The sequence below is a fragment of the Diceros bicornis genome, chromosome 27 (genome assembly GCF_020826845.1).
Source record: "Diceros bicornis minor isolate mBicDic1 chromosome 27, mDicBic1.mat.cur, whole genome shotgun sequence".
In the NCBI taxonomy this organism is placed as follows: domain Eukaryota; kingdom Metazoa; phylum Chordata; class Mammalia; order Perissodactyla; family Rhinocerotidae; genus Diceros; species Diceros bicornis.
In genome coordinates, this window is record NC_080766.1 from 14,757,052 (window position 1) to 15,910,484 (window position 1,153,433).

General features: G+C 35.9%; 1 protein-coding gene and 1 long non-coding RNA gene across 9 annotated transcripts; one reads left to right on the top strand and one right to left on the bottom strand.

Annotated features, from left to right (window-relative positions):
- Positions 1-172,475: 172,475 nt before the first annotated feature.
- ROBO2 (roundabout guidance receptor 2) lies at positions 172,476-743,743 on the bottom strand. Of its 8 annotated transcripts, XM_058570691.1 has the most exons (29): positions 742,790-743,743; positions 685,851-686,177; positions 340,577-340,734; positions 337,754-337,874; positions 325,879-326,017; positions 298,486-298,613; positions 293,962-293,973; positions 276,796-276,920; positions 272,137-272,308; positions 266,884-267,089; positions 262,129-262,210; positions 261,526-261,688; positions 259,758-259,924; positions 256,504-256,625; positions 248,831-249,062; positions 246,054-246,178; positions 243,303-243,474; positions 233,534-233,716; positions 225,450-225,492; positions 223,888-224,015; positions 218,757-219,038; positions 212,619-212,775; positions 202,438-202,698; positions 197,729-197,934; positions 188,840-189,022; positions 186,446-186,619; positions 179,943-180,215; positions 177,751-177,951; positions 172,476-175,924 (listed from the first exon to the last, which is right to left on the bottom strand). In XM_058570691.1, coding segments are annotated over exons 1-29 (4,605 nt in total). In that variant the 5' UTR covers positions 742,851-743,743; the 3' UTR covers positions 172,476-175,922. The 8 variants fall into 8 exon arrangements, with proteins under 8 accessions (XP_058426674.1, XP_058426675.1, XP_058426676.1 ...); XM_058570692.1 differs by lacking the exon at positions 293,962-293,973; XM_058570693.1 differs by lacking the exon at positions 188,840-189,022.
- Positions 182,265-195,805, top strand: LOC131423118 (uncharacterized). Its single transcript, XR_009224246.1, has 3 exons — positions 182,265-182,382; positions 192,994-193,093; positions 194,957-195,805. It is a non-coding gene; the product is annotated as an uncharacterized LOC131423118 (long non-coding RNA).
- Positions 743,744-1,153,433: the final 409,690 nt, after the last annotated feature.

Sequence of the window (1,153,433 nt, forward strand, 5' to 3'; positions counted from 1 at the left end):
ATGTGCATCTGGTCTACTTCTGCCCTGGTCACCTTGTCATTTGTTAACATGGTTTCTCGTTCTGCCATGCAGATGTGCAATATACATATATATATGAAATGTCTGGATCGTTAATCACATTTATCCGTACTCATGTATGTATAGATATTCCTTGACAAAAACATATGCATATATAAATTCTATAAACACATAAAATTTTTTCTGAATTTCAATTTATTTCTAGTAACAAGGAAGACTGTGTCCCTGAACCACTTTTCAAATTCAGGACAGAACCATCTTTGGTAACATGTTACAGTGAATGTCCTGATTCTGGAATACATGGGCCCATTCTTTCTGACATCTTATCATATTTTAAGAGACAGCAGCTGCTAAATAAAATTATCACACAATATCCTGCAAAAGTATCACCAAGGCAATCCTTTCTCCCTTCCACCCACATCTCCTTTAAATTGCCTTTCATGTGGCTAGATTTTCTCTCTGAAGCTGTCTTGATTTTACCCAAAGCAATTAAAATGTATTTGAGAGTTTGGAAAATGCAATATATAACTACCCTGGCTTCAGTTCTCTTCACTGATAATAAACTTAAAATTTAGACATATTGTCTCTCAAAGACATTTTTAATATTTATGGCTTTATGCAAATGGGACATCTCAAAAAGGCATTAAAATTTTAATAAATCATATATATTTATATATGCAATGAACCATGTTTTTTAAAGAATATAATTATATTAAATTAAGATTGTTCTAGATAATTCAAAACACACGGTAGTCATGTCTATGGTTGATTAGATGTTCCAATTTCACAGATGGCCATGGACAAGGTCATAGTGATGCGTACCCACACAAAGAAGAAAGTCTGCTACTCTGGGTTTGTGTGTGAGCTTTCTCTTTCACACACTTAACTTCCTTTAACTTTGAAAAATCCACATCCATATGTTTGTGCACATACCCATATGTCCCCAGGACCTAGAAATGGTATTCTTGAAACTGAAGCTGGTTTTTCATAGCTGCAACTCTGAGTAATTGGAAAAATCACCCTGACACAAAATCCCTTAGCCTATGTACGTCAGCAATTATATCCACGGTGACATGACCCAAGAAATAAAAATTCAGGAGATTAAAGACTGAGTGGTCTTGAATCCTGATTCCAGCAGCTAAGAATCATAATTTGATATCTGCCACAGATTTACCTTGTGACCTATGCCAAATGGGTTAATTGTTTTATGCCTCAGTTTCCTTATTTGTGAAATGTAGTATGAAAATAAAGCTGGTCCCATGGGGCAGAGCTGTGGTTGGGTTTACATGATAAAATGTGGTGGACAGGCTGAGCGATTCCTCATTACGTACATTACGGCCCAGTTACACTCATGTTATGTAAAAACTAGCCTGTGTGTAGCTGCTCACAGGTATCCTACTTCCATATAAAAACAAAGGTCAGAAATATTTTTTAATTGTTATTTTTGAGAATGATTAAAGACTAAAACTAAAGTATAGCTTGTAATTTTCTCCCTTTTCCTGGGAATCCTGCTTTTTTAGCCAATAACATGGGATATTAGTTTGACCTTAATTTAATACTAAAATTGGACTAAATTCATCCAATTCTTTCTATTATTTATTGCAGTGCCATTCACATGAATGTATTGATTTTTGTGCCAACCTCTGTTCTTGTCACAATTTTTGTCACGCAAATTAGCTTCTCTAAATGCAGCACACTCAGTACACTGTACAAAATATATTGGCATGATGTTACAATTTGACCTTTATATCTTCTGAGGAACAGGGCCATTTCTGGACTGAAAGACATATTTTGCACTTCATTTTATCCCATTCATTTTCAACTTTTATTGAGCACTCCACGAAGTGAAGCATGCATTCTGCATAAAACTATCTTTGATGTTATGATTGAACAGAAGTAGTTCAAATCAGATTTTATATTTTTGAAGCCTAGCTAAACCATCTTTTAGAGCATGGTAAACTAAGCATATTTATTTAGAATAAAAAATGAGTGAAAGGATGAAAATTGTATTATGAGTGGAATAAAAATTCAGGAAGACATTTGGAAGGTAAAATCATTTGCTAACAATTCAGAGAGGCATTGACATGATTTTACTTAAATTTTTTCAGAAATTCAATATCCATAATCTCTGGAGCAATGTGGAAACTGCAAGTGCATTTCTGAAGTTCAGTCAACTATATTCTGGTTGCCCATATTAGCCCGGGGTTAATAACTAGCTTGCAAGTGCTTGCCTATGACATAGGTGAAGAGGTGCAGTGTCTCAACCACATGGTCCTTCATTCATTTAAAAAATATTCATTGAGCACCTTTTATTTGCTAGGCTCTGCTTATTTGTTTATTTACATTATTATTAGTTTATATTTTTGGGATCTTTATATGTTTAGACATGGGAGATTTTGTTTTTGTTTTAGATTTTAGGTGCAATAATGAAATATTTCTGAGACTTAAGAACAATAATCTTTCTATTGCACCATAGTAGAGATTTAAAATAGAAGATAATTGATAGAAAGAGTACTTTATGGATAATGTTCAACTGGTAGATAATGTAAGGTGGTTGTTTTTAACTTTTCTATCATTTTTTGGAAATGTTATTGCCCCTTCTTTAAAATCAAACTTGGTTTTGCTCAAGAAAACATATTTGAACCAAAGAGAAGTAGAAAAGATGATTAAAATCAGAAGAGTATTTCAGAAAGAAAAACTCCATAGATATTTAAAAAATATATTTGAGTAGGAATTAAAATTATAAGCATCATTAAAATAAAAAATATATATATTTATATTGATGTATGATATGAATTACTGTTATCAGATATGACAACTCATTTTGTTTTATTTTAATTAATGTGTTTATTTATAAACTTCCCTTTGAAGAATTATTTAAGGTCACCTGCAACCTCTGAGTATCCTATCAAGAGAACTTGCCAAGGAAGTTCGACATCCGTAAATCTTTTGTTTCTCAATTTATTTCTGATTTCATTGGAGCTGATATTCAAAGTGATCCTACTCCTGGAGCAGAGTCTAAGGAACAAGAAACGGGATATGGATGGTTCATTGGAGCCTGCATTTTATGGATGCCTTAAAGCTCAATGAAATTAATGAGAAAGTGATGCAGGCAAGTCATTGCTGCAGTCATCCAAGTTCTCTAAATAAAGCAGAACCTAAGGACAGGAGGAACGTAATGAAGAAGAAGGGGAGAGAAACAGAGAGAGATACAGTTGATAATACTGGCTAAGCTGGCATTCAGAATTGTATACACATCACTTTTATTCCCCTTTACCTGAAGTCATCATTAGCCATCCTTGGTTTATAAGGCAAAATTGAAAATTGGAGCTTTTTAAGATTCCCAACACAGTAACTCCTGACCTCTGTGTTCTGTTCTCTCACAACTTAAAGCAAGTGGTAGTGAGCCCTAGAGATTATACTGGTGGGTGCTTCCTAGAAAATTCAAATATATCTTCAATTTGTAACTCTGTGTTAACTATCAATAATAAAATCTCGTTCAAAGAGTATTTTATTCTTGTCATTTTTAAACTTAGGAAATGAAGTACCATAAGCATTCACTTGGTTTAGTTTAGCTTAATGGCAGTTAAGAATTGGAAATTGGATTCAGCCAATGGTAATGGAGATGAGTATTAATAGTAGCTTTGGTGTATAAAGTAGCTCTCTCTCTCTCTGTCTCTCTCTCTCTCACACACACACACAGACACTCACATACACACATGTGCACACACGAGAAGTGAAGAGTTAGGCAGGCTAGGATTGGATTGCTGGACTCAGAAATACATCTAAGTTAGCTCAAGTTTCCACTCCCAAGGTCACAAGATGGCTGCTACCGCACAGCCATCTGTGCAGGAAAGAGTTAACTCAGCAAGGCTAAGTTGCTCTAATTTTGCAAATTTCAATATGGGGTCTGTCTTTGTGACCGAATTGGCCCTTGGCCACTCCTAGGAATTGAGGTCTTTGAATGTTCTAAGTGATAAGAGTGTTTTGCAGGCTTGGGGCCTCTAATAACCATACTATACCAGTTTTTCTAGATAAATTGTGCAAGCAAGTGTGATTTATGGGGAACACCTGCTTACCTTTGGGGATCTGGAGGGACTGTGGTAAGAACTGCAGGCGCTGTACGTGACTGAGCCCCAGTGAAAACCCTGGGCTCCTAGGTTCAGGCACAGGTGAGGTTCCCTGGTAGAAAACACTTTGCACATGTTTCCACACATTGTCGCTAGAGAAATTAAGCACATCTTGTGCAACTCCACTGGGAGCAGAGTCTTGGGACTTCGTGACTAGTTTCCAGACTTTGTCCCATGCACCTTTTCCTTTTGGTGACTTTGTATTACATCATTTTGTTGTACTAAACTGTAACCATGAAAATAAAAACTCCTGGATCCTGTGAGTCTTTCTAGCAAATCAACAAATCTGAAGGTGCTATGGGGACTCCTATCATATTCTTATTTGAGGCATGAGAAAGCAGGATGCACAGAAGGAGGAAAAAAACTTATCTTGAATCTTCACACAACATCTGTTTAAATCTCAGTTTGCTCCCTTATCTTTATCTTCGTCTGGGCACAATGCCCAGGGTTCTATTGACAAGAAAAGGAGAATGAATATTGGTAGGCAAGCAGCTGCATTTTTGCCCACCCAGACATCAACGTGCCATTTTTCCCCATATATGGAAGAAGCACAAACTTCCCTAAAAGGAAACAACACCAATGACTCATAGAACTTCTGCACAGAGGCCAAGCATCAAGATCTCTGAAGTACACAAAGATCTGTGCACATCGTGGTTGCGTGTGACTCCTGTAACCTGTAGATTAAAATGTTATAAGAGGAGAATAGGAAATACATAGTAGCCAAAAGCCACCTAATAGGAATAGCCTTGAGGCCTGGCTCTGGCAGTGGAGTATGTTCCTTGATTGGCCAGTCTGACAGGCCCTGATTCATCTCTTGGATAGGTTATCCCTGTTCATTTTCCTCCAAGGCCCTGGCTTTGACTTCTTGCTTGCTCAATATCTCCTGGCCATATCTGAGGTGAGCATTAAAACTTCTTGGGGGCTATTCAGCATGCAAAGCCACTTCCTACTGTTGCCATTTTAAAGGCCTAGAGATTTATTTGTAATTCAAACTGTTATACTTTATTGAGACAGAGATTTGGGATTTCTTTGGCAATACAGTTGCCTAAGACTTAATATGCGTCTGGTCTATTTGTTTCTAATCATCATGGTGAGGGTTCATGTGGATGGTTTATTTTTGTCATCGTTATTTTATTCCATTCATTATTTATGAAGCCAGTACATAAAGAAAGTCAAAATGTTGTTTATTTCTGCCCTTCAGAAGCCTACAATTTGCTGGCTGACATTATATATCAAAATATAAAGCAGTAATAAAAATAAAAAGCAGCCTATCTTTATACATAAAAAAAAGCAGATCAGGCAATAGGTGCTACAGTACAATTCCATGAATATGGAGAATGTCTGCTGGAGTAATCCTGAAAGGCTTCCTGGAGGAGATGAAAATGTAGTCCTGTGAAGGATATTTAAAACAGCTGGAGGGAGAGGGGAGAGTCCCGCTAAAGAGACAGAATGACACTAGTACAGGATGGCATCGATAATGAATGCAGAGTACTTCCCTAAGGAAAAAGAAAGCATGATGAGATACAGACCTATAGATTCATGTCAAAGATGTCTGAATTTAGAGAGTAAACATAAAATGGGTAAGACTGAAGGTGTACACTATCGCAGATGGAGATTTGGCGACACCTGAACTGCTGTTGTTCAAACGAGAAGAAGCATCCTTGGGGAGTCCTGGGACACTAAGGCAGGACAGTAGCAAGCCGGGTAAGGAGCCTGGACATTTGACACCACAGGTGGTAATGGAGAATAGAAGTGATCCGGTTGGTAACTGGATGCTGTAAGTAAGTAAATAGCATATGACTGAATTTAAAGCCTGCTTTTATCACCAGCGTCAGTTTATGTTAAGAATCTGGAAAGTTTTCGTTGACATTTCTAAAGCTGTTGCACTCTCCATTGCTTCCCCCAGTTTCTTATTTCCTCTTCTTCCATCTCCTCTTCCTCTTCCTTCTAAGCTTTGGGATTCCTCTGCCCCACCCCCACGTCCGTAGGAACTGATTTGTGGAACTCCTTTTATCTAAGGGTAGTTTTTAAAGATTTTTATTTATTTATTTATTTTCCCCCAAAGCCCCAGTAGATAGTTGTATGTCATAGTTGTACATCCTTCTAGTTGCTGTATGTGGGACGCAGCCTCAGCATGGCCGGAGAAGCGGTGCGTTGGTGCGCGCCCAGGAATCGAACCTGGGCCGTCAGTAGCGGAGCGCACATACTCAACGCTAAGCCACCGGGCCGGCCCTAAGAGTAGTTTTTAACCTAAATAAGTTCCTCTTTCATTATTGGCCTCTCTGCTTTGCTTATCTTCCTCTAGTTTAAGTAGAAAGATTTATCAGAGTTTTAGAGGGCTGGAAGAATCTCCAGGAAGTCCAGCAACAATAGAAGTTAAGAAAAGCTCAATCTTAACTCTTTTCTAATGAAAACTCCAGTATTACTCTTCATAGTACCAGGCACTTAGGATGCTAGAAACCGTATAATAGAACCTTCATGAGAGCCGAACACAGCTCGTGCTTTCAGAAAGAGCCAACATCCCTGAGTATTCTTGCTTCCATATATTGCTTCCTTCCTCCTTCTGAGTCCACGTGGTTGTTCCTGCTTCGAAGAATGATAGCTGCATGGAAATCCATTTGCAAGGGAATCTGAAGATACTAATTACCTATCTATCTAATTTATTCATTTATTTTTAGTTTATCAGCTTTTTCATTATAGGAAATTCCATTAGAAGGGAGTTGAAATGGATGTTGACTCTACTCATAGTACTCTCAAAACATCTCATTTACATTTGTTTGAAGTTGTTATTTAATCTTATTAGAAAAAATTATATGAAGAAATATTAAAATTATTTCCAATAGCAAAAGTAACCAAACAATTTGATGAATCCTAATATTCACAAAAGGACCTTAAGCATCCAATCCCGTGTGCCTAGGAGATATTTAATACATTTTTTTATATATACACTAACTGCTTTTAGATGGATTAAATACAGAGAATTTTACAAACACACTTAAATTGTTCAAATCCAGCATTATTCGGAATATTAAAATATATTTCATTTGTCCTGCTAATAATTGCCTAGCTAGCAGTCTAACACTGAGTACAAGGGCTATTTGACCAATTCATACCTCTCCTGGGAAAAGTGTCCTGGAAGACATATAGTGTTTGTTTGCCTTCAATTGTGTTCTTTCTGGACCTTTTCAGGGTGTGGGAGTTACCAAAGTTAGAATAGCACTAACTGAGGGTGAAGAAAAAAGACCACAAATATGAAAAAGTTCATTGTAATTCTGTTTAGTGTAGAATTAAAGATAATAACATGAACCAAAGGGACTTGGCCTGAAACACTAAGATAAAACAAAATTCTGAAAGAATATTATATGAGCCCTAAAGTGATTGATTTACTTTCTCCCATGGAATGCAAAATGTTGCCATTCTTTTACAGTCCTTAAAGCACAGCAGATGAAAATTAAGTGATTTTGAATTCCAAAGAACATATTTACTATGGTGTTTGCTTTTTATATCCCTATCCAGACTAAAATGAAAACATGCCAGGTCATTTTATTCTTAGAATAAACTCCCAAACAGCAGAGTTATAACAAAAGATAAAAATAATTGCTCAATTATCGATGCAAACTACAGTTTCAAGTTCTTACTAAGAAACGAGTATTCAAAATAAACTCCAGAAAGAAAGAAATTGTATGCTATAGACACCCATTTCACTCAAGAGTCCTCACCTCAGAGCCTAGGTGAAGGGGGTTAGGCACAGGTGTGTAAGTCTTTCTATGGCCAGATGGAGCCAACAGAGTTTTGTTTGTTTGTTTTAATATAATTGAAGAAAATAAAGAACCAAGAAAATATATGCTTTCTGTCAAAGGTTTCTTCAGCCCCAGTCTTTAATTCATTATAACATTTTCTTTTTTGACACCTCACAAATTATAACATTATTTTATTTCTCAATCTGGAAATCCAAAGTACAATGATATCTTTGTGTTTCCAGAAATGTGTTATTTGTGTTTGGATGCCAGATAAATAAATATAAATATATATTTATGCCAGTGGCTCTTAAGCTTTTTCACTCCACAGACTCTCCTTTTACTCAACAGGGAAAAAAGAATAAAAGAAGGAGGAGAAGGAGGGGGAGCAGGGGGAGGAGGAGGGGGAGGAGGGAGAGGGGAAGGAGAGGGAGGGGGAGGGGAAGGAGGGGGAGGGGGAGGGGGAGGAGGGGGAGGGGGAGGAGGGGGAGGCCAAGAAGAGCAAGAAGAAAAAGAACAAGATGACCAAGGACAAGGAGAATAGCAGCAGTGTATCAGAAGAGAGGTTTTCTCTTCTCACTCTCTCTCTGTCTCAATCTACACATTGATCTGTGTTTGTATTGATCGTTACCTTCTACCCTCTTTCATTTGCAGGGAAATAAGTCACATTATTCCCAAATCTAATGCTTGGCTATTTTGGTGAGAGGATCTTTTCCCATCTCCATTATCATGCTTCTTGCTTCATGGGTCGCCCCCTATCTCATCCGTGACTCCACATTGCTCACTGTATTGTTTCTTTCCTCTCAGAAAGTAAACGTTTCTGCATTTCCATCATCTCCAAAAACAAACACACATGCAATTTTTACTCGACCTTTATATACACGTAATCTCCTACAGCTACACCATCATTCTCCTTCATAGCCAAGGTTCTAGACACATTGTTTTTCTCTTCCTAGTTCACATTCTAATTCCCGTTTGTTTTTCAGCTCACTGTGGTATGTATGGCTTCCAGTTCAACTATTTCAATGGAAAATGCTCTTAGAAACTTCCAAGTAACCCCACGTGCCAACTCAGGCACACTTTCAAGTTGGGATCTTCTCCCTTTGCTGGCATATAATGCTGTTAAATTGTATTCCATCCCAATTCTTAAAATGCGTTCATCTCTGGCTCCTATGAAACTAGTGTCTCATGAAACAGTATCTCAAGAGTTTTCTTCTATATTTCTGGACATTCTTTCTCACTTTTCTGGGCCCTTCTTCTTCCACATATTATTTATAGTTAGTATTGCATAGCATTCCTTTCTTGGTTCAATTTTCTTCTCACTCTTCAAATTCTCCTTAAGTAATCTTATGCGTGTTCATGTGCTAGTAACTAATGAATGTACATCTATACCCCATACATGAAGGAGTTTTAGACTTGTGTGTGTGTATATATGTGTCTATATGTGCACATATGTCTATATGCGTATGTGTATATGTGCACATATGTATGTGTATGTATATATATGTATGTGTGCATGTGCACGCTAGTCATACACACACACACACATACACAAAATCATTGAGAAGCTCTAACTGAATTTCCTACAGAAAGTTCACACTTAGGATGTCCAAAACTGAACTTAACACCTGCTTTCACTGGCATCATCATTGCCACTCTTAACAGTCTCTATTCTCTCTATTAATAAGATGTCAAACAGTTCATTCAGTATTCCAATCACTGGAAATAATCCCACCTATTTATTCTCCCCTTGTCCTACACATGCCGTCAGTGTTAAACTCATGTTAGCTCCATTTCCAAAAGACCATTCTATCCGTGCCTACTGCCATTTCCTTAGTTGAGACCATCTCCATTTCATGCCTGAGTAACCACAGCAGCCATCAGTCAGGTATTCTTATCTCCAGGCCCAAAATATCTTATCGTTTCCCTACTCTTCTTAAAATATATTGACGCTTAATCACTGTCTTTATTCTTAACCACTAAATACTCTGTCTAGATAGTAAGGGAAAATATGGGACTGGAGTATGGCTGAGGCATCAGGGCTGAACTAAACAGCCCCTGTTGATTAAGTGCTTATAACGTGCCATGCATTTTACTCATATTATGTCATTTTAATCCTCTCAATATCCCAGTGGGCAAGGTATTATGATTTTGCAAATTTTGCAGATAAAGAAATTGAAGTATGAAGACATTAGATTTCCCACCCAAGGTCACATATCTAGTAACTGCAGAGAGCTGTGAATCCAGGAAGTCTGAGTCCAGGACCCAGGTGCCTTGAGACTATGTGCAATCATTGAAACCACCACAAGTGGCACTTTGGGTTTTCCTGGCTGAATATTAAATATCAAAAACTCTAGTACAACAGATTGTGCTTTGAAAGACAACTGTGTTAAGGTAGAGTGAGCGAAAGGAGCAATCAGAGAGGTAGACGGACCAGAATAAAACAACAAATAAATAAAAAAGGGAAAATTTTCTTTAGAAAAAAAGAGATGATCCACAGAGTTAGGGTTCCTAAAATGGTGAATAAGTACAAGCTATTTTTTAAAAAGCTTTCCAAATTCTCTTAAACAATAATTGATTACATTTGGAAGTATAGTTTCATTAGAGTGGGAGTTATTTTTAACAAACTCTGGGTTACATTTTAATATTTTATCACAGTTGATAATTTGCAAAAACAAAATACAAGAATAAGATTCCTCACATTTTCAATATGGCTCTTTATGCTAACAATAAAACACTTTATTTGCTACTAAAATAGTACAAATAAGGAAACCAGAGAAACTGTGTTATTTTAATAACTATTTCAATATGAATAGAATAAAACATAATGAAGAACACATGTTTGCTTGGTGCTAATGACATAACATTTTTCAGTTTTATAGATAAAGCAAAATGCATAATTTGAACCAGATGTTGAAATACTTTAGAATTAGTATCTAAGGACAGATATTTCAGAAAATATGTGGAAAGGTAACCACACATTTGCTACTGGGAGTCCTCCATGCAAGTGTCTTTATATCGCACTTTACTTGGTTTCTCAAAACGAAATTACAATCTGTTCTCAATACTATAGATTTTTTAAATCCCATAGGAGGAGCAGTTCAGTGAAGTGATTAGGAGTTCAGATTCTATAGGCACATTTTTGGCTTTATCATTTTCTAGCTATGGGATCTTGGGAAACTTCACCTCTCTGAGCCTCAGATTCATCGTTTGTAAAATGAGAATGATTGATAGTTAAACTGAACTCATAGGACTATTGTGTTGTTTAGATTAAGATAATACCTATGATGTGCTCTCCCCTGGAACATAGCACTCAATAAAAACTAGTTAGTATTATTATCATCGTTATTACTACTACTTTTTTTCATTATTACTACTAATAAAACACCCTTCAAAAGTATTTACTATTAATCTGAACATCATTTTAGTCTCACTCATTGTCAGTATCTCTGTTTGCATCCTGTGAAGTGTGTCAATTAGGCTCTTTTAAGTTCCTTGGCACAGAACCACCCTCAGTTATCCTCAGGTGATCAGGGCTTATTTTTATAATATATACGAAAGTTTGGAAAAATAGTAAGTGGTCTTAGAAGCCCTAAAATATAATTTCTTACTGTTCCTCATACAACCTTGGCTGTGTTGGTCTGGCTACAGCTGTACTAATTCAGAAGCATGTCTGCTGGTCATTTCCGCAGAAACACGTATTGCTTGGGCTCTGGGAAAATACTCCTGCCTATTCCACACCCAGCTGCTTCTGCTGAGCCTGCTACACCTGAGCTGACTCAGATGTCAGGAGGAGAGTGTCAATTCAAACTCACCCAGAGAGGAGGACCATGAAGAGTTGGCCACCACAATCCAGTGTAGTGTGTCCCTCGGACGTGGGGTTCTCCCCTTGGTCACCATATGGAGTGCTAGGCAGTAATCCTTTGTTAGTCACCTGTGTAGCCAGCGGAGCAGGAACCCAATGCAGCAAGACAATACAGATGTGGCTGTTGTTCTGAGGTTTCTCGAAGGGATCAGTGTAACTGGTAGATGCATTGCCTAGCATTCCGGGACAGGATGAGCGTTAGGAGCACAGCAAGACTCGTGTTTAACTCGTGGGCTTCTCTAGTAAGTCATTTTAGAGTTTCAAAGCATGGTATTTATGTTCATAATGGATTCCTCAGGGGAATCACTTGGCCCCGTCTCTCCGTGCCGCCCTTGTTTGGGGCCTGCTCTTCCTAGTCTACCCCCTCGTGGCAGCGGTCAGTCTGGGCGGCTATTTTGCACGACATGACCCTGTCCTCTCACCAGGCCAGGCAGGACCATCAGATTCTATTCCCCAAAGATGATCATTCCCCAGGCGATTTTTGGCTCAATCCCTAAGAATTCAAAATTGAGACAGAGAAAGAAAAGCCAGCTGCGGGGTGCAGCAGCTCAGCTCCGCGTGCATCAGCAGCCAGGGTTTGTTGCTTTTGGTTTGTTTCATTTTGGTTTTGTTCGTTTTTTACTTTTTTTTTTCCCTGCTATACTAGATTGTCAGGAAAATAAGAATAAGCTCATCTTTGAGAGAAAATTGAAGCAGACCCAAAGAGAGGCATAAAACCTTCCAATTCTTATCCCCAGGCAGTTCCCAAGAACTAAATTTATACCTACTCTTCAGTTCCACGAGATCTCCTTGCGACGTAGTAAATACCCCACGTTGCTTAAGCTGGCGCCTGTGAGTATCTTGTTTGAAACTAAGAGTCCTAATAACCATTACAAAGATAAACTAAATTTTTCCTCCCAAGGAGGTAAATTAGGCACTGAAATGGCATGGATTATATATAAAAATTCCAAAATATATTTTGCAACCATTTTGCCATCATAAAAGAGAGGGAAAAAAAACTTTAATTATTAAGTTCTGGGGATAATATGGTTTCTATGACCTCAGCTACTAACCTTATGCTTAAGTTTTTTTGTTTCATTTTGCTAATAAAAATTTTAGGTCCTAACATACTTTCCTGGTGACATATAGTAAAGAAAATAAACATTTAATTATCTCAGGACCTTCAATTCAAATAAATACTAATTCTCATTGTTAAGAAATCTAGATATAAATGTAGACAATGTAAGAGATGGTGCAAAGTTTGCACTAAATCTAGGATGTGTATTTAAATGTCTGAAAATGAATATGTATTACTAAACCCAAACCCTGATATAAATTTATTTTCTTGTCATTTGCTTTTTTCTTAGAAGTGAATATATATATATATATATATATATAATTTTCTATAATTAGAGTCTTGTCTATATATTTGCATTGCAGGTCAAAGACACAGATCTGGCCAGGTGGATAATATTTATTACGATCAGGCCTCAGTCATCCCCAAATCACAATCCTAAAGCCATTTCAGATTCCCTCTAATAACTGGTTTTAAATACTAGGTGCTTACTTGAAAGTAATCTATCCTGGCTGGTTAGATCCAGGAAAGCCTTAAAGAACTCCTAAAAATTATTTACATTTTTGAGACTTGTCTTCTTTCTTTGTATGACTCATCTGTTGCCCAGACATATTGTTGGAGATTAGGAGAAAGCCTTTTGGTTTCCTCTCATCCACACTTTTTCTCTTCTCTAATTGTTCCAGTCATTATTGCTGCATAACAAACCACCCCTAACTCAGTGGCCTAAAATAACCACCATCTGATATGTTCACAGATTCTGTGGTTCAGGAATTCACATAGGGTCCAGCAAAGATGGCTGGTCTCTGCTCCATGATTCTAGAGCCTCAGCTGAATAGACTCAATGGGTGGAGGTGACTCAGATACTTTGGGGCTACACTATTCTGGAGCCTCTTTCACTCACATATCTCTTGCTTGGGGTAGGAGGACTTAACCCTGGGCCTAGCTGGGTGGTCAACAGTATACTCTCACATGGCCTCCCTAGTTGGTTTGGGTTTCTCCAAACATGGCAACTGGTTCTGAGATACCCAAGAGGAAGCATATGGAGAGTAAGTGTTCAAAGAGAACAAAGTAGAAGGCTCATGGCATTTTTATGATCTAGCCTCGGAAGTCATATAGCATCACTTCCCTACTCAGCTTCTAGGGGAGGGGATACAGACCCCACCTTTCAATGGAAGGTGTGTCAAAGAAATTTGCAAGCATCTTAAATCCAATCAACTGGAAGCAGACATAAGAAGCCAAATGCAAATCTAAGCATACAGTATTGGTAAAACTAGATTGGAAAATACAGCAGGGATATGCTACTTCCCACTCTTATTTGAATTTGTGGACCTAGTTGCAGTTAAAATTTCAAAGCATCAGCCTCTTCCCCATCTCTCCACCCCACTGTAGGGGAGGATAGACCCCAGGATATTTATCACATTGGAAGAGGAAAGAGAGAAGAATTCCCTCTGCTTGAAGGCAGGCAAGGCAGGGAAGAGAGATTTTGTGATATCAACTATTGATATGGACAAATTAGATAGTCCTTCAAGGCCCAACACTCAGTAAAAGAGGAATCTAAAAGAGATTAGTGTAATAGTAAACCTGCCTTCAGTTGAGTCCATTTGCCAAATCAGATGAACTTGAGCTTTAATTTTCAAAGCTCGTGGATGTGACACTTAGAAGGTGACCAGGAGTTTTACAAACTAAAATAACATAGGGTAGATTGTGTATGTAATGCAATAGAATAGAAAATATGAGATTGCATCAAAGGAGAATTATTTTTGGTGTTTTGGGAAAATTTTGTTCACTTGGACACCATGGAAAACAAATTTCTTATTCTGTGTTGTGACCAAACATTTTTAAAAGCCTCTGCCCTACAAAAACTCTTGTATATAACCAGGAGAAAGATATGAGAACGTTCAAACAGCATTGTTCCCATTAGAAAAATAACCAGACATGTTCAAATATCTATAAGCAGAATGCTAAATGAATTGTGGTATATCCAGGTAATGGAATACTATGAGGTAGAGAAAATTGGTGAAGAACAGCTGAAAGGAACAACATGGCTAAATCTTAGAGACAATTAATTATAGAGCATGTTTCTGAAGAATATTTATAGTATGATTTCATTAATATGCATTCAAAAACGTGCAAAAGTAAACAAAATATTAATTAAGTATAGAAACACATGCAGTAAAACTTTAAAAATGTAAGAGAATGACAAAAACAAATTTTACAAGGCTCAAAAGGCTTGCATTTTCTTGGATCTTTGCCTACCAGCAAATAATGTTATGTCTCCTAACACCAGCCACAGCTTCCTAATGTGACCCTGAAAAGCTAAACTCCCTCACAGCTCAGGTTACTGATGCCCTAATCTTAAATTCAACCAATGTGGTTGTAATTTCCATGTATGATTTTTTTCCTAAGTGCCAGTCCTTGTCTGTTTCTTAATATTCCCAGCCAACAAAACAAGTTATAAGGATTTGAAGGGCCCAAAAAATAAAAATCTTTTTTCCCACTTAATGGAACATAATTGTTCCAATAAACACTAGGCGTAAAGGGGAAATCAAAATGAAGAAGTCACATTAAACATGACTCCTTTGCCTTATTGTAAATTCTGGAAAAAGGCAATAATTTTGCAAATGCCATTAACTCTTTAAGATGATTGTAAGCATTGGTGATATTTTTCCCCTCTATTGAGTTTAACTTCACAGATCATGGGCTCTGGACAACCGGCCCTTACCAACGGGCACTTTAGCAAAGGTGAAAATCAAGATTTTCCTTCTCTATCCACCCTCCATCCTACAAATGTTCTCGTGTTCTTTCTCTTTGGCAAATTTCTTGGTTCTAGGCACCAAATTTTGCCTGAATGACTACTCTGTAGTTACACAGTTGCTGCCTGGTAGAGCCAGATCAGAAACCCAGACAGAATCAAGAATGTGGTAATCACTATATCAGAGAGAAATAGATATTTTTAAGGGAAAAAAAAATTTACTTTAAACTCACTCCTTCCTCATATAAGGAAAGAAATAGCACTGATTATGTTTCATAGTACTTTGATGTGATATGGATTTATTAGGCTTAAAATAGCTTTTAAAAGGAAATTATTAACATGATGAGTCAGTTTTAAAAAGTTCAGTGTTTTGGTTGAACTCAGTACAATTACTCACATTTGATAATTCATTATAAATGCCAGCCTCCATATCTCATTTTTCTTCCAACTATTAAAATTTTATGTTCATCCAACAGCTGTATTCAAGGTAAATTTGCCAAATGTGAATCATTTTCTATGCTGCCGCGTACCAGTTGCTAGCAATGATGCTTCATTGTTTCTCTCTTCAATGGCATCATTAAAACTCCAGTCAGTTAATCATAAAAGGAATTACACAAACAACTTTTTCAATTGCACCAAACATAACAAAGCTTGTCAAATTTATTTTTGTACAAAATTTCCATGACAATAATGAAGCCAAGACCACCGTCTGTCAGGCATCACAGTTTCTGCGTCAGTTTTATATTTATTCATCCTAAATTTGTCAAAACATCATGCCCACCCCCAGGCAAATTTATTTGCTTGAGATTTTGTACGTACCTTTGCCAAAATAAGATGTTTAAACAATATGCATATCTACGAATGCTCAAACCTATGTGATAACTAAATGTAAAAGGAAATATAAGTAAGCACTTTTGGCTTTGTGTTAAATCTTTTTAAAAATACTTTTCACATGCATTAATTCCTTAATATAGTCTTATCAATCACCCATTGCTAATTAGATTATGAGATATTTCTCTGATGCTGCCCTTTAAATGGACGCCTAGAAGCATTCCTATGCTGTTAGGAGACAAAGGGGAAAAGGAAGATTAAGTGCCTTTCTTACACCTTTTTTTCCTTCCTTCCAGGCCCCAGCATGTTATCAACATCTAGATAGTCCCAGGGTGAAGGCTAAAACACACACAAAACAGGGATCTGAGGTGGTAGCAAAAGTTCTAAGTATAGACATCTTTCAAGTCTACCTTCTGATTTTGTGACTCTGAGATGAGGGCCCAGGAGGGTATTTGAATATAATAAAGGCCTGTCAACTAATTGGCCCACAGACCAAACAACACTGATTTTGGTAAATTGCTCCCATTTCTCTGTATTTATGCTCCAAAAAATTATTTCTAATTTTTCATTCAAATATAAAGTAACTCTCAGTGTATCGATAGGCTATTTTTAACAGCATGATCTAAAGAAGTTATTTATTTTCTTTTTAATATTCTTAATCTAATGAAATATATTATACTAATAGAGTTTAATATAAAACATATTTTTGTGTTTTCCTCTTACTTGCTCTTGGATCTCATTAAAAATTTAAAATATTGAAAAAATAACTCTTCCTTGAAATAATGAAATTACATTTTCAAATGCATAATAGAGTGGAAAACAATTTCCTCCAAGTTATTCAAAATTGTGTACTAACAAATCCTAATATTAAAACTAATGTGTTGTAATCAAAATAAATCACAAAATAACAGTAATTAAAGAAAAAATGAAATATAGTACCAGAAATTCACAGCAGTATAATTAGCTGCTTCATCCTGCTTTAAGAAGATTTCTAAAATAACTAGCAGCGCAAGTCCTAAAGCTTTAACAATTTGGTTAAATTTGCCACTAGCAAATGCATGATAAACACTAATGTTCAATAATAAATAAATACTAACGTGCTTGTTCTATTTTGATCTTTTTGCTTTAATCTTTTACATTATAATGCACTATTTAATACATAAACAATATTATATGAAAATTATGAAGAATAACATTGAACCCACCACCCTATGCCCAAACTAGACCATTTCCAATAACATGCATCTACCCTGTGCCTTCTCCTATCCCACCCTCACTGTGTCTCCTTTAGAGATAACCACTCTTCTAGACTCGGTGTTCAACATTTCCTACATTTGCTAGTTTAATTATGTGCCGAAAGAGTGTATTCTCAGGTTTTGTTTGTTTTTAAGTCCTATAGTTATGTATAATATATGTCGTCTTCCAGGACTTGCTATTTTGTCCTGATATTTTTCCAAAGATTCATCCCTGTGGTCCTGTTTACTGTAGTTCATTCCTTTTTACTGCTGTACTGTATCCAATTGTATGAATGTATCCCAATTCATTTATTCATTTTCTTGTCAATGTAATTTTGAATTATTTCAAGTTTCAGAAGAGTAAGTCTTTCTTTCTCTCTCTCTCTCTTTTTATTCTCACAAACATTGCTTCTATGTTCTCTAGGGTCTATGTGCAAACTGTTCATTAAATATGTGTTTTCTCTTCATACCAAGCACACAGCTAGACTACATTTCCCAGCTTTCCTTGGCATAGTCATGTGACTGAGTTCTGGCCAATGGAATATGAGACAAAGTATTTTACATCTGGGATACAACTTTCAAGAAGTGTGTTTGCTCTTTCCATGTTCTCTTTTCCCTTCCACCAACTGGTCACAGAAAATAAAAGGCTTTAGAAGATGGTGGAGGCTCTATATGGAAAATACCTGAGTCCCTGTTAGTCTGAAACCTTGGGAGTTCTGCAGGGTGGAATTTGAAACTGGCCCCCATACACAGAGGGCGAGGAGAGATGGAAGAAAGAGATAGACCACTCCAGATTGGCAGGTGGCAGTTTTAATAAGCAAGGGAACTTGCGTACAAGGCTTGTCTTGGATGGCAAAAAAACGAGTAGTTCTTTGCACCCGCCTACCAGAATCTTAAAGGTTTATACAGAGGCCTTAATGGGGTTCAGTCACATTGTTCAGCCCAGAGGGTTTCAACAACACATTACTCTCTCAAGGCTTCATCCTTGAAATGGCTCCTGGTGTGGGAATGATGGGTAAAACACACATTCCAAGGACAGGGGAGGGGGTAAGGAGCCTCCGATCACCTGGGTCCAGCTCATGGCAGTCACGTCTTCTAGATGACCTCCTCCAATAGTCCCTGAATGGTCATGAACAAAAACTCTCTCACAGCAGGTACTACATATTTGACTATTATTTGAGTGAAAAAAAACTTGTATACTGTTGAGCCCATTTCTACATTTTGTAATGTACTTGTTAAAGCTGTTAGTGTTCCTTTAACTCAGTGTTTGACCCAGCAGGATTTTTCCACCCACCTCCAAGGTGGCATTTGACAGTGTCTGTCAGAGCTGGGATCAGAGTAAGGTGAGGTATCACCTGAGAGGGCATTAAATTCTACATCTTAAGCACTTTGTTTTTAAGAGGGTTGCTAAACATCCTACAAAGCACCTTGCTCTTAAGAGGGGCTGCTCAGCATCCTACAATGTAGTCCCCTACAACAAAGAATTGTCCTACCCAAAATGTCAGTAGTGCCAAAATTGAGAAAACCTATTGTTATTAATACCAGCAAATAACGAATAAGAACTTAATAAATGGTTGCTGTTGTTAGTGCCATCAATTCAATTTTGACTCCTAGTGACCCTGTGTACAGCAGAGCAGAACCCTGCCCAGCATTTTTGTGCCATCCTCTCACCTTCTGGTGCTGTATCAGAAAATGCTCCACTGCTATTCATAGGGTTTCATGGCCAGTTTTTTCAGATGTGGGTGGCCAGGTCCTTCTTCCTTGTCTGTCTTAGTCTGGAACCTCTGCTGAAACCTGTCCACCATGGGTGACCCTGCTGGTATTTGAAATATCAGTGGCATAGCTTTCAGCATCACAGCAACACACAACTGCCGCAGTATGACAACTGACAGATGGGGAATGCAGTTCCCTGACCAGGAAACAAACCTGGGCCGTTGCAGTGAGAATGCCGAATCTTAACCACTAGACCACCAGGGCTAGTGACCTGGGCTAGATAAATTGTACAGACCCTAATACAGCTTAAAGTCTACTTTTCAGATTAAATTTCTGTGGTCATCTGATTTCATCCAATGGTTCAACAATTCAAAATCACAACTGCATGCCTATTAAGTAAAGAGTATGCCTTAAATATATGGCTTTCTACTTTTGAAATTATGCAGGTGCTCCTATAAAGTTTAAAATGCAAATGCATAGAAAAATATTACTTTATTTTTATTTGTGTTTTGATATAAACATTTCACCAATCAGCAGATCTAAAAGATAAATACTAATCTTTGGTAATCCATAAAATGTTTTGATGTTAAAAAATATATTGAAAATTATTCGACTAGGAAAATGAAAATGGATGAGGCATGCCATAAAAGGCAAAAACAACCTGCTATCCTAATATGTCCATATCTTGTCATGTGCATCCAACATGTCATTCCAACATGAAATCCTGGGTCAACTAAGCTTCAGGGTTGGTGTCTGCCCAAAAAGTAATCCAATTTATTAATTTTCCTGGCTGACCTAGATGTTTGGCTCAAAATCAAGTTCTCTTCCTAATTTTGTGCATCCGTTGTTCTGCTTGCTTTTCCAGGCAACATTTAATATTTATTATCTTCAAAGAATCCAAAGGGAGGCAGTAGCAAAGTGTTTAGGGGCAGAAACTCTGGATTTCAATGTGATTTTTACCATTTTCTGAAATCAAGACCTTGAACAAGATGGAACGCCCTTGTGACTTATTTTTCTGTCTGTAACATGATGATAATAGGATACCTTGAGGGGTAAAATATGTGAAAAACTTAGAGCAATACCTGTCATGTAGTAAGTACTCAAAAAAAAGAGCCATCTTTATTATAAAGTTCTTTATTGCCTGCCTTGCTCTCATATTTTGAGATTTTCCTGATTGCTGTCTGAATACCTGCTTGATTTATATTTCACTGACTGGTTTGATTTCTAGTTCCTGGCTTTTCTTCTTTTATCTCGTCTTCTATATTACTATCTCTTCCATCTTTTGTTTGCTCTTGTGTTGTACAAATTATTAATTCAACCATTCATTTAACAAAGATCCGTTGGGTACATATTATGTTCTACTCTGGTTATGGCAGTGAAAAAAACAGATGAAAATTCCTGCCTTCATAGAAACTTAAATTCTAGTGATTTTTGCACCCATATCTTGACTCACGTCAAGACCGCTAGTCTCTTGACTACTTCATGGTTGCTGATCTGATTTTCTTACCTGAACTCTTAAATTTAGTGTATTCTTTGGCTATCCTTGCTATGCCTTCTGCCCCTGTCTGCTACAAACAGATGAGAATAGCTGAGCAAGTCTAGACATTGGTTCCAGCACCATGAGTAGCAAAAATCACTGCACAGAAATGGAAACTAAGGAAGTACCGAGAAGCAATTTGCCTGATACATGAGACACATTTACACTACGTCTCACCAGAGTTGGAGCAGATAAAAAGTACTAGAGTAGGAGAGCACATGAAAAGATCAAGAAATATCCAGAGGAAATTTTAGCTTGGGATTCTAAGCACTGTGGGTTACTGGGATCAAAATGAGGACTTTTTTTGCATGCCATTGGACACAGGGTATTTGGAAACCTCTTAGTCATCCGTAGATGTCCTAAAGATATTCCTAGACTTCTGATGTTGTTTTCCTATGCTATTGTTGTCCAGGATCCCAGCACAAATGCCATTCTGGTTTTTTATAATTATATTTTTTGGTAACTATATCAAATGCAAAAATGGGCTAGATAAACTGTGTGTCTGCTAAAATGCACCAATTCTTACATAAGTTTTTATATAATTATATTTTTTGGTGACTATATCAAATGCAAAAATGGGCTAGGCAGCCTGTGTCTGCTAAAATGCACCAATTCTTACATAAGTTATGTTAGTATCACTTCAACTAATGGCAGGTAGAAATCCTTTGTTATTGTACAGCTATATGAGAGTTAAGTTTATTTCCTAGCTTGTGTTTTATGTACTTTAATGTTTTAATTTTGAAAAATAACCTTAGGTAAATTATATAATGGGCTTTAAAAATGAATAATCATGTGTTTTCTACATTATGAATATAGGGCCTCAAAGTTATCTTTGAAGCGAACAGAAGATCTTTACTAATGCCATATGCCTTTTTAGTACACAAGGGAAGGATTAACGACGTGTAGGAACATGTAAACGGAGAAAATCAGTCACAGGTGCTAAGGCATCGTAATGATTGCTTTCCTGTGAAATAATAATCTCGATGTTCTTTAGATAGAAAATGGGGTTCCTCTTGGGAATATAAAATCAAGTTTTGTAATAGTGAAAGGCTATTTTTGTGAAAACATTTTCAAGTGGGTTGATGACAGAAACCTACCAAGTGAAATTTCTGAATTTTGAGCTGTAAATAGTAAGTCAGACAATTCTGGGCAACAGTATTTTTTTGTTTGTTTACTTCTGATGTGAACAATACATGTATTTTCTATCACATCTCTATAATTTTTAAATTAGCTATGTTCATTTATATGTAGAAATTACTTTCTAAATGAATGATAGGGCTCAAAACTAGTAATATTTAATGATATTACATTCTCTGATTAAGGTGCAGTACTTTGTAATCCTGTATATTTGAAATTTATATATGTCGTGGATTAGACTAGTTTGCCTCCCTAGCTCCAACTAGTTCAACAATGGATTTTATTAATTCTCTATGCAGTGAATTAATGCACTACTGGAAGAGTTTAGTCATGTTAGAGTACTTGTCAGCCAAATGACTATCTAAGATGTGACATGGGAATCTCTTTCTCTGTCAATTACATAAATTGTTTTTAAATTATACCATAGACCTGGACACTGTTTTACAAAGAACAGTAAAGACACTTCCTAAACATCAGAGGCCACTATCTATGGATTATGGAATTTAGCTTTTAGTAAAATCAGACACAACAAGGTGGTACATCCAAAGCAGTTTTTTATCTCATACAGAAAACCGTATGAATTTAATCTGGTTTGGGATATTCACGTGAAATTTGAGCAACCTAGATTACTTACAAGCCTATAAATCTATCTTTGAAATAAGAGTCACAATATTTTATTACAAGGAGGTGTGAAATTCTAGAACTTTGTCCATCTAGGGCCTGAATTTGGCTCACTGTCGAAATTTTAAAAGCACCCCATCCAGACTACCCTTGGATGGACAGCCTTCTTCATCCGACTGAAAATTATGGATGCAACATTGAAAAGTGCTTCAGGAACAATCTATGTTTAGTTAGTGTTCCTGTAATTCCTGTAATTTTAAACACTTAAATTTCACATTTTTAAACTAAAAATACACAAATGTAATTTTTTACATAGAATTTCTTTTTCATCATTTTACTAACTTGGCAAAAAAATGTGAGGGAAGAGTTCTTCAGATTCATGAGCTTTCTCTTCCTGAGTGAAAGCTTGACTGGGCATAGGCTACTGTCGATGAAGTGGGAGAGACTGGCTTCATTCAAAAACAGCAGCTGAAGCCAATAAAGTAGTTTAAAAAAGAATAAAACTACTATGCCTGCCTTTCATTGTCTTTGATTTGTCTCAATAAAATTTGTGTTTAAACATGGTAAGATTAGCCTGCTTTGCTACGCTTCATATAAAAAAAACACTTTTTCCACATACAAAGGAAGTTGAAGTTCTTGTCCAACTTGTATTTCCATTAGACTTTATTACTACTGTGTCTGTTGGCATTTTATATAAACATTTAGTAGCTATAGTACAAAAAAGTATGTGTGTGGTCATCCTAAATAAAAGGTAAATATTTGTTTCAAAAACACTAGTTTAATTTGCGTTAAATATTTATCTCTTATATGCAGCAACCAGATATAACCTAGGATTAGTTTCTTCCTGGCATTTAATTTTTAATTAGAATGCTTCCTTCAATGTCTTACTTTCCATAAAAAACAATGCACCTTCCAAATTTAAAATATTAATTTAGGTTACATTCACTGTGTTGCTGATTTACATGAGATATCTTCTACTATTTAAGCCATTTCAAAACAACTATATTGAAATGTCATCACATTGTTTAGATTAAAGAAAATCAGTCTTCGAAATGAGACTAACTCTTTCTAATAAAGAAAACAGTCACTTCTTAGAATTAAAAGTTTTATTAAAGAATTAGTAAGTGTTGGGGCCAGCCCTGTGGCATAGTGGTTAAGTTTGCACTCTCTGCTTCAGCAGCCTGGGGTTCGCAGTTTCGGATCCCGGGTGCAGACCAACACGCTGCTTGTCAAGCCATGCTGTGGCGACATCTCACGTATGAAGTAGAGGAGGATTGGCACAGGTGTTAGCTCAGGGCCAATCTTCCTCACTGAAAAAGAAAAAAGAATTAGTAAATGTCCATGATAGCAATATAGCGCTTTTCTATTAGAAAATTGTCAATGTGTACATAATAAACAAAAGCAGATCAGTACAAGTAGGTTTCATAAGATTGAAGTGTATAATTGTAGGATAACTGGAGAAAGAACGAATATTCCATTTGGTCCTGTATAAGAACTATTTCAATTTTTTTTTTTCCAGAAATGGTACATTATAAATCAATGCAAGGCAAACAGATTAAGGATTACTTGAGTCTCTCCAACAAGAAAGAATTTAGCATCTCTATAGCTGACTCCTTGCTAAACTCTGGTTAGCTGAATCATAATTAGGTCCACAGACTACTTTCCAGGAGAACATGCATATTGGCTGATTCCAGTGATGTAGTTTCCAAGTTTTTTCTGTTTTATTCTTTTCTTTTTTTTTTTTTTTTATTTTCATTTTTTTTTTTAATTTTTTGTTTATTGCAGTAACGTTGGTTTATAACATTGTAAAAATTTCAGGTGTACATCATTATACTTCTATTTCTGTGTAGATTACATCATGTTCACCACTCAAATACTAATTATAACCCCTCACCACACACATGTGCCGAATTATCCCTTTCGCCCTCCTCCCTCCCCCCTTCCCCTCTGGTACCATCAATCCAATCTCTGTCTCTGTGTGTTTGTTTGTTGTTGTTATTACCTACTACTTAATGAAGGAAATCATATGGTATTTGACCTTCTCCCTCTGATTTATTTCACTTCGCATAATACCCTCAATGTCCATCCATGTTGTCACAAATGGCTGGATTTCATCGTTTCTTATGGCTGAGTAGTATTCCATTGCGTATATATACCACAGCTTCTTTACCTATTCGTCCCTTGATGGGCATTTACGTTGCTTCCAAGTCTTGGCTATTGTGAATAATGCTGCGATGAACACAGGGGTGCATGTATCTTTATGCATTGGTGTTTTCAAGTTCTTTGGATAAATACCCAGCAGTGGAATAGCTGGATCATATGGTAGTTCTATCCTTGATTTTTTGAGGAATCTCCATACTGTTTTCCATAGTGACTGTACCAGTTTGCACTCCCACCAGCAGTGTATGAGAGTTCCCTTCTCTCCACAACCTCTCCAACACATGTTGTTTCCTGTCTTGTTAATTATAGCCATTCTGACGGGCGTGAGGTGATATCTCATTGTAAATTTGATTTGCATTTCCCTGATAGTTAATGATTTTGAACATCTTTTCATGTGTCTCTTGGCCATCTGTATATCTTCTTTGGAGAAATGTCTGTTCAGGTCTATTGCCCATTTTTTAATTGGGTTATTAGTTTTTTTGTTGTTGAGATGCATCAGTTCTTTGTATATTTTGGAGATTAAGCCCTTATCAGATGTATGGTTTGCAAATATCTTCTCCCAATTGTTAGGTTGTCTTTTCGTTTTGTTGATGGTTTCTTTTGCTGTGCAGAAGGTTTTTAGTTGGATGTAGTCCCATTTGTTTATTTTTTCTATTGTTTCTCTTGCCCGGTCAGACATGGTGCTTGAAAATATGTTGCTAAGACCGATGTCGAAGAGTGTACTGCCTATGTTTTCTTCTAGAAGTTTCATAGTTTCAGGTCTTACATTCAAGTCTTTAATCCATTTGGAGTTAATTTTTGTGTATGGTGTAAGGTAAGGGTCTACTTTCATTTTTTTGCATGTGGCTGTCCAGTTTTCCCAACACCATTTGTTGAAGAGACTTTCTTTTCTCCATTGTATGTTCTTGGCTCATTTGTCAAAGATTAGCTGTCCATAGATATGTGGGTTTATTTCTGGGCTTTTGATTCTATTCCATTGATCTGTGTGTCTGTTTTTGTGCCAGTACCATGCTGTTTTGGTTACTATAGCTTTGTAGTATATTTTGAAATCAGAGAGTGTGATACCTCCCGCTTTGTTCTTTTTTCTCAGGATTCCTTTACTTATTCGGAGTCTTTTGTTGTTCCAAATAAATTTTAGGATTCTTTGTTCTATTTCTGTGAAAAATGTTGTTGGAACTTTGATAGGGATTGCACTGCATCTATAGATGGCTTTAGGAAGTATGGACATCTTAACTATGTTAATTCTTCCAATCCAAGAGCACGGAATATCTTTCCATTTCTTTGTGTCTTCTTCAATTTCTTTCAGCAATGTTTTATAGTTTTCCGTGTACAGCTCTTTCAACTCTTTGGTTAAGTTTATTCCTAGGTATTTTGTTCTTTTTGTTGCAATTGTAAATGGGATGGTATTCTTAATTTCTCTTTCTGCTACTTCGTTGTTAGTGTATAGAAATGCAACTGATTTTTGTATGTTGATTTTGTATCCTGCAACTTTACCATATTCGTTTATTACTTCTAAAAGTTTTCTGGTGGATTCTTTAGGGTTTTCTATATATAAAATCATGTCATCTGCAAGTAGTGACAGTTTCACTTCTTCCTTTCCAATTTGGATCCCTTTTATTTCTTTCTCTTGCCTGATTGCTCTGGCTAGGACTTCCAGTACTATGTTAAATAGGAGTGGTGACACAGTGGGCATCCTTGTCTGGTTCCTGTACTTAGAGGGATAGCTTTCAGTTTTTCACCATTGAGGATGATATTAGCTGTGGTTTTCTCATATATGGTCTTTATTATGTTGAGGTACTTTCTTTCTATACCCATTGTATTGAGAGTTTTTATCATAAATGGATGCTGTATCTTGTCAAATGCTTTCTCTGCATCTATTGAGATGATCATGTGATTTTTATTCTTCATTTTATTAATGTGGTGTATCACATTGATTGATTTGCGAATGTTAAACCATCCCTGCATACCTGGAATAAATCCCACTTGATCATGGTGTATAATCTTTTTAACATATTGTTGTATGCGATTTGCTAGTATTTTGTTGAGGATTTTTGCATCGATGTTCATCAGTGATATTGGCCTGTAGTTTTCTTTTTTTCTGTTGTCCTTGTCTGGTTTTGGTATCAGGGTAATGTTGGCTTCATAGAATGAGTTAAGGAGCTTCCGCCCCTCCTCAATTTTTTGGAAGAGTTTGAGAAGGATAGGTATTAAGTCTTCTTTGAATGTTTGGTAGAATTCACCAGGGAAGCCGTCTGGTCCTGGACTTTTATTTTTGGGGAGGTTTTTGATTACTGTTTCAATCTCCTTACCGGTGATTGGTCTATTCAAATTCTCTACTTCTTCTTGATCCAGTTTTGGAAGGTTGTATGATTCTAAGAATTTATCCATGTCTTCCAGATTGTCGAATTGTTTGGCATATAGCTTTTCATAGCATTCTCTTATAATCTTTTGTATTTCTGAGGTGTCTGTTTTAATTTCTCCTCTTTCATTTCTGATTTTACTTATTTGTGCCTTCTCTCTTTTTTTCTTGGTGAGTCTAGCTAAAGGTTTGTCAATTTTTTTTATCTTTTCAAAGAACCAGCTCTTGGTTTTATTAATTTTTTCTTTTTTTTTTTTTTTTTTGGTCTCTATTTCATTTATTTCTGCTCTGATTTTTATTATTTCCCTTCTTCTACTGATTTTGGGCTTGGTTTGTTCTTTTTCCAGTTCCTTTAGGTGCATTGTTAGATTGTTTATTTGAGATTTTTCTTATTTGTTGAGATAGGCCTGTATTGCTATAAACATCCCTCTTAGAACCACTTTTGCTGTATCCCGTAAATTCTGGCATGTAATATTTTCATTTTCATTTGTCTCCAGGTATTTTTTGATTTCTTCTTTGATTTCTTCGTTGACCCAGTCATTGTTCAGTAGCATTTTGTTTAATCTCCACGTATTTGTGGCTTTTCTGATTTTCTTCCTATAGTTGATTTCTAGTTTCATACCGTTGTGGTCAGAAAAGATGCTTGATATTATTTCAATCTTCTTAAATTTATGGAGACTTGTTTTGTGGCCTAATATGTGATCAATCCTGGAGAATGTTCCTTGTGCATTTGAAAAGAACATGTATTCTTCGGTTTTTGACTGGAATGCTTGTATATATCTACCAGGTCCATCTGTTCTAGTGTATCGTTTAAGGCCAATGTTTCCTTATTGATCTTCTGTTTGGATGATCTATCCGTTGGTGTAAGTGGAGTGTTAAAGTCCCCAACTATTATTGTGTTACTGTCTATTTCTGTTTTTATGTATGAAGTCGGCTCAGTTGCCAGGCTGCAGAGAATCCAGTCACCAATCTATGCAGGCCCACAAGTTGCCTGAGGGCTTGTTGTTGGGTGGGGCCAGTCTCTAGGGTGGGCTGCCTGCCCTGACTGAGCTGGATTAAATCCGTGCTCTAGCGGGTGGGGCAGACCCTGGGCTAGCAGGCCCCAGGGAGAACTCCAATGGCGTCTGTGTCAGCATGCCCACACCAGGCCACAACAATGGCTGCCGCCACTGTCCCAGTCCCTGGAGAGGTCTCACCCCTCACCGAGATGCACACAGGGCCTATTAGGTGAGTCTCTTTTCACCAAAGCGCTATGCACCTTTCTTTCTGGTGATTTTAGGTTGCTTTCTGAAACGGGTGAGTTTGTGCATGAGCCCTTTAAGAGCCGGTTTTAATTTCTTTGTGAACCAGCTTTTCTAGGGGTACTCCCCAATGTTTTAGTAGCAGGCAAAGTCAGATATTATGCCACTCGTCTCGATTGTGCTGGGTCCACAAAATGCCCACAGCAGGGGCACTCCCTGGCTCGGGGCCCCGCTCCTCCAGGGAGGCTGCGTACCTGTGGGCTGCTCCCGGGCAGCCATGAGACGCTGCGGCTCGGCGTTTTTCCTCTCCAGAAGGGAGTCTCTGCCTCTTCTACCTCAGTTAGGATTGTCCGTTGTTGCAGGAGTTCCTCTTATCCAGTTTTCGGTTCTGTCTCAGGGGTCATTTTTCCACGAGTAGTTGTAAATTGGCTGTGTCCGTGGGAGGAGGTGAGTTCAGAGTCTGCCTACCCCGCCATCTTGACTTCTCCAGAACTATTTCAATTTTAAGGTTAAATGATTATCTTTAATTTCAGTTTTCTCTAATAATATTTGGGAAGTAATTCATTTTTTTCTTGAAATTACCTAACCATATTTTCCTATATTTTGAATGTTAAACTGATTCTAAATTCACTAGAATAAAATAAAGACTTATGTAAATTACATGAAGCAAAATGGCAAGTTTTCAGCCATTAATTGACACTTCCACTTGCAGAAGAGGAGCGATGAGAAAATAGGAGAAGAAGAGCTTATCTAATTTGACTCTACATGACTGAAATTTGCTACGATAATTGACAACTTTCCCTTTGTAGTGCCCAGACTGGATCTAGAATCAGTTAGTCTAAATCCTCCCACATGGTGAAGTTTATCCATTTATAACACACTTAAATCTGGGAAATCCGCAGCAACATGGCATTAACAGCAGGTCACCAGAACATCGCATCTGAAATTCAAACTAAACAAGAAAAAGACCAGTCAATCTTAGGCTTGTTAAGTGCATTTTTATTGATTGTATTTTCTTCCTTTAGCATGAATCCAAAGGACAAAAATTGGTCCTGTGGCTTTTCCTCTTTCATGATCCCAAACAGGAACAGAAGGAGGGTGTAGAGAACAGGAACACAAAGTAGCTGTTTCTGCAAAAATGATCACCTTCCTCATAGCTTCATAATTTACTCCCAGTCCATCAGGTCCTCAGTTCCAGTGACTGGGATGATGGATGACTCCACTTCAGCTACACCCGGCAAAGACGCTGCAATGTATCATTCTGCAGGATGTGCAATAGAACAAACGAACCAGCAGGATGGAATGGCAGGCAGGGGCGCCAGGGGAGTTCTCTTCGGTGGAAGAGTAGATAGTCATTCCCTGGAATTATGTAAAATACAGCTTGTAAATATTGCTCCCATTGTGGACACGTGCACGCGTAGCTTGACAGAAAAGGGCAACACTGGCATTAGAAGAATGCAAAAATATTTTCCACTTCACTGCCCATATTTTTCACATGGCCAGATTTTGCATTAAACAAAGCTCTAGCTCTATGCCCAGTGAATTGTTGAGAATGTGAATATATATATTTAAGGACAGAGGGAAACCACTTATGGTTTTATCATTGAGATTTGGTTTACTCTGAAGCTTGTAATTCAGGACTAAGGTAATGCTAAATTGTTTGGTAATATTTGCTCGAATCACATTTCTAAGATCACTCCATATCTCTTTGTAAGTCAATATTAAATTTAAACTGAAAAAAATTAGGATGTGAAACAATACCCAGCAAATTTTAGCTTCTCTGTCCATTCTGCCTTTGGTTAAAAAAAGGTGCATTGAATTTCCAGACTACTCAGGCAGATATATTCACTCCTATCCCTGCCCTGTGCAGCTTGCATAGGAAAGAAAAATTCTAACTAACCATGCTTTACATATTCTAACATAATCAAATAGAAATCTGTCCTGTACAGGGCCGGCCCCATGGCGTAGCGTTAGGTGCGCTCGCTCCGCTGCTGGCGGCCCAGGTTCGGACCCTGGGCGCGCACTGATGCACCGTTTGTCAGGCCATGCTGTGGCAGTGTTCTGTATAAAGTGGAGGAAGATGGGCATGGATGTTAGCCCAGGGCCAGTATTCCTCAGCAAAAAGAGGAGGATTGGCATGGATGTTAGCTCAGGGCTGATCTTCCTCGCAAAAAAAAAAAAAGAAGAAAAGAAATCTGTCCTGTACAGAATAAGGCTAAAGCTTATGTCCCGTTAGAACCTTAGTAGCTAAGGCCTTATATCAGCAAGGAAAACAGTGGTTGTTAGCAATTCCTCTGAGTTACTAGCAACCAGCAAGAACAGCTCCTTGGCCAGCTCTTCTGGACAATTTACAGATCCTTTTTGCCAAGTTCTTCTTTATCTTTTTCACTTGAAAACTTCTGTTCCACAAGGGGCTCTCTTTTGGGGTTTGTTTGTTTGTTTTTAACTTTTATGCAGGAAACCCGCTCTTCTATTTCCATACGAACAGGGACAGGGGCAAAAAATGAAGGAAAACTCAAAAGAAGTAGCCTGACAAAATTCCAGGTGCTCAGCTCCATACCATCATGCCACATTTAATTTATACAGCCATAAAACAGACTATCTGTGTGTGTATGTGTGTGTGTGTGTGTGTAAGGGATGGTGGATGATCATAATCTTACTTAAAGTGGTTGGCCCTCATGACAGCTGCAGTGACATTTATAAGTGAAGGAAACCAAGATGTGGGTTTCACCTTTTACCTGTTGAAGTAGCCACATTTAATGATTTTTTTCTTAATCTTTGTAGGTTTATAATTTTTTTATTTTTGGCTCAAAAAAGGAAAAGTGAAAGTGAAAGAGAGATGTCAAGCATAAAATGATGCTTTGTATATCCTGTATTCTCAGGAAACAGACTTGAAACCATACTTCTACTTGAGAATGGGTAATAGAACTCTGCCTCCTCTTAGAATATAAGCTACACCATACATCAGTGTTTCCCATTGTGTTCTGTAAAATGCTGTTATTTGTAAAAAAAAAAAAAAAAGGATTCCATGGTCAAATAAGTTTGGGAAACACCTGGTAAAACTAATTAAATAAATATCTTTATTATATACCTTGCAGAGCCTGTCAGATGCTCCTATGCATTGTAAATATCAAGAAAGATATTGTATGCGTTTTTCTCAAGTATATTTGCATTTGAAAACTTTTGTTTTCACTTAAAACCTATTAATATCCTGAGGAACTTACATTATGCAACGCATATTTTGAAAAATGCTGCTTCAATGTTGAATCCATAAGTACAACCAAGAATCTTTGATTGTATATTTTAAGCAATATTGTTGGTACTCTGACACAATGCAATGCTACAACCTGTGCAAATTTCTCTGTTTATGTGTTCTATTTTTTCTCCTTCTGCTGCTTTACAGAGTTAGAACCTTGTCTAAGTAATCTATTTCTTTATCCAAAAACTTTTAAAGAGGTTGATGACCTTTGGTGACTAAAATGACACATGTTGGAGGAACTAACTCCTGCATATTTGTAACTGTGTGGACTACGCTTTGTAATCTAGAAATCCCACTTTCTAAGAGGCATGCATCCCATCACAAATTGTAAAAGTATATGCAGTTTTGAGCTTTAATTTAGACTGATAGTTACTAAAACTCCCCTTCTGCTTTTCAGGTGATATTCAGAGACTCCAAGTCAGTGAAGAAAGGTGGCATATTGTAGTGGAAATAGTACCAGACTGAGAATCAGGGGAACCGAGTTTAATCACTAATGCCAGTATAACTCTGGGCAAGTCACTTTCAGGGTCTCAGTTTCTCCTACGTGAGGCGAAGGTGTGTGATTCACGTATTAGAATATTTCACTCTGAGCATGGAATGGGAAATCACGACTTCAGAAGCATTAAGTTACAGTGGCTATTCCTTTCTTACACATATGAGCCATTGCAATTGGAAGTCATTGAAGACTAAAATTGTATTTATTTTCTTTTTCCTTTTTATTAAAAATATATAAACAGAAATAGACTATGATGTTCTAAGTCTGTTTAGTAAAACCTTGTACAATTAAGGCAACATTTCTGCCCTACCTTCATAGTCAAATTATTATAGGTAAAAATATATGTTTTTTACTACAAATTGGGCAAGAAGATCAGAGACTTTTGCTTTTAGCATGACTATTAGTCTATAGAGTTTTTCTCAAAAACCGTCTTTAATAGATTCAGAATTGAGTTGCATATATTTCAACACATCAGTCTACCAACACAAAGCTTTTTTAGTGTCTTTCTTTTTAAAGAATGTGTACCTACTTGTTAGAAATCTTGGCACCATCTCTCTTCTGTATGTAGAAGATATAATAGCTTGACATTAAAAGAAATTATCTTCAACAAAATATACCCATTAAGTATCACAGCCAATTCTTCTTGGCAAAGAAAAAAAGGTGTGATAAAAGAAAAGTGTGAGTTCGTGAGAAGAACACAAATTAAGCCTTTTAAAATTCCTTTGGTTTAACAACCTACATTTCATCCATTGTTCAGTAAAAGACATTCATTACAAATTTTTTATGATTCATTGCTATAAATTTTTTTTATTTTTAAATGTGTCAATTTTACCCTTCTAACATACGTGTGAAATGCTTTATCATTAAAATATTCTAAGGGAAAACCTGACCTTGAATGTTTTTGAAACTGTACTTCAAAATTTGTGCTTAAAAATATATTAAGACAAAAAAAGATGAAAGTGTTTGCAACTTCCATGGATGAAGGAAGGCTTAGAGCAAATCTAAACATAAAAACAAACATATTTCCTCTGGAAAAAGGTAGAAGAATATTTTGCTTAACTTGCTGGGTGAAAACAAATATCTTTCATTTTGAAAACAGGAAAAAGGTTTTACTTAATTTGTTGGGGCGCTGTGTTGTGGATCTGTACAGGTTCTTGTTTATCATTTTGCTTCTACATTGCTGAGGCACAGTTACCAGGAGTAGAGGCTACAGGAGCCTGCTGAAGATGCTAGGTATTTAGTTATGGCTTTAGGGCACAGAGATGGACTCCCCAGAGCCCTGAGACACTGAGCCTTGTTCTACCTGCAGCCACCAAAGCAGGTGTGTGCCGCTGATGGGGCTGTGCCAAATGGAACATACCACAGGTGATGCTAATTAAGGAAGCTCCGGGACTATGAAGGAGCACAGCACTCATTGCTGATGGTGGAGTGCCAAAGGTGAGTGAAAAGCAGGATTGTCTGCTGGCCCAGGGAAGATAAGAACACAAAGGCTACAGACACAGATTTGAATATGGGCACTTAACAGTGTGCCTTTTAAACTACACACATAATGCTGCATATAATGGTGTGCTTTTAGCAGTAAAATCGGGAGTCCTTGTATGAATGCACTAATTTATTAACATCAATTTGTGTCACCATTTAAGTAGTTACTCTCATCTTTCTTGTCTTGAAGAAGGAGCATCAAGAAAACATTAGACCAACCTCAAATAAGCTGTGATTAAAATGAAAATCAGATGTATCATGCCATTATAAATAGTTTCACATAGTACAAATTTACCCCCACGTTAAGAAAAATTCTTTTAATTTCAGTAACATATGAATAAATAAATCTCCATCTTTTCCTGATTTATTAGTTATTTAAAAAATACATTTATTTAGAGAGTGAACACTACATTCCACAGAACAATGTAATTGCATTTTTACTGGCATGATGTTCAAATGACTAATTCTGATAATAATAAACTAGAATTAATTTCTGTTAAATTTATTGTAGATAATTTAAAATTTTATCTATGCTACTTTATTATTAGTTATATTTCATTTTGAATTAATGATATTAACCAGCAAGAAATATTGCCTGAAGAACAATGACTGTTTAAATTGAGAAAGACATATAGCGTGACTATTACAGATTTCAGCAGGTTTTACCATATAGCAGCTAGTTGATGATAAGCTGGGTATAGTCACCTAAAGTGTAGATTGAGGTATAATTGATCATTTGGAAATTTTACTAGGGTAAAATTTATCTTTGTTATCTTTTGTTGCTCAAGAAACTACCCTAATGTTTTAGTGGCTTAAAATCAGAACCGTTTTATTTGCTCAAAATTCTGTGAGTCAGGAATTCAGCAGGCCAGTGTGCCTGAGTGGGCATTTCTTCAGTTTCATATGGCATTTCCTGGGGTTACTCATTTGGCTGCGTTCAGCAGGGTTATCAGCTAGAGACTGGGTGAGTTAGGAGGTTGAGCTAGCAGGAGCTGGAATGCCTGAGATGAATTCATTCGCCTGTATGGTGTCTCAGTTCGAATGGCTGGTACAGCTAGGGGCTGCCTGGGCGTCTCTCTCTTTCCCTCTCCATGTCATCTTTCCAATAGCTGGATCTTTTTGCCTGGCTGCTAAGGACTCCAAGAAAGACGAATTGGAAGCTGCACATTAGGCTAGGTTTCAAAGGTTACACTGTAATTTCCACTGAATTCTATTGGTCAGACCCAGGTCACCAGTCGGCTTAGATTTGAGGAGAAGAGAAAATAGATTCTAAAACTTGATGTGGGTGTAGAATGAGAGATATTATTGTAGACATCTTTAGAAACAAAATCTAAATCATTTTAGTATCTTTTGGTTTGCTATCCAAAAACACCATATAGTTTATAGAATTAACATTTATAATTATATTAGACCTTACAGACGTTATCTCTGAAAGACAAGTCAGAAATATCTTGAAATGATTCCTTGCTAAATATATAAATTTGAAGTTATTCTGAAAAAATAGTTCAATAGGAAAACAGAATCTGCACCCTCATTGCCCTGAAGCAGCGCAGAGAGAGCTGTTTCAACAAGCAGCACATGTTCGTCATTACAACACCAAACTTCAATGCACCCAGCCCCTCAAAGAAATCTAAGCTGGAATGAATGCGATAAACTGTTATGCGTGAGAATTTTCACCCCACTTAAAAATTGCTTTTATTTAGAAACAAACTATGGACTTCTTGCGAGGCCATACTGTGGCCTTGCTCACACACTTGAGAGTGATCATTTCAGGGATTTTTTTGGCAAGGTACCTTTGAAATCATGGTGACACCAATTTCCTAAAAGGCCTAAAACAGTGACTTCTACAACAAAGAGGTGAAAAAGATTTTTGTCTTAAGAAGGGATTTTTGCAACGAATGGAACTGAAGCAATGAACTTTAATTGAAATCAAATGCTCTTTCCTTTAAAATATCCATTCTTAGTTCTGAAAGGCAACAAAAGAAAATTTATTGCAAGAAAAGAATTTGATGTTCATTTATTTCAACACTCTCATTTCGTTGGTTAAAACAGTAAAGCATTCAGAGTTGGCATCTTGCTTAGAATCAAAGAACTAACAAGTTGTCAAGCCAGGATAGGAATCCAGGTACTTGATAGACTGCTTTCCACCTCCCGTTGCACCGTATTGACTCACATGACTTGTCTCTGTTACTCGAGGTCAGGGATCAGCAAACTGTTGCCTGAGAGCCAAGTCCCACTCTCTGTTTTTGTACAGTCCATAGCAAGAATATTTCCTTTAATTTTTAAATGGTTGAAAAAAATGAAAAGAAGAAAAATAGGGCCGGACCAGTGGTGTAGTAATTAAGTTCATCCTGCTCTGCTTCAGCGGCCCAGGTTGGTGGGTTCTGATTCAGGGCATGGACCTACGCCACTCATGAAGCCATGCTGCGGCAGTGATTCACATACAAAATAGATGAAAGATTGGCACAGATGTTAGCTCAGGGCCAATCTCCCTCACACACACACACAAAAAAGAAGAGAAATATTTTGACATGTCTTGTGACATACAAAATTTAAACATTAGTGTTTATAAATAAAGTCATATTAGAAAAATTGCTACACTCCTTCATTTATGTACTTCCTGTGCCTGCTTTCACACTATAAGAGCACAGCTGAGTAGTTGTGACAGAGCTCCCTTTTGGCCTGTAAAACCTGAAATATTTACCATATGCCCTTTAGAGAAAGTCACCCAACCTCTGCCCTGGGATTTTTCTTCCATTTGATTTATTATCTACTCGTGCTTCTCTTCCCTGTCCTATCTTTTCTCTCTCTTTCCCAATCTCTCTCTCACTTCTTTTCTTTTTTTCTTTCATTTCTTTCTTTTGTTCCTCTCAGTCATTCCTTTTTTTATGATACCAACCCTCTCCCCAACTTTTCCTTTGACTTTTGCATATCTTTATGCTTCACACAGGATTCTTTACATACATTATACCCAAATAAAGACGTTGTCCAACTGTTCTTTTTTCAAACTGCCATTTAGCCCCATAAAGCAGAAGTTTGTTTTCTTGTTATATATACACGGAGAAATTCAATCAATGGTCTCTTGCAACACTGCAAAATTGACATAAACTGGAAATTGGTAAACCACACCATGTTAACTAAACCAGAATATTACTTAAACTTGTATATGAGCCCCAAGTGTGCCTGGCACAGTTCTTCACCTACTTCAAGTGTTTGCTTGAATGTCTACCTTTCAGCAATGTCTTCCCTGACCACTCCATTTAAAGTTGCACAGGCCCCCACTATTCCCTTCCTCCTTCCCTGTTTGAATTTTCTCCACTGAGCACACATCTGAAACGCATAATGTAATTTACTTATATGTTTATTACCTTACCTACTAGAATATGAGCTTCATGAGGTCAGAGATTTGCATCAATTTTGCTTACTGCTATATTCCCAGTGCTGGCAAGAAAATAAGGAGTCAATCAATATTTTTTGATTGAATAAAAGAATGAATTTTGGGCTTTTATTCCCATATAATAATGTCTTATTTAAATAACAAACTTAATTAGTTGACCAAAATTGAAACTAATAATTTTTAAATTTTAGGGTAAAAGAAAGTCATTTCTAAAACTAAAGAACTAAATTGTGAGGATTTAGCCCAAAAGGGCTCTATATATTCTAACTAAAATTATATTTTCATTTTCTCTAATAAAATAGATCAGAGTAAAAAGAACTGAATTGTTTTACTATATCTTAAAATATTTAATATGTTTAAGTAACAAGACAATGTTTTAAAATCCACTGACCCACTTTAGATGCCAAGAAATAGTGAAACAAATGACAACCGTGAATGAGAAGAGAAACTTATATAATCTGAAGCTTACAGAAAAATTGAACGTACAGTAGAAAGAACATTATTTTTCTTAATCCACAGTCCTAAAAATGTCTTTATACCAAAAAGATCCATTTGAGAATCAGGCATTGAATTTAGTTGTCATGCCTTGTTTTCCTTCAGTTTGGAACAACTCCTCCATTTTTCATTGGTTTCTTGACCTTGAAACCTTTGAAGTTTACAGTCCAGTTATTTTGTAGAATGTCTTCTTTTGGTTTTGTCTAATGTTTCTTCATAATGAGAATCAGGTTATATATCCTTGGCAGGAATATCATGGAAGTAATGCTATTTTCTTCTCATTGCATTCCATCCACATGATTTCGATTTGTCCCATTGTTGTTGATGATAAACTTTGATCCCTTATTTAAGGTGACATCTGCCAGCTTCTCCACTGTAAAATTACATGTCTTCCCTTTCTGAATGGTGAGAACTGGGGGGAGGAGAGTGGGGGGAGGTACTGTGAAACTATGTATATATCATATTCACATTCCTCATCAAAGTTTCAATTAGTTCATTTATTTACTCTATCAGTATGGATTTATGGTTTCCTAATGTATTCATTGGGATGTAATGTATTACTATCATTATTTACTTTGATACTCATTGTGTCCCCTACTTGTTCAGTGGGAGCCCTTTGAGTTGGCTTTTGTGAGCTTTTGATGTTCCTATCATTCTTCGAGTATGTCATTGCTTTCTAGTAGAATAGCATATTCCAGGTTCATCTTGTACTTTCCTGTCCCTGCCCTGGTATCATTTCCAAATTTCCAAATTGGGTTATTACTGTTTCCAGGTCCTCTCAGTGAACCGTGCTAGGGAATATACGTATGTGCATCATGGCTTTTTTTTCCCACGTGAGCCTCTGCATGCCCACCAAACCTATGTTACTCTATAATTGGGTAGCAATTTGTTCTCTTAAAGCATTCACAAAAGCAATTAGTCACTTGCTCTTTCAGTAAAAGAGGTGAGTGGCCAATTTCACCTGCAATTAACCAATTACCTCATGGTTTCATTTGCCATGCTTGAGCCCCTGTGTTTTTAAACAGTATTTGTACTGAATCCAGAAAATCCAGAGGAAGGTCAAGGACAATTTTTCAAACCCTGGATTAATGCGGTTGAGGCAGCGCATAGTTTCTCTACAATAGGGACTGTGAAATGAGAAATGGAAATAACACAATCAGATTTTTCTTGTTATTATGAAACACAGAATCCTCACATAGTAAAGTGCAGAATTGCAGAGTGGAATATCAACATCAGAGCTGTAAAGCTCATTGGCTTGTGCAAGGACTCTCATTTCATAGATCATTTGCAGTATGTCCACTGAGTCAGCAGATTTTAAGAAATGAATAACAGTGCTCTTTTTTTCTTTTTTATGTTTAAGGTAAATATAGAGATAGATGATAGATAGATAGATAGATAGATAGATAGATAGATAGATAAAATTGAAAGGGATGGCTGCTAGTTTTTCGATATTTTTTTCTAGATGCATTTCACCTGCAACAAAGATATTTCACTTTCAGTGAGAATTCCACCTTAACTCTACAATTAAAACATTTTATTTCAAATTTAAGATAGGAAGAGAATAATTGCCTCTGCATTTCTCTTCGGTCCCCACCTCTGTGTCCACCATGATCTAACTTAATCTCCACCCCTTATCTCTAACCCCTCTCAGTTACGAGGTTTAAATTCTCCTATTCCAGTAACTTGTGTAATAAATGTGAGGGAATGACTGTCTATAAGTGGTTGATTATGCCAAATAACTCTGGGAAATTGCTGTCTTTCAGGTTAAAGAGTCACCTCGGCCATTTACCATGTGATGGATCTTCCTTTACCTGAGAAAAATGGGATTTGATCAACTGTTCTAGGAAAGCATGTGAGTACATGGCTTGGGATAGTCCATTCCCCGGAGATAACTTTTTAAACATTACAGCAATGGAAAGAAGGAAAGCATGAGATACTTTTAAAAGTCTTCATCTTTAGCTCTATAACATGAGAATTTGAAAACATTAAGATTTTGGTTGAAAGTCTTCAAAACCATTTAATGACTTTTTAAAAGCTTATTCTTACCTCACATTTCATAAAGTACTGGCCATTCATTCTCTAACCGCAAAGGGTAGAAGAGTTTTCAGAACTCGCCCGACTGGGTCTCCTGTTTTAAACAAATAGTGGAAGTTCTGCTGCTGCTAGTTCAGCTCATGCAAGAGAACGTGTTGTGCACAGACTCACGGACTCACTGCACTCCTCTATATCCTGTTTGGAGAAGCCCCATCTTTCCATTGATTTAAGTATACCTACAGAATGAAACATAGTTACTAACCTCAGGAAATCCAAAAATCAAACGAGAGAGGCAGGCACATGCTCTGCTTTGCTATAATTTAGCAAAGCAGATTGTGATTAGTGATGATAAAGTAATTAAACACACAAAAATTAACAAAATAAGTGTAAAGGAATATGACCAATTTCATGGTGGTAGTACATAAGACGTTGGCAGGTAAAGTTGGTAGAAAGGCATTCCCTGAAGGATTAAGAGAGATATAAAGTCATCCGCTTAAGGACAAATAGAGGAGCAGAGGCACGAGGATGTAGGAAATGCAACAAATATTTGGAGATGTTAAATAATAATTTAGTCAACAATTTTCAAGTACCTCTGTCACAGAATAAAGATGGGTACAAAATCTTTGATGCTCCTTCCCTTGAATCTAGCAAGGCTCTGCTTTGATTAATAGAATATAGCAGAAATTATATTATGCTAGTTTCTGGGCCTAAGCCTTAAGAGACTGGCAGCTTCTACTTCCTGTCTCTTGGAATACTTGTTCTTGGGACCCAGCTCCCGTGTTGTAAGGCCCAACCAACGATGAGAAGTGACCCACATGGAGCAGAATCAAGGCACAACAACTCCAGCTGAGCTCCAAGCTGATGGCCAGCACCCATTACAAGCTGTATGAGTAAGCCATCTTTGACGTGGATGCTCCAGCCCCAGTCAGTGCATCAGCTGATGCCACACAGAGCAGAGACAAGCCAACCCCACCAACTCATAATCTGCTCATAATGCAGATTCATGAGCAAAATAAAATATTGTTTTTGTTTTTAAGCCACTAAATTTTGCGGTAATACGTTGTAAGATCGATAGATAACAGAATAACTGCTGGTATACCAGGACTGTACCAAGCCCACTGTACTTAGGAAAGAAATGGACAAATTTAAGTCTTGTGTTCATGGAGCTTACAGACTTATGCAGTGCGGCTGGGAATGATGTGCAGGTATGGAAGACATTGGGATGTCGTAGAACATGAGTTGAGACAAATAAGTTTATTAGTGATTATAATGAGAATGCAGGGGACTTTAAAATGTAGTATAAGAATTTATAAAAATTTTTAGATGTAAATGTAAACAACTGAAGTTATTTTTCAGTGGAGAGTCTTGCTTTAGGACAGTGAATGTGATGTTGGTATTTGGGTTGAATTGGAGAAGGTGGCACTGAAAATAGAATTACCGCTTAGGAGACCAAAGAAGCCCAGATAAAGGTAAGGAGATCCCGAGCCAGAAAAAAGGGGATGGAAAAGAAAAATTAGGTTTGAGTGATACTCTCCCATCTCCATGAAGGCAGACTTGATCTGTTTGGTTAACTCATATATCCAATTTCCTAGAACACTATCTAGTATGTAATAGGTGCTCAATATCTATTTGCAGAGTAAATACATTTTAAAGTATAAATAAATGTGACAGAAGCCAAGATATCTTTTAGGAAATTTATACCTCCATTTGGCTCAATCCACCTCATCTCAACCCCAACAGAAATCTAAGATAGCCTACTGCACTCCATGACTCTCCTCCAAAGGCAGATCCACGTATTGCTTTAAAAAAGAACTAGTAAATACATCACTTGACCACATCTCTATCCAAAGTGAGTTCATCTAAAAGCACTACTTTGGCATCCTTGTACAGTATATAGTTTAACCTGCACCACATTTAATTTCTCACCCTCTCAATCACCTATTTGTATCTCGTTTTTGTGTGTTGGTTTATTTTTGTTTCCTTAATATATACCAGGTGGTCATGTAGGAGAAGATACGATGAGTAAATGTGAAGAATAATCTTTTATTCACACTCTCCCAAGAGGAAAGGGCAAAAAGATGTAGCAATAACCAAAATAAGAGTGTATAGAAGGGCCACATACCTGACACTATGCAATAATGTATTTTCTTATAGAGTTCTCCTTCTTAGGGTAAAGTATTACTTTCATCATCAGACTTACCTGACAGTATATTTGATGCTGGATAAGTGAAACACAATAATTTCCCAAACATACATATGAGTATTACTATGGGATCTATAGTCAATGGCCTCTAAAAATTCAACATAATTAAAATGATGAAAAAGAAATGTACAGAAAAGAATTAGGAAAATAATCACAAATGTATTTGGCCATACTTATCTATTAGTCTAGGTAGTGAAAATGGAAGAAGCAAACAAAGACTAAAAAGATAGGAAAATGGTGTGTTCATTTCTGAATCTAATTCAAAATCCATTATAACTAATTTTAATAGACGATCAAATGCGTGTGTGGAAGTTCATTGAATATCATTTGATGTTTGGGAATTATTGGCACACTCATATTTTATTTGTAGTGCTGTTTGATTTTTTTTGCACCTGTATATTCAAATTCATCTAACACAAAAATAAGAACAAAATATATTTTATCCATTATTTAGATAAACAGTTGGTAACTGCCCACATATAGCTTATTATTAAAAATTTAATTAAAATATAACTAACTTCTTATTCTTAAAATAATGTTTCAAATAACTGACAAAAATTAATGTCCTTATACTTTTTTAAAAGTGAATATACACATGTATTTAGTTTTTAGATGTTATGAGGGAAACTTCACTGTATCTGGAAGCCATATGCCAAAAAATGTTGTTATTATCAATTTATCTATGTATAAGGCATTGAAAATGATATTTCATGTCATAATTCATCTAAATGTTCATTATCTTGGAACATTGTTTTCCACAGATAGTAACAGAACTTGGAACAAAATAAAATAGCAATATTATACACATTTTCTATTTCTGCATTTTTCCACTTCTGGAAATGGTCATAGGATCATTTTGTGACAGATTAATATCATCCATGATCCTAAATCACTAAGAATAAAAGTATTAGATTCTTTAGGTAAAGTTTCCATAAGGACCAAATTTATTTTTTAACCAGTTCCCTGGAGTATCACTGATTTTTAGTTTTACAGCATATGTATCACATCTCTAGCTATTTTGCCCCAATTCTAGTTCTTTCTATCCTTCAATAGGAGGATGAGAAGACCTGGATGCATATGGATATGGTTGATTTGGAAACTGCTTTTTAAACATTTGGAAGTTCTTCAAAACCAAAAACATATTTTCCAAGTGATCTTTTTCTCCTACATTTTAAACCCATGTGCAACTTAAAAGAAACTTAGTCCATATGCTAGCTCAGATTCACTTATATTAAAATCATGAAAATCATGTTTAATGGCTATTTGACACACAAGCGGCTTTTAAATTAAGCTTCTCTAAATTTTACATCTTTCAAAACACACTCTGTTCCCTATCCACCCTCACCACTCTCCAAGAAACGATCAGCTCTAATTCAGGAGCTGTAACTTAGATGCATTCAGTCTATCAACAATGATTAAGTAACAAAGAAAAATGTATTCAATTTTTTTCCTTTTTCTATAGTTTTTTGTCTAATTATCTCCATGCAAGTTCTGAATGGCTTGACTTGTATCAGGATCAATAATCTGAGGAATAAAATAAAAGTTTGCCTTTGTGATTTTGTACTTCCTTTATAGTACATTAAACACACAAGCTTTTTAGTACTTTTTGGTGTTCAATTACAAATAATGTGTGAGCTTTGTATCAGTACGAATAATGTAAAGTTGTATAATGTGAAAATGTATGAAGTTGTATAAAGAAAACAATAGGGCCGGCCCCATGGCTTAGCAGTTAAGTGCACACGCTCCACTACTGGCGGCCCGGGTCCGGATCCAGGGCTCGCACCAACGCACCACTTCTCTGGCTATGCTGAGGCCACGTCCCACATACAGCAACTAGAAGGATGTGCAACTATGACATACAACTATCTACTGGGGCTTTGGGGCAAAAAAGGAGGAGGATTGGCAATAGATGTTAGCTCAGAGCCAGTCTTCCTCAGCAAAGAAAAAAGAGGAGGATTAGCATGGATGTTAGCTCAGGGCTGATCTTCCTCAAAAAAAAAAAAAAGAGAACAATAATCTCCTTTTCCTCATAGTCTCATCTTCTGCCTCCTCCAATCTCTCCTGCATTAAGGTAATCAACATTAATGGTTCTGTATCTATCCCTCCACACCTTTTTTTTTTCTTTTTTTTTTTTTGATGAGGAAGATTCACCCTGAGCTAACATCTGTGCCAGTCTTCCTCTATTGTATATGTGGGTCACCGCCACAGCATGGCCACCAACAAGTGTGTAGGTCTGCACCTGGAAACCAAACGCAGGCGGCCGAAACGGAGTGTGCCTAACTTAACCGCTAAGCCACCAGGGCTGGCCCTCGACACCTTTAATAAATGAATTTATGTGGTACAATTCTTTTTCAGGGAAGGGGAAATGAGAAGTTAAGTACACATAAACCAATGGTAGAATGGGGTATAGAAAGGAGTCTCCTCCCTATGTGACATCTGAAGTCCTGACCACTTAGTTACTGCATATTTACATGAAATACAGACTAGACAAGTGTTTCGAACATCGTAAAGTATGAATGAAGGCTGACCATGTACTTGTAACTATATACCATTTTATTCTTTAGTTTTCCCAAAGATGTGTAAATCAAAGTGATACTATAAGTTATTCATGTCCATTATCGAAATATGCATGAGTTTATAAATTAGATAAAATTCTGACTTTTTCCGAGGAAGGTTCACCCTGAGCTAAGATCTGTGGCAATCTTCCTCTACTTTATATGTGGGTCGCGGCCACAGTGTGGCCAGTGAGTGATGTAGGTCTACTCCCAGGATCCAAACCCGTGAATGCAGGCCACTGAAGCCATGGGGCCAGCACCCAAACTTCTGACTTTTTTAATGCCCTACAAATAATAATTAGGTCCATGTGGTGCTCACCACTCCTGGAATTCTTTCTGATGTTCAATAATTCATACTGGTTTCCAGTGATAGTAGTAATTTAACATTGTGTATCTGAGATTTGTGGATATTGATTGATTTTGGGGTATTCTGGGGAGAAGGTGGTGGAAGAGATTTGTGTTGGTTTGTGAAAGACAATGTTCTGAGGAATCTTGGACAAAAAAGGGATAGACACATAAGGAAAGAACAGACATCATACTACAGTTTAATCAGAGCACCCTCATTTCTGTTTACAAAAAGTCTACTCTGTGCTATCAAAAAAATCAACTTATATAAAGTCAACTTACAGGCTAGAAAAATTCAGATTTGTAACAACAAAAGAGGTTTTTTTAACAAAAATTTTAGTTTTTTCTTTTATAGCTATAAATGTATAGTTATAAAATCTAAGTAAAAATAAGCCCATCCAATGTTTGATTAGATTATATTTTGCTTAAAAATAATGGTCTTTCTTTTGCTCTTACCAGTCACATTATCATTAGCACAGTGCTCCGTGCACATTCTTATTATTTCCATCACTCGTTGTTATGATTGACAAAGCACAAAGCCAGGCTCAAACAGGATCTATGCATACAGAGCAGCACTTATCCTAGGGTGGATTGCGTATTGGATTTCTTAATTTATAAATCTTTATTTCCAATGCACAATTTGTAAATCTTGCTATTGGAAAGTAACTGAATGGCTATTAAATCCCTGCCTAACATCCTCCCCCAACACACACACCAATTTTTTTGGCTCATTGTTACAACTGTAGCTATTCTTTAATTTTTGATGGCTTGAAATTAATCCACATTTGCATCTTTCAATTGGATAATATTGTCAAAACTCTACCCTTCAAAACTCTTGCTGGGGCTTATTTTTGTCTCATTTTTCCTTTTACATTTCCTCAAAGAAAGGTAGTCTTGTTTTTTTGTGTGTATGTATGAGGAAGATTAGCCCTGAGCTAACATCCGATGCTAATCCTCCTCTTTTTGCTGAGGAGGATTGGCCCTGGGCTAACATCCGTGCCCATCTTCCTCTACTTTACATGGGACGCCGCCACAGCATGGCTTGACAAGCAGTGCATCGGTGCACGCCCGGGATCCGAACCTGGGAACCCCAGGCCGCAGAAGTGGAGGGTGTGCACTTAACCACTGTGCCACCAGGCCAGCCCCAGAAAGGTAGTTTTTAAAAATCAAATCTTTGTTTGAGGCTTTATGGTGCAAATCTGAGGACATTAGGAAGTTTAGGGACTTTTCACTCATGTTAGATTTTGGGAATGCCCAGAACATATTTTGTTCTATGCACAATGCAAAGTAGTTGCCGTCACAAAGTACCTACTGGAAAAAAAAAAAAAAAAAGAATTCTTTCCACATTTTATCAGAATTTTAAGTTTTTATTCCACGATAATCCCCAGATGTTTTGGAAATGATAAAACAAAACTTTGAAGATCAAAACATCACTGTTATTTGACTAAAAATGAAGAATTCAGCCACAAGTATAGCCAGACCAAGTGGACCAGTTTTCCCTTTCTCATTTCATTTTCACTGCTGGATACCTGATGGGGGTATTCGGTAGATCAGGTGTCTGCTCTGGCAAACTTACCTGGAGATGAGGCGAATGTGAGTTGTGTGAACATACTAATCAGTCTGAAGCAACGCAAACATTCTGTCATTCTGAACACTCTCGGGCTACTTGCTCCCCAGACTTCAAATGTAGTAATAATGGTGAAAAATAGCCAACATTTATTGAGTACATTTATTGAGAGTTTGCTATGTTCTAGACACTGCATTGAGAACTGTACCTGCAACATTTAAGTGAAAACTTACCACTGCTCTATGAGAGAGGCATTATTGTTTTATCCACATTTACTTAGGGATTAAGACTGAGAGAAGCAAAGTAACTCGACTAAGATCACATAGCTAATGAATTTAGGAAAACGCCATGGTTTAGCACTGTGAACTTCAAAGTTTCAGCTGAGACAGAAGGGTCTCTCATCCCTCCTTCCTGTCTATGTTTTTTTTTTTTTTTTGAAGGTGCTCAACCTATAGATATATACCATAAAATTTTTCTCTTATCAAAATGATTCCATGATATTCAGTGAAAACTGAAAAAAGTCTATTTGAATAAAGTAGACTTTAGTTAATATAATGTATCGATATTGGTTCCTTAGTTGTGACAAAGTACCTTACCAATAGCAGATGTTAACAAGAGAGAAAATTGGATGTGGGGTATATGGGAATTCTCTGTGCTATATTTGCAACTTTTCTGTAAATCTAAAACTATTCTAAAATAAAAATGTTATCTGAAAAACGGCTCACTATACATACCTAATCAGTGTTTAAAACAATCCATCCTACCACCAACAGACATCTTACATTGCAATTTGATTATATTTTTGCTAAAGAGGGACATAATAATCTACTCAGAAATGAAAAGAGCTGGTTTCATTAAATCCATTTTTCTTAATGTCAGAAGCCCCTATTTCATCTCTAAAAATATGTGATATTGCATAGATCATAAAAAAAATATGAAAGCAAATTAAAGTAGTCAAACGGGAAGTGTTTACAAAAATGTTGTTGATGAAACAATCCAACTAAACAAATGTGAACATATTTTAATAAACTTGGATATGGCAAGAATTGTTGTAATGTAAAAAGAGATTTACATGTACATAAGCTGAGGGAAAAAGTTTCAGCTTCAAGCATTAAGGTCTTAGTTCATAAATCTGAAGGAAAATAGGTAGAAAATAAAGGCATTAGAAGAAGATATAAAAAAATGTAAAAGAATAAATGTCTCCTTCATGAATCTTTGGGGATATATGGCAACACACAAGCTATGGAAAACCAGTTTACTGTTTGAAAGATGAATGTGAGTTCAGAAGTATGAGTACGGTATTTTCAAGTCAATGGAAAATAAACTTATATTATTTATACAATAATTTATAGTATCCTGGTTGAATTAAAAGGGATTCTAGAACATAACTTTCCCTACTGAAACACATTTTGCTGCATTAAATATGCAAGATGTTTTGAGAATGGATTAGAAAGATTAACAGGGCCGGCCCCGTGGCTTAGTGGTTAAGTGCGTGCAATCCGCTGCTGGTGGCCCGGGTTTGGATCCTGGGTGCGCACCGACGCACCGCTTCTCTGGCCATGCTGAGGCTGTGTCCCACATACAGCAACTAGAAAGATGTGCAACTATGACATACAACTGTCTACTGGGGCTTTGGGGGAAAAATTAATTACTTAAAAAAAAAAAGAAAGATTAACAAATACATACTAATAAATCACACTTATCCAAATAATCAAATTAAAACCTATTCTTACAGGGTTTATTAAAAAGTATTTGTTCTTTTGCTCTAAATGTTATGTGCTGACTAAAATTTAAAGCATATTGATCTTAAAATGTGCTTTGGATATAAACTAAATTTACTATATACAAAGTTCTTATTTTCCTATTCAATTTAATAGGAATTCCAAAAGACCAATTTCTTTTCAGAGAGAAACTTGTTGAAATAATTACCTATTGAGGACAAGAAATCCCAAGGGATTAGTTATGGGGACAGAGCTTTCAAGTTTCTAGGTCAGTGAATGGAATCGGAAACCAAGCCCACAGGGACTAAAGGACATTATCAGGGAAGGCTGTTAAATGACCTTTCTCATCTGTTCTCAGTGAGAGACAGGTGTCCACTGTTGCTGACCATCTGGGTTAAGAAGCAAAACATAAAAGGGTATGATTGCCCCTAAATATGATCTCCAGAGATTTGGTTTAGGCAAAATATTGAGGGTGGACAAGTCTACGGCACAAGTTAACATAATCTTTCTCTTTCTCTCTTTCTCTATAAACACACACACACACACACACACACACACACATTCTGCATGAGGTTTTTGAAAAGGTATTTACTATGAAGATGATTCAGGGAAATGGGAAATTGTTACTTTGCCTTGGAAAGGAAAAAACTAAGTTTTCTGAAGTGGTATTAAGGTTTGGATAAATACATAGAAAAGGGTGATACATCAAAGACTTGCATATAAGAAAAGGAAAAGGTGTATGTGTGAATTATACAGGTTTTGAAATTATGAAGACAAGTGCAAAACTTATTACAAAATAGTTTCAAGTTGCACAGTTTCATAAGTTGATTTTCCTCTGGTTTGGGAAATTTTGAGCCATTGTCAAAATATGTCTTTAAAAGATTTGGTGAGTAGAGAAGAAGGTTATATAATGTGGGATTGGAGAGCTTGAATAGAATAGAGGGCCAAGTGCGAAATGAAGGATGAAATTGAATCAAATGCATTTAATTTGTTACTGAAAAAATTGTTTTTGTAATCAGAAATGAAATTGAATCTGTATGTTTATTATCGAGTATGAATATTGATGGGATTCATATAGTAATATTGGGGAGTGGGGTAGTGGTTATAACTCTCCCCATCTCACCAGGAGAAAGAGCAAATCCAATGCACAGTCTCTGTTACTTATTTTGGCCACAGTCAGTATGGAGACTTGTGTCTGGTATTCAAATCATCTTTCTACGTAGCATACTAATTTTAGCTAAGCTCCTTCTTTGAAAAATGTGCTTAAAAAAAATTAGAGCTGCTATACAAAGACTCGAGAGTGAGATGGAGAAAAAGAGCCTGTGGTTGATGAAATGCAAATGAGGCTTGGCTCAGACAGCTGGCTGCTTTGGGATGACATGGGTGATAAATGGTTCTTAAAACATGAGCAGGCATCAAGTTCCCGATTCAGTGTCAGACTGGCAAAAACAGCAGTATTGCTAGATGCTTCCTTTAATTAATGCAACACTACTACATTAGTCCGGACACTGCCGATAAATGGGAAAGAACTGATATCAGAGGTAATATCAGAAATCTTTCAACCTTGAAGCTGGGATGTGCTGGCCAAAAGCCGCAGTATCGTAAGAGGTTTAATTGTATTTGTGATGTACCAATGCACCATGACAAAAATGGGGAGATAGTGCAGTCAGGACCAGGAGAGGCTGTGATAAATGAGAGAGAATGAGTGATTACACAGCCAGGAGGACTGTGGAAACAGACAAAGGACAGGCAAACAGAAAGGGAGAATTTAGCTATTGCTATAATTTGAACAGTAAGAACTCAGGAACTTTGAAGTGCACAGAGGTGTAGTGTTTGGTCCTTCAGGATTTGTCAGGGCTGAAGGATGCACATAACAAATAAACAGCCCAGAGTGTCCTTAAATATGGTCAGACAGCTTATATCTTATAATAATCTATATACTTTAACCTGGATCCAAACATATGTATTATTGGAACAATGTCTGAGAAATATCTTTAAAATACACACACACACACACACATACACAAACACAGGAGATATCTTAAAGAAAATATATCTGGACCTGGCGACCTTTTAAAAGGTACCTCTTGCTCTTTGCTGAAATTTCCACCTATAAACTGTCTGGGAAGAGAGAGAATCCCCCTCCGCCCTTTCCCTTAAGGTTCTTATGGTGGGCCAAATAATTAAAAGACAGCTTAGCAGGAGAAAATAATACCAAGTTTAATAGCATGTATACATGGGAGAAACCAGGGAAACTGAGTTTCTCAACACAATAGCGGTGATTCTCATCTTAAATACCATCTTCAGCTAAAGACAAAGGAGTATGTTGGGAGTGGTAGCAGTTTGGGATTTCAGAGGGGAAGAAGACAAATCACATGGAGAGGGAAATGTAAATGTTTGTCAGACAATTCTTTACAGGGGCCACCTGTAGAGAATGTGGCTGGAGAGACAGAAATCATAGTAATCAAGAGTATGTAGATTTAAGTCTTCTCCTTCTGTACTGATAAGAGTTACCAGAAATAAGCCCATCCCCCGCTCTTCCCAATACAGAGAGGGAGATACCTTTACAAATGTAAATGTTTTGGTAAACAGAACTTTGGAAAGAATGGGCTCAGCAAGAACCCTCCCAGTCTGTGACTTTTATGTGGCATAAATTTGGGGGAAGGTTAAAGTTTCTTTCAGAGAAAATAATCAAGGTAAACAGATATATTTCAGGGTGGCCAATTTTGATCTCCCACAAAGTCAAATAAAATCTTTCAGATGGCACTAATATTGTAAATATGCTGCATCAAAGTAAGGTTTTTTAAAGAAAGTAAGCCAGTAAATAATTTTCTGCAACAAGCAAATGACAGAAAAATTGGTCTCAAATCTCACAATGGACCCCAGAGGGAATTCCCTGAAATCATATCTCCCTTCCCATTTGTTAACTACAGTCACTACAACCACAACCACACATACAGACTGCCCTGTCTCTACACCTTCAGCTGTACTTGCCTACTCTGGTCTGACATCTTCCATCCATGACCTCCTACAGCATAGGAGGATCCTTTAGATCAAGGATAGCAAACTTTTTGTTGAAATGAGCCAGATAGTAAGTGTCTTCAGTTTTGTGGGCCATAAGGTCTATCTCAACTACTCAACTGTGCTATTGTAGAGCAAAAGCAGCAATAGACAATATGTAGTGAATGGATATGTCTGCATTCCAATAAAACTTTGTTTATAAAATCAGGCAGTGGGTGAAATTTGGCCCACAGGCTATAGTTTGCTAATCCCTGATGGAACACATGTCCAAACTCTCCGTGCACTTCAAGTACAAACGTGAGTCTGGCCAATAATTATACCTCTCCCAGCAGTGCTTGCAAAGAGAACGTAAGAGCCAGTCAGGAATACCTCCTCTTGACATGTGTAGACTCAGGAGCATACTGGGGAGTCACTACCTTGAGGAGTGGGATAGTACCCTTTCTTCCTTTTGGTTCTCATCTTTGCCCTAGGCTAAGAGGTCACCAAGAACTATTTTCAGATGGAAAAATTAATGTCACCTAAACTCGGTTCTTCCTGCCTCTTTTTCTGTCTTTATTGAGGTATAATTGACAAGTAAAATTGTAAGATATTTAAAGTGTACAGCATGATGATTTGTTATACGTATACGTTGTAAAAGGATTCCCACCATCGAGTTAATTAACACATGCATGTCTTCACCTATTTGCCTTTTTTTTTTTTTGATGAGAACACTTAAGTTTTCCTCTCTTAGCAAATTTCTATTGTACAATATGGTATTATCAACTACAGTCACCATGTTATACATTAAATACTCAGAAGTTATTCATTTTATAACTGAAAGCGTTACTGAATCAGAAGTGGGTTCACCTACTGTCGAGTTAAAATCAGACTCTCGACCAGATGTAGTTGTTACACAAAGTAGAACTTATTTGCAGCAAATAGGAGGCCACGCAGAATCATTTCCAAAGTCCTGGCTGTCTCTGAGCACAGGATAGCAGGGGCCTTTTATTTTGAATGGAGAACGAATATTCAAAAGGGAGAGGCGGACATTCGCTTGCGCTTGGGCAGGCTCAGTTGGAAAACATGCTTCTGGATACACTACAGGTTACAGTAGTAAGGCGGAAGCCCCTCCCAGAGAGAAGATCCTAGCATCAAAAATGAGGCAAAGGTCATAGGCCTGGCTCATGCAGTGGGGCTTAGTGTGGTTCAGGGTGTTAGTGATTGCATCTCTCAAACAGTTAAATGCTTCCTAAGCCCCTTGAGTTCCTCCGGGCGATTAGTTGGTGACAAACGTTTGTACCCTTTAACCAGCCTCTCCTTTTTTCCTCCACCCCCATCCCCATGGCAAGTAACGTTCTACCATTCTACTCTCCAGTTCCATGAGTTTGACTGTTTACTTTTTTAGATCCTGCATATAAGTGATAATGTGCAGTATTTGTCTTTCTCTGTCTGGCTTATTTCACTTAGCATAATGCCCTCCAGGTTCATCCACATAGTTGCAAATGGAAGGATTTCCTTCTTTTTTTAGTGTTGAACAATATATCTCATTGTGTGTATATACCACAACTTCTTTATCCATTCACTAGTCATTGGGTGCTTAGGTTGCTTCCACGTCTTGGCTATTGTGAATAATTCTGCTATGAACATGCGACTGCACATATCTTTTTGAGATAGTGATTGCATTTCTTTTGAATATCTACTTGGAAGTGGGATTGCTAGATCATAGGGTAGCTCTATTTTTAATTCTTGAGGAACTCCCATACTGTTTTCCATAGTGGCTGCACCAATTTACATTCCCATCAACAGTGTGCAAAGATTCCCTGTCTCCACATCCTTGCCAGCATTTGTTATCTCTTGTATTTTTGATAATAGCCATTCTAAGGTGTGAGATGATCTCATTTTGGTTTTGATTTGCATTTCTCTAATGATTGATTTTGTTGAGCAATGTATGTGTTGGTCATTTGTATGTCTTCTTTGGAAAAATGTCTAGTTAGGTCATTTGCCCATTTTTTAATAGGTTATTTGTTTTCTGCTATTGAGTTGTACGAGTTCCTTGTATATTTTGGAGGTTAATTGCTTATCAGATACGTGTTTGAAAACATTTTCTCCCATTTCATAGGTTGCTTTTTCATTTTATCAATGATTTCCTTTGCTGTGCAGAAGCTATTTAGTTTGATGTAGTACCACTTGTTTATTTTTTGTTTTTGTTGCCTTTGCTTTTGGTGTCAAATCCAAAAAATCATTGCCGAGAGCAATGTCAAGGAGCTTACCCCCTATGTTTTCTTCTAGGAGTTTTATGGTTTCAGGTCTTATGTTCAAGTCTTTAATCTATTTTGAGTCAACTTTTGTGTGTTGTGTAAGATGGGGGTCCAGTTTCATTCTTTTGCATGTGGCTATCAAATTTTCTCAACACCATTTATTGAAGAGACTATCCTTTCTCCATTATATATTCTTGATTTCTTTGTCATAAATTAGTTGACCATATATGACGGATTTATTTCTGGACTCTCTTTTCTATTCCATCAATCTATGTGTCTGTTTTTCTGCCAACACCATACTGTTTTGATAACTATACCTTGTGATATACTTTGAAATCAGGAATTGTGATTCCACTAGCATTGTTTCTCTTTTTCAAGATTGCTTTGACTATTCAGGGTCTTTTGTGATTCTACACAAATTTTAGGATTGCTTTTTCTATTTTCGTAAAAAATGCCTTTGGAATTTTAATAGGGATTGCATTGAACCTGCAGATCACCTTGGGTACTATGAACATTTTAACCATATTTGTTCTTCCAATCCATGGACATAGAGTATCTTTACATTTATTTGTGTCTTCTTCAATTTCTTTCATCAATGTCTTTTAGATTTCACTATACAGATCTTTCCTCTTCTTGGTTAAATTTATTCCTAAACATTTTATCCTTTTTGATGTTACTGTAACGTGGTATTGTTTTCTTAATTTCTTTTTCTGATGGTTCATTGTTAGCGTATAGAAATCCAACTGACTTTTGTACATTGATTTTGTATCCTGCAACTGTACTGAATTTGTTTTATTAGTTCTAACAGTTTTTTGATGGCATCTTTAGGGTTTTCTGTGTATAATAACATGTCATCTGTGAATACAGACAGTTTTACATCTTCCTTTTCAATTTGGATGCCTTTTATTTCTTTTTCTTGCCTAATTGCTCTGGCTAGGACTTCCAGTACTATGTTGAAGAGAAGTGGCAAAAGTGGGCATCCTTGTCTTTTCCTGATCTTAGAGGAAAAGCATTTAGCTTTTCACTGTTCAGTATGATGTTAGCAGTAGGCTTGTTATATATGGCCTTTATTACGTTGAGAAATATTCTGTCTATACCCAGCTTGCTGAGAGTTTTTATCACGAAAGGCTATTGCATTTTATCAAATGCTTTTTCTACATCTATTGAGATGATTATATGATTTTTATCTTTGTTTTGTTAATGTGGTGTATCGTATTGGCTGATTTGCCTATGTTGAATCATCTTTGCATCCCAGGGATAAATCTGACTTGATCATGGTATATGATCTCTTTAATGTAATATTGAATTCAATTTGCTAATATTTTGTTGAGGATTTTTGCATCTATATAATCTGAGATGTTTGCCTGTCATTTTCTTTTCTTGCAGTGTCCTTGTCTGTCTTTCATATCAGGATACTGCTGGCCTCTTAAAATGATGTTGGAAGTGTTCCCTTCTCTTCTATGTTTTGAAAAAGTTTGAGAAGTATTGACTGTCACTCTTCTTTAAATGTTTGGTAAATTTACCAGTGAAGCCATCTGGTGCTGGACATTTCCTTGCTGAGAGGTTTTTTATTACTGATTCAATCTCTTTGCTAGTAATCAGTCTATTTAGACTTTCTATTTCTTCATGATCCAGTCTTGGTAGGTTGTATGTTTCTAGGAATTTATCCATTTCTTCTATGTTGTCCAATTTGTGGGTGTATAATTGTTCATAGTAGTCTCTTATGATCCTTAGTATTTCTGTGTTATCAGTTGTTATATCTCCTCTTCCACTTTTCATTTTATTTATTTGAATCTTCTCTCTCTCTGTTTTTTTTAAGTTAGTCTAGCTAAGGGTTTGTCAATTTTATTTATCTTTAAAAAAAAACAGCTCTTAGTTTCATTAATCTTTCCTATTGTACTTTTAGTCTCTTTTTAGTCTCTATTTAGTCTCTATTTATTCCCACTCTGATCTTTGTTATTTCCTTCCTTTTACTAAATTTGGGCTTAGTTTATTCATCTTTTCTGAGTTCAGTGAGGTGTAAAACTAGGTTGTTTATTTCAATCTTTATTTTTATTAATGTAGGTGTTTATTGCTATAAACTTCCCTCTTAGAACTGCATTTCCTTCGTTTCATAACCTTTTGTGTGTTGTGTTTGCATTTTCATTTGTCTGAAGATATTTTTTTATTTCCCTATTGATTTCTTTTTTGACCCATTGGTTGTCTGGAGGCTTATTATTTAATTTCCACATATTTGTGACTTTTCCAATTTTCTTCTTGTAATTGATTTCTAGTTTCATATCATTGTGGACAGATAAGATGTTTGATATGATTTTAATCTTCTTAAATTTATTGACTTATTTTTTGACCTAATATATGATCTATCCTGGTGAATGTTCCATGTGCTCTTGAGAAGACTATGTATTCTGTTGTAGGGTGGGATGTTCTATATATATCTGTTAAGTCCATCTGGTCTAACATGTAGTTTAAGTCCAATATTTTCTTGTTGATTTTCTGTCTGGATGATCTATCCATTGTTCAAAGTGAGGTACTGAAGTCTATTACTGTTATTGCATTGCCCCGTATTTTGCCCTTTAAACGTGTTAATTAATATTTGCTCCACATATTTAGTGGCTCCTATATTGGATGCATACATATTTACAATTGTTATAGCCTGTTGATGAATTAACCCCTTTTTCATTATATAATAAACTTCTTTGTCTCTTGTTATTTTTGGCTTAATGTCTGTTTTGTCTAATATACAAGTGTAGCTATTCCGGCTTTCTTTTGTTTCCATTTGCATGGAATATCTTTTTCATTCCTTCACTTTCAGTCTATATGTGTCCTTAAAGCTGAACTGAGTCTCTTGTACACAGCATATAGTTCAGTCTTGTTTTTCTAATTTGTTTAGCCACTCTATGTCTTTTGATTGGAGAATTTTTTCCATTTACATTTAAAATAATTGTTGATAGGTATGAACTTACTATTGCCTTTTTTTTTTTTTTGGTGAGGAAGATTGGCCCTGAGCTAACATTTGTTGCCAATCTTCTTCTTTTTTTCTTTTTTTGCTTGAGGAAGATTGTGCCTGAGCTATCATCTATGCGAATCTTCCTCTACCTTGTATATGGGATGCCGCCACTGTGTGGCTTGATGAGTAGCGTGTAGGCCTGTGCCTGGGATCCAAACCTGTGAACCCCAGGCTGCTGGAGCAGAGTGCGCAAACCCAACCGCTATGCCACCAGGCCAGCCCCCTATTGCCATTTTTTAAAAATTATTTTATTAGGGTCATATTGGCTGATAACATTGTGTAAATTTCAGATGTACATTATTATATTTCAGTTCCTGTATAGACTGCCTCATGTTTACCCCTAATAGTCTAGTTTTTATCAGTCACCAAACATATGTGCCTGTTTACTCCTTTTGCCCTCTCCCCACTCCCATTCCCTTCTGGTAACCACTAATCTATTCTCCTTATCTATGTGTTTGTTTCTTTATCTTCAATATTTGAGCGAAATCATGTGGTACTTGTCTTTCTCTGTCTGACTTATTTTGCTTAGCATAATACCCTCAAAATCCATCCATGTTGTCGCAAATGGCACAATTTTGTCTTTTTTTATGGCTGAGTAGTATTCCATTCTATATAATCAATGAATACAGTAAAGTTACAGGGTACAAAATCAACATACAAAATCAGTTGCATTTCTATACACTAATAACAAACTAGCAGAAAGAGAATTAAAGAATACAATCCCATTTACAATAGCAACAAAAAGAATAAAATACCTAGGAATAAATTTAACCAAGGAAGAGAAAGACCTATATAATGAAAACTATAAAACATTATTAAAAGAAACAGAAGAAGACATAAAGAAATGGAAAGATATTCCACGCTCATGGACTGGAAGAATAAACATGGTTAAAAACTATTGCCATTTTGTTAATTGTTTTCTGGGGGTTTTGTAATTCCTTTGTTCCTTTCTTCTTTTCTTGCTCTCTTCCTTTGTTATTTGATGATTTTCTGTAGCAGTATGCTTCTATTCCTTTCTCTACCATTTTTGCTTTATGGTTACTGTGAGGCTTACATATTTATTTATTTTTTTCCCCCCAAAGCCCCAATAGATAGTTGTATGTCATAGCTGCACATCCCTCCAGTTGCTGCATGTGGGATGCGGCCCCAGCATGGCCAGAGAAGCGGTGCATCGGTGCGCACCCGGGATCCGAACCCGGGCCGCCAGCAGCGGAGCGCGCGCACTCAACCGCCAAGCCACCAGGCCGGCCCTGTGAGGCTTACATAAAACATCTTATATTTATAATAGTCTATCTTAAGCCAAAACAACTTAATTTCAAACACATACAAAAGCTCCATTTTTACACCTCCCCCCCATATTTTATGTTTTTGATGTCACAATTTACGTCCTTTTATATTGTGTATATGTTAACAAATTATTATATAGTTTTTTATAATATTTTGTCTTTTAACCTTTATGTTATAGTTATAAGTGATTTACCCAGCACCATTACGATATTAGAGTATTCTGAATTTAACTATATATTTACCTTTACCAGTGAGATTTTGTTTTTTGTTTTTTTAAGACTTTATTTATTTTGTGTGTGTGTGAGGACTAGCCCTGAGCTAACATCCGATGCCAATCCTCCTCTTTTTCGCAGAGGAAGACAGGCCCTGGGCTAACATCTGTGCCCATTTTCCTCCACTTCATATGAGACGCCGCCACAGCATGGCTTAAGCAGCACATTGGTGCGCACCTGGGATCTGAACCTGCGAACCCCAGGGCCAACGAAGCGGAGCTCGTGCACTTAACCGCTGCGCCACCGGGCCAGCCCCTACCAGTGAGTTTTATACTTTTATATATTTTCATGTTACTAATTAGCATCTTTTCATTTCAGCTTGAACAACGCCTTTTAACATTTCTTGTAAGGCCAGTCTAATGGTGCTGAACTCCTTCAGCATTTGTTTGTCTGGAAAACTCTATTGCCAGATGTTCACTTAGATGATCATCACCTAGATGAAGGCTGATTAGAAGCCAGACCCTCAGGCAGCAGCTGGGAATGTATGTATTTAAGCCTCTTCCAGGGAGAAAGTAGGAGATGCCTGCTCCCTCTGTGCTCGGCTCAAGTGTGTATCTGTTGGGGGGTTATAAGAACTGCTTCTTTGTTTGCTATAGTCCTGTGGGTCTCGTGGACGCAAGCCCCTTTGGCTTTTCAGACCTAGGTGTTTTGGGGGCCCATCCTTTGGGTGAGAGTCTTAAAAGTTGAGGTGCTAGATGTATAGTCCTCACCCTTTGCTCCTCAGGGAGAAGCTGGGAGTTGGTGGTTTCCTCCTGATTGTATGGCACTGATGGGGTTCAGGGCAGGCTGCCCCAAGATGTGCCACTCTGGTAGGCGGATTATTTAGAGCTGAAGACAATAAAGGCTCGGAAAACTCAGAAAGAAACTTTGACACCCCCCCTCCAAACTGCCTAAAAGAATGTGAGATAGAATGCCAGTCCTCAGGACAGGCCATCACCATAGATAACTCCGGATATGGATAAACTGGGAGGGTCCTTGTTAAGCTCTGAAAACCAAGTTATCCTTTGTAAGAGATATTTACATTTATAAGGGAAATCTCCATTTGTAAAGGTATCTCCCTCTCTGTACCAGGAAGAAGGGAGGATGACCTTATCTCTAGAAACTCTTATCAGTGTAGAAGGCAAGGACTTAAATCTGCATATTAACCTTACTCTTATTTACTGTGCTTTTCTGGTAATCGCCCATAGCTGACTGCTCCCACCTGCAACATCCTCTGTTGTCTTTACCCGAAGATAGTATTTAAGATAAGAACCTCCGCCATTTTGTCGAGTTACCCAGCCTCTCCTGGGTCTCTCCCATGTATACATGTTATAAAGCTTTGTATGATTTTCTCCTGTTATTCTGTCTCGTGTTAATTTAATTTGTAGCCCAGCCAGAAAGGATCCAGAGTGCGTAGAGGATAGTCTTCCTCCCCTTCAGCACTGTGCCAGGGGTAGGGTTTATGGCGAGAGTGTGTCTGAGCCTTTCCTACTTGTTTGGATGTGGGTATTCTCATTCCCCTGATGTGCAGGAGTCACTCTGCTGGTGTGTGGGTTTCTTTCAGAGGGAATTGCTCCATGTGTAGCTGTACATTCAGTGCATCCATGGAAGAGGGAAGTTCAAGAGTGTCCTATGTCACCATCTTGGTCCCTCTTCTCCAGCCTTTTAACATTAGTGTTAAACTTTTGTTATCCAAGGATAGCAAAGCTACTTCAACACTTCTGTAAGTTTCTCTTATCAGTTATTGTATTTCATTTCATCAACTGAAAAATGCAAGGGGAAGAACATACAATTTTGTGTAGATTATCAATTGCAGCATAGCAAACCACTCCAACACTCAAAACAACAATTATTTATTCTTTCAGCTCACACATCTGTAAACACCTCAGAGGCAGTTGGTCTAGGCTGAACTTAGCTGAGTTGACTGGATTTACTTATCTGCAGTTTGCTAGTCTGGGAGAGTTCTGTTATTTACTGGCTTACTTTGGGCAGCTTAACTAAGAAGGTTCTGCTCCTCACAGCTCTCATCTTCTACCTAGAGTCAGGAGACAGGCTGAGATATGTTCTTCTCATGACACAAAAGATAGAGGCACAAAAGATAAAGTCCCATTGTGTAAACTCAATTCACGCCTTTACTTATATCATGCCTGCTGAAATTCCATTGGTCAAAGCAAATTCCGTGGATAAATTCAGGTCACCAAAGAATAGTAGGAGACATTACAAAGAGGATAGATCCAGGAAGGTATGAAGATTTTCAGTCAGACATGCAATCTACCAAAGACTGGGAATTAGGCAAAGCTGGATGTAACTAGCAGCCCATCCAAATTCCAGCTATGTGATCTTGAGTTCAGCTTTTTCAACTGCAGAGCAGGGAAGGCAATGCCTACCAAATATCATTTGTGTGATTATGAGGATTAAATGAGATAATGTGACGTTCCTAACACAAAGTTGATCAGTAAATGTTCTGCATTCTTCTACAAAATATTGGGCTCTAGAACAGATCATTTCTCAGCTTTTAAAAATTATTCTAGTATAATGAAAGCCATAGATATCAACATGCATAAGCAAATAGTGATCTGGAATGCCATGCCATGTAATATCAAATTTACATTAATTTAATCCTCAAGTTAAGAAAATCTGATTTTCTTCAACACACTTAGTTTAGAAGTTCACAACTTGAAAATGTACTCCTTTGAGAAAGATACACACACACAATAACAACTTGGACATCTATTAATACATCTATTAGTCTAAAAGGTGATTCTGTGGTCTTTACAGAAGTAGTAATATACAGTCATGCACCACATAACAATGTTTCCGTGAATGACGGACCGCATATACGACGGTGGTCACATAAGATTAGTACCACAGAGCTTAGATGTGTAGTAGGCTATGCTACCTAGGTTTGTAAGTACACTCTATGATGTTCACACAAGGATGAAATCGCCTAATGAGGCATCTCAGAACATAGCCCCGTTGTTAAGCGACACATGACTGTTATTTAGCCAACAACTGAGTCTTTCCTAACAATTTTTAATTTTTACAGTTAAGCTATGAAGTTCTTTCCCTGTGATTTGAAAGCAAAATATTTGAATTCTTCTATAAATTTCATGTAATTATAAAGCGTTCAATAAAGCCTAGACAAATGATGCATTATCTTTAATTCTTTGTCCTGTAATGACCATGATTAATTAAATATATGAAAAAATGTATTAACTCTCTTTCTACAGACTGAAGACTCACATCTATCTCTTGGATTTTAATCAATAGCACTGATTTTGGAATTGAATGCATTATTCCTGATGTAAAGTCATTAGTCTCTAACTTACAGACTTTTTCACATGGCTTCAGCAAAGATCAAGCAGTCTTTGCTATTTCCTGAGAACTTTCCTGTGTAACTTTAAAACTTATTTCGAAGAGCTGGAGTAACTAAAAACCAAGGATTTTTTTCCTTTAAATGGCTCCTCAGGGAAGATGGATTGGACTGGGGTGGGTTATAATTCTTTTTTCTACAATGTTCATGACATGCACTAATGAAAATGTTCACCTTTATGTTCCTCTTGATTATAACCAAGGAATTTTTGATGCTATATAGGCATAAATTTTTGTTTCTTGATCAGAAAAGGGCAGGTTGGTTGTGGAGTCTAATTGCTAAAAGATAAAATTTGAGAACTGAAGGTCAGTCTGAAGTTATAATTCTTTCCTACATCTTGACAAATAACTAAAATTCCATTTTTTTAAATCTGAGGTTAAACTTTATTTTCTGAGGTTATCTCATGCATTAGCCCTTTCAAAAATAGCTATCTACATGTATAGTGAACCTCAATAGAAAACTCATCTTCTGGTGTAATATAAACATACATGTATAAATTGGCTGAAGAACACCTTTCCGAGGTCTGTAGCAGTAAAGAACTAACCAGAAAAAAAGAAAAAAGAAACCAGCAAGTTTCTTTTGACTCTTCTACTATTGAAAATAATGCATTAATTAACAGAAGACATTAGAGATTGGTTAGAGACTCAGAAAGATGACTGATGACTAACTTGCTTCCCTTGTCCAAAATGTGAGATGTGACATTCGGGTATAGAAGGGGAATCATAAATAACTGCAATCAAGATAGAATCAATTATATAAGAAAAAAAGTTTTATCAACTATATTTTATCAGTTTCTACTGTAACAGAATACATATTCCCTAAGATATTAGAAAGCTTTCAAACTTTCAATTCTGTAAACATCAAATGCTTAAATGAATCTGTTTCTCAATTTATCTATGTGTCTATCTATCTAATGGAATGAAATTTTTCTTCATCTAAGACTTGATAAAAATATAATAATGGCTATTGAATACTCAACTTGCTAGGGAAGGTGATTTAGAAGTTAGTTGCTTCTTCAATCTATAAAAAAGGGAAGAGTAATTCTTCATGTTTCTCATTCACAGGCTTATTCTGAGGATCAAATGAGAAAATGAACAGCAGCAATACTTTGTAAGTTGTGAGATCTCAGATACTATAACATAAAGGAAATATTTTGTGTTTTGATATTTGTAATATAGTGGAAAGACTACAGGCTCTGGAGTTAAATAAATCTCATTGGTTCCTTCATCTATGAAATTGAGAGAAAAATATATTTGGATTTGAAATATTTGGAAAGCATCTAGGACCTTTCCTGGAATATAACACATTCTCAATTAATGATAGCTATTATTATTATTAATACATCAAAAGGGATGAAGATCTGATCTAAATGTGGAGTCATAGTAACAGGCAATTTCTAGGCGTATGCACTACTCAAAATTAGATGGGTTCGCATGACATTGCCAAAACTGTCCATTGAGAAACAGACCAGAGGCAGCAGCTAGGAAGATATGAGGACAAGTATAGCCCCTCAATAGGGAAGAAAGTGGCAAGAGTCAAGGAGTTCAGGGAAAACTTCTTTTTGTAATAAGGGAATTAAAACAAAGCTGAAGACTGTGACAGTGACTGCATAAATATGACTGGGGTGGGGGGAAGGAAATGTTGAGATATCTGTGGGCATATGTATTTCTGTAGTCAGTCTAGGTCCATCACCATCTGGCAAAAACCAAGTTTACTGAATGACAATAGTGTCCATAATTTTACCTAATTACATAAACGTGTGTTTTGGACATTTAACACGTGTATACCCACATGCAATACATTCAAACCTTTATTTCAATTCTTAAAGCCCTTTATATTTCAAAATCCTTTTATCACCACCCTTCATTATTTATTTTTTGCAAGAGTCAGCCTAACTACCTGCTGTCATCTGCATTAATCCAAGCCTTTACTCATGCCGTCCAACTGCATTAAATAACATTTTTTTGCTGTATTTGTTCAATTCTTACCATCTTTTTAAGCCCCGACCAAAAGCTGAGTTCTTCTATGAAACCTCTGAAATCTCCATCACACACTAATCCCCTTGTTCTCTGATCTTCTGTTGAATTTAAGCTGGTAACACTCCATTTAGCACATGTCCCATCTCTAATCTTATCACATTATGTTAATCTCGTCATTCCATTAAGCCTGTAAACCCCTTGTGAGCACAGACTATGGCGAAGAAGGAGAATTGGCTCTCTCAACCTCTATTCTACCTCCCTTAAGTTAAAGAAGTTAGAAAACATTCCTAGACTTCTTGGCCACTAAGATTCCAGAATAGAATCAGGTTCCGCTAGTTAGATGTACTTTGATAAGAACTGGGGGGTAGGAAAAAGGCAGAAGCCATTTTCTTGCACCTCTTTGATTACGCAGATGAGCCATGTTGTAGCGACGTATACTGTTTTTCTGCAGTAACCTTCTTGGGTCCATTCGCCACCTTACCAGACACACATGCATCAGTAGCAGCAGCAATAGTTATGGGGTGGCTTTTTCACCCTGTCTGCCTCATTCAGCTACAGGGAGTGTGTTTTTGAACTTCTAGCAATAATGATGGTCTCAAAATCAGTAGCTCCCAAAAGCTGCGCCTAGACCACGTACTTGAAATTCTCCAATGTATTTCTAATCATCTATTTCCCCCTATTAAAACTCTTCCAGTTAGTAATTCCTACAGTGATTTCTATGTTCAGCATTGAGTCCTGACTGATACAGAGATCGGGCATTATGTTTCATCATTATATCTGACAGCTCCTTTTACAAAGTAGGAGATCTAGTAAGATAGAAATAAACACTTGGATGGTTGTATTAGTTATCTGTTGCTGTGTAACAAACTGCCCCAAAACTTGGCAGCTTAAAACAAGTAACATTTATTTTATCACACTGTTCCTGACAGTCAGGAATCAGCTTGTGGTTTAACTGGATGGTTCTGACTCAGGGGCTCTCAGGAAGTTTTAGTCAAGGTTAGGCTGTAGTCTGCAGAAAGCTTGACTGGGACTAGAGGACCCATTTCCAAGTGCACTCATGTGGCTGTTGATAGTAGCCCTTGGTTTCTCACTAGTGGTTGATCACAGGCCTTAGTTTCTCAACACATGGGTCTCTCTGTCATGCTGCTCACGCCATGAGAGTTGACTTTCCCCAGAACAAGTGACCTGAAGGAAAGAGCAAGAGAGAGAGAAAGACAGACTGAGACCATCATGAAAGACACAGTATCTTTTGTAATCTATGCTCGACGTGCAATACCATTACTTCTAATACATTTGTTAGAGAGCCCAACCCTGTTAGATTATGGGAAAGGACTACAATAGAATCTGAGTTCCAGGACATAAAAGCTATCTTGGAGGCAGTCTGCCTTCTCCACCAATAATTCATGCCTGTCCTACACGCAAAATACTCTCACCCCCTCCCAAGGACCCCAAAGTCTCCTCCCATTCCAGCTTCTGTATTTTATCCAGAATCGCATCATCTAATCAGGTCCAGGTGCAGTCTATTTGTGTGTAATTCCTTAAGGAAAGCTCCTTGAGTCCAGGTCCTCTCAATCTGGTGTCCCAAGAATTAAAGAGACTAGTGACCTGTGCCCCCTCCACACACACACACACACCCAACATACAATGGTGGGACAGGCACAGGAGAACTGCTACAGGAGCTCCTATTCAAAAAAGGAAAACAGGAGACACACACGGACTCACAGCAGTTCTGAAAGCCATCCAGGCATGTGTTGAATGATCCTTGATTAGAACCCAGTTCAACTCCTGCTCGCAAATGGCTTGCCATGGGTCTGGGCTCTACACTCTGGCATCTTGGTTCTGCACGTTATCCTTTCTTTTTCACAAAAGGAAACGTGCATTTGCAGCTGCTTCCTGCTTGCAGAGGTTTGGAAATCCAAAGGCTTTCATTTTCTACTCCCTTTCAGTCAAGCTTACTTACTGTGATTCTTCAAATATACAGTAGCTCCCCCTTATCTATGGTTTCACTTTCTGAGGTTTTAGTTATCTGCAGTCAACCACAGTCTGAAAATTTTTTTATTGTGGTAACATTGGTTTATAACATTATACAAATTTCAGGTGTATGTCATTATATTTCGATTTCTGTATAGATGGCATTATGTTCACCACTCAAACACTAATTACAATCCATCATCACACACATGTGCCTAATCATCCCTTTTGCCCTGCTCCCTCCCTCTTCCTCTATGGTAACCACCAATCCAATCTCTGTTTCTATGTGATTGTTTGTTGTTGTTTTTATCTTCTACTTATGAGTGAGATAATACAGTATTTGACTTTCTCCCTCTGACTTATTTCGCTTAGCATAATACCCTCAATATCCATCCATGTTGGATATTGACACAATAATCACAAATGGCTGGATTTCATCCTTTTTTTATGGCTGAGTAGTATTCCATTGTGTATATATACCACATCTTCTTTATCCATTCGTCCCTTGGTGGCCATCTAGGTTGCTTCCAAGTCTTGGCTATTGTGAATAATGCTGCAATGAACACAGGCGTGCATATATCTTTATGCATTTGTGTTTTCATTTTCTTTGGATAAATAGCCAGCAGTGGAATAGCTGGATTGTATGATTTTATTCTTAATATTTTGAGGAATCTCCATCCTGTTTTCCATAGTGTCTGCACCAGTTCGCACTCCCACCAGCAGTGTGTGAGAGTTCCCTCCTCTCCACATCCTCTCCAAGACTTGTTGTTCCCTGTCTTGTTAATTATAGCCATTCTGACAGGAGTGAGATGATATCTTATTGTAGTTTTGATTTGCATTTCCCTGATAGTTAATGATGTTGAAAATCATTTCATATACCTGTTGGGCATCTGTGTATCTTTTTTGGAGAAATGTCTGTTTAGGTCTTTTGCCCATTTTTTAATTGGGTTGTTAGGTTTTTTGTTGTTGAGATGTATAAGTTCTTTATATATTTTGGCTATTAACCCCTTATCAGATGTATGGTTTGCAAATATCTTCTCCCAATTGTTAGGTTGTCTTTTCATTTTGTTGATGGTTTCCTTTGCTGTGCAGAAGCTTTTTAGTTTGATGTAGTCCCATTTGTTTATTTTTTCTATTGTTTTTCTTGCCCAGTCAGACATGGTACTTGAAAATATGTTGCTAAGACCGATGTCGAAGAGCGTACTGCCTATATTTTCTTCTGGAAGTCTCATGGTTTCAGGTCTTACGTTCAAGTCTTTAATCCATTTTCAGTTAATTTTTGTGTATGGCGTAAGGTAATGGTCTACTTTCATGTTTTTGCATGTGGTTGTCCCGTTTTCCCAACACCATTTATTGAAGAGACTTTCCTTTCTCCATTGTAGGCTCTTAGCTCCCTTGTCAAAAATTAGCTGTCCACAGACATGTGGGTGTATTTCTGTGCTCTTGATTCTGTTCCATTGATCTATGTTTCTGTTTTTGTGCCAGCACCATGCTGTTTTGGTTACTATAGCTTTGCAGTATATTTTGAAATCAGGAAGTGTGATAACTCCAGCTTTGTTCTTTTTTCCCAGGATTCCTTTGGCTATTCAGGATGTTTTGTTGTTCCACATAAATTTTAGGATTCTTTGTTCTATTTTTGTGAAAAATGTTGTTGGAAGTTTGATAGGGATTGTGTTGAATCTATAGATTGCTTTAGGAAGTATGGCTATTTTAACTATGTTAATTCTTCCAATCCAAGAGCACAGATTATCTTTCCATTTCTTTGTGTCTTTAATTTCTTTCAATGAAAATATTAAATGGAAAATTCCAAAAATAAACAATTTCGCCCCACCCAGGATGTGAACCATCCCTTTCTCCAGCATATCCGTGCTGTATACATTACCTAGCCATCAGTCACTTAGTAGCCATCTTGGTTATCAGATTGATCAATAGCAGTATCACAGTGCTTGTGTTCAAGTAACCCTTATTTTACTTTATAATGATCCCAAAGTGCAAGAGCAGTGATGCTGGCAATTCAGATATGCCAAAGAGAAGCCATAAAATGCTTCCTTTAAGTGAAAAGGTGAAAGTTCTCAACTTAATAAGGAAAGAAAAAAAAATCATATGCTGAGGTTGCTAAGATCTATGGTAACTTTTATTACAGTATATTGTCATAATTGTTCTACTTCATTATTAATTATGGTTGTTAATCTCTTACTGTGCCTAATGTATAAATTAAACTTTATCATATGCATGTACGTATCGGAAAAAACATAGCATAGATAGGGTTCAGTACTCTCCACAGTTTTAAGCATAAAACTGAGAGTCTTGGAACATATTCCCCTCAGATAAGGGGGACTACTATAATTTTCTTTGAAAATGTTTTGGTTTCCTTGAATCTACTGAAGTTCACTTCATTAAAAAAAAGCCACAGTCAAAAATCGCTTAGAGATAAGTCCTTCTCTACACTGAACTTCTGTTAAAATAGCTGAGGGCCAACTCTCTTGAACTTCTTAAAAGCCCTGCTGTTTGACCAAAGGGATTTGTGAGTCATATCCTTAACATCTTTAGAGAAGCTTTTGTCTAACTCAGTAGTACTCTGAAATTTCAATTTAGGTCTTTCTAAGGTCTTAACAATGGATTTGATAGGCACACCCTTGACTTCATCTTAAATTTCTTTTTTTTTTTTTTCCCTGACAGTGACTGAATTCGCTCTTTGCTAGGAAGGCATTTCTTAATTTTAGCATTGTTTGAAGTCTGGAAAGGCTGTGAATGTTCAAAACTATCAAGTCTCAGCTCTTTCGTGTTCAGCCCTCTTCCCTTTAGCTTAACCTTTTCTTCTTGCATTTTATTATAACCTCAAGAACGTCTCAGGCAGCACCTTCAACACTCTGGCTGCAGCTCTCCTGATCTTCTGATTACTCAGTTCCTTAGGTACATTTTCTACTTCCTACTTTATTAGAAAGCAACAGTGCTGCTAAACTTTCTGCCACTGTGTAATAAGGATTCCCTTCCACCAGTTTCCAAGAAAATACTCATCTTTCCTGTAAGCCTTCACCGGCAGCCTCTTCAAAGGCCGTGAGACATATTAAATTTTCAATAACGGTCTCTTCAAAGTCCTCCCAGCTTCTGTCCACTTCTCAGCTTCCAAGCCACCCCTACATTTTTAGGTATTTGTTATATAGCAACACATACCTGGTAGAAAAATCTGTATTAGTTATCTGTTGTTGTATAACAACTTACCCCAGAACTCAGCAGCTTAAAACCCAAATATTTGTTATATCACAAATTTTCCGAGGGTCAAGAATTCAGGAGCAGCTTAACTGGATGGTTCAGGATCAGGACCTCTCATGATATTACACTCAAGATTTTCACTTGAGATGCAATCTTCTGAAGCCTTGAATGGGGCTAGAAGATACACTCCTAAGCTTTCCATCATGGCTGTTGACAGGAACCCTAAATTTATCACTGGCTATTGGGCAGAGACCGCAGTTCCTCACCACATGGGTATCCCTAGAGGTCTGCTTACAACTCTCAGAGAAAATGATCTGGGGGAGAGACAGAAAGCAATCAAGATATAAGATTCAGGGTCTTTTATAACTTAATCTCAAAAATAATGTACTATCACGTTTCCTGTATTCTGTTGGTCACACACACTAGCCCTGGTACACAGTGTGAGGAGACTACACAAAGATATGATACCATTCAGAAGATGGGATCAGTGGGATATAATTTGGAGACTGACTACCACAATGGTTGAAAAATTCTCAGACAATGTGTATCATGTGATTCTTGTTGAATGCTGTATCCTAGGAGTTTATTGAGTGCCTATATCTAGTATGAATTTTTAAATGTAAACATATTTAACTAGTCACATATAATATGAGTCATATGTATAAGTCAGGGTTCTCCAGAGAAACAGAATCAATAGAATTAATAGAGAGAGTTTATTTTAAGGAATTGACTCATGTGATTATGGAGGCTGGCAAGTCAAAAGTCTGCAAGATGGGCCAGCTGGCTGGAGACCCAAAGAAGAGCTGATGTTGCAGTTCAAGTCCAAAGGCTGTCTGCTGCAGAATTCCCTCTTGCTTGGTGGAAGTCTGTATTTTGTTTAATTCAGGCCTTCAACTGATTGGGTAAAGCCCACCCGCATTACTGAGGACAATCTGCTTTACTCAAAATGCACTGACTTTAATGTTAATCTTATCCAAAAACACCCTCACAGAAGCATCCAGAATAGTGTTTGACCAAATATTTGGGCACCATAGTCCAGCTAAGTTGACACATAAAATTACCCATCACACCTTTTAAGTACTGTACAGTCATATATATCGCCTAATGATGGGAATACCTTCTGAGAAATGTATTGTTAGGTGATTTTGTTATTGTACAAACATCATAGAATGTACTTACACAAACCGAGATGGTATAGCCTACTACACACCTAGGCCATATGGGACTAATCTTAGGCACTGTTGTACATTTGGTTTGTCATTGACCAAAACGTCATTATGCGGTGCATGACTGTACTCATATCTAAGCAAGGAGCTAAGATATGGCATTTTGGCATGTTGAGTTAGAATATTTCTCCCACAACAATATCTATCTATCTGTATTCAATGATTTGCCATTACACTGAGGCTCACTCTCAGTTCAGAGGTGGTGAGAAGGTAATTTTCAGTCAGCTCTAACCAGAGGATAGAAAGGTAGTTTTTATTCATGTCTGCTATTGAGATCCAGACATTTGTTATGACTATCAGATTGGAGTGAAGTAACAGAAATAATATTTCAAGAAAAGCCAGAAACGGTCCCAGAAGAAAATTATCAGAAGAGAAATAAGAAGCTATACTATCAACTGTCTTACCTACAAGTCCTGGGCATTTAGAAGAGAGTGGTGGATTCATGTACAATGAGGTAGCAGGCACAGTAATCTATTGCAATCTGACCATCAAGGGCATGTGCAAGCCCTGAGGAGAAAAAGAACTTGGTAACTGAATAAAAAGAGCTTTTACTTTGGTGCCCTAGAAATCCTACTGCAAGAACGTCAAAAGAAAGCCCGATAAAGCATTTCCCCTTCTCAAGAGACTGCTATGTTGTGTTGGAATTGGAAGGGGAAAATGGAGGATGACAGCATTGGCTGGACTCTGAATAGAGAAGGACAATAGAGCAATTAAAGCTTGCACCAGTGCCCAAAGGACCAGGGAGAGATTTTGTGACTAGAAGACCATGGTGAGTAGAAGCTTAGACTGGTTCATGACCAATGTGGAGAATCCTAGCAATACTAGTGGGTAACTGTGACAAGGATTAGAATATTAATCCTATCATTGAGATATAGGCTAAAAGGATTAAATGAGATCATATTTGTGAAGGACTTGGGTAGAGAGCTCTACACAAACACAGTAGGGAATGATTATTTGATTGACTAGCTGTCTCCAGTCAAGAGACAAACAAAATTCTGCCCCTCAGTACATGCCTTTAAGTAGAACAATCTGTGGCTGAGTATAAAGATGTGATTTATACATTTAATAATTCCATTAGCACTTATTCTCAACCAGACACTATGATCATCTCTGCTTTTAAGGAGCTACTTGATTTACTTGATGCTAAACGATTCTGCAACCCATCTATTCACATTTAGGCGATGGGCTCTTGTCTTACACAATCCCTAGCCAGCTCTAATGAGGCATCGCTTCAAAGCAAAAAGCATAAAAAGGGCCAGATAGTAAATATTTTAGGCTTTGTGGGCCATATGTCCTTTGTTGCAATGACCCAACTCTGCCATTGTATCAGGAAAGCAGCCATAGACAATATGTTAACAATGGCTATTTTCTAATATACATCATTTACATAAGCAGACATCAGGCAGGATTTAGCCCAGATGTTCAAGTTTGCTGACCCCTGGTTTAAACAACTACTAGATGATACCTTGATGAGTATGTGTCTATAGTCTAAAGATAGCTCTTATTTCTTATTTTAAGATATACTTATTTTACAAGTAAAAAAATCCAAATATATAGATAGATCGTAGATATACAGATAGTTAAAAACTAACCTTGTATCCCCCTTTCCACAATAAAGACCTTTTGTTATTTTATTATTTTCATACTATGTTTCCAGCCTTCAAAAAAGGAGAAGAAATATAAATTACAGATAAAATAAAGCTCATTTGATTACTACCCAAAGTCACATTCTTTTTATACTCTCACTTCTTGAGGAAATCATTGTGATGATTCTGATGGATATATTCTTGGATTTCAAAAATATTTAAAATGCATATTTATATGAATATAAATATATTCAGAATATATTTATAAACAATATATAGATTTTATTTATATATATGGACATCGCCATTTGCCATTTGTATTATCTATAGTGATGTATATACCCCCACCAATAGTGTACAAATATACTTGTTTCCCCACACCTCATAAACACTTGATATCATCACGTTTTTCATCCATTCAATGGATGAAATAAAATTCAATTTTTAATCTTTGCCAATTTGATAGATTCATTCAATCACATCTCATTGTATCAATCTACATATTCTGATTACAAATGAATTTAAACTAATTATCATATATTTATTGGCTATGAAAGGCCAAATAATGTCTCCCTAGCATCCACACTCCAATCCACTTGATGGATGGAACTTGTGAATATGTTACCTCATACGGGAAAAGGAACTTTGCAGATTAAGGTTAAAGACTTCAAGATGGGGAGATCATTCTGGATTATCTAGGTTCTTCCAATCCAATCACATGAGCTCCTAAGCGTAAAAAATGGAAGAAAAGTCAAAGAAGTTGTCTGAGAAGGACCCTATCTACCTTGCTGGCTTTAAAAATAGAGGAAGGGGACCATGAGTCAAGGAATATGACATCCGCTAGAAGCTGGGAATGACTTAGTTTACAACTCGCAAGAAAACAAGGACCTCAGAACTGCAACTGAATTCAGTCAAGAAACTGAATTCTGCCAATAGCCTGAATGCCTAGGAAACAGATTCCCCCATAGAGCCTCCAGAAAGGAACACCACCTGCTGACGACTTGATTTTATTGCATTGAGAACTGTGTCAGACTTCTGACCTTGAGAACTGTAAGATAATACATTTCTGTTGTTTAAGCCACTGAGTTTGCAGTAATTTGTTAGAGCAACGATAGAATTGGACGTTAGTATTTATTCTTTTGTGGCTTACCTGTTCTTATCCTTTTCCCATTTTTCTATCAGATTGCTGAGTTTGCTTATTAATTTGTACTTCTTTGCACATTTTGTTTAAACATCCCTTGTTATAGTCTCTATTACATGAGTTGCAAAAATCTTCTCTAGGTCTGTCACTTGTCTTTTAACTTTGTTTACAGTTGTCTCGGTATACAGATGACTTGAATTTAATATAGTAAAATTTACCAAAATATGTCCATTGAGGTTATGTTTTCGTTGTCTTAAGAAAGCACTCTGTTTTGTTATTAAAAGACGGCCAGAATATGTGCTGATTTGATCAGTAAGGAGATTTCTAGGTTGAACGATGATAATGTAAATTGGCTTGTTTTAGTTGCATGTAATAAGATAACAGAAAATAAGAGAAGAAAAAGAAACACAAAAAGATGAAATTTCAGTTTGTAGTAGTTATCCACTATAACACCTAGTTTTCATTTTATTATCACTTTTTTTTTTTTTTTTTGTGAGGGAGATCAGCCCTGAGCTAACATCCATGCCAATCCTCCTCTTTTTGCTGAAGAAGACCAGCTCTGAGCTAACCTCTATTGCCAATCCTCCTCCTTTTCTTCTTTCCCAAAACCCCAGTAGACAGTTGTATGTCGTAGTTGCACATCCTTCTAGTTGCTGTATGTGGGACGCGGCCTCAGCATGGCCGGAGAAGCGGTGCGTCGGTGCGCGCCCGGATCCGAAACGGGCCTCCAGTAGCGGAGCACGCACACTTAACTGCTAAGCCACCGGGCCAGCCCTCATTTTATTATCTTAAACAATATAAAACTGACATGTTGGGATCCAAACAGTATAATATTGGCAATTTCACGTTTATACTCTGTACCCAATTATCCAGATGACTTGATGGAATCTTATCGAGGTTTATAGTTTTCATGTAGGTCATGAGAAATGCTCATTTTGTTCAGATAACTAGAATTGCCACAGTAGATTTTAACTGTTTTATAGGTAATTATAAAATTTATAAAAAGCTATTGTAAAGTTACCATTAAAGGATACACAGAGAAATATTCACCATTGTCAGGCAAGATGTCTCTGTAGGCATCTACATCTTTCCTTGGCCTCAAGTCCCAGAGCCTTGGAACTAGATTAGACTGGCAGACAGCCAGACTAGCATTTTGCCTAGCCTGACCTTCTTACTTAATCCTACTTATATAGTACTACTATTATGCAATCCAGTAATTTTCTGTAGCAGATTTACCCAGGTTTCCAGTTCATTTTTCAGCATATGCCCTTTTAAATATGTGTTTCTGTCTGCCTTGCAGAAATATAAAAGATCACCAGAGCTGATGATAACATAGCTTTCAGTTGCAACATCTTTGCTTTCTTGCAGAAATGCAAGCTATCATTACTTGAAAACTGGCTTTGAAATGTTTTGTGTCATTGTTATTGTTGCTGTTGTTTCTTTTTAAACAAAATCAGGCAAAGACGAGAGTCAAATCTGAACACTAGCCCTTGTGGGTGCTGGGTAGAGAGGAACCTGAAGTCTGTCTCACACAACATGCTCGGCAACTTGGTGGATTTGATAATGTAAATATAATTTCTGTATCTAGTGCGAGCTTTTATATATTAAACCAGTGGGAGGCAGAGGCTATAGAGAGCTTTCTATATTTAATGAAGCTGTTCATTATCTAGGGATGTGATCCAGGAAATACCTAATGCATTTGCTTCAAAGTCCAAATTTTGTGGTGGCAGATGGGATTAGTGTAAGAATACCCAGAAGCCAGTTCTCTTTCTGAAGAAATAATAATGATGATGAATATTGTTATTACAGTGATTTCTTTCATCAAGGATCTAAGTATTTTATTAACCGGACTTACAGCCTGGTATAATTTCAAGGTAAAAATAGAGCTCTTTTTTTCCTTCCTGCTGACAGACAAAGATTTCTAGGTTAAAATTAAATCACATTTTAGTAATGACCTTCTTCCACAGGTTAGACAAAAGGGAAAGGTTAACCAGAATTTAGATAGAAACCAGTACATGATTCATTTATCTGAGATTGCTTAACATTTTCAGATGAGTTAAATACCATATAGTCTATTCATTAGAGGGTACCAATACATATTGGTAATCTTGAAGACTTAATGGGTGAACTGAGGTACATTCATTTCACTTTTCTTAGGTATGGTCTATGGAATCTTACTTCCTAAGATGTTCTAAGGAGAAAAAAATAGTGAGATGCATTTGAAAACTGGTCCACGTATATAATATATATATTATACTATAATTATATATATTAATATTATATATTATATATGTCTTATATAGGTATGCACAGTCCAAATTAACATTTTAAAGATTCTGAGAAGTACTGCAACAAAGAAATTTCTCTGACTTGTTTAAACCAGTTTTTCCCAAATATATTTGGCCACAGAACTTCTGTCTTGAGTAATACCTGTTGGCACCTTTAAAAATGACCTTTCCAGAGAACACGCATTGTGAAACTCAGATTTATTCATTTATTACACATTGACAAGATCTGGATCCTAAATATTTCAATTCTTCTTTTGGAGGTTTTTAAAATATAGTTTATTTTAAATTCTGGCCATTATCTACATGGAATGAGGATAATATTTTTGCTTCATCCTTTTCCATTCCAAAAAAACATCATTCCAAGATATGAAACTGGCCACATCTGTGACACTGCTCTCAACCACTTTAAGTTGGAGAAGAAAATGACCTTTTACTTTTTTAAAAAGAACACAAATAAGGAAAAGTGCATAATATTCCGCCCCATTTATTTACCAATTAAACATAATGGTGAGTCATTTTTTTTCCATGTGAACAACAGAATTACTAATGCATAAACACAAAATATGTCTGTTTTTAATCAAGAATCTGAACTCTTGGTCAGATTATTCTCAGATATTTTTTTGATTAATGCTATGGCCTGGCTAATGAGGTTAAACTATCACGTAGCTATTTAGCTACCCATTTTTTTAAAATGAGATTTGAAAATCTAGTTGGGCAGATGCCAAACACCAAAAGAGATTTATTATATGCATGACTATCATAATCCATATGTAGAAACTTACCTGTCTGCAAATGAGAGAGAGAATGAGCCCAATTAGGGAGTAAATTATGATTTCAGGCTTTTTCAATGAATGAAGTCATTTTTTTAAAGAGTTCAAAAACATTACACATAAGGAGTCCCTAAAGAAACTTATTTTTTCATTCACTCAAAAAGTACTTATTAAAGCATAGGCATAAGTATAAGGCAATATGCTAAGTATTAGCTGAATGTCTAATTAAGAGAGACAAAGATGGTTAAATCTCAGATTCTTGAAATCATCATGCAACTGTAAAGATACACATAGTTCCCAATGGACATCATTATGTGGAAGACACTTTAGGGATGACAAGATTATTGACCAGGCTTTGGTCTGAAATCTTTTTGTGCTCTCCTTCTCTAACACCTTGGGCTTAACTGTGAGCTTAGTCTCTCCAGAAAGAGAACAGCAACCCCAGTCCCCAAAATAATTCTGATCCTCAAAATTTTATCATTTCAATGAGTAGTAGAGTCAGGCACAGACAAAGAGAAGAAAATAACATTTTTCCCCAAAATTCAAAGAAGACCTAACCTAACCAATCAATCTACTTCCTGCCTCCTTCCATGTGGATCTACTGTAATTCTGCTAGGTCTTTCTTCCAAACGTCTGAACTGGTTGTGGTTTGAAGATCCCCTTCAAAATGGGAGACGATCCCATCTATATTTCCAAGAGTGCCGAAAGAGAAAAGTAACCAAAGAAGTGTTCCAAACAGAAAATAGCTACTTGATGTGGAAAATTTCCTGATTTCTTAATCTAAAAACTCTATAACCTGTCATTATGACCTATTCATGTCCTTGAGGCTAGAGTTATGAATGGAAAAGTGGAAGGTGATTGAGTTCCGCCAAGAGGTTATGTGTGTGTGTGTGTGTATCTTTAGGGAGCTTACATTCTAGGAGTAGTTGTGTCTGTCAAATGAGGCTACACTTCAGACTCAATAAATAAAAATGGGTCCAAGGCCCCTCTCCACATATCCATATTTTTTTATAACACATCTAGGTGATTTCTAAAACTACCATCTTTTCTACAGATAGGCATTGGGTTGCCTCTGATAACTTTAATATAAAACAAACTATAATAACAATCATCACTGGAGTCATCAAACAGAGAATGATCTTTGCTACATGAGTTATACTCAAAAGTCAGGTGGATGAGTTGCCTGTATCAAGGAAATATGTTTACAGGGCAGGGGCCTAGAGCAAAGTCACAGCATCTTTTCAGGTGTGGTGGGAGAGTTTATCAGCACAAACCAAGCAAAGAAGCCATTCTGTGGGTCTAGGGCTAGGGTTCAGAACAAGAACTTACCATTGAACACGGGTTTTTATAATTACTCAAGTGGGTGTATGAAGCAAGGCAAAAAAGAATAAAATTCACTAAATTCAAAAACTGCACTGAGCAAAATTTAAGCTTTCGTTCATAATTAATGGCCTCTGAATCTTCAGTATGAGCATCAATTCTTACTGGTTTCGCAAAGTAGTAGTAAATATTTCAAGAAAGTGAAATTAAAGATACATTTCCATTCCCCGACTTGCCTCTTCTCATAACATACACATGTAACATATGCTTTTATATAACAGAAAACCCAGAGATCTGCATATCTGTGGATGAAAGAGAGTACATGGGGATAACATGAGAGTGTACAACTGACTCATAATTTTAATACATTTTTATTCTCCAATATTTAAAGGAGAAATATTGAACTTCTGAAACATAATTTAAACGTTATATTATGATATATATTGTATATACAGACTTTGTTTGTTTATTTATTTATTTGAATATACAGTACTTTTGAGGCCCCAGAGCAAATGTGTAAGTTTGCTGGGATGTAGTGACACTTCAGGGAAGGAAACGCATCTTCCCTAGGGGACATTTCTTAAACATGGATGTTACTGTAAGTGAATCAATGGAATGCTTCTAAATGAAAACTTTAATACCTTTTGACTCAAATTTAAGTGACAAAATTTTGGGAACATTATGGGCCCATGTATATAACACATGTGACAGTTTTTAATAGGAAAAATAATAGTTCACATAGTTCACCCGGAAAGAAGGTCAACAAGGAGCTGCCATGGGAAACTGCTCCAGCAATGATTCAAAACTGGAGCAAGTTCACAGATGTTTGGTCTCTGATAAGAATGAGGTGCCAGTTATTATTTGCCTGAGGTGACCTTTTAAAACAATGTCAAGTCCCAAAGAACTCCCACCATCTGGATGGTTGCTGGCTCTAAGACATGGATCTAAATTAGGCACAGAAAGTAAACCAGGATTATCTTAAACAATGACAAACTGATCTTAATTTGTAATAGGCCTTTGTTGGCTCCGTGGTTGAGACCATTTCCCTCTCTGTGTGGCTCCTAATTTCCTGGGTAATAACAAGCATTAGTCTTTTCAGTTAACTCTCATCACAAGCCTACTTACACAAAGCACAGGAGAATGAGCCCCTACCCTTTTCTACTCTCAGATTCTTTCTAGACAGAGGTGCGCCCCTAGGATAGGATGCACAATATATGATAGGCAACTATGTGATTAATTGTCTACCTCCACTTCTAGCAAAGTTACTGGGAGAAACAATGGATCTGTACCTGGGAACTCTGTGAAACACGCAGGATCAAAAGAACACTTTTACATTTAATAAATTCTAACCCACAGCACAAAGCTCTTCCCAAATCCTCTCCAGGCGTTCAACAAAGGTAGAGCTAGCTAGATAATATATGACTAAACTATTGATTACTATTTACTTCATTGCTTTTGGTTGTTCTCATTATAATAAAATTTTTATAAAGCCCTGGTCCTCCCATCTCAAAAAACCATGAAGAGTATATGGGTCATGTAACCCTTCCTAAATCTTCAACCCTAATTGGATAAACCCCCATTGTGCTCTTGATTCACATCACTGCTTCAGTCAAAAAAAAAAAAGAAAAACTTCAAAATATTCCATAGTTCTTCCTGCTTTGTCTCCTGTTTCATCTGTTTCCCCACAAATTCTTAGAGATCTATATACTTTTTTCCTGGATGCATTGACAACCTATTTTATCCTTACTAATTACTCAAAATATATTTCCCTCCTCTTATAGTCAATCAATAAGGCCCACTCAACATTATCTGTATTTTTACATTGCTTAATTTTTGGATTTTTTTGTTTGTTTGTTTGTTTGTTTTCCTTGCTGAGGAAGATTAGCCCTGAGCTAACATCTGTTGCCAATCTTCCTTGTTTTTTCTTGAGGAAGATTAGCCCTGAGCTAATATGTGCACCAATCTTCCTCCATTTTTTTTTTTTATTTTTGTGAGGAAGTTCAGCCCTGAGCTAACATCTGCCAATCCTCCTCTTTTTTGCTGAGGAAGATGGGCCCTGGTCTAACATCTCTGCCCATCTTCCTCTAGTTTATGTGCGATGCCGCCACAGCATGGCTTGACAAGCGGTGTGTCGGTGCGCACCCGGGATCTGAACCCCGGGCTGCCGAAGTGGAGCGCGTGCACTTAACTGCTATGCCACCGGGCAGGCCCCAATCTTCCTCTATTTTGTATGTGGGTCGCCACCATAGCGTGGCTGGTAAGTGGTATAGGTCCATGCGCAGGATCTGAACCCATGAACCCAGGCCACTGAAGCAAAATGCACTGAACTTAACCACTACACCACGGGGCAAGACCCAGTGTTGCTTAATTTTGTATTTCAAATTAAATTAGCTATACAAATGTTAGTAATTATTTTTTATTTGTATGCTCTTACATACATACATACACACACAATTAGCTGAAAAATGTGTTAATGTAAGATTTTTTCAGTTATCTCCCCCCAAACTGAATCATACTACTTGATCAAGGCACAACGCCTCATCTGGTTGGCATATATACAATTTGAAAACATAGGATCTAGAAATAAATAGTCAGCCTCTATAGGACTTGCCTACTATAACTAAATTTTGTAGGTGATGGACTTGGCACTAAGATTGTCCTTGTTAATTTTGATCCTTTATTCACATGCCTTTTCATCCTTAGTATACAAATCACTACTCTCTGGCCACATTGTCCTGCAGGGAAAAACAAATTCTCAAGATGTTTATTCACCCAACAAACATTGAATGAAGACCTAAGTGTGCACCAGATACAATATTATGTACTGGGGAGACAGAAATGATTCTTTCCCTAAGGAGCCATTATCTAGTGGGGAGAGAACTAAAAAGAGTGAGGAAAGAGCTAAAAAGAGTGGGGAGATATGCTAAGATAGATATCATCTACAATAGATATGAGCCCAGTGTTTGGGTGATGCCTGAACTATGGTATAGCATAGCAAAGAGTTAAATATGTTTAGGTTCATATCCCAACTCTGCTGCATAAAACGTGACCAAGGAAATGTTATATAACATCTATAGATAAGTTTCCTTATCCAAATGTGGCTCCTTTTTTTTGGTTTTTCATCTTTTTTTAAAATTTTATTCAGGTCATGTTGGCTTATAATGGTTATAAATTTCAGATGTACATTATTGTGAATGTGGCATTCTTAATTCATGACTGGTGTGTCATCAAGGGTAATGATAGTTTATGAAAATTACATGCAACATAGTAGGTACACAAAAGAGGCCATGTGTGATAAATATCAAGAGGAGAAGCCCAGGGAAGAACACTTAATTCTGCCTGAAAATGATTGGGAGAGGAGACTCTAAGAGGAGGTGGCTAATAAATATAGAAAAGAGACAGATCCTGAATCTCTGTATGATGAATGAAGAAGTTTGGGCTTAAATCTGAAGTTACTGAGCAAGATTTTGAGGAAAGGAGTGGCTTGACTGAATTAGAATTTGAGGAATAAATCATTTGGGTCACTTTATAGAACATGGATTAGAGCTGAGCAAGACTGAGGAGGAAAGCTAATTGGGACGCTGTTAAATAGATAAGGGGATCAGTTTCATAAAACTGAATTAGCTTGGTAGCAGTGGATGTAGACAGAACAGAAATTGGTGGTCAATTAGGCGTGATAGGAGGGGATCAGAGTTTGACTGTGAGGATGCTGGTTTCAAAGCTGGCTGTATTGTGTCACCATTCAGTCACCAACATAATTAAGGCATTAGCTTGAACTGGCTATGTGTCTGTGAAGAAATGAAACTGATGCCCTTCGTAGTTTGTGAAACCAGACCCATAACTTTGTGGTTATACAGCATATATGAGAAAATAAGTTTGCTTTGAAGGTAGTGCCAACTGTACATTTCATCTATTTGTTAAAACTTACTTTGAGTTTCCTATAATCTGAAAAAACATAAAACATGTCCTCAAACTTCTCCTTTGTAGATATATAATATGTCTTTTCTCTCAACATAGTCCAAATTTATAAAAAATGAAGCTTGCATACAGAAGGTCTTATCTTTCTTAGCTAAGGTCAATGGTAAACAATGAAGCAATTAACAAAAGCTTTTTGGCCACATCTTTCTTATCCCTTATCTAACAAAATGTGGTGTATTTTGGCAGGTTGTACTTGGAAAAGCAACACAATGAATCATCTTTAACATGATGATTTCACATCTTGACTATCATAGAAACATTTTCTGCATAATCTTAATATCATAACTTCTTTTAACTCTAAATCATCTGTATTGTACAAAATCATATTATATGCATCATTACATTATATTACTAAAAAATAACAAATTTTGCATAAATCATCAGTAATAAACTTATTAAGTTTCTGGACAACTAAAATATAACTACATTTCCGAGTTGACTAAAACCAGAAGGCAAAAATCAATGAGGGATAACATCAAGCTGTGGCAGGCTGAATAATGGTCCCCAAAGATATTGACATTTGAATCCCTGAAACTTGTAAATATGTTACTTTATATAGTAAAGGAGACTTTGTAGATGTGATTAAGTAAGAGATTTTCAGATGGGAAAATTATCCTTGATTATCAGAGGGTGCCCAATGGAATCACAAGTGTTCTTACAAGTGGGAAGCAGAGAGAGATTTGACAAAAGAGGAGAAGGTGATGTGACAACAGAAGCAGAGAAAGGAGTGAGGTGGCTCCAGCAGCTTCTAGAATTTGGAAGAGGCAAGGAATAGATTCTCTCCTAGAGTCTCCAGAAGGAGCTAGCCCTGCTGACTCCGTAATTTTAGCCAAGAAAGACTCATTTTGGACTTCTGACTTTCAGAATTTTAATAAAATAAATTTGTGTTAAGTGACTGTTTGTAGTAATTTATTAGAACAGCAATAGAAAACTAACATAGATTTTGATACCTGAAAGTGGGGTGTTGCTGTAACCAATACCCAAAAGTGTGGAAGAATTGGGTAATGGGAAAAGGCTGGAAAAATTATGGGGAGCATGGTAGAAAAAATGTAAATTGCCTTGAAGAGACTGTTAGTGGAGATATGAATGTTAATCCCTCTGCTAGTGAGAACTGAGAAAGAAGTGAGGAGCATGATCAAGAAAGCCTAGGGGCCGGCCCGGTGGCGCAAGCGGTTAAGTGCACACGCTCCGCTACGGCTGTCCGGGGTTCGCTGGTTCGGGTCCCAGGCGCACACCAACATACCGCTTGTCAAGCCATGCTGTGGTGGTGTCCCATATAAAGTGGAGGAAGATGGGCATGAATGTTAGCCCAGGGCCAGTCTTCCTCAGCAAAAAGAGAAGGATTGGCAGATGTTAACTCAGGGCCGATCTTCCTCAAAAAAAAAAAAAAAAGCCTGTATCAGCTTATAGAATACCTAAATCATCATAAACAGACTGCTGATTGAAATATGGAGGGTAAAGGTGCTGCTTGTGAGATCTCATAAGGAAAAGAGGAACACATTATCAGAAACTGGAGGAAAGGGTATCTTTATTATATACTGGCAGAAAACTGCGCAGAATTGTACAGTTATGTAGAAAATGGAACTTGTAAGTGCTGAACTTGGAAATTTAGCTGAGGAAACTCTCAAGGAATGTGTTGGAGGTATAGCCTGGTTTATTCTTGCTACTTGTAGTGAACTGCAAGTGGAAAGAGATAGTCTGAGGTAATAAGTGTTAAGCAAAAAAGAACTAGCACTTGATGATTGGGGGAATTCTTAGCCTATCCAGATTCCAAAAAACGCTACAATGGAGAGTCGTGGTCAGGAGGCATGCTCTGGAGAGAAAGCCAAGTGTGTGGTTGGCAATATTGCAAGTGCCTCTGAAGGATCAGAAGGTAAATTATTCAGTCACACAGGGCCGTTGAAGAGATTAGGCACGTGACTCATGGATCCCCTCAGCCATCCCAGCGGAAGCCACCTCTAACCTTCCAAGATTCATGTCCATCCCACATGCAAAATACATTCACCCCATCCAAGGTCTTCAAAATTCTCAAACTATTACAACGTTAATTCAAGTCCAAAAATCTCATACAAGTCTCATTAGCTGAAAATTCCCTCATCATCTAAATTAGGGATGAGTGAAGTTCTAGATATAATCCATCCTGGGAAAAAAATCCTCTCCGTCTGTAGACCTGTGGGGACCGTTTTTGGATTTATGACCTTCAGAACTGTAACAAAATAAATACATCTTGTTTTAAGCCACTAATTATGTGGTAATTTGTTACAGCAGCAATAAGAAACTGATAATGAAGCTTTAAAACTTTTTAAAATTTCAGCATTTTTGTTTGGTAGCCTCTCCAAACAATACATAAAAGTAGAAGACCTTGGTTTCAATGGAAATTTGTCAAAAAAGTTGTCAACATTTTCTAGCAGATTTTTTTTTTCTGACAACGAAGTAGAAAAATTTATAGGTTAGTTGAAAGTCAGTAAAGACATTCTGCCTTACATGATATATTTTCATCCTTGTTTGAATGAGAACAAGGACAGATATTCTTTTAAGTCTAACCTCACCATATTCCCATAGGTCAGCCGACTTCGGCAAGTTACCTAACTTTCTGAGGCTCAGATTGCTAATATATAAAGGAAGGAAAGTCATAATACCTAATTTATGAGATAACTATGAGATGAAATGACATCATTTGTAAATTCTAAAATAATAGCAATGTTAATATCTTATTATTTTCTCCTTATTTTATTATTTTAGTATTTGTTAGATCCCTGTTGACCAAGAAAGGAAAAAAAGAAAGATTTTATTTTACTTAGGGATTTGTTTTTAAAGCTACAAATTATAAACTAAAATACTTTTTGAATCATTCAAAATTGCTTCAAATTATAATAAAGCAAATACTTTAAAAGCACAATTTTATTTTGTATATGAACTTGTAACAATTAAGGATAAACTTTCCAGTATTCCTTTTTTGTGTGTGATGAAGATTAGCCCTGAGCTAACATCCAATGCCAATCTCCCTCTTTCTGCTGAGGAAGATTGGTCCTGGGCTAACATCCATGCCCATCCTCCTCTACTTTATATGGGACGCCGCCACAGCATGGCTTGACAACCTGTGTCGGTCCGTGCCAGGATCCAAAACTTCAAACCCCGTGCCGCCAAAGTGGAGTGCACGAACCTAACCACTACGCCACGGGACCAGCCCCCAGTATTCCTTACTTTAAGAAAACCTAGTTCACAACATCTTAGACTTACAGAACAGATTAGGGAATTATTATTTATTTGAAAGGTATCACTTAAAGGCTTCTTTGAAAAGCCACCACAGGAAAGAATTACATAAATAAATGTAAAAATGTCTACAATATAATATTTTTAAATACTTAGGATGAGATTATGGGGCATTCTCCAGAACAAAACTATTTTCTTTCCATGTGTATGTATTTCCTTTAACTTTAGAAGAATGTCCCATCATGTACGCAAGGGCTATTTTTAACTTGTGTATATTCAAAAGAATATGTTATTAATAATCTTAGAGCTGTTTGCTTTTATATTTCTGAATTTTCTCTACACATAGGATTTAAAATTTAAGAAATTTTTTATGTATTTCCTATCTTGAATTAGGAAATGTATGTTTTCAGATAAAATGATTTATCAGTTTAGTTTTAATTAAAAAATATATATATTAAATAGGATAACATATATAACACATACTTACCAAAATCTCTGATACACAACAGGCATTCAAAAAGTAGAAACAGCTTTAGTAAAATAAAAAATTATAACTATATTATATTATCATATCATTATTAATGTTATCAATTTAGAAAGGGCCAAAGTGTTATATGCACGTCTTCACAGAGATGAGAGTAAGACTTTGGCTATGCAAACACACTTGATAAGCGTCTTTAATCCAGCCACAGAGATAAAGTTTTAAAGAAACAAATTAATTGTTTTATGTGATATTTTAATTTAAGTGAACATATTTGGTTTATTTTTTAAACTAGTTACAAATTTTTTTAAAAATTTAAATTATGTAGGGCCGGCCCTGTGGCTTAGCGGTTAAGTGCACACGCTCCACTACTGGCGGCCGGGTTTGGATCCCGTGTGCACACTGACGCACCGCTTCTCCGGCCATGCTGAGGCCGCGTCCCATATACAGCAACTAGAGGGATGTGCAGCTATGACATACAACTATCTACTGGGGCTTTGGGGAAAAAAAAAGGAGGATTGGCAATAGATGTTAGCTCAGAGCCGGTCTTCCTCAGCAAAAAGAGGAGGATTAGCATGGATGTTAGCTCAGGGCTGATCTTCCTCACACAAAAAATAAATAAATAAAAATAAAAATTTAAATTATGTAGATGCTATGATGCATACAAAACTGAAAAAGATTGGCATTTATGTTTTCTTTTCTTAGATAGAATGAGTCTTTCTCCTTCCCACTTTTTTGTGAGATAAGTAATATGCATATACCATCAATGTGTAACATCTGCTTAGATATTGAACTTGAGACGATATTGAGATTTAGCACTATTAGGATCAGAATTAGAAATCAGATCAGAAAATCAAAATCATAAATAAAATCCTTGTCAGAATCAGAAATCAGAAATAATCAGAATAACACTAGAAATTTTATTGTCTAAATTTATTCCCATAATCTTGCTATTAAAAAATTCTTAATCTTGAAAAATAACTAAAAGCGCAAACATATTTTTATAGAATTATAAACTTGGGAGTTTTTCTTATCTTCATTAATTATATGTAATTTCATCACTACTGAATCTTAAGTAATATTAATATTAATATAGTAAAATATCCTATATTTAGTCTCACTATGCCCTCATTTTTATTCATGTTTATAGTAGAACATCTGGTTGACATTTTAAAGGCTCCTGTACTGAAATAGAGCTAACAAATGTTATTTGACACCTCATATAACTAAAAGTAATAAATCTAAAAATGTGCAACAATAAGACAAGGTGATATTTGCATCATTTAAAATAACTACGTAAGTGCTATAAACATAATTCACTTTTAAACATCTTTATGTGACAAGGAAATACTTTCAACCAATCACAGTGCTTAGATATAAAAACGATCCATTCTTAATGTACATAGCAAAAAGTGACTCTAGAAGAAAGTGTATATTACAGTATACAATAAGAATCTGACCCAATAAATAAGGGTTAATAAAGTATATAGAAAAAACACATGGTTTAAATTCCAGCTTTCTATAAGGAGAAGCAATTTGAATACAATCAAAAGCAATGTCATACATTTTTTCAATGCGTATTGCCTATATACACATAGAGAGAATTCTCATGATAACTTTTTGCTTGTCAATATATTTTCATATGCATTTGATTTTCACCTTGTAGCCACAATCTAAGTTAGACAACAGACATTTTGATCTCCATTTTATAGATTAGGTAACTGAAACTCAAAGAGATTGAGTTCCTTAGTTTACCCAATTGTAGTAAAATGAAAGTTGGCGCTTGAATTCAAATTTTCTCAAGCTGAATTCCCAAAGTATTGATTTTGAGATGGATTCTAATATTATTAAATATTAAATGTTATTAAATATTCTAATATTATTAAATACTAGAATCCATATACGCTAATCATAAAGAGGCAACAACACATGTCCTGTTAGAGCTAGCCTTCTGGAATTTTCTGAAGGAAAGATGATGATGAATAATGTTTGGGTTCAAAGATATGTCAAGCAAATATTACCTCTCTTCTCTGCCAAAGTCAGAAACAACTGAGAAGTAAGACAAAAGATTATACAGGTATGGACCAAAATATTACCTTTATTGCTACTAAAGTTGGAATTTGGAGAATGTGGCTTGGACAAGTGGCAATGATGGACTTCCTACTATCCATCCCAGAAAATCAGAAGGACATAACCTCCCAGTCACCCACAGCCCTGGACCAACATGAGCCTTTCCATGGGACAGAACCTTTGCTTTTAAAGTGATCCCATAACCAAGAGCATCTGACTTCCTTAGGAAAGCAGACCCCACAAAGAAGGAAAGAGGAAGAGGCCAAGTTTCCCTTGCCCAATACTGACAGGTGCCTGAGGATGTGGAGAGAGGCGAGAGTGTTAACTAGTGGAGTGCCCCCTACACAGAAAAAACTATCAGGAGTGGGGAAGAAATATTTCTTCTCCCTAGAAGCAGGTGTTAATTAATCAAACAAGAAATATAAGTGAACACTATTTAAATTTTCAAAAAGTCTCCCCAAAATTCATAAAGTGTCAAAGTTTACCACAAAACAATATACAAAAAATTAATATTAATGAAAGAATATAGAAGTCCTACTATCCGGATAAACAAGTATTTTATTCAAATGAGACATAGTGGCATCCCCCTATTTATGCTGGACCTGCAGTCCCCATTGGCATATTTTAAAAATAATCTATAAAGGTGTGGCACATGCTTGATATTTCCTGCAATCTCTCTTAAACTGATGTAAAGAAGGAAGTATGCAGCTTATTAAAACAACTTAGATGAGGCTTACCTCCCAACTACAGACCGCTTTGAGTGGGTTGTGTTCCTCCCAGCCCCCTCCAGGAGGCGGAGACTTATATTGAGGTTCTTTACCTCAGTCTCTAGTTCTGAATTTCTAATATAGCAATAAGTCTTATACCCCAGTCACTCCCTCTTACTGGATTTTTAACTATAAATCAAATTCCCCAACTCTCCATTCATATAACGAAATAGCACAGATTTTTGGCCCCCGATACCAGCTTTTGCTGGTGCTATGACTAGAGATAGTCAAATTCCTTGGTCACCATCCGTATCATTTTGGATGAACTTGTAGCATCAAATAGCCTTGTGTTTAGTTTGTGTCGCTCCCTATTGGGCATCATCCCAGTTCTTTGCTAACCTGTTGCATTCTATGTATGTAATGCCTTGATGACAAGTTTCATGATGTCACAAGAAGCATATAACTAAATTGAAATGTATTTGGCAAACATTAAACACTTCCAGATTTTATGTTAAATTGACACAAATAAATTGCAGTGAGATCCTATGTATTTGTTTTCATAGGAAAATCAATAATTATATGCCAATTTGGAAAAATAGAAAGTCATGATTTGGAGGGTGGGAGGTGGAATGGGGGGAAAAATCCATACTCTACTCAAAGCCTTTTCTTCTGCCACGTAGAAAGGCTCTGACAGTTATTGTACTGATCCATCACTACTCAGAGTGTAGTCTACACACCAGCAACATCACATAGGAATTTTCTAGAAATGCAGAATTTCAGACCTACTTAATTAGCATCTGTATTTTAATAAGACCCCAGGTGGTGCCTATGTACGTTAATATTGAAGAGGCACTGTATTATTCCATGAATACAACTAGTCAAAGAGCATTTGGAGCCCACAGCATGTTGGGATATGAAAAAAAAAGCTTTTAGGAATAAAACAGAATTGTTTTAGTTTCTTGCACTTGTTCAAAACAACGGATGATCCACACCTGGAAAATCTCCTTGATCTGCCTCAAGAAATAATGAAATTGAAGAAAGTCTGGAGAATGACAAAGTTCAGTTATTGAGGGCAAAGAGGAGCTGCCACATGTGGAAGGGCTAAACATGAAAGATGAAGCAACAGTGATCAAAGTTTGTAAAATCATGAGAGGCACAGAGAGTGCGTTCACTGAGATCAGTGTCAGGGAACTGCCTACGCTGGAGAAATACGTCTGTCCTCTACCCCGCATGTGTAGGTTAAGTGTCTGCGCCTCAGACAGCCAAGCAGCTGTTTGTAGTTACCAACAGTTTACTTGCAAGCCAGGTTCAGTCAGGACTGAATCTCAACCAAGTGAGAGAAAGATCAAGACAGTGGAGGCCAAGACAGTGCCCCGGCTCCATGTCAAAATTCTTCTTTGCTTCACTCCTCATCTCCAACCACCTTTCCTCTTCACCATTCCAAAGGGGCGCTCTTCAATTATTTTTGCTGCCTGTCAGTAGTTTCAGAATATTTAGCTGGACTTTGCACACTCTTTCCTCCTCTGCTCACTGGGATGGATGTTCTTGTGATATCTTTTGCTTACCTGATCTCAGACTGACAACTGCTCAGACACCCCAGCTGATCAGCTTCTGACATTCCTTCAGGCCACCTCAGCTCTTTCTGGTAGGTGAATGAGAGTTGTTAGATATAGGGCACTCCTTGGACCTTAACCCAGTGAATTCATTCAAAAAACAGGAAGTATTTCTCTATATAATAGTGAAGCTATCCTGTAAATGGCAGACTATAGAACTACAAATAGATTCAAGAAGGTTTGATATTAAAATCATTAAACCCATGGGAATCCATTAAATCATTAAAATCCACAGGAATATTTAAAGGAAGAAAGAAGATTTAAATGTTCCTTGTTAATATGGTGGAAGACCTCCCATAAAATACGCCTACGTGGGCAAAGACAGGGCACTGAGTGGACGGAACATATTTTCACCCAGTGTGACATCTTTTTATACTCAGTTATAAATTAATAATATTATTTAGTTCTGAACTCTCATTATGGTTGAGGAAACTGAGGAACAAATAGAAATCTCTGGCATATTTAGTACAGTTATTTTATTTTGTTCTCAATTGTTTCTGAATACACAAGATATAATTTTCAAGTTTCCATATTGTCAATATGTTAGCATTCTTTAATGATGTTTACTTATAAACACTATTCTCCTTTCATTTTCATGATATGGGAAGCAGACAGATTGATAAAAATGTACAGAAATCTGCAATATGATGTATTTATACAAGAGGACATTTATAGAATTGAAATTGTGGACTAGAAAAGAATTTAGTTCAGAGAAGGATAAAAAAGAGAGACAAAAATGGGAAATAAAGTGAACTAACATTTTCTGGGTCCCTGTTATGTGCCAGATATGGTACTCATACTTTAAAATATAACCAGATAATAAGACGTTTTCTATAACCTCCGAGTTTCTAGTCAACATCTCTAAGGCCAGAAAAAAATACAATAGGTGCCAGTACGCTTCCAGCTTTAAACTGATTCCTACATCATCTATGCAGGGCTTGCATAATGCTTGCTTCTGCCCGCATTAACCCATCACCCACCTCCAGCCTCTACACATGGGAGACAAGAGTGACAGGGAATTGAGGACAATGGTGGTGAGGGGAGAGAGTGGTAGGTGTGCTCTGCCCACTCCATGGTGCAGGGACAGGAAGGGCTTCTGTTCCTCTCAAGCTAATTGAGGATGGTTTCATGGGGACCGTTGGAGAGCATGGTGTATATTGCCTGGATTTTGATAGACAGAGTCTGATTTCTGATTCACCCATGAAAAATCCAAAGAAAGAAAATCTACAGATCTTTTCCCGCACCAATTTCCCAACCTGAGGTAGGCCCAGCTAGTTGAGGGAAGGAATATTAATTGGTGAAGTTGGGAGTTTTACTATGATACTTGCCCAGATTTTGAATACTAGGAAAAGGAGATTATCCATTATCACTTGATAGCTGGAAAAGCTTTGGGCCTTGAATGACTCTTACATAGAAGGAAACAATAAACAAAGAAATGGGATTATAGCTGCTTTCTGTTGTCCTACTGAGCTCAACTTATTTTAGTAATTAGGTCACACACACACTATCTGTAAGGTAACATTAAAATTCTGTCCATAATCACACAGCCAGTAACTATGTTTTATTTTATTTTGCAAATCTTTTCCTCTTTTCAATAAATCGCATTGTAAATGAATTTACTGCAAATCCACACACCTGCCTTTCTGCCTAATTCCTCCCTATTTCCCCCAAATAAACTTCTAGTCAAATAATAATTATCACCATTTATAAACTTGTTTTGTTTATATTTTACTTTATTATCATTACTTTAAATTTGACCTCCTGTATTTTCTGCCTGTTTTAATGCCATCACATTTATTAAATACACAAGTCATCTAAGCTGAATTTAATCTCTGCTTTAAAGCAATTCCATTTTCGAGTGTCTGTGTGTCAGCCACTGTGGGAGGGATATAAGGTGAAATGATATAACACCATTGATCTTAAGAAGCGAATGGATCTGGTAGGAAAGACATGTACATACACACACACATATGTATATTGTTTTACTAAAATGCAAAGCAACATTTGATAATCGTATGATAGATATAAAGAGTTATGGAAGATCAGAGGAGAGCATCACTAGTTCTGACTAAAGCAGGCACAGCCGAAGGTGGCAAAAATTGGTTCTGGGGTGGGGAGCAAGAAAACTTACTCTTTTTACATATAAAACATTGATATACATACAGTACATAAACCTATACAATCTGTCTGTGGTGTTCAAAATTCATGGGGAGGACAATTAGCAAAAAATGTCTCAAAGGCTCTTGGGTGGTGAGGGAGGTACAATGACAGAAAAAACTTTGAAAAACCCTGGACTAGAGGAATCAGTGAGGACAATCCAGAGAATTTTTTTAAGTTTTTATTTTGAACCAATGTTAGACTTACAAAAAAGTTGTCGAGATAGTACAGAAAGTGTCTGTATATCCCTCACCCAACGTTTCCTCTGACTGCTTTCAGGATTTTTTCTTTATCTTTGATTTTCAATAGCTTGAAAATGATGTGCCTAGATGTAGTGGGGTTTTTTGACATTTTTCCTGCTTGTTGTTCTCTGAGCTTCTTGGAACTGTAGTTTCGTGTTTGACATTACTTTGAGGAAATTCTCAGTCATTATTGTTTCAAGTATTTCTTTAGCTCTTTTCTCTCTTTCTTCTCCTTCTGGTATTGCTATTACGCTTATGTTACACCTTTTGTAGTTGGCCCACGGTCCTTGGATATTCTGTTTTTTTCAGTCTTTGTTCTCTTTTGCTTTTCAGTTTCTGAGGTTTCTATTCATATCTCCTCAGGCTCAGAGACTCTTTCCTCAGCCACTCCAGTCTACTAGTAAGCCCATCAAAGGCATTCTTCATTTCTATGATTGTTTTTTAATTCTAGCATTTCTTCTTGGTTCTTTCTGAGGGTTGCATCTCTCTGTTTACATTGCCTATCCATTCTTGCACGCTGTCTGCTTTATCTATTAGAACCCTTAGCATATTAATCACAGTGTTTAAATACCCAGTCTGAGAATTCCAACATCTCTGCCATGTCTGCTTCTGATGCTTGCTCTATCTCTTCGAATTGTGATGGTTCTTTTTTTAAAGGGGGCAAGTTAACTTTATTACTTTTTTTTTTTTTTCCTGAGGAAGATTCACCCTGAGCTAACATCTGTGCCCATCTTCGTCTATTTGGTATGTGGGATGCCACCACAGCATGGCCGACGAGTGGTGTGTAGGTCTGTGGCCAGGATCAGAATGAGCAAACCCAGGCTGCCAAAGTGGAGTGCACTGAACTTAACCACTACACTATGGGGGCCGGCCCTCAAATTGTGTTTTTTGCCTTTTAGTATGCCTTGTAATTTTTTCTTGATAGCTGGAAATGCTGTAACAGGTAAAAGGAACTGCTGTAAATAGGACTTTACAGGTGGTGGTGAGGTGTGGGGGGAGGTGAAGTGTTCTATAGTCCTATGATTAGGTCTCAGTCTCTTAGGGAGCCTCTGCCTGCCTCTGGGCTGTAAACTTCACAAGTGTTTCTCAGTTTTTTTCCTGCCCTCTTAGGTGGGACAGGATGACTGGAGTGGGCTGGAGTTGGGTATTTCCCTTCCCCCAGATCAGTTGGCTCTGGTAGTACCCCAGCAGTTAGGCTCTGGTTGACTAGTTTCTCCTGAGGGCAGGCCTTGTTAAGAATAGAATGCTCTGGTGTATTTTCTCCTCTCCCCGCGTGAGGGGATTTTTCTCCAATATTTCCTGTGGGACCCTGATCAAGCTCCCAGAGGTGCATCTCACAATATTGTGGGGGCCACCCTATGATTGGGTCCCCCTGGAGATTTTACTCTCAGACTTGTCCACACTGAGGCTCCAGCAATTAGTTAATTACAGTTCAGTTTTCCTACCCGGCGCTTGTTCCCACAGAGCTTTCTGCTTTGAGTCTCTACTCCAGAAAGCCGGGACTCCCTGTATTCGCCTGTCTGCCTCCCCAGTCTTGGGGACAACAGTTTGCCCTGTGTCTTACCCTCAGTTGTGGATCAAGAAGAGTCGTCGATTTTTCACTCTGTTTAGCTTTTTACTTGTTGTTAGGCCAAGTGGCTACTTGCAAGCTCCTTACATGGGGAATCGGAAACCAGAAGTTCCCACTCAAGGTTTCCTAAAGGAACATCTTACATAAACATAGTAAAATGATCAGAACCAGGAAATTAAATTGATACTATACCATTAATTAAAGATCTTATTTGAATTTCACAAGTTTTTCCATAAATTTCTTTTTCTAGGATCCCACATTGCATTTAATCATTTCTCCTTAGTTTCCTTCTTCGCTTGGGGTAAATGTAGCCCCTAGGAAAGATTGGGCCATGTCTGGAGACACATTTGGTTCTTACAGCTGGAAAGGTGCTACTAGCATCTAGTGAGTAGAGACCGGGGATGCTGTTAAACTTCCCGTAATGCAAAGGACAGCCTCCTACAACAAAGAATTATCCAGGCCATAGTGTCAACAGTGTGAGAAATCCTGAATTGAAGGAATAACATGTGCACAAACTTAGTGAAAGTTGTGCAGCACTTCAAAAGAGTAATTAGTTGTCCAGACTGACATTATGGAAGTTGTCTTAGTCAGCTGAGGCTGCTATAACAAAATACCATAGACTGGGTGGCCTAAATAACACACATTTATTTCTCACAGAGCTGAAGTCTGGAAAGTCCAAGATTAAGGTGCTGGCAGATTCGGTTCCTGATGAAGACCCACTTCTTGGCTTGCAGAGAGCTGCCATCTTGCCGTGTGCTCACGAGTGCTCTTCTTTGTGTGCATGGGGAGAGAGAGCCTTGGTCGCTTGCTCTTTGTATAAGGACAGTGATCCCATTAGGGGTGCTCTACTCTCAAGACCTCATCTAAACCTAATTACTTCCCAAAGGACCTACCTCTTAATATCATCTCATTGGGGATTAGGACTTCAACATATGAATTTGGTGGAGAGGTGGGGCACAAATATTCAGTCCATGAAAGACGGGGCATCTCAACAAGCAATTTTTTTTTTTTAAACAGCGTGCTCTGGGTTTTTTTTCCTGTGTTGTTTTGTTTTGTTTGTTTGTTTGCAGGGAAGGATTTGCCCTGAGCTAACATCTGTTGCCAATCTTTCTCTTTTTTTTCCTTCTCTCCAAAGTCCCGAGCATGGTTGTATATCCTAGTTGTAAGTCCTTCTAGTTCTATGTGGGCTTCTACCATAGCATGGCAACTGACAGACAGGTGGTGTAGTTCCATGACTGGGAAACGAACCCAGGCCACCAAAGCAGAGAGCACAGACCTTTAACCACCAGGCCATCAGGACTGGCTCAGCAATTATTTTTGAAATGTAGTTTAAAGTCAGCTTGGGAAATTTGAATGCAATGTTAATAGATTTAGGCCCTCTTATATAAGCAATTGATATTTGTAGTGGTTTTTTTTTTTTTGGTCTTGTTTGGAGTGGCTGTCCAGCATCCAAATTCCCTCCTGATATGGGGCCTCCCCACTGCATGCAGTATGTATGTGATGCAATACCTCTTCCCACACTACAGAAGCTGGAGGGAAACATTCCTCTCCTGCCTAGTGATGAAGGTGACCTGCAGCAGCAATCACAGCACCCTGGCCCAACTGTTCCTGCTAAAATACAGTTATTGCATTTCCAGGAAAGCCCTCCCAACTGACCTTTCCCCCCACACGTTTTTCAGATCTAATCTCCAGCCTCCCATTAATTCTGTTGTTATATTCCATTCTCACTGCTGGAGAGCTAGGATTGGTTTCTGAGCTTGCAGTCACAAGCCCTGACTGAAACAGTGGGTCACCACCTAAGGATTTTCTATAACATTTTCATCATATCTCTGCATTAGGATGTTCACTCTGACTAGTTTGCAGTGTGGATGAAAAACGTGTAGGAGTAGAGATAGTAAGAAGAAATATATTATGGTAGTTTTGACAACACATAGTAGATTGTGAGCTTGCGGTAGAACAGGGGAGGAAAAGAAAAGGAACACAATGTGATAGTGAACATATAATCAGTAAATTGATATGACTTGGTGATTGCAAGGGTGAGGGGAAAGAGTGAAAGGAGAGAGGAGGTCGTTGATGACTTTTGAGATAGTGGTATGAGTAGAACATTGATTCTACTCCAGGAGAACAATATTGTGAGGCAGAATATGAGACACATGACAGTGTTTCAGCATCAAAAGTGAGAATTTGGGGCGGGCCGGCCCTGTGGCTTAGCTGTTGTGTGCACGCGCTCCCCTACTGGCGGCCCAGGTTCGGATCCCTGGCGCGCACCAATGCACCACTTGTCAGGCCATGCTGAGGCCACATTCCACATACAGCAACTAGAAGGATGTGCATCTATGACATACAACTATCTACTGGGGCTTTGGGGGGAAAAAAAAAGGAGGAGGATTGGCAATAGATGTTAGCTCAGAGCCAGTCTTCCTCAGCAAAAAGAGGAGGATTAGCATGGATGTTAGCTCAGGGCTGATCTCCCTCACAAAAAAAAAAAAAGAGAGAGAGAGAGAGAATTTGGGGAAAAATAATTAGATGCCTTCTGGAAATGCTACATTTTAAGTACCAGTAAAACATTTTTTTTTTTAAGCCAATTTTTATTTATTTGTTTGTTTGTTTGTTTGTTTTTGGTCAGGAAGATTGGCCCTGAGCTGACATTTGTTGCCAATCTTCCTCTTTTTGCTGAGGAAGATTGGCCCTGAACAAACATTTGTGTCTGTCTTCCTCTATTTTGTATACAGGATGCCGCCACAGCATGGTTTGATGAGCTGTGTGTAGGTCTGCGCCTGAGATTCAAACCTGCGAACTCCAGGCTGCCAAAGCAGAGCACACAAACTTAACCACTATGCCACCAGGCCAGCCCCAATAAAACACTTCTTAATATGCTGACCACTTATTTTGTGCTTACTCTTTGTGTAATGTTAATTACTGGTTTACAAACATTTCTAACGCACAGCATCGTGCCTTCAACAAACATTTCTAACACACAGCATAGTGCCTTCAACAGTGAAGATATAAAATATTTGCTTTCACTCATATAGCATCACAGCATTTAAAGCAATTATATCAAAAGCTGTGAATATGTATGGAGACAGTTGGCTAAAGAAAACAATCCTAAGCAAAATTTCTGTAAACTTTACTTTATTAGGAATATTTTATCATCATAAATGGTAGGTGAGGTCATATCTCAGCATACTTGAAAATATGCATAAAGTGTAATGCAAACTATAGTATATAATAATTAAAGGAAAACACACAAAAAGATGAAAATGCAAATATTTTTTACTGTTTTTAAACCCCTGGTTTACTCCTTTCTTTTTGATCATATGCTTATGTTTACTAATAATAAGATGCAAACATGATTCGTTCAAGCTAAACCTCTTCTTTTTTATGATACTTCTCACTCATCCCCACACCCCTTACCCAATGATGAGGACATTAATGAACAGCAAAAGAACTGGGAAATAATTCAACCAAAATCAAATATTTGCCAAAATAAAAGAAGAGCTATCATTAGTAATGTCGCTACCCTAGAGAGAAATCAAAACGGATCATCGGATTCAGGCAAGATCACTGTAATGAAAAATTATTTTATGAGAACTTCTGGGAAATTGTTCTTTTTGGTATTGCTTAGACTATCATTCCCAAGAGGCATCAGAAGCTCCAAAATTTGTAGCCAAGAAACATATCTATTTCAGATTACATAAAATATTAGATAATGGATCTCAATGCTTAGCTTGTCTCTGCCTTATTTAATGAAATGGACCTAAATTTATTGATTATCCCCTGGAACTTTAGATGTTAGCGTCAATAATCCAAGTGAAAGATAACTTCTGGGATCAAGAACTCTCTCAATCTTCCAAGATATCTCAATTAACTTTTTCCTTTCTATAAGTTTACACACTCTTTCTCTTACTCCATTGATAAGAATCACTTAGCATATGGAGCCTATAACTTCAATAAACCAGGAGTCAATTACAATAGGCATGGATAACAAAGTCGTGATAGATTTATTTTCTTCCTCTCACCCTGCTTTCCTCTTAGCTGACTTCTGAGTCTAAATAGAAAGGGAGCTTCTATAATGTACGTCAAATTTGAGGAAGAGACAGACACTCTCAGTCTAATAACGTATCTACTATAGTCTAGAAGGAGCTTAATTTTTGAAGTACTAATTGACTAATTTTCTATTAGATTCTCCTAACATCCATAAGCATCTTTCTCCACATTTCTCTTTACCCCTGCCTCCAACGATAATGAAACAGAAAATGCTTGTTTCATTGGATAATTGAATCCAGGGGCCAGGTATTAGGGGAGGTAGGAACTTGTTGAGGGGCATGAATAAAAGGGACAAAAGGACCAAGAAACTACATTGGGAGTGGACAAAGAATAGGGTCCAAAAGGAATGCTCTCTCTTGAGCATGGAGGTATCTACACAGTCTCTTCTGAAATTCTGTAAGTGAGGCCTCCACATCAGTGGACTCAGCCCAAGAACAAATAGAACAGGCTACATCTCCACCATGTTGTGAAACTTACCATTAAAATATTTAGTGTTTATGCTGAAGAAAAGTGGTAATTAATTTTTCTATAATTTCTTGCTTCTAATGAAACTATTTGTTATAGGCTCCCTTACACAGAAGTCTTATAATTTGAGAGTGGCACTGTCTGATATTATGACACAATATTTGGCTGTGCCTTAACCAAATTATGTCATAGAACTAACACTGGCAAGACACTACTATGACCATTCAAGTGTTAATATAAGGTACAAGAAAGCATACCTAGTATTTCCCATGCATTTATATAATAAATATTTATAGAATGCTATTTGTCACAATGCCGTCTCTGAGGAAAAGAGACAGTGAGGAAACTGAACCTGGCCCCCGAAACACAGAATGAGAACACTACTATAAAGATAGCACAATGTCTTATGTGAATTTACTGAGGGTAATTCCCAAGACAGACATCCTAGGAAATGCCAGAAGTCAGGTTCTGTAAAGGTGCATGTAAGACCACATTTTTAACAGAGTTTTGGAAGAAAATTATATTACTTTTAGAGAGAGAGAGCTGATCCATGGCGAGAATTGGTAGGGGAACCCAAGCAGACATCAGCTCATTGGTGGCTACTTTGAGGTCCTAGACCAATGGTTTGGGACTAGTATTAGGCCGGTCAGGGTGGCCTATTTTGGATATGACCATGTACTAAAAATTAAGGGGTTTTGCATTTGCCCTATATCAGAAATTCAGGAAAGAACAAAGCATATGTAGGACATGAAAGGCCCAGCCCTTGGGTTCTGCAATTGTTGAAGTCTTGGAAGACAGCCTCAGTGTAATATACATTGTAGGGCTCAAAGTGAGTATTTTTGGAGAAAAGTGAGAGCAAAGGAAGAAAATCCAATTTCTTAACCACCAGGACAATAATAGTTAACATACTTCTTATATATTTTGTATAACTGATTGAAGACAAGAGCAGCATGGGGTCAGGCATTGCTTAGGCAATTTTTGAAAGGAGATCAATATAACCAGGAGCTAATAGTGTCCCTCAGAGTATAGGATTTGTCTCAAATTCCCTTTTAGTTCTCACTAACAGTGGAGTTAATTTAGGTGACAGAGATGAAAACCAAAGAGATCCAGAGTTACAAAAACTATGGCAGCCTCATCTTATTTCTGAAGTGAGTTGGGCAAACATGTCGTAGAAAACATACCCTCTCAAGGAATTACTTCTTAGTGCTAGAGAGTGTTCACAAGTCTTGTGATTGTTCATGAAAGAGGCCAGAGTCCTAAGCCAGAGCCAGCCAAGTCCCCTTACACAGAATTTTGCCATTTCTCACTGCTCCTCACTGAATAGATACCCAGCACCTCCAGGCCTAGCGCAAATCAATGAGAAGTTTGACAATACAGGTGTAGTTTCAGTAAATGGCCTGTCATACTTGCTGAAACCCCACAATGTCTTTAGGTCTCTAAAATGAGTTGCGCAGGATTTGTGATGAGGGCAATCACATCATGCTTTCTGTTCAACCCTTGTTGGTTATAATAAGCTTCACAAACTTCACAAAAATGCAGCAGAAACTGGCTGTTGTCAAGATCATTGTAGCAGACCCTGGTTAGATGTTCAACCATCCCATTTTCTCTTACTGAGCATGCCAGAAAAAATTTCACAGGCTGTCTTGAGGTTAGCTTAAAGATCCCTGTGATTAGTTTCAGCCGATGCAATGGGCATGGAAGTGATATTTGCTTCCTCCTGACCTGTATGCTAAAATCTCCCAGATTCAACTAGAGTGCTCTCTCCCTTTTGCCCTGAGGACAAATGACAAAGACTCAGACATGATTGAGTCACATGATGAAGAGCCAGAATCCCTTAGTCACAACCATGGAGGAAAACCTTGCCCAGGAGAGACATGTGACTAGCATTAGACCATGATGTGAATGTGTTTGTGTGTGTGTGTGTGTTAAACCACTGAGGAGTTTGGAGGTATTTGCTATAACAATTAGCTTTAATCACCCTGTCTCATACAAACAACTTTTAAACCAGCCTTCCCAGGGTGGTCTAGCAACTTTAGGAATCATGGCTTATCCTCCTCCAAAGTCCTTCAAAACAAATAAAGGGTGAACATTTACATACACAACAACTCCCAGTTGTTGTCTTTACAACTAAACAGCCTAAACCAAGCATACTTGTGCCACCTGGTAGGCCATGTTAATAGCCACAGTATATCCCACTAAGTTTACAAAATCTCCACTTACCAATGACGCAGAAATTTTTTTTTTAGTGTGTGAATTTCCTACTCCATCTGCATTCTGAGCAAGGGAGAAATTTTGAGAGTTGTTAACTATGGAGAAGTGTTTCAACTGACAAGAAGAAAAAGTCCAGGTCAACTCCTTACCCCTTAGAAAACCAAAAATTAGAAAGATCTAATGAAACTCTATTAAAATATGCTGAACACTGTCCTCAATGTGGAAAAGAGAACAGAGCTACCATGAGTGTTATGACTCATGCCCACAAGGCAACTGAAAGTGTCACCCTACTGGTTTTACTCCCCGTGTCTTGAAGTTAAAGTAGGAGCCTTGATTCCTATTTGAATGTCTGTTTAGAGAGAGGAAATTTTATCAGAACTAGGAAGTTAGTTATAATCAAACAAATTGAAAATATGAGCTTTATCTTTTTTTGTGTGTGAGGACATCAGCCCTGTGATCCACCAATCCTCCTCTTTTTTTTGTTGAGGAAGACTGGCCCTGGGCTAACATCTGTGCCCATCTTCCTCCACTTTATATGGGACACTGCTACAGCATGGCTCGCCAAGCAGTGCGTCGGTGCGTGCCTGGGATCCGAACTGGCGAACCCCGGGCTGCTGCAGTGGAGCATGTGCACTTAACAGCTTGCGCCACCAGGCCGACCTGAAAATATGAGCTTTAAATACCATCATATAGCAACTTAAACAGCTAGACATTATTTAATTAACACTTGGCACTTGTGCTGAAGAACTTTTATAATCAAGGAGATATTTTTTCCAATTGAAATGATAAAAACAAAAACAATGAAGATCCTTCATGAGCAGAATATATTACTCAAATGGCTCAAAAATATTTCTTTAAAAAATTCCAGATCCAAATTTTATCAGACAGGGGTTGACATACTTCTATAGGGATGATAACCCGGATACCACATATAGAGAACTAGGCTACATATCAGGCACACATTATATAGGTAGATAGGAAAAATGATTGAGGAATATGATTTAAGTGTACGTTATTGTTTTGTTTTGATTTTTAATAAAGGGGTTGTCTCTTTGGCTTGCCTGTCAGGACGTATTTCTAGGAGGTGTAATTATCTTTGAATCTGCACTTCCTCTACTTTGGGAAAGGCACCAGGAAGGGCCTTTCAGCTGCATATATTTAAGACAAATACCCACCTATCATTCAGGGATAACACTTGAAGTCTTCAAATTGGAATGAAGATATTAATGGATTCTGTATGATTAATGTAAATTGAGTTTATCCACAGCCAGACAATAATCTTACAAATGATGAAATTTTTTTCTTGAAATAGATGAACAAGTTAATTGGAATGTTGATGACTTCTACAATTGGTCATTTGGGAGAAAAAGCAGAGATTTTTGTGAAATTCCCTGCGCACTATAGGTATATCTTGTTTGTTGGATGAATTTCCTGTTTGTTGGATGACAGATTTGAAGCCACACTACATGTTGAAAAAATAGCAAAGGACTAGCAAAGCATGTAGCTGATTTTAAATTCCTCCTGACCTTGCAACCTGAGGAACTATGATAGGGTACAGAGACATGGTCCATAAACACTGAGCCAAACTACTTAGTCTGCCAGGTCTTGACAATAAGCTAATGTGGCAATGGACTCTACTTCAGACTAGTAAGGCTTTCGAATGACAGTAACCAGGATTGATTATACTAGCTCAGAACTAACCCTAGTGGGCTTTGGAGAATATCTCAGGAAGAGAAGCTAAGGAGTAAAATAAGATTTCTTCAATTCATGGGGTGCAGTCTCAAAGCCACAGTGATCTGACTATGAAAAGGCATACAACCTTATATTGAACCTGAAGTAATGAAGCCAGACATATTAGTTATTTGGGCTCCTTTCTCCAAACTCTTTCTTAAATTGCGACAATGTGAGGTCATGAACCCTTTCTCTGATGCTGATTATAGGCTTTCCTTATCCCTAACTTCATCCTGCCTTGCCTGCAGGAGGGAAAGGAAAGTAAAGCTTGAGTGTTCTTTTTAAGGCTTACTTGAACAAACATGGTATTTTCTTCCTTCAAAATGGCATCTAAAGTACATTCGAAACTGGGCCTGACACTTAGGTAATCTCTTAGAAGTTCACCAGGGCTATTATAAAGGAATTCTGCTTTATCAGAAGGAGATATTTTGCCGGAGGGAGGCAGTCTGGCCACTTAGCTTCAAAGCCAACTTACTTCCACTCCACTAGCTCTAATTCTCAGTATATTGTAGCCTTTAGCAAAATAGCTTTAGCAAGAAATAAGGAAATGCAATGAAGAACAAAATCATCAAGGGCAATGAAAATAGCCCTTTGAGCTATCATTTACTTTTCTCTCAGACTAAAAATATAAACTTTATCAGGGTGTTCGCAAATCAATTTGCACTCAGCTAGCTAATGGCATGGAAGAGACACGATGAAGTTCATCTCTACAAAACACTGTGATTTCTTATTTCATGTGTAAGTATTTTTCAGCTTCAGTGTTCAATATATAAAGTGAACAAGTTGACAACGCAAGCCTCATTTGTTGTCATAAACAAAACTAGAGTGTATTTTCTCTAGGATCTTGTCACATCATTAACTTAGAGTACAATATGAGAGAGAGGCCTTCCTGTTCAAAATAATGTCATGGCAGTGTTGACTCTTAGGCCAACCAAGATGAAAAGAATTGGTGCTATTTCCCACCTTTCATTAAGAAGAAGGATGGAAAGCTTGAGAGTGAGGTTGTGCAAGTGGAAATTGTTAGGCAGTAGACACAAATCAGTCTTTCTTTCTATTCTATACAAAATTGGACGTTGTCCCTGATTTATATGTGTCAGTTTTTCCACTTTTTAAAAATTAGTTAACTCAAACATTCTATAAATTCAGACAGAAGAGATCAATAGCAGGGCAACCCCACTGTTTCCTACATGGGAAACAGTTCTCCAGTACAGTAGGTCACGTGACACTGAGGACCTTCTATTTAAATAGTTTTACATTATCTGTCAAGTTTGGCTAAACTGTCAGACTAAAATTTTTTTGAAAAGGCAAACATTGTTATTCAGGTGCACTTTTAAGAGAAAAAATGTACTGGGAAGAAGAATTACAGGGAGAAGTGCAGAAATAAAATTTCCTATTTTAGGCAGTTTGATAATAAATTGCTAGAGCGCGGAAATGTGGAATACTTTACATCAACTAGAGAATTGTGGTTATTAAAATGATCTGTCAATAGAAACAAAGCGAAGTTTAGGTGATGAATAGCTAGCAGCTGCACCTTTCCTGCACAGTCAGGAATTTATAATGAGGCTGAGGTACTGTGTTTCTTTTCTTTTCACTTTTTTTGGTAAATAAACAAGGAGGCCTGAAAACATCTTCAAGAGTATACTTTATAGTGGATTACATTCTGTGTTTAAAATGTTGTAGAATATTTATATTTCATAATGAAATTTTGGGAGTGAACCAATGCATCTCTTCTGCTCATACTGTTTTGTAATAACTCTGAACAGTCCATGAAAGCCTGGCTAAGGAAATTTATATCAAGTGATAATGCCCATGGGTCGAGGATAGAATCTTTCACATTAATGATTATAAGCTCTGAACTTTTTTTTTTTTGGGTGAGGAAGATTGGCCCTGAGCTAGCATCTGTGCCCATCTTGCTCTATGTTGTATATTGGATGTCACCACAGTATGGCTTGTCAAACGGTGTATAGGTCCACACCTGGGATCTGAAACTATGAACCCCAGGCCACCGAAGCAGAGCGCATGAACTTAACTACTACACCACCAGCCCAGCCCCTGAAGTTCTTTTATAGAAGAAAACAAAGACAAATTAAAAAACCCATTAATATAGTCTTAGATCTTTGTTGTTGTTGTTTTGGTGAGGAAGATTAGCCCTGAGCTAACATCTGTTACAAATCCTCCTCTTTTTGCTGAGGAAGGTTGGCCCTGAGCTAATATCTGTGCTCATCCTCCCCTATTTTATATGTGGGATGCTGCCACAACGTGGCTTGATAAGCAGTGCGTAGGTCCGTGCCTGGCATCTGAACCTGTGAAGCCTGGGCCGCCGAAGTGGAGCGCACAAACTTAACCACTATGCCACCAGGCCGGCCCCACATCCTAGATCTTTTTAAATATATTTATCACAAAATTGACACTAACATTAAACATTCAAACAAACATAGTAAGTGTCTGACTCTCATACTGTATTACCCAAAAGACCACCTTAATTTCAAGTCTCTGTAATTCTAGGGTAAAAAATAAATTGGGGAATTATGGTGTAATTGATCTTTGGCTATAGTTACCTTCTTGATTTCCTAGCTCTCAATGTTTCTGAACTTTGTAGCTAGGGCCACTTAACTTCATGAATTAGTTCCTCTCAAAGTTCTGGGCCAAAGTCTGACTCTGGTCAGGTTTACCATATGCCAGTTTCATGAAGACAGAAAATCTTATTTACCCAAGCCTGTTCATTGAAAGAACTGATCTCCTTTATTTGTTAAAGCCCATTGATCAAAGATGACTAGGAACACAAACATAGTGCAGCAAAGTGAAGTATATTAGTTTCCTGAAACAAACACATACCAGAGCTATTGTGGGGACAACTTGGAAAAGGGGATGGGGAAGAAGAGGCTCTTTTATAGGGATCTGGCTTGTGCTGGTTGATTCTAAGCAGTGACATGGAAGTGGGGCCCATTTTGAGATGGATGCATTCAAGAAGAGGAAGCTCCTGCAATTGGTTATTTCAGTAATCTTTGTTCAAGAAGTGGGAGAAATGAAACATGGCTGGGGGTGTCATTGGTAAAAACGTAGCAATCACTCTGAAGAAGTGATCATTAGTAATTTTGCAGCTGTGGTGTGACTTCGGGTATGATTTTTTTTAGAAACACTTTTTTGTTAGCCTTGTCCCTCATCCACTGGAAAATGGTTGACGTTCCTTTAGGAACATTACAGTCTTATCGTCAGCAGGATTGATTTTTACTTTCACATCTTGCTCCTGTTCCAAAGAAGTCAGTGCTACAAATCTCAGGTTCTTCTTTTATTCACTGGATCCCACTGTCCTACTTGTTTTGGTTTCCTATTCAATTGCACTCTTCTGTTTCATTTCTAAAGACTAGGCACAGGCCTCTGAATACCATTTGGCTGGGACTGCAGTCATTTTGAACATATCTTCCTCCTGCTAATGACTTTATGGGACTCTGTTGCCAAACTGTGTACCTGCCAGGACATCTGCCTGTTTTAACTGCAAGATATTTTAGTTGCCTAAACTTCCTCCATCACCTGCTTCAGGAACTTTTCCTGATTTTCTGCCTCATCATTTTTGTTCTGTTCAGTCTCTCTTGCCCAACCACCAGCTGGAGTCCGACAGAAAAGAAGAAACACAAAAACAAAAAGTTGAAAATTTGGTCAAAAATACAAATGTTTCCAAATATTTAGGTGTTTGGCGATTGACAATTCATGCCGTGGATAAAGCCAATGAATATTTTATAGCTATTATTATTTGCTTTAAAAAATCAGAACAAAACACATTAAATTAACCCAAAATAATCAGTAATAAAAGGGGACATGTTTCTTCTTTGTTTCAAAACTGAGCCAAGACGGCATGGGTTTGAGCTTTGCTATGCTATTAACATTGTGATACTGAAAAAAATTATTTAACCTCTTTGTGCCTTGATTTCCCTCCTCTGTAAAAACAGATACAATAATAGTCTTACCTCATAAGTTTGTTGATATGTAAACTGCATAATACAGTACATATTACCTTGCCATTGTTATTTTTTTTGTTGTAATAAAAGCAGTTTCTGAAGATGGTGTCATTGAAGGAAAAACATAACTGAGACCAGCTATAAAATTATTATTAGGAATCTTTCCAGAAAACATTGCTTAAAAGTTTTATTCTTAACATTTAAATGGTTTTTAGGCTAATGCCATTAAACAGGAATATATACGATGACAAGAACGGGAATAATTCAATAACGTAATTTCTGACCTAATATACCTAAGGTCTGCTGATATGAGTAACAGTGATGTTGTAGTGTTAATACAATTCTTAAGTGCCATTGTTAGTTATGCCATTGTTTAAATCATTTCAGATTTTGTAATTTACATGTGCCCGGAGGCCTTAAAAGTAAGTGCACATTATAAATCAAAGGGAATAATAATAATGGCCATAGACATTATCAGCAAATAAAATATGACTACTCAATTATCTTAGTAACTTTTAAACTAATACTACATATAATGTGTTATTATTTTGCTCCCCTTAAATACTTGTTTTAACCCAATATTTCAAATTATTCACTTTTGCTTAATGCATTATATAAAAATATTGGAATATTTTACCATCCAATGGAAGAATGATTTAAATTAGACTGTTTCTATCAACCTTACTTTTTTAGTCCAAATATTGCACTGGGTACAAACATGTAAAACATCACGTTCTCAGATGGATACAGCAACAGTTTTCTGTGTCTTGCTTAGCAAGTCCTCAGCACAACTGAACTCCTCCATCCACACCTTAAATTTGTTTACACAATTTCATTTTCTTATCAGCCAATTCAACACAGTCCCTTGGCATCGGAACAGAAGCCGTCAATTGTACTCTTTACCTTTATCGAACTCCAGCAAGCATTCTCCACCTAAACATTCTTGAAAATTAACTTTAAATCTCTGCCTGAGGGAATTTTTTTTTCCGCCTTCCAATTTTCCACTTCCGTGGACTTCTCTTTGCTTCAACATACTCAGAAATGTGTGCAGTTGATAGGAACACATTTGGAAAGGCAGTGCCAAGGTGCGCCCCTTTCCTCTGCTTTTCCGGGTGGCTGCTCTGGTTTCATGTGGTGTGTGGTCTGTTGTGGTGTTGTCTGCCTAATGAGGCAATGGCAGTTATCTAATGTTTCAGGTATCTTAGTGGATTCCAACATCTAGACCCTCCTTTGTTTTTTAACACTGAGACAGATTACCAGGGAAATGAAATTTAAATAACAGTCACAAAAACTCTCCAACATAGATGACATAAAAGGCACTTACTAAAGTAAATCATATCTTGGCAACTTAATGTCTTGCAGTAATGAGAAAATTTGAAGTCATTCCTATGAACAATAGATCATATAGCTCCGTCCTTAACAGGAGCTTAAGATAAAATGGGGGGAGAAAAGCAATAGCCATTAATATAGGAAACAGCTATGAAAATAAAACTTGCAAGAAGATATACTAAATCAAAGATTTGAACATCTTAAAAATAGTGCTGCTAAAAAATGGGAAGCAATTTTAGGCATAGCAAAAAACCTTTAAAAAAAATTACAGTTCAGCAATCTTCAAACCCAACTTCATCTGAGGCAAAGCCTTATGGCACACGGTGAACAAATATATGGTGGCTGAGATATGTGCCACTGAAACTGAAAAATAGAATTTGAACATTGCTTCTTCTGGTTGGCATTTCCCTCTATGAAATGGAGGTGCTTCAATTTATTCATCCCAGTAAATGCTTTAGAAAATAGTTGGTCACATCAAGAGAATTGAGTTTTATCAATTCACAGCGATCAGATTCAGACTTATTTGTACCTAATGAACTCAAAAGAAACTGAATATTAAAGGTGGGTGTCAATGTATTAATTGCACCCAGGCATACGGAGAAGGCAATAATTTTCCACTTATTTTTTCCTCTTATTACCAGTGTAGAAGTTGTTCATGTAGAAATCATGTAGAGAATACAGACAAACAGAAAGAGGAAAATGAAAGTCAACCACAGATGCAACAGCCGGAGGCAAGCATGGCCAGCTTTGTGTAGTACGTCTTCCTAGCCTTTTGATGCATACCTTAATAAATTATTTTCAATAGAAAAAAAGATACCCTATTATACATACTAATTTACAACTTAGAGTTTTTATTTAACATACACAACCATTTTTTATGTAATAAAATTTGTTAGAACAAAATTGTATATAACTCTTTAGTATTCTACTGTGTATGTGATATTTGAAATACAAGGATGTAACAGATTTCAACAACTCACCTTAACCTAACTTGGGAACCTCAACTTTCAGTGATGGCGCAAAATCTTCATCTTATAATTAAAAGAAATGGAATCTCCTTTGGATGAAATCTTCATCACATTTGAGATAAGAACCTCTTTCTGAGACGGGGTCTGCGTATTGGGGGAAAGTTATGCATGGTGGATATAGGGTGCATGAGTAATGGAGGGTGGGAGGTCTGCCACAGCTGAATCCTGCTACCTGTATCCTCCCCCAAGCTAGCCCCTGGTGCCAGCAGAGTCCATTGTTATCTACAGCTTCAACTTAATGCTGTGGACATGATGAGTGGAAGGAAGCTGCCTGAGTTCTAGATTTGACTAGATCTCATGTCACTGATTCCTGCTGCTAGAGTGGTTTTGGCAGGGATGATCTGCAGCCTCTCTCTTTTCGACCTCTGCCAGCATCAAGTGCTGAGCCCCCAGGAGGTCTTATAGCCCGTCACTTGGCTAAGCAACTTCAGCCTCTGGCTCTTCTCTCTCAGGTTCACAAGAGCCTGGCAGGTTATATTCTGAACACTGACATCCAAGGACAACTGGTGGGGAAAAGAGGGAAGGAGTGTGTCTGCCAGCTCTCCTATCTAAACGAAATACACTACATTTCCCCAAGCCCTCCTGAAGAATGTATTTCAGTAAACCCCTGCCTTCAGAAATTTCCAGGAAAGGAGTAGGCACTATTTCTCTATTTTAGAGTTACCCCACCTTTTACAGTTAATTTTAAATGTCAACTTGGCTGGACCACAGTGCCTAGATATTTGGTCAAACATTATTCTGGACATTTCTGTGGAGGTATTTTTTGAATGAGAATAACATTTAAATCAGTAGACTTTGAGCAAAGAGATTACCATAACAGGAGTGAGTCTCATCAATCTGTTGAAAGTCTTAATAGAATAGAAGACTGCCCTCCCCCAAACAAGAGGGAATTCTGCCAGCAGCCCCTTCAGGCAAGGGAAATAACAACAAAAAATAAACACACAGGACTACATCTAATTAAAAAGCTTCTGCACAACAAAGGAAACCATCAACAAAATGAAAGGACAACCTAACAATTGGGTGAATACATTTGCAAATCATAATCTGATAAGGGATTAATATCCAAAATATATAAAGAACTAGTACAACTCAACACATAGACACAAAATAAACCTGATTTAAAAATGGGCAAAGGATCAGAACTGACATTTTCTCCAAAGAAGATATGCAGACAGCTAACATGAAAAGATGTTCAACATCACTAATTATTAGGGAAATGCAAATCAAAACCACAATGAGATATCACCTCACATCTATTAGAATAACTATTACCAAAAAGACAAGAAATAGCAAGTGTTGGAGAGGATGTGGAGAAAAGGGAACCCTCATACATCGCTGGTGGGAGTGTAAACTAGTGCAGACACTATGGAAAACAGTATGGAGGTTCCTAAAAAAATTAAGAATAGAAATCCATATGATCCAGCTATTCCACTTCTGGGTATTTATCCAACGGGCACAAAAACACTAATTTGAAAAGATACATGCACCCCTATGTTCATTGCATTGTTCACAATAGCTAAGACTTGGAAACAACCTAGGTGCTCATCAAGGGACAAATGGATAAAGAAGATGTGGTATATATACACAATGGAATACTACTCAGTCATAAAAAACAGCGAAATCTTGCCATTTGTGACAACATGGATGAACCTTAAGGGGATTATGCTAAACGAAATAAGTCAGATGAAGAGTCAAATACCATATGGTTTCACTCATATGTGGAAGACAAAAAAACAACAACAACAAACAAGCAAACACATAGACACAGAGAATAGATTAGTGGTTACCACAGGGGATGAGGAAGGAGGGAGGGCAAAAAGGGTGAAAGGGTACATTTATACAGTGACAGATTTTTGGCAACTAGACTTTTGGTGGTGAACACGATGTTGTCTATACAGAAGTCAAAATATAATAACGTACACTTGAAATTTATGTAATATTATAAACCAATGTTACCTCAATAAAGAAAAAAATAAAAAATAATAATAATAATAAATAATTTAAAAAAAGAAGGAATTCTGCCGACAGACTGCCTTTGGATTCAGACTGTAACCTTTCCCTGGGTCTCCAGCCTGCTGACCTACCCTGCAGATTTTGGACTTGCTTCTCCACAATCTCATGAGCCAATTCCTTAAAATAAATCTCTCAATAGATGATAGATGATAGATAGATAGATAGATAGATAGATAGATAGATAGATGTCTCTATACACACACACACACACACACACACACACACGCACACATATTCTGTTTGTTCTCTTTCTCTGTAGGACCCTAATACACCAAAAATCAGAGAGATTCTTTGCCCCCACCTCCACCTCTTCCTCTGGGAATGACCCTGGGAAGTAGAAAACTTAATGAACATGGCTTTTACTTCTCTCTCTCTAGTGGATTAAATGGTGACTCTTCCCTACCCCCAAAGATACGCCCACATTCTAATGTCTGGAGCCTATAAATGTTACCTTATTTGGCAAAAGGAAGGATCTTTGCAAATGTAATTAAGGCTCTTGAGATGAAGAGATCATCCTGGATTATCCAGGTGGGCTCTAAATTCAATGATAAGTGTCCTTATAAGAGAAAAGTAGAGGGAAATTTGAGACAGATAGAAAAGAAGGTGACAATGTGACCGCGGAGGCAGAGATAGGAGGAGTAATGTGGCCACAGGTCAAGAAATGCTGAGAACCACTAGATACAGGAAGAAGCAAGGAACAGATTCGGTGTTTCTCAAAGTGTGTTAACAAGAGATATTTGTTCCAAGAAGGTATTAGTGAATAGGCAGTAGGTAGATAAGGGGTTCTGTAGTCATATTTCTTGGTATTTATTATATTGTGGCAGCTCACCATGCTATAGAATATTCTATAGAAAATATAGAAAAAAATCTATGTTTTAGATTCCTTCATGTGACCCCTGCTTCCTCTGTTAAAGTCTAAACTCAATTTCTTAGCCTCCCTTGCAGACAAAATGGTGGCATTTACCTTGGTCCCTCCAATCAGATGTGCTTGTGTAATTGGTTTTAGAAGGGAAAAGAGTGAAATTACACATGATTAACCTTTTGTAGAGTTTAGCTCTGAAGATGACCAGCTCTGGTAGGGCAGATGTGGAGGAATTTCTGACATGCAGTCCTAATTCCCACTGGTCTGAGCTGAGGTGAAGGATTTAAGCAGCAACAATGCTTTTCCTTGAGAGCAGCCCTTGTAATGTACTGCTGAGGATTTTTCTCATTATGGAGTTTACAATCCTGGCTCTCAGGCCCTCTTGGAGAATCAATTAGTTTTGATAAATAAATGAAAAGCAATAGGATATATTGGAGTATATGAAGAAGACTTTTGGTTTAAAACTAATTCAGCCTGACCTTGTTTTTCCAAAAAGGCCTGATGTGGCCTGTCGAGCATGCATTGTACATCTGCCTTAAGTATTTACTTTGTCCCAAGGACAAAAATGATGCCCCTAAAGATAGAGATGTAGTGGCCGGCCCGGTGGTGTAGTGGTTAATTTCACGCACTCTGCTTCTGACTGCCCAGGGTTCCCACGTCCAGATACCGAGTGTAGACCTATGCACCGCTCATCAAGCCACTCTGTGGCAGGTGTCCCACATAAAGTAAAGGACGATGGTCACGAATAGTAGCCCAGGGCCAACCTTCCTGAGCAAAAATGAGGAGGATTGGCAACAGGTGTTAGCTCAGGGCTAATCTTCCTCACAAGAAAAAAAAAGAGAGAGAGGGGTGTAATCTCCCCCATATCAGCATTTCCTTTAGGATAAACATCTCTCCCTAAACTAATTACTGACCTATTGTACTCACCTTGTGACCACTGACCTGCTGACCACCAATCTGTGCCCACTAAGCATCTCATGACAATTGTAAAAGGGACATTCCTATCATATGCTATGTATGCTCTTTGTTCCAAGACCGTATGTAACCACTCTGTACACGCCGCTTCTTCCGTGCCGTCCTTTCTTGGGGAAGGAAGGAAGGCCCTGGGCTAGTCCTCAGATCTGGCTCGTAATAAACTCAGTCCAATTTTGATTTATACATTGAATATGGATTATTTGCATTGACACTTGCTTAATATTTTTTAATAACTATCTTTTTGCTTAAACTCACTGGAGTGGCTTCTCTTTTTTGCACTTAAGAACACTGACCAACAACACATCAAACAAGTTTGGGAAACCCAGGGTTAAATTTATTACACAATTTTCTTTACTAGAGACAACTTTGAATATTTAATGTGCATTGTGAACTTCCAAGGAGATAAAGTATGCAGTTTTTCTTTAAATGTATTTGACTACAATATACTTACTCTGAGGAAAATCATATAAGACCTGTGTTCCATGGAAGACAGTTTGAGAAATTTTTCAGGTTTCTCTAATCTACTTGCCACAAGAAAGACAGAGTAATCTTGCCAATATACAAATCTCACCATGGTCCTCCCCTTCCAAAAATTCTTCAGTGGTTTTCCATTGGTGTACAAGACAAAAGTCTGAACTCTTTGGCCGGACATAAAATAGCGTTTCCACGTTTAACTCCTGGTTCCTGATCCAGCTGCATAGCCCTCCACTACCTTCCCTAGCTACTTTCTCCTACTTTTCATCCCACAATGTTGAACTGCCTATAGCTTCCAGAACAAGCGTTGCTCCCATATAACTTCATAATTTTGTATGCTCTGTTCCCTCTGCCTGGTATCTTCTCTTGGGAATCTAACAACTTTTTACATCTTAAAACTCTCAGCTCAAATGCTATATTCTCTGTGACATTGAACTTGACACCCCCAGGCAGATTTAGGTGCTTCATCTCCCTCTACTGCACTTGGCACACACATCATTAAAGCAATTGTCTTATTTGGTTACAACTGCATACTTGAAGTGTCCCTCCGCAGTAGGCTATAGTTCCTCGAGGGCTTAGGCAGTGTCTTGTTTCTTATATAATGTCGTTAACGTGGGAAGGAGACATGAATACAGTTCTTTAGAGAATCAAGTCCCTTTCTCTGTTAGCCAGTGTATCAAGCACACAGATTCAGGCTGATGTGCAGAGAGGTTCTTTACTTCCGGTGCAAGTTTTCTCCATTCAGACTCCATAGTGAGTGAGGGATGAGAAGAGGCTTATTTATAAGCGATACTCAGCTCACCCACCAGTTCTTTTCTGAATGCGGCAAAACTTCATTCTTTCTTACATTCAACTCTCAGGACACTTGGGAGTCTCTCCTTACTGTAAATTCCTTTTTTTATTCACCTCTCTCCCGTGCATCCCAGAGCCCCTTAAAGAGTTTTGCTCCCTGACTCCTGCCCTAGGGTCCTGCCTCTTTTCCTCAAACGTCATGCTTGGTTGCCAAGTTTCTCTTTGGTCTAATTTTTCTTAAAATAGAATTGAGTAGTTTTGGATCTCTGAGAGTAGAGAAAATATTAAAGGAAAGAATTATTATTTCAGCCTCAATAAGACAATCAGCCATTTACATTGTCCACAGCAATCTTTTCGTAGCATAACTACCGTGTTTTTACGCAGAGAGAATTTCGTGTTCCTTTCTTCCTCTGAGTTATATTTTAAAGACCTGCATTGTTTATTTTACCCTGATTAACATCCAGAAGGGAGAAGATGAATTTTATGCCCAAGAAGGTGGTAGTGACAGATTAGTGAAGAAAACATTCTCTCCTGCCACCTTTACATGGCCAATGTCTAGCAGAGTGCTGAGACATATTACATATATGTATTGTCTTGTAAATGATCAAAAAAGTTAACAAATGAATGATACTCCTAACTAAAGATCTTTAGGTGTATAATAGGGTCAGGAACCTGTTTGAGAAATGATTCTGAGAACTGGAAGTTGCTGAACAGGAACAGAATGGGTAGGCCACTCTTCAAAGCTTTGCTCTGAAAGGAACAGCACAGCATTAGAAAGGGTATGTGGGGTGAGAGGTTCTCTTATTTGCTTGCTTTCATTTTTTTTTTTTTTTTTTTTTGTGAGGAGATCAGCCCTGTGCTAACATCTGCCAATCCTCCTCTTTTTTTGCTGAGGAAGACTGGCCCTGGGCTAACATCCATGCTCATCTTCCTCCACTTTATATGGGATGCCGCCACAGCATGGCTTGCCAAGCGGCGCGTCGGTGCACGCCCGGGATCCGAACCAGCGAACCCCGGGCCGCCGCAGTGGAGCGCCTGCACTTAACCGCTTGTGCCACACGGCCAACCCCTCATTTTTGTTTTTTAAGATGGGAAAGACATAAACATATCAATGTATGAAGGGAAAGGCTCTTTGGAGAGTAAAAAGTTAAAAATCTGAAAAAAGAGCGCAGAAATTTTGAAGCAATGTCCCCAAGAAAGATGAAGGGAATATTATCTTGAACCAACATAGAGGGATTCACTTTGCATAAGAGAGAGGCTTCTGTCTTTAAATTGAGGATGGGGTGGATGTGAAAATGGACACAGAAGCAGTAAAGTTTATCACAGATGATCAGTAATTTAAAGAGATTTGTACCTGAGAGCTTCTATTTAGATATATATAGGTATTTTTATTTTGTTTGCCAAGAGTTGAGTAAATCTTATCAAAACAGATCCATGTAAGTTTCCTCTTTTGTTTTACTTATTCATCAATTTTATCCCTATTTCCACTTTCATTTATCTACTCTGCCCCAGTAGGCACTTATTCAAATGCCTCTGACCTGTGATATTTATCTATCCAACAGCACATTATTCTTAGCACATGCATGTGTAGATGGGTTTGGGGAATATGTCAGAGAACAAAATAGGCAAAAAAAAATTCCTACCCTTGTGGATTTTCCATTCTAATATGAGGAGAGGAAGCAGGAGAAAGAAAAAATAAAATAAATAAGTAAAGCATATAGCTTAGATGCTCATAAGTGCTACCAAGAAAAAAGAAATCAGGGGGGCTGGCCCTGTGGCCTACTGGTTAAGTTTGGTGTGCTCCACCTCGGTGGCCCAGTTTTAGTTCCCAGGCGCGGACCTACGCCACTTGTTGGCAGCCATGCTATGGCGGTGATCCACATACAAAATAGAGGAAGATTGGCAACAGTTGTTAGCTCAGGGTGAATCTTCCTCAGGAGAAAAAATAAATTAAAAAAAAAAAAAAGAAACCAGGAAGTGAGAATAAGGAGTGCCCAGCAAAAGTAAAGCGAGATTGGTGTTCTGATTGGGGTAGTTGGAGTGACATTTGAACAAGTACTTGAAGCCAGATCTTCCCTGCTCAAAACCTTCAAAGAGCTTCCCTCATGACCCAGACCAAAACCCAAGGATCTCTAGAAGACCTACAAAGCCCTGCACCCCTGCCCATCCTCCACCTCTGTGAACGCCTCTCCCACCCCCTCTCTCCCAGGGCCCAGAAACAAGACTCTGTACTGCTCCTCCCAGTCTATGCACTTGCTCCTCCTTCAGCTAGAATCCAATTCCGCCAAACATCCAAACAGCTCACCTCCTCACCTTTTGCTATTCTTTGCTTAATTGTCGCTTTCCCAACAAAGCCTTTCCTGAGCATGCATTTAAAATGAAGCAGCTAGAGGCCCTGCACAAAAATTGGCACTACATCATGCCTGTGCTTATGGTGGATGGGAAGAGGATCCCAAGAGATACAGGGCACCCTTGTACCTCCTTAATGACCCATACTGAGACCACAGCTTCCTGGCTTCCTTTTCAGCTCTCCAGCTACGAGGTCTTGCTACTCTCAGAAAGAAGGAGTTAATAAAGCCATTGAATCATCCAAAAAAATGATAATAAATAAATAAAATGTTAACATATTCTCTACCCCCATGCCTACAGTCTCTATCCCTCTTCTCTGCCTAATTTTACTCCATAAAATGTATCACTTTCTAAAATGCTATACAAATTGCTCATATTTTTTAATGTCTGTCTATCTGGAACTCCCCTCTCCACACCTCCACAGGTGCACACACTCAAAGGTGAGCTCCGGGGGAGGGGCGAGGAATATTTCTTTTCTGTTTTATTCATGGATATGTTCACTGACAACCCACTCCCTCCCTGCAGTACCTAGAAGAGCAGATTTTGAATAAGTATTTGAGAAATTCATGAGCAGAGGGAGCAAACCATGGGATATCTGGAAGGGAACTGGGAGCTGTCCAAAAGGAGAAAACGAGAGGAAGAATGTTTCTGGCTTGTTCGGTAGACAGTAAAGAGGCCACTGTAGCTGGAATAGATGAACTTAGAGAGGAAAGCAGAACAGCAGACAAATCTTGTAGGATTTTGTTAGCTCCCGAAGAATTTTGGCTCTTGCTTTAAGTGTTGTGAGAAACCTTGGAAGAATTTTAGCAAATTGGCTGCAATGGGCCCAGAGCTAAAACTGGAAGACCAGTCAATAGAGCAGTGCAACGAACCGGGATAGCTATGATAGAAGAGGCTTAGTTCTTATAAAATGTTTAGCATCATTCTGTGTTCATGTATTTTTAATTAGCACAAATGTTATTACTGTACTATATATCTTCTTCTCTTTCTTACTTGTCTTTTTTTCACTCAGCAATGTTTTCACGATCTATCCCTGCTGATGGGTGAACAGCTAGTCAACTGCTTCTAATTGCTGAGCATTATTTCATTGCCAGCATCTATACCTTTTTTCCTAATGTGAACTAGAAACAAGGTTAAATCTGGGAAAAGTTTGCTTTTAGGGGAACAACATTAGGAGAATAAAGAGAAGGAACAATTTGTTAAGAAGAACAGGATAGTGTGAGTGAAACAGAAAAGCAATGGGTCAGATTAAACAATGTTGGAACTCGCCAGTTGGGGACAGTGAAGGAAGAATAAGGTTAGAGAACTAAAAGAACTAATAAGAAAATGCCTGAAATGATAAACCAGGGAGCCCATCTGGATATTGATTATAACAATAATAACAATAATACCACCACTGTCATTAAGGCAGTTTTCCCAAATCCTTTCAATATGCAAGACACCAGGCTAGAATTTCACACGCATTAATTGGAAAGGCACTAATATATTTGAAGAACAAAGAGAAATCAAGATATTTGATACCACATGGAGATCAGCAAAGCAATTTAGTGGAAATAACAAAATGAAAGGGTTAGAAGTATAGAATATGATATTCAGAATTACTGAGACTTAATTTTCCAGAAGTGAATACTTTCAAGATCACAGCCAGGTCTTGTGAACGTCTTCACAACTGGATAAAGAGCCAGGATGTTAGAGAATCATATGCATGGATGTTGAAGCTCTCCAAGATGACGGTAGGAGTTAGGGTGGAAAATTCAGATGCTCGGCATGTAATGATGACAGTTGCAGTAGGGAAATGGAACAATGCCATCTCAGCCTTGTGTCCTATCCATATATGGGGCAGGGAGGAATAAGAAGCCCATACGAAGGAGAACCACGAGAGAAGCAAAACCACTGGAGGGGAGCCAGACGCAAGGCAATGCAGAGGAGGAAATACGTGGAGACACTGAGATATAAGGCAGTTTGTTGTCGATGGGACAAGAATTCCAAATGGCACAGTAACAACATCTAAAGGAATACAGTAGGAGAAAATACAGAACCATAGGGTGGTCAGAGGAAGGAAGAAATAGCTGATAAGATGGGCTTGCATTTAGGCAGAGAGATCTCATGGCTCTAAATAAAATAATGACAGAGTTGTCCCAGTTAATTAAATAATTAATTTGGAGTGAAATCTATTCAATTAGACAAGTGCTCTAGCTCTCTGAATACAACCCATGCAGCAGGTGTGCCTTCGTGATGGGGAAAGAAGAGTCAATTTCACCCAGCTCTGCTGCCGTTGTCACCCACCCGCCATGGACACATGCACATATGCAAAATAATATAAAAATAAAAGCTATCGGGGCCAGCCCTCTGGTGTAGTGGTTAAGTTCGTGTGCTCTGGCGGCCTGGGGTTCGTGGGTTCAGATCCCAGGTGCAGATCTACACATCACTCAGCAAGCCATGCTGTGGCAGCACCCCACATACAAAATAGAGGAAGATTGGCATAGATGTTAGCTCAGGGACAATCTTCCTCAAGCAAAAAGAGGAAGACTGGCAACGGGTGTCAGCTCAGGGCTAATCTTCCTCACAAAAAAGTAAATAAATAAATAAAAATAAAAACTATCAAAGTATTGTGTTGACTCTTTGATCAATTGGAAAAAAACATGACAAGATATCATCCCAGTGACTACATTAAATGGCCTCTCATTCTCTTTCACCCTCTTAGAGAAAATAATAAATTAAATAAATCTGCTTTTGGCATTTAATAATTTTAGTTTTTTAAAATTTTCCTAGATGGCCCTTTGGCTGATAATTTTTAAAGTGACCTTTTCTTTTTACCTTTATAATATTGGATATATACACAAACGATTAGCAGGTCTGAATTTTAAACAAATACACAGATGTCATTTTCTCACCTCAATTTTTGCACATCATACTAAAAATAAAATATGACAAACTAGAGCACTTTATATTTTGAGGAATCACAGTGTGTTTATAGTTCAAGTGAAGATTTGTGTTTAAAAGGTAACAAAAAAGTCCACACTGATTATTTGACTTCTAAATATGCCAACTGCTCAGTAACCCTGACCACGTGTGCTAGATGCAGGAGCATAAACCTCTGTCTCTGAGCTTTGTGTCTTTCGTTGTCTCTGCTGACATTCACCAACGTTCACATTCATTTGGACACGAAATTGGACCCAACTTTGTTTCAATGTATGTTATAAATCTCCCACTAGGACTGGTAGTGACTGGATTATGTCCTTAGAGGTTGTAGTCTACAGAGGAAGGTCCCAGTCTCTATTTTTCCAAAGTCCTAGTAGAGAACATGGTCACGGGTAACTTCTTGTAGGGTGTGGAATCATTCGCATAGCCAGAGAACTGCCAGATGGCATAGCTTACTAACGAAAAGGGTTCCACAGCCTAGAGACACAAGCTGAATAGCTGGGCACCAACATAACATTTGTTCTGTCACTTATTAAACAGCACTGTGGGCTAGGTGTAGGGGACAGAGATGAAATGCCCTGGAGGAACTCATAATCCATTGAGGGAGACTGATTCATAAGCAAACACTTTACAATAATTCATAAATGTAACCCCTTAGTTGTGACTGAATTGTCTGGAAGAGCAGGAGAGATTGCCCATTAATAGAAAGAAATTAACCTTATTATTAATCATGTGTGAAGAAAACCAAAGTTAAAGATATGAAACAAAACCTTTCTTTGTTTCTTCTAACCAGGAAAAGTTCAGCCCCTTTAGGATCCTTTTCAGACACCCATCAGACTTCGCTGCTCTCCCTGGCTGTTCTCTGCCCCCTCTTCTCTCTGCCTGCGTATCTCTCAGTCTTTTTTTTTTTTTCAGGATGGGGGGAGGTGGAGGAAGATTTGCCCTGAGCTAGCATCTGTGCCAATCTTCTTCTATTTTGTATATGGGACGCCACCACAGCATGGCTGATGAGTGGTGTAGGTCCGCACCTGGGATCTGAACTCGCGAACCTGGGCCGCTGAAGTGGAGCGCACCAAACTTAACCACTATGCCATGGGGCTGGCCCCACCTCTTGGTCTTTTTAACCTTTCTGGATCTTCCTGCAGAGTCCTGGCTCCAGGCTGGAAAGATGGTGATAGGTCCTTATAGGCCTTCATACCAGGAAGCTGTAGCTCTTTGGATTCTCCAGAATGGAGAAGCTACAACATAAATCTTTCTCTTTTAGCATACTTCCGCACCAACATTTCCTGCAAAGTTTCTTGATACAAAATTGTTCCAGCATTAATGGGCAAAGTCTAGTAGTGTGAAAAAAATGATCAAGCTCATGGATTCTGGAGCCAGACTGCCTGTGTTTGAAACACTGCTCTGATAGTATTTAATGTCTTTCCTTTCCTCATAACATTGGTTGAGGATTAAATTAATTGATAATATATGTAAAGAGCAAGGAGAAATGGGAAGCAAAAAATGTGAGGGGAATCGAAAGCCTCATCCTGCCATAGAAAGGTAAATGAGAGACTCTGGAAACCCAGCGGAGTCAGGCACACCGGCTTTGGCTTAACCCTCTGTTCTGGTGCCATTGCTCCCAGATCCCCTCCTGCTTGGGAGAAATTCCTGCTGTTCTGCTCTCTAAAAGAAATCCCCTCCCTGGAACTGCCATTCCTGTGACCATCCACGTGGAATTTGCCCTAGTGGGTTGATGCAGCCTTCTCCAGTCATATCAAGGCAAGGACTGACTCATCCTCTCCCTCCAACCCTGTTTTCCTCACCAGGTGGGTAGGTTTTTTTTCCCACGATGGAGCTTGACAGTTTCCAAGAGCCCAGGAGCCCAGCCTCTGATCTTTCATCTCTGCACTGTTCTAGAATTCCTTATTGCTTTTCTTGTCTCTCTGACACCAGTAGATGGAGGCTTGGTTTCAATAGTACCATTTTGCCAGCTGAAGTTGAACCAACAAGCTTCTATTTCAGTTCTATGAACCCCAAGGAATAGTCAGTCCTATGTATGCAGCTCCCTCATCCGGGGATACTTAACTGACCCCTCACACTCCTGGCCACGAGACTCTAAGGACATCGTCACTGCTAGTGCAGTGCCAATGGATTTACCCAGTCAATGGGAACACATTTCTACAACCCTACTAAGAGGGAGGTGGTAGGGAAGAGGGAACTGGGCTGTTTGTCCTACCTCCTTTGGCTAGGTGAATGTTTCCATAATCAGGAACCCGTCCTCATTCTTCTGGAAACTTCTATTGTTTTTTTATTCTTTCTTAAGTTTTGGAGCCCTCGTTTGATTATTGCCTCCATAAGGTGAGGCAGTCACAATATAACTTTCAGCTAAGCACATTAAATCCTACAAAGGACTGGGGCTAGGCACTTTTTTTTTTTCCTTACAAAATACAGGAAAAAATCACAAAGAGAGTTTTTTCTACAGAGTAGCATTATGTGCAAGGTCACAAGGAGAGCAGTGGAGAAATTTTTACATCTAGAGAAGAATACTGCTTATGGTCTTAGCAACTGAGATTTTTAAAGAAATCAGTCCCTAATGCCTTCTTGAACAGAATGAATAGCAGCAGAACGTCGCTGAAAGAACTTAGTCTTAAATTAGTAGAAAATGGATTAAAATCTGTCTCTCTCCTTTACTAGCTTCTGGCCTTGAAATGTTTTTCATCTCTGAGTCTTTGTTTCCTCTTATAAAATGAGTATACTAATTTCTATTCCATGTGATTTTTGATATAATAAAATAAGAAAACATATAAAGCAACTAACAAAGTATGGTTATCATCACAATAAACAACAAAAACCCACTTATGTATCACTATGTTGAATTCAACCATATGTCATTTCCAAGATTCAGCGTGGAATTTCCTCCAAGTTAAAAAAAAAAATCAAATTAATTTACCTCTCTGAAATATTTAAATATAGTTCCTCTAAAGGAATCCAATGATTTCTTAAGGAACTATATCTAGAGGAATTAGATGATTTATTTATCATCTTAGCCAAGATTTCTATTTCCCAAAATAAAGAAGCACAAAAGATTATGCTATTCCTGTAGCTGCATAGTTAGTACCCACTGAAAATATTTGCATCATACTCTATAATGAATGTATTATTCTCTTAGTTGCAAAAGACTCTATCTCCAAGAGACTGGATGTTTTTCCAGACCGTGAAAGTGTTGAAGTCAGTAATTGATATTATTCAATATGTTTACTGCTGATGCAGTGACACAGCTGAAATGTGCTTGCTTTTCTATGCTGAAAATTGATGGGATATTGAATCTGATTTCAATTTCAAAGTGGATGTCAGCAAAACTTCAACATGTGAACCAAAGAAAGCAGGAACAGTTGATAAATACCCTTTCTGAATCAGTCTCAGAAATAAGAGCAAATCGAATGCCTCTGGGAACACATGCTACCATTTCAGACACAGTCTGTGCATGGAAGCCGTGAAGAGCTGGTTCAGAGCAGCTTGGGGCCATCCACAGAAGAGGCAAAGCATTGGAGAGCCAGAGGAATTGGCTCTAAGCCTTACCTTCAGACCAGGGTTTGCTTGCGGCTTGGTCCATGCTTGTGGCTGTCTTCCTAGAAGTCACACGTTTTGTTTGTTTTGGCAAGGTGACTTTTTTTTCCACTACACTGGACACACGGTAAAGAGTGTCAGAAAAAAATATTCAGGCATATTGCCTAGAGAAACATCTTTGTAAAATAATGGCCGGAAAAATGAATTATTTTGTGGGACATAATGTAAAATGGATCCTCTTTTTTTTTTTTTAACATATATGATGCACTGTGTCTAAGTGTGCACTATTTAGGCAAAGATTTATAAATTGATATAAAAAGGTGAATTCACCATGGATAAACACAGAGCTTATTCTTTTCCCAAAGAAATAAGCATGTCCAATGTTTCTGCTTTATAATTTTAGGTTGCAATCCTTCCCGTATGTTAAGGTATTTCCACAGAGGGCAAATTTTTACATCCATATTTATAATATCACTAACACTGTAGCAACATAATGTAGTTTCACAAGCTTCATCTTACTTGATCTTTGTAACAACCACATGACCCATGTGGCATGACATTTTAACCCCCATTTTGCATATTAGGACATTAAGACTCAGAGTAGGTAAATGACTTTAGTGTCACAGGGCCAATAAGTATCTCAGTGATGACTCCATCTCATCTATTCTAAGTCTAAGCCAAGTATTTTCTGTTTTTTGCTTTTTTGTCTTAGTTTATCAGAGCACATTTCCTGCCTGCTTTATATCATTTACCAATCCAAATCAAAATGAGAAAAACTACCAAAATTTTCTTTTCTATTATTTCATTCAATAGATATGATTGACATCAAGGATGGTGTTGCTCCTTGAGCTAGAATCACAGAATGTTAGACGTGGAATATGTTAGCAGTGATGGAGTTCAACCCCTAACCCAGGTTGGCCAAATCCTTTTTTCACCTGTACATTCCATAAACTAGGTAGACCTTCTCCATTATTCCTATACTAAGATTATCAACATGTCAATTTCCAACTTCATTTATGAGGTATATTTTCTGGATCTGTTGCAAATGTTTTCAAGTCAGATGTTGAACAAACCAACAGGGTAATTGAGGACATGTCATAAACAGACTAATTACAAAGGTGTAGGCAAGGATAAGAGTGCAATATCTTGGAGTCTTTGTCTCTTCTAGGCCTGAAGGAGCCAGAGGAGGAAGCACATACTGGAACCCAGAGAGAATAGCTGTAGGAGAGGCTGGAGTGGAATCAGCAATGAAGACAGAAAAGCAAAAACACCAAACTCACTTTCTTCTGAACTACCAATATCATGCCATACCTCCCATTGTCTCAAACCAGATGAAACCAGATGATGTCCATGCCAAGAGTATTTTAAACAGAGCCTACGCTCACATGTCCTTCTTTGTTCTTCGGGAGTATGATCCCAGGACGCAGAAGGGTGGGAAAGGGGAGTGAGGCGACAAAGAGTGAACAAAAGTAAGAAAGCGCTTTACTGAACTAGCCACATCTTCACCACTAGCAGATTGCTTGGTTTCACAAAACATACCACAGAGAAGTGGTATGAAGCTGTGATGTCTCTCAAGAGTCTGCACGGTCCCAATGGCTATTCATAATCCTGTGACATGTCGACTCCCCTGATTTTCTGGATTATGTCACGCCTGGGTACTGAGTGGACTCGCGGTGTCTCCCACTCGGCAGCAAGGAGGAAGCTGCAGGCTGCAAGGAAAGAGCTGTGAAGTGTGAGCCAAGGTTCTGTGGGGACATGCTTGTGAACAATCTGAAGGAAAGTGAACCACCAAGACAGAGGCACCCTCGGCCTGAGGCGACAGGAAGAATCTCACTCCCTGATCTTCAGAACAGTGTTAGCCCTTGCTAGGGCTGCACCACCCAGAGAGCAAGTGATGGCGCAGATATGTGGACATCTAAACTGGGCCCAGGACAGAGGGCCAGAGTGTCCATAAAGGTCAGCCTCACAGGGCACAAAGAGGAGGCAGGAATTGGAGGAGAAGAGAGAGAAGTGGGTCTAGAGGGGCAAACGGAAAATATAATATGCATCATGCATGTAAAAAATGGGAAGATGTATCTACAAACTGGTCATGTCTTATTTTGTAACACCATATCTCCAAACCTTATTTTTTTAAGATTCCTGAAGTTAAAGTGGCAAAATAGAGGGCTGTAATGGTGTGGTCTGAAGGCTTCCTGTGTAGTCTTAGAAAATTTTGCTCTGTCCCTGATAGCGCTTCTTTTCATCCACCCCCTGTAAAACTATGTTGTTACTCAGGACTCATCCTTACCATGCTCTCCCTGACTGTCCTAACTCTCCCTTCCTGTCTATGTGTATGAGGTCCTTGTCATCTCTTGCTGGGACCATTGTTATTGCCACATCTAGGACTCATTGCATTCCTCCCCAAGTCATTCTTTATCGTGAAGTAAAATGATCTTTTAAAAGCACAAAACTGATCAAATCATTGTCTTTTTAAAAAAGCCTTTACTATCTTGTATGTAAATTATTTTGTAATTTAGTATTGTGAAATAGCAACTATTTGCCAGTTTTATATAAAATTTTATTTTGGTCTTACAAAAGGGTTCCATTTGGTAGTTTCATATGAAGCAATGTAGTTTTCTTTTTTTAATTTTAGGGAGTTTATTTGAGCAAATATCAATTGGAATCAGACAGCACCAAACAAAAGTGGTTAGGATCGCTCAACTGACGGGAACCAGAGGCAAGGTTTTTATAGAGAAGATGTGGAAGCAAAGCAAAAAATTTATTTGACTGGTTATAGCTTAAGTGGTTGTCTTATTTGGGAAAGCCTAGTTGGCTGTTTTTGTTTTTTCCTTTTTTAAATTTCACTTTCTCAGAATCAAGTGCATTGACTGGCTTAGGTTGTGGTTTGCTTACACAGCCCACCATGGTATTAGAGCCACCACAGCCTAATGGTCTCCTGGCTTAATTACTTCAACAACATGAATCCCATGGTTGTTTTAGTTCTCCTGCATAAGAAAATGTTATCTTCAAATATTTACATCTATTTAAGCCCAAATATTTAATTAAAAAAAAAAACTTAAAAGTTGGAGAAACTGGTATTAGTTATGGGAAAAACAGAAGGGTGACTTTTGGAAATAATTATTGAGAAATTTCTGCAGCATTAACAATTGGGATTTGGTCACAACCAGCATTAGCTTCAGATTGTCCAAAGGAAATAGAAAAGGAGATATTAATTTGCACATTTCATATTACAATTTATTAAGAGTATAAATTAGGCCATTAAAATTTGAAAATCCAGTTTTACGATTTTTATTTTTGATTGCTGATGTAAGAGAATAGACCTCTCTATTAAATGTCTTTGGAAATATTGACAAATTGGTTTTCATTAGTTAAAAGTAAAATCCATGTGTCTACTAAGGAATATACATTTTACAAGCCTCATTTTCCATACATGACAAAAAATATTCAAAACTAGAAAACAAAAACACAGAGTAAAATATCCCATATTTTTCACCTCCTTCAGAGAGTTCTGCGAATAATGATAGAAAGTGTGAAATTATAATATATTTAGAAATTAATGACTCAAGCAAATTACAGGATGTCATCTATATTTGTCTTAAAGGTATTTAAATTTATAAATCATCTCAAAAAATGAGAAATAGAACAAATTAAATGTAAAGAAGGAGAAATTTATATATACACATGAAGTAAATTTTATTCTTTTAAACTAATGCCCAAGGCCTCCACCCTCATTGCCCAAGTCCTGGCCCTCGTGGAGTCCCTGGAACTGAGCCCAGCACTGTGTGTGTCTCTGTCTCCTGGTGAATGGGGAATAGAAATGGAAATTATGTTTTGTGGTCTTCAGTGTGAAATTTCACATTCCCTAGAGGCCAGTGTGGTGTTTCACATTCATTGAATGTGATCCTCAGGCAAAAAAAACACTCTCATTGCAGAAGGAACCACAGGTGGTCCAGATCCAACCACCACCCACATCCACCCCGTGGACACACAGGATACACTCAAAAAAAGGGCTTTTGGCTTAAACCGTTTTTGACTTGTTGAGAAGGAAACATTTCAGCATTCAGTGTAAGTGGCCACACAGCTCTAGCTTTACCTTAAAGTATTTGACTTGGGATGGAAGCAGGCTATTTCCACTGGACAGGAAACACATCATCACGGGTGAAACTGGAAGCTAGAGCAATGTAGTTTTCAATTTCTAATGGATTTGAGCACAATAGGAGGAAATAAATTTCACTAAACAAATTCTCAGTGTGTGTGTGTGTGTATGTGTTTTCTAGGTTATTCCATTGATTGCATTTTCCCACTCACGTTCTTTCTTGATGGAAAGGTTGTCCATTCCTCCTGCTTGCGTAGACCATTTACATACCTCTGTGACGTTCCTTATGACATAGTAGAGTACTTTGTTCTAATTAGCTCTCTTTTTATTTCTTTAATCCCGACAGTGAGTCTTCCTCATTTGGGACTCCAGATAGCCATTACTCAGTGAATGGTTCTGAATGAAACGTAAAATCTAGTGTTTTAATAGTGTAGGGTTTGCTTACAAACCTGTGTGCTTCTTCATTGTATTTGTGTCTATGTGTACAAGTGCATCAATATTTCATTTTGAACATTGATTTAATTTGAAAGCATAGATTTTTAGAAGTAAAAATAAAAAACAAAATAGGGTGCGTGTTTACTATACGATGGCCCATCGTATAATATATATGAGCCATTCAAAGAAGTTATTTTTTTTTCAAAGCTACTTCTCCAGTCTTTTAGGTGTCCCATTCCTAAAAGGCATTATATAGTTTTTGCCACTTAACAGCAGTGTGTCAGTTGGCCAGGCAGTCCACCTCTTCAAGCCTCAGTTTCACAATCTGCAAAATGGGAAGTACAATGTCTCTCTTATAAGAAAGGGGACATAGCATGCCTATCCTAGTTCCCAGAAAATATATTAGTTCCCTCTCCTCTTTCCCATGTTGAAAACTAATTTTTAAATTCTTGTTATACATGAATTTGGCAATAAAATGTAAATACTGGCCAAAAGTTGAAGAGTATTTTCATATGTTTAGAGTGTGATGGAGAATCTATCATCTTCATACCCTCAGGTTCTATATCATCATCTTCAGAAAAGAAAGTTGAGAAATGCTTTATCGACTTATTCATACACTCAACACATATTCATGGGCTTTCAAATTTGCATGACTCCCTGTGCTGGCACTGAAGATTAAAAAAGAGCGTTGGTTCAAGTATGGTCTCTTCCTGCCCCTTAAACAGATATAGTCACCCAAGATCTACTGGCTTTTGGCCAGCATCTACTTACCATTCACCCCAGGGAAGTGAACATTGGGTTTCTAGTCCTCTGCTTCCTGCAGAATTTGCTTCTGCCTCCTCGCTTCAGTCTCCTTCCCAACTTGAAAGTCTTACCAATGTTAGTCAGAGATTTATACATGCATTTTAGTATTCAATTCCTTTTTTACACACTGGATCACCATTGATGTTTAACCCAGTAATTTTTTCTCTTTAATGATTATGATAAATTTCGATTTTAATCACTAGTTAAAGAGAGTATCATTTGCCCTCTTCATTATTGTAGAAACTAACCTGACCTAGAACTGCATTTGCATTTATTAATGTCAAACACCATCTAGTTATCCGTAATTGTGATTGGAACCACAGAAAAAAAAAAAAGGAAAAAAGGACTTGCCTACCTCAGCTGTCTAAATTCAACTGACAATTAATATGTGCAGGTGCTGGGAAACGTACTTAGACAGCGGTTGCTGCCAGGGCACACCTTGATCGACCCTTGAGGCCTGGCATTAGGCCTCCAAGTACACAACTCAGAAAGGAATTGTGCAGGTGCAAAAATAATCCACAGATGAATTGCCAAATGCCTACTTTGGTACTCCTCTGATTCTGAGGACAATGTCATTGGTCTGGTTTGTATTAACTTTTGATAAGATCTAATTAGAAATAAAGACTAGAGGGCCTGCCTGGTGGCTTAGCGGTTAAGTGCGCGCGCTCCGCTGCTGGCAGCCCGGGTTCGGATCCCGGGCGCTCACCGACGCACCGCTTCTCTGGCCATCCTGAGGCCGCGTCCCACATACAGCAACTAGAAGGATGTGCAACTATGACATACAACTATCTACTGGGGCTTTGGGGAAGAAAAAAAAAAAGGAGGAGGATGGGCAATAGATGTTAGCTCAGAGCCGGTCTTCCTCAGCAAAAAGAGGAGAATTAGCACGGATGTTAGCTCCGGGCTGATCTCCCTCACAAAAAAAAAAAAAAAAAGAAATAAGGACTAGAAAAATATTATAGAAACAGGATATTCAAAAAAATCAATAAGGTCTTAGAAAATTATGAATTATTCTAATGTCTTTCCCCCACTCCTAGCCCCACCTTTGCCAAATTGCATACATAAAACCACCTTTGCAAAGATGATACACAAAATTCCATCCATGTGATTAAATCTTCTGCTATAGACAAGAGTAGAGATAGTACACAAATAATGTTTTGCACCAGAATGTTCTTTTTGTTTACATGGGGGAGTGGAGGAGTGCGGAGTGTCTGTAAATGGGGAGTTTTCAGAAGCTTAGTTCCTCCTTGAAATACAGTATGCATGACAATCACTCTGGCAACAACTGTAATAGCTAAATACATAATAATAAGTTCTTCACAGTAAGGAAATAAAATAAGCTATTAGCTCTAGAGCTAATTTTACTTTGGAATAGTTTAAAGAGTATAATTTTGGAAAGGAAGGGCACATTTTTGTAAATTTCTTTCTCTTCTGACATTTAACTTTGAGGTTGGGGGTAGATGGTACAAATTACCAGGATCTGAGCTCTGGAATGGGACCTAAACCCCAAATATGTTGCATGTCATTACCAAGTCCACAGTTTTGTTTCTTTGGCCCTGCCGTACTTTCTGAGGCCTAACTTCCTGATGATTTGTTTTCTTTTGTTTGTTTATTTGTTTATTTCACTAGTACCACAACCTGTTCTTGGTCATGTGCCGTATTGCTAATGTTGACCTACTTCAAATCTATGTAAATAAAAGTGGAGCTTACTTGCGTGTATCTCTACTTGAGCACCGCAGTTTTTCAAAGAGCATTGTGGAATGAAAATTATTATTTTAATAAAAATTTTCTCAATACTACCCTAGTCTAGATTTTTCCCCTTAAACCAGTTAAAAAATAAATAAATAAATAAAATTCCTTTAAAACACAACATTAAAAAATGAGTTGGGTTATACTGCTAGATTGATCCTTGAGGATGAAAACATACTATTTTAGCCTCTCTGTGTTTTTATTGATAAAGAAACTAAGGCTTAGAAATGCTAATTTAATAGGGCTAGAACGCGGTTAGCAAACCAAGAAACTAAGAATGGAATCAACGTCGTTTGCTTCTCAATCCCGTACAGTTTTCACTATTCCATGCTGGTGGATTCTATCTAGATCACACACCTTTCAAACTACAGACCCCAGGTCCCAGCACCACCTGTGATGCTCTTCTCGATATAGCTTCAGGCCCTCCTGAGACTGATTCTGAAGATATGGAACACACTAGCATCTGCATTTTCAACAACAACCCTGGGGATCTGATGCACACTCAAACTTGAGAACAACTGCCAACAGTGTGATGCCTTGGAACACTATATAGGCACTCACTAAATGCTGATTATCAGCTTCCCACACCTTTTTGTTAAATTGTACAAAGTACCTCTAATTCAGATATTGGTACTGAGCCTTTGGCAAAAAAAAATAATAATAACAACGTGTAAGACTTACCCGAGCTAATCTATTTAGTCAGTGATGATAGATGGAATATAGGATTTGGTAACACAAATGAACTACCCTCCTATAAATGGCATGTGCTGAGTCAAAATCAATTGTTGCATGTAACTTCTTCAGAGGAGCTGGCACCTAGCATGAAACGGGATAGAGCAGATGTATTTCTCTCTAGCCAAAAGCTGTACTCAGATGGGTACCATCAGATCCTCAAGGAATATTCAGCTAGCCGCACTTAATTATATCCAGCCCCAAATTCAAAACTGGTGATTTTCTGAAAAAGAATGGTGAGTTCCATTTACCAGCTTAGAAATGACGCTCTTGAGCCTCCATATTAATATTATGATCATTAGGAACATAGCAATACCTATTTATCTATGAAAGTTATGGGGCACTTTTCAACCGACAGTGTTCAACAATAATCAAGACAACATGTTTCATGTCAGTTTTTGATTTTGTTTTTGTTTCGAGAGAGAGAGGGGAGGAGGGAACTAAGGGATACTTCATATTGAGGTTTGATTGCAAACAACCGAGCACCTGCATCAGTCTACCTGCAAGACGAGGCCTCAAGTTTTCTCATTTCAAGCCTGAGCAATTTAGATCATCTGGAAGGCACGTGGGCTGCAAGGCCACAGATTCTGCTCAGTGTCAGTTGCCTTTGTACAGGAGACAATCAAGCAGCGAGGCACACTGTAATTTTTCTTTTATGTTTCAAAGGGTTCTTTAAAAAGATTGTATTCTTGCCTCACATTTTCCTTGCCACAGCTGGTGGCTCCCTCCTAAATGGTATATTAGAGCCCTCAAGCACTTGATGTCTATCTTCTCTTACTTGACTGACACGATGTGTGTCAAAATGTAAATAGTCTAATGCAGAAAGCATGAGTTCAAGGAGAAATTATAAAACTGTTTCTGAAATGTCTGTGATGAGCTGTGCTCTGAGAAATTTCAGCCTGTGACCTTCGAGGCTTCTCTAATTCTTAGCTGGTGGATTTATAAAATTGTGGCTAATGACCATAGTAATCTACAGCTACTAAAAGGACTGGAATGTTCTCTGTCCCCCGCTTGAATACACAGCACACTCTACAGTGGTGTAAAGCAGGTTATTCACAGCTTGCTATATAGCCCTACAATTCCTTAGAGCTAAATTAAATTAAGCCCATTTCAGATTCTTTACTGGTTATTAAGAAGCAGTGCATTTCATTTTTAGCACCTTGCTGTAATGAGAGTTCTGTTGTTAATGAAATCATTATGCTGTCTGCATCTGACCAATATGCAATTGGATATAGTCTTGGAATGTTAGAGATGGCAGGAGGTTAGAGGATTAGGACCATTTAGTTGGGCATCCCTCACCTTATTTTTCAGATGCGGCATTCTCTGTAAGCTGATGTTAAGCAGCCACACATAACAACAGCTAATCCCGCGCTTGCTCCCGTGACGCGTCCTCAGCTGCCTCCCCGTTTTGCCACAGAGCCACGGCCTCAAAGGTGGCGCTGGAGAAGAGTCTTTGTCACGGATCCTGGTAGAGCGATTCCGATTCCCTCAGCAGCTCAAATGCTGGTCTCAGAGTCTGTGATTCTTTCCTTCATCTCACCCGTCTTACTTCCCATGTTTACTGAGTGCCAGATTTTTCCAGGTACCCTGCTAAGGATAGAGATTTGGAGATAAGTAAGAAAATATCTGTCCCCAGTAAACTAACATCTAAATAGCTGCAATGGTGAGTCGGGAACATAATATAAATATTAAAAGAGATATTGTGAGAATGGAAAGATAAGATTTGCTTGCAGGGTGATGAAATGCCCCTGCTTCTCCAGCCAGGTGAAAGAGTACTCCTTCCTCCTCTCTTGCATTCTTTTTTTTTTTTTTTTTTTTTTTTTGTGAGGACAATCAGCCCTGAGCTAACATCTGTGCTAATCCTCCTCTTTTTGCTGAGGAAGACCGGCTCGGAGCTAACATCTATTGCCAATCCTCCTCCTTTTTGTTCCCCCCTTTTTCTCCCCAAAGCCCCGGTAAATAGTTGTATGTCATAGCTGCACATCCTTCTAGTTGCTGTATGTGGGACGCGGCCTCAGCATGGCCGGAGAAGCAGTATGTCGGTGCGCGCCCGGGATCCGAACCCGGGCCGCCAGTAGCGGAGCTCGCGCACTTAATGGCTAAGCCACGGGGCTGGCCCTCTTGCATTCTTGCAATACCTCACAGCTAATGGTCTGGCATGATCAGCATGGTCCCACTCTCCCAAACACACTATGGCATGTCACATCTCTCATCCTTACATCTTTCATTTTTCCAGAGAATCTTATGTAATGTAACGAACAAAATGACTCCTACAAAACGTGTCCCTCCACTGTTTCCCCGCCTCTAGAAACACACATACACACCCCACACACGCTCTCACTGACTCTGTTCTCTGTGGGATCACAGTGTGTACGTTGTAAGGACAATACAGACTAGTCTAGTTTGCAGAAATTTAGATCATTTTTTTACTTCATGATTCATTCTGGATTTTTTTGAGTAAGTGCTGTGATCAGTGATGCCCAGCTCAAATTATATGACTGGTTAGGTTTACCAGATTACCTTGTGTCATTGTGCATTTTACAAAGACATGTTCTTACTATCTAAACTCCTCGTTTCTACATCACATGCCTATAACTTGTGATAAAGGTAATTTGTATATCTACTGAGACCCACAAAATTGAGGCCACCCCAGTGGCCTGGCCCACATCACAAATGAAAACCTAACTCACCTGGCTGTACGGTGAAATTCCTCACTTGCAAGGAAACCTAACATACACCAATGACAACTCTCCAACTCAGCTCTAGCTAACTCACCTTATCCTAGAAGATAGGACCTGCTGGCCTTGTAAGGAAATCCCAAACCTCCTAGCCAATCATGCCCTGTTTCTGCATTGCCTCTTTGTTTTATAAAACTCACTTGCTCTTGCTCAAAATCCCTCAGGAGGGATGCTCCACTGCTGTGAGGCACTGTACTCTCCCAATTCATGGAGTGTCCCCTTGAATAAAGGACATTAAACTTGTTACTAAATTGTTTTGTTTTTGTCATTTGACACGTCTCCTGTTGAAATGTATTTATTCTGAATTTGTTTTATGTATATATTTGCATATAATTGTGTATTTGCTGGTAATTGCATAGGATCAATTACATTAGAGCTTCACTTAGTAAAAAAAAGTTTAATTAATGTATAGCTTCATACAAAATATTGGAATCGTGTCCTTAGATCTTCTAAGTCACTCTTTACTAATTTTTTTTAGGTTGGCTCAATGCTGTTAATGGTTAATTTTAACTGTTACATATTAATTATTTCTAATTTCACTCTAAAAAAGATAATCTCATTTCATAGTTCTGGGGACCTATCCTTGTCAACAAAGATAGAAATCTGGAGGGTAGTGATAGGGCCCAATATTAAGAAGTTGCCTCATCATTTCATAGTGGAATTTTTACATCAATTTATTAGATAATGCATGAATTTCAACGTCAACAGGACGATAACAAAAGTAATTCACATTTGTACAGCATTTTAAATATTAAAACAAACAATTTATTTCATTCTCACAACTCGATGGATAGAGAAATTGTTAATAGATGAATCATTGGTGTTTTTCCCAGTAGCAGAATTGAAGAGACCTCTCATATAAAAACATTCAATTTGCCCCCAAATGAGAATTCCTGGAACGTGAATTAGGTTTGCTTCTTTAGAGCTCTGAAGAAACAGCAGAGCTCAGCCATATCCGATAGAGGGACCAACACTCATGAACTCAATATTGTCATGTATATGTGCAACACCTAATCCTCGCTAGTCAGGAGTGGGGAGTGTGTGTGAGTGATGGAAATCCACAGATAATCAACAAATTCTTTTGCTTTAAGAGTCTGCACTTTATTCCCAAGGAGGCTTTTGCCCTGATCTCTACCTAGAAGGAAAAATTGGCTGCTCTTTCTTCTTCTTCGTGTTCCCTTCCCAGCTTGTGGCCATGAGACTCCCCTCCAGGAGTTTGTGTGGCATCTCCACTGGAGGGCATCTTTTTTTCATCACCATCTGGACGTCTTTCCCCGGGCACTGTAGTTGCTCCTCCGCCTCATTACAATATCCCACTGCTTCAGTTTTGCACTCTCTGCTTCTTAACAGGATCTCTCTTTGGTGTCCCAACACCATAAAGAAGTTAATAATGCATAATGAGCTTGGACATCAATAGTTTGAGCTGCAGTGGACTAAAATTACCCTTATCCTTCACGGTGCCGTGAAGACGGAGTCTGATCATCGGTTCAGTGAATTCCCATGTTGTCAAGACAGACATAGGTGAACGCTTTGTGAAGAACAGGAAGCATATGAGCACAGGCCACAGCAAACGCATCTCTCTCCCTCATCCTATTCATCCAGAAAATGACAGCTTTGCGTGTGTCCTTGAAAAACTGGCAACTAATAGTCTGGAAAAACTACCTTTGTCTGGTAAAATGCACGATATAATCTTTACCATTTCCACATAAATCCAAGTTGTCTTTCATTACCGTTGGTTTCGTGTTTCTTAATAAATTATGATTAGCATGCTTGGCCACACTTTTTACAAATATCTATTTTCTTTAAGTATATAAGAGAGTCATTGCTTAGGTATGTCAAAAGCTTTTAAAATCATATTCCTTTTTTTGTTTTAGTACATTAATAGAAAGGAAAATAGTGGCTATGAATTGATTGCTTGGAAAAATAAAACACACACAAAAGCTCGTATTTGTTAAGTGAATACGTGAACAAACTAATCCTTTAAAACAGCTTGGGTACATGGACAAAACATTTGATTTGGGGAGAGGACAAGAAGTAGGAGGCAATTTGGGATCAGTATTTGCTCCAATGAGTGTAATTATTGTGTAAATTGTGGCTCTTGACAAAAATCTCTGAGTCCTGTTGAGATGTTGTTAACATCCCAGGAAGAAGCCTGCCTTCTCCAGTGTGATTGCTTACAAAGATGCTGCCGCCTCCTTCCTCCTTTTCCCACAGGAGATGGGCAATTTGCCAGTGTGTCATTTTCAAGTGCCATTGTTCACCTAGAGCTTTAGGAAAAGCTCCTACTTTTTTATTGTTAATCCAAGCCTAAATGATGATCATTTTTTTAAGATCCTGTAACATTTTATAACAAATTTATTAGGCACTGACATTAGCCATGATGGCACGAATAGCTCTGTCACTTATTTTTTAACTTAACAAGTAATTTAGTAATTTATGCAGCCTCAGAAGTACTGTATTGGTTTGTAAAATTTCCTTTTATGGGTAACTCATGGTAAAAATTATAAATCTAGAGCTGCTTCTGCAATATCTTTCCAATATCATTCCATTAGTTATGATTGGGACAACAAAGCAACATAATGTTTATTACATGATTTAATATCATATTTTACATTACATATGTACATGACAATGAAGAAGAATAGTCCAATTGTCCTACATTCTAAGGAAATAAGATACATTTATTCATTAGAGAAATTGAAGAATAGGTTAAAGATGTTAATGATCATTGAATGTGAGCTCATGCTGGGACCCTCTGTGAATTAGGTTTGGCAGTCTTGGATTAATTCTTCATATTTAACACACACTACCCACTCAGGGGGTAATTTCCTGTGTTTTATCATCAAGATTGAAGCATGATCAAAATGGATGCCAGAATTTGAAATGGTTCTATGCAAAAATGTAAAGCAGGTAATCTTTGCTTTTATCACCCCTTCCAACAGCCCTTTCAGCATGCTCGTCCTACCCTCACTTGCCATGGCCTGCCCACCTCCAAGCACTTGTGGTCTGTCACTCATCCAAGGCCCCACGGTGACAGCATCCTTATGCTCCCAACCTTTCTCATTCCCCTTCTTCTTAGTTCAAAAATTTCCTTCCAATGTAACATTCTTTGAGAGTCCTGTCTAGTCTAGAGAACAAGAACATTGATTTGTGTTTAGGAGTTAATAGCTAGTAGAAGCTATTAATGTGACACCCTTCCCAGATATAATTTGCATTTAAACAGCTGCTTTTAACTGAAAGAATTGGAAAATGCTGAGGATTTCAGACTCGGAGCCAGGGCCAACTAGAGCTATTTTTTGTCACCAAGCCCTTCCCAGTACCCCTCAAGTGTTTAATCTGCCTATGATCCACTAGGAGGGAGAAAAACAAATAAACAAGGCTTTGATTTGGTTCCCAGCTCTGATGATTACTCGCTGTGTGACCTTGAGCTAGTTCTTCAGTGCTCAACCATAGAATAGGGGCTAATAAGGTTTTATGAGGACTAAATGAGTAGGATAGCTAAAACTCCTAAAAGGTTTAATATAAAAATATCAGTTAAAAATCTTTTAGTTGCTAATGACAGAAATTCAACTCAAACCAGATATTCTGATATAGTAGGAATGGGCAGTTGCCTAGGAATGTGCATTTTTTAGCAGGCAAAACAAAGGATTCTGATATGAGTGGTAATTGGATCATACTTCAAAAACCAAGATTCTAGGGATTCAAGGGATATTCCACAGGCTTAAAAAGTGAGAGGAAGGAGATAATAGAGAATGTCACGGTTTAGATCTAAAATCATCTGAAAGACTGGGATGGTAACCTCAGTAGGCCAAAGAGCACAGACAAGATTGAAACGTCATGCCTAAAGCAAGTAGAATTATTCACTAAATCTCTAAATACTCGAGGATAATCTTTGACAAAGGAGTGAACTAAGTTTAAAAGAAATACAGAAATTACCTGAAATCAGGGAGGATAGTTGGACCACTATTGGTAATCTGATAAAAGGAGCAGAAAATAAAAGAGGTGCCAAAAGCCTGGAGATGAAAAATGCAGTCCCATTTTTCTTTAAAGAGCCAAAAATTGGATTCTTTCAGGTATAGAGCAATGAATCTTGATGTCAATCTCAAGAGAGATTATTAAAAGGAATGTTGAATGAAAGATATCTAAGCACTTAATGAAGAACATGGTACTCACAGACAACCCAGATCAATTTTCTAAGAACAAGTCAGACTCTTTCTACTTTTTATAGAATTACTAGATTGGTAAGTTTTAGATGACTGGGGAAAACTGGACGTCCAGTGTGTCTGTAGTTCAATTGTCTATGACTTTACTACGAAAAAGGAAAAAGGAAACAGATAACTGTCAGGTAGGAAAAACTTTTCCTCTACCCTCTTAGGTTCAGTGGCTGCAGGGTCTGTGAATTTAACAAAAGACAGATTAACAAGAGAAAAGGCATACAATTTTTGTTAATATTTTACATGCACAACATTCAACAGAACAGAAGTGAAACTCAAAGAAGTGGCTAGACTAGGGGGTTTATATACCATTCTACCAAAGGAAATGAAATTTGGGCTTCAAGGGACAATAAATCGTGGGGAAGTGGCTATGAAATATATGAAAGAACTAACGGAAGAGAAGCATTGTTTTTATTTTAATAAGGTCTGTTTACGCAAACTTGCCTTGGTGTTGACTCTCCTCTTCCTGGTACATGGCGGGGGTGGGGATGGTGGGGGGAGGAACAACTTGACAAAAGGAAACGTATGCCGTTCTCTGATTTTAGGCAGATAAGAGGAAGGCAGAGAAGTCTTCCTGCATTGATTTTCAGTTTCTTTCAGTTCAAAATAATCCTTATACCAAAGTGGTATATTTTGGGGTCTCATATTCTGATCCCTTTCATAACCAAATATCCTAAAGAAGTGATTTTCAAACATTTTGGTCTCAGGGTCCTTTATATTGTTAATATCTATTGAGGAGAAATACACCATTTGTTCATATGCGTTACGTTTATCATTACTTACTATATTAGAAATTAAAACTGAGAAAAAACTTCAATGTTAAGTAATTAATTTAAAACAACAATAATAAACCCATTATATGTTAACATATTGTATGAAAACAACTATATTTTCAAAACAAAAAAAATTAGTGAGAAGAGGTGACTTCTTTTACCTTTTTGCAAATTGCTGTATTGTTTAGCTTCATGGAAGATAACCAGATTCTCACATCTGCTTCTGCATTCAATTTGTGGTGACATAGAAAAACATGTGCTTCACCAGAACACTGTGTATTGTCTACACCACATCTGTCCACCTTCTGAGATTCTGATTCTTTGAAAACTATTTTACCACTCTAGCTAGTTGTAGGTAGCCGAAAGATGTGCAAATTCTGTCTTACTAGAAGTCCAAATGTCTTCCCTTAAACTCTTTGGAAAAGAAAGTTTTGACTCTATTTGCAATTCATTCAACATTCCTTTACTCCATGTGAATTTGAGCTTTTTTAACTTTTCCTTTAAAATCTCTCATATGCCTGGTTTTCTCAGTTAACATATCTTAAACATGTGATCATTTTATATCCAAAAGAGAGTCATGATTTTACCTTTTTTAAAAAAAGATTCTTTTGACAGTGAAATCACTTGTTATGTAGGATTGGAAAACTCCACTGTATACTCTTGAGAGAATAAGAGTGAAAAAGGAATAGAATGCCTTAGTACTATTAAGCTGGTAGTTTTAACCTTGCAGACCTCTGAAAAGATCTTAGAGACCCCCAGGGATCCCTGAATCACATTTTGAGAACTACTGCTTCACAATTTTGAGAAGAGCAGTCTCATTTAACATAGATAATATAAAGGATTTTTTAAAAATTAGCGTCACAAAGATGGTGTGGGGAACCCAAATTGTAGTCTGTTAGAAAAGTTTAAAAAAACTGAATAATACATTTAGCAAAGAAATGAGTCAATTTAAGGGAATGTGATATTAATATTCAAATATTTAAAAGGTTTAACATACAAGACTGACATCTCGCATACAACGGTGAAATTTGATTGCCCTACTCTTAATTTCAGTGAAAATTTAGTGAACTACTTCTCAGATTGAGGAAAAAATGACACAATGACTTCCACAGCTAGGTCATACAAGGCGATAAAGCTTCCTCAATCGTCTCTCTGGACAATTATCCTTGGGACCTAGCCATCATTTTGTGAGGAAAGAAGCTCAGGCCATATGGAGAGGCCACATGTGAATGTTCTGGCCACCAGCCCTGGCTAAGATCCAAGACAACAGCCAGCATCAACCACCAGACCTCTGAGTGAACAATATTTCAGCAAACCGTCTTTGGGCTGCCCCAGCTGAAGCCAAGTAGAGCAGAGACAAGCTGATGACTGCCACGCTCTGACCAACTTACAAATTCCCGATCAAAATTTATATTGTTGTTGTTAGCCACCAAGCTTTGCAGTGGTTTGTTCTGAAGCAAGAAATACCCAGAACAAAGAGCAATTACTTCTTGAAGGGTTATCACTAAATTTTTGGTGACAGTTACATGGACATCAATTTTCATTGTCTATATTAAAGACTTTTATAATGAAAATCTATCCAAAAGATGCAAACATAGAATGAGCATGTTTAGTGTTATAGAAGTTATAGAATTGCACCTTAAGGTTACCATGTTCAATTCTTTTATCTTCCAGATGAGGAAATGTCAACTCAGCAAGGTTAAATGATTTGCTCCTCTATTCTTTAACTGCTCAGCCAGAACTAGAACCCATGGAATCTTGAATCTTAATCAACTTCACTTTCCACTACACCATTTTCATTGGGAAGTCTTGGTTTCCCTATCTCCAGAGCTTTTCCAAGAGCATGACTTCCTACTTGTCAGGAGGGTAGTATAAAAGAGTACAAGGATGGATGGCTTTTTGACTAGATGATATATGAAGACCTTTCCAAGACTAAGAGGCTGTAATTCTATGACTTAAAAAGGACATGTGTCTGTAGACTTATGAGAAATATGGGTCTTTCCTATAGCACACTTACTTACACCTCATTATGATCCCTGTCTCCCAGACTAGTAATTCATATTTTTTTTTATAATTTTAAATATTATAGTATTTCAGCTATTATTTATTTCTCAAAGAGACTGAGAGTTGCAGCATGCATTTATGTACTCAGTGATCCACTCTACTGATATTTCTTAAGAGCCCACATGTGCTTTGTATTTAAGGAACTAAGGCTGTTAACTGTATCTCATCCAACCCAAATTCTTCCAAGTGTATTTTTATCTTATTCAATTTTTATACTTATTCTATTTTCCTTTATGCTAATTTTTACGTTTGAGAAAAGTAAGAATTATTTTACTATTTTTACTAAATTATAAATTAATTATTAGAAAACATTGAAAGAAGTAGAATGGTAATATATTGTAATCATAGAATGATGTAGGGATGTTTGTCACAAGATGACATTGGTGAGCTGGAAATATTTAAACTGCCACTAAGTGGAATCTTTGCTTTCTTTTTCCATTATTGTAGCCAAAATATATGAGATGTTGAAGAAAAAAAATCAAAGCAAAAGGCGAATATTTTCCAGAAGGAAGAGCATTCTAATGTTAATTGGTATTTCTACATAAAGTTTTGAGGAAAGCAATACAAGGTAGTGATTGACAGGGCATCTGTAACCAACAGCCTGGGTTCATATCTCGTGAGTCCATTCTTCATTCTTACCTAGGGCAAGTTAACAAACCTCTTTCGACTTTCTTCATTTGTAAAACGGGGATGGTCATAATGGTACCAACTTCATGTGATTGTTACAATGGTTAAAGAGGCTAATATTTGTAACAGTACTTAGAATAGTGCTTTACCACATGGTTTGTCCTATGTAGGCATTTGTTAATTAAAATATGGACATGTAGGGGCTGTCCCCATGGCATAGTGTTTGGGTTTGGCACGTTAAGCTTCAGCAGCCTGGGTTCACGGGTTTGGATCCCAGGCGTGGACCTGCACCACTCATTGGCCACCCTGTGGTGGCGACCCACATATAAAGTAGAGGAAGACTGGCACAGATGTTAGCTCGGGGCTAATCTTTTTGCAGCAAAAAAAAATGTATATAAATATATGGACGTGTAATAATAATTTGACTATTCTCCTCTTCCTGTGATTCATTGCAAAGCTCAGTTTTGTAGATTTATCTGACGTTTTTGTTGGAAATTGAGGAATAAACAGCTTTAGAATTAATTTAGTAATAACAGTAATCTGTCCATTTATTTTTCTTTCTATTTTTAAATCCTCTAAAATTTTGGAACTCAGATGGCTTACTATCATTATAAAACTATGTAAACCTACACTATACTGTGCATTTAATTTTAATCAAGTTAAATTTAATATTCATCTCCAGATTTTTGCTTTAGAGATCTTGTGAAACCCTCATCCACTCCAGGGGTGGAATAGAGATATGCTCCTAAATTTTCATTATATTTACAGAATTACCTTTCACTCATTTTTAATCCACCTGAAATTCAAATTTTTGTGTAGTATAAAATAGGCATCTAGATTTTTATTATCCACATCATTAGCCAGTTTTCAATGCCATATATTAAGCCATCCATATAAGAAAGTGTCCAGGGCCGGCCCGTGGCTTAGTGGTTAAAGTGCGTGCGCTCGCTACTGGCAGCCCGGGTTCGGATCCTGGGTGCGCACTGACGCACGGCTTCTCCGGCCGTGCTGAGGCCGCGTCCCACACACAGCAACTAGAAGGATGTACAACTATGACATACAGCTATCTACTGGGGCTTTGGGGAAAAAAAAAAAAAAGGAGGAGGATTGGCAATAGATATTAGCTCAGAGCTGGTCTTCCTCAGCAAAAAGAGGAGGGTTAGCACGGATGTTAGTTCAGGGCTGATCTTCCTCACAAAAAAAAAAAAAAAGAAGAAAGTGTCCATATTTTTGTCGTATACCCAGTGTCCATATGTTCGTGGGTCTATATCTGGACTCTTGAATGTAATCCATTGATCTATTTCTTTTCGTTTTCCTGTGCCTTGCCATGCTTTTTCCTTTTATAAACATATAGTAATAGCTATTCTTCACTGAGCAATATTTATCACTTAGGATGGTAACTACCAAATTATAGAGTGTAATGAGAAACCAACTTTAAAAAAAACCCAGAAGTAGAAGAAATGCAGTCATTGAAGAGTGAAGCAAGGCAAGAAAACAGCGGATGAACGGAAAAAGCAGGAGTCAGCAAACATTAGTCCTCACGTGAAAAGCTTATTAATTCTCAAAGTGAAACTGTTGTTAGAACTACAAGCCTAATTTCCACGAGACTGATCTTATGTGATATCGAGACAGCTGTTTTAGCCCATTTATAACCTATTTAAGATACAGGCTTAAATTACCAATGCAAAACTTGATCATGAGCAATAAACCCTGAAGAATTAGACATCGTAACCCAGAAATTTTCAATGGGTCCAGGACGCCGTGGTGTCACACTGACAGGTGGAATGTGTAGAGCATGTCATCCTCACCTATCTCAGGCTTGGTTGTAGACCTGAGATAAGAAAGGGTGTGAATGAAGACCTTAACAAAAGGAACTAAATCACTTAAAAAATGTAAATAACCGAAGAGCTGCTTCAAATGCGGCACATTTTCGTCTATGCACTGTTATCTCTAGACAACATTTCAAAAATGTATCCCTTTCTGTCGACTGCTAATAGTGCAATAGTCCTTTATCCTAGATTTTCATAAGAATTCTGGAAGATTTGAGGAAGACCAATTAATCAATGCCAGAGTGGATAATGATTTATGACCAGAGTAAAAATAGGAGCGCGTACGTTTCAATGTGGTCCCTTCTCTCTGTTGACCAGAAATTTTTTTCTTTTTCTTGGAATGACTCCAAACATCTTGCTGGCAAAGAGGGTGTATTTTTTGAGATAGCGAAGTTGTTTATTGAGCCACTGAGTTCAATCAGCATCAGTAACTCCTGCAGTACATGGAAAATTGGAAAGAAAAGGCTTAGTGTAAATCTTCGAATATGGAGTAACCCATTAGCTGGTTCAGCAAGTCACAGAATGGGCATTAGAATGTGAACACATGGTACATGGAATGAGTGTTTGTGTCTTTCTGTTTTAAAATATATGGGATGGTCTCTTCCTATCAAGCATTTTTATCATGCTGCCACATTTGTACCCAGACATTTTGATAGCGTTAGTGGCATAGCACTCGAGCCAAAATAAAAGATCTACAGGTTTCCCTCACTATCCGAAAGTTCGCTTTACGCCATTTGCTTTTAGGAAAGACATTAGTACGTGTTTTCATTAACTGAAAGAAATCCGAAGAGGCTTGTTGCTTTTCTGAAAGAAGGCAAACAGTCAAAAAGTGAAAAGAGCTTTCAGCCTTTGTTTGGCCATGAGCCTCCAGAGCACTGAGGTTGACGCCGCCAAGCTCCTTCCCCGGAACTATACTCAGCATCTCAGCATCAAGCAGCCATAGCTTTGAACTGTGTCTGTGAGCATCTGTGCTTTATCTCGATTTATTCTGAGCATCTGTTAGCAAGATATGTCCTAGGGTATCAGAAAAGCCTAAGAAAGCTCATAACAGTGTTAACGCTTAGTGTAAAATTTGACATAATTAAATGTTTCGATCTTGGTGAACTAAAAGTTTTTGTGTGTTATTTGGTATGATTTGGGTTATACTAAATCATAGGTAATTTACCTAGTATTTGGTTATATGCCAAATCCTACTAGGTTATTTTTTGGGTCTAGGAATGCTCAAAAAATTTTCCCATATTAATTAATAGTAATTGCTTCTTTGCTTTACGCTATTTTGGCTTCTGAAAGGTTTCACAGGAAGGCTCTTCTTTTGGATAGGGGGAGAAACCTGTCCATAATTTTTCCTTGAGTTCTGCTTTTATCCTTCAAGATACCCGGTTCAAATAGTCAGTCAGATTTTATCACCTTCGTTTCCAAATCATAAATTGTTTAACAAATACCACATCATTGATGTGTATCATAGAATAAGATAATATCTTATTTCTTTGATGAGTGATTATGGGATACCACCCTTATGCTGCTGAGATTTATGTTACTCTTTTCAGCAAGAGCTACTGTAAGATGGTGAAATGAACAGTAATAAAGTTGGCAGGCTGAATGCTGCTATGTGTGTCTAATGTCTGAAAAAGGAGTCTGCTTTTATGCAAATACAGATTGGCTGTGAAGCTTGTAGTTCTGGAATCCAAACATGTGTCCTCTGTTTGACCCAATGTGATTTGAAGGACAGAGTGGCAACAACGGGTGGAGAGGGCAAGGACTGAGAAGGAAAATGTTAACGTTATTTGTAGATATTTGTTAAAGGTCATCGCCTATTAAAGAAGGAGACTCAGGAATGGAACTACAGCTAAATTACAATCTTAATAATGAAAAAATAGAGAACTATTATTTTTTCTATAGCAACAATAAGGGTTAATTAATATCCAACACTGCCTTTGGTATTGAGTAAACAGATGATTTCATTTTATCAAGCGTTGTCGTGAATACTAACAGTGCTCTATTTGCGAGAAGGAATAACAAATGACAGGAGGAGAGCTATGTCTGATAGAGCTGACCTGTAGAAAGAGCCGGCTGCAATCTGAGAGTTGGTACCCAAGGACTGTTTTGAACCATATTAAAGAGATTACCAGGGCCCCAGTAACAATTGTTTTAGAACTGAGAACTAACTCTTTACATTTATGTACTGGATAGCTATTGTTTGGTCTGCCCAATACTCTCCCTTGTCTAGAATTCCCTCTGTCTATTAGTGGTTGTCTCAGTAAAGGCCATGTTATCATGACTCCATCTCCTAAGCACCATCAGTGGTCCAAGGGGGAGAACCTGACCAAAGCAGGTACAAACAGAGTTCCCTGATTCCTGGCTAAAGTCATTGGTCCAGGCTTGGGAACTCAACTATACCAGACTAATCAATATAAGTCTGTCTCTGAGATTTGGAACCCTATGATAAAAAACACAGAAGGTGTTAAAAGCTGTGCTTTCAGTCACATAGAGCAAAGCTTTTTAACTTTTTTATATGGAGAAAAATGCCATATATAGACAAACAGCAGCTCAGTTAACACAGAATCCTTCAAGCCCTGTTTCTTTTTTTTTTTTTTTGCTAATGAAGTTTTGCCCTGAGCTAACATCTGTTGCTAATCTTCCTCTCTTTTGTATGTGGGTCACCACCACAGCATGGCTGTTGAGTGGTGTGGGTCCGTGCCTGGGATCCAAAATCGTGAACCTGGGCTGCCAAAGTGGAGCGTGCCAAACTTTAACCACTACACCATAGGGCCGGCCCCAAGCCCCGTTTCTAAGAGTTCACAAGCCTCAGCTGCACCTCTGAGTTTCTTATGTATTGGATGTTCATCTATACTTTATATTTCTTGAGCTAAAATATCCTGTTTTGTCTAATTAATTCAACTTGGGAATTTGTCACTTGCAAGCAAGGGTGCTGACTGATATAATTTCCAAGGTCAATGATTTTCAGGTCTCCTGGAGAGAAGGATTGTTATGCATTAACTATGGTGTATATAAAAAATTATGGTACCAGATTTGTGTCTAGAATTGACCCAAAATTATTTTTTCTTAATAAAATTACGTATATAAACTATATTTCAAGGGTTAAATAATGCTAAAGAGCTTTTAATAGTTCAGTGTGACACAAATTAGCACAGGCATAATTTTAATGCTTTTATAACATCAAATAGAAGATATTAAATCATTACCTTTTTTTTTTTTTTTGTGAGGAAGATTTGCTCTGAGCTCACATCTGTGCCAATCCTCTTCTGTCTCGTATCTGGGTTGCCACAACAGCATGGCTTGATGAGTGGTGTAGGTCTGCGCCCGGGATCCGAACCTGTGAACTGGGGCTGCCGAAGTGGAGTGTGCTGGACTTAACCACTATGCCACAGGGCCAGCCCAAATTATTACTCTTTTTATTCTAGCTCACCAAAAACTTTGTAGATTTTTCTATACACAAGTTAGTGCAAGCTTAGTTAGATGACCACTAGGTAAAAATAAAAACGGAGAGACTCAAATTGCTTCTCTCTTTGCAGAGCAAGTTCTACGGTATTTCTTCTTGCTTTTTGTTCAGATTCATTCATATGGCAGGTCCCATGCAGCAAGCACTGAAGATGAAACTCATAGCCTAGTGGAAAAAAGTAATAGTGAATTCCAAATAGCACGGACAGAGAGGGAGATGAGAGAAGACTACCTAGCTGTCAGGCTATGTCGTAAAAAGGAAAGGAATTCAAATTCAGGAAAATGTCTTAGAAAGAGAAGGTACTAAATGTATTCTAGGTGTAGGTGAAATCTTTCGCCATTCCAGTCACCTTCTTCATGTTTGTGTTGATTTGGAATCTTTATATGCACTGTTGTCCTTTGCTTTCTCTCCTCTATCTTCTTCAGCTCTTTCTAGATGGATCCACTGAGTGCTCATATGCAAATTTAGCATACTCAACTTTCCTGAATTAATCCCAATTGAGCCAGAATATATTCCCACAGCAGCCATACCACCCTCTCCTTAATTCCAACCTTTGAATTGTTATGTTCCTATACTTATCATTAAGAGTCCAGGCATTATTTCTCTCCCAAGTGTCCCTTGCCACTAATTTATAGTAAAAAAGAAATAATGCTGTATATCCCATGGGCCTGCTGTGATGATTAATTTTAAAAACAGAGAGAAAATGCTTAGGCAAATGAATCTAATAGTATATCTATTTTTATTATTTTTATTAGTGATATCTATATTTATTATTTGTATTCTTCTTAACATTACTATTATTAATTATTTGCAGGCATTATCTTCCAGAACCTAATGATGGATGTCTCTGTATTACCCAACCTAATGTTCTGGTGTTTGCACCAGTTTTCAGGATTGATATTCTTTCTATATTCCCCCACCATAGTTCATTAGTTCAACAATTCATTTATTCAGTTAATATTTTTCAAAGTGAAGCAGGAAAAAGGAGGCTTAGGTTAAAGACAAGAAATAAGGCAATGGAGGTAGCGAAGATGACTTAGCCAGTTCAGCCTTGAGAGAGATGGAGGAAAACGGGATGGTCATATCCATGCATAATAATAAAGACATGGGTCTTTATTCCTGAAATGGGGTGAGGAGGACCAAAGGAAAGAGGTCAGAGTATGTTGTTAGATTTTCCAAGCCATGTAATCATGATCCCTGCCCTCAAGAAATATATAATATAGGAAGAAAGACTGACGCATAAACATACAATGTAATACGGGGTCCTAAATGTTACATATGCACGAATAGAACACTAATAGCTAGTATTTATGAACACATACGTAAAGCGTTGTGCCAAATCCAGCGGCGTGCTGGAGCTGACTCTCATATGCATGCGAGAACCGATCTGGCACATATCCATTCAACTCTACTTTCAGTGGCGTCATGATGCTACAAATCAGATCCTTTTTTTTTTTTTTTAAGCTGGAGATCCAGTTGTTAAACACTTACCAGAATACCACAGCCTAAACCATTTAAACCTATCATATTTTCTTATTTCTTACTTAATCCCATGACATAGGTACTATTATTATCTCTTTTTTACAGATGAGTTGTTTTAAAGTTTTTGTGACTTACCCAAGCAAGTTAGCAATTGAGCCAAATTTTGAATTCAATGTAACTCCAGAATATGCAACTCTAAACATGATACAGCCCAAGGAGGATTGGAAATGAGGTGGGACCTTTCCTTAAAAGGCTTCACGAAAGTGGTGGTGAATTTGGTTTGAATAGGAATAGGAAAATGGGCTGTGAAGATATGGGGAAGCATAGAAGCTGGATGTTCTAGCAATGACTTTGCTCTAAATAAGACAAGAAAAGGAGAGAAGAAACATATTAGATCTTTTCACACTGCTAAGATTGACCTGCTTTTAGCTTAACTCCAGTTGCATTATTATACATAAAAAACTCTCTTTCTACCTTCTTCTCACCAACTGGCAATTCCTTTCTTCCAATTACCCTGGCCAATATCTTGGGGTTATTCTTGACATCTTTCTTTCCTTCAGGTGCACATTCAATTAGTCAACATATATGAGCTCTACTTTCAAAATGTATCTACAATCTGACAACTTTTTATAAACCTCCAATGCTATCATCCTCACCCAAACTATCACTGTCTCTTACCTGCAGTGGTCTCCTTGATTCCATTCTTGTCCTGTAGATACTTTGCTTCACAAAATATCCAGTAAAGTGAAATCATGTCTTTCCTCTGCTTAAAACTCTGCAATGGCATTCTGTCTCACTCAGAATAAAGTCCTAAATATTGACCATAGTTGGGTTTCAGCGGAATAATGCCAGTTGAGCTATTTGAGCCTGAACATCACAAGAAGATAGAATTGCTTCCACATGACTAGAGCAGGGTGAAGTATGTCTAAAATTCAAGGGAAGGTATACTGAGAATAGAAGGAGACTAAGCATAGATGTGGTAAGCAAAATCCTACAGACGGTAATCTTAGCTCCATCTCAAAAGGCTAATCTACAGACAGAGTACATCACACCTTAGAGTTGTCTAGATGAAGGTGTAAGTGACTTGAGAATTCATACCTTCATACCATAATTACTCTTTAAGGGCTGTACCTGGAGGGACATAAGTTCTGATGCATTTTCCACTCTATCTGTGTGAGTAGAGTAAGCTCAACATCCTGAGGACAGCCCTAAAAGCAAGAGATGCAGGTTTGGCTGTTGGAATCAGAGTGAATGGAATTGGTAAAATGATCTCAGGGAATGTGTGTGAAGCACAAACAGTGTCTGCTACAACCTACCCATTTCAGTGGCGAAATTCATTCAAACTTCACATTAAATTCACTCTACTGATTCTTCAGGATGGTGCCTGGTAACATTTCTAGAAAAAAAATAAAGATTCAGAAGAAAAATTAGTGGATAAAACCTCCACTTCTGTAGCTGGTCCTGAGGCTTAGGCGACATTTATAATCTGCCTCCTTTCTCTCACCCTTGGGCAACACTTCTCCTGCTCTGGGTTAATTAAGTAGCACCGTGACCCAGATCTTTCTACCTCAAGTGACTGAGCCGTTGGTACTGTGCCTTTGTTTGGCTATGGTATGTTCATCATTAAAACAAAGCTTGAGATCACCAAGGATGCCATAGTATAGCTCCAGAAGTTCAGATACACTACTTGCAGCTCCTTTGTGTAGAAGCAATTCTACCTCCTCACAGCAATCAGAGTCAATTACCACTGCTCATATGGTAACTTTCTTGTCTGCTGGTCTACTGGCATGAGGAGCTCAAAATGGCCAGATAGAAGTCATAATTTTAGAACTCTAGACCTGCCAAATTTAAAATTGCAAGGACAAGAAGCACAAATTCTCTAAGTGGGTCACTGGGAATGATGGTGAGAGGGGTCACTTCTGCTTCTATCCCCTCGTTTCTGCACTCATATACTCTAATTATCAAGGACTCAGGACAAAATGGCCACTGGCTAAAGGTATATACCATATCTGAAAGCAAGTCTCTAAATTAGCAAGTTGTTATTTGCAAGTTGCAAATTCAGCCATACCTTTGAGTGGTCATTGCAGCATCATATCAGGCTGGTGGGCCCTGGATGGTACAGAAAATAGTAGGGTCTCTGATCCTTTGGGCCATGTTCAATGTTATAATCACTTTTCTGTGAAATGTGTCCTTTGGTCAGAAGAAATATTATACAGGATAAAAAGTCAGTAAATCAGACACATTGTAAGCCTTTAAATACTGACCAGGACATTAAGGACAAGGAAGGAAAACACATACCAGCATATCTGTCAATTACTGCCCATTCCAGGGGGGATGGGGTCTGGTGTAATCAACTTGCCACCAAGTGGCTAATTGATCTTGAGAAATGATAACATATCAAGGGCCTAAAATCAAATTCTGTTACTGGCAATTTTTAGCAACAATAGTAGCTATATCAGACTTGTTAGAATAAGCCCGTGCTCTTGGACTCATGTACAGCCACTGTCTTTTTTATCATATCTAGTTCATTTGTGGGTCTTCTATGTGAGCACTGGCATGAGTGGGTACCAGTACCAGAGGGTAGCTGACGTTTACTTGGTGACTCATCTGTCCACCTGCTCATTTAGTGCCTCCTAGGCAAAGCATTTTCTCTGGTTGGCATTAACGTAGGTTACAAGGATCTGCACACATTCTGCCCATGAGTCCATCCATATGCCTCTTCTCTAGACTTTTGCTTCCAATCTTCCTCTTTCCAAGCCACTGATCAACCAGCCAAGCCATTTACCACTGGCCAGGAATCCTTACCACAGGCCACCTCTTTCTCCATGTGAAATACAAGACCAGATGCACTACATGAGCCTGCCTGTGGGAGAATTTTTTCTTGCCACTGTATTTCGGGCCCCCTCATGTGCAGGGCTGTGATGTGGCAGGAATGTCCAGATCATCAAGATCCCCTTGGACTACATCATGACGTAGAACGGGAGAATTAAAATAGCTCTGATCAAGACAGGAATGTATATTAATTACTGTCTGCCCTGTCTGTAAGTATACTCATCCCAATTAAATCTCAGGGGCTAGGAAATGACCACAAGATGGGTCTGTGTTTCCTCTGGAATCAGACAAGGACCCCATTTTTCACCTGGCATTCCCCTTAAATGGGTGACCACAGTGAGATTTTGGGTCCATGGTGTTATGTCAGCTTAGACCTTGTAACCAACAACTTTCAAAAATTCTGGGTATTCCGTCTACCCCAATGTACATAGATCCCTTTGGGGAAGGGATGAGTGAACTCCTGTAGTATTCCAGGGTCCTTACTCAAATGCACCTGTATCTTCTTCAGTCAAGCTCAAGTCTGGAAACTGGATGAGGAATAATGATTTTCCACTGGGGTGGTTAATATCGGTTCATCTGCCTTCAATCTTTTTTGATTATACATATTAAGCTACACCTTTTTGGTTTTCCATTTATCTGGTTCTTGAGAATACCATGGTGTATTCTCATGTACCCTCTGCTTTCCATTCCAACCTTACTATCCATAATGGTAAGTACACTCATTCTGTGTCTGATGTTTAAATGCTACCACCTGGCCTCTGCTATTCTGTAATCCTATCATCCCCATAACAGGGGGTGCAGTTTCACAGCAGCATTTCCTATTATTAATATTAGCCTCCAGTGGATAGCCATCACTCCACCACTGAGCTTCCATATTGCTGGGGATTGCTCTCTTACTAAGTGCTTTTCTTAGTAAAAGGAGAGTCCTCTGGACCCTTCCAGAAAACAAAGCTAACTGGTGGGTTGTTTGGGCTAACATAATAGATCTACTTGCATATCTACCTCTCTGAGTATTTTTGTTCCTTCCTCAACATTCTGGCAAATGTAGTTCTGTCATCTCCAGGTACTTTAATGTGGACCATCATTATTTCCATCCTTCCAGGAGCCATCCTAACAATGCATTAAGACCAAGCCCTTGTTAGGTTGTTGAATCTGAATCATGGGAGAGAGCCCCCATATCATACAATCCTCCCAATCTAGCTTTATATACAACTCACTTTGTCCAGTACCCTCAAATCCACTCCTAGTCAAGTTTTCTTGATTCTAGCTGCTACATACTATCCAGGTCTTATTGTTTCCGTGGTGAATAACCCGTGTCCTCCCTTAGCAGAATCAGTACTTCCCAGTCGGGCCATCCTAAGACTTGACCCTACTTATTGTGTCATAGCCAAAAGGGGTACTCTTCAGGGGAGATTTCAGCATGGTCTCAGGCAAAGAGATGCCTCTACACGGTCTTTAGGAAAGGAGATGTTGCTATCCTTAAACAATAGTTAAGTCCTTCTGCAGACACAGAGGATTCAGTGCAATCTTAAGTTCAATGTATTCAAGCACATTCACCCAAATATCTCCATAGCATGTCATAGGATTTCACTCCCTTCCTGACTTGAACAAAGACTTGCCAAGGTTTAAACTCATCATTCTTCGTAGCTCTGCTAGACTCACCCTTGGCTTCTGGACCTGATCCTCAGTGTGGTTCACTCTTTGGCTACAGATGATGAGAGTCTCTGTTAGTGCTGCCGTGGAAGATTTTTCACTTTCACATCATGCCCTGAGTTGGTTGTTGACAGACCTCAGTTTGTCATTTTCTTTCTTTAGCTCATCAGTGACAACTAGCAAAAAACAATCAATTCCACAGTTCTAAAGATAACCATTCCCATATTACTTGAATGCTAGAAATATTACATAAGCCAATACAGCCTCTTCCACTTTCATCCCATCTCGATTTACATACCATCCCATTCCTACAGAGGAAAGTCTTGGCAATTCTAAGACAGGATTGGGCCAAGATTTACCATTCATCCAATTTTCACCAATAATTGCATCCCTGTTGCCGTCTGGTTGGTAAGTGACCCCACTCCAGGATTCCATTCTGATCATCTATTTTCTAAACCACCTCTTTCAACAACTATGTTAGATTGGATTCCCCAGAATCATATTCTGAGACAAAGTTTGTGTGAAATGAAGTTATTAGAAACAATTCACAGGAGAAAATTGGTACAGAAGTAGGGGAGTAAAACTTGGAAAGATGGAAGTCAAGCAAGGGTGTGGTATCAAGAAAATTCCGTCAGGTACCAAATTAATTTTCTATTGCTGCATAACACATTATCACAACTAGTGACTTAAAACAATGCCCACTTATTAGCTCAAGTTCTATAGGTCAGAAACTCAGGAAGGCTCAGTTGGGTTCTCTGCCTAGGTTTACAAGGCCAAAATCAAAGAGTCAGCCAGGCTGAACTCTCATCTGGAGACTCCTGCTTCAAAGTTCATTCAGGTTGTTGACAGAATATAGTTCCTTATAAGTGTAGAACTGAAGTCCCTGTTTCCCTGTTGGCTGTTGACCAGGGGTCACTCACAGCTCCTAAAGGCTGCTCTATGGCCTTTGCACATGGCCTCCTCTATTTTCAAGGTCAGCACTGACTCCTTGAATCCTTCATGTGCTTCATATTTCTGACTTTCCCTTCTGCTATTAGCCAGAGAAAGTTCTAGGCTCTTAAAAGGCTTGTGTGGGAGCTAGCCCCATGGCATAGTGGTTAAGTTCAGAGTGCTTTGCTTCGGCAGCCCAGGTACACAGGTTCAGATCCTAGGCATGGACCTACACCACTTGTCAGCCATGCTATGGCCGCGACACACATACAAAAAAATGGGGGAAGATTGGCACAGATATTAGCTCAGGGCTAATCTTCCTCAAAGCAAAAAAATGAGGAAGATTAGCAACAGAAGTTAGCCCAGGGCGAATCTTCCTCAGCAAAAAAAATAAATAAATAAAAGTCTTGCGTGATTAGGTTATTTTCACCTATTATATAAGAACACAGTTTCTAGGTGATTTTGAGGCTGATTAAAATAAAGTCTCTCTGTGATGTAGGGTATTTGTCTCTCATTTGGTTTATGAAGCCTTATTATTTATTAGAACACATTCCAGTTCCTTGACCATCTATGATGAATATGTCTATGTATAGTCAAAACTCAAATTAAATCTGATGTAAACACAGAGTAGCTGGAGTTAATAACTCCCTGTAATAAGGTCAACTGATTAGGAAACTTAAATCTGCAAATCCCTTTTGCCAAGTAACATAAAATAATCACAAGAGTAACACTATGAGAGAGAGATCATGGAAGCCATCTTAGAAATCTGTCTACTAGTCTGCCATAGAGATGTCATTGATAAATATTTGAATCAATTAATTTATTTATAAAATGAACATAATAATACCATCTAACTCACTGGATTATTGTAAAGATTAAACAAGAAAATCCGTTTAGAGTAGTGCTTGGTACATAGTGAGCTATAACAATTCAATTAGCCAATGAACTAACAGGATTCTCGTAGCTATTCTCTAAAGATGGACCTCAAAGGACCAAGCCTCCCAATATTCACACCTTGTATAGTTCCATTCCCTTGAATCTGGTCTGACTCTTGTGATTCACTTCTAACAAATAATACGTGACAGAAATAACTCTGTCTGACTTCTGATGCTAGATCATAAGAAGGCTTGCAGTTTCTATGCTTGTCTCTTGGAACACTTGCTCCAGGGAAAGCTAGCTACCTTAGACTGCCATGCTCTGTGGAAGCTCACGCTAGCCATGTGAGGAAGTGGTATGGAGAGAAAGATGCCTGGGCAGCCCTAAGTTGTGTCATCTCCAGCAGATGATACACCTGTTATTGAGGAAGATATCTTGTATGTCCAACTAGTTGAGCCTTCAAAAGAGTCCAGAACCTTCCAACATCTGACTGCAATCTCATGGGAGACTCACAAAACCAGTAAAGGTAATAATAAGTTGTTGCTTAAAACCACTAAGTTTGTCATGGTTTGTTATGCAATAATAGACAACTGGAACAAAGTTCCGAGCAAGTTACCAAATTAAGTTCTCATTGTAGGATTTCCTGATAGTTCCAATTCAAGTTACATCCTTTCCCTGGTTCCTACATGATTTTGAGGCTGGTTGATATAAAAGTTTTCTGTGATGTAGGGTATTTGTCTCTCATTTGGTTTACGTAGCCTTATTTTTCATTGGAACACACTCCGGTTCCTCGACCATCTGTGATGAATGTCTATGTCTATGCACATTTGAAACTCAAATGAAATCTGACATACACACAGAGTGGTTGGAGTTAATTTGTCCTCCCTTGGCTCCCACTTATTACAGAAAGACCTGCCCATTTAAGTGTTTTCAAGAGCTACACATTCTTGTAGTTGAAGTTATTACATGTTAATAGTTATCTTCACTGACATTCACTAGCCTTGATATGCCAAGGAATTTTAAATGGAACTGAGAAACAAAGGCAATACAGTTATGCAGACACTGGAATGTGAAATAACACTCCAGTGACTTAAAGAGATGGAATCAATGTAGCCCTAATAAAATATGAAGGCTTTCCAGTCCCAGATCCTATTATCTCCAGTGATACTCTAGTTGTCTGTCTTTTAAAAGAGCAGATGCAATCCAGTTAGAAAAATGTCACAGCTCTCCTGTAACAACAGCATGCTCTGCACTCACAGTAATAAAGATTTCCTCCATCAATGAACACTGTTGTCTTTAGTCCCTGGCCCTGAGAAGTCTCCCCCCAAATCTCACCATCAGTTTCTTTGACAAGTGGGCTGATCTCAGCCACAACAGCAGCAAATATCTCTTTGACTTTGGTAACTTGTCAAAATTAAATAAAGGAAATGATCCAAGAAGAGCAATAACAACAGAGCCTGGATGCTAGTAGAGTAGCCAGCTTGGCATCCTTGTCCAGCAGTGTGCCTACATGTGCTATTGTCAAGGGCTTATTGATGATAAATGACAGAGAGGTCATTATTTCCCTGAACCCAATTGCAAAACCTCCTCATTCTTATAAGCACAGTCATGCCTGAAAGACATTTAAAGATATTTGTGACTAGGAACATGAAGGCTGCAGCTCTAAGCTTAACAGGCAGAAATGTGCTCTGAAGGAAACAAGAGAATTACCTGAAAACTCAATTTCAAACCTTTTGACAGTGAAATAAGAGAGATTGAATTCATAGAAATGTAGGGCCCCAAACTAAGGGGCTATTGTTTAATAGGTTCCTTTATAGCAAAATCATTAGCTGCACAAAGATTATAAATCTAGCTAGGTTAGAGATCTATATATCTGCTAATAAAGGAAGTTTTTTTGCCTGGATTTTTTTCCCCATTAATTGTCATTCCATCAGTCCTTAAAAAATACAGCCATGGTGTATGCGCATGCTTGGAGGAGCTGAAGGAAAAAAGTCAACAAGTAATCATAGAACTAGAAGGGATTCTAGAATTTTACTAGTTCAATTCTGTTATTTTAGCTTTTCCTCCATGACACCAGCTGAGAAACTGAGTTGAAAAAAGCTTCACAGCTCCTCTGTGACAGTCAAGACTTGAACAGAATTTTCCATCTCTGGCTCCTTTGCTCATCCCACTGCTCCTCCTTGACATGGGGTGGGGTGAGGTGGGGTGGGGGAAGGTGTGATACATCCAAAGCTGAGATCTAGCTGAAGTCATAGGAGAAGGGAGAAAGGGTTCTAGCAAAGTTATATCTTTCCAGGTAAAATAAGATGGCTGGTATGGCCATTTTGTCTTTCCTCTGAAGTATATGTGTGATATCTGGAGCTGCAGCAGGCACCTTGCAACCATGAAGGAAAGGCATAATTGATTCCCTGAACCATATCCTGCAACTACCTATTGTGAGTTTTCTCATTAGGAAATAAAAACAAAGTTTTCTTTGTTTAACCTACTGTCATTGGGTTTTCTATTACTTGTAATGGATGCATTCCTAGTTGATACACTCTCTCAGGGTGCCATTGTTATTTTTCCATGCTTTTTCATATACTGGCCCTTTTGAAATGAATGTCTCTTCTTTTCCTCTATGAAATGTGTTATTCTACCTTTAAGAAAATGATCAACTATAGCCTTTTCTGTTGAACCCTCCCTCAAATCCTCCCTGAGTTATTAATTCCACACCTTTATGTGTCCTCATAGCTATATGTACCCATATTAATTACATACTTCTTATATGTTAATCATAATTTTGTATAACCTGCATGTCCCCATTCACGTTTCATGGACTCTGAGGTTGTAGTAGCATCAATACGTTTTTTCTTCCTCCATTTCCTCTGCGTTCATGATCCTGCAAAGACAGGAAATTCCTGCAAAGACAACCCACCCGCTTCTTAAATATTGTGGACGTCACATGTATGCGAGGATGGGTCCCTATCCTCAGGCCTCTACTGGTGACCTTTTCTATCTGCTGAGCATCTGTTGGATCTGGGTATCTCTGCTCTCTGCTGTACCTGCCACCGAGGCTCCTTCCTCCTGGGAGAATGAGATCCTGCTCTGGGTACAGAAATCTAGGGCAGCCCAAAGCTCCCAAACCACTAAAGTGACAGAATTGCATGATGATGCTCCCAGGTGAAAGCAGCAGCATCCACTTCAGTGTCTCACGCTTCTTCAGGTTGCGGCTCTTATCCAGTCCTGCGGTCATGGGGGAGACCACACGCCAACACAGCCTAGTTTCTCCTCCATGGCCCTCCTCTCTCTTCCATTTTGCCCTGTGACTTGAGCACAAATCTTTCATCCTTCTTTTTTTACTGCTACTAGAGAATGCACATATTTTGGCCACCTGGCATTGTGGTCACTGACCATACATTTTACACGTTGGCAGGCTGTGATTCCCAGGTTGATGGCAGCTGGGACACGCTGACACATTGCTTTTACCTTTGCTCCTTTTACAAGATTTTAAGTTCCTCTGGGACTTGGAGCTTTTAGTTTTTTTTCAGTTTGTTTTGTTTATTTTTCTTTCTCCATCCCCGCACTGCATCTGATGTAGAGTGGGTCCTTGAACAATGTTTAAGGAATCAATGAGGCCAAGAAAAGCTAAATGACAATGTCTAAAGCAGTCCAGCTAGTTAGTGGCAGAACCAGAGCTAGAAGAAGTTTCTTTGACTTCCAAGCCCGCACTTGTTCCTCTGGATACTTTAATGAGAGCTTGGAGCATAACGAAAGCAGAACCAATAACACTGTTAGCAGCTGGTTTGTTTCTTCAAGAAAGAAAATACATCCTTTGTTTGCAGTTAAATCTAGGACTTACAGTTTGACAGACAAAGAGGAACATATCCTTTACTACAGATGATCTGTGCCCTGTCTCACAGTTCTAGCACGCCATGTGCTTTGAAAGCCCATGGATAATCCTAGAAAACACAGTGGAAGCCAGATCAGCTTCTGTTAAAGAATTTACAAGGTCCAAATACAGTTAGTGGTCTACTAGTTGTACAGGGATAAAACCAAATAAACCAACTTGGGTCCGATGAGTGCATGTTAAAAAGTATCTCACTCTCTTAAATACAAATGCACATCCCCACACATACATATCGCTTCCTCTGAACGTATCTCAGCAAACTCAGAAGATAGAGCAAAGGGAACTAAGAGAAGCAAAAAGACAGAAATCAATACTCCAGTTGCCCTGGCAACTGGTAGAGGGAAAGAAAAGCTGCTCCCAAATGATTCATGTGATAACAATAGTCTTCACTGAGAGTCCTACACCATTAGCCATCTGGCTTAAAAAACAGGAGAGAGTAGAGGTGCCAGGGTGTTACATTATTTTATTCATGCTTCACCCTATCCCCCAAATCTAGGCTTCTGACCTAAATTGATATAGATTCACGTTTTTTTTTTAAAGACAAAAGCTACATAGGATGTATTACAGTACAGGAGATGGGAATTTTTTCTCTTTCTATTATCTAAAGTTTAAAATGAGGTGTGTATTAGCCAGTTCAGGCTGCCATAACAAAACACCACAAATTGGGTGGATTAAACAGCAGAAATTTGTTTTCTCACAGTTCTGGAGGCTAGAAGTCCCAGATCAAGGTCTCGGCAGATTTGGTTCCTGGTGAGAGCTCTCTTCCTGACTTGCAGATGGCTGCCTTCTTGCTGCGTCCTCACGCGGCCTTCCCTCTGTGGCATGCTGGGAGACAGAGAGAGAGAGAGAGAGAGAGATCCTTTCCTCTTATTATATGACCAACAATCCTATCGGGTTGGGGCCCCACCGATACGACCTTATTTAACCTTAATTACCTCCTAAAGGCCCTATATCTAAATAGTCACACAGGGGGTTATGACTTCAACACGTGAATTTTGGGTGAGAATTCAGTCCATAGCTTAAAATTCATTTCCTTCTCACATGCAAAATACATTCATTCCACCCCAACAGCCACAAAAGTCTTAACTCATTGCAGCATCAAGTCTAAAGTCTAAAGTCCAAAGTATCATCTAAATGTCATCTGAATCAGGTACAGATGAGACTTAAGGGATGAGTCATCCTGAAGTGAAAGTCCTCTGTAGCTGTGAACCTGTGACATTAGACAAGTTATGTGCTTCATAACCTGGGACAGGCAGAGGATGGATATTGCCATTCCAAAAGGGACAAATTGGAAAGAAAAAAGGGGTGATGGGCCCTAGCCTAGTCCAAAACCTAGCAGGGCAAATTTCATTAGATCTTAAGGCTCAAAAATAATCCTCTGCAGTGACACTGCCCTCTAGGCTCACTGGGGTGGCAGTGTCACTGCTCTGCAGGGCAGCCCCTCTCCTTTGGCTCTGTGGGGTGGCCTCACCCAGGCAGCTCTCTGTGAGGGCCCTGCTCATGCAGATATCTGTGGTGGCCTCCTTGTCCACTGAAAAGTAGGAGGAAGCAGTCTTGCCCCCTGTGCCTGTGGTGAGAGTGGCATCCCTTATGATCTCTGAATTCACTTTGGGGTCATTCTTCCCTTTTCTAGAAGGTTAACACATGTTTGCAGCCTTCCTTCATTCCATCCTATTTTCTCTGTTTTCTTTGGTTCAGTGTTTCTCCTGGTGTAATCCCATCTCTATTCCTGCCTTCTACTGAGGTGACTGTCTAAAACCGTGCTTCATGCTCATACTAACCTCTTTATCAAATGGTTATTCAATCACTGCCTTAGTCTTCTCCTCACAGCAAGCTTTCTCTTTTTTTGCAGTATGGACAGGCTGAGAATTTTCCAAATCTTCAAATTCTGGTTTCTTTTTGCTTAACAATTCCTTCTTTAATTCATCTCTCTCCTCTTGCGTTTTACTATAAGCAGTCAGAATGAACCAAGCCACTCCTTCAACACTTTGCTCAGAAATCTCCTCAGCTAAATATCCAGTTTCATTGCTTCCAATTTCTACTTTCCACAAAACACTTGAACATGCACACAATTCAGCCAAGTTCATTGCCATTTTATAGCAAAGATAGTCTTTTTCTAGTTTCTGATAACCTGTTCCTTCTTTCCATCTAAGATCTCACCAGCATGGTCTTTAAAAATCCATATTTTCACCAAAATTCTGTTCATGATTATTTATGTATTCTCCAAGAAAATGGAAGCTTTCTCTCCAGCTCTCCTCTTCTGTTTCTGAGCTCTCACCAGAATCACATTTAATGTCCATATTTCTGTCAACAGTCCCTTAACTGCAAGCTTGGCTTTGTCTAGCACACACCTCAAACTCTTCCAGTGTCTACTCATTACCCATTTCCAAAGATAATTCCAGATTTTTAGTTATTTGTTATGGTGACACTCCACTTCTCAGTACCAAAATCTCGATTTGTCAGATTTGGCTGCCATAACAAATACCATAGACTGGGGGCTTAAACAATAGGCATTTATTTTCTCATGATTTTGGAGGTAGAAGTCCCAGATCAAGGTCCACCAAGGTAAATTTCTGGTGAGATATCACTTCTTGCTTTGCAGACCGCCCTCTTTGTGCTGTTTCCTCACATGGCCCTCCCTCTGTGGAGTGCCTCTCCCTTACTCTTCTTATAAGATTACCAGTCCTATTAGATTAGGGCCTCACCCTTATGACCTCATTTAACTTTGGTTACCTCCTGAAAGTCCTACCTCCAAAAACAGTCACTTTGGGAGTTAGGGCTCGAACATATGATTTGGGGAGAGGGGCACAACTCAGTTCCTAGCAAGACTATATACAACATACCACTTTTTCTAAAACACGAACTCAATGAAAAGGAAACAAATATTTCTGTGGCTTAGTAAATGGACATGAATAGATAACACGATTTTCTTTTATTTTAATAAATTGTTCCAGGTGGTAACCTAGCCTATTATTCCAGCTAACTAGAGTATTGTAGTTAGGTACCATTATTAGCCACAATGAAGTACAAACCTATGGTTCAACTGGTAGCTGTAATAATTCTTTTTCTAACTATAAAAGAAGTATGACATGGATTTTATTACAGGAGTGAGAAAAATATAAACTAGGTATATTTGCTTCAAATATAATATGTAATAGTAGTTTTCTTCTAACAAGTGTACCTACATTTGTAACATGCCTCCAGACTGTACTTCAGTGGCTTCTCTTAAAAAGTGATAGACAAAGCTGCATAATATATCCCCATGGACCTGGATTGCCTGGCCTCTACGTTGCTGTCGAACCACATCTCAAACCATACTCACTCTTGTGCTCTCTGATACAGGCATCATCACACTGGACCCAAACAAAAACAATATGGCAACACTTACAACAAAATAATTCAATGAGGGCTCAGTAAAGGAACTGTTTATAAATATTTGAATAAAATAGATTGAAACCACAACCAAAATTGCTACCACCCTGAGGACCAAAGGGATTGTGGGCTGGGAGTGATTACGGAACCTAGGAAGAGAGATCCCTTTGGAGAAGACTTGAAAGAAACAGTGGCCTTTAGTGGAAGTACATCACCTGAGGCAACCCCACAGGGAGGGAGCCAGAGAAATGAATGTCTTGACTTCTTTATCCTCCCTTTAGTTTTGTTTGTTTGTTTGTTTGTTTTGGTCAGGACTCCACAGTGGCCAAATCTAACTACAAGCCAAAATTGAAGGAGTCCTTTGTTGTATTCTGTATGGGTCAGCCACTGCGGCAGTTAGCTAGATGGTGAAGAGCATTTTGGAGGGGCAAATAGAAATATCCTGCAAATAGGGTGTCACTATATTGTGTTTGTAAAAATCTTTCTTGACAAAGGGTGTTCGCATATGCCATTCCTTCTCCTCGATGAATCCTTCTCTTCTGTTCACTTGGTAATTCCTATTTAGTCTTTAAATATTAGCTCAGAAAATCACTTCTTTAGTTAAGCCTTCTTCAGCTCTTTATTAATCAGGATATGTCAGGTTATGCTGTGATAATAAATAACACCGAAATCCCCAATAACTTAATATGACAAAGGTGTATTTCTTGCCAACAAGGCCAGCTTCATGGGCATGTGGCATATGTGGTCACACAGGGGCTCAGAAAGGCCAAAGTTTGGTTTAAGCCTGTGCTGTAATCATCTTGATATTCTTAATAAGCTTTTTTTTTTTAAATTGTGGTAAAATATACATAATGTGAATTTTGACATTTTTTCAGTGTACTATTCAATGGCATTCAGTACATTTATATTTGCGTTAGGCCCAGCAAATTATATAGCTGATCCTGCTCACTGATGGCACATGCCCATCACAGGAATCTACTCCCTGAGAAATTCAGCCCTATGGGATCTCCAGACTCTTGTAACTGCCCCCCAGAAACACATGCTTCCTCCATTGTGTTGACAGAATAAGAATCCTCCAAGAGTCAGGCACACCTGCTCTTCTCTACTTTGGCTTGGAAGTGACAAACATCATTTCCGATTCACCAGAATGTGTCATATACCAACTTAACTGTAAGGCAGCTGGGAAACTGAGGAGACTGATGAGTATGTAATTACCATGATGATCTCTACCACACCCCCATGATTATGTCAAATTAGAAACTTCCATAACATCGTATTACTTTCCTTTGTCATTGGTTTGAAACTGATATTTTACCAGTATGTATATTGCATAAGAGCAAGTATAGGTCCTATTTTTTTTTTTTTTTGGTGAGGAAGATTGGCCCTGAGCTAACATCTGTGCCAATCTTCCTCTATTTTTATGTGGGATGCCACTACATCATGGCTTGATGAGCTGTGTGTAGTTCTGCACCTGGGATCCAAACTCATGAACCCTGGGCCTCCGAAGTGGAGTGCACAAACTTAACCAGTATGCCACCAGGCTGACCCCAGTACAGGGTCTATTTTTGCCTTGAGCAGCCAAGTCAGGGCTTGGTACATAATATTACTGTATTAATTGGGGTTCTCCAGAGAAACAGAACCAATAGGGTTTATATATATATATATATGAGATTTATTATGGGAATTGCCTCACATAGTTATATAAGCCAAGGAGTGCCATAATCTGCCATCTGCAAGCTGGAGAAACAAGAATGCCAGTGGTGCAATTCAGTCTGGGTCAGAAGGCCTGAGAATCTGGAGGCCAACGTTATAAGTCCCAGTCTGAGTCCAAAACTCCCAAAACCAGGAGTGCTGATATCCAAGGACAGGAGAAGATGCTGTCTCAGCTCAAGCAGAGAGAAGGAATTCATTCTCCCTCCACCCTTTTGTTCTACTCAAGCCCTCAATGGATTGGACAACACCCACTCACACTGGTGAGGGCAGTCTTCTTTACTCAGTCTACCTATTCAAATGCTAATCTCGTCTAGAAACATCCTCACAGACACACCCAGAAATAATGTTTTACCAACTATCTGGGCATCCCTTAGCCCAGTCAATTGACATATAAAATTAACCTTCACAATTGCACAACAAATATAATTGAATTAATGAATGAACTAGAAACTCCTGCAATGGTTTGTTCCAGTGGCTCTCCATCTTACTGGTCTCAGGATGCTCTACCCCTGTGCTATCCAGTAGATAGCTACTGGCTACATGTGCTATTTACATTGAAATTAAATAAAATAGAAAATTCAGTTTCTCAATCACAGTAACGCAATTTGAGAGCTGAATAGCTACATGTGACTAGTAGCTACCATATTGGACACAACAGATAAAGAACATTTCCATCGTTGCAGAAAATGTTATTGGAAACTGCTGCTTTACACTCTTAAGAGCTTAAAGACCTCAAAGAACTTTTATTTACGTAGCTTATGACTGTGGATATTTCCTGTATTAGAAATTTAACTAAGAAGTTAAAAAATATATTAATATATTTTAAAATAATAATAGGAAACACTTTATATAACATATCTCTGTCTAGCTTAATAGAAGACTGATAGATTTTTATATATATATCTACATTAAATCTGTTGAGATACTTTGTTTTGGTTGAAGTATTTTCTATCTTGTACAGATATGTAGTTTGAAAAGAAAGGAATATTTTAATAGTCTTTTCAGATAATGGTGGATATTCTTCTTTTGACACCATGTAAAACTTGACAAGTAGAATTCCTGAAATTAAGTTGCAAAGTAAAATTTAAAACCACATCAGTGAACTTTCAAAACTCTGTAACATTTAAATCCATTAGCCTATCATGCACTTTAAATAGATCCTTTGTCTATGAAAGATTTTAAATATCATGCATTGGCCATTTGGGAAATATTGACTTATTGAGTTACACAGATCTTCCAATTTTTGGCTCATTTTGTTATGTAATATCAAAAAATCACATATGCCAATATCATTACCAGTCTTACCAGAAAAGCCTTTATGTATTAGGAAGTTGTCAAGTTCATGGTGGTATATCCAAGTTTTCAAAAATTCTGATTTTTGCTTGAAAGCTCAAATTTTATCATTAGTAATACTCTCATGTATTTTGCTTGAAGTGTCAGGCTCACTTCTCTCATTTCTGAAAAAAAAAATCTGTCAAATACTCAAATCTGAATAACTATCATTTGTCTGTTAGTAGTTATTTTAAGTAAATACGTTCTATTAAAAAACTGGCTGGTTCAATCCCACATATGTTTTATCTTGGGACTTCCATTCATATGTTGGTGTGAAGCAGAAATGCTTTATGGGTACTTCTCAACTACTTCATCACATTGAATATTAAAAAGACGTACTCGCGCCGGACCCGTGGCATAGCAGTTAAGTGCACGTGCGCCACTGCTGGCGGCTGGGGTTTGGATCCCGGGCGTGCACCAATGCACTGCTTGTCAGGCCATGCTGTGGCGGCGTCCCATATAAAGTGGAGGAAGATGGGCACAGATGTTAGCCCAGGGCCAGTCTTCCTCAGCAAAAAAGAGGAGGATTGGAATGAATGTTAGCTCAGGGCTGATCTCCCTCACACACACACACAGAAAAAAAGACCTACTCAGGAATCAAAATTTAATCAAGTTAATATTTTTTACTGTTTCATCAGAATATTCTAATTTTTTTAAATAGGGAGTCTGTGATGGCAAATGTTATGGGCTGAATTCTGTCCCCCTAAAATTCATATGGTGAATTTCTAACCCCCAGTACCTCAGAATGTGACTCTATTTGGAGATAGTGTTTTCAAATAGGTAATTAAGTTAAAAATGAGGACTCTCATTTTTAGAGGTGGGCTCTAATCCAATATGACTGGTGTCCTTATAAGAAGAGGGGATTAGGACACAGAAGGAACACCATGTAAAGACCCAAGAAGGAGTCAGCTATCCACAAGTCAAAGAGAGAGAGCTCAGAAGAAACTAACCCTGCTGACACTTTGATCTTGAAGTTCTAGTCTCCAGAAATAAATTTTTGTTTTTTAAGCCTAGTCTGTGGTACTTTGTTATGGTAGCCTTAGCAAACTAATACGATGGATATAGTGAAGAATACACTTACCACTAGTATGGTTTGGTGCTACTAGCTTGATTGGTGCTAAAGGAGTTGCAGTTTGGCCTGTCTCTAATTTTGACCATCATTGCAAATATCAATCCAGTGAGAAAAACAAATAATGTCTTAGTATTATTATGAAAATAGTGTTGACCTCACACTCTCTCTGAAACTATCTTGAGGACACTTAAGGTATTGGAAAGATATTTTGAGAACTACTAGGTTATCCATATTATACACTTTATTTTATTATTATTATTTCTTGCCTCTCCTACCTGGGAGCCAGCCAACTCCATCTCTTCTAAACTATCTGATGGTTCACGTTAGTCTGGAAAGATCTCAAGATATCTATTTTCACTGGAATTTTTCAAAATCTGTGTAAATCACAATTCTTGAAAAATAATTAACAACACAGATTGTCTCCTTTTTCTGACCATATATCTCTAAATGAAAAAACAATTTTAAAACTCTATGCCATTTTTATCTTTAACAAATTTAATTAGAAAGAATGGGTAGGATTTGAGCAAAATTATTCCACAACTAATTACATTTATTTTTTTGCCAACTCATTCCTTGCAACCACTCTGGAACCGTTTACCCATTGGCAGCTTGTTAAATTATATTGTCTGTATTTTTAAATCACTTCCTTTGCAGCATATTCTGTTTCTTGCATCCAAAAGCATTAACTGATACACAGAAGGTATTCTGATGGTATTTTTTTACAAAAATTATATTTTTTCTTTTAATTTACTGCATGTTTTTAATATGATCCTTAATAACTTGGATCAACAATTAGGAAAAAAATTAATACATAATCTCTTACTATAGTAAAGAAGAAAATCAGCACTGAAATGTTAATGAGTGAAATCTGTTGCCTCATTTTTCCTGATAACTGCCACAGAGCAGTCGTTGTACCAAGCAAAACCAGTGTTCATATTGCACATTCATTGACACCTTTATAGAGAACTTTCACTCATTCAACTGATGAGTTATTTCATAAGAGTATATTGAGTGACTTCTGGTGGGCTCAACAGATTGAAGTACGTGTTCCACAGCATAGCTGAGTTTCTTTAGAGAGAAGTTCTTTTGTGGGAGCACATGCAGGAATCATTTTTAGTTCAAGGACAATTTCTTCCATATAACACAGCACTCAGGCATTTGCTAAATGCTTAAGATGATGCAAGGATCTTCTCGCAGGAAAATATTAACTCTATACGCTCCCTAAGTATCTGTTGCTTAAGTGGATTGACCTCTCCAGGTAAAAAGTAGTGGTCTACCACCTACGCTTGAACACCACTAATAAGATGAACTTGGATAAGGTAGTATTTACTGTGACTTCAATCCTCAGCTTTTATAAAGGGTTTGTATTAAAAAATGATCTATTTGAAAAATAGTCCTATGACTTGTGCCAAGCCGCAGTTGAAGATAGTGCTACTGGCTTACCCACTGTTTATACAAAAAATCTCCAGGTAAATTTTTGCTTGCTTGAGATTTTAGCAGAATAAATATGTTTGTCTCTTCAGAGGAATTTCATATTATTCACTTTGACATAAAGAGGTAAAATGATGCATTATAATGTTTTGCTCCTCTTAGGTTGGTTTAAGCCCAAAACTAATTGTTCAACAACTGACTGTCTAGTAGCTTCTATTTTGGTGCCCCCTATTCTATTTCCACTACTAATTAGCTAACTTTGCAATATGTTTAGACTTTAAGCTCTTAGATAGGGTATTTTGTCAAATGGAATGAAGGCCTTTACAAGAAAAGTTACAAAGCCATTCCACTTAATGTGGTAAAATAATTCAATGGGTGCCAGTATGTTCAAATCAATTCAGTATTTAGGCAACCCTTCAATTCACTGTTGGGTCAGAAAGTGGCAGTAGCAAGAGGAATGTGTAAGACATGGTGTTTTCGTGTTGTACATTTTTTAATAATTCACAATCTTTATTTAGAAACCCTCTCTCAAATCTCAAATGGTTGAGAAAATAAATATACATGTCTTCAAGGGGAAAAAATCATTTAGAAAAGCCCTAAATTTAAACATGGAAACCTTGAAATCCCTGATGACATTCTATAACTAGAGAAAGATATCAAATAATGTGTTGAGCAGGTATAGTTTATGCCTGGGGAGCTAATCTAGCTAACTCACATTCAAGAGTATGTTGAATATTGCCCCTAAGTCTCATAGCAAGTTTATTTTGTCAGCAAATAGCTTTGTGTACCAATTGTATGTGTGTGTTTATGAATGTGTGTGGGTGTTACAAAATTAAAGTTCTTGTGTATTTTAAAACCATGGACTCACTTTAGAAGAGACATCTTCGGGGAATGGATGATTAATTATATTTTGCCATTTCATAATTATCCATAGTTAGTCTTACGCTCTAATTATTTTTCATGTTTCTAAGCTTTTCTGTTGTTGGTCTTTAATAGCAGATAATCAACAACTCATTAGGATCCTGGGGGAAGGCAGAATGGGAGGGAGGAAAGACAAGAAGACCAAGATCTGCTTTCAATTCCATTTTTCCTTAAGTTTTATTGTACATCATTATCTTTGTTTTCATTCATCTATTCTTTCCAGGGTAAAGTTTTATTGTTTGTGTTCCATTTGTGGTTGGTCCTTGGGCAGATTATTGTTGCAAGATTTATCAGCACTGTGTATTGTTCTAAATTTTCTCTAATGAAGTTCCTATTTGAGCCCTGGGGTCTGGTTTGGCTCTGCTTCATTCAATCGCACACGTGTAGAAAGTCGCTCTGCCCCATTTGGAATTGTGTTCATCATAATTGGTCTCATTCTGTTTCTGTCTGGTATTTCCTGTTGTTGTTTACATGAAACTGCACAGGTTCTAAGTGGGAATATTTCACACTCTATTATAATTACGATATTTACTTAGTTCGCAGATTTAAGCATATATAGCGTTCTTTATTTGGAAACTTACCACACGCACGGCAAGTTTGAATACATAGAATTTGAAGGTAGAATTGAATTTTCCCATTTACAAAGCTTAAATCCCCTTTGAGGATGGATGTCCTTTCCTCCCCAGAATGGAAATAGAAGCATGGGAAGTGGGTATGCTAGACTCTTCGTCTGTGTTCCTTTAGGTCTTCAGTAAATCTAGACATTCTTAGTCTGCCTCTTTTTATCTCAGTCTCTCTTTATCAACTATATCTTTGTTCTATTTTTGTTTTCTAAACATTCTGTACCACTGACTATTCCATTAACCATTTACTGTTTTGTGTTTACTATGCCGAGCTATCTCAAGGCTCAATGCCTTTGCACAGGAAAAGTGAAGCCCTCATTTAACTCCTTCGTCTAGAAGGAATAGAGACTCTCTCAGGCACTATGCAGTCTGCGATGCCTGGCTTGAGTCCTAGAGTCTGAGTTAGGTGCCCAGCTTCCTTACCCCCCTGTAACACTCTGTGGGTATTTATCATATCTTGGATCCCACCGAATTGGAACTGTTGGTTCAATTCACAGGTTCTCTCATTAAACTGCAGTTTCCTATAGGCTAGAGACGGTATCACGTCTGCTTCCTCTCCTCCAGCTTATCTTCTATCAATTCTTCCCATTCAAGGCCAAACTCAATCCCTTTTATCACTGAAATCTCACCTGACCATATCAACACCCAGTGCTCTCTCCTACCTGTTATCTCCTGAAGTTGAGTTCTGCATTTACAGTCTTATATGGTTTGCTTCACTTTCTACTTCTAATATAATGTTCCCTCTATTATATTAGAGGGAACATTATATCGCCTCAAACTAGTATACTGAGATTGTATTATTTTTCATTGTCAGCCCCCCACTACATTGTGTGAAGCACAATACTATCTATACAACACTTGTTTATTCATCATAAAACAACATCTGGTCATTCAAACAAAATATCCATTCCTTTATATATACGTATTTATATGTATTATATATAATATATGTGATGTCTATGCTACATGTGAATACGTGTGCTTGAGTGTATGTATGCATACATATAAATATAAATGCATATATATAAATGAGTGCCTGTATACATACAAATATAAATGCATATATATAAGTACGCACAAAGGCACAAAAGTGTATGTATATATACATATAAATATAAATACATCTATAATTTGTCTAGGAGAAATAGAGATAATTTGAAGCATCATTCAGTCTGGAATGCCTGTCTTGATCCCTAAAGTCTTTGCTAGGTGTCCGTTTTCCATACTCCATGAGCGTATTCATCATACCTTGGATTCTACTGAATTGAAAATTATGTATATATGTATGTATGTCTCTGTGTGTGTATCTCTACTACATTTACTGGCTGCATAATACACTTAAAGAATTATAATCCTTTTTATTTGGAATGTTATTAGAACAGATCCAAAATATCTTTCTACTTGAGATTCAATAATAAAAACAGTTCTTATCATCATTATGGATTTTAACTTTTATAATAATAACTATTCGAGTGGTTTTAATAGGAGTTAGATGATATTTGACATTTAACATATATATTTCTTTAAATTTATATTTTGTTGTCATATGCATATTGGGTGTTCGTGTTATACATTTTAGGTACAGTTGTAGTATACATACTTTAAATGCCAGGGGAATGTTACAAAAAATTATCATCATAAACATTAATGAAAAGGGGAATTAATCCTCGGTGGATAATTACTTGCACAAGAAATGCTAGCACATTTATTGAAAATGTTTTAATCCCTTTTCTTAAGCTGAATGCTAATCTCCTTGTGTCTTTTTTTCAGGCTGCTTCCATTTGCCTGTTTCATCTTTTTTATTAGAATAACCATTACCCACAAGCAACTCCTCTCAAATTGCCTATGTTGGGGCATTTCAATCTATTGATTGCATTCATCTACCATCATTGAAAATTAATCAAGTAAATTTAAATCCTTACTTCCCCCATTTCACTTTAATTTTCCTTATAATATATCATCTTCTTTTACACTTAATGCCAGTGAAAGGTCAAGTAATGGTAATCCTCAATTTCTCTTTTGTACTTCTATATTTTTCTATTTCTGAGTAAACTGATTTTCATCATTACTAATTAGCTATATTTTGCATTCCACTGGGACTTAGTTCTATATTGTTTTACCAAGAAATTATAAACCCTCTCCCCCTGAATTTTGTGTGATCCGCTATTATTTTTAGCAAAGTTCACGTGAAGAAGAACCTAGTAATAATCAGACAGTATCTTAAAAAATGAATAAACTCCTCTTCTGTGAGAGCTGGGAGCTGAGGATGGAGGAGACAATGAGCATATTTTCATGCTTTAGTTTTAGCCTAGTGATTTGAAGATTTATCAGTACTCAAGAATTGTGGAAACGCTATAGGACATAATGCGTGCTCACCAGTTGCTCAAGTGCTGAGCACTGATCTCAGTTAAGTACTTGAAACTCTGTCAAAAATGGGAAGGATACATGCAATTTATTACTGCACATTTTTCTCCATCATCTCCAAGAATACCTCAGATTCACATGTTTCTTTCTCATGACTTAATATTGACTTAAAAAACCACAATGAGGCATGTCATGCATGCCTTTGGGGCCACTAATGTAGAGCCTAGGGACAGAATGAGGTATGACAGTTTCTAGGAGAGTGTTTCTCAATGTGGGTTACACATAGTACTAGTCTCACAAGATGCCCCAGGACACAGGGTTTTATGTCATATAAGATTTCAACAGATTTGAGAAGGAGTCAAGTAGTAAAGATACCTCTTTGCATATTCAACCATGGAACCTCCACTGCTTTATTTTCTTCTTCTTTATTTTTTAAATGCCTATTAAAATTCCATAGACTGTTTTGAGAAAGACAAGGATATGGATAATGTGATGGGGAGAGGGAGATGTGAATGAAGCTAATGCAGATTTTATTGCTTGTGAATATTTTGAAAGGCTTGCTTATTGCCTCTTTCCCCTTAGCTCAAAAACACTCATCAAAAAGGTACTTTCCTAGAGAGCAGGGCCAGACTTAACAGGAGATACTAATCTACTTACGAAGGCAAAAGTTCTTTCTGTTTTAATCGCTCAGAATGTTTAATTCTTAGCACAATGTCTCAATACTTGCTTGCACAAGGAATAAACAAAAACTGGTTTATCAGAAACAAATTACTCATAAATGTTGTCTAGAAAAATATTATCTAAAATTTGTCAAAAAAATGTTGTCTACTGCCAAGAGCCTGTATCCCTCAAGGCATTTTATAGACAAAGGATACTATGGTGCTATAATCTAAGGGCAGTTATAGTGGTCTGCAAATTCCCTGTCATGGACATTGACCTAAGCCCAAGGTCATTGTATTTGAATCACACAAAAAAGTAAATTTCCTTGATTAATTAACAAGATAACTGAATATATATATTTCTTGTAGCTTGACTGCCGCAAGGAGAAAATATGTTGACTAGAAGATGCTAAAGCATGTCACCTTCATAGTTCTTTATAAATTAAACACAATTTTCTTGCATCTGTCTCTGGGATCCTTGACAGCTCTGCAACACTCTCGTGTACCAAATTCCTTCTCTGGGCTTCAAGAAAATTCCTGCTGAGGCTGAAGGCCAAAACCAAGACAGCACTAAATTCAGCAAGGTGAAAGAGTCCTTGGAACCTTCTGGAGACTGCATATTGTCTTACCTTCCTAGCAAGTCTTTCTCAGTTGTCTTTTTTTTTGAATTCTTACAACTTAGTTTTTTATTAGTGTAGTTTTATTTCACATCTCTGCTATGAAGTGAAATTTAGCATGGACTCCGCCAATCTCCTTTTTGGAAATGATAAAATACGTTTTCACAAATTGAGGACATTATTATTTGTTTAAATGCTTTCTTCTAACATCGATATATCTTTCCTCTAGCTAATGTACAATAATCAAGAGAGCATAGTGTATTATTTTAATAAACTTTTCTGATGTTTTTGCACTTTTGTCATTTGTAGGGTGTTTTCATAATACACCCAGATTCAATAAAGCAATGATTATTTTGTAATTCCTCTACCATTTATCATATTGGTAACTGACATACTTTTTTACTTTTTTTTTGGTGAGGAAAATTTTCCCTGAGCTAACATCGTGCCAATCTTCTTCTATTTTATATATGCGATGCTGCCACAGCATGGCTTGATGAGTGGTGTGTAGCCTGCAAACCCCACACCGCCAAAGCACAGCATGCAAACTTAACCACACACCACCAGGCTGGCCCCTGTCATACTGTTTTTAACCATATATGTTATGTATTGCCAGTGAATTATACTAATGCAACTTTATTTATAATTATTATACTATTATTTTATTTTCATATTGTTAATCTAAATTAAATGAAATTCTGAAATGTATAGTCCATTTACCACGTGTTTTTAAAAATATTTTTTCAACAAATTGTTTCAGAGTTAAACAATTTTCTTCTTTTTCATTTTTACTGTTACTATGATTATTTTAAAGAGTACATAAACTTCTTTTTGTTTTTACAGAGAATCTGATCCTGTAATTGTACTTAGTGAGAAAGAATGAAATATCTATGAAGTACAATAAAATAGGGAATTTTTCTTTTCCACCCAGTCCCTAGGATAACTTTTCAACATCCATCATCTTAAAAAGAATTTTCATTAGCTACTCTAAAGCAATTAAGAAATATCCACTTTCTTCCAATTCTTATACTCACATATCTTAAAAAATTATTTATTAAGTAATTTTGTAGACAAGAAGTTTATATTCTCTCTATCTGAAGATCTTTATGGGGTGGGGAAGGTCAGATCTGGAAAGTAGTGCTGATAGAGTGGAATGTATCATTTCAAATGCTCTTTACATTCTTCATCAGTGTCTTTTAGTCACCCCTTTAAGTCAACCCCAATTTCTATTTATCACTGCCCAACCCGTAACTGAATGAGAAAATGAGATTATGCATTTGGTCACAAAATAAGAATGTAGAGTTCTAAAAGTGACAGGATGGTCTATCTTTGATTTGTCTACAAGAAAGTCTGTTTTACATAAATGGCTGTTTTACAAATTTGAAATGTGAATATATTTTATTTTTTCCCAGTGAGTACACAATACACAATTCTTTGACAATACTATTAATCAATTTTATGCCAATTTTTTTTTCTGATCTAACAACATCAAATGAAACACATTAAGATTTTGGACGCTGTTTGGTGACTTAAACTACAGTCCAAAAAAACCCATCTATAAAACAAAGTATAAAAAGTCTACCCACGGCCACAAAATCCCTTATCTTGCAATACTTTAAAGTCACAATAAATGCTTTTGAAAATTATGCGATAAGAAAAATTAGTAAATTGAACTTCATTTAAAAAAAGTAGGGTGTTTCATTTGAAGTACACATTTCAGAGAAGCAAAACAAAAGTAACTTCACCTCTAAGATAATGTGGAAAGACATGTTGCTTTACACCAATTCTTGTCATGTTTAAGTCTATAAATACAATATACAGAAGCAGATGGACAAATCAGTGAATGTCATGGTTCTGCATATCTTTAATACTGACACACAATCACTTTCCAGAGGAGGAGAAAAACCACAGTTCCGAGCTCATTGGTATTGTTATAATTACATTATCAATGGATAATTACATAAATTTGTTGAATAGAAATTTGGGGGTGTTCTATCAAAGCTTATACAAACTTTCAACTCAAATCCCACTGAAGATATATTTAAATACCCAGAGCATTAAACTATGACATCATAGAACACCATTTAATCTGTTTTGTTACCCCGAGCAAATAAACTTGCAATGTTTTTACATCCCTTTGGTTATATGACACCTTAAATGTTATTCTTGATTTTCCTATAGTCTCCTTTGAAACTGGATTCAAATCCTGTAAAGGAATCAGTTATTTTTAGGCCCCTGTACTATCCCACCTTACTTTAAATATGGCATGGAAAAGATTTGGAGAAGGGGTAGGGCGACTCTGCCTGCATACACTGAAGCATACCTGAGTTGGGGCAATGATTTGGCTATTTCCCCCATGGAGACTTCGCATGTTAAGAATGGAGCTGTGCCTCTGTGGGGCATGGCTGCACAGCAGTGTTGCCTGTGAGTGAAGATAAGATTACATTCTCTCCCACCCAGACTTCCTTCTGACAGCTTAGTCAGGCCTCTGTTTAGACCTGTAGAAGAGTGAGCTCAGTGAATTTCTAATCACATTCATTTCATTGGCTACAAAATGAAAAAATCACGGTACTCTCATACTGGTTTGTATTCTTCTAATGACATTCTGATTTACATTGATTAGAAGCTTTTACATATAGAAAGTTGACGAAGGCTTTTGATTTTTTGATAGTGTTCCTGAATTCATTTGGAGGGCCACAGCATGTTATCTTGCTCTATCTCTATGTGAGGATGATATTTTTGGTGCAAGACTTGACCAACCAATTTATTTAATACTAGATTTAACAGGGAATGTGGACTATTCTAAAAGAACATTCCAAGTAACCGTAGGGTCTGTAGTGACATAATCAAACCAAACAGTTAATTTTTATGCACTGAAGGCAATCAGGAAGGTATGATGCCATGCCCTGCATTATTCCAGAAGTCACCTGCATACACAGACTCTATTTTTGAAGTCTCGGGTAAGTAGTCACATACACCTGACGGTTGCCAGGGGTCAAAGGCTATGTGTAACGTGTGTCATGAATTAAAGTTTTAGACTACATTGGGTTGTAGAGGAGCATAAAGAGGGAACACAAATGCACAAAACATTTTTTGCTTTTAAATAGAAAGAGGGGAAGAAAGGAACTGCATAAATAAAAATTTAAATTCCTCACATCCTACAGTGGTGAATAAGTATGTATTCATTCTTCACAGAAACTTCTCCTTTTCCCCAGTCTCTTTGTCCCAGAGAAATCAGACTGCAATGGCATTCAGGCACTGATGGTAGAAAGTTGATACAGGGATTAATAAGTGGGTCTCAAAATTCTTTTTCTCTTCAGTGAAGAAATGAACTACAGGGCTCCAAGATGTTGGGGCCCATGAAGAGCATTATGTTCCTCTACGCTTGCCTGTGTCGATGTAGTCTCAGGTAATCAAAAAGATGGAAACATTGAATTACATCATCCCCTTGCTATAACAATATGACATACAATTGGTGACTGAGCCGATAATGCACGGAGTATGAATTGTCAATCAAATGGGTCCCATATTTTAGAATTGATCCTAATCATTACATTAAATACTTTTCAAGGTACCAACTACTGAACACATCATAGAAAACATGAGAAAGTTTAACTAGAAATAGAATTTACAATTGTGTGGGCAGCACATGGAAAAATGTCACAAGTGGGAATTGCAAGAAAGTTCTCTTCTGCTTGACTGATTGATTATACATGTACAGTAGTGAGCATATATTTCAAAGTCATACTCATTTTGACCATACATGACTGATGTTTAGGAACTTCTTGTTCTCAAAGTCGTGAAAACAAATGAGGCAGGACACTGTTATTAATGTCCACTTACGAGGTTTGGTTTTATTTAAAAAGTGTATAAACATGCATTTTTCTCCTTTTCAATTTACTCATTCAAAATGGGTGAAACATACTTTAGGTGGTAGCCAATTTCTGAGAATGTCCCATAAAATATGTATTCCAATAAATCTACTTACTGTGAACTGAACATACTCTGAGCACTGCTTTTTAAGCACTTACAATTTGGCTATACATTTGGTGGCATAAACTGCGCTTCTCAATCAAATAGAACACAGAATTGTATATAGAAAATTGCATTATTTTCAAAAAGTCATGAATTTCAGTGATGCAGCTCTATCCTCTAGTGTGTACTGTACATGTATTAGAAAGATGAAACAAGATATTGCAATAGAGTTTTCGTATTTGGAAGCAGCCCGAGTATGTCCTAATAATAAATTGCCTCTTTCACTATTTGCTAGATATGCTAGAGTTCATTTTGTTTGTTTCCTTGGGGAACTTCATATTATATTCTGACTTAATGAGTTGGAGAGATTAATTATGGTAATTCAGAAAATGCTTTTTTTAAAAAACTGTAATATAAATACAGCTCTTGTGAAACACCTTAATTTCTTTTTGCTTGTTTTAATTCTCAAAGGGGTCATTTACAATGACAGGTAAAGCTGATTCTAAACATAATTTTAGTTTCTTTTTTTTTTGTTTTAGCAAGTGTAGTACATCTTTGCTACCTGTATTTTTTTAATGCCTATTCAGTCTTAAGACTTGAACTTCCTTCTTTTGACCCCTGCTTTTGTCGATACTAAAAGCCACCTTTCTGCTTTTTTTTTATTGACTCAGTCCCTGATGTTCAAAGAAGACTTCGCCAACGCCACTGTTCCTTTGCATCTTCCTATTTCAACACCCCAACTGAAAACCATCGGACGTGATCGGTTACAATCGGCATTATCCAACCTAGTTTACAGTACAGAAACTCCCTTCACATTCAGTCTTTTTCTTCATGTCACGAGGAGTAGAGATTTGTGCTTATCACCAAATAAAATTGCAGTGCAAAATTTAAACATAAAAGTTACACAATTAAAAGTTAATATATGGCACCACAGCCTATTAATTCACATATAGTACAACAGACCAATAAGAACAGACAATAATATGAACAGAGCTAAAAAGAGTGAGCTTGCATAGCAATGCACAAAAGAAATTATATACAGAGGAAAATCCTTTTCTTCCTGGAGGGCAAGTTTTGTTTTCTTTCTTTTTTATATACTCCTGACAAGAAAGAGTTAAGGTGGGTGGTGTACTTAAGAGAAGAACACAAGTAAAACATCTGTGGGATATGTGTGGCTGTGTGTCTTTACATTGCATTTACAGTTCTTTTAATAGTACATAAATAAAGAAATTGTTCATTGCACTGTTTAGCGTCATCACTTCCATGAGTTCAGACCTGATGGTCCTTCAGAGCAGCTTTGCATGTCTCCTCTCAGTTACTCTACAAAAAGATTAAAAAAAATAAGAAATGTTTGCATTTAAATTAAGTATTCTTGTATCCTCACCAGCACAACAAAAAGCAAAGCAAATAGATACTAAACAAAGATAACATCATCAAATATATTTTGTGAGTTTGTGAATTTAAGAAATTTTACTTATGGGAAGGGAAAGAAAAAGAAACAATGTAGAATTTGAAGATTTAAAAATCCAAGTCGAACTATTTTTGGGCTTCTTGTGAGTCTATAATTACTCCAAAATAAAAGTTAAAGAAAAATTCAAGTAATCATGAATCAACCAAAAATTATAAACATACCTTAATAATAATCAGATTAGTAACAGACAACAATAGTGATAACTCCCATTAATAAAGAACTAGACTGTTTCGAAACTACTTTTACTTTTCATTATCTCATGGTATCGCCAAGACTGTGATGTGAGCATAATAGCAATGCAATTTTTTAGATAAGGAAATAGATGAGGAAGGTAGTTTATTTTATTTTCTCACACAACCAGTAAGTGGTTGAGAAGACTGGAACCCAGGGTTGTTCCTTAAGCAGTGCTTTCAAACTGAATTCAAAGAAGCAGTTGCAAATATTCAGCAAATATAATTTTGACATCGGATAGTGAAATTGGTAACTTTCATCATGAAATTAACAAAAAGAGTTCAATGGGTTTTACTTGACATACTACAACATCCTATCTTTTTCTATTGCCTAGTATTTTATATTTAGAAAATAGATTAGTTATACTAACTACCAACGCCAGTTCTTTATTCAAAAAGAGAAATTTATTTATAATATACATTTTTATAATCAAAGCACTATAAATTAACTAAAATCAAAGATCAGCGTTTCAAAGTTGACTCCCTAAATTAAAAAAAAAAAATAAATGAAGAGCAAGTAGAGAGTGAGGACCTTCTAACGAGGTTCTTTGAAACTCCTAAAGGGTCGGTATGTTTCTCGTTTTTTATTGTGCTTAGTTAAAAAGGCAAAGAAAACTAAAGTGGACTATATTTAATTAACTTGTAAGTACTAAGACTGGTTGCCTAAATTTATACAACTTTTGTATAGTGTAAATCAGACTTGAAATAGAAGATATGTTTATTTAATTGACTGCTGTAAATAGCAATGTTATAAGTCATGACCAAACCTGCTCAAAATCGTAATTGACTTTTTCTCATAGTAAAGCTAGTTTTCTACTATTCTGAAATTTGTTTACTGTGGCAATGTTATTGATGGGGTTCAGGACATGCTACCCAAAATATGGCACCTTGATATATTGATACCTTATATCAAGGAAGGAATTTGAGAAAATGGCAGAAGCGGGAAGGTCACTCTGACCTGCCCCTCTTCACCATTCTTCCCCAAAACAGGTCATAAAACTCCCAAGTGAAAGGTACACTCCCTGTACCAGGAGGCAGGAAGACATTCTCATTACCAGAGACAGGGAGTTTGAGTTGAGAAATCTGTACAAACAAACTTTGTTAAACTAACCCTTATCTTTCTAGTTACTTCTTCACTGTTTACTACCCTTACCCCCAACCCCTCTGTTTTGTCAATTTTTTACAAGTTTATTGTTTCTTTGTCTAAAAGGTAGAAAAGCTTTCTGCACTGGTCACCTCTTTGGGTCTTTATTCTCTTGTGAAAGCTCCCATGTACATATAAAAATTCAATAAAATTTGTATGCTTTTTTCTTGTTAATCTGTCTTTACCAGTTTAATTCTCAAACCCAGCCAGGGACCCTAAGAGGGTCGAGAGGGTCCCTACATTATTAACCCAATATTCTTTCTGAATCACCATAGCCTTTCAAACGTCCTAAAGCACTTACATAAATCACCTGGAATCTGTCCTTGACTATTTGAGCCCATATATCCTATGTCAAGAAGGTCGCTGGCATTGCGCTGGTGGCTTCCCCTCAACGCCTCGGCTTTCCTAGGTCCAGTGGATCCTTTAGAAGAAGCTGTTCCTGATGAGCTGTGACCTCCTGGCGATGGGAAACTGGGCTTGCTATAGGGCACCAAGGTCTCCTCTGAAAAAAGAAACACAAAGGGCTAAGTTGAACGGCAACAAGGAGACAAAACTAACAACTTTAAATATTAAGCTCAAGATGGGCTATTTTACCATTTCAGTCCTTTGTAAAATTAAAAATAAGAGATTTAATAAGACTCGGATATTAAAGGAATTTCCATGTGAAAGCAACATTTCCTACAACAGGAACTGAAGCGGGATTAAATAAAAAGAGATCTTAAGATAAATATACAATGTTATACATCATTTGCAAAATTTAAAAATTCATTATAAAAGAGAGCCGCATACAATGATCCATATTGTTTAACAAAAGCATTTCTGAGAATAATTCCTGGAGTTCAATGAGACTCCACTTTAATTCCTCCATTAAGACAGGAGGAACATGGTTTTTGTTTTAGTTTAAATTATGGCAACAATTTCTCAATCGATTTAGATAAAGAACTCTAGTACATTACTTAATAAAATAAGCTTTTTAAATTTGTTGTATCTTGGGATAGAAACGCATTGTGTATTACCTTAAAAGAAAAGGACAAATTCACACATTTTAATAAATAATGTGTCAGTATTATTTTCTATGTACCATCTCTCTACAAATAACTCATGATGTATATTACTAAATACTTAATACTTTGAAACCATTTTTTCTTTCTTTCTTCCTCTCTCTCTCTCTGCACGCCCTCTGGTTTTTTCTTTCTTTCTAGGTATGGGCTATATTATTACTGCGATTAGATGACTATTTCTCTCCTAAGATAGTCACTATGAAATGACAAAGATCATTGATTTTTTTGCTTACAGCCTGAATGGTGTAATTTTCCTAAATGTTTCACTAAATCTAGATACTAAAATTGCTATATTTTGGCCTTGCATAAATTACATTTTCTAAAACCTTGAGCACCAAATTGTGACACAATATAATTATTGAAAATGCATGAGGAGAGGATATATCTAGAAAAGATGGAGTCCAAATTAACAAATGAATATGTAAGGAAACTCTTTCAAATGTTGTTGTATGTGTGTTTGTTTGTTTTTTGGTGAGGAAGATTGGCTCTGAGCCAACTTCTGTTGCCAATCTTCCTCTTCTTTTTGCTTGAGGAAGCGTGGCCCTGAGCTAACATCTGTGCCAATCTTCCTCTATTTTGTATGTGGGATGCCACCACAGCATGGCTTGACGAGCAGTGTGTAGGTCCACGCCCGAGATCTGAACCTGTGAATCCCAGGCCGCTAAAGCAGAGCATGCAAACTTAACCACTATGCCACCGGGCTGGCCCCTGTGCATATTTTAATACTCAATGAATCCTGACATGAGGAGAAATGTTGCGGAAAATGCATTTCTGTAACAGGCTCAACAATCTCCCCTTGTACTGCCCCCCACAAAAAATTCCAAACACAAACCATGAAATTTATTTTGTACATTTCCAGGAAACTTGATTTATAAACAAGAACATTTCCCATTGAAGTGTTAACCATCAACTAAATTTAATCAGTTGGAGAAAGTGCAGGCCCAGTTTAACTTTTTCTTAGGATTCTGTGATTGGGCATTTATTTGCAACTTTATTTGGTATTTCAATTAATTCAACTGTTTGACTGAAGTGACTTCTCCTTTCAAAATGACTAGTTACTTCAGTCGTCAAAATGAATAAACTGGTGGAAGGCAGAGATTAAACTGACACTAGATATGAAATTTAATGGTCCTAAAAATACTCAATATAAACATTAAAAGGAAAAAATCAAATTGTTTCCTGAGCACTACAGATGAAGCTTGGAGGTCTCTTGGGATCAAAGACCCTACGCAGAGGTTAAGCTGAGAACAGTCCCCACTGGAATCAGCCTTAAGGCATGTGCCTGTGAGCTCTGCTGAGGAATTCCAACTTCAGTTAGTGATTCAAGGCAAATGTATTTTAGATGCCTTTAACCAACTGCTATTTCTAAAATACCTGGTAGAAAAAAAAATTGGTAAAAGTCCACACTTTCTTGGAACTGTGCAGAACACACCTGGTCCGACACCTTGTTTGTGTAGGGCTTTCCGTATATCTTCTTGGCGTTCTGTGGAGTTTATCCATTCCTGGGTTTGTCGCTGCCACTCTAGGGACGTTCTAGCTGGACAATCCAATGAGCTCTTTGTGTCTTCTAAGGTGGATGCTTGTTGTCTCTCCAGAGAGCTTCCTTTTCTCTCTGTTGAGTTTTCCACGTTACCAGCATGCTGGCTCAGGCCTATTTGCTGCCTTAAACCCTGACCTGGAGGGGGGTCTGGTGGTGGTGGAAGATCTAAAAATTTTGAATAATGTTTAGAATGGACTAAAATTTAATGAAAGATACAGGTTTTAATTCAAGATGAAGAAAAAACCCTTGCCCTCCTAAAGGTATCACCCATGCCAACGAAATTTGGGGGGAAAAGGGTCATTTATATCCAGAAATGCATATTATCGATCTCTTTGCTATCTTTTGATCACAGTGTTTTTGAAATAAAATCAACTAGTTTTATCCAACTATTGTATAGAAAGTGTTTCTAACTATTGGAGTTTTATCCAACTATTATTGGAAAGTGTTTCCAATTGCACATTGAGGCTAATGTTCAAGGTGTAAAGGGCAGTTTATGGTTTCTCCACATTTAATCCACCCCTACCTCTCCAAAATAGAAATACTATGACACAAAATGACTAGAAATTCTAGCAGCTGTGTTAATAAAAGGCCCTGGGAAGAATAAAAGTTGTCCTGCTAATCTCCATAGGAAATGTTGCCCTCGGGAAATTAAGAACTATGTGCCGTATCATATGCAACATATGACTGCCTTTATCCATGTACGAGGCATATTCAGCAATAGTCTAGGAGTTAAGCTAACATTTATTAAACGCAATTAACATTCTGCCTGACAATCAATTCCGGCTGTTGGTTTCATGAGTTAGCTAATGAGTTACAACTAATGTATTATAATCTTCGAACGTATTAATTTTAATAAGTAATAACCAATGTTCAGAGTACAGATAGAATATGCTTTGTGGTGCTAGAGTAGACAACACATCATGAAAATCGGAAATGTAGTGGAATAGATAACTTTTCAGAAAAGCTCTTTAAATTAAATATCATATCAAAGTTCAAATACTCAGCTAATAATTCATTTTTCTTTTATTAGCTCATCAGATCATGACACATTTATATTTTGAATGTTTTCAATTGTGAATTCATAGTCCCTTCTTGCATATTTATTTAAGTATTCTACTAGCTCTATTATATGATTTATACTATTATACTAGTTCTCAAATTACTTTGTTGAAGATTTTGAAATCTTCTAAACATTCTAAACATTGTTTCGTATTATTTTCTTATGATTTTTCTGGCATGCTATTGCAAACTTCTTTGTTCATCCTTAGAGTACCAATAATTATATTATTTGTCCATAAAGACCAAATACCATATATAATATACATAAATATCATTGATAGAGGATATTGTATATAATATAGGTAATTATTTCTCAAGCCATATTTTTGCAATTTTGCTCATTTCTAATAATATTGTTAGTGAAATTAAAAGCAAAAAGTATAAATTTCTTGTGTACAAAAGATAGCTTCCTTAAGGGAGGCTAAGTTGCTCCTTTTAAGGAATTTCTAAGACACTTTATACTCTTTTTAATGATCAAAATGATATTGTCCTCCACTGAACTGACAATGATAATCTCCTCAGCATCTGCTCTGGGAGTTCCCATGTTGGAGCAGCATTCCCAGTTCTTATGCATGTCCTCTTATTAGATTATGAATTACTAATTATTGATGGGAACAGGGTTTCTATCTGGGAGAATAAAGTTACATTTGGAACATTTCTTCCAAAATGAAGAGGTAATCCAATACTGAGATATCTGTTTGTTGAATAATCCACCACTGATTTTGGTGTTTTCTTTGTATTCAATACTGACTTCCTTCAGTATGTATTATTATAAATGCAAATTAATTATTTCATTTCAGTTATTGGACTTAAGGCTGCCAGTGGGAAGGAAATTATTGTATTTGCTTCCAAAATAGCATATCTTGTCATTGATTTTTATTCTCCATCAGAGCAGCTTAATTTTTAAAATGGCCAAAATGGCATCCGCTTATGCTAGCTAGAATTCTGATTACTATTAAATTTAACCTGAAATTATATGGCTAGATAATTAAGTAATATCTTTGAAGTTTGTATATTCTGAGAAGAAAGAACATTGTATGTACATTGAAATAAACAAATTGGAAAAAAGATAGGATTAAGAATGCTGTGGAAAAAATCAAAGTATGTAATAAAATATATTTACTTAAATTAAATTTATTATTCATTTCTATGTTGATTCATTTCAGCTAAATCAATTCACTGAAGAGTCTCTTACCAGCCTACTGAGGATTTGCTATTGTCAGGCACACAACAGTCCAATGATATATGTGCCATTATTATCCTCGTTTTTTAGGTAAGAAAAAGGAGCCACAAAGAAATTAAATACCTGCAGCTTAGATTGCTCCTTCCAAGAACTCCAGACTCATATAACTAAATCCACACCAGAGAGTTCAAGTTAGATGTTTAGAGAGCATCTGAAATGTCACGTATCAAAACTGAGCTCTAGACCTTCCTCTACAAAATATGCTTCCTCTGTAGTGTTCCTCATCTCAATTAGTAGCAATTCCATTCCACAAGTTGGCCAAAACTTTAGAGTACTCTTTACAGCCTGTATAATTTCATTAACAAATCCTGTGGGTTCTACCTCCAAACTATACCCAGAATTCCACCTTTCTCATCGCTTCCACTGATCCCACCTTGGTATGAACCTCTAGCATCTGTTCTTTATATTACTTCTACAATCTCCTATGTGATTTCCATGCTTCCACATAGAAGCACATTCAGTCTATCTTGACATAACAGATAGAGAGACTTTCTTTAATAAAAGCATAAGTAAGATCACATCTTAAACACACACACACATACACACACACGTATGCACACACCTTCAGTGGTTTCCCATTCAAAGTAAGAGCCAATGTGCTTATAGAAGCTTAAAGATCTTACATCACTGGTCCTCGCTTTCTTGTCTGACTTCATATTCTATTTTCTTGCTCTCTCTGCTTCGATCACACTATCTCTTTTTCTTTTCATCAAATAAATTCAGGCTTCCACTTGCTGTTCTCATTTCCTGGAATGACTTTCCCTCAGATATCAGCACTGCTCTTTCCCTTATAACCTTCCAGTCTTTTCTCAAATGTCATCTTCTTAGCAAGGCCTTCCCTGAGCACTCTACTTAAAAAATATCCCCCCACACCTTTATATTTCTCAACTTTCTTCTGATGTTTTTTTCTCCATGATACTTACCACCATCTTACATTCTTTTTGTTTTCACTTATGTATTTATGTTGGTCCTTATGTATCTTGCCCTACTAGAATGGAAGCTCCAGGAGGGCAGGGAATTTTGTCTGTTTGGTTCCCATTGCCTCCCATTTAGTATGTGCTTCATGAATGTTTGAATGAATAGATAAATGAATAAAGAAATTTGCTCAATGGTCAAAACTAGTCTGTAGCAGAGCTGGGAAAGAGCCCCTTCTCTGAATGGGATATGAGGAATGAGGGGAGAATAGGCTGGAAGGAGATGATTTAGGGAAAAAAGGTTGATGGATAGAGATCTACCTGCTCTGCCTTCTTTGTTCAGCATTGGTCAATATATTGGCTTTAAAGGGTATTCTTTGGCTTATGCAAATGAAATAGATCTGGATTGAGCAATGCCTGCTTAGGAGAGAATTTATCCACAGGAGAAGAACACTCCTTAACATGTGGGTGGGTTTTTGCATAGCCTTTGGGACAAAGACTGACGTTTCCCACCATTCCCAATTCCTCTTACTGGACACAGGAAAGATTACTTTCCCACTCCAGAAGTTAGTTTGATGCCACGTGACAGAGTTCTCACCAAGGAAATAAGAGGAGTGATATTTGGCACTTGCAGGCCTGGCCATAGAACTTCCTAAGTGATCACCCATGTTCTGTCTTCCCATCACTCAGAAACCATAAAGGTCCTATCTTGAAAATAATGGTATCCCAATACTGAAGAAGCATACATCCTTATATTACTACCTAGGGGAGAGCCCCTTGACCTTTATAAATCATCGTGTCCATGAAAAACAAACTCTTGCTGTGCTAAGCCACTGAGGGATAGAAGTTGTTTGGTTTAGCAGCTAGCAATAATTACCCTGACTAATATACTCATAAAACAGTATTGTAAAATCTATAATGCAAAAGTTTTAGTGTAAAATGTGTATATACTAGGTGCTACTAAACAGCAAACTTCCCAAAAAGAACAGTTTGATTTTACATACAAATATTATAAAATTATTACTGACTCATGGATTCATACCATATAAATGCTATAATATATACATTTGCTGTAAAATAATATCCTTAAGGATAATCTGTAGAGTGCCATCCAAAATAAATGTCCTTGTATCATAACTAAAATGTCTTTGGATTAAATAATTGGGAAGACATGGGAGCCAAAATTTCCTTTGCAATATCACTACTTCCAAAATGTATCTACTAACAACACACAATTCATAATCCTTTTTGGAAAGGTTGGCAAATTTGGAGAGTTAGGAAACTATTTGTTTTTTAGAAAGATAAGTAGTATATTGATCATGCTTTAAACTAGGAGGCGGCTTGCTTTAACCAGACATTCTGAAAAAGCTTGCAAAAAAAGAGTGTTTTAGGAACAAAGAAAAGAGCTCTCTACTTTGTTGATTTATATTTTATATCTTCCACATATTCTAGATATGATCTTCAAACATTTCGGAAAAGCCACAGAAAAACATATACCAGGTTTTTTTTCTCTTTATATGACATTCACAGCAGGAAAATTATACAAAATTATTAAATCTGAGATTTATAACTAGCATACCTGTGAGAATAGTCCTTTTTATTTAGAGGGAATAAGATCAACACTATAGACTGCTTTAAGTGCTCAACTAATCTTCAGAACATCTGAGGCAGGGAGGCAGTATGAGATTTTTGCTCCCCACAGGAGATCCATTTATGGAGAATCAAAATCTCGATTGTACCCTTGCCCTCATATTCCATAGAAACACTCCCAATGAAAACAAAGTAAGCAGGAAAGATAAGTCAACCTGAAAGATTTTAGAACACATTATATTTGGCTTTTAAAGTCTTCTTTGTGTTATAAAATGACAAAGGAAAGCAGAAGGATGGCTACCAGATACAGACCCTCTCAAAAAAAAAAAAAAAACAATAAAGAACAAATACTTCTTTTCTAACTGTGCTTCATTGTGTCCTATAATGGTAAGTCTGAGAGACTGAGATGAGCGCTAAGGACTCAGTCACAGCTTCTCAAAGCTGACCACACATTAGATTGAGCTTTAAAAATACCCATAACTGGTTTTCACCCTAGAACAATTAAATCAGAATCTCCAGAGTATATTTAAGAGTTCCCTAGATGGTTCTAATGCACAGCTTGGCTAGGTTTATCCTTTTGGGGTTTAGTAGAGCTATCTCAGGACGAAGTTTGTGTGCTTGTAGGGATAGTGCTGAGAAGGGGGAAGAAATTTACGTTTGGGTCTGACACTACACTAGGCGCTTTAAATATATTATCTTACATATTTCTTAGAATAAAACTTCATGATAAATATTTTTATTCCTATTTTTAAATATATGAAAATTAAGTTGACTATATGGGAAATAGGTCCTCCAAGGACACCTTCCAATAATATTGTGTTTCCTGAAACTAGCAGTGTTTATGCAAATACTCAAAGACTGGATGCCACATAAATATAAATAAAAGGATTGAAATAGATCAGCAAACTATGGCCCATGGGCCAAATTCAGCTAGTCTATTTTGTCAATAAAGGTTTATTGGAAATCAGTCACACCCATTCATTTATTTTCTCCTACAGCTGCACTGGCGCTACAACGGCAGTGTTGAGTAGTCGTGACAGAGACTATATGGCTCGCTAAAGCCAAAATTATTTATCTGGACTTTTACAGAAAAAGTTTGTTGACCCACCAACTAGATGATATGTAGCATGCTTTCAGCCCAGAAATTCACAAAACTAAAAAATTACTAAATTACAATTCAGTTCCTGGTCTTTTTCAAAAGTGAAATGTCATCTGAGATATCTTAATTTAATATCAGAAATGTTCTGACAACATTGCAAGTGCGCATGCTCCTTATGTTTTCTTTCCTAAACTTAAAGGAGAATGTTCACTAAAAAGCATTAATGGAAAATGCCAGAATGGTAGAAAAGTCATCATTGAAAAGTGGTATGGCATATATTTCTTGGGGCTTGATAATATAGAAATAATTCCAGATTGTTAAAAAAACAATCTGAGGGTGTTTCATTTAAATGAGACCATATTGCCAGGTTTTCTGCATTGTTATATAATGAGGCAATGCCTAATCTACCATAGCTACTTTAGTCTAAATAAAGGATGGCACAGAGCACATCTCTTCAGTGAGGAGACAAGGGAGGAGGAAGCAAACCTACCATCTGTCATTCCTTCCCTTCGGTGAGACAACGCTGGCTGTTGCTCCATTCGCCTTCCATTTTGTTTTTTAGTGGGCCGAGGCCTCTGACTTTGATTCAGGGCTGCACTGGTGCTACTGTCAGTAGAAAATGGGCTGGTTGGTCGAGGTCTTTGAGAGGAAATAAAGGCTTTGCCTAAAAAGAAAAGAAAGGGGAAGATATATAGAATATTATTATGATACACTGATTCTCTCTGTCTTGTATTTCTGCTTTTACTAAGACTAACCTGCAAACCTGCCTAGAGATGCCGCTTGAAGATATCAAATACTAGTGCATCTCAATAGCAAAAGTATGCCCCGCTGCCTTTATTTTGTCCAATTTTTAATAACCAACACACTACCCATTGAAAAAACTCAAACAAATGTACATAAAATAAATCTACCAACCAAAAACTTGATATTACTTGATTATATTTTTATGTAACCTTGACAATCTTAGTGATATTTTCATAGACATATACAAACTCATGCAGCTTTTACTTCTTAAAACTAAAGAAGCTATTTTTGAAATGAATTATGTACTGTCTTATTTGTTTAATCAAGCTTCACCCTTGGAATCTTACAAACTCTCTTTGGGCACAGAAAAATGTCCTGTGGTAATTACATTTGAAATTTTACATGAAAGGTCTGCTCAGACACATACATTAAATTAACCTTACCACCCATACACATACACCACGAATTCTACCTCTTTTAGCAGAAACTCAATAACATTAGTGTATAGAATAGGATAGATATCAGGTTAAAATCACCTTATCTATCCAAAGTGCAATAGGTGTTTTCTAACGAATATTACTGTATTTGAGCAGACTCCAAATTCTCATTGAGAAAGGAAATGTGCTATGACCTTTCCTTGTGGTTTAGTGTACACGTGCAGGGAACTTTCTTCTGGGAAAAGGTTAGCTAATAAATTTTCAACATCTTATGGTTTTAATATCATGTTTATTATGGTAAGAGAGGGTTGGTTTATGTGCACGTATTTATTCTCTTGTGTATGTTTTCATTTCGTACAAAATTATTGTATGTAGTTACATTTTTTTAAGTCAATGTGACATGATATTGCTTAATGCTTTATTAGCTATTAGCATACATGCAAGAAATGCACTTATGCCTTCTAATTTATTAGTTTCCTTGCACTTTCTCACTGCTCTGCTTACGGTTATGCCACAAAAAGCACTCAGGCAACATAAAGTTTCAAACTTATGCTTTATAAAGCAAGAAAATTCAAATAACCGTTATATTATGACATATTTTAGTTTGGATGCTATATGAAAAATAAACCTCTGCAATGCTTGGAAAATATTTTTTTATTTCTTTTGAAGGTACCTAATGCATGCACCACAGAAATATTGATGGTACAATTCAAAGAAAATTTCCAAGATTCATTTTTATAATCTGAGAGTTTAGTGAAGGGTCAAATTGTTTTTATTTTACTATTTAAATACTATCAGATTTCAAAAACGTACTTAGAGTTTCATTAGTTTGTTTTGTAAGGTAGCTCAGTTTAATTCATATATTATAACCTTGTTATATGTGCATTTAAGGAGTACACATAGTCCTAAGTTATTTTTTTTTCAGGAAAACAAATGATTACAAGTTACCAATATATTATTAGAGTGAATTCCGTATTTATTTTGGGGGGAATGATCAGATACATGAAAAATTACATAATGGGTCTTTTATCTTATTACTTCTTACTCTCAGAAACCAAAATTAGATTACTCTAAGGAGCAGCACATATGTAGTCATTATTTTATTCAACTTGCAAATGCAGTGGGTGTATCTTTCATTAGCATCCTTTAAAACAAAAAAAAATATTATTGGATTAAAATCTTAATAGCCAAACAATTAATAAGACCATCAGCCATTTGAACTGTTAGACTGACAGCCTTAGACCCATTCACCCCATGCTGAGAAAGCCTTCCCAGAAAATGCATTTGCAGAAGGAAATGGGGCAAAGGAAAGCAATGGAGATAAAAGCTGAATAATTTTAATCACTGGGTACATTATTGATTGTGTGAGAATTTTGCAAAGTGTGAGTTATTGAAAATTTAATGGCAATCTTAGTTGCTGCTTTGCTGTAATATAAAAAGGAAGCATATTCCAATTAATCAGCAGAGCCGTGAAGGGAAAGGGAAATAAAGGAGAGAAGGCGGTGAGTAGGCGCCTATTCTTGGCTCTGCGAAACTAGCGTCGGAAGAGAGTTCTGGTAATTGGGCATCCAAACCGTGTTCATGCATATTAAAGAAAGCCCGGCAGTCAGACTCACTGAGGAGAAAGAACAGGAGAGAAAGAGCTCAGTGTCCAAACGACAAGATTCTGTCATGCAAAGAGTGTTGACTCAGGGTCTACCAACCTGTTCTTGTAAGGCTGGTTCCATCCAGCCTAAAACCAGCTTTATCTGCTGCTGCCACCAGTGCTTGTGCAAAACTGCCGCTGGCAAAGATGGAGCCATCTGAGGAGCTACCTACACTAGATCTATGACTAGAAAAGTTACGATCCTCATCAGATGCAGAGCCCCATCCATTTACCATTGAACCTAAAAACAAATGTAGTTGTCTAGTGAGTTGTATATATTGGAGAGTTCATCTGCTTGCACACACTTTACTAATGAACAAGTAGGCTGCCTCAAGGTAAATCTGGTTTCATCATGACTTCTTTAGCCATATGCAAGCATCATCCATGTTTCACACATTCCTAGTGCAGAAGAATGAAGCTCATTTAAAACTTGTATCTATTTGCAGCATATGAACAGAACAGGTTCCATATGGTTCCATTCTTACATTGTTTAAATTATTACATGATCATTTTCCAAAAGAGAATTGCTATGTATATTTTAAGTTCTACAGTTCAGAGAAGAACACTTTTATTAAAATAAATTATAGTATATTTAAAGTAAACTTATCAAAGACTCAGTTGAAGAAATAGTGTGACTATATTTTGAATTTGATACAGACTCCAATGATAATTTGCATGAAATCTACTCTTGTATACTGTAGAAGGGCTAGAATTATTTCAAGATTTTAAAATTAAAATTTAATTACTCAGAAAATAACAACAAACACTCATAAACAAAAAAATGTATAAACAATATCAAAGCAAAGAGACTTAAAACATAAGAAAAAATGTATCTTTCAAAAGTTTTATTTATTTCAGGGCTCAGTATGCTTTCTTTGCTTTAATAAGTTTAAGAACTCCTGTTTTCTATTTAAAACTAATCTTTATTTTAGAAAATTAACCATTATGAAGAACATTAATGGCATTAATATGAATTTTTCTGCAAAATGAAACATGGCAATAGAGGAAAAGAACTGCAGTTGTATGAGCAAAGAGCTACAAGATTTGAAGATACTGAGAGATAACTTGTATTCTTAATTATTCAGCAAATCATTAATAATTCCATATCTTTTTCCTTAGACCAAAGCACAGCCTTAACCTATAACTTAATACAATTAACATTACGAAGTTTAAGTTGACGTACCATTAATTTATGACACAATAAAGTACCAAGTGTTGCTTATCCTAATTTTTTTAAAGAGAGGCAAAAATGTACTTATAAGAAGTTAATTTAAGATTTCTAAATAAACCAAACACATATTCACTTAAAGAGATTAAAGTCAAGTGCCATAGATTTTTCCCCCTTTTCTCCAATATTTAAGAAACAACAGTGTAGTTAGGACAGCTGCTGTGACGAACTATTTGTACTTTTAGTCAAGGTACCAGAATACAATAACACGGGTTCATGCACTTTCAAGACAGAGAAAACAGAAACCCAAGGGGTTGGAAGGATCTGAGAAGTTAAAAGGGTGTTAAGTGTAGCAGAGAAAGATAGAGTTTTGATTCTATTTGCCAAAAGCACAGAGATACACTTTCTGCGTTCCAAACAAATTCCCTTGACACAGGCCACTGCAGGAAGCCAAGATAACACCAGCAACTGAGCCTCCTCCGAGGGAACCATTTCTGAGTTAATAATCACAAGTCAAGGACCAACAGCCCAAAATGAAAGGAGAAATGATGCGACAGGCTTTGCAATCTAACGCTACAGTAGATAAGAAAAAATCAAAGTGATTCAGTCAGTGATCACAAAAGAATATGAAACCCCAGAACTGAGGATAGTTTTGAAACATGTGAAAGAGTAGTCCAGTTCCTTCCATGTACTGTTTTCTATATTTCTAAATGGCTGTTAAACTGTGAATAAATCCATGTCAGCTATCTGAAAGTCACTCTCCAAACATGTATCTCCTTTTCTACATCTCCAATTTCATTCCTCAGCTCCTCCTAACTGAAATCCTTCTAGTCCCTTCTATCTTCCTCAATGTCATCTGAATTATTTTTCTGAAACATGTATCACAGTATTTTGTTCCTCCATTCAAAGTCTTACCTCGCTTGCCAATGCCACATCCAAGCACCGAATTAGGTTTGAGATCCTTCTACTTCTATCCCAGCCCATCTACCTTTCCAGCCCATTCCCTCTCAGCCTGTGCAGTCCTCTTACTTCACCTACATAGCATTATCTCTTGTTCCTTCCACATGCCTATGGGTTGTTACTAACTCTATTAACCACTGCCAAACTTTAAAGTCCAAATCAGTATCATCTCTTTTATCACCCTGATTCCACCTCAACTTCAACCCTCTCTTAGGGAGAATCAAGCTCTCTACCTCCTGTGTTTTTCAAACAGTGTGCATATAGTAGCATATCAGGTCTCTACAAACTACAGTTTGTTGCATGTAAATGTTTGCTCTTCTAGACGGTGGAACTCTGGAGATTAGGAACTATTTCTCGTTCATTTTCATCTCTCTTACACAGGAACACTGCACAGTAGAAATTCAATAAATATCGGGTATATTGAATTAAATGCCTTCAGTGTTTTCATTATTCACCATAAATTCTATATGTGATTCTAGTCTATGTGTAATTTCCTAGCAATGACCTTATTTTAGTTACACAAAGAATGTACTCATAAGAATGCCTAGAAAATTTATTAAATAAGGAATATAATGTTAGTCAACACTTGATTACTTGGACAATGGGGAATCAGTGAGGTTTTTCATTTTGACAAATTTAGTCTTTGAACCTAAGAAACTTAGGAAAAATCCTACACCACAGCAGTGTCACTAAAGAAATGCCATCCTTGGAGATCTCTTAACAGAGAGTTAGCTTGACTTTTTCAAAAACATCCTATTCATCTCCCTATGATAGTCCTTCATAAGAGGATTTCCACATACAAATTTACCAATCCTTAAGCAAATCAACTACTTTCCTGCCTTTGTGTCTTTGCTCTGACTTTATCTCAGTCATCAATGCTCCTTGCTACGCCCTCAGAAATTCCAGTTATTCATGAAGTCTTCCCTGATGCTTTTTCCTTTTCCCTGGGAAGAGAGAGTAGCATATAAGACATGGCTTCAAGTGGGTGTTGGTCAATATGGAGCGAACACCATCCACTATGCAAAATAGTATGGAGATTCCTCAAAAAATTAAGAATAGAACTACCATATGATCCAGCTATTCCACTTCTGGGTATTTTTCCAAAGAACACAAAAACACTAATTCAAAAAGATATGTGCACCCCTATGTTCCCTAAGCATTAATTACAATGGCCAAGACTTGGAAAGAACCTATGTGCCCATCAACAGATAAATGGATAAGGAAGATGTAGTGTATATACATACAATGGAATACTACTCAACCATAAAAAAGATGCAATCTTGCCATTTATGACAACATGGTGGACCTTGAGGGCATTATGCTAAGCAAAATAAGTCAGAGGGAGAAAGCCAAATACCATATGATTTCACTCATATGTGGAAGATAAAAACAACAACAAACACATAGACACAGAGAATAGATTGGTGGTTACCAGAAGGAAAGGAGGGGGCGAAAGGGATAGAAGGGCACACGTGTATAGTGATGGATGGCAATTAGACTCTGGGTGGTGAACGCAATGTAGTCTGCACACAAATCTAAATACAATCATGTACACCTAAAATGTATATAATGTTATATAAACCAATGTTACCTCAATAAAAAATTTTTTCAAACAATTAAAGAAAAGAAAGAAAGAAACATCACCAGCTATTCATTCTGTACTATTCTCTGTAAGAGCAAAGAAACCAGATAGATGACTTCAGAGTTGAAGAGATGTATGCCATAGAGATTTGGCCCTGGTGGGCAACAGAAAACCTCATCACTCCAAGCTAAAGAGAGATAAGCACCCTCGGGTTAGTGTAGTTGAGTTTGCCTTCAAAATGGAGGGCAAAAAGGAAACAAACAGAAGGAAATAAATTTTCTTTCCCTCTTTGTCCCTCTGTCTTTATCTTCAACAGCCCCTGCTTTTGATTTGAATACGATATATGGAATGGTTCCATTTGCGGAGAATATTTTAAAAAATAATTGGGCAACACTGCATGCATAAAAAAGTATGTTCATATATTAAATTTCCTCCCTGTTGTAAAATTGTTAAAATTTATCACTGATTTCACCTCTCTGTGGCTACCATTCTTCCTCTTTAGATTTAAGCATCAACAATGATCTGAAGATTTATGTAAAACTATAACAAAAAAAAGAAGAGAATGTTTTGAAGGAAAAAAAAATTGATTCCTGAATTAAAAAGTAAGCAATTTTTGTAATAATTGACTTCTTTCATAAATGTAAATATAAACATGAAAATTAAGGCGAACACCAGTAAAAATAGTTCGGTTAGAGATTTTTTTACAAATTACAAGCAATCCATACTAATTTGACATGTTATAGTCCCAAACATAATCAATACATATTTAAACATTTAATGAAAAATGAATTTGTGTCACATAGCCAAATTTATTTGTATTTACATTTTCAATCTTTAAAATTTCTCAGGTTTAAAATTGCTGAAAGGCCAAAAAACCCCTCAAATTTATTCAAGCTGTTAAAGAAGAACTGCATAGAGGACATTAAGTTGTTGCTCAAATGTTACTGAGCAGTAAAATATCATGATAAAGCGGCATCTTGCTGTGTCTCTATTACATCTTCAGCACTAAAATTAATTTATGATCAGTCATCAATTCATTTACATGTCATTTTATGCTAAATCCTTCCTTGCTGATAAATGCTTATCCTTAGATCCATTAAGCTAGAGTAAAGTCTGTGCTTTATAATATGACCCTGCTAATTGTTGCATTACCATTTTTATGAGATACAAAAACTGGCTGTCCCCCATTTTTTCAGCCAATATTTAATCCAGGAACTCTTCCTATTAAGTGCAATCTGTCTCTCTCTTAAATAAAATCTTCAACTATAAGTGTCTTTGAACAAATTAATCCATATATTGACCTCTGCCCAGATGTAGAAAAACATGTCTAATCTACAGAAGTCCTTCTTCGAGTCAAACATATTGACTCTTCAACAATTCCACCTACATTCCTCAAAGAGAAAGAAATGTGTAAGGAACATGGAGAGAAAACTAAGCAATTAAAAAAAAAAATCTCTTCTTTGGGACATGTGACACCTGTTAACTTGTTCCACTCATAAAAATTAAACATATGATATTCCTCTTTCATTTGTTAAATTTTGGAGTGTATAGTTAATTTCTTTTTAAATACATCAAAGCTGTTGAGATAATCTAAGAAAATGATTTAATTATTTTTAGCATTACCTCTGGAATTTCCCTAATACTAAAATATTTTCCTTAGATTTTTGCAACAAAAGCAAGATGTCAGGTCACACTTTTAAGTGGCCAATTCTCAGCAAGCTGGTGGGGCTGCCAGGTTTCATTGTTCTCAAAATGATCTGGTTTGGGAGTTTCAGTAAAAACCTCTGAAGGCACAAAATATAGAAAATATAGAAGCGCAATTTCCTTTCAGCAGTGCTATTTATGTGAGGTCCAGCAGGCAAGGAAACTTTTATTCATTTTACTTCACAGCCTTTGCTCTGAGTCTTAGTTTTTGTGATCACCGAGGCAGTTAGCATCTTGGCTCTAGGTTCAGGATATTTTCCTCCTGCCCTCTCTCCTATTGTCTTCTGTTTGTTTTTTCCTGTGGTGGAGTCATTCAATTCAGGAACTACTTATCCTTGACTCCCACCATGGAAGTTATAGAAAGAAGTATTGAAGCCTTCCCCTTCCTTTTACCCAAAGATGATGAGTTTGGCATCTAGGAAGAAATACTACAAGCATATTCCTGAAGACTGAAACAATCCTGTATGTTTACTTTCTAGCCAAAAACAGAGTGTGATGTGCTGTAATCAAAACATGTTTGTACTTTATTACAACCAAACAGGCTTAAATTTGTAATGGAGTATTATGGACTGAATGTTGGTATATCCCTAAAATTCTTAAGTTGAAGCCCTAACCACCGCTGTGATGGTATTTGGAGGTGGGAACTTTGAGAGGTAATAAAGTTTAGATGAGGTCATGAAGATGAGGTCATCATGATGAGATTAGTGACCTCATAAAATGAGACCTGAGATCTTGCTCTCTCTCTCTCTCTGCCATGTGAGGACACAGTGAGAAGATGGCTGTCTGCAAGGCAGAAAGAGGGCTCTCACCAGAAATGGAATCTCCCAGCACCTTTGTCTTGGACTTCCCAGCCTCCAAAACTGTGAGAAACAAACATCTGTTGTTTAAGCTCCCCAATCTATGGTATTTTTTATAAGAGCCCAAGTAGACTAAGACACTGAGATCATGGAACACAGAACTACTGATATTCTCCTTTCCTCTTGGCCTTTTCCCTTCATGAACCATCATTTCAAAATTTAAGAAGTCCCTCACAAATTACTTTGTTGTTATAAAAATATTTGGAATTAATGTGCTTATTTCTTTACAAGATGGACTCTGTACCTTGTTAACTGCTGATACTATTTCTTAATGTGGCAGCCATTGGAATGCAATATATCCAAGTAAAATCCTATATATCCTGCATATCCTTTATATACAGGCTTATTAGCCATCTTGTGCTATCATTGGACTGTCATTCTGGTTGTCTTTAGAGGTTCAGGGAATGGGACATAACGGTTAGTTCTATTTAGTAAAAATGGTCATTAGTTTCATGAAAATGAAAATTTGTATCAGAGAATTTCAAGTGAAAGTAATGACTAATTTATTCACATCACATACAAATTTAGAACCGAAAGTAATTTATGGTTAGATCAGAATCCTCTCTATGGGCACTTACCATCGTAAAAAACATAAAGAGCCAATGGAAATAGTGTCTGTTTTATTGCCCATCTCATTTAGCACCATTAAACTAGCCTTAAGTGTCTGAAGAAAGTATAAACATGTTAGAACGATATTCATTAGCATGTTGGTTTCTACAACATTTTGGTACATACATTCATCTCAGGGCCATCCCCAAGTACACATACACGTGTGCATGTGCACACACTTTTAACTTATATTGACTTTAAAATTACACTTATACCCTAGAAAGCAAATTAAATCTTTGAACATACCTTCCCCTCAGTTATTGTAGAGCAAAAGAAAAGAAAAAGGAGTTTTCGTGCTGCTTTTGTGTAGAGTGCAACTTCTTTTACTAAGAAGACGTATTATTCATAGGATAAATTCATCGTGGACTACCTACCTCAACACCTTGAGGTTTTTTTATATAGCAGTAATTAGGCAGTGAATTCAAGTAGGAAAACGGACTTTGTTTTCTTAGCAATAAAAGCTTCATTTGGAGTGAACACTATACTAGCTACAGGAGAAATGTAGATTGTTTTTAACCGCAGCCACATTAGACAACCTAACATGTTACTAACAGGTGAGCATATAAAAGTGCAAAATGGCATTCTCCTGATTTGTAGACATATTTATCATCTTTGACATTACAATATTTAATAAAAGAACTACACAGGCTATCATTGGCTTTTGCTTTGTATTGTTATTGCAATTCTTTACTGCATTCCTAAAGGAAAAGAGTTCAGTATCACTAGTGAGATATGCAAAAATATGCAGAATTTTACCCTGAAGAAGATTATGCTAGAAATTCAGGCAGAGGGGCTTAACATAACAGTGTACTAGTAAGTTAATTCTCTGCATTCAAAGATTTAAACTTTTGCTCTGCCACCTCCTGTTGGATCTGGATTTCAAATCACAGCAGTGTATCTTTAGTTCTTAAATCTTAATTAGCCTGGCAAGCAGACAGCCCCCAGGTAAGAAGAAAAACTGACAAGAGGGCTCATGCATCACACATTGTGTAATTCAGGAAGGGATACAGAGGAAAATTATAGATACTAATGCTTCTCTATCACTATCATAAAGCAGTTCCCATCAGTGTCTGCTGAACTCAAACACATAGTGCAAAATCTGTGCAGGGTGGGAAACTGTTGGAGTAAAAATGAAATAAGACTGCGGTAAAATACCTCCTTGATGAAGGATATCATCAAGGTAAATACGGAAATGAGTGGTTTTCTGAGAAGACCCAATGACATGCAAAGGCAAGACTTACATTTATAGTAGTTACACCTTTATAGTCACGAAAGAGGAATTTTTTTGTGTGTCAAAGAACGGATACCTAATTGAATAGAAAGATCGAATTTTTACTTTTCCCCATATTCATTGTGTACACATTAGGATTTAAGTTTTTCCAACAAAATTTGATAAATTTCAATCTTTGGAAGTAAGTTGTAGTCCTAGGATCATCCAAGGAGAGTACCAATTGCTGCCTTTCACTCAGTGAACAAGGCCAGAGGAACCTAAAGGCGTCAACAGCAAAAATAACTGTATTTCTTGGGAAAGGAGTAATTATTGGATCTAGCAATATGAAATGCATAAATATGTGGTTTATCTCACTATACATTTCTATGCTTTAAAAATAATACCTTGTGCAACCTTAGAGAGGCTTATTGTGGGGACTTGCTAATTTTCATCAGTGAATGATTTTACATAGTGAACTATCAAGAAGTGTTTTAAGACTGCATTCACTTTGTACGTTGCTCCTGATATACAAAATATATCCTTTCTAAAAGTCGAGGTTTTTTATGTAATAGACTTGGTTCCCCAGTGGAGTGAACTTTTCATGAAAGCCCTGGATATAATTGAGTTTTCTTTCATGTCTTTAAAGCTTTTTAAAATTCATGAATTTTCTTATCATTTTTGCAGCAAAGCAAAAGTATTTCCAAATCCTTTTTGAATTTTGTGTTTAATATTAACATATTTAAAATGTTACAGAAATAGATGGAGTGGAATAAATCTTACATAAGAAAGTATTCGATTTTTGATGCATTTTAACGTCACAAGTAGGTCAGTTAGTCCTATTAAATGAGTTCCGTTACCTGTCACAGAGCTGTTCAGATTGTCCATACTGGATCCGGGTGTCTGCTCTAGTGCTCTCAGGGGCCTGGGGATTTCTAAAGCTTCCTCCTCATCATCAGCATCATCATCTGGAACATCTGTTTCCAAATCAGAAATCAAGGTGCCGGCCATGTAACCTAATGGTGGGACCGGGGGCTGTGGAGGTTGATTATTGCTTTGAATGTGCCTAGAATTCAAATGAAAAAAGACAAAAAAGGAGTTCATTAACATTCCACAAAATTGTAACTAGAATTAGAATTAAACAGCATGCTATGGTAACTAATTTTGTCTTCTTGTTTTCCATTAACTGATTTTGGAACTTACAGTGCATTCTTACATTTCCACAGAGACCATGGATTATGTATACATGACTCATCAAAACAACAGCAAAAATATAGACTATTACACTCTTCCAATGGTATTTATGGCATGATGCACAGAGAAAAAAATACAGACCCAGCATTTTTGTAGAAATAAATTGCAAGGAGAATAGGAATATTTGTCACAAATAACTATTTATAGCTGACTTTTTCTTCTTGTCCAAAAAGAATATTATAATTTTGTTCCCAGTTTAGTGCCAAAGTTCTACTCAGCCTTTGTAAACCATGTGATCTGCTGGCTCTTATGAAGAAAAGATGTCACATGAAGACCTAATACCAATACCCCCTGCCCCAACCATGAGCACATTCCCTGCCCTACAAGGCTTTCCTCCTGCATGATCACCCACAAATCAGGCTGGGTGGTTGCTTCCACTTTAACTGGTTTAGGGTAGGAATGACTACTTTGTGTTCTAGCTAGTTATTTATGCATCTCTCTCACCCACCAAAGTCTTAAACACCTCAAAGGCAGAAAAGATTCATCTCAGCACACACCACATTTAGAACATTAGATGTGCTAAATAAACCCTTTGCAATGAATGAATTACTCCAATCTCAACCTTGTGAAGTAGGTAGAACTTGTATTATCATCTCTCTTTTAGAATTTATTAAAGTGAAGTTCAAATTTAAGTGACTTGTTCCAAATATCGTGACTAACAAAATGTAGAGCTGGACACCGGGGTCCAGTCGGTTCACTTCGTGACTACTGAAGAGTTTCTTCTAAACCATAAAATGCTAAAGGAAAGCAAGTCATTGTTATTTGTTACCGTCATTAAAGAGTGATACCACATGTTGACACATTAAGTCGTTTTTTGGCCTTGATATAAAGTATTTAAAAGACCTCTGCTATTTAAGGGAGATGTAAAACAAGTGGTATGCATTTTTAATGTTAGTTTTTGAATTAAAGATACAAGATTATTTTTCTTTAATATTTGCATTTGGGGGGAAAATATTCATTTTTTCTGGAACTTGTTTAATATTCCTCTCCCAACCACATTCTTGAACTTGTAACCAACTCTAATGCTAACAAGATTTAAGATTTTTCAATGTTAAAAAACCTAAGATGTTAGTTCTGGAAGCTACCTCAATATCATCAGGCCCACATCTTTAATTTAAAAGATCAGGAATTTGAGGACCCAAGTTATTATCTGGCACTCATCACAGCTCATTCACTGAAAAGTCAGGAACTTTCCTAACTACTATTACAGAAAATCTTGAGTGTTGATGACCACATCTTGCTGTAAGTGTTGCTTCAAATTGCGTTCGCGAATCGGGGATGGACTGAGCCAACTCATGAGCAAGAGAATAAAGATGATATTTATATATGTGATTCATTCTCCTCTAATGGTGTGCACTTTGGTCCTAAGAAGGACCAAATAGACTGATACTCTAGTCCTACATCACTGCTGACATCTCTTGATGGAACAAATGTACATTAAGACGTGAAAAATGTACTTCTTGAGTTCAGCAGAATTAGGAGATAAACTAAAATATAGGAAGAGGGTACATAACATTTATAAATATCTTCTAGTGACAGGGTCTGTGCTGTGCACTTCATAGGTCAATATGAACAGAATCTCTGGAAGTGGAGCCTGGGAATTATTATTATTATTATTATTTTTGTGCATGTGAGGAAGATTGGCCCTGAGCTAACATCTGTTGCCAATCTTCCTCTTTTTGCTTGAGGAAGAGTGGCCCTGAGCTAACATCTGTGCCCATCTTCCTCCATTTTGTATGTGGGTCACCACAATAGCATGGCTTGATGAGTGGCGTAGGTTTGCATCTGGGATCCGAACCTGCAAACACTGGGCTACCGAGGCAGAGCATGCCAAACTTAACCACTGTGCCACCGGGCTGGCCCCTGGGAATTATTATTTTTTTAATGTTCCTTCTGTGATGTTGATACGAAGCCCAGATGGAGAGGCACTTCCATTCCAGATGGGCAAGGTCCCATGTGAGTACGTGGAGGCTCATAACTCCTACAAGGGGAGTCAGCAATGACATTCTGGAGGATTGTTGGACTAAATAGAAATGTACTCAGAGAAAGAGGCAGGGTCTGCTCTGTGGGTACTTGGAGTAGGTGGAGATGAACTAGGGAGCACTCACTAAGTGAGGTACTCTTCTAAGAGTGGAAAGACAGCAGGGAACAATTCAGGTGAAAACCCAAGCCCTTCTGATTAATAACAGCTATAGTATAGCTAGATACTTTACTAAGTATTGTACAGGTACAAACTCTCAAAAACTCTGATGTATAATAAAGAATATGACTTTCCCTGAAGAGAAGTTGGGCCTCTGCTCTGCGCTCCTGATAAATAATCTCCAAGTTCTTGAATGTTCTGTCTTTGTTTACCTGGAAGCCTTAGGCTCCTCCAGAAAGTCTAACAATGTGATTTATGGTTGGAACTTTGAGTCACATGGCATCAGCTTGCCTGCTGGAAGGGCTAGAGACTGAGGTCAGCCGGGCAGATAGTCACCATGTCTATGTGACAGAGCCCCAGGAAAGACGCTGAACCTCAAGGCTCATGGAAGTTTCCCCGGTTGGCAATACTCCATGCATATTGTCACACATCTTTGCTGGGAAAGTAACACTTTCCACATCTCTGCTGGGAGAGGACAACTGGAAACTCTGTCTTTGGAACTTTCCTAGACTCTATCTCATGCATCTCTTCTCTTAGCTGATTTTATTCTGTCTCTTTTCACTACAATAAACTGTAACTTTGAGTATAAGAACTTTCAGTGAGTTCTGTGGCTCTTTCTAGTGAATTCACAAACCTGAGTGTGGTCCTGAGGACTCCTGAAACTTGTCCATGGTGTCAGAAGTGAGAGTGGTCTTGGGGACTGCCCTCTCACTTCATATATGAGCTAATTACTATCATCATCACCATTTTACAAATGAGGAACCGAGCACAGAAATGTTAGGCAGCTTGCCCACTGTCATACAGCTAGTAAGTAGTGGCAGTGCCAATGGTCCAAACCTTGGCTGCACCAGTCAAATACCAGACCAAGCAATGAGGATATCTGGAGGTGGGACCTAGGCATCAATAGATTTTAAGGTTATCCAGGTGATTCCAAAATGCAAACAGATTTGAGGGCCCCTCAGCTGGAATCTGTGCTTTAAATAACTAAACTGTAAGGCTTCATGAGTTAACTTGAAGGAAATCCTCTGACTCTTAAAGCAGCTGGCTTCAACTTAAACAGTGGTGTTTTATAAAGCAGCCTGATGCAAAATAATACTATGTGACAGTAGATTGCCTTTGACCTTTGAAAAAACATCTGATAATTGAGAAAAATATTCAAGAACCTCTGGTTCTAAGAAAAGAACCTATGTTTGTAATAAGCTTTAAGTGATATTCCTGGTTTTAGTATTTCTTTGCATAGTTAACTGTATTTTTTTAAATAAGTAGTTCATTAACACTGAGAATAAGACTGACTTACCACATTATCAACTTTTCACAGTAGCCAAACTATCAGAAAAGAAGCAAATACTATTTCATAAAAATTTACTCTAACTTCAAGCACAGGATGTAAATCAACAGAAGATAATCGGAAGTATGTCGCTGAGATTTCATTTTCAAGAGTCAGACTTATAGGTCATTATTTGGGGGAAGAGAGAGCAAATAAGAAAAAAATAACTGTACAAAATTGTGAGAGTTGGTTCTACTTATATTCCTGTTATATTTTCCACAGATACCTAAGTAGATTGCCATCTATACCTTATGAAAGTTTTTGGATTGATTAGAAAAAAAAATTGGGGATGTATTCTATTCTTTTTCTTTTTTGCATTTACTGTGACTAACATTATTGTTTTTTCTGTCTCATTTAATTCAGCCCAAAGAAGGTCTTTGAATAACTGACACTGATCATATGTGATTTGCAGAAGCTTATATTTACATCTTCACAACCACATACAGAACTAATCACAGGCTCTTTGAAGAATCTAAAAGGAGTCTTTTATTATGGCATTGGAAGTGAGTTCAAGGATAAGCTAACCGAAGCTAAACTGTAAATTAGAAAAGATTCTGGTGTAGCCAAAAGCACTTTAGCTTGAAATTCAGCAGATCTGAATTCTTGCTCAGGTTTACTCTTTAACTAGTTATGTGACTTTGGTCAAATTATTTAACATCTCTTTCATCAACTTCCTTATATAGATGATTAAGGAGTTGTATAAAAGTTGTACAGAAGTTGTACAAAAAAAAATTTCTAACCCCAGCTATATAGTTTTGAGAGAATCTCTTGTGAATTTAATGTGAAAGAACATTCCTTCTATCTACAAGTTGAAAGCACGGGTCCCCTGACCTCATGAGGACACTTACCATGTTTGCTTTGCTATATCGAACTGATAAGCCCTCGTCAACTCGTCCAGGTGAGCTTGCAACATGGGTTGCATCTCTTCCCGGGGGGATGGGGTAAGAGTTGCAGTGGACTGCTGTCCAAAGGAAATCGCAGGAGAAGAAGCCACGCCTCTGACAGGAGGCGTTGGGACGCGATCATCGTCTTCTTCCAATTCATCTTCCATACCCTGGTGTAAGTATGTTTGTACCGGTAATGGCGGACACCAGCTATCACTGTCATAGCTGTAATTAAATGAGAAAGAAGAAGCACATTGACACATACATGCATGCATGCACACACACACACACACACATTTATACTGGCAATAAGTAGCAACCACAATAGTAACAATAGTATCTAAAATGTTCTCTCAGTTTATTTCCTCCTGATTTCAAGTGCTGGTGCTAACATCATAAATTACCTGGCTGTTATCTTAATTTCTGATCTTAATTACATCTGGTATCTCAAATAATTCTTAAAAGATCTTATTAGCTAATTGTTACCCCATAGTTACAAAAGGCAATAACTTCCTAACAAAGTTACTCACGTAGAAAAACCAAATTGCTAAAAATTAAAGACAAAGAATTTAGCGCTTACAGACTTAACTACTTTCTTCTCTTGTTCATCCTTGTACACCAACAGAATATGCCAATATTGATCATGTAAGAAGTGTTTGAGAATAACTTTTACTCTTATTCTGGATCTATGCCAACCTTTCTTTCCATATGACATGTTAATCATTAAGACTTTGTGCTACAAAATATATTCAATAGCCCTTTGATTCTCTTAATTTTCTCAGTAGAAACTCCTGCCTCTCTGTATCTTGACATCTAAAATCTATAAAACAGAAATTCAAAACTTAGCGCTATAAAATATATATTAAAAAGAATAATAATTTTTTAAAACAGCATGGTTTTAGGGACGCTGGTTAGGGAATACAGAAAATTAATCCACGAACTTTTGATTGCAACACAAAATCAGTAGCATTTCTATTTACACCTTCTCTCCAGTACTATTATTTTCATAAATCAAATAGATCCTAATATACTTTAAAAAAGGAGACTTAAGGAAAAGATAAGCAATATTATTGGATATAATTGTCCTATAAATTCAACCTCTTAAATATCTCCTGAATCTTTCTCCTACACTTCACCTCTACTTCCGTGATCACAGATCAGTCTCCTGATGTGAACTAGCCTATTTCCTAGTCTCTTGGGATGTCATCCTCATCTCTTCTATCCTGTCTTCCATACGGGCAACAGGATTATATTTCTAAAATTTTCATTCACATCACACCTGTGCTTTAAATTATTCAGTGATTATCATTAATGTAAGAAAAAGTTCAAACTCATTAACAAGGCCTAAAAGACCCATCCCCATCTGATCAGCCTATTTTTCTAGCTTAATTTCCCCAACACAAGCCTACACTATATTTTTTCTAAACTCTGGGTCTGTATATAACTATTTTCAAATTACTGCATGTGAGCTCCTGCTTTTCCTTCAAGGTTCAGTTCAAATGTTATCAGTTTTGTGAAGCGTTCTCTGCACCCACCATATGGAATCAATTACAACTCCATAATACTTACATTGTGGCATTCCTATATTATATTGGGATTATTTGTTTCATGTCTCTTTTTTCCCCACTATTCTGTGAGATCCTTAAACTCAAGACCTCTGTAATTCTCAACTTTGCATTTCCAGCACCTAGTACAGTATCTAGCATATGAAAGATTTTCATTAAAGAAACTGAAAATAGAAGGAATATTACAAATGTATATATCTAGTCTTGGTCTCCCTCACAAATGCTAACTTGTAAATGTCCAGATGATTCTTGAGTATTTTTACTTGAATGTCTTTTCACTAATTCTGTTTAAAACTGAATTTATCAAAAGACCTGCACACAGATGTTTATAGCAGCTTTATTCATAATTGCCAAAACCTGGAAGCAACAAAGATATCTTTCAGTAGGTGAATGGATAAATAAATTGTGGCACATCCAGATAATGGAATATTATTCAGTGCTAAAGAGAAAGGAGCTATCAAACCATGAAAAGACATGGAAGAAAATTAAATGCACATTACTAAGTGAAAGAAGTCAATCTGAAAAGACTGCATACTGTATGATTCCAACAACATGACATTCTGAAAAAGACAAAACTATGGAGACAGTAAAAAGATCAGTGGTTGCCAGAGGTTAAGAAAAGGGAGGGGTGAATAGGCAGAGCACAGAAGATTTTTACAACAGTAGAACTAGTCTGTATGATACTATAATGGATACATGTCATTATACATTTGTCAAAACCCACAGAATGTACAACACCAAGAGTGAATCCTAACGTAAACCATGGACTTTGGGTGATAATGATGTGTCAAAGAAGGTTCATCAATTTAACATATGTACTTCTTTGGTGGGAGATGTTGCTAGTGGAGGAGGCTATGCATGTGTGGGAGTAAGGAGTATATGGGAAATCTCTGTTATTTTGCTGAATTTTGCTGTTAACCTAAAATTGACATAAAAATAAAGTCTATTTAAAAAACCCTGAATTTATCACCCTTTTATTTGACAATCACGCATCAGGTAACTAGATCTATTTACAGAGCATGCAATCCAGTGGAGGAGATTGACATTAGGAAAATAAGCAAGAGTACCGAGTACTACAGGAATAGAAAGGAGGGAGGCTGCAAGTAGTTGTGGGCTTGGGTGAGGCCGTGCTGACCTCTGGAAAAGAAGATATTTTAAGCAACACATGTGGTGGGTCAGAGGAAGAGAAAAGATGAAGTATTTGAAGAACTCAATTAGTTCCCTAACTGGTAAGAGCTGGCAAATAAAGAAGGTTGGCCATAGATGAGGCAGGAGAGGTGAGGATATCCAGATCACAGGGGGCCTCATCAGCCCTGAGAAGGAGTTTGGAATTTTGCCTTTAGGGGATGGATAGTGACTGAGAGGTTTTATACAGAGAATGGTTATCATCTTTGGCTGTTCAATCTTCCTCTCTTGTTGAGGCTTCTTGAATAATCTTCTACCTCATGAGTTGCAAATTGAACACCCTGGATCAGAAGCCTTGTACAGTCTGATAGGACTATCTCTTCTGAAATATCTTTTATATTTAAGATAAACAGGCACACTTTAATGTGTTATAAATAACAATTTTTATATACTAGAAAATACCATTGATTAAACTTGTATTCTCATTAATTGACTATATAAGTACCAATCTGAAATGATACTTATGAAAAAAAATATATTGCTCTAAAATGATGCCATTTTTATCTGTTTTATATGTTGAAATTCAAAGATTTCATTTGAAGAAAAGATTCTGTTGCATAAGAAGTTTGTAACGCACTGTCTCGCTGGGATTTATTGCCTTTAGTTTTTTCCGTCCTCTAGTCAATCCTGCACATCACTTACAAATTGGTCAATGAAAACATCAGAATTGTTTGAATAAAACATTCACTTCTTTTCACTCTATTGTGTCTATTATATATGTCTAAGCCTCAACCTACCTTTACAGATGGCTTTTCCAGTTTCTCAAGAAGAATCTCCTGCTCAAAACAAATTGGTTTGTTTTCTTCTTTCTTTGTACTTTTCCATCCTGGCACATCAGTTTAAAGAATTCAACTTATTTCAAATAAGCTACTCTCCTCCAATTTCTCCTATCTTAATCTTACAAATCTTTCAAGGTACAGGCTAAATCCCATATCTTTTACAAAGATTTCCCTGATGAGGCCAACTAGTGCTGATTTTCTACTCTTCTGAACTTGTACTGACAATATTTTTGCATATTTACTTGAAAATTGATTATATACTGTCTTATGTCATTTCCAATATTGGTTTCTTTAACTGTTGTGTAATTTATTTTAGTATGTAACTTTTCACATGTTAATAGTATCTTTTCCTCAAGTGGATTTAAGCTACATTAAACTTATGACATGGAACTATTCCTATTTGGCCACATCTGACATAATATCTTAAAAATAGTCAGTGATAAGCATATTTATTGATTTGAAATGAAAACACAAAAATTGCTTCATAATTCCACCGCTGGATATTTCTCCAAAGACCCTGAAAACACCAATGTGTAAAGATACATGCACCCCTGTGTTCACTGCAGCATTATTCACAATAGCCGAGACTTGGAAGCAACCTAAGTGCCCGTCAAGGGATGAATGGATAAAGAAGATGTGGTATATATACACAACGGAATACTATTCAGCCATAAGAAACGACGAAATCCAGCCATTTGTGACAACATGGATGGACTTTGAGGGTATTATCCCAAGCGAAATAAGTCAGAGGGAGAGGGTCAAATACCATATAAATTAAAACAACAACAAAGAGATAAGATAAAAACAACAACAAACACATAGAGACAGAGATTGGATTGGTGGTTACCAGAGGAGGAGGGCGAAAGGGATAATTAGGCACATGTGTGTGGTGATGGATTGTAATTAGTATTTGGGTGGTGAACATGAGAACATGATGTAATCCACGCAGAAATAGAAGTATAATGATGTACACCTGAAATTTATATGTGTTATAAACCAATGTTACCGAGATTAAAAAAAAAAATACTTAAATGTCTTTCCTTAAGTTATTTATTTGATTTTAAATGCTATATTAAGTCAAACAAAAATATTTATAAGAAGCCTAATCACAAAAGAACTGCCCATTTTCAGTACAGAATGTGTGTGCTGTTATACTTCATCAATAATTATAATTAAATTTACTCCATAAAACTTGTTACAAAATAGCACAGTTTTTGATCCATAAACTAGTACATGTACTTTCTTTGTTTACACTGGCTTATGATCAGGGATATCATATATTTCAACAAAGAAAGAACATGTTCATATATTCAATCTTTCAAATGGAAGTAGTCAATTTTCTCCTAAAATTTCTCTACTTCATAAATAGTAAACTATTTTTGCTTCCAATAATCTAAAGGGAACATACATGTGGAATGAAAATACACAGAGAACATAAGAGATAGAAGAAACTATGCTATATGTATCATGTGTTAAGGTAACATAGAAAAGATTGTAATTAAATGTCCTCAACTCACTTTTTTATTATTCAAATACCACCACTCAAAGGAGAGCCTAACCATATAAATATTATTTTTGACATTATACAAACGCATTGCATAACGTATTAAAGGACTAAAAAATATTTCAATAGCTATTCCACTTAACTAGAATCGGTGTTCATCACCAATTGTTCCAAGTCTTTTCTACAAAGCTAATCTAGAACAGGAATGAGCAAACTCTCTTCCCCTTTGGAAGATAAGCAAAGCTGAGAAAAGTCCATGGATTTATCTCAGTAGTTTGTCAAGAAGTGGAAAGTAGAGATAGAGGGAACAAAAGAAAGACTAGGAGAAGGACATGTAAGAATAGATGAGAGAAATTTGAGATACAGTGCATATCACTTGATGGGGAGAACTGTTCATCATCTCTGAGGTATTCATGTCTTAATCCATTCCAGAACAACAAATACTGAGGTTCATGCAGTTTCTGAAGAAAGGCAAGAAAGTAACAGATGCGCCTATAAATGTTATGAAAAGCGTAGCTCTGTTTTTTAGTTTCCTTCACATTTACAGACATGTATGTTATTTGAGTGATGGAATTTCAACTTTTTCTTGTAGTAACATAAAAAAATACTGTGAAAATGCTTCTAATGCCAAACCAAAGGTCTTTGGGGCCAGCTTTCCTAGAAAAGCTTTTGTTCTTTGACTTGCTGTCAGTGAAGTATGAGGCATCATATTATCTGTCTCGCCTGGTGAATAATGAGAAAGATGACAACAAATCAATGTCGCATGTGAACTAACTTGTTAGAGGCCAGATACAAATACCAAATTACTAATAAAAATACAATCAAGTTCAGCACCCGCAAAAGATTGCCAATCTCTAATTGCAATAACAAAGCAAAGCCTCAGTTTTCTATTGAATTACTACTGAATTCTTCCTAGTGTTATACGATTATATTAAAAATACATTATATTTCTAGCTAGGAAAGAATACATTTTGACACACTTTTGTCAAGCTGAGAGAGGCATATTGATGAGAGGGAACACTTACCATGGTTGCTACAGTATTGAATTAACAATTAAATACTGTTCTATTTGGACAATGATTTGATAACTTTTGATATTCAGTACTGTGTGGATAAAAATGGCCCGAGAGGCTTGGAAAGAAAATGGATGATATCTGGGCTCTTAGAAACAATATTAAACATTTTAATAAAATACAAGAGACAACCTTTTTAAGACTGTGATTATTCTTGGCTAGGTTTATCTCCCAAATCTATCTCTTTCCCTCCATCCCACTGCCATGGCCGTATTTTATTCCCTGATCATTTTCATGATATTGGCCATTCTGCTGCAATATCCCATACATTATCTACTTACCCCAGCCTCATGTGCTCCAATCCATCATCTAAACCCAAAGATCAGAATCCCTATATGACATACAAGGCCTCACAATCATCCTCAAAACATCTTCTCAGATTATCTCCTACCCTCTGCATATTTCAAACTCAACAAACTTCATACAGCGGCTATCTATTGCTGAAGGATTGAAACAAGCAATTAGATGAGTAATTAGATATTGTGATATGATGAGTACTACAATTGAGGAGTAAACTTAAGGAATAATGAAAAATAAAGGAAAGGCAAGTAACCTTAACTAGAATAGAGTGGGGTTTCCAAGGAAGATTGAGAAGTACTAAGGGAAGACTAAGGCGGTTATTCCTTTTTTTCTCATCTTTTATTTGATTTCTACTTTTTGCCTTTGGCTAGGGAAATTTCTCTCCATCTGTACAGCAAATGGCGACATTAGTTACATTTGGTTGTAGTCCTTGGTTAACAGTTTATTCTGGTGTGGAGGCTACTTTAGATTAGGGACTATTTCTCATTATCTTTGTCCTTTTTGCTTCTGGCTCAGAGCCTGGCACTCAATAGCCACCCAATTCTGGGTACTACTACTTGTGAGTAAATGATTCAAGATTCACCTCAAAACTCAACTTCCCTGGCATACATGACTATCTCCTTCTGTATGCAAATTATTATTTTGTACACATTGCTCATCTAGGGCTTGTCATACAAAATTGTGTCTGAGTGTGTGTGTGTGTGTGTGGTTTCTGGTCTCCACCCCCCACTCCTGGGAACTCCCTAGATCAGGGATCAGATCTTCTTATTAATTGTATTTGTCTCTTTCACCTCTGTTGCTTTTCTTCCTAGCACTGGGCTTAGCACTTCTTACGGACTTAAAAAAAATGTATGTTGAATAATAGAGATTATGATATATTAAAAACAACAAAAACAGGGGGCAGCCCCATGGCTTGGCAGTTAAGTGTGTGTGCTCCACTACTGGTGGCCTGGGTTCGGATCCCGGGCACGCACCGACGCACTGCTTGCCCGGCCATGCTAAGGCAGCGTCCCACATACAGCAACTAGAAGGATGTGCAACTATGACATACAGCTATCTACTGGGGCTTTGCGGAAAAAAAAAAAAAAAAAAGGAGGAGGATTGGCAATAGATGTTAGCTGAGAGCCAGTCTTCCTCAGCAAAAAGAGGAGGATTGGCATGGATGTTAGCTCAGGGCTGATCGTCCTCACAAAACAAAACAAAAACCATATATTACCATAAGAAGTACAACTGCAGAATCCTTGATTGTTAGAAAGAAAAACTATTAAAAACAAAAAGGTAACTTTTAAAGTTTTTGTTGTTTGTATTTCAAGAAAACCTTAAACCTGCATGAGTTTCAACAAGGCATATAAACAATTCTATAGAAATCTTCTGCAAAATATTCAAGGTTAATATCATGAATAGCACAGTATAAATAATCTAGGAAGTGTTCAAAAATCTTTTCTTTTCAGTATTATAAGGTTTTCACATTAGGAAACACAAAAGTATAAAGAATATATCAATAAATTAATAAAATCCTCCCAAATTTCCTAGTTTTAATTTATTCTTGTCATATTGACTTTAAATATGAATTTTCATTATGAACAATTGAAACAAGAACTTTCAAGTATTGACCTTTAAAAAATTGAGTCCAAAGAATAAGGAAATTGAAATGTGTCGTCAGTTTACTGATAGAGTAAGACTTAACTACTATTTTTGTTAAGAGTGATGAAATTTTTTCCAGAAAATACTAGGTACTAAGGCAAATAACTTAAAGGTAAATAAGAACTAAATTACATACCACAAAGACTTTGAATATATATATTCAAAAAAATATATATTTCAAAATATATATTTCTTTACCTATCTAGAATATCCAATGGATTTTTAGAAATCTTTTAGAAAATTAAAATAATTTACATTCCCAAAATAGGTAGAAACAACTTTATATCTTAACGTTCTGAAAATAATTTGTATCAAAAAATAAAAATCTACACTAACGTATTATTTCATTTATCAAATGAATATTTCCAACTCTACTGCTGGGCAACAAAATCAAGTGAGAAGTTTAGCATTTATTTAGAATGAATTACAGTTTTATTTCATTGGGTAATAGACACTATTATAGTCTACGTATTTTTTAAGTAGACTTAGTGGGAAAGGAAAAAAGAAAGATTCCAAATTACTTACAATTTTCATGTGATCTGAGTTCAAGATTTTATGCTTATAAATGTTTAATGGTACTACTTTCTCTTCCCAGTTTACAAGTTCCATTTCCCCATTTTCTGACTACAGCCCTTAAAATGCAGATTTCTAAGCCCTGTAATAATCTTGTCTTGTAGAATACAAATCTCTGGTTTTTCTTTGCCCAGGATCCATGTGACATGACCCGTTTATGTTATTGATATGTATTACATAAGATGATGTGCAGAATTTGATTTTTTTAAAAAGTCATAGAAAGAGGGTGTGTTCTTCATTTCCTATTTCAAATATGAACTTTTTTTCAAAAAGTAAAATAATGATATACATACATACAACTAAAGTCCCACGGAAGCAAATGAAGCCCTTTGGAGGGAAAGATAGAGAGAAAAAATATAGAGGTATGCATATATATATATATGCATATCTATTTATCTGTGTGTTTAATGCATATACAAAGATATATGTATTACATAACCAGAAGAAAAAGCAAATGAGGTCATGTGAAGGAAGCAAACGTAGTGATGTAGAAAGTTCTAATTATGAAAATTAATCTGAAGACCCCAAGACAGTAGTTACATAAAAAGAAAAGAAGATAGAAAAATTTATAAGCATGTACATATGACCTTTATGTGAAACAAGACAGGAAACAAAACCATTATTCAAAGAAACTGAGGTATTTTGATATCTAAATACTTCTAAATAAAGAAAAACTTGGAAAAACTGCCTTTATTCTGTATTTTTCAGTTTCAGTCAAAAGCAATGGTGACCTGGGAACTGTGAGGGAGACAGAGCAGTTAGAATTATTCAAATAGAAAAAGATACTTGCGGATGTTTCTTCCGACTTGCTCTTTTTTTTGGATTAGAGAATAAAAAGTATCAATCTCTTTCTGCTTTAAAATCAATTAACACTTAAACCTAACAGAGGAAAGCAAACTAACCCTTGTGAGATGTTTGGGAAAGAATAAGGAACCTGGTCACATTTAAAGGCCCTCAAAGGAAATTTTAAAATGGTTTTGTTACAGAGTGTGCGTTGGCTTCAACATCTTTTATTGTTCCGGCCCCTAAATTCCCATCACAGCTGATGATTAAAGCTCTACCCACTGGCCAGGTCCCTACAATTACCCCATTGTGATGGAGATCGACAGTGGGCGCCCTGCTATGGCCAGGCATCAAGTCATTAGAGAACGGTGAGGGATGATGAAGAAGGTTATTTTAATTCCCTTTTCAGCCCTCTCAGGAGTGGCTCTTAAGTTCACAGAGCTGTGGGTACTTGCTTTCAAACTAACAAGCAGTATTATAAATGGAGGCTGCATTATCGTGATTGCAGACAATCTAAGGCACTTGACGGCCAAGGATTCCAGGTCCTCAACATGGGCTGTGTTGTATTTATCAGCTAAAAATATACAGATGGTGCAAACAATAAAAGAGGGGGGAAGCAATGAACTGGCTAGGAAGGGGGCAGGACAAACAGTAAGAGAACACAGGATAAAGACAAAAATGCACAACACAGAGAGGAATATAACCCTGGGCACTTTGTTGGTATATAAAATATTTTTACCCATTTTCTTGCTGTTCCACTGCATAGTGTTCCAGCTCTGTGCCAGGAAGGGGCTGGACTGGGGGAGGAGGTAGTGGAACATTGGCCCAGGTCGATCCATTGTTTTTCTGTGGTTTAGAAGAGTTTTTATTTTTCTTCTTTTTTCCACCTTTCCCACCTGAAAGTAATAATGCGTTTATTCAGACAGACTGAATATCAGAAGAAACAGAGTACATCAGATGGGAAGATGTATTTATGTTTTCAAAACACCAGAATCAGTATGTTACAGTTGTTAAAAGCTACGAACAATGAAATGATATAATCACAAAAACATTTTTATAAATCACTCAAAATGATATTGTTTCTTTCCCAATGCATTAACTGTGGAGCTGAATAAACCAAAAACATGGCTGCTGTAGAAAAGCACATTTATTGATTTATTCACGTCTGCTGCCTCCACGTTTTCATTGTTAGATGAAATAATGGGCCATAACAAATTCTTTCAAATGTCAGATTTTAGTGCGTTTATAATGCTCTTTTGCATAATCTCTCTCAGTGGAAAATGCAGTGTCTAAGGATACAGGCTAAACTTTTCCATTAGAATTTACTCAATTTAATTAATCCAGGAGAGTAACAGTCTTCTCTCAAAAGTAACTGATAAAAATCAATCAACTACAATCTGGAGGATGCTTCTAACTCTTTCACAATGATATGTTTCATAGAATTTTTAACTAATGAATGGCACAATTATTTTTGCATATAGTGAGAGTAGTTCCCAGATGTTTTAAGCGTAACATTTTCTAAAATTCCAAAAAGGGGGGAAAATTAATGGAAATACAGTAATCAGTTTCAGTACTGTTGTAATACAAATGAATTCATGCACAAAACAAGCAGAAAGTAACTTGGTAGCATATGAGCCATATCTGGAATTACTGGAGCTTAATGAAATGTAAAAATAAAACATCTTTTGTGTAATGCAGTACTTTTCACTCTTCCTAAATGGACCACAGTTTGATGCAGGAATGAGTACTTCTTGAGCAGAATGACAAAGGATGCTTCAGGGGAACTTAACTTCTGTCACTCCTGCTACAGTATATACCTATATTTCCAAAAAATGTTATTGACCCTTTGGACTTCATCTTTATGAAACTAAAAATTATGAGCATCAAATATTTGTGTAGCAGGACTATCTAGCCATAGAGATATCACTAGAAGTCTACCTCATCTCCTTTCTCCAATAACTAATCTGCATCAGTCAGTTCAGAAAATTATATAATTTAATAACTTATTGGAGTGCCAGAAAGCAATGAAACCATTAAACTGGACATATACACTATTGTTGATTATGGAATTATGTCCGTTTTCTAGGTCGTGTGCACATGCACACACATCTTTTGAAGAGCATCCTTGCCAAAAAAGCGCTTTCACCTTTCCTTTCACTTCTTATCTTTGGCAGAATGAGAGGTATTACGAGAAAGGAGAGCAGATATCTTCTGCTTTGAGGATAAGAATTTGATCTCCGGGTTTGAAGACTAGTTTCTCACTTGCTTGATAAGTTACTCAATAGATATCACCTCAATTTCCACACATGTAAAACAGATGTAAAGTTACTACTTCTTTGAGTCATTTGAGGATTACAAGAGATAATGCATGTAAAGGGCTCAGAATGTACAGAATGCTCAATAAATGCCAGTCATCATTATTCTTTCCCATCTCCTCAATCTCACAGCAAACCTGGTTCTACCTGTCTCTAAAGTCTTGGCGACGCCCAACTTCTCCAACCCCAATGAGTATCCCAGAAATAGCCTGATTCTCAGAATAAGAATAATACACTTGCTTGAATTTGTCTGTAATTTTTGTGTTTAAGTTGGATAAGCCTTATCCTTTGTTTCCTAAGTCACCAAAATCACAAACAAGGATTGTATCTTTTTTTGTAGTATCAGAACTATATTTCCATAATTAAAAGAGGAATGGGTTGGGTCACATGTCCATCACAGACTTTTCCCTAGTTGTGCCTCCTTTATTCCTTATATATTTATATATGTGCAATGCTTTTTTCACTTTTCATGGCACTTTTAGAAATGTTATATGATCACCACCAAAACCGAGCAACGCAAATAGGGACGCTCTTACATCTCCATTTTATAGATGAGAAAATGGGGGTTCTTTCTGAGTGTTATGTGGTTCTTATTCACACAGAAAGAGAACAAAAAATTTAGAATGTGGTAGCTTTACTGGAGATTACTATTTCTGGAACTCTGAACCCAACTCTGCTTAAGTCCTAGCCCAAGATCAAGAAAGCCATTATCAACTTTTCCAAACAACAGACTTAAAAATGTATTGTGGAAATGGAGCTAATTCATACAGGAAATCTGCAAGGACTTTCCATCCAACATTCACTTTTCCCTCTCATTGTGGGCAGTCTTGGTAGGACTGTCAATCAACATGCTTTGTCTTCTCTTAGCAATGAGCTAAGAGGTGGGCTCTTAGAATGGTGGTGGGCATATGACATAAGCTAAGGGCATTAAATTCTCTGTCTGAGATCTAAATCTTGAGCTAAGTGAGCCACAGTCTGTCGGTGTTACTTTCAACCAAAGACCCTCAAACATTTTAAGGTAAGAACTGCCTCCATTATGTTTAGGAGAACATATTTTGATGACTTGCAAACATATTTGACCCATCTCTCTTCAACTCAAAACGTAAATATTTGGATTTATATTTTTTCTTATGCTGAACAAATGACTTCTATGTAAAGAAAATTATGAAAACACCATATTTTCAAATTAAACTTATAGTCTATTTTTTAAAAATACTAGTGTATAAAAAGATTTAGTTATTGCTACTGATATTGTGCTATATATATGTGTGTATATATATGTATATATAGCTAATTATGATTGCAGATACTATTTTGAAAGATCTGAGTTTTGTTTTATATTTTTTAATGGCTGGATTTAACATAAGTGCTCAGACATGTATTGAATAAACTATAAAAGTTTTTCCAAGAGGACGAGAGATTCACTCAAATAATTCAGAAATGTCAAATTTTCTTTATTGCTGTGATTATTTTAAATTGGTTTCATCACTGTGCACAAATTAAGAAAATCTTAGAATATGATATGATTAGATATCCATAGGGCAGTTTGATCTTAAATTTGAGCCTTGGAAACATACCTATGATTATTCAAAGAAAACAAACTCTGTCATATTGAACTCAATTGGACTAAACTAAAAAGGGAATAATCAATTCACTCTCACCTCCTAAAGAATGCTCTGTATCACAGATTTAAGTAATTTTCTATTCAAATGTAGATGAAGTAGTTAATATAATTCTTAGATATATAGAAATGTCACTCAGGAGATTAATGGATTCAAAAAAGCAGAACGCTATTGTGAATCATGTTCTGCTTACCAATTACTCAAACGATAACTTTTAAAACTTAGTGGCAATCAACATACACAGGATATTTAATGAAAGATTCACAGAAGATCTTAGGTAACCCATGGCTTACAGTATATAGATTTTTTTATATATATATTGCTTGAGACTTTATATACCTTGAACAAAATTAGCCTAGAATGAATTACTTTTTAATTATTCAGTACAATTGTGGGACTCATTATAAATAAATGACAGATAAATGACATATAAGGTTATTCAAAAGATTTCCCTATATTATTAAGCCAGTTGAAATTCATAATAGATGTTTAAAATTTTCTGGATTCTATAATGTATCTAAGTCTACCAATAGATAAGAAGAGAAAATGGCTCATTTTGGAGGGAAGAGAGAGCATTAACATTTTCAGACTGAAAGGGTTCTATCTCCTGAGGAAAAGTCATTTAGCAAATGTTACCCTAACGATGTAAAAGAGTTAACTCTTAACGGCCTTGATGCCTAGTACCTTGTAACATATCATAATACACTATAATCCTTTACTAAGAACCTGTAGTTAAAAAAAATTCATATAAACAAACAGCATATCATGAATACAAAAAAAATTTAGAAATGTGAAGATAAAGTCATCAGTCATACAATGTACATGTATGGTTGGAAGTTAGAGTGTGTCGACTACGACCTCCTCATTTTAGAGGTGAGGATCCTTGGGCCTGGAGAATATCACTTATATTCATTATGATCGCTATATATTTCTGTCCAGTAAAATGTGTTTTTTCCCCACATGTGCTATACAATACCTACATTATAGATTGTTAGTTTGGCTGATATATCTCAAATATATATTAAAATTTACAGCATAAAATAATTTTCAATATGAAATATTGCATTTTTTTTGGAAATTAAATGTGAAGAACAATGTCCCATATTAACATTCTTGTTTAGCATAGTTTATCAGCACCTTATTCTAAATAATCTCATTCAATAGATAATAAATCCCATTACAGTCATGTGCCACATAACAACATTTTAGTCAACTATGGATCGCATATACAATGGTGGTCCTGTAAGATTAGTACCAGATAGCCTAGGTGTGTAGTAGCTATACCATCTAGGTTTGTGTAAGTGTTATGGGGAGGAAGAAATTTTTTTCTACTCTTTTAGGTTTTTCTGGCTTTTCTAAGAATTAAATTGACATGAGACAGATTAACAGGGGAAAAACAAAAAAAGTTTAATAACATATATACATGGGAGGAACCCAGGAAAACGGAGTAGCTTGGCAAAATGGCCGCAGTCCTCACCTTAAATACCATCCTCAGCTAAAGACAAAAGATTTTGTGGGTGGGGAGAGTCAGGGACTTCAAAGGGAAGGAAGGCAATTCACAGGTAGGTGAAAAGGAGCAAATGTTTGGAAAACAAGTGTTTGGCCACCTGGAAACAGGAGAACACTGAGGGGAGCCCAACAAACAGGCTTTTCTTGGCTCCTCCCTGTCTACCACCTAGTTCATGGTATGCTAAGGTGACAGCTCCCTTCCTGAGACAGACTTTCTTATCTGAATTCTTTTAGGTAGTTAAGGGGGAGGTAACACAAAAAAACTTTCTGAGTCTTTAGTTTCTTAAAAATAATCAGCCTAAAATAATCCTTACGTTAAACAGACACATTTTGAGGTGGCAAATTTTGTTCCCCTTCAGTACACTCTGTGATATTCACACAACGATGAAATCACCTAACGACGCATTTCTTAGAACATAACCCTGTCATTAAGTGATGCATGACTATACATGACACCTTGGAAAGACTGTCCAAAAATAGGAAGTCAGATCACTGGAATCCTCATATTATGAAAAATCCCTAAAATCATTTGCATTTTAGTTGAATTCATCTTTTCATGTCTGTGCCGTGGAGTTGACTTTTCTGTATGATCTTTTTATTGTAAAGTTTTCTTGACTCTTAAGTAGGGTTCAAGGCAGATAAAACTCATCTGCTCTTTAATGAATAATGTTCAGTAAAATGGCACTATTTTTCAATAAATACATCCTTATACACTTAGTACGTAAATAGTGATAGTAATTTTTATTCCCCTCCCCAAAGCATGATTTTATTAGGATTAATTGTTATTGTCATTTGAAAGATAAATGTCTGACAGTGAGTTGTGATTCAGTATTTCTTCACGGTTGTTAGGAACACAGGTCATATGCTGGTGACAAACAAATATTTCTCCTTACTGTGATGAGACCAACCTGAGAGACTGCCACTCCTCTCTGAGCTGTTGTGAGAGCTGGTGGTGCTGAAATCCTGTGACTGGTTGTGTGGCATTCTATTAGACAATCCCTCAGCCAATCGGTAGTCAGGGATGTAAAGTAAGGCTAAGGGTTAAAGGGCAGAGGTCATAGTGGCATCATGTGATTAGTTCACAGCACAAGCCCATGCAGAACATGCAGTTAGCAACTCAGAAGCAGATGTGTAGGACAGGGGAAGAATGTTTTGTCTATCCTGCCTAATGGAAGTCAAAATGGATTACTGATCACTCTACTGAAAAAGAGCTGAAAGGATGAAACCGATTGGTGTTGGTGTGTGGTGGTAGCGACGGTGGCGGTGGTGGTGGTAGGGATTGTGCAAGGTACTGAATACATGCCGATATATTTTTTTAGTTTAGGTAGTGAACCTGGTAATGAATCACTAAACTGAACAACAAATACTAATTTCTATCTCATGCACAAATGATATGAAAACAACTCCTCAGGAAATAAGAACCTGACTCACCATTGTTACCTTTGTTCTGATCTGGTAGAGAATAACCAAATCCCATCAGATCTGTTTTTTGCTGAATTGAGCTTTTCCATTGTGGATCAGGCAGATCGACAGCCAATTCATGTATGCTATTGGAATGCAAGATCTGTGTCGTGGCATACGGGGTAGCCTGTGTTATTTGGCTGGAACTGTTGTAAGTGGTTTTGGTCGTGAAGTCAATGCTGCTATAAATGGCTCCATCTGAGAGCATCGTTGCTGTTTTATCCCCTTGGCCTGGAACCGGTGGCAGGACATCTGCAGACATAGGGAAATGAAACAATTTAATGGTGCACAGGAAGCCCCAAACTATCAGGATGGAAGATGAAAAATACATGTGTCATGCTGCACGTTTGCATTTCAGCTGAGATGGGCTTCATGAGCCAGTGAAGGGTAGATGATGTACAACCATTGCCAAGCTATCAGCCTCGGTGACAGGCAGGCCTACCGCTCGTCCTTCATGTCTCACTGCTTAACACACTCCATCCCCAACTTTCTTCAACCATGAATAAGAAGTTTGGGACATTGCACTATTGAAAACTCTTTCAGTTGTTCATTCTGTTTTAGAACCAATGACATTGTTAGCTCTTTACAGAAGCAACGATAAGAGTGAATCTACAAATCACAGATGAAAACATCTTTTTCCACTTTATCCCAAAAGACATGGGATACATGCTGAATAGAAGCAAAAAGTTCCAAAATTTTACTATGCAAACTACGAGGTAAATTTTTGTGAAGTTTCAACTTGTCATTAATCTGAGTTGATTTCACAGATCCAGAAATGGAGTGCAATTGATGGTAGCAAATGTGTTGGGGTTTTTTTCTTGGATAACAAAGGAAAATTTTCATGAATAAGTCATTTTCACAATGCAGCAAGATTTAACTATATAAAGAGCAGTCTGAGTGATCAGTGAGCTGAATTTATGCTACTAACTCTTGGAAGTGAAGAATTATAGTTTCAAGTTGTAATACGGCAAGAGTAAAATTAAATTTTAGGAACAACACTGAATCTCAATCAGTCCGTTTATCATTTTGGTGTGCTGAATTATCCTTAGATGACGCTTTATAATTCAGAACTGCCACATCTCTCCTGAGCTCTCATTTTCCCTTTTCAGAAGAAAGATACTAGAATGCGAAAAAAAAATCACTAAATAACTCTATTTTTAATCATGTGGAGTTAAAGTGAACCCAATTATAGTTGTTCCTTAATAATCTATGTTCCAAAAGCCACACTTTATAGGACTCAAAGTCATCAGCTCACTTGATTTCCTCCTTGTAGAAAATTTTCCACTACTTATAGTACTGTAATATTAAGTAATAAACCAAATTATTTCTACCAAAACCAACTTATCATCACAAAGAGGAAGCTGAAGTAGGAACTTAGCCAAAATATCCTAAAACTTTTAGATTCGATGATATCCAACAGTACTTGAAATAAGGATTTTTATAAAAGTATTAATTTTGCTTTGGAATTTTACAAAAGTGAAAAATTGTCTTCTTTAGCAACAATAACAAGACACTTCTAATGTATTTTGTACACTGTATAATTTAGGTCTTTCTGAAGGTTTTGAAGTCTAGAACTCCAACTTGCTTTACAATTAAGTGAAGAAGTACTTTATTGAAGTAAATATTTTAAATGCACATCAGTGAGATTGTTAAATACATTCAAATTTGTAATATTTCACAAAGTTGTATAAGAAAGTAAAATTGATTTTTGATTTCAGAATTTCATAACTACTTTCTTGTCTTTCTTGCTTTTAGCTATAAACTAAGGAGAAAATTTGATGAAGAAGCATTTTTCATTCTCAAGCGTCAGTATAATTTTTATTCTCAAAAACTTTTAATATTCAATAATACATCAAAATTGTGAAAATAGATCCTTCACCCTGGGGAAGTTTCAGAGTTGTGTTTCTGCCACCTCGACCACGTCTTTCACCAATGAATATCAACTGGATGACATGTTTCTCCAACACGGGCCGCAACTTCCCAACGCTTTTAACTTGAGGCTCTCCAAAGCTTTCGATTTACATAGTGAGCCACTTCAACTGCAAGCTTTTGAAACGGTTGTGTGTTCAAATGTCTAAAAATGGAAAAAAGGAGTCCAAGAATCTAATCCTACATAATGTTACTCCGCAACAACTAGAGACATGGCTCTAGAAATGGAATCTCTCTCTCCCTGCTGGATGAAATCAGTGAGTGTTCAAGTCTAAGTGCTTCTATATTGATTTCTGGGCTGCATATTTCCTCCGCATATTATTTGATCACTTCTACAATTTCAAAAAGAAATTGAATTGTATCTCAACATTGAAATACTGGAAGATTATACATGAATATCTGGATGTGGGGGATCATCCTATCACATCATATGGTTTGGAAGGCTGGGCCAGCCTTCCTCCCAACAGCCTGGACCTGAAGAGGTGCTGCTGTCTTTCGGCAGGACCTTCCAGTTTCCATTTCTCACTGGCCACACCGGCCCATCCTTAGTGCTTTAGGTTGTCTGACCGGCACTTGTTAACATTTTAGAGTTTAGTGTAACCTACTAGAAACTGAAAAAAAAAAAAAAAAAAAAACCAAAAGATTTTCTCCATCTTTAGGCATTTATTTCTTGATATAAAGATAGAACGGTGTGCTAGTCCAATACAAATACAACAAGCAAAAGGGGCAGCTATTCCTTGATTCATAAAAGCTTTGGAAACAGCATTTCTTTTGACAACATCAGTCCGGGTGGGGCAGGGAGCAGTGTTCTGCTTTCCTGGTGAGGAGATGCTCAGGTACAGAACCTACCCATGGTAAAGTGATAGCTGAGGAGTCATACAACTTATCTATTCTCTCTTTTACTCCAATGACGCCTTTTGGGCACTGATTGTGTATCAAGCTTTGTATAGTCATCTGTTTAATCCACGTTATACACCTATGAGGTAGGGATGGTTATTTTCTGTATTTTACTTGGAGAATGGGAGGGAGCTCCCCTTCTTATAGTTGGTATTGACAGAATGCAGACTTATGCAATAATTAGTAACTTTATTATTTGAAATATTATTTTAATTATATTCAAACATGCATTGGTACTTAATTTGTGAGGAGAAAATACTAATATCCATGATTATTCTTCTAAGTCAATATGTTTATACACTCATACATGTGAAATCCACCACTGAGGCTTACAATGGACTCAAGAGATAAACTCAGCTCTGGGTCTCCTGCATTAATTCCACCTAGAAGTGTAGAAATCCTCCAGTGGATTCATCCAAACTTTCCTGTATTACAGCACTAGTCTCCTAATTAATCACCCCAATTTTCCACTCAAACTCCATTCTCCACCCAGCAGCAGGCTGGATGACTTAAAACAGGACTTGGATCCTAGTATTCACCTCTTCTAAATCCATCAATGGTTTCTGATTACCCTCTTAGACAAAGTTTAAAGTCTTTATGTAGCTTTGAAGGCCCTCGGTTATCTGTCCCTCTGTATTTCCTTCCTCCTCTGCTGCCTTGCACTTTATACTCAAGTCATTAGGAAATTCTTACATTTCTCAAATAGGCCAATGTCTCTCTTTATTTGTGGAACTTAAAATGTGGTAGTTTCTCCTCCATACATTTTTTTTTTTTTTTTTGGTGAGGGAGATCAGCCCTGAGCTAATATCCGTGCTAATCCTCCTCTTTTTGCTGAGGAAGACCGGCTCTGAGCTAACATCTATTGCCAATCCTCCTCCTTTTTCTCCCCAAAGCCCCAGTAGATAGTTATATGTCATAGTTGCACATCCTTCTAGTTGCTGCATGTGGGACACGGCCTTAGCATGGCCGGAGAAGCAGTGCGTCGGTGCGCGCCCAGGATCCGAACCCAGGCCGCCAGTAGCAGAGCGCGTGCACTTAACCACTAAGCTATGGGGCCGGCCCTCCTCCATACACTTTTGACTAATCCTTACCTCTCCTTCAGATATCTACTTAAATAACACTCCATTCATAGAACTTTCTTACTCCCAATGGGAACTCTTTCGTGTGGGGTACTGTCAAGACAACTTCAGTTCATTTCCTGTCTGCACAACCTTCTGCCAGTGGAAAATATATATCTGACAAACCGAACACTGGGACCAGAGCCGTCTCTAGTCTCATCTTTCTCTAAGCTCATTGCCCTCCTATCGACTGGATGAAAAGGTGGAGGGAAGGAGATGGTAATTATTTATAGTAGGTCCAATTCTGTCTCCTTATGAAGAACTATGGAGAGGACCCTGGCACCAAATTCTGGAGACTTTGGCATGTCAGCTACTTAGCATCCTTTTGTCTTTCATTTGGGGGTACCAGTTATCAATTGCAGAACTACAGGAAAGTTCTCTCAAAACATGTTCTTATATTTATTTGTGTCTACTCCTTATATGATATATTATATGAGGGTAAGGACCATCTCTCTTTATATCAATATTATATTTTTACTGTCTGCCACAGAACACAGGACATGATCAATAAATACATGTCGAATGAGATTTAGAGAAGTGAAATGACAGGGCCGGCCCGGCGGCATAGCGGTTAAGGTCACATGCTCTGCTTGGGTGGCCCAGGGTTCGCCGGTTTGGAGCCTGGGCGCAGACCTACTCACCACTCATCAAGCCACACTGAGGCAGCATCCCATATAGAAGAGCTACAACTCTACAACTATGATACACAGCTATGTGCTGGGGCTTTGGGGAGAAAAAAGAAAAAGAGGAAGATTGGCAACAGATGTTAGCACAGCGCCAATCTTCCTCAAAAAAAAAAAAGTTCAAAAACAGGTATTGCTTCAAAATTCATGCCTCTAAAAAAATAAAGAAGCGAAATGACTAGTCTAAAATCATAAGGCCTAGTTTAGTAACAGTGTACTAATCGTCCTAAAAACTAAAGGTATTATGAATATTTATCTTCTTGGTTAGTAATGACTTCCTTAAAAGCTTAGTTTTACTTAAGGTAATATGGACTCAGTAGTTTTATAATAAAATATTTAGCAAATGTACAGCACACATGCTTCACTAATTTTAATTATGGAAGAAAATAGTCTTTAGCACGTTTTTTTAAAAAAAAATCTAGGAAAGCTGGAAAATAAATAACAAATAACAAAATTTTGAAAAACACAACTTACCTCCACGCCCAAAATTCCCAATCTCATTTGGGCCGCTATTGCTATTGTTTACTGGCAAGCTCGTGGCTGGCCATGAATCAGCAAGCCATGGATAATTGGGATCACCAGCATTTAGAAGACCTGGACGGCTAAAACAGAAATTAAAAGGAAATCAACCCACAGGGCTCAATGAGAGATTTGGACACCTGTCTCATGCACTAAAATGGATTCAAGAATTTAAGGAGATTTTAACTCACTTCAAATTGAAATGTGTAGGCTCTCAAGAATTAAGGAAGTTCAGCAGTTCATTAAGGCTACATATGGATCAACTCTGTCAGTGGAAGCAAAAGCGCCCTGCCCGGGATTCTGCTGACATCCAAACGAATTCAGTCACCTGCACTGAAACTTGTGGGAATCGGTAACATAGCAGGATCCCAAAACAAGGTATGATGATAAATTGGCACCTCGAGGGAACAATTGCTCAGAGTGACTGCTCAGTATCAGCCATTTCCAGGACTTTGGGCTATTGCTTCCTTGATTCCTGCAGCGCCCATATTTATCTGTCCCCTGTAGGCTGTAACCTGTATTATAAGCCCTCATGCTTGATTTAGAGGCAAGCAACTTGAGGGAAATTAATAAACAGTATTTATACTGTTCCATCAATAGCACATTTCCAAGTTCTCCAAATTGCAAAATATTAGGGGTATATTAAATTTTTTTAAGATAATAAAAGATCCACTGTGATCTGATCCAGCACATGCATAGAGTCTACGAGGAAAACTTCCTTTACATCATATTTAATAGAGAATTCCCATCTTTAATATAAAAGATGGGATTCTGATTCCTTTCCAGATTATCAACATATTTACAAAGAAACAGCAACATCTATAATCATCGTACTTTTTTTGATAGACCCTTTCTGGTATAATCCCTATGAGAAACGTGTTTCTATGGAAACTGCAATAAGAAGATCCAAATGCTTTCTTGCTACATCCACTAGCTCTCATTAGACCTAATCTCTTTTTGCTAAAATATTGATTAAATGGGAGATTGGAAGTTATTACCAGAGCCTAATTACAATCTCCATATTGGCAAAGGGAAAATAGATGAGGATATATGGGTTTGTTATCAGCTTTTATCAATTTCAGTTGAGTATCCAAAGTTGTGGAATCTAGTCTTATCAATCTACAGCCTATTCATCATCCATGAATCATTTACTTTGTGATCGATTATGTGTAATTGTTCACTCACGGCAATTTAGGGAGAGCCAATAAGGAGTCTTAAACAACAGCAACTTCATTTGCTAATGTCTAATTAATGCAATAAACATCCTGCTAACAAATGAACACATTCCTTGTGATATTTACTACTAATTTCTTCAGGGGCATCTGGGAGATATGAAACATCTGGACTTGATTCCTCTAAAGTGTACAACAGATAGATCATTAAACATTGTGGTAAGTCATTTAATTCCTCCTAGAATTCTCAGACTTGTAAGTGATCGTTTATTACAATAATAGCCGCTTACTCTAGTTTCCCCAGTCCTGATTAAAAATAATAATAAAAAAAACTCCTTAGCGTACCTTCCATTGCTCATTAGTCCTCCATCTCCTCTTTGAAATGTAACTGTGAAAAAAAGAAAGACATACACACACAAGTAGTCAATATTAATTGCGATTAATAACAACTACATATTGGCCCTTAGTTTAGGACTGATGCCTCTGGGAATTTTAACAAAATATAATTAACATAATTGTACAGAGACTAAGAAGCATTGGTTTGACCCAGGGCAAAGGCATCATATGCTCCAACTTTAATAAGACATTTTAAAATTCTTCAGGCCAAATGTATGGTTAAGTCAAAGGGGCAATTTTTGTTTGGATGTCAAAAATGCTTATAATTGGTGTGTGTGTATATATATATAGAGAGAGAGAGAGAGCGAGAGAGAGAGAAAGAGAAGTATTAGAAGATCCACATGCATTACTGGGAAATTATCAAATCATGACATTGAATCTTAAATAATAGGTGCCCTAATTAGAAGTCATAATGCAAAATGCACATAAAGAAACTGAAACAGAATAGTTCAAACAGATAACACCATCCTTCCAGTAAAACAAGCAAAACAGGTCCTGATTGATGACATATTTCTGACACTCACAGGTATTTTTAGGGGCACTGATAAGCACACTGAGTTGAACAACTACAGTTACAACAGACATGAACTGTAATGAATAGAGAATAACGTATTGAGTACTTTGTTTCATCATCCAACCCTCATGAAAATGAAACCTTCAAATAATTGATACTTAATATGCTCCAATTGTATGTAATGATTACAAAACTCAAGTCCTTTATAAAACTGTGAAACTTATTAATAAGATCAACAACCATCCAGTAGAGCCACAGGCTGGAGAATCCACTCCCTTCAGTCGCTAGATTCCATTCCTCAAAACTAACAACATGAAAGTGAGTTTCAAGGACTGGCCGAAGAAAGTGAGTTTCAAGGACTGGCCGAAGAACGTAAATATCAGTTCATGTCCATCACCCCTTCTCAAAAACCTCTGCAGTAAAACAGATTTGGAATTCAAAATGTTTCAGATCTAAGAAAGGCAATATGGTGCATAATACACAGAGGGTCTGAGGTGGCAACTATGTTCAAAGTTACTTAATATTTTTGCAGTGAAATATGAACATTCATGGTTACTGGGATAAAGTCTATAAACAGTTTCACACTAGTTTGGGTCAAGTTTTGCCACTAAATGACCGAACTAGAAAATCATGGAAAAAAATTTTGTGTTTAGAAGATTATGAATTTCTCAACTGCAAGTATAACCAAAATTAACAGGGATCAGCTAAACCAATCACTGAGCCAACCAATCACTGAAGGAAAAAAATACCATTTCGGAGATGTGAACCCAACATATCCTATCTTTTGAATATATTGATTATATTTCCTATGGTTTCTTTACTTAGTGAGTAAAGGTAAAAATAACTGAAAATTTTATCAACAGATGCATATTTTAAATAAACTGAGGACATATTGCTACTTAAAGTATACATGTAGTAAATACTTTCTTTTTTGTGTGTGTGTGAGGAAGATTAGCCCTGAGCTAACATTCGTTGCCAATCCTCCTCTTTTTGCTGAGGAAGATTGGCCCTGGGCTAACATCTGTGTCCATCTTCCTCTACTTTATATGGGACGCTACCACAGCATAGCTTGACAAGCAGTGTGTTGGTCTGTGCCTGGGATCTGAACCTGCGAACCCCAGGCCACCAAAGTGGAGCACGCAAACTTAACCGCTATGCCACTGGGCCAGCCCCAGTAAATAATCTGATTTTTAATTTGAATAATCTCTCTATAATTCATCTGCCCCTCAAGTTTGCACTGTTAAATATGATCACTCTTTAAATTTTGTAAATTTCCAAATGCAGTTCCCCAGTCCCTTTCCTAAGGTCGTCTAATGATATATCAGTCATGACATGACAATTAGGTGATATGATAATAATTCCAAGGGTCCATCAGGACTTCATGAGGCAATGCTTTTAGGATCATCTTGCTGGCACATGAAGTGTACTGCCTTATCAATTTTTCAGGTAACATCTCAAATGCATTATCAAACAATCTTGCCATAACCTTTGCGTCTGCCCAGGCCAGGCCGGGGACAGTTCCTCAGAGAAAATCAAACAATACTGGTCATTATTCTGCTTCCTGATGGCTCGCTTAAGTGCTGGGAATCAGGAATCAGCAGTGTGTCCACACCACATTGGGTCCCTTTAATAACTGCTTTCAACAACAACAACAAAAAGAATTAATCTGAAACAATTAATGAAAAAAATTGAGCACTGAAGGTATTAAATAAAGGCTTGATTAGGGGAAAAAATCCCCGCAAAATGTGAAAACAGTACAGTTAATTAGCTTTCCATCTGATGTGACTTTCGAGTTATGTGGTTTTGTTAATGGACTACCAAGTGATTGTCTTACTTCGCTAAAAGAGAGTTAAGATAATGTTGTGAATATCATTGTGAATATGCAAATAAGCAGGCGTTGGCAGACTACACCTCCAATTGTGCTGTTTAGGAGGTATGTGGGGAGAAGCTATGTATTTCTCCCTAATTTAGATGCTCTGTTTTCCCCACCCAAACTTTCTGTTACTGACAGAGCAATGCATAATATTAGAAAAAGAACAACTGAAACAGAGGCACAAAAATTGAGTTGTACTTAACTTCTACATCCTAAGCAAGGGTGAATTCCTCATAAAATGTATCTCTGCACACCAAATATACAAAGGCAAAAATACACAGTACATCCTGTAAATACACGACTAACCTAAAATGGCCTATAGACATCATTTGGTATACATGAGAATCTTCCATTTTTTATGTTTCTATCAGAAAAAAACAAAAAGAAAGAAAACACTCTTATCCTAATAAAGTTGCTTAGTTTTCTTTTCAAAGCAAGGAAAAAAGAGGAGACTTTTTAAAATTTCCTTTATATCCCATGCTCTAAAACTTTCAGATTTGCTCCATTTTGAAAGGTAAACCAAAAGTAACTGAGTTCCATTAGCCCATGAGATTAAAAGCAGATGAGAAATAAGGATGAACCATTAAAACTGAAGTGGAAGTCACCTTTGGTGTTTTGATCAGCACTTTTTTTGTGCGGAGAAAAGAAACATAAAAACAAATGCCACAGCCAATTGAAAGCTGTTTTGAAAGAGCTTTTCAACATTTCAAAGAGATGTTGAACTACCTCGAAGCTGAAAGCGAGAGGGTGGGGAGGATAGGTGGTTGGACAATCTTGCTCTAGTCATGATTTTGATAATCCCAGTGTAGTAACTTGGTATTTATCAGAGATAAATTTGAAATTTCTGTGAATCCTTACCAGGAGTTTCTGCTAGCATCAAAAATTAAGAACTTTCAGGGAGTCTTTTTTTTTTTTTGTGAGAAAGATCAGCCCTGAGCTAACATCCATGCCAATCCTCCTCTTTTTGCTGAGGAAGAGCGGCCCTGAGCTAACACTATTGCCAATCCTCCTCCTTTTTTTCCCCAAAGCCCCACTAGATAGTTGTATGTCTTAGCTGCACATCCTTCTAGTTGCTGTATGTGGGACGCGGCCTCAGCATGGCCGGACAAGCAGTGCATCAGTGCACGCCCGGGATCCGAACCCCGGCCACCAGTAACGGAGCGCGCGCACTTAACCACTAAGCCATGGGGCTGGCCCCTGTATAGGAGTTTTCAGCTAAAACTGACTGAATAGTGTTAAGGTTTCCAAAACCACAAACTTCAGTGTTTTCGAATTACATCGAATATTCTGAATTTATTGCGATATTTACAAAGGATGTAAGGTAAAGAGATTTTGCAAGTTTATATCATACACAAAGTACCTCTACTATTATCTGGCAGGATTAATCCTAATCTCATGCATGCTAGAACTGAGAAGGAAAGGAAACATAACTACGTGGTAAATTGACATTTTGAGGTAAGGAAGCTTTCAGAGAGCCTATCTCTATTGGACCACATTTTCCTCCTCCAAATGGAAACTTTAATGTTGCCAGCCAAACCTCATTCCCTTTTCTGATAAGCTATTTTTCAAATATGAATTTAGATTAATCCTCTTTTAATAAGCATTAACTCAGCCCACATAATCATAGTATAAAAATTCCATCAAATCTTAAACTGTCTTTGGATAGTTTTGTCAAATAAATTATATTCACCAACAGTTTTAAAACCTACTTATGAAGTGTTTAGCATTTCATAATTTGCTCACTCATTAAATTGTTTATATTTACTGAGTTTCATAAAATCTATTATTTTCAGAGGTAATATTCATAAATTATAACTCACCACTTTAAAAGTGGAGATATATTTACTTCCATTAAAAAGTGGATGACAAAAATTGTGAAGTTTGAAAAGAGTCATGTAGCCTTCAGGAGAACTATAATATGGAGATATGTATACATAATACAGCTGTATAGAATCTTCATGAGAGCTACATGGTTTTTTTTCAAACGTGTTGTTCATTTTTCTATTCACAAATACTATGATCAAACATTTACTCTAGATTCAAAAATGATCTGATATTTTCCGTATTTTCTGCCCAAATCTCTTTACAATTCTATTTCACCCTATAACAACCCAGGTAGTGAATTCTAGCAGTCATGAACCTCACATGCAGTGACAAGTAGACTGTTAGTGCTCAATGAAGATTGAGATAAATAACAGCGCATGTTGCTCTAGAAAATTATACAATGATTAATGATTTCACGTGGAATATGAGGAATGGGGGTACATTTTTTGTTCCAGTGCCCTTCTTTGTGCCCTGTGCAAACCTGTGGTGCGTGTTCATGTCTGAAGAATTTAAATAAAGGATAAATACGAAAAAATAAAATATGAAGCTAGTGGTAACATTGGCCTGAGGAGATCTCCACTTTCTGCTATGTAAAGAAACAAAACATGTTCAGGACAAATTCTCCTCTCAGATCATCTAAATGCACAAGTTTGCATTTGATTCCTGACAGTTGCTGTTACAATCTAAGGTGTTAATCCACTGGTGTTCCATGATAAATATGTTAAATCCTCTGACACATAAAAACAAGATCAACAAGGGTTTTTTCCCTTCCTTCTAAGCACTCAAATTGAATTTTCTACATGATGGAGAGTCAAAGACTAGCCACAATAAAAGTCAGTGGATTAGATCTTGCCTACATAGGGTGAGTGGAAGATATCTCCCTGAAATTTATATGAGTCCCCACTAGTTAAAATCTTCCTTGTTTTACTTCTAGCTGTTAAGGAGAAACCCTGAATGAAGTAGGAAAAAGGAAATGTTGAAATCAGACTTCATCTGCTTTATAAATCTACTTGGGGTCAATCTAGCTTTATTAAATGCACATCTCCTAATATATGTAAATTGCATCAGACGTTTAAGTATAATCCAAGATCACAATTGGGGTTTGAAACAAATGAAGTATCTTATGTTATAAATTAATTTAAATACTGATCTGAAAGTAGACTTTTTGTTCATTTGGAAAAAAATTATTACTGCTATATGAATTAACAATAAAGTTTTGAGATTATACAGACATTACCATGTAGTGAAAAAGTGGAAATGTTAGGCTTTTCATCTTCTGAGTAAAATTACATTGTTTTACTTTACTGGTTTAGTTTCCATAGTTGTATAATTCATAAGATTCCCAGAGAAATTTTTATGGAAACCAAAATATAAACAGAACTCGCACAAATAGAGCATATTTTCTAGAATTTTTATAACGCATTTCAGAGAAAAATAGCCCCATATGAAATCTCTGTGCTCTTAAAATGGATCATTAGCTCATGCATGAAATATCAGAAATTTAGACATATGAGAAATACACGCTCCATTAATCATTCCTATTTAAAATCTCCATATTCTCTAAGTTGTATAGGGATAAGAATATGAAAACTTTAGAAGGTGGAGGACAGGATATTTATGGAGAGAAATGTGTAGAAATATCACCAAGTCAGATATGCAATGCTAGGAACCTGTGATTTGGGTTTTCATTTGCTTCTTGCCTAGAAGAAGAGAACAGCAGTTGCTGGAAGGCAAATTGTTAGCTGAAGGTGAATCCACTCTGAGAGTCAGCCATCTATCAATTAAGTATAAAGGTTTCGAAAGGCTGTTCTCTGGCTTGGCCTTATTCCAAAATATTTGAAGGGCATAGCACCTTCAGAGTTAGCAGTTCTTCTACAGCAGATGGATATCAATCACCATGAGAAATAATAATAGGAAATGTAGTATTCTTGTCAAGCTCAAAGACCGGCAGACATTTTTAAATTAAATGCACAGGTTTTGCAAAGAACTGCTGTTAAAAAAAAAAGAAGAGGAAAAAAAAAGTCTGTCTGACATACTTTTACTAAAAGCACAAACCTACTAATTACGACAGACCTGTTGTTTACAAGGAGTGAGTGAGCGAAGTACGGAGAGTGACAACGCAACATTCCAAATGTGGGTATCCATCTTAGAACTTTGCACTGAAGTGACTAGCAGAGTCAATCTTTTATTATTTTCACTAAAGTAAAGCAAAGGGATAAACACAAAATAGTCCCTGAATTAAATCAGTTCTTCCTTATGTTTTATATGATTTATATGAGTGTGTCACAGAGATGAAACGTAACATGGTGATTGATTAAACAGATGGGTTGACGGACAATACTTTCAAGGCACATTAAAGTATCATTAATGTTCAGGACTCTGACACTCAGCAGTTATCTCCCAGCATCCCTTTCTGGGAAGAATCAATCCCTCACTGGTGTGATGACATAGCACTCAGATGGCAAAGCATAAGAAAGCAGGCATCAGCAACCAATGAGAAATGAGAATGGCGGAGCAATAGCAAGTCGCAAAGCATGGAAACCCCTTTTCAACAGACACACTCGACCACTTCCTCTACACCTGGGAATTTATTGTAACTAGTACCTAATAAACTTTATTTTCATAAGATATGGACATGAGCCACAATGTTATAATCAAATAATCATATTTAAATGCTGTCAAACAACAAGCAACACAACCAAGTGGGTGCTACTCCTTTCATTTTGCACTATTTAGACATTCTTGGCAGCTTAGAAGCCTACAAGCTACAACAGCTTATAAGCTTAATAAGCAATGAAGCCTCTGTCAAAATCAGTTATTAAGACATTTATGCTTCTTACCAAAGCTAAAATTAGAAACAGAAGGTTGAATAAAATGCCTCAAAAAATTCTTAAGTGTTTATAGGATAAGGTTAAATTAAAATTGTTCCCTTGTGAATTCTATAAAGTGTGAAATATTGTAAGACAATTTCTTTGTGTGATTGCTGTTGTTAGAGAAAATACTTAAAGTGAATTGTAATCAAAATTGTTATTGAACATAGCCTCAGTATTGAGTCCATTCTTTCAATTACTGACTTTATCATTTTCTTTCTTGCTTGCTCTTTCTCTCTTCGTTGGAAATATTTTGAAGGCCACAATTTCGGACATCTTTGAAATTCTGCTTTGGATTCTAAAAAGAAAACATTTTTGTAAACATCTAGGATCTTCTTTCTCTTCTGCTTCTTTTCCTTCTCCTTTTTCTTCCTTCTAAAATGTTGATTGGTCACCTTGAAATAGCCATCTTATTTAAGTGACTATTAAATCACCTTATTCATGCCTCATCAGTCTTATTAATCCTGGTGAAATTTTTTGCTTGTTTGTATTTTCCATCTGGGACATTTCCTATTGTAATCTGCATCTTGAAATACTAAAAACTGTATTTCAAATATTTCTTTTTTTCCCGAGGATTTTAGTAACGCTCTTGACTAAATCCACTTCTCAAACAATGGCTTCATAGCATGCAAAGTCTGTGTGTGTGTGTGTGTGTGCGTGTTTTGAAGAACTAGTTGGGAAAAATGGTTAAGCATTTATCAGTGTGCACTCCTGTTATGCTTTATTGGAGATACAAACAAAAAGATTGCCTTATGGTCATAATGTGATATGGTGAAGAGAAATGCATTAAAGCCTGTTGTTTATAAGTGCATTTTATAGAGCAGGTGTTTAAAACAAGCCAAAAACATTCATTCATTCATTCACTCACTTGTTATTCCATTTCATTCCTTCTCTTTCATTTCAACACATTCCCAAAGATAAGAGGTTTTCTTAGCTGGAAACAGTCTCTTACCAGCATAATTACTGAGTCCCTTTCTCTTCTTTCTTCGCCAATACAACCAGATGCTAAAACCCATCAAAATTACCCAGCAGGCACCACCAATCCCCGCTATAAAGGCTGGTTGCTTCACAACATCAGTGATTTGTTCAGTTATGCTGTTATTGTTTTCAGTAATGACAACTTCATTACGTCCCCCTATGGAAGAAACAGTAGTTTTAGTAAATATTAATACAAAAATAAACACAGGAATACTTACATAGTGCACCAAAGGCACAGAAAATTAGAAAACTCCTTTGAAAGTAGGTAATATTTGTTGTGCCCTGAGCCTGTCACAATTATTGATAAGGATATTTTATAAGTTTCAGAAGAAGAAGAAAATTATGAGTTTGAAATATGATTAAGAACACTGCTCCCTTATGTTTTGGTTGACTATGAATATATTCAGAACTGCTTCTTGATGTATTTCCTTATAAATAAGTACTAAAACAAGTGGTAAGGGTTGAAATGACAGTAACTTTTCTTTAATTAGGTAAAGAGTGTTTTAACATAGCCTCATTAAAAGAAAATCAAGCAACTACAACATTCAGCAAAGGGTATTTGCAAATTGTCTTTCCTCTACAGCAATGTCCAAATTAAAATGTTCATGATTCAAAATATGTAACTTAATACTGCCCTTAATATTCTACCAAGGAACTTATTTTGATCAAACATCCTTTAATTTTCTGGAATGTTTTCAAATTACTATATAAAACAATGACTATTATGTAAACATCCTTTCATAGATATTAGTATCTATAATTAAAATGTCATGAAAGCATAAAACTCATGTATTCACTTAAAGTATTTGAAACTAATTTGAAAATCGACTTTAAAGCTGAATTCAAAAGACAACTTTAAAATTAATTCTAAGGTCTATGTAGCTAACCAGTGCATTTAAATCTGGACTAAGATTATTCTAGAAGTAGTCATGTTTTGACAATTTAGATCTCTCAGAGATAATTAAACAAATCTTAATCCATATTTTTAAATAGGTTTAAAACTCATGGAATCATAATATCACTGAAGAGCAAAGATTTAGGTGTTTATTTAACAGATTAAGAAGTTTGGATACTGGGAATTAAGTGATTTCTAATGTCAATATCATACCTTACTAACAACTAATCGAAGACTTTTTAAAAATAAATTGTACTCGTAATACAAATGGCAAATTTCAGCATATCACATCAAAGGAATGTGTGATTTTCAGTGTTTTAGTTATCATGGCACTGTAATATATTGGAAAGAGCATGGTCTTTGAAGTTACGAGTCTGAATACCATCACTGCCACTTACTAGCTAAGTAAGCAGTAAGCTTATGTGAGGCACTTAATCTTTTTGAGTACCTGTTTCTGTTAGTTGGCAACAGTTTTGTCTATGTCATATATTTGGGAGGATTATTTGAGATGATGTATGTAAAGAGGTTAATAGGAACACAGTAGTTTGTGACTCAAAAATTATGGCCTGTGTATGGCTAAGGGTTACTTTACGAGCCAGCCACTCAGGTAACTTTGGGGATGTAGGTTGTAAATTGTTTAGATGTGAGTCCTGCAAACCAAAGGTTACTTGTTTAGCACAGTTTTCCTTTCTTCCAGGGCAGAAAATTAGATTACATTTCTCAGACTCCCTTGTAGTTGAGTGCAACAAAGTGACTTTGAGTATTGGCGGATAGTACATAGGCACAAGTGATATATATACTTGCGCCTATGTACTGCTGAGACAATACTTAACACTCTCTTTCCTAATGTGTTGGATAGAAACACGGGATCTGGTAGAGGATGCTGACCCCCTAAGAGATAATAGAGCCACTGATAAGAAGGCTCAAAGTTCCCTGAGTAACTGTGTGGTGTAGAAACCTCACCCTCCATTCTGCTAACACATATTAGACTGGACTACGAATAAGAAAGAAACTTATTTTGCTAAGCCAATCAGAATGCAGGCTTGTTTGTTATAACTGGTAGCATTTTCTTGTACATACTTACATTCCATTTCTGAAATATCTTTTGTGTTAAATTCTAGATTTAAAAACCAGATTCACTTCTGTAGTAAACTTGGTTCACCTTCCCAATCTATCTGCCCTTAATTATTACTCATATAAACATAGTCAAAAAAAACGTATTTAAAATGAGCTCATATTTTCAATAGGAGACATACACATATCTGGTGATTTTCCTAACTACTAGTAGCTACTAAAAAGAAAACAAATACTTTATAGAACAAAGAGAAAAGCAAATTTGTCCCTCATTTATGTAAAAGGTCCATAAAATATTATATTTAATGTAGTGTAATATTTATGTTACCCAAGGAGCATTACTAATTCTTACACTGCTGGTATTTTTGAAACAATGGTGTCAGCTGGACTAATTAGAGCATAGACAAGAGATGTGTGTGACCTGTAACACTCCACTGTTCTTGCAGACAAAAAATATAATGAAATATAATGTCTTTCTCCCGTGGAGAGTAATGAAGAACAAAACTAATTTGTTGGACTAAAAATTAATTAGACACATCAGATTCAATTGTAACTATTACTGTGAAAGTTTGCAGCTATTCCACATATTACCAAGCTATGCAAGGTAAGCGTGAAATGGTCAAATGATTAAAAAAAAGATAGCTATATTATTAAGTTACTGAAAATTTTAAGTCACTGTAAATTTGTTATATGGCATACTGTTTGATGCTTATGTATGCAAATGTATTTGGTTGCATTTTTGTATCCATAAGTGCAAAAATATAGAACTATGGATACTTTGATGTGAAAGTCATCTTACCAGTGGAAACTAAAGACAAAAGAACAATATTACTTTTAAGCCTGTATAAGCCTGTATTATTATATTTATATATTATTTTAATTAAAGGTCTCTTAATGGAACTTTCTGGAATGAAAACTAAACTGGGAAGGAATTGATGAAACAGTACACGGTCTGGCACAAGACAAATCTAAAATTATCAGCCATAAATTACATCAAATGCCAATACATGATTTAATTAAAGCAAAGAGGAAATGAGGGAGAGCTTGAGGCACTTCAAGTGCTATTTCCAGGACTGAACAGACAATAGAGAGAGCACAAATTGAAACAGAAAAGGAGATTAGCCATCACTAAATCACCTTTCAACTCAGGAATAACAGTTGTGTAGATAAGGTTATCAGACAAGATGTTAAGGTAGATATTCAGGGGTAATTAAAGAAACAATTAAAGGCTTCTTCAGTACAACAGTAGATATTAAAAAGAAATAAATCTCTCAAGGACAAATAGCTTTTTCTAGGTTGAATTGTGTTTAGGCACACGCACACGAGCATGTATGTGTGTGTGTGTATTCCAAGTGGTACAATTCTATTTGATTACATCTTGAGTATTGCATATTTTAACTACTTGAATAGGAGATAAGAATATCATTTATTAGATTATTTTTTACTTCAGTGAGAAATTTGAAAACAGTTGTATAACACACTAAATAATAAATTAAAAGGCACTCATTATCCAAGAGTCTTTAAAAAGACTCTTAGTCTTTTTAAAAGGATAGAAGAGTTAAGCAAAACTCTCTATGTGATTTAAAATAATCAATTATTATTTTGTTACTATATAATTGTTAATTCTTAATTGTCATGACATGAACTTGGATAAATGGTATTCTTGCAATTTTTTACCTGCTTCCAAGTGTAATAAATCCCCAAAATCTTGTGAGAAAAACCAGTTACTCCAAAAAAAAAAAAAAAAGGAAAAAACAAAATTTTCCCTTGCTTAAGAATTATATTTATTACTAAAGATACAGTAACAGAAAAAGAAACATGAAAGGAAAGCAGATACTTGGCAATCTTATCTTGCAGTTAGAAAAATTACATTCAGTCAATCCACTTCATATATATGCTAGAAAGACAGTAAAAAAAACACCTTTGTTTACTTATCTAGGAGCTCTCATAGAAAACTATACCTTTTAAACTTGTTTCATATTTAGTTTTTTTAAGTGAAAAATTAATGACATTTCTAAATACTATAAATGGAATATATATATACGTGTGTGTCAGTTAAATCCTTTTGGGTGTACCTGTATTTCTTTCTTATTCCAATTTATTTTAGAAAGTCTCAGAAGGGCAAGATTGTAGGTTTCCCTCAGGTTAAGAAATTAATTCAGTCTATATGACTAATTAAGAAAGGGAAGGCAATTTAAAGGAAAGTTAATACTACAACTTTTCCTCTTTAATGCTTTTAATATATAAAAGAAAGAAAACTTGGAGAGTCTAAAATTTTTAACATTATGACTGAAGGTTAAACCTCTTCACATACAATAAATACTTTGTAATAAGAAACAATTTCCCAGAAATTGGCAGTATGTTCTGTGTGCACCATTTTAGAAAATAAACATTAAATAGTGGAACTGGCACATTCACTTGTATCAAACTCTGGACAAGTATTTTTAAAATATATGAACACTGGGAAGAATATTTTTTAAAAAGTAAAAACACTGACAAGCAAATAAAAGCAGAAAGGACTAAAGGGATTTGCCTCTTGAAAGAAGGGAACTGCACCGGGGGAAATCCGCACTTATGAGGCTTTTTTCCTCTTAGAATCTCGATCTATACTGTGTTAGGCAGCTAGAACCCAAGCTGAAAACCCCAATCTTATTGGTATGAAGAGTCAGAGGACAGAGTTCAGAGCTGCCAGAGCGACTGAAAATTGAAGGGGAAACCATGTGAAAGAGTCACGGGAGAGTGATGTTCCCAAATCTGTGTATAAATTCCCCGTCAATCCTAGGGTGAACCCTGAATTGTGCCTGCAGAAAGAAGATTGCAAGTATCTGGGAAAAACCAAAAGCTAGAAGGTTGAAAAGGCTGAGTGGACTTTTCAGTTGATGTCCACTGTAGAGAAGATTGTGTTTGAAGTTTGAATTTCATCAAGGTACAGGGAACAGATAAACATATTAGGCCACCCAGGAGGGCCATGCCGCAGAAGTAATGATCAAACTGAAGTTTTGCCCTGAGAAGGTGGTCAAAACACAAACAGTCCCATACGAACAAAACATATAAAGCAACCCACCACAAGATCAAGATGTAGCCAGTAATGTAACTACCTCTAGAACAAAAACCAGCTCTTCAGAAGACCACAAAACTTTATATGCAATGTCCACTATATAGTAAAAAATTACTAGGCATGCAAAAACAAGCAAAACAATACAAAGAAAAACTAGAAAAAGATGACCCAAGGTCAAGAGAAAAACTAATCAACAGAAGTAGACCTTGAGTGGACACAGATGTTGAAATGAGGAGAAAAGGACTTTAAAGTAGGTATTACAATATGTTCATAGACTAAATTAACAGTCATAAGGAATGAACATATAGGAATTTTCAGAGGGAAATGAAAAATGTAAATGATAACAAATGGAAATTGTAGAACAGAAAAGTGTATTATATGAAATAAATAATTCACTGGATACTTTCACTTCTGGCCATGAAGAAAGAACAGGTGTGGGATATGCAATCCCAACACAAACAAGTAAAAAATTAGACGAAATATGTGAAACAAAAGGGCAGGATTGTGAGGAAAGTGAAATAAACAAGGGGAATCTTACTATTTTCATAGCTTTCTATTTGGATACAATTTCTAAAATGTGATGCAGCAAAGGGGATCCCAAACACAGCTGAATAGCATTCCTGAGTTAAAGAGACAGAGAAAATCAGGGAGACTAAGGGGATTGAATTTATGGAGCAGAATACCAGATAAAGATGAGTAACACAAAATATTTTTTTCCTAGTTTTAATTTATTTGAAAGATAATTTACTGTTTAAAGTAAAAATGATAATAATATTTTAGTTTGCATACTGGTGTTTATTACATACATAGAAGTAAAAGGTATAACAATAGCAAAAAGATTGAAAGGAAGGAAAATGGAATTATATTTCCTAGAGTAACCATTGCAAAAAAAAAGGTATACCTAATAATCCGATAGTGGACATAAAATATAACATAGAAAGTTGTTCAAGTCACCCAAAAGAGAGCAAGACTATAAAAATAGGAACAAAGTCAGATAGAAAATAAATAGCAAGATGGTAATTCTAAGCCCAAACACAGCAATAATTACATTAAAGAGAATTATCTAAACACTCCAATTAAAAGGCAAAGATGGTCATATTGGATAAAAGACAAGACTTAACAACATGTGCTTTAAATAACAGAAACATACATTAAACGTAGAGAAACAGGAGTTATAATAAAGGGATAGAAAAAACACAAATCATGCAAACACATAAGATTATGTAGCTATACTAATATCAGACAAAGTAAATTTCAGGACAAAGATTCTTACTAGGAAATAAAGTAGGGCATTTCATAATAATAAAGGGTAATTCATTAAGAAGGTACAACAATCCTAAAATGTAGGCACTTAGAGTAGCAAAATACATGACCAAAAACGTATAGACAGAGGAGAAACACACAAATCTATATTATAATAGATTTCCTGACTCTCTTCTTATTAATCGAAAGGACAAATAGACAGAAAATTACTAAGGACCTGACAAATACTCCTAACTAATTCGACCTGGCACTTGTAGAACATTCTACCCCAAAACAGAAAAATGCATATACTTTTCAAGTGCACAAGGAACATTCACTAAAACCAACTGCCAGGCCATAAAAATAAGTCTCCATATTTAAAAGGCTAAATTCATACAAAGCACATTCTCTGACCTCAGGGAAATTAAATTAGAAATCAGTAACAGAAAGTTATCTGGAAAATCCCTAAACATTTGGAAATTTAACAATAAACTTTTAAATAATCTCTGCAAAAAACCCAGAAATCCTTAGGAGAAGTAGAAAGTAATTTTAACTTTATGATACAGAAGCCTAACACATAAAAATTTGTAAGATTCAGCTAAAGAAGAGCCTAGAGGAAAATTTATAGCTTTCAATACTTATATTAGAAAAGAAGAAAGGTCCAAATAATTTATAGAAGTTTCTCTCTTAAGAAGAAACATAAAGCAGGTAAAAGAAAAAACAGCAGAAATTGACTAATTAGAAAACAAGTAAATAAAATTAACAAAGGCAAAAGTTTGTACTTTGAAAAGATTAATAAAATTTATAAATTCTTATTAAGACTGATTAAAATGGGAGAGAGAGAACATGAATTCCTAGTATTTAAGAATAAAAGAGGTAACATTACTATACATTCTGCAGACATTACAATGATAATAAGGGGATACTGCAAATAAGCACATGATAATAAACTCAACAACTTAGATGGATTAGAAAAATTCACTGGTAGGTAAAACTCCCAAATCCATTTACCACAACCGACACAGAAGAAATAAAAATTCTGAATAAACATAAATTCATAAAAATTTTTTAAAAAATCCACAAAGAAAACTCGAGGCACAGATATCATTACTGAATTCCAGAAAATGTTTAAGGAAGAAATATTACAAATCCCACAAAAACTCTTACAGAATCTAGAGGAGGAAGAAATACTTCCCAACCCATTTTATAAAGCCAGTCATCCTGACCCCAAAACCTGACAAAGTCATTAGAAGAACAAAAAATTACCATTAATACCCCTCATGAACATAGATGCAAAATTCTTTACCAAATGTTAGAAAATCAGATTCAGCAATATCTGAAAAGTATAGTATATCCTGACCAAGTGGAATTTTTCCCCGGAATGCAAGGTTTATTTACCTTTGAAATCATTCAGTAGAATTTACCATATTAACACCAATTAGGAGAAAAAAAACAGATGATTACTTGAATACTCAGAAAAAAGTATTTCACAACGATTAAAATAAATAATTGAAGTTAGTAAGGTCATAAGATACAAGGGCAATATATAAAATTAAATGTATATATAATATAGAACAGTTGGAAAAGAAAATTTTATAAATCCACTTACAACAGTGTAAAAAAATCAACTATTTAGGCAAAAGTTTAACAAAATGTGCAAGATCATACAGTGAAATCTATAAAATATTGTCAAGAGAAAGAAGACTTAAGCAATGGAGAGGTATATCATGTTCCTGGAGAGAAAGACTCATTATTAAAATGTTTACCAGCCCCAATCTGATGTACAGATTCACTGTGTTTTCAATCACAATTCTAATACAATTTTGTAGAAACTGATAAGCTGATTTGAAAAGTATATGGAAAAGGTGAAAGTCTGGAACAGCCAAAACAATTTTCTAGAAGAAAATAATGGAGTATTCACAGTACTTGATTTCAAGTCCTACTAGAAGCTACAGTAATCAAGGCAGTGTGGCTTGGCATATGGATAGACATACCAAAAAATGGAACAGCATAGAGAATCCAGGAATGGATCCACACATATATGGTTAGCTGGGGAAAGGAACGTCTTTTCAATAAATGATGCCTACACAATTTAATACATATATGGAAATAAATAAGCCTCAATCCTCAAACCACAAGCAATTACTTTAAGATGAATTATAGACCAAAGCATAAAAGCTAAAATTATAAAGCTTCTAGAAGAAAATATAAGAAAATATTTTTGCCATCTAGAGGTAGGACACAATCTCCTAGAAAGCACCAAAAATGAAAGAAAAAATTGATAAATTGTAGTTCACTAAAATTTAAAACTTTTGCTCATCAAAAGACACTATTAAGAAAAGGAATATGGAAGCCATAGGCTAGGAGAAAGTACTAGCAATACAAATATATGACAAAGAACTTGTATTCAGAAGGTATAAATAAGGCCTCCTAATCAGTAAGAAAAGACAAACAACACAACCTGAAAAAGGTAAAGACTTAGAAAATTTATAAAAGAAAATATGTGAATGGCCACGTCATTAGTCATCAGAGAAAACTGAAATTAAAACCACAATGAGGTGCCATTTTATACTCACTAGAGCGGCTAAAATTACAGACTGGCAACATCAAATGCTGGTGACAATGTAGAACTGAAAGCCATTTTCTTTGCTAGTGAGAGTATGAAATTATTCAATTTGAAAAAAAATGTTTAGTAGTTTCTTATCGAGTCAAATTATGTCAATCCTTCTCCAAAAGAAATAAAAATACATGTTCTCAAAAAGACTTACACAAGAACATTCATTCTCTCAAGAGAAAAGCAGAGAAAGAAAATGTGGTGTATTCACACAATTGAATATTTCTCAGAAACAAAACAATGATTTGCATAATACATACATGGATGATCTCAAAAACATTATGTTTAGTGAAAAAAGCCAGATGCAAAACATTATATTCTGTATGATTCCATTTACATGTATTTCAAGAACAAGCAAACATGATCCATAGGGAAAATTTTTCTATAACGATTATAATTGATTTAATAGGGATTTCTTCTTTGGGATAGTAATATTTGGATTACAAAGTTTCTTTTGGCCTGTTTCTGGCCACTTTTTGACATTTTTCTGGCTAAGAGGAAGCATACGGATGGGAAACTTAATACACTTTCTTCAGTAACTGTCTCATGTTCTACTATATGTTAATGCCACCAAAATTGCTAATAAACAACTGATTACAAAAATTTTTTAGACCAACTTTCAGCATTTAAACTCTTGGTGATTATAATTTTAAGAAGTTTGTGAGACTCTTGAGAGCATGAGCAATTGCTAACCATTTTTGTAAGAAACTCTAAGCAGTTAACCCATTTGCCTATATGATGTGTGCACCTTATCACCTATAAGTACTTACCTTTCTGTTAGGATGTAGATTCAAAAAATAATCTACTTTTTTTATCAGCTGACTGATTCTAAAGCACAGACCACAGAGATTGGTACTTACCAATTATTATTGGCTGCGGCTCACTTTTTACTCCAACTCCTGCACTGGTACTAGCTGCAACCTCTACCCGGTACTGAATACCTGGGAACAACCCACCAATGATTACAGATCGAATGGCTGCATCCACAGTTTTGTTGATGTGGAACCGTGTTTCATTTCCCAGACACCAGATCTACAAAAATGTAAAGTGAATAACAAAAGAATATAGAATTATCCTTTCTGGTAATTAGACTATTGTAATTGATTAAATATTTTTTTAAGAGTGACCAATCTATTTTCTAGGTTTATAGAAGCATTTATGAAAGATATTTTCTAAAGCCTAATTTCTACAGTTTATTTACATATGTGTATATTTATATGCATATTTATATGTATATATATGTGCCTGTGTGTGTATTAAAGGAAGAATAATAAGGAAAGCTAATATTATGCTGTGTTCCTTTATATCTTGCAACGAACTTTGAATGATTCCCTTAACATCTCTGGAAAGTGGTCCTTGGTTGCAAACAGCATTTGGGTATGGATTAAATCACACAAATTCCTGTGGTTAATTTACTTATCAAGATTTATTATGCATATAATCTATTAAAAATATGGTGATTATGAGTTGTAATATCCAAGGTATATAGGTACACATCTAAGTAATTTATATTTCATTTAAGAAAATATTAACTTACACAGAAGTAGTTAACAAGATTAATTGACCTAAGTTATAGGTATTGACTGAGATGAAATTAAAGCCAATATTTACATTGACGGTAATAAATCTTAATATTGATCAAAACATATCTACGCACACACACACACACATGAGAACAAAGTGGTGGAAAGTGTTTAAACACTGATGTGAGGGAAGCTGGGCTTTTACTTCAAGTAGGAATCAAATTTTAGGGCACACTTTCTTCTGGGATATGGAAATCTGTTACTATAAAACGTTCTTAAAAGAATTTCACCGTGTATACATATTTGCATTCATATTATATGGTATTTCATAATCTACATGTAGACACATAAATAGAAACACACATGGTTTGTTTTTGATGCAGGTAAGTTCCTGAATCTTTTTCTTTAAAATAATTCCTGTGAAGTGTATATTGCTTTTACTTATACAATGATACCTGTGTTACTAACAGAGGAATGTTTAGCCCTCACGGATACATACACTTTGCTACCAAAATGTGACAATTTCATATGAATGAGAAAGTTTACAACTTATGAAAAAAAGCATCATGTTGTAAAAAATATCAATATTTAGGTAAATGGACATTTAGGATATTTAGTCCCAGGTGATGTAAAATAAAATCCTAACCTCATTAAAACACACATACACATCCGAGTAGATAATTCTTTGCTCTTAAAATAAGGTGTTCTAACACTTGTAAAACTGTAGAATCTATATAATTATGCTATTGCAAAAGCACTTATTCTTCTATTTCTTTGTTGTTTTTTTTTTATAAACTAGGACGGTGGTTTTCTTTTTTAATTACTTTTTCTTTTTAATTTTATTTATTTATCTTTTCCCCGAAAGCTCCAGTAGATAGTTGTATGTCATAGCTCCACATCCTTCTAGTTGCTGTATGTGGGACACGGCTTCAGCATGGCCGGAGAAGCAGTGCCTCGGTTCGCGCCCGGGATCCGAACCAGGGCTGCCAGCAGCGGAGCGCGTGCACCTAACCGCTAAGCCACGGGGTCGGCCCTATTCTTCTATTTCTTACACACCTTTCTTTATAATGTGATGGGAATACTTTTAATATAAATGCTTATGCACATTCTGTCCATTTGCTTAAATTGGCCTTTAATTTAATAAAATTCTATTTAAAATGTATCATTTTTTTTCTTAGAAATAACAAAATTCAATCTGAAGTGTTTTGGGTGAAATTACTCAGCTTAATTTCACATACCAGCTATGAATTTCTGGGGTGAGGTGGGGTGTCTAGTTTTCTGTTCTCATAGATCTATCTAGTATGTTATTGTCAGAATTCTATAAAATTTATTAATAGCAAAAAGTCAGTTTTGAATTTTTACAAGGTTTAGTGAGCCATTTTACTCTCACATGTGGTCTAATCACAGCATAACTAATCAGAATCTTATTTCTCAAGGTTAGACATCTTCTGTCTCTTAAACATCAAATGATCATGAGGAAACAATGGATATATACTGTTTCTAAATAGCAACAAATTCATTAGTTGAAAAATGAGATAGTCAACTGTTTTTTTGTAAGTCAGTTTTTTTCTAATTTGTTTTTTCTGTGATTCCCTTTTCTCAACTGAAATATTTTACAAAATTTCAATAAGTTGATAAAAGAAGAACATAGAGTGGGAGCTGGTGCTGCCCGCCCTCCTATCCACACCTCAACTCTCTAAACCCCGGAAGTATCTTTTCCCCAAGAAGACAGTTTAAAGATGGCTGCCCTAAGGACAGTTACACAGAACTCCAATAACAAGGATAACGGCAGTTTCACTACCTACTCTGTACCCCATCTCTACATCTCTGAGGTTCTGGAGTCACACTATACAGAAAACACCCCACTGTCATGGTTTACTTGTCCAGCTGAGTGTGTATTACCTGTGACCTCGGAGTTAGGTTCTAATCCCCTATGCATTTGTTTCTTTACATGTTGCACAAAGATAAGAAATCGCTTTACACTCAAACTCAACGAGAAGACCACTAGAGACGTGCTTCATCCATGTGACACTGACACTTCTCTGGGAAACTTTGTCTGCGAGCCTTCCTTCCTCACCCAGGCCCTACCTTGTATTCTTGGATAATTCCGTTCTGATCATCTGGAGGAGGAGGATCCCAGGAAACACTAATACTTGTGCTATTGTGGCTTCCGACAGTCAGCACAGTGACAGATTGTGGAGGGGCACTTGGGGCTGCAGAGGAAGTAATTAGAATAAACACAAACTGTAAGTTTTGGTGTGCATTAATGCTGCTTACAGAATATGAACACAAAGACAAGACACATGAGGTTGTGGTTTCCAGCAGTTCCGAACTTGCATATGGTATTCAACAGCAACAGTTTTTAAAAATGTCCTTTAAATATAATGGATAGATTTAAAGCAAATATAATAGCTGTGGTAATATGTACTAAATAAATTTAAGAGCTAACATTTTAATGACTGTTTTCTACACACCCAGAACTAAGCTGTGTGTCAGATTTAATTCTCACAATAACCTCGGGAAGTAAAAACAACTCTTATCTCAGTTATACAGATAAGAAAACAGCTACTGTAAGAGACGTATCTAAATTAAACAACAAGGCAGAATTTGAACCCATGTATGTCTGCTTCTGGAACTCTGATTCTTTTGACTCTAATAGGCTCTCTTTCTGAAAAAATACTGCTATCAAAATATTCTGAGGATATATCCCAAAATTTTATCAAACACTAGCTCTGAGTGGTGGCATTATTGACAATTTTTTTGTTTTGTTTTAGTTTGTGTTTAATAAATAAAAACAGAAACATAGCTATAAATTTCACAAACAGAAAAAAATACTTTTGTCTTCATATTGGGAAAAATAATTGACTGTTATAAATCGACTCATAATTTAAGATTTGAAACTTATTTTATATTGATGGGCAAGGAACTCTGAAGATATAAATGAAAACAGTTCGCGTTGGGTCAAACGTGAAGTGGACAGATTTTAATTCTCTACAGTTCTCTTCCTTTATGGTTTCTCCTATAACTAATTATAATCATACTGAGAAAACACGAATGAGAAAAAATTTCTGATTTTAGTGTGCAGCATCTCCTATCCAGTGTAGCCAAGAGCTAAGAAACAATAATTTTTTAGGAAAACTTATCAATTCTCAATGAATCTCTGACTTTAAATCAAAGAAAAAGCAAAATCAAAGTACCAATAATTAAAACAAAATTCAAAGAATTATGGGGTATTAAATTATTTTTATATAGAAGGATTAATGCTTTCATAACTCTACACAGTTTAGTCCTTCGCAAATATGTATAATTGACTCATAAAAGATATTTTAAAAGCCTGTGATAAAGTCTCCCATATTTGGTAAATTTGTCATGACATATTTCACTGAGGTATGGCCATATTCATTGAGATATAGGATAAACACACAGACATGTGACCACAATTCTGCTCTTTATTTTTCCTCTATGTGATAACATCGCTCCAAAATACGGCACGATGACTTAAATCCAACCAGTTTTGTAGTTATTAAGTAGACTGCACTGAAAAATAACATTTTTGAAAACTGGTTTCTCATTTGCCTTGCTGCTGGCTTGAAGGGACCACCATGCCTGCTTCTTGACAGGTCAATTATTCCAGGGCTCAGCTTCTTTCTACAGATGTGAAAGAACCCAAATCGTCACTCATCCTTCCCAGACACAGCCCAACTGAGTTTCATTTGTTACCTTCAGAAGGCCACAGAAATTGGAGATGAACGTGTACCGAATGGTGACAAATGTCTAATCCAGAGGAAAAGTGTGACTGCAGTGAAATTGATTTTTGGAAGTATGCTTCAAACATAGCATTCTGTGTTACATTTACCCACCCCACTCCTTAGTACTACAAATTGTCAACATAAAGTAAAATTTAATGGTGGTTAAAGATACTATTATTAATTTTTAGTATTTTTTTCTTTACTTTCATAAAAGTAGATTAATGATGCCTTTAAAAACATGCACTTCTGCCCATGTCAGTGTATCACACTATAAATCAACGTGAAGATAACATTTTTACTGTGTTGCTTGTTATAAGATATGTATAACTGAAAAGCTCTTTGGTCAAACATGAACATCTACATGCTAGCATGAGCAACCTATATACATTTTCTTAAGGCTGCTCATATCAATTTATATAAAATATGTTTAGAAAAAAGGCTCTTCATGGGAGCTGTGTATGTAAAATTAGTAGAAAATCAGAAAAGGAGGGAATTCTTATACTTGGCATCTGACTTTTTGTACTTTGATGATACTATTTATTATAAGCCTCTAGTTTAATGAAAGAGACATTAGCAAATGGACTGGTGGAGTCCTACATTAATTTCATGTCCATCACAGATTGACTATAAAGTACCTGTAGCCAAGAAAATTTCCAAAAGAGGGAGGAGGAGGCAACGTCACTAAGAAGAATGCTATTGCAAACACGCAAGTGGCCTTCCAAGTTAGAAATTATGAGTCAGACTGGCAGAGCCCACAGAGAAGGAGGCTTATAAAAGAAAATGTCATGCTTTACTACACCAAAACAAGAGGAGTGACAATGAAGAGCCTGTGTGCTTGGGTTTCCAGTAGCCTGTCCTTTAATGAAGCCAAATGACAAACAAGATTTGGGGAAAATGTATACTTAGGAAATATTCAAATTACTTGAATGTCATTCTTTTTTCAAGTTGTCAGATTCTTTGGAATTCTCAGAATAAAAGGGGAAAATGACACTCCTGGATTCACTTTTAGATTCTCTCTTGCTACTCTTCTGTGGAAGATGATAAACTAGAACTTAAAACAGAAACTGGTCTCATTATGGTTTAGGTTTGGTTTATGTTAGAAATCTGAATACTGACCTTCTTCAGTAGTACGAATTGTTTTAGATTCACTATCCATTCCTTGGAACTCGTTAAAATACGGTCGAACTTTAATTTCATAAGTTACCCCCTTTTTCAGATTGACTAAGACAGCACTTCGCTCAGTCGGGACTTTGGCATCTAAATTCTGCCATGTTGCGGTAGCCTGCAAGCCTGAGGTCTGACGATACATCACTCGGTAGCCTTGAATAAACTGGGGCTGGCGATCAACCTGCAAAACATGGCAAAAAGCTTTTGAAACCTAATGGAAGTATTTAGACATCACAATGGATCCAGCCTCATTTCTCTTGTCCCATTTTGGTCCTCATCAACTAGCATCTGAGTGTTGCCATGGCTTTCTAACTCATCTCCCTGCTTCTAGTATCCTCTTCCAATTCTGAGCTCACATTGCTCCTAAGTTATTATTTCCAAAATGAAGAGTTGGAACAACTCTCTCTCCTGCGTATAATACCTCATAGTACCCAGGATACCTACTTAATTAATTCATATTCCTTGGATTAGCACAAAGGCCTGTCAAGGCCTAGACTTGCCAATTTTTCTAGCTTTATTTCTCATCTGATTGTCCTTTTTCTGTATTCAACAATTTCCATTTTTGTGTTTTTATATACAATGTGCTATTTGTCAGGAATTTCCATTCTAAGCCCTTGTCCATTGACTAATACCTTCACTAGCTCAAAACATCTTTTGAGTTCCTACTAACAAGTGCCAGGAATTCTGCTAAACTCTAGGGACAAAAATGGAGAATGAAAGTAGAGTCAGTCCCCGCCCTCACAGTGCTTAAGTCCAGGTAGAAGGTGGGCATTACCTAATCATCACCCAAACAATGGTCAAGTTACATTCATCACAAATAAACACAAACAAATGTTATCAATGAGACATACAAGGGGCTAAGAAAGCCTAGAGTGGAAGGCAGTTGACTGAATCAGCAAGGGGAGATAAAATTTCTCTGAAGGACGAGTGCTGAGATCTACAAGAAAAGTAGAATTTATCCAGGGGAAGAAGAGTAGGAACAGCACGTATAAAATTTGTGTGGCTGGAGGAAGCATATGAAAGAGACTAAAAGTTGTGGAGCTAGAGCATCTGTTTTCAATGCATATGAAAAGCTTATACCCCTTAACAAATATTAAGTGAAAGACTTTTATTAATTTACCAACTTCTGGCTCCTTCAACAGTCCCACTATTGGCACAATTTGACAGCTTTCTTGATCCCTTCATTCATGTAAGGTACAGAGGATAAGCAGCTGCTCTTTTTGTTTGTTTTTTGGGTTTTTTTGTGAGGAGGACTAGGCCTGAGCTAACATCTGATGCCAATCCTCCCCCTTTTACTTTTCTTCAGGAAGATTGGCCCTGAGCTAACATCCGTGCCCATCTTCCTCTACTTTATATGGGACGCCGCTACAGCCTGGATTCACAAGCGGTGCATTGGTGCACGCCCGGGACCTGAACCTGCGAACCCCGGGTCGCTGAAGCAGAACGCACGCACTTAACGGCTTGCGCCACCAGGCAGGCCCCGGAAGCAGCTGTTTTTAATGAAACCTGAGATTTTGAATCTGAAAACTCATATCAAATAGAAATTTGAAAAAGCTTTTTTGTTCGCTCATAATAATTACACGAAAACTGAATGCATAAAAATGCAAGCTAAAAATGAAATATGTTCCCTTTATGGTTTATTAAACAATCTTTATTGGAGTTTTACCATTGTTTCATTTTCTGAAAGAAAAGGACTTTTAGTTTTTTAAATATTTTTTAATGTCTTGCTGTGTTTCTAGAAATGCTTGATTTAAATATAACTATCACAGTACCTCCTCCAATTAATATTCCACACATTATAGTTTAATAGCCGTATTCTAAGAAGCCTTTAACTTGTCACATTTCACTGTCAAATAACGTGTAAAAATGAATGGAGAAGAGAAGGAAGAACCTCGCTTCAGAAAGGCGGAGTAGAGAGAGGAAATAGAGAAGGTGATGATGGAAATGGTTATTTCAGCTTTTTAAAAATTTCTTTATCCAACTGTTAACACCTTATAAATGAAAGGTATTCTTCCACGTATTAACTTCTAACACTTCTTCTTTATTTGCAGTATTTAAAAAAAATTTTTAAGTGAAGGCAGAAAATTAACAAATACAAAACCTCAATCAAAATACAGTGGAACAAAGGACATTTTTCTATATTTAGAATGTCCAACCTAGAAAAATAATCCATGAATTTGGTGGGCATGAGGATGAGTGTTTCTATGTATAGCTAATTCCAGTTTCACAGATGAGTCTCAACAAGTAAGAATTCCTTCTCAACGAGTAAGAATTGCTTTCTAACCCTCAAAGATTTTCTGGAACTAGTGCTATACTTGGGTAAGGTTATGTCAAGAAACAGTAAGCCCAGCTCTGATGCCAAAGCTCAGGATCTTTGAATCCTCAACCATGTTACCAGTTTGTGTTTGTACCAAGGGACATATTTCTTGAAAAGCAGAAGTTGTTCTGACATTATAAAACAAGGAAACTAAAGAGCAAAAAGTTAAATTTATGAGAGCCAAAGAGAGATGCCTTTCATCAAAACTGTCAATGTTCAAAAAATTCCCTGCAGCATATGTTAAAACAACGTTAAGCCTACATTTTATAAACTTCTCTGCATTTGCTTTAAGTGAATTTATATACTGAAAGAAAGACATAACTCACAATAATAGCTTGTTAATACTGAAAGAAGCAAGCTGTGTTTTTAAGAAGAACATTACGCAGCTGTTTCCAGATGAAGGGAGTCTGTAAATCAGGGTAAATTGGTTTTACCCATGTTTGGTTTTCATTAATTAAGTGTTTTAGGGACTTTATGTAGCTAATGTTTACTACATGGCATTGCCTTGCTCTCTTCAGTGTACACTGCCTCCAACCAATACATTCTAACGGCCTACTTTAATAACTAAATAGGTTAACTTGCTTTTGTGCAGTTGCAATACATTCTTTTCAGAAGGAAATTTGGTGTTACAGGTGGAAGCAAAAATGAAAATGCTGAATGTTAGCTTTAAAAAAAAGGTGGTATTTTTATTGGATATGCATTCTACACCACTGACTTTTGGAGCACATTATGACAGGTGGTCATTTTCAAGTTAAACCATATGCTTGTTACTAGCTTTATTAACATTCTGATTATAAGAAGGAGGATTTTCTTTTAGTGTTGATTATAATTAGAGTCTGGCCACAAATCCATGGGTTTATAGAATTTTAAAAAATTGATATTTTCTGAAACATGAATAAAAAAGAGTTGTCTCAAGGAAAAAGTGAAACGATAAAGACAGCTTCAGTCTTACAGTCATAAGGTCTCAACTGAGTTACAGCTTAGCCTCTTACTTTCTGAGCCTCGTTTTACTTAATTTGTTTAAATAATACCCATATTACAAGGGCACAGAAACAATTAAATGACTAATATAAGTTAGAGATGCACAATGATAAAGCATCATTGTTAAGTAGGGGATATACTAAAAAAAGGGGTTTCATATGTGGCCCTCAAATCAGCACTTTCATTAATATGTTTAAGGGAGATGCTTAATATCTATCATTTCAATTAAAAAAATTCCATCTGAACTGAAAATTCAAAGTGAATTTTCTTTGGTGTGTTTGGCCTGCTAGGTGACTGATCTGGATTTAGCTGAGTTCTGAAATTCTAGTTCGCCGAAGCACTCTTTCAACTCCAGTAGCTGTGATATTAAAGGGGCAAAAGGTCTGTGATTCTTTTGGTCTTTGAACAAAAACAACACAACAAAACCCCCACAAAAACTAGAAAAATCACTTTTAAATAAGAGATTTATTGCTATTCTCTTTGTGAAACAGCTATTTTCTTAACATTTTTCCCTACCCACATTATGAGAGCAGTCATTTACAGGAAGTAGCCTTTGCTAACTATCATTGCTTCAAGATTATCCTTGTGGGGCAGGTGGATGGTCTCTCCAGTACAAATGTCATATGTGTTTGTTAATTGAATCCTGCCAACCGTTGGTAAACCACCTCAGCTGTCCCCATATCTAAGCACATGGGCTGGGTAATATATTTCTCCCCTCAAACCACAGCACATCTGTAACTCAAATACTAACAGTGTGATAATTTATAGAACATATATATGTAGCAAGTTGAAAACATGACATGAAAATAAAATATTTGGTTACAATTTCTTTGGCAACGTACCCCGCCCCTAGTCTGACTTTATTTCACTAAATTTATCTCTCAAATGTACACTTATCTGATCTGTAACTACAAACTCATGGGGAACAATACCTTGTGATATAATTGAACAATTTCTTTTTAAAAATTAAAATTAAAATGTATGAAAACAATTGATTTGATCATTGAACAGACAGTTATTGAAAGGGTATTTCATAAAAGGTGCTCTGCTTTGAAAAAACAGAAACAAAACATGAACTCCAGACTCACAGAAGTCAAGCTCATGAGGGAGAGAGAGATGCAGACTAGGAATGATAAACTTCTTGGGATATAGAGATGAATATGACAAGGTCCTTCTCCTGGAAGAACTCCCAGACTACTGACCTGCAATTGTGATCTAATTTGATTTATTCTTTTAAACTCAGTGACTTTTAAAGTGATTAACTTCATAAACATAATGACTTTGATTTCTACCCAAATAATTCCCACATTTAGAAGCAGCTTAAAAGAAGCCCCTTCAAAACTCCCAAGAGAACAGAGAAGACTTTTTCAATTGAGAATGAGGAAAAATCTATTAAAAATACAGCTGCTTCCTTGGCTTTGTTAGTTTTATATCTAGTCAAAGCTACAAAAAGATAGAAGAGGCATGGCGAATAATACCCCTACTGTGCCATTGGAAGAACGATGAGGTCATTATGTTCCCTTCATGAGAATTGAAGAGTAGAAGCCATTATGTGCTGAAGACAGAACAAGTCTATGTGAAATTATATCAAAAATGGAATTACAAACAATGCAATGCTAAATAATTCTAATTACTCTGAAAATATTTCTTAAACTTAGTCTCATTTTTGTTAAAGTATTCCTCAATTTTGTACTCATAGGACAAAAATCTGATTGATTACGTGGTCTGGTTTAAGAAATAACAAAATATTTCTTAAACATGGCCCCACCCAGGATCCTATGTCAAACTTCCACTGTTAAAAGGTATTCCTTTTGACTAAATATTTGTCTACAGTAAAGTGAAAAACACAAAAAACAGATTTAAAGTAAAGAAATTCTAATCCTATCTTTATAAACAGATGTGGGATATTGGGAACATTGTTCAACCTGTCTGCATTGGTTTCCCTTTATAAAATTATAGACTTGGAATAAACAGCCATAAATGTTATTTTAGGTTCTCCTGTTCTAATTCAATAATGCCTCCATATTTCCCTACATAGATGTAGATTAATGGTGATGCCTTTTCTGGGGCCTGAGGATAGAGTTAATCACTTCCTCTTTGATTGAAACCTCTGTCTATAGGGTACATATATATCTGTTACGGCTCTTATCCCTGTGTATGTCATTGAGAATTTCCAAGTTTCTCTCAAGTAGATTAGTGTCTCATTATATAGTGCTCTCCCACATGTAGCACAAAACTGGCCCTCAAAAAACGCTTGTTGAACTGGATTTGTTCAATGGATTTATTATTGAGAGGACACTGGAACAATTCTCTTCACTGTGTTTTTCACTTCAAACATAATTAAGAACTGATGAAAAACAACCAGTTTTCCTTTCTCAACTTCTTTTGTTGAGGGAGTTGATAGGAATGGGGGAAATAATTATTTCCCTAAAGAAGCCTGGACTCTAAGGGAGGGGGAAATCAAATTTTTTTGATTTACAGTCATTCTTCCATTACAACAACAACAATAGAGACATAATTATAAATACTTTCTAATCAATATTATAATTAAAGTGAAAATTTTTCTAGGTATCCCTAACTCAAATGTCCATTACTTATACAATATACAAGATCTACCACATACACAAAGGGCTTAAAGATGATGTGCTCCTCTATCATCCTGATATATTTCCTCATGGATTGTTAGAGGATATAATAGATAGATCTTGAGCATAAATGAGAAGTTGGCACTAACTATATTAGACACAGGGAAGAACATTATCTGGCTCTTTGCAAAGCACAGACATACATATAGACACAAACATATACATGTGTTAGTATTCTCTAATATGACTAATATCAACATCTTTATGCTATTTGTTGTTTTCACTGCAGTGGCTAACACATGATCAAAATATTTAGCATTTTGAAATAACAGCAGGAAGGTTGACATTTAATAACGCATGGAACTGAACATTCTTGGCATATATTAAAAAAATAAATTTATTTCTTAAAACCCATTGATTTTTTTACTACATACATCAAATTGTTAAAATTATATATATGTTTTAGTGCTGTGGGATGAGATTCAGCTAAAAGAATGTAAAGATGGTTTATATAAATTCAGAAGAAAACTTCATCAAAATTAAAATCTTTCCTGCTTCAAATGATACCATTAAAAAAGTGAAAAACAACCCACAGGCTGAGAGAAAATATTTACAAATCATATATCTGATACAGGATCTGTATCCAATGTATAAAGAACTCTTACAAGACAATAATAAGAAGACAAACAACCCAATTTAAAAATGGGCAAAGAACTTGAACAGACATTATTCTAAAGAAGATATACAAGTGCTCAGAAGCACATGAAAGAAGCAAAACATCTTTAGTCATTAAAGAAATACAAATCAAAACCACAATGATACTTCACTTCACACCCATTAGAATGGCTATCATAAAAAAGACAGGACAACAAGTGTTGGTGAGGACGTGAGAGACTGGCAAGGATGTGGAAGAACTGGAAACCTCGAATATTGCTGATGAGAACATAAAATGGTATGATCACTTTGGAAAACATTTTGGCAGTTCATCCCAATGTTAAACAGAGAGTTATCATATTACTCAACAATTCCTACATATATACCAAGAGAAATGACAACATATGTCAACTTGTACACAAATGTTCATGGCACCATCATCCATAATAGTGAAAAGAGGAAGCAACTCAAAGGTACATTAGCTGATGGATGGATAAACAGATGTATGTGAGTGCTATTCAGTAATAAAAAGGAACAAAGTACTGACGAACCTCAAAAAAATTATGCTGAATGAAAAGAGCAAGATACAAAAGACCAGATATTGCATGATTTCATTCATAGGAAAGGAACAGGCAGATCTATAGAGACAGAGAGTAGATCAGTGGTTGCAAAGGGCTAAAGCAGAGGGAACGGCGGAGTGCCTGCTAACAGGTTCAGAGTTTCATTTGGAGATGATGAAAGGTTCCAAAATCAGATTTTGTTGATGATTGCATGACTCTGTAATTATTCTAAAAAACATTGAGTTGTACACTTTAACTCTGGTATATTAATTATATCTCAATAAAGCTGTTAAAAAATTCAGAAGACAGAAAATGTCATGTTTATATTGCAGTCAATCTATTTTTACTCTATTTACTCTTTATCTCTTGACTATTTTTCTCTTTTGCCATTGATTATACCTTGATTTTAAATGGTGAGGGTTTTTATTACTACTTTTAGGTTTCTTTATTTGCTTTTTTCATTTTTTGGCTTGTTCTCTTAAAGGAATAAAAGGGACTACCATTCCACAGCCTTTGAACACTTACCGTCCACGTAACTTGAACAGTGGTGGGGCTCATCACAACTGGGGTGTGAAGACGGACAATGACGTCACCTAGTTCTTTCTGTACTTGTCGATGGTCCACTCCTTGTGCTGGTGGGCTGATATCTACAGGTAGATAACCATTCCCAATTTTTAAAAATTCATAGTAAAATTCCAACATTTATTATATAAGCCAATATTATGCCATTAGAAATAATTACAGGGACAAAGAGAAAAACCTTTTGTGACAAAAAAAAATTAAAGCATATTTCTATACATAGAACATAATTTGAGAGATGATATTTATCTTCACTAAAATAATATTAATAAAAGAGTGTTGGCAATCCCTAACCCCCATTCAAACACGTTGTTGTGGAAGATCTATTATTTTCTTATTAAAGAATAAAGTATGTGCTGTAAGACTTCTCTAGAAACATCAATTTTATATAGATCTTAGCGTATTGAACGATTGTCCCGCATAGTTAACGGGGCCATATCTGAAAAATGCTGTTTGGGAATTTGTTTAATCCTTTGTCCCAATTAGTAGATAGTGTGTTCTTACTCCTTGACCTGTTCCAGTCTGGCATCTGAGAGAGAAAGTAATCAGGGGGACTGGGGAAGTGAATTATGTCACTAAAGGTAAAGAAAGTGAGGGAAAGAAGGGGAAGAAACCCCCAAATTCACAAAAATAATTTGACTGAAAAAGTCAGAATACATAAAATGTTCTAAAGTAATACATTTTGAGCAGTACTCCAATATCTGACAAAAGGTAACCCAGCTGCTTTTTGGCAATGACAGGAGGTGGGGAGGAGGGAGAAAGAATTGCAATCTGTAGAATGACATACTCAGACATACACTTTTCTGTCCCTTTATTCACCATTCACCTAAATACTACTCTATTGTCTAATATACAATGGTTTATGTTCTATGTAACTATTAAGAAAAAAAATAAATTATAAGCATCCAAGTCCATCAAATTGATCTCAAACACGGAATTTCACACATACTCAAATCCACTTCTTTAACTGGTAGACTGCCATGTTAAGTTGAATTTTTTTCCCTCCGACTACCTTATTTAAGGAAGGAAGTCCAATTTAAAATGATTTATTGTCTTAATCTTGTTTTCTCCTATTTTCTCAGGCCACAATGCCACACTCTTGCAAAAAATATTTTTAAGTGCATATCTCAGCCATAACTTAAATTGGGTGCACTAACTTAAATTAGGACATAAATAATCGGGAACTACACTTTGGTGATTTTTTCCGCAGTTCTACTTTTTTTTATCCTTAACATAAACAGCACAGAGAGTTTTACTGGATTTAGAAAAAGAATTATTATTAATATTGTGTGATAACATTAAACTTTGCTGATATATCTATGGTCTACTGTAATGCTGATGGTACAAGTATTTGCTGCCTTACTAAAGTAAAAGATTTCTAAATTCTATGCTATTCAATATCTTTGAAAAATAAGAGCTCACTCAGTAAAGTGTTCTTTGAAAAGAGATGCTTTGCAGAATGCAAAGCTGCTGAAAGTGTGGTGTCAAAAAATGATCCTGACATTCAGACACAAAACATGAGTTTTCCTATTAAATATCTGTTAACTGAAGATAAGTCTTCTGCTCTATATAGTCTCTCAACTGGAACAAGCGAGATCACAAACAACTTTTCATTAATCTTTTTTGACCTTTTCACTGAGAAGTTGTTTTACAGTCAAGATTTAGTGACTGGCACAGTTATTGAATGATCAAGAAAGTCTGCCAGATTTAATCACACCAAAAGTCTTCCCCATTTCGTTATCTCCCCACCTTCCATTACAGCTACACACAAAACTGACTGTTTCTATCTACACAGGTAAAAATGACCTAGGTACTATAATTTCTTGACTTAAAACCATACACCTCTTCCTTTTCAAGTTCAATAATTTAATTTACTCCTTAAATTCAGACACACTAAAAGTAACTGGATCCAGGCAAGGTAAAATATAACCAGTTTCAGGTCTTCAAATTCCTTGCTGTACTTTTTCTTTCTCTTGAGACAGGTTCTTTACCTACAGGCCCTTTATCATCGTTGAAAATTAATCACATTACTGCTTTGAGAACAATAGCAAAGTGGCATTCCCTCCTCCCTTGACTGTCATCATGTCAGTAACGTTACAAAATCACGTGGGGACTTTATTTCACTTGATTCCTTTAAGGCGCCTTTCTCTGTTATAATAGCACGCTAGTTACTATCACTGAACTACATTGTAATTATAGTTATATTTTATGGCTGTATGGTGCTTTTCATAGCATAAAAATACTACTTTGAATTATATTTTGTTCAAAGCTTTTTACAAATAAGATATAATTAACCCTTTCTCAAGAACCCTGTGGGAAGTAGATTGTAACAAAAAATAAAACCACCATTTCTATTTTTTTTAATTAGTTCCCTCCATCTACTAGGAGGAAAGGAAACTATAATGGAACATCCTATATTAACCCCTAGACTCCAGTAGCCTTCTCAGTTTGAAGAGACGGGCTACAAAAGGTGAGATGAGAAATCTTCCATTTTGATCTTCCTGGTGGGTCTTTTTAATTAGTCAAAAGAATCACATACCTCAGGAACAAAACTTGATTTACTGCTTTCTGAAACAAACTGCTTCTTTAAACGTCTGGTTTAATAAAATACATGTAGCGATGCTTGTTAGACTTGAGCATCAGCATCCCCTGGAGGCCCCTTAACACAGACTGCTGGGCCCCACTCCCAGGGCTTCTGAGCTGGGGCCTGAGAATCTGTATTTCTAACATGGTCCCTGGTGATACAGGTGCTGCTTCTCTGGGAACCACTCCTCGAGACCCACTGTACTATAAAAACAGAATGCATGAACAATAGGAAATAATTTTGATAGCCCTATTTGGGCATCTTATCCATTAAATCACTTTTTGCTATTGTATAATTAATTTCAAAGAAGGAGAAACATTTTTCCTTGCTTTGAAATATAGCAAAGCCCTAACTTCATTAATTCATCCTTACTATGTAGATGTACTCATTTATTTTGTTTGTTTTTTACTAAACAGACCTTCACACCTCCAGAAAGAGGACACACTCACCAAGATGAACAGCCAAGTTTCCTTCTCTTTCACTGGATCAGGTCTAGTGAATCATTGTAACAAGCCATGCAGACACATTTATCTTTCCCCGTGCAATCCTTTTGTTCTTAAAGATCTATTTAATGCCTCCTTCTAGAACCAGTCATGTTTACAGCTGTTGAAATTACCTTGTGTGCGCACAGGATCTGACATTGGACTTGGGTCACTGAGACCTTGGGGGTTGATTGTTCTGACCATGAATAAATAGATTGTATTGGGCCGCAGTCCTCTCACTGTGTAGAGGGTGGTCTTTACATGGTTTGCCACTGTCTGCCAGCTATTGCTCACCGATTGGCTGAAACACGAACAGAAATTTCATTTAAAGAACGGTCATAAAGGTATTGGAAATGGAGTTGGGTATCAATGACAAAGGTTAATGGCTGAAAATTAAACACACACACACACACAACACTTGAAGTGTTCAGCCCAATAAATGAAACATTTGGATGATTTCAGTTTATTCAACAACAAAGCCGAGCCCACCTAACGGAAGTGCCATGCACAACAAAATTAAACTCAGCCCAGGAGATGTGACAGCCCTTTGCTAATGCACAGCAGCCCACTAAATGAATACCTGTAAAAGGAACAGAGGCCAAGATCACAACATCAAGTTTATACAATAAATATGGTCCTCGTAAATGTATATATATACCTTGAAAAGAATTAACCTGTAGAAAGAATAAATGGGCTACAGAGTAAGTTATGCCAATACATTTTCCTTTTACAAGGTGTGTTTTCTTTTGCATCAATTCCACATGCAATATTATAATAGAGCCTTCTAAAACTACATATCTGTAAAAGAAGAAAGGAAGCATGTAATGAATATTTTTCCCTTGGTCACATTTTTTATAAAGTTGTACATTACACAATATTGTGATTTCTTATCTTGGAATGGTGAAATATCTCTGAATCTGCATGTATGGACCCCTTAACAGCCAGCTACCGATGGGATGCTCATTTAGGGCACTTTGTCTAAGGTCAAATGCTGCTTTTGTTCCGAATGAGAAGAAAATGTGATTTTTCCTTTATTTTTCAGAAGTCCTTAGGCACCAGAGCATGAAAATTATAGAAAAACAGTATTTTGAAATTCGAAAACTATGTATTGACCATTACCTTAAATATAATAGGGAAGCTTAAAATGAAAGTAATGATGTGTCCTAATGCTTACAAGGGACAGTGGCTATCACTATTATAATGGTAAATAGAAGCACATTGAAACTGAATACGAAACTACATTTTCCCATTCATATAAGTATTTTATTGAATTCTCATAAGAAAATTTTATAACGACATTTGCTAATTTATAGTCTATAGTATCCTTAAATTGATGACAATTATTTCAAATAACAATTGGACATATCTTTTCCTTTCAGCAACCGGAAGTGGATGGAACCAATTTCTTAATTGTAGTTTTTAATTTTCTCTTAGGCATACCCAATAGATGTATTCAAATATATAGCATAAAAACATTAGAATTATTTTAAGTTCTGCTGTGATTATTAGGAAGCAAAGTTCCAGGGTTCCATGCCTCAGTAAACGTTGCATAACTTAAAAAGTGTCTGTGCCTAATTAAATTATTTTCTGTCCAGTTCTCATGCCAAAATTCTCATCTTAGATCCTTAAAATGCTCAGGGTAAAGAGAGGAGCTAAGTGATTATGTTATGAACTAGATCCTTATAGACTTAGGCATGGATAATGCATATTTAATCTAATAATTAAGTTATAAATGAAAAAAGAAACTAAAGTCTATCCTTGAATAAAGTCAGATATAAAAGATAAATTCTTAAAATGCCTTGATTGAACATGTCCTCAAAATAGCAGGATAGCTCACGTGAGATTTTAGGACATAGGAGCTAAAGCAAAAACCCAATGGAGAAAAAAGAAAGTGTGCCATACCTGAAAGCCTCAATGATATATGCACTTGCTGGAAGGGTTCCAGGGGTACCTGGTTGCCAGGACAAGGTGACACTGTTCTTAGTAACATCAGTGACCTGGGGTTTGGATGGTGGCCCTGGCAGGTCACTTAAATCATAATTTTTACTGATTGTTGCTCCAGATTCTATAGAGGACAAACAGAAAAAGCTTCATTCCTGATTGCATAGGCTAACAACAATGCTTAAAAGAAGGAAAATAGTCTATTAAAGAAGTTGACCTAGACAGTGAGCAATTCATCTTGATGAATCAGAAGTATTGTAAGTGAATCTTGACTTTTCCTACATGTTACTAAATGTTAACTTTACTTTCACGTAGGATCATTAGGACTGCTTGCTCTTTAGAGAGAGAAAATAAAATAAGGTTATCAAGGACAAATGTATCAAATAGCATCAATGCAACGCTATGTGCCAAGTGATGCAGGAATTAAAAAGTGTCCTAAGACTTCGTTTTCACATTCAATGAATTTAAAATCTTGATCTCCCCTTAACTTATTATTTGATAATGAGCTAATCACTAAAATGCGCTCAAGATTTCGTCTGTTGAGATAATTCACAACAAACCCACCTGTCACACCCAGCACAGCACTCCAGGAAGTCTCCCCACTTGAACTTGTAGCTACACAAGTATAAGTGCCAGTATCAGAAATCTAGTGTGTGAAGAAGGGAGAGAAGTAAATTGTTTTAATTAATTTGTAGAATAATTACGCAGTCTCAACAAGGCAATGTATAATTTCTTAAGATATGATGCATCATTTGGCTGTCCCAATTGTACGTCAGAGTCAATCATATGGATACATAAATAAACTCCTACAATGTTATTTGATTCATAATAGTGATTCAAAGGCTTTTTATTTTATTTCCACAACTAAATGTTGTTTTTCTGGTAAACTCTATCTGTCTGTCTTTCTTGCCTCCACAGCAATTCTCTTATTTTTTTCCTCCCCAAAGCCCCAGTACATGGTTGTATATGCTAGTTGTAAGTGGTTCTAGTTATTCTATATGAGACGCCATCACAGCATGGCTACTGACAGACAGGTGATGTGGCTCCGCAATTGGGAAGTGAACCCAGGCCACTGAAGCGGTGAGTGCCGAAATTTAACCACTAGGCCATCAGGGCTGGCTCAGTGCTCTTATTTTTTAATTCTAGCTTTACGTTGGGGCTTCTTTGTGTCAGAATCAGATACGGACAACTCAGGACAGAATTTTTCAGAATCCTATAACCATTCAGAGATCAGTAAAGCAAAGCTGTCATCTCTGTCTCGAACTATATTTCAACAAATAAAATGTACCCAGGATAAAATAAGCACTGAGATAATAGGGGGCCAACCCTTCCTTTTTTTTTTTAAAGACATGGAGAAAAGTGAAGAAAGAAAAATTTTTTTAAAAAAAAGGAAAACTAAATCTTTCCCTTTAAAGAGAACAGTACTCATATTTAAATTGTAGCAGTGTAACAGTGAATGAAATAAGGTTGTATCATTAAAAAACAAACAAACCATGCCTATGGAATCATTGCAATTTAGAGCTGAAGGGAACCATAGAAATAATCTAATACCTAACTCTTTTTTAAGCATACTTAAAAATTGCCATTTCATTGATCACTTCAAATGTTTTTGCTATTCATTGAGTGGCAAAAGACTTTTAGAAATACTTGATAATAGAATCAAAAGTTCTCTTTTAGGGGCGGGCCTGGTGGTGCAGCGGTTAAGTGCACTCGCTCCGCTGCGGTGGCCCGGGATTCTTAGGTTCGGATCCTGGGCGCGCACCACCAGTGCACACCGACGCACTGCTTGTCAAGCCATGCTGTGGCGGCATCCCCTATAAAGTAGAGGAAGATGGGCACAGATGATAGCCCAGGGCCAATCTTCCTCTGCAAAAAGAGGAGGATTGGTAGATGTTAGCTCAGGGCTGGTCTTTCACACACACAACAAAAGTTCTCTTTTACAAATGTAAAAGGCAGAAGAGTCTGTGATTATACCTTGAGAAAAGCCCCAAATCAATAAAAGACATCACTCAAAAATCCTGCCTGTGGTTGATCCCTGTGGGCTTACACTACAAACAATATGCATTCACATTAGTTTAGAGGTGAAGGAAAAGTGAGGTGGGAAGAGAAACTGATGACCAAAGAATAAGGCAAGTCAGAAAATGTGGAATTAAAATTCTGTGATGAACATGGCTCTAATTGTTGATGAAATATGGGAGTTCCTGGAATATAATATCTGCTGGGTTCAAACTGCAAGTGAAAAGATGACTCAACCTTCCACAATTGATTCTCAGGTCAATCATTAGTGCGTGGATGTTACTGCCTTTCCACCATTTTAATTGATTTTAAACATCATTCTGTATTTTAACTTAAGTTTCAAATTGCTCCGGCATGTCATTCTTTGCCATATTATCTGGGTACAATTGTCTTCTATTATACAAAGGGATGACGGGGGATAGCCATTGCAGAAAAAGCCATTCTTTTAAATGTGGCTGTGCACGCATTATAGTCATTAGAAATCTTTGCATTTAAGAAGCATCACTCGCAAACTATATATAATGAGCCCAGGTTGGATTTTAATGGGATGTTCATTTGAATACAGTCTGTGAAAGAGTAAAGAATTTGCATTTTATTATAGCTGTTGAACTAAAATGTAGCACTTGTTATTATGTGCAAATGCTAAAAGAAGAGTATGGAGGTAATGCTTCTTAACTGCATCTCCTTGTCATTGTGTGGAGATACTAGTCTGACGTTAGCTGTGGTAGGTATGTTTTAATGAGTATTGGAATATTCTACTTCTCAAAAGACACAGATTCAGTTACCAATTAGCTGGACTATGAGAACACAGTGTTCATCACACTATTTTTCCCCCTTGCATTAAGTACCAAAAAAGAAAGAGTGAGACACAGAGAAATAGGACCTACAGAAACCCTCTCTTGACTGCACGAGTGAAGCACTGTAAAACATTTTTATATCCCTTTAAAGACAGTCATCTTACAGAAAAAGAACAATCTTTTCATTTTGGAGTTTATCACAAGTGACTTCAAAAGCCTAAACATCATTGCTAAAAGTCACTTTTTCACCATCACCATCACCATCACCACATTCATTTTTATGCCTTTAACTTGAAATAATGTCTTTTCTGATCATAAGTGCTTCCTATCTTTTTCCATCCTTCTTTTCTTCTTAACCAAGCGCTTAAAAAGAGATTAATGTGCTGGCACACTCCATCACCTACTTTTCTCCTTGCGTAGTTGGCTGCAGACAAGCCCCCAGGAGCTTGCCTCTCAGAGAGACTACTCAGAAGTCTGTCAGAGGGCTCCAAGTTTGTTTGACATCATCAAGCACCCACCTTTAATTGCTTCTTTCAAACCCTACTGGGGATCTTGACTATTCAAGCACACCCTTTAATTCAGCAGTACAGTGAAAATGCATTAACCTCCATGGCCCAAGTTTGCCTTTAGCCCAGGGAGGGAGTTTAAAGTGTTTACTCAAGGAGAATTGGCATTAATTTTTTAATAACTCTCATTTTGTTCAAAGAAAGTTAACAATTAATTTATAATCAACAAAAAGATAGGCTAAAAGTCTATATTACTTTATTTTTCTTTTAACTGATTTTGACAGCATTTTTTCTACATAGAGCAATAATTAATGCCTGTCCCAAAATTAAAACTAAAAAATTATATATATTAATTTTATTAATAAATTAAAGATTCGTGTGTGTGCACACAATGCAAAAATAGACCCATTCTTCCTTTTGGTATATGTATTTGTATGATACACAGATAAAAATCACAGATAAGCGTGTGATTGTAAACATATTTCCACTGTAAGAGAAGAACACACCATACTGTGATCATTTGCAAATACGTGTAATAGAAATATTTTTATATTCCTCCTCTGGCTTCTGAATGGCAAAATTCAACACCGTTTTTGTTTTCGGTTTTTTCTTCGTCTTGGTTCCCAAATTCTCCCTAGATACCAGATTCTACTAATTGTTCTTGCACTGAATTATTTTCAATAAATTTTTCTTCAAGCACAATTACATCAACCATCTCAGTTCTGGCTCTCACTCCCAATCTTGTGATTACTATAACATACTCTTGAGCTCCAGCATAGTGCCTGCTACATGGAGGGGAGGCTCTCTATATTTGGTTGAATGAACTGAATATACTCGTGGAGGGCAAACATCCTTCTGGTATTCACACCTCGTGTAAGCCTTCACTTTGAGTGTGTCTGGGACCTGTTGACTTCCTTCTGGCCAATAGAATATGGCAAGGGTGACAGGATGTCATATTCGTGATTGTTACATAGGATTGTAATGCCTATCTTGCCAGGAGACTCTCTTCCTTGTTGACTTTGAGGAAGCAAGCAATCATATTGGGAATATCCATACGGCAAGGAACTAACTAAAGGCAGCCTTCAGTCAAGGGCAAGCAAGAAGTTGAGTTCATCAGTCTGATAGCCATAAAGAACTGAACTCTGCTAACAATTGTGTTGCTTGGAAGCAAATCTATCCCCAGGCAATCTTCAGATGAGACCACAACCCTAAAACCTGATTGTAGCTTTGTGAGCCCCTGAAGCAGAACACCCAGCTAAGTCATGCCCAGGCTCCTAACTCACAGAACTATGAGATAATAAATGTGTAACTTTAGGTCTCTAAGTGTTTGTTATTATTGTCACATAGCAGCAGATAGCTAATATGATTTTCAAAAGTAGACATTTAATTCAATTTGCTCCAGAAGCAAGTCTAACATGTTAAGTCAGCAGGAATTGTCATTCTCTACCACATTATCTTCTGTTAAAAGACCAGCAACGGCTTGTGCTTGTTCACAAGTTTACATCTAAACTCCACAGCAACTTAACCTAAAATGCAAGATTTTCCACCAAATAGCCAAGCTTGTTTCCCATGTACTCAGTCTCATCTCTTTATGTTTTCCACATAACTGTTTGGCCAAGTCAATTTATCCACATTTCCTTACAAACTTCCTTTGTTCATGAAAGTAAATCAGACACATTTGTCACTTCCAAATTATTTTAAATATTCCATCACTATCATTAACTTTATGTGTTCAAGATTTTTAGTTTCATTGATTGCATACATATGGGTTTGGATAAGGAGTAAAAATTTTCTAGGTCTGTTATGAATTTATGATTAACATAAGGACAATGACCTTCCCTCTAATCTCAATTCATCATTTGTAAAATAAGAAATAACATGGTCTATAATAAAATGTACAGCAATTATGCTGGGATGTAAGATTTAAATCACAACAGTATTTCCCTAGGGCAGTACTTATGCTGAGATGAAGATTCAAATACAAGTCAAACATTACTCACCCGTAAATTCTTAATCTGCAATGTTCCTTGTTCTTGCATAGTTGCTCTTGGATCTCTACCCAGAAAAGTAAATCCCTCCTTTAACCAGCTAATTACAGGAAGAGGATCACCAGTAGCTTTACATTTCAGTAATGCTGTACCATCTACTGCCAGTGTTTGGTTCACTGGGCCTTGTAGGATTATGGGTGGAGGTCTATCTGTCAAAACTAAAGGATAAACATATTTTCAGGATATTTTAACGTCTCTGAAATTCAGTAGTCTTAATGTCTTGATATTGAACATAAGGTTAAAGTCCCAAAGTCATATACATTACTTATATTGTGTGTATTCTATACCCATCATATATCTATTATCTATACATACTATAGTGAAGTCATACTATTGTTTATAATTTACTCTGATTTACCTATAATTAAGATGATGATGGGATAAATTCTGACATTAGAAAGGCTTAGTATTATTGAAAGGCTTAATCATATTAAAATTAAAATGAATATACAGAGAGCTTATGACATTCATAAAACGTCCATTTTATCTCATATGCATATGTAAGAAAGCCTGTGGAGTACCATATGGGTAGAATCAATTTTCACTTTTGCTTATATTGTAAATATATGTACAATACATAATTTCACCCTTCATAGCATGAGTCACATGCAGTATTTATATAGACTATAATATTTTTGTTGATGTTAAAATATTAGATTATAAATAATTTATTTCCAAAATTGTGACATTGGGCTTTAGATTATAGCAATATAATTTGGATGATTTAATTAGTCTTTATAATTAAGCAAAGAAAAACAATCTAGTTAGACTATATTTATAGTATGACAAAACAGGGTTTTCATGCAATCAATATTTATATATTTATATCAACTCCTGTGTTCATTTGGGTAAATTTTCCATAATTTCATAGACTTTTAGTTCAGAGTGTTTTTTATCAAATATTTATTTGTAGCAGTATCTTCAGTGCCTTTAGGAGTATTTCATAATGATTTAGGAAATATATCAGAATGTACAGTATTATTTAAATGGTGATGGAAATATGAAGTCAATTGGAGGCAAGCTTTCATTTGTAGCTCATTAGAAGACCACCTTATAATGAAACTGACATGACCAGGTCCAAGGAAGGCTTTCTTGAGAGAAAGTTTTATAAACTTAGCATAGATTTTGGTTAATTATCCAAAATATGCTCTTTATTTTATATATATATATATAAAATTTGCACAGAAAGGAAAAAAATAATGGTGGATATGATTTATTGCTAAGTAATTGTGAAGATAAATGGTGTCTTTTCTCAAGAAGGTATCTTGTATTACAATGTACATAATCAAATAAGTCATTTTGCTTATTAATGGTGTAATCTCCTTTGTCTATCAACTTCTATAAATACCAGTTTATATGATTATCTATTTCTCAATCTATATGCATTTTTATTACTAAAGTGCACAGTCTTGGGCAAAAAAAATCATTAAATTAAGCAGCCCTTTTAGAGCCTACCATGAGAAAGACAACCGATTTTAATTTAAAATAGAAGTTATGACATAGGTCCCCTGCATATCAAGAAACAGTGGACTTCCAATCAACCTAAACCTACTAGATCAAAATGTGTATTAAAATGTGTGTGTGGGGTGCCAGCCTGGGAGCGCAGCAGTTAAGAACACACACTCCACTTTGGTGGCTTGGAGTTTGCATGTTTGGATCTCGGGCGCGCACCGACGCCCTGCTTGTCAAGCCATGCTGTGGCGGCGTCCCATATAAAGTAAAGGAAGATGGGCACGGATGTTAGCCCAGGGCCAACCTTCCTCAGCAAAAAAGAGGAGGATAGGCATCAGATGTTAGCTCAGGGCTGATCTGTCTCGCAAAAAAAAAAAAAAAAGTGTGTGTGCGTATACACGTATGTAGAAAACCTTATAGGGGGCCAGCCCCATGGCACAGTGCTCAGTGTTTGGCGCACTCCGCTTTGGTGGCCCAGGTTCATGGGTTCTGATCCCAGGCACAGACCTACACCACTCGTCAGCCATGCTATGGGGGTGACCCACATACAAAATAGAGGAAGATTGGCACAGATGTTAGCTCAGGGCTAGTTTTCCTCAAGCAAAAAAGGAGGAAGATTGGCAACAGATGTTAGCTCAGCGCAAATTTTCCTCAGCAAAAAAAAAAAAAGAAAAGAAAAGAAAAGAAAACCTTATAAAAACGTAAGGAAAAAATATTGTTTGTGTATTCTTTACAAATAAAAATTAGAACCGTTTATTTCACTGATATTCTTGATCAAATTCTTCATTTGAGAAGTAAATAAAATAATCTTCTAAGAATGTGAAAGTACAATATTATACTAATTCTCACATTTGGCAATAATTGTGCAAATAGATATTCAAATTGAAAGTGTCATGGCATTTATTTTCTTTATGGGTCAAAAATGGAAGGTCAAATCACAAAATAATATGAATAATTTTTGAAGTCAGTGAGAAAAATGGGTCTGTATTACCAGAGTACAAACTATTTGTTTAATTTTAAATAATGTTACTTCTTTGCTTCAAATTAAATATCTATATAGAATTCAGGTAACTTCTTATAACCTGCTTTTATTTTCATACCTTGAAATTACAGATATAGCCAAAGGACATTTAATTAGTTTCCTTCTTTCTTTTTTACTGCCCAAGTGAGCAGCTAATGTTCTTTTAAAGGAATTTGATCAATAAAGTAACAGAAAATCTCCTAGCCAGAGGAATTTTCAGTTTCAAGGATGTTATGGGTGAAAGATGACCACAGGTTTCCATGACACTAAGGTCAAAGGTTAAATGAACATTTAGGGTTTCCAGTGATCTGTGAACAATTCTATGGTTTTCTCTAACTATGCATTATAAATCCCCAATAAACTTTCATATAAGATCATAGTGTTACATTTATTGTCAACACAAGATATAAATACATTTCTTCTCTCTAGTCTTTTTAGATTCTATTGGCTCTATTCATAGAAATCTCATTACAATTTTCTAATTTTCTGAGAGAAAAGGAGCAGAAGAAAAGAAATGAACAGTGCCAATGAATTAATGAGAAGATGTTTTAAAGGGATGTTTTGAAACTCAAGTATATTGGAGCATCTTAGTTCTATCTATAATCAGTAAATTATCACTCAACAGCAACTTTTGTCACCATTAGCAATCTCCCCTACATTAACTCTTGAGTTAAAAATATTTCCAAGAAAGGAGTCTAAGTGCAAAAATGTCAACAACACAAACATTGCCATACATGTTTTCCTTATTTCTCTGAACATGACATATGTTTTCATTCTACACCGGAGTTTCAACTGGCTCTCAATTGCCCTGGATCATGCCAAAAATATATGTTTAAAGTGAAAATGATGGCTCATATATTATTAAATTGGTTAACCAATCTGAAAAATTCAAAACTATGAATAGAAGTTGAAGTCATCAGCCAATGCAGCAAATTAATGTTTAGAGACAGAGAGTTATTTATAATAATAACGTGTGTGTGTATGTTTAGATCTTGAAGTTAGATTTCTTTACTGTAAAAATCAATAGCTCTATAACCTCCATTCAATGTTCCTGCAAAAGAATCTTGACTTTGTGATGGCTTACTTAAGTAAAAATCAATGCAGGAATTAATATTCAAGCCAGTCGTAACAAATGTTCAGAGCCAAGTCAGTCATCAGATTTAAACTCACCACTCTTTTAATTTTGACCTCAGAAACAAAGCTAGAATTACTACTATTTTGTGAGATTATGTCATTAATTAACTAACACCTGTTCTCAAAATAAAAGAAGTTTTCCTTTTCATTACATCAGACATAATTCTGAATATTCACCTGTTTCATGAACTATATCAGTTATATCAATTAGCTCTTCTAATTCATCAATTTTGTTTTCTAAAAATATGGTTTGCCTTTTCCATAACAATTTCTTCATTCAAAAACATTTTAGTGTCTGTCTTTTGTAAAATACTATAAGCAGCTAGATTATAGTAGAGCTCTTAAGCGTTATATTTGGAATGTTTCATAGTAGTATAGAATAAAATTTAGGCTTTGGCTAGAATATCTTGTTTTCCAAGTATATGTACCTGGAACTTTTTGCTAATAGTATAAAAAATAAGAACTTAAAAAAGATTAATAATTATCTTTTATTTCTCTTAAAGAAATATGGAGGTACGAAGGATCAAAGATCTTGCCCATCTACAGGAAGAATCTCTCAGCACTGTTACCCTTGAACCTGACTTCTCTCTGTTCCAGTGTGGTCAAGCTGTGCAGCATCAGCAGGTGTGGCCATTAAAGACTCAATGCCCTCGAAACCAATGTTTGTCTGTCCTATTTATTCTCATTCCTGACATGGCGCTGAATCAGGCAATGCCGTGGACAGACATTAAAAAGTATTGCCTTTCTATTAATTGTAAACGACCTTTTAATCTACATGTAAATTTGAATTGTATGAAAGCACATCAAATTTCACCAGCAGAGAAAGAAGAGACTCAGAGAGGTCACAGACCAAAGCTCTTGTATCTCAGAAGCCAGCATCAGGGGGAAAAAACCCTACAAACCTTACAAATATAGGAGAGCAAGAGAGAATTTTTAATTTTAGGGCTTCAGAAAATATCTAAAACTCTCTACCTGTCAATTGTGACAAATAAGCTCTGGGAAAAAAAATCAGATTATGAAGAGCCCTACATCTTTTTCAATTTTCACTATGAATGCAGGTGCCTCAATTAAGATTCCCAGCACATGTGTGCCAATAAAAATAATAATTTTAGCATCCATCAGTAGTTTGGAAGATATTTAATGAATTTAACTTAGTAAATGTATAATCAAAAAGTCACAGGATGTGATAATGTGATTAGCTAACTGGAAACTCATCTCTATTTCCTCTGATAATATTAAAGATGATCTCTTTCTCCTCTAGTAAAATTATTAATACCCATTAGAAGCAATCACGTCAGCATAAGACTAAATAAAAATATACAGATGACATCTCTATACACTGTGAGTGTGATGTAATTTCTTTAAAATAATGCATCATTTATTTTTAAGAATAAAATAGATTGTCTTGGATGTTCTTTGGGAAAACAAATGATATTAAATCAGAAATTATTTTAAAATGTTATTTTACCTAAATTCGAACTTAAAGATAACCATTAATTTAAATGATTTAACTAACAAATCAGAAAATTTCACATGGTCAATGTGGCTCTTGAGATAAAAATCATTATTTTTATAAGACAAATCTAATAATATCGCACCATCCGTAACTTCCAGTTGGGCTTTTGCTAAAATGCTTCCTGCCACAGTTAGGGCCTGACAGATGTAGTAACCCGCGTCTGAACGCTGAATGTTGGTAATCGTGAGGTCTCCAGTTGGTGATACAGAACATCTACTGTTGGGCTGCTGGGGTTGGTTTGGGAAAAGCAGGTTCTGTGGAAGCAAACACAATCTCATCAATATTCTTTTCTCACTCAGAAGGAAAATGACATTAACAACAGCTATTGCAATTATGGGAATAGAGTTGGAAAAAGAAAACACATAGACTTAAAAAAAATATGGTGTTGAAATGATTACACGCCACACAATGAGTTTCAATGGGAAACTTTTTCCAAATCATGGGAAATAATATGCTCTAAGAAGTGAGCATGCCCTAGTTGAAGGAACAATCATCTAAAACATTTGGATCTTCATCTTAACCATTTACTCTCTCCCTGACTTTCTGCTAGTTACTTAGTATCTTTAAAACAAGTTTTCCTCATCTGCAAAAAGGGCACAATAACTCTTCTCTGACTTAACTCATAAGACACTGTGAGAATCTGGAATGTAACATTATGTACGTGTTTTATAAACTGCACATTACTAAAGAATGTAAAATATACTTTCTACTGATCATTTTGAATACTAGATGTAATTAACCGAATTTCTTCTAAAGGTGGTCAAAAGTGTGTGACTGAGACTGACACAGAGACAGCCAAATCTAAGGTTTCTGCAGGTCGTAACAGCTTTGAAAAGAGCTATATATAAATACTACTGTCTAAGATTAAGCAAATCAACGAAAATAAAAAGAAGATGCAGAATGTTTTGGAAGTGTACATGTGATCTTAAAGAATTTCATAATATTACTTTCTTTTTTTTAATAAAAATTATTCTAGTTTACTATGTATCTCGTATCAAATACAAGCAGCCTAATCACAAAATTTTGAAAATTCTTATATGAGAGCTGTAATACTAACTTGGATGACCTATGTTGCTTTACTGTTATTCAATTAATGAAAACATTTGGGTATAATAAATCATACTGAGATATGTTTCCAAGTTGGATTATAAATAAGGACATATCAATTTTTATGTTGTATTTACTCACAAAAAAGAACATTATAACCCTCTGGGATCTGTTTCTCAATACAGTAATTAATTTTCCAGGTTTGTAATTAAACAGTTTCAATACGTTACAATCAGGAGGTAATAACATTCAATTAAAGGCATAAGACACATTTTCACCTTAAAATGTTTTTACCCTTGAAGTAATACCAATGGAAGAGGATAAAATAGGGTATTAACACTTTTCAATTACGCTAAATGACTTTAATCCTGCCAATGATGTCCCACTTTAATTAGAAGCTCTTCACTTTATTGCAACATGATGGATGTCCACTTTATTAGATGCGAGTGTGACACTATAAGCCCACTTTACATAAACATTACCATATTATTAAACTCTTTTTAAAAGAAGTGATGTTTGCTAGCACGTCAGGAATATAATTTCAAAATGCTATTGCCCTCCTGTAAATTCGTATTACTATATAAGGCAAGACATTTTCAGACATTTGAAGCATAATTTGAGAACAAGCTAATTCTCCTGTGGAAGCTAAATATATTACTGAAATAAACTATCTAAAAGAGAAGGGTCTAAATTTTAAAGCCAGTTGAAAATGATACAATAACTCAAAGTGTGCACTTTCCTACAATTAGCCATTAGAATACTAATTTACATAGCACTAATACATCAGATGGGCTTAATTCTCTCTGGGATCTCTTCCCCTACAATATAATATCAGTCCACCTTCTAAATGATTCATTGACATGGAAAATGGCATATGATTGAGGTTAACCCATCATCTTTATTCCCTGATTGTATGACATAGGCATACAAGCAAAAACCAGGAATTCTACAGAGCTCTTCTTGCCTTGAAGTGCCTGGGTATCCTATTAGTGCTAATTGTCATTATCACCACATATTGAGGAATATGGACCATTAAGTCCAGGCTCTTAACTCTCTCTACTGATGGATAGTCATAGATCACTGTAAATATTGGATACTGGAGACAGTAAGACCAATTTATTTTTCCTAATATCCCAACTCATGATTTGAAAATTTACTATTTGCTTAAGCACTTCTCTTTTGTTCTCATTCACACTTTCTCTCTCCCTCCCTTTCTTTTTTTCTCTCTCTCTGAAGTGAGGGAGACAGGTGAAGGAAAGAAAATCAGACCTAAGATTATAATCAAATCAAATTACCTAATGGGAAATTATTTTCCAGAGATGACTTCTCTGGAATTACATGCCACTTTGTCAATTAACAGAAAAAGAAATATTTTAATGCTATTTGATAATTACCTATTTAAGAACCATTAAAACACAATGTAGCATATTTAAATATCATGTTTATTAGGCCACAGGACCAATATACATTTTATGCTATATCTTATATCAACCCGAAGCTATTTTAGGGCATGTAATTTACACATGATAGAGCTGTATAATAACAAGACATGTTATAATGGGATTTGACTCAATACATGGATTTAAAGCATAAATTTGCAACAATCAAATTGCTTCACATCATTATATTTATATCATTTATAAATAAATAATGTATTTACATCATTGTATTTACTATCAGTGGCTTGAGGGAGTAACTTTGATGGACTCCATAGTCCCCAGGGTGGGTGGAGGGAAGGGACCTACAGGCAAGAGGAGGAATCTTGCAGAGCTACTGGGGCTCTCTGGGCTTTACCTGTCCCAGCCTTCTCAGGCACCGTGTGGGTCTGGGGCAGAGGTGACCAGAGTGGTGCTGAGCCTCTCCTCAGTGCTGCGCATTAGTGTCCAGGCAGAGGGAGACCTCAGGCCCTGGCAGCCCTGGCCTGAGCAGAACCATGAACTTGCCCCTTCAGCCAGAACACAAGGGGAGGCAGGTGCATTCTGCATTTTCGCCTTTCTAACATCTTGTTGACCTTCTAATGGGTAAAGCATTTTTATATAAACTAACTTAACCATGTAATCTTCATAACTTATGTGAAATAAAATATATTATCCTCATCTCTAGCTTCAGTGAAGTTAAATAGTGCCACAAAGATTTTACAATTACAAGAGGGAAAAATGGCTTTAGAATTCTTTCTTTTTCCAGAATGTGTGTGTGTGTGTGTGTGCGTGCACATGTGCATTATAACCATGTCATATTGCTTTACACTCACTTTAGAGTTTGGGCTGTTTTCACCCAAAAGCAATTTTTAAGTGAAGAATCAAGAAACTCTATGAGTATAAATTTATTTTATAGTTATTAACTGATAAAAATGATGGGAATTAAGCCTGGAACAATTCTGATGTGGGGTAAGGCAGTGACCATCACTTTACTTTATCTTCCCATCACTAATTTAATATTCCACAAATCATAGGGGAAATGAATCCAGCCAGCAGCATTGAGGAAAGGAAGACGGACACTTTGGCCATCCATGTTGAGTTGTTAAAACTGCTAGCTTGTGGAGTTACAAGAATATATAAGAACCCACAAGAAATACAGACGATGGCTGAGGGGAACTTTCTGATGCCTCTCTACCCAGAAAATCATACACAAGTTCTAGCAACAGGTTCTCTTAATATAGTCTAAAACACTTCCCATCTCTGGTAAAGTTTTTAGATTTCCTGAGACTTCTAATCATGGTTTCCATTATTCTCCAGGAAATTCTTCCAGAATTTGGACTACCAACAGAGGGTGCGGAGGAGGAGCACCAGTAGGTCTTTTCCTGAGAACTATATGCCTCCTTGGAGATGGTTCTGGAGAGTCTATAACAAAAATATCTCTAGGTCCCTCAAGAATGCACAGATAAATTCTTAGACAAAGAACACAATTTCTGATCTGGTTTAAGCTGGAAATTCTAGTCACTGCCTCAGAACCTAGAGGCTAAGTGCTTGTCCAAGTTTGGACCAAGTCCTAAATGAGAAAAGTAGTGTATGCAATTGACATTTAGCAGAGTCTGAGAGGCCATGCTGCCCAGAGAGTGCTCTGAGAGGACAGACCAGGGCATAGCAAGGAACACACAAGTGTTGGTTCCTTCTGGTATATAACATGTTATTTCCTGTCTAACTCCACTATGAAGAAATCCAGAAGGGATGATGGGAGAAAATATTTCTCCTACTCTTAAATGGAAGCATGCTTAAATTAATGACAAAGAAAAGGTATTTATACTATTTATCTATGAAAGGGTATTGAAACTGGTTTCTAGGCCAATTAATAATGGAAATATTTTTGACTGTTTGGCACGTGCCAGGATGTTCTAAGTGTTTTATATGTACTAACTCACTTAAACATTCCCATGTAGCTAAGTGCAAGAAAGTAAAATTACCTTTCTTTTCAGAGATTTTAAATCAGAGGTTCTGGTCAGACTTTTTAAGATAATTTAGTTACATTGTGTTGTATCTATTCTATGTAAGATACAGAACTTTAGAAAATTAACACTAGAAAACAAAGAATGTTGTATTAGAACATTTGACTCCCACTTATTTTAGAATTAAATGGTCTCTTTTTTAGAAATAAAATAAATTCAACATTGATAACAAGAAAGGCAAAGCAAATTTTGAGAAGCACCAGAGACAGGGATTTCAGAGATTTCAGAAAAGCAGTCAAGGCTCACACTCACCTGGCTGCCTTCTTTTTGCCAAAAAACAGCTGGCTGTGGGTTTCCTTTAGTTTCACAGGGAAATGTCACTGTTCGACCTTGAGCAACAATCTGATCTCTTGGCCTAACCACAAACTGTGGAGGAGCTATAATTTAAAAGGAAAGAAAGTGTGTAAATATATACCATTGACAAAGAAAAAGATATCAGAGGGAAAATCTGGTAGTAGGTGGATTGCTCAGTGCCAGACAGAGGCTACTGTTTTTATTTATTTTTAAGCATTTTTCAAAACACGACAGGGAAAGAAAAGAGCACTTTATCAAATGTGAAGAAAGAAGTAAACTTATTAGCAGACACATTTTAAATGTCATATATTGTAATACCTTAGCCCACATACTTGCATAGGAAAACAGATTTGTAATGATATTCTAATGTTTTTGAGGTAAAACATGGCTTCCCTATTTGGTTTTGTGATTTGAATAAAGATAGAAAAGAATCACTCCATTACTCAAACATCTCCTTCATGTGAAATCAATCTATTGACAAACATTGATTGCTCTTGTAACACTTGCAAGATATTATACTAGGCGCAGGGGTACCAGAAGGCATTAAATATGATCCCTATTCTCAAATGCTTATATTCTATAACAGAAGAGTTGACGTGTTGAAGACATGTAAGAATTGAAGAGACAGGAATTAGATACTATGATAATTAACAATATAAAGAAATGTCTGAAGTGGTTGATTCTATTTAATTCATTTCATTTAGATAAATAAGCATTAGTCAGACAATTAATATGTTCCCCTATTGGGCACTAAAGACACACAGATAAGAAGCATCTAGCATGCAGCCATCAAGGAACTCATAGTCTAAGGAAAAATACAAAACATGATGACGATGACAACAACAACTACAGAAAAACTAAAACAACAATTATCTGAGACTGTGGTTAAGTTCAATGATAGAGGTGCCCTCAGAGCACAGTGGAGGAGCACTTAAGTTATAGCACATAGAAGAAATGTGATAGGACTTCAGGAGAGAGGGATCCCTTTGTGTTATGATAGCTGTGAAAGGCCTTATGCAGGAAGTGAAGATTACGGGGGCTTTGAGGAAAGAGTGACATGTAGATAAGTGGAGAAACAAACACATTTAAAGGAAGGAGCTTACTGAGCAAAGTCAAGAGGCAAGAACACATCTAGTATGCAGTGTGTAGTCTGGTAGGAATGCAGGGTCCCAGCTGAGTAAACATACTTGGCTACAAAAGATAGATTTGGACCCAGTCTAAGAAAGTCTTAAGAAGCCACACTGAGGATTTTATTCTGACTCTTTCTAAGCTGAGGAAGGACAGATACAAAGCAAAATTTCTGGAAGCTTTAGCCCTTTAATGAATATGGTAAAGTTTGTGAAGGAGGCAGATTAGTCAATAAAATGTGGAGTCTGAGGGCCGGCCCCGTGGCTTGGTGGTAAAGTGCTCATGCTCCGCTACTGGCAGCCCAGGTTTGGATCCCGGGCACACACCAACACACCGCTTCTCCGGCCATGCTGAGGCAGCATCCCACATACAGCAACTAGAAGGATGTGCAACTATGACATGCAACTATCTACTGGGGCTTTGGGGAAAAAAAGGAAGAGAATTGGCAATAGATGTTAGCTCAGAGCCGGTCTTCCTCAGCAAAAAGAGGAGGATTGGCGTGGATGTTAGCTCATGGCTGATCTTCCTCACAAAAAAAAAAAAACCTTAAAAAAAAAATGTAGAGTCTGGTTGGAAGACTAGTAAAACGGTGTAGGCAAAGATAATGAGATCCAGACACAGTAATCCCAATAGAAAAGAAAATAAAGGGATGGGAGTAAAAATCCTAAGAAAGTTCAGATTTAAATTGTAGATTAATTGTAAAAAGAAAGAAGAAAATGAAAGACAGGAGATAGACAGTATAACTGGAAGTTTTCACAAGGACATCTTCCTCATACCAAAACCCATTCCTGTTGAGGAGAAAACACCATCTTTATCCCATGACTTTTCTAATCATCTGTTTCCACTTTAACTCGTTGCTTATGATAGAAAACTTAAGATCAAGAAAAAACTTTGAAATCAACTCTAATTTTTAGAACCTGGTGTACATGGCAACAATCCTAAAATCTGAACTCTAAAGAATTCTAACAACAAGCAACATTCAGTAAAGCCCTTTACCCAGAATTCTTTCCATCCTCCAGGAGTATATAAGTGCAGGTCCAAGAATGGAGTAAATGTAGGGTAGCCTCAAACATACAACCAATTACTCATTCTCACAGGAATGCTAGCCTAGAAGCAACAGTAGCATTTTTTCAAAAAATTCACTGAGATTTGTAGTGACTGATTTTTTTGCTGTTCTATTATACTGTCTCCTAATTCAATACATTCAACACAGATCCCAGAGACAGAAGGAATAAATCTACTAAGTGAAATTTTCTTCTATAACTATAGATAACAGAAGACTCAGTTTAACGGGATGTTGAACCAAGATTTATGGATCTATTTGAAGAGAATGTGGTTTATGTTGCCTTGCGTTTTCAGGAGATTACTTGTTTCTTACAATGATCTTGTTATTTCTACTCAATTCCACTGAATGAGTACATACACTGATGTTTGTTCCATGTTTTCTAATAAGAATGATAGTTTAAATCAATGTTATAAAATTACTTTAGAACAACTCTTAAAACATCACAGTGTCCATTTTTTAGTAAAGATGTGAAATCACCAGACAGTTATACCAAAAAGATTTAAGATGGTCTCTATCATCTGCAATATCCAAAAAAATTATATACATTAGGAAAAAATTTAAAATCAATGTATAGTTCTTTACTTCCTAGTAATCCTATAAAGGTTGAGTGCCAATATGGACACTGAGCGAGAAGTATTGAGTAACTTAGCTTGTATCTCATGATCAAAAGTAAAAAGTCAGTTTAGTCAAAATCAGTTAACAGTCTTTGATAAAACTCACATATTCAGCTTATAGTTCATTTGTACTGCTTTGGATCAGAAAAATTTAACTTGGCTCACATAACTGGTTAGTAAAAACCTAGAGCCCCATATGTATTATAAAGTCCTTATTTACATAATTTTTAAAATGTAATAACTGAGAATACACATGATTGAAATAATCAAATAAAATATCAAATGAAAGCAATGAAGACAGGTTTTATATTTTTAAGCATATTATGCTCACTCTGCATCTATCTATTTATCTATTTCAGTAAAAATCATCTGTACTTTAAATATAACTACAGACTTCCTTGAATTTGATTTTTCAAGCTTTCAAAACTTTTTAGTAGATGAGCAGTTTTGCAAAATGCTTTTGGAATCCAGATCCTGCAATTTTAACACAGCTGCTAAAACACAGACCCCAAAATAAGGACTGGCAAATGACCACATCTATCCATCCCTTTTCTGAAAAGATATGATTCGTCCATTTATTCATTCAAAATACATTGATTGACTACAAATTATGACACATTCTGTTTGGTACGGGGAATGGAAAGCCAGATAAAAAATGGTTCATGGCCTATGGCAGAGACTTCCAAGTAAGTAAATAAATAAAAGCAAATATAGCAGAGTCTGATTTGTACAATAATAGAAAAATGCAGAGGGCACTGGGGGAGAAAGCGTGGAAGAACAGCAAACTAGACCAGGCAATGAGGAAAGATGTCAAGAGACGACTACACTGGAGTCGTTTTGAAGAAGACAGTGTTCACTAGATGAAGAGGAATCAGGTCACTTGGGACAGAGAGAGAAGCAGACATAAAGCAGAGATCTGTGGAACTGAATGTGTTAAGTGTAAATGATTTTAAGAATAAAATTAAGGATGTAGAAGTGATATAGGTAGGGCCAAATAATTTTTGCTAAAGGAACTTAAATTTTGCCCTGAAAAATATGCAGATCTATTCAAAGACATTTATGCAAGAAAGATATAAGATTTATGTTTTACAAAGAATGCTCTTTTTGAAAGAGAAAGGGCAGATACAAGGCTGGAAAATCTTAGCAAGTTGGGACAGAAAATCCAGTTGAGAATTACTATACACAGTAGCACCTAAAGAGAACATTTCATCAGAACTTTTAAAGGACAAAAAAATTCTGCAATATCATAATGTAATATTGACCACTGATGATATAATCTAAAAAGACCAAGAAATCAAGATTTCTTGAGTGTTTACCCAACAGTGAATTTTTAAAGACCATTAACAAAATGCTATCAGCATTTCTGTTACTCATGCAAAGAAATATCCTTTCACGTGATGTTTTTTTACATTGTACTTTTATCCTAAGTTATTATAAATACACTGTATTTCTAATATACCAAATATTTCCTTGTCACCAGGACTTGAGTCACACCAATCTCACTGGAACTGGAATCACCTTATCATTTTTAAAGTTGAAAAAAAAAAACTAAAGATTTTAAAGCAGTTAACAAAGCCAAACATTTGGAGTGTTCAAGTCTCTGAAAATATACATCCTTTTCCTATTATCACCTGAAGTTGGACCACCAAAACAATTGGCATCCACCACTTTGACTTTTGCAGACTCTCTTTCTCGGCCCAAGATCTATATTGCAATCTTCTGTGAAGGGATATCAGCAGAAGGAATTTATTTTTGAGGTTTTAAAATGAAAGATTGCATGAGTAATTCTTCTGATAATACTTCACAGTTTCAGTATTTCTGCCAGGTGGCAGTGAAAATGGTTTGAGAAGACAGTACTTGGCTGATGACACCGACGGGAGGGTGTAGGCAGAGGTGGCATTTGATCAACACAGCATAATAGCACAATGTGTGCAATACATAGAACGGATTTACTATGATGGCTCCCATTAAATATAAAAAAACACAATTAGGGCCTCAAGATGATAATTCAAAACACACATTTAAATCCAATGTCAATAAGGAGATTGTGTTATAAACTCCAAAAGAATATGCTAGTTATAGAAAAGCCAATTCTCTTATATATGTCTAAGATGGAAGACTATAAAATACATATTTATATCCTCCCTAAAACTCAAAAGCATTAGACAAATCTTTTGTAACCATGATGTAATAACCCACTTGCTTAATCTTTTAAGTGATTATACCTTACTGCTTCAGCTATAACAAGAAATGGGATGAAAAAAGCAGAGTGGCACAATTCAGTGTTCCATCAACAAAAGTTAAAAACAATAGCTCTATAAGAAAAGTATGCTGTGTGATTTCCAGGGAAGTAGACCCAAATATAAAAAGGTCAATTAAGATTAGAGGTCTGGTACTATTCACTTGAAACTGTGTTTTTGAGAATTTAAATACAATGCACAGTAAATTAGATTTGATTTCTGCTAAATTATGCTTTGCTACTGCATTCAGCCCAAGCTGGCTTCAATCAAAGTCACGCCACAGCTCTGTTATGCTAATGCCCGCTGGTGAGAGTGAGTGGGTGATAGGGAAATCAGGCGCCTGAACATGAGTAGGAAGCATAGGCCACGTATGAGGTAGGCTTGGAGATGAGGGGATGAGGGACCCTAAAGGTTAATCACATCATGTTCAGAGTTGTTTCTACAGGAAAGTATGACTTTCTATGGCAGACATGAACATGGAGACAGTCAGGCAGCAGTCGCATACATTAATATGTGACAGGGTGGTTACTGGCACATTCAACGGCTCTCTTTCTTTGGGTATAATTTTGTGCCTGAGTGAATAAGCTTCTTGATCTGTCATAATAAACATTTTGAACTTTGTATCTTAAACTCAAGTAGAAAATTTTTTTGCTATTTAATATTTTTTGCTTATTAAATTCTGATATATTCTATAAGCATATTTGAAAAGCACACTTTTCCATCATTTGCTTGTATTAAAAATTTGCTGTCACAAATGCTTAATACAACAAGAATTAACATTAATTGAGTGCTTATTAAGTGCCAGGGAGTGTGTTAAACCATCCACAGGCATTATCTCTTCTAATATTCAAAGAGTCCTTTGTCTTAACTACTACCATTCTGATGTAAAGACCAGTAAACTGAATCTTATAAAGGGTACACAGGCTTTTAAAGATTAAAGCAACAGATTGGAGGGCTGGTTTGACTTTCAGGTCCATCTGATGGACCTCTTAAACACTGAGCTGCTGGATTAATTTGGTTTGCTTCAAACCATGATCTGACTCACTGAGAATTTGTCATGTCTAGTCCCAAACAGAAGGATAAGAATTATACAGTATAATTTTCAATACGGTATAATGTTGTTAAAATCGTAACATTATGTTTTTCCTGAATAGGTGCTTTTATTATTAAAGTAGCATAAACATATGATCTTGCTCTTAATGTGTTACCTATGTTATAAGCACAACCTTTCTTAAGTATACTTATTTCAAGTCATTCTTTATCAAAAACCTAGAGTGCTTTTTCTATTGCTTGTCATTGCAATGCTTGCAAGTTATTCTCCTCGGTGTAGCACTGTGGCTTCCATCAACTGGTCCAAGATTTTACCATCCTGACACTCACTTGTCCCCAGACTAGCTCCAGCGTTTCAGCAGACCAGCCTAGTTTCAATCAATCACCTATGTATTTGTTTGTTCTTGTGGTTAACCCATCTTGATATCTATTATCCTTCCATCCGCCTTGTCGACAATGATTAACCTGAACACACTCCAATCTTGTACTTTTCTTGTATTCTTCCCACTTTAAGGTATTTGCCCTTATATTCCTTTGTTTCTCTGTTTTTTTCCCCGCCTATGTATCTTGCTTCCTCAGTTCAGTTGTAAGCTCCTACTGGTATGGAGTGCTGTCTACCATTTTGAAATGATGTCTTTACTTGGCCTGGAAAAACCCCAAATAGTAAACACTAAATGAAATGGAATAGAAAATTAAAAAAAAATAATAATAATTCTTGATCGAAAGCAAATACTCAATGTTTTTTCCATCTTATCATACCTGAAGGATATGACACATTCCTACCAGTGATAGTGACACATTTTTGTAGTAATTTGGGTGGAGGTATGTCAAAGAAAATACGTTGTTTGAAAAAAATCTCGTAACTGATTCTGATATGCCCCTCTGTAGAGAATGCCCCCTACATCAAACTGAAATTTTATGAAACAGAGACCATAAATGAGTAGCTACTATCCCAGAGTGACAAAAACAATGTGGAAAAATATAGGCATTGTGTAACAACCAATTCTAGAAGTTCCTGCAAAAATTTAGTTAATAAGCTTACCCCCACCAACAAGAAACAGATAACAAGAAGTCCCTTCATTAAAATGCAATATAGATCAGGAGTAAGAGATGTATGTTTACTCAGTTTATAATCAGAATAGGTTGGCTTCTAACTGATAAATGGTTCTTTCTTCAACTTATTTAATTCGCTTTTATTATTTTCTATTTAACACTTCACTTGACTTCAAAAGGATTTCTGTTAATAATATTGGAAATGCATAATGTCATAAAAATATTTGATTTGAAGCTTATTAACACATAATTCATCTCAGAGTAAACAATGCATTTACAATGGAAAATATAATTTAGGAATATAGGATTTTAAACAATCATTTTTATAAAGCCTATTTAATCATATTTTACTCATTTGTCACTATTTTCAAGGAATACAAATGATCAAATTGCTAAATTACCTACCTTTTCCAATTAACCATTTTCATACTGATTCCACGGCAATAACTCTTCTAAATGAGTGATATGTTTTCTTTTTCAGCCAGTACCTTACTTCTAGCTAATATTAAAAATTCCTATTCCATGATAAAAACCACTATCTATACCTTTTCTTTCAGCAATAATTTAATAATCTAATATATATCTGCCTTTTCAATGTCGAAATGAAAAAGGAAAAGTACTAAATGGTCTACTGCTTTCATAAATATGGAAAGTAAAGTAAGTGGTCAAAGAGAATGGAATGACTACAATGAATCACAATCCTTAGATTCTTCATCTATTTAGAGTTCGTATACAACTCTCCACCTATGAGAAGTCTCACATATACAAATTGCATTCAATCCTTGTATGAGTAAAGATGTGTTGCAATTATGCAGCTATTACCCTCTACATTTTTTAACCACTCTTATGGAATTTATTGATTGTGGGAAGACTAATTTTTGAAGGTTCATATAAAGTCTAAAACTCTAAAAGTAACTCATGGTTATTCAAAGTCTAATGACTAAATTAGGTCATGGAGTTAGTCAAATGTATTATATAGTGTAACTATAAAACAATATAAGTGGCTTTCTAAATTGACATGTATAGGAACTCTGAAAGCAATTCCAAGGAGGGCAAAAGTACTGAGTTTTGAGGATGTGTGACACACAAAAAAGTATGCATATGTTTTGTGATAGTGGTTAAAACCATTTTCTTCAATTTACAGTCACACATAATATGCTCCTCCCTGAAAATAAAAAATGGAAATGTCAAAATGAAATAATTCTATGATTATCCAGAGTGGATAGAATGCCTTTGAAAAGAGTAAAGTCATTTGGTTCCAATTATCTTGCATTTTTGGATCTCATAGGCAAGCATATAAAAATAGTGTTATAATAAACAGCTATATAAACATAGCCATTTTGTATTTGGCCTTAACTTTTTTTAAGACAACACTTTACTGGAAAACAACACAGTAATAAGTTTGGGCTAGAAATGAATTCAGATGTTAGTTGGCACTTTAGCTCATAATACTATTTAATTATTTTAAGTAAACATTTACAGGTTTTAGCTTGTGTTAGGTTCTAAGGGTACTAAGATCTCTGTCTTCTGGAACTCACCACCTACCAGAGGAAACTCACATGAAAACAATCAAGCATGATACGACACAATGAACCTAAGTATTGTAATACAGGATGTCCCGCCATTATGAGAGTAACTTGACTCTGTCTCCAACAGTTGGGGAAAGCATTGAGAGAGAAAAAGAGAGATTGGGAGATTGACTTGTTCCTTTGAGATTAAGCAGGTAAGGAAGCAAGGGTGGAAAGTTGTTCCTCACAGAGGGAAAAACACATGCATTATGTTGGAGATAGGAGTTTCCCAAACTGCACCAATGCACCAACCCTCACCTGGCTTCATTGCCATCTTCGGCAATCCAGGTCAGTTTGTTAAACTGAAGATTATGTTGGTGGAACCCTGGGTTTTTCCATGTAAATGGTCTTTACTGGCTTTAGCAAGTCCAATTTAATCCTCTAATGGTATTAAATGTTTCTGCATTGCAATAAGTGTAATGGATAACTCATAAAGTAACTAAGTTGGATATGTTTATAGATGATTTTAAATTTTATTATACTTCAGATTACTAAAATAGATCTCATTTCAATTATAGGTAAGTACAGGAAATCATGTAACTATAAGGAAATCATTCTGAGATTCAACATGCAAATTTCATAGAACTTTTGAATTCTGCAAAAGTTATCAATTGAGAACTCTGTAGAAAATCTCTCAACAGTTTAAGCAAATTCTGAATTGTAAATCACATTTTCCCATATTACTCTGTCTTTTATCAATAGTAACTTTGCTTTTTCTACTTGCTTTCCTGACTAAAATGCTGAGAATAAAATAAAATTTTGTTTTCTTTAAGGGATAGTTAATTCTCAAGGAAAATATTATCAATTTAAAAACTAATGAATTGTTAAATAAGGCAATATTTACATTATTTTTTTAAAAATCTCATTTTTCACCAGCAGAAGGAGAATAGTTCAAAGAGTGGTGAAAAAAATCCTCTCCAGATCTTAAATTGGGAAAACTAGACTTCTCATATCGAGGGTAGAAGGGGTTGCAAGTGTAGGAGTGAGGAGGGGAAATCTATAGCTTAAAAAAATGGCTCTTGAAGTCTATGGTGAGACAAGACATCCATTTTCACTCACTTAACCTGTCAAGTTGCCAGAAATGTCATGTCAGCACTCCAGCTAAACCACCAAGGCTGATCACATCCCATTATCTCATTTTTTTTAGAAGAAGATTGCAGGAAGATGCCAATCAGGAAAAAAAGAGGAAAAAAACTTGCAACCAAGGAACAAATGTACTGATGCTGGAGGCCTGCTTAGTTAACGGAATTTTAATATGCAACTGCAATGTTTCTTAATAACATTAATTACACGCTTAGTAAGGCACCATCCTAACTCATTAGTGCCTTCTTTTTGTTGTATTTTATCTCCTACTCGCAGAATGGGGACAATGTGATTGGCCTGTTATCATTAATGTTGCTTAATCTTTTTATAGCACTATTTAAAGCTGCTTGCATAAACATTTTCTAGGCAAGTATTACCTAGGTATGCATATGTGAGTATCAATTAACTGCACCAACACTTGGCATGCCCATACCACATGTAACTGTTATGTTAGACCTAGAGGTAGCAGAAAGATAAATACAATAATGTATTTACTGACAAAGAGCTAATAGTTTTGTAGGGCAGATGAAAATAATACCCCCAATAAATCTGGGAAGCAATGTTTGCCATAGGAGAGATTTAAAAAGGCATTCAGACATATTTTAACTCAAAATTTAATTTAATTTGGTAATTTGTACATTTTTAATGAATCTAATTATGTAGTATTCTCTTGAGTGACATTTAATATGTTTACATAAGTAGTGTAGTAATTCAAATGTCACGCATAATATTTAGGTATAATATACATCATAATATATATTTTACAGTATATATATATGTATCATGATGTCTCTTTCTGTCTACAAATTACTATAACTTATAAAAGTGAAAATTTTGACTTTCTTAGAAGGTGTGACTAAAATGTTAATGCTATTTGCTTCTGGCAACGGCTGGTGAAATCTCTTAATAGTAATCTCATAATACTGTTTTGGGCCACAGTATTTATATTATTCCAATATTTGATATTTATGGTACTTTAATTTTAGCTACTAAGTTAACATACTTGGTGTTTATCTTATTCTTACTTTGATAGATTCCAAAATTAATGAGTATACCAATTTTTTGGTATTTAGGTTAAGATCATGGAGTAGAGGCTTATTGCTCCACTTTCTGCTGTTGAATACAACAAAAGAAATAAGTAATATGGAAAAACTACCATAGCCCCTAACCACAATTGTGAAGTACCTCTGCCAAACAGTCAAGTCTGGAGGAGAATGAGAAAGCATAATGAACACCAACTAGCCTCAATTCACAATCATCTGTCAATACAAATTTCACAAAAATTATCTGTCAACATTGTAAGAGCCCACTCCATGATCCTTTTATGGGAAGAAGGAGATCTAGAGTCAAGAGAGAGACTTGGGAAATATAAGACATGACTTTATAGATAACCAGCTAAAATTCAGAAGTCAGGGGAGAAGGTATTGAAGGAAAGAAAAAGTCAAACCTACTATGGATGGCAAAATTTTAAGGCGGCCCCCATGACCTTCACTTTCTGGAGTTACTCCCATGATTATGTGACAGGAGGGATTTTGCAGATGTAATTAAGGTTACTAATCAGTTGACCTTCATATAGAGAGAGTATTCAGGTGGGCCTAACCTAATCACACGAGACCTGTCAATCTGGGAATTTTCTCTAGCTGGTAGCAGAATGGGGAGCCAGAGAGGTACAAAGCAAAGCATGTGAAGGATTCAACAGAACACTGCCAACTTTGAAGGTTGTGGTGGCCATGTGCAAAGGCTGGCGAGTGAACTGCAAGTGAGCCCTGCTTGGCAGCCAAGAAAGAAATGGACCCTACAGCCACAAAGAACTTAATTCTGCCAACAAACTGAATGAATTTTGAAGTGGATTTTTTCCAGAGAATCTCCAGAGAAGAGCTCAGCCTGGTCCACACCTTGATTTTGGCCTGGGAGATGCTAAGCAGAGGACCCAGTCCAGCCTGTGTGGACTTCTGACCTACAGAATTGTGGCCTAATAAATGCATGCTGTGTAAGTTGCTCAGTTTTGTTACGCAGCAGTAGCAAACTAATACACCTAAAAACCATCTTCATTATGAAGCAGAAAGTATGAAGGAAGATGAAGATGGAGTCTCATATGGAATACAGGGAGCTTGTAACTTAAAGAGGTTTGCTGTGTATCACCAGGGTCTCTAGCATATTGAGAAGAAAATAACATGTTTTTTGATAAAATGTTCAAGACAACAGCCCAAGTATAGGTTACTAAATGACCCTGATATTTCCCACTTTCTCTTCTTCAAACATGCAAACCCTAGTCTCCAGCAGTTAATTAGATGATTAATAATCAGATAGAGACTAAATCAAGATCCAAGTAAAACAAAATAAAACAAAGTATACCTTAATTACTTATATAATTAATGACAGAGAGGAACATAATCAATTAATCAAAGAGAGATAAAGAGTTGATATGTGCCAAGAACTACCCAGGGAACAACAGAAATACTTTAGGATAGTTGTCCATAGGCTAAATGAAATTATGTACAACAGAGCCTCTCTTTAAAAATAGAAACAAACAAAAAAACTCAAAGAGGGGTAAAGGGGCTAAAAGACAAGTGGAAATGAAGAATTTCCTGAGCGAGGAAATGAGCAAAAGAGAAAATTAACTTAAAGGAATAAAATATATTTTAAAAACGAGAAAAAATGATAATTGCAATTAAAAAAGTCGGGGAGATGATAAATTGGCATTAAGAAATCATACAATACGAAATAAAAAGGATGACTTCAAAATTATTGTAAAGAAATTAATAAATATGGAATTCAGACAAAGAAAAGTCAACAAAATTGATGCATTCGAAGATAAGAAGCGAGACAGAAAAAATATTCAAAGATAAAACAGAAGAAAACATTCATGAAATAGAATAAATTAAAGCATGAATCTGCAGATTCAAGGGGCTTGTTGTGTCCCAGGAGTATTAGATACAGGGTGATCAGGACCAAGATATAATCCAGCAAAGTTATGGAAGAAGGAACTGTATTAGTATTTAAATAGTCAAAGGGCATCCCAGCCAAGGATAAAAATATTCTGTAAGCCTCAGACTTCACTACAGTACCATTCAATACCAAGACAATTGAACATTTTCACCAAGGTCTGAGACAGAAAATTTATGACTCAATAATTCTATATCTATCCTCCAAGACAGATATAGATCCTCAAGAGGCAATGAACTGACATTGTCAAACACACAAGGTCCTTCCAAATGAATCAAGTCAGTGACTAAACCCAGCCAAGCATGAGAAGTAACTAGTACTTGTTTTTCACTTTAAAAATTAGCATTAGCTTAAGATATTTTAAACATTTGACGTATGGAAACTCTGTTGGAATATACAAGACAAAATAGAATGTATTTTGTTTTTACCTACTACTTAATCAAAACACGTGGAACAATGAAAAACATGATGCTTAATAAAAATTAAATGGGACTCTGCATAAAGTAGCTAATTAGCTCCAGGTACAGGAAACATTAAGCACTCGTAGGAGGGAGATAATTACCTCAGGTCATGGGGTAACAGTTTGTACAAAGAAGAAAGTCTGCAGGGAATGAAAGTACAGGTTTCCTTCTAAGACACATTCAGGACGCCTTTTGCAGAAAAGCGGCTCTCGACATTAAAGCATTCATACGTAATATCTACATGTTTTCCAATTAAAAAAAAAAACTGGAATACTTCCACTACTAAGTTAAATTATATATAGCACATTAAATTTTCCAGATTTCAAGGTGGGGTGGAGGGTGGTGGTGTTGAAAATATCAGTTAAAGAATCAGTTATTCTTTAAGTAATTAAATAATTCTGCTTTAGAATTTTCCCTGAATGGATTTTTCAATCACTTACTTTTTATTGGATCTCTTGGCAGCCTCAATGCTTCAGAGCAGGCTATAACAAAACTCCACTTCAACTCAAAACAGAACTTTCTAAAATGAGGATATATTTAATTTTTGTGTTTAAACAATTAAAAGACTGAAAAAAATATGTCCCTATAGACTTCTGTTTAGAATAGTGGCTGTTTCTTTAAAAATAACTATTATAAAAGATGAGAATTTGCCAAAAAATATACATCTCTCAATACTTATAAACTCTTGTGTGGCCAATTATATTCTACCATCAAAAGAACTTACGTTTGAGTCAGTAAATTAGGAAGTCTTTAGAAGTTCCATAAAGTTGTGAATTGTCTGTTTGTTTTTGATATTTTAAACAATTTCACCTGATATACTCAGTCGTTAGTTTCCATACTGGAGGCAATCAGCATCTAGCATATGGTCCACAAGATACAAAACGGAGCAGAGCTGAGCTTCACACGCAAGGCAGCTGGTAGATTAGACAGGTCTTTTCCAAATTACTCATCATGTTTTGAGTTGCTGCTAGGAAAAAATGTGTTGCCCATCTCCAAAATAGATGTTCTTTTTTATTTTTAAGCATGGGAAAGACTTCCAATAGAAAATAAGACAGATGGGTATAGGAAGCAAGATATTTATCCCTATTTAGACCATTTTCTTCTGTCAGTTCCCTCATCAGGAGAGTTTTCCAAATAAACAAATGAATATTTCAGCATTCATAGTTAACTGTGTCCTGTTCTTTTGCTTCTCATATAAAGAATGCCTTTGGAACAGTAAAAAGTCTAAACTCCAGGAAGGGCTGGTGGATTTTTAATTATCAAAGTGGCATTTGTCGAGATTTTGTGGTAATCAGCAAATATGGAAGTTGGATTAAAGGGCTCTTTTTGAGATGTTGCAGATGAGTAAGTGAAATCCGGAAAATACTTTCCTCCACTGGCAAGTATGTGATTGATTTCAGTAAAATTTCCCACACTGAGGATCCTCTAAATCAATAGTTGTTCTTACACTCAGAATTACAGGCCAGAAGGTGTTTATTCTGACTGTAAATTGCATAGAGTTGCCAATTCTTTAACTTAAAATGCAGCTCATACGAGTCATCCATTTAAACAAAACTCCCAGTTTGGGGGTTTATAATGATTTCTAACCGGGCTTTCCACACAGACAACCAAGTTTTATCTGGTATGTAATGTAGTGATTGGTTTCTGAATCTATAAATATAACAGAATCGGCATACATTTCTAATTTTCTTTCAAAAACTTTAGATATGATCTACCCCCTGAATTTTCTCTAAATTTTATATCCTTGGTACATATTTCTTCACCTAATTTATACTGAAATTAAAAGCTAGATTTTTCTCCCCTTTTTGTGGCTTCTATTTTGTAGAATACCCTTAATGCTATTGCTAAGAGCTTCACAGTGGAAAAACTTGTGTTTTAGTCCACTAACAAATATTAGTATTTAAGGAGTTTTCTATTATTTGAATATTTAATTCTTGATTTTACTTGATTTGTACCTTCTGAATTACAATAAAAGTTGACATATCTATAGTTCCGGAATCTAAATTGCTGCAAAAAGTTAATGCAAAGAAAAAACAGGCTAATTTCCTCATTATCAACCTCTTCTTCGGTGATCCAATAAAAGCATACCTAACATTCAGTTTCCAAAATTAATAGTAGTCGTCAAGTTTAAAGTATAGTTCTTCATATTTCTGAACATTGTCATAAGTCATTTGTGATAGATTTATGAAATGACAGACTTTCCCAGAATAAAGTACAATGTGTCAAGAAGCTATTCTTTAGTTCCAGTCCAATGGGAATTTAAGAAATCACTTCAAACAAGAATAAAAAACAGAAAAAACTTTTGAAATGCCTTGTAGGTGACAAATACATCTTAATACTCTGTGTTCATCACATTTCTAATCCATGTATTTTTTATGAGATTTAAATATATTTGAAATTATTAACATATTATTCTATATTCTGGGAACTTGTGAAATATAAATCAAGTGGTCATGGTTTATCAGCATAAGATTTCTATATATAAAGATCTATAATTTAAATGTGACCTTTCCTGTTAATTTGCAAAGTTATTATCTTATTCTTTCCCATTCACTTCTTAATTTTAGATGTCATACCATAGATATGTAAAGTTATCAATATGGATTTTTACAAATACAAAAAATGAGGCTTAAAAACTATAAGGTTTATATATGTTGGCATATAAAATGTTTTCATATGTATGATCAGTCTTGAACCCAATTCATTCCTACAACAGCTTTGATAAGTCAGCATTATTCTCTTCATTTTATAGACAAAGTGACTTGAGATTCAGGGATATTAACTGACAAAGACAGTACTGCTGGGAAACAGCAGAGCAGAAATTCAGATTGGGAAACCAAAGTTCTATTTACTGTATTTTGTACACTATCCATGTAAGAATACACTACATAACAATAAAGTTTGTTAATGTTTCAACCAATGGGAAAAAATGTTATGAGTTTGGACCAATATACATCAAATGTCAACAATGTCAAGCCAGTATATTAAGAAAGCTTTTGAAGTTAGATGAACCATTTATAAAGTTGTGTCAAATTGAATAACATATTACCATATCTCTTGGTATACTAAATAAGTAATGCACTAAATTTATTCACTCGTTCACCCATCCATCCATTTATGCATCCATCTATTCACTTACTTATAACACAATTACCATGATTTCTTTTATTTAAACATTTATTGGTAGGTTAAGCTAAACTTTAAAAGACATGCAGAAACGTTAAATCAAGGAATTTAAAAAGATTATATCTTCCAAATGTTTGCAAATATTTACCACTTAAATTACGGCAAGCACAAGGTAACTTCAAGTATGCAAAGCCAAATGAAGGATGAGATACATTAAAACAACAAACTTTTCATGCCAAAGAACACAGCTCATCCCTCCCTTTTCCTCTTAGTGTAAGCATCTACTTACAATAACCTGAAGAATTCTACTAAATTTTGTTTAAATAGGCATGCAGATAATAAGTATGCAGCAGTTAAAAATACCCTTAAAGAGCAAGGACTCCAAGCAGCTTAAAATAAAAAAAGTGCATAAAGTAATAGAATTTCATAATTTAGTTCATAATCCTTTATCTTAAGTAATATCAAACATAACTAATGATTATTTTATATGTATAAGAAAAAAGGAAGTATTTTTTCTCCTTAAGAAAAGTTAATAGTTTATAATATTAAACATTCATATATTCTTTTACATGAAAATTATTACCTATTCATTGTTAAGTATCAAAAGTCACTACAAAATGGTTTATCAATGTGATGAAAAGATTAGGAGCAACTTTTACAGCAGACAGTCCCTCAAATAATATTTTAACACGGTGAATAAATATATTTCATTCCGTCAAATCCTACTATGCATGAGTTATGAAGCATCGTACAAAGCCATGCTAAATGGATAGAAGGATGGCTACTTACCAACAGGGCGAGCTGTAGACATTACAATGGTGTGGTGAGAACATAAAAAAGAAATTAAAAAAAAGAAAGAAAAGAAAATTATCAGAATGCATGATGTGCAATGTTACATTTAAGTATGGACAGTAGAGTGATTTCTAGTTTCATAATTCAAGTATGAACAGGATGTCTGAGTTTGACAAAACTGAAAGTTATGAATATAATTCTAAGAAAATAATTATTTTGCAACCCAGGATTGACTATAAGCAATTTGAGAGATATTTTACGTAAAGTTTTATTATCACTTACTATAATTATTATTTCAAAGATCATTTTAGAATTAAACGGCCTTGTGTTACCCTAAAGTTAAGAACTTGATGAATATAACTATTCTAGTCACGGACTAGCAAATGTCATATCAATAAAAGAAGGCCTCACTGTCTGATTTAAATAGCAATTGGATTTTAAGCATGGTTAGTCAGAACCATTACAAGGGCCACAGAAAAGCCCCTGACGCTGCTTTTCAGCCAGTAATAAGTTAAGATCACATCACTTTTCATCCGTGGACAGAGTGGATGAAAATATAACAAATAGGTGGAAACGTCCTTAGAGATTTCAACTGAGTAGCTCCCTAACTACTGCTAAGCTTTTTTCTTTTTTTGGCAGAAGGCGAGAAACAAGGACTGACAAGTTGATTCTTGTTCACACTAAAAATGGCTTTCAAACTGCTGCTTCAACAAATTATTATTTTTTTATTATACCATAACTTTCAATCACTAAACTCAGTAGTAACAGGCTGCCCCTGTTATTAATGCACAGAAATTGTAAGAGACACACATGGCCTTAATGATACTTTCTTTAAAAAGAAGAATGCCAAATCAATTTAGAGAGCAAACCACTTTATATAAGATCAATGGACAAATATAGGACATATGGTTCCATTACTCAAATAAAGAGGAAATATATTTAGTAGCATCTGAACTTTTTGAAATCTTACATTCAAAATGTAACTTTATTCGACAAACAAGTGTCTCACCCATGTCCCAGCGGATAAAGCGCTAGTGCATACATAACGTGACTCTAGAACTTATGGATAGTTGTCTCATTGGGCATGGTGAGATAGATACAGCCACTGAAGCCATATTTATAGGCATTCATTCACTCAACAAATACACCATGATACTAGCTTTATGCAAGCTCTGAAACAATACTGAAGTTGCCTCTATATGAGATTTGTGGTCTTATAACATTATTCACAATTAAAAGGGGGAGATGAAGACAATTCAAAGAAGAAAAAAGCAATTATAACAGCAGTATGAAAATTCCAACTTAGTGAAACTCCAGTGTGTCTTACAACCTACGGTGGGCTTACTATAGCAAGAGGAAGAGAAAAAAGTTGCCCAGTGTAAGACAATTTCTTTTGTGTGTGTGTGGGGGGGGCACACAAAAAGTAACTACCAAGAACAACACAACAGACTAACATCATAGTTGTGCCTTATTCTAATTGATGAGACTTCTCTTAATTTTGGCAACATCCAGTAGAAAAATAACTTTGTCTTTCATCTTTGAATTTGCATTTTTCAGGTGCGACCTCAAGCTGAATCTCAAATATAATGTTTCCTTTAGAAACAAAAGGGTATTTTCGAGTCTATGATATTAAACAGAGAAAAATAAGAAACCATAGTGAGAAATCATGTTTTAAAGAAATAAACTATATTTCTCTTTCACTTAGTCTAGGATAATTCCAAAAAAAATTAAGGCTCTATTGCCCTAGAAGCAAGATAGTTTTTCCCATGAAGTCTTAATTTATGCAAAGCCAACTTGAGCAATTGAAAAATGGGAAAAAAATTATGTTTACAAATATACAGTTTGTGTTAACTCATTTTGGAACCATGTTGAAAGTTCTATTAGATCATGAATTATTTGATTAGAATATAAATGCTAGGAGGTTTGTTATTGTCTAGCATTATATCTTTCTAATTTTATGTTTGTCGAGTCAGCAAAGGGAGTCACTTGCTGTTAAGTTTAATTTTATAGTCTATTTTCACCGTATTTTTGAAGTGGAAAACAACTGAGTAAATCTCTGTTTCAGATTTTAACTATTAAATTCCTTTTCCTTTTCCCCAATTGGCTAAAGTGAACATCATGATAAAATTTTAGCAGAAACATCACAATAAAACTTCTTATCTTCATTACATAGCAACCATTTCATCCTGAAAAAAAACCAGCAGGTGGATGTTTTCAAAATCAGCAAATTAAACTAAATGGTGTCCCTGCATTAAATGGATGAAAATGAATGTGCCCTCTTGGTTCAGTTGACCCTGTTCTAATAAAACAATCCCGGGCAGGGCTGAACATTTCATTTATGTGCATAGAAAAATGAGCACAGAAAAAAATGTCATAGATAATATGCTTTTTTCCTGTTAATCTCTTAGCATGAAAAATCCCAACTGTCCTTCCTAACAGTAAAAAATATTTTTAAACAATATTTTACCCCACACTCTATTGTATTATGGAGTTTTTTTCTTTAACCATGTTTTTGTGGTGTTAGTCTTAGATGAGTGATAAATACATACCACACAGATTAAACTCTCTAATCCATCTACGGGACACAGATTAGGGGAGACGTCATTTAAGATTTGCTGATTTAAAAAAAAAAAAATCCTATTAAAAACAACTCTTTCTATTAGTTTTCTAAGTTAGCTTCAAACATCCAGGCCATGAAGAGCATGCTTTGGTTAAATGAAATGTTAAACCTGAAACTTGCAACAAATTAAGAAAACAATTAGCTGGGAAAGATCTTAAAGCAAACAGAACACTTCAAGTCTCATGCATCCAAGCATTCAAGTATAAAAAGAACCCGCTGCTTCTACAAACAAACAACTCCTCACATTTCCTCTCCATTTGTTTAGTCAGCAAATATTTTTTGAATGGAACATTTCTTGATTGGTTATTTTTTTTCCATTCACTTCAGAAAAAACAAGCAAACTTTGGGGAAATTTGGTTAGGTGAATTGTTTTTCCAAAGGGCTGCCTATAAAAGCAAACAAATAGAAATATACATAAATGTATAATCACCTACAGAGAATGGAGGTTAAATATAGTAAAAAGGTTTACAAAGGCTATCGGATGTAGATCATATATAATCAGTATGTATATTCGATTGGTATATGATCATAGCTTTTCATGATATGTTAACTAATGAGGAATGAAAATGTTTTTAAGCAACCAGCTTGCCAATTTTGTCAAAATTTGTTTTGAAACTAAGTTCAGGCTAGAATGTATGGATAGGGGAAAAAATGGATTAGGTACAATAGGAATGGAGTGATTGAGAAGTACGGATATCATCAATATTTTTCCAGGCATCCAGAGTGCATGTCTCTTAATAGTTATCTGGAGGAAGATGATTATTTTTATGATTTGATGTCCAAATCATAGATCTGGCAAAAATCATTTTTCTTACCAAATGGAAGACCAATCTGAGAATCCCTGACACATTTCTCACCAGTCCAAATTCCTCCAAACCTTTCTCCTAATCTTAGGGAAACTTCTGGGATCAAAGCTGCACAAGGCTTAAGAGTTATCACTAAGCAGAGTGAGATGTAACTGAGACCTGGATAAAAACATGCAGCCAACCTCCATATCATGAGGGATGAGAGGAGGAGGCATCAGTTAGGGAAGTGGAAGAAAGGTTGAAAGACAGCCGGGGATGCTCTTGCCTGTCTCTGTTTGAGGTCTGGTGAGTGTAAGCGATGCTATGGGTATTGTCTACCTGGCAAGAGTAAGTGTAGCTGTCTACATGGTACTACTTGGTAACTTGGGCTATATAATTTACTCGTGTGGATCAACACGCACCACCAGGTAGACAGTTAGTTTATTCTAGCTCACTGTAGGGTTAAGTAATGCTTTCTTTCACTTATAAGCCATTCCAGGGAGTCTATAAATGAACATTATTCCATGACTGAGAAAGTGTGTGACATCCAGAAACTAAAAGTTATTAGAGAAGCAGCACTGACTATTTCAACTATTTAAGGCCAATGAACTTCACAAATCACTCTTTAAATCAGATTTCCTCAATGTGGGAGCTCCTTTGTATCAATTTTTGACCTTTGGAAGCAGTGTTAGCTTTTTTCTGATTGCTTTTTGAATGCTGAAATAAAAAAGAACTTCAAAACAGTACTTTCCTAGTATAAAGTCACAAGTTAGTAAACAGAAAACAGAGTACCTTTGAAACTAGTGATACGTAAATAGTTCAAAGCAATGGAAATGTAAAAGATTAGTGTAAATCTTGCTATTTTTAAGATTTACTTTTAAACCATATCAGCTATTATTTAATAAATAAAAATTAATCACTTCAAATGATCATTCCTATGAACCCAAATTTGAAAGTAATTTTATTTCAATTAATAATAGAGAGGACACACAATCTAGGCGTTTTAAGATAATAATAAAACAGTGTAAGCTATTGTTTTGATTGTGAGTTCACTTACCAATTTAACAAAATATTAGTCTGCTGGTTCAATTATATTTCACATCTTAAATCTCTTACCTCGGACTGTGAGGGTAGCAGAGGCTTCCACTTTCCCGACCCGATTCTCGGCAATACACATATAGGTGCCTTCATCTGTACTCATGGCCTTTTTAATTCTCAGTGTGTAATCATCTTTGATGTCATACCTGTGTAGAATAGGAATTGGTTTTATTAAATAATAGTGGTTATACTTATTTATTTTAATGAGGTCACATTGGTTTATAACATTATAAAAGTTTCAGGCATACATCATTATATTTCAATTTCTGTGAAGACTACATCATGTTCAACACCCAAAGTCTAATTGCCATCCGTCAGGGCACATACGTACAGTGCTGGATAACCTACATTTAGATAATAACATTAAGTATTCATCTTCATATTTCTCTTTTTATACTGTATTTTATCTAAAACAAAACACACACAATGTTCAGCCATAAAGTGCAATTGTTTAAATTAAAAGTATTGCTAATAAGATCTTTAATTTCCCATCTGATCTTTAGGTGCTTCATTATCAATTACTTATATTTCATATATGTAAACAACTGTTACCACTTCAAAACTATCAAAGGCATTATTAGCACTTTGACATTTTTGGTAGCTCTTAGTAAGAAAACAGTGTATATTTCAGTTTCTTTGTGAGTTATAATCTATCATTTGGTAAGTTACGCTGTAGTCAAATATGTGATTTATTTTTTAGGTGTCTTGAATATAAAAGAGCTGAAATATGTTAAAAAAGAACATTTTTCTCTTATTTGTTGGCAAATAGACAAGATAGACATTGGTTAAAAGAATTAAGAAGGGGTAATGATTTTTTACATTACCAATACTAACCCTTAAAACATCAAAATGCCTTGGAGTGATTTCTGGAAATGCACATCATCAGTTCTTTCACACACATTTATTGTTTCTCATCTATTTTTTTAACAAGTAGATGAACAGACTAGTTCAGAAAAATTCTAAAATTTTCACATGAATATTCTGAAGTACTTGCATAACAATATGCTTGTATTAGATTCTAAGAAACTACAATTACAAACAAAATAATGAAGCTATTATGTTTTCATATCTGCTCTTTCCTCTTGATTTTCACTGGTGGTCTTTGTTATTTCACACACACATTTTTGTAACAGCTTCTGAATGATCACAGCGTCTCCCTTCCTCTCACATACCACACAGTTAAATCTGTATTTCCAAAATATTACTTTAATTGGTTCTATCTGCTCACAACTAGCTGTGACTTTCTATTGCTTTTGGGTCAAAACCAAACTGTTTAGGCTTGCATTGAAGACTACTATCAACAGATTTCTTCTACTTCTGGCTTAAACTAGAGGAATAACAACACAGCTTAACTTTATTGCAGACTAAGACATGGACTAATGATAGTTCTGCTTTATAGAAATTTACATGGCATAAAGCAATGTCTATGAACCAGTCATACCAACTAGACTTAACTATCCATGCTCCTCTGTCCTCCAGTTATGGTGGTTACTTTTCTGTCTGCTTGTTTTGGGTTAAACTTCTGCTGATTTACAATATCGGTAGGAAAGCCTTATTCACTACTCGTGTTTGAAACTATCCATTACTATACCAGAAAACTAGGATTACTCTTTCCTTGAAACTTATTGCTACACCAATCATTCTGCACTTGCACTTTCTATTGTTGTCTATTGTGTTGAAGGCAGAGATCCTGTCTGCTTCACTCACTGGTATATGCACAGCCCACAACACAGAGCTTTCAACATTCAGTAGCATAACCAAGTGGTTAAGAGCGCAGACTCTGGGAGCCAATGGCCAGAGTTTTCATCTTGGGCTCTACCTCCTCCTAGGCTTGTAATGGTGGGCAAGATACTTAATTTCTCTGGGTCTTAATGCCCTCATTAGCTAAATGGTGCTAATAATAACACCTATTTCGTGGAGTGGATGTGAGCTTTAAGGGAGTCATTCAATATAAAGTCCATAAAACTGGCATACAGAAAGCACAATACAGGTTAGCTATTGTTATTACACCTACTAGGAGCTCAAGAAATATTGGTAGAATACATGATGGATATCTTGTTTCTTGCTGATATCAGGATCAACCAAATGTGAATGACAGCAAGGCTGCAAATTTTCCATGTTTATCTCTTAGAGCTTTCTTATGGGCTATATTTACAGCTTAATGCAAGTACTGGGCTGAGATGCATAAAAGAGCCACAGTACACAGAAACGTTCTCGCTTCACTTTGTCAATTAAAAACGAGAGAAATAATGATTTTGATGATGGCTTCAGAAAAGTTGCTGGTGATATATTTAATGTCTAACAAAAATAATCTTCCCTACTGTTAGCCTATGTTCTGCACGCCATGCTTAGCTCTAAGATACAAACATTGAATAAAAATAGTGTATTTTGCAGACATTTCTAATTCATCTCGAGAAACTGAATTCTGGCTACAGTTTTGTCATTGGTTCTTGCTTAACTTTAGGGAAGTCTCTTCATCACTCTCTGAGTTGTCTCAAAAGCTAAAAGAGGGAAGATAAACCTGATGGTCTGTAAAGTCCCCTCTGGATCATCACTCTAAGTTAATAAAAGATACTTACATTGTACATTTTTTCTGATGTGTCATTGAGGAAAAAAATCAGACATTGTATAGTGCCTCACAGTTAAAAAAAAAAGATTCATACACATTAGCACATAGCATCCTCAAAACAATCCTCTGAATCAGAAATTTACATTTTACAGATGAGGAAACTGACCGTTATTCAAGTGAAATGATTCATTTGAAGTCATTTTACCACTAAAGAGAAAAACCAGAATTCAAGCCTCAAACCCTGACTCTCAACCTGGCACTTTTCCCACTCTATGCGTACCGCTTCCTCACAGTGAAATACCTAGTTTAATTTTTAAATGCTAACTTAATACATATAAGCTATATTATCTACATTATTTGGATAAAAATAAAATTTCACATTTAGCAAACATTTAGTTATAACCTAGAAAATTTTACTTCAGATTAGATAAATTCATTATATAGGCAACAACATGGGGATAAATAAAAAGTGAGAGCTGTTTATATCTTACTTTGATAAGAAAAAGTGTTTAATTAAAAATTACAGATTATGTAATATTCAAACCCAAAATAAGTCTGAAATCGGACTTGCTGAGATTTCTTATTTTTTTTAAAAAGCACGAAAGAAAGCTAAAAATAGAAATGGAAACTGCATCATATATTATGTATCATCATATATTATGTATCATCATACACATATATTATGTATCATCATGTATTATATATATGTATGATGCAGTGTTCCCATATACATATATTTTAAGTTGGTTTTTGTTTGCGTACTGAGTTCCTTGATCAAGGATACAAGTAATTGTGCATTCTACTCTATGATTGTAAATTTTGTTTCCATGGGAAAAATAAAAAATGAAATATTGCTTGGGAGGAATAAATTGAATTAATCTTAGCTACTAACAAAAGAGACTACCACTTAAAGATACTATGCCATTACAAGCAAATAGTAAATATATTTTTCTTCTAACTATAGAACAGGATTTCAGATACAGGTTGAAAAACTCTGGATAAAGACAACAGTCTGGTAGTATGGAGATTCTTGTTGGAATACTTAATAGGATTCCAACTAGGTGCAGAGAATACATGTACGCAGGTAATGTGCCCATTTGCAATGAGACAGGTAAGCTTTGGAGTAGAAAGAGGTTTTTGGGTGATAATTTTTAATGCTCTTGCATGTAAAGTGAGTAGCATTGTTCAGAGGAATTAGTAGTGCTCATTTAGCATTGTTTCATGTCAATTTCCCCTTGAAGACCACTGAAATTTGAGATTACAATGATTTAATTATTTTATTTAAGAAATACTTATGACATGTCTCCTACATACCAGGCACTGCATTAAAACTTGGGGATACATGCCTTCATAGGGCTTCGAGCCTAGTGAAATGCTTCTCAGCTGGAAGGGATGAGGTCTGCCTCCACATGAGGGTAGATCAGAACTACCTCTAAGACTTTCTCCAGCTAACACACACATTTCCCCAGTCCCAAGATCTGATATGCACACATTTCTGAGGGCCAAGCTGTCTTTTCCCAATTAGAAGTAACTGCTACAATACGTGAGTCCTGCTAGGTCACAACACACAGGGATGTTGAAATTTAAAAACAAACAAAAACAGACTCAGAGGACTATCAGATATTGGGGTGCTCAGAATCTTTTAAATTCTCATTTTTCACTGCATCTTTGCCTGAAGAAAGACTGTTAATATTTTCAGCATTATGGATTTATATCAAAATATTATAAATATGTATAAAATGATTGACTCTCTTGGTTAAGAGAAACTTGAAAAAGCTCACCTTCTACAACCATCCATCAATACTTAAATCCTGTCTACAACAATCCACCAACCAATATTCCAGCCTATTCCTATGATGAGTAACCTCTTCCATCTCTGAACATCTCTGACTATTAGAAGACCTTCTACATATGATAAAACAAAACATTTCTTGCAGAAGTTTATACTAATGCTACTACTCCTGTGCCAACCAGAAAAGTATACTCTTTCTTCTTCAAGACACCTTTTGAATTTGGGGTTTCCTATGAATTATCTCATTTTTAGGTCAACTATTTCTAACAACAACAAACTCTATAATGTGATAGCAGTTATAAATTTAAGGGTTTTGAGGAGAATGAACACAATCAGAACAAATCCACTGATTGATATACCTAAGTAGGGTTATGTCATTCCACTGTTTGAAACGATCCAATGGCTTCTCATTCGGTTACTTAGAATAAAACTACTTGTGTGGTCTTCAAGGTTTTAGATAATCTGCCCCTTGCCTATCTGCCCAACTTCATGATCACCCTCTTCTAACCACATGGTCCTTCTTTTTCTTGTTTAACATCACTACCTGGTTACCTCTGTGTCTTTGTACTACTGTTGCAACTTCATAGAACGCTCTTCCCCTACATTTTCCATTGCTGATCCTTCTTGACTTTCCAGATAACCCAAACAATCCCTCAAATTTCTCTTTCCTGCCCAAACAATGTTAAGTAGCTTTCTGCCCATCAGTTACTTTCAAATTACTTTTATTTCTTTTTATTCTTTGTTTTCATATTTCTTTTGTTACTTTTCATACTTTTTATTTTCTTTAAAGCACTTAATCTCTATCAAATTTTTGGTTTGCTTGTTTATTGTCTTTCCAAGAGCATGTGTGCTCCATGAAACAAGAACTGGTGCGCTCTTGTTCCAAACTGTATACCCCAAGCCCCACCCAACAGCACCTGAGATCTTGGGTGTACTCAACGAATGCTTACTGAATGAATGATGAACCACCCAACAAATGCTTGAAATTCTTCTGTAATTCTCTAATAGCATGGTTACTAGTAAAATAACTATACACAGAACTGAAAGATTAATTAATTTGAAATATACCACTGTTATATCAAGAAACATAGTAATGCTGTTACGTTTATACACCAGCAGTTAGCTCTGAAATGTAGGTTAAATTGGTATCAACATAATACTGCAAATGTAAGAACTCAGAATACTTAATTTAATAAATGCTACTAGATGGAAATGGAGCTAAAATAAACAAGTTAGCAAATCCTGACCGGCAATCTTAGACATTTGGTTATCATATTGTCATTTGTCATATTATCATTAATAAACTTACCTCTGGAAATTAGAAACATGAAAAAATAATGTCTCTTCTTATACCAGAATAAATGAAATAATTATAACAGAATATCTAAAACAAATGTGAAGACTATGGAAAACAAAGTAAAGCTTTCAAGTATATAATTTCATTATTTTGGTGACTAGAGTGGTTTCTAATCACATATCTTGTGAGAATAAAATAATGACAATAAAAAATACATTTACATAGTGTTCTCAAATATACTCTTTAATTTATACTCATAAAAACTTTGGTAGGTAAGGAGGAAAGACATCATTTCCCCCATTTTAAAAATTAGAAAGCTTAGGCATATAAAGTTTAATCTGAAAGCAAACCATATAGCTTGTTCTTATACTTTCATTAAATATGATATGGCAGAATCTTGGATATTATGTTCAATTTTACTCCCTATTTATCAAGAAAGGAATTACAGACATAACAATTAGAAAGGTGACATACGTGAATGTGAACTTTTCATGTGTACAAATAATAACTTCAAAAGAATATTACTTAAGTCTAGAAAACCATGAAAGAACATGAATCAGTGAGCACGGAAATATTCAGCAAATCCCAAAATATCAATATTAAAGGAGAACACTTGAAGCCTAAATAAAATACCTCTAAGATAAGAGACGGGGGAAAGACTAATAATGTAATTATCAGAAAATACGTGGAAATTGGTTATTCCAAGAAACTAGCAGATTACAAATACTGAGACATAGCAAACAATTGAAAAATTACTCAGCGTAGTCTAATGTCCTAATTTTAAGATGAGAAAAATCGCACTTTGTTATTCAGAGCCCTGGTATTCATTGGTAGCAAAGGTTTAGACCATATTGGAACCTAGAATCTCCTGGCACATTCTTCATCAACTACATTACAGAGGTTGCAACTTTCTACCAAGAGATAGCATAAAGATCCACCTTTTAAGAAAATCATGATGTTTGACTCTCTAAAGGGAAATTAAAGTAAGCAGAGGATATACTACCAAAATGGCAGCTGATCCCAGAAATTTTTCCGTAATGAGTTCAATGAATAAATGGTCAATATCACAAGTAAGCTTTTAGTGGCTGAGTTATTATTAGAATTCAAGCTTCATGGTCTGGGTACAGAAATTTATGCTAGATACTACAAATTAAAAATTGCAATTTGGTCATTTGTGGTCTGAAATCTGCATGAAGGCAAGATGTGCGTGTATGTGTGTGTCTGTGTTTTGGCTCACTAATATTTTTAAATTATTGGAATAATTGACATCATTAAAAATTTTGACATTTGCGCATACAAATTTAGATATTAAAATCAAGGTCTGTCTTATTCCAAAGTACACACTCTTTCTCCTTCCTCACACTACCTACCCAACAAGTCTGATACAAGTACACTGTGCCACTGGAGACACGACCCTTCCTTCCAATGCCACTGAACCACTCTGCTGATTTCTAGCCTGAACTCTGACAGTATCCCGACAAACCCAGGAGACTCGAGCACATCATGGTGTCTTCAGCAATTTTTGCAATAAAATCATCTCAGGTCAGAGAAATGATAGACCTATAATTGGGATAAAATTAGCTCTTACCTGCAAAAGCTTAAGAAATACAAGGACTGATTTTAAAGAAATTGTGTCTAAAACACTTCCAAATCCAGAAAGAAGTAAATATTTGGTTCATTGATAATTTGACATTTAGATAATCTAAGGCAAAACATAATGAAGTTCCTTTCCCAGGGCCACACATCGAGGCAATTATAGTCAGGGGAAAAACTGTCATGAATCTACCACTAGTCTCTGTTTTCACTAACGGGTCATGATTTCTCTGAGACAATAATTTGCTTCCTAAGAAAACTACATATTTCACAAGCAATTAGATGTCAACTATTTCCACAGGTCTAATAAATGGAGCTTCATTTCTTGTATTTCTTTCTGGATAAATTGGTACCTGCCTAATAGTAATCTCATTGACGTTTTATGCTACTACATTGGATAATTGGAGAAATATTCATTTTTCCCTAGAAAGCAAATATTGGCTGAGTAATATACAAAATTATGAATAATAGTGCCTTACATTTAAAGAGACCTTTAGATTTTACAACAGAGTTTAATATATGATTTCACAACAATACATGACTTAGAGAAAATGCCTATATCCAAACAGCATTTTATAGAAGATGCTGATACTGTTGTCTCCAGTTATAAAGGAACTGGAACCAGTGTCCTCTGCAGCAAGTATATTTATTTTTCTAACAGAGAGCAGCATGCTCCTTCCATTTGATGTGTGTTTAACCCTCTGTGTGCGTATGCATTGGGAAGGTGTGTATTTTGGTATCAGTGAGTTTGTGCTCAGAGTTTCAAAAACTCCGGGAAACTAATTTTATCAATGTTTTTCTCAATATTACTTAAAATCAATGGTAACCCTAGAAGGTTCAGAAACGAGCTCACTGATATATACACACTTTAAAATAATTCTTTTATTCAACAATTTAATGTACTTAAATTTTCCCCTGATGTGCTTTTAGCTTTCTTTAAATAGTCTAGAATAAATTTAAAAAAACGAGCTCATATTTTGGTATAAAACAGCTACTTCTAAAACGTGGTATAATATTATATACGATCACCATGTAGGAGGTATCACCTGACTTTAATTAAAAACAAACAGAAAAAGGAACAGATGAAAAAACACTACTGGTGAGGAACTCCTAAGAGAAATTGGGTGATTTCGATGGTGAAATCTGCCAGTTTCAGACTTGTATAAATGCAGTTGTTGCTGCCAGGTTTGATTAATGACAGTTGTACAACCATGTGCTGACATTCCCCACCATAAAGATACGTTTTTTTTCTGATATGAAACACTGCTGAAAAACGCAACCCAATCAGATCTGGCCCCCAGACAACATGTGCTATCATCGCTGTACCGTGAATTGAGATTGATCGGTAACCACCCGTGACAAAGTGGGAAAAGAAGCTCTGGTGTTCGTGTTTTTTTTTTCCCAAAGAAAAAAAAAAAGAAAAGGAAAGTGAATTGTGTCAAAACCATTACCATCTGTTCAACTAAATAATAAACAAAACAAAATAAATTTATTTTAATACTTAAAAACAACAGTTTGCATGCAAGGTTCTGTTTGTGCGTGATCTATTTAATGAATAATCTTATAAGAGTTTCAGAAGAGAAAATATTATTCATTTCTTAAGAAACAAAGTACTATATTCCAAAATCACTTCCAAATTTAAATGAAAAAAACCTATTTTAGTTCTTCCTCCTGAAGAAACTTTCTCTCATAGCGAGTGGGAAGCTGTCCTTTAAATCTAAATTTACTCAGATATCAAAATAAGATTTTTGAAAACTGGTCAAATTGTATACCATAACCACATTTCATACATCTCTCATACTTTGCAATCCCTGATGCTTGCTCAGCTTCTCGGGTAGAAATTTCTCATGATTTTCTGGCTTTTGTGAATATAATTCAGGTAATTTAGGGACCCCTCTGCCCCGCCCCGCCCCAAGCCTTCCACAATGGCTTTACAATTCGGGAGGAGAAAAGAATGAAAGAAAATACACTACAATTTCTATTACAAAGTGGAATTTTACCATGTTCAGCTCACACCTGTCTATCTCATTGCCTTGTTTGAATTATGTGAGGGCTCTGCATAACAGAACTTGTTGAATGGCCATTCTCACCTCAAAAGCACCGCTATTTTTCAAGGAAGGAAATTTATTTTCTGAACATTTTTAGTTTTTGAAGTCACCTACCACTTCTCGATCTAAGAGGTCTGGCTCCAGTTCTAGAACAAGTGTTTTGAATTAGCACTTAAAATTTTATTACATATCTGCTTTATTAATCATTAAGTTGGCCAATAGTAAAAACTATGAATTGAACTGGGAAACATTTAATGTCTGTGCAAGTAAATGTGTTTTTCCTTTTAGAAAGACTTGAAAAGTTTGTTTTCAATTTTCAAAAAATTGCACTCAATCCAAACAGCTGAAGATCACGCTATGACTTTTAGACTCTTTCAGAAAATAAATGTCTGTAATAAAGGGCATTCTATGGTTCTATAATTCAATGAAAATTTAACTATGGAGCTTTTACATGAAAAAGTCACAAAGTCTATTGCCTTGCTTTCAAGAGAAGGACTTTGAGGATAAAAATATTTTAATAATCTTATGGAATCATTGACTGATAATTAAAGACACACCCATCAAATAATCGATGCCACTGTATGGATTACAGTGGACATGGAGATACAGCTGTCTAGAACTCAGTGATGTTTTTCAATTGCTCAAAAAAGTACATTTTAACAACTCCCAACTTCGAATCCAGACACTGTTCTATAAAACATAAACTTTATTGAACAAATTTTAATCTTTTTCTTCTTTCACTTTTGAAAGCTGAAAATAAGAAAAGTTGCTCAATTTTCCTAAGACAATCTTTCTGCTTGTAATTTTTCAAACAAAATCCTTCCACAGACAAAACTTGAAACTGTTATTAAAACTCACGTAAGCACTTCTTGGCCACCTAAATGCCAGGTGATCATTTCTTAATCTTTAATATTTAAGGTGTATCCTGCAAGTCAAGCTCTTAAATCGCAATGGATGTCCGGGACCCGAAAATGAGCACAATAGGCCATTATTTTGCTGGCAAAGGGATACTGAGTCAAATTTTCTATGCTCTATAGCCAAGCTGGGTCACATTCTTCTTTTTATCTACAATTAGAATGCAGGCTAATGTCTACAGTTTGGGTGAAAGAATCTTTACCTATTCTTTCTGGGTTTGGATCACAAGCATTTCTGGGCAGGGCATCTAAGAGTAGCATGAAAGAAGATAACCTTTTAAAAATGAAAATTAAGAGGCCAGCCCAGTGACGTAGTGGTTAAGTTCACAGGCTCGGCTTCAGCAGCCCACGGTTCTCGGGTTCCGATCCCGGGCGTGGACCTACACACCGTTGGTCAAACCATGCTGTGACAGCGGCCCACATACAAAAAAGAGGAAGATTGGCACAGATTTTAGCTCAGGAACATTCTTCCTCAAGCCAAAAAAAAGAGGAAGATTGGCAACAGATGTTAGCTCAGGGCTAATCTTCCTCACTAAAAAAAAAACAAAACAAAAGAAAATTAATGTAACAGTCATTGGAAAAGGAAAGGAAACAAAAATCTTGGGAGATTAAACTTGTAGGGAAACAGTAGGGGGTAAGGTGGTCTCTGAAGAGTACTAGCTGTTCTGTTCTGGAAGCTTCTACTGAAAGCCAAAATTAAACTTGAAATATGGCAGCTTTTTGACTTTGTCTTAAATAACCCAACAATATTTTAGACTTTCTTAGCTTTCCCTAAATGCCATCCTTGTTACCTCCGTCCCGGTCATAGTTGGCTCCCTCCTTGTTAGCCTGACCCATAGAGGGAAAACCCCACCCCTAGTCTCCCTTTAGTACAGCTGAGAGAGCTGGGCATTTCACAACTAAAAAGTTAAGAGAAAACAAACAAGCAAAAACGATGTTTAAAAAAACCCACAATAGGATAACAATAGTTGACTTAATGAAGTGCAGATTTCAGATCACAGGATAAGTAGGACTAAAAGACCACTGCCAGGGATGATGGACACCAAGTGGCTTGGAACTGGAGCCTCTCTCTGGAGTTTGAGCAATTAAACCAAACTGCAGCTGAGCCCTTCCAGAAAGGCCAAAGCATCCTGCTCACCCCATACTAGTAGTGCCTGCACATTTTAATCACTGTAGGCTGTGTCCCTGTCTCTCTCATCTTCTACTCTTATGACAGACACTGGGGACTCCAGGGATTATTTCTCTTGGCAAATTTGTGAACAACTGTGAAGTTCACAGCCTGTTGTCTTTGGTTAGCACCGGTTTCCACCTTCTCCTGTTATTTTATTTGTTCATTTTTTCACCTCCTCTGCCATGAGATTTGTCCCTTCTGATACAACCACTCACAAAATTATTATGGCCATTTCCACAAAGTTTTTCACTGTGCATTCTAAACTACCTGCTTGCTGATTTGTAAAACTTTCTTATCCTCTATCATTCTCAGACTTTTATCCTCACCTTCACATCTTAAAGGAAATCTGGCTCTTTCCTGACAGTTGACATAAGGGTGGAGGAAGAGGGGAGTATCATCCTTGCCATTTCAAACAATTACTCAGTGCCTGCCATGGAGTAGTTAATCAATAAACATTTTTAAAATGAGTTACTTATACTCTCTCATGAAAATAAAACAAAACAAACTCCTATTCCATTGAATAGAAATCTCGTCATCCAGTCTTCAAATGGAACCTTTAGAATGTCTTCCTCTTTAGAAAATTTGACAAATAATAGGAGCTACTTCATAGGACTTTTGTAAGGATTAAATGAGTTAATATATTTAGAGCGTTGACACCTGATCCTGGCATTGACACCTGATTCTGGTAGTAAATGCTCAGTAATCTTCACCTGGGATTTTCCATAGCTGCCCCTCACTTCACTCATACCTCCTCCTCCAGTGATGTCTCCATCTCCCTTTGGCCATCATCTCAGAGCAAGATCCTGGACTTTGTCCTCAACTAGAATGGCTCCACCTTTGAAATCTGAAGTTCAAACGTCAGATCCTGCCATAAGTTGGATGTTTCCTACTCTGTTAATCAGTTTACAAACTGAACTTCTTTCTCCATTTTTCTCTATCAAGCCTTTGCGTCATCACTTCTTTCTCTATCCTTCTTAGATTCTATAGTGCATAAGTTGCTCGCCAATATCCTCACTTTTCTTGTTTCGCTGTCTTTCTGTTGCATTTGCCTGGCAAAACCCCAATCATGTATTAACAGTTTACCATCTTCTTTATATACAAAGAGTAGACTAATAAATGCTTCAATTTACCCTTGACTGGCTCTCTAGAGAGAAGTCCAAACTTCTGAACCTGGCTTCTATGATCCTTCCTGTACTGGTCTCTGCTCGCCTCTCCCGTCCCATCTTGCACCATTGTCTCCCTTACACTCAGGCCCTCAACTATAACTCCAGAATTCTCAGGCTCTCTCCTGCCTCTGTATCTCTGCATATGCTGTGCCCTCACATCTGGACCTTTCTCTGTACCTCCCCAACTCTCTCTCTCTTGAGCCAACTGATTCTGCTCATCCTGACACAAGATTAATTTGTTTAATATCTATTGACTCTTCTAGATTTTAAGCTCCATAAAGGCATGGCCATGTCACTTTTGTTCACAGTTGTATCCTCAGAGCTTAGTACAGTGACTTGAACCGAGTAGGCAGTCAAGATAAAGTTGTTCATGAAGGAATAGACGAAGGCTATATATATGCAGGAAGAGGAAGGGCGTATTCTCTCATCAGTATCAAACATCGCTGATAACAAAATGCCATGTCTGTACAACGGAGAGGCTGTGAACAACACAGGGCACATTTTGAGCACTAAGAATCACTTTATTTTCAGGTCCCTGAACTTTGATTCTGAGTTTGTTTAAATTGTACCTTCTACTCATCATTTTTCATTTCAAAGCATTTCTCTGTGTTCAATTTCCTCTAATCGTTGACTATCACCACAATTAACGCTACATTGCACAAGGCCCCAGAGCAATCTATACTTCAAAGGAGAATATCCTTGCTCATACCTATCCTTGTTCTATGGTTTAACCTGGAAACCACATGTACACCTGTTGCCTGATAAAGAAATTCAAGTTTGACTTACAGTAGTAATAAAAGAGAGAGGTCCAAAAAGTTTAAGATAAAAATTAATTTTAAGATAAAAAGTATATGATAAAAACTATACATATATTTACTGATAAATCCTTCATTAATATCAAACATAACATCAAAGTGCTTAACACTACAATTTTATAATTAGAACTATAGTTTTTTATCATTTACATGATATTCACTACTTGCCTGGCAAATAGTATTTTTTTCTACTATTAAACTGTATTTTTTTTGGTATTATCTACAGATAGGGTACTGACCTATCACTGAAAGTTAAGTTATTGCTTTCAAAACTACAGAGAACTTTTAATTTTACCTCATAGTTATTCTGGTTTTCACTAAATTTAAATCCCTTAGAAGTTTAAAGATTAAATGTGTGTGTGTATAAATAAATCACCTTCTACTTTCATTCACACACATTTAAGATCAAATTCAAACCATTCTGGAGATATTAGGATTTTCCTTTTGTTCACAGTATCAGAAAGGAATATTATTTTTTCATTGTTGTCCTTAATATGCAACCATTCTTGTGGTAATTTTTCCACTAAGCTTTAATAGATTATTCAAATAAAATAATATCTGCAATCCCTTAAATGTATTCCTTTTTAATACTTTTTAAAATATTGCAAGTATTATTTCCCATAAGTTTTTTTTAACTAATTAGGACATGAAAATTTACGGTAAAAAATGCAAATATATCACAATTAAGGAGAGCATGTTGGAACACATGGAGTGGTGGAGGTAGGTTAAATTATCCTTCAGTTTAGAAATAATTATTTTATTGGCTTAAATTCATTTAAGACAATTTGGTTTTACAATAGGACTAGGAATTGCCACATCAGATTTGGAAAAGTGGATATATCTCACAGCTGCATGTTTGGTTAGAAATTAACCTCAATTTTAAGTCCTTTTAGAAAAGGACTTTAGGGATTAAATCCACAAGCATCTACAGACCTCAAAGCTCAGACCAGAAGTTTTTTTTGTTTTCTTTTTATTTGTTTGTTTTGTTTTCTATTTTTTTTTTTTTTTGGTGAGGAAGATTTGCCCTGAGCTACCATCTATTGCCAATCTTCCTCTTTTTGCTTGAGAAAGATTGTCTCTGAGCTAACATCTGTGCCCATCTTCCCCCGTTTTGTATGTGGGATGCTGCCACAGCACGGCTTGATGAGTGGTGTGTAGGTCTGTGCCCAGGATCCAAACCCACGAACCCTGCCCACTGAAGTGGAGCATGCAAACTTAACCACTACCCCACCAGGCTGGCCTCTCAGACCAGAAGTTTTTTGACAGGCAGCTCCCATTCTTCTAGCACCCTTCAGAGTCAGGAATGAACTCTGTGCAATAAGGGACTGCAAGTTTGGGGTAAAATGGATTTTTGAACATGCCATCTACTTAGTGGCCTTGTGGTCTTTGCTGGTCAAACTTCAAGAAGTCTCCTTCACCAGCATTCAAAGTGAGCACTAGTTGAGTTATCAGGGGTGGGGCGGGGGCAGATTCTGCATTATCAGAGGGATGTTCATTCTGGGCTATGCAATGGAAGATTCAAAAGGTTCTCTCCTTTTTCCTTCTTCCCACAGAAACTTCTTCATGAAATGTGCTTAAGGAATAATTTGGAAATTCAACACAGCTGCACAGAGGCACATGTCATCATTAAGTGTGTCACCTAACTTGTGGGTTGGCAGGTCTATGTGAAAATAAAGGTTCAGACACTTCTCTAATTAAGCTACTCTTAACTAGTTTTATCAATTCAGCAACTACTTAATGAACAAGGAATATAAAGAAAAATTCCCTGCCTTATATAGTCTAGAAAATATGCAAAGGATACATTCATCTCAAGTCATCAGTGAACCAAATAGCTTGCTTCTTGTGTTCAATGATGTCAAATCCAATCATGGTACCATTTGTCCGTCTCACTGGTATAAGCTCCACAGCAAAGGCAATAAGGTAACATTATTATCTTTGAAATATGTTTATTTCAATTATATTCTATTCTTTTTGCCTTAATATTAAAAACAAAAATAAAAATCATATAAGATAACATTCAGGTGAGCAACGTCCAGATTCATCTTTTCTACTATATCAAGGTTTCTCAACTTCAGCATGAGTGACATTTGAGGCCAGATTATCTTTCCTGTAGGAGGTGTCCTGTGCATAGCAGGAAGTCTAGTAGCATACTTAGCTTCTACCTGCTAAATGACAGTATCACCTAATCTCCAAAATGTGGCAATGAAAAATCTCCAGACATTGTCAGATGTCCCTTTGGAAATGGGGGAAGCAAAATTGGCCCCAGTTGAGAACCACTGCACTAAATGTATATCTGGTGAGCACCACATGTCAGACACAGGGCTGGATATTTGAGATTGAGGATAAATATGGCAAAGGGAGTCAGGGAGATATAAACAATTACAATAATGATGAGATTAGCACTATTTTCTCTTAGTTACACAGAAATATAAAGAACAAAACAAAAAAACCCAACAGCTGTGGAGTAAAACATGGAATGAAGGGTGCTCCAGGTTCAAAATGGGAAATGAGCACAAGCTTTTGATGTCAGAGAGACCTGAAGCTTGAATCCAGCTCTGCTCCCCACGAGTCCTGTGACCTTCAGCATGTTGCTCATTGTCTCTAGGCTTCAGTTTCCTCTGTGTTAAAAGAGGGGATTCATATTTCAAGGCTGTTGGAAAGACTAATTATAAACTGTGTAAGCACCCAGCATGAAACCACTGGACCCTCAAGAAAATTATACTTCTTGTTAATTTTTAAATATAATTTCCTTTAAAAATGAATTATTTTAGTGTAGTAGTTAAGAGAGTCGACGTGAGGGCTAGTCTGCTTGGATTCAAATCCCTCTCTATCACTTAAATTTGCTGCTTGGATTCATCATTTGTAAAATAAGGATGATAAGAATCCTTGTGTCATGAAGTAATTATGAAGAGTAAGTGAGTTACTTGCACGTACAGCACTTAAACTTTAGCTATTACTTTCATAGTTAATTTTAAGATACACATTTTCTACATTTTAACATCTCTGAAACTAGAAATCATCATCCATAGAGGGCATATCATAGTTGATTTGGCAATTTTTTCTCCTTAACTCAGAGAAAAAGTACCATTGGATCTCACAATCAATTCTAACTTGCATTCAGTGACATACATTATTATATGATTAAAAATAGACTAAACAAATCTTTTGACTTCTCTGTTTATTAAGGGCAACATCTTTCATCCAGGGACCCAACTTAATAAGCTCACTATTACTTTTAACCCTTCTTTTCCCATGAACTCTGACGTACAATTTCCAATTGAAAATAATCTCTTTGTATTACCACTTGCATTAACATCCATGCTTGCATATTCACAGGATATATCCCAAAGGAATCCCCTAACTACCTTTTAAACAACTTCCTACCAGCTATGCCTACTTTCAACCTTTTTCTACTCCAAGCTACCCCATATATAAATATAAGAATCAATTTTCTAAACATAAAGACAACGATGTATTTCTCTTCAATGTGCTCAGTGAATCCCCATTTCATAGTGCACTCAGTACAAACACTTTACGTGGAATTAGAGGCTTTCCTAGTAAAGCCTCAACTACCGTTGTTGGCCTTAAGAGCCACTCCACCCCGCTCCAGGCAAACTGAACCACTCATTGTCAGCCCACGCGTTCCACCACCAAAGCTTTTTCACCCTGCCTCCCTCTCTTGGAATAGTCTTTTTTGCAGCTCCCCTTATAGAAATTCTATTCTCTCTTTCAGACTCATCTCTAATATCAAATGGAAATAGAGTAATTTTTATTTTCTGAAATCCTAAAGAGTCTAATATATCATAGTTTTTATATAGTTTGCCTTATTTAATAATTAATGTTATGCATACCTCATACCTTCTACTAAAATCCTTGAAACAAACTCATCTTGTTTACCTACTGGATTATCAACACATAGAAATATTCAATGAATGTGTTTGATTACTTTTGAAATAATTCTTGAAATATAATATTTTATTAGTCTACATTGGAGATTTTAATTATTCCTTTGAGATAATTGATATTTTACTATAAATTACGTTCAAAATATTTTCTTTCTCTCACTTTATAAAATATCTAAAATAAAGGTAAGAGTCCTGATTGACTTTTTTGTTTCTGTTATTTACGGTGTAAATATTTGGACAAAACTGTTAGAAAATGTAGGTTAATGGAAGAATATTTACAGTTTTCATTGAACATATTTTTTATAAGTGCCATTTGTTGTATAAATTGTAAGGACACAGAATAGTCAACCAGATATTCTTTTATTAAGAATAAAAGGCTCTAAATGCCTATACATTTGATGAAACAAAAAGTATTATAACAACTTTTGTAATTGTAACAGTTATGTACATAAGAATAATTAGCAAAATTACCACACTGAGATCTTATCACAAGGCTATCCCATAGAGATATATGATGAATCACCTTCTCAGAAGAGACTTCCTGTACTTTAATTTCTTGGCAAAGTTTCACGGTGCCCCAATGGCAACTCCCCACCTCTAAATATGCTCTTTTAGAATGAAGCTCCAATGAGTTAATACTGAGTACCAACTAAAATAGATTTCTCCAATAATTGATTCTACTGTAGCGGAGTAGTGTATATTCTTAAAATGCTTTGAGAGTATTTGTTCTCTTATCTCTTATCTTTGGCAATTATATCACCTTCACACACTATCAAACAACGCTCATTCATCATGTCATTGTAACATTGGGTCACAAGTTTTTTTGTTTTTTTTTTTTTGCTTTTCCTTTCAATTCATACCAGTTGATTTGAATAACTGCGTCAAACAGCAGCCTTCCAGAGGGACTATTACAAGAAATAATAATAATAAACAACAAACCACATTTGTAGAAAATATAAAGTCTGGAACTCAGTCCTGCCTGCCAATTCATAACTGTCCATGGAATTGTTAATAATCAAACACGATCAAGAAAATATCAAATACCACTCTCTTAGTAAATTCAAAAGTGGCCTGAGCACTGTTAGGCAATGGAGATGAAAAGATAGGGTAAACTATCAATGCCCTAGAAGAGTTCATAGTTCTAGATTTATATATTCTATTCATACTACTTAATTCTGTCAGCAAACATTTCCTTCACTTCTGATGTGTTTCCAGTGACTTAATTTTTCTTTCCAGATACAAGGTTAAGGAGAAGAACACAAGAATATATTAGGTTAAAATACTCTGTGAGAATGAAGGCAGAATTGTTTTAAATTCTGTTGCAGTGGACAGTGGAAAATAATGTTAATTTTTTTAAAAAGATGCAAACATTTATTTGATATGATAGAATGGATGTATATGTTACTGCTAAGTGTCATTATGATAAAGATTATAAAATCTTTAATACACACTTTATACCACAAGTGTATTTTGTGACTATCTGAAAAAAGCAACACTTCTGGGCAAGCATTTACTAAGCTGTCTTTTCAAGTCTTCAATCCCAAGTGCAGAATGGAAAACATTGTTCCCACCCAACACCACTAGGAAATGGTCAAGAGCGGGGGACTTCGGAGGAGTCAGACATCCTAGATCCCTCATTAGGTGACTGACGTGATCATCCTTATTCCCTTTGAGTCTGAGTTTTCTCATTTGTAATACAGGAATAATAATAGTTTTTACATGATAGGGTTGACCTAACAATAAATGTATTAATGCAAAAGGCCTAGAGTAGGCACTAGGCAAATGTAATTTATTAATGTTATATTTATAGGAAAGGAAAATGCATTAAAAAATCTTTTTGAATCAGTACTAGAGTTTTCCTAGAAAAACCTAAAGAAACACTCAGAGCCGAAAACAATTTTGAATTAAAAAATATGCCCATATACACAGAAATCTGACAAGATATACGTAAAACATAAAAAGTAGTTGTCATTGGCAACGGGTATATGGACAATTTTACCTTTCCTCCTTAGGCCCCCCCTGTTTCAAATTTATGGGGTTTTTTCCTCCCATCAAAAAATGTACTATCCTTCTTTTTAAATTGTTTTGAGTTGTTGCCATTTATAGAATCATACCATTTCAGAATTTAAAGGCACCAAAAAGCCATCCAATCCAACTTACACATTTTGCAGATGGGGACTCTAGTGCTCAGACAGGTTACATACATTGTTTAAAATAATACGATGAATTTTGGCAGAGCTGGGACAAGAACACTGATTACCTACATTCCAGTTTACCTTGCAACCCCACATTACAATTCAACTTATTAAGAATAACAACAAAATTCAATCAGAAATATATCTTAATAAAAATACTTGGGGTGATTAAAAATTATCAAGCAATTCTAACCACAAATTGTCTTCTGAAGGCAAGGATTTCGGTTAATATAGTCAATTAAATAACTTTTTCCTTTTCATATTTTGTTTATAGTCAAGGTAAGAACCTAGGTATGAGAGAGAGTGTCTCTAAAGGCAAATATCCAGTATGTCCCCCTGTGGGATACAGTGTGCTCTGGTGACTATCTCCTGGTAAGCCTTTGGCTGGTCCTATAGTTTGGGCTAAAGTAAAATGTCGCCCTAGTCCTGACTTCAGCCCAGCTGAATGCTCTAACGTGCCACACTTTGATGGAAGAAGCACACCTGCTGCGGCCCCTAGTTGGACAATACCCACACGCCAACGACAGGTGGCACTCAGGCAGATCCTTTTGCTCTGCAAACTGGCACCTGATCTTGGCTCTGCTCACACACAAGAGCTGCCAGTTAATGGACAGCAGAGCATCTCTGACTTCAAGGCATTTCATACGCCAAGTGTGTCCCAGCTTGTTAGTTGACCACTGGCCAGAGCCCAGATTGGATGCCAATTCTTGCATTGTTCCTGAGTTGAGATTCTCAACAGATGGGCCAATGTGGTCACAGGACGAGGCCACTTGCACTCCCCACCCTAGGTGGCAATTAATTTTATAATAACAGCAACTATTAGCACCTATTTGATGAAAACACAGAAAAAAAATATCATTTTGGCATCCCTCTGAAAGTTGCTAATTAATCCTGTTTGTAAACAAAATCTATATCTTCAGCTTCCAAGAAGGTAACGTTGACCTGGTCCAAGTTTAGATTTTCAAAACACCAGGACATTATATGCACAGCCTATGAAATTGGTCTAAAAATTACCCTTAACAGTAATGCTATATAATGTTCCTATAATGTGATTCACAATATAGTGTTTCTAACCAATCATCTATAATTTTACCTAAAATATAAAATTCGGAAGCAGCTCCAGCCCACAAACAATTAATAATCACATAACTATGGAGCCCATTAGTTTAAAATACAGGTTTCCTGTTGAACAGATTCTAAATCAAGTCCTACCCCTAACATATATTAATGCAGACGTAGGAAACTTAGCTTCTTTAAGCTTCTGTTTCCACATCTCTCAAATGGGAATAATATTACACTGGAACACTATTCTTTAAAATAGTTAATGTAGGCAAAAAGCATTTAGAAGATTGCATGGCAAATAGTAAGTCCTTCAAAAACACCTGCTTTTATCATTACATAGTCTTCTTATAAAAGTGGTTTTCTTATTGCTAGCAGATAAATGATACAGTATAATGTGTAAAATTTGAAGGTCCCAACACAGATGTCTTATTGTACTGAGGACAGGGAACAGTATCTGGACCCTGTACCATCCTTCAGAGGTAGAAAAATCGGTGGCCACTTTTAGGGGTGGCAAACCTGTTGGCAAAATTTATAAATAAATTTATATGATTTAAAAGCAAAAGTGATATCTCTGAGAGCAATCATATTTTATATGTTTCTATGGAAATCAATTGGCTAAAGAAAGGAGAATGTGTAATTATTCTATAAAAGTTATTTACTCTATATTTTTCAGCTTTAACTACTTTTTTCTTGTATTTGTCTATATAACTAATAAATGCCACCAATCAGCTAGATTTATAAAACGAGGGCACTTGTTATGTGCAGCCATTGTACAGTGTTTACAGTGTTTTCAATTAGTTATATCATTTTAATAACTCTTTGAGTTAGAATGGATGGCATAATTATTCACCCTATGCAAATGAGCCAAAGCATAGGTTAATCATTAGTCCCACAGCATCGCTGGTCCACATCCTCAGGATGTAAAACGCAAAGAGTTTAAATAGCTTCTTCAAGGTCACACTCTTAGTTAGTGGTAGAGAAATCTGTCGAACATTTCCAGAACATGGGAGTATAACTAAACTGATAAATGATCAAACAGTGTCAGAACAAGCCTGAAATCTAACACCCCTAACGATGGCCTAAATATTCTTTATGCTGTTGGTAGCTGTATTAAAAGACCCGACAGTAATTGTCCGTGCAGTTCTAATTTTTTCAGACAGAAATGGCTAAGATGTCTCTATAGCTGAAAAATCATAGAATATTCATTTACACTTTTCTTTATATTTCTGAGTCTTAGCGACCAATTCACTTTTCAGATGTCACATACAATGTTTTATATACATTGATTGCTTTTCTCCTCCTTTCAGTTTTTTCTTCTTTTTTGAAAACCATTTTAATTGACCAATGTTGACCAGCCAACCTAATCAGCGTGGTTATTTATCAGAAGCCCAAATTACCACATGTCCTTGAAGCACATACTGTATGTGAAGAAGGCCGATCTCCTCAGCAGGGTGGCTGAGCACCTGTTCAGCATCTCTGCATCCCAGAAGCACATGCTGTAAACAATGGTGCTTCCAAACAATTAATATAAGAACATTTTCCAGGGCTAAGTGGAAAGAGCCACTTAGTGGGAAAATACCACAAAAAAAGGGAATTATAAGCGGTTCTATTCAGTTCCTTTTCTCAAGGAATCATGTATTTATGTGAATCTCACATTTCATGGAACTAGGAACTCTAAAATCTCTCTCTTAAGATAAACTTCACTTTAGAAAAACGAATTTGTCAGTGGGTTCAGGAAAACTGATAGATTTTCCACGATACATCTTGAAACTCTTTTTCTCTAGTCCCTATTTTTATGAAATATTCATGAATTATATCCACTATGTGCAAGCCATCAACTGCATTTAGAATTCTCAGGCATACATAAGAATGTAAATGGCATATTTTATTTCTATTTTTCTCTGACAAGCTATTATGAGCCTTCCTTTCTCTACTCTAGATTCTTGTGGAGAAAGTTAGTGTCACTTTAGAGTTAGTTTAGAAAATAAATAAAAATGGAATAAAAAATACCATAGAACTAACTAATGATGATATACAGAAAATTATATGATTGATGAAGGATGTTAAATCTCCTGTTTACAGTCCTTTAAACGACTGCTAATAATTAACTGCAATACAAACCGTACTGACAAACTCAGATTAGAAATCACAATTAGATTAATCACACTACTTCTTATCCAAATTCCGAGAAGGGCTATTTTTATTCTCCACAATAATGTTGGATTGAACAGAACATTGTAGTGTTAGTATATTTCAATTTTATTTTTATTTCTTTGCTTATAAATTATAACATTGTTTCTTTTATATCAAGGCATGATATTTTTCATAAAGCTTCAGCATATATATATAATTTTTTTGGTAGAACAAAAATATACAATATCCCTATGCTTCGATGGAACATACGATGAAGCATGACTCTAGTTATTATAAATACTGGCAACTTCTATCACGTGAAACGCTTTGTCAAAAGATGTGTTGAAGGCATTTGATCATCAAAAGGGTACTAATTAGCAAAACGCATTAGGTTTGCCTGAGAAAAAAAAGGTTTGTAACACTCAAGGAAGAAACTAGGATTACTTCAGTTTTAACTTTCTTTAATGTATTCAGTACGTAAATACTTTCCTACATCACCCAATCTGGCTAACATAAAATAAAAAGTAAAGAATCAATAACAACATATTTACCTTGCTTAAAATGACTTCTTTTTACAGACTAGCAATGAGCATTTCAAATAGAGTAGGCACTTAATAAATGTACGTAAATCCAAAGTGCGTTTTCTACGACTTAAATTATGCTTTAAAAAAATATGCTTTTGAAAAACATAATCATTATGAACTATAAAATGTCTTTCCCCTTATCTCCTCATTTTGTTCCCCCATCCATTTTATTTTCATATTAGTTTGTAAAATCCCTAATAGATGAATTAGTGTTGATTTATTTGAGCACATATATATTGAGACCCTCTGGAAAAAGGCTATTGATACTTGACAGTCACAAAAAAGCAATGAATTTTTTTTCTTCCTGAAATTTTCAATTGTGAAATAATAGTATCTTCAGAAGTGTCTCCATGCAATTAACATTTTGACAGCAGCATGTATAAATGTAGGCTCCTTCCTGTTTTGTCCCTTTATCATATGGAAAATATCCAAGTAAATAACTTTTCCCTGGTTGGGCATCAGGGTGATTGCTAAGCTTGGGATTTGCTACTTTTCCAACCTCACCGAAACATTCATCTAATCAAAAAATGTCTTTAACACAACTTACCAAAGGTATGTTGTAATTACATTAAAGATAGTTACTGACAAAGGGCAGGAGTTTAAGGCAAAATCAAAGAAAGAGGCATTGGGGTACTTAAAAAATATTTTCACGGTAAAGAAAAAAATACTCCCTTAATTCAGCTCTGGTTACTGAAAGACTGGCACAGATATCTTCTTCTGTGCTGAAGGTTTAAATAGCTATTACAGCATTTCATAAATTTAAACTTGAATTGAAAAGCTTTTCTTGTCTCCAAAAGAAAAATAGTCACATATTACTTACATAGTAATTACAGGCTATGCAGCTGCCCTACAAAGCTTTACTATAAATGTGTTAAGCATGAACCACTACACAAACCTTATTCAAACTGCATTAAATGTTAAGCCAAAGAAATGTCATCCTTTACGCCACTCCACACAATTGCTTACACAAGAACAATGGCCATCTCCCTAGTCTGAGACCTAAATAATGTAACAGAATCAATGTTGTGGATTTAGGCTATGGTTGGTTAAAAGTCATTACTGTTATTTCTCACCAAGTAAAGAGGTCTCTTTCCCCCTCATTACGAGTAAGTGAAGCTTATGCTAATGCAGACAAATCTAAGAATGAATAAGCTTCTTTGAAATACCATTTAAAGATTGAGAATTCAAGAAAAAGTACATGGCTTCTACCATGATAAAAATACTGACCTCAATTTCTATATTTCACTGATCCTTGCTTTAAGCCTTTCTAACATACAATTTAAAGCTTACACAGCATTTCCATTTGCTTAATACTTTGAAAATATTTAGCTGGTCACACAAAGCCCTGTAGTAGTATCATGCTGGTAATAGAAGAATTAAAGAGGCCAAACCTATGAAAATATTTTAAGGGAAGTTAGTGGAGGTAAGAGTTCTCAAAATTATAACCTTGTCTTTAAAGACCTTTAATTCATAAAATCTAAACATGTAGTTTCATGCTGTTGTTTGATTTGTATGTATTATTTGAACTTTGAAGCAAATACATTTGGTAAGATTTGGAGAATACTGTAGCAACTAGAGATGTCAGGTTTATGACCTAACACCTAGAGCAATCTGGGAACAAGTCAAACTGGGCTTAAGTTTTCTTCTACCTTAATTCAAAGACATAGGCCCATTGAAATGCAACACACTCTTACCACTTTCTATTTTTGAAATTTTAGTCAACTGGATATTGTTTAATGATTGAAAATGGCAGGATCATCAGGGATGTTATGTGGATACCATGTACTCCCTGATATCATGTGACAAAATGGGCATTCTCTGTGGCTTTCTTCCTAAAATCCCCCCAAACCCAGCCTAATCATGGGAAAACACTAGACAAATCCAAGTTTGGGGAACATTCTATAGGAAATCTGGACAGTACCCCTTAAAACTGTCAAGGTCACAAAAGCAAGGAAAGACTGATAACCTGTCATAGACCAGGGAAGACTGGGACAATACGACAACTAAAAGGAATAACCTATAATATCCAACTAAATAAATATTCTAGGGCCGGCCCCGTGGCTTAGCGGTTAAGTGCGTGCGCTCTGCTACTGGCGGCCTGGGTTTGGATCCCGGGCACGCACCGATGCACGGCTTCTCCGGCCATGCTGAGGCCGCGTCCCACATACAGCAACTAGAAGGATGTGCAACTATGACACACAACTATCTACTGGGGCTTTGGGGGGAAAAAAAAGGAGGAAGATTGGCAGTAGATGTTAGCTCAGAGACGGTCTTCCTCAGCAAAAACAGGAGGATTAGCACGGATATTAGCTCAGGGCTGATCTTCCTCACAAAAAATAAATAAATAAATAAATAAATAAATAAATAAATAAATAAATATTCTAGATTGAACCCTGATGAAGGAAGACATTAATGGAAAAACTGGTGAAATCAAAATAATGTATAAAATTTAATTGTTATGTATCAGCGTTTGTTCTTTAGGAGTGACAAATGTTTCATAGTAATGTAAGGTGTTAACAATAGGGGAAACTGGGTATGGGATATACAGGAATTCTCTGTACTGTCTTTGGAACTTTTCCATAGATCCAAAATCATTCCAAAATGAAAGTTGTTTTTCTTTTTAAATGGACAAGGCTATTTACTTACAGTAATTGAAAATTAATCCTTGTCTACACTAGACTAAATTTTAATGTAATTAATCTCTTAGTCTTACATCAACAGTTTAAAATTATACATTAAGTGCTGTCAAATCTAAGGAAAGTTACTGACTATACATAGAGGATGGACACCAACAGCTCAGTTCCATAAATTCTCCTTGCTTTTTAACCTGCTTCTCCACTGAGAAGGCTTGAGGACCTCACATTCACAAACCTCTCCTGATAACAACATTCCTTTAAAACTAGACGTCTGACCACAAAATGACAAAAGAGACGTAGAGGGAACTTTCCCTATTATTTAGGCTGAAAAATTAACCGAATTAAAATTTTCACTTGTCTTATTCCTATAGATTGCAAAGAACCTCTCACTGACTATTTAAAATGTTTGGTTAATTTGAAGCAAATTATGCTATTGATGATACAACCCTAGACAGTATAGTATTATAAACCTAGGAATATATAAAATTGAGATTTTGAAATGAAGGTATAAATGCAGGAAAGTATTGACAGCAATGCCAGGGAAAGCACATAAAAGGCAATTGACTTCTGTGAAAGCATGTTTAATTTCAGTCAGTTGAATGAAACCTAATTTCTTTTTAGGAAAAAAAAAAGTAGGAAAAAAGCAGGATGTGATATTTCATGGACGATGATTGCAGTAGATGTGATGGCTGTAGTTTCAAAAGGTAGGACTACAAGGAAGGCAAAAGAAATCTTAGCGCTAGACTTGCTCATTATGTAGAAAAAACACTTGAATGATTTATTTGATCATAAAGGGCAAGGGGTTGGGAAAATTTAGACAACAAAAAAGTTAAATTTACTTTAATGAAAGATGACAAGCATTTTTGGACTTACCCTAGAGAATTGAGAGATTGGGTTTGGGGGTTTGGTGATAGGACAAATAAAAAAAGAGATGGAGGAGAAGATCTCCATGAAGAGATGGCAAGTGAGAAAGTGACAGGAGGTCCCTAAGTGACAAATTCCCTATGCAGATAGTGATGTCAACTACTTGCTGCCTTCTCAGTATTGTGTTGAACGAGATCTCTCTTTACTCCAGACCTTAAAGTCAGCTACACTCAGCAGCCTTTTTTTAGTGATGCTCTGGGCAATAAAGGAAGGCAGACAGTATCCAGTGTGGGGTGAAGTATCACGGCAACAGAGCAGGAGTTGAAGGAGGCAATTGGGGATGGTAGTCAAGAGTTCAGCAGGAACAGAATGGCAGATCTAGAATGAGCCACGAGAAAGAAAACACCTCAGGAATCCTTGATACTCGGGGATAATAGATGGAGTGGAGGATCAGGCATTTATGTGAAAATTCAATGAAAGAATGACATCCAAAGCCTGGGGGACTTCACTACATAAAACTTTTTTCCCATTTGTATATGCAAATATCATATTGTGAAAATAATACACCAAGATATAAGAGTGTCTGGTGGTGCAATTGGGAATGTCTTTTTCTTTTCTAACTATTCAACGGTTATCTAACAATTTTCTATCCATATGATGTGCTTACCTTCCTCTGGGCAAGTCTGCATCATCTTTTTTCCACCGCACAGTTGGTTGAGGATCTCCCTGGACCTGACAACGAAATTCTACAGCTTCTTCCTCCAGCACCACCTGGTTAATTGGCCTCCTGAGAAATGTGGGTCGTTCTTAGGGGAAAAAGAAAAACAAACAGTAAAATGAAATGAATGTTGTACATGTTTTAAGTACATTATGGAAAAAGCATAGGAAACAAGTGGTATATTTTTGGTACATAGGTACCTAACTCTGTATCTCAATTATGTCTTGATAAGGCCTTAGGAATCCAAGGTGACTGAAGAAAATAAAATATTTTGAACACAGAAATAGCTATGGTTTCTATATAAAGCCATACAACCTTTTGGAAAAAAGATATCAAATTGATTCTCCAGTGAATTCCTGAGCTAAATCATGTGGATCCTATCTTAAAAATCTGAACACTGAATTCCACAGAAATAAGGAAAGAGATAAAAGTGATTAATCTATGACAATGGCTCAGAGTGGGAAAAATAAAAGTTGAAACTGATAGAAAATATCAAAAAGAAAACAAATATTAATATTCCATCAAGAATGCTAGAGAAAACAAAAAAAGTTGTGCTCTGACACATAAGTGTTATCTAAATTTTCCCACTTAGGCTATCATTTGACAAGGACCCAATATTTCCATGAATGTTTTCATGTTTGGAAAGCTGTCTACCTAATTTTTTTTTTTCTTAAATAAAAAAGCTGTCAATCTGATGTTTTTCTTAAATAAAAAACACTTTTTTAATTATTAATTATTGTAAACTATTTACTGTCATACATAATTTTCTAAGGCGACTTCCAACTATTTTCTCCTAAGTGTTCCAGATACCTGCTCATTTTTTCTTAAATTTTATGTTTCTTTATTTCTCCAGTATTTTGTTTTACTGTTTCCATCCTTTGCTCTTTTGTGGTTAATCTGTACCCAGCACTGTTAAACTGCATTCTAGCCCTCCTCTATATAAAGCTAGGGGAAAATAAATCCCTGTCTATAAGAATTTTACCATCCAAGAGAAATATAAAACAAAAAGTAGTTTTACATATCTCTAAACACTTCAATTCCTTGTCTAGTTTCTTCCCTTTTTGATAACGATCTAATACAGGAAAAATTACCATTTAAATTTTTATTAGCACATGTCTCCAAATCACAGGCAAGTCCAATATTACTACTTATTGAAGTAGAAAGAGAAGTCAAGGAAAAGAAAGATGAAATCCACAGGGAGTTGACACAATTTATCTGGCCATATGGTCATATTTCGGCATTTAAGACTTTAGTTTCAAACCCAATTTAAAGATTTTATTTATTTATTTCTTCCCCCCAAAGCCCCAGTAGATAGTTGTATGTCACAGCTGCACATCCTTCTAGTTGCTGTATGTGGGACTCGGCCTCAGGATGGACGGAGAAGTGGTGCCTCGGTGCGCACCCGGGATCCGAACCCGGGCCGCCAGCATCGGAGCGCGCGCACCTAACCACCAACCCACAGGGCCAGCCCATCAAACCCAATTTAAAAATGTGAATACAGTGGCACAAAAACTGAAACATATTTAGCAGGAAACCTTTAAGGAAAATAAATCACTTCAAATAACATATGTTAAGAGCATAGAATAGAAGTATATGATTTTATTGACTAAAGATCCATATTTGTAAAGCAAATGTATAAGTTGTAAGAGCCATATTTTATTGCAATAAAGTCGACCACCATTGGTATTCAGGAGGAAGACAACTGTATCTCTTTACAGTCAGGCTGACAGTAGGGATCATCAAAATTTTCTTTAATACACAGACCTGCATATGCTAAAGTATCTGTACTACTAGAACCCCAAATTCAGAACCAGAAAATAAGGCAAATAGGATTTTATCATGGAGAGTTGTTTTAATGCAGAATTTAGAAATAATCTATAAAAACCTGGGGAAAAAAGCTTGCTTCTAAAGATTATAGGTAGTCAGAATCAACGAGCAGCTAAGTGTGCCCTCTCTACAACAGAACGAATCTCCATGTTGGATGGAATGATTCGGTGTTATCCTTTTGAGCTCTGAACACTATGTGCTCCAAACTCCTATTTTAGCATTGGCATGGTTGGTACTGAGCTATTGTTTCTGGCAGTAAATAGGCAATAGGATCAGTGTTTCCTTATGAGTGCTCGAAACGTTAATAGTAAAAATGAATCATTAGCATAGAAAGTGGAATTGACTTATTCTTTGCTCTCACTTGGAGATGTTCATCCAATTCATCTAAAAGCTGCAATAACTCAGTGTTAAAAGAGAGCTAAGTCATTGTTGATATCATTTGAGACTGAGAAATGATGTGTCAGGAGACTCTTCCTGCCCTCTCTGATTTTAATGGGGATATCGTACTACGACCTGGCATATGGATGAGCAAGCTGAGAGAAGTCTTTCCCTCATTCACTCATTCACTCAGCACCTGCTAATGAAGGTTCTCCTACACCAGGCTTCCAGCTCGGTAGCTGAGGAACAGCCTGCAGCGTGGTTTCATCAGAAAAGTGCTGGGAGATGAAGCTAGTCAGATAGTGAGTGGTGAGACCTATGAAGGGCCTGGTATGCCATGTCAAGGAATGTGAGTTCTGCCCTGAGGGTGACAGAGAGCAGTTTAAAGACTTTAGTAAGTAAGAAACATTTTTTTTCTTTTTTTTGACGACGATCAGCCCTGAGCTAACATCCATGCTAATCCTCCTCTTTTTGCTGAGGAAGACCGTCTCCGAGCTAACATCTATTGCCAATCCTCCTCCTCTTTTTTTCCCCCCAAAGCCCCAGTAGATAGTTGTATGTCATAGTTGCACATCGTTCTAGTTGCTGTATGTGGGACACGGCCTCAGCATGGCCGGAGAAGCGGTGCATCGGTGTACGCCCAGGATCCGAACCCGGGCCACCAGGAGCGGAGCACGCGCACCCAACCTCTAAGCCACGGAGTCAGCCCCAGAAACATTTTTAATAAGAATATAAAAAGATCATGCTGGCAGATCTGTGAAAGATGAATTAGAAGAGAAACATAAAGCAGTGAATTAGGTCAAACAGTTATTGTAAGAAATTATTTCAGCTTTGATCCAGTTGTTCTGGGGATATGGAAAAGAGGATAGAATGAAGAGATATTGGAACTGAGTGATCAATCAGATGTGGATGGTGAAGAAGAAAAGTCTAGAAAGATTCTCAAGTTTTCCATTTAACAAATTGGAATAGATTGACAGGTAAGTATGGATATGGTATGTGTGTGTAGATCCTTTCACTGCAGAAATGGTACATATGAGAAAAATGAACCTCTTATGCTTAAGCCGTGGTTAGTCAGGTTTCTCTTACTTGAAGCCAAATGCATTCTTAATTAGTAAGATAAAGGAGGCCACTTTTATAATAGAGGGGAAAAGAAAAATAAATATTATCATATCTGTAGATATATAAAAGGTTTTAGATTAAAAATCTAAATAAAGAAGAAATCAAAAGAAACTTCTTAAGCATGAGGAAGATATTTTATCAGAAATTAAATGCAAAAATTATTATTATTATTATGTATTTAGTATACAACACACTATTTTGTATGTAGGTCATCTCCACAGCATGGCTTTGATGAGTGGTGTAGATCTGCGCCCAGGATCTGAACCTGGGCTGCAGAAGTGGAGCACGCCGAACTTAATCACTACACAACCAAGCTGTCCCTGAATCTTCCTCTTTTTGCTTGAGGAAGGTTTGCCCTGAGCTAACATCTGTACCAATCTTCCTCTATTTTGTATGTGGGTCGCTGTCACAGCGTGGCCACTGATGAATGGTATAGGTCCACACCTGGGAACCAAACCTGGGCCACTGAAGCGGAGTGCACAGAACTTAACCACTAGGCCATGGGGCTGGCCCCTGCAAAAATTATTTTTAAAGTAATACACTAAAATCATGCCTATTACAATCAGGAACAAGATGGACATGCCAATATTAGTAGTCAATAAGAAAAAGAAGGAAAGTGTGAGAATTGGAGAAGAACCAAAATAATCATTCCTTGCAGACACTCTGCAAAACAAACAATATAGAACAATAACTTTGATAATTGATAACTGCAACAAAAAATAAGAACTACATAGGATCATTGCAGTAATGCTGGCAGTATTGGAAAATGGAGGATTTTAGGATAAATTGTAGCAAATTCATACATTGAAAAACTAGTATGTCACTGGAATGTTAAAGGTACCTATCTAACCATCTAACATGGAAAATTTTTATGGCATGAGGCTGACCATAAAGTAAATTGCATAACAGTATGTGAGACTAGTTCCGTTAAAACACACATGAATATTTTCAGGCAAGGTTTTTGTATGTTTCCTTTAACCTGCTACCAGTCACGAAATCCCAACATATGAGTATAATTAATTGGAAGGGCAAACTTTACATTAGACTTGTCACAAAACTAAAGTTGTCTTTTGATCTAGGGGACACCATCAGGATCCTTGAGGGATTTTTTGGTTATCATATGTGTTCTAAGCCCCACTGTTTTGTATAGAGACACATGGAAGAAACTGATTTATAATTTCAAGAAGAAGCAAGATATAGAATTCCCTGCTGCTGTTCTGATGAACTCAGCAGGGATGGAGAACTTCGAAATGAGCTTTCTCTATTCCTTTCTGCCCTCAAGCAGAGTCTAGTTGCCTAGCAACTAGATAACCACAGGAGAGTATGTGGTATAGAATTTTTGGAAGCCTAACATTGGTTCATGGTGGAAAATGTAATTCAAGTGATAGAAAAATAATGGACAATGCAAAGAATAACCTAGATCAAAGTCATTTGCATGTACAGGGCACATCAAGATGAGTTTTATACCTGAGTATCTTAGGTTGTGCCTTCCAACAAAGTAACATCAAAATTTACTAATGCATTGCAGCTGGGTCACAACTTTTATACTGTTATTCTGAGAATTTCCACAGCACCCATTCCAGCAACTATCTCTAAATTGTATTATTCATTATTCCAATTGTTTTCTGCTAATTATACTAAACTCATCTTCTACTTTGCAATGATAACTGCCTACAAAAAATTTGTTAAAAACTGTAGGTTTGCCTATCATTTATTTAAATGGAAAGAAATTTTTTGTAAGAATGGTTTTCCAGTTCCCTTAACTAGAGTTCATTTCCAGAAAATCTGAGAATCATAAACGTGAATATTAAAGACTAAAGAAGTTGTATAGGGAGAAAATGTATTGGTGGCTACTGTTATAATAAGCCAAACAGAAAGCCATGCCCCTTTCTGACACAAATTACAAAAATTACAAGGAAATGTCTTGGGATTTACTTTTTTTTGTCAAAATCATCTGCAAAGAAATGTAGAATTAGAAGTATTAGAAAAGTTGATGAGAGAATCACCCAGTAAGTTGCTAAGTGATAACATTTAATACCCATTAATGCCCCATGGAGTTTGTACCCCATGAAGCTCTGCACAATTAAAATAAATATGTATGAAACATCTTGAATTACTGAGTAACCGGCAAACTTAACACGTCAAAATAAGGTCACTGATTTTTCCGTGTTATCACTTTACGTCTGATCACATATTGAAAAACAGGGAGAAATTTCAAGGACTGTTTGCTGACTGTTTATCAATTAGATTAGAGTCCCTCTGAATGGCCTGATCTCTAATTATATAGCCATGAAGTGATGAGAGGCAACATCTCTGCCAATGCAATTAACATTTTTTTTATGTGAGATTAACTGGATTTGAATCACCTTTATAAGTTGCTTACAAGTTTAATCTCTCTTGAGACAGTAGTGTTGTTTGGCAGTGTGGTACTATGTAAAGTACAGCTCTCAAGGAGTCAGGTCACTTTAGTTCCAGACTGGCATTCTGGAAAATCCAACTTTGTATGCTGCTGTAATAAAATCAAATGCCAAGTCTCACTGTAGTTATGTCAATAATATTCAGAGAGCAAAATATTCAATTTAACACAAAATACTTTAAATCTGAAATGTGGTTGCATAATATCTCCTAAGTTTCTTCATAATATCTGAAGTTTCTTCATCCTACAATGATGAAGGAAATTAAGTGCCCAGTGGACAAATTTCTCTTTTCAACTGTATTCAGTCATTGAATATGGCTGTAAAATTGTCAATGGCTATGCCATGACAGCTATTACTAGGATGACCTTAATTTTAAAATAAACTTTGCTTGACATTATAAAAGTAGTGTTATGGCAATAATGACATAGGTGGAGTCCTTTAAGTCCTATGAGACCAAAGCTATTCAATAAAAGGACATTAGAGCTAAACCACTGCTTGTAAAACTTATCTTAACTTCAGCTGACCCAGAAGGACCTGCCTTGCTATAGCGTCTATTAAATGGGAAGTCAGATGGCTGGCCTTGGTATGTCTTCTTTTATTTAACTGGGCATGTATGAGGAGACAGGGTTATGATAGCCATTGAACGTGAATTATTGTGCCCTTCCAAAATAGACTGGATGATAATGATCAGTCTGTCTGAATGTGATTAAATAAATCCTGACTGCGTTAATTTCTTTTCTTGCCAAGAATTTTCTTTGTCTGAGAGAAATCATCCTGCGAAGCAAAGAAAAACAAAGGTAAATGTTCTCAGAGGAAAAAATGCCTCTCTCACCATGTTTTAGAGCCAGTTTCATGTTACCAGCAATAACATGACATGAAAGTCCCGCTGAGAGCAGGGCATCTGTCTATTCATCTCACGACTATATTTAAACCCTTAAATGGGGCTTGCCACATGATAGGTGTTCAAGAGATGTTTGTTAGTGGATGAATAAGAAACGCTTTATTCTTTTAAAGTTTGCAAGTAAATGTTATTTAAGACAACTATATTGCTCCCAACAATCATCTTGATTTTAATAACACCTTATGTATTGAATTCCATTTAAGAATGGAATTCAAGGCTACAAGTTATCAATAAAACTTAGATGTTTCCTAAGGTTTGGTTCTGAGCTATCTTCCCTCATAGCTTTGTCTCTGGGTATCACAACTACACTTAGGCCATCAACTATTATCTCTCATCCAACAACTGAAAATCAACATCACCAGCCCCAACCTCTGTCCTCATCCCCAACAAAATGGCTAGTTCCCAATCAGATTATCCTACCGTGAAAGCATCAGTTGACACAGAGTTTCCAATAGTCTTTTTAGTGAAGAGCTATTAAATATGAGTGAAAAACAATAGATCACCTGCCATTTGAAGAAAGCCTCCAGTGTAGAAGACAAAATGATGTGGGGAAGAGAGGGAAACAAACCCAGAAGAAATAAAAGCAAGGAAGCATCACAAGAAAAGTTTATTTAAAAAAAAAAATGAGTGTTATTAAAATCCTGAGATAGAAGAGAAGTTAAAACATCCATGAAACAAGAACAGGATGCTATAAATAAGGAAGAATTAGAGAAAACAAAGATCTAGGAGGTTTAACATCTAATTAATGAATACATGTTTGACAGAGAAACGGAACAAAAAAAACGGACAGGATATTTCATTGACTTGTTTGAAGAGGGAGTTTTTAGATTGGGATTGCTCACCAAGTGTCCAACCAGTAAAAGAAAAAAGTGCCAAGCCAAGGCAGAGTATTGAAACATTTCAGAACACTGGGATAAAGAGACAGGACTAAAAGTTTGGAAAGAGAAAACAGAAAACTAATCACATAGGGATTAGAAGCACAATAGACTTATCAAGAGCAACAGTGGAAGCTAAATGATATTGGAGTGGTGACTTTAATATTTTGAGCCAAAATATTTTTTAAAACTAGAATTCTATAACCAATCAATGTATCAGTTAAGTTTTGGATAGAAAAGGGCATTTTGGTCTGGAATGTGTTCTAGGCTCCAGTCTAGCAGAAAGCAGGAGAGAGACACTGTTCGAAACATAGGAGTGAACCAAGAAAAGAACAAATACAGGATGCAGAAAACAGGGACTCCAGCATCAGAGAAAAGGGAAGATATACATCAGGATAAAATTTCTGGAGTAGATCTAAACAGCATCCAGCCCAGTCAGATTGGGCAGGAGGTCTGAGGCCTCCAGGAAGGCTGTAGCAAGGCTGGGCTTAATAACTAAATAGCATTTAGAGGACTTTAAACCTTCTGTTAGAGATTTCAAGAGAATTCATGACAGGTGTAGACAAACATACATAAAAGGAAAAATGGGCTTATTTTTAATTTAAGGCAGCACAAATATAGTGCCAGAAAAGAAATGCCATCATACTAGTCAATATTTACATGGTTATAATAACTCAAATTCTGAATATTAATATAACCAATGTTTCTAAAGTCAATATACTGGAAGGATTTAAAACAAAGGGAAAATGAAGGTGAGAAGGTAAGAAAAAAGTTGTAAGTCGGCCAAATAATCATCTTCCAAAATAGGAAATCAAAATAGTGTATAAAATTGCAGAAGTAGCACATATTAAGAAATATGAAAATAAATCCCAGAAGAAAAAGATAGAACAGGCTTGCAGGAATGTTCAAAGATGAGGAATGTGTGTGTGTGTGTGTTGGGAGGAGGGGTGGAGGAAAGATATTTCTGTATTTCATTATAAGTTTTGTAATACTTCTAATGTCTATTAGAAATATAACATATAAAATCCTTTTTCATGTATTACCTCAATAAACATTTAAAAATCATTTGGAAAAAAATTCATGGTATTTTTTTTTTGGTAAGGAAGATTCACTCTGAGCTAACATCTGTTGCCAATCTTCCTCTTTTTTTTGCTTGAGAAAGATTAGCTCTGAGCTAACAACTGTGCCAATCTTTCTCTAGTTTTGTATGTGGGACGTCACCACAGCATGGCTGATGTGTGGTGTAGGTCCATACCCAGGATCTGAACCCGCGAACCCCAGGCTGCCAAAGCGGAGCACACCGAACTTAACCACTACGCAATGGGGCTGGCCCCAATTCATGTTATTTTTGATCTTTTTAATGACAGATGAATTTTGAATAACAGATATTCCAAAGCTACCCACGATTAGAAATTTCATTATGTGATTTAACTTTAGTTTCTCTGTCTTCAGGATCTTTAGAACTTAATGAACTTATGTGAAGTGCTTGAGAGTATTCTTCACGAAGGCGTCTAGGCTATGCCATAGATTTTAGTGTCTATTTACACTATGAGGTTTATTTCTAATGTTTAGATTTGGTATTGCCCACTTCACTAGGATGTTATTTTATGGCCAGCAAATATTAAAGAAAAACAAACAGAATAAATGATTCATGGAATATGGTACAGTAACATTTTGAACATTGAGTTACACTGATCATGTCTTTGTCTAAAGGGCAGATTTTTAAAATATAAGTTGCAATTTTCAAACTAAAAATCTTCCAAGTCCAAGCCCACTTACCAAAACCTCAAAATACTTGCAGATGGCTACTGTATTGGCAAAGACCTTTTATTCCTTTCATTGCTTTTCTTGCCATTTATTAGTGAATTTTTGAACAATTAAATATCATCAGTGACTTTTTCTATATAACATATCTTAAAGTAAATATTGAGTCACAAAGGGCATTTAAAAACTTCCTGGAGCTACAGAGTGGTTATAGCAGCCAGATTTTTTAAAGCAGAATTGCTGCTACATGAAAACGAAATTGAGAGGAAGAAGGGGTAAAATATAACCAGTTTTACTTTTATAAACCTTAGGTCAGAAATGATAATATCTAACAATGATGAAATATAAAGAGATTTATTAGAAAACATGTACTGAATGCAAGAGTACCAAAACAAAATAAAGAAGGCTTCATTATACATAGCACACTTGTTATTTTATTTTCTCTAAGAATTGGGAAATCAAGGTACAGAAGGGGTGTCTCTCATGAAATACTTGTCACATCCTTGATTTGGACCATCACTACTGTTATTATGTTTTATTTCTGGGTTTGGATGTTGTTTTCCTATCAATAATGGAATTTTAGTTTTTCCCTCAACTTAATATTGTATTTATAACCCCCTAGGTCAGTTCTGACTAGTTTACGCCATCAGATAAACGTTTCTCAGCTTCCAAAATCAATTTGTCCAGAGGAACTGCCTCTAGACAAATTCAATCTCTTTGGTTTATAGCTATTTTCAAAATAATTTAGAAGTTCCCCTGTAACTCCTGACATGTTTAGGGATCTCCTGTAGTTCCCATCATGTCTTTAGGAAAAGTAGGGTAAATATTTCATAACACAGTCATATGTTGGTAAGTCTAATTGCTTGGGTAATGACATTAAACCCTTTCAATTTCCTTCTGAAGGCAGTATATACCGCTGTAATGCAACATTTTTCTGTTCCAAAGCTCGAGGCAGTTACAGAAAAAGAGTGATGAGTGTTCCTTCAAATAGAATAGATGTACTTGTGGGTTTTCAACGCTAATTTCAGTGACCACTAATTTCATATCTTACCATGCAAAACTGTATTTTATTCATTACAGGGTGAAGCACATTTTGAGACTCTTATAGATGACTGCATGAAATTTAAGGGCAAACTGATACTTGTCTGAGCTCTGCAGGACAGAAATTCACATGCATATTGTGAACAATTTTATTTTTACTATTCAATTCCTTTAATCAATTACGGGATTTCTCCTTCAGCTTGAAGTCATTTGGGACTTCAAGTTGCTTAGTACCCACAAGGAGTATTGCCAGAGATTACTCAGTACTCAGAGTGATTGAAAAGAGAGGCCTGCACTCTGGGACATATTCATAAAGGACACCTTAATGCTCTAAATGTAATAGAAATCAAAATAAGGCTCTTTCTGCAAATTGCAAAAGAAGCTTCTTTAGGGATGTATGCAGGATTCCGATGCTACCCTTGGGGGTGTTCTGGAGTAATGACCAGTAACAGGATCCTACCATATCACGCATAGAACCAGAAGATTATTTTACTGGCACAAAAAAGTAATTTAAAAATCACAATTATTTCTTGTACTTAAAAAAAAAACTTAATATCTGTAATAGTGAAATCTTTTATTAAGATATGGATAGACATCTCATAAATATGTAGATAGATATATATACATGTGTGTGTAGATGTGTGTGTGTGTATATAATATATGTCTTCATACAGACACTTGAATGGAACTTCATTCCCTTCTAAGGGAATATTTCATTTTCCATTATCTTTAGCATCCTGTTTTCCCAAAGTTTCTGTCATTTTATTTCTCTTTCAATTTTCCACAGCTGCCCCGTAGTACATTCCTTACTTTTGTTACTCTGCCATCTTTATTATCCCAAATTTTCTCCTTCTTAATGTTTTCTCCTATATTTCTGTGATACCGATTTAATTAGATTTTAACTTATTAATTGAACTACTCCAGCCGAAGAGCCCCTTAGTTCTTAAAGTTGAAGAAACACGAATATTATAACAAAATATTTATTTATTTTTTCTAATTTTGATTGTGTGTGTGTATAGCCAGCTAGATACTCTTTTTATCATGAGCTAAAACTGCGAATACCTCAAATTGAAATTTTTAAAAGTAGAAAACAAGTGAAATGTCTTTGCACTGAACCTTCTAATCTTTAAAAAACTTATCTGTGTCTTGCACATAACAGATACTTCATAAATGCAGCACAGTGGAATGAGTGATAAACTTTAGACAGATAAAATATCTCAAATAGATTTTGAGAAACAGCAATTTTTTACATTCTGATGAAAGGCAAAATCTTATAAATATATGAATAAAGTAGGTGAATTAATGTTTCAAAAGTTTTATTTTTCTTCACATCAAAGAGTTCATCTGAAAGACAGAAACAAAACAATTCCAAGCTGTCACTGCTCACCACAAGTCATAAGTAACTATCCAATATGCCCTGGTGTTCAGTATTAACAAATATATTTAAAAGCAAAGGAAAAGTAGATATAAATAGCAAATAATAATTTAAAAAAGAGTTTTACCAAAGACAGTCAGCTCTGCTGGATCACTGTCTCTTTCTCCCACCATATTGGTGCCAACACATGTATACATCCCTGCATCACTTTTCCTGGTATTGGAGATCATCAGTTTTCCACCACGAATCTGTTAAAATTAAAAAACAAAAAAAGGAAAGAAAAGAAACAGGAAAAGTCATTAATAAATAATTTAAAAATTTTAAGCCCCCAATTTTTTTCCTAAAGGAAATAGCAGAGTGCTTAAGAGACAAAACTCTCCCACTATTTTGGCATCTGCTTACGTCCTTTCTTCTCTTAAATTCTCTCTCAATATAAGCTTCCATATTTCCTTTCTAGAGAATGCTCTTTAAGGCAGTCTTCCTCTCTCTCCTGGTCCTATTTGGAGTCTTGTGACTGCCCCTCATTAAATCCCAGTGGTTGGTCTTCACTCTGACATTCTGTTGAATGAACTGCTATTGACATTTGTAGTCAGAAAGGAGCAGGAGATATCTGCTTTGGATAATATAAAGAAATCCCACCGACTCAGAGAGATTCTACAAGTATTTATTGAGTACATGGGCAGTGGGCTGGGCAGTGTTCCAGGCACTTGAGATTCAGTAGCAAAACAAATAATAAAAATCTCTGCCTTTGTGGAGCTTACATTTCAATTGTTAGATTAATTATCTTTATCTCATCTTAATTGTATTCATGAGATAATTTTTGAAGAGGAGGGCAGGTTGGACAAAAACAAATAAAATTTTTTAAATAATGCGAATGAGTTGGTACAAATCGTTGGCTTCTATTAAATGCTCCCTAAATGTTTCTTAAGTTAGAAGCATTTATTGACTGAATAAACAAATGTAATAATGTTAAAAGATGTGTATGTTAAAGAGGGCATTAAAGCAGAATTAAGTTTTCAGTAAGTGTATCATCAACTCACAGCTTCTTTTCCAATTTTGGGGTTTTTTTTGGTATTTATCTAATTCAACAATCTTAACTTTACAATGATTGAGTGTTCTTAAAGAGACATGAGATAAGAACATGCTGGTTTCTTCTGTTAATTTTTAATTTCATGTTTCATAGCCAAACAAAACTCATGTAAGTATGTTCTCATCAGAGATATTTCAGGCTCTAAAACTTGTCATGTCATAAAAAGGGATTTTCAACTTTTTTTTTTAACATGGGAAGAAAAGACCAACAACCTGTTCTCAATTATATGCAGTAGAGCATGATGGACGGTAGGTTATAAAAATGACCCTGGAGGCCATTTCTCCTCCCCCTGATGCTGAGTTTGACAATATGATTTGAGTTGACCAATGGAACTAAAGCAATGTTTCACCGGAAAAAAGGTTCTCACACGTTGGGACTTGCCCTCTCTTGCTGCCGTTGGAACCCTGAGACCACCATGGGAACCAGCCAAAGCTAGCCTGCTGGAAAATTATAGGCCATGAGGGAAAGAAACAAGATGCCCAACTGAGAGTCAGTCAATTGCCAGACACGTGAGGAAGGTAATCCTAGATCATCCAATTGCAAGCACACTTTTAAAGAAGCCACAGAAGCATGAGAAAGCTTAGCAAAGATCAGCCCAGCTGGCCCAGAGTGAAGAACTGTCACCTCACCCACAGAAGAACAGTCTAAATAAAATGGTTATTATAAGGGACTGTATTTTGGGATAGTTTGTTACAAAGCAAAAGCTAAATGATACAAATATGAACTAGAAACCCTTGAACGTTGACTTTAGTCCATCACCAGGAGCACTTTTTCATAATTTTGGTACCCAAGCACAGACCATTGGAAACCAAATTCTGCTTGGCAGTGTAGATCCTCACAGTTCAAGACAGAATTGTATAAATAGGTGTTGTGATCTCTTACATGGCCTATCTGGTTCTGTGTTATGATGTAATCACAACATGTACATAAGAAAAAAATCTTCACTTACAAGATATTTTTAAAGATAATAAACACCCAGACTATATGGACTTTTGATAGAAATGGCACATTTGTTCAGTTAAATGAGGCATTCTTATAAATAAAATATATTCATTCTCAATTATTGTATTGAATATAAAAATTCTACTAAGAATAATGTCAGAAGGTTGAGGCATTATCTACACTTTCAGTGGACTGATTCCCACTTACAAATTTCACATACAAATGTTGAGTGGATCCTCTGAAAAAATAAAATAATCATATGCCATTCCCCTTCTCTATCTCTTTATCATTTTCTGGGTGTTTCATTTTGAATATTAATCACCTGATGAACCTGATCATCAATTTCCCTTAAAAACAGACTATTTTTCTCCAAGAGCTAAACTGCAGAAACAGCCAGTCATTTTTTCTTTGATTTTACTTTATAACTCTTAAACAAATTTGTGTATAAAACTTTAGTTATAAATATTATTAAATTGGAAAAACTGGAAAACGTGCTTGAAATATTCATCACCTCAACTTAGCTCTTCTTATAATTGTGAAAATAGTGCAAAAAGAAATGTTCTAGTTAATATGGTTTATGGCCATCATTTACACTTTAACACTCACATACTGCAAGATCAATAGATGCATTTGGAGATCCTAAAAAGAGCTAAGACATCAACATTATACTGCAAAGATATATTTACATATTCAGATTGGTGCAATTATTAATATATCATGTATGCTTGATTTATATAATTTTTGTCTCTTTGAAGCCTAATTCCAAAGTTTTTGTTTTTGGTTACTCTTTTTCAATCTTTTCAATATAATGTAAATGGTAATTACCATTAAAATACAGTTCTACAATTTTATTAACAATAAGTAAAAGAATAAAATACATCTGATATTCAATCTCTCTAGGCATTCATTTTAACTTACACTTATTCTTTCTTCCTTGTCATCAATTCGAACTTTGTCTTTTTTCCAGTAGATGGTGGGTTCTGGGTGTCCCCGGGGAGGCTGGCATTCTAGGATTGCAGGCTCTCCTGCTGCCACTACAACATCCGTAGGGTTTTGCCGGAAGTCATCTCGTAACACTGAAGAAAAATAATTGTCGTAAAAGAAAATTCAATGACAGTTAACTTTAGCTTTCTCTTGCAAAAGGTAACTTCAAGTCTTACTTACTTTGTTCTAATAAAATTTCCAGGATATTTACTGAGAGCATAGCCATGCCCACCTTAAAATATTCTAGAGTCAACCCAAAGCTCATCAACAGAAAAATGCCTGACAGTATAATCATGCACCTTTGCTACAGAATATGATTTAAAAAATGAGATAAATCTAAGGAAAATAAGATGAGAAATATTCATGGTGTAGTTTTGAGATTTAATAAAAACTCAAGGTACAAAACTTTGTTATGTAGTATGATCCTATTTTCTATAAAGAAAAAGCATATACACATATATATATGAACACATTAAAATAAATTGTCAAGTTATACTTAAACCTGAACCTAGTCATGTGCACATGGTCTACGAACATGTATGTGTGTCACTCTGGGAGGGGAAGAGGGGTGAGAACTCTTTGAGAAAACCCTTTCTATGACGTGAATATGGACAAGATCCACACTGTTTTCATTACACTTCAGAAGAGACACTCATTGTTCACCCTTGCAACGCACTAGCACCCACAAACACAGGGCTACATTTTCATTCTCTCTGCATCTCCACCTGCCAAGCGACATCTGGGCAGCGTGACATTGGGAGCAGAGATATCCCTTATAGCAGTTTTGCCAGTCTGAATTTCCCCTCCTTTCATTAAGAGAACAGCAGGTTGGACCTCCGTTGTAACCTCCAAAAATCTGGCATGCCTGGCTCTCCAAATGTCACCTATCTATCTGTGTGTGCTTTTCTACCCCTGGCAAGAAGAGAAGCCTGGAGAAATGAGTTGGCCCTATCAGACTGCAGAACGCTGAGTTTATTTAGTAAATAAGGACTATGTCTATTTTAGGGTAAACATTCAAAAAAGTAGCTGAGACTAGCTAATATATGATATACCCCAACCTGCTCTGCTTTTCCTAACTGCCTTGACTTTTCTTGTTCTTTGACATTCTGACACTGATAAGTTTGTTTCCTAGGTATACCTAGGGGTAAAACCAACAAAGACACATACACGAATATATGTGTATATCTGTATATGCATGTGTGTGTATGCATGTACATATATACACATACATGCATATACAGATACACCCACATACATATTACATATATGTATATATATAAATTGGTAAAGCTATTTGAAATCAAAATTAGGCAGCTCGTGCTAGCCTCTTATGTAAATCAGCTGCTGCAAATGTGGATTAGCTCACACCAACTGCCTTTGGTGTCCTGTAATGAGATCCACTTCAGCACTCTGCTCTTTTGTTGGGCCAAGTCTCTAGGTTAATTGTCATTCTCCAAATAAATAAAAATCCCTGTTCTGAAAATAGCTCCAGAGAGACAACTGAGTGACTTTTAGGGCTTTTCTTTTCTTGTCTCTTACAACACATCCTTTAACACGGTTTTCCACCTTAATGAAGTCATGGCCCTTTGCGAGATTAGAGAATCTTGTCTCCTATTGAAGGAGCAGTAAGAAAGAATTCAGCACAAATTGCCCACTCTCAGTTTATAAGCTGATTAATTTACTGCTTTCACTGCTAAGGAAATGTGTTCCATTTTAGCACGGTGAATTGCACATTTTTTGGTTCTCTTGTCTGACCGGCAAGAAAGGTGTGATTTTTTTATGCATAAAGATTTGCTTCTGAATGGGCTGAGAGAAGTGTGCATTTAAATGTGACATTCAGGCAGGGGGATGAGAAGGGGTTAACATTGTGGTTCCCTCTTGCAGGTAAATCCTCCGGGGAGAGCAAGCTGGTGACTCATTTATATTCTAAATACAGAACAGCTGCCTATTTATGCAATGTTAAGACGTGCAAAAATATGGTAACAGGGTGGTGAGCACCCCCACAGTATCCGGAACTGGCAACAAATGGTGTTTTGGCAGGCCCTCAATCTGTTCCAAAATGACACATCTGGCCAGTTGAAGGACCTTCTCCAGAACTGATCTCCTAACAAATGACGTGCTGAAAAGCCTCCGCTCTAATGGTACTTAAAACCATTGCAAATCATTCAGGAACACAGCATTACATCAATTTGCAACAAGCCAAATTAAGTAAAAAAAAAGGTCCTTTGACATCGGGGACAAAAAGGAGAAAAATATCATAACAAACTAAGGACTGCTACTCTCAAACAATATAACATGTGTTTATGGCATTCATAAAAAAAGAAAATGACTCCCATTTGCAAATGAAGCCAAGAAATCTAACATCAACCGTAATTTTAGGCTTTCAGACTATTCACCCGGAGAGTAGGGTGAGATAATAGTATAATTGGTACTGTACCCTCTTCAACTTGTAAAATGCTCTTTGGAATTGGTATGGTATTCAGTTAATTTGTTTTTTGCTTAGTGATACCATTTCTTTTACTCTAAGTCTTTGGGGGTAATAAAATGTGCTTCTTCTCTCTCTCAAATAAAACATTCAAAAGAAAAACATCCTTTCAGCAGGTTCTAGCACAGCAGAGAACTTACTCTTAGGAAAAAGTAAAGTCATTTTTACTCTTCTCAAATTGTAAAGGAGGATATATATGTTCTGATATTTGCTTTTATGTTTCTGAGGTTTGTATATCCATTCATAAATGTAAGCAAAGTAAAATGAAATAATATTTATTGTTTCCAATTTTTGTGCTGATTATTCATTTCTGCGTTGGATTTTGCCCTGTGCTTTATCGCAGGTGATAAAGAATCAAAGGTGTTCTCTATAGTAAAGGATTCACATATGTTGAATGAAGGGAACTAAAATGGTCCGGTAAATGTCACAAAGCAAAGTAAGTGTAAATTGAGCTTATATTTTTTTTCTCCTTAAGCCTCTATTCTAGAAAGAACTGAGAGCTATGTTTTCAATGTGGCTTGACAAGTAAGCCAACACAGGGGCATGCAATGACGTGTGTTACCTAAAGCTCCAAACAGGTCTTTAAATAGGGCGAAAAGAAATAAACCTGATGAACTGAAAAGAATCTGCTTAAAATGACAAAAGCTGGGAGGGTGGAGGTAAGTTATACATTAACGAAAAAAGATATAATAGGTATACTTTTGATATAGTACTTGCTTGCAGATCTAAGTTAAGGATATGTACAAAGGTTCAAATCTCCATGGGGGAAAAAGAAAGAAATCTAACTGGGTATAACCCAAATACTCATTTCTGCCTATGAGCTGAAAAGCACAAATGAGAGTTCACCCAGCTAGTCATAACCTGGATTAGGTTTGCATTCTTTTTACATTGACATGTACTGTGACTTAGGAAGTTATTCTGGAAGACCAGAAAATTCTGAATTATTCATGTGTTTGATAAAATGTAGTTCATATTTATGACACGAAGTTTCATAACAAATTAGTTCAACTCTGCAGGAATATATTGAACACTACAATGTACTTGGGACTGTCCTATAAAATGGTTAAGGGACATAAAAAACAAGAATGACATGATGATGTCCGTGGTATGCTTTTTCTCTAATGGCCCCCAATGATCCCTCCCTCCTGGTATGTATCACCTTGTGTAATCCTCTCCCCTTGACTGTGGCCTGGACCTTGTGACTTGCCTTTAATGAAGAGAATATCACAAAATGATGGAATGTCACTTACAAGATTAGGTTATAAAAGATTGTAGCTTTCAACTTTTTGCCTTTCTCTGTCTTTCTGTCTTTCCTCATCTGTTTCCTCTGGGCAGGCAAGACGCCATGTTGCTGGATGGAGAGGCCCATTTGACAACCATCTGAAGGCAGCTTCCAGCCAACAGCAAGCAAGAAACTGAGGTCCTAAGTCCAACAACTCTTAAGGACCTAAATCTTGCCAACAACCACGGAAGCTTGGGAGCAGAAACTTCCCCAATTGAGTCTTCACATGAGACCACAGCCCTGGCCAACACGTTCATTGCAGCTTTGTGAGAGATCCTCCAGCAGAGGACTAAGCTAACTCATATCTGGGTTCCTGACCCCCACACAGTGAGAGAATAAATGTGTGTTATTTTAAGCCACTAAATTTTGTGGTAATTTGTTACACAGCAATGGGTAATTAATATAGTACCCTAAAAGAGCTTTACTTCTAGTTGTGCCCTTACAGCTTACATCTTTGACTCTTGTTTCCTCACATTCCCACATTCTTTCACTCACCAAGTCCTCTCCCTTCTGTCCTAAATCAATAGCTCAAATTTTTTTTTACCTCAGTCAACAAAGGCAAGGCAAATCATTACTCAGACATTTCCATCTTAGTTTATTAACAGAAATTAGCAATGAGATGAGACTGCATAATTAATAGACTTCTGAAAGATACACTTCTGAATCACAGTGTACACATGCTTCCAATTAGTTATTAGAAAGGTGGAGCCTAAAAATATTGTTGATGAAAGTATTCATACACACCATTGGATAAGAAAACCATCCACAACAAACTAAATTGATCATGAGAAAGGTAATCTAAAAAGAAATTGTAATTAACAGCATGATTAGCAGCAGTTGAATCCTAGAGCAACTCAAAGCAACAGTGTACACAAGGCTTCCTTGCCAGCGGGATTTCTCTCTGCAAGTGCACACGAGCTGTCAGAGCTGCACGGCATGAGACTTCTCAGTACAAAACTGACCACTCATCCCAAGTGATCTGGGGCACACTGAGTTTATGAATAGAAAATTTGAGTAAATCTTAATATCTAGGACACTCAGAGGACTTTAGTCATGCACGTTGATAATACATGAAATTCCATGCTGGTTTTCAATAAGATTTTTTTTTTTTAAGAATTTGCTTTTTGGATCAGTTAGCAAGCACACACAATGACATTTTTGATCTCCCTATTTTAAAAGTAATGGCCCTACAGTAATAGCTAATATTTAATGAACACACTATGTGCAAAACCTGGCATCATGGATATGTAATAGGTCATCTGAAATGACTGATTGTAGTAGATAGGCAGAGTTTTAATCCTGTGTGTCTGACACTAGACTCTACACACAGTCATTCTGTTACAGTGATTTGCAATATCGCCTGCTTCTATGTATGTTGTCCTCACTGCCCTAGTTCGGGATGTCCTTATCTCCTCCTTGAATTACTGCAGGAGTATCCTACTTGAACTTTTTCTCTGATTTCTCCTTTAAACTTTCTATTGTAGCTATTACGAGTTTGTTAAAATGCAAATGATCATGTCTATTCCTTTTTCACAACTTTTTAAACAGCTCTTAAGATAAAATTCTCTTAATATGATTTCAAATGTTGTTTAGGATCAGGTGCCTGATTATATCTCCAGGCCCATCACAGACATTTCTGCAACCCTCCTGCCCTAGACATACAGAGGAACACCTAATTATCAATGTATATTAGCATATGATGGTCTTTCTGCTTGAAAATCTCCCCCAGATACCCCTTTGTTCCTTTACTTTTTCCTAATCCTTCCTTTAAACACTACTGTTCCTTCGATGTGAGCCTTGGACTCACTCATCTGAAAAGATTTTCCTTCTATACTACACTGGACTAGGTAACCCTCCAAAGGGCTCTCATTTTGAAGGGCATCAGAAGAGTTCATCAAGTGTTCTTGATGGGTTGATCGAATTGATAAAATCCTCTTCAAGAGGTGTGTTACAGTTTTTTTCCTATTATATAGAATAGACCACAATGTTTTAATTTGATTTTAAAATGTTATTTATGAAGAATAACTTAAGTTGGTTGGATTTAAGAGACAGTGTACTTGACTTGCCTACCTACTAGCTCATATATCTACAAAATAAAAGCCAGCCAGTTTAAGCAGTTCAGAAAACAATCACTCAAACAACAGATTACTGTGCAACTAGTAAAACTGTTAGCACAAATTATAGTATATCACTGTAAATATTACAATGCACTAGAAAAGAAAGTGATAGCCATTCCTACAACTAGTATGCATTACTTCCCTAACCCTACCCCCATGAGCACCACCACCATCTATCACCGTGGGCAATGATTGGCTGTAATCCCAACCAGCCTGAAGCTCAGGCCTTCTACTCTACTTCCGAGGAAAAGATACTGTCTCTTCCTGCTGCGTTGAATGGCTGCTGTTGGCAGCCACGCTGTGACCCCAAGGGGAGCTCCAGCCTCAGAATGAAACTGAGGCTATGCACACCATAAAAAACCTGGGTTCTTGACGACATAACTGGACAAATCAATCCTGAATACTGTGTTAAATTTGTACTTTCTAATTATGTGATCTAAATAAGTTTTCTTTCATATTTAGGCTAGTTTAAATTGAGTTTCCCCTTTCAACTGAAAGCTCCCCACTGATAAGCTATAATAATTCTGTATTTTTCTGAAGTTTCAATGACTGAAAGACCAAATAAATCTCAAGAGGAATCATCAGTCACAACAAACTACTTTATTATATTGGTACAATCAAACAAAATATGGTCAGAATGGACAGGCCAGCCACCAGCTAAATAGACAATAAAATCTGATATTTAGGGAACAAGTCATAAGTGGTTTCTTCTGCACAGAAGGGGAATGGGAAAAAAAATAACTCAGTGGGGAGACATCCTGCTACCGCTGTGCAAGCTGACACTCTGGCATTCTGGCACCTCTGCCGCATGCTGACAATTCCAAAATGAGAAGCTCGCATCCCCCATCTCCACTAAGACTCCCTGTGCAAGCAGACACACTCAGCAAATGATCCAGATAAACCAGTGGTATGAATTGGAGCATGTTGAATAAACAAGGATGCCCTGTGACTTGCTCATTTTCAAGTCATAGCATTTTGTGAAGTCTGATATTCTGCAGGGAGTAAAACACACAAACACACAATTCACGCAAGAGGAATGGCCAGCTCCGAATTTCTTAGCCAAGCCTTTATTCTTGAATCTTTTTTTTCAGCGCTGTTCTGTCCTCACCCGCATATAATTTGAAGTCATGCTAAGAGTGCCAAGTCTTCCTTAATGTTTTCCATTAATGTTTAAAACTTGCTGAAGGATTCTTAGAAATTGCATGGAAACTTCGTGCTCTCTGTAATTTGTCTCTGTAACCTCTGTAATGCATATGTTCTCCTTGGGGACCAAGTGTTGAGATCACTCATAAACTCTCGGATCACATGTGGCACTGCAAACCGGTGACATCTGACTACGGCAGACTCGAGGCTTGTCTCTGGCAATCACTTCCTTTGGTTTGCAGTAAGGAGCCAGCAGTTGGCATACCTTCAACACTTGGAAGTCCTATTTTTGGCAAAGCCTAGTCTCTGATATTTGACAGGGATCTGCATACCCTATCCATTAGCTTAGGAGGAAGTTGTGGATTGAGGCTAATGTTTAATCAGTTCCTCTTTTTCCTTCCTTAAAGTGCCTTTGTCCACAAAATTGTTCATGTGAGACTGATGTCTCCAGAATCACGGAGAGCTCAAAGGAGTGAGGGCAACTTAGACTCTGTACTCAAATACAGTATGTGGGAGGAGGATGGTGTCTAGAACCAAAGGTACTAGCCTAAACGCGTTCAAGGCAATGCCTTCCTCCACTGCAGAACAAACACCTGCTCTCCACACCCCCAGAATGCTCTGCCCTGCTACCCAACCTCATTCCAGCATCTGCCTGTTTAGGGCTAATTCCAATCTTGGTCACAGGGATGCCTATAACTCTGGAAATTGAAAGAAATAATATATTGAATTTACAATTCAGAACTACACAGGCTAGTGTTCAAAAAAAAAGCATTAAATAATGTTTCTCAAGATGGTAACAAGGGAAAACACTAGGTTATTTCAAGCTTGTAATCCAGCCTCCTACTTTCTCTAGATCTGGGTTTGGGTATAAAATAAATAGACAAACAAACAAATAAATAAATAACCACATCATCTTTATAGGATTTACATTTACAGGATGATTATAAAGAACCATCTGTCTGCTTCTAGCTTTTCAACCTGGTTCCTGTCCCTTGAGCTGCAAACCTTCAGCCAAAGCAGTTAGGCTGCTGGGTATCAGGAAGGCTTGTTACAAGTGCTTTGTAAAATGCCTTTTTGCCCCCTACTTCCCATTTTTCTCCCCAACCCCCCTCTTTCTCTATCCCCTCATTTCGCCCACACTATTAGACCAAAGAAAACAAATATTTCAGAGGATCAAATATCATTTATATACATTTGTAAAAGAAAATTGAAATTCAATATATTTATATATTGATTTAAGTGCACGTTTAAATTTAAAATATACCTAATATACTTACTATGTATATATTTACATTCAAATTTCAGGATTCATTACCACCTTAGAGCTACATCTGTCAATTTAAATAAAGGAATAAAGAGTGCTATCAAGTAAATATTAATGTGCTGCTTTATTCTGGATCCCAAAAGATTACTACTCTCCTCCTGCCTTGTTAGTCCTTATCCAAAGGCGTTAGCTTTTCCAGCATTCTGTACAGTTCTTGTGTACAGTGCACAGAGGTACACAGTCTCAGCAGCATCTTCCCGTCGTTCCACCCTGTCCTAGTTTCAGTGGGTTATTGCTCTGATATTTCTTTCCCATGGTGTATTCTGATGTGCATGATCAACATGAATTACAATGCCAAGGAACTGCCAGATGTCATGAGTTATAAACTCAATAGTCTAAGGATTATTACACATTAGGGCACCCTACAGTGCAAGGATGTCCTGGAATTTATGTGTTATTTATTACCTATTGGCAGGGTCTCAAAGTAATCTCACCCCTGCTGATGAAATGAGGGTTGGAAGGAGAAGAAGGTCAAGGTCAACCTTCCTTGTCAAGACTGCCAGTTACTTGGAAACTACTGTCGCTTTATCGTTTTTCCCCTCTACCTGAAACTCCACGACTCTCTGAATAAGGGGGATATATATTATAATGCACCTATGGGCTTTCAACTTAATTCTGCTTATTTCACAATTTCCATCATTTCACCTATTTGAACAACACATTTCATAATCATAATCACTAGAGGTCCGACTTAGAGAGTAACCATGAATCCCACCATAATCCTTGAACTTCAAAATGACCACTTTGAGAGTATATTGCTTATTTTCCTCTTTTACACAGGAACATAGACTAAGCTTAACTGCATGAGACTATATATTTGAATTTTTAATATAACAACGGGAAGATTTTTTAAAAATCATGTCCCACATGGCTGTGGACTCTTCAGTCTTTGCCATCTAATATTAAGGTTTGCATATGCCCACATCACAAATATGGGCATTACTCTAAGCTGTCATGAATTTTGCTGAAATGAATGTAATTTGACATCCCATATTCTTTGGGAAATGTTCTATTTGATTACCACATGGCAAGAAGCTTAAAATGTTTCCTAATCCAGAATACAGCATATTTATTTTTAAATTGGCTGATTAGAAAAACCTCTATCATCTCTCCACACTATCCCAAAGACCCAGTAACCTTCTTTTCTTTTGCTACCAAATGAATTCTGAATGCTGCAGTTAATATTCAGCAATCTCATTACCCATCTACCATAAATCTTCAAAAGTATCACCATGTTTTGACAGCTGAGCAGGGGAAGAGGAAGCAAGGAGCATATCCAAGCACTTTTCATGAATGCAAATGTACTAAAGACCACATTTAAATTATTTCAGAAAACTCATATTCCACCACTGACAACAACCGGAAAACAATGCGCTTGACAATTTTTGTTTATGTATGAGAAGCACCATTTCTTTTATTCCTGATTTCAAGTACCTACTCTCCCCCATCTCACCCATGCAGCATTGCTATATATTCTATGCAAACAAACTGATACCATAGAACAAATAATGCATATCTTTTTTTAGGTGTAAGTAATACTGAGTTCTCATGATGAAAATTTATCCCACATGTGTTTTCCCCAAAAATGTTTTTTTCCTCCACATTTACTTAAAAGGAAGAACTTTGCTTCAGTAAGCTTCTATAGACATGGCTTCAATACATCACAAGGGACGTTGTCAGTTGATAAAAGTGCTGGGTATGGATTTTGGAATAAAAGACTTCTCATTTCCCTGGTAATATCCCAAATAGCTAGGAAAAAAATCTATTCATTCCTTTTGAAATCTAAAATCTTCAACCTTACCTATGAATTGGATAACCATATATTTTATCCTCCATACTAAACACTTTGAAAAGCAAAAGGAAGCACTCTTCATAATTACGCCAGGACAGTTCCAGGAAATCCAGGCGGAATGTTTACTTACCCTCCACTTTAACTCGATGTGGTCTGTCCTCTGAAAATCTCTATTGCCCCGTCTTTGCCTCCTCAATCATAATACTCGACCCACGCTGGCTTTCCTCAGATCCTGGAACATAGCAAGCTCTTTTCCACTTAGGGCCTTCACACAGTTTCCTATTTCTGAAATGCATGCTAGTTCCTCTCCACCACTTTCCCAGTTCCTTTGACAGGACCCGGAGCTTCCATTTAATAAATGTTTATTCGGCAGGGGGGCAAGATGGCATTGTGGGTAAAAGAATGGGCTTAGTCAGAGGCCTGGGTTTGAGTCTCAGCTCTGCTACTTTACTGACTGGATGATCTCACACAAGTCTCTGAGCCATTTGAGACTCAGCTTCCTCCTCTGTAAAATGAGGACAATAAAGCTTACGTCTTTGGATTGTTATGAAGAATAAATAAAGCGATCTTTGTAAAGCACAGTGTGAAATAAGGGAAGCACTTCACAAATGAGAATTATTATCACTGTTAGGAATTAGGAATACTAGTAAACAAGAAGGATGTTGCAATTCTATTTTTGTATCTGATTTTAAATGAGTTTAATGGCTTTCAATTTTTAATTCCTCTGATTGTTAAATAGCTAATAATTTTCAAGAACGCTATGCTGTGTGTAAAATATTTCCTACTTTAAGGTCTTGAGGGTCAGACAGTCAAATACTATGCAATTGCTACTAGACGGTGATAATTATTATAAGTGAGTACCATGGGAGTTGGGATTTAAATATAATAGTATAATCCTAACGTCAAATATATTTAGATGTTATTATTTATGTTGTAAAGTATTACCAAGACAATAAAAGTTCATCAGTTCCTCCCAATCGAAAAGTTTAAGTTTGCCCAGTAAGTTTTACCCAGCTCATTTTTAAAAGGTGATTTTAATATGACATTTAATTTTGCTTTGTTTAACTGAGACCAACTAAATTAGATATTTTTCACTTTTCAATCAGTTCTATTTGTAACTACTTCTTTGGGGTAACAGAAGAGCTTCTTTAATCATTCATTTCTTTTTCATTTATGAAGTATGACAGCATATTTTGTTGGTGCAAGGTGCTGTGTAACACACTTAGGAGTACAGATATTCCAAGCAGAGATCTTGCCCTCAGGGTGCTGAAGAGATTTAGGAAAGTTACCATATATAACTCAACAACAACAAAATCTGAAAGAAAAAAGCATGTGGTATCAGAGAACTGCATTGAGAGGTACATCGAACATGCATTAACATACAAAGGAGGGAAGCATTGTTTTCAACAAGGAAGGCTTTTCTAGAGGAGCCAGCTTCAGAGCTGGGTTTGGAATATGCGTTGTATGCTTTAATTAACTACGAAAAGAAGAGAAACATGCTGGAATGTGCTTGCATGTACATAAAACAATCTCTGGAAGGACACACAAGAAACTAATAATAACAAATGCCTATGCAGAGAAAAACAAAACTGGGACGTGAGGGATGGGAGAGGAAGACTTCACTATATCTATTTTATAATTTTTGATTTTTGAACGCTGTAAAGTAGTAACTACTTAATGTATATATTTAACAAGGTATGAATAAAAAGAATATCGACTAAGAGTGTTTTCAAATTATACTATTTGTCCCAACTGGATTTAACATAAGGGGTTATGAAGAGGGTTTGGAATCCTGGTTTCTCACAGGAGTCACTCAGTGACACAAACTGCAAGTTTATAGAAGAATGGTGCTTTGACATTAGTGACAACATGGATGGACATTGAGGGTATTATGCAAAATGAAATAAGTCAGAGGGAGAAGGTCAAATATCGTATGATTTCCCTCGTTAAGTAGTAGATAATAACAACAACAAACAAACACATAGAGACAGAGATTGGATTGGTGGTTACCAGAGGGGAAGGGGGGAGCGAGGAGGGTGAAAGGGATAATTCGGCACATGTGTGTGGTGATGGGTTGTAATTAGTATTTGGGTGGTGAATCTGATGTAATCCATGCAGAAATAGAAGTATAATGTTGTACACCTGAAATTTATACAATGTTATAAATCAATGTTACTGCAATAAACAAAAAAATTAAAAAAAAAAAAAAGAATGGTGCTTTGAAATATAAACGTCAACAAAATATCTATAGGATGATGATAAGCCTGACCTTAGAGATCAAAATATATAACTTGATTAATTAGTTTTGTTTTGGGGTTTTTTTTGGTAGGGAAGATTGGCCCTGAGCTAACATCTGTTGCCAATCCACCTATCTTTACTTGGGGAAGATTGTCCTTGAGCTAACATCTGGGCCAATCTTCCTCTGTTTAGTATGTGGGATGCCACCACAGCATGGCTTGATGAGCTGTGTGCAGGTCCATGCCTGGGAACCGAACCCACAAACCCCAGGCTGCTGAAGCAGAGCGTGCAAACCCAACCACATATGCCACTGGGCTGTTCCCACGTTATTTTTCAAGATAGAATAAAAACTCAGAAAACTTCAATGTTGAGATGGTCTCTTCTTTTCATTTAAGATTAATTGAAGACCTACTATGAGCTAGGTACAAGAGATATGAAGGTAAGACGACCACCTTCTGATCTAGACCTAGGCTTCTTAAGTGCCTCAGCAGAGGACTCGATAAAGAGCAGGGAGATCATGGAAGAAGGAGCACGTAGTGGTGACTGTGGCCTGTCTCTAGCTGAGAGAGGCTTAAAGCCAGCGTATATGTTTTCTGTCAACACAGTCCATAAAAGCCAGAATATCACTTATTTAGAAAGAGTCCTTCATCTCTCCCAAATTATAAGTTGTGAGTCTGTAAACCCACTTTAAATATGTGAATAACGAAAATTATAAATGATTCCTCCTTTAAACATAAAAACTTATCTCCATTTGAAGATTCTTCTTCATGGAGTTTTCCTTAAAGGAAATGTAAAAAATCTTGCTTAACTTTATAAAAATTTTCGTTTATTTTCTTTGATATATCTCTGCCTTCTATATTCGATATGATTTGAATATATAAAAGTGTCAGTAGTTTTGTATTTTAAAAGTGAGGAAACAGGATGCATGTAAGCACAGGTTAAGTATAATGATGTTATTTAATCCATTAATATAGTTTTTCTCATAGGATGATAGTTGATGGTATATCAAAAAATGAATTCCATTCCGTCTTAAACAATATAATTAACTCTTGAGGAACCTTTCTCTATACCAGTAAATTCAATTTTGTCTAATCTTTGGGTTTATGATAATGTCAGCTCATTAAAATGTTAGTTAAATTCATTCAAATGCATACTGAGTGGTAACAACTTCATTACTATAAAATGATGTAAAGAAAAAGTGAATGCTTTATCATTTAATTGTTTTCAAAACTGAATATATTTGCATAATAAAAAGTTTCACTGTATATTTTCAATAGTCTTCAAAAATTAAGCATCTCAACAATTAAAAATGCATTTTCTAAAAATAATTTTGTTACCGCAGCATCCTGGTTGCTGTTTTTTTTCAATTAGAAAAGTGGCCATATTAGAGATGGTGGTTATTAAAGACAGAAAAGCATTTGAAATAATTTCAATATTTATAATGTTTAGGTAGAAGATGATTTCCACACAACAGTGGACAGCTTAATCAAATATTACAATTAATTGCCTTCACTAGATATTATGTCAGTACCTTGTAAGACAGAAAAAAGTCAGGTGGAAACTATATTGGAAATTAGCTATATCTCCCATGCAGATGTAATTATTTCATGTATCTCTCCCATAGTAGCTTGGCCATAGTAGGTGCTTGATAATATTGCTGAGAGTTAAGATGTGGAAAATTCCTATAGTGACTTTTTTTTTGTATTCTCCCCTAAATCCTACATGATGAAACCATTACCATTAAAGCACCGTATAAAATATATCTAATTTCAGTGTGTATTTCTTACCTTGTGTTCTGGGATACTCTCCTAATTTTCCTCCCGGTAGCCATTACTTTTGCATGTACTTTGCCAGAAACTTCCTGTTTTTAAAACATAGTCAATATCATCTAAAAATGTGTGTCCTCAGACACACATTCTTCATAGTTAACCTCTGCCGGTCCTGCCTCCATGCTGATGACTCTTAAACGGCTGCCTCCAGCCTTGAGCTTCCTGCATCTCCAGACTTGCATCCACCTGCCTTCCTGACATCACCACTTGAGTGTCTAAGAGTATCTTGAATTTAACATGGCCAAAATTGAATTCTTGATTTTTGTCACACAAATCTTCATCTCCCCAATCTTCTGTGTCTTCGTATGTAGTACCATCGTACACAAACTGCTCAAGGATTTATTATTTTTCCTCCATTTCTGTCACCATGGACACATACGCCCCCACAGACACACACAGACACACATATACATCATCTTGCCCATCAGTAAGGCCCAATGACTGTGAAACTCACCCAGAATCGGTCTGTTTTTCTTTACCTCCACTCCTGTCACTTTGTCTGAGTCATTGTCATCTCTCATGGAATACTGCAGCTGACTCTTAACAATCTCACTTTTACTCCTGCCCTTCTTGTCGTCAATTCTCCACACAACAGAGTAACCTCGTTAAAATTATAAAACAAATCTTGCCATACTTCTGCTTAAAATTCTCCAAAGCACTCAACACATTTACAAAAAAATCCAAATCCTGACTGGCCTACAAGGCATCTTGAGCTCTGGCCTCTCATCTCATAGCACTCACACCTCTTGATCCATTTTCCCCCAGCCATGCTGGCCCTTCTCCTCTTCTAGCAAGGTAAATGACTTCTGCAGGTGCTCTTTCTACACTATTCACTGCGAAATAGTCTTCCCCTAAGACTTCCTTTTAGCTCTCCTCTTCTTGTCCATCAAATCTCAGTTTACATGTCAATTCTTCAGGTTCTCCTCTTATGACTATCCAATCTAAAGAAGCAACAAGATTACACATGTCACATCCCTCTGGTATTTTTTCCCCCTGTATATCACATATTATTATGTAAAATTATTCTTGTTTGCTTATTTGTTCCTTATCTATCTGCCTTCAATAGAATGTAAGCTAGCTCCACGAAAGCAGGGACCGAGTTCATTTTGTTTACTGTTTTATCCCCAGAGTCTAGAATGGTATTCTTGGCACATGGCAAGTACAGAGTAAATACTTATTGAATGAATAGATGAGTGAAGAATTTCAATTCTTGTCCTCAACTAAACTGAATATAGTTGATTATTATACATGCATCTTTAGTAGAAAGTTCCCTAGATTGGTTTAATGATTTTACTGAATAAATGCATGGGAAGTTGCTCGTCCTTTGTCTTGGTAAAGAATATAGTAAGCTTTGAGAGCCATTACTGTGGAATGATCTTCCATGTAATGCCAGTAGTTTCTTACTTGCAAAGTTAAAAGCTGACACAAATTTCACATTATTCAGATGATCAGAAAAAAGTCAGAAACTTATACCACTGCTTACCAATTCACGACCTTTTCAAGATCATGTTCTGAACGTTTATTTTAAAATAGCTCAGTTGTCTGGTAGGGTGGGATAAGTCAACGTCTAATAACAGTCAAGATTTCTTGCCTATAAGGTCATCGGAAACCTCACAATGACGCTGTGAGGTAGGGAGGTTTATAAATGAAAACACAGAGGTTCCAAGATGCCAACTTCATCTAGTTAATAAGAGGAGGAGCCAGGATTTGAAAACAGGTCTTTTTTTCTTTTTAATTATAGAACCTGCACTTTAAGATTATTGTAATAGAAACTTAGGCATAACGGACATATTTTATAATTTCTTAACCTAATAATTAAAGTATACTAAAAATAATTTAACTTGGTAACTAAGTTCTTCATCATAATCAGTTATTGTATCATGCTGAGATGGTGATTTTGAACATTAGGCTAAATCTATTTTTAATTCAAAATTTATGATGAAACTTGCCTCTTTGAATAAATCCTTAATATGAGCTTGATTCTGTACAATTGTTTTTTTCATAAAAAACTGGAGAACAAAAGCTAATGGTGAGTGAATTGCTGATCGATATTACACTGCAGTCTGTATAACGAACCACTACAGCTATTCTACGGTATGCTCAAGCCTCCGGGATTGCGGTCTTCTTTTTTTTTTTAATATGTAAGTCAACCTCTTCTTTCAGCAAAAGTAAACTTTCAGTCAGCTTCAATCTTTTCTCTATTCTCCTTTTTTTATCAGAATATTAGAAAATATATGTAACCATCACGGAGACAGTTCGTTTCTCAGAGTGATATAATCATTATGAGGTTATATATTCTGCAATTACAAGTACAGACAGAACCTTGCATCTTCAGCTATTGCTTGCCCTCTGCAGGGTTGGCCCCCGGGTTTGGGTGAATGAAAGCCTTCAGTTTGAGTCCTTCCATTGTTGCTTCTTAGCTATGGGATTTGGGGAAAGTTATTTAACCTCTCTAAGCTCCTGCTTCTTCATCTGTAAAATGGGGATAATGGTGCCCATCATCTAGTGTGGCAATGAGGATTAAGAGAAAGCATTTTTGGCATTTAGCACATACCTGGCAAAGAGGAAGTATTCATTCATTATCATGGTTTTGCATAATCAAATAGGCAGTGATGTTTAAATTTATATATTCTCCCTTATAAAGTATATATCTCCCCATAGTGATAATTTTCCTGATTAAGTACATAAAATATATAACAAAGCTGTAGATAAAACACAATAAAATGGAAATTTCTCCATTACTGAGCTAATTTAATAGTAACATTGAATAATATTTTGCATAAGCAAGATAATATTTATTGGGCCTAAATAATTGAACATTTACATTAATTAGTTTAGATGACAAGTTGTGACACTTTAATTTTGCTTTATATTAATTAAGAAAAAAAGCCAATCATTTACTTTTTGGGTAGTCTTCCTTAGAAAAAATATATAGAACAAGTGGGTCAGGATTATTGGCAAGAGAAAGAATCACAATGTGTAGCAAACAAGTGCAAAGACTGACTCTACTATAATGCCAAGCAACTTTTATGCCTAATTCTTAGTGAACAATCATTTAATTTTCGTTTAAATGTAGATATGTTAACACAAAAATTAGCTCCTTCTTAATACAGATTTCCACCACGCTCAAACTTGTAAGACATTTTCTCTTTGGATATATTTTTAATTGCTGAAAAAACGTTTTCATCATTTACTAGATTGGGTACCTGATCCTCAATATTATATAGCTATTGCTGGCTAAAGATTAAAATACATCATTTATTTCAAGATCACAAAAAGAAAAAAAAAGTTGAATAGTGAGAGGAAAAACACAAAACGAATCAGGGCCTTCGTAGTCCTCGAGAACCAAAAATCACCTGTTCCTGACAGTCCCGTCTTCCACTCTCCAAATGTCTGTGAGTAAAAGAAAAGCAGTCCAGCCCACCTCCTGACATCTTTAATTGACTTCCTAGAGAGTGTTATCAAGAGTTACTCAGGCGGGGCTAATAGCTCCTGCAGATTGCTCACACATGGCAAAGCTGGGTGTGTTGGACTTTCAAAGGGCTGGAAGGAGAGTGTAATCTCTACTCAGTGTGGGAACAAGAACCAAGGGTTATCTGAAAAGCAACAAATAATCCTTCAGCACTCTTGAGACAGAAGGAGGTTGTGAAATGGGGAGCCAGGGAAATTGGTGCCTAAATGCAGACATCCCCGAAGCCCGAAGGTGCCTCTCATCGCCATATTTAGATTGTGACCCTGAGTTGTGTTAGATGATGGGAACTGAATGGCAGAAAAAGACAATGGCCATGCTGAGCCTTCCCTGTGACAATTAACGCTGAGATTTCTGAGAGCATCGTTGACCCGGAAGAGCCATCTTATGTTGAGATGAAGCAAAAAGGATCTGGCAGGATTGACACAGGCTCAGTCATTTCAGTCAAGTTTAAAATGTCTTCCCCCGCAGGGAGGGCGTCACATGTGGTGCCTAAGATCTACTGCCTGGACTGCCGCCTTGGCACATGGGGATGAGAAAAAGTGAGTTTGTTCTTTTTTCATTTCGCCACTGAATTTCTCACTTCTGTACATTAGAACTCAATATTTAATTGGAACAGAACGAAAGTTTTGCACACAAAACTCAGCATGTTATATATCTTTTCGCTTTTATTAAAACATCATATTTTCACATGAATGTTTGTCCATTAGATCCAAGACTGTCCACTGCCTCCTCTCTACCAAGCTAAGATTCTTTCCTTTGAAGCAGGGCCAAGCCTTGGGGTTTCTTCTATCACCAACAAAATGTAAATAATTACATTTCATGTCTATAGGCAGTGACTCCTGTTCACCCTTAGTTATGGATCTTCAATGACTAATTAGTTTACTGTGTTACTTTATTTGTTTACCGTGTCAAACTACAAAAAAGTTCACTGTACAGTAAAAAATATGAAATAGCTTTCAACATTATTGTTTTTTCTGGTTGATATCCAGTTGCATTCTATTTATTTGTACTTCTACATAGAATGTGCTGTGATGGTATGGCATATTTTTACACCAGGGGACTGAATAGTGTGCTCAGAATTCAAGGTGATATAGGAATGCTAATAATATTTTCTGAAAAATTCCTCTATCACTCTACTATAAGAAGACATGCACAGCCTTGATAACATCTTTTTTATGAGAGAAAGAAAACAAAAATTTGCATTGACTTTGTAGATTCCTTCCACATTTAGGGACACTTCATTGACAAAATTCCTTAGTTACCACTTACCTCAAAAGACCTTACTATAAAATGAAACATTATGTGAAAATCACTTTGAAAATTAGATCATGTGTATGATGATGGTATTTGATATTTATTAATGAACGAATTAAAAAGGCACATTGACTATTATCACCAACTTTTTTTTTTTTTTTTTGGTGAGGAAGATCGGCCCTGAGCTAACATCTGCCAATCCTCCTCTTTTTTTGCTGAGGAAGACTGGCCCTGGGCTAACACCCGTGCCCATCTTCCTCTACTTTATATGAGACGCCGCCGCTGCATGGCTTGACAAGCGGTGCGTCGGTGCACGCCCAGGATCCGAACCAGCGAACCCCGGGCCGCCGCAGCAGAGCGCGCACACTTAACCGCTTGCGCCACTGGGCTGGCCCCACCAACATTTTTTAAAAAGGAAGAAAAGAGATTTTTGCCCTTCCTTACATTCAAATTCACCTGTTTTGTCTGAATTAACTATATTTAAAATGTGAGCTATTATAGGAATTTTTTTAGTGTCCTATTTTTTGAATATTTATAGACATTCTTTCCCCTAGTTAGTGTAATTTTAAAAAGTTTTTCATTAATGATTGTAACTGCTCAAACATTTTTTCAAGTTTTATTTAATGATTCATATTGCCTTTTCAAAGGTGTGATAAAAGGTTCTATCACAAATCAAACAACATGCAAGCCTTGCTCCTTACAATAGTAATTCTATTTAATTTAAAGGTAGTTAAATTTCTTGCTTTGGGGTCATCATTACAGTTTCATTTTTCTATTTGTTATCCCATGACAGTTTTACCCTTTGAAGTTACAAGCCATAGAATAAAAAATCTACTTTACATCCGCAACAGTAAACTACTCGCACAATTTCTCTTGCTGTCTCCTAGTTTTGAGCCACTGTCACACACCTGGGAGACGGTAGACTTAGTTACAGGTACAGCCTGGCTGTAGGAATGAGTGCACCACAAGGCAAAGCTGACTTGTCCAAACCATGATGATTCACGCAGTGTCCCAACAAACTGAATTAGCAGCATGTCAACTTCCATCACAAATGAATAGATATAAAAAAATAATATAAATAACTTAAGTAATTAGAAAGAAAAAATAGAATGGACAACTAAACAAAACCAGTTATAATGAAAAACAGTAGTAATTCTAGAAATTTTTAAAACTATAGGATAGCTTCTTAAGAACTTAGAAGAATGTCAGACATATTCAAAGAACACCCTTTCAACATGTCAAGCTGTGAAATGCTATAGGTCAGATATACTATGGATTAATAATAATTTTCTGTACAGATGATACCAGCACAGAGTTAAAGTGATGTCATAGCATAAATTGTTGCTATGTAGAACATAAATATTTCCATCTTTGTGCCTCAAGATGTATTAGTATAAGTAATGACTAAATGAAAATATTCCTGAATATAAAACCTGGTAAGCAATCAGGAGAGTTTTGATTGCAAAGGAATCTAGACTCAGCATAAGTGCATGACTGAAGTGATGACAGTGGTAGTATATAGAGATTGATGAGGCCGACTAGAGACTCGGCTACATTTAGCAAGGCAGGACACCAGAAAATGCAAAAACAGAGAAACTACATTGAATGCTTATCTTTTTTTTCAAACGCAATCATTTTATATGATAAACAACAGAGTAGCAATCAAAATAAATGTCAACATCCTGGACAAGTCTAAAAAAAGAAAAAGAAGGAACTAGCAGATATTTGTGCCATAAATGGACAAACAGTTCAAGAGCATGGGATGAAAGAAAGGCGCAGAGTAAGAAGATTTTGAGGAAGATACCAATCTCAAAAAAGGTTACACACAAGTTCTACTTTTTAAATTCCAATGAGGGTGCCTGGTCAAACCAAGTCTAATCATTGATGAGAAATGATGATTGAGAATGAATGTGCTGACTGAAGAGAGGGAGCCACAGGAAGGCGTGTATTTGGAGACACTTACAACACATCAGAAATCTTCCAATCTCCTATCTTCACTTTTCTTCCTGGAAGCTCACACTATGAAAAGGTCAACTTGTTATTTGCCTTTGATTTGGGCAACTAATTGATGTAAATCAAATGACTGTTAAATTACTACTCCATGCCACTCACTCCAATAGGACCTGGAGAACATAATAATTAATAAGATATATTGGGGGCCAGCCCAGTGATGTAGTGGGTAAGTTCACACACTCTGCTTCAGTGACCCGAGGTTTGCAGGTTCAGATCCCAGATGCAGTCCTACACACCATTCATCAAGCCATGCTGTGGTGGCATCCCACATACAAAACAGAGGAAGATTGGCACAGATGTTAGCTCAGGGCGAATCTTCCTCAAGCAAAAAGAGGAAGATTGGCAACAGATGTTAGCTCAGGGCGACTCTTCCTCAAAAAAAAAAGAATGGAAAAAACGTATTTAAAAAAAAAAATAATAATAAGATATAATTTCTGTCCTCAATGATCTAGAAATCTAATGGAAACAATGGTTAAAAAACAGGAAATGCTTAATATTTTTCAGAAATAATCAGGAATATTAACTAAATTTTACATGCTTAATTAGTATACCTGTTTGACAATGGAAAAATCTCAAATTATTTGAAGCTCAAGTGGCATCTGTAAATTGAGAGATTAGATTATTGCCAATTCCTTTTAGCCCTTACATCCTATAACAAAAATAAAACAATAGTGGACACAAGCTAGTATAGTCAGTGAATGTGAAATTATAACTTCCAGTTAGTGGATATGACTAGAAGTTTAGATTAAAGAAAAAAAAAGCCAGGCTTTAAAATTGTAACATAAAAATCAATCCATGTAGATAAATGTTTGGGGAGAAACCATCCTTTATGAAACTCGGCACTCCCTTGGTAGTCATTGTCTAATACAGTGACCAGAAGTTGTTCAATAAATGTTTACTAAATTAAAAAGATGACATGGAAGATTACTTATGGAGCAGATATAATATTGTTATTTTGTTTTGTGAGTATTTTTCCAAAATTTTGGTGCACTTGAATAGATAAGGTGGTACATTTAGTTTTGGACAAAGAAGAAAATAGAATAAGGTGTCTGTAATATGTCCAGATGGTCATGTTGTGTAGGTTTGGATATGCAAATCTGCGATAGCCAGGCTGTAGATATACATTGGAGACACGTCAGCACCCATGCAGTAACTGAAGACATGAAAGAGACATCGCTCAAGGATATGATGGAGGTCCTGGGAGAGAACTCTAAGCAATACGAAGTTTCTAGAGCAAGTAGCAGAAACGGAAACTGTAGAGACTACTGCAATTTGACTTACATTGGTTTGTATGTGTGCTCTTGATAGTCAAATCTATTTCTGTAAATTGAATTAACTTTTCCATTGATTTCTACAAGTGATTTACGTTTTTATAGAAAAACATATTTTGGTTTTGGGGCACCAAAAAAAATCACATCATCGTATTACTCATTTTAAAACTAATCTTGTTACCCATAAGCTGAATCTAGTAAAAGTAATAGCTAACATGTATTGAGCCCTCACTGTATACTGGTTACTCTTCTAGATGCTTTGCAGGCATTACCTGTTTTAATCATAAAAATAATTTCGAAGATGGATGTTGTTAAATTGCCACAATACAAATGAGAATATCTAGCCAGACAACTATAAATTTGGCAAGTATTTCGCTCACTGTTCCCATGATAGTAACTGGCAGATTGGAATCAGTGTGTGTTTTACCCAAAGGCAGGCTCTCGTATTCACTATATAAGACTGAAACATAAACACATTTAATTTATCTGAATTTAACTACACATACTCACAATGAGAGAAAGAGAGACTATATTCCCACAATGCAGTCAGTTCCAAACTCTATTCCTGTAAAATAGCATTTAAAATCGGAGACTTGCGGGAATAGCTCAGCATTTGACTGTAGAAATCTGTTCTCCTCTCCTGGTCTCCATTTCCACATGGAATATGAACATCACACTATTCTGCTTGGGATGAATGAGGATGATACTTCAACGATGATCTGAGGGATTTTTAAGGATGAATTTTACATTTTTGCCTATGAACTAACTTTTAAAATGATTTCCTACTTAGACTGTAATTTGGTGAGGTGTTTATTGTTTTTCTCAGGAGACAAGATGGAAGGCAGGAAGAGAGAGCAGAAGAAAGAGAGTAAATGTATAAGAGACAAAGGCAGGAAAAAGAGGGGAAGGAATGAGGAGGAAATCAAATAGACTTAGCACATTTTGACTGATAATGGTAGAATACTCAAATTTCAAAGAGTGAGGTCTTGTAATTGTCCTCTCATTTATTCATTTAATAAATATTAAATAAAACCCAACTCTGGGCAAGCCCTGCCCTAGCATCAGGGGATGCAGTGCTGAGCCAAAACACGCATGCACCCCACAGGCTTTCATTGAAACAGCTATACCCTCCCGCCATGAAGACCATAAGCCCAGCGTGTGTGATCTAGTGAAAAATGTAGGAGTTCAGAGAAAAGCACTATGAGATCATAATAATTTAGGAAAGAAGTAGGAATGAGAGGAGATAAGGCTTTTTTTTTTTTTAAGTTTGGAGGATTCTTTTAACATATCAATTCAAAATTTTAGTTTTTATGGACAGAGATGATTTTTAAAACTTCAAAATTCGAAGGAATTAAATGGAGAGAATTGGAAATTATAAATGTTGCTTAGTAAAACTTTTTTACTGAATTTCAAGCTATTGAAGGAAATTTTGATATAACTGGCAATTAAGAATATATAGAAATCCACTTGTAATGAACTATAGAAATGATCCCTCAAAAGATTAGTCTTAGAAATCCGCCAATATAGCACCAGTTATAATTTCCTTTGAGAATCAGAATTGTTCTCAAATGCATTTGGATTTTTGAAATGTAATATAGATGACATTAAAGAATATAATTATTGAAACTGACTGATGAATGTAATAAAATATAAAAGAAAACTATGGGGTTTGGGACGTGCTTTATAACTGTGTAGAATTTCAATGTGCATTCAGCAATTAATACATTTCACTATACTCTGCATTTTAATTATTAAGGGTCAAAAAATAATTTTCTAGTTATTCAACTTGAATGCCATCTATTATCTCAAAAAATGATTCTAAATATATAACATATAACAAAGGTATTTTCCTCCCACTACCTTCAACTTTACCTCGCCTGGACTTATGAATATCACAAGGAAATCTCTAGTTTCTCTAAAAGATAAAGTCTTTAGACTTGTTCTACTTATTCTACCAACTTTGATATTGAAAAACTAAAAACTAAAAACCACATGTATAAATATATACAAATAATATTTAAATTTTTTTTCACATGAACTACTGAGATAAAAGGAATAAAAATAAAAATTTATTAAATATACCATTTCTAATAATAATAATTATCATTCTTGGGTTATCTATTATCTAGTAGGCGCCATATTGGGCATATAACCTCTAAAACTCACACCACTTTTCAAGAGATTATCTTCAGTTCAAGGATGCATGTTTCTGAGTTTCAGAAACTGACTTTCCAAATGTCATGTAGCTTAGAGTTAGAAACTCAGGGCTCTTGATCTCTAAAGCATATACTCTTTTCTTTTCCCTTCCTAGAAAATGGCTTATACTAATTTAAGTTACATGATTAACAATAAGGAGTGAGGTGTCTCATTCAACAACAGTGGAAAAAGTGATTCGCACACTTTAACAACTGGGTCCTCAATTCTAAATAAAAAACAGCTGACTTTACAATGCAATTACTCTAAAATACATCCAGAGAAAAGTGTTTAGAGAGTATCTAAAGACTAGCCACCAGATATTTCTCATATGGAAAAACAAAAGCTTCTGACACACATATTACAAATCTAGAACATTTTTTTTTTCTTAGGAGAATTGCAGATTTCTCTTTTACTAGAGCTGAACTAATAGAAGCTGAAACAGAAAACTACTTTATTAAATGGTGCGATTCATTATTTTTACTTTTGAGTCAGTTAAAAATAAAAAGCCCATTGTGCTCAGCAAGAAGGTTTGTGCCTGAAAAGAGCTAGAACAGCTCACTTGATAATAAAATGCTAGCCAATCCTCTATGGTCTCTTTCAAGGTCTGACTTTGCTCACTTGAGAGACACCATTTTTTTCACTTGAATAATTTTGTATAAATAAACTCAGATTTTGCTAGCTAAGCACGTGGAAGTCATATAAAACACACCTAATCACACAGCTTAAGCATTCAAAATGTAGCATATCGCAAAAACTGCAGTGCTGTTTCTGTCAAAACCTGTCGCCTGATGCATAAAATTGTTGGTTTTATGAGTCATTTTTCAGTGAACTCTAATGGAAACATGGCTGATGGAGATTTTAATGAAAGAGGCAGATTTCTTTCTTCCTTTCTTTGAATAAAACTCAACCAAATACGACCTCTCTGTTGTTAAAATCAACACATTTGTTGGTAACTAGAAAAAATACTCTTTAAACTTTAAAGACGTACAGACTTTACAGCACATATATTATCCCTTCATCTCTCTAAAAATATATTTGCCAGTCTAAGTGCATATCTAACAATCTAAAACTTCATTTACCTCCATATGTGTTTTTTATTTAATTCAAAGATGAAAATAAAAAATATATACCTTTTCTTTCTTCTTATCACTATTTTGTTTTTATAATCTTAACAATCATTTGCTTTTGTCACTAAAAGTGGTTATTTCATGCTATGAACTTCAAGTTCAGATTTTCTTTTGTAAACTTTAATTAATATTGAGTTATAGAATAGAACATTTAATAAATGTTAATTCCAAAGAACGATCAAGCCAGTTGCATTTTTTACGATTATTATTATACTTTCACATTAAATCAATTGACATATCTGACTGAATGTCCAGTATTCTTAGAAACGTTTACCTTTCATTTGATAACCAGTAAAATCACAAAACTTACCTTAGAGAGCTAAGATATTTATAAACAATTTATAGATATCTATAAATATCAATAATTTTGTACTTCAAATAAAACAATGTAATCACAATAAATGAAGTAGATTATAAAAGAATTCTATTCACATTTCCTCAGATAATTTCTTTTCACATAGATTTGCATATAAACATTTTTACCCACGCTCTTATAAGTGATTTTACGAGGAAAAAACTTAATGTTGGTCTCAAGCCCAGAACTCGGTGAGAGGATGGAGGTGACTCCCTCAGGAATAAATGCATAAAGCAATAAAATTTCTGTTACTTAATTCCCCAATGAGGTTGCCACTGTCTTGAAGCAGAGTTTTCTACTTATTTTATTTCATTTGATTGAATACCTTTTCCTTACTCTCTACTGTGTGCCAGGCAGTGTAAGGTACATATAAATCACTAAGACCTGCCCTTTCCCTTAAGAGGGATATACATCAGTTAACTATTGCCATCTCACCACCTCAAAACTTAGTGGCTTGAAAAAAGCCAACTTAATGGCTTACAACAACTATTTCATTGGCTCACACTTGTAAGGGTCAGTGATTAGAGCTGGACTTCACCGAGCGCTTCTTCTGATCTTGTTTAAGGCCACTCATCCATCTACAGTCATCTAGGGGTTTTACTGGGGCTGGATGGTTGAAGATGGCCTCATTCACATTTCCAGGTAGCTGGTGCTGGCTGTGGTCACTGGGATGGCTGTATGGCTGTACAGTTGGGCCATTCTCCCCACTTTGGTCTCAACCTCAAGTAGTCTAGGCCAAGCTACTTCATAGGGTGGCTTCAATGTTCCAAGAAGGCAAATATGGAATCAGCAAGGCCCTCATGAGGTGTAGACTCAGCATATCAATTCTACTGCATTCTATTGGTCAGAGCAAGTCAAAGGCCAACCCATATTCAATCAGTAGAGAAATGGACTCCTCCTCTTGACAGAAGTGACAAAGTCACATTACACAGAGCATAGGTACAGGGATGCAAGGAATTATTGTACCTATCTCTGCAAATGCTCTAACATAACTTAAAAAATTTAGTGTAACACTTCATAATCTTTATGTACAATAAGCAAGAGTTTATATTCAACAGACTATTTCTCACACATACGGATTTAAATAGGTCAACATCACAGGCACTTTTCTTCACTTACAATCTCTCAAGGAATAAACTAAAAAATAATTAAAAACAAGACAACCAAAATATCAAGGTCTAACAAACACGGGTTCTCTCTTTATTGTATTGTGCACTAGAACTTCTCAATTAGTGAAGTTTAATTTTAGAACCAGCAGATGATTTCTCAATTTTACTCAAAGAAAAATGTTCATTAGTTCAAAAGGATACTATTCATGATGTTCCTGGAGGAACATGGATATCAAACGTGAACTCCATCCCAAACAAGGTATGATGCCAATATTTTTTCTGTAATTTGCATGGTCCACATTGCGACCTACTCTTCTCTCTAGAGACGTCCCATGAGCAGACTAAATGTGTTTCTATGGCAGAGTAGGACTAACTGACACCTATTATGATAAGCTTTAGTTTGCTGTATAAAAACTTTAATTTTTAACAGTTTATTTTTCTTTGATGTTCTCATAATTTAACAGATATTAATCCAACAATACTGAAGAAGAACCTCATTATTATTAATGGACAGAAAGAAAAGCACAAATGTTGAAAATTCCAACACATGGCAATCAGAATACCATGTTTCTTAGGACAGTAAGCTTCATCGAAAATATCAACGGTGCCTTCTTCCTGTATATAAAAGAATAGATAGATATTCATGTACTATCTAGCAATACTGTTAAGTTACTTACTTGTCTTGGCTGTTGTTATGAAACATTTCTGGGCATAGTATTTTAAGTTCAATATAATTGAGAGAAACTTCCCTCAAATAGCAATGGGTTATAAGCAGGTTTTCCTTTATCAAAGTCTGATCTTGCTTTTCTTTGAGAAAACTTCTGGCTCTCCAGGAAATTAAATGGCATCTGATTGGCTTGTTTACACTTTCTCATTTCCCCAAACTATTTTGCTTCATTTACTGCATTCTGTTACAGGGAAAGTGATTTGGGGATTTAAAATGGATTCATTCTGCTCAAACAGATGTCAAAGATGAGGTACATTGGTTTTAACAACTATTTAGGGGCCATGAGAGGAATAGCTTTTCCCACGTAGAAGCGTGTCATGATCTTCCAGAGGACTGTTTTCTATTTTCCTCCGCAGCTATATTTCACTAAATTTAGTCAAATCTGTTGAGTAATAGTTTTATGCATCAATGCAGAGAACTGACATGTATCTTTAATTTAAAACACTCTGCTACTGTATTGTAGAAATATAATACATGGAAATAGTTTCATTTTGCTAGAAACCACATACAGCATTTGAACAGTGTAAGAAAAAAATACACGATGTCTATTTTTACATCCATAGAGTAATTCTAAAAGAAAAATAAAATTTGGGCTCTTTATATCATACTTCAAAGGATGTGACAACATAATGAACAAATTTGGACATACGCTTATTTTTGGTTGTACTTTTTTGTGGTAGTGACTCTGGGGTGCAATGAGAAATTAATACTTGCCCAGCAGTTAAATCAGGCATAGCTAAAGCTTAATAATATAGTAGTTTTAATATTGTTTATAATTGTTATTAGTTTCAAATTATGTAATATACATTGCAAACTATTACCATACGAAGTAGAGAAGAAACAGAATATTAACTGACCGTGTTATCATTTTTTGTGTGTTTTATAAGTGTGTGTGTATGTGCGCGCGTGTGGCTTTGATGTCTACAATTTTGTCTTAGTAAGTGATTATTTGACAATTAGATGGTGCTGAAAAGTATTTAGTGACCTGAAGTATGTTGCTATTAACATCAGCTAGAGAGACAGAAAAAATCAATACAAATTTTGCTCACAATTAGCAAATAATTCAATGACTTCTTGCTGGTTCTCTAGAGAGGAGGGTTGTGGAATCTTTGAATTCAAGGGAAGATACTCTGGATTTATTTCTACAGAAAAGCTTATCTCACAAACCTGATGAATAAAGGCATAAGTCAAAATGAGTCAATGCCTCAGGGTAATTGGAGTTACAGACTCGATTACTATATGTCATCCTCAGTAATTATTTCACCTATGCAGTATATTAGACATAGTTTCAGGTATTCCTATGGTTTATATTTCAAAGAATAGCTAGTCTTGTTATTTTAAAATTTGCCAAACACCCTTTTAAATTGGTCTAGTACAATTAATTAAACAAAAGCATATATAGCTTATATATCTTTCTTTTTTCTAAGAAACTATCATGGAAATTCTAGCTTCTACAGTTACCAAGTTAAGTTTATGTCTGTATTTAAACTGTTCTTTTGGGCCGGCCCCGTGGCTTAGCAGTTAAGTGCACACGCTCAGCTACTGGCGGCCCGGGTTCGGATCCCGGGGCGCATTGATGCACCACTTGTCCAGCCATGCTGAGGTGGCATCCCACATACAGCAACTAGCAGGATGTGCAACTATAACATACAACTATCTACTGGGGCTTTGGGGAATAAAAGGAAGAGGATTGGCAATAGATGTTAGCTCAGGGCCGGTCTTCCTCAGCAAAAAGAGGAGGATTGGCACGGATGTTAGCTCAGGGCTGATCTTCCTCACACACGCACACACAAAAAATAAATGAACTGTTCTTTTATTTTGTTAAAAGACTTTGTGGACAAACTTATGAATCCTAACCCTGTTTTACAAAATTATTTACTATTACAAGAGTCATCTTTTCTGAGTTTGGTCAAAACTCACTTTTAGGTAGCATATACGGTCATTTTTGTACGGATATTTAAGGGTGTGAGTACAAAAAAGTATATATAATTATTGAGGGGAGGGGAATCTTTTGTGGGCAGTGAACATGCTCCTATTACACTTATTTGGTGTATTTGGCTTATTTAGTGTAAAAGCTTACTTGGCTTTTTGTTTCTTTTAATTTATATTCAATCAACTTAGAGATATGACAATTATTGAAAGTTATATTTGTTCAAATGGTTGGTAGCCATCCTGAAATGGTCTTAATTTTAATATATTTTTCCTTAAATTGAAAAAAGAATTACAATTTTTAAAATGTATCTTTCCACTGTTAGTGCAGAGCGGCTAACGATGCTGGAGGCCAGGTGCCCATCTTTCTGCTTTCATGTCAGTCATCCTCCTAAGACACTGAATTATTCGAGTCCTTAAAAAGGCTGTATCTAAGGAAGAAACAAAATATGTCAGCGATACAGCAGGAGATGTCACCAAACTGCTGTGGCACATCAATCATTTACTGATTTTTACTCGCCAAAAAAGGGCAATGTGCCATTTACAGGATGAGAACACCAAACCAGCGCAGGTTCTGGAAGTGCAGACATGTGGCTCATCCTGATTCAGTCACAGCCATCAGTGAAGATGCCTCCTGACATTGCAAACAGAGGTGACAATTCTGCTGACAACCCCTAACTGCAGATACTAACTAATCAGATATGAAATCCAGGCAGTTCCTCTATACATCATAGAACTTAAATAAAGGTCTTTCCTAATTCCCAAGGCCCAAGACGAACAGATGTGCTCTTTCCAGTAATTGCCACCCTTTTCCCATACAGGGTTTTATATTTGATCTACTCAGAAACTTCACTGTACAGGCAGCAATTGTTCTTTGTGGAAAAGTCAATGCTGCTAAATTGAAAATTCCCATGAACATCTCACCCTCTCTTTTCCTCTTTAAAACTTCTCGGGGTAGCAAAATGTTAGTTTCAATTAATTGAACATAGCAAAGTATACTGTCCCTGTCAAAGGGCAGACTAATAAACAGCAAGAGGCAGGGACTGATATAAGATGACATTCAGCAGAGTTATTGAGGATGTTTATGTGGAGATATAAGTTAATGTATACAGAACGTCCATGAAAATATGTAAGTTTTATACATATATATCCACCTAATCAGAGCAAGTGCATAATTACATACTCAAATCAACCAAGCACCATAAAAAGTTTATATTTTCTTAAAACCTCATCCACTGTATTAATTAGGTTAGTCTTTCTAATAAAATATATAAAGACATGAACCTAAACTAATTTATGCAAATACATGTGTAGGAAGGGGAGACGTGAATATTAAAATTCTACTCAGTAATATTCTTGAATTTATTTTATGTGAAGTTGAGAGGAAACTGTTGAATAAATAAAAGAGAGCATCTAAAATCAAAGATGAGGGCATGGACAATAATAAGTGAGAAACAAATGCAGAAGTAATCAGAAGAAGAAAAGAAGTGACAATAATGAGGGACATTATCTGCTTAATTTGTAAAATATGCAGCTTGGGATGCTATATACAAATTATTTTAGAAGGCTGTGGAGTTGGTAACAGTGACATAGGGATCAAGAAAAAAAAATTAAGGTTTGGTATGAGGGAGGGCTTCTGCATTAGACAGCTCATGGCATTATCTTGATCCGTAATTTTGTCCAAGATGGCTCCCTTCATGCTGCGTTTGCCTGCTGAGGGCACAGCTACAACTTGCACAGGGAAAAGACAGGCGAACTCTCCAAATAAAGTCGGAGGATCCTGATGGTGTAGTGGTTAAATTCATGCCCTCTGCTTCGGGCAGCCGGGGTTCGCGGGTGTGGATCGCGGGCGTGGAGCTACACACCACTTATCAAGCCATGCTGTGGTGGCGTCCCAGGTACAAAATAGAGGAAGATTGGCACAGGTGTTAGCTCCCTGCCAATCTTCCTCACCAAAAAGAATAAATAAAATAAAATTCTTTTTATTAATATGAGGAGTGATTAAGATGTTAAATTATAAATTACATTAGTATCTAAAAAGGGCATAGTAAAAATATTTTGGAAGAAAAATAGAGAATTATGGTAATTTTTTCTCAAATTGTTCCATGATTTAATAAAATTCAATTTTAGTAGGAGTATCCTGCCTCTAAAACAAAAACTCCAAAAGCACATGCATTTATCCTCCAATATTATTTTGAGATGGTGCTTCATGGTATTGACAAGAGCTTAATAGTTATGAAATTAGGGGGCTGGCCCCGGTGGCTTAGCGGTTAAGTGTGCACGCTCTGCTACTGGCGGCCAGGGGTTTGGATCCCGGGCGCGCACCAACGCTCCGCTTCTCCGGCCTTGCTGAGGCCGTGTCCCACATACAGCAACTGTGGATGTGCAACTATGACATACAACTATCTGCTGGGGATTTGGGGAGAAAAAGGGAAAAAAAGAAGGAAGATTGGCAATAGATGTTAGCTCAGGGCCGGTCTTCCTCAGCAAAAAGAGGAGGATTCGCATGGATGTCATTTCAGGGCTGATCTTCCCCACAAAAAAAAAAAAAATAGTTATGAAATTAAGCGGAACTGCACTGCTTTGAGTCCACAATAAGAGTGAGACTTAGACTATTTTATGGACCAATATATGTAAATAGAGTTGCCACATTCATCCAAGATCTTATTTATAAAGAGGTCCTAGAAATCTAAGGCTTCAAAAAAGGGAGAATCCATGTCAAACTGGGTTTATTTTTCTTCTGAATCTGTTTCCTTTTCCAAAAAAAAATTGATAATAATAATAAGCACCCTATCTTATATATATTACAAGATTGTTTTGAAGATTATTGAACAAAATGTGTGAGAAATGATACTGGAAACTGTTCAGAGCTACACAAATGTTATTATAAGCAAAAATAAGACCTTTGATTTGACATTTATTTTTCTTCTGATTGTATCTAGTATTCCATAAAAGTGTCTAAGGGTTCCAACAATATTAGATTTGAATTTCATTTTAAATTTGATTTTTAAATATATTTAAATATAATAAAAAATAATATGCACTAAGATATATTTCAAATCTACCATTTGAGAACCACCATATGTGCTATCAACTAATTGACTTCAATCAGAGCTTACATTCAAACTCTTCCTGAGCACTGAATGTAAAATGAAAGTGCTGATTATTACTATTATTTGTATAGCATTATAAAGTTTGCAAAACCATTTCAGACTCTTTATATAGGATGTTCACACACCTTACATTATTGTGGATCCTGGCTCAGACGGTTCTGATTTAGCACTAGACTTTATGGTTTTTTTACTTAAAGCTTGTTTGCTTGTAGAAAAAAAGCAAACTTTGTTCACTTGTAAAATGGTACAAATGAGAAGGCTACACATACGAACTCTGGTAGGGCTGGTTGACACTTAGGGACATCTGCTACATGGGATAAAGGCATGTCACAGTGCTAAGTCATTTGACCAATACCAAATGATATAACATGTCGTACCAATGTGAAATTGTACTGCAGACTATTTTAATATTCATCAGTTTTGAATGCTTAGCATCAGACATTTATAATTATGATATCATTATAAAGAATATTTAATTATATTTGATATGTTGGAGTTATGCCTTTGAAGAGTTTTCCATTGGTTGAAAAACAAAATTTGAAAATTACAGTGTTCTCTCTTATATAATAGAATGGTCTTGCATAATGGTCATACTCCATTTTTGAACTGGAAATAGCAGCACGCAACAATTCATGACTGTAAATTTTATATTATTCTTATATTTTAACTAATACTTAGAAATCAATTCTAAAATGTTTTGCATTCAAACCTAAAAAAACAAACTCAAATTTAAAAGGCTTTAAAGCTTTCCTTACCCCATAAAAAAAATTTTGATATACATCAGCAAAAATGATCATTCTAAATTTGTGTTTTCTTTGTATTGTTGAACAGAAGAATAGCTTAAAGTAGCGTTCTTCCAGTATGTTTAAGCTTATTCACCAAAATTGATTTTTAAAGTTTATAAACTAGCAGTTTGTTTTCTACAAGATGCAAAAAAGTCACTTTGAAAACCTCACCAAAGACATTTATCTTGCAATTTTTACTCTGGGTGATCATTTTTCTTCAGTTTGATCCCAAAGGCCTCACTCACACAGATACCCTTTGGAATACTGATTTCTTATGTAGTGCAGCTCATTTTATAAAGGAATTCCTTCCTAATTTAACTTCAGACAGGAAGATACATATTTTCGTACTATCTCTTATTTTTAATCCTTCCAAAATGCTTTTTAAGTACTGTTTTACAGCGTTAAATAAAAAGTCAGTATTTTTAACATAACAATTGTTATCTATTTTTACTATATATTACTTTATGCAATATACATATATGTGTGTGTATATATATGTCACTTTATGTATGTGTGTGTGTATATATGTGTCACATTACATGTTTTGCACAGCAGACTTAAAAACATGTTTCTTGGATTAAATTAAAGAATACGATGCTCAAACTGAAGAGAAATGGAAAAGATCTGCTCTACTGTAAACCCAGTTGGACAACATGGGGTCAAGCCCCAAAATGAAAGAAGAAGTGCTTGGGCCAGCCCCGTGGCTTAGCGGTTAAGTGCGCGCGCTCTGCTGCTGGCGGCCCGGGCCGGGCGCGCACCAACGCACTGCTTCTCCGGCCATGCTGAGGCCGCGTCCCACATACAGCAACTAGAAGGATGTGCAGCTATGACATACAACTATCTACTGGGGCTTTGGGAGAGAAATAAATAAATTAAAAAAATTAAAAAAAAAAAAAGAAAGAAGTGTTCACAAGGAGAGGGTGACATATAGAACAATCCTCTACTCACTGCTCTACACTTCTCACTTATCTCTTCTCCACTGAATACTGACTCTCCAGACTCGGTATGAAATCTTTGCCAAGAAGAATTGCACAGATTTGGGGAAATCTAAAAAGACCTAGGGCAAGAAAAGGGAAAAATGGGGAGGCAAGGAAGATGAGAAGGTAGACTCAGGGCTCTTCCTGGATCTGGGTGCTCAGTGTGAGAGCCCCCACCTCCCATCTCTTTCCTACCCTCAAATATTTCCGGTGAGTACGTTTCCAGACCAGGCCAGTTCACAATTGTGGAACTGCAAAAGGGACCTACCAGAAACTTATCAATAGCAAAGACTGTACACTAGGCTGAGAATATCCTTCTTTCCACGTAACAATCAATTGAGACAAATAAAATTGGACTTTCACACAAGTAATGAGATTTAGGGAGATTTCAAGACATTTTATCCAAGGAGAGAACACAGGAAACTATTACGTTTACTTTACTATAAACACAGTGAATGCTTCTTTTTATTGTTCATATTGCTTCTAATAGAATGAAAAGAAAACTTCCATTTATCATGTCATGACCCAAATACATCGGCTGTGATATTTAATCAGCGCACATTATAACTACTAAAACCATATGCACAGCTCATTATAAAAATAATTCTATTTTACTGTAAATGCAAAATTGTTACATTTATTTGAAAAATAGTCAATAGACATTGCTGCAATTTAACTTTTATTTAGATCAAAAGACTCAGAAGTCATCAATGAATTTTGCCATTCAGTACAAAGAAATATGTAAAATGGCATATGAAAGTAATTATAGGGACAATGTTCTGGATTCAATAAGTACATCATAGCCATTAATATGAAAAATTAGGCTTTTTATTGACCAAATGATATAGAAATGTATCATATGTAAAGACACGGTAAAAAGCATCACAAGAAAGAAAATGGTATTAGTAATGGTTATTTTATTGAACTATCTTCTCTTGTTACAAGAAACGCTTAGTAGGCTAAGATAAAACATAGAAACAACTTGTGCATTTTAGCTACATTTATATTCTTTGTTTCTTAGATTGAACGCATGTATAATAAGCATCTTATGATTTTAAAACTATAGATTAAGTAAAAATTTCATTTCCTTTTGCACATCTTTTTGCCACATCATTTATTCAATAAACACTACCCGACTGCCTGCTGGACCAGTACCAGATCAAAGTGTGTTTAACTTGGTTAAAAGCCATTTAGAATATATCAAGTCATCATGCTGTACACTTTAAATATCTTACAATTTTATTTGTCAATTATATGTCAATAAAGCTGAAAAAAAAAAAGCCATTTAGAGAACAAGTATGATACGTCTGAAGGTGTCTAGAAGAGACCTAAAACATGTTGAAACGTGAAATGTTCTGTTAAAAATGTTTGTCTAGGAAAGAAGAGGAGAGGAAAGAAAATGAGAGGAAAATAGGAGAAGGAAGAAAGGACCAGAAAATGTTGAAGGAAATGGAGTTTTCAAAATAGATTAATATCCTTGCCTTAGAGGGTTGCCTTGCACTCTTGAATGGGGATGGTGAAGATGCTGTCTTCTCTGGAATTGCATTCATGCAACGAACATTTCATGATTAAAGAAGACATTCTTTCTGTGAATCTTGTTCTATTCTACCCTGAATACCATAAGGATTCATTTCAGCATACGCCAAAGGACAGGGGAAGAGAAAAACAGTCCATCTTTTCCAGAGCTAGTTTGGGTATCAAAATTGTTAATTCATATAATAAGATGCCACAAAACCCTGCAGCCTGATAAAATACAGATTCAATGCAATGGAAAAATCATCAGATTATTCCCTTTTACAAATGACATATTCATCATATTTTAACATGTTTCCTTGATCATCATGTTGAAATCCTGAACAAAGCAGATAGAGTGCTGTTTCAATAAAGTGATGAGTCCATATTCTGGAAATTTTAAGATATTAATTGCTTCTTAATGATTTACAACATATCATTCATTTTTTGCTATTAATTTAATGACAAATGGATAATGGTAAATAGACAGTTCTAGTCTATTTCATTATCATTCAGAAAATTGGCTGCCAAAGCTGATGGTGATTGTAAGAATTTAAAACATATAGAATGTTCTTTGGTATTTTGTGTTTTTTGTCCTCCCTAATTATACTGGTTATTTTTCTCATAAAGCCAATACGTTATTCAGTTTCCTATGGTAGTTATATAATAACAGATCCTCCACAAAAGAAATCTCTCTCATTTTGTATGCACTTAAAAATAGTATAGTTTAGCACCAGGGGTCTGCAAGTAACAGCCCATGGGTCAAACTGGTCTGTAGCCCATTTTTTTTGGACTAGTCAGATAAGAATGGTATTTACGTTTTTAAATGGTTACAATTTTAATGGTTAAGTACAAACATAATATCTTTGATTGATATATAATAGACATATCTATTAATGCTAAAGTAATATATTATATATAATATACATAATATCACACGTGTGTGTGTATCTCCTTCCTTTTGGTAAACATTCCTTTTCCGATACACACTTTTCAGCCTAAACAGCCTAAGTGTACTAGCAAAGTAAGGATGTTCTCTCATAGACCATATATGTGTATTCTCTCCATATATATATATAATATACAGATTTAATGTCTGATAAAACTCAGTGTCAGGTCTGAAATGCTAGAAAATCAGTCCAGGTGGGCAGTGATTTGGACAATTGCTAGTCCTGCTTGGCCATCTATATGTCGATGTTGCCATTTGCTCAGCCCCCTCAGAGACCAGCACTGACATATACAGACAGGGGGAGCACGCACTTGCATTTTCCAGACTTAAAGCTTGAGAACGTTTTAAGCTCCTATAAGGCATGAATTTTTATTTCCATACCAGTACATTTTATTTATTTTCCTAGCTTTGCACACTGTAATGGCTGGGCTTCCAAATGATACAAGTTCAGGCATCCAAATACTCAGATCAAGAATGGACGGGCCAGAGGACAGAGTGTGTTCACAGAAGGCTGCCATATTTCACTGTAGACATTTTCAAAGGAGATTTTCTTTGGTTTTCCAGGAGGAATTTTAAGTGACTAGGTAACCACCAAATCAAAAAACTCAGTCATTTTCTACTAGATTGTGAGAACAAAGTCAAATTCTCTCATTTATTTGTAAGGTTGTGATGGATGATATAATTAATAAGGGTTTTTCTAGTTCTATTACACTTGGAAAGTTTAGACATGTTCCAGTTCTGTGCAAATACTTTTTAGTGTAAGTATAAGAAACAAAGAAACAAACTAAAATTAGATGTTTTAATAGGAGGTACTTAAAACTATGTATTTATTTTGCCACCTTATAAAAATAAAGTATTAATTACTATTATGCAGTTTTGTTTATAAGGTAATAATAATCACTACTTCTACTTAAATCCAATAGCTTATCCCTTTGATTACTATTGAAAATCATAAATATATGACCCTAGTCACATTATAATTTCAGTTCTTGAGCACAAGTTTTATAAGAAAAAAGGAAACAGAATGCAGTAACATTTTAAGCTTATTTGAAGTGATATCAAAAAATAATAAACCCTCATATTATGAACAACATTTTAGAAATCACAAATTGGAAAAAATAATTTGCCAGCTATTCAGAGCATTTCAATGCTGACAGGCCAAGTTAATGGCAAACTGGGTTTATGCTATTGTCACAGGGAGGGACCACTTTAGCAGTTAAAAACAAAATCTGTCATCCTTTGTGAATTGTGAATGACAGAAGATTTGGGTTATGCAAAGTACTTGTTTCTTTGCATGAATTACAATTGCAATATATTAATATTTCTTTAGACCTTGAGTCAGAAGGTATGTAAAAGTAGAAATTTATATATATACGTTCGTCTAAGTATTGCTAGTATAAAAGACTCACACTTCTTAATGCTAAAATAAGTTGCATGAACAAAGGGGGTGAACATGCATTATGGGTTACGGCATAGCTACTCAGCTTGACAGTTGACAGATATTTCCTTTGGACATCAGCTATCACAGTTTTTGATTTCTTTATTCCTTAGGTTTTAAATCAAAATAGACATTCAAACTGGCTTTAAAAACAAAGATAACATCTAAATAAAGAAACTCCAAACCGCGTATACTTTTGTGGAGACAACGTTTGGATTATTTTATATATTATTTTATTCTGAAATCCAGTATTTCTACACATAAATTAGTTTCTGTGTTCCTTTTGTATTGTCTCAGAAGGTCACATCTGACCATATTAGAATCCTCAAAAATCCCCAAAGGCATGCTAACTTGAATAATTCATAAAATAGAATATTTTTATTCTTAAGTGGCAACGTTGATACAGGCTGACACTTAGTTTTGATCCTAAAATGTAACAAGTCTCAGAAATAAAAACCACAGAGAGGGGGAAAAAGAAAAAAGAAAGTTTGTGGTAGGCTATTTTTTCCATAGCTATACCATTGCAATTGGGCATCTCTGGTTCTACAATACAGTGGTTAAGACTATGCAAAGAGAACTTTTTGCATATGCATATATTTCATTATAGCATATTAAATTTTATTTCTCAGAGGGAAAGCGGGCAATCTGATGAATTGCTACTTTGCGATTATGCTAGAAAATATTTCTTCCATCTCTCAATCGTTCATCAGTCCAGCATGACATGTCTGATTTTTTAAATCTGAAACTTAAGAAAATCTGAAAGTAATATAAAACATGGATTAGAGACCCTAAGAAGCAACTGTATTACAAATCACACATTCAGCTCTCTAAGACCAAGCATAGCTGCAGGATAAATATTAATTGGAGAATTAACTCCAAAGTCATAATACATGCAAATGCCCAAAATAATAAAGAAAAGATATTTTGAAGAAATAAATCAAGATTCAAAAGTTAAAGGTCTACAAAAAGCTAATCAGATTATGAACTAATCTTGGGAAGGGATCAATCTGATGGTACCAAAATATGAAAGACACAAGAGATATACTAAATAATATGCCATTATATGCTCCACGTTAAATTCTGTTGTCAGGTCGAAAGAATGTATGCTTATTCTAATAAAAACCTGAAGAAGACCAAAAGGTAAACAAGCCCTTTGGTTCGCAGGGGATTTTATAGGTCAACCATTAGGATCTAAAATAAGGCCTAGAGGGAGGAGGTGTCAGAATTCAGGATTTGAGGACATTTGAATTTTACAAGTGTTTGATACAGGGAATTGCAAACAGGTTTTTAACAGAAAAGATTTCACATATGGTGAAATGAGAGCACGACTGAGTCCATATAATGTCTTTGTCTTGCAAATCCACTACAAAGTCATTCTTGATTAAGAAGTGCATCTTAATTTCTTCAAAATGGCTCCTATGATCATAGTATGCGTATTTTAGTCATTAAATATTTATGTTGTGAATTTTTGGCATAGTAAACTTATTGAATTCCTTTATAAACACCTACCAGATGAACTTTAAGATATGTTCATTTCATGGTCTCCAATAATCTAGGATATGCTGTTTCTTTCATGACCTTTGCCCACCTGTTTCATTCTTAACTGGTCTCTGCTACACATACACATTGATCTGTAGACAAAGCATTGTCAGATGGAATCAATAGATCATTCCTTTGGTATTGAGACTGGCTCTTGCTTAGTTTACTTTCATTTTTTTAGCAGATCAATAGGGCTAAACTGATGCATTACAAATTGGGGGTACAATTAGTATCTGTCTTCCAGCTAGTTAACATGGGACTACAGCTTGATAGGTAGGCTTTCGATGGAAAAAATCTTTTAAATCTGTCAAATCCGTATTCAAAATTGCCTCTAAAATATGAATGTTTTAAAAATAAAATTTTAATTTCTTTAAAAAATAGCTACTTTTCACATTTCTTAGTATTTCCTTGGTTTCAAAAGACATTCTCTTATTAGACTAGTTTTTTAATAAAATATGATTTGAAATAAAATATTTTGCATTGATATATCAGGAAATGGAATTCTTTTTGAGTCTATAATCCCTGGTCTAGAAAGAAACAGAGTCATAAAATATTCATTTAACATACTTAAAAAAATTAATTTTAAACAAATTTTTTGAGAAAATTAGCTTTATTTTGTTATCTGTATAAAAATGCACACTTATGAAAATAATTTTTTTAAAAAAGGAATGTTAAGAATTAACTTTTCACACTTATACCATTGCTTTATTGCCTTCTTCACCCACTTCTTAGTTTGTATTGCAGGGTTCATCTCATTGGTGACAAAAGACCATTGAGCCCATGTTCCTTCAATCTCATCAATATATTCATTAGCAGAACTTCATCAATCTCTGTGCACTAAGAAAATATTAAATCTTCCAAGCATATTAAAATTGATTTCATGATTTGGGGATCAAGTATTCATTATTAGGCCATTTCTTCATTTTATGTGTGAGTGCATTAAAAATAATAACACTCAGACTAAGTGGCCTTAAAATAAAAGAGTGATATCCAGTGAAGCCATTATCCATGTAAGAGTAATAAGGTACACAATTTATTCAATTTGACCCTTAACACCAAAAACACTGTTACGTATTGATTTGTTCTTCCTTTACCTAGGATCCAGTAGCTGGATCTCATCAACTTTTCATTATACATGGCAATGGGGAAGAAGGAGGACAGCAAATATACCCTAAATCTTCTTTGCAGGACATTTCAGTGCATGGTTTGAAGGTCTGACAGCCTAGATTTGAAATCTAGTTTTACTTAGTTACCGCGAATGGTGAGAACAATAAATACCTTATAAGATTGTATGAGTTAAAGGAGCTCATTTATTCAACCGGTCAGTAGATTAATTTCTTTCAAGGTTTATAGAGTCGTGTTAGCAGATGGAAACACAGCCCTAAACAAGAGTATATAGCCCTGGCCCTCCTAGAGATTACATTTTAGTGAGGCTGACAAATTTTACATAATTATGTACTAATTTACTTAATTGCCATTGTGATTACATCAGCTTATGGGAAATCTGAGGTACCTCACCCAGTCTGAGCATTCTTGCAAGATTCACATTAGGGATATGACTTAAGTTCTGCTGAGAAATTCTTCCCTTGTCTAATCCAAGAACAGGGAAGTGGGGGGCCTTCTCAGCAGAAAGAACAACATAATCAAAGATAGGAAGAAGAATGGCATGTGGGAAGAAGTGAAAAAGGTTGTACAAGAATCAGGCACGGCCTTGTAGTTAACATTAACAATACTGGACTTTTTCCAAAAAGCAACAGGAGGTCATTGAAAAGTCTCAAGTAGAAAAGCAACATGATTAGGGCTAAGAGTGGCTTCAGGGAGAACAGATAATAAGCTGTTTCATATTCCTGTGGAGAAATGCTGTTGCTTTGACTAGGAAGGTGGCAGTATGAATAGAAAGAAGTAGATGGCTTTGCGATGATATTTAGGAGAGGAAAGACACTGGACTCGGTGATTAGTTACAGGGGAAAGGGAAGGGACAAGATTGATATAGGAATTCCTGGATTGAGACATTTCATAACAGTGGAGACATTCACTAAGACAGGCTATAATGGAAGATAGGATTAAAAAGCCAAGAGCAAGAGCAAGCCTAATAAAAATGTTTCCAAGTAGGCAGTTGGATATCTAGATCTGAAGCTCAGAAGATAGATCCAGGTGAGAGTTATACATTTGAGTTATCAGTTTATAGAAGGCAGTTGAAGCCATGAAGTAGATGTGATTGTCTACAGAAACAACATAGAATGAGAAGTTTAAGCACACACACAACTAAGTCTGGAGGAACTCAATCATTTAAAGATGAGATGATGAGGATTACATCTAAGAAGAAGGAGGAGCAGTTGCCGGAGAGTTTCTTATCTCAAGACCTATCCTAGCAGTGTCTGAGATGCAAAGAGGCTGATGGTGGGAGAAGTGGTAGTGAGAGGGAAGGAAGCAGAAGAGATTCAACCCTGAAGTGACCCCTTCACCCCAACCCCCAATAGACAGCAATGTCCCCAAACCCAGCCATATGTCCTCACTTCTCCAATGGACTCGAAAACACAGAAGAAATAACCTAGCCCCACCCTCTTATGTCTTAGCCTACGTTCTGTTGGAGTCCCCTCCTTAGGACATCAATTCCTGCACATGAAGTTGTACCAATCACCATCCTGTGGGTCAGGAAAATATAACAGGAAGCTACAAGCCACAATAAGCTAGCATGCTGCTCTGGTAGAGGAAGACCCATTTCTGACCTTCAGAATCAAAACTCTGAATGAAATTCCCCATAATTCACTCTTCCTTTTGATGGTAAGGACTAATTAAGGACCACCCAGGTGTAGGCAAACTTTTTCTTTGAGAAGTCTAGCTTTGCAGGCCAGAAGGTCTCTGTTGCAACTACTTAGTTTTGCCACTGTGGCCCTAAAACAGCCATAGACAATATGCTAATGAATGGGCATGGCTGTGTTCCAATAAAATTATATTTACAAAATTAGAAGGTGGATTGGATTTGGCCCACAGACCACAGTTTGCCAATCCTTGGTCTATAATATTATTAGGGCCTTCATAGACTTCAGGTATTGAGCTAAATCAGGTTTTGTAGATTGGTGGGGGTAACTAAAAATTACATCTAATACTGTTTCTATGCAAAACTATCTACCATATTGCAAATGATTTTTTAAAAATGAATTTTGGGAACACGACCAATTCACAGAGGGCATCTTGCATTCCTCATACAGAATTCACTTTATTTATACAGGATTAAAAGAAAAAAAGCTTGTATATAAAATTCCATTCCTCACATTTCTCATAAAATTCTGTAAATGCCACTGCTCTAGCTTGAATATACAAATGATTTTTTTGTTTTATAATCATCTTTTTGCCCTTATTCTTGCTATATGCATTAATAAAAATAAGAATCAAAACAAATCTCAAAGATTTTATTCTAAATTGTTAAAAAAGTAGGAAGTATATCGTATGTACATTGCATGCTGCAGAGGGAATTGTTCTGCCTAGTTCTGCTAAATATTTATAGCTACATGAATATCCAATGAAAGTATCTTAATCCTTATCCTGAGTTCTGGGGTTTGGAATTCAAGGGTGTAGATATGCAATGACTGCTGGATTTTTCACTCTGGAGATAGTGAAACATCTGTGTCAAGCCACATACTTTTGTTACTGAATATTCCCCATAGACTTCCTTATAGATGAACAGACTTTCCTAGGATTTGACAGGAACAAAAAATAGCCTCTCTAGATTTAGCACTGGTCAACGTCTTCTCTGGGCCTGGCTAAGGATTGAAGTCAACTAGTCCGCCGCTTTTCATCATTGACCAGCCTTTCTCTTTTATGGAGCCAATTACAGATTCTTTATTCCTTAACTCAACCCACATTTATTGAACAATATGAGCCAAATACTGAGCTAGATGCTGGGAACACAGGATGAAAGTAAGGCAGATTCTGCTTTGGGAAGGCTCAGAGTCCAGTGAGGGTGCCATTTCAGGAAGAATGTGCAAGTAAGGTCATCACTAAAAGCTGAAAAGAGAAGCTTAATTTAATAGAAATCAATAACTATTTACATCTACTTTTGAACTGTAGGTGACTTCAGCAATTAATTAGAAAATTATCCTGTAAAGCATGGAGAATGCTCAGCTTTTCCTCATTAGTATTTGTTCTTCCATAGCTATTTGCTGAATGAAGGGATTGTTATATAAGTACCATGTGCTAACTGGTTACACAACTGGGGCCCCATGAATGGGTTTTTATATCCCTTCTCTGCTATGATATCATCATAACCCTTCAACCAAGCATAAATTCTTGAAATCTTCTTTAACTCCATCTTGTTCTCATATCCAATCAAATCCCACTGATTATCTTTACAGAATTTCCACATGGAACTTTCCTTTCCATTGACGTTGAGATCATCTTCACCTCTCACACACTAAGCAGTTGTTTGCTGGAGCCAGCTCATCCTGGGTCACAAGAACCAATTGCTAAATTTTCAGGTATTTTGTGAGTCTGTTGTTAAATTATATATATTTACAACGGGTATTGAAGCTGGAAAAGTTCATTTGAAGAATGTAAGTTATATGAGAGTGAGAAACAGTTTAACAGATCACATATCAGATCCAATGACAATAAATTTATTGGGAAAAGAATTAGCAGGTTGGGGTGCAACTCCATTTGGCAAATCGTGGTTGAATTGCAACCACAGATTGGCTACAGGTAAAAGAGTTTGACAAAAATCAGTGAAATCAGAATGATTTCACTCTGAGATAGGAGATTTGTAAGGGATATTAAATATTTTATTATTTGTAAATCGTGTGTTCCATATCCTTTGCATCAGTAAAATTCATAACAAATAAATATTTATACACACATACATACATTTTTATTTTGGAGAGTTGTCTGTTAAACATTTACCAGCACATCTCTGATTAATAGCCACCCCCTGCTAATATACACACATACATACGAAAGCAATAACAACATCAAGCTTCAAAGATGTCCTCACAGATAAGAAAAACCTCATAGTCTATCATCCAAGGCTTTCCAAGCTTCCACAATAACTGCATGTAGACCTTCAGCTCCCCTCACTCTTCTAGTCACCACTCAGCAAAGTTCTCTTACAGGTACCAATCTTTGGCCTTTGTTCTCACCACTCCCCCAGTCTGAATTGATCTCTCTTTCCCCACCGGTCAATTTCTACTCATCCTTCAAGAATCGGTTCAAGTCTTCCTTTCTCCACAGAAATTCTTCTCAACTACTAACCAACCCTGGCTTAGATTTCTAGCTATCATTCTGTGTCTATGCCGTGTTTCCAGGCATAGGAAGTAGGATTATATGAAACATGACTATCGGTTGTCTGTTTCACAAATAGACCCAGTCCATCTAACCTCATGGTCACAGCAGAGTGGACGAGGGCAGGCTCTCACTGATGGGCTCTGCCGTGCTAGTACAGACGCCCTCTCTCTCTGTCTCTCTCTCTCCAGAAACTGTTGGCAGCCATTAGTGGGCATTGGAGCTAAGAGGTCATGAAGTTGCCCATGGATGGGGCCATTTCAAAACACAGGTAAGATACATAAACAGAGAGAGCAAAGAGGCACCAACACACAGAGAGTAAACAGAGCGGGGAGAGAACACTGCGCTTCTTAGAGAAGACTGTAACATTCTTATTCAACTTTGCTACTTTCAGCTTCGCTTTCTGTCCTTGAATTTCACGAAATAGTGGGAACATCTTTGCAATAAACCAGCTTTTTACATGAGCAATTTTGAGCTGCTTTTTGTTACATGCAACCAAAGGATGCATGAACAGAACAAAAGAGTAATGTCCTTGGCTCTCTGTGCTTCCCTGGATTTCCCCTCAGTCACCAGCAGAGTAGGATTTTATTGATTGGTCGATGCATAAAGGAAGAATTTCCCATCAGGTTTGAGGGAGGGGAGAAATACCAGTTCATTACTCTTCATTTCCATTCTGTGCTTTCTGACCAGTTGGGTAGCGGTTGGGCTTAAAAATATGTGGAAAAGCCTAGTGAAACAAGTCAGGTACGTTAATAGGGTGGTAATAAAATGTAGCTTCTGGTCTCTTCTCAGAATCAGTGAATGGAGAAATAAAACAGGAGAGAGATTGCATTTGTGACCTTCCATTCTCCCACATTCAAGAGTAGTGGAGGATACTTTTAAATTCTTGCTTTGAGTTTAAATGACCGATTTGCTTCATGATAGGATATGATTCTAAAATTGGCTCTGTTGTTTTGTCATATACGTCATAAGGCAAAATAAAGCATTTTCATAGATAAAAATTGCTTAGCTCTTTAGATTAGCATTAATTATTTGTCTGAATCCAACCTAAAAATAAGTCAAAAGTTCTACAGTATGATTCTGACTTTCTCTTCTACACATATATGTTTTGACACAAAATGCATTTTTCTTATTATACTGTTAAAATGAAAATGTTTGCATTAAAACTTCTTGATGTCACGCATATATGCATTGTGCAATACAATCCTGGTGTGCAATGAATCAACAGGACTACAAAGTATATGTATTTCTTGTTATACAACTTGGCCCAGCCGTAGCAAAAACATAAAAGTAAATTAAAAGCTATGAAAAACGAGCACTGTTCTTAACACATTCAAGTGGAGTTAACACTAAAATATTGCCTAAGCTTTATGTGAACGCCTGAAATATAAAATACTTCCCTTGTTAGGATTAACAGAGTAGATAACTTTAATACTATATCCCCATTAAATTTCAGTAACAAATAAAATCACACACTTCCTATAATTCTAAGAGGAGAAGAAATCAATCTTCTAAATTAACAGGAATAAGGAGAATGCGTACCAGGGTAAATTGAAAAGGATGAAAATTTCAGTAACAACACTAAAATTGCATGTGCTTCAAAGCTATGCTGCAATGATTTTTATTAAAAAGGTAACATTTGTCTTGTTGTGCTTTCTTGGTAAATCACAATATTTTTCTGTTCCTGGAATGAGATATCACAGTAAGAATTCAGTGATAAGAAAAATGCCAAGTTTTTAATGAAAAACCAGCTCAGTTAACTCTGCCAAAAGAAGTGGCTAATGGTTGCCTGTAAGGTTAAAAATAGAATATAAAATTAATCTTTTTATATCAAGGATCAATGCAAGCTGAATAGTCAGAATGATTTCTCCTTATTAACCATTATCTTTAATGATTTATTGCATTCTTTATTGGTAGTTTAAATTATTCCAGGGAGGTAATCAGCAGGCCTTGCAAACACAATGAAGCTGACTAAGTGATTCAGGTGAGATGAGTCAGCAACGTTCCAGGTGCAGAAACTGCAAACCCTGCAGCTGGGAAAATTATGGTTTATGAATTAACAACTTGCTGTTATTTCCTTCTCTTTCCCTTTTTGCCAGTGGGAGCCAGCAGGCCATCCACTCCAGGAAATAGCCAGCCTTTCTTTCCTCTGGGATTGGAAACTGTTGCCTGCCCGCCCCCCATACACACTCATCCCGATCAACAAATAACATTGATTCATGAGCACGGGAGTTCAAATCCTAGCTCTCCCACTTATGAGCTATGTGAATTTAAGCAAATGGTTTAAGCTCACGTGAATTTCTCCATTTATAAAATAGACATAATGATTGCTCCCATCTCGGGGATGGGGATATTGTGAGACTTAAATGAGATAATATGTCAAGTGCTTACAACACTGCCTAGCACATTATAAATACAATATATAGTAGTTATTTTTATCATTAATTTGGCCCCGTCTTTTCAGTAGGAAACATTCTGTAGTCTGACAGATACAACTTCATGAGCAGTGGCAGGGAGAAGCCACTGGGGCTAATCCCAAATCCAGAGATTTTTAGGGTTAACCTTGTCCCTCTTCCGATGCTTACACAAGCTTAGAAATTGGCCCCACATATTCCACTCATTCTATATGACCTGTCCAGTAATTCAGGTCACTTTCCTTGTAGCAATGGCATTTCTAGAGGTTTTAGCTCATGGTTAAGTTCAAATATGAAGTGCACTGTTAGTAAATTACAAAAGCGGTAAGACTCTTACAGGAGAACAGAGTTCAAATATGTTTGGCCAACTTTCAATGCAAATCCTTTCCCTGTATGAACTTTGGAACTAAGTTAATCTTACTCATATTTTTTATTAGTTTCTTTTTACATTCATATGCAGCTTTGTTGGGGGAAAAATAAACTGAATTAGTAAATTATTTGAATTTTTAGAGTTGATCTGAACACAGCTTTCTTTAGGCAAGCAAAATTCCCCCCCCTCCCTCCCTTATCCCCTTCCTTCCTTTCTTCTTTCCTTCCTTCCTCCCTCCCTCCCTCCCTCCTTCCCTCCCTCTCTTCCTACCTTCCTTCTTTACTTCCTATCCAAATAATATCAACTATTCTTTTTACTCCCTAGGTGTGTGTATGTGTGTGAATATATTTACATTTTATATATACACGTATATTTACATTACACACACATTCAAATCGGGTTTGATTTTTCCCCCTTATGATCAAGAAAAAAAGAAATTTGTAATTTCAATTATCTATATGTTCACATTGTTCAAATCCATATCTGCCATCTAAATCTCACTCCTGATTTCTAAACACTATGAAGTGTCAAGATGACCGACAATCACGTACCTCAGATAAAGCACACAAAGACGAACTCCTCTTCTTACCCCCCAAACATGCTCACCACAATGGTCCCATCTCTGTTGACGGCTCCTCCAACCGTTCTGATCCTGAAGTTAGAAACCCGTAAACTCTCCTGAAGAGCTCTCTTTCCCTTACATCACAAAGCCAGCACTTTGTCAAGTTCTCACAGCTCTATATCCCAAGTATTTCTAGAATCTGCTTACTCCATTCCATTCCCACTGTCATCACCGTAACCCAATCCACCATTATCTCTTGTCTGGACAATCGAACGGCCTGTGAACTGACATTCCTACTTCTCTCTTCCTCCCCTCCAATCCATCTTCAATACAGTAATGGCAGAGCTCTTTTAAAAATATGAACCTTTTCATGCACTTCCCTGCTTAAAACTCCTCCATGGTTTCTTATCATACTAAGAATAACATCTAAATCCTTATCCCAGTCTGCAATATCCCTGCGTGATCTGGCTGCTCCTCACCACCCCATCTTGCTCACATCCAGTCTCCTCCTCCTTCCATCCCTCCTGATGAGTTCCTCTCACTGGTCTACCACAGGTTCCTTTAGCCTACAAAGTTCTCGCCTCAGGTCTAGAACTGATATGTATATGTAGATGGAAACGACATATACGGTTCCATCTCCCTGCTTAGCACTTTCTCCCTGTCATTATATGGATGGCTCCATCTTTCACCCCAGGTCTCAGTTTATATGTCACCTCTCAGAGAGAACATGTCTGGCCACTTTCTCCAAAATAGGACACCGTCCCAGATTACGTTTTACCACACCATCTGTTTACTTCCCTAAAAATACTTTCATTTATTTTTAATCTACGTATTCATTTATTATCTAATTGTTGATTATCTATCTTTCCACTAATTCAAAGCTCATAACAGCAAAGACCATGCCTGTTTCTTCAGCCATCACACCCCTGACAGCTAGCACACTCGCCAAACACATAGTGAGCACTCAGTAAATGGTTAAGCAAATTAAAAAATGACTCAATAGAGGAAATATTTACCAATTTGCCCTTTACTCAAATATTAGCCATAAGTATGAGTTCAGCTGATATATATATAATGTTAAAAAGTAATACTCTTAAACCAGTTGATAAATATATCTTTTGTTCCAATTCACAATAATTGATAGAGGCTACCTGTGGTGTCTTTTCTTAGGAGAATGTTAGAGCCAAGACCAGAGAAAGAAAACTTTCTATTAGCTGTGGATGTCATGCTTGGAAAGGTGGGTACACGGGAGGAGCTGACAAACCCTAAACTGCCTTATCAAGGGGATGTTTCTTTCCAGCAACTCCCCTCAAGACACCCTCTTATGACTTCACACACACAAACATACACACACAGTACTCATATCTATCTCTAAGAAATGTACAAGAGAGACTTAAGCTCTCTATCTAAGACACCTCCTCAGTATTTTGTAAAGTTGATAGAAATAATTTGATGGGGATAAAAAAAAGAAAGAAGGGAAAAAAACCCATTTATATTGCCAAGTGTGGAAGGCCAGTTGTTTTAGTAAACTAGGAATACGTTTATGTGTAAACCAAGTTTGAAAGGCTGAGATTACAATTAATTTTCATCCCTGTTTAACTTTTAAGGTAGAATATTTTTATAAATTGATTTTTTTTCAACCTAGATGGGACAGTCACTAGAATTTCACATATGTATATTACCTTATATCAAAATCAGGAAGTCAGCAAGTACATATCCCATGGCTAAAACCATATACTTTCTAAGGACATGAGAACAATCATTGACTAATTTAATATTCTCTTTACTCACTTTTCACACACTTTAGGCTTTCCTGCCTCAGTGTTCTGCTCATACTATTCTACTCACATTCTCCCAATTCCTGCATGTCTAAATCCTGTCCATCCTTCAAGATTCAATTTAAATCCCAGTTCTTCTACAAAATCTTCACTGATTGCCACTGCCTAGAGTTATCCCAGAGTTACTATTTCTTTGCTTGAATATCTTTGCCAATTATCTCCCAAGTATTGGAGATACTGGTACCTGAAGGAGGAATCAAGTTGGTGTAGAATAAGGGGATTAGTGGGCACAGATATTCAAGTCAAGAAATATATTATAACCATATAATTTTAGACGATTTTTAATTTTTGCCTATGCTATCTCAGCTGTATCTCAATTCTTAAAGAGCAATGACAAGCTATTTTTCTGAGCCTCAGTTTTCTCATCTGTAAAAGGAGGGGCAGAAGTAGAAAATCTACAAGATCTCCCCCAGGTAAAGATATGTTGTTACTAAATTATTAACACATTCACATATTCATACATTCAGCACTTACTTGACTCTTATTAGATGCCAACCATGTTAATAAGCTCTATAGACACAAATATGTTGTGACATCTACCCTTTAGGACACAAATATGCTATGACGCTACCCTGGAGGAAGTACTTTTAAAGAAGGATCAGGATGGGGTAGTATATGAAATCACGCACTACAGGATATATCTACACAGAGAAGTATTTTAAATGTAAAAGGTGTGTAATCAATAATGCAGTGTGTAACATCCTGTGAATTTCAGGAAAGATACTCAGAGCATATAGTGCTCTAGCTGAGCTATACAGACGAAAAGTAGGTGTTCTGTTCAGATAAAGTGGGAAAGGAACTTCCAGGCAGAAAGACCAACAAAGACAGAAGCAATCTTGGGGAAGACTGGGATATTAGGTAAAATTATGATGTTTGTAGTTATATTAGGTCAAGAACAGTTTAAAATGGACAACTTCATGTATTTCAACCTAGTGTAACCTTAACAATTATTAATGTTAAATTTTTAATTACGATATTTGTTGTTTTGTATTTCACATTTATGTCTTGATTCTGCAATTACTTTGAAACTTTGTGGCATGAAAGGTCTGTTTCTTATATAAGAATGTCATTGAATTGGACACAGTAGCTACTCAATAAATATGGAATTAATATGACATGATAATTCATGTAGACTTTAAAAGAAATTTATCTGAATAGCATCATAGAGACTAAATGGTAAGATTAAAGAAATCTTGTTTCATAAACTGGTAAAAATGTAGGGTCCTCATTTAACCATATATTTTGATGATTTTTTGCTTAATAAGTAACAGAAAAAAAGTTATTTACAACAGCATAATATTATATTGCATCCAATCTTAGGAAATCTGCTTTTTTATTCATTTAACTTCTAGACTGTACAATTCTGACTACCACAGAGACTATAACTACACTATGTATGGGATGACTGGGAATTGGTAAATAACGAAAAATAGTAATTTACATAAAAGACCCAATGATTGCCTTCCAGTGGCTTATTGTATCTCTAAAAGTGAGCAGTGTTTTATTCAAAAGGTACTTGAGTATTCATAAAATGAGGGCACATTATTTTCTAAGCTTTCTACGCTTTTATAAAAAGTCACATAATTATATAATCATAGGCTGACACATCCATGAACAATAGGTGCGAATCACTGTAAGGGTCCGAGCAATGCCACATGGTTCAGCAATAAAGATGGAGTAATTGAACATGGGGAGGTCAGAGAAACATAAAGAAACACATTAGCTATGTTTTACAGGAAAAAATTAAGATAAAATTAAGATAATCATTTTGAAATCCATGCTTGAAATGCAGTTTTATTTAAATAATTCTGTGGTCCAATATCATTGAGCTTACTGTAATTTTTGACAGCAGTTTGGGAACAGATTGATTCCAGAGGCATACTTCCATCTTAGGAGGATATGGCAAAGACATTTTTAAAAAGTGGGTGCTGAATGCCCACCATATGCAACAATTTGTGCCAGGAACAGTTTGAGATGCAAAGATAACCACGACATCATCACCTTGTAGAGCAGAAAGGTACATATTAGCTATAAATGCCTTCTTAGCCTCCATGTGTATTCCTGGGGAAAATTTTCTTGACACCAAAAGATTTAGTGGCTATAGGGGGGAAGTGAAAGGTGTAAAATGTCAAACATAAGAACCCGCTAGTCCCGTATCTTCTTCTACACCAACAAATTGATTTCGCCTTCAGGTACCAGTACCATAAAACCACACAGGCTGTTGTGCAGTTAGACTGACACTGCAATTAGGTCAGGCTTCTTGACTCTTGTGACTACAGTCTGCCGATGTTGGCATTTTCTATGGTGCTGTCTCAGCATTTAAAATTGCCAGAAGAGTATAAAGCAAAGTGCCCATTAAATGCAAGAATACAAATCAGCACACGAATCTAATTTTTCATGATATTATTTCTAATTCATTCGAATGAATTTTGATGAACTCCAAATTAGAGGAGTCTAAATTAATGGCATTAATGTATAAAGTAAGATAATTTTAACAGCACATGTTCTTCTTTTAAACTTAGAATTATTTAAGGTTTATATACTTTATTTGATCATTATAATAAAATTTTTACTTGAACTACTGAAAATAAGAGAATCAATGGATTATCGTTAAACTCTACTGATCCACTTTTATTTTTCTATTTTTAGTTGTCATTTTCCACTTCAGTTAACTTATTTCTATAGAGTTTTTAATAGTATTATGCTTACTGAAAATCCTCACTAGTTCAATGCTTTTGATGATTAAAACCTGAGGCCCAATAAAAAAATGCATACATAGAACATTTTCCTGAAATTATTAAGCAAAATTTCGTGGGTTTTTTTTTTTGCTACTTCTTCTTATGATATTGTATGAGCTAATCCTCACAAAGCATTAACCCCATATCATTATGGTAATATTCTTACATATAAATTCATACTGATGCTGCATCATTCTCTGTCAAATGATATTACAGCATAATGTTGCAGACAGCAACAGAAAATATGAGATGCTGTACATGGTCAGATTGGGGTGAAACAAGAGAAAACTTGAAATAAAACTTCTCTGGATGTTTGTCATGATGTAGATATCAATGGGATGGATAATTATATAAAACACAAATGTACTGAAATCAACATAAAATTTTTAAAAAAACAGATAATACTGAATCTTTACATAAAAACAAATGCCCCACGACATTTCCAGACACATCTAATCCATAAAATAACCCTATTTTACATATTACAAAACCAAGGTTTATAGATTACCAAAAAAAAAATTATAGGGGGCAAAAGAGCATGCCCACCAGGCAAACTGTGGGGGAGGCCAGCTCCCACCTCACATCTGTGTGATTGGAAAGCCTGTGATTTTTTTCTTTCTATATTATAGCGTCTTGTCTGTAGACTAGTCTCAGGAATTATAGAGACTGAGGTGGGAAAAGGGGTGAGTTAGAAATTCTAATGGGAGTTTGACATTTAGGGGACATGGGGACACATGTAACCAGATATTAAATTGTCAACAGGAAAAAAAATGTACCTAAATCTGCTTAGAGTAGACTAAAGCAATAATGTAGCTTTGGAGTACAACAATGTAGCATGCAATAATGGAAAATTCTAGAATGCTTCATTTTCCAAACTTATCTCTCCAAAGCATCTCCACTCTTCATTTTAGAAAGGTATCCCCAAATCCATGGACTCTGGTAGGTTGTAAGGAACCTCACACACAAAAGGAGTTAACTAATGGCACATATTTTCTATATGAATATCTCATCAGTTTAATTTCCTTTTAAAAACTGAATCAGAGCGACAGACAACACATTTGGTAAAGCTGCAATCCCGCATGTTTGGCTGAAATCATTAGAGGAGCAGGTGGCTTTCATTCTGCTGGACGTTTCCCAGTTGTACAGCTGCTAAATGGGAAGTAAAGAGAGCAGCCACTCCCAGAAGGATGTGTGCCCAGGAAACTTAGCTCTATTGGTAGAGCCAGTCTCACGAAATGTGAAGGTTCTTTCTGAATAGCAAGAGACAGACCAAAATCTACCTTTTAATTTAATTTAATTTCATTTTTGAGAGACACACCACACATACCATCTACATACATACATTCAGGCTTATTAAAAAGCATTTAAACATAATAACTTTTCAAACATATTGATTTGATTAACAAAAAGGAGCCTGTAAAATATTTACCTTAAATATTTACTTAAAACAACTTCTTTGAACTGGAAATTTATGAAACCACTGGAGACTGAGATGACTATTTTGTGGTCTTCTCTTGCATCCTACTAATGTCATCTTTTTATAAGAGAGTAAATTAAAAATTAAGCAACTAGGTTTTTTAAAAAAATTTTTTGGGGGGGAATATTTTGAATACCCATATTTTACTTAGATCAGTGATTCTTAGATGTTTAATCTTAAAGAATTATCTTGCATACTTGTTTAAAATGCAGATTGCCTCATTCCGTTCCCTGAAACTTAGATTCAGAAGGTATGGAGTTGGGCACAGTAATCTTATTTAACTTTTAACTATTCCTCCAACCCGCATTTTCAGGAAGACCATATGGAGATCAGAAATACCAGTCTGACAAGGCAACTCAAAGACTTCAGTCCTAGCACAGAAGTAAAGTCATTTTAGAGGAGTTCTTGGTTTTATTTCCCGTTTAACAAATATCCATTTATTTATAATGACATTTTATATTAAACTCTACCAGATAAAGCTTTCAATCCTAAACAACAGAGTTTCAAAGCTATGTGCACTATAGCTTTTATTTTTATTGTCATAGTAAACGGCCACATAATATTTTTATATTGTGTAATGGGTTTTGGTGCAGAAGGCAGAAGCAGAAAGTGCTAAAAATTAGGTTGCTTATAATATACAGAGTTCCATTTCCTCTGTCACATACCACACTATCACTAAAATATTTATGCCCATGTATTATTTCTGTTTCTTTTTCAATTTCCATAGTAATATATGTTCTCATGTTCTGTTTATTATTACTCTGCTTATCACATGTAAGTGTTTACAGATACCATCATTAATTAACCTCTTTATGTCTCAGTTTTCTTATCTCTACCAAGAACATTCTAGTACTACCCTTAAGGTAAGGATTAAATGAGATAATACAAGTGAAACACTTAACCTGCGTACAATACATGATACCTTTTATTAATAATATTTATTATTATTCTGTTAGGTCAATGGAGCTCTGTAACCTGACAAAGGTTGATTTAAGCTTTTCTATATGACATTACTGAAACACATGAGTTTACGTCGCCTGTGAAGACCTTTACAATATCTGTCTCTTTCTCTTTCAGAAATAAATGAAAACAATAAATAGTGAGAAACTGTTATCTTTTAAGAGTAAGCAAGACAGTTTCTCCCTGAGAGCCTCCAGAAGGAACCAAACCTTGATTTCAGACTTCTGACCTCCTGTACAAAGAGGAAATAAATTTCTGTTTTAAGCCATCCCGTTTCTGCTAATTTGTTCTGGCAGCCCTAGGAAACAAATACACCCATTTGTTCATTTCTTCCAACCTTCTTTTTTTGACATACAAACAGTTCTTCTTTCTTGCTTCATGGCATATGGGACATGCCACCCTTAGTGAAACTGTCTTGATTCTTTAATCGTTTTTCCTGGTGCTATCACGGCTTATAATTTTTTAAAAATTCTACAACAGAAAGCATTACATTCTATCTTGCTTTGTTGTTTAAATATCTCTCTCCATCATATTACTAGCTCTTGGAAAATGCAGGTTGGGCTTTTCCCTTTTAAATCTCATAACTCCTAGTAAAGTGGTAATTTGCATAGAACTATCAGTCATATAAATGTATGAATCACAATACTCTTCATCATGGCATTTAATGAGATTTTGGGTAAACAATATTTGGAATTGTGAATCTCCAAGAAAAGCAAAAAGATGAGAAAATATAAATGAAAATAATAGAATAAATTGTAAAATTCAGCAGAACTAAATCAATTCTAAAGTATCTTTGGTAAGTTGAGCCAGGACTCATAAAAAATACCTTAGAATTAAAAATGTTACTATCTACAGTAAAAATGTATATTTGCTTTGGGATATGGATGCACCCGATAAGTTGAAAAGTTATAGTTCTTTATGATAAGAACATCGTCCAAAAAATGAGAAGCTGATTATGAAAGCACCACCAGAACTCCTGGCTCAAGGACTATACCCATTCCATGCTAGACAGAGCTGGCATCGCTTCAGAGACACTAGAAGTGCCAAAAAGTCTGTATGACTTATTTTTATATAACTCTCCTCAGGTGAGAAAATCATACAAGGATGTTAGTTTCAGTGGACTACTAACATGATTCAAGGTAAGATTGAAAAAAATTTGAGATAGCAACAGGGCTTGTTAGTTCGGTTTGTATATTCATTCACACTTTCTTTGATCTTTTCTGCTACCAAAAAAAACACCACTAAGCAAATAATAGTCATTTATTTAATAAAATCAATAAACCTAAAAAAACTTTAAAAACATGTAAAGTGAGAAAAATTTAAATAAATTAACACTAAGGGCAATTAATGTATTTGCCATGATTGTGAATTAAATTTAGCTTTAAGTTTCCAGGGAAAAAAGCATTGCATTGAGTATATATTATCTCACAATAAAAAATAATAATAAATTCATGTGATAATGTACCTGTTGGTACCATTTTCTGATTATGAGAATATTATGATAGTATAATTAGAAAACATCATGGCATATCATGGCATTCTTTACTTTGTTAAAGAATGAATTTACTAATTTTTGAAGTTTTACAATATATCAAATCCATAGACTAGAAAGGTTGGAATCAATGAGGTCTTTGTGGATTGGTCAAAAAGGCATTCTCTTCTATCAAGAAATGGTCTTGGTGTCTAATTAATGACTTAGACAATACAATAGGGAGCTTGATGTATTTATTACGTATGTTTTATTGAAGTTCTTGGAAATCTTAAAACTATACCCCAAAGCATTTTCCACTGGACACATAACCTATGAAAGAAAAGGGTATCTTCAAGAAGATTATTCCTTCTCATTACAGTATATTACTGTATCACTTCCTTTCTAATCATCTTTCCAATTTTTTTCTTTTTTTATCAATGGACTGATTTAATGTGAATATATAATAACAAAGAGGAAAGTAAAATATTTCTGGAAAATCTTATAACTTACAAAAAAATACTTCAATCAAGAAAATGTGGGTACCCTGCACTAAAAATATCGGAAATGCTTGATGTTGCTGGGCATATAATGAGTTTGTCCTTTGGCACTGAATGTCTTTAACATCATTTTAATTGCACCTAATTATTGCTAGTTTTTTTCTTCTTTTGTTAAGTTCAAATGATAAATCCAATGTCCACTAAAAAAAAGGAAAAATGTCAAAGAAACAAATCCCAGATTTTCCACCTGCTTGAAATTTTCTAACACTCAATATGCACATAACAAACTCATTATGTTTGCTCACCTCCTGACCAAAACTGCTCATCGTTAGCATTTTATATCTAGACAAATGACATCAAAGTGTAACTTCTACCCCAAACAGAACCTCATAGTCATTGTTATACGTTCTCTTACTTTCCAAATAAGTCTAAAGTCCTATTTTTCTTCCCCTAAAAAAACTTATTAGGATCTACCCCTTTCTTGCAATCTCTACTGCTATTTTCTTTGTCACATCCTTGTTATATTTTGCCTGCACTATTGCAGCGGTCACTTAATGGTTTACAACCTCCAATTTTGGCCAATCTCTGCTCCACATAGCTACTAGATTTATATTTATATAATACAGACATGATTATGTCACCGTTAATGTTTATAGAACAATATCTACACTCCTTAGAAGAAGATCTATTCAATATGACTCTAATTTACCTGTACAGGCTTAACTCCTGCCTCTCCCTGTGTTTCATTAATTTTCAAAGCCTTAATTTTGCTTTCCCACACTTCCCAGGCAAAATGGAGCATTTGTTCTTCTGTTCTCCTATAACACTGTTTATTTCTCTCGTTCAGCACTTACAAACATCTGATACTAATTACAATAATGATGAACATATGCCCTGAATATTCCTGGAGGGCCCTCATGTTAATATTCTCTCCTGTTGTCAGCCCATGGGTGGGGTGATCAGTCCTGGTTTTTATTTAGAAAATATGTCTCTATACCCTGGGGCTTGTCCCACCAGACAGGCAACTCCCTGAAGGCAGGGTGGGGTCTTAGTAATCATGACCACTCAATGCTTCATTGTTTAATTAAACCAAACTGGAAAAGGAATCCTCTATTTATTCAAGCTGACTATAAAAGGAGCCATATGTAACAGATTACTCAAGATCTCAACACTGTCTGGAAATCTGTTCTCTTTCACACAATTTATTGTTTCTCTACAAAACAATGTAAGCCAGCATTCCCATTTTTTTCCAAACATTAATGTGAAAAAATGATTTTGCATCATGTACTGCACCCAAAGAAAATCAAATATATGTGATTATCTACCTCCTTTACCTGTATGACTGCATCCGGGCCCATTATTCACCTTCTTTCACGACAATGGAGGATCTACGTGTCCAGATTAGAGCAACTTCACTTGTGCCGAGTTCCCCTTTCCTTTTGCCTACTCAAAGGCATCGCTTCCGCAATTTCCCCCTCTCTCTTCTGTGTCATCCGTTTTTCCCTCTTTAGTAGATGATTCCCATAAGCATGCAGACATGCTTTTATTTATTTGATTTTAAAAGCAAACAAAAACAAAACTTCTCTACTGTCCCCACTTTTCTCTCCAGATGCTTTCCATCTCTCTCTTCCCTGCACTGCAGGACTCTGGGAGTAACCTTCTTACTTGCTGTACCTAATTTCTCTTTTCCCATTCTCTCTGGAACCTCTTGCAAGAAAGACTCCCCTCCCCCACAAATACTACTCCAGCAACATTGGTCTTGAAATGGTTACCAATGACTTCTACGTTGTCACATCCAATGGCCAGTTCTTGTTGCTCTTCTTCCTTGACCCTCCAGTAGCATCTAACACAGTTGAACATTCTCTCCCTCTTTAAATATTAGGATAACATACACTTTTAATTTTCTTCCTACTGTCTAACAGTTTTTTCTTAGTCTCCTTTGCTAGGTCCTCTTCGTCTTCTCATCCTTTAAAAATAACGTGACCTAAAGCTCAGTCTTGGGATTTCTTCTGCCTCCACCTAATCCATGTCTTACCAAATCTCATGACTTTAATTACTACATGTATACTAATATTTCAAATTTATATGTCCAAGCCAGACCTCTTCCTTGGACTTATATATCCAACTACCAACTTGAAGTCTCCATTTTTAGGTGTCAAATAAACATGTCAAATTTGACTTGCCCATAAAACCTTCACCTCCCAGTCTTTCCACCACAGTAAAGGGCAATTCCATTATTCCGGTTGGGCCAATAACAGTTGAGTCATCTTTGACTCTTGTCCTTCTCTCTTAACTTCACATAAAATGGTCTAATCCTGATGGTTTTAGTTCCAAAATATACCAGCTCCTAATCACTTTGCACCACCTCTGCTGCCTCTACCTGGTTAGAGGGTCATTGTAACTTACCTCCCTGTCTCAGTTCTTGCCCCTATTTGGGAAATTCTCAACTAAATGCCAAGAGCCATCTTCTTAAAACCTAAGACAGACTACGTCTCTTCTTTCTTCAAAACCTTTCAATGGTCTCATTTAGCATAAAAAGCAAGTCCCCAAAGGGACTGCATGACCTGACCTCTGCTCACCACTCACACTCAGCTATCCTGCTCAGCCTACCTTGTCCTCGCTCAGGCTGCTCTATTCATATTAACCTCCTGGCACTTCCTAACTTGGGACCTTTGCAGGTGCTTTCCCCTTTTCCTAGAACACTTCCTGCCCCCAGCCTTCATTCCCACATAGCTAATTTTTCTTTTGTTTTTTAATTTCCCTTAGGACTTCACTCAAAATTCACCTTCTCAGGGAGGCCTTCCCTGGCCACTCGATCTAAAAGTTGCAAACCCCCAGCCACGCCCTACTCTACCACACACACACTTGTTTCCACTTCATGCTTTTTCTCTTGTTATGCAGCTTGATTACCTGAACAACATGTTTTCTTTATTTGCCTTGCTTGTTGTCCACATCCACTTCCAAAAAGAAGCTCCATGGGATATTTCAGTCTCTTTTGTTCCCTTCTAAATCCCCAGTGTCTAGAAAAGGGCTGGGCTCAAACTCATGCTCTGTAGGCATTTTTTTTTAAATAAATGAATACAATTCAGAAAATCTGGTGAACTGACTCATCCCCAAAAGCCAAAAGGCATTAACTAGGGTGGGAAAGAAACAATGGCACTAGCCCAGTGCCCCAGGGCAGAGGCTAGCTCAGTACAAAACAGGAGTGTGGGGCTAGCCCCGGAGTGAGCATGCAGCCCCCAGGAAATGGATTAGGAAAGCTTTTCTGGGATCAGTCCTGGCAGGATGGGGCTTTTAAACCCTTTGTAAAGACTTTCAGATCTTTAACAGAGAACCCTGGGCTTGGTTGTTCAAAGACTGCCGAGGGCTTGGATGTTCCAAGAACAAACACTTTTAATTTGAGATCCCACTCTCACCAGTTTCTGAGATCAGAGAAATGGTAGACGGGGAGATTTAGTTATGGAGCAGCTGTGCTCGAACCAAGGTTTTTCTCTACACAGTCTGATTCAGTAGATCTTGAGTAGGGAGGGAGCTCTGGAGTCTTCATTTTTAGCAAACATTCCAGCATAAAGCAAATGTCGTGTGTTGTGTGTCTTTACAAAACATGTGTCATAACCACAAGTGAAGCTGCTCTGGCTTAAAGCTCAGCAGATTTGTCCTTTCTGTTCGTGGAGTTTCCCTCTCTTGGTTTCCCAACATGCAGTTCCCAGGGAGCCCTCGGGGCATCAATCTCCAGGGAGAAGCTTGCTGTGACTGGTGGCCGCTTTCTCCTCTAGTCAGGGATGTGGATTCCAGCACCTACAGCTGTCTTTGGCTTGCTGGACTCACTTTAATCAAATGATCCTGCACACACTGCCTGGAGTCCTTTTAGAACTGCCTGAAACTTAACCCGTGAGAATTCCATGTGAGTTAATAACACTCTGCTCCTTTTTTTTTTTTTTCTGCTGAGGAAGATTCACCCTGAGCTAATATCCGCTGCCAATCTTTCTCTTTCTGTATGGGAGCCACCACACCATGGATACTGACAGACGAGTGGTGTAGGTCCACACTCGGGAACCGAACCTGGGCCACTGCAGCGGAGCACGAGGCCACTGGGGCTGGCCTTAACTCTCCTCCTCTAAATCAAAACCATCCCTGTGAGGTATGAGGCTATCAGTCAACCACATATTAAATAGGTTGTTTTTCTAATAGCCAGCCAAAATCGACATCACTCAAGTGGGGAAGAGGAAAAACATAATTTGAACATTCGAACTTGACACATCAGGTTGGGAAGGAAACAATAAAAGATGAAATTTTTTCTAAGGTTTTAATAGCATAAAAAATTTTTTAAAGTGTACTGTAAAACATCTTGCTCCCAGCCTTCTCCTTCAGCTTCATCCAGTTCTCCTCCCCATAAGCAAACAATATTATTAATTTCTTGTGTCATTCCAGACATAGTTTATGCATATATGAGCTAAGATGCATAGATATACATGGATATGAGCCTATAGATTCTTTTTTCTCATTTTTAAACAAAAGTTTAAAGTGGAAAAGTGCTATTCAGCCCCTTTATTTTTCCTGCTTAATAAAGTATCTTGGAAGCCTTGCTGTACCAAGTATAGAGACCTTTCTCATTCTTTTTCATGGCTCAAAATAAGATACACCATAACTTATTTAGCAAGTCTTCTGTGGACTTGATCCTATTTAGGTTGATGCCTATCTTTTGCTATTTAAAACAATGCTATAATGCATAAATTTACACATATAATGGTATTAGCACACACAAATTTATCTGAATATACATTTACACAAGCGGAATTGCTGGAGCTAAGATTACTGACAGATTTTAATTTTAATTCATATTGCTAAGTTGCCCTCAATAAAGGTTTTGTTAATTTCTACCTACATCAGCAATGTATGAGAGGGCCTATGGGATGATTTTGGATAAGCAGGCCAACAGACTGAGGGTACTTCTTTCTTGGGGAGACAGATGAAGGGGCAAGATGAGTTAGGATAACCCCAAAAGTAGTACTAAACTGTGTTTATTTCTGCTCTGTGCTTATGAGAAATTATGAATTGCTGAACATTTTTCTATATTGTATGTAATATAGTCATCTCTCTGAGTGAGTCAGCCAATACCAGAACCAATACAAACAAAGAAAATGAGCTATAGATTTTTCTAACACACTTCTAAATGAAATTTTATGAATAATAATAAGAAGAAGAATTTTAGAAATGAAAGCTTTACATTAAGGATAGGAAATTTAAATATTAACACATAGTCTAAAAACTTTGCTATATAGAAACAGATTCCACAGACAGATGTATTAATCCATTTATCTGTCACGTATCAAGAATTTTTGAAGATTTCGGCGTTCAATGTTAATTCAAAACTAATTTGGTACACTAGTAGGTACTTATACTTAAAATCATCAGGCAGCTGCCTTCTAACAGGGCATGTAAATTACTTATCGCATGCAATTTACTGATCACTTAGAAGATAACCCAATTAAGGAAGTGAAGATTAGCAGATATAAATTTAATTACATAAGGAGTAGTTTCTGGTTTACATGTATTTTTATTGTGCTATTCTAAATGTGAACATCTCTAGATTTCAATTTACATCTTTATGCTGAAAAAATATGTCATCAGAATTAATGTGTGTGTGTGTGTGTATTATATATTATTCACTTTGGTCCTTTCCTTGGCCTGATAATTGGAAATACTAGCTGGAGACACATTGCAATTGGGCTCCATATCTTTGTCAGAATCAGTTGAGCTGCCAGAACATTTTTAATGCTATTTGAAACCATTAATGACACAGAGTCATTTGCTTACCCACGATCCAGTCCTTCTCCAGTGAAAATTACTGGTCATGAATCTGGTGAACATTTACAGGAATCTGCAAATGAAACAGCTAAATCCTTGATGACAGGGAGCCTCATAAAGGCAGCTCATTTATTCTCTCAGGGCACTCATCCCTGCCACTGGGATCAATAGAAAATCTCATCTGATATATTCTTAAATGCCATGGTGCAAATGCTGTCTTTGCAATTTTGTGAGAGAAAATGCCCCACTTCCACTTTAAGGGACTGACATCAAATTCACTAAATAAATACAATCTTACCCTGAGTTTCCTTTAGTCTTAAAGCCTGTAGAATAAAAATGATGTTTTTTCTCTCGTTTAAAAAAAAAAGTAAGATTCAGACATTTGGAGGTTTTGAAATTGACTGGTAAATAAGAGTTTATGATTTGGCCAAATATCTAGCAACATAAATACTAACTGCAATAGTCTCACACAGAAGATATGAATTAGCAACTTGTTGCAATACAGCTGTTCTGTAATCTTGACTGGTTTACTCAACAGAAGTGATTTTAATCTCAGTAAAGGACCTCAAAAAATATATATTCAAGATGCTAGCACAAACAATTCTTGTAAAGCACATCTAAAAAGGCAGAATAGGAGAAATCAGTGTAGTCCAAACAGAAGTTAAAACTCTGATAGTGATTGGGAAAACCACAACAACAAAAATGAAATTTATGATAATAGGTTTTTTCAGCCTGGGACCTGATAGGATACCACAAAATATAACAGAAGAGATTTTGGTCCTTCTAGGAGTGCCCTCCTTTGTAAATGCCATGACTGTTCCCTAGCAACTTGCTGTTTAATTAATACAGGGGGTCTGTCAATTCTAAAATCTTAACATCCTAATAAAATGCCTTTTGACAAGATTACAGCTTCTATTATGGTTGATAAATTGGAAGGCTGGGATATCTATAAAGGAGTGTATGTTTTCCTTCCAACTTAGAGAAGCTTAACAAGGATATTAAATCTTTTTATTCTTTCCTTTATTGAAAAAGCAAAAATAACAACAACACACACACACTCACACAAAAACTTATTATGGAACTAACATACTGAACATACAGAGGGTATTTATTCTAAGGAGAAGTCAGTTACTAGCTAGCAGATCTATTTTTTGCATTATAAAGGCCAGAATGTTCCTCAAGGATGAAATACGTGGATGCTGTTCAGAAAGATTTTTGTTTTGTTTTGTTTTTCATTTCTTCCCCACCCCCCATCCAATTACTATTATACATTTATAAATGCAAAATTCATTGACAAATCTGTATAAGGAATATAATTTTAGAGAGAAGGGCATAACTTTTAGGCATAATCAAAGCTAAAGATTTAAACTAGTACAAATTTCATTTAATCTGTTAGCAACATGTAAAGTGAACAAATATAACTCCATCAACCAAGTATGTATTAAGATAAAAGTCTTGTTTTTCTTTTTAAATCAAAACGTAAGAACAGGATCACTTTTACACTTTTTCTGTGTAAAGGCCCTATTTTAAAAAAATAATAATAGCCTTACAGATTAGGAATCGTGTCCAAAAAGAGCATGAGCATCACTTTTACAAAAATCTGCTTTTCTGTCTTAAACTGTGAAAAAGGTTTGGTTTAGCCGATGGCCTAGGAGGCAACAGGCCAGCAGGAGGCCAGGAGGATTAGCACTAATTACCTCATGTTTCACCTTAATTAACTCCTGATACAAAAAGTAAACGCTGCAGGAATGACGGAGAGACAGGCCAGGAGGCAAGAGATCTAAGCTCTCATTGTTTGCACATGATAATCTTTCTTTTGAATTTCCCTTTATTCCTCCAAAAGATCAACTGATGGACACACGTTGCACTGTGATTAGCTGTGCCACAGAGGTATAATGCTATTCCTCATATTGGTTCTTGGCATGGAAACCACATGCTCAACAAGACAATAGAAAAGGGAATTGGCATAGTCCTCTTATTATACTTGTGTTGGTTTATAAGGCCATATCAATAGCTAAAAAGCTCTTCTAAAAGGCTCAGGACAAACTATTCTGAGGTTGATGTAATACTTATTTCAGAAAATATTTGACTAACTCACTAATAACTTTTTCTTTAATCCACCAAAAAGCCATTTTCCAGATGTCCCTGCACCATATCCTCTTTAAGAGCAGGAGGCAATGGGAACCCTTCCTGTTTGCTGATCACTTAGGATGGATAAATAGCTACAAAGGTAAAAGGTGTTATAACAATTAAAAGCAATGAAGCCTTTTCTCTGATCCTTCCTCACAAGGGAGCTCATCACTGAGTCCTCGTAGCACTGCAACCAAAACTCGAAATAAAGTTCAAACATTTGCTAGGTTTAAAATGTGAACTCTGAGAGAGGCAGGACTGTGCATTTTCATCAGAGATCTCTAACTGCTGAAAAGAAGCATAAAGAATCCAAAGAACAAAAATAATGACAAATTGTGACTTGGCTTTAGAAATGGGAAAGCATGGAGTGGGGACAGGGAGTGACATTGAAGCCTGGAACTTAAAAATTGTGCAAAAACTGCGGCTGGCCCAGTGGCCTAGTAGTTAAATTTGGCGTCCTCCACTTCAGCAACTCAGGTTCGGTTCCCAGGCACGGACCCACACCACTTGTTGGCTGCCATGCTGTGGTGGTGTCTCACATACAAAATGAAGGAAGATTGGCATGGATGTTAGCTCAGGGACAATCTTCCTCAAGGGAAAAGAGGAAGATTGGCAACAGATGTTAGCTCAGGGGCAATCTTCCTCACCAAAAAATAAATAAATAAATAAGTTCAAGCCCTGCCAAATATCAATTTTTCCAAGTCTACTAAAGGATTAGAGATGTTTAGGAGTTTAAGAGGAAAGAGGGGGAAAAAACACAAATGTTGTTGGAATGCAAAAAATACAATTTAATGGTGCAGAGGTAAGCATAGGGGAGGAAGACATGTCCTCTACCCTCTCTGGGTCCTTCTGGCTGGGCTGTGAATTAAAATGACATGAGACAGAATAACAGGAGAAAATCAAACAAAGCTTTATAACATGTATACATGGAAGAGAGCCAGGAAAAACTGGGTAACTCGCCAAAATGGTGGGGGCTGTCATCTTAAATAACATTTTCGGCTAAAGACAAAGGAGGATGCTGGGGGTGGGAGGAGTCAGTTATGGGACATTACCAGAAAAGCGCAGTAAACAAGAGTAAGGTTATTATGCAGATTTAAGTCCTTGCCTTCCACACTGATAAAAGTTTCCAGAGATAAGGTCATACCCCCCTTCTTCCTGGTACAGAGAGGGAGATACCTTTACAGATGGAGATTTCCCTTACAAATATAAAAGTCTCTTTCAAAGGGTAAATTCTATTTTTCAGAGCTTCTCCCATGTCTGAAGTTTTTAAAAGTAATAATCCTCGTTAGCCCAAAGTAATCCTCATGGCAAACAAACACATTTTGAGGTGGCCAACTCTGATCCCCCACATCAGCAAATAGGACCCTTGGGCAAAATCCAGCCACACCTAAAGCTGAAAATATTTACTATCTAGCCCTTTACAGAAAATGTTTGCCAAATGGCAAAAATTAGAGGCCTCTATTTATGTTATTCTATGTATTGATTTTTATCTTTCAAATAAAAATTAGAGTTAAAATGACAGAGTCAGAAATTAATGAATCAATTATTTTTCTTGGTTCCTATAGGCGAGGTTTGAGGGAACAGATTTAAATTTTTTATCAACATAGGCTTATATGATTTTTCCATGTTTGATACGAACAGGATGCTGACTGGAAAACAGTTAGGAATAGTAATAATTATTAATTTGATGATTAAGCATAGGTCTTGTCTTATTTATTTTCCATTATTTTAGAATATGTTTGTATATAAGTTGAAAGGCAAAAGTGTGACTGTAAGCAGTTCATTTGGTTTTTTTACACAATTTTTTTTTTTTTTTTTTTTTTGCTGAGGAAGATTCAACTTGAGCTAATATCTGTGGCTAATCCTCCTCTTTTTGCTTGAGGAAGATTCACCCTGAGCTAACATCTGTGTCAATCCTTCTCTATTTTGTATATGGGATGCCAGCACAGCATGGCTTGATGAGTGGTGTGTAGGTCCACGCCTGGGATCCAAACCCGCAAACCCTGGGCTGCCGAAGCTGAAGAGGCAAAATTAACCACTACACCACCGGGCCAGCCCCAGAAGCTTGGACTTTTTATAACTAATATTAATTCTAATCGCAATTCTGACTTCTGCACATTCCCAGTCATTGCCTAATTTTACCTGCATTGTTAACACATTAAGGGGCAGAACACTGCCACACACTCACTTTAAAGGCTTAACTGTTATTTAAGGCTTAATTGTAAAGATAATATAAAGATACGAAAGGTTATTATGATAATCTTAATTTTTTTTGTTAATTAAACCCATCTGCAGTATTGAAATAAATTATATATCTTTTACGAAAAAGTTTTAAAATATTATTTTATTCTTATGAAAAGTACAGTTTCTACATTCTCTAGTGATTAAAATGGAAAATCTTAAACGAAAATAAATAAATACCTGTGCAACATTTATGTGTTAACATATGCCTCATTCATTTATTTTTTCATTGAATTATAAATTCTTATTTATCACTTATTGTGTACTCTCAGCCCTGACCTAGCAGTATATCAAATAAGAAGTATTTGATAGGTCGAAAATAACTAGGGATGTAAAGATGTACTACAAGAGAGGTCACTGCTTTAAGAAACTCATAGTCTGGTAGCACAGATGGGTAAACAAAGAATTCTGTGACGTGTTCTCTCAGAGAAGTATGTGTATGTATGTGGATTGAAAAAATACAAGACTTGGGAGAAATGGTATCTCTTGGGGAGGGACTGAGAAAATTTCAGGGCAGAGATGATGCCATTGCTAAAGCTTTACTCAGCATACATTGAAATCTGTCCTTCCAAATCAGTTTCAAAACCTGAAAATGTCTTTTTCGCCATGCTATTATTTGAACACAATTAATCCCCATTGACTGAAATTACTCTCATCTTATTCTTTTGGATTTTTTAAAATTCTTATAACACATGTCAAGTAATTATAACAAGAAGAGAGAACGAATGTTTCACTTCCATTTTGCCAAATTTCCCATAATTGATTCCAGGTAAGTTCCCCTTCCCCCATTAAGTTCTAAGAACATCCATCTGTCCTTGCAAAATGCTACATTAATCATTTGCAGAGAGTTTTCCTTCTTTCGTATTTCATTTGAACATATGCAAAGACCGACATGCTTTGAACTGCAGCATGCATTTTTTCATACTAGAAGCATGCACCGGGATTCCATGCTTATGCCACGCCATACTGCTGACCTTTATGATCCCTTGTTATTTATGTGTTTATTTCTAGACTGATTACTAAGTTTAATTATGACATCTGTAGGCTCTTAAAATGTCAAAGCTTGTTGTCCAACAACTGTGAGAAGAAATACTGTAAGTGACACACAGAACAAGAAATGTAATCATGAAATTATCTGTTTTATATAAACACAACTAAAAGTCAGTTTTGCCTCCTTACATCTTATACATACACACACAATGTTTATATAGAGGGGCTATGTACATAAACTTACACATGAGATATTACATTTCATAAGGCTTTTCTCTCTTTTAATGATTTCCCCATGCCCAATGTTTATTTTAAAACCAAGGACCCATGAGTAATGATATTCTTTATAGAGACTGTCATATAAAATTTTTACCATCTCAACGTACCGAGAAATTATTATCCCCCAAGTTCTTCTTCCTAGTTGTAAAGGAGCTGTGGTACTGGAGCACCTTTAACTGGATGCACCCATTTGCCAGTGTTGTTTTATTCCAGCGAACGTCAAAGTGAAATGCCAACCAATTTTTAAGCATAGTGCCAAATTGGAACACTTACCTGTTCCAGGCAGCAGAATCAAGTGCCAATTGGAAAACCTTGTTCCCTTGGTCTGATTCAAACTCCACTATTCTCACTTGGATTTATTACTCTATTGAAATGTTTGGTCTATCACTGCTTCCTAATTCCATAGAATATGCCCCTTAAAGCTTTCCTTCTGATATCTCAATGCTCCCTAAACAACACCAAGTTTCGAGTGCATACTGCTTTTTATATGTCCAATAGGTTTAATTCTGCCTCTCCCTGTTTAAAGAGACAGGATAGTCTTCAAAAGGAATTACATTGCAAAATCTAATCCAAGAAGCATTTGACAAAATTTTTGAGTAGTATCCAACATATATATACAAAGCACTATAAAAATACGCAGTCCCCGCTCTGAAGACATTTACAATTTAGCTAGAGATTTGGATTTGTGAAAAGATCCATAACACTGGATGAATAGGTGCTGAATTCTAGAAAGATAAACAAAGTCCTTTTGCCTTTTAAGGATTGGAACCCCCCTCCCTGAATTAAAAAAAAAAAATTACAAACAACTTGAAGTAGCACATGACCAGCATAAATAACATGAAATATAAATTCACAATCCAACCAGCCAGAGCTAGATTTTCAATCAACTGTAGGGGCTCAGAAAGAAGTAGTTTAAACAAATACACAAAATTTCTGGGCAGATTCAGTTCCTTATACAATGTTTTTGGATCTCCCATGTCCATGGCTTGTATAGAGGAAATAACCAAGAATCCAAAGCACAATCTGAAAACTCCACCTAATCCTATATTTTTATTCTTATAGAGACCCTCCCAGGCAAGGTAGAAAAGACCATAAAAATTGTTCATGTAAGTTAAAACTTACTTCAAACGGAATAAAGCATAGGGGTTAACAAAAGAAATTTTTTTTTCTTTTTTGTGAGGAAGATCGGTCCTGAGCTAACATCCCTTGCCAATCTTCCTCTTTTTGCTGAAGAAGATTAGCCCTGAGCTAACATTTGTGCCCATCTTCCTCCATTTTGTATATGGGATGCTGCCACAGCATGGCTTGGTGAGCGGTGTGTAGGTCCGCGCCCGGGATTCGAACCTACCAACCCTGGGCCGCCAAAGCGGAGCTTGTGAACTTAACCTCTATGCCACTGGGTAATGACAGAAATTTTGTAGTCATAAAAAAGTTGAATTGTAATTAGAAATTTACCACTCAGTAGGTGGGGAATTTTGAAAATTCACTTAACTGGGCCCCACCTCATTTACTTCATCTATGAAATGGAGATCTTAATATTGACTTCATAGGGCTGCTGTGAGAATTAAATATTTCTACATTTAGTTCACTCTGGATGTATAATAGGCCATCTACTCACCAGTATAAAACTGTCCTGAACCAATAACAAAGCAATCACAAAACAAGCACAGTTAATCAAAGCAATGTTCCTCAAAAAGTTGATCATGCAGGGCCAGCCCCTACATTATAGACTTACAGCCCACAAAATATAGACTAAATATAGACTACTAGTTTTAATCTCCCTCTCTCTCTGTTTCTGTCTCTTGAAATTTTAAGAACAGAACGATACTGCTGGTAAAGTTAATAAAATTAAAAATAAACTCTTCAGCTTGGCATCAAGACCTCTCACATCTATCTTTTTAGTATGAACACTCGCTTCTCCCCACCCAACATTCTCAACTAACTAAATCCTACACCTTCCCTGAAAATCCTCTATTTTGGTTTCCCTGAGTCCAAAGAGGTTGCAAATGGCTTAGATGTCTCAAGTCCAGTTAAGTGCAGACGGGAAGGTCATATAACTGGCTTAAAAATAACTCTTATTATCCCATTATTGAAGCAAATATTAGTGTATATAATTTATGTGTAAAACATATTACTTATACAATGAAATATTTCTAATGTTCTGTTTAATCTCTCATGCTTAGAAAATATAAAGAAGATTACATACCTAAATGTTAAAGATATTCTTTTGATACTAGGATTTAAAAGTATTTTAAAATTTCTCTCTCTCACTTTCTCTTTCTTTCTATGTCTGTCTGCCTGCCTGTCTGTCTCTCTCTCTCTTCTTCTTCTTGCTTGTTCTTACTGCCTATATTTTCTAAAAATAGCATATATTACTAAAATAAAGTAACCAGAGTTTTGGAGTTGAATTCAGAACCCAATACAAAGCTAGGAAAAGCAACTAGCAGTATTTTCTATTTCAAGACCATTTAGAGTCCTAAAATTTTATGGACTGCATTAAGTAAAAAAAAATTCTTAAATAATAAATGCAATTTATGAACCCCAAGTTATTGCCAATAAACATTTTATGAATGATGGTGAACATTCATAGGCATTTATTTATAGGTAAATATCATACATATATACATTGCCTAAAGGAAGACATATATTTTTGCCAAATGGTGTGGCTACTAAATACACAGGAGTATATGAAGAGGTTTCTTATTCAGGAGTTTTTAGTCAAAGTAACTGATTGTATTCTCACCTACAAAGCTCCATGTCCAATTTGGGTTGTCAGCCAGAAGATGGACAGAGCCTTCTAGGTAAGAGTAGATGTCATGATGGAACTCCTGAAGATGGGATTGTTCTGGAGGATGCATTTCCTCTCCTCTATAGAAACTAATGTCTTGGATTATTACTCTCAGATAGACTAGTTTAAATGCATTTTCACGAAGAGAGTTTCCACTGTGTAGATTTTTATGCAGTATGAATTCACAGAATCTCTTGATAGGTAGGGTGCAACAGATGAAGAGGCCATGATCGATCCCACTGACTAAGCCTTTTGGTCACCTACAAGTTCCCCAATATGCATAAATGGATTTCCTTTTAGATAAAGGGACAAATAATTTTTCTTCAGAAACACAATTTATTTCTACAGTAACACTATGAATATTTTCTTTGAAAAACCAGATACCATAATAATTTGTGTACTCCTCACGCAGTTAGACCTTTTCTGAACTTCAGATATGTCTTACCTTTAAATATCCTTTAAGTATTCATAATCAGAAAATTTTAACATATATTTATTTAATCTAAACTTGCTACAGTTTTCTCAGTGCATTCACTTTTACCATAGATCTCAAAGGATGAATTCTCCATTCCCTCCACAAAGAAAGCTATAAATTGTTCTACTCATAGGTTCACAGTATTATGGAATAACTTGACCAGATAAGTGTGTTCCTTTTCTTTGTTTACCTAATGATATAAAATGAAATTGACAAGATTAAGACAAATAGCACGACGTACTTTTGCTCACTAATTGCAAGATTTGAACTATCCATCCTCACTGGCAGTTGACAGACTTATATAACTGAGACACTCAACAACAGCAATCTAATAATGGTAGAGTCTACTAGGATGATTGTGTCCAGAAGATATTTAGCATTGTGGGGGGACAAAAACTTAATGGGTACCAACACCTGCAAATAGATACAAATGTTTAAGTACAATAAGTTAAAAATCAATGATTTTGAATAATTGTGCTCAGTCTCTAGTGGCCATAGTGATTACAACAGTAATACAGTAATACATAATTTTAAAGATCAAAGTTTCAGGTAGTTACTCTTGTGTCACTACATTGTCATGGGCAGGGATGAGGAGGCTCTTAGTAATCTGATTATTTCAAATATGAAATGACTCAGAAACATAGCAAGGAAGAAGTTTATTTAAAGTGAATAACAGATTGCTTAGCTTGAAACTTTTGACTCATTCCTCTATAATTTTCTTACAAATTATGAATCTTCCTGTTTGAATGATATTTGCGAAAATACTACCTATCATCATCATTTAGGATATAGAAATGCAGAGAGTAACCCAGAAAGTAGATGAGACAAAAGTCTTGAGAATTTTAACTTGGGGATGGATGGATGCAATTGATAATGGGAAAATATTTTCTTTAAAAGTTTCTCAGATGTAATTTTTAAACCTTCTTGCTAGATTTGAAAATATACAATTTTCTTCGGTATTTGGATGTCCAAAGGATTAAGTTATTGCAGAATAATTTCCTAGTAGTTGAAATTCTCAGCATGCTTCCAAAACAAATTGGAGGGGAAAAAAAAGGCTTCTAAATACTAGCAATATTACAGCACTTTCGAAGCTGTGGCTTGTTCACGCCTTAAAGAAGTCTAAAACAATCTATGCAAAACATAATCCAACAGGGCCAGCCCCATGGCTTGGCGGTTGAGTGCGCAGGCTCTGCTGCTGGAGGCCCAGGGTTCGGGTCCCAGGCGCACACCAACGCACCGCTTCTCCGGCCATGCTGGGGCCGAGTCCCACATACAGCAACTAGAAGGATGTACAACTATGACATACAACTACCTACTGGGGTTTTGGGGGGAAAAATAAATAAATAAGTTAAAATATATATATATATATATATATATATATATATATATAATCCAACAAAATTATAGCAAAATAAACCTAACTGGTAGACTAATGTATCATGCAACACATATTAAATTCCTTTAAAAATTCTACTAATAATTAAATAATTTAGTGAACTGTTATTAAAATTAGGCTATCATAAGGGAGGAACTATATTGAATTATACTCTATTACCATTGGACCCTCTACAGAACTTATCCTGATATCATTTTATGGTGAAACTCCAGAAAAACTTGTTAGACTGACTATGATAACAATTAATTAGTATCAGGTTAGACCTTGGGCATTTTATTAGTCCACACATATATAAAATATAATTTAAATTAAATTCTGACAATAAAAAATAAGCAAAGCTTGAATTTACAAGCTGAATGGCAGACCATCTTATATTCTTACTCCTTCTAATTTCACTGCTCTCCTAAAGCATAAATCTCCTTCTACTCCCTCCAAAACACTCAATTTTTAATAAAGTAACATCTGGTTTGGGGATGAGGCTATGCTACCTGCTGTTCCCCACCCCTCCAGGAAAGTAGAAAAGTAAACAGTTCTTCAATATCATTTTTGTTATCCTAGTAACAGCTGTGGTTTTTAAAGCGATAAAGCAGGAGAAATTAAAAATGAGAATACTTGATCATTGTGATATGTATTAAATTACATTAAAATTAACCTATCCTCATGAAAAATTAGACTGTGGCAATCCTACACGAAGGGGGTGGGTAGAAAAGAGCAAGTGTTGGATTATGTGGTAAACTATCTCCATATACTATATAAATAAATTAAAATAGCAAGAGAAATCATTACGCATATTATTTTCTCCATAGTTTGATTTTGCGAGTGTAAGCATCCTGTTAGTACAAGTAGTGGAGAAATTTGGGGCCTATTTATGCCAGCAGGATGTTAAATAAATTCTAACTTGAATAACAGTTATTACAGAAGAATTGGCATTGAATTTTACAGATGGTGTAATATGGTTAGAAGCTTTTAGATACCTTGATATCAACACTGTTGCTGATGTTCATGTCAACAAATAATTTGGTGAGGGAAGATTTTACCTAAGGCTATAAAAGCTATAACAACAATTATTAGAAACATTAACAATCCAGACACTCTTAGTGTCTTTATTGTTACTTTTAAAGACATTTTAATATTTTTTAGTGTTATTCTAAATGTAGAAATGATTACTCAGGTAAAGGAAAACTGAATGACACAAGATAAAATGAGCTAGAGTCGCTTATTCTTTGCATTCTCACTTATTTCTGAAATATTGCAAGAGAAAGAAATGGAGAAGTAAAACTCTCCTGCAAACAAAATAGGAAACTGTGAGACTGACTGGGTTAGCCTCTTAACAATCAGTATAGAAACACGTTTTTGTTGGATTTTTTTTTAATAGTAGTTCAATATTTCAACCTTCTTTTAACTGGTGTTTCTTCTTCCCTTTATTATCCTTAATATATTCCACTGAGAGTTTTCTTTCACTTCAAGAATAGGGAGGCAACCGACCAACGGCGTCTCCCTCCTAGAAGCCATTGCCGTGAAAACCTGCACGCTAATCAGAAGTGGGTCAAATGGTCTTCACATGAAAGCATCTAACAAGGTCCCCAAGGAAGCCCCTCTAAGTGGCAGCAGGGAAAAGCACCATTGCTGTTTTATGGAAGATGGATGCTCGCTTCCATGGACCCATCTTAAAGTACAGATGCTTGCTGCTTTGAAGTTACTATAATCATGGCTGCTTTTGAAAGACTATTATGGTGTCGGAAAGAAATTCCCTGAGATTTGGGATCAGAAGCAGTTATGAAAGCTTGCCATACAGGGAAACACTGCACACATAAAAACATTTTTTTTTCTTTGCCACTGTCAGTCAAATAAACACTTGTAGGCTTCCATTTCTCAGCTTCCTATGGTAAATATTTACATTAACTCTGAGTTTAATAAAGTCTAGTGCATATTTTAATAAATTAGCAGAAATATATATATATAATTAAATTCTATAAGCTTAGTATGTTAAGAGAAGAACTCCAAATTTGGCTGCAAGGAACAATAAAATAATAATTACTAATAACTAAAAGTAAATTAATAATAATAATAATTGGAAATTAATGAATAGTAAATTAATAATATTATGACATTTGGATCAGTAAGGACTATCATAAATTTTTTCCAAATGTGAATATTCTGAACTAAGTTAAGTTGTCGTGGCTAAAGAGCTGTCATCACCGAACATCATTGTTTGAGAAATTAGCCACAGAATATAATAGTTAATTCATTCACAAATTCATTCGTCTATTTGTAAGTAACGTAACTACATGCTAGTTATGGTGTGGTACAATTTTTCTTCCATTCTTGAGAAACAAAAATTGAATATATAGAATGAGATAGATTATTTATGTTTATTTTCTGTTTTCTAGAAGTTTTAGCTCATGCTATAATGTGTTATTGAACAGGGCTTGAAATAAAACTAGAAAAAAAATGGCCTTCCTAACACAGAAAAAACAAAAATGCTCTACTAATAAATGTGCTTCAATTTAAATTAAAAATGGTATTAAAGTCCTCTGAACTTACCATTTTATGAGTATCCATGGAAAAATTTCTAATATCAACACAAAATAATAAGAAAGGTCATATTTCAGTGGCATCACAAACTTGTTTTGTCCAAGATTTACTTTGTATGTATAACATGAGACAGACCAAAGTTCATAATACTTCTGCAAATTCAGAAGGAAAAAGACAAAGGAGTAGCCTCCTTTAGGAATAAAAAAATAGTACTATGTTTAAATCCCACAAAATTAATGTTTAGCTCAAGGATTTGCTGTTCATCTCAGAACCCCTCAAGCCTGAGGCAGGATTAGGTCAGACTCGTGTTCGAACAACTGGAGGAAATCAATGGATTTCACTTTATTAATAATTAAATGGCTAATGCAGACTGGCAAGTGATTAAAAATGTGTAGAACACATATTTATTACTGCAATTTCAAATACCTCCACAATATATAATTTTAAATTGGGCCACACAAGAAAGAAAGAGGTTATGTTACGTTAAGAACAAGTAACAGATAGAAAAAAGAGGCAAGCATTTCTGTGCCCATTGTAGATCTAGCAAAGTTTCTGCCTGTAGAGGGAAAAGCAAAGCTCATAACTAGTTTGGATCCATGACATAATGCTGAGTTACTGTTCCAGCTTATTCTGTCGTCCATAACTAAGTTAATCCCTATGAGGATTTGTCAAGGGTGACAGAAACAAAATTTGCACAATGAAGGACAGTAGAGCTCCTCTGACAGAGTCAAATAGGTAGAATTTTAGCAATTCATAAACAGAGTCTATTAAAGACACACGTTAGACCACACAATACTTCATTTCTAGAATCCACAGTAACTTCATTACTGAAGCCACTAATAGTTTAACCGTGATTTACGAACTTAAAGAATAGATGAATACACTACTAAACTAAATGCCAACCTTCAACTGGACATCAAAGCTTCCTTACATATCGCTGCTTTGACAGTCTTATTTCACTCTGCAATTTCTTCCATAGATGAAAATCTGTTATGCATGGCCTGGCTAAAATTAAGTTTTGAAATAATAAATCCCAAAGGATTAGAAAGGATCTGGACAATAGAGCTTAGAAAGCATAAAAGATGGTCCAAACGTACTAAGGTGTATGTACGTCACACCTTACAAAAAGGAATACTTTTTGTTTTGATATTTCTATATCATATCATAATACATATTCAGGGAATTCTAATGGACACTCAGAGTTGAACAAATACTTGAGATTATGAGCAATTTGCTGGGAAAGTGTTTTGTCTTATACCTCCTTCTTCCTCGACTGCTAGTACAATTCCTGGCACTAAGAATAAATTTATTCATATAAGAGAAAATAATATTCTCCTCTAAACATGCAGACCTCTGGGTCCAAGGGAGGGAAAGATTCTGGAGGGTGGGATTAATGCATTTTGAGAGGACACAGAAAACTCAAAATTATGAGACTCAGAACTCAGGAGGGGTCTATAGTGAAGGCAGACTTGGAATCCAAAGGGACTGAAACACATCCAGAAAGTGTAGGGAAGGGAGGGGAAACTTGTGTTCACTTATCTGCAAGCTGGAAGAGCTTCTAATGAGAGATGAAGATTGGAAAGATGCACTGAATTATTGGGATATTAGGGACTCAGTGGGGCAATCACCCCAATAAGAACTTCTTTGGACACTGTGTATATTAAATATGATGCTGGCAGAAAAAATGAACAATCTGGATTGCCATATGACTTTAAAATGTAAATAGTGCAAGTGTTACTTAAAAATATGGTGTTTACTCTTTTCACATCACATTTTGATTATAGATGTCATAGACTATGGAGAAAACCAACATACTTGACTGGAACTTTTTCTTACACAACAATTTTAGATTTTCCAGGAGGAGATTAACCAGCCTACAGATTACCTATAGGTAGGGTAAAATAGGAAACTTGGAATGCACTCAGAGCTACATTGTTGATGTAGAAGAGGGGCTCAGAGACCGGCCTGAGGATCTGGCTCTTACCATCATCATCCCACTGACCACCACTCCCCTACAGGTGGCCCAGCCCCAAGACAGATATTTGAGAAAGCCCACTTCCCTTGTTCTGGATATAGATCATTGTATTTATTATACACAATCAGGCAAAATCACAATTTTATACTTCTTTTTTAGTTCCTTTCTAGTGAATGTGTTTTACATTATGAAGTATAAGGCAACAGTACAACCCAGTAGGACTTCTGTGGCCTAGAGGAGCACATCTCTGGATTTAGTATCCATGATAGCTGCAGGCGATATCAGAAACACACACCTAAGGGGACACAAAGTGGCTAAGCAAACGTGATCTTGCTGAAATATCAAAAAAAGGTTAATAGCTTAGGTCAAAATTAAAATTATCCAATGAGGGAAATTAAAAGGAACAAAGAAAAGAAGGAAGGAAAGGAGAAAGGAAAAATTTATATATTCTAAATATTAGAATGATTACTCTAATACTCTCTGATTTTCTTGATTAGTTAAATTTCCAACTCTGTTGGGTGGTGCTGTCCAACAGAACTTTCTGTGATGATGGAAATGTTCTACATCTGTGCTGTCTAGAGATAGCCGCCAACCACACGTGGCTATTGAATAGTTAAAGTGGGTAGTGCAAATGAGGAGCTGAATTTTAAATTTTATTTAATGTTAAATAATTTAAATGTAAATAGGCTCATGGAGCTAGTGGCTACTGAATTGGTAGCATATATCTGGAGGGGGGTAGGGACTTTTTAACACGAAGTTAAATTTAAAGAAAGACTTCTGCAGCAAATTCTTGAGTTTGCTGTACATTCTACATTTAAAAATGCTAAATCTTCTTTCCACTTAAAAATTGCTTTTAGATAACACTGCTCTTTAGGACAAATTTTTATAGTTTTTATTGGTGTATTAAAGTTTCTCCCTGATTTATAGTCAATTTACTATGGTGGTAAAAGGCCACAAATTGAAGAGTGTGATAAAGTACTCAAGACACATCACTCCTTCCCAGCACAAACTGGAACTTGGCATTAATTGTGAGAGAAAGAAAGAGGAGGAGGAGGGGGTGGGGTGAGGAAGGGAGGATGATGATGAGGATGGTGGTAGAAGGGAACCCCAAAACATTTTTGTTTATTCAATATAAATTGAGAAGAGAACCCTATATCCTTTTACATTTTAGTAAAATGGTACATTTACAGGAAAATGTGTGTGTGTGTATGAATGTATGAGAACAGAGTTTGGACTGCTTATAGATATTAAGAGAATATAAATTTGCTATAAACATCTGACCACTTGGCAGGGGTAAGCAGTGAAACAGACTATATTCATATCCACCAATAAAGCAAAAAAACTTCAAAATTTGACCTTCAAATTTTTCCCATTTGAGCAAGCAAAACTAACTTACAACAGATAATAATGTAGTTGAAAAAATTAAAACTGTGAGTTTTAACAATTAAGAAACCACGTTTTAATAAAACATCTTGTGACCCTCAAGTGCTACGACAAATGTACCTTATGTAACACTAAAAGAAATGCTGCTACACACACAAATGGTTGTATAACTTAAATTTTTGTAGTCTGAATTGTAATTAAATGTATTAAAGAACTCCCTGTGTGCTTCAGAAAATTATGAGTTCCATGGTATCTTTTTTTTAGGAGGAGACAGCTCTTGGGTAAACATTCACTACTCTTTCAGTTATGAGAAGAAGCTCTGAAGTCAGATAGAATTTGAATCAATTCTAGCTAAGATATTCACTAGCTGCGCAACCTTGGGAAAGTTATTTAACTTTTCTAAGTCCTATTTTTTCCACTTGTAAAATGTGGATGATATTAATTGTCACTTCTGAGGGTTCCTGTAAAGATAAAATAATAAGATGCAAGTAAAATGCTTAGCATGATACACAGTGCTTTGCCATTAGAAAGCACTTGATAGGGGCCAGTCCCAGTGGCCTAGTGGTTAAGTTTGGCATGCTCTGCTTTGGCGGCCCAGGTTTGGTTCCCAGGTGTGGATTTACACGACTTGTCTGTCAATGGCCATGCTGTGGTGGCACCTCGCATACTAAAGGAGGAAGATTGGCAGTGGATGTTAGCTCAGGGATAATCTTCCTCAGGAAAAAAAACAAACCAAAAAAAGCACTTGATAAACATTACCATTAGAATAATGACATCACAAATTGATTTTATAGGACAGTATTTCATATTTTTGTTTCTCTTCATTGTATTATTATTGTTGTTGCTGCTGCTGTTAGATTTTACTTTTAGATGTAAGATTAGAAATGATGTGATAGAAAATCCCTGAACTGAGTGTTAGGATTCCTGAGTTCTAGGCTCTGTTACTCACTTTTTTGAGGGTTTGGGTAAATTATCTAAACTTGGCAGCAAAGTGTCTTAACTGTTACATGAGACAGGAGAACAAAGCAAGGTCCTCCTATGTGGCAAGAACTTCATATAACTGATAGGATTATGAATGGAGGTGTCTTATTTCATTTGAGGGTTCATCTCAAAGACCTCACAGAATGGAAAACTTTCATAACTCAATTTTCCCATAGAAATAGGTGTAAAAGATGTCTGGAGGAGGAGATTCCTCAGAGATATCAAGGTAGATGGCTAGGTTTCTTCATAGCTTTTTATCATTGCTAAACTCTGTTCCAAAGTTATTTATATCCAGATGCATTTTCTAGATCCATGCACTACCACTGAATGGTCACATCGATGACGTTATAATAATGGATATTGAAAAGATTTAAAATGATAATAATTGTGAATGTTAAAACAACAACACAGTGCTACTAAATTCACTCATGGATGATCTGATAAATCTTAAAACCAACAAGCACACAAATTTCATATTTGAAATCACAGAGCCTGGATTCTAACAAAACAAAGTGGGTGTTTGTTTCTATTTATCAGAGAATGGAAACTGTCTCTTAGAAAGAGTTAACAATTCAATGAGCCCAGCAGCTTTGAAATTGTGAAAATTTTTGAAGAGATAGGGATAGAGAGAGGAAGGTTCACATTATTTACAGTTTTGTCCATAAATGAAATCTATAGCCATATTCTATGTTTCAATATTTGAGATTCTCATAACTCAAATTTTAATTGTATCTTATTGATGGTTCAAGACTCTACAAGAAGCATGCAATATATGTTGAGGATTTTTTTTCTCCCTTTTTTTTTTGGTGAGGAAGATTGGCCCTGAGCTAACATCTGCACCCATCTTCCTGTATTTTGTATGTGGGACACTGCTACAGGATGGCTTGATGAGCGTGCATAGGTCTGCGCTTGGGATCGGAACCCGCGAACCCCAAGCTGCTGAAGTGGAACGCACAAACTTAACCACTATGCCACTGGGCTGGCCCCTTCAGGATTTTTTCAAGTTCTATCTTTGTTCATTCATTTATTACTGTATGTATTAAAATGACATTTATTGAGTATCATATTATGTTTCAGGTAAAGCACTGGGTAGAAAGCCATACAGACCAACAAGACACAATCTCTGTCTTCAAGCAGTATATAATCTTCTGAGTAATTAGTGATTACAAAGTTATCATTCAATTGCTTCTACAAGTTGAAGAGAGGAACTTATCTTCCTGTTCAGATAGAGGACCAGTTTATCCATCTGGGAAATGGACCTCAGAAGTACTTTACAGTCTTGGAACTTCTTTTTAGAAAGCAACATTGAATAAAATAAGTAGTGAATCTCCAGAAATTGCAACATCAGAAAATAAATAGATTTGCTGGAAAAATTCTTAGGTTAATAACTTTAGTGTAAGCCATTACATAGTCAGTCACTGAGGACCAAGTATTATCAGAGTATCTGGGATTAATTGATATATTTCAGTTTGGCATAAAAAAGATCCTATTTAAAGAGTTTCAGTTGATATATATATAGATTTTAGCACTCTGGGAAATAATTTAGCACTACTCTCCACCCAAATATCACATAGATTTGTGATGACTGCATGTGTAAAGAGGGTATATGAAAAAGCAGTACCAATTCTGATTTTTTTGCAAATATTTTACAACACTTTATATGTGAAAACACTCAGGAGAATGTATTTTGTTTTTGTGTTTTGGCCAATTCTTTCCAGAATACCTCTCAAATTTTTTATAAAACTCCTTTAGATAAGTGTTCTAAATATAATCTCTTCCCTCCTCAAACACATACAGATAAAGCCCTAGTTTTTTAGTGATTTTATTTGAGCTCATCTACGCAAGTTTACTAGAACTGAGGTGATAAATATCTATAAAACAGATGGATGAAAGACCTCTTCTTCTATTGAAAAGAAGCATGGGTGAAGCAAAGGGAAAAAAAAAATCCCAAATCTTAAATTTCCCATAAGTGACACCTCCTCAATCTCCTTTTCCTCCATGGAAAAATGTAGAAGAGAGTTCCTGAGTTAATAGCTTCTAGATCAACCAACATATTTACTTTTAAGAACCTAAACAAAAAAGTAGCTAACTTTCAGCCCAACTTTGAGTTGTCCGAATAATATGTCTTGAAATTCAATACAGTTCAATGTAGGAAAAACTGTACAAGTGATGATTTATAAAAAGAATCTTAGATTTATAACAGAATGTTAAAATGGGAATGTCAGAAATGTCTAATCTGTCTAATCTGAAACTTTAATTATTTTTTCAAATCCATTTCCAGGTTCAAATCTAGTCATACACAACTTTCTATTCAGTCAGCAGCCTTGCCATTTACTCTTCCACTTAGAAAATAAGATCAAGAACTAAACAATCTTATTTTAATATGTGTTCATTTGTTGGTATGTCCCTACAATATCTGACTCCACCAGGAAGTTTGAGTTTTTTGCAAAGCATCAAGAACAAACTTAGCTTGGGTATTTAATGCATATTATCAAGGGAAAAAATTTTTTTAAATGAAATCTCCTAGACATGTTAAATTTCTCTCTGGAAAAAAATAGATTTCACATCAAAATGGCATCAAGGCATAATCTCCCCCTACACAACAAATCAAAAAATTCCCATGATGAATTTACTAGAGTTTAAAAATAAATAAGTAGAAAGGGACAACCCAAGCAAAACAAAGTAACAGCAAAAATAAAGAAGAATCATGTGGGGAGAAAAAACCTAAGTACTCACATATGTGAGTATACAAAAATGGAATTTTCTAAGATTTTCTATGATTATGTTGACAAATATCCTTGCCTGAAGTCATTTTACTTCTTCAGAACCTAGCCATTCACAAATATCTAAACTTGTGATTATCTAACCATGGGTAGTGTGTGTACTGTAATATATGCCTCAAGGGAACTGCAAATGTCAGGAAGATGCAAAAATAGTGGGAGTGTGAAATCATCAAAGGCACACCAAATGTTTAGAAGCTATCATTTAAAAGGCCCTTCGTGCTGAGTTTCTCTGTTGAAAACGGCCCTGCATTATATTTCTGAAGATCTAAGTTAAGCTCAAGAGACTGGAAATCTGATAACGGTTTTATGGGCTAACAGGGCATCCTGAATACTTTAGACCTTCTATAGATTCCATGGAAACAGGAAATGTAAGAACGCTCTCTTGATTATTCTAAACGTCTACTTTAAGAAGAAATGGGGAGAAATGCCAGTTTCTCTTTCAAGGGGAAAAAGGAAAAGGGACACTCTGATCTTACTCTCTTTGAGTTTGGGGCTGGGGTGGGGATGCAGGAATGGCATAAAAAGATTGGGGTTTATCACACTTGCCATTTGGGATTGTCCTAATCAGTGGAGAGAATGAGAGCAACATTCATCTTCACACAGATTCGCCACTGAAATAATCTGTAACACCTACTGCTCAGAGTTGAAAAAAATAAAGAAAAAAAGAGAGTGAGGGAAAGAGAGAGAAAGAAAAGGGGAACTTTAACCCAAGAACTCTAAGTGTTTATAAGAAAATAAAGCACTAGTAATTCTATTAATTATTGAATTCTAAAAAATCCCCAGTTGTGATTTATCTTCATTACCCTTTATTTTCATTTTTTTCCTTTTGTATTAATTTGTCGTCACATAGTTTGAAACTGTTTAAACATGATGTTACATTTTGGCCCCCTGTCTTTTAACCTTTTCCTCAATCTCTCCATTCTCCTCCTTTCCCACGACAGACAGAGAAAAAAGGTAACGGGCCAGCATTCCATGAAGCACTACATCCAGGTCAACGCTGTCATACTTCCAATAGGAAAGATCATTAAGAAGAAGAAGAAGTTTAAACAGCCCACTTTGCTAGTGTGTTTCAGCTTCTGAAGTAAAATTTGCTTATTTTTATTCCTTACAAAAAAGTAGGATTTTTTGGTTTGTGGCTGATTACAAGAAAAACAATTCAAATTCAGGTGGTTCACTGATGGCGTTTATTTTGGTCATTGTTTCTTGTTTGGTAAATCTAATATTAGTAGCCTCACTTCTCTACTGCTCAGAGGCTGAAAGTAAAAGTGTTGGAGCAGAAACTGACTATCCATTAAGTCCTTCCTGAATGTTACAGGGCAATCCAAGTAACTGCATCTCCCTGGGGACAGAAGGACAGATGATCTGCCTGGCTGAGAGGTGTAGGGTGCAAGCTAACAACTGAGTTGTCACAGAATCGAGATCCTCTCAGGGGACCTAGAAAGGCGAATGGGAGCCTGGAGCTGGCTGTCATTTAGCGGGTGGGTTGGGAGTGGCAAGGCCAGGAAGGGGCTGATGGATAGAACCATGAGAGATCCACAGGAAGCAAAGAACAGACTCCACAGGAGTGAAGGAGTGCATTGAAAAGAGGTAGCAAGTCAAGTAGAGGAATTTCAGAGTGCCAGAGTTTAGAGGCATAATAATAGAGGTGATTCATGTATGGTATGGAAAGATAAAAATCATTTAAGTTATTATTTTAAAAATTTCTGTCCAAATTGAGAATGTACAAACATATTACTCCATATTTTACTTTAGCTAACAATATCACATTTCTTCAAGTTATAAAGCTCATATTCATTACAGTTAAGTAAATATTAAGTTAGACAATTTTGGGACAGTGTTAAGAGTCACCAATTTTTAAATTTTTTTATTGACTGCCTACCAGGGGCCACAAAACATGCTACATGCTTTGGATACAAAAATCAAGTCACCATACTTTATTTAAAGGTATCACAGATTGACAAAAAGACACACACATGTAACCAAATACATACGATAAAGCGTTGGTAAATATCTTAACTAAGCTATACGAAAGGATAAGGAAGAGACACCAAGGATAGATGGTAACCTTGACTGTTTCTGCATGCTGGGTCCAGGGAGGTATGATCAGAGAAGGCTTCACAGAAGTAACAATAATTGAACAGATTTTAAGTACAGATTTTATAGGCATCTATGTGGAAGCAACTACGTAGTTGACCAGGACATGGAATTACAAGACAGTCATAGAATCTATGATTGGCTCAGTGAAGACAAAGGGAAAATTCACTCACCTCAATCCCGTACAACCTACTTCAAATATCTTTACCTGTGTCTATATCTATGCCTATATTTATCCATATCTATATAGCGAATAAGATTATATAGATGTTGGTGTCAGACTTGGGTTCAAACCCTGGCTTTACCACTTAGTAGATACATGGCTTAGAGCTTTTTGAACTAGTTTCCTCATCTGAGAGTCTACGTAAGGTCAGTGGTAAAAAGTAACAGCAGCACTGAAGCCAAATTTCCTATTTGTTGTTATTTTTTAAATTCTGGCTCGACTGTATCCTGGTTCTGTTGTTTTCTGGAGTAAATTCTGAAGTTCTCTGATCCCCAGTTCCCTTGTTCTGTAAAATGGGAATAATAACATTACCTACCTCACAGGGGCTCAAAAAGTTAACGTACGTAAGGCCCTTAAAATAGCACCTGGTAAAGAGACAGTTCTCGATAAATATTAGCTGCATCTTCAAACTGAGGAGAATAATATTTACCTATTGGGTTGCAATAAGATTATAGTAATTTTTTAAAAATGCTACTTCCATTCTAACTTCAAATAAGGAAAGACAAGTTTTATGTATGCTATCTAAAAAAAAACATAAGACATTCATCTTTCCAAAGTCTTGTTGCTAAGAACTAGACATAGTTGGCGCCACCATCTAAAGAATGCAACAGATAAAGATTTCTTCCAGTAAATGTTAGACATGACCTAAATTACTGCAAAGAGGAAACTCCAGAGAGTCAGAGCAAAGAAAATAAAAAGTATCCCTCACCTCTGGCATATACCTGATTGTATCTTTCTGATTAGTTCTGAACTGCTTTGTTTTGCCGCCAGGCTGAAGAACTACGGCCATTAGTCACTGATATTAAGTACTGTTTATGTCCAACCTAATGGCAAAGGGTTAAAGTAAGGTACACAAAGGATTAAACGCCAAAAATCCTGGGTTTTCCTTTTGAAATGGACATACCCAACTAAATCAGATATCTGACTCCAATTACAGTAAGTCAATACCCTTCAGTCACTTTAACAACATGGTACACGGGCCAGACGTACTTGCCATGGATCATGGTCTCATATCTTTCATATGGTCTTGGGGACATGACTTGTGTGTAAATGCCTACTGGATTTGTATTCCATAAATGGAACACAACAAACAAAACTCAGCTTGTATACGACATATAATGCAATGCTTATGCAGCCATAGAAATGAAGGAGGATGCTTGGGGGTACAGATATAGAAGGATCACTGTAATATATTAAATGAAAATTTCAAGGGTCAAAAAGATCATATATAAGATCATATTGACTTTTGTATAACAAAGGAGAGAAACTAATGTACCTTTTATATATGTATTTGCTTGTATATTCAGAAAATATTTTAGGAGGAATAACCAAGAATTCTGGAAAAAGCAACTGGATGGGTTCACAAGGTAATTTTCACTGTTTATTCTTTTATATTTTTGAATTTTGAATCAGATAAATTTATTTTATATTCAAAAATAAAGAAAAACAATATAGACTGAAGATATAATTAAATTTTCTAAAATAAGCTAGGAAATCAGCTTCTGGTCAAGCTCATAAATTGCTACATAAAATTAGGATTTTAGTGAACATGAACTTTTACCCTAAATACATTAAATTTACAAATGAAAAACCTGGCTTAGAAATTCCTGCTTAATGAGAATGAGGGAATAATTTGGGGTGACACTTTCTCATGGACACGGTAAGATTATTTTCAGGAAGGAATCACATTTCATTTTGCTAAGTAGTATCATACTAATTGAATGGTAGAAATGGTAGAATTGGCAAGCAAATGGTCATTGGGCATAATGATAGCCAAAGTCAGTACGCATTTCTAGAGCTTCAGCTCCATGCCCAGCACTATGGTAGCACAGAGTATGTGCCCTTGAGGGACTTACTGTCTAATGGGTGGAGGGGCAGTTAGAGGTGCATAACATATGCAAGGAATTAAAATTCAGCAAGATTAAGGCAAGTTAAGTGTTGGACATTCTGGGCATACACAGCAAGGATATGCAACCAGCCTAAGGAGAAGAAGAAAGGGAAGGTGACTTTAGAATAGGCTTCGAGGGGGCCAGCCTGGTGGTGTGGTAGTTAAGTTTGAGCACTGTGCTTCAGTAGCCCAGGGTTTGCAGGTTCGGATCCTGGGCGAGGACCTACACATCACTCATCAAGCCATACCGTGGTGGCGTCCCTTATATAAAAAGTAGAGGAAGATTGGCACGAATGTTAGCTCAGGGCCAATCTTCCTCACTAAAAAAAAAAAAAAAAAAAAAAAAGAATAGCCTTCAGGAACCACACACTTAGACTTCTTTATGAACTCTTCATTGCTTATGATGTTTTAACCTTAATGTAAAATCAAGAGGAATTGTAGTTTGTGCAAATAAATTTTACAAAATGAAAGTTAAATAATCCCTACTGTAATGCTGATTTGCTCTCTACAGTGGTATCTACAGGATCTGCTACCAGTGACTATCAAGAAATATCTCTAAGGGACTATTTCCTGAACTATGCCTAAATCCCTCAAAATGGATGCCAAGGAGACTTAGGATCTTCAGAGACAAAGACGGCATACTTGAGACAGCCATCTCTTGGTCTGAATTGGGTTCCCAGGCCTTCTTTGATCCCTTCAGGCTGGAAGATGGTAGTGTAATAATGGCTGTTTTCACTGAGCACTTACTAAGGGCTCTTAGCTACTATGGACCACCTCAGTGAGGTTACTCCTATGTGTGCAGAGGGGTGAGGGAGTATGAGCAGCGGGCAGCTGTAGGAAAAGGGTGTGGCTACAGTACAGTCTCTATCAAGTTTCTAGATAAATGCATGGGAATCACTCACAGACAAATGTGCGTTTCTGAAGAAGAGTCGAGAACCTATGTTTTGCATACTATTGAGGCCCATTTAATACGTGATGACTCTTCTTTATAATTAGCTTAGCTTAGGGCTAGCCCAGTGGCATAGTGGTTAAGTTTGCTCACTCCCTGTCGGCCTGGGGTTCACCGGTTCAAATCCTGGATGCGGATCTATGTGCCACTCATCAAGCCATGCTGTGGCAGCCTCCCACGTAGAAAATAGAGGAAGATTTGCACAGATGTTAGCTCGGGGACAACCTTCCTCAAGCAAAAAGAGGAGGATTGGCGATGGATGTTAGCTCAAGGCCAATCTTCCTCACCAAAAAATAAATAAATAAATAAGACATAATTAGCTTAGCTTGAAAGCAAGCATCATATAGTGTGATAGTAAAGAAGGTCTAGATTAAAGAGTTAACCAAAAATCACCAGTCATCACAAGCAAAGTCATCATGTGTGAAGAGAGAAACTTAAAATCGGCTTCGTCATCAGGAAAGCACTAAAGGTGGAGTTCGACTCTATGTTAAAAATGTAACCTTTTAGAATTAAAAAAAAAGTGCCGCTTTTTAGTGTTCAGTCCTTAATTATTTATATGACAGCTGCTTGACATGACAGAAAGTAAAAGAAACAAACAAAAAGAAAAAGAAAAAAGAAGACAGACATCCTGTTGTCACTGGGAACTGAATGGAGGTTAAACACACCTTCTACTCAGTGACAAGAGGCTCCAAGGAAACATTTTAGTTTCATCCAAATATCTTACCATCCTGAAAACAGGGTTGTTTCAAAGGCATTTTTGAAATCTTCTTTTACAGTGAAATACAAGGAATAAAATAAGAAGACAAGAAGTTACTGAGTCAAATATTGTTGCTGAATTATTTTTCGATTACAAAAGAATTCTATAATTAGGATGAAAGCAAAATTTAAAGTTCAAAGTTACTAAGTCAGTACTAATTCAGTCAGTACTTCTCAACTACTCTGTTAGTAAACCGGTAGCAAAGTATATTTAAACCAGTGGAGTAAAATCTACAAGAGCAACAGAAAATAATAGTCAGACTAAACTGAGAATCTGGCCATGCAGAAAACTTCCAGAAAATAGACTCAGAGACTTTAAGGAAGCACAGCGAATATACCAAATGCAGCAGTAATCCATAGAGAGGTTTAAATGACAATATTTTCCATTGAACACAATTCTTTAAGGCTCCAAAAAGGTCTATAGATCCTTAATTAAAAATAAATTGCTGATATGACAATCACACTTATTTTTAATAACTATTTACTTTTTATCCACAATCTATTTCCTAAGAAAAATCTTTCAATTCACAGAATTTATTCTAGTCATTCCAACTTATTATTGCCTTCTTGATTCAAACCCAGATTTCGAAGTTTATAATATTTTTGTTGAAAACACCTAGAGAACTAATAGAATGCACAACTGGCCTCATAATATTGAAGAAGGTATTCAGATTCTATTGGTTTGGTTTCTTTTAGTCCAATTTTTCTTATCTTCTTTGGTGTTACGGCTGGTATAATCATCCGAGAGAGAGAGAATGAGAATGCCAAGCACAAGCCCAGACAAGTACAAGGCAGGGGAGATGACCCTTTCTCCTTCCTTTGGATAAACCCACACTGAATTTTCTTCCTGGAGCGAGGGCTGCTGGCAGCTATAATTTCTCTGATACGCACCATCAAAACATACATTTTTTTCAGTTCTCCTTTTCACCAAGGAGGTAGATGTTCTGGAGAGAAGTAATTCACTTGACCTGATGCCACTCTCTGTACTCACTTTCAATTTTGATATTAATACTACTATTTTTAGGGAGTGTAGTTTCTTTATATGCTGAGAAATGCCTACAATTGATACATAATATTAATAAGTAGAAAATAAAGACCAAGGCTTTTTTTTATGTCAGTAAAACTTAAGCCAATTAGATAGATAGATAGATAGATAGACAGATAGATATAAAGATATAGAGATAAATAAACACACATTTACATACAACCAATAAAAGTTAAAATGAACTCCAGAGGCAATATCATTGGTTTCTAGTTGATTCATCATTAACACATGAATAAATCACTAAGATAGAATAACACTGGAAAAGATATAACTAAATACGGCCTGATAGTCTCTGCAAATTTTTCCCCTAATCAATACTGCCTTGTCCTTCCCAAATTAAAAAAAAAATCTAAAATTATAAGCATGTTTTGCTTTAATTATGACTTTATTATAATAAATTCACTTCTCATCCATGATTTTAACATAACTGATTGGGTCAGTGGGAAAAGTATATGCCACCTTCACTTCACCTAAACAGAGAACTTTAGTAGTTAATACAGTAGCGCATTCACTTCTTGAACTGTCAGCTGTCAAAAAACACCATTAATAAATAAGGAAGTAAATATGATTTATGAAAAAGAGAAGCTGGGCTTATAACTCCTTTAGTAATAAAGGCTTAATCCCTGCCAATCATTCTATCTTAAGAGGAAGGAACTGCATTTAACATAAATCCAATGATAACAGTTTTCACCCAAACTACAAGCAACCAGCAATATTCTCCTCTATGGCTACACCAATTCTCTCTACTGAAAGAGAATTGCATGTTTCCATTCAAAGTGGATAAAAATTCAACTTTAGGGGCCAGGCCGGTGGCTTAGTGGTCAAGTGCGCACGCTCCACTACTGGTGGCCAGGTTTGGATCCCAGGCGTGCACAGATGCACCGCTTCTCTGGCTATGCTGAGGCGGTGTCCCACATACAGCAACTAGAAGGATGTGCAACTATGACATGCAACTATCTACTGTGGCTTTGGGGAAAAAAAAGGAGGAGGATTGGCAATAGATGTTAGCTCAGAGCCGGTCTTCCTCAGCAAAACGAGGATTAGCATGGATGTTAGCTCAGGGCTGATCTTCCTCACAAAAAAAAAAAAAAATTCAATTTGAATTAAACTTGTGTAAGAATAGTATAGTGTTCCTTTGCAAAGTTGGAAGAAACAGTTATTCTATAGTTTTGAGCAACTTAGCTTTATAAATTTACTAGTGACAGTTATGTTTTATGCGCAATGAGATGATGATCTGTAGTCTGAGAGATTAATACTTTTCAGCTTTAGTATGGGGCCCCATCTATTTCCTTCTTGCCTACAAACTATAAATGGTATAGAAATGTAACATTTGTGGAGGAATCTTATCATGAAACTCAGAGATGGAAAAAAATTTGAAGCTTCTTTTAGTAACTCAAAATTGACTGTGCCTTTCTTTTCTGTTTAATATCTTCTTCCTCATGTAGGAATTGACTATGCATAAATCTGACACTTTTTAATAATGCTCTTTTCTTTTCCTTTCTTCTTCTCTCCCGCCATCCATCCGCCCTTCACTCCCTCCCTCCTTCCATCATTCTCTCTTTCTCTTTCTTCCTATCTCCTTTAATATAGTTTGTATGGTCTACATTCTTTCTGTAGCTATGGATATGTACAGAAGGACAATGCAAAACCAGTGACGTGGATTAAGATTTTGTGGTTCATAAAAGGTGGAACGCTCCAGTTATCCACCCAACAAAGATCCTGGAAGAGGAACAGATGAGAAAATATAAATCACCTGTAATTGTTGGCAGTGTAACATTCTGTTATTACAAGTGGTTCCCTGAGCAGTTGGCTGGTTTTGCATTAAACAATTAGTTTAGTTGAGTTGGCTAGTAAGTGATGAACGAAAGTGTTTGCTCATAAATCATGTGTATAAACTATGACCCAAATGACCAGATGTAGGTTTGTTAACTAAAATAGTTACCAAGTCATTCTTACATTTCTACATAAATAGCATATTATGTGGCTATAGAAAATAAATTGTATTTTGAGCTTCTTTTTTCTTCTTTATTAAAGTAGCACTTTTAAAATCATTTTCATCTTGGATTGTTTCTTAAGAAGACTCACATCATGAGAACCAAGGTTTGCCTGTGTTGCCTACACTATGTATATGCTAAGTAGTGTAGATTATCTCATTGAAGATTTCCAAAAAGCCCTAGCAGGTAAATACTATAAATGAGAATACTGTTAAGTAACCTGCTCAATTACACACCTAGAATGAGGCAAAACCAGGATTGAAACTCAAAACTAACTGATTCTGATGTCTATGTTCTTAAAGAACATGCTATATTACTTGTAGCAGATTAGGAAGAGACAAAGAGAGAGAGAAGAGAGAGACTGAGAGAGGACAGATATGGATTTAGAACGTGGGCTTTAACCTATAGTACCTAAAAAAGTAGTTATAGAGAAGACATATTCATTGAAACAGGTAAATAATCATCTAGAAAAGTACATGATTATGTTCTGAGATGACTTTTATGAATGGCTTTGTGCTATCAATAGTTTTCTCATAATGAGATTATGCACATGAAATTGCTAAGCTTGATATCTATAACGTAAGATGTTTTTAAGGGCTATTCAATGAATTTGAATTTAGAAGTTTAATTCTTGATTCACTCTTACCATTATCAATATAGAGCCAAAAAAACATTATCACCTCCTTTATTTCTTTTACTTTCCTCATCATGTCTGCTCTTTTTCCAGGACTCACTGCCAACAAAACTTCAACCCCTGCTGACTGAAATACACTGCAACCTCAAATATGCCAGAACTTTGCTGAATACTCCCAGCCCCTTTCCCTAGACTAGCTAAGGCAGAGACTCACAAACTTTTTCCATAGAGGTCTAGATGGAAAATATTTTAGGATTCATGGGTCATACAGTCTCTGTTATCAACTCTATCTCTGCTCAACTCTGCTGTTTTACCAAAAAAGTATGAAATAAATAAGTCTGGCTGTGTTCCAATAAAACTTTTTTTATAGACACTGACACTTGACTCTCATTGCATTTGTATGTGTCCCAAAACATTATTCTTCTTTTAATTTTTATTCAACTATTTAAAAATATAAAACTATTGTTAGCTCACAGGCCACACAAAAAATGGCAGTGGGCTAGACTTGGCATTTGGCCATTGTTTGCTGACTCTTGATCTAAACCACAGACTTCCATAGGAACCAAGTTGGAACGAGCTCACTGCACAGTCCAATATACCTGACCTGCAAGGTATCAAGCTTCAGTGAGCCCAAGAAGGAAGGGGGCAACAAACAGCTGCAGTAACAGAAACAAAATGAGAGAGAGGGTGGCAACTAAGAAAGGGCTTCAATACCTTGGTAGGTCAAGTTCAGAGGCTTCAGTTTGCATGCACAGCAAGATCTTCCATTGATATGCTGAGAAGTGATCAGGCTCATTCCCGCTACTAAAGAGACTTCAATGTAATGTGAGATACACCAAAACTTTGAACTCAGTTTTCTGAGTAATGCAACATGATGATTCCCTTCTACATACAAAGGCTAGAACTATCTGAAGATGACAAAGCACATATCTAGATCTAGAATCAAAACTCAGTATTTCTTGGATATGCACCAATAATTTTAAATTTTGGCTCTTCTTTTGGTGCTTTTTCAGATCATCACAATTCTGTTATGACAACACAACCATTACTTCAGACATATTACAATAGATTTGAGAGCATTACAGCTCTCTGAGAAATAGCATGGTCTCCTTAATCAGTTTTGCATCACTCTACTTGCATCAACAACAGATTTAAACACAAAGTTTTAGGTGGTTTTGCAGATGGATGAATTCATTCATCAGATGTCAATTATTAATGGTTTCACAATGTGTAGATGACCCTTTTCAAATATCACTGTTGCCAAACACTAAACTCCAATACATTAACCACAGATGCCCATCTTTTCACCTACATACATAGGTCAACGAATAATTCTTTGTAAAAATGTGACTCTTGGGACAAAGTAAACTCTACCCTATCTGATAACTGGACAATCTCATACTTTATTTGGCTCGAGACTGTCTATGGAAACCTGAGTCAGTCCTTCCAATGGACAGTCTAGTATCCTCTTGCAAAGAATCAACATCAAAACTCCAAAAAACTTTGAGAGCTCAAATTATCCCCTTATTTCCCACATGGCTCTGTGGGATCCAGTAGTGATGAACATGAATTTCTCTGTGGCCTTGTAGAACTGAAAGTCTCATGTGAGTTATTCTTGAAACACTGTTCTCTGCTTTTGGCCCCCTGTGCCTTCTGGCAAAGTCTCTTCTTTCTATCTATAAATTGTGCATAGCTAGCCCTAGAAAGGTACCAGAAAAGCACCCACACTTTCAGGAAAGTATGCAACTTGCCTTAAAAGTGCTCAGTTATGGCCTACATCCACATACCTACTAAAATAACTTCAAGTTTTATGTGACTATCTCTTGGATTTCAAGAGACTATCATTCATTTCCAGAACACTTATACTGCCTCTGACTGCAGCTCAGTGACTCAGGATGGGGCAAGCATCTCCCTTGGAACACAATTTGTGAAAATCTGCTGCAGATCAGGACCTGGACTAGAGTGAGAGCAGTGAGGCACGTAAGATGCAAAATTTAAAGAGACACTCATTCTAGGGTCCTGCATGGCACCACATGAGCCTGTGAGTGAGTCCTTCATTAAACTCTACACCCTGGGCCCCTCATTCTTAAGAAGGTGCTCACTCTCAGGGCTGTCCAAGAAGAGGGTCAGCAGTTGGTGACCCAGAGTGTGAATGCCTCCTTAAGACTGCATCCCAGGTACTGCACTACCCTAGCCCTGCTGTCGTCATACTCAGGGGGCCCTGCTCTGACTACTTTCCTGAACGAACATTATGCTCTCTATATCTTTTATACGTTAAGTCGTAATACCACCAGTGTTGGAGGGATTTGTAGCCAGAGTCTATAACCCCAATGCAAGATAACATTTTAACACTCTGTAGGTACGAAATAGGTAGTTTTTGAATTAATAAACTAATGTAAAGTGATTTTACAAGTATTCTCTGACAAAAGATTATACTATAGGTGTATCCATATATATGAATATCATTAACTCTAAGAGAAAAACCTAACTTTGATATTTCTAGTGAGCACCGAAAACCTTTTGTGATATTAATTGATCAATTTGCAAAGAAAAGAAGTATCTTTACATTTCAAATATAAGTAGGTAAATGTATTGAAATTATCACAAAAGATAGAGGACACAAGATATAAAGAAAGCATAAACATGGAAGTATGCACAGACACGTGAAAATGAGTTTGCACCTCAAGTGGGCATATTATCTAGTATTTTGAACATTAGTGTATCCAGCAAAGTATAACATTAAATACAGTATATCCAGAGAAATAACAGGTAATGGGCAAACAATCCCTGGAATTCTGTATAGCTGCTGGCCACTGATGAGCAGATTCAAGGTTCAAATATTTTTCTTTTTGTTCAATTTCATGTCAGAGACAAACTCACTTCAGATTTCCAGAGTTTGTCATAATACAAACAAAGTTTTCAAATATATAGGCACATATTAGGTGTCTATATTACACATACACAGGTATACATAAACATATATGAATGGATAATAAATGTTACCTGTACACTTGGAGGGTTAATTTTGGTTTTCTTTTTAAAAATGACAAAGGCTAAAATGTATTTGACCCTACAAAGGGTTACAATAAGAAACAAAGGAAAATGATGATCGAAATTTAGTATGGACAAAACATAAAGCATCAAGATGTTTGAGTATTATAAGCTATGTTCTTGAAGACTTATAACCAGAATCTGTTTAACAAACACTTGATAAATGCTCCAAGAAAATGTTTACATGAAGAGAAATATTAGACAAGGTAGATAACAATAAAAGCATCACCTTATTCAGAAAATGCACATTTCTTGACTTCTGTAATAGGTTAACATTCTTTGATGGAAGAAAAATTAAGTTTCCATAAAACTGTATTACCATCCAAAAACTCATTTGCCATTTCCACTAAAGACTTTTATAAAATTCTGAAGTTCACTAGTCAAATATTCACATAAATAACCACTAGTGATGTACTGTAGGTATCAGACATTGGTAAATCCTAGCACTCTAAGAGTTAACATGAGAGCAGAATCCCTTTGAGAGGATAAACAGAATAAAGTTCTGGAAGCTAGAGGTAATATTTCAACCACAGAGTTTATTACACACAGTTTCATTGCTAAGCATAGTGTGTCCCACGGAACCACAGAAAATTACTATTGCTGTTCTTGAAGGTTGAGACTCCATCTCCTCCTGATAATTCCTTAGTAAAATGAAGAAAATGTCTCTTGGCATCTTCACAACACCCTTAATTTTTCATGTTGAATGTCGTTTTTTTTATTACTCATCTAACAAAACCATCAAGAGCTCAGTTATTAACCTTACTGAGTTATTATTGTTTCCAAAGTGGAAGAAGATTCTCAGTGTGTGTATTAGAAACCAGCTATCACTTATCGAGTGGGAGGTGGGGGAAGGGGGTAGGGGAAGAGAAGCTACACTCCCAGGATGCTCATAAGGATACAGATACGAAGGAATACACTAGTCATCACCTTAGAAAATGGACACCTGCGACTCACCAACTTTTCACTTTAGTGAAATAAGAATTGTGCACAGATTTCTTTTTGTAGATTTTAGCGTATGTATACACACAGGAACATGATCACACAGTACCTTGGTGTTCTTTGAACTCCAAAATGCAGCGTGTCCACAGAATCAACTGTGGGCAATGAGATTATAACCAGGAAAGTGCTAGGCTTTCAAGGCTGAGCAGAAATTCCCACACCAGACGATTTGTATTTTCTAGAAGACTTGCAAGTTTCTTCCAACTATTTCTTTCTAAAGGTCATGGGTGGATGAGTGAATTTATTGTAATATATACTTCTTTTCAGAAACTCAACAGAAAAAAATCACTTTGTACTCTCATTTGGGTTATCACAACAATAGCAGAATATAATCATTTGGACCGCTCTGTTACCTGATTGTTTTATGCTAAACTGTTCTTTACAAAGAGGTGAAGGAAAAAAAAGAATAATTTTTCTCACTCAAAAGTACTTTTTTAGTCCTTGCAACTCCCTTGCATTGCAGATATTTAAAATTTTGCTGGTCAATACTTTCCTTTCCCCCATAATGAAATACCTTGTCTAATATTTGGTTTAGAAATTCTATTCACATCTCCATGTCCTCAGGTTGGTTAGAATAATTCACTAAAGGCATTTTAATTGAGTCTGGGGCATACCATGAGTGCATTCTCATATTAGCACAAAAATGTGAAAATGATTCACAATTCACTATGAATTTTGTTACTGCCCAGGTGAAAGGTTTGCATGTAACCAGGAAATTTGGAATTCCTTTCCACATCTAACTTGTCCGCTGAATCTCAGAGGTGTTACACAAAGTGAATGTTAAACAAAGCAATGAGTCATTCTAAGAAGATAGGGCAATCCTGTACAGTCTAGTTGTAGGGAGGGGACAACTACTGAGACAAAGGTCTATTATAGCCACTGAAGGGACCAACAACCCATCAAAATGGCACAAAGATTACTTTAAACTGAAACCATCTGAACAAACCACAGCTGCAGAAAGAAACTTTGCCTAAACTTAAGCAGAGCCTCCTGAGAATACGGTGCCCATTAAACTCCCCTCCAAGGGAGTTTCCTGGTTGAGAGAAAACTGACCCTCAGCACTGAGAAAGGTACGAATTCAGCTGCCATAAACCCCCTCTGGAGGAGCTTCCAGCCAGGAAGAAGATTGCCCATTAGCTTCAGGATGAAAATGTCTAACGGAACCTTCCATACGTTCCCACTGAAGCCACAAATCCCTCATTTTTGTTAAGCTGGTATACAAACCCTGACCCTTGGCTATTCAGCTAGTTACTCTCTACTGAGAACTCCCGCATGCATGTCAATTAAAATTTTTCTCCTCTTAATCTATCATCAGTTATTTTGCAGGTCCCCAATCACTTGGAGTTGGGGGATGATGTTTTCCTCCCAGCACCATGCTAGAAATTAAAAGCATTATCTCATTAAATAATCTCAATAAATATGACTAAATTATTATTTTTTCATATTATATTCCCTATTTACTAACCAGTAAATTGAAGCTTAGAGAAACTGTTTGCCCAATGTTATATCAGCTGGTATGTGGTAGAACCAGTATTCTGACCCCAAAATGATCCTCTTTCTCATATTTACTTCCTTATCCACAGAGCCTCTGATATGATTCTTATTGACTCTCTCCTTTATAGTTTATCAGTGTTTTCCAAACTTTTCCAAGTCAAGGCACATATATAAGATGATAATATGCTGTTACTGCCCACACCAAGAGAAATGAAAGAGGCTACTTGTATCTATATGTGAGGACTATGGTCAGGCCACCCAAAGCCCCAACAAACCTCTGTCCCAGCATCCCAGGGCTAACATGTACCTTGTCTGCGAGGTCAGCCACACTCACTGGGAAGCACCAGACTAGATAATATCAAGCATCACAGAGCACATAGTTCAACTAGTGGTGATGGGAAGCAGTGCTGACAGCCACCTTAAGATATACAGATAATAATAATATCAGAAAATACCAAAGAAGTGAAGAAAATACAGGACCTATTCAGAATGGGGAGATATTGGAAAGACTTCAGAAATTAAGTGTAATAGAATAGAAGTCAGCCCCTGCCGGCTTTGTTGGTGCCACTGAGTTAATTGATATTGGCCCAGTCAAAAGTTAGCATAAGGGAAGCCATCTTATAGAAGGAAGCCATGTATGACCCTGACTCACCAGCCCCCTTTAGAGAATACTCTAGTCTGCACGTAGCCTAGATGATTAAGCTCCTGTCTCCAGGAAGATATGCATGCCTTGTTAGTTTTATGGCCCTTGTTTACGCATAGACCTCACTGCTACGACAAGGTGCTAACTTTGTTCTTTAAGTTTCCTCAGGAGTGTAATGACCTCTGGGAAGAAAGTTCTATGCTGGTATCCATCACTGGTGACAGAAGAAAGAGATGATATGGCATCTCAATGTCTGCCACACCAGATGGTCGACATTCCAAGACTCCCCTTTTTAGCCCATTTTCCCAAGTATAAGTCTCTCAAGATTTTGCAGTTGTAAGATGGTTCTCTCAGACATTAGTCCCCCATCTTCCACTTTGCTGGCAAGCTGTAATAAAGCCCTTTCTCTCCTACCACCTTGTCTCTCGACTGTTGGCTTGTCTTGCGGTGAGCTGACAAATCCCACCCACCCGCCCACCCTCCTGCCCCCCTGCTTGGGTGGTTACAGCTTCAATTGCCTGGTATAACCTGGTAATTATCAATTTTCTAGTTCTCCCCGAAATATTTTTTGATGTTATTCAATATTTCCAGATGGATGTTTCAGAGACATGACACAACCCAACATCTCCCAATTCATGCTTTCTCCCTTCAAACAGAAGCCTGTTTCAGGGAATGGCCCTACCATCCATCTCTCCACCTATACAGATCAGAAACAGGAGATCTTTGGACACCTATCTTCCTCAGCGTCCATACTTAAGCCATTAACATTTCTTTTAATTTTCCTTCCAGTATAGCTCTCAGAACCACCCAATTCTCCCCTAGTAACTAGAATATGGAAGATCGCTGTCTGTTTTTGTATAGCCCACCAGATAAAGATGGCTTTTACATCTTGAAATGGTAATTTTTTTTACCATTTTACCAAAAAAAGAATCAAGAGACTACTATATCATGACACAGGTAAATTATATGAAATTCAAATTTTAGTATCAATAAAAAAAGTTTTATTGGAACACAGCCACACTTCTTCATTTACAAATCATCTATGAATGCTTTTGCACTACAAACCAAAGCATTAAGAAGTTGCAACAGAGTACTTGTACGGCGTGCAAATCCAAAAACATTTATAGACGGCCCTTTACAGAAAATTTTGCCAACCTGTTGTAGACTATCATAATCTTTTGGATGGAAGGATATACTGGCCACCCAGGAAATGGTTTCTACACCTTCCAGTCAGCTCTAATTGTCTCTCCTTCAAGTAGCTAGATTCACCCTTTCAAATGTAAATCTTATTACTCTCTTAAAGCCCTGTGAAGTCTTCCCATTGTTTTTTACAATAAAGATCAAAATGGCCTAGGCTGGGTCCGACTTTATCCGGTTACAGACTTCCTCTGCTGCCTTCTTAGTAACACTTTTACTGCTCACTGGATTTCAACCACAGATGCCCTTTTCAATTCCTTTGCTCTTAAGGCTTCCATCTACATGAAATCCACACCCTTTCCTCACCTGCTCTTTGCCCAAATTAGTCTCATTTACCCTTGGGTTTTAGCTCAAATTTCACTGCTTCAGGGAGTTCTTAATGACCCTCTCTCTCCAACACATTAGTTGGGCCCCTGTCCTACGGTATCCTTCTCCTTTACTGTACTTATAATAGTTTACTATATACTTGTGAGTTTATTTGATTAATGTTCTTCTCCATGAGTTGCAAATTTCATGAAGGCAGAGATTGTTTGTTTTGCTCATCCCTTAAGCCTGACATTTTAGCTACTCAGTGAACATTTGGGAAATAAATTAATGAATGAATATTAACAAGATCCTCATTTGTATTTACCCCTTATTTAACATTTTTAAACTAATAACTTTTTCAATACTTCTTTCCTTTAAAGTAGTATGGCCAGATGAAAATAAAGTAAATAAACGAATACATAAAACAGAATGACCTGTGAAATTTGAATTTAAGATGAACAATTTTAATACTTTTGAATATAAGCATGTTCCATGCAAAAAACTTTGTCCCAATACTAAGAAAAAAGCTATTTTTTTGTTTATCTGAAATTCACATTTAACTGGGCATCCTGCATTCAACCTGGCAACCCTACTTTAAAGAGGTCTCTAACGAAAATTAAATTTGGTTTGGTTATTGAGGTTCTCACTAGGCGTTAGCATAAACAGATAAGAAAACTATCAAAGAAGGTTTTCTGATAGAAAGGAAAGAATAGATTAATTAATTAATTAATTAATTAATAATAATTAAACTAATAATGCTTGCCTATGGAATTGACAAGGTATAATCTTAGAAATAAGAAAATCACCAGAATTAAAAACAAGCAAACCACCACCAAACTAATCTAATCAGAAAAACAAAAAGCAAGGATAAGAAAATATGCAGATAAAAAAAATTTAGCAACTAGCTCTGAGTCCCTATGAAAACCTTTGGATCCTATGGAAAATATAAAACATAGTAAGATGAAAGTGCAGAGAATAAGATGGAGAGAAGGTGGGGATGGGACCCAGGCACAGCAATTTGTTTGGCAGGGAGGGGAGACGGGGGCGGTCCTGAAGCTTTGTGAACATAAAAGTCACTTTGCTTCTTAGAATATATGTTTAATTTGAAATTAAAGCTAATAGTAGATCACATGTCACAGTTTTCTGTCTGTAACTCAAAAAAAAAATCAGTGGAAAAAAAAGTCTCCTAGCATGCTCAATGCTTATATAAGGCTTGCACTAAACTATCATAAAGGAGTTTATTGATAAAATACCACTACTTGTCACTATCTGTCCAAGCTCAAGGTAACATTTTTAGCATTTAATAATAACACATGCTGACAAAGTTCATTGATTTTAACTACCTAAACCGATTTATTTTTACCTATTCGCCATACTCCCTCTCCAACCTTCATCTCAAAAAAAGTCAAAATGTGTGATCAATGAGTTTTTGTTTTATACAAATTAATTTTCTACAGGTGTCAAATTCTTGGCTACTTATGGGTAAATTTGGGCTTCTAAATTTTGGTGGGGTTTCAATACATTCTAATTCTTGCAAATTAGTGCATTTGCAACTAGAATATCTAAGCAGCTCCCTCTACACCTCCCATTCCAACACCCAGCTCCCTGCCTTGGATGACTAATGAAGAGTTAGTCAGGCCTTTGGATGCTAGCATTACGGTACGTGCTCCAGTGGAAACTGGGGGATTCCATCCCTAGCAATACTGGGAACTGAGTACTTCAGTTTCTACACTTAGCACCTATGTATCCTCCTATTTCTTTGATCAAAGGACTGAATTAACAAAGCTGTGTTTAAAACGTTTTCTTTTCCTGAGTAATCTATACTTGTCTTCTCCACACTATCTGTTCTGGTGGGCAACCCAACCCATCACACACTGACACTCTCCCAGGTATGGTATTCTTTAGTGATCTTTGATTTCTGAAGGCTCACTGGACAGGGATAATTGATGAGTACTCCGGGGAGGCGCATCTGAGGTCTCTAAATCAGCATAGGTAAATTTTGTTTTTCTAAAACATGCTTTCTGCCCAAAAGGACAGACACACACATTCATCTGCTTTCTACATTTTATTGTTATGCTATAAGGTTCTGAAATAATCTCTCTCTTTTGAATTTCACTTGATCACACTCCAACCACGATGTATAATAGTTCCCAGCCCTCTAAGCTGACAGAGAAATGCATTTTCCATTACTGCTCCCAGCCCTGCCTGCCTAGGCAGATTTTCCCAGGTGCTTCGGCTTTTGCAGTTCAATGAACGTGTCCCTGAGAAGCGAACAAAACTCAGTTGTTTTCTTGTTTCTTTTGCATCTTTTTCCAAGAACATTTGATTCCTATTTAGATACTTGTGCATTGCTTTCTATTCATGATGGGGCAGGAAGTCAGAGCGAGAAAGAGTGCTAATCATTTTCCACGAGAAAAACAATTTTGTTTCTAGTAAGGCTTCCAGCCAGAGAAGAAAACAAAACAAAACAAAATGGAACAACTAAATAAAAACGAACAAAAACATACTAAGTGACAGCTTTTCCTACAATGACTGCATGTCTTGTAGGCCTACTGTAACAATTTACCTCACCAAGAGGTTATTTATGCAATAACTTGTTTGACTTGAATACTATAAACTAATCTGAATAAAGAACTTGAGGAAAGGTAATGCACTTTTATGCCACTGGCTTCTTTACTGGTGATATTTTAAAAATCTCTTTTTCTAAAGAAATTATCTAGATATAAAATCTCAGTACATAGTAATAAATGTCAATGATTTAAATTGTGTGTACTATTCAGAAATAAAGCATAGCATATATAGATGCATATGGATATATATGGTCTAGTTATTTCTATTTTAACATAATTTTAACTTTTTTAATGCTGAATATCTACCAAGCTGAAGAATGAAACCTGAAATTTATAAAGATTGCCTTATTTTGTTTTCCCGTTGTTGTGGGTTGAATTGTCTCCCACAAAAGGGTATGTTGAAGTCCTAACTCCCACTACTTCAGAATGTGACTTTACATGGAAACAGGTTTGTAGCAGAGATAATTAGTTAAGATGAAGTCATACTAGAGTAGAGCGGGCTCTTAATCCAATATGATCAGTATCCTTATAAAAAGATGTGAAGATACGAGGAAAGTTTGCCATGTGAAGATGGAGGCAAGGATTGGAGTTAGACAGCTGCAAGCCAAAGAACGCCAAAGATTGATAGCCACCAGCAGAAGCTGGGAAGAAGCAAGGAAGGAGTCTACCAGAGTCTCAGAGAGAGCATGGCCCTACTGAAACCCTGATTTCAGACTTCTAGATTCCAGAATTTTTGGCAGACAATAAATTTCTGTATTAAGCCAATCAGTTAACTGTACTTTGTTATGACAGTCCTTGAAAACTAATACACCTGTTTATCTCTCAATATTTCTAGTGAGGATAAAATCTTAAATAGGGTCTTTTTGAGAATACATTGGTTCTTTCTTAAGCTTGAAGTAGCAGTTCAAGAGTAGAAATACAAGTACTTCACACCCATCCTAATTAAACCTTTCAAAGGTTTAATTCTCTGGTGATTTTCTTTTCAGAAAGGAAAGTAGTTGTTAGCCTGCACTTCTTCCCTACTTTTCCTCAAATCTTGCTTCCTATTTCCCTACCTCATCTCCTAATAATTCATCTGCTTTAGGGCTAGCACCAGGCTCCTCCACATTTAATTTCCCAACAGAAAAATTGCATTTGGTGACAGAACAGGGAGGTTAAGAGTTGGGGCTTTCGAGGGAGTCGGAATGCTTGGGTTCATATCTTAGTTCTATCATTTGATTACTGGGTGACCTTGGATAAGGTTCTAAACCCATCCAGGTCCATTGGTCCCACCTGTGATTCATAGAGTTGTTGTAAGGATTAAATGATAAAATATACATAAGCATTTGCAAAGTGTTTAACATACAGTAACTTCTCAATAAATGTGACTTATTGTTTGTATTATGATAATTCAAGAGAAATTACACTGGTATCACCTTGTTCCAGACTAAATACTTCTCTCCCCACCCCCAATTTTAAGCAATATTTATCATATTTCCTCAAAGTACTTCCTAATTTCTACTTTAGTCTTCATCTAAGCAAAATATAAAGAACATGTGGTATATATATAAATAGATACACACAATGAGATTTTATTTAGCCATGAAAAAGAAAGAAATATTGCCATTTCTGACAACATGGATGGACCTTGACGGCATTATGCTAAACAAAACAGTCAGACAAAGAAAGATAAATATTCTATGATCTCACTTATATGTGGAATCTAAAAAGAAAAGCTCATAGATACAGAGAACAGATTGATGGTTGCCAAGAGGCAGGGGCTGGGGGGTGGGCAAAATGGATGAAAGTGGTCAAAAGGTACAAACTTTAATCAGTTAAAAAATAAATAAGTCCTGGGGTTGTAATGTATAGCATGGTGACTATATTAATAATACCGTATTGTATATTTGAAAGTTGCTAAGAGAGTAGATCTGAAAAATTCTCATCACAAGGAAAAAAAATTTGTGAGTATTTATCGTGATGGATGTTAACTAGACTTATTGTGGTGATCATCACACAATATAAACAAATATTGAATCATTATGTTATATATCTGAAACTAATATATGTCAATTATATCTCAATTAAGACAAAAACAAACAAAATTCTCTTTGTTTTTAACAATAAAAAAATTTCACACATTCAGAAAATAGAAAATAATGTAACAGGTCCCCATATTTCATTCACCCAGAGTCAGCAAACATTAAACATCGTGTCATATATGCTTTATATTTTTTAAGGAGTCAAATATTTATAGAGACAAAGCCCCAACTTTTATCATTTCCTCCAGAATTAACCACTCCCTTGAGGTTGTATGGTATTGTTCTTGCATATTTTAACCATTTCTTAATATGCGTTTTCCCAAAACAATACATAAAATTGTGTTTTCTTAAAAATGTTCATAAATGGTAGACTGTGAGACTTCTTCAACTTTATCACTCAACATTATGTTTTTTGGTTTTTCCACATTGATGTATGTGTCTCTATTTATGTTAACAGCTGTAAAATATCCATTGTATGACTATTCCAACTGTTTATGCATTTCTTCACTGTCAATATCCAATAAATGAAAATAAGCGTATATCTAAAACTCAACACTTTCACTTTTAGAAAACATCTGAGAGAAATTCTTGATGCATATTTGAAAGAGTAATTGCAAAGATGTTTGTAAGAGAATTATTTTAAATCTTGAAAATAGTCAAGGCTTACAAAATACATGAAGAAAAAAGTGAAAGACTTCTTTATAATCATACCCAATCCTATGTTCTCTGTGGAAGTGAATTGCTGTTAATCTGTTAGCCATTTGGTGTGCATCCAGTTGTTTTTCTTTGTATTAATTCTCTCCCTCTCCTTCTCCTTCTTCCTCTCTTTCTCTCTCTCTCTCTCACAAACACACAATCACAAAAGTTCTTTTAGTCAGCTATCAATGGAATCATGCTGAGCAAACTGTTTTGCTGATTCTTCATTCAACATAGAACTTTCCATGACACTATACAGATCTAGCTCATTCTTTTTAATGGCTGCATAATATTTTATTGTGCCAATCAACCAAAATTTACATATTTATTTCCCTATTGATGCAAAACAATCTATGCCCACATACATAAGTATTACCATGGAATGGAGTCCCAGATGTGGAATTGCTGAATCAAAAAGTAATGAGAATAAATATCTTTTTATATGTATATTGGACACTGTATTTCTTCAGTAAATTTCTTTTTCTGCTTTGCCCATTTTTCTCTTGGATTGTCTCAGAGATTGAAAATGCTCATTATATAGTATGTATATCAATACTTGGTTTATATGCTGTTAATATTTCTCCCTGGCTGGCACTAGTTCTATAACTTTGATTTTGGTTAACAAAAAAGAGAATTCTCCACTTGGGAAAAAAATAATTCTAGATAAATTCAAAAATTTAAATGCAAAAAACAATGAAGGTACTAAAAGATTTCTTAGGAGACATTTAATATAATGCTAGGGTGAAGAACAACTTCCTAAGCAAAACAAAAAATAACAGAACTTAGGCAAAATTTGTAATAAAAAAATAAAAATTTGTATAAGGTGAAAGAAATTAACATAGAAAAATAAGAAAAATAAGAAAAAACCTGCAGTGAGAACAAGATAAAAAAGCTGCAATATTCTGCAGCAATCATAGAGATGTGCCCTAAATTGGTCTGCGTTTTCTATTCCCCAGTATAAACTAGAAAACAACCATTTTTGTAACTCTCAGTGTCCATGAGACCAAGAACCGCTTGCTCAGGAAAGAGAAGACTATTCTTGGTACTGACCCTGGAGATACATTTCTCCTGGTGTTTCTCACCGGGTGTCCACTGGGCAATGCAGAGAACAACATCCTCGACAAAATTATTACAGTAAATAAAGTAATGAGTTTCTCAGGGCTATTTCTTCTAATGATTCTCAATGTGGCCCAAGGGTGTAATTCCAAAATACAATTCAGTAAAAACAATTCAGGCATGGAGTTGCAGGAGAGATGGGTGGTGGTAACAGTGATAAATGTAATTCATTCACACATTTTTCTATACTTACAGTTGAATCCAAGAAGACATTAGATTATGTAGAGCAATATTTTCCAATGTATGTTCTGAGCAATGCTAATAGTTATTGAATTAAAAAAAAGTTTCCACAGTAAATTACCCTATGCAGGAAATAACTATTTTGAAGCATAAGAATTTGATGCCAAACACTCTCCCACTTTGGACATTTTTGTTTCAGCACTGCCAATTTTGATTCAAGTTAAATGGATGGACTTGAACAGAAGTGTACCATACTCTTCCTGGTTCTTAACTATGTCCAGAAATATGCTCTCTTCCCATCATGCTTCACCTAAAATGAGGAACTGTGATAAAGCCACCTTTTCAGAAGCAGCAGTCATTGTTCAAGCCTTTCATGTCATTAACGGAACCCCCGAAAATTTGTGTGTCTCACATTGCTGAACTGTATTATCTGGCTACAGGAATTTCTTTGATGAGAGACTGCAAAGTTATAATATGAACTTGAGCCCAGAGTTCATAAAAGGGGCTTATAAGATAGTCTTTTTCTTTTTAAATAAAAATTAATATTAATAATGGTCTATGAAAAAATCCAAGCCAGTAAGAATGTTTCCTTCCTCACAGAATTCAAAGAAGCAGCTCTGAAAAGAAGCCTGTTAACCTGTAAACCTCGAGATTCAATTAAATGCAGGTGATATATTAATATATCTGTTGAGACAAACAGAAACTATTTTATTTACGAGGATTTTGTGATGGACCATATGAAGTGAGCTGTTTAAATCGAGATACTCTGCATTTTCCTACCTCCCAATCTAGCCATCTTGTCACAGAAAGAAATAGCTTCTAACATCCAAGGTTTATGGGGAATTAACATAAGATCAACTCAGTAAAAAGCCTTCATTCCCACTGATGACTTCTTGGTTACCACATCGATGCTACTGATGTTGAACTCACAAAAAATAAGAGGAGAATAAAATTTAATGATTTGTCCATTTAAAAAAAAAGCAAGAGTTTTGAAATTTTCTGTATTATTCAATCGGTATCACACTTTTCTTCAATTAAAAAAAAATCATGTCCTAACTTCTTCATAACTTATCAAATGAATGAAGAAAGCACATTATGGCCTTGCAATTTCTACCATCAGGATGGCACTGACTTTAGACTCTGGGAAAAATAGCACTGTGTCCTGTAACTGATGTTTCTCCTTTTGGTGACATTGCTGTGCATAAACATATGACATCAGATAGCCTATTTGAGAATATCTTCTACAATATAGCATGATGCAAAAATTAAAATGAAGACCTTGTCATTACCCCTGAGTCAAGAAGTTTGACGATATGTCTATAGTCATGCCTGTTGGTATGTTCAAATCTCAGACCTTCTTTGATAACTAAAAAGCCTAGATCTTTCATTACGCAGCTCTGTAGTGCTTTGGCCTGAGTTTAAAACAAGCTCCTCTAGAAAAATAGTATGAAATGCTGATACCTGCAATTCTTGCAGCTGGAGACCCCAGATTATGTTGTGCTCTTTCTATTCATAATGTTGACATAACATGTCCTTCTTGATTCACTCGCAATAACCTTAGGCTAATGAGAAAACACGGTTAATTATTAGAGCAATCTTCTTTTTTACTTGCAGATGAATGCAGCCTTCTGGATGCCTAACATATCTCACCTCCATTATATTTTGACAGAGATGACTCTGCCACTTTGTTGAGGGAAAATATTCATGGTCTCTAGTGAGGCGCCTTAATAGTCTCAACTACAGAAACTTTATCTCAGTTCGCCCCCCCATTTCTGCTAGTCCTCGTTCCTGGGCCTGGAGATAACCTTCCTTCTCCTCCTCATCAGTCCCTTCATCTGCCACCACAATTCCTTTCATGTCCTCGCCATCAAAATCATGTCACCTTTTTCCTACTCACCTTCCACTACTCATTTTTCACTTCTGTGGTAACTGAACAGTGCCTTGACTTTAAAGTGGAATTTTTAGCGCTGACTAAAATTCAGGTGTTGTTATTTAATCACAATGCCAGTATGTTTTGATATGTTTATGTTGCTCTTTGTTCCCTAAAATTAATTATTTATTCAAGATCTGACAATGGTACAATAGAAATTTGAAGTTGTCATAATAAAAGTCCCTAAGATTTATCTTCTAAGATGAAATAAATTAAAAAGGCAAGTAAGGAGTAAAATAAACAAATAAGAGGAAAGAAGCTTTCTTGCTAGAAATAAAATTGTTTCCCTGAATGCTTTGTTAGCTATTATTCAACACTTTAAAAGGGAGAAAACATGAAAACATAACTTCTTGAAACACATGAACGTATAAATGTAAGCATTAAAAACAATTTGTGACGAACTGTGCTTTGTAAATCAGAAAGTCAGCAAGTGCCTGTGTAGCTCTCAGCCTGGCCGACTTAGAAATTGGTTTTCTTGTATGAGAGATACCAGAAGACTGAGAATTTTCCATTGGGCCTCTCCTGTGTCCTGTTCCCTGTAGCTGTCCTTCCCCAGCCCTCTTGCAGGTGACTTTATTCGCAAACTGTCCTTCCCCATTCCTTTTGGTAAAAGTCCAAACTGCCAAAACAATCCCTCCCTCTTTTGAGAACCAGAACTGTTCCCTACAGTGGCTGAACTTCAGCTGACTCTTCCTGCTAGAGCCCTAAAAAAAGTCCATCCTCCTTCTCTAACTTAGGATTCTCCTTCAGAGTCTTCTCTTGCCTGGCATTTCAACTCCAGGCTGATGCTAAGGAAGCTCTAGTTGGTTTTCTTCCATAGCTGAAATGTTAAGACCATCTCCATATTCAGCAGAAATGGGAGAAGGTGTAGAAGAGACTTACATTCAATTAACCCAGTAAGAGAAATTGATATATAAAATCATAATCTGATTTTCCTGTGTGTATGTGTGAGGAAGATTAGCCCTGAGCTAACATCCGTTGCCAATCTTCCTCTTCTTGCTGAGGAAGATTGGCCCTGAGCTAACATCTGTACCCATCTTCCTCTATTTTATGTGTGGGACGCCTGCCACAGCATGGCTTGATGAGCGGTACATAGGTCCACGCCCAGGATCCGAACCTGCAAACCCCGGGCCACCAAAGTGGAGCACACAAACTTAACCACTATGTCACCAGACCAGCCCCCACAATCTGATTTTTCAAAAATCCTTGGAATATAACTGTCAAATAAATCACAATATGTATGTCAGTAGGATCAGCATGTGTTTTCTCCCAAAAGTAAGCTTTACAGAAGCCAAGTCACAATCAGAAGGCCCATTGATTAACTTTCAATAGGAAATAGTTAACACTGGGACAAGATTGCAGGGAGCACATTTTGACAAGGATTTTTCTTCTGTGGGGAGGCAGAGCTGCATGAAAAATCAATTATTAATCATAAGGTCATTTGGTGATTATGGAATCAGAAAAAAAACAATGAGTTAGGGAGATGAATCAAATGTTCATTGGCATCTGCCAAGAAAGTTTGACACAGAGGTCCTGGAATTCTCATAGTTCACTGGCTGAGTGAGGCTCCTTCCCCTTGGATGTATTTTACTAACTTTTACTTTTGAGTATCCTTTTGCAGTGCCTCTAAGTCTGCCTTTTCTTATTAAAACTTTCTTTAGAAACGTTAAGTCATTTAATCAGTAAGGGTCCCTTTGGTTTAAAAGCAATTCTAGTTCTTTAAGGTAACTGATTCATTATGTGTTGATTTCATAGTGTAACTCTCAGAAGGCAATCTTATTTCTTTATTTCCAGGTTCTTGGGGGACACTGCACTGTAGCTTCCAAGAGCAGACAACACTGTATTTTTAGCACCTATTGTAGTGGGAAGAAAAGCAGGTTAGGAGTCAAGAGAGTTGTGTTTTGGTTTAATCTCCGACACTTAACTAGTTTTGTGGCCTTGGGCAAGACATATAATTGCCTTCATTTGGAAAATAAAGAAAATAATACCTGCTCTATCCACCTCGAAGGGTTGTAGCCAGCACTAAAGTATACTATATCAATGGCCTTGCATATATCTACCCTTTTTTTCCCCACCATTAAACATTTACTGACCACCTACTATATTCCAAGCTCTGCTCTAGGCACTGAGGTGGTGGAAAATGCAGACAAAAATATCTGCCCACACTGAGTTTATAGTCTAGGTTGATGACAGGTAAACGATAAGAAGAAAAAGTAAGACAGGAAAGAGGAATAGGAAATGTCGAGTGGGGTTGGGGGGATTGTAACTTAAAGAGGAGTAACAAGGGAAGGCCTCCCTGAGAAGAAGCTTTTTGAGGAACGACTTGAAGAAAGGGAGAGCTGGCCAAATGAATATCTGTTGGAAAAGCTAAAGAGGCAGAGCCAATAGCTAGTGCGTAGATTCTGGGGTAAAAGCCAGAGTCACTTGCAAGAAAAGGCAAGGAAGTAAATGAGGAGTTGGCAAGGGGGAGACTATTAGGAGAAAAGCTAGAGATGTGGTGTGCACTGATGCTGATGTGAGAATATACCAAATGGGGGTAAGGACAGAATTAGAGAGACTTGTCAGGAGCATTTTGCCATAATTCAGGTGAGAGAGAGTGGTTGCTTGACCTTGGGCAGTGTCAAAGAAGATGAATATAATCTAGATATATTCTGAAAATAGAAGAGAGACGTGTTCACCACGGACCGGATAAGGGATTAGAAAAAGAAAGATGTGCAAGATCAACCAAAGATCTTGGGCCTAAGTAAGTAGAAAATTATGGGTGGAGCAGGTTTTAGGAAGGGAAGTACAAATATTAGGAATTCAGTTTGGAGCATGTTAATTTTGAGACTCCTGTCAGATATTCAAGTGGAATATTGAGTCAATAGTTTCGAAAGTTGAGGGAAGAAATCCAGACTTCAGATTTAACTTTGGTGATTATCAGCATATAGAGAGAGTAGTTAAAGCCATGAAAATTGTTGAGATCATCTAGTAAGTACATTTGAACAGAAAACGAGGAGGTCCAAGAAAAGAGTGGGGCGCTCCAAAATACAGGGTTTGGACAAAGCGGGAACCAGCACATATATCAAAGAAGGAGTGGCTGGGCCAACAGAAGAAAAACAATGCAAGGATGAGATCCTGGAAGCCATCAGGGAAGCAAGTGTATCAAGTGTATCAAGGATGAGGTAGGACTCGTCTGGATCAAATGCTGACCATGGGTCTACTAAGATGAATATTCAGACATGGCCATCAGATTTAGTAATGTGCAAGTGACCATGATTCATGGTAAGAGCAATTTGGGTAGAAAGACTGGAAAAAAATGCTGGATTTTAGAGTGAATTCAAGAAAAAATTGAAAAGAAATTGCAGACAGAAAAGACAAGAAGGAGAGACAAGGAGAGAATTGTGGTTCTCTGTGTTTTGTTTTGTTAATATTTATTTATCTATTTATTTGCTGAGGAAGATTTGCCCTGAGCTAACATCTGCTGCCAATCTTCCTCTTTTTGTACGTGAGCTGCCACTGACAGACTAGTGGTGTAGGTCCATGCTCGGGAACCGAACCTGGACCAATGAAATGGAGTGCACTGAACTTACCCACTAGGCCACTGGGGCTAGCCCTGCTTTGTCTTTTTTAAATGAGAGAAATAAACATAGTCATGCACTGATGAGAACAATCTAGATAAGAGTGAAGGAGAGGGGACAATTGCTACAGCAATGCTTTTAAGAACAAGGAAGGGCAAATTATGATGTTTGCCTATTTATTAATATATAATCAGAAATAATTTAAGGTCTGAAATATAAGAATACTGCAATTGTTTTGGTTTGTGTTGGTGTCTGTTTTTCTTGACAGGCCATAAGATAAGTCAAGTATGAAATGTAAGGCTGTGTGATGTACTTGGAATTAGAGTATTCTCTTCCTGGATTTTCTCTCCGTACCTTTCTAGACTCTTTCTGTTGCTGAGGACCCAACTTAAATGTATCTTTTCCTGAGAGGGCTCACTCAGGCTACATCACTCTAAGATTCTAACCAACTGACAACCCTACAGTAGGCAGAATTCTAAAGATATACAAGGGAGATGCCCTTGCACTGGTTTATCAATCAGGTACTGCTGTGGAGGGACTTTGCAGGTGGAATTAAGATCATCGACTGACTTTAAAATAGGGAAGTTACCCTGGATTATACACGTAGGCCCAATCTAATCACATGGCTTTTAAAAGGAGAAAACCTGCTCTGCCTGAATTCAGAAAAAGCCAGGTAGATGGGGCTTCAGAGAGATTCTACGTTCGAAAAGCACTTAACCTCCTGTTGCTGGCTTTGAAAATGGAGGAAGTGAACCACAAGACAAGGAATGCTGGCAGCCTCTAGATGGTAAGAACCACCTATATACCCACACCCCCAACCCCACTCCCATCATCAACAGTCACCAAGGAAACGGGAAGCTCAGTCATACAACTGCAAGGAACTATATACTGTCATGAATCTGAATGAGCTAAAAAGTAGATTCATCCCTAGAGCCTCCAGAAAGAAATGCAGACTTGCCAACACCTTGATTTTGGCCTTGTGAAACCCGGAGGAGAGAACCAGCTGAGGCTGGACTTCTGACCTACAGCACTGTGAAATAATAAATAGTTGTTGTTTTAAGCCACTAGATTTCTGGTAATTTGTTATGCAGCAATAGAAAATTAATACAAACCCTATTTTCCAAATGCTGCTCACTGGCACTGAAAAATAGCTGATGTTGTAAGAGTGGAATGAGAAGTAATAAAACTAGACCCAAGAAGTGACTTGACATTCCATTCCATTAGTGGTACCATTGAAGGAATAATTATAATCGTATTTATAATCGTAGCACTCATGAAGCTTAAATGTACATTTAACTTAAAATTATGACTTGCATTTGTTGTAAAGGAGATTACACTTTGACCTACAAATATTTAAAATATATTGAGCAATGCAGCCTAACTATATCAAATGCAAGCTAAGACTTAAAGATCATTACCTGTTTAATCATGTAAACTACTCCTAAACACAAAAGTATCTAATGTTTTGTTAAAATCAATATAAGATTGGTGGTTTTGTTTTAAATGACACAGAATATGATGTGCTTCGTACCCAAATTAGCACAATAGTAATGAGGCACATTAATATACAACAGCCAAAGAACCAACCAATAATATGTGCAATTTTAGGATGTACCATGTTAGTCACTCTAGAACAGCATAATTAACATTTAACCTACATTAACAGGCAAATAATGGGGCTAACATTTTGACATAGACCAAATTGACTGTTAATTGGTTGAAAAGATTATTACAGTAATGAATTGAAGAGTATACTGGAAAATAATCACCATCAATTATTCTGGACAACGTCTTAAGAATTTATTCTTGGCATATATTTTCACCTTTTGATTTACAAAGTTATTTAATATCATTATTCTATTAAATAAAGCTAATTTAAGTACCTGATCAGAAGAAAGACATCATTACATAAGTGTGTACTCTGGAAATCAAATATGGATATTGAGGTTCAAAGATAATTATGTCGGCTACTGGTTGAAAAACACAAATTAACTAGGGATTTAATTTTTTTGGCATCAATTCCATGAGCACATATCAAGATTATTTGTTTAAATACTAAAAATACTATGTCTCCCTGTGGTAGCCAGCCTTCAAGATGGCCGCCAATTATCTTCAACTCTTGGTATTCATCCTTATGTAGTCCCCTTCCACACTGAATAGGGCTGGCCTGTGTGAACTATACGATAATGTAGAAGTGAGAGTGTGTGACTTCCAAGGGTAAGTCATAAATGACATTACTGTTTCTACCTGATCTTGGATGGTTCCAGGAGAAGCCAGATACCATATTGTGAGGACACACATGCAGCCCTGTGGATAGGACCCTGTGGGAGAAACTGAGGCCTCCTGCCAACAACCAGCATCAACTTGCCAGTCGTGTAAGTAAACCATCTTGGACACAGATCCTTTACCCAGTCAAGACAGTTTAAATGAAATCAGCACTTACTGACATCTTGACTAAAACTTCATAATAGTTTGTATGTTGTGGGGGGGGGGCGGTTCCCAAGCCAGAACCCCAAATTCTTGACCCATATAAACTGTGAAGGATAATGAATACTTATTGCTTTCTGAAGCCTCTAAGCCCCGGGGTAATGTGTCATGTTGCAACAAGTAACAAATGCACTCGCACTCAAAAATAGATAATCATAATGCTCTTCATGATAGTTTAATGGGTAAAAAAATAATACAAAAAAGAAACCGAATGCTACAGGATAAAGCACTTAAAAAAATGTTTTTGATATGGACGTTTTCAGGTGTATATGAAATTAGAGGGAATCCTATAATGAACTCCTAAATACCTACTACCAATCTTTAAGACCTATACAATTTCTTACTGATCTAGTAGCCCCCATCACACTTATTGATCTTGTTTCTTTTATCCCCCCACTTTTTTCTTGTGTATTTTAAAGCAGGACCCACATATCATACCATATTTTAAGAAAGAATATTTTTGATGTATTTAGAGAACAGTTCCATTTGCCTAGATCTTTACATGGCTGACTCTTGTCATTCCAATTTTAATTCAAACCATCACCTTCTCATCATCTTCTCAGGAGGACCTCTCTGACCGCCCTAGGAGGATCACAATATTCCTATATCAAAGTCATTTTTTATGTTCTTTGCATTTACAACTCTTGATTACTTACTTAATTATTTACTAATTGTCTGCTCCCCCTCGAAAATCAGCTTGAGAACAGAGATTTTATTCTTATTTACCACTCAACACCAACCCACATAACCTGGAACCTGAAACACAGGAGAAGCTCAATAAAAAAAATTAACCTAAGAGCATTTTATTGTATTCGTCTTGCTCAGCACATTGGTTTGCAGACTCTGCAATGATGCTCTCTTATTCACCGAGGTATTAGCTTTATACTTGCCATTCCCTTTGCCTGGTGTTTACTTTCTTTCTTCTTCAACTGCAAACTCACTCTTATGATCAGATGTTACCACCATTGGAAAATCATTGATTTACAAAGGATTGTGGACGATAGTTTATTTTTATTTCAACAGCAAATTACGTTAAGCACTTAACATATTGCTCTGAAACTGTCTTTCTTGCCAACCATGAGATCCTAAAGGGCAGAAATTTGTCAGGTTATTCTTTAGATCCTATGCCCCTTGGTCTGTACTCCTCCTACATATGGTTGGGCACTTCATCAATGGGAAATACATAAATATGTGGATTCACGAATGATGAATGGAATCAGTGTTCGATCTACTGTATTTTTTTAAGATGATAAAAGAAGAGATTACAGATAGAATATAGAATATCCTTTAATATTTGAAATGCATTTTGTAATTTACTAGATTTGATATGAGCATATGATGAAGATTAAGAGAATACTTAACTCATAGATAAGAGAAAGGTGAATTAAGTCTACAAACACCTCTTATGGCCTTATATGAAGAGAAAAAAATCAGTCCTCTCTCTTGCTTACATAACTCAATTTGTGCCAAAGTACTTGTGATGGACTGAACTGTATCCCCCCAAATTCATATGCTGAAGCCCTAACCCCTAATGTGACTGTATCTGAAGATAAAGTCTTTAAGAATTAATTAAGGTTAAATAAGGTCATAAGGGTGGGATCCTCATCTAATAGGACTGTGTGAGGACACAGCAAGAAGGCGCCACCTGCAAACTAGGAAGAGAGGTCTCACTGGAACCTGACCATGCTGGCACCCTGATCTCGGACTCCTAACCTCCAGAATTGTCAGAAAATACATTTCTGTTGTTTAAGCCACCCAGTCTACGGTATTTTGTTATGGCAGCCTGAGCAGACTAATACAGTACTCTAAAGGCTCCTCACTGAATGAGGAACACCAGTGATGGGCTTTGTGTAACAGATATATGATGAAATGGTCTTCAACGTAAAGGGACTTACAAGGAGGGACACAATAACTACACCAATGAGAATAATGTGTGTGTGTGTTTGGGGGGGGTGGTCAACAAAAATGGTCCAACAAAAGGGGCCAAATGGAGAGTCAGGGAGAAACGTTCATCAAGAGTGCAACACCATTAGAACAGTAATAGGGTCTCCAGCTTCTCTGACTCCAAGGAGCCTCCTGGTGCCCTTTAGGGTGCAGCAAAGAGGTATTCAGGTGTGATGATATAGAAAACATGTTCAAGCAGATACATAAGTTTATATTCCTACATGTAACTGTCTAGTTACAAAGGAATAATTCTCTCTACCACAACTAGGGACTATTTTATTTTTTACAATCAACTCTTGAAATTCTAACTAGAGCAGACGGTCTGTTTTTGTTTTATAGTGACCTCACACTGCGCTTTCAATCCAGGTGTTGATAGAACAGAGCTGACACATCCTCCGCTTTCGAGACTTTAATGATGCCCAGAGCTTTCATTTTCTTTTACACACTGACAATGGAAAACATGGTCTCCTTATGTACAACATAAAACCTAATAAAGTATCCAGCTGTTCTTTCCCTGGTGATTCCTCCTGCTTCTAGCTGAGGTACAGTAACGTCAAATTTTCATGAAAAGGGTTAGAAGACATACTGTATAACTGTACAAAACCAGAATATCCATAGTACGTTTGCCTTTTTCTTTGTGCCTGTCTTTATATATCAAACACACGCACAGAAGCTTTATTTCCCAGTGGCCTAAACCTAGAAGATAATGCATATTCTTAATATCCAGCAATTTCTACATTTCTATCGCGTGCAATATTTCAAGAATATTCTTTCTTTGTTCTTTTTTGTTTTTTCTATCTCAAGCATCCATTTCTGAGAAATACAAAGATGAAAAGAACTTGAAATATATTTATAATTATTTTAAGATTGTCTTAATCAGAATAAGCATATAACCACTCATATTCCCCATTGCCTCTGAAAAATTTTGCAAAATCTATTTCACAAAGCACAACCATGCTTACTTATGTTGTTTTAGGTGCTAAGCTAGATTGCAATGATCAATATTACACTTTTCCGACACTGTCATATGTAATTCAGAAGAGCCAGTATCTATAGAATGTCAGTATTCTCTCAGGTGAAACAGATCCTTGAGAAGTGTTTAAAAGTTTAAGGAAATTATTATTCATTTTATGATGTACTGCTGCTTCGCCAGCCACAAAATACCACTTCTCCAGTTCCCATCAGCCACTGGGTTTTGAATGTCTATGGGCAAGCCCAAAGACCCACTGGCAGTAAAAATAAATTTGACGTAATACGCCAAATGTTTTAGGGCTTAAAAGGCACAAGAAATACAGCCGTGTAAAAGGTTGTTTCAGGAAAATTTAAATCTACAATCAAGATTCGCTCCTCCATTTGGTCTGATCTCGTCATTTTAGGTGGAGTAGCTTCCCTCGTGATTGAAAAAAAGGCCAGATATATAAGGATTTCTATTCTTATCAGTATTCCCAAAGCGGGAGGCTTTGGAAATTAACCTCTTGTATGCTGATGATCAAGCAAGGGAGTCAGCAAACTTCTTCTGTCAAGGATCAGATAGTAAATTTTTTAGGATTTGGGGGCCATATGGTTGTAGCAAGAAAGCAGCCATAAACAATACATAAAGTAATGAGTGTGACTGTATTCCACTGAAATCTTATTTTTGGACACCAAAATTTAAATTTCATATAATTTTCACGTTACACATATTATTCTTTTGATTTTTTGTCAATCATAAGAGCATTCTTAACTCGTGGTTGGCCACATTTGGTCCATAAACTGTAGCTTGCTGATCCCAGCTCTAGTACTGAATAAGTGACAATACCTCAGAATCTAAAGCTGAATTTTTTTTTATCCTGGATATCTTTGGGATCATCAAAACGGTTAGCTACGGATTGTATGTCAAACTGTCACTAACTACCGTATAGAATGTATTCTTATAGCTGAGTAACTAGTATTATGATCAGTAACTAGTCTGGTATGACCTGGAACTTTCCAGGCAAGATCTGACAGCTCGTTTAAAAACAAAAGCTAGCCAACAAAAAGGACTTAAATGAATTTGCACATACAGTTTCTGTGAACAGGAACGACCTGAACTGGGTCTTCTTGTTAGTTTGTGTCCTATACCAGCTAATGAAATAGACTTTAAATACGTTTCTGAAAATGGTGATTTGTCTTTTTATGTCTAATTTTTACCTCATTTTACCAGAAAACTCAGCAGTGCAAATTGGCAACAAACAATGATTGAAGAATACAACTATGGACTCCTACAAGTATCAAAGAATCAAAACCACTTACCTAATTGGGAAACAAAGAGCCAAGTCATATGGAATCAATCAGCAATCATAGTTTCCAAATCCATTTTAGAAGACATGAAAGAAAAGGAAACAGAATAATCCATTAAGATATTTTCTTCAGAAAGTGACTTCTGCACAGTCATGTTATTAATTCTATTGCTAATAAACCACCACTGTTTGGAAAATCAACTGGAGACGTTCTTTTATTGTTCTCATTTCCACTCATTACCAAGAAATGATTTTAGAAATATGTGATAAAAACCTGTACAGCACTTGTATAGCTAATATGAATTGAGCAATCTTACCACTTATGATAGCAAGCAACATACGACAGTTTCGAAAATGATTTGAATGAAATCTTTATCTGAATATCAGCAGGCAAAGGGCCAGGGTGGAAATTATACAATGAGAAGGAAATTGAACAATTCGGATATGTTTATGGAAAGCTTGCAACTTGGGGCATCTCATTTACCATCAAATAAAGCTGTGATTCATGATGTACAGCAACAATAAGGAGTAGCTGTCTGGTATAAAAATTTTGCCAGCAGGGCAAATTCAGGCAAATAAGCAGTTTTCAAATAAATGCATTGAAGAGGAAAGAAAAAAATAAACTTATAAAGTGTTTGCATGTTGTTTGCTTGCCTCTCCTCCTCTTTCTTTAATGTATATTATGACGCCTAAAGCCAGCAATTCATGAGTAGGCAATCATTCCCTATAAATATATATTTTTGCTCTATGCAAAGGCCATGATAATAATGGTTTCTTCTTGCAGACCTAAAAATGACATAGATGTTAAAAGACTACCCAAAGATACAAGAAAACTGAGAAGTGTCTTTTCTTGTATTTCAATGGATTACTTTAATGCTATACTGACCAAGATCATTTTTTGCACGTTGAAGCACTGTGATGTTCCCCATAAATGTAGGTTTTGCTAAGATTTCCTCTTCAGAACATCCACACTGTCCCAAAGTTATACTTTTGAGCAGGCAGAGATACAAGTACTTAAAATGTTGTTCCCACATGAGGAAGATGGTGAAACATATCTGGAACTTTCAAGCTCATCACACTTTCCTTCATTATCTGAACAGTTAACATCTTTTTGGTTAAAATTATACACATAACCAAATTTTCTGGATAATGGACTCATGCTCAAATTCTCTCTGTTCATTTCATCACAGTCAACATTTACTAGGTTAACTGCAGATAACTTCTAACTCTAACCTACTCCTGGATGTGCCTCCTTTAATAATATGGACCACACGTAGGTTTTTAAAAAAAGTATGATTTAAAAAAGGGGTTAAGTTTTTTTTTATCATTTGCCAAAAAAAAAAAAAAAAAAAGAAAGAAAACTTGTTTCTGTGTTCCTGTTCCCTCCCAGGAAAAAGTAAATACATTATAAATGATTAAGTAACTAATAAATGATTAAGTAAATACATTATAAAGAATTAAGTAGCCTGCTACTCTTTCTACCAATATATTCCTCTAATATGGAGAATTAAACAAGTATCCTGGGATGGTACTAGAGACTTACCTCTAGAGCTGTTTCTATTATTAGATATGCAATTGCAAAACAAATCAATTGTTTCAATACATTAGCTTTATTATTCCAGCCTCAGTGAAATATGGAATCAAAAAATTCTCTAAACAATTTACTCAATAGAAAAGCAACAGTTCAGGAAAAAATGGATTGCTTTGCTAGTATAAAACACCTAATCCTAGTAATTTTCTTGACCTGTGACTAAATATACCAGTATTTTTTAAAATACTAAATACTCATAATTGCAGATACTTAGTATTTGAAGTATGTTAGGGTCAATATTTTCATTGAAGAGTTATCTCTTGTGGTTCCTTAAAGATCTTTGTCTGCTTTTTTTTTTCCCTTTTCATTTAATAAAGTATAATAAGTTCTTCAAAAATAATCACCACAACATTGCCTCTTGCTCTGCATCAACCATGTTCATGTGTTTTGCTTTTTGCATTTTATCTTTGGAGTCATTTATCTGAAAAACATGAGCTTAGTCTTCATGATATTCATCTGCTTCTTTTTCAACCACACTCTAGTGAGGTCATGATGATCCTGTCTGAGATCTCATGAACAATTCCAGAACAACCAGATGTGGGGGTCTGACCAACACAAGGGAGGAACAGATGGTATCTAAAAAAACGAAGTGCATTTCCATAAAAATATCCCCAATGATGAGAACTAGAAGAAACCCAATGGGAAACTCTGAAGTTAAATACTTCTTTCAAAGAAAGATTTTCTTAATCCCTCTGATCAAAATAAAATATGAGCCTTAGCTTGTTTGAACACTAAAAATAGGTCTATGATCCCCCTTCTCTGATGCCTGTTTTCTAAAACTTAGCTTTAGAATTAGAAATAACCACATTTCCTTTGTTTTACCCAAGCATATTATTACTGACTGTAGTTGTTCGTTGGAAATCTGAAAGTTCAGTGGAATGTTTCAAGGATGTTGGGATTAAACTTCAACCAATACTTACAGATTTATTATTCAGTAAAACAAATTTGATTGCATTGGTTTGTGGAGTCAAATTTGAGTGCTTTCTGGCAAGGAAACATAAACTTGACTAATAAAATTATTTGGGATAATAATGCCTTTTACTGATTATGCGTACATTCAGAAGACTCTACCATTTCGTACTGGAAAGTAATACAAAGATTTTTTTCCCCCTAATTCTTGCATCGTGTTCCTAAAAGAAATGAATTCAGCAGCAAGATTAGTAAATGCTTATGTGATCCCAGAATCAATTTGCTCTGTAATTTCCAATTTAACATTTTGTGTGGACCTAAAGGAATAGCTTATTTGAACAGGATATGCAATTGGCAAGTTAATTATTAGGTTAAAACAGAATGAAGTAACAATACAGGAAACATAACTAATACATAATTCCATCTCATATAAGGTATTTTGTTGTTGTTATAGCATTCTTTTAAGTACTTTTTTAAAAGTACTGAGAACTTAAGTTCAGGTAACATAATATATTTCAACATAAAAATAAATTTTGTGGTTCAAACTCGCAAACTTTTGAACATGAGTAGACTTTAGAAAAAAACTCTCTAATTTCCTTTTTGGTCATAAGCATGAAGAAAATTGGCTGCCTCATTCTTACCTTAATATTTTGGGGGCTAATCTCGGGGAAGAAATGTCATTTTTCTTAAAGCAAAGTTTTTCTTTCCAAGGAAGAAAGTAATGTACCTTCTGGTAATTGTGCCTGCCCTATGGATGGAAAAAGCAAACTGCTCACGTTTGAAAGAAAAAAAGAGACATTTTAAGTCTCCCAAATTTATCTTTGTGACAGTGCCTCTTTAGAAATCGTAGTTGACATTCTAATAGCTAGAAACTGCTGATGTTCATTCTGAAAGCAAACAATTTCTTCCGGACATAAAATCAACCCTTAAATTTTAAAGTTTGTCCCATACAAACTTATGATGAAACCTCATTTCTTGGGGACCATCACTCCTCCTTTCCCTTTTTTCTAGAACTTGTATATCCAAGTATTTGTGGGACAAAGACATCACCTCATCCTGCAGACAAGCTAAACTTAGCAAAACAAAAGTGGAACATGTCTCTCCCTTTTTCCCTCACAAACATTTTCCACATCCTTTCTTTTTGACTTTGGTAAAAAGGCATCACCAACTCATTCAGTATCACAAAATAGATTTGTGCCTTTATTCACTATTACTTTTTGCCAGCAATAAACCTTCACAGACTGCCGATATTGTGTAATACACCAGGCTTAGGGGGGGAAAGAGAGATCTTTCCCTCTCGTTGGTATCCAAGGTTGTAGAGGAAATGTCCCACTTCTCCTATCAGCTACTTCCTTATGGAAGGCCCTCATGAGATTCCTGGTGGACTACTGCTAAAGTTTGTAATTGTTTCACAATACCAACAGTCTCCTCATTCATAGTCCATCCATCACACTGCTGCTAGAAGGGTTATCTTTAAATTAAAAACAAAAGAAAAAAAGGAGGAAAAGGAAGAGGAGAAGGAAAAAAAAGGAAGACAAAATGAAGAAAGGAAATAAGGAAGATTGGGAGAGAAGGACAGAGAGGGAGACACAGAGAAAAAACACTGGCAAACAAGTCTCTCTTGACCTCCTGTTGCTCATAAGATAAAACCTACAATTTTTTGCTTAACTTAAGAGGTCCTTTGTCCTTTGCCATCTGTCTAACTATTCAGTCTCAGTTCCCATAATGCCACACTCTGCACACCCTGCTCCTGACATGTTAGCTCTCTGTTTATCTATAGAACCCACTGGGATCCTTCAAAAAACTCTGCATTTGTGCAAGTAGAATCTCTGCCTACCCCTTTCTTTTTCTTCACCAGGCATATTCCTGCTCATTCATTAACCCATCTCGAATGCTATCACTATGAGGCCATTCTTGTCTTTCCCTAGTGGTCACCAAAACCCCCATGCTTTATATTCCATCCTACTCTTAATAGGGTATTAATAGAGCTTCTCTTTTGCAATTCCACAATACCTTGCATATAGCCCAATTATCACAATTCCCACATTTTTAGTTTATGAGGCTATTTTTCCCATCAAAGCCTGACAGCACTTACAATGTTGCCCTGTCTGTCTTTGGTGTGAGTGTCTCTTCCCTATTGTGGTGGCAGCACTTGAAAGCCAAAGCTTGCCTTATCCCGCATACAGTTAGGCTCAGTAACCATTCAAGAAATGACTGAATTATCTTCCTTGTTTCTTCCGTCTTCTTGGTGTCTACTTTAAGCCACAGAATGACTTAGCACTTAGCATGCTTTATGTCTAATAATCACCTGGTAAGTATGATCACTCTGATCATACGTAGACCCAATTAGGAGGCAGATGAGTTATGAGTGGGCTTGGGGTGTGTAGTGAAGAACTAACCTAAGCAAATGAATAGAGGTAGAAAATGTTTATAATCCAGTATAAAACTAAATACCATCGTGTGTGTTTTGTAATTAAGTTAAAAACATGGATATAGACATAGTTAGAGATAAAGGTAAAGCTAGAGAGATGAAAGGATAGATGGTTTTTTTGGCCTCTATCTTTATAATTTTTCCAGGGATAAAGTATAATCAACTCTCTGCTACATTCAAAAGCATAAAGTAAGTTCATGTTATTCATATGTGTAAACAACCTTTGAGGATAAGACTATATCGTCTCTTCAAGTTTTAACTCCTTTTTTTTTGTGTAATTAGTATCTTTGTGAAGGTCCATCTTTCTCACCTCCTGCCATCAACTTGAAAATGTCAAATGTGATGAAAGAGATAACCTTACAAAATAGAAATGTGTCTTGCTCACATTATCCTACAGGGAATTCTCTTACGGGCTGCGTAGAATTTTCAGGACTACAAGTAAACTTGAGTTATAGGGCCTAATAACTACCACCTTTGCTGCAGGTTTGTGTCTCACTAGGGCATACATCATCAAAGAACAATTCCTGAAAAATAGCTTGTGTCCATTTTTTCCCGCCAGGCTTAAAAGTATCTGTCACTCCTCTGAGCACTACCAAAAAACTATTGCCTCTTCTTCTGCCAGGAAACCTGTTATATCGTAAGGAATATCTAAGAGCTTTAGAAGTGCCTGTGGATGTTAGGGAGTGAGGAAGGGAAGGTGGGAAATGAGCATATTTGTGATGTATGAATGAATAAGGCAGTTAATGCTTCATCATATCCTGGGCCTGGGCCAAATACAAAGATAATCCCTCTTCAGGCCTGAAAAACTATAGCAGACATTTAATGGATTGGATTGTATGAGAAAAAAAAATTAGTGCCTGAAGCTAAGCACAGGCAATCTGGGACAGGTCCGCCAAAGATGTCACTGGAGATGATGTGCAACTTCACATGGGTCAACGGCACCCAAGGCAGAATTACATAGCTGAAGTGCTTCTTTGGCCTTCTCTCACTTTCTGTTCTGTCTCTGTCCTTCCAAGAGCTTCAGTCATACTTCTTTCATCCCTTGATCCCAATGTTCTTATTTTTCTCTTTGGCAGCCTGTAGAATCTAAGTACAATTGAAAGTTCTGAAATTATCACTTCCTACCTGCTGATCAAAACTTTCATTCTTCCAGGGTAATTGAGTGCCTCTAGGCATGAGGAGAAAAGTGCCTATAATTTTTATCAAGATCATTCACCCTAAGTTATAGGTGTGGGCAGGAGAAGGATGTTAGATTCTGCCTTTTTTTAAAAAAGAGCTTACAAAATCTGAATGAATTTAACAGTAGTGTTTGGGACAGACATTCTAATCAGACACTGGCTGGTCCCCTTGCCTATGCTGTATTAATATCCTTTTCACACATATTTTAGAAGAAATGGGCCCCAAAGTATGCCCTTCTGAAAAGCATCCACCTCATCCCAAACTATAGGTAATTACTTTAAAACCTAATGTGATAATTTTCATTACTGAAGCAAGAAAATAGTTATACAAATTGGTCTTTGTTTTGCCTAACATATTTTATTGCAGATGGTTATAACAAGTTAGTGGACACACATTGGTGAAAATTTAGGCATATTGATGGTGAGTCCCAAACACATGAAATAAAACTCCCTGACAGGTTTATTTTCAAGAATCATATGGGCAATGGTTTGTTATTGTTTACTATAACGACAAATACACTTCTCTTCATAAACAGATGCACTAAAATTCAAATCATCATACCTTCATCAAATCATACAAAACATTTGTTAGTTTATAACAAAAATATAGGTATAGATTTTTGTTCATGTAGATCTTTTCACTTAAAAGCTTCTATACTTCAACTCTGTTCATAGTAATCATTCTAATAAAATCTAGGATTCTTTACCTTTTCAATTGCATAGAAACAAACAGCTTTCCTTCAAAGAGTAAAATTAGAAATACAGTGGAAGAAGTGGCTGAGGAAATTTAGGAACAGCCAAGTTTAATTAAGGTGTCTGGGATGCCATCTTAAGAATGCATGATTGACTCAACAAATCTAAAGCTATAACTTCTTCACAGTTAATAAGATGGCTGACACTGGAATATAACCAAGCCTCAACTGAATCTGTTATAATAAACTGGCTTGAACTAGCAGAACTATAATCATGTGCATTATATCCCATCAAATAATTCTGTTTTGGGAAAGAGCGCAGTCTGTACAGACTATGGAAAACAGGAGCCCAGGAGCTAGGATTTAGTAGATTTCACTTAATACCAACCAGACACTGGGAAGAGCAAATCATCAGAGACACATTTCCTGATTAAAGCGAGGAAGTTCTCCATGGCCTGGGTGAAATTTGCATCAAGACTCTCTATCTCCCTCTGTTTTGATCTAGTATTCAGCAAGCACCTTTCTGATGATGAAACTGTATTAACACTAATATTAATAATAGCCCCTAATACAGAGTATAAATTTTGTGCCATCCATGAGAGCTAAGGTATACGCATTGTAGAGACCTTATCTTAGAAGAGATTACAGCTTTAGATTTGTTGATTCAATCATGCATTGTTTCTTGTTATCCTTATAATAATCCAAGAAGGTATGAGTAGGTACTGCTTATATTACAGTTAAGGCCTAGTGAGCGTATATAACTGGGTCAAGAATACACAGCAAGAAATTGATGAGGTTGAATTCAACATTCAATTCAGAACTTTCAACCACATACTCCATAATGCCATCTATGAAAAAGCCACCCACAAAGCTGAGGACCAGACAAGATGATGGAGCCACATCACCACTGGCCAGACTCACTGGCTCGTCATCCACCACATCTTTGTGTCATAGTCCTATAATCTTGACAAGTGCAAGCTGGTCACAAAAATATCAAATGGAAACAAAGGCCAAAGCAAATAAATCAAGTGATTTCTTTTTCATTTTAAAAGTATCAGGCAATAGATATGAATATACATTATGTCTATGAATACAAACTAAAGAGGCTTATTCAATACCAAAGTTGTTATCTGAATAGCAATGACAATTTAATTTCTACTGTAGGAATGTCTCAAGTAATTTCAGAGGATATAAATACAGACAACAAAGAATATCAACAGTTACATTAATACCCGTATCTAACCAGAAAAGCAGCCATTTCAAGCCCGTAAAAACAGTGGTGGTATCCTTTAGCTCAACTGAATAACCAGTAAAATTGGGATTCTTTGCGTCTCAGAAAATCTAGATATCAGATTTGCAATAGTGTTTTTTATCCCTCTGTCTTAAATATTTGAAATTTAGTCGCTAAAAGGGATTTTTTTTTTATTGCTATCAAGTTGAAATTTGATTACTGATAAAATTTGATACAACACTCTGGGGCACATAAACCACATCTAAGAAAATATCCAGCTTTATTGTTTTTCAGTCTACCCAACTGCAACTGTGAGTGTCCTCAAAATGTCATCAACAATAAACTGCAAAAGGCTTCACATCTCCTCATTAAACAGTCTCCCTAAGGCACTAGGCTGTAAACAGAAATTGCCTGGCTCCTAAGATGGCGCTTATGAATTCAGACACACACATTGGCACTTTCACTAAATACAAAAGTTTATATTTTGAATCCTGTTTATGTAGCAATCAGTGCAGGGTACATAGAAGCAAAGAAACACTCTAGATGAGTACCATATTAATGGGTTTAATATTTTTCTGTCCTGCCCCAAACATCTACTGTACATTTTGAAATCTAGATTGGAGAATGTGTATTCCTGATGCCCTGGGGCTCTTTTCTTGTCAGATTCAACGGTTCACCCTCAAATGACAGAAAACACAGCTAACTTTCACATTGAGTGACAAAGTCTACATCATATACAATACTATATGATTTACCTTTTCTTTAAAAAATGGATGAATCAAACGAATCAAATATTGAGAAACAATGTCACCTGGCTACTTATTTCCTGTTGAAATTAGAATTGCTGACCCTTTTTTTTTAAAAAAAACACTAATACTTTATCAAATAAACAAGTAATATTACTGAAGAGGGACAAGACAGTGTTCAGCAAATATACCTCGAAGAACAACAAGCTAGTTTTCAACATGTCCTAAGATCAAAGCCCAGATTTCTTTGGTTGTCTTTCAGGGGCTTGTATGACCTCACACCGAATTTTTCCTTCTTTACACCTGAGCCCCACACTTCAAACTGATCTAATAATCCCCTAAACACACTCTATAAGTGTCCACCTCTGTTCATTTGTCTAGATGTGCTTCTTTACCACAGATCCTGAGCTCAGTCACAACTGACTGCCACTCAAGTCTAAATATAATCCTTAACAACCTACTGAGTGATTATTAGACATAAAGCATGCCCAGTTCCAGGTCATTCTCTGACACAGTATAGACACTGAATCACCAAATAAATCATACCTAGTAATCTGCCTTACATTTGCACTTTGGGATGAAGTGAGGGGACCAATGGTTTAATCTATATAGAGAGGGAAAAAAAATTTGCAGGGGCCAGCCCGGTGGCATAGTGGTTAAGTTCACATGCTCCACTTCGGCAGCCCAGGGTTCGCAGGTTCAGATCCTGGGTGCAGACCTGCGTGCTGCTTGTCAAGCCAGGCTGCAGCGGAGTCCCATATAAAGTAGAGGAAGGTGGGCACAATGTTAGCCCAGCAAATCTTCCTCAGCAAAAAGAGGAGGATTGGGAATGGCTGTTAGCTCAGGGCTAGTCTTCCTTACCAAAAAAAAAAGAAAGAAATTTGCAAAAGTGGCAAAATTACTAAGTGGTGGAGAAGGGACTCAGTTTGAGTTTGTCTAACACTAAAGTTCATGCACTTTAGCCTAACTGAACTTTCGTCTCTATAAATCCTTCCTTCATAATCCTAACTTTTAGAGTTGTGAGAATTAAATAAGATAATATATGTCAAGTGCGATCAACATTACATAAGTATTAGCTACCATTGCTTATGTCATCATGCTTTCCCTCACATGACACTAAAAGTAGAGACAGGCTATAATCAAGTTAACACAGTCAGTGTATATCAACAAATTAGATGGTCTGCTTGACTCCTTAAATTGACTGTACAAATTGGAACACACATCTTTTAAGCGTTGTGGAAAGTGCAGATCCCGTAAAAATCACAGGGCAGTAGAGAATCCAATTAAGGTTAACTATCCTGGAGAAAATGGCTAAAGAACTCACTATAACATGACTTTCACCAGACTGAACTCTTTCTTTTGGAATTGCTTTTTACAGTATATACTGGGAAAAAGCAGCCAGGTGGGTGTTTACGTTTCCTCAAGGATTTGGGATCACACTTAAATGTGAAGGGATCCTAGGTAAACAAGAGTTAAAGTGTTATTCCATTAGTCTGAACATCAGAATGAGTAGCATTTGTTATATCTTGCCATGCAGGTAAGGAGAGAATCTTAAATTCTCAAGGAGTAGAAGGAGAATAAAAATAGAAACAGAAGTTTCCAGAGTTCTGCCTGTTCTCGCCTCAATAGAGTTTTATCCACATGTATTAGTCTAGAAAATCTTACATCTGGTATTGTCCATTCCATTATTCTTCTTTTTCTTAAAAGCTTTGTTTCCAGTATACTCAATGTTAAATTAGCATCAGATTATTTATTTTTATCCTGAGAGACTACATCAATATCAATATTTGATCATTAATTAATGAGGAAAATCCAACTGCCAAACTCTGTTTAGGCACTAACACGTGTGTTTTAGGGAGACTCAGATCAACACATCAGAAAGAAATACAGCACAGGGAAATTCAGTGGGTTTGACAAAAGAATGCAAGAGAAGGAAAAAATAAAGAGCTGAGCTCCGCATTGTTCCTGAGATAACCGCCAAACTATCAGTACAGATTTCAGCAGTTTATAAAAACAGTATTTTGTGTTTTCAAATATGCTCTTAAATTTTTCACAGGATGTATCAGATGGGATGTATTCTTGTCATTTTTGGAAAATGTGGAGAAAACAGTCATGCCAAAGACCAAGAACAGCATGTGGGGATAACACTTTACATGCTATTTTTACGCCACTTTTTTTTTTTTCCAGAGTATAAAGTGTTGTGAAACGTTAGCAGGGGCAATGCAGTGTTAAAAGGTTTTAAACTATATATCTATCTCTTTTATTGCATCGAGGTGCCCTGTTACATTTTTAACATATGCCATTATTATTAATGCCAGCCCATCATCATTACTACAAATGAAATAGCAGATTGATTGCCACATAATAGCATAGCAAAGGGTATGTAGAGAAATGCTGAGATGCTGGCAGATGATTCATAGAAAAAAAGCTAAATTAAAACTTTAGACTTGGTTAGATGCTGTCAGTCAATAAATTCTGGCCTAGCAGTGGGGCCTTATAGGCTATGAGTTGGTATACTGTTGCTCCAGGTTATAAAAATTTACATAGCAAACTGTGTTCCATGTTTTAAAATATCAATTCCCTTCAAAATGTGGCCTAAACTTTACTAATAAACTCAATGGTAGCATGTGGTTAATTACTTAATGCATGAGTTTGGATATTAGCCTCCGATGTGTCTCATCATCATGGCATTATGGGTGCACAGAAAGGAAAAGGCTTATGGCAATTTTGGTGGGCAGGGGAGATGTGGGGGCAGGGGTTGGGTAGGGAGGAAAGAGGGAGAGGCAGAATGAGGTGGGCACAACAGGAACATTTCCAATCTTTTACTTTTTAATACAACATGTAATGGTAGCTACTCAGCACAGTTTCAGAAATTTTGTCCCAGGTACAGCCCAGATGCAGGAACATGCTCTCAGCCTTTGACACATGGGGTCCCCCAATGCACTCTACTCTGCCCTTCCCCAGGCATGGTTCCTGTTCTCAAGGGTGTGGTCTTAATCCGCAAAATGGGGTTACAGCAACGTGAAAGGGGTAAGAAAATAAAGAAAACCTCAACGTATAGATTATCCTCAACCTCATGCTCTCTTTCTCCTATCTCCAGCACGCTACTCCCAGAAGGTACAAACTGCCTGCCTCTCTGATCCTAGGAATGACACATTGTGAATGAAATGAATCTGAGGACATTCCCAAGAAGAGAAGGTATTTTTCCCCTCCAATATTGGATCCACGATGTGGGTGAGAAGTACTCTCACAGAACTGTTATTATGCAAAGAGGTTAGACTTTTATAATACTAGTTACGAGTGTATTCAGCTACATTATGGGTTAAATAGGCATTAGAGGGCTGACCAGGAAACCTAACCTTCTTACAGAACAATGTTTCTACAGTAAATGACATCCCACGTTCCAAATTGTCTATGACTTACCCATGGACTTTAAAAAATATGATTCCATTGAAAATTGGGAACTGTCTGCACTCTGTTCCTTAACTGATATTTTACATATCAGTTAAAGCAAAAGGCCAATTGTTGGTTCTTTGAAAACAGAATGAGTAAACCTTCAAAGCTGAATTCACATTGAGGAGGAATTCGAATAGATCCTGAAAAGGAGGAAAAACAGCAAGTGAGGGGTACGTCTCCAGCACTACCCGGGAGACTCTGCAGGAATTAGCTTGTGTCGTGTTAGTTCTTATCCCTGAAGAAGCACTGCTAAGCCATTTGAAGCTGCTTTCTCAGAGGGATTATCTCCTTCAATCTGTTTTAATCACAACTAAATGCTTTCAATTGCTATATACTGAGCTAGAATTAGAGAATCAGAATTCCCCTAGATCTCTGTGATTTGGTTGAAGAAAAGAACTGCACACACTCACACATACACACATTCTAGAAATTAAATTGTCAGGTTCATCAGGAAATATAAAAGGGTTATATATTTTTAAACAACACAAAACAAGATCAATGCATATACAGAATACTATACGTGAAAATGTCTTAGAGTTTGGAGGGGATTTTCAGAAGCAGACAAATACATTCTTTAGCAAATGGCTACATTTGAAGATCACTATGGTTAAAAACGAGTGATCTGAAAAACAGAACGGCAAACTGAGCTACAATTTCTAGATTAGATAATTATTTATTGCTCACTTTGTCCATTACTGAGATTCTGTATTAACCACAAAAATTCTTACACATTTATTTACTACTCTACAAATTTGCAGTCTTCTCAAAGACACGTTAACCTACATATTGTGATGAGAGAACTGGTCACTGACCAACTCCATTTGTGATTGGACTCATCCCACTAGATACATGATTTCTCCAGAAAAGCTATGAGCACAATAAAAAATCCTAACTTTCTTTCAGCGAGTATTTGTCAGACAATACAAGTTGTTAATTGCTATTTTTCTTCAATAAAAATGAATAATTATTTTCTTGCATTAAAACTAAAGAAAAAAATACCAGTTGAGGCTCAATGAAAGAATTCCATCAATCTAGAGTCTTTAATTCCCTCGGAGAAGCAGTATAACTCAATGTGAAATCACGGCCCCTGGAACCAGAATGAATCCCAGTTCCACTGCCTTCTAGGAGTGTAATCGATCCTGTTAAATGAGGATCAAAATAATACTATTTATCTTGTAAGACTATTGTGAGAATTACATAAGCATGTCGCTTAATGAGTGCAGCCACTGTGTGCCCAGTCATGGTTACAATTCATATTTATGTGGACCAAATTTAAAACAAAAGACTGTATAACAATCAACCAGGTGAATTTTTCTTCTTATTTATACCCACCCCAATTCCAAGACTTTGATGGCTCCTTTATAGACATCAATGGGTTCACATTTTGCCCAAGATGTAGAGCTATCAAATAATTTTATGCTGACATCAGTTGCCTCCTGACAGCTCTAAGATATGAAATAACAAGCAGTCAATGTCAGCGCTCTTAAATCAAGCCCAAGGGCCCCCATGGCACCAGGCAGTGGCAGCTTGTTACTGCTAAGGAAGTGTCAGTCTAGTCAAAGCGTGGCGGAGTTGTCAAATCCCTGGTCGCATCTGCCCTGGTATAACTAACATTCTAGAAGGTAACATCCATAAAGATGCTGTTATGTTGCCAGAAACCCTGCAACAGAACAGCAAAGGTGGCTCTCAGAGTTCAAGAAGTGGTTTGACTTCTTGGATCGCTGGGATTCTTCCCTCCAGTAGACAGGTTCATTTTTCTCTCTGTTTGTAGGCACAACATTTAGGATCAGAGAGCATATTTTCTTCCTGAGGATGTTATAAGAATTTGTATAGAGCCAGACATCAGTATACATGTGATAACTGACTTATAGTTTGCAACGCTTATGAACCATTTCTTATTTACATCTTAAACGCTTTGTTTTTTAGAATTACTTATGTCTGCTCCCTTATATCGTAACTGCACTTTAATTTCCTTCCATTTGGCACTAACTCTGATATCCTGCTATTATCCATTCTCACCCACAGCATCTTTGCCGGGGCAAATATCACTTACTTCTAAGTGGCACATTGGTTGAATCCAAGGGTCTTATTAGAGATTTTCTATTTCCATTTAATTTTAAGAATAGCTTCCAGGTAATACATAGGCTGGTTTAAAAGATTCATTTTTTGCTATCCCTGTAAAATATGGTGGCATTTTGACTATGTTTAACTTTCCCATCAACAAGCCCATTTCTAGGCTCTATGCCACAAAAAATAATAGAATGCGTTGGCTGTTCTCAGTCCTATTTTGCCAGTAAATATCACTGCTCAGAAATACGGTTTTTCATTCAAGTTGGCAAAGACCTTTAGCAGCATTTAAGGGTTTCAATCCCATAGTGCTACACAATCACCAATCAGAGTTCCATCTTTTGAGTCCATGCTAGGAACATACATTCATCAACATACCACAGTACCTGGATCTCATCCTTTGCTGACACTTATAGACAGTCCTCTGTGACTTTTATCATGAAGAGTGTGTTGAGGTTAGAACTATGTTATAGTCTGTGGTCATTAATCTAAAATCTCACTGTGGACTTTCCTATAGAGCAAATTGCAAGTCTCTCTTACCCTCTTCATACGCCAGTGTCAAAGGAAATACTTACATCTGTGCTATAAATCAATTTGAATATATGGTAACAGAAACAAACATATGGGTTAAATTTCCTTGAAATTACACATGGTTACAAAAATTGACCTAAAAAAAAAGTACTTGGAAAAACATGTTTGGGATTTGATCGAACAAAAATATTTTAAAATATCTCAAGCTGTTTGGCAAATCTCCGAAATGCCAAGTGATTTCCAAGCCTACTCACAACATCCTTTGTTTGATACACGAGCTATTTAAAGCAAGAAAATGTGTGTGTGTGATGAAATAACGGGCTTTGTAATCATCTTCTGGAGTTTCATCTACAAAAACAGACTAAAAGATAACATTGCTCAATTATCTAGGAAATTTGTTATCAGTATTGCAAATATTTATCAGGTACAGGTTAAGCTCTGTACACAGGTAGAGTCCAAGATACGCACTTGGCGTGATTAAGTGATGCCCAAGTTACTTGACACTCATTTTCTCAATCAAATGGCACATTTTCTACAGAAAACCTACTTCTTTCAGCTAATTTGGGGAGAAAGCACAGGTTAAAATGCAAATGTGTTAGTCTATTAGCATGGAGTAGCTCCTCAGATCACATACTTGATCTCATCATATACTTGATATCAGGGGCTTGAGATAACAGTTGTAAGAGACAATTAAGTCTAAACTCAGGAGAGCAGATAAGAAAAGTCAAGAGTACAAGAGCGTTACCAAAGAAGGGTTGATGTGTTTGGGGCATGAAGGCCATAGTCCTGGGCATTTGGAAATCCTTGGATATGTGAAGGTGGGGGTAAGCACAGATAGTTTCCAGAACAGAGAATGTGTTTATAAACATAGGGGATAAAACTGTATTTGATGCAAATAATTATACCTGTCTTTATAGCTGTAGTTATTCTATATACATATATGAATGTATATGTACATATGCTATATATACTTCATATACATAATATACATTACACGTGTGTATATATACATACATTATATATAACATATACATATTATACCTTTATACCTGCAATTATACCAGTCTCATAATAAAGATCTTAGAGACTCTGTAATAGTCAAGCTCAAAAATATCTACAGAACATGCATAAAAAATAGCCAATCTAACCAATTAAGGGTATTATCTAAGTAAGTGTTGGTCTATCTCCCGACATCCCTATTTCCTTACTTATGGTTGCCTAGCTCTTGGTCATCCATTTGCTAAATTTGCTTCTGATCTTATCTTGAGTTTTATGTTCCTTCAAATCGATGTGAAGCTTTGCCACTAAAAACTTTCTTAAGCATTATGTTGGGCAAACAACACTTCCAATTAGAACTGATAGCTTCCAACTGACTTCAGAATAAAACCAGAGCTTTTGATTGAAACACTAGGTTAAGAACTCAAACACAAAAACCTCATTTCGTCAGATAATTCGAACTACCCAGCGTTACGGAAACGAATCTATAATTTCGCAAGATTAACTATTCATATTCACGTGCGGATCAAAACCTCATCTCTCATTTAATAACATCACGGTATGAAATATAGTGCCTGCTTCAGGTTTGCTCTAGGATAATTATTAAGCAATGTGTGCCGCTCAGGTCTGCCCAGAGAGGTCCGCCATACTTGAAACCCAGTTCTCCCTGATTGAGCAGAACCACTCCCCAAGCTCCTTCTCCTGAGGTAGCACCTCTGCGCTGTGCCCAGTCTCTTGATCATTTCACCAACTCTTCTGTGCTTAACTATCCTCCCTAGCCCTCTGGAGGGTGGCCACTCTGTCCTTACTGTGCTCCCCTAGGTCATATATCCGTCAGCACTGTCTCATTGCTCAGTCCTCTGTTCACTGGCCTCTCGCAGTGGTATTGTCGTTGTATTGTCCTCCAGTCGTCTGGAGGGTAGCATGTTCTTGGTATTTCTTAAATACTTTTCAATTAATGTGACAAACTCAATTATAATTACAATTCTCAATTCATCTCTAACACCATTTAAATTATAATGCTTAAACTTTGACTATATAGTAACTATACCCTCTCTCTCTCAAATTTTTCTCATTATGAAATATTCCAAATATATACAGAGGTATACCGAATATACTCACGACCCAACTTTATACTTATACTTTTTAATTCCTTCAAATACATCTTATAAATTGAAAAAAAAATCCAGACTCATTTCATTAACTATCTTGTTAGTCCATTAGAATCTTTTCATTTGGAATTGTGTGTTCTGTTTGTGTGGGTTACTGGAGAACAAAATGCACAGCAAAGTGCCTTTGTCTACTTTTTCATACCTAAAAGTATGAGTTTAACAATCGAAAAGATATCTAAGTTTTTTTTAGGGAGCTCAGTTTTAGTTGCAAGCCAGTTCATTAATATATGTAATATATAAATTACACATATCAGATAATGTTTTAAAAAGAGAATGAAAGGAAGTTTTCAAAAAATGTTTGGAGCATAGTCTGTAAGTGAAATATCATTTTGGCCACTAGAGGGAAGCTACCTTCAAACTGGCCCAAGAAGAAAATTTTTTTTTTTTTTTTTTGCCTGTGCTTCAAGAAGTCCCCTTCCTTGTCTAGTCAGGTATTAGGTCAACAGACTAATCAGTGTCCTTCATTACCAATAAATGTAATGACAGTGTTTAATCAAATAAGAGCCCTTTTTTCTAAGATCTAGAAACAAAGAACCACGTAACTGGCAACTGCTATTTGCGTCCCTCTAGAGGCAAAGGGAGATCTATAATTTGCCTTGAGAAAGTGGAAAGAGATCAAGAGGCAAAGACAGAAGCAGCACCAAAGTGGAATCTTATTCCTTTACCATCTGTCACAAACACTGTCATTCCCCAAAGGTCGTGTTTAAAAATGAGACGAGAGAGCTCCTAAGAACTTGAAAAAGGGAAGAGTTCGGAATCATGTTGAATATTAAAACTCAACAATGCCAGCTAGCAACTGCCAGAAATCAAGAAGAAAACTGTCTTCTATTATAAGCTCATAGCGGGGAGAGGGGATTTAAAACAGGTAGGGAAGGAAGAAGAGAATGAGCCCCAAGCAAAACCTTTAGAAATATATTTCATTAAGGGTGGCTGTATGTCTTGAAGTTTACTTACTTAGTCTATTGAATTAAAATGGACAGCCACACTTTCAAGAATTATTATACTGCTATGATGTGAACAGGTGAATTCATATTACACGTAATAAATTTCAAATTGTTCACCTGTTATAGCCCAACAAAAATCAATGAGGCACACAATTGCAGCACTAAGTCACGCCCTGACCATGCTGTTGTCTTTCCAGGTTCTTAGCTCTCTGCCACTTGGGGGCAGACTGGACAGGAACAGAAAAGGGAGGATAAGTGCCACTCTCAACAGATTCTTTAAGTGCTTTTTAAAACATGAATGGGTGAATGGAAGCCACTTAATTTCCATTTGAATCTATCTCATATATAACTGGAGAATGTAGACATTATGACATAGCCAGAGTATAATTTGAATAATTTCATATTGAAATTTTACATGAAAGGAAAGGCATGTTTAATATTGCCATTCACCACTGTCAGTCCCAGGCATTACTGATACTGGAAAAGGGTCCTAGAGAGTCTTTTTTTTTTTTTTCTGTTTTCCTTTACTCTTTAGAGGTTTCAATTAAAGCTATCTTACTGATAGAACAGTCAGTTGTAGTATAAACTTTCCGGCCAGTGGAAAGATCTCAAATGGATAAATCCCAGTGACCCCGACTACATAGATAGTCAATGCTTGTTCTGTCAGTCAGCATGAGCAATTAGGTTATTAGTTTGCAGCAATTCTAAGCAGGTCCTAAACACAAATCCTTTTCTTACTTAAATTAGGAGATTTCTGTAGGTACACCAGATTCAATGACTGAAGTCATAATAAAAAGCCATATTTCCAGGCATAGGAGAAGTTTAAAATATAGAATACAAAAGAATAGTTATTTCTCTACCCATAATTAGACTAATGACTGCATAAAATGTGTCAGGGTTCTGTAGCTTCATCTTTTGCTTTCTTTAGATTCAAAGATAGACTTCTAAACACCCTGGCACGTGAGCAATTAAGGTCATGATGGTCTCGGCCAATGCCCAGATTGTCATTGTGGTAAAACCAGACTGAAATGAAAAATAGAAACATAATTACTTTCCAGGTATTGTAATATTGGGTAAGGAGCACAGGCTAATCAAGATCATTGACTTGCTCATGTCTCTAGAAGATGGATCCACAGATATAAATGGAAAAATATAGAGATTGGTAGATGAATAACAACCACTGTCATCTTAGAGAAGAACCTTAAAGGCACTAAAGCCTGATGACCTAAAGTATAATAATTTGATAAATATTATTACTTTGACACTGATTTTGATAAAACATCAATCATTTTTAATTTCTCAATTATAAAATGTAGAAAAGAACATAGGCTGGTTAGTGGCAGCACCAGCTACCTACAGAGTGATTACTATGTCCTGGGCAATGTGTTTAGGCATTGTACTTTACATGTATAATCTAATTTAGAACTCGACCCTGAGAAGTAGGTGCCATCCTATTTTAAAGAAAACTGAGGTTTAAAGATGTTAAGTAATTTGTGCAAATCATGGTTTGAATCTAAGTCAGCTTCACTTTAGAACCTATCATTTTAATTTACACTGTTTCTTATTAATTATAACTCTGGTTGGCTGAGATTCCAGCCCAGACATAATGGCAAATATAAATAAAGGAAATACTATATTATTGTTATCTATAATGGTAAAATAGGCTTTGTGGCAGAGACCACCACTTCTAACACAATATCTTTATTCCTCTTTTCTTTTTTATTAACAGACCTCTAGTTTGGAGGGGAGGCATAATGTGATCAGTGATACACTGCCCAGTCTTCTTTGCAATGTGGGGTCTTGTGATAAAATGCTGGGCAAAGAGCTATAAACAAAAAAACACTGGCTCTCTGTAATAGGGGACAGACTCACTAGCCACTTCCTCCTTTTAGCCTTCTGTCCTTCTCATTCCATAGGTAAGATGCTGTGCAAACCCTGTAGGCAATTATGAGAGGAAGGTCAAGAAACTTGCAAAAAACTTAGGTGCAGAAATCCATAATTTCTATATGACTTTAACTTTTGGAAATTTTTGACTAGTAGTTGAATAAAATCCCTAACCGACAACAGCCCAGTTTTCTTAAATGTTAAGTGAAGAGATTGGAGAATATAAACTCAAAGTCACTTCTAGCTGTTAAATTTTACGATTTTATTAGATTAAGTATCCCAAAGATAAAGAAAGATGAACAAGTCAACTTCACAAGCATTTATTGTTTGGTCCAACATTGCAAAATTTGATTAAGTTAATATCAGAGTGGTTGGAATTCATCACAGAATGCCATTCACCCTCAGACCTTGTAACTCAAATATGTGAGAGCAGCTTGATCAGATAAAATCAATGTGGTCTGAATAATGAAATTTAATTTTCATTTAAAATTGTGTGCTTGTTTATATACCGTTACACTTACAATGCTTCTATTTATGTAGTTAGGCTAAGACTGTTCTGCAAATAAGACCTTCAGGTAGTTCCAAGTTCACATTATTAGTTTGTAAAGGTCGATTGTATTTTCTCCATTTTACAGAAAAGGAAACTGAGACATTTGGAGACATTAAGTAAACTTCATAAGTCAAAATAATGTGGTCTAGCACTTTTCTCCCTACACCTCATTCTTTTCTTTTCTTTTCTTTTCTTTTCTTTACTTTTCTTTTCTTCTTTTGGTGAGGAAGATTTGCCCCTGAGCTAAGAGCTGGGCCCGTCTTCCTCTATTTTGTATGTGGGATGCCGCCACACCATGGCTTGATGAGCAGTGTGTAGGTCCGCACCTGGGATCCAAACCCACAAACCCCGGGCCACTGAAGCAGAGAGTGCAAACTTAACCACTACGCCACTGGGCTGGCCCCCCACATTCTTTTATTAGTATTATTATTCAGAATATCCATGATCTTACAAAATAATGGTAATGATTTAGCTAGGCAGATAAATATAAAATTTCCCAATAGATTGATTTAAAATTTGTTGTAAAAGAGAAAATATACTACTGAAATTTAGCCAAAAAGAGCAAAAGATGTTTATTTTATTTTATTTTTTTTAATTTTATTTATTTATTTATTTTTCCCCCAAAGCCCCAGTAGATAGTTGTATGTCATAGCTGCACATCCTTCTAGTTGCTGTATGTGGGATGCGGCCTCAGCATGGCTGGAGAAGCGGTGCGTCGGTGCACGCCCGGGATCCAACCCCGGGCCGCCAGTAGCAGAGCGCACGCACTTAACCGCTAGGCCATGGGGCCGGCCCGTGATAAGCTAATTTTTAATATAACAACCTGCAGCCATATTCCCTACGGCAGTGTTATGTGACAGCCTCAATCTCCAATGAACTGAATAATACAACTTCAAGATAAGATTTTTCTCTTTCTGCCCTCCCATTCTAAGTGACCTGGTATATGATGTTTTGTGTACAATCTTGTTGAAATATACAAAATAGATGATATATTTTTAACAACCCCCCATCAGCCCTGTGATGTCAGGATTCTACGATTCAGTCTATTCTTGCTAATACTTGTAAAATGACATGCAAAACACAGAAACTATAGGTTTCAGGGAATCATCAGAAAATCTCCCTGAACTACTGATAGCAGAATCTCCTGTATAAATCTTAATCTTGTTGAATCAACGTCATAATTATTGGGCTTAGCTACTAATGACATATTCGCTAGTGTTTGTTTCAACCTAAGACAAAACACCTTAAAACAAAAACACATCAATAAGTCCTCCCTTATCCGTGATTTCACTTTCCATGGTTTCAGCCCTCTGCGGTCAACCATGGTCCAAAAATATTAAATGGAAAATTCCAGAGATTAACAATTCATAAGTTTCAAATTGTGCCCTGTCCTGAGTAGCATGATGAAATCTAGCGCCGTCTTGCTCCATCTCACCCAGGATGTGAATCATCCCTTTGTCCTAATTTATCCACACTGTGCTGTATAGGAAAAAGCATAGTACATACAGGGTTCTGTGCTATCTGCACTTTCAGGCATCCACTGGGGTCTTGGAACATATCCCTTGTGGATAAGGGGGGACTGCTGTACATAGCAGAGAATTCTGCTGAAGGAAAAAGGGGCCAATGCAAGATGCAGTTTTTAAATGGTTAATACATCAAATATGGAATCAAATCAGCATCTAGACTTAATAAGTTTGATAGCAATGGGTCTATACTGGGGTTAGAGATTTGTAGTAAATATCTGTATAATCATTATCACTGTTTGCCAAATGTTTCTGGTTGTCCCCTCCTTCCAGACACATGACTAGATTGCCTGTGACTTCTTTGTGGTTTTGTGTGACCTGTTGCAGCCTATGAGTTGTGAGAGAATATGGCATGTGTTGCTATGGGCTGAAGCATTTATGCTGATGCAACAGCCTCTGGAAATCTCCTTTACCTCTGCCACTGTCACCAGGGTGTCAACATTCCTTCACCCTGGGTGGTGAAGGAAAGTCAATACCTATGCCAGAGCAAGACCACAGCCAACCCCAATAGCCATGTAGCCCAAGGGAATGATAACACTTTTTTTGCTTTTAAAATCCCTGACATTTTGGGACTGCTTGTTACCACAGAATCCCTAACACATCCTGACTGATACAATAAAAACTGGTACTTCAAGCAATGGATGTACACTTAGGCCTTATCTTGTTCCTTTAATCCTTCCTTGTCAGAGGGTGGAGGAGGCTGCACCATTTTCTCATAATAGGCATTTTCTTTTATTGAAAACAGCTGCTAGGTTCCAATTAGACATTTTTAAAAATGAAGATAAGCTTCATACTGTCAGCTGTGAAATTAAGCATGACTCCAAAAGCCATCAGACAAGACGAATAAAGGTCGCAGATTTATAGATTTGGTGATAAATAAGATTTCTGAATTTTAAGAATGTGTGTGTTGAATCATTTCCATGAGTAACTGACACGCTGAATTCTGAAGTGTAGTTTTCTATTTCACTCTCGTGATAGAGGAAGGGCTCTTTCCTCCCTTTGCTCAGGGTAGAAATTTTCACTCACTAATAATACAAACTGTAATTTTCATTTAAGACTATTAAAGTTTAACATAGTCATCAAATTCTATGAGGAATCTATGACGGGAATCTGTCTTACACTTTAGGACAGAGAACAAAAATGATGAATTATGTGACTTGTCTAGGCACACTCTCTCAAAAATCTTAAAAGTGATACACGTTTCTATTTTACTATCTTAGTACTTCCATAACGGTTATGTGTGAATTGAAAGGTAAGACAAAAAGAACTCATTCGCTTTCTCTTGTGTTCTGGGTTCGATATAGGAATATAAGTTTTTCTACTTCTCCAAAGGCATTTACAAATCTGGCTTCATAAAATGCTTCCAGATAATACAGATAAAGTTCATCATTTGCAAATAATACATGAATGACATGATACACAAGAGGGATCAAAACATCCCTGAAGCCACTGACAAGTTGTTTTAAAAATAACCTAGGTACATAATAACAAAAATATTCAATAAATAAAACATTTCTGTACCTGTTTCCATTTACATAGTATCAAATGTTATAGAAATAATCTGAAAAAAATCTGGAATTCAACTGGCTTTCATATGTATAAGTAACTGTGAAAGGAAGGGAAAAATCTGAAATCTATGCAAGTTTTCTGAATCATTTGTTTTGACAGATGAGGATGAAAAAGTGAGAAAATTGTTTGTAGAGAACAATTGATATATGGAAAAGAATTAGTGATCTAAATTAAAGCATATCCTGCTATCTAATATAGAGCAAGAACCTTGAGAAGTTAAGAAGTAGTTTTGTTTTATTCAAGTGAATCCAGTTGAGTTCCAGCGTGCTGTGGGGAATAGTGGTGGCCATGATGACTGCAGTATGAGGACTTTTATTAAACACTGACTCCTTTTTGTTCCTAATCCTTGACCAGTGGCTTCAAAATATTTTCAGCAATTACATTCTCACCAAAGGTTATGATGAGTTAAGAGGAAAACACTAGAGGTCAATTAAATAGCCATATGTATTTCTAATTGACCATTTCTTATAAAATCCATTTGTGGAAAAATATGGCCCATCTGTGGAATTTGAGAAATCATGTCAAAGATACACTTGATCAGAGGTATTAAAAACACTAGAATATCTCTAGTGTGCATACATACAACTGTACAATATTGTTGGAAATGCTTGTTGTACATAGTTGTTTGGCCTTTGGCAAAAACTGGAAACAAAGTTGCAAAGAACGATTGCACAAATTACAGCCAATCAACTGAGAGGAAGAGAAAAAATTAGAAATGAATACACACCTTGGGGTAAATATCTTATTACCAAAATCGATTTTTTTATTCATCTTAGATTTTATTTTGATTAAATAAATTAAATGAGTCAGAAAATGAATTTAAATCTACCCACAGAAATTCATAATAAAATGTATGGTGGATTACTTCTGCTATGACATTCCAATTCACTCATCAGAAGACATCTGATTACTCATGAGTGCCTATATTACATTAGCCTCTTCACTCATGACAAAAAGGCCTAATCCATTATGGGCTTTTTTTCTTTTCACTTAAAGCTCATCACTACTATCCACATTGAATTCTATATTTAAATGGTAAGATACTGAATTGGTAAGTCTTGGTCATATAATATAGGATTGTTTTAACTTATTGTTTATCTATCAGGATATTGAATAATTGTTCTGATAACAGAGCTTGAGTCTTAAGTGAAACAAGATTATATAAGTCTTTGCAATGCCATTTAATTTTGAGACATCTCAAGTAGAAAGAAAGGCACAGTTTATCTGAAAGACACAATTGCTCTCTCTGGAAATTAATATTTTTACTTTTCTCTAGAACCAGATTTGAATGGAACAGCAAGATGAATAGACACAGACAAAATCTTTTCTTCTCATATATCCTGAAGGGCAGAGATTTGATACTCCAAACAGAATTAGAGCCATTGTCTTGCTCTCTTATCTGCTTTAGTGTTCTCAGGACAAGGAAAAGAAATTCATTTCTCTTGAAATGGTCTCCAAAAATATCTTTCTCAATTTAATTTCTCATAGGTTTTCAACTGGCCGCAGTACTCTCTTTAGAGATGTAGAGAATATAACTTAATTCAAAATTTTTTCAGAGATTATCAGGCTATAAATAGGGACTCAATTTTATTAATGTTTAGATTTAGCTTCCTAAAAAGGCAATTAATTCTGCCATAAATGGGCTATAGATTTGAGTTTATGTGTACTTAAAATCTGGCATGTGATCCATTGAAAGAAATTTAAAATAAGCAAAAAATTTCTTCTCTCAGTCATTGGAGTCATAGGAGAAGCCATCTCACTCTGAATGAAGACTCTCTGGATGGCCATCCTAGATAGTACACAGAAAACGAACTTGAAGTCTTCAAACTTTTTTAACGGAGGAAAGAGCTAATGTCTGATACCACTATTCCCCATTTTCATTTACTATGAATTGTCTAGAGGAAGAGTTTGTATTAAGGAATGAAAGAAACCACTTTTAGCTTTAACTTCCACGCTTTCCCCTTGCTGTTCTTTAAGTGTCACTGCTTTAAATATCAGAGTCATCTCTCTGTGGACCCTTCAACAGAACTGCAGACACAAATGTGATTCTCACTGATATAAACGTGTGGTTCTTCCTGGATGGTCCAGAAGGAGGTTTCAGCTCGGCCACTGTCTCTGGAGATGAAAAAAATGACATTTTGTCTTTTGCAGACAGGGCAGTTGCCTTCACTCAACTAAAAGGAAGCTAAAGACACTGGTCTAGAGATTAATTTGAGAACCAAGCTCTTAGGAGCAGGGTTGGCAGATAGCCACATTTAATACACATATTTTTATTTGCCAAGCCTGACAATCCTGATCACGAGCCTTTCACCTTCACCCAGTGGCTTCTTCCAGCAGAGGATGGATGAAGGAGTCTCCCTGCAGGCATACAGTACTAGGTCCACTGTAGACACTTAGTCGACAGAGGCTTCCTTCACTCTTTCTAGATTCAAACACTGGAATCGAGCAAAACAAACAAACAAACAAAAAAGAAGCGTCTTTCCCACTTTTCCTTCTAATTGACATCCCATTTTGCATTTCTCCTGAATCGTCTAAGTCTGTATTTGGGAAGGACAATTAAGTACAGAAACTCTATTTCCGTGAATGATGTATGTATATATTTATATGTTGTGCATGCATAATATGTGGCTTAATAGCAATCCACATACATTAGAATACATAGGAAAATAAAGTAGGAGGAAAATAAATTTTGGTTTTTAAGATGCTAAACCGGTGGTTTTCAATCCCATCTATAAATTGGAATTATTTGGTATTAAAAATAAAACAGGGACCGGCCTGGTGGCGCAAGCAGTGCTCACGCTCCGCCGCGGCAGCCCGGGGTTCGCTCGTTCGAATCCCGGGCGTGCATGGACACACCGCTTGGCAGGCCGTGCTGTGGTGGCGTCCCATATAAAGTGGAGGAAGATAGGAACGGATGTTAGCTCAGGGCCAGTCTTCCTCAGCCAAAAAAGAGGAGGATTGGCAGATGTTAGTGCAGGGCTGATCTTCCTCCAAAAAAGAAAAAAAACAAACAACTAATGGCCTGATCCCAGCTATCCTGATTTAATTGGGCGTGGGTAGGGAGGGGCATTGGTGTTCTTTAAAAAGATCCCCAGATAATTCTAAGGTGCAGCCAAGGTTAAGAGCTACTATTACAGACTATAATACCCGCCTATGTTTGAGGTATATACCCACAGTCTGCTTTAGTAGAGTCGGAATTAGGATCCAGTGTTTATTTATCCTCCTGATTTATGGTGGGAAAAATACTAAACTCAAAGACCTTGGGTCCAATCCCAAATCAGCCATTTACTGTATGTGTGTCACTATGGCCAGCTATTGTAACTTCTCCAAATTGAGTTACTTAATCTGAGAAGAATACAATATTCCCAAATTACCTACAAATTTTGGACAGGAGGGAGTGAAATGATGCATTTGTATACAAATATAGGAATTTTAAATATTATCAAAATTATAGAATTCCCTCGTGCTATACATTTCACTGAAGTTGACAGGTGTTGATCCTCTTTACTGGTCTGTCATAGCTCCATAAGGTTATGATCCCACAAGGAGGGCCAGAAACAGCACTATTTAAATTCTTCAGCAGATACTCTGGTAGCTACAGCTAGTATCTAGCATCCAGACTTCTCTGTTCCTCTTCCCAAGTCCTCTTCAGTCCAGTCTATTAGGATGTGTCCAGTGCTACTGGCACAACTTTCTTTTTTTTTTTTTTATAATTTTATTTATTATTATTTTTTTCCCCCAAAGCCCCAGTAGATAGTTGTATGTCATAGCTGCACATCCTTCTAGTTGCTGTATGTGGGACGCCGCCTCAGCATGGCCAGAGAAGTGGTGCGTCGGTGCACACCCAGGATCTGAACCTGGGCCGCTAGCAGCGGAGCGCGCGCACTTATTAAGCTAAGCCATGGGGCCGGCCCCTACTAGCACAACTTTCAAAGCCCTAGACCACTTTGAGGTCCTTTCTCTCACCTAGATTAATGCCCAGTCTCCCCTGAACTCCTAACTATGTTCTGGTGTCTATCTTTTACTACACTTTTATTCATGGATCACTAGAAAACTGATAATGGTAGTGTGAATCAGAATCCCAATAAGTCCAGGGAATTTAAATAAGATCTTCCTGCCTACATAGAACATGAAATATTTGGCTTAGAGATAAGAAGTCTAAAGGAATGCTACATTTTATGAAAATTTTCAAATTAATATTTACATTTAACACTCCTTACATAAACATCGAATATGTATTCTTCGTATAAATGCAATTTGGTAGAAAAAAATTGAAATGTTCTTTCATCAAGTTAAAATCTCATCTACCCAACTCACATATAATTAATATTTTTAATTTCACTCAGGTTATTTCTAGGAGAAATTTCATATGCTTTCCAGATTTGACAAAAATATCCCTATTCCAACTTTATTGAAGAGCTTAACTAACGGTATAAAGAGCAGTTAGGCCTTTGTGAAGACGTCAGAAGTGGGAGCCCTGGGTAAGGTTGTCTGCAGTGTGATGAAATAGAATGTGAGTGTCTTTATTCAGAGCAAAGACTGTCCAGTTCACTGCAGTCCACCCACATTAACTTCATTCACTTGGCCCCTGTAAGCTTTTGAGTTTTTGACCCCTTAGCCAAGATGATAAACTCTATTTTGAAATAGTTGGCTTAAATTCTAGAGGATATTTTCTACTCTATGATTTTCCAATATTAAGGAGTGAATTAGTCTTAGGTTATATGGTTCCAACACAACAATTCTATTTGGGCACAGAGGAATCACCAGCTTGGCATCTCCCTATCATCATTTTCATACCACCCACCGACACACACGAACTAGATCTAGTAAGCTGGGGCAAGGCTGGGAGAGTAACTTGATTTCTCATCCAAAGAAGTTGAACTGTCAGAAGCACGAGATGCGCCCTCTTTTCCAGACAGCTATGTTATGTATGTTCAAAGCTGCAATCATTTTGTAAAATAAGACATTTTAAAGTGATAAGGCTTTTGAGGTTGAGGAGGAGTGGCAAGGACACACTACTGGACATTTTTCAAGGATAACTAGAACGAAGAGTGACACTGTATACTATGTTATCAAATGCAGAGATAATGTCTTTCATACACAGTGACTTTGTTCCTGATGGGAGCAAAACAACATCAGCGTGGCATTTGATTTTCAAGCTAGGGTTTCTAAATAAATGTTGTAATGACTTTTGAAAACAAAGTTTCTAGGATAATACATTCCTCTAATTATTGTACTAAACTCTGAGATATCAATTAATAATTTTTATTATTATAGAAGCATAGTGGGAAGATAAATTTCTCCCACATACCAACTGACATAAATAAGTTTTATGTTTGGTGGTTTATGTCTCCATCTTTTTTAAAGAATGATTTATTTTCAAAACTCAATTTGGCTTTTAGAAAATAGTTTACTGGTCTATTAGTGAACTCACCTCTTGAAATAGTGTCACATTGCATTTTTAAAATGTATATTTATTTTAACAGAAGCTAAGATTTTGCTATAGAAGCAACACTTTCGTTGCATTTTACAATTTAATGTGAGATATATTTCTTTATATTAATAATTATACTTTATAACTTTGAGTTTATACATATACTTTGCTTTGCCCAAATAATTGAATGTTTTAAAAAAGTGTACAGGGATTTATATTTTATTAATCATAGGTATTCCATATATACTATCAGAGCTCTCAATAAAAAGAAATCATGTAAGAAATTTGTGAAAAAGAGTTTTTATCCAATTAGAATAGAATAATGTTTTGAAATTTTTAAATAGATTTCTTTTAAAATCCAATACTTACATAAATATATCATTGGTTACTGAATACATGAATACATTATTGTAGTAAATTTACTATTTGAGCAAACCTTCAAAACTGGAATAGAAAATATTTTTGTTTTCATATAATATTTAAATGATTCTTCTTCTATTTCTATTGTTACCATGTGAAAGAAGAGAGAAAAATAGGATTGTCATTATTTCCTAAACTTAAAATATTTCCATATCTTATTAATTTATTTTATAACAATAAAGAAGTTACCTAAAATAAATATTTACTACATGAATTCATCAAATCATTTTTTTTTCCTGAAGAAGAATAAAGGATACACACACACAGATACACACACACACACACACACACACACACACACACATAAATTCTTAGGTAGATATTCAGGTTCACTTTCATTCAAATATTATAAAGTAAATTTCATACTCCATCTGGAGAACTTTGGAAATTTTTTATTTTTTTGGTAGTATTTTCACTCAGAAGTCCAGTAATTTTTCAAAATTCCAAGTAGTTTTATTTTTCTTATTTTGTGACTGTTTTGCACTTATGGCAAATGATAATTTTTAAATAGGTACTGAACTTGGAGCCAAGGTGTTACCCTTCAGGCTGAGAATGCTTCTACTATAGGCTTTAATTTCATTTTGACAATGCCCATGTGAACATGCGTGAATTCACAGATTTTAACTTAATGTTTCAGAGTTGAAGGTAAAGGGAGAAACCCACATAATCTCAACACCAAAGACCATATTCTTCTATGCTTTTTACATCCCACCTGAGAACACCATCCCCTAATGACACTATAAGTGTCAACTTATAGTGCTGATGTATTGCTGTGCCTGGCACTTTCTGGGACATGGATATGTAGGCAACCTTCAGTTTTATAGTCTCACACTCAGAAAAAGCAATCAGGGTTATTTGCTAGGAAACTGAGTGAAAAATTCTTCTACCAGGGCAGTTGAAATCCCTTATTTTAGTTCTTTTATGAATATAGTGTTTAAAAATTCCACATTGACAATTTAATGTTTATCGTATATTTTAACAGCAACACTTGAAGATTATTTATTTTTCAAATGTTGCAAAACAAAAGATAAAATCTCCTTAAAATCAAAGAAAAAAAGCCATCTACTTTTATTGGGCAACTTTTCAAATATAACTGCTTAAATTAACTCATTATTGAGGATAACCAATAGAGTCCTTACTGAGCAAATAAATATTCCCAAAAGGCTCAAAGAACTGGGAAAGTACACTCTTTAAAGATCGGTTATAATAAAACCCAAAGAGAAATAAATAATGCAATACAGACAACTGCATCTGATCATTTTAGTGTGAAATACTGCAGACTTACAAATTCATTTGCCAAAAACTACAGTTTACTTACATATCTTCTCCCTAACTGACACATTACAAGTAAATTTACTCCCTTTGTAAGAACAATCTTCTAAGCACAAGACATAGGCACACATACCAAATTTATCACACCATTATTCAACCAGAAAAGATCAAATTTTCTAATACAAATAAAGTGAAAATGGTTCTTCCATTTCTCCAATTTAAGGTCCATAAAACACTTATTAAAGATAAAAGCAGGCTATTTAGCAACATTGGACTTTGCAAGATGCAGTATGTGCAACAGAATAAAATAGAAATTTCAGTGATGGAAAATCCTCCTCCTTCTCTCTTGATAGCATAATAACCTTTTAAATCATGTTTGACATTTGTAAGTTGAGTGAGCTGGCAGCCCTGTAAAGTCTATGTGGTAATATATGTGGTAAACCCTTTCTGGAGCAGTAATCTCATTGCTGTGTCTAACGGCTCTCACTTCTCGTGGCGACTGGGCCCCAAGAGACTTATTTGACTCTGCCTTTCTCGAGCCACTGGTTGCTAATGTTCCTTATTATGAGGAAAGCAGAAACGTGCCTTCAGGCAATGGCCAGTGGGCTAGAGGTACAACCACAAGCCAACCTTCTGCTGAGCTGTTTTGTTTTAAACTATTAAATATGCACATGCGTTATACAAAGGGGGTTCTTTGTGCTTCAAAAAAAACAATATGAGAACGATATTTACTCTGCTCCAGTTGCTAATCTGACAAGCTCCATCTGGTAAGCAGACCCTTTATCTTCTCATCACCCTAAATCTTTGAAGGAAAGTGGACACTAGTGGCATACGTCCATGGCTGGTCCTTATGCTTAATGAGGTAGAATATTTATAGATTTAAACTTTAAGGACACCTATAAGACGTGTTCCTTGGTGCTGAGAAGGAAAGTTATTCCACTAGAGCTACATCAGTCCATTTTCTGTCACTCTATTTTTCATTTGGAAAGGAAGCCCAGCACTACATCTCCTTATAAAGGTGAAGTTGAGAGTTAATTCTCAAAATATTTAATGATCTTAAAGCGCCACCTCCAATGTCCCCAGAGAAATGTCAGCTTCTCCCTAGCTCTTGCCTCTATATTTTAATTGCCTTCTTATTTATCTTTCTTCCCTATTCAACTGTAAGTACTGTGAAGGCAAGAAATGTAGATTATTTCATATGTCTACATAGTAGATGTTTTCTAATATTAGTTGCATTAATAAATGTATACATTTTCACTCTGTTATAAACAGGAATATTTACATTTCCTATAGGAACAAATATGCTGTCAAAACAATCCTTTTACCTTATCCCCAAATCAAAAGTATGGATTGCTTATTTTTGCCTTCCAGAGTTTTCCAAAGAGCTTCATTTATCTTGTCCCTTGTTACTCATTGAAAATCTCATTCACTGAATGTTCACTCAGTGCAATCTATATTCAAACATGAAAAATATTCTCAGAACTCAAATTTTCAAATTAACATGGTACTCTGTACATACGATTTAACCTATTGTGCTTGTAGCAATACAGAAAGAAGTTGGCATGGAGGGACTGTGTATGTTCATGCCCAGAAACAGATGTATATTTTGAGGGAATTAGCAAGATCTATCTTTGAATTTGGTAGTATATTAAGTCCCATGAATTCCAGCTATGAAGGGATGAAAATTAAAGGTTATTTGTTCATTTTAAGAAAAGAAATATTAGTGCTGTTTTCTATTAGATACTGATGAAAAAAAAAATCTGAACAGGAAAGATAAAACATTCCCTCACTCAATTTGTGTTTTATATACAACCTAAAGCCAACTTTATCCGATGGGGATTTAAAGGCATCTGAGACTTTAGTTTAGAAGGAGGAAATAAATGATGAAATTTCCTCGGCCATTTTCTGGGTCACTTTCTCAATAAAAAGGTCACAGCCAACTGCTATTGCTCCCTTCCAAGTATATATTTCAACTATATTAATGTATTCTATCTGTTTTTATCATTTAGAGGATATTTAGCCTATTTTCCAATAGATACTTGAAATTACAGTTGATTATAAACCTTTTAAAATAATAGAATTTTTAGTATAAAAGAATTTTTAGTCCAAGAATGTACATTAAATATATAGAAATATACACAAGTGCGATTATTGGTGTATTGGTTGTATTTACTTAGCTAGCACAACTCAGAATTATGTAGCAGTGATTGTGGAAGGTGGGGAGGTTAAGTCTAATACTTATGTAGGCCTAAAGAAGAGAAGCAAGACTGTAGTCAGAACAATAGTAGTTAAAACTTAAACTGAGTGCTCACTATGAACAAGGCACTGTTCTAACCAATTTACATGCATTATTTCAGCCAATCTGTAAAGGAATCTGTACCGCCCTATGAAGGAGGTACTGTTTATCCTGGTTTTATTAACGAGAAAAGGTCAAGTAATTTGCCCAAGGACACCAGGTAGTATGTTTCAAAATTGGGCAGTTTAGCTCCAGAATTGTGCATTTAACCACCACATTAACTGTGTCTCTAGTAAGAGGGTCATAATACTTGAAGGCTGGCTTCTAAACTAAATGGAAGATCTCATTTTAACTATTATTAAGAGAACAAAGAGGGCTAGAAAAGGAAATTTTTCAGTCAACTGTTTATGCCTATTTTTCAAATGAATGGTATACAAAAACTTATTTTTGTTTTCGTTCATATGTGGATTTAAAAATCCGAAACTATATGATGAAAGGAATTTATTAAGTATTTGATGAGTGGGTGAATTAATAAATTAATAAATACAAGGATCTCTGTATAAAATATATTCATACTATTCTATCCTTTTGCAGCAACACATGCACCTGCAATCACATAAGCATGAACAGAGGCTGCATTCAAGTCGTTAGGAGCCACTATTAAGTATCATTTCATAAATTGCATTTTGCCAATGCAATTGATTATGTTATCAGCAATGGTAGGAATCTGCTTTACACCTCCCCCAGTCACCGTTAATAATTATCCTGATAATAATATTAGTAATAATCACAATAATATACTGGGAAATTAGACTCTTTAAAAATCCTATGTAAAGTATGAATAAAAGCATCTTTAGAAAACTTCGTTATCCTTTTAAGTCAGTAACATATAATCTAAATTTTTTAAATGCATCTATTATTCCAATGTAGGTTTAAGACAAGTCCTCCAAACTCTCTATTTTAGCCAGATTGTAGCCCCTAAACCTCTCCTATAAAAAAAAATCTTGGAGATACCCATTATCCAAAATGGTGAGGTTTTAATGAAAAAAAACAGGCAGAAAGAAAGAGAGGGAGAGAAAAAGTCAAAGGTCACATGGTTTATTTAAAAAATAAGGAATAGGGCCGGCCCCGTGGCTTAGTGGTTAAGTGTGCGCACTCCGCTGCTGGCGGCCCGGCTTCGGATCCCGGGCGAGCACCCACGCACCGCTTCTCCGCCCATGCTGAGGCCGCGTCCCACACACAGCAACTAGAAGGATGTGCAGCTATGCCATACAACTGTCTACTGGGGTTTTGGGGGAAAAAATAAATAAATAAATAAAATTAAAAAGTAAGGAATATTACCTAAATGGGAAAATGACTAGGTTTAATGTACCACAATTTCTTCTTCCTCTTATCAACAATTTCTTTTTTTTCCTTCAGCCTATTAGCATCAATATTTTTTGTAGCATAGCAAAGACAGAACTAAAAACTCCAAAGATGTGTATAAAATTAGAAGAAAGAACAGATGGGTGGGGCTGCTACCTTCCTGCTCCCTACATTGTACTAAATTGAGTTAGAAGGCATAACCATCTCTCTGGGTCCCTGCCTAAACATCTAGTTAGAGCCTGCATCTTAAGCTACTATTGATTATCTTCAATTCTGAGTGGCTGCTCTATAGACTAAAGTAATTTTCTAAATAACTCTTTCTCAGGACACAGTTTGGAATACGTAAGCCAGCTTTGCAAATCATAAAACTCTAGGCAGAGTCAATAGCTTGAATAAGAGCAACAACAAAAATATGACTTCTCTACTGCAGAATTATATTCTGTATCAATTTCTCTTTGGTTCTGAATCTATGCTAATCTACAAAAAGTGATTAAAGTTACAACATACACATTGGTGTCCACGTTGTGTATCTACAATAGATAATATATAATATGCAAGGCAGATTTATAGGTTTATGGGAGAGTGAATGAGGTATTTTTTCAAAGTATGAGAATATGATGAGTGTTATGGAAATATTTGCATTCCATATTTATTTTCATGACTCTGCCTTCTTACATGTCATCCAGGCTCAAAATCTTGGAAGTAACTTGGAGTCTCCATTTCCCTTCTTTTACTTCCTTCTAGTTGGCAGACATTGCCTGTCATTCCTCTACTATATCTTCCATCTGTCATAATCTTTTTTCTTAAAGCTGCTTCTCTAAGTCCGCCTCTCAATTAGTCTGAACTAAGATTTTGCAATCACGACTTAACACATCTCTAGACTTTCATTCTTTGTTCTCTCCAAATCACCCTCAGTTCTCTCCTAAGTTGCTTTTCCTAAAACACATCCTGAGACCATCTCTGCCATCTCCATCTATTCCAGTGCCCTCCCTCCCCAATTTCAATGTCAATTTAAACATAGCCTAATATTTTAGGTTTGCCTATATCTAACTCCAACTCACTTTCCCAACCCTATTTTCAAAAATGTTTCACCTTCAGTGAAAGTGCACTAATTTTATTCACACGTGCCTGTCTTTTCCCTCTTTCTAAAATGCTTTCTTCCTATTCCTCACCATACGCATCCTACTTATCATTCAATATCTAGTTCAAATTCTACTTTTTTCCATGAAATTTCCTTGACTCTATAATTCTACTCACCCCAACAGATAAAAATAACACCTCCATCTTCTCAGATTCCCTAGCTACTAGTCTATTCTACATGTTATAACACACTTTTCATAATTAGTGTTTTATTGTAATTATGTACATATATGTCTTATCTTCCATACTAACTGTAAGTACCTTAAGGGCATAGTCTATGCACTATCTGCTCCACAGTGCCAAGCACACTGTCATGCACATAGGAGGCACAGATGAATGAATGAATGAATGACTGTCTATAACAGAAAAGAATTTGAACTCAAGTCTCCTGCATCCCCACCAAGGTGTTCTGTTCACTCCTCTGCTGATGGTAACTTGCTATTAGTCAGCTGTGAATGTTATGGTGCACCTACTTCAACACTATACTTTCACAGTGTCAAATAACCCTCATTACAATTCTCCATGACTGATGTAAACCATTCCACTGCAATTCAGATTTTGTCCTGGTCTGAAGGCAGCATAATAGAGAGAGAAGACGAAAGACCTATGAGGGAAGCAGTTTGCACTCCAGGCCTAGCTCTCAAAAATTTCCTAGTTTGGCAAATCACTCAGCCCCAATTTTCTCATTTGTTAGATGAGGGGTTTGGACTGGATGATTTGGGACTTCCTTTCTGGCTCTGAAATTTAGCGGAGGTGAAAGGCATAATCTGCTAACTTTGACCTTTAGAAAATCATTTTACATGCTCAAGTTTCTAAGGATTATTATTAAATGACCCTCTGTTTTCTCTGGTGCTAGTTGGTATGGTTCTAATACTCATTCTAAGCTCTAACTTTCAAACTTTGTTTGACTATTGTTCAATTCATGCTGAGAATTTCCCTACGTCTGTGTCACAGCCCTCAGAATTTCGCTGGAATTCTTCACCCAAAAGGCTTTATTTCCCTATCACTGGATCCTTTGATGGTTCCAAAGCCATTCATTATTTGGTTGAGGAGGCTTTGCTGAATAAACCACAAGCTCAATGCCCTGCCTCCTTGGGTAGCCATCCATTGACAGACCCCTGCATCTGCTGCATGGTGTTTCAACCTTCTTGGCACTTGTCCAGTGACTCTTCTCACTCTTTCTGACCTTCATAATTATGCCTCTTCATGTCAATGTGCCTTCTATCCCAGACATGGGTCTGTTTTTTCCTTTCTACCCAAAGGTCTGTTTCCTTCCCTTTCTATTCTGTACAAACTTCTTTTACTTCTTTTGTTTGCCGATTTCTTTGTCTTCCCTTAAATGTATAGACTCTGAGTGTTAACTGGGGTCTAGAAAAGCAGAGGCTTTGATAAAATTGTGTGGACTTGACATAAATGTGGGAAAATAATCAGAAGCAAATGATAGAAGTACAAATGGTTAAAGTTAGATCCTAAATGACAGACTATTGCAAATACAATATGGTAACTGTGATACAGTCTATGGCAAATTTCCAGAGGAGGCAGGGATTCTGTCATCTCATCACCAAGAGTCTGGAAGCTGTTTTCTTTAACTGGATTTGCCTTGAAAGGACTCATCTCTATTTTGTGAAGACAGTGCATTTAGACAAATACCTCAAGGTGTTCGTTTTAAATGCCTCTCATTTTCAAGAGATTCCAGTTCAGCCTGCAGATCAATGTGCCCAAAGTTTAATTAAATCCAAAGAAATTTATCCAGTAGGTTAGTGGTTACTAACTCTAGTTGAACATTTGAACCATCTACGGAACCTCAAAAATTATGCTTAAATATCACTCCTAAGTTGACTGATTTGGGTCCGGAGATCAGTATTTGTAAAAATTCTCCTCCAGCAATCATGCTCCTCGGTATTTACCTAAAAGAGCTGAAAACTTATATCCAAACAAAAACCTGCACACGGATGTTTATAACAACTTTATTCATAATTGCCAAAACTTGAAGTAACCCAGATGTCTTTCAGTAGGTGAATGAATAAACAAAATGTGGTACATCTAGATAGTGGAATATTATTCAGCATTAAAAAGAAATGAGCTATCAAGCCATAAAAAGATATGGAGGAAGCTTAAATGCATATTACCAGGTGAAAGAAGCCAATCTGGAAAGGCTACATCTTATATGATTCCAACAATATAACATTCTGGAAAAGGCGAAACTATGGAAATAGTAAAAAGACCAATGGTTGCCAGGGGTTGGTGGCTGGGGGTTGTGTGGTAAACAGGCAGAGCACAGAGGAAGGTTAGAGTAGTGAAAATACTCTGTATGATACTGATAGTGATGATTACATGTCATTATACATTTGTCCAAACCAATAGAATGTATAACAAGAGTAAACCGTAATGTAAACTATGGACTCTGGATGATAATGATGTGTCACTGTAGGTTCATCAACTGTAACAAATGTACCACTCTGGTGGAGGATACTAATAATAGGGGAGGTTGTGTGTTTAGGGGTAAGGGGCACACGGGAAATCTCTATACCTTCCTCTTAATTTTTCTGTGAACCTAAAACTGCTCTAAAAAAATAAAGTCTTATATATATGTCTCCCTAGGTGATTGTCATGTGCAACTGAAGTTGAAAACTCACTACAGTATAGTCCAGCTCAGATCCACCTTTGGTGGCTGGGAGAGCAGTAGGGTTGGAGGTTTATCCAATGACTGTTGAAAAAGCATCTTGGTCTCTTACGTATTTTCCAGCTTTGTGATAACTTAAGACTGAAAGAAAAAGAAAAGCTTTCAGTTTCTCCATTGACCATTGATCTCAAAAATTACTCCTGTTCATTTAGAGCTACAAACAGGTCAACAAGTCAAAATCTGAGAGAAAAGCAAAGTTAACCCTGTTCATGTTTTTCCTGGAAAAAAATAGTGGGGGCATCATGGTAACAGGTCTACTAAAAGACTTGAATGGCTCCCCCTTAACATTCAGCAGAGACCTAAATCTGTATGGTGGCTACACAGCCCTGGGTAGCCTGGCCGCTTCTTCGCCAGCTCTTCGGTCTCATGTTGCACGTGCCTCTCCCCAGCTCCCTGCTCTCTTTGCCCTCCAGGAGCAGTGACTGACCTTTCTGCCTTATTAAGATTTTGCCATGCTTCCTCTTACCACAGGCCTTTTCCATCTGCCTAGAATGTCTCCCCAGTGGTTCTCAAACTTTGCTGCACGTTAAAATCACCTGGAGGTTTCTAAAACTCTCAATGCCGAGGTCCTACTCTGAACAATTAAATCAGATTTTCTAGAAATAGGACCCAGGCATCAGTAATTAAAACAAATAATAACAAAAACTCCTCAGATGCTTCTGATGGGGCAGCAAAGTATGTGACCTAGTGTTTTAATTCCCTCAGCTCATCGGCTTAACCTCCAATATGACTTTGGGTCTTTGCTACTTTTCACTTCCTAAGGAAAATTTCCTCAATTCACAATCTGGCCAAATACCTCTATTTACAACCTCACAGCATCAAGCATCTTCCCTCATATCACAATGTTAATTTTATATTTATTAGTTGGGGCTGTAGTCTCTGTCGCAACCTCAACGCTAGACTCGATAATCCACATAGGCAGTGACTGCATCTGATTTTGTTAACCAGAGTATTCCCAGTCCCACAGCAACAAAAACAAACAAAAACAAAATTCGCCAATGTCCAGACTCTTAAACTCATAACATGTACAGGTTTAATAAATTAGCTGGTCATCATAGAGGTCCATATGGTGCTATAAATATATTGACAACTTGGCCTCTAACTTTTAAGGATAACTTTACTAGGTCTGATTTTACTGGTAAAATGATATTCTCCACGATAATAAAATACAGTGTTATTACACTTTTCAGTTCTGGACCCAAGGTATAATCATTTGTATGCATAGGCTTGAACAGTCTCCAGTCTCTTTTGTTTTTTTCCCCAGTACAAATGAATGCAATCCACTAATTGTAGATCTGCTGCAACACATTCTGTTAATGCAGTTGTTCAGGAAGAGTGTGATTACATTTTTGCTTGGGTGTATTTTGTAAAAAATCTGCCACGTTGAAAATTTCCTCAGCTGTTGGTTCACAGAGGGTGTCAGACCTGTGGGCTGTCACCCAGTCAAATAAGGAAAACAGCACAACAGGCATGTTAATTAGTATTGCATAAGCGCCGCCATAATGAAGTCTAATTGCTTTGCAGTTGCAGTTACCATAAGACCCAAAACCCATACCGGCCTTCCTCCTGGGGAAAAAAGTCAGAACAATGAGAACGTTTTTCTTTCAAAAATTTGTATGCTTCTAAGGGTGCTGGATAACCTGTAAAAACTCTACAGAGATGTTCGCCACTTGAATGTTTTTGCTCTACACTGATATCTCTCTACTAGTACCCTTCCCTATCCATTACCATCATCCTTTCCACACACACATTTTTACTAACAACTGTTCATCTGATTCCTGCCATCTAAACTAGCTCCCACAATTTCTAAAAACAATTTCATGCTTGGTCAGTTTTGCAGCCTGTATTTGATCCTAGTGTAAAAAGAGAAAGAACAAAATTCATCACTACACACATAAAATATCCTGTTCTTCAATAAACTCAAAAACTAAGTGGGAAACCTAACAGATTTCATGAACCTAAATTACTGTACACCATGATACCTACTGTTAACCAAATTTAGAGTGACTCAATGAGGGTCTAATAGCCAAATGCCAATTTTATACATAATATTGTCACTGATCCTAAAGGAAAAAATAATGATAAAGTCTGTATGTGGTGATTTGACCAGTTTCATTCATGCTTATGTTAATGTAATTCAAACTTTTCAAGGAACAATGACTGTCAATTACGTTAAATTATACTCCAGGGAAAGGCCTTCTGAACATGTGGATTACAATCTGCAAAAAAAAAAAAACAAGATATCAAAGCACTTCAGTGATCTAAATGGCAGTCAACTTTTAGAACGGCATCTTAAGGAATTCTGAAAGCAGAATCTAGGAATGCCTCCTCTCAAAAATCTAAAATCGTCTAAAAATCCATCTCCCACATACATAGCCATTTGCTGAATGTTTCCTTAAATTTTATTCTGGCAGAATGAACAATTTGGAGTCTGATAGTCTAAAGAGGTGAAAGAAATAATGTGCTTCAAGATTTGAGGAAGGAAAATAAATTCTGAAGTATCTGGGGATGGGGTGTTTCAAAAATAATTCCAGATTTATGTTTTTTCTTTTCAATCAAAAGGAAATGCATCAAAACAGCATTTTGAATTTTAAAAATAAGGGGTTATGGGTTTGAAGGTATAAGAATAATTCCTGCAGCTGGATTCAGAAATCCATTAAAAGATAATGTTAAAACAATGTCTGCCAATTTGAAAAGTATATTGCAATTCCACTCTATAAGATTTCTTGTAAGGGTACAGGTCTCTAGAGGGAGCATGTGTGCATAGAGGGGTTTGTGGGTATTTATGTGTACAAGTGCATGTGTGCTAGTGTGCATATAGCATCTTACTTAAATTCTTGTGGGTTTATTTCAAGAGCGGAAGGGATTGTATGATGAATCAATTCCATAAAAACAATGGCTTATGAAGCCCAGATGTAATGCTTTTGCACTTTGTCTAATAAGCAGAGGGATTTGTCAAAGAAAGCCTTCTTTTCTGAGTCCAAATGAACAGCAACCTCTATTTTTAATCTGTCTAGAATTCCAAGTTGTCTTTCACTTGTACAGAAGAATCAAGAGTGAAACCATTTGCACTTATATCTTAGCAGCATATTACTCAACATCTGGGAGGGTTCAAAGTTCTGAAATAGAATTTAAACAAAACTCCTGGCTAGAATGCAACAAACAAATAAGAAAAAATTAGGAATGTTTCGCATATTTTTCAGAATAGACTTCAATAACAACAGACTAAATATTTATTCAATACACTTATGTGAAGGATAAGGGAAAACCACATGGACAAAGTGGAAAAACAATTTTCAGCATAGTTCAATATGTAAACATCGGTTTTTAAAAAATTCCTCTTAAAGTTACAAAAATGATTATCAGAATAGTCTACACTGATGATGTCAAGAAGGTAATTTTATAATATTTGCAAAGTTATTCAGTTAAAAAAAGACACTGCTCCACCATTTCTTGTTTCTATGCTTCCATAACTTCTTTGGGTATTTTTAATTCACTTTATTTATCAATACGGAAGATCTTCAAGTTACGTGATACACTTAATAGTATAAGAGAATGTCTACAGAAAGCTATCATTTTTGTAAAACACAAAGCTGTACTGTATGCATAGGCACAGGTTATTCACGGATACTAACGGTGGTTTGCATGGGGAAAGCAGCAATATTTATTACTTCTGAGAGGGGAATGGGATGCTTAGGTGTTAGGGTGAGAAAGAGACAAATTTTCCTTCATAACTTTTATACTCTTTGGTTTTGTACTAATAAAGCATTATCTTTTCAAAAATAAAGAAAATTTAATTTTAAAAATATATTTGATTGCCACTAAGCTTAGCTCTTGATTAAGACCTTTTTATGGTGTTGTCTGTGGAACATGTATATAGCTTGGGAGAATGGGTGATATTTACACAAATAAAATAAAATTCAAACAAAAGTTTGGAAAATAGCACAACAATGAGTGTATGATATGGAGCAAACATGATCTAAGTCCCATAAAGGGCATAATGACTTAAATAGTCGAGAAAAGGCTTCAAGTAAAACTGGAGATTGTAGGATTTACAGAGAGACAAAAATAAAAGGGCAATTCTGTCAAAAATCACATACTCAAAGCACCATATGGAGACAAGGTTGGTCAAAGTAGAGTCCCATTTGATTACAGAAGGGTGTGTGTGTGTGTGTGTGTATGTGTGTTCATGTGCCAGTGGACTGTATGGGGCTGTGGAGAGAAATGTGGGTCCAAGTGTGTAAGTGCTGGAATGAGGTGAATACATCAGATGGCAGATGATTTCCTTTTTATGATTCTGAAAGAAGGACAAGTGGTTGTACTTATTTGGTTTTCTCTCTTTCTTCCTCATTTTTTTCTTTCGTTCTTCTGGTAATCATTTTTAAACTCAAGTATAAATACACCTACAGTGAAGTGCACAAATCAGAATTATTCAGGTCAATGAGGATGTACAAAGTGAACACACCCACATACCTATACCTAGATGAAGATCTATAACATTACCAGCCTCCAGAAGTCTTTATCATTAACACCCTCCCCCCAACACACACCCCCTCAAAGGTAACCCATATTCTTTTCTACCACCAAAGATTAGCTTTTCTAGTTGTGGAATTTCAAATTAAGGGGATCATATCATACATGCTCTTCTCAGTCTGGTTTCTTTCTCTCTTTATGTCTATAAGTTCACCCATGTTGATGAATGTGGCTACACTTGACACAAAAGGGTTAATCTCGAGTCTGTTGGCTAAATAATGACACATATTCATTACCCCAAAGTGCAAGGTGAGGTTAATTAGGCATTAGAAACTGATTTGTACTGCACCTTACAATTTACCCTGCTACATTTCTTATTTCGTTTGCCCTTTACAATAATGCAGGCTACTAGGAGATGTGATTATTATTATTTCTATTATTATTATTTTACAGATAAAGAAGGGAGTGTTACAGAGTCTACATTCCTTACTGAAGGTCTTATTTAAACGGCAAGTAAGGGGTTAATTGTCATTCATACCCAGGGCTTCCACCTTCAAAGTCCATGATCATAATATAAAATCATATTATCTACACTATTATTTGAATAAAGTGGGAAAACTGCAATAATATAGTTTAAAACGCATTTTTCAGCTTCCATGGTCTGGCATTATTCCTTAGAAAATGTGATGCTGATGCCGATGCTGATGTGGGGTGACATTTGTATTGTACCTACTATGGGTAAGACCTTTTCCTAAGAGCTTATCTTATCCCATTCATAAAAACCATATGAAGTAGGTATCATAATCCCTGTTTTACAGATGAGGAGACTAATGCCCCAAAGGGTTAAGAAAACTTGCCCCAGGTCACGCAATGTGCTGTATATCTAGGTTGGTAAACTTCTCCTGTAAGGACTAGACAGTAAATATTTTAGGCTTTGTGGGCCATCCTGTCTCTGTTGTTACTACTTAGCTCTACCATCATAGCACAAAAGCAGCCAGAGACAGTAAATAAATTAATGGGCATGGCTGGGTTACAATAAGACCTTATTTCCAAAAACAGGCGCTGGGTCAGATTCAGCCCACTAGATGTCGTTTGCTGACTCTTCTTATATCAATGTTTATAGAATGCTGGAAAATAGTGTAACGGAAATTCTAAATGAAACAATTTTTGGGTGAAGCTGTGGAAACACTTGTTAGATATAAAAATGAAAACACGTTGCAAAAGTAAAGCATAATCTATCTGAACCCAGAAGCACGTGGTTAACCCAATTCCATCTTGACTAGCTATTCCACAGTGGGTGACTTGGACCTATCACTGCAAGTGCAGAGCTCAAGCTAGAATCAAAGACAAGTGAAAATGAGTTTCCTCAACAAAAAATTAACCTTAACCTTTCCTTACTTATTTTACGTGTGGAACAATCTTTATTCAAGAGCTTGAATAATCAGAGTTGTGAAAACTGTTATATCGGGCAAAGGCTGGATTTCATTAATCTAGGAGTTCGTAAAGAAAACCAGGCAGGTAATTCAAAAGCCCCAAATAAATACAACAAAAATAAAACGCATGAACATATCCTCATCTGTAAATTTAAATAGGCAACTTTTATCATTTTAAAGAGTGGTTGGTGTGTATATTTTTATTTTAAAGATAAAAATGTACCGTTACTTCTTATAAAAATGTCCCAGTAATAAAAGCTCTGTCATCTTTGTAAATTGTATGCTTTGCCTGGCCTTGTCTTAGACTTCAGTTTATTTTTAAAACAAACATTCTGAAAATCTTTGATATCGCATTCAGCAATCCATCTGCTCCAATGTAAATTCTTTCAAGTGCAGGTGGCCTGTAATGTTGTGTGAGAGCAATTAATGAAGTTTTGAATCTCTTTTGCTCTTTCACGCTCGGCTGAATGGTAAAAAGGGGTTATCATCTTTAATTCTCCAGCTCCACAGTATACACAATTAGATATTTTCATGCATTTTCATTCCCCTTTTAGAAACATATATTATACATGTTTTTCTGGTTGTTCTGGATACTGACCAAATAAATTTAGCAATGATTTGTGAGATGGATGAAAATATTAAGATAGAATAGAGGTTACATTAATAATGCTTTAAAAAAATTATAAAGGGAATATTTTAATCTGACATTACTGTCATTTAGATTCTCAAGTTTACAATAGCAACGAAAAATTTTTTTTAAAAAAGCAGAAAGCTTTTTACACTATCAGTTGTTTAATGGAAAAGTCCAAATAATTAGGTATTATGCTTCATTTCATATATAAAAGACTTTTTTTCATATGCTAGTAAGGCATTCACTCTAGTTAAATAATAATTTAATAGCAGATTCATAAATTAATTGATTAGAACCCAGATTTTTCTGATTATCATATTATGCTTTGAGCCTAGCAATGACTCAGATCAAATTATGCTATAATAAAATGTATTAGAGTTTAATTTATGACCTTCTCTGTGTAGATATACTTACAGTTTTGTGCTAAGTGCACTGAGAATTCATTTACCTGACAGAAAAGTTAACATTTTATAAGGTAATGGTTGTAGATAGCTTTGCGAAGACCACATTTGTTTCTTTTAACGTTTAAGACAAAGTTTGTATTTCTATTTTACAGGGAGAAATCTGTTCTCAACATTAAGGTCTATTTTCTATTTATGGTAATAATTACGGAAGCACGGAAAATATTAAAGACCCAAGGGTAGAGTCTCTAAAGAAAACAGCCCATAGAATAAATCTTGTTCTGGCCACTTCGTCAAATTTCATCTATAATGCTAGTTAGCTATCACCCAACTATCACATTGTAGTCTATACCTCCTTGTAAGTTACATAAAATAATTATATTTTCATGCTTTAATTCAGTTATTTAAAAATTAAATCCAGCCACAAAAAGAAAAGAAAAAACCACTAGAAATATGAAGAACTCCAATAGTTGATTTTAAGAGCTCATAACATATATGCACTTCTAAGAATATTTCTGGTACTTTTTTTCTCTATTCTTATATTTAATGCAAAGTCAAGTCTTAATATAGAGACTTATAAGAGTTATTGTCTAACTGGTGACTTGCTATACTAAAACCAGAAAAAATATTTGTACTGAAACTGTTTATAAGGAGAACTTTTGCTCTTTTGCTTTTGTGAAAATATAATTTTTTAAAAAGTCAAAGTCTGGGATTTAACAGAAGAAAGGAAGACTGAAAATTTCTCAGGAAATAAAACTAAAGTAAACAGCAAATCTAATCTGGACAACCCAAGCCATGGAGTGCAGGTTTGGGAGTCATCCACTGTCAACTGAGGTCACGCTCATAGGAAAATGAACAGTTGCAAGCATCTTCAGGTAGGGTTGAATTTGCAACCATTGAATGGCTGCTTTTTCTAGTAGGTTACACTGGACAGTGTAAGCACAGCCCATAATATCCTTCCTAACCTGACATCTAATAACCCAGACAGTTTTATATTCCACTTGATTTCTCCAGAGACACTTATTGTTTCATGCCTTTGCATATTCTGTTCCTTATGCCTGGAATCCTTCTCTTCCCTGTGTTCCCATTCTGTTCAGGTATCATTTGCCTAGTCCTTGGAAGTAGTGTTAAGCACACCCTCATTTAGATTCTTAGTTATTTTGCTTTTCCAATGTAGATTTTGATTGGCTTTATATCATCAGTAAACCAAACACTGCTTGGGACTGTGTAGATTATCAATAAACTAAGAGTCACAACTAACTTATAAAGCAAATGAAAGAACTTAAAACACATGGAATCATATTGTTGGCAAGGGTTTCATGAGACTGCTTAAAGATTTTATTTTTCTAGTATAGTGTTATGATGAAACTGGTGTAGAAAAAAATATTTCACATATTTTATGGGTCTATAGGTCTGACCATTTCTTTCGATTACAAGATGATAATAAACTTATAAACTAACAGTTCATTAGAAAGAGGCACCCATCCTTTCAGTGAACCAAGTCAAGCCAAATCTGTCCATAGCTGCTTACTGGATTTTATGGGGTTGACCAAACCAATGAAAGAAGCAATTTCTCTTCTCTAGTTGGAAAGACAAAGCATTCATATATGTATCAACTACAGACGTATATTAGCTATAACTGGTTACACAGCCATTTTGTAGGGAATGTAATAAACCAACTATAAATATTGTATGAATTCAGCAATGGAAAACACCATTGTGTTTGGGTAAGGTTGGGTAAGGTTTTATGGCAGAAGGTCTGTTCATCTAAACATCTGGGTGGTGGCAGAGAAAAGTTCAATGACCATGTATTTATGGGAAGCATAGGAAACAGTATGGAGACCAGATGAGAATGGAACATCAGAGGAGCAGTGAGTAAGAGAGATGCTTTGCAATGGAGAAGAGCCCTCAATGCTAAAGATTTGAGATCATATCTAATAGTTAATCAAGAAATTAGTAGAGTCCCTTAAACAGAGGAAGGGCATGACCTTGATAAAGAAATAGTTGAGAAAATATTCTTTACACTGAAGCAAATATACAGGTTAGTTTAAAAAAAAGTAATCACAGGGTATCTTTCACTCTCCATTAATAATTGAATATTCATGTGTGTGATGCCAAAATCCAAATAACCCCCAAAAGCACAATTTAACATACAAAATAAATTAAGCCCTAACCACAACATTCTAGTACACAGCATATACTTGGTAGGAAAAGACAGATACCAATATTGTTTTTTTATAATGTTGTTATATTCATCCACATTGAAGTCATAATAAATAGAATTTAATTTTGTGTTCTTAATATTTAAGAAAATACTATTTCAAAAAGAGGAGTAAAGAAGACTCCAAATATTAGTACGTGTATTCACGATGCCTTACTTACCATCTTAGTCATTTAACTAAAAAAACAAAAAAACTAGCCAGATCTTCTGGACTAGTCCACTAAGTTTCAACTATTTGCATCTTAAAAAACGCATATGCATGAATTTTGAAATAATCATTATGAACACACCCCACAAGTTAAGCAGAATTTTCCACTATGCATATTCAGAATGTCTTTTTCAAATGCTAATTTGTTAATTACAAACTTTTTCTCAAGCTTAACTAAACTCATAGACTTCATTGCAATCCATTTGCATAATATGTTTCCTGTATAAGCAATGCCATCATTCAGTTACTGAAAATTTTCAAACGAAAAGGTACATTTTATTAAACCAAAAAGAATTAAGTTCCTTGTTGAGGGCCATTATATTCAGAAAATATATAAGGTTCTGAAAATTTACGCATTTAAAAAATAAATGGAGCACTCTACTCATGTTATATTGTGATAACTATGTGTGTAAGACGTTTTCAGTTTGCATGGAGCACTATTTAATTATCTTCACACCTCTCACACCAACAAATAATCAAGAGCATCACTAATAAAATAGTGGGGTCTGCAGTCTAAGGAATATGATTAGCATCTCTGACCTTCTGTCTCCTCCTCAGTAAAATAAAAGTGCCGCTGTGAGGGTGATGATGATTTAGTAAGCAGTTAGCTAACGCCAGCTGTTATCATGATTATGATTATGACAGTTTGTTTCAGAACACCCAATTCTGAGGTTCTGAGCTTGAGTTTAAGTCATGTTTCTTGTTTGTCTTTTTTAATCCTGGTGGCTATTTTGTTTTTGCACTTATTGCTAATATCTCCACAACTGGGAAAGTGGAAAGGCACCATAAAAAACGTAAAACACAAATTAGTCAACTCTTATAATTTCTCATCATAACTATCAATACAATTAGCTATTAGCCAGTATTTAAAATACAGTTTGGATATTATTTTAATTATCTATAAAATAGGGATAATACAAGTATCTACTCTGTAGATTTGCTGTGAGGATAAAATTAGAAAATCTATGTGAAGTTCATAGAACTATACCTGGCTTCTAGTAAGCACTTAACATATGTAATGATAATTCATAAATTCTAATCATTCATGTATCAACAATCTTGCATAAATTAGCCTAATTTGTAAAATTAGTATTGTGTTTTTGCATTATATTTATTTCCTAGTAAAACTATCCACCAGCCCAGGATATAATCCTTGAATACAAATCTAATTATAGAGTTTGGACAGATACCAGTTACAGTGGTAGTAGGAAGGCTAGAGTTGAGGTTGGATGGAGGATACTCATATACTCATAGCCACCATTAACATAGTAGGAGTCTACACGACCTCCTGGAGTTAATAACGACAGACAATCCCAACCCTGTAGTGTGGCCTTTTCCGTAGATTTACATGGCCTTTCATTTGTGGAACAAATATTAACTCTAAATATGTCAGTGTTAAGAAGCAAAATCTAAGCTCTTTGTTTAGAGGAAAAGAGGCCAATTTATTCTCATCTCTTCCCATCCTCCATGTTCTGTCTAAAATGGACAAAGAAAATTGCATTCTTTTGAATGATATAATTATTGAAGTACTTCCATGTGGAGGTCAGGAGAGGTAATACAAAATAGCAAAAGATCTCTATGCATGAGAATGTGTCCTAACTACAGGCGACACCCTAATACTGACACAGCATGCATTCTGAACACGGGCTATACCAATCCCAAGGGGGCAAACAGATTCTCAGGGTGGGGGGAGGCAAAAATCAGTCTTTTTATGTATAACAGCACAGATCTACATACAGTACATAAACAGATATAGAGTTTATCTGTAGTATTAAAATTTTATGGGGATGGCAATTAGGAAAACATGTTGAAAAAACTCCTTTAAGGGGCAATAATGAAAAAAGGTGACAAAAGCTATGCCACAGATACCAGAGAGGTTTTTTAATACAATCTATTAACTATTAACACGGAAGGACATACCTAGAAAATCATGGATACAATTAAAATGTATAGAGAGAGTGGAAGGGAGCATATATAACTTTTATATAGCATGTTTAGGGATTTTTGCAACCTCTCTACAGATTGTGAGATCAATCCAAATTACATAACGCATAACTAGCATGTAGGTATGTTTGCACAACTCACAGAGTGTTTCCATAGCACCATGTATAAGGGGAAAACAATTGACACCATCATTTAGGAAATGCACACTTCAGTTTGCTTTAACAGCTTCATATAGACAAAGCAGCAAGTCCCAAAGAACAAGGGAGATTTAAAGCAGCCTTTCCAAATACCAACTTGATTCTGGTGTTAAATCTAGAACCAAGTTAAGGGAAAATTCTAGAACCAGGTTAAAAGCAAATAATTTTTGGACTTTTTTTTTTTTTTATCATATTGTACACCAAACTGTGGTTCTGGCAAACTCTTGCACAGAATTTTTCTTGCTTGGGAATTTATACTATAAAACTTTATCTATTATTTTGATATATAGCTTGAGAACCATAATTTAAACACTGCAATATAAGGAGAAAAACCTATTATTTAATAAAACAGGAATAAATCTAGGATAAAGAGATGCATGAAAAAACAAACTGAAGCTATTTGCCTTTATACACCAGTTAATTTTCTTTCAAGCTTTCTATTTCTTCACTAGTTGCACATATTACAAGGATAAATTAGAGGTGCAGAGCAACTCTACTGGGGGGAGAAATATCTTTAGCCACAAAAGTAATGGTTATTCAGACAATGTGCTCATTATATTCTGGCAAGTTCTCCTCATGCACTCAAGTTCCTCAGTGATCTGACATTATGAGATGCTAACATTCTACCTAAAGTTTTATCTAAAAAGGTTTTGACATGATAGTTTTGAATGACAGAAAGTTTAGTTTTTACTTCGAGTTTATAAAAATTCTCATCACACATGATGTCTCCTCAAAATCGTATCTAAAAGTTTTGTCTTCACAACAAACCAAGTTTTCAAAGTCAATGACGTATGTTGGTTGGTTGATATGTATGTACCTATGTGTGTATGTTATACGTCTATATATGTATCTATCTATTGAATTACGTGATATATTTTCATGTTTCAAGTAGGAAACTCTAAGATTTCAAAATGTTCCTTATCAAAGTATTCAGTTACTTCTCTAATTGCAATTTGAATCTGAGAGATACCAGTAATTCAGATAGCTAATTGAAAAATATCCATGTCTCAATACAATACGTTTTTTAAATATATAAAAGAATGTAATCCTTTGCTTTTTCAAGTTCTTAGTACCAAATCCTGATGGATAAATACAGATATCCAACTTTTATTTTTAAATCAATCCTTCTTTTTATTCTAGTCTAAAACAGAATATTTTAACTGCCTACTGTTCATAGACTGTGTCACATGTGACTTTAAATTCATCTCTCTGAGTTTATGAATCCACAAAATGATGCTTGAAGACTATCTATTATAAGTACTGATTTTTAAATTGTTCATGGAGGGAAAAAAAGTACTTATTAAGAAGTACATAATAGGGGCCGGCCCTGCGGTGTAGCAGTTGAGTGTGCACGGTCCAATGCTGGCGGCCCGAGGTTCGGATCCCAGGCGGGCAGCAATGTACTGCTTGTCCGGCCATGCTGTGGTGGCATCCCACATAAAGTGATGGAAGATAGGCAAGGATGTTAGCTCAGGGACAGTCTTCTTTGGCAAAAAGAGGAGGATTGGCATGGATGTTAGCTCAGGGCTGATCTTCCTCACACAAAAAAAATAAAAAATAAAGATTCTTCTCTTTAAAAAAAAAAGAAGTATATGATAATGTTTTCCCAAATCTATTTTCCCAAAACAATTTGGAAGAGAGGCTACATCTTGAAATTCATTCTTTCCATTTATTTCAATCCCTAGCCTATGATATTCTTTTATTTTCCAAGACAGAGAGCTTTTAAAAACATCATTAAAATGAACCTGAATCTCAGAATATTCATTAGGTGGCCATCCATGCTGCAACATATTTCAAAGTGGTTGGAAAATGATAGGTATGGCTGTTACTCCACCCTATGACAGATAGGTTTTGCTAGTTTTAAATACCAATTCTAAAAATTTTATTTTCATGAATAAATATAAAACATTCTAACAATATATACAAGTGTAATTTTAATAAGTGGCTAGCACTCCCCATCTGCCTGACAATAAAGCCATTTAAAAGAGTGAAACTAGAAGAATCATGCCAAGTTATTTGGCTTTAGTGCTTCTTAGACAATAAAAAAGAAAAAAAGACCATATGCTTTCTAATTTTCCCACAACACTTTATATGCAAATTTGGATATGAAATGCATGTGTTTTATATGCACTTGCGTGATAAATGTTCCTTGGAAAAAAAGTGTTTACTTGTGGTTAAAAATTTATACTTCAATTTATTCTACCTCAAATGCTTACATAGAAACTAGCAGTAAGGTCAATTCAACCATAGCTAGCACTATATTAGGGCTGTTAATGATTCCAATAATAACTTCTTTAATAAACTCTTAGTATAGCTTTAAATTATGGGAAAAATGAGAAAAAAAATGTCAAATTAACTAGATGACATTTACATCAAAGTGAAATCAGAGTTTTTAAAACTCTTTTTGGATATAATTTTGATGTAATAAAATTAATTTTAATAAAGAATTGGATGGGTCTTGAAATATGTATACAGTCTTGTAATCATCACCACACTCATGATACACCATGATAAAGAACATTTTCATCACATCAAAAAGTTCCCTCTGACCTCACAGTTAATTCTCTTTCCCCATACCCAGCCCCTGAAAACCAGTGATCACCTTTCCATCAATACAGCTTTCCCTCTTCAAAGAGTTTATGTAAATCACCTCTTCAAAGAGTTTATGTAAATCAAACCATAAAGCATATAATTGTTTGAATCTGGCTTCTTTTATTTGGTACAATGTTTTTAAGAGTCACCCATGTTATTGTTCTGTATTAGTAGTTCATTCTTTTTATTGCTATGTAGTATTCCATTTTGTATGGATATACCACAATTTGTTCATTTGTTCACCCATTTATAGATATTTGGGTTATTTCCAGTTTTTTTACTATGATGATTAAAGCTGTTATTATAACATTCACAAACAAGCATTTGTGTAGACATATATTGTCATTTCTCATGGGTAAATATCTAGGAGTGGAAATGTTGGATCATATGGTAAGTGTGTGCTTAACTTCATGAGAAACGCCAAATTTCCAAACTGTGCCATTTCACCTTCCTACCAACAATGTATGAGAGTTCCAGTTGCTCCAAATCCTCAACAACACTTGATATTGTCAGTCCTTTTAATTTTCACTAATCTAGTGAGTGTGTAGAATATCTCATTGTGGTTTCATTTGTATATCCCTAATGACAAATAACAATAAGCACCTTTTCATGTGCTTATTTGCTATTCATCTGTATTCTTTGGTAAAGTGCCTATTCAAATTTTAAAAAATTTTTAAATTGAGTTGCATGTCTTCTTTTTATTGAGATATGAGTTCTTTATATATTCTGTATATGTCTTTTATTAGATATATGTATTAAAAATAGTCCTTTGAACAAAAAAGTGTTTTAATTATGATGAATTCTAACCTATCTTTTTCTTTTTCTACAGCTTACAAGAAATCTTTGTTTACCCCAAGGTCACTTGATTTTCTCCTATCTTTTTTTTAAGCGTTACCATGTTAAGCTCTTTCATTACGCGAGGGTCCACTTTGAATTAATACTTTGTAGGGCACTTGGTAATGGTATTTTTATTTGTTTTTTTAGATTAATTAATGTTTTTATTTGCATGTGGCAGCACTATTTATTGAAAAGACTATCCTTTCCTACATAAGAATTATCTTCTCATGTTTGTTGAAAATCAATTGACCATATGTATTTGGGTCTATTTCTGCATCCTATTCTATTCCATTTGTCTTTATGTCTATCATTATATCAAGATTACACAGTCTTGATTACTGTAGCTTCATAAAAAGACTTGAAAACAGATATGTAAGTCCTCTTTGTTCTTTTCCATAATTAGCTGGGTAAAAAATCCTTTGTTGGCTTTTTTTTCTTTCAGTAATTTTGAAAAGTCATTCCACTGTCACATAGTTTGCATAGTTTCTGGAGAGAATTTACTCTCATTCTTATAGTTGTTCCTTTTTAAGTATTGTGTCTTTGTTTCTTCTAGCTTCAAAATTTTTTCTTTGTCATTGGTTTTCAACAATTTGATTATCATGTGCCTTCACATGATTTTCTCTAGGGTTATTCTCCTTTAGGTTTCTTGTGCTCCCTTCAATTTGTCAGTTCATAGTTTTCATTAAATTAAGAAAATTTCCAGTTATTATTTTCTCAAATATTTGTTCTATCCTTCCTTCCCTTCTCTACTTCTGGAACTCAAGTTACAAATATGCTAGATTGTTTGGTACTGTTCCCCTACCAAATGATGATCTGTTCATTTTCCCCAGTTTTTTTTTCTTTCTCTGCTTAATTCTAAATGGTTTCATTTAACAGGTCTTCGAGTTTGCTGATCTTTTATTTTGCTTTGTGTAATCTGCTTTTAATCCCATTCAATGAATTTTTCATTTTAGGCATCATATTTTTCATCTCTAAAACATGTATCTTTTTATATCTTCCACATCTCTCATTATCATGCTCATGTTTTCTGTACTTTCCAAAACATATAGAATCTGTTTATAACTATTTCAACTTCAGTATCTGCTAGTCCCATTATCTCTGTTATGTCTAAGATTGCTTCTAGTGATTGATTTTTATCTTGGATATGGGTCATTTTTTTCCTGCTATTTTGCATGCCAGGTAATTTTTGATTGAATGATGAACATTGTGAATTTTACATTATTGCTTGCTAGATTTTTGTTGTATTCATGTTGGATTTTGTTGTGGTGCGCAGTTAAGTTACAGGGAATCAGTTGAATCATTTTGAGGTTTGCTTCTAAACTCCGTTAGGGCAAGTCCAGAGTTCAGATAAAATTAGTGTAGGTCTAATTTATCCCCACTACTAAGGTGAAACTCTTCTGAGAATTCTACCCATTGGTGGGAACATAAACTCTTTCCAGCTCTGTATGAGCACCAAGATCTCTGGCATTGGGTTGTTTCCTTTCATTTATGAACTGATCAACACTCAGCCAAAGATTTGAGGGGGACCTCTCTGCAGTTCTCTAAAGCACTCTCACATGCACGTGCTCTCTCTCTCCCTCACCATGTCCCCCTCGTAGCTTCTTCTTCTCCAGTGCTTTACCCTGCAAATTCTAGATATACCAGACTCTGCAAATTGTGATCTCTCTGTTTTCATCTCAGTGAGACTTCCAGCCTCTGTTTGGGCTCCCCTCCTTATACAGTAGACTGCAAAATGTCTCCAAGAAGAAAGCTAGAGCAAATGCAAGACATCTTTTTGTTTCCCCTCTCAGACACCACTGCCTTGAACCACCTGCTATTCAATACTTAACCACTGTTTCCCTCATTTTTATCTGGTTTTCTGTTTGTTTAGGGTGGGAGGATAAATCTAAACCATTACTCCATCATAGCTGGTGAAATTAATTTTTATATAGCACCAATGACAGTGATACCTTGTGTACATTAAATAATTAGATCATTTTATTTACTGGTTTTTCTTCCTATTTTTATAAAGAATTATTATTCTTTCTCAATATTTACAAGTGTATCTCAACTTATAGTTACTATTACTTTCTTTTTTTACAAAAATATGATTTATTTTCCTTCTTATCAAGCATGTATTTAAGTTTTGCCATTATGTTCCTATATATATTTAGGGAAAAAAAACAAATTAAACATCACACCCTACAGAAACTACCTTTGATGGCCATGTTTAAGGTTAAAAAAGAACTGACACACCAAATAACATTAGAAATTAAGGCACAAAAAGATTTAAACATTTGAAATAAGACTTAAATAAGAGTTGATAAAAACAACATCAGGACAGATTAGAAACTAAAAGAAAAGTCTTGATAAGAATAGGAACCATAAAGAGGAAGAGCCTGGCCAACTAGCCAAGAGAAAATTTTATTGCTTGCTGTAATTATATATAATACATTATCTACACTTGGTAACAGCTTTGTAAATTTCTTTTATTTTTCTGTATCTAAGACTCAGATTCATGAATATTCTTCAAGTATAGTTGAAATTATCCAGTCATGATTCTGGTACTTCAGCAAGGATTATCCATGCTCGCGTCTGCCTGACGAGAAAGGACTTCCATCTACAAGAAGGGATTCTAATTAAAAAATTATCAAGCAGCAAGACTTCATTTCATCAGTAACTGTGAAAGATTTGTGGGGGATCAGAATTGGCCATCCCAAGAGGTGTCTCTTTGGCATGAGGATTATTTTGGGCTGGTTACTTTGAAGAAACTGCAGACAGGGGAGAAGCTCAGAAAACCAAGTAGAAGTTACCCTTTGTAAGAGATGTTTACATTTGTAAGGGAAATCTCCATTTGTAAAGATGTCTCCCTCTCTGTACCAGGAAGTGGGGATGACCTTATCTCTAAAGACTCTTACCAATGTGGAAGGCAAGGAGTTAAATCTGCATAATAACCTTACACTTATTTACTGTGCTTTTCTGATAATCTCTCATAAATGACTCTCCCCACCCCCAACATCCTCCTTTGTCTTTAGCTGAAGATGATATTTAAGGTGGCGACCTCAGCCATTCTGGCAAGTTACCCAGTTTTCTTGAGTTTCTCCCATGTGTACATGTTATTAAACTTTGTTTGATTTTCTCCTGTTATTCTGTCTCCTGTCAATTTAATTCGTAGACCAGCCACAAGGACATAGGGCGGGTAGAGGAATTGTCTTCTTCTGCTACAGGTTTCTACAAAGATAAGGCACAATTACAGTAATGAAGCTGTGATAAACTATGATAAAGATAGAGTTGCAATAGGGTAACTAGTGGATAAGCTACCGCTTTTTTATTAACTTGAACCTTACATTTATACATCTTTTCCCATCACTAACAATTTTACAGTTTGATTATAGAAAGCTTGGACTCCTTTTCAAAGGGTCTTTCAAATGAGTGCATCAATTTAAAATATCAATGGCTCGAATTCCCCGTCTCTAGGTTTAAGACAGCAAAACAAGCAGGGTAAGGGGGAAAGAGAAAGAACATTTTCACTCACATGGTGTAAAATTATAGCCACGTCCGCTATGTTTGCAGTGTTACTAACCCAAATGAAAAGCTCAGAATTAAGTACTTCCTTCTACACTCTGCAGGGAAGTGTTTCGTACAGCAGGCAAAGAAGCCACTCTCCACCACTCACAGAGGCCTGCTAAAAATAGCACTCAAACCCTCTTGCTGTACAAACTTGTTCAGAAGATGAAAAGGCTGTTGGTTATCCATAACGAAAAATTCTTGAAATGATGAAATAACACGAAAAAGGTAAAATCAGGCCTCATGGGGGCATCTAATTTTGCTACAAGGCAGTTCTCTCTTAATATGTAATTGAGGGCACCCCAAACCAATAGTCAAAGAACACCAGGGTACATCTGAGTAGTACTTGGATTTTTTTCACTAGTGATTCTGTTTTCTTCTACTTTATTATCTTTATTTAGGGACAGCAAAAAATGTCATTAAAAAATTACTGATGTGATTTTGTAGTGAAAGACTGGCTAAGAAAAGTGCGCTGCAGAGGCTCTAATCACGGTTTACGCTTACTCCCTCACTCAAGGCTGCTTTGCCTTAATCCTTCAGCTGTTACTTCTAAATACTCTTTAGGTTAGTATTTGACAATTTCACTTCTGTCAAACATTAAATATTAAAAAGATGGAATGGTGCCATCTTTTTAAAATATAACATAAAACAAATACAATAAGGCAAATATTTCATCCTCCAACATACATTGCACTTTTCTTTTATAATATACCAGTACATTTCCTTCTGCTTCTAGAAAGCCTCCAATTATAGAAAATATTTTTAGGAATTATTAGAGAGACACTGAAAATATTCAGTAAGTATCATTGTCATTTATATCGCAAGATTTCATAGGCAGAAGAGGTAATCTTGTTCAATGTTATCTTTCCAACACCTAGCACAGAGTCGGTCCTCAATAAATATTTGTTGATTTATTGTATATATTAAATAGAAAATATAAAATAATTGTCATAATGCACACAAAGGGTGTAAAATTTATGAAGACTGAAAATGCAAAAATCTATCCTATGTCTGCACTGATAAAATATTTCTCACATAAAAAAGTACAAAATAAAAATCCTTATCACTTTCCACTATGATATAGAAGAAAAGAAAAACTCTACATTTTCTTTAAATATTTTGCATGCCATTTCAATCATAAGTAACTATCCTTATATCTTTTATATAATTTTTGTCCTATTGGTAAATATATGGCAGCAATCTTCAAACATCAATGATCAGGGATTCTTGTTTACATTATCATAATATTTTGAACAATTGAGTTCAATATTGACAATCAACATTTTCATTAATATGTTCAATGCTATAACTAAAGTAATATCATATAATCATATAATTCTAGGAAGCAAACTATATCTAAGAGTACATACACAGGGAAGAATTGACTCAGTTTTCTTATTGACTATGATAACGTCAGAATGTGGCTGGATGTCGCTCTGGTGATAGTAAGATTAGTTGGTGTTTTGCAGGTCAACATAAAGAAAAAGTCAACAGCCACGTATCTTTTTAATCTGAGCCAAGACAGTTTAAATGAAGAAATGGTATTGATTGGTGCATTCTAGAATGTTCTTAAAGAAAAGGTTAGTCTGTTGGTTGTTTCTAAGGAGTACAAACTTATTACAGCTACATTATTTAACTAAGTGAAGAGCTGGAAAAAAGACAAGTGATATACAACATGAAATAAATTGAAGTAACTATTTTCTTTTTTTTTTTTTTTTTTTGGTGAGGGAGATCAGCCCTGAGCTAACATCCGTGTTAATCCTTCTCTTTTTGCTGAGGAAGACCCGCGCTAAGCTAACATATATTGCCAATCCTCCTCCTTTTTTTTTTTCCTTCCCCAAAGCCCCAATAGATAGTTGTGTGTCATAGTTGCACATCCTTCTAGTTGCTGCATGTGGGACGCGGCCTCAGCATGGCCGGAGAAGTGGTGCGTCGGTGCACGCTGGGGATGTGAACACACGCTGCCAGTAGCTGAGCACGCGCACTTAACCGCTAAGACACGGGGCCGACCTTGAAGTAACTATTTTCTTAATCATCATTCGTACCAACTCTAGTTGGAACACTCAACTTTCTAAAGCTTGACATTCAACTTAAACCATAATTTTGTATTTTGAAAGGTTTCATGTGCCATTTATTGTTATGTTGAAATTTTAATTAGAAGGCTTTTAAAAACTAAAATGAATATAATTTGCAATGTAGTTTTCATTTATTTTTAAAATGCACAATGAATTTTAGCTGCAAATTATAATCAGAGGAGAAATCCCACCAGGCCAGAGAAAAGCTCTTCTGCCGGCACATTTTCTGAAAATGATCAAGACTTTTTCTCACACATGGGAACCAGAATATCAGTGATTCATCCTTGCTTGTTATTCATCTTGGAAATATATATTATGGATGATCATCCCTTGTGCATTGCTACATGTAGGAAAGTTGGCAATTTACACTTTAAAATGTTGGTCCCTTTTATAGGCAGACATATTGACCCTCTATCTTGGAAAACCCCTTGCCAACCATGTTTTCATTAGAATTCCTTAAATTATGGAACAATAACCTCAAAGGAGATTGTTTATTAGAGGTTTCTAGGCACCCTATATACTTGTGACTTACAAATTAATTCTAAATGAATGCCAGAAGTGCCAAAATCCAAAAGAAAAGCCCATGTGGAAAAAAGATGTACCAAAGCCTAAAGGATTTGTGTTTAAATTATTGAAATTCAATTGTGGATGCATGGTTTATTTATGCTGATTTGCTTTCTGGCTGCATTGTATGCTCTAAGCCTACTGAGTTTCGGACAGAAGACAATGACTTCTTTTCTGTATATTTTAATATTTTTTCTACATCACTTGTCCATATTGATAAGACTAGCGACTCAAAAATGAAAAATTTTCATGTAGTGTATGTGTAAGTCAACTTTTTTCTCATCTGTCTTTTAATTGGCTCAGAGCTCTGGATTTTCACTGTAGTATGAGAAAACTATGCATTAATTAGAAGAAGAAAAATTATGAGAACATTCTTTTTATACCAATAAAGGAAAGGAAACCACATCTGGTGAAAATGAAAACATTATATACCTACCTAATATATGATAGAACTATTTTTAAAACATACTGTGCACATTCCATGAACACTGTAGCAGCGAGCTATCTAGAAGATGAATTGTTTTATGGCAAGTCTATTATTACAAACTCATCTCTCACTACTATTTCTATAGATGCGTGATGCTCTGGGGAAACCTAGGGATCCAGCCAAAGATATATGGCTCCTTTCCTTCTTCCTACACACCTCTGGCCTCTCTTCCGTTGTTGCCAAATTTGTCAAGAGCTGTGCCCAAAGGAGGAAAAAGGGAGTGAATATGAAATGATACTTTAGACTCTGGATTAGCAAAGGATGTCTGGCTGTTGCCCGGGAAGACCCTTTCTCCTCCTTTATCCAAGTGATGGGCATGAGCCTGTGTCAACTGACTGACTCTTCTAAAATTAGGCAAATTGTACTGATAAGAATGCCATTGAATAGTATTTCTTCAGTTTTACTCTGTTTTATGGGGAGAAAGTTAAACGAACACGACACATAAGCAGGAACTTTTTCTAGTCTTAGTGTCATCATTTTTTTTCCAGGCAGCATATAGGACTCAGAAAGCCTACATTATGAGAAGATCCCAGTGCTGAGGTTGAGAATACTTTTATGGTGTGAAGCCTTTCTGCTGGAACTGACTCTGATGAAAAATCGGAGTACACTAAGTATTTAAAACATACACTGTACATTTTTCCTGTTATTCCATACAAATGCCCTAATGATTTTTTAAAACTGGCTTCTATGTGGGAATTAAAATATATGCATTTTTCATTGAGCATAGGTTCCATATTTTATTAGACAAAAAAGAATACCCAGACAAAAGAAGCTAATTAAAAAACACTAACTGTTTCTCTAGTGTGGTGTACTAACAGTATTTAAGAATTATGTTATAACAGTAAGCTGTAATTATAACATGGCAGAATAATGATATAATTCAGCAAGCTCAAAGCAATTCTACTACATCCAAATACAGTGAATACCCAGCAGGGAATGGCATTTCACAACCACTTGCTTTCCCATTCTATGTAGGTCATATAATATTTATCTTTTATTTCACTGAGTGTGATCATGATGCAAAATAATGTGCTCTGTTGTGTAGAAAGGGTTAAGTTGTGGCCTTTGTGAGCCATTAGTTGGAGATTTATTGAGGGAGTTAGTAAGTCTATAGTTCAATATGTGGTGATTGAACAAGGACCATAGGTGCAGAGACAGAGAGAGGAAGAGAGCTGAGGCAAATGACGTCCCTAGGGCTTTACAACATATGGCCCATCAGTCAAGGGTCAAGCCCCCTCACAAATTGCATGCACTTTACATAGCCATCTGCATCAATAAATTACTACTCTCCTCTAGCCAGGCACTAATGCATGAGCAAGAGGGATCAGCCCCACTTACAAATAAACTGTTTTATTTATTCTTGTATTGGCCCCATACTGCGACCCATCTTTTCCACACTAGAATTTTCTCTCATGGTCAGGCCAACCCACTAATAAAAACCCTAATTTTTTAAAATATACATTTGTCTTTTCCAGACTGATGGACTATGTCCTATCAAGTAACTAAGGAGCAGGTGAAGCAAGTCAGAATGCCTAGGAGAAACTGAACCTGGAAAGACGAAACATTTCAACACATTAATTTATCTTATTTCTTTCAGCTGAGTTTCTCTGTAATGCCCGGTAGTTGGCTTGCTAACGAAAACTTTCTGTAATATTGTACTCTGTATTTTTAGATGTTGTCCATTTATCAATTAAGATTCTCATCACTAAAGCAACTAGTTTTTTTTGACTACCACTTATATGTAGAGAGAATCTTCAAAACTGGTAGTCATGGGCCATTTGAACCACCATACAAAATAGGTCTCAACTAAGATGCTTTTTGTGTAAATACAGTTGTTAGTTTGACTGCACAATCTCTGAACTTTTATGTTTCACTGCTTTTGCACAAAAAATTAAAGCTTTGTGAGTCTGAGAATATCTTTTATATCTAAAAGATGAAAAAATATATAGTACTTAGCACCCAACAAAAAGTGAACACTTCTGAAAAAGAATAAATATTGGAAAAGTTCATCTGTTTGTAGCCATACGATTGGCTGGTGGTATGCTTAAAAAGCCAACCTTTTTTCACAAAAGTGAGGGAAAAAAATGGAAAAGAAGGTGAAGAGGGAGGAAGGTAATAAAATGTTTCAGTGCCTACTCTGAGCCAAGCATTGTGACCCTTACATTAATCACTTTGTTTAATTCTTGCAAGCATCCTCTGATGTGGGTAATTATCTCTATTTTACAGACGACAAAACTAAAGATTAAGGCAAGATTAAGAGATTTGCCCAAAATCACACAGCGAGAAGAAGAAGGACAGGGATTTATAGACAGCTCTGCCTGGTCCAAAGTTCACTGCCACCCAACCTTCCAAGAAAAGGGAAAGGAAGATGGGGAAGAGCTGTGGGATCAGACCCGTAGTGAGGCTGTGAAGTCGTGGACTCCTAGTGGAGGGAAAGCTCATATGCGTGATCTTGTTCAACCACTTCTTGCTTCTTTGACCTCATGTCTAGCAGGAAGCACTCAGGGGCAGCAGAAATGGGGAGAAGCAGCAGTTCAGTTCAAGGAGAAAAGCAGCAGATAAGAAAAGAAAAGAGGTAACTGGAGATCAGTACAGCTCTGAAGCTTCAGTGTAGCTGGGAACAGACTCAATGATTGTGCAGATCAAGGATAGGGGTCAACTCAGATGCTTCTGGAGTACTGAGCAGGGAAGGATTCTGAGGGAGGCCCAAGATCAGCGGGGAAAAGAGTCAAAGATTGAACAGCTTAGAAGTAAACAGCACGAGGAAAAAGATGAATTTAAAGAAATACCTGTGACTAATGAGATATTCTTCAGCTTATCTGAAAAACTGGTTAAAACCTCAGTTTGTTCTTATGCTTTATAAGGCTGGTTCTGGATATCCTTTTGGAAAATTTCCTGATTCTCCATCTCTTATAGAATATGTAAAATAGCTTTATATGTACAAAAAATTTTAAGAGATACATACCCATGAAGGAATTTTTCTTTTGGCTTGGTATGTATAAAAAGGGCAAACTGGGATTCCCATGAACTCTATGTATTTGTTTAAATACTCCAAAGTAGTCTATCAATGCAAAACTTAATTAATTACCCTTTAAATTGAGAGCAAATAGACACAGGCATGATTTAGTATGGGAAACACAGATGTGTACTTCACATCTGAGATCGGACTCTAGTTCATGAAACATATTAGAGTGGACACAAGACCAAATTCTTTTGATTTAGATGGAAAGTATACAGTAAGATTTGCATTGTAATGGATCCATTGACCCCTGGTCAAGATGGAATTGTCAATAGAAGTGTCTTATGTACGGTATGAATCATATCTAATGGTTCTATTAACATCATATTGAGATTGAAGTCTCAAGGAGCATGACTTAGAATAATGGAAATGGAAAAGGGCCTTATTTATTATTTTCATTTCATTTCTCTAAGTGTATTTTTTCACTTTTATATCATCTCTCATAAAGAAAAGCAAGCAGTGATACACTTATTAAAATTATATCAAAGCACATAAACTTGTGAAAGGCATCCAATCTTAAAACAGATGTCCCCCCCTACCACGAGATCAATTCCCTAATGGCCTACACCTTCAGGAGGAAGGAGGAAGGGACTAATGGAAAGAAGGGTGGATTGGCAGTCAACAAAGCATCTTCTGCTACTCCTGCCTCTGACATGCTATGGAACTGTAGGCAAGTGGCTGTATTTCCCACTCTCAGTTAGAAAATGTGTATAACATGATGCCTGCCTTTCTTTTATGTCATAGGGATGTAAGGATGAATCAGATCACATATATGAAGTTTTTGGAGCACATTAGAAGAAACTGGTTTTTGAGTTCCAATAATTATTTAATGATGTCTTACTCCAGTTCCATCAAGTTAAGTGACCAAATTCCGTATTTAAGTAGTAAAATGGGCAATCATCAATCCAGACAATTTTCTAATTGTTCAAGGTACTTCTGAAGGAACAGGAACAAGAGATTTTTATCCAGTGGTATGCCTGAAGTAATAGCCTGTCTTCTATGCCATTTTAATTTTAAAAATGTTAAATATCTTAACTACTTTCTCCATTTATTTAACAGTTAAATGGGAAGGCAGCTCTCTATTCAGACTTGTCAGAGGTACTACAGTGACTCATAGAATTATCAAAGAAAGAGTGTTAAAGGGACAAAGAGAAAAAAAGCCTTCGTCTTACTATATGTGCAACTATAAACTGGAAATAACCATCGTATAAAGCCGTGATGCTAGAAGATTGTGAATGGTGATGGAAGGTCAGGATAAAAAAAAAAAAAAACATTGAATCCTCTGGAAAGATCAAGTTGAGAAACTGAAGAATACTCTTCCCAGCAGACACAGGCCTTTTTCAAAATGGGGACAAAATCATAAAAAGGTCAAGTTAACATTCCTCTGATGGCTAAGAATAAATCTGAGAAAAGCAGAATAAATCTAGATGAATTGTAACCTTTTTCCAAATGTACACAAGTAGGAAGGAAAAACACTGAGAAGTCCATGTGAAATGGCAGTTGCTACAAAATTGGTTTGGTGTGAAAAGACGCTGAGGAAGGATTTGACCAACAATGACAAATCAAAATCCATGTTGGAGAGTGACTCATAAAGCTGACAATGGAAATTTGTCCCTGGATCTTTTTACTTTCAGTTTAGACCTAGACCAGGATCTATTAATAAACAAACAAACAAATATCTGTTATTATAACTACTTATATAACTTTGGTAAAAAAAAAAATTCTTTTAAAAGAAAATCATGGTTGTACTTTCTATTGGATATAAGCACTGAATTTGAAATTTTAGAAATTCTAATTTTAAAAATGGCAGGTAAATGGCTTAAAACTTACCTTTGCCTCTTCCAATGCACGCCTCTGTTTGGAATGGGGCTTTGTTCTACTTTTATCATAATTCAGAATTTTAAATTTCCATACCTGATCATATGACTATACAAATCATTTTGCAACATGTTGCACTGAGATCCACTACAACAAAGAAAACAGAATCTTCCATTTAGTAACTGTGTGACCTTGGAGAATCTATTTAAGCACTGTGTCTCCGGTTTTTCAGTTGTAAAATGGGGATAATATAGAACTGCTGTGAGGACTAAATGAATTAATAACTAAAGTATTGAGAGTAGCACTGTTTCATAGCAAGATTAGCTATCAACTTCATCACACATTCACCACATTCTTCATCACAGCAGCAGCAACAATAGCATCTGCTCTCTCAAAGATTTAAAGTAATCACTTGCCTATTTATTAATACTCCAACTCCAATTTATGATGCTAAATGACAATGGTTAACATACACACGACTTCCCAAGTAGCTTTTAGAGATTTTTTTTAATACTTTTTCTAGTGAGTTTTTTTGTTATATATTGTTTTGGATTATGTGTGTGTGTGCAAGAGAGGTATGCTTACTCTCCCCTCCCAGGTTCAACTTAAAGCTAGCCCCTTCAGAAGAACCCCCAAGGGTTTCTTCAGTAGTAATCTATTACTTACAAGGATGTATATATAACAAAGGTCCATCCAAAGACTTTTATGGAAAGAATGTTCTCGCTGTGAATGCACAACTCTCAGTGCACCTATCAGCACAAGTACTCTTTTGTGAGTACTTTGCACAAAACCTGGTTCCAGTTGATCATTTAACTCACTACTTTTTCACCTCTTGTACATCTTTAGCAATTTAAGCGCCACAATGTTGCCATTTTTCAATTCGCAACACATAGATTTCAAAGCAAAGACAAAATAGTAGCATCCTCTGATGTGTTTTTCAATCACTGGACCTAATCTACCAGGGATAAACCTGCTGCTTCACTTGAGAATATCTGTTTGTTTGAGCTTCATCTTAAAGATAGCCTCTAGTTGCTGTATGAAACAATGGAGTGGGTGATGTATTTGTTTCCAACCATAATAGTTTTGTGAAATATTTATTTTCCAACAAGAAAAAGAGTGTACAAAATTGAAGCGGTGAAAATTACTAGGTAGGCAGCTTTAAGATACTATTTTTCAGCAGGCCTGAGAATGTGTCGATCAGTGTAAGAATATTTCAGAGTACTGCAAACTTTTCTCCCATTTCATTCACACAAAAGATGAAATCTGAAATGCAATCCTTCTGCAACAAAGCAACCAGAGGTTTTGCCATAGTTGTATTGACTTTCTTCCAACTGGGTAGGTAATAAATCAATTAAAAAATATGCATACGCACAGGCATACATGAACATGGATGTCTGTTATCTTAACATTTCACTGCTGATATATGAATAGTAATGGTGTCATGATTTTTGATTAAAATATATTCTTGTATATAAAAGCAGAGATTCTCCAGAACAAAGGATGAAGCCACCACAAAAGCTCCCTTCTATGCCATTTCCTTAGAGAACTGACAACACAGTATAGCAATATGTCTTGTTCTTTCCAAGACTAAACATCATTTAAAAAGGTGTATTCTCAGTCTACAGAAAAGCTTTAACAGCTCATTCCTATTTAAAGCGTCTTTGGAGAGAATATCATCCTTCCCTTGGATCTAATTGTCACTGTTTTCTTAAGTGGCTACATAACTTGTAGGGCTGTTTCTTGAACCTCCTGTGCGTTCCCTGAGTGCACATCTGCCAGTTTGGTACAGGCGCGCATGAGAGCCCTGTCTGTCTCCCTACTTGGCTTTATTTAAAATGAAGCATCTCGTCTCTACTGCACACATAGAAAGCAGAGGCAGATCTCTGACTAAACTGCTTTCCCACACACTCTCTTCGCACTGAAATATCTCCTGAGATACGTGACAGGCCCATTAGAAGCTGTGAGCCTGGGAGGGTCTCATTTCATCACTGGTTCTGGGTTGGCAACCTCTCAGTGAAGTTCCCGTGAAGCCCATCTCCCAGGAAGGCGTTTCCAAGGAGTCAAAACAAAGGCAGTTTCCTTCATGTTCCCTGTCTTGCTGGGGCCTCGCTCCACGTCCTCTACCCACAAAGCCACCACCAAAAGGTGAGGTTACCCACTGGGGCAGCACAAGTGTCAGAGCAGTGAAAATGAAGGGGACGTTGCACAATGATTAGGTCATTTCATCATTTCAGGAACTTGATTATCATGATTGACTCTCCTGTCAGTCCTACTGTCATCAAATAATTGTACACACTTCACGTTGACTTCCACTTTGGATCTATGGCCTGTGTGACCTTGGGTAAGGCATTTATAAAAACTCCCAGAGCCAATCCCTCTTGCTGGATATAACACAGTGAACTACTGTTTGAGCTGAATCTTCTTTGTGCTGTATTGCTTCCTTTAAAATGATGGGTTTAGGGCCGGCCCGGTGGCTTAGCGGTTAAGTGCGCGCGCTCTGCTACTGGCGGCCTGGGTTCAGATCCCGGGCGCGCACCGATGCACCGCTTCTCCAGCCATGCTGAGGCCGTGTCCCACATACAGCAACTAGAAGGATGTGCAACTATGACATACGACTATCTACTGTGGCTTTTGGGAAGGAAAAAAAAAAAAAAAGGAGGAGGATTGGCAATAGATGTTAAAAAAAACAAAAAAAAAAGATGGGTTTATTGCAATTCAAAACATTGAATCAACTTGGTTCACCTTCAAGAAATTTCTTAAATCACGGTTCTAAGGATCACGAATAGTCATTTTATCCATCCTGAGTTGCAAGTGAATCTTCAAACAACTCAGTCCATTGATTGCTGAGAAATAACTCTTTTTTTTCAATTTCACAGGAATTAAAATGCTGCTTGGTTGTGCTGTGGAGCATTATCACCTCAATTAGAGATCAATATGCTATTTCAATAAGTTGGGTAAAGGGCTGTAATAAGGTATGTCTTCCATTTCAATGACAAACGTGTTAAATAACATATTCAATAAATCAGAAGAGTATTCATATTTTCTCCAAAACCCACAAATGGGAGGCTGAGGATCATGAAAGACATCCTAACCCAGAGCTGTGAAAATAGTCCTCTTTTTTCCAAGTCTCGATGACCACCTGTTTTATTACTTCTGTAGGACATTGAAGATACATTAAGAGGAATAAGTTGATAGCATGTGAGAGTCGTTTAAAGGGAAATTCTAACCAGAACGACAAGAGGCTCTCATAAACGGCCTGACCCTTAGCATGTCCCACAGGTAGTGCCACAGCCCAGCAAAGCTATTAGTGTAAACATTCAAGAGACAATAAAGAAGGCTGGCCAGAGCCCCAGATGGTGCCGCCGTAAAAATACATTCCAAAGCTTGGCATCTGGATTTTGCAGCTGCCATGCATAGCCCATATGTGGCAATAAATATTGGTTCTGAGCTTGGAACAGCTAGAGGTTGGGGTCAAATGGAACCATCTGAACCATCACAATGGAGCAAACAGACAAAGCACGGAAGTGATTGTGAAACGGCATGTAATTTTTCATATCTCTTACTCCTTTTATTATTGTCAGCTGCTGAAATGCTAAGGTAAACTTTCAGAAAATAAGGGCTTATTTGTCAAAGAGCAGCAGCTAGTATGCAATCAGCCTTTTTTGTTTCTGCTCTTTCTTTTGCTCTCTTCCAACATTAAACTACACTTTCTCTCCTCTATCTTTTTTGTCATGATTTAAATTCTTAGTACTTCTATTCAGCTATAATTATCATTTATGACACAACCTCTTAGTATCCAATTGTTTCTTTTTAAAATGCACAATATTTTCATTCATTTATTCATGCAATAGCTATTTTATTGAAGATTTATGATGGACCAGGCACTGTTTCAAGCACCGGAGATACAGGGATATACAAACCTAAGTCCCAACTCTCATGATGCTTCCATTCAACTAATTCATTTCTCTGTTCCCTAACACGTACTGAACACTGACCACATGCCATACGACTCATTGTCCTCTCAAGGAGAGAGGAAATTCTGTGCAAGGAGACAGACAAGAAAACAGGCAATAACAAGAGTGTGAAATACTAACTAGGACCGCAGAAGATAATTTTCTGAGAACACAGAGAAGGGTCATTGGGTTGGATATGAACATGAGGATAGTATCAGAGAGGGGTTTACAAAGGAAGGGAGCCTTCAGCTGAGAACGGAAGGCTTAGAAGGAATTAGCCAAGTGAACACACAGGGAAAGAACAACCCAAGAAACTGAGTGTACAGAGCTCAGCTGATTGTTTGGCAGAGCTAGAATGTAAAATGGGAGGAGAATATGGAAAGAAATAAAGGTAGAGTGGCCAGCAGTGGCCGGTTCTGAAGGGCTTGTGGAAAGCACCCAGGAATTAAAAGAAATTTTGTCCTCAAGGCAACCTGATTGGGGAGATTTATAGGTACATAAATACCTATACATAGATAAAAGGAATAAATTCTCAACTGAGGAAGTTGAGAAATGAAATCTAGCTTATTTACAGCCAGAAGGTCATTGAAGAAGTGCTTATGCTGGACGTTGATGCAGAGGTAGGATTTTAGCGAAGAGAGTCATGGGCAATCCAGCAAAGGAGAGTATTGAAGTATTTGAAACTCTTACTTGAACTTTCAAAATGATCTACTCCCCTGAAGAAAATGAGTATAATTTCTCAACTTCTAAAGTTAAGAAAATTGAGGAAAACATGTGATTAGGTAAAAAGTAACAGACTTAGACTTCCATAGTATTCATGTTCTCCCTGCCCACCAAATTAATAATGGTATATTTTCTAATTATTTTGGTTATAACTTAAACTAATGGTAATCCTGCTTCTAACTTTAGGGCTGACCTAAAATTTCCAGCGACACTTTCACTTGAAATCCATACAAGTGAATTTGAACTATATCTACCTTTCTAATCTCCTGCACATACCTTCCACGGCACATCGGCCTCCCTCCGACTTGCTGGCACATTATTTTAAACTTAGGAAATGTGTCTCATGAATAAGTTATAAAATCATACCTTTTGTCATATACTACTCTCTAGCAGAGTTTAATAAAAGTTATTTTGCCCCAGATTCCACTCAAGACATGTTAGCTAAAGAAACGTTTAAATAACATTATAACAAAGCATTTTATTCATGAGGTAGATTCAAATAACATCTTCTGACATATTATTATCAAAAAAATTTTACGGCATTGTTTCTTATTCATATTACAAATTGTTTTCCCTCAATACATACTATGTGTCTTAACCCATAAAATAATCTGAAAATACTGGTAACAAACATCTTCAGTTATACCACTTATCTCTCATCTCATAAACTGGAATTAGAAAAATCATAAAAGCCCTGAATTCTGTCCAAATAATCAGATTCATTAGGTAGTCAACCCTAGGCTAAGGTAATGTTGCTGAAAACACAAGTTCAACCATTTTTTACCAAGTGTTTTTCACTGTTTACATACAGACTACATTGTCCTTCTTTACTTTTATTGCGAGTTTCCATTTTCTGAAAATTAACACTTTTTATTTCTTTCAGTCAATATATAGTGATTTCCTATTATTTCTAGCAATCATTCCTTTTGCAATACTGCTCTCGTTCCCTACCCAAGTCCAAAATGCATGCCCATTTTCATGGTCTCTGCGTTTGACTACAACAGCTTGCCAATTAAATCCTGCCTGGTCCTATCATCTCAGCATTCAAAAGAGCTTCTAAAATCCCACCTGCTCTGTGAAACTCCTCAGCAATAAAGACCATTCAATGGGCTGTGTTTGTTCTGCCTTGTCCTAACCTTTGGGCTACATCCTGTTTGCTGAAAAGCCAATCTTTCCCCTGATCTGGCTTGCTGAGGGCTCAGTCTGCTTTGTGCACTATGTGTATTTAAATAATAAAACAGAAGCTGGTGATCACAGGGACCCTCATTTCAGATTATCAAGTGTAAATTAGCCAAGTGTTTTGATAGCTCTTAATTATTGACAACAGACAATCTCTTGGAAGAGTTTGCATAAGCCACACGTCTAGGTAACATGAAACCTCGCTCCACTCCTTGACAATTACATCTCCGCTGAGATATGGGGAAGGGAGGGGGACCACCAGGTGTCCACCAAGAAGGATAGAATTTGTGGATTAGCAAAAAAAGTGAGAGCTAATGAGGTTGTATTCTAGGAGGGCTTTCATTAGCAGTGCTGTATTAGTGCATAATTCGGAGACCAATTTCAAAAAGGCTCTAAAAATTGCCTGAGAAATCACTGGCGCACAGTGAAAATTACTGAGGCAAGCTGGCTGGCTTCCTCGGACACTGCCAGGGTTTGTTTGTTTGGGTGTTCCTTGCGAGACTTGGTTTCATACTCTGCTCTTAGCAAAAGGCTCTCTTGGGACGAGCTTATTCCCCTTCACTCCTTTCTCCATCAATATTCTCCACAAATAAAGTACTTTACACCAGTTTTTTTGTACTAATTCTTAGACCTCCTACCGTCTTTAAGTTTAAAAAAAGTGAGATGTCAAGATGTTTACATTGAATAAATAGATAGTTTTTTTGGTTTATTTTTTTCACACACAAACACAGCCACATACACACAGACTCTTACTGAGAAGCATACTAAGAATTTTACGTCTATGACTTCTGTTTATTCTTTACAATGTTGATGTTATCGTCATCAAGCATATAAGGAAAGAGGTTAAATAATTTTCCCAAATCACGTAATTTGTAACTGGTACAGACTTGTTTTTAGTGCAAAAATATATTAAAAACTTCTTAAACATAAAATATACAATAAGTGATAACACTTAAGTTTTGAAGTTTTTTAATATTTCTAAGATGATAAAATAGAAAGAACTTTAGATTTGTCTTTTGTTGTCATCTGTACTGTTTTGACCTATTAATCCCATTTCCACTAGTGGAATTAAAACAGGAAGATCACCGGCAACTAAAGAGAAATTATCTAAAGACAGAAAAAATTTTGATCAACTCTTGACAATTAGGTGGCTTTTCTGGGTTAATGAGCTTATAGACACATTAGCTATCACATACAGAGCTTCAATAATTGATCACTTCAGAATCAAAGATATTTTTTGATGTGATAATTTAATCTCATGCTCAGCACTGACGGCAGAGCTGGTTTGCAATCTGCAGTAACTATTCAGCTTCCAGACAGAAGCACCACTGGTCAGTTCTGTGAATGCAGCTAAACGTGAAGAAGCGACCAGGAGGATTCCATTCTCACACACCAATAGAATTTCCATTGGCAAGACTGCTTTCCCATTGCTTTCTACAGAATAGATTAAAATGTATTTTCCAGATGAAAATTGTGTTGGTGATTAGGCTCTGGTGAAATGTCTGCTTTCACCATGAACATAAAAGAATCTGAAATGAAATTGAGTTCCTCTTCTTGCCCATGATTTTCATCCTGTGATGTCTGTAAAATACTTTGCGCTTCAAATCTACGGGGTTCCTGAATTGCTATAGTAAGAGTTTGGGTGGTAAACTCTAGAAGTATATTGTGTTCCCTCAAACTATTTGGTTCCTGAATTCAGAAACTAAGTTTATCTACCGCCGGATATGTTGTACTTCTCAGCCCTTCGGAGGTTAATTTTCCTCACTGAAGACTCTCTGAAATATACACACAACCACAAGGTGGCAGTAGAGATTTGTGGTCACATGGTTAGAAACTCCAAAGAAGGGGGCTTAAATATATTCATTGGCTATACTACATCTACTCACTAGTTGAATTGTTTTTAAAACATGGAATACTTTACACCGGGCTTATTTTATTAATTCTTACAAATTTTCACTTTGCCAACACTTTTCTTTAAATTTACAGGTGCCTTTAAGAAAGGCTTTCTCTACTTTTAATCTCATATAACAATTCAATTTCAAAACCTCCAAAAAGATTTTGGCTCTCCAAATTCATATTTTACAGAGTAATATCACATTGCTGTGTTTCTTTTATCAAAAGAATATCCAATCTCCCCAGTGTTAATCTAAATTCTACCCTCCCTAGATATTTGGGATCTTAGTCTTACCTTCTGTAGTTCTCCCTTTAACAGGACAGTTTAACTTTGTGTTTCAGTATATTTTTCTCTCTAAGAAAAGATATAGTAGCCTGCCCCTATTATGCACAAAATGGCAGTTGAAGTTTAATAGAAAGGTCATTAGACCTTGGGTCAGATGATCTGGGACCTTGTTCTTATTCTGCCACTTTTTTGCTGGGTGACTTTGAGCAAGACACTTAACCCCTTTGACCCTCAGTTTCCTCTTCTGTCAAATGGAAATGCTGGTTCAATAAGGAAATATTTTTCACTTTAATTTGGCAACAAATAAAAAGATTATTAAGAATAAAAACAACTTATAAGAAAACCAAACTTTACAAGTAGAACAGTTCTCCCCTCTTTTGTAACAGTTCTAAAAAGTTCAACTTCAACAGCACATAAGACTTGAAGTAAGTATCTTTGGTGGTTTAGTGTTCAGATTTTAAGTTCCCAGCTTCGAGAAAGGGACCAAAATTATTATTTCAAAAAGCAGAAAATAAACATTTTAATTACTTACTACATTGTAAGCTATTTCAAAGATTTAGTCCTCTTTTTACTCCCTAGAACATATCTACCACATTAGACAAATTAAGCTTCATATTGATCCAATTAAAATATGAATACATTGACTTAATATAGCAATCACTATTCACTGGAATAGCAGAAAATTATGTCCTTAAAGAAAAAACAAAGCAATATTTTCATTTTCTTCTTAAAATCAAAACTACTTAGCCAGAGTCTCCTTAAACATAGTGACTAAGCAAAGTATAAAAACAGAATATCAAAAGAAAAATTATGTCCAATAAGTGTCTTTTTTATTGTTTTGAACAATATACTTCAAATATTGCAAATAAGAATTTTTTTTTATGTGTCAGCTTATATTCACGGTTCTAGGTCATTTTTTTTTCTCCCCAAAGCCGCAGTACATGGTTGTCTATCCTAGTCATAAGACCTTCTAATTCTTCTATGTGAGCTGCCACCACAGCATGGCAACTGACAGACGGGTGGTGTACTTCCACGACCGGGAAACAAACCCGGGCCACAGAAGTGGCAAGAGCTCCAAATTTTAACCACCAGGCCATCAGGGCTGGCTCTCTAGGTTATTTCTTTACCACTATGTCTAGCTTACCGTATCTGTATCTAGCGCTTAGAATCCACATCTGTGTCTATGAAAACCACAGTCTTCTTATGGAAATAACCCAAATATTTAGAATGAAAGAATATGCCATTGCCTTGCTGCTGACATATGTTGTCATTTCTCAGTGGCAAAAAAAAGAAAAAAAACTCCAATCTTCCATCATTTTAAACTCTTCCAGGCCCATTAATCGCTTTGTATGATTTTCATTGTCCAACTAGATTTTGATTCTTCCTACCTGGGGAAAACTTGATTTCATGTCAGGACACACATCTATCTCATAATACTTTGATAATACTAGATTTAATTTTTAAAAAGACAAAATTTAAGAAGATTATTTTTTTGGAATGGAGCTATTCAATGAATATTAAATTTATTTCTGCAGTTTATGTCACATAGCTCTTTATGTGAATAACTTCTAGAGAAATTATTTTTCTCCACTCAATTTAATTTTAAATACGCTTTCCACACAGGTATATTTAAATACTTAACTTGTAGAAATACTTCCTTGCCTTGTATAAACTTCTACTGCTAATTTCTAAATTCATCTTTTAAAAAAGTCTCCTAGGAACAACAGCTTTCTAACATTCTCATTAAAATCAAAATTTTAGCGTTGAAATTGTGTACTTCAGAGGCAGTCCACTTTTTACAGAATCAACTGTAAGCATCTGTTGGCCATCTGGAGAAACCCAGAGATATAGCAGCTAAGAACTCCTATCCTGTGCTTACTTCTCAGAAATGTGTTTGCAATATTTCCTAGCTGTCTTTAAATTGGATCTTAAAATGCCCCACATACATCTGTAATGCCAACTTCAGTGCACCCCTACATTTTTCAAAACAACACAAATTGAAGGTTAATACAACTAGCCATATAAAATAATTTAATGTTGTTTTGTCAAATAGAGTAATTCACCTTTTCTAAACAGGTAACCAGTTAGAATTCATTTATCACAACTTTCTGTTTATTTCTAATTTAAAAAGAAAACGTAAAATATTTGTTCTTTTGAAAGAATCAAGTGCCTTTAAAATGAATGAAGTGATTCATAAACAAGTTATGGACACATTTGTCACCCTGAGAGACCATACAGAGTACCAGGTATTCTTTTTTTAATTTTGATTTTTTCGTTTGTTTGTTTTTTTTTAAAACAAAGAATGGTCTCTCCTTGCTTATAAATCACAGCTGCAAAAAAGCAAACAGTGAAAGACGTCACCGCTCAGTGGTATTAAGACACAATCCAGGTGTATCACAAAGTAAGTAAAAGGATTGCAAAGTGGACAATATCAAAGAGAGTGCCTGTGCTAGTCAGTGAAGACTTTAATGTTTGATGCTGAAGGAAAAGACTTGTGTCTGCCTCAGATGCTATTTTATGTGCACAGCTCAGTCATGGTGCACAGACTGTACTTTGACCAGTTTGACAAACTTACTTTTACTTTTTTTTTTTATTTTTGTGAGGAAGATCAGCCTTGAGCTAACATCCCTGCCAATCCTCCTCTTTTTGCTGAGGAAGACCGGCTCTGAGCTAACATCTATTGCCAATCCTCCTCCTTTTTTTTTCCCTTTTTCTCCCCAAAGCCCCAGTAGATAGTTTTATGTCGTAGTTGCATATCTTTCTAGTTGCTATACGTGGGACGCCGCCTCAGCATGGCCGGACAAGCGGTGTGTCGGTGCGCGCCTGGGATCCAAACCCGGGCCGCCAGTAGCGGAGCGCACGCACTTAACCACTAAGCCACAGGGCCGGCCCCAACTAACTTACTTTTAAGAAAGAATTTTAAAAAATGTTTAAATCTGGAAAGTAAAACCAACCGTCTGCTAAGGTTATGGTAGATTTCTCTCCGAGATATACTGCGTTTACGCATATGGCACCCAACTCTGCCTTGCAGGAGGCATCAGGGAGACCAGATATTGGAGGGGAAGGGAGAAAGCATTTCCACCTGTAGAATGATAGAGACAGGATGAGAGGAGGCTGAACATTTATTAAAGCCCAATATGGAACAGCCAGTCCAGGCACCTTTGACAATTACCAGACAGAATCCTCAAAGTGGTCTTCCAAGGTAAGCTGAAGGCCTCCATTTTACAGATGAGGAGTCTCAAAATGACCCACGTTAAATAACTTGACCAAGATTACCAAGTGTAGCAATCAAAAGCCAAGGCAGAATTCAGCTCTAGGCCTTTCTACATCTAAAATTAATATGTTACTCTGAATAATAGTGGTTTTGAAGTAGGCTAGTCGTTTTACTTATGACTTTTTTATATAATAGCAATATTTTAGGGCTATAATTCGACTTCCTGCATTTATACTATTAGTGTGCTGTGATATAAGAGTTTTTCTGTGTTTCTATGGAAAAAATTTCTTTGGAATGCTTCCTTAAAAGCAGGATTCCTCAAGTAAAACTCACACGTGGGAAATCAGGAAAAAATACTAAATCTAACATTTAGTAACTTTACAGCCAGCGCTTAGTTTTTTTGTGGTTATAGATATAGGTCCCAGATATTATTATTGTCATCATCATTGTCATCATCATCATCACAATATACAGCAGCTATGCTCAAATTTTATTAGTATAAGAAAAAAATTTTTTAAAAAGAAACACTCTCTCTGACTCCTAATATTAGCAATTATTTGTTTTATATGACAAATATAAATATGAATTCATAAATATAAAATTAGGTTTCATATGTTTACGTCCTTGGGCAACTATAAAATTTTTAAACATAAAACTATGCAATTTCTAAAATTTAGATTAACAGCCTCATTTTAATGTGATGGACTGATATTATTCAGCCAAAACTAAATATCACTTGCAATATGAAGATAAGGCTGACTGTCAGGCACCATATAAAGACCAACCTCTATTCAAATGCCTGCAAAAGCTTTGTTCTTACAGCATGCTTTGTTGTCTTATAGTCTTTGCTAGTCTTTGCTTTTCATTAATGTCTCATATATGTATGAAGCTTTGATTATTTCTCTTTGTATCACAAACATTAAAAAAATATCATCTGGAAAGAAAGCAATCGTAAGAAAAATAATAATAATAGACACAGAAGTCACAGCAAAATACTTTGTCATAAGGTGGTTTCCAGCTAACCCAGCAAAAGCTCCTTTTTTTCAGTTCTCAATGAAATAAAAATCCAAATTAAAAAAAAAAAAATCTGATTATGAACCTTCACACTTATGAGAATAAAATTGGTGGATTCAAGTTCCAGAAACATTTACACTCAAATGATCTCCCAAATTCATTTTATGGAGTGATTTTCTTTCACAAAAATTTAAGGAAGTGTTTTTACTAATTTAACAACGTAATTTTACTTGCTTAGGTTAGTAAGTAGCAGATTTGAGATTCAAATCCAGATCAACTAGATGCTTTGAAATGCTAAAGGAAATGGTGAAAAAAAAATTAAAACCCAAAGGAAAAAGAGAGAGCACATAACATTTGCAAAGTCAGCATGGTGTCTTTACATCTAGGAAGATGGTGTCTTTATGTCTAGAAAGATGATTCTATCACTCAGAATTCTTGGTTGTAGGCACAATTACTCTTCCTGAAGAGAAAAAGAGGAGCCCATGTATTTGTGAGAGAAGAACTGAAGGATGGCAACTGACTTCATATTTGGGATGCGACTATGGAATTACTCTCATCACTATCAACAAACTTCATCGAGCCCCTCGTGTAGATTACTCTGTTAAGCACTCAGACTAATGCCCCTGTAGCACAGCCTAATTCCAAAATTTTACAGAAGAAAGACAGTATCCTCTCACCTAAAACATAAATAGAGTCTGTTGATTTCTCCCGTAGCTCCATGACAACCTACTCTTGCTAGCTCCAGGAATAAAGACTAGACTGCAAGCTTGGGAGCTATTCCAGGTTGCTCATGGGAATAGCATTACACAGCTCCACAGCAATATCATTAGTGATACAACTAAGTTTAAAAAAGCACTTCTAAGCATGGAATCTTTAACTAGAGATGTGGACTAAAGACTTCAATCTGTTCAGAATGATTCATCTCTTGGTGGATAACCGCTAAAATAATAAATGCAATTGTTTATTAAAAGTGAAATATTTCAAAAGTTGCCCCATTTTTTTCCTTCAGGAGAATTTTTCTTAAATCTTTCATTAAATTGAATACAGTCCACCCCACCCTCCATGGACTTTCAGCACCAGTTACCAATGACCAGTTAAGCAGTAAAGTGTTTGGGGAACCAAATAAACATTTAAATCAAACAGCCAATAAATTTTTCTGTTTCTTTGAAAAATTATGCCCCCAAGAGATAGCCTGTGTAAAATAAGATGAAGTCCAGCTATAATCAAGAGGTATAGTCTCTCTAAGGAATGACATTTATTTAAATTCAACTCATTGTTTACCAAAAAAGTGCTAAATTGCTTTCTTGATAGCTTTCAGAATATTTTAGGGAATCTATACAACATTGCCTTGGAGTTCCATCAGGAAGGAAAATAAAACGTTGAGTGCCAACATGTCAAAAGACAGTTGATGTCTCATGATTCATGTTTCCTGGAGAATGCTCAAGTGTGGAGCATCTTTGACATGGGGCAGAGCTCATTTTGCTGCTATCTCCTATTTCGCATTTATTTCTTACCTGGTGGCTCAATAGCTATGGTTTAGACCTGGCCTTACCACTAAATTACCTTCCATACAACTGAGGATTGATCCAACTCATGTAGTTGGGATTAGAGAGGGTGTAGCCACACGATCTCAGGGTTAAATTTTCCTACAGTGGGCCCCTGCCCCCTTACTTACCCACCCAACACACACCTTTATATACTCCATAGTTTGAAGAAAAATTGAATTCTCAGTACTACCTCAGGGGTCTTCTGGTATTCAGGGAAGAGCTCACGAATCTCTCTGTGCCCAAGAAGGAGCAAACTCATTAAAAAGTAGTTCAGGGTTCCGGCCGGGTGGCACAAGCGGTTAAGTGCAAATGCTCCGCTGCGGCGGCCCGGGTTCACTGGTTTGGTCCCAGGCACGCACCAAAGCACTGCTTGGCAAGCCATGCTGTGGCGGTGTCCCATATTAAGTGGAGGAACATGGACATGGATGTTAGCCCAGGGCCAGTCTTCCTCAGCAAAAAAAAACAGGAGGATTGGCAGATGTTAGCATAGGGCTGATCTCCTCACACACACAAAAAAATAGTTCAGATTCGCTATTCCTTTTCCCTTTACCCAAGAAGGAGGAAATTCCAAATAACGAAGCTAGGAAGAGCTGTCTAGCTACAAATCATTGACTTTGTTCACAGTACATATTATTTGACATAGCAGCGCTCTGTTTATATGTTTTAAGTTCACATTATTTAACTATCCCCCGTAGTCACTACTAAAAAATCGACCTAAACTCTGATTTAATTAGCAAAAAAATTGGAAGTGCTTATCCCAGTTATTCCAACAGCATACCTACTGAATGGTACACAGTTATTTTTATGCCTCAGACAGATCCTTCAGCTAACTATGATTTCCAATTTTATAAATAACTCAGCAAGAGCAAGATCATTCTGTGATGCCTGGTCTTACTTAAAATTCTTACTTAAAATATTATGATTCCATTTAAATCCTAACATATTATGGTTCTATTTTCAAAAGTCACATTCTACTAAACATCAACTTGAAAGAAGCAGCAAATGGCACAGTTTTTCCCTCACCCTGGATGAGAATCAAAAACCATACTTGTTTGCCACAGTTTCTCGGAAGTCTCCATTGAATTCACACAGCCTCATCCTATGGAGAGTTGAGCTAAATGAGTCAGTATGTTAATTATGTGCTCTGGGAGCACAAAGAAGAAATAAAAAAGTTATTACCTTCCCAAGTTTCTCAGGTAATGAGACCCACTTCTGGAGATATGTGGCACTGTACCAGAATCTATCATGAGAATGAGCTTTGCAGCGAAATGCACAGAATTAATTTTTTAATGAAAATCCTCTACTGGTTTTCTGAGTCACATCCACCTGACAAATGTCACTGGGCAATGTCATTACCAGTTAACCAGCACAAGGCCTTTAGAACAGATGGTATAGCAATGCCTTTTCAGAAGGGAGGCCAGCTAATTTCAACTACCCCTCCATGAAAAAGAAATAAAATAAAATTGGCTCCATGTCACTCAAACATGACAGTACTTTGGATTTTTCCCCCATGATGTTTTTTAGCCTTGAGGCAGATATGACAGGCGCCTTATTAAATTCCAAAACTAAATGTGGAGCAAGAAAGCAGTGCATTCCAATGACACATCCAACTTCTTAAAATGCAACATGCATAAAACTTGGTTCATTTTATTTTTAGCCATCATCCTCATCATTTTAAATCAAAACGGAAATACAATATTTGTTACCATAAACTAAGTAAAGTTAGTCCAAAGATCTTTTTTTTGATAAAAATTAGCTATTCACTTGGGGCCTGCCCGGTGGCACAAGTGGTTAAGTGTGCGCGCTTGCTGTGGCGGCCCGGGGTTCACCAGTTCGGACCCCAGGGACTCACCGACGCACTGCTTGGCAAGCCATGCTGTGGCAGCGTCCCATATAAAGTAGAGGAAGATGGGCGTGGACGTTAGCCCAGGGCCAGTCTTCCTCAGCAAGAAAAGAGGAGGATTGGCAGATGTTAGCACAGGGCTGATCTTCCTTACCAAAAAAAAAAAAATTTATAAACAAAACAAAAAAATTAGCTATTCACTTGTTCCTATGTACTTAAGTTGGAATTTCCCAAAAAATCTAAGAAAAAAAAAAACTTATGAAAGATTACTCACTCTAAATTTTAGCGTGCCCCATCTATCTGCTAACAGTTCCATAGACAACCCATTGATATTTACGGATCCCTGCCTTTGTGCATGCTGTATATTTTTCTATCTGTGTTTCTGTCTCTCAAGCTATTGTGGTCCTACCTATTTCACCATCTTTTCCTGACATCTACCCTCTTCTCCCACACCATCTTAAGTAATCACTCCTCCTGATTTCTTACAATATGTGTCTTGTTCATCTATTTAACACTTAATTATTTATTCCACCTTATATGTTAATTTCCTCCACTAGAAATATATATTTGTTCGACTAGGTTGTCTTTATTGGGGAAAGGAGCCCTTATTTATCCTTACATAACCTACAGCATCTAGCCTGAGGCCTTGTACATATTAGGGACTCCATAAACGTAAAAAAGAAAAAAAACATGACCAATGACCCATATAATGATACAACCACTATTGTTTCTTCACTCTTACTACTATGGCTCCAAGGAATTTGGATACTTGATACCAAGAGGCAATCCAAATTTGGAGTCCTAATATGTGTATATTCTGTACTATAAAAAACACCACAGAAATTCAGAATCTGGTCGTTATCTTCAAGGAGCTTTCAGCTGGAATGTAGGGACCAGGCTTTGAGGAAAATTCTGGGGAAACCTCTATGACTCATTCCACATAACAATGATCACTGGCATTTACCTTGGGATTAATAGTATCTAAAGTATTTTTAATGTATTATTTAATAAAGGAGGCAATACTAGCCTGGTGTTATAGATCAGAAAACAGAGAATCAGAGAGGTTAAATTACTTGTGCAAGGCCACATGCCTGCCAGTAAGTGACAATGCTGGGGTTCAAGTTCAAGTACGTTAATGACAAAAACCGTGTGCTATGCACCTTCAATGACTCCACAATTTCACAAAGCCCAAATGCATCTCCTAAGAAACCTGGAGGAAATCGGACTAGAAAAGGCATGACACCGTATCCACAATATTCGCTCCATTTTACCCAGATGATTTTCTCTTACAGGCTAAAGTCTGAGGAACTGAAACACCCTCCATGCCCAGCTCTGGGAGCTCTGGTAGAACCCTCTCCCTCCAGACCAGGGTCTTCAGACAGATACTCCTAAGGCTTCCCAAGCCCTAGAAATAATAATCATGTAGGTCTTTAATCAGTATCAGAGCATAGTTAGCAATCATGATTCAAATGATGATTCAAAGAGCTAACATTTAGCTTATTTTATTTTTACCTGGTTCTATCAACCTAAATAATATTTCTCATGCAAGAAGCAAATTAATATTTTGCAGTATGGTCAGATACAATCTGAAATGTGTTATGCAAACCATCATCATTTATGGGAAAAGAAATAAGGTTAACACAAGGTCAAAAAGATGGGAGGGGCTTTGCTATAACTAGAATTCCTTCAGAGAGTGTCTATTGCAACATCTTAGATCAGAAAACTGACTAAGTCGGGTTGGAGCAGGTATTACGTTCTCATATTCTCTCTCTCTTCCATTGTTTGATGTTCTTTCTTGCATTTAATTAATTTCAAACTGGGTCATATCTTGGACTATTAAGGTACACTATAATAGGCCATATATAACCTTCTATGTGGAAGACCGTCTACAATTTGACGATCCTTCATTAGATATGAGAAAGAATAATCTTTTATAAAGCAAACACATAAAGACACCATCAGCTGCTCTCTCCTCTGCCTTAGGTTTTACTCTACACGTTAAAGATTATCTATCTCCTTCTGTTCTTCCTTCTACATTTATTCTCCCTTTTCTGTTGAAGTTCAACAAGAAAGCTGTTTTAAGGAAGAACATTTGCTGTTTATACCACCCTCTTGTAAACAAGTCGTGTCACTGTTGATATGATGTCATATCTAAAGCAAAGCTGAATGCAAAGGAAGTTCCCACACACTGGAGAAATTTTTTCAGTAAAGTGCAAAAGAGGATACATTCTAGATAACAGCAGCATGGAGGGAGTGTTTGCTTTTCTACTAAATACCTCCCATCACCTAAGATTTAAATTGCTTGATCTACATGATTATCTTTTCTTAAGAAGTCAAAGATGTTAAAGTAGTATATATCCCACACACAAAAAAGGAATTTTTGCTTGCCAAAACTTTGGTTAGAAATCTAAGCTTTAGAAAAAAGGAATCTCGACAGGGATGGATGATGCTATGTCTTTCGCCAACTGCCATGATTTTGCCTTTTGGTCACATGTTAAGTTCTTGGTTTCTTTTTTTCTTTTTTCCCTGACACAAATATAAATGTATCCAATCTTACTTGAAATGTGTGAATCTTTAACACTAACAGCTCCTGCCAACTGCAATCCATAAGGTAATACATATTTCAGAGCATGTCTGAGTGCCTTTAGAATAAAAATAAAATCAAAATAAGTTGCTAAGAGAAAGAGCTTATTTTCCACGTGTTAGCAAAATATCTATAAAGTAGTTCACAAATTTGGGCTTGGTAAATGTCTGTGTTTATCATCAACTCTCCTGATAATAATAAAGAAAAGACTGTTCAGTAGTCACTAAAATAGGCAAAGCTTCCGACTTTTGATTCCTTACACACTTGGTATTTTAGATTCTGACCACATAAAGGAAAGACGGATACAAATGGATGATCTTTTCTTGATACTTAGTTTGCTTCCTGGTATTGATTAATCATACTGCAGTTGTGGAAAGCTCTGCATTAGAGGTTAGAAGATTGATGTTTTTATACTAGCTTAGCCACTATTTATTTCCTGTGTGAGCCTGCCAGCTGACTTAACTTGTAGGCACACCAATTTTATCCCCTGTCAATTGGCATCCATAATGATTTACCTCTATTCTTATGGAAGTCAAATGAATAGTACTTATTGTTTATATGTATTAGTACCATTCTTGTCATATAGATGAACTACAGAAAGATACTTAAAATGTAAAGTTTTATTGAAAATAGTGTTATCATTAAGTAGCAAAAACTGAATTTGAATGAAACAAGAAAACTAAATAAAATCTGGCTTTTTTCTTACTATAATTATTTTACTTTTTGATTTGTGCACTTAGTGGTTTGAGTCAAAATTAGAAATAGAAAGATGAGATCATTATTCTGTTAGTACCATTTAAAAAAAGTATAATCTTCACAACAATGTTTCTATTTCACCAGATTTAGAGGGTGTTGCATAGTTAAAATTTGACTTATAAGTACATAGAATGATTTGAATAATTCACCTCATCCAGCCTTTGAGATTTTGCTATTACTTTCTTCGACAACCAGGAATAAGTTTGGTGAATGTATCTGTCTACAAAATACCAGTTGATGCATGAATGATCAAATACGTACAAGGTACAGAGATTCCTGTATAAAAATAGAAGTATTTTATTTACTCACTCATCAAAATGGTTTCTCAAGAGATGCGTACGTGGAGCTCGTGAAATATTTTCATTTGAATTGTTATACCTGCCAATCATCCCTGACCTGTCAGCTAATCATCAGACAAAAAGAAAAATCACATCAAATTAGTGAATAAAGTTGTAGCTGAAATTTAAAATTACTAGAGTCTGGTGTTCATTTTTGGTTGAGCAAGTTTGTTTACAATTTCCTGTGAGGCCGGTCTGCTGTGTAAAGTTATATTGTACACTTTCCCTAAACATGTCTGTTCAGCTCTCATTTTCCCTCTTCACTGCGGTAAAGATTACTAGCCCATCTTCATTAGAAATATCAATACTTCCTAAAGTCAGTAAAGAAATATAAAAATTTAATAAAAAGACATATATTTTTAGGGACACTAGGAAAATTACAGAACTTCTCAGGATATCAGCCACTTCCTCTCTCTGTAGGTAGAAGAGAAAATGGGGTATTCCAGTGTAAAGGTCGATGCCACTAGCATACTTCTGCATTGTACATAGGGGATACCGAACACACACAGGCAAAAAGTACCTGTTGATGATCAAGGTGGCCTGTTTGCCTAAAAAGCTCCAAAACTATACAAATTTTCTTTAGAAGAAATGAAAAGTATGATCCTAATGAGTAACAGAAAAGTAGCTTTAGTCTACTAAATGAAATGTGTCTCTAAAACAGAAAATTGGATAAAAAATATAATTGAAGTTAAAATTAAAAACAAATATTTAGAAATGTAGTAAATATTTCTCACTGAAGTATTTTTTCATTCAAATTTATGTTAATTTTAAAAGAAAACGATTAAGAAATTTTAAAGGCATAAATATTCTTAATAAAATTGGCAAAATGTAAAGTAGTAATAGTGATACGGACTTTGTTTCTAGGGGCAAATGATGTCAAAAAGACATCAAATGCTAATCTCAGATTGCTCTAGCAGAAAGGAGTTTAATTATCCAAATTAATATTTTTGAATCACAGTTTGTTTTTGAAAGAAATCATGAGAGAAATATTTTTAAATAAATATTCTTAAATCTCTGAGACTGTCTGCTTAATAGATCATTGAATTGATTCTTTTGCTGATAAATAATGTCACTATTTTTGGTATTACATTAAAAAAGAATATATATATGTGTCATTGGTTCAAATTCATATTTTGTATTCAGGTAAATTCTGCTCACATCATTAATGCCTTTTTCTTTCATTTAATTGAATTCTTAAGAATTTAGAGCTGGATGAGGACTTTCACGTCATATAATATTTCTTCAGTTTTGTAGATTAAAAAAATTAGTATTTACACTATTCTGTTTTTCATGTCTAGTCATCAGTTTGTGCATGATATTTTTTTCTCCCAAATATATTGCATACTTTAATGAAGCTTATTTAAATATTGTTTATCATAAGAGGTATAAAATCTACCCAAATATGATACAAAGTCATTGTTTTTCTGTTGGTCATTTTTTGGAAGAAGATATAATAACAGCCTCTTCCATTTTGTCTGATTGAGCTATTCTGTCTTTTCCAACTCAAATACTTCAAACACAAAAACGTTTGAATGTTACAGGGAAAAAGATATATCCGCAGTGCTTACACACAAGCAATCATCAGAAGCCCCCAGAATGAAGCAAGGCCATGTGATGCTAACATCATCCACTTGAGCATCAAGGAACCAATCCCAAAAGTCCCCGACCAATAACCATGAAAGCTCTGACACTGAGAAGGTAAGCTCTAAACAGACACTATTTGAACCTCTGTCATTGAATTTTTAATTCTGTTTCTTTTTCAATAAACTCGTCCCACCTGATGACTTGCCCAGAAAGAGTGAATGTTACACAGACAAAGCACTTACATAGGTCAACATGAAAATTACAAAAGGAAAAAGGATCAAGAGATTGCAACACTTAATTGAAAAATATTAATAAAAGTCTTATTCCTTTTAAGTAGTTCCCTTCTCTCCTTGGGGGATAAATGTCCCTTTCATACGCCAGATAACCTTTAAATAGATGCATCTTGCATTTCAAAGAATGCTCTAAAAAGCAGATTGTCTCTGTGATTCACCTAATTGTATTCTCTGTCCACATTCACATTAAATGACTGTGGTATAATTCTTCAAGCCCCAAGAATTCCACCGCCTGAAAAGTAATAACAGATATGATTAGTACTCAGATATTTGACTGCTCTCTCCCAGAACCCTAATCTCACTTCATTTTAACATGAACAACCACCCTCGGGGTTCTGAGATGGGGATGAGGTCAATCCCCCCAGGCAGACGTGGGAGAAGGGAGGGGGGAGGAGTCAGGTTTGATTTCAATAGACAATATGAGTTGTCGCTATTCTATGAATTTTGACATTGCCCTGGAATGAAGGGAGGATCCTGCTCAAAGCCAGCCCAGACAAAGCAATATTAAATATTAAATTTCCAAAGGCGAAAGTCCCAAATCCCCAAGCTCGAGGAAAGCTAATGGTCCTCTCCCTAGTTAGGCTGTAAGGAGCAAATGCCTAACTCAGAACTAATTTGGCTATAAAATACAAGGACTTTCTTCAGGAATACTTATAAATCCCAAGGTTTTATTTTTTTGTTATTACTTTATAAACAGAAACACAAATATAGTGTGCATATTTTTAAATTGTGCAAATATTAACCTATACATGTATTTATATGCTAAGAGAATTCACTAATGTGTGTCTTGTCTTGTATATAGACCTTAAGAGCCAAACGAATTTTAGAATCATATAAGTATTGTTTTTCTTGAGAAAAAAACAAATTGAAGTTAAATAATAATAACTAATTGCTCATATTTTCTTTTCTAAAATTAATATAAACATCTGATTATATATATATAATCATTATATATAATATTATATTTAAAATGTAGATATAAAAATCTATATAAATACTTGTTTAAGATTTGGTTTTAATTCTTAATATTATTTAAAATAGCGATGTGCATATATAGTTCACATGGGACAGTGATGCAAAAGTATTACACTAGTATTATATTAAAATTTGAAATACAGTTAAATCCCCATTAACTTCTGGACCCTAACAGGTCCCTAACATGCACTGGATGATGTCTTTTGCACATAATAACAGGCAAGGTTTCTCTCCTGTAACACAGAAAGCCTACAGAGCAGATGTCGCCTTTGTCCTCTGACACCAGGGCCTAATAGTGTACTCTTATAAGTCACACTGCCTTCACCAACGCATAACCACTTCACATGAGTTACCTATAACATACAGAATTGCTGAAGACAAAAAAAGCAAGGATTATTCTTTTCATATTATTTAAATCACATTCCAAATATAATACAAATAGCCTTCACCTCATTGATATTACTGAACTGTTCATGGTATTATTGACTTGGAATTTTCAGACATATTAATTTATGAGGCAGCAATCAATCAGATTAGCTATGCAGAGATCAAAATTGACAATGAAGATAGGTAAAAGCTAATATATGACCTCATTGTACACATTTTTTCCCTTTTGTTTTACCATATAAGTAGAGGAAATACCTTCTACCTCTTTCTAGTACAAGCACCAGCCTCAAACACAATGGCTTGGATTTAGAAGGTGTAGAATATGTGTCAGATGCAACTGGTGCAGGTAAATAAAAAGTTACTGTTTAAATTAAAGGAAATTATATGCAGTTTTAAAATTATATATTATTCTGGCAGAAATCCAGAAGTACTTCAAAAATGATAAGGTAATTCAAATTGACAAACATTTTTGAGCATTGCACTAGATTCTGGGAAAGGGCATCATAGGCCAAACAAGGAATAATAAATATTCTGAATTTATAATCTACTGATGTAACCGCAGGAGACCATCTCAAACTGGCCCTACTTGGGCATAATAGGATGTCTAGTGGTTTTGCAGATATGGCAGAGCCAAAGTTGCAAGTCATGTAACCTGGGCATATGCAGAGGAAGAAAATCCTAACCTCAGATAATGGTTGGAACCAACATTTCCTCTCCAAGGAACCAAGAAGACAGAGCATGACCAGAACCTGAACGCTGGAACCGTTTCAGAAATGAGGCGTCCATTGTCCACAAAGATCCGGCGCTGAACTCCACCTTTCCCATATCTTACCATAAATGGCCAGGCTTAAAGCCCTCCAATTGAAACCTGCCCTGCTAGCATTTCCACATACCAGACTGTTCTCCCTGAGCACTTAAATTTTGCCTCAAATCTTGATCAGGGAGACAGATTTGAGAGCCTTGCTTCCTGTCTCCTTGCAGATCAATCTTGCAATAAAAGCTTTTTCTTTTCTCAGAATCCTGTGCCATAGTATTGGCTTCTATGTGCATTGGTCAGTGAGCCTTTGCTCAGTAACACTGGAAGTCATAGACGTATATATTATTAACATAAACCAAAAAAAAAAAAAATATTCCAAAGGCAAGAAGGACTGAGTAAATCTGATTGCTGAAGGAAGCTTTTTGCTGGGAAAAGAAGTAGAGAGTGAGCACAAAGACAACGAGACAGATAAGTACAAGCAATAGCCAGAGGAACAATAGAGACTCTGTGTGACCAGACTTACAGTTCAGAAAGAGAAGTAACAGAGAACACGCTGGAAAGGCTGGTTACAGGGAAATTTAAGGAAAGCTATGAATGTCATGTGATGAAACTCTGACTATTTTGTGAGTCCTGAATTTGGGCAATGGCAAAGGAAGACAAAGAAAAGAGCAGATTCCAGAAACTTGTAAACAGTAATATCAATCAAATGTGGCAAGTGACTCAGTGGAAGTGCCTCTGAACTTTCTAGTTTAGGCTGCAGAGGGGATGATGATGTCATTAATTACAGGGATAACCTTCTAAGAAATAGCGGGGAAGAGTGGGGTTGGGTGTGTCAAATAATCATACATTTAGTCTTCATACTGAAGCTGATTAAACAGCTGCAGTATATTTATGTGGGGATATCCAATTGAAAATTTAGATATTTATAAAGAGGTCAAAGGTATGGACACTGGAGGCAAAGAGAGTGATTAAGATGGCCCAGTCAATCAAAATCACTTAATTTAGTCATTGTGCTCATTATTTAGGGTGGTACAATGATAAATATCATATAGGCTCTATCCTCAAGGAACTAATAGAGAAGAAAATATATGTAAATAATCATCTAAAATGCAAGGAAAAAATGCCATGAGGTAAAAACATTCTGAATAAGAATGATGAAATTCTTTCAACTAGGAAGGACCAACATTCGGGGAGAGAAGGGTAAGTGTAGTTAAGAATAGCTTGAACAGAAGCCCAGAGGCAGAAAAGGTGGTACAAGGAAGAGTGAGTGGTTCACGTGTACCTGAAGTTTGTGTGGAAAGAACACAGAGGATCTTAATTGCCAAGCTAGGAAGCCTATGCTTGAGTCTCCAGCTAACTTGAAGTTGGTGGAGCCTTTTGAGTAAGATATCTGGTATTGGGATATAAATGAATCGGAGGCATGAAGACCCGAGGAAGGCATGGCCATTTGCACAACAGTCCAGGCCAGAGGTAATGAAAGCCTGAACCAAAGATGTAGCAGTACTAATAGAAAAAGGAGACAGATGTGACATAAATGACAAAGGCCTTCGCTACTGAGTATTTGTAGGTAACAAAGGAAAGGATTTTGACTGAATATGGAATAAAAGGGAATAAGCAAATATCCTCATAGAGCTTAGATCAGGAATAAGAGAGAATTGTGGTACCACTAATATGAAATAGAATCCACAGGATAGAAAATGTTTGGGAGGGAAGGCAGGATATATACTAACCTAGTAGGACAAGCGTTAACTAAGATGCTGTAGGAGATTGACAAGCATGGGAGTTAGAGAGAGCAGGGAGCCAAGAGCACCTACATTGCAGGAATTTTCTCCTACCATCCCCTCCTGCATCATCAGTGTCTCCCTCAGTCCTGGATCATTCTATCATACTATCCTCATTTTTAAGAAACCTCATATCTCCAATTCTTTTCAGAGTCAAATTTTGGAATGAATTTATACTTATCGTCTCCACGTTTTTATTTCCCACTGCCCCAATCCACTTACCAACACAACTTGGAAACCATTCTCATCAGATTCATCATTCTTGTGTCTTGCTCTTTCCCCTTCCAGGATTACTCCTCCTCTGGTCTTTGTAGGATAGCCTCTCTTCTGGTCTCAGTCCAAATGTCACCCACTAAGAGAGGACATTCCTGACCATGCCAGGTAAATAGCTCTCCCAGATCCAGTGACTCTATACACTGTTGCTTTTTTATACTTTTCCATAGGATTTAACCATCATTTTAAATTCTACTATTTATATGTTTCCTCATTCATTTCCTCTATCTTTCCACCAGCATGCAGCTCCATGATAGCCGGGACACTTTCTTTCTTAGTCACTTCTGTATCCCCAGCCGCTCTCGTGTTGCCTGTCTCATACCAGGCATGTAATAAATAGTGATTGAAAGAAAAATCAATGAATTTGGGGAAAAAGGAACAACATAGGAAAGTTGAAGATAGGAAGAAAACCAAGAGAGTACAATATTACTGAATTCAAGGAAAGAGAAATATTCAAGGAGAATCGAATAGTGAATAATTTGAAAGCTACAGAGAACAAGGACTGGGTAAAGCATTAAAAGACTTTGGAAAGAACGGTTTCAGTAGAGCCAGGAAGATGGAGACTAGACTCTAAGAAGTTAAAGAGAGGGGCCGGCCCCGTGGCTTAGTGGTTAAGTGAGCACGCTCCACTGCTGGCGACCCAGGTTCGGATCCCAGGCTCGCACCGACGCGCTGCTTCTCTGGCCACGCTGAGGCCGCGTCCCACATACAGCAACTAGAAGGATGTGCAGCTATGACACACAACTATCTACTGGGGCTTTGGAGGGAAAAAATAAATAAATAAAATCTTTAAAAAAAAAAAAGAAGTTAAAGAGAGGACTGGGATAATCCACTTCCACTAAGTATATTAAAGAGATAGTGAGTGATGACAAAGAATCAGCGGAGAGAAAACAAATGGAGCCAAGAGAGAGCCACAGGGACAAAATAGGATGAAATAAACACGAGTTCGGGGTTTCAGACTAGGAAAGAGTGGAAGCAGGTCTGTCCTTGAGACTGTAGAGAAAGAAAGAATTTAAGATAACATCTTAAGAACTTATAGGTAAAAAGAGATGAAAGACTCTAGCATGGCCACCTCTATTTTCTTTGTAAAGTAGGAGGTGAGATTTTAAAAACTGCAACTCAAAGTCAGGCATAGCATTAAAACACAGAATAAAGAATAAGAGAACCTGATCAGGGGTCCTAGCATCTGTTTCCCCTCCAATGCCCCCCCCCCACCTTTTTTTAAATTTAAGGCTTTTGTTTTACCCTAAGGCTCTTACTGAGACAGAATAGGGACGGGACTCTGCCCCTCACCCTTAACCATGAGATCCGGTACCTCCCAGCCCAGCTATTTTCTAAGTCAAGATAAGTAACCGTCCAACCACCAACTTCTCCCAACCCCAACTCCCACATGTGCACAAAGCCTCAAGATAACCATTATATGACCTTCCTGGGGTGGCAGTAGTGAGCAAGACCGCCATGTTAGACCCACTAGGCAGGTGCAGGGACTGCAACTCTGACGGGGCACACAGCTGATACTGGCTCAAGACAAGGTTGACATAAGGGAAGCCATATTGTAGAGAAGAAACCTTATTGTAACATTGAATGACCTCTGACTAACTAACCCAGCTGGATATGCACCCTCCAGGAGATCTAACTGCTCCATAGATTTTACAACCCCTGCTTGTGCATGTACCTCCCAGCTGCAATAAGATGATAACTTCGTTCTTTTGAATTCCTTAGGAATGTGATGACTCTCCAACAGAGAAAACTGAAAGATCTGGTGTGGCGACTCCCAGTCTATAACACCCAAGGGTCAACATTCCCAACCCCTTCCACTATAACCCATCAGCCTATATAAGTGCTGTAAGATTTTGTGCCCCCTTAAGATGGTTCTTTCAGACATTAGTCAGCCATCTTCCCTCTTGCTAGCAAGCTGTAACAAAACGCCTTTCTTTTCCACCATCTTGCCTCCTGATGACTGGCTTTTGTCTCGGGCGAGCAGATTGTGCCCTTTATGTGGTAACACAGCCATACCACCAGGAAGAGGGAAGCAGAATGCCTCTGGAGCCGGAGAATCATGATACCAGTCTGCTCCCTCACTCCATCAAAAACTCAGGACGGCTCCCTTCTGGAGCCAGCCAGAGAGCCTATTCTCCTGTGCCGTCTCCCTTGTGCCCGAGCATAAGCCCTAATAAAACCCTGTCTGAGACTTTGGTTGGGCCTCTTGTCAATTTCTATTACACAGCGAGCATAAGAACCTAGGGTTGGTATCATTCCCACCAAAAAATTCTGTGATCCTACTGAACAGGATGATTCCTAACTAGTGAGAAAGGAATTACCAAGTTTAAGTGAAGCAATATTTTTTACCAAACCTTCCAATCACATGTTCAATCACACAAATTATTTTCTTTTAGTAACTGAAAATTAAATTGCATATTAAGTAAATATTTTAGAAACATGCTTAAAATAAAACATGAAATCAAAATCTAGAGAAACTAAACCCTTACCTAAGGTAATGATTTTTACCAAAAAGGTGATAAAAGAATAATTTTGCATTCAAAAAAAGTCTAATTCTAAGGAAAACCAGAAATTGTTGTCTGAAATATTCTTTACCAATCAACTGTTCTGTGTTTTTTCTTGATTTAAAAATGGTCTGTGCTTTAGAGAAATTTAGTTACTCTATAGTTTATGTGGCAACCAACCTTCCAGTTCGTTCATTAAGAGAATTTGAAAAAGAAGCCAGTTTTCAGATAAGTACTTTAAGATTTTCTTGAAGTGTTCTAATAGAAAAGTAAACTGATATAAAATTAATGTACTCTAATAAATAGGTCTCCATTTGATATAGCCACATATATCCAATTCTAGTATTAACAATATTTGTTTAATTTTCTTTTCCCCATTGCCTTTGGCAAACCCTAGTGCTTTCACTTTGCCCTCAAAAAAGTCTAGGTTAACATTACAGTTGTAGAGTGACTTCTGTTTATATTGTTGTTTTTGTTATATTTTAAAAAGCAATCTAACATGGACAATTCAGTAACAATCCTAGAGTTCTCTGCACAACCAAATTTGTACATCCCAACACCAGAGGAAAATCACTTAATAAAGCTCGAGCTTTTTATTCACCAGATAAAGCAATGATTTTACTTTTATGTACACTATCTTATACTTTCACCATTAAACCTAAGACAATCAGGTTAAATGATTTTTATTATTGTACAGTAGCTCTGAAGTAAAAAATTGATCTAACTTTTATCACAGAGAGAATTCTGAATACAGATTGTTAGGAAAAATAATAACCTCCTGATTCCAACAGATTGAAATACACATCACTTAAAAGGAACAATGGTATAGAGCAGGAGGGAAGCATGGCAGTGCCCTGCACGGCAGTGAGCACTGGACTCCTCTGCTTGTTTCGTGACTCATGAGCTGTCCAACTTGGCCCATGCATTTAACTTTCCCAAGTTCCAGTTTACTTTACTGTTCAATAGTTTTAATAACGCTTATGATGCTTACCTCTAGGGATGTTTCTGAAAAGCAAATTAGATAATGTACATAAAACTATCTCAAACTATACGTACAAACTACATAACAGAGATGAGTATTGAATCACACACACATGCACACATACACATCTCCAATACCAATAGATGCATCCATGTCATTGTCTATCATTTGAGAGACGTATGTTACAGGAGCCATGATGAAGGCTTATAAATTAAAATTAGCTCTTAAATGTGAAAACAGCTTCTTAGAGATTAATTTCATTGGTTTAGAAGATATCTCATCAACAAAACATGCCAGATGAACCTAGCCAACCAATTTTGTGTTGAGCCACACAAACTGCATGAGAATTAAAAATGAGTAGTCCAACTATTTTTAAGTTTGTGTCCTATCAGCTAGTTTGTTGAACCGATGAGCTTAACCTGGACTTGCGCATTTCAACAGAGTCATCTCTTCAAGAGATCAGAAATAATCAGGCCTTTCATTGGCTCAGGTCAGTGTTTCTCTCTGGATTTTATTAAGATTTTATTTTTAACCTTGCAAGTAAATTTTTAAAATTAAAATATATATATATATATATATATATAAATAAGTGGGTTTTTATGTGTGTGTGAATCACACTATCTGCTCTCTTACGTATTTAATATAAACACTCAATAAAATTCCTGGAATTATTGCCAGTTTGAATCTAACAATACAGAGAAAATATTGCTGAATGTTTCTGTAAAGAAGCATTTAAGTTGCATGTTTTACCAATTATTTGAGTCTCTGTCAAATAATAAGTCAAATATTAGGAAAACAATGTTGGAGTTCACTTCAGTCTGGTTTCTTTCCTACACACATCTACACCCGTTAACATTCAACACGTGGACTGAATTATTTGTTATTTCTGTGTTTGCAAGGATGAGGTAATAGAGCTCATAAAATAAAGCTCTGCATACATGCAAAACTAGTTTCACTATTTTGACCGACTTGACAGTCAATGACGGAGTAAGGCGGCTAAAAGAACAATCAGGTTATTTGATTGACTTGAGTGGATAGTATAACCTGTTTCCCCTCCCTCGTCTAACCCAATAACCCCCTTTAACTTGTTCCAACCTGTCAGTCAAACTGATCACATACAAACATGTTTGTACATGCAGACATTAGCTCAGGCAGAATTATGGAGCGTCACTCTAAAAGAGAAGAGAACCGTCTTCACAAAAATTCAATTCTCTGTTATATGCTACCCTTAACTTGTCCCTTCCTTAGAAATGGGCTGGCCGGCCAGGTAGCATAGTGGTTGAGTTCAGCACACTCTGTTTCAGCTCCTGGGGTTCATGGGTTTGCATCCCGGGCACGGACCTACACCACTCATCAAGCCATGCTGTGGCAGCAACACACATATAAAATAGAGGAACACTGGCACAGATGTTAGCTCAAGACCAACCTTCTTCAAACGAAAAAGAGGAAGACTGGCAACAGATGCTAGCTCAGCACGAATCTTCCTCGGAGAAAATTAAAAAAAAAAAGAAATTGGCTGTCCTGGAGTTTCTGTCCAATAGCACTGGAAAGGAATCAAATTTATCATTATTTTACCAGAATTCTATTTTAGGAGTCAAAATGTATCATAGTAAAGTTTTTTCAACAATTATCTTTTGAGGGGCTAGCCTGGTGGCATAATGGTTAAGTTCGCACATTCCTTTTTGGCAGCCCGGGGTTCAACAGTTCAGATCCTGGGTGCCAACCTACTCACCGCTCATCAAGCCATGCTGAGGTGGCGTCCCATGTAGAAGAGCTACAATTCTACAACTATGATATACAACTATGTACTGGGGCTTTGGGGAGAAAAAAAAGAGGAAGATTGGAAACAGATGTTAGCACAGGGCCAATCTTCCTAAAAAAAAAATCCTTTGCTCATTAAAAAATAATAATAATAATTACCTTTTGAAAAATCTTGTTCAAAGCCATTTAAGACAGAAAAATAATCTATTTGAAAGTATTTTTCACTGCCCTAAATGGAATCAGAGATATAAGATGGATTGACAGAGTTGTTTGTCTGAATCTTATATTTATATTTTTAAAGACATATTTGTTGTTGTTCTTTTTTTACCTGAGGATTATGACCACCATAAATGTCATTTTTAGTCAATGTTTCTTGATTTTATTTTTTTACTTATATTTTGGGATAGTTAAAATATGTTATTAAGAAAGATTACCTTTGTCCACTACAAAAAAGAAATCCAGAACCTGTTTTCCACTACTATAAAAGGAAAATTATAAGCCTAAAAGCCTTTTAATAAAAAACAAACTTGCTTTTAAGGTGAAACTTTGTTCACTGTATAAAAAGGTCAAGAATTTGTTGAAGAAAATTACATTTACATTGGCATCACAATTCAAACTGTCGAGGAAAAATCAATTTGGTCAGCACCACTCGTTTCTTTTTGTTTTTTTTTGGTGAGGAAGATCAGCCCTGAGCTAACATCCGTGCTAATCCTCCTCTTTTTGCTGAGGAAGACTGGCCCTGAGCTAACATCTATTGCCAATCCTCCTCCTTTTTTCCCCCAAAGCCCCAGTAGATAGTTGTATGTCATAGTTGCACATCCTTCTAGTTGCTGTATGTGGACGAGGCCTCAGCATGGCCGGAGAAGCAGTGCGTCCGTGCAGGCCCGGGATCTGAACCCGGGCTGCCAGTAGCGGAGCACGTCACTTAACCGCTAAGCCAGGGGGCCGGTCCCAGTACCACTCGTTTTTAACTGAGTAATCCTGTCCTTGTCAATCAAGACAATATAAGGAGTCAAAATAGTTGGTGTAGAGGCAGATTTCCCTCAGCTGGTCCTTACTTTGTTCCTCCCATAGACATTTTAGTGCAGGCACCAGAATCTACAAGCAGCTCTGAGCTGCATACGTGTGGTAAAGAGCAGAAAGGAAGAGAAGGAATTAGGGAGGGGTGGTGAGGAAGCAGGAAGTGAGAAAAACTGCCCTCAAATGAAATCCAACACCGAATTCTCATGTAAAAATTAAATAAAATACATGAAACTGGTTAAAAAAAAAAGAAGAAAGAAAATGCTTATTTAGAACAGTCCTAATAGGGTCATCCTGTTTTACTAAGATAGTAATTTCTTGCTGCTTGTTTGTTAACAAAAAATAAATTATATTATTCCAGTCAAGATAGCCTTTACTGAATTTGTTTTTTGCTTGCTTAATGTCATATCTCAATGTTCTGATGAGTATAACATTCCTAAAACCAAAAAGGATTCAGGTTCTATTACTTCTTGCAAATAATGGAGTAGAACTGTATCTCGAAACTGTCATTTCAGTAATTTTCCAGATGATAAAGACAATAGTGATGTGTGACACCACATGCTTAATTGAGTCTCATGATACATTACTCCATTCTAATTAAAATGTTTCTCCCTAAAATCTGAACTTTCCAAGAAATCCTGTCCTAAATTAAACACCATGAACATTGTCCTATGATGAAATCTGCATAGCATAAAACCACATATAGAAATTATATTTCTGGCTGAAAGTGAAGGATTTTGTTTAAATGTTTATAGCTTTTTAAATACTATTATAAGCTTACAAGTGTTAATTCAGTTTCAATGAAAGAGTCATTTTTTTATACTATTAAGTGCATTCTAATACACTACTACACACAATCGCTTGATGTTGAATATGCTCATAATTGATTTAGACGCACAGAGTATTTCCCCCTCTCTACCTCTTTAGTAAATCATTTTTTAAAAATCAGGTTAGTCAAAAATGACCCACACAGAGCTTTATTTAATTTATTATATAATTTGTATTAAAAAAAGGTTGCCTGGTAATGCATGACTGTAAGTATATTAAAGAAACTGCACTTTGAAGAACAAAAGGAAAAAAAATAACAAGACTTCACACAGCCCAAGCACATTGTTGAAGATGAGTTTCCTCTGAGCCACAGACTCCAAGAGCTCTCTGAAAGAATAAAAAGGGGCTTTTTTATGATTACATATTATGCAAAATTTACTGAATTAGAATCCATTAATGAAAGTGAAATAGGAGGAAATATCCTTGGGAAAAAAGTCCATTTTTTATTTTCAATAGAATGAAATAATATGGGCCTAGTAGTCCCAATTATTCTATATCTTCCATTAAAAAAATGCCTACAATAAATTTCATTAATTTTGTAAGAAAAAGTCTATATATATACATTTTGCGAGATGCCTACTGAAATATCTAGTACTAAATGAAATGCTTTAATATACTCCAGAGTGAAGAAAAGGAGGAATAGATAAAAATTGTAGCAAAATATTATAGTAGAATCTAGGTCATGCTTATATGTCAGATCACTATACTATTTTCTCTGATTTTGCATATGTTTGAAAATTGTCATAATACAAAGCCAAAAAAGACCCTATAATGATAAATTAGGCTGTTTATGTGAAATCTGTACCTAAATTTAAACCTTTTCCTTATTTGATGAAAACTCGACCAACCAAATGTTATTTATTAATACTGTACGTCACTATCAGGAATCTTCCCTCGGGAGAAATAAATGTCTAATAATATAAAGTGTACCTTATCTGGAATTCATACATTTAAGAATTCAAATGGATTCTACCGTTTCTTTATCTATGACTCTTTCTACTATTTTTTTTTTTTATTAATTTTATTTATTTATTTTTTACTCCAAAGCCCCAGCAGATAGTTGTAGGTCATAGCTGCACATCCTTCTAGTTGTTGTATGTGGGACGCGGCCTCAGCATGGCCGGAGAAGCGGTGCATCGGTGCGCGCCCGGGATCGAACCCGGGCTGCCAGCAGCGGAGCACGCGCACTTAACCGCTAAGCCACGGGGTCGGCCCTTTCTACTATTTTTGAAGAAAAGTATCTGTAAGTAGTAAATAAACTCATGAGTTGTTCAGCTGTTTGTTTGTTTGTTTTCTGCTGAGGAAGATTCACCCTGAGCTAACATCTGTCGCCAATGTTCGTCCTTTTGTTTGAGGAAGATTTGCCCTGAGCTAACATCTGCGGCCAGTCTTCCTCTACTTTGTATGTAGGTTGCTGTCACAGCATGGCTGATAACTGGCGTAGGTCGGCACCTGGGATCTGAATCCACGAACCTGGGCCACTGAAGCAGAGCACACTAAACTTAATCACTATGCCACCAGGCCAGCCCCGTTGTTTAGTTATTTTTAAAAAAAAACACTTCCCCCAAAATCAGTCAAACAATAAAACAAATTTTAGGATTAGCTCTAGAATTACCATAGATTTAATTCAACAATACAGTAGAACAATGATCATTAATATCCATAGTGATAGCACTGAAGCATTATAAGAGTGTAAGTCTAAAGAACATTAACGTTTTTCTCTGTACTTTATTAATGCATTTTCTGAGGCATAAGGATTTCTTTGCCAATGGATAAGCCAAGAATGCCATTTTGCATAATCTTAAATTAGCCAGATGTCTTTTCCCCAAGCATCCTCTAAATACTGTATTTTACTTAATTAGGCAATCTTTCAGCTCTGGTACTCAAACCTTTGTGGTTTGTGAAAAATCATGCCCACTGTCCTTGGATTTAGACTATATGGTAAGTAAATGCAGAAATTTGGGTCAGGGTTCAAAACTCCTTTCACTTTCCTCTAGTGCAGTGGCTGTCTTCCCACAGGCATCATATTCGTTGAAAACACATTAATAGAGTTAGAGAGTATGGTTTACAATGAGTAGTCAAATAGTGCTACTACTTTTAAGATCATAGGTTAGAAGTACTCTAACTGCAACAGATATCTGAAAACACAGAAGTGGCACAGCCTCATTTATTCAAGTTTAGAAGGACATATCTTGTAAATCAACTCCCATAGCCAAAAATATACATTAACCTCCTTGAAAACATTTGAACAACGAGGGTGCCACGTATGAATATGATATATATGAACATGTTATGGGAAATCCAGCCATTCATAGAACAATAACAAAATAAAATTCCAAGCTAACCAAATCAGTTTGATACAATCACATTAAAGTAAACAAATAAAACTAGATGGAAGACAAAATGAGGCTTTTCTCTTCTCTGGTCTTAAAGTACTATACTGACTTCCAATATGATCTGCATATAAACATAGTCAAAGTCACAGTATCCCTGAGTGATTTCTTTTTAATGTTCAAGGATTAAATATACTTGGGCAACTCAATAGAAACAAGATAGCACAGATATCCTTACTACAAGCTTTGCAGAGAGCGTAACATGCAAATTTCCATCATGAGTCTACAGGAGGGGGCAGAGTAGGTAGCATTTGACTATGTAACCCTCTTGTCATGGAATAGAGAACAGAGCAGATGGATCTGGACAATTAGTATTGTGCAGGACACAATTTTGGGGAATGTGGGTCTAAACCTCAAAGACACAAATTGACACCAAATGTGTATCATCTGAAAAAAAGGTCAGCCCAAATGTCTAGTTTAGTTGTTCCGTTCTCTTAGGAAAGCAAGTTAACAATATTTAATCTCAGTATCCATTGAATATGAATATTATGTACATAGAATTGTTGAGGTAACTTTTCAAAAACTTGAGTCCTTTCCAATATAAAATATCAATGAAGGTAGAGATATTTTGAAATTCTTCTCAAGTTTTTCAAGTTTAAAATTCATTCTTTATAGTTGAACTATTACAAGCTCACAGAACCATCTTTATAAGTAACACAGTATAGCTGTTAATAAAGTAGAGTCACCTAAACTTTCAGCTTCTGTAAGGGTAAGAGCTTTGACGGTGAATAAAACGGAAAGCGAAGGCTTCTTTATAGTGTACACCTCAGTGATCTTGGAAATCATTTTCCCAGGGTAGAAGGAGGAGAGGTCACACATACATTCTATTTGATTCTATTTTGACAGGGTGAAGTGGATTACCAAAACAACAGTTCATACATATTTAAAGAGGAAGGCCAGCACTCTTTGGGAGCTACAGCTTTAAGTGCTTTCTACGCCAGATGTCTGCTTTTTAATGGGTCTTCTGATTTAGGAAATGAGAATGAAATTAGGAGTAGACCACATTTTCCCACAGAACAAATGTGCGTAACGCATGGAGCAAATAGATATATCACCATGCTGTGTCATCATCGGCTTAAAATACAGAAAAAAATGTTTAAGTGGGAACGAAAGGCTTTAAAAGCATAAAGAAAAGTTTTATAGCAAATGCATGTATATAAAGATAAAGTTTTCAAACAGCAGCTGTTTCCAAATGACTTAAAGAGAGTGTGGGGAGAATAAACCAATAAAGATGACCTGAAGGGAAAAAAAGAAGCTACTTTGCAAATTAATTCACTCTTACTTGAAAGTTCTTATATTCCTTTACATTGAAGAATGTTTCCGTTTAAAAAAACACCTTCTAGAAAAATCTCTCATCTCTTTATTACTCAGTGCTTCCCACTTTGAAAATCCTCTGTGACATCAAATCCTTCTGACAGCAGGCTATTGATAATATATAACCCACTGGTGAAACCCATACGCCCAATCGGTGAGATTAAAGGATCTTAGGAAGGTACCATTCTCTATACTTAATTTTTCCTATTGACAAAATTTCTGCACCAGTTTTTCAATGGATATAAAAATATAAATCAATCCATTTATACATATGTGTATATATAATATATATAAGTTCTCTTATAAGTCAATATAAGTACTCTTTTCTACTTAGGGTTTTTGGACAGGAGGGCAAAGTAAGAGAGCGTATTAAGAGTTCACTAGGACATCCATTTTTTAAAACAAATATCTATCACTGATTTCTTGGACAATCGTTGTCTATCTTCACAGGACTTGTTTTGGGATCTCCTATTCTATCATTCCTCTCCAAAGGGCCACGGTTTTACATGTCCCAGTAGACTGGTGCATAACTGAGCACTTGATGGAAACTGGGCAGTGAGTCCTTTTTACTTGAGGGACATTCTGTAGGATGAATCGTAAAAAGATGCATAAGAAGGTCAGTCTAGGGGAAGACAGAGCGAGACAGACAGACAGACACTAGGAGGTAGATACTAGAGATGCAAAAAAGACCGGATAAGGTCTGAATCCAGGTATTAGGCTCACCTTCCTCCCCGAGCACTAGATCAGTGACACCCTACCAGACTTTACAACAAAAGCCCTTTTTAGCTTAAACTGGTTGAAGTTGTATTTCTTTTATATTTAACAAAAGACTACCAAATAACACAAGGTGACTATAAAACTCAACTTTAAAACTCAACTTTCTATCTACCTTGAAACTGGTCTGAGTGACAGGATTTCAGCTTACAGACAATTTACTGCTGAATAGCACCGGAGAGCACGGACAACACTGGCGGAGGGAGCCAAGTCAAGAACGAGCGCGCCCAGAGGCATGAACCAGTAGAACCACGGGAACGCAAAGCTGTGCACCAGTCATGTTTGGGTCTGCAGTGTTCATGTAACTGATGTTTTCCTTGCCCAAAATGTTTAGATCACATAAAACCCGAGGTGCAAAACCTTTATCATCACATACAAAAGGCCAGTGAAAATTGTACTTAATGCTAAATGCTACCATTGACCCCATCATTTGATTATATTTTCTGTAAATCTACTTCACCTATTCATTTTTGTAATAGAAAGCGTGTGATTTCTTCTATTATACAACATAATAATACTTAGGATGCAAGTTAAACAATAATTAATCTTTTTCGAAAAGATGAATGGGTAACTGTGTTGTGTGAGACTGAATGTTCATTAATGTCTAAATGATAAAGAGATACTAATCTCTCTTCATTAGTCAGATGAAGTTAGTTATACCTACCATGAAAGTGTATTCAGTTCTTACATGATTTTAAGTATTCATCACTGGAAGATTCCATGGTTCAACTAGAACATTAAAGAAAATGTCCATTTAATCATCTTGACAGATTCATGCCTTTGTTTTTTTAAAGAATCATTTACAATTTCTACGAAGAATCTAATTGAACTGCATTAAAATAGTAGAGACAATAATATTCTAATATTTTAGATTTATGGAGAAATGACAAATATAAATGAACACTTTTTAATATACGTAAAGCATTGAATTAAGATGAGTAATTCGAATTAATTAAGAGCATTATGGCACATTCTTTTACAGTAAAATTTCTAGGAGAAAGTATACCTATATTTTCAGTTGCAGTCTGAATATAAATTTTATGTGTGTGGAGAAATTGTCAGTGTGTGAAGAAATACAAGCATATTTTCTAAAACCATGTTCTGAACATTTTCTATTGTCATCTATACTCCTGATTGGATATGTCATCATTCCTATATTACTAGAGGATTTTGCCTTAAAGTAATTGAAATCTACAACACTTTACCATCTCATAAATATTTTTAAAGTTAGTTTCAGAATCTAAAAAATTTCTACACATTTTGAATTTTTTATATGATGTGAAATTATAAAAGTCTTTAACATTTATAAAGTATTTTTGAATGCTACATCTAATTTACATCTGTGATTTAATGAAGGCAAGTGCTACTGTTTAACCATTTTATAAATCAGCAAACTGATGCTCACAGAAGCTAAATGACTTCCTCAAGGTCCATGGTCAATGGTAAATCACAGGACCACAATTCAAATCTTTAGCTTCTTACCCAAATCTACTGCCCTCAAAGGAAATCACCCAATGTGATATATATATTTAGGTAGTCAATACAGTTTTCTCAAAATTTTACTTTGAGTTTGTTTATAATCATTTAACCAAATTGGGGGAAGGGGAGGGGAGAAGTTGCAAGATAAATAAAAAGAAGTAACAATGGGCTGGCCTGGTGGTGTAGTGGTTAAGTTTGCTCACTCTGCTTCGGCAGCCCGGGGTTCACCGGTTCAGATCCCAGGCATGGACCTACGCACCTCTTATCCAGCCATGCTGTGGTGGTGTCCCATATAAAGTAGAGGAAGATGGACACCAATGTTAGCCCAGGGCCAATCTTCCTCAGCAAAAAGAGGAGGATTGGCAACAGATATTAGCTCAGGGCTAATCTTCCTCACAAACAAAAAAAATAAAAAAGAAGAATAATGAGCACTGTATCCAAAAAGAAGTTGATAAAACATAATTTAAAGATATTAGAAAGATAAGAACTTCATTTATTCGTGAACATTCAACTCAACACTTTCAAAAAAATTTTTTAAATTTAAAAAAATTTATAAAAAGACACTTTCAATGTGCCATGTTCTATGTTAGATTCTAGATGTAGAGTATTACTTAAAAATGTATAGTTCTTTATGTCATAGACTTTATAATCTAGGGGGAGGTCCAATATTAATCAAACACAAATAAATGTATCACTACGAATTGCAGGAGAATTATAAACGAAAACAATAGAATAATATGATAACTGAGAGAACTTCTTCTGTAAGGAAAGATTTCAGTTGAACTCTGAAAGAGAAGTAGGATTTAGATGTGTAAAGACTGGGGATGCAGAGAATTCCAGGCAGAAGGAAAACTGTGTAACACTTTAGTGTGAGAAGGAGCTTAGCATACTAAAAGAGCAGGGTGAGGGGAGGGTGGTGAAGGTCTGGACCAGAGCAGGAAGGGCCTTGTGTAAAGAACTTGCATTTTAATGCACAATCCTGCGGGAAACCACAGTGGGCAAGGGGATTTAAAACATTCACATCGACAATTGCACCCTACAAAACATCAATTTAAACAGGGATATCTATATGCTGAAATGTGGCTCATAATTTTCTTGGAGTCTGGGAACAATGTATATATTTATTGCAAAATCTCTTTCTTGAGATTCAAAGCTACCTTGGGCATGGATAATCAGGAGCTGACAATGTATCCAAAATGGACAAAAGATAACTAATTTCAAAATAATGAAATATTAACTCATTTAGATAGGAAACTACTCCAGCCTGTACCATTAATTTACTTTTTTGTATTCTATTGTCCTTCTTTATGAAATAAGGGTTAAGCCTAGACCTTGGGTTTCCAGTATGAATCCAAAAGCTGTGAAACTTAATCAAAGGAATAAAAGAAAATTCATCTAGATTGTTAGCTCACGTTAAGGTAATACCCAAAGTCCTACCTCCTACAATTTTTATGGAACTTGTTCCCTACAGGTGTCATGCTAATAAGCTTGGATCAATTAAAAATTGTAATTGAAGCTGAACATAATTAAGCATTTAATTGTGAGCTGTTCAAATATAATTCCATTAAAGTCACATCATGAAACTGGGGCAAAATAAAGAATTATTGACAAAAGATGACTAGGAATGAAAAAGTTCTACCATGCAGTAATACATGGCGTTATCAGGTCAAAATTGACTATTTATTATGTGTATCTTCAAGTACTGAAGAAAAATAAAGGGGCCTAGGCTCATATGACTCTCTGGTTGTGAGCTTTACTACAATAGCTTTTGCTTAATGAGATGACCTTTTATACTGTGATGACATAAGTTACACAGTGTCTCAAAATGGATCTTTAGATTTTTAGGCTAAAAATAAAACGTGCAAGGGGGCCAGCCCAGTGGCGTAGTGGTTAAGTTTGAGTGCTCTGCTTCGACGGCCCAGGGTTCACGGGTTCAGATCCTGGGTGCGGACTTACACACCACACATCAAGCCACGCTGTGGTGGCATCCAACGTACAAAACAGAGGAAGGTTGACAACAGATGCTGGCTCATGTCCAATCTTCCTCACAAAAATAAAAGTAAAAATAAATAAAAAATATAAAAATAAAAAGTGCCTTCATGACACTGGTCTCTCCACATCATCTTACACTCTTGCCATGGGGGACTTTTAAAGTAATACAAAGTAAAAAATAGATATTTTGAAACAAATTATATTGGTCTAAGTAAAACAAAATACAAAATGATCTTTCATAATTCCCTCTCTTTGAGATAGAAATAACTCAGTATTGGAGTATTTTGCATTATAGAGGCTTTTTCTTCCCTTGCATATGTGAGATTTTATTTTAGGTCTTTTGTTTGTTTACAAACATAGGAAAATACCATTTGGTAATTTGCTTCTTTTGCTAAATAATATATAGTGGATATTTTTCCATGTAGAGAAAATAAATATAGTTCTGTAACAGAATTTTTAATCTCTGCAGAGTAGAATATTGTATTGTTATATCAAAATTCTTTTAACCAATTTCTTGTTTTTGGATATCTGTGATGTTTTAAATTAATTTCTACTATAAAAGATGCTGTGAAGAACATCCTTATATAAAATATACATCTTTGAACACAATTTAAGGTCAATTCCTAGAAGAAAACTGCTAAAGCACTTGCAAATTTTAAGGCCATTTTCCAAATTGAAGAGGGAAAGGTGATGTTTTGGATATTTATAAAAATATCAGCACAGGATGTTGCTAGAGTATACAGGGAGTATAAGCTTACTTCCAAAGCCAAAAGTCCTGAGAGCCTGAGCACCAAATCCATAAATGTGGCTTAATTTATATGGCAAAGATTCTTAGAAACAGCTTAGAGAAACACAGAAATTAAAGGTTTTTCTTTTAAAAAGGAGGATCTTTTAAGGAGTCATATATTCCATCTGTTCTAAAATATGGCTACACATCAGAGTCACCTGGGTGCTTTGTAAAAATACCTGTCCCTGAGCTCCATTCGGGCCATAATACATAAGTATTTCTGAGTGTGGAATCTGGGAATCAGCGGTATTTAAAAGTTTCCTGAATGACTCTGAACTGGCCGGTCTGACATTTGTCCTTGGACCAGCGTTTTGGATCTAATTGCCTACTCTAACCCCCTCATTTTGTAGATTAGGACACTGACGCCACACACCTTCTGCTGTTTGCCCAATTCTCTGATTAAAAAGGCAGATAGAGAGCCAGCCCTGATAAAGCTCGGCACGTTCTGATTTGGCAGCCCAGGCCCAGTTCCCAGGCGCAGAACCACACCACTCGTCTGTCAGTAGCCATGCTGTGGCAGTGGCTCATACAGAAGAACTAGAAGGACTTACAACTAGAATTTGCAACTGTGTACTGGGGTTTTGCAGAGGGAAAACAAAAATAAAAAGAAGAAGATTGGCAACAGATCTTAGCTTCAGGGTGAATCTTTCCCACCAAAAAAAACAACAAAAAAAGGCAGATAAGAGACCTCTAAATCTCAAACCAGTGTTCTTTCCATTATATTAATTTGTTTCAATTGTTGTCAATATGGCATACCAATGTGATAATCAGCCCTAATGGTAGTTCTACCATTAAAAGACCAATCAGGAAAGAAATGGATTACTTAATGACATTTATTGCATGATCTCACCAAGTGAAGTTCATGCCTTATGAATTCTGTTTATTGCTATTTTGATCATATTGCTTTTTTTAACCTTGAACTTATTGAAAATTAGATGAAACTACCAAAGTAAAACACTCCTATGCAATCTTGCCTTCAGTTAAAATGTCTTTATGTGACATCAATCCACTAAAATATGAACATTTTGATAATGAGCAAGAGAATGTTTTTTAGATTGTCCAAGGCAAATAAATATGTAATGTTTTTTTATATTAATCATCTGGTCTTAGATTTATAGACCATGAAACAAAAATATTGAGTTCTATTTCCTTCACTACGATTCATATTTGCTGCATAAAACTAACATGACCAAATTATTCCTGGAATAAAGTTGTTAATAAATAATATATTAATATCTTTAAGAAAATCCTTATTAACATTATATGACCATGCCTAATTCTCAAAGAATCAGATGTGAGATCTATATCTTAGAATCTTTCAAAATTTCACCAAAAATGGAGTAGAATTGTTTATAATACGTCACTATAATCGTCTCTCAAAAATATGCAATACAGTATCAGTTTATTATTTGAAGCAGTCTAATGGCTTCTTTTTGCATTAAAAATGAAATCCAAGTGCCTAATTGTACTTTACACAGCCCAGTGCAATCTGAACATGCCTCTCTCTCTGAATTTATCTTCTGCCATTTTTCTCCTTACCTATTATGACCAACCATATTGACCTTCTTTCTCTTCTTCAAGTCTGCCAAGCTCTTCTATCCATTTGGTTCCTGAAACTAGCAGCATCAGCATGCTCTTTCTCCAGAGATCTGCATGATTCTCTCTTCAGAGAGACCTTGCCTGACAGCCATGTCTAAATGAACATCTATTGCAGCAGATTTTAATTCTCAATAACCGTTGTGATTATCTGTTTTTTCTTATTTGTTTGTCTGTGTATCTGTTTCTTTTATTTACCTTGCCTCCCAGAATATAATCACCATGAGAACAGGGGCTATGTCTCTCTTGTTCACAGTTGGTCTTCCATAAATAGGTGTGGAGAAGAACGAATGAATGAATTTGTGAAAGAATAGAGATTGGACAAAGTATTGTAGACAACATTTCATTTTTAAATAATTTTTTCATTATGTGAAATAAAGTTGTTATTTTAATTTGTGACAGTGAGAAATTCAAGATATCTTTATATCTCATGAGATATGAAAATATGATTTTCTTAAACAAAATCTAATCTTCATATTATATAGATAACTCAACGAGTCATTGTGTCAGAAGCCATAAGGCCATAAGCTATCATTCATTTTCAAACAAATATGAGACTGATTTCTCATTTATGGCTGTATAATAATAGTGTCTGCCTATTAGTGTTAACTTTGTCCAGCCTAATAGATTCTTAGGAGCTAAATTTTAACAGGTCAAAAGTCAATGAAAACACATTGACAATTCTAACACTGTTCATTATCAGCCATCAACATGCTGACTGTCATGCCAGCTTGTGAAACTGTATTTATTGGTTTCAAATCAATTCCCATGTTCTTTAAAACAAAAGAAAATATGAATTTATAACAGCAACTGATGAATATATCTGTGGATACAATGTAGAGCTTGATCAATCATATCAAAACAAAATTCTCCCTAAATGCTACATTTCATCCAAAGCAAAATGTAGTTCTATAGGCTAAGAGAGCAATATAGTCACAACTTCTGAATTCTTAGAGAGCTTTGAGCTCCAGGTGAGAGACATTTTTAAAAGATATAAATGAGTGGACAAGGACATAGGATGAATATATTTCCTAATCAGTCTGTTCACACTGGGTAGAACCTTGTCAAATGGTTTAGAATCACAAAAGAGACTAGGAATTAAACTCAGCACCACCTAGTTCTAATGCACAAATCTTACTCTTTACAAAAGAGAGCTCGTGAGAGATTCTTTATCTGAGCCAATTGCTGCCCTCAGATATTCACAGCCAATTCCCACAGTGGGAGAGAATCCATCACAAGCTCCTGTTGTGTATGAAATCAATTCTCAAAAGTAAGAAGACATCTTTAGTGCCCACTCTTTTTGAAAAGCAGCAAGGATCTTCAAATGTCAGCTGCATGGAAGGCATATCATTAACAGACTTCATTCAAAGTATTTAGAGGTTTAAACACAGAGCCAACGAATCTGCAATTGCCCCACGTTAACTGAGGATACTCTTAAAACTGGTACACGCTACAAGCCTAGGACTGTCCCTTTGTAATCACAGGAACTATACCTCTAATTCCATTTGGGAGGTGTACATTCTCCCCACTGGACAGTAGAAATAATTTTGGACTTTATATAGGCACAACATAGAAAAAGCGTCAGATGTGAATTACACTCTCATTTTTTAACTTTCCCTTTATTTAAAAATGAGGTTGAGATCACACTTCGCTAATGTATATTTCTCAACATGTTTTAAAAATAACGTGATGGCTAAGGTGAACAAAAGGGAGAGACACTAGTAAAATAATAAATTAATGAATGAATGTTTTATTTAAATGTCTAAGTATAAAATTCTGATCAAAACTATAATTCTGACTTCTATAACATAAAATTGGAGTGAAAATTAACTCTTAATATGAATAGTGTGACTGCCAGAATGGATTTTATATATTATATAAAGTTTAAATTTTAGAATGATCCTTACTAACTAAAATAGACATAAAGTAATAACTGTCCCATTAAATCTTCTCATACCCCAAAGTTCTTCTAAATCTTTGACTTCTAATGGGAGGGAAGTTGGGAGAAGTAGAACTTAGTAAGTGAGAAAAATGACACATACAATGATATTCTTTATATTCTCTATAACCATAGTTTGTGTTGCCAAATAAATCAATTAAACTGATAAAATGTCCAGATTTAAATAAAATTATTTAAACTGTATTCTGTGTTTGTAGTTTATAGGTACAAAATGTCTATTATGCCAAGGCTAGAGTACCTCAGATCACCAGTCCCTTGATGAAAGGAGAAAAAATAAACAGCAGCCCAACCTGGTGCTGTGCTTCATGTGAGACAAGAATATTGCCGTGTATTTAGAATGTCCATGAAAAAATAAAAAATGCTAAATGGACAACAGAAATATTTTCTTCCAAGAGAGTATCACTTCAGTAATTATTTGCATGCAAAGGCCCAGCACTAGAATTATCTTATTCCAAAAGGTAAATAATAACAAAATTTTTAAAAATCTACATCCTTATCATTATGGGTTGAATTATGTCCCCTAAAAGATGTGTTGAAGTTCTAAACCCCAGAACCTACAAATGTGACCTTATGTGGAATAGTCTTTGCAGATGTAATCAAGTTAAGATGAGGTCATACTGGAGTAGGTGGGCCTTTAATCTAAGATGACTGGTGTCTTTATAAGAAGAGGAGAGAGAGATACACAGGAAGAAGAACACCATGTGGAACATAAACATAGAGGGAAGACAGCCAGGTGAAGACAGAGGTAGAGATCGGAGGTATACAGCCCGAAACCAAGGAATGCCTGGGGCTACCAAAAGCTGGAGGAGACAACCAAGCATCCTCTCCTAGAGGATTCAGAGAGCATGGTCCCTGACTTTAAACTTCTAGTTTCCAGAACTGTAGGAACTAAAGAGAATAAATTTCTGTTGTTTCAAGCCACCCAGTTTGTAGTAGTTTGCTCTGGTAGCCTTAGAAATCTATACTTCTTCCCTGTAACTCCAACCAGAGAAGAACTTTTCTACATAATTTATTTCAATATTTTCCTTCTCATCAGTCAAAGTGAGGTTATTATTCCTTAAAACCCATCTTTGAAATAAAATCAGTAGTAATTTTTTTGCCTATACATTAAAAAAGTGTAATAATTCCTCCAATAGCACAACACATGAAGCTAGTTTAATAAGACTACAGGCAAATGACCTACTGGTGTGAATCGTGACACAGTCCTACCTCCCTACCTAAGATCTGCTTAATTAGACTGGAAATAGACATTTTCTTGAGATAGCAAAATATAATCTGTCCTAGAGCTTTTTTTTTTTTTTACACCTTTACAGGGAGAAAATACTAAATTATAAAAAGTGCTATTAGGTAAACCGTTAGATAGTCAGAATTCACAAAAGAAAAAGAAAATTTCATATTCTAGGAAAAATATGAACATTTTTTCTACTTTTATTAGAATTGAAGGGAAGTCTAGCAGTCTAAAAAGGTTCAAAATACAGATTTAAACATACAGATCTTTTTAAATTATAAATTCCATAATATGGCATTTAAAGCTATAAAGCTATTGTCATGAATACCTTCTAAAAATTATTTCATATATGTGTTGGGGAAAAAATTCCTTCTGAATTCTAAGTTATGTTGTAGTTTACCATCAAAGATCATTTATTTAAAGTAAAAGAGTCTTAAAGTTTGGATAATGTAAAGAAGTAAAGAAGTATTATGCTAACAATAAAGGGGATATTTTTAAATTGCAACCACTGAATGCAATGTTAAGATTAGTGTGGCTCTGGAAAAATCTATCCAATATTCTTTACTGGTTACAAAGCAGGCTCAGAGGCAGAGTAGAGCGTAACTGATGGGTAACCACCAAGTACCCACTGAGCTCGGCTGCCGGTCCCACATCTCCAGACACTCCTTTGGGATCCTTCAAAATTAAGGCAGGCTTGGCTGTGAGCCCTGACTCAAAATAGACCCTCAATATATTTTAAATAATATAGGTAGTAATTTGTTCTTATTTACCTTCTATTATAAAGTAGATTCACCTCCTATTTACATTTTTTGGGGTGAGGTTAAGATCAGGCCGACTTGTGGGTCATATTTTGTCCTAAGAGAGATAGTAGCCAAAAGACAGGAGTTTTACTCTTATTTAAGTTGGGTTTTTTTATGCAGAGGCAGTTTTGCATCGTGGTTAAGAGCACAGAGGAACCTTGTTCCTTCACCTATAAGCTATGTGGCCCTGAAGACATTACTAATTCATTTATACTTTAGTTTGCTCATCTACAAAATAGCAATAATTATAGTTCCTATCTCACAGAGTTTCAGCAAGAACTGAAGGAGGAAATACAAGTAAATCAGTTCCAAGAGTGTCAGTTTCAGCTGCCACTATCAACATAATCATCACCAAAATATCTTGTAGAGAAGCCTCGAAGCCTCTTTCAATAAAAACATGAAGCAGTAAGAGAGGGAAAAATTAAATATATGTAAATAATTAATTGGCATTTGGTTTCTTGAAAAAGATAGACGAGTCTGATTCAGTAACTTTTACACAGCAAGTACATTCAAATACTATGAAGCTGACATTTTAAATGTCAGCACCATCATTGGCTTCTGATGCCTTAGTTACACATCAATCTTACTTACATCAGTTTTCCTCCCGAGGAAATGTGAAACCTGATTTATTTTTGTATTATAAGTGTTCTAGGAAAAAACAGATTCTTAACCTAAGATTATTTGCAAACTCTCAAAATGCCATAAACAGTTGTACTCCACCTCTAAGAACTGAGAGTGATCAATCACTCCCATGATACATTTGCATTAAGAATTACTTAATCCTGTTAACCAATATAATCAGAAAAGTGGGTGAGGTAACCTTCCAGCAAAAAATATTCTACATATTGCTGAAACCCTTCACAACAGCCAGGGTAGCACCTTTACGTGCAATGCTTGTCTTTTAGCATATGTGGATCCAGAGAAACATACTCCTTGCTTTATTTGAATCTTTAGGCACAGTAGGACACAATACTACACCCTGCAATGCCAAGAAAGGGAGGTACGATTTGTCTTCCTCCAAATCCCAACTGACTTTACAGCATGACGGGGCATTCAAAACTCCCTGCTGCCAACCAGTCAGCTGCATTCCTACGAGTGGCTGAGATTCTATATTCCTACATGCTAAAAGGCACTGTGGATGAAAGCATATCTACTGGGGAAGCTCTGAATAAGAGCTCTGCTAAAATCCATCCTTGCTGAGTATCTCCCATCCTAAGGCCTTCAGTTAAATTCAGTCATATGATTCTGAGAAAGTGAGTAATTTGATGTTATGGGGCTGCATAATCACCCAAGAGACACTTGATAGGCACTAAAATAAATATTTGATGAATGCAAGAAAGGAAGAAAGAGAGACAAACAGAAAGAGAGGGAGAGGGAGTGGAGAAGAGGAGTGGGGGGCAAGGGAGAGAGAAAGAGGGGCGAGGGAGAGAGAGAGAGAAAGAAAGCATGAAAGGAAAGAAAGAAGATGGAAAACAAGAAAGGCAGGAAGGAAGGGAAGAAGGAAGGAAGGAGGGAGGGAAGGAAGGAAGGGAGGAAAGAAGGAAGGAAGGGAAGAAGTCAAGTAGTAAGTTGAGGGCTTTCTTACACAATGATTCCATTATTCATGCTAAGGAAAATCAAACTGCCTATGAAGAATAATTTTTAAAGCGATAATGGAGTTAGAAGGATAGGAATGACTACATTTCAGAACAAGCCACACCCAGGTCATTTCCCCAAGGTTTAAAGATAAAGTTGATAGGATAGGCATACATTAAAAACATTAGTGGTTGTTACGATGTCATCCCTTCTGAAATATCATTAATTTGTTTTTCTTCAAACCATTCAGCATTTCTCTATTGCTCTAGAAGACAGACGTATAATCAGATGGAGCAAATCAGAATAAAGTACCATGAGGTAGAAGTGTTGTACACTGTAGAAAATGTGTCTACAGCAGTTTTGAGACATATGGTCAAAACCCAGAGGAAAAGCCCAGCAACTAGTAATTTCACAGTTGGCTAGCTTCTCTCTGATCTTTGATATTTCCTTGACTCTTTCTTTGACTTCTGAGTATGTGCATACCTATCTGGGCATGCCAAACTTAAAGCTATTACTTTAATCAGAATGTATATGAAGTGGGAATCATACACACACTCCAATTAGCTCTAAATAGCTTGTATATGCAATTTGATTAAAACCTAGGAATTTGTGAGTAATCTAGATGTGCAATTTTTAAGTCAGTAAAACCCATTAGACCATCCATAACTTGTCTGTCCTTGAAGATCAATGTACAATCTTAAGACAAACAGTACTTAGGAAGATGGCTGCTAACAGTTACACAACATTGTATCTTAATATAGATTTTAGAATCCAGGTCATTTTGTTTGTTTTTCATGGAAATAATACTGGTGACTTCAAAACCAAGATTCAGGTAATACAAAAATTTTATTTTATTTTGTTATTTATTATAAAAATAGAAATATAGCAGAAATCTTCAGTGAAAATCCAGGAGAAAAATATTTCTTTTCCTTGAATCCTACACGTATTCATGATTTCATGACTAATTTCTGCGTCTACTTGTCCTTCTTTGGTGTGGTTTGCTTTTTTTCTTTTCACGGCCTTCAAGTATTACCCTGTGGTGTGCACCTGTACTATAGTTTTATTACATTCAGAACTGGAACACTCTTCTTATAAGCCAACCATATTCCCTCAAAGTCTGGCCATGTGTCCCCCAGTTACCCCGGATGCTTTTTAAAAATGGAAGTTCCTGATCTCTGCCCCATGCGCCCTAAATCAGAATCTCTGGGGGTGGTTCCATGAATCTGAATTTTTAACAAATTCCTCGGTGAGTCTTATATTCTATTTCAGATATTTCTGCTCTAAGCTCATCAGTCCAGTTATGAGTACAGTCACGTAGGGTCAAAAAAATTTTTTTAGGTGACAAATGTAGTAGATGTTCATGAGCTCAGTTCAATATGAACATGCCAAGACATGCAGAAATAAATACTCTGTTCGTATGCCATGTAGAGGTGAAACAAAGCAAACCAAACTACTCTTATGTAGAATTTAAAGATAGAAAAATTGGGATTATATCCTCAGCTATAAAAGAAATATGAGCTTCAAAATACTTTTATCCTGTTCCTTGATCTATTCAAAGTTCAGTGGTCTTGTTATTAAATCAATTTCAGAGGCACAAAGAGCAACAATAAGTATAACTTTAAAAATAAGAAAAATTAAATTGTCATTGTTATTATATGCTCAAATTTCAAGTTAAGCAAAGATGGTTGCAATGGAGTTTGCTGCTGTTTGGAAGGATTTCTCCTTTACATTATTCTATAATGTTTATAAAACTCCTTAATGATGAAATGGTGAGGTACCGCCTCATCGAACAAAGAAATAGAATATGAAGTTGTAGAAAGAGCACAGAATCCAGAAAGACCCAGACTCAACTCCAGGTTGTTCCATTTTATGAGAGATGTGACCTCGAGCAAGTTACTTAAAATCTCTATAGCTTTGGTTTTCTACACTTTGCCCAACGAGGATAATACTATCTTACTCTTTAAGGTTGTCGTAAAAATAATTAGGTGAGTGATACAGCACTGATAACAACAGACATCTAGTAGGTGCTTCGGAAATGATAACCAGGAGGACAGGAACAAGAACAAAGGCAGTGTGTATAACAATTGCATTCAAATTATACATACTCATTACAGCAAAGAGAGACCTGCGACTGTGCAATTACAGATTGCCTAGACTCTGAGGCCTTGTGGTAGAAGGGTATGCTTGGCCTGCAGTGTCTGGAATAATCCTTGTTTGCCAGTTGGCATGTTATTTAGAGAAAATGTGCTTAAATCACATGTACCCTCCAGTCACTGGTAACTAAAGAGAGGCAGAATATGGCACCCCAAAATACGCTACTTTGGCATAAGAATTATTTTGAGCTAAAGGCACTTGAAAAACAGCAGGTACAAGAAGGACACTCTGACCTCCTCTTTTCTTCCTGAAAGCAGGAGATAAAACTCGCTGTGAGGGATCGCCTCCCTATACCAGGAGGAAAGAAACATTGTTATCACCAGGGACAGGGAGTCCAGGCCACCAGAATTCTGTACAAACAGACCTTGTTAAACTAACTTTTATCTCCCTTTAGTCTTCTCATATGTTTAATTACTTTTCCACAATTGCCTCTCTTTGTTCAACCTAATATGTAAGCACTTAGGTTTTTATACTTCTTTGGGCCTTCATTTCCTTATGAAGGCTGTGTGTGATGTAAAACTTACATTAAATAAATTTGTTTGCTTTTCTCTTGTTAATTTGTCTTTTGTTACAGAGCCCTAGACAAGATCCTAAGATGAGCAGGGAAAAGATTTTTCCTCCCCTACATATCAAAGACACCATGTACATTTTTAGAAAATTAACTGGATCTCAGGGACTTCTGCTTTTAAGAACACTCTTACTGTGACTGTCTTCTTTTTCTTAGTCCACAGTCAGGTTGCAACTAAGAAAGGAGCTGAACTGTAGCTCTTCTGATAAAATCTTAGAATTGAAGGAACATCTGGTCTGCAGACTAGGAGCCTCATTTACACTCCAGATAAACAGACCAATTAATGGGAACCTCAAACAACCCACAGTACAATATAAACACTGTTTCCAGAAAACTTTTACATGAGCAATGAGGGGGTGATACAAATTTAATCTTTCTTTTTTAAGTTGCATTCACTGTGTTGCTCTCTGTGGCTTTGAAATTAATCTAATACCAAGGACAGCTACCAAAAGGAACTATGTCTGGAATCTTTGAAATGTTTTCCATTTTACGCCCTTAGCCTACAGTAATTAGATTATACATAATAGATTATAGGTTGCAGACACAGGCACACACACACAAATTATTGGTATATATTTCATTACTACTATCTTCTTGTAAATCACTGAAATAATATTGTTAAAATGAAAGCGATCCATAACACCATCTAAATGCAATCCCCGTTCCAAGAGTAGATAGCTTTGTAAGTCCTTCATACCATTTCTTACACATACATATACATGTAAAAATATAAAAATGTAAAATTTTTTATGTAAATGAAATCATGTACTTTTTCCACTTATTCTTTACATTCAACCATATGTAATGGGACATTTCCATGTCAGTTCATAAAGCTCTACAAGTACACTATTTATATGTGATGTCAAGAGTGACTGAGACCATCAGAAGAAGAATAGCCTGCATCACTGACTGCCCACTGTGAAGAGATGAACCAGCTGAGGAACAAGAGGTCAATCATTTTGACTACGGAATCACTGACTTGTTAACCTATAATGAAAACAGCTGAACCAGCCTTTGTGATTTTTTTCTGAATACCCTGTGTCTGCTCCTTGTACACCGCCATTTAGAGACCGGTGACTAATTCTGCTTACTCAAACGTTCAGCAAGCTCGTGTGATGTCTCTGGCTCCTTGACTAGTGAACCTCAGTTCTCTACCTCAGTTTCCAAGGGAGATAGGCAAAGTGCTTATGATCAAGCCACCTTAGGAAAAAACTCCAATGCATAAAGAGTTTTGCATAAATAAGAAAATTAAGAGGGAAAACAATTGCATTAAAGAAAGAGTCAAGGAATGAATACAACCACTAGGAGATTAAAACTCAGGATGAAATCCTGCAAGAAATTATAACATATCTTTCACCAGTGGGGCTAACACTGCACTTAATCCACCACCGAATATTACCCTTCTGGGAATCATTATTATTGATTACTCTGTCAGTTATATGTATCACATTGTGTTGTAATCATCTGTTTACACATCTGTCTCCCTGGAGTCTGGGTTCTTTGACAGTAGGGACAATTTAAAGTTTATCATTGAAGACCAAGCACTTGAACATAGAATATATTTTTATGACATACTTGTTGAAATGAAATGCCTTTCTAAGAAATATTTTGGAGCCTGACCTAAAGAAGTCATGTGCGATCTGAACTCTTCACCTTGGTCCTCAAAAGCCCACGTATTCAGGCCACTAGGGCCTTTCCACCCTCCCATTTGATAACTTCTAGCCCTTGTTCACCCCTCTTCAGCCATTGGGTCTTCTTTCTGTTCTTAAGTTAGCCAACTGCTTTTTCAGCTCATTACCTTTTGGCAGGTGGTTCTCTCTCTCCAGAATTCTCTTTCCCTGGCTGTTTATGAGACTCATTCCTTCTCATCCTCAAGTTCCAGCTTAAATGTTTCCCCCTCAGTGCTGCCCACCATGATCAGGCCTCCCTGCTATTCTCCATCATAGTACATTGTTCATTTCTTCCCAACACGGATCCTAACCTCTAACTGTTTTGAAGATGGACTGTTCTTATTTAGTGTCTCCCCCAGCAGAATGCAAGCTCCATGAGGAAATGGACCTTAGTCGCAGGATCATATGAGGCGCATCCAGCTTTGAGGCCTTAACTCAACCTAAGGACAGGATACTAACTCTCCAGATGCGCAATATATATCTTCCTTATTGCATTTGTCTTCCTCTTTCAGCTGGACTTCTGACTACAACAAGATGGCTGATGCTTACAGGTCGCAATCAAAAGGGAATTCTTCTCGACTGGCTTGGGAAAAGCTTATATAGGCTAAAAATAAAGGTCTTTCCCCCAGTGCTTTAATGTACAATAAATATACATTATTTCTAAATAATTAATGTAACTGGGAGATTATGAGATTTCTTTTATGTCTACAGGTTATTAAAATTTGAAAAACCATGTTCTGTAGCACTGATTCATTTGTTCACTAGTTCATTCATTCAATTAAATATTTATTGAGCAACTGCTGTATGTCAGACTCTGTGCTGGGTCCCAGGAATACAACTGTGAACAGGACCAACTGCTGGCCTCTGGGAAGCTTGAATTCTAGCTGAGGAGCTGGAAGATAAACAAATAGAGAAACTTGGCTGGTGGCCCCTCTTGCCATCTTCAAAGCCAGCACTGTTGCATCTCTCTGACTCACCTTCCATAGTCACATCTCCCTCTGAGTATAGTCAGGAAAGATTCTCAGCTCTAAAGGACTCTTGTGGTTAGATTAGCCCCACCTAGATAATGCAGAATACTCTCCCCATCTCGAGGTCCTAATTTAATTACATCTGTAAAATCTCTTTTGCCCTATGAGGTAACATAGTCACAGGTTCTGGGGATTGGGATGTGGACATCTTTGGAGGTCCATTATTTTGCCTACCACAGGAAGCTAAATGAATTGCTTCTCATCTTCCTTTGCATTTGGATATTTGGATGTTTGATTTACTCTTACTACCTTTTTGATGACAGAAATATAGAAGTCAGTGGTGTGCAGATCAATTCACTCCCCCTCCCTTCCTCTCTTTTTTTTGGCTAAGGAAGAGTCACCCTGAGCTAACATCTGTTGCCAATCTTCCTCTATTTTTTTGGATGTGCTTCACCACCACAGCATGGCCACGGATGAGTGGTGTAGGTCCGTGCCCAGGAACCAAACCCAGGCCGCCAAAGCAGAGTACACTGAACTTAACCACTAGGCCATGGGGCTGGCCCCAAATTCCCCCTTTTTCCAGCAATTTCCTGACTAGCCCCACTTGTCTTCACCGGAACCAACAGGCTCCACAATGAAACCTGGTTTTTAAAGAACATAATTATTTAGCCCGTCTCTTTTCAGTTCCTACATGATGCTTAATAACCAGTTGCTTTCTGGCACTATGCTGTGGAGACCCAGTTAAGATGAACTTCAGACTGTGAATATTCATCACAAGGTAGATAAAGTCAGGTCATCTGTTGCTCAGTAATGAAACTTTCCACATGAGTTCAGCCAACACTAGAAGCAGTTGATAACGACTTATACAGTCCTCATTAAAACTTAAGTGTGAAAGGTGTGAAATTTCAGCTTGGGAACTTGGAGGAAATAAGATTTCGAAATGGGATTGATGACCTTCCTCCAGAGAAATCATGTGGAAGCTTTTCTGTCCAGCAGAAATAATTTTTCATGATACCATAAACTATTTTAGGAGATAGCCGATGGTTTCATGTATGAGAACACTGGAACTATTTGAACAGTTGGAGGTTTTGCATTATTCATTTTACTTTGTGTTTTTCTTCTCTTTCCTCCTTTCTACTTTTTTCTTTATAACAAGGAATTTCATTAGTTCTCTCTTTTTTTCTATTTTAATTAAACCAAATTCTGTCCAAATTTTGCCCATTCTTTTTTATTCTATTATATATAGTTATGAGGCTCAGTAGATATGTTACATTTTCCAATGTGTAAACATAATCATTTAAATAAATTTCCTACTTGCTCCTGATTTTGCTTAATCAAGTACAAGCAGGAAATAAAGAACATGTTTTTCTGTGTTTGCCTGAGGCACACAAATTTGCTTAATCATTGCCTTTTGGATCTCTAGTTATGACTTAACCAGAGCCCCTTTCTATATAAATTAAAATAATAAAAGATTTATCCAAAATGAATGCCTATGTATAATGTGTATATATACCCTTGAACTATCACAATGTATTTAAATATATTCTGATAAAACACACACTAAACTGGGCCAGCCCAGTGGCGCAGCTAAGTGAGCGCGTTCCACTTCAGCGGCCCCGGGTTCACCGGTTGGGATCCCGGGTGCACACCACTCATCAAGCCATGCTGTGGCAGTGTCCCATACAGAGCAGAGGAAGATGGGCACAGATGTTAGCTCAGGGCCAATCTTCCTCAGCAAAAAAAGAGGAGGATTGGCATCAGATGTTAGCTCAGGGCTGATCTTCTTCACAAAAAAAGAAAAAAAAATACTAAATTAATTTGTTAGGTAAAAATATATATATATAAAAGTATAAAAGAGCCAAATTTAACTAAGTTTGCTGAATTCTGCAAGGGGAAAAAGAGATCCTCTCCTCCCCATCAAATTTTGCTAATTCAGTAAAATAAATATTAACAGACTTCTCAAACAACCTACTGCAAACTCATAAAAACTATTTAGCAGTCCAAAAGAGATTTGGGTTTGAGAATTCTGATTCTTTGTAACTGAGTTCCTAGATTTTCCAGATACAAGCATGATGTTTCAAAGCTAGATTTTTAATGACACAGTGAAGTATAGATAGTGCTGGGCTCATCCACACACACATTTGTACTGCAATGTATAATAGCTAAAAGTACATCACAGGCTTTCAAGCAGATGTCTCACATTCCACACAAAGCAAGCAGAGCCTTGCACTACCTGTCTGTTGCTCCACTATTAGCTGGCTGCTGCTCTTCAGCAAGGGGCCAGGGAAGGCTCTAAATATATTTGATTAGTTTCAGGCCTTCATTTTTAGCGAGTCATCACCCCCTTAACAGCAGATGATGTCCCTGAGTTCGAATCAATGTGAGTAGCCCTGGCTACAATGGGCTGGATTAATGATGAAAAATGTGTCGTCAGCCTAGAGGTCCTTGGACATTTATCACCCAATGGGTCTGCCAATTGGTGGGCCGCCCCTGGCTCATCAGCACGATGCTTTCCCAGCCTTAAAGAGATGGTGTTCTTTTCAGATTAATTTAATGAGGCCTGGTAGGTGGGGAGAGGGACACAGAAGACGGTTAACTTGACAGTTAACTTGACAGATTAGGTTCCACAGATTTCAGTACTTCTATGACAAGTGTGTTTCCTTCTGAAATTTGCAAGGCAAGTACATGCAATTATTACAAGCTGTATCTGGAAGTCTATAATTGCTGATGTTTTATTTTAAAATTTTTTCTTATGAAATAAACCTAGAATATTTTATCAATATAGAGATGACAGATTTAAAATGTTTGCTGTTAACTATAATATTTCCAGAAACCTTAAATGCCTGATTAATTCTCAAAATGATGTAGATATAATCTTTAAGGTTATTTTATCTTATCTACTCCTTTTTTCTTGAGTTCGTTTACAATTTTATGTCAGCTTAGAACTTTTTTCTTGAACTCGATCATCAGTGTGTTTACTTTCATTTGGAAAATAGAAGAAATTATATGGAAGCAACTTCAATAAATTATCCTCGTTAAAAAGTTTATATTCATTCAGTATTCATAAATGCTTACTTAGCATTTCACTGATCAACTTCCTGTATTTCTCCAGCTCACCAAAGTAATGGACACGTGGAAATTAAAATAAGAAATTGTTCTATGTTTTGCTAACAAGTCAAATATAAAAAGCTGCAATGACAAATTGCTAGTTTGGCAAATGTGACAGGAAAAAAAGAGATACCATGCAAAATTTGTATAGTATCCTGTTTATTTGAATTTAATGAAATTGAAAAAAACATTTAAAAACTTATTAGTCACTGAAAGGAAACAATACACTTATGTCATGGGTTAAGATTTGGGGAGGGGGAGATGGTGAGAAATTTTAATGTCATTTCCAACATGGAAAATCCTAATAACATTGCCCCTTTATTCTGAAATTCTTTCTTCCAAGGGCCATCTGATATTCAATCTCTAAAAAATTATAATGATTACCATGAAAAATGACTTTCTAATATAAATTGAACATTAAAAATCAAGCTTTACTCTATAATTACTCCTTCATCCAATGCCATGTTTCTAATAACCCAATAATGCAGTCTTACTTTTTCAACTTTGGCCTGAAAGATAAAAATCTGTCATTTCACGGAAAGTTCTAAATAATGTAAGTAAAAGACACTATAAGTTAATAATAGCAGTTAACCTAATGTTGATTCCAGAAAATTTGGGAATATTTCTTACAGATTAGTAAAAAAGGTTTGTAAACGTGATTTACCCTATGGACATATAATCTTGGCTGTTAACAAGTTCACAGTAAACACTTACTGAGTTGAATAAATTAACTCAATTTTCTGCAGTCAGCGATAGAAATCTTAAATATAAACCTATTGAACCCAATCAGAAAATATTAATATATGAAGAAGTCTGGAGTGACCAGAGAATATGAAGGGGAGATTAAGTAACATCCTGAGAAAGGAATTCACTAAAGATAACTAATAGCCGTGTTAAGTTCGGTACAAATGAACTTACATGAAGAGTAGCAGGTCCAAGGACGTGGGACAATTAGATACTAGCAGTGAGTGGGGCCAATGACAAGAAGAAAGCTTAAATGGACGGTCCCCCAAAGGATTTGGAGGCGGCTGTAAACTGATCTACTGAATTAATTTTATTTATTTATTTATTTATTTCCCCCCAAAGCCCCAGTAGATAGTTGTATGTCATAGCTGCACGTCCTTCTAGTTACTGTATGTGGGACGCGGCCTCAGCATGGCCAGAGAAGCGGTGCATCGGTGCGCTCCCGGGATCCGAACCCGGGCCGCCAGCAGCGGAGCACGTGCACTTAACCGCTAAGCCACGGGCCCAGCCCTGATCTACTGAATTAAGTTGCCACTGATATTACTATCAATTGGAACTGTAAGAACTAGCTCTAACATTTAGGAATTTTTTCTGGGTTGGATGTGAAGCAATAAAAACAAAATCTTTGAGTCAGTATTCCATGCCCACTGGTGTTTGGCATAAGGTGTCATCTCACAGAACATAAGTTAGTCGCTGCTGTTTTTGCTTTTCATTTTGACAGCTGATTGGAGACAACAAAACAGAATACAAAACTAATCTAATATGTGAAAACGTAGGTTCTTGATTTCCACATTAAAAAAACAGACACATACACATTGGTCAAATAAATAATTCCTAATACAGCTATAATCAACATCCAGAAGTTCAAAAACGGGAAAGGAGTGCTTGACTTTTATTCTTGTATTTTTTCAGTTCTATGCATTTTCACAAATTTTAAGAAATATATGCGGTTTTGCATCACTTAAAACAAGAAATCCTCCAAAGGACTGACTACCAGGGTGATGACATAATTTTATTTACCCTTGCTGATTAGGTCATGACCTATCCTCACCTTCTGCTACTTCTAGGTCAGGGCTAAATTAGCAAAATGAAGGAAATTTGTCTATAAAATTATTTTGTTGACTTGAATACATGAAGATTCCAAAGTCCACACATTCATCCAAACTTCCCTACTGGTCATCTTAGTAAGCTCTCCTGCCACAAAAAATCCCTTCTGTGCAATTTTCTCATAGAACTAGGTAGGACTTTGCCCTGGGAATTGGCATCTTCTTGAAGCCAGGAAGTAACTATAACATCACAAATTGTGTTCTGAGAGCCATTTTCTACTCCTTCTAGCTTTGGTTATCCTACCAGAGTGACAACTCAAACTATTCTGAAAGAATATTTACCTTTTAATGTTGGCATGCCACTTACAGACCAGGCACCTCTGTGAACATATTGTGAAAACATATTCTAATATTTATAAAGCAGAGTACATGTCAAAATGAAAATGTGCTCTTTCGTCAAGAAGGAAAAGATCCTTCAAATTTAATGAGAAACAAGTTAGTTTAGAGCACCACATTTGTTATCTATATGCCCAGTAGAAGATACTTTAAAAAATTACCAGCTAAGAAAAGTTACCCAGTGGTTCAAATGAATTGGCAGATAACTTGAAATGCTAACATCACAATTATGACTAAATCTGAATAGCTGCAGTCAAAATAAAAAGTTACACTTATTCTAAAAGAATTGGTTCTAAGGAATACATATAGTTAACCCACCAACGTAGAGAAATTTGTGGTAGTGCGAACCCACTGACTTGACAAATTGGAGGATTTCCATTTTAAATTCTTAGGAAAATACACTTTTCCTTTTTTTAAAAAAAAAACATGGCGGAATATTAAAACATATTCATAAGGCAAAACATTTTTTTTATAAACTTATGAAGATAGGATAACTGCACTGGGGATGTATTGGCATTTAAAATTTATTTTTGAACTAGCTTGTAAAAAAAATAGTGAAATGAAGTGACACAGCCACCTGATTCACTTTCTCTGCTAGGCATCAAAAAGGGCACACCCAACTTTTCTCAATCACATTAACTTGCTTACTTTTTCAATGCATTGTTGACCACTCTGTGTAGATATTACCACTCACCACGCAATTGCTTGCCCAAACAGAATCGTACTCATTTTATAACCATGCAGTGTACTATCTACAATCATCTTACCTTTAAAGGAAAAGTGCTATTTATAATGTTTATCATTCTTACCAGTACAGTTTTACAAGTCTTTGACACGTCAACCTGAAAAATTTATAGATATACAATAAAGCTTCACTGTAAGGATTTTCAAATAAACTAAGATGCATTCTGTGTTTGTCTAAAAGGCTCAGTAATGAAGCCCTGGGGACTTGTTTATGCAGAATGTTTTCCCAGCAGGAGAACCAATATTGGTCAGTTCTCCGTCCTCAGAGGCCTTTCTCACTAAATGGAACAGCATTAGCTTTGTTCCTCAAGTCTAATTAACAACCAAATCATAAATTGTAGTCTTTGCCCCACTGGATTAAGCTTTCAGCAATATTTGTGTTTAAAAAAAATTCCTACTGCCTTGAATTTTATTGGGTAAAAAGAAAAAACAAGGGCAAAATGGTAAATACCAAAAGCCAGAGAGTGTCCAAGTTTAACGCATTAGCCTCTGATCCCTAGAGATCACGGTTCCTATCTGTCTTAGGTCGCACTTTTAAAGAGTTGAATGATCTAGAGAAATCCCTCATGAGTATTTAGCCCTATCACTGAGTCCCTGAGCAATTAAGACTCTCTGCTCAATTTATGGCTCTCAACTGGACTCGCTGGTGGCACACAAAAATTTAAGGTGCTCATGCTAACTTGTTTACACAGTAAACTTACATTGCCTATTAGGGCTATTTCAGGACTATATGAAATAATATATTCAGAGCACAAAACTTGTCACCCAGTATGTCATTAATACATGGTAGCTCATGTTATATTACTTTCTATTATGTTTTTTTACTTTCTATTACTATTAACTGACCATAATAACTTAGACAAATATCCCAGACATGTAGAATGTGTTTATTTAGCATCAAAGAAGAGTCTATATTGGAAAGGCAAGGTCATTAATTTATTTTTATCCTCCTAAAGCGTCTTCATTTTGATTTTTTTGCATATAATGTTTGAAATATTTCCAGAAGCATCTATACAAAAAGTACTTCTGAGACGCAAACATTTTTTTCTGAGGTTCATATGTATGTATCTTGCCAGTAGGGCCATTCACCTTTAAGATGGGTTCTTCACCTTTGCTTTTTTTTTTTTTTTTTTGGTAAGTAAGCTTGTCCCTGAGCTAACATCTGTGCCAATCTTCCTCTATTTTGTACATGGGACGCCGCCACAGCATCGCTTGACAAGGGGTGTGTAGGTCCATGCCCAGGACCTGAACCCTCGAACCCCAGGCTGCTACAGTGGAGTGCGAAAACTTAACCATTACACCACCAGGCTGGCCCCTACCTTCATATTTTTGTACACCACTATACATCAAATAAAAAACACAGACTTACTAACATCTCAGAAGTTCCTTTAAGTTACATCAATGCAATAATTTTCTGTACAGACTTCAAATTTCTTATAGTTCAAGAGTCTAAACATTGAACGAAACTCTTCAAAATCTAGTATAGAATAGCAGAAACAGATTTTTTTAAGGCATGTTCTTTTTAGAAAGGCTTTAGCCAAGATAAAAGTACCAAGTATGTTCAGCCAAAATACAATGCTTTCTGGCTAGATGCTGCCAGGCAAGATCTTGTGTGTGTTTCATAGATTACTACGTCGCATTTCACTGTTTTCTCTAAAAAGAAGTTATACAGGTTTTGTGTGAAAAGAAAATAGAGTTCATTTCAAATTGGGAGGAATGCTAAAGGAGGCGTTCAGGTCAGGATTTGTTTATAGAGCTTTCAGAGACAATATCTTTTATTTTGAGAAACATCTGGCAGAGCAGTTAAGAATAGAGGTCAGAATTCATGTTTACTATTTTACACGTAGATAATGCCACCCTGAAAAAGTTGCAAATGACGTGAAAACAAGGATATTTTCTAGCACAGCTAGAATTTTCCAATAAGTTTAATTGTCCAGTTTTAATCGTATTCTAGTCTTTCATGAACGTTTGGAATATAATTGGTGTTTAATGGAGATATGGATCTTTGCAAAAATTTCACGCATTCTTCAGAGAAAAGGGTCAAATTTTCCACAGAAAAATATTTCATGACTACAGAACAGATATGTGGTTTCAAATTCAGTGTTAAATCAGCCTAAACTACTCCCTTTTTCATGGAGATATAAAGAACATGGGCAAGAGTGTTAACATCAGTAACTTAACTGATTTTAGTATCAGAAAACTCAACTAACTTGTTTTAAACTAATGCCTTTATATTCTACTTAAGATACAACTACAGATATTGCTGTCCTAACCAAATATCTTCTTTTACTCTAAAATTTACTTTTATATTAAATTGTTATATATTGTGTATGTTCACATCCCTACTTATATGTCTTATAAAATCTCACTGTAAAATAAATGTCATATTTTAAAGATTACGCATTTGTGGGACAGAATATTGAGAATAAAGTCAGTATTCAAGACAAGAAGTAGATTGAACTGTTTTGACATGTTCAAGGTCTGCTACTTTATGTCATGGTGATTGAGTGCTTGTAAGTGATACATTTTCCCATACCCCCGATAAAAGAGGGCACAGATATCTTCTTTAAAAAACAGTTATCATGACATATGAGGTAAATATCATTTATCATCTTTCCATGGTCACTTCTAAGGGGGTTTGTTACAAATGTTATCTTCAGTGCTCTTGTCTCAGTAAACTCGTTAACTTCTTCAGTTTCCATATAATCTTCAACATGTTCCACATTTTAACCGTATCGTATCTACTTACAAGAGTTCATAATTTCAAAGCAAAAGAAATTAGTACAATAAGCATTTATAAAATTTGTCACACCAGGGAAAGGAAATTCTCAGAAATTTCATTAGGAGATCAAATGAACGTGAGAATCCATGAGAAGATTCTAATTTAGCTAGAATAATACAAGTCAATTTTAAGAAAGTATCAATACAATATTTTTACTTAAAGAATGTGTTTTATGAAGAGAAAATTTCTGTATTTTGAAACAGAAAGCCAAGTGCCTCTCTCTCTTTCTCTCACACACACACACAAAGATAACTCAAGTAACCTAGCTTCAAGTTTTAAATACTTTTTCTTGAACTAGAAATGTTATCATTTCCCATCATATATTGCTTGAAAATATATCAAAAAAATCCTTTTCTTCTAGACTGCTTTTTGGTTCTGTCAAGACGATAGATCAAAAAATATATTAGTCAAATATCCTTGTTACAGACTTTTGTAATTTCAGAACTAATATATTTTTTTTAATTCTGATAAATATAAAATGGAAACAGAGGGATGATAGACTATAAAGATACAAAATAAAAATGTTCTCTTTAAGACAAATGCTATTGCCGATTTTATCCTGGAAAGAGTATATTTTGTTTCAACACTACAAATTATACTTATAGTGGTAATTTTTGTGCCTTCAACTAATCAAGGACTCATAGATAAGCATGAAAACGCCACGTAAAAACATATGTATTTGCAAACAAACCCAGTAAGCAATGCAATCACATGTCCAGAAACCCATTTCTTCACCTTTGTTTCTAGGGCATTGAAAAGAGGAGGCAGGAATTTTTTTTCCTAATCCTGACAGGTCATTTTGCATATAAAATGCATCTAGACTTTAATAACCCTGTAGGGTAAAGGTAGCTCTGTTTTGACAAATATTAGTGCTTCTCTCATATTATTGAAACTGTTAGTTGGAAAAAATGTCATATTCACTAATTTCCCCATATGTTTGTAAATCCATTCAGTTGGCTTTTACCCTTCAGAGTAAATCATATATAAATGAATGTCCACTTTATTTCAAATCTCTCTCTCTGTCCCTCTCTCTCTCTCTCTTTTTTTTTTTTTTGGTAACACTGATAATTCAAAGGAAGAATCTACATACTGTCCAAAAACATTGATGTGTAAGCAAAGCATAATCGACCTGAAACTTCTCACGCTTAACTTTATAAAAATTATGCTCTTGGGCCAGCCCTGGTGGCCTAGCTTTTAAGTTCGGAGAGTTCCACTTTGGCAGCCCAAGTTCAGTTCCAGGGCATGGACCTACACCACTCATCAGTTGCCATGCCATGGTGGTTGCTCACATACAAAAAGAGGAAGACTAGCAACACATATTAGCTCAGGGCAAATCTTTCTCAAAGAAACTAAAAAAAAAGGGGTCGGCCCCATGGCTTAGCGGTTAAGTGCGCAAGCTCCGCTACTGGCAGCCCGGGTTCGGATCCTGGATGCGCACCGACACACCGCTTCTCCAGCCATGCTGAGGCTGCGTCCCACATACAGCAACTAGAAGGATGTGCAACTATGACATACAACTATCTACTGGGGCTTTGGGGGAAAAAAAAGGAGGAGGATTGGCAATAGATGTGAGCTCAGAGCCGGTCTTCCTCAGCAAAAAAGAGGAGGATTAACACAGATGTTAGCTCAGGGCTGATCTTCCTCACACACAAAAAAATAATGATAATAAAAAAAAATTATGCTCTTACTCATTTATTCCATTTGAAAATATTATCTCAATATTTTATGGTAATATAGAGGTTGGAAGTCATTTTATTGATAGCAAACATGTGATACAGTCAGTATTCTTGTACAGTCATGTGTCATATAATGACATTTTGGTCAATGATGGACCGCGTTTAAGACAGTTGTCCCATAAGATGAGTACCATATAGGCCTAGGTGTGTAGCAGGCTATACCATCCAGGTCTGTGTAAGTGCACCCTCTGATGTTCGCACGATGAGGAATCACCCAACAATGCATCTCTCAGAGTGTGTCCTTGTTCTTAAGTGATGCATGACTGCAGCTGGATCGGAGCAATGACGTTTAACATTTTTATTGCTTAGCAAATTCATCCCTCACTCCGTTTTAAATGAAGAAGCAAAGTCATGCTCTGATACTTATTTCAATGGTTTATGATAAAAGAAAAATGCATACATACATACCAATTATAAATTTATAAATTAATTTTAAACAAAATACATTGCATTTTTTTCTTCTTGAAACAATTGAGATTTGGAACTTAAAAGAATCACAGAATTGCTTTTCCTATAATTTACTATAAAGGGAGAATTTAAATGCAAAAATAAATAGAATTGGAGAGATTGTCTAGGATTTTTAAAAAGAAAAAAGTACTGGGGGCCAGCCTCGTGGCCTAGTGGTTAAGTTTGGTGTGCTCTGCTTCGGCAGCCCGGGTTCTCAGGTTCAGATCCTGGGCGCGGATCTACACCACTCATCAGCCATGCTGTGGTGGCGACCCACATATAAAATGGAGGAAGATGGCACAGATGTTAGCTCAGAGCTAATCTTCCTCAGCAGAAGAAAAAAAAGGTACTAATACATAAGATTGTTCTCGAAATAGGATTGTGAGGATCTACAGATTCTGCAGCAGGATTGAACTGCTTTATGAATGCAACAGGCCATTACATTCATCTGCCTGTCAAAATAAGACCAAAAACAGCTGGAAAGATAAAAAATCTTCATCATAAATAAAAAGATTTTTTTACTAAATATTTTGAAATTGATTTGACTAGTTTTAAGTATTTGTATTTTAAACTGGCATTCAATAACTTTTGGTGCAATTTGGGTCTTGGATAGATAAATACACCCTTCAGGCACCCATCAGAACTTTAGGATTCCTAAGAATGGCAAAACCAAATCTTATGCATATTACATTTTAAAATGAAAGAATTAGTTTGCACTTTGCTGAATGGCCAAAGTTTCAAGTTAATCTAGATAGACAAGTTAGCTTAACAAGATTAAATACTAATTTTAGATTCTTCTTCTAACCTAGCCACTCCACAGAAGAAATATTTTAATATAGATAGCTTATTTAATCCTAGTTACGGTTTTATTTTTGTTTTTACCATGAAGGATCAGTCTTATTGTCTTCGTGTTCATTTATTTCAGGGAGAATTTTGTAGCAGAAACAATAGTGGTGATTACATGTGTGACAATGATAACAGAAAATGTATAGCTTTTACTTCCTGCCTCCTGAATACTAAAAGTACATGTTTATAATCAGCTGATGTTGATGTGGTTCATATGACATTGCATATACTTAACCATTCAGCAGAGCAGTTTAGTCTGTAAATAACATTGCCTATTTAAAAGAAAATTAAAGCAAATTTTTATTAGCTAGTCTAGAGGTAAAAGCATTAAAAAGCAAAGTAGTCATAATAGGCTGCAAGTTTGAAGCCAGATGGATCAGGGTTAGAATTCTAACTCCGCACAAATAATTGTACGATTTGAGTTACATTTTTTAATCTCATGGAACCACAGTTTCCATGTCTGTAAAATGGAATCACTAATATGTACCTTCAAGAATTATCAGGTTTAAAGAGAAAACCACTGAAAGCAATTCTTCATTACAGGAAAAAAAAATCTCTATCTTTTCCTCAAAGTCTTCTATAGCCCTCTGTGCTCTAGAAAAACTTATTTGCATTTGACTGAGGTCTAGTCTTTACCAGTTGCTTTCTATTAGAATTTAGATTTCTCTCCTGCTTGGGCCCACTCACTCTATCATAAAGGGCCCTTCCTCTCATCCTGCTGGTCCTTCAAATCACTCATTATTTACCCTCTGGCCAGTTAGAATTGAGAGCTATTAATCTATGAAATCTACTCTTTATAAGACCATCAGTGAACCTTTGATCTTCAGAATTTCAGGCCATTCCCCGCCTTGACTTCATTTCAATTTCCCCATGGCATTAAATATTCTTGTCCACTTCTAATCTCCTTAATCTCTGGGATGCTGACATTTTGGTATCCCTTTTGCTCGTCTGGCTACTCCCTTGTTTCCCTCTATGGTTCCATTTCTTCCCTCCTCCAAAAATATTCATTCCTCAAAAACCGCTTCTTAGCATTATCGATGTCTCCCTATAATTTCCTCTTTAGTAATCTGTCTTTAACCACCGTTCTAAACAGATAACCTTGCACTTTATCTACATCTAAATCTTAGATGCCTATTATGTATTTCCAATGGTAGGTCCCCAAATGAACACATTCTCTTCCAACATAAACTTACCCCTGCCCTCACTCTTTTTGATGGGACCTATCGCTATGGCAGCCTTCAACCCACACAAAAACTTGTCAAGGTTTACAGGGTCTGCTTTCAAATATCTCTCCATCCATTATGCTCTATTTCTGTGGCTATTTAGCTATTTCAGGCTGTGACTACAATTAATTCATCAACAAGTTCTGTAAGCTACTGAGTGCCAGCCATTATGATAGAATCTGAGGATGTAAAAATGAGCATTGTATTATCTTAGTCTTATTTGCCCAATTGCAGATCCTGAAATATCCTCCAAAGCTTTTTTCCCCCAATTCATTATATATATCAAAGAAGCAGAATATTTTCATGTGAAACTCATATTCAGAAATAGTAAATTTCTACTTCCTGTACACTAATATAATTTCTTTAGACTGACATTGAAGGATTAGCTAATGTGAAGCAAACTTATTTCAATATTTTCTTTCATTCCCAATAGAAGTATTTTACAGGTACTTAAGAAAATTCATGTGTTTTCTTACCTGTGTTTTCACTCACATTATCCCACCAGCTTGAAATGCCCTCTCTTCCTACTCCTCACTGTGCAAACCCAACCCCCCCCCCCATCCTTTTTACACATGCTACAATTGCCAGCTTTCCATCAATCACTATTTGGTTCCCACAGACAGAAGTGATCCTTTGAACTCTTAACATTCTATCTCTATCACTTCTAGAACACATATTTTTCCACTCTATTGTGGTTCCTTATCTTCACATAATATCCCCTTTATTAGAACATAACAACATTAATGGCCAAGTCTACATCTAATTCACTTTCTCTCTCCCACAGTACCTTATACATAGAGGATGCTTCATAATATTTTTGGTCATCTGAATGGCTGCATTTCTAGTTTTGAATTTCTGTTCAGAAGATCAAATATTTCATAAATCTCAGAACTTAAAAATGAAGCTGATGCAAGATTTATCAGGCTAAAACACACACACTTTATAATTAGTCAAAACTAGCTCTGGAGATTCAGGTTGTGCTGTCCAGCAATAAGGAAATCTCCAGAGCCTTCATTCATTACACCAACCTTATAAACATGCTCCTAATCATTCAGTGAACATATCTATAAATATTTTTATCCTGGAGTTTTGGTTGGTGTTTAATGGGATCTAATGACATCCAGGGCCATAAGGGAATAGATAGCAAACCTCAGATGCAACCTGATGTGAAATACATGATGATTAAAGACAGCAGAAAAATGGACACTGCGTACTAATATGATAAACAGCATAGTACAAAATCAACAATGATAGCAGAGATTTTTATGAAGCATGGCATATTGCTTGAAAATAAGAAAGTTAATCAATTCAACAGAGATTTATTGAGTGTTTATTATGTGAACAGAGATCTGCACCATGTTCTAGAGGTGATCAAGAGGTTCTAGTCTGTATGAAATATCAAGGCAATTGAAGTGACAGTATACACAAACAATACATTTCATCACTATTGTATTAGTTCGTAGGACTGCCATAACAAAATATCACATTGTGGGGGGCTAAACAACAGAAAAGTATTGTCTCACAATTCTGGAGAAGCATTAGATCCAGGTGATGGCAGAGATGGTTCCTTCTCAAGCCTCTCTCCTTGGCTTGTGGATGGTTGTCTTTTCCCTATATCCTCATGTGATCATCCCTCTGTACATGTCTGGGTCCTAATCTCCTCTTTATAAAGACATCAGTCACATTAGATTAAGGCCTACCCTAATGACCTCATTTTAGTTTAATCAACTCTTTAAAGACTCTTTCTCTGGGGCCTGCCCAGTGGCCCAAGCGGTTAAGTGCTCGTGCTCCACTTCGGTGGCCCGGGGTTCGCCGGTTAGGATCCTGGGCGCGCACCGACGCACTGCTTGGCAAGCCCTGCTGTGGCGGCATCCCATATAAAGTGGAGGAAGATGGGTACAGATGTTAGCCCAGGGCCAGTCTTCCTCAGCAAAAAAAGAGGAAGATTGGCGGATGTTAGCTCAGGGCTAATCTCCTCACAAAAAAAATAAATAAATAAAATAAAGACTCTTGCTCCAACTACAGTTACATTCTACAGTTACATATTGGGACTTAGGACATCAACATATGAATTTTTTTTTTTTTTTTTTGTGAGCCCTGAACTAACATCCAATGCCAATTCTCCTCTTTTTCACTGAGGAAGATTGGCCCTGGGCTAACATCTGTCCCCATCTTCCTCTACTTTATATGGGATGCTGCCACAGCACGGCTTGGCTTGACAAGCAGTGCGTCGGTATGCACCCGGGATCCGAACCTGCGAACCCCGGGCCTCCGAAGCAGAGCGTGCATACTTAACCACTGTGTCACCGTGCCGGCCCCCAACATATGAATTTTTGAGGATACATTCATCCCATAACAACTATTATTACCTGATCATGTGTCCAGTTGAAGAAGTAATCCCTATGGTAACACTGAAGACAATGGAAATCTCAGTCTCCTGGAATTTTTAAAGGTTATAGAGGAGGAAATAAAAGGGAGAACATCTAGGGGCCAACCTGGTGGCACAGCGGTTAAGTTCACATGCTCCACTTCAGCGGCCCACAGTTTGCAGGTTCGGATCCCCGGCACAGACCGATGCACCGCTTGTCAAGCCATGCTGTGGCGGCATCCCACATAAAGTAGAGGAAGATGGGCACGGATGTTAGCCCAGGGCCAGTCTTCCTCAGCAAAAAGAGGAGGCTCGGCAGCAGATATTAGCTCAGGGCTAATCTTCCTCACAAAAAAAAGCAAGAACATCCAGCTTTGGAGACTAGAACAAACAAGGTTTTTAGTGTTTGTTTGTTTTTGTTTTTGAGAACACTTAATGGGTTCATAACAATAAAACATGAGTTGACATTAGTGAAATATAGAGTTGCAGAGACAGTCTGAAATCTGATTCGGTAGATGATAATGACTTAGGGGAGAAAGCAAGATCAAAGAAAGTTTTTTTTTTTTAATTTTAAGTTTCATTTTGTTTATTCCTTCTACCCCCTAAGATAGGAAGAATACCTTGCAGAACATTCAGAAATGCTTAAGTAACATTTTCATTCCAAGACAGATTTGGTGACTTGTATTTTATGAAAAGTGCTTGTATTCAGGAGGTCTCAGATAACGTCATTTATAGCTTGGTTACATGCACCTCTAGACAGTCTTTACTAACACCTTTTTTTAAAGTTCCTTCAGCCGTGAGACCACCGCCTCATCTTTATGGAGAGGTTGCACTGCACAGCAACTCATTGTAGTCTCAGGGATAAAGCTACGAATGGCACCAAGCCCTGCTTCTGTCAGCTCACTATTCATTTAGGCCTGCTCAGTCTCAGGTCTGTCTTCTCATCAGCTGATCGATAGGTTGGCAGCTCTCTTTGGCTAAACCACTCAATTTAGGAGGATGGACTGTTGATCTCTCTCATGTATTATTCAAAAGAATGGGCTTGAATTCAATCCCTCCTCTATCCCACCTCAGACAGAATTAATCACTCCCTCCTTCGGAATTACTGTTCTAGCTTGTATGTACCTCTATTACTGTGCTGATCACACTGTACTTTACCGTATTACAATAATTTATTTATATGTCTTTCTCCCCTCCTGGGCTAGGGACTCCTTTAAGATGGGGACTGTGTATATCTTTGTTGTCCCAATCCCAAGCACAAGGCCTGTACTCTGTCAGTCCTCAAACAATGTTTGTTGAATGAATGAATGAATGAATGAATTATCTGGCTTTTCCCACCACTATAAATATAAATTGTTAGTTCTGAATAAGCTACCAATATGAATTGCCCAAGTATTTGGTCTCAGCTGTTGGAAATTCCTTGATAGGCAGTACTTTAATTTCAATTAGCTAAGGATGTTACAAAAATTGCAAATATAAATTGTCTTTTCAAAGGAATAAAATAAATCTCTATGCATGAAATAACCATTTACAGTAGTCGTCGTGTTGTGTTCCGTGTCCACCTCCCCACTCCCCATGCACGGTTTTGCTTTCCGTTACCTGTGGTCAAATTCGGTCTAGCAGCCGATGATCCTCCTTCTGAGGTACCATCATGAAGTCAATAGTAGCCTAACACTACATCACAATGCCTCACTTCGTCTCTTCACATAGGCTTTTTATCCTCTCACATCATCACAAGAAGAAGGGTGAGTACAGTACAATAAGGTATTTTGAGAGAGAGACCATATTCACATAACTTTTATTACAGTATATTGTTATAATTGTTCTATTTTATTATTAGTTATTGTTGTTAATCTCTTACTGTGCCTAATTTATAAATTAAATTTTATCATAGGTATGCATGTATAGGAAAAAACAGAGCATATATAGTGTTTGGTACTATCTGCCATTTCGGGCATCCACTGGGGGTCTTGGAAGGTACCCCCCTCGGATACGGGGGTACTACTGTACAAAGAATCAGAAGGAGGCTGACAGTTTTCATAACAGCAGGATACATAAAGTTAAAACTATACTGATTTTTGTTGCTCATGATGGACTCAAGATTATGTTAACTAAAATCTATCATTGTACCAATAAGAGAAATGTTTATAGTTCTCCCTACTTAAGAAATGCTTGATATAACCAACTTTATTGGGCTTACCATAAAACTATGTTAATCAGTTTACATGTGACTTTGCATTTTTAAATATTTTAGTATAATTAAATATTTGACAATGTATATATACTAAAATAATAAGAACAAACATTATTAATACATTCTAAAAGACACAAAAAGCCAGCATATGTGTGCATCGTTCTTCTTCTTAGTTACAGTACTCAATACTGCATTCTCAATCTAAACATTTTGTTCTTGAGTGATTTGGTGAAGTCACATTCCTTTTCCTCTTTAATTTCTGCAAAGACTTTAGAAAGAGGGATATATTTTACACACCTTAGGGATCTCAGGCATATGTGAGAAAATATTAGATAAATATGACACTTCTCTCTCAATTTTTTTTTCATTTCACATGCTTAGAATTATACACTGAGATAAAATGCTTAATGTGGCAGAATGATCTTACCTTAATAAATTCAGATCTACATTCTCAATCACAGGTGAATTCCTTCCCCAGAATGACACACAGCTTTGGAACATATATGGAAATAAGGGAAGAACCCCCCGTCTACGAGCTTCTCCTGGAAGCATGGGCCATCTCACCCCCCATCCAGTCATTATCTCCACAGCATATCAGATCTTGGTAGGTCATCTAATCAGGCCTAACAGGTGTGTAGCGTGGATTCACTGCAAAACTCTAAGCTGTTGAAACTTCCTGGCACAATCAAAAGGCATGTCAGTTTATCTCTGGCATTTCCTCTATCACAACAGGTGGGCAGCATTACACACAAGTGAGATTGAAATAATCTAGTATTTTAAAATTCTACCCTCATTTAATTAGACACTGAAGGTCACATGTAGCAGATTATTTGAATTTGCAGTACAAAGTATGTGCGAATTTTATAATAGTGTCTGTTGAGTTCTGGCAGCAACTTAAATGCAACTCAGTAGAATCTGGACCAGAAGTAACGCTTTTTCAATAATCATTTTACTTGAGAGCTCTAAAGGTCAGCAATAAAATCCAGGTGCTTTAGTGGTATTTTTATGGGTGGATATTATGGGTCAAAACAAATACCACATATGAAAGTATACATTAATATTTTATCATAGAATTTTTCTCTCTTTCTCTCTTTATATATATATGAATATGAAAATATATATATGTTTATATATATAAATTTATAAATATATAAAGACTATACTTTTTCATGTTACAAGTTTCAAAAATATCTGGGAAGCACTTAAGAAGAATTTGCTTTTAAACAGAACTATGAAATGAGATCTTTAATTATATAGAAATAATACATCCCTAATGTGTTCGTAGAATTTCTTTTTAAATTCATTTTCTTTCACTCAACTAAGATGTTACACAGAAAAATATATAAAGGATTCCTATAGATAGTTTAGAAACATTTTCTACTCTTTATCTCTTCCCAAAAAATCATTTAACACTTTTGTTCTCAATTGATTTTTTTTATTTGTTAAACTTTTCCTTCCACACTTGGTTCGATGATTCAAATGAGGTTTATTTTTCTAGACTTGGGCTGCAGCATAAAGTTCATACAAAATATGCTCCCCTGTTCTATTTCCTCTTTGTGGTGCCATATACCACTTACAAATGTTTTTAGTGGTAAATAGAAGATTAAATGCAAGTGTTAAATATCTTCAACACTAAACATAGGGGAAGAGTGTCTGTGGCTCTTTTCCAGGCGGCAAATTAAAGCATTGCTGAGAGAGGGACTCCCAACAAGCCCCCACGCTTTTATCGACTCCCTCACCATCTTAAACACAGCCCAGCGTTCAGTCAATACTTGTCATTCCGTGGGAGCCACGAACTCACTGTTGCTGTCAGTAGTCTTTATCTAATTACAAATAGGCTCCTGTTCATCAAAGTATCCCTTAACAGAGCATACCCAGGACTACAACTCAAGGGAGAATTTAACAATTAACTTTAGCAGTTATTTAAGATTTCTTGTCAGTCACATATATTTCCTCAATAACAGCAATCTTTTTTTCTGTTTTGTTTATATTTGTTCATTTGTATTTTTATGGAAAGCAACTAAGTTTATGGGAGATTTAAGATTACTATATGTTTACAAACAAGATTAAAAAAAAAGACTGAGTATGGATAGCAACAGAAAAGAGTGTCAACCAATCTTTTTAATGATATTAATTTTTTTTAACCTTGATGCTGCACAAATTTAAAGTGTGACTTTTTTCCTGACTCCTACTTTTGATTAATATTTCCCCTGGTCCTAAGATCTTCACATAAAATATTTACGATTTTTCTAATCTAGCACATTATTTTTTCAAAACATAAATCTTGTTAAATACATATGTATGTCTTTGCACACATTCATACATTATGTGAAAGAATAAAATATATTTGCATGGCAATGTAGGAAAAGTAATTAAAAAGGAGATATGTACATGAGTCTTATACTTAATTTAACTTTTTTCTTTGCAGATTTATTAAGTAAACTAGCCTATAGCAATTCAATCTCCTGAGAAATGAAGAGTTATTAGCAAGTGACCAGGAGTTTTGAAGCCTATTGTTAAGGATGGACAGGACACTGAAAAACTACACCTAAAGGCAGTTACTAAATATTAAAGCTTTCTGAATTTTCATTATGCAAAAGAGTTTTTCATTAAAAAAGCCTTTCATTTTCAGTGGGTCTAAAGAAATGCTGTAGCTAGTGATAATGAGAAGAACTAATTAGAAATAAAGGAATACATATAGTAAGTAGTCACACACTATGTTATGCTAATATGTACCTAAGATACACTAAGGACATCACAATGAATTACTTTGCAAATACTGGCAGATACCCAAGTCATCCGCATTGATGTCAGTATTCAAGGAGGCCTTGCATCACTGTGGTGATTAAACAACAGAAGGAATGAAAGAACAAGAGAAGTATTTCTGTCCAACTCAAACGCAAACTTGACACTTTGAAAAAAAGATTAAATTTGCTCTTACTATGAGTAGTCTTCCTATTTTCAAGATATTTCTCCAAAGTACTAAACAAAAATAGAATAGCTATGTCTTCGAAAGTGCATTTAAGCAAATATTTAAATGCAATTCTGAGCCAAAAAATTCCTGTGTAAATTGGGGGGTGTTATATATACAGGGCAACAAATAATTGTGTATACATTCAGCAGGTTACGAAATTATTTCAAAGAACTAAAATGATACTTACTTGAAGCACTTTTATTAGTGCCTTAGATTTTAAAAATGTTCTCTTTGCTGGTTCTCTTGGCATACATCCGCAACTGTTTAGTACAGTAGGATGTCTTGTCAGTAACCTGAAGCCCTGAAATCAGTTTATGAGTGTACGTTTTGTGTTGAGCAAGTTTTGGAGATTTTACATCAATGCTGTTGAGCATGAGTTCAGGGTAAATTGAAAGACACATTTTTTTCCCCTAAAAATCAAAACCAATCATCTAGGCATCAACACATGGTTCTACATGGCAAAGCTTTGAGGTATTCTGAAATCACATCGTAATCCGTGTGTTGGGAACTCCAGTTCTACAAGACAAAATGACCAATGGAGGGGAAAGATAATTATGGGTTGTACATTATTGAAAAAGGATGCAGCAGATTCTCCCATTGCTGTCTCCATTGATCCTACCTCATATAGTGCCCCACCCCAACAGCACTTTCCATTCCCTTACCTTCCTTTACATTGTCTTTACTCTCCACCTGATGTTAAATTTTATACGTTTATCTTCTGTCTACTTCTTTTACATGGAAGTTCGATAAGGACAAATCTTTGTCTCTATTCTCTACTGCTCTGTCCCTGAGCCTAGAACCACTCCCAGGAACATGGTAGATGCTCAATATGTATTAGCTGAATAAATGAATTAAAATAAATGAATTAGAATAATGAAGTAGAAAAGGAGTTGCAAAAGTATGAGATAGTAAATGCAACATTGCTTTTGCACATATACATACATATTAATGAATGGAAGGGCGATTTGTGTTGATTCACTGGAAAACATGAAGGAAAAAAAATTTACTTATCATCAATTCACCCACGGTCTTTGTAGGGTATGTGATATTTCTCTCCTTCCTACTGGTTACAAATCTAATTTTTTTTTTTTTTGTGAGGAAGATCAGCCCTGAGCTAACATCCATGCTAATCCTCCTCTTTTTGCTGAGGAAGACTGGCTCTGAGCTAACCTTTATTGCCAATCCTCCCGCTTTTTTTTTTCCCCCAAAGCCCCAGTAGATAGTTGTAGGTCATAGTTGCACATCCTTCTAGTTGCTGTATGTGGGACGTGGCCTCAGCATGGCCGGAGAAGCGGTGCGTCAGTGCGCGCCCGGGATCCGAACCCAGGCCGCCAGTAGCGGAGTGCACACACTTAACCGCTAAGCCACGGGGCCGGCCCCACAAATCTAATTTTTAATACATATGATTAATCAAAAAAATGGAAAGCTAGACTGAAAACTACCACCAACAATAAGATAATCTGAAATGATTCATATTATTTATTGAAATATAATATGAGATATGAAAATATGATTTAGTGTTTAAAGCAGATAGGTTCTTAGAACCCAAAGGATAGGATGAAGAGCATGTTTCCTATTTGTCTATCTAGATGAACAAAAAAATATCTTCAGAAGTTTTGGACTTGAAATTTTGTTAAAATGCAAAACTGAATGTATTTTGGCTGCATTTTTATATTTTTCAATTCTAATTAACGAGGTATATCCGAAGTCTTATTAACACAAAGCGTAGTGGAGGTAAACAAATAACCAGTGACTACAATTGACATCCCTTTTGACATCTGTTTAGACCACATATGTGTATTTTCTACATTTTTTTAGCCAAAATCTTAATGAATTCACAAAACAAATCATCTATTGATTATCTAAAAATATGCTTTGTAAATAAGGAGTCTAACATTTTTGTTGTTTTTGTTCTACATGTGGAGAATGTCAAGTTTGTATTTTTGCTTCCTGGTTTTAGTCAGATTTTCAGTTTTGGAGGTTTTACATAATAAAATTAAAGAACAGTTGACCAAAATAAGATGTCACATACTTCTGGGCCAAAATTCATTCTGATCGATGGAACAGATCAGAGTTATATAGTTTTAACATAATGCAGTTTATTCCTAAAAAAATGAAATAACTTATTTTCATTAATGTAAAATCTTTTCTTTAAAGTTTAAGCATGTGTGAATCTAGTAAGATCCAATGTTTTTGCCAGCAAAGATAAAGAAGAATAAATTCATCAAATGGAAAATAAAAGTGCATTGCAGTCTTAATTTGTAATGATATAATGATTCCAGTTTCTGTAATGCTGTGTATAAGATAAATATTGTATACCAAGTCATTTTTACCTATTGACTTTCATTATAATTTTAAAGATATTTGAACACTTAATCAAAAAAATCAATAACAAACCCTAAAATTTACTTTAGAGATTGTGTGTTTATGAACAAATAGTCTAAAGGCATTATTTCTTCCACACAAACCTTGAAAGTACTCAAAAGGACAATCTGTCCACGTAAACATCAGATACGTATGTATTTGTTTAATTGGGCATTTTCACCAGCTCATTCAATTTTAAGCAGACAGTCTACATCTACCATTGTTCAAGGTCCTTAGCAGTGATCACCAACAGACACCTTTCTTTACAGACCTTGGTTGAAGTAAACACCCTTTTCTCAGTTAGCTTTGAAGTATATGAAATTGGACTGCTTCTTGGAACTCTCTTCTCTCTTGTGGTTTATGACTCATCAAATTCATCAGACCTTGTGGAGTTCTTTCCCAGCTCCTCCTCCTGCTCCTGCTACTCGCCACCTATCTGTAAGAGACACTACAGGCCAATTCCTCAGCCTTCTCTCTCTCTCTCAGTTTTTCTGTACTTCATTCTTTAATTATTCTGTCTACTCAAATGGTTTCAGGTTCCTTTAACTAGATGATTCCAAAAATTTTAGTTCTGCCTCTGACTTTTCTCCTTACTTCTAAAATGAGATTTCCAAACCTTTATCTGGATTTCCCATTAATTTATCAAACTTAACACGTACTGAGTCAGTTACTACCCAAATCAAATTTTCCTCCTGATTTTCCATTTTTCATTAATGGCTCCTCTGTCTTGTCAGTCATAGATTTAAAATCTTGGAGTCATCTCTCCGCCCTTGCCTTTGATCCTAAAGTCCATGACTATTCCAGCCTACAAATCCTGTAAATCGGACCTTATCACTCTCACAAATTTATCTCCTTTCCACAGCATAGTCACCTTCCTGGTCGGGCTTCATGGTTTCTCACTCACACTGCTGCAATAGCTTCCAAATCATTATCCATTTTATTAATGTTTCCTGCTTCAATCTATCCTACATTTGCTAACGTGTCGCTCCAATACTGTCACTTCATGTTCAAAACTGTTGACTCCTCATTGCACACTAATTAAGTCAGTCAGAATGCTTCAGTCTACAATTCAAGAACCTCTACAACATAGTTCCAGTCTACCTTTCTGTTCCTATCTCATGCTACTTCCCTTTAGATGACACACAGACAAAGAAACAACTAATTCTGAACATAGATTTGTAAGACTTATAGAGCTAACAGCTTTATAGTTAATATGTGCAAGTGCTGTGTGGAGAGGTAGCAAGCATAGGGTTAGTAACAGACTCTAGAGCCAACTAAGTAAGTGCACACTCTGGCTCTAACAATTACTAGATGTGTGTTCTCAGGCAAGTTATTTAATCTCTTTTTGACTCAGTTTCCACATCTGTAGAATGGGAACGGTAATAGAATTTATCTCACAGGGTTGTGAAAAATATATGAGTTGGAAATTCAAACCATTAAGAAGAATATGTGACCCACTGTATGCCTTAGCTATTAGAGTGAGTTATATTTTAAAAAAAGATTTCATGAAGACAATTAGTAGTATTTATGTTACAACAGGCTTTAAAATATCAGTATTTAAGGATATCTTCTAATGCCACTGCATTTATGAAGCCTTTTTATTTTCCAAAACTAAATGTAATCTTTCTTTTTTTTTTTTTTGTGAGGAAGATCAGCCCTGAGCTAACATCCGTGCTAATCCTCCTCTTTTTGCTGAGGAAGACCAGCTCTGAGCTAACATCTATTGCCAATCCTCCTCTTTTTTTTCCCCCAAAGCCCCAGTAGATGGTTGTATGTCATAGTTGCACATCCTTCTAGTTGCTGTATGTGGGACGCGGCCTCAGCATGGCCGGAGAAGCGGTGCGTCGGTGCACGCCCGGGATCCGAACCTGGGGCCGAACCTGGGAGCGCATGCACTTAACCGCTAAGCCACGGGGCCGGCCCTAAATGTAATCTTTTCTTTATAAAATCCTATAGAATTTTTCTATTCATCTATATTGTTCTGTGTTTATTGTGGAGGAGAGTTGGGTATGTTTCTATTTTAAGGGAAAGTCAATAAAGAATGAAACAGAAAGAGTAGATATTTGTCAAGTATAAAACGAGAGTAAATGAAAACCATAAACCTAACTAGATAGGTTAGTCTTAGACATGAGTATCAGAACAGAACCAAAGAGAAAAGGATGAATGAAGATTTGGAGAAATCTTGAAGTAAACAAGGGGGAAACAGAAATAATTCATATATAATAACTCCATATTTTTTCAGGAAATTCAGGTTACACTTATCCTCTAAGAGTGAAAGACAAAGATGGCATGGGAGGAGGGGAGATCCACAGGAATGAATAAAAATAAAAACAAACAAACAACAAGTAATATTGAAGGCCAAGTTAAAAAGTGTTGGCTTGAATGCTTTTCAATTTAAATCTATTAATGGGGGTTAATATAACAGTTTCTGGATCATATAAAGAAATCCCTTTTTCCTTTGCAAGAGTAATTTATATATTTTAAAATATCAAAACATTTTCATTGTTCTCTATGCTTGAGGCAATGCTAATCAACACTGCAAGTCTTCATTTAAAATTCATGATTAGAAGGATTTTCTTAGTCAAGCAAAACTGTGTGGATAGGACACTCATGACCCAGTTAACATCTTGGTTAAGAGGTGTCATTACTTTATAAACTACCTAGTCTAGCAAACCTAGCTTGGGGATAGAATTCTACTAGAAAAAGGTGAGTGAGTGAGAAATGAAGAGTTAGGAAAGTAGTACTTAGGATTATGGTTATTCCATTTACTTTCATTCTTTCTTATACTTTTGGGTAAATAAATGAATAAAAAACATGAAAAACCCAGGATATATCACATATTTAACTTTTAGGATCTAAGGCATCAAATATCACACTAAGCAGATAGAGTATGCCAGATGGCTGATGTTTGGAATCAAAAGCAATTTTCCTTATGGTCAAGTCTAAGAAAACAAAGGTTGTAGTTTCTAATCTCAAGAGAATTAGGACAGATAATATTGCCTCTTTATAACCACCGGGCCTTTTAAAACCCTTTTAGATATAATATCTTCAGAAATAAAATGTGCATTGCTAACTGATTACAAAAATTGTTTTGAAATGATTAAATACAAATAATGCTTTAGAATAAATTTATACAACATACACATTTCTTCTATGTTAAAAAAATTAACAATACCAGGCCTTGTTAGGTGCTTTATATGTACGTATTGGTTTCATTATCTCATTGTTTATGTAAACTCTTTGGGATGGGCATTATTATCCCTATTTTACAAATGAGAAAATTGAGGGTCATAAAGGTTAAGTAACTTACCCAAGATCACACGATTATTGTGTGGCCAAGCAAAACCTCTCAGATTCCAAATCTGAGTCTCTGCATCATATATGTGAAGGAGCAAGCCCAATTAGGAGAAAAAAAGACCACTAAAATATCAAAGTAATTTCTTAGTTTTAAAACAATATATTTTCCAAACTGTTAATTTGAAAAAAAGAATAATGGCATGAGAACTTTACAAGAAATATGAGCACTTTCTTGGGGCTGAAAAAAAATTATTAGAATACATGAAGGTTTTAAAAATAAATATTTGACAGTCATTTTTCAAATCAAACTTCTAAATGATATATCATTACATTGGAGGCTTAAATATATAAAAATTGTTAATATGCTGTCTATTCTTAAAATCTACCTACACCTTCTACTAAATAGCTTTTCTTCCTTTGTGAAATGTTCTTAACTTCCAAAGTCTTTAAACATATGTCCCAACACTCACTAAATTATGGGTGGCTCTGTCTAGAAATTGATTCTGCTTTGTTGATTTACCTTGTCTATCTACCTGACTTCTCTACTCCATTCAGAGTTCATTGAATGCAAACATTCTTCTGATTAATGGCTAATTTATTATTTGCCTTGCAAATGTTTATCTGCTGGGAAATGGGATAAATACTTCAGTTCTGACAAGTAGGAGGGCTACTAGTCTAGACCTGATGGAATGGTCAGTTGATAGCATCCCAGAGGACCTGGTCCCTGCCTTGGTTTTCTGAGACAATCTTCTGAAAAGCTAAGTATCTATTTTTAATGAGTGCAATGGAGAATCAATTAGCCAATGGTTTATGGGAGGAAATTAATGATAACTTTTGTATGGCATCTTACAAGCCCAATCAGAAATAACTTCTATATGTAATCACTTCACAATATTGTAACCTACTTATTTAAAATAAAAGGACACCACCAAAATCATAGACTTTATATATTTACCAAGCTTGAAAATAGCATCACTGAAAAGACTTAACAGAACACATACACATATAAACATTTAACATCTTAAAACAAAAGCCAAAATGGACAAATATGAAAATGTTAACAATGTTTTCGTCTAAATGGTAGGTGATTTTTATTTCATTATTTGAGCTTTTTAATGTTTGCCAAATTCTGTAATAAAAATATATTCCTTTTAAAATCATATAAATGGTACTTATGAAAATATTTCTTACAAGGAAGAAATACATCTGATGTAAGTCATGAATGCCACATAGATGGTAGAAAACCACGGTCGTATATCCAATCATTTTCATCTCTACAGTGACCAATTCTGTGGAAAGCAACTCTCATGAGACAATTGAGTATAAGCCTAGAAAGTACTCCCAGTCTATCTTACTTGTTGGGAAGCAGATAAAAATCTGTTTAACTACGTATGTACAGAGATTTTTCATTTTGATGTTAAGAAAATCTGGAATAGGGGAAGATGTCTAATTCCTACAAAACAAATACACGTAAGTTTGACTATGTAAAACTACACTCACCATGAATTTTTCCAAACAGTAAAATTCCAGAAGAAGATAGTGAATCTATGAAATGATTAGGCTGAATGGAATTAATTAAATAAATTACATTTATGAATTAACACAAAGAAAAGTCTCTTGCTGAGAAAGAAATACAGCTAAGTGACAATTCTGATGCTGCAGATGGTCTGACTAATTTAGGTGTTAGTTTCTCTACAACTGAAGGTAGGCAGTGGAAATGCTGCTCTTTTTCTTTAAACACATTTGAAATCATTAAACAATAGAACAGAAAGAAATGGAAAACATGAGACTGAGAGAAGAAACTTTATAGAAAATCTGGTAGATCTGCACATGTACTACTCACTTTGCACAGAACATATTCCACAATTTAAGTGATGCATTTCTGCCAAAATGATGGAGTTTAGTGTCTCATTCTGATACCTATTCAATACAATTCATCATCGGGACTTTGGCCTATAATGTGAGCCCAGGAGGAAAAGTCATAAAAGTTACCTTAACTCATGAGAATATATACTATGAATGTAATCATTTCTGTAAAGAATAAAAATGTCTACTTTCAAGCCCATTTGAATTCTCCAAAGTCTGTTTTAATTAGAAAAAGATAAGTAAGAGAAAATATTTGTTCTGATATTAATGCTCCAACAGAAAAAATGCCAACAAATAATGCTATGCCCCTCTAAAATATTCCAAGATTAATTTTCTAAGCAGGATGAAGCAGGCTCCATGTTACAGCAGCGGTAATGGCCACGCACTGTGGCCCTGTTATTCAGACATCATATACGTAACTGGTCCTGACAACTGCTGATTCTATCTTTTTTATAGGAGTGCTTTCCTCTTTTTTTGTTTTCCAGTTTTATCCTCTAGTGTATATGCCAATGCAGGCAATGTCCCATCACTGGTAATTGTCACTGGGCTGTCTGTCAGTGATGAGGAGAAAAGGGTGACAGCCTTGACATCCCACCAATCATCCCTCTGGAAAATTGATATTGTCCTTCCCAGTAAACAACAGCTCAAGAATCGACCAGTCTCACTGGCACATCCCCGAACAATCAGCTTCCATTAGGGGCAGAAGCCACACATTTATCCCACCACAGTCCAATCAATAGGAAACTGACTTTTTCTGTTCCTTTTAAGCATCCTCTACTTGTATTTTGCACTTAATACCCTGCAACTACAAACACCTCGTGGTCCTTGTTTGCTTCACTCAAATTCACAATAAGATTTAAAATATTCACTCAGGAGGGAGTAGAAACCCCCAATATGTATTGGATATTTTATTTTTAATTTCATTAATATGCAAACATTAAAGAGACATAAATTTCTGCTCATGTAGATTTGTGACTTGCCAAATGTTTACAAACATTTTCCGTAATCCCTCTCTAAAAGTTAAGGGCTTCTACTATGTCATTTACATATAAACTATATTAGGACAAAAACCAGATGACAGTACAGTTGATTTAGGTCTGGCTTTCTAGTAAAGTGATGTGTATCACAGAGAAGATACATATGTTTTAATAGAAACACATAAGCAATGGTTACTGGCTTAATGGTGATGGTTACGGTCTGGTGACATTCAAAGCCCTTTTCCCTAACTCACAGATTCTTAAGGATTCTTATCATTTAAAATGCTCTAAAGTAGTAGTTATAATACAACATCATTAAGTGCAATATTTTATCAGTGATTACAAACACATGTAATTAGGTCTGTGTTCATACATTTACATGCTTATTTTCTTTCGCAAAAGAACTGCATTTTAGATTATGTTTTTAGTTGTGAATCCAATGACTATATGGAAGTTTCAAGTTTTTAGGCATAAATAAAAAACTATCTAGTCCATAATGACAATTATTTAATAATATATGGGCAGCCACCCAGATAATACACCTAGGCAGAATATGAGAGTGAATTAAAAAAAGACAGGATTCAGCTACAGTGACAGAGAAGGTACACTCTTTAAAAGGTGACAGGTGTCAGCTCTGGAGGGAAGGCAGTGGCTAAAGGATCATGCCAGAACACTCACTTGCTGATTTATGAAGCTTCCCTGGTGTCAGTCTGGGAGCACGATGTGCTGCTCTATTCCCGGACCAGAGTTAGGTACAAAGGAAGGAACTGGTCAAGGGAAGCCCATCACTGTCAGATCCCATTCCACCCCCAGAGCCTCCGGGAGGGCCGCAGTGGGAAGGCTCTTGCTCAACTCTCGTCCCTTTTGTGGGGAACTGTGTCTGTTTTCATTGCAATCCCCAACCTTTTGGAACCCTTTTAACTCATGAACTACCTTCTTAGAGTGACCTTTATCTTTAGAATAAAAAAAAAGCAAACATCAAGGTGGTTGTCACTAAAGCAGGTTTCTAGTTTAAGCTACTCAGTCATAGATACAGAGAAAAGTTTTCACTAAAACAAGTATGGATAAGTAGGTGCGATTTACAGGTAGCAAAGTAATTTTCAGAAACAATATTCACAAAATTCCAAGTATATGTACTTGAATTCTGTTTAGATATGAAATTTTTATGAATACTAATGCCATTCTTTCTTCTTTCTTCCCTCTTTATTCATTCTTTCCAGGAGTTTAAATCCAATTCTGGTACCTAGTAAGGGCGATTTACAACCAATTTGGCAATTCAGGAGTCTTATGACATTTTTATTTCATTTTAATTTTGAGCTTCTGTCTGGTAGATAATGATAAAGGTTTATTAAAGCTTGAAAAATCTGAATACAAAAAATGAAACAGAGGGCTATTTTGGTCATAGGTATCTAAAACATCCCATTATGAACATTTAGAAAAAAAGTGCAGGTATCTAAGTGAAGTTTTTAAACTAAAAGAATTTTGAATAAACACTTTACCTGTAAATAGCCTAATGACTAGTTCATAAGCTCAAAGAACACAGATATATATATTACATATTTAAATTTTTAGAAGCTAGAATCTGAGTGTTTTACATTTGTATATGTATAGGCAGAATCAGAACATTATATAAACAGAGGGGGGAAAAATCCTTATTCTGTGCTCGTTAGGTCTTCTCCTTTAAACACTGGAAATGGAATCACTGTTGCTCCCCATTTCCTGTTGGCACTTAAGACAAACTAACCTTTGCACAAGAACATAGTTATCTAAACCCGAGAGAAAACATTCTGATAGAGAAGAGAAGGTAAAGACAGGCAAGACTGCCCACTCCAGCAGCAATTCCATCCCTTCCTGAGATGGATTCCAGAGTTCTTCAAGACGACACAGGCAGAACTCCACGAGGCAGGAAGCAAAGGGAGCCCTCTATCAGGGTGAAATTGGACTGGTATGTTCATTCAATCTTTAAAACATTCCCTGATTGAGTAGACTTTTTGTTTGTTTGTTTTAAATTCCCTACTATGGCTTATGCACTTAGTAGGTGGTAGGGCAAAAAATTAAAATTGGATGGTATCTGCTATAAAGACATAACATTCTAATGAGAGGAAAAGCAAGTAAAATTAATTATAACATGATATAAATATATTACTATGAGAGTAAGTGTGAGGAATGTAGCCAGGTCTCATAGCTCCATGGTCTGGGTCTCTAGGGTGAAGGAAATGAGAAAAGGAAGATCAAAATTTCAAGTGAGACTTGATATTTCCTATTCTTCCTGCTAGTTTTTAAAGCTATAATTTCAGAAATGTAACTGAGTAGACAAATACTCCCCATGGAGGCCAGATAACTCCTTAAAGAGAGGGATTACATAGTGACATTCCTTTTAACTGTACACAGCCATGATGTTTTCCTTCTTAATAAGATTTCATAAGACCAAGACTAACACCAAGTTTAAGAACCACACTGGTTACACAGCCATTCTGCCGTGGACTTCATCATGTACTTGGGGGCAGGAGGTATGCTAAGCAAAATGCTTGGAGGTATTGTTGTGGAGGCCCAGGTATAATGACGGAATGCCAAGTCACTGGGGAGTTCACTGCACCCTCAGCTTTACTAAACGGACACAATCAATACCTTAATCAGGATGTTTGGAATCAACCTTATGAGAAACAAATTGGCACATTACAACCCTTTTCCCAGGCTATGCATTAAGTTCATTACTTTTTCTCATTTGAATTACAAATTTTATTTCTCTGATCAAGATGAAGACAAGTCTCTCATGTACAAGCTCAGAGTTTTGCCATGTTGGTGTTTTACAGGGAACAATAAAGTTAATGCAACAGAGAAACATCATGTCACCCCTCTTGGTAGACAATTAGAGAGAAGTTTTCAAATTCCAATAATTCTGATGGAAGTGGCACAGGACCTTTCATAAAAATATGACAAAATTGTGAAGTGAGAAGATCCAAGGGCTAATACATCATATTTTTTAAACATCTATCCACTATTATAACAATGCGAATGTTATAACAATGCTAATGTACTCCACAAGTGAAAATGTTTTTTGCATTTTATCTAACATTACCATACTTTTCTAAGGTCTAAACGTTATACAGAAAATTAGGTGATTTTTTTATTTTTTGGTGAGGAAGATTGTCCCCGAGCTGACATCTATGCCAATCTTCCTCTACTTTGTATGTGGGATGCTGCCACAGCATGGCTTTTTTGATGAGCGGTGTCGCGCTGCACCTGGGATCCGAACCTGCAAACCGTGGGCCACCAAAGCAGACCACATGCACTCAACCACTATGCTACCAGGGCAGCGCCCCACATTAAGTGATTTTGGAAGAGTTTAGAAAAACATTTATGTATTTATTAAGTGAAATACATAGCAAAATAATACACATATAGGTTTAACTGCCACTCTAGTATTCCCTCCTATGCTTGCAATTTAAGGAAAGAAGAAAAGTTTCCAAGTAGGCTGTGAGGGATTCGACAGAGTGTACTTGACGGTGAGGTCAGCCAGCTCTGCAAAAAATGTTTTAACAGCTTAGAAGTTTAAATTAGACAAGTTTTATAGAATTTTTATACTATAATTTCTATCCAGAATGTTCTGAAATTCTTTGGTAACTGTGACTAATTCATAAGATTGTAGGATTAATTGCTACACTACTCAAAGTAGTAAATGATGAAGTATTGATATACTTTTCCCTTCCATGGTAATAAAACTAATTTCAAATATGGTATCATGGTCAAACATAATGTTTAAATAAGAGATAGATAAGTTTAGCAATGGAAGGGAGGCCAATCAATTCATGTTAAAGATGAAGAATTTAAGGTCTAAAGAGGCCAAAAGACTTACCCAAGTTCATGCAGTTTGTGACAGAACTGGGACACAGGTATTTCTACTTGGAAGTCCAATAAACTCATCACCAGATCACCTATGTATTACCTAATATGGGCCAGATGCTAAACTATACTAGAAAAAGAAAGAATTTAAAAAGTGTCATAAATATTAATGAGTCCAAATTTGTAACTTTTTCTGTGAAACATAAGTATGTATAAGACATCTTTCTATAACACGGCTGATCTGGAATCCTTCAAAATTTCTGTGTAATGAAAGACAAAAAAAATCCTGGAAAACTTTCAAAATAAAAAAAGAGAGAGACTGGGGCCGGCCCGGTGGCGCAAGCGGTTAAGTGCGCGCGCTCCGCTGTGGCGGCCCGGGGTTCGCTGGTTCGGATCCCGGGCGCGCACCGACGCACTGCTTGGTAAGCCATGCTGTGGCGGCGTCCCATATAAAGTGGAGGAAGATGGGCACCGATGTTAGCCCAGGGCCGTCTTCCTCAGCAAAAAAAAAGAGGAGGATTGGCGGATGTTAGCTCAGGGCTGATCTCCTCACAAAAAAAAAAAAAAAAAAAAAAGAGAGAGACTATGGGAACATAGCCAAAAGCAATGCATGATCCTGAATTGTATCTCGCACCAAAAACACTATAATCAGAGCAACTGGGGATATTTGGATGCAGACTTTTTATTAAATGATGGAGTTGTATCAATATGAAATTTCTTGAGTGTGAAAATTGTATTGAGATTATATAGGAGATTGTTCTTTTTCCTAGGAGATACATGCTGGAGTACTCATAGGTGAAATGTCACCATCTGCAAGTAGCTTTCAATGGTACGTGTATGTATAGAGAAAGAGATAAAGAGACTTTGGCAAAATATTAAAAAATATTGCATCTAGGTGAAGGTCAAAGATTGCTTCTACACTACTCTTTGAAGTTTCTGTAGATTGAAAATTTTCAAAACAGAAAAATGGGGATAAAAGAAGACTCAATCTATGAAGTGAGAAGTCAGGACAGAGCTTCCTCGGTCTATTTTTTGATCTGGGTACTGGTTACACAGGGATATTCAGTTTGTAAAAATTCATCAGGTTGAATACTTACGAATTACTTCTCTGTACGCATATTATACTTCAATTAAAATTTACAAAAATATAGGAATCAGGCAATATGGAAAACTCATAAATGTATTAACAGATCATCACTGATTTTTTGAGTTTCTCCCAGCCTAGCCCAATTCTTTAAATGTGCAAATTACAGATACAAAATGTCTTCAATTGCCAAAGTAATAATAAAAAGAGTTGTCTTGGGGCCAGCCCGGTGGCATAGTGCTCTGGGTTCATGCACTCCACTTCAGTGGCCCAGGGTTCGTGGGTTCAGATCCTGGGCGCGGACCTATACACCATTCATTAATTCATGCTGTGGTGGCATCCCACATACAAGAATAGAGGAAAACTGGCACAGATGTTAGCTCAGGGACAACCTTCCCCACCAAAAAAAAAAATTGTCCTATTTTTATGAATAAAATAACAAAAATAATAAAATAAAAATAATAATAAAAGAGTTGCCTGATTTTTCATTTTCTACACCTGGTAAAGTTCTTAAATAAATCTCACATACCATTTTTCTATTAAACTTTCTATTTAAAGATAATTGTAGATTCATATACAGTTATAAGAAATAACAGAGAGATGTCATGTACCATATACCTAGTTTCCACCAATGGTCACATCTTGCAAAACTGTAGTTCAACATGGCAACCAGGATATTGACATCCACATACCCTTTTATCTACATATATTTCTGTATTAGAGTGGATCCTCTTTATCAGACTATCTATGCAGTGGGGAATTGATGAAATATCTAGTTGATTCAAATATATTCATCTTAAGAGAACTCTGTGTGCATATGAACATATCTGTATTTACCTCTGTGTCTGTCTGTCTGGCTATCAATCCATCCTTCAAGAGAAACCATTTACGGCTATGCCAGAAATAAATTTAAAACACAATTTTTTTTAACGTAACAGTATGACATTTAGTCAAACTGTTATAAACCATGCAAATTCAACATAATTTTCTTAAGCTCTTACTGTGTGCCCCAGACCACGTCTAAGTATTAGGTGTAAGTTAGTGAAAAAAACAGAACTGTCAGTCAAGTTGAGAAAAACAGACACTAAACAAATGAACATGCAGGTATGATTTCAAATCATGATAAATACTGTAACGTGAAATGACAGGGTGCTATGAAAGAAAATAGCAGGAGGACCCTAAAAAGATGCCAGCAAGTATATAGCTGACTTCTGTGATTAAAGAATTTTAAAATACACAGAACTGTGAAATGAATGGCCTAAAACACAATGTATGTCATTGGATTATTGGACTCTCTGTAAGTTAACAGTTTAATGATTGGCAAGACTACTGGCAGCATCAGCTAGGTCGCTGCCTTACACCAACAATTAACTCTAACTCATAGATAGTTGTGGACAATTTATATAACGTAAAATAACATTTGTAAAATCTATGTATGCGTTCTTTATTCCTATAGCATGTTTAGATGACAAGAAGAATATCTTAATTATATATATTTTCAAAGCTAGTAGACATCGTAGACATCAGGAACTGTAAAAACATTGTATAGATTCAAAGGAAGGAAAATTTGTAACACCAACTTTACCGAAATCTCCAAAGTAATACTCTTAAGTCCTAAACTGGAGGATTTTCAGTGTCTTCCACTTCTAGTGCCCATCCCTCGCCCCACTTCCTGGCCCAATGCTTTAATTTATGTCCTTGCAGATTTATTAGAGGAGGAAAAGGAAATGTACACCATGTATAAAGGATAAGTTACTTAACGCATATAGGAGGGAGATTGTTTTATGTTCTATGCCATATCTCTTTTATTTATTTTTTATTTATTTTTTTTAATTTTTTGTTTATTGCAGTAACATTGGTTTATAACATTGTATAAATATCAGGTGTACATCATTATACTTCTATTTCTGCATAGATTATATCATGTTGACCACCCAAATACTAATTACAACCCATCACCACACACATGTCCCTAATTATCCCTTTTGCCCTCCTCCCTCCCCCCTTCGCCTCTGGTAACCACCAATCCAATCTCTGTCTCTATGTCTTTGTTGTTGTTATTATCTACTACTTAATGAGGGAGATCATATGATATTTGACCTTCTCCCTCTGACTTATTTCACTTTGCATAATACCCTCAATGTCCATCCATGTTGTCACAAATGGCTGGATTCTATCAATTCTTATGGCTGAATAGTATTCCATTGTGTATATATACCACATCTTCTTTATCCATTCGTCTCTTGATGGGCACTTAGGTTGCTTCCAAGTCTTGGCCATTGTGAATAACGCTGCAATGAACACAGGGGTGCATGTATCTTTACCCACTGGTGTTTTCAAGTTCTTTGGATAAATACCCACCAGTGGAATAGCTGGATCATATGGTAGTTCTATCCTTAATTTTTTGAGGAATCTCCATACTGTTTTCCATATGCACCAGTTTGCACTCCCACCAGCAGTGTATGAGAGTTCCCTTCTCTCCACATCCTCTCCAACACTTGATGTTTCCTGTCTTGTTAATTATAGCCATTCTGACAGGCGTGAAGTGATATCTCATTGTAGTTTTGATTTGCATTTCCCTGATAGTTAATGATGTTGAACATCTTTTCATGTGCCTGTTGGCCATCTGTATATCTTCTTTGGAGGAATGTCTGTTCAGGTCTTTTGCCCATTTTTTAATCGGGTTGTTAGTTTTTTCATTGTTCAGATGCATGAGTTATTTATATATTTTGGAGATTAACCCCTTATCAGATGTATGGTTTGCAAATATCTTCTCCTAATTGTTGGGTTGTCTTTTCATTTTGTTGATGGTTTCCTTTGCTGTGCAGAAGCTTTTTAGTTTGATGTAGTCCCATTTGTTTATTTTTTCTATCATTTCTCTTGCCCAGTCAGACATGGTGCTTGAAAATATGTTGCTAAGACCAATGTTGAAGAGCGTACTGCCTATGTTTTCTTCTAGAAGTTTCATAGTTTCAGGTCTTACATTCAAGTCTTTAATCCCTTTTTAGTTAATTTTTGTGTATGGTGTGAGGTAATGGTCTACTTTCATTTTTTTGCATGTGGCTCTCCAGTTTTCCCAACACCATGTGTTGAAGAGACTTTCTTTTCTCCATTGTCTGTTCTTGGCTCCTTTGTTGAAGATTAGCTGTCCATAGATGCGTGGGTTTATTTCTGGGCTTTCAATTCTATTCCATTGATCTGTGTGTCTGTTTTTGTGCCAGTACCATGCTGTTTTGGTTACTATAGCTTTGTAGTATATTTTGAAATCAGGGAGTGTGATACCTCCAGCTTTGTTCTTTTTTCTCAGGATTCCTTTAGCTATTAAGGGTCTGTTGTTGTTCCATACAAATTTTAGGATTCTTTGTTCTATTTCTATGAAAACTGTTGTTGGAACTTTGATAGGGATTGCATTGAATCTATAGATTGCTTTAGGAAGTATGGATGTCGGAACTATGTTAATTCTTCCAATCCAAGACCACGGAACATCTTTCCATTTCTTTCTGTCTTCTTCAATTTCTTTCAGCAATGTTTTTTAGATTTCGGTGTACAGATCGTTCATCTCTTTGGTTAAGTTTATTTCTAGGTATTTTATTCTTTTTGTTGCAATTGTAAATGGGATTGAATTCTTAATTTCTCTTTCTGCTACTTCGTCATTAGTGTATAAAAATGCAACTGATTTTTGTATGTTGATTTTGTATCCTGCAACTTCACCATATTTGTTTATTAATTCTAAAAGTTTTTTGGTGGATTCTTTAGGGTTTTCTATATATAAAATCATGTCATCTGCAAATAGTGACAGTTAGACTTCTTCCTTTCCAATTTGGATCCCTTTTATTTCTTTTTCTTGCCGGATTGCTCTGGCTAGGACTTCCAATACTATGTTAAATGGGAGTGGTGAGAGTGGGCATCCTTGTCTGGTTTCTGTTCTTAGAGGGATAACTTTCAATTCTTCACCATTGAGGATGATATTAGCTGTGGGTTTGTCATATATGGCCTTTATGATGTTGAGGTACTTTCCTTCTATACCCATTTTTTTCAGAGTTTTTATCATAAATGGATGCTGTATCTTGTCAAATGCTTTCTCTGCATCTATTGAGATGATCATGTGATTTTAATTCTTCATTTTATTAATGTGGTGTATTACACTGATTGATTTGCAAATGTTGAACCATATCTGCATACCTGGAATAAATCCCACTTGATCATGGTGTATAATCTTTTTAATGTATTGTTGTATGCGATTTGCTAGTATTTTGTTGAGGGTTTTTGCATCAATGTTCATCAGTGATATTGGCCTGTAATTTTCTTTTTTTGTGTTGTCCTTGTCTGGCTTTGGTATCAGGGTAATGGCGGCTTCGTAGAATGAGTTAGGGTGCTTCCTCCCCTCCTCAATTTTTTGGAAGAGTTTGAGAAGGATAGGCATTAAGTCTTCTTTGAATGTTTGGTAGAATTCACCAGGGAAGCCTTCTAGTCCTGGACTTTTATTTTTGGGGAGGTTTTTGATTACTGTTTCGATCTCCTTACTGGTGATTGGTCTACTCAAATTCTCTACATCTTCTTGATCCAGTTTTGGAAGGTTGTATGATTCTAAGAATTTATCCATTTCCTCCAGATTGTCGAATTGGTTGGCATATAGCTTTTCATAGTATTCTCTTATAATCTTTTGTATTTCTGAGGTGTCTGTTGTAATTTCTCCTCTTTCATTTCTGATTTTACTTATTTGTGCCTTCTCTCTTTTTTCTTGGTGAGTCTAGCTACAGGTTTGTAAATTTTGTTTATCTTTTCAAAGAACCACCTCTCAGTTTTATTAATTTTTTCTATTTTTTTTTTGGTCTCTATTTCATTTATTTCTGCTCTGATTTTTATTATTTCCCTTCTTCTACTGATTTTGGGCTTTGTTTGTTCTTCTTTTTCCAGTTCCTTTAGGTGCATTTTTAGATTGTTTATTTGAGATTTTTCTTGTTTGTTGAGATAGGCCTGTATTGGCATAAACTTCCCTCTTAGAACCGCTTTTGCTGGATCCGATAAATTCTGGCATGTCGTATTTTCATTTTCATTTGTCTCCAGGTATTTTTTGATTTCTCCTTTGATTTCTTCATTGACTCAATCGTTGTTCAGTAGCATTTTGTTTAATCTCCATGTATTTGTGGCCTTTCTGAATTTCTTCCTATAGTTAATTTCTAGTTTCATACTTTTCTGGTCAGAAAAGATGCTTGGTAACATTTCAATCTTCTTAAATTTATGGAGACTTGTTTTGTGGCCTAATATGTGATCAATCCTGGAGAATGTTCCATGTGCATTTGAAAAGAACGTGTATTCTTCGATTTTTGGATGGAATGCTCTGTATATATCTACTAGGTCCATCTGTTCCAGTGTGTCATTTAAGGCCAATGTTTCCTTATTGATCTTCTGTTTGGATGATCTATCCGTTGGTGTAAATGGAATGTTAAAGTCCCCAAACTATTATTGTGTTACTGTCTATTTCTCTTTTTATGTCTGTTAATAATTGCTTTATATATTTAGGTGCACCTACATTGGGTGTGTAGATATTTACAAGTGTTGTATCCTCTTGTTGGATTGTTCCCTTGATCATTGTGTAATGCCCTTCTTTGTCTCTTTTTACAGTTTTTGTTTTAAAGTATATTTTGTCTGATATGAGTATTGCTACCCCAGCTTTCTTTTCATTGCCATTTGTGTGGAGTATCTTTTTCCATCCCTTCACCTTCAGTTTGTGAGTGTCTTTAGGTCTGAAGTGTGTCTCTTGTATGCAGCATATATATGGGTCTCGGTGTTTTATCCAATCAGCCAGCCTATGCCTTTTAATTGGAGCATTTAGTCCAATGACGTTTAAAGTAGCTATTGATAAGTATGTACTTACTGCCATTTTTAAACTTTTTTTTTCTCAGTATTTTAGTAGTCCTTCTGTTTCTTTCTCCTTCAATACAGAATTGATGGTCTCTTTAGTTTGACCTCTGTCTGAAAGCTCTACTCTTTAACTCCCCTCCTCCCTCATTTTATGTTTTTGATATCATATCTAACCTCTTTTTTGTGCATTTCTTTCCATACCCTCTTATCGTGGAAATAGATAATTTCTCCTATTTGTGGTCTTCTTTTTTTCCCTTAAATCAGTTCCTTTAACATTTCTTGTAGCACTGGTTTCTTGGTGACAAACTCTTAATTTTTGCTTGTCTGGGAAATCTTTGATCTCTCCTTCTATTTTGAATGATAACCTTGCTGGGTAGGGTATTCCTGGCTGTAAGTTTTTCCCTTTTAGCACTTTAAATATATTATGCCACTCTCTTCTAGCCTGTAAGGTTTCTGCTGAGAAGTCAGCTGGTAGCCTTGTGGGGTTTCCTTTGTATGTAACTTGTCTTTCTCTTCGCGGCTTTTAGGATTCTCTCTTTATCTTTAATTCTGGACATTTTGATTATGATGTGTCTTGGTGTGGGCCTCTTTGGGTTTATCTTGTTTGGGCTCTCTGTGCTTCCTGTACCTGGATGTCTGTTTCCTTCCTTAGGTTAGGGAAGTTTTCATCTATTACTTCTTGAAATAGATTCTCTGCCCCTTTGTCTCGCTCTTCTCCTTCCAGGACACCTATAACACGGATGTTAGTGTGCTTGATGTTGTCCCAGAGGTCCTTTAGACTGTCCTCACTCTTTTTAATTCTTTTCTCTTTTACCTGTTCAGCTTGGGTAATTTCTTCTAGTCTTTCGTCCAGCTCGCAGATCCGTTCTTCTGTATCTTCTACTCTGCTTTTGAGTCCCTCTAGTGAATTTTTCATTTCCAGTATTGTATTCTTCATTTCTGATTGATTCTTTTTTATACCTTCCATTTCTTTGTTGACATTCTCGCTGAGTTCATCTATTCTTCTCCCCAGATCAGTGAGCATCCTTAACACTCTTTGTTTGAACTCTCTGTCGGGTAGGTTGCTCATTTCTGTTTCACTTAGTTCCTTTTCTGGGGTTTTGTCCTGTTCCCTTACTTGGAATGTATTCCTTTGCCTCCTCATTTTGCCTCTTTCCCTGTGCTTCTGTCTATGTATTAGGTAGGTCAGCAACGTCTCCTGCTCTTGGATAGGTGACCTTACATAAATGATGCCTTATGAGGCCGCAGTGTGCTTCTCTCAGTTCTGAATATTCCTGGAGTAACCCCTATGTGGGCTATGTGTGTCCTGTTGTGGCATGTTTGCTCTCCCTGTAGGTGCCCAGGGAGGCTGAGCTATGCTCCTGGCTAGCTGTTGTAATGCTCAGCTGCTTGTAGTTGTTGTGGGCCCTTCAGTCTCTTTATCAGGTGTGGGGAGCCCCAGCACAGTTGGCTGCAAGTTCTAATACCACATTTGTGTTGCAGTATTTCTTGTAAGTGTGTAGGCCCCCAGCATGGCAGGTTGTTAGGCTCAGGAGCTTACAATTGGTATAAGCCTCCAGCCTTTAGGTCTCTTGTCAGGTCTCTGAGGATTGCAGCTGGGTGGGGCTGGCCTCAGGCATGGGAGCACCCAATTATTTCAGGCTTTGGAAGGTGGGGCAAACCCCCTATGTGGGTCTTTGAGAAGCACAAGTCTTCTGCAGCTGACAAGCCCCGGTGCCCACAGGTCCACACACACAGTCAACACAGTCTTCCCCTGTGTGCGTGCCCCGACCTCCTGAAGTGGATTCAGTCTCTCCACGGGGGGAGCCCCACACACTTCACCACCACCCCACACTCTCCACCCACTCCTTGTGCACACCCTGCCCCAGTGAAGTGGGCCCAGTCACCAGGCTGCAGAGAATCCAGTCACCAATCTATGCAGGCCCACAAGTCGCCTCAGGGCTTGTTTTTGGGTAGGGCCTGTCCCTAAGGTGGGCTTCCTACCCTGGCTGAGCTGGATTAAATCGGTGCTCTAGCGGGTGGGGCAGACCCTGGGCTAGCAGGCCCCAGGGAGAACTCCAATGGCGTCTGCCAGGTCTGTTTCTGCACATCCACACCAGGCCACCACAATGGCCGCCGCCGATGTCCCAGTCCCTGGAGAGTCTCACCTCACTCCGAGATGCACTCAGAGCCTATCAGGTGAGTCTCTTTTCACCAAAGCACTGTGCACCTTTCTTTCTGGTGATTTTAGGTTGCTTTCTGCAGTGGGTGAATTTGTGCATGGGCCCTTTAAGAGCCGGTTTTAGTTTCTTTGTGAACCAGCTTTTCTGGGGGTGCTCCCCAATGTTTTAGTGGCAGGCAAAGTCAGATATTATGCCACTTGTCTCGATTGTGCTGGGTCCACAAAACGCCTACAGCGGGGGCGCTCCCGGCTCAGGGCCCCGCGCCTCCAGGGAGGCTGCGCACCTGTGGGTTGCTCCCAGGCGGCCGTGAGGCGCTGCGGCTTGTGAAGGCGGCGTTTTTTCTCTCCAGAAGGGAGTCTCTGCATCTTCCACCTCAATTAGGATTGTCCGTTGTTGCAGGAGTTCCTCTTATCCAGTTTTCAGTTCTGTCTCAGGGGTAATTTTTCCATGAGTAGTTGTAAATTGGCTGTGTCCACGGGAGGAGGTGAGTTCAGAGTCTGCTTCTGCCGCCATCTTGACTTCGCTGCTGCCATATCGCTTTTAATTAGGCAGAGAGTGACACACAGGCAGGTGTACACTGTTTTCATTAGCAACATTTCAAGAATTCATTAAGACACTAAACTTGGCATCTATAAGATGGTATTTCCAAGGTATTTCTTCCATCTTGCCTATGGAAACACTATTGCTTATCTGCTCGAAAGCTGTTTTAATTAAATGCAGAAGACAATGGGAGATTTTTCCTAACACAATCCTTTTATATGCATTCATTGTATGGAGGATATTTAAATGTGTAAGGTCATATTTGTTAAGCCATGTATTATTTTAATATTCATCTTCCAATCAAAATTATGTATTTAAAGCATCCAACAATTTCAAAACAAACTGTGGAAATAAAAATATAGTACAAATATATATCATGTTGTTATTACTGGTATAGACATAATATTTACTTTTAAGTTGTTTTTCTTTTTTAGCTGTTACATTTCACAGAGTATGCTTTCTGCCATATGTCCTATTTTTGTAACACTGAAAAGCTATGACTTAAGAAAGTTTGCAAATGTCCCTAGTTGAAACTTGGTGAGTTTAACCCTCAAGTTTTTACATGTTAAATTTGAGAAGAGATGAATTATATCTATATCTTCTTTAGAAAGAGATTATTTTTTTAAATGAATTATTGGTACCACTGAATTTGCAATAGAGAAGTTATGTTCTTGCATTATTTTCAGACCATGACTTTGTATATATTTTGGATGAAGTTACTAATTTGACAATTATATGGAATATTCTTGTCCAGAAAGGAAACAATATGTTTCAGTAAAGAAACATGACAGCAAAGAATGAGGCAAGAAAGAAGAGGACGGAGGTAGAACAAAACTGAATCATGGCTGCTTGTTGTGAGAGAGACAAAGAGAAAAATAATATATTTTCAGAAAATATATGGGAGTGAATGAAAGCTAACTTATTAATTTTCAATTTGAACTTTTTATTTTTAAATCTGATTTCTTAAGAGGAGGTAAAAATAGAAGATGTTTGGGCTATATTTCAGAAAATAAAAACAAATTGCTATAGGATCATTATCTAAATACAGTTGAACTACTTTACTTTTGTCATGTTATGCAAAAGAATAAGAAAGTGGTATACTACTCTGAAATGGAAAATAATTTATAATCTATTTATCTTACTTTTAATATCAACTATAGACTGCGTACACACATTTGTCCTTGATAAAGAGTTGAAACATTGCTTGAAGAGTGGTCACTGGGAACATACAGTACCATAGTAAATTAGCAACAGTGGCACCATAGTCAAATGAAGCCTATATTTGAAAAGTCCTGGCTCCATATGCAAATGAAGCATCATAAAAATGGTGCTGAGGTTGCATTTGATGGAAGATGGAACTTTGTGTTGCAGATGCAAAAATCCAATTCCAAATACATAATTATTATTATGGTCATAATGTGTTTTTCTCAACACCTAAACAAACAACTAAAAGCCTCTGGGACCTAGAAGCCCCAGGCAGTCATGCTCCATTGACTCTATCTTTCTGAGAAGTGCAGGCCATGAAGCTTAGGGAGAGGGAGGGTTGTAATTAGCAGCTTCTTCCAACCCACTGGAGTACTCCTTCTTTTACCTCTCTGTGTTACCAGTTAACCATTCAGTCATAAAGGATGCTTTAATAACACTTTGCAAATTCTAATTCCATAGGAAATTGAGGAAGTTATCACAGTGATAAATTATTCTTCAGGAGACCAAACTCACGATATAAGCCGTTAAAAATCAACATACAATTACATTCAAGTTCCACTTTCTAGTTTAAAATTACAGTATAAGTATTTCTCAAGGTCGATATAAACTGTAACTGCTATGTAATTACATGTCAAGAACGCAGTAATTATATGCAGGTAGCTAACTTGAAGTAGCAGTACTAAGAGTGTAGTTCAAATATAATTTTCTGGACCACATGTTGGCAACTGTTCACATCTAAACTGCATGGTTTACACCCCATGCATATTCTGGACAGTTTCATCCTAATTACTGAACTATATTACATATATCAGTTTATAAAATGAAGTAATTCAGGTAAAGAAACAACCTGTCTTCTCTCTTTTTTTTTCACTGTATCAACATCTTCAACTTTTTGGGATATATTAGTAAATAAGTATATTTCAGCAATAAAAGAAATGGCTAAAAGCATCCAGTGAAAATATCTCAAGATCATGTAAACAGAATAGCATAAATACATTTACTCTACAAAAATAGCTTCACAGTTTGTAAGAAAAAAGTATTTTCCAAGACAAGCTTTATAGACGATAACTGTGTCAATTCTTTTTCAAATAAGCATTAAAGTTTTTTAAAACTTTCAGTCTCCTTCATATATAAAATGCTACCATATGTAAAGGGCTTTTCTTAATCACTGAGAAAGCACATCTCTATTTATTTAGGAAATAAATAAGCTTTCTATAAAAGACATTGAAAAGTGTGCCTGGTGTAGTTGCCATCCACAATTACTATTAGTATAAAATCATCAGAGAAAGTATAATTCACGTTCTGTGTTTGAGGTGAACAGACACATATACAAATCTGTTCTCTCTGGTAAATCGACATTTTTCTCTTTATCCGCTCTTTCTCTGTTCTTTTTTCCTTATAGCCAACTCCCAGACTAATGGAAACATGGGAGGATAATTTCAGAAGAGCAAGCAAAGAATCACTATAACATGATATATCATTGGCAATATGTTTACATATTTAATTGCATTGTTGAAGAAACTTAAAATATAAAGGATAGGATTAAGTATGGGAATTTGAAATGTACCCCATCAGTTCTCTCAGTTTTCAGCTGAGCCCGAATAGGAATTCTCCATAGTCCTAGAACATGATTTATTTACCTTATACACTTTTATAATTTCAATATATTTATATGAGCTACTCTGAATTTGACATTCTTGCTAAATTACACAAGTTTGGTCATAGACTACAGAGAAATATTACTATTTATCTTTCAATAGGAGTTTTTATCCTTTGATTTGGACAGTAGACATTTCATTTTTAGTTTCCAGACAACATTAAACAAATCACTTGTTCCACTTCACATGTGACATTGATGACTAAAGAAGGGAAAGTGTTGGATACAAGTTCTCTTAACCAGGCATTCGCCATAGTGAAAATCCACTGTGGAAGAAGTGTGCAAGGACTGCTGCCAGCCTGCATTAGGAAAACCAGGGAACCTACTATAACACCCTCTAGTGAAATAGCTGGGAAATTCATTACTAAAATGTAGTAATCACGGCAAAAGTACCAGCAGATTGCACACATTACCTCCTGCCGATCGAAGTGGGAATAACTAAAAGAAAAAGGGTAATAATGGTGGTGGGGGGGGGGAATTGAATTTTCATGGCACTTATCTTCTGTGTCATTCTATTTGCATGAGAACAATGTTAGCCACAGACATTACAGGACTCTAATGAGAACAGGAGCCTCTCCTGATGGGCAGAAGCCAGGATGGGTGTTGATGAAACCAATCTATCAATGAGATTTTAAAAGGTGAAATAGTCCCCGCCTTGCTCAGAGCCCATGTGGGTGGGCCTTCCATCAAAGGAGAGAAGAAATTAAGAATGATGACTTGAGAGAGTTCAAAGCACACTAACCTTTCTGTCAGCTGGCCCTTAATGATAACGTACTACCGCTTTCCTTAAAGAGCTTCATGTCTTATTCAGGGTAAATGGTGGAAATGTGGCATTTTAGAACCCATGATGTGTTTTTCTATTGATGCTGTCAGTGTGACCAGCAGCTAAAGGAAGAGTTGTTTGTCAGTTCTCATTCTCTTCAGTGATTCATCAAACAATGGCAGTTCATGCATGCAGTATCAGAAGAGGAATAAATAACTTAACAGCTCCGTACTGAACACTCACATATTTTATTAAGCTGCCACCAACCCCAGGGCAATTCAGCATGTCAGAAGACAAACTCTTCTGGGGAGATTCTCTCAACACATACTTTTAGTTACAAGCTAATACCTGCTACAAGTATTTATTACCTAAAATATGAAAACATCTCTTGAGTTGCAAAAGCTAGAGATGCATTCGTATCCCTTGGCCCTATTCTTTATGTCATGAGTAAACAAGTAATGATATTCTTTATTAATGTATTCAATTTATAAACCACTTTTCCTCCAAAGAATTCAACTTGCAGCAGTATCCCCAATTACATATATTAACTTACCTCATATGGTTAGCCGTCTGTTTTTCATACACTGAACTACATGAGTGCCTAAGTGGTAGCTCTCTAAACCATAGCTGGGTAAGGGCAAGTAATAGTCTTTAAATATCAGTAGCAGGGGCCACTCCAATGAAGCCTGGATAGACCAATACTCATTGAGACAGGTTCTACTAACCACTTTTGGTTATCAACAAGCTCTGCCTGATATTGGAACAGGGGATTGACTGGGTCCTGGCATGTGTCCATCTCATATACTACACATTGCCAAGTTAAAGCTCCTTCAAGTTTTTATTGTTAACCTTTTCATCCCTAGGTCAGCCTGCAGGAGAACAACACTTAAGTATGCTTTCAATGACTGTATTTAGGGGGTACGCAACTTGAATGAGATTAATTTCACATGAGAATTTTGAGTTGTAATTCATATGTTTCCCTTTCCTTTTTTTACATCAAACAACTGAATTATGAAGCCTTGGCCAAAGGCAAAGGCAATTAGGGCTACATCTCAGCATTCCCTCTGTGTACTGTTATTGCCTTGCTCCCACAATTCCCATAAGAATTTTAGTAAATATGTACTTACTGAAATTTAACATCTAAGTAGCAATGTTTATTCCCCAGAATCAAATATAGTTAATCTCTAATATAGAAACAAACCGTGTCCCAAAAGTTTGTTTAGAATTGATTTTAGGACGCAGAATGCATTTCCTTATAAGCAATATCTCCCTTCAACCTACAATATAGTGAAGTAAGGATGTTCGAATCAATTCACGATCAGCGTACCAAAAACCAGGGAATGCACTGCTTCTTCACCTGTTACTAATTGCTAACAAGTGCCCACTCCATGGACTCCAACAGCCTTCAGGTTACCGTACCCTTTTCAATGGCAGCAGAGCAGATGTGTAAAAAGAACTGCTCTGCCCCCACACAGAAAGCAAGAGAATTCTCCTTCAAGTATAAACTTGTTGTGAGGTTCTTTCCTTGGCAATGCAACCTGGGAATTAGAGAATCATTACGTTTCCGTAATGAAACAAAACAAAATTTTTAGCACAGGACATTGAAGTTAAATATAGTTTACAACAAGAACATTCAATTGATTTTTAGACACTTGAACGTTTTCAATACATGCTACCCTAAATATAATTGGGGACACTAAGTATTAAGTCTGTTACCTTGTTTAGTAAGTTGGAATAAAACAATGAATTATTTGCTTATTCTGCTTAAGTGGCCAAAAATTAGTGAGTCAAAGAAGAATGAAAAAGATGCTAGGTGCTTATCATAACTATGGATTATGAGAGGTGTAACAACGTGGTTTTCGGTATTTAGTATGCATTGGAATCATCTGGAGGGCTTATTAAACCGTCTACTGGTGGCCTCATCTCAGAGTTTCTGATTAAGTAGGTCTGGGGTTGGGCTCAAGAATTTGCATTTCTAGCAAGTTCCCAAGTGATTTTGATACTGCTGGTGTGGTAGCTCCTCTTTGGGAACCATTGATATTGAAGATAGAGTACAGACATTAGAGACAGAAGCACTCTATTCCAATCCTAGGGTTTTTACTCACTAGCTAGCTTAATCCTTCTCAGTTCTAACGAATCAATAAAAAGCAATACTAAACACCAGCACAAATTCGCGAAGATTAAATGAGGTGCTCTAAAATAAAATGCTTTCAATATTACAGGAGCTTGATAATGTTAAGAATTAATTGCACAAACACTACTGAAATCTTTGAAAAATATATTTGTTACAATTTCTCACATCAACCTGCAACAGACAGGAAAATGTTCTTTCCACTGAATTTCTAACAGTCCATATGTGTGACAACTGATTTAACTAATTAGGGTTTCCTAATGTCATAGGTACATTAGTACCTTGACAACTCAACCAGGCAGTGAATGCAAAACCAGCTGATATTTGGGGTTTAGTTAAATTGGCAACTGACAGCAATTGCCATTAATTAAACTGGTATCAATTTAACTGTGGAAAATATGCAAAATTATTTATATGCATGAAGATGTGATCTTACATTTTTTAACACAATCGAAAATAAAATCAGATCTAACTGCATTTTGACCACATCTTCTAGCCTACAGCAACCCTCCCCCCACTCCTTCCCAAGTGGATCCTACTCCACTTTCTCAATCAATCCAGAAGGACACACAATTTATAAGAATACTGGAGGAAAAAACTAGGAAGAAAAACTTGGAGATTTTCATTCCATATTGTTTACTTTATGTTTTCAAGGTCATGAGTCCTGTTATTTATGGTCTTAAGTAAAAAATGGTGATTGAGACTAAAATTGTGCTAAAATGATATTGAGGAAGGGGTACTTCACTTGATACTAGGGCTACTGAAATATTTTAGCAAACTGAAATAGCACATAGCACTCGTAAGAGTTCTGCCTTGATCTTAAAGGCCATAGAAATTATTAGATAGAGGTGTGACATGGTGAGATTGACAATCTAAAATGGCTCTGGCTAAAATGTGGAAAATAGAATGAACATAGTACAGAGTGGATGCAAATGGGTCATTTAGTAGTCCAGGTAAGAAATGATGATACCTAGATTAGGGTAATAGGTGGAGCAGAAATAAAGAAGACCAATTAGAGATATATACAAAAAAATAACACTAGTAGGCTGTTCTGATGCCTTACATATGAAAGGAGGAGGAGAATGGTGTCATGTGCACAGAAAGTTATAAGTTCAGTTTGGGAGATGTTGAGTTGAAGAACCTTTGAGACAAAGAAAAAGAGATTTAAGTAGGCAATGGGTTTTATGGGTAGAGCTCAGAAGGGAGGTCTGGACTGAAGATAGGAATTTGTGTGCTATCTAGAAAGAGCGGCAATAAAAGCCGTGAACACAGATGAGAGCTCCAAGAACAAGAAGAGGAGAGGGCTCTAAATTTAAATCGATATGGACTGGAATGAGCTGTAAAAGAGATCAAGAAAGAGAGGTTTGGCGGTAAAAAGAAAACAACAAAGTACTAGGTCATGGAAGGCAAGGAAAGCAAGTGTTTTAAAGAGGGAAAAGGGGAACAGTAAACAACGTCCAATGCTTCTGAGAGGTGAAATAAAGTGGAGACTGAAAAATGTGCAAAGGGTTTAACGACAAGGAGGTAATGGGTAACTTTCAAAAGAACTGTGTTAGTAGAGTAATTAGACCTGAATCTAGACCGGAGTAGTATGTCACTTTTCTAGTAAAAGACTAATATCTGTGTTAGTTTCCTACCGCTGCTGTAACAAATTACCACACAGGTACGGACCTAACACAAGTTTATTATCTTAGAGTTCTGCAGGATACAAGTTTGACACGGGTCTCATTGGGCTAAAATAAGGGTGTTAGCAGAATTTCTGGAGGCTCTATGGGAGGATCTCGTCCCTTGTCTTTTCCAGTTTCTAAAGGCCACCTGTATTCCGTGTCTGCAGGTCACTTTCCTCCATCTTCAAAGCCAGCAACAGGGAGTCAAGTCCTTACATCAGATAACAATGATTCCCTCTTCTGCCTCCCTCTTCCAACTTAAGAACTCTTGTGATTACATGGAAGCCACTTGGATAATTCAAGTCAATCTCCCTATTTTAAGATCAGCTGATTAGCAACCTTAATTCTACCTGCAAACTTAATTTCTCCTTGCTGTATAACCTAACATACTCACAGGTTCAGGGGATTAGGACATGGGCATATTCGACGGCCATTATTCTGCCTTCCATACCAAAATCATCCGAAATTTTTTGAGCACTGACCATATGTCCAGTAATCTCCTTTGTTTCCTCAAAAACAAGGCATTTGAAAACAAACTCTTTGAGGAGATATTTTGCCAGGCAAATCTTTTCTATTTTTAAGTTATGCATATTGTTTCAAGAGAAAATTCATTACAGAATTTAAGGTATAGATTACATACTCAGAAATTTTTTTTAGTTTGATCTCATTATATTTCTGTTAGAAAACTACTGAGAAGAAAATGCTTTGGTGCTTTCTGATATCTGAAGGGCTGTCAAGTAGAAGATGAAGTAAATTGTTCTATATTGCTCATGTTGACAGAACCAGAACCAAATGTGCATAGCTTAGGATGTAGTTTTCTGCTTAAAATAAAAAAAGTCCTCCTAAATATTAGACTTGTCTGATAATAGAATGGATTACTTTATGAGAGGTGATCACCTTATTAGTGTAAGTATTCAAACAAAGGGTGAAGGGCTGTCATCCTGTTATAAAATAGAAATTTAAAAGAATCATATTGGGTGGAAAGTTGGATTAAATCATGATCAAGTTTATTCTAATATGTAGAATATAGATTTAACTTAGACGTGATGTATACCATGAAAATGAAAATCTAATCTTTTGTGTGTTCTGATATGCAATTATTTTTTTGGAGAGAAGGGTTACTTACATTCCTTATTTTACTACTGGTACTTTTTTCTGTCTAGTTTTCCCTTATTATTTACATGTTCTGTGCATATTATGGGAGACTAGGAAATCAACTGTGGCTATAGAAAAGATCTTGTTCCATTGTCCACTGCTTGAAAATTCATAAAGATGTATTAAATGTCAGAAACTATACACTTCTCAAGGCTCAGTTTGGTTGTACTGTTACAATGATAACTCCAGGAAATGATATTTATTGCATATTACATGGGTGAGTGGTGAAGGAAAAGTGTTCACTTCTCCAGTTCACTTAATGACCACATTTCATTCATGGAATGGATATGAACATATTTTTATAAAGACACAATTCACTGAACTTGACTCAAGAAGAAATAAAAAATCTGAATAGACATGTAATAAATAAAGAGAATGAATTAATAACTAAAAAAAATTTCCACAAAGAAAAGCCCAGGACCAGATGGCTTCACTGGAAAATTCTACCAAATGTTTAAAGGAGATTTAACATGTATTCTTCACAAATTCTTCCAAAAACTAGAAGAGTGGGGAACATTTCCCAAACTACTTAGAGACCAGTATTACTGTGATACCAAAACCAAAGACATCACAAAAAAAGAATACTGCAGGCCAATATCCCTTGTAAATATAGATGCAAAAATTCTCAACAAAATACTAGCAAACTGAATCCAGCAACATATAAAAAGGGTACACCATGACCAAGTGGAATTTATTCCAAGAACGCAAGGTTGGTTTAACATATGAAAGGCAATCAATATAACAAACCAATTAATAAAATGAAAACAATAACCACATGATCATTACAACAGATACAGAAAAATATTTGACAAATTCCAACACCTTATCATGTTAAAAATACTCAACAAATGAAGAAGAGAAAGAAACATGTTAACCTAATAAACACCATCTAGGAAAATTCCACAGCTAACATCATACTTACCAGTAAGAAACTGAGTACCTGCTCCCTATGATCAGAAACAAGACAAGGATCTCTTGTGTCATCACTTCTATTGAACATTGTAATAGAAGTTCTAGCCTGGCCAATTAGGCAAGACAATTAAATAAAAGGCATACACATTGGAAGAAAGAAGTAAAATTAATTCCCAGATGACATAATCCTGTATATAGAAAATCCTAAGGAATACACACACACACACAGAAGAAACTGTTAGAACTAACAAACGAGTTTAGCAAGATTGCAGGATACAAGTAAAATTGAATAATCAGAAAATAAAATTAAGAAAACTTCCATTTACAATTGCATCAGAAAGAACAAAATGTGTAGGAACAAATTTAGCAAAAAAAAAAGTGTAAGACATACACTGAAAACTACAAAACATCACTGAAAGAAATAAAAGAAGACCTAAATAAATGGACAGATATTCCATATTCATGGAATGCTGGAAGACAAAATTTTAAAGCTGGCAATACTCCCCAAATTGACCTACAGATTCAACACAATTCCTATAAAATTCCCAGCTGCCTTATTTGCAGAAACTGGCAAACTAATCTTAAAATTCATAGGAATCCAGAATAGCCAAAACAATCTTGAAAAAGAAGAACAAAGTTAGAGGACTCAGACTTTCCAATTTCAGAAATTACTACAAGGCTACACTATCAAGTCATTGTGGTCCTGGCATAAGAACAGGCATATGGATCAACGGAATCTAACTGAGAGTCCAGAAATAAACCCTTAGATTTAGGTTTATTTGATACTGGAGAATGGTGCAAAGACAATTTAATGGGAAAAATAATATAATAACCACTGAAATGTAGACTTTAAAAGGGTAAATGTATGGTATGTGAATTATATCTAAATAAAGCTGCTATAAAAAATAATCCTTGGTGGGCTGGCGCAGTGGTGTAGTGGTTAAGTTCATGCGCTCCGCTTTGGCGGCCCAGGATTTGCAGGTTTGGATCCCGGACACAGACCTACACACCACTTATCAAGCCATGCTGTGGCCGGAGTCCCACGTATAAAGTAGAGGAAGATGGGCATGGATGTTAGCCCAGGGCCAATCTTCCTCAGCAAAAAGAGGAGGATTGGCACCAGATATTAGCTCTGGGCTAATCTTCCTCACCAAAAAATAAATAAATAAATAATAATCCATGGTATAGAGAGTACTAATACCAATTTTCTATACGTTTGGGAAACTAGAAGTGTTACATCAATTGTAGAGCAATGCTTTTCGATCTTTAATGTGCATACAATCACCTGAGGATCTTGTTAAAATGAAGATTCTGATCCAGTAGGTCTAGTGGGCCTGATATTCTGCACCTCTAACATACTCACAGGTGATATGGATTCTGCTTATTCAAGTGGGACACTTTGAGTAGCAAGCTCCTAGAGCTGGCACTGTCCTATATGGTGGCCACCAGCCACATGTGGCTATCGAGCACTGAAATATGGCCAGTTTAAATTAAAATGTGTTGCAAATGTAAAGTATGCATTGGATTTCAAAGTCTTAGCATGAAAAAAATTTTAAATCTCCTTAATAACATTTATACTGATTACATATTGATATAAAATTTTAGATATTGGGTTAAATATAATATTAAATAAATTACACCTGTTTCTTTTTAACTTTTTAATATGGCTCCCAGAAAAATTTAAATTACTTATGTTGCTTGCACTATATTTCTCTGAGACATTGCTATTCTAGTGCATTTTCTCAGTATCACCAGCAAACTGTGTTGCTGAAACGTAAAGGACAAGCCATTATCAGTATCAAGAAGCTTCTTGGGCCGGCTCCATGGCTTGACGGTTAAGTGCGCGTGCTCCACTGCTGGCGGCCCGGGTTCGGATCCCGGGCGTGCACGGACGCACCACTTCTCCAGCCATGCTGAGGCCACGTCCCACATACAGCAACTAGAAGGATGTGCAGCTGTGACATACAACTATCTACTGGGGCTTTGGGGGAAAAAAATAAATAAATAAAGTTAAAAAAAAAAAAAGAAGCTTCTTAACTGTCATCAGCTGTAGACAGGTCATAGTTGTAGCACAAATGTACTCCATTGAATGAATACAATGAATAAATAATAGGAATACACCCAAAATATTGTTGCACAGTAATCCTAAGAAGTGCTTTCAAAAGCAGAAAGGCAGAAGGAAACTGTTAAAAATGCAAGTCTTCAAATAATGTGATATAGCTGAGGACTGTGCTGATGTTACGGTAGTAGGAAGTGCATACTAGAACACAGCAAAGGCAATGGACTAAAAAATAATCTAAATGACAGAACTTAAATGGGAGAGATTCCAGAAAACCAAGCGCATATTCATGTCAAAAGGTAAATTTTACATATACGCACTATGGAAAGGTACAATTGCTATTGCTTAATTTCTCCAACTCCATCTAAATATGTCCTTTGCAAATGTGAATTTTAATGCAAGGCATAGAACAAAATATCATTGTTTTGTGCAGAGCTGGGATGGAAAATAAAGTAAATGTATCTTTTTCTCTGATTTAAAGATGTGTTGGATACTTATATCAGCAAATAAGCATAAAATGGAAATACTTAAGCATTGTTGCAAATTTAGTCACAGACAACCTGAACAGCAAATCAAAGCTGTAGTTGGTCAAAATAGTGTATGCTAACTGATAGCTGGCCACATAAAATTATGCTAGAGATCAGAAAGATTCACAAAGCATTCATTCTGGCAAGGTGAATGAGGAAAACCTTGAGGTTGTTAATGATAGTACTCTAGTGAAGGTCAAAATGTGCCAGAAAGAAAAGTGGAAAACCAGGCAAGGATAATAAGGACTTCAATTCATCTCTCATATTTTCTTTGTTTTGTTTTTTCATTTTCTCTAAGGCTTCAGACCATTTTGAAAGGCACTCAGTGAACCAAGTGACACTACTAAATACATAAATATAAAATATTGTTACTGCTAAAGTCAGCACTAAAGTTAACTTTCAGTCTAAAACTGAAAATAATAATTTGTAAGTTTGTGTGCACCTTAACTCAATGATTACACATGTATAAGGTATATTCGCTGATCAATTTTACGGAAAAAATAAATGACCCCTCAAATTACAGGTATATTATATTACCCTGAAACACTTGTTCTAAGGAGCAGGGCAGACATTAAGCAACTAACGCCAGTTATATATGAGCACTTCCCACTATGAGAACTGATAATGAGAGGAAGATGTATGCTGCATTGAGTGGGTATAATAAGGGACTTAATTTAGATTGAGTGGGGGCAGGTTGGCTATGGTCAATGCAGACTTCCCTGGTATGACTTAGAGTTTACATCTGAAAATGAGTAGAGGTTACATAGGTGTGGATGGAATTAAAAAACATTAGAAGAAAAACACCTAACGTGTGCAAAGGCTCTGGGGCAGGAGGAAGCTTGAAAAATTTACAGAACTTAAAATACGAAGCTGAATATAGAGAGAAAGAGAGAAATGAATTACAAAGGAGAAAATAGGTAGGAATCGGCCAACGTACATCCTTTGAAACAATGAGAAGCCACTGAAGGTATTTAATCCAGAATATGATTTGACCAGATTTCCTTTTGATGGATTGTTGAGAAATGTAATACAGGGAAACATGAGTTAGAAAGAAATTGTAGTAGTTCAGGTGAGATATGATGGCTGTTTGATAGAAATGAGAGCAGTGGGATTAAAAGAGAGATTCTAAGGGGTCATCCCAATGGTATAGTGGTTAAGTTCGCGTGCTCCGCTTCGATGGCCTGGGGTTCGAAGGTTCGGATCCCAAGCATGGAACCATGCACCGCTTATCAAGCCATGCTGTGGCGGCATCCCACATATAAAACAGAGGAAGATGGGCACAGATGTTAGCTCAGAGCCAATCTTCCTCAGCAAAAAGAGGAGGATTGGCAATGGATGTTAGCTCAGGGTGAATCTTCCTCACCAAAAGAAAAAAAAAAGCCTCAAATATAGACATGTACTTCGAGATACAGAAAAAATGTTTGACGGGGAAAAAAAAGAGAGATTCTTTTTTTTTTTTTTTTTTTTTTTTTTTTTTTTTTTTTTTAACATTTTTATTGATATTTTAATGGTTTCTAACATTGTGAGATTTTGGGTTGTACATTTTTGTTTGTCCTTCACCCCATATATGACTCCCTTCACCCCTTGTGCCCATCCCCCACCCCCCACCCCCACTTCCCGGGTAACCACAGTCCAGTTTTCTCTGTCCATGTGTTTGTTTATATTCCACATATGAGTGAGATCATACAGTGTTTGTCTTTCTCTTTCTGGCTTATTTCACTTAACATAATACGCTCCAGGCCCATCCATGTTGTTGCAAATGGGACGATTTTGTCTTTTTTTATGGCTGAGTAGTATTCCATTGTATATATATACCACATTTTCTTAATCCAATCGTCAGTCGAGGGACACTTAGGTTGCTTCCACTTCTTGGCTATGGTGAATAATGCTGCAATGAACATAGGGGTGCATAAGCCTCTTTGGATTGTTGATTTCAGGTGCGTTGGATAGATTCCCAGTAGTGGGATGGCTGGATCATAGGGCATCTCTATTTTTAATTCTTTGAGGAATCTCCATACCGTTTTCCATAGAGGCTGCACCAATTTGCATTCCCACCAGCTGTGTATGAGGGTTCCTGTTTCTCCACATCCTCTCCAACATTTGTTGTTTTTTGTCTTGGTGATTATAGCCATTCTAACGGGCGTGAGGTGGTATCTTAGTGTTGTTTTGATTTGCATTTCCCTGATGACTAGTGATGTTGAGCATCTTTTCATGTGCCTATTGGCCATCTGTATATCTTCCTTGGAGAAGTGTCTGTTCATTTCCTCTGCCCATTTTTTGATCGGGTTGTTTGTTTTTTTGTTGTTCAATTGTGTGAGTTCTTTATATATTATGGAGATCAACCCCTTGTCAGATGTATGTTTTGCAAATATTCTCTCCCAGCTGGTTGGTTGTTTGTTCATCTTGATTCTGATTTCATTTGTCTTATAAAAGCTCTTTAGTCTGATAAAGTCCCACTTGTTTATTTTTTCTTTAGTTTCCCTAGTCTGGGTAGGCATGTCATCTGAAAAGATTCCTTTAAACCCAATGTCAAATAGTGTGTTGCCTATATTTTCTTCTATGAGTTTTATAGTTTCAGGTCTCACCTTCAGGTCTTTGATCCATTTTGAGTTAATTTTTGTGTATGGCGATAGCACATGGTCCACTTTCATTCTTTTGCATGTGGATGTCCAGTTTTCCCAACACCATTTATTGAAGAGACTTTCCTTTCTCCATTGCATGTCCTTAGCACCTTTGTCGAAAATTAGCTGTCCGTATATGTGTGGTTTTATTTCTGGGCTTTCAATTCTGTTCCATTGATCTGTGTGTCTGTTTTTGTACCAGTACCATGCTGTTTTGATTACTATTGCTTTGTAGTATGTTTTGAAGTCAGGAATTGTGATGCCTCCTGCTTTGTTCTTTTTCTTTAGGATTTCTTTAGCTATTCGGGGTCTTTTGTTGCCCCATATAAATTTTAGTATTCTTTTTTCTATTTCTGTGAAGAATGTCATTGGGATTCTGATTGGGATTGCATTGAATCTGTAGATTGCTTTAGGTAATATAGACATTTTAACTATGTTTATTCTTCCAATCCACGTGCATGGGATATCTTTCCATTTCTTTATGTCATCGTGGATTTCCCTCAATAATGTCTTGTAGTTCTCATTGTATAGGTCCTTCACCTCCTTGGTAAGATTTATTCCTAGGTATTTTATTCTTTTTGATGCAATTGTAAATGGTATTATCTTTTTGAGCTCTCTTTCTGTTAGTTCATTATTAGCATATAGAAATGCAACTGATTTTTGTAGATTGATTTTGTACCCTGCAACTTTGCTGTAGTTGTTGATTGTTTCTAACAGTTTTCCAACAGATTCTTTAGGGTTTTCTATATATACAATCATGTCATCTGCGAATAGTGAGAGTTTCACTTCTTCGTTACCTATTTGGATTCCTTTTATTCCTTTTTCTTGCCTAATTGCTCTGGCCAAAACCTCCAGTACTATGTTGAACAGGAGTGGTGAGAGTGGGCAGCCCTGCCTCGTTCCTGTTCAAAAAGAGAGATTCTTAAAAGGTGCAATCAGTAGGACTTGATTCTGAGTTGGAAAAGGGGGTTAAGAGAGGAACGAGTCAGGGAGGCATAACTAAATGAATGCCATTCCCGGGGAGAGTAGTACTTGCAGAGGGCCCTTTTGGGCGCTGAGAGACATTAGTTCTGAACTTGAAGTGTCCCTGAGACATTTAAGAAGAGTTGTCAAATACACAGTTGGAAACATGAATCTGTAGCTTAGCAAAATGGGCTGCCTCAGGACACAAATTTGGTAGTAATTGGCATATAGGTTATAATTAAAGCCATGTGTATGGAAGAAATAGTTTAGGAAGCAAATACAGGTTGTGAGGAAGACTTAGAACTGAGTCTTAAGAAATTCAAAAATTTTAATAACCTGGTATACAAGAGCAATCCTACAAAGGAGAAAGAGAAAGACCAGAAATGTAAGAGAAAAACTTATTTCTCTATTTATCTCACCTGGAATAAAAACAATCTTCTTTTGATGGGGGATTCTGATTTATCCCTCAAGGCCCCGATAAATTATCGCTTTATTTTTGTGGCATGTTCTTAAGCCGTTCAGCTTCATTGAATATTTGTCTACATCATTCTACTTTGGCCCAAATAACGTAATAGCTTTTTTATATTTTTATATACTCTTTTGAGGATAATACATTACTAAAGAAAATAACAACAAACTTCTAAACTGGAAATTATATACTTTTTGTCTTGAGACTTAAAATACATCTAGGCTTATTCTTCCATTTTGATAAAAAGAGGGTAAGTTTTAGGTTCACACTTGAGTGTCCCTTTTAAAGCATCCAGTGTCACATCATCTAACAACAAAATTATGGTAATGCAATTTGATTTTAATTGGGAAAATAAACTGTATACTATTAAAAACTCAATTATACTTGCAGCTCTTACTGGTAACCACTATGTCTTGAAAGCATCTGTTCCTAAAGTTAATTAAACTTGACTTTCACATGGTCAAATCCAGCCAAGTGTGGTTTCCAAACAATTTTTATTCCCCATAACATTCTGCCGTAGAATCACAACCATTTTTGTTCTGTTTGCATTGCTTCATAATAAACTATCCTGGGGAAGTGGAAGGATGGGCAGCCAGTATCCTTACAACAACAAAAAAAAACAAGTTCCTCATTTCAGGATTTTATTTATGTAGCCAAATCTGGGTTTATAATTTAAAAGGCTTTTCCAGTCCAGCTTTGAAGTGTGATTATCCACAGACACTTTTCTGTTGTTTCAGAAAAGGAAAAAAAAAAAAAAAAAAAAAAAAATAGGACAATTTGTCTTTCCTGGACACAGACATTTTATTCAACAATCCTCTCTTTTCTGATACATAGACAAAAAAGAAAAGAACCATTGCTTAAGATACAATGTTCCCCCTTAATTTCAGAGGCTTTTTTTTTTTAAGGTAAAAAGATTACAAAAAATGACCTCAAACATGAACGAGCTACTCATCTGTCCTTCTCCACATTTTACTATAAAGAATTTTTCTTTTGTTCTCAATGCAAATGGTCATTGGTTCATTTTCTCTCACCCGGGACGGTTATGTCACATCTCTTGACTAATACACATGCATTTGCCACTAAAAGACATTTTAACTGAGAGCTGTCACATCCGTCATCTCCACTCGGCCTGGTTAAAAATTTTATCTGCCGTCTTGAATTAATTTCAGCTTCCCTGAGCCCAGCAGGGGAGTTTTAGAGTGGTTTAGTTAAATTCTTCATTTTAGAAGAACATTATGGTTCCCTATTTAGAGTTTTCCTCCACATCTAATTTTTGTTTTACATTACTGAAATGATGATATAATTATATATCCACTGAAAAGGAAAAAACAAGGAACAAAAAAAAATAAAGTAATCATCCAATTGTGACATTTTCCAGAGGAGGCATTTTCTTTTGCTTTGCTTTTTTCGCCAATTTTCCTGTTATTTCACAAATTAGCTATAACTCTGCCTAAAGAGCACACAATTAACAAGTAAATATGCAGAATTTAGAGAAAAAGGAAATGAGAACCAGAGCACTAATTGACAGTAAAATCACACAAGCAGAAAAAAAACAAAATAGGAATAAGGCCTAATAACCAAAATATTTAATATAGATTACATCTGGGACAAGACTGAATGGGACCAAGTCAATAATCTGTTCTCCTTAAAGCTGTTCAACAGTTTGCTTTTCAAGCAGCCAACACAGATATTGGTAGGTGAGGAAGTTCAAGCTGAGAGCTGGATGAGAGAGATGTTTGAAGCTGACTAATGCCAACAGAAGTATCTAAATCTTCTATGAGCCACTACTGACTTGTGGGAATATAAACCCCCTGAGACAAGTAGTGAACTCTTGACAGATATGTCGTCTTACAGGTTGCAAGTTGAGTTTTCCGAGCCTGGAGCTAGCTACTAGGAAGGCTTAGTAAGGGGATGCATGGGTACCAATTCCCCCAGCCAGTGTTGCTAGTCCACATTAAATACTACTATCTACATACATATGTTTGCAAGACATCATTAGAATTCACTGTCTCCAAGCTTTCAATTAACGTACTTTGGTTAGTAGTGATCTTAATATTTAATACTTTACATCAAAAGGGAATCAACGGAATCACTGTGTAACTGGAACTCCAACGCCAAACTTTCTCAAGCATTCCATGAAAAAATCTCAGAGGGAGAGGATGCAGCACATGCTTTTACTTTTATTTAATCAGGATCGAGGAAATTGTACCTTTTAATTAAGCTAAATTGGTAGTTTAAAGCTCTATATTAAATTTACCTGTTAATCATAAACTATATTATGAAATAGAGTCAATATTTCGTTTCCTATTTAGTGGTATTTGCATGACATAATTTTATTCAATATTTGTAAGATCTCATCTGATATGAGTTATTTTTGTGTGTGCACTCTTTAGGAAAAATTATGAAAGCTGTAATACCAGTAATCTCTCCTCTTCAAGATTATTCATTGCTGTTTTAAAAATGTGTTCACTAAGGACAGTGACCATGAGAAATGAATACACAGGAGTTCTTTTTGTGTATTATTTTAACTTTGTACAAAGAATAAGAAATAAGAAGTTCAGGTAGTTTTTCTGTTCTGTTAAATGTTCGGTGAGTAGAGACAGAAACAAAATTTTCATGCAGAGATTTATCAGAAGACACAGGGAAATAACCTCCTCATACTGGGCTTTCCCCAGTTCCAATGTAAACGACTGGCAGTGAGTCACAACACATCCTCTGCTAAAACAGGCAAGGCAGTATTGTGTTATTAAAATCCTTTTAATCAATAGGAATGATAAAAGTGGCTAAATCAAAAGTGGTAACAAAAATAGTTGATTGCCATGGGGTGAGGAGTGGGAGGAAGCATTGAAGGAAGCACAGAAGTGTTTTAAACGTATATCCTTTAAAATTTACTAATTCAGCCATCTGGCAAGTTTACTGCTATTATTATAAATTCTTATTTAAATGATAATAAAATCACTTGCTGGCAGGAAATTAGTCATGCAAGGACCTGCAGATGCACTGCCTTCTGCCCAGGCCCTGGAACTCTGCGTGCAAAGTTCAAGGCTGCTCATTTGCTCAAACCACATGGGGTACCGAAATGCTGACAGCTTTAAGTCTTTCAAGGTCTCCCCCAAATTCAACAGATCTTTTATAACTTTTAGGGATGTAAGTTGTTGGGGGGGAGTACATATTTATTAATGTCAGATCTTCTCTCTAAGTTATTTCATCTTTTTTGTCAGACTAAATGTTGAAAACCCAAAGGAAAAAGGATACATCAGTTTGGATAACTTTTACACTAATTTTTGGCACAATAAAACTAGAGTGAAGTATGATATTAGTATTAATATTATATTAAAAATTCCATTTTGATCTTCTAGAATTATTTTTTAAATTATATATGATAGGAAAATACATCATGAAAACATTTTAACATACAAAACTGTGCTTTACCCAGGAAATATTTCCATGGAACTTCTAGTATTATGGTGACAAATTTGTTTTGAAAGTACTTTGTCCTTATAAAGAAAGTTTATTTAGTAATGAAACTGAGTATTTTATCTTATGGTGACAGTGGTTAATCTTATACAACAGCAATATTAATAGCAACACTACCTAATATAACCTATTTATTTAACACATTATGGTTTGAGAAAAACGCTATTATTATGTTGTTAAATTTCCACCCTTTGGAGCTCTCTCAAGTGGGCCCGAGTACTCCCTTTTTACAGATGAAAATATTGAGCCTCAGACAGATTAAATCACAGAACTAAGAAATACCAAAGGCAGTAACTAGTCGCAGGTTTTCTGATTCCAAGACTAGAAGATTGAACGCATGATGCCACAGCTAGTAAACAAGAGTGGAAATCTAAATAAGCCATGGTTTAGCAAACAAGTTGAAAAAGGAAGCCAATAGTATTGTTTCTTGTTAGGTAAATAATTCTTAATATAAACAGGTGTGTATTGCATATAGCATAGATATGAGTCCACAGTATAAGAATTTACTAAAAATTTCACCTGTAGCATGCCTGAATTTCATGTTATTTCTTTTATACACTAGACTAATTACTTTTTATGATGACATCATTTGAGGTTTTTAGGGAAAGGTAACTTTAGAAAAGACCCCAGGTAACCCAATTCATCGTCTTACTTATAATTCTCTACGTAACTGAAGATATCGCTTATTGATAGATAATCAAAATAAGTATTAATCTTGTTTTAACTGCACCCCTCCCCCATTCAACTCTAAAAGGAAGATAAAAATTATTCCCACAGAGAAAGCTTATCTTTTATCAACCAATACTGTCTGATCGTGCCTCCCCATCTCCCTACAAGCTGGTTTGGGCTCTCCTGCATGCAATAAGGAACTGCTTCTGACACAGCTATCGCCCTTCCCCCCATGTGCCGCCCCCTCCCCCGCCCCGCCCCGCCCCCGCCGTGTCTATTTAAATTCAAACATGCACGGCTCATGTATAAGCAAACAGGTGCAGGGATCAGGGGGCTGCCAAACCAGGAGCAGGCAGGAGGTACATGTGTATCTGGCTGATTGTGGCACGCTACTGATAGAAGACGACAAGTCCAGACAATAGGGAGGGTCAGTAGGTGGCTCTTTGATTTCTCTGGCTTCCTGACAGGGCAGCCGGCTGGGAGTTTTCGGCTTGTAGAAGAGCTAATGTTCTCTACCCTATAACATTTAAGAGCGGGAATGAAACTTTTAGATGTCCTGAGCAGCAACAGTCTGTACTTTCTCATCACTGTCTTCAGCAGATACGTGCATGAAGCTGTTACCTTAGAAACTCAAGATACCAAAAGTCCCGAATCACTGCCCTTTCTTCCTGAGAATTTTTAAAGGACAAATAGCAATAATGTCACACTGTACACACAAACAATGTTGTTTATTGTACATGTGGAAGTCATCTTTTCTATCAACACTTTAACAAATTTATGCCATATTTATTTCACGTCGCTCCGTCAATTATCTCGTTCAGTTGATGGGTAGTGGAGGCAGAAAAATGACGTCCTTAAACCCTGGCAAGTGCCATCTTGTTATATTTATTTTAAAAGATCCATCATGGTTCTATAGTTTGCCTATTTTTAGAGCATGTAAGAGTATTTTGACACACATAAAGTTTAAGCAATAGTTTTATTAACATTTTTAAAGTGTCTCTCAACTTTATAAAGCAATTTAGAGCTTTTTATCTCTATGCCATATCAATATATATATCCTAAAACAGTACAGTAAGCCCTTGATATCTGTGGGTTCCACATCCAGGTATTCAATCAACTGTAGATTTAAAGGCCTACAATGGTTGTGTCTATACAGAACGTGTACAGACTTTTTTCCTTGTCATTATTCCCTAAACAATACAGTATAACAACTATTTACACAGCATTTATATTGTATTAGGTATTATAAGTAACCTAGAGATGATCAAAAGTATACAGGAGAATGTGTGTAGGTTATTTGCAAATACTAAGCCTTTTTATAGAACAGACTTGAGCTTCCGTGGATTTTGTTACCCAGTTGGGTTCTGAATCCAATGCCCCACTGATTCCGCGGGATGACTGTACTTCTCTTTTAGAAAATTAGCAACAAGAATCACAATAATATCCTTCAAAGTTTAAACATACATTTTTTTGTACCCATAATTGTTATAGCCAAAATGTTCAATTTCCAAACATGTCTCCCTTGATTCAGTATTCATGTTATTTTATCTTAATACTTTTTAAGAGGTTAAGAGATCATGAACCCCCCTTTACTTAGAACGTCTTTGTTGGACTTCCTTAGCTCCTGGAGAAATGCAGTCTCTACATTATCCATGTAGCCCATGTTCGCCCAGCTAAGCTACACTAGTCACTCCTCAGATAACTATTGTGGAGACTTGGGACTCTAAACTATTAAGGTCAATGAACTTCCTCTATTCATTTTTCATATGAATCAAAGTATCTTCATTATACATGATATTAATATTTAAAAGCAAATGGCAAAATATAAATGTACCAGGACCGCTGACAGTTTCCTATCATGATCTATATTTTTACAGGAAGAGAGACTAAAATAAGACAAAATAAATGCTCAGAGAGGTATCTACTGCCCATTTTTATCATCATGCTCCATTGAGCAAGGCATTAATAAATAATTAATCAAAGGCTCACACTATTTCTGATATTTGAGGCTGACCCTGATTGAGAATCAAATCACATCTAAGTTTATCACAAAAGCATGCTACTTACTTCTGCCTCCTTCCCCTGGTTAGCTTTTTATACTTCCCCCAAAATTAATGGTACAACTTCTGTTAGAACCCAGTGCCAAATATCTTGTCATATTTCATCTGTAGAGTCCACTTGCATATGAATTACTATATTTGATTCAATATTTCATTTGTAGTTTACAAAGTTTAAACAAATTGTTTTAAATCTTTTTTCTTTTCAAAGTGATGTGCATATGTACATGTTTATTTATACATAGTCTAGATAAATAAAAATGTATTGTTTTAAGCAGAACATGCTGCAAAGAACACTGCAGTGGTAGGAATCATACATACAACATGTTCTTGAGAAATTTAAAATTTTTAAAGTCAAAATGTCCACATATGAAACACTTATGAGGAAAAAATATGGGATCATTGATTATCAAGAGTTTTAAATTATGTGAAAAACACTGTAAGTTCAATGGGATTTCAAAGGAGGAAAGGGTCAACACGATCTGAATTTGTGGGAAAGTAAGGCTTGATTAAGGAGCTACTATTTAATTTTCATCTTGCCTCACGTTTAAGAGGGAAAGAAAATGGAGGGTAAACTGGTTCAACAAGTAGGAAAAGCCAGAGAGTCAGAAATAAACATTAACATAAGTGAGAGATTAAGGGGTTTGGTCTATGTAGAGAAAGTATTTCCTGATAGGAATTATGAAATGTAAGAGTTGCATAAATAAGGTGAGATCAGATCACGTAGGGCATTGACGGTCAATCATTGAAGGTTGGTCTTTCTTTTAAACTTAACCTAACAGTCATGGAGAAAGTAAATTTTTTACTTTTTCACCAATTAAACTTTGTAAAAAAAAATTAATCAAATTGTCAGTAAGTTTACAGGGTGGAATGGAGTAGCGAGAAGTCTAGAAAGGGTCTGAATAAATGCTTCTAGGAATGGTCCAAATATCTATCTTAGGAGGGCACCAGAATAGTGAATATGAAAAAATGGACAGGAAATGATGAATGTCAGAGAAACTGTAGAAGAATACCAATATTTAGGTATCCAAAAATTTAGCAGAAATACATCTACTGTCTTTACTTCCTATTTTCTTTATTTATGTTAAAAACAATAGGTTTTCAGTCTATGAGTATTAAACACAGCTGAGGAAGAGGTAGCGTGTTAGACCAATTTTATTATAGGTATAAAAGACAAAGTGGTGTCTGAAACTTTAAATGGATGAATTGTATGGTATGTGAAGTGCATTTCACAAAAGCTGTTTAAAAAATGGTGTCTGAGAGGTGAATTGCAAAACTGTCATAAAGCAATACAGCTAGAAGTTTGCTTTTGTCTGTCTGCTGGCTTGTGTTAAGATACACAGAGCCCAGATTCAAATCTGGTTTTGCCAGGTTTCAATTAACGTAACCCTGGATGAGTTACTTCTTTTCTCCTGGCCTTACTCATTTTGTTTTCCACATACATAGTGACTGCTGGGGGTCAAACCCACCCATGTGCTGAGTGCTGAGAAAATACACTTCTCACCTGTAAAAACAGGGCTAAGAGCAACACCTCCCTGAGTTATGATGAAGCCAGAACACAATTCTACACGTACGTGGACTTAGCATAGCACCTATCCACCTCAGGCCCTTGGAAAATGTAGTTGCCTTCCCTTCCTCCTACGGAGAACTCCATAGGGCTCCCTTTAAAGGCAAATGCAGAATTGATAGGCCCTGTGCTCCTTGAAGGCACTCGAGTGCGAGAAGTGAAGGGACAGAACGCCTCCCTCCAGGAAGCCTGGTAGGAGGCCCAACGACAGACTCGCGTGCTACTTGGACAATTTATTTTGTATTCCATGTGTATAAGCAACAGGCTCCAACAGCAAAGAAGGTAGATGTTACAAAATCACCTGACAAAGCTATGTTTTACCCTTTACTATTTCTCCTTTTTAAAAAGTTAATTCTATTTTATTAACATTTCTATTATAGTAATATATTTAAGATTAGGTTATCATCTATTGGCACTCCAATAGATGGAGGAGTGTCACTTTGGAGGAAAAAAAATCTCAGTCTATCTTTCTCTAAAGATATATGTGTTTGTAGGTAAGTGTAGGTGTTCTTACCCTTTAAATATATAATTAAATATACTTGTCTATACAAGTATATTTCCACTATATATTCAAAGTAGAAGATATATTGAGAGTTTAAGACTTTATCAAATACATAAGAATATTAATTATGTGTTTCCTGATTTGTCTGATTTTCTTTTAGAATCCGTCTTTAATTTTAAATTTAAGTTTAAATCTTTAAAATTGGATAAAGGTGTTCTCAGGATCTGAGTGTGTATATAATATGGATATTTCTAATAGGCTTTACATACAGGTGTGAGAAAGGAAGGAAAGAGAGAGAGAGAGGGAGACAAAGAGAGGGATTTTTCTGAGTTTTGGAAGCTCTCTCCCAAATACTCACTAACTGTTCAATTTATAAGAATGCACAAGTGTACTAACTGGAGTCTGTACTTTTAATTGAGTATGTGGTCCTCCGTCATTTTGAAACTACATTAAGTGAATAATTGGCCAGCTTCTGCATTCAGTAAACAAGTAGTATATACAACACAAGAGTAGGGGATCCAGTAGTGTTAGCACAATCTTTGCAACAGAGTTTTACCCAAGGATGTAGCAGAAACGAAAAATCATTCAGTAAGTCTGTTTGGTCTGCCTCTAATTTATCATGGCTTACATCTCTTGCCTGCCAGCAGAGCTGAATTCATATGTTATTGTCCCAAACCTGTCACTTCCTGGACTGCTTTTTAATCTTCCTCCCTGAATTACATTCAGAAAGGTCACCGCTAACCAATTAGAACCTTATCAAAGATGCACATGCAGTCCGGATTCACGCTTATCGAGAATGGGTCATAAATCCAGAAACTGCATATCACAAAGTGCCATTGCCATAATGAATAACCAAGGAGGGGATAAAAAAAGTGACAAAACACCTGTGTTTTTGCCAGTCTTTGGCTCCATTCTTGGGAGTATCACGAAAGGTGAACAACTGGGATGCAGGCAACAGGGCAGTGAAGAAGGAAGGAAGAGAATCAAAGCAGTGGTCTTCAAGAGTGTCACCAAGAACATATCACTCTGTCTCAAGACATACGTCTAAGGACAATGAGTGATGATAAAACAAGTACACCTATCATGAGAGGCTTATATATTGCACCTTAGAATACAAGGGAAAGGGCGAGTGCTGCTTGCCTAGAACACAGAATTATATACCCACAAATCATTACATTTCTACACAGACTTTTGTTCTTAAGAATCTGATATAAATATTACTTGCTGTAAGGTTAGGTTAGATCTGGTCACTTCAGAAAATGCTTAACACACTCTTTCTTATCCTAAATTATCACATTGGGTCGTAATTTTCTTGGAAAGTAATGGCTTCTTTCATCCTAGGACTGAAAGGCCCATTAACAATTTGTCGTAGTACACCTGTAGGTAACTCACTACATAACACTCATAGAATGCAGTAAATAAAATTTTTGATTTAAACAAGTGAGAAGTGAAGAGGTAATGATTTTTTTTGTTTTGTTGAGATAGAATTGACATACAGCACTGTACGAGTTTAAGGTGTACAGCATAATGACTTGATGGTAAAGATTTACTGTGCAGATGGATTTATCATCTTCTTACAAGATAACGGGTTTCCTTCAAACAGAAAGCCCTTAAAAATATTTAAAATAAAATGACCCAAAGAATTTTAAGAAAACGTTTGATTGTATAAAGGAATGCACACCATGAGTAGATACTAAATTGGGACCCTGGGCTAAATTTTAACCTCACACCATATTCTCTTAAGTCAAAGTGCTGGGACTATTGAAAGTGCGTGATGTTCACATGTTGATAGGAGTGCAGGAATTCTAATACCCAAAGACCACTCAAGCACAAGCTCTCCATTGCTGATGGTTTTGTGATTTGCTCTGTTTATGTTCTCAGGGTCACTTACCAGCAGACTCAACAATGCATATTTCTATGAATGCTGATTCCAGGGAGACTGGGAGGTACTGTATAATTAAATGTAAATGGATCTCTGACATAATCTGAGCAGTGCAAACGTACTATCATATTTCATAATATAAAGAAAATCTCTCTCTCCTTACCCCTTTCGTGTCTAGTGAACTGAGCTGTGTGTCTTTATCCCTATAGTGGTCCTAGCCACGTTTTTAGTTCACTCAGAATGTGATTATAAAAAGAGCATTATTTACCCCCCTCTCAGCTTTAAAACATTTCATCTTCATCTAAAAAACTAAGCTGGGTTCAGAAAAAAATGCCACAATAAAAGTAAAGCCTTTCTGTGTAAGGCATTACAAGGTCATGCTGTTAACAGAAGCATTTGCATTCCGTCAGGGTGCTCATAGTCCACGTTTAACAAGCAGAATGTAATTGTCCATTTGCGGAGCTTAAAATTACAAAAATCTCCCTAGAACTATATATCTGCTGCTGACAAAGGCAGGGCACACAGCCACCTGCCTTCATCCCCTCCTGCCTCCGCTTTTCAGGAGGGTTTTGACTTTCAGCTGGTCCTGAGGAAGTAAAGATCCACTCCTGCTTTTTTGATGTTGACAAGCATGTCATCTATAACTTAGGCTCTGACATGTGGGGTTGTCAGGATTTGCCTTGATGGGAAAGTGATTGACCTTTGCTCATAATTATCAAAACAAGGGGAAGAAAAGTGACTGGAGAGGCAGCTGCTCCTTCGGCTGCTGTCCAACTTCAGAGAAAGTCAGGACGAGAGGTCTTTTTAAAGTCTGAGTGCAGAAGAAACAGCCTACAGGAACACACAGCTTTATTGGAAAGTGTGAAATGGCACTAACACTGATGTACTCTGAAGAGCGTTCTGCTTTGAGGACGTGTCGATCTTTATAGGTAGCTACCGTTAAGTCACTGAACTGGTTTCACATCTGGGTTATACACCACACTTCCAAGTCACTCAAGTGATGCAGGATTCAAAAAAAAACTTTAAGCAGTAAATCATATTTTCATTGCTGAGCTCTTAAAATATTGGTACATATGGTTTTGCAAGGCTGCTTAGTATTAATATACCCTAGGTAAGTTTGGGTTTGAAGGATTGTTCTAAGTACAATTACTGGATTTAAATTTCAATAATTTTTAAATGTGAGCAGAGTATATTAATGTAATAAAATACATGGAAGGATATTTTTTATTTTATTACAATAGTCAGAGATTTTTTTGTCTAATACTACGTTTTCAACATCAGAAAATTATTTGTATGTAACTAAAAATCTTCTATGCATACATTTTTTTGTATTAGGACAGCTTGTCTTCATGCCTTACTCTTGAGAATGATTAGATTAACTCCCAGTAACATTTTATTTTATTTTATTTTATTTTATTTTATTTTATTTGTGAGGAGATCAGCCCTGAGCTAACATCTACCAATCCTCCTCTTTTTCTGAGGAAGACTGGCCCTGGGCTAACATCCATGCCCATCTTCCTCTACTTTATATGGGATGCCGCCACAGCATGGCTTGACAAGCAGTGCGGCGGTGTGTGCCCGGGATCCGAACCAGCGAACCCCGGGCCACCGCAGCAGAGCGCACACTTAACAGCTTGCACCACTGGGCCAGCCCCAACCCAGTAACATTTTAAATGTAGACCTTTAACATTTTCCTCTATTGCTCTTTTTATCTATTCTTTATTCAATCATATTTTCCTATAGCTTCAGAGATGAAAACTGCTCAGACTGCTCCTGACCATTTTCCCTTTAGTAGAATATAATTTTATAATAAATACTTATTACATTTACATATTATTAAGTAATGTATTTATTTATAGAAACTTATTTGTATACATATTATTACGTACATTTACGTAATTATATTACGTATCACAAATACTTTTAAACACAGATCAGCTGCTAATTCATGGTTGAGCATAGAAACTCTTGTGCTTTACAACACAGAGTCTGACCTTTATTTTTCTTTTTTCACAGCCAGACACTTCCGACCTTGTGTTCATGCAGAAGTTCTCTCCACACTAGTGGGAAGCCTGCAATTGGCCTGAAAGCCTCCACAAGTCCTGCAGCTGTTCCTGTTATTCCACATTCTGCTCGCTTGTGGCCACTTTCTGGCATAAAACAGAACACAGAGATAATCATTCCAAGTCTTTCCATCTCTGTTTTCAGTTATACTGTTGACTTAGAACTAAAACGGAACTTTAAACAAGGAGTAACCATGAAAAAAAGAGTTTTAAAAACTCACTCCACATAGTTCATTTAAAAGCTTTTCAACATCAGGTTAGTCCTTTTATCTATTTCTTCCTATAACCATTAGTCTCTCTCTTTTCTGCTAATCATAGTCCACGCAGTATCTCTAACATGAATACATGTTGTCGACTATCGTAAACTAGATACACAAGATATTCTGTGACAGCTGCATTTTTTTATTCAAAAAGAACTTTTCCATTCATAATTCTCTCATCATCTTGAAACTATCATGGTATTTAAGCTATTATTGAGAAGAAATTCCATAAACCAGATTTAAGTCGTTTGGGGAATTAAGAGTATGCAGTAGACACTAGGGTACACTGCACTATCATCGATAGTAGGAGTAATTAACTGTATTTTCACAAAACAGAATCACAATGAAAAGAGATTACGGAAATTTAATAGATTATGTGTGTTTCAGTATAAAAAATGAAGAGCAAATGAACACTAGTAGAGACATTAGAATTGCCTATACTATTCGTCTGAAGAATTGGACAATATCTTCAAATAATCTATACTTATTATAAAAGTTAAGAAACTGTACATTGCAAGGGAAATTTGGGGTGATAAGAAGGAAAGTTCATGCAAGTCTGTCAGATTCAAATGGGTGTCAGAGCCATCTTTGTGTTCCAAGTTTTCCATGATGTGTGAAATATTGTGAAAGCTAAACAATTTTTGTTAAATTTAATTGCTTTTGTTTGGAAGTGCTTTACAGAGACCCTCTGTCAAGGTCACCGTAGATACAGGGGTAGCCCACCTCTATGAGAGAGAATTCTGAATACATTGGGTGTATTTCATTCATTAAATTTCCAGCTTAAGCAGATAGAACTGAGCAAAGTACATGTCCTCCTCCACATTTCCTCACTGAACAGTCGACTCATGGACAGGCAGACATTTGGAGAGTTTCCGTCAAGCACAGACTTGTTTGTGCTCACTGAACTGTACAGTTAGAATCCCCTGGATAACAGGAGGAGAATTTGCCTCCAATTTGGTGGGAAGAGAGCCAGAGTTTTAACAACTTTTAACATCATTTAGTTTGTTATTTTTCAAGTCACAAACAGTTAAATGCAAATAAAAGCAAAATTAAATTTGTTGATATTATATATATCCTATCATTAAATCTCATTGTGATGGCTGTCTTTTCTTGAGAAATGCTAAAAAGTAACATAACAGTAAAGTTACTTTAAAGAGCAGTAGACTCTTCAGTGATGGTATCAAGAATAAAGTGAAACTCACCAGTGCATTTTTCTTTTTTTTTTTAAGATTTTATTTATTTATTTTTTCCCCCCAAAGCCCCAGTAGACAGTTGTATGTCATAGCTGCACATCCTTCTAGTTGCTGTATGTGGGACTCGGCCTCAGCATGGCCAGAGAAGTGGTGCCTCGGTGCGCGCCCGGGACCTGAACCCGGGACACCAGGAGCGGACAGCACGCACTTAACCACCAAGCCACAGGGCCGGCCCCACCAGTGCATTTTTAAAACTAGAAAAAAGCGTATTTTCTCATCCTTTCCTAGGTATATAAAAAGGTGAAAAATATCAAGACATGAATTAAACAGACTAATTTTCCTTAATGCAACTAGAATATATTATTCTCCAATAGAACAATTGAGAAGTAACAATTTACTGTAGCCTAGTAGAAAATAGTACATTGATGTGTAATGATAAAGCTAATTTTTAAAAATCCTAAGTCTGACTCAGCCAAGATAAAATTTTAATCAAAAGAAATAAATCTACTATTTTTATGAAGAGAACTCTGAGGCCTATTTTCAGTGTCTCTTATAATTATTTTACTGCCTCCATAGTTAAGAAAAACATTTCACATCTTTCTGTAATCCCTCATTCTGTAATACCACGTTCTGTGTAGAACACAGAAATAGGAGGTATCTGCTGGAAGCTAACAGTGTACACAAAGTCCCAAACCCAAAATATTTTAAAAGGAGGAAAAGTTGTAAAAAGCACATCTTTATTTCTGTCACTATCTCTGTGTACTGTGCTATATAAAATACCTTTCTGACACCAAGTAAAGAACTTAATGTATTTTTAACTATAGAAATCAACATTCAACACACTATATAGAAAGTTTATATGAAAACTCTCAGCAATTATAACAAATCTGCTCTGATGGAATATTTTCCTTTCCTTTTTTTCTCCCCACTGATGTTAAAAGGGAGTATCAAGGGGCCGGCCCAGTGGCATAGTGGTTAAGTTCGCATGTTCCACATCAGTAGCCTAAGGTTCGCTGGTTCGGATCTCAGTCATGGACCTACACACCGCTCATCAAGCCACGCTGTGGCAGCATCCCACATACAAAATAGAGGAAGGTTGGCACAGATGTTAGCTCAGCAACAATCTTCCTCAAGCAAAAAGAGTAAGATTGGCAACAGATGTTAGCTCAGGGCCAATCTTCCTCACCAAAAAAAGAAAAAAATGGAGTATCAAGAGTTATCATGTGAAGGAAAGAGATGGAGAATCATTCAAAATAAAACCAATTGTTTCAAGATTCTTCATGTGCGTGACAAGAAACGGCAGAAGGGTAGATAAGCCCAAAGTTTCTGCAACCAACATTATTGTTTTAAGATACTGCCTTATCTAGAAATCTAGATTTGATTGCAGACACATAACTAAGATACACCCACAGCAGACTTTAAATAATCTGAGGATCAAGTTAGAACCTTGGCAAAGTACCACATTGCTATTTGGCTCCCACGTAACTTTTCATATTATAAATCTAGAGTTTAAACTCCATCATTCCCAAAAATTCTGTTTTGTTCCCATATTCCCAATTAAAAATCATGACCCAGGAGTTTTGCACGTTGAAGGCTGTCAGTAGTGTTGTCAGGAGTGTGTAATTGCCATGCAAGGCTCTTACGACTGGCTTCCAAGCTGATCTATGGAACCACTCAATTCCACAGCTGTCAAAGCACTGATAGCAACCGCAGTTAATGACACAGCGTCATCCTCTACCTCACTTACCTGCCGCCCTGCAAACAAATGGACACTGGCAGCGAAGGGGGGGAGCGCAGTCAACGGCAGATACCATATTTATCATAATCACTATGATTCACGGTAGAGGAAAATCAATTTCTCTTAATCGAGTAGAGTGACTTATTAAGGGTTATGAGTCCTGGCTGGATAGCTGTACTGATTTGATTATGTTGGGAGGGAAATTAGCAGCGGCCTCCTACACAGTCTTTTCCTTTGTCTTCTGGCTCGGAGTTTGTTATTAAATTATTATCTTATGAAAGCCTTAGTGCGCAGGTCATGCTTTGATCAAGAAGAGACTGAGAAATCGGGTGCTGAAAGCTTTCAGAAGTGTTGACAGGTAGAGATGTGAACATTCACAGCATTCTCACTGCAGAGCTGTTGGTTTACAATTGAAAGGGCGTAGATATAGCATACGCCCATGCCAACATTGGAATCTTCTTGAAAGAACCCCATCATAAGTTAACCTCTGTCCTTCAGTTTCTCCTTCCTGTTTTTGATACAATTGACTCAGACACCTTGAAAGCAAGGTACCTTGTTATGGTGCCTGAGAGGAATAGATCAGTAGGTTAAAAGTTGTACATGTTTTTAATCTTTAAAGAATGCTTTGAGCAAAATCTGTAGTAGAAAAATAAAAAGTAAAATCTGTGCTATTTTTTCAACTCTCCAGGTTTTTAAAAGGTCACAAATCATGGACAAAAAGTGGCAAAGATTCTGTGGAAATAACTTTAAAGTATTTTCTCACAAGAACCACCTTTCCTAGCCTTCCTATGTCTCTGAGGCAACTTCTGGGAAAGAAAACAGAACAAACCAGTTGTTTTCATTTCTGTTCTTCTGAACAGTTTTGCTTGGAATTTTGCCAACATGTGAGCACTATCAGATTTATTTCCCTCTGAATAAAATAAAGAAATAAGAAAATGACGAGATGCCTCTTCCAACATACACAACAGCCAAATATGGCAGATTAGTAAAAATTACTATCCTGTGTAAATAGTTCTGTTTTAGGAATTGTCCATATGGACAACCAACTATGTACAATTTTTCTTAGCAATAGTATTTTTAAATGCCAAGTAAAATTATTAGGTGAATTTTTGTTAGGAGCAAGCATACAAATAAAGGAATTCCAAGACAGAACGCTTTTCAGAGCACCAAAATGCTTTTTCTTTGTCTTTTGCAAATCACACAATCCATCAGATGTACAAAATTCCTTTAATAATCATACATTTGTGTTTTATACATATTAGATTTAAAATATTGACAAATATAATGCCAAAATTCTTTCGATGGTTTCAAATTTCTTAATAGTTATCTGATTTCCCCATGGGGGAAATTTCACTGTTAGTACAATAATTTTAACAAATGAATGACGTAATTCTTAGAAATAGGACAGTCTGGGTTCATAATCTTCTGTTACCTTTAAAATTACACACGTATTCTCAATTCTCTGTCTACAGTGGCCTCATCACTGCCCCCTCAAAAAATTACCTGACACAAAATGTAAAATTTTTATTCTATAATCTTCCTTCACCTTTCATTTCATTTAATGGCTTTTTGCTCTCATTGACCCAGAAAAATTTGAAATTGCACTTATAAACCATAATTGCCACACAATGCCACAATTATGCATGTTACCATATAACTAAATAAGTACACAGGTATAGTGCAAGATTAAAGGAAATAGAATGTTAAAAGTTATTTGTGTGCTTCCATTTTGGTTATTTCATTTGTCCTGTTCTAGAAAGGATTAATAAACATCTCCTACCCATTCATCTCTCTCTTAGCATATATTCATTTTTGTAACTCTGCAACCTAGCACACAGCGTAACATATAGAAAAGATGTTCAAAAGATATTTGCTGAATTAAACTCAATTATACTGTAAACATATCAAACATGGTTTACTTGAATTATTTTCTCTCTTTAGAATTTTCATTCCTGTTAGTAGTCCTAATTTTTCCAGCACTTTCAATTATTGGAGACATTTTCATACTCTAGAGAATAAAGACCGCTGTACTTAAAAAGCCAGTGGTCAAAAGAGATTTAGTAACTGGATGGAAACTTCCATTAGTCTATCAGAAATAATTAAAATTTTCAAAATCTACAGATTCATAGTTCATTTATTTCTTCCAATGTTTACAAAGGTATTTTTGGCTGATCAAGCAGTAATTAAGAGCGACTTTTTCATAAAGACTTTCCCTGTGGTATAAACAATTTTATTTGTGAATATAGTGATAGCTCAGTCAAAATAGCCCTTTCCAAGAGCTGAAACTACTATAGCTAGTTTGATGATAAATTTAAATCTGATAAAATTGACACATTACACCAAAAAGACCATATTAATCAGAGGTAGTTGGAGAAACATTTGCCACTGAGCTCTATGTAGGATCATTTTATTGCTTATCAGTCCATAATCACCAAACACATTCAAGTATTCTGTCTCCTGGCTCCGAGAAATTAAAACTACAATAAATCTTCTGACATACAGTATTACAATATTATTAAACACCATCATTCAAGACTAGGACATTGGATAAAAATCACAACCCTATAATAAATCATATGTATTTTGTAGGTAAAGATTAAAATATACTTATCTTTATTCTCATAATTTGAGGAGTGAGCCATGGAAATATATTAGATCCTATTCTAAAGAAAAATATGCACTCAAATTAATCCATTTTAAATATATCTTAAACGACTGCTTTCGAAAGGATTCACCTAATAATTTAATAATGTATTTTCCCTATCTTTAATGACCAGGTTTTAGAATATTATTCTTTTCAAAAAACTCAGAAACACACAAAAATATACAAATACTTTACCAGAAAGTGGGTAGTAACTGTTTTCCAATTAATTTACTACTTCCTTTACTAAATGGTCAAATCCGATAGGAACTTAAGAAACTAAAGAATTATTCCTAAATTCTTAGTCTTACAGGTAAACTATAATAAAGCATGTGGAAACTATACCACATTCATTCAAAAAATTTTATTGAGCATTTACAATTGTGCTAGGCACTTGGATACATAACATAGATAAAAAAAATTTTAAAGAAATATATAGTTCTGCCATCATTGAGCTTAAAGCTTATCAACAATTTACTTTTCATATTTAGGGATCCCAAAGATTGTATATTTCCCCTTGTGTTATTGATGGTTTTAATAGATCCTGAAGCACCAGACTTTAAATCTCTTGGCCATTGACATTTTTTGTTAGCAGTCTTTAGCCACTAATGCAGTTTTCTTAAACTTACATGCCCACTGAGTCCAGCAAAGTAATCTATATGAGTAAAGCATTCAAGGTGTGGGTAAATCTGGTTTGTAAGGCACATGGAGAACTGGAGAGAACAAGACTCATCTAAAAGCATAAATGCAATTATAACACAACAATAGCAAAACACTGTGAGGGCTAAAAGAGCCTGTCTATATTTAGCCTTTTGGCCACCTGCTCCAAAATATGAAAAATAAAAAAGAAAATTCAGATACTTCCAGCCTACCTCAAGGGGAAAGGTGTGTGTGTGTGGGGGTGGTATACCTTTCATCCAAAGACTCAGTGTAGGTCTAGGGTTCCACCAAACCAATAGAAATGACACCCATGTAGAATACATCTCAGTCTCTTTAATGTCATTTTCTCTTTTTGCTAGCAGTGTCTAAAACTTCTCCAATAATATACATCAAAGGTGAAACCAATTAAGAGACTCTGGTACTCGATAAGAAAAAACAAAAAAATCTAACTCTGTAACCAGTTAACATAAGAAGTTTACACCTAAGCAACGTTATATTAATGTCGTCAATATAATAGATTAGTAAAAGGATGATGGGAAATAATGTATGTATCGAATTTGAAATAATCCCTAGGAAATCATGGAAATTACTTTGATAGTTTTTCTATATAAAAATGGAAAACTTTATGTATGCACACACACACAGGAATGTGAAAAGAGGATGATGCACTTCACATATAACGAGCTCTCCAGTATCGATAAAAAGAGCACTCCATGGGAAAAACACTTAAACAACATGAAGAGGCAATTCACAAAAGGAGAAAAAATAAGCCAAGATTCATATTACAAAAGTGTTAGCCTCAGTAGAAATAAAATGTAAAATTATTATGAGAAACACTTTCATCTATCCTATTGGCAAAGGAAAATGTCCTAAAGGAAAGGTATGAATAAACCTGTACCCTCGGGCATTATTGATGGATGTTTACATTGAAACAGGCTTCCTGAAGAAACTTACAAAACTTTAAAAACTATCTATACCCAATGACTCAGCAATTCTACATAAATGAATCTGAGAGAAATAATCAAGGATGCACACAAGGATTTTCATTATAGCATGTTCTTCGTAGTTCATATATTCATATATAATCCTAAAAAACTGGAAACAACTTAAATATCCAATGATAAAGAATAAGAAAATTAGCATACAACATGGAATGCAATGTGCACCATTAAACACCATGGTGAAGAAGAACATGATATGAGAAAATATTTAAGAAATACAAATAAGCAAGAAAACATAGGCTACAATGGTAATCTGAAAAATATGCAAAACACATGTACACATACAAACATGCAAAAAAATACAGTCATCCACAAATCATTAGCAGTAACCTCTGGGTAATTTTATTTTCATATATTTACATTTAGATATTTTTAAAATTTCTGCACTGAATATTAAGCACTGAGACTAAGCTCCACGAGGTCATGACTTTTTTCTGGTTATTTACTGACATATCCCTAACACCTAAGCTGAACCTGGCACAGAGTAGGCACTCTAAAATCATTTGCTTAATGAATGAAAAGTATGTATAATTTTTGAAACATTTCCAAACTATGACTCATAAATGAATCAATCTTGTATAACTATAAAATTATGTTTATAAGTGTCATAATAACCTTATAAGGTTAGAATCATCATCCAACTTTATAGGTGAAAAAAACTAAGACTAGGAAGATAAGTAATTTGCCTGAGGTCATATACCTACCAGGGAATCTATGGTAAGTGATCTATAACTAGGATTGGAAGGAAGGTCCTTAGTTTCCACTTCACCCTTGGCCTCTCACCTCAATGACACAATCTCAACTGATTGGTGTTCTGGTTAGGATTTCACTATAATATCTATACTTTTAATTCTCTTGCTTGGACAAATCAAAATTTAGCCTTAACTGATGAAACCTCCTAAGAAGAAGCACCATCCTAAACTTTCTTTCTTTTTTTTTTTTTTGTGAGGAAGATCAGCCCTGAGCTAACATCCATGCTAATCCTCCCCTTTTTGCTGAGGAAGACCGGCTCTCAGCCAACACCTATTGCCAATCCTCCTCCTTTTTTTTTTTTTCCCCCAAAGCCCCAGTAGATAGGTGTATGTCATAGTTACACATCCTTCTAGTTGCTGTACGTGGGACGCCGCCTCAGCATGGCCGGAGAAGTGGTGCGGCGGTGCACCTGGGATGCAAACCCGGGCCGCCAGTAGCGGAGCACGTGCACTTAACCGCTAAGCCACGGGGTGGCCCTAAACTTTCTTTTAATTCATTTCTTAGGACAGACAAAATATCAACTTTATGTGGAGACACTACCTTTATGTCCAACTTTATGTGGAGACACTATCTTAAAAAGGACGCCATGTTATATTTATTAGCAAATAAGAGATATCCAACACATATTTAATTGACTTATCCACACAATGAAAATTTTCTTTTCCTAGATGCATTTTTTCAAAAAATTAGGGTCAACCTTAAATCAAGTTTGTAATAGTCTTCTTGTAAAGAGTATTTCTGTCAATACAAGGGCATTTTAGAATCCATGATGAAAGACAAGCTATAACGACAGCCAAGGCGGTGATTGTAAGGAGCACGAGAAAAGGTTCTGGGTGCAGAAGAATAAGAGAAAGTGTAAATGCTGAGATATGAGAGAAGCAAGGACAACTGTGCACGAGATTGTACCAGAAATGAGAAGCGATGAAGTGAAATGGGTTTTATGTGAGAGACATAGCACTGGATTATTACACTTGGAACAAAAAGGACGTCTACGAGTATACTTCTGAATGTAAGAAATTGTAGAGATATATCCAGATATTGTCATAGGAAGATTGTAGGAAAACAGAGCTTTCTTTAGGTTAAAATTTCTACATTATTATTAATTAATCAAGAAAAAGAAGTTTCAAAATCAAATGTACAGGAAATATATCCCACCAAGATTTCAACATCATTCATGAGGGAAAAAAATAATTATTGTGCATCCATATTCCTTTTTTCTCTCAACCACATAACTTTAAAATGTTGATAAAATTCCCTTGAGAACTTGTGCTGAAAGCCTGACGTTAAACTACTAGGAAACATACAAATGAAAAGTGCTGAATAATTTATCACGAACTGGTGATTGTGGGCAGAGATGTCTAAAATAAACTGATCTAGACTTAACGATCAAGAAGAAAACAACTAAAAATATGAACTGGAAATACCAAACCACAAGGGATAATCTTTTTAATCCAGTGTTTGCTACTGAATTTCTCTTACATAAATTGGAATCTGTAAATCTGATTTGTGAATTTTAAGTAGGCCAATTATGGATCAAACAGATGATTACTTCATTGCTTCTATAATAACACTGCTAGGTAACCAAATCAAACTTATATTTAATGGCCGTATATTTTCTTTTAAATCATCTTCTGAATACATTTTGGAAATGGACTGTGACAATGGTTTAAAGCTTTATTCCTCTCTTCAGCTACAAGTCATCACAATTCTGACTGTAATAAGGTTACTCTGCATCTGTCTGTCACAAATAACCTAGTAACAACTAAATGGATTGCCATCAATCTTTCAATTAGAATGTATAACTTTATTAGCACAATATTTTTTGAACTGATTGTATTACTTTGAAAAAGGGCTTTCATTTACTTTGTCATTTAGGGTCAAATGTGTGCAATCACTGGGAGCGGAATAAATAATAATAACCTGTTTTGAATTTGTAGGCTGTAGACTTTGCTAACATGTTTTCCTTTAATTACATAAGCCAAACAACTGGTAGTTCTTCAGAAGCAGAAATGAACTAAAGGTAAGCATATTTTTATCACAGTTCTGTACATTTTATTCTATGATGTTGACTCCCAACAACGGCACTCTGTAAAATCAGCTGTTAAACAATTTACACATCAGGAAAACATCATAAAAACTGTTATATATTAAATAACGGACAAATACATATATTCAGAAAAAGAGTATAGTTATAGGGAAGAAAACTTTTTATATATCCAAAATATTTTTTTCATATTTCCTTGTGACAAAAGGTTAACATTCATTCACATCACACCTTTGATCAATATATTGACATGAGCCTCCATGAGCTGCTTGGACAGTATCTGTTTTCTTTCACTTCTCAAACTTTTCTTTGTTAAGAAGAGATAGTAGTGAATGCCTATAAGCAAAGCAAGTAGTAGAGACCTAGAGCCCCAAATTTAGCAGAATTAATATTCACATATTAAAACAACAGCATCATATCTCGATGAAATGCAAAGTAACTAACAAAACCAACACCAATAGACTATTCAAGTCCCTGGAAAAGTTTAAAGTGATAGTGATTTACGCTTCAAAGGCAAATCTATTCCTTCAGTATCACCATCTGGATTTACCTAAACAGCACTCTGAGAGGTAGAAATCCAGAAATACTCATGTGACCTTGACTGTGAGATTGTGCAGGCAGACCACAGCTGGTATAGTAACATCGTTTTTCCACTAAGTGTGGATATCTGGCCTAAATTTTATTATAGTTCCAGGTTTCATAGCAAATAAAGATTGCATTTAAACACTACCTGGAAAATGATCCAAAGCAGGTACCTGTCATTATTTAAACTACATATTTGAAAAGTGCCTAGATTCTCTCCTTTTCAACCCTGATATTCCCATATCGTGAGGATATAATCTTATTATATTACAGTTTAATATTTATAATAATTAAAAGGCTGGTATCCTGTATGGCAGAAAGAGATACAGATAGAAGAAAAGAAGGAAAAAAGGAAAGAAAGAGAGAATAAAGATAGAAAAAAAGAAGAGAGAAAAGGCGAAGGGAGGGAGGAACGATAAAAGGTAAGTCCTTGGAAGCAATTATAATGAATAAATCAACTTGCTACTTTTAATTGGAACTAAAAATGCTTGCCTAAATAAGATGTCTACTGGGATGAACACTTTATGACTAATAAATGGCACAAAAATATAGATGACTGCATTATTATTCCCAAAGTCAGTATTCCTTTTACCAAAAGTGAACAGAAGAATTGAGCAAACATTTCCAGTTTCTTCTCCTACCTTGATTTTATTTTGCATAGGAACCCACTCCCACAACTGCACCAAATGTTACCTCATATAACACTGATTTCATTGTGTCATGTCCATTTTCAGTGGTGTCCTAAATGTATTCATATTGCCACGTGGATTTTCCAAACAATCTCTGCCTGGCATTGTGGTTCCTGTTAACTTAGGAAACCTCACAAATCCTAGGCCCATCATAAATCAACATTATAAACTTCACTCCTGCCAGGCTGGTCTTCTTAGAGCCCTTCAAAAAACACTGTTCCTTCCTGGCTCAAAGTTTCTGCCTTTGCAACGTTCTTCCCTTCTGATGTGCCTCATTTTCCTCTCTTCCAATTTTTCAGATTTTGTTCAGTTCAAAACACATCTCCCCAACAAAGAAGGCTTCAACTTCTCTAGACCATAGCCTACGTTTGGCTCAGGCCTCCCTCGTATCCTATGAAATGATTTTTAACCATTTGAACTCTGAAGATTCAAGAAAGGAAGGCATAAACAAACTCTGCTTTTATCCAACCTGGACTCTGGACACTGGGATTTCCATGAAGACTTTGTTCCAAGAAAGTGCTTTTTAAAATGTTTCACACACACATATGCGCGCACATACATGTGTTTATATGTATATATATTAAAGCTGCTGTCCTATGGCGTTACTTATGTTTATTACTTTCTTGCCCATTATCTAGAATTGTCAACAGTTTCATATGTGTATGTCTAATTTTTCCAATTAGTATATAGGTAATCAAAAAGCAAGGACCACATCCTATATACACTAACACAGGCTAAATTCATAATAAATTCTAGTAAGTACTTCAGTGATTAAATAAATAAACAAAATATTTGCCAATTTTTCTAAAAATCAACCTCAATTATTTTCCAAACTCTCTAAGTTCTTTTCTTATGTCTTTGTAAAAGCTATGGCCGAACAAATCATCATGAATTATATAGCCAGAGAAGCAAAACTTGATTCCACGGAAAACCTGCAGCAGAGAAAACTTGCCTGGAAGACATTTAAAGTCTTGGTTCCATACACTGCTTATCATCTTCCTTACTGGAACTGTGTAACAGAGCGTAGAACTAAAAAGGCATTCACAGAGTATTTTAAATTTCTACTTTTAGTTTTCTAAATGCTTTTGCTCCATATATGTTTATGAAAATCAACTGGTTAACTTTATTGTGAAAATATTAAATGATAAATCTTTATCAGCTTTTAAGAATTCAGCTCCTGAATTAGCCTTTGCTTTTATTGCTGATTAGTCTCCATTCTTCTCCTTTAATAACAAGGTAATATGGTTTTGGTCAATCCATCCTTTGCAGCCTGAGAAAAGACCCTCACAGGCTGTTCTCAAACTTACTATGGAAGACTATATGTCGGAAGCAGTGAAATAGCACATTGGCTCTAAGGCCATTAGGCGCGAGCTTGAAAAAAAGGCAGGGCATTCACTTTTAATTTTGAATCTATCAGACATGGCTTGTCGACATTATGTCATTGGCCTGTCAGAGTGAAAGAACACAAGACAAAACTGTTTTAATACTTCAATGCTCACAACATTACCACAACGACACATGTGGAATAGATCTGAGAAGGAAGCTTTGAGTGAAGCATCATAGGTTCATTTTTTATGTTGTCATCACCATAAAAAAGGTATTTGACTGGACTTCAGCCTTTGAGTGATCATTCTCTATGAGTTTAGTAATAGTGTAGTAATAATCCAAGTTAAAATTACCTAACTTTGTGGATGTCTACATATTCTCTGAATACGAAAGTTAGTGAAGAATTTACATGTTAACTATTTTAGGCCACACAAAAGGAAAAGGGCAGTGGAAACTAAATTATAACCTCAACTCTTTGCCTAGACAATGCTTACTCCTTTACACATCTGTACGGACGACCACCAATATACATCTGCTACCTTAGGTGGCAAGCCGCACAAGTATGAAATTTAAAATCAGAGTGCCTATGTTTGTGACCACAAAGCAGAGCCCGCACTTGTATAGCTGGAAAGCAGATTAACATTGAATATCCTTTTGCTCCCTCTTCCCACATATAAACACACACACACACACACACACTCACACACACCCCAGTGTTGTGAACAGTCACCCATGTCGTCTGCATAGAACAAAAGCTATACCTCAATAAAACAAGACCCTGAACTCTCATGAAATCAGAACTGCTCGTTACACTTCATACTCACAAAGAGATCAATCCAAAGATTCTGCCTTAGATCAAATAGCCTAGATACTGTTTTAAGTGGAAAGAAATCCAGATCATTGAACTGACACATAGGAATTCCAAAATCCCTTCTGACTAGCTGTACGGCTTTGGGCAGGCTTTCTGTCCAACTTGCCATATAATTCCTCATAAAGGGAAAAAGAACAGAATATCTTAAACATCAGTGGCTTGAAGTGAAGATGAAACGGTGTATGAAAAGTTTCCAGAATATAATTATTATTCAACTTATGTGAAAGAAAGGCTGAATTTTTCACTGTGGAGTACCACAGTATATTTAAGATTTTATTATAAAGAGAACTAATGCTTACAATTATTATCCTGATTAGACCTTAATCACCCAAGAAATTCCAACTAATACATAATGTAAAATAAAATTTTTGAGAACGATTTCCAACACAGCATTGTGGCTTAGGCCAGTCCTGGTGGTCTAGTGGTTAAGATTTGGTGCTCTCACCAACATGGCTGGGGATTCATTTCCCGGTCAGGGAACTACCCCACGCATCTGTCAGTTGTCACATTGTGGTGGCTGCACGTGGCTGTGATGCTGAAAGCTATGCCACCGGTATTTCCAATACCAGCAGGGTCACCCACGGTGGACAGGTTTCAGAAGAGCTTGCAGACTAAGACAGACTAGGAAGAAGGACCTGGCCATCCACTTCTGAAAAAACTGGCCATGAAAACCCTATGAATATAGCGGAGCATTTTCTGATACAGTGCTGGAAGGGGAGAGGGTGGCGCAGAAAGACTGGGCAGGGTTCCACTCTGCTGTCCACAAGGTCACTAGGAGTTGGAATCTACTCCACGGCACTAACAACAACATATTGTAGCCTAAACAAAACCAACCAAAGAAATCTGGTTTAACTGAGTTAGCTGGAAAATATTTAAACCAGAATGTTCCATTTTTACTCAATTTCAACCAATGAAGGACTTACACATATAGACAGTGAAATGGATATTAGTCAACCTCTTGTGCTGACAGAGTATCAAAAAATTTTAAAAGAATTCAAAAACAATACCAAAACCTGAGATATATTCTCGTTGGCATAACAATACTAAACATCTGCATTGTCTCCCCTATTAATCTGTCCAAACACTGATTAATAAGAAATTCTTTAGGGTTCCTAAGTAAGTGTAAGAAGTGTGCCAAACAAGCCGGCTATAGGTAGAATTGATGTGCAAGTGTCAACTTGCCCGTTCAACTCAGCGTAAAAATTGCTCAATTGCTTTTTCTTAGTTATTTTTTTTTTAAGTCTGTATTTAGGCTTAGCTGAAATGTACACTATTCTGAATACAAAGGAGGGCAATATACTTAGCTGGCAAAGTCTGGTTTTTTTCAAAGCCACAATTCTAGCAATGCCATTGAGTTCTATCTTTGTAACTGCAGGAAATCATAATTGTGCCAGCCTAATCTTAAATTCACAGAATAAAGGCAAACTTTTCTTCTATATTTTGTGTAGCTACTCTACATTTAAAATTTTATTATCAACTTACAACCATCAATTTAATATGAACACATCATCAGTTTTTTGAGCAGTAATTATAATATGAATCAACCCAGATCAGAGGCATAATATGATTTAGTTTGAATCCCTTCAGCATACATTTAAGAAGGTTTATAATTTGCCAAATTCCTCCAGTGCCTATATCCTTTTAAGTCCTTTTAGTTCACCAAAGTAAAGTTATTAGATTGCTGTATCAACATCATTGACTTAGTTCTTTTCTGTATCTTCCCAAAATATCCTGCACATTTTTGGAAGAAATGTGTATGCTGGGCACATTAGAATAAATACCAATGCATGTGACAAGTTAAAAATAATCATTCCTTCATCCACTTGTTACCATAATTGTTCATCACAATGCTTAAAAAAATGGAATTTAAATGCAGAAATCAAGGTTGTTGATGATGCAAAGCACTAATCTAATAATATAAAAGAAGTGAAAAAAATCATTGATCCTTAGAGTTTGTGGAAAAAAACAGTCCAGGATGAAAGGTGTTCCAAATTACTGATTCAAATGCTTACAAGGGCAATGCAGAAGGCAGCATTTTAAAACTGTGGTTCTGAGCATCTTCTTGCATTACATTTTAGTACATGAAATTGGCCAATGTTAATGTCCTTGCATGAAAAATCATTACATGTCAATATGAATTCTGTAAAACCATAAGTCTTAGGCTATCGGCAGAGAAGCCTCTAAGAGTGGATCGCTGCATATTCTCTCCCTTACTATCTCTGTTCCGACAAACGCACACAACAAGATAACATACTTCACGTTATTAGAGCTCTTTATAGTTTATAAAGCACTTTCACATGCACTTCTTTGCTTAATTTTTCAGTCTCAGTCTCTACGTGAAAGCACTTAGCAATCTAACATAGGAGTGCTCCTTTATCCAAAGAAACTTTGACACACAACTCATATTAATGAATATTTCAATCTAAGTTGATTCATTTTGATGGAATCACAAGTTTTCATGTAACGAATTGAACTTCGTTCCAAAATAATATGTATCACTTTCCCGTTGTTGCTTGCTCATTTTATATGGAAATATCTGTTGACCTGCTCCTGCCAACCTATATAGAGCTTATATGTCAGAAACTGCAAATGAAAAAATTTATATTATTTCAGGTGGTACAGAATAAAAGGGAAAGGAAAACTTAGGCATTTAACAATTAATCAAAATATGGATCACCTAGTGAGCATCCCCAATTTTAAAAGTACAGTGTAATATAGCTGAAGAAGTATTATGTGGTGGGCATCACATTTAAGGACTTAAAACAAATGACAGATGTGGAATGTTTTGATATTTGGGGGGGTTGGTCTTTAAGGAAAACGTTACAATGGCTTCCCTATGACTGCTCAGAACAATTCTTCAAATCAAATTCTGGCATCCTAATCTGACCTCTCTCATTTTTAACTGTGTTTTATCTGAATAATCATGACAGTTTTTCCAATCCACACATCTAGATTCCAGAAAAGATCCCATAACTAGGATTCATTCAAGAATTTTCAAGCCAACTCAGAGGTCTAAGGAGAAATGGGCTGATTAAATGCTATGGTCAACTACTTCTATAATTTCCACAGAATTATAAAAGAAACCTCACTTAATTTTAAGACAAATCAGGAAGTCTTTAGCAATAAATAATCACCTATTATGACCTGTAATATTGTCAAGTTATCTCACATTGTAAAAAGCTGGACATTCCAAAGGGCCTGTCAATTTTATAGCAAAGAGCTCTGGTGTGGATTTAGTGAATAAATGTAAACTGTAATGTCAATGAGCTCAATCTTTATTTTGTGAACAAAGGTAATATTTCTAAGTTCTTATCAGTTTGGAGATTCAAGAGAATGTGTGAAAATGAGCCCTTTGAAGATTAAAAATCATTTTCAGCTTCACAAATATTTTTATGACAGCACACATAAATATTAAATGTAGGATCACTGTAAACTAGGCCATTAGGCACATGGAATATAAAAATATAAGGATAATCACATGAAATATTTACAAATGAGAGTAAAGGCAAAATAAAAGTTAAAGTGTATTATCTGTCATGATCTATTAATTTCTCCACAAGTGTGGTCAGTTTTTAAAAGACAGGAATATACCTCAAAACCAACTGCTAATATGAATCATACTTGTTTGAAAAACTAATCACAAGCTTATTCTTAAACTTTGTATGGAAGCTTGAAATGGGGATGTGGAAAAGATTGTATTGGAATAAATTTTAGTCAAATGGACAGAGGAGTAGACTATATTTTCAGGTTAGATTAGCATTTGCTACAAAACTCATTCTTCATTATTAGAATTCATTAAGATAAAAGAACCACTCAACAGTAACAATAAACAGAAGAGAGATTTTTACAAATCCTGTTTGAAATCTTGTTTATAATGAAAAAGAACGAGAACAGTAGGTATTTGGGTTGGGGTTTTAGTTTTGTGATTTCACAACTTCAGTAGGTCAAAAACTTAAGAACATTATTTTAATTCATTAAAATTTTTAAATGGAGTATTTTGACACAAGTAATCTTTTTACATGCAATATTGTTTCCAAAGTATTTCCAAATACCTATTTCATCAATTCCAAATGCACTTGTTAGAGAAATTATGAAAACATCACCAAAATCAGCAAAGCATATTTTGAAGTACAAATCAGTTCTCATTCCAGCCTTAAACAGTATAAACCATTGGATGCTTTTAGATATTCATGTGTAGATGGAGAACTCTTCATTTCTGCAACTTCTGTTGTTCTGTTCTGTTGTTATTAATTCTGAACAAAATATTTCCAATATCCAGCTCTGTGATCACACAGGTAGCTGAGCATGTTATTGTCCAAGCAAATGTGTTATGAGTCCTCAGATGATGGACTACAGTGAGGCCAGATGTCAGAGGTGCTGAAATTGATAATCCATCAGTAATTTTCTATGTGTCGCAACAGCTCTGACTCATTGAACTAAATAAATATGTTTAATCACTGACTGGTCAACTTATCAAATAGTGCCCTGGGCTAAGAGGAAAGACTTGTCAAATGTAGAACAGATAAAGCAAGAATCACAGCCATAGGCAAGAGAGTAACTGCATTCTTTATCTCTACTCCTTTCCATCTCACTTAGAGAAAACAGACTTAAGTAGAAATCCTATTAAGAGAGCAACTTTTAGACTAAGAAATAACAGAAAAATGCTTCCTTAAAGTTCTACTGCATTTCTTCTTTTCTTTTCTGTAAAAGCCAAACTGTTCATATGTTTCCATTAGACTGCAGTCATATAAAGACCTCCCAAGTTCAATGACAGGTAACACAGTGAACACCAATATCGGGGAAAGAGTCAAGGAAGAGCTGCATCACATAGTCATTAGGCCACCCAGCAATAACGATTGGTGAATAAGGCCACTCAGCTCCTAAGATAAAGCTCTCCTCTGAAAAGAGAAATACCCTTCACCATTCAAGTAAGCTAAGGGATTCAAAATTGCTGAATAAGAACAGTTACATGACAAGCCCATTCCATACAAACATTAATCATAGTTAATGAGATAAAAGCTTCAGTAACGTGTGACATTGGGTAACTGATAGATCAGCCATCCTTTCATTTAATGTGCCAACAGCTATGTGATTATAAAGGCCAGCCGCCATCACTGTCCAGGAATGGAGCAAACTGAGAAGATTAGATGCACCGCACTGACCACAAACAGTAGTGATTTCCCCAACAGGCTTCATGGAGGTGCACAAACAGCATTCTCAGTATTAAGTTCTCTGTGTCTTACTTTGCTACTGCCATGCACTGGCAGCCATGACAGGAAACTCTTGAACTTGTTTATTCACACTTGTTTAATCCTGATTCTATACACTGACTCAGCCTGTGGGGTTAAGAAGATGGATGAGAGGAGCCAGGGCCACGAAGGGGTCAGGGTCATGATGTCACTAGATCTCATTAACTACATCACTCAAGACACTAGTCACTCCAAAGGTCACTCCAACAGAGGACTCTGGTATAGGTAAAGGAAAACTAGTTGGATGAAATAAACCGATTTTTCTTAGAACTGACATCACATATAAAAACAAAACTGTTCTAAATTTGCTTTCTAGTCCCAAATATGTCTATTATTAAAATAAATAGCTTTAAGAAATGAAGAATAAACTAGCTCTAAACTCCCAAGCAAAAAACAAATAAACATATTTAAAGGGACCCTAAAAGCCTAGTTAGTCCAAGAATTAACAATTACTTTGCTAATTTTTACCATGTAAATTTTGGCCTATTGTATATGTTAGTTGGTTTAAAAAGGTGGAAGAAGGGCTGGTTTCACAAAGGTATCACTGCAACTAGAAAGCTGAATGACAACTTTTTTTGTTGCAGAAAAATTAATGATTTTAACGTATTTTACAGAGGTATGATAAAATATTTGGCAGTAAGACTATTATGTGAAAACTTTCAAGAAACCACAATGTTAGAATTTGGAAGAAGTTATTAAATATGTTTGCACTTTAGATTATTTCTATTTCCTGAGTACATGTGCAAGCCATTATTATGAGATTTCTAAGTAGTCTTTGAAGAAATAAAAACTTAAATTACGTTAGAGCTTATCCAATTTCACCAAATTATACAGCTATTTATTTACATGTGTAGTATTTTTATCTTTTATTTTATTGAAGTAATAAACAAAACTGAATCCATTTCACAGATTGTCTATTATTAAAGTGATAGTGTTGACAGATAAAAACAACAGTGGAAATAACAATGCTCATTCCTGGTAGTAACTTTTTTAAAAATCTTCTATAGTTTCCAACATTTCTAAAGTAAGAATATATGACATATAACCAGAAAAAAGTATAAAAATAATAAGACAAAATGAAGAAAAGGAAAACGGACAAAAACACATACACTTCTTTGGGATAACATGAGCCCGAAGAGAAGAGAAGTGCAATGCTGGTCTAATACATGCCTGCTTATGTGTATAATTATAAATTTGGGTGAAAATATTTTGGTAAATGACAAACATGCCTTTTACCTAATAAAATACTTTACATATTAAGTGTAATTCAAACATATAAGTCAAAAAATTATTTTCTTTATTTTATGTATTTTCTTTAGAAAAACAAGATCAATTTATATACTAGAAATTTATACTTGTTCACATTAAACTTCAACAGACCAGAAATACTGATCCAGAATGCACATAATTTTTCAAAAAAACCATTTACCTTAGACCTAAATGCTTGATTGAAAAAGAAAAATGACTTAATTACATGCTGACAAGGTGACTAGGAATTGTGTAGATGTGGATGCATGATCAGTTAATTTCTCAAAAGACACAGAAGATTAAGGAAAAACCTCATTTTACCAGCAACACTATCAATTACTTGTTGTCAACCAGAATTCACATGAAGAAATGGTAAGAAAAAAAAAAAAAAAAAGACACTATCTGGGATAAGAAAAATGTCTTTTCACAGACTGGGGGAAAGCCAGGTAAAAAGACTGCTGCTAAATTTACTTGAGATCCAAGGTTGGCTTCTCTCAGTTTCTGGAAGCCAAATGTAAATGACATGTTAGAAATACCTTTGTCCCAATGAACTTAGTCCAGTGCTCACACACTGACCCTCTAGACTAGCTGAGTTAGATTTCCTCTTTTCTTGAGGACAAATCTAGTCTAATCCCCTCACCTTCAACTCAGGAAAACAGACCCAGAGAGGTTAAAACGTTTGCCAAAAATCACAGAACTAGTTAACAGCAGAAAAGGGCCAGAGCCTGGTCCTTTCTGAGAAAAAAACATTCCCAGAATTATCTTTTTCCTACATTGCTGTCTGATGAAACCGGCTCCCTCATTCGTCATCTCAAGCCTGCCTCTCATCAGCTGAGGGCTTGGATTAAGTTGGTTCACTTCTCAGGGCCTCAGTTTCTACATCTGAACAAGAAGGAGACTGACCACCTCTAAGGTTCCTCCAACCTGCCAGCTCCTCACGCACGGTTTTATGATGACCTGATTCACCCAAAGGTTGTTTTTTTTTTTTTTTCTGATTTAATCCTACATTCATTTCTTATGAGAAAGCTTCCATTAATGCCCCTGTAATTAACATCAAACCCAAATGGAATGAATGGGAGATTTTCTTATGCACAGGATAAGGACCCTTAAATAAGAATGAATAATGACAATATTTCCCAGAAGACAACTATGGCAGCCCTCAACTATGATTAACTAGACCACTCCTTGTCTCTCTTTCTCCACAGAAATAGAACAGTTCATTTGCATGTCATCTGATATAAAGAGAGATTCTAGCATATAATGGGTTATTACCATTGGGTACTTCATTAGCAAAGCTTTTCCTTATGATGTGACAGAAAAGAAAAAGAAAAAGTAAATTGAGATTCTTACATCTCTATTAATGACATACACATTGAAGATTAGATTCTCTCAGTTTATCCATCAAACAACCAAAACAAGTACTTAGGAAGGATTTTGCAAGTTGACCCCTTCTAGGTAGTCCTGTTTAACAACAGGCTTTTGAGAGAAGCTGCTATTAAAAGAAAATCCTATATGAATATTAAACACAGCATTTTCCCACTTCTTTTAAGAATATTCAAAGCAGATCCAGGAAGAAAACAAAAATAAATCAGCCTTTCCATCAAGCTGCTCTTGAATCTGGACACGTGGGTCCTGGGGAATTATATGTTATAAATGAGGGGTTGGACTACAAAATGCCATTAATGTAATTGCTTATAATCTCAAAGGATTTCAAAATAAGATGTGTAAAACGTATGCACAAATGGGATTTTTCCAAGGACTTTTCATGAAACATGATAATACCAAATTTAAGGAAATTATTTTTACCTTATGGAATTCCTTGTGAATAGGAAAGTGAAGAGAATTATTTTGCAACTGAATAGGTCACCAGTACTAAGTTTTGTCACCTTGCTTCATTATCATTATGTGGAGACTAACTTTTCCTTTAAGGAAAAAACATGAGGCAAAGCTGTACTAAAATATATAGTTGTACGTAATTTTTTAGGTTCTCTTCTGACCACATCATCATTTGGGTTCCGTTTGCCTGTGATTCCTTAAGATCTCAAGAAAGAACACATACACCGTAATCATTGTCCCGCATGCTGAGGCAAAATCTGCAACTTCCATCCACTGGTGGTTTTCTTTCCTCAAAGGTCAATGGAACAAATGCATTCTCTCTCTGTCTTGACAGTTCTTTACGTGCTTGGAGAGAACTACCAGACCTACGGATGTATTCGCTGCTCCTGGCTCAATGATCCCAATTCCTTCTGCTTTCCCTACTCGTGACAGCGTTAAATCCTTCATCTTTTTCTCCTAGTGGTATTCCAGTCTTAACATTGAATTTAAACTGACAATCAGAACTATTAACAATATTCCACACATACTTTTAGCAGCAAAAAATCAAGCTGAATTACATTTCTTAATCTGAATTATTAACGAAGTCTAGAGTAAGAGACTTCTGGGCAGCTATATAATGGACCCTATTCATTAGGTCATGTACTGGGGACTCTTACTTTACTCCCATGAACAACCACTCCCCTCTTACTTTAACCTCCCCTTTCCTTAAAAAAAAAAAAAAAAAAAACTATCATTAAACTCAAAAAACATGATGGAGCAAAAATCAAAAACTGAAAGATAAATTCACAGAACTGTATGTAGAATGTACCACAAGTTGAGTTTATGAATTCCAAACAATGAATTTGTGAATCTGATTAAGTTTAAACAGATAATGGAAATTTAATAAAAATATGAATTCATCAATATTTAAGCAAAACACTTAAATATTCAAAAGTAATGAAATAAATTATTCAGTTCCTAATAAGACTTTTTTATTTATATTTCTAATGTCTACTTCAGATAGTTGGACAGCTCATTTGTTTTAGCTTTTTATGTTACAATAATTATAGATTCATACAAAGTTGTAAAGATAGTACAGAGATGTCCTGTGTATCCTTCACCCAGTTTCCCCCTAATGGTTACATCATACATAATGATAGTACAGTACCAAAACCAGAAATTTGACATTGGTACAATGTGTGTGTGTGGTTCTGTCATTTTACCACATGTGCACATTTGTGTAACCATCATCACAATCAAGATGCACAACTATTTCACCACCATAAAGGTCACCCTCTTGCTCTTCCTTCATAGCTACAGCCATGCCTCTTTCCGCCACCATCCCTAACCCTTGGCAACCACTAATCTGTTTTCCATCACTATAATTTTGTCATTTTGAGAAGGCTATATAAACGGAATCATACAGTATGTGATCTTTTGAAATGGCTTTTTTCACTCAGCATAATGCCCTTGAGATCTATCCAAGTCATTGTGTGTATCAATAATTCATTCCTCTTTAATGCTGAGTAGTATTTCATAGTGTGGATATAGCATGGTTTGTTTAACCATTCATCTATTGAGGGACAATGTAGTTGTTGTTTCCATTATTTTGCTATTACAAATAAAACTGCTATTAAAAATTGTGTACAGGTTTTTGTGCAGATATAAGTTATTATTTCTCTAAGTGCCCAGGAGTGCAATTGTATGGTAAGTGTATATTTAGTATTTTCAGAAGCTGTCAAATCATTTTCCAGAGTGGCTGTACAATTTCACATTCCCATTAACAACATATGAGAGATTCAGTTTCTCCGCATCCTCACCAGTATTTGGTAATGTCACGATTTCTTATTTTGGCTGTTCTAGAAGATATGTAGTGTTATCTCATCACACTCTTAACGTGTATCTCCCTAAGGCTGGTGATGTTTAACATTTCTTCATGTGCTTATCTGCCATCCATATTTTCTTTTTGGTGAAATGTTTCTTCATGTCTTGTGCCCATGTTCTAATTGGATTGTTTCATTTAATCTGAGTTTTGAGAGATCTTTCTACATTCTAGATGTGAGTCTCTTGTCAGATAAGTGTTGTTTGCAAATATATTCTCCTAGTATGTAGTGCTTTTTCTTTATGCTCTTAACAAGATCTTTCAGAGAATAAAAGTTTCTCATTTTAATGAAGCCACATTTATTTATTTTATCTTTTTGGTTTGTGCTTTGGCACCATGTCTAAGAAGTCTTCACCAGGTCCTAGGCACCAAAATGAATTGTCCTATCTTCTAAAAGTTTTATAGTTCTATGTTTTACATTTAAATCTATGATCCATTTGGAATTCATTTTTGTATAATGCATAAGGTTTAAGTCAAGGTTCATTTTTTTTTGCCTATGAATATCCAATTGCTCCAGTATCATTTGTTGAAAAGACGTATCTTTCCCCTTTTAATTCATTCTTAAATTAAAAACAAGTTATCTGAAAGTCAAATTAACCAATGCTAATGACACTACGTACTGAACTTAGAAACTATCAAATCAGCAAATGTCCACAAATAATACATTTTACCATGAGACAATGCATGTAAATGTGTTAATAACTCTCAAAGAACTCTAGGAAGTATTATAAAGGTATCATTGCTATTATCATGCTCTGTTTTCTATAAAACTTAGTCAAGTTATCTTTAGATATTAAATGATAGATGACTCATCTTATAAATTGGATTCTTAATCTCCAAGCTGCTTTGGCCTGCAAACATATCAATAAGAACTGAAAGTGACGAATTTTCCTGATACTGATATTTGACAACTAGGAACTGTACAGAGAAAATCAAATTACTTGAATAAACTAATGAGCTCTCAAACGTCAATATATAACTAAATAAAAAAATAGAAAAGATTACTCTTTCTGTTGTTTCTTTCCTTTAATATCCCATGAATCACAGAATTTTAGCACCAAAATGAAGCTTTCAATTTCATGTAGTCCAACTTCCTCACTGTATACAATTGCATCCTTCCTGATATATACAATTGCATCATTGTTTCTGGGTAAAATACCTAAAACAAATGCTAATGATTTTTTTCTAAGTGTCAAATGATTTTGTTTGTTTAAGTGAATCAATGAGAACTCAGCATAATGGCTAAGAAAGCAGGTTCTAGATGAAGGCTGCCTGAGTTCAAATCCTGATTCTTCCTGCTGTATAAAAAATGGCAAGGTAATTCTTTGGGCCTCAGATATAACAGAGAGAAAATAATAGGGTTGTTTTGAGAACTGAATAAACCGTGAGTATAAAACATGTAGGAGGGCCGGCCTGGTGGCTTAGTGGTTAAGTGCGCGCGCTCCGCTGCTGGCGGCCCGGGGTTTGGATCCCTGGCGTGCACTGACGCACCGCTTCTCTAGCCATCCTGAGGCTGCGTCCCACTTACAGCAACTAGAAGGATGTGCAACTATGACATACAACTATCTAGTGGGGCTTTGGGGGAAAAAAAAAACGAGGAGGATTGGCAACAGATGTTAGCTCAGAGCCGGTCTTCCTCAGCAAAAAGAGGAGGATTAGCACGGATGTTAGCTCAGGGCTTATCTCCCTCACCAAAAAAAAAAAAAAAAATGTAGGAAAGAAGCCTGGTTTAGCAAGCACCAGCAATTACTATTACTCAGTTTCCGCCCAGAGAAATCATTTCACCTGTTCCACAGTTCTCTTGGCAGAATCAATCTCTTCTTCCTCTGAATCCCCACAGAATGTCAGCTGCTCCTCGCACTAGGACTTACCACATTTTGCACCATCCTGTTGAACACTCTTTGATGGCATGAGTCATGCTTTGTTCTATTTTTTGTTTTTAATTGAGGTAAAAAAATAATAATAACATAAAATATACCATCTTATTCATTTTTAACTGTACAGTTCAGTGATGTTAAGTATATTCACACTGTTGTGCAAGAGATCTCCAGGACTTTGTCATCTTGCAACACTGAAACTCTATACCCATTAAACAACTCTTGTTCTGTTCTATGTATCTGTATCCTCAACACCTAGCTGAGTAGCTAGCAGTTAGAAGACAGTATATAAAAATATAGCAAACTAAACTTACATCATCCCTTGAAACACAAATTCATTTCTTAAATTCCTATCAATCTTCCTTTGGAATGCCAACTCTTCTTTTTCTGATATCAACTTAATTCATTAATTTAATTCCACCGGCATCCTACTGTACCTTAACTTGTAGTAGATCTCCCACCTCCACACTCCTCCGTGTTCCACTCCACCTCACACTGTGTTTAACGTATCTCCTTTCATACCATACTTCCAAGTAACACTCCCAAATCAAAAAACACTGAAGGGTTCCCTTAGGTCTTCTAGGATAACAGGCAAGCTCCTTAGTTTGTTTAATCATTACCAATCTCTGCCTCGCTATTTAAATGATCTCCCTCTACTCCCCTGCACATATCCTCCAATTCAACAAATATCCTCATTTTCTCCCAAACTGGCCAAGTACAGCCTCAGGCCTTTGCTTTCACACTTCTCTCTAGTTTTCTAAGGCCACTTTTCATTCCTATTCATCCAGAAGCATTTTGTGCCACTCCTTCTTCTAACTCCTGTGGCATGACCTGTCTGAAGGCCCTTACCCTACACCACAGTGGGAGACTAGCTGTCTCTTGATGAGGCTGCCCGGGCTTCTCACTTATAAGACAAATACCACTGAGGGCACGGACCTCTTAAACAGCTTTTTACTCCTAACGACTAGTAAACCCAATTTTGTTACTGCCGTCAAGTCGATTCTAACTCCTAACAACACTATGTACAGCAGAGCGGAACCCTACCCAGTCCTTTTGCGCCATCCTCTCACCTTCCAGCTCTGTATCAGACAATGCTCTTCTGCTGTTCATAGGGTTTTCATGCTCAATTTTTTCTGAAGTGAGTGGCCATGTCCTTCTTTCTAGTCTTTCTTAGTCTGGAAGCTCCGCTGAAACCTGTCCACCATGGGTGACCCTGCTGGTATTTGAAATCCCAGTGGCATAGTTTTCAGCATCACAGCAACACACAGTCACCACAGTATGACACCGACAGACGGGTGATGTGGTTCCCTGACCAGGAAACAAACCCAGGCTGCAGCAGGAAACTCAGTAAAGACTTTTAAATTGATTTAAGGAAAAACGTCGATTGTCCTCATTCAATGTGAACAAGCAGAGAAAGCAAGAAGGAGGAAAATGAGGCAGGTTGATATATATAAAATGGTCTATATCAAAGATGATGTATTACGGAAATAAATAGTCACATTATGTTTCCATTTACATATATAAACTGTAAAGTTTGTTCCAAAATCTTAGTACAACTTAGATGTTAGATAACCACCTAAAAAATTTAATAATTGCCTTTATAAATACTAACAAGTACTTGTCTAACTGGGAACTGACCTGATTCTCAGAACAAAGTATACTCGATAAAAAAGAGCCCCTTCTCTTCTTAGATGTTAATTTAGGCTCAATTTCCAGGTCCTACTTGTGATGCTACTCAATGGGCCAATGGCAACAGCCAATCAGACTTTTGCTGCCTGAAATCCAGCTTGACAACCTTGCTCGCTGGCTTTTTGAGGATCAGTTTTGTAACTAGTGACCTCAGGCTATTTTGGGTGGTAGACTTTCTGCAAAAATAAAAAAGCAAAACAAAAGAAACATACAAAAAAACCTGTCAGGATTCACCAGGGTCTGGGCTTATATATCTGTCTATCACTTACCGAAGCACCTGCCTCCCTTACAATCCCTGCTTGACTTCTCCCCAAGGGCCAGAGACACTAAACGGTTGCTGTCTGAGCAGCCCCTGGAGGGTGGTGCCAGGGAACTTCAGGGAGTTTACAGAAATCACCCCAAGAAAGGGCCCAATATTGCTTTCCTGGATTACTTTTTGTGAAATATGTACTCAATTGCCAAAAATGTATGAATATCTCCTAATTAAGAAATGGGTGGTTGGGAGTGTTAGTTTTGCTTTCAAAAATCTCCTAAGAGGAAAAAGCAATTCCAATGATAAAGAGTGGAAAGACTATGTCAATACTATGATTGAACCTCATCCTTTAGCAGTTAAGCCACAGACTGTTACAAATTTCTATACAAAAAGAAATTTCCAGAGTTGAACAAAATTTCACCTACAATTTTGACTTCTATACTCCTATAAAGAGCTTACCATGTACGGTGACTCAGGCATGAAGGAAGCACAACTTTCTTTATGTAATTATAGAAACCCTGTGGGGGCTGCTTTGGAACTGAAAGATGTGTATTATAATTATCAGAAACAAATTCAGTCTAAAGAAGGAAAATTGGAGACCTGTCATTCTGCTGAAACACAAATCTTGAGAGAAATCAGACAGGTTACAGCAGAAAATTACCTTTCCTAAGTGTAGTGTCAATCTACATACACTTTCAGTAAAATCAACTTATATTTACACACCAGTTGAAATCTAATAAATTGAAGGTTTTTAGGTGAGAAACTCTCCAAAATCTTGAATATTCTTTTCTTAACTTTATCTAAAAATAGGTTTCTGGGGTTAAAAACAAGAGCTGACCTCAACATGTTTTCTTTTGATACACCTTACTATCACTATGAATATTTTTGCTTGTCATTCCATGGATAGGATTTATATGTTTGCAGAGCTCATGATAATACTGTTTTTGGAAATAATCTTTTGAAAAGTAGAGGACATCAAGATTTCACTTTATTTATGTGCTTTCCCTTTATTTATGTGCTTTCCCTGTAATCAGGTTAATTCAGGCTAATTTAAGTGAATAGCAACTTCAGACTTGTATAAAGAGGGGTTGGATACAGTTAATTCAATCATCTGAAACCTGATATCAAAATACAGCATTATATATATTTAAATAGATCATAAATTCAAAACATGTTCCCAGGAGTAGCACTTTCACACCTTCATTTGTGAAGATTAAAGGAGAGACTGGTTTTTTCAAGAGTTTCACAAAATTAAAAGGTACACACACAAAATAGCCCAAATAACACAGATATGTGCACGTGTACCCACACACACAACCTCTATGGTCGTCTGTTGTCTAATACCAAAACGTTTGCTACTTTGTCCTTTGTTTCTAGTTAAAGATGTTTTAGATTGATTTCTTGATGCCTATATATTCATTATAATACATTCAATTGAGTTTACAGATTTCTTTCAAAACAGCCTCAGACCAACATCGGGGATGTAGGGCAGAACAAAATCTACAGAATGCAAACAATATTTTATTCTCAACATTACTTTCTCCTTAAGACAATCTCTTATTAGGTGTTACTCTTGTTGCAAGATTAAAGGCCTGTATTAATTTGCTGGGGCTGCCATAACAAAATACCACAGGGTGGTATTAACAACAGTGGGTGGCTTAAACAACAGAAATTTATTTTCTCACAGTTCTGGAGGCTGGAAGTTCGAGATCAAGGTGTTAGAGGGTTTAGTTTCTTCTGAGGTCTCCCTCCTTGGCTTGTAGATGGCCACTTTCTCACTGTGTCCTCACAAGGTCTTTCCTTTGCGCACACGCATCCCTGGTGTCTCTTTATGTGTCCAAATTTCCTCTTCTTATAACATCACCAGTCAGATTGGACTAGGGCCCACCCTAATGGCCATGTTTTTTACTTACCACTTTAAAGGCTCTACCTCCAAATATAGTCTCATTCTGAGGTACTAACGGTTAGGGCTTCAACATATCAATTTTGGGGGGAACACAATTCAGCTCAGAACACGGCCCTTGAGCTATGAGTATTTTTCAGTTGTGTATCTTCCTGTCCCTACTAAAAAAATCTCTGAATTCTCTCTTGAAATTTGTAGAAATACAAATAGAGGAATAATGAAAAAGCCAGTTGCTCCTATATTCTGTTTGGTCAAAATCTATGAATATCGGTTCCATTTTGACTCATTGCCTCTCATGCATATAAATGGATAGGTTTGTTTGTATGTTTACTTGTTTTAGGAAAGTCATGGTGTGGTGACAGCAGTTGTCTGTTTTCCCAATCCTAGAATTACTTAACCAATTTCTACTATAATCACTCACTAATTTCTTATTCTAAACCTTCCAAGTAAAGAAAAAAAACTTTGAGACATTTGGAAGGAAAAGTAACCTTAGAATGGTAAAGATAATGTCAGTTATTCTCAAGAAAGGTAATGTCATCTCCTGAGAAGCCAGAATATTGTCTACTTTCAGGACAAATAATAATCTGACAGAAAATGAAGTGAAGACTCAAATAGGAGGATTATCCAACTTAACTGGGGCCAAAGTCAACATGCTCTGGTAGAAGCTCTGCAAGGGGAAGTGATTTCATGATTTATTCCATCAATTCATGCCTTCTTGAATTAAATGACTAGGTCAAAGAAAAAAATAGAAACTTTGTGGCCATTCAATATTTTCATATAGTAAATTATTTTATATTTTTAATTGATTGAATCTTACCTTGAAATATGGACATATGACACAGGTGGTGTTACATGCTAGCCATTCAATAATATTTATCAAATACTGGCAATGTTACACGCCTGTGCTTTGTACTGAGAGAGGAGCTGGATACAGTTAATTCAACAGCACTAATAAATATCGTTTTATCTACACTTAAAAGTAACATATAAGTTCCTCAAAAAGTTAAACAGACTTAAGATATGACTCAGAAATTCTACCCATAAGTATACACCCAAGAGAATACACAAATGAAACCATGTGTCCACACAAAAACTTGCACAGGAATGTTCATAGCAGCATTATTCATAATAGACAAAAAGTAGAAACAATCCAAATATCCATCAACTGATGAGCGGATGGATAAAATGTGGTGTATCATTACAATGGAATATTATTCAGCAATATAAAGGAATGAAGTACTGATACATGCTACAAGAAGGATGATCCTTGAAAATATTATACCAAAGAAAAGAGGCTAGTCTCAAAAGACCATATATTGTATGATTTCACTTATAAGAAATACCTAGAATAGGCAAATGTATAGAGATGGAAAGTAGATTCATGTTTGCTTGGGGCTGGGGCAGGAGGGTTCAAGGGGAATGGGAATCTATTGCTATTGGGTATAGGGATTCCTTTAGGAGCGATATAAATGTTCTAAATTAGATTGTGGTGCTGGGTTGCACAACTCTGTGAATATACTGGAAAACACTGAATTGTACACTTTAAATGGGTAAATTACATGGTATATGAATTATATCTCAATAAAGCATTTTTTTAAAAAGCTCTCTATGGCTCAGCCTTTTTTGAAATTTAATTTATTTTTTGTTTTTATGGAGTATAAAGGCATTTTGCCTGGATAACATTCATTTAAAGCCAAAAGAAAAGGAAGGAAAAAGAAAAAAATTACATATTTATTAACTTGGAAACATCAGGGAAACAATTTACCTTGTGTTCATTTTTAATGCCACCTGTGACCTCTGTTATCAAAGTCAGTCTACTTCTGTAACCTCTCTTCCTTGTACAGATAAAACATCAATTTAGCTTTGGATTTAAAGCAAACAGGATCATTATGTTTGTAGAATGTTCCGTAGCTTTGCTATTCTAGCAATCTGTGACCTATAAATAATGCAAGACATTTTCCTTCTCTAAATGACTTTCTTGAAGCATGAGTCTTGATACATGAGAAAAAAGAAAGAAAGAAAGAAAAGAAAAGGAAGAAATCACCTTGCAGTCATGGAATTCAATTTATTTCTAGTTCCCCAATTGAATTATGAATCACATCCGTTCTCTCTTTTGTAGTTGCATCAAAAGCCAAATTTTAAACACTTAGCCATTTTACTTTATTTCTATGAAAGCAAAGGTAAATCATGGCTAATCTGAAAAGTTCTCATGTCTTGCTTCAGAAGTAAGGAGATCAAAAACAAAGATCGGTTTCTAAGTGACCCCTGACCTTTGAGCCACAGCCTCCTTGCCACTAAAGCGTTCAGCACCTCATTTAATCTCCCCTCTCTGCACTGGCATAGTGCTGAGAAAAGGAAACGGAAAAAATAATCTGGGGACTTCATCAATTTTTCATGAATTTTCATTTAGGCCAGAACCCCCTCTTACCCTGGTCGATAGATCAAGCTGCTGTCATATATTTACCACCTGGGGCTACAGCTGCTATCTCTAGGGGCTGCCACTGACTCAGGCTGCATCGCAGGCAGCCACAGTCTGTGTAAGGACCCCTGTGCTCCTTCTGCTCCAAACACAGGGAACACTGGTATTCAAACTGAAATCCTATCTGCCCCAGCCACGCCTCCGCTCTCTTGGTGGTCCCATTGGAAAATTGCCTATTAACTTCTTCAGTGCCAGGTCCCTTGCTGTGGACTCTGCCATTCTGTTTCCTAAAGACGTAAAAATTGCTTTTTGCCTGAACACCTTTCTTGAGTTCAATTGATTTGAAAAGTACTTTCTGGATTGCTATTTTTTTTCCCAAACCAAGGAAGAAAAAAGAAAAAGCAAATGCGAGGTAAGTGATTTAAATCTCCACTGCAATGACTGGTCCTGAATGCTTTTTTCCTCCACTATATTGTCCCATTACATAAAACTGAAGTATGCATTAAAGGAAAACAAAAAAAGAGAACAAATACCAGTCTGGTAAAGAACAGCCTGATTCTACACAATCAGTCAAGCCAGATGGTTATTAATAAAAGCATGCATTTCATACAACAACAGAAACCAAGATTTTTGAAATCAAAAATGAAAACCAAGGTGAAGCAAAAAGATTCATAAATTTTCCATATTTTTTATCAATAATCATTTCACAATAAATGTTGTAACGAGTTTGTCTGCTACTTATACATACACTCTTAACCACCTAGACACACCTAGATCAGTGGTTCTCAAGTGATTTTGACTCCCCAGGGGACATTTGGCAGTGTCCGGAGACATCTTTGGTTGTCACAACTAGGGTTAGGGGGCTGGTCCTACTGGCATCTCCTGGGCAAAGGCCAGAGATGCTGCTAAACATCCTTCAATGCAGAGCACCACCCCCCCCCAACAACGAATTATCCAAATGGCAATTGTGCAGAGGCTGGGATACCCTGCCACAGCTCTCTCGCATCTCATACACAGCTACGTTCTTGAAAGCACCAGCAACAGTTGCCACTCCAACTCCACCGCCTACTCATTCCTCAGCTGCTGTGCTCTCTTTCCATCCCTAGAGCCCACAGACACTTTTATTTGACCACCATGTGGCATTTGCATTGCCATCCACTTTTACTTTCTTAAAATTATTTCCTTGGTTTTCTTGTCACTTCACTGCCACATTCTATCACTCTGATACCTCCTCTGAACCCTCTGCACTGGCACTTCTTCCCTTTGGCCACCATCTATTAGGATCCCAGGCAATGGGAGGGATCTCAGCCCTTATTAACCAATCCCTGTACACAGCCTGTCTGGGCAACCACATAGACTTCTACCTACTCCCCTGGCTTCAACCACTATCTGGGAAAGATCTCTCTTTTCAATTCCAAAAGCTCTTTTTTTACTGGAACAGGAGATATTTTTACCTTGATATCGCTTTAGTATGTCAAATAATACAGGCAAAGCTGATTGGAGCCTCCTGTTCCCACTACAGTTATTTCTCCTGTATCTGCCATCCCTATGGATGGAAGCAATATATACCCAGTCACACCATCAAAAAAATTCTGGGAATCACCTTCTATCTCCAAATCAACCATAAAGCGATATGATTTATAATTTCTAAATATGATTCAAAGTATTTTCTTCTTTGAATCTCCATTGCTATTTTCAGTTTAAAATCTAATGTCTACTCTTTTCTGAATTATTTGACAGCTTCTTCACTCCTCTCTGACTTCAGTCACCATCCCTTTAACCCAATCTTCAATTCTCTTTCAAAGACTCTCCTTTCACTTAACAAAAAATGTCTAGATTTTGTGATGCAGCACATGCCTACCTCTGCAACTTATGCTACCCACCAACCTCACATCGAGCTACCTACGGTTTTCCAAATACACAGTGTTTTAAGGTTTCCATTCTTTCCTTTAAGGGGTGAAGAAATGGATGTGCCATAATGTAGCATTTATGTTGAGTGTTCTAAGATACGAAGGCCTGTATCATTTTATAAAAATACAACTTGGTTAGCAGTAGTATTGAAAAATCACAATGCTTTGACCCAAATTTCCATATTAATACTTTTTATTAAACACACAAGGAAAGAGAGAAGACTGGTGAGCTAATGCAAAAGAGATGAGCAGCATATAAATAGATATTATTTGATCTTGCATTGCCTCAAATGGCATGAACTGTTGACATGGCATTAGAAGAAAGAATTTTATTCACTAGCTAAATCCAATTTAGCAGCCTTCTTGTTTTCCTCTCTAGGTCAGAAGTATTTTTAGCATTTCTCAAAGCTCATTGATTTAAAGATAAAAAACGCTATTGTCATATTACATGAAAAAAAATCATGGTTTAAAATTTACCTCCTAAAACAGTTTGATTCATTATTAATGACGTAATTAGGAAAGACAGCGATCTTTTAGATTAAATAAAAGTACAAGACGCATGTGTGTTGGGAGCAATTTTAACAAAGCTAAGGCTTATAAAAAAAATAAGTTTATAGCTGTCTAATGATAAAATGACTGGCAAATTTAGATAAACTTTAATATTGAGAAGGAAAGTTAATTAAGGATTAAAAAATAGGTATTTGCTGCTGAGTAGATAAAAGAAAAATTTTTTAAAAGAATTGAAAATTGAAGAATTAATTTTTATTTATGTAAAATAGGCCAGATTTCATTGGTGTGTTTTTCCAAATATGGCACAATTCTCTAAAACTGAAAATTAAAAGAATCAGGATCTGATTTTGAATTCCCCACTAACTTATTGTCTGAGTCTTGGTCACTTAACCATCATGGGTTTCATTTTATCCACAAAAGGGGAGAATAATGTCTGTTATATTTACTATAAAGGGATCTGAAGGGGGAAAAAAATCAATAAAATTTGACATTGAAATATTTTAATATGTTTGAAAAGTTCCAGAAATAAGACATTCAAAATAAAAATGGAACAGTTAGGAATATTTGCATTCTTGAGGTTTTGTGAGTGTATTTCAAATCTCACTAAACTGCATTTAATTTAACTGCTTTTTCAAGTTATAAAAATGAAATTACCTGGTGTCCGGCATCTAATGGCATTGCTAGCTAAGGTTCTAATGTTCATATCTCAAGGTACTTCACAAACAAATTTGGGTCTTGGGATTCTTCTAGTTTTTTCCTATTGAACTTACAGATTTCAAGCATCAGCAGATTCCAGATTTCCTGGTACAACCTATAAATCAAAAGACTGGATGCTTAAGAACAAAAGCTTTCATTGGGATAGCTGAATAAGAAACAGTGTGATTTTGTTTACTAAAAGATGCTTTCATATGCAAAGGAAATGATATATTGTTGAGAATTTTAATACACAAACACAAGTTTTATAATCTAGTGTGATACCATGTAGCATGTGAGCACAAGTATCAGCTTTAATTGGAGACATGAGACCATGAGCTATTATTTAGCACTCCCCTCCCAGTTATATAAATAAGACTCATGTATCCTGAAATTCTTCAATTCTCTTATCTATGAAGACCTACTGGTACAAACAGAAAGTTGAAGAGTACAAATTTTTTTTAGGCCCAATTGTTACCATCTTATTAATTCTACAGAAATTAATTCTACAGAAAATCTTTCCTCAAAATAGATAATATCAAAAATGTAAAACCTCACCTATAAACTGGAAAAGAAAATTTATCATATTTTTTAATTTGTTCTGGAAAACAATCCATAAAATTACGGAATCAATGTTCAAATAGATGCAAAGCATTGATATCTTGATTTACTAGTGACATGGGCTATCTGATTAATAAACATATTTTTTAAATGCCGAAGTCAGGGTAAGTCCTTAGCTATTGCTGATTACAAGATTGAATAAGACCCTCCTATGTATGAACGGTCTGTTCCTACAGAAATCAGATCTCTTCTCTGATGAGTTTTTTGATTAAAAAAATAATAAATAAAGTATAGTTGCTGTTATTGTTGGTGTATTCTCCCCTGCATGCTTAGAGCAATGATTCCTGAATTCAGCCTGGAAGTAAAAGAGTTAATATAGCCTAGAGAGTACATTCTTTTTAAAGTTGCCTGATAAAAGTTAGATTTAGGAAAAAAGATATATAATATACATTTATTATATTATATATTTATAAATATATATTAACAAATAAATATATAATATATATAATAGTTGTATATAAATAGGTAACAGAAATAGGTACAATATTGAATTTATGCCTTGTTTTTGATGCCATGTTACAAAGAAACTTTTCATTTTAACAAGGCCGACTATAATACTTGATTATAACTCTCATTAATAATTCAAATTTTCAATATGACCGGCATCATCACCACCTTACTGTAACATAATAACATAATCACCACATTGCTTTAATATATATAAATCTACTGCAACACTCTGGCTTGACATTGTTTTGACCGGCTTTCTTTGGAGAAGGCAAAGTAAAATTATGCAGTGTGTCATTGTTTTATTCTTTAGATATTAAGCATCTATGGGAACAAATCAAGGCTTACTGAAAATAAATCGAAGTAAATGTGCCTGCCATTTACGAGGTGCATTGTGTTCACTTACATGCCACTTCCAGAGATGCATTTCGACTCACTGCTTCACCAAGATAGTTCCTTGCAACACAAACGTAGCTTCCTTCATCGGGTTTACTTCTGCGCCCGTGCACAATGCGCAGGAAGAATAAGGATCCGCTGGGCAGCAGCATCCTGTGGGACCGGGGATCGTCCTTGTCGGTCTCCACCCGCTCACCATCCTTGTACCACTCAATGGTGGGCGTTGGCCGGCCCTCTGCCTTACAGTTCAAAGTGGTGGGCTCTCCCTTAGAGACAATGACATCGGAAGGGTGCTCCACAATCCGCGGAGGAAAGTCTTCCTGGCGAAGACGAGATCCTACAAAACGCGACAGAATGAAGACAAGCTTTAACATTTCCTCATCTATAGCTTTGTTTCACTTAGGTTCACACTGGTGAAATTAAACTCTTCAATTATTCAAAATGAACTGTCCACCATTTTATGTTTCACTCTTTTGTTCTTTATGCATCTTACAAGTCAACCCAACTTCTTTGTGGAATAAAACAATATAGCAATAAATTAATATGTTAATGAGTTAGGTTTAACATGTTCCACCAATCCCGGCAAGCAAAAGTAAAAAAAAACATGAGATTTTCTTTTGGAACCAACATGTTGGAATGCGTACTAAGATGAGTAAGACTAATTGCCTGTCTTCAAAGGAAAAAGCAAAATGGGCAACTACCTAGGATACACACATAAACACCATTTCTCATACTGGCATTGGGTTATCAGACTTAACATAAAAAAAGACCCACTCATTATGTACAAATATTAACTCAATTTAACAGATGAGGAAGATGCTTAGGTATTGCCAGGAATGTAGGGGCAGAAAGCAGTAGAGGCAGGATTTGAATCCAGGTATGTCTGACCAAGGAACTCAAGTATAAATCACTATGCTAAAATGAAATAAGTATTGCATGGAGGTCCAAGAAATGTATTACGGAAGAAAACAGGAAAAAATGCTAACTCTAACTAGAGCATAATAAGAGGCCTCTCCTCAAAAAGGTGGCGTTCAAATTGAGCTGTAAAGAATGAAAATACATCAACAGAGGGAGAAAGGCATTCAGACTGAAGAAACAACATGAGCAAAAGGAGAGAGTGATGAGAGTCCATGCACGGTATGTTTCCTAATCAGGGAGGAAGTCACTGTGCCAGGTGAGGGTAAAAGGTAGTCTTGGAGGCAGAGACCAAAGGGCTCCAAGAATACCGTGCTAAAGAATGTGACTTTTAGTCTATATGGCTAACAGATTTTGAGGGGACAGTGACATGACTGTCTGTGTATTAGAAAGATACTTTTGGTCTGCAGTGTAAAACATGGATAGCAATGGAGGCCAAAAGACAGATGAGAGTTACTTAAATATCCCAGAGAACAAGAAAAAGAACCCGACCTTGGGAAACGACACCGCGGGTAGAAAAAAGGAGGAAGATATAATGCGTATCATAAAATAAACACTTGACAGAATTCGGTATACCAGCAGATAGTAAGAAGAGTGATAGGCACCAATGACTTCCTTGTGACTGCAATGAAGGTGGGACCAGTAGAGGGTATAAGGAATAGGGAGAGCAGGACCTGTTGGTATTTTAAGATAAAAATTTTGCATAACGTGTTGTTTGAATATTTTTAATTTATAAGATGTCCATGGCCATTATTTACGGAAATGTCCTACCCGCTGCTGCAAATAAATCTAAAGAAGCTGCTAAGAGAAACAACCATGTCTGAGAACAGAATGATAATCTAGATAAGAGCTTTTGAAAGTTTGCTCTTAAAATTTTTCAACCAATCACCTAATATTAGCACATTTCTGCTCAATAGACAGAAGTAATATTTACTCCTTAATGTTATTGCAGTTTACTTTCAATATTAATTTAAAATGCATATTTTATTCTCATAAAAGTAATTTAATTTAGTAGTGAATGAACTTTTTCTTTTCTGAAGAGGATTAACTTTTAAAGGTTGCTGATTACCATTTGTTATCTCATCACATCCAAGAAGAAACTTATTCATCACAAGTGCTAGTACCTGAAGCAAAAGAGTAGTTTACAGTACACTGGTCAGAATTTTTAAAAAAAGAACTGAAGAGATCCAAAGCATTTAAATATGGACAGGTAATCACATTATGCATCACAATAATAAAGAAAGTTACATATTGTAAGTACTGGGTCCTGAAAGCTAATGAGGAATTTGCAGAATATAGAAAGTAAGCATTATTTTTAAAAGTAATAATCAAAAAAGATTAAACAGTATTTAAATATGAATGGCTAAGCACAGTTTGCAAATCAGTAGCATATTTCCAAAGGTCCTGGTCTGGACACTAGCCATAGACTCTGATCCTAAAATGCATCAAGAGTTACATGTCACTTTTCCTGTAACAGGTATATGGTAGCTACAATCATCTTGTTTAGATATCCTCCTTGTTATTCTCTAATCTCCCATATGTAGTCATCTACATTCTCCCTACTGCCAAAGTTGTCCTATTGTTAAAACTAAGCAAGTCAATGCTCCATGTTATTAGAGCACTATTTACTATATCAAATAGTTCCCGACCTTATTAGGCAGTTGGCCTGGATGAGGCCTGAATAGGACTTGAAATACATTAATATACACTTATTAAATAAAATATAGAATAACAAATTTATCAGAGAAAAAGAGGCAAAATATCTAAACTATTTAACAATAAAATTTAGAGTCCAGCATGTGCAATAAGCACTCAGGGAATTTTACTCATTTATCACTATAACATAGGTAAACTATCCTAGTGTTGTCGCATTTGGATATTCTTCCAGTAACGTTATTCCCACTATTATAAAAGAATATCTACAATCTAAATGTAAGAGGTAAAACTATCAAACAAGTAGAAGAAATTATAGGAGCAAGTTTTCATGACCTTGAGTTAGGCAAAACCTTGGATACGACACAAAAAGCACAAGCGACAAATGAAATAACAGATAAATTGGATTTCATCAAATTTTAATATGTTTATGCTTTAAAAAACACATCAAAAATGAAAAAGACAACTCAGAGAATCAGAAAAAAATATTTGGAAATCATATATCTGACGGGGACATATTTAGAATACGTAAAGAACTCTTACAACTAAATAAAAATACAAATAACCAAATTTAATAATGGGCAAAGGATTTGAAGAGACATTTATCCAAAAAAGCTAGACAAACGGCCAGTAAGCACATGGAAAGATGCTCAACATCATTAGCTATTAGGGAAATGCTAACCATTGGAAGTGAAGAGGGACTGGGACATCTTTCAGGTGTGATGACAATATTCTAAAATTGATTATGGTGATGGTTGCACAACTCCATGAAAATAACAAAAACTATTATATTGTACACTTTAAATGGGTGAATTGTGTAGTATATGAATTATATCTCAATAAATCAGTTTTTAAAAAGTCACGAGTAAAGGCACTGTGAACAAATTTAATACAAGGTGTTGTAACAATTCGTGTTCATTTTTACCAATAGTTACAATATTTTCTTCATTTACAATTTTAGCTTCTAAATGTAATCATCAGGCCAGCAATAGCCAACAGGGCATAAAATAAAACTGAAAGGTCTTACCACATAGATAGATGGTAGATAGATAGATAGATAGATAGATAGATAGATAGGGAGATAGGGAGATAGATAGGGAGATAGATAGATAGGGAGATAGATAGGGAGATAGAGACAGAGATATGGAGATATGCAAAAATACCACTACAATCTAAATTTTAAAATGTTATTAAGAGTGAGGGAATTAATTCTGAGCTCCCTTACATTCAGACATTACACAACTATAGCAGTGACCCTTAAGATGGATAAGCTTTAGGTAGGTCCATAAATTCTTTGAAATTGTGTATAAACATGGTTATTTACGTGTGGGCAGGTGGGAGTAGTGGTAAGGAGACCACAGCTTTCATCAAATTTCCAAAATTATGAAGGACCACTAAACTACTAGGTATTCTACATTATTGGACCAAAACAACCCCATTATTTGGTTAAAAAAATAGAAAGCTGTCAGCCAAACTCATTGAGGATTCGAATCTTAACAGTAGAGGGGGCTGTTCATCACATGAAGAGCCATGAAACAGTTTAACTTCAAGAGCTTTGACAGCCAAAGGCATGTTACATATACAAGATCCAGGGCCCAACGCCACATCTACAGAATCCGCATTTTAACAAGATCCCTCAGAGATGTGTATGCACACTAAAGTTTGAGAAGCACTGTTCTAACCAGTTTTTGTATGGCCCTGAGCTAAGAATATTTTTACATTTTTAAATTGTTAGAAGAAGAGGAGGAGGAGGAAGAAGAAAAATAAGTGGAGGAGGAAAGAGATCTTACATGGCCTCCAAAGCTTGAAATATCTGCTATGGGATCCTGTACAGGAAAAGTTGGCCAATCCTACTCTGGAGTATCAGTTAATCACTTTCCATTAATAACTTCAGTTTTTAAATTTATATTTCTTTTATATAGAACCACAAAACTGTTTTCTCCAGATTTCAGATGGAAAATACTTTAACAGCACTTTAATATTGCTCATGGAATGAGAAATATTCAGGATCCCTGTATGATCAAATAGGCTAAGCAATGTATCAGAATTACTATCCGCAATTCTAACTTCATGTACAGCTGATAGCAACTCTGGCCATCTTTTTATATCTCAAATATTAATTAGGCAATCAAATAGTCAAGTTTTAATTAAAAACATTTTATTCAATTCTCCTTAGCTATTATAAAGAAAGATAATGGAAATTAGTCACAGGGTCCTAAAGATGAACATCCAAATGTTTATTTTTACTGCCTAAGAAAGTAAGATATAAAATAGTCAAGCGACTTGTCCATAATTGAACAGCTGGAAGAAGCAGAATTAGAACTCAAGACCTTTAGTCCAAAATGTGCCAGGCTTCTAAAAAAACGGATAGAAGAGTAAGTAAAGAATGTACATTACAACTACGCTAATTCCGAAACCCTCTTCTAAAGCTGATTTCAAAAATATTAGTCAAATGAATGCCGCTAATCATAACCAGAAAACATCTTCCTTGTTTTTCAAAGTGTAATTATCAGACTACTTTCATCAGAATCACCTGAGATATTTCTTTAAAATGCAGATTCTTCGTCTCCATAGTGAACAGGATGCATCAAAAGTTACTGACAGTGGGGCCAGCCCAGTGGCGTAGTGGTTTAAGTTTTAGTGCTCCACTTTGGCAGCCCAGGGTTCAAAGGTTCAGATCCCAGGCCTGGACCTACCCACCACTTATCAAGCCATGCTGTAGCTGGCATCCCACATATAAAGTAGAGGAAGATGGGCACAGATGTTAGCCCAGGGCCAATCTTCCTCAGCAAAAAGAGGAGGACTGGCAACAGATGTTAGCTCAGGGCTAATCTTCTTCACCAAAAAAAAAAAAAAAAAAGAAGTTACCAGCAGAAGGGTTCTCAGACTGCATCTTGAGCATGCCTACCAGGAAGAGGTCATGCACTTAGACCTGGCTAGATGTACACATTACACAGAAACATCAAATTAGCTGAATGCAGATGTGTCTTTGAATAATGTTCTAAGCACTCAAATTTACATAATGGATTATTTCTGCTTCTGGGAGACTCTCAAACAATGATTTTGTGATGATTTTTGGTAAAATATTTAATGAAAAACAAATCGAGTAGTTATCAGCTCTTCAAATTGTAAAGGATTGGAAGTGAAGTATAAAACCATAATTTATAAATATATTTAAATTTAGTTTTACTTAGTCAATAACCCTCATTTGCAGTGACTGCTACAGAAACTTTTATTGTAAGAAGGGATTTCAATTACATAATATGATAAAGCACCTAGAAGAACACTTGTTGATTTCATTTCCTGTGTTTGAAATGCTCCTGCCTCACGATTCAGTTGGAATATAGTTTTTCCTTGAACTAAGTTTTACTCTTCATTCGTATACTAGATAGTCATTTCTAGCGAAGTTAGGCAACACATTTCAAACTTCTCTGAATATTCAAGGGCAGAAGAAATTCTCGCCAAATACACTCCCTCCAGGGAAATTTCTATGCAGTGTCTGTTTTTCTTTTTCTTAAAAATGTACATAATTTTGTGTCCTAGTTCATAATAACTATGTTTGTTTTGAGAAAATATTTTCCCCCAAAAAAATCTCCTAGTAAAACTAAGCCAGGAAGATTCTTGATGATTACTGCAATTCTGAATGTGACCAGATGTACCTCCTAAAGTCTTCCCTCCCCCAGCTGGAGAGGTGCGTAGTGCTACATGAGAAAGTGCAGACTACTGACCCATCATAATAAGCAAGAAGCAGTATGGTTAGGAAGAAAGGACATGGGTTATTAACCAGCAAATATTTATGCCTCATTTATATCAGGTGCATATCGGAACACCAATGTCTCACTAGTCAGTTTAGACGATGAAAAGAAATCATGTACACAGATCACCAGGACATGTAATAAGTATTCAGTATTTCTTATTTTTTCCTTTCCATAAATGATTACAAACATACTTTCCCAAATTTTACCCTTAAAACTCTAATCATATTGACAAGAGGTTTTTTTTCTTTTTCCCCCTTGAGGTCGTTCTTGCATCAATGTTTTTCTGCATGGTAAATTTTATTTCAATCAGGCTGATCTCTTTACACTAGATTTCAAAAGAATTAAATTTGTTATTGCTTTCTATTTTGCCAAAATAAATCCTATTCAAAATTTTCTCCACAGAAAGAAACATATCTCAGTATCACTACTAATGCTGTCCATATTGATTAGTGGGCTAATGTAATTTGCAAAGAAATGGAATTAATTATCACTCCATCAAGTCTGTACTTAAAACTTTTCCATCCCTGAATTCTTCATGATGACTAAATTCCAGTGTACTTCCCTTATGAGGGAGGGGGAACAGAAAAGGGCTATGATGTAACTTTTTCTTTCTAGAGGACCTATGATGTGATAGGATGTGGTGAGAAAGTCAATTGTTTGGAAAACAAAGCCTGTTTTATTCACTTGAACCTTACTGAAACTCTCTCACGAGATTATCTAATTTGGCAATGAAGTGAATAAATTTATAAGATTCTCGTTCCTTCCAGAAGTAAGGCAGTGCTAAAAATAAGTTTAAATTAGAAACAACATCAGAATTAAATTGAGGCCTAAATCAATTAATTTAAATTAATTACTTTAATTAAATTAAAGTAGCCTAATTAATGCTACTTATTTATTACACAATTCCTACAATGTCAATGGCTTTTCAATGTCATAAAACTATAGGGCTGGGGCTGGCCCAGTGGTGGAGCGGTTAACTGCACTCGATCTGCTGCAGCGGACTGGGGTTTGCAGGTTCGGATCCCGGGCGCGCACCAACACACGGCTTGTCAAGCCATGCTGTGGCAGCATCCCATATAAAGTAGAGGAAGATGGGCACAGATGTTAGCCCAGGGCCAATCTTCCTCAGCAAAGAGAGGAGGATTGGCGACAGATATTAGCTCAGGGCTAATCTTCCTCACACACACAAAAAATAAAATAAAAGGGTAAATTAAAAAAAAACAAAAAACTATAGGGCCAAGGGTGTGAAAGGGAATTGACAAACACAAAGGACATCTTGTCAAACTCAACAAGCAGTCTTGATTCTAAAGTTTCAGATCTACATTATGGCATTCAGCAGTGTCCTTATTACTTAGTCTTCTGGGTCCAAGGCAAAAGATTGAGCCACCAGAGACCCTCTTGTCCCAAGCATCCATTTTACAGATGAGAAGAAGAAAAAAATAGAGAACCAAAGAACTGAAATTTTTCCCCAAAACTGAGACTAGAAGAACAAAATTGCTCTAAGCTGTGAATGCAGGCTGTTTTCAGGATGACTTTTCCTTCTCTATTGCCCCTCCTTCTTACCCATGTTTAGGAAGTCTAAAAGAAAGTTCGGCACTAGATTTCAGTTGCTTTTTTGGGTTAATTGGGCCAATGTGTGATTAGGTATAGGACCTGAAGCAAGTTGCCTAAACTTTCTTATGACATTATTTCTTCATCCCCAAATTGAGGCCACCAGAAGAATAAATTGCTACAAGTTCATTGTTTTATAACATGATCACAGTCTTTATGGCTGTCACATCATAATGGACATAACTAAAAGAGAAGATAATAGGTAGCAATTTAAATTTATTACCACAGAGTAAATTTTTCAAGACATACACTATACATTAATGTTCATATTTTTAATATAAGTATAGATTAGAAAGGTTTGCCTTTGAGAGGTCTTGTGTCTACTATCAAAGGCGATGGTTATCAAAATGCTTTCTTACAGAACCTTCAAAAGTTAACAATGATTTAAAAGCTTTTGTTTAAAAAATGGCTTATGTAACACTTGAAATTTATTCTTAAATTTCTATTAAATTTATTCACATCGCCAATGAATACATGGTTCTATAACTCACTTTAACCAAAGAACAAACTGGTAATACGTGGATACTTATCTTAAAAGAAAATCTTTTATCCATTATTTAAAAGACAACTTTAGTCAAAAATATTTAAACTTTCCTTCCTTATTCAGGGTGAGCAGGTTGCCATTTCAGGAGAAGGTAACTAAGGCAGATTTCACAAAACTTTTTCTCTGAATTTCACAATTGTATTTCAGGCCTTTATTTATGCACTCTTTACAGAAATTGCTGAAAATATTAAAAGTGGAATACATTTTTTTCTCCACTACTCCATGTTATTCTGTGCCTTTATTATGTAAGTTTTAATTGCTTTTTATAATACTTCATTTTCTGGCTGCCCACATCCAACACACTGAGCTACTGACTTTGCCTGAGCAGGTGGCCCCAGGTGACAGAGCACCAGCATTCAGGAGGAAGGCAGCACTGGTTCGGGTTAAGTTAGAACCAGTAGCCAAAGGCAATCAAATCCTGGGGTGGACACATGGGAATATCTATATAACCTCGAAGAGAAATTTTGAAACCACAAATCTGAAAGGTTTCCAGTAAGTTTTTAAGAGGGATTTCCTCCTGAGAAATAACAAATTAATTTCCTACTTTATAAACTGATTTTCCAATAATTCAGTGAGGAGCCAATGTATAAACTTGGACATTCATCCAATACTATTTCAAATCAATTTGCTACATCTTCCCGTGGTTGAAGGCATTCTTTAAAGAGTGATTTACCACTTAAATCAGAGGTTTTCGTGGGTTATGCGGTTTTGCCTTACAATGACAAAAACAATCTCTACTCCAGGAAGGCATCTTTGAAATATAGCTTATTGTCATATTTATAATATTTTGATGTGGTTTCAAAATTGCATTTGGCTTTACAAAAGATGATGCAATTAAACAATCTCCAAACTCATTGAACTGTTTAACAATGTTTAATTTTCTAAAAACATCAACATTTATTTGGTGGAGACTATAAACGGGTTTCCAAAAAATGGCATTCTACCTATGTAAAACTAGTAGACTGATAACATTTTGGCCTTATATTCCATTTCCTAAGCAACATATTCTGAAAATTCTGTAGCAGAAGCATTAATTTTAGTAACTGTAGAGGCCAAAGACCCCAGTGTGAGTGTCAGAAAACACCATTCCTACCAGCACTAACATTTTACATATGTGTGCTAAGCCTTCTTAAATATTTAGTTTCTGATAAATTTGCCTAGAGCTCTTGATATATTGTCATCTAACCTAAGACATTTTATTATAAGGTTAAATTAAGATTCAATGACCCTAGTTAAAGTTGAAGTCAAATTTCTTTTACTATAAAGTACATGAAGGATTTTTCTAAAACAGAATTGAAAATGTTAGTATGATCCAGAAAATTTCTTAAGAGAATAATGGCTAAAACATTACCCAAAAGATCATATCTGCCATGAACCAGATACATTAGCTGCATCGTGTCTAAGTAACGCACACAGTGACTGATTTTAGGCTTGTTCACTTCCAATCGACACTCAGATACTTAAGAACTTGGCCTTCCACATGACTCTCATTGTATTACTCCATTATCTCTGTTGGATATGGCTCTTAAGTCATGGATTGGCTTATGTGGAATGAAAGTAAGGGATGACACCTCAGAAATTGGATGCAAAATTTTGTGAGCATATGTGCATGTACCTTTTTAAGAAATGCTAAGGTACACCTTTGGCAGTTAACAGAGATTCTCTGTCAATAAGAGGACTCTGACTTGAAATTGCTCTTGACCAAATGCTGGATAGGAGTGTGAACTCAGGCAAGTTTCTTACCCTTTCCACACCTCGAGTTCCTTATCTATAAAACTCAGCAGTATCAACCCAGTAACATTGCAGTGAAGACTGAATGAGATTTTTCCACGTGCTGAGAACACAGTAAGCACGCGGTAAATGGTCACTACTATTAATGTTATTATAATGTATAATTCTTTAATATAACCTCTATCGTTATATTCAAAGGAATCTGTGACTCTATAAAGACAAAGGATTACCATCTACAAGATACAGTCTTTTTTATGCAATAGTAAGTCATTCAAAATGCAGCTTCTGCTTATCTGTCTACTGTGATTTACTACTACTACCTGTTCTAATCTACCAAATTAAAGGTCATTCTGAATGATACACCTTACCTACACTTCCCTGAAGGCTCTATATTTTCAACAACTCTGCACCTTAGTCAGATTTGCCACTTAACTGTATTAAGTTCTAGAGATGAAAATATCAGGTGCTCAATCAATATATTATATAAATGCATGAATAAATATATCAATTTTATTACTCTGTGAATGGAGCTACAGGTAGCTAGATTTTGATCAAAAACTCTGTAACACTGGGCCGGCCCCATGGCTTAGCGCTTAAGTGCGCGCGCTCCGCTACTGGCGGCCTGGGTTCGGATCCCGGGCGCGCACCAACACACCACTTCTCTGGCCACGCTGAGGCCGCGTCCCACATACAGCAACTAGCAGGATGTGCAACTATGACATACAACTATCTACTGAGGCTTTGGGGAAAAAAGGAGGAGGATTGGCAATAGACGTTAGCTCAGAGCCGGTCTTCCTCAGCAAAAAGAGGAGGATTAGCATGGATGTTAGCTCAGGGCTGATCTTTCTCACACAAAAAAAAAAACAACTCTGTAACAGCTGAAGAATGTTTCTACTGTGATTCATGACAAATTGGATGTGTGGGACTGCAGTACTGGGCATTACTGTCTAGGCATGCTGAAGAAATGATTTGTAAATTGTATTCATTGGAATTTAATCAAATATTGATGGTTAATAATTTTTTGTGTCCCCCTTAAACATTTTATTGAGATAAGATATACCAATACTGGTGATTTTTCTTTATGAAAATCTTGAAACCACTGTGTGACTAATACATGGGAAGCTTCTATTTTTTGGTTGTTTTCCACTGTAAGTTTAAAGAGGATTAAGGAATACTGAAAGGAATTTTTTGATGGCACAATAATGTGACTTAAATGACATGACAGGAATAGGAATATTATCAGAACATTGTCTGAAATTAACTTACTAGTAGTTTAAAGGGATGCTGAAAACAAAATCATATTCTCCCTTTTAAAGCAAAATATTTCTTCCTTGAAATCTCTAAATTAGTTTTATGAAATTGTGTATCTTTAAATTAAGGCTAGATCTCTTGCAATAAAAGACCCAAGTCAAAGATGAGTATTGCGATCCCAAAGATGAAAAGAAAGATTTTCTCTTGAGTGGTGGGAACAGCCACATTATATTCAGTTTATGTTGTACAATGGAATGTTGGAATTCTTTTTCTGAAGGCTGTACCTTGGAGAGTAAAGGAGGTTTAGAAAGGTAGCTGACTACAACTTGTACTTATCTCTTTGTCTTTGACTATCATTCTCATAATGAACCGGCTTTCACAGTTGACCAAACTGAACAGAAGCAACAGCATCATATTTCTGGGAAGGTATTTGCAGGATACACACCTAAATTCACTTTTAAAGTGTTTGCTCCACTTAAAACACTTCGGACAAGATTTTGACCCAGAATAGGTTGAAAAAGAAGCCATGTTTAATCAGCTACAAATAACTCTTAAGCTTGGAGTTAAATCTGTTTTCAAATCTTTAGGATACTGTAGAAAAATTTCAAGTTAGCATTTTGCACCTCACTTCATGCATTGCATTAAAATAAAAAATAAATATAAAATGAAGTTAATCTCTTTAAGAAAGACATTTTATCCAGTTTTATTTGGTAAATCATAATGATTTCGATATGATATCTGTCGTAAGGCTATACAAATGGTTAAATTTAAACTAAAAATCGGAGTTGCTTTAATCTACTAGATAAAGAATATGAGTTACCTTAATTACCAAGATATTTTTCATTTGGGGAATCTCCTTTGTCTTCATTTTTGTCTGTTTACAGTATCTGTTGATAACTTTAAAAAGTGAGTGATTTAATAAAACTTTAAATTTCCTTTCAAAAGATGTCTTCTGTTTCAGAGCAAAATGACCACCAGATAACATCATTGCTGCAACAGAAATACTAAGTGTAGTTTTCAGTTAAAAGATTCTGTGTGCATAGAGGAAAAAGAGCTTGTTTTTCTGCTGAATGGAGAAAAGCAGCAAATGGGAGTGCTATTAATGTTTTAAAATGATCTTTTTTGCTTGAATTATGTTTCACTAAAATATATCAGAAACTCAATTCCTTGAGTCTCTCAGAAAGCATCTGCAGTTTCCAGAAAACTTATGAAAAATGTTATTTTCCACTCAGTTCATTTACTTTGAAGCCTTATCAGATGAGGGATCAAATGAAACCTATCATCCTCAGGTTTTCCCAGGTTATTACTATGCGGACACGGAATTAACCTCCATCCAGCCACTCTCAAAATGCAATGCTTTCTTGTCACACAGCAAAAGGAGTGGAACACAGTGAATTATTCTGGATTATGTTAAAGGGAAAGAAAATGCTGACAGGTGGAGGAATAAAAACGTATAGAATTTTAGCAATTGTGGAAGACAAGAATAATGCTAGCTGAGAATAGGGTGGTATTTTTTAAATACAGGAAGTTGCTTTTACAGTCAAGTACTCAATACATCAAACTCTGAGAAGTTGGATTTTATAAATAAGTAGCAACTGAAAATCTGGAAGAAAATAAAAAGTGTATGAATTTTAAAAGAGTATAAGGATGTTTGCTTAATATTCCATGTAGGTGTAGTACTTTCAAAGGAGCTAATAATAACTGTGTTTTTTAAGAGATATACAAACTGCCATTGACATTAAAAAAAAAAAAGAACCTTGTTATGGGTTACTTTTGTTACAAAATTTCCATCACAAATGGGAGAAAAAAAAATCTTTGAGTTATATGTAAACTACTAAACTAGAAGTTTGAATTGAGTCTAATAACTAATGTCTCAATAGTTAATGCCTCCTAAGGTGTCTGCTTTAGACTTCTGCTCTTCTCTTCAATGTTTTCCACAGGGAACTCACTCCCTTTTACTGTGTCAGGTATCATTTTTATGACAAGAACCAATCTCCAGTTAAAGAAAGTTCTAGACTTGGTTCAAGTGCCCACTTGAATGCTCAATCATAACCTCAAATTCTATACATTGTATCTCAAAATGGATCCCTCACCTCTCTCCTTGCTCCATACCTCATCCCTCTCTCCTTCCCGACATAATTCCACTACTAAAAATCCTACCTGTAGGGTTTAACTCTTCAATTTCTTTCATATCCACTTAGGCATAGATTCCTATGGATTCTTCCTTCTTTCTCTCACTTCATGTCTGCCTCTCAGTTCCATCCCTCTCTAGACTCAATTTCACACTATCGTTATTCCAAAAGCTTCATAGTTTCTCTGTTCCAAGTATATTCTATTCCTCTCCCTCATTACTCCATATATAAAAAAATATATAAGGATTTTAGAGTGCTTGGTGTAACTTTTCTTTAAACAAATAATGAACAAAGTTAGCCAAGGAAATCTTCTCAAACTTTCATGGAGTGTTCTACATTCTTCTCACTCCCTTGGCCAGTAGACATCCATTTATTCAGCCAGCTGAATTACAAATTGCACTTCTCTAAGTCCAGCTTATGCAGCCAGGATTAAGCAAATTGCCTTGTGAGTCAGTCTTATGATGAAGCACAAAACTCTGAACCATCGTGCCAAGGCTCGGCATTTATTTGGACAGCATTTACTCATGCTGCCATGATGTCTCTGCAGCCCTGATTTATAGTCAAAGGTGTCAGAACATCACTTACCATATAAAAACTTGGCCGTGTTTCTCCATTTTCTGAGTTCACTGTGAATTTGAAAAGCTACGCTGACTGCAGGGGAAAAAAATGAGATGCAGAACCCTCCATTTCATTGAGGTAGCTTATACCTCATATATTTATCTAAATTGCCCATACTGAAATCAGGCCTGATGGATAGCTATCTCATATGAATCCTGAAATGATGATGCAGGCATTGATAAAACCTGACTAGTTTTTTCTATTTGGCTTATGAGTACCTTTAAATATAAAATAAAGAAATATTGCCTAGTAAATAGGGGCCTTAAATTAACTTCTGAATATTCCTTGTGAGATGATTAGCGAAAAAATAAAATAAAAGAGTGTATATAGTAGCATCGATGTAGTTAACACACATTCACCGGCCTCAGAATTTATATGTCTAGTATGTGGAATTTGAACTCAAATGTACAAAAACATTGAAACACAATTCCCAGCAAAAATATATCCACTCTCTAAAGTCTATCAACATAGAGGAAGATGGGCATGGATGTTAGCTCAGGGCCAATCTTCCTCAAGAAAAAAGAGGAGGATTGGCATCAGATGTTAGCCCAGGGCTACTCCTCCTCACAAAAAAATAAAATAAAATAAAGTCTATCAACAATCAGGATATGAGGAGATTGCATATCTGTTGTCATTGGTTTATAACCAAGTGATTTCTTTAATTATCCTCATTGGGCTCAACAAGGTATTAAACACCCACTGATCAGTCACAGAAACAAAGGCATGAATTAGAGCACAATGCCTGACTTTGCCAGGCTCAATAAACACCACCTTGATGTACTGATGGTTCTTAATGAAGACAACCACCACAAATTAGACAACTGACAATTAGGCTGAAAACCGAAGCGTCAAAACAGGAACAAGGGACTGACCCCTGAATACTAAATTATTTTTAGGTGGCATTTAATCATTCTCACAACAGCAAAAGACAAATTCTAGGGGTAGCCCTTTACCACAGTGAGGAATTCTGCTTTATACTTTACATTTTGCAGGCTTATATCTGAGCTTTTTTTCTTCTCTAAATTTTGCTGGTATCTAGCTTGACACACTCTTTCATTATGATCAACTTGTGTCAATGAGCAGACAATTAGAATATGGGCCACACACAATGTTTAAACATAGGACTTAAGCTGATGGTGCATAAATTCTGGATTCAGACAGACCTCAGGTTTGATCCTGGCTCCTGGAGGGCAGGTTATTTCTGAAGTAGAAGATGTGGGCATCAGATTCTTTAACCAGTATTAGGAGTGACTACAAAAGCTATCCTAGCTTTGGAATCCAAAGAGGATGTAGGAGAAGCCCCAGGTCAGCCTGTGGGAGGAGTGGCCATTTATATAAATATATCATATATATAGGAGATATATATATCATATCTGTACATATCTTATTCCTACATTAAGAACATTGCCTGAAGAAAAGAGCTCATTGCCCATAGAATTTTCTTCAGTAAACCAAAAATTTTAAAACACTTAATACACTTTTGCACAAGCCACTGACTTCCTCCACATAACAAAAATAGAAATTTTTCCTGCGCGCACACTGGCAGGCAGCCCACGTTTGCCCATACTAGGATTATTTCTGAATGACTTGCCACAACCTTTAATGATATGCTTCTTGCATCACAGGATTCAATGTTCCATTTTTGCCCATCTGATCACTTTAGTCTCCAGAAGTCGTATTTGCCTGATTATTATTAATACTCAGGGGCATTTCTGCATGGCTGTCCTTAGAGTCCACACCCTTGGGCTGCCTTAAGGGTGAGATCACCTTTGGATCTCCACTGGCTCAGTTCTCTTGGATGGGATCCAAGACAGAACAGCCTTATGCTGAATTTCACTGCTGTGGACAATGGTGTAATAATGAGGTTCCCATGTCAATACCCCTTGGGTTTTAAAGGGTCATAGTGCCAACATAAGCACAGGCATTTAAAATGATGTGTTTCTTTTAATTTTGTTTCATTCAACTTTTTCCTTTAACGATCAATTCCAAATACTGTATGCCAAAATGGACAATAGTGTCAGTCACCTGCAACTTTCCATAAACTAGCACATAGACACCACACCCACCCACACACACACACACACACGGGTATAAACACAGTCACAGAATTGTGGGAACAAAATTTTTCTTATTTTTCCTTTCAAGAAGGAATCTGTCACTCAAAATTAATGTCAAATATTTGACTCACTAAACAAAACATATAACTCCTGTGAATATCTTATAAAACCAGAAAGAAGAATATATATTTTATCAGATTAACACAGCCGCTCTTTTTTAGTGGAATTGTGCCTCGTCATTAATGCAAAACTTCAAATAACTATATATTTGTGAAGAGAAATATATGAGCTAAGGTTTTCAAGCTTACTGCACTCTGCCAAAGGCAGCTGTATGCATGAGGAAAAGGACACAGGTCTACCCTCACAGTCAACTGTAGCTAGCTCAGCTGAAGGGAGCTTTCCCACTCTTGGCAGAATAACAAATTCTCAGGCAAAGAGGGGATAGGGGTGAGATTTTTTCTTCTGTAAGTAACTTAATGAATGAAGTACTAATTAACATTATGGCATTGATAAATGGAGAGAGAGATTAGGGATGTACTCGATATTCAGCCCTTCGCAGATGGACTGTCAAAGCCACATTAATTCCTATCTCATTGGAGCATCTGCTTCTCCCATAATCCACTGCCCCTTGGTACGAACAACACAAACTGTTGTGACTCAATTCGATTTATATCAATCTAATTTCTTTTAATCCAATTTGTATTCCAATCTACTACCTTCTAATCACTTAAATCTTCAGTCTCCATCTGGTAAATTTTCTCTCAAAATTAACCGAGCAGATGCCTCTGCGATTGTCTTCCACAGTCAAGCTAATCACACTCACGCAGTGGCCTATAGAATCCGCTGAATAGGTACGTGACTTACGGTGTTGCCCTCCCAGTTACACACTCTGGAGGTAGGAAGACCATTTTATCTATCATTAATTGGTTCATCTGCATAACACTGCTTGGGAAGAAACACTGGACACAAAAGCCAGGAGAAGAAAACTATAGGAAGAGCAAAATCTGCTCATTTGTCAAGTGAGCTTTACAATTTAATCTGTCTTCTGTTAAGGTTAACAAACATGGGTGAGAATATTATTTAATACTGTATGGTCTAAAAAGCTACCCTCTGAATGTTATGGGATTAAAGGAGTTCCGTCTAATCATCACAAAGTCATACTCAGACCTAACTTTAGTTAACAAATATATTCTTAAAATAAGATTCTGAATTTCAGAACTATGCACTAATTTATTCACTGAAGCATATGTAATATAAACAATACAGCCCCTGGCTACCATTGACTTTCAATCCCATGGAAGTTCCACTGTGATCCATAATTAACATCCCAAATTAAATGTTCCCCTATGAGCAGACTAGACAGCACTACCTGTGGAATAAACAACATTCTGGAAATAGAGCAATTAACAAAAACATAAATAAATAAAAGACCCAGGACATATAAAGACAAACACTATACTGAACTACTTTGAGGTGGAATTGATTTTCATGTGACACTTATGAGATTAGTTTCATTAATTTATAACCTTCTTACATTGTGGGTCTTGATAATATTTTTAAATTTTTTTTTTTCAAATTTCAAGGCATCATAAATAGAAATATTACAGTATTCAATGCAGCCACATGAGGAATTGACCTTAGGAAGAATTTTGCTGAAAAAGCTGAAAGATTAGCCAAGAAAAATGATTATATCTAGAAGATAGTCTATCTTGGAGTGAGGAATGCCTAATAAGTCAGTCTCATTAACATTATGAAACAGAACAAAAAGCATAACATAAACAGTTGGATTAAACAATCAAAAGTATAATCTGTTTTTACAATTCTGACTAAAGTTAGATATAGAAAACAGCGCCTCTAGGTGGCTAGGTCAGTGGGTGTCCAAAACAACCAGAGAAACCCAGGTGGAGAAGTCAGAGGGCTATAGCATCAGACGTCCTGGGAAAGGGGTAGAACTGGTGAAGTGGGGGGCAGTGAGGGACCCCGATCCATCTCTCTGTCTCAGCACAGTGAGTGACACACAACCACTCAGTCCAGAAAACCAACCACTTCTGGACCCAGCTCAGTCTCACATTTGCTGCTCTGAGCCTCAGCTGTTTCCTCTGTAGAGTGAATTGAAAATTTTAGCTGCTTCTATATACTGCGTTAAGGATGAAATGAGATCATACGTATAAACTGCACTTTTTGAATTCTAAGGCACCATATAAATACAAGACAGCACAGCAGGGCCATTTAAGAACATGGACTCGGGACTCAAATTTGAGACCCAGACTTAGGAGTTGGGTAACTGCAGGCAAATTACTAACCCTCTCGGTACTTTGGTGTAAAATGGTGATGATAATATCTCCTACCCCATGTAATGAGAAGAAAATGAATTAATATATTTAATGTACCTAGATGAGTGCCGGGACAAAGTGTCCCATGAAAACATAAGCATCAGCTAAAGGATAAAAGCTAAGAAAGTTGTCTTTGCATTTTGTTCTCAAATATGTCTGGAGGTGCATTAATTGTTTAGTGGCTAAAGAGTAGTGTCTGTTTTCTCAATGACATTCTTCTTTTCAATCATAAAGGCAAACTGAGTTGTAAGAATATAATTATTTCAGGTACTGTAATGAGGTCTATCTATAGAGTGGAAAGACAATATGGTTTACAAAGTATTTTTAATTGGCTCTCATATGAAAACAGTAACCTCAATAATATCAGTAATTTTATTAATTGCTGAAACAAACACTTACTGTGTTTGTATACACTGTATACTGTATATACTATGTGCCAGGCATTGTGCTAAAGGGAAGGAGTCTCAACCTCAAGGAGTTCAGAGTCTCGGGCCCTGGCACTCTAATTAAACCCTTTTTCTCCTCTGGGCAGTAAAATATCTGAAGCAGACATGTCACGTGCTCCCCTGAATACCAAGGAGCCTCATATAACTGACTCAGAATCGTAAAAGTATTGATCAAAAGCCCTCTTTCATAATCCTGGCCTCAAGGAGAAAGTCGAGATAGAAAAGGGCAGTTTCTAGAACATCCAGGAATGATTCTGTACTCGGCTGAGCCACCTGTACATTTAAAGACTACCCTATCAGAGGTGTAACACCTTTGATAAAGCAAAGATTGACCCTAAACAAATAAAAATATATATGTGATAGAATATATACACATTATATAAGAATAATCAAGAAAACCAAATGCTACTCTAAAGAAAAAATCCTTGAAAATCTAGAGAGGATTGGAAGGTCCAGTTGATAAAGGACCGCAGCCCCAGCTCCCATCTTACCACAATCCCAGCTAATTCCAATCATTTCTCATCTAACCTTTTACCAATGACCTCTCAGTGCCAAGCCCTACCCCAGCAATCACCCACCTGAAGCAAATTCACAATGACCACGCTCGCCGGTAATCTGCATACAAGAGTACAGGAAGTATTTTATCAATTGTTGTTCTAGTATTTTAGTTATTTATATAGATCTTATTTCTTCTGCAAGATTTAATTTAGTATTTTTGGTGCCTAGCACAGTACCCTGGTACTTGTACATGTTTAACAAATATTAACTCATTTTCAATAACACCAATATTCAATAATAACAATAAAAATGATCAATATAGCTATACTTTGTTGAATTTTTAGGCACTGGGTGCTTTCCAAAGATTATTTTATTTCATTCAAAGTACAACCTTTGTATAATTACCCCTGTTTTACAGATGAGAAATCCACTAATTTAAATAGCTTGTACAGATTCATATCCACAATACTCAAGGCTATCAAAACATAATAGAAAATTTTGTCCTCTATTTTTCAAAAGGCAAAAATATATATTTCAAATGTGCTGTGTCATTGCCTGGTGTTTTTGTCTAAGATTTGAGGAGACAGCACATTTATCAGGAGAGTACTGGTTTAAGCGAGCTGTTCCAGTACCATCTTGATCAGGAGAGTACTGGTTTATGTGAGCTGTTCCAGTACCCATCTTTGAAGGTCCCCATTATCAAATCTCTTCCTTAAAAACTTTAGTGTGGGCCGGCCCCGTGGCTTAGCGGTTAAGTGCACGCGCTCCGCTACTGGCGGCCTGGGTTCGGATCCCGGGCACGCACTGACCCACTGCTTCTCTGGCCATGCTGAGGCCGCGTCCCACATACAGCAACTAGAAGGATGTGCAACTGTGCCATACAACTACCCACTGGGGCTTTGGGGGGAAAAAAAAAGGAGGAGGATTGGCAATAGATGTTAGCTCAGAGCCGGTCTTCCTCAGCAAAAAGAGGAGGATTAGCATGGATGTTAGCTCAGGGCTGATCTTCCTCACACACAAAAAAAACTTTAGCATCATCAGTTTTAAATAATTGGCAGGGTTTAGGACATGCCACTCTAAAATAGGGCACCTTGGCATATTGAATATTTTAAGGTAAAGGATTTTAGAAATGGCAGGTGCAGGAAGGACTTTCTGACCTTGCCCTGAAGCAGGTCCTAAAACCCTCATGTGAGAGGTGCTCTCCTTATACCCGGAGGAAAGGAGCATCCTAATCTCCAAAGGGATCCTTCTCCTAATCTCTCTCCAATCTCTCTCCTAATCCTCTCCAAATCTCCTAAGGGACACAGAGGAATCTGAATGAACCAGCTGTACTAAGCTTCCACCAGTTTACTACACTTACCTCGTACTCTGTCCTATGACATTTTCCCAGGACTTTCACCTAGCATAAAAACACTTAGGCTTAATCCCCTCTTCGGGTCTTCACTTCCTTATGAAGTCTCCCGTGTCATGTAAAACCTACATTAAATCAATGTGTATTCTTTTCTTTTCTTAATCTGTGTTTTGTACAGGAGCTCTAGCCGAGAATTTAGAAGGGTGGAAGGAAAAAATATTTCTCCTCCCCTACACAGTCCATTAAAAAATTTGCACTGATCAATATCAGTTTGCTGAAATCTTTAAGGCAAAACTGAAAGTACATAATTTTGAGTTCTTTTTGGAGAAGAAACACATTCAAAACTCAAAGTTGTCTATAAATGCCAAACCTATAGTTTTAATTAAGGCAAATTATTAATGCTTCATGTAGATTTATCTGTACATGATAGTGAGTTATATATGATGCAAAGTACTTCATTATTTATATTAGAAATTATAATTAACCTTTATTTGAAAAGTTTTATTTAATTTTTAAGGTAATCATTTGAAAAGATTTCATATCATTTCATTTTGAAATAATTTATATGTGGTTGGTGAGATATAGCTTGATAAGAGAAGAAAGACAATCTGTCTTCCCTCTAGTTTTACTTTTCTTTACCTTTTAAAATCTCTATCACTTAGAAAAGCAAACTTTAAGCAAAAAAAAAACCCAAAACACAAATTATTGTTAGATTTTTTTGAACATATATGTTAAACATCTCAATTCCCCCAAATAAGTTTTAAACATTTAAATGAGGTGTTATCTTTAAGAACCAGTCTAATTTAATCCCTAAAAAGTTACAGAATGTTCATAAGCCAAAGCAGGAAGCACAAGAAAGCACAATAAAATGGGTACAATAACCACCATGTAGCAGAAAAGAATACAGAATTTATATATTACATCTTATGAGACAGTCAAAAAAGTAAATTACGAAAAAATAATGAGTCCTTCTAAATAAAACTGCAAGATAGTAAAATGTGCTTAAGCTTTTCAAACTGTTTTCAAACTATTATCATTTCCCAACCTCAGCAAAGAGCAGTAATTTTAAGTCCCATTAGAGTGCCAGAAGAAATAATAGTACATAACCAAAGCATCCCTCCTACAGGAAACATACAGACCACTTTTTGGTGTATATATTACCATAAAATGCGAAAAAAAAAAAAAAGGTACTTTTTCTGTTAGTCATGCTCATCAGGAGATCATTGATAAAAGGAAACAGAGGATGACCCAACTCTGACACAGTGACTGTCTTAGAGCACCCCTCCCCCACGGGCCTCTGAGTCCTTCATAAATACAAGGACAGGAATACCAGACCATGTCACCAGACTGCCCAGCCTTGGTGACAGAGGGAAAACATTACTATTCACTACCGATGTTCCCAATTTCCTTTATTACTGAAATTCATCAGTATGTTCATCTGAAGTATCCTATTTCTATACAGCATTTCACATACTGTACCTTCAGATACAGATATGACCAAATACAAATATTCTCAAGTGAAATTAGGAAGGGAAGGTATGACTGCTGGTAAACCTAGCTGGTCATTCTCTAACGCTAATATAGAGTGCTGACATATCAATAACAATGCTAACAATCAAAGAAAGGCATTTTACGTACGTGTATGTGTATCTATCATTTAACCACATGCAAAGTGACTTCTCCCCTTCTACTTATGATCCATTTTCCATGAGCCAGGTTTTAATGTATTTGACTTTCCAGTTATGAAAAAACATTTTTTTTTTAGCTTATAAACAACAGACATTTATTTCTCACAGTTCTGGAGGCTGCCAGTTATGAAAATTTAAGTGCTATGACAGAAACTAACAACTGAAATCTTTATTTGAAAACAGTGAAAATACAAAGCTTGACATTTTAAGTCTTTCCTCTCAAGACTGGGTAAAGAAAAATATAGCACTTTAAATACTCATGAAGGAATACTTCCTTTGGAGGAAAAGGTTGGGACATCATCATCTCATCCTGTCCTTAGGGACATTTATGTTGTGCTGAAATAACATAATTTCTTCAAGGGATTGCATTCATTCATTCATTCATCCATCATTTATTTATTTATAGGTGATGTTCCAGTGACTGGTATACATCACAGAAAAAACAAAAAACAATTAAGGTGATGCTTTCTCTAGGGAGGGTTACTCTAAAAATTAGAGAGAAATACAATGCCATGAACTTGTCCCGGGCATGACTTTTTTTCTTTTTTTAATTGAACTAGCTGTATTAGTTCTTCTTCCATCCTAAAGGAAACATCTGTCAGCAAACCAGCTGAACTAATAAACACGCCAATGTGTTAGAAAAGAGTATGACTTGATTCGTCCAAAACATAATAGATAAATACAAAGATCCTCTCAGAAATGTAACTAATTGTGTTAGTAGTCATTTGCAAGGGAACAAGACACATAAAAAGTCATCTGTTCCTAACTACTTCTTTTAGGTCCTGGAGTTATTGTACAGGTGGAAAGGGACATATTTTTAAATTGAACCTTGGAGAAAAGGAAGATAAGAGAATGTGAGTTAGGATGATACTGTGACATTTTAAAGGTAGCCTTCACAGTTGTGAAGAACAGAAAATGCACTTACATCACATATTAGTACTTGTAAAAAACGAGAACATATGTTAATAGTTACACTACATCTAAATTTAAATCTGCATTTATAATTCATAAATGTTCAGAGTGTTAGTGATAAAAATGAAATAGTAACATTACCTGTTTAATGAAATGCATTCATTTGTACTACACAGGATTTTCACTTGCAATGTAAATGTACACTTTTATATTTGTATTAAGTAAGATATACCAAAAATGGTTATCAAAATAGCTAGGTTTAAATAAGTTGAAATGTATAATCTAGTTAACAAAGTTCATCTACTCCCTTTCCTGGTGTATATTTTCAGGTCATAATCTCTGACCAGGCATAAAGCTACAGGACTCTGCATAATTTCACATTTAAGGAGAACCCCACGCCCATAGGACAATCCTATCTGTTCACCCTCGGTGTGAGGGTCAAGCTGCATAGCCCTCAGAAAGTAGCATTAAATAAGACAACTTAATAATGCACTAGGGAGGAAATCACTTAATATTCATGTTGACAGAAGAGAAGATTAATCACAGGGACTTCGTGCTCTCAAAGAGGACTCAGGAAGGCCCTAGGTTTCAGTTCCAGGAAAGCTGATTGCTTTAAAGGAGTTCACAAGCAACCCTTTGATGAAACGCTCAGGTTTACTGCAAATTGGCACTGGGTGACAAATGGGAGACCGTCCTTACTTTAACTTCAAATTAATCATATTGTCCCGTGGATCTTGTTTTCTGCAATGTGCTTCTCACAACCTTTTCCCCTCTTCTGTATGGAAAAGCAATCTTTTCAAGGAATTTTAAACAATTATAAAGACTATTTCCTCTCATATTTACTTCACCCTACAGGTGATTACAGAACCAGCATGCTTTTTTCTCTTAGCAAAAAAAAATGGGTTCCGCTCACTCTGCTCATTTTTTATGACAAAGTAAACATTAGAAAAATAAGGGCCGATGTTCACCTGGCATTCAGAATGCAGAGTTAAAAGCACTGAACCTGTTAAAGACTATTCTTAATGATAGTGATTAAATATAATTACCACCCTTTTCCCTTGAGCAATTTATTAACCCCCTTTGGATTAAATACTTGTTTGCTGTAATTTTTAAAGGGCAATTGTTTTCATATCTATTAAGCATTTTCCGCAAAACCTATCTACAAAACCACTCAAAAGTTGCAATATTAGACATAATGAAGGCTTAGCAGATTCATTTCCTATTCATGTTTTTTAAATGATTATCCTTTGACTTCTGGTAATCATTGCATTAAACTAAATCATGATGGCCTAACAGTTCTTCCATAAAAAAATATGAACTTCACTGTGTTATATTTATAGTAAATAAATATAAATGCAATCTTGAATTTAAATAGAAACAGACTAATGTGGGCCACAGCTTCAAAGCACACAAACTTTAGGGACAATGAATGTTTATAATCTCTAGTACATATTAAACATAAAATATACTCATTCACAAATATATATGCTGAGAACTATTACCAGATTGGCACTGGGTATATCTTGGTGAATAAATCAGAGACTCGTGGAGATTACTATCTGGTTGTATATAAGTATATAATATATGTTTAAAAATTGTGATAAATGCTGTAGAGAAGGATGTAACAGGAAGAACTAATTTGGATTATCGGGCAAGAAAATCTTCTTTAAGTAAGAGACTCTTAAGCAGAGTTCTGAAAGATAAATGGAGTTAGCCAAAGTAAGAACTGGAAAAGAACATTCCTGGCAGAACACTCCAACACAGGCAGTCTCTTAAATGGGAAAGAACTTGGTATGTTCTAGAAACTGAAATAAAATCAATGTAGCTAGAGTATAGGGTAAGGAAAGGAGTAGTGGAATAAGGTGTAAAAGGTAGGTAGTTAGGGCCAAGACTATGTAGGAACTTATAAGGCCATGTTAAAAAATACTATCCTATCGTAAGTGCAACAGAAACCACTGAGGTCTTCTAAACACCTCAGGAAGCTAACATTATCTGGTTCACATTTTCAAAAACTGCCCCAGCTACTCTAAGAGTCCTGTGGAAGCACGAACATCAACTAGGAAGCTCTTGCAATAACCCAGATAAGAGATGATGGTGACTTGTGAGGATGGGGAGAAGTGAGTAGACTTGTTATTTATGTGGGAGGCAAAATTAGCAGAACATAGCTCAACTTCACGGTTGTAAGGAAACTTCTTATGTTCAATCCTTTTGCCACAGGAAGCTGATAATTTCCTAATCACTTTTTAAGTGGCCTAGAAAGACGCTGAACTGGGCACAAAGACAGCAGTGGCTCACAAGAGGGAGCATCTACACACACCACCAACCCCAGGCTTCACCTCAAATGGACTCTCTATGCCCCTCGTGCAAGCTGCTTAATGACCATGCTTTCCAAAACACCATCACTCATTTCCAAGGAGTGAGAGGAGAAACAATGGATGAGAGAATCCATTTCATTTTTCATTTATGACTTTTTCAAGTGGGGGAGGAGGTGCTTTTCTCATTTCTAGTCAAAAAGCCCAGACTATGAAGTTTTAGGTAACTTCATAAGTATTCATTAGACAAAAATCCTAAGGGGCATTTATACTAAAACTACTGGTTTCATTTTTATTCCATCTTATTTTATCATTTACTGACATATTTCTAAAAAGTAAGTTCTTCTGGTCTGGAAACTTTCTCATTAACCAGATTTTATGGAGAAAGAATAGCTCTAGTTTGGGGCCGGCCGGGTGGCACAGTGGTTAAGTTCGCGTGCTCCGCTTTGGTGGTTTGCGGGTTCAGATCCCAGGTACAGACCTACACACCGCTCATTAAGCTATTGCGGTGGTGTCCCACATACAAAATAGAGGAAGAGTGGCACAGATGTTAGCTCAGGAACAATCTTCCTCAAGCAAAAAAGAGGAACATTGGTAACAGATGTTAGCTCAGGGCGAATCTTTCTCACCAAAAAAAAAAAGAATAGCTCTAGTTTAGAAGGAGACATATGTCATCTTTGAAAGAGAAAGTTCTACACAGAATATTTCCTCAGAAGGATGTAGAGCAGTGGTTGCTCCTAGAATAGAGATTGGGAGATAGGGCTAGGTGGGAGACTTTCTTTTTACAATACAACCTTCTATAGCTTTCAAAAGATTTACAGTCTGCTAGTATTATTATAAATAAGTAAGCCAACAAACAACTTAATAAGGAAAGCACCCATGATTTCTCTCCACTCTGCAACACACCACTCATGAACATCTTGGCTTATATCTAGTCCATCAGCACGTCTTCCAAACCTGGCCTCACTTCTTCCAATTTGTGCTCAGCACCTGGCACCTTTCTCCACAAGGGCCAAAAAGCTTCCCCTTGTTTCCACTCTTGTCCCATTACAGCCCACTCTCTACACAATAGCCATTTAAAATGCAAATCAAATTACGCTACTTCGGTGCTTCAAATCCTCCAAGGGATTTTCTTTATATTTAGAATAAATCCCAGACTCCTCATCAGGATCCACAATGCCCTGTCTATCTGATCCCTTGTCTTCTCTACTTTTCCTCCACCTGTCCCCGTTGTTGACAACTCTCTGGGCATATCAGCTTTAGTGGCTTGACTAGTGTCCCCTCAAAATTCACGGCCACCAAGAACCCCAAGATGTGACCTTATTTGGAAACAGGATCTTTGCAGAAGTAATTAAGGTAAGGATAGAAATATGGTAACACTGGATTATAGCGGTCTCTACATCCAACGAGAGTATCCTTACAAGAGACTGAGAAAGACACAGAGAGAGACAGAGATTGGAGTTACGCTGCTACAAGCCAAGGAATACCTGCTGCCACCAGAAGGTGGAAGAGGCAAGGAAGGTGTATTGGTTTCCTAGGGTGGTCAGAACAAAGTATCACAAATGGGGTGGCTTAAACAACAGAAATCTACTGTCTTACGGTTCTCGAGGCTAAAAGTCCAAATCTAAGATGTCGGTAGGATTGATTCTTCCTGCAGGCTGTAAAGGAGACTGTTCCAGGCCTCTCTCCTAGCTTCTGGTGGTTTGCTGGCAATCCTTTGACATTCCTTGGATTGTAAATGCATTACTCCAATCTCGGCCTTCATCTTCACCTAGATTCTCCCTGTGTCTCTGTGTCCAAATTTCCCCTTTTTATAGGGACACTAGTCATATTGGATTAGGGCTACCTTAATGACCTCCTTTTAACTGTCTCTGTAAAGACTTTATTTCCCAAAAAGATCACATTCTGAGGGACTGGGAGTAGGATTTCGACAAATCTTTTTAGGAGGGCGCAATTCAATCCCTATCAGAAAGATTCTTCCTACATCTTGATTTTGGATTTCTGGCCTCCAGAACTACGACAGAATAAATTTCTTTTGTTTTTAAGCCAGGATTAATGTGGTTATTTGTAATGGCAGCCCTAGGAAACTAATACACCAGCTTCCTCTCTGCTTCTTGAACACATCAAATTCTTTTCCATTTTAGGGGCTTTCCATGGCCCCTTCCCTCTCCTGGAATGCTTTTCCTGCAGAAGTTTGCAAGCCTAGCCCTTATACAGCTAGGCTTGTATAGCTCAAACATTTCCTCCTATCAAGACTTTTCCTGATGACTCTAAGAAGGCCTGGCGTGCCTGGCACTGTCATAACATTATATTGTACCCTCACTACACTGATTTGTCTTTAAAATTATCTAATGATTGATTTGATTGCTTGTATACTGTCTCTCTCCCAGTCAAGGATTCCAGCAAGTCAGCTCTAGAAGAGCAGGCACTTGGTCTGTACTGCTCACCGCTGTAATCCCAGTGCCTGAAAGAGTGTTTGAAACAAAGGAGGTGCCCAACGCATATTTGCTGAATTAACAAGAAAATAAGAAAGTCATTCAATCTAACCACCTCCAGACATTTTGACCAAGTGTTTAAATAGCCTATGCTTGAATAATTGAAGTATTAGAAATCACTGATGTACAAAAAAATAAGATTCCATTATAATAGCATCATAGTATAATTTTATTAGTACCTTCTTTTTTCCTACATTGAATCAATATATGTTTCAGTAAAATTTCCATCTACTGCTCCAACTTCATCCATTTGTATTAAGTCTAACAAGTCTAATAATTTTCCCACATGATAGCAGATATTTGAAGATTACTGTGATCCCAAGCAACTTCTTTTTCTGGCAAAGCATTATCATTCTTTCAACCATTTCTCATGTTTTACAACTCATCCCAGCCCTCCTCCTTTCTCCTAAGTGATCTCCTTAAGTGAATTCCAGTTTGTCTATTTCTGTCTTAAAATTTAGCACTTTCGTACATGGTCTAACACCACACACTAGAGCACAAGTCTCAGCCCTTTTATTTTAAATCTGAGATCAGCAAACTTTTTTTTATAGAGCAAGACGGTAAATATTTTAGGCTTTGTGAGTCATATCGTGTCTGTCACTGCTACTTACCTCTGCCTTGGTAGCAGGAAAGTAGCCAGAGACTGTGTGTAAATAAATGAACGTTACTGTGTTCCAATAAAACTTTATTTGTAGACAAGAAAATTAGATTGAATAAAATTTTCACATATCATGAAATATTATTCTACTCTTGATTTTTATTCTACTATTTCAAAATGTAAAAAAAATGAAATATTATTATAGTTTGTAGGTCATACAAAAACAGGTAACTGGCCAAATTTGGCCCATAGGCTGCAGTGTGCCCACCTGTTTCAGATAATGTGTTCTATAACAAAGGCTAGGAACACACTAGCATGTGGGAGTGGGTTGTGAATCCTACTGTGGAATTATATTGAACTCAGTGTTCATAAAAACATTGAAGTCTTTATTCACATAGTCTACTTCCAAGTCCACCTTCTCCCACACTGTTTTGATGCTATTCATCCTCTCCCACTAGTGAATAATGTGCTTGAATTATATTTTCAAGATACGTTTCTCTTTAGAGTGAATATTCAACAGATTGTTAAATGACTGGTTGGTAAGAGGCTTTGGATGTTAGCAATGGGAAAAAATGATTATGCTTTATTCTATACAAAGTTCATCTAAACAAAGATTATTCTCAATAGGGTGATTCGTTTATTCTCATTTTAAAAAAAGTCAAAACGAAATGGCTTCTATTGGCTTCCCTTGGGAAATGTTGGCACAACAGAAGGAAACATCTTCGCAAATGCTGTCTCAATTTTCCTCTGTTTCCAACACATAAGACTGACAGCTTTCTTTCATCGTGAAAATATGTTTTCTCATATCAAATTAAGGTTTACACCCTTAACATAAATATCACCAAGAAGCCTGTGCCTTCTCAGTGCTGAGAGAGAAGTAGAATTCCCAAATAGGACAGCCTCTTCCCTCTACTTATGACTTTAAAACAACAACAATGGAAAAGGCTTATGGTGTTGTTTTGGAAAATTTTGCAAATATACACTTATAATTATTTTGAGAACAACTGAAAATGTGCCAAGAACTAAAAAAAAAGGAAAAAAAAAACCAGAGAGAAACACAAATAAAGCAAAAATTTAGACATGATTTAGAATGGAAGAATATATCTTAAAGGGATATAACCTATAAGAAATTAATACATAACGATGATTTTAAAAATCAATATATGAAGTAATCATCAATGAAATGAAAAAGAAAAAATGTTTTGAAGCATCCTCCACATCTTCTTTTCAAAACTGAGATAAGCTGGTAACTGTGAATGAAAACATGACATGTAGGACTAATTCCTGGGAATTTTATACTAACAGCAGTCTTGGTGTTCCCACCTACTTCCTAAGGGTCTATGTTCTCTGAGGCTAAAGATAATATGTCAGCAGAGAAGAGATGACCTTCGTCAAAAAATTTATGAAAAGAAGAAACAAATATTCAATTCAGCACCAAGTCTATGCCAAGCACAGTCCTAGTTGTTTTCATGTGTTATCTTGGTTAACGTGCTCACAAAAATCCTGTGACATCTTCCCCAATCTTTTTACTCTGTTACTCATATCCAACTCAGAAGTGTTTATCTTAGAAACACATAAATCAATTATTTTTCATTTTGTACATATGCATAAAACTCTTCCTTTTTTGTACTCACAGTTGTCTACCTGCTTAACTTTTGCTAAATAATGATGATAATGAAATATTGAGAACAAGCAGCAAAAAAAAAAATTGAGAATGAACAAAACTAAGTCTTGCTGAGTATACCATTCAACTGATGGGACCTCTAGTGCCCACCACACTAGAAATTACCCTATTAGTTGTGTATGTTTGAAGGGTCTCTGACTGCAGGCAGTATGATGTGCAAAGAGAATGATGGCTTTGGTTAATCCAATACTACAACTTTGGTAGTCACTAACAAGGAAGTAGAGACAATTCTTGAAATCTTTGGAAAAGTTGCTAAGGCCTACCGACAACTGCAAGCTGTTTTGTGTCTTTGTTTTGGAGGGTGTGTGTATGTACGTGTGTGTGTGGCTGAGTGTGTGTGTTGAGGGGAGGAGGAAAGAGGTTTTTTTTCTTAAAATGATATTTAAACCAAAAGCAATGAAGAGATAAAAATTTGCTAACCTAAACATGAGAGTTAATTTTATAATTACTGAAAGGATACTAAAGATTTCTTTGGTGGTTTTATTTTGAATAAATAGATGGGGGTAATTGTTGTAAGGTTTTAATATAAGTTTCCAATATACAACACTAAGAAGTCATTCCCTACAAATTCTTTAGATTGCCTGTTTGTACTATCAAAAACTGTTTAAAAACAAAAATAAAAATGATTTCTCCCCCTAAAAAATCTAGATTAACTATATAATTGAAATATTAATATCTTTAACATTAATGTGTATACTTCTGTACATTAACTTATTTTCCCCATTCTTAGTCTTATGATTTTTTGTACACACATTGTTGTCTGATTTAAAGGGTGACAATATATACAAGTACTGTTTTCATATAGTTTTTCTGGCTAAGGAACTTTTCAAATTGACATGTTATTAATACACTTATATAATTTTTGAGAAATTATATAATTATATTCTTTATTAGTAACAGAGGAGCCTATGGAACAAAGAGTTGATTTTGAAACCAATTTTTTCCCACCTTCAGTTAATATTGTCAAAGTTATTATTTTCAAATATTTTTTGATATATAATATCATACCTAAGCATTTAAATGTTAAAGCTTATAATAAATATGAATAACTTCCAATTTATTAGAATTTAAAGGCAATCTTTATTTTTCTCAATATAATTGAGTGAAGGTAGTTATAAAACTACTAGTAAGATCAAGGAGGTGACCTCTTCAAAATTATTCCAACTGTTTATCTTATCATTTCCCATAGGTGCTCCCATCTTAGTAAACGCATTAGATCGTTACTGTGCTATTATCAATTACCAAATTGATTATGATGAGATATAATTCTTCCTTGTCACAAGTGAACAGACATATTCTGGGCCATTTATATACACATTTTAAAAAAATCCATGACCTAGACAAGAATCTTCCTTTGTAGTAAGAAATATCTTCAGCTTCAACGCCAACAAAATCCTAGGAGAATGCCAATTATGCCAATTTTGCAAAAACAGATGTATGGTGATTTTGTGATATGGACTATTTTACACCAGGGACAAAGGCCAAACCATTCATCTCAATTTACTTAGGACCCAAGGCTTAATTTGAACTCTGACCTCAGGGTGGAAAAATCATCTGTTTATTCAATAATAGCACAGGGCACTATTTTCAAAGAGAAACACTTATATTTACCTTCATATTCCATCAATTAATTAATTATGCAAGTAGTAATACTATTTTACTATTTTAATTGTTCCTCAAAATTAACCAATTCTAAGAAATGTTTACAATCTGGGCCATTAGTAAGGTAACAAAGTGTTTAATCAATAGTATGAATGAGGGCCATTGATTGAAACTCCTCATTTAAGGTGCTCTCAATCTTGATCACCGATAGTCAAATGACACCCAACTAAAGATTGCTAAGAATCTTGTTACTCGCTGACTTTAATGGAATTTTGAAAATAGGTCATAGGTATGGCAGGTAATTGGGTTTAGACGAAAATTCAAAGAGAAACAATGAGCTATTTTTCACAATTAATTCTGAAGAAAGTTTTTGTTTGGTCATTCATTTCTGGTAATAAAAAAGAATAAATTTATTTCCGTGAAACCGAGTTGCAACCTTTGTTGACCAACCTGTATGTATTAAGAATACAACTACTCTTAAATATCCTATTTAAAACATCTTCTTTTCAACATGTGATTTATTACCCTACTCCTTCCCAGGGAGCTTCTGAGAATTAATGAGATGATTGCCAAGTGCTTGAAGCTCCTTAGGGAAAGAATGGGATAATATTACTAAACATTATTGTGATTATTATTATTTTATATGCAGTTCCCTTGAATGTTTTTTTCCTAAGCAAATTTAGTGACCTTGATTAATTCAGAGCCACCTTGCTTAAAAAAAAATACTTTGTGATCACCTCTGCCCCCCAAATCTGGGGAGACACACAATTCTAGTCACTTTCCAGAAACCCATTTCTTGCTCTCAGCAGAGCATGCTCATCAGACCTCCATATCCCCCTGGTGGTCATCAACCTTATGGAAAAATTGAGAATGAGAACATCAGGGAATCGTTATCACAAATATTTTGTCACAGAAAATAATTCACTCTTCCTTTTATCTCAAAAAAAAATATTTGACTGAGAAAGCACAAATCACTATTAAGATTGGCTTCTGATTCAAATATTTATCTATCCCAAATTTTTAAATTGTTACAAATTTCTGCATTTTATTCTGCAATGAAATATGTTTTTATTATATTTTGAAATATCACCAGTATTCAACTATTAATTTTATTAAAACATGTATAATATAAAATTGCAATTTATATAAAAATATATTTTCCTACTAATTTTTCATATGCTTGAATTTTGTTTTATAAACTCTTATAAGCTAATCTTTATATCTTCATCTCCTTTCTTTTAAAGAATTAGACAGACATAATGTAATACACTCTCTTTTTAAGGTAACTTTTAAAATAAAGTCAACTCTTTATGACAAGAAATGATAATTAATGAAAACGATGAACTCAAGCACTTTCCTTTCATGACATTACATAATAGAAACCTTAGCAGTAGTAACATAAGCGTATTCATTTTTCTGCAGGCTTTAAAGTTAGCATGAAGAAAACAGGTTTGCTCTCTCATCTAGGTAAGTAAACCAACAATTACAATACAAAGTATATACTATGAATATTCCTAAATGAGAAATTGGATTTAATCACACAAATATAGATAGGAGATAGACCAATCAAATTCAGATAACATAAATTGTGTATACTCAGGAAGTGATGAATAGATCTTTTTAATTTGCACACACTATTGATGAATTCAGCAAAACCAAGAGAAATGAGTAGTTTTTGCTGAGACTAGAACAAGCAAGGACCTAGAAGCGCTGAAGGACATAGAAGAGTGGAAGTAAGTGGACCATTTTAATTTAATTTGAAAAGTATTTACTGAACACTTTTTATGTGTAAGGTTCTTTGCTACCCATGACAAGCAATAACAAGTAAGGAGGAAACAGCTCCTGACATGAAGTAGCCTAATGCAAGTGTGATTCATAAAGCAGGTACATAAATTATCGCAATTCAAGTAAAGTAAAATATCATCCAGGGAGAGGAAGAAAGAGATATAGGAGTTGACGGGATAAGGAGATTCTGTCAATCTTTCATTCGTGTCCCTGATTGCAGCTTATATTTGAAACTTTTCTTTTTTTGCCAGACTTCTAGTTCTTTCTCTGACTCATGCTCTCTTCACCCACTTTGCTCCACAGTCTCACCAACTGACTTCCAGTTCCTTGATGACCTCTTGCCATGTTATTCCTTACCATCTTCTCACTATCAACCCTGGACGCATGTCAAGAATCACATGACAGAGCTTTTGGAAAACAGACGCAGGCTCCCCTCCCAGCCTTTTTAATGTAACTGGTCTGGGCTGGGGGCTGGGCACAGCTTTCAGCTAAATCTTACTCTGGACTCAGCCCAAGGCATCCCTCTCTGAATCCTTTTCTCATCCCTAGAATGGTTGAGGATCCCATCCACTATGCTTTCGTAGCCCCCCGAGGCCACCTCTAAACTAACAGCTGAGCACACTCTATAGTATTCGGATTTACCACTGGACCTCTTCCACCAGCCTGAAAAATTCTCCTAGGAGCATAACAATCCTCCAATGCCTTCTCATTGTCTCAAGAGAACATTTAGAATCCTTAGCTACACAATCTACATCATCCCGCCCAGCCTTCTTAACCTTTCCTTTGCTCAACGTTTGCCCCCCCACCTTTCTTCTAGGTTTTCAAAGGTGTCAGGTTTGCCCCTCCCCACCCCTTCAGGACCTTCTCACAGCCTGGAATGCTCTTCCCAGACTCCTCACATGACCACTATCTCTAATCCCACAGGCCTCGGCATAAATATTACATCCCCAGGGATGCCTCAGACCCAACAAACTAAATTTTGTAGATTTTTAAATCTATTCATGACATTCTGTAATTTTTCTTCATAATACTTAAATTCAATTATAAGTATAAACATATTCAATGTGATTATCATCTATCTTTCCCCCTAAACTGAAGCTCACCACACTATCATGAGCATCCAGCACAATGCAGATGCTCCAGCAATATTTTTTGAAGAAACTAATGAATGAATGTGCATCTGTGCTACCATCTAAACTAATAACAACAGTCATAAACTAGGAAACAGCTAAACAAGATGAGATTTTTTTCTAAATAGCAACTTATCTCTTAGTGGCATATTCTGCACATCTATTTTTTCCTTTACTTTTTCAAGAGTATGAACAATATCACTTGAGGTCTTCACTAACCCTGGGAGGAGTTGCAAACTCATTTTTAGGGATGTTATGGGACATAGGGGCTCACTATACCAGATAGCACACAATAATCTTTTTTTTCTTCTGGGGAAGAGTCGCCCTGAGCTAACATCTGTTGCCAATCTTCCTCTCTTTTTTTTTTCCTCCCCAAAGTCCCAGTACATAGTGGTATATTCTAGTTGTAAGTCTTTCTAGTTGTTCTATGTGAGCTGCTACCACAGCATGGAGACTTACAGACAGCGGTGTGGTTCTGCAACCAGGAAACGAACCTGGGCCACCAAAGTGGAGCGAGCTGAACTTGAGCTGCTAGGCCATCAGGGCTGGCTCTCTCTCTTTTTTTTTTTTTTTTATTACAGTAACAAGACTATTGGGAACACTACTTACATTCGGTTGGAACTTTCCAGGCAACTAAATATTAGAGTTCGGTAGTTTAAATTTCCATGAGTTTTGCCTCAAGGCAACTGAATAAAACTAGTTTCCTATCAAGCCAAAAGCATCTATGCCCAGAGTTTTTTATTCACTGATCCTATTCAGATGATATTTGAAAGCTTAGTAAAAGACACTGAAGACATTTCTTATCCCCAATATTGTAAGAGAATTTTCTTTATAGCAGATTAGGAAGTATAAGTATTCCTTTTTTTTTTTTTATTGCAGTAACATTGGCTTATAACATTGTATAAATTTCAGGTGTACATCATTAGACTTCTATTTCTGCATAGGGTAAAAACAACACACACACACATCTAATGACAAAATTCAATCACAATTCCAGAATCCAAGTACATATATATTTTTTTTAAAAAAAACCTACAAAACCCAAAGCAAAAAAAGGATGGCTTCCATGTTAGTAACTAACTCACAGGAATGCTAAGACAAAAGGCTAGAAGAGCCAAAGCCTTTGAACCTGGCTGTGTAAATTTTTAACTAAATTATAAGCATTTATGTATCTGTATATGCACGCACTTGTGTGTATATGTGTGGGTGCAAATATATGCATGTCTATATATACATGTATCACATCCATATACATTCCTTAATCTATAAAGCATGTTGCATGGATAACTGATTATGATTATGGCCTCAATTCAACCATTTTATGTTTCATGTTAGAAATGTTAAGCAATATACTTGAAAAAAGGAACTAGTTATTTTTATATTATTGTATCTACAAGCCACAACACAATTGCCAAAAAAATTATATGTCTTGTATCTAAATTTTGAGTTATCTGTATATTTAGAGCTGTTAAAATTATACCAAATATACTACATTTTCCCTAAATGCTCAGTTCCCAAGTCTTTAATTTTTTTAAATTGCCTGTATAATTTCAAGAAATGAGAGGTTGCTAGTTTCTCATAATCCAAAATGAAACGTTATACAGTACTCATGTTTTCTTATGAATGAAAGCACATCATGAATTAAGATATTAATAATAAGCAGTAGAATCTTTCATTTACAAATACACGTCTTTATTTTTGTTGCCTAATCCTTGTGAATCTCATCAAACAAAATTAGGTCTTTACAAGTTCTACCGAATTTGCTAAATACCACCTCCCTTGAAAAAGGGCGGGGGGAGAACAAGTCTTTACACAGATGGGTGAGAAAGGATGACTTCATCAAGGAGAGTCTTAGCTACATTACAGAAAAACGCCGGGAAACACAGTAGCAGAGCTTTGCGGCCATCATCGCTCTTTCTTACTCTGAGGCCTTTATCTTGTTGGAACTTGTTTAGACTGAATGTGGCTTCACAAAGTTGTTACTCAAATATTTCAGGCCTTCCTGTGATCTAAAGTTTTCCCAAGGAAGGACACTTTCCTCTTTATGTGAGATAAATACCTACAAAATATGTCCTAAATCCTCTCTGGAAAAACAGTATTAGGATCATGCACTCCTTTATAAGGGCAGTTCAACTACTCTATTTACCTTTTTCATTTAATGCATTCACACTACTTAAAAGGTTGTATTTGTTTATAACAATCACCATTTTGCCAAACCAAGTTCACTTTGTAAACATTCTTTAGGTTAACCTGATTCTACTTTTAAAACTTAAAATTAGAGAGGGCAAAGTAAGAAATGATCTGGCAGTTATATAAATTTACAGAAGTAAATTGACTGGGGTTGGGTGTAATAAAGTTCCCCCAATGGTTTTGATTAGTTTCTCAGGGTACAAAAATGTAGTTTAGTTATATTTATATCACACAAGGTACAGTCCTGTCCAATTTATAGCCATTTATACGTGGATGTATTGTACTTAAATGAGTCCTTCAAATATATATTTTTCTCAAACGCTCTATAACCCTCACATGGAATGGAAATTGAAGGTACTCAAGAATATTGTGATAGGATAATAAGTTAGGAAATTACAAAGTATAGGAAAAAAAGAGAATGAGTCTACTGTATTTTCTTTTGCAGCATCTATATTTCTATTCTAGATTCATGTTGAGTCTTTCTATACTTCCAGTTATTTATATATGCCTCGTCAGCAAACTAGTCCCTCCTGAGTTCACAGACTGTTATGAGAATGAGAGCCACTTCATCAATACAATACGCCATTTACTGGAGGTTTTTTAATTTACCAATAACAAAACCTGGAGAACGAATTTTATGCAGAGACCCCTAACATCAGGGCCATCCTTTTCAATATTATATGCTCTATGTTATAAAACGATGAATATAGGGCCGGCCCCGTGGCTTAGCAGTTAAGTACGCGCACTCTGCTGCTGGCGGCCCGGGTTTGGATCCCGGGCGTTCACCGACGCACCGCATCTCCGGCCATGCTGAGGTTGCGTCCCACATACAGCAACTAGAAGGATGTGCAGCTATGACATACAACTATCTACTGGGGCTTTGGGGGGAAAAAATAAATAAATAAAATCTTAAAAAAAACCAAAACGATGAATATAGATACAAACAGGTTTGATGTTAGTGGCAAGAAGCAATGGACGGTGAATAAAAGAGAAAACAACAACAAAAAAATAAACTATAAAAGTAGCATATAGAAATCATCGAAGGGTGAGTTCCGGGTGAATACAATTAGTATCTGCTATCTCTAAAAAAAGAATGATGCCTTTCTAGTTATTCCTGTACCATAATTCCAAATTTAATGTGTAGGCACTTAATTATTGGGGCTCTTCTTTCATTACTTATATATTACACTCTAAGTATATAACATACACATACATATTGCTGAAATTTTGTAGAGTCAGCCTCCCCTCAATCACTGGTTGCAGTGATGTTATGGCACAATGCCCATAGTCTATCCAATGTTGGCCATGATGTGGCCCCACAGCATGACAGTATCACAAAATTGACAAAATAAAACCAATTAGAAACTCTAGGAATTGGCCTCCATCACCTCACTGTCCATCTTAACTTATTTTTTATTTTCATTTTACTGAGGCTCCATTCTATTTCAATCTATCACTCTCTTACATCAGGAACAACAAACACGGAGAATTCTTAGGACTGGGGAAAGAGGCCAACACATAACTGTACAGCAAGCAGAGAATATCACTTGTACAATCTGCCCTGGACCTTTATCCTCAGGCCAAGGAGCTTATTAACCACCAGGTCAATACAGAGGACATATTTAGTTTGAAGAGCCATTGTGCAGGCCTCCTCCACTCCATGCAACACTTTCTTTTTCTACTGGAAGGAAGCAAGGTCCTTGACTTCAATAGGAAGTTTTACTCTTGAGCATACTTGGGGTCAGATGGCATAAATTGTATTGGCTTCTGCATAAAACACTGTCTATAAAGGACAAATTTAATTCATCCAACCTTAACTGAGCCCTACATTGTGCAATTCAGCAGATGTAAAATGGACCAAGATGTAAACACGGGCCTCTCTGTATACTGTCAGTAGGTAGAGCTTTCTCTTGGAAAGCTTTGTGAGTTTGTTCTTGATTTTGAAGATGCTACATACTCTATACAAAGGGAACTATTTGAACCATTCAATGGAGAGCATGTATCTAGGAGTTGATGTCACACTTTTAAATTAACTGCAGATCTAAAGATGAGTTCGAATTTACACTAACCAAACAAGTAGAGAGAGAAAAAAATCACACCTAGCAAAAGAATTGCCAACATTTTCAACTTTAGAGCAACAGTGAGGAAGGATGTGAAGAAAAATCTTCCCTTGGACAGTCTGAAAGATAATTCAAACAAATACATTTGGGGGTGTCTTAATTCTGACTCACCTTCTCAAATTCCCCATTTAAATTGAAACCTCTAGAAGTATCTTATCCTGTACTTTCTCTCTCCTTTATTCCCCCCACCCAGTCCAATTCTGTCAAATCTACATCCACTACAGTTTTTGAATGAGTCTCTCTCCCTTCACATCTACTGACAATTCGTTTGTTTATGCCCTCACCATTTTATCCCTAAAGGGCTTCCTCTGCCTTTGGTCTTTTCACCTTTAATAAAACTCTCATACAGGTCACATATTGTATTTCTGAATAACATCAACCCACTTTAAAACCTCGAGATGGGTTTTCATTGCCTTCCTTCCATGACTGACCCTATCTCAAGAAATCCTCCAACCCCATTTCCCAGAGAGGAATCTCTTCTCCGTACCTATACTTCAACCACAAACACCATACCTATTCATCTCATGCCTTAAATACCCTTTCTACCCTATCCTCAGCACTACAACCACTTGTCCAAAGGGCAATCACAACATTTCTTCTCCTTAAGACTCTGCTCAAATTACCTGCCAGGTGTGAAGCTTTCTCACAAGGCTCTCCAGGCAGGCTTCTAGGTTCTCAGCGCACAGTACAAGCACAGTACAAATGCATCAACTGCAGCAGTACTTGAGGGCAGTGACCTTATTCAAGTTGGCTTGGGATTTAAAGAGCTCAATCAACTGCACACAGTAGGTGCACTCCGAGGGGTGCTGAAAGAATGGATGGAGAGTGATGAAGCTGGAGAAATCATATTTGGGGTGAGGGAGAATATCCATCTTCTGGCTCCATTGCCTCTTGCTCTATCCCAGCACATTCTTTCTTCTACTCCTCTAATGAAAAAGGGATATTTTATATTCTACAGCAGACTACAACCCTCAGGCCAAATCTAGCCCACCTCTTATTTTGCTATGACCCATGGGTAAGAACTTATTTCCATTTCTAAACCATAGAAAAAACCATAAAAAATAATATTTTGTGATGCAAAAAAATTAAAATCTCTGTGTCCATAAATAAAGTGTGATTGGAACACAGCCCTGTGCATTCATTTACATATTGTCTGTGGCCACTTTCTCTCTACAAAGGCAAAGCTGAGTAGTTGTGACAGAGGAGGCCTTATGGCCAGCAAAGCCAGAAATAGTTACTATCAAGCGCCTAAAGTCCTGAGACACCCAGGCTACAGTATTCTGCTCCCTTTACAGACAACAGAAGTACCAGGAGACCGCAAGAACAGGATGGTGCTGATGAGCGTTGGCATTCAGCTCTGCATTCTTTCTGTTCTCTTGGGCTTATCATTAATGATATAAAATAATCACCAAAGCTCAGGTACTAGCTTGTATGTGATGCCTATCAAACATTTGACAATGTTTTAAACCAAGGAAGGCAATTTTAAAATCCAAGTACAGGATATTTTTCTGCCCCCTACTATTAACTTATTAAAAATAATGAGACCAGAAGAAAAACACAGAAAAGAACTCCAACTTATGTAGCCAGTCTTAGGTATTATTTTCCACTCCTGTTATCATTTTGCAGCTCTGTATAGAACAGAGACTATCAAATTTTTCACATTTCTCTTAAATTGTATATTCCCAAAGGGCACATGTCTACTTAGCCCTCGCTAATTTTGAAAGTAGTAAGAGGATTATGTTCTGGATCCTGTTCAACCAATGTGACTAAGATTACAATTCTTGTCTATTTACATAGTGGACTCATATTGTTGACTATCTTTCCTTTGAAATAAACTGCAACCTTATATTAAGCAGCTCCTATAATTTACGTCAATAATACCTTTAAAATAAGAGTATTTTCCACCTAAACACAACTAATTGCTTTCAAGCTTTTCTGACACAGTCATGAAAAGTGGTTGGTGAAATATTTTAAACATGGTTAGATTTTTTTCCCTCCATATTTGAAAAGGCTTAATAGGGTCCATCTTAATATTGTTTCTCGTCTGTAAAGGCCAGCACATACAGAGACAATACGTGCATCCTTCTCTAGTTTTAAATTGACAGGCATCTTCCAAAAGAATCTGTCTTTGTACTCACTCCTGCTTTTGCCAAAATCTCTTTCTCCCACTCTCATGTCCTGGCAGTGCAGTGCAAAACGAAAGAAGTATTTCAATTGCACTTAAGCCACGTCCACTGAAAGAGAATCTCCCCAGTCAGTGATGCAATACCCCTTAAATGGGCACTATAATCTCGTGACCTTTAAACCGGGACACAACACTCCTAATCTGAATCGCATGCTCTCCTTGCCCCCACTCCCATAGCGATCCCTTGGGTCTCTTCAGTTTTATTGCTTTGCTGGCTTCCCTCTCTAGTTAGATATCTAGATTTCTGATTATTTCCCTGAAGAATTAGTCTACACTTATACACCAAATAAAGCATTAGTTCTTACACTGCTAAGAATTTTTACTGCCTAAATTTTTGTAAATAATTTCCATGTTCATTGAGGGGGAGGGGTTGAGGGGGAGGAAGATTCTGATAGCTTTCTAAAGTTGTTATACGTAATTTCTTTATCATTTTGTTCTCTCCTTTATATCACTAATAAAGATGTTAAATCAGACATCATTGGAAGCTGATCTCTAGACATCAACCACCAAATCGTTACATTTTTATCTCTGATTGCCCTTGGGTATTACCACCTCTTAACAAGATATTTCACTTCCACAGAGTGAAAAACACGTTACAGGAAGCATCGTGCAGAGTCCATTAAATGTTGTTTGTTCTCATATCTAGAGTACACTAAAGACTTTTGAACAAACACGAGTATATATAGAAGGACCAGACGAGGCCCTACATCCAAAATAAATTTAAAATGTAAAATGGACAGCAGAATGAGAATAATTTTTTTTAAAACACTAAGGCTTGGCTTAATTTACCATAAATATTAACAGCCTGGATGACATTAGAGTCATGCTAAAAAAACAACATGGAAAAGTATCATCTTGCATTTCCTAGTTGCCATACACAGGCCACTAAAACCAGAAGCTTTTCTATCTCTGCACCACAGATAATTGACAAGGTTCTCAAGCCTTAAGCAATTTTATTTGAACTATACCATGTAACCAGTGTAATCAAACGATATAAAGAGAGGTAATAGGGATTATAATGATAGCACCTCTAATCCTTTACGCTAAACTAGCCTATAGATATAACCATACATGCATACACATATATATAAAAATAACAACTTTTTTGTAAATCACAGATTGTCCCTTACATCCAAGTGCCCATGGGAAACAAACACCTGCCACCCTTAACACTTTCTCATTAGACGCCTCTCTAAAATCTCAGGAGTATTGTAATTAGTTTCTTTATCAAACAAACATAAATGTGATTTGGATGCTGTGAAATAGAGCAGCTTAGACAACATTTTGAATATAATCGCTAACATCATGTTTTGAACTTGACGGTCCTCACAAACACTGCCAAAATATAAGAATGGCTAACTGATTTTTTTTGTAAGTGTTCATTTGGGATATTTTTTCCATTTCAATCTTATCTGACAGTAGCCACACTGAACAGTTCATGAAACACTATTTTTTTAAAAAGACTATTGCAGGTATTGAAAATTTAGCAACTGCTTTATCAAAAGCTTTGACAATGCATAAGATCTAATTTGCAAAAGAGCCAAAGTAGTATGAAGACCTTTCTTGTCTGCCTTTTCCCCCCCATTAAAAACAGAAGGTATTAATCACTCGATTTCAAAGGCAGCTGACTGAAGCTATTCACCAAGTAGGGCATTCTCACTAATGTGGCCCCATGAATAACTCTCAAGGCTTTTATTATTGCTCTGAGTGGACTCTTAGCAGCACAGTCTCCCTTTAGCAACCCTCATCCCCTCAGGCTCCAAAAGGATTATAGATAGTGACTGAAAGAAAGCATCATTGGTAAAAACAAAAGTTTTTAAAGGGAAAAAAAAATGGGAGCAAAGTGGACATATTGGAGACAAGTCATGATTCATGGCCTGTACTGTGTGCTGCCTCTCTTTCTCTTATTCAATACACTCTTTAGTTTTACTGATGGATAAGAGGGGACCAGACCAGTGCACTTCTCCTAGCAACCAATATCAGTCAGCAAAGAAGGCATGTCATCTGCTCAAAGGGAAAACGGAAGAATTTGAGGTCATACAAAGCCAGACACATGTTCTTTTGCATTTGATCCCAAATTGATTATCAAAAAGGATTCAGTAAATGCTAAATAATTCTGTTTTATGTGAATGTTAACAATCCATAGAACTAAATATCAGCTTGTCCACTTGCAATATAGTAGAGTTTCAAATGCTGGTCCAATTCATTTCATTCAAACGTTCAGTGTTTCACTTTTCCAACATCCCCCCCCCCCCCACACTCCTTATTGTTCATAGAGATTGCTCCTCCCAGGTATATCCTTGCACCTCTGGGACTACTTCAAATGCAAAGATTATGCAGAAACTCTTATAGCACCCCATGTTCTGAAAGCTTAGAATTGCATCCTGAGTGAGAGAGATTATAGAGGCAATTGCCTAGTGGTCTTATTTGCATGCCACGTTTAGCTACTGCTTAGAAAGATAAAAACCACTTTCTGAAAAGAAAAGTTGGACAAACTTGGAATTTAAATTCAACACAATGAGATACACTTACGGAGAGACTCAAAAATCTGGAGAGAGTTTCATAAGATGCAACTGATGAACATCCCAGGTGTTATAGTTTAACAGAAAAGTACAATAATAATTCACAGCCTGGAAAATGTTCTTCTTCAAATAAAAGTTGTCTGTTGGATTGTGAGTAGAGAGCAGGCATCAGACAACTCAGAAGTTTATTCATATCTTATAGCCATGTGTGTATGGGGCGGGGGAAAAGACGTATCTTTGCCCAAAATCTGTACCCACGTTGTACATATTTTTCCCATTCTTTTTTCTTTCATTTTGTATTACAAGTTGACATTATCCAGGCTTGCAAATCACAAAGGCGGATTGAAACACTTAAAAACATATTTAGCTACAAAATCACCTGCATGTTTTCATGATAGCCAGTGAGGAACTCCCTAGTTAAATCTGTTAGCACTTCTTCTCTGGTGAAGTTATTAAACAGCATTTGTGATAAGAAAAGGAGGCTGCAAACCTCAACTGAATGACAGCTTGAAGATTTGTGAATGCATGGCTCAGGTACCGTAGAAATACTTTTTCATTGTTAATTTTGTTTTTTTTGTTTTTTTGTGAGGAAGATCAGCCCTGTGCTAACATCTGCCAATCCTCCTCTTTTTTTTTTTTGCTGAGGAAGACTGGCCCTGGGTAACCTCCATGTCCATCTGCCTCTACTTTATATGGGATGCTGCCACAGCATGGCTTGCCAAGCGGGGCGTCGGTGCGCGCCGGGGATCCAAACCAGCGAACCCCCGGCCTCCGCAGCGGAGCACGCACAGTTAACAGCTTGCGCCACAGGGCTGGCCCCTTCGTTGTTTTTTTTTTATAATTTTATTTATTCATTTATTTTTTCCCCCAAAGTCCCAATAGATAGTTGTATGTCATAGTTGCACATCCTTCTAGTTGCCGTTATGTGGGATGCAGCCTCGGCCTGGCCGGAGAAGCGGTGCGTCGGCGCGCACCCGGGATCCGAACCCGGGCCGCCAGCAGCGGAGCGCATGCACTCAACCACTAAGCCACGGGGCCGGCCTGGCCCCTTCATTGTTAATTTTTAACTCTTGAGATTACCATTGCAGTGAAAAAAGTAGTTTGGAGACCATCAAATCCAACGTTATAACGCCACACAGTCCATTTTCAATGAAAAAAATGCTGAGGAATGTTAAGTTACCTGGCATTTTCTTTTTAAAAGGTTACATTCTTCTTACTCAGTTTCTCCTCCAATCAATGATCAGGTTGGGGAGGGGTTCACAGATTTGACATTTGAGTGATGGCTTCTTGTAGTTGCTGGCATTCAAAGGTATTTTAGAATAGACAAGTTGTTGCATATTTAAGGAGAGGAAAGTGAAATGCTTTTTCTAGATTAATAGATGAACAATGAATTCTGTTTTCAATAACTACACTGTTATTTGACAATACAGTAAAGTTCACTTTAAAATAAAGATATAAAACACAACTTAAAATGCCTGTTGCTGGGGTTATCCTGAATTTCCCTTGATTTAATGTAACCCTGAAAACTATATTCTATAATTATTAGATATTCCTAAACAAATTAATTTAACTGTATTCTAGCATTTGCTAGTATTTAGAAATATATACTGTAAAACTTTAAAGTGTGGCTATAGCCTTGATTTATAAAACTTATAACCCTTTCTTTTTAAAGAAAACCTCTTGATTTAATTTTTTTGAAAGTCAAAAGTTCTCTCTTTTTTGATCATACTTATGAACATTTTAATTGGTTATAACTGTTGCACAGGTTTTGGACAAATCCTTTAAATTCCCAACGTTTTCAACTGGGTGTTCCTTGTTTAAACTTGAAAAGCGGTATGATGAAGTAGTTGAGTTATATTCCATGTTCTCCAGCTCATTTCCAAAAAGGCTTGGGACCAAAAACTAGGGAAAGAGACCTCACATCAATCTTTTTAACAGAAATTAAAAAGTGGCTGTTAACCCCTCTCCTGAGCTAAAACTGCTATGTCGCATATGGTTCTGGTTACAGTGGCCATACACTAAGTACACTGGCCTAAAACTATGGTTTTCTTGGTATTAATTTTTTAAATTCCATTTATTCATAAAGAAATAATAAGTACCAGCAGTCATTAATGAATGAAAATGGTTGTGAATCATAACACTAGTGGATTTTGCCTATTACCTATATTCACGTCATTAAGCCTACACCAAAATACAGAAATATAACCCCTGCAGACTGGACAATAAACCATGATTGTTTTCAAAGATGCATGTTTACGGTTTTGGATAACTTCTTTCCAGGCTCAATTTTCTCCTTCAATTGTACTAAAACATAATAGTAAACAATAGGACATTTAACTAAATTACTTACAATAAAAGAATTTAAGGCTGAATGAGATGCTGGAGATTACACAGCCAGATCTCATCTTTTTTTGGTTAAGGATCTAAAGTCATACAAATAATTAGTAGGAAACCTAAACTAGGGTCCGGAGAGTCTGGCCAGCCAAGGTGTGTCCCTTCCACAATAATAATGATATTGTTTTATGCAGGTTACCCTTTCTGATATACACAACCACTCACTATACAAATCTGATTAATGGATAATGATAAAAATTATTAGAATCAATATCTGTACTAGATGACAGAAAGATAAGTGGGCTATCTAGGGAAAAAATGTGAGTAGAGACTGAATGTTAATTTTTAAAAAAGATTTTCTTTTTTATATCAAAAAGTGCCTAGTAAAAAATATTCTAGGTAAAACATAAATCAGTCAATATGAACCAAATGCAGGGTTATACAAGCATGTTCTATTGGTTAACAAATTCCTATTTGTAGTATATCTCTCTTGTTTATTCCTTTCATTCACAATACCACTCACTTGGGAATCCCACTTATTCCGTAATCAGCACATGATGCAATGGAAACACATGTCATAGCACGTTTGTCAGTTGCATAGGTGTGGCCACAGATGAGTCCCCTTAAGAGGCAATAGAAGTTCTTAGGCAGTCACCTGAAGACTCATACTTGAAAGATTATATCAAAATTATCATGAAATGCATCTCAAACGTAGTGCATAATTAGACTGATAGCCCAAATCCTCTAAAATTTATTTCTAGTCCATACTAGGAAGGAAATAATACAATAAAAATATTACTACTAAAAAAAATAATAATAAATAGGGGCCGGCGCTGTGGCATAGTGGTTAAGTTTGTGCGCTCCGCTTTAGCAGCCTGGGGTTCTCAGGTGTGGATCCTACACACCACTCATCAAGCCATGCTGTGGCAGCGTCCCACATACAAAATAGAGGAAGATGGGCACAGATGTTAGCTCAGGGACAATCTTCCTCAAGCAAAAAAAAGAGGATGCTTGGCAATAGATATTAGCTCAGGGCCAATCTCCCTCACCCAAAAATAATAATAATAAAAAATAATACTAATAAATAACACTTAAATGGTGCTTATTAAGCACCAGGCACTATTCAGAGCATTTTATATATAATTTCTATATATATAACATACACATACACTATATATACACACACACACACTTCCATATATGTATAATATATATACCTATATATTTCCTATATATATTCATTTATTCCTCATATCAACTGAATATGTTAACAATGTGTCTCATAGACACTATCTATGAGATAGACACTATTATCATGGCCATTTTACAAATAAGGACACTGAGGCACAGAAAGGTTAAATTCCTTGCTCAAACTTACTCAGTAGTGTTTGTTGACTGACTGTTTTTCAATAATCGTCATATACTTCTTCCCCTATGGACAAACTATGTTACAATTAAACTAGACTTCGTGCCTTTCCCCTAGCACACATTTGTCATCTCCACACCATTCCTCTTGTTATTCCTTTTGCTTGAATGCAATTTCCAATCTTTCTGCCTACTAAAACCCTACTCTTCCTCTAAGGCCCAGGTTAAGCGACCCATTTGGTGCTGACCTTTCCCAGATTGGACCAGCCAGAAAACATCTATTCCTTCTCTGAGTTTCCAGACTATGTTGTGCGTATGTTCAACCCTCTATTTATCAGATACGACTTTTGTTTTAGTGACTTGAACATTTGTTATCTTCACTACTAAAGAGTGATCTCCTTGAAGGTGGAAACTATTTAACAGGTCATTACATTCCTCACAGTGTCTCCAGAAAGTTATCTTATTTATAAATAGGTGCTCAATAAGCAGGAGTTGAATCAAATGAATAACCTCAAAGTATCTCAAGTTAACTCTCTTGTTAACATATTCAGAAAACAGCTGGTCATCTTTGGTAACAAGAGTCTGGAACAGTTGTTAAGGAATTCCAGGGCTGAGAAGCTGGAAAGAGTCTCTCAAAAGAAGCATGGTATAGATAAAATATCTCTGGAGTTTAGTTTCAGCTCTACCACTAAGTAGCGAGGTGATTTGTGACAACACACGTAAAATCTCTGAGCTCCAATTCTCCACGTGTCCAACCAATGAAGGAGCTGTACCGCATAATTGTAAAAACTTCTTCTAGCTTTGAGATGCTATCATTCTATGATTTATATTTAGTATTGTTGAGGTTCTGCTAAAAGTGACAAGTTCAATTTGGGTTAATTTCGTTTGTAAAAGTTTACAGGGCAACTGAAGAAGATTCATAAAACAATCACTGAAGGGATTAGAAATTAGGATTATTGGAAATTTAAGTTATATTATTATCATATAAAATTATTTCATGACAAAACATCATATCCAACTCATAAAAGCCATCCAATGTTTTCTTTCCAAAGTGAATTAAAAGAATATATTTACCTCGCACATTACCAGTGGGGATGTAAAATGGTACAGCTACCTTGGAAAATAGTCTTGCAGTTCCTCAAAAGGTTAAACGTAGTTACCATATGACCCAGCAATTCTACTCCAGGTATACACCCAAGAGAAATGAAACATATGTGCACACAAAGATTAGTACACGAATGTCCACAGCAGCAATATTTATAATAGCCAAAAAGTAGGAACAACCTAAACATCCATGAACTGATAATTCAAAGGATAAATGATATGGAATACTATTCAGTAATAACAAGGAATAAGGTATTGATACATGCTACAATATGGACGACCCTTGAAAATATTAGACTAAGGGAGAGAAGCTAGTCACAAAAGACCATATATGAAATAGCCAGAATAGACAACTCTACAGAGAGAGAAAGTAGACTAGTGGCTTCCTGGGGCTGGGGGAGGGGTGGTGGATGAGAATCACAATACAGGGTTTCTTTTTTTGGATGATAAAGAAGTTCTAAAATTTGATTGTAGCAATGGTTGCAGAACTCTGTGAATACGCTAAAAAAAATGAAATAGTACACTTTACATGGGTGAATTCTATGGTATGTGAATTACATCTCAATGAAGTTGTTAGGGAAAAAATATTTAAGCAGCAAAATTTAAAGAATACCTATGTTGGCCTTTATCTCAGTTTTAAAAAATAAATTTTACAGTTAAGTTTCCTTCAAGTTATTTTCTTAAAATCAAAAGGTCTATAAAGAGGGTCCTACTTGCCAAATTCCTGAGTTATATCTCAGTTTCGTGTCAGTGACGGGAAACAGGGCACTGGACATGATGATTGAGACAGCAGATAGGGTAGGACAATGCCCACTACTGGGGATATTACTTTTAATCTTCCTCTTCTTTTTCAATTATTAGAGAGCTATACATTTGGAGATTAATTTTAGAAGTAATCTATTTAATTTGATCTCTGAACTAGAGCAATCATTTTTATTTGTTGCTAATGCTTAAATGGAAAGCTGCCCTAGCTGTACAGAAAAGTCTCAATTTCTGGACTAGATAACATCATACCAGTCAACATTCCTTAGCATAGAGGGAGTGTGTATGGTCCTATTAAGGCACATCAGAATCATTTGAAGGAGTGCCCTGTCAAAATATACACACTATTCAACAGTGTGCTAAAAAACACAGCAGTGTTAGTATGGGGATCGGGGGAGAGTGACCATGAAAACCATCATTGTAAAAAAATGGAAAATATTCTTGGTTAAATGGGAAAGAGGCATTTTGAAGCAAATGGTCAATTCTATATCTCCTGCCAGGTGAAAGGCAGAATATTGAATCACCAGAAATCACGACGTCATTTGTGTCAAAATATACATGTTTAATAACTCTCTCTCTCTCTGTGTATATATATATATATACACGCATGCACATGTGTATGCATATATATATATATATATGTATAGCATGCACACACACCCCTAAATAAATAAATAAATAAGCCTAGTTCAAACAGTAAATGTTTCATGTCTTGGGCTAGGGCATGAAAATAAACATCTCAAAGGCACACTCCATAAGCACATTTTCATTTATTCAGCAAATATTCGAAGATCTACTACATGTCATCCAGTGCTATAAGCACTGGAGGAGCACTGGCAAACGTGACAGACAAAGCTAAGTCCCTGCCCTAGGAGCTCAGTGGAAGAGTCAGATAATAAACAAACAAACATCTCTACCTCTCTGTTGTTGGGAGAAAATTCTCTCTGAGTCTCTCATGTTTCTGCACATCTTGCTAGCAGAGGTGCGAACTACTCTTTTATTTCAAACTATCTTTTCAAGGGTATTTATATATAGCAAACAGTCTTCTAAAATAGAGATGGTCTCCCTTGAGAACAGAAGGCAGATTTGCTTACTGCCCAAGATAGTCAAGACAATGTCTTCCTCCAGGGCAAAGGTTAGGCAGGTTTCCTTATTGCCCATTATAAAATATCTGAGTTCCCAAGCTCAGGGTTCCTCAGCTGTGAGGCTAACCCACCACGCGTGCATCACCTCCCTGGGCCCCAACACCTTGCCCCCAACGGACCTCAGGGGCAAGGCAAATTGACACAAACATGAAGTCATGCTGCTTGCTGTGGCATGACTAAAGACCAGCATCTCTGACCCAGGAGTCTCAGGTCTTTTCCCAGCATTCATAAAATTGTGGCAGTCTAACTTCTTAGCTTGCAAGTAGGGTAAGGCGTCAGTCCTTTCACAGTCGTTTATATGCACACACACACACACACACACACACATATACACACACTTCTAGGAGGTGATAAGTGCTGTGAAAAAAATAATTAAGATAGGAAAAGGGGGCAGCCCAATAGTGTTTTAAGGGGAGCAGTTTTAGATAGGGTGGCCCATAGATCTGAAGAAATTTTATTGGACAGGGACTTATTAAATCAATTGAAAGACTTACCCAGGCACAGATCTAGGGAAGCAAATTTCAGGTAGAAGAAAGAAGAAATGCAAAAGCCCTGAGTCAGGAACAGAACATCAAAAAGAAAATTCTAAATCTAGGTTCTAGGTAGGGAGTATGAGAAGAGGAGGTCAAGGAGGTAGCGAGGGACCTGCACTTGAATAGTCTTGTAAACCATTCATTGTAAGGAGTTCTGAGTAGAAGCCATTAGAAGGTTCTGAGCATGAGGTGTCATTATCGTATTTACATGCTTTGAAAAGGTCCCTCTGGCTACTGTGTTGATAACTAACTGGGATGGGGGTAATGTGCAGGGATAGAAGGAGCAGGAATGGAAGCAAGATGATCATTTATCAGGCCATTGACCAGGTTTTGACTAGGATGGTAGTGGTTGAGTCAGGAAGATACATTTGGTATCTAGCTATCTAAAACGCATCAAAACAGTAAGATAAATGAATGGATGCATAGAGGGATGGATAAGCACAAAGACACGTGGTAACCAAGCATAGTAAAATAATGGTAGAATCTAGGTGGGGATACCTGAGTGTTCACTGTACGGTTCTTTCAGCTGTACTACGTGTTTGAAAATGTTTATAATTAAATGTTGGGGAAAAATCACAAACACATATAAAATTATTGGTATCAGGATATATTTCAAAGGGTTTACTAACAAGTTGGATATGGGCTGTGAGAAAAAGTCAAGAATGATTCCCAGTTTTGGGTCATGAAAAACTCTGTGAATACTGATGCCATTTATTGAGCTGAAGATGACTGGAAAGAGGAGCAGATTCTCTCCTGGGCTTGAGTTTGATACATTCTTATTAGATGTCAATCAAAGATGCCAAGTAGTCAGCTGGATATGTCAAGCACTGTTCCAGGCCCTGGAGATACAACAGTATATAGAAGAGCCAAGTTGTATCCTTATGGAACTTATATGCCTCCACACAATGATTAGGTAAATTTAAGAAGTATCAGTATAAAGATAGATTTAAAACTCATGTGACTAGATGAAAGATCTTGAGGATTAGATGCAAATAGAGGAGAAAACACTATGGATTGAGGCCTAGATTACTCCAAAACTGTTCTGAATTAGAGTTAGGTATTTTGGGTGAGTATGCTGCACTTTAGATGCTACACTAGATCTCTATTATGGTATAACACACTGCTGAAGCATTGAAAGAGTTTATGGAAATTTCCCTTAAAAGACTTTATGTAATCATTCATTCACGCTTTATTCAATAATTAAAAAGAAAAGAATATCAATATCAATGTGTTGATTTAGGTTGATAGGTCTATACCTAGAGACACTATAAACAACATAATAATACTTTTCTTTAAAACTAAATCTATAGGGCCGGCCCTGTGGCTTAGCAGTTAAGTGCGCCTGCTCGGCTACTGACGGCCCGGGTTCGGATCCCGGGTGCACACTGACACACCGCTTCTCCGGCCATGCTGAGGCCGCGTCCCACACACAGCAACTAGAAGGATGTGCAACTACGACATACAACTATCTACTGGGGCTTTGGGGAAAAAAACAAGGAGGAGAATTGACAATAGATGTTAGCTCAGAGCCGGTCTTCCTCAGCAAAAAGAGGAGGATTAGCACGGATGTTAGCTCAGGGCTGATTTTCCTCACAAAAAAATAAATAAATAAAAAATAAAATAAAATAAAAAAAAAATAATAAAAAAAACCCTAAATCTATAAAATGGCACCCTATAAGTTTCCATTGTCTGCTTGAACTCAGATCTATAGGTTTCTATTTGCCTAAACTGCAAAAAGACAAGATCTATACAAAATAAGTTTGCATAAAGCTAAATAGTATTGTAAAAGAAAAATGATGATAAGAGTCAAGACCCCAGTTAAAAATATCCAAAGGTAAAACATTATTAACACAGCTCCTTTAAATGCAGATTTTCCAAATTGTTATTCAAGAAACACCCTCACCTATTTTCTTCACTCCCAAATGTTTTTTTAATTCCTTCCTCCAAATCCAAAAAAGGATGAGTAGAAGAAGGAAGAAATGAAGGAGAAAGAGGAAGAAGCAGACAAGTAGGAGGAGAAATGAATAAAGGGAAAATCTTTTTTTCTAATACTCTTCAAAAACCAAACTGCACATGGTAAGCAAATTGATCTCCTATAGGCTGCAGGAACTACTGAAGCAAACATTACTAGGCACACACATCCCACACACATAAGCTCCCTTCATTACTATATATGTGTCCAAATTTATACAGTGTGCTTACATAGCCACGTTTTTATTGTTAAAGATACTATTTTATACAGGCTGCTCAGGGATGAGATGAGCAGAATTGTTCTTTCTGTATAATCATGACTTTTTTTTTCCTTTAAGATATATTTTTTTGATGTTCTAAGAAATCTTTTTGGTTTATGGTCCACATGTTGCCTCGAATCAAAGGTTATTCAAACAAAGCCAATTCAAACGTGATATTACTGCATAGTTGCAAGAACAAATTTCAGGTTACTTATATGCAATTTAAGTTCTGAAATGGACTACATATGGCCACGATAATGAGCCCATTACCGAAAAAAGCACTTTAGCAAAGTGTATAAACCTATGTGAAATTATACATCTGCACTATGCACACATACGATCTTTATCTCCCCAAATATCATATGTGCCATTTTCATTTAAGAATAGATACAGATTAAAGATAAGAAAACTATTCTCATTTTAAAAACAGCTTTTCACAAGTATTGTAAAATTGCTGAATTGACACAATGTGTGGGATACGGATGTAATTAAAAGGTCTTGTGATGGTTCATATTAGTTCCCTGTAAATGATTGGAAAACCCTATTCTCATGTAAAAATAAAGAAAATCTGGAGAACAAAGGCTATTCTCAATACATATTCTCCCATATAATAGTAAAGAAAAATCTGCATTTGGTTAATTAACCTGTATCAAATGAAAAAATCTTTATTTATATCCCAAATAGAAAAGTTTACCTGTAGTTTTCCACTAACTTAATATTTATTCTCTATGGATTCCTACAGACACAAGATACTGAAAAATCGTAAATAATATTAGCACATATCTTCTATGAGGAAGCAAAACTCTGACATTTTTCATATACTCTAAAAATGCACATATAAATAACCCACCAAGAAAATTTCAATGCAAATCTATGTATCATTTGTCACTGAATAAAATTAATTTCTGTGTCTAGCACAAGGATAGTCAGTATATCTTTGAAATGGTACAAGCATCTCTAAATTTGAAATTCATGGGGAGAATAAGCACACATTTCTAAGAAGGATAATAAGTATACAGAAATCAGAGAAGCCCGGAAGAGTAAGAAAGCTTAGAGATCCTACAAACCAAACGCCTCATTATATATGTGAACAGTCAGTCCCACAGTGTTGAAATAGCCTAGAGGGCAGTGTTGTCTACATCCCAAATTTTCAACAATCCCCATGGAGAGGCTGTCATCATTCTGGAGTAATCCAAAGGCAATCCAATGTCAAACGTCTGATTTACATACTAATTCAGTAAGTAACCACAGTTTCCTTTGCTTTTGACCTAGCAGATGCTATAACAAAAACTAGTTTTACATACACAAAAACTTAATGTTACCTTTTCAACTCCTCAACCCTGGGCATTTTTCACTGCATTCCTACATTACTAAGAATTTTGCTGCATAATTGTGGTCTAGACACAAACTTCCCCCTTATCCTATAATATTACAACAGAACAAAGGTCCTAGGTGTGTCTCTGGGGCAGGAGGGGCGAGGATGGGGGAGAAGGAAGGAAGGAAGGGAGAGAGAGAAAGAAAGGAGGGAAGCAAGATAGGAGGCAGGGAAGGAAGGAGAGAAATGATGTCTCGCTACTGATGTTCCAGCAAGCTGGTTAATTGCATTTGTTTCATATATTTCCAAACACCCTGGTACATTAATTACATTCTGTAACACCAAGCTCTCCTGATTCCCTCTGTCACTTCCACTGAGCAATTTAATTGTATTCCTCCTAGCTACACACTGATTCAAAAAAAAAAAAACTTGGCAATAATTCTGTAGTCTAATATATAGTTTATACATGCATTTCTGGTATTGAAATATGTAAGTTCATGGTTTATGAGGATATATTATCCAAAAAGTTATATCAAAGTCTTCTTATTATGATAATCAGACACACTTGGGACAAATGTAAACCTTTTTGTTCTGGTAACATAAATGTATTGATAAGGTAAATGTATTGAAGAAGAAAATGCATGGTGAATAATTGGATATTATTATAGATATTGCCAAAGCATAATTCCCAATAATTAATTCCAAAACATCTACTACTTAGAAGGGGAAAAAAAAGAGAAGCAGTGTGGCCATATGAATGCCTTGCCTACTTTTGCTGGAGGGCAAAGGTACTCATGTAGTCCATGATTGAAAGCAGCCACTTGACAGTAGGTAAACTCATCTGTATCGCCTCATGTTTATAGAAAGGCTTCCTTTTTGAGTCCGATACGCTGGGTTCTGTGCAGCAGCAGCTGCCAGAACAAAGTTTGCTCCTACAGGCGGGCAAAAATAGGCAATGTCCCAAATATGAATTGGTCCACAACACAAATGCTGGAGGAAAGTTTATGTAGCAACAAGCTACTATGATGGCTCAAATATTTGAACCCATACTTCTCAGATTCTTTACAAGTCCAGCAATTAAAAATCTAAAATAATACAAACCATATTTTCATTAAAAAAACATGCTCTAGTCTTCTGTTGAGACCAATTCTTTCCATTGACGTAAAAATTCAAGTCCCTAGAAGGTTAATACCAAATGTTCTTTCGACTTTCTTCTTCTGAACCAACAAAAAAGCATGTTAATGATTACTTCCACTCATCATTCAAAAGAGCTACAAAAAGAGGATTTTGCAATCCTCCCACAAGAAACTGACATCCTGTGAAAATATCCCAGGAAGCCAAACCTGAACAAAAGACAGGAGAATCAGAGGCAGAATGCTGTCTGCAGAACAGACCGACTCAACCTAGAGGGAGACACCTACAGCACCTGTTCAGATCCCCATTGTGTCTGCCACTGGGGACTGAGCCGAGCCCCGCAGCCAGCCCAAAGCTGTTTCCCCTTCCCAGAGCCTCGCCCAGTCTTACTTTTGACAGTTTTCTTCCTATGATCTAAATTCTTCATTCTGATTTCATGCTATGAGAGCACTTATCAGGTGACACACGTTGATCCCAGAGATGCCCTATCTCAAATTCCAAACCCAATGAACCTTCACTGGAGTGTCTATTACTATTTCTCTTCACTTGAATTTCCAAGCCAAAGTTCAGATATAAGAACAAACACCAAATAAAAAGCAGGCACAAGAGTATCAGACTCATTCAAGAGATTTACTTCAGTATTTCTTTTTCTAACAAAACTGAGAGCCCATCATTGATTATCCAACTCCTCACTTAATTAAGTAAATTACAACAATAGGTGACTACCAATACGTCCCACTTGGAGCAGTTTAGAAACAAAAGACTTAAAACCTCTGCCCCCTAAATGCCCCCGTGCCTGGCCAAAAGGGACTAACAGACATAATGTCATTTTACTCATAGCCCACATTCCACTCGGAAAAAAATGTTTCTTGGGGTAAAAAAGTATAAAAGCATTTTTAACTTACCCTCAACCCGAACATATAAAAATCCACAGAGCAGTAGTTGTGTAAACATCAGCCGACTCATTTTGACATATTAAAAAGGATCCAGATTGTTTAAGAAACCAATCCCAGAGAGCAAAAGTACAAAAATAAGTATCAAAAAAGGAGGTAGGTCCAAAGTTTAGACTTTCCTAGATGCTAATTAAAGTCAAGAAGAGCAGATCAGAAGAGCAGATCAGAAGGGGTTAGACAGGTCTTGAATGGGGCACATTTAGATCCATCCAAATTAACAGAGGGCACTCCAAAGACTGCTGTATTTCCACACTCTGGCTTCCTAAATTCCCACAAATTCAGCCCAGCCGGAGGGATTATTCAAGTGTGTCTAACCCTCTCTCCTCAGGCTCCATTGCAATCCAAAGCCAAGTTCTTTCTTCAGAAGTCAGGAAGATGAAGGGGTCGAGAAAGAAGACCTAATTCCTAGAAAGTGTTCCACAAACTCGCCAGCGCGCTGCCGAAAAACCATTGGCCTGCCTACTGGTTGTCTTTCCCCCGGTCTCCTTCTCAGTAGCAGCTCCACGTCCAGAGTTTTTTTACTTAACTTCCATAATAAGGACGTGTCAAAGCAACACTTTGCAGGCGGACCGACTCGGAGGGCCTCTCCTTTGCAGCCTCGTTGCCTCCCTCCACCTCTCTGGTTTCCAAAAGAGAAGCAAAGGGAAATCAAGACGACTCGGGTGGAGAATCCGAACTCTTAGGTGGTGGGGCTGCAGGGAGGGAGGGAAGGAGGAAGGGAGGGAGGGGCAGGGCTGAGGCTGCGGCCACCCCCGCAGGGCCGCCTTAGAGCCTCTGTGAAGCCGGGCGGCTGCGGGCCGGAGCGGAGCGCGGCGAGGGGGCCCGGGAGCCGGGGAGGGGGAGAGAAAGGCAGCGCGCAGTCCGGGCGCCAGGCGCGGTCCAGCCCCCGCCCGGGTCCAGCCGCCAGTCCCCTCGGTCCAGCCGCCGCTGCTCCCGCGGCCCGGCAGCAGAGCGTCCGCCGCCTCCTGCAGCTGCTGCGGGTGGAAGGACTTGGAGGAGGGAAGGCAAGGAGGCGGGAGGCGAGGGGAGGAATGAAAGCTGCTTGGAGTCTGCCCCGGGGAGGGGGGCGGGGGTAATGAGGGGGTGCACTGAGCCCTCCACCTCCACACTTCGCCACCCGTCCGTGCAGGGGGCGCCAGCCGGCTGGGCAGTGGGGTTCGGGGGCGGCTGGACGGCAGAGAGTCCTAGGGGGCCAGAAATTAAATTCGGAGCCGAGGGCACCAGTCAACTCCTTCCCCTTCTCTGCGCCTCCTCGTCCCCCCTCCTTCCCGCCTCGGGAGGGGATAGGTGGGCTCTAGCCTCCTGCTCCTCGCCGCGTCCCGTTTAATGGGCAGGTAATTTTCTCGGTGAGTGATTTCATGGAAGCCTTTCCTAATTATTCATCCCTCCGTCTGCCGGAGATGCACGCTCTTTCTGGAAAAAGATCATCCTCCAGGACCCGGGGCGCAGCCTCATTACCCGTTAAAATCACACAAACACTCACTCTTCACCTTTTAGCAAAATAAAAAGCTGAGCAGGAGGGAGAAAAGGAAAGGAAACAAAATATAACCACCTTTTGGAGCGGAAAGGGGGGTTGTGTGTGTGGGGGGGTGCTTCCTATGTTGTTAAAAAGGCACAAGAAAAAAAGAGGGGGGTGTACAGAAATCTGTAGCCTCTACCAGCTCGTTTTAGCCAAGATCTATGGCCCCCTGAGGAATCCCGGGGAGAGGAGGAGGGGAAGGGGTGGCATCCCGTCTTCTGCTACTCAGTTGCCTTATGACCCCTCAAAGATGAGTTTGACGCGGGATTGGATTGTGGGGTGCAAGGAGTTCAGCAGAAGACGCTTAGGATGGGGAGCGGGGATCAGAGACCTTGGCGGGGGGAGATACCCGAAGCCCTTGCCCTCCAGAGATTAGCTCCTCAGAAAGGAAATTCGGATAACACAGGTTCAGGGAAAGCCAAAAACCTAACTGAGCTAATAGAAGCTCAAAAAGAGCCAGATTCCAGCCCCAAGACGACAAAACCCTGAAAATTAAGGCAAAACCCACCAAGTGAATGCCATTCAGGACGGGGATGATTAAGGAAGGCCACGTTAGATCAAAGGGATGCCAGAGTCTGCGGTGCCGCCGGTGTGGCCGGGCCCACGTGTGATCACAGGCTCGCTGGTAGCTGTTTGATGCTAGTTCGGGTGATTAGAAGGCGGGTTATAGGAACTCACGCTCGTCCCCGAGCCGAGCTAAATGCTGGATGGTGAGACTTTAGTTCCCCCTACTGGAAAATATTAGGAAAGATTCTCTCCGTTTGAGGAAGAGCCTTTTGTTTGGTAGATACATTTTGGTGTTGCCACTTAATTTGGCTCTCCCTTACCTATCATGGACATGATATCGTGCGTCTCCAAAAAATGGTCCGTGACACTCAAGCAATTAGGAGAGTTCCTGTAGCGCCTCAGTATGCTTGAAAATTATGGTAATGAAATAGTCTTGCAAAAGAATAAAACAAGCCACTCTTCTTGTGAAGCATTAAGAGTAATTTCAGCACACTTCTGATCTACGTTCTTTAGTTGTTAAAAAACAAAAGTGCATTAGTGTGCTGAAGTTAAATCACTTGAATTCTCTTAGTAATGATTCTGAATGTATCATTGTTATACCATTCTATGAAAAAAAGGCTAAACAAAATTCAAATGCATTTTTTTTTCCTAAGGGCTAAGTCTAAACTAGATAATACTGTGACCTTGGAAAACCCCCGAATTCATTGGAATAACATCTCTCTCCTCTATCTGTAATACTGGAAAATAATTGAAAATTCTTTAAAACTTTCATTTGAAATGTTGGGACTAGGTTTAAAGTCAGGGATTACAAAGTCTACCTCATTCTTCTAAATAATGTACCACCCCCACCCCAATCTCTAGTTCAGTCAAATTTCCTTATGTGAGTGCAATAAAAAATATTCTGAAAATACAGTCTCCCTAATAAAATAATGCAGAAATTAACAAATCATATAGACTTAAATCCCATTAATTTTAAGATAGATCTCAGAAAGGAAGATATTGGAACATTTCACCCAGAAGAGTTTTCTCATGGCTATTCATCTATGGGGCAAAAGATAGATTTGATTTTATACTTGTTAGACTCACCATCTATAGATGTCTTTCCTTAAGTGATCTATGAAATGGCTCAGAGGTGGAAAGGGTGTGTGTGAGAAGTAGGGATTGGTTGGAAGAGAAAGACCTAACAATTGCTGTTGTCCTCTAGAGTGGAAAAACATTGCCTCCTATCTCACAGAAAGTTGTCCTTGGGAGAGTATGACACATGACCTCATACAGAGGAAAGAAACATCTCTTTGATTATGCTTACTTGACATTTTGGGCCAAGCATCACCATTTTGCATTCATAATTATTTTACCTACTAAAAGTGACAAAGCACACCAGTGATTTCAGTCTGCCGTCATCTCTTTGCCATACATTATCTACATTATGTAATAATGTCTATAACAAAGGAATTTGGGGGTCCATGTTTTCTGCTTTTCTTGATGATAAGTTCATAAATGATGTTTTAAAATAATAGTTTGTCAGTATCTCATTTGATATAAATGTGACGAAGAAAAACTGATGATTTTGTAAGAATCTCATACCAAGTGATGGTTTAAAATTAGGACCAAAACTCTCACACTAAGTCAGCAACAGTAAAGCTAACGGAAAGAGTCGACAGACAGAAATGTAATATGAACAATATTCAGGTCAAGGGGAACAAAGACACCACCTTCTGGGAGATTTGATAAGATCTGTAGTAGAGAAACATTTATCTTTCAATTAAGTTGAACACACTTTTAGTGCGCATTGTCTATGGAAGAAATGGAATTCACACTCTTTTTCTTAAAGGAAAATCTTTAAAACTTGAACGTTCTAGTAAAAGTTGGAAATTCAATTTTAGCAGTTTTAGCTAAAAAACAATTTTTGTTTTAGGTTTTCACAAAGACAAAAAGCCAGAAACGGCTTTACAATGAAGGCCCCACCACCACCAAATCAGAAGGTTTAGGATACGGAAAATGGGCATTTGGCTTCAATATCTTTCCAAATATGAATTGTTTTTTCTTTTCCAAATGAGCAGATGAATAGAGAAATGTACATGGAGATTTAGGCTCCTTTTATGGAATGGTATTATTATGTACTCAAAATGTGCCTGCCAGATAAATATATATTTTAATACATCTAAAGACGACTGTGTGTAAGAGACTATAATTAACCCTAATTTGGGTAAGGTGATCCAATGGCCTTCTTTGTGATCGCACTTCTGAGCTGGCATTTCTGGAGAACCATTAAATACTCATCTGAAGGCAATCTGCACAAATAGGACATAAAATATTAAATATTTCTTTTCCATACCAGATTCCACAAGGATGTGGTACAAACTGAAAAACTTCCGTTTTTTTTACTCCTTCCAACATGCTCTCATTATAATTGCAAAGTGGTATATATAGACAAATCAAAGGTTTGATCCAGGATAGTAATTTTAATATCCACTACCATGTGTTGAGCACCTGCTATGTGTCAGGGATTGTTCTAGTTTTTACAAATTCATTATATCGTTTAATTCCTCTAACAGCCTTACGTGGTTGATATTATTCCCATTGTACAGATGAGAAAACTGAAGGTTAGTACTCTAACCAAAGTTAATAAAAGGTGCAATCTTCCTTTGAATCCAGATCTGACTATAAAAATCTATGCTCCTAAGTGTTAGGCTATGCTTCCTAGGAATTTTTTTTTTTTTTTGGTGAGGAAGTTTAGACCTGAGTTAACATTTGTTGCCAATCCTTCTCTTTTTGCTGAGGAATGTTGGCCCAGAGCTAATATCTGTGTCCATCTTCCTCTATTTTATGTGGGACGCCTGCCACAGCATCGCTTGCTAAGCGATGCATAGCTCCGCCCTGGGGATCCATTCTGCAAATGCCAGGCAGCTGAAGCTGGGTGCGAGAACTTACTCACTACTCCACCCAGCCCCAGGAGTATTTTAAGACTTCTTCCACATTGTAGAAATACTGTAACACTTTAATAAATTGCTTTGATTGATCAACTTAAGAGACCCCTGGAACCCCAAAACATACAGAAATATGTGATCAGTTTTTGTTTTCAAAATTGAAGAATCTTTTCAATTGAAGATTCAAAAGATCACCATTTGTTATCTGTTCAGTTTGAATTTTTCTGTATAAGATTGTCTTACCATACCATACAGAAACACCACATTTACATGAAATGTATGGGTTATTACCTACAGAAGGACATGGGACAATTAAAATAAGCAAAGCATTAAAAGTCCAGATCAGAGAAGGATGACTCATTTGCTCCCAGTTTATTTTTTTTATTACACTCCTCCTTGTTCCAAAAATGATTGAGGCAGCCAAGATAAAATTTACATTGTTCTTCTGAAATATAGTCTAAGTATCTGATTACAATCAATTCCTTTTCAATTATTTACTAATACTTCTCTATATGTAAGGTCTGCCTATCTATGTATCTATCTATGATTAGTACTTTTGGTATATTACATGGAACTATTAAAATATTCCATTTTTAGAGATCTGAGTTTTAAGTTGACTGGAATGTAGCAATATTTCACAAAATAATGTGTTTTCTGCCAAATACCATCAATTGAGGTCAAGAAGGACTTTTCTTTCTATAGAATTAAAATCAATTGGGAAAATCATTTTCTATCTTGATTGAAAAGTTCAGTGATACTTTCAAACTTAACATAGTTTTTGAAAAAATAAAATATTACGGTAAGTAATAAATAATATCAAGGCATAGTTTCCTTAAGTGCGTATACCTTAAAATTTGGAATTTTTTAAAACACGTAAAGGTATCTCAGAGTTCACTGATGAGATTTTATCTTCATAATGTCAGTACTCTTCATTCTGAGGTTGTCCATTCCCTACCCCTACCCCCAACCATCTTAGTATGTGTGAAACCTCAGCCTCTGCCAAGAGTTAAGTAGATCCTTGGTAGCAAAGATGACCTCTCATCTAGATTAGGGAAGTGTTTTCAAAAATAAGCAAGTTGTCAACCTCACAAAAGTACAAATTATCTACAAGTGCAACTCCATCTATGTGGTCTCTAACCATGACAGGCTAGGCTTCGTATGCGTGCAGGGTCTTTTTCTGCTCGATATTTTATCATGTCTATTTAAAGCTCTCTGAGTTCCTATTTTAGTATACAGTCTAATTTCAATGATGTTAAATAATACACTTTTTGCTACTTTTATGCTACAATATCATGAACCCAAGAAAATCTCTTTGATTCTTTGCCAAACTATCCCAAGTCCATCTGCTCCAGTCTGGGCCTTGTATAACTGAATTTTAGCAAGGCATAGCTGTAATCCTAATAGGAAGATTTTTGAAAAATCCAAAACAGAATTTTTGTTGTTCTTAAAAAGAAAGGATTGTCAAAGATTCAGGAAAAGTCTCATCATATTTATAGGTCCCAGATTTTTACAGTTATCTGCTCACTGAGTTGTCTTTTAGACATATTTAATAATGGATTCTTCAAATTAGAAAGAACTTATTTTCCCTTATGATAATCATGGAATTAATCCAAGGGCACATGTAATCCAGATGAGCTGCCTATGGTTCTATCATACAGAAGAACTAATCTGTTTGGGAGCAGATTCTGGTTTTCTTCCAATTTCCAAATTATCTTATTTCTGCCTGAAAAAATAACTTCTGACTGCCTGTTGGAGTACTTGAAGTCCTTTTTACAATGAATATTGGGTTTTCGGATACCAGCAAGCAGTCTAGGTAATATAATTTTGCTTAAAAAAACGAGAGATGTAAATACACATCCTCTTCCTTAAGTGATAAAATGAAATATATGAAGAAATTATCATAGTGCAAGTTTATAGATAAATCTGCAAAGGAAGGAATAATATGGCATATAAAATGCTTCATATCAAAATATTTCAATTTGGATGAAAAGTCTCTCTCTCTTAAGCAGTCTCTACTGATTAATCTTTTGCTTAGCAAAAAGGAGTATAGGAATAAGTGGTTTTTGTTCTCTAAGCAATTTTAACTTTTCTGTTATATACTAAAATACTAATGTAAAGGGACCAAGAGAACAAATAGTTAAGATTGAAAAATGCTAGTGCAGTTTTTGAAAATTTGATACAAATTGTACAGTCCTCCTATCACATTGGCTTGTTTTTATTTTTAATATGCTTTCTTTATTTTCAATGACTAGTTCCTTATATTTAGTAGAAATATGAAATTTAAATGTGTACATTGTATCCAGTGTAAGATATGTTGAGCACCTAAATTAATTTATGGGGGCCGGCCCTGTGGCTTAGCGGTTAAGTGCACGTGCTCCGCTACTGGTGGCCCAGGTTCGGATCCGGGGCATGCACCGATGCACCGCTTGTTGGGCCATGCTGAGGCGGCGTCCCACGTACAGCAACTAGAAAGGATCTGTGACTGTAACATACAACTATCTACTGGGGCTTTGGGGAAAACAAGAAGGAGGAGGATTGGCAACAGATGTTAGCTCAGGGCTGACCTTCCTCACAAAAAAATAAAAAAATAAAAAAATAAAAAAGTAAATTAATTTATGGGTTTGGCAATGAGAGAAAAGTTTCACCAAATCTCTATTTTTTAAATTCTCATTTTCCTAAGACTACTCATCTATGGTCTTTTCCTTCAACAATCTGGCAAACATGAGTGTTTGGGTACTGATTGGTATAGACAGGGTCAATGAAAATTATGTAGCATGATGAGCATTGAGGGATTTCTCTTTTTAGCTTGTCTCTACAACTGGCTGGAGTCCAGGTTATTACTTACCTATATTTTGTCTCTCCCTTCTCCACCTCCCACCCAACACACACATTAAAAAGAAATTATATCACCAAGCTGGGGAAACATCTATAGGGATTCTGGTAGTCTATTTTCCAGTCTTCATTCAGAATCATGTTTAAATTACCAAAAAGAGATGAAAACTTATTTTAAAGACTTCCAGGGATTTTACAGTATTCTTAAGTAAACCATTCACTTGTCATCAGGAAAATTTTAGTCTTCTCTAATCTAATTGTGAAGGAGCATTTCTACTCCAGTGTCTCTACGGGGACAAGGGATAATGAATGCATGCCTAAATGGGGAAACTATCAAACATGCTAAGAATTAGAGCTTTGGATAAGTAGATCTGGATTCTAATCTTGGTTCTACCACCTACAGTGTAATCTTAACAATTGCCTCAACTATAAAACAAAGATAATAATAGGCCTACTCAGAAGGGCGTTTGGATGATGCATTCAAAGGATGTGGCATAGTGTACATTTTAATTGTACATTCTTATTGGTTTCCAATACTTAGAGTCATAGGAATGTACTAATGAATCTCCATCATGGTAGCAGAGACAAGGTTGTATGTTAACCTAGAATCATTTCTTTTCGTTTTTCCACAAAGAAGTTGGCCAAATTTCCCAGCCTCCCTTGCAGTTAGGTTAGATCATGTGACTGAGTTATGGCCAGTGAAATGCAGTCTTTTCTAGGTCTAGCCTCTAAGATACCTCCCACACCATCCTCAGTGCTCTGACTGTTCTGTCATCATTGGATGGCCAAATCCTGTAGAAAACACTGGGCCATCAGATGGAATAAATGAGTCTCAGTATGAGTGCATAGAGCAGACAATCTCACTTTCTCCCAAATACTTTAGACTATGAGTCGAACAATAAATAACTTGTAATATGTTAAATTATTGAAGTTTTAGTATTTTTTGGTTTAGCACTTAGCCTATCCTGCAAATCTAATCAGCTACTTTGAATATTGCCTAAAGTTTAAATGGAAATATTGTAATATATTTCTTCACAGGACTGTAAATCATGATTAATATTGTAACAATTTAATTATAAGAATACCTAATTTTTTAAAAACAATTACTATGAGGCTAGCACTACAATAAATAAAATAATTTGTGTTGTCTTATTTAATTATCACAAAGCATATGAGAGTGGTATTTTTTTTGTGTGTGAGGAAGATTAGCCCTGAGCTAACATTTGTTGCCAATCCTCCTCTTTTTGCTGAGGAAGATTGGCCCTGGGCTAACATCCGTTCCCATCTTCCTCTACTTTATATGGGACTCCACCACAGCATGGCTTGATAAGCGGTGCGTAGGTCCACGCCTGGGATCCGAACCTGCGAACCCTGGGCCACCAAAGCAGAGTGTGGGAACTTAACTACTACACCATTGGGCTGGCCCCAAAGGTGGTGTTATTTTAGCCCTGTAATTCAGAGTAGTTAAGGAAAATTCAAAATGAAGAAATGTGGAAAGTGTCATGATTTGAAGCTGAGACTTATATGCAGTGTCAACAAACCCTATGGCATCACACAGGATAGGCCTAGGTTATTCAACAGTAGTGTTTCCTAACTTTTTTTCAACGCCACTCCCCTAAGGAGCATTTTTAGACATTTAGACATTTTTTTCCTAATCACCTCCCCACGGAATTTTAATACCACAGATATACTGTATATATGTTTATGTACTGTATGTGTATATGTACTTTATATATGAAAAGAATAAATTTTTTTTTAGCCCCCAAGAACCATTTTTGCATCATTCCCATTGAGAATGCATATTCTCTGAATACAAACAATTCCCATATCTCAAGCAACAAGGATTATTTCTTGTTATATTGTGAGTCTGCTGGGGACTCTGCTATACATTATCCTCATTTCAGGACCTAGGTTGCTGGGCCATTCATTTTCTGAGCAAATGGAAAGGCAGAATATGGCTGTTAAATCCTCTTGCTGGAAATAAATTACACCATTTCTTATATTTTGTTGCCAAAGCAAGACACAAGATCCACTCCATTTTTAAATGGCAGAAAGCTGGAAATATTTGTTGACCAGCTCTGTTTACTATCCCACACATCCACCTCTGGCAGACTTTGCTTTTGGAAGGAATTATGTAAATTCATTATGGCAATATGGGTTATTGCAGGCTAAAGAGAAACTCTGATTATTATATATTTCTGTACTGGGCTGAGTAGTGTCCCCCAAATTCATGTTCACTCAGAAAATCAGAATGTGACCTTATTTGGAAATAGGGTCTTTGCAAATGTAATCAAGTTACGATGAATTCATACTAGATTGGGCCATAATCCAATGACTAGTGTCCTTATAAGAAGAGGGAAATTTGGACACAGACAACAGAAGCCACAGCGAGAAGACAGCTATGTGACAACAATGGCAGAGATTGGAGTTATACTGCCTGACTTTAAGGAATGCCTGGAACCACCAGATTCTGGAAGAGGTCAGAAAGGATTCTTCCCTAGAGTCTTCAGAGGGAGCATGGCCCTGCTTACACTTTGATTTTCTGGCCTCCAGGACCATGACAGAATAAATTTCTGTTATTTTAAGCCATCAAGTTTGAGGTACTTAATTATGGCAACCCTAGAAAGTTAATACAGCCCTTTACCTATTTTAATAAATTCAAAATGAGACAGTAACTTTCACTTACTAATAGCCAAGTAGATGAATAAAAAACTAGTAGAAGCTTTGGAAAATAATGGTAATAGGCATTCTAAATCTATTTAAATTAAAAGTTTACCATATATGTACATACACACAAATAGACACATGTATATCTAAATACAAAGAAAAATAAAAGAAAAATTAAAATTTAAAAAGTTTACTTTAAAAGATCCATTTTAGAATTTCAGAACTGAATAGTATCTTTAAGATCATCTATTAAAATCTCATTATATAACTCAAGGATAAGAGGACAATTTAAATTAATAATAGATACCTTATTCAGAAATAGTCTTTTAAAATTTATATTAATTTAACCAGAATGACTTTAGAATTTAGATATTGTCTTTTGTTAATTGTTATTGCAACTGCCAGTGGTTTCTGATTAAAATTTAATTACATACATATTTGTACTTTTTAAATTAGAATCATATCAAAATTTAAAAATAATTCTATACCATGAAAATGTTAAAAGAAATACTATATGACTATTATCTCTATGTGGAAATATTAAATAAAAATATTCAGTCCTAGTTTTATTGATGTTTATTACAGAATGCCTCTTGCAAAATGTAGTAAAGGTTATCACAGAACCAGATTTACACAACTGCCTATGGCAGTAAATAGAAGACTTAAGTCGTTTCCTCTGCTGATTTATTTAATGTAGTCTTAGAGAGGGAGAAGGCTTAACTCTCATCCTTTTACAGCTTCTTGTTTTAAAATAAAGAAAAGAATTAGCCAAATCTCAATTTCTATTTCACTAGTCCATTTCCCCATCAGTTTTCTTCTACTTTCAATTAAAAAAAATCCCAAAAACCAAAATACTCTCTAGACTTAGAAGCTTCCCAAATTACCAAACATATGACCTATCTTGGTAACTTTTTCATATGTACATTAGCTCGAACAGGAGCCAGCCATTCACCATAATCATTAACAAGTAGCCATAAACACACACACACACACACACACACACACGCACAGACACATAAAGATACTGGGCCTCTTAAATCAAGTTGAAGGAAGATAATCTCGTCAGTGTTACTTCTAGCCTAAAGCAACATCCATAATAAAGATTGAAATTACCACAAGCTATGTTTACACAGAGAAACGTATGTGAAATACAGACCAATATCTTGAACCAAATTCATAAATAGGTATGCTAATCAATGATACTTAGCATAGAACTGAGTGCTCCGTGTTACACCAAGACCTCAGTATGAAAAAGAGTTGCTGGAAAGAAGAAAGAAATTATCAATTGTCTTATAGTTACCGAAGTAAGAAAACAGCGAAGGTAAAATACTAGAAGATTTTGAAAAGGTGTAAAACATTCCACAAGTATTCCACCTCATGCATGGTAGCATGAAGCCAGAGTAGGAGGAAAGTGAAAAATCTCATATGCATAGAACTAGGAAAAACGTAGACAAGAGATCTCAGAAGGTTTTATAAAGATTTTGGAGGATTTAAAACAGAGATGGAGAAAAGACCATTTATTACGAACAACAAAAATTTGAGGCTCTGAGAAATTAAGTAACTTCAACAAAAGAGTACAAAAATAAATGAGTGCTGACAGCTGATTGACTTCAGACTCCATTTCATTTCCACTACACCGTATTAGCTAATTTAATGTTAATCATTGTTTTCTGGCTTTACAGGAGGTATGCTGAACATTTTTAACTTGAGAAAAGCGTGGAAAATTAGTGCACTAGGGGATTTTGGGAGCAGTTCCTTGTTTATTTGCCTCAATCAGTTATGAAAAAGAGCTAGGAAATGAAATAGAAGAAAAGGAAAACAAAGGTGGGAGGACAGAAAAGCAGGGGATTAAGGACGTATAGAGGCGTGTTTGGTGAGCTGGTTTTACCAAAACAAAAGCTAGAGAGAGCCATGTGATTGGGTATTCTTTGGGCTTCTCATTTCACTTTGTAGCTCTTACCTAGTATTTGTGATTTCTTTCTACCCACTTCACTTTAGCCTTGTAAAAAAACTGAGATGTAGCCTCATTTGTTCACACCACAGGACCTTTGAGCCAGCTTAGCTGTAATTTTTCCCCCCAATTAACTAAATACACCACATGGATCAGAGAGCAGTACTTGACTAATACCCTTACTAGAGTTGAGTTTGACCCTCATGGGCCTTAAGCTAGTTCTCCATGCTTAGAGGACTAGTCTAACTGCTGCAGGTCAATATAGTACCATGCTGACATAAATGTAGCAAAGATTTCTTTTTAACGGTTCCCAGCGCATGCTATTGAAAGAGTGAAAAGCAACTTAGTGAATGCCAGGTAGCCATTTCCAACTCAGAATTTGGGTTTACATTTATGGTCCAATTTACTTTTGCTGCTATATATGTTCTCTGGAGTGCCCAAATAGTAATGTCTGTGTGTGCTTTTGCATGCACTTTGGAAGCAATGGTTTAGCAGTTCAATACCGGCCCCTCTCACGTGCACAGTGGCAGCTTCCTGGAGATGTCACTTGCTGAGTGTTTGGGCCATCACCCTGACAAGAGAGCTAACTAAGTGGGGGGCGTCAGGGAGATTCTTCCTACCTGTTACCCTCAGACTGAGATTTCTTCTTGTAATAGGATGTTGTCTTCACTGTTGTCATCAGAAAGACATATAAGGGATTATTAATATTATTATTTGTCAGACTTCTATATTAATTTTTCTTGAAATAGTATTGCCTCAACTGAGGAATAGAATTATGTTTTGCCTTGTCTCCAGAAATGCTTTGAAATTAGAATCGATTTTTGAGCTACACGATTTTTCACTGCTGATGTAATTTAGTTTTTTATCTGAATGTTTGATAAGTAGCAGTCTGACTCTATTCTTCTAGTTACAAATCCATTAACTTCCCCCCTAAAAAGCTGTTGCTTTATAACAGCAGCTTTTATGCCAAGACATAACACCAAAATATATTATCTTAGTCAAAATGCTTGCACGTATTTCTGAATAGGTCTCTTAGGCATGAGAAACTTCAGTAGTTGGAAGAAAGAAGATCAGGGGAAAAATGACGAATTCATTCAATTCCCTTAACAAATTTTTATTGAGTGCTGTTACATGCCAGGCTATAACAGGAATAATGTCTGCCTCTAAAAACACACATTGCCTTTCTGGATTTTAGTTCCTTCATCTGTAAAAGGAAAGAGCTGGTCAAGTGACTTCTAAAGACTAGTTCCCCTAAGAACAGACATTCTATTTATTTGGCTCATGTAGAAGATTTTCCAAGGATTTCAGCTCTTGTGTTAATAATTGGGCCTGAACCCTTTGCGGAAGACAAAGCATCATTGCTTCAACTTTCAGATCCTGTGAAATAAAGTTACTTTGACAGCTGTAATATAAAGTGGTGTTTATTTTGATAGTCTTTCATTGGCACATCTTGTCTAATCCATTATGCTTATATTTATGTGAAGCTGCCAGAGTGTTAGTAGTTTTTCTTTGGGGCCAAGTGTAGACTGGAAAGTTGTGGTCATCCCTGGGAGCTGGTTCATCTGTTACATTATATATGAATAATGTACCTGCCTTATTCTAATTTCATACCCCTCTATTAAAATAAAAGAGGATGCTAGCATCCCTGATATAACACAGCTTATAATGATACAGATACGGATCTCAGAAAGGTCAGAATTTATCCCTGGATATTGAGTCGTCTATGGGGATTCCATAGAGTTATATTAAAAACCTGTAGGACTGGGCCGGCCCCTGGCTTAGCGGTTAAGTGCGCGCGCTCCACTGCTGGCGGCCCGGGTTCAGATCCCGGGGGTGCAACGACGCACCGCTTCTCTGGCCATGCTGAGGCCACATCCAACATACAGCAACTAGAAGGATGTGCAGCTATGACGTACAACTATCTACTGGGGCTTTGGGGTAAAAAATAAATAAATAAATTTATTAAAAAAAAAACAAAAAGATTGCCAAGCTTAAAAAAAAAACAAACCTATAGGACTGAAGGAAACTACAATAGGCTCTTATGATTAAAACAAGAAACAGAGACTTAAAACCAAGCATGAGCATATATACTTTTCTGTCATTTGAATATCTTCTTAGGATGAACATTTAGTTTTGGCTATTGATTTGATGGTGGTTGTGGCAATCATGGTGAAGCCAAGTTTTAAAATAAATAAATGGAAACATTGAGGTGCTCATAGCAGAATTGTGTCTGCCTGAAGAAACTGTTGAGGCTGTTTCCTTATCAGGTACCTTTTAAAAAATAAAACTGTGTAAAACGTTGAGCTAAAAGCAACAACAAGGAAAATGCCTCTCAAGGAGTGATGCGAAGATTTATGTGGGCATCTTCAGTAAATGCTCCAGGGATTCCTCCATGTTAATCCCCAACCACCAAGGTTGTAATGCTTTCCATTAGCACCCTCCCTACCAGCCTATTCTAAGACCCCTCAGCACAAATGATACCACCCAGGAGATTTTCCCTAAGAGAGCTGTAAAGATTCTTGAGGTTGTTTGCATTTCAAAAGAAATTCACTTAAATCATGAATCTTTTGTCTAACCTTATGTCATTCCTTTTTATGTTCAGTTGGGAGCAATTTGTCTATTCTTTCAGAAACTTTTGTTAGTTATTATGTTAACTAAATTTCCAAGGCACTGCAGGACATTACTTTGGTTTGGCCCTAGCAATAAATTTATATTTGAATTTGTTACGCCAAGTGAATTGGAACGCTTCCACAAATTTAATTATTAATGTCACTTGAGACTTGTTTGATTATATTTTGTTTTCAAGGTACAACATCATAACAGAACTCTAAATTAAAAAAAACAATCTTGGAGGAGTCTTATGAACCGATGGCAGGTTTAAGCAGTCGTTAGTAAAGACAAGTCCAAAGTAATAAGAGTCAGAATGCAAATGACATTGATTGACCTAAAGCATCTAATAACAAACATTGAAAGAAATAATTTTTTCATCATAGTAAAATATTTTGCGATAGAAGTTTATGGCCACTTCCTTTTGACACGACCATCGCACATTCTAAAGGGAGGAGCTAGCCACCCTGTCTCCTGCCTTTTAAAGAAGGCACACTAAATTAATTTACTGACAAAGGACAGAACTTCTGTCTTTTCAAAAAAGTCCAAGAAAAAAAACAAAACAGGAAAAGGTCGCATTACTGGTCACTTCACTAATGCTTCAATGTCTTCACTTTATGGTATTCATATATTTCAAATCATGTCTTTTCCTCTTCCAATCTGGTATTAAGTCACAAATTCAAAAGAAAGACATGGATTTTTAAAACAACAGTTAACATATGAAAATGCTCCAAAATGGTGATACTAAGATTCATGTTATAAAAGCAGATTTCAAATTTCTTTTCTCTCCTCTTTTGCTTCATTATTATTCAATATACAATCCACAACAACTGGTATATACAGAGTCTCCACATCTCCAACCCTTAGTTATATCTCTCAGAGTAGAGTTCAGAATTTCCATCTTTTAGTTGTTTCTCTCAGTACGCTTAGAGTTTCCAAACTCAATTCTAGCTTCTCCTCTCAGTACACCATTCTCTCTAAACACTGGATCATAGTATCATATATGTTTATGTTAATTGAATACACAGACAATTTCTTTTCATAGCTGAGGTCACTCTCTGTTTTGCTCATCCTTTTCCCTCTGCCTCAGCTACTCAAGCTGCCCGTTTTACTGCCTCACTTTCCACACAGTTTTGCTCAGTGCCAGACCAATTTCTGCACTGAAACTAATATTCAGAACGATAAACATATAGGGCTTAGAGCCTTTCCATCTGATGTCGCTAAGACTAATATTTACCATCCTGTATCCTCTTCTATCTGATCCCCTCTTAAAGATTTCTGGGATAATAATTCTATCTATGCTGAAAGATTCACACAATGTTCTGCCTAACTGAAATTCAGAAATTTAACTGGGCAGGGACATGCTAAGCCAAGCTAGAAGGCAGCATTTGGGGGGCAATGTTGAAAACTTATGACAACTAAGTAAATCCACGTTGCTGTGTGTGTACCCTCTATGGAGAACTGACCTTCTGTGTGTATATTTGTCATAAGTGTACCTGATATACAGGGAGTCTGAACTATTAGACCTGAAGAAAACGCCATCTTAAATACCATGTTTTTGTACTTCAAGCAGTTAAACTGAGGCGGCTAACTGTAACTATAAAACTTACTGGAGATATTCTTCATTTTCAAAAATATAGATATGTCTTTTATTGTGTCATTTCATATATATTTTGTAATTTGAGTATAATAAGAATATTTCTAAACTGCTTTGGCTGTAGATATCCTAGACTAAGAGAATCATTAAAATAAGAAGCCAGTACTTTGTCATGAGAATTTCATTAGTATAGACAGATTTTTTGTGTGTGTGTCTAGTTTTACGTTTGAAAGAAGTGTTTTAAAATAATTCTATGTTGATGAGGTGTAATTAGGTTTCTTTTTATGCTTGTCCCTAAGAGGCTGTATCATTTCAACACAATGTCTAAATTCCTTAGACTCTAAAGATACTAAAACCTTCGACATACAAGTGGTTATTAAAATTGTTGTACATCACTACCTTTTTTTAATCCAATCATAATATATCTCAAGTATTTTACAATCTCTTGTAATCTGTTGGACCTTTTATGATTTTGTTTCCTTATCCACTATTTGGTTTACTTTCTAGTACTTTCCTGGAGAGAAAAAAAGAATGGTTTGCAAAAATATTAATTCTCAAGCCAGTCACAAAAGGACAAACATCGTATGATTCCACTGTGTAAGGTTCCTAGAGTAGTCAAATTCATAGAGAAAGAAAGTACAATGGTGGTTGCCAGAGGCTGAGGGGAGAGGGGAATGAGGAGTTATTATTTAATGGGTACTGAGCTTTGGTTTTGAAAATGCAAAAAGTTCTGGAAATGGATGGTGATGATGGATGAACAACAATATGAATGTACTTAATACACTGAACAGTAAATTTAAAAATGGTTAAAATGGTAAATTTTATGTTATGTTAAAATGATTTAATTTTATTTTGTTATAATTTATTACATTGAAAAAAATATTAATGTGCATGTTGTCTTTAAGTAGCTTTTTCCACTGTTTATTTTTTAAAAATGTTTAAATACTAAAAAGTATAAAGAAAAAATTCATACAACTCAAAATCTCACCTTTCAAGAAATAAACACAATATTTTCATGTATTTCCATTTTTCTCCACATATTGCTTTATAGTTGGAAGTTTAATATTTATGACTCTGCATCCTGCTTTTCTTCTGCTTAATGTTGAAAAATAAAACTTTTCTATGTCATTAAACTTATAAATACCATCTTATATAGTTTGTGATGTTATATAATATGGATATACTACACTAATTTAATGTTCTCTTTTTATTGGACATTTAGGTTATTTCCAGGATTATTCTTTGTTTCCTTTTGTGAACAACACTGACTTGAACATATTTTTCTATAAGCCATTGTGCACATTTTTTATTTCTTCATTAGAATTTAAGTGTTCTCTTAAACAGATTGACTTACTCATTCAAAGGGCATGAACATTTTTAAGGTTTTTAATATGTATTACAAAAACATTTCTGAGAAAAACAGAAAACGTTTATACTCTCACCAGCCGTGAATGAGTGTCTATTTCACTAATGCTTTTATATATAGAAAGTTCTCCCCGTCCAGATATTTGATAAATTATTCAGTTCTCAGTTTTTACTGCTTTGTTTGTGGTTTTATTTTTACATTTAACTATAAAAATCAAAATGTATTTTCTATACCTTAGTTAGAGTGCAGTGAACATCTAAATTATTTTTCCCAAAACCTATTCAATTTTCATTTATTTATGATTCTTTATTTTCTTACTGTTTAAAAACAGCAAGATCCCTTTTAATAGTTCTAACAATATGGTGAAAATGATAATGACCAGAATCAATGATTGTGCTTTATGTTTGCTATGCTAAGCATTTTATGAACATGAACTTGATGATGATCCTTTAGATTCTCATTACCAAGTCTCCATTAACATAAATCCCCTTTACCAAATCAACGCCCTAGAAGTGGTGGAGTTGTGGTTCAAATCCAAATGTGTTTGCATCTAGGATCGAAAGTTGTAACTGCAAAAGGCAATGTAGAACCATCATTTTATACAAACCTACTATTCTCTTTAGTCTTGTTTTTCAAAGTTTTCCACAGAATTTTTGAAACAAAGGATTTCTTAGCAAAGTTACAAATACTTGTAGATGAACGTATCACTCAAAAATCATTTAAAGACAAAGTGATAAAATCCTGAACATGAACAGTCTTTTTCATGCCCATTTTCATTGGGCATTCCTGAATCTGTTTCACCCCATGTAACATTTCCCCTCCTGGAATTCCCTTCTCACCTTTTCTATTTACCTTTTCCCTTTCATTCCCTACAAGGCCCATCTGCTTATGAAGAATTCCCTCATGTCTTCAGGCCACAGAGAACTCTTCCTCCTTTTCAATACTTATTTTCAGGATTATTCATTTGATATTTACCCTAAGCTCTTCGAGGTTCTAGCAGAGGACCATTGCTATGTTAGCTCACTGACAGAAGAAAGATATATTCTATTTTGGAAGGATATCTTTGTTGGCCCATCACCAACATAGGAAAGGATGCCCCTGGATCAGAGACAGGTGGGACGGCTTTTTCTTGGTAATTCGGAATGGCGGAATCAACTGTGACCATCATTAGGTGACAGGAGATGCAGCCAGGTTATCTTTACGTCCTATTGATTTGCATTAAAAAAAAAAACTCTATATTGAGTTTACAGATGTTAGTAATAGAATATATTTAAAATATTGTTCTGAATTGATAAGAGCTTTCCCTTACCATGTATATAATGCTCATAAGATTTTCTATATGAAAGCGATATAGAGGGTTTGGGCTAGACTTTCAAGATTCTGTTAATATAAATAAAAAACAAAAACAAAGTGTTAGAAGATACAGCCTTATGCCCATAGTTTTTTATTATCAATTAGAGAGCAAGTCAAGAATAAATTGAGAAATTATTTTTTTTAAATTGTAGCAATCACAGAATCTATTTAAAAATAGAATTGGGCTCTTCAGATACTTGACACAAAAAATAAAATAAAGTATGCAAAGAATATAGTAAATAACATGAGAATTTTCATGGGTTTAAGTTTCTTCCTGATGTGTCTCATTTTTAATTTTGCCTTTTTTTTTTTCAGTAAATAATTTATATAAGAGGCCAAATAGTCTTTTTTCTAAGGATAGGATAAAATGTGAAAAATTTCTCAATTTGTTTCTGCTTAAACAACTCTTGCATGCTTTTATTGAACTAATACTCTGGAATAATTGTGAAAGAAAACCATGTCCAATCTACTTCAGATACACTTTAATTTCTTGGGTCCTAATAGCCATTTGATGTTATCTCTGATGGGGTCAAATAATCTTTCCATAAATCAGTATTACCTTCCTCCTCTATTTACTTTATCTTCCTTTCACAGTAGAAGGGTTTCTGTTGTGGTTGTTTTGTTTTTAACTCATTTCCTTTGAATTTAAAAGATGAAAGGTCCTAGACACAAAGTCTGATTATTTTTCCACCTAACACTTCCGAAATTAGATACAAATTCCAAGGCAACATTCTCACATTTTAATAGCCTTCTTTTGTTGTTTTTTGGTCTAATATGTTTTTATTTGAGTTCAAAGTTCCAGACAAAATAGAGACCTCCTGGTTTGATAATAACGTGAGGTAAGATGACTGTGCTTATGAGCTAAAGTAAATTACATAAGATTGACAGCTGATGTAGCAGTGGGCTTAGAGATGGCTCAAAAGTCTAGGCAATCTATACTGCTGATATCTCATCACAATTTTAGTAAATATTATTATAATATATGAAGCGTGGCTTAGTTCATAAAAAAATATATTTTATCTGAGATTAATGTTTCCCACATTCACCATCTAAGTTATGCTTTGAACAAACTTGGTCTCTTTATCTTTATACATTTAAATGATCTGAGTGTATAGGGCAGCTTGGAGCAAGAGGAAAGGCATGAGATGTGGAGAGATGTGTATGGCCAAATCCCCACTCTAATACTCCTGGCAGTGTGATCTTGGGCAAAGCTCTTCTCTATGAACCCCAGGTTCCTCACCTAGAGAGCGCAGATAGCGGTTGCATTACAGGGCTATTGGAAGTAGTACAGGTTGTATTAGGTTAAGTCACGTGAACATGTTTTTGTAGATTAAAAAGTTCAAATATTGGGGGCGGCCCGGTGGCCGGTGGCGCAAGCGGTTAAGTGCCCGCGCTCCGCTGCCGCAGCCCGGGGTTTGCCTGCTCGGATCCCAGACGCGCACCCAGGCACTGCTTGGCAAGCCATGGTGTGGCAGCGTCCCATATAAAGTGGAGGAAGATGGCACGGCTGTCAGCCCAGGGCCAGTCTTCCTCAGCAAAAAAAGAGGAGGATTGGCAGATGTTAGCACAGGGCTGATCTCCTCACAAAAAAAAAAAAAAAGTTCAAATATTGGCTATTTCGTATGATTCAATCCAATGTATACAAAAGTACTATCTTGGTTCCATGGTGACTATAGGTATTAACAATACTATTACCAGGAGGTGGACTTACAAAGATAAATATGGTATACTTTTTGGTGGCTAGGAGTCTTATATGCACATGAAGATAGTGAAAAGTGCGCTATTCACAACCAACAGTAAAGCATTTTCAGTTTTTGTTATTTTTTTAAAGAAGAGACATAAATTTATGTGTGGATCCAGTTCACAGTGGCACTATAATCTGAAAAAGGAAATTAATATGAAGTGTAAAACTCTGTTGGTGAAAACAATGTATTAAGACATGGACAGTGAGAGGCAAAATCAATCAATCCATCAATCATAGGATTAATATCAGATATGAATCAAGTTATCTTTCCAATGTGTGAATATGCTGCTAACGCAGACAAGTCATTTAAACACATTAGGTTTCAGTTTCCTGTTATGTTAAGGTAAGAGATCATCGTCTGGTTTTCAAACTGTGGGCCTTGGGCTGGGAGTGGGGAACTGTGATGAAACCCAGTAGACCCAGCTAGATAACCAGACCCTTCAGTCATAGCAGGTACGTTTAAAGCGTTTGTATATATTGGGGTTCTTATAAGAAATAAGCTGTTAAAACTTGTTTGAAAATTAGTGGCCTATATTATTTAGCCCCTTCTAACTCTTAACATCCATCGATTTTTATGATTCTACCCAATATCAACATTGTTAAATGTCATCCTAGAATATAATTTGCATAGAGTTGTTTTAATCGTGGGTGGTTATAGGTTAAGTATTTCTTGATCCTTCAGTGACCTTTAGGAGACATTCCAAGGAGACAGAGTAAAAATAGAGTGTTCGCTTAAAATATCAAAGGCAAGGAAAAGATGTAATCACTAATACCACATTAAATTTCTGTGTTTCCCATAAATCCCTTACGTGTACACAAAGGCCCTTTCATTACAAATTGGTTACACTTTTTAGAAGTGACACCACTAATAACAACCTCTAAATGATATTAATCATGTTTAAAGAAAAGAGAGTTCGCTTTAGTAAAACATTAGCTAACTCTTGTTAAATTGATTTTGGCCTTCTTGGTTAATTGATTTTAAACACTATTTCCTTAGAGCTTTTATGATGAGCTGCAGTGGAGGGAAATGACAGGATTTCTCCTGAAATACTGGCTAGAAATATGTTTCCTTTTTTTCTTAAATGACTTTTTCTTTTTTTTGAGAGACGTTTTTAAGTTGAACTTCTAACACGTAGGAATGACACAATTTAGAAAGCAAATATCTATTTTTCAAGATAAGTTCATTAGAATTCATTAGATATTTATGATTATAATCTGTGATTTTTTTAATAATATAAACGTGATAAATTTAATAATAGAAATATAATTAATAGAATGAAAGGTTCATTATTCAGCAAAAGTCTAAGAAGGCAGGAATGCTAATGTTGAATAAATCTCTGCTGGTTCATTTAGCCTTTCTTTCTGTCTCTTTGTTTTTCCAAAGATGACCAACAACCCACAACTCTTTGCTTCTCTGTGACAACAGCATAAAACTTAGGTGGTCTTTTGACCACCCCCAGTCTCCAGCTGGCCCTGATTGTTCATTCCCTTAACAAAACCAGGTCTTTTCTGATACAGCATCTTGCATTTTAATGGAACTGGCAACTCCACAGTTTAAATAGAGGTGGAGGAGGCTGATGGTGAGGACTTTCAACCCAGTGTCATGTCTCAGGGGTTTTCCATCTTAGAAAGTGAGAGCGAAAACTGCTGGGATCTGCATCACAGGGCCATAGCCCCATTTGGAGTCACACACTCCTATGCAGTTCACCTTGTATCTCCATCAGCTCCCTATTCCAGCACAGCTCTAGCTGGGGAACGACTGAATTCCACTGTCTGCTACTGTGAGTTTAATCAGAGTTTTACCAGGGTCTTTCAGTGGATAAATTACCTAAGTTGCTTGGGAGAGATGAGTGTCAAATGAAAAAGCATTCCATTGAGTGGGTGTATGGGGAATGTTGAATAAGAGACAGTGCCAATTTAGCAGCTATTAAAAGACTTTAATGCATGACAAGTTTAGAGTCTGTCAGACCAAATGTTTCTACTCTCTAAAATTCATGCTCAAAAATAAAGAAAATGAGATTTCACACAACTGTAATTATCCTGAAAGAATTTGAGCTGACCTTACTGAAAGGAAATTAAGCATAGAGAAATTAATTTTTATCAAAATACTAAATCTGGGTAATTGATACTACAAAATGTTCTAGGTAACTGAAAATGCACTAAAAAAATTCAGCTTTCAGAAACTCTGTTCCTAACTTCACCCCCTCAGTCCCCATAGTCTTACATATCACAGTACAAGAAAATAATAGAGGCATCAGTGCTAATTAAAATTGTTATAAGTTTAGGATCTCAAAAAGACCACAGTTAACTAGTGATGCAGAGACACTGTTACCACGCAAAGGGCACAATCTGCTCACTGCAAGACAAAAGCCACTCCATCAAGAGGCAAGATGGTGGCAGAGAAAGGGCATTTTATTAAGTGATGGGCTAGCTGATCGGAAGATGGTGGACTAGTGTCCCAAAGAATCATCTTAAAGGGGTACAGATTCTTGAAGCACTTACATAGGCCAGTGGGTTGTAGGGGAGGAGGTGAGGAAGCTTGACCATCTGGTGTCATAGACTGGGAGTCACTACACCAGATCTTTCAGTTGTCATCAACGATGTATGTCAGCATAGAATCTCTGTCCAGAGGTCATCACATTCCCAGAGAACTTAAAAAAATTATCATCTTATCACAGCTGGGAGGTATATATGCAAGCAGGAACCATAAAATCTACAGAGCATGTATATCTCCTGGAGGGTGCATATCTAGCTGGGTCAGTTAATCAGAGGTCATTCAAAGTTACCATATGGCTTCTTTTCTATAATATGGCTTCCCTTACGTCAACCTTGTGTTAAACTGGTATCAGTACTACATTACCCCAAAAGGAGGGAAGCAAAAACATGCTTTATCTAGTCTCTTTCTCCCTATAGGTTACACACCTTCACTTATGTTTAGAGCCTTAAATGTACAGGGATTGAGGTGCACTATTTCTTAATGTGTTTAAGTATTATTATTTTATCAACATCTATAACTTATATTTAAATACATCATTTTAAAAATAATTGTACTTCAAAGTTATGTTTGCTTTCATTTTTAGCCTCAAGATCACATTCTCCTTTTCACCCCCTCTAAGAATCATGCCTTTGCAATTATAAGCCCAAGTCAATGGGAAAATATAATTTAGTTAATAGAAATTACCTCAACAACCAATCTTTCAGAAACACATTTATCTCATAAATTAAGGTGCACCTATAATCTAATTTATTTTATCATTATTTTTCTACTTTCCTTTAAAAATATTTCAATTCTTATTAGATTAGTGATGTGATGCCTAGTGATTGCAAATTGTATTAAGACACTAATATTGGCTAATGCTTAAAGATAAAAGGATTTTTATAGAAATTTATATTTCTTTTTCTTAAATGAATAAATATATCGTCAGTCAACTATATTTTCTAATTCTTACTGTAACACCCGAGATCAAAATAGAAACACTTCTAAAAAAAAATGGTGCTATTTAAGAAACTGAAATCAGGTAATGAAATGGAATTAGTAACAGAAATCTGCAAATGCAGAGTGGAATTAATAGAAATCTGCCCAAGCAGAGGGAAATAGAGCTGAACTGGATTTAGGAAGATGCTACAGAAAGTAATCCACAGCAGCAGATCATCAGGAGAACCTGGGTTGGTTGAAATAAATATGACCAGGCCAACTCCTAGGCATTTGAATTCAGTATCCTAGGCTCGGGCCTGAGAACCTATATTTTTAAAAGTTTGTTGGATAATCCTGATAATCAGCCAAATTTGGTAATCATTGATGTAAAGTTTCCATAAGACCAATTTGGACAACAAAAGCTTCCCACCCAGCGGTTATCTTATCTTTCTGTCCACTCACAAAACTGAAATTCTCATTATCCAGTGACTTTTCATTTTACAACAAACCATACATACTATTTCCAGGAGACTAAATTCCCATGTGTTATTCAAATTTGTTTGATAGTGCCATAGAATCATTTAACATTTGTTGTTTGTTAACGTGAACTTGTTTATCAGGGGAGATAATCTTTACGCAGGAAGTTTCACAAAGCCTGGACATAGAAAGCCAACAAAAACGGTAAGATTCCAAAGACAAACGTGCAAATTTCCGTTGTTTGGTGTCTCTATGCTCTGAAGTCATATATCTCAAAATGGACCATGAATAATTCTAGGATATGCAGTAGTAGACCAGCAGTACAGAAATCAGTGTAAACTGCTTATTCCTGAAGCATCAAATGTATTTATATTTTATTTATTTATTCATATTATAATGAACACAAATATATTATGGAGTAAAACATTTCATATATTCATATATCCTTCATACAGTCATATATATGAGTGTGTGTGTATATTCATTCTTAGATTAGAGAGGGAGAAGAATACATTTTAAAGAAATTTCAAGCCTACATAAAGCTGCTTTAAGTTGGGTGCTCATATCTCTTTTGTTTTTATAGCATGCCACCAAATGATGAATCATCACTTTTGAAATCTGGGTGAAAAACCTTTTGAATGAAATTTCCAAGTAAAGATCCTAGAAGGAAAAAGATGGCCCATTACAATATTTTGAAGAGAGTTTAATAAAGGGACTATTTATAAAAGTTTATGCAAGGTTCAAGGAACATTACCCTGGGGCTAGTCACGAGGAGGAGCTATTACCACTCCTAGCTCTGAAACAGGTGGCTGTATGGAGACGTTCATCTGACAAGACTATGGCCTTTTGTAGAAGGCTAGAGGGATACAGCCAACTCAGGCAGATACGGCTGGAAGGGAGTCTGGTAAAAAATTCTCAAGGTCACTCTCTCCTTGCCTTACAATCACTTGCAAGTGCCCTCTATTGGCCAAACTCAAGTAGAAGCCAAGCTGTTGATGTTGTCCAAATGGGACAGTCTCCCAGGGACGGAGCAGGGTGAAGGGTGGAGGTGGATCTTGAAGAGCAATCAAGAAGATACCCAACACAGGGAACAAGTCATTTTGATGCTGCTAATACATAGACCTATTTTGGCTTGCATGTAAAAATAGCCGTTCATTCAACTGACAAACGTTTGCCGAGCACCTACTATGGACAAGGCTCTGTGCTAGGCGCTAAATGCACAATAGTGAACAAAACACACAGTATTCTACATTCATAGGGCTTGCATTCTGTATATAAACAGGTAAAGAGAGAAAGAAAAAATTTCAGGTGCTATAAGTTTTGTGAAGAAAATAACTCAGGATGAAGGGTAGAGAGTGACTGGAGCATGGGTTTCAGTGGTGTTGTTTTAGTTAAGAGTTCAAGGAAGGCCTCTGTGAGATAGACAAGAACTAAAATGAGCCAGATTTAGGATAATCTAAAGAAAAGCATCCCAGGAAGAAGAAATAGCAAGTGCAAAGTTCCTGAGACTGGAACAGGCTTGGTGTGTTCAAGAAGAAAACAAAGGGACAAGAGGGAGCCAGCAAGATGGGGAGTCTGATGGGAGTTGAGGTTGGAGTGGCAACGTGTGGCCTGCTCACATAGGGAATTATTGTTTATTATGAAGAGTGTTTCTTTCATTATATAAGTAGAGACGTCTTTGGAGAGTTTTAAGTAGGAGAGTTGTGATTTAATTCGAGTTTTTTGAAAGATGGCTCTGTCTACTCTTTCTTCAAGAGTAGAAGGAGAAAGCAGGTTACAAAGCTGTTGCAATAGTTCAAGCTAAAGATTACGGTGGTGTGGACTAGTGGTAGGTAGAGATACAGTCATGCGTTGCTTAATGACAGGGATACATTCTGAGAAATGCGTCGTTAGGCAATTTTGTCATTGTGTGAACATCACAGAGTGTACTTTCCACAACTAGATGGTATAGCCTACTACACACCTAAAGCTCTGTGGTACTAATCTCATGGGACCACTATCTTATACGTGGTGCTTGGTTGACTGAAGTGTCAGTATCGGTGCGTGACTGTAGTGAGGAGAAACAGATTCCAAGTATGCGTTGACCGTCATTCCTCTATGTGTATTTCAATTCTATTGACGTCAAACCACTAACATAAATTTTTAAGGGTCAAACTCTCCCACCTGCCGTTTCTGAAATCAATCAAACAACTTAGGATCAAACCTAGAAACCAATCCTTTGAGTAAGCTTTCTGATTATGCATACATAAACAGTTTATGACAATTAAATTAATAGAATTATGAATTTATACCAATTAAATTTAAAAGCTGAATATATCTGTCAACCGAGATCTAACTTGGTTATGACGTGATTTTTTTATTAGTAATTGTTTGGTAAAGATGTATAATTTTAGAATAAATCTTTTTTTTTTTTAATTTTTTGTTTATTGCAGTAACATTGGTTTATAACATTGTATAAATTTCAGGTGTACATCATTGTACTTCTATTTCTGCATAGATTACATCATGTTCACCACCCAAATACTAATTACAACCCATCACCATACACGTGCTGAATTATCCGTTTCGCCCTCCTCCCTCCCCACTTCCCCTCTGGTAACCACCAATCCAATCTCTGTCTCTATGTGTTTGTTTATTGTTGTTATTATCTACTACTTAATGAAGAAAATCATACGGTATTTGACTGTCTTCCTCTGACTTATTTCACTTTGCATTATACCCCCAATGTCCATCCATGTTGTCACAAATGGCTGGATTTCATCGTTTCTTATGGCTGAGTAGTATTCCATTGTGTATATATACCACATCTTCTTTATCCATTCGTCCCTTGATGGGCACTTAGGTTGCTTCCAAGTCTTGGCTATTGTGAATAACGCTGCAATGAACACAGGGGTGCACGTATCTTTACGCATTGGTGTTTTCAAGTTCTTTGGGTAAATACCCAACAGTGGAATAGCTGGATCATATGGTAGTTCTATTCTTGATTTTTTGAGGAATCTCCATACTGCTTTCCATAGTGGCTGCACCAGTTTGCACTCCCACCAGCAGTGTATGAGAGTTCCCTTCTCTCCACATCCTCTGGTTTTATCTTTTGGGTGTGTTAAACTAAACAACATACAAAATTGTGAAGACCAGCTGAGACCAAATGTCATTATTATCACACTGTACTTAAACATTGTTTCTGAAACAGCTTGGTATTTTAAATACAATTCTTATGCAGAGAAGAAATGAGAATTATGAAGATTATAAAAAACGTTAGATTAGAGTTTCTATTTTTGATTGTTTAAAAACTGGGTTTGAGTTATTGTTAAAAAATTTACCCTGGGGCCCTCCTGCTGGCGCAAGCAGTTAAGTGTGCGCGCTCCGCTGTGGCGGCCGGTGGTTCGCCAGTTCAGATCCCAGGGGCGCACCTACGCACTGCTTGGCAAGCCATGCTGTGGCGGCGTCCCATATAAAGTGGAGGAAGATGATCACGGATGTTAGCCCAGGGCCAGTCTTCCTCAGCAAAAAAAAAAGAGGAGGATTAGCATGGATGTTAGCTCAGGGCCCATCTTCCTCACACACAAAAAAATTACCCTAACTTTTTTTTGTGTGTGTGAAGAAGATCGGTCCTGTGCTAACATCTGCCAATCCTCCTCTTTTTGCTGAGGAAGACTGGCTCTGAGCTAACATCTATTGCCAATCCTTCTCCTTTTTTTCCCCCCCAAATCCTCAGTAGATAGTTGTATGTCATAGTTGCACCTCCTTCTAGTTGCTGTATGTGGGACGCGGCGTCAGCATGGCCAGCCAAGCCGTGCCTGGGTGTGCGCCCTAGATCTGAACCTGGGCCGCCAGCAGCGGAGCGCGCACACTTAACCGCTAAGCCACGGGGCTGGCCCTACCCTAACTTTTAAATAAGTTAGTCTGGTGAGTAGTGATTTACTCAAAGAGAAAAATCAACTCCAACCCTCAATGAATTTTCTCGGTACTTGAGTAAATTATTGGTGGAATGAGAACAAATATCCACAAACTTTGAATTCTCAGTCCACAGTTTAACATTAATGTTAATAGCAATTGCTCCCATTATTGTGCTTATTACGAATCAGTTACTGGGCTAGGTCTTTGAAAGAGATTATCTCATTTAATGCTACTTTTTTGAAGTAAGTGTTAATTTATCCTCATTGGACAGATGAGGACATTGACCACACAGCAAGTACACTTCAGTGTCCCTACTGCTGACTATATTGCAGTATATAATATTATAATGCACTTATCATCACTTTTTAATGGGTTAACATTCAAAGAAAGGAAAAAAAAGCAAATGAACAATAATTTATACATCTACTCAGCAAATATATATTGAATTTCTACATTTTGTCATACATAACTCCAGGTGCTAGAGATGAAGTAGTAAACAAAACAAGAAAAAGAAATCTCAACTTTTTTGGAGTTTCCTCATTCAGTCCCTTTAATATTTTCTGTTTAGTTTTTGTTTTGTTTTCCTTCTGGATGCTTTCAGTCAAATCTGAAACAAGGCTCTAGTATTCATATCTCGACAGACGTTTTCCAATTTTATATCAAAACCCAAATCTGACAGACCTAAAAATTAAAAGCAACAAGTACTTTTCTGAAACTATGAGCAACTTAACTATGGTTTATGTTGTTTAAGCTATTCTGTTGTCACTACTTTCCAGTATAAGCTTTCGTATGGTTTATATCCTTAGAGATCATGGGTTGAGATTTTATCTGTTTTATTAATTACCATAACTTCAGTGCCTAGAAATGTCCTTGGCTCATCTTTGGTAACAAGTGTTAACAACAGTAGGGGAGCAAAATTTACCACCCCAAAATGTGTCTCTTGGGCATAGGATTAATTTAGGCTGATTATTTTTAAGAAATAGGAGACTCAGCAAGTTTTTCTTCTTACCTCTCCCTTAGCTACCTAAAAGATTTTAGAAAAAGGGCCTGATCCTGGAATAGAGCTATCACCAGAGATATCGACAAAGAATATGGGCTAGGTGTGGTCGGGAGATAAGGCTGGGTCTAGAGCTCAGAGTCCACTCTGTGTCCCATTGTCTCTGCACAGCCCAGTGAGCATTTGTTCACCAAACGTTTGCTTTTCCATCTCTATGTAAATTGTCTTCCTCTTCTTTGAAGTCCTAAACCACTACCGCTTCTCCTTAGCTCAAGACGGCATATCAGCTTTTGCCCAATTTGTCCTTGGGCCTCCTATAGTCTTGTGGAACCCCTGCATGTACAAAATGAAATTGGATTTTCTCGTGTTAATCTGTGACATGTCAATTTAATTTAGACCATCCAGAAGAACCTAGAATGGTAGAGAAAAATTTCTTCCTCCTGACACAACTGTTTCTAGATATCCTCTGTGTTATCTATGTATATGATACATCATCTTATCAGATACAAAGTGGCTAAAGTCTCAATCAAATATGTTCTTTCTCTTTTTTTTTTCATATGTCGATCAATAGAATCACCATTCTTCCAATCACAAAGGAAAGAAATTTGGAGTTAGCATTGACATACATTTCTCTCCCCTTACCTATTTAATTGGTCACAAACTACGTGTATTTTACCATCTTTATCTGTAATCCCTTTGGAATATACATCAGTTACACACATACCTGCAGCCATGAGAGTATCCATACATGGATGCTACAAACGATTTCACTTTTAGAAAGAAAATCAATTTCTATACATGAATACTTGTTCTCAAATGAAAAGATGCTGCTCTCTCTTTCCTATATTTATAGTCTCAGTTGATTTTTTAGTAACATCAATTTTGCAAAGACCATATTTAATTTAATTTGGATTTTGGGTTTGTTTTAGATTACAAGTTCAAGAAACCAAGCTTTCTTACTGTTTTTATTTCTGGAGAAAAAAATTCATAGAGTAATATTCTTAAAACAGAATGATGGTATAATTTTGATACAGTGTGCTTGAAGCACCAGGGACTTGGACCTAATCTTCTTGATAGTTTTCTGATGGGAAAAATGAGCTATGATATGAAAATTTTAAAAATATTTATATATATAAATATATATAATATATTTAATTTTAGCATAAAGCATATATTTTGATAATAATATATATCAGATTGGGTTAAATTATGCATTGTTGAAATCCATTTAAAATAATAATGTTTTGCATAAATCCTTAGCTAGTAAACATTAACATTCTAATGTAAATTAGTAAAGCCTTTTTGGAGAGTAATTTTAGAACTGACTAAAATTATAAAGAAAAAAAGTGTATATACTCAGACCCAGTCATTTCCCTTCTAGGAATGCATCTTACAGAAATGTATCTCACAGAGCTGTTAAAGATATATATACAAAGATGCGGTGGGATTTTTTGCGATAGAGCAAATTGGATCAAACTTAAAATAGAGAGGTACAGAGAAGGTAAATTATGATATATCCATAGTATGGAATACTCTGCAGCTGCTTTGAAAATATAGTAGATTTATGTGTACTAACATGAAAATACTTTGAAGAGACTTTTTTAACATGCAAGTTGCCTAATAATATATTTAGTAAAATCTCAGTTTTGTTTAATAAAATAAACTGTGTAAACGTGTGTGTAAGCAAATGCAGAGAACACAGACAGAAAGGAGACCTTATCAAAATATGGACAGAGTTCGGCTGGCCCCATGGCATAGTGGTTGAGTTTGGCGCACTCCACTTTGACGGCCCAGGTTTGCGAGTTCAGATCCCAGGCGTAGACCTACACCACTCCTCAGCCATGCTGTGGCAGTGACCCACATACAAAAAAGAAGAAGATTGGCACAGATGTTAACTCAGGGAGAATCTTCCTCAGGAAAAAAAAATCTGGACAGAGGTGCAGTCTCTGAGAAGTGTGGTTGGAATGGTGGATGGTATGAAGATGAGTGTTCCTAATTCTCATACTTCATACAAGGAAGATTTGGTGAGAAAAAGTAGAAGAAATAGCATATAATGAAAGTAAAAAAATACATAGATATGTATTGAATTTTTTATGAATTCATAATTATTGTCACCTAAATTTATGTACCATAACATAGTTATATAAAATATTAACAGTTATAAAATCACAGCTGTTAACAAAGGATTTGAATTGCAGTCTGTTTCTTCATCCCAGCTTTTCAAGTATCAGTTGGCAGGCAACAATCCCCACTTTTATCAACATGGCTCTTCTAGCTATTGGCGGTATATTCTGTCCCCTCATAGGGGCCTTCCATGCTGATTAAAGAAGTATGGTTTCTATTTTTGGCTCTTGAATTAATTCATATCTATCTTGCTTGTGATTATTGCTCTAAAGTTTTAATAGCTTAAGGTACAAATTCCCTTCACATTTTCTTAACATCCATATATTTTCCTTACTGCTCCTAAGCAAGTTCTATCATCTTTTCAAACTTTTTTAAACTAATAAATTTCTTAGAGAAATTATTAACTACACTTCATGATATATTTAACACTTAAATTTTGATTTTTATAATTTTTTTCATATTTTTATCACTTATGCCTTTGTCATTATATCAGTTTTATGATATTAGTTGAAACTTCTTTATTTCTCCTTTACAGTTTTTATTCTCTTATGCCTTGGATTTAGACCTAAAAAGTCATTTCTCTAAATTTCATTTTTTCTCTCACTGTAGAGCAATGGTGATAAATATTTTAAGAGTGCTTTATCATTTATAAGGTACATTCTTAGACATTATTCCATAGAATATTTTTACCAGTCCTATCAAATAGCTATTGTTATGCACATTTTACAAAAAGGAAGGTAAGACTTACAGAAATCAAGAGACTTGTCCTTAATTACAGTCAATAGTGGAAAATTCAGCTTATTTGAACCTAAATCACTTTCTTCATTTCTCTTTCTCCCCCATCTCACTGCATGGCCTTCATCTTCCTCATCCTCTGGTCACTTTCACCAGTATTTTTCTAAGATAACTTTAAAAATCTTACTTTGCTACAACGTTTCTCCTACTTCCCTTATCTTGCCTTAGTTTTCCTCACACTTGGATATACATCAGAAATTTTCGGGGAGATTTTTAAATTATACAGCTTTCTTGAATCCATACCCAAACACACACATACTCATACATATTCTATTATTAAATTTCCATCACCAACATTTGGCCAGTGTCTATATCACATGTCTATCTTTGATTTCTACATTCCTATTAATTCTGTACATATCCTGGATGGATAATGCTTGAACCTTAAAGGTATAGTGAATCCTTAACCAACATAACAGTCAGTTGTCTCCACTAATAGTGTCCTATCCATGGCATATCTGAACTCTTCTTAAGATCGCTCTCCTATGAACCATACCTCATGGTGAGTTGTTTTCATCAAAAAAGGAAAAAATCTAAACAAACTCATTTATAAATCACAACTTAATTCTCATAGCAATCTCCTAACCATCCTTTGTTAGCATTTAAGAGGAGCTTCCTAACACCTTTAAGGGAGGGGTCAGACTGACTAATTACGTAAATTAGCCTTCATAATTTACCTTCTTTTGGGTGGGTGGTAGCCATCTTGGAGTTTTTGATGATCTTTCTCTTCTTGAACCAATGTGCTCCCTTACCACCGCTGGACCCAACTGTCTATACCCACCATTGAAATTGTAACGTGATTTGGCGCCTGAGATGCAACAAATGCTTCTCTGAAACCGTGAGGAACTTTCTATGGTTTGCATTATGTAAGCTATTCTGTTGTCATTACTTTTCAGAATAGGCTTTCTTACAGTTTATATCCTTAGAGATCATGGGTAGAGATTTTGTCTCTTTTATTAATTACTATAATTTCAGTGCCTAGAAATGTTCTTGGCTGATCTTTGGTCATAAATGCTAACAACATGCCCAGACTGCTCATGTCTGGATGACTATGGAAGTGACTGTCTTCACTCTTTATATGATAATGATTAACTGATAGTCAAAAGTACTTAAGAAAAATTTGCAAGCAAATATATTTACTGCCCAATTAAAACTGTTCTGATTTTCTTACACAATATATAGTAGAAGTTTATCACTAAATTAGTTCTCCAAGAAAGCACTTAGTCTAATAATCAACTCACTATAAGATAAAAATTCAGAAAACCAATGAATTCTTTGAAAGACAAAGAGGCAGAATATTTGTGGATAGTGCCAAGTTCTGGTGTCAACAGGGTTCCCATTAGAAGAAAAATGACTGTGTCCTTTTTTATAGTGTAGTCTTCTTTAAGAATCTGAGGGTAGGACAGCTACGGAAACCAAATTCACATTCTTGGTCAAATTTCCTCAGAGTCATATACACAAACCACAAATAATCCACTATCAAGATAGAATCAACAACATCAGTCTGCCAATACATTAGTTGCCAGTCTAGTCTTCTTTCAGCCTTTTGCTGTTATTTATGTCATTCTTATTTTGTTTTCTTTACTCTATAAAGGACTTTTTTTTATTAGTTCTCACAGAGGATACGTATGTGTACCAATACCGTCAACAAAGCTCCTTTCCTTTCCGTCCAGCTCATCGTCATTATCAAAATATAAAGTCCATTTTGAACCACAAATGACATTAGTTCATCAGTACTGAATGATACCTGCCTTTATAGCATAAGCCCATTTTACATATAAAATATATTGAATAATAAATGTAAGAAATTATAGGCCAAACAAATAGTACACTACAGGATATAGTGACTATATAAGTGACTATAGTCATTTAACAGGATAATAGAGAGTGTCAAATCTATTCCAGAAACTATGCTTGGTGCTGTCACCACAAATGTAAAGAAGACCTGGGCTCTGCCTTCAAGAAGCTCCTGGAGAGGTTGGAAGCAAACGATGTTATGGGATACTTAAAATGCAGTGCCAGGTACCAAAGAAGGGCAGCCAGCCATGGGAGTCAGGAAAGTCTTCCCAGTGGTGGTGCCATTTGAATGGATAGAGGTTTGACAAGATCTGGGCAATGGGGAGCCGAAAAGCCTATGTAAAAGGAATGGTATTTTGGAGGAATGTTGCCTCTGAAATGTACAAGATGTGGATTGCATGGAAAGAAGGCTGGTAAAGCTGCTAATGTAGATGGAGTCTAACTTTAGAAAAAGAAAAGTTTATGTCATCACCATGATATTACTTTGGATAATCATCTGCAAAATATCTGAGGAAACGAATATCAGCACCAAAACATTTTACTGAAGGCAAAAAGTCTGTAAATGGGGCTTTCTTCTGACTCTGCCACAGTTCTCTCAGTAATCAGTCTGGTCCCAAAAGCATGAATGAGAACTTTGATGATAAGCAGCTTTCAACTGAATTGAGACATTTGGTTTCGATTGCTTCTCTGGATAAGTTAGAAATACCATGGACGTTGTATAGCTCCGGGCAAGTGATTGACCTCACAGAGGTTCCTATTTTCAGAGGGAGTAAAATATGGGAGTAGAAGTGGCTTCAATTACAGTCTCTCCTTCTCCTTTCAGTCCTGAACTATTACTCAACTAGTTGCCAGCAAGGAACAAAGAACTAAAAGCTGAAACCATTGTTGCCTATGGATTTTCTTTATCTCGTTTTCTTTTTTTCTTACCATTGGCAGAATTACAAGCCACAAAGCCTGTTCCCGCATTTGAGAAGCCAACCAAAGGAGCTATGAAGATTTTATTAATATCAATAGCCATTAAATTTTGAGGTTTCTAACAAGTTTAACAGGACAACAAAATAATTCTGTTGTTCATGCACATTTTTAAAGTGCCTGGAGTTTATTATACAGGAATTTATTATACACATACTCAAAATTAATTATCTTTGATTCAGTTAAGAATTTAAATTAAAATTTTCAAAGCTTTTTTTTCCCTTTTTACCGATTTATCAACTGAAACACAAAGAATGAACATGGATTTCTATATATAAATACATTTTTAAGCTTAGCTATATATTCTGAGGCTGCCAAGTTCATAATGAGTGGTCACTGAGCCAGGCAACTAGACAAATTCTAAGCTGAGAGAAAAGATGCCTTTCGCAACTTTTTCAGGAAAGATCCACTAGATTTGATTAAAGAAACTCCATCTCTAGAAAGCCTGCCCTGCAGTGAGTCTAACTGGGTAGAGAAGTGGCTTGAAAAGGAACAAAGAATGATGGTGATAATAATTGTTCTATTTGTTGAGCATTTAGTATGTAGAATGTACTTTTCTAATTGTTTAACAAGTACTGTCTTATTTATCCTCATAGCACTATGAGTTGGGTAACATCATTAAAGTGTTTCCCTGAAAGAAATTTCTCATTTTATTGCCCCTCTGGATCACTTCTGGATGTGGATGTCTCTCGCTCCTATCTTTTCTCCACCTGTAGAGACGGTAATTATCACGTGATCGATGTGCTTCTGGAACTACAGAGTGATGCTCTGATTCTTATTTCATGGGGATTATTGCTTCCAGGCAAGTTAAGGAACTATAAAGGTGCTACAGATCAAAGAACACTGATTAAGCGCCTACATATCCACAGATTTGTAGAGAAAAATATTAGACACTCTCTCTAGGGTGATAAAAAGTAGAGAATAATATAGTCAATATACTCAAAAGATAGTTTGCTTTCTCCTTTTATTTTTTCTTGTGGTAATACAGTAAAATATTCTTAGGGGATATTTCTGTTCACCTACCTTAATTACAGTTTATTTCTGGACATACCGTCAATTGTCAGGATGCTTTGATCCTGTCATTATACATGAATGTTTGAGTAGGTATTTCCCTCCTCCTTTAATATGTACCCTGGACATGTACTAAGTAAATATTATTGTACTATTTCTCTGGCTTTTATGGGTGTGCCAGATCAAAAAGAAAAACAAAAAGGTAACATAAACCACAACTAAATTAATAGTTATTTACAGGTTGGATTTAGAGACTGAGACAAAAAGATATCATTGGAGACTAAAATCCAAATTGAAATCCTTTGCCAGTGTTTAGACAAGACTAGGAACTTCAAAGCTGAAATGAATTCTTGTATTTGTGTGTTAGGTCTTTTTAGTAACTAAAGATGTCCTTTTACAATACTATGTTATAAGTAAAATCATGACTATCTTATTATTCTAGTATTAACTGGACTTTTGAATATTTTTGAGCTACTTTAATAAAGCATAAGTTTTAGAATTTCAAGTCATTATCTGTGATTATAAAATAGGTGATGCCAGAATATGACAAACATTTTAATACAAAATAATGTATTATCAGCATAACTCATGTTGATAACATTAACGCAAGTCTTTAAATAGAGCCAAAGTTCTTAAGATTTGGATTTTGAGGGTATATGTGTTAAGATAAAATTCATTTTAAAAGATAAATTCTTGCATGATAGTTAGTAATACAGGATTCATATATAATTCTATAAATATCTTTACCATCCTCTCTCCAATGATATAATAGATTTGAAAATGCTTTCATTCATTTAAAAAATACTCACTGATGTTCAGTTTTGAGCTAGCCGTTGTGCTAGATGCCTTGTGGAGATCAATTAAGTAGGCAGAATAGACACACAAGAAAGAAGATAGGATTCCTAACATTGAGTAGCTCATGTTCTAAACAGGAAGATGGTCACACACGTGTGCAACAAAATACATTAAGTACAAGTATTTTTGGAGCAAAAAGGTAGGAGTAACTATAGTCCTAAAACTGTTAGCTCATTTAGGATTAGAAAGTTGTTCCTAATGACATTATTGTTTGAGTTTGACGTTGTGAACGCAGCTTTGCCTACACACAAAAAATCTTGGTACCACTAGCCAATTTGGAATTCTGGTCTAGAAGAATCATAGATTTGAAACCGGATGGTGTTTATCATATCGTTACGAAATTGAGAAGTTACAATTTTCACCATTAGAAGACCTTGAAAATCCCCATTCAAAATCCCCTCTCAAAACCCCCTCTGCATGTGTTGGCAGTGCTATTCATCATTGATCATATCTGGAAAGGTCTGCTGCTCTTTGAATAAGAATCATATTTCTACTGTGGTTTGAGATATTTCCATTGTGATGCTCACAACTATTTTTAATATTTATGGAACGGTGCTTCAGTCTGTTGCAAATTCAGAGCATATGTTCACCAGTGACAAGAACCAGAAGAATGCCATACATTTTACGAACTGTTAATAAGTCCGTAAAGTGATTGTTTTGTAGCCAAAACTCTGTTACTACTGGCATTAGCCGACATTCCAATTTGGATTTCTGCTTGAAAATGAGTCTGTTCTAAAGTAATAGCTCTGTTCTTGCCCTGCATTCGTTCAAAGTAATATCAGATTTCATTTATGGAACATAATTTTAGGAGGAAAAACAAGTGGGGCTGTACTGTTGCTTCTTTGTTCTTAGGTGAAGCCGGCACTCTCTGTTTTAGACTTGGTGCTTATTCTAGAAAGTTAGCAGGCACACAAACAATGTGTGTTGGGTAAACTTGTCAAACCTAGTCCTGGCTTTTAAATATATGGTGCTAAATTGGATAGATTAACACTCCTAGCATGTCATGTCAGGTTTTGGAAAGTATCCCTGTGTCTAAAGCAATTCATTATTCAGATATCACAAATGTATATACAAATGAGGTAGTATCAGCGAATATACTTTTAAAATAAAAAATATTTTAGATTTGAATGATATTATTTTATTACTTTATTTTAATATCATTTCGTATACGCAGTTTCCTCTCCCCTCCATTTTCTTACATTCAAGATACTTTTCCCTAAAAGATCAGTATTATTATTAACAAATATTTATCAATTATCTGCTATGTTCCAAGTTCTGTTTTGGAAACTGTGCATGTAAAGACACGTAAGACATGATCCCTGTCCTCAAGGAGATTTTTTTTTTTCCCGTCACCCAAAGTCCATAGCTTATATTAGGGTTCATTCGGTGTTGTATATTCTATGGGATTGATAAATGTATAATGACACATATCCTCCATTATGGTATTATACTGAGTATTTTAACTACCCTAAAAATCCTTTGTACTCAGCCTATTTATTCCTCTCTCTCCCTAAACCCCTGACTCAGGGAATTTTAAGACGTTTGAAGAGGCCATGCATAGGAAGAAAAGTAACTAAAAGTATCAGCTACCCAAAAATAAGTTCCTAATGAATATTTGCAAACATAAATATTGAAAGGGTTCAGAAGAAGGAATGACCACTCTGGCCTGAAATGACCAGTAAATGCTTAGCTAAGGTGGAACTTACCAGGAGAGGTAGGGCCTTGAATACGTAGAGAAATAGATGAAAAGCTGTTCAGACTGAAAGGCTGGCAAAGGGGGAACTCTGGAGGTAGGGTGTGTATATGGTAGGCCCTTGGCATTTAATATTTGCTGTTTTAATAGTTCTTATAGGATCCAAGACCTTCAGTGACCTACCAGGAAAACGTCTGACTCATGTCATGCCCAGTATGAATGAGAGTGAGTCCCCGAGGTTGAGAGAGAGTCTATCCACATCTGACTAGAGTTCATGTGTGAAAGAACTCTTCTTCAGTGGTCTGTTTCTAATGGGAGGGTTCTTAAAGTTCTAGGGTGGTACTTTTGCCCCAAATCAAGGCTTGATTCTTTTTTTTCTTTCTCAGTGGACATTAATTAGGCCATCTGGTCCCAGATAGAAATGTAATATAAAGGAAGAATAAAATGTTTGGAAATGTTGGGAATGATATCCAAAAATTTGCTAGGAAGCATATGTTGAATACCTACCTATCATGTATCGTGCTAGTTGCAGTGGAGGACACAAAACCAGTGAAACTGATATGTATCTTCAGGTTTATCAATTCATAAAGAGAACACACGAAACAGAGAACACAAAGGTATATATGTTTTAATACTAAATTGGAAAGTGCATCCTTAAAATGCAGAAGATCAGGACTGTGAAATAAGGCCTGCATTAGGAGCCTTAACACTGACAGAAAGTGCACAACTCTTAAAAAATGTGTTGTATACAAATCCCAGGGGCTCCTGAAGTATGTTATCAGTCTTGACACACATTTCTTGCTAAAATGTGGGTCTTTTGTGTTTTTAGTCAAGAACTGGGATTCCTGTAATTATTACTAGGGGGAATATCATTAACTAGAATACAGTTTCTCCAGGGGATACAACAAGAATGACATTTCTAAACTATGTAATGTTATTTTAACAAGGAGTCATTCAACAAAACATTTGGCTCTGTTAAGTTGTAAAGACATAAGTTAAAAAAAGGTGTAAGGCCGGCCCCGTGGCTTAGCGGTTAAGTGCGCGCGCTCCGCTGCTGGCGGCCCGGGTTCGGATCCCGGGTGTGCACCGACGCACCGCTTCTCTGGCCGTGCTGAGGCCACGTCCCACGTACAGCGACTAGAAGGATGTGCATCTATGACACACAACTATCTACTGGGGCTTTAGGGGGAAAAATAAATAAATAAAATTAAAAAATGTTTAAAAAAAAGGTGTAAATAACAGTAGACACATTGGACATTTTTTACTTTAAGTTAAAGGGCACTGTTATCTGGGGTGAGGGTCTTATGGGTACCTCAGTTACCTACAAGAGGGTCATTGCCTTTATGTGTGATAACCTCGAATGCACTCTCATACTCACACCTGGTCAGGTTGAGAGCCACTTAGGCTGCAGGCAACAGTGCTAATCTCGAGCCTGAGTGGCGAAACCGGAGTTACATTTCACAACAAATAAATAGATGTTGGGATTGTTACCCATTTTGCGGTAAAAGAACTTTTCCTTTCTAACAGCAGATGATTAAAAACATACTCTATATGGAACATCATCATTATGAACGAGTAGTAAGTCTAACTACAAAACACAGAAAACTTGTGGATTTGGACTAATTTGGAGGAAGGCCAATATGAACTTTAATATAGTTTCATTGATTTTGAATATAAATATTAATATGAGCTAAGAGCTAATTAAATACTTATAAGTTGAAATCTTGCTGGGACTGCTTCAATAAATAGATAAGGTTATTAAGATCTTTTAAAAACAGTTTTATTCAGCAAATAAAAATGTTTCCTACAGTCAGGCTTACACTTTCAATATACTTGGAAAAATCTTTCTGCAGTGTGTGTGTGAAAAAGTGCACTTAATTCAACCCTTCCAGAGAATTGCCAGTATGTTGGCTTCATTAATCACCAAACTCCCCTCGGCGTGGAAATTAGTCATAGGCTAGTCATGCACTCACTTGGGAATACCAAGATGTGACAGGTTTTTATACTCAGTTACCTGTATAACTTTTTCCCTAAAAGGAAATACTGTTATATTTAAAATAACTACTATGCACAGTATGTTACGAGCCTCAGTTTCCATACCTATAAATTGTGAGTGGTATTTGTCCTGCTGGTTATTGTGAGGATTAAATGTATATTATTTTTGTCACGGGAGGCTTAAATATATGTGGAAGTTTCTTTTGAAATTCTATGAAGTGCTGTATATATGTTAAGCATTATTAACATTATCTAAGAGTATGATCTTTGTCTTTGCATTTTCAGCCCAGATTTCTTGAAAAGCACCCTCAATTTCTCTTGCTCTCCCTCTCATCTTGGGTTAATGTTTTATACAGTCTAGCTGAATCAGTCTGTCTCCTTTCTTTCTTCTTTCCTCCCTCCTTCCCCACTCCCTTCCTCCTCCCTCCCTCCCTCCCTTCTTTCTCTCTTTCTTTCTTTCTCTTCCCCCTCATGTCCTCATCTTCATTATCTATGATAACAAATGAACGCAAGCATCAATCAACTTGTCCTCCTAAACTAAGCAACTCTCAACACTCCCTGATACGTACGCCAGTATAGTACAGGTTTACTGTGCCCGATTATAAAACTGACCACAATCCTTTGTGGAATCACCCCTCAAGAGATGGAGTCTCTCCATCCCTTGAATCAGAGCTGTTCTTGTGACTCACTTTGACCAATAGAATGTAGTGGAAGTAATGTTGAACCTCTTCTGAGCCCAGGACTCGAGAGGCCCTACACTCTTCTGTGCTCCCTCTTGGAACCCAGCACCAAAATGTGCATAAGCCCTGGCTAGCCTCCTGGATGATAAGAAACCACATGGGGCAGACATTATTCAATAAGCACTATTCTTTTTTTATTTTTTCCGGTGAGGAAAATTGGCCCTGATCTGACATCTGTTGCCAGTCTTCTTCTTTTATTTTTTGCTTGAGGAAGTTTGTCCCTGAGCTAACATCTCTGCCAATCTTCCTCTATTTTGTATGTGGGATGCCGCCACAGCATGGCTTGATGAGTGGTGTGTAGGTCTGCGCCCAGGAGCCGAACCACAAACTTCAGGCTGCCGAAGCAGAGCGCACGGACTTAACCACTACACTACTGGGCCGGCCCCCAATAAGCACTATTCTTTAACAGGAAAATACAGTAATAGAAGAAATAAAAATTCATAAAAAGGTATAAAGTTATCAATTCTACTATCAATTCAAATATTTCAGGTGCTTTAACATACTCATTCACATATAAATATCCACATTTTAAAGTGAGAGATATATATGAAAAATGTAAATCTGGGTTTTTTGAGCATACTTAAAAACAGTAATAATTTTTCCTATTTTATACTACCAAACAAAACTTTCTGTAAAACATGGAGTAGCATATAAGCAGAGAATTTAAAAAGGCTGAAATTGTTTATGTCCAAAAAAACAGGATGGAAGATTATAATATTTAAATAATATAATATATATTAATAAATGTATTTATATAAAATAAATAACTTGTACACACAAATTATACCTTCATATTGTTTTTACTCATTTTATTGACTTATAAAAAGACAATAAGCATGGGGACGCTATTCATGTGTGGGGGTAGCTGGTATATGGGAAATCTCTGTACCTTCCCCTCAATTTTGCTTTGAACCTAAAATTGCTTTAAAAAAATAAAGTCTTAATTAAAAAAAGACACTAAGGAGATCTGTAATACTGGGCCAGACACTGGCAGTCACATATTAGATCGTGTATCTGATGATAATGATGGTAGGAACTGTCAGTGATGGTTTTCAATCATACAGTCACATCAGGCCAAAAATCATCAAAAGAAATAATTACGCATGATTAGTAGAATAAAATAAGGATTTTATTTAAAGGATTTAAAGGATTAGCTTACTTTGTTAAACTCTCTTTTATAATCCACCATAGTTTCATATGAAAATACTCAATAAAAACCTACTGGATATCAAAGGAAGATCAATCTGAATTAACAACGGATGATTACAAATTGTTTTCAAAGAGATATTTTCAAGTGCATACATCAATTCAGAATGTGGTCAAATATGTCTTATGGATCCTTCTTCAAAGATTGCTGTAAATAATTATCATTTTGATTTCTTATTTTGCTCATTTATTTACATCTGGTGCAAAAGTAAACTTGAGCCTTATGCTCAAATTATTCCTAATTCTAATCAATGAAAACTTTACCAATATTAACATCTGGGATAGATTTGCCAATAACATTTTCACATTAAAAAATGGGACTCATGGATTAACATAAGGTTTGGCTGATTTAGGGATGTTTTTATTATATTCCTCACTATAATACTTCGTTTAGTTGTTGATGAAATGTAGAAATTTCTAGCACAGTTCTATGGTTTATGGGAGGGTGAGGACAAAATACTGACTTAGGTTTCTCCAGGAAAACTGAGGCTATAATTTCATAAGAGTGTAATTTCTCTAAGGGCAGGTATCAATTTGCTTATTTCTTCACATTTTATCTATAAAGCCTCGCATACTATCAGCACATCATATGCCATCGATAAAGATTTACTAAAAGATAGAATAAAGGATTTCTTAGTAGCTATCTTGATTCAGTCATTAATCAGGCTTCAGATTAGAATTCCAAGGGAAGTTATAAGACAAATGTTTTATTATTATTACACTGTTATTATCCTGTTTGCTCACTGCAATCATTTTAGGGTCAATCATTTACAATTAGGGAAGAAAAGAATGACCAATAAAAGCAGTTTCCAACTTACACAACGCATTCAAAAAGCTTAAAGTTTGTGTTTGGGAACTCAGAATGTGCTTTTCCATAGAAACAACATTAGAAATAATTAGGTTCCCAAGCCAGAACCCGCATTTTTATTTGATCATTAACACAGCTATATTGTATTACTAAAAGAACAAGTCTAAATTCCAGTTTCTGATAGTCGATGGGCATACAGCACAGCAAGAAAAAGACTTTTTTCTCCTTTTCTTATGCAGGGTTGCCAATGCTAACATTTCAAAATACATGTTGATTGTCTTTGGGGCTCATTTATTAGCTTTTTTTTTCTCCTCGGGAGCCCTACCCATCACAGTTTGGCAGGTAACTTACCTTTCTTTCCTCTTCCTATTTAAATAGAGCAATTAGGATGAAAACATGTTAATTAAACCAATTCACACTGGGGTACGAATGACTGAAGACCTTTTAACAAGATTCAAGAGAGATATTTGCATTTGTTTTTTAAAGGAGGTTATTAACCAAACTAACCTTCAGTTGAAAGAATTTCAAGCACTAGTTCAAAGTAACGTTAAAAAAAGAAATAGATCATGTGAGTGAAGACAATTTGGGGCAGATAGCTAGACAAAAGAAGGTTTATTTTGAAAGATTTGTATGTGATTTTTAGGATCATTTCCTCTAAGAGATCTGTGAATTTCACAAATTCTTCATTCCTTCTCTTTCAAGACAGAATTGCTAAGAGCTCCAAGTTGTTAATTTTATTACATTTTAAAAATAATGATTCTCATTGAAATGATATTAGATCTTATTAGACGATAGATAGAACAAAAATTGATGAAAAGGAGATTGACCATAAGTCAGAAGTTTCAAAATCAAAGAATGCCTTGATTTTTCTCAAAACTTCTTTTTCTAGCCAAAATAAGCTTTGAGTTCTTATTTTTTAGAATGATCATGGTAGAAAATGATTCTCTTTAAAAACTAAAGACCGGACCTATATTGTGTTTCATTTCTCGTGACTCAGTGCTACTCCTGGCAGGGGAAGACAGACTTTTTTCAGCGACAGGGACATCAGGCCTTGTGTATAGAAAAAAATATTTTTCCCATTTTTAGGAAAAATTTGATGTGATGCCAAGATTTCATATAATCGTCTCTTGTGAAAAAGTGGTCCAAGGACATTGTCTTTTCTCACTATGTGTCTCAGATTGTGTGATCTTCAATAATCCACTGCTATTTTTGCCAGACTGGTGATAATTCTTCCACATGATGTGTCTCAGCAATGGTGATGTTTATGTGTCATTTAGGAGAGCAGAGCTTTAAACTTTTTTTTTTTTTAATAATTTTATTTATTTATTTTTTCCCCCCTAAGCCCCAGTAGATAATTGTATGTCATAGCTGCACATCCTTCTAGTTGCTGTATGTGGGACGTTGCCTCAGCATGACCGGAGAAGCGGTGTGTTGGGTGCGTGCCCGGGATCCAAACCCGGGCCGCCAGCAGCGGAGCGCGGGCACTTAACCGCTAAGCCACGGGGCTGGCCCAGAGCTTTAAACTTGTTTACAATATTTTTTACTAAAGTTAAATTTAAAAAATATATTTACTAATATGTGGATATAGACAGCTTCTTCAGAATGGTTGCTGGGGTATGCAAGAGTATTTGGAGACAATGATCCTAAGAGTGAAAACACAGGAATGCCACTGGTCTCATGCCTTCTCTATCCTATATGTCCCTCATCTGACTTACTTGTAGCACAGAATGAGTAATTCCGTGGAAAGGTAACTCTATTTCTAACAATGGGTTTTGCTTACACTGTAGAGGAGTAAGTTATTTTTCTTGGGATTAGAGGGTCTATGTTTTGGGTGGCATAAATTCCACACTCATAATTAAAACAAGCATCAGCATTGAAGACCTGGAAGTTTTATTTCGTCATGGAAATTTATAAGGGGCAACCTCTTTAAATTTATATAGTTTTCCATATGTACAGCAGAGCGAATATCTGATTAAAAGCTTTTCAAATAACCCTGCTTTTGAGGATATATATCCTCCAAGCTGGGGTCAATAGCCTTACTGGAATGAAAAACACCAATTCAGAGCTTTTTGAACTCTGCCATACTCTATTTTCTCTGATAGTTAAAGCCTTTCTACTCCCACTAACAATCTATTCACTTGGTTTCTTATTGCAAATCAATAAATGTCAGGATATTCACGCTGTGCTTATTAATACACTAAAAGCATTGTATGTTAATCCAACATTAGGGTTTTATCTATATTTTCTATGATAAAGAAAATTCTTTTTCTTTTCCTTGGATTGCCAATCTGTTATCTCTTCAAAATCCTCAAAACTCAATAAATCCCATGAAAAAAAAATTGAACAAAACAGCATTGTGGAACCATGATTTATACAGCTCCCTTGAACAAACAGAGAGATTCTAGCTGATGGTGGTTGTAAAAATATGAGCTACATTTCATTGTAATTGGTATTGATGACTTCAAACCGCACACAGAAAGTGCAAACTAGAAAACAATGCATACTGTGGGATGCTATTGCATTTAGATTAATTACTTATATGATTTAGAATGTTGCAATACAGCATATTACACAACGGTTTGAATTAACTCTTAGCCATCATCTCCCATAGGAAAAAATAACCTTAAGTTTCAATGGCTCTTATTTGGTAATGTTAATAGCATCGAAGTATATGCTGAATATCATGGTTTCTAAAAAACTGTCAACATTGGGTAAAGCTAGTATTTATTAACTTTAATATGTTGATTTACTAAATTGTTACGTTCATGAAAAACTTTAAACATTAAATAACTTTATTTCGAAAGTTCTATGTTTCTATTATTAATGATTTTGCTTATGCAGTCTACCCTTGTACCCATATGTCCTAACTGAAAATGTATAGGTAGAAAACGTACTAGGTTAAGTTGAGTAAAGAAAGCCTTCCGGCTAAGACTTGCAGAATAATAATTTTAAGAGAGATGAAGAAGAGAATAAATCGAGTTGGTGATAGGTGCCCTCAACTTCCTGATTACATTTTTAAATTTTATTTTTTTTCAAATAAGTAGGTGGAGAGTAAAGGAAATTAAAACAAAAATATTTTTCAATAAGTCTCAGAAAGTAAGTTACTAGGGTTGGGAAGAAAAGAAATAGTCTTACCATTCTGAGATCTATTAGATCTCAAAAGATAAAACAGTATAAATTTAAACCACTCGTTAATTTAAATCCATAGGTTTAATGTTAATAATAGGATTCGAGAGGAAGAAAGATGAATAATAAATCTTTTAGATGTAAAATAAACACAAGCGTGTTCTTGGTCACACATGACCACGTGCCTATGTGCATGTGTACACAAATACACACATGCATTACATAAGAAAATTGTATTTCGTCTATCCTTATAACTCCTTGAATGCTCTGTCCCAAACATTCTGCCTGATTTCTCTCCACTTTCTTATATCAGTGTTCTAGTACCAAATGCCAAGTCTTATTGAAGTATTGGGATTGTAGCAAGGTGAAAAGTCAGAGTACATAGGAGGAAACATTCTCCAAACAAGGGATATTTTAAAAATCAATATTTAAATTTAAAAATTTAAATTTTATTTCAATAGCGTGATACTTAATATTTCTATTATCTTTTAAAAAAAATATTAACCTAGAAAAGTATCATGTTAATAACAAACATTTCAGCCCAAAAGCTGCTTAAAATATGGATCAACTTTAAAACAAAATCATTCCCAAACTACTTACAGGGTAATGGGAAATAGAAATTGCATTTTTTAGTCTTATCATATTATATGTTGTTTATATTTATTAGGCCAGAACAGAGGGGTTAAGGGTGGAATCAGCCTGTACAGATTCAAAAGCTACTCTGTTTAACTTGTCAACTTACGTAACTTTTCTGTGCCTCGGTTTTCAAATCCATAAAATGGGTATAATATATCTCATGTAAAATGTTTAAAATATGACAAGTTTACATAAGTCTTCAATAAATATTACCTGTTATTATAACTCTATGCAACTTCTTTTCCTAATATTTCAGCAGTTTCATATTAAATGACTTTCCTTTTTTATTATAGCCATGTGTTGCATAGTGATGTTTTGGTCAGTGATGGACCGCATATACTATGGTGGTCTCATAAGGTTAGAAGCATATAGCCCAGGTGTGTAGTAGGCTATACTGGCTAGCTTTGTGTAAGTGCACTCTATGATGTTCACACAACGTCGAAGTCGCCTAACGATACATTTCTCAGAACGTATCCCCATCATTAAGCGACACATGATTGTATTAACTACCAATTCTTTCGTTGGTCAGTGAACATAAGAATGGAAAAGTATTGATATTCAGCAAGTGTTTAATTATCATGTTAATAAGGACTTTTGGGAAATAATAAATATGAAGAGACAGGACTAACATCTCTTCTCCGAATCCTGAATTATGGCATAATATTTTATGCTATATACATTAATTTTCTAAACAGCACAGTGGAGAAATTTGAAGCTTCTCCGTTGAGTGGGTCTCTAAATGTGCGGCATCAGGGCAGGACTGGGGGAAACCACTTCTTTTCTAGATTAAATCTACTGAAATGCAGTGTGAGGCTTGGTTTCGCTAATGTCTGTTCATTGCTTGATCTCAGAGCACAAAGTGCAGTTCAGAAGAGAAGTTGTCCTAGGCTTTTTCAGAACAAAGAGTCAGAGGCATGAACGTCTTAGTTCTACTGCAACAAAGAAAATTACTCCACTGGGAATAACAGGGCATTGGAAGTAAGGCCAACACAGGCAGAGTAAAGAGGAAAATAAAGACACTTATAAGGATAACTCAAAGGAAAAGAAGGAAGAAAGGAAGGGCGGGAGGAAGGAAGGAAGGAAGGAAAGAAGAAAAGGAGGGAAGAATGGGGGAATGGAGGAAGGGAGGAAGACAGGAAGGGTGGAAAGGAAGAAAGAAGTGAGACAGGAACCAGCCTGATGTGACAGGGCCGTCTGCAAAGCCTCTGGCCTAACCAGATAAGGCCCCTAACCAATCCGCAAGCTAAGAGAATGAGATAGAGGCCACCAAAATCCACACTCCGCAGCCTCCGGACTCTCCTGGGCTTATGCATGCACCCTAGCACCCAGGAGCCCACTGAGGGTGACCCTAGCCCCATTAGCATAGTAAAAATCACACCCAGGGGTGGAGAGCTAGCATGCTAATGATACATGCGTGCTACACGACAGCGCAGGCCAAGCACACCCCGCCTCTACTACCCCATGACAAGGCCCCTCCCCAGCCTTTGCCTAATAAAAGCCCCACAAACCCCCTCCCTAACTAGCCGGTCACCTGCCCCTTCCCTTTCTGCACCAGCTCCTTTGTGCCTCTCCTGTGCACAAGCTAGTCAACTTTTACTTTTCCACTCCCATTTGTTGTCTCTCTTGATTTTCATCCTGGGGGACAAGAACCCAATGTACCGGTAACAGAAGGAGAAAGAGAGTAAGGATATTCTCTTCTAGGTTTTTGACCTTGATTGTGGCTCAAACTCCCACAACACAACGGAGGTAAATTATTGATAGAGTTCTGTGGAAAGTGCTTTTGAGCCTGACTTATTCACGTAATTGACTCAATTCTCAATTTACTACTTCACTTTGGTGGTGGGGACGTGGCCAAAGAGGATTTTTGGCAACCATCCATTCCCCTACTGACCTCTTCCTAATCAGGTTAGCCACAGATGGAAAGACTTGATTTAAACTATATTTTTATTTGGTCCTTAGTGAAACTGGGAAAAACAGGCTTACAGTCTTATCTTTAAATTTGGTACAAATGAGTGCTTCATATGATTATTTCAAAAATCTGCTTTTCTAACAGGAGATAATATGAGCAATGCTGTAATGATCATATCAGTAAATAGGTTGCATAAAATCTTAGTTTGTCTTGTAATTACCTTTCAACCAAATAATGTATAGCCTGTATACATACATTTTTAAAATAAGAAATGTATAATTTTCAATATTAAAAGCATATATGCTGACAAATAATCTTTATAGATTACCTCAATACTGCTTTGTTTTTAATTCTGCATTTTCTATATGAGGCAGAGTTAAACTTTTTAATTATTAATACATACACTTTTAATTCATTAGATGTTTGTCATGCAAAAAAAATTCTTATAAACTAAATGAAATGCATATTCAGAGGAATTCTAATTTGAACTAGTCCCAAGGGGATACCTATTCATGAACAAATTAACCTGGTAATTGGCAGTGATACAAAGAATATATGAGAACGGGTATATCTTTTTTGGGAGTGGGATATAGAAGAGAGGAATTTAGAATTACTTATTTGAACATAAAATAAATCTGGCTTTTTAAAAAAGTGGAAGATCAAGCTAATTTTTTAAAAAGTGCATGAATTCTTGATGGCATAAAACCCCTTGCAGCATCCCAGTAAAATATATTAATGTATCGGGTTTGCCTTATCTTTTGTGACTACTTTTCCCCAAAGAGAAATAGGGCCAAGTAAATACCACTAGAAGGCAAGGAATTCAGCTATAAACGCTGATGAAGATTTCAATCAAAGGCAAGTCACACACAGACTCTAGCAGTGAGAAAGAAAATAACCTTATAGCCTAGGTTCCCTCTCCCCCCTCCATGGCAGTGTATAACTTAAACAAAATGAGTAGTGCAAATAAGTCTGTAAGAGCATGTTCTCTGTAAACGGTCAAGATCTCTAGAGGGCAGTGTATTAAATTGCAGATATTATCTAGCTGAACTCCAAATCATAAAAGCATGAAATTAGTAATTGACTCAATTTGCCTCATTTATTAGTAGCTCAGACCTCTGCTTGAATTAATATCGCCCAATGGAATTTCAAGTAGTGGCGACATGGCGTAGCATGACAGAGATTAGTGCCTGGTTCTATTACTGTACTTCAAACGTCCCACATCCTCCAATTAGGTTAGCTCTAATCTAACACATATGCTTTTGGCACTTTTATTGTCAATAAGATGTGACATCAGTTTTTTATAACATCGTGTTCATTTATGGCAGTGTGGGATTCATTCTGTCTTAATTTGGCACAGTCTTTTCAATTGCTTGGTGTATCTTGTCTCAGCTAGGGGTTTACTTATTATATTCCCTGTTGGTTTCAATAATATATATCAATTAAAGATGGAGGTTAATAATCTACACAAGTGCAATATAAAAATTTCTGATAACATACTGAGTTCCATACTATAATGCAAATAGCATAACCAAGTGCAACTCTACACTTTTTAATATATTTTTCTAGTGGTGATGATTAATATTTTCATACACATCCATGTTAATTTTACAATATTATTTAAATAAGATCTCTTTTAAAAAGAATTGCTAATATTGTTATGTTATTTTAGTAATAAAATAATGTGTTTTTTATTTCTGAGAATTAAAGAGTTTAATTCATGGTAGGACATTTGCACTTTCATGGACATTATGGAAATGAGTTACAGGAAATGAAGACACTGTTTTCTGTTATTAAATAACTAAAAATATATTTTTGGTAGAACTCATGCTTTATGGAACCCAAATAAAGCTAGGAACCAGAACTTCACCACAAACTTGCCCTGTGTCTTGAAAGAAGTAACGTAAATCTTTAAAGTAGTGGCAACTCCTCAGAAATTTAATCTATAGGAAACAGCCCCAAAGATAAATACTCTACATTTTGTAACTTGGATTTTCATAAATTTCATCACTGGCCAATGCATACTATACAGCAAACCATTTAAATAGGTCCTTTGCCTTTAAGTTACTTGGAGCCATTTGATTAATGAGGATACAATACATCTTTGGCACTGTGGTGTTATAAGAAAGAAAACAATGCCCAAATATACATAATACACGAAATATCATAATCTGAATCTGCTTCAAAGGCTTATCATAAAGTCGTTGATATTTTTTTCATAGTCTGTGTGTGATAAAAGAATATCTTCAAAAAATGAAAAGATTAAAAGAGTCCTGCCCAAAAATTGTATTAAGAGAAGGGAAGTAATTGTTACAAATGACCTTGTTGTAAGATATTTCCAACAGAATTAATGACCACATGGAGTTAATGGCCCTAGGACCACAAGCTTTTCCAGTTGATCATTAATCCTCAGGAAATACTGGCATCGATATGTTATTGTTGAAACTATATATAGCCAGCAGTTCCACTCTGTTCCTTCATTGTTGCTTGAGTTATATCCCACCTGTTGAGTTAAAGTTGAAAATGCAATGGAAAAATTTCTGAAGGACATTAGCTATTAGTAGCAATAATTACCAAATTGCTTATGTCCCCCTAGAGAGAAATGAACTGCTCCAATTTCTATGCAAATATAGATTATCTTCATTTTACAATTTTCCTAGCCAACATTTTCCTAAAACAGATATTTTAGTCATTCAGTATAACACTTATATATTTTAGATGATTTTCAATGTTTAATAAAGTTCATATTAATTACAACTACTGATTAAAAGTCTAAAATTGAAAATGCTGAGCCCAATAAATTCAGTGTACTAGGCTTTATGCAAGAGGCTGACTTTGAACAAAAGAGAAATCAAAGCAGTAGAAAGGTATACTCACATCACTCTAGACTGATTAACAATTACATTATTATTATTTAACTCACATCAATTCTATGTTGATTCATAATTCTGAGTGCACTATTTTAGTTTGGGGGTAAATTATACTGATATATATATATTTAGGTTTTATTACAGTAAACTTTTTTCAACATATTCATATGTATTTTTTTACATGAAATGGAAAAATTAGAAATGAAAGAATGTATGCAATTATGTTAAATTTTGTATTAAATTATAGTAGTATAAAATAGTTTTCCTAATTATTGCTCTTTTTTTGGTCCCTTCATTCTACTACTCCATTACTCCACTTCAATTTTCTTTTTTTATTTCTCCTGTGCCATCCTGATTCCAACATAATGTATTCTATGTGAGTAAGAATTTTATCCTTCTTTTCATATTTTATGAATATCATTTGTTGCTATTAGGTCCTGCCCTTCCCACAACATTTCCATGCATTTTTCAAATTTTTTCTAGCAGAATGGTTAACTGAAAGCAGAAGGGTCCAAACCCTCTCTGGATTATGGTAAAACCTTCTATCTTCCCTGGAGCCAAACCACATTCATGATTCTGACAGAATATGGATAGTCTTGTGGTTGGGCCCTTGGAGAACTATAGGCTTAGCACAGGTCATGGATCTGATGTTGCTTCTTTTGTGTTTTTCTAACCTCTCTTAAACTCTGTTTTTAAATGGTTTGATCTGTTATATTGGGTCTTAGAACATGGCTAAGCTCCAATAAGTAGGAAGCCAAAATAGCTGGTGTAAGTTCCAGTTTAGCAGTTCAAGTTAAGAGAAAGGAATTTAGGGAAGAGAGAGACAAGATGCTAAGTGTAAAGAAAATCAGATTTGGAGTCTTATAACCTGAGCTTGAATCCTACTTTATTTATGGTTCTTTAGCTGATCTTGGTCAAGTTACTTAAACTTGTAGGAACTCAGTTTCCTCATTTTAAAAAAGTGAGGGACATACTATTACCATCTGGACAGAGTGGATTAAATATGATCATGAATGTGAAGTCACCTTCTCCATCGTCTACTACATAATAAGTACTCGATAAATATTTTTTAAAAGTCTTTAAATAAGATTTGATTAAATCTATTTAACCAATCAGTATTGTTGTCCAAGTAGGTACTTTGGACATTTCTTCTCGCATAAGATGAGAGTATTATTTGGTGAAAAAAAAGGCATCAAAACATAGATATGGATGTTATCAATTGAATTCATGGATAAATTTTATTAATATGTATAATTTGTCTTTTGAGTTTACTTTATATTTGGTTTAGATAAATATATTTACTAAATTATATGCTGTCTATAAAAATGCAGCATATATCTTTCAAATCCTTAAGAAAATTTGTAAATGGTTGACCCAGTGATTCGTATTGTCTCTTCTAAATATTAAATATGTACATTTAATAATTAAACACTGAATTGAGATAAACAGCAATGTTCAGTTGTCTTTAATTACTTAACAATTATTGAATCCGAATATTTTGTTGCTCAGGTATGAGTTTTTAATTCAAATAAACAAGAAGAATTCTAATAGGCATTGACTTTTAGAGATTCTCCTAATGGAGTATTGTGAAAAGAAACAAAATATAGATTCATTCATTGGTGCTCCTAATATAAAATGCGATTTTTCAATACAATTTCTAATATATTTTAATGTCCCTTAGAACAATTATATCTAAAAATTATATTTGAGATTATTCATATGCAATCAAAAAATGAACAGGTATAAATTAACAAGATATAATCCCTCCTTCACAGTTTCATTTTATTTTATTTTACAGTACATCTTCATGTAATAAAAATGTACTTCAGCAAAAATTGACAAGTTAATCTTAAAATTCATACAAAAATTCAAGGGACCAGAAAAACACCAGATTAAAAAATGTGCAGAAGACTTGAATAGATGTTTTTCCAAAGATGACATACAAATGGCCAACAGGTACATGAAAAGGTGCTCAACATCACTAACCATCAGGGAAATGCAAACCAAAACCACGATGAGATACTGCCTCACACACATTAGAATGACTATTATCAAAAAGACAAGAGATAACAAGTGTAGGTGAGAATGTGGAGAAAAGGGAACTCTTGTGCACTGTTGGTAGGAATGTAAATTGGTACAGCCACTGTGCAAAACAGTATACAGGTTCCTTAAAAACTTAAAAATAGAGCTACCATATGATCCAGCAATCCCACTTCTGGTTATATAGCTGAAGGAAATAAAATTTCTGTCTTTAAGAGATATCTGCACCCCCAATTTCATTGCAGCACTATTCACAATAGCCAAGACATGGAAACAACTTAAAAGTGTCCGTCAATGGATGAATGGATAAGAAAATGTGATATAATATATGTGTATCAAATCATCATATTGTACACCTCAAATTTACACAGTTATGTTCAATTATATCTCAATAAATCCAGAAAAAAAAGAAAAAAGAAAATGTGGTATATATATTAACAGAATGTTATTCAGCCTGAGAAAGAAGGAAATCCTGCCATTTGCAACAACATAGATGGGACTTGAGAACATTATGCTAAGTGAAATAAGTCAGACAGAGAAAGATAAATACTGTATGATATCATGTATATGTAGAATCTAAGAAAGTCAAACTCAGAAACGGAGAGTAGAATGGTGGTTACCAGACTAGCGAGTGGGGAAGATGGAGGGATGTTGGTCAAAGGGTACAAACTTCCAGTTATGAGATGGATAAGTTTTGGGGATCTAATATTTAGCATAATGACTGTAGTTGGGAATAAGCACATGAGTGGGCCGGCCTGATGGTGTAGTGGTTAAGTTGGTGCGCTCTGCTTTGCGGCCCAGGGTTTGCTGATTTGGATCCTGGGCGCAGCCATACTCACTGTTCATCAAGCCACGCTGAGGCAGTGTCCCACATAGAGCAACTAGGAGGATGTACAACTATGGTATACAACTATCTACTGGGGCTTTGGGAAGAAAAAGGGAAAAAAGGAGGAAGATGGGCAACAGATGTTAGCTCAGGGCCAATTTTCCTCAAAAAAAGAAAAAAATGAACAAAAGATTTGACTAGATTTTAAGAACAAAAAATAAGCACATGAAAAGATGTTCAACGTCATAACAATCAGGGAAATGCAAATCAAAATCCCACTTCACACCCATTAGATGGCTATAATAACAAGCCATCATAACAAGTTGTTGAGGATGTGAAGAAATTGGAAATCTCATACACTGCTGGTAGAAATGTAAAATGGTGTAGCCACTTTGGAAACAGTCTGGCAATTCCTCAAAAGATTAAACATAGAATTACTATTTGATCCAGCAATTCCACTTTATAAATAAATGTTCATAGCAGCATTATTCATAATAGCCAAAATGTGAAAACAACCCAAATGTCCATCAATTGGTGAATAGATATTTATACAATGGAATATTATTAGGCAATAAAAAGTAATGAAATATTGATATGTGCTACAGTGTGGATGACTCTTGAAAAATTATGCTAAGTGAAAGAATCCAATCACAAAGGATGACATATTATATGAATGCATTTATATAATATAATATAATATAATTTTTTGCTGCAAAAAAAAAGAAAAAAAAAAGCACCATGACAATGCTAAATCCACTTCCAAATTCCAAAAATGTCTAGTTCAAGTTTGTTTAAATATTGGAGTAACAGGCATTTTATTTTCCACCTATATTGAACAAAAGTTTTTTTCTGTTATTTATGCTATTAAATTAACGGTATTCATTAATAGTAATCACATTAACCGTAATATGGTATTCTACTTTGAAGCTCCTAACATAAAGAGGGAGGACAGGAAAGTTCATCTTCCAGCTTGCTTCTATCTAGCACATCCTTAACATCATACAGTAGCTGATAACTTTTTAAGTTACAAGCTTGGATGACTTTTATAGATGTAGGAAGCCAGCATGGTTTCAGTAGGCTAAGGGGAGAAAGGCAGTGCTATTTCTACCTTTTGATTACACAGGCTCAATGTGATTTAGCCACCAACGGCCAAGGAAAGCCCTTGAGATCAAGGTCTGTCTACATCACGTAGAGCAACTTTGAAAGCCAGAAGGCAGCCAAGAACGAGCAATGGAAAAAACATGCTTCCATTTGCAGAGTTTATGTGTCATCTTTCTTGAGCTTCACCACCTTCTCATGAATCAAAGTCAGTTATCTCTTGGAGTATGGGTCCAGATGTGTGTCCTTCTAGCATCATCTCTAAATACTGCAAAGTTGACTTTCTTTATAACCTCAGGGAACAACTCAGCAGAGATCCATTTTCTACTGGGTCTCGACATCAGGTTTTGGAGCGAGAAGTCCTGTATTTGTTCATGACTATAATTGATTCCTATTTATTCCTTGACCTTATGAAAGTTTCCAAGCCGTATTTTCAGGAACCTCCTCAAGTTGTTATTCAGTGAGTTTTCACTGAATAAAATAGAACAAAGACAATACAAAATACACGGAGAAATGAACAGCTTAAAGTGTGTGTGTGTGAGTGTGTGTGTGTTTGTGTATATAAAAAAAGTAATTGGAGAAAGTTGTTCACTTTGCCAGCACGGTGAAAAAAATCAAAACAAAACAGAAACAGAACAGAGTCCTCAGAACTCTGAAATACTCTTCTAAGCTTTCGCTTGGGCAATTTCCTTTAAAAACCATGAGTGCATATTTGGTGTATTCATGTGTGGAACCTCAGCAGGATGATAATGTACTTTATTTCCCCTATTGATCATAAGGCAGTAGTTGCTCTTCTCAAAACTAGTCAAGCGTCTGGTTACCTATTTTATTTTGCTGAGGCATAGACAACTCATTTTTTTCAGAAGCTTGAAAATATCCTCTATAATGTGGCTTCCATCTTTTTAAGTCCAAGAAGTATTGATTTCTCTGGTGATTCATTTTGATTTTGTGAGCAATAAAGTTTCCACCTGGCGAGAGACCTAAACTGAGCTATTTAGAAGAATCCATAGCATTTATTCATTGTTAAAAGACACTCAAACTCATTCCTATAGATCTCAGGTCATTAAGAGCACTCTTGATATTCTTTGTTCCAAATAAAAAAGATGTCAATATGTATTTTGACAGGAAAATATAGAAAAGAGTGCTTTGCTTCACGTAAGACAAGTATTTTCATTGAGACTGACCATAAGACTGATCCATAAAGTAACCTTTAATATATTGCGGTTGCTTGTTACTCAAGAAAAATGGGCTTATAACGTGAAATGGAAACCTGAATCAGGGTCTTGAACATGTACTCTCATTATCTTCAGCTAGATTTATTTGGGTTTGGATTTTCAACCACTTTACTGGCATCATTAATTTTTAACATAGTTTAAAAAATAACCATGGGTATCACAAAGAATATTTTAAGGGTCATATATAATTCAAACTTGCAAGTTCATACTCAGATGGAAGAATGTCGAGGTCTGGAATCTTGGACTTTGAATGGATGCTCAAATTTCATACATTTTAGAACGTCACCAAAGAATCTGTTAGGATAACTTTGAAATGTAAACATGTCCATGATAAACATATTCATCATTGCACATATATGTATTCTCTGATGAGGATGTTTGTTATCTGAAATTTACAGATAATCTTTACAAAGTACTATCTTTAGAAAGATACTAAATGTGACCCTAGTTCTATGTGACTGTCAAATGCTTTACTTCAAAACAAGGCACGCTAGATATGAATCGATTCAACTGCAGTATTCAGCAATGCAGAAGATACCATCAAATGTTCAGCTGAAATATAGTCAAATGATAGCTTTCCCCTCATTAGAAGTTTAGTAATGAATTAAAAAAATATATGAGGTTAGTTGTCTTGACTTCTTAAGTGAATTAAAGCTTGCTCTTAGCGAGCACTATTTCCATTTCTAAATATTCTCAAAGAATACCTTATAATCCATTACAAAATGTTTCTTTGCATCAGCATCAAGTTTAATATAGTATCCCATAGAACCATTTTCCTATTTACATCTACATATAATGAAAAATACCCTGATTCTCCACAATTTATTGACAACTTGTTTAGACATTATAAAAAACATTGACCATCTACCCTCCCACAAGACTGTTAGAATTTTCAGAAATCATAACAAATGCTCATTATGACTCCTTATTGAATCACTTTCTCCCTGTAACATTTTCATTTAAAATGTTTGTTATAATGCAATCTATAATGGATAGTGAACTTGAAACCAATGGGGAAAGTTAATGTCTGTGTAGCGAGCTGCCAAAATTGTTGAACCACGCAGGGCTTCTTTGTATGAGATTGACTGGGATAGTTTAACTCTTATTAATTCATGCACTGCGTACTCCTCCTTCTGGTATTTGGCTTCATTTTCAAATTTACATGAAAGTATTTACATGGGGATGTCATTTCCAGCATGAATAGCAAATGAAGCTATCAAAATATAAAGCAAAGTCTGGAAAAGAAATTGTGTTGTTCAGTAGCAAATGTTCAGTAGCAAAAGTGAATCATACAATATTAAAATGAACATTGAGTTTATATTCTGATTTAATTATTTGTTATACTTTGGTTTTCAACAATACCATAAGGTGAAGTCACTAATCACTTTTCACTCAGGTTCAACATGATGTTCACATATTTTGCATTGCCTGATATGAAATTCCTCTTAGCAATGGGAATTATAAAACAAAATAAAAATGTTTTGGTTTGTTTTCATGTGTTAACTTTTCTAAACATTCCCCCATGTTCTCAGACGAAATCATTCCTTTAAGTAGCTTGCATGGTGGTGAAGCACATGTGACTCAATGGAAATCAACACAGAGAGCCATTATGTGTCCTGCGTGGGGCCGGCAGCAGGGGGGCAGGGGTGTTCTGTTGTATAGACAAGGTTACTAATTGTTATAAAATGTCACCATTCAAGTCACATGTGAACTTGATTACCAGCCATTCTGTGTAACGTTTTCAGTGGACATACTAAAAACACAATCTAAAGATTAAATAGAAAATACAGTCATGGTAGTATCATTTCATATAATTTAGAGAAAGTTCTACATTTCCCACTACATGGTTAAAACAGAGTAAATAAAACACAAAAATTATGTTAATGGCAGTGTACATCTGTGTGCTTATGTGAAAATGTTATTCAGTCTGAAAAAGGTTATTTTATGTTATTGTAAAATAATAATGACCTAACATTATGGGGTATCCCACATTATGGGGTATTGGGATACAACCTCTAAAATAACATACAGATAGCCCTCTAGTTCAATGTAGTTCTGTGTTTCATCTACCTGGAAAATGTCTGTTCTGCATGTCATCTGTCAAATTGCCTAACTGCATTTTAAAATTTCTATTCCTCTCCTTCAGATGCTATGATATGAGTCTTCAGTTGAGATGTTTAAGACATATTACCAGTTTATATTCTCTATGAACTTCTAACCAAAACACCATAAAAAATAGCACACTTTGACCCTGATAGAGGGTTAAGTTTCTTTTCAAAGAGTAAATTCAGTGGCAGATGGGACTCTATATGCCCGCTTCTAACCTGCCCACTGTAGGAATGTCTATTCCATAATCATGAATTTAGCACATTTGAGTTCTAGGTACTTCTATATCACAGTTAAATCGTGACGTCATTTGCATAATCAATAAATGTATATAATTTAAAGCACGTCTGTAAAGAGAGTTTTGGAGGAAAACAGTTTGGAAACATTAATTTTCTTTTTTAAATGAAAAAGAAAATGTGTTTGGATTTTAAAAACTGTAGGTGTTTGACAAAGTGACAAAATGAATGTGGTTTAAGGGTAGAATTTAAAAATAATATTAATCAGAAGGAACTTTTGTAAGGCAGAGTAATTGTTGCCTCCAAAAGTAAATTAGGAAAGAAAGCTTGGGGAAAATAAAGACAACAACTTCAAATCGTAGTCGCTGTTATACGGAATGTCCAACTGAGACGAGATGATGAAAAGAGGTGGAGTAACAGTGGTCTAAATCAGTCGTTCCCAACCTGTGGTTTGAGGTGCCCTATAGGGTGAATGCTGAGAATTGTTACAAAGGCCCAAGAACACACATGCACAACAAGCAGCGACTGTCAACTAAAGAACAATGTATTTCCCGTGTATATATTACTGTTTTCCACCTATATGTTACATAATAAGATAAGAATTCATAGTAAAGCATGACTGCATTCCTAGCATCTTATTTAGCATCAAGGACTATTACTACAATATGGCGGTTCAGTTTCATTTTTTTTTTTTAATTAAAAAGGAATCCTCATACAGAGTGAGGGTGGACTATTATGGAAGATGGGGCAATGAAGATATGTCTTAGCTGCCTTTAAGCTGTGTGCTACTTTTGCTTTTGTGAATGGTATTATTTAGCCAACTGTAACAAATAATTACCATCCCACAAAGCCCTTGAAGGGCTACCAATAGCTGGGGAAGAGGCCAAAAACATTTCTAAGAATAGATGGTTCCAAAGACTAAGTTAAAAGGCACATTTCAAGCAACAGATTTTGTAGGGATTTAGAAACTAAAATTTACAATGAAGGTCAGAAAAGGCAAATGCAATATCATGAATGTTCCTGGAACACTACAAGAGGACTTGTCAGAGAAGAAATAAGTAAATAAATTACAAAGCCTTTGAGAAACGTGAGCTCAGTAACCAGAGCACCTGAGCTACAATCCTTCAGGCTCCTCCGCTTACTAGGTAATTGACCTTGGGCAAGTGACTTTCCTCATCTGTAAACCCAGGTTAAAAATAATACCTGTTTTGTGAAGACCAAATTAGTTAATTCATAGAAATTTACCAGATTATGACAGCTTCTGGACAGCTGTTCACCGTTTTTCCTTTTCCCAAATAATAGAATAATAAAAAAAAAAAAACCCACAAAAGAAAGAAAAAGAGGTTGAAAGGCTTAAAAAATAGTTCCAAAATCTTTGCCTCCAGTTTAAATGTATATCAAAAGAGGCAGTTCACTACAGTTTTTGTTTTTTCAATATTGCTGTGAATTGCCTTGCAAATAAAAGATTAGATAAAATTTTTCTCTTTCTATATGAATGTGAAAAGGCTAATCTATGCAAGAAAGACTTCTAGAAATGGGAATTGTGTGATTTGTTAACAGAATCATCAAAATTTAAAAGAAAAAAATATTATGGAATGGTATCTGTCGGTTATCTGATCAAGAGAGCCTTAAAACTTCTTGTACTGCCACAGCTCATCCTAAATTCCTCACTCTGGCGTGTTCTTTCTCCTTGGGTTTATCATCTCCACTCCAGCCAGTCTACTCAGAGCTGCAGCTTATCAAATGCAGTGAAAGCCTCATTACAAGATGATATTGTCTATTGCATTTTGAGCTAGACTGGGAGCCCTTTGGGATAGGGTCGGGGTGGGGACAATGTCTAATTCATTGTTTATTATCTTACTTTGTATTCTGAGCACAAGATCACATACATCGTCAGAAGTTAGTAAATGTTCATTAGCACACTGAAATTTGAAATTTAATGTTCAGAAAAAGTCATGCCATGTCTCTTGTCTCTGTAGTTAGTAGATAAGATATTAATTTTCCATAACATGTTGGAATACGGTGTCCATCATACATGAAGACAATATTATTGATAATAAAGTATAAGACGTGGTTATTTTTTTTTTCCTTTACAGTAGAGGTTGTGGCTTTGGGCTATCCATTAATCATTATGTTTAATAATAATGTGAATATTATTATATATAATATTATTTGATTGATTACATTATATAACAATTAACATTGTATAATATCATATATACTGACTTGGATTCTATAATAATTTCTTTTTTCAAAGTATTTTTTAATGCTTCTTTTCCTCTTTCAGGGGGAGGCAAGAGGCAAAAACTTTATAGATAATCACCCGAAGGAGGTAATCAGTAAAGTAATAATTTTCAGTGGACTACTAAAGCATGTTGCCCATTGAGTTGCTGGGACTTGGCCTAAGATTTTGCCACAAGGACTGAGCAGAGTTTAGGTACAAATGGAAAAATAAAGGGAGAAAGGAGGCTCGAGCTTGAAGAGACACAAATTTTAGGCTTTGACACAGTTGAACTTGGGTCTCAGCTTGCCTTCTTGTGAGAGGAGGCAAATAAACTCTGTTCACAGAGGCCTCTTAGGTCCACAGGCCAAGGTTATGTTAGCTGAATATTGTTCTGAAACTTGTGAAATTCAAACACAACTTCTATATTAAATAACTAGATAGCTCTTAATAAAACTTTAATGATAAGAAAAAGTAAAAAAATAGAACAATGAGTTTTCTATCTGACTTGTTAGCAGTTGACAATGTTATTTTGCTATTAGTCCTCCTTAATGTAAGAAACATCACTTATATTTGTGTATATAGTATATACGCATGTATGCACATATGCTCATGAATGTGTACAGAGAAAGACCCTCAGTCATGCTCCTTACTATTAATAAAATATAATTAACACTTTTCTATATATTTGAAAACACTTGGAGAGAAATCAGCAACAACTAACAAACCAGGATATTTTCCAGGTTCTTGAAAAGATTTAAGAAAAAAATTTTTTTCACCAACCAATTCCCATAAAGGAAATCAATCCAGATGAAGATCTTTTTTGAATGGCAGGTAGTGAAATATGGTTCATTTCCAAACACAAAATGCTTTGTAGGAATGGGGTCCAACAAAGCAGGTGAGATTTCCATGGAGACTTGGGAAACTTAGCAGGTTTTTGTTTTACAGCTCATTAATTAAGAAAGAGAGTTTCTTCACCAATTTCCTTTAAAGAATTTGTTCATGTATTAGCCATGATTCTCACAGGGTTCTTGAGCTAACGATGGAAAGGAGAAAAATATAGTCTCCATTAAGGTTGTTTGGGAAACTTAAGTATCAGATGCTAAACAGTGACGTTGTCAGAGCTTGCATTCAGCTATAATCAAAACAGAGTTCAGAGGGCTGGCCCAGGGGTGTGGCCGTTAAGTTTGCACACTCAGCTGCAGCGGCCCGGGGTTCGCAGCTTTGGATCCCGGGTGCGGACCCACGCCCCGCTCATAAAGCTATGCTGTGGCCGTGTCCCATATAAAGTAGAGGAAGATGGGCATGGGTATTAGGCCAGGGCCAATCTTCCTCAGCAAAAAGAGGAGGATTGGCAATGGATGTTAGCTCAGGCTAAACTTCCTCACAAAAAAAAAAAAAAGAGAGTTCAGTAAGTGTATTATTAGAACCAGCTAATCAGCCTTGTGATTGAATTGCTGGGTTAGGTCTTGCTCACCTCTGCACCATCTGCCACACGGGCTTCCTTTGCTGCACAGTCAGCAATTGCTGAAGGCCTGGTACACAACCATTTGTTGAGTTAAATCAAGTCAATAGGTTCTTAACTGAATCTGGCATCTCTTAGTTTTGCTCAAATAATTTGCCTCCAAAATAGAGTTCTTTTGAAATATATACCATATGCAAAAATGTAGATGTTAAATGTATGGTTTTCATTTAAGCTCTCTGAACTACCATGTGTCTATCAATCTAAAGCAAATAACACACATGTGAAGAAACGTTCTTTTGACAACTAAAGACAAATTGATACATTCACAGCATGTGGCCTTCTTATTTTGCTCATTTTTTATAGGAAAAATGGAGATGTTTATTCCTGGCAAATATATGTGTTCATCCTTCATGTTTTATTGCATCTTACCTATAAAACCTAACTTAACGTTAATTCAACTGTGTCCAAATTGATAGCAAACCTGGGTATATAAGTCCAGTTTAGGCAATTGAACCCTTTTCAAATTCAATATATTTAGATCAAAAAATTCTGGCATATTTAGTATATTTTTCTTTTATAGAAGGATTTCTACAATCATCTCTGTATTAATGGAAGCAACACATCCATGTCAATTATAGTTTGACAGGTAGGGATATCCAAGAGAAAAGGGTGGGCAATTAATCATACAAGATTAAATTTGGAATAAAAAAGCACTTTTGCCATTATTTTAAAAGCATAGAAAATATATTCCTCAAATGCAATTTTTTCTTGAGTAGTTTATTACTGTAACTATATACAAATAAGTGAATATACATTAATTCATATATGGATGCCAAAGGCAGAACTTCATAGTGTAATGGGAAAACCATGGATTGAGAATAAAACAGATGAATTCGGGATCATAAATTTATTAAATATGAAATGTCAGCCAAAGTTCCTTAAATCTTTTCTGACTCAGTATTTTTCTTCTCCATAAAATGGAAATAACAGTACCGTATATTTCATAAATTTGCTATGAAAAGTAATGAAATGACATATGTGATATAAAGTGGTTTATGGAAGGGACTCAAAAATAATTAAATCAATTTAAAGAAAAATATAAGGTGTTAATATGTGATGAGCTTCTTTAGAAATTATCTGGCCCTAAATACTCACTTGACATTTGTATACTTTAGTGAAATGTTATTGGTTTATTAAACATTCTAGCTGAGCCATTTAAAATGCTAATACTGAATTCACTACATTGATTCATTGCCTGGGCCAGGCATCAGTCCTCACGCAAACTAACCGGTCTTGTTTCCTGGAAAGACTCGTCTGTCACTTTCCATTTAGCCCTTTCCCAGCTTGTAGATTTAAGCTGGTGAAAATGGAAGCCGACCAAATGCTTGTCACCTAGCCAGGCCACAAGGCTCACTCGTATGAAGACATTAGTTTTTCATCATGTTTAGAAGAGTACTTCTCATCCTCATTTGGCTATGAAGTGAGGTCACCTCTCAAATATGAATTAAATACTGAATTCTGGCTAAAATTATCTCCTGGTAATTTTTTTAAATGATATATTACATTTCTTTTTAAGGAATAAGTTGTGGTCATACAGTGGCATTTTCTTAAAATTTCTTTCCCGAAAGTAAAGGAAATGGTAGAGTTAGGCCCTTGAAAAAGCGACTAATCCCCCGGCCGCAGAAAAGCAGAATGACAACGTGGATAAATACCTTGTCTTTAACACAAGTTTCAAGTGACTGTGGCCAGTCACAGCAGAATGGTAATCAGGGTCTGTGGAGAATGGTTCTTCAGAACAAACCAGCAAAGCATTGGTGGGAATGTAAGAAAATGATAGTGGTCCCGGAGGAATTTCCTTTCTTCCAGGCTTACACTTTGAAGCTTTGAATTCTGAACTTTTGAACTATGTTGGCTTTGTCTTGTCCCTTTGGAGAGATTTGCAAGGTACTCTTATAACACTCGCTATAATTATATTCTTAAAAAATTAATGATACAAAGATTTTCAAAGAAAAATTTTCTGCTTCAAAAAATTCTACAACTAGCGCACACACACACACACACACACACACATAAAGTTCTTCTGATATGATTGGTTCTAACACAGCCTAAGAAAAAGCAGTCCTCTTTGTTATATCTCCAAAGGCCCCAATAATTCATAATAAATCTTGTAAGTCATTATCAGAGGCTGGAATGCTCTCTGTATAACTAGGAAGAAGACATAAAGGGAAATCTAAAACGGTAGAATTCAAGAGAGAAAACCAGCATGGGGCCAGCAGAGGATATACAATTGAGGCTGAATATATTCTTCAAAAGAATTATTTTTAACAAATCCCTTCGCAGTTTGATATATGATTCAGCAAATGCACTGTCTCGGGTTTTGTGGCTCTTTGGTACTTACAGACAGAGCACATCAGATTCTCTAAAATAATAAAATTAGGTTATTGGAACAATTTACTGGAGCTTAGAGAGTCTCTTGCAACAAAGATCAGTCTTTCAAAGACTCTACATGTGCCTTGCCGACCAGTTCAATTTCTGGTTGAGTGTAATGAGAGAAGTCACAGCACACAAAGGGGGCCTGGTATTTCAATTAGTCATTAAACATTAAAGCTTCACTATTTTCCATAAAGAATACTTTAACATTTTTCTATGTTAACATGTTTATATATGAATGCTAAAATCTGCAATAAGTAAGGTCAAATGTCCTAGCCACCTGATTGAATTCTGCTCTTTTCAAAGCTCATTGACTCAGCTGATCGCTCCACCTTACAAACAGTTAAGAAAATGTCTTTCACTTGCTTCAAGTCTTTGTTTAATAAATGTATGTCTCCAAATGCTGTAGTATCAAGATACACATTACCTAGATTAAAACATAAATTAATGAAAAGCTATCCATCCCGGGTAGAATAAAACTGAGACTGATACGCAGTTATGCAGCTGTCACTAAATTAACTTTTAAAAATATTAAATGGGAAATATCAATTCCTAAAAAATGTAAACCACTGAAACAGCCTTCTAAAGCATAACCCTTGTTGTAAAAAGGACAACCTACATAACAACAGAGAATGTCACATATTTAGCTGACAGTATCCATCAATCATTGATGAAATTATAATATTTATGATGGTTTTCTGGCAAACAATACAAACCTGATGAAAACTTAAACATAATAGTATACCATCCTTGACTTTAAAAATTGAAATATTCAAGATTTAACCTTCACTAGAAGCTAGTAGAACAAGAAAGAACAAACTGGAAGACATTTCTAGGAAACATATGAAAAGTTTGAATCATTGCCTTAATCATTGACATTTAACTAGAATATCAGGGATTTTGTTATTCAAGTTTCATGTAAACATATATATGTCACAAACTAATAAGAAACAATAACTTAACTATTGGTTTTATGTTACATTCATATAAATTCCCTAAAAGTAGATATTGATTAGATCTTTATGAGAGTTCCATAATATGTTAGTATATGTTATAGATGTCAACAATATATGTTATTAATACATGTTCTAATTAAACTAAAAAGCTGTGGATGGTTCCTGGAACACTTAGTTACATATAATGAGATTAGAAGTTTCATAAGTATAAGACACATCTATAGGACCAATCTACAAACACTATCCCTTGCATATATTCTAGAGAAATTTACCTTAAATCAATTTGCTGTGGATAGGCTCTTTCTCAATCATTATTGGGTAATTATTAGAAATATTTAAAAATTATTAGAAATATTTTAAAATTTATACATGATGTTTGAGTGCAACAAGAAATTTAGATATTTGAGTTCTGTCAAGCACCTTCTAATTTACTCTAAATATCAGAAAAAATATAAACATGGACAAGCAAATAGCAACGACAAAACAATATGTAAACCTTCCACAGTCAAGACATGGAGGAATCTTGGCCATATGTCTAACACACTAACAATGTAAGACCCTTGTCCACCTCCTGCTGCTAAAATATCAGTGTCTAAAGTGGAAATAAGCAATCTTAACAAGAAGAAAAAAATATTGTGAAGAAAATGTATATTGTAGAGTTAGTCCGCAGTGTTTTTCTAGGTTTTGCTAATGTATTAAGTGTATGTGTGTAATTCTGGACTCGTTGCTTTACCTTTACATCGTTCAGTATCTCCATCTGTAAAATGGGCACAATAGTAGTTATCTCACTAGTTTGATGTGAAGATTAGAGGGTTTGTATACAACGTGCCCAGGAAATGCTCTGGGCTATGATAGATGCTTAGTACATGGTAGATTTAATGTAACATATTCACTCTGCTTGCTTGGTAAATGAGTGTTGGCTGATGTTGTGGAGGCCCTAAACTTAATACAAAGCCTTATTACCAAGGTGTCTCAAGCAAAATTGTGATGTGTAGATGAAATTTTTCCTCTGCATCTTAAACTTCCTCTTTTTGCACCCATAGTAAACATACCCAATATTGTTTGGATACTTACTGTGTACCAGATATTTTATCTCATTTAATCCTCACAAGAATCCCAAGATGGAGGTGCTATTATCTGCCTCATTTTACAGATGAGGGTGCTAAAGGTTGAGGGGAGGTGGAAGGATTCGCTTGAAGTCACATAGCTGGCAAGTCAAAGATTAGGATTTGAACCCAAACAGTCTAACAGCAATGACTAAGCTCTTACTTATTAAACCATAACCTCTTCTGCTTCTTATCTTCCCATTCATCAGTTGTACATCTGCTCATATTCTCTCTTCTCTGCATCCTTACTCTCGTTATTAAGACTCCAATATCAGACACAGAAAGAGGCATTATAGCAGAAAAATTTAAAGCATGCTTTATCTCAAGCTCTGGCTCTGCTGTTTACCAGCTTATGACCTTGGGAAACTTTACATAGCACGCTATAACTCAGTTTCTCATAATAAAATGGGAAAAAATGAAATAACACAGGTGAAACTCTGAGCATAGTACCCGGAACATGTTAGAGGCTCAATAAATATTATATATGTATACTTTATAGCTTTGTGTGAATAAACCATGAGTGTCTGCATTTCAAGTCATTTTTATGAGTCAAATAAAAGATTTGCCTAGTTAAATAAATGTAAAAAAGGGAAAGTAGGAAAAATTTATAGATATGGATAGTCCTTCACCAGTGCCCACAAGAAGAATAGTAATTAACATTAAAATAATAATGTGTGTATCATAAATAATGGTTTAGCAACTACCTTTTGAATAATGACATTGTGGAAGTTTCTTTACAGACATCTCTAATTCTTATAACAACTTAAAGTATTATTTTTCGTTTTTATAGAGGTGAAAGAGCAGACTCAGAGAATTTAATGTCTTGCCTAAGGTTATACAGCTACTAAGTGTTAAAGCAAGGATTTGGATTCTGAAGCCATATATCCTTTCCCTTGCTCCAATCTTTCTCCTTGCACAAGTATAGGTACACGCAATCATCTCCCCTTGGTAGGGAACTGACTCTGCGATATAGCTATGCAATGACTGAGGAGTGAGAGCTGGAATGTTTGCCGATGTCGATGGATCCAACGTGAAAGCCAAGGCAAGGAGAGTCAGGAAGGCTGAGGCTACTGATATCCAAGGTATAGCTTCCCACAACCATGGTCCTGTTTCAGTTCCAGAGGTCAGCTTGCCAGAGCGTGCATCTCTGCCCGTGGCAGGATATCTAGGCTGTCTGGATTTGCCTGGCAGTGAGTCTGAGGGGGACCTCAGCTATAACCCAGAAGATGGGTGGCTTCAGGCTAAGAAGCAGGAGATTCTTCTTTGCATTCCTATTCCATCGTTCTCGTCAAAGCCCACTGTCAGCTCCAGCCCTCTGCTGACCCAGCGATTGTATCTACTTCTTACTCTTGGATCCACTTACTCATGCAACACTTGTGCTGTTAGAGCATAGCAGTAGAAGCTCTTTTGGAAATACCAACAGAAAGGAGCGTAAAGTCCATTTAAGAAATCAAAGACATTCACATGTGATATCTTTATAATAATTAATTACAAAGTGGTCTGTGGAAATGTTTTCCAGGCTTTAACGAGGTATGCTAGTAACTAGTCAATCCCGAGGTTATTATAATGACTATTAATGATGATTTATATCATCAATAATAATAACTATGAACCACTTACTGCCCATGATTTTAGGTTACACGCAGTGTGTTACTTCCTAGAGCACCAAAAAGCTGGAACCAGTGCTATTATACAGAGTAGAAAAAAATACTGTCACTGCAAATGGAATAACAGAATCTGAGATAGAACGACCTATATCGGTCATCCAATCAAACTTTATTATTTTACTTAGATGACAACTAAGGCAATGAAGATGATATATTTGGAGTATATTAAGAGCTGCATGAAATTCAAAAGGTCATCAAACAATTTGATCAATATTTTAAACCTTAATGTGAATTAAATCCAATGTGATGCCAACTCCAGTGCTATCTATTTTTTCCCTTAATGACATGCATAGGATAAGCAATCCTGGATTCTCAAAATTTCCAAAGAACATTCATAACCTTCCGTAATGTCATAATTCACTGTTTAACTTGTTCCTTTATGGGGAAATTCTCTAATCTGATGTTCACCCTTCAAGTTGAACTTTAAACCATATTTTCTTTTCACCCTGAGTGAAGTGACTAGTCCTTTGTCTCTGTATTATAATTAGCCTGGAGTTCAGTCGCTCCTGGAGGTAGAGAGAGAATAAAATAAATGTGACAGAATCTGAAACCCATTCTGACTTTTTGTTTATCTGGCTGTTCTTCATAGATTTTATGCTTAAAAGTTTAATTTTCCAGTTCTTAAATCCACATATCTCTTTATAGCTTTTTGTAGCACTTTTTGATTTGCAGGCTTTCTCATTATGGACTACTTAGAAAAACAAAGAGAAACAAATATGAACAGAAGAAAAGTTATTTGGACAATTTTATTGCTGCCTATTATTGTGTAATCTACTGCTTTATTGTCCATAAAAGTTTAAGTAAGGCTAAGATGGGAATAGAGATTAAAAGTCCAATGATTGAATTTGCCAAATTCTCTATGAAGTATCTGAATAACGACAGATCTTGAGGAGAAGCTTCTATTTCATAGAACTTTTCTTCTTTAGAATCACTCTACATAGTCATGGAGCTTCATCAATGTGAATTCCTTTTGTGGTAAAAGTATGCTTTTAATCATGTGCACAATTGTGATTCTATGTGCTTTCTGAAATTCATTTAAAATTGTTTCTGAATTTATTTTATATAAGACCTCCTTAAAATGGTTAGCTGAAAGTGTAAAACTGATTAAACCAAATATTTTGAAGATGAAATATATAAAGTAAGACAACTGATCCAAATAACCATATTCATATAATGTTCTTTACACATTTTATGATCACATTGCTGAGAATGTAGATTTCAGGGCTAGTTCCAAATAATCTGTATTAAAGGGGCCAGAACATTTTCGTATACAGAATATAATGTTTTACACAATTTTCTTTTTCTTTCCTTTATCCTTGTAGATTAATGTAAAGAAAAACATAGGAATGTGCTTTGTTAATTTGTAAGTTGATAGCTGACAGGATTAGATGTTGATCTCTTCTATCCACGTACTAAAGAGTTTCTGTGACGCATGCGTGAAAAAAATGAAAAATTGTGATATGTGTACCTTTTTAGCTATCATATGTTTGGATTTATTTTACATTTCCCTTTGAGGCCCTAAGAAAATCTAAACTAGTAGTTTTTCTCTGTGGCACATTAGCTTATAAAATATAAATATTTAGAACTATCCGTGGAAATTCTGGTTCAGTAGGGTTTGTGTCGTTTAACAAACTTCAGAGCAGATTTGATGATTTGCTAGGGTTAAAAACTACAGTCCAAAATTATCTGACTGAAAATGGGACCCAACATTGGCCCAAGTTAAAATTTTACTGAATGTTCGCAGATTTGTTAACCATGCCCAGTGCCAATGATATATGCAAGTGTTCAGGTACAATATACCATTGAATGCTCAAATTGCTATCATAGAGAAACTACCGCTTGTTGGACACGTGATATGCCTTTTTTCATGTAGAAGGAGTTTTGATTTTAATAATATGAATGTCTGAAAAAGTTTACAACATTTTGTTTTCTTAGTTACGATCTCTTGCTCCCAGGATTTGATATTATTCAGTATTTTTACAATGTAAATAGTGCTACAGGATTTTTAGGTATTAAAAGGTCATTATAATGAAAGTACTGTAAGTGGATTTCTTAACTTATGGAATTCTGTGATGAAGTATAAACCAACAGAGTTTATATCACTTTTACACCTTAGAGAGCTGTTCACACCTTCTTAATTCACAGGAACTTTATTTAAGGTCGATTTCAGTTAAGTGTGAGGTTTCACCTCCAAGTATATATTTAAACATTTTTTTCTCTTTCTCACTTAAAATAATCTTGACTCTTGAAACTAGAGACTACAAAAATGATACATATTATGGAAATTTTAAATATATTTTAAATTAAGAGAATTATTGAAGGTTATATTTTAAATTTACATGCTTTACACACAAATACACACACATACATTTATAAGGGGATTGAGAGAAGAAAAAAAAAATCAGTGTATTGCTGAAAATCAAGGTGATTAGAAAATGATTAACAACCCACACCAACAAGAATATAGAAAGATACTTCTAAGCTTCTTCTCAATATTAGGTTATGGTCACTGTGTGGGTGTCAATTCTTGTGCTGTCTATGGAATGTATTTTTAAAAATAAGCAAGTCTAGGGGGCTGGCCCCAGGGTCTAGTGGTTAAGTTCGGCACACTCTGTGTCAGCAGCCTGGGTTCAGTTCCCGGGTGTGGACCTGCACCGCTCGTCAGTGGCCATGCTGTGGCAGTGAACCACATACAAAAAAGAGGAACATTGGCACAGATGTAAGCTCAGGGCAAATCTTTCTCAACAACAACAACAAAAATAAGCGAATCTTATGTGGGGTTCTGTAAGTGAATTTCGCATCTTAACCTCGAAGGTTAACGTCTCCTCAGGAATGTCAAATTGATGGGAAAACTTAAGGGCAATTTTTGAGTCATTTTCATCTATGTAGCCAGACAAGTTGTAGTTCATAATTTTGTTTCTCTGAGATACCAGAAAACTATGTCAAATCTCAATTCTAACATTTCCTGAAACAAAGTATAGAAAGCAAATCATTAAGAAATGATTTCTCAAAGAAATATATAAAACAGTCAGTGAAACAAGAAGGATTGATAAATTATGACATATGAGTCACTTTATACTTGCAAAGTAACCACTCCCTTTTGTCTTCTTTACATAAATTCAAATAAAAAATTAAGTTTGAAGAAACAGAAGGAACTATTTTCTTTAGGGAATTTTTTTTTGCTTGAGGAAGATTGTCTCTGAGCTAATATCTGTGCCAATCTTCCTCTATATTGTATATGGGACGCTGCCACAGCACAGCTCGATGAGCAGTGTGTATGTCCGTGCCCGGGGTCTGAACCCCCAAACCCTGGGCCACCAAAGTGGAGTGTGCGAACTTAACCACTATGCCACAAGGCTGGCCCCTGTAGGGATTTTTTTTTTAATGATTTAAATCTACTACTTAAATTCAAGATATGACTAACAGATGTACATATGAGAAGCCTAAATTCACTTGACTGGCTGGGATGCACCTGCATCATTTAATTTCTAATGAGAGAAAATTTCCATCCTTGAATACTCATATTTGTCAATTCCCTGCAATAGAAAACTACCTTAGAAGATTGTCTTTCAACACTATATTTGCTTTGACTTCTCTGTTACTCATGCAAACAGTGTCACTTCAGTACTCAATGAACCAGCCACTAAATTGGTCCTCTACAATGGGTTTGAGATCAATAACTAATTTTGAAAACTGATTAGTTTGCACCAGAGTAGTAGACAGTTCCGAATTTTGCCAGAGGACATAATCAGCCAGTAAATAGAGGCATTAGTGCACTAGTAATAGGTTGGTAATACAGCCCAAATCTACCATAAACTCTTTTCTACAAAGGACGATTTGAGTCTTTATAAACAACTTCATTTGTAAATTAAATTTTTTTTGATGTTGAAATAAGCTTAGTTTTATTACGCTACGTAGCTGGTTAATAAGTGTTGTTTGTAAATGAATTCTAATAAAGCAAGCAAGTTCAGCATTGAGTGACTGTTAAGGAGCCTCAGACATTTTTATATATCTTGGTTGGTTGTGAATTCCAGATGTTTCCAACATGAAAAATGTTATGTTCTAACAGTTAATGTTGTATTGCTAGCCATTCAGAAGATGTATCTTTCTATTAGATGGGAATGTTGCTATGGAGATAACTGTAAAAGTCTGACCTAGGAGAAGAAGCGAGGAGGGAATTGTGTTAAAGGAAGGGAGAATGTCAATTATGCCAATAATCGAAAAGGTAGTGAAAAAGTAACATCTTACCCACAACTCCCTTTGGAAAACATAAGTGAACACATGATGCACAAAAACGAAGTTTTAGCCTTTTGCATTGGCTTTGTAGTTAGCTTCATCAAGTGACCATGTGGATAAAACCTGACTACTTGATTATCATGTGAACTCACACTAAATTGAATACATAGCTTTAAAAATCATTCGGAATGCATAAGCTATAGTTTGGCAATTGCTGGAGGCTTCATATTAGGACTGTGATAAAATGCAACTTCAGAAAATATGCCCTTCTTAAAACTCTGAGACAATTGTGATTCCACAAGCAAAGTCAGTCTACCAACTGGTGATATGAAGCCAGTATAACATGGCGTTCCAGATTGACTAACTACAGCAGAGTTGCATCATTTGGATTGGGATTTTAAATGTGAATACTCAGTGCAACATGATGCCTAAACTTAAGCTGAGAGAGATAAAAAGACAGACAAAAATCACAAACTATATTCTGAACAGAGGTTACTTGTATTAATATGGGGTGGGAGGTAAATACTTAGAAAATAGATTATAATTCACAACCTTAGGCCACCTCCATGCATTCATTCAATGCATAAGAAGGCAAATAAATGAGGCGACTCTCTCAAGACCTTAGTGCACAATGGTGGCAGTGATGGGACAAAGCTCTTAGTCTGGAATATTTAATTCACTGCAATGAAGAAAGTCACATTTATTCTTTTGTTTTTTCGTATTCTAAAGGGCAACATTCTACTTGCGTTTCTTTCACTTTTGAAGGAAAGCTCTGAGAAAGGAAGAAGGAAAGGAGAGAGGGAGGAGAAATGAAAAGGAAAGGGAGCTCCTTCACTTGGGTTTCAATGCTCCTCAGCGGACTTCCATGTGGATAAGCCCCGCTCTTTCTTGTAACCTGTGGTTGTGAACACAAGTTCAGTTCAAGTTCATTCAGAGTTAAATTTTATTACTTTCTTAACTAATATAGTTGATTCTATCAGTGGCAGTGGGTACCTGTATACATTAGCTACTATTGATTCTTTATGATTTAGTTGGAAAAACTCATAGGTAATGTTGATGCAAATATTACAGAATCATTCTAAGTCCTAGAAAAAGACCTAAGAGGTATTATAATGTTTAATTACCTTTAATATTGGAAACATAATGTTGATAAAACTGTGGCACAGCAGGGAATGGGAGTAATAGGAAAAGAATATTCAAGGGAACTAAATTGAGTTTTCTAAATAAGAGAATATTGAAAACAAAATGGACATAATAAGGAAATAATCACAGTACAGGTGGATTATTCTACCATTTATTTAGCAGAAATACATTTTTGTTTCCAATATGGGAAACAAAAACATAGCAATAGACTAAAAATGTCAATATTTTCTTCACGAAAATATCAGTATTTTGCAAGGAGATGATGTATTTAAATTCAGATATTAAACATACAGAAGCTTAAACATGAGATTTGAAATTAAGGCCTAGATTCTATTTTCAGGGCATGATAAGTTAATCTTTTGGAGCCTTGATTTTTAAATCTGTGACACAGGAATTATATAAACTCTAGTTGTTAAAATTAGCTTAAATCAGCACATCACAACCCTCCCTTATTTCCCAAACTTGCCTAGTCATAAGACTCTTCTGTTGTGCTCCTAAAAATGCAAATTATTTCATGTTCTCTTGGAGAATTTTTTTTTTTTTTTTGGTGAGGAAGATTAGCCCTGAGCTAACATCTGTTGCCAATCCTCCTCTTTTTGCCGAGGAAGACTGGCGCTAGGCCAACATCTGTGCCCATCTTCCTCCACTTTATATGGGACGCCACCACAGCATGGCTTGACAAGTGTGCGTCTGGGTCCGCACCTGGGAACTTAACAGCTACGCCACTGGGCCGGCCCCCTGGAGATTTTAATTCAGTGGTTCTGGGTTTGGAGGATGCGGAGTTATTGCTTAACAGGTATAGAGTCTCTGCTTGGGGTGAAGCAAATATTTGGAAACATAGTGATGATGGTTGCACAACATTGTGAATGTAATTAATGCCACTGAATTGTACACTTAAAAATGATTAAAACGGTAAATTTTAAGTTTTGTATATATAAAATTTTTTTTCTGGAATGTGTCCATGGACACATTCTGACCTTTGGACATTCCTGACTTTGATGCAAAAGCTAGGCTTGTAGTTATTTTGTTCATCATGATAATATAATATCACTATATTCTCAGATTTTAAAGGTTATTTGCATAGTATTATTTTTATTGCTTCAATGATGGTAAAATAATACTGAGAACCATCAGAAACTATTTTTTCAATAATATTCTTTAGTTAGCTTATCCATACAACATTGTTACAAGTAGAAACCCCAAGCCTTTATTTGCAACATGTTTTTGTGCTGAGAGATCATTTTTAAGAGTCTGTCTTCTGGTTATGATCATAAGAGGTTTTGAGCTAATCTGGTCCCCAATGTGTAGCTATAGATATGGTGTTAACATGTGATGAGAGAAATATATGCACTTTAGGTGTGGCAATGAACTAGACTAGATCTTGGACTGAAATAGAGTGAGGAAATACACTTGGAGGACTGTTTGCACTGTAAGATTATACAAAATGATTAATAAAGTGTAGTTGCATGTAAGTTATGGTTTACTAGATGCTGGTTCAATAGCACTGTCCTAAAATATTGGCAGAAGTTTTCAAAACAAATTGCTGATGAAAACCTATTGAGACATTTAAATGTGCCCTTCTCTGTAGGGCACATTTGTAGGTAAATTTCCCTACACCTAGGCCTCTGGGTTTGTGTTTTATATATTGAAAGAAAGGTGCTTCCAAACTCGATAAACATTTTCCAATTTAATTTTGCTGCCTAAATATTTACTCTGTTGAATAAACAAACGAATCAGCTGGGACTTGTTAAATGTCAAGTCACTGAATTTTCTCTCACTTCGTTATAAGTCACTCAGCACATATAACTGAATAGATATTTGAGAAGGAAAGACGCTCAAGGTTAAGACTACAGCCAAAGGGCATTTAAAAATTCCCTCTTGCAAAGGAACACTTGAGTATGGACCTACTTTGGTGGAACAGAAGCTGCCAGCCTCTAAATGTGAAATGGTAACACACACCCACACTCACACACAAATTAAGAAAGGAGCATATGGTCTTTTATGTGGACCTACTGAGATTAACATATGAGGGAGCAAAGCGTGTGTATACGTGTGTGTGTATTTGTGTGTGTGTGAAAGAAAGAGAGCCAGAGCCAGAGACAGAGACAGAGATTGTGTACTTCTAAGACAGTGTCTTCTTACAGCTAACCATATTCCCCACCAAACATTTAACAAAACGATGCTTGATGTATCCTGTACCTACTCAACCAGAAATATAGATTGAAAGGACCATTTTGCTGTAAAAGTTCATCTCCAAAGTGAAATTCAACATTCTGTAAGGGGAGAGTGCTTGTTAAATTGGAAGTATATTGAATTATATGAATACCAGCAAGACATTGATGTCCTTGGGTATATAGAATAGATTTGCAGCTTTTTAAGTCTGATCCTTGACGTTCAGGATAAAATTAAGTTTGAATTAAATGTCCTCAAGTCCTGTTTGCTCCCTAAAGGTGCCTACATTCACTACAATAGTATTAGACATATCTTGCCCTTTTCTTGCCATCACTAAACACTCATCCCTTGATTGAGCTGTTACATATATGAGCATCTTAGGGTAATCATTTAGATTACATCAAGTTTCTGTGATGGTAACAATCATATCTGTTTGTTTCAAACCAAAATGCACACTCACCAAAAGTTTTTTTGTGACTTTCAAGATGGGTGGCACTCACAAGCAGCAGACAGCTGAAGTCGGCAGCATCAATCTTCCACAAACTTGTCTATTATCGTAAGTGGTGTTTTTTCAAAGATGAAGAGATGCTAATTCAGAATCAATTTTTAAAATGCTAGATAGAATTTGTATTTAATTTTTTATCTAGAAATTGTTAAAAATTTCAGCATTAGTACATTGTCATGATTTTTGTCAGAATGGTATGGACTGGCAAATTTTTCTACAGGGTTTATGATGAATACTATCAAAAGTCACTGGTGTTTGATCACATTAAAATGTTAGAATTACTAACTACCATTTGGCAGAGGTTTATATAACATGTGCAAATTTTAGTAATTAAATAAAAATTTTGACATCTGTACAAGTTAAAATAGAATCTGAAACTTTAATTAAAATTCTCCCTGTTGAACATGCTGGGAGAGAAGCAAATGTAGTTTACAAATTGTATTATGCATTATTACAAATATAACTACTGAATATTTTATACATAAATATACACATATGCACACATACAAACATATACTAAATATATACAAAAGAAAATTATGCCACATGTGATAATTCCATGACTCTACAAAAGTTGACTTCACGGGTCATATATTAAAGTAGCCTAGGAGGGTTATTTTGCCATGCCCTGATGCAGAAATTGTTTACGTCCATTGACAATCAACTATTGTACCAGCTGACTTACAAAATGTTAGTAGACATGTCAGTCTGAATGTAGGCTGAGTTTTCAATGAACATATCGACTATGTGATGAGAGGCTTACTGAAAGTCATCAATCTCACATGCTATTGATTTACACTGATTCAGAGGGACACATTTCTTGCCAAAATAAACTACCAGATATAATTTACCAAAGTTACGTAATCAAGGGCCATGTGTATTAAAGAATACATTTTACATTTTGCAGAACAAAGTTGCAGAAAGGCTGCCACTGAAAACTTGATGAGATAATTGGAGAACTCAAGAGTTTCCTGGTAACAATGATGATTTATATGTACTATTTGGGCCTTTGGAAATGAGAAAAAGAACTGAAGGTATAGCAATTAGTTATACAAAAAGTGAGAATGGAGACAATTTTTGGATCATGATTTATATTAGTCTAGGCATGGCTCAAGTCTCATGGCAAGGTAGAAGAATATATTTTTTAAGAAGTTACTTGCTAAGAAAATTTTTAATTAACTAAGGAAGGACAAAGAAGACAACAGACAAATAGTATCTTCTTTCTGTTCTGTGGGGAATGTGATGATATGGACACACAAAAAAAATGTCACTGTAAAAATCAAGGAATGAATTAAAAACAGTATTTTTGCCTCTATTCTCTCTCTCCCATCTTCATATAAATGCATACTTAACACACACACATACATACACAGATAGCTTCAGGTTCACTTTTTTTGTACTACCTTTACTTCAGAGTGACATATATACTGCAGAGAAGTAAATATAATTTCAAATCTATCATCAAGATAGTGTTAAATGAACCTAAAAACTGGAATGGGATGATTGAAGTTTGGACCACTTTAAAAGAAATAGAATCTGTTAGGATGCAAGATGAAATAACCAGAGTGCTAGTTCACCAAGAGCACAGTGGAAATGCACTGGAAAGAGAGTACAAGTTGTAGGAATAACTTTAGTCCTTAAAATGGGGAAGGAAATGGTTTATGGAGTTCAGATTCAGATCGCAATAGAGAACTGAGGCCAAGTGTAGTATCGTTGGTGGTTTTAACTTTCTGGATACCTATAGAAGCTGATAAGTTCTTGACTTCCATTACCTTGATGATAATTATACTATGATTAAATGAATCTATGTTCAACTCATATCTTTAAGAATGTGACTATGAAAATAAATAAAGCATATCCTAGAGTTTGTTATAACCTAGGAGGACCAGTTGGGCATGGTCAGATGCATACTCTAGATTGTTACCATTCAAAGTGTGGTCCCTGAACCACTGCCATGATGAGAAGAGTAGAAGAACTGAAAGTAAATGTTTAGAAACCTTCATGGCAATTGAAATGGCTGTGACCTCCTGGTATGAAATCATTTTTCTAACAATTCACTTTTGATATATTTTACAAAATCCACGATGGATCGGAATTAAATAATAATAACAAAACTTCTTTTATCATATAACATCAGAATGAGACTCACTGTCCTAGAAAATGAAGATTTCATGTGTAAGTATATTGCTCACATGAGAATTGAGGTTTACAAAAGACTAAGCAATATAAAGACTAATTTGATTCTGTTAGAGAAAGAAGAACACCAAGGAAAACTTTGGCTTCCTCTTTGAGTAGGAGTTAAAGAATTCTACTGATGGGAAGAACGGAGAATTCCTCAATTACTGTTTTCTTACCTCTGTCAAAGATCACAGTCTTCAAAATGAACACTGTGGAACAAATATTGATATGAGGGATTTTAATCCCCTAAAGTTAGGAAATTGTAAAGAAATCCTCTACTAGTGTAAATTCATTAAATTCACTAGCCTTTGTAAATTGTATCGCAGGGTATGGGAAAGATGATCACCAAACCAATATGAGGGATTTTGGAGAATTCATGACAAAAAGAGATATATTAAAAATGTATGTTTCATTTTAATTTTATAAAGTGGAAGAAAATAGGTTCAACTAATTATACTGAGATTTATGAAGTTACTGAAAAGGCAATGATTTTATGTCCCAATACAATTTACTAAGAAGTGATTTCAGAACAATCTCTTTTCTTTTTTTGCAATGTTTTTAGACAGTTGAGACACAAAACCGGAGAATACTCAGTGCAGTGGAAATCTGTTGATTTTGCTTGCATAGTATGTCTTATTGCAGCAACAGATTCAACTCTTCTTTTGGAAGTCTTCCCTGCCTCTTACTTTTATTTTATTTATTTTATTTTTATTTTTATTTTTTGTGAGGAAGATTATCCCTGAACTAACATCCGTTGCCAATCCTCCTCTTTTTGCTGAGGAAGACTGGCCCTGGGCTAACGTCATGCTCATCTTCCTCCACTTTATATGGGACACCGCCACAGCATGGCTTGACAAGCAGTGTGTTGGGTCCGCCCCTGGGATCCAAAGCTGCAAACCCCAGGCCACCGAAGTGGAGCGCGCGAACTTACCTGCTATGCCACCTGGCCATCCCTATCTTCTTTTTATTTTGATAGAGCCAATCCTATACTCTGGATCTAGGGATTTTATCCAAACAAACGAGAGTGACACATGAGACTTTTTTTTCTGGAACTATTTGAAAAGAGAAGAGGTTACCAAATTTGTGAGTATAAGCTGGTTGTCATTCTGCCACTTCTTAGGGAAGAATGAAACCAATATGAGGAAAGCAGATCTGAGACGTGAAGAGGGTGGTGACATCATTAGGCCACCTGAATTTAGCTATTTTAACTACTGGATTTTTCAAGTACATTACCCATCAAAGTCCCATTTCTGGGTTAAGATAGTTTGATTTGGGATTTTATGATTAAAATCAAAGGAATCCCTATTTTACACCCAGTGAGTCTGAACATCAGTAGTCTGTTTATACTTCATCTGGGGACAAGATGAAGAAATATAGGCTGAATGTAAAGACAATTAAGTGAATTGGAAATTGGTACAATGGCCACAGTTAAGCTTTGTAAGTGTTGTTAAGCAACACAGAGTTCTCAATTAAATGCCATATAACGCTTTGTCTTTATCTTTGTCACAGTAAGCGTGTTTCCAAATGACTTGAGAGAAGTTATGGAAGATAGGGCAGTAATTGGGACTAGAAAAGCTGAAAAACTTTCCCATTACAAAACCTTGGAACTATTTGCTAAAATAATATAATCATGATTTTAAAATGCTTGTAACATAGTAAAGGGAATCCTTAAAGATCAAAAACGAAATAGCAGCAAGGAAGCTGATTAACAATCTCTTCATGGGAGCTACAGCTGCCCTGTGAATGTTTAACAACCTCAGTGCCCTAAAGTGTCATGTTTTAACAACCATCTTGGGCACAAGAGACAACGTGCTGGGCCCCTCAAGGTGAACAAGTTGGTCCCGCTCAAGTTAGGACCCTTGAAGGACTACACTCTCGGTGGAAAGTACATTAGAAGCAAAGTCTAACCACTAACAATTGGAAACAAGTGAAAATCCTGTCAGACTCTGCCCAGCTCTGGATTAAAAAAAAAGCCCTCTGAGAATTCATGATTGCATTCCTGCCTTCCGTCTAGTTTGGAGTTGAAATTTACTCTTCCTGCTTCATCCAGAAAACTTCAAGTCAATAAATTAACCTAAAGTTGTCCTTATGGTTAACACTGGGTGGAGGATGATGTGCGCCTGGAAAAAAAATGGAATTCTCTGGAAAAACTCACCCTCTGTCTAGACCTTGCAGGATTCTGGTAAAACACGACACACTGAATCCAAAATTATAAAACACATGAGGAGACACAAACCAGTAAGAGTAAGAGCTGAGAATTGATCGCCACTAGACTCTAAGGGAAAGAATGTCTAGAAATGTTCTTCAAAAATAAAGGAAAATTATCCTATGAGGAAGTTCTGAGATGTAGTAAGTAATGATGAGCACAGATACTGAAAAACATGTGGGGAAATAAAAACCAACATTGACTATAAAACAAACGTGACAATTTCTAAGCTTGGAAGGTTAAAATCCCCAACAAAACAACAACAAAACAATGACATGACTTGAAGTAAAAAGTATTGTTTTTAGATGAGAATGGTGACAGAGCACAAAATGACATCATATGCAATTGATTAAAGGAATATGGAACTGTTAGCTAAGAGAAGACACAACTTTGGGAAAATAAAATCTATTTTAAATAATTTTAAATGCTGTCATGTATTGGAACATTTATATTTTATTCTGAATCTTACTAGGTAGTAGATCGAGGAACAACGAAGTACAGATTTCACTGAACTATAAAGAAAAGTTTTTGTTCCATCAAGGCTATTCTAAAAGAGAATGGACTTCCTCAGAAAGAAATAATTTTCTGGTCTCTAGAGGTATCATAGATAGGTTGAATGGCTGCTAATACGTGTTCTTATAGAAGGAATTCAAGTACTCAAGAGATGGATGAAATACATTGTAATATTTCTTCTGAACACATACTATTCTGGGACTATGATTCTAAAATAAATATTATTTTTTTCTTGATTTGTGAAAAAGGAGTTAAGTACATCAATGAACCTAGAAAAGATATGGAAATTTTTATCATGTAGTGGTTTTTGAATGGTAAGAATAATAGTTTCCAAATTCTGCTTCAACCCAAAATGGAGTAACAGGAACTGGATATACTCTCCCACCTGAAATAATGAAAACATCACACTAAATATATGAAACAATGATTTTCAAGACATTGGACATCGGGCAAAGAAAGAAATTAATTCCTGAGAGATAGGGGAAAAAATAAAATGATCCCTATGTTTGCCCCCAGCTTACAGCTGGAGAGAAATTGCAGGCTACACACAGGGAGGGGGACCCAGGTGGAACCTAGCAGTCTTCCTAAATTGAGGAGATGGAACCAGGAGTTTGAGGAGGTAGTGGCTAAACTTCACAGGAAAGGGTTCCTGAGAGAAAAGGGCTGCACACAGAGAGGATTTGGGAGATCTGCAGAGAGTTCTCTTCAAGTATTCAGCTGAGCAGTGGTCAGCGCACGTGTGTGAGCAAATTCTCACCACTCGATCAAGTACCATCGAAAAGAATTCAAGGAAAAAATTCTTGAGAATCACAAAGGGCTAGGAGTAGTTATTGATCAGGCCAGCCTGAGTGGAAAATTTCACAGTTCAAGGGACATTTGGTAGAGTACTCGGAAGAGATCTGCTTTGCTAGGGCAATAATTAGCCCTGGACAAAATACTAGTCCTATCTAACAAAGCTTAAAAGCAAGACCAGAAAGGATCAAGTTATTTCCAAGTAACCTAACCACATCTCAGAACATAGCTCAAGAATATTTTAGGAATATAAAAATGTCTAGTACTTAAAAAGGTAAAATTCTCAACATTTGGCATCCAATAAAACATTAGCAGGCACACAAAGAAGCAGGAAAATACAACCCATAATGTGTAAAACAACAACAGCAAAAACAATCAAAACCAACCCAGAAATGACACAGATGGTAGACTGAGATGAAGACAGTAAAGAAGTTGTAATAACTGTATTCCATATGTTTAAAAGCCAGAGGAAAGATTGAATATGTTAAGTATAGACATGAAAGATATAAAACAAGTAGATCAAATTGAACTAGTAGAGGTGAAAACTACAATGTGCGAGATGGGAATAATAGCCAATAAGACATTGCAGAAGAAAAGATTAATGACCTTGAAGACATAAGATTAGAAGTATTCAAAGTGAAACACAGATCGGGGGAGGAGACTAAAAAACAACAAGTAAAAGAGCATCAGTGAGCAGTGGAACAACTTCAAATTGCCTGATACGCATATAATTGGAGTCTCTCAAAAAGGATGTATGTTTGGGGTGGGGCAGAATAGATATTTAAAGGAAAAATGGCCAAAATTTTTCCAAATTTGATGAAAATTGTAAATCCACAGAAGCAAGGAGGTCAATGAATCCCAAGCATATATTCACAGACTAACAAATGTGCCATTGTAATAGGATACTACAGGTTCCAATGCTGATTTTACAAGAAGCATTAGAAAGATGGCAAGCTTGGTCTTCAGTTTTTTAATGAATTTATATGGTGATAACAATATCAATAATAAAATTATTAATTAACATTCATTGAATGCTTATTATATCCAAAATAGTTCTGATTTCTTAAGACCTGGGCCCCCAAACTGGCACATCACTTCCACCATATTCTATTGTCAAAAGCCATCACAAGACTTACCCAGATTCAAGGGGTTACATAGGTGTTTCCTCCTGATGGGAGGAGTGTTAAAGAATATGTGTCCATATTTAATCTGTCCATCTGTTCACACTACCTTCCAATATTCATATCAGCTATTAGGATTTTGCTAATCCTAAATTCAGGAATGGTATACATAGTCAACCACCAGAAAATAATTTCTCCTTTTATTTAGAAATGTCCAACCTTTATCCATGGCCATTCAAAAATATTAGGACCATACCTCTGATTTCACGTTGCCTTAAGAGTATCCTATTTGCTGGGTTTTGACACCAGTATAGGAAAGCGGACAAAAAAACCTATATACCTGCAATTTATATTTTCCTTTTCCTTTTTCAGCTTCTTAAAACATAAAATGTTTTCAATTGATGGTTAAAATCTTTCGGAATTTAATCTAGAACTATGATATCTACAGATTTATAAAATTGCAAATTCCTTTTTTTTGTAAAACCAAGAGAATTGTATGTCATTTGTTCTGTGGGAGTGTGAGATGAGTGTTGTTGGAGAAAAGTTTATTTGAAAAGACCAAATATTTCTCTTTGTTAATTAAGTAAATACAATTTATTTTATTTTGTTTTGAGTATAATTAACCTTATTCATTTGTACATTTAAAATTTGTGATAATTCATTCAGGGTAAGGCTAGTATTTATCTTCTCACCATCTATAAAAATATATTTGCTAAATAAAATAAAAGTATAATAGGACTGCACAGTATATACAAAGTGCTTAGATTATTTTTTCAGTGACTCTCATGGACTGTAGCAGTAACTATTTACAACGAGACAACTGGGAATTTAATATAAACAGACCTTTTTATTGGAAAAGGTCTTTAACTGCTAGGTTATTTCTAATTGTACGTATTTTAAAATTTAAAACTAAGTGTTTAAAAATAATAATTTTGACTTTCTATAAATTCACCAGAGTTTTTCTCCAATTAGTCCACACTACTTTTTAAAGCAAAAAGTAAAAAGCTTTGAATTAGATAACGAAGGCCAGCTGGAATTCTTGTCTCCCGGTTTATTAGCTTTGTTACCATAGCTTCACCTTCCTCCTTGTGTGTCAAGTAGGAGACATACGGCCGGTCCTCCACGATCCTCTGAGGGTTTAACAACACAGCATAATATCACCTAACAGCATTCAGCACACTGTAGGACAATGTGTATTGTAAGGAGGAAAGAAAACTAACCTAAATCTTAGTAAACTTTTCTTACCTCTCAAGGAACCAGGTAGAAAAAAGTACCGATACAAAAGGTGGCTTCTCTCATTTGCTCTATATTTGAACTGTGGATGCGTTTTCTAGTTATCAACATTTATTGTGCAAAACCCTATTATAAAATATGGTCACTATTTTCTAGTTTGGTAATTGACTTCAACTATAAAGAAGCAGTAATTTTAAGTGGTACTTTCCAGTATATTTTACAGAAACTTAGTATGTATTTTTCTGACTTCCTTAAAGATCTAATTCAAAATTTTATTTTGGAGAAGTTTGAGATCACTAAAGCGCAGTTTGGAAATATGAGAAGAACAATTATAGTTGAATGACAACTTTAATAATAAGTAAGAAATGTTTTTAAATGTTCTTGCCGGGTCTGCAGACACAGCTACTAATTCAGATCGCAATGAGTGGTATGTAAAGCTCAAGGTAAAGGGGGTTGGAGGATCATAGAAGGGACTTTCCCAAACACGAATGCCAGGATTCTGAGGTAGCTCTTTCAATAGGTCATGATTCGGATTTCCTAGAAAGGAGCAACTCAAAGTCAGTCTGCTGAAGAAACTCAAAAATAAATTTGAAAGCACATTTTGTTACTAACGTATTAAAATATATCCCCTACCTTTCCACACACAACTGAAATACTCGCATGAGGTTAGGTAAGCATTGAAGGAGGAACATTGCCTTCAAGTTTATGTCTCTACAAAATATTTTTGACAGGTAAGAAGAAAATATTACAAAAATACATACGATAATAAAGATACGTATCTCAGGAGTCTAAATGAACAGGAGTATGACCTAGCTACAGTTTGGTGCCCAACATGAATTAATAAAATAAAACATAGTTTTTCAATAATGTTATTGTTTTTCAGTTAAGAGATGAAAAATTAGAGTAATAGAAAGTGAGAGTTGAAAGACTTCTTAGAATCCATTCAGTCAACTCCAGATTTTATAGATGAGGGGACCGAAATGGAGAATTAAGAGAACTGCCCAGTGTTACAGAGGGAATTAAAGTTGGAATCAGAACACTAGACTTCTGGAGTCCAAGAGACCAATATTTTCTCTGAGCCACACTGATGTGTTTCTATTTTGTCTGTCCCCTAGAGTCGAGGAGATGGGTATGTACAGCCAACGGCACCGAGTGTAGAGAAGCACACCGAGGCACACGGGAGCTTCTGCACCTCCACAAGCAGCTGTCATCGCATGTTGATAAGTGAGGCTGACACTCCTTAAACACCAGTGGTCCTTCCCATGCAAAGAATCAGAAGCAAACTCAGTGGACAGCCTTCCTTTCTTAAACTGGAAAGAATTTCACTTATGTAACACTTTTATCTTATGAGAAATCCTAGTCTGTGGAAACAGGGAGTCAGAACAATAAAGCAGGGCTGGTCGTTAGATTTGCATGTGCTACTTAGCCTGTGATGTTTCACTTGTAAAAGTGAAATGTTGTTTCACTTGTAAAAGTGAGGTGTGCTTTGCAAATGAAAACCAGGCATTCCACTGGGGTGATAAAAATGTCAAACTTTGAGCTGCTGGGTTGAAAGACGAAAAGGAAAACAAATCAATGAGCTTCAACAGAAAAAAGTTTAAAGTAGAAACTACTAAATATTTTAAATCTCCAATTTCTAAATAATTATAAATTTCCTATATAATAACCAAAATAATTCTTTGTATGCATGAATTTTTTTCGTATCACAGTGACTTGGTATAACTTTCAGAAATGAAATAGGTAGCAGGATCTTTCTAGAAAATTGAACTATAACATTTATTATAAATAAGTCAAGGAAATGTTTTCTTTTTGATAACTTTTAGTAATAATATCATTCATTTTATATTTGCTTACTAATCACCTACAGATTATATTCTAAGAGGGACAGTCCCTTTTTTTTAAAGTGGAAGAGATCTTATTCTTTAATTTTAACATATCATGTATTTTTAATTTTACTTATTTCATTTAAATTTTGCTGGTCAGTCAAAAGAAGTTATTAGGCAATTATCATGTATCAGACATCGGGTTATGCTCCAGCAACACAGCAGAGATGAAGTTCTGGTGCTAGAGCAACACCCTCTCCAAAATTACAGACAAGCGAGGAAGAGAGACGTAATAATCACAAAGAAACAAGAGCTATGCAGAAGAAGGTTACTAGGTCTAAGAGACTGTTATTTCTATCGCTACAGATTATAACACAATTCAAAAGTTAGCGAGCTAAAGAGGAAGGAGCCTTCCAAATAAAGCAGCATGTGTGATGACTCAGCTTTAAAAGAACTTGGCTTGGGCAAGCCCCGGTGGCCTAGTGGTTAAGTTTGGCTCAGTCTGTTTTGGCGGCCTGGGTTTGGTTCCCCGGGTAGGGACTTATGCCACTCGTCTGATGGGGGCCATGCAGTGGTGGCAGCTCACACAAGAGGAAAAAAAGAGGCAGATTGGCAACAGATGTTAGCTCAGGGCGAATCATCCTCAGCAAAGAAAAAAAAACAAAAACAAACGAACTTGGCTCAATTAAGGCTTTAAAAGAAGACCAGTGTAGTGAAGTCCTGAGAGTTAGGAAGAAAATGGCATAATATTGTCTTGGAGAGGAGGGCAGAACTCAGATCATGAAGGACCTTGTGCATCTAGTCGAGGAATTTATATTATTTGTCTTTTTTTGTGTGTGTGTGTGTGAGGAAGATCAGCCCTGGGCTAACATCCGTGCCCATCTTCCTCCACTTTATGTGGGACCCACCACAGCAGGGCCTGACAAGCGGCGCATCAGTGCGCGCCCGGGATCCGAACCCCGGCCGCCAGCAGCGGAGTGTGCGCACTTAACCGCTATGTCATGGGGCCAGCTCCGAAGAATTTATATTATTATTGGGTACACTCTAAACATTTAATATAAACTAGTAACATGAAACATTTAAAATGACTTAAAATGCTGGAATGACAATAAATTATTTAAAAATTCTCCGTTTATTGTTTGTGAAGAGAAAGCAGTAAAGGAGGACAAGACTGGAAGCAACGAGGCCAAATAAATCCTACTGCAATGTTGACTTGACAAAAGAGGGTGGCAAAATAGCTTAAGAGGAATGCATTCCGTTGAGACATGGTTTGGAGGAAGAATTGACAGCATTTAGTGACGGGGTGAGGGACATTTTGAAGATGACTCCTAAGCTTTAGACTTTGGGAAAAGCATGGTTGAAGGCATCATGTGCTGAGAAATAAAAGAGATTAAGGATGGAAAATATTTGGGGGGAAAATCAAGGATTCAGTTTGGATATGTTAAATGGGAGATGCCTTGGAGAAATCCCAGTGCAAAAATCAGGCAGGCAGTTGGATATACAAATCTGAAATTCCAAAAAGGAGTTTGGATGAAAGTTGCAAATTTGGGCATCATCAGCCTACAGATGGATTTAAAGCCATTGGAATGGTGGGGTGATCTGAGGGGAGAGTGAAAAAGGAAATAAGAATCTAGTTAGTGAGATCAGCTACATATAAGATCAATCCCTATTTTGTGGATGTTACTGGGGTGTTCAATCTCCTTCCAAACTGAGTAGTTAGAACTCTGCAGATTGATGACTCTTATAGTAATCTTGGGAGGAGTTAAAGTAGAGTCAGTATGAATGACAAAGAAAAGTTATTCTACTAAATTGAATATAATCAAAGAAAAAATCTTTTGGTAAAATATACCCAGTTATTTCAGTGGGTTTTTCTTATAAATGGAGTTTTTGTTTTATTGACAACTATCACAGCTTCCCTGACTTGACCAAATCATTGTTGTATTGAGAAAATGTTTGAGAATAACAATTAGATTAACATGGTAAAAGACATTTAATCCTCCATTTTGCTAAATGGAAGGCCTTTTAAAGTCTATGGTTCTAATATTTGGCAGGCAGAATTTTTTATTGCCCCATCTGTCATCTGCCATCTTTCCCCCCCAAATTAAATGCTGATACACAAACCAGTCTAGAAACTTATACAGTATTAAAATTAGTCCCAATGAACAGATTTCGTCAACTGCAGAACTAGTTGGGGTGCAACTTGTTATGTATAATGATGAGAGAATCGTGATATTGAACACTCTGCTGTGTTCATGAGTCTTTAGTTTTTGGAGGAAAAAAGAAAATTTCATAAGAAAGAAAGAAATATGGCTCATCACTGTTATTGACTTTTCATTTATTAGAACTTTTTACTCATTACAAATTTTACCAAGCTTAAAAACTAGAATTTTGACATGTCATTCCACCAAATCACAGAATAAACATGTCTCTTTTCACATGTTACCACAAAGATTTATCAAGAAGTATTTACATAACATCAAGAAAAGTTAGTGGAAAAACAAACATATTTTGAAAACCTAATTAGTGCTAAGTATAGGGCAATTCCTTTCTCTTCTTCTTTTTCTAATCATAAAATATCTAAAACAGAACCACGTATCTTTAACTCATAATACTAAATCATTGACAGATATCATTTTTCAATTTTCTGCCTTACTCACCTCCCCTTCTGGCTTAAACAGGTCTGTGCATTGCCTTCGACTCAAAGAAAGAATACAAGGCTGTTTTTTTGCGCAGAGATGACCGTTGATTGAACTACATGTGACCAAGAGTTCTAAGAAAGAACCTGAGGATTAGCTGGCCTGCCACCTGGGGTACATGTGGTCTTATTCACATGAGCTGTCCATCTACCAATTTCTAGAAATGTAAAAATTCAAAGATAAGCAGGTCAGCTGAGAGGAACAGAGTGTAGGCTGGTGGTACTTGTAGGGCTGTACTCTAAGAGATCAACTACAGGGATTAGGTATGAAGGAAGCAGGTGGATAAAAGAGTAGAGGGAGGGCCGGCCCTGTGGCTTAGTGGTTAAGTGTGCACGCTCCGCTACTGGTGGCCTGGGTTCGGATCCTGGGCGTGCACCGACGCACCGCTTCTCCGGCCATGCTGAGGCTGCGTCCCACATACAGCAACTAGAAGGATATGCAGCTATGACATACAACTATCTACTGGGGCTTTGGGGGAAAAAAATAAATAAATAATCATAAAAAAAAGAAAAAAAGAGTAGAGGGATACAAAGATCAGGGAGAGTGTGTGGCCTCAAGGAAAGAAAAGTTGCCTTGATTGATAACTAGTTCCCAAGTGCCCGTTTTAGGAGGTCTGTCTGTACTCCCCACCATGGGTTCCATCATAGTTCCTGTATCCTCACGCTGACCAACAGCACCCAGGACCACCTTAACTTTTTGCCTGAGCTAGTTTGAGTTAATTTTTTCAAATAGAACAAGAAACCGTCCTAAGTGAATCTTCCCAAATGTGTCTGGGTGGGTAGAGGGGGGAACAACATAGCCATCCAGTCTTATGCATAATATTGAAGAATTGAAGCCAGTATAAATAAATACTGTTACATATACAAAGCTGAATATTACAAACTCGTTACATATACAGGCATTGAGTTTGAAATAAAGGCTAAAAATGGACAGTTGTGTATTTATTTTGATATGAAATATGTAAAACTGTTTTTCTTTGTTTGATGGGATTATAGTCTATTTTTTTATTTCACTGGCTTTTCTTTATTTTTAAATTATCCAAAATAAGCATGCGTTGTTTCTCTAATCAGAATAATAAATATAAGAAAAAGAAAATATACTTATTATAAATCAAAATAAAAAACAGAATACAAGATTATAATAGACTATGATTGTACCTATGATTAAAAAAAATAGGTAAACAACTAGAAGGACATATTTTGATATGACTCCAGTAAATTTTTATGCTGGCAGATTAGGGAATTTTTTGGTCTTTTCACTGTTTGCATAGCTTTTCTCATATCATTTAAGTTAACAGGTAGCATTATCTACCACAGATCTGGCATATGTACAGTTGACATTTGAATCAGCTATCTGTAATTATATAATGGTAAAATTACCCAGCCCTTATATGGACAGCCATATATCTTAACTGCCACAAACTTGCATTCTGTTATAAAGATCAGCTGGTAAAATACAAAAGAAGCTCACCTCGCTGCTACCTTGCACTTGAGGTATTTACTAACTACAAGCAGGAAAATGGAAGATCAATCAATGTGGGTAGTTTGAGGATAGGGAGCGGTAGGTCGATATGAATACCAGTTATGGAGCCAATGAACACTACATGGGGCTGGCCAGTTAATCCAGATGCTAATCTTCATTTTAACACTCCCTGGCAAACTCAGTAATTATCTTGGAATAATGTTTCAAACAACTAGCTCAGGATCAAATGTGATCCTAGGTGTTACATTAAGAGAAAAAGAACTAAGGTTAAAGGCAGAACATAGGAAAGTAGAGTTAAACACCCAAAATGTAATTGCTATATAGTCTAAAAAGACCCACTGCTGCTGTGATTAAAATAAATTCTTAAACTATTTTTTCAAGAATGATCCCAATTTCATAACTGGCATCATTTGTATTTAACAGACGTGCATGTATAAAGAAAACCTACTAACGTCATCATATTGGTGCTAATTGTAATGTGTTGGCTCCAGTCCCAAATTACTTTATCAGTTCTTGCTTTTAATACTTCATAAATCTTTCAGGTCACACCTTCCCTGATTTGGAGGAGCAATACCATCCGCAGTAACGTTTTCATTTTCTGCCTTGAAGTTGCTGCACATGAAATCCTTAGACATTTAAAATTATTTTCAATTTCAAATGCAATTTATATTTAACTTTGCATCTTCAAAGTTTGCATGCAATTAGAGGCTATCTGGGTATTTTATATATAATAATACAGACACAAATCATGGTCAGAGGGAAGACATATGACAAATTATCCATCTATGATATAGACTTTTGCATTCTTTTGGAAAGCTATGCCGTATCTATGATTCCCTGAACTTAGATTTCTGCCCTGGCCAAGATGTCTGTTTCTTTAATGAGGGCATAAAGTCACTTTTGTGTTTTGTATCTATAGCTTCTACATTTGCCTCCCTTCTCTTTCCGTATGGACATCATGTACCTCATAATATGATGTGATCAGAAGGGCACAAAATCACTTTTGTGATATTCTTGCTGAGATACATTACCTCAATCTAATCATGACAAAATTTCAGACAAACCCAGACATTGGGTTGTTGAGGAATATTCAATAAAATAATTGGCTAGTACTCTTAAAGAGTGACAAGGTTATGAAAGATAAAGACAGATTGAAGAATTGTCCCACACTGGTGGAAATTAAGAAGACATGAGACCTAAATGCAATGTAGATTGGATCTCGGACCAGAAAATGAACATTAGCAGGAGACTTCGAAAAATTTAAATTTGATTTGTTAACAGTATTGCATCATTGTTAATTGTAGGTAATTAGATAAACATAAGAGGAGAGTGGGTGAAGGGCATAAGAGAACACTGGTAGTACTTTTTGCAAAAGCTTTTGTAAATATAAAATTATTTAAAAATAAAGTAAAAAAATAAATTCTACATTCTGAGCCCAAAGGCCTGAATTTTCATTTTATGTTTGTGAAAAAAGACTATTCTGATAATTCCTGCAAATGGTCTTAGCATTACCGAAAATTTAACTAGTGAAGTAATACTTTGTAATCCTTCCCTTACTTCCAAATTGAAGTGAAAGTATCTTCTCCATGAAGCATCTGTCAGTAGGACACTGATTAACATTTTATTCGTGCACTTATATTTGTTTTATTCAAGTGAATCATAAATGCCACAGGAATCTGTAAGAGGATATTCTAAAAATTCATAAACAGTAAAATATAATCATAACGTTTAAAAAGAGACATTTTCTGATTTGAAACCTTTAAAATCTGTAAAATGTTGTTCCATAACTTGTTTTAAAGGTGGTTTAATGTGTGTTTTGTTTCCTACTTTTGATCTCATGCCATACACAGGTCACTTGCTAAGAATATGACAACATGGCAGATGAGGCAGCAATTTATGTTGACTATGAATGAAATTGTCATTATGTTCAATAATCTTTCTCAAAACAAAGTTTCTAGAACACAATACAGCAAAAGCTTTTAAACAGATGAATTGTAATCCTAGATATGCCTTCAAGCAAATTTTATACTACTGAATATTAAACTTCTGAAAATAGTGGATTGACATGGAAATGCTGGCAGCATTCGAACTATTTTTATATAAATAATATTCCTGTAATGAAATAGTTTTTAGCAGAGATAGGATGGTGTCTTTATGATAGAGACACATATAATGATAGCTGATGTCTGGAAGGTATTAGACTGTGGTTATAATAATCACTCTAATTGTAACAGTTCATGCTAGCTCAACTGCACATCTATTCTTCATTTGTCTCTAAACTAATTTGTTCTACATATGAATATATAACCCTCATCAATTTAAAGTGCCATCCCTTGGCTATGTGGGTCATTAAAGGAAATACATAATGTATGAGTTCAACAATCCAAACTTAGAGGGGGAAAGGCTTTTTAGCCAAGTGTGAAATCATTTCTACAAAGCTGACTTCTGAAATTTAATCAAAATCAAGCTATGATCACACATGGCCATAAATCAATTCCAGTGTTACTCATATATTTTGTTTTGAGCAGAGGGTTTCATTCACAATTTTGACTCCACTGTTCATCATTAGAACAGCTGATGTCAGCAAATTATATAGATAACACTATGAAGTTAAAGAAATTTTTCCAGGGCATTGCTTTTCCAAAAGACAATCAAGTCCTAAGAATGTGCTGAAGGCATTGGAACTAGTTTACTCTAGAAACACAACTCAACATCTGGGATGATAGGATAAGTAGTAAGTTTGCTGTGGTAGTACATTGCAATGAGTTAACTGGAACTAAATATTTTTCATCTTAGATTAGTACTTTTGGGATATAGTATATGGAATATGAAGAAATTAATGAGAATTGGGGAAAGATTATAACATACTTGGTGATTATGCAAATATATGACATCATTCTTGACTATTTAACAATTTATATTTTAATAAATATTATTTTATGTTTCACTTCCTATCCACGTCCTCAAACCTGGTTTCAGTTGCAGAGGTTTATCCTTGAGGCTGGCCCGGTGGCAAAGTGGTTAAGTTCACATGCTCTGCTTTGGTGGCCCAGGGTTCACGGGTTCGGATCCCGGGGGCAGACCTACACACCACTCATCAAGCCATGCTATGGTGGCATCCCACATACAAAATAGAGGAAGATTGGCACAGATGTTAGCTCAGGGACAATCTTCCTCAAGTGAAAAGAGGAGGATTGGCAACAGATGTTAGCTCAGGGCCAATCTTCCTCACGTCCCCCCCCCCACCCCCCCAAAAAAAAGAATATCCTCATTCTAGCAAAATAAGTGTATCCTGAAACACTTACAGAATATGTTTGTCCAGGATCACTCAGTTCAGCCTTGAATAGTAAGGATAATAGATTTTTCAGGAGGGTGGTCATTACCTTTACCTAAGTGCCCTCTTTCATGAACATCTGAGAATAGATGAGATTCAGAACTTGGGGGACTTCAAAGATTGCTTTCAGGAATATGCCTAGGTTTCAATTTTATGTTGAAAGTGAAATGTGAAAGGTTAATTTTACCCTGTCTTCTTCACAGTAAAACATATAAATGCTGACTTTATTGAAAGTTTAACAATTTTTGTTTAGGTGATTCTCTTAAGTAAATGAAAAATCTTAGAATGGAAGTCTGTTTTCCTTTGATTGATGTTTTTCATTGGTGTACTTTTGTCCAACAACCAGAAATAAGTGGCTCTTTTTTCGGCTAGAAGATTCTTTGTAGTTCAAGTGAAGAGGAAAAAATAACATGAAGAATGAAGACATTACATAATACCTTGGGGATTACAGTTGCAATATAGACTTGTGACATATTTCTTTTCAGGGGTGTGTATGTGTGTGTTTCTAAACATATGCATACAAACATAGGTTTTGTGGTAATACGATGTTATTTCTATTTATCTTCCACAATTTCTCATGATATAGACTAAATCTTTATTTTAAATCAGTATGAAGATGCTGAGCTATTTATTAAACATATTAAACAAATATAAAAATATTTTTTCAGGCTTTTATTTTTCCTTTATTGTAAAAATTTTATATTCTTTTCCATGTCTTCTAGTAAAATACTAATTCCAAAGCAAGAGTGCTACTAGACTTCATATTTTTTACACAACTATAAATTTTTTATTTGTATTCTATGTTTAGAAGTCCTAAGAAAAGTTGGAAAAACAACTTAGTGTTGAGTGTCGTTACAACCATGTAAACCACTTTAAAGCCTTTGTATGATGATTCTCAATGGAGATCTGGGCATTTATATGTAGCTTAAAATATGTGTTTAACATCCTTGTAAATAGAGCACTATACTAGTAAAAGATATTTGAAAATATTGCTGAGGACACTGACAACATAATAAGCTTAACACTAAATGCTCTTATATGTGTGAGTGTGTGTGCCCGTGTGTATTTTATAAAGCATACAAAGATATGGTGGTACAATATTTTAAAGTGTAATACAAATATTTAAGTAAATTTTGTAAGTTAATAAAAGAATCAAAAGTTTTGTGTGTTTTCTTGGGTGGGAAAGAAGCATACGTTTGACCTGCAGTAAATGTGTGTTGAATGGAAATCAATGAAAACTAATAGCTTTCGCTATTTTACTTTCTGAAGTAAAAGAAAATAAAAATTAAGCTGACAATGTAGCATGTATTTCTTAATATAAAAATGCACATTGGTTTTAGTTCTGCTGATGCATTTCACTAATCTCAAAGTTTTTCCTTACTTGGCTTAAAGTTAATGTTTTTTAAAAAAAACCTTTAACCTGTGAATAAGTAGCCAATGAATTTTAATTTTAAACATCACTTTAGCTTTAAACAAAACAAAAGAACATATACTGGTAGTGGAACTAGAAATCTGTGAGTTCTGTAGGACGGTGACAGAAAGCTCTCCCTCTCTTTGCTCCTTTGTACAGCTCCTCACCGTGTTTTCATTCGTTCTTCTACAAAGCTCCTATCTTTTTGCCAGGCCCTGCTCCCAGTACTAAGGATGCAGCAGTGAAGATAGACAAAATCCCCAACACTCATAGAGCTTACCTTTTAGTGGGAGAAAAAGACTACAAGCTTGATAGTTAAGCAAAATGTGTGGTGTTAGACAATGATAAACAATAATCAAGTAGGGAAGGTGGATGGGAAGTATCCGGGGACAGTGGTTGTAGTTTTGCATATGGTGGTCAGTTAAGACTTCACAATTGATATTTGAGAAAAAGTCTGAAGGAAGTGAGGGAGAGAGCCATGCACAAAGAGAGGTGAGGAATATTCCACGTGGGAATACTCCCTGAGATGGGAGTGTGTCTGACATGTTTAAAGAACAGCAAATAGACCAGTGTAGAGGGAGTAAGGAGAAGAAGAAGAAGAGATGAAGTCAGAAAGCTAAGGAGGATGGAAGAGAGACCACTATAAATGTGTTAGCGTTTTCTCTGAGTGAGACGCAAAGCCGTTGGAGTAGTCACTCAGTGCTTCATATTCCGAGTTACATTTTCAAGGGGTTATCCAGGCAGTTGTTTTGAAGGAGGAAGGAGCAATAGTGGAAATGTGGAGACTAGTTGGGACCAATTACCATGACCTAGGAGAGAGATGATTGTGGCTTAGGACAGGTTGACAGTAGTGGACGTCCTGAGAAGTGGTTGCATTCTGGACATATTTTGAAGATAGTGTTGACTGAAATAAAGAGTCTGGGTAAAGGTTACTTAAAGGAATTTATTTAATAATCAAGGTGAGGAATTCGAATCCTAGGAAACAGTCCAATAGAGTTTTCTGAGGTCACAGATCTGAGTATAATATTTATACTTTATTATTATTATTTTTTTTGCTAAGGAAGATACACCCTGAGCTAACATCTGTGGCAATCTTCTATTTTGTATGTGGGTCACCACCACACCATGGCCACCAACAAGTGGTGTGGGTCAGCACCAGGGAACCAAACCCAGGCTGCCGAAGCAGAGCACACCAAACTTAACCACTGGGCCACAGGGCCGGCCCCTAGTTTATATACTTTTTAACAAGCAGTGTACAAGCAGGAAAGGGCTTACACATCTAACAGTCATCTACTTCAAGGATAACAAGATCTTTTTGGTTATACGTCAAACAAAGCTTGTAATGTTGGTGTTATCTATGCGTGGAGGGAGGCAAGGACCAGGGTCATCGCTTTTCCCCTCAATTTCTAAGAAATGTGGTTGGGAAATGTGAGAGCAAGGTACCCATTATCGCTTCCTGTTGCTGATTCATCCTGCTGGTGTCTTCAGTCAGGAGACGAGGGGTCACAAGGTCACTTAGACACAGGCGTATGAGGCCTGCACAGCTGCTTCACAGAACAGCATGGATTTTTGTTGTACTGACTTTAAGCCTATGCAGCTTGCTTGTTAGATTCGCCTAATAGACCAGGGAGAGGGATCGCAGTTTCCTTCACAATAGTGTCAAAAGGATTTGCTGATAGAACAGGTATAAAGTATATTGTTCATAAGAAAAAGAGAAATAGAGAATAACTCCAAGGTTTTTCGCCTAAACAACTGGAAGAATGGAATTTCTCCTCACTGAGATGGGGATGAGACAAAAATTGGGAGCCCAGTTTTGGATATTTTCTATTTGAGATGCCTGTGGGATATCCATGTGAGGTACTGAGCGGGCTGTTAGCAACGGAGAGCTGTAATTTAGGAAGAAGTCGAGTCTAGAGATGTGCGAATCATTAGAATATTGAACAGATTTAAAACCGATAGACTAGATAGGTTCACCAAAAAGGTAAGAGAAGACGGAAGTACAGGAGATCCAATGACTCCCCGGGGGCGGCCTAGGAGTTGAGGAGAGACTAGCAAAGGAGACTGAGAACAAGTGGCTGATAGAGAGGAAGAAAACCAGCAGCAGTGTCTTGGGAGTCTAGTGAAGGAAGTCTGTGCTGGTAGAATTGTTGAGACCCCTGAGAAATTTAAAAGGAAGGATTCAGACAACAGGAGGAACTGAGTTAATGGGGGCAGAGAAGTTTCCCTTAGACCTTTGCTGAGGAAGAATGTCTAATACAGCAAAATGCTTGGGCAGGAATTGGAAAGCTGTTATGTGAGTATATCGGTTTTCTATTGCTGCTATACAAATAATCACAAATTTAGTCGCTTAAAAACAACACAAATGTATTATCTTATAGTTCTATAGGTCAGAAGTCTGAAACAGGTCTCACTGGGCTAAAAGCAAGGTGTTAACAGGGCTGCATTTCTTTCTGAAGGCTCTGGAGGAGGATCTGTTCTCTTGTTTTTTGTAGTTTCCAGAGGTCACTCACATTCCTTGGCTCATGGCCTCCTATGTCTATCTTCAAAGCCAGCAATATTGCAGTTCTCTATTCTTCCACTGTCACATCTCCCTCTCTCTGCTTTTGTCTTCCACTTTTAAGTACCCTGGGAATTACATTGGGCTCACCTGGATAATCTATGGTAATCTGCCTATTTTAAGGTCAGTTGATAAGCAACCTTAATTCCATCTGTAACTTTAACTCTCCTTTGCCATGTAAACTAATAGATTCATAAATTCTGGGGATTAAACATGGACTTTTTTGGGGATGCTGTTATTTAGCCTATCATGGTGAGACTATGAGTTGCTATTAAGAAATCGTTTTTTCTTAATTGTTTTTCAGTGCATTTATTTTTCTACTAAGCCTAATTATTTTCTGCTAAGCAAACAAACCAAGGCAATATATATATATGTAAAAATTAAATAGATACAAATACACATTATTACTTGACCAATTATGACTATACTCTTAAAATGGAATAGTGAGGTACATGCAACAGATGAAGCATAAAATTCTAAATTTGGCATATGAAAAGAAGTTTAGGATGTAAAACGTTAGTGTACAAAAGTGTATCTATAGAAATGTCGACTGTATGGAAACTGAGAAACATTGTGCAATTGTTCACTTTTTGTTATATATTGGAGAAGTAGAGAAAGAGCCAAAAGCCAGTGGATTGCCTTGAAGGAGATGGTAGAACAAGAGAGAGATTTCGGTTGAAAGTCAGAAGCAAAGTTAGGAAACGTAGTTAGGAGCCGGTATTAGGAAAATCTTATAAGAGGTCAACAAAATCTAATGAGGCAAATATGAGAGACAAAATGTCTATGTCAATCTTGGATCAAAATCAATAAGAACTGGGCCGGCCCTGTGGCTTAGCGGTTAAGTGCGTGCGCTCGGCTGCTGACGGCCCGGGTTCGGATCCCGGGCATGCACTGACGCACCACTACTCCAGCCATGCTGAGGCCGCGTCCCACATACAGCAACTAGAAGGATGTGCAACTATGACATACAACTATCTACTGGGCTTTGGGGGGAAAAAAAAAGTCAATAAGAACTAATATAGAGTAGTCAAGATGTAGAATCTAAGCTTTAGAGATAGGCATCTTGAGTAATTTTGTTGAAGTAGATATGTTCCTTTTTACAGCACTGACAATTTTTCATGTTCTTAACCATTGTTTTGCTCTTCCAATCTCTGCTTGGAACTGTAACCCAACAGAAAGTCTCTTATAAGTAGATCTTAAAAGTTCTCATCACACACACAAAAATTGTAACTATGTGAGATGATGGATGCTAACTAAATTTATTGTGGTAATCGTTTTGCTATCTATATATATATCGAATTATTATGTTGTATACCTTAGACTAACACAATGTTATATTTCAATTATATCTCAATAAAACTGGGAATAAAAGAAAGTCTCTTATGTTCTAATTTCTGTGAAAAAATTCTCTGCCTTCAAATAAAATGAATGTAAACTAAATTCTTGTTATATATAATGTAAGAGGCTAGGTTCTATGGTAATATAAAGATGCTGCTCTTTAGCATTTTACAACATGTGGGTGGATATAACATAAACATATAAAATCTTAAATAGGCAAATTTTGAATAGCAATACATTAACAAAATGTATATGTGATTTCATAAGACCGCAATGTAGGGTTACGTTAGGAAAAATAACTGAAAAAGCAATTTTTTATGTGAGTAGGTAAAAAGTGAGATTAAACCTGAGCGGGAATTCAGTAATATTGAGTCATTATGGGTTTTTAAGAAAAAATGAGGTCATCAAAACATTGTTTGGAAGGAGGTTAGTCCAACATGGTAAATAAAACAGATTATATAAGGAAAAGTTCAGAGTCGAAAAGACCAATTAAGATTTTATTTTAATCATTCAAGATTACAATAATTTAAAGATAGATAGCCACTGTGTTTAGAAGTGGAAATCAAGGGATATATGTGAGAGAAACTGTGAAAAAAACTTAAACAGTGTGAAGTAAAAAAATTAGAGAATTTGACAACAATGGACATAAAAATGATAGAAGACAAAATTTAATGATAACGAACAACCTCAAGACAGTGAGTGCATGGTCATTCAATAACATAAATAGCAAAATTAAATTGAGAAACTGTTTGAGGGTGGTGGTAGGGGGAGATGAAATGTTTGTGTAGGGAGAGGGTGAGGTGTGTAATGAGTTTGTTTCCTTCGAAGTTTCAAAAATAGAAAGAAAATAAAAGTTTATGCAATTTCATAACCCAACAATAATCATTGTAAATTTTTGATATCTTTGCTTCCACATTTTTATGTATTTTTGAAGAAACGTATATTTAAAAAAATAAGCTATCCTCTTTATTTATTGGCAAAGTTGAAGAGTTTCGATGGAAAAATAGCATTCTTATGCACTGTTTATATAAAATGGTATTTCCTTCCTGGACAACAACTTGACAATATGTAGCAAGAACCTTTAAAAATATTTGTAGACTTTGTCTTAGTAATCCCACTTCTAGGAATGTACTGTTAGGAAATAATCAGAGATGTCAATGATTTATGTACAAATGTGTCCATTGCTATGCTGTTTGCAATAGTGAAAAATTGGAAGAAAACTATGTATAGTTTATCCTAGCTTGCATTCTATGGGAATTATCTTAAAAGGGTTTTAGAAGTTTGGAAGAATTTACTGGAAAAAAATTATTTGGGCCAAGGATCTTTTTTTGCTGGGGAGGGGGTAGTTTTCCAACAAATATTATGGCGATGTATTTGATAACGCTAGTTCTGTGGTTATATTAGAGTTCTCCATAAATACTGCTGCATTCTCAGTAATTTCTGAAGTTCAGCAAAAATTTAGTTTAAGGGGTGAGGTTGGGTTATAAGAAATTTTATTACAGTAAATTATGTAGGATAAAAAATAATTACTTTTTCCATTATTTCCTGCTTGGCTTTAAATGCTTGAAGAATAATTCATCTTTGGTTTCAAATGAAATGAATTAGCAAATAGATTACAATCACGTTTCTTTGAGCTTGACTGTCCTCAACAATTGATTATTTGGGATAGTTATTACTGACGGGTTATTTAACTCCTCTCTGAAGATCTTCAGCTCGATTCACACTATTGACAATTTCAAACTAATCAAACTTCCTGTATTTAACCCCATCTCTTGGAGAAACTACCCAGATTCGCTCTCTTCACTTGTGTTGACATTCAGTCATTAGGACTGGTACATACACATCCACTTCAGTGAAGTGAATTACTTATGGATGTGAGATAGGAGAAACCAACCTTTATAAAATGAATATTGAAGCTGCTAGTGACAATGTGCTTCCACAAATACTTCAAATATATTATCCCGATGACTTTTCTGAAGAAAATATCAAGGAAAAGATAAAAATCTCCAAAAGGACCCAAAGAAATCTGTAGATGAGTATTGTGCCTTCTTTCCAGTGACAGATCCTAAGGTGACATTTCCATAATTAGCTCCCAGGATCAGTTTTCTCTGATTCTTTACACACCATTAAAATGCCATCACCCTTTTGTGTTAATCTCTTTGCTTAAATATCCCCATGCTCAACAAGAAGCTAAAATTTTAATACAACCAAAAGAAATTCAAAACAAGGCTCCAAGAAACGCAGCCACATTTGACTGTGAAGTTCATATCATTTAGACATAGTCATACTTCTACAAGACAGTAACTTTGGAACCCGGGAGAGGGAAAAGCAATTTGAATCAAACTGGAAAAACATGAAATTCTCAGATACAAGTTAAAATTCAAGTCACCAGATTTAATTGAGATTGAAATCAAGAGATACTCTCTCACAACCAGTTGGTAGCGTGGCATTTTTTAAGACAATCACTGCAGAAGAGGAATGCATAGCCATTTAAGACAGGCTTGTGCCTTTCATCACTCCACTGACCCCATCTCCAAAGGAGAGTCTACTCTTTGTCCAAAGGAGTATAGGATTTTCTGAACTGGCTTTATCCATATGAGTCTATGGAACTTAATTGACACTCATTTGATTTTTTTTTGAATAAATGAATGATTGTACTATGATCTGGTGACACTTGTTTCAGTCATGAGACCTTTATAATTTCATTAGTTCTCTTGCTAGGTGGCTCCATTTTCTGGGGTTGGATTTGATCCGGCTTAAGGTAGCACTCCCACTGTCTCCCTCCTTATCTGTGTTCCCTCCCATGCATCATGCACGTGACTATGAGGAGTGCATTGTGAATATGAAAACAGTACTCTACTCTTTTTAGTCAATTACAGACACCTCTGCTATGGTAAGTATCTTTCCCAAAAATGCATGTGAGCTAATTTTAATATTTTGGTATGGTTAACATTTTGATATGGAAGATACTTAATATCCTGATGTTTTAGTGAAACTGACTTTTAAAAATATTGATAATTTTACTCAAATTCAAATGTAAAATTTGGAAAAATCTTTTCCAAAGTTTCAACATCCATGATAGGCTATTATTAGGCAAATATATAAAGTAACCCAGGAACAAATGAGAACCTGTAAGGTCTTCATAGTTATTCATTTATGTATCCAACAAGTATTTACTGAGGTTTGGAAGAGGACAAGCAAACTAGATTATTTTTATGTGTCACTGTATTTTGCATTTCACATATACAAACTCACTTTGTCTTTTTCATAATTGTAGATATGACATCATAACACTTTACAGATGAAGAAATGAAGCTCTGAGAGTCTATGTGTCAGGGAGGACACAACTGTCAGGTGGCTGAGTTGGGATTCCAATTTGTGGCATTTTTAATCCAAAATCTGTGATCCACAAGTACAATGATGCCTCAATCTGAATCACTGAGTTTATGCAAAGCACTGGTACATATACATTGTGAGATCCTAAAATAAATCAAATGTGGATTCTGGCTTAAGTAGCTTTTAGTTTGTAAAAGTGATAATAGAAGTAGACAAATAACTCTACAGTAATACAAGGTAGAATGTTATGGGCCGAGAATGGATATAGGTCCATTACAGTTTATATGATAAAATCTTGTTTAGATGAAATTGTCATTTGAAGGTCTGTATACTTTCATATAAATTCTTAAATATTCTATCCATCAAGGGATGGAAAAAGAAGATTGAACCTAAAAACAGCAACAAATGGTTTTCCAAAGTCAAATACAATTATGACATAATATTCTATTGTTTCCAATTTACCTCAGTTTTGATTTCTGAACAATGCATTAAAAAGAAATGGACCACTTCCAGGTCACACAAACTCACGTTCACATTTTTCAGTTCTTCATGCCGAAGTATTTTCTCATTCATCATTTAGATCTGAACTTGGGAGAAGCACAGGAGGACGGGTCAGGCTGCCAGAAACTCTTTCAGCGTGATTCAGTAGCACAACTGCTTAGTTTCAGGCGGTCGGCACAGTAGTAGACAGGACATGATGTTTCTGCAATTAATCTTTCTGAAGTACCAATGATACTTTGCAGAACGGAACGATTAGCAGTAGTTACTTGCTCTTTTCCCTCATTCCTGGCGAATGAGCCCGGCCAGTGAGCCAGAAGAACTCAGATTGAAAACCAAAAAGGGGCTGGAGCTATGAGCATTTTCCTTTTCTCAATATGGTCTTTCCCTTCAGTTCACTCAGTTTGCATGGTGCCTACTTGACGAAAAAGCGACTACATTATTGCTACTAATAATTATATATGTACATAGGTACTCTTATGCCGTTTTAGCTATACTACACTCATAGTTATGTGTCTGTTTACATACATGTGTGTCCTTCTAGAGCAAATCATAGTAAAATTTAAAACACAGAGATTGACTTTGCAAAGTAGAACATTAGGAAGGAACATTATCCTCTATTTTTAGAAAGAATGATAGTGGTGTTCAGAAGCTAAATGGCAGGGAGTCGTTCCCTCTGAGCCTCCAGCAATGATTCATATTTTTGATAGCTCTGAGTGAGCTAAGCTTTGTCTCTGTCATAGCAGCCTCTTTATACCTGGATGAAGATATAAATCCTGGGGGCACCAGAAGGAACGGAGCCCATATACTCTGCCCTTTATGCCAGAAGCAACTGTGCGACAGCCAGAAACAGAAATAAATGTAAACACCTCCACTATGACTGTGTTCTTCAGGAAACAAAGCTTTATTTCATTGAGTTATCTTGACAGGAGATAAAAATGAATTTCTGATCATGAGAAGATTGAAAACATGTTACTTTTGCACTCAGTCCGGAAAGTTGGAAAGCCTAGTTTCAGTGACTAAATGAAACAATAGCAGCTCAATGTATAACATTGACCCCTATGAGGCTTCGATGGAACCAAAAGCTCTTTGTAGTGTGAGGCCCTTACAATGAGTCTTGAGTCTCAGACCCAAAAACCTGTCCACTGAGATCTGGGAGCGGGACAAGTCATAAGGGCTGAGCTCCAGGTTCTTCTTCTCAAATACTGTGAGATGCTGAGACAGGTGGCTACCTCCTGTTCTAGGAAGCTGCGATGGATAAAATAGATTCTCACTTTTCATTCCAAGGGAGGTCTTCCTGGCCCACTGTCCTTCCTTCTGAAATATGGCCAACTCCCATCTCAAAACCACACCGAGATGGTGCCTAAAGCTATGATTATTATTTCCTTTTTGTGTTTTTGAAGCATTTGGGTAGTAGAGGAGTAGATTTTGAACTACCTGAGAGCAGGATTACATGTCTTTCGGCTTAATACTTGCCAATTTCGATCATAGTAGCTTGCACATTACATATTCTGTAGTAGTTGAATAATTTGTTGTGACTCTGTTCTATTTATATTTTTATTTGTCCATAGAAAAGTATTTTGGGCTTTATTTCATTCTGCTTTGTAGCAAACCATGAGCTCTTATGATTCTTCAAGTATGTATGCTCACATCTGCATCCATTTTAAGACGAAAAGAATTGAATAATTACCACAGCTCACATGATTCCAAAAAGTCATTTCTATTAAAATCTTCATCTTTTAGAATGACAGCAGCAATATGACTACCTCATGATGGATTTGTGATCTATTTTTGTTCACTGAATATTTCAAGTGCCAAGAATGGTGGCATATAAACAGCAGTCAATGCTTTTTAAATGATCATTGCAAATATTTGAGGTTGTGTATAGGAAAGTTGGGTACTCATAATGGATATTTCTCATTTACTTTTTTTCCATTTACTTTTTATAATTAAACTAAATTCACAAGAGGAATTCTTGACAGGTCAAACACATATCCCACTGTAATACATCCTAAATCACTGACCATGGAAATCATATAAAGTGATGACATCAATCAATTTATTATGGATCAATTTTCAGCCAAGTGTTCCCCTAAACCTGTCTAATGTTTTGGCAAGATACTTGAAAGGACTCACTAAAAATTTATTAGTGTAGCTTGAAATAAGTTTTTTTTCCATTCTCTGGCTCAACAAAGAGAATACTGTTTGCCCTCTGAACATATAGATTTTGTAGTTGAACGTAGTAGTGGATATGCTTGCCAAGAATCACAGTTTTTAATGAGCCTTTATTAAAACCATTGCAGTGTTTTAGCTTTCATTTTATACACTAAGATGTATACATTTTATACATTTTTATTTAAAATCCATTCTATTTAAATTTGTCTAACTCTTTTGTAATCAAAGCTTGAGTATTGGCTTGGGAATATATTTTCTATCACTTTGCTTCTTCTATTCAAAAGGTTTGAACCTAGGTAGTTCAATTAATTGATAATGATTTTGAACAAATACAATATGTAAACTTTAAAAACAGAATTCCCATTAGTTTTAAAGAGCGTGTTACTTTCGTATATAAGGTTTTTAAATAAGATACAGATTTGAAAGACTGAGTATTTCAGACACTGATTCAAATTTCAAAAGTATTAGCTTGGTGCAGTAGCCATAGTACCAAATGGACAGCTTTGTAGGTTATTATATGTTAGGAATTTAAGATTTTCTGGTTTATAGGAGAAATCAAACAGTAAAATTTCAAACTGAGACCACGGAAAGGTGAACTTTTATATTCTTGTTCTGAAACACTTAGTTGTTTCTATTGACCAAAAAGTGTCAAAAAGTTAACCCAAATTTTCTTCCTAGATAAAATCTGATATAAATGAGGCAGCATATTTATTAATAATATTATTCTAAACTGTCTCCTTTTTAGAATGTTTCATGAATAAGCTAAAGGAAGTGAGTTTTGATTCCTTCAAATGTCACTTTCTAATAAACGTTATTTCTTTTTTTAAAAAACTTTATTGAGGTATAATTGATATATAAAAATTGCACACATTTAATGTATCCACACCTTGATGAGTTTGGAAATATGCATATACCCATGATATCATTATCACAATCAAAGTACTAAACACACTGATTACCTCCGAAAATTTCCTTGTATTCTTTGGTGTGTGTGTGTGTTTTGTGGTAAGGACACATAACATGAGGTCTATTCCCTTAATATATTTTAAAGTGCACAATACCATATTGTTAACTATGAGTACTATGTTGCACAGACAAGATACAGAAACAACCCAAATGTCCGTTGACAGATGAATGGATAAAGAAAATGTGGTATGTACATACAATGGAATATTATTCAGTCTTAAAAAAAGAAGAAAATCCTGCCATTTGCGACTACATGGATGAACCTAGAGGACATTATGCTAAGTGAAATAAGCCAGTCATAGAAGGACAAACATTCCATGATTCCACTTATGAAGTATCTAAAATAGTCTAACTCAGGGCCGGCCCCGTGGCATAGCGGTTAAGTTCACACGCTCCTCTTTGGCAGCTCAGGGTTCACAGGTTTGGATCCCAGGCGTGGACTGACGCACAGCTCGTCAAGCCATGCTGTGGTGGCTTCCCGTATAAAGTCAAGGAAGATGGGCATGGATGTTAGCTCAGGGCCAATCTTCCCCAGCAAAAAGAGGAGGGTTGTCATCAGATGTTAGCTCAGGGCTAATCTTCCTCATAAAAAAAAAATAATAATAAAATAAATAAATAAAATAGTCAAACTCATAAAAGCAGAGAACAAAATGGCAGTTGCCAGGGGCGAGGGGGAGGAGGAAATGGGAAATTGTTACTCAATGGGTATAAAGGGTTTTTTTTTATGTAAGATGAATAAGTTCTAGAGATCTACTATATTTTCTATTACAATACTGAGAATTTAGGCTGTTTTTCTTCTCAAATAAAGAGGAGAGGGCCAGCCCCAATAGCCTAGTGGTTAAGTTCGGCATGCCCCACTTTGGCCGCCCAGGTTTGGTTCTCCATTGCCGGCCTACACCACTCCTCTGTCAGTGGCTATGCTGTGGAGGCAGCTCACATACAAAAAGAGGAAGATTGGCAGCAGATGTTAGCTCAGGGTGAATCTTCCTCCGCAAAAAAAAAAGAGAGAAGAAAAGTTACCTTAATTTATAGAAAAAACGAAATAGTTGAAAGCCAAATAATGCCTTCACTGGCAACAGCTCCCTGAATTTACTGGACTTTGGATTTACTGCATTTCTTTTCCCTGCTCTTTGAACAAGGGCTCCACATTTCCATTTTGCACTGAACTTTACAAATTACGTAGCCATCCCTGATCAAAATATTGTGTGTCCAGTTTTCTTAATTAAAATAAACAGGTAAGTGGAAAGGTTTTTTTTTTTCTGCTTATCTTAATATTTAGAAAAGATAACTGATCAGGCAGTAAACTTTGTCAGTAAACTATTACAAAATAAAAGTATGCAATAAAGCATATCAGGAAGTTATTAGAAGTCTTCAAAGAATTTAGAATCTCTGGTTTTGAAAACTGTTGCAACATTGCAAAGCAAATAGGCATAGGCTTAAAAATATAAATTAAATTTAAAAATTAATGATCACTACAAAAGAATACTATTTTCAATATGAAGTTTTGGATGAACCAATTATTAAGGAAGAAGGCAATTAAAAATTTTTTTCCTTGCAGTTAAAGATATAGTGACAGAATGCATAAACCAGTGCTTTGAATTATATACAAATCATAAAGCCATTTTTGGTTTCTTGTATGACCCCCTACAAGTTACGGGAAATGTCAGAGGAAACATGAAAATGCCATTATATAAATTTACATTTAAAATTAAATTCAGACTAATGTGAAATTGATTTGTATGAGGAGATAAATCTTTTTAGAAAAATTTTCCCATAAGTAGCAACAACTCGATATGTACTAAAACTTACCGTTTGAAATAATTTATCAGAAATTTATCCCAATATTGTCAGTCTATGAAATATTCTTAATAGTTCCAGAACAATTATATCATCAGAATGATACTTTCAAATGAAAAATTATCAAAAATTGTTATCCAACATTTGTCTAGAGTAACTGACATCACTTTTAATAAAGTTGATTGAAAACAAAATTGCTAAAAGTATGAATTTTGATGACTTAAATAAATTCATAAAAAATAAGCCAGAAAAATCTTTTGATCAATCAAGACATCATATTAACAATGTTACTGTATTATTTATATTGTGACACCAAAATATTATTTTTTGCACTTTGTAAGTTATTACTCATGTGTTACCCTTATTGTGTTCTATAAGAATTAAAATACTTTTAAAAAACTGCTTCACATCTTAGTACCTTTAACTGTAATTTTTTTTCTGCTTTTTTACTAAGGGGCTCTACATGCTCATTTTGCACTGGGCTCTATGAATTATATAACCATCCCTGACCAGAGTCTTGTATGTCCAATTTTCTTAATTAAAATAAGTGGGAAGTTTTCATCTTAATATTTAGAAAAGATAACAGCAATATTTTCCTATTATGATTCTTCTCTCCCTCCTTTTCCAGTGCTGTGGTTCTCTTTGATTACATAACTTTCTTCATACCTGCTCACATTGTCCAGAGAGATAAGGAACCAGACTTTTTTCTTAGAGTAAAACTCTGGGTTTAAGATCTAACCCATGGTTTTCCACCTCACCAGATATAATCCATTTACATGACTGTCAGGAGCTAGATTTTAAAAAGAACTTGCTTTCTTCACGCAGAAGGTCCCACCAGCCATCCTTCGCCATATTTGACACAGCTGGTGAATGAGGGAAAGAAACAAATTGTTACAGAATCCCCGAAACAAACCGCACTCCTCTTTCAGCACCACCTGGGGCCTCTTAATGTGTGAAGCAGGAAAAGGAAATATGCAAATGTTGATATTCATTTGCATAGGGCTGATTCCACTACATAGTTTTCCTGGGTTTCCTAATGTTTTCACAGTTTTCTCAGCATATACTTATCAATCATTTTCCTTGTCAGTAAGAAACTCATTTTTTTGTATCCATGTTAAGAGTTGCCTGAAGGTACTGCAATTTCTGAATCCTCTCAAGGTAAGAATTTCCTTGAAAAGTCTATAATTCTCGACAGAAAATAAATCACCATTACTGAAAAAGCAAATAGCAATGATCCCAGTGCATAATAAGCAACAGACGACTAGACTTCGTTCTTTAATGGGACTCTTGATTACCACTCGTAGAACATAAAAATGAAGAAGAAACATTACTGCACTGATGCCAAGCTGTAGCGCTCTTCCCTCTGGGTATGGATACCACCCTGTCCGTGCATCCCAGCCTCAGTTTGTCAGTTATCATTACCAATGCCTGCCTTTAAGAGTCACTAAAATTTAAAGGGCCCTTTTCAAGCTAAGGCATATCTGCTTTTCTAGTCAATACGTTGTATTTGGGAGAGGATGACCAGACAACTAACTAGAAAATTAAGCCAGGATCTCTCTATCTGTCCCTCCAATGGATCAGTATTTTCATTATTATAAACCTCTACTAATTGAAGAAAATGTATATAGTGGCTCATAATAACAGTGAGGGAGGCAAGGCCTCTTGTTCTCATACTCCTGTGTGAACTCAGAGTTCCTTTGGATTTATTCTCTTTCATTTTCCTTTTGAACAACCTTTAGAAGGACATATTATGGTGTTAGATCATTTTTTATTTAATTTCAAATTCCGTATAAAAATCACTCTGGCTACTACCTCACATGCATTTTCTGAAAACATAATAAGGCTTACAAAAATTGCATTTCATGTAGAAAAATGCATCTATCTATAAAGTCTCCTTTATTTTCATTTTCTAAAAATTTTATTTTCTTTTATCAGACTTTGTTAACCAAAGTTAAAATTGCTACAAAAGTATGTCTCATTCAAGCACAAGTATCTGTGTAATTAACATCAAAAGGTCAAGTAACAGATGAGTATGTCAACGCAACCCTGTCTTTATTTAAAAGAACTACTAGTAACCATAACATTTTACAACCTACTCTGTACCTGTTATGGATTGAATGTTTGTGTCTCCCCAATCTTATATGTTGACATCGTAACCCTCAATGTGATGGTATTAGGAGGTATTGGGAGGTAAGTAGGTCGTGAGGGTGGAGCTCTCATGAATGGAATTAGTGCCCCTATAAGAAGAGACATGACAGAGCTTTCCTCTCTCTGCTTTCCACCAGTTGAGGATACAATGAGAAGATGGCTTGCTGCAAACTAGGAAGAGAGTCCCCCTCAGACACTGAATTGTCTAGTGTCTAGTGGGTCTTGGACATCTCAGCCTCCAGAACTGTGAGAAATCAATGCTTATTGTTTAAGCCACTCAGCCTGTGGTATTTTTTTATCGCAGCCCAGACTAAGACAGTACGTTTGCTGTAAGAAGGAAAGGACAAAAAAGGCATAGAGCTAAAGTCATTCTCTTCATTCTTTATGCCCCTGCTCCTAACAGTACTAAGGCTGGAATCATTTCATACTCCGTCCTTAAGTTTTTATAATGGGTTTCTCAGTACACAGGAGACACATCATTCATGTATTTAACACGTCTATTTCAAATTATTTGCTAGACATGGCTAAGCACTGGGAAGAATGTGGTGAATAAACAAGCATCCTCTTGCTGTCGTGGAATCTACAGTCTGGTGGGTGAGAAAAACAATAAATAAATAAAAATAAGGTTACAAATTGTGATGAATATTATGAAAGAATAAAGTGCAACATTAACAGAACTACAAATAGATATTTTAAAAGAGGGGGAGGGAAGGTTTCTCTGAAAAAGTTATGTTGCAGTTTAGAGGGACTAGGTTTCTTTTCCCATTTATAGTTACCTCAGTTTGGCAGTGGTAAAGCCTGACGGATACAAGAGCGCATTCTTCTCAGTGAGAATGTAATGCTGTTCTAGCCTTCCTCTTTTCTTAGAACAGAACTCTCCTGTTTTTCCTCTGTTCAGATTTTTACTCTTTGTTTTCTCTTCTTCCAACACGTACAACCTATCACTTTGTTCTATAACCAAATTGAGAAAGCTTACTAAAATACATGCAATATTATTTTTTCTTCATCTTGATGTAGTCAATTTAATATCAGTATATTGAAATGTATATCAAAAAGCACTGCACAATTGTGTCAATTTGTCCCAATTACTGCCCTCAGCCTCATAGCAACTGTGAAAGAGAAAGATATAATTTTGACCAAAAATTAAGTAAAAAATATACTAGCTACTAAGAAATGACACATATTTTTTTGGCACCAAGATCCAAGAATTATTTCTCTTGTGATTCTTCAGAAAAGTGAGCACTCATGATGTCATGGTAGATATAAGTAACAGTTATGCATGATATATTAAAAAAAAAGACAATATGCTAATTAATGCTAATATACTAAGTAGAAACTGAGTTTTCCTCTTTCTTTGCTACTTTCTTTCATGTATATTCAAGCAGGAAAATTCTGAGATTATGTCCCATCCTTGCATTTTAATTCTAAAAAGTTAGTTAACATGGAAGGATTTTACTCTTCTGGTAAATTCAGGAGGCTCTTAGGAGGGAAATCTGCATCATGCTGATAATCTTGGAGTTGTGTGTGGTGGGTTTAGCCTACGCGGCATACTTCATGCAACTCAGGATACATTTTAGGAATTCCCATGAATATACATGTCTAAGACTAATTGTTACCAATTCCCAACACAAAATGCTTTGGTAAAAGTTTTCCCTTTAAATTATTATTTTAATTCACAAAATTACATCAGAAATCCAATTGGATTTCAATCTGTTTTGCACTTACTAATCTTAAGGGGCGTTATTCACCAATGAGAGGTTGGAATGGCTCTGTAGTGGCCCAAGAAGTGAGTGGCTGAATTGAACTAACTAGAATAAAATAAATCTGTTAAACATATACAATGCACTGATTTATTTATTTACCAGATTTAATTTGTCTTAAAAAATCTTATTAGAGATTTTAACCATCTTTGTAATAAAAAAATTGCTCTTAAGGTGTTCAATCACAGATTTCTTGACTTTGTTGTAGTACTGATAATACACAGAAATAATGTTTAAAGAAGAATTCATACATAAAATATACACACATAATGCTGATAGAAACATGTTCCTAACTGCTGCTAAATAACAGACCCAAATAATTTTTTACTTAAATTAACACCAGTGAGTAACTGATAGCTATGCCCTTAGAATGCCTTGCATGCTTTCATGAGTAGGGAGAGCCTGACTCCTCCAAAATGATGATCTTCAACACAGGTAAAATGACCAGAAAAATGTCTCTTTAAGACCTCTCCCACCACATAAAATACTCTTCATACATCAACTCAGGCAGTTTCATGGGGAGAGGCCCATTTTGAAAGAAGCTCAACGTTTCAGATTATAAAGTCGGAAGGCTCATCATGCTTTGCCTTTTCCTTTGTCCTCCCACTCTATTAATTCAAAAATTTTCACAAGAAGTGGCAGTAATTAGACCTGATCTGGACCACCACCAAGGTTTTCTATCAAATTTCTTTCCTGTTTATGTTTGAGTTACTCAGAAATTATCTGTGTGCCCTTTGGACATGGTGGACCTATTTTTTTAAACTCCCTCTGTACAAAGAATGTAATCTTAGTTGACTGGGCTCTGGATTGTATCATTGTATTTCTCTAGTCCAATTGAGAAATCTCAGAGTAAAGAGCAAAAGCAGTAACTCATCATAATAGTCCCCTCCTCCCAATTCAGAACCCCCTCCCATCACTTTTTGTTTGAAAGGTTTCATTGCCTAAAGTTGAATATATACTGCCTAATCAACTTTAGTTCAGTCGAACAGAAGTTTTATAAATTGTCCCCTTATGAAATGATTATGAGGTTGTTTCTGATATGATAATTTTCACTTCTACTTCTTTTTGAAGTTTTATTTGGGTCATTAATTAGAAAATAGAGCAATTAACTGTTATCGATTGAAACTTATAAGAACAACTAGGAAGTTAATTGGCTACTGATTATCATGTGCTGAAAAAGTGGACAGGTTTGTAAATTATTTTATCTACCAAATGGAATTTTAGCCTTCTAAACTTATGTTTCTTGATAGATATTCTTGGACAATTTATAATGGGTTGTCCCTATAATTTTTATTATTTCAAAAAACCACGAGAAAGAGAATTTACTTCAGAAAGGAAATAAATATAATTTAAAAAATTTACTTGTATCTTATTTCTGAATAAACCTATTGTATCACTAGAACTAAAAACTTCTCCATTGTGATTCGGGAATAGGAGCTGTTATATCATGAGCTCTCTAGTAATTGAAGGGATTTGGGGGCGCATCTAATTCAGTTATTTCCCATCACAGAGAAGAAAGCAAATAAAGAAAAGTAATTTGCTTAAATCACAAAGCTCTTGACTCAATCAGTATAAGAAACTTGGGTCTTAAGGGACATCTAGTGTTCCATATCTTATCCACTATGCTTTCAGAATTGGCTTTTCATTTTATGATCTGAAAATTTACATGACAAATTTTACCTGTGCTTAAAAAACCCTTAGAGATTAATTAGAAGAGTGTTGGGTTCTTTTATTGCCTTTTTGCAAAACTTATAGAATTTTCTGATATATACATTGTGTACGTTGTTGTCAAAATATTTTCTATTTAAATAATTCACTAAATTTAATGAATGAATGAATGAATTCTGAGAATGAAAAAACTTTCAAATTTGGAAACAGTAATAGCCCATATTTTGAGGATCTGGAAGAACTGCAATTTCTAACTAAAGTACATCTATAGTTACAGGCACAGCTGACACATTTCATTGAGTTGCAAAATTAGGTGCAACTCAACGTAAACTTTTACTTTACAAACTGAATTTAAAAAGTAACACATATAAAACAATATGTTTCCTTACCTAGCGTATTATTGTAGCCTTGATTGTTTTTTAATCACTTAATCATCATTTAGATTTGCCTGCCTTAATTCTAACCAATTTCTTATTCCTTGAATAGATTCAACTCTAATTTCCTTTTGTTTCTGGTTTAAACTTCAAATCCACTGCCATGTTTTCCCCATGATGTTAATGGAGTAAAACATATATTCAGGAAAGAGTTTCCAGTTCTCCTTGCAAATATAAGTTGGCAATGAATTTCACATAGACTCAAATACATCATCATGAGATAAAAAGAAAAGGTTACCTCAGATTAATAAGACTTGTGTTAGAAACAAATGTTTTACCACTTGTTGACAGTCATCTCCATTTCCTCAGAAAGGACCTTGTGTGCCACAACTGTGTTTTTGATCTTGAAAATAAAATCACCAGCAAGCACTATACTTTTTCATTTCTTGAAATAAGTTCCTGCTTAGTTGTTAAACTAATCTTTGTCACTTGTTTATCTCAGAAGTGCAGATGGTACGTTCTAGAACCTTTCCAAATGCCCACCAACACATACCCTATTAAAACCATGTATTTTCCTCAGGGTCATGTAGGTGACAATTTTGTGGAGAGTATTTAAGTAGACTACTTAAAGCATTAGAAATCAATGAAAAAAGAACTTATTCTCCAAGGATCTATTTTTGAAATAAGTGCATGTTACTTACCTCTTCTCAAGAGGAAATACCATGAAAAATGTTTCAATGATTAATGTTCTGTGATATATATTCATTTATTGTGAACATTAAATAATATGTGTAGTGACAATGTGTATGATTTCTAAAAGCTCCCTTTTTCATAGCCCATTCAAACCAAAATTTCCCTGCTTTTTCATCATTTCATAAAAGTATAAAGGAAAAAAATAATTTAAATAGCCTGTGTTTATCAAAGTTCAACAGACTCATCTCCAAGTTGTTGAGACTGTATCAGTTTTTTATATTTATTGGTTTTTGTAGCAGCTAATGAGTTAATAAATGCCACAGATTTTTAGAACAGTGTCCCAACTAGATGATTAAAACAGCTTGAATAGGGCACTGAAATAATGCTTTTCTGAGAAGACTGATGAGTACATAAGATGAGGAAAGTTTATAACAACCACTTTGACCTACAGTTACATATATTTTACTACTAATAGCAGTAGTTATGTGTTAGTTTTATACCATTGTTCAATAAACAGAATTCCATATTGACTTTAGGTTTTCACAAAAATAGTAGGAAGAGAGGAAAGCTCAGAGACATTAACAAACTTGCTTAAGTTTACACAACTCTTGAGGGGAGAATCTGGGACCCCCATTTTCTGATTTCAAGTCCAGTGCTCCTTTCCTCACATCATTCTGCCTCTCAAGTAAATTGTATGACAATGAGAGGGAAATGTAAAAACAGATTTTTTCCCCCCTCCTTGAAGCTTCACTTCTGGTCTTTTGGAAAGACCAAATGAGAGATGAAACTTGCCTTAAATTTTGAGTTTAATAATCTAGAATTATGAGACTATAATTTTGAATAAGAAGACCCAAGTATTGAAAGGGTCCCAAAGGATGCTAGGCTGAAATGTCAATTTAAAAAATAATCCACTAAGAATTACTGAAGAGAGAAGGATGTTGCAAGGAGACCAGATTTACCTGAGGTCAGATTCCATTGATCTTTATACCCTCACTTCCATTGTCTCAGTATATTATTGTCATTATGTGTGTGTGTGTGTTAGTAAAGGAAAATCTTGTTGAATTCATTTCTATCTATTTACATAGGGCTACACAATGTCAATATCTCAAAAGTTTGGCGGTCAAAGTAGTCCATTATTGTTCCGAACTCAAAACTTAAAAAATTAAACTAGAAAAAAATTGTAAAGATTAATACGATTGCATATTATCTTAGTTTTATCAAACTGGGAATAAATCAGTTATCTGATATTTTGTTTCAAATCCTTTATTTGAACATTGACTACCTTGGAAGACATAATTCCTGTCCACTTTCCTAGTAAACAGAGTCCTCGTAAACAAGAGTATATGAAACAGGAAGGGTAGAATAACTAATTCTCCTAAGCAGAAATTTTACTTTTCCCTTGTATTTGTGATTTGTTTGGTCTTCTTTTTCCAAAATTAACCTTTCACCTCTAGTAGTGATTTCTCTGTGCCTCTTGAGTAGCAGTTGCTCATAAAAGGATTATCTAAGTAAACTGCTTAATGCTCAGTTTTGGGCGTAATTGCCACAGGAAACAAGACAGTGAGAGGCTATGTTGACAAACTTGGCAGGGCTGTGGTTTCGAGAATCATTCTACTCTGACATTTAGTCAAACCCATCACCTAATTTTTTCAACAAGATGGTGTCATGCCAATGACTGATATACCTGGGTCTCTGCCGAGAATGCTGCTTTGTAGGTGAACTACATTTTATCATTTCAGTCAAGAATTAGTGTTGGAACAGTACCAGAATGTCTGGGCTGCCAAGTTGGAGCTACATATTAAATTTTCAATGCTGATTCTTTCCCGCAAACACTAAAATTCGTCTAAAGGACAGAAAGGAATTAATGTTACAAAGAAACATTTAGAGACATATATATATATTTTTATTTTTAGGGTTGACAATTTATCAATGGATTTTGATTTATTTGAAACATAGTATTAAAGGCCATATACCAGTATCTGTGAGGGTCACTTCCTTTAGCTGTTTAATTAATGACTATGTTCCCCCTTAGACTACTGTCTTATGGTAGGAATTATATAAATTTTTGCTCCTCACTCTAGCTTCAGTATCTAAGGCACTCAATAAATATTATTACATTATTAATGAATCTTCGAGAAGTCAAGAATTTTAATTTTGCTCCTATTGTTTATCCATGGTAGAAAACTGCATTTCTTACTCATTAACTTGGTTAAATATATTTGCTATTGGTGATAAAAGAGAGATTGAAAAAGAGAGAGGAGGGACAAAAGATGAGAAAAGTAAAAAGTACAGAAATTCAACCTCATTATACAGTAACAATCTACAATGCTTACTTCACTGAGGGAAACTCTATCATTTTCATGCAGGAAAGGCATAAAATTAACTTAAATACTAACATTTTTCATAAAAACTAAGTTACTCTGCAGTCTAATGGGATCTTAACCAAATAGACTTACAAATTCAAAATGAATCATTTAATACACTTGTAGTGAAACTGGGAGATGTCAATACAGAGATGAAAGAGGAGATAGTGAAATCCATAGCATAGTGGGGACAAGGGATGAACATTTAAGTCATTATGGTATTAGAGGTTGTGTAGCAACACGGTTAAGCAAACAGATTCTGGAGCTCAGACTGCCAAGGTTCTAATTCCAAAAAGGCCATTTACTCTGTGTCCTGAGCAAGTTACTTAACTTCTCCGTGCCATAGTTTGATGAAGCTGGGTAACCGTCTGGGTAACGTCTACAAACTGGATAACTGGGTAACAATGACAGCACCCATCACCTAGGGTTATTGTGAGGAACCAATAAATTAGTAATTATATTACTATATATATTACTCTATGCCAGGTTTTTAAAAAATATAATAATCATTACTATCAGATGAATTCAATGAATTGTCAGCTGGGTATAGTATATCTGTGCAGTTAAATATTCTAATGTATCAAGAGGTTCTTTTGAAATCTCTGTTGCCTTAACAGTATTTTCATTAAAATTGTTTTTAGTGAAATATATGTAGATATGCCCAACACCTACACATATTGCATTGAATTATGTATAGGTCATATCTTATAAATGCTTATAAAACATACATAAATATTTAAATCAAACTATATAATTTTATGCAAATGTATTATTAAAGGTAAATGTTTATTTCCAGTATTAAGATTTTATTTCTCATAAGAAAAATCTTCTAAGGCAAAAATGAGTTATTTATGTTAGTTTTTGCCATAAGAATTACTGGTAGATCTTATGACAGCTCTTTATAATTATCTGTGAACTACAATAATAAACAGGCCACCACTCTGCATGTTTTTAAAATCTCATATAATCTCATCACATGCTCACTTAGAATTTAAGAGAAGCAGTTCATTTTCTGCCTGACTGCTCCAACAAATGCAAGCCATGGAGAAGAAAAAAATTGCTAGATTTTATTGATAGCTATCAATCTTTCTTTAGACTTGTCTTCAAAACTATGACTTGATGAGAAAAATAAAGATATTAAGAGATGAAAAACTGAATTAACTCCTGGGTCTAAATTTGGGAGATGTGGGTACCAGATTTTTACTGCCTTGATACTGACATATATTTCCATGAGAGCCTAAGGACAACATTCTGGCTTTTCTGAGCTAATAAATGACGGCTGAATGAGGAATATAAACCAAAAACATGTAGGACATTTACAGCAATCAGTGTTTAGAATAAAAAAAAAGATTCCCGAGTTATACCTTGGGTTTGTACTTATGAATTATAATTTTTCGGTGATGGTAGTATCCTGGTGGAAAGGATAACAGACATAGTTTTTAATTGGGCAATCTTCAGCAGAGGTCAGGACAGGGAAAAGGCACTGAAGTGGGAGTCTGGAAATATTGGTTTGGGTCAAGGTTCCTCTTCGAGGTTGGTTATGGTCCTTCTGTGCTTTTGGAGGAAGGTAGGATTTTATTATCTGAACCACTGGGAATCAATCCTACTATTCGCAAGATAACCTGATACTTGAAAATGCAAATGTTAAATCTGCATATTATATTTTCAAGCGTCAGATCATGAAACTTTGCCTAATTCTACACTAGTCTTACCTGACATTTTTCTACTCCCTCTCTTTTGTGTGCCCCCAATACATGGCTGCCTTGCCCTTTCTCTTCTCATTACCCTCACATTATCCCAACCATAATGCCTTCCTTTTCCAGTGTGTAGGGCCTGTGGTGGAGCAAGTAAAGAGAAAAGAGGAAAATCACAGCTCCCTGCTCTGTTGTGCTCCCACACAGCAGCTGGGGTGCAACACTGATCCCCGCAATGCGTTCCCACTCCATTTATCTCACTCAAACCCTTGCAAAGTTTTGTCTAAGATTACCCAAAACTAAATGAAACTCTGAAATTCAGTCTTTCTGTCAGTGATATTCATGTTAAAAAAAAATAAAAAGAAAGAAAACTTTGGGGCTGGTTTGCATATTTTCTAAAAAAATAGTTTTCATTACTTACAGAAGCAATGTTTCAAAACTCTCAAAGAACTACGTACTTTGGAGAAAAGATAAAGAGGTATAAAGGATACTCTGACCAGAGTTAGTCATGGGCAAGAGAAACATGAGGCAGAAATAACAGTTGGTGGCAGCAGGAAGGCAGATAGGAAATTCTGTCATAAACTCACACTGAGCAACGATATACCTTCTGTGGATACAAAACAGGAGAGTTTCTCTGCCCTTGAAGGCTCACCCTCATGGGATAAATGCAGATAGAAGAACAAGCAGATCAAAGACTCAGGACCAAACTAAGATGCATCCTTAGACTAAGTGGACTACAGGAACCAGGTCTTAAATTCTAGCCCCTCTGAGCTAAGGGATGGAGCATTGTCAACATCACTTGCCAGCAGGTGGAGGCAGTGAGAAAAGAGTGGACTTTCCAGTTCCATGACTGAAGAGATATGAGGCTGGTACCCCAACTGGGAAAAAATAGCTTTTATAGAATCATTCCTTTAGATAGATTTTAAGTCTTAAAATAATATTAGGAGAGTAAAATATCTCAATTATATCTTGGTTCAATAGGTTTTGTCAGTTTACCTGTAAATGTAATTGCTATATTTAGCAATATGACTATGAGAAAATTCATTGAAACAACTTTGAAGAACAGCTTTTTCCATAATCCACACATTTTGTTGCAGTCTCTATATGAGGAGAAATTCCTATAATTCCTTTATTGAATCATGTCTTTACCCTAACATAAATATGTATACATCTTTAAGGATATAATAAAGTTTTTTCAGAAAATTCATTTAAAAGTTAATTCTTATAAAAAACATAAAATATAATAAAAATACATGATTCTTCTCTATATACATTGCCATATGTTTTGGGAGAGAAAGACGAATTTTATGGGTGTACATAGGTGCCTGTGGGAGGGAGGAAGGAGGAGGAAAAGAAAGTTTAGGGTTGAACAAAACTAAACAGGAAAAAGGAAAAAAAAAACCTATACTAAAAATTGCATGGAATCAAATATATGCATATATGTAAGTTTCATATATGAACACATTTCTTAAGAAATTAAATTGTATTAAAAAGTGTTTTAAAAGAAAGGAGTCATTTCTCAAGCATCTGGATAAAAACAATAATTAATTAATTAACAAACCTCTTCTTAGAACTCAAAAGTGCCGTTTCTCATCTAGAATGCATCTGGAATAAATATATGTGTTGCATTGTATATTACCTATAAGCTATCATGCCCCCTGCATCATGTTTAAGTAAAGAAAATTAATTCATTATTTCTTTAACAGATATATGTTGAGGGCCTCCTATGAGACAGGGACTTAAAATGGAACAAAACATTTCCAAATCCTTGCCCTTGTGAAGCTTATATTCTAGTGCCAGAGAAAGAATATAAACAAAAATAAAGAGGTAAATATATAATATGTTATTTGGGGATACATTTTATAGATACAAATAAATTAGGGAAAGTGGTAGAGAATACTGGGAACGTTGCAACTTAGTATAGGGTGAAAATGGCAAAATGCATGTTAACCCTCAGACTTGGGACTAGTATCCTTAGGTTGTTGCTCTTGGGCAAGTCAAATTAGCTCAGGATCTCATTACAGGGGGAAGTTTCCCTTGAGTGTATCTTATTTATGTTTGGACTCTGTTTTATTCAGTATTTAATTTATTCCTAAGCAATCATTTGGCTTAGAGCATTCAGTCTAAACAACACAAGACTGTGAGTGTATTTTTTTCTTCATTCTATTTTCCTTTAAGAGTAACTGTGAGCGCAACTGCTGTAAAACACCAGATGGAAAGGAAACAGCTCGACACCATCTTGTCTTCATCTGCATTGCTGGGGCACTCATTTCTCACAGGAACTTGAAAATTCCAGGCCTCAGATGTGGTCGCATGTATCCTCTGCTGACTACCACAGATTTTCCTTCAAATGAACCACAGGAATGTTTACGTCTTAATAATCAACAACAGCTTCTCTTGTAATGTGTTTTGTTTTATATATAGGCTAGTGGCATTGGTCCCAAATTCTAGCCTTATCTGGCAGACTACTTTCCCTATGGGAGTTTTAAGATCAACAATATTAAGTTAATTATTTCTAACTCTTGTCAAGGGCTACGAAAAAAAATCTTCCAGAGTGTTGAGAAAAGTGTGACAATCCAGGATCTATTTATATTGATAATACTTTTAATGATTTGGCCCAGCTTCCTTATTACACACATTGTCACATTATGGCATGACCTGAAGTGATATACCTTCTAGTGAATCGTGATAGGAGGGTCTTCTCCAACTAGTCTAAGCTTAGACTCCAACTTAAAGTTAGTCAAACAAACTTTGGGAAAAGGGTTCTCTTCTGTTCTATGCCAGAGGATCATGGAATCTGCCGTTAATATTGCTCCAGAGGCATAAATCTTCCCTTATGCTTCAAAAATATATACTAATGAATACAATAATTAATCATTAATATTCATCTACTTCTAAATAATTTTGGGTGTGTGACTATGAACTAACAAGATGTGAATTAACCACACCCCAGAGAAAGGAAGAGGATGCAAGCTTGCTGAGGACGGGGGCTTTGTCTAAGGAGTTCACCTTGAAGAACGTCTCACAGTCAAGGGTTGTTTAAGAGATGTTTGATTAATAAATGGAAAAATAGTGCTTTCCCATGTCAAATAAATCTATGTAGGTGTCAAGGTCATACTCTTGTAAATTTACGCATCATCCCTTGTGTGGAAAGAAAATGACTATCAAAAGAACTGAATAATTTAAACAGCATAACTTAAAAATGTTAGCACTTGGGCTGGCCCAGTGGTATAGTGGTCAAGTTCGTGCGTTCCGCTTTGGCAGCCTGGGGTTCGCAGGTTCAAATCTTGGGCGTAGACCTACACACCACTCATCAAGCCACGTGTGGTGGTGTCCCACATACAAAATAGAGGAAGATAGGCACAGATGTTAGCTCAGGGACAATCTTCCTCAGCACAAAAAAAAAAAAAGAAAAAAAAGAAAATGTTAGTGCTACATAGTAAGATTGTCTTAAATGGTTGTGAAATAAGGCATAAATCTAAGAGATAATTTAATTTTCAGATCCTATTTAAATCCAAATACATTTTTTATATTATATTATTATACTATGGCATTTTCCTCATTTACTTAATAATCATCCCCACATATATGAGCTTGCAGGCTTTTGGCATAGGAATTGGATTAGGTTTTTGCTTTATTTCAAGCATGCTAATTTTGTTAAAAAGATAACAATTGAGAAAAAAAATTGTGAACAGATTTTTAAATGCCAGATCAAGAGCTCTATCAAAACTTCTCCCTCCCTCCTTGAAAAAAATCTGGTTTTGTTTATAGTGCTACACTAGATTGGCTATAAGAAAGAGATTTTCCTTTGGAGGAGAGTGGAGGAATGGTTGCATACACCTTGCATCTGGCGCTAGTGATTTTGGAAACACGTGGAACGGGTGTCCAATTACCCTTCTTCCACTTCTTAGGGTTATCACGTGATCCATTCTTCCCTCCTGTCAAACATGTGGAAGAGAACTCTCTGTTCTTTAATGTCCACTCTTCCTGGCATGGAACCACCCTCCCCCAATTGCAATATAATAAATGTTAGCTAGAAATAATCTTTTCCTTTCTATACTGTATATAGCAGAACATATATTTCTAAGAAATATTTATATTACTAAAGAACCTGAGAAGACCCTAAATATACATTACAAGCTAATGTAATAACGATTCTTCCCGCTACTATACATACTGCTGGAGGAAAACTTGCTATACTCAAAACAAATTAAAAGAGAATCACTGAATTGGTTAAGACTAAGTAAAATTCCTCTTTAAACTGAATTTTGGGGGGGTTCTGTCGACTCACATATATATATATATTTTTGTCTAAACTTAAATTGGGAATTGTTAATGTTCCTTAGTAAAAATGACAAAACAAGATTGTGAGTACCACATATAGGATTTTAGCATGTAAACCATCGTTATTTCACAATGTTTTTTGAAAACATAGCAATTGATGTATATATATAATGAATTAGGCTTTATGTGTATTAAAGTTACCACTCTGTATATTACCTATAAATTCCATGTACCTTCTTAAGTATAAGTCCTTTACAATTATAGTTTAGTACTTATTTTTAGATGAATTTATTGAATCAGATCTGTTGGCATTTTTCATTTGTCTTATTTTTCAGGATGACTTATGTGATTTAATTGTGTTAAAACTGTACTAAAAGTACAAAGGCAGTTCAAATTGTAAAATAGCACTTTAAAAATATGGCCTTCTTATAAACAAGACATACATGTAATTGTCATAATATATATTTATTTTACAGAAGTGGTTTATCTTATGTTCTCTCCATGAGATACAATAATTCAAATTAAATAATAAGTAAAGTATAGCAAAAGACCTAGCAATACGTAGTGTTTGCTATTGTTATTTCCGGGGGGAGAGGAACACGCCCTCACGCCCTTTTTGAGAGACAATGCACACATTTCTACTCAGACCCTTTAGTGATCAAGAAGTCATCTCACCTTCAGGAGAGTGCTGATATGAAAACACATCTCAGAAACTCAGATAAAATAACTACAGATGTATAAAAATTATACTGAAAATTTTTATAAATAGTGAGTCAGTTATGAGCAGTTTTTGTTTTCGTCAGTTGTTTAGTTGTTTATCATCAATTGTTTAATTAATTATAGACAAAATATATTACAATATAGTGTCAATATTGGATATCTCCATTGGACATCCAATTGAAGAGCAAGTTTCCACGTTAATTGTTCATTAATTTACTCAACTTATAAACTCTATACTTCAAATCCAGCTCTTAAAAAAAAAAAAATATGGAGGCCACTCTGTCCTCGAAGAACTTTCATTTTAACCAGGTAACTGGGACACACATTCACAAACAGAAAGATACACGTTGATAAGGTCAATTTGATCTTCAAGACTCTAGCTAACTGTTACTCTCATTCTCCAGGCACCTATCTCTTTAGAATCAAGTCATGTAGGTTGGTTTACTGTCTGCACTTTAGATGGACATCTGCACTTGTAACAGGGCATGATTTTTCTATGTGCTTGGTGTTGATGTCAGTATGATACCCTTTGTTTTGTATTTTTAAGAAGTTGAGCCTCCTGTGCCTTAGACATTTTCACGGACAGACTTTCCAGGACTCATACAAATCATCCAAAAATGTGCTGGGATGTTCCAAAGTTTTACAAAACTGCTGAAACTCTCTTTAATGCAAGTTAAAGCCAGCATTTTTGGGGGAAGGCAGCTGTTTCCTGATGTTGTTATGCAGTTACACAAGAATATAATTAGCATTTGTAATGTGTATCTAAATTTCAATCCTATTCCAACTACTGATAGATCCATCATAAATATGAAGTGAAAATGAAAACTGCTTTGCATATTGTTTATGTCCCATATGCAAACTAGGTACTCATATTTTGGACACTTAGTCTATCATATTTTTAGACCCATCTATAACAAAAAGATCTGCAAGGACACTATGGGTAGAATGCTTAGTTATCACATACGCTAGTGACAGCTGTCCACATGTGGACTGAACCCTCAGTGTAATTTAGCACCTCTCTGCCTCACTCATCAGTGATATAGTGATTTACAGCAAGAGAGATCAAGATTTGATTTCTTCATGTTTCAAAATTTAGAGCTTAAGAAATAATACTTTAAAAGTACCCAGAAATTCCCTAAAAGTTTAAAAAGTCCCCTGAATGTTCTCAAGTACTTACCATCAAAATCACTGGGCTCAAGTCCTAGAAAAATTTAAATCTCAACAATTCCTGTCTAATGAAGATTTGATAAATTCCCAGTTAACAATATTATCAGACTAAGAAAATTGTATCAAGTAAGTTATAAAAAACCATAATTTCAACATTTTAATTTAAATTCAAGGACTTGATAAAATTCTAATTACTAATTTTATAAACTGAATAGGACTTATTCTAAGACTTTAAGAATTGAAGATAAAAGCATTTAAATACATGAAGGAGCATCATCATCTACATAAAATCTATTCACCCAAAAGTATTTATTTGAAGTACAAAAATATCTCTTTTATTATTATTTGTCTTATTTTTGGTATATTCTTTGTATTCAATGTGGAATTTAGCCAATCAATATACCCTCACAACTCCAATAAGCAAAAAGTTCTGAGGCTCAAAAGTCAAGGTAGTAAAATAAAGAACTCAAAAGTTGAAGCTTCTTTTACTATTTTGACTGAAAGGATCATTTGTTCAGTTTCACAGGTAGATACAGTAGTTTAATTTCTTATATTTAAAGATAGACTTAATATTAAATGACAGAATTCTCTAAATAGAAATATTGATGTCTTGCCCTTAGATGTTGACAGTATACATAATGATTACAGTAGGGAATAATAGATTCGTATGTAGGTGAAAGGTTAGGAATGGATCTTTCTATCTGCTAGAGATAGAGGAGACAGTCGGCTCTCTAAATACAGCAAATTGGCAGTGACGTTGCAATTAAAGCACTGAGCTCCTGGGGGTGGGTACAGGATTCCAAACAGAGGTGAGGCCTCCTCCCAGTGGTTATGATGGTTTAGAAGGCAAGTCAGTTGTCCCAGGAGCAAAAGGAAAGATTCCTACTGTTCCCAAAGTGTAAAAGGCCAAGTAAGCAAGAAATGCAGTTTTGCCAAAGAGGAATACAGGCGGCAGTCGGGAAAACCAGAGCTGCCAAAATGAAATTACTTAAAAATGTCTTTTTCCAAATCAGAAAACAAGATAACCATAAAATAACCAAGCTCGAGTAAATGAAAACCGTCTTCTTAAAGAGGAACATGAAACCTTTGCTAAGTGCTCTATGATGTAATCATATTTTGAAGTTATTTTAGCTATTCTGATGTTAATATTGCAGACTCCCAAGAAATTAGCTTTGCTACTTATGAATCCAAAGGAAAATGAGGTTTCTTTTTCTGAAGATTCCTACTACTGTTCTCAAAGCTATTTTAAAAACATCATTATTGGGGGATGGCCCTATGGCTTAGTGGTTAAGTTCCCTGTGCTCTGCTTAAGTAGCCTGGGTTCACGGGTTCAGATCCTGAGCACAAACTTACACCACCCATCAGCCATGATGAGGTGGCATCCCACATACAAAATAGAGGAAGGTTGGCACAGATGTTAGCCCAGGGTTAATCTTCCTCACCAAAAAAAAAAAAAAAAATCATTATTATACAAGTATGTTCTTGATCCTATAGATTTTATCCAATAATCACTAAAGAAATTATGTAGCACTGTGCTATAAATATATGCTTTGATAAACATTAATGAATAATGAATACATTATAATTTAATTTTAATAATTGTAAATACAATAGAATATATGTTTACAGCACCAAACATGCAATGCTCTGGCCTCTGAACTGTCACAAATTTCAAATTATGTGAAAATTTATAATGATTTGGGTACAGTGCATTTCAAGTAGGGAAAATATCAAGTGGATATTTTGCATACTACCAATAGCACATATTTATTTTGCTTGAGGGACTTGTTTGATAAATTTATTTTATGTGTTTACTTTTTAAAGCCAGATAGTATTATGGCCAAAACATTAGAAAATTTAATTGCTCACCAAGATACTTCAAGAAGAGTATATAAGGAGCAGAAGGAAGATAAATATGATGATGAAGAGTGGGAAGTTGAAGAAAAGAGCAAAAGGAGAAACAATAAAACATATTTTTCTGTAGCAGGAATCCCACAGTTTGGAGCTAAAAGTCTATTTTTTGCTATTAGAGTTTTAATTTTTACTAACATGCTCACTACGGAAAGAATTAACACAATAATTTTTAATATATTTCTAAAAGGCCAAAAACCACAATTAAGTTCTCTAGAAGAAAACTATCCCAGTTCTTGTGTACAAATATAATTTTGCTTGTTTTGTTTGAACTGAAAAAACTGGGTTTCTCTGAGTTGATACAGTTGGATTAAGTCAAACCTGTCAAATGATTCAGAAAATAATAAAGTGACTGGAGTTAGATGAACGTATTTTCTCCAGGAACTGACTTTGCTGTACAGAGAAAATGTTTTCATATCCATGAGCAAGATTAAAACTAACTGAAAGAAATTTTTAGGAAGCAATTCAGAAGCCTAGAACTATTCAAATGAGAACTGACTGTGATAATTTACTGTGCCTACTTCAGCACAAGTCATAAAATATTTCATTCCAGAGATCTCCTTTACATGACAACACTGCCGATGGCAGGCAAAACATAGTAAATAGATCTGTTTTCAAAGACACTGTGCATCATTCTTTAATAAAAAGAAAATTATATAATAGTTGGAGATTATTTTCCCTACAAAAATACATCAAAACAATGACATTCTTATATATTTTGACATACGAATTTAACATAGTAAGATACACTAAATCACAGGCATCTATGATTTAAACAGGCATTTATCAGTTTTAGAAGACAGCCTGATCTACAGCAATATCAGTTTGATAGGTAATTCAGTTATCCCATTTTTTTATCCACAGAGATGAAATTTTGAAATATCAAAACATACACAAAATCATGTTTGTATACCAAAAGCCTAAGGGAATCTGAAATGCATTGAATTAACAAGTTGTAATGCAAGAAATGGTAAGAGGTTCAGCGAAACAGGAGAAAGGAATTTTTTCCCACAGATAATGGACATTATTACCTAAATAACAAGGTATAGACCAAGGCTTCTAAAAGAAATAGTATTGCTCGAGGGAATTCCTTATTAATCCCTCCTATTGAAAAATTTAACTTTTTCCATACCAGTTAGACAGAACCTTTTATCAACTTGTAGCCTTCACATACTGGGATAATTATTAAGTTTTTGCTTATAAAAATAAATATGAACTAGTTGAAATAGTTCGGTAGCACACAATAAGTATGTTCACTTAGACATTATTATGACTTTGAAGAATTTCTTTTTTCCCATCCCCAGTGTCACCCCTGACTATCCTGCTCGTCTCAAATGATATACAAATGAACTAAACGAATTCAGGCATGCGAGTGTCTGGTCAAAGGGTGAAGAAATTATAATAACAGTGAAAAAATAACTCAAAGGATAGTGTTTATTATATACTTTCAAAAAGGCAGCCAAAAAGTTGAATTTTAATTAATTAATACCTGGGTATGGGATAGGATCCAGTGTTTCAATGGGAGGAGTTGGCCTTAGGCAGAAACCAGAATTGCTGTTTATCTTTTGAGGTAGGAGGTTGGTGGCAGTATACAGGTAGAGAGGGAGGTAGGTGGAAGGGTTGTTGGGTCATATGGAAATTCTCTTTAATTGCTCATATTTTCTCAATGAATTAAAAAACAAAATAGCTTAGAGAAAAAGTGGAGAGGATGTCTCATAGGTTTGAGGAGAGTGGAGAAGGTGTGAAACACTCATCTCGGGAAGAGAGAAAATGAATTAGCTAGAGAAATGAAAGAAGAGTTCCCAGCTTCATTGGAGGTCACTGGTCATGAATCTAAAATGAATCAAGCCAATCTGGCTGTGCGTTTCTTTCCAACTATGCAGGTGAAGAGTATGTGGAGCATTTAAGAAGAGTTGCATTTTTGCCAGATGTGTAGGGCAGGAGCGCATGTATTTGAGGGAGTGATAATTATGTTGGACCAGGAAATTTTAATCAAGTAAGGAGAGAACTGAAAGTAGTATGGGTGTGTCAGACAATGATTCTATGAATTGGAAGTCTGAAAGGATTGGAATTGTTGTTGGCATTTCAGCACGAGATAGGGAGAACAGGACAGATAAGAATGATAGCTAAGAGTGGAATGCTTGATTTGAGATTATGGTAATGACTACAGGCAGAGGGGAGGAGAGGTCAGAACAATGAGAGTCAGAGTCCAAAAAACCAGAATTCTACAGAATTCTACAGATGTATTGTGCTTGTGGATTCATAGTCACAGGAATTTAAAACAATCGTGAATGCTCTTGATGAAGTCGCGTGGGAGTGTAGATCTTTGTGTACTGTTGGCGTTGCTTCCTTGTGTGGTCTCCACACAGGGACTGAGGGACTGAATCAGAGACTGAAGCAGAGCTCTGCATGTTCCGCAAAACATTTCCCACCTCCCCATCTCCTTTAAAAATGTTAGTATTTATAACTTCATTGTCACAGTCTTCCTAAAAATCCATCAGGTCTGATTCCATCAATGTTCTATATTCCTGTTACTTCAGTCTCCATCAGAAGTCCCTGGTCATCAAGTCTCTGGTCATCTCTCAACACAGAGACTTTCATCTTTGTATGTACATTCTCTAAATTCACCTAATCTTTCACCTCTCCTGACCCCTAGACCCTTCTATTGTTCTCTCTGAAACTTGTGCCATCTCATCACCAAAGTCCTCCAGGGTCCTCAGCTTCTACTCCGAATGTTAAGAGAACTGAAACAGCTATTTCTGGTGAGAATATTGCTTCTGCTGATACGCTGTTAGTGGGGGAAATTTTGTCTCCCATGAACTTTTTCCTTGAGGTCAGGGTGATTTAGATGTCTTCCTTCCTCCTCATTGAGATCTAGACCATTATTTCTTCTCCTCTTCACCCAATTTCTTTTAGTTTTATGAAGCTTATGCAATGAAATCCAACCATCTACCAACAATTCTTGTTTTGGTTATCCTAGGACATTTCTGTCATTTTCTTTTGTGTCTTGAAATATTATCAACAGGCTCTTACTCAAAAACTCTCTCTTTCTCTCCAACACCACTCCTGTCAAAATTCTTGCATTTCAATATCCACATCAACTTGAGAAGAAGTGAAAGAACCAACAGACTCACAATCATAGAAAACACTGGAAAAGTAGTTAGTTATCCACTGCTAAAAGACATTAAGTTCTAATGGTTTTACATTTATTTTTATTAAAAATCAAATCTAATAATTCCTAAGTTGTTTAAACTGATCCACAGCATAGAAAAATATACAAATCTCTCCAACTTATTCTACAAGGTAGCATGTTCTCAATACCCAAACTGGATGATATTAGCACAAAGGAAAACTATTGTTCAACATTATGAAGATAATTCATATGAATTATGAAGATAAGTGTAAAATTTTAAACAAAATACTGGCAAATAAAATCCAGAAATATTAAAAAACACATCATGAGAAATATAAGGGGGCTAAATACTAGGAATTATATAAATGTCATCAATCATATTAATGAGTAAAAAGTGAACAAACAAACCATGAGACTGACTGATGTTGAAAAAGTATTTGATTTGATAACATTCAAAACTCATTCCAGACTTTTAAAATTTCTTAGCAAGCCTAGAAAAGAAAGAGTTGTCTTGATTTGATAAAGAGTATCCACCAGAAACCTTCAACAAACATCATACTTAATGATGAAGTATTAGAAATATTGCCACTAAGGTGAGCAATGAAATAAGTATGCTACAATCTCTGACTCATCCAGTGCAATAGGCAAGAAGAAGAATTAAGAATGGCAAGTGGTAACAAGGAAGACACAAAATTGTCATTGTTTAATGGTAGTGTCTGCTTAGATGACACAGATTAATGAAAAAAAGTATTATTTTATCGAAACTGGTGGGAGGGTCCAGAAAGTGGCAGAGTTATAAGGTTAATAAGAAAAAGTAACATTATAAATTATCAATAAAAAATATGATAGGTAAATATTTAATTCATTATAGCAACAAAAATATAATGAGATAACTAGAAATCATCATAAGAAATATTCGAGCCCTATATCAAGACCTTGGGAAAGGCTAGTCTAGAACAGGGGAGGACAAGTCCTTAAGGAGAGACACTTGAGGCGGGGGCAGAACACCTTCGATAGGCCCACTTTAACACAGCTCAGTCTAATAGTGGTTTTCACCTGATTTCAGGCAATAAAGTATAGTGGTGAATCATGTGGACTCTGGAAACAGACAAACTGGGTTCAAGTGCTGACTGTTTAATATGCTACACATGTTTGTTAATTTCACTCTTCTGAGCCTCAATCTCTTATTCTTAATAAAAAAGGATGATAATCATATCTTTATTGGACTGTTGTTAGAATTGTTAGATGTGCTATGTAAATTTCTTCATGCAATGTCTAGCACAGAGTAATAGTTCAGTAACCCACCGTCATATTTCTCATGGATTATTACAATATCTTCCTCACTGGTCTCCCTACTGCTACCCTTAGCTCTCTGTAGCCTGTTCCCAAAGCAGAATGATCCTGTTAAACAGGCAACCGGATGATGATGATCTTTGGCTCAGAATCCTTAAATGACTTCCTATTAATGCAGAGTAAAATCCTTACAATGCCTTAAACAGCCTTTTCTTAGTTGGTCCCATGTTCCCTCTCTTCTCCTACTCCATACCCACTTGTTTCTGAGGGACCTTGAATTTGTATTCCTTCTGCTTGGAGCACTCTGCCCTAAGTTGCCTCCTTACCTCCTTCATCTCTGTGCTCAAACGACACCTTTTTGTAGAGAACTTCCTTAACTGTTCTGTCTAAAATTGAAAAACCAAACCAAAGAAAACCCAAACTCTCACCCTGAGCACTCTGAATTCTCATTTCCTTTAAAAATTATTTTTCCATTATCACTACATAATAGGCATTATATTTTATATAAATATCTGTTATCCAGTAAAGTACAATCTACATAAAGGACAGGGATTTTCATCTGTTCTCTTTTTTCCTTCTCCCCAGTACCTACAACAGTGTCTGGTGCACAGTATATAATCAATAAATATTTGTGGCATGACTATAATTATTATTATTCCAACATTACCACTATGAAATGGAGCTATTGACTTTATTTCCATGTGTTAATATGTTGACTCTTAAATATTAAAAGTTTTCATGTTTTATCAGCGTATTGTTATGGTAATTTTATCATTTTCCTCCCTTTAATTCCTATATAGGAAAGCTACCTTCCAAATGTAATGGTCCTTGATTACCTATGATTTTGTTAATATCTCAAATATTTCTTGATATTTATTTCTTTAAGATCCTATACTTTAACAAGTTACAAATCTTTTTAAAAAAAAATAATGCCTATATTTCAAATCTCTTTCCCATGAGTTAGTTTGAGAATCAAATGCCAAGACTAAAAAATCAGCCTCAGGGCCTCCGCTGAGCAAGTAAGCCAGACCCATCTCAGTCAGCAATTTGGCTCAGTAAAGAGTTTCTCTCTATCACTGCAAATATGAATCAGATTCTCAGCACCTATCATCCATCAAGCCTCAGGGGCAGTGCTAGGATTTGGAGAAGCTCATAGGAAGTTGTGTAGGCCTGGCTCCAACAGAGGAGACACTGTGGTGTATAAATAGAGTGAAGAATGAATAAAAATGATGAAGAACTTTCCCAGAGTTCTGACCAAACAATCTGTTAACTTTTGAGGAGATTACAAGATCCAGGAAAAATTGACTTTTATGTTAAAAGTTATTAGTCCTCAACAGATAATATTTTCTGGAGGAAGTCTGAACTAAAGAGGCTCCATAGAGATTAGAGGATTTTAAACATTACACATGTGTGAACATTCACACCAGAAAATGAGCCAATAAATCAGCTTCCTTAACTCTTGCTGGCATTGATTAAAACCGGGAGCCGGAGTCTTCCAGGGGCCTGAGATAATCAAAGGCATTTTTTAGAGCAGTGTGTAAATGGTGATTTATGAACAGTAAATACTATGATGTCACATGGTAAACAAAACCTAGATAACAATTCTTCCCATATATTGTTTCAGTTATAATCCTGATGGAGTACACATATCAGTGTGGTTGAAGTTTTTATAAAATTCTGATTCATATTCATATTTATTTTAACTGGATTTCCATACCAATTTTCTGATTATATCATGCATGTTAGAAAATAATTATTAACTCTGGTTCTACTGATGTTCATCATCATAATATTTAACTAGAATCATTTAAAAGGCTTCTTTTTGGATCTTACTATCCATTATCAATGATATTTTAATTTGAATGTAGGTAAAGTTACCAAAATATTTCAAATTCTTAGCGTTACATGACAGTAAATCTATAGTTACAGAATTCTAGAGGTAGTTATATGTTAGTAACCCCCACACTCAGGGTTTGTTCTAATCCTTAGGTAATAAACTTTATCCCCCAAACCACTCACAGGTTCCATCTTATGCAGATAATAATCAGAGTGGGGATATGACAAGACTCTTGGCCGGAGATTATATGTCTAATATGGCTTCCTGAGGTTTGACAAATAAATGCACACCATAGAAAGCACGCACTTGAGTTCACCCATAATGTGATTGCTGGACAATATTGGTGCTGGAATCCAGATTTCATTGAATCAGAGAATCTCAGGAAAGATTTTGGAAAGAAACACAGTTAGTGGTCTTAGAAGAAAAACATTTTTTAATGCAGCAATACTAGGAATCTCAATTTAATAACCTAAGTTGCTTTGATTGAAGTGTGGAGATAGGGTGGAGAAGGCAGAAGGTGAAGATTATCCCACTCCCGCTAACCTCATGTGCCGCTGTCCTGTCTTTGACACACCCCCATTGCACATTAGGACTCAGTTGAAGATGCTTTGAAAAGAAGTTCTAAACTCTTTTAAAATTTATTTTTAATTTTATCTATTTTATTTTTTATTATTTATTACCTAGAAGTGTGAAAAAGAAGGCATGGAAGTTTAATGCTCTCATTTAAAAGTTGAAAAAAAACCCCGAGAAGCAATGAAGTCAGGTGACTGCCCTAAAATCACATGGCAAATTTTTGGACTGGAATCTAGACCAGTGCTATTTTCACCACATTGATCCTAAAAAAACGCTTCCTGAAGCAAAGGCAGAGCAACCTCACTAGTAAGCAAAAAAAAGTACATTAAAAAAATAAAATGTCGTATCTTTCCTTTTAAATAGATACTTTAAATAGAAACACTCCTACTTAAGGAGTCAATAAATACTAATGGTAATCCCATAAGAAAACCTTAGTATATCTTCCAAGATCTAGCCTAACACTGCCCAATACAACTTTCTGTGACATTTCTGCACTGTCCAATACGGTGGCTACTAGCCGCATGTGGTTAACGAGCATTTCAAATGTGGCTAATGTGATTGAGAAGTGAAATGTGTAATTTCAGTCAATTTTAGTTAATTTACATTTAAGTAGCCACACTTGGCTAGTGGCCACCATGTCAGACAGCCCAGATCTAGTCCTTTCTCTCCTCTCTAGTCTCATCTCTCACCACTCTCTCATCTATCTCTTTATGGCTTGACCATATTAAATCCAATTTTGTGAATGCAACCACTCTTTCCTGATTCCTACTCTTTCTGTTAGTATCACTCCCCAATTCCTCACTTCCCTTTTCCTTGCCAACTTCTATTCACCTTTTGCATTTTGATTATACGATGCTTTCCTTGAGAAGGTGTCCTAATCCTCTAACCCTCTTCTACCTTAATCTTATATAGACAGCATGGACCTAAGGTAGACAGCACTTAACCTACTCTAATGCAATTATATCTTTATTTATGTCTTTCCATCCATGAGATTGTAAGAGTCTCTATAGAAAAAACTCTGCCAGCCACAGCACATGACTTGCCACCGCATTTTGAACAAACGAGTAAATAAATGAATAAATGAGTGTTTAAAGTGTACTTAATTGAATTAATTATATTTTTGAAAGTTAGAAAAAATGGATGTGATGTAGAGAACTATTGTTATCTCTCAAGTAGAGTAATGACTAGGCTAATTCCACAGTTCAGTCTAACAGTAGTGTGATGAATTTATTAGACGGAATGTTGTTTAGAAACCCATTCTAATAGTCAGCAGCTATGAGGTGATGATGGTCTGGATTAGAGTTATTCAAGTGGTCATGGAAAAGAAGGTGCGAGTCTAAAAGACTTGTTGAGAATTGGGTTGAATAGACCTGAATAGAAACTGAGTAGTCAGAAACAGTTCCAATGTGTCTTTCATAAGAACTACAGAGAATAGTGATTACAAACAAAGATATTATACTTGGGAGCTAAATAAAACTTTGGGTGATGCGTGATAAAAATGATGGAGGAGAGTAAATTCGGAGGAATGTCTAAGTGTGAAATGTCTGAGTGGTGAAGTTGTATAAACAATTGGTAATACATGACTATTGAGAGTGTAATTGAGTAATCAGGCTAAAAGTTATAGATATTAGAGCCATATGATTGGTTGGGATTTCTGATGAAAATCAGTGTAGGCAGAAGAAAATAAATGGGATAGCTAAGTATTTAAACATATCCAAGATTGGAGACAACAAAAGGAAGTAGAAATGCTGGTAGACTATTCAGAAGTATACAAAAAATCACAAGACGAGAGTTTTAAGGAGGCAGCATGGTAACAAGTATTGACTTATGCAGAGAAACTGAATTGGAAAGAAGTGAGAAAAATAAAACCTGGATAGAAACAGTCTTAGTAGGTGACCTTTGAGACAGCTGTCATTCCTACGCTTTGTACAGAAGTGCAAAGAAGAAATACTGACATTGCGTACTTCTCAAGTGGCCAGAGGACTATTCTGTGAACTCAGAGGCTGGGCTTACTCGTCTTAATTGTGTTTGTAACAAGGAAGTTTGTTTGTTTGTTTGTTTTTAAGAGATAGAAGGCTGAGGTCTGCTAAAAGTTTACCCCTTCAATCTTATTACAAATGGTAATTTTTTGTGATAGGTTACTCTCTTAGCCCTTAGGGCATAGAACCTCAAGCAGAAACTTATGTGCTACTACTATGTCAGCAAGTGCTCTTCCAAGGAAGTCACGATGAGGAGAAAGGGAAAGGGGGAGAGCAAAAACATGGAGGCGCGACATCAATCTGCCTCCACTTTGTATCAAGTACAATTTCATCATCTTTAAGAGGCAGCATGAACTACTACATCTCAGTCTACTGTGGGAAAAGGAAAGGAGGGGAATTTGTCTGTCCGTCTCCCATTTCTATTGTCACAGGTTTGCTTCATGAGCTATTAACACGCCTTTCCCCCACCCCAACACATAAAATTCCAGGATGCACGCAAGTAGGCCCTAATGTGTACCATGACATCTCATGTGTCAGAAACAAAAAGAAAACATCAAGAAGCAAGGCAAGGGCCGGTCCCGTGGCTTAGCGGTTAAGTGCGTGCGCTCTGCTGCTGGCTGCCCGGGTTCTGATCCCAGGCGCACAATGACGAGCCGCTTCTCTGGCCATGCTGAGGCCGCGTCCCACATACAGCAACTAGAAGGACGTGCAGCTATGACACACAACTATCTACTGGGAAAAAGATAGTTGGGGGAAAAAAGTAAATAAATTACAAAAAAAAAAAAAGAAGCAAGGCAAAGTGTACCATGTGGACATGAAGCAAGATGAAGACATGTTGGTCCATGTGAAGTTGGTAGTTGCAGTTTCTGAAATGAGACAGTGTCCAACGGCCTCAGGGAGAGATCTTGCTAAGAGGTTCTTAGATGGCACTAACAGGTATCTGATTCAATTCATATGTACCATCACTTTATTCTGTCTCCTCCGACCTTAGCACTCAAGGGTGGTTTGCATAAAGCCTCTAATTTGAGTTCTATTTTTGTGATGGGGTAATTATGGACAGTGAATGTAAAAGTGTGTGAACACTGATATTTTTAGATAATACACATCCTGGGATAGTTTGAGTAGGAATAGTCGTCTGCCTTGCTTATTAACTCTAATATTAATAAATTATGGTGATTCTCATGTCAGCTTTATTTTTGTATAGCTTGATCTTTGAAGTCTTATACTCTCTAGATAAATCTTTTTTATATTTGTTTGATAACATGCATTCCATCAATCTGAAGTGGTCTTTTCCCATTTTCACTCAACAAAATTTCAAGTATCCTCAAGGCTCAATTCAAAAGTCATCTTTTAGCTAAAGATGGTATTGCATAGTTGAATCTTACTCAAGTTTAAGTTCTTAAGTTCCTTGTAGGGCAAAAATTGAGGACAGTTAAAATTACCTATGAAAATAATTTAAATTACCCACTAGAAACCGTATTACATACACACACACACACACATACACATATATAGTTTGTTTATATAAACCTATATAAAATCTTTTAGGTCTTGGCTAGTCAGTATTTTCTGTGTGGCTCCAAGTCTCAAGAAAGCCTTAAAGTCGTTCACACATTTCTCCTGTCACTTTTGCTTTCAGCTTTCAGGCTTACTGGCATCCATTGTTTATTTAATTGAGTTAAAATAGGTGTGTGACTCAACTCTACTGACCCAGACCTTCTCGAAAAGATTAACCATCTCTCCTCTGCCCTTGTATTTCACCCTCTTTATGCTATTGGCAGGCAGTTTATCATACTTATCATTTGTATTTGGGGAGATGTGACAGTGTGGCATTCCCTACAGCCATCTCCCACTTGTTATAATGTTTTGTGTCCTTCAAGAGGCACTAGTATTAGAATTAAAAATAAGGAAGATTGAAGGATTATCTAACAGGAAAGTATTAGGAATAATAACATGAAAAAAACTGAAACAGTCCTAGGCTTCTAGTAACTTGCTAAGTAAAAATCCATTTCCTTAATTTGATCTTTGAGTTGCTGAGAACTGTGTTCCTACATCGCAAAGCTGAGAACTGAAGCTAAGGGTGGTCACGGTCCCAGGGGAAACCCTGTTTGGTGAATCCTGATTGGACATACCAGCCATTCCCCTTGAAAGCCTTCTCTGCTACATTTCTCTACAGCTCTAACAGCATTGTATTTGGTTCTCTCCAGAACCTTCTCCCCTACTAGAAAGTCAGTTCCAAGAGAACAGGGACTGTCTCTCATCTTCATATCCCTGATGTCCAGCACAGTTTACAGGATAATAGGTCCTCAACAAGTGATTGAAGAGATAATGACAAATAATTTTTAAATTATGCATGTTTCCACATAAAATCTTATCAATTATTACAATCCTCTCAAAATATGTTAGATTCGATTAAATTTCTTTAACTGACAATGGGGCTAATTTGTACTTATTTCATATTTGTAATTGTTATATTATAAAATAGAATTATACAGAGTATAAACTTCATTCCTAATAAGAAGGTTATCTATAATAAAAAAAAAAGTGTAAAAAAAAAATGAGGATGTGCCACTTAGATGATTCATAGTACTGTTTATGCCCATACTAAGCAAGAAGAGATAATGAAACCCCCTAGTGTGCTCACACACAGGGTTGATAAATGTTTATTAATTATTATGGATGTGCTATAGATAACAAAAGACAATATATAATGGTTCATTTAAAATCAGCCGGTGTCTAGTTCTAGAATTGAATTTTTCTCATTGCCTTGCTCCATAGCCTGAATATAACTTCAACTTGAATAATTAAATTGAGGACTCTCTTAAGCAAAACTCTCTAATGCAATCTTGAAAAAGAACATTGTTGAACAACAAGTTCCAGCACAAACTCTACACTGAATATTTTTAACAATCTTAGGAAACCATTGGTTTGATAATTGCTACTCCTTGTACATCAGAATTTAATTAGGCAATCTTGTATTGGACACTAGATAAAGTAAATGGATAGTTAGCAACCTTAGATCATATGGCATGAAATAAATCACAATACCAGACTTGTTCCATTTACTGTCTTCTGCAGTGTGATACTAAATTAGTTTGAGATAAATGGTTTCCATCATATGCCTCTGTTGAGGATAAAAACCAGAAAATGACACTATTAATATACTGAAGTCGCCTCATTATTCAGGAAGATTAGAATAAAGAACAGAGATAACAGGTTTGTAGATTGTTTTCCTAGCATATTAGAGGGCTTTGCTAATGACTACAAAGTTTAGGATCATTTATATAAATTGCAAAATGTGAACATGATAGTAGTGTTAAGTGATTAGGAATATGTTCAATAATATTTTAAGATTTCTTACATACTTATCATAATAGTCTTCCTCTTGCAAGCTCATGAAGTAATGAATTTGGTGCTGTAGACTTTCATAATAGATTAAAAGAAACAATATAAAGGAACTTTTCAATGAGGATTTTAATTCAACCATTTATACTTATATGTACTGTGTAGTAAATTATATATAATGGTGATCTTTCATGATTCCAGGCAATTATTTCAGGAAGAGTAATTGTTTCCTTTAATATGGCTGATAAACACTTTATAAAATTTCTAGCAACCCTAAAATAAATAATCTAATGAGTGATGGTAGTATTTTTACTTAGGATCATGTAAGCAAAAGAGGCCATTCTCCTTCCTGTAGGCAGAACTCCAAGTTAATATCCTTTCACAACATGAGTGTCCTTAACATGGACATAACAAGCTGATATTGGAAACGAATTAAGGCTATGAACCCCATACCATTTGAAGTATCATATTTAAGAGTGATGCATCTTCAAAATTCTCCTTTACACACAGAGTAGCTTAGAGCTTCTATGCAAGAGTTGAGTTTCCAGCATAATAAACTTTTAGTTTCCTAGCACAGAAGTACAAGGATAAATTTCTTTCAATTTCATAGATGGGCAGAAAAATTTAACAATGAACAAATGCAGTAAATAATTGTGAATAAATTAATACAAGTAACTTCTTGTCCCAGAAAGTTCTTGATAGATTTTGAAAATCATATAATCATATCCTAATTTTTTTATCTATATCAGAACTGTGTGTTTTTGCTAATTTTATTTTTTGTTACTTGAAGGTATTTTTTCTTAGCATGCTACAGGTAACAGATACTGAAAGTACTGAAAACGCTAAAGCTATTTTCAAAAAAAAAGAAATATAAAGTGTTTTCTAAAGCTATTTTAGGGCTGGCCCTGTGGCTTAGTGGTTTAGTGCGTGCGCTCCGCTACTGGCGGCCCGGTTCGGATCCCGGGCGCGCACTAACGCACCACTTCTCTGGCCATGCTGAGGCCGCGTCCCACATACAGCAACTAGAAGGATGTGCAACTATGACATACAGCTATCTATTGGGGCTTTGGGGAAAAAATAAAGGAGGAGGATTGGCAATAGATGTTAGCTCAGAGCCGGTCTTCCTCAGCAAAAAGGGGAGGATTAGCATGGATGTTAGCTCAGGGCTGATCTTCTTCACCAAAAAAAAAAAAAAAAAGCTATTTTAATACTGTGAAAGTATTGGATGGGTGGGAGGAGTTGAAGGGAAAGGGAGTTATTTATGAGAGAGGAGTGATGACATTGTATTTTCAAATGTACTGAAGATTAATGTTACATCAAGAAGTAAAAGCCAGGCAGACAAATGAGGCTATGTAACATTAAATAATTCTGATTTTGAATGTGACACTAACAGACTGCCAGCACACTGGTTTCACCCCTAGAAGAATTTGTATTGTTAAAATCACCATTCTAACTAACAACAGCAACAACAAAACCCAAACTTACAACCAACAAATCAAAAACAAAACGAATAAATATCACCCACAAAGAAAACCAACCTACCACACAACAAATGCCCTGATGATCCTGCTGAGTCAAACCAAACAGTAATTACAAGGTTGGGTATGGAAACCGGCAGACAGAGTCCGGTTTGATCACACAGCAGGCCTTACCTCCATGCTTTCTGCCATAGCCAGGGCCGTAATCACAGTGCCCCATTTAGATGCCACGTCTGGGTCAAAAGACATATTCAGAGATCCAAATGAGCACTCTGAGAGGGAGAAAACTATTGACATATGAACATCTTTGTTCGCATGTTGATTTTTATTCAACATGTAATTTATTCTGATGTGAAATAGAAGATATAGTTTGTAGCTCTAGAATAATTTTGCAGCAGGAATATGTCCTAATGTTGACATTATACCAATTATTCTGATTTGACATATTTCTGAAATTTTTGAAAATGGCATGCAAAGTGTATGGTCAAAGTGCAACGTAGCAGATGAGGCTCAGAAATAGAAAAGTCTCTTAAGCTGAAGTCTATTGCAAGTATGCCTTTCTCATTTTAAAAAGCAAGAACTAGAGTATTTCTAAGAACCTTGTACACTTTGAGAATCAGTGACTCTACACATTTTTATACATACTTCAGATTTCAGTTTTTAAAATATAGGAATAAATTTATATTCTTGGGTTTGAATATCCTAGAGATTAGGTATGTCTTAGAGCGTAGTCTCTTCAGTTTTAAGGATTAGCTCTTGTATAATTCTATACACTCTGATCCAATTTAATAACAGGGAAAGAGATACAGGGCACTGTGGTTAATTGTAGAAAATGACTGCCAATGACTATTTTCTGAGGTCTGGGAAGCCTTCGGAAAGATCAAACAGTACACAAAACTAGGTACAGTGTATTGTAATTAAGCATCACAGCTAATGGCCCTCAAACAAAACTCTGCTGGAAGACACAGTGATTAGAGGCACCTGCAGGTTAATAATTAGAAGCATCTGAGCACAGAAGCAATTAATACAGGGAAACTGTCCCAGGAGAGAAAAGGCTGAGCAATAAACAAAATAAGATTCATTCCAAAATCCCGTTTGAAAAAGTCTGTGTTAATCAAGTGTCACCAAGTCTAAACTTTTAAGAATGCATTAAAATACTTATATTTAGTTTGTTCTGTAGCATAATCTTTTAAATTCACTGTACTCATAAATATTTTCATTCAGTATAATCAGGAATCTCCATTTACCAAGTGAGTATCAAACAGTTTGGAGCTGCTAAGGATCAGGTACGAGAACCAGAAGTAATGATTTGCCAGGCAAAACAAGGACCACCAACATTGAATTTATGTCTAAATTTCTAGAACTTTTAAAAAGAAAGCCTCCCAAAACCCATTTTTTTCCAAATTAAAAACCATACTAACATGTTGAATGAACTATTTATAAATGAAAATCTTCCCATTTTTGAAGTGTGAAACTGCTTTGGTCTTCATATAGAAACATTTACATCATTTCAGGACAGCAAGCTTTTTTCTCTTCAATAAATACTTTTAGCTACGCACTGAAATATATTTGGCTGGCACACATTCCTCTATTTTGTGCTGATCATCTTTGAATCTTTATTGTGTATATGTATATGCATTTCTCATTTCAGAATTATATCCATTTTAGCCATCTTAAATACATAATATTCGATTAGGTCCCACTGTTCATTTTCTGTTCCAAGCTGATTGCAAAAGTAGATGTTTTGAGGGTATGTAGCAAAGGCTAATGTATTCCTAAGCAAAATGGAAAAATAATAAACCAAGAAAAAGAGAGACATTAAAAGACATTAAAGGACTGCTCTGGCCATGTGACCTAATCATTAAAAAACACTTCCAGGGGAAAAAATCTCAAACATTACAGAAATATGGATTCATGAATTATGTATAGTCATAAAGGCCCTTGGAAAACATGTAAAATTCAAGCCCTAAATCATTACTTTGAGAACTACTTCTATTATTTTTCTTTGTCTTATAATGAATAATTTGCTTCAGAATCCCAATGCATTTATAACCTACGGCAAAATTTACTTGGTAAAATATGAAAGATATCATATCCCATTTCCAATTTACTTTTGCTTTCACCTTTTTAATAGTATAATCTTTTGTTCATAGGGAGAGATGTTGAACAGTTTAGAACACAGTGGTTCAGATTTCTGTTAATTATAATCCAAGTTGACTCTGAATAAACATTGTAGATAGTAAAAGTGTTATAAAATATTAGCCTCACTATTATTATCATATTATAATCAATAATATTATAATATTATTATTAAATGATTGCTTCAGAACGTCTCGCTTTGGATACAGCCCACATCAGGTTTGTTCTGTTACTGTAGCTCTGCCTTCTTCACTGCATTTGTTAGCTTTGATTTTCAAGACTTGAAAGAACCTCAGAGGCCTTTACTGACGTATTCTGTTTGCTGGGTTTATTTCATTGCTATGTCTTTTTATTGTCCTTTAAATTTGATTTGTTTTCCTCTTCTTATTTTTTATAAGGAAGAAGTTACCTTTCCTGGGATTGTTTAGGTTTTCCCCACCATCATCGGTTCTCTAGCGCTTTGATACCCAAAGTGATGTCCCATGGACCTCACCTAGGAGCTTGTTAAAAATGCGGATTCTTAGACCTCTACCCTAGACCTACTGAATCTAAGTTTCACTTTAACAAGATTCCAGGCGATCCAAATGCATATTTAAGTTTTAGAAGCATTGCAGAAGGTACCTAATAGATACTGGTTTAAAAACGAATACATGCTTTTTCCCCTCTCCCCTACACATTTCCTTTGACTGCACTTTTAGTATATAAGGGTCCATTAGAAATGGCGTGGAGGGCCGGCCCCCTGGCTTAGTGGTTAAGTGCTTGCGCTCCGCTGCTGGCGGCTTGGGTTCGGATCCCGGGCATGCACAGACGCACCGCTTCTCCAGCCATGCTGAGGCCTCGTCCCACATACAGCAACTAGAAGGATGTGCAGCTGTGACACACAACTATCTACTGGGGCTTTGGGGGGAAAATAAATAAATAAAATTAAAAAAAAAAAAGAAATGGCGTGGAAATTCAGTTGAGCACTGGAAGTTTACGAAACAGTAGAACTAGAGAAATCACCTGATGGATCTTTTGATGAATAAATCTTGTGGCTTGGTTCAATTGAAATTTACATTTTAAATGATTAGCTTTAAATTTAAGAATATTATTGAATTATTCCTCCCTCACATTTTTATTATTTCAGCTGAATATTTTAATTCTTTTTTTTTTAATTGTAGAATCTGTGACTGTATTAGTACTCTTTGTAAACACCAAAGGAGGATAAAGGAGCATGAAATAGATCATCAGGAGATAAAACAAATATTTACCCCATTCATTTCCCATTATGAACATGCAGCTTAAATTTTCAGTAGTTATGCTGTAAGCCATCAAAGCCTTGTTTCCTTCTCAGCCTCATTTCTATGTTTATAGCGTCTGTGGGTACTTGGATAAGCACCATTGGTGTGCAGAATGAAGTCCTAGACTCCTTTCCCAAGTACAAGAAGCTTCTTCTCCCTGCTGATAAGTGATGAAAGAAAATAGACGTAGTTGGCAAAATTTTAGTTGGTAATCTTGATTTACAATTTTTAATATTGGTCCTAGCTCAGATTTTCTTATTCATTATTATATTCTAGCAATGTTCTGAATGTTATTGAATATAAAACAAAGATCAGATCATATTTATTTTATTTTACACTTATTCCCACAGGAAATGTTTAAAGAGAGCCTAAATCCTTTCCATTGTAAGCCAATTACATACCATTAGAACTAAAAGGATAAATTTAGTGAAACGGATTTTGCTTTTTCTATTTTTTTGAATAGCCATTGATGAAGAGAGAATAATGGATAAATCTCCTTTGTGTCAATTTTGGTTTTTATTTATTTCATTTAAAAGTAGTTGCTTAAGGGACTTTCCAAACTGCAATTTTTAAAAATTCTTTAGTAAAATTACTATCAGCCAGAGTTAAAAAGTTTCTTTCATTTACTTCTATATTCATCTCTCACAAAGTTTCTTGAAGGTTCCCTAAATGAAGAAAAGTATGAAGTGCTCAATGAGTCATGGGGGTGGAATGTGCTGGACTGAATTGTGTCCCCTCAAAATTCATATACAGATTTCCCCACTGTCCAAAAGGTCGCTTTACAACTTCACTTTTACGAAAGACCTACATTAGCACCTGTTTTTGCTAATGGAAAGAAATCCAAAGAGGATTATTGCTTTTACAAAAAAAAGGCAAAAAGTGAAACTAGCATTCAGCATTTGTTTTGCAGAAGCTAAACAGTCAAGCATACTGTCATATTTCAAGACTTCCACGTCAGCCACAGCAGACGATGAACCTCAAGCATTGACACGGAGGCAGGCAGGCAGAGAAGAAGGCGTAGACGTTAGTAACCTGCCTGCCCTAATGGATTCAGAAGACAATGAGATGTTAATAGATGACTTTCTTCCTCTCTCTCCTACACCCCAGTCTCCTGTACCTCCCACCACCCCAGCCTCTGTCAACTCAGCCTAATACACCATCACCACCACCAGCACCTCTCAGCCTTCCATTGTGCTCCCTGTCTTCCCAATTCTGGTAAGTGAAATCACACTGTATGTATATTATTTCTACTTCCTATAGGCTGCGTATTTATCATAACATTTCTGCTACTATATGTTAGTGTTCTTTTAGGATTTATAGCATGATTTGTTAGGTTATTTGGGGGTCTGGGAACACTCAAAAAAATTTCCCATATGAATTAATGGCAATTACTTCTTCACCTTATGCCATTTCAGCTTATGAAGGGTTTCATTGGAACGCTGTACTTTCAGATAGCAGGGGAAACCTATTTTGAAGCCCTAACCCCCAATGTGACTGTATTTGGAGACTGAACTTTTGGGAGGTAATTAAGGTTAAATGAGATCATGAAGGTAGGATCCTAATCTGATAGGATCAGTGGCCTTATAAACAGAAGAAGAGAGAGATCTCTCTCTCTTTACTCACACACACTGAGGAAAGGCTATGTGAACACAGTGAGGTGGTTGTTTTCAAGCTCTCACTAGAATTCAGCCTTGCTGGTACCCTGATCTTCGACTTCCAGCCTCCAGAGGTGTGAGAAAATAAATTTCTGTTGTCGAAGCCACCCAGTCTCTGGTATTTTGATATGGCAGCCTGAACAGACTAAGAACTTGGTATTGAGATGTGAGGTGCTGCTGGAACAGAAACCTAACAGTGTGGAAGCAGCTTTGGAACTGGGTAATGGGTAGGGGCTGGATGAGTTTTGAGGGGCATGCTAGAAATATGGACATTAAGGGCAATTCTGGTGAGATTTCAGGAAGAAATGAGGAACATGCTATTGAAAACTGGAGGAAAGATCATCCTTGTCATAAGATGAGAAAGAAGTTTGCTGAACTGTGTTGTATGTAGTTTATTGTGGAAGATGGAACTTGCAAGCTATGAAATTGGATATTTAGCCAAGGAGATTTCTAAGCAAAGTGTTGAAGGAACAGTTTGGTTCCTCCTGGCTGCTTACAGTAAAATGTGAAAGGAGAGAGATGAATTGAGAAGGAATTATTAAGCAAAAGGACCTAGAACTTGAAGATTTGAAAAACTATCAGTCTACTCATATTGCAATAAAATGAGAAAGCACATTGTGAAGAAAATACCAAGGGTATGGCTGAATAAAGAGCTTGATAAAGAGCTTATGGGGCAGTTCCAAGTCAAGATGGCGGCGTAGGCAGACTCTGAACTCACCTCCTCCCGTGGACACAGCCAATTTACAACTACTCGTGGAAAAATTACCCCTGAGACAGAACTGAAAACTGGACAGGAGGAACCTCTGCAACAAAGGACAATCCTAATTGAGGTGGAAGAGGCAGAAACTCCCTTCTGGAGAGAAAAAACGCCGCCTCCACAAGCCGCCAGCGTCACGGCCGCCGGGAGCAGCGCAGAGGTAGCAGCCCTCCCTGGAGGAGCAGGGCCCTGAGCCGGGAACGCCCCTGCTGTGGGCATTTTGTGGATCCAGCACAATCAAGACCAGCGGCATAATATCTGACTTTGCCTGCTACTAAAACATTGGGGAGTACCCCCAGAAAACCCAGTTCACAAAGAAATTAAAACTGGCTCTTAAAGGGCCCACGCACAAACTCACCTGGTTCAGAAAGCAACCTAAAGTCAGCAGAAAGAAATGTGCACAGTGCTTTGGTGAAAAGAGACTCACCTGATAGGCTCTGAGCGCATTGCAGTGAGAAGTGAGACCTCTCCAGGGACTGGGACATTGGCAGCGGCCATTGTTGTGGCCTGGTGTGGGCGTGCTGACACAGAGGCCATTGGAGTTCTCCCTGGGGCCTGCTAGCCCAGGGTCTGCCCCACCCGCTAGAGCACCGATTTAATCCAGCGCAGTCAGGGCTGGCAGCCCACCCTAGAGACTGGCTCCACCCAACAACAAGCCCTCAGACAACTTGTGGGCCTGCATAGATTGGTGACTGGGTTCTCTGCCGCCTGGCAATTGTGCCCACTTCAGTGGGGCAGGGCATGCACAAGGAGTGGGTGGAGAGTGTGGGGCAGTGGTGGAGTGTGTGGGGCTCCTGCCGTGGAGAGACTGGGTCGACGTCGGGAGGTCAGGGCACGCACACGGGGCAGGACTGTGTTGACTGTGTGTGTGGACCTGTGGGCGGCAGGGCTTGTCAGCTGCAGAAGACTTGTGCTTCTCAAAGACCCACATGGGGGTTTGCCCCACCCTCCAAAGCCTGAAACAATTGGGTGCTCCAGTGCCTGAGGCCGGCCCCACCCAGCTGCAATCCTCAGAGAGCTGACAAGAGACATAAAGGCTGGAGGCTTATAGCAATTGTAAGCCCATGAGCCTAACAACCTGCCATGCAGAGGGCCTACTCACTTAAAAGAAATATTGCAACACAAATGTGGTATTAGAACTTGCAGCCAACTGTGCTGGGGCTCCCCACACCAGATAAAGACACTGAAGGGCCCACAACAACTACAAGCAGCTGAGCATTACAACAGCTGGCCAGGAGCATAACTGGGCCTCCCTGGGTGCCTACAGAGAGAGCAAACAGGCCACAACAGAAGGACACACGTAGCCCACATAGGGGTCACCCCTGGTACATTGACAACTGAGGGAAGCACACTACAGGCCTCCTAAGGCATCACTTATATAAGGTCCCCTATCCAAGAGCAGGAGACGTAGCTGACTTACCTAATACATAGACACAAGCACAGGGAAAGAGGCAAAATGAGGAGGCAAAGGAATACATTCCAAGTAAGGGAACAGGACAAAAGCCCAGAAAAGGAACTAAGTGAAACAGAAATGAGCAACCTACCTGACAGAGAGTTCAAACAAAGAGTGTTAAGGATGCTCACTGATCTGGGGAGAAGAATAGATGAACTCAGTGAGAATGTCAATAAAGAAATGGAAGATATAAAAAAGAACCAATTAGAAATGAAGAATACAATACTGGAAATGAAAAATTCACTAGAGGGACTCAAAAACAGAGTAGAGGATACAGAAGAACGGATCTGCGAGCTGGACGAAAGACTAGAAGAAATTACCCAAGCTGAACAGGTAAAAGAGAAAAGAATTAAAAAGAGTGAGGACAGTCTAAGGGACCTCTGGGACAACATCAAGCACACTAACATCCATGTTATAGGTGTCCCGGAAGGAGAAGAGTGAGACAAAGGGGCAGAGAATCTATTTCAAGAAGTACTAGATGAAAACTTCCCTAACATAAGGAAGGAAACAGACATCCAGGTACAGGAAGCACAGAGAGCCCCAAACAAGATAAACCCAAAGAGGCCCACACCAAGACACATCATAATCAAAATGTCCAGAATTAAAGATAAAAAGAGAATTCTAAAAGCCGCAAAGAGAAAGAGAAGTTACATACAAAGGAAACCCCACAAGGCTATCAGCTGACTTCTCAGCAGAAACCTTACAGGCTAGAAGAGAGTGGCACAATATATTTAAAGTGCTAAAAGAGAAAAACTTACAGCCAGGAATACCCTACCCAGCAAGGTTATCATTCAAAAAGGAAGGAGAGATCAAAAATTTCCCAGACAAGCAAAAATTAAGAGTTTGTCACCAATAAACCAGTGCTACAAGAAATGTTAAAGGGACTGATTTAAAGGAAAAAAAGAAGACCACAAATAGGAAAAATTATCTATTTCCATGATAAGAACGTAATGGATACAAATGCACAAAAAAGAGGTTAGATATGATATCAAAAACATAAAATGAGGGAGGAGGGGACTTAAAGAGTAGAGCTTTCAGACAGAGGTCAAACTAAAGAGACCATCAATTCTGTATAGAAGGAGAAAGAAACAGAGAAGGACTACTAAAACACTGAGAAAAAATAGTTAAAAAATGGCAGTAAGTACATACTTATCAATAGCTACTTTAAACATCAATGGACTAAATGCTCCAATTAAAAGGCATAGGGTGGCTGATTGGATAAAACAACAAGACCCACATATATGCTGCATACAAGAGACACACTTCAGACCTAAAGACACTCACCAACTGGAAGTGAAGGAATGGAAAAAGATACTTCACGCAAATGCCAATGAAAAGAAAGCTGGGGTAGCAATACTCATATCAGACAAAATAGACTTTAAAACAAAAACTGTAAAAAGTGACAAAGAAGGGCATTACATAATGATCAAGGGAACAATCCAACAAGAGGGTATAACATTTGTAAATATCTACGCACCCAATGTAGGTGCACCTAAATATATAAAGCAATTATTAACAGACATAAAAAGAGAAATAGACAGTAATGCAATAATAGTAGGGGACTTTAACACTCCACTTACACCAACGGATAGATCATCCAAAGAGAAGATCAATAAGGAAACATTGGCCTTAAATGACACACTAGAACAGATGGACCTAGTAGATATATACAGAGCATTCCATCCAAAAACTGAAGAATACACGTTCTTTTCAAATGCACATGGAACATTCTCCAGGATTGATCACATATTAGGCCGCAAAACAAGTCTCCATAAATTTAAGAAAATTGAAATAATACCAAGCATCTTTTCTGACCACAATGGTATGAAACTAGAAATCAACTATAGGAAGAAAATCAGAAAAGCCACAAATACGTGGAGATTAAACAAAATGCTACTGAACAACGATTTGGTCAATGAAGAAATCAAAGGAGAAATCAAAATACCTGGAGACAAATGAAAATGAAAATACGACATGCCAGAATTTATGGGATACAGCAAAAGTGGTTCTAAGAGGGAAGTTTATAGCAATACAGGCCTATCTCAACAAACAAGAAAAATCTCAAATAAACAATCTAACAATGCACCTAAAGGAACTGGAAAAAGAAGAACAAACAAAGCCCCAAATCAGTAGAAGAAGGGAAATAATAAAAATCAGAGCAGAAATAAATGAAATAGAGACTAAAAAAACAATAGAAAAAATTAATAAAACCAAGAGCTGGTTCTTTGAAAAGATAAAAAAAAATTGACAAACCTGTAGCTAGACTCACCAAGAAAAAAAGAGAGAAGGCACAAATAAGTAAAATCAGAAATGAAAGAGGAGAAATTACAACAGACACCTCAGAAATACAAAAGATTATAAGAGAATACTATGAAAAGCTATATGCCAACCAATTCGACAATCTGGAAGAAATGGATAAATTCTTAGAATCATACAACCTTCCAAAACTGGATCAAGAAGAAATAGAGAATTTGAATAGACCAATCACCAGTAAGGAGATTGAAAGTGTAATCAAAAACTTCCCCAAAAATAAAAGTCCTGGACCAGACGGCTTCCCTGGTGAATTCTACCAAACATTCAAAGAAGAATTAATGCCTATCCTTCTCAAACTCTTCCAAAAAATTGAAGAGGGGGGGAAGCTCCCTAACTCATTCTACGAAGCTGCCATTACCCTGATACCAAACCAGACAAGGACAACACAAAAAAAGAAAATTACAGGCCAATATCACTGATGAACATTGATGCAAAAATCCTCAACAAAATACTAGCAAATCACATACAACAATACATTAAAAAGAGTATACACCATGATCAAGTGGGATTTATTCCAGGTATGCAGGGATGGTTTAACATTCGCAAATCAATCAGTGTAATACACCACATTAATAAAATGAAGAATAAAAATCACATGATCATCTCAATAGATGCAGAGAAAGCATTTGACAAGATACAGTATCCATTTATGATAAAAACTCTGAATAAAATGGGGATAGAAGAGAAGTATCTCAACATAATAAAGGCCATATATGACAAACCCACAGCTAATATCATTCTCAAGGGTGAAAAGCTGAAAGCTATCCCTCGAAGAACAGGAACCAGACAAGGATGCCCACTGTCACCACTCCTATTTAACATAGTACTGGAAGTCCTAGCCAGAGCAATCAGGCAAGGGAAAGAAATAAAAGGAATCCAAATTGGAAAGGAAGAAGTGAAACTCTCACTATTTGCAGATGACATGATTTTACATATAGAAAACCCTAAGGAATCATCCAAAAAACTTTTAGAAGTAATAAATGAATACGGTAAAGTTGCAGGATACAAAATCAACATACAAAAATCAGTTGCATTTGTATACATTAACAACGAAGCAGCAGAAAGAGAAATTAAGAATACAATCCCATTTACAATTGCAACAAAAAGAATAAAATACCTAGGAATAAACTTAACCAAAGAGGTGAAAGATCTGTACTCTGAAAACTGTAAAATATTGCTGAAAGAAATTGAAGAAGACACAAGAAATGGAAAGATATTCTGTGCTCTTGGATTGGAACAATTAACAGAGTTAAGATGTCCATACTTCCTAAAGCAGTCTATAGATTCAATGCAAACCCTATCAAAGTTCCAACAACATTTTTCACAGAAATAGAACAAAGAATCCTAAAATTTATATGGAACAACAAAAGACCCCGAATAGCTAAAGGAATCCTGAGAAAAAAGAGCAAAGCTGGAGGTATCACACTCCCTGATTTCAAAATATACTACAAAGCTATAGTAACCAAAACAGCATGGTACTGGCACAAAAACAGACACACAGATCAATTGAATAGAATTGAAAGCCCAGAAATAAACTTACACATCTATGGACAGCTAATCTTCAACAAAGGAGCCAAGAACATACAATGGAGAAAAGAAAGTCTCTTCAACAAATGGTGTTGGGAAAACTGGATAGCCACATGCAAAAAAATGAAAGTAGACCCTTACCTTACACCATACAGAAAAGTTAACTCCAAATGGATTAAAGACTTGAATGTAAGACCTGAAACTATGAAACTTGTAGAAGAAAACATAGGCAGTACGCTCTTCGACATCGGTCTTAGCAACATATTTTCAAGCACCATGTCTGACTGGGCAAGAGAAACGATAGAAAAAATAAACAAATGGGACTACACCAAACTAAAAAGCTTCTGCACAGCAAAGGAAACCATCAACAAAACGAAAAGACAACCTAACAATTGGGAGAAGATATTTGCAAACCATACATCTGATAGGGGCTTAATCTCCAAAATATATAAAGAACTCATGCATCTCAACAACAAAAATACTAGCAACCCAATTAAAAAATGGGCAAAAGACCTGAACAGACATTTCTCCAAAGAAGATATACAGATGGCCAACAGGCACATGAAAAGATGTTCAAAATCATTAACTATCAGGGAAATGCAAATCAAAACTACAATGAGATATCACCTCACGCCCGTCAGAATGGTTATAATTAACAAGACAGGAAACAACATGTGTTGGAGAGGATGTGGAGAGAAGGGAACTCTCATACACTGCTGGTGGGAGTGCAAACTGGTGCAGCCACTACGGAAAACAGTATGGAGATGCCTCAAAAAATCAAGGATAGAACTACCATATGATCCAGCTATTCCACTGCTGGGTTTTTATCCAAAGAACTTGAAAACACCAATGCATAAAGATACATGCACCCCTGTGTTCATTGCAGATTTATTCACAATAGCCAAGACTTGGAAGCAACCTAAGTGCCCATCAAGGGACGAATGGATAAAGAAGCTGTGGTATATATACACAATGGAATACTACTCACATAAGAAACGATGAAATCCAGCCATTTGTGACAACATGGGTGGACATTAAGGGTATTATACAAAATGAAATAAGTCAGAGGGAGAAGGTCAAATACCGTATGATTTCCCTCATTAAGTAGTAGATAATAACAACAATAAACAAACACATAGAGACAGAGATTGGATTGGTGGTTACCAGAGGGGAAGGGGGGAGGGAGGAGGGCGAAAGGGATAATTTGGCACATGTGTGTGGTGATGGGTTGTAATTAGTATTTGGATGGTGAACATGATGTAATCTATGCAGAAATAGAAGTATAATGATGTACACCTGACATTTATACAATGTTACAAACCAATGTTACTGCAATAAACAAAAAATTTAAAATAAAATAAATAAATAAATAAATAAATAAATTTGTTACCATCAAAAAAAAAAAGAGCTTATGGGATTATACAAGCAGAAACACCGCCAGTTTGAACCGAAGGGGAAGGAGACAGGAGATGAAGGAAGGCTGTTAGACTTCTTTGATTTGACAGGACAGGACAACAGAGCCATTTGGCTGTGAATGTGCTCTATTTTTAAAGAAGAAGGAAAAATGACCCTGAACGTGATTCAGAGATCATCAGGGCTACCTCCTTGGCTTCTATAGGCCAGATAACCTCTACCTTTGGGCCTGGACCCTGTCCTAGTAGAGCTGCAGGAGCTAGACCTGAATCAGAGCCATGGGGGTAACACTCCATCCCCAATGGGCCTGGAGGATAGAGCATCAAACCAAAGAAGATTATTCTCATAGAGCCTGAAGATCTAATGGAAGTTGCCTTGCTAGTTTTTGGACTTGCTTGGGACTTGTCACCTCTTTCTTCCTTCTGATTTCTCCCTTTTGGACTGAGAATGTCTAATCTGTGCCTGTCTCATTACTATGTTTTGGAAGTAGTAACTTGTCTGGTTTCACAGGTTCACAGCTGGAGAGGAATTTTGCCTCAGGAAGAATCCTGCCTCCAGTCTCATTCATATCTGACTTACATATTTAGATGAGACTTTGGACTTTAGACTTTAGAGCTGATGCTGGAATGAGTTAAGATTTTTGGGATTGTTGGATAGAATGGGTATATTTTGCCTATGAGAAGGACATGAATTTTGAGGGCCAGGGTGGACTACTATGGGTTGAATTCTCACCCAAAATCCATATGTTGAAGCTCTAACCAGTGTGACTGTATTTGGAGATAGGGCTTATGAGAGGAAATTAGGGTTAGATTAGGTCTTTAGGGTAAGGTCTTAATGCAATGGGATCGGTGGCCTTCTAAGATGAGGAAGAGATCTCTCACTCTCCACGTGCACCGCACCAAGGAAAGGCTGTATGAACACACAAGGAAAGACAGCCATCTGCAAGCCAGGAAGACAGCTCTCACCAGGACCCAACCATGCTGACTTCTGGCCTCTAGAATTATGAGAAAATAAATTCTTGTTGTTTAAGCCACCCACTCTATGGTATTTTGTTATGGCAGCTGGAGCTAAGACACCAGATATTTATAGAATATTTACTGTGTGTCATAGAATTTTTGAAGATACAATGTAGAAAAGAGTGGTTAAAATCAAAGCAAACAAAACAAATGTCTTCCAAGTTACTTCATACTAGGAGTAAAAATGCTGTAAAGATTTAGAACCTAGTCAACTACTAGGTTTCCATTAATCACCCTTCCTCACGAGCTCCCCGCCTCCCCCCACCTCATAGTTGTAAAACATTTGTTTTCTTTCCCTCCTGACTGCTTAGTATTCTAGATGTCTACATGGCCTTGGAGCACAGAATACAAAATGAATTAGGCTTGGTTTCTGGCCTAACAGCATATTATACTGAAAGAAAAATGAATTCAGGTGTGTATTGTTTGCATATGATTTAGACTATCATCCTTTGACCAGAACTATAATATTTCTAAGAAAAACCTTCAAGCTAACATTAAACTAGTCTGTGCAGAGAAACTTCATTACCATTTCCTGTTCAGTGCTTCTGCCATTAGAAGCTCTAACTTTCAAATACTAATAAAATAATACTATTTTATGTTACATGTTCATGTATAAAATATTTGTGTAATTTGAGAGTCTTGGAAAACTTGAAAAATGTTTAGTTTCTTAACTTTTATGGAAAATATAAAATATCCTACTACCTAGGATTTAAAAGATTTTTTTCTCCTAAATTTGAATGTCTTAAAAATGATAGTATCTGGTAGGAATCCATTTATTAACATTTTAGGATATCAAATAGCAACGATTTGTACTTCGATTATGCTAAACTTATTATTCTAGAAGAATAATTGCTAGCAATTTTTAATTGCAGTGAAATAGCAAGAGTTTTGTGAATTTTACTTCTTGAATGCAATTATTCTGGTCAGGGTCTTACTCCATTGAACACTGGGACATTTATTTTTGCAATGTTACATAAATCTTGTATTTCTTTTGTACAGAGTCTATGAAATCTTAGAGTAAAATTTTTTAATGTTCTTTATATGGGTCAACGCAACTACAAAGATGAATTATTTATGACCTCTCATTTGTCCATTAATTGGAACAGGTTCACTTTATAACTGATCACATGCTTATAAAATTTCCACTACTTACTCCTAGTGTTTGCAATAATATGGTCAAAATGTTTTTCTGTAATGAGTTGATGTCTGAACAGTAAAAACATGGAGCAAAGCTTTCTTGTCAAATTCATGGTTTAATCTTCTCATCAGTCCTTGGTGGTATACTTGGTGGTAGTGGATAAAATAATAGTCCCTAAAAGATGTCCTTGACCTAGTACTCCAAACCTGTGAATATTTTAAGCTGACATGGCAAAGGGACTTTACAGATGTGATTAAGTTAAGGATCTTGAGATGGGGAGATTATACTGAATTATCCCTATGGGCCCAATGTAATCAAAAATGTCCTCATAAAAGGGAGGCAGGAAGGTTAGAGTCCAAAAAGGAGACATGATCATGGAAGCGAAGTTGAGAAGGAGGTGGCTATAAGCCAAAGAATGCAAGTGGCTTCTAAAAGCTCAAAAAGGCAAGGAATGGATTCCCTGCAATTGCCTCCAGAAGGAATGCAGCTTTGCTAACACCCCAATTTTAGCATGTTAAAACCCATTTTGGACTTCTGACCTCCAGAGCAGTAATATGATGAATTTCTATTGTCTTCAACCAGTAAGTTTGTAGTAATTTGTTAGGGCCACAACAGTAAACTAATACTCTATACATGGCAAGGAAAGGGTTCTCCTGTTAAATCATTGAACAATCAAATCGCAGACAGAATGAATTCTGTTACATATGCAGCACCTCAGTCAAGTGCTCCCATTGGGTCAAGTGATCTGTGTTCTTGTCACCACGCTGTCATTGACTAACTGGGTTACCTTAGGAGGTCATTTTACCTGTGTGGACCATATGCCCTCTTCTTGTATCAACTGTGAAGGAATTCAATAAGATCATCATCTCTCAAATTTTCTTTACTTATTTCATGCCCCCTTTAAAGTTTTTCCCATTCATCTTCTATTTAGATTTTAATGAAATTTAATTTTGCTTGCTTGAATTACGGTAAATTAGATGCATTAAAAATGTTTTTTGGGGGGCCAACCCAGTGGCATGGTGGTAAAGTTCATGCGCTCTGCTTCGGCCGCCCGGGTTCGCAGGTTCAGATCCCAGGCACGGACCTGAGCACCGCTCATCGAGCCATACTGTGGTGGTGTTCCATACACAAAGCGGAGGAAGATTGGCACAGGCGTTAGCTCAGGGGCAACCTTTCTCAAACAAGAAGAGGAAGATTTGCCACAGATGTTAATTCAGGGCCAATCTTCCTCATTAAAAAAATGCTTTTTCAAATGACCCTCATTTCCTCCTCACCCCTGAGCCTTTGCTATGAACTTCTGTGATGGGCTGTGGTGGAAAACGGCAGCATGGTCTCTCCACTGGCTTGAGAATCAAAGTATAAGGACACTCTCGGCTTTGAAAATCTGATTTAAAACCAAACCATGCCAACCCAACCTTTGGAACTTTTTGTGTAGTTTGAGAAGACACCAGGAGCACCCTCAGGATTTCTTAGGAGGATTTCTGGGCAATAATGAACAATTAATCGAAAGGGAAAAAAGAGTCAAGAAACTTGATGGCAGCTTGGAGACTAAATAACTTGTCTCCAGTTTGGCTTTGGAAGATTCTTAATGGGTGAGATGAGGTATAGGCTGACAAAAACAGAGTTAATGGTTCTTGGAAGTCAAAGGCACTTTTTTTTTATTGGTCTGAAAACAAACAACCAACTTTTACACAGAGTGTTTAACCTAAAGCCTTTGTTTAACCTAATGGCACTTAAATTCCTTTTCTCAAATTCCCAGGGTGACTTATCTCGTCAGTCAATCAACTGTGGCTGGCCCACTAACCTGCGCTCCTCTGTAACTTGGGGGTCTCAGGGAAATTGACATTCTTTAGCTTACTTTTGTTATGCCTCTGTTTGGTTCTTTCTCCATTCTATTTATCTTAGCTAGTACCATTCTCTATTTCAAGGCCACCAGGGTCAATAATCAAATTAGGAGACAAAAGCCTTGTCTTTCTGGGTGGTAAACTTCAGAATACCCAGTCTGCCTCTGGCAGTTGGAAAGAAGAAATGGAAAGAGAAAATCTTTCCCTAGTGTTGGCAGATCTTCTGTCAAATGAGCAAATTTTGTGAGAAAGCTTTCAGAGCAAAGTGTGCATTCGAGTGTGTGCTGCTGCTGCTGTTTTTTCAATACTTTCAGTTTCTGCAACGGGCAGTACAAGGCAATCTATGGAAGTGAGAAGTGCCACAACTTTCCAGAAAGCAAATTGGTCAGTTTATTCTATAATTCGAAGCACATTTTAGAAAAGAAATTGTAAATTCAAACAAAAAGTTTTGTTTGCTGATTATAGAAGGAGATTTGCTGTTTCTAGAATGCTGAATGTTCTCGGGAGTCTGTCTCGATTCCAGACACTACATAAAAAATAAAATAATTCCCATGGTTTACAAGTCATTCAATACACCCTTATTCCGGTTCTGAAATAATTAAAATATTTATGAAGCTTTTTCCCTTGCCCTAGAGCACATGAACTTTGCCTCAGAAGAGGCTTAAATATTGACTGATCTATTGTAATGTGACATTTATTAACCTTTGTAATGTTTAATGTGCACTAAAAGTAATCTTGGTTTAACATAATTCTTCTGAAGAATAAGAAGTTTCTGGATATTTTTTAGTCAAGTAAGAGTTAAAAATACAGGACTTTTTTTGTAAAAGGTATTTAAAATTTGAAAATTTATCTGAATTTTGTGAATGAACAAAGCAGAACACCAATTTTATATTACAATCTTGAACTTCGCATGTAAGAATATTTAGGACTTTCATGCTGTTACTGTTCACTTTTATATAATGATTGTGATTTTTTTTTTGCTACCCAGCTACATTGACGACTCTGGCCTACATAAATATATAATACTTGACAGATGCAAAAGAAAGCAACAAAAGAAAGCACGTAGAAGTTTTAATAGTAAATGTATTTATTTTATAGAAGCAGAAATATATGTAATTCCAAACTTTAGATCTACAAGTATGAATAGTTTTAATGCAAACAAACTTGGTGTTAAAGATGCGCTTAGCTCTAATACAAAACTTGTAGCAAACACATGGAAAAATTTCTTGATGCATAGAATTTATTTCTTACCAAAGCTTACACATTGTGGCCTACCTGAATTTAGGTTTCATAAACTCACAAAGAGGTTGACTATTAAATTCTCTTCTTGGAATACAATAAATTATTTGAAAATAGTATAAAAATTTAAAAAGTACCGATCTTGAACAGTTTACTTATCTCTTTTTAATATGCGGAGTTCCTTAATTTCTAAAGGCTAAAATAAAAATAAAAAGTTTTAAATTCATAGATATAACTGTAAAGAAACAAAAATGATTTTTTTCTGAGTGTTACGGTTATAAATAATTTGTAGTTTCATTGCATTTTCTGTATTTTTACAGTTTTTGACAACAAGCTGATTTGCTTTTGTACTTAACTTTTTCAGGTTACTATATAAACATCCTATTTTAGTCATATTTTAAATGTTTCCACTAAGAACACATTGACTTCTGGTCTGTGAGATAAATCAGAAAAAAAAATCATGGAAACATTTCAGTTGGGCAGAGTTTATTGTTCAATTTTTAAATACCATTTTTTGGATTATGGTCCTAAAATTTAAGAGAGAAGATCTTTGCAGAATACAAGAAAATCAAAAGTTGTTATTCTCTGTTGGTGCCTCGATTAACATTTCAGTGACATTTATGACAAATCTCCAGGTGTTACAATTTTCCAAGTTTAGAGCTTTCGTTAAAAAAAGAATGAAAGAAAATTAAAAAAAAAATTTTGAAGACTTACTGCTGAGTTGCAGCCCTGTCATTATTTCCGCCAAGTTTACATCCCTGCAGCCATCTGCAGCCACAGCCCGTCCATGCTAATCACATCCATGGGCAGCTCAATTTTGATGTAACCAAAAGCTGGTCTCTTTCAGATCTGCTGTTGTCACAGTTAGCCAGACACAGACTTTTCATGAAACAAGTTGGCTGCCATTCACAGTCACAAATCTCCAGATAATAGGTAACAATCACAGACATGTTTCTCAGCTCCCAATTTTCTTCATTTCCTTGAAAAATGTGTTTTATCTTCATAGATTCCACTAATCATTTCCCGAAGTGAGTCAGTGATTGCTTGAATTTTTAGCTAAATAGATATTTTTCAAAGACAAAATTCTGCATTAAGTTAGATAAAACTCCATAAAGTACAGAGGAATTAAAAATGAAACTAAACTAAAGCACATAGCTATTTAGAGATTTCAAAATAGTGGGTGAGGACGAAAGATTTTAGAGAAAACATTCCCAATTCCTGAGAAGAGCAGATCACCACATGCCACAGAACGAAAATAGAGTGACTAAGTCATATATGACTTCAAACCCAAAACCTACTGAATAAGCTTAATGCCTTCATCATTGTTGGTTGTCTCTATGAGTATAAGGCTACATAGTTTGATGATGTAAATTCATTATTTAGAAATGTCTATATATTCTGTTCTACTTTAGGAACATTCTCTTAGTTGATTTCATAATCCCATACTTAATAAAATGAAAACTGAGTAACTAAATATAGTTTATAACCCAATTTTATTTTTTCGTGTGGTGGTGGAGGGAGCAATTGGCAAAGTTCCTTTAATGTTTCATCATTTAAATGCCAATGAAAATTTATCTCTTATATTATGTTTCTAAAATAGAACACCATCAATTGATAAGGTAGATGATTGGAGGATGTGACAAGATGTAGGGGAGGAAAGCTGGGTAACAACTTAGCTAAAGATTTTGACTCAGCATATGGACACTTAACATCTTGTGTATCCATGTCATTTTGCCTTATCCTGGAGATAAATGACATTTTGCAAACTAAATAAGATTCATTTCCTGCTACAGAAAGTATTTTACTTATGCATTTCTCTTAATTTGGGGATATGGAGAGAGATAACACTTTACTTAATATAAGAAGTTATGTTGCTTTGTTCATGCATTTAGTTTATTAAACTGATATTTAGTGAATGCGAGAAAGTATCCTGGACCCTGGGTGACAAGGGTGAATGAGACATGCTCTCCAGGTGTTCAGAGACTAGTGAGAAACTGTAGTCTAGTGCAGAGAACTCACCTGAATTTACAACCACAGACTATCTTCAAAGTGAAGCTCATACATTTCATGGAAACTTGGGCTTTCTAGAAAACTGGAAGATCATCTGAACACATGTTCCTAAATAACAATCCATTGATTGGATGTAGGAGAATCATTTGGGAAACTTACAAAAATAGAGATTCCTAAAGCCCATATCATGTCTATTGCATCTGACTCTAGAGGTGGGACGTGCGTGAATTTATAATTTAAAAAAAATGCCCCCAGGTGGTTCTTGAAAGCTAAGTTTGTAAAATGACTGCAAGGCTCAAAATCTTCTTTTGGGGGGGATGTACCCAAAGAGGTCAATCATTTGTGCAAGGCCACACAGCTGTTATTGCTGTTTTCACACAGTTATAATATTACTGATACAGAAAATTATTCTAATGTTATTCAGTGATGCACCAAAGCGAAGAAATACACCCTAACACAAATTATTCCTCTGACAAAGGCTTTTGGAATTCCTGCTACTCTATGTTGCAAAATCATTGTATGATTTTAGATTTTTCATAAGTATAATATGGTATTTAAGGACTACGTTTAGTCTTGTTTTGTTTGTTTCTCTACTGTGTCCTGCTGTGCATCCAAACAGGGAGTTTCATCTCTTGTCTCCTGTCATCTTTCATACTTCAGAGACAAGTTTCTGCATAAACTAGGGTGGGAAAGTGGTGTTTGCCTTTAGTTTACTGACATTATCTATTTCAAATACCGCTCCCTGCTTAGCTTGCATAAACTCTCTGCATTTGCTCAGTTCCAAAGAATTTCAATCAAAAAACCTTGTTAAACTTACCATTTTGTGTCCATTAAAAAAAATACTATCTTCTTTTCTTCATAATTATATTCATTAGTATCTGTCACAACCATCAGTAACACCCTTAAAATCTTTTTTCTCTCTAAATATACATTTATGTACATGTATTTGATAACGTCTTTAAACACATACGTCTCTAAAAAATCATAAACAAATAGAATTTTTTTTGTAGATAGCTTACAGGTACATTTTAGAAACGTTTTTGCCTCTAATCTCTGTGCTAGAAGGCTAAACTCACCTCTCAGTTTGTTTCTGGGAACATTATAACAAGCCAAATAGCTGTTCAACTCACAGCATTGCCAAAGCTGCAGGAATTTGCAAATTCTGGTAGAAACCCACATTGCCTGGGGACATTGGGGGCCATCACACCACATCTCTCTAGCCTGGGGATCAGGGGACCAATATCCTAATCCCAATAGGTCCAAGTTCCTTCCAGTTTTCCCCTAATCCAAAATTTATCCAAGTCTCTCCAAGATTTGTCCTAGGAGATTGGGTGGGTTATGCATTACTGGAGGGATTTTTTTAATGCCTTTGAGAGTTCAATAAATAAGCTAAGAGGAAATCTTAAGTGTGTCATAATTATTTAGCATTGGGCATGAAGACCAACTGGAAGGAACAGAAGAAAAATTGTTAAAAGACACCTCTAAATTAGAACCAACCTAACTGAAACCAATTCATGAAAACTTCATTGCACTTCTTTGCTCCCAGTGTACCGTCCAAAATATAAACAGCCCTAGCAAGTGGCAAATTTGATTATGAAGTGATCTATTTTTTTCAACACGAATAAAGGCAATAGAATAGATTATTTTTAAGGATTCTTCTCTTATATTCTCAGTTTCAGTGGTAAAATTCATGATATTAAAATAATTGGCCAATATCTACTAGTCACACAAAATATTCCCCAAATGCTGTAAACATTTATTTGTTGAAAAAAAAAAAGTTATTTAAGTTAATAGCAATGAGAGTGTGCAGATCTACATCCCCATTAATGGAGAGGCAGTGTACACAATATTTAAGCGTCCCTGGTTTTGAATCCCAATTCTGCCACTTATGTCACTTTCAGCAAGGTACATGAGCTCTTGTGCCTCAGTTTCTCTGTCTATAAAACCAGCACAATGATTTCTATTTCTTAGGGCTTGGAAGGGATTAAATGAGTTAAGGAATGTAAAGCACTGAGGAAGAAAAAAAATTTTGTACAGATAACTGCTTATTAAGTGTTATTATCTCTTTTCTCTGACTTCTTTTTTTGGGACATACCTATCCATCTATCCTGAACTAAAATACTCCGGTTAGAAATTCAAGTTTTCACACAGTCGTAATATTACTGATAGAGATAATTATTCCTTATGTTATTTAGTGATACACCTAAGAGAGGAAATATGCATTAGCACAATACATGCTATTCGTCTGAAAAATGCTTTTTTTAGTTCATACAACTCTATGTTGCAAAAGCAAGGAGTGATTCTAGATGTTTCATAAGCATAATATGACATTTAAAGACTATCTGGATACTTTCCCTTTATGCATGTATTGTCATCATTGTTAACCCATTTACTGTTGTAAAATATAATCTGGTTCCAGTGATTTCTTACTGAGGTTTTTAGCTGAGGTTTTTATATTCGATTTACTTAGTGATTTTAACAACTGCAGAGGCAACTTGGAGTGTCTGGATACAATTTGATGATATGCTAATCAGAAACTTACCAGTGCAATTTTTCTTATTTTAAAAATTGAAAGCTGTGATTTATTGTCTTAAGAGATGACTTTCTCTAAATTTTAATGTATTCATGAACGTAACAAATATGTCCCTGAGAGTGAGAGCCCCATCTCCCAAGAGAGAATCTGTGGCCAGTTCTTGTTCACTAAGGAGCAGTGAATCAAGACAAACATGCTATACAAAAAATGAAGTGGAAGATGAGAGGAAGAGAAAAAATTATTTAGAAGAACATAGTCTTGGGTAGACAGTTTATAAGTTTGTAGTCTGAACTCTGAGAAGAGTTACAGATATTTAGGGGAAGCAAAGATTCAGAAATTAGGGAGGTTGCCAAAAAGAATCCATGGTGAATAAAAAATATAGTTGTAACTTACAAAATTGAAACATGTATGTATTTGTTTTACCATTTCTGAAAATTGGTTATATCTACATTTATATCCACTGACTATAAAAATGTTTACTGTTATAGACATAGGATACTCCTAAAATGGGCTGAATGTATATCGTCTGATGATTTACAATGAAGAAAATTAGTTTGTATGGGGGTAAAGGGGATGATATTGCCAAGCCTCTAATACCGTAAGAAAGCATAAACCTTTGGGTGGTGCCAGGGAAGGCAGAGTGTGTCAAGCAGAGTCCCTGGCATGAAATACGCATCTGATATCTTGATCATTTGGTTCAAGAATTACCAGCAGCCCTGTTGTCGTATCTAAAACTCTGTGAAGAAAACAGTGTTCTCTCTTCTTGGAAGCACTTCTACCTACCCGTTTCTCACGTAATGAGTTAAAATTTCCCCTCAAAATGTAACAGTTTTCGAGGACAGAATCAGGAGGTATTTTTCCCTAAATAAACATTCCTTTGACTTTTAGAATCCTCTTCTAATTTGAAACAGTTTAAGTATGGGACCGAAGCTGCTAATGCATTGCATTGGAAATTGATGCTAACGTATTCTATTAACAGGAAGAAAATGGATACTCAAGTTCATCCTGGATGCCCTTCTGTCCTGTTGAACAGCATGACATCAAAGTGCCCCCAAAATTGAGTTTCAGTAATAGGAGCCTTTTAAAGTTTAAATTTCTACGGGCTAAATTTTTCTTAAATCCAAGCTAAGATTAAAATAGATAAATGAAGGAAAGCAAGCAAAATTAATGCACAGCATCCTACAATGCACATACACCTCTTATAAAATGGCCTCATTTTGAAGACAATCCCTGAGCTTGTATGTCTCAACAGCACAAGACCGAGACTGGTATCCACATAATATATAAATGCCCGCTTAACCTATATTCCTTACTAAAATAAGAAATGGATGCCTTATGACAGCCCAAATGACAAGTTTTTCACTGAACAAGACTTCCCTGGAGAACAAGGTGAAGCTGCTAGTCCATTATATGCCATTTCCTCCTGTCTCACAAAATAACAGTAATCTAGCAATACTCTCTAACGTATAAACACATAATAAATGTCTGTTGAATTGAACCAATGCCCTCCCCCTTTCATTGCTTAAAAGTAAGTGGCGGTCACGCTTTTCAGTTAAAGGGTAGCTACTATCTGGTTGTGAGACAGTTCATTATATATTCCAAGTCACTTAGTGACTCTACCCTGGTAAGTCACCAGAAATGGCTGAACAATTAGCATATAGTTCATTAAATGAGTAAGATCAGACCCTTGAGAAAATTCCAGGGCACTGGGAAGTAGCAGTTGAGATGTGCAGGTGCGTCTACTTATAGCTAGTGTGGCTTATGAAAATTATCCTACTTCTCCGTTATTCAACCTGATTATGTATAAACAATCATCCTCATCTTTCATTTGTTTCTTATTTGCCAAAAATAAAATAAAATATAGTACTAAAATAAAATAAAATAACTGTCAGATGTATAGCAGAAAAGATTTATAGCACAAATGCTGCTTGGAGGTTTTAAACACTTAAAATACTATTTGAGAATTAAATGTAAAGAAGAAATATAGATGAGACACTTAGAATAATTAACTAATAAAGACAGTCGCAAGTATTTCTCTAAACTTGGAGTCTTGAATAGTGCTAAATTTATCATTATTAGTTCCCAAATGGATTAATTTTGTTTTAATGTAAATTAATGAAACTAAATTTTTGGCCTATAATTAAAGTTTGGCAACAATAATATTTTAAAATAGTCATAATAATCTTGGAGTAAAAATAAGTGCAAAATAATATTCAAACAGATTAAGGCTTAAGGCAAAGATGTTATGTCATTGATAATAACAGAATCATGGCAAATATAGGTAGTGCTCTTCCAAATACCATGTTTTATCTTCAAAATATGAAATCACATAACTTTACTGAAAAGCTAAACATTATGTGCACCCTTTTCTTTTTTTCTTTCTTTCCTTCTTTTTTTTTGTTTAAAGCAGTTTAAATTACTCATGCATATGGAATAGTAAAAATACATAGAATATTCTTTACCACTTCAAATCTGGATGTTCTTTGAAAAACTCATGAACTTCTCTCTCTTTGATCAAATTAAACCGAGTGAAACATGCACCCTCAAGGCAGTTTTTAGACAGGAAAAGATCAAATAAAAGCAATTACACTGTAATTTGGCTGGTAAGGCTTAAAATAAGGAGCCTATTGAGAAGCTCTTTCATACTTCAACTCCTTCATAAGTAGCCCGATTTTTATGTTTAAATTAATATAATCATGCTGAAGTACCTACTAAAATACAAGGTAGATATAATTGATCCTAAAATTCTACCTGCAGGAATAAAATACCTCTTAATTCAAAATGTAACATAGCATTTGAACAAGGAATGAATTAGATCAGCCTCGTTTAAGATAATCTTGGTGGGTACAGCAGTGTATTCCTTACAGTTTTTAAAATTTCAATTAATACCTATAATTAAACAAAATTTTATTTACCTACTATGGGCCAGTGTGACCAATATCAGTGACAAAAATATCTGCGACCCCTATTTGATAATATGGAATAATATAGTGAAGTCGTTGTAACAAATCCGGTTATGACCTTGGTGATCTGATCTACACTCTTAAACTAACCTAGATTGTGCTGGAACATAGAAGACTGACTCAGAGTATGTATGCACCAGAGAGTGTGTGTTCTGAACCAGTGATGGCGTAAACCAGTGCTACTCAAAGTGGGTCCATGCACCAGTGCGAGCCCACAATCCGCTTGTTACCAGTCCACGGCACACTAAGTAAGAACTTGAGAGTAAGCACTGATGGCAATTTGACAGCTATTTGGTGCTGTTGATTCTAATAATAATTTTACGAAGTGGTGGTTTTAATTTGTTGACTGTCTTTTTATTTTCCTAGTAATTCATTTTTTATTGTATTATACAAAAACATTGGGCCAAAACAGAAAGCAAAAGAAAAACAAAATCACAAACAATGGTGTAGATATGCTTGCCTATATTTTTGGGTGTATTAAAAAAAAAAGTGCAGGGTGGAAATAGAATATTCTATGAGATGTCCCTCATGAAAATAAACTTCATATTTGACATTTTAAATGACAGCTCCATTGCTCAATAATTTAAATTCTGATTTTCTGCCATTCTAACAGTGCTTTCAATTTAGCTATGCTAAATCTGTTAGTTAGACAAGTATTATATTGTGCATTATTAAAATTTGTCTTGACTTTCAAAAAACTGCAAAGACTAGTTCCACATTGTGTCATTTTCCATTTTTAGTTATTTTAGTAGGAGTCTATTCTTAGGTCATTTTTACAACTCAGATGGAAAATAGTTTTTCTAAAGTTTAGATCATTATAAAGACTGATTTTAGTTGTTTATATTCCCACATATACACACCATGTGATAACCTATTCAACTAATTGTTAGGCAACAAAACATTATTTTTTGGCTGCAGATGTCAAACAAACGCAAATTGTGATCAAGGGATGGATGAACCACTTTTTCTTTATTTATGGCAAATTGATGCTCATACTCTAAGACTTGCGTGTACCTACAGACGTACAGTGCAAGTTTTTTTGATGAATGTCAAAATAAAGGCACAGGCTGGGAGTAAGAAATGCTGTGATGTCAACTTGAGTTTCTGGCAATTTTACCTCAGAGACATAATGGATGAGAAAAAACTGAACATGGGATATGAAATGCAGAGACTAAGAGATCCTCGTGATTAGTTCTGTGATGTCTGTGGAATAATTTTCCTATTCATCAAGATAAGGTGAAGGAAGTTTGGTACCTTAACTGATATTCTGGAAAAAGATGATTGAAGTGAGAAATTATTCAATCTCCTTTCTTTCATATAGTGAGGAATATTTTACTGAAAATATAAATCAAGGAAAATATTCTCAATATTATAAAACAGTGATCAGATTTATAAACTGAAGAAACCACAGATATATAACCATCAAATAAAACATATTGTGAATGACAGAGTCCCCAGATATATCTTAAGCATTTATAATTTTTTTAATCTATGGCCCAGATCCTATTAAATAAGACAGCCCATTCTGGAGAAGGATTTTTTTCAATTCAATAGAATGACATATAGTAGATTACTGCACCAGAGAACTACACCAGGCTCTTTGGAAATACTCACTTACCTGGAAATATGGTACTCTTTTAACTAGAAAAATTTACATTTCATGACAGTAGAATTCCTGGAGCCTCATCATGATTATTTTTATTTAAGGTACAAAAATCTTGTTAAATATCAACAAAAGGCAATTATTTAGTAAAAGGTAATTTAACCATATTCTTCAAGAATAGATTTAAATAAACAGTCTATAAAGTTCAGCGTTTTTATTGTTTGAGACATTGATTGGTGGAGGTAGTTATTGTCCTTACAGTCATAACATGTATTCTTAAAATAATTATTATATATACTAATATAATGAATTTTATATATTTATTAATTCAACAAAACATTATTGAGTACCTACAATTTTGTATCTGTACCACAGATAAACAGATAAGCCCAACATTGTCCTGTGGAATTCATAGTCTAAGAGGGAAGACAGATACATAAAATTTTACCTACAAAACAACAGAATAAGTTCTACACTGGAATGTATGATGTAATAAAGATACTGCATTCTATAGGGGTATGAAGGTGCAAGTGGGCAACTCAAGCTGATTAAAGAAAAATAGGAGAGTAATGTCTGAGCTGGATCTTGAAGGACATACAGATATTCATCAGACTGAAAGGGAAAGGAAAACATTTCATGCAAAGGAAACAGCATGTGCAAACCCACAAAGACAAATAAATGAACAGCAAACTCAAGAGATTGAAAATAATTTGATGTGGCTGGAAGACAAGATACAAAGATTGTTAGGAGCTAAGTTTACATAATCAGGTTGAAATGCATTGAACAGTACAATTTTTGCCCTTTGTAACTAAAAATGCAGATGTTATAGTATGGGAGAGTTAAGGAAGAATTTTGAGCTAAGAGGTTAAATGGTCAGGTGTGTGTTCTAGGAAGTTGACTTTATTAGCAACGTGGAGACCAAGTTTCATAGCATTTGCTTTTTCTGAATGATGATATTGAACTAGGGCAGTGGCAATGGCAACGGAGAAGAGGAAAAAGATAGGAAATGGTTAAAGATATAATTTATAAGGTAATAGATATAAGAGACCACTCATTAAATCACTGAAAAGATAAATATGTGAGGTGATGAATGTGTTAATGAACTAGATGGGGGAAACCTTTCACAATGTATATGTATATCAAATCGCCATGATGTACGCTTTAAATATCTTATAATTTTATATGTCAATTATATTTCCATAAAGCTGAAACTTAAAAAAATGAAAATATTATTCTCTTCTTCTATATTAATTTTTCCATGAGAAAAAGGCCATTCAGAATAAAGACATCATTTCCTGGACTTCTTTGTAGTTATATGTAACCATGTGACTAAGTTCTGGGTAATGGATGTAAAAGTATATTGTGTAGCAACTTTCAGGAACAATTCCTGACTACAAGATGGAGCATGTGCTCCTTTAAAAAAAAATCTCTTCTTTTTTAACTGTTGCTAGTCCTATAGATGTGATTATTGAAGTTCTGTCTGCTCTCTTGATGTCTCCATTTTAGGAAGGAAGAGCAGTGATCTACAAGAGCCTGAGTCTCTGAAGATATAAGTAAAACAAAATAAATGATCATATATAAGCCATTTCTGGTTAAGGTCTTTGTTACTTGTAGTAAAATCTCTTCCTAATGATACAACAATTAGAAGCGGAAGCTGTCTCGACATGAGTACAGCCATGTTTGGCTGTTCCACTGACCTACAGCCACCACCACACAAAGAAATATAAAGCTGCTTTCTGTGTGGTGGGAACTGGCCTTTCTCCCAGGAACTGGCCCTTCTCCCACAGAGATAGTTGCAATTTGTAACATTACAAGGCTCTTTGGGTGTCGTAGCTCAGGACAGACTGGCCATCTGTGCTGGGCTGGGATGGTAACCAGGGAGCACAATGCACGTACACAGCTGCCAGGCTGGGACGATAGCCAGGGGGCTCAGTGCAGATACGCCACTGATAACCATTTGTGCATGGGAACATCAAATGCTTACCCTGCAAACTCTGTAACTGCTTCCTCTGGAAACTAGTGATGCTATATAAACTGCTGGAAACTGAGGCCTGGTGAGAGTCTCACCTGTGGAGGGAACGCCTTGCCCAGGACCTCTGACGATCGGAGTCCCACCTAGCCGTGTCAATTGAAGGAATTCTCCCTGGCAGAGGGGCGTGGATGTTGTGAGTAACTGAGCTGATGTGTTTTCTTTTTGGTCAACCTGGTGTTTCTCTTTCTGGTTGATTTGTGTCATTTCCCTTCAGTAGATCTGGTGTTTCCCTTTTCTATCCATCTGTTGTTTTTCCCTCTTATTATATGACCTATTCGAATCTGCTTCTATCTTGGTCGATCTGGTGTTTCCCTTTCCGATCAATTTGTGTCATTTCCCTTTCATTATTTGACCTATTCAGATCTGTTTGCAGACTATTGCCTTTACTCTCCTCTATATAATAAAATATACCTTCAGTCCATTTGTTTGGGGTGGAAAGTTTCTTTTATGTCTCCAATTGAATCCACTGAACCTCTCAAAACAGAAGCAAGGAAAAAAAACAAATTAAGAATCCTGGCTTGGATGATTACTGATCTTAATAAGAAGTGAATTAAAAATCATGTTTTGAGGGAAGATACTTACATTAGATTTGGAAATTTTGACTTTAAAATACTGGAGGGATATCAAAAAGGAGTGGTCCAGCAGGTGGTTATATATACTGGTCTGGAATTCAGGTGAGTGGTTGGATATAAAGACTGGAGAGGCATAAAAATATATGTGGTGATGTGAAGACTTGACAATAGATGCAATGGCCTTTGAGAGCCCTCAGAGGAGATAAGAGAGCTGAGAACAGAACCGGAGGGAGCATTAATATCTAGACTGTGGGGGAAAGAAAAGACGAGGAGCAAGAGGAAGAGGAGTAATGGTAGTGGCGGGTGGTGATGGGGGCAATAATAGTGGTAACAGAATAATTTACTCACCAAGTAGTATATGCCAGGCATGATCATAAGTGCTTTACATGTATTAATACTTTTAATCCTCAAAACAACCCTATAAGGTAGTTCCTAACAGATAAGGTAAGTACTATTGTTATCCCCATTTTAAAGGAATCAGGCACAAAGAAGTTGAGTAAGTTGCCCAATTTGACACTGTTAGTGGTGGGGGCCAGTGGCCTGGCTCCAGGCCCCTTGCCCTTCACTCCTCTGCCCTACTTCCTCAAAAGAGATGGAGAAGTTCAAAGAGTTATGAAGAAACTCAGAATGTTATCATGGCAGAGAGGGGGTGAGGATTTCAAAATGCTGAAGTTGGCTGTTACTAATGTTGCAGAGAAGGTGGGGGAAGAGGGCCAGATAGCGCTGACTGGATTTGAAATTTTGGAGGTCACCAGTGACTTTGCTGAGAGTCACCTTAGTGGAATGGTGGGTCAAAGTTTGAAACAGATGGGCTGAAGAGAATGTTCCTGCCCTCCTTTTATCACACACACACACATGCACACACACACATACACACAAATGAAATAAGTGCAGTTTAAGAAAAGTGAAGGGTGGGGGCTGGCCCGGTGGCACACGTGGTTAAATGCGCACGCTCCGCTGCAGCGGCCGGGGGTTCGCCAGTTCGGATCCCGGGTGTGCACCAACGCACCGCTTGGCAAGCCATGCTGTGGCGGCGTCCCATATAAAGTGGAGGAAGATGGGCATGGATGTCAGCTCTGGGCCAGTCTTCCTCAGCAAAAAAAAGAGGAGGATTGGCAGATGTTAGCTCAGGGCTGATCTCCTCACAAAAAAAAAAACAATAAAAAAAGGAAAAGTGAAGGGTGGGTGAGGAAATGGAGAGAAAAGGCATACATTCATCTGTGAATTAGAGACTGTGAGAAAAAACTAGAGAAAAAGGAGTTTTTTTTTGTTTTTTCTTAGATTGTAGAGACTTCAATATGATTTATCATATGTAGTGAAGAGATCAGTAGATGGACTGTTTGAAAATGCAGGGGGAAGATGGACAACTAATGGGCCAAGTTGCAAGAAGAGGTGGCAGACAATGGCAACAATAGGTCACATGGCGGCTTTAGCCTGGAGGAGATGAATGTAAATTTCCTCATGTTTTAGTAGAAGTTAGTTCAAAATAAAGAAAACCTGAAAATAATGTACTTTTAAGTATCTTCTGAGAATGAAAAAAAACAAAACCAAAAAGGACCTAAAGGATAGCATCTACCATAAAAATAATATGGGGATAATTATCATGTATTAGCTCTGCCACAAACTCATTGACGGAACTTGTCTTCTTTAGAATTATGATTATCTCAATTTTCCTTCTTGTAAAATGGCCCTACTGAAACAATATTCTCTTGGGGGAAAAATTGAAATAAAAAGCCTTTGAGAAAAAACTGTGCTCCATGAGTTTATCATTATCAGGAGAAACATGAATAAACTGAAAGCCATCAGGTGGTGTAGTGGGAATAGTACGAGCCACGGGTCAACGCTGCCATACCTATGCAGCATCACCTGGTGCAAATCACGCAGTCACGCTGAATCTTGATCCCTTCCTTTGTAAAATGAGGATAATTGTCCTTAGATCAAAGACTTATTTAAGGATAAGACTAAATAATTTATATGAAATCACTTTATAATATAAATCACTGCAAAGGCAAGCAATCATGAAATATCATTTGTAGCTGAAGATAGTAACAGCAACATGAAGTGATGAACAGCATTCATGTCCAAATATCTTAGTGGTGGTGAGAGGTAGACTTGCCCCAGATGTCACATCTGATTTCCTTAGTGTTCCAATGAGTCACACTTCATTTTAACCAGCAAGGTAGTACTGTGGACAAAGGAAGTGGTCTAGGGGATCATGACTCTGCTGGACAGAGAATGGTTAACTGCCATAGGCTATCCAGCAGAATGGCGAGAAGATGTGTGGCCACCACCAGTGGGGTGGAGAAAAGATGTTGTCGGAGGTTGTGGCTGAGGAAGTTTCAGTTCAGTGATGGGAAATCTTTCTGCTTTCCCCGTGCGGTCTCACCACATCCTCACGGACCCCCATGGTGGGGCTCTCCAGAGAGATGTTAAGTAATAGGCAGAGGTAGGAAGGCAGACAGAACAACGGACATGGAATGTGAAGAAGTATCAAGCAAGAGGAAGGGGTTGAGTGAGGAGGGAGGAAGCAGAACTCCCGAGAGGCATGAATCATCAGGGTCTGTGCTGCTGGACATACCCTACTTGGATTGGGATACCTGGGGGTAAGCCCAGAGAACAGCAGAAAAATCATTCAGCACCCCCACCTCCAAAACAACCCATGTGGGCTATTCACAATGGTATTTCACTTTCGCCTGTGTCTACAATTTCAGAATATCTAACATACATGACTAAAAACCTATTGCACACACAGATATAAAGTTCTGGACATTTCCTGTGTTGGTGATATTGATCTTTTCTCTCTTGAAAGTCATACATCCTTTGGTCAGCATCCCTTTTCTCTCTATTCTCTATCACAGGCCTTCACCCTCTGACTTCTCTGTTTGCTCTCTATCAGACAAAGTGGACGTTCAATGCTCTTGGAGTCAACCCCCCAGTTTTATGAAACTGATGCCCATATTCAAAATTTTGGCCTCAGACCCTCATTACACCATGGAGTCATTTTTAATTGCTTACAGATTTTCCTTACTTTCCATTGATCTCTACCTAAACATGATTTTTTCAAAAATCCCATCATCTTCCATGAGACAAATGGCTCTCCTTCTTATCACTCCATTTCCAACAGGACTGCCATCATGCTTTTTATCTTTCAGGGTAGACATCTTGGCATTATCAAGCCCTGCATTCAGCATATCTCTCACTGCTTCACCAACATTAACCCCACACAAATGTGGATCTCCTTTATCTCACATCTGAACTATTGTAACAGCTTGAATACATTCTCTTAATTTTCCTAAATCATTGCTAGCATTATGTCACTTTCCCATTTAAAACACTATACTAGCTCTTTACTAATTAACATGTTAAACATCAAGTTTCTCTGTCTGGTTTAGTAGATCCTCTATAGTTTGGCTTTATATATCCAATCTTACTTCTCATTACTAATGATGTGGTTAGTAAATTGATTTTTTTTTTTTGGTGAGGAAGATTGGCCCTGAGTTAACATCTGTTGCCCATCTTCCCCTTTTTCCTTGAGGAAGATTGTCCCTGAGCTAACGTCTGGTGCCAATCCTCCTTTATTTTGTATGTGGGATGCTGCCACAGCATGGCTTGATGAGCGGTGCATAGGTCTCTGCCCAGGATTTGAACCTGCAAACTGTGGGCCACTGAAGTGGAGCACACAAACTTAACCACTACGCCACCGGGCCAACCCCCTAAATTGATTTTTTTAAAAAGCTATTTACTGAGCTGCTGTTATATGTTGGCACCATGATAAACATAAATATAACTGGCACAGTCCTGTTTTGCAGAACCTTAAGACTTACTGGGGAGACAGATGAACAGTGCAGCTCGTACTATGCTAGAAGTATGCAAGGGGTATAATGGGGATCTTGAAAATAAGGACTTAATAGACATGGGGCCATAAAGGAAAATTTCCAAAAGAAGTGGAAGAATGAACTGAGTCTTAAAAGACAAACAGGAATTGAGCAGAAAAGATAAGGGATAAGACATTTTAGGCACAGGGATCAGTAGCTTGAGAACAATACAACATTTTAAAGGAATCTTAACTTCTTTTTATGGCTGGAGTTAAAGGTTTAGCTATAAATCTAAAGAGGTAGGCTGGGGTCAGATTATGAAGGGCCTGGTGAGCAAAAATGTTCATTTTTTGCTGAAAGCAAGGGGAAGCTGTCAAAAGATTTTAATTAAGATAATGAGTTGCATGATCATATTTGTGTTTGAGAATGATGCCTGGCAGCGAAGTTGAAACTGCTTGGAAGGGAAAGAGAGTGAAGCAGAGAAAACAACTTAGGAAGTTGGGTCTCTCACCAAGTCCTGGGAAAACAGTTACTGCTTAAAAACAACCACGACCGCCACCACCACACAAGAAAAGTTTTGTTCATTGTCAGTGCTGAAACCCGATGGGCCAAAAAAATTGATTTTGGTAGTAAAGATGTATTAAAATAAAAAATATTTCAAGAAAATGTGCCCTCTTCGCAAAACACAGAGATCAGCAGTTCATAAATTGCAAGTAAATATAAATCCTTTGAGTTCAATAACAGACTAGGGAAATGCCCTCTAATTTCCATGGTTTTCTCTTCTAATCTGTTCAGTATTTTTCTCTAGTATTTTATTTATAGATAGCTAAGAATAGAGATGCATTCATTTACGGTTACCTTATATTTAGCTTTTCAATAAAAAAGTGGAGCTGGGAAACACAGATTCTATTTTATAAGAGAATTTTAAAAAAACATAAATTCTTGCTTAGTTTTTAACTTCTTACATAAAATATCTAACATATGCAAACACACTGTGCAGAACCAGGATTAGAGAAAACACTTGCTGTGCTGCATTATTGAATGTGTGTGTTGTTCTGAACCCTCCTCTGCCATATAATTCCTGCAATCTGTCTGCCAATACAGGCTTCTTAACGATTTGCTGCACTATGTTTTCATCTAGGAGACTTGTGTATATTTTATAGAAGACCAATAGATAGCCAGCACTACAAAATACTTAAATATAGCGTGTAGAGCAGCATCATCACTACCTAGGAACTTGTTAGTAATGAAGATTATCAGGCACCACCCTAGATAGACTAATAAGAATCTCCAGGGATATGGCCAGGAACCTGTATTTTAGCAAGCTTTCCAGATGATTCTTATGTATCTTAATCTAAGAAGTATTGTGGTAAAGGATCACTCTAAAGGCATATTTTAAATAATTAAAAAATTAATTTTGGTGCTGTGAATGTCTTCACTTTTGGCAGATAATCACAAATATCCACTAAAATTTTAGCAAGCCTATGTTGGCTCTGGTTGAACCAATTATGTCTTCTTGTTCATATAACAATGATCTATAAAAAATATATCCCATTAAGCTTAAGTTACCTGCTCATGGGGCTCGGCTGTCAACAGGGACGTGATCAGCTCATCCAGCAGGGGATACCAGCACATATCATAGAACACATATTATGATAGGAAGTGAAGGTGCTCAATGCAGATATATATATATTGTTTCACAAATTTCCCAATAAAACACAAAGATATACTGTTTTCAGTGAGCTTGTGAGATTGGTTAGTCACTTTTTTTTTTCTGGATCATATCAAATATTCTTATTTTGTAAATTAGTTGTTTGATACTAACAATTACAATAACTTAACCAGTGGTATAATGTGCAGAAAGCGATTAGAACGCATTATGAATTAAGAAACAAAGCATTTCTTTTTCTTGATGGAAATCCAATAAAAATGTCAAACTGCTGCAATCAGACATCCCAGATATGAATATTCATTGGCAACTGTTCATGGCAGATTTATGAATTCTTTCACCTGCTGTTAAGAGGAAAAAGGAAAACATTAAGTTGCCATATAAAGCCATTAACATAAGCTAAAAGAAAAAAATATATACACAGATGGATGCTGATCTTGGAATTATGCAATCTTATCAAAAGAGACCCATTTCTTTTATATTGTGAAAACATTTGCATTATACATACAGATTGCAAAGGTCTGAGATTTGAACTCAGTATCCACTAGCAGTGCCCTTTCTCGTGGTTTATGGAGGACAGTGAAACCAAACATCTATCATCTTGTCACGGTAGAGCCATGTGTAAAGATAGTCATTAACTATCGAGTCGTACTTAAAACGTCTGCCCCATCCCTTCAGCACAATTTACATCAACATCCACACACAATGGACTATTTTGCCCTAAAGAAAAGATTTTGATTAAATTTGAGGGTATAATTTAAATGGATGATAACAAACTACTTCTATGGATTTGTTTTGAAGGTTTAGTAGTGAGAAACCATACAAAATGTTTGCTTAGGCCTGTTGAGTTACTTATTTAACCACGTGTGAATTTCAGTTAATTTGTGGAATACAGTTTTCATGAGCATTTTTAGTGCTTCCTGATTACTACCAGGGTTGGAATGCTATGAAAACATAACATTTCCTGGAGCAGTGCAGCATTTTCATTTACAGGCAAGGAAAGGACACACAGAAGCAATAAAAGTTACACTTTGAATATTTGATTATTCTCTCAAACACAATTTGGTTCTTGTTTGGTTCAGATATGTTCTGGCTTACCTCTTCGACTCTAAAATGGCTGTAATCTTTGATACAATCTTTTAAATAGGCATAAGAATTTTTTTCTCTTTTAGTTTATAGTTTAAATAAATATATATTTAATACTAATGAAAATTTCTATGTTAATTAATTGAATAAGTCAATAATAATTGAACAGTAATGAAATTATGAGGTCAAGAAGATTTTGGCTTGTATTTTATTAAGTAATCATAAGATTTCAACTAAATATTGGCAAGGCAATCATTGTATTTTCCCACAAGATGAGGCATTTGAAGAGATTTGCAGTGATCTGAAACAGGAAGCCCTCAGTTACTGTTACTCAACTTGTATGCCAACAAGTTAAACAAGAAGATTTATTTAAATGTATCCCCAATCCATTGGGTTTGATTGACAGAACCAAAGTAAATGGTGCTGAGTTCTGTAAACTGTGTATTATTACACTCATTCATGGTTGGTGGAAGTATAAATTTGTGTTGCCTATGAAGGATAATTTGTTAACATTTGCTATGGAGGACAATTCGTCTAACATGTGAAAATTAAATATGCATTCACCATTTAAACCTGCAATTCCATTTCTAGGCATCGAACCCATAAAAGTTTACCACATTCAGCAGCCTCTATGGAAAACAGTATGGAGATTCCTCAAAAAATTAAAAATAGAAATACCCTACGACCCAGCTATCCCACTACTGGGAATCTATCCAACAAACCTGAAATCAACAACCAAAGAGGCTTATGCACCCCTATGTTCATTGCAGCATTATTCACTATAGCCAAGACGTGGAAGCAACCCAGGTGTCCCTCGACTGATGACTGGGTCAAGAAGATGTGGTATATATATACAATGGAATACTACTCAGCCATAAAAAAAGACAAAATCATCCCATTTGCAACAATATGGATGGACCTGGAGGGTATTATGTTAAATGAAATAAGCCAGAAAGAGAAAGACAAACACCATATGATCTCACTCATATGTGGAATATAAACCAACACATGGACAGAGAAAACTGTATTGTGGTTACCAGGGGCAATGGGGGTAGGGGGTAGGACAATGGGTGAAGGGAGACATGTATATAGTGATGGACAAACAAAAATGTACAACCTAAAATTTCGAAATGTTATAAACTATTAAAACATCAATTAAAAAAAAACGTGAAAAAAAAAGTTTACCACATTCAAAAGTATTCATTGCATCATAGTTGTAGTAGCAAATGATGGAAAGCAATCTAGATGTCCATTAATAGGGGACAGGTTAAATAAACCATGGTTCATCCTTACAGTGAATTACTTCTAGCTGTTAAAAGAGTGAGGTAGTTCTATAAGTAGTGATGTGGACTGATCTTTAAAGTGTATTTTTAAATTAAAAATCAAGGCACAAAATTTTGTGTGTAATATTTTGTGCATATATAATACACATAATATATATAATATTTTGCATATAATATTTGTGTATAATTTTAATATGAGAGAGACAGAGACAGAAAAGAGAGAGAGAGTCTATTTCTCTGTTTATTCTCTATATATCTGTCTAGAGGAAATGCAAGAGACTCAAAGCAATGATTTCCTCTCTATAGGTGACCAGGTTGGGAATACATACGCATACTTTTCATTCTAAATCTTTTTGTATTTTTAAGATATTTATCATGTGATTTTACCAGGTAAATAAATTTAAGAAATAAAATTTTTATTGCAAATAATTCATTTCTACAAATATGCCACATTATGAAAAGTATGGGTTAACGTACACATAGAATAAATGACCATATCCTAAATGTTAAAGTGTTGTGTCCTAGCCACAGTTAGGGAATATTCTTCCAGGGGCCTTTGATTATTTGGGTTTTTATCCAATCAGTTACACTTATAATCTTAAAATTTTGTGGCCAATGCTACACCTTTTAAATTTAATTAATGTTATAAGCCCTCTCCTTCCAAAATTGCACACATCCACAAATTTACAATAAATCCAGGGGATTTATTGTTGCATCCACTCCAAGGCCATCCATGGATCCCTAATTCTTCATGAATCTTGGGATAATAACCCCTTATTTGAATAATGACATAAATGTAGATATTAAGTATTGTTCATTCTCAAATTATGTACGAAGGAAGACCTAATAATCACTTTGAACAAGACTTTAAAAATAAATACATGTGTTAGACTGAAATTTGTGATTATAATTTAAGCTCCAGTAACTCTTAAAAAGCAATACATTTAGAGTCCCAAGTAGCCATCTCACCAAATCCTTTTTAGTCATTTTGTAATTTGGCAGCATTTCCATCATTGTGGAAATATTTAAGAAAATATTAGCCTAAGGGAAAAAAAGAAACTAAATATTAAGAAAGTTTTATTATATCCCAAGAGTTAAATAGTAACAATGTGGGGGTTACATGCCTTTTAAAAAAATTACTTGATACAAGTTTCAAGGGTGTGATGAGGCCTGATGCCATTTTCAGATATAAATCTCAATATATATCAATTTAAAAATAAAGAGTATTGCTTAGAAGAGTAGTCACTAAGATACTACCTCTGCACACAATTCCTTAAAAATTACTCTCAGTTGTTTAAGTAACTATGTCTATTTTCCCAGGAAACACTTGATAATGTTCTTACCTAGTCTATAGATTCTCTTTTAGTACTATATTTACAACAATCATGACACAATTTTAAAATAACAGTGAATACAACTCGAACTGCTAAGCACATAGGCAGAATACACGGAAGATGTATTTGCTAATGCAGTTTTTGTAATTACTAAAAAATAATGAAAGAAATTTAATCACCCCATAGATAGGTTATTGTTAGCATGATATCACTGTTCTTTCAGATTGGGGTTGTGTATTTGGAGGTTTCCAACAGTTATTTTTATGGGTTTGTTTGAGCTTCTCATTTTCTCTCTCTTAAAATACTTGAAAAGTACATAACATCCTTTTCCTTTGACCTCTTCTGACAAATTAAATATTCAACAACCCTCAAGCATCCATTACCCTTGAGATGACATTATGATCTCAATAACACTCCTTTCGGCAAGTCAACATAATTACCACACATCTAGAACATACAGAGATCCTTCTTAGACAAAGGTAGCAGTAGAGCCTCTGTTATTAATGGGTCAGAATTTAGGCTTAAATTGCTCAGTCTTAGATTCAGCACTTTATTTAATATCTGGGTAACAAGGATGCTTTCTCTTTAACTAATAAATGCAGAAAGATGAAGCGATGAAATCCATATTCATAGGGTAGGATGGGGAAGAATAGTCTATAACATCTATTTTGGATATCAAAGAATTCACTAAAATACTTTTTTCCAGTTTTTTTAGAGGAAATAAAGCAGCTGACAGGTGAAGTGAAGAGCTTCACTCTAATAAGTGTCCCATTGAAGGGACAAAGGGATTTGTTCTCTCATTATCAATAATAGTTTTACTGGCTCATCTGATTATATAGCTGGAAATCTTAACGTAAGTTTTATTTTTAATGGATCTCAGATACCCAAATGAGTATCTGAAAGCAACAATAGGAAGAATGACAATATTCACAAACTCTTAGAGAATTTACTATGTGCCAGGCATTGTTCTAAGTATTTTTAGACTATTTAGTTCATTTACTCCTTATGGACACCTCATGATGTAGATAATATTATTAACTCATTTACAGATGAGGAATTTGAGGTGAAGAAGGGTTTACTTATCATGCTCAAGGTCATACAGCTGGGTAGAGAATTAGAATCCAAATCAAGGAAATTTACACATTTTAACACTACTAAATTACATTGAACAGAAAGGAGATGGTTTAAATCACCTATAATTTTTTGAAAAGAAAGGTCACCAGAATAGAAGGGGGATTATTATCCATGAATTCATCCAACAGACATTTATTAGTACTGTTAGGCACTGTGGTGGATGCAAATAAGAAATATACGATGATAGACCAAACTTAAGAAACAATGCAAAGGTAAGATTTTTTTTTAAAAGAATTTGTTCTCCTTTACTATTCTAAATAGTTTTCATTTATGTCAGGTAAGAAAATTAAAATATATGAGACAAAAAACTTTCAATTGTTTCTGTAATTCTCATCTATATATTCTTACAACCACTATATTTAGAAGAGCTTTAAGTATTATGGTTGTGAGGATATATTTAAAGAAGCATTATTTGACTATTTTATGATTTTTCTCTTTGTATTTTTTCTTTCTCTCTATTAAGTCTAATCAATGTCCCCAAACAACTTCTCTGACCTAGTTCTATTCAAATGTTTACAATGCCTGTAACAGTCGACTCTTCTGACTAGCCTTCAGATTCTCTAGCTAGTGAAGTCTTCCCTGAAAACTTACAACTAAATGATTTTAAAGTATGTGGTTGAAAATACTCGCTTGATACCAAATCTAACCAATCACAAACTGACATTTTACTGAATTTTTAGGTATTATTTATTGCAGGCTTGTTTGATTTAATTTTTTTTTATCATTCAGAACAGCTCTAGCCAATAGAATTTTCTGCAGTGATGGGACTATTCTATCATTGTGCTGTCCAATGCAATAGACACATATAGCTACTGAGCACTTGAAATGTGGCTGGAGGGAAAGAACAATTGAGTTTTTACTTTCATTTAATTTTAATTAATTCAAATTTAAAGTTAGTCACTTGTGGCTAGTGGCTGTCTATTGGCCAAGGTAGATCTACACTGTTGTATGTAGAGCAGATATTTAATCAATTCTGCTGAATGAATGAATGAGTGACTGCATACAGAAAATTTCTCAGGTTCTTAAGAAATATCTATCTGCATCCAAACTTTCATTTTTGGAAGGTATTATAAATCATTTATGAAGGTAAACATTCTAGGGATTTATAATCTTAGAATCATAAAGTTAGCCTTGGGAGAGACTCTAGACCATGTAACCATCTAAACCTTTATTTAACAAATAAGAAACAACTGAGTCTAGGGAAGACAAGTGTCCTTCTTTCAGAGCTGGTTTGTGAAGAAGCAAAGATTAGAGCTCTAGTGCTTTTATTCTCAGGGTAGTAATTTTGCCATAATATCCTAAAATTTTGTGGGTCATTAAAAAATTTTGTTTTTCTATTCTCTGTGTATGATCTCCCCATGAAATTGTAAGCCTATTTTAGTGTTTCATTTTGGGGTTGCCTGGATTGAGAGGCCAGGAGGAGAATACAGGTAGTTTGTTTGGGAGGTGTGGAAAACACCAGCAGGGGAGGAATACAGGGAAGGTGAGGTGGCAGTGAATAGCATTATCAAGCCAGACAGGTGGGCCTCAGAGCTTAGTTTCATGAGGAAAATTCTGAGATACAATTTAAACATGCATACTTCAGAGTTATCCCAGTTTGAGGGGAGGAGTGGTGTCAAGTGAGAGAGCTGGAATATTTATTTGTCAGCTCTCATAGTTCCCAGGCATGTGGAAGTCAGCAGAGCCCAATGATGGGGCATTGCCAGAAGGCTATTGGTGGGGCTTTTCCAGCTTATGTCCTACTTACTACTTAGCACAGGGTTAAGCTATAGTAGTTGGTCAATTAATATTTGTTGTATTGAACATGTATAATGGGAAGAATGTTATGTAGCCTAAAGAAATAAGGTTAAATATAGCTTTTTTATTTTTTTAGTCATAAAATCTTAATAGACTAAGAGTTTTTAAAGATAGGTAAAGAGACTTATCTTTGCATCCCAAGAGCTAGTGCTGTGCCTAGTACAAAATAAATGGTTTCCAAATTATCGCCATAACTTAATCTTGTCAACACAATAGGCCAAAGAACATAATATTTTCATGCTATACTGTTCCTCCCACTCTTAACAGTAAATACTTAATTGAGTGTCAACTACTTGCTTCTAAATAATTTTTGTACATTAACTCGTTATTTCTCACCATAGTACTGTGCTGCATGTACTATTTATTACCACAAAATCATACTACAACAAAGCATAAAGAGGTTTTTTTGTGTGTTTTTCTTTTGGGAAAACGATATATAAAGTATGATATTCTCAAATTAGCATTTATAATCTAATGTATTATTATTTCTAATTTGGGAGATCTTTTATGTTGGAATTACTTTTGGTTTTGAAGTCAGGGGATGGAAGTCTAAGCACTTGGGCTCCTCTTATGCATCTCTGTGCCTAAAGTCAGCCGCAGAACTAGTTGTGCTCTGAAGCAAGAAGAAAATCAGAGTTCAGGAGACACATAGATTTGGAAAGGAAAATATACTACTTGTCTCCTAAATTTCTTTTCCAAGTAAGAGATTCCAAGACACTTGCTATCAGCACCCACAATACACATGGAGCATCCACTAGGTGAATTAGATATGATGTCTAAGTCAAGCCATTTCCTTGACTTTAGAACAGGTTTCTAAGTTATTTCCCTGCTAGGAAATTAATGTTTGAAGAGCACATCTAAAGTCTACATCATGGTATAATTTTATTATCCAGAAAGTAATAAGTGGTAAATATCTTTATCAAAATTCTACTGCCCTAGGTATAGAGTGGTTTAGGAAACAGGTGGGATGAAACTTGGGTAAACCTGTCATTTAATATAACAATTAAAATAATTTTCTATAATTTTACTTCAATTTATTTACATTGGATTCTTTTCATTCTTTTAAGTCCAGTATCAATGCATGTTACCAAATGGAGAATGTTGACATGCTTCTAATAAAACCACAATAGTGAGATTCATAGGGGCAGGGTTTGCTGAAGCTAGAGCAACTCGGCTTGCTCAGCTGATCTTCTCAATTCCAAGTTCAGTGAAGAGTGGTGACTTGAAATCCTCGATGACTTGAAATCCTCCATAGTGGGAGTAATCACACCATGGAAATAGTAAATGTTACAAGTCAAGTCGTCCTGCCCCCATCCTGCTGTTAAACATTTAGCAGCATCGTTTACCAGTATGCCACCGCATAGCAAAGACCGTGAGGCATCCCAGAACTTGTAACTAATTTAATTCAACATAAGACTTATTTGTAGAAGCACTTCACCTGTACAATATATCATAATTAGGTGACCAAATTGTTTCTGGAACAAAAAAGCATGAATCAAGAGATGAGATATTGCTTTACACAACAGCTGGCTCTATAGAGAGAAAAGAATGGTGTAGACTGGTAGTTTCCAGACTGCGATTTTTATTGCAATTAAAATTATTTTGATGGGACCAGCCCAGTGGTGTAGTGGTTGAGTTTGCACACTCCGCTTCAGCAGCTGGGGTCCGTGGGTCCAGATCCCAGGCATGGACTTATACACTGCTCGTCAGGCCATGCTGTGGCGGTGTCCCACGTACAAAATAGAGGAGGACTGGCACAGATGTTAGCTCAGGGATAATCTTCCCCAAGCAAAAAGAGGAAGATTGGCAACAGATATTAGTTCAGGGCGAATCTTCCTCATACACACACAAAAAAATCATTTCGTTTAATTCTGGAACCATCACATGGTTTCCAATTTTTATTTTGTTAATGAAATCATTAAAAATATATTGCCATCTCTTCTCATCTTAATTTCATGGCTGAAAGAAGATTTAACACTAAAAATTAAAAAAAAAAAGATATAATCTCAGAATAAATCACAATTCTTCCCAGGAAAGAAAAAGTTTCATTCTTCCACAACCATCTTACTATGTATCAGTAAAAGTTTTGTCACAAGCTGGACAGGCACTTTGGAATACGTGCATGATAATTATATTAATTTCTTTTAATGAAGAAGTCATCAAAAGAAGATGGTAGGAATAATACATTGAAAAAAGGTAATATCCAGCTTTGAACAATGTTGAGAGAGTTGAGGTTGCCCAGACAGAGTACCCAGTCATACTGGCAAAGGCCATACAGTATCTGTGGCTCCCTTAGCTGAGGATGACTTTTTGGATTATCTAAATTCCTGGCTTCCTTCTCTATGCTCGCTCAAGTAGATTTCTTACAAGAAAATTTTTTTCAGTATTTCTTTTTTATGGAGAAAATGTGACCTCAAATATGGGGTCTCCTTACCCGCTGTCTCTCAGTAAAATTAATAATCTGTCACTCTGATTTGCCTATTAGTCTCTTGCATATTTCACTGAGTTTGATAATTCCTGGGTATTGATAACATGTAGTTTCAGGATGAGCAGAATGAGGACCCTACCTAGAGACAAGGTACCTGATTCAAGCCTGGCCTGATCAGCTTGTTCTGACAGCTGATCCACACATCCTGGTATCAACACTGCCCCATCCCTTCAAACTATGATAAATATTATTTCAATTTATTTGAAAAATATTCACTTTTCAAAATTTCGAGTGAGATCGGATATCCTTTTTCCTCATGTAATTACTTCTAGAAAGTTTTTGGAATGTATTTAAATGTTACTTGTCTATTTCTGAAAATGTAACAGGAGCAGCGTATGTATTATGTCACCTCTTCTTCCAATCAAAAGATCGATAAATGAGAAAAAGCCAAACTCTTGTACAGTAGCAAATCAAACCAGTAGGCACAACGAAATGTGCATTTGGCATATTTAACAAAGCAGACCGATAGCTCTAAATTAACCTGGAATTTGTTTCTGTAAAGGAGAATTCTTATTGACATTTTCAGCTTGAGGGACCACTGAGAGTGAATAAGTTGATTGTTGTTCAATTATCTAATTAAGTTCCAGGAAAGATATGAATCAAAAGGTCAGCCAGCATCTGAACTGAATTATATAAGCAGACTAGTACTGGTCAAAAAGTAGACTGCAGTGATTACTGAGGGTATGATATAGATTGACTCTCTTTGTCAGCTGATGTGTTGACAAGCAAAAATGGAGAAAACTAATTTTGAACTTTTGAATTAAAATAATTTTAAAAAAAGAATAAGAAACAATGAATAGTTTAGTGAGTTTAAGCATTAAGGCTATTTTGGCTTATGCGATCTCAGAAGAACCAGTAAATAGGTACAAATATAAAGAGGAAAGTTTTTCTAAAACCACTTCTGGCTCAGACAACAGTAATGAGTTTTGAGAATAACAAGGTACCAGCATTAACAGTAAATTGAAGTATTGACTCTTCAAGCTATCATTTAGAGACACAAAAGTGGAAACACTGGAAATCCATTCATCTTTCAGGTTTTTAGATTTCTAAATATGGTAAGATGTTTATCATATACACGTTATGAACATAATTCAGCTAGTACAAACGTCTGCATAGTGAAATTTGGGCAGAACATCACATTTACTGCAATAAGTCATGAACAATCTTTCTAATATATTTCTTTCAGGGCCTAGCATATGTGCAAAGAATAACTATTCTGTTAATTACCAGTGCAGAAGAATAGTTACTTTGTTAATAGCCATAAGGTATATATGTATATCCTTTATGATCAATTGCATCTATGATAGAATTACAATGACCAATTGAGGGAAAGCAATAGATCTAATACAGTTTTATCTCATAAAGCTTTTGGTTTCTGTACCACATGCTAAAAGTCATCAATAAATTAGGATATATTGTCTTGTTTCGACCACCATTAGGTTACAGCACTATAGGATTGACTATAGGATTATAGTCAATATGAGTTGTATTTGATGGGCCATTGCCAAATTCAGGTCACATTAAGTAATGTTCCACAGTGGTTGGTTCCAGACCTATTGTTGAGCATTTTAATCAGTGACTTTGATGATTGATTCGTGAACATGATCATCAATTTTGCAGATAAGTTGTGGAGAGTGACATCTCTAGCACCTCAGAGGAAAAGAATGAGAATATCAAATTTCCTTAGGAAATTCCACAGGTTTTCAGAATTAATTATGATGAAATTCAAGAGGAACAAATAAAGGTTATTATGTTGATTGAAAAAAATTAAGGGACTATAAAAGTGAGGAAATGCTGTCTATGCATAAACATGATTAAAGAAAATCTGAAGCACCATAGAGAAAGGGGTTAAAAAGTCAATTATGGGTACACAGTGTACAGCAAGAATGAAAGGGAACAAGAAACTTAGTACCTGAATGAGGTAATAACAGTATGGTGCTGGGGCCAGAGGATTTGGGAAGGAGACCTGGGATTGAATCCAAGTTCTATCCCTCCTAACTAAGATCTTTGGCTAAATCATGCTATATCTCTGAATCTCGCTTGAAAGGTGGAGAGGTTAGCAGTATCTAGTTCAACTAAATAAAAATAATTGGGATAATTTATGTAAAAATACATAGTGATTTTAAATCACTATACTAATGTTGGTTGTTGAAAATAATTTTTATAGAGGTAATAGCATCTCAAATTACAGGTATTCTATTCACATTTTGTAGACCTTTTTTTTTTTTTGTGAGGAAGATCAGCCCTGAGCTAACATCCATGCCAATCCTCCTCTTTTTGCTGAGGAGGACCGGCCCTGAGCTAACATCTATTGCCGATCTTCCTCCTTTGTTTCCCATTTTCTCCCCAAAGCCCCAGTAGATAGTTGTATGTTGTAGTTGCACATACTGCTAGTTGCTGTATGTGGGACGCCGCCTCAGCATGGCCAGATAAGCGGTGCGTCAGTGTGCACCTGGGATCCGAACCCGATCCGCCAGTAGCAGAGCGTGTGCACTTAACCGCTAAGCCACGGGGCCGGTCTCCCCCACATTTTGTAGACTTTTTGAAGGGTATAAAAAATTTTAAGGACTTAGATAATGTAATCTATTAGAAGACGTTAAATTGCATTTGAATTTTTTAAATATCTTAACCAAAAAGTAATAAGACCAACATTTCTAGAACATAAATGAGAAATAAGCATTTTTAAATTGCTAATTAATCCAAAGTTGTATTTTGTTAACTATAGTATTGGAGATTTAACTCTTGTTTTAATCCAAGGTTATTAGATTCTGGGAGGCTATGAAATCTTTCATTCTGTAATTTTCCAACAACAACAAAAAAAGAAAAGATGACTACATTTTCATCGATCTGAGAATGTTCACATAAGGTCCAAACTAAAAACAGTTTGGATATTGTCTAAAAGATCTTTCAGAGGGCGTTCCTGGTTTGGTCGTTGGTCTTTTCTTGTGTTTTTCAAATTTGCTATCTCCAATTTACTAGCCTGAAGTCACCCTTTGCTGATTTTTCTAATGGAGTAAATAGATCTTTATTTTGCTGATGTATAGAGCCTTAGGGTTTTATTTCTCTTTAGTCTTAGGCAGAAGGAGACACTGGTGGGAAAGACACACTTCTAGATTGAATGCTGAGAAAGGAAAATAGAATCCTATACAAATGGATGGCGACCTCTTCTTTCCGGAGATACAGATAACTTTGGAATTATAAGGTATATGCAGATGAAACCCCCAAATTGTATTTCAGATCAACACTTATGGTATTAATGTTTGATTGGGTCAAGGTAGAAGTGAGGCTCAGAGGAAAACCACTGAGGAAAAGGCAGGAGCTTAAGTATGTAATGTTAAAAATAGATAATTGAAACACTTTTCTTAAAAAATCGATCATGGTTTTCACTTGCTACTGCTCCACGATCTGAAACCCACAGCCTTGATGTGAGAAACCATTTCTCCTGGTTAAGAAGTTTAATTTGCATATGTGGTTTACTACATACATAGATCTTTCTATATATTCTAATTTATTGGCATGAAACTCCCACTGATCCAGAAGAATTTATATTAAGATTGCTTGGTAATGTGAAATCTGTTCAAGAAGATTGAAAAACCATATTATAGTCCCAATAGATTATACTATCATTCATAACAGTTGCATCAAAACCAACTCGTGTTTACTCAGTTGCAAACAATGTTGCATGAAGCATTTTAACCAGAAATAAACATGCTATTTATTCAAATGATCTAAGTGTTGGGGAAACAAAAAAACCAGTGCCAAAGTCCCTTAGCAACAAGGAACCAGAATGTTTCTAAGGAGATTAACATCACTAAGTCAATAAAATAACCTAAACACGTTCAATTTTGAACCCCAAGATCTAATGATGATACAATTCAACAATTCCACTTTATTTTCTGCAGCTGAAAAAATATGAGTTCTTTTTTTCTTCCGTTTCCTCCCACAATCCAACGTTGGATTGTTACAAGATCAGAGTAAGCTAAATCTTCTCCTGTATGTCAAGCATTGTGTGAAAAAGCAATAATCTCATTTAATCCTCATACATGTCCAAAGTTTATACTGAATTTAAGAACAATCAAGTCCAAGTTTACCTAAATTCCTTAGAGTTTATGAACAGCAGAACTTGTATTTCAGCTTAGATTTGTCTAACCTCACAGTTCTTGGTCTTTCTACGATAATGGTGTTCAAAACTGTTCCTCGTGGTTTTGATCTGCGAGATGAGATTAGCAATATGGACCACACACACTTGTTGTGAAAATTAAACCAAACAATGCATATTGAGAAGCCATTACAATGCCTGGCACACTAACTTGCAGCCAGTAGACAGTCTCTGCACACAGTCATGGAAGGGTAATGGAACGACTATTAGGTTTGAGGTGGGCTCTGCTTACAACAGCAACAACCATGGTACAGTTTGCAGTCTTAGGTCTTGGTCATCAGTTTCTACTCTATCCTTTACTACTGTCTGTTCAGTGTTTTCCGTCATGCCATTGACTCTATTTAGCCAGATATAACAGAACATTATCGTGGCAAAATAAGCATTCTGCCTTTTTTGGATTCCTGGCAGAATATTCCAAACACAACATTTCTTTTGCTGATGCTGTTAATTGCACAAATGCTCATGTCATCTTGTTTAGACTGTGGTTTCATCTTGTTTTGACTATCATGTTGCCCTTACACTGGTCTCCCTGTTGACAGACTTCAGCTGGTACCTACTGTGCCTTGGAGTCTGAGAGATACCAGCTGCAGCAAACAGACAACTTCTGCTCCAGCTAGCTGCCAGACACCAATGGGTATTAAATTGTACTTTCAATTCTCCTTAAGAAGATATTTTTAGATTTATGTATGAAAGATGTCCTTCCTTCTTGAGTATTTAGAAATGTCCAATAAAGCCTCCCTTTTCCCATATGTGCTGAGTTAGGTGGCATGGGAAAAACACCAATGGCCCTTCCTGTTATATGTTACTAATAGTGGTACTTTTTATAAAGCTACCATTTATCTTTTATTAGCACTTTTAAGGCTGATGAAATTGAATTTATTACATGTACAGTAAAAAGAGAAGACGGGGATGTCAGAATTGTAGTGATCTCTCTCTCTCTCTCTCAAAAAAAAGAAAAAAGCAATTTCCCAGCCCCAACTCAAACAAATGCTGTGAACACTGGCCAGTTTAGTGCACAGTTTTTCTACAACTTCCATATCTTCCATCTTGCTTCCTCTTTATATTTGTGATTTTAGCTTGTACAAATTACAAAGACCAAATTTTAGGGACGTTGAAAAACGCAGAAGAATTCTGTTCTGGTGAACAGTGAAGTGCTAGAAATCTGTGTATGGAAATTAGGAGCTCTGTCAGTCATCTGGAACCACATGTGTCCTGGAGGCCAGAACGTTATCACCACATGTCTGGGATAGCACAAGTCTGTCCTTGTTTTTGTCTGGTTCATCTCTGATCCAGTGGCTCTTGCACAGTGCTACAAGGTTTTAGTTCTCTAAAATGTTTTTATTATATTGCAGACATTTTCTTTTTTTGGCTACCTGGTGTACACCACCTCTCCTCTTTGCCTAACTGCCCTCCTCTTTCTGTTTGGAGGATTATCTCTGCCTCGCTGTGTGTAGTCTTGCTTCTGTGAAAATCTACATATCTTCCTTTTATTACCACAGCAGAAAGGATCAGAGCCTTCTACTCACCACTCAGATATAGTCAGAGAGTGGACATGTGGCTGATATTTGGTCCATCAGACATTCCTTTCAGGGACTTAGAATCTTGAGGGAGTGTCATAAAGGTAGAAAACATAGTTTGAGTTTGTTTTATTCATTAGAGGGGCCCCAAACAAAAGGAGGGTCCCAACTGGAACCTATTTGTTATGAGTACTCTCCTACATTTCCTACCTCTCCTTTACCTGGGGGTGCCCCAATCCTGCCCCTTTGTCTTCTGACTTCCCTTGGAATATTTGAGCTCTGACTGTATTTACAGTATTTTCTTTTGCTTATTTTAGCAAGACTTTAATCAAAGAACTCTGGATGCTTGCAACTCAGGAACTGTGCCTGATGACATTTCCTACTTTAACGTTTGATTAGTGTGATTGTCTACAGGATGAAGTATCAATCCCTTAGAATCTGGATCCATTCTACTCTTCTACACTGCTAGTTACTTTTACACAAACTAATGCTTTACTTGAGGTGGACTGATATATTCATATGTGCTTATATGTGTGGCTTTGTGTATGTCTGTGTGTGTTTATGTATGTTTATTCCCCTGAATGGAGTACCCAGTACCCATCTCTTCCTAACTTCCTCCTTCCTCCCTCTTATTTGAATCTCACCTATTTTCAAAGCCCAAATCAATTCCCCAAGTGCTCTGTAGAGCCTTTTCTTCAGTACCAAATCCATGATAGCAACTCCTCTGTTCAAATCGGATAACAATTATTGCTATGTAGTGTAAATATTCACTAAGTTTCCTTAGCACTATTAATCCAATAAATTTTCCTGTGTGCCTTATTTCAGAAACTAGACTTTAAACTCTATCATGGATGGGTCCAAGACTTAGATCTCACTGAATTCCTACAGTGCTCAGCATATTGTCTCATGAAATAATTTTATTATTTAATTTGCAATTTAGTTCTCAACACTTAATCCCTGTTTGCTTTTGGAGAATTCTTGCTGTGAGGGTTTTTTTTTCTTTTTCCATTTTAGAAAGTAATAACTTGAGTGACTACTTTCCTATGATCTGCGATTTATGTGTATTAATGATGTCACTTGTCTTTGTCATTTTCTTTTACATTAAGGAAAATATAGGTTGTGTAGATGGTGGCTTCCAGTTTCAGCAAAGCAGGTGTTCAAACATTTAAGAAACGACCTTAGCTTGGTGGTTTTATAAACTAATACCTACCGGTTATTGAGCACATACCAAGTGCCAGTTGGTGCTAAGTGCTTTATATGAACTGGGTGTGAAGTGAATTCTCACAAAGTTCCTATTGGGAGGTACCATTTTTATCCACCATATTTTACAGATCAAGAAACTGAAATTAATGAGTTTGAAAAGCCTATTCAATATTCCCTAGTTGATAAGGGGTAGAGTGAGAGTTAAAAAGAATTCTGCCTCCAGAGCGGTAACAGTGAACCACAATGTCATAAAGGCATTGTTGCAATTTCTGGATACAGATTAACAAAGGACACTAAAAATAATACACACAGATTTAAAGCTACCTCCAATGATTACAAAATAGCTTAGTTTATGTGGTCACTTATACAATGTGATTTTGAGAGGAGCTAACAGGACTGACTGCTCCTTAAGACAGCAGGGCAGGTCTATGGTCAAATGCTCTAAAAGTCTCCCACTAGAACTCCTTCTTTTCAGAACATATTCTAATTACTTAAATGCTAGACTTTTCTCTATTCAAGCAAGTGTGTGGCATTTTTATGCCAAATCTCAAAAAGTGGACTTCAGCTAAGATATTTCTTGACTATTGTAAAGCATAATGAAACATTTCATTAGGTTAAAGAATATTGCCTCTTTGGCTTTAAGAATACTGCATATATAGTCTGAGGAAATGCTCCAAAGTAAAGAACACTAAGAAGACAAGTTGGAAAAAAAAGTCATAAGACATATTATTAGGACAATTGGCAAAACTTGGATATGGACTGTATTAGAGAGTATGGCATAAAAATTAAATATCCTGAATTTGATAATTACACTGTGGCTATGAAGCAGATTGTACTTGTTCTTAGGAGATAAACATTGAATTATTTAGAGTAAGGGGATATACTGTCTGCAATTTGCTGTCAAATGAGTCAACAATAATAATTATATTAATAATGCACATAAATAGAGGATGGCAAAACAAGCATGGTAAAATATTAATTTGTGAGTCCAGGTAAAAGTTGTATGTGAGCCAATTGCACTATTGCAAATTTTCTGTAAGTTTGGGACTTTAGAAAAACATAAAAAGTTAAGAAATAATTGTATAAAATGGTAGGAACACTGTTTAAATTTGTTTAACTCTTCAGGTATAATAGATATTCTAAAAAGTTTGAACTCCTTTAATACAAATACCTTCATTTATATGAATCAAATACCTGCATAGGTAGATGATGATTCTTTTTTTTTTTTTTTGTGAGGAAGATCAGCCCTGAGCTAACATCCATGCCAATCCTCCTCTTTTTGCTGAGGAAGACTGGCCCTGGGCTAACATCTGTGCCCATCTTCCTCCACTTTTTATATGGGACACCGCCACAGCATGGCCTGACAAGCGGTGCATCCATGCCTGCCTGGGATCTGAACCCCGGGCCACCAGCAGCGGAGCGCGTACACTTACCCACTACGCCACGGGGCCGGCCCCGGTATTTGATTTTTAATGAAGCATTTTCTTATAAATTGCTTAATGATTAATTTGAAGTCACTTAGCATATTAGTGATGGTTTTTAGCATAGGCACTATGTAATGTCTTAAATATTCTACAAATCTAAATTGTTTGAACTATGTATCAACTGCAGAAGTTGGTATAAAATAAGAGTAAGCTTCTTCAACTCACTTTTCCTTGGTTCTATAAAGTTGCTTGAATGGTAAACTATAGCATGGCAAGCTATAGGACAACATAGTAATAAAAACGCACTATCAAAATACAGTATGTGTAGCTGCTAACATTAACTTGGTAACATCATGATATGGGAAAAGGTATTTTGTCATATAATAAAACATAATATATAATATAATATACAATTCGACAATTATAGTCAGAGATTTCAACACCCTGCTCTTAACAATTGATAGAACATGTTGAGAGAAAGTCACTAAGGATATAGAAGATTTTAATAACACTATCTAGCTGATATTTCTAGAACACTCAACCCAAAAGCAGAAGAATAAACATTCATGCAAGCGTACAAAGAACATTTATTGAGATAGATCATATTCTGGTTTATAAAGGGTGTATAAAATAAATTGAAAAGGATTCAAGATTTACAAAATAATTTTTCTGACCATAACAGAATTAAATTAGAAATCAATAAAAGAAATATATCTTGAAAATCTTCAAATATTTGGAAATTAAATAATACACTTCTAAATAACCCATGGGTCAAATAAAAATCAAAGGGGAAATATTAAAGTTTTTGGACTCTCTAAGAGAAATTAAGTGGAAAGTATGTGGACTAAAAAAAGATGAAAACACAACATAGAAGTAAAGAGCTTAACAAGGAAGCTATTAAAAAAATCAATATTTTCTCCACCCAAAGCTTTTTCTTTTCTTTTCTTTTCTTTTTTTGTGAGGAAGATCAGCCCTGAGCTAACATCTGATGCCAATCTTCCTCTTTTTGCTGAGGAAGATTGGCCCTGGGCTAACATCCGTGCCCATCTTCCTGTATTTTATATGAGACACTGCCACAGCATGGCTTGACAAGCGGTGCATTGGTGTGTGCCCGGGATCCAAACCTGCGAACCCCGGGCCGCCGCAGCAGAGCGCGCACCCTTAACCACTATGCCACCTGGCCGGTCCCTTCTTTTTTAATTTAAGACTCTAAACAAACAAACAAATTAATACACAGTTTAAAAGTAATGAGCAAAATATTCAGTTAAGAGGATAATAGTTCACTCATACAAGGGCCCAAAGCAAGAATATTAAGGACCAAAGATGGTGGCAGTGGGAGAGAACTCATTTTTAATTGAATATGGCATTGGGAATAAATTCAATTTCTGACAAGTGGGAAAATCTCATGAAATATTTGTTTAACTATTAGAAACATATCAGGATAAGGAAGTAGCAATTAATAATCAGTAGACCAGGAAGAACTGAAGCACAGTAGAAGATCATATAGGGAATCCCTCATTGATATTACTCATATATAATATATTAATGATATCTTCAAATTCATTCATTCACGCACACAACAAATATATTCTGAATGACTGCAGTCCCTGTTCAAATAAATATTAACCAAATACAAGTAATAATTAAATCCTCAAATGATATCATTATTACTAAATATAGGATATAACAGGTTGTTCTTACAACCCATCTATCAGGTGGGGACAGAGCTGCTTCCAGAACTGGCCCTGAGTTGCTCAGTCTTATTGGCGCCAAATTCAAAAATCCAATATATCTACTCATGTTGCTTCAAAAGGACTTCTCATAAGTTAAAAAATTAAATCTTATGTGTGCTTTATACATATAGGGGCATGAACTTGAATTTTAGAATATCAATCCCAGATGAAAACATAATTTATTCTTTAGTTTAAGAATCACAGGTTTTCAGAAACCAGTTTAAAGGAACAAGAGTAGGGACCGCAAAGATAAGAGATCTATGTTGGAAAAGTTTATCAACACACTTGACTAAGCACTGATACTAGGAAAAACCCTGCATTGAATATAGCTCAGGAAAATGAAAGCAAATTAACACGTGGTCCTGGAGAAGTATAACTAAGAGTCATTGTGGCATTTATCAAACTAAACATACACATCAGTGATCATTTTGCAACAAATAAAACTAAGTATATATATTTCTGTGTGTGTGTGTGTGTGTGTGTGTCTCTGTATGTGTATATTAGTGTTTGCCTATGATTTACAATGTATTATATATTATTCTGTTTGTATATATTTATATGTATATATCTATTATATATATTCATAGAAGTTTCTCCTTAAGTCAAAAATGACTCACTTTATGTGTCATATAGAATGTAACAGTAAAAAAGAAATTCTATTTAAGCTTTGCCAATATTGCTATATTAAAAAAAAATCTTCTCAAGATTATTTTTAGATTTCTCATCATACAAATTCTCAATTTTCATTGTTTTAAGTTAAAGATTTAGAAGAGATAAGTTATCAGCACTCTTTACCATCAAGGAAATGTAACTTGTAACTTGTTTTTGTGCTTAATTCAATAATATGCTTATTGAGTATTCATTTATGCCAAGAAGTTTGCATTATATATTGAGAATCATTGTAAAAGTGGTTTCTTATTATTTATAAGACATAATTTCTTTTGTTCTCATGAAACTGTCAAAGCATGGACTTAGTTGAATTTTTCTAATAGATGCTAAAAGTTATTTTCCACTTTTTGGTTCACAAGAATTCTGTAAACAGCCACCACAAATCTTCTAAACAAAATTTTATACATATGTAACAATTGGGATTGCCTCAAGAATTTGAACAATGGAATACTTTGGTCAATGAAGAGATTACATGTATTTACATATATATACACATATTGTATCATTAAGAAGAGTTATATAATAAGCAATCTAGGCTAAATTCATAATCTAGATAAATTCCGTAACAAAATAACCTGTGGGTGTTTGGATATCTCTACTATCGTGAAGACAATAGGAACAATGCCATTAACTTTGGACACCTAAATTGAGCCAGTGCAAGGACATAGTAGGCACTTTGAATTAATTTAAACTGACTCAAAGTAGATTTGAAACTTACGTTTCCTTGAGAGTAGATGTGTCTGTGTGTGCGTTTGCAAGTGTGCGTGTGTGTGTGTGTGTGTGTGTGCGTGTGTGTGAGAGAGAGAGAGAGAGGAGGAAGGGAAGGAGAGGGAGCAGGGAAGATGAAGGGAAGGGAAGAACTGGATGGGAGGTGAGAAAAAAGGGCAGTAAATGAGTGTTTGGGGGTAAGTGTTGATGTGCAGTTGTGGAATACGGATAACTTTCTTTGTGAGTTCACTTTTGGTATATTCCCACCAGCATGTCAAAGTATAGTTGACATTTCTATTATAAATATCCATACAACACCAATCAAAGTCTAAATGAAAATATTGACTTCTCTTACACTCTTGTGTTTCCGCATAACATTATGTCTTTTAAATAGTTTATTTCTTCACAATTATCAGACAAAACACTCTATTCTACAAACTTATTTCTCTCAAAATGTTGCGCTTTTGTTGAAATAACTGACACCTGGTGGTAACCATATATTACTACATACTAATCTTTTTTTTTTTTGGTTACACAGTGATTCCACCAACCTTTACCACCTGTTTCACAATGAGCAAAAGAGGATGACAAAGGAAATTATTTTGTTGACATATTTGCCATTTGCAGTCTGTTTATTCAGACCTGATAGGGATTTGAAACCCCCTCCTTCATTTTATAAAGGAGGAAACTGAAATCTTACGAGGTAAAATTACTCTTCAAGGTCCCATACCTTATAAGAGTTAAAAGATCTCATTCTCATTTCTGAACTTCTTGACCCTGAAACTGATTTTGGCTAAGACTCTTGCATTTACCCTTTCCTGTCACACTGGATTTAAGGTAAAAGTGTGTTTCCCCCCCCCCACATAGAACCTTAGCCTATCTCTTTTTTCTTCCTGTGTGTAAACTTGTATGAGTCTAAGACAGATAAGTTTTAAAAAGACTACTGCTTTGGTCATATTTTCCCTCAGATGAAGACTAACCAATTTTTATTTTTGAAACCTAGAATTTTAGGTAAAATCTATCCTCATCTTAACTATAAAATGCCCTCTAGTCTTGAACAAGGGCTTGCCTCTCCAGGCAGACCATTGTTCTTTGCCTTGTTCCTTGTTCTTTGCCACCTGCCTGCCCCAGGCTTCTCCACTCCTACACATACTCACGCCTTGCGAATGCCTTCCAAAACCATCTGTACTTGCTTATCTTATTTTCTTTAACTTCAATGGATTTTTCTGCCTTTTTCTACTTATCCTAATTATACCACCCTTGCAGAGTCGTCTCAATTCCCAACTGTTTCTAGAAGCCTACCTCCATTACCTCTGGTCAACAAAGATACTTCCCTTTCTTGAGGGAGCGTTTATCCTGTATCATGATTCTATTCTCCACAGCACTTTACGATGCATTAAATGGTGTCATTCCTCAATTGTTTTATGTGTTTAGGTGTTGTCTCCACAATCAAAGTTGTTAATTTCTTGAGGGCAAAGACTAAGGCTTATATAAATTCTGTAATCCTTGTCATTCATAAATGTGCTATAACTTCATATTGATTTTAACAGAGAGCAGGAAATAGTCTGGCATAATATCCAACAGTTCTCAAATTCTATGCTTATTTAGAGACACATTAAATTGAAAATTAGTTCAATAAGTCTTTACTTTCTTTGGATATAACATGGAAGTATTTTAACTAATTCATTGATTTCTGTTAAATTTCTTCACAGTCTTATGTAGAACATTTCAGAGTGAAAGCATTAAATGAAGTCAAAGTTATTAATTAATCTTATTGGTGGTCACTGTACTTGTCTTCCCAACATTCATTATCCATTTCACCCTTCCCCCATGTATACTGATCTTGTAATTTGGAAAGAATTGATTTCTCCCTGCTCGCTCCATTTCATGGATTGCTTTGCCTGTTCTAAACAATTAAGTATTCTTTTCCATTCTGGTAAATTCCAGTAATCGTGGCCCAAGCCAGTCAGCATATGGTATTCCCCTGGCCATAAAGCTGGTTCTGAGTTGACCCATTTATCACAAAGTTCAGCTAATTGTGCCAACACAAATCCTTTCCTTTTAGGTACATGATCCAATACATTCTAAAAGGTTTAAGACAATTCGTGTTGGAATTGGTATTATACATAACTCAAAGCATCCTAATAATAATTCTTGTTTATGATGCTTTAAGAGAATAATTTGAGAAAGTAATTTTTATCTCACATAGAAACGTGTGCTAAAAAAGGAAAAAATGATTGAAAATAGATAATGCAAATTTATAAATGTGAAGCAGGCACCAATGGCTGCAATGGTCTCCTAGAACAAGTTGAGACTTGGGGAAAAGCTGATGCATTTAATATTATGGATAATTTTAAAGGAACTTAAAAACTAGGCCTCATTTTTTTCACTTTAAAAGAAACACTTTATGCAATGCTATGCCTAAAAATATAACCCTATACAAATTCACACCTTTGGATAGTCTAGTAGATTTTTCACAATAATCCATATTGTTTATGTGCTAAGCCTGCCTTGTAGATTTGTTAAAATCAGCAATGTGTTTTCAAAGTTCTTTAAATAGATAATTGGACTTAACATATTACAAAATTGCATATTTTTGATTTGAAAATATTCACTTTATTACATACCTAAATAGCATTAAGAGACAGGCCATAATTAAAAAAATAAAGCAAAACAAAAATCCAAAAAATTCTTTTTAACCTGCCAGGATATTTTTGACCCAGGATGCTTCTAGATCATATTTCTAGGTGTTAATTTGTACATACCATGTGGTAATTCAGCTCCATATCTATTGAAGAAGACCCAAATGCACTGTGATGAGTGCTAGGAAGAAGAATGACCATAAGATAATGGAAGTAATCTAATTAGTATATGCCAAGGTGTGACTTTCGATCTGTATTTTTGAAGTATGAGTAGAATAAGTAGGTTGAAAAAGGAAACAATAAGAGCAAAGTCGTGGAGAAGAGAAGATTCTCGAGAATTCTTGGACTGCCTGGAAGACGTGGGGTGTGACAGGATCTAGATTGCAGAAAATGCTAAAAATATTTTATTTTATTATGTAAGTGGTAAGGAGCAATCAAATGTTTTTTGAGTAGGAGATAATATTAGATTTTGCTTTGGAGAAGATATTCTGTTGGAGTTATGAAAGCTTGATCAGAAAAGAGAAGAAGTAACTTGAAAAGGGAGAATCCTCTGCAAAGGAATTAGAGCAATATCAGCAACAACAGATTCCAGAGAATATACATAACAGACATTTTTGAGGTAGTACTGACCGAACTGAGAGAGGCTAGCCAGTTGTGGAGATGAGGGAGAAATGAATGTTACAATGACTGAGGCCCACAAATATGCAGATATTTCTTGCAATAATCAAGAAAGTAAATGCTGAAGGAAGAACATTCATAAAGCAACAGACTAAGTTGTAGGTGTTCTGGAAACAATTGGGAAGTCTAGGCTGGGCCTTCAGAAAAGAGAGGCCAGGAGTGGAGAAATAATATCTGTTAAAGTTCCTCATTATACATGAAAATGAGAATGACTAAGGATAGCTCCTTAGGAAACATAGTATCTAAGGGGTGGTGGAGGGAAAAGAACCCAAGAAGGAACTGAGACAGGAATTAGATGCAGGAGAAGAATGAGGAAAAAGTATTGGGAGAGTCACGCAAAGGAGAATTTTGTAGAAGGAAAGAGGAGTTTTTATCAAATGCTGCAGAGAGATCAACTAAGATAAAGCCTGAAAACATACAACCGGGTTTAGCAATTAGTAGCATTTTTGTTATTGAGGTAACATTTGCTTAAAACACTATATAAATTTCAGGAGTACATTATATTTTTATTTCTGTGTGCACTACATCATGTTCACCACCCAAAGACTAATTACCATCCGTAACCATATGTGTGTGCCCTGTCACCCTTTTTGCCTTTCCCCTTCCCCTCTGGTAACCACCAATCTAATCTCTGTCTCTATGTGTTTGTTGTTGTTGTTGTTGTTTTTATCTTCCACATATAAGTGACATCATATAGTATTTGACTGTCTCTGTCTGACATTTTGCTTAGCATAACACTGTCAGGGTCCCTCCATGTTGTCTTAAATGGCAAGATTTCATCTTTTTTATGGCTGAATAGTATTCCGTTGTATATATATACCACATCCTCTTTATCCATTCATCTGTTGATGGGCACTTAGGTTGTTTCCAAGTCTTGGTTATTGTGACTAACGCTGCAATGAACACAGGGGTGCAAATATCTTTTTGCATTCTCAATTAGTAGCATTTTTGAGAGGACATTTTCTGTACTGTACTGAGAAAAAAGATTAGAGCAGGCTGCCTATTAAAGGTGAGGAAGAAGAAACTGTAAGTATAGACAATATGAGTTTTGGGGGTTAGGGGAAGAAAATAAAAAGGAAGGTGATTTCGGGAAGGAAGGTGTAAGGGAGTGTCTTCTTGGGACGGAAAGGACTCAGGCTGTTCGTGGGCTAAGAGGAACGAGAAAAGGATGCTGCTGAAATACAAAATGCATTTAGGGAAAGAATCATAAGATGGAAGGTAGACAAGAAAAGGCGAGAAGGAGAGGCTCAACAGCAGTGAGTTGTAAAAAGGGAAAGATAATTTTTTTCTCTGTAAAAAGAGGTTCAAAAAGCTCTGTATTTGGCAGGGATGGCAACAGGAGTTTTATTAGAAAGCTATTGAACTATACAAGGATCATCAACAACCCAGGGATGAGGGATGATAAGAACATCAGGGTGATTGGATATACTTAGATATATTTTATGTCAGCTCTATGGAAACAGATGTCCCCATAATGTGGATTTTTATTGTGAAGGCGAATATTTTATGATGTCTAAAAGAGCCTAGAAAACTATTACCTAATGAGGGGAGAATGCCTCCAAGAACCTAATTTATGAATCAATTTTCAAATATGGCGCATGCCTTTCACTAATACACACCTTATTAAATATTATTAAATTAATTAACTTAAGTAAAATAATTTATTAAGTCAATATTACATGTTATAATTATATGATATAAATGATAATACATAAACAAAAGAAAATAAGAATCATTTATTGAGCACCTACAATGTGCCAGCCTTGAGAGGTTCATCAATTTATCCAAGGCACAAAGCAAGGCCAAGACATGAATCAAGGTCTCTCAATATTGTATGCAAGATGTCACTTTAAATATAGTCTGTGACCACGTCTAATGACATAGTTTTACTTTATTTCCTAGTCTAGATCTGGGGTGGGGGTAGAGAACAGTTGATTGTTGATTCTTATCTCCTGTCTACAACTCTTTGTTTTAAGACCTTTAACTCACGGTCTATTATTTTCTCCAATAAGTAAGTCTAATTTCTTAATTGGCCTCAGTCTTTTACTTCCTTTCTGCTTGGTTGGTACTGTCACTTTATCATCTTTTGGTAGTCCGTGAGGTAGTCAAATCACAGCAGTTTTAACTTCAAAAGGCTGAGCAGAGGAACTTGTTTCCTGGGCTCCCACATTATGCACTAGGCAGTGAGTTTGTGGGTGAGACCAACAGGAAAATAATCTGCGGTATTATGCAATAGTGTAATAGCGAGCTTGCAGGAAGCTGTAGAGTGACTTACTCTACAGAGTAAGTACACTACCCTTACTCTGTAGAGTAGTACACCAGCTAGAGAGAATCCTCAAACTGAATTGTGAAGATGGTGTTACGATAAAATTACCAGACTGTGAGTCTGAACACCAAGGACTTCTTATTTATGACTGTGCCACTAAATGTGGTGTCTGTGATCTTGATCAAGTTTCTTCGATGTTCTGTGCTGCTGTTTCATCAAATATAAAGGAATTCATTAAATAATCTTTCAGACTCCACATAGTCAATAAAGCTGTTGGATTAAGCTCTATTTAAGAACATCCTGAGAGTAGGGCTTACTTGAAGTTAATGGCTTATGGAGAGAAAACAAATGAATCAGTTTCCTTTGGCCTTTACATGTAGACTGCCTTCTCGCATGGCAAGTGTTCAGAAGCCAGAAGGAAAGAGCAGACTAGATGTATTCATTCATTCCTTTCCTGACATATAAAAATCTGAAATACCCGCCTGAACTCAGCTAACTGTGTAAGTCCAAAAGAGCTTTTGTTTTCCTAAGAGGACTTAAAAATCACACTAAATGCCCCAGGAGTTAATGCTGCTGCTCAGATATTTTAGTTCAAATCTCTCCTGATTTACTGTCACAAAAATTTCTGACCGATACTGAAGCAACTCTACCTAACAAATGAAAGAGAAGCCATAACCGTATATTGCCATGGGCGACAAGTTAATGTGTGGCATTTTTGAGGGCTGCCCTCTCCAAAGGTTCCAACACACAAACATGGGGCTGAGTGTATTTAAACAAGTAGTGTTTGAATTCATTCCAGCCTTTCCATTTACAGCAATTTAAGACTATTTGTATTCAGGAAAAAAATAACAAGGGACAGCTGTTTTTCGACTTTGCTTTTACTTCTAGGCTATTTGAAAACACTTTGACAAGTTAAAAATGTAAAAGAGCATCATCTTTATAATTTAGGGTATGAGTAAGTCAGGTAAAATCGTGGAGACTAGCATAAAATCAATAGTTTCCTTTTTAAACCAATTTTACTAACAGAGAACTAGCTTCTATTTTGGAATATAGACAATGTGCTACATATTTAAAGCATTATATATCTTCAATCTTAAGAGATTCAAGAATGAGCCTACACAAGAACAGAACCTTACCCATGGGGGGTCCTACATACATCCAGCCCTATGAAGCATGCTCATATTATTATGGGGCCATATCACTCAAGCCCACGGGTAGCTGAAGACCACTCAGCTGATGCGCATGGGCATTACCTCTGCATTCACCATCAGCATTTCATAGTATAAAAATGTTATGATAATAAATTAACTCATCCTCTGATTACTGGAGGGAAATTCTGAATGATACGGATACTACAATCCTATTAATGAAGCAACAGACAGCATCGCACCCACAATCTTAAACTATCTTCATTGTTACTCAACAAACAACAAAAGAACTACGGTGTGCCTTACATTATTCTACCTACATGGTGGATTGTTAATGCCACAGCTCGAAGAATTCAAATTTCAGTGCTGGCAGGGCTATGAACAGGCTGAAATTTTCAAAGACGATCATAGCCTATTGGAAATCTACCTTTCAGACCTCTGCATATGAAGAAATTAGTTTGGAATCAAACTCTAAATTGCTACTTCAAAAATGTGACACCATTACAGCTACTTAAAAGAAAAAACACAAACTCACTGATTGAATGTGCCTAAAAGAACGCTTTTGATTTAAAAAAAAAATCTCATCAACAGATTTTTCCTGCTTCCTAGGATGTGTGAGAGTTGCTTGTTTTCCTCAGATACCACATATGAATATTAACAAAAGAACAGTATGCACAGGAGAAATGCTTTTTTTGTAAACTCAACGGAACAAACGTTAACAGTTTTAGGGATATGTTACGGTAAGGGAGGGGGGAGTTCGTATGCATGTGATTATTTTTAGGTAAGTAAATTACCTTCCAAAGGAGCAGATGGCTCTAGGAACACAACTGCAGCCTGGGTTTTTGCTTTCTCACTAGTCACACTGATAATGACAGGGTCATTGAGGAGACAGTCACAGCCATCCTATGAAGCACACACTGCTTTGTGTGAAAATAGGAAAAAATGAACTGTAGACTTTTTTTTTTTTTTTTTAAAGCTAAGACTATATGAAAGTGGGCATCCATTATTGTTTAGTCAATTGACAAAATTGTCCTTCATGCTTCCTGTATGTAGGGGTGAGGAACTTGTTGAGGGCCATTACAACACTGGAGAAAAAACCAGGGGAAATTTTAAGATTGAAGATTATTCATGAATTAAAAGCAACCTTTTTTTTTTCTTTTTTGGCATTTTTGTTTGTTTATATTGAGAGGAAAAACTATGACATTTTTCATCTCATTCAGTTTTCAAATGAGGAAATTTATTGTGATAAAACAGCAAGCACATTATACAACAATTTCACGGCATGCCCACTGTGCCAGTCATCAATGTATTGCCTTTCTGTTCCAAATCCGCCTTGCTTTGCCCTGTTTCATGACATTGGATCTGGATCCCGTAAACACATCTCCTTTGCCAGCTGGCAGAAGGTTAAGCCTTTCTGGTAGAAGGTGTTGGGGGGACTCTATAGGAGGAAGGAGTTTTCTTCTTGCTTCTGATGCAGTTTATAATGCTTTCTCCTAGGGCATGACTACCAGTGGAGTGGAGGACATCCAGTGGTGCTCACATTCCAGCACGTTTCACCAGCAGTCCCAAGGGAAGCTGTCTAGTGAGTTTTGCGAGTTCTCAAGCAGGCATCTTTCCCATTAAGTTTCTTCATGAGCCTGGCAGATGATTTCATGCTAGCTACCGCTGGTCCACATCATCTCAACAAACTCTCCCATCCAGTGGTCACTGCCACATCCTCTCCAATAAAGTCTGAATCTCAGCATTGGTGGAGAGGGTAGGAAGTAGGTAGTGGTGGCTCTCTCAGGTTTGTTTCTTCCTTGGGTACTGTCTCAACCCTGGAGATAGTAGCTGCTCTCTATATTTGCTATTTCAGATTTCTTTAGAGTTCTCTTAATCCCTTTGTGGTTAATATCCTGCTACTGTAGTAAATAATAATATTAAACTTTCCATGTTCAAACTACTGGTGTGGCTTCAGTCTCCTGCCTAGACCCTGATTGATACATTCAGTTAGTTGTAATATTCAGGGCAGGAGGGATAAAGAGACATACTAATTAAGGAAATGAACAGAGCAGCTGAAAGTAATAGAGTTTGGAAAACTGTGAAAACAGGCAAACTAGGGAGGTGTGAAAGAGAAGACATCAGTGTGGCAGATACTATGAGCTATTCACTAAAATCTGCTGTCCTCCGCTTTGATATTCACAGAATTATAGCCAGGCACATGACTGCCTCGCTGGTCCACATTTACCTGCTGCCTTGCAGTTATACATGGCCATATGACCAGGTTCTCGCCAATAGAGTATGTGTGGAAGTGACATATGCCGCATCCTAGTCTGAGACTTGAGAGATCATGAATGTCTCTACTGTTTGATCTTCCTCTTTTCTGGTTGGAACTCAGATGCGGAGTGACTCAACTTTGACCTTGCAGGTAACAACATTGCCCTAAATGATGGCAGAAAACAATTTAGAAGGAACCTGGTTCCTGGTTGACTGTGAGGAGCAGAAGTGCCCCCCAAACCTGGAAGTCTCATCTCAAACCTGTTTCATAAAAAGAAGAAAGCTTATAGCTTTTAAGCCACTGTAATTTGGGATCTCTTTGTTATAGCAGCTTAGTTTTACCCTAACATAACTGCCAATCAGGGAAAGTCAGTATTGTTCTTTTGTCTAATGTTTCTATACAACATAGATGTTATTATCAAGTTACATTTATTCATACATATTAAACTATTATTTCCCTATTTCCATATCCAAATGTTTGTTCAATCCAAACAACAACAAAAAATGATTTCCAATCTATAGAACATGGTCTTGGTCTTCTCTGCCATTCTATATGCCTGGAATATGTTTACTCTTTCTATACACTCTTCCATTTCTAATACTTCCCATCCTTAAATATCTATCTCATCTCATCCATAACTCTTTTTTTATCAGACTAACTTGAAGTAACTCTACTTTTTCTAACTATGAGTGCAATTATTTTCTGAATATGTCCCATGCCATGTATCAATTCCTAAATGAAATCGCTCCTGTCTAGAACACTTAAGATATGCAATTGTTTCATAACAAAATCTTTCTTGTATTTAATTTTAACCTTATCAAATAGACAATAAATTCTCGGAAAATAGAGCACTATGTAACTTTTTTATAAAGTCCAACTCAATGCCCTAAACAAAGAAAATATTTAAAAGCTTGCTGTTTTAACTTCTCCACTAAAAGGAACCCGGATTCTATGGAGAAATGGATTCACCGTGTGGGTCAAGAAATATAAAAGATGAACCTGGAACTTGTTTTCATACCAGAACGCAAGGAAGCCATCAAATATTACTAGCAATATGTCAAAAGAAACCAACCTAAAGAGGTTCCCACTAACCCAAAATGGGACAATATGAGAATCAATAAGCATAATAATTTGCAATGGATAGGTACACACATAGAATATGTTGATTTTTCTCCCCAATTTATAAATAAAGTTTGAGACAGGCACAGAAAAGGTAGGTAACATCCAAAGTTTGTAAGTTCTTCTTTAACCACCATTCTCCATAATTTTTTAGCATCAGTGTAGAGTCATAGGAAGAAATACCTTTCTCTGCCCCTATTTGTTCTAAGAAATAGTATCACTGCTACTTTGGGGGGAAAATAAAGAAAAGACAAAGAAATATAGAAATAAAAGAAGTAAAGAAAAACTGAAGTTAAAAAGATAGGAAATCTACATCCATCTTCTTAATCTTTACAGGTCCATAAATATTTGTAGAGGTTGCTTCTTCCGACCTTTTAACTCATACTCATTTCTTTTTTTTTTTTTTAACCCATATTCTACCACACTTTTTTACCTTTACATAACACATTGTTCTATTTTTATATTATTTGTAATATTTCATCACTGAAAACCATCATTCATGATAAAGGATTTATTTTCTGTAAACGGGTTAATAGGTATGAAGATTAAATGTTTAGAAATATAACATGCATGGAATACTGCCTCGAAATAGTAAGTACTCAACACATATTAGAAATTATTATTATTGTTGTTATTAATTCCTATTTTGTATTCTACATGTCAATAGCACATGAACTTAAAAATGGAACTCAGAAGTTCTCTCAGAGTTAAATTAAGAAAATGAAAGTTTATGACTATTGTAGGACTAAATGAAAAGATTTTTTTTTAACCTTCACTAGTAATTAACTCTGACATTCAAGAAAAATTTATTGAATATGTACCATATGCCAGGAACCAGGATTTTAGTGAACAAGGTAGACTTTGTCCCTGCCTTCATGGACTTTATGGTCTAATGGGAAAGACAGATATTACATAAATTATTAGAAGAGTTATTTTGAAAAAAACGTATCCAGTGGGAATCCGATTAAAGCCCTATTATTTGTGCTAACTTATCGGTAAATAGATTTATGATGCTAGTCATATAATCTTTAAATTTCTGGGAAATAATTTATCTGATAAATGCCTCCAAATATTGATTTATAAGTGCATTTGATGTCTAGTTTGGGAACTTAAAGCTAGAGTTTTATCATTTAAGAATTCAAAAAATATTTGCTTTCCTATTATTATTTTCTGCAGTTGCATACCAAAGGGGGCAGGACTGTGGGAGTGGTTGACCCCGGCAGAGGGGAATATTTTCTTACTGACATTGTTTAGAATTGCCTCTGCATAGTTATAGTTAAAAAGGTGAACAACTTTTAGTCAGTTTTATTACTGTTTTAAAATTCCTTGTTGACAAAGCACCTGACATTGAAGGCACCTGGGGCGGAAAATTCCTACTGTTACCCCTTGTTAAGCCACTGATTTCCTGCACTGATTTTGGAATCTTGTGAGCAATAATACTATAGACAATAATGATTCGTTTGAATTGGGGTATTTTATTATTTCTTATTATATTTATAGACCATTTCTTATATGCCAGGCATGGTCCCAAGTACTTCACAAATTTTAACACCAAAATCCCTCATAAAAACCTTTTAAAAAAGATAAAAATATAAAAAAACAATTTAAGGATTTTAGTTCAAAAACTATTCAGTTAAAAAGAGTCAGTGATGCTTTTCTATGAGCAAAGTCATTGGTAAGTTTTAAAAATTGTTTTGTACTATAGAAATGAGTTTTACTTTGTAGACTGAAATAAGAGCTACTGTCTGAGAGGGAATTAATTTGACCTCTTTGAAATGCTAATTGAATTCTTATCTACAAACCCAATATTTGCATTGTTGAGCTATGTAAAGGAAATATAAAATCCATAAGCTCGATGAAATGATAAAAGACATTTGTTTAATGAAATCATTAAAAAGAAACAGTCTTTTTTATTTTGAATGTATGTTCTGTCCCAAGTCTAAGAACAAAACAAAATAATACCAATACATAGAAAGCATGCTACACTTAGCTATACAGTAGTGTTTGTTATTTGGGTTGTCTTGACAATACATATAGGAATATTTCCTGAATTTTAAAAATTATAACAGACTACATTAGTATGGTTATACTTTCAAGTAAACAATTGAATGATTTCAGTTTGATTTCTGTGAGTTTAAGAACTTAAATTTTTCACCAGCTTCTGAGTATTCATTCTTGTAAGTCAAACATCATATACTCTTTACATAGTCCTATCAACATATTCAGTTATCATTTTAATAAAAAGCATCATTAGATGGTAGGAAACTTTATGGTATAATTTCCAATAGATCTAGTTAGTGGGAATGATTCATAATGAAACAGATACACAATAATCCACACTACACTACATGTTATAAACAGTGGCTGCATATTTCCAGACTCTCATACTTTATTCCACTTCCAGAAATCCTACTTTCAAAGTACACTAGTGCAGGCAATCTTGCCTACTACCTATTGGAATTTCCTGATATAAACTAGTTCAGGCCATGCAATTACTATCATTTTGTGTAATTCATTTGGCCATGGCTCAAGTTTTCCATTTTTAGATTTTTAAAGAAAAACTGAACATATAACAACACTACTCTTCCTCTTCATTATGCCCCTACCATGATGGTCGTGAATTAAAAATAATCATAAGAAAATACAATTATGTATTATATTTTAATTATCTAATTCAAACTATAAGAGAAAAAGAGTAGGTTTTGAATATGTAATAGACTTTTGTGTACATAAAAGGACATTTTTCTTATTGAAACTAATGTCACTCCAGGGAAAGTTTTATAAGTAAAATCCTCTCTTATGATAAGGAATGTACATGTTCATGTGTGGCAGTGAAAGAAAGAGTGGGTGACTGAGAATGCTAGAGGTGTTGATTTAGATGGAATACAATTGTACTTGAAATTCTGATGCTTAAAATCACTGTGAATGAAAATAATGTGTATACGAAACAAATCGATCACAGGCCTTCTCTAATAACTGACATGTTAGCGGAGTGATATTGAACCAAGATTGAACTCAAGTCAGGCTGTCACTCATGATTTACCTGGCCGAGCATTTTGTTTGAGTGAAAGTGAGTTATGTCTTTGATTAGAACATGCAGAAAAATAGAGTAAACAGATAGACAGAATAGAGATTGACTTGTTTAAAAACTTCTATTGAACCAAAGCTAGTATTTATCCTCATTCTCCCAACGCAGGCTCACGACAGAGGTCCCAGTTGTCGCTGCAGTATGACAATACTAACAGAGTATTTGTTATGGTCTGAAGATACTTTAAACTGAAAATAAGAGAACATATCGTATTATTTACTTTTGCTGTTTTTTGTATACTAGATGCTTACACATAAAATTAATGATCAGTTAATGAATATACACAAACATTTTCTCTACTATAGAACTTGATCTGCTAGCCTACAGGTTTAAACATTAGACTTCCCAAATCCCAACATAAAAGGCTCTCAGCGAAAGACTGCCATGTTTTCTTTCTTGCAGGTTTTCTAGAGATCATCATAAAACTCTCCATTCCCTTCCTGAGGCTACACTGTTTCAGGGGCTTGGGATGAGAAAGGAGGTTTCCAGAGGGTCCGCCCCTTACAGCACTGGAATCAAGAAGTGCAACTTCCAGATAAAGCCCAGCAATGTAACAGAAGGTTCAGCTCAACAAGGCATCAGAGAGACAATATTTGTCTAGAAGAATGTATTCAAGGAGACACAGATTCGTTCATGGCCTAATCTACTTACCTCCACTCCCTGCTTTCCTTTGCTAACTCTTACTCATTCTTCAGATCTCCAGGTAAATGTCATTTGGACAAAGATGTCCTCCTTGACCCCCTGACTAGGCTAAAGCCCTGTTATACACTCATACACTCTCCACTTCTCCTTTGTATAATTCATTGTTAATTGTTTATTTATGGCGCTGTATTTACCTAATTTCACCCTAAATCTCCAGTGCCTTGCCTATAACAGTCACTCAAAAATATTTGTTAAAAGAATGGATGAATAACTGAGATCAGTGAAAGCAGTTGCTTATTATCCTGGACTTTGGGAGAGAAAATCTAACACGGACAGTTCAAGGTTGAAAAGTCAATACTGGACCACTTTTCTCTATCACTTCTTAATGATTTCTTTCCTCAGTTTGGAGATGCAGCTCTCAGTTTTAGCGTAAAGAATACAGTTATCCCAGGGCCGGCCCGGTGGTGTAGTGGTTAAGTTCACACGCTCCACTTTGGCAGCCCAGGGTTCGCAGGTTCAGATCCCAGGTGCAGATCTACACACCAATTATCAAGCCATGCTGTGGAGGCATCCCACAAACAAAATAGAGAGGAAGATTGGCACAGATGTTAGCTCAGCAACAATCTTCCTCAAGCAAAAAGAGGAGGATTGGCAACAGATGTTAGCTCAGGGTCAATCTTCCTCACCAAAAAAAAAAAAAAAAAAACAATTATCCCAATGAGGCCTTGAGAAACACAAAAATACTTAACTTCATAGTACATACTCTACAACGCCGCAAATAATTTTCACCAGCTTAATGAATGGACCACATAGCAACCATTTAAATCTTCTACTCATTCTTTGTTTATGTGCTTAGTGACACCAAGTGTTGACAATACCTCCAAATTATTTTTAATAGCCTGCTGATTGACATTAGAACAGACCACATGTACTTGAGCATGATAAACATCATATCAAAAGTGTTGTTGATATCATAACTATCTCATATATTACACTGACGTTGCACTTAAAAACAACAGCAAAGCAACTACGGTCACTGTTAGATTCTGAATCACATACTTTGGCTCACTCAATGATTACACTTATTCATGGAGCCTTTCCTGATGATGATTCTGTACTAATTCCATTGAATACTGCATGACTCTAAAATTTGTTGTGTAAATTCACTTTGAACATTAACTAGAATTAGAAAGAATGTGTTTTTATAAACATATCACATTCTTCTTTGGAGTGTCACTCATAAAAACATTCCCAGTCCACATTTGGTCTTCAAATATCAATATCCTGTCACTGCATTAGGGACTTTTTTTTTTATTACTCAGAACTTGCTTACACAAATCTTTTCCTTTTTCCTTCTAGCTCCCTGTTTGAATAGCAAAGAGGATAAGACATACCAGGTGGTTTAAAATCTTCTCGGTGTTATCCATAGGCAGTGTTATCCATAGGCAGACTCCATTTACCTGGAGTCAGCCAGAAAGCTTTCTAAGGAAAAACTCTCCCCAACAAAGAAAAATATGCTTGGATATTTTGTAAGGCACTTTGTAGAGATGGAAATAAATGGAAAAAGCTAGAATCTGTCGAATTCACTTCCCTGATGTCTCTTTGCTGTCATATAAGCAGGATTTAATTCAAAACTGAACATTGCTTTCGAAATTTACTTTCCTCAAGAAAAGTACAGCCTTGAGGACAAAGTAATTACCAAATATGAGTGAGGAAAGGGAACAATGGGCCGAAGCCTAAACAGATCATTATAGTTGTTACCAGAGGGTTTCAGAGTCAGGAAGAGGAAGAAAATGGTATGTACATGTTTGACATTTTAATATTACACCCTCATTAGCTGCTTTCTAAACTCTGAAATGTTTGACATGTAATTTAACTACCCAGAAGATAGGCCATTTTCTGTAACCCTTACAGAATGATTCTGTTTAAAATAGAAAAAGAACAAAAGAAGAAGAAGAAAAAGAAGGAAAAAGAAGATGAAGAAAAAGAAGGAAAAAGAAGTAAAAGAAGAAGAAAAAGGTATTATGTGACCTCAATTTTAGAAATTTACATAAAATGGTTGAAAACACAATATTCATCATTTCAGAATATCATGAATCACCTCCAATATTTTTAATAGAAGTTGTAAGCTTCTCATTGTTGATTTTATTAACACTTTTTCAATTTTACTGGACATCATTTATTGCTATTGACTGGGTAGTAGTTACGACATTAAATGTTTGTATAAATTTAAGTTTAAAATAGTCTGTTTAATGAGCTCAACGAATCTCTACCATAACTTATATAAATTCCACAGAGATAACTGTTGGTAATCTATGTCTACTAAAGAAGAGGTGATATTTGCTATCTTATTCTTTGTTGACTGTTAACACATTTGATGTTAGAAAAAAATCCTGTTGGATCCTTTGTAAAAAATTAGATACTAAATTTCTTCAGCACAAAAATTCTTCAGCATAAAAATCATTGTCAGGCAATAGACTCAGTAGGTTGGCTACCATATCAAGTGAGCAGAATTTAATAAGCAGCCTATTTTTCTGCTCCTAATTTGGAGCCACTAGATTAACAATTCATGTCTGAATCATAAGGGGAGAGAAAGCATGGCTATAAACTCAAAGGCGGGCCTGTGTGTTTTCCTCTCTGAATTCTCAACACTAGTAGATTCTCAGCAAATGAGGTTTTCTGTTTTTCATTGTTGTTTAGAGATCTGGTTCAGAAAACAGTAAACTTCCTTATTACGAAGTTCTTATATTTTTTCCAGAAAATTTTCTCCCATGTTACTTCTACCCATTATCCCTTTTGGCACAATGTGAAATTGTGAAGACAGCTACCAAGTGAGATATGTAACGTTTCCTTTTTATTTCTTGAATGACATGGTTTTCAGATCCTTCTCTTAGTGGACACTTTACTATAAAATATATTAAGACATGTTTTGTACAATAAATATTTAATTTATCGATGGGAGAAAACAAAGTTATCTTTTTTATGTCTTCCATTGCTTCAAATATATTAATTAATATATTAATTTAACTAAAAGACTATATTTATTTTGCCCAAACCAAGATTAGCTACTTCTTACTAATCAAAGAGGTTCATTTTAGCTCATCAGGGAAATGGATGTTTCCAATACAATGGGTAGAATGACATGTACTATGTGTACTCTTCACGATGACAGCTGCTGAGGTTCTTGTTCTTTTCAGGTGGCGGAGACAAAGAAGTGGAGAGGAGGAAGGGATGGATCCTCCAAACTTCTAGTCTCATTCAAACCTTCCCTCTCACTTACCTCTACCACACTTGCTCTGCACTATCTCTGGACACAAACAGAATTCCTAACTTAGTCCATCACCATAGTCATCTAGCCTTTGCATTAATATGTGCACTGCCCAGTGTTGGAACAGTCAGTACCTTTTTATTTAAACAAATTTATGCTCCTATTGGCATTCCGTGAGAATGCTCATTTTCTTATATACTAACTAGATCAATACTTTGTTTTTAATTTGCCAATCTAGTTTGGTAAAATATAACCTCATTTTATGTTTATTTGTCTAATTACTAATGAGATTGAATATTATTTTTGTTTACCAAGCATTTGTAGTTCTTTTGGGAATGACTTTCTTATATTTTGCCCACGTGCTACTATGTGGTCATTTTAAAATAATTTGTTAGAAAGATTAATATAATTTTCTAGTTTCTCATTTATCTTTTAAATGTGTTTGTTATATTTCACTGTTCTTAAATCAGTACAAGCAGATTTTTCACTAAGAACACAACACATTCCTTAATTTTCATCTTCCATTATTTCTTATATAGAGAATGCCAAAAATAGGGATGCTGAGAAATACAATTATATGTGTAATGGTAAATTTCTCCTGAGAGTTACCATATTGGCAAAAATGAACATAGACATTGGGCTATTTTATTATAGCATTGAGTAAGGAATTATTTAGAATATTTACATGTTTTTTCTTATCACATTAATTTCACAAGTTTGGAAATGGTTACCTTACAACATCACTTAACAAGTACAAACTAATTATAAACTAAAGCATCATTTGTCACTATCCAGCATTTTTAAGTTTTCTTAAAGCCAAAAGATAACATATTTTACCAATGGAGGGAATTATTTTTGTTTGTACATACAATTATTTTTAAATGAAATTTTTAAAATGTTTTGACAAAAAAAGATGGACAAAACAATTACATAAAAATTATCTGATGATTAAACTTAAGGGAACCAATACAAACCTAAAGAAATATAGCCTGTCTCAGGTTTATATTATCTACAGATTAGTAAATTTTTGTGGTACTTTAGTTTCAATTTTTTTTGGCTAAGGATCAATCACGATTAAAGTTTCCAAAAAGTAATGGTATTCAAATATGGGAAATATTTTAAAATATAATTATTTTGGTCTTGCATATGCATATATACTTGGAGAGAGGAGCCGCAGGCACAATTTTGTTAATGAGCTATGACTATGTTTAAAAGAATTTTTGTGCTATGCTAATTCAAACTTCCTGATAGGAGTTGTTCTAATATTCTTCCAAGTTCTAAAGTTTGTCCAGCAAGAGTGCCAGTACAAACAACGAGATATATTTATTTATTCTGCTCTTTGAGGAATGTCCTAAGCAAGTGTCTTTTTGATTTGTGTAATATACAGTATTTGCAAAAAAAAAAAAGTATGGTTCCTTGCTAGGATACTGTTATTGTGGGGAACAGATTATATTTAATTGGATTTCTGATTGTTATTATGCCACTAATAATACTTGTGGGAAACTTTCTTCCCTTCCTAATTTTGTTCTCCATGTTTTACAAGTTGTATTTCTTATGTTTAACATAAGTTAACTGGGTATCTACTGATATTTTATGAATATATTTTAGAAAGCTACTGTCTTACTTTAATTATAAATATCTTCATTTGGAAACTAGCATTTTGTTTCTACGGGCAATTGAATATTTTCTGAGAGAGAAAAAAAGGCTTCGTCATAAATAATTGATTCTCTCATACACAGTGGTAGAAAGAAACTATAAATGATTTGTTCTTTTCTGCTATTCTTTTTTTCTCTCAAGTTTTCCTTTTTTGAAATTCAGTACAAAGACTTCTCCTTCACTCCAACCCTTCCAAAATCCTTTCTCAGATCTAGAAATCTCTCTGACAACTAAGGGCTGAAATGCGCAAATACCCATGATTTTTGGGCATGAAATGACCTACTGCAAACATTATTTCTTTGAAAGATCTTTTATCTTTAAAATTCATATAATTTTAAAAAAATTTTAGTCTGTAATGTATCTTTTTGTTTCAGTATAATAAGTAATGTTCTACACCTGAAATCATAAAATTCTTAGAAGAAAACATGGGCAGTAAGTTCCTTGACATCGCTCTTGGTGATAATTTTTTGGATTTGACATCAAAAGCAAAGGCAACAAAGGCAAAATAAATAAGTGGGATTATATTAAACTAAAATGCTTCTGCACAGCAAAGGAAATCATCAACGAAATGAAAAGAAAACCCACTGAATGGGAAAAAAATATTTGCAAATCATATACCTGATAAGGGGCTAATATCCAAAATATATAAAGAACTCACACAACTCAATAGCAAAAAAAACCCAAAACAAACAATCTGATTAAAAAGTGAGCAGAAAATCTGAATAGACATTTTTTCAAAGAAGACATATATAGATGGCCAACAGGTACATGAAAAGACGTTCAACATCACTAATTAATCAGGAAAATGCAAATCAAAACCACAATATCACCTCACACCTTTTAGAATGGCTATTATCAAAAAGACAAGAAATAATACATGTTGGCGCGAATGGACAGAAAAGGTAACGCTTGTGCACTGTTGGTGGGAATGTAAATTGGTACAGCCACTATGGAAAACAGTGTGAAGTTTCCTCAAATGATTGAAACTAGAACTACCATATGATCCAGTAATTCCACTTCTGGGTATTTATCTGAAGAAAACACTAACTCAACTGAAAACAAAAACACTGACTCAAAAACACTAACTCATACACCCCCATGTTTATTGTAGCGTTATTTACAATAGCAAAGTTGTGGAAAAGTGTCCATCAATGAAGGAATGGATAAAGAAGATGCAGCATATATATACAATGGAATATTACTCAACCGTAAAAACGAATGAAATCTTGCCATTTGTGACAACATGGATGAAACTTGAGGGCGTTATGCTAAGTGAAATGTCAGACAGAGAAAGACAAATATCATGTAATATCACTTATACATGGAATTTAAAATAAAACAAGCTCATAGATACAGAAAACAGATTGGCAGTTGCCAGAGGCAGAGGGTGAGGGGTGGGTAAAATGCGTGAAGGAGGTCAAAAGGTATAAACTTACATTTATAAAATAAATAAGTCATGGGGATGTATGGGATATAACATACAGCATGGTGATTATAGTTAGTAACTCTGCATTGCACATTTGAAAGTTGCTAGGAAAGTAGACCTTACAAGTTCTTGTCACAAGAAAAAAAAATTTTGTAACTGTGTGGTGGTGGATGTTAACTAGACTTATTGTGGTGATCATTTCACAATATATACAAATATCAAATCATTATGTTGTACACCTGAAACTAATATAATGTTATATGTCAATTACACCTCAATAAAACTTTATGTAGGTAAAATCTACAATAAAAAATAAATAACATTGTAAATCTCTTAACAGAAAATAAATTGGACAGTTTAGAAAAACAGCCTTTGAATACTATCTGGATCTCTGAGCAAAAAAATGAAGCACAAAGCTTCAAAAAGCTAGACAAGCAGTCTGGAGAACAGATACAGAGATGAAATCTTTTTTTTTTCTTTGCTGAGGAAGATTCACCCTGAGCTAACATCCACGTCAATCTTCCTCTTGTTGTTTATGAGCCGCTGCCACTGCATGGCCACTGACAGACGAGTGGTGTAGGTCCTCGCCTGGAAACTGATTTGAAATTACAGCACAACCTGCCTCTTAATCCTTTCTTGATGTGACAAGGATTGATATTTGGTTTTCCAGGTCTGAAGAGCCCAGGGCCTGGAGTGGAAAGTGTCTACAGGGTGACAATTCACCAAAATTGGTAGATATGGGCAAGTTGGTCACAAGGAATCTGGATGAGACGTAATCTAACCAACATTTACAACACGATACTCAAAAGGGAATCCAATGTTCCAGACATGCTCTGACAGGCAAAGAGAGTGGTTGAAAGACTACCTTCCAAGAGCTGTTTGATTTTATCTCAACATTCTAGAGTCTCATCAGTTTTAAGATCTTATGTAAGCAATATTATTTTATTGGTAAGAAAATGGAGCAAGAACAAACAAAAGAAAAATTTCTCTGTGACTATTCTGTCTTTTTACCTAAAATAAACAATACCACTGTTTTTCCAGGTTCTTATACTGGGGGAAGCTGGACACTTACCAATGACTATGTAGATATCAGAAACATTTGATCACATTTAGTAACTTTGTATGGCGATGAATGCTAACTAGACTTGCAGTGATCATTTTGCAACGTATACAAATATGAATCATTATGTTGCACACTTGAAACTAACATAATGTTATTATGCTTCAATTTAAAGAAAAAGAAACATCTGATCACAAATGCGGGACTCCTCTCATGAAGCCACTGGATTCTGCTCACCTAAATATAGTCTGTTTCCAAACTTTGACTATTATAGACTTTAAGATAACGAAAACTCTTTTGAAAAAAAATTTGATGTCTACTTATTAGTCATGCAACACTATGAGTTTGTCCACCTCATCACGAGGTCCTCATTTAGTAATGAAACGCTGATTAACACTGATTAACTGATAGATCACTGATTAAAATGGTTCATTAGGGAAGTAACTTGCATCTTATTAATAAACAACCAAATTATCTTCATCTCAGAAACTGTCATTAAATAGTTTAGTCTTAGAAGGAATTTCTCTGTCTTTTCCAAATATTAATGCTTTATTTCTTAATACCTTTCTTAATTTCGAATGCTAGTCTCTTAGTACACTTACAGAATGGAATTTTAAAAGCTAAATTAGATTATTTTTTGTCCTCAGGAGAATTTTTCACCATTCCTGTGTAAAGTTGCTTAAAACATTGTACCTAAAAACTGCATGCTAAGTGCTTAGCTAAATGATAATATTCAATAGTCTTTAATCCCTTTAAATTGTGTCTGTGATAGGTATTCATTCTTCCTCCTTCTACCTTCAAAATATCAATGTTGCCTAAGGTTCATCCTATAGCTGGTTATCTTTCTCTCTTTTCTCTTGGAGCTCTCATCTGATAAATGCTTTATCCCTACCCAATAACACCCAAATCTTTTCCTCCAGTGCAGTTACCTTCCCAAATGTCATCTGTGTTATCTCCATATCTTTATTATTTGTTAAATCTGTTAGATAGTCTTCTTTTGCCCAAAATTCAAGTTATCAGAAAGTAACTGTGGTCCAATAAAAAGTCATTCTAGACTACAAATAGTCAAAAAAGTTGGTTTGGGGTCCTGAGTATGCCCTGACTGTTTGTGTGACCTTCGTTAGAGTCATTGAATATCTTCCTTATCTCTAAAACAAGGATATTAGAATAGAACTTTGTGTATTCCTCTACTCTCCAATGGGATGTCATTTAGTGACTAAAACTAAATAGTCCTCTTTTCCTGCACCTTTTTTGTTCTTCATGACTCTCCAGTTTCTACGATTTATATCCCCATTCTTTCATTCACCCAGGATCCTGGCGTCATTTTAAAAATCTCCTGATATTTTGAACTCTAAATCCTGCCAGTCAAAATATATCGGCAATTCACACTTTACTTGGATTCTTGCCTAATAATATCCCTCAAATACATCCCTCCCTTCCTATTCTTAAAGTACAGTCATGTGTCACTTAGCGATGGGGATAGGTTCTGAGAAATGTGTTGCTAGAAATTTTCTCATTGTGCAAACATCATAGAGTGCACTTACACAAAGTTAGATGGTATAGCCTACTACACACCTAGGCTATATGGTACTAATCTTATGGGACCATCATCGTATATGAGATCCATCGTTGACTGAAACGTTATGTGGTGCATGACTGTATTCTCCATGATTTAGATTTTATTACCTCCCCTCTGACAAAGTATCAAAAACCATGCTAACTGTTCACTGGTCTCTATTTTTCTATTCTTCCATTCCTTTCCTCTCTTTTCCTTAATTGAATTGTTTTTTCCTCTTTTTCTTAAGTCTTCACTTTATTTTGTTACTTTGTTCCTAAAAAGATATAAGGTGATTTAAAAAGAACATCCCCTCCCCAAATTTTAAAAAAGCATAAAGAATGATAAGTAAAAATGAGATCACAAAAAGTGGTCACAAATGAGGTTTGACATAAAAAACAGATGCTGTTTTAAGATGCTAAGTATGTGATCATTTATTAAGCACCATGAGAAACTAATAAAGTATTCCATTCATTCATTAAACAAATGTTTTACTTTCTGTAAACAAATTGGTCTTTAGAGGGGTGTCCAGTCTCACAAGGTGATAATTGGGAGAGCCAGAGTCCCACCAGGGAAATGTGACTGAGATTCGTGCTCTTTTTCCAAAACACAGCTGCCTCCCTGTACCATCACTTCCATGTTAGTCTTCCCACACTCCGTTCACTAATTTGTTCATTCTCTCACCACTGACAATATAATGACCACTCCTGGCCATTTGGCTCTAACTTCTATACCAGCCTCGTTACTCACTCCTGCCTACTACAAATGTCTCCCATCAGAGTCACCTATTTACTGCCCTATGCACATCCCAGTCTGATACCCATATCTGAGCCACCTCCCAACGTCCCCCTTAGACATTCTTAATCATTCTTATTAGAATTATTCTGTCCATTCTTTATAATTCTTCAAATTAGTTTAAAGCTCAGTGACCTTTTTTTACCATGAAGTCAGTAAGACTTACCACCATCAAATATACTATATATTTTACCTGTTTACATTTTTTATTATTTGTCTTCCTCTTGTAAGGGTCATAAAGACAGGGACGTTTATATTTAGTTAACTAGTGTATGCCTAGTACCTAGGATAGTGTCGGGCTCAGAGGAGGTGATCAAAAAATATTTGCTGAATAACGCATAACACTTATTGTTAGTATCACTTATTTAGTATTGAACTTATAAAGCCATATCTAATCTCACATGTGGCCAGCCCTGGTGATCTAGTGGTTAAGATTTGGCGCTCTCACTGCCATAGACATGGCCCAGATTCGTTTCCTGGTCAGGGAACCACACCACCCATCAGTCAGTTGTCATACTCCATGTGGCTGTGATGCTGAAAGCTATGCCATGAGTATTTCAGATACTAGCAGGGTCCCCCAAGGTGGACAGGTTTCAGTGGAGCTTCCAGACTACTATAGATTAGGAAAGAGGACATGGCCACCCACTTCCAAAAATTTTTCGTGAAAAACCCCCTGAATAGCAGCGGAGCATTGTCTAATACAGCCCCTGGAAGGTGAGAGGATGGAGCAAAAAAGACTGGGCAGAGTTCCACTCTGCTGTACACAGGGTCACTGGAGTTGGAATTGACTCCACGGCACTAACAACAAAATCTCATATGTTAGTTTGCTGTCATTTAATTTATGGGTGCATACATTATGTTCTCAACTGGATTGAGGATAGGGATCCTGTGTTAATTGCAGTGCATTCCCAGAATGAGGCTAGTGCAATATAAGTAATGCAACAAAAATCTTTTGACTGAATAGAAGAAAAAAGTTGGACATTGTACTTTTGTATTATAACTGTAAGTAGTGTTATATATTCAGTGTATCTTGTAAAGTTTCATTCAAATAAATTATATTTTTAATGATTCAGATTATAATTTTAACTATAACTCTTTGCATTTTATTGATTTTCTATGGTCAGTAGCTTTTAACATTTTGACTTTGGTAGTGTAACTATCTAGATTTTTTTTTGTCAGGCAATTTAATGATCTGCAAAATAATAACTAAATCCTTTAGTCATTAATTGTCCTAAATTTTTGAGTGAATAATTTTGTAATACAAGCATTCTTAGTGATCAGAACCTCATCCTAATTTATCTGCCCAGTTCTTTAGATAGTTTTCATATATTAGATTATTTTAAAGCAGGTAACACCTCTTCAGAATACATATAATGGGTGCTCTTTTATTATATTATTCTAAACTATATCAGAGATTTTTACAAAACGTCATACACACTTCTTCACAATAGAACTGAAAGTACACTGTTTGCTATTACCATTCTTCATTACGATGTTCTTTAAAAGAACTCACTCTCCTTCTCTAATAAATTAGTACCAGGGGCAAAATAAATGGTTAGAACCCAAAAGATGATGAAGGGATTTTCAATTTTTAAATAGTTAATAAGTTTCGAAGTAGGTGGCAATAAAATCCATTAGTAGGTGTCTTATCAATGAACATATCTGTAGGGAGTCTTCCACATCATGGGCTGCCGATAAATGAAGAGAGTTGAAAATTTTCATTAAATGGAAAATAGGCATTTTAAAAAGGATGTGTATATAGGTTATTTTCAGGGGTGAACACAGTAGGAAATAAAAATACTGAAGCTGAGAACTAATTTATTGCAGAAACCTCAACTGCAGCTTCAACTACAAACAAAAATCTGCAAGTTAGGTTGATATAAAGGATTGCATTCCTGGCATCCTGAGGAAAAAAATTAATGAATAACCATTTGCAAAGAACTCAGATGTGTCTTCTACAATAAATCTGAATGACAGCATATATGACTATTTCACATACATCACTTACAAGACTAACATTTTAAAGTTGCAATAATTAAAATAAATCAGTGTAATTCCTTTGTAACCAGAAGTTTAAAAGCCTTCTTCCCCAATTTTTATAGTAGAGAGATGTAGCTTCATTATATAGATTCTAATTACTCATGAATCCATCATAAAAACTCATCCACAAATCACAAGTCAGCAACTATTCAATTCTAAGTGTGATTGTGCAGCTCACAATTTGAGTCCAAAGTATGATCTTGGGAGAAGAGTGCTAATGATGTGTGTGCTAATGATGTGTTATCTTATCATGTGCATGAGTCACAAATTTATCATGTGAAGTAGGTAGGGAGAATTTTAAAACATATATATTTGTATATTATGTAATTTATATGTTATATAAATAATATAATAAATAATATATTGATATATATAAATTAATATATAAATATATAAAATTATATAATAAATAAGGTAGGTAGGGCCAATGTTATATACATACAAATTTATATATATTTTTGTGTATATGTATAGTAACTTAGGTAAGTCACAAATAAAATTTATCTTTTAAGTACCAGATGTGGTACCTTAACCACAACTCTGTCTATTGTAGACTAAAGTTCATCCCCACTAAATGCTGTTGGGAAATCTACTATGTAGTTTTATTCATCTAATTTTTCCTGCCATGTAGTTTTAAATGGAGAACGTGCCAACCATTTTGGCCGGCATCTCCGAGAAGCTGAGGTGTTTTTTTTCAGATGAGGCAGCTACTTTTAAAGTCACGATTTCTAAAAAGTTTCATTTTTATTCGTGTTTTCTGGCAAACTCCTCTTCAGCTTTTAAAGCAAAATCCAAGGAACGTTCTTTTCAAAACTTGACCAGAAAGAGTTTTCTAAAATAGACTTCTTTTATAGACCTCTGTGTCACAGAATTTACCTCACTGTTTGTTTACTTATCTAGATATCTTGAGTCCTAGTGCAAGAATAGGGACTCATTTCTGTTCCACTTGGTATTCAAGAGGAAAGTGGAGAAGAATTTTAAAAGGGGAAAATATGTTTGTGTGTGTATGTGTGTACCTACATACAGGTACACATGCATACACACAGGCACACATGCATACACACAGGCACACACAAAGAAAATAAGCAGACCAATAAGCTGATAATTGGAATTAAAATTCCTGGTGAAATAATAATATAGAAAAGAATTTTACATAGAGGCTGAGATAAGGGAAATTGTAGACAGTAAATAATCAAAAGGGAAAAAGAAGAAGGATTTCAAAAGAAACTTCAAAAGACTCATTAAAATCACCCAGATATAGAGAAAGCAGAGCTTCAAGCAGAACCCTGTAACGCATTAAGAACACAGACAGCTAGAGGAAGAAGACTAGATGTAATCTTAGTACAAGAGAAACAAGCCTCAGTACAACGGAGGAAATTGATTTCATATCAAGGGAGGGACTGGGGCTCTTTCTTTGGTCTGTAAATGGAAAAGAAACATAGAGGGGGGCTTCAATTTAGGACGCCAATGGCTATGTTTGCAGATCCAAGTTTGAAGACATTTGACCAAGAAATGAATTGAGAAAAGATTAGATTTTTTGGATGTGTAACACCCACCACCTCTAAAGAAATATGAACGAGAAAAATGATTTAACCTTACACATTCCAGCATTCCAAAGACGTGTCTGTTAGGGCAGACTTTCTACCGCGTATTAGCAAAGACAGGACTTCAGAGAACAGAAAATGACCCACAGGCCAAATATTTAGATTCAGTCTGTAAGACATGAAGGATGCTTATTTAGATAGAATTGCCAACAGTTTGGAATACACTTCACACACACACACACACACACACACACACACACACAAATATGGAAGTAGGCCAGTAGAATTAAGAAGCTTCATGAGTAAGAAATAATAGAGCTTTGTATAAGACTGTTTTTCTGATCTATGCTACAATAATAGCTAAAAATTAGTATCTCAAAAATTATAAAATTCGTATATATAGATAGGATACATATATTTTTTAGAACAGAAAGAAATCAAAGTAAAAGCAATGGTCAAAAGAAAAGGAGATTCCTCAAAAAATCAAGGATAGAACTACCATGTGATCCAGCTATTCCACTGCTGGGTATTTATCCAAAGAACTTGACAACACCAATTTGTAAAGGTACATGCACTCCTGTGTTCATTGCAGCGTTATTCACAATAGCCAAGACTTGGAAGCAATCTAAGTGCCCATCAAGGGACGAATGGATAAAGAAGATGTGGTATATATACACAATGGAATACTACTCAGCCGTAAGAAAGGATGAAATCCAGCCATTTGTGACAACGTGGATGGATATTGAGGGTATTATGCAAAGTGAAATAAGTCAGAGGGAGAAGGTCAAATACCGTATGATTTCCCTCATTAAGTAGTAGATAATAACAACAATAAACAAACACATAGAGACAGAGATTGGATTGGTGGTTACCAGAGGGGAAGGGGGCAGGGAGGAGGGCGAAAGGGATAATTTGGTACATGTGTGTGGTGATGGGTTGTAATTAGTATTTGGGTGGTGAACATGATGTAATCTATGCAGAAATAGAAGTATAATGATGTACACCTGAAATTTATACAATGTTATAAACCAATGTTACTGCAATAAACAAAAAATTAAAAAAAAAAAAAAAAAGAAAAGACACTTGGCTCTCTTTTCAAGATACCTTGGTGGCAGGATATATTTAAAATGATATAAAGAAAGCACTCAAGGGAAGGAGGAAAACCAAAGGCTTTAAAGAGAAAAGTAGGTATTGCCAGCTGTCGAAGTGCTCAGTGGAACATGTAGCTGGAAAAAAATAATCAAAGGGGAAGTGGAGCAGAATGAGCAAAAAGGAAAGTGCAAAAGAAAGATGTTTATATTGACAGAGTCAAGAAAGGAAAATCAAGAGAGGAAAAGAGGAAAGAAGTCCACTAAGATAGATTCCACCTGCAGAAATCCTAAACTGTATTTACTCGCTTGACAATCATTTATTCTGAGCCTACTGTGTGTCAGACTATGATGTGGAGCTTTGAAAACGAACAGACCACAGTTCCAACTCTCAAAACGCTCACAATAATTTGAGATTATCTCCCTCAAAATAATAATCATGATGCAATCTCTCTCATGATTGATCTTCACCGAAAAGCAAATCAGGTCTTGTAATGTTTTAATGTTCTTCCCTATTGCACTTGGCTAGTCAATGGACACATATAAAGAATTCATACACATGCTTTACAGTGTGCTTATTAAAGAGAGCATATGCTCTGACATTAGACAAATGAGGTTTAATCCTGGCAGGGCTAAATGAATATATTAAAGCATTGCCTCCTAGTAAGTACTCAGTAAATGTTAGCTATTATTATGTTATTTAATTCTCAGAACAACCGTAGGAGGTAGGCACTATTATTATCCCCATTCTAAAGAAAGGGAAGAAAAGATGAAGAGAGATGAAGGAATTTAACAGTAATTGCAAAGCTAATAATTGGCAGAACAAGGATTCAAATCCAAGGGCTGTCTGCCGTCAAAACCTGAACCTTAACATCACACTGTTGTTGTCTTGCAATGTAGTCTTTGCAGAAAGTTTGACCACAAGGCACAAAGTCAAGTCTTCAATAAATATTAGCTGCTACAACTATTAACATAAAGATCCTGTTATTTATGATGTCATTTCTCAGTTTGGGAACCTATCATTGTTAGATAACAGACTTATAAATCACTGGCCTTCTTTCTGTACCATGAACATACCATGTTCAATTCTGCCTAAAGGCTTTCGTGCTTGTACTTCCCTCTGCCGAGAATGCCTCTCTCCCTTTAGATCTTCACATGAGTGAGTCTCTCCTGAGATTTAGGTCTAAGCTCAGATTGTCCCCTCACAGAAGTTTCCCTTGAGCACCATATCTAGTGCCACACAGGCCCACCTCCCATGCAGCCCCCTCATATTAGCCAGTGCAACTCTGAGCATCACCACTCTCTCATCTGTTTACTTTTACTGTCTCCCTAAGAGAATGTGACCACCGCTCTTGGTCACCTCTGTATACACACAAGATAGGAGCTTGGTAAACATTTGCTGAATGAATAAAGTGACTGGGACATTTCCTTATGCTTAGAACGTGCCCCATAAATGTTAGTGCATCACTCTGCTTGCCCAACCATATAAATTTGAACAGAAAATCTGCATTTCAGGTGAATACATAATTTTTCTATAGCTTCATGTTTCAGCTCCCTTAAATATGTCATTTGTCAACATCAAGGACCATCCTCTTATGTGACTTGGTTGACAGTGACTCCCCCTTCTCTGCTCACCACAGTCCCTCTAGTCATTCTAACTTTTCCTGAAAGTTGTTAAAAGCACTTATAAAATTTGTTTTAGGTGTCCACGTTGGAGTCAAACCTATAAAAAAATAAGTACAAGATGTGGTTCTGCACAAATATTTGGGAACACACAAAAAATTTAACAATTAAGTAAATCTAGAATACTAAGTAAACTGCTACAATTATTTAAGAAAAGTAGAGAAAGACAAGGTTTTTTGTTTGTTTTGTGTGTATGTTTTCTTTTCCTTCATTTCCTCCCTCACCCTCCTTCTTTCTTTCCTTCCTTTTCTCCTTCTCCTTCTTCTTCTTTTTGGTTAGGTAGAAAGAGAGGGAGGAAGAGATATTTTACTATCTAAGGAAAGCTCCTTTGTTCCAGGAAGTGTGTTCAAGTTAATCAGGTGAAAGCTAATAGCCTCCTATGAATTCCTCAAAAATAAGCGGAAAAGTGAATAACTTAATTATTACTGGAGTCTCTCTTTTATCAAGTAGGTGACAGATTACACAAATATTGCTAATATTTAATATTGCGTTAGTTGTATCTTTCAAGGTCTTATCAAAATTGTCTTTCTATGTAATGAGATCAAAGAAAGGTTTCTAAATTTCAGTATTTATCTATGGCCTTGAAGTTTATTCTCTACAGATATTAAAGAAAACAGCTACCCAGATAACTTTCCATCAATCATAGACTTCTGAGTTCTCCTTGTCTACTGGCCTCAAATGTCATTTGCCCTTGTCCTTCACCCATGTGGCATATGGCTAAATATTTACTAAGCTAAGCTAAGGTAAATAGTGTCCACATTACTATTAAGGGCATTTGTTTTACCATCAACACTCATCATCCCAAGAAACAAATTTTTATGTCAAAAGAAACTATTCTGCAGCTGGTATCTTACAGTGGCTTTAAGCCTCCCACCCCAGGAGCCCCAAGATGCTGGAAGGTCAGGTACTAAGAATGGTAGATTTAATACATAGATTTTCAAAACAATTAAAGTATTGTATACTCAGAACAATCATTTCCTATATTTGTATTGGACTATTGGAAAAATGCATACAAATATTTCTATGAGGTAGTCATTATTTCTATTTTACAAATAAGGAAATTGTGCCTTGGAAAGAATGATTAGCTTTACCAAAACTGATTAGTTAGCCAGAATAGAAATTCCAGTGAAAATACTTTCACTAGAAGGTCTAGTAAGTTAGCATAAGGGCGTTACTTTTGTTTTAAATAGATTGGCACAGGAACCGCCGCCAGTGATTTAGTCTGGATATATTTTATATCGCTACCCGTATTTAATAAAGCTGTAATAAATTTTAATGAAACCCATTTGCTGTAGGGTCAAAAAATGGCTTAAAACACAATCAGAACATGATATATAGAAATGAATAATATAGATTGTTCAGATACGGAAAACCATTTTAATGATAATAACCCATCTACAGCTTTATCCCAAATTTCAAAGCACTTTATGTATTACCTTCACATATCGTATATTTACAGGATTTTTTCTTAAAGTTAGGAATCCTATGAAAGTTCAATAGCTTTATTATTCCCACTTACAAAACTAACTGAAGGGCCATTATTACCAAAGCACAAAATGCAAGTGTTTCTAAATTTAGACAAACTTTACTTTTAAAGATATGACTTTAAAGTCCACTCTGACTAGTTCATTTAGAGTCAAAGCTATTAATGTTACACTTGAAGGTGAAAGTTTCCAGAATTTATATGAAGTAAAATATGTTCCCACCAAAGATCTACAATTTTTTCAATATTTTTCTATTTGCCTGAATTGTAAGGGAGCTCAGACTGACAGGATAAAAGCTGACTGCTAAAAGGCCAATTAAAAATTTTACTCAAAGTTATAACTAATAAATAACTCACAGCACCATGATTTACAATAGTGAAAAACAGGAAGCAATATAAATATCCATCAACAGAAAACACCGGATAAGTAACATATGATATATTCATAAATGGAAATCCATGCAGCAATGAGAATAAATGAACTACAACACGAGAACAAATGAACTACAATATGCAACAACATGGATGAATCTCATATATACTACATTGAGTGAAAGAAGCCAAGTATTAAGGACTACATACTGCATGATTCATTTATATGAAATATAAAAGAATGCAAAACTAATCTATCGTTTAGAAGTCATGATAGTGTGGATATTTGGGGGTATGTGGCACTAGAAGGGGCCATGATGAGTGCTTCAGGGATATGGGTAACATTCTATTTCTTGATCTGTGTGCTAATTATACAGGTATATTCAGTTTATAAAAATGTATCAAACTGAACATGTATGATTTGCACACATTTCTCTATAGTATATTTTAATAAAAAATATTTTCTTTTTAAACCCTTACTTTGTTTAAACACCATTAGAAGATTTCAGGAAGGTCATTCAAGCTGTTAGAGCCAAAAAAGATCTAATCCAGGGAGAGAAGAGAGAAGCATCATAGAAGCAAATATAAAGAAGATTTTAAAGAAGGAAGATAAAAGCCAGCTCTGATGGCCTAGTGGTTAAAGTTCGGCACACTCAGACTCAGCGGCCTGGGTTTGGTTCCGGGGCGTGGAACCACACCACTTGTCTATCAGTAGCTATGCCATGGCAGTGGCTTGCATAGAAGAACCAGAAGAACTTACAACTATGCACATCTACGTACTGGGGCTTTGAGGGGGAAAAAGGAAGTAAAAAAAAGAGGAAGATTGGCAACAGATGTTAGTTTAGAGTCAATCCTCCCCTGCGAAAAAAAAAAAAGATTTGCAAACCAAAATGTTACATTATTACAACAACACTGAACAGAATTTGGACATTTTGTGTTCCTTAGGCTGTTTCTGTGGATTCATAGAAAGGTAGATTAGAGAGAATAAGAGAGGATGAAACAGAGGCAAGATTTGGCGGTAAATATAAAGGAGAGTGATGTAGTGGAAGTTTGAGGAATTTGTAGGACAGAGGAGTTGTTGAGAATTTACTACAATGACTTTACTTCTACAGAATATTTACTATATTTGACAACTAGCATATTTTCGATTCCTGGGATGCTTTCATTTGGGAGCAGTTCCTTCCACACTCCCTATAGTCATGGAAAGAATTTTATCAAGATGTAGTCAACTACTTTCTATCTCTTCCCCTCCAAACCCCATACCTAAAGAGTGACCATATGACCCAAGCTAATACCATTCAGGTTCTCCCTAATGGAAACGTGGATCTTGGGTTTCAGTATTCCCTATTCCCACACATAGATAATGGGATGGAATGATAAAGAGGCTGGGGGAATAGTTAACAAAATATTTATAATAGTTATTGTTGAGTTAGTATTTGTAGAGATTTTATTTTCTTAATTACCTTTTATGTGCTACCTATAGTTTAAAAATTAAAAAAATTAAAAAAATTAGAGTAAATATTATAAATATATGCTTATAGGAATGTAAATTTTTACATATGGGTGGATTTTGGCCAGAAATGGACAAATATCAGATATTTGAGAGCTAGGAAGATGAGATTATGTTTTCATCTCTATTTTTATACTTAGTATTATATATTGCATTTACACATTTAAAAAATTCTGTAATTTTGATGTGAAAATGAAAATGGAATTTAATTCAAAAGAATGGAATTTAAGAAAATTTAAATAGGTAATATATAGTCCCAAATATCTATTATACCCTCTTAACGCTTTAAGAGACTTTATGACACATGAGGGCTCTGTGCATTTACGTGAATTTTATTATTGAGTATCATTTTAAAACTTACCTCTAATTCAGTTCTTCATCTCCTGCAAATTTTGTTTGAATATTTTATTTGAAAAACTTATTTTTTACCAGAGATTTTTTTTCCTTTAAGGAGACCAACCTAATCTACTGGTTCTAAACACTTGATCAAATTATATTTTAAACATAAATAGTTACATGATGGCTTCCATTTAGGAGAGGAATTTTCAAATTTTATGTGTAATATTTTCTAAAAAAATATTTTCCATTCTTAAAGAGGCAGAATTACCTTTAATGGTAAATAAAAGGAACCTCAGGTTGTGATAAGAGAGGTCAAAATGGAAAATAAATGATAATAATCCATTTTTACGTTCAGGTAACAGGCTGTAGAGTATTAGTTATCTACTGCTGCAAAACAAATTACCCAAAACTTAGCGGCTTAAAACAAATATCTCACATAGTTTCTGAGGATGAGGAATCTGGGAGTAGCTTCATTGGGTGGTTCTGGCTAAAAGTCTCTCATGAGATTGTAATCAAGCTGTAGATCCGGGCTACAGCCTCTGAATGCCTGACTGGCTCACTCATGTGGCTGTTAGCAGGAGGATTCAATTGGTCACCTTGGGGGCCTCTCCATAGGTTTTTTACAAGGTGGCAGTTGGCTTCCCCCAGAGCAATGATGAGAGAGAGAGAGAGAGGGAGAGAGAGAGGCAGTAATGTCTTTTAAAATCTAATTTCAGAAGTGACGTCCCATCACTTCTGCCATTTTCTCTTGGTCACACAGATCAACAACGTGGAAGAGGACTACACAAGGGTGTGAAGATCAGGGAGTAGGGCTAATTGGGGGTCATCTTGGAGCCTGGCTACCACATGTAACACCAAGATATGTTGTTTATCCTTCTCTTTATTTTTTACTTTCACCAAGTCTTTCTTTCCACGTTCTGCTCTACTTACACTTATTCCTTCGTGTAATCCACATCCCACGTCACTCAAACTACTCTGCAAGCTACATTTCTGGGAAGTTTTTCTTCATCACACTGTGGAGATGTGGGCGTTTGCCCCTTTACTCATCAAATAATAATAACGATTATTGGAGATTACGATGGTAACAGAAGCTGACATTCGATGAGCCTTTTCTGTACCTTTTACATGTTTTATCTAAGTAATTCTGTTAGGTAGGAGTTATTATTATTCTTCTCATTTAACTAAAAAAGAAACTAAAGAAATATAACTTGTTCAAGGTTACGCAAGTAGTAAATGGTAGGGCTGGAAAGAACCCAGAACTATTAGTCATGTGAGTACATACTCTTAATGAATGGTATAGATTTTAATCTATTTTTTTAAAGCTGCAGTTAAGACACAGTTAGCTTCAATCCAGTAAAGAACTTTTTTGGTTTTGCTTTTATTATCTAAGTGTCTATTTAGTATGCTACTATTTTCTTTTAAAAATGGTGTTACATTATGTTTAATTTGAGAAATGCATATATATATAAAGTATCTTTTCAGCTTAAAATATAATACATATAATAGTTTTAGCTTGAAAGACTTAATTGCACTTCTGTTATAGCCTTATGAAGAAAAGATGTTTAAAAGAAAGGCACAATAGGACATTTGGAAATTTAATTTAAATTTCACATATATTTAAAATAAGAGTATTTATTTCTCTATTCTTATTAAGAATATTACTCTTGACTCAATTTGTTCCTTATTGTATCTTCCTCTCTATTAACAATATAATACTATGAAAAATATGTTTCTACAATGCATTATTAATATTTATCTTTTGTTCATGTCATTAACTCAGGTTCACAGTATAGAAACTTTGGTTCATAATAAACCATATCTTATTATGCAAGTACAGATTTGTTTTAGAATACTGAATGAGCACCACCTTTCATTTCTTCTAGTTAACTCATAAGAGTCTATGACTATATCTACATAGTTCAGGTCCAGTAATCCAATTATCACCATAACTTCCACTTAGAAACTCACCATCAATGTTTTGATTTTAGTTTATATAGAAGAGATACCTAGATTGGCTAGAGAAAAAGTTGAATAAGGGGCTCTTTCTAAATATACAAAATATAAAACAAGCCAGGTTACCAAGGCCCAACTCTCTTAACTCATGTTCTGGCCAAAAGTGATGCCATCACAATCTGTAATCCCAAGTGTAGTGAGGGCGAAGGGATTCAGGGTAGGAACAAGTAAGTGAGGAGGAATTTGTTGAGAATTGATTTTATGCCTGCTTTTAGAGACATTTTATTCAAATGTTAAGAATGAATGTAGTTAAATTAGCACCGCTAGGAAGGCGATGTCACGGCAGTAGGGTTTGGAACTGCCGTGCACGTCATTAAGACTTCTGCTAATGTACTCTGCAACTCCCTCATCAATTCCTCTGGCTTGGTGGCAAATTGCTGTAATTGTCCTAAAGTCTCAAGATTGGCTACCATTTCCCATCTTACTTGGAAATCCTAGTTACCAAGAAGAGGCCCAGGATACGGAGGAGGTTTAGGAGAAACTATCTCTTTAGGAGCCATCTTCATCTTTGATTGAAAAGCTATATTAATCTCCAGAATGTCGGATATTTTGATTCAGCAGTTTGAGCCCAATCCGGAATTCTAGTTAAACATGTATACCAACGTTTTTTTTTAACCATAGATTATAACCAGTTGCTAAAATAGTCAATCTTAGTTTAAATTTTATTAAAATCATACAAAATATAGAAATATCAACAGTTTGTATGTGGTCAAATGTGGAAATATTTACTATTTAGACTGTGCTCTAAATTACCTTTTCAATTTGTGCAGCTAGGAGAATTGTATAACATGGTAGCTATGGTGGAATCAAAAGGTTTCTCATGGACTTGCTATTTTTTTTTTTTTATTGTGATCCTATGATTTAATACATGACATTCCTTTTTCTTGACATTCTGTTTCTTAAATCAAATTTGCTGTCCTCTAAATTGGATGGAAAAATCCAGTTTCATTTTGTGTTATGCTCTTTGTCCTTTTTCACTTATAAACTCTACATTGATTTTAGTGAGGCACTCACCACGGCTTATGAACTTGGGCAGCTTCTTTGAAAAAAAGAAAATGAGTTTCTCGTGAGCCCGTTTTTCCCAAGCCCTCCACAAACTAATTACTGTATCTGCAGTACAATAGCAAAAGGAACAGAACCGAACAGAAGGTTAGGGAAGGCAATCAGACAGCATGCTTCTGTCTGCACAACATCCTGTGAGCCAGGATGCTGCCTTCTCTTGTGCTGATTATCCCTGTGTACAGTGTGTAGCCACCAGTCATTAACTCCTTGAAGAACTCCAAGAGTAATTTGGAGTTGCCAGTGCAGGCTGCTCCTTCATATAATGGCATCCTAGACCATTAAACAGTAATTTATATTGCTCTGCTTGGAAAACCGAAGCCATCGCAATGTTCTTTTTAAAGAGAGAAGGAAAAAGACTAATTTATAGACATATGGACAATAGAGGACCTGGGCTACTCAAAAATCCTGGCAAGTTCAGTGCACAGGGAAATAACCACCCTGCATCTAAGGGTACAGGATTCTTTGTGCCTTCTGACGCTAAGCAAACTCTAGCCATGCTCTAATGAGGCACTTTTCTCCTAACCTATGTGAAGCCACTGACATCTGACACATTGGGCAGATAGATCAAAAGTGGCCTACAAGCCTGTATAAATGTTTAACACCCAGGTGCTCGCCTTGACATCTTCTTGCTATCTAGCCGCTACCTGATTATTTAAGGATTACCAACAGTCATTGAACATGGAGAAAGGTCCCCCTGTACTAATCATTTGCTATAATAGGATCAGTGCTCAACTCTCAGGTTCTTTTGATTATCACTGTTAAACTTTCTCTTAGGTCCCCTAGCTTGCTAGAGGAAAAAGACTTACGGAACTGTGCTATATCAAAGATCCTACTATTGAAATATTACTGGATGTTTTTGTGTCCTCGATAATAGATGTTTTTCTCCTTAAGAAGCTTAGATCAAGGATACTAAAAAATATTTCACTATAAAGGTGTGTTATATCATTTCTATGGTTATTATAAAACTATACATAACGTGGATATAAAATAAAGAAATAACTTTCATGTCCAACTTCTATAAAGTAATTTCACAGTCTAATTTCTTGTTTTAAAATTAACACTAAATTGGCAATATCTGTATTAGGAGACAGAATCTCTTCCCGTCCAACTCCTGTCTCTGACTCTTTATTAGATACATGAACTTAGACAAGTGAAATTCTCTGAGCCTCAGTTTCCCCGACCTGGTAAATAGTTATAATAGGTTTGTTAAGAGAGAGAGAAAGAATCTTAAACAATACAGTGGGTATAGTAAGAGCTCAGTAGGGCAGGCTGAGCTTGCATTCTACACCATTTCAGGCAGGAGCAGGGCCGGGTGGAATTTAAAATAGTATGCTTTGTGTCAAGTGGAGGTAGACTGCTGAGCATTATCCTTTCTTTTTCTCCCAAACATTTTGCCCCAAGTCTATTTTTATTATTAATGTTATTATTTGCTTGGCATAATCTAGGCACGCAATATATGAGTTCCTTTTTTAACCAATACTTCCCTTTTCCCTTTCTTCCCTTCTATTTTATTGGTAATAGAACTGGAATCTTCTGGAAATAAGGAGGAAAGGTTGGTGAGATAAAAGAAAAGCCTGTTCCTTTAATCCTGTCCTGTATTTGAACTGATTTAAAACAGAAGCCTGATAATCAATTTCTCAAGTTTGTTCTAAGTTGTTGTCAACATTAGATTTATTTTTATTGCAATTGAGAGTTGCTATCTGGGTGCTTAGTTATGTTCCTGCTATATGTATGCAATACTGATATCATGGTAGGTTGTTGTAGAAAGCAAATGAAATACAGTTTGTGAAAATACTTTGCTAACAACATAAACAACAAAATATATGCAAATTGTTCTTGTTATCTGAAACTTGTCATAGACCTAAATACCTTATTGTTTTTAGACATTTTTGGACCTTTAAAATATATTTATTTCACATGTTAGCTTAATCTCTGGCTTAATCGCTATTGGCTGGTAGGTGAGTCACCAGTTTTACCACTTCAGACAGAGTGAAAATGTGTATCCCATTTACCATTTTTAATATATAGTGAATAAAATGCATTTAGAGTATTTGTGGATATCAAAAGAAAATGTTCCAATTATATTGCAGGAAGTCACGTGCTCTTTATCATTTAGGGGTTGTGTGTTATCTCTTTCTACATGAGGTTTTGGTAGCTCATGGAACAAATTTAAACCTTACCCTCTGGTGAAAATAATTAAGAATGCTATGGTAGGGTTTGGCCAACTATGGCCCATGGGCCAAATCCAGCCAGCCCACAAGCTATGTTTGACCCACAAGCTAAAAATGTTTTTTTACATTTAAAATGGTTGGAAAAAATCCAAACAAGAATGCTATTTTGTGACATGTGAAAATTATACAAAATTCAAATTTTAGTGTCCATAAGTGAAATTTTATTAGGACACTACTACATCCATTTATTCACATGTTGTCTGTGGCTGCTTTCATGCCACAATGGTAGAGTCGAGCAATTGTGATGGAGACCATATGGCCCACAAAGCCTAAATAATTACAATCGTTTACAGAAAAAGTTTGTCTACTCCTGGTTTAAGGCCTCATTGAAAACTTTAAGACAGTTTAGTATTCTCTTAGATAAAGATAGAATATATCTCAGTCATAATGTATACATTGATTAGAGAGACAAACTGGAAATATGTACATTAGATATGAGAATACAGGAGACTAAAATCTTGAAAGCTTTGTTCCCTGGAAAATTATGAATAAATAAATGGACTGAGTCAAGTTTTACCTATAGGACATATGGGTTTTCTAGCTCTGATATAGATTGATATATATATATATATATATGTATATATATATATGTGCACAAGGTTAAAAGATAAATGTTAGGGCAGGAACTTGATTAGGACTCACTGATCGAAATTCGATCAGGTGGCTTCCTCCGTTTCCACACCCTCTCTCAACCTGACTCTAATGAAAGTAAAAAAATAGAACAAAAGTGAAGTATTTATGAAGCTACTTATAACAGATCCATATTAATTTGGATGTTAAGACCAACAACCTTTTAAGATGAGGCATAATGCCTCCACATATAACTTTCATCGATATGTAACACTAGTGTATAGGTGGTCACCTAAAACGTATAAACTGCATCACCAAAAGATTATGCCCAATTAACATCACATTCTGACACTCATCACATGCCTAGGTTTCATCATCTTGAAATGTTCACTTTGTAGCAGCCATCTTGGCAGCCCATTTCCATTAAAACCAATTGCTCAGAGTAACAGGAGACATCTAGAAACAATGAAATAGAAGTCTAGTGTAAATGGGAGGAAGTATCTAGAAGAAGGGAGACAGCATCATCTTAGTAAATAACTAATACTAATGTTTATGGAGTACTTCTCTAGGCCTAGACTCTGTGCTAAGCTCTTTATATAAATCACCTCCACTAATAGTTGCAACAATCCTATGAAGTAGGTACTAATAGTGTTATTGCTACAGAAAAAGAGGCTAAGAAACAGTTACCAATTTTGTTGGTCTCAGAACAGTATCTGGAGTCCAGGAGCATTTGTGTGTCTGCGGGAGAGGGAGTTTTGATGGGGCATTCTACCCTGCTCTTAATCGCTAGGCAAGTAGGGCTGGCTTAGTTGTCACTCTAGGGCATTTCTGCTGGTGGAGGGGGGAGGAGTGGGGTTTATGAGTATGTGTAATGTTGTAGATAGACTTCCAAAATATAATTCTTCCTTCTCTCTCAAATAGTTGGCTCTGGGTCTAGGTTATTTCAATTTCTAGAATAATATGCAATATGATGTAAATATTGATTTAATGCTAATTTAATTTTATTCTTATTTTTTTTTTAAAAGAAGTACCATCAAACTGTCCATTGCCCTACCAACTATAAAAAGAACACCAGATATGTATGATTTAAGAGATAAATAAAATGTATTTGTCCTTAGTATACATATTATTAGATGAGATTTTGGCATAACTGCATCTTAGGAGAGCATGCTCACAGGTGAGTTGGGGCCAAGCTTTCTTAACAGCTTAACAAGACAATCTTAGTTCAGTGAAGCCTCTAGTTGATTGATTTTCAGATCTCGCGAATTCCCAGCATATAAACAATGAAAATACAGGCTACTTATTATACAATGCCATGCCAAACTTGAAGCTCATTTTTAATTTCCTGTTGAGACTAAAATAGTAAAGGAAGACAAAAGGAAGAATGGGAACTTTAAAAGGAATTGAAACTAAAATCAGCCAAGAAAAAAGAAGATGATGAAAAAAATATGTTCAAATTAAGAAAACTTCTCGATGGTGCCACAGACTAACACTGGGCTCTCTGGGGTCTTTTCTTTAGAACTCAGCCTGGAATGATAGGAAGGGCGCAAATTATGGAACCATACAGACCTGGGTCCAAATTCTTTTTTTTTTTTTCTGAGGAAGATTTGCCCTGAGCTAACATCTGTTGCCAGTCTTCCTCTGTTTTGTATGTGAGCTGCCACCACAGCATGGCCACTGAGAGATGGGTGGAGTACATCCGCGTGCAGGAACCAAACCCAGGTCACTGAAAGCAGAGAGTTCTGAACTTAACCACTAGGCCACCGGGGCCGGCCCTGGGTCCAAATTCTTTATAAAGCACCTATTAGCCCTATAACTTTGCACAGATTAAACTCTTTAAATCTTATTTTCTACAAAAGTAAATTGAGAAAAATACCTATCTAGCAGGATAAATGTTAAAAGAAACAAAGTGTGAAGTTTCAAATGTAGTTCTTGAGAATTAGGAGAAAGAATAATTACTAATCTCTTGCCTTTTCTGTGTGTAACCCTTTTTGTGTGTGTTCTCTGCATTTCCCCTCTCTCCTCCTATTCACTAATATTTCTGTTTTTCCCACCCCTCAACTTCTCCTACATTTAATAACCCAAAACCAGCCATTACAAGAGCTAATAAGAAAAGCCTTGATTAGTAAAAGCCTTCCTCAATTCTGACCAAAGGAATAATGACCATTAGTGGGGTATAAATAGTTCCTATGTAACATAGCCATTTGGACTGGGGATGGTTCCTTTCCAAGCTAAAATACCTAACTCTTAGGATTATTCGTTACTTAGGACAAAAAGCAAAACATTTTGGAGAGAAGATAAGATTGTCTCCATATTCATTCACTTTTTAATATCAACAAATATTTAGTGAGCATCTACTTTGCACATCAAGCATGAAATTCGCCGTGAAGAAACTTACAACAGGGGCCCAGCCCTGTGGCCAAGTGGTTAAAGTTCTGCATGCTCTGCTTCGGTGGCCTGGGTTCATGGGTTCAGATCCTTCATGCAGACCTATCCACTCACTAGCCATGCTGTGGCAGTGTCCCACATATAAAGTAGAGGAAGACTGGCACAGATGTTGGCTCAGGGCTAATCTTCCTTAAGCAAAAAAAAGGGGAAGATTGGCAACAGATGTTAGCTCAAGGTGACTCTTCCTCAGCAAAAAAAAAAAAAAAAAAAGAGGAACTTACAACAGGGTGGCTAATACAAGAATTAGTGAGATTGTTTAGTAACTATGGTAACTGTTATAAATGAAAGTATAAATAAAAAATTCTATGTGAGGCTGTAAAAGAGAAAGGATTGACATAGATACATCCAGAAAGCTTCTCTGAGGAAGAGACCTCAGCTGATGTGTGAAAGTGAGGGGTAAGCCCACGGAGAGAGACGGAGAAAACAAAAGCACAGGCAAGAGCCTGTGGTGAAAGAGACATGATGACTGTGAGAAGACTGAACGAGGGCATTACGACCAGAGCAGAGAAATATTACTAGAGGGAAGAGCTTCATCTTTTATAAAGCTAGCTTGCACTTGGAGTAGATGGGTGACTATGACGTGATCTGAGGAGTACTTAAAGACACTACCATCAAAACTCTCCCAGATTTTTTACCATTCATTCATCCATTTCGTTAATGAACTATTCCTAATCAGATACTGGCAGTCTTCACTTTGTATCTTAGTGCAGTATTGTAAAAATGACCTTGGAAGCTGAAACTGTGCAAAACAATTATAATATCAATGGGAAAAATTATGATATATTTCTGTGACTTCAAAATTTTGTTCAAAACATTAAAACTCTTATTTCTAGTCGTAAATGTATAAGGAAATAAAAATAGTAACAGTAATTTTTATTTAAAACACTAATTTAAAATATTGGAAATATTCAGAATTGAAGTGTATTATTTCTTGGTAAAAAAACTTATCAAGAGTAGCGAACAGCAGTTGCCTTCTTCTCGTCATTTAACTTATGAGATGAAGTGATCATCTTTGCTGTGTCTTGGTGAATTGTCATATTGCTTTCCAAGGTTGGATCAGCTTCCAACATTTTATCTTTCACACTTTCAATGTCGTGAAATATCTTTGAGAATTCCTTTAATGTCAAGTATTTTGTCAGAGAACTTCCTCTGGGATATCTTCATCCTTTTCATCACCATTATTTTCCTAATTTATGTTGATAAGGTCACCTTCTAAATTCCTCCAGCTGCATATCTGGAATCTCTTGAATGGCGACAGTGTCACCATTCCCAGCGTGAACTATTTCTTCTGTAATGCCATTGACATTTAATTTGTTTCACTTCCAGTGTTATCACTTTTCATTTCTCTGCTGTGCTTTCATCTTTGTCTGTCAATTCCCTCTTTCAATTATCCATTTTTGCAAATGCCACAGGTTATCACTGGGAGACAAGGAGTCAACACAAATACATGCATTGCTATTGCTGTCTGTGCACATACTGAGTAACAGGTTATGTGGTGACCAATCACTGACAGGCTTTCAAAGAAGTAATTGATTGGTCACTGATCATGATGCCCCGTCTGTATTTTATAACAAGTCTTTCAGGTATTTACAACGATCAAGCAAGCTTGAGGCACACTGTTACAGATAATCACAATAATGGGAAAGAAACACTAGAGGGAAAACATACAAGAACCTTCTAGACTTTTAACTTACATTTAGTTGGATGTAACTGATCTTTTTCTCCAGACCAGCTAAACTGCCATCAATTATCAATAAGTATGATTGATCTTTATATAAGAACCAGAGGCATACGTATTTTCTACACTCTTTTAGTATAAATCCAGCATAAGGCACAAACCTGTAATTTTTCTCAGATCAATCTTCAGAAAGAAGTAAAATATAAAAACAAATACTAACAATCTAGGATATATAACTACTGAAAAGACAAAGGTGTACATAAAAGGTTTTGTTTTATGCCTCACTTTCAGTGTCCATTACATTTCAAATCCAGCTTTGATAATTCTGCTCAATTCAGCAGAAATCTCATATGCACTAACTAGTATTTTAAAATTAAAGCCATTTATTCAGCAGATGAGAAATTAGAGATATTACTTATCTCATACATAATTCTACCAGTCATCCTGCTAGCAATCATTTCTCTCCATAATATCTCCTTTAAAAAAGTCAATAATCTTTTCACAGTGGATAATAACTTACACAGTGAATGTGAAAAGAGTGTTCAACTCCTTTGTGCAATCAACCCAATGTCTTTTGTTAAGTATGTATGACTTCAAATCAGTGTAAAATGGCAGGCTAGCAGTTAAACAGTGTGCATTGCTGGATCTAATTAATTCTACTATTTTACGCCAAAAATTCCATTAGTTTCCATTAAAGGTCTTGATGTAGTATAGGCTCATGTGGTAGTTAAGACAATCAAACTTCATTTCAAATTAAGAGTTATATTGCAGAACTAAAGGAATGCTAGTGTGGCTGTCTAGCACTGAATAAGTTAAAAGGATATTCAGAACATGAGTTAACTGCAAAATGGTTACCTTGTAATACATCAACAGAATACCTAAATCCATAGGGAAAAGGCAGCTGGTAAACACAGTTAGGAGTCTGCCCTGTGTGTTATAATTTTATGGTAATATTATAATCTGCCATTGAAAATGAAAGTTTCACTAGGGTTACTGGAAATATTGGAAGCAGCAGTGTACCCAAATTTAATATTATTATCATCCTTGAGATTTACACCTCTGCTATACACGCTTGTTTAAAGATGCCGTGTACGGGCCGGCCCGGTGGTGTAGCGGTTAAATGCGCGCGATCCAATGAGGCAGCCCCGGGTTCACATCCCCGGCGAGCACTGACGCACTGCTTGTCAACCCATGCTGTGGCGGCGTCCCATACACAGTGGAGGAAGATGGGCATGGATGTTAGCCCAGGGCCACTCTTCCTCAGCAAAAAGAGGAGGATTGGCAGATGTTAGCTCAGGGCTATCTTCCTCACAAAAAAAAAAAAAACAAAGAAAAGAAAGATGCCATGTACTAATAATTCATCGTATAGTTTCACAGCCCCCCTTTTGGTAAATAATAAGTAAAAATACTTATTGTGTACCCACTGTGTGTGAAGCATCACCATCATTATGTGATAACAGATAGATCATTTACTCACATGGGGAATGAACCATGAAAAAGTGAAATGATCTGTCTTCATTTGCTCCTAAAGGGTGGGAAGTATCCAGGACTCTTGCTAGTGGGTATCAAGAATATTTCCCTTGTCTAGTTTACTTTTTTGTGATTGGTACCAACTTTCTTTTTACTTGGCCTGACAATCAAAAATAATATTTATGTGAGATAATCACAGTTATAATCTATAATAGATAAATTTTAGTTCTCACTTAAGCACTTTTAAAATAAAAACATAGAGACAAATGTTTCACATGTGTGTTTTAGTGCCATAGGCTTATTTTTTATTAATTAGTCATCATCAAGGCATTACCTGAAAAGCCACTATTAAGATAAGGCTTTATATTAGTAGTTGGGGCCAACACTAGTATACACTTATTATGGGCTTCAATCATGAGAAGTTTATTCAAGATAGTTTATAACTATAGAGAATCCAGAATTTTGAACATTTGTGCTAGTGGCCATCCATTATTTTCTTTGGGAGAGATAATCCATAGCTTTCGTTAGAATCTGGAAATGTATGTTCTGTTAAGGCTGAGAAATACTCTTCTGGATAGGGGGAGGAGCTATGTATAAAAAGAGCTTACACTAAGTATTAAAATGAATTATGTGAATTATACAGACACTGAGGGCAAAAGTTCAGAAAAGGCGGTAATACTGTGGGTTGGGATACTAGAGATGAGCTGCCTTTTAAGACATGCTCAAATGCATAAATAGCTCCTACATTCTATACCCCTGTTTTCTAGGTGTTTAGGAGATAAATACATTTTTACATTTAATACACTATGGTGATAACTAAAAATCCTATTTCAATTTTATATTTCACTTAGACTTAAATTCTTAAGGTACATAAAATAATTTGAAGGTCTAGTTAATATGACTGAACAATTAAACAGCATCAATGTACTCTATGAAATGGATTTTGTCAAAAGATCAATATTTTCATCAATACCTCTTTCTGAAAAGATGTTAACGCTATGAATGGAATTAAGTTCAATTGATTCTATAGAAAAAACCTAGGATATCAATAAGTTCTATATTTAGTCTTTTCTGTGCAACTGTGGTAAAACTAACTTATCCATTGCTAAGTAAAATAAGTTACCAATAATAAACAACAAAAGACTCAAGTACATAAAAAAATTAATTTTTATACTTCACTTTACATTTTCTTCTGTCCACCAATTTTTTGTCAACTTCTTAAGTCTCTTATAAAATAAATTTAATATCTAATAGCTTCTTCGAAATTCAAAGCCGCAGGCTTATTTGTAATTTGTCATATTCTGCAAATTAGGGGGGAAATTCTTTTGAAGAGTTTAAAAATAAATAATGTTTCTTTCGTGCAGTCTTTATGAACAGATAACTATATATAACTTCCAGATGCAGAAAAGTAATAAACCTGGATAGAACAATAAAACTACTCTATTTTCATACATGCAGTGTTAAGTAATACCTATCGAACAGAATTTCATACAGAGTTACATGTAGACATAGGAAAATTTGTTTCCTACTCTTATAACCATAATAAGATTTAAATTTTTTTCATTTTAGAGAAAGATGTTTTTAGAAAACTTTAAATCCTTTTGTAGTTTTATGCTAGATATTTTTATATCAATTCCATTTGATCTTGATTATGAAGCAAAACCAAAGTGAATCCAATTCATCTCAAAACCCCTTCGGGTGAATCATATCCTCTCTTGTATTTTGAGTCTTCATGTCAACTTTGTATCAAAATCTCTTTCAATTACCTTATAAAGTTTTTGACTCATAATAAAAGAAATATTTATTTTCACAATTACTACCTTTCAGGAAAAAACAAGATATTCTAATGTTCAAGCTTTTTTGATTTCTTGTTCAATGCAAAAAATATAAAATTCAAGCAGTCAATGAATATACTGTCTTTTGAGAATATAGAAGATTTCTTTCAAATCAAAATCATTTCACCCCTACTTCATAACTGGAAATAAAGTCTACTTTCTATCCATCTCTGCTCTTGATTTGCCCTCTCCTTTCCCTTACCCCTACTAACTGAAGGTGTCTGTTAGTTTCATCATCTGCCTGTTAGAAGGGCTACAAGCACCAATTTAAAGGAATTAATAAAAGTGATGGTTTATATCAGGTCTTATCTCTTAAAAATGTGATTTACCAGAATATAGAAAGATTTAAACTAAGATATACTATGAATTAAACCAAGATATAAAATTATTTCTACACTGATTGACCTTTCTTTCAAACAAATGAGAAGGAGATTATCAGATGAAATCTTTCCCCCAACTCGGATATTTTATGATTCTAAAATAATTTTTGCAGTTAAAAGCAGAAGAAACAATAATTTAGTTGTTATGTCAGGACCAGGGACTCAGATCTTGCAAATTAGAGCATTATGGTTAACTTAGTATTTTCAATTGATTGTTCACAAATGCATTAGAAATACAAAATTGACTGGTAAATTCCAGAATTACAACATAAACTATATAACACATCCACTGGATGAAGTTTCATTCATTTCGAAGATGATATAATAATCTGGATTGTGTTTATGTTTTAGCATCTGAACATATTTGCAGCTTTCTCAATTATTCAACGCCTTGAAGTCCCACTGAAAGAACTGCATTAGTCACTTGTCTCTAAAAAGGAACACATTTATACCAGCCTAGAAAAAGCAATCCAATATTTGTCCATACTTTCCATAAAAAAATGTCAAGTGGAACATATTTCACAGCTTCACTTGGTAATTCATTACTCATGTTATTATGCTCCCCATCTTTGACTTGTTTTAAGTCAAAATAAATCCCATATTTTTGTATTTTCCCAGGGTTATTTTGCAAGCTTTTCTTCCCCATTCTTTTTTGATTGCTTTTAAAATATCTCTATTTAATCAGAGGGTCTAAATCTGATCTCAGTACTCTACAAATATCCAACAAAGCTGTGTATGATATAGACATAAGAATATGGCTCTCTCTATGCATAGTTAGACAGATATAGATATATAGGTGTGTGTTTGCATATGGCAATATTTATTTCAAAGATGAAAGTTCACTGTGCTACAAGATTCAAAAATACATTAATCTTGAATAAAAAAAAGAGCCCTCAAATTTCAAGCCCTGAACAGATAATAAGATCCAAATAATGACTCAAGAATGGCATATGTTAATGAAAAAGCAGTAAGGACCAAAGCAGAAATCTAAGGCATATACATATGGAAATCTCATCATTAAGTGCAGATAAAAGCTAATGTATGTGAAGAAAGAATAAAACATATCTGTCTAATATGCTTGATTGACCTAGTCTTGGAAGTTTCCGAGAACAAGGTCCTTCATAAAATCACAATTTTATTGTTAAAAAAACCCAGAATGAATGTGACAGTTTAATAATCTAATCAGACTTTTAATTTTTAAAGAAAAGAATAAAAGCTTGCCTCACAATAAAAGAAACCTTCAAGACAGATACAATCACGGTGTGAATAATGTTGCATTTTATTATTGATTAAAAGGGTTTGACCACGACATTTCATTCATCAGATTCCTTTTCTCATTTCATGAAAACAATGCACATTTATCAAGTATATGCGTGACTTCTCACTGTTATGTTTTCTTTGAGATCTCTTTTTGCCTTAACTTCTGATGGTTATAGTATTTATTATGATCATTATCAAAATTGCAGGCTCTCATCATCACAGTATTTCAGAATTTTAGCCTATTCCAAAGATTTTAGGAAAACTATTATGAAACAGAGTGTGCACCCAGAGAAATTTCAGCTGCAGCCCATTACTGCATTAATTCAAATTTCTTTGTGTCAGCTGTTGATGTACATATAAATCATTGACTGTTAAGGACATAGATTCCCACTAATGAAAATGGAAACCAATTGAATCCTCTGGAACTGGTACAAATGATTCACACGATTCAGTAATAGTCCACTCTGGCAAATCCTATGACATGATGATTATAGCACCCCTTAAAATGTAGTAAATTGTAATGCACTGACCACTCTTTGCTCACTTCACTTCTCTGCTAACTCAACAGGTCCACTAATAGCAAAGTAAACTTAAGATAAATCTTAACAAATATTAGAGTGTATAGAAAAATCAAGTTCTACTTCCTTAACATGGATCCCGAAAGATAACTTAAAAAAATAGGATGTACAATGTGGTCGGGGTGGGGGCATTACACCAATCATGAAATATTTACCTAATAGGTGTTTTTGAAAATATATATGTGTGTGTGTGTGTGCGCACTTATGTTTGTGTATACGTACATGATTTTCTTACTGTTCATGATTGTTTAGTGACTAATAAAAAAATAATCTTGAGAAAGGACCCTGCCTTCCTGAAAGTACCTCCTTAGATATGACTAACATGGATTCTGGAGAACAATATTTTAAGTTAAATACAAAGAACTCTTAAAAGTATCGTCTGAAATCATGAAATAAGACTACCTCATGAACAAAGTCTACATTACCTGAGGCAGTTTTGTTATCCGAACACTCAACGCCCTTGGAAAGGGCCCAGAACAGATTGCCTTATGCGGATTTTTGTTGCTTACTAAATAATGTTGGAAAAGTTCCTCACTCTACTATGATTAGGGCATATATTATTATGCTGGTGGCAATATGCAATGTTTGTGAATATCTTCAACATTTCCATGCTGTAGTTTTTAAATCAAGATTAAAATTTTTTTCAAAGTAAGAGACTAAGAATTAGTGTTATACTAAGCATTTTATAAGAAGTAAGAAAATGCTTAGCTATAAAATAAGAAAATGTCTTAAGTTTAAAAAACAGCAAATTTTCCCTTTTTAGCAATTTTTGTTTTCTATAGTATTTTCTCCCTCAATTTTAAACTTATTTTCAAACAAATTCTTAAACATTTACAAAAAGCATATAGGTGTTTTGCACAATGTTGTTAATTACTGTTTAAGGCCAGGAATGAAAAGACACTTTTCTAAATTTGAACACTTTGTGATACTTAAATATAAAAAAAAAAATAAAGTAGATGTTAACTTTGATTTAAACATACAGATTGGGGCAAATAACCATTATTTTGATTTTTTTTAAGGTCCATGTTTGAGGAGTTATTTTAGGATTCAGATTGATAGGGAATGGAGATATTTTAAGGAGAAAAGAATATTGTGCATTACACAATAAAAGAAATAGGAAAAAAAAATCCCCTTGTAGCAGGGCTATCCGAAGGAAATATCATATGAACCACATATGTAGTTTTAAATTTTCTGATAGCCATATTAAAAATAGCAAAAAGGAACATATGAAATTAATGTTGACAATATATCTTAATCCAATATATCCAAATATTATCATTCAACATGGAATCAATCTGAAAAATTATCAACGGCATATTTTCCACTCTTCTTTGCATCCTAAGTCTTTAAAACCTGGTTATGGTTTACATTAATAGCGTCTCTCAATTTGGACATGTGGGGAGTAGCCACTGTACTGAACATACAACCTTAAAGGACTGGGTTTCAACTCTCATGAACCCTACCTTTTATAAGAAATCTGCAGTTAAAGAAAGTGAGGTAAAAATATATAGAAGATATCAAAAGGTAGAAAATATCCCAGTATCATAAATTTAGTATTTTCCCCCTTGAAGGTGAAAACATACCAGTAGAAGTTTCCGCAGAAGTGTAGTCAAGGGCAAGAAAGTAGGTCTGGAAGAGCAGCCGAAGGAAGTATCAGAGCATGCTTCTTTGATTAGAGCCTTGTATCCAACACGATGGCCGCCATTGACTTGTAAGACAAAATCCCCTCAGCTAGGGGCACGGCGCTGTATATTTCTTACTCATATAGCTTCTATTATTATTTTCTTTGGCTTAGACTTATGGTTATTTGAAAAAACATATACCTAGAAAGATAACTCTTTCAATACCCATGTGTTTTAAAGTTAATCCTTCCCTTGTCTCCCTCACATTCTTTGTTCCTCTGTAGCCTTTGCAACATGTGCCTGCTAAATAAATAAATAAATACATGTATGTTGGGTGTAAGGGTGCATATTTATGAGAAACAGGCATGGGGAGAAGTCAAACTGTGAAGAGAGCTTTACTCACAGAGCTCCCTGACCCTTTGAAATACCCTCAGCTGTTCTTAAAACCACAGGAGACCTACTTGTTTATGGAAGTGTGCCAGGTGTTTCTTTTTCATAAATTCGTAATTGATTAATCATCAGCATCTAGGAAAAAAAGGGCAACACTATGATGAGAGGCTGTATTTTCCATCTGTACATTAAATAAATACAGTTTTGAGTGAGAAATGATGAAGAGATAAGAGGGAAGAAGAGAGAAAATATGAGTACAAAGTTAGACAAGTGGATTTATAATTTAATCAGAATTTATAAACCCAAGCCATTCAAATTTTACATCCACTTAGTAAAACCCTGTGAATTGACAAAACCTGTGACTATTTTATTCTAGAATTATGCCCAATTTAGTTATTTTTCAAAATAATATTCAGCCAAAAGGAATGAAGTAAAACATTGTATGAACATCTTTTAAAATACCTGCTATACTTGGATAATAATATCAGATAATAATATTTTATTAAAATTAGCTGAGAATAAAATAGAAAGTTGATACTAAGTGAAAAACATATATTTGTAAATGGCAATATTCTTCCTTGGAAGCTTCTAGTATTTACTAAAAAGTAGAAAAAGGTCATTTGAGAGAGATGGTAGGAATAGAGAGAAAAATGATAGGAATGAAGACACTAAACTAAACCATGGAAAAGATTAGCAAACATATCAGTTATCAACCCCGTCTTTTCTAAAGCCAGATGACTTTAAATAAAAGAATATATGCCTGCAATGGACAGTAGGGGAGAAAATTTTACCCACCTGGCTGTACTCTGAAACATCAGGGATAAATTTTAGCAAGGTCTGGGCCACATGGTAAGAAACAACAAATGAATTACAAATGGAGACCTCATTGTGAAGAACACATTTTGAAGAATACAAAGTAAATATTAAATGTAGATTTCAAGCATAAGAATAAAGATTGCTAGTTAACAAGAAATGACCATTGCCTTTTGTCTCACACTGCAGTTTTATTTTGGCCTTTGTTCTGAATTATGACTTACAAGTAAACAATCTATCTCATATTTGCAGAATAGACAAATGTAGATCATTGAAAGAGCCCTGAATTGTACAGCTGATCAATGAGATAAGTAAACATTTCTGTACTTTCTTACTACTGAAAGCATGGTCCCCAGAGTAGTATCATCATCATCATCTAGTAGTTGGTTGGAAATGCAGACTCCCAGCCCCACTCCAGAACTGCTGAAGCAGGATCTGAATTTTGACAAGATTCTCAAATGATTTGAATGTGTATTAAATGCTAAGAAGTGCCGTTCTACATATACCTATTGGTTTTCCACTTATGTTTCACTGAGTATAGCCAGATCTAGCTGGGGCTTTGATAATCACATGTACCAAACAAAGATCCACAACTGGGTCAATCAACAAAACTTTTATGGTTGCTGAGTATCGCCACGTAGCAGTCCATAGGTCCAAGGGAAAAATCATACTTAGGGGGAAAAATCTATAACGTGCTTTTAGTCTAAATACCTTTTTGCTGATAGTTTTCCATTTAAGCCACGAAATTTCAAAAAATTAATAAATCTGAAGATTTAAATTAGCAAATTGTACTTTTACTTAACAATCTTCTTCAAGTACATAAAGGTTTATTATATGGAAAACTTTCTTCATCTGATCAAGATATATGAATTTGTTTAGCCATGAAGAAATAACTTTATGTGTGTGTGTGTGTTTGTGTTGCTCAACACTGAATTAAATCGTCATTTCACAGATGCTTTGAAAAAAAGGAAAAGAAATATTATTATATGTAAAATGACTATCTAGATTTACAAGATATGATTCTGTTCACTGCACTAGGCTATAATTTAACATAATTGTTAATTTCAAGTAAATTTTGATTATATCAAATCTTTGCGAGCCACTTATTTAGAAAACTTTTCAACTCAAATAGAAAGTGATTTTTACTGTATGCTATGTGGTCTATAGTTTGCTAAAATTTTTCTCCGTCATGTGCCAACAAAACATGCTAAAGTTTCAGGTAACATTCCATCTAAGAAATACTTCTAAAAGAAAGAAAACATCAAAAATCATCTTCAACTTGATTTAAATCAAGAAAGGAAAACAAGATGACAAAAGTCTAGAAACATGGAGAAAAAGACAGTAGGATCCATTTGTCAGTGACAGAATGCAAGAATGAGATCGTTTGCATCAGAGAATGCTGCATAGAGTGGGTTATTCCAAATTGTGTTTCACAGAACTCGGACCTCACAAAGGTCTGTGAAAAAGTGTGATAAATTTGGGGCACTCTGAGGGAGTCAAAATGAAGATTAGCATATTAAATTTCTGAGACGGTCTCCAGTTAAAAAGAAACACACACATACCTATTTTATCAGCATTTTCCAACCATATTTGATTAATCTGTTCATTTATATTTTATTGTAGAACATATACTTTATAGAACACTTTTTGGGTTGCTATAAGAAGTTATCAATGCCTATTGTATCAGTTCTAATGGGATAAAAGCAAATTTAATATTATATTAATGTGCCAGTTTACATAGATGTTTCTTTATTTGCTTCCAAAAAATACTGTCCCTTTTGCCTATCTTCAGTGAAAATCCACAAAAGTAGATTCCACACTCATCAAAAGCTAATGTGCACAAAATAGTGAATGAGAATTAAAATCTAATTAATATTATTTGATAATGTGAACACATCAATGGAATTCTACATATATGACTGGACATATGTACAAATTGAAGTGGAAGCTAAAATATCTATGTGATGTGCTTCTGTTATATTCATCATACATACGTGCCAATGTGATACACTGCTTCAAAACTAGAACAATGAAAGTTTACTTCAGAAAAAAAAAACCTACAGCATTACACCCTGAAAAGTATTTTTTTAAAATCAATGTTATATGCACTGTTCTTTACAGAGGTTGTTCCGGGCTAAAATGGTCCGAAGTAGTACATAGAAGAGAAGGAGATATAGGAAATGTTTTTTCTTTGTGTCACTTAAAGCAAAATTTTATTTCCATTTCTATTTCCTTAGTTATAATGTTTAATATTTTATGAATCTATGTCACTCATACATTGCAAGTTACAATGTTTGTGATGCCTACTTCAAATCATTCTTGTAACAAGATGTATGATTAGATATATTAATTGCTCACTAATTATTTTATGGGACTGGCTAACCCCGCTTATCTACAAAATTTAATAAGTATTTATGTAGGAGTTAACTATCTCAGGTTTTTTTTAAAGAACAAAGGCAATAAAGTGTAAAATTCATCCATTCTTAGAAGATAATTGAAAATATCATTCTTAATGCATGAAGATTCTGAACTTCAATCACTTACTAAAAGGTTTTTGTCACACGTGCTGATTGATAAGAGTTAATACAAAGAAGATATGCTGAAAGCAGAAGTCTAACGATGCCAACTATTTTAAACGTCTTTAATCACTTTTGTTTTGAGGTTCAGTTAATATAATTTAGTTTCCTATATTTATCATTTATAGGTAACTCATCTTTTTTTCTATGTATTGATTCATTAATCTTATAAATTTTATAAACAATGTGAAATGGGAATGATATTTTCACCTTGTAGAAATCCTTCCATTTCTCAAGCTATGTAAGCTCAATTGCTCTCCTATTGTCATTCACAAGTCAATACTAGAGTCGAGATACATAGCCTACAGTTCCCTAGTCCTATATATGTCCTCAGAGTATTCAATTACCCACAAGAGAGCAATGGCAAATATTAACAGTGACTTATGGTAAATTGTTAGCTACTGTTCCATTATCCATTTATCCCAATGAGAGCTTACTCTATTTAGAAGTGACTGCACCTCCACCCCCACTTTGTTTTTAAGGAAAATATCTGTTGAGGATATCAGTAAAATCATGACAACTCAGGAGTTTTGGCAAGCACATTGTCCAAAGTTAGCAGAATGTGTGTCATATTTCCCACGATAAAAATAACAACTGGGAAAAATGCCACCACTTTGCCCTGGTCACTTATTTTCAGTGATGTTCCCATCTGAATCATTGCTTGTCTTTTCATTTCTCAAGAAAGTCATTGTGTAAGTTTCCTTTCTGCAATTTTTTCCCCCATACTTTATAGCAACACTCCATTTTTAAAAGCTGTTAGCCTCCATGCTTGCATTGTTATTACTTTCTCCTTTGAGTTCATAGGTTAAAATGGAAAGACATTATTATTAGAAGATTATAGAATCTTGGAATCATAGAGCTAGATTAGACTTTAGAGAGCATCCATCGAATTGGTAATCCTCCATTGTGGGTGAAGTGGGTGAGAAGTAGGGGTGTATGCAAATGTCTAGGTCAGAATTTCCTTTGGCTTACACAAAACTTGGAGTAAGGCTTGGGTTCATGTTCTTATGTGGCAAAAGCCTACCCCTAATACTTCAGGCCATAGTTATAGAGATAAAAACGATAGTCATTCTATCTGTGAATTTTGAAATATAATAATGTAGATAGAAGTATTTTGCAAATAAAAGTTATTACTGTTGATAGCTACCAAGATATTAATTGAGACCTAAAGAAGAAGAATGATTTTTCTGGGGACATATAGACAGAGTTGGGATCAGAGTCCTGGTTGTGACTCTGATGGGTTCCAGTTACTATTTCTGTGTCAAAAATTACCCCAAAACTGAGTGGTAAAACAACTTTATTTTGCTCCCTATTTTGTGGGTCAGGAATTGGAGAAGAGTTTGGCTGTGTAGTTTACATTTGGAGTCTCTCATGCAGTTGTAATCAGATGTCAGCTAGGGCTGCTGTAGTCATCTGACATTTTACCTGAACTGATCTTCTGAGATGTCCCCCTAACTCGGCTGGCAGATGATGCTGGCTCTTGGCTAGGAGCTCACCTGCGGCTCTCGACTGGAGCGCCTACACATGACCTCTCCAACATGAAGGTCTTAGGGTAGCTGGACTTCTTCCATGATGTCTATGGAAGTATATGGCTTCCTCCAGAGTGAGCGTGCCAAGAGAACCATCTAGAAGTTATATAGCCTCTAAGGAATTAGCCTTGGAAGCATCCAGCATCATTGTCACCATATTTTATGGGTCAAAGCATTCACAATCCTGTCCAATTCAAAGAGAGATGACATAAACCCACATCTCCACGGTAGGCATGTCAAAGAATTTTCGACCATTTTAAAAAACGACCACAGTCTGAGTTCAGTCTGGTGTACCCTGTTATATCTTGTCACTACTCATGAGAAACTTTATGAAAAGTTATTTTCCATGTCTCCCTGGACAGCCAGGTGTATAGTTCTCATGCTGGAACTACACTTGACTTGGAAAAAAGAAAAGTGTCGTATATTCAATATTTAAAATTTAGCTGCGTATCATTTAATAGAAAATCAACAAAATATAACTGAGTACTGCTATGTGAGAGCCCCAAAACTAGGTACTGAAAATACAGCTATTAAAGACTAGGTACTGAAAATACAGCTATTAAAGAAAAAAATTGTTCTCAAGTCTAGCAGGAAAGGCAAAAAGTAAACATGGAGTTAAAAATAACATTGCTAAGTTGCTATAATAGAAGCATGCACAGGGTTGGCTATGGAAGTGCTTTACTGAACAGGAGGTTAAAGAAATAGTTGCAGAGGATTGAGGTTAGAGGGGCATCTGGAGGGATTCTTGATCAACAAGGTGGCCAGACCTCTCCCTGACCGAAGACACGGCATTCTAAACAGATATACATTTGACAAGGCATAAAGTCTGAACAAAAAAATCAAGTTAAATATGATAAGGCTATGGTGTAAAATATAAATGTGGTAGTTACAGAAGATGAGTCTGGAAAACTAAGAGCCAGAAAAGGAAATCTCTTCTATCATGGTCAGGAGTTTGTATGTAAAGATATGTATGGCCATTTAATATTAATGATATAACTCAAACAATTGAAAAACAGAAGTTAGTGTTACAAGATTTCTGTGGCAATACTTTTAAACAATGGAAACAGTTTAATTAAAATATTCCAAAGTACTCAAAACTATGTAAAGTTACAGGAGAACGTGGAGCAGAGGGGAAGCATATTTTAAACAAACCACGGATGCTTAATACAAAGCCTATATGAAACACGAATGAAACTGGATGGAAATCAGGTGTTGACTTAATTTAACTTCATCATGGCATGTGCTGGGTTATGTTCGAATCGTCCAGTATTTGCATTTACATATAGTAATCAAGACAGAGCAAGCAACAGGGAGAGCAGAGTCTACATTTTAATTCTCAAGGACAAAACACAGAGAGCTCACATCAATTGGCTCCCGTGATTTTACTGCATGTGAGCTGGCTAATTAAAGTGAGCGACAGTTTCCTAGATCAGGTATAAAACAAAGATCCTTTGTGGTTTAAATTTTCTGCATATGGAACGCGTTAAAGTTAGGATAAATATGCAGGATGTTGTTTACAGCTCAAAGATTTAATTATTTATAAGAACGATGTCTGTTGAAAATAAATGGGATGCAGGAAAATAATATAACAGGAGCATGTGAGGCTCTGATCCACAGGCTCAATACAATGGAGCCTTGCTCCTCAAAGTGCTCTGCAAAGAAGCATGGGCATCCATTAGGAGCTTGTTAGAAATGCAGAGTATCAGGTCTTACCCAATCAGAATGCACTTTTTAACCAGATTTCCAGGTGATTCCTATGAATATTAATCTCTGGGAAGCACAGATAATTGGCACAGGGCACTGTACGTGTAGGATAACCTTGAAAACTGTAGTGTAGACTTTTGCATTTGTTTTCATGAGTTGGTTGAAAGAATATGAGTCAAGTCTTGAAGAGGAGGAAAACATAAAGGAATAGACAAAGATGAGAAAAATTACAAAAGCAGGGGAACTGAACAAGTAATCAAGAAGGGGCAGCAATTCATATATATAATTGCTAGATAGACATGAAGACATATAGACATGAAGAGTTGAATTAAATCATAGACAGACAGAAGTAGTCATAGACTGCTATCAAGTGCCTAAGACAGTGGCTGGCACGTGGTAGACATTCAATATCAACATTAATTGAGTGAATAAGCTTTACATATATCACTTCATCATATTAAGTAATTTTGCATACATTATTTCACTTTCAGTCTCACAACATCCCCGTGAAGTAGATATAATGGGTAGTTGGCATCACTAGACAAATGCTTTCAACTTGTCTACTTTGTAATAACTTAAAATCAACAGGTATGACAAAACCTTTTAGTGCATGATTGATGTTAAGAATATTCATGCATTAAACATAGCATTTTCAATTGTCTTCAAAGGAGGATAATTTTTACATGTTACTGCCTTTGTTAAAGAAAGACTAAGATAGTTAACAGCTATCTAAATGCTAACTAACTTTGAATAGTGAATTTACTCAGTTTAATTAATTTACCATATTATCCTACCTTGTTACATCAAGAATTTAAAGCAGGCATCATGAACAATGTAACAAAATATACGAGGGAGATAGGATGGGGATATACCACATTTTGTCGTCATTGAAATAGGAATGAAAATAACGTGATGTCGTAGCTGACTCTGGGAACTAGTGGCCACATTTTGCATCTTTTTCTCCTCAATGTGGAACGTTGGGCCGTTTAAGCCAAGTACAATTGCCGTAAAGTGTGTGCTTTAACGTAAGAGGCATAAAAAACACTATATTGAGAATGTTGAAATGCAGAGAAGTAGCAACTTTTCAGAATCACAGCTGATTCCAGGATTTGAAGGTGAACTTTCTGATTAAAAATTGAGAAAATTTTGGGGGGTGGCCTGGTGGCGTAGTGGTTAAGTTCCGCTTCAGTGGCCTGGGGTCCACAGGTTCGGATCCCAGGGGCGGACCTATGCACCACTTATCAAGCCGTGCTGTGACAGGTGTCCCACATATAAAGTAGAGGAAGATGGGCACGGATATTAGCCGAGGTCCAATCTCTCAGCAAAAAGAGGAGGCTTGGCAACAGGTGTTAGCTCAGGGCTGGTCTTCCTCACACAAACACAAAAAAATCGAGGAAATGTTCCTCCAGGTTGAATCTCGTTTTTAATTCCAAATTTGGGATACATCGTGTAATGTGTGATCTGTTCAAAAGATTGTTGTTTGCCATTAGTGCTGATCATCCACGTAAATCTGGAAAATATTTTCTCCATAACTTGCCTCTCAAAATAGCTTGCTCATGTTAAAGTAACAAATAAAAGCTGGAATTCTTGTTGTAGGGAAAGAACAAAAGTAATTAAAGAACATATGATTGCTTTATTTTATTGGATAAATATTTGACTTTTATAAAGGTATATTGGATTATGTGTTTTATTAAATGAACAATTCTTTCTTAAGATATTAGGACTTTTTTTTCCTAGTATTGAGGACAGAAATTTGTTACTTGACAAATCAAAGATCTTTTTTTTATAATTCATAGTATTATCTTATTTTTCCAATGTATTGTCCATTCTAAATTTGCTCAAATTTATCATAAGCAAAAGCATATACATAAAATCACTTTAAAGGATAATTTAGGTTTTCTATTCCATCATTAGTTCTAATTGTCTAAATGATTAAAATTCATATTTTTTAGCCATTGAACTGGATACTAATCTCTGGAATCAAATAGAGTCAGCCATGTTATGAAATTCTACTTGCGTTGAACTCTACCAAACTACTTGGTTTGGGGAATTTTCTCTGAAGATGAAAAAGAAACTGTTTTACTCCATTGATTTCCATAAGTGTCCAATAAAAAATAATAATTATAATTGCTACCATGTTTTCTATACTGGCTATGCAGTAGGTACTGTTCTGGACACTTGATATACAATGCCCCAATTCTTATAATCATCATTCAAAAAAATATTATCCTCAAATTATAGAAGTCGAAATGGAGGGTTAAAGAAGTTAAATTTGCCCAAGGTCACAACTCAGTCAGGCTATATTCTAACTTCTGTGTTCTTCCTACCATGCCATGCTGACTGCTTATTGCATTATTGCTTATTGTAACAAAGTTACAACTTGAACAGGATAGTATTTGCATTTTCTTTGCAAATCGCATAAGGGCTTTGCATTTCTGCAAATCTCTTAACAATATACATTTAGATAAGGAGAAGTAACAACACAATGTTATTACACATTATTATACAGTGACATAATAAACTCTAGTTCAGAGAAAAAAAGGTAGCATATACCATTTAAATTTGAAAGAAATGGTAGAGAATTTCTTCATTTTAAAATTAGCTATGGCAACAAGTTTGTGGAACAGTTAGATGGCATACGCGTGGTGGTAAAGGGACCATATAACTTATTTTCCAAACCAGAACACTTTTGCGAGTGAAAGGGAATACCTATCAGACAGATGGCGGGTCAGCATGCTTAAACTGGGACTGTCCTGGACAAATTGGAATGTATGGGCGTCCTGTACACAGGGAGTGATAAATGCTGATAAAGGTGAATTGGTGAAGGAGAGAAACAGAGCTGAGATTAACCTGAACTCTTTCTCAGGAGTGTTTTTTTCTCTATGGCTTGAATTAAGTAATTGCATGTACCTATGGAATTTTTCCTTCTGGGAGAGGTGTACCAGAAGAGGAAGGTTTGTCCCAGGCTATTGTGTTTAACAAATTGCTCTCTAGTTAGAGGGATCTGATGTAATTAATTAACTCTGAAAAAGGATAGTCTTAAAAGTGTTAGAGACTGTCCCAGGTTGGCAAAGAAAGGGGAGGCAAAATGCAGGGATCTTTCAGCCTATTGTGTCTTCCTGATTCAGAAGCTGTATAATTTCCTTCTGAATCAAACTGCACCATTCTTCAATCAGATATTTAAAACATTCCATAAAGTAAAAAAAAATCATGGATGTAGAACTACAAACACACCACATGAAAAATAAATCTGCAAACACTAAATATTTTTGCATTGTGTTAAAAATAATTTATATAATTTTAAAACTAATAAAATTGAATTGACTATCCAATAAATGGAATTTTATATCATGTTTGTTATCAGCTAAATAATTCATTATTCCATTTTATATACACACTCTTTAATTAACTTACTGACTCAGAGGTAAGATGCTGCTAATCCATTCATTTCCCCAAGACCACACAAAAAAAGTGTAAAACGTGTGTGAGTATAAGAGCAAAAGGTTGGGAGTTTAATATGAAGGAATTTTTAATCAAAGGAGAAAGCAGCTGGTTGAGGCTCCTGCCACCTCCAACTGGAGAGCCCAGATTGCATGGTGATTAGTGACACCTGTTTTCTGCTAGACTTTTCCTGAAGCAGGCAAAGCACGAGCTTGGCTATAGACAGGTTCTTGGCATCTTGTTGTACTTTCTTTTAAAAACCACATTTTCTTTTAAAACCAGATATTTATTTTTAGTTATGTTCTTATTTTTAAAAAAATGCAGAGGCAAAATTTGACTGCAGGTAATAGGAAACTATTTACAAGGGGAAAGAGAGAGGATATTTTCAGTAATTTGGAAAGAGTTTATTTTGGTAAACTCATAAATGTTTAAAAAGTTTTGAAAGATTCACCTGCAACTTAGAGTTTTCAATAATATTTTATTATTGGAATCATATAACCTACATCAAATCATTGAGGGAGCTGATATTTTGTTGTGAGTACCACAAGTTAGCTTCACTCTTTATTCCGTGTGGCTTCTCCACTATTCTGCTTCATCTATCACTCCCTTGGAATCTGTATTCATTTATTTTCTTCCTTCCACATGTCAGAGCTGAAATGGATTTAAATGACAATCTGATTCAACTTGGCCATTTTATAGATGAGAATTCTGAGGCCCAGAGAGGGGAAGTGATTTATTCAAGATCACACAGCTTGAAAGGGGCAGAGCTATAACTTGGGTGTGGTACTGTGTTGTGGCAACCCTATAGGAAACTACTACAAGTGATACCGAACCAAGTGGGCTCGCCTCCTGGTGAGTTAGATAAGACTCTACACCAGTGGAAGTTGTCTCACAAAGTTAAGTGTATTTGCAACAAATAGGAGGCCAGGAGGAATCATTTCCAGAGTCATGGCGTCCCAGAACAAAGGAAAGCAGGAAATTTTATTTGGTTGGGGAATGAATATTCAAAAGGGAGAGGCGGGTATTCGCTTGCACAGGCTCAGTTGAAGAACATGCTTCCACATAATGAGGCCTAAGCTCCTCCTGGAGAGAGCTTTGCATTAAACATAAGGCAAAGGTCACGGGCATAGCTCTTGTGGTGAGGCTTGGTCAATTTCAGAATGGCTGGTGGTTACATCTCCTTAACATACAAAAGGAAAAGAAACAACTTGGAAAAACAGTTAATTGCTTCCAAACCCACCTTTGAGTTTCTTGAGGCCCCTAGTCGGTGACACAAGGGACGAGGTCAAGAGAATCATGGAACCATTGTTGTGAAGAGATTCTTTTCACAATATTGATCCCACTGATTTCAAATTCTTTATTTTACAGTTTATAAAGTTATGGCCCAAGTAAGAGAGGCGACCCCTCTACAACAAACATAGACTGGAACCAGAGTTTCCTAACTCCCAGGCCAGTGGTCACTTTGCAATACCTCATGGTATATCTCTCACACACAAAGCCAAACACAAAAATATCCTGCAGAAATTCTTGGTCCCAGGAGATAGGTATTTCAGAAACTCCATATTACTGCTTATGGTTTGGTCAAGTGCATGATTGCTTTGCATGTTTCTGCATCCATTTAATGAACACATTTATTTAATGGACTTTTACAGAGCTCCAAGTATGTGCTAGGCATTGTGTCATATTTTAATGTTTTATAGATAAACCCACAACTGATCTGTCACTTTTATCACCTATTAAATTGCCAACCTCAAATATGCACTAATATATGTTCAATTCTAGCATTTCTAAATTTTAATATCATACTCCAAAAAAATTCACATCATAGTAGTAACTTATGATTAAAGAGAAGCAGTGGTATAGGGAAAAAGCGCTCAAGTTGTTGTCAAAAAAAGATTTGGGTTCTTTTTGTTTAAATTCTGACATTTAATCAAATTATGTCACCAAACATAAGAGCTATACACTTGATTAGACTTTAGGGACTGGGTAATATTTAGTATAGATTGGGGGAAAAATATGATTAGAAAAAACATAGGACTAAAAATTAGAAGGTGATTTCTAGATTTAACTTTTTCGTTTACTAACTTTGACTCTGGCAAACCACTTAGCCATGTTTCACTTTCTTTATTTGCAAGATGAAAAAATTTCACTCATCATTTAAGATTTCTTTTAGCTCTAAGATGATTGAGATTTGAAAAGGTAAATATAATTTCAAGCTACAATCTGTTTAGTCAATAATTGCTTGAACAGAGATATCCAACTATTTTGACATCCATTTGAAAACAATATATGTGCTCTGTCCTTAATACATATAGCAAAATGCAGGGGCAGAAGTCCCGTGTGTGTGTGTGTGGGGGGGACAGTTATATATACATACATCATATTTATATAGACATACCACTCCCTTTTAATAGAAACACAGAACATGTATTCATATAATCAAAACCTTTTCCACTACCTTAGAGTGTGATCTTCATTTTTCTTGAAATTGAAAATAGATATCAGTGGACAATAATGTCTGCTGCCAGCTGACATGATGTTGTGTTGTGTTAAGGTCTATATCCATCAAATGTCTGTATATCAGCTTTGACCATGGAGGTTTCATTTTCCCAACAGAGAGGCAGAATAATCACTGCAACTAATGAGAGGGTGATGGGTTGGTGCAATCTTCAAGAACTATGTAGGAAAGTTTCTACTCCTCAGGGAATTTCTGGAGGATCAAGGACATTGCTCGATCTTTCAACATGTTAGAGATTACAAAGGCACTTACTTGAGAGAGTTGTAAAGATGAATGAGAGAGATGGTGGTCAAGGAGAAAACCTGAGAATATACTTTGTAGACCTCACACCATGTCCACGAAGCTAAGTGGAACCAGAGCCCTCAATTTCCTAGTCAGCTTCCTTAACCCTAAGGAAAATTCTTCTGTCTTAGCACAGACAAGTCTTGCTCATCTAGTTCTGACGGTCTTTTCCTAACATCTTTGTTCAACAGGAGACATTCCTGATAACGACGTTCAAAAAGAGGCATTAAACCTTAAGAGTGCTGCGGGAATGGATGTTATTTTTTTTGCCATTGAACAAAATTATTTATGCACTTTTCTTTGTCAATGTCAATTTTAGATGCCTTCACAACAGATAACTTAGGAAGCTGTTTATTTGCTTTTGTATCAAGTTAAGTCTCCATTTCCAGTCTGCCTTTAGGAAATATTAGAGTATATCTTTATTTGTTATTTCAACAATTATCTATTGAACAATTAAACTGGGCCAGGCAGTATGCAAAACACTGGAGACACTAGACAACTTACAAGAAGCAAACAGAAAAGTAAGTAGAAGAAAATTACATTAAGTTTGACAGAAATGGCTTAATCAGCCATTGGGGCGGGCATGGGTAGTAGTGTTAGATGAGTCTCCTACTGAATGTGACTAGATGATGGTGGAGAAACGAGAAGGAGTTAGGCAAATTTGGCAGGAAAAGTAGGTGCCAGAAGGGGATAAATGGGCAAAGAGAAAGAAGGTGTTAGTGTAGGAGAGACCACCTTTCTCTAATTCTTTCTGCTTTTATAATTCTGTTTGCCCTTAGAGGCAGCTTATTGTTTTTCTTTTACACATTGTGTCTTTTAGAGAAAATTTTGTCCCTGTAGCCTTACTAGCAAAAGCGCTGACAACTCCCCTAGAGATGCTGGTGAACCAAGTTCTAGTTCTTACCCTGACTCCTCACCCCTGCTGAGTGAAATCTCTCTATGGCTTAGAAGTTTTAATCATCTCTCTTTGGATGAGAATTAAAAACTCATTTGTGGGGCAGCCCCAGTGGCATAGCAGTTAAGTTCGTGCGATGTGCTTTGGCAGCCTGGGGTCCATGGGTTCAGATCCCTGGTATGGATGGACGCACTACTTGTCAAGCCACGCTGTGGCGGCATCCCATATAAGGTTGAGGAAAATGGGCACGGATGTTAGCCCAGGGCGAATCTTCCTCAGCAAAAAAAAAACAAAAAACAAAAAACAAAACACAGGAAGATTGGCAATAGATGTTAGCTCAGGGCTAATCTTCCTTACCAAAAAAAAACAAAAAAACAAAAAAAAAAACACAAAAGAAACCTCATTTGTGTAAGTACATGTCATTGTCATATATTATGTTTATTTTCTTCTTCCCTGTCCCAACAATTGAATCATTTCTTTTATTAACTGTTTCAGAAAAAAAAAATCATGGTTTATCTCATCAATAAAGTGACTTGCTAGCTGGTTTTAAATAATATAGACTATTTTTCTGTAAGCGAACAACTCTTTATTTACTAGAGGTGCTGTAGTTATAAGGTCAAGATGGACCATACTCATAACATTGTGATATTTCCCAGAAGTTCAAGTCAGGCCAGGGCCACCAACCGCACCTCCAGGCAGTAGAAGCATCAATCCAACTCCTTCATTTTCCTTGCTGACCACACGAATGCCTTATACCTCAAACATGGGAGAGGCCTAGTACAATTAAGGCTTGAAGTTACATGCACTCTTCTTTTCCTTCAGCAAATTGTTCTTTTCTTTATTTCTAGTGAAAAATCTAAGAGTTCTATGCCTCTAGGTCTCATGAAATTGCTTTTTACAGACTGCAAGGCCACATACATAGGATTAGAACAGTAAAACCTAAAATGAAATCCCATTTCATTTCTTTCTTATGTGAATCTGAACTACATTTCACTTCTCTTCATCTCCATTTTCTGATCTGCAAAATGGGGACAATCACCCTACCTCTCTTAGTGGGCTGTTGTGTGCATAGCATGGGAAAAAACATGTACTTAAACATGTTGCAAAATCCAAAGTCCTACAAAAAGATAAATAATGGCAATTACTTGAGGGTTTAGCAACCGTAATCTCCAAGGCCTCTGGGCATCAGTGTGATCAGGCCCGGACAGCGTAAGTACCAAGTTCTCTTACCTATTCATCACTAATAATTCCTTCACTCTCTTCCTCTCCACTTGGATATATTCAGTGTATAACTGACACGCTGCTGTTGTAATTTAGAGAACTTCATAAAAACTGCCTTCCTCCCCCAACAAGACCACATGGCCTTGGAAGACAGGATCATATTTTCCTATGGATAGACCTATTTGAGATCTAAACAGGTTGTAAAGCTCCCTGGCAACATCTTGGCATGGCCTTTGGTCATAGATGGAGCACTCTTGGCCACTATCCAGTAAGAAAACAGACTAAGGAAGGTAGGTAATTGAAAGTAAAGGACCATATTAACTCTGATGCATCATCTGCTTAAGGGAAATTATCACGGAAATTGTAGTAACTATATCCACTGCATTTTTGTCCTTTTGATTCCGCAAACATTTTGAAATAACACAATCATGTCACTACAGAAAAGTAAAATGCCTTCTAATTGGCCATTTGAAAAAACATATTATTTGTTCCCCTCAAATTCATTCTAAGCTTACTGCAATGGAATTTCTGGAGTTATGACTATAGATGCACTTTAGTTTAATTTAAAAATTTCCCAAATTCAGGAGTGGAGCAAAATATAAAATAATCCATTGCTGCATACTATCTCCTGTACAAATATTTTATAAATATTTTCTTATGGGTTATTATTTTAATGATTATTTTCCCATGATTTCAATTATTTTTCATATTTGTAATTGGGACTCTTTATATTTTACAGGCAGAAACATTTTCAAAGAGTAAAAATAACCTAGTAACATATCTGATTGATTCAGGAGTTTCTTGAGCTTGGCCAAAAGACTATGAAGATTCAACTTATAGTTTCGTAATATAAAGCCTACCACTACTAGATGAATGTTATATTATTGGAATTAAAATTTCATATATTCATAGCTAATTAGTAATTGATACTATATATAGGGTATTAAAAAATTAAAGAAATTCTCAATAACTTTACCATAGATTTCTTACTTCCCCTATCACTGGGTGGGTGGGTAAAGTAGTCTCCCCTCATGCTGGTCACGTGTCCAGAGGAAGGGAAACAATGGTTGGATTATGGAGTTTTTATGCTATAAGCTTTGAGATCTTCAGATCTAATCCAAGGCAAATTCAAAGACGAAAAACTGATTTTCCCACAAATGTAGAAATAAAGTACAAATTGTAACCCAAGTGGACAAAATGAACATCAAAGTCTTTGATTTATTCAATCACTCATTGAGGACAATTATGCACTTATTATTTTAAATGCTTAATTTATAGTTGAAAAAAGACATAGTCCATTACAAGGAAGTTACAGTTTACTGGAGGTGGGGTTATGAGAAAGCAAATCTTTAGGCTTAGAGAAGATGAGACGAGAATGGAATCAGAGCAGGAACAGGTATAGAAGCAGGACTACATCTTGAAGACTAACTAGTTTTCCAACACCATTTTATTGTTGCCTGAAGTATTTTTCTCTTAATCTGAATATTGTTAGCACAGTTCTTCACACATGCCTTTTTCTCAGGATAAAATTTGAAAAGGAACTCATGACATAACTTCCCAAGTCCCAAATCCCCATAGTTACTGACTTTGGAGTAATCGGCCCTTAGCTAGATTCTCATAACTCTCTAGATACTTCTATCACAACACTTATTGGTTCCAGAATAACACAAGGACCGATAACGCCTCAAAGGTAAAGAGTGAATCTGAGCACTTCTAGAATCCAGAAGGTGCCTATCCCATGGAAACTGTTTAATAAATATTCAGTGACTGAATGAATAAACACTAGGCACCAAAATAAATGGATTTTGATATTTCTTAGAACTTATTTTTTTTCAAGGAGTCATTTAATCATCTGCATATAAATAGAAAAAGACCAGTTGTCAAATTATTTCCAAGAAACATAAAATTAAGTTAACTAATCATAGAATTTATTTAATTACCTCATGGGTGGATTTGACATGAGTATAGAAAAAATTTATAATGTACAGAGATACTGGAGATAAATTTTAGTAATGTGACTACTTGAATAGCATTTGTGTTTTTTCATTTAAAGGTGATCAGTTGCATAGAATTCAGACTGGATATATCCATGCTCAATATTTTCTCCCTTAGATTTAAAAATTCCTAAACTTCCTTTGTAATTCCTCTTCCTCTCCCGCTACCTATCACACATAGTTCCATAAGCTGATACCCAAATGCATGTGTGTAATGACAAAGTACCAAACTCCCTAATTAGTGCTGAGTCTCAAATTTGACTATCTCAAACATGTTATTAACAATAACTTTGAGATGTCTATGAGTGGGTTATTAAAAGGGAGGTCTTATCCAAAAACCTGACTGGGGCACTTGGAAAGTCTTAATAATGTCTTATCAGCAGTATGTTTCTTAATTGGAAATAATAAAAGAAGCAGCATTATCACAAGTAATCAGACTTTCTTAGTTATATACTTAAACATTGTAAGACAGGTGATTTATTCAACTATTTGGAGCTTCTCCAGAAAAGCTAGAACATAAATAAAACACAGAAGAACAGCGAGTCTTGGGAAATCACAGTGCAATTTAGGACTTGTGAAGGGGTTATGCTCCCCCCACCTTCAGTGTAGCATCTTTAATGCATGTGGTGCAGTTAACCTTTGACAAATAACACCACTTGTGTGCTGAGACTAATATGCGGATTAATTCCATACTGCTCCAAGTACACCTTCAAAAGCCATTTGAGGGAACCCATCTTATATCCTAATTTCTTCAATGACCTAGAGAGAAGAACTTTGAGTACCTTTTTTTGTAAACTAAATTGCTTTGTATATTATTGCGAACTGCCCTAGGGAAAGCCAGCTTCTGTTTGAAATCACAACTATTAATGGAAGTACATTTTCTTTCTCCTTCCTGCTGTATCTATTAAAAACTCACAGTTTATCTTTTGAATGTTTATTCCCTAATTTGTCTTTCCTTGATTATATCTATACCAATAAAAAAATTTACAAAGATTTGTAAGAAGTTGTACTATATTTATTAATTTATATGGGCCTCATATATTGGAAGCTTAAAGACAAAAAGCATAAAGGCAAAAAAAACAAAAAAGAGTATTTGACTGGAAAAAGAAAAGGCCAGTAGTTTTACTGTAAAACATTCACCAAACTAAATGTGTTTCAGTTATATCCAGAACAAGGACTGAAAATAATTCAACTACAGAGAAAATTAGTCTGCTTGTAATGCTAAGAGCAGCCCCTGCTGGTTACTGTCCTATAATTGAGACAAGGGAAATTTTAATGAAAGAAGTTGAAATAACAGAGCAGAAGATACCGGGGAATTTTTTTCTTTTTCACTAACACATGATCTCTCCTTTGACAATCTTCAACACGTGATCTGCTGTGTTTGCCACAAACCACACAGGAATTATCACATATCTAAATCTCAAAGTTTTTTCCTTTGAAGCAATCATTTTAAAAAATAGCTCCAATAGCCACCCACTTGACAGAGGGTTTGCCCAAATCAGCCCTCCCAAAACTCATCTGTCACAAGCGGAAAACTAAGGCAACATTATTATAGGTAAATATTTGCAATTTGAACTAAAAGTATAACATTTCTGGATTCACACATTATTAGATCGTTGTTTTTTTAAATGCATAATAGAGGCATATTAAAAATAATAAAATAAGCTTCTAATTACGGCTCTAAACATGAAACAGGACATAAACAAAAGTTAATTTAAATATTTAAAAACTATATTCCTTCTTGCTGTCACCATCGTTTTTTTGGAAAGTAATGGAAAAATAATAACAAAAGGAATCAAAACGAACTGAAATAATTCTGTGCTTTACATTTTTCCTCTCCTCCCTTGATTGTCCTCCCAAATATGTTGCACCTAATTCCAGCATGGTAGTTCCCTGTCCACTTAAGTCTTTGGCCATACATTTAAAAAAATTTGGAAATGATTTGTGTGTACATACATGTTACATCTGACTTCTAAAAAAATCATAGAAGTTTTGCTTAACTCTTTTGAATTAATAGCCAAATTATAACCAGTAGTTGATTTGTTTAATTCAATGACATTATGAATTCTTCGTTGACTAACACTGGATTTTCAAATTTTCCTTGTCTTTGTATTCTAAGTGTTTTGCAACGTATGTTTTGTAGAATCATAGTCCTATAAGATGTTACTTAAAAACAAATAAACAAAAAGTCCCCAAAGCCTTAGAAGTTTAAAAAAATAATTCTGCATACTATGTTCTTTTAAAGATTCAGAATGCAAATTAGGATATTAAACTCTTTGATACATCCTTTAGTAGAGACACGTTTAACTTCCTCTAATCCAGGTTTCATCAAACTTTTTGGTGACATGGAACCCCATTTTCACAGCAAACCTAGCAAGATCTTGCTGAACTTATCTCTTTGGGGAACACATTTTGTGTTACACGATTCTAATTCTTTAGTGTTGAGTACTAAGCGTACGTTAATCTCAGTCTTTACTTAGCACCTCCTCACCCTTAGGTACAACAGGACACTCAAGACTGATCTAGGGAAAAAAGGTATCACAGATAACTGTCCTGGCCACAACCCCAGGGCTGTGCCTTCTTGAACCTGATCCACCAAGCCATTATCTTGTGACTGCCAATCACCCACAGCCTCAATATCACATTTTTGATGCTCCACTATTGTCTACAGGATCAAGTCAATCATCTTTCCATGTCACCTAGTTTGACCTATGTCCTGCCATCAATATTTGTATACCTAATGATGTATATTCTTTTATTTTACGTTAATCTCCATGCCTTTGCTCATGCTGGTCCTTCTGCCTGGAATAGCCATCCTCTACTTCCTTACTTGATAAATTCTAGTCAAGTCAGAATTTGTGATGGTGTGTTTATCTCATCCACCAGACTATGAGAAACTGAGGGCAGGAGCAGCAAGCAAAGCACTCTGATATTTTCTATATAGTCTCTCCTATTCTATCCAATTTAGATTTAAAAGAAATTGATTTCCTGACCCCTTAGTAGGATGCAAACAATGGTTTAAGAATAGTCACATTGAGTCTCATCTATGTAAACTGTGAGTTGGGTTGACTCTAAGGTATGATGGTACTGTAGCTGTATATAAACAACCAGAAAAGAAAATAAACATTTCTATTTCTTTCTTTCTGTTTAAATAGATTATTTTTAAGAGTAGTTTTAGATTCACAGCAAAATTGAGCAGAAGGTACAGAGATTACCCACATAATCCCCCTTCTCACACACACACAGCCTCCCCCATTATCAACATCTCCCACCATTTGTTACAATTGATGAACCTACATTGACATGTCATTATCACCCAGAGTTCGTAGTTTACATTAGGTTCACACTTGGTATTGTACATTCTATGGGTTTGGACAAATTTATGCTGACGTGTATCCACTGTTATAGCATCATACAGAGTAGTTTCACAGTCTTTTTTCTTTTAAAAAATATTATTTCAAAGCATACATGATTATTGTTTGAATACTTAGAAAATAAAAAATATAATTATACATAATCTAAACATCTAAAGATTACATCTATTAACATAGTTTGAATTTTTTCAGTCTTTGAATCTCTCCATATGTATATATAATTTTTACGAAAAATGTGTCATATGATACATTTTATATCTTGTTTTTAGTTTAACAATACAATACAATATATACTTCATTAAATATTCGATTATAATTATATTATTTTTAAAGGTGCATAAATATTTTATCATGAGAAATATAAGTCAAATCTATTTAACCAGCATTATGTAGTTGGATTTTAGATTTTTTTTTGTTTTTTTCTCAATGTTACAAATCACAATGTGATGAACATTCTAATAGATATATATACAAAAGATATACCCATGTATAGCCTTACCAGTGTAATGATTTCCTATACATAATTAACGCTAGGTGATGTGCTTAAAAATAAAATGACACAAATAAATACCACAAATAAATAAATATCATAAATAAATTTCAAAATGGGTGAAAATGTACATACTTGTTTTAATTTGTCTTTAATTACTAGTGAGACTGAATTATTTCTATATTAGTAACTATATTAATCTATATATTGTATTGTTGGTCTTATTTTTAATATTTCATTCATATTTTTACTGATCTTTAAAACTTTTATACATCAAGAATGTTATATGTATTGCCAATAAATTATACAAGCTTTTTAAAAAATCTTTTTTAAGATTTTCTTTATGCATAAGGCAAATCAATTAATGTTTTCCTTTGTGATGCTTATCCTTAGTTTAAGCTTAGAAACAACTTTATCAACATCACATAATATTAATCATCAATTTTCTTCTGTTATTTTTGCATTTATTTTTATACAAATAATATTTTAATACATATTACTTAGCAATAGAGCCACTAGGCAAAAACATCCAATATTCTGACTTTCAATTTTAGGAACTTTTGTTAATTTACTATCAAAAATTTAGGGTAAATACGCTGCCATGTTAAATTTATATGAATTGAAAAGTATTGCCAGGTTTCAGAAATGATAAATTGGGATAAATAGTACAATCAAGATGCTGTATGATGGCCCCTTAGCAGCCTGTGCAGATAGAGTTTAGGATATCGTCTTACGGCCATTAATTCTCTCCTGTTATCATACAGAATGGAGCTTCTAAAGCAATCCCCTAAATCTCTAGAATGCTTTTCACTCTTGCCTCCAAAAATCAAGTATTAAATTAAATTGACACCTGGGTGAAATTTAAACCCACAAACTCATTTTAGAGGGATAATACGTGTTTAATTTATTCAAATTAGTTCTAAAGACGTTTGAGTATTCCAATTATTTGAATTCAACTATTAAAAAATGCACATTGACAAGCTCTTTATACAGGATATTGATAAGAACTGAAATTACATTTTCTATAATACTTAAAAATTTTCTAGGACTTAGTCATGTTTTAGAAAAGCTCCTTGATAGTAAAATTATAATGGTGGAGATCAATTATAAAGAGCAGTATTCAAAGAAATAAAATCTGTGATTCTTTTTTATTTAAAATTCTTAACTATATTTTAATTTTTGAATGTAATCAACCACCATTCAAATGCAGTTTCATTCACCTATTCATGACAAGGTGTAAAAGTAGATTTCTCTAAGTCATAACAGTAATACAAATTTCCTCCATTTTCTTTGGCCAAACCCAAGTCTTAGTACATTGCAATTAAAAACATACTTCTAAAATTCTATGAAAGATAGGGATGTCAGTGAAAAAAATTATATATGTATATATATATATTTACGCATATTCAAACAATGCCAATATTAAGAAAAATAGACATAAAAAAATTGACAAATTCCCTCAGAGTCACTGATGGCTATGATATAAAATTATTGCTTATGCTGTTCTGCAAATCATTCTGTTGTTCAAATAAACAGAGCAACTGTTTGTTGTTACATGTATTCCTAGATAAAAACAAGCAGGCATGTTTTAAGAAGGACCTGACATAAATTTGAGCGTCTAGAGGAGAGTTTCTCAGAGATGGTGAGGGAGGTGGCAGAAAATGCAGAGAAGAATCAAAGAAAACATAATAATGTCCTCACACACCTAAATGAACTGCATGGAGATGTAAAGTGGTACACTTGATCTAGTTGCTCCAGCACACAAATAAAGTTATGATCAAGAGCAGAGATAAAGAAGATTCGAAATGGAAATGGGGCCACTTTGATTTTTATTGCCAAATTATTTTTTCTAACAGCTCAGATAAAAACACACACACCCACACACACACTCCCACATACAGGTTGTTTCCTTACCTTATCCCTAGGAAGAAAAAACTTGGAATGACCCAAAACAATGTAATTCTAGGAGGATCTAGAATAAAACTCTGGCCTTGAATCTTATTACAATATATCTTTTACAGCTCATATATAATAGCTGAGGAAGTGTAGTACTGAAAATCATGTTGACTGTTGGAATAAAAGAACCTGGGAGAAAATTAGTCACTGAAAACATGAGTGGATAGAGATGATAGAGACAGAGTTAGAGATATAATAAACTCAGATTTTCAGTGACTAATTTTATATTATCTCTATCTACAGCTACATATTGAGTGATTGATCTATATATCCATACAGCAAAACCTATGTGCTTATAGATTGATAGAGAGAGAAACACTGAGAGATTGGAATGGTAGATACCTAGTTCTCCAATACACAGCTCAACTTTAACTTATTAGAACCCAAATAAGATTAATAGCAAAAAGAATAATCCTTAAATATACTTAAGGAAAGATAAATCTTTTTAAAGTCATATGCACTTTTGATTTCTAGCATAATTTGAAAGGCAAAGGACCATTTTACAGAACATTCATAGAATTAGAAAAGGTCATTGATCCAAATCCCTTGTCTTCTGGCAGGGAAAACTAAAAGTAAGTAAACAATAAATCATGTATACAGCTGAATACTCTTAGGGGGAAAAAATAGTACCCCTTGATTAGGCCAGAATGAACATATGCAATTTTTTTTCATAGCACAAATTCCATTCAAGCTAAAAAATTATACTTTGAGAAAAAAGTAGGACAACCAATTATTTTCTTTTAAAATATTTGTTTGAGTTTTTAATTGAATTTTTAAAAGGTTACATTAAAGCTCAACTTGTTACTATATAGATTTTCCTCTATTAGTTTATATTTAATAATTCAGAATTTATTGAGTTTCTATTATGGTCTAAGCAATATAGGTACTAGACTTACATAGCATAAGAGAAAAAAATGGATCATGAAAAAGAATAAAAGTCAGAAATGATGAGTAACATTTCTTTAAAAATATAATCTAATTCTTCTCTGTTCACCACCTCATTCCTTTGTTTCATTAAATTATTTATTTTACGTTCACATGATTCTCAGAAAGAATATAATTTCTTTTTTCACAGGAAAACTTAAAAAAAAAATACTATTCACAGTTGTTCAGATATCACCAGCAAAATTTACATGATACTCTTAGGTGACCTGATCCATTCTCCACTCTATGTGTAACTCAATTTTGATTTCATTAAAGTTCATTCAAGTTTTATTCCATTACTATTCTCCCTAAGGCACCGCTGCCTTAAGATGCCATTTTATTCCAGAGTTTAGGACTTGATTTGACCCTAAACCATTAGAGTAATTCCTAGCCCTAGCCAGTGATTGGTTAAGGGATTGGCACTTGATTTAAGATTATCCAATCAGTGTAAAGCCCAAGACATCTGTTCTAAATTCGAAGGGAAAAATTGCTTGGTCTTCCCCATGACCTGGATTACATTGCCCCATTTGTTCCTGGCAGCCATTTTGTGACGTCAGAGAGAGCCTGTCAGAAAATACTTACCTGATACAAGATTATTCTAAAAGAGGGTACTCATAAAAAGTGCATAATAATTTGCTAATGTTTCAGTATAATATTGTTGACCAAAGAGCTGATTTTATTTCATTAGTTTATATCCCCTGGATCCCATCACAAGGTTAAATTAAGCAGATAAAATAATTTCATTATTCATTGAATGAGGACATTGATTGTCAGTGTCTGTTTTCCAGAACAAATCCTTCTTAATAAATAAAAAGGTCTAAAGTGAGGTTCTTATTTGGTCACAAAAAATAGAATAATAATAGAACCAAGATAACTCTAACATGGTGTAATGTTCTTATAAAAAGCTAACTGGTTTCCAAAGGCTTAAATGAAAGTCAGTCCTACAGTTGTAATTAGGCACACCAAGATATAGATTTTCACATGTCTTTTTAATCTTTATTTTGGGGTAAGTGAAATATGGTCTCATCTCTTCTATGAACTAAATGGAATATGAAAGGGGCCCTGAGTGTATTTCTTCACATCACCCTTTCAGCCTTTATTTTTGCACTGTGTATGTGCTTACAAGTTTTCTTGCCCTGTAGTCTTAGGTAGAGCACTTAAAAAAAAATGACTCTATTTTATCCAGGTAAAACAAAGACAGCTTTTACCTACAGAAACATTTACTTGCCTAAATTGTAAAAATTCAGGATTTAATTCTGACTGACATCTGAGCATCAACTAGCCCTCCATCTTTTAGAAATACACAAAAATTAAGCGTATAGGGAGTTCTATGGAGTGCCTTCTTTGGGTAAAATATATATAACATCTACATCTTTGTACACAGCATCTCTGCTGATATCTTTTGGCCTGAATCGTTTGATCATTGTCAGGAAATGTAAACAGATATGCCGTTACTGACTGTCATGAAGGCGTTTACATTTCCATATCTAATGAAATAATTTACTCAGCATCTGGTGCCTGATGGAAGAATAAGCTAATAAAAATAAATATTTTACCAAAAATGAGCTACATCACTTATGAAGAGTAGTGATACAAATCAAATCCTGATACATCATCCACCACTCACAGATAACCATATCCATAACTCTTATGTAGGCCTTACGGTACTATACAGAGTCATAAAAAGAATGCCATTCACCTCTCAGTGCCCTGAGGAATGAAACTTGGACATTTAGAAAAAGAGAATAAGGAAGATGGTGTCATTCTAACCTGGAATTCCTAACCTCTTTCTCTGGAAATTCCTTTCTTACATAGTTATGTTATTTAATTTTGATGACTGGGCAATCATGCTATGAATTAAAATTTTAAAAACTTTAAAGAAAAGTTTATACTCATAAGTAAATAAAAATATGATTCTTGTTCAGTTCTATTGTAGTAAATATCAGCCACATTTATTGGCAAGGGAATCTTTATTTGTGGTCAAAGACTTGTAGAATTTATCTGGCTACCTTAAGAAAGTGAAGATTAAGCACACAAAATTTAAAATCTGGGCACACAATATTAAAAAATTTGGACATCCCATTAGCTGCTTTTCATTAATTCATACTTAATCATCAAGTTAAACATGTTTAATTTCTTTTAACTTCTCTTTATAATTTTAAAAATTGAAAGTTTCTCCCTGGATTTAAGCTAAACACAGTTGGAAACAGTAGATAAACAAGGTATTTCTGGTGGAGACCAAAGTTCATTTCACATGTTTCCTTAAATGCCTTAGCCTATAAACTGAGTCCCACCAAAGTAATGAATGAGGAGAGTCCTAGAGGGAAGAATAGGCTAAGGAGAACCAGCTAGAGAGGATTACAATAAACACGAGAGCATTTATAAAATATTATTAGAAGGAAACCATTGGTTTTCAATACTGTTTGCTAGTTCAAAGGGTTATACTTCCTTGGAATGACCGTGATAAGATAAGGCAAGAATATTGATAAAATAAAGATTCCATAAACACCCAAAACAGAATAACCCTTTTTGTCTATACAGTAATTTCTTTTTAAAAGAAATTGAGAAATATTAAAGTAAAATATATTTCAAAGAAATTTTTAAAAACAGTCTTGGAATCTCATATAATTTATATTAAGCTTTATGTTAGCAATAATTTGCTATTTTTAGAAAGCAGTATATTTCAGTTTTTCTAAAAGCCCTGGTAATTTAGTTCTCAAAGATTTTCCTATAAAAGGTAACATAGAAATATGGGTAAGATACAAAATGCCACTGTCATAGCAATTAACATCCATTAGTCATGAAAGTCAAAGCTTTTTATAAATGTAAATATGTTTCACTCTTCCAGGTCAGAAAATAAACCAACTAAAGATGAAATCAGGGTAAGAGAATTCAAAGCATTGGTCAAGCTTTTAAAATAAAGGTCAAAAGGAACATTTCCTCAGCTTAATGTTCAGTTCTCTGGGGTGTGAGTTACTACTTTCTAAAGAATGAGCCAGTGGTATGTATCCCACGTAGGCGATGGGGTCAGAAGAGAGGGTAAGATAACATAGCAGACAGAGATTTCTTCCAAGCTTGTGATAAAAAGGAAACAATTTACTTTCTTCCAAAATTCTTGCGCTCATCAACACACTGAGTTATCATTTGAGATTTTTCTTTTTGAGGACATTTTCTCCTTTTTATGTTATTGAACTTGTACAAATGTATCCTCTTTTGTATCTTTTATGATTCAAATCAATAAAGCCATATAAAACTCTAAGCAGATTGACTTTAAGTCAGAGACCATATTGATTTAACGATAAAGTTGTTCCTTAACAATAATTTTCCTTACACTATCGCTATTATTTGGAATGCAGTGTCATACAGGAAAAAAAGATCTACAGAAATGTATTTTTTCCCTTAATTTTGGAATGGAAGACTTAGATAATATTTTTCTTATGTACTATAAGAACACAACTAATAAAAATTATTTTGGTAGAAAAACTTAAAAATGGGAATTGTATTTACTTTTACATAAAGTGTATTATTCTAGCAATAAAGCTTAGAGTGAGGAGATGTTTTATTTAAGGCATTATTTCAAGATCAATGTCAGAGAGTTGTACAGAGAACTTCTGGATTCTATTCATTGTTGATACAGCGAACACAAAGTCATGTAAAGTTGAACTCTACTTTTATTACTTCCACAACTTACCCTTGTCTTTTCTCAGTTGATGACCTTGCTACCTACTTCAGTAAGACAATACATCACCAATACTACACTTTTCCTAGATCTGTACCCAAAATTTCTCTGTGCTCTGCTATAATGTAAGAAGTGTCTTACCAACTCAACTCCACTTACAGGCTGAATCCTCACCCGACTACCTTTTCAGGGACGGTTACTTCATTTATCCTCCCTATTCTGCCCCAACTTTCCCACCCTACTGAATCCACCCAACCATTTACATATATGTAGTAGCATCTCTCATTTTCAAAGCGAGAAAACAATCAAGAAATAAACAAAAATAGGGGCCAGCATGGTGGCATAGCAGTTAAGTGCATGCGCTCCGCTTCGGCTTTGGCGGCCTGGCGTTTTCAAGTTTGGATTCCAGGCGCGCACTGACGCACCGCTTGTCAAGCCATGCTGTGATGGCGTCCCATAAAAAATAGAGGAAGATGGGCATGGATGTTAACCCAAGGCCAATCTCCCTCAGCAAAAAGAGGAGGATTGGCATTGGATGTTAGCTCAGGGCTGATCTTCCTCACAAAAAAAAAAAGGAAGAAATAAACAAAAATAAAAACAGCCTCATTTGATGCCACATCCACCTCTAGCTTTTGCACCATTTCCCTCCCTTTACAGGTAATACTTCTCAAGAAAGTTGTCTCCATTTCTTCACTTCTCATTCTCTCATCCCCATCATTCTAATATTCATTTTCAGCATTGCAATTCAAACCGTGTTTATCAAGGTCATCAGTGATCTCTATCTTACTTTACACAAAGATCAATTTTCTCTCTTCATCTAGCCCAGTGGCTCCCATTGGGCTATTTTCTCTCCCTCCCAACCTAGGGACAATTGGCAATGTCTGAAGGTATTTGGGGATGTCAAAACCAGGAGCTGTGCTGCTATTGGCATCTAGTGGGCAGACATCTGGGATGCTGCTAAACATTCTACACTGCATAGAACAGCCCCCAACAACAAAACATTATCTGGCCCCTAAGGTCAATAGTGTTGGAGGTTGAGGAACTCTGAACACCTCAACCTTTCAACAACATTCCACAGTTGTAAACACTTGTTCATTATATGTATCTCTCACAAAGAACGTAAGCCTAATGAGGTTCAGGGCTTACCTGTCTTATTTTTCATAGTATCACTGTGTGTAGAAAAATGGCCCAGATTAGGCAGGCAATTTCTACATTTCATAAGTAATACTTCGCTCACATGATTATTGTGTTTTTTAGCAATCTACTTAAATCTTGGACTAAGGGTAAAATATATTGGTTTCACCCTTGCAGAAGGGTTTACTGAACTTCAACCCTTCTCGGTATAACTTCTCCAGAGTAGTTACAGGTGAAGTTCTTGTTGCTTCCCATCCTTCCCTCCATCTATATGCTGGGAGATGAGAAAACTTGTAGACTCAAGGCTTTCTTGGAGGATGGAACTCTACGTAGCTAAGGAAAAATAGAGCTCAAGGTAGCTTGGATTCAGGTCTGCTATTGTTGATATTTATGAGCATTTTGATTTATTACAGCATTTTAGGCTAAATAGGCCTTTTTGTATTGGTCAAGAATCTCAACCATCATTTAACATTTTGAATTCTTTGTTTGTTAATTGTTTCCTATGAGGAAATGGATTCTAGGTCTCAGAAAATAACCTCCAAATTAAATTGAGAAAACCAGCCTTTTGAACATTGGGAAATATCTATAGTAGAAACCGCATCAGGAATTACCAGAAAAAAAAAATCAGTGAATAATGAAAAGGGCAACATTGATAAACGCTGTTCTAGATGATAAAAATAATGCGAATTTCCTTCTCATTACAAAATAATACAAACATAAACAATACCTGATAAAATTATTCATGGAAAAACTTCATCTAGAAGAAATGAATTAATTATATTTCAAAGAGAAAGAAGCCACTATATTAGTCTTTAATATGCAATATATGGTTATAATTATTGCATGTAAAAACACTTAATTCTTACATCAAATTTTTAAACCTATATTAAGCTTCATTCTCTGTCACTCTCACTAAGCATTCAGAGCCTGCTCCTTAGAAAGAGTTTGTGTATGCACATCTTGGGAATGAACATAAAAGCAGGATGGAGTATGCTGTAACAATGAAATATTACCATTCCTTTCTGCCTCACATATTTTAGACTGCCATTTACTGTCAACAATATAGAAAGGTACTTCGTTTAAGCAGTAAGTTTAAAATTCTTACTGAGAACAGTAGTAAACATTAATGATTTTACTTTAGACTTTATCAAAAATTTTCATGGATTCAGTACACAAATTATATCCTTCATGTCAGAATAAAATAGATTAAATTACACCTTAGATAATGAGGCTGCAAGAGAATGTCCTCAGATGAGTTTTCAAAGCCCAGCTTACATTAAAGGATGGGCAGGTTTTATTTGAGTCTGCACTTCTATTTATGAGAGTTATTAATTACTGCATATTTTCTTTCAGCAATTCTAAAAGTCTGTCTACCTATATCCACTGAAGTATATGTTCCAAACAAAACATTTATTGGTGAAAAAGGGAATTTTTTGCTGTATAATCAGTTTTGTGTTTGAATTTGCCTGTATGTAAAGAGCACTTAACATCAAACAGCCCCCTTAACACTGAATGCACCAAGCATTTTCAATGTGAAAATGCCCCACGCCACACAAACCTGGACAACGCTAAATTTTACCCACCTAACGTTCAGTGTCTACTGAAAAGGTTCCAGAGAATTTTTTCTTTGTGTTGTTACTTACATCAAATGGCAACAGCCACAAAATTGCTTTGGCTTCTTGAGATTCGTCTGATTAATGAGGAAGGATGAAGTGATGAAGTAGATGAACCTTATTCTTACTCTTTCACAGCATTTGCGGGCTGATCTTTGTTTATGTGGCTCTTTATAAGGAAACGTTATGGTGTCTTTTCTGGACAGCTAAATCCTAGTCCCCAAGAGATGGCAATTTCACTCATTGAAGTGTCTGGAAGTGAAGAGTGACAACGCAGCACAACTTCATATGGGTTGTTTACACTGACAAGGTGTCTTTTGAGGAGGACATCTGAGGAAAGTTCCTAGCTGGGTCCTATGGACCAGATCTGAGCCCTAAGAAGAAAGAAAAATCAATTTGCTGAAAGTAGTTTCACCAAATGATCAGTTTTCCAAAGGAACATAACCAAATTTATGAATTGTTGGTTTATAATTTTAAAAGCTCTGATGGTGATATGTAAGAGCTTTAATTGAAAAGGTTAAACAGTTTTAATAACATGGGGACCAAACATCCCAGATTTCCTGGTAGGGTACAATTTTTCTTTGGGCAATTATTAACAGTGCCCTCTTTTACTTTCAAAAGTATCCCCAGCTTGGAAGATACGTTATATGGCCTCTCACCTGTCAGATTGGCCATTATCAAAAAGACAAAAAGTAACAAATGTTGACGAGGATGTGGAGAAAAGGGAACCCTCATACACTGTTAGTGGGAAGGTAAATTGGTGCAGCCACTATGGAAAACAGTATGGAAATTCCTCAAAAAATTAAAAATAGAACTACTATTAAGATCCAGCAATTTGACTTCCGGTTATTTATCTGAAAGAAATAAAAACACTAATTTGAAGAGATATATGCACCTCTATGTTCATTACAGCATTATTTACAATGGTCAAGATATGGAAGCAACCTAAGTCTCCATCAATAGATGAGTAGATGAATGGATATATGTATATATATATATATATATATACACATATATACAATGGAATATACTCAGAAGTAAAAAAGAATGAAATCTTGCCATTAGTGACCACATGGAGGGACCTAGAGGGTATTATGCTAAGCGAAAGTCAGGCAGAGAGAGAAAAATACTGTATGATTTCACTTATATGTGGAACCTAAAAAACAAAACAAAAATGAACAAACAAAACAAAACAGAAACAGACTCATAGATACAGATAACAAATTAGTGGTTTCCAAAGTGGGCAGGGGTTTAGTGGTAGGAGAAATAGGAGAAGGAGATTAAAAATTACAAAATTCCAGTTATAAAATTAAGGTCATGGGGATGCAATGTACAGTATAGTGAATAGAGTCAATAATATTGTAATAACTTTGTATCGTGACAGATGGTAACTAGACATCATGGTGATCATTTTGTAATGTATATATACTGAATGACTATGATGTACACCTGAAACCAAGAGGATATTGTATGTCAATTATACTTCAATTAAAAAAAAGAAATATTTGACTTGTGTTATTGAGGAAAAAAAATACTTTTCCAAATGTTAACATGCTACATGTGAAATTAGCAAAAGAATCCTAAAAATTCTAAAATATGAGTAAACAGAAATTAGTATAAATGCAAAAGTTCATGAATGAAGCATTGATTTTTTTCATTTAGTGATATGGATAATTATTAAACATTCTTGTTACAGACTTTAAAACCAGTTATAGCGTAATTGACTGGCTTGGACCTGTTACTTGGGCTCCTCATCTGTAAAATGGTGACACAAACAGTGCTGTGAAGCTAAAATGGGTTAGTTTATGTGAACTGCTTCTAACATGCCTGGCGCATAGCACTGTATAAGATTTAGACGTAATTGTTAACAATAAATTGGTAAATTTGGCAAAATCTGTGAATTAGTCTTTAAGTGAATTGGCTTAAGGAGAAATGTCTTCTGGCAAATTTGTTTCCTAATACTTGACCTACAGTATATGCAGTGTATCCCTAGGGATTCACAGAAATAACTCTGACAGATACCAAGGAAAAGTAACTCTATGAACCAGCACATTTAAATTTGTACAGTTAATGTAACCTCATTTGTTTGTATCCACAGGCTCTCGAGATCTAGGGAAATTTGAGTTTCTCTATTATTCTTCCCTCTGGGCAGGCACGTAAGCCTGGATAACCAATATTCACAGAACATTCTTCCATGTGGGTATTTTGTATCTGATCACCTCCCACCCAGTGAATACCCCTCTTTCCCTTACAGGAATAAGACTTCTAGGCATTTCCTCATAGATTTTAATTCAGAAAATAGAGTCAAAATATGCTTCTAGTTTCCTGGGAAACTTTTCCTTCTGAGTCAACAACAACATCTTCCGCATGCGAGGAAGTGAGCAATTCAGGGCCATAAGGAAGCACACACACAGCTATTATAATGTGCTATGCAAAATCAGCTTTGTGCATTAGACTCACCATAAACTTCAGAGAGCATGTGCCAGTGCATATTAGAAAAAAAGCAAAATATATTCATTGACCATATGTACAGAAATAAAATGTTTGCTAAATTATGTTGCCAATCCATCTCCAATCTGTCTTTTCTGGCCATCTTACAGCTGATGTGTCATTTCAGTCCTCATCATCACTCACTCAGATCATTTCATCACATACGAAGTCCCTTCTTCCTTCTTGTCTTCCCTCCAGCAACCATCAAATACTAAGTATCTTTATGTAGCAAGCATTATTTAGGGACCGAAAAAAGTCAATAAAATTGACTTCCTTCCCTGAAGAATATTAAAAATCTATTGGAGGAAAACAAGTACGTCCAGAATTGATCAATTTCCCAGCTAGTTGGTCAGCTCCAGTTCCCATCTCCTGCACACTGTCCCATAGCCAACTGCTACTTTTCTAAAACTCATCTCTTCTCCCCACTGTAAACCTCCAATGATTCCTCCAGAGGCTTCAGGATAAAATCCAAAGTCCTCATCACAGTTTAGGGAGACTTCACAACCTTCTTCAGTCTTTCCAGCCTCAACTTCAGCCACATCAAACCATGTGCCAGTCTTCTCTCTTCTAAGACTTATATATACTCTTTCCTTTTTCTGCCAAACTGTTCCTCCATTATTGGTAAAATTATTACTCATTCTCCAAAAATGATTTTTTGTAATTTTCTCATTGAAGCTTTCCTGATTCTCCTAGTCATAATAAACCATACTTCCTCCAGTTTCCACCGACAGCACACACTTTCATTATGGTATTTAAAATAACATATTATGATTTCCAAGTGATATAATCTCCGATAGGACTCTGAAAAACGGAGAATCATGCTTTGTTGTGGGGAAATTCATTGCATTTCCTCATTTCTCTTGTAATATTGGCAGACAGTAGAGGATCAATAAATATTTGTCAAATAAATTAATGAATTCTACTCAAGCTTCAAGCATCAGCCATATGCTACATTTTCCATGAAGTCTTTACCTCATTCCATCTGCTCTCCTTGATACAGAATTCCCATTAACTCATAAGACAGCACCCGTTCTTCTCTCCTAACAGTTGTTCACAAAGTGTTAGAGAGAATTCTATGAATACCAGAAAGTGATGCCTTGTTCAAGGTCCTTTGACTAGTCAATACTGAGGTGAGCCTAGATTTCAGAGTTCTTCTTCCTATACTTCTGGGCTTAGAACCCCATAGGAGTAGGACTCAGAGTAATGAAGTCACCATTCTGTCCAACAGGAAAATTCCCTCAACCTGATCATTCAATGCCAGTTATATTAACTAACACTGTATTCCTTTGAGTTACCATTGAGAAACAGCTTGAAAAAACTGTATTGTGGCCCAGAAGTTAGGGTTTGAAGTAGAAAAGCAGGGTAAGGTCACAATGACATACTGATCATGATTTTCGGGAGACAAAGCATAACAGTCTTTCAGGGATTCTTAGACTCTTGCAATAACAATGAAAAGGAGTTCCCTGGCATCCAGTACCTTTTCCTCGGCATTCATGAATTAAGGAAAGTTTCCAATACACTGGACACTGAGCCTAAGGTGTATAATAACGGGACACTCGTTACCCATTGTTGAGGACTCTTATCGCTTCCAGGGCAGGTGTGATCTTTGTCTACTGGCCCAGATCATTCCCCTCTCAACATCATCTCCTATTTCTTACTCTCCTTCGGTATCCCACCTCCCATTTCATCCTCTCCTCCTACCCCCTTTTCCATGCCCAGGAAACTCACACCACATTGTTTTCCTCAGGACTTCCTTAACTTTCACTGAAATAGCAAAGGAAACTTGCTAAGAAAAATCAGATGTTTTCGTTAAATCATATGTATGAATTTTTTAACTAACATGACAGTATTTCAGTTCATATTTTGATTTCTTCACATTTAATCATTTTTATTTTTACTGAAGACAAACTTCGACACTTTTTGAATACTTGTTTTATACCCTCGGACTATGGAAATAAGTCAGATACCAAGTTATAAACCTCTCAAGACTATAGTAATGGAAGTGTTTCAGAAATACATATGTACTCAACAGGGAAAAAATTAGTACATTTAATATGTTTAAACATAAATATGAACACTGAAAATAAGCCTTAATGTACACCAAACATTCTTGTTTTTTTCATTGTTTTATTGTTTCATGACAATCTTACAATACTCATAAAAATATGGATATATTAAACTTCAGCTGCTATAGATTTGCAGGTTGATTTTTGTTTTAATAAACTATAACTATTAGAGCAGTGAGTTATCACAAAAGGAGAGAGAGTCTTCCCTTATGACTTTCAGAGTCAATTTCTAGGATAACTTTTATTACTATATCCTAGAATTTGGCTTCATTTGAAAAAAAAATCAGAAAACCATGATAATTGTTTTGCTTATTTGTGTTAAAAAAGACAATTACTCTGGTATTATAGTCAGAATCCATTTATAGAGTTCAATCTGTTTATTAGCAACTGAAAACCTCTGTATAATGAACAAAGTAATAAATGAATCTCTGAGTGGGAATGTTATGATATTGGTAGAGCAGGGTCAAGACTTATGAGCAAGACAGAAATCATCACAGAATCACTAACAAAAGTCAACATTTACTAGGAGGATAAGAAAATGCTCTAAGTACCAAAAAGAATCAAATAATCAAAAGGGAGAAAGAGGAAAAAAGAGGTAAAGAAAGAGAAAAAAATAAAACGTTAGCTTGTAGTGAATAGAAGACTTTTAACAATGCTGCTCTATAAATCAAAATGATTTTTTTAAACATGAAAGGGGCAATGTTTTCAGCAAAATGCCTTCTGGCACATTTTTACAAGTAATTAATGGATTTTGTATAAGTGTATTCTATTTCACTGTTGAGTTACCATTTCAACTTTGCATTCACATTTCAGATGTAGGGCGAAAGGGTTGTAGGTTGTAGGGATGAACTTCTAGACAAAGGTTGACCATAAAGCCATTTAACTGTTTTTCCAATAATTACTGGCCTCTAGGGGGATATCATTAAAATATATGAATTTCTAGCATCGTAGTTTCCAGTGAAAACTGTGCTTTATAGAACTGACAGGACTAAATAAAAAGACACACTTACAGCAAATGAAGGTCTCAATTTTTTGACTTAGTAATGTTTTAAAACAAATAAATAAACAAGGTGTGACAAGATACAATTTGCAATCACATCCAATATTATAACAATTAACTTTAGGAAAAGATATAGGTTAATGTTTAGGAAATTTAATATACTTACTTCACAGTTTTTGAATTAACCATAAACCAAAATCTTGCTTATTTTCCAAAACATGAAATGTTATCAATCTTTGGGAACACTAATTTGGGGGCAGTAATGAACACAATTACTCTGCTAGTAGGCGAAAAGAAAGGTAACTGTATATATATATATATAATGTATGAAACTGATTCTGTTTTATAATATATCCCGGGTAGTAAGAGCAAATGCCTACAATTAGGCCGATTTATTTTAGTATCTGTTTCCAGCAGTAGGCCACATACCCTCATTTTTTTATTCTTAGCACATTAGAGTCCAATATATAGGAGGGATCAATAAATATTTGGTGAATGAATGAAAGCACACTGCTTAAGAGAAATTAGCCAAATAAGGATGAATAAGAGGACTTTAGAGCAGCAGATCAGCAATCAGTCATTTCAAATATTTCCATTTGGTGCTTTTGCCTTTCCTTTTTTTTCTTTCTTCCTCTTTTTGTGTCCCTTATATTTTCTTACTTAAGATCATTTTAGTATTAAGTGGTGGTCTCAGACCATCACCTTCTGATTTCAGTAACTTTATTCTTAGAGCCTAGCAGCTAAAACATCATGGATGTGGAAATATAGAGAGCATATATGTTTGTAGAAAGGTATAGTGTATCTTTTTCTACATGAAAAATACTGGCATTTTATATTCTTCGAGACTATGAATATGTGGTATATTCAATATTCAAAAAATTAATATCCTATTCTGACATTATTTCAGCTTTTTAATTTAACATAGACCAAAGACATGCTCAAAGAATGAAATAACTCAATTATTGGGAATATCTGTTCCAGTTTACACATGTCAATCATAAATTCATTTTAGAATAACTCATATCTGAACACCTTTTTCTACCTTCAAATTTATATAAGCTTCTTTTCTGCAGCTGCAAGAGATATCTTTTGCCTATGATCTAACAAAGAATTTTTTTGGCTCTGGAATTCATTCATTCATTCATTCATTTTTTTATTTATTTGTCAGATTTTTATGGAGAGTCAATTCTATTCTGTGATAGAAATGAGTCTCCTGCACATGAAACCACATGGAAACCACTCTCAGGAAGCTTACAGACTTGGTGGGAGTGGAAAGGATTCATATAAATATCTAAAATGCAGTATCAGCAAAAATATAAGATGTTGGGAGTTTAGCTAACCTACTCCATGGTATTGTTGCCTAGGCATCCATTTTGTGTGGCTAAGCGGTCTACAGGGGCCTTGAACTGACACCAGCTCCTTCTGCAAGCCCATGCCCTAGACAGCAGCCTGCAGAGTCACACAGCAAACGTAAGTTCCTGATATGACTTCCATTGTGATCATAGCCTCTCCTCCCTCCCAGCACCTGTATGCCTTATACACCCCTTAGAAAAGACCCCCGTGGGACTTACCCAAACCCAGCTCTCTTGGTTTGAATTGACCAATCTGGCCCTAGCCTGAGAAGTCCAAAGTGCTCTACCCATGAACCCTAATAAAGAAAGTGCCCCAAGTCCTGTCACTCTCTCTGCCTGCACCTTGACCTCCCCAAATGGCCCCTTGAGGTGTGCCATGTACCTTCCCCAGATCTGTGAGTAATAAACTTCTCTATTTCAATTTATCTTATGATCTTTTGTTGAACTGTGGCTCACCATCTGGCAGCCTGTGCACCACTTAAAAAACGTCAATTTAACAAAGTCATAACATGAGGTTATAAACACAGAAAAGCAAAGACAGAGGGGAAGGGGAACCTAAGGTACACAGAAAAATATAGCAGCTCTACAGAGGATCTATCTTTTTAATACAGATCTAAAGAATGAGAAAAAAAAGTTTGCGGTAAGCAAGTTGGAGAGATCAAAGAGGCAGTTATATACCTAGAAAGATTATAGCTTGCTTTTTTGAATTTTGAGAACGACTGCTAATTAAACATTTCTGAAATATGAATAGTATGGTGAGTGAAAAGAGTCTGGACAGGTAGAGATCAACACCTGCCCTGAAGGCCATAAAAGTCCTCAGTAATGAGTAACAGGTGTCCTGATTGAAAGATCAGCCTGGAAATAGTGTGGAGAAGGACATGAAGGGGAGACACAAAAAGCAAAGAGGATTGAGTCTTTACATATTTTGTGAGGTAATTTACTTTAATTAATTTAGGATGAACAGACAGATGTATTTGTGTGTGATGTTAACTTTTATCACACCCTGAGGATGGTTCATTAATATGTGAATGACGCTACTCTGGAACACACATTCCAGAGGAAGCTTTACAAGTACTTCACATACCATCTACTCTATTGCAGAAGTTTAACTGACTAGCATAAAGGATTTAGACATTAAATTGGAGGAAGGAAAATGAGTAGTATTCCAGATACATGATTGGCGAGTGAGATTCCACAGGCTCACTGCTCCTCTGTGAATACTGTATGAGAAACTGACAAGTCTTAGGAGCAGTGCCCTAGGTATAGAACTCTGTTGAGGCTTACTTTTCCCTGCTTGCACCCCCTTCTTGATCCAACTAGTACTTTGGCTGCTCCTGAGGCCATAATATTGCTGCATTGATTCAGAGGGTAGTTCTCATAAGAGTGCCTAAGGAGAGAGAACAGGAGCTTGCTGAGTTTTCAGGAACATGTATGAAATTTTGTCCTTGTTCACTAATAAGCATCTTTAGGTATAGCAGATTTTGGTATGGTACCTGCTTTCATTATGACAGATCAGAGACAGTTTTTAGAGATAAGACTTAGAGCCACTTCCTACTCGCTAGTCACCAGAAGCTACCAGTATTTACCAAAGAACCTGACAGTTCCTGAAATACAAAAACTTAGGCCAGTGTGCAAGAGAGACTATTCTAGAAGGCCAGATCAACAGTGATTTATGGCTCAGCAAAGATAATGGCAGTGGGTCTATAGGAGAAGGAATAATTTTGAGAGAGATGTATTAAGTAGAGTCAACAGAATTTGATGGCAGATTGAATATTGGGGATCAAAATAAAGAAAAGTATAGAAAAGTTTGTCAGTCACTTCAACAGGGGAGGAAAATATATTTGAAAAGAAAGGTCTTGGGCATTGTATTGCATTATTACTTTCCTGTGGTTGCTGTAATAAATTACCACCAATTTGGTGGTTTAAAACAACAGAAATTTATTCTCTCACAATTCTGAAGGCTAGAAGTCTGAAATAAGTATCACTGGGCTAAAATCAATGTTCAGCAGGGTTGGCCTCCCTCCAGAGGCTTTAGGGAAAAATCTGTTCCTTGACTTTTCCAGTTTTTGGTGGCTGCCTACCTTCCTTGACTTGCAGCCAAATCACTCCAATCTCTGCCACCGTGGTGAGATCACATTTTCCTCTGTGTCTATCAAATATCCCTCCACCTCACTCCTGTCAGGACGCTTGAGGTTGTATTTAGAGACAACCCTGATAATCCAGGATAATCTCCCCATCTCAAGATCCTTAACCTAATCACATCTACAAAGACCTTTTTTTTAATATATATATATATATATAAAGTGATATTTACAGGTTCCAGAGATTAGAATCTGATATCCTTGGGACTATTATTCAGCCTGCTACAGACATATTAAATTTTAAGTGGCTACAGGAAATTCTAGAGGATATATCTGGTAAACAGATGGATATGGGGTCTGGAGGTATGAAACAGAAAGCAAGGTCATTTGCAGAGAGAAGATAGTGCTGGTGAAACTGGATTCTTTGTGTTTTTCTGAAGTAGCTTTTGGGGAGAACGGAGCAGAGAGCTGACCAGTTGCTAAACAGTGTTTTGAATGTAGTAGAAAGACATTAGTAAATAGTATAGCGGTGATAATCTGACAAGTTGCAGAAATGTTTCCTAGTCATCCTCAGATGGCTGGATGTAGGAATCAAGAGAAGAAGTAGTTGGATTAATCAGCAGCTGGAGTCTGCCAAGTACATGTGGTTGTAAAGATGAATGAGCGCTGGGGTCAAGAGTGCTGATTAAAGCTGTTAAAGTGTTGGTTAATGGGATTTAGGCTGGATGGAGAAGCAAAGTCAGGAGAATGCTGAAATATGTGAGGGAAAAAACTAAAAATAGGATTAATAGGAATTAAAGGATCAAAGTTTTTGTTCAAAGAGATTTATTATTTCAAAGGTAGAATAATTGATAGCAGTGTCTACATGGTATTGGTGACTAGATAATATGGACATTGAATATTATTGTTGAATAGAATAAGGAAGTGAGAGGGTATGAGTAGTCATTCTCAAACTTTCACGTGTCTAAGCTTTGTCTGGAGAGCTTGTGAGAAATGCAGATTCCCTGATTCTACTTCTAGGATTCCGATTCAATGGTCTGGTGTGGGATCCATGAATTTGCGCCTTTAATTGAGATGATTTGGATGCAGGTGGCAGGTGTATCACACTTTGAGAAACTGCCATAGGATGTTAGAATTATAACATACATAAGTATTGTTGAGAGTAGTATGAAAGCAAGATTTTCAATGAGAGAGAAAAGTGTGTCAGCCAATCATCAATGCAGGTAAGTGATCAAGAAATCAGTAAACAGTAGAATAAATACTAACAGAGCTAAAAAGCATTGGATGATATGGACAAAAATGGACAAAAGGATTTCACATGAGGATAAAAGTAGAGTGAGCTGAGACTTACAATGGTGGGGCAAGGAGAATGCCAACTCCATCCCTGGGGAGGACAAGAATATGAAAATGTGTTGCCTCTACACAAGGGCCTTTCAAGGGAAGTTTTGTTTTCAAAAAAGAGCTAAGGTTCAAATAAAGTAAAGGAATAATCTTGTTACTTATGTATATGGATTTATCCCCCAAAGATAGCGTTACTCATATTTTATCTCCCACATTTTCTTTACACATAAAAGGAACTCAATAATTGTTTTTAAAATAATATTTATTTCTTCTTTGTATTCAAACTTGACATTAAATGAGTCTACAGAAACTTAACAGCATATCTCATTTCAAAAAACAATAAGCTATACGCATGTGCATTTTTACAATACATACTTTTAAAGTAATAATTCTGATAATTAAAACTTTCGTTCTTTCATTCAAATAGCAAAATTTTACAAGACAAGAAAAAATATATTGACACGCACATATTTATGTATTTTCACCTAATAATATTCTAATTTTAGTATACATAATTAGAAGTGATATACATTTTAAAATTTATTTATTTTTCCAGATTTTTGAGGTATAATTGACGCAATCAATTCTGATTCTCTAATAAAATATGTCTATAGTTTTTTCCATATTTCAGTCATAAAGAAACAAGAATAATATACATAGGAAAAAATATTAAATTTAAAAAACATTCTACCTAATGTTGATGGAAGCGTTATTAAAAATAGACAAAAGATAGAAGCAATGCAAATGTCCATTAACTAATGAACGGATAACCAAAATGTGGTATAATTATATAATGGAATACTATTCAGCAATAAAAAGGAAAGAAATACTGGTACATGCTACAATATGGATGAACCTTGAAATTATTATGCTAAGTGAAAGAAGCCATTCACAAAAGATCACATATTTTATGATTCCACTTTTATGAAATGTACAAAGTAGACAAATCTTTAAAGACAGTAAGTAGATTGGTGGTTCAGGGGCCAGGTTGAGGGTGTAGCAAAAGGGAAAGTGTAGTGAATGCTAATGGATACAAGGTTTCTTTTTGGGGTGATATTCTAAAATTAGTTTATGATGATGGTTGCACAATTCTGTTTATGTGCTAAAACCCATTGAATTGCACACTTTAAACTAGTGTATTTTATGGTATGTAAACTATTTCTCAATAAAACTCTTAAAAAATAAGAAGTATTCTAAGGTCTCCCTCCAGAATAACCTGTGGTCAATTCTATGAAAAGATCTCCAACAATATTTCCTCCCATCTCATTCCCTCTGTTCTTCTACTTCAAGTTGGTTCACTCATTCCTGCCTTCAATTTCTATAGAACATTTCCAGAGGCTTTGCTAGTAACACAAAGACCTAGTCCACTGCAAGTCACACAAGTCCCACTTAAGTCTTTACTTTTCAAATCACTTAAACTTGATTTCTTCATGGCTGACAGCAGAATCACTTCCTACCCCTCTCTTTCCCTTGTAATGAATATAAAACACGTTCTGGAACACAACTGCAAGTTTCTTGTAAAATAAACCTCCAAAGCCAATTTTAACACACTGGGTGTCCCAAATCTTCTTCCCAAAGATCAAAGTCTGATTTTCCTGGATTGTTAGCATGATTGAAATGAAAACAGCCTGCTTCTAGCATTCAGCCTTATGATCCTGACAGTAAAAAGAATAAATATGGTAGAAACAGCTGTACATTTTCAGGATTGATAAACTTCAGCTGGAATTTTTTACACTGAAGTTTTGCATTTGAAGTTTATACCAGCAACTAACTTCAGACAGTCACATATGATCCAGAAATGGGGCTTTGAAGATGAAAGATGAAAAGCAGCACAACAGAATAAGGTTGGTCAAAAGAAGATGAAATAAACGAGTAAATAATGCAGGAAGTAGTCAGATTCAGAGAAACATGACACAAAGAACTTAATAACTTGAAAACCATTTCTGAGGAGAAATATATCATAGTGACAGTTCCTTGCATTATATTATGAAGGTAATAAAACTGAAGAGTCAAAAGACTCATCAGAAACATGTTACTTTGTAATTAATGAGAAACAATAGATGAAAGGCAAATTGAGATGTGTTTATCTTATCACTGAAGCCCAGGTGATGTATAAAATACAAATACTTCAAAAGGGAAGACAAATGTTTTATTTAGAAGTTGGGAAACTTTGTAAAAAATTTTGATCTTTTTAACTTTACTGTTGAAATATTAGATATTTTTGATTTGGATATCAAATAAACTTGAGATTCTGGGTCGAGTATTTTTTTTGAAAGGAGATAATTTGTACTAAATGGAAACTGTGAGCTCTCCTGCCTAATTGTAAATAAGCACTTTGACTCACATTGAGGGACTCAAATTATTTTATGCTTTATGCCAGAGTTTTGAAAATCTTGAGTTTTGTCAAATTATATATTTTTTATAAACGCTTTTTGATACACAATTTGGAATGTTTTTGTGACATAATGGACAAAAAGAAATTAGTAACCAACTGTCATATTATCAGAACTTTATCATTGTGCTAAGAAAATCTAATTGCTAAACAAATGCTCTCAATGAAGAGAATTATAAATTCCAACATTTTTAACATTACCCTTCAGTGGCAGACTTTGCAAGAGAGAGCTGCAAATCACTAGTCTCCTAAATTAGGATTTTAATAAGAAAGCTAAATTACTCCAACCATATTCTTTCATCTGAATGACTAGTTTTGATTCTAGAAATGGATTTTTTAATGTTACCTAAGTCTATAGCCTCTTCTACCAAAAAAAAAGTAAAAAATTAAAAATGGGTATATGGCTCTGCTTTGATCCTTTCTATGGAAAACTTGTGAAGTATGTAAGATCTGCACCAAGTAAGACTTCTTCCATCTCTTCCCTTTATCTTTTCTTTCCTTTGGGAGAATAGATGTCTCTGAACCTCCAGGCACATTTTCCAGCAGATGCAGAAGCCTCTCATACCTTTTCTACATGAATGAACAAAGAACGGCAAACATTATATTCTCTCTCCTAATTCTACCAAACTAAGTTATTTGTTGAGTGCCCCATTCTCTCACGTAGCCCTTTATTTGGTAAGATCTCAGTTAAGGAGTTAACTGAAGTTGATTTATTTTAACAGATCATTTTTTTTCTAGAAGAATTTTTACATTTTTATTAGCAGATTTTACAAAACAAAATTGGTTAATACAATTCAGAATTAATTCATTAAATGTATTTTTGTGGATTTTGTACTTTAAAATATATGGATATTAATCTACATAAAATAAAAAAAGAATATTTAGAAGGGGAGAATGACAATTACAATAAAGTCAGTTAAAATTTGAATAAATAAATTAGTTAAAATAGATATAACCAAACACTCCATTTAACTAATATGTTTTATTTTTTTTGGGAGGAACATCAGCCCTGAGCTAACATCTATTGCCAATCCTCCTCCTTTCTCTCCCCAAAGCCCCAGTAGATAGTTGTCTGTCATAGTTGCACATCCTTCTAGTTGCTGTATGTGGGACGCAGCCTCAGCATGGCCAGACAAGCGGTGAGTCGGTGCGTGCTCAGGATCCGAACCCGGGCCGCCAGTAGCAGAGCGTGCACACTTAACCGCTATGCCATGGGGCCAGCCCAAACTAATATTTTAAAATTCTCATCTGAGGCAATATAAATATCTTTATGATGTCTTGACAATTGAAAATAAAGAAGTCTATATGTTCAAAAAAATTTTTCCTCCTATGTCAGTTTATCTATGTTAATAGTAAATTAGTATTTTCCATTAAGTTTCAAGTACACAGTTCCCATAGTAAGTACACCTAACATAGGCTAAGCAAAACCTTAGCAAACTACATAAAAATAAATCTACTTTAATTTTACATGTCTAAAATTAACAAAGTATGACCACACTAAAATTTCCTGTGTACTGCACGTAGGGAATGCATAAATGATGGAAAACAAAAAACTTAAAGGAGTGATGGATAATGTAATGAAGCAAAAAGACCCAAAGCCTGGAAAATTTGTTCCTGTTTTGTTGAATGTGTCTGTATCAAGTTGGGTATGGTATTTTGCTTCATTTGAAAGGACACTTATGACCACAGAAACAGCCAATACAACATTTTTTAATAAAAGTGACGAAAATGTTCTAGCTACTGGTTTTGAGTTTTCAGGTGGATAAAGCCCTCATTATGTGTCCTTTGTACCACAGGTACATTCTTTCAATCTACATTTCTTTAACAGTAAATATAAAGGCTCATTACCTCTAACCAAGAAATACCATTGCTCACAAATCACAGCCTAGAAGGGAATATTCTTATAATTCTTCCTGAAATGATGAGAACTTTTCAGACCTATAACTCTCATGCCTTGTGACTATTTATAATCATAGAGAGGCTTTCTTAATTTAATGACTTTTAGGCTTAAGTTGCTAAGAATTCTAAGCCCATTCATGGTAGGTTTTCCCGTAGTAACTTGTTCCAAGATAAAAATTCAGAAAAACACTGTCTACCTTTCAACTAGGGAAAGGTGACTACATTTATTTTGGGAATGTATCAAAATCACATTGGAAAAAGGAACAGAATTTGATGAAGCTATGGTTATCCTGACCAATAAGATTTAAGTTTATGCTGTTGTAAGCAGAAAATTCATCAGGTAGGATGGTTGTAACCCTGGCCTATTCGTCGTGTCAGCGTTACGTACCCGTAACTTGCCCTGTAATTTCTAATGCTAAAGTGGATGGTAGGGGTAGCTGTTCTTATATAACTCTTAAGCTTAAGCCTGCATCTGCTCTTCTGTGACAATTAGATGGATGTCATAAAAATCCTTTAGGAGAGACCTGTTGTCAATTAATGTTTTCATATAAAATTGTTGTAGAGATAATCCTGCTTGTTATAGATATTTACAAACATCGTTCATTCACTCACTTCTTTAGGGAAGGGTGAACTACCACCTAGCGTGGGCAGGTGATGTAATGCTAGTAAAACTAATAGGCCAAGATTACCTGATCATCATTCTCCCTGACGGTTTAAATGCTGACATCAGTTGAAATTTAAATCTTGGTGATCAGAAATAAACATGTATGGGAGCTACCAAATGTTTTTATTAATATTTAATATCTAAGAAGTTTCCATTTTAAAATCAGGGAACTAAGAAGTGTTTTGTAATCCTCTGTGTTACCTTCAAAGACTGTTAAGGGTGGCCAAATAAACCTTACATAGCCAGTAAAGTTCTTTATATCAGAAGAGGTTTTGATTTTGATTCTTCTGACTGCCAATTGTAGAGGTTCTTTTTAAAAACTAGCTTTCGAGTCAGTTCATGGGTTACAGAAGAATATCAAAGCTCTTACATTTTGATCACATTTCCTTTTTTTAAATAAAAGTGATATATCTAGTTCAATCGCCTACCTAATGTACCAAATTCAGCTGATACTCCATGATGCAAATACATCACAGTCCTGTTTACACTATCCACAACTCTTGTAGGTTAATAGTGGGGGTTTTAGTCAAGATACCTTTCATGAAGAAATGGTAGATAGGGTCTTTGTGAAAGATTTATAAAGTTAGGAATGAAAACAAAATAATATACAGCATTATCATGCTCATTGGACTGCTCTGTGGTTATAAAACCTATGTCAGACATCACTTTCACATCAAGAAGTTTGAATGGCTCCAAACCATTTTAAGTAAAAAATACAGAAAATGGATGGATGTAATTCTAAATGTGGTAGCAATTTCAATGTATAACATCCTTGAAATTAACCACAGTGTGATGTTGGTACATTTTCATGAGTAGACATGACTTACAACTGGAGGATGTTAGTTACTCACGAGGATTTGCTAAAGTCAGCTAATGTGGTGCAGAGCTCACCATTGGCCATCCCATTAAGCAATTCAAAGATTCCTCATAGGAAAATTGAGGCACACACAACATCTGAGCTCAGTCATAGAAGTCAGAAACGAAAACAGATTCCACATGATGGCTCAACTGTTTCATTTTTAATGGTCATTAGTGGCCTATAGACAAGGCTCAACCTTTTAGGTCAACAACAAATCTGCATGTTGTTTAAAGTGTAAACAAGGGATAATTTATTGGTTAATTTTCTTTCTTGTTTTAGCACATTAGCTTGTATTTTTCTCTGACATATGTAACCTTAATCTAGATTCATCAAAAATGCAATTTTCTTCAGAATCTGCAGCATATTCTTTTATTCTTTGAATAAACCCTGTGTGGAATATCTCCAATTTCTAAGGGCAGATTTCCTTTTTTTAATAAGCCAAATCATGTTTGAAACCATTTCTTTTATCTGTAAAAAATATTAAAAATATAAGTGAATAAATAATTTAGAAGATGGGTTAATAGTCTGAGATATACATTTTTTTTCTTCTTTTTTGGGTAAAGCTCAGGTGTTCACTAAAGCAATAATGCCAGTTTTCTTATAGTTAATAAACTAGCTTTAATGACAATTTCAAAGAAAGAGACATCAAAACAATATCTAAAGGAGAATTGCCTCATCAATGTATCTATTTTGACAACACACAGATGCCAATAAAACAGATCAACTGTATTACTTTATGGTCATATCTCACATGCAAAACTGTGCTAAAACCAGAATAAATTAATTGCAAAAAATGCATAATTTGAGTATGAAAAATTCTGTCATTAGAAATATTGTTTACAAACTAGCCCTATAAGAACATAATTCTGATAAAATGTTTTAAAACAAAGTTTCCAACCAAAAGTCAACATATAATTGCTTTGTGGCCATAGACAATCTTAACCTCTTTTAAAACAGAACTTGACAAAGATTCATTCTGAACATCTATGTCTTCTTTGTTACATGTTGAATAAGATTTATATATGAGGTAAGCCATGGATCTGGTTTATATTCTCCAATAAGAGACAATAAAAGAGGGCTGTGGATTCAAACTCACTGTGTATATTCCCCTTCTTGTTAAGGACCATAAAGAAAGAAAATTGGATTAAAATGACTAAACGTTCTTAGAACAATTCCCACAAATGCCAATAATTATAGATTTTGGTTTCTCTGGTTCTCATGGCTCTAATCTTTAGTAGCTTATTACAATGCACAACACAGCATCAGATACTTTCCACATGACACACATTTAACATCCTCACATTACAGACCATGGGCCAAGATTCTGGTTCAAATGCAATTAGGTTTAAGCAATGCAGTAGGAACCACAGGAAATTTGAGAGCTGTCACATACTACGCTGTCCACACTGCAGAGCTAGACCGCACCAGAAAGAGGCCAGCCTTTAAGACTTCCATTTTCCCATCTCCTACAATTCTGAAGTAGACCACTGAATCAATCTTTATTGAATGTGTATTTTAACGATAGGTTTATAGGGTTTTATTTTGTTGGCGATGGTGGCGGCGCTTTTTAACAAAAGTATAACACAAGCTGCCTGGTAGATTAGCAACTTTTTTCTTAGAATTTCAGCAAGTTGTTTGATAGAGATTCAAATAAGGTCCTATGGGGAGACATTAATCTGGGTCTGGGTCTCTAATCATTTATTGGATAGAAGAAGAAAAGAACTTTCTCTTTCTCTGTGTCTAATTATACATTGGAAAACCTATTTTATCCCAAATCATTGTGCAAATACGAAGTGACATTGCATCCCATCATTTCAAAGAAATGGATCAAAAGCTTAAAATGTTTCTAGGCTGGTGTCAGAATGAAAGAAATAGTGTTTATGAGCATGGGGTCATCTATTGCAAATTAAGTTCTATAAGATGAGGAGTTACCACTCTCATTTCTTTCCCTAACATTAACACTTTTGTGGGCACTAAAAAGAATAGGCTGAAGCCTTGAATAAACAGTTAATAGACTCTTTGGCAGAACCATAAATCTCTATATTTTATATCAGATGCTGGTTTGTTGCAAGAAAAATATTTATTAAAAAGTTCCCAAAGTCAGTGCCATCGGCAATAGAATTGTGTACTATTCTAACGTACATTTATATTCTGCTTCAGTCTAGTGTTAATTTTGGAAAACTGCACGTGTTGATTCTAGCAGAAACTACTCTCTAAACTCTGAGTTATGGGCGTCTCCAGCGACTGACTGCACTGCACTGTTCTGTTATCGTCTGTTAACATTTCTGCCTTGTGAAAGTGGAGCGGTAGCTGGATACGTGACGTTCCACAAATGTATGCTCTGGTTAGCTTCCTTGGCCACCTGTTCTCAGAATTTCCTCTCTCAAAATGGAATTTGTTTAACTTTCCTCTTCAGTTCTAGCTAATATCACAAGTTTGCTTGTTGTTCAATGGGTTCAAACCAGTTTTTCATAATGCTACTTTTAGATACACAACCCATTATTCCATGTCTGAACTGTGATTCCAAGTCTACTTTTCTACACCCTTTGAAAACTACCTCCTAAAGCGAAGAGCTCATCTTATTCCCTCCCAGTGAACATCAGCAGCAGCATCAATTATTGAAATATTATATTCAAGGTTTGACCTAGTTGCTAAAAAGGAAAAAGTATAAACAGCTCATGGGCAAAGTTTACTTCCTAATTTGGGAGTGTATTGCAAATGTCTACACAAGATCATTTTTTCCATGTTATAAAACAGAAACAAAAATAAACCTCTGTGTATCAAAAGACTCTATTCCTTTAAGTAGACTACCCTATTTCCTAATATATTAACTACAGTCATGTGTTGCTTAACGACGGGGATACGTTCTGAGAAATGCGTCATTAGGTGATTTTGTCATTGTGTGAACATTGTAACACAAACCTAGATGGCATAACCTACCATACACCTAGGCTCTATGGTATAGTCTATTGCTCCTAGGCTACAAACCTGTATGGCATGTTACTATACTGAATACTGTAGGTAATGTAACATAATGATAAATACTTGTGTTTCTAAACATACCTAAACAGTAAAAATACAGTATGAAAGTTAGAAAATAGTGCACCTGTGTAGGCACTTACCATGACTGGAGCTTGTAGGACTGGAAGTTTCTCTGGGTGAGTCAGTGAGTGAGTGGGGAGTGAATGCAAAGGCCTAGGACATTACTGCACACTACTGTAGATTTTGTAAACACCTTATACTTAGGCTGCATTAAAATTATAAAAAATATTTTCTTTCTTCAATAATAAATTAAACTTAGCTTTCTGTAACTATTTAGTTTTATGAATTAAACATTTTTTTTAACTTTTTCACTCTTTTATAATATCACTTAGCTTAAAGCATGAACACATCATACAGCTATACAAAAATATTTTCTTTCTTTATATTCTTGTTCTATAAGATTTTGTCTATTTTTAAAATTTTTAATTTTCTTTTACTTTTTAAACATTTTTGTTAAAAAATAAGACACAAACACACATTAGCCTAGGCCTACACAGGGTCAGGATCATTACTATTACTGTCTTCCACCTCCACATCTTGTCCCATTGGAAGGTCTTCAGGGGTATTAATACACATGGAGCTGTCATCTACTATGATAAGAATGCCTTCTTCTAGAATACTTCCTGAAAGACCTGTCAGAGGCTCTTCTTGAGGAGGTGTTACTCTTTTCAGAAATACATCCATGGTGGTTTGCTTGGTTTCTTTTTTTCATCATAGATTTGCATGTAAGCAGATAACGTACCATGAACATTCCTCTCAATTAATGAAAACCTACGATGTTACAATGGCTACAACGTCACTAGACAATAGGAATTTTTCAGCTCCATCTTATGGGACCATCATCAAACATGTGGTCTGTCGTTGACCTAAACATTGTTATGTGGTGCACGTCTATATACGGTTTTCTGTAGATTTTTCTGAAGTATAGATTTCCATATTTTTCTGGTCTTAGTTTTTTACTTTAAGAATTCATATTTCTAAATCTATCACTTAAGAACTACCCTGATTTAATCTGATTAAATGGAGTCTTGTCTATTTGCTTCTAATTTATGTTACCTCCCTGTCACAATGGCTACAATGGAATAGGAATTCCTCTGTACCTCATAGGTGTGATTGAGAACCTAGTCAATTTACCTCCTATTTCGGAGGGCACTTCAAATCATGTACTTAGTTTTGAATAAAAATGGCTAACTAAATCCTACCAATTGACTGGAAGTAGAAATAAGAAGAGAAAAAGAAGTAATTTTCTTGTTCAAACAGGTTAACACAATGAATATCTACCAGCTTTTCCTAAGAAATATTGACATTTAATAGTCATTGCACTAATCTCCAGAGAGTTGGTCAAAAGCAAGTTTATTTTTAAATGAATTATTCATTTCTGACTCAACCACATTTGGCACATATTTGCATGTTAAACCACATCCAAAACAGTTTTGTTGGAAATATCTTATTAATATGGACAGAAGATTCATCAGTGGAGGAAGACGTAACTAAACAACAAAGATAAAATCTTAGAGCAACAACAAAAACTTTTTATAGAATGTATAGAGGGATCATTGTATGGGAATCACTGATTAAAACTAGAATAGAATTATTTGATTTAATTCAAATAGGCATAATTAAATAATTTGTATGATTATCAAAAGCAACATTAAATAAACAAGTTTAAATGGCACAAAGAGTTTGAAGTTCTTCATTAAGAAGTCAAAATTACCTGAAAGTTTTTCTCCCTGCATTGTAATAGAACACTATCCCAAAGCTTGTTAGGTGGAACATTCATTCTGTAAGATGTTTACAAATGCGATACTAAAAAATAGCTCCAAATCAAGTAACTTGGAAAACGTCAGTTTTTAAAAGACAACTGACATGAATTTCATTATTGGATAGTTTATTAGGTTTTATTATTTTAAGGCCATCAGAACTTTTATTATGCTTATATTCCTTGTGAATCTAAGGAAAAAATAGCAACTCTAGGCGCATCTTGTGGACAGGGTTCCAAAGACCCCTTAAAACAGAATTGCCATGACAGATGTTTAGTGTGGAAAAGTTTCTTTAAGAATTAGAAAGCATAGCTAAAACAACTTCATTTTAATATAAGAAAAAATAGAAGTTAGGGAAAGAAAGAAAAGAAGAAAAAAAATTCTGCGGTGACTGAATTATTTTATAGCTATTTCTATAAATTTATGCGCTCCTTTAAAAATAGAGTTAATGCCACTATTTAAATACAGGATCAGGTCCTGGGTCATAGCAGTATGGAAGATAAAGACACCATCAATTTCCTTTACTAAAAGAACCCTGTAAGAATAGCCAGGAATCCCAGGGACCCACTCATTCTAGCTCAGGTCAGGTTTCTGTCTGTTGATTTGCTTTCGTAAGGGTGATGATCTTTTAAGAACTTAAATCTAGAAGGAAGTGGAGCCAGAATCAGAACACAGTCAGACACCTGAAGTTCTTTCTTCAGGATTGCTATGGCTTAGCTCTCACGGCTTTTCTACTTCCCTACGCATTTTCTCCTTTCTCTCCTGTCTCCTTGTGAACCTCACGTTATGGACCAATTCTCTTCCACAGGCAACTGCATGTTCCAGAATAATAGGACAATATACTATTTCAGTTTTACTTTAATACTAGTAGAAGTTCTTATCAAAAATAACAAAAAATAATAAAATGGTAAAGTGCTCCATTATAATGCATATTGGATTTGAAAGTACCCAATGTTATGGTGACAAAAACTTAATTGAGACTCATGCTTATTATTCTTTCTATAAATCATTACCATGCAGCAATCAAAAACTTTATTTGACTGATCAGTCTATGAGAGACAAAAAAAAATAGAAGATTTTCTTGTTCATTCATATAGTCAATCAGCAAGTATTAATGAGAGCCTATTTTATTCTAAGAAGTGTGGTAAGCATTGAAAGTATAACAGTTAATAGAGCCAAATTCCCATTTTCTAGAAGCCTCCATTACTTGGAAGAAACATAGAGATTAACAAATAATCAGAACAATGTAACTAATGCAGGGAGAGAGATATATGAACAAGGTGCTATGGCAGAAAGAGAAGGAAGCCCTGGGCATTGCTTGGAGACATTAAACATGGTTACCTGGAAGAAGTGACATTTAAGCAGAATCTATTAATAATCAATAAGAGTTTCCAAAGTGTCCAAGAGTGAGGCAGAAAAAGATTCCAGACAGAGAAATGGTTTGAAGATAGACAGGTGAGAAAAAGCCTGGCGCTGGATGAAATCTGACTCTTGCCCACACCCTGTGACCACCTCAATGTACACTGTTCTGGATGTTTGGCCTGCCAGGCTTCCTGCTCCACTGTACCTTCACCCTCCTCGCACAGTGCCCGCCATGTGATAGGTGCTCACTACTGATGTGTGAGAAATGGTATCTCATTATTTTTTAATTGCTATTTCTAGCTAACGAGCCTCATCAACTTTTTCTATGTTTATCTGCCTAAAAGCAGGTATTTTAAGCTACAAATAATTCTGAAATACAGAGAAAGTAGTTAAACTTGGTGAAGCAATGATAGCAATGATGTAAACCTTAAGTTTCCTGCGGACCATTCAACCATTTTAAAACCAAAACCAAAAATACCTTTGTAATTTCTGTAATTTTGAAAGCCAATATCAGAAAATAAAGAGTAAGAGATTATTGATAAATGACAGAATAAATGAACTAAAAGTGCTAGCATTTAGTGAACCACCTTATGTTTCCTCGTTTCTCTCATTTGCTATCACATCACCTGGCTGGGGATGGATTCAGCTCTCCTCTCTGTCAATTACGTCTTCTCTCTTAGGTCTATCACCTATTTCTCTAAGTTCTCCTAAGTCTATAAACATGACCCAGTTGCTCCAATTTTGAAAAGAAAAAGTCACCCTTCAATATTTCATCATCTTCTGTCTACATCCTTTTCCTACCAAGCAAAGATCATAAAGAGTAGTCTCAATTCCCTACGTTAACCAGTTACTCTTCAACCACTGCGTTCCGACATTTGTCTCCATAATTCTTGATTATTATTACCCAAGGCATTCTGATAACCAAATCCAAAAGGCAGTTTTCAGTAGAGTCAAGTATGTATTAACTTGGAAATTGGCCAAAGAAATACTACTGGTTTAAATAATATCTTTTTATTCTTCCATAACTGAATCTATCTTTTTTCAGAATATAAGAATAGGAAGAGATGTGGGGAGAGAGGCAGCCTCAGCTACGTTCCTGAAGGCTGCCCCCCAACTCCTTTCCTTACTTATTTCCTTTACCATCATAATCCCGACTCTAAAATTGTGTTGGAATCCACAGCCAAATCCCACCATTTTGGCTTTGCTATACCATGTCCTCAGAAGATCTATTGCCAGAAGGAAGCAAAGTTTTTAGTCTGGCTATACTTCTCATTGGCTCAGTGAGAGGCAGTCCCACATTGCAATAGATAGTGTGGCCTCTGCTTGTTACTATGTCATTTCAAATAGTAGGTCCCTTTCTGTATGGAGATTTTTTTTTTACTAATAATTAATTTTCACAAACATACTTTATTTTCAACACAATTAATCTGAAAACTAATTATTCCATCTCTAGGAAATTCAGGAGGGATGCAATGAACACAACAGCATATGACTCATTTTTCTTCTTAAAATCTCCTGGTAAGACACTGAAGTTGCTACTAAATACCCAATCATTCCTTTATGCAGCCATAGTCCTTATTTTGTTGAGACGGTAATCTGGCCAGTTAAAATTTCGGTTTCCCAGCTCCATTCACAAGTATGGATTGCTATTGACTGGGCCCTGGCCTATGAGACACAAGAAAACTTGTGGAATTCTGAAGAAGCTTTTGCTTTCCTGATAAAAGGAGACAGACAAGGTTGGTACTACTCCTTGCACTTTCTACCTGCTGTGAAAGCGGATGTGATATCTGGAACTCCAAAAGCCATTTTATGACTATGAAGTGGCAAATATGAGGGACTAGGCTAGAAAATCACAGAGATGTTGAATCCGACATTGTTGAACTGCTGAGCTGATGCCAATAGCCACAAAACTCCAGATCGTAAGTTTTGTGTGACACGTAGTTGTGATATCTTTATTTCCTCTTCCTCTCTAGATTCTCCCTAGGAGAATGCATATCTAATTTTCAACGATTCTTTTATGCCCATCTTTTCAAGGTACTACTAAACATTTCTATTAAGATATTTCATAGAAATCTCAAATTTACGATATAAAAATAGATCCATTATCTTCACCCCTCAAAGCCAAAACCAAAACATCTATATCTCCTTTTCGAGTTAATGGCTCCATCGCTTACCCAGCTGCGGGAATAAGAAACCCAGGACTCCCACTGTCCCTGCAATTCACACATTCTATCACTCACTAAGGCCTGGCTAACATCTCTTGGGTGTTTGCCCTTCTCTCTATTCCTTACACTATCATTTGAATCCTCTGGTGGATCATTGAAACTCCAAATTTGCCCACTTGCTTTCAGTCTCCTCCTCTTCATCCATTTATACCTGTTCTGTCAAAGTCATCTTTCTAAAACTTGGATACAATCCTATCACTGCCCTTCTTGAAAACTTTAGGGAGATCTTTGTACCTATAGAGTGAAGTCCATATTGCTGGGTTCAGCATGCAAATTCTCCTGATCTGTGATTGGCCTTTTGTTCTGCTACATCTTCCGCTAACACCTTATCGAATGATATGTTTCCTGAATGACATTCTGCTGTCTTTTTTCACTTGACGTTTATCATGTAATAATATATAAATGTATTCAAATACATAGAGTAAAATTAGAAAGATACCCTTAAACTCTCAATTCCTCTTCACATTCCATTTCCCCGGAATAACAACTATCAAATACTGGATGTGAATTCCACCATGTTCTGCCTTACTTCCTGATTACTGTGCTTCTGTTCTCTTTGCCAGGGCTGGCTTTGCGCTTTTGTGTAGTCAACTCATGTAAATCCAACAGTCTAGGCTCTAATGTCATCTCTACAAGAGAACATTTCCTCAATTGTGTGGAACTGTACAGAAAATATTTTCTTGTTTCTCTATGTTAGGGGTATTCTTGGCAAAGAAAACTAGAACCTGGGTTAAAGGATATGCCTTGCAAGTTAAAAGATGATTGGATAGATAGCGATCTTCAGAGATATATAGAGATTTATCTCCCCAGAGCTATGGGCTTCTATTTCAAAGAGAGATGAAACCTGGGAGCTATCCACTTACATTACAAATTACAGTTTACATTACATTTCCAAATTGTAAAACATTTGAGAGATAGGTTTCTCTTCCTCTCTCAAGAAACGAAGGTGGCAGCTATATCGTAGTTCCCATATAAACCTCAAGTTCATAATTTTGGAGTTCCTCTCCTGTGGTATAAATCCCTTTGTACACACAGGCATAACCAACTCTCATCTCTCATCTCTGTGCCTCAGATGTGGGATTGGGGTTTAGAGAAATAGTCTGCTTTTGATCCAGAAACCTCATGTTCGCTTTCAGGATAATATAGATAAATATAGATATTAAAAATTTATCAAATTGTGTGAGCAAATTAAGGATTTCTTCTCTATTCACCCATGGGTACTTGTTCATACCTTTATTTTTTATTTTTAAAATAAAAATCTATTTTTTAAAAAGTATTTGTTCCTCTTTAAATGTGAGTTACAAGATAATAGAAACTGTCATCTATTTATCTTTGAGTCACAAGCTACCTGCATGTTTCCTACTGCATTAGAAATACTTAATAAATAATTGAAGAATAAAATGATACAAATAAGAAATATTTGGGTGTAATTTAATTCCTTGGAAATATTCTACAATCACTCCAAATAAGAATAAAATTCGCATCATAAATCTTCACAGCCTATCATTTCTTTTCCTGTAGAAAACCAAATTTTATATTAAGTTTATATTAAATTTATTTATAACTGAAGCTTATATTGAATTTACATTAAATTTCTTTATAAAACTCAGAAAACAGGAATCCATCAACTGTGTGACATTCTATAGTATTGAGCAAAACTGGAGGATTAGGGAGCTGGGGGGAGGGATCAGGAGAAGCAGGAAGGGGCAGAGAAATAATAATTCCTACCCCACCTCAAAAGTCCAAATAGGATGACATTTTCACTTTTGAACTTTGGGTGGCAGAAATAGGAAGACTTTACCTTCTAGACAAAGTAATCAAATTGACTTCGATAATACCACTTTTAAATTTCAAATAATCCCTGGAACAAAATAACTATAAGCAATATAAAAACATGACAAATGTTTCTTCCTTTATAATTGTTTACATGCCCATATTCAAGTTAAAATTTCTATTTTGTTTCTGTGCAGAGTAGAAATCAGAGTAGAATCATTTTTTATTATATCTTGAGGTGGTTTTCAAGATTCTCAAAATCAAATGCTAACTCTCACTACAAAATAATTGAATATGATTGCTATTTTTACTTTCTCCTATGAATGATTAAAAAATTTAAAATATGGTTTACATCCGTGACTAGAAAATGAAGTGGATTAGGAATTATGTCAATGAAAGCCTTTATTTTTTTTCTTAATAACTGGATTCTCTCTTTGGGAAAAAGAGTCATTGACTTTACTACAGAGGGATTATCAGTAAATTTGTGCTGCTCACCCACCATCCTAATCATTATTGTCAGGAAGTCAATTTGAGATCACAGGTCATAGCTTTAAATTCAAGTGTGGCATAGGGAATTTAATCAATAAATAGATGCTCACAGAAAAAATATGCTGCAAGCAAACCTATTTTAGTAATACATTTATTTAAACTGGCTTAAAATTATTCTAGAAATGTGTTTAAGCAAAGGTAACATTTGGGTTGAGTGCATTTTAAATTAACCTGTGTTTAATATGAGAAGATCTTGTATAGTCCATTATTATCAGCCCTAAATATTTTGCATTTTACTTTCTGTATCCATGATTCTACGGAAACTGCTTTCTTGAAGGTCACCAATAACCCCCTAATTGCCAAATCCAATGGTGTTTTTATTTCTCATCCTCCTTGATGTTGTTGCATTATTTGATACTGCTCACGTCCCCTTCTTGAATTTGTGCACTCTGTCACAGAATAAAGTGAATTTAAGACATGTGTACCCCTCTAGATATGCCTCACTGTGTGTACTATTTTTGTCCTTTTGGAATCTTTTTAGCAAGAAATGTAAGCATCAACTAGGTAGCATTCATGGGGAGTTAATTAGCTATTGTATTATTCAGGAATTTGGAATATCTTCTTTTCAAATATCAAGAATTATAGAGGATTTATCACAGAACTAAAAGGAGAAAATACACAAAGGTAATGGGTTAGATCAGGTCTGGAAAACCATACCTATGGGCCAAATCCAGTCTACTGCCTATTTTTGTAACTAAAGTTTTATTTGAATGCAGCCATGCCCATTCATCTACATATCATCTATGGCTGCTTTTTTGATACAAGGGCAAACTTGAGCAGTTGCCATAAAGACCATAGGTCATGCAAAGCCTAAAATATTTACTACCTACCTTTATGCAGAAAAAGTTCACAGGCGCCCGGTTTAGAGGATTAATTAAATGACCTAAGAAGGGGACCATCTATCTTTTTGATGCAAAGGAAAGGCATTGATATGGTAAAGCTTTAAGCCAAGATGGGTGGATGGTGTGGAACTAGTTGTAGTCATAAGATTCTTCTAGAGATGCCTGTTTAGATATGACTTTATTTTTTGGCATGTTCCCTCAAGAATAAATGTGTGGGCCCAGCACAACTGGTTACCTACAAAGAATCTAGAAGACCTCATGCCATCTCATTTACTGTTCTGGCTTCAAGAGTGCACACAAGTACGTGGAGCTCCATCTGGGGTAGGGGCCTTATCACTAGGACCCAAGCATGGAGAGGAAGGAAAGGAAAGGACAGTGATATATGGTGCCTGTTCTTATAACTACAGTTATGCATCACTTAAAGATGGGGCTATGTTCTGAGAAATGTGCCTTTAGGTGATTTTGTTGTTGTGTGAACATAATAGGTATACTAAAGGAGAACAAAGTTTGCCACTCCAAAATGTGTCTCTTTCACATGAGGATAATTTTAGGCTGATTATTTTTAAGAAACAAAAGATTCAAAGTTTTTCTTGTTGCCTCCCCCTTAACTGCCTAAAAGAATTCAGATTAAAAAAACCTGTGTCAGGAAGAGAGCTATGGCCTTAGCATAACATCAACCAGGTGGTAGATAGGGAGGAACCTAGAAAAGCCTGTTTTTTGAGCTTTCCTCTGTTCTTCTGTTTCTGTTTGGCCAAACACTCATTTTCCAAATGTTTGCTCCTTTTCACCTGTGAATTGCCTTCCTTCCCTTTGAAGTCTCTGACTCTCCCCACCCCCAACATCTTCTTTTGTCTTCAGCTGAGGATAGTATTTAAGATAAGAGCTTTGACCATTTTGGTGAGTTACTGTTTTCCTGCGTTTCTCCCATGTTTACACGTTGTTAAACTTTTATTTGCCTTTTTCCTATTAATCTGTCTCATGTCAATTTAATTCTGAGAACAGCCAGAAGATCCTAGAAGGAAAGAGGAAAATTTCTTCCTCCCCTACAGTATTTACACAAATCTAGATGGTATAGCTTACTATGCACTTAGGCTGTATGGTACTAATCTTATGGGACCATTGTCATATATGTGGTCCGTCACTGACCAAAATGTCATTATGGGGCACATGACTGTATTGATGTCATTAATTAGTCTCTGTTTGAGAGTCTGTATGTTACGAGTAAAATTCCCAGTATGCAGGTTGCTACAAATCTTGCCAAAGTGAAGTTCCTTCAAGCATTGTTGCACTTAGTTTTTTCTATTATCCTTATAATAACCAGTCCTCCCACCCAATCATTATTTTAGCTAGCCTAAGTGGGTTTGACTCCCTTATAACCAAAATGTATTCAACTTAAATGGACTTGGACTGACACCAAGGAAACTGAAGAATTTAGCAGACTCTTGCATGGTCCTCTTTATATGTAAGGATATCAGAAAAAATTTAAATAACCCAAATAAAAGTTTAGTATATTCACATTTGTCTTACTCAGCTTGGGCTACTATAACAAAAGATCATAGACTAGGTGGCTTGAACAGGCTTGATTTCTCACATCTCTGGAGGTTAGAAAGTGCAAAATCAAGGTGCCAAATCAAGATTAGGTTCTTGATGAGGCCCCTCTTCCTTGCTTGTAGACAGTTGCCTTCTTGCTATGTCCTCACACAACCTTTGCTCATCGAGTGTGTGGGAGAAAGCAAGGTCACTGTGTTCCTCTCCTTATAAGGGCATTAATCCAGTCATGAGGGTGATACCCTCATGACCTAATCTAAACCTAATTAGATTTTGATTAGGTTACACCTCAAAATACCATCACATAGGGGGTTAGGGTTTCAACATGTTAATGTGGGGGGGGGGCACACAAGTATTCAGCCTATAACAACATCCATATAGGAAATTTGACTTTGATTCAATATCTATCATCTGATTATTTAGATTTGAGTAAATTAAATTGTTGATGTTATACAACAAAATTTTTTAGGTGGAAATTCTATGGCCCATAAGTAAAACCCCATTAGAGATTTTCAGAAGGCTTAATTTCATGCTGAATGTCATGCTTTGTGTTCATGTATACATAATTGTAATATATTTTTTAAAAACATATTTTAAGGGGCTGGCCTGGTGGTGTAGTGGTTAACTTCTTGTGCTCTGCTTTGGCAGGCCGTTTTGCAGGTTTTGGTCCTGGGCATGGACCTGCACACCACTCCTCAGCCATGCTGTGGCAGAGTCCCATATATAAAACAGAGGGAGATGGGCACAGACGTTAGCTCAGGGCCAATTTTTCTCAGCAAAAAGAGGAAGATTGGCAACAGATGTTAGCTCAAGGTTAACCTTCCTCACCAAATAAAACGGAAAAAACATTTTAAACAACTGAGATGTATTAATTATTTGAGATTTTTTTTTGGTAACAAGAACTTCTTTTTTGTGTGTAAGGAAGATTGGCCCTGAGCTACCATCTGTGCCTATATTCCTCCACTCTATATGTAGGACGCATGCCACAGCATGGCTTGACGAGTGGTACGTAGGCCCATGCCCGGGATCCAACCAGAGAACCCCGGGCTGCTGAAGCAGAGCACACGAACTCAACCACTATGCCACCAGGCCAGCCACATTTGAGATTTTTTAAAATTATTATTTAATTTATAATATTATAAAACAAAATCCCCTACACCTATAGAAGACCGGCAGAAACAGCATTTCTGAAATAATCCAATTCAATAATTCACTTCACCCTATAGGACTACATTCTCTTTATTCCTAAAAATATATCTGAGGATTTTTCTTCAATAATTGACATTCAAACTTGTGAAAAATAGGTTGGAGAAGTCAAATAATGCATTCCAGTTTTATGTCTAACTAGCTTATGACCATGGGCAATATTCAGAACCCCTCAAAAAAGAGGCTTATTCAACTGTTAAATGAAATGAAGTTTTTTCGAAGGTCCTTTTAAGCTATAAAATTTCATGATTGATGGAAGACTTTCATTAATGACCTGATCTGCAGACTTATTGTCTTCTGAAGCCTGTTACGAAATTTCTTAATTGACATCATCAACAAAAGATAAATGTTACCATAGTTTAGTCAATCTTCTCACAGTAGCTCAAGTCATTGCCATCCACAAATCCTATATTTTGCTCCTCTAATTTAATTAAAGATAAAGAGTCTTACTAGGATTCCACATCTAACATTTCAAGTGGGAATCTATGTACAGGCAGTCCTCATTATGCATAGTTGCAAAATGCACAGATTTATCATGGTTTAGTTAAATAACTCTAGTCTCCCAACAACAGGGTTCAAATTTCAGTTACCACATTATATTAACTATGAGTAAATTTATAAAGTGTAAACTTTGCTGCTGGCTCTTCAGTCCACAAGTCACTACATAAACAAAAGACGTGCATATGATCAATGATGATGTATGTTACTTCTTTCAAAGTCTTTCTGTGATTGGTCACTGTGCATCTGTTATTCAGTTCACACACAGACAGCAAGCTTGTAGTTGTTTTGACTTCTTGTCTCCCAGTGATAAACCCATGTGCCATTTTACAAAAATGGAAAATTCATAGAGGAACTTGGTCAATGAAAATCACCTCACACTTGACAGGATGGCTAATATTAAGAAAACAAAAGACAACAAAATGTTGAAAAGGATATACGGAAATTGGAACCCTTGCACACTATTGGTGGGCATACAAAATGGTGCAGCTGCTATGGGGAACAGTATGGAGGTTCTTCAAAATATTAAAAATTAAACTATCTTATGATCCAGTAATCCCACCTTTTGGTATTTATCAAAAAGAATTTAAATCAGGATCTTGAAGAGATATTAGAACTTCCATGTTCATTGGAGTATTATTCACAATAGCCAAGAGGTGGGAATAATCTAAATGTTCATTGACAGATGAATGGATAAATAAAATGTGGTATATACATAACATGGAATATTATTCAGCCTTAAAAACTGAATGAAATTCTGTAATATCTAACAACATGGATGAATCTTGAGGACATTATGCTAAGGGTAATAAACCAGTCATAGAAAGACAAATACTGCATAATTCCACTTATATGAGTGGAAATAGTCAAACACAGAAGCAGAGAATAGAATGGTGGTTGCCAGTGAGAGAGGGAAATGGGGAATTGTTGTTCAATAAGTATAAAGTTTCGGTTATGTAAAATGAATAAGTTCTAGAGATCTGTGTATAGCATTATGCAATAACGTATTTTTCACTAAAAATTCGTTAAGAGAATAGATCTCATGTTAAGTGTTTTTACTGCAATAAAATAATAAAATAAGATAAAAAACTCAAAGTGCGGTAAAGAATCAGAAAGCGATGATGCTGGAAGTGAAATTCAAATTCAACATAAAAGGAGTTTTAGAAGCAATAGCTATCGGTGTGAATGTCGACACTCTCCGAGACACTCTAGATAAGTAGCCAGAGGTACTTAGTGAAGGCAAACTTGCTGACACAAGTGAGAAAAGTGGCTGTGAAGAAAATGATGAAGATGTTCCAGAGGTAGTGATGCTTGCAAAATACTCCACATTAAAGGAACTCTCACAGATATTTCATTACATTGAAAGCATAGAGAATAAACTCTTGGAAGTTGCTCCAAACTTAGAAAGGAGTATGACAATTTACAAAAGCATAGAAAACATACCTGTTCCATAGCGTAATATATAACAAGAAGAAGGCAAAAACTGTTCAAACTTCTCTTGATGAAGTTTTTAATAAAAAAATAAAACACTTTAATTCCCAAGGTTTCTGATGTCTTGAATACAGTGTAGTAAATAAATATTAGTTTCACTACCTTTTTATATTTCTCTATTCATTTATAACAGATAGTATGAGAATTTTTAACGTTTTGACCAAAAATTTTAAAGGTCATGAAACAATCATAATTTTTCCCATTGATTAAGATTTCTGCACAAGTTCAGCTTGAATGGTCATTTTTACAGTATGCAAAGTGAGGACTGCCTGTATTAGTTTCAGTAAATTTCACTGAACATGTACTGCAAGAATTTTAACACAAATACTAATGGGATTCCATTATATATTGTTTGGGAGGTAGAAAGTGTTGAGAAGAACCCCTGATTAAGTTGATCCTCTGGGTGACTTTTCATATGACCTTAAAATTCTCCATGCTCTGATAACTGTATAAGAGACTATTCCTTTTAGAGGCATAGTAGGGTTTAAAAGGAAAAGAGCAGGCAAAAAGCTCTGAAGGATTGAATAGGCTAATTAGGATTTCAGTAGTGTAACATTTTGAAGCTCAGAGTTCAAACGACTAGAATCCTGGTATCTGAACCTTCATCTCACCTTCTCTACTCTAGCATTTCCTGGAGTCTGACTTCTCTCACCCTCTCTCTCACTCTCATTTTTTCTTCCTCTTTCTCGCTTCATTCCTTCCCTTGACTCGTTTCCACCTAACTGGTGTTGGAATAGATCCATATCTATTTTCTTTTTTTTAACATCTATTGTGTTTTTTGACAGAACTTTGAACATCTATTATCACAATACATCATACTTCTGTTCAGAATATTCAGTAATTTCTAATTCTTCTCTCTCTCTCTCTCTCTCTCGCTCTCTCTCGCTCTCTCTCTCTCTCACACACACACACCCCAACAAAATAAATAACATCTCTGAATATGTGTTTTTCCTTGTATATGACCCTCAGATGATTTTTTTCCCCTATGTTTCCATGGCACTGCAATTATGTACATTAAAGGAAACTAATTTCCCAGCATTAACTCTTCAATACTTAAACAATTCTCTGGATACACAGGTTAGAAACATTTTAATTGCATACATCAATCTGGGGCCAGTTCATCACAATCTCCAAATTCTACAAACGTGATTGGCTTCTGGGAACATGGGCAGTATTAACCCTCTCAAACAATTCACTGTGCATTTTGGCAAGCAATTATGTTTCTAATTTGTTAATTAAAAAGATAAAGACATGAACAAATATAAACATTGAAAAGCAAACTGTAAGTTCCATTTAAATATATAAAATGCTATAATATGTGGTCATATATTCTGGAAAAAATATACCATTCATTTGCTAATGTAATTTTAAGGGGTGGGGCTCCCTGCATGATCAATTGGCCCAGAACAATTTGCATTTCATACTCTGTTCCATATGACTTTGAGCCTGCTTTTGTCTGAGAAATGAAGAGGCTAACCTTAATAGTATCTACACTCCCTTCAATTTTTCAATACATTCAGTTCTCCGAACAACTTCTTTAATTAATCATGAAAATAATATCGTTTTTTCTCTCAACTCCTATGTACTACCCTAAGCACCAATTATTTTGGTAGTACATCTCAAATAAAATCTAAACCAAAATTATAAATCAAAATGCCTCTAGTTCATCTTCTCTTTTAATACACCTTGTAAAAGAAACTGCTTTTAATCCAACAGTCTTCTTTAGGTTGTGTTCTATTAGAGGAAATTGGACCAAAATTGATCTGGGTAGTGAAATTTATCATTACCCAAAGAAAATGGACAATGAAATGTGATTAGGCTACACGTGCCCATCATTGCCTTTTTCAAGAGCAAGCCTTGAATAGAAAAGGCAGGATTCAATGAATCAATAACAGTAAAAGCAAAATTGGAGGGCTGTCCAATCAACTTAATTCCTCTCTTCTGATCAAGTGGCATCCAATCACCTAAAGCATAATGCTAATAATCAAATTAAATTGCATTTGACTCCTTTTACCCAAAGTCAAAACACACATCTGACTGTAATATTTTATATACTTTGAAAAGCCACTAACATACCAATGTACACTAGAATTAAATGCTTGTTGCATTCTCAGGATGAGGCAGAGGACAAAATTACTTTTGATTATGCTCTTAAACTAAATGGAACAATTAAAATAATAGGTTGCCTTCATACATTCAACAAATATCTGAAACCTAAAGAACTTTGCAAGCATCAGCATATTAATATGGTTTATCCCTTTCAATGGAATTCTCTTGCAAAAAACAGGTGTTTTTCATTCTTTGCTGCTATGGAAGACCTATATATAACATTCATTCAATCAGATCACATGTTTTGCCACCTGGCCTATAGGTATCTTTCTTATGAGTTCCCTTAGCAATTTATAACAGCCCTTATGACACTGTCTAACAATTTCCTGTGGATAATAATTCAAAGGAATCAAGACTGAATATTCTTTCAAATGTAAATGTCCAACACAGTGATATTTATTGCATGAATGAATGACTAGGAAAAGATAATGTTATGGATATAGCACAGTCTGAAATTGTGAGACTGTCTCTTTAGAGATAAGATTGGCTTTTAAGAAAAAAAGAAAGCTATTTTTAAAATGCTCCTTAAGGGGAGAAAATTTTTTCTTCAGAAGTATTACAGGAGCTATAAACAGAGATCTGAGGCCTCACTACATCACATTACCAAAGCCAACGCTTCATTCAAGAAGACAGTCAACAATGCCCTTGAAGGAAGCAGTTTCCAATGTGGACTTTAGGGAGAGATGGATGTCTCAGTGGATGCTACACTGTACATCTTTACATTGTCAAAATGAGCTCGTCAAGGCTGTGGGAGCCCAGCCTGCTTTCAGTGAGTTTTCCTGGGATTAGGAGGCAAAAACAGATGAGTACACAGCTAAAATTTTTCTTTCCCAACAAATATATTTACAGTTCTCCGGACAGTTTTTCAGCTGGCAATTTGCATGAAGTTTAGACAGAAGAAAGGAAGGCTGTGATCAAGAGTGAAGGTGAAGTAAGAAAGGAGAAAGAAGTGAATTAAACAACAAATCTCCAAGTAACAGCTTTCTTCATTAGGAGAATACAAAATGAGATTATAAAGCGACTACACTGTTAAATAGAGTTGCAAGTGTAAAGTCAAGACAGGAAAACAATATTAAAGAAGATAAGAAAAGGGAAAGAACTCATAAAGGACAAAAGTAAAGTGACAAAAAGAATAGAGGAGAAAGGAAAGTTTTGGAAAAGAAAATAATAGTGATGTTGGGAAGGCAGGTGGGCATTGTCACATCCTTTTCCCAAGAATGGCTTCTTTGTTGAAAGCATTTATAGAGCACCCAGCTTTAGAATCAGGCAGTGCACAAGGTCCATGTTCCTCTCACTTTTCCTCCTTATTCTCCTCAAATACGATTCACCTGAAAGGGACATGAGGCCAGAAGTTACATTTACCAAGCTCTGTCCCTTGATAGAAGGCATTAGTTCAGCAGCAATATCCATAGTGCTGGCTGTCCTACAGAACAATGGCTCTTGGCACAGAGAAAAACCCATGGTAGAGTTCAGCACATCTTCAAGCACAGAGTTACACAGAAAACAAAGTGGAAACAGAGGGAGGAAAGTGGGTGTTAGCTACAAAGTTACAGAAAATGAGCACTGGCGTTAGCAAGTGATCAACACCATCTTGCAAAGTCTTCCCTTTAAAAGGCATCAATGGTTCAAGGCTATAAAATGATGCGCATTGTGTTGACGGATATGTGTTTTTAAAAGAAACCTGGAAGCATATCTAAACTTTTGCAGATGGAGCAGATGGGACAAAAAGGAAAACTACGTTATTCAGATTACACTGTGTTGCTCTGGGCACTGATCTGAAACAAAGGCAAGCGTTAGGAGGAGATTTAATATCAGTGCGTGATCTTTTGTACAGACACACACATCTGCTTTGATAGTGACCAAAAGGAATCTGGATATCAGAAGGTCCAAATAAAAGAGGAAAAAGTCTTGATATGGTGAGGCCTGGAGAAGTCTGTTGTGAGTTTATGAGACTTTCCTTCTTACAAACTAACCCCTAGCAAAAGATAACTGAAGTATAAGGCACTGTTCTCAGATGGAGAAATCTTGTTACACAAATTTTGTTTATTCAACAAGACCTGGATAAACAGCAGATCTGATTGGTAGCTAGTTAAAGGAAGTACCATGACTATTGCTACTAAGAGTTTTGAAAAGATCTCAGTAGAGTAACTAAGATTAAGCTGGCATCTGATAATAGCAATTGTTATATACTTCTTTTCAGTGTGGCTCAAACTGATAGCCTAGAAAAGAAATGCTTAGCAAATTAAAATTACAATTGTGTTTGTACTTCATTTCTGTAGACTTCTTCTGTGTCATGTAAGAACTCAGAAAGATGCCCCTAGGTACTTATTTCTTTAATTTCCACTGGAGAGATAAAAGGTAGATATTTTTTGGAAAGAATAATTACTTTCTAGAATGAAGTAAACACTGGACATCAAAACAGTTTGTGGAAATCTAGAATAAATGTTATTTTTATTACAAGTACAAAATATAAAAAATTTCTCTTAAAAATACATCCATTGATAATCAAAAAAAGGGTAGTTTTTTTTGGGGGGCAAGGAGGGAGGTATAAAATCTGTAACATACTGAAAGGTAAATAATGGTTTTCTACCATGGTAAAAAAATAATTTTGGAGTGGTCTCCGCACAAATACACCAGATAGATCTTGGAAATATCATAAATTTGACAGGCTTTTAGGACAGATTTAACGACATCAGTGCACTTGCACATACCACTCTTAACCAGGATTCATAATTACTTTATTTCAAGGAAAAATATCTACCACTACAAGCTAGCTCACACTGGATCAGCTCATGAAAGCTGAATGTGCATATCTTTTCCCAGCGCCACCTCTTGTGCCATCAGGTCGGGAGCTTAAATTGACCTTAGAAATTGGCAAAAGCTATAAATCAGGGCTTCCTCCTCTTGCAGAGAGCCAGTTATTAAACATTTACCAACACATCATTGTCACTATCCTCACTCTGCTTTTTATCATCTGTCTGAACAGTGCCACAGTAAGCCATTAACACTTTGCCAGGGAGCCTGTCAATCAAACACTGTGTCAATGGTCAATGTTGATTTTCATTTTCAGCCCATAGCACGGTAGTGCCTCCGGGCTTTCCTGCCCGCATTCTCCCTGGTGTGTTCATAGAACTGACCCCGAGTCGAGATGCCTAACCACAGGCTGACTAGGTATAGGTGGGAAAAAACCCAACAAAGAAATAAAATAGCATAGCTTTTACAGGCATTCTATATCCAAATCTTTCAAATGTTTGAAGATACTGTTCAAATGCCACCTTCTCTGTATAGACTTTCTCAGTCTTTTCAATTAATTGTTCTTTGTTCTTCACTCTTTGAGGGTGGCTTGTATTTCCATTGTGATGGTTATTTCATCCTGGCTCATAATATCAGATTGAATCATAGAAAATGCTGTTATGCAGGTAAAAAAAAAATTTTCAATATCAGCAATTTCATATAGTTCAACCTAATACAGTCAATTGTTTAATATTTTTGTCTTCCCCCATGATGTAAGATTTTTGAGGGTTGTGATCATGTCTTATTCATCATTTGACCCCCTATGGGGACAAATAACTCACATATGAGTACTCATTAAATTTTAATTAAGGAAATGAGAATCAGAAAAGATATGATTAAAGAACAGTTTTCAAGAACCCATATATTTCAGATAAAAGTAAAATATTAATAACACATTGCTATTCTTCTATTGCTTTCTTATGCATATGAACACATTTGATAATAAGTCTGGCTACGAAAAAGCCAACAATACAATCTGTCTGAGACATTCATATGGGTAAGTGTGGATTTAGAGTGTATTTATTCTGTCTGATAAACATGTAGCACTTAATAGATTCCATGACATTCTAGCTATAATTCAGAGTCTCGATAAAAATGGTTACATAAGAAATTTTAATAATATAATTTCATTTAATTCTTGGAATTAGCATATCATAGGTGGATAATTTATCCCAATCCCAGTCCCAATATCCCAATCTAGCACTACTGTCCTACAAAGTAGCAAAACTTTATATAATTGTAGTTTGCTTTTTACTATCAATACTATCAATCTACTTTTTCCAGCTACATTTACTTTATCAAAGTAAAGAAAAAGCAGAACAAGATACCTAGAGGCAAAGAGGGAAAATTATTTAACACATCCAAATATAAAATAAGTAGCAGCCCTGTGGAGGGACATAAAACAGAAGAAAGACCATTAAGAATTGTGTTTTCTCCCTTGTGACAATTGAAAATGTGGCCTGAAGTGGAAATTGACAAGCAATGCTCTTGAATTAGCTGTTAACATATCAATAGGTGTAAATTGCAATAGGCAATGTTGACTTTAATTGGAAGATGTCTATCGTTGCTCTGATTTTAGCTTTGAGATGCACAAACAAGAAGTCATTTTATTCTGTCACTTCACATCATAGTAGAGATACAGGGCAACAAGTTCAACCAACACAAATAGGATATAAAGCTTCACTTTATTTAAGAACTCCAAGAAGGTGGCTAGATGCACTGACCCAGTTAAGGGCAGGTGTTAATGATTTCTAACGGTTCATTAAAGATAGACATCCATTTAAAACTGTGTTTAGTTTGACAGGAAATGTCTAGGAGTAACTAGGATGAGCAAAAGGAGAGGGAGGAATTAAATAAATATTGCTTCTTCATTGATTACTAGTTAAAAATCTATATAATAAAGGATGTCTAGAAAAATATCTCCACTACAATTTCAGGGAAGCTAGACTGGTTACTAATTCTTAACCTAAGTCATAAATATCTGGGTCAGAGAGTAAAGTCAAAGCATTGGATCAGAATTAAAGATGTGAGAAACTAGAAGAGAGCAATTTGATAACACATCGCAAGAGAAAAGAAAGCGAAAAACTCCAATTTATCTACTGGTGAATTACATAACTACAGTTCCCACACTCTGGACTGTGGACCACCCAGGCAGTGGGGAGCTGTGAGTATGTAGAAAGCAGGAAGTTACTGAAAAAGATCAGCAAATCAAATGTGCACTATTGTATGGGTATCTATATCTTACATAGAGAGGCTGTGTAGCATATGAATAAGGCACAGGGACTGAAGCCAGACTATAGCAGTTCACATCCCACCTCCTAGCAATATGACCTGAACAAGTTACATAACCTCTCTGAGCCTTAGTTCCCTCATTTGAAAAACGAGGGAATGAAGAGTAACTCCCTCAGAATTGTTATGAGACTAAATAAGTTAAAACAAAGACTTTGGCATAGTACTCGGTACATAGTAAATACTAGACAAGTGTCTGCCAGTAGTATACTTATAGGACAATTGGCAATTATAAAATACAACACAATACAAACTAATAACAACAATACAAACTAATAATAAAATACAAACTAATTCAAAGCACTATTATATTTATAGCAGCCTTTTCTCATTATGCATCTTCTTTATCAACAGATACTCATAGTACAACCATTTTCAAGAGGAAGCTCACAATATTTTTTCAAATTAAAAAAAAAATGAGCCTGAGAATTTTAAAAGTAAATACAACTAATTTTGAAGATGACCTACCAAAAAACAAACAAGCAAGGAAACAAAAAACTTTAATCTAGTTAGCTGACAGCTGCCAGCAGACATAGGAAAATAGCTCTGGGTCTCCGGTTCCCTGAGCATCCCTTATCTCCTCTGTCTACTTTCTCCCCGCTGATGCCAGGACACCGGGGATTCCAAAGAGATGGAGGTTTGGGGGTTTATAACTTGTGCCAGAACAAAACTCAGGGCTTAGGGTCTTGATATGATATTTGACTCACCACATTTTAAAAATAAGTATTAATAAAACTAAAGAACCCTCATACTAGTTGTGAAAGGCCAACCCTGTAATGTTCATAATAACAAAGGAGGAAATCATAAATTGCTCTGCTTCATAAAAGGGTTATTTCCCCTAGCATTGTGTGCCTTGAGCAGATTAGAAGCTCCTTTATGTTTACTGAGCTGATAAAAGCAAATTTTAAAATGAAACAGCTAACAAATGTCTTTTTCTTTACAGGGTAGGAATACATTACTTAGGAAGTTCCTGAATTAAACAAATGGCAAAATTCTTTAAAAAAAGACCTTAAAAGTGTCTACATGAAGATATTATATTGGTTTAGTTGTTGAGAGACTTTGTGTTGCTTTCTGATGGGTAAGAAAGTAACAAAGCTGCACTTGAGTACTTAGAAGATGACCTCTTTGGGCTGATTTGGGCTCTCAATATAATAGTCACTGAACTAGCTAATTACTTTGGCATAATTTCAAGCAATAGGATTGTAGGAAGTGATAGAGTACAACAGAAGGCATTTCTTGGCAAGAATAACTATAACTCATCCTTTTCTGGGAGGCATTTTCATGGAAAGGACTTTTAGCAGCTTTTTGATCCTTGGCACTGATTTGGAATAAAGAAAAACGCCCACTTAATTCATCATGGTAACATTCAGAGGTGTGCAAGCATAGTAAGGAGACAGCCAGGAATGATCTATGTAAGCAAGGCATTAGGGCAAGCTACTGTATGCTGTTATCCAGGCAGTAAGCCTTTCTCTTCAGACAAATATTTCTGGAAGTTTTATATCCAGACAAATTGCATTAGCATATGGTAATTGGAGGCAAGTTGAGAGCCCTCCATAATCTTCCTCTGTCAGAGAGAATGTGTATAAAAATATCCCCAAAATGACTCAAATGATAGATTCCAGAAAATTCCACTTGTTTATCCTCAGACTTTGGAGCCTTATCCTAACCAAGTTTTCCTTTTGAAAACATGGCTTCCCAAATAGCTTGATTACATGAAGAGAAGTCCTTTGTCAAGCTCACTCAGATGTCCAATCTACCTGAAAGATGTATTTATAACTGAAAATTTAACTGATCAGCTCAAGAAGTATAAATGCTGTAAATTTCCTTGTGTCCAACCACTGCCTGGAGGCTAGAACTGGCAAATACTCATGGTAAACAGAAAATGTGCTTCCTAACTGTGTTATCCCAATAAATTTTAAGCTCCATGAGAGCAGGAATCATGATTAACTTGGCTAGCACAGAGCCAGTTTACAGAGTAAGTGATCAATAAATATTTAAGTGAGTCTAAAAATGAATGAACAAATGCATGAATGTACATATTATTACGTATTTTTATAACGTAATTGAATTTGTCAATAAGATACTAGAGGCTAGCAATTCAAAGCTGTATGATAGCTAGTAAGAGGGACAGTAATTACAACTAATTTTAATTTTCCTTTAGAAAGAAACACAAACATTTTAAATTATGTATTATTTTACAATTATTTGATTTTTAAAAAGATACAGCATTGGAATATCTTAATAACTTAAAACCAAGGAGAATCATGTTTTAATTTTATATTATGACATCATATGCGTGTGTAACAGACAAAAAGATATAGTCAATAGATTAATTCATTTTTTCCATTATGTTTTTTAAAAGGGGAGGGAGAAAGGTAATAGATAGAGATAGAAAGGGGAAGAGAGAGAGAGAACAAGAAACTAGTTACAATTCCCAATTGTGTAAAAAGTATGTAAAGTTGTTAAAGAAAGAATAGGAAAGAAGATAACTGCAAAGATGAAAATAGCACTTTCATAGGAAAATAATAACTTAGGTTTATTTTCATAAATATTTTATGTGATAACTTCAAAGGACTAGGACTGCCCCGTTCTTAGTTTCTTGTACACACACACACAAATGTGTGTGTGCACATGGACACACACACACACGAACACACATGAAAACCACCCGCCTCCTTAAAGCTCTCCTTCTAGTCCACAATAGAGCTTACTGCCTTTTCTTATCTTCCTTTTTTCCCCTCTAAGTCTACTAGTGATTAGTTATTTCAAATTTTAATGTCAATTACTAAATATTTTCAATGTTTAACTTGATTTTTCTGGAGAGGAAACAGTCCAGAACTTTCCTAAACACCAAATAAGAACGCCTTGCTTCCTTGCTTGGACAGTCTATTAACTCCTTACCACCCCCTGATTCAGGTCTGAACTCCTTTGCATGGCTTGTGCGACTTATCAAAATGTTATGTAAGAACCGTGTCAGCCATAACTGCATTTGGAATTAATTCTCCCCAACAATTCTGTCACAATGAACTTTTCACCATTTCCTGAAGCATGGCTTGCCTTTTCCTTTATGGGTGCTGTGGCAGACTCTTGTTTGCCAAGCCAAAATAATGAATGTGAAATGTGGATACACCATAAAATATTATGCCATCTGTTCCCTTAATATGATTAATATCTTTCAGTAGGGCCATATGATTTTCAGAGTCATTGATATGGTTCTCCAATAACATTATTCATGAAGTATTTAAAAACTAATAAGGAGAAAAAGAACTATAATCTTAACATTTTAACATTTTATATTTATAGTAGAGTTAAAGAAATATCTTCATACAAGGTGGCATAAATCCAATATATATATAAGCTCATAGTTTAAAATACCCTTTTTGAAACGTAGTATTTAAGGAAATTTAGATTTCCATTTTAAAGAACATGTGGCTCTCCTTTGCCCTTAATATTGGCCAGAAGACTACAGAGACTCTTTATCTGTCTGGCATTGATTTGACATTTTTGGCATTTCTTGGTAATTTTTTTCAGAAAACTAAAACTTTTTTTCTAATTATTAATTTGAAAAAAGTACTAGTAATGTTGCCCCAAATTGTCTTTTGTTATGATTTCCTACTTTTAAATCTGATCACAAGCAATAAAATTCAACATGATCTGAATGACTCAGTCTTATCATAAACATATTATTGTTCTGTTCTGTTAAATAATGATACCTTCTATTGAGGACTTTAGGGCTATTTTTTTTAGTTTGTTTCTTGAGTTTTTTAAATGTCTGTTTTGGTAATTTTTTAATCTTTTATTTTGATACATGACTGTCATCTTTCAAGGCCTAGGGAATATTTATATTTATTTTTTACTGATGCTGAGACTGCCAAATCATAGTAATGATATATATATTTATCGAATGTAAATTACATTTAAGATATTTTTCTAAGCTTTCTATACGGATTAACTCATTTACTCCTCACATGAGGTTATGCCCATTTTACGTAGGAGGAAAGAGAGGCACAGAGAAGCTAAAATATCCACCCAATATCACATGGCTAGTAGGCATTTGACCCCAGTTAGTCTGGCTTCAGAGCCTGTGGTTTTAATCTTCGTGCTATGATGCTTAGGTAAATATATATTGAAAAATTTAAACTATATTATGAATATGTATAATAAACAATAGCTATATTAAAATCTTAGAAGTCAAAGGATAGGTAAAGTAGAAGAGAATTAAAGCTAATATGCATCAATTTAACACATATTTATAGAGCATCTAGTGTATATCAGGAAGTTTTAAATACAGTGGGAGCAATACATTGTTCTTACCATCATGGGACCAATAGCCTAGTGGGAAAACAGGAAAAGGTCAGGTATTAAAATGTAGTAATTGTTAGAAAAGAGAAAATAAAGGGAGCCATAGAACGTAAAGCAGGGGAACCTATCCTATTCCGGCAATAACCACAGTTAATATTTTGGATTATAAAGTTAAAGATTTCTTTCTATCTTCATGAAAAGTAATCTTATTTTATATGGTCTTCTCAAAGATGCCTGTATTTTAAGAAGCACAATATTCATCTAAAATTTATGAGTAATTATAAGTTTTACAAACTTCTTATATTCCAGTTACTCTTTGCTTATATCTATGAAGAGCTAGAAATTAAAATTGAACCAAGTTTTTAAAAAATTTTTTCAGAGCCACCTCTGATGGCCTAGTGGTTAGAGTTCAGTGGGCTCTGCTTTGGCAGCCTGGGTTTGGTTCCTGGCCATGGACCCACACCACTCATCTGTCAGTAGCCATGCTGTGGCAGCAGCTCATGTAGAAGAACTAGAAGGACAACTAGAATCTACAACTATGGGGCTTCGGGGCGGGAAAAAAAAAGAGAGGAAGATTGGCAACAGATGTTAGCTCAGAGCAAACCTTTCCCAGCAAAAAAAAAAAAAAGCTTTGCTAAAAAAAAAAAGGTTTTTCAGATTAACCCAAATAGAATGGTTTTAGGCTAACCGGTGTGATTTTCACTTTGGGAACAGGACTATTATGCCAAGCCATGGATTCTTACAGCTACCTCCACGAAAGCACAAAGTGGAGTCCAAAATGAATTGAAAATTTACTACCCCAAGTCATATATTAATTTCCTTATTAATTTTACTGTTCTGCCAGACAATCATTTGGGGAAATTTGTCTGATAACAAGAAATACCTTGTTGTTATGACAAAGCTATAGCTTTTATATTCCAGTGTTTATTGTAAAATAATTTTTGGTGAGTCAATTTCTCTCTTCTCAAACAATAGTATTCAAATATCAATATGATTTCTAGAACAAATGGGGTTGCAAGTTTCCTCATAGACTTTATGGAATTTATGAAGACCCTAAAAAAGTAAGCAAATTTTGAGCATATTTGCTTTTTTAAAGAAGAAGATACATGGCTTATGTAAGACTCTCAGCAGGATCTATGACCAGGAAAATATTAGGATCTTAGTTTATGGAGCTTTAGTGATTGTTGCGTTTTACTTTTCCATAGATTCTTTTTAAGTAAAATATTATCTGATGAAAATTTTCCGGTAAGCAAGCTTACTTTCTTTATGGCTAGAATAAAATAGAAATTGAAGACTAAAACCAAACCTTGGGCTTTCTAAAGCCCAAAATACAATAAAAGATTATTTTATTGGAAAAACATGTTGGAGTATTTGTAAGCTTTAAAGTCATTGCAAGCACCTAAGTTTTTGTTAATTCTTTTCCCCTTCTAAGCTGACTAATTCAACCAGAGAACTAATAGGAAACCTTTGATTGTGTCAAATAGGTTATGACTATAGCTTCTCACTAAAGTGAAGATCAAAGGAATGGTCCTTTTCCCCTCAACTGGATCACTATCACATGCTCTTAGAGATAAGGAAATGAAACCCCAGACTTGTCCTGTGGAGGAGAGGGAACGTTCATTGTAGCTCTAGTTTTTCATTAACCTTCTGCTTACTCTTTCAAGGCCATTTGTCTACCTTGTGTTGAAAGTTAAGGAAGGCCACAAATGGATGGATATTTCCTGTTAAAACTTGCAAACCAGAAAAGATAAATGTTAAATTACAAATCATGCCTATCTAAATCATTTAAATAAAATAACACTTTCTTCACTATTTATTATTACTATACGTTAGTATTCATTCACGTTATCCAAGGATTTACTGTAAAAGAAATATTCAGGCTCCAGTTACAAGTTCAAATTTATTATAAACCTTCTCTTTTTAGGATAAACTTCAGTGACTTTCTTTTTTTAAGGACTGGTTTCATTTACTCAAATTTTGTTGCCAAGTGGACCCTGAAAGCTTAATTAAAAAGAGCTTTTAAAAAACAGGGAAAAAAATGATATTCATCAAATAAAACTACAAAAGGGGAAAATATAATGAAGTCATCAGAAGCTAATAACGTATGTCTGCAGTTTAGAAAATCAGAAGAATGATTCACATTTTGTTCTTACTTTGCATACTTTTGATTGTTTCTCCCATTTTATCAGAGAGAAATTTTCCGATAATTTTAAACTTTTTACTTTACTAAAAATATTTTTACCATAACATTTGAATATTATGACAGTTATGAAATTATGATAATTTGAAACACAATGTCAAAACTAAAGAACAGGCTATATCATAATAGAATTTCCTTTTTCTTAAATATCCACTGTGCTTCAAAACCTCTTTGGGACATGTCTTCCTTTGTCCCAGATACTTTTTGTTACTCATTAAGCTAAAATTACTGGCAAAAACAAAGACAAAAACCCAGGAATAGTTTCGTGGCTGGGTGGTCTATGGTTTTAAGAATTAGTTATGGTTTCACCAATTAACTCTTGTGATTGTTCTATACAAATTTTATTGGAAAAATGTCCCATGTGGGGACTTTTCCTTCTGGGGGGTGTGGGAAATTTTTTTCCTTTCCCTGTGCGGGTGGGGAGACTTTGCATTTGTAGTGCAAATGTTACAATTTATTTAAAATACTATAACAAAATTTTGCCTGAGGTTTTTAATTCTCTTTTAATCAAGTGGTATTTAAAATAAATACACATACAAGCAATTTTCTTTACCTGAAAACATGACAAAGAGTAAAAACAGATAAACTGGTGCGACACTGATTAAAAGTGACAGAATTTTAAAAGGACAAAAAACTTTTAAATTGATGCCATCAGTTTTGCCAGTGTGAGTGCACAGCTTTAAGGAAACGTTTTTATTTTATTTATTTTGGGATAGTAGTATAATGGAATATGTATAGTGTTAGTCAGTGCTTTTCCTGGAAATAGAATGCAGTTCGCTTGTTCTTTGCTTCATGACAGAATCTTTATACATTGTTTATGTAAACTCTTGCGGTAATGTAAAATTAATATAGAATTAAAGCTAAATTCAGAGAAAATAAGAACTAAGTAATGGACAACTTTTCCCCCAACACTTACAAATTACTAAACTTAGTTTATTTTTGCTTTCTTTCTCCTTTCAACATCCCCTACTCCTTCCCTGTGGGCGTGGAGTGGAATTAACACACTCCATACATCTAACTGAATAAGACTGCTATAGATTACTCACAACTTTGAACCTTACGCTGTTTTCTTGTCAAATGCCTTTATAGGCACATTCTTATCTAACAGCATTTCTTGAACCTCTAAGTCATATAACTTCCAAACTAGGGGATGCAGAGAAACAAAAAAATAAGGAAGAAAATGGGCTGGGTACTTTTATAGCATGAAAATCCACGATATAATGTTTATTTGTTTATTCGTTTGTTTTAATCAATAGACTCAATTTTCCTTCTCTTAACTCTGTTCTCTTTCTGAAGCCAGATCTAATGACATCCTAATATGCATTCCTTCTCAATCACTTCAAGTAGGCGTCTAAGTTCTAAACAGTTTCTTGAAAAGAAATTCAGATTTGCTAAGTCTTTTAAAATGTAAATTTTTGAAACAAGTAGAATTCAATAAAATTTATTTTTTTAAACAAGAATGAAATGAATCATTTAAATTTTTTTTTCAAATGGAGACTACATTGGATTCTGGTATTGACCAGTTCTTTATTTAGAATGTTATAATTTCACTATTTAATGAAAGTAGCTAAGGAAATAGATAAAATCCTGGAATATTTTTGAAAAGAGGCTCTCACAACCATTAGAGAATTAGAGACATTACCCCAAATTGGATGTTTTTTCCCTTGTTTATTTCAAGTTCAAACAAATGTATAACACTTAAAAACTATTTCAAAAATATGCTTCAGAAATTCCAGTCACATGAAATTATAGAATATATACATAAATGAAACATTTGTAATCAACTTGAGAACCACAAAGTAATGAGTTTGAAGAAATAATTGTACCCTAATGCTTGATAGACACCAGATGACATACGCATGTGTGTTTTCTGGGTTACTTTTAAAAATAATTTTATCATCCAAATCTATATTAAACAGAATCATATTATATTGAAGCAATTGGAATTTTAAATAGCTCATTGTATATAAAAAAAATCAGCAAGCTATAAACCAAGGAGTTATTTGTAATATTAAACTGAAAAGTTTCTTGATCAAGTATGGGTTGGTTCCAATTTCTCAATATCTGTCTTAGGTTATTTTAAAACTAATTAAATCACAGAAATATTATTTTACTTTAATTTCATTGTCCTTGGTAATCATGTTTTCTTGTTTAAAATTCTTAAATATGCCTCAGGATGTCACCATCTCTCTGTTGCTCATTTTCCTTGTAAAATACATAAGACCTAACCTAATTTTTTTGAAATATTTGTTTAGATCATCTATCTTAGTGATGTAGGGATTCTTCAAGGCTCAGATCTGGGCCTTCCGCTATTCTCTATCTGATTTCTCTGCCTCAGTAATTTCATAAATTATCATTTAAATTCCTTCTTTATAATAATGATTCCCAAATTTAGATCCTCCATCCAGAACTTTCTTCTGAGTTCCAATCCATCTATGTTATTGCTTACTTGACATATTCTCTGGAAAGTCCTGCAGCTATCTTTAACCTAACATGCCAATAATAGAACACTTAATTTTTACTGTTACAATTCTTACCCTCTCCAACCTTCCTCATCTCAGCTAATGGCTGAGACTTTGACTGAATTACTAAAGCCAAAACTTATTTCATTCTTCCTTATTTTAAAATTTCAAGACTACTTTTTAGAGCAGTTTTAGGTTCACAGCAAAATTGAGAGGAAGGTAAAGAGTAAACCCCTGCTCCTACACATGCATAGCCTCCCCCATTATCCCCACATCCCCCACCAGAGTGGTACATTTGTTACAGCTGATGAACCTACAGTGACACATCATTATCACCCAAAGTCCATAGTTTACATTAGGGTTCACTCTTGGTGTTGTACCTTCTATAGGTTTTGACAAATGTGTAATTAAGTGTCATTCTTGATTTCTCCCATTTCTTCCCCACCTCCATCCCTAGTTCAGATTCATCTACCACTTACATGGATTCCACCAAAAAAAATAGTCCCTGAATTTGTCCTTCTTCACTGCAACTGCCTCTTACCTCACATCTGAAATATAATAGTAGCCTCCTAAACCACTTCCCATTCTCATTCATACCAGCACAAACCCTACCCCAGCAAATATATTCTGTAAATGTCAACCAAATCAGTTTACTCATGCCTGGCTGGCTTTTGATTGTACTTCAAACAAAATCCAATCTCTTTTGATGGACTACAGGCTCCAAATAATCTAGTCATTGCCTGCCTCTCTAACCTCTTCTTGCCCTTCCTGGAGCACAGACCCTCTTTCTATTACTCAGCCCTCCACACCCCTGCCTGCCCCAACGTCTTTGCACAAGTGGGCTCTCCTGGGTCCTCTGTCATTCCCTCTCCCTGCATGTGACCAGTTCCTTCTTGTCCTTTAGGTCTCAGTTTAAATGTTCACTCTGGAGAACAGCCTCCATTGATCACCTGACCCAAAACAGGGTTAAAAGCCAAACTCAACCACTGTCTAACTAATCTTGGGCAAGTTCGAAAACTCTGAGTCTCAATTTCCTTATCTGTAAAAATGAGTAAAATAAGAACTATGTACTTCATAAGGTTGTTGAGAGAATGTTAGTGGTGGATACATGCCAAGTGCTTAGAATATATTAGCTGCTGTATGGTATGCACTCAGAAATTGTCATAATTATCTTGTGTCTTTTTCTCTTTATTTTTCAATATGTTCAGAGTTGTTTTTTTTTTTTTTCTCAAGTCCACTCAACCAACAGTGTTGGATTCATAGTACTGGGTTTTCTACTTGTTCCTCCTTATTTCTCCCCAACACCAAAACACTTTTTGTTAAAATTTGATTTTGGATTAATTATCTTTTCTGATACCACTGTTACCTCTTGGAGTTTTAGATAACAATAAGCCAGTTTATTTAAATTAAAAAATTTATTATACTGAATGGCGACAAAATACTCCTATACATATGTTTTAAAAGTTTGTGATATTGACAACGATGTTTCTGATCTTCTCCTTAGGATTTTAAAACTAAGAAAATACAAAAAGAATCTATATCACATAAACAACTGAGAATATTTTACGTGGAAAGTTGGAAAGGAAAAGCTAGTGGCAACCCAAATTTCCTGTTTATGCCATGTATGGTAGCTTTGGCATTGACCAACCTTCTCCTGTTTTTATCAACATCTGTATTCCTAATAAAACTGTGATTTATGCAATGTCAGCAAAATAATAATAATAAAAAGGTAATTTTAAGTTCACAGCTTTAGAAGGAAATAAAAAAAGGTAACAAAGGTAATTAAGTCTGACTTTGTTGCTTGTTTGTTTTTTCAAAAATATATCCATATCAAGAAGTATATAAGACCATTTCATAACTAAAGTGAAAATAAGAAGAAAAACAAATAAGGTTCTAAAATAGTCAGACAGTGCTTGGGCTGTTAGAGGAAAGGATCATTCATTTTATACAAAATAATAATTTCCAGTATTTTGGTTGATTTTGAAAGTATCACTAAGAATTTTCCATAAGTTCTTTAGTCTAAGCAGATTTTTAAAATGTAAAGAATGTGAGGTTTTAGGCGTCAAAGCAAAGCTGGATTTCTTTGTGAACTGAAGATTTCTAATCATCTTTCTCTGCACAATGTTTAGCTTTAATTACCTTCGAAAACATACGAACTGCACACAGCAATAATTTTATACTTATGTTGACAAGAGCTTAACTATACTCAGAGCACCACAAAATCCATCATCTCTAATCCCAATGGCTCTGGAAAAATAACACTAAAGAAACCTCAGCTTAATTTAAATCTGTAATAAGCCAAAGAAGGAATAAGGATAACTACCCCCAGATTAGCACACACTCTGACAATCTTAAGAAAATAATTACCACAACTTTCTCATGTGGAATTGCTAATTTTGCAAGGCACAAGTTAGAATAAAATAAAAGGACAAAAAGAATTTCACCACATAATTATGCCGTACCTCAAGTAGTAAAATCTTTAACTGGATTTCAATGCCTCCTACCCCACCAAGTGGACTAATAGCGTTATTTTTTGTTAACAGCTTTTAAAACAAAGTATTCAAGTTGCAGGCTGAAGAAGCAGATAAGTTTCCATAGAAAGAAAGCTGTTTCATTCCAAATTTGGTTTTATATATTTTAGCACTGAATTGCAAAGCAAGCATCATAAAGCATTCTTAAGTGCAGTTTTAAATATATGTAACTACACAGAAACACAAAACCATCTTTCTCTGCAGCTTATGATTTTCGTATATAAACTAGTTCAGTATAACTCAGATTAGAGATTGAAAAAGGAGAGTTGACTATAAAAAAGATGAAGACATTAATGTATGGATGTTATGAAATAAGATAAAAGAAATACCCTATGGAATTTTAACAAGGTTTCATTTGCCACAAGTAAATTGAAATGCTTTTCTTTATTTCTTATCAGAAAATTTAAATGACCAACATTTCCTAGAAGCAAAATAGAAAGATTCAAATGATTTAGGAATAAGGATACTATTTAAGAAAATAAAGAATAAGTAAAGCTGAAACTATCATGTAGAAGAAAAATGAAAGGTTTTGGAGTCAAAAAGACTTCTGTTAAAGTTCTGAATCACCGTTTTCAATCCTGATGACCACTGGCCATCCTTGACCCAACTGCCAAACGGAGTTAATTATACTTGATAAGTAGAGGTGTTGCGATAAATTCTATAAGATGTGATTATGATTATGAGCTAGCCTGATTATGATAACAACAATAATCATTCTTGTAATAAAAATAAACAACAAATAAATAAAAGTAAAACCCCTCTTATTATCTTCATTTTACAAATATGGAAACTGACTCACTGAGAAACTGACCACTTGTTCAACTTCATGCCAATATGAGCGTCTAAGCAAGAATTCCACCCGAAGTGTCTGTCTCCAGAGCTCTTCTTTTAAGCACTGCGTGATGATATTCAGTAAATATCAAATAAATACATACAATATCCCTCTATTCATATATATATATGTATAAAATATTTTTCAAAGGAAGAGTAACCTTAAAAACAAAAACAAAAATCAGAGACCCAGCAAGTGTTTTAATTTAAAAGATGAGTAACTTCCAGTTCACTAAGAGTTTGTCTTGCTAGTGAAGAATTCAAAACATGATCATCAACATATCTCCACAGTGCCCCTGTCTGCCAAGCCCCTACATTGTAGATAATAGTCAAAGTTTCTCTTGTACCAGTTCTGATGCTATTCCATTAACTCCAAGTTCATTATAAAAGGAAGCCAGAAGAAGGTAGACCAGCTACCTGTCGAGACGTCAAATAAATGAAGAAGAAAAAGGAAAAAAAAAAAAAAACTCCACAGATTAGAAGCATGCTTTCTCCCTCTGTCAGTGAAAATACATCCTACAGGTTAGTAGTGAAAATTAATGAACAAAGGACAGCTATAGGGAAGTCAGCAGTCGCAACCTTGGGAATGTGCTAGAAGCTAGCAGTCACATCTTATATTATTACTGTCTTGAATATTTTTATAGTAGCATATAATAGTTATCACAAAATCATTTCCTAAAATTCAAGCTTATATGTATTTTATTTATTTTTTTATTTATTTGGTGAGGAAGATCAGCCCTCTGAGCTAACATCCGCTGCCAATCCTCCTCTTTTTGCTGAGGAAGACTGGCCCTGGGCTAATATCCGTGCCCATCTTCCTCCACCTTATATGTGACGCCGCCACAGCATGGCTTGACAAGCGGTGCCTCGGTGCACTCCCAGATCCAAACCTGCGAACCCTGGGCCGCTGCAGCGGAGCGCACGCACTTAATTGCTATGCCACCAGGCTGGCCCCAAGCTCATATGTATTTTAAGCTAAAAATAATCTTTCTTTCCAGGCCGGCCTTCCTCCTCTTCCTCCTCTTTCTTCTCCTTCCTCTGAAACCAAGAGAAGATTAGGGGTCCGGATTTCCCCTGGGTACACCGTGTGGGTACGTGGTCAGTGGCGTTTCCACTAAGGAATGTTAAACTACACCTTATAAACCCTGGAGAGAGAAACTCGAGGTGGGGGGCGTCTAATAATTCTAGGAGTAGTTGTATACAGTACCAGTTTAAAATTTTCTTTTCAATATTATAATTCCTTCTGTTATTTTAGGGCATCAACGTTTATTAAATGATACGGTAGAATTAATCTGTGTTGGGGTGAAGTCAGGAAGGGGCTCTATTTAGTCTGAGGTAGGGTGGTACCTACTTTTATGGGATGAGGGGCACGAACCCAAAGAAGAAAGCCCAGATGACAAGAAAAGTGACCCAGAGGAAGTTTGAAGTGGCCTTGAGCCAGAGGTTGGCTCAGGTGAAAAAAGACCACCAAAATGGATTTATGCAACATGTCAGCTGTCTACAGAGATTTTCAAAAATACATGGTAAGAGAACACTTGAAGTATGAGATGAGAAGTCAGGATATTGCTACTTGGATGATAAAGAAAAGGGCAATGACTAAGGCTGAAATCTGGAGAGGGTGGGGATATCTAGGTTGCTTCAGTTCATTTCAGAAAAACAAACATACACACACACAAAAGAAGCCACAAGAAAAAATAGAAGAGAAATACTTGCAAACTTACCTGCAGAGATAGATTTGTTCACACCTTGTTTTTTTTTAATCTGATAGAATTTGTTCACACCTTGTTTTTTTTTAATCCAAAGGTATAATTACAACCTACATTTTTGCTTTCTAAATTTCCCTTTAAAAAACTTAACAATATAGTACATGTTGCAAACATATTAATGCGTAAATAAATTTACTACATCTGTTTAATGGCAAGGATGGCTTTTAAATAACTAATTTTGAAACAAGTAAAAACAAACCTTACCATACTTGCAAGCCATAAGTCAATGGACTTATGACTCTTTCAACCAGCGTTGTGGAAAATTGCCTCCAGTAAATGCAGAAACTAGCATGAATTTATGTCCCTCTCAAGATTTTTGTACTTTTGGAGTATTAAGAAAAAATCCTCTAGAGGTGTTTGAATTCTGAGACTTAGGAGAAAGAAAGATCATTTTTTGCTCAAAGCTAGACTGTATCTTTTAAAAACCTTTGTTCTCAGCATTTCTGTAGAGTATGATTGGAATGAACACTGGAGTTGATCCAAACTCCTGTAGGGACACTATAAAATTGAGTCCTGTCCACGTCTGTCAATGCTAAGCTCTAGCCTAGGTGGGCTTCAAGTATAGAAGACTCTAAACTAGGATTAATTTGAGGGTCCATGTAAGATCTGGACTTCAGAGTGTTCACAAACCACAACAGTCAACTATAAAATGCTCTGTGTTTGTATATGTGAATTTTTCTAGGGAGAAAATCATTGTTCTTAAAGGGAGCCACAACTTTAGAAAAGTGTAAGGAGGTTTGTTCTACAGTATGTAGACAGCTTCAGGTACTCGCCGATTTCCACTTGGGAATTATGGCAAGGAGATAACTCATCCTAGAGACTCTGTTTCCCAGGCTAGTCCTTGGAAGTTTGGGTGGAAACAGTGTTAGTAATCCTTCATATCCTTCAGGAAAATTGTCCACCAGAGGAAGCTCAGGGACCTTTGCAGAAGCAGGGTGGAACTCTCACTTGAGATGGACCCAGAACTAATCTAGAGATTTTAGCTAAAGATGGCCAATGGTGTGCCCTTATATTTTGAAGAATAGCCTACAGCTCTGGGCCACTTGTCAGCCCTCTTCTACTTGTATTCTCAAGGAAAAAACACAATAAATATTTTACAGCACTCCCGAAAGGAGCTGTCAAGCTTTCCTTTAAACAATAAAGTTTTTTTTTTTCCATTCAATTTCTAAATTTAAACTCCAACACAAGGTGTAGTTTGGATTAAAAGAAATATTTAGACTTCCTCAAAAACTAAGCTAATGTGTTAAGGCCTTGCTACTTAAATAGAGAGTGGTTCCTCAGCTTGGAACAGTCCTTGGAAACAGGTGCAGAATCCCTGGTCCCACCTCAGTCCTACTAAGTCATAACCGGTAATTTTTTTTTTTTTTTGCTGAGGAAGATTAGCCCTGAGCTAACATCTGTGCCAATCTTCCTCTATTTTGTATGTGGGTTGGTTGCCACTACAGCATGGCTGACCAGTGGTGTAGGTCCATGCCTGGGATCCAAACCCGCGAACCCAGGCCACTGAAGCGGAGCACGCCCAACTTAACCATTACGCCATGGGGCGGGCCCCATAAACTTTTTTTTTTTGGGGGGAAGATTGGCCCTGAGCTAACATCTGTTGCCAATCTTCCTCTTTTTCTTTTTTCTCCCCAAAGCCCTAGTACATAGTTGTATATCCTAGTTGTAGGTCCTTCTAGTTCTTCTATGTGGGATGCCGCCTCCGTATGGCTTGATGAGTGGCGAGTAGGTCTGCGACCAGGATCAGAACAGGTGAACTCTAGGCCGCCGAGGCGGAACGCATGAACTTAACCGCTGCACCACTGGGCCGGCCCCCATAATCTCTATTTTTAACGGTGCTTTGTATGAACATTAAAGTTTGAGAAGCACTATTTATGTTATTTAAATTGCATAGTCTATAAGTATGTGTGCCTATGTGTGTATGTGTGTTTGTTCTGGGGAGGTAGAATAGGGTTGGGAGTCATAGTCAGTCTTTGCTAGAATTTTCTCACTTTTTATCTTTGTAAAGCTTTGACATTTTCTTTATAAAGACTTGAGTGACTGCTGTCAATAGGAATTGAGGATCCAGTTGGATTCCCTTAGGTAAAAGATGACAGCCAATGACTAATATTCAGGAAGTCCTTAATTTAGATGGGGTGGAGAGCACTGGCAGGGGCCTGACACCCAGTACTACAAATTTCTCCACCAGGCCCACAAGTGCCCTTTCAAGATTATCAGCATCTGTTGGGTTGCCCTGTCATTTTAAGCAAGGCACAAGATCTCTAAATTTTGTTTTTTTAGGATTTTAATTTTTTCATTTCATTTTTTGAAAGACCTAATGATAAAGTATGGCGTTATTTTTGAATATACCCCCTCATTGTCCCTCTTGCTTATAGAATACCAATTTGAATGTAAATTTCTGGAAAAGACTAAGAATTATCACTGATAGAAATCTATGATTGGCTAGAATACAATGCATCTATAAAAATTTAATATTCAATGCCATTTCAGTGAGGTAGTTCCAATTCTGAATGTGTGAAAGATTGCATTGAAACCGGCTATTAAACTTTTTCTATGTTATATTCAAAACACTTTTTAATCTTCCATTCCATTGTATTCTATTTTATAGAACACACTGTAAGAATATAAGAATAATAAATACGTTATATTTATTTTCTGGTAACTAAGGGAATATGTCATCAATGAAAAAATCTGAAGTTAAACAAAAGGAACCCTTTGTAGGCAATTTTTGTTAAGCTTATTATTTATTCCCGAGTTTCACAAACAAACCTTTGAATTTCTTGCCTATTTCTATTTTTGTGTTGCTCAAAGAACTATCTTATTAAGTTCTATAAAGTTATAACAGTGAAAGAAAATCCTTCTATCCACAATCTGAATTTTTCCTTTATCTGAAAGTGAGGCCAATGATAGCTGCCACATAATTGTGTTGAGCATTTTTTTTTTTTTTTGGTGAGGAAGATTGGCCCTGAGCTAATATCTGTGCCAATCTCTCTCTATTTTGCATGTGGGATGCCTCCACAGCATGGCTTGATGAGTGGAGTGTAGGTCTGCACCTGGGATATGAACGCATGAACCCTAGGCCGCCAAAACAGGCAAGCGAACTTAACCACTATGCCACTGGGCCAGCCCCATGTTGAATACTTTTTAAAGTTAGCATTTATTGATTTTTACTTACTACATGCCAGGCACTCTTTGGAGCACTTTACAAAAAGAACGGTTTTCAAACTTAGGGGGTAGAAAATTATTTAGATTCTGCACCTACCTTTCCTTGCCTATAAAATGGCCACAAGACTCCTGTGAAGATGAAATAGTTAGTATATTGCTAACTAGTTAAAAATGCAAAATCTCAGGCCCCACTGCAGAAACGCTGAGGTTTAACAAGCTCTCCTGGTGTTTGATGCACGATGAAGCATGAGAACCCCTGTTATAAGTAGGGCCCGCAAGAACTGTTCTTTGAAGATCTTGAAGAAAACCTTCACTGGGGAGGTGAGGACTGTAACCACACTGCATAAAGATTAAGGAATGAAAAAGGAGAATACGTCCTGGGGATGAAAATGTGTCAAGAACAGATCTCTGTTTCAGTAAATGAAATTGAGAAAGAGATATAAGAGACCACTAGGAGAAACAAGTTTAGGAAAAACTGTAGGTGATTAGTTGCTATTTTTTATCCAATGGTGTTGCTTCATATGCTTATTATTTTTTTTTTCCACTTGAGGTACATGTGTAGTAAAAAGAGCACAGATTTTGGAATCCAAGATAATGGTCAAAATTCACATGTAAAGAAACTTGTATCAGGCTAGCCCTGGTGGCCTAGTGGTTAAGTCCGGTACACTCTGCTTCAGCGGCCAGGGTTCGGTTCCTGGGTGTGGACATACACCACTTATCTGTCAGTGGCCATGCTGTGGTGGTGGCTCACATACAAAATAGGGAAGATTGGTAACAGATGCTAGCTCAGGGTGAATCTTCCTCAGCAAAAAAAAAAAAAAAAAAGAAAGAAACATATCACAAATTGGAAAAGTTTAAAACTTCTGAAAGATATGTGTATGAATAAATTTGCAATACTTTTCAATTTATACATAAAAGTAGCTGTCTTTAAAAATAATCAAGTATAATACCCAACATTTGTGAAGTTGTAAAGAAGTTAGTATCATCTACTTACTGCTGGTGGCCATGGAAATTAGCATACTCTTTTATGATGACTGAATAACAGTCATCATAAATAATGATATAACATCATTATAAATTCATCATAAATAATGAATAACAAAATGTATGAGAAGTGAAAGATGGTCATTGTGTTTGATTTAATAATTCCACCTCCATGCCCTCAACCTAACAAAACAATTCAACAGAAGCAAATGTCTATGTATAAAATTTCTTGATGTTGTGTCCTGTCTTCCTCCCTCAAATGTACAAACACTCTTGGATATTTTTACTGACATGTTTCTTGTATGTTTTCATATGGTATATAAGTAGTTTTCTTTACATGTCTATGGCAAGATCCCTTAAAATCTGTTTTCCTTTTCTTTCAAAGTAAATATAACCTTGTTTCCTTTTAACTGGACACATGTTCTCCCAGAACAAAGATATTGTCTAGCACTCCTTATGGCTAATTGTCACCATGACACCTATGATACCTGGCCAATGGAACGTAAACAGAAGCACTGTGTGGCAGTTTTTGAGAGTCTTAAAATATGTCTGACATCCCACTCTTTGCCCTTGTCTTCCATTCTGCTGCCTGGAAAGTAAGTGTGGGGTCAGGAATTATCTTAGACCACAAAGAGGAATGCCATACTCTAGGGATGGCAAAGCAGACAGCTAGAAGCTGATCTAGAAGCACGCCGATTTCTACATCTGTACACTTATTTGAAAGAGAAATAAATTTCTTTCTTATTGAAGTACTATTTTTTTGTAATATATTTTTTTTTAGGTGAAGATTCACCCTAAGCTAATATCTGTTGCCAGTCATCCTCCTTTTTCTTCCTTCCCCCCGCCTCAAAGCCCCAGTACATGAACTAGAAGTTATAAATTCTTCTAGTTCTTCTGTGTGAGCCGCTGCCACAGCATGGCTACTGACAGACAAGTGGTGTGGTTCTGTGCCCGGAAACCAAACCTGTGCGGCTGGAGCCAAGCTTGCTGAACTTTAACCACTAAGCCATCAGGGCTCGCTCTTGAAGCAATATTTTTAGGGTCACTTATTGATAGGCAATCCTAATCATAAACGATAGAAAATCTATCTTTGTGAACTTGAGGGAAATCAATCTTTGTGAACCTGCTTGAGGGCAGAAACTATAGTTTATTCACATTTGTCCTTACTACATATGATATAAAAAAATATTGTATAAAATCAGTTTTTGAATAAATCAAATAGATTTCTGAAATGCTCTTAAACGAAGTCTGCCAAATAAAAATACATTATAACATTTACATGGGATATACTTATACTCAAAATTATTCCCTGTTTATTCGAAATTCAAATTTGACTGAGCATCTTGAATTTTTATTTGCTAAATCTGGCAACCCTGAATAAAAGCCATTTTGAAACATTATCTTTACTAGATACTTCTAGATTGTTTTTATATTGAAATCTAAATTAAAGTTTAAAATTTTTAGGAAGTTTGAATTATATAAAAATTTTGTTCTATTTATTTTTCATAGTTCACTGAAAATTATTTTAAAAATACAAATATATGTGGATATATCTTTTAATAACTAGACAAAATTTCATGTATTAATTACAGGTTTATTTATAATATTTTCCCAAATATCTATTTCTAAATGAAATATTTAAATATTGATGTTTTATAAACATCAGATTCTTATAAATCTTGTATGTTTTTTAGTTTTACTTTAGAATTTCCTCTTCCACATCTCAAAGGGTATATTGTATTGCTAAGCAAAGAAATTTCATTTACAGTCTTAAAAAGGCTCAAGAGTTTCAATCAAGAATGCACATGTTGGGGCCGGCCCAGTGGCACAAGCAGTTAAGTGCACGCACTCCGCTGCGGCGGCCCAGGGTTCGCCGGTTCGGATCCCGGGCACACACCGACACACCGCTTGGCAGGCCATGCTGTGGCAGTGTCCCATATAAAGTGGAGGAAGATGAGCATGGATGTTAGCCAGGGGCCAGTCTTCCTCAGCAAAAAAAGAGGAGGATAGGCAGATGTTAGCACAGGGCTGATCTCCTCACAAAAAAAAAAAAAGAATGCACATGTTCTTTCACTTTTTTACAGGTTTCAAAAAATGACACAAAAGCAAAACAAAAACAAAACAAACAAAATTCAAGAAAAAAATAAAAGTAAAAAAAATCAATTAAAAAATAATTTTAAAAAGTGTCTCAGGAGACAGGGATCTTAGAATATTTACTATAGCATCTCTCTATAGAAAACTGAAAAGTTAAATAGCCCGTATGATTAATATTGTTTGATGCATGTCATATCGTCTGAAGGCAACTGATAAACGTTTAAAGTTACATGGTTCTTCATCTTTTAGGATTATAGAAATAAAGACATTTCCTTCCTCCTTCTTTTGAAAACCACCTCAAACAACAAAGCAGCCAAGAAGGGAGACTAGAAGGCTCCTGCTTTTATGAACTAAAACCTATGGAGATACAAGATGGAGAAGAACGGCAAACGACTTTACGTTAAGGAGGAAGGTGGAATCTCAGGTGTAGGTAAGAAGGAATATTGCTGAGAAGCAAGCTGCCTTCCCCAGCAGATCTTGGAAATTCACAAGAATTGGAGGCACCAAAGCAAAGATGGGAGTGGAGATAAAAATAGATATGATTTAAAAAATGCTTTTTAAAAAGTTGTTAGAACCTCGGGTACCCAACCTCACCCTCTCCCACTATCATAGGAGACTTGCATTTTATTCTCTGCCAAAACTTCATCAGAGAGCTTGCAAATGTAAAACATAGCCACAGCTGGGTGAGATGAACTGTGAGATTGAGAGAATGCAGTACCCTAATATTCTTTCTAGTTAGCTTTCAAAGGCTAATACCCACGGCTTAAATCCTTAGGCAGGAGATTAGAGGATCCTTCTGAGAGAAACTGAACCATCCTTAGAAAAGACCCATAGACACTGATGGTTGGGGAGCTGGAACCAAGTAAAGGGAGGAGGATGCTGGGAAGCCAAAACCAGCTTAGATCTGATTGACTGGCTTAATGAGTTTATGGATCCTCAATTGCCTCTGATTCTTGAAAGAAATTTTCAAGGGCAGAGTCATTTTAAAATTACAAGACAGCAATTTATGAGAATAAATGCCTGGAATTTTCAGATTTATGCTTTGAATTCACAAAAAAGAATTCCTAAGAAGTATTGTGTGAGGCCTGCTGTTCAAATGACAATGTAAATGCTAAACCACATTCAAGTGAAGGGAATAGCTTTTCAAATCAGCGGGTACTTTGGCTAATGCTTCAATATCAAATACGAGCTGAGTTTCTGTTTACGTTCATATTCACAGGGGAGAACGCAAACACTGTTCTCAGAGTACCTACAAGCACATATCACATGTCCTTTCTGGTGTGAGGGGAAAAAAGAGCCCTAGATGAATATATGCCTGAGATAACATCGTCCACTTATTTTTCAGGATACCTTTGTCATGGAGTAATCTTAAGTAAATTGTACCCAAAGATCCTCAATTAGATGTTTCCATTAATTATTCCTACTTTACCTGACTATTTAAAAAAGATATGTCAATTAGTTAATTGTTTAATGCCTTATGGCATTTCTTCAATTTTCGTTTTTTGTGCCTAATTTCTCCAAGAAGTGTATAAACTGTCTGATGACCAGAAAAATGCATTATATTTCCTGTGAACTACTCATAGCACCTAGAATAGAGCCAGTGGATTAAAAAAAAATTAGTTCATCTAAAACAAATCATTCAGTTTCTGAGTTCATAAGTCAAGCGTATAAAATGACCAATTGCTTAACAACAACGAAATCATGTCTCCAGACTGAATACAAAAATTGAAGAACAAAATTAATTTATAAATAGAAATGTAAAACAACTATTTTTCTAAATGCTATAAATACATGTCCTCTTTATAGTGAAATACTTTCATTCATTTGTTGTGACACCATGGAAGGCTCCACTTATATGGTGGTGAGCAAGACAGGAATAGTCACTTGTTCTTGCTCCTTACAGCATATAATATATCAAGATGAATTAAGGATGCTGATTTGCCCAGAGGGTAGAAAGTGTAGTGAATGGAACCAGAGAGCTTTGGGTTTAAAGCCCTGCTTTGACACTGACTGACTGACTTACGTAGTATATAAAACATAGGTGACATTTCTGGCAGCCTTAGAGAAGCTATTTGATCCTTTATTCTTTACAAACTCATGGGATGAAGAAGGCCAACTAATTTGACCTTTTTGTGGCAAAACAAGCCTAGAAACACACCTGAAAGACACTACTACTAAAAAAAGCTACTACAGGATTCATATGGTTCTTTCGTAAGTAAAAAATTATTAAAAACATGGAAATTTATGAAATGTATAAGAGCTAAAATATGTAGAAATGAATGGAAACATTAATTAAAACTAACTTGCATGCAAGTTTTATGAAGGTTTTTATAACCATTTCCTAAGGTGTACATATTTTTCTCGAAATTATACAAGATGCTTTGCATAAATGCAAACCAGTGACAGTTACTAAATGTGTATAAAAATCATAAAATATGTAGCTTTAACATTTTTATCTCACACAAGACACCCTATTTATTATATTCAGCCTTAATTATATTAATAGAAATTAGTGTATGTATTATCATAGGAAAAATATGATTGTAAGAAGCAAATTTTAGAGATTATTATTATATATTGAGTAGTGTGAGAGAGCAAATCTCTTTTAATTAAAGGCTCTATTTCAAATTAGGATCCACAGGATATAATAATAAAAATATGTGCTGAGAAGAAAACTTGGGAAATTAATGTATTGATCAAAATAAAGATTTAATTAAATTCATAAATATTGCAAACAGCAATAGTAAAGGTAATTCAGCTCCTAAGAGTGGTGGTTATAGCCTTCAGCAGGCATCACATTGCTCTTGTATAGTCCCAAAGGGAACTATGGTCCCCTGCTGATGGAAGTCCATCAATTTACTAAACCAAGCCAAAATGGTACTTGGGGTAGGAAAGTTCTTATCACCTCTCTTATAAAGGATGGAGTTGGGGGTGGAGCAGGTAGGGCAGCAATGGAACAAACCTGGCCAGATTTGTGTCCAATAGATCCTTTAAACTGGTTTTCTACTTGCAGATTCCCTGTATCTGCCCTCTCTCTCTGCCTCTGAATACAGATCACTGCACCCAGGACTCCCTGCTGTGTGATTTATTCTTGTGCACTTTGCCAAAATGAAAGTTATTTTGCAAAGGTAAAGGGGAAAACTGTATTCTACTTTTACCTTTTTATGAAATTTTTTGGCTCATAAAAATATTTCACAGTTGCACTTGGGTGGAAGCAATGTTATGAGAAGCATTCTATTCTTCCTGAAACATCCACAATGCCCTCTCTTTTCCTCTATTTTCCCCCCCATTTCTTAGCAGTTCTAATAGAACTGAGTGGGATTCCCTTTAGACACAGAAATGACAATAAAATGGAATGAAAAGACAGTGTTTCTTGTCCCTCAGGGTCAGAAGAGACTGCTCTCCTATTTTTAAACATCCTGATCCAGAGTACTAAATTTAGGAGCACAGCATCTTCCTGGGAGAGGCGCCTCCTCCACTCCCCTGTCTTTCTCTTTGTTTCTCCTAAGAGAAACTCGTCACCTGTCGATTTGACTCTTAAAGCACTTACATTCTATATCCCACAGGATTTCCAGATCTCTTCTTCCTAGCCACCCTCTACCTCCAGAGAAGAAAGAAACCATCCCAACCTCAGCTGACTGCAATTTAACTTTCCTCTGTTCTCACACTACACTGTAAAGTCCTCAGAAATAAGCTATAGATGGCAAGACAAGGCTTATTACTTCTACCATGGCAGTACTAGCTGCTTACTGATTTCTTTTCTCTGATTTTGAAAGCTCCAAGCTGGTTAGAATTTAATTTGTTTTAACAGGCAAACCCCATCCCAATCATGGGAGTATTCTGAAACCTATGTCCCTGTCTTCCTAGGAGATTTTCCTTGGTAGGTAAATAAATCTTTCATCAAACTTTGTGTAGAAATAAAGGAGTTATTTGGGGCTAGACCCAGGCATAGTGTATACTGGGCCAAGTCACACAATGGCAGCTTTGTGCTCAGACAGCTGCACAGGGATTTTTCTTGGCCCACCTCCAGGTTTTTCATTTTTTAAATTGATTGTCTTTCCTTGGGGCCTAAATCCTCCAGATCTATCAGGTTTTCTTGCTCAGGTGATCTTCCACCAGCAGCTTCACAGACATAAAGTACCTAATGGCCTCTGAAGGTATTTGAGTTTGCAATTCCCACATTGACTAATAATACTGTTTGGTTCTCAGGAAAGAGAGAGGAATATTTTGGCCTATGTCAGGATTTTTCAAATTCATAACAGCCAAAAAAAGTGGCATGAGTACAATTCATTTTTTAAATTTATTTTTTTTAATGGAAATAAAATGCTCTGGGGGATTACAAAATTTTCGAGATACATTGGACAAAATCCACGGATAAAAAATTTACACGATTTTTTTTTCAGGCCTGCTATGCCTTATTCAGTAATGTATAAAAGCCTATTTTTATCAAATCAGGTTACAAAATATCTATTATAATTATAGCCCTTTTTATTTCATCTCATGAAATATTTAATATTTTCTTTTTTATTATAAGAGATGAAAAATTATTTTATATATTATATAATGAGGAGTACATAGTTTAAAAAACTGTGTAGAAGCTATTGTAAGCAAAAAAGTCAGTTCACTGCGAAACATAGCCCTAAAATGAGAAAAATAATAATAGCAAGTAAACATTCACAAAAAAGTGGCTATCCTTTATGCCTGATTACTCTGAAGCACACTAATCATTATATGTTCAATTACGGTGTATCCAATTAATTTTGTTTTGTCTGATATGAACATTAACCTGATTATTTTAAATTTTAGTTCCAAGTCTGTCGCTAAATAACATGGCGGGCTTTTGACCACCTCTGCTTACGGAGAGTGAAGGAATTGGAGGTTGGAGTATAGAAACCAACGAAAAACCCCAAACTCCCTCTATGTTTTTGGCAAACATTAATTTGGATTTGGCTTTCAACAACCGCTTTTACAGTAATAGAAACAGCAAGTAATTGCTTGAATGTTGTTTGTATTACATGTGTTAAAAATTACATGTAAATTGTATTCTGAGTAGATTGGTAATTTGTCATCAGTTCTTCGAGTTTCCACAGTCATCTATCAATAACTAATCCAAAGAGTCATTTTGAGTTAGAGCTGTACTCTTTACACGACTCTAAAATCTAACTGCCCTCACCTGTAACCACTCCCCAGGGACATTTTATGCTACAAAAAACATACTTTTCAACAACTTTGTCAGTTTCTCAATAAAAGCGAGTTACTGTAATAAACATCCTTGTGAACGTTTGCTCTGTCTGACATATGCAGATGAATATGTGTCATTTCCTCTGAGTTAAATGCATTCTGAAATGTTATATACGCCATGCCCATAAAATAGAAATATCAGAGAACAAATCAATAAACTATTGATGAAATTCTGTCACTGCTGAAAATAAAGACTTTCTACATCTTTATTAGTTTTTGAACACATCAAGATTTGAAAATAAAATCAATAACAGAATTAATTTTAGAAAAGTGGGTTTATGTGCCGATAATAAAGCAAATAAGAAGTAAACTGGTTTGATTAATTTTTTTTAGGTAAAAAATAATTGAAATAAGTTTAAGAACCAGTTTGGCTTCGATAGTGGAAAGAGATGTTATATACGAACTAATCAGTTTGACTGATTTTTTTCACTTTTCCATAGATTGAGCCCTGGGAAACCCAGAATCAGAATTAATTAACAATATTCCACTGCTCGTGCTTTCATTTGACTTGAACTCCTGCTACATACTAGGAATTTCATGGTTCTGTTCAGACAACCCAAGTTCACTGTTTTTATTGTGCAATATAAATTAAATATAAAACTATGTTAAGTTACTTTAATAGGATTTTGCAAGTTATACTTAAGAATCATCAGCCAGGACATTTGGGTCCCAGGCAACTAACCTCAGCTACTAATAATGCCTCACTACTAATAACGGTTAAACTGCCTGATTAAAATTTGGTCATCGTTGAGAACTTCAGCTCACAGTACAATTACACAACCAGATGAATTAGGTATATTTAAACATCACACCTGTTATAAAACAAATATATTAAAAATTAACCCCAGATACTTTAGAATTATATTATGCATACTGATAGCATAGAGTAAAAATCTTAATAGTTATTCATTTTCCTAAGAGTTTGAAAAATATCTAAAATAGCTATATTTACAGCAGTAGGAAAGGGAAACAAAATTGAATAGTTCACTCAAGTGGAGAACATATGTGGATATGTATACATATATGAGAAATGAAATATAGGTAGTTTTAAAGAAGTATTACTTAAGTGTTTTGGAGTTTGGGGATAAAGAAGAACTACAAATTATATCACTGATTGATATGATATGAACAAAATTTTATGGCTTAAGCTCAGAGTCTGGGTCATTGATTGAACATGTCAAGATCCAAAGGCAGTGAGTAACTTCTTTATGAGAGGCTGGGATATAAAGTTAAGGAGCCCCACTCTTAAACCTTGAAAGTATTGTACACTGAATATATTTACTGGCATTATCTCTCTTTTGCTCCAAAACATCCATGCTGTTGGGATTTGGGTCGAGTGAGGCAGAATCTGGGAAACATGAAAGAGAGGTGTCTGTGATCTAGGCCTCTGGAATTTCAGTTTAGTGGATTAATGAGAGGAAAGGCAGAGATATTACAGAAGCTGTGGGCATGACATTTGATGTCAAGCATGATTCAAATCTTAGCTCAATTAATTTCTTGCTTGTAACCTTGGGCATGTAATTTAACTTGTTTAAACTTCAGTTTTCTCATTTGGAAAATGGAACAATAACATCTCCTTTGCTGTGGTGTTGTGAGGACAAAAATAGTATATATATAGTGTTCTTTGAAAGTGTGTTGTTATTAGGACTTACGACTTAGGTAGGCCAGTGATTCCAAGGAGAAATGGAGGTATGAATGCAGAATCTGAAAAGGAAGAATCAAGAAGCTGGGAAAAAGAAAGGAAAAAATAGGGGGAAAGAGTGAGTAGTTTATATTTAATTTCCATTGCCTCTTCACACACTCCTCAGCTATGCTCTAGTTTTGATTCCTGTCAACACACTGAAAAAATGGTTCTATCAAATGTCATCTGTGACTTCCTAAACAACAAATCTGGAGCAATGTCTCTGATCCTCACTCAGCTCATGTCTGCTGTATTTGACTTTGTTGATTACCTTTCTTTCCAGTACTCTCTCCTGGTTCTCCTTATCTGACTCCACCTGAGTTCAGTGTTGGGTCTAACTTTTTCAACTGTCCCTTAAATGTCACTACTTATTCTGCACATGTCTTTTTCTTGGCCACCTTGAATTAAATTTCATTTTATTCCATTCTTCTCAACCAACTCAACATTCCTTAAACTTATTGATGTTCAGCATCGAGCAATGCATGGGAGGTTGGGAAGAGTGTGTTTAAACATATATTAAGACTCAGTTTTTGCCCTTAAGAATGTTTTATTTTAGTGGAGGATACAGAAAACCACATTTCTTTTCTTTTTTTGTATTCTCAACCTGGGTGATTTAAAGGCTTTTCAAAAAACCTATTAAGATAAGTTTCACATATTTACTTCTACCCTTAACTTTTATGCCAAACTACAGACTCAAATTCCAAATGCCCTCTGCACATGTCCTCATGGATGTCCCACTAGCTTTTCAAATTAACCATTTTCAAATGTGATCTCATTACACCTCCCTCTAAACAGTGTTTCCTGTTTTTATACCAGCTCAGTTAGTAGTCACATTATCCTTCCTGTTATCAAGGCCAGAAACCTTCAGTTTTTGTTCTCTCACCTTGAATCAGTCTAAACACTTTCAAAATCTTCCTCCAAAACATCTCCCACCTTTACTTTCCATTCCATTTCCATGGGTCACTGCTCAACATTTCACCCTCATCATTTTGCAAATCAAACAATTAGAAGAGACATCATAGGGCAGGCCCTGTCGCGTAGTGGTTAAGTCCGGCACGCTCTGCTTTGGCGGACCGGGTTCATTGGTTCGGAACCCTGGGAGCAGACCTATACCACACATCAAGCCATGCTGTGGTGGTGACCCACATACAAAATAGAGGAAGATGGGCACAGACATTTGCTTAGGGCTAATCTTCCTCATGCAAAAAAAGAAAAAAAAAATAGGAAGACTGGCAACAGATGTTAGCTCAGAGTGAATCTTCTTCACCAAAAAACAAGAAATATAACAGCTGCTCTGATTTTTACCAATCCCTTTTATATGATGTTACCTGTTTAATTTTTGCAAAACTGTTCAAAAACTTCCCCATAGAGCATAGCCTATAAAATAAAATCTGGTCTCTTTTCACCTGGAACTATAATGCTTCATCATTTGGCGCAACTCTCCCTTTTCATACTCTTTTCCCACTTTCTCCATATGCTCTCTATCCCAGCAACAATTGTCAATTCCAGACCTTTCACAGTTAAATTTCTTTGCTTATCTGATCTCTTACCTCAACCTGTAATGTCTTTGCTTGCTTTATATAATTAAGTCATAGCCATTCTTCAAGTCTCAGGTCAAATTCCAACTCCAGTTGGAGAATCTATCCTCACTCTTTCTTTCAATTAGTCAGAATTAATGGCAAATTTCTTTCTGTGTCATAGAGATTTGTTCCTATCTAATTAGTCAGCCATAGGTTATGATCAGTCAATTATTTGTCATTATTTCTAGCTCTTCCAGGTTAAGGTAGGAGCCCTGTATATAGGAGCATAATAGACATTTGTTAGTTAGGATGAAATTAGTAAGGGGTGGCTACTGAAACGCTAAATAATCTTTGGAAAAACCCACTGAGGAAAGTGATATACTCTCACCTCGCACTTTTAGTGCTCCCTAGATAGCCACATCTACAGTCATGGCTTCATGACTGCAGTCATGCTGAGGACAACAAAATGTACCCTGGAACCTAGAGCTCTTTCCTGAACTATACATTTCACCTGGATATTACATAGGCTCTGCAAAATCAACCTGTTTAAATAAGAACTCAGCTTCTTCCTCCCTAAATCTGACTTTTCTTCTTGAATATTCTCTCTCTCGGTAGAACCAATGCTCAACAAATTGCCCAAGGGAAAACCTTGGAGCTATTCCTAATCCTTTCTTTTTCTCCACCTCCCACATCCTGCATATTTTCTCTCTTAAATATTTCTTAAGCATGTTTATTCCACTTTGCCACTGTTGTGGATTGAATGTTTGTGTCCCCCTCCAAAATTCATACGTTGAGATTCTAAATTCCAATGTGATGGTATTAGGAGGTGGGGCCTTTGGGAAGTGATTAGGTCATGAAGGTGGAACCCTCATGAATGGGATTAGTGCTCTTATAAAAGAAACCCCAGAGAGCCTCGTGCCTCTTCTACCATGTGGGGACACACAGAGAAGATGGCTGGCAATGAATCAGGTCCTCATCAGACGCTGAATCTGCCACTGCCTTGATCTTTGACTTCCCAGCCTCCAGAACTGGGAGAAATAAATTTCTGTTGTTTATAAGCCACTCAGTCTATGCTATTCTGTTATAGTAGACCAAACTCTCTAAGACAGTGACTGATACACTTTCTCAGTCAGGTCTCCTGTATTTTGTACGTAATCTTCTAAACACAAGTCTTCCTCTGATCCGTTTCTTCTAGAATCTCCATGGCTGCCATAATGCTTTACATATGATGCAAATCTGACCCTGACTCACTCACTTTAGATTCCTTTGCAGTTCCCTATTCATTTATGGAATTGAGTCCAGTTTCTTCAAAACACTGTGCAAGACATTCCATGTCCTTCCTCACTGACCTCTCTGGGCTCCTCTCTGTTTCCTCCGTCCCTCTCACTTCCTTCAGCTTTATAAACCACCCACACTCTTCTCCTTCCTGCCTCCTTGGCTGACTCTGCTTACGCTGTTCCCTGCTCCTGATGTGCCTTTTCTTCTCTCCACTGTATTTCCTTCTTTCCTTTGATCCTTTTACTTTGTGAACACAAGCCTTAAATCTAGATTGCACTCACAGGGAAAATCTTCTGCAACTTCCAAACTGGGTCAAGTGTTCCTCACTTTTCTTCCATTAGCATGACCCTATTCTTCCTCTTTGACTATGTTTATTTTTATCCTCCAGAAAAATCTGAGTTCCTTAAAGGTAGGAAACATATCCTGGCTATCTTTGAATCCACAGTGCCACAAAAGGTAGGTGTTCAGTAAAGGTTTACTGCAGAAAAAAGGAGGGAAAGAACTAATGAGTATGCCCTGTGGTGATGGTCAGTTGGCTTGTTAGAAGAATTACTCTGGCCTCAGAGCAGAGGTGTCCAACTATACGTTTCATGGACATTACACTGCATTTTGAGCTTTCAAGTGAATTTGCCTACTTATTCTTGTTTTTCTACTTTAGATTGTTCAGGTGACCTAAAATTTCACATTCTAGCTTTCTAATCTGGCCCATTCAGAACTAACAACTTCCAGAAACTGGGTGAAGCACTGTACCTACTTCAGAGAATTTTCTCTTAGTCCGTTTACACTAACCAGACAGGTTCAATTAACATGTAAACAAAATTGAAATCTGGATGACAAGGTTATTACAGTTAAAAGAAGTCTAACAACTCATGTAAAAGTGGTTGTGTCTATGGCTAATCAATCATTCATTTCTCATTACTAGTTGATAAATTTTCTGTATCTTAGATCCTATGAAATGCTCCATTACTCTTTTCATATTTTAGTATTTTCTTAAAAAAAGAAATGATATAACCTCATTCATCACTAGGATATCTACACAAGAGAAAACTTTAATTGATGGGAAAAAATAAGTGCTTAAAATGAATAAGTCCATAAACATTCAAGAGCTGCAGATTCTTTTTAGTGTCTAAATGTCAAAATAGCTTTGATTTACATAATTAAATTTGCCAAATCATTAGCCCACAATGTAATGGCTCTTGGTATTATTCAGAGAGAACGTGACAACTAAACTCTTGAGGTTTTAAAATTGACTACAACACTGGAAACGATTTCCACGTAATCACTAGAAACAGCTAAATAAAATGATTTATTGACAACACATTTGAGAGGATAGCAGCTTCTATAGGTTTTGCGTTAAAACACCAATTAATGTTTCTATTTGGTGCAGCAATTATAACAGTGCCCTTGGAAAGTGTTGTGGCTCTAAACGAGGGTGTAGCCCATCCCTCTGTTAGGTGACCAGGAGTATCTTTTCACACATCATTTCTTACCAAGATTGAGCTTGATTTCTGGTCTTTGCTCTTGAGAAATCTGACCCCTTACTTGGGAATTGTAGTTGTGATCTCAATCTTTCAATTCACTGTATGCAAACTTTATGCAAAGTTTATGCCATCTTCCCCTGGCTCGTCAAGTACTTCTCAAACTACCAGTGGTGAAGGACCAATCACATTCTTTAAAAATTTCTAATCTCTTACAGATGGTATATTTGTAAAATACAGTGAAAATGAATTTCTCAAAAACAAAATTAAAAATCCAAAGACATCCAATCTTTAAATTATTCTTATTGATTCCACAAGCATAAAATCACTGTCAAATTGCTATAAACCTTTCTTAGGCTTACACTCAATTTCTGTATTTATTACAGAACCAGTAACAAAGTTCTCCAGCCAGCACTGGTCTACAGACCATACTTACGGATCACTGAATAACCAAATCTTCAATTCACAAAGGCAAGTCTGGATATGGGAGTACTTGCTAAGGGCCCTTAAAGCATAATGATAAAGGAAAATTCTCCCAGCACTGAATATTGACCACGGCTCCTCCATCCCCTTTAAATTCTGTAAAGACAGGACACACCTCTGGCCATAGTTTTTCTAATTGCTACTGCGGGAGTTCAGAATTGGCCACCCCAAAACGTGTCTCTTTGCCTTGATTATTATTATTTTTTTGTGTGTGGGGAAGATCAGCCCTGTGCTAACATCTGCCAATCCTCTTCCTCTTCTTTTTTTTTTGCTGAGGAAGACTGGCCCTGGGCTAACATCCATGTCCATCTTCCTCCACTTTATATGGGACGCCACCGCAGCATGGCTTGCCAAGTGGTGCATTGGTGCGCGCCCGGGATCCGAACCGGCGAACCCCGGGCTGCCGCAGCGGAGTGCACGCACTTAACCACTTGTGCCACTGGGCCGGCCCCTGCCTTGAACAGGGGCATTTCTAAGAACAAAAAACTCTGAAAGAAATTTTGACCATCCCCCTAACTGCCTAAAAGAATTTAAGATAGAAAGTCTCTTCCAGGAAGGAGCTAATACCATAAGATAACCTTGTCTATAGATGGTCCAGTAAATGCTTGTTTAAAAAAAATTTGCATTTCTATCTCCATATAAATTGCCTTCCTCCCCTTTGAAGCCCCAAACCTCTACCCCCAACATCCTGCTGTGTCTTTAGCTGAAAATGGTATTTAAGGTGGCAGCTTTGGCCATTCTAACAAGTTACCCAGCTTTCCTGCGTTTCTCCCATGTATACCTGTTATTAAACTTTGTTTGATTTTCTCCTGTTATTCTGTCTAAACTTTGTTTGATTTTCTCCTGTTATTCTGTCTCATGTCAATTTAATTCTTAGACCAGCCAGAGGGCCTAGAGCGCAGAGGAATTGTCTTCCTCCCCTCCACTACTCATACATTGTTGATTAACCCTCAGTGGTGGCAATATTTATTTATTTGTTTGTTTATTATTTACTTTGCACTTTTAATGTGAAAGTACTTCCATTAAGCCCTACAAGCTTTTTGTTTCCTAAGGCAATTCTTTAAAAGCAGCAATTCCTGAATTTCCCTAACTTGAATTTTAACATCTAAATATTAGTCTTCCTTTTAAAATACATATTGGGTTCTGCTCTAGGACTTTTCCATCCTGGTTAGCCATTATGTGGAAAAACTGGGTACCACACCACAAAGGAAATGGCAGAAAGAGGAGGCAGAGCAGAGTAAAAAACACACACAGAGAGGACAATTTAAGACAATGCTGCCAAATGCCCATCCGCTGAGAGAAATTACAGTATAGGGCGAACCAATTCTCATTGGCCAACAGTGTACAGAGCAATATGCTGCCTTAACTCATGTGATATGAATATGGATATATAAGTATATATGTAAAGCTCTGTAGTGGATTATGTGTGTTATATACATTATATTTGAATTATGTATATATTTATATGTAAAAATATGTATATGTATAAATATACACAAACATGTGTACACATACATGTTGCTCACACCTCCCCTCCCAGGAAAATACATCAGAGACAAATAGCATTTTAATAAACCAGCTTGGCGTAGATTAACTGAAATGTATATCTTAAACCTAGATTATTTCTCTGAGCTCCAGACTCGACTATTTAAGTGCACTTCTGTACTTGATACCTCCCTTAGATATTTCTAAGAGAGCCAAAGTATCATTGTGTCCAAAATTGAACTCTTGACTGGCTCCTCAAATCAAATTTCTAATAAAGCCTATGTCAAATGACCTCACTCTAGGAATTTATCTTACAGAAATTCATAGTCAGTGCATCTTTCTTTATGAAAGCATAACAACTATTGGTAAAGGATTAATTAAATAAATAACTCGACAGCTATTCAATCAGATATTATTCAACTTTTAAACAAATGTGATAGCTTATTATATCCTGACTTGGAAAGATATGATTCAAGATACATTGTTAAGTTAAAAAGGCAAGTTTCAACACAGTAACTGAAGTCTGATTAATTTTTGTACAATAATAGTAGTAACATCACCTATTAACATAGAGATAAAAACATTTGAAAGAAGACATGCAACAGTGTTCATAGTGTCTACGTCTAGGTACTGGGGTTATAGGAAATGTGCACTTTTGAAAGGATTTGTATAATATACGACTTTTTAATGAGCATTTTTATTATTTTAAAATCAGAAAAATAAAACAGTTAAAAAAAGACAAAGAGAGACGTACAGACGTGGCCAGGTGAGGAATATAGTAAAGGAAAGAGGAATCTAAAATGGGAAACCCAGAGAGAAGATAAAGGATAAAGGAATTTATTTGCCAGAACTGTCCAACATTCTCATGCGTGTGTCCCTTGTGGAATCAAGTGAAGGTATTGTCACAGACTAATTGCCCAGACGAACTCAAGGGTGTGTTAGGAAGCATTTAACTGTTTAAGAGATGCAATCACCAACCACCCTGAACCAGACCAAACCTCACCTCATGAGCGATTCCTATGACCCTTGCCTCACTTTTAATGCTAAGATCTCCTCTCTGGGAGGAGCTTTAGTCTTATTACTGTAACCTGCAGTGTATGTGGAAGCATATTTTCCAACTGAGCCTGTGCAAGTGAATGTCCACCTCTCTCTTTTGAATATTCATTCCCCATCCGAAATAAAAGGCCCCCGCTTTCCCATGTTCAGGGACAGCCACAATTTTGGAAAGGATTCCACGTGGTCTCCTATTTGCTGCAAATTAAGTTCAACTTTGTGTGACAACTACTTCTGGTCAAGAGTCTGGCTAACTTGCCAGGATGCAAACCCACTTTTGCTTAGGTAACAGTATCTTTATTTTTATTTGAACTTTGAATTTATTTTTATTAAAAAACTCTATTTTCAAAGAAAACTTTTGTAAGTGTGTTTACTTATCTCTATCCACACTATTAACACTACTACCACCACTATCCAAAATGAATACCTGATAATTCCTTAGCTCTGTTTTAATCCTTGGCATAACACTTCTTATTAACTGATATTTTCCTTTTAGATGATTTTCCATCTCCTTCCAAGTGAGCAGGGATCTTGCCACCCTTGGACATCACTGTATTCCCAGTACACTGAACACTGCCTTGTACACAGTAGATGGTCAGTAAATATTTGTTGAATGAAGAAGCCATGACCTGTGTAGTGTGGATGTATTCCAGTGGCTGATCACTACGCCTCGTGTGTCTGAAGAATATTTATTATTTTAGGACTGAGGATGCACTGATCAAAACACGTTCTGTGGGGCTGGCCCCTTGGTTTGGAGGTTAAGTGCGTGCGCTCCGCTACTGGCGGCCCGGTTCGGTCCCAGGCGTGCACTGACGCACTGCTTGTCCGGCCATGCTGGGGCGGCGTCCCACATGCAGCAACTGGAAGGATGTGCAGCTATGACATGCAGCTATCTACTGGGGCTTTGGGGAGAAAAAGGCAAAAAAAAAAAGGAGGAGGATTAGCAATAGATGTTAGCTTAGGGCCGGTCGTCCTCAGCAAAAAGAGGAGGATTAGCAAGGATGTTAGCTCAGGGCTGATCTTCCTAAAAAAAAAAACACGTTCTGTAAGAACAGCGTGTTTTAACTTCATCAAATACGAGATTCTTATGTTCAAGTCTGCTAAAATGCAAACAAATTGTTTTCATCGTTTATTAATTACCTCCATAATTAACTCACAACACTTCTTTTATATTCTGCCAAGAAAATAACTTTTTTGCTGGAAAATGTAAAACTCAACCAAAAATGGGGCATCTATCTATTTCAGCAGTCCCCTGGTGATGATTGTGGCCCTAAGTGAGGCCAGCTTTCTAAAGTGCGAGGTAATTGCTGACACACAGAATGCAAAGAGTTCAATGAGGAAAATGAGCAGTAATGAATATTGACTTTGAAGCTTGCCTGACAGAGCACATAGATTACAGAAAGTTGAAGAACTATCTAGAATATGGCTGATAAATGAGATTCCTTTCCTGACCCTCACTTCCATCATTACCTAAGCAGTATCCCTTTTAATGCTTCAGTTTGGGATCCTTGCTGCTAAAAGTCAAAGATTTATAGTAAGTGAAAAATGTCCATATTAAAAAGGTAACAGGAGACCTAGATGATATCCATTTTTGACCACTATAATTAATAGCTGAGTCTTCAGTGGTAACTAATTGAATGGAGGTCAGTGTGTTTCCATGGTAATGTACTAGCCAAGCAATTTTACCCATTTTCCAGTCTGCTGCCCCTTTGCATAACTGAAGTTATAAAATGCTTTAATTGCAAGACTTGCAAATGATGCCACATCTGGGCTCAAATTTACATATAAAGGGAGAAGTTTAATGGAGTTATTAGCATATCTGTATGAACTCCTCAATTTTTATATTTAATTATGAAGCCTAGTTTCACCATGAACTCTGTGTATATAATAGAAAAAAACAGTATAGTTAGATATAAGAATCAGCAAGTAAGTTTCCACCATTTCATTTTAGGAAATACGATTTTTAAAATGGTGAATCTTTACTTTGACTTTGTCTTAACGATTTAAGAAACTTGGTAAATGGAAGAATTCACTAAACATTTAAAAATCTGCATCATTTTCATGATTCTATATATTAAAAGAAAAATGTGTATAGATCATGCTTTAGAAAATTCAGCAAAAAGAAAAATATCAACTGTAAAATAATGTTGTTACTTCACCCTTGTAACAAGAATGTAGTAATATTATTATTTAATTATAGGCATGTGAGAATTCCTATAACAGTATTACTTCAAGAAAAAGAGAATAGAATATACAGGTTTTATGAATTAACTAATTCGGGCATAATACAAATAAGCGATATTTTTATGATAATACCATCCTAAGAGACAGGAGTAGGATACGTGGGTTTATTTTTGGTGTTATTGGTGTTTAATGTAAAACAAAACAAAAACCAAAATGGTATCATCAGAATCATTGTTTATTCTGGCTATTGGGTTTTGAAGTGAAGTCTTTTAAGGAACCTCACAAAATTTGTAATAGCATGTAAATATCCTGAATACCCTTCCAATCAACATGATAGTCACAAAGATGGAACTACTTTATAGATCCCATATGCAGAAAAGCCCTCAAAACCAGGAAGAACAGTGCTAGAATTAAAAAAGAAACAGAAAGTCAGAACCCCTCACTATTTTTCTAACAGCACTTCTCTTTATTTCACAAGCATCATTGAGCTTTCTAGTAGAATTTCATGCCTGAGGCATCTTTTTCTACCAAAATCATGACTTTCAACAGTATTTTCCAGGATGCTGACACAGCTAATTATCTGAGATTTCATATGTCTATATTTCAATGTTGCAGAAAAATTGGGTCACAAAAAGTCACAAAAAAGCACTAAAGACACAAAGGTTTAAACACAAAGATATAAATTTAGGCATATGTCTCTTCTACTGCTAACTTGCATTTAACATATTTTTTTGTGTGTATCAAATATTATATTCAAAAAGTTAATCAAGAAGAAAATCTCCTCTGAATTTAAGATACACACTATAGCACAAAGATAAAGAACATGGGACCCGGTACCCAGAGAGCTGGATTCAAAAGTCAGCTCTCCCTTTATCAGCCAAGTGAACTCAGGGAAATTGAGTAACATCCTAACACAGCTTTTGCACCTATAAATTAGGATTGTTAATTCCCCACTAATCATTTTGTCATAGAAATTTAACAATGCAAATAAAGTCCTTAGCAAGATGACTAATACTTAATAAGCTTCAGATAATGGTACATAATATAATTTTAATTATCCACCTCATTCGTGGTTATAGCTACTACCTCTGATAGAAGTGATTGCAATTGGTCAGAGGAAGATGAAATCATGGCTGACTGATAATTCTGAGTTAGTCTATGGTCTCCTAATGAGAGCATAGTCTTTTGCTAATAGCCAATTTGTTGGAAATGAAGCTGCTTTGAAGTCCCATCTAGGCCCATATTTTTCGACTGCTGTACTAAATTTCCTTGCTGCTGGGCTATGAGAAATCCTGCGGGGAATTCTTCCTTTGGTAAGACAAAGGTAGTAGAAGCATTCTCTCCAGAAAAGGCTGTGAGCAACTGTACCTGGCAAAGAGGGGGAGGTGCTTGGTTGAGATCAATAACAGTTTGAGAGGATAAAGTAAGAAAGTGAGGGAGGGGAAAAACAGAGAACTGGGTGCAACAGAATCAGGGCATTTACAGGTGGTCCCAGCGTAGCTTGAGTCCACACAAAAAGAAGGCAAGTCAGTCTTGATATAAATATCCATGACATTAAAAGGGGAGAGGCAGAAGGAATTAGATTAATAAAGAGTTCTAAAAGAAAACATTTCCATGTTTAATTTTTCAAGTATAACTAGCTTTTACCTTTAATTATGCAAACAACTTTCTGCTATCTCCTTGTAAGTTTTCAGTGCTTTTTAAAAAAAAATTATCTAATTCAAACAACGATAGCTCATCATTGTGACCTGAGGACCACTCTTTAAATATACATTGAGTTGCTAGTCATAGCTCTCATTTAATGCAGTGGAAACTAAGACTTAAAGAAGTTAAGACAATCCACTCAACAAATACAAATTGAGTAACTTTTATTTCTGCTCACCTGTGAGCATACAAAAGCATATAAGACTAAGTCCTCGCTCTCCTGAGATCTACAGTCTCCTAGGGTGTGGGCGCATGAGGTTGACTGGGCCAGTCTGAATATACCTCACTGGGTCTACAGTGGCGAAAGGATGGGCATTCCACCCAAAAAGATCCTTCTCTTGATCTTTTGCAGAATCATTGGGAAAGTAGAGCTTCTTTCATCCAGGAGCTTAGAACTGGAACCCTGGAGCTTCTGGGGGCCATTCTTGCCACCACGTGGAAAAATCTTCCTAAAGGTGAAAGAGAAGTTGAACTGAGAGATGGAGAGAGAGAGAGATTCCCGATGTTTGCAGTGCCTGAATATAGATCTGTGGCTGAAACCATCAAACTTTTAGACCATCAATTATGTGAATGTTCAACTCCTCCTCTTCCTTAAACATTTAAGCCATTTGAGATGGGTTTCTGACTCTTGAAAGTAAAGTAAGGGTTCTGACTAATAAAATTGATTTAGAATTTGGAAGGGTGGAAATATACAGACGACCACAAATTAATTTTGTTTAACAAAAGCTTTTTAACAGCTAGATTTACAATCAAGTTAATGTGCATGTTTTTACTACACTTTAGCCGCTATTAAAGTCTTAAGGTTTAATCCTTTCCTGTATTTTCTTGCAAGTCAAAATAATCCAAGTGCTCCAAAAACAATATTACTTCAATTGATCATGCTATGCTATTTCTTAGGCTATATATGAGCATCTTTAGAGTTTGAAAAATGCTTGCAATTTTGGTGGTTATTCCTATTCTAGAATTCTGCTTAGACACAGTTTGAAGCCACCTCTGCAAACCCCATGCCTGTATGTTTGTGGTAAAAATAGAATTTTTGTGCAAGTTTTTGAGCAAAATGTGATGGCTTGGAAATAAGTGCTACCTGCCTGCATCTTCATGTTGCAAAACTGTCAAGTACTTTAACCTGTTAATTATCAGCAAACAGAACTTGGAATTGCTTCACTAGGAAGAGAAACATCTTCCTTCAAAAGAAAAGAAAGATAGAAAAAAGGAGAATATAGTCCCTGCTAAACGCTCAGTGTTAAAAATCTCACTTTGTAGGAGTACAAACACATTTGGTAAAACTATAAAGCAGGGCCAGCCTGGTGGTGTAATGGTTGAGCTCGTGTGCTCCACTTTGGCAGCCTGGGGTTCACAGGTTCGGATCCCAGGCGCAGACCTACGCAAGGCTTATCAAGCCATGCTGTGGCAGGCGTCCCACATACAATAGAGGAAGATAGGCACAGATGTTAGCTCAGGGCCAATCTTCCTCAGCAAAAAGAGGAGGACTGGCAATGGATGTTAGGTCAGTGCTAGTCTTCCTCACCAAAAAACAACAACAAAAATCCATAAAGCAAAGAAAGGGAATAATAAACAGAAAAAAGTTGAGTAGTTAGCTCTGAGGAGAGGGAAGGGAATGGGACAGGGAGAGCTACACTGGTTGCTTCTAAGGTGGTGCAATGCTCTCTCTTTAACCCAGGTGAGGCACAAACAGGTGGTCATTGCATTAGTAAACTTTATAACTAACATGGTTTTTTTTTTTTTGGTGAGGAAGACTGGCCCTGAGCTAACATCTGTTGCCAATCTTCCTCTTTTTGCTGAAGAAGATTGGCACTGAGCTAACATCTGTGTCAAGATTGGCACTGAGCTAACATCTGTGTCCATCTTCCTCTATTTAGTATGTGGGATGCCTCTACAGCATGGCTTGATGAGCGGGGCATTGGTCCACACCCGGGATTCAAACCCACAAACTCTGGGCCACCAAAGCGGAGCGTGCAAATTTAACAACTATGCCACCGGGCCAGCCCCTAACATGTATTTTTAATAGGACTTTTTTTGTTTCCATTTTTCATTGCCTTTTGCTTCCTTTTTTCTCCTTATTTTCCCAGCGTCCTAGCGTGTCCTCTTTTTTCTTTATCTCAATTTCCTTTTGAATATGTTCATGTTTCTATGGGGATGAAGATGTGTGAAAAGAGATGGATGGGCAAGGAGGTTGAAACGTAGTGGACAATACATGTCCGTCTGCATGTTAGATTTAATATAACACAGCCACCTAAAAGGTTTTTTATTCCTTCAAGGAAATATTAATGTTTGAAATTATAAATTTTCAAAAAGGAATAAGTGACATAATATATGATCTGACAAGTAGGAAACCCTCAATTTGTTTTCATTCTTGATGTTATTATTGGATGAATGCATTTTAAACAGTTTGTTAATGTAGTATTATAGGAGCAATATCTTCTGTATTTTTAATTTTTATTTGTTCTTTTCCTTTACCCACTAAAGAATGAAACACCCAACTCTGAGACTTTTTCACTACCAACTGATTTTTTTTATTTTTTGCTGAGGAAGATCCACCCTGAGCTAACATTAGTGCCAATCTTCGTCTATTTTTCATGTGGGCCACTGCCACAGCATGGCTGCTGACGAGTGGTGTAGGCCCGTGCCTGGGAAACAGACCTGGGCTGCTGAACTGGAGTGCACCAAACTTACCCACTAGCTCATGGGGCCGGCCTCAATTGATTTTTTTTATATAAACGTTTCAAAAGTAATTTTCAAGCATAGCTTGTTGATTTAATATTAGACAACATAATAATACTTCTCAAATAACATATTTTAAACATAGTTTTAAACAGCTCTTTATATAAAAATTTCTTCAACAATTAGTGACAAAATACTCACTCTCTTTTGCAACCAAATTAATTTTTTTACACAAAGAAAACATTTTAAAGCTCTAACTTTTATTATTGGTAGCTTATACCACACTTACTTTGTTTTTTAGAAAAGATTGAGTGAAGTTTAAGTTGAATTACTATAAACCTGATATATTTTGTTTTAGGAAATGTGGAATATTGACACTTGAATTCTTAAAACACCACCTTCTTTTGCATTATGTTTAGAGTTGTATTCTTCCATAGCATATTTCTCTTGGTGATTGAATAAATCATGTTTATTCTTAAACCATTAGGGTAGAGGTCTGTGAAGTACTAAACTGTAGGATGACAAGGCACTCCAGTGGCCCAAAGGAATGAAGTTTCTGAGTATAGCTAATGTACAGCAGAAGAATAAAAACACCAGAGGAATTGTTTAAATTGTAACAAAACAATGCAAACAAACAAATAAAACCTCTAAAATATTTTCTCAAAGTTAAGCCATATTGTCCTGCTTCCAAAATTACTTTTCAGATAAAACACAAAGAATACTAACAATTTGCATCACCTTACTACCAGCTTTGATTTAAAATCAAGTCAAGATCTGCAAGAGATTCCATTTCCTGAAGTAGTGCATCATTCAATTCACACAAGATCACAAAATATCAGAGTTGGAGGCAACAGAAAAGATTTTGTATGCCAACATCTCTATTTGACAACTAAGATGAGATTAGCAAGAATGTAAACTTTAATTTTACAAATAAAAGTTGTTTAATATTTTAAAATTTAAATATTTAAAAATCAAAAACATTTTAACATTTATAAAAATCAAAAGTAAATGATAATGAGAATTGCTCCATTTACGTTTTATTTAATGTTATTAACTACTCTTTTTAATAAGATTTTTATTTTATTTATTCCTTAACTTTTTATTTTAAAAAATTTCAAACCCACAGTAAAGTTGCAAAGAGTACAATGAATATCCATATACCTTTCACCAATTGTTAACATTTTGCCTCTCATATATATAATTATGATTTGTTTATTTTCTGAAACATTTGAGAGTAAGTTGCAAACATCATGTCAGTTTACTTTAAACACGGCAGCATTTTCAGTATAACCATAATGCAGTTATCACACTCCAAATATTTAGTATTGGTATAACATTATTATTTAATATACTGTATAGCCCACATTCAGGCTTCCCTGAACACCCTCATAATACCATTTAGTGTTATCTGTTTGATTCAAGATTGAATCAAGAATCATGCACTGCATTTAGTTACCATTTATCTTTGGTCTTCTTAACTTTAAAATAATTTTCTATATTTCGTTCCATTTTGAATATTCAAAATATCTACTTTTTAAAATTTTATTCTGAATTTTGAGTTTTTTTATTTGATTATAGACTCACAGGAAAATGTCTACTTTTAACGGTTTCTAAAACTATTGTTTTTAGTGTTTAAAGTGGTTCGAATTTTTCATCATCTATTTTAGATTGCATAAGTTTATTTTTTTTTAATTATTTATTTTTTTTTATTGATGTTTTAATAGTTTTTAACATTGTGAAATTTTGGGTTGTACATTTTTGTTTGTCCATCACCATATATACGTCTCCCTTCACCCCTTGTGCCCACCCCCCACCCCCATTGCCCCTGGTAACCACAATACAGTTTTCTCTGCCCATGTGTTGGTTTGTATTCCACATATGAGTGAGATCATACAGTGCTTGTCTTTCTCTTTCTGGCTTACTTCACTTAACATAATACCCTCCAGGCCCATCCATGTTGTTGCAAATGGGACGATTTTGTCTTTTGTTTATGGCTGAGTAGTATTCCATTGTATATATATACCACATTTTCTTGATCCAGTTGTCAGTCGAAAGACACTTAGGTTGCTTCCACTTCTTGGCTATGGTGAATAATGCTGCAATGAACATAGGGGTGCATAAGCCTCTTTGGATTGTTGATTTCAGGTGCGTTGGATAGATTCCCAGTAGTGGGATAGCTGGATCATAGGGCATCTCTATTTTTAATTCTTTGAGGAATCTCCATACCGTTTTCCATAGAGGCTGCACCAGTTTGCATTCCCACCAGCTGTGTATGAGGGTTCCTGTTTCTCCACATCCTCTCCAACATTTGTTGTTTTTTGTCTTGGTGATTATAGCCATTCTAACGGGCATGAGGTGATATCTTAGTGTTGTTTTGATTTGCATTTCCCTGATGATTAGTGATGTTGAACATCTTTTCATGTGCCTATTGGCCATCTGTATATCTTCTTTGGAGAAGTGTCTGTTTATTTCCTCTGCCCATTTTTTGATCGGGTTGTTTGTTTTTCTTGTTGTTCAGTTGTGTGAGTTCTTTATATATTATGGAGATCAACCCCTTGTCAGATGTATGTTTTGCAAATATTCTCTCCCAGCTGGTGAATTGTCTGTTCATCTTGATTCTGGTTTTGTTTGTCTTGTAGAAGCTCTTTAAGATTGCATAAGTTTATTTTGTTTTCATTTTTTAAAGTAAAAATGGTCATTTATTTTAAAAGATAACAATGGCTTTTAGAAATAAGCAATAAATTACATTAATATCCAAAATCATGCTATCACGATAATATTTTTAAAAATCCATTAACCTCAGGTATGTTTTTACTGTGTGTCATAAGTAAATAAATAAATACACATTCACAAACCTATTTCTGAAAAAAATTACTTTTTACTCCACACCTATTTCATAGCCCACAAAAAAGTCTTTTAATATAACATTTACTTGATTCTTCTTTCCCCAAATTTCTCACCTTATGAAAATTGCCATACCTCTCCATATTTTATCTGCCTCATCTCCCCAGACAAGCCTAATGCCATCTCCTCCTACACACCTGATTCCCCAGATCCTGTCTACTTGCATATCCCACTCGTAAAACAAAAACGTAACCAAGTCCACAATTATAGAAGGTTCCACCACCATAGTCTTAATCACACCAAAATTCTTCCCAAATCATGTGCTTAGTTGAGAAGGTGATTTTGATTTTTTTTTAATTTATCTATTTTCAAAATCATTTGTTTTATTCTAGTTTGTAAGCTATTGTCTCTCAGCTCCAGATTCACCGTTATATACACTGCTCTGTGATGTTGAAACTGCAACTCTGTTAGCCACATTTCTGCTTCGCTGGCTGCTCTGTGAGGTTCTGCCAATAAAGGGCACTAGTAGGAGACTGGAAGGCTGGAGGAGGAAGAAGGGCCTTATTCCTTACAATTCTTGGGAGCTTCTTGACCTGAGCAGCAGTTGAGTCCAGTTTGTAATTTTGTCCCTACACTTGCAGAAATAGCTACATCATGGCCCCCTCAGAGACACCCTCCTTGTAGTTCACCATCCTCAGAGACCCGGGTCCTGACCCCATGGGACCCCTATCTGACCTCAGAGACACCAGAACAAGGCAAGCAGTGCCCTCTTCTCTGAGGTCTGACTTCCAGCTTTTTCAAGCTCCTGAGTTTTGATGACTCTGGCCTCTTCTCTTTGTTCCCCAGCCATAGGGGTGGTAATGACTTGTCGAATTGCTAACTACATATAACTTAGTTCTCTCGTCTTTTCAGTTACCTAGTCAACAACCCTATACCTAGTTAACGATTATTTATATTAAAGTCTCTCTGTTAAAGTAATTGCTGTGAATATTGTATCCTGATTAGATCTTGATTACACAACCATCTTTATAGTCAGTCCTTAACTTTCAGAGCTGCCCCTTGGCAGTGATACAGAAGTCAACAAAGCTACTGAGCTCATGTGATGTGTCTACATGGATATCATGGGACACTTTTTCTCTTTATTCAGCATTAGCGTGTGCCAGGAATTGTGCTAGATGCTTTACTTGCATAATCACATTTAATCCTTGCACTATTACCAAGAGGTAGATGATAGTTATTATTCACATTTTACAAGTGAGAGAACTAAGGCTTTACAGAAGTTAGTAGCTTAGTCGTGTATGGTTGCATAGCTGATAAGTGGAGGTGTTAAGACTCTTGCCCTGGCTGTATAACTACAGAGCCTGTACTCTGACAGCAAGCTACACCAACAAATGGACCATCTATACCATAACCTCAGAAAACCTGAAATTTCTACAAGCAAACCCTCAGTAACCTTTTCAGCATTTTCTCTCCCCATCAGTATTGGCCTCCTTTCCAGTCACTATTCCACAGACAAGAAATCCTATATACTTAGTCTTTTCCTTTCTGACTCAGCAACTCAGGCTTCTCCAGCACTACAAGGTCACCTTCATGTCCATGAAAACTTCCTGTCTTACAGCAACTCTTTAACCTGATATACAAATCTACACAAATTGACTCTAAACTGATCATTTCACTCTCTTCTCTAAAGTTGTCAAAGAATCCCAGTTACCACAGGAATCAAGTCCAAAGCCCTTAGCCCAGCATTTCTGAGCCTCTGTGTCACAGGCCCAAGTTACTTTGGCCACTTCCAGACACTGAGTACTCCTCACATCAAACTCTTTTAAATGCAGCCAGGGCACGGTGTCTTTCTCTGTTCTTTCCCTCCCTATACCATGTACAGCTCCGGGTACACAGTGTATGATTTGTGAATAAATGCAGGAATGAATAAAAACCAATACTGCAGTAATTACTGAATGAAATTCTAAGCCTTTTTCTGTTTCCACGAATTCCTGAAAGTTCTTGTCTCCTCTGAATTGCTCTCTCTCCTTATCTATAAAGTCAAATTCCCTCCTTCTTTTATCCATTCATTTAATCTACAAATTTATTGAAGGCCTTTCATTGGTCTCATTCTTCAATACCTGTCTCTAATTCTCTAGTGCTGCTTCTTCCATGAAGCCTATCCTGAAATCTCCAGATAATAGACCTCTCTCTCTCTCTTTATCTAGAGTAAGGGTTCTTTTATTACTTTTCCTATAGCACTCATATTCATTTGTATGATGAGTGAAAAATTTCTTAAAAATAAGACTGTCTCCCTCATGTTTACTTCCCCAAAGTATCTTTTTCTGTTGTCTGTCTCCTTTGAGTTATCTGAAGAGAGGGATCTTCAGGGAAGGCTGCAAGTTCAGCTGGGCCTAAAACACTGAAGTTCATGTATTCTATGGCCTTGAAAGATAATGTCCTTATTCCTGTTTCCAACTCACCTATAATAAAAAGGTTATGGTTCTAAAGGGAAGTGTGATGGGCAATATCAGCTTTTTGAAATCCTCCACATTCTTTACTAAAAGAGGCAGATTTTAGATTTAAAAATAGCAGCAGAGATCATTCCTGATCATAGAACGACTGGATTTTAGATTACCAACTCGTTACAAAGGTTTCAGAATAAGAGTTGCCTGTGGTCTTCAGTTTTTATTTTCACCTATTCGCTGAGAAGCAATGGGACATAGAGCCTAGAAACATGGATTCTGAAGTCAGACATATTTGACTTTTTAATTCGTGCTGCCATTTCTTGGGACTGTGACTTTGTAATATTATTAAACCTCTTTAATCTGCAGTTTCCTCCTAAATAAAACAAGAAAATACTGAGTACCCATTTCATAGGGTCGTCATAATGATTGACTAAGATAATGCAAGTAAATGTTTAGCATAATGCCTGACGTATAGTAAGCACACAATCACTGTAAACTTTTAATATTGTTAACTGTCCCAGCATCTCCCAGTCCATGCAACACCCCCCAATACAGCTGTGGATATGGCTAATGGGATATAAGATACAGGAATTCAGTTACAAAACAGTGTCAGCTCTTGAATGGAAAGCGTGGAGAAATAAGAACTCATTATATTTGTGGGATGGCAGGGGGTGGAGATGGATTATGTGGTGACCAAAAGTATTAATTCTGGTGAAGACTTCAGGTTAGCCCTAGGGGAAGGTCAGTTCAAGTGGGAATATGGGTTAGTGATCAGGGGAAGGCAGAAATACATTTATGCAGCTGAGGTGACACTTTGTGGGTGGCTGTAGTTGTTAAAATACATGGAGGGCCAGACACACTGAGAAAAACCCAGAGCACCCAGGGCCCAGGGCCAAGTCAGGGCTGTAGCAGAAGTTTTAGGGAAAAATCAAGGGTAGTCAAGATGGGTGGGGCTGGTCAAATGCAAATCTAATTTAATATATCTAAGTTATTTTATTTATAGGCATTTTTGTCTTTTTTCCTCATTTGTCAGATTGTCTTAAATTGAACGCAATGGTTTTGTGCCACTTGCTTTCAATACGTGGGTAGCTTGAGTCATACAGAGCAGGGTTTTCCAATGAAAGTTAAAGGCAAGTGCTCCTGGCCTCTGCAGCCTTGGTAAGCGTGGGCTGATAGTAAGGATGGTGGCTGCCATTACTGACCTTAATGGAAAAGAACAGAGGAAATGTGTTGTTAGCCAAAGATAAGGTGAGTAATGTCACATGTAGTTTTTAATATTTAATGAATCTATATGGGTACAATCCATTATGTGACAATTTAATTATATGACAAAAAAGTTTGATAAATAATATTGTGGTAGGACATCTAATTCATTATTTAACAAAGAAATCAATACTTTCATAAATCATACTTTTCCACAGATGCACTTTTTTTTTCCTCCAAGTGTGTAAAAACCCTTATTCAGAATCCATAGGCAATTTATTTTCTGGTCAGGACACTTTTGAATGGAAGTTTAATTGGGCCCAGGACAGACATAAATTCTATTTACTTTTTTTTTAACCATTAAATGGAAAAGCTTTCTTTACAAGTACTTTCCAGGAAGACTTAACCGTATTCAGATAGCTTTTTCCTGCAGTGTGTTTTAAGAGCAGAAAGTAGTGGTAACAATAAATTATGTATCAAGCTATAACAAAACAAAATAATAGAATATTTTTGCATACCCTTCCTCCTCCGGGTTTGACTTCAATATATATAAAGTAAGATAACTTTTTTTATCTCAGTATTTTTCAACAGTCTTGGTTCGAAAATATCACAGAAGATTATATATTGATTAAATATATGCTTCCAGATCAGAACTAATTCTAATTGTTTGGATGCCACATGACCAAAGAAGAAAATCATTTATTTCATTCTAGTTTAAAGACTTGTAATCTGGGAGATATTCCTTTCTTATTTAACTTAAATCCCACCCTATTTTGTAACCATAACAATGTCCTTTCACATAATTCATATTTATCCAATTTGAAACTTAATAAAGTGTTATGCTTTTTTTGGCCAAATTGCTATACATTACCAACTTTACATTCTAATTACAAATATTATTGAACAGAAGAAAACAATCACATAAGACTTTTTTTCCCCACTTAGGTTGTTTCTAATTGCCAATTGTACGTGAGTGAAGTATTTAAGTTTCCTGTATTCTTCAGAAGAATTAGCAGTTTACAAAACTATTTTCCAATGATAAAAATGACCTCTTTCATACAGATGCCCAAACTACTAATTCTCTATAACAAATTCAGAATCAGAGTAGAGCCACCTAAAACCTTCTTTGAATGTAATAAAATACATTATTTGCAATTTTTCATCATTTTAGCAACTTTATTGCATCAGTAACTGTCATTATATATTTTATTATTAATGATTTTTTAAAGTAATGAAGCATAAAATCCTTATGGATGCATTTTCATTTTTGAATGCAAATATTGCCATTTAGTTGTTTTGTAAGATCCCACTTCGAGAGTTCATGGTGTGACATTTGGTCGAAAATTACTGCAAGAGAATGAGGTTTTTTAACATCACTTAGCATTGAATATTGTAAAATAGCATTTCTTTTTCCAGGGTTGTGTTTTATGTAAAGTTGTAGTACCCTGACAAACGTCAATGCAGAATTAAGAGCAACTATAAATATTTCTGAATTAGCTGAGCCTCAGAACATGTAAAATCATAGTGGTGAAGATCTTGAACTTGAAACCTGGTTCTGCAATTTTCTATTCTGCAATTTTTCTATTCCAGGACCAAATCCAGGATCCCACATTCCATTTTATTCTTATGTCTCTTCAGTCTTCTTCCAGTTTGAGATAGTTTCTCAGTCCTTCCTTGTCTTTCTTGACCTTGGCACTTTGATGAGAATTGGGCTGTTATTCCAAGGATGATATCTTAATTTGGGTTCATCTGATATTTTCTGATGATTATATTGTGTTTATGCATTTTTGATAAGGATACCGCAGAAGTGACATTGTGTCTCAGTGCAACATATCAGGAGTACCTGATGTGACTATTTCTTATTACTGGTCATGTTAACCTGGATCACTTGGTTAAGATAATGTCTGTTGGGTTTTCTTACAAGCTACTATTATTCACTTTGTAATAGACAAATACCTTTGCGGGGTGGAATGTGTTGAAATTGCAAATATCCTGTTTCTCTTCAAAATTTCATCTACTTATTTTATCATTCATCAGTGAATTTTGCCTGTAACAATTATTACTGTGGTTTTTGTCTAATGGTGATTTTGAATTTTCTTCAATTCTTCTTTATTTATTAATTGGAATATTTTTATAAGGAAGAGTCAGCTGGTGTGCATTTATGTATTTTCTCAATTTTTAATTTACATTAGACTCATGGATATTTAATAGCATCATTATTTAATTTGCTACTTGGCTTTGGCCATTGGGAGTTTCTGTCCTTTTGACATGTCTGGATTCTTTTTTGAGCACTTTCTTCCTTTTTGGCCGATAAGATGTTGCAGGGTCACTCTGTATTTTTCTGCCCTAACTCTAGAATCAACCACTAATTCAAGAAGCTCTGGTTCTTTTCATTAGAGAATAATACTTAGAAACCATACATACATACATGTATATTTTTATTTATTTCTACGTATATATATTTATATATTAAAAACCAAACTGATAGCTCTGATTCTAATTCCATACCACAAGGTTTATCGTAGCCTTTTCCCTTTCCTTATTTGTAACTCTTTCTCTGATAGTGAAAAACCTGGCTCTCATCATATATAATATAGTCACTTATTTGGTCAATCTTAGCTAAATAAGCATAAAGTAGTTATAAAATTCCTCAAAAAATTAAAAATAGAACTACCATATGATCCAGCAATATCTATTCTGGGTATTTATCTGCAGGAAATGAAAACACTATCTCAAAAAGACATTTGCATCCCCATGTTCATTGCAGCATTGTTTACAATAGCCAAGACATGGAAACAACCTAAGTATTTATCAGTGGATGAAAGGATAAATAAAATGTGGTATATATACACAAAGGAATATTATTCAATCATAAAAAAAGAAATCCTGCCAAGATATACAGATGGCCAATAGGCACATGAAAAGATGCTCAACATCACTAATCATCAGGGAAATGCAAATCAAAACAACACTAAGATACCACCTCACGCCCGTTAGAATGGCTATAATCACCAAGACAAAAAAACAACAAATGTTGGAGAGGATGTGGAGAAACAGGAACCCTCATACACAGCTGGTGGGAATGCAAATTGGTGCAGCCTCTATGGAAAACGGTATGGAGATTCCTCAAAGAATTAAAAATAGAGATGCCCTATGATCCAGCCATCCCACTACTGGGAATCTATCCAACGCACCTGAAATCAACAATCCAAAGAGGCTTATGCACCCCTATGTTCATTGCAGCATTATTCACCATAGCCAAGAAGTGGAAGCAACCTAAGTGTCCCTCGACTGACGATTGGATTAAGAAAATGTGGTATATATATACAATGGAATACTACTCAGCCATAAAAAAGACAAAATTGTCCCATTTGCAACAACAGGGATGAGCCTGAAGCATATTATGTTAAGTGAAATAAGCCAGAAAGAGAAAGACAAACACTATATGATCTCACTCATATGTGGAATATAAACCAACACATGGACAGAGAAAACTGGACTGTGGTTACCAGGGGCAGTGGGGGTTGGGGGGGCACAAGGGGTGAAGGGAGTCATATATATGGTGATGGACAAACAAAAATGTACAACCCGAAATTTCACAATGTTAGAAACCATTAAAACATCAATAAAAAAAAAAAAAAAAAAGAAATCCTGCCAGTTAGGACTACACAGATGGACCTTGAGGCCATTATGCTAAGTTAAGTAAGTCAGATAAAGAAAGACAAATACTGTATGATATCACTTATATGTGGAATCCAAAAATACACAAACCAAAGTCATAGATACAGAGAACAGATTGGTGGTTGCCAAAGGTCAGGGATAGGGAATGGACAAAATGGATGAAGGTGATCAAATGTACAAATTGCCAGGTACAAGATAAATAAGTCCTGGGGATGTAATATACAAAAAATAATTTTAAAAAATTGCTAAACGTTAGGTAGCTACAGACTTGCTAAATCATAACCCTGTGAGAACAGATTTCCTTTCTGGACTACAGTATTTGTGTATAGTTCATTTGGTCTTTAGCTTTACAGCATCCAGGCAACAACTGCTATGCAAAGTTTGTTAGGTTAGCTCTTTACTCTGTATGGGTTAGCTGTTATTATTTCTGTGAATTGATTTCCCTAGAAGCTTTTACACCTGCCAGGGAAATGTTCTCTTTAGTTTAATTTAGGTGGTGTGCTGGTGGACAAAACGCTCCTTCTAACCCGGCTGGTCTCAGTTTGAGTGTCAGCAGAAGAGCACTGCGTATGGCAGTGAGATCACTCATGGCTTCCCTACTCCTTCTCTCCCTCTGCCCACCCTTGCACCATTCTCCCCGAGCTTTGTTTCCCCTTAAAATTGACCAAATAGTATATACCTTCAAGGTCTGTTATGGAAGTTAGAAGTGAAATTGTAGATACTTTGTGAATAATAGCTATCTAATAAAAATGTTTTCATTTCATATTAATAATTTGTTGTCTAAATTTGCATATATGTATATTAGTTTTACTTAAAGTGGGATACCTTTGTCTGAGGAATCCAATGTGGGACAAATGAGTAGTGCTTCAGCTCCCATGTGAATTCAAGGTTACCTGGGTAGTTGGAATCTTTTGGATAGTGGCAGCACCAATATACTCAAAATAAAAACAAGAAAAAAACAGAGCGACCTAATACATTATACTGTTGATACCATTCAAGAGTGCTTGATAATTTGGGGAATGATTGTGAGAACTAACACTGTTTGTTACTATCTAGTTTCAAGTCTAAAGAAAGGAAACCAAAGAGTTAGCTTTATCCTGAAGCTGAAACGCAGAAATAAAAAAACTAGTCATAAATCATTCCTTTTTATATACTCAGAATAAAAACCAAGACTAATATATGTTAAAAGACGATATTCAACAGAAAAGCCCTTCAAGCTGATAATAAGCTAAAAAAGAACCCATTTTTATCGTTTTGAATTTCCTTAAAGACAGCAACGCTATACCTATTACGGGTGATTCTAGACGCTCTATGCCATTTCCTGGAAAATATGTTAACAAGCACCTTTTAGCCAATGATTTAAATTTTTCTAACAAATCAGAACATTATATTCACATAAATGTACTCAAATTAGAGATAAAATTGACACAAATCTGATTTAAATATTCTTATTCAAAGGTAAATATTTTCCATTACTTTCCTTACTATGCTAAAAAGAAAAAAAAAAGCATAATTTGATATTCTGGAGTTAGAGTTAACATGAATTGGGAAATAATGTATTCTTTTGAAATATTGACCAGTTCTTTCTTTGGAATTATTTTGCCCTTTCAATATTTTAAATATTCATGTTCAAAAATGGAATGAGCAACACGACCATCAGATAATCAAATTACATCCTATCAAGGCTAATGATAGGGCTGTCTCTTTCATGAATCATCAGTGATTCATTTCACACAGCCACTAAAGCATTCAAATGCGTTCATGTGGGGGCATCCCATAACTGGATAAAAATGTCAGAGGTTATTTAGGCGGAATTCATTGAACAAAGTTGAAAACTTAAGACTGGATCAAATCTACAAGACAATTTCTTCATCCTTTCAAATACTCCTTAAAATAAATGCCAATTTTTCAAACAAAAAGTAATCTGGTTATGCCACTTAATACTATAATAAAATGTAAAGTCAGTTCTAGTCAATTACATCTTTCATATTAGTAAGCATATCTCCATGATATTATACAAATACTTAATAGTCCACCAAGAAACCCTGTTATGAATTCTACATAAATCTGCTTGATCACAAATCACATATTTTGTAAATTTTGGCAGCATTGACTTTTATCAGGATAAAAGCTTAAACTTTCCTAGGTTAGTCTCAAGCTAGAAGATAATACAAAAAGCTTTTGAAACCATGTTAATATGTATATTGTTTATATAATAACCAAATACTTTCTACTCTCTCTCAATGTCTCTTCTCTAGTATTTCAAAAGCACATCTTTCACTGAGTTATAGAAAATAGTGTGTGTGAATAGAAGAAGTAGACTGTTATTTTTCAAATTTTTAAAAATAAAATTAATGCATGCATGTGGGAAAAAATTGTACTGAAATTATAAAGTTTAAAGTAAAAATCTGCCTCCCCACTCCCTGCCCCCACATACCACCCTCCTGTCCCAGTCCCTTGGTGGGGTCTAAGTAGGTGTTTTTCCCAAGTATATTTTTTCAGCTTTCATTTCTAGGGCTCCATAAAGAAAAACAAAATGCAAGTTCAGGAAGTCCTTGAAAGGGTTCCATTTTCATAGAGTGTAAGCATGCAAGTTCCTCTCTGTCCTCCTCTGAGTCCAGGTCAGTTCAGCTCAAGTTAGAAGCTTCTAGAGCCCGAGTCCCCAGGGTTTATCTCTTGCTAGAGGCTTCCTCCTGCTGGTTGCTTCTGGGCTTGCAGCTACTCTGGGCTCATCCTGTGCCATCGCTGCTGCTGCTGCTGCTGCGGCTGTGGGGAACATGGCACACAGAACTCCTCCTGTCCGATTCCAAAATTGCCTTAGAGTGCTGGAATAGCCATGTATGCCTTAGAGCTCCCCCTTCATCCCCACTATTGCAAAGGCATTTCATCTACGTCTTGGCCTCACCTGCTCACTCAGTCTCACATCTTCCCTGGATATCACCATAGCTCACCCACCTTGAAGTCACTACCACTCTTTCTCCCACTACTGGCCTGCCATCGTCTGTTCCTCGTGCCTCATCCCTCTTCCTCAAACCTGGCTGATGTCAATACTACCGCTGTATAACACTTCTTTAGACCTTAAGTCAATCTACCTGGAGGCAACTTGAATCTCTTGCTTCTGTCACTGTTCCTACAATCTGCAAACACCACAGTGCCAGCACAAGCCTGAGGTCACTTCTGTTGCCCTGGGAGCTGCTATGACTGCCTGCAAGTTGCCTTTATGAACTAGTTCTCACTGATCAAGGACTGATCAGAACTTTGCCCAGCCACTCTGCCTGATGCAGAGTGGCTTCAAAAGTCTTGTCCACATCATTTACCCTGGATTTCCTGGGCCCATGTTTGTCTTTGGATCTGGGTTTCTGAATTCAGATTCATTTAGACCGTTGTCTGAAGTCAGGACTGGACACTCACAACTCACAGTGACAGTGCTCCTGGCTGCCACTGGAAGCCATTTTCCTGGAAAAGTCCCGTTTCCATGCTATGATTCTCTGACTCTTAAATGACATATTTTTATCACTGTTTTCATACCAAAGAGACTCAACCTAATTGCCTCTCCTGTATCTGGGAATAACACCTACAAATTTTCCTTATATTTCAGTATCATTACTCCTTTGGGATTAATAAAGTATTTCTAATTTTTAGTAGGACAAAATAAGGATTAATCATACACTTAAATACATGAAATTATGTATGTTATTTTTGATCATAAACAAGTATGACGTGACTATTAATTTTACAAAATATGTTCAAATAATTAAACGGATAATTAAGTCTCAAACATATCTTCTCTAAATCATCAGCATAAAAAGATAACGTTTAAAGTCCCTGTTGGTTGTTAGCAGAATCAGATGAACAGGCTGGGCTGATATTCTGCTAACTGTCCGCCTTTGTGTGATCCAGAGTGGCCCTGGGGCTTTGCCTCTGCAAGTCTGTTCTAGAGAATTTTTCTGGGCTAGAGTCAGTGGTCCAGGCAAGCTTGGAGACCTGATATAACAGGCAATCCTGTTAAATCTTAAAATTTAGTATGTCAGAAGCCAAGTTGAATTACGTATTCCCTTGTTTATGAACTTGTGAGGAAATATCTCCATGTACTTACATCTGAATTTTTACAAACCTTGATCTCACTGAGCACAGACATTGAAGTGTGTGGCTTTTATGACGAGTGGCCAAGGAACAGCAGAGATAAATACTGGAGGTAGAAGTGGGAGGTCAAAGGCCATGGAAGAGTCAGCATGAAAGCTGGTGGGCTGGAGAGTAAGGAAAAGATGGAGGTTTGCTAAGTGACTTCTACTTCACAGACACTGTGGCCGGCCCTTTATATATAACTTGTGGTTCAGTTCTCATGGCAGCCCTATAATATAGGCATTATGAGCCCCATTTCAAGACTAGATAGACCAGAACCTGTCAAAGGCCCAGCAAAAGGCACTGTCTGCAAGTCAAGGGGAGAGGCCTCAGCAGAACTCAAACCTGCCAATATGTTGATCTTGGACTTCTGGCCTCCAGAACTGTGAGAAAAATATTTCCGTTGTTGAAACCACCCAGGCTGTGATATTTTGTTATTGCAGCCCTAGCAGACTAACACAGTGTTCTTTCCATAACATTATACCCTTAATTAATGGATCTTATTTAAAAATGATTTTGTAAGGCCAATATTCTGCATAAATACATCAATTGTGGGCATCCAGTGACTATATGTGTTGACTCTTGCTCATTAATACCTGTTAGGGGTCACTGTAGCCTAGTGAATAAGAATGTAGGCTGTGGGCACAGAAAGCGCAAATCCCAGCTCTGCTGCTTACTAGCTGGTTGTTCTTGGTCAAATTTCTTAACCATTCCCTGCTTCCTTTCTCATCTGTAAAGTGGGGATAATAATTGTATCCAACTCCTGAGGTTGTTGTGCAGATTAAACAAATTAATCTGTGTAAGCACTTAGGACATGGCCTGGCCTAGACCATTTACTCTACTTTTATTTCATGGAAGGCAAGGGAGAAGGTGCTTGGAAAGCATTTCCAGGGGTGCAGTCAATCCACTCAGGCCATGTTCCCACGTCCCAATTAGCCTGTTTGGTTAGTGGTCCCTACAAAGGATCTTTACCTTCCTCATTTTCTTTTTCCCTCTTCTTTATCCTTTTTGCTGCCCTTTTCTTTTTGTGAATGAGAAGGAAGTGGGTCAGACCTTCCCAATGGCCATTTCATTTCCTCTCCACTTTTTACCCTAAACCAAAGGTGACCTCTTTCGGCTCTCTTTCACAATAGATTCATTGCTATCTAAGGACCTTCTGAAACTACCAGTTATGGCTTCTGAAGCACTTGTATGCCTGATTTCATGTACAGAAGTAGGGTGATAAATAAACAAGAAAATGTTTATTCTTATTGCCATGTATCTTATAGCCTGTTCTATAACTCATCTTTCTTTTCAATTTTGATGCAGTAAATACTATAAAACACAGCAACTTGTACTTTACATTTAAAATATTTTGTTCTTACCAGTTTCAAGTTATATTCCCTTGCAATTGGTACCTTGAAAAGTGGAGGTTTAATTAAAATTACAATAATCCTGTAAACACGTTGTGACATCATGCCCTGTGGGCTAACAAGTAATATTCATCGGAAGGCGCAATGCTATAATGCATTTTTCTTTGTCTTTTCAGCAAGCTGAATAAAAAGTGTATTTTCCACATCCTACTCAACTAGAGATTTGATTAACACATTTTTCATTGTATTGTTATCATGACAGCAATGGCTCTTATAGCAATTTAGCATACTAGATGAAGCGACGGGTCATTTAAATATGTTGGTTATTTTTTACTTACAAAAAATTAGACATCCACATGCATATGACTTAATTGGGTACTTTTTAAAAGTTATTACATGAAAAATCTACTCTTGGGGTTGTATTTCTAGTTAGTAGCCACAACCAACGGTTAGTGTACCATATACCTTAAAATGGTCTCTAAGTGATCTGAATTCCATAGATAGTGATACTCTTCCTGGGACAGTCTGACTCTTTTCTTGGTGTATTATTTCCAGATTTTAATTTTCATTTATTTTGAAGATTTGCCATTTTTTTTCAAATTTTATTTCCTTGGTTCTACGGCATTTGGTAGGGATTTTGCTCTAACTTATCTCACAGTGATGCAATCATCTTTAGGCACCATTCATTAAACTCAGGTAGCACCAAATGCCAGAGAAATGAATTAACAGGTAAGGCCTAAGGCACTTTCTAGATGTACTCGAACAGACTAATGCACAAAAGCAAGCATGATATGTGACAGCTCAGCGGTGACAAAGGAACTAAATCTATCATTTCCTTTGCAAGGTCTATTTGCCAAGTGCTCAACCAGGACTCATGGATAGTCTCATTTACAGATGAGGACATTATAGGATTTTACTGAAGTTAAGTGACTTCTCCAATGTCACACTGCAAGTTAGTGACAATTCATGTTTATAGCTCACAGTCCCACTTTACAATTCTTTGCTAAGCCTGCCAAAAGATTCCAATTTCTAGGGTGAAGAAAGGGAGCATCTTAACAACTCACAGAGGCTGGGACAATTAAAATGTGTCAAATAAATGAATGAATGAATACATGAATGAAGAGACTTTTTATTAAGTAGTTTGCTAAATCATTTCTAGATACCTATGTAACTTGGTATTTGTTCAAGCAATCCCTTGTTATTTTAGTTCAAATCTTCTTGGTAGTGCAGAGAGAATGAAAATTCTTTCTGTCTTTTCTAGTTCATTGGTTAATAGTTATTTCTCAACTCTAACATCTTTACACAAGCACAGACACACACATACACAAATCAAATGAAAAACATATAACTGATGATCTGCCAGTAATTTTCTCCTCCTGGGTGGACTAGGGAGTTGGGATTACTTATCCACTGTCTTATTCCATTTTGGCTGCTGTAATAAAAATACCATAAACTGGGTGGCTTATAAACAGCAAACATCTATTTCTCACCATTCTGGAGGCTAGGAAGTCCAAGATCATGGAGCTTGCAGATTCACTGTCTCGTGAGAGCCTGCTTCCTAGATGGCCATATTTTTGCTATAACATCACATGGCAGAAGGGACTAGGGAGCTCTGTGGGGTCTTTTTTCTATGAGCACCAACTCTTTCTTGAGGGATCCACCTCACAACCTAAGCACCTTTCAAAGGCTCCACCTCCTAATATCATCACACTAGGCATTAGGTTTCAACATATGAATTTCAGGGGAAGAGAAACATCCATAGCATTAACTGATTGAGAAGCCATGTTTAGCAATAATTGGATTTTTCCCAATGCCATGTAGACAGCAACCAACAAGAAGAGATAGCTGACATCCTGTCCATTCTCCAAATCTATGCACAGGACTCTTGCTCGTTTTTTTCTTCACACATTCTTTTCCAACCTCCTCCTGATTTCAGAGGGATGCAGGTTTATTATCTTGTCTTATGTTTACAGTTGAGGCTTATATTCTGCTTCTCTAGCACTCAGATTCAGACCTTTGATAACATCCCTGTGGATGCATCTTGAACACTGAATCCCTGTCATGCCTATGCCCTTGGGATTCAAAATACTTTCATTTTCCCCCATAAGCTAGAGAATAGGAGCTCTGTCACTATTGTCCAAGCAAGAGCATCTTTACCAGAGGTTTGTGCATTTTAATACCAACAAAACATGGCAAGATTTTTTTTCACCAAAATTTGTGGTTTGGGGGCTGGACCCATGGCTTAGCAGATAAGTGTGCGCTCCACTACTCGAGGCCCGGGTTCAGATCCTGGGCGTGCACCAACGCACTGCTTGTCTGGCCATGCTGAGGCAGCGTCCCACATACAGCAACTAGAAGGATGTGCAACTATGACATACAGCTATCTACTGGGGCTTTGGGGAGAAAAAGGGGAAAAAAAAGGAGGAGGGTTGGCAATAGATGTTAGCTTTGGGCCGGTCTTCCTCAGCAAAAAGAGGTGGATTGGCATGTACATTAGCTCAGGGCTGATCTTCCTCACACACACACAAAATATATATATACTCATATAAAATAACATCAAAACCACTATGATGTACAAAATGATAAATTCTGAAATGTATTTAGAAAAAAAAATTTGTGGTTTGCTTCTATCCTAAGTTGAGCAGTGTTATATAAACTACTGTTTGACTACTTGGGTTCTGAAAGATACACATTTTAATTATTAATGTTATTCCATTGAATAGAATTGAAATTAGATATATATCTCCCTCAAAACTAATGAAACATATTATAGCCACATTTTTTCTCAATTATATTTATTTTATCTTATTTTCCAGCAATTCTGGAAATAAAAAAAGTTGATATTAAAATCAGAAGAGAAATCAGTAACCCTACTGCAAGATCTAGCTAAGTTTACACGGTTTAAGGAATCTCTAATAGAGACATAGATTTAGCTACAGATATTCTACCTGAATATTCTACTCACATTATTTGTGTTTTTTAAAAGGTATTTATTGTTTAAAAGATATTTATCTTACACCTGAAGAAGTTGTTTTTAACCAGCACCTCCAACTTTCTCATCTTTGTTAATTTCTCTGTTTACCATTCAGGTGGCTTGTGTCAAAGTTTCTCCATGGTACTAGAGGAAGAGAAGGATATGAAGAGGTCAGTCAGGAGAGGAGGCAGCAGCAGAAACAACTGCTCAGGTGCTCAGGGAATTGGTGTCACCTGATTCTATCTGTCAAAAATGTTGGAGAAAGATGGGGAAACATAAAATAGAGGCACATAGAGTATGTTATCGTGACAATGTCAACTTCCAATATTTTAGATAAGGTCCGTAATCTGCTTGGAAGGGGGCATTGGATGACTTGTCTTGAAGGTACACTTACATAGATAGAAGCATGCTATTTTTACTTGGGTTAGATTACAGATCAAGTTTTTTGATAATATATTTATTCTAGGAAGATGTGTCTATTCACACTTTACTGAAAACTGAGGAGGAAATCAGCTGTGCTTAATACAAAAAATTTTTACTATATTTGGGTGGCTTTAAAGAAGGACAATATGGATTTTGGGTGGACTTGACCTCAACCCCTCCTCCATCCAAGTCATTTTTTGGAACCATTTATGTCATAGTGAACAACTGGGCATGATAGTTACTAGGAACTAGGTATTTTCATTTAGTTCCAGCTCTTTTCTAAATGTGTGATGTTGGTTTCAAAGGACTTCAGATGAGGGATATATAGTCAATGCGATTACAGAACCAGTTCTGCAAAAATCACTCAACATTATGTCAACTTTGCATACATTCAACACATTCGGAGTGACGAGTACCAGTATACAAGTTCTAGAATGAAGGTTTCTCCTACTGAAATGAGTTATATTAGTTGGTTGGATTTGTAATTAACTGTATTTTTTAAAAAAATCCTAAAATATACATGTCCTGCTTTTTATTTGTAGAGGGAATCCTGTGAATTACAAATTTGAAAACTAAAAGGGAAACAACAAAAAAGACTCAAATATCAGATATTTCTAGATGTGGGCAAATAACACATAAACATTCTATCTGGAAGGAAACAATCACTTTTGACTGGATTTTCATAATTGTTTAAACAGAAAAATAATCATAGACAAAAGTAGACACAACAACTTTTAGATCAGTCGGGAAAAATGTTTTCAAAGAGGCATGAAGTGACATGACTGTTAAGATCTGATTTGTTTCTTGAAAACTGAACTGGAGAAATGAATGTTTTCACCTCAACAGTTGACAAGGACTAGCTGGGAACTGAAAAAGCATAAAAGATATCCATAGAGAATGAAAGGATTATGTATCAAGTAGGAGAGGCACATTTAGGCTATTTGGACTCATTTATGGTTTGAAATCATTTCAAGTTGAGTTCTAAAACCAAAAACTTTATTTCTCCTAATTTATATTAACTCGCATAACGTATAGTACCTTTTCTTTTTTCCGTCCCAAAGGACTTAAAACAATCACTGTCATAATAAATTCAAAGTAACTAATTTATAGTCATCAATCATTCCTGCCGTTTTTTGGTACCCATTTATATTTCTGGATTTAGTTTTAGGATTACAGCCAAAATTCACACACACCGGAAAAGAATATTAAACAAGGAAAAATATCCCTTAAACCACACAAAGATTAATTTCATGTTCAGACACACCATTTGCTACACTCCCACTGCAGAAATAATTAATATAGGCAAACAAGTGAACATCCCCTGAGATGCACTTCACTTATGCACTGAACTCCTATTACATTCCACTTCCCTTCCAAATACAGTCTTTCAGTGTTTATTACACCTTAACATTTTTCTTATCAATTTTTGAAAAATCAAATAAAACAATCCTTCAAGGAAATTGAAGCTTAGAAAATGTAAATTGTATTAGTTATGCCCAAGGATTCTTAGCTATGTATTAACAGTTTAAAGGATTAGAGAGTTGTTTCATCTTATAAATTTGAACTGCTGGGATATGACAGTTGATGTGAGAAATTTCTGAGTAGCCATCATCTGCATGCTAAAGCCAGTTGCTTTCATACATAAATAATACGCCTATCAGGGGGCATGGCTAAGCGGTTATCTTTATCCCTTCCATCGTGAATATGTGGGATGCTCTTGCTGTCTCTGGAACTGTTAGACACAATCCACTTAGATTTGCTTTTTGAGGTGAACTACAAATCTTGAGTGAAGATTTCATACTTCAATGACTGACACCCAAATGTAGAGGGTTAGGTTACAGTGCAGGGGGGCTCACCCCATAAGTGAGTCAGTTAATTCAAAAGAGGAATGTAAACTAAGTCAGATGAAGGAGGTAACAACCAAATTCTGCTTACCTATACATTTTTAAAGTTCGAAGAAACAAGAACCCTTTTAGACTGCTAAAACGGGAAATATATCAACTACTTCTAGAAGTTATTTGAGCCCTTTCAGCTCCTTGAAATAGAAACATATTAAATTATCCCTTAAGAATCTAAGTGAAAATCAGTTATGAAAGAGAATGCACTATTTCCTAGGCTGGATGACGGGTAGATGTGTTGGTTTTATTATTACTATTATTATTTAAGCCATACCTGCTATGTATTTGTGCCATTTGACCCAGCAGCAGCATTGGACATGTTTGATCACTCCTTCCATGAAGTACTTTTTTCTCTCTCCTGGTTTTCTTGGCATTTTTTGATTTCTCTTTGGCAGTCTCCTTTGTTGATCCCACTTCATTTTCCTAACCTAGAACTCATCTCCCAGACTCCGTGCTTTGCTGTCTACCCTCACTCACTAGGTGCTCTCATCCAGGCTCAGACTCTAGATACGCTCTTTATACTTGAGACTCTTCAGTTTTTATCTCTAGCTCAGGTCTCTCCCCAGAACTACAGGTTTTTATATCCAAATTTCTGCTCATATCTTCACTTATACGTCTAGTGGGTATGTCAAACTTAACACATACAATACTGACCCCTGACCTTCCTCCTCAAAACTACTCCTCTGACGGTGCTCTCCATTTCAATAAATGGCAACCCCATCTTTTCAGTTGCTCAGAACAGAAACTTTGGAATCATTCGATTCTTAAAGTCTCTCTTTTACTCCTCAATCTACCATCAAGCTAAGTTGGTTGTTTATGAAAATACATGCTGATTCAAAGTACTTCTCACTGTCTCCACTACTCCCACACTGGATTATTGTAATAATCCGTCTTTCACCTAGATCATTTCACTGGATCAACTGCCTGCCTTGACCTTTGCTCTTCCCCTCAGTCTTTTCAAAATACAAAAGGTAGATGAATCCTTCCTAAAGAATAATAGTTTTCTTGTGCTCAAAATCTTCCAATTGCTTCACATCTCACTCTAAGGATCAAAGTTTTTATTCTGGTTTACAAAGTCCTATATTCTCTGACCCCTTTCCTCCGCACAACAGCACAGTTCCTGCTAATGTCTCCCTTATTTATTCTTTTCCAGTCATACTAACTTCCTTGCTGCTCCTTAAATATGCCTTGCATATTGATGCTTCAGAGCCTTTGCTCTGCCAAGAATGTCTTTACCTCAGATATCCACACAACTCCCTCCCTTATCCCCTTCAGCTTCTGCTCAGATGTCACCTATCAATGAGGCCTTCCCTAACCACACGATTTAAAACTTCTCCCTCTCATTGCATTTTCTATGCTTTCTTTACACTTATTTTTTTCTCCATTGCTCTAATACCATCTGACTCAATGCATTTTTCTGGATTATTTGCTTTTTTTCTTGTCTCCCACACTCAACGTATGTAGCTCCATGAGAAGAGGAATTTCTGGCTGTGTTTACTGTGGTAACTCTGGTGCCTAGAACAGAACTTCACACAATATCTTAACAAGCTATCGAATGAGTACATTTTCTATACTCTCTACATGTATATTTTACAATACAGATTTCAAAAAAAGAAGGCAGTGTAAAAAATAAGTATTAAAAAAAGCAATGGTTTCTACACACAAGCTGGTTTGAAATTTTTATTTCTTTCAATAAAAATCACATTCCACTACATAATGGGGAGCTTGATTAAAATGAGTGTTTTCCAACCTAGCTGTTTTACTATCATGTGGACAATTTAGGATATCCAAAATTAATAGATGATATTACATAATTTTACTGGAAAATAGATGAGGCAAGGAGATGGATTAAGGCAACTTCATTAAATGAATTATGATGGGAGAAAATAAATACCAATTTGTAATTAGAAGCTGTAGCATTAAAATTGATTTAGTATTACATTGGTAAACTTGAAAAATATTCCACTTTATATTATTTACTATTTACAATATTTATCATGGTGGTTGGACTAGCAAATAAATATCTTTTAAAATTTGTTTTCAAGACACTACCGTTTTCTACCAAGGCATTCTAATGGACACGTGATGATTTCTGGGTGTTCAGCATTTTTTAAACACCCTTTCTATGGTTAAGGAATTTCCAGCTCAATGAGTCAAGATAGAAGGCAGAGAACCTAGCTCCATAGGCCCCTTGGAGGCTAAAGTACAGTCTCATGACTTGGTGCCACCAATCAGATTCACCCATAGATGATTATGACTTGGAAGGAGTGAGCTGAGAAAACAAGCACCGCTTGCCAGGTTCTGTTCCTAGTCCTAAGACTAAACTAATAAACATATGTTAAATGTAAGCAGTCCCTATATCTCAAATTGTTTATTACAGTTTATAACATGTCGAATCAAAACATACTTCCAAGTAATGGTTGAAATAAATAAATCAGCAACTCTTTCCTGTATAATTAAATCTATAGTCTTTCTCAAGTGAGAATACAATCACTTTTTTCTTTAATGGAGAAAGCCTATGTCTTATGATTCTTTATATGATCAACAGCCCATTACATAGTCCTAGGGGGGGTAGGTGCTCAATAGATAATTGTTGACTGATAAAATAAAGCATATTAGTTATAATAAGTTTACTCGTACTAGAAACTAACAAGTGAGGCCTCATCATCATGGACAGAACAAGAAATGCAGTCACCTAGTCCTATTGTATGACCTTGAAAGTTTCGTTAACTGCCCTTTGCTTCACTTTCCCCTTCCATAAAGTGGGGATGATGACGTCTACTTTGCAGGACTGAGATAATTAAACAAAACAATACATTTTAAAGCAGTTGGCACCTAATAAGTACTCAATTCAAATGGTAACTAGCGCTTATAAAGTTAGAGATTTCAGAATAGCCCATATTCTGGAGGTACAAACGTAATCCTGTCTGTTCAAGGCTGCAGAGCATGTCATATTTAATCACCTGGAAAGATACTTTAAGGCACAGATTGGACAAAATGTGCCAGGCAGGTGTAAATCCTTATGTGAGGCCAAAATTGCTGGTGTACATTAATAAATACTTAAGGACTTGGACCTAAATGTTTCTGTCTGTACTAGGATATAAACCATGTAACAGAATGCAAATTATTTAACAGTAATTTAGCCATGATTTGCAGAGTAATAATATCTATTTCCACCAAGGTTACTCTAATTAGAACCAATGAGACTCATTAAAACTCAAAAACCCATCTAGTGCACCAATGCCTTAGCAGACAAAAATAAAATCGAGCACTTTGATAAGATATCTCTTGTTCTTATTTACCTTCAAATAAGATGTTTCTGCAGTGTTTCTTGAGCAATTTGCCCCCCTCAATACACTTAAATGTGTGTATGAAATGCTCTAATCAATGCACATATTGAAAAAGTATTTAAGCCCGGATTTTTATTTTTCAGTTGCAAGCATAGAGGATCATGGTAGAAAAGGATATAACTCTATTTTATGCCTGAGGGATTTCATACAGTACATGGATTGATGCTTCACTGGTTTTTCAGTGAAGAGAGTGAACAGTACCAGAGGACTGGGAGAGGAAGGGTGAGATTGCAGGATCTGTCAAGCATGGCGGTAATACACAGTGGAGGGGAATGGGGGGCAGGCTGTCAGCATCAGAGAAGCCTGTCACAGGGTATCAGGACCTCAGCTCCTCACTAGGATCCAATGGTAGGATTTTCTTTACTGACAGGTGCCTGGAACATGTGTAGCCCCCCAGCACTGTATTTTGGGAATACGAACTGTATGGTAAGTCAGGTAATGAAGTACACGTAGAAGCTTGACAGTGAACAAGATAGAAAGAGACTCTAGGCAAAGGAACAGTGTGTGCAAAGCTCTCAGAGGTTTGAAGGAGAATGACACATTTTGGAAATTGTCAGTGGTCCATGCTGGAGCTGAGAAGGCATTAAGGAAATGATGGGGAATGAAATAAGAAAGATCCACTTGGGCTAGCTAGCAAAGAATCCTGCATGCCAACCCACTTGGCTCTTTGGATTTTTAAGTGTGTGTAGAGGAAGTGATGGGTGACAAGGGATAGGACTGTTGGGAGACCTCACCCAAGGATCTCTCTTTTCTCCATGGAAAAGGATGCCAGGTAGGGGGTTAAGGGAATTGTCGAGATAGGCTCTTAAGGAGGCTGATGACGAATGGTTGAATGGGTGAAACAATAAAGAAGGAAGGAGAGGGTAATTGAACAAGAAACCAGGAAGCATGATGGAAGACACAGCCTATGGTAGTGCCAAGTGGCATATGTGTATTACTAATCATTAGATAGGCATTTCACCATAGTTAGCTTTTTGTTTGGCATTTCAGTATGCATTACTGCCAAACTGTGGTGTGATTTCTTTATATATATTCTGACAATACAACAATTTTATAAAGTAGATTTATGATGATTTTACTTTAAAAATCCCTCGAAATTAAAACTAGTAACAGTAACAATACTTACATGGCACTTATTTTTTCAGGCAGGATTGTTCTAAGTGCTTTACAAATATTAACTCATTTAAACCTAACCGCAACCCATATGAAGTGAGTACTATTATTATTTTCATTTTACAGATGAGGAACTTGGGACTTAGAGAAATTAAGAATTTGTCCAAAGTTCCATACTTAGTAGGTGGATCGGAATTTGAACTCAGGCAATTCTCTCCATTAGTTCTTAACCATTAGCTTGTGCTTAAAAAAATATGTAATAGGACCAAAAAATGTCCATAGTTACTGGGAACCACCTGAGCTAGACAGCATTTTTGGCTCTACCACCCTCTTATGATGTGGTACTTGTGAGAATTTGGGTAAAACCATTTTCAGCAGGTAATGCAAAGTGGAGTGCAATTATGTAATGAATGCATAGTTTTGTGAGGTCTTGTGAGACCAGAGTATAAGAACCTTCTATCTGCTGTAAAGAGGGGTGCATATATACACAGAGCAGTGCTTATCTACAGAGAGTAAATGCACAGTGCAGTATAAGTAAAGCAATCAAATGACATGCTGTAAAATCTCTTATATACATAAACATGCAAAAAATGGAAGAAAAAGATGAGCCTAGATGATTTTCCTGCTTAACAAAAGATAAACTAAAAAAGACATGTGTGTGCGTTTAGGGGGTGGAGGATGGTGGTAGACTTCCTCTGAGCACCGTGAGTACTTTCACATGTTCCCCCTTCCTCACCCAGTGACCTTTCAAGGTCACAATAAAGCCACCTGAGATTACAGGTGATTTTACCATGTTCATTTTTACACATAAGGTTTCCAATGATAGAGATTTTTCTGTATACATCTAAAACTAAAAACAAAATATGAAACCATTTAGGCTAAGCATTTGCCTCTGGAGCATGTGCATACTACTCCAATAGTTAAGATGGAGGGTGACTATTTTATTTTTACTATTAGTACACACTGAGAGTCAGTATTTTGTTATTTTGTATGTATAATATAGGATTAGAACTGGTCTCTGAGCTTAGATATTTGTAAGCTAATTAAGAAGTCATAAATTTTGTCACTGGTCATAAGGTATACAAGCATTAATATAAATTTGTACATATAAAATAAATATATTTTATTTTATAACTTTGTGTCTACTGGTCACTGAGCCATTTAAAAAAGGTAAACATTAACAAATAAAAATTAGTATTAGATAATGAAGTGATGTGTTTCATCAGCTTTACTCTCACTTTTATATTTGTACACCGAATTAGGAGCCGAAATACCCTCAATCATGTCAAACACAGCAACTACACACTCCTAGACTGCGGCTCAGATGAAAGTTACACCCTGGAACATTCTCTTTTTTGCTTTGCGATAAACCTTTTATTTACAAATGGGTTTTCATTATCCATAGAAAATGCAAATGATGCAAGTTAAACTCATTCGAGATTAATTTTCATTCGAGAAGTGCAAAATTTGTCGCTCTTCCTTTTCACAGGCAAACATCCATAGAATACATTAATGTTTCATGAGAATAAACAGCATGTTAAAGAAATCCTCATGGAGAAATGGCATTTAGTCATATCATATACAAATAACTCTGACATTTGGTGGGACAAAGAAACATCACTTTGACATTACCCTCTGCTAAGATTTTAAAATAAAACATGGTGTTATTTCTTTTGTTTCATTTAGATAAGTTCACCCAGCATCATTTATAATCCCCCCTACATACTGGTTACAATTTTAAGCACAAAAATACTTAAATGTTCAATTTTCTTACCTGAAAATGGTTTACACTTGCCAGCCTTAAGCTGAGTACCACTGACAATTATAATTATTTTTATTATTATTTAATTTGTATTAGTTTTGCCTGGTTTCAAGTAAGATAAAATTCCTTGGGAGCTTCATTAGGACTTCCATCTGATCAGAAAAGAGAACTGTTTCTCACAGAGTAAATAACCACTGCAAGCTCAAAGTGATGTTAGGTGCCAGTCATGGGATCCAAGTTCACCTCAGCTGAATGATTTAACAACTTTGAGTTATATTACCCAGGAGGGCTGTGATGTTATGAATCTATCCTCTTCAGTAGGTTTTGCAGTTGAAACTCCTATCTAATGGTGTGTGCTAATGCATAATGATAATGTCCTTCACTGAGTTTCTCTCTAATGGTGTGTGTTATTTATAATGATAATATGCTGGAGTGAGACAATAACTTTAATATCCCTACTCTTTTGAGAAGAATATACTCCCAATATTATAGCGCTCAGGAATGACCTCAACTAGTGGCTCTCTCAAATTGGAAAACAGAGAGTGGATAAAATGAAGAAGAAACATAAACCCAATATCTCATTTTAATTTCACTATAAAAGAAGAAGAGAAATCACCCCATGGCAGTTCATTAGGATACACAGTAATTTGAAACACTAGAGGCAGATTTTTTTCTTTCGCTTTTCTCTCACTCTCTTTTAACGTGGATGCTCAGGGGTTTATGACGACTTACTCTCCAAGTGGCCCTTGACAATGATTCCTTTCTGGTGGAACAGATGTTAAGGGAATCACTGTGCTGAATTACTCCTGGGGGTGAACACACTATAGTTGTTCTTGTAGGTTCCTCCATCATTCTATTCAACTAATATAGTAACAGAGTAACAGTAAAAACAAATTAATGCTATTTTATGCCAAAGTATTTAGAACTTTATTTACATTGGAAAAGTCATCTAATAAAAGCACCTATATCTTTACTTTTTATTAGGGCCAGCAATTTAAATACTACGTAATGTGAGTGTCAGGGCTTAATACATAAGGAGAAATGCTTGTGTAGAATCATGTTAATTATTTGGAAAGAATATACATGTGAGAAAGCAAAATCCTATTTTATTCCCATTGGAGCATTATGCCACAGTAGTCATGAGGTGAGTATAAAGAATCAGATACTAAAATATTAAAAGTTGTCAAAAATTCTAGCAGCCATATATATTTTATAGGGTAAGGAGAGATGAGGTGATTATTTTTATATAAATCTATCCAAGTCCTTATTTCCTGACTTTTTCAGTTTTAATTTTTTTGTGTAAAGGTGTCATGGTACTTCAATTAATAAAACAGTGTTTGTGAAAATCTCTATACACAATTAAACTTTATTATAATAAGTAGTAATAGTAAAAAATAATAGCAGCTGCTATTTATTGAGCATTTACAATGTGCCAAGCATAGAGTAGTACTTTTACATTTAGTATCTCACTTAATTCTTCAAAAAATCCTGTGCTATAGATACTATGCCTGCACTTATTTTCAAAGTTAATATCATGCTCAAGACCAAACTGATAGTAAGTGAAACAGGAGTGGCAAGTGGCTTATCCTGCCTCTCTCTTGGTTGTGAGTCATTATTATAAATGGAAACAAGGTAAAATCATCCCTCCAGTAAGTTTTATAAGTTGTCTTTGAGGCTCATTTTGCCACTTTCTCAGAAGGTAAAGTCTCTAGATCTGTCATTCTTTACTCATAGACCAAGTTCACAGTCAATGCCTTGGAGTAGGAGAAGTGCTGAATACATCAAGGGAGCTCTATAGCTTCCTCAGCTAGCCCATGTAGTGGTTATCTTCATAGTCATCCTTTTCCATTGCCAATTTCTACTCATTATTGAATGAAAAATGAAGCAAGAATGAAAGTATCTTATGAGACATAGTGAACTGGCTTTTTTTTTTTTTTTTTTTTTGCTGAGGAAGATTTTCCCTGAGCTAACATCTGTTGCCTATCTTCCTTTTTTGCTTGAGGAAGATTAGCCTTGAGCTAACATCTGTGTCAGTCATCCTCTATTTTGTATGTGGGTCACCACCACAGTATGGCTTGATGAGTGGTGTGTAGGTCCGCATCTGGGATCCGAACCTGCAAACCCCAGGCCACCGAAGTGGAGCGTGCAAAATTAACCCTACACCACTGGGCTGGCCCCCACTTTATGTGCCTTTTGTCTTTGCTGATTTTGACCTGTATCCTGTACCTGTAATAAACCGTAACTGTGAGTATAATAGCTTTTCTGAGCTCTGTGAGTCCTTCTACTGAATCCTCAAACCAGAGAATGGTCCTGGGGACCCCCAATAAAATGCTAACAATGCATTATGGAAACCATGGAGTGAAGAGCTTCAGGTATGCCCACACAGCTCATGATAAAGCATGCAAGATGTTTCTACCTGTTGGACAGAACTGAACTATCAGAAGGCAGATATCAAGAGCTGACAGTAAGTCCTTCACTTCCCTGGGATTTTATAGCTTCCAGATTGGTTCAGTTTTGGAAATTTCCCAAGATCCAGGTATTGAGTATGATTGCAAAGTGCATGCAGAGAGAGAAGAAAAGTTATATTTGGGGAAAAGCAACAAGATAGTGAATTCGTTGGTATTGTGTTTAAAAAATATATATATTAGAGTATCAATTTCCAATTACCCTTTGAAAAGTTAATTTTTAAGAGACTTTGAGCTATAGTTATTGAAAATATGGTTTATTAAGTGATTATGGGGCATAGCATATCCTAAGAGAGTGATTCAGTGTTAAGAGACCTAGAATTTAGCCCAAGCTCAGCAACTTCTCACCTTCAAATTGGGGTGATAAAAAAGGTCTGAACTACTTAGGACCCAAGAGGATTAATCTTAGACCTAACTCTGCTACTTGCTAGTTTTGTAAATTGGGCAATTCATTTACATTCTGAGCCTCTGGTTTCTCATCCCAAAATAGGAATACTGAATTGCATACCCCATATGTTGTAAATCTCAAATGTGATGACATATGTAAACCTGTTTGCATACTGCAAAACAAAATGAAAATACATGGAATTATTACTTTTATTATTAATAAAGTAAAAATACTTGGTTTACTGAAGTGGATTATTGCTAGATTATGAGGTATGGAGGCACTAACAAGGTTACTGCATGCGCCTGCATTTATTGACAAGGCTGATTAAATTCCACCTACTCCAAAAATCCTGTTTTGGTCCTTGCCCACTTCAGACACAATCTCATAAAGCCTTTGTTTGTACTTCTTTTGTGACAATTATTTACTTTGCCTTTCAACATTGTCACTTGTGTTCCTGTATATAAATTCCTTGAGAACAAAGGCTAGCTTGGTAATCCCCTCAACACCTAGAACCACATGTTAAAAAGGCATGCTCAGAACAGATGTTTGTTAAATGGGACAATTATCAATATTAAACAATTTGATCTCACTGCCCAGGGGAGACCAACAAATGAGTGTGCATTAGTGACCAGAACTCTGGGTTACAGCAGGAATTCCAACCTTGGCTTTCCATTTATAATTGCTTAGGGGGTTTTAAAAAAATGAAACAAAACTCAATTGATTTCTAAAAAAGCAAAAAATCACCTCAGACCAATTGACTCATAATCTCTAGGACTAAGAAGCAAAGCATCAGAATGAAAATAAAATAAAGTAAATCTCCCAGTTAGTTGTAATATGTGGAGAGATCAAGGAGCATTGGTCTAGTGTTTGTTTAATTTCACACTGGTAGAAATTTTGAATGTTTAAGTAATAGATTGATGTTAAATGTATGGAACTTCAGTTGAATTTTGGTCATAATCTTGTTAACAAGAGAAATTGTTCCTGAAAAATACCAGGTCTGGTGGTTAGGAGCTGAGGACATGTGCCTGTTTTAGTATTTAACAGTAAGTGAAGAATGATAGTTTCTAACTATGTCACCCCGATTTGTTTCAAATTATTTATGCATAGACGTAAACAAGCCATTATTTAGTACAGTTAATAACCCATGACAAGTTTCCTTAAAATAAATGGGGTCTCGAAATTCAATTTTATTTATTAGCCAATTTGAATTTTTTTCCTAGGCATTTATCCATCAAACATGGCACTGTTATTGCACATGCATTATGCAGGATGTCAAATTAAACCATTGTTGATAAAACAAACATTAGTTATTGAAATGATCCAAATGCCAGCTTGAAATGCTGTGTTGTAGCTAATAAATATGCCGAACTTCCAGTGCAGAAAGAGCGGGCAAACATGATAATTTGATTTCTATGCCTGCATTTCATAAAAATTTTATAAAATCCCTCAAAAAGAACAATGATTTTGTCTTCTGTTTAGTGCTAGGCATATGGTGCTGGCACAAGTAACTGATAATGGTAGCAAATATTATGAGAGATACTAATAAATTCTCTCATTTTGTTTCTTTATCTGAAAACACATTTATTAGCATCTTTAATCATGTGAAAAGGTCTTTCCAGTGCTTAATTTGATATTATTGCTAAGGCTTATGTCTCCTAGGACAAGGTGGATGGCCTGAGATACAGGGATTTAGAGCCATTATCAAGGAACAGACCAAAATCCCACAATTTTTATCACTTATGAAGTAAAGAATGTATTTGTCATACGTAAACTTCTTGACCTCATGCTGATAAGCCAACTTGAAGGCTCTGAGTTTGACCTTGATCTTGCATCCTAGTGAGAAGTATTTGTTGACGTGGTTTTAAGACAATCTATGACAATCTGCCCAGGTCTTAGAAGGTGAACTAAACTTAGTATTAGAGAGGTATTAGAAGAGTATTAGTATTCTCACAAACTATTCTATATTCTTAGTATTTACATACACACACATCCACCCCATTCTCTCTACACCATCCCTCAGTGGAACTTTCCATGAGAGAACTTTTAAGCGTACTGTGAAGGATCCAATAAACCAATAATATCCTATCATTTTTTTCAAAAATTTCAATTAAGGGGTCAGCCTGGTGGCATAGTGGTTAAGTTTGCATGCTCTGCTTCAGTGGCCTAGGGTTTGTGGATTCAGATCCTGGGTGTGGACCCACACATGACTTATCAAGCCATGCTGTGGTGGTGTCCCACATACAAAATGGAAAAGGATTGGCACAGATGTTAGCTCATGGAGAATCTTCCTCAAGCAAAAATAGGAAGATTGGCAACAAATGTTAGCTCAAGGCCAATCTTCTTCACACACACACACAAAATTTCAATTAATACACACATTTTGGATAGAAACATGAATCTCATTTTATAATGTAACCAATTGCAGAAAGTGAGATTTAAGATATTAATTTTCACCTTTCCCTCAACTTTTATAAAGCATATCTACTTCTGAAGCTGAGCAAATTCTTTAAATAGATGAACTTTTATTAATAACTTATATGAATTAGGCACTTTACGTCTAACTTTTCCTCCGACCCTCCCTACAAATGCATATCACGCTTCTGCTGGGAGACAGCCAACGCTCCCAGCACAGGAGATTTCATAATAAACATTACAGACTTGGTTTCTCTCCTTAGGGAGCTTGCTCTTTTGCCATGAAAACAGACACTTAAACAGGCATCTACGATTAAACGAATGTTTATAACAAGGGTGACTATGAGAAGAAGAGAGTGCTATGGGTGCATATCATAAAAAACACTTAATACAGACAGGGAAGGATCAGAAAAGGCTTCCTAAAGAGAGTAATATTTAAACTGAGATAATCAGAATTAGTAGTATTCAGCCGTGCAAACCTTAGATGGGGCGGGGGCGGGGGAGAAAGAGAGAGAGAGCAAGAGTTTCAGACACACATAAAAGCATTTGCAAATTTGCAAAGGACTGGAACAAAAAAAGAATGCATCATGCTGTAGGAATTAAAATATAGTTATTATTTTTAATGCTTAGTATCTGTAGCAGAGATTCTCAACCTTGGCACTATTGACATTTTGAACTGGATAATTCTTTGTTCTGCGTGTGTGTGTGTGTGTGTGTGTGTGTGTGTGTGTGTGTAAAGGGAGTTGTTCTGTCCCGTGCATTATAGGATATTTAGCAGCATCCCTGACCTCTATCCACTAGATTCCCATAGCACCTGTCCCCAAGTTGTGACAAACAAAAATGACTCCCTGTATTGCCAAATGTTCCCTGGGAAGCAAAACCACCCCAATTAAGAACCACTGGTCTGGAGGGAAGGGGCGTGAGAGTGGGGCGCGTGTATATGTTGCAAAAGATAAGGCTAAAGAGATTAGAAAGGTGAACACTCTTCCATCATACTTTATTCCCATTCTGTCCTTCCACATTCGGTCTGAAGCTTTTTGCCAAGACCCAGTCCTCCAAAATTCTACCCTTCCCTCCCTACTCAATGTATGGGAAGATTGACAGAATGGTAGGACATTTCAAGAATTGTTCAAGTCAGCGAGTTGAGAGAGGAAGCTACTAATGGCAGGTTCATATGCTGAGCAAGTAACATCCATATGGCAGAGTGACAAGACAGTAGACTGAGGAAGTACACAGAAATTGGATTATGAGACAGCTTAGATAATGTATTAAGAAGTTTGGATTTTATCCAGAAGTTTGTAGAACTCTATGGAGGATTTGTAAACAGGGACTTTCTCTTTAAAGATAATCACTCTGATAGCTCTATGGGTTTGTAAGGAATTTGATGGAGCAGGAAATAGTTGGAAGCAAGAAAACCAGTTAGGAGAATATGTTTATAATCTTAGTGAGAAATGTTGGAGCTGAGCTACCCTGTGTGGATGGAAAGAGAACAGATTTGAAAGATTTTTAGTAGATAGCAACAATATTTGTTCATCACAAATGTTTTATACCTGCTGAGGGCGAGGGAGATGTCAAGATGACTTCCAACATTTACTGGGTGATTAGTGATGTCATTCACCAATTCTGGGAAATAAGTTCTGTGAATGTTAAAGCTCAAGAAATTTTCTGTAATGTGGTAGACAGAATTTGAGGTAACATAGATCATCCGATCATGTACTGCATGGGACAAAGTGTGAATTAGAAAGAGAAAAATTCTTAGTCAGTCATGCCTTATTTGAAGGAATAATGCACATCTATGAAAATATATTTCACCTCAAAAATTACTATTTTAGTACAATTATAGAATAAAACCTTATGAAAATGGCGATTTTAGCATCAAATATTATTTTCAACTTTGTATAAAAAACAAATATTTACCATAATATGCCAAACAAAATATTGGGACAGATGTCCCAGAAATATTTCCTTTGAAAGTGAAGCATTAATAGGCCACGTTAAAACTGCAAAGGAGTGTAAATTTACAGAATTTTTAAATTATCAATGAATTATTTGGTTTTTAATCATACTTAAATGATGCTATATTTATTCCACATTTAGCTTTGCATGGAAAATATATTTATATTGAATAGACGTAAGAACATAAAATATGCATCATAATGATTCTCACTGAAAATTCATATTTGTTTACTTTCTTTAATATATGAAATAGTCCAGTATAACAAAATGGGACCTCCCCAAAAGTGGTAGATATAAGATGAATTTGAAATTAGTCATTTCCTAATTTCCTGATTGCTCTCTCCTTCTCTCCCTCCCTTCCCTGTCTCTATCTTTATAACTTTATTTTCAGTTGAAGAAAGAAACAAGTAAAGGAGGAGAGACATCAAGATGCAGATGCAGAGACAAAAACAAGAACAAGTTAATATTACTGTAAAAGTAAAAGGAGCTACTATTGCTTTCCCCAAGGTATGTCAGACTTTATTTTAGATAATGTGCCATTTGAGACATATCTCTCTGCTCCCCAGAGATTTTTGAAATAATTACATTTAGGTTGCCCTTCTTTTATCAAGAGGCTGAAGATGCTATCAATCTATTTCTATTCCACAGAGCTTAGAAACCTTCAGTGGAATCTTAGATGTTTTATAGCAAATATCAGGTAGAAAACACACACCATAAAAATGTTCCTCCATTAATCTTTGGAGTGTTTTGTTCCAGTTTAATCACAGTTCCTGCCATGATATTACAGTGTGTTTACTGTTTGAATTCTAGTTTCTAAAAACTGATCCACAGTGTGCCAGGGGATGTGGTAGTTCTACAGATTTAGGGAAAAATTAGGTCATACAACATAATGAAGCTAACCCAGCTTATGTACAAAGGAAAAAAGATTACTCTTTCTTTTTAAAGAGTAATAAAAAAATTCTTTTATTTCTCCAGTAGAATGGACTCCCTTCTTTTCCAGAAAACTCATATTGTGCCACAGGGACAAAATTTATAGGCCATATATACAATACATCCCAGTGATTAAATGGCCGTGTTGGAAAGAATCTTAAAAGATATCTAGTCTAGACTCTCTCCAAATAATGGGATCCTGTCTACAGCATCCTTGAAAGACAATGATCCTATTTACACAAAGCCTCCATTCTATTGCTGGACAGTCCTAATTAAGATAAAGTTCTTTGTAGTGAACCAAACTAAATCTTCCAATTTGTATTTTCTACTAGGCTGCCCCCACCAAACAAGGAGGGGAAAATAACCTACTTCCACATGAATACGACAGTCCGTGAAATATTTGAGGATAACTAGCCTATCTCCCATTATTCTTTAATTCCCTAGGCTAAATACTCTCAATTTCTTTAGCTGTTTCTGTGATTGACAAACCTCTTATTATCCCTGGTTCTCTTCTCTGGGCAATCTATTACTTCAGTCTTACCCTTAATGTGTGATGCTCTGATCTGCCCACCCGACTCTTCTATGGAAGAATTCTGCATATTAGAACATCCAGATTATACTGTTAGTTCATGCACAGCTTGTATACAACTAGAAGTTCTAGGACTTTTCATATGACTAACAACTAATTTTTGACACTTCCATGAAACAGTTTAGATTTTTTCCAGATCGATTTCATCTTGGTTTTGACACTTGATTCCACTTGCCAAGAAGATTTAAAATATAGTTAAAGAAGCTATCAGAACCCCGATGCAATCCTGGATGTGAATCCTAACTCCAAGTTGAGGGTTATGCTTTAAGAATTTGGTTTAATCTGCATATTTGACCTACATCTTCATTGTCTTCATCTGAAACTTTGACAAAAAATGTTAAAGAAGATAAAAATAGAGCACTTGTATACCCTTGAATATAAATATTTTAGAAAGATTAGCTCCATTATTGAAAATGCTTAGTATGGCCATTCGACAAATTTTAAGTCCACTCAAATATTTTAACGTCTACATATTTTCATCCTGTTTACAAGCTTGCACTATAATTTGTAGACTGCCTTGGCGTATACATGAAATTACACTGATTTGCTAGCCTTGGAAATCTTGTCAGTTTGACATAGCTTGTTTTTCCTGAACCTATGCTGGCTCCTTCTTTTCAACTTTTGCTTACATAAATGTAAAAGCTATCTGTTTGATGATTTATAATTTTTCTAGGGATTTGGGTTGAGCTTCTTGGTCTATGGCTTTCAAAATTCAACTATCCACCCCTTGAGCAAGCAGGCCAACTCTCTAACTGTGCAGTACTGTACTAGCTGCATACTCTCTGTAGTAAAGTAGGTGCACAAAGTCAAGATTTTTCTATAAAATATACTCCCACGTGAAAGTACTGAAAATGCCCAGCATTTGGGCAGCATAAAATGAAGACTCACTGGAGTAGGCTGGTCCAGATTCAGTTATTAACATGTTTCTTTTAAAAAATGTTTAGTATAAAATTAAATTTCTGATGCCTTATTCTAATAGGAATTGATGTAGAAAGATATTCACACAGAAGGTCACCATTTGGTTGTCTTAAGATTATAATTTATTCATTGAGCATTAAGGTATGATATTTAATAAAAAGAAAGCCTTGATTAGATAGCTTATGTTACTTCTAAAACGCAATGATCCACATACTGCTTTTTAAGTTCAAAATTACATCTCCTTGGACTTATTCAAAATGTCTTTATATGTGCTATAGTCACACAGCAATTTCTTCCTGCCCAATCTTCCTCCCCCTCAACATTCACATCACTGAGCCATTTATTTAGCAATAATACCTTTACAGCATAGTTAGTGGATTTAGGTAGACGAGATGAGTCACAGAACTTAGCATCTACTCGTAGAATCAATTAAACCATTGCCTTTTACACAGGCAATCAATTTTGTTATAGTGCTGAGAGACCATCGTTGATATCTAAGCCCAGTTTAAGTTTCTTTTTTTTTTGTAAACACTTGTTAATTAATATCTGGACTAAGACTTTTAGTGCAATGTGTAAAGGCTCCAAGGCATGCTATATATGTCCCTATTTAATTTGACCAGAAACTACAAGAGAAAGTCAGATTTTATAGAAAACTGCTTGCTAGGTATGCCAGTTACCACTTACACAGGAGTGATACTGATGGGGCACCTCTCCCTCTCCAGACAAGCAATTCCAGGCAGCTAGAGAAACACACGCGTTATGAAGCAAGCAGTACTCTGGATGGAGTAACGGAGTTCATCCAAAGGAGCAGACCAAGAGCCTCTATTAACAACACTCTTAGCCAAGATATAGAAACACATTTCTAGAGGACTTATTTTGGGAAAAAATCTCCAGGGCATCTTTTTTTTTTTGTTTTTAAACTTCGTTTATTTATTAGAGTACAAAGGCCAATGTTCAATGTAATTTTTATTTTGGAAATTTAATAGGTATATCTCTATTGGCTTAAAATTTTTTATTTTGGTTTTTCTTGCTTAATTATCTTTTCTAATTATTCAAGAATTGGGCAAATATTTGTATAATTAAAAAGAAGAAATTTACGTATTTCGGCTCTCATATTGTTAACTGAGAATGATTTTCTGATGATTTGTAAAACAATTACTTTGGTAAGTTAAAATATTTAAAGAGTGACTTAGGTAGAAAATAGAAGAGGAAGAAATGTGAGAAATGTCCCTTCAACTTGTAACATTAGCCATATATTCTTATCTTGGAAAAGATAGGGAATATACTATGAGACTTACAATATTTTGGTAAACCATTTAAAATCATTAATATAGAAGACTTTTTAAAATGTATTTTTTATTTTCATAGATCAAATGGGAAGGCCTTCCAGATACAGAGTAATTCATGGTTGTGAGTTGCTTTTGGTTGCCTTTAAAGTGTTTAATGACATTCAAATATAGAATAATGAAATCAGACATGATTTTCTATCTGTTGTGTTCCAAACTTATCTTATGTACTTTCTTAATTGTTGTTGCTTGGTCATGGAGAATATAGTATTTTAAAAGATTAGGGAATACTAATTGACATAAGTTTTAAAGAATAAGGAATTAATTGCTGAATGATTACATTGCATTTTATTTTAGATGTGGTAATTCATAATTCTTCCCCACATTTTCCCCCATCTTGATATGATTGGATTCCTTCAATCTCATAGCAACAGTATCTAATTTACTTAAGAAAAAGTCAAGTGATTAAGACTTTTTTTTTTTTCCTGTGAATATAAGCTTTCATTTCCCTGGGACAACTGCTCAAGAGTGCAATAGTTTGTTCATACAGTAATTGGTAATTACATGTTTAATTTTATAAAAAACTGCCAAATTGTCTTGCAGGGTAGCTGTACCATTTCACATTCTCAATAGCAAAGGATGTGTGACCCAGTTACGCCACATCCTTGCAAAGATTTAGTGTCCTCTATTTTTTAACTGTTGTGAGAGGTGTGTGGTGATATCTTATCGTGGTTTTAAGTTGCATTTCTCTGATGACTTAGGATGTTCACTATCTCTTTACGTGCTTATTTATCATTTGTATACTCTCTTCCATGAAATGTCTGCTCATGCCTTTTTCTCATTTTCTAATTGGACTTTTTTTTTTTACTCTTGAGTTTTGAGAGTTGTTTGTGTGTTCTAGATAGTAGTCCCTTGTTTGATACATAGTTTGCAAATATTTTCTCCCAGTCTGTCGCTTTTCTTTTCATTCATTCTCTTTATATGGTCTTCCACAGAGCAAAAGTTTAAGTTTCACTGCGGTCCGATTTACTAATTTTTCCTTTTATGGATTATTCCTTTTGTTTCAATTCTAAAGAACCCTTTGCCTAACCCTAGATCTTGAACATTTTCTCCTTTGTCTTTCCCTAAAAATTTAATATTTTTACATTTTCACATAAGTCCTTGATCCATTTTGACTCACCGTATAAAGTGTGAGGTTTAGGTCGAATTTATTTTTTTTCTATGGATCCAACTGCTCCAGTGCTACTCGTTGAGTGGCTAAGATGTTTCAACATAAATTTTAGTATAAATATTTATCCTACTTGATACGATAGTACAGATAAAGTCACTACCAAATTGACAAAGGGCTTTCAACGCTTTTGTTATATCTTTATTCAGAGCGATTCTTTTTCTACGATATGTCGATCAAACCAAAATGAGAGCTTTGCTATTATACAGTATGTGGCATTATGATGGTAGCTATTAAGATTGACGTCTCTGATACCATCTTTATTAATGGGCTATCACAGTGAATGGGCGAACAGGTTGTATCTTCCTTTTATGAAAGTAGAACATTTCATCCAGAAGGGCTAAGAGACACCAGAACTCTGTCATCAAGGGAGAATGTGGTCTTCTGACAACATTCTGTTGATTGCCTAGTAGTGTAATTCAAGCTCCAACGGGAGTGAGCAAAAATTTATTTTGAGGACCATCTGTGTTTTCTCAGCTTGTGATCTTTACCTGCATTTTACAAATGATGAAGACAAGGCTCAGAGTTGAAGGATTCATCCCACACTTGTCTAATCAGGAAATGTCAGAGCCACTTCTACCTGCTGCCCAATTTCTCCCATCTTTTTACTGCTCAAAGGGAGAGCGCTGCTCAGTGAAAGCACTGGATTCTTGAATGTCTTTCCTAATTTCTAGATGTGCTGCTGTTCATCATTATCTCGAACGACATTCTTTAACATATTTTCTTTCTTATTACTTTGGGGATACTGGTACCACTGATTGTAATTACACAATAACATTCTAAGCATTGTTCCATCTTAATTTATTTTTCCCCTAAGACTACTGATAATGGAATACCCTGTAAGGATATTAAAAGTCTACCATTCTAAAAGAGAACAATTAAAAACAAATGCAAGTTTTTACACTTATTCTCAGGTTTGTAGTTGCCTTCTCTAAATAAATACTCATTGCAACAGGGCCTTACTGTTCTCTCCTTTTAATCTTGAAAAGATGCATCTTTTATTCCTAACACACTTTCAAGAAATAAACATTCTCTGCTTTGGCTCTGAAGGCTGGCTTTGTGTATATTACGGCAGCCAGCATGTTAATGCTGATTACCAACCTGAGCTGCCTCCTCATAATTACAGAACACAGTTAGTGCCTTTGTGCTTTCATGTATTAAACATTCAGAGATGAATGGATACGTGGCTCAGAGTGATAGGGAGGATAGGTTGGTACTGAATTGCTGAATTTCAAACTGATTATCCAAACTTGGAAGACATAACTTGCCAAAATACCTGTGTAATGTGTTTCTTTGGGTACCTGTATGCCAATAATTCCCTGACCTGCAACAACATTCTATTTTGATTCACATTTGGAATTCTTGTATTCATAAGAAAGCACAAATAATTTTACAAGGAGCCATATATGGTTCCAGTGGTCTTGCCTTTATGTATAAGACATGAATTTTATTTAACTTAACATGCTTATCATTCCATATATAATCTGTAAGTGTTGTTCAGCCTTAAATTATTCATTTTGTGGAACTTGTATTAACAAAGCATTACATAATATTATACTCTCATTACACATTGTTATTGAATGATATGTTCTTTACCTTTCTTAGTCTCCTCACTACTAGAACGTACAAAGAAGTTGGCATCATATAAATATCAGTGTAAACTTTAAAATGAATACTATCATTTTATAAATTACAAGACTTAAATACACTTTTTGTGAGAACTTTATACTTGCACAAAAGAAAATGTAATAACATACATGATATATAATTTCTATTTTATATGCACATAATACATTCTAAATCCTTTCCCAGTTTGTATGTAACACCCCACAACTTTTTCCATCTCTATATAGAAACATAACTATAGATTTTCCCCACATAAGTGGTTAATATTATAATTATTAATCTGTGACTATTTTTTCCATTCAAAACCGGCTTGGCCACTTTTTAGCTGTGATGCCACACAAGTAACTCAGTCTCTCTGGGTTTTTCATTTGTAAAAGTGAGTGAGCAATGTTTAACTCAAAGCAAAGTTGGGAATATCATTTAGCACGTAACTAAAATTTATTTATGCATTCATTCATTGAGCTCCAACTCTGTACTAAGCACTATTCTGCCTGAATGGAGTTTATATTCTGATAGTGATGGAGGGGGGTAAAAAAAATCACCATAAATAAGCCAGTTAATAATTATGAATGAAAGTAAAGTAAAATAAGGGGATAGAAAGTGACCAGAAGGATGGTCAATAATAATATTTTGGATAGGGCCCTTTAGAAATCATATTAAATATGGGAGTATAATGACTCAGGAATAGGGCCAAGTACATATTTGTCACTCCATTAGTATTAGTTTCTTCTCATTTTCCTTTCCTTTTTCTTTTGTCTTCCTGATAATACAGAATGATGAGAGTTTAAATCCAAAAGATGACTTATAATTTCACCATCAGTCCTGATGGGGTTCAGGGCAAGCCGTCCCAAAATATGTCATTGTGGCGTATTGATTATTTTGAATGAACGTTACTTGAGAAACAGACAGTGCATGAAGGATACTCTGACTATCCTCTCTGTCTGCGTGAAAGCAGGAAGTAAATCTTCCATGTGAAAGGTACCATACCTGCACCAGGAGGTAGAGAGACATCCTTATCACCAGAGATAGGGAATTCAGGGCCAAGAAGTCTAGGTAAACAAACTCTTAGTTTCTACACTAATTTGTATCCATGCCTAAGAGTCATTGTTTTGTCAGTTCTTCACAAACTTATTGTTTCTTTGTCAAAAAGCTGCTTTGGTCACTCCTTTGGGTCTTATATTCTTATGTGGCCCCAGTATGTACGTAATCAGATTTTTTTTTTTCTGCTGTTAATCTGTGTTATGTTAAATTGCTTATTATACCAGCCAAAGAACCAAGAAGGTTGAGGAAAAATTTTTCCTCCCCTACAGTTCTAAACAGTCCTGTGATTTGGTTCCATTCTTACTTTTTGGGAATGAGAGCAAGGCATTAAATTGAGGAAAACCAAATCAGATTTGGATCTGATCCTGCTTTCAACTAGCTCCACAACCATACAAAAGAGTCTCAATATCTCAGTTTATTCTTCCTAGAAAGAAAAGCTAGATGTTCTTAAGTATTCTTGTCTTGAATGTTCTTAAGTAGTCTCCCTTCTCTAACTTTAAATGATTCAATAGGATGAAACTATGCTACGGCTTTGCTATAAGATTTCTGATAAAATGTTTATAACACACTTTATCATAATATGCTACTTTCTTAACAATATTTGTATTACTCCTCTTTCCTTCCTTTTCTTTCTAAAAATTATTTATTTTTATGAAAAATGAGACAGTTTAATCTCTGAGCCCTATTCCTCTTATTTTTATGCATTAAAAAAATTAGAATAGCTGCCACTCTATGCCTGTTTTTAAAAATAATTTAAAATCTCTGGTAAAATATCTTCAGAAAACATAAAAAGCAAACAGTAAGCAGCCACAATTATAAGAATAGTTATGAGAGCAACTCAACCTACTTTTACAGTCTCTAATGCATGTTTACTTCTTTAAATAGATTTCTTTTTAAAATTATTTCTGAAAGAATACTATATTTTAATGTAATTTTCCTTTAATTTTTTTACTTTTTTAGTGATATACATGTGACTCTCTGCATGAACATGTTCTGGAAATTGAAAGTGGTATTCATCATCATATCTGAATAATTGTTTTAATTCTGAAAAATCTTGATGAAACCACTTAGTTTCTGAAAACCATTAGTAAGCTGATGATTAGCTCTTGCCATATATAATTTGCATGTTAGGCTCATTCATTTCAAAGTGATTAACAGTACATTCAGTTATCTGATCAGATTATTTAGTATGAAAGAGTCATCTTCTTACAATTTCATCATCTTGATCTTTCATTCCATTTCATTTTCATCTTCCATCAAGATCCTGGCACCTTAAATGCAGTTATTTCAGAAGTGCCCTCATCTGAACTGATGGTCTCATTTTTCAGGCATGCTTGGAATATTCTCATGTCCTCCAGGTCATTAGCCAATCTCTATCCATCAATTATTAAAGCCACCAGCTTTGGAAAGAAAGCTGGGATTAAGAACATTCTTAATGTCACACATAAAAAATAAGAGATATTGTTCACTTTGATGACGAACTGCTGCTAAATAGCTGTGGCTCTGTTTTATAAAAAGTTAGGGACTGTATTTTTTTGTGTGTGTGAAGAAGACTAGCCCTGAGCTAACATCCAATGCCAATCTTCCTCTTTTTTTGCTGAGGAAGATTGGCCCTGGGCTACCTTACGTGCCCATCTTCCTCTATTTTATATGGGACGCCACCACAGCATGGCTTGACAAGCAGTGCGTCAGTGAGCGCCTGGGATCAGGACCTGCGAACCTGGGGCCACCGAAGCAGAGCACGCACACTTAACCGCTGCGCCACCAGGCCGGCCCCATAGGAACTGTATTTTTAATGTGTGTTTTCAGCATCCAGCACAGTGGATGGCACATGGTAGTTTCACAATAAATTTGTGTTGAAATATGGTCAGCTGTTTTACTAGTTGAGTTTATTGCTTATAATTTTTGGTGATTGTGATGTGTTTGAAAACAAGACAGTCAAAGACAAGTCAAAGCAGTGACTGTGTGTTTGCTAGTGCATTTGCAATGCTAGGAACAACAACTGATATAAGGCATTATTCAATAAATATTTGCTGATGGAATTAGTGAGTATATATAAAATAGTTTCAATATCTTTTGTTTCCCTCTTGGGAGTCATGAAGAAAATGTGGATCTCAATCCTAGAAGCACAAGGAATTGAATTCTGACAACTACCTGAATAACTTGGAAGTGGAGTCTTTCCCAGGGTCTCCAGAATAAATCTCTCCTGGTGAACATTTTGAGTGTGAAAGCCTGAGTAGAAAACCCTGTGAACTTGCACTTGGACTTCTGACCTAAGGAACTGTGAGGTAATAAATGGATGCTATTTTAAGCCCCTAATTTTGTGGTATTAGTTACACAGTGAAAGGAAACTAATACAGAAGGTTTAAACGGCTGGAGGAGTATTTTTTGGTATCTTGATAAAATTTTTGATGTAATGTTGATCTTTATTTCTCAAAGCCATTATCTGAGAATTACATTTGATCTCTAACATCATTAGGATTGCCTTTAACAAATCTTCACTATGAACAGGATAGCTAATATATATGAATGAAATCTTTTTGTTACTCTTTTTAGGAATAAGCTCTTTTGAGCCTCATGGAGACTGGTGAAAAATGCAAATTAGTTGTACTGGAAAAACAACCCTAAAATGGTACATCTTGACATCTTATTCAACACTCAAAGGACATATTTTCTATTCCGTCTTGCATAGGACATTTTAATTTAATCTAGGAGAAGCAAGAGAAGGAATATTATTTCAAATATACAGGTACTTTCAGTTTTTCTTAAAGAAATGTTCTCATTTTGTTTTAATATATTCCTTAAAAATGTGACATCTTCCTGTAAAAAATAGTATAGTATGTTCTAAGGTATTGTTTATTGCATTCTCCATGTATAAGTGCAAATATAGCACCAATATCGCAGAGTACCAAGCTCTGTGTAATATGATTTGGATTGCTAATGCTTCTCTTAGCCTGGCATTTTGATTGATACATGAATTCCAGAACACTTTCAATTTCCAGAACATGTTCATTCAGAGAGCCACACGTACATTGCTAACATAGTAAAAATAAAATTAAAGGAAAATTACATTAAATTATAGTTTTTGAACATTTTTGCACTTTATTTGGTTAGAGAAAATATTCCCAACTACTTTGTCTGATAAATGCTGAAAAAATGCACAGCACTTACTTTATTTTTGAAATAAAAAATTGATAGCTTGACACTCAAGGAAAAGAAATACAAAACAGATTGATTGAAATACAAGGCTTACCCTGTTGCAGGAGTTGTTAACCTTGGGTCCACAGACATCTGAGGAGTTTGCAGATAAAAGTCAGGGGGTTTGTGATATTGGACAGAAAAAAAAATCATCTTTATTTTCACTAACTTCTATAAATTGGACAACAAGCTACAGAACTATTAGGAGTATCTACAGCTTACACATCACAGATATTCTCCTATTATATTACAGCTGTTGCAGATATCTCAGCATATCCTTTATGATCATCAATACTTTGAAATTTTATTAGTTATTTGACCTAGCACTAGATCTTGGCATTTAATGTGTTGATAACAAATTCCATGTACATGATATCACATAGCAAATCATATAATAATTTGATAACTTGATTTCCATATAATTTGTGCCTTAAGGTATTTTATTATATGTATTTAAAAACATTACTTTGGGAAGGTGTCTGTAAGCTCTACAAGACATCCAAAGTGGTTGGTGGCCCACACAAATAAAGATTAACACCCTTTGGGTCTTTATCCAAAGGAAACAAAAACACTAACTCAAAAAGATATCTGCACCCCCACATTGCAGCATTATTTATAATAGCCTGATGTGGAAGCAACCTAAGTGTCCATCGACAGATGAACGGATAAAGAAAATGTGGTAAACACACACAGTGGAATATTATTCAGCTATAAAAAAGAAGGAAATCTTGTCATCTGTGACAACATGGATGAACCTTGAAGGTATTACGCTAAGTGAAATAAATCAGACAGAAAAAGACAAGTGCCGTATGATCTCACTTACGTGTGGAATCTAAAAATAAAAACCAAAAACCCCAAACTCATAGACACAGAGAACATATTGGTAGCTGCCAGAGGAAGGGGATGGAGGATGGGCAAACTAGGTGAAGGGGGTCAAAAGGTACAAACTTCCAATTATAAAAGAAATAAGTCCTGGGAATGTAATGTACAGCATGGTGACTATAGTTAATAACACTGTGTTATATATTTGAAAGTTGCTAAGAAAGTAAATCTTAAAAGTTCTCAGAACAAGAAAAAAAATTTGTAACTATGAGTGGTAATCGATGCTAACTAGATTTATAGTGGTGATCATTTTATAATATATAAAAATATCAAAGATTATGTTGTACAACTGAAACTAATATAATGTTATACGTCAATTATATCTCAATAAAACAAATTAACACTCCTTATTCTATGGGCTTTTTCCCCCCTTGCATTACTATAATAATGATCTTTTTGAAGGACTCCTGAAGAGATTTCTGCAAAATCACCAAAAACACATTTCCCTTCGGTACATAAATATGATACAAACTTGCATCCTCAAAAGTTGAAGTTCTTTTTGGAATCAACTCAAACATCTTACCCTGTCATTTAGTTGATGTGTTGCTGTCTGAAATGTAGATTGATGGTTGACAGCATTGATGTCATAAATTATGCATGCCAATTTAGTGAACACAATTAAACTGAGGCAGTATGGGTAATTTAAATAATTACATGTATAAATAGTATTATTAGTCTTGTCAAAATCTGCACCTATACTAAATGTCAGCATTTAATATCAACAAAGAATGTTAAGGAATCAGGATTTTGCATCAGTATGGTTGGGAGGCTGATTTCAAGTTCAATTACTTGTTAAAATAACATTAGCACACATTTGTCTGATAACTTTTGTTTTTGACTTTTATCTGAAGTTTGAGTAAATGTAAACTCTTTAAAGTTTTGGTTATTTCTAAGCTTAATGGTACCTACAAGTTAAAAATCAGCCATTTATAATACATGGGAGCTTACTACTTATACTTCTATATACTTATACTTTTTTATAAGCATATACTTGTACTTTTTGTTCAATATTTATGGTATTTTACTGTATGTGTGTGTTTAATATCAATTATAAATCTATATGTTTTTCCATTATCCAGAACATACCCTTTATTTTTACTCTCCTGAGATCGTGATGTCTGCCTAAAGGTAGAGGATAAAGAATTCTTTAGCCAGATTAAATTTTTTCTTCAAATACATCACCACTATATTTTTTAAGAAACTTCTGGATGTGGGTCATCACTGTGATTAACAGCAAATCATATGTTTCAGTTTTTGAACTTCACTCCTGGGTGGATAGGTTGTGTTGGTTGGTTTTTGGATTTAAAACTAAAGAGTAACCATGTTAATAAAATATTCTTAAAGATTATTATAGCATTTTAATAACTAAACAGTTGAGGAGAAAAAATTCTTCCATTTTAATATCATGCTCTTCTCCCATTTGAAGGGTGTGTAGAGCACACTGTTTAAGAGACTGTTACATGCATCTCTACTCACGCACTGCAGTGCTCCGAAGTGCTTAAGACAAGATTCCTAGGCTAGGATTGAACAATCTGTTCAAGACAGAAAATTTTAATATTTTAAAAATATGGATTTACTAAATGTTAGCCACTGACATCAGATAACTTGGAACTCCAATATCTGTTAGTTTCATTCATTTGTTCTGATGTATTTTAAAGTAAGTTAACACAGGACAACAAATGTAGTTTTTACATTCTAAGAGACATTATATATTCACTTGGGTAAAATAAAATTCACTTTCAAATTAGGTGATCTAGTAAAAATACATTATTAGCAATTTTAATCCATTTAATTGACACCTAAAGAATACCAAGTATATCTTCAATTCAAAGATAATATATATATTTTCACATAAAATGCCTCTATGGAAGATATCTTGATCTTAAGTTATAAAATTTGTAACATTTTCCAAAGTATGTTTTTTAAATCAGAAAATCAATATTAAATTATTTTTTGTTAAATATTATATTCTTATATTCTTTTTGCCATGTTTTTTGACCAAGTTTTATACATATTTTTAATTTTTTTGTGTGTGGATGTGTGAGGAAGATTAGCCCTGAACTAACATCTGTGCCCATCTTCCTCTATTTTATATGTGGGATGCCGCCACACATATAAAGCCATATATGGCTTGATGAGCAGTGCATAAGTCTGCACCCGGGATTCAAACCTGTGAACCCCGGACCGCCAAAGTGGAACGCATGAACCTAACCACTACATCACCAGGCTGGCCCCTACATATTTTTAATTTTAAAATAAAAACTGAAGAATCAGCTATGAATTATTGCCTAATATGTCCTCTACAAGACTATAAATAAGTATATTGATGAAATATTAAAACTCTGAATCACACTGAACAAGTTAGAAGACTATTTGAAATGCAGAAAAAAAACCATTAAATGGGAATTTATTAGAGTCTTTCCTTAATCATGGCCCTGAATTTTGCCCACCAGGGATTTCTACCAAGATGGTAATTATACCTATATATGACACAGTGACATACTGTGGCACACTCACATATAGTTAAGTTTCCAAATGAGTGATACAGAAAGAAAGCTATACAGGCTCGTGAGAAGGGAAAGATCAAATGTAATCTGGAAACAGGGTTGATCTTGCAGAGGGACTTCAAAGGAAGAAGGAAGAGTCTTTTCTATCCAATATCTATGTGTGATTATACACACACACACACACACACACACACACACACACTTTAGTATTTGGGGGCATTTGTAATTTTATAAATTATATCATAAGTAATCATTCCAGCAACTCTATGAAGTAAGTAAAGTCGATCATCTCCATTCAGTAACTAAGGTGGCTAAGACATGAAATTAGGTGGAATTGCGCAGGGCAAGTGAGTAGGGAAGGAATGACTGTCTCCACTAGGTGTCCTCCTCTCTGTCCACCACACAATGCCAAAGGAAAGATGGAAACGGAGAACAAGTAAAGACTGTGTAAAATAAAGGCTATATTTTAAAGGGATGGCTTGGAGAAAAATATTTCCTGACATTTAAAGAACTCATTTAAATTAAAAAAAATAATTCATTTATTCAACTGGGCACCTACCATGTGGCAGCACACGTATTAGGAATACAGCAGTAAATCAGAAAAGTCAAGTCTCTAATCTCATGCAGCTCACATTAAGTAGAGAAAAACAATAAACAAGCAAAGAAATAAAGAATATGGTTTCACATAGTAATAGTTGCTATGAAATGGGTGTTAGGGCTCACAGGAAGCCATTTTTGATGGGGCAAGCAGCAAGTAGTTATTATAACAGTAAAAGCTGACACGTCCATCCACCATCTTTCCTTGTTTGTTAGCAGGTGAAGGAGCAATTGTACCATATTTTTGGACTCAGCAATTTAAAAAGAAGCAGATGTCCAGTTCTACAAAACCATAAAGCTGACACAAACAAAGACTGTTGAAGTCACAGAGTGAGGCTTGTCAATATGCATGTCCCCTCATCATCTGATCCTAGCCTCTAAGTTCATTTTCCTGGCTGCTCTCTGGGGACCCTGTCAGTGTGTCAAAGCATTCACAATGTGTGGCCATTTCTTTGCATCTGTGAATAGGGTCCTGTCTTAATAAGTGTACTTTTAGCTAAAAGTAAAACATCTCCTCATAGTCCATGACAAGTGCCTACAGTTTTCCTTTCTAGCAAATGCATAAGAGGAAAAATAACCCACAGGATCTAATCCTGTGCTGTCCAGTATGGTAGCTACTAACCACACGTGGCTACTGAGCACTCAGATTGTGGCTAGTTTGAACTGAGAAACGCTGCAAGCGTAAAATATGTATCATAATTTGAAGACCTGGAAAATATTGGGTTAAATAAAATCTTACATTAATTTATTGGCTTCTACTTTTTAAAAACATGACTATAAAAATACAGTAATATAATTTACAGTCATGTATGTGGCTCACAATATAGTTCTACTGGACAGCACTGGTGCAGAGGGAAGGAACTCAAAGACAAGGAACTAGGCTTGATCTCTAAAAATCCAGGCCATGAATGGCTTTAAATCTGGAAAGATAATTCTGACAAGAGGTATCATCTAGCCACTTCAAAATTAAAGAACTTGGCAGTATTCTTGTAAATTACACGTATAATTATGGCTAAAACAAGTCATTCACAAACTACAACCTGCATAGCAATTCCTCAATAGTTATTTGAATGTACCTATTGCCAGAAACATAATTCAGATGTTTGAGCTGTCAACTTTTGCTTTAGAGGATTAATTTTTTTCTGAGTACCATTCTCATTTTGCATTGTCCTGACCACTTTAATAAAACACCAATACTAGGTGAGGAATATCTTAAAGTGACATTTCAATCCTTTTGAGATATCTCTTATTCACTGTTGGAAGCATCAAATCCAAGAAGTAGACCTGTATTACTTTTTCTATCCAGTTAAGGACACTAGAGGGAGCCTCAGAGAGTAACAGAGTTTCGAGAAAATCATATGCCTCTGCGAACACGAGGACAACTTAACACAATTATGCTGTTTAGTTTCCCCAAATAATCAAGGAATTTATTTTAAAAAGAAAGAAATTTCCATTGGAGCCTTGAATTTATGCACTAGATTGCAGTTGAGAATTACTTTGCAAAATATATATATATATATAATACACACACAATTACAATCATGGGTAATAACGTATACAAAGACCACATGCACACTTTGCTAACTAACAATAAATTCTGCCAAACAGACCTGAACTAAAAATATTCACATGTGCACAGCACAGCTAACAAACTGATCCTAGTGGTTTTCTAAATGTACCAACTAGTTGAACCTTTATAATCAGTCATATACTCTGCTGTCTTTCCTCCCATGGCAATAATGACATCCTTTTAGAGAATTTCGTCAGGCTTATAGTTTTCAGTTAGTGATCATGGATTCAATCAATGGTTCACAGAGTGTGGTTCCTGGATTAGCAGCATCAGCAGCATCTTCAGCAGCAGGGAACTTCCTAAACATGCAAATTTAGCACCCCCTCCCCAGACATACTGAATCAGGAACTTGGAGTGGGACCCAGAAATCTGTTTTAACAAACCCTCCAGGATGATTCTGTTCCTTGCTAAAGTTTGGGAACCACTGGATTAGAGAAAAACTTCACAGTGTGGTGAATTGTCTGAGAAAATTTTTAGTGAGATAAAATGAAATCAGCATTTATTAGGTTAATGTGGCATTGAAATC

Bases quoted from the DNA above. Each gene is read 5' to 3' on its own strand.
- ROBO2 (XM_058570691.1), bottom strand. From the start codon at position 742,850: ATGAGTCGGCTGATGTTTACACAACTACTGCTCTGTGGATTTTTATAT. The intron at 246,179-248,830 runs GTCAGTATTCAG...CTTCCTCTGCAG, and splicing joins AATTCGTACTACTGAAGAAG to CCCCAAGTGCCCCTCCACAA. The intron at 233,717-243,302 runs GTAAGTACCAAT...TTTCTTCCATAG, and splicing joins GCCGCAGCCAATAATAATTG to GGGGACGTAATGAAGTTGTC.